This window comes from Ischnura elegans, chromosome 1, assembly GCF_921293095.1.
Source record: "Ischnura elegans chromosome 1, ioIscEleg1.1, whole genome shotgun sequence".
Lineage (NCBI taxonomy): Eukaryota > Metazoa > Arthropoda > Insecta > Odonata > Coenagrionidae > Ischnura > Ischnura elegans.
The window spans coordinates 79703716-80807993 of NC_060246.1; the positions used below are offsets into that span (position 1 = coordinate 79703716).

The 1104278-nt window shown below is 37.8% G+C and overlaps 5 protein-coding genes and 1 non-coding gene across 14 annotated transcripts; 3 read left to right on the forward strand and 3 right to left on the reverse strand.

The window, feature by feature from the left end:
• The first annotated feature begins 4249 nt into the window (after positions 1 to 4249).
• LOC124164140 lies at positions 4250 to 147832 on the forward strand. Of its 2 annotated transcripts, XM_046541342.1 has the most exons (10): positions 4250 to 5168; positions 99143 to 99328; positions 127961 to 128111; positions 141554 to 141645; positions 142335 to 142496; positions 142576 to 142783; positions 143493 to 143640; positions 143955 to 144132; positions 144234 to 144441; positions 146392 to 147832. In XM_046541342.1, the coding sequence occupies exons 2-10, from the start codon at positions 99185 to 99187 to the stop codon at positions 146541 to 146543; spliced, it is 1443 nt and encodes a 480-aa protein (XP_046397298.1). In that variant the 5' UTR covers positions 4250 to 5168; positions 99143 to 99184; the 3' UTR covers positions 146544 to 147832. The 2 variants fall into 2 exon arrangements, with proteins under 2 accessions (XP_046397298.1, XP_046397291.1); XM_046541335.1 differs by lacking the exon at positions 4250 to 5168 and having other exon boundaries at positions 98030 to 99328.
• Positions 147833 to 150297: 2465 nt separating this feature from the next.
• LOC124164128 lies at positions 150298 to 158129 on the reverse strand. Of its 2 annotated transcripts, none has more exons than XM_046541324.1 (5): positions 158111 to 158129; positions 154426 to 156716; positions 152741 to 152887; positions 152438 to 152630; positions 150298 to 150799 (listed from the first exon to the last, which is right to left on the reverse strand). In XM_046541324.1, the coding sequence occupies exons 2-5, from the start codon at positions 156679 to 156681 to the stop codon at positions 150645 to 150647; spliced, it is 2751 nt and encodes a 916-aa protein (XP_046397280.1). In that variant the 5' UTR covers positions 156682 to 156716; positions 158111 to 158129; the 3' UTR covers positions 150298 to 150644. The 2 variants fall into 2 exon arrangements, with proteins under 2 accessions (XP_046397280.1, XP_046397272.1); XM_046541316.1 differs by lacking the exon at positions 158111 to 158129 and adding an exon at positions 157071 to 157171.
• Positions 158130 to 176088: 17959 nt separating this feature from the next.
• Positions 176089 to 181942, forward strand: LOC124164155. The gene is made up of 4 exons (XM_046541352.1): positions 176089 to 176475; positions 179195 to 179617; positions 180928 to 181166; positions 181589 to 181942. The coding sequence occupies exons 1-4, from the start codon at positions 176341 to 176343 to the stop codon at positions 181728 to 181730; spliced, it is 939 nt and encodes a 312-aa protein (XP_046397308.1). The 5' UTR covers positions 176089 to 176340; the 3' UTR covers positions 181731 to 181942.
• A 4925-nt stretch (positions 181943 to 186867) lies between these two features.
• LOC124155401 (repressed by EFG1 protein 1-like) lies at positions 186868 to 205091 on the forward strand. The gene is made up of 8 exons (XM_046529229.1): positions 186868 to 187615; positions 188533 to 188689; positions 188800 to 189004; positions 193182 to 193332; positions 196092 to 196178; positions 197259 to 197415; positions 197505 to 197709; positions 204454 to 205091. Exons 1-8 carry the CDS (start codon positions 187470 to 187472, stop codon positions 204603 to 204605), a joined length of 1260 nt encoding a protein of 419 aa, XP_046385185.1. The 5' UTR covers positions 186868 to 187469; the 3' UTR covers positions 204606 to 205091.
• A 2948-nt stretch (positions 205092 to 208039) lies between these two features.
• Positions 208040 to 776178, reverse strand: LOC124164161 (potassium channel subfamily T member 2). 7 transcript variants are annotated; one of them, XM_046541370.1, is made up of 25 exons: positions 774624 to 776178; positions 300667 to 300746; positions 299106 to 299205; positions 298049 to 298247; positions 276846 to 276905; positions 273089 to 273172; positions 271703 to 271797; positions 257605 to 257788; positions 254805 to 254969; positions 253551 to 253751; positions 252617 to 252834; positions 248741 to 248890; positions 246983 to 247299; positions 244177 to 244341; positions 239830 to 239992; positions 235291 to 235359; positions 234458 to 234563; positions 233442 to 233686; positions 232724 to 232858; positions 232276 to 232450; positions 221540 to 221725; positions 217616 to 217747; positions 217175 to 217273; positions 212418 to 212623; positions 208040 to 211752 (listed from the first exon to the last, which is right to left on the reverse strand). In XM_046541370.1, the coding sequence occupies exons 1-25, from the start codon at positions 774839 to 774841 to the stop codon at positions 211134 to 211136; spliced, it is 4371 nt and encodes a 1456-aa protein (XP_046397326.1). In that variant the 5' UTR covers positions 774842 to 776178; the 3' UTR covers positions 208040 to 211133. The 7 variants fall into 7 exon arrangements, with proteins under 7 accessions (XP_046397326.1, XP_046397333.1, XP_046397319.1 ...); XM_046541377.1 differs by having other exon boundaries at positions 232339 to 232450; positions 276846 to 276920; XM_046541363.1 differs by having other exon boundaries at positions 276846 to 276920.
• Positions 279868 to 279940, reverse strand: Trnak-cuu. Its single transcript has one exon. It is a non-coding gene; the product is annotated as a tRNA-Lys (tRNA).
• Positions 776179 to 1104278: the final 328100 nt, after the last annotated feature.

Below are 1104278 nucleotides of genomic sequence, written 5' to 3' on the forward strand. Positions count from 1 at the left end.
TAATATATGTGTACTAGTTAGCGGCCTAATTTATTCTCAAGTGGTATATGGGAGCAATATTAAGGAGTCTTTGTGGTGACTGCATGAGCGTATGTGACCGCAGATAGAAGATTTCTAAGGAAGAATTTGACAAATCTGAAAAATTAAACTATAGCGTATAGTAATTGTAGTACGTAAATAATTGTTTTACAATTGACCATTCTATTAAAATGCGAATTTTGGACGAGTTTTATGATTCTCATGGAGATGATGATTCTCCTATCCAGCGCTTTTACCCCAGTAGTATACTCTGATGTATCCCTATTGCTTATTTTTACGAATAATCATTTGCCACATCAAAATCAAGCTACTATTGTAAATAGCATGAAGAATGGAGATAAGGAAAATATTGATGTTAGACTAATTGCCCTTCAGTGTAAAGTAATGAAAAATGTAATACCTGATTTTATAACCTATTCTGAGGTTACTTTTGAATATAACACACATAATTTGAGACTCAAATCAAAACCGTTTGATAATATCTAAGAAAGAAAATCTCTGAAAAGAGAAGAATAAGATCAAAAGATTTCGATTCGATGTTTTGACCGCAATCGTAGATTTGGTTGGTAAGGATGAATACCTTTGCAATCTCATTGTATTCTCTCCCCTCAGAAAGCCCTTGGCACGGGACTTTCACTCACCCACTTATTGCTAGGAGATAGGATTGGGATTGTCCGCTTCTTCCCTGTGAATTTCGATTTTGATTCCCATATTCTCGACCACCTGCGGTTTCCCAATATCCCAAGTTCTAAAAATCAGATAAACGTGCCGTGGGGACATTGGACTTGTTGTCCCAGAAAGGCTTCCCTCGGATTATCCTCTGGGCTACAACACGCTGCCAAAGTAACGGGGAAAATAGTTTATTTCGGCCGGGATAGGAGGGAAACGAGATGTAAACGAATGATAGACTAAATTTCACAGGTGGCTTTCCCTCTCTTACTCCTTTCAATTCTATCTGAAACATAGTTATTTGCAATGTCCATATTACTTTACCCAAAGATTTTGTTCACAATGAAAAGTATCCTTTACTATTACGTTAGTTTTATTGTTATTCAAAGAGTGGAAAAAAGCCATTTTTCAACGGCGATTTTCAGAAATAAATGCCACTTTTCTGTAAAATTTGAAAATTATCTGTGCCTTAACTCATTTGGTTGCACATCATAGACTTAATTGGAGTTTTTGTTTCAGTAGGAATACTCGAATGGCCAATTAAGAAGATGCCACAATATTTCTCTAAAAAAGTGAAGAGAAAAAAGTTGTAACTAGTTCTACAAAACCTTTTTCTCATATTTTTGATTGTTCTCATCACCAAAAGAATTGAATCATTGCGAGAGACGACCTGATTTGGTTGTTTTTTATTATTTTTTTGAATCTTTGTCCGCCCAAAAAGTGATTTTTATTGGTGATATAAGAAAATAATGACTGAACGTGGAGCATTTATCTTACAATTAGAGTGCTCAAGTGTGAGCTGAATTTCTTGAAATCAGCTAGTTGAAGTGAGTTATATTGATGGAATAGCGTATCAACATCAGATATCTTTAAAGATGTCGTTTAGCGTGGGATTATTAAATCTTTGTGGAGCACAATTCTACTGGAAAGAGCTGGTGAAGGGTCCTTTCCGCTTGGGAGAAAATACATTGATCATGAGTTTGGTAGACGGTGAAATAGAAGTTAATGCTTCACCAAGATGGTCATTGTTTATAAGACAAACAGGAATCTGTTTTAATTATTCGTCGCTTATTAATTTAAATAGTGGCGGTAGGCTTTTATTGTTCGAAAACATTAGTTGGCAGTATTGGAATTCATAATTGCTATGCTATCCTCTACCGTGAATTGGTAGCTTCTGCCTAAAATGTTTTTTTCTTTTTCGTGGCAGTCATTATGATGGAATTCAAAACCGCTATATCGCTTGGCGGGCATTATTGAAGGATAAATGGAATGATACATTTTGCCTTATATTTCCCAAATTTCGCACTGTACCTTTTTTTTCTCAGTCTTATTTGAGATGATTATAAGATAATAATGACCAAACGTGGAACATCTTAGAGTGCTCAAGTGTGAGCTGAATTAAAAAAAATCAATTAGTTGAAGTGAGTTATATTGATGGAATAGCGTATCAACATAAGATATCTTTAAAGATATCGTTTAGCGTGGGATTATTAAATCTTTGAGGAGCACAATTCTACTGGAAAGAGCTGGTGAATGGTCCTTTCCACTTGGGAGAAAATACATTGACCATGAGTTTGGTAGACGGTGAAATAGAAGATAATGCTTCACCAAGATGATCAAATGATAAGTAGGTCAGATGAAGAGGGATTCGGGAAATAGAACAAGGACATTGTGAATTTATATTTGTATAGAGTGGAAGCTGTTCCCCAGTAAACCAGGGTTTCGATGAGTATCTAATGATAAGTTTAATTCCCTATGAATTATCCTGATCAGTTCTATCGGACTTCTCACCGGTGGGTGAAATAAAAAATGCAGATGTTTCTGGCGATTACTCTACAGTGGCAGTCTTAAGATGTTTTTGTCGTACATCTTGAATCTGAACAGCTTGCATACACGGGCTTCTTGCTCGATTTTAATTGGTGTAACGACGGCAACTTTGATTTCTTAGCTTGGTGTAAAGCCCTGGAAGACCTCGTGTCTCTACAGTGCCTTATGATAATGCTGTGATACTCGGCCGTAGGATTTTGCCCTCGCATTTAAGAGCGTAGCGTCTCTGGTTCCTCAAATTATTTATATCTTCATTTTTTCTTCCTTTCATTTAATTTTTCTTTGCCCATCTTATTTTTTTATATCTTTTTATTTCTTATTTTTTAAAATCATTTTTTACCTTTTCCTTTCACGTTTTTCAAAAATATTATTTTCCATTTTTCTAACTTTTTAAGAGATTTCTGGAGACCCTTTAAGCGATAATTATACAGCCCATCCTAAAGTTACTCTCCTGTATTAAGTAGTAAGGCCTGCTCTAGCTGTTCGATTCAAAGCAAACAATTCTGAATTTTCGTGTATAGCGTTTAAATAAAAAGGACATCCTTAAATTTTAAATGCAATGGTGCGATACCTAGAAAAATGATTAGTCAATTGAGTTCATTAAGTCAACAATTTTCTGAACAGATTGGGCCAACCGTTGCTAATATATAGTGCTATTTTAATTTACATGACTTACATATTTTCCTTCAATTATGGCATTAATTTGCTACCAGCTCAACATGGGTGAGCTGTTAACGCAGGTATACTGTTTTTATCAAGAATCTTACATTTATCGTACTTTATATAATTTTTTTGTCTGCAAGAAAGTTACAGTCGAACTGCAATCTAAAATTTTCCCATCGCGAAAACCTGTAGAAATATATTTATATCTTTTAAATAAATTTCCAAGTAACATAACGATATAACGAGGAAATACTAATCGTTTAGAACAGTGGTCGTGGATGAATAATGTTCACGATAATGACATCTACAAATATTTTCGTTTCTTGATGGAAGTTATTGTCTGAAGCAGTAATCGTTGGTTTCTTAGAGCCCATTACACAAAGTACTTCACTTTTAACTATAAAATACTTGGTTCATGGTATACGTGAGAGGGCAGAATTCCAGTTGAGACCAAATAATCTGGAGGAAATGGAAGTAAACGAAAAATGAAATTCATAATTATGTTGTTGGAACAGTACATGTTAACAATTTAATGTGTGGGAAGTACTGGAGCGCTAATTTTGACGTTAAATTAGAAGTGTTTCCCGGAATTTAACCGAATACCGTTTTTTATTCTTCTTTAATTTCGCACTTTTTCGACAGGTCGTATTTTATCTTTTGTGGTCACGTATTACTTGTTTTTAAAACTGAAGGCATCACATTAACATTTTCAGGGTTTTTAGCGTAAACCTAGAGTCTACTTTTATATCCTTGAAATTCGTAAAGGAAAGCTTAAGTTTTGGACGAGTAATGGGTCATGAAGAAAGGCCCGGTCGACAGGAAGTGATGCATCCTCTTAACCCGGTTGTGTCCGTTTCAGATCGAGAGCTTTTGTCCCGTGACATGACGCGAGTGATGTGTCCTCTTCCCCTTCCGTTCCTTCATTCCATCGAACGCTTCAGCATTTTCCGCGACACTGCCCCTTCTTCCGCTCCTCCAGAACCTTCTCTCGCCCCACTCACTCCACCTCCGTGCTTCTCCGACCCAGAGGACTCCCTACACACCTGCACTGCTTACTTTTGCGACGCACCCCGGCTTCACACCACGCCGTCAACACCGGTAACTCATATTCTTGGAGTGTCCGAAGGTACGAGACTTTAGACCCCATGCACGGCAGTACCTACCTTAGCGACGCCGACTGTTTTGCCGGAAATTCAAGACCCCGTGTTCGGGAAATTTCCTCGGAAGAGTTACAGGGTTGTGCGGGTGAATGGGTATTCGTCACGGTTGCGAGTTTCCCTTTAATCACCGGCCCGTGCGGGGGTAAAAGAAAAATAAAACTGTGGAGAGGGTCACAGGAGGGATCGCTTACTCTTTGCCCGGTGTTTGGAAGTGGTGACAACGCAGCGGTGGGTAGCAACCCCCCTCCTCTCTGAACCCCCGCACTCGCTACTCGTAAGACTGCTTGGTCGATGAGTGTTCGTTACAGTTGCACGGTAGCATTGCCCGAGCAGGAGTAGGTACCCCCTGCCATCCACCCCGCTCCGGCCACCGATCTCGGCTCCCCTCCTGTCCGCCCCCCGGAGTGTGTTGCGCGGGTGCGGTGCGCATTGGGCAACCACCACGAGGAGAAGCCGGCTGGGGAAGCCGCGCCGGCCCCCGGTGGAAGCGGCAAGAGAGAGCGGGAGGAATCGATAGCCACACTTCCCCGCATCCCTGCATCCTCACGAGAGGTGCAGTCCGTTACCAGGTTCGCGGCTCAGTCGGCCCCTGGCGTCTCTCGTGGGGGCTTCTCGCTTTGGTTCGGCGTTTCCTCCCAGGGTTACCGGTGAGGTAGGACGTGGACTGGATCCTTTCCTACCAAGTGTTTGTTCTTCGCCGTGGTGGAGGAGTTCACGGACCCCCCTGGTGGTGTTTTGGCCCTCCTGGTGTTGCTTCCCGGGTCCGCACCACCGAAGAGGAACACCTTGGTGGGAAGCCGGGACAAGGAGGTGAGTCTGAAGGCGGCAAGGCGCGGGAACCAGGGCGCATGCGCGCGTTATTACGTCCTGTCTCTGGCTCTCACGTGCACCCCACCCCCTTCCTTTCCACCCTCTGCCCCCAACCCTGTTGACCGGGGCTTTATTTATTTTTTATATGCTGCCGTGTGTATCACCTGGCTCACGTGTGTTTACGTCCGTGTTTTCCCACCGCTTTGCCTGATCGCAGGTTCGTGCGGTCGCCTCACTTCCCTATGATCATCACCGCCCATCATAAGTGCCACAAACGTATGCTCAGCATTCGTTGCACTGTAGGTGTACGGCGTTTCTCGTAAGTTAGGAAGTCGTGAGCTGAAACAATACAGAGGAGGGATCATTCGTATTTACATCCGTAGGTGTGGTGTACGAAAGATTGCAGTTATTGCTGTAAATTTACTGACAAGGGTTTTTCTGTAGCAATAATTCTGGTATACTTTCCTTAATTTATTCCAAACATTATTTTCCATACGGTCCAATAGGACAGGAATGGGAGCTTATTAATGCTAGGAGCATATTGCGGTCTACTTTATTTAGTATCTGGTCGAAACGAAACGAAGAGTAGTTTAAGCTCATATACAGTTTTAGCGTGGTGATATTTTTGTGAAACGTTTTCCATTTTCTAGAAATAAATTTCCTACAAACGCCAGCGAAGTGTGCGATGTCACGGAATATCGGATTTACCGCTATGGAGATTCCATTTGTATGATACTATTTTTGTCTTTCAAAGCATTGCAGGTGTGAGTTCGTCGTGGTAAATAGCTAGGAGAACTGTAGCCTCGACGAGTTTCTAGTTTTCAATATTTGAGGCATTTTGTGTTTCATTGAGTGGATTTACTTATGCCGGAGATTTTCAGTAACTGCAGTTGTTGTGGAAAATAAGGAATACCAGCTGCCTTTGATGAGGACTAGGGGGTCTCGAGGAGCTGAAAAAGGGTGGATTCACCGTCGGTAATGTTACTGTACATAAGTTTATGACAATAATGACACCATGAGTTTCTCAGAACTACGGTGGATCTTGCACGATCTCCATGGAGTTCTTGGGGTCAGTATCACTCCTCATGGAAACACTTCCATCTCCTCAAACCTGGATCTTAAGGTTTAGAAGTCAATGGGCTCAATCATATATTGAATTTTATTTTCCTTTGTTCCTGGAATTAAAGTTTTTCAACTCAAGCAAAAAACCAAATAATGGATTTCGCTCCTCTCCTCTTTCCCCGTAGTTTTATTCATCTCTGTTCTATACGTTTCCACGGAGCTTTTTCCGTGAATTGTGGAAGGCGGATGTAAGTCCTATTTCAGCCCAGAATAGACTAGTTCTCTCTCTCTCGGCTCGATATTTCGCCGCAGTTGGGTGTTTCCCATTACTCCGGTCGTCACTCAATCGTGACTCTTTTATGGGTCGCGAAGGACGTTATTGATAAGCACGGCACGAAAACTATCGCGGTAGGTAGAAAGATCCTAGGGAGTCGCACGGCTCTAGCTCTTCATTTATTCGGCGTCAACAGGTGTGCTTTAGCGAGTGAGTGCCACCTTCTAGCGCGCGTGTTTTAGTCGCGACTAGTGGCGGCTAAGGTCGTCGTGTTTGCGTAGTCACCGATACAATCAAGATGGGATAGGGAATCGGCGAGGGTTCAGCACAGGAGATTTTTACTTATCATTCGTTTGTTTTCGGTGCATTCCATCCGTTGCCATGGCTACCATTCATGATTCGGAGGAGGTTGGCAGCGCCGGAGAGCTTCCTCTATGCGGCGAAAGATAAAGCTCATAAATGAGGTGAAGAGTTTATATCGAGAGGAACACTTCGCATAGAGGAGAAGATGGGGAGCAATTGAGATCCGAATCACATTGCCACTTGATGTGAAGTCGGTGAGATTAGTTATCGGTTCAGAATTATTCGTAACGAGCTGATGTTTTTGCTGGATAGTGTCGAATTCGTATATCTGCAATAGTTTGATAGCCAACTCAGTGTGACTTCGAATTTATGGGTTAATTTATTTATTAAAATTTCTGAATTCCATCCAATTTTTTATGTGGTTAACCCCGGCCGTTTTCAACACCCGCGTGTCATCGAGGTTTACTAAATAAAAAGTTGCATGGAATTTACAAAAGTTTAAACTATATTGTTTAACCGTTCCGGTTTCTTCCCTTTCCATTTTAATATGAGAGAAGAGTACAATTTTTTCGTCGAACGAAACATTTACACGATAGCCACAAAATGGAAAACTCGTACACTCCGTGCAGTTGCCGTTTTTATCCTTCATCTTCGCATCGTTTTTATGGCACTCATTATCTTTACTTTGGAAGAAGAGGTCGTAAAAGTGAGAGACTTCTCGTCGTTTTGAGCATTTAAAACGAGTAAAATAGTCATCGTTCGATATAAAATGAGTAAATTGTATAAACGACGCCAAATTCTTATGAATGGCAGAGGTATGCCCTTATACTTATCTGTTGAAAATCATGTATTTATATGAGTTCTTGGCTTCGAGATTCATACATCTTCGATGAGCATGTTTTTATATGAGTTCTTGCCTTCAATTTTCAGATACGCGAGATTGATGTATCCGACCATCATTCTATATCCACGTTATTCTTTCTCGCATCATTTAAAATATTGCTAATGATTTCTTGCCGGGACTATCCTATCCAGTCAATCAATTTTTTGCTCAGTATATAGTACGTTAGTTTCATAACCGTTCATCTCTTCAATGGACAGCGTAATGGATTATTTCCGGACTGTGGTCTGCAAACGACCGCAAATCAAGCCTCTTCGATTGACACTTCAAGGTTCCTCAAATCACTGAGTGAATTGTCTCAGATTTCGTCTGATTACCTTATGGAACTGTAGCGTGCATCGAAGTTATGTTGTTTGCAAAATTACATCCGCTACTTCGAATCGAGATTTTGCTTTTCTCTAAGAACTGTGTGTTAATGCTTTTCTTGCTTACCGTACGTGAGTTTTTTCTCTGTCATATTATCGAGGAAATTAATATTCGACGTATTTAGACAATAGTCCAAATAATGGTTTAATTTTCCTTTTTAATGGTTTTTAAAATTTTCTTTTTCCGCATAGTCTAATAGTTAAATTATTTTTTTAAATTTATGCTTGTAAATAGTATATGTCTCTTCCTATTTTGTATGTAACGGCCTGTAACAATGCAGGCATAGGCTCCCAAGATTTTTTGTATCCTATTTACTTTATTTTTATCCTCCGTGTCTCTGTTTTAAATAGCGGAGCTTGAGAATAACTAGGGTCGCAGATCGTTACTTACTTCAGGCCATTCCCTAATCGAAGTTTTGGAATAACAAGCCATGATTCTTTCTACAAGCCAGATTCCTGATTCTTTCACCGTTGATTACGTGAAGGAAATGAGACTCCATTGGGACTTGTGGTACACATTATTTTTTAGGAGGCGTTTCCCTCGCGCGACATCTCGGTATCATCTTCCAATTTTTCATGACTCACAGTTGTCTTCATAATATTCGTGGAGACTTCTCGTTATCCCTCTACCCCAATTTCCTAACATCCTTCCCTCAATCATTGACCCTAGCATATATTAGCTCCCGTGGCCCACTCCAAGCAGTGGTGGTTGTAAAAGCTTGTCGAGGAAGGGTTCACCATGTTCCACTAATTTTGTGGTGGTGGGCCCTCGCCTGAAGGCACACCATTAATTTTTTAATTTATTTTATTTATTATTTGGATCAAGGCGTGGAGGGGATGTTGGAAACGTTGTTAGAGGGTAGAATGTTCGTTAAACGAGGGAGGGGAAGGGAGAGAATAGGATGTTTAGACAGATTGAAAGGGAGTAGGCCTTAATAGAAGAAGGCAGTGCTGGAAGGAAAGGGAGGCTTCCAGAATACTTCTTTAGTACTCCATGGAAACCTACCGTAATCGGTAGAATACTATAATAATAATAGTAAAAATTATTTGGACCAAATTGGGACTGAACCTCCCTAGGTAAGTTTGCAAACAACATAACTTATATGCACACTACAGTTCCATAAGGTAATTAGACGAAATCTGAGACAATTCATTCAGTGATTACAGGAACCTGAAGCGCCCTAGTCCTGCCTATAACCCGCCTTGGCTCCTACCACCGAGGTCGTTGCCGGAAACATTTTCCATGATGATAACCGGAGGGGGACATGTATACGTAAATATGGCATTTGGCGGTTGTACAATTAAACAAACTCTCCTAAACATTTTCAGGGCGGAAGGAAGGGTTTGGATTCCTTGAAACCCTAATCACACTTTTTTACGCCATAGCAACCACGCCCTCTTGCATTCTTCTTGCCTCATTCCACAGCTTCCTTATTTTTCTGCGCACTTCCAATTTCATCTTCCTAACTAAGTCAATTATTTCTCTTCTTCATACATTTCATTCCTCAAGTATCTGTAGTGTATTCACACTCTTTACCCTCTATATAAGGATGTAGATGAATGAATGACTCGCCTCACTACGCCGCAGACTCTTCATCAGTTTATTTCTTACTTTCTCTACCAATAATTCCATTAGTAGTTATTTCATATTGCTATTGTTCTAGAAGAAAAATACTCGATATCATTATTTTCTGAGTATCGAGCTACGGTGTGCTCCTGCTATCAGACGGTCTAGTAGATGATTGGTGTTTTCAAGTATCAATGTTCATATTGTTCTAGGAGTGAAAATGTGACTAATTACGATGCGAATTAGCGAGTGTTTGGAATATTGCTGAGTGTAAAATATTTATGTGGTTTCATACGGTCATAAAATTCATAAGGTAATTCAGATTCTCATTGCATTATTTCTCCGAAAGAATACATCCTGTTTTGGTATTTTTTTCGAGATTTGACGTACACGTGCATGAAAGTTTAGTATTTTTTGAAGAAATTTAGTAATTGTATTGCTCTCTTCTGGAACGTTTTTTGTTAATCACAATCGATAATTCGTCGAAAAAAATCATATTTTTCTTGAAAATGCTTCTCACGCTTGTGGAATTTTTTTTCGGAAACAAAAATTGTGAAATATTTGTCCGTGCGCTTTGCTATATCTGCCGCAGTCATTAGTTTTAGTTATCATTCACTTATTGCTAAATTTCCAACAATTTTCTTTAGAGACATACCTTTGTTTTTTATGTGTAACATTTAACGCAATATTTAATATTGCTTATTCTCTTAGATTTTCGTACAGATGTTAAGAGTGGCAGATAAAGCTATTTCTATATTCATTAATCAGTGTGTTGCAGAAGGACAGCATTTTTCTTCTCTTCCGCACTCTTATAATTACAAACGTTGCTTCAGATATGTGGAAATGGCCGAAGGAGCGAGTGAAACACATGGCAAGTGAGCGTGGAAAAGAAGCCTAGGAAAAAGCCAGAGAGGAATTTGGTAAAAAGGAACCTATAATTCCCTTTTTACCAAATTCCTCTCTGATTTTGCTCTCTATATATCTCTGAAATACGCTGTTGGGACGAAACGTTACTCTTTTTGGAATGATATCATTTTATTTTTATTTCGTGCCCCAGAACAATATGACCGAATTTCCCTAATAATTTCAGTTTTGAATTCGATAATCAGCATTTTTATATTTAGAATTGTATAATATTTTAGTAGAAGTTTTTACCTGTAGAAGCTTCTAGATACTTGTGACTTTAATATTACAATAAGTAATAACCATACCATTTTCTAAGCGCATCATACGCATGTTGGTACATCAGTTAAGTCTACCTGCCCTATATTTGGCTATCTCCGTCGAACTATTTTCAAAATGGGTCACTGGGGAAAATCAATAAAGTACTATCCACGTGAATCCAGGAGGATTCTGTTGCAGCGAAGGGATACGCCTTAGGATTAGGAATACTCTAGAGGTTCAATTGTACCCAGTGGCTAAAGGTCAGTGCTATTCCTTGATTTATGTGGATGATGGAATGCTCAGCCCCAGCAGTATAGAGAAAAATAACTCTGCATCATCGATTTTCGACTCATTTTTCACCAATGACGGCTAATATTGGATTCCGTTTCGTGTTATCGAACCTGCCTCCAAATGCATTGATTATAGAAAAATGATTAGCCTCCGATATTTCACAATCCATTAAGAATGATTTTTTCATAGTTACTATGGAACTGGTTTTGATGTCTGTTTTCGTCGGTTTTTATGTATTTCGTATATTATTTGTTTATTTAGTTATCTCATTTACCCCCGAAAACAGCACAATGTGACTTTTACATCGGGAGTTTAAACAATCAGTATTTACAACAGGACTTATCTTAGCAAAGAAAATATTTATTTTGTAATTCACGGATTATAGATTAGCGTTGTGTTACAGTTCATATACTCTTACAATTCTTATATTTTATTAATTTTTCATTTACATGAACTACCTGCTCCTTCTAATCTTGAGACTTATGCGGAGATGCCTGCTTGGTATTAAAGACAGTCAGCTTTTAAAAACATTGCTCTAAAATACATATTTTATGTTTGGAAGAAAATATGTTCAACTAGTATATAAATGTAAATAATGTACCATGAAAAGATAAATAGCTAAAATATCATTAAAAATTAGAAACCATACTTGCCATCTTCAAATAAAACCAATCCATTACTTTGAAATTCATTCATTTTATTATGTAGTAGGTGCATAATAAATAGCCAAATGTAATTAGTAAAGAAAGTAACATTTATCAATTAAATATCAATTTGATAAGATTAGAAGGCTGTAGTTTAAACCAAAACAAAACCGTGAGGTTTCGAATTTTCTTAATTTCCGTCTTTGGGAGGTGCACTCTTTCCTCCTTCGTAATGGCCCAACGTGTGGAGTCCATTGTCATTCGCATCCGTACCTACCCGCTTAGTCAGCATCCTCACTTCATTAACGATTTTTAGCACCCCCAACTCCTATTTAAATCTTCTTTTTTCAATTACACTGGCTTGCCCTCATTTCCTCACGTAGCCTTCTCTTATCGCCCTCTGTTCTGTGCCATTCATCTTTTGTTCTGAATTTCTACTAGTCGTCTACAGTCATGCTCTTCTACACGAAAGGTAAATTTTTATTCCTCTTTCAATTTCCTTTTCCAGATACGAAAATTGGTGTATATAAGTTTTGAATGTGATATTAAATTCGCTATTGTGTGTACATTATTTTTCAAAACGATTTTATATCATTGCCTGTGTCCTAGTCCGGGGTGAGCTCTACCATCACCTAACCAAACCAACCATCGGTCTGCATCTCCGAGTGAATTTTTAAATGACATATTATGGCTGGAAACAGGGGATCTACTTCCCTTCTTGCCTAAACCCTTTCAATATACACGTATGCCGATCTTTTCCTCCCCCCTCGAAGTGTCGGTGGGGTTAGCTGAAGTGGTTGAGGGCCCCCGCACTCAGCGTCCCCCTCTCCCGTCCAATGGCGTTCCCGTGCATTTTCATTCGCGCCGCAATCTCTTACCCTTTCATGTAGCCCGACCGACGGCGGTGGAATCTCTTTCCCCTTCCGACATTGCCTGGCATCGAATCCACCGCGTCTGGCGTACAGTCTTCGCCACTCCCCATAGAGTCCCCCTTTACTCTCTCTCTCTCGGTCGTTCGATTTCAAAACGGGCGCTTCGACCCACTGGGAGTGCGTTATTGATCGTTTTGAAATTTTGTTCGTGGTTGGGGAAATGGTTAAGTCTACTCGATGTCATGATGCTCCGTTGCAATTCATACTCGAGGGAGACACCCTTGGAGTCTCGGGAAATTTTTAAGTTGCGCATGAATTGCATCCTTGAATATGTAAGTGGATACCCTCAATCTTGGATCATTTTGGATTTCCATTTAATTATTTTGGCATAACTATATGGACTTCTATTGAGCGTCATTTGTAGGTACTTATTTGATTTTAGGATTCGATGCAATTATTTTTTTCGATAAAATTTCCAAGGATTTCTGTGTTGCTATGATCATCATCGTTAGTCAACAATCCTAAGATTGGTTTGACGCAGCTCTCCATTCCTCTCTAATATCCGCTAACCTTTTCATAGCGACGCATTTCTTCTCTTCTACATCCTTTCGTAACCTGTCCTGCGTAACTCATTCGGGGCCGTTCCTCGCCCTTCTTTCCTTCCACCTGCCCTTCAACGATTGTCTTCATCAGGCCATCATGCCTCAAAATATGGCCAACTAAGTTGTCTTCTCCTTAAGGTTTTTAAGAGACTCCTCTTTTCTCCCACTCTTTTTAGCACTTCCTCGTTGCTTATACGGTCGATCCATTTAATCTTCATCATTCTTCGGTTGCATCATATTTCGAATGCTTCCACCCTTGACTTCTCTGCTGCTGTCAGCGTCCAAGCCTCGCTTCCATAGAGAGCAGGGATGCCGACTTACAAAAAATATTGGGGGTCCCAAACCGGGGATCTTGCCCCGGAAAATTTTATAAATATTGAGTTTTAAGTTTTTTAAGCATTTTAGGAGAGTCATATGATCAACATTAGAACCATGATTACTCGAATATCGATTTCTGGACACTCCGGGAAAATCGACAATCCTGACACATTTTTTCCTCACACCCATAACGAATTTTTAAGGGGGCTCGGCCCCCCTCAGGCCCCGAGGAGTCGGCGCCACTGATAGAGAGTCAGATTATTTAGAGTTGGAGTAGCTGCGACTCATCGGGATAATAATGCGGTGGTTTCCCCTTGCCTTCCACATCGCAGTACTACAGCCGTTAAATTAAATGCTACCGCGCTTGCAGTGAAATGTCTCTCTCTGCTGCTGCTGCTGCTCTCCAGGGGATTATAAACGTTATAATTGTGGGTATGTAGCATGTAGCTAACACCATCCAATATCATGTTGTGATTTATTCATTTATTTATTCCTGCACCACCGAAAACAGTACCATATCGTTTTTTGACATAACCTACCCAGGCGGGATACGAACCCGTAACCTCTTGTGAGGCAAGCAAGGACTTCACCCCTCCGCCATCGAGGTCGGACTGATGTATTCGATCAGTTATTAACGCACGAAAAAAAGAGTTAAATTCAAGGTCATTCGTCAAATTGCTCTTAAAATTGACAATTAATGAATAATTCATGCAAATGAAGCCCCGAATCACTGAATACTGCCGTACAACTCGTTTTGATAACTATAGGTATAAATGCCTATTTTGGTACATATCGAGAATGTAATTGCAATCGCATGATCGTAGTCGTAAAATAATGCGCGATTAATTGCCTCAACTTTGCATAAATCTCTCCTTTTTTGTGAATCAGTCCGTGATGAATGGTTTATGCCACTCAATTCTGCAATCATATTTACGATCCGTTTAATGTGTATCAAATGGCCGTTAATTTTTAGTTGTGCATACACACCAGTCTCCATTCGTACGCGTCTGGGAGCGAATTCATGTGAGAATCGCAGGGCTACTTCGGCGCTCGCTTTCTTTTCTTCCAGCCTGGTACAATGCGTCATTGGGGATAATAAACTAGTATTTACGTATCAGCAGTTCCTGAGAAAGAAGGTGATACCTCTTTCAATTGTTTTTTGTCACGGCGTTGGAACCTTCTGTAAACGTCTCATGAAATTGCTGCGGTTGCGGTAATTAAGGCCAATCTCTTTTACGGCACCTTGATCATACTGAATGCCTGTTTCTTTTTATCTTTTAACTTTGGGGAGGCGCGTTTTACTGCTGAGTTTTTTTCCTTGTGAGACAGTCACGTCTTTTAAGTTGCTGAATAGGGCTCATTTGTGGATGGTGGGCTTTCTTTATTTGCTCGCAAACAGAAAAAGGAGAGAACTCGTGGACGAGTCTAATTTTTTAAACTGATATCGCTTATTGTTTCATTAGGGGTTTTATTTTGCTCTTATATCTTTTCTAGCGAGATGACTCGCATTTTCCGTATGAATGCGTTTCGAATTATGGCTGAAATTATCAGTTGATTTTACCTGTCGAAGGGTGCATAATCTTTGTATCGTAAAAAACTGTCATTGAAATAATTAATTTTTAATCCATGACTCATGACTTCGAATGATTTGCCTGCCAAAGATCGCGATGACTCCAAGGCATCCAGCATCAGGGAAAGCTCGCGGCCAAGCGGAGCGCTTGGCTTAAAGTTTCTGTAGTTTAAAAATGGTGCGTTTTCGACCCAAAAATCATCAGTAATTCTGGATCCCTCTGGCATCAGCTATCCAGGGTAGAAATATCGTTATGCAATTTTTCTCCACCCTGTATTGACGGCAATACTATGAAACCGAAAAAAATAAACTAATTTGCGATACATCATTTTGAAAAATTGAAAAGGATGGCTATGAATGCCATTTATCCTCTGTTTATCATGCACGGTTTTGTGAATAAAAATAGAGTATTTCATGAACGGTTATAGCTCAATGCAACCCATTTAAAATCCAGCATCTCATTGTGATTTTATGTGATACCGTTGTGCATTCGTCGCATTAAGTTGGTTGGTAGAACCAAGGGTGGCTACTAATAAATATAGAGTTGATGATATTATTTTTCTAAAATATTTATTCGTGTAATTTCTTAAGAGGTAATTTTCTCAGCATCCTCATTTCTAAAAGGATCATTTTCTTGCCTCAAAGAGATATTACTTAAGGAGCATTTCAAATTTTTATCTCAGGATCCGCTCCACGGACTATTACTTTATTACAAATTATAATTATTGCTCTTCTGCAGCGGAGGAGTGATAATGAAAGAAATACAGCGAAATAGATGATATAACTTTTTTGTACGATTAAGGGATTGTAACTGGAAATAAATTTAGATCGGTGTGGAAAAAATCCGAAAGTAGAGTTTAGGTTCCTAATAGTGAGGAATTATCTAATCCACAAATTGATCAAATCCAAATATTTTTAAATTGAAATCGAATCGTTCTATCATGGATTACGTATTACCAATGCTGAGTACAATAAAAAAAAATTTTAATCGTTATGTTATGAATAATTAAAATTTTCCTCCCCGTGAATTCTCTATTTCAATCTAGTCAATATCGAATCATCTCTCAAAATTCATTAAAAGACTCCCTTAGGAGTAGGTGTTGATCATCCACGCCCCTGGTTATCCGATGAAGAATATTCAAATCCAAGCCCCATCTCTAAAATCTACGAAATCTAATGTCTATCTGAATATTCAACATGCATGAAGTTAATCAACATGAAATAAATGTTCCCCGTCGTGTCATTGTTCTGTTGAGCCGCTTCTGGCTTGGGAATTCAACGAAAACATTGGCTCTATATCCTCCACAGGAGTTAAGCGTGATATTTCACCTGAAATAGCTCAAGCTGTTGAGAGTAATTATGTGGAGACCTTTTCCGTCAAAACACATTAAACTGACATCTCAATGTGCGGTCGAAGTATACCTTACCCCTTAGACACTCAGATTTGCTTTTGCCTCACAGTCTTTCAGTGGAGAAATAGGATAGTGTCGCGCCATCGGGGAGCCAGTGTACGTGTGATTGCTCTTTTCAGTATATATTCTTTTTGTTTACTAATTGCCTCGGAGGTCAGGATGGGCCTCTCCCACCTGGACGTCTCGACTATATACTCGATAGTGGGCGTTTTGGAATATAATTATTTTTCTAGAGAGTCGCTTTTCCGTCTATATTGGCGTACGGAAGTCCCATTGTCATTCACCTTAATTATTTCAATTTTATATTCATCTGTAATTTTGTAATAACTCAAATGTTGTCCATGATCGTTATGAGTGCCTTCAATTAATTTTTTTCGTTGGGTTTATGCCACATTCGCTATTTTCACGACGGCGTTTTTGCTCTGATGTCAATCTATATATTTTTTAATGAATATACAAGCAAACACTGCCATATGTGACTTCAGAGAGATAGAAATTTCAAAGAAAATAACCTCCCACGCTTTAGCTAAATCTCTCTCACAGTGATTCTACCCGAGGTTGGTTTGGATAGGTGTTCAAGGTCGATCGCGGAAGATGGAGATGTCTATGCTGTTATTCGAGAAGTTTTATAAGCAATTTCCCAAAATATATCTTTAGAAGGCAGATATTTATCTCAAACGTGAGTTATCAAAAAAATGATTTTTACCTTCCCAAAAACCAAATAGAATTTGAATTTTCTATGGACTTTCGGATGCAATTAACTCTTCGTGGTAGTGTGTTACATTCGTATTTGAACATATTTCAGGATTTTCCACATGTTTGTATATTGTTCCTGTGGCATTCCGCCATATTGAGGCATCATTAGGATTATCAACCCACCCGAATAATTTAATTGTTCTTAGACGATTTCTACATTTATTCTCTTTAAACAACAACTGTCTTCGAAAAATTTGAGGGACACGTTTTGAAATTTTATCGGAAACTACGTTTGTCTCTCGTTGGAGCCTTCTTAACGAGTAAGATAACCAGCGCCGAATCGTAATGTGGTTTTTAAGAGGCGCACTTGAAATTGATTTAAACGTGAGTAATCAATAATGAATAATTACCCTCCCAAGTACCATATAGAATTTGAATTCGCGATGGAGTTTTTGCTGCAATTTACTCTTCGTAGAAGCTTAATATATTCGTATTTGAACATATTTCTAATGTTTCCGTGACATTTCGCCATCATGAGGCATCGTTATGATTAATAATGTATAACATCAAATTGCCGTATATTACCGAGTGTTAAAAACCACCTGAATAATTAAATTATCCGTAAATGGCTTCTAAATTTATTCTCTTGAAACAGCAACTGTCTTCGTTAAATTTGAAGGACAAATTTTAAACTCTCTCGAAAACCACATTCGTACTTCGTCGTAGCCTCCGTAACGAGTAAGATAACTGGCGCCGAATCGTAATGTGCACGGCAAGAGGCACACTCGGGCACATGTGTCTGCGACCAAAGCACGGCCGTACATATCCTCCCGAGTGGTTTCCTGTGTAGAGATGGGTGTGCAGAGATTTCTCGTGCGGGGGAGGGGGCTTGCGCTAATTGACCGGTCACATTCGCCTCTCAAGTTCTCCGACGCCAGTGAGCGCACCTGATTTCGAGCGTGAATGCCCCGCGTTGTGTGCACGCCTCCCTACGAGGGACTTTCTTATCCGCCGCTCTGCGAAGCTCTTCTTTATTTCTTACTCGTGTGGGGGAGTCAAGGTTGCGCAACCCCCTCGCGGCGGGTGTGAGGTTATGACTCTGTAGTCTCATGTACCGTCGGACGAGTTTCGTCGAGAATGTGTCTTTTCTGTCGGGTCGACGCGAACGAAGCCTTGTAAGGTCCGAGAGGGTGTCAAAACTAGTCTTAAGGCTTTGCTATTAAGACCTGGTGAATCCTGTATAAAGAAATCACCCTCGAAGCTCGGCAAACCTCTGTGTAAGCTACCAATATGGGAATGGGTGTCCTCACCCCGTCCATGGAGGTGAAAATAAGGTTCTAACTTCGGGAGGGGGAGCACCCCGAGGGCATGGAACGTCGCTTACTTCCTGTTTACTCGTAGAAAAAAGAGAGCAAAAACTTTTACATGCATACGATAAAAGTGAGTTTGAGGATTGCAGATGGGTTTCAAGCTCGCGAGCAAAAAAATTATCGCTTTCTTTCTCCTCAACTCATTCACCAGCATGTGGTGTACTGTCATGTCGTGTTTATGTGATTGCTCTATATCTTTAGGTAATGGACGATCCCTGATTAGCTTGCAAATGATATAAACGTGTGGTATCAAAAATGATTTTTTACCTTCCCAACTACCAAGTAGAATTTGAATTCGCTATGAAGTTTAGCCTGCCATTAAATCTTCGTGGAAGTGTAATATATTCGTATTTAAACATGTTTAATGATCTTTCACCACCTTTATTCCTGAGGTATTTCGCCGTCTTGTGGCATCATTGAGATTCTCAACCCACCTGAATAATTAAATCGTTGGTACATGATTTCTACATTTATTCAAACTGGCAGAAATGTTGGTTATTTTGATTGCCTATTGCAATTAATTTGATCCTTGAGTTTGATAAGGAGTGAAAAAGCTCATCGTTTTTTATCCATGATGTTAACTGTTTAGAGAATGGATTTTCAATTAATCATATTTAAAAAAGTTCTCGCAATGCTCCAAGATTAAAAACGTTACGTTCTTGGGATTAATTTAATTTTCGGAAAGTAAATGGTCTATTGGCGACCAGAAACGGCGATCCATTATTCTGTCAACCAGCTTGCCCGTGACGTACAAGGATAAATGGAGCAAGTATATATTCGTGTGTCGTTCCCGTAAGGCTTATGAATAGCCTCGGGGGAAGCAAGTAGTTTCATTAAAAATTGTCCATGCATCGGCTGGCAATTCGAAATGAGGTTCTCACGTGCGCCCAATCCTTTTTCTGCTCTCCCATGCAGTGCCTCGGGCTAGAAAACGCCATTCCTGTGAATATTCCCTTGGCAGAATGCCAACGACGACGAAGTCCGAATGTTTTTATTTATTTTGCGACCTGCGCTTATTTACCTCTCTTCTGAGTAGGTTATACATACGGAAACATTGTAAAAGTATTAGCTGGAGTGAGCTGATTTACTCATACAGATGCCTGATTTCGCTGAGGGTCTTATTTTCTATATTTTATGAATGCGAGCTATTCATTAACGGTATTTTTGAAGCGAAAAAGAAGTTTTTACTCGCTGAAATTCACGTATATGCCAATCTTTCTTTATCCTCCTAATCTATGCAATGTTGGATGCATCGAATAGCAGATGCAATTAAAAGGATGTGGAAGAAATTATTTAATGTAGCAATTCAGGTGGCTAAATGATATGCCAACATATTTTGAGGCTCATTCGCCAATTTAATTCCAAATTTATGGAAATTTAAAGAAAGTTTAAGTATTGAAGGATTTGCTGCTAATAGGATGGAATAGCGGTCCACGGGAGGAAGACGTTCGAAGTGATGAATTATGGTGATATATGTTTTTGAATATTCATAAGCGCTTGTACGAATTTATGGAATGATTTACAAAATTGGTGGAGATAATTTGCGAGAGATGACCTTTTATTTTTTTATGATGATTGCTAAATAAATTTTCTGAAATAAATTCCGTCATTAATCTAAAATATCAACTTTAGCGTGTATATGAATATGGTGAGTATGTTGTGATTGGCCTTAAATGGCTTTAGGCCTACCAGTACCATAATATCCTTGTGAGCGTAGCAAGTTTACAGGGCTAAAAATATATTGGCCTCTAAAAACATTTTTTTGAATCGAAGTATATACAGAGTTGCGTACTGCCCAGTAATAACCTTTTGGCTTTCTGTCATCATTTTATTAATTGTCAATATCATTTTATTACCGACTTTCCGACTACTGACTACCGAAATTGCATTTTTTTGGGCGAATACCTTCTGCAAGCCCATATCACTTTCGAAATTATCGCCTCATCCATTATTATCCATCATACTTTTGCTATTGTTTCTAGAATTTATGTGCTGCTGACTATGTACCTAGAAGCTGAAGAATCATCATCAGTCACACACTATATTGAAATCGTTTTACTTTAATATTTTAAAGGTCAATGTGGTTGTGCTATAAAAATGCAAGCATGTTTTTCTGCTAGTTGGACAATGCCACTTGAAGTAGATATTCCCTAATCAAATCTTCGTTTTTTCTTAGCACCGACATTGAGTTGTAATCTCAGTCAGTGAGTAATTTTAAAGTGAGCAGCTGTCTTTATGAGATTTTAATCGATTTTATTAATAATCAGCGAATCAGCCATAGGCGTCTTAATTTCACCAATTTATGGCATTTTATGGTTTTCCTGGGTTATCCGTAAATGCGAACTTTTTTTTGGCATCCAAATATCCACAGCAATCCTGGTATTCATTGAACTCCAATTCTGACGTCATGGATTGACTGATAACATGCTTTCAAAACGAAATTCTTTATTTTTTGGTGTGAATAATTTGGATATCTTTCATCCCGTCGGCCAGTCTTTTAGAAAAAAAACATTGATATGCTTCGGCGATGTCATCCATTAGATTTAATTTGATTTATTGTGCGATTTTTTTATTCTACGATTTATTTCCGCATCAGTATGCATGTTAATTTTGCATTAATTTGCACCACTATCCGCCAGAGTTTTCTTTGCAGTGGATACTTATGCGTGGAAAATCACCTCATGATGTCAATAAGAATGAGGTCATGTGAGGGATAAAATTGGTGGGCATACGCCGTTCATTCCAGTCTACCTTGGTTTCGTCCTCGCTGTCGGGCTTATGAAGCTACGTACTTATTATCAATGGTGCGTGTTTGCTTTAATTTTCTCTCATTAGAAGGATTTTAAAAGTGCCTCTTTAATAGTTTATCCCTTCAGTGCGTGAAACTGTACTTGGGTATGATATGATATTGTTACTAGCTCAGTTACTAGATGACATCTTTTGAAAGTAAGGTATCTACTTTATGATTTTTATCCAACTTTTCATTTGCTTAAGACTCATTTTTTTATTTTCTTGGTGCGCTCATTTGTTATATAGGCTACCTTTGATAGTTGATTGGTTGACTGCTATAGCTGATAGCGATGTTTTTATTTCCATTTTTATCCTTTCTGTAAAAAATTAAAAAAATATTTTTCCCAATGATGGCTGGTATTTGTATCTTAATATTACAAGTAACTTTTCCCCTAAACAGTAAAGAAGATGTTTAGAGTTGAATGTATTTTGGGGGTTGCCGGTTTGTGCATAACCCGTCCCCTTGACTTCTCAAAATGCCTTTCAATGGATGTGCCATGTTGGCGATAATTTAATCACGTGAAGTCCGGACTTCCTTGTTATCGACCCGAATGGTTTTTTTTATCTTCCTAAAGTAGTTACCCAAGCATGTCAAAATTCCTCTCAATGTTTGATGTTTTTTTCGGCGATGGGCATGTTAGGAGTACCTGCCTTTAAAACGATAAGCTAAATGATACGGAACTTTTTGTAGCCCATTTTTATATCTGTAAGTTATTATGAATTATTGTAATCGTTTCTAGCCTTGCGTAATAACCGACAATCTACTTCCTCTATCTGCCAAATTGAGGCTTCGGTAAATTAACCACTGATGATGTTAAATCATTTTTATAATTCAAAAATTAATTGTTTAACTCATAAATAAAATATTTATGATTGTACACAGCACGAATTCATTAGCGTGGAAGATAAACTTACGCTTCTTAAAGACAAATTGCTGATATTATCTTTAGCTGTGAATTGAACATCAAGGGAAAAATTGAGAGCGGGACAAGAAATTAATATTTCATTCCTGTAGAATTTTGTATTGCCTTTTTACCATTAGGTGAAGTGCTAATACACCGGTGCTGAATATCGGTAGGTGATTCTTAATCGTGTACCTGTGGGTATCTTAAAATAGGTCTTCATAAATGCCATAAAAATCATGTTCATCAAAATGGCGCCCGAGACTTCATTGTGTTATCGATGCAAATTTTTTCGAAGAGTGTTATTGAATTCTAAATGACTTTAGTGCTCCTCATCCCAGTGGTCTCCCTGAAGAATCGACGTCTAGAATATTTCCCCTTAAAGAATATAATTTCCTTCAGAGAGTGAATGCCCTTACGTAAGTACTTCCTTTAGAGTCGCGATTCATTTGATCATTATATGCCTACCCCAGTTGAAATTGTGACCTCCTCAAGGGCACGTGGTGGCTGCGCTTCCTGTTGTCGTGATGTTGCACGCATTCGTTATGAACGAGTGTCACGAATTCTCCTCTACTATTATTCCTCGAGAAATATTCTATCCTTTCGAAAGGCTGCAATTTGCGCCGAACTTGAAATGATCTCATTTACTGGTTTCCGGTGGTTTGGTGTCGTAAACGGAGTTATGTCTCTGTTTGAGCCGAGTATTCTATATTTATCATTTAGGCTGCGTTCAATCACCTTACATCATTAACTTTTTTCCATTCAAAAGCGTATTTCCACCCCTCCAATCGTTAATGTCAAATTCTCATAGTTGATGGCTTCCTATTTTTCGCTACGAGGTAAAAATTGACAACCTTAATTATGCTCAAGCACAATAAAGCTAAATTAAAAAATTATGAGATTTTGGACTCCTGATCTTATTATATTTGCCTTTGTTGGATTACCTAGGTACTCTTTAAAATTCCTTAAACTAGTTGTGGAATAGGTAATGTCTTCAATCAATATCAAATAGCTTACTCCGTTCATTGCGCTCACTTTATCAACAGTTTGCCTACATTTGAATGATATTTACATTTCTATATTTTTTACTCTCGCATAATGAAATTCCTTGTAAAGAGGGTACTTAAAGTAAATGGATGTACGGAATATCGCCGCCATTGTTCATTTTCGTGGGCTTGTGTGGTGGTTATCGCTCTAAACGTGGCTGTTCTGCTAACTTACACGACAAAAGTACCACCTTAAAGACTTCGCAAATGCTACGTAGCATTTATAGTTTCTGGATGGAATGTATGGAAGGATAATGAAAAATAAACGCTTGGTAGGCTCTTGAAGGCAAGTTAGCAAAGCCTACGATTTTCAATTAAATTTTGCTTTGTATATGAGCGTTAATTATGAAGAATATTAACTGAAAAGTAAAGCGGGAAAAAGCTATTGACAATTCGTAGGAAAAAAACGTTTGAGAGGTGGCTGGAGTGTGATTGAAAATCAAATTGTTATAAAAGTCGGACTTAATACTTGGGCAAGATTTAAATTTCCCGATAATTTGTTTGTAGAGAAAACGACCAAGACATCAACTTTAACTATTTCCCGTAGTAAATTGACTTGGAATAAATAAAATGCTACTCGAGAAAGACTTAATAATGCGAGAATATTTAAAACGATAGATAGATTATGATGGACGCTACTGTTGTATAGAAATTTATCAGAAAAATCTATCGAAATTCATCAGAAATATTAAGAAAAAAGCGTTTTAGATGAGACGGGCAAAAAAAGGCATTGATGGAAAAAGAGCTATGTTAGGTATTATGTGGAAGTCTGTGGGGCACATTAATAAGCCCGTTTACGAAATATGTTTTAAATGGAATAGAATCGTACTTACATATATACAATGTGGTTGCATGCTTTTGGTTTTGAGTATAATTGCACCTGAGAGGAATGCTATAAATTATATTATTTTATAGCTAATAAATTTTTAAACATTCCGAATGCACAGTCAATTGGATTTAGGTCAGGTTCTTGAAGTTGATAATTATTAGTAGGGTGGCCAATATTCTGGAAAACTGGGATAATCCGGGATTTAACCGTGCCTGCAATTTCAAGTAAGTAAATTTCCTACTTAAATTTCCAAAACAAAAGTCGAAAAATTTTGAGCCGTGAAATTCAAATAACAATTGTGCTTTACCCTACATCGCATAGGTACATCTTCGATATTTGAACGTCGCATTCCCAACATGTGAATCAGGCGGTGCTTATAAACTGCTAAAATTAATTTTTTAATCATAACGCAATTTACGCAATTTACGCAATTTTAATCCTAAAGTTAACTGCACTTAATCATTTTTCTATATTCCTCATATGATGAATATCACGTAAACATTTATTCGTCATTAATCACACAGTATGGAATAGTGTGTAAATATCCTGAAAAATCTGGAAAAGCGAGGGAATTTCAGATTGATATTTGAGTAGCCACCCTGGATTAGAATCATTTTTTTTTGCAAATAAAGCGTTTCAAGTTAAAATTATGACAACCGTAAGCCATAAATCGAGGTTCCCATTTTTGGCGACGGAATCTTGGCACAGCCTTCCGTATCCTCTCAAATTTATGACTTAGTGGTAGCTGGCGCTATTGTATGCTTACGTAACGATTTCCCCATTATTCGGTGCAATTTTTCCTTCCGGCGAGACTGCGGCTCTCACAGGGCATTAGTCAACAGTAGTTCACCCTTCCCTGTAATCGGTCGCTCCTCGCCCGCAACCGGGTGCGGTCGGTGGCCGAATGCCCGTTGTCCTTTGAAGTGCACCAGTCGATATCGTGATAGCCCAAAAGTGTATGCTCTTCTTCGTCTCCCTTTTTTTCCTTTCTGCCGGATTATGTCTACTCCACGAACTGTTCTTCCGGAGAAGCCTTAGGAGAAGGAATTATATATTTTCCTCCCTCTACTCCCTCGAATCTCCGATCGATTTCTGTTGATTATCTTCAGGGAGGATAATAACTGTGGGATACTCCGGGGGTGATTAAGGGTTTTCACTGAATTATAAGAGGTATTTTGTTTAGGCTTAGCTGCCCGAGAAAACGTTCGTCCTTCCTTATCCATTACACCCGCGCTTATGAATACACGAAGCTAATTAGCGAGCACACTCTGTCACTAGCAATTTTTGTAATTTATTTGTTGGAAAAATTAGAGCTTATGCCAGAAAATCCATGCCTTGAACTGCTATGTAAAATATCGCGGGTATTTGATAGCCTTGGGTAAATTTTATGGGTATTTTCCGGTTGGATTCCTAGTGATCACTAATAATAAGATGTCATGACTATTGTAATAATCATATTCTGTTACCAAATAAACCCTTAGTTCGTTTAGAAAATAGTGATAATATAAAATTTTATCTCAGTGTCAGTTGTAGGGTATCCAGTTTTTTCTTGGTGGTATTATTTTAATTTGCACTCTTGGTCTCAATGAGAGGTATATGAATTTGGGTTGCACCAATAGGTTAATTCTCTATATCGCTTCCACTTCAGTGATATATTCAACGGAAGCACTGCTGATTATATTAATACCCTTTGAGCTATTACCAGCCTCTTATCTTGTTTACAGGGCCAACGGAACCGGAGAAGAACTGGTTTGGAAATAATTATAGCTCAATATTCACTCGAAAATTAAGAATTGTTAGTTTTGGAAAATGAGAACTTGATAGTTGTTGTTAGGTACTTTTTTGCGCGTTGAAGTTAAAAAATAAATGTTTATTTATTTGAATTCATTGCAGTGTATTTATTATTATCATTCACGGTTATTTGGGTGAAAAATATCACGTCATCGAAGTATTTTTACTGTGTTTAGTTTTTCTTTTCGCAGCATAACATTAAAGGAATGATTCGGAAAGGTCAACGCATTTCTATATTACTTTGTTATACACAATATTCGTGACCGATGACCTTTCGAACTTCGAGCCAAATCACCTTCATAGCTCACCTAGTTGAGTAGTCATGCGGAATGGATATTTTTATGCGACGCGTTTGGGCCAGTGTTATCGATTTTTGTTGCCTCAGTGCCTCAGGCTCGGTCAACCTTTCCTTCGCCGTATTTTAAAGTGTGTTTTTTTTGTGAATGAGCTTTTATCCAACGATTTCCTTTTAATCAAGCGCGAATCTTGAAATAAAAACGAGTCTTCAAAGAGGGATCCGGAATTTGATCTAATTTTCATGGAGGTTATTTCACTACATTTAGTAGCGTCAAATTGGTGAAATGTATTATATTGAGTGATTACGAATTGAAAAAAAAAATCAGTCCAGAGTACATGTCTGTGCATGATCGCAGATGTTCGGCTGAATGGTTATCTACATCTACATAATACCCTGCGAGCCACCTCTAGGGTGTTTGGCAGGGGGGTTATCTGTTCCTTCTGGAAACTTCTGTCGTGTTTCATTCATATTTTAACCTTTTCCCGAACCTCAATTTGAGTGAGAAAAATACATTTTTTTTTTTTTTAAGTTCTAATAAGCCAGACACTCTTCTCTATGCTCTCTATGATGTCAAGGATGATGGAAATTTTTACTCAACCAATCCAAGGAAACTTTTAAATTTGCAGGGATCACCATTGTTAATTAAGGATTTAGCAAGAACAGATTTTTAGATTCACTCGAAGAGGTGGTGCATTCCGGGGGGGTTTCATGCCGAGGGGTTACTCTTAATATCGAATATCCCAAACATTAGAGGGGAGGTTTGAACCCATCGTCCCCCTCGCTACGGTCTTGTTATTTGAATCCGTGTCAGAATCGTCTTTGGTATTTTCAGTAGATATATTCTCTCAACAGGAGAGAACATCATTGGTGGAACCTACTCTGTCCTTCGAATGGGAAGTAAAAATTAAATAAAAAACACGTTGTCGCATTTCCGGTCAATTCAGATCCTAGTTTCCTCTATTAGTCTATTCGTATGCTACTTCATAGTTATCTTAGTATTTTCAGTTTACGCTGTTATTTCCGTTCCAATTTTAACCGCCTATTCCAACTGGAAACTTCTGTCTTGAATTAATAGTGCGAGTGAATTTATAGAAATAAAGGTGAGCACCAATTCGTAATTCGTGTGTAAATTACCTTACAGTATTCCTTTGTTCTGCGGAAAGTAATAGAAACAATACCATGCAGCCCGTACAATCATCTGTTATATTTTTTTAATATAATGCAAAGCAGGTAAGGTAGACGAATTATATTTACTTCTTATATAAAGTGCATTCATTGTCAAAGTATAGAAATATCTCCTGAAAATTGAAGTATTCGTGTCTCAAGTGCCGATTTTAACTCTGTCTATTCGTGAGAGACTGACTGATATTCCGCCTGTGACGTTATTACGATGAAAAAACTTGGATATTTTTAGTGTAGAATGATGATTAGTGGGCATAAATTCATTTTTACTCTAGCAACAGATAAGTTTTACATTTTAATTAGTATTACAAACAGTATTGGATAACCAATTACATCTATATATTTAAAAAAATACGATGGAAATTATGAGTGAAAATTTTAATCTCTCAAGTATTATGAACACTTCACAGCCTGTGTGTACTTGGTTTTATATAGGTACCGCAACCTTAGCAATTTCGTTTTAAAAGCAACTAAAAACGCTTTAAAAAACTTGTTTATCTTCATAAATCGAAGTTGCAATTGTCCAGGTTACTTTCCCCTCAACTCGTCGTGATTGATGCTTAAACACCCCCTTTTTCTCCCTTTTAAATACAATAAACTTATTTTTATCCAAGTAATAGTTTTATTCCCACTTAATAATTAACCATGGTAATTAGTGTTTAGCATCTCTCGTTAATTTGTTAAGGACTCTCACCAGAGATATGATCGGAGTAAACGGTGGTTTTACGGTTTGAAAAGGTAACGGTCTGGTTCTTTATCCCATATAAGGCCTTGGTAACCGTATAAATTGCGACTCTATCTCCCCAAAAATAGAAAGATAATTTTTCCGAGGAAGGAATCATTTTATTGATGCAGTTTACGATTTTCCCATACTGATGATATCATCATCATCCGGAATTAACTGTGGGAATATGCTTTTCTCTATCTGTGGCGGTTGTCTGGGAATAAGTTCCGGAAAATCTTCGCGACCTTCAGCTTCCGTCAGCCAGATTTGAAATCAAAGTCTGTAAGCTGGTTACTGCATTTATTTAAATTTACTGTTATTTTATATGCCAGCGAAATTAAGGAAAAATTATTATTGTGTGTATGTAGGTAATTTAATGATTTTGTAATCATCCTTTTTGTAATCACGTTGTCGGTACTTATTAAGCATGGGATGCCAAACGTGTTGGAACATTATTTTTCCATACTTAAATAAAATATGGTAGCACTTTCCATATTACGGGAAAGTGCTACCATATTTTATTTAAATAAGTTGAAATTCCACCGTATAACGGTTGAATCTGTTGAACTTATTATTTTTCCATTATTTGTTACAGATGATATCATAAATACTTCCAAATTTTTATATGGAGCGATTTGTTTTCTGCTACTAATGATTAGAAACTAACCGGAATTTATAGTTGCGATTACGTCTGAGACACTGGCCTTCCTTAACCCATGCGAGTTTATTGTTCAGTTTCAATGGTCCCCACATTTTAACACATTTTTTGTTGCTAAAGGAGAAATTTAATGCATTTCGAGGGAGATGCCTTGAATAGAGAGAATATTAACTCTGGAAAAATTTGAAATAAGTACTAAAAGATGCGTAATTAACCCATATTATCCCGGAACACATTTTTACCTATTTGGTATCTGATTTTTTGGTATGCTGCTCTATTTGTACAAATTGCTATGGGAAAAATAGTTTAAAAAATCAGAACGTCATACTTTTTTTGGGAGAGCCCGTGTCTTTAAACACACGGTGGGATAAAGCCCAGATCAGACTTGCCGGCGATCAACGTGAGGGTAGAATGCAAAATAAAAAATACGTGAGTTCTCTACACAATTTTATTTCACAAACAACAATAATAAGACATTGTTTTTTACACTTAATATATGAGCCCATTTATTTTTAAGCATCATCATTTGAAGTCATATATTTTCATGCTAAATAAAAACTTACACATGGCACATAACAAGGCATTTCTATATTTTACAGTAGTATAGATTACAAAATTTTCCATTTATATTTCGTAAATTTTATTGTGGCATATCACTAATTGGACTGATATTTTACATGGTACTCCTTGAAGCAACAATCAGGGTGCACGCCCACATTGCACTTTTCACAAATGAACTTTGAGCGTAAAATATGGGTTAACTCAAGTGGAGTTGAAGGATAAATTTTCGATTGATTCTTCCATTTTCACTGATTAAATAAATACGAAAATAAGGTTCTTAGCCACTTAGAAGTATTAATGCGTGTTCGAAATTTAAAAATTTAGAATTAAATATGTTCGTTAGCAAACCAACGTAACTGTTGAAGCAAACTGATCCACTCCATCATTACACTTTCATTGCATTTTCAGCAAATTTGTTTCAAAAAGAATCATATATCTTATAAATTTATCTGTCCATCATTCTATGGCAGTTATGAATTTTATTTATCCCTTTGGCTGGAATGTATTTTTTTTTCAAAAGTGTTTTGGTTATTAGCTGGTAATTACTGCTAACCAATGATAAAAACTATTCCGTTGGTTCGGAGGCATCCACACCTACCGCAAGGCCTATTCCGTTGGCTAATAACTATTATTTAAGTAATCAACCGGTTAAGATAGGTTTACATGAAACATTTTGGGAACCACACCGGCTTTTCTTCCTTCCCAAGTAGGATTTCCCGGTTAAAATCACTGGAAGGCCTGCCTCACTTCAATAAATCTTTATCTGCCTGCAGTGGTCATTGACTCCCTCCCAATTCCCCGCTTACGAAGCATTCTTCCCTCCAACGGCAACTACTAGGGCATATAAATTTCAACCATTTAGAATATGATTTATTCTGTTATTCAATCAACAGATTGTACGATATGCAATTAGAATTGAAGTTTGTATATCTGAATGTTTTTTTAATACGTGGAGCACCTGAATCATAGGTGTCGCGAAAAAGTTTAAGTAAACTTTTGCCTTTTTTCGCAGGTTTCATTAATTAACGCTTCTTGACATTAGCGGTAGTTCTTATTTATATTTGAAGGAGGCGTCCGATAGATCAGGTAATTTGCGCCATGAGGAAAGGGTGGGGAAGAAAGGGTGGAGAGAAACCCGGCGTCATCATTAGTCTGATCTTATCGAAAGGCGCCTTTACCACAGCCCCATCTTACCGTCTACAAAACCCTCACGCAAGAATCGGGCGACCTGAAAAACCTCTGCCACCATCGGTATTTGAACCCAGGATGTAAAGCCACCACACCAACCCGATCGCTCGAGTGGCATTGAAACTTATAATTCTATCTAAGCTTTCGTCGAGGTGTCAACGTCCCCTTCAGCCGGTTATCGTGATCATGGTTTCCTAACTCCGACGACTCTATCACGATCGGTTGTTGACTTCATTCGTCACCTTTTTGTGCCGCGAAAAGTGTAGCGCTAACCTTCGTTTCACTTGGTGACGGTGCTTAATCAAGAAATTAGTGGTTTTAGTGTATCCGCCTAGGGCCTAGCTCTGCTGTATAAGTTTTCACGCTAATTCACGTGTGTTAACTCTCGGCAACAAGTCAATCTCAATAGTTAGCTTAATTTAACACGTGTGCTTTCGGTTTGTGTTAAAATTTGGTCAGCACCTCGCGGCTCCACTTTGAAGAATTTATGCTTTTCATGCAATGATAATGAACTATAATTATCAGTGGTATGTAATTTCAGTGTGCTTATTGATTTAAATGTTAGGAGAGAAGAAGCAGAAATTATTGTGCAGTGCTCCGTTATATTTCACCTGCCTTATGAATGTTTTATCCCCTTTACAATTAACGCTTACATTTCTCTTTCAACTACGCTATTGCGTTGTTTCTCCGAGCGAGACTTTACGGTCTCCCCTTTTCACTGAAATAGTTGTGAAGCTTATGTAAACGTCAATATTGTCTTGCGATCAAATTTTATTTTGGAAGTGAACTTGTTTTGAGCTTTCCGTTTTTGTTTCAAAATTGGTTTGAATTCCTATGGCTATTCCGACGCTTTATTTGCGTGGCAACATCATGACCCATGAATACACTTTATTGTAGACACCTTCAAATAATCTGTATTGGATGGTCTTACAAGGAGCTACTACCATTGCTTCCAACACCCTAGTAGCCAATGGAACACGCAAGCCTTCCATCACACCAAGGTTCTGACGCATAGGTAACGACTCCGAATAGCCTTGAAGATAATGGCTTCGCGATTCAAGTCATGTCGGCAATTCATCTTCCTCTCCTGTACATTTAGTTGCTGACGTAGGAATCGGTTTCGTAAATTCGTGGATTAAACCCACGTCTTTAATATTCTGAGCCATTTTTTCTTAAACTTCGTATTTAATAAATATGTATTTTGGTGCTTCTTCATTTGGGTAAAGTTTTTTCATACCTGAAAGCATGGGGATATTCAATATTTTCTGTGGATATTCGCGCCATGGGAGCCTTTACAAACATACGAGCCGGAGAAAATCAACCAGAAACATGATTATATTTCGAATCAATTATTTGGTTTAAATACTTAATGTCATGAACATGAATGCATTTGTTTTACTGCATTTAAAAAAAGCTATTAAAAATTGATGTCATCCCTTTTCCCTTCTTCTACGATAATTAAGGTTTTTTTGAGAAAAGTTTTCATCAGAACTTTTCTTTATTAAGGAAGTCATTGGGTTGACTTAGGAAAGTATTTGGAGATAGTTCGCAGTCGTCGTCCTTGAGTTTGTGGCGTGACTTATGGGAAGTGGTTCCTCGTCAACAGTTCGTGTTCGCGTGCTTCATTGCCATTTTGGTCCCACTCCGCTTTGAACGCCGAGGGGCACGGTGGGAAAGCCGCATGTATACGTGTGAGTTGCTTAAAATTGCGGCGAAATTACGATTGGGATTTCTGAAATATTTTTAAAGGTCGAGAGTTTCCAAAATAATGGTGCATCGTTCAAACGATGCAACATATAAAGGAAACTACCTTCTCGCGTTTAAAACTATTACTGCACTTTCAGACCCTGCCGAATATTCTTAGGGGGACTATCAAAGATTTGAATTCTTTGAACTGGCTTAGAAGTCTGTTCAGAAGCTGTCATGTTTGTTCTGTCTTATTATTTTTAATTTCCTTCTCGTTGATCATTCGAAATTATTCGAAATTCGAATTATTTTGAATCGAGGTGCAATACGTATTGGCCAATGAAAAATATCCACTTATACCAGAAGGGTAACCTTTACAGCCATTTAATTAACAGAGCATTATTTATGACCTCATTCTTCATTGAATTGATCGTCGCTATTTTTTACCGCGACGTTGACGCTGTCTCATTTAACTTTTTGCTCGCTCAAAATATACCTTGGGTTCATCGTACGAAAGTGGATTCTTGAAGTATATATCCGCCTTCGCAATTATCATCGCGAAAGATATCGACTGGTAAAGTAAGGTTTAAACGGAATATTCTGTTTATTTACCCAGCCCGCATCGCACAGTGGTCCGGATCCGGAAAAAGGTGGACAAAAATCATTTTTTCGACTTTCTTGAAACTCACTTAGACTATAGACGTTATGTAGTAATATGTCTGGGGTATCACCTTTCATGCTTTCTTTTTTATAAAAAAAGTTGCTTGCTAAGATATATTGCGTCAAAGTAGCTCTATTTCTAATGGAAACTTGATTGTTCCGTTTTTTCGAAAATTACGCATTTTAGATTTATTTTTGGCTTTATGCCGCCGATTATATTCGTAAACTTACTTTGCACTATAGTAATATAGACATTTTACTGTCATAAAATAAATATTTCAACCTTATGGAGATGTTGATGATTGCTGTAGAATTATTTGAAGGGGAGTAATTTTTTTAGGAAAAATTCGCATAAATGTTGAGTTATAAAAAAAGTGACGTCGATTTGCGCGAATTCGGCTATTGGTGACAATAAAGTACAGTATTATAAAGATATTAGTAAAGAAATCAGCTGCAAATCTGTGCGAGTTAGCGAATAACAACGATTTATATTCCTAGCCGCGATAGACGTGAGCGTCGACACGCTAGCATCAGCGCAGTGTAGGCACATGGTAAAATGTGTCTCCCAATGTTTCATGGGCCAGAATCACAAAAATAAGAATTTTAGCATTTTAAAACCTATTTTATACTTTGTAATCATCCAAACTTTATCTGTGTATGGACCAATAGAATAATTTCGGAACAATTTGAATTAGGTTAAGCGCAGTTGGGACGCTGGGAGAGGAGATAAAATATTTTCTTCGATCGCTTCTCAGAACGACTTCAATCGCGATTTGGTAATAGATTGAGGTAAATACGACAGGCTACATGCACTGCTACCGGGAAAACCAACAACCGCCTTCCCTTTCTTTCAATCCGAACGGGCAAGAGACCCGTTATCCGAACACGTGTCGGACCTCAGGGAAGTGGAAAGGGGTCTTTAGTCGGGACATTTTGCCATCTTTTGTCATTTTGCTATTTTTCCACTTGGCGCACCACCCAACTTGAGTTTATTGCTTTTCTAGGGGTTGTCTGGCTTGCAAGTGAAGCTGCACGTGTTAATAGATGAGGTCTTTACCCTCCACCCGCTTCCTTTTGGACGGATTTTATTGCAGGTCCGCCGCTAGTATGTATTTTCGCTCAAAATCCAAACATCACATTTTCTTTACGGGGTCCAACCCTACCCCAACAAGTTATCCAGGGGAATACCCACATTTCCATTGGTAAATATTACTCCTCTTTTTAACCCCATCCAAATTTCGGTCGAAACATTTTGGTGCCCTTCAGTTTCAACTTTTCTGTCGATGTGAACACATATCCATCACTAATTGCGAAGTCCTATTTTGGCTACAGTTTTTGTGATTTACAGTGATCTCGCAAAGAAGTTATAGTGTTGTGATAACTAAAAAAATTGTGATTAAGTGATTTATTAGTTCCTGACAACCACAAAAATAAGGATTATGGAGCAGGTGTACTATGTTTCATTTATTTCCATTTCTTTTTTCCGTTTTTTTTTAATTGGTCTGAGACGAGGCACCGCTCTAATTTTTCATATTTTCCCTTCTATTTGATATTTAAACTTTTTAGAAAGAATACTGTTGTGTAGCTTTTTGCAAACCTGTGTTTTTTATTGTTGACTGTCAACAATGTCATGGGCATTTACACGGCGTAAACTGACGGAAAAATGATGGAGAAAAAAGAGAAAACCATAGATGCTCGAAAAAGGAATTTGAATGCAATAGAGAGTTGTTTCAGATTACACGGAGACGAGGAGGCAAAACTAGAGCTTAATAATTTTTTAAAGATGATTTTTTTTTATTCCAACGAGAGAAGATGGCGAGCTAGTTCGCGATCTAACTCTTCTTTTTTGAAGAGGAATTGCACTTGGTTGGACAAAATTGTTGATTTCCCTGATGTTGTATTTCGCAACCTTCAAAGCACCTCAGGTTCGTATTTTCCTTGTATTCTAATGGTGATATGGGGTCCCCTTGGATATTGTTCTCTTAGTCTTATTTTTTAATAGGTACATACGAATTTAAAAAGAGAATGGGCCTTTTAGTTGATGTGCCGAAGCCAAAATATGGCACATCCAGTGATGGAAACTCAGCGAGGCGCTTCTTCAAAAGTTCTCGCCTATCGGCTGAAATTACTGGCGAGGGTCAATATTTTTGAATGCTTTCTTTTCATTGTTGCAATATAACATCTTTTTATTATTGCTTTATGCAGTACTTTTCACATGAAATAACGTAGTTAATTAATTTTCAGGAGGAGAGGAAGAGTTAATCTTTCAATTCTCAACAATTTTAAGGTCTTTGTCTTGCGGATTTTTGATTGATTCAGTAAAATTTAAAAAGTTCTGTATGGATACAGCGGAAAATTTTGTGAGACATTATGGTTGGTTTTACATGCCACCCACAGTGCACAAAGTGTTAATACATGGTGCAGATGTCATCGAGTCGGCTCTTCTTCCTATTGGAGAACTGTCGGAGGAGGCCCAGGAATCTCGCAATAAAGACATTAGAATATATCGCGAGCATAACGCGAGAAAAATATCTCGACTCCACACTAATGAGGATATTTTCCGGAGACTGATCCTAATATCGGATCCTTTTATTAGCACATTAGGAACTGAACTAAACAAATGCCGGGGCCTTAAAGATCTTCCGCAGGAAGTTCGTGATCTCTTGGTCTTGCAAGAGTCTCAAAATTCTTCGAGTGAATATGAAGAGGACGATGGGTAGGATTCAGAAGAATCTGATGCTGAACAATTATAATACATAATTGTAAATTTATGAGGAATTAACCATGCTTTTATGAGAATAAAAGAGTCACTTAAATACTATTTTGACACTTATTTAGTAATTACTTTTTAGTCCATACAGAAGAATCTCACAAAATCTGGAAATCGCACCTCTTTAACGTAAGTCAATGCACCCAAAAACCCTACTTTCAGCCGATTTTTTGTTGATTGACTAATTTTAAAGATCATTAACTCATTCTATACAACTAATTATCATTTATTTTCATATTTTATCATGATTACCGTTTATCTATGCAGTCAGCGTTACAATTAGCCAGTTAATAAGTTAAAATTCCACGATATCGCATGAAATAATAGTTTTTTCGTAAAAATAACTGCAGAAATGAAAATAGCTCGCCAAAAAACATGAAGGGAGCAATTTTTAAAGACATCCAACGAAAATCTGATTTTTGTCCAACTTTTTCGCGATCCGGACCACTGTGCATCGTATCCTGAATTAAGGTCCCCTCATTCGCGGTCTTTATGTGAAGTTAAGAAGGTGATGAAAATTACATTGATGTCCCTCAAAGTGGGAAACGATTGGAAGTATCAATTTCTTACTTCATATATATTCATTCTTCTTATATTCTTCCTGCCCTGGAATATTTTAAGCATGATAAAATGAAGACTGGGGAGACGGAGGGATAAAGCTCGATACATCTGCTCTGATGAATTTGGTGGGAAAAGGTTTCTTGAAGAAATGTTGGAGAAATAAGTGGAGTAGCGTACCCTCGGCAAAACTTGGCTTGCTCCGTGCACTTGCTGAGGCTTACGTCACCCGAAGGGATTTGAATTGACCCCCCCCGAAATCGACTTCATTCCGGTGTATTATCTTGAAGCGGTTTTCCATGCCATTGCATGCGCCTTCCACGGTGTTGGAAAATAGAACTAGCACAGCGTAGTGGTCTTACGGGTGGCATTGGAACAAACATCCTGAAATGGAGCGAAGAAGAATTTTGGCAGTTTATCATCGTATTTTCTTCAAGCACCCAGGGATTAGCGCTTCATTTATATCTTCATTCTTTATTGATCTTGTGGTTTTAAAAATTACCATTTATATCAGAGGTGAATATGGTTTTTCAAGTCACCAGGAAATGATATTGGAGTGTTTTTTCTAATTTCTTTCGCCATTGGCACAATGCGCTTCTACTTACTTTGAAAATTAGGCGTGAAAATAAATAATAAAATTATGGCTTATTGTTCGTCACTATGAACTTGATTTATATCATATAATAGTATAACTATCTTTTTTGTTAATAGTCATTATCTTGATTAAAAATAAGTCACATACGGGTGTATGCCGCGTGTCGTGATGGAGTCATTATCTCTCAATCATTATCATTAGTTGAATTCAAATCCAAAAATTGAATACATTGAAGCGTTGTCTTTTGACATTTTGAAAAACTCCTAAAAATATAAGGTACGGTATTCACCGCGCACACAAATTTTAATGACTTTGGATTTAATTAAAATTTATCATGAATTAAATTTTTTGTACCGCGATTTTGACGCTGTGACATTTTAATTTTTGCTCACTCAAGATATACCTTCGGTCCATCGTGTGAAAGTGCATTCTTGAAGTATTTATCCATCTTCTCAATTATCATCACTTAAGAAATCGACTGGTGAAGTGAGGCAAGTATAGGTGGAATATACTATTAATTTATCCAGATGGTATCCTTTCCCTCATTAAGGTCCCCTGATTCGTTCTCAATTAGGCTTATTCCCTTTTACTTTTCGTTTTTACCCTGTCCTCTCCCTTCCCCATCCAACATCCTTTCCTTGATTACTTACTGTTTTCAGCATCTCTGCTTCTCTTAGATCTGGCTCTATCTGCACCCTCTGATTCCCTCTCTTATCAATTCCCTCTTTTTTATTAATTAATCTTCCTATTTTTTATTGCAAGAATGGACATTATTTAGATGTTTCATATGCCTTTTTAAATTTCTGGTTCTGTTACCGCGCGGCGGAATTTATGGTGCGATTAGTCAATTTCACGAATTCTTCCATCCTAGATTATAAAACGCGGCAAATACTGAAATTTATCATGCCAGCAAAGAGCAAATAATCGGTTTGCGAAATGTTTGCGTAGCCATAAAATGGAATTTTTAAGCTTGACCTTGAGCTGTCATTCAGATAACATCACCATAGCTTTGCGAACTGAAATTCGTATCATTAATGTGCGGCCAGAGCGCGTGTCTCTACCTGGCACCATTTGAGGTCGTTGTTTGTTTTTGGCAGAAATTTCGCATTGCGTCTTTAGAGGATCCCCAAAGATAGCGTCTCCTTATCGAGTAGATTTTTGAAAACAGGATTCGTAAAAGAGTTCCCAGCCAAAGTAATTCGTGAGGAATTTATTTAGTTGTTTTATTTGTAAAATATTTATAGCTGTATCTTAATACGATCTGGAATTGGTTAATACTTAATAGCGTTACTCAAATATACGTATTTTTTTAAAATAACTTAATAATTATGCGGGTTTACAAGTAATACTTAGGCTAAAAAATTAAAAGACATTGGCAACCGTGCCGGATAAATTCCAATATTTATTTGATGAGTAGTTTAATTTTACTGTAAAAAAAGAGGGTTGCCACTTAGAATTAAAAATGTAGAATTTTAAAAATAAACAAAACACTAATTTACTCCGAGGAGGAGTCTTCATCCATTGAGATATTGAGTGGTTATTGTAAAAATCGATGCGAAAATTCTGCTTCTAAATGTTGTGAGTTTTGCGACCTACACGTTTCAATCTTTAGCTTTTTATCTGCATTAACTTTCTTGCTGCTCACGACCATGCCGTTCAGGCCTTCAGAGCGTGGTGATTAATGTTTTTGAACTCCTAATTATTGATTAATCAAGCGTTCACTACCTGATATTTAGTTAATTACTTACTAATTCTGTAGTATAAATGGAAGTTCTTCCCTTTTATTATGAGCATATCTCCTTATGCCGATGATATTCTGCCGTTAAGGCCTTGGAAACACCATCGTTGCTTTTCAGTCGTCATCGCCGCGTATGAATATTTTTTGATTCCATTTATCAGCTGAGCATTCACTCTTGTTAATGATGCCATTACGTTGCGCGAGTGCTTTCATGTAGATTACCGTAAAATCATAGAGATTAGCCGAGGCGTGACAGTCCCGGAGTGTAGATGACTGGATGAGGTATGTGGGAAAAGATGGGGGAGGAAAGAGTGGCGAGAAATGGCTAATGGTGGGAATCTCTTCCTCGGTGCTCACGTGTGAGGATTCGGCGCATCTCCGCATCGTCAAAATCATCCGCCGAAGTACGGCATTGCGGTGGACTCAAAATCACGGGGCGCATTGGCACGAAGGAGGTTTGCCTAGAGTGGGAAAAATAGAAGGAAAGGTTGGGCTGCTTGGGCGTTCCCACGAATCCTTCGTGACTTTACGACTCGTGCTCGTAGGAGATGGGAAGGGCAATGTGATGGCCGTTAAGATTTCATGCAGAGAATCGCCCTTTTTGTGCGAATTTTAGATTGGTAAAATGTTCTGCGCTAAAATTTCTTTCCCCATCCGGAATTTCATTGCCTTCCGATTGAAACTTAAAACATGTATACCTTATTTGGTCCAAGGATTGAGTACTTTGCGGAAGCCGATGATGCATATACACAGAAAATTTATTGCAATGTACAAATGCCTTTTACCTCTTTCTATCCACTCACTTAAATGTGCCATTCATGAACCCCACGAAATTTAGAATCCTCCGAAATTCATTTTTTGACCTCTGTTATCGAGTATTTCCTACGTTCTTACTTCTGAGTGACGTTAGAGCCTACTTTTTGCTGCAATAAAACCTATTTTTGAATTTTATAGGCATGGAGAAAAAAATTAAATTATAAAGAAAGGAAACAATAAAACTGGTTGCTGTGTGTAATTAGCATCAAAAGTCTTTAGAGATCAAATTAATTTTTAGCAGCGTACTACAAATATCCCAGGGAATAATATTGTCCATGGTAACTCAGATTTTTGTCTGATTTAGTGCCGTTGTAACATTTTCAGCTGCTTTCATATTTCCATGTTCAAAATATGCCATCTATTTTGCTATAACCATTTAAAAATGATAGGTTTTTTAACTACCCATCGTGCATGCATGCAAATAATTTAAGGTTGAAGAAATGAAGAAAGCGACTTGAAGCCCATGGATTATTTGAATTATTTGTTAGCGTAGTAAAAGTAGTGTTCGATGTTAAAAAAAACTCTAAAATGCGTGAGGGAAAATGACTGTTTCAAGGATTGCATCGTTTCAACTTGGTAACTAATTCTCTTGTTTCCCAAACTATCTCCTTGCGTCAGATTTTAATAAGAACTGCCTAAAGACTTAATATTTCGACTTTCATCGCTCTTACTTTCGACGAATTTGAAGAAATATCTAGGACGGATTGGGTGAGAACCCAGGGCTCTGTTAGTAGCCAAAACACTCCCACGGTAACCTCGGATTTCCTCATTTTATCGAGGAGACAAAAGAGTGGTTCGGCTGCCGCATATTTTCCACTGCGCATCAATTTTTCAGTCGTCATTCTTTTTGATTTATAAAATAAAAGCCGCCACTGTGCGTAGCTGGGGTTTGGCTTTATGATAAGAACAATTTTTAAAATTCCGAATGGCTAATATTGGACCTCTTCTTATTTATACTATGACCTGCAGGCCCCATGGCGTTGCTCATTAAGAATAGTATCCAAAGAAGGGGGAAACTTGGAATTCATAGTCACGCAGCAGGATTTTTATGTTTTCTCTTTGAGCTTGTCAAGAGGTATGCCTACCCGGCAGGATGTCCAACCGCAGAAGCTGTATAACGTCACGTAAAAACGGATACGAGAAATCGACGCAAAGGATGCGTCGTACCCAACCAAAAGTAGCATTACGGGTTTTGATAGAGTGAGATGCACCTATGTACTTACTTTGGCCGACATCCGTGAAGCCGTATGGAAACGCATAGCGGACAGACAAACAGGCATCCTCTTTCACATATCTATATAGTTAAAGGAGCTCTTTTCTTTACAAATCACCTCTCAAGCAACCTCAGAAGCTTAGTGCGTTAGTATGTCGGGAGAGAAGTGCAGAACTAAAGGGACGGAAGTTGCGTAACGTCCTAATTATTTTTTCCCCATTGTTGTTCTCGGTCAAAATACTTTGCTTTCGCTCCCAGGGATTGCGTCACAGGGCAGTCGGTCAGCAAGGAGAGTGGGGCAATTCTGTCCTTAATGAATCAGCGGCCTTTGCTTAAATTGTTACCCGCGTCACGTGACGTCCGCTCTTTCTGCCGCAGTACCGCCGAGCTGTAGCCTTGGCTGATTTACTGAGCATGCTATTTAAAAGGGTTTAGGCATATTAGGATTGTCAGGTGATGGCAGACCTTCGATCCGTTTTGAGACACTGATTAGTGGGTGGATTATGTTGGCTCAATCGTGATCGCACTTCATAAGCTTGTCAATGAGTGCCATAAGATCCAAATCTCAGGTTTCTTAACGGCCCTTTTTTTCTGGTTAACGTTCAATTAATGAAAATTATTGATATCTATCTTTATTTGAGTGTTGGATCAGAGAAAATTTTGTTTAAAATATCGCAGCTATGACATATTTCCTATTTTTATGGAATTCTGAATTAATTTGAACTTGAATCACGTCACTCTACTCTCTCAGGGAAATAATTATCTAGAAAAACGGTTTCTATATAGTGGGAAGTTGAGAAACAGTTCTCGTAAATTCAGCTAAATCGTATTAAGAAACTATTCCAATGGATGAATGAAAAGGACTCATAATCATGGCTATCAGACTTCGATTAAAATAATAATAGCTTTTTATGCTATTTATATTATTTTCATAGATGAAGCCTTCTTGGAAATCATTTTGTGACCTACTTCGGAGTCGCGACTCATAGCTGGTTGCTTTTTCACTATTGCTTTTTCCGTCTTGCGTAGGTTTTTGTTATCGTAATTTTATCTCGGTTACTGCGTATTATGAATGCGCTCGAGTGATTGACACGGTATGTGTTCTAGTTAGTAAGTATTGGCTATGTCAGTTAGCGCTCTACGTTTTTATTATGATTTTCAAAAAAAACCTACAGGGCTTCCTTCAAGCTTGGCTTTGAAGTTAATGAAACTATTAGTCATGGTATTTGGGTACGCATCTCATCACTTAATGTTTTACTCTGTAGAGATCCACTCTTCTTATTGCCTCATTCTTTCTTCGTCTGGTAATTATTAATAATCATCGAACTCTCTCGAGGGCAGGCGAAGAAAAAAACGCTCACTCATATTTACCTGGAAGGAGCTAACGTATCCGCTAAGTATTGGCTGAATCGCCGGCCGTGCGTTTCGCGTCCTCCGAGGGTTACGCGCACACTTAACCGTTATAATATGCTCAAATTATTTTGAGAGTATTTTTTTCTTTTTTCTAAAGTTAAACATATTATTTAGAATTTTTATGCGTGATAAATTTTTGCAAATGCGTTTGTTATGTCAATGGATGATCGATGCTAGGACTTTATAGTTGGTTTTCTATTTTCTCATGACTATCGCAACATCTTTAGTGTCATTACCTTTGGGTTGCCTGCATTTCCTGTTGGGCCTGTGATAGTAAACACTAACTTTCAAGATAGCGAAAAGGAATTAAAGCCTCTAAAAACTTTTATCAACAAAAATTTTCGACGGAGGAGCATTTATTTGCAATCGTCATCACTTTGTAGTGTGTGGGAGCGAAAAAATGGAATATGACATTGCTAATAGGTTTAAAGACAAATAAAAAGTAAAACTCATTTTAATTGTAGCAGTATTACACTGTCGAAAAAACTAAATAAAATTTCAAATAGGAAGATTGGTTTCTTCAATAGAATAATGATGTAATTTTCTGGAAACAATGAACTATTCGTACAGTATTTATGTCTGTCCTACTGTGTTAGAATACATATAGATTCGTAAGTAAATTTTTCAGTGCACAATTTTGCAGTGCAAATAATACATTCGTAAGTAAATTTTTCAGTGCAAATAGATATGTTTTTCCATCAATGGTGAAGCTCTTAAAAGAGAGGAAATGATCTAAAATCAGATATGAGAATAAATTTACATTGTTTTATTTCGTATTTCGTAAAAATGTTCGATTATTAAAACACGGAGAAAGTCTTCAGAATAACTATCCATTTCCCCTCTAAATAATAAATTACTCTCAAGGAAATTGTGTTTTAATGAATTTGAACTACCGAAACTAAATAAATTGAAAATACTATACAAGTTAGATCCGAAGTAAAAATAGGTAAATCCATAGGCATTATGTTATCATCATTTTAAGTCTAGCACATTTTTGGTTGATTTCTTAATCACTCTGAATATGCAATACCTACCCCTCCTATTATCTATGCACGTCATATGTTGTGTTATGGTAAAGAATATTTTATTGGTTTTTCTATTGATGAATAATGTCAACATTTTGGGTATTAAATAAGATTTTTGTGATATAGTTTTCATCGGATTTTTTCGGAGAGGATAAATATTGAAATTGAGCAGAAAAAATTTCACGTCTTTATCCGATTAATTTGTTTCCAAATTGGAAATCAAGTGTTTCTCGAGGCAACCGTTAGTTTTGATAATTTATATATGTTCGTTCGCGACTACCACCGCAATAGGTTCCAGGTTTATTGCCGGTTCGATAGTGTTAGAGCCTCAGTGAAAGGCTATGAGGAAGTTCGGTGAAAGCGTACTTGACTCGGCTTAATGGAAGTGCAGATAAATAGTTCTTGTCCGAAAACTCGGGGAGGTATAGAATCGCAGACTTCTTTCGGACTAGCGATTCATCTGGCTCATTCAGCTGGATTATAACCGACGTACTTTTTATGGGTTCATAATGATATTACTCCTACATTATAATTTTTGGCTACGTGTTCCCGGTGATAGTTTGGATACGCTCAAATATAGATACTTGGAGGAAATTCATTTTGGAAATTCATCTCCACTGAATTTTGAACGAACGCTACTGCATAACTATTATGGCGCGACTGACAATATTCTGTCTCTCTGGCTGCAATTTAGTCAAAGTACTGGTGAATGCTACTCGTTATTGTTTACAGGTTTTCAACTTATGACAACTAATTTTAATAATAGCTACACTGTGGTTCTTTATCGCCCTGCTTCCAAAGCGTAAGTGCAATCTGAAACCTTATTCTGATATACTTGCATTTTTTGTGTTTTTGTGTAGTATATTGTAATGCTATCTTAAACTATAGGCTATAAACACTTTTTAAATGCTCCTTTGATAATCATATATGTTTACTTTCCGTATGACGTACTCGGGTATCCGTTTATTGACAGCAGTATAAAAAAGAAAGCCTTATCAGTTGAATCCATTGATTATATTTCCGTGTAGTAAGCTTGTTTTACAGTGTTGCAATCCAGCTGTGAAAAAGGACCGAAGAATTCCCTCCCTCACTGATGTGAACAGTGTAATTGTAACGTTTTTATGGCGCAATTACAGGTATAAAGTGGTGTCGACATCAGTTGAAGAGTATGGATTTGAAATAAATGATGATTCTTGAGTTCTCTATTCTCAAAAACATATCATCCAGATGATTCCTCGGATTTTTTCGAGAGGCTCTTCTTCGCGGGACGTCTTCAAAGTCCATGATTCAAGTCTTATCATTCGTTTCAATGGCTCGCTAAATAAATAGAGTCGTGGAATTCAGGTGACAAATGTTTGAAGTTCCATACGCGCGCATATTGGAGAACGATGTCAAATCAGTCGGCCGGAGATAAGGGAACTATTTCTCGCGTATTCATTTTATCTCGGTGGTGCGAAACTGCGAAGGTTATCTAGGTACTCGAGTTGGATTTCGGCAAGCACGTACATTTCGTGTGGAAATGAGTGAGCAAATTGAGGAGAAATTGCTTCTCGTATCGAGGAGTTGTTCGATGAAATTTCTCCACTTAATCTCACATGTTTCGTGTGACTCACGAGGGAGCGCAGTTACGGCTCCTTTCGTACGGGAGTTTTTCCTCGAGAGTTAATGGGATCCTTCCTCCTGCTTCTCTCTGTGTCGACGGATTCTCTCTCTGGGCCCGGTGAAAACGTGAGCGACGTGCTCCAATCTTTTACAGGGCGGGGAAAAGGTCCATTTCATGAAATGGTTCTTGAAATACGTGAACCATCAATCCGTTCCTCTTTTGAAAACGGGACACTTCGTCCGGATAAATGGTATATCGATCTCCTCTTATCGATGCTACGGTCAACTTTTTTGCAAAATATTTTGGTTCGTGACGAACAATATTTTCGGCATTCCTAATTCCGTGACGAATTCATGTCTACATATTGCATTCGTTCATTTACTACTCTTCAAAAGTGAAGTGATTTGCGATTGATGTGACCGGCGGAAGTGGGGTTTTTAATGCGTACAATGAAACGGATCTTAAATTTTCAAAATGGTTAATAGAATATGACACGCATGCCATCTCGCTCTTGCCCACTCATCCTATTTGGGATGAAACATATTGCTTCGTGCTACAATATGTTTTGTTTTTGATTTGATAGATTTGCGATATTATTTATTGTTCGACATCTGGAAAACTTGAGTTAGTCTGTCGAGTAAACTGATTTGCTTTTGTACGTATTCGAGAATAATAAAAATGTCGAAATATATTTTATAGTTGAATTGTGCAATTTCTAAGAGTCATGAAATTTAAAACAGCGTTTCAATTATGATTGGAATTCGAAAATATTTGGCTTCATAGCGTTTATTTTTCCTCTTTTAATCGCCTACCCATTTAGCCTCTACGCCTGATTTAAAATTTTAATCGGACAAATTAGGTAATTTTAATTTTATTCGGGAAAATTAAATAAGAGTTAATTTTAGGGGCTCAATATTTGGTAAGTTTAGTATTAATATATTAATGCTCGAAAAGGCATTATATTTCTTCGTTTCGATGCATTTAAGATTTATTTACAGATTTGGTTGAAATAGTTCGATAAAAATAAACTCGATTGTTTCTGGCTTTACCTTGTGAAAATCCATTCTGAACAATAAATAGTTATGGCACCTTTTCTCGCGATTTATTCAAGACGACCGGTTTCGTCGCAGAGGCGACATCATCAGGTACAGAAATCGTTATATTAACACATTCAGTGCGGATGACATATATATATGTCATGAGGGCTTTTCCACTCAGGCGGATGACATAAATGTATGTCTTCGGGAGTACGTTTTTCCGCTGGTCACTAGGGTGCTCCGAGCGCGCCTAGCGTTACTTTTTCACCCTCCCGCAGTTCGGGATTGACCTTACACCATTGCGGAAGTGTCCGTTTCTAGTTCTACGTGTTCCTTCATTTTTAGTGTTTTTTTGTTTACTTTACTGCTGTTTTTGGAACAATTTGGCAGGTTGAGATTTTTCTTTTCATTTCCTTCGTCTCTTTTTCATCGTTCTTATCGTAAATATCATAATCATGTCTTACATATGGATTATTCTTTTAAATTTGTTTTTTTACCTTTATTTTTAATTTATTCATATTTTATGTGCTATCACAAAAATTATGATTAGACTAACTTTTTTATTGAAGATATTTATCCCCGTTTCATACTCACTACATTATAAAAAAATGATCTTAGTGCGGTGCTTCAGTTAATGATGTTATATTTGAATTTCTTTTGCTAAGAACATTTTTTTGTTAATGCAAATTACGTTTATCCTGGGTGATTTTTTTTGGGTCTTTTTCCTACTTTTACTGCATAATTTCTCATTCGTTTCCCTAGGTCAATTACCAATCCTCTATTCATTTCTATTTTATTTCATTTTCTGAGTTAATCATACGTGTTGGTTTAGTTGCAGATTTTCTTCCTTTTCATAAAAAAATAACATATTAATGGCGTATGCAACACTGCATTACATTATCTACAGTATTGGTCTGTATTTTTTTACTTGTTTATTTGTTTCCTTAGCTTTGTAAACGAAATTGCGGAAAAAAATAGACTCAGAGGTATTTTAAGCATTACGGCATTTAACCATTATTTATTCCCTTGAAATAGTATTTTTATCTTATTTTTTAATTTATTCATATCTTATGTACAACCACAAAAGTTATTATCAGACTTAGTTTTTGTTAATAACGTGTATTCCCGTCTCAAAACTTACTATTTTATTCAAAAATGTTTCCATGCGACCAAAAGGTCGTATTTTATACTTTATTAATAATTTTAAAATAATTATTGCAAATTACGTTTTTTTTACATAATTTGGGTATTTTTCCTAATTTTACGGCATATTTTCTCAGTCATTGCTCCGCATCAATTACTTGTCCTCTGATCATTATGGTGTTTTCATTTTGTAGGTCATTAATACATTCTAGGGTTAGGTACAGATACAGTCTTAATTTTCATAAAAACTAAGGTATTTATCACATATGCAACACTCCATTACACAAATTGTACTATTTTGCTTGATAATTTTTAAGGCTCAAGGTTGGAGTCCCTCCCTACCAGCGGCACTCCCAGAGATTATTTCAACTTGCAAATGATATTTTCTTTGAAATAATCCTCTCATAGACGGAGAAAAATGCTGTAATCATTTTCCTCCAAAATCCTTCACCAAGGGCCTTCACTAAGGGCATAATGGATTGGAAGCTGTTAGACAGGGAGAACTGGAAACTTGGCTGGGCCTTCTTCTCCACATGGGCGCAATTAGGGTTAACACGATTTTTAACGATTGGAGGTCAGAATTAGTGTGAGTACCGATATTCGGGAGAAAATGTGCCGTGATAGGTTTTTAGGAATGATGCAGGCTCTTCATTTCTCCGCTAACCGTGAAGGCATCCGAAGGACAGTGACTGCAATTTGCCCAGAATGTGAAGGTCAACCAGGGCTATAAGGCCTTGCTTTCAAATATATCATTAACATTTGTGAGAATTTTTATTGAAATGTTTCAATTTTGCAATAACTCTGGGGTAACATAGATTTAAAAAAATGTTTATCCCATAAATTTATATTTTTCTTGCCGTTCATTGTGTGTTCTACTTCTGTGACTTGAAAAAATTAAATCTACGGCCGTTGAACAAAAAATATACACGTAAAGACTAATTCCAAGATATTTCCGCCATTAACCTAAGGAATCAATGGTAGAAGAAGTATTATAAACGGAAATATGAAAAGTTCACTCCTTCATACAAGGAAAATTGCATGTGTGTAATGCGGGTTGCGTGAATTGTCAATTACTGGTGACGGGTGGCATACATGTATGTCATTAGGGTTTTTTACTAATTGCTTGAAATAGAAACGAAAAAAATTGCAAATTCTGTTGTATTACTTCCAAGACCACCGTTATGAAGCAAAATCACCCATCCGTCACTGGAGGTTTCGGTGAAAATATCATCCGCATTGAATGTGTTAACAGTTATTTTGTTGTTGTCTAAATGTCGAAATGTTGAGCAACCGGATAAACAACAACAAAATAACTGTTAATATAACCGGTCGTATTGAATTAATCGTGTGAAAAGGTACCATAACTTTTTATTGTTCGATAAAAATAACACTAGCAATCGGTGATTCTCGTCCATTCGTACCTTCGGCCTATGGATCTTCTTCTGTCGTATTTTGAAGCTCGATTTCTCAAGCAAAATTCATACTCCTTACCGTTACATTTTAATTTGATCAGTTATCAAAATTGGGATAAAATAGCAGATTAATTGGAAAAAATAAATAATGGTAAATGTTTGGAACCAAGTATGTCGTAAGTTTAGTCTCCTTTTCGCCACTTGATGGAAACTTTTTGCATTGCTCGTCGGCGGTAAAATGAGCGGTAGACTTCAACTCTGTGTCTTAGGTGTGATTCTTTACAACGGCTAAAATGTTTTTAGGCGGTTTCCTTTTGTAGCTGATGAATTTCATGCGTCTTGGGCAAGGAGGATTTTTACTGAGGAAAGTTTGATACCTATTACCAAATAGATGCAGTAGCCTTAAATGTGAATGCCGCGTAGTTGTTGCTTTATTGTGGATAGGGAAAACTGGAAGAATTACATTGATGTTTTTTTAAAGCTAGTGTTAAGTGTGTGTTAAGGAGATAAGAGGGAGCCTCGAAAAGATTTGGTCGGTAGCCTTGCCGGCCTTTGTGTCTTCGGAGCAAAATTTTTCGTCCCAGTATTCCTCTCCGAAGGTTTATTTTTCAGGTCCCATCGGAGCTCAGAGTGTGATTTTATTGTAAAACCCTAAGAATTTTACCTCAAGGAGGACAAAAAATAGGGCAAGGAGCACCAAGAAGATGTGAATAGAATAACAATGCAAGAATTAATTCCTCCTTTATTCTGGCAAATTGAAAAGACTTTATCGAGAGTGACTTCGGTGGAGGAGTAAGAGGTAGAGATGGTGTCATCACTTCATAGGGTTATAAAATCTAGGGAGCTTAGGTTGCGAGAATAGTCGGGTTCACAAAAATGACCACGGCGCGCGGAGGCGCGTTTAAGGATACTGAATATTTATTTCCTCAAAAAACGACTAAAATGACTCTAAATTCTATTAAAATTAGGTTCTTCTATCTGGAAGCCGTGTATCTAAAATTGTGGAGGATTTAAAAAGCTTTAGAGATTATACAGTGAGGCTCAGTTATCATTCCACCAAAATAATTCCGTGATATGATAACTCGCCAAAGCGGTGATCCGTTGAAATACCATGTGATATATATGAAAATTGTTCTGCTTTCACTTCACGGGAACAAGCAGGTGCGGAGCTTCCGATTACTTGATCATGTGGAGAGAATAATGAGCGAGGCTCTGTGAGAATTTGTAGATCAGAATTCATGATTGTTTGCTTCAGTTATGGGGAGCAGCGAAAATAGAGCAAGTGAAAACTTGGGCAGAGATAAATTTCCTCACATAGCCTGTATATTTGTGCTGTAGGGCACAGTTTTCTCCAGTCTTCGAATTGGAAGAGGTCGCTCTGTATCAGTCATCCAAATGTCTTTCCCAAACTCCTTATCTCTACAGAGTGCCTGAATAGTGCATAATGAACGAGGTTCGGCATTTAAAGATAGGAGATTTTATGTTTAATGCACATGGTGGCCTATTTCGAGACAAAGTTTTAATGCTGAGATTTAAATATAATATTTATATTAATATATTATTTTGGTATCTGGATGATCCTTAATCTTTGAGTGAGTATTTACTTCTTAAAAGTATTGACGGTCAGCGCAAAAATCTGCTTCGTAAGGGAGAAAGTTTTTTTGTGTCCAGTTGAAATCTCATATTCACGTTTAATCTGGTTCTACTAGCATTTGTAGTGGTATGAATTTTAGTAGATTAAGTGAAATAATTTAGAGATATAGTCAAAGAATAATGATCCGTTTACCTACATTATAACATGGGTAAGTGCGGTTGTAAATAAAATGACACTAGTATTCCTGGATCCGTGATGACAATGGGCTCGTAGAAATGTAGGAGAGGAGGTTCTACATGGAAGCACCAGACATTATATCCCATCCATTAAATCAATGCACTTGTCGTCATAAAATGGACCGTAACATAGTAAGATAATTACTGTATTCGATGGAAAACTTCTTGATCTATAATTGGACTATGATTCAGTTTAGACTGTTATTGGGGATACTAAACTGTTAGTCTCCCTTTAATCTACTCATTGAGTTTGGAAATGATCAAACATCAAATTGTAATTACTCCTACTTGTGCACCGAATGCGGAAAAAATAATAAGTATGTGAGTGAAAAAGGGCGTCCACCCTCGCCCGCCCTCCCCCCGCCCCTTTCCCGCTTAATCGTTCCGCCCACTTAAGTCCCCGTCCGTGGCGGATGTCCGTTTCCCGGAACAACTCCCGAGAGAGACGCAATACATCATCCCGGAGGCGCAGGACCTCTCACATCACGTCTTCATTTTCCATCTCTCGTCGTCTTTCCCCATGCAGACCCCGCAGTGCTAGACGGCTCTCCGGTCTCCACTCCATGACCTTCCCCCAGCTCTTTTCCATCTCCTCCTCTCCCGGGATACGCCCTTAGCTGCTGATTAATCACATCGCCAAAAAGACGCAGTCCTTCGTAAAGGGGACGGTTTGCAGTGGTGGACATAATGTGGGATTCTCTAAGATTTGGAATCACCGTTTTAGCATTCCCATTAAATTTATAAACTGCATCAAATACATATTATTGCTCAAGAAGTGTTCCATCGAATTCAATAATTATCTTACTATTTTACAGTCCATTCAATGAACACAAGTGCATGGATTTAATGGATGGAATGTAACCACGTAGGTCAAGATATATATCGGGTGTCACACCGGGCTAGGTTTCACACCATAAGTGGATATAATGTGGGGTATAACGAAATGTCGCGCCCTAATCAACAAATTACTTATCTCCATCTACGTCAGGGGCGCAGCTAGGAATTAAGGCTAGGGGGGTTTTAGGCACAACTAATACTTGGGTGTCTAGGGTGTGTGGTATACCCGCCAGGGTAAGCGGGAGGTGCGGGGGCACTCCTTCATAAAAATTTAAAGATAAATGGTTGAAAATGGTGAGTTTTACGGCTTTCGGACGGATATTTTATTAATCCTTACACTATTCTATTAGTGATATCAATCCAATTAAGTAAAACGGAATAAATTTGAAAAAATTCTGAGCTCTGGCGGGGGTTTTATCCCCCAAAACCCCCCCTCGCTGCGCCACTGATCTGCGTAATACCCTGCGAGCCACCTCTAGGGTGTTTGGCAAGGGGTGGCCAATCGCCAACATGCAGCATGCAAGAGGACTGCCACATGCACACCGTACGGTCACAGAAATATTACGCATGCTAGCAAAATATGCATGCATATGCATTAAAAAAAATGCAAAAATGGTTAGTAATTCCTATAGCAAATACATGCTAGGCTAGGACTATGAAAAAACCATGCAATGAATCATCCCAGCGAGTGACGATATTAATCTTATTAATTGAGACAACGTTGCTATCCTCAATAGTACGAGGGAAGAATGACACTTTAAATCTCTCTGTTTTGCAGTCTTTTCTATTTCTTTTATTTTCTTCTCTTGATCACGTCTAACATAGTACGACGGTAAACGAAGGATGTGATTCACGTGGTCTGAGAAAATATCTTCTTCGAATTTAGTAGGTAAATAAAGCCTTAGATCTACGCTCCTGTAAAGATTCCCATTCTAACTCGTGTAACATGCTGGAAACGCTGTACTTTTTGCCGTAACAACTCATCAAAAATCTGGCCGCCCTGCGCTGTACTCCCTTTCCTTGATTTCGGGTTCCAATCCGGGCGGTGGCAGAGATTTTTCAGAGCTAGCCCGGTCCTTGCATGGGTGTCGCGCGGAAGGTACTCTAGTGTAGCTCTCCGTTCGTCTCCAACCGTAAAGCCGAGGACTCATTTGTGCCTATCGTCGCGAAGACGCACCAATTCTGCACGACTGGTGGTATTTAGTATCGATTTTCTCACGCATTACTCGTTTAAAACTTTAACTTTGAAATTTTCAGGGTACTTACGGTGTGAAACCTAACCCGGTGTGACACCCGATAGATCTTAACCTAGGTGGTTCTCCAGGAAAGCACCAGACATTGTATCCCATCCATTAAATCAGTGCACTTGTTTTCATTAAATGAATTGTAACATAGTAAAATAATTGCTGAATTCGATGGAAAACTTCTAGAGCTATAATTACTATCTTCTTTGTCTTCTTAATAGGAATAATATTATAAAAGGCATATAATACAATTTAAACTGTTATTGGTCCCCCTTTAATCTACTCAATGAATTTTAAAATAATCCAGCACCTACATCTACAAATTACACCTCACCACTCACCTACACCTAATTTTCGTTGCTCCTGTGTAACATTTTACGCTTTGAATGCGGAAAAAATATTGTTTGTGAGTCAAAAAGTGTCTGATTCTACGATAAGATTTTCGTATTTGAGGAACTGGTGGTTATTCCTAAGGAATTTAATCTCGTTACCCTGCAAATTTCATGGTGATAGTGAAAGTAAAAATAAGTAGATATTATGTGAGGAAATGACTCAGATCGAGCGGGAGTGATAGTGTATGTTTTCTGCAGGGCAAGCGCCGGATTTCTCTCCACCCTTCCACCTCTCCACTACCTTATTGTGAAGCTCCCATTCCTCATCACCCTTATGACCTTAGCTGCTCGTCACCCCTGCAAATTGCTCGGTCGCCTTTTTGGAAGTACGAAATGAGTGGAGCCTCATGTTCCCGTACATTCTTTGTCCGACCCCTTTTCCTAGGAAGACGCTCGATCGATCCACTAGAGGGAGTCTAGGGAGAGTGAGTGCCCGACACCGAGTAGTGAAAGAGTGGCTTCCGGTGACGCATTGCCCTTTTAAAGTCTGCTCCATGTTCCGGATCCTCTATTCTTTATACTCCGCGTCTGGCCTTCAGCATCCAGTCGATATTTCCCTCTGACTCACCCCACTTTTGTTTATCTCATTTTTCTCAAATGTCCCTTGCTCTTAAAATGAATGAGGGACCTCACTTCGTCTCAATTCTCCGTCTATTTCTGAAGTTGAAGCGATTGAAGTTGGAAGGGATTTCGTGGTTTTTACGCCTTCCAAGTGCTAAACTTTTCAGCGTACTTACAGCAGACTATCATATACATTTTTCTTTGTCTCAAATATGTACGTATGAAATGAATTGTTAAAAAAATATTAAAATTAGATTTGGGAAATAGCAAGGAAAAAATTTCAAATTCGAAATTCATTCAAGCCATTCAAATTACAAATTTTCTAAAATTGTTCAAAACTAAAATTGTGCTAAAAAGCTGGAATGTATCTATCTTAAATGCCTTTTCCGTGAGTAAAGAGTATGATTTGAAATTCAACTGTGGTCATGAGACATTTGAGGACTTTAACGCTACTTAATCATAATTATCGTGGCAGCTACATATTTCGCCATTTAACTTTACAGCACAAAATAACACTTATTTCAAACCTTTCCTGAAGGGGTTCGGGTTGGTGTGGTGGCTAGAGTGTTATCTTCCCACCCCGTGGGCTCGGGATCAAATCCCGGCGGTGGCAGAGAATTTTCAGAGACTGAGCCCGATCCCTGCTTGAATGCTTCGTGGAGCACATTTCAAGCGCAGCACTCCGTCCGTCGAATGGGACGTTAAGCCGTGGTCCCCTTGGCGCCCTTCGTTAAGAGCAGGCTAATGCCGACGCCGCGCCGGGTTTCTCTTCACATTTCCTCACCTACCCTTCCCTCATGGCGCAAATGACCTGAGCTGTCGGTCGCCTCCTCCAAATACCATACCATCTTCCCTGAATACAGCTGAAAATGTATACATTTTTATGTTACTTAGAAGCAGCATTGGGTTATAATAGGTTAAGCGTTGTTTGGAAACCGCGAAGCAGTGCCAGTCATCTACCCTTCCTCCTAATCCTAAGCCCCTTCCGGTATCCAGTTTACTTGATGCGTCTGTTTTCTCTCCCTTCTCACCTCTCCACCTCCGTCGTTCGCAAGGGCGAACTGTGCGTCACCGGCACTTCGACAGTCCTTCTTCTGACTCACTGACTTCTTTCTGCTTCCTCACCGCAGATGTCGATGACTTTGACCGATAACACAGTGTACATTTAAGGTGCTCGTAGATTAAGATCGATATGTCTTTCATCCATTGTTTAGATAAGGCGTTAGCGCGAAATCTAATTTAAGAGTCTTAATGTTTTCAAGGACATTGTTTTTATCTTTTATTTAGTTTGTTTAATGAAGTGATTTTCATCTCGAAGTTCAAGTTCTAACGATTTTTTAGGAAGTAAGTAGTGATATTTTTATGTATTTTTAAGGCGGCGATTTCTTGAAGCGGGTGTGGCAGCTAATGGACCAAATGTGGCGGTAGGTCTGAGATGTCTTAAATTTCTTTTCCGTAAGATATCTTCGCTCTGTTTTGGTACGGTGCCTAATTGATACGGATTCTTGTCACGGAGTAAGGATGGCGTTTATCTGACGACAGCTTTTGGTGCGATTGATGTTGGATAGAAATTCTCATGTCTTAGGGAGGGAATTACATCTACATCTACGCAATACCCTGCGAGCTGCCTCTAGGGTGTTTGGCTGGGGGTGATCAATCACCAACATGCAGCATGCAATTGGATTCCCTCATGCACACCACACGCTCCAAAAAAACGTTACACATACCAACAAATTCTACTGCCACATGCTGTTAGAAATAGTAATGAAATTCCGAAACATGCATTCAGGTATACATAAGTTAGTAGACTACACTAAAAGTCATCTAATCTAATTGTGAGTTCTAATGCTGCCGTTATAATCTCTTATTGATCGTGGAAAATAAGACATTCTGAATCTGTCTGTTCTACACTGTATCTCTAGTTTTATTTATATGATATGATATTCTGTAGAGTTATGGCGTTCGTAAGATAAAATCTAAAGATAAGAATAAGTAAAAAGTACCTATGCGCTAGATTGTGGTACTTTGCAACGGGTAGTTTTGTCGGCGAAATTTTTCCTTTTGAAGCCTGAATCACACGATCCCTTCCCAGGTTCATCTCCAGCGATCGCTCCAATGAGGATGGAAAAAATGACGCGATCATTCTCCGTAATGACTCGAGGGATTGAAATGCCATCCCTATTTCCATCAGAAGTTGAGTGGGGGGGGGAGGAATAGGTAATAGTTTTGACCCATTTCATGACAGAATGTAGAGAGGATAAAGCGTTTAGCTTCGTCACTTGTCGACTGAATACTGCGTTGCACATTATGAGCGGAAAAGTGCCCCATGCATCTAGAAGCGATAGCGCGAACCTCTACGCCATTCAACAATACTTCGTACTCGGTGTGTGGGTCGAGACTAAACTTCGAAGGTGAAGCACGTGGTCCCTCCGGTGCGAAACATAATCTGTGTTTCGTTTCGTCCCAGAGATTTAGTTTAGTTTCGATCCGAAGTAGTTTTGACTCCGATTTCGTTTCGACACTTAGTTTAGAGCTCTGGGTTTAATTCTTTATCGTTTAGTTTCTACATTTCGCTCCCGAGAACGAAACTATTGACATTTTACTGGTTTTGACTTTCGTTAAGTTTCGATTTCCAGCCCTGCCACTAACAGCGATTGTAACGCCACGGTAGGCTTTTAACTGAACGAAAGTTGTAAACACGGAAAGTGACGGCATAAGCGATGGAAAAAGTAACGGTGGGAATGATCTTATGATTCAGAAAATGGGTCGAGCGATCGCTCTTTTCGTCCCTGAAAACCTATCGCTTGAACTATCATTCTGAGGGAAGCAAAATGTGATCGTGAGATTCAGGAAAGTACATCACCACATTGCAGCTATTCGCTTCGAATGCATCGTCCTGGGCTTCATTCTATGAATATTTCAACTTCCGTGGCAGATTCTGTGCTTCAACTGTAGTTGATAAACTACTATCCTATTTTATTGTTAATGGAATGCTTTATGGTGCGAATATGATGTACCCAAACTTATGACTTCATGTTGGGTAAAATTCCTCGAAAACTTCTTTCGTTTTGCCAATGAACTATTTCTTACTAAATGAATATAATTAAAAAATTGTGTCATGAGTTCGGACGCGAGACGGTTCTGTTTCTGAATTTCCGTGGATGCTTTAATATGATTATTTTTACGATCAAAGATGATTATAAGGATTGAGGATGGCTCAAACGGTCTGTTATCGATGTACTGAAAAAAAGTGTCAGCATATCGAGCGTGCAGTTCCTTAGGTATTCCTTTCACCTTCAACTCCAAGAATCTTCTTTATAACCACTTCCTTGCTCATAGTACAATATTTCCTTCTCTAGCGGATTTGAATAGTCCTGGCTCCTCATTGCATGGGGTTCCTTGTAGTTGAAATAGTATCGTGTATGAAAGTATGTGGGAGGGTGATAGCCTAGTAGGTAGAGCGCTTTGCTGATGATCGAGTGTTGCGAGGTTCGTATTCTTCTTGGTGAAGCCTTCGTACACCCTAAACTAAAATCCTCGAAATGCTAGGTGGCCGATGGCAAGGAACAGCAGCCCACCTAAAATGTTCAAATGTTTGAAATTCACTCTCCTTTGGCTTAGGTTGCGGTGAGCTTTACGACTACCCATCTTCATCAACCTTTGATTTGAATAACTGAGTGAAGATGGAATGTTCATGAGTAGGTGACGAGATTATTTATAACTTTAGCATAGCAAATTTAACATTTTTACTTGATCAAATCTAGGGTTAGTTTTAAAATCTCTCGTTAATGCTATCCATAAGATGAAACAGCCGTTAATTTTACCTAGAGGTGGTTGAAACATGTGGTTATCTTCTGTATGAGATGAGACTTCAAGCGAAGCAGAAATTTCAGTTAGCACCATGTTAATTGGGTGGCTGTTTCATCTTACGAGAATCATCATTATTACTGCTAACCAAACATTATAAAACCAGCTCTCGAATGTTTGAAATTCACTTTCCTTTGGCTAAGTCTGGGGTGAACTCTACTATTCTCTATATACTCTACTATACTACTTTAAAGAAGTAATGTGCATGAGTAGATAACGTGATCATTAATAACTTCAGAGTACCAAATATAGAATATGCCACATGATTCAGTTCAGAGTACAATTTATAAAAATTTATTGTAGAACATTACGATTGGAGGTTGATGCATTTCATAAGGAGTATATATACTATATAATCACGAGAAGAAATCTATCATCCATCCTTGACTTTGAATGAGGCATGTAGATGGATGTATTCCTTTTTTTCAAGGTCTAGTATTCCTTAGTGCGGTTACAATATGATCCAGCGTTCGATTATTTTGGTTTCTATTTTGCGGTTTGGTTTTTCTCGCTTGAATTAACCAATGGTTTCACTTACAATTATGTAATGCGTTGGTGATGTAATTTTGACATAGGAAATGGTTCTTGCATCACTACTTCTCAATTTTTTTGTTATTGTAGAAATCTCTCATGGTTCTCAAGTGTTTTATGCGCAAACGTCATATTATGCCTACATATGTTTTGTGCTTGTCTCTTGTTTTACGCCACGCTTAAAATTTTCCACTTTTTCGCCTTTATTTGGATAGATATACATTTTAATTCTTATGAACTTCTGCAAGGGTATTTACTCATACGAAAAAACATTCCGTGTGTTGATGGTTTATAAAAAAATATCATTTCTAACTTTTACTCTCATCTGCGATCAATTAATTGCGTAAGCGTTATGGTTTCTTTTGAAAGCCGCTTTATCCTGCCAGCCTTTCGGTGACTGAAAGAAATAACTTCGCGGTTGGGACGACGCTTCGCATTACAAAGCGATCGCTTTATTTTTTTCTGACCGCAAATCTTTGTGGAGAGTGGTCGATACTCATCACTTGGTTGATGTAACGCCTATAGTTTATTAATATATGGATGAATGATTTCATGACATTAAGATCGGAGATAAATTTATGTCCTTCACGCCAGTTGGGAGTTACATATTAGAGGAGTAAAATAAATAATACATGTATATTCAAGAAAGAATATGGTGTTGTTTTCTTCTCAGACATATAAAAGAGTTTTATTTTGTTGTACCTTTCGCTAACCTCATTAATTTTTATGTCAGACAATTCGGAGGAAGCATGTAAGTTGAGGAATGCTTCCTCCATTCTCTCTGCAGCATAGCTAAAATGTTGTGCGTATGAAATCTGAGAAAAAATAAATACAAATCACTTCATCAAGGGAGGTAGTAGTGCTAAAACTTCACCTTAATTTTCGCGTTATTAGATTTCCAAGCCGTGTATGTCACTCATTCTGTCAATCACTCTGATCTTTTTAAAGTGTGTTAGTTGTATGATTCGGTGCATCAAAATTAATCCGATGAATATGAGGTCCCGGGAATCGATACTTTATACTTGAGTCTACATAAATAAAAGAGGATGTCTGTCTGTCCGCTATGCGTTTCCATACGACTGCACGGATTGCAACAAAAGTTAGTAATTAGGTGCATCTCATGCTCTCAAACCCCGTAGTAATACTTTCGGTTGCCCCCGCCGCGTCCTTCGAGTCCTTTATCATTACCATTTTTTACGTCACGTCATATAACATCTGTGATTGGGCATCCTGCCGGTTAGGCACATCTATTGGTACGTTCAAAGGGAATCATAAGTCAAAGGATTCCACACCTAAAGTGTTAATCCTTTTGGTGCAAAAATTTTTGCTGGAGTATGCGTTCATTTGACGTTTTTCGTCTACGCACATACGCACATATAACGATCAATGTTTTGGAGCGGGGTTTATGCAGATCCTGAGCGCGGTATACGGAAATAATTTTTTCCATTGTTTAGTGTTCAGCTCACTGTCTTACTTCAATTTTGAGTCAATCATTGAATATATTTGGGGGTTCCGAGTTTCCCACTTCTCTGGGTACAATTCTTTCCGAGCTACGCCGGGTGGCCTGCTAATATTTAATAAAAATATAAAACTCATGATGAAGATGAGGCAGACCTCTTCGCTGTTAATCTATTCTAATTATATAATAATCTATGGTGCAAGGCATTGTTAGGAACAATACAATATGAATATTTTTTTGCCGTTTCATCTCAATTTTGATTACAATTCATTCCTTGATCCATTTGATACGTGATGTCCCAAGATTCATTAAGTTATATTTTTTGAAAGAGACATGGATAGTGAAACAAGGATTTTTTTAATCCATTAGGGGTCCATCTGGCCAATACAAAGTAACAATTAAATTTAAGAAAACTGCAGTCAAAATTTCTTCCTTATAGAAAGGAAAATAATCCGTCCACAGCTGAAGGTCGCAGCCTCTTGCGTTAATAGTTTGATTGTTTTTCTTTCGAGTCTAACCTCGTTCCTACCTGAAATTTCGCTTGAGGAAAATGTTCAATAATTTGGCTTCTCTTTCCAAAAATCTTGACATTTCCTCAGGCATGGAAAGTTTAGTTTTATGTGATTGACCAAAAAAGTGAAGGCTTGGGAGCGCATATGACGCAATAATGATGCTATTTCGTCGGTGAAATTTATGAAAGGGACGTTACTTGCACGCTATCGAGGTTTTATGTGAAGGCTTTAATAGCATGCTCCTCCATATCATTATCTTCATTTTGTAATCCCGCAGTCATTATTTCTGAAGCTATTTACAATTATCCATTTTACTCATTACCAAGATGCTTGATAGTATATATTTAAAACGATGGAACTTAGTTTAAGGTCAGACTTTCACTAAAATCTGTAGAATTGTATTTCTCAACGTGACGGCCGTCCATATTTTTAGTTGAAAGTCACGTTTTAGGGTATTTATAATTATATTGCCTTTTAGTCTCAGCATTTTTCTTATCTTTTTATATTTTTTCACCATATTTTCTTTGGGCTCTATTCATGTTTCCTTCCACCATTTGTTTTTTTTACCTTTCTTTGACAACGATATGCATTCATACTTTTAATTTTGCTTCCTTACGTTTGCTTCCCGGCATCCTAGAAATACAATGTTAAGTATCGTCCATTTTTTATTATGTTTATTCACCCATAGTTTGTGTTGAACATGCATAAATGATTTTACACCCTAGATTTTGCGGAACAGTTTCATCACGTTATGAGGATTTGTTTTACAGACATGGAATTTTTCTCAACGTGACGGCCGTCCATATTTTTAGTTGAAAGTCACGTTTTAGGGTATTTATAATTATATTGCCTATTATATTTTATAATTTTGGTAAAGGCACTGCTTAGTATTTGTTCTTGGAAATTTGACGGCACACATGTTGATAGGCACTTGAAAATTTATGTCACTGCAGGAGATCATTGATGGGGATGAAAAAGAGAGGGGAGTGGGAGGGGAGCACTTGTTCGTTGGCAAGGGGGGTTTTGTTCTTTAAATGTTGTATAATCTCCAACGTTTCCAGGGCATCGAGTCTCCTCCTGTTTCTTTCTGAATGTAGGATATCCGGCTTAAAATCACTATTGTGTTTACCTTCTAATAAATGATTGGCGAAGTTTGATTGATCTTTCTTCTTTTTGAAGCAGTTGCGATGCTCACTCACTCTGATGCTAACACTTCTCTCCGTTCTGCCGATGTATCTCATGTCACAATCGTCGCACTTCAGGCAGTAAATTCCACTTCTTCTTTCTGGTGGGAAACGATCTTTGCAATTGGGCAGCAGTGTTTTGAGAGTTGAGGGGGTGTAATAGGCGATTCTGTATTTTTCTTTGGGGAAGCAAGAGGTAACGGAATGAGAAATTTTCCCTAGGAAGGGGATCCTGCACCAATTTTTTGGGGTGTTGATGGGGGAAAGAGAGGACACCATTGATAAGGCCTGTTTCTTCCGCACTCTGTTGAGGATGTTATCAATTACTGATTGTTGATAGCCATTAACCTTTGCAATGTGCTGTATGATTTCCCATTCCTTGTTGTAATTCTGTAAATTGAGAGGAATTTTGATGAGTCTATTGATTAAATGATGGAACGCTGCTGTCTTGTGTTGGAAGGGGTGGCATGAGTCCGCGGGAATGGTAACGTCAGTGGAGGTGGATTTTCGGTAAATATCAAAAAGATGTATTCCTTCATTTAGTTGAATGTTTAAATCTAGATAGTTAATTGAATTATTTCCTACTTCCATAGTAAATTTAATATTTCTGTTCTGGGAGTTGATAAATGTGAAGAATCGTTCTAACTGCCTAGTGGTGCCGGTCCAACAGCATAGCACGTCGTCCACATATCTGTACCAATAGTGAACATGTTTAATTAGAACGTGATTCGAATCAAATAATTTGGACTCAAAATTATCCAGAAACATTTCTGCGAGCAGGGGTGAAAGGGGTGATCCCATGGCAAGTCCTTCTAATTGTTGATAATAATTATTATCAAATAGGAAGTAGTTTTGTTTGAGGCATGTGTTAGTAAGTTCCAATATTTCTTCAATTAATACGGGATTGACATGATTATTTTGTAGGTGGTCTCTAATGGTTGGTTGCACTTCATTTTTTGGGACATTCGTGAATAAACTGTTGATATCAAAGGAGATCAGTTTGGCATTGTGTGGTACTTTTACATCCTTGATTCTCTCAATTAAGTCTAATGAATTTTTTATGCCATACTTTGGGGTGAATTTCGTGTAATCTTTAATCAGATGGTTCAGTTTTGCAGCTAGTTTATGTGTGGGTGAAGGAGTACTTGAGATCACTGGCCGGACTGGGAAGTTAGCTTTGTGTAATTTGATCAAACCATACAACCGGGGCGGGAGAGGATTTTTTTGCAGTAGCAAAATCTTTTCTTTGTAGCTGAACAATCCGTCGCTCCTGTGGATCACGTCGTGGGTTTCCTTTTGGAAAGAGTTCGTGGGATCTTTGTTTAGAAGTTTGAATTCGTTGCCTCTAATGAAATCTAGACACTTGTCGACATAAAAATTTCTATCCAATATCACTATGGAGTTCCCTTTATCTGATTTTGTGATCACTAGGTTATTACTTTTTACTGAGTCTATTATGTTGTGAATGGTGGAGGAAGAAGTTACATTATTGTGGTGAGGGGGATTGGTGGACGTTAGAATGTTTTTCCTAATGTTATCTGCCACTAGTTGCTTCGTGCCGTTCTTCTCTCTCCATAGCGATATTTCACAGTCCACTACCAAATTTTTCACTCGAGTGTGGGACAACTGTCTGTGTGGTGCGAACTTCATACCTTTATTCAGGATCTCCTCTTCTGGGGTGGTGAAGTTGTGACTTGATAGGTTTACCATCCTGGGATGAGACTTGAATTCTGTCTTGTTCACTGCTGATGCCACGGCAACTTCCGAGGGGTCCCGTTGTCGTCGGCATAGCTGCTCCAATTTCTTCGAAATGGTTGTCTTTTTCTTTGAAGCGATGTCACTGGCTCGTGTGCGGGCTGAATCTTCCAGGTACTCCATTTCCACTCGGTGTAATTTCCAGCAAAGCTCCGTGTGTAATACGTACAGGTAGTGGGATATGGCCGCTCTCTTGCTAAACCACGTCTTCAGCTCCATTTGAACCCAAATTCTTACTCATTGTGACAGCGCTTGTAAAAATAGGCAGGTAGATTTTATTTAATGTACAATTTTTCCAATCATATCTCGGTTTGGTGATCAACTTCAACTTTAGGACCGCTAAATCACTCACGGGTGTAACCCAGCCGATCGTTGAATGTAGGGAGTTGAGCTTTGGAACTGGATCTGGAGAAGTGGGTGGATGTGAGAGATATATTCCGGCGAGGGGCAGTGGTTTTCCGGGGCGGCAAAAACCCGCAAGACCGCTCTCGTACGCTAGGGTCGCGTGAACCGCAGAATGCCCACCACCATTGACAGCATCGACTCGAGGGGGCAGCGTGTACGTGAAGGTCAAGGGGGTGCAGATCCTCTCTGTATTCTACGGCTCCAATCCCCAGTCGCTTTTTGAATCTTTTCGAAAGCTCCATGACGCTGTAAGTCGAAATTTAACTAATTGTAAGCCTATTCCTACATTCTGTCTCAGTCCCGTGTTGCTTTTCTCCCATTCTCTCATCGTCGTGAAAGTGACACGGTAAAATTTATTCAACATTTTCTTGACAGTTGTCAATATATAAGGAATTATTATGTAAAATATATCTCATTTAATCTTTATTCCTGAGTTTTTACAGTAGCCCGAAAACATCTTCCCTCCCAAATGTGAGTTAAGGCAAAAAATGTACGTAATTTTTTATGAGTTACATTTTTATGTGCTGCAATTATTAATGATTGTTTTTTTTGTAAAATTATTCTAAATATATTTCTAGAAAATTAGCAAAGTTTATAAATTCCTGCGATCTTCCTCAGAAGATTTGCATCGTTGATTTTGTAGCCTCTATTTATTTAACAAAATACTTTTGTCTTTCTCCATTCCGTTAAAAATTGTGGAATATTATCCATACAAATGGCTATTTCAATATTTCTTGAAATTTCCTTTATGGTACTGACAATGAGCTTCTTCTGAAATTCATAACGTATAAATAATCAATAATTTTCATTTGTGCGTATGCCAGTGAGGGTATATCGATGTGTCGGGGAGCTTCTACAATGCATGGTCTTATTTTCTTTCATTGGAATTTCCGTACGAAACAAATAATTGAAAATATTAAATTGAAATAACGAATGAAGAAAATGAATGTTGGTATCATGTAACATGATGAAAACTTTTGTTACCATGATTATTATGCCCGGCTAGCCTAAGCCTCGCCCTTTACCATCCTTGAATTTTATTTATTCTCTTTGCATTTAAGAACTGTTGCCGTGATATTGTTGTAACGCTGTTCTAAGTAATTTATTAGCCTTGATTTGTCATCTTTAGGGTGAAAATATGAATGGGAATAATCATACTTTGTTAATTGTAAAACTGAGGACGATTGTGCGAATTTTTGGGAATTGAAAGGGAAGCAGTACCTGCTCTAATCTCGTTCAGGTAAATAAAGAATACGCCAGTATTAGTATAGTATTTGTTTTAACGGAAACTTTAACCTCATGAAACCGTCTGAAGAAAATCCTGGTTTTCGAATTTTTGTCATGCGATGAGCTTTCATTTGTCGGAAAAGGACTTCGTCAAATATATTGTTTTGAGAAGTCTTGCAAATTATTTTTGTTTTGTCTATATTGTAGCTCATTACTAACGAGATAAGCACCAGTCTGTATAAAGGTGCTGCAAGGAATTTCGTGAGGCGAGGGATTCTAAACCATCATTGCATCACAGATTAAGCTTATTCATGAGGACTTAAACGTTTCGGAAAAATTAATTACACTTTTCCACTCACTTATTCAGTGATTCAAACTGTACATTGGCGAGAACGTAGCTCACCACAGACGTAGCCTCAGGCAAACGAGTTACTGACATTCAGGGTAGAGGAACCAGATCCTTTCCCTTTTTTTCGCTATTCATCATCAATTTCATTTCATTTATTTTTGCTGAAAACTTATTTCGGCTCTTTGGAGGAAGAGGTAGTGTTAACGCATAAAGGAATAACGCACAGCATTCGCTGCTACGGGCGTACAAGAACCGTTACACAAGTGTTGAACGTTTAAGGCCCCTGTGAACCGATAGAGACTCGGATGCTACGCACTAGGCTTAAACTACTTGAGCAATTTAGAGTTGATATTTTTAAGTGGGATATGGAGGACATCGTATTGGAACCCCACTACATTTTCGCGGGTTTGATAGAAACGATAAATTAAGAGAGATATTTTGCCGAACTGATAGGTATGGGAATTCGTTTTTCTCCCGAACAAAAACATAGGACTTAAATAAATGCTAGGCGTAATTTCTTTAGGGTATATACTTTTTATTTGTACACGGCTTATGTCGTGTATTTAGATGTAGTTTTAGATAAATCTTACAGGCAACGCCTAAGCTTTATCGCACAAATTCCTGTCCATGTTGATATTTCTCTGATCTCCGTGAGCGGAAATTTGCCAGGTTTTGCGCAATATTTTCGACATCTCCAATGCTGGGAGGAGTTCCTGCCCTTGCTCCGGTGTCATTGTTGCTTGTCCAGCCATGCGTGGAGGGCGCTGCTCGTTCTAAGGCCTTCCTGAGGACTGTCGGCCAACCGTGAGGAAACGGGAGGAAGAGAAGAAACGATGGGATTTGTGGGGCGGAAAATAAGGGCTGGAGTCAAGACGTAAAGCGCACGAACGCCGGGACATGCCGCGGAGATTTTGGTCCTCTGCTGATTGCTTGGGATTCTTTTTTTTTTTTTGGTTTTCGTCGCACGTGCTTTGCTTTAACCACATTGACCTCGTGGGTAGCATTAAAGAGCTGGGTCGAATGATTCAAGTTCAATGCCGTGACCACTGTGGCTTAACTTCACTCTCCGATTCCATTTCCGATGTTTAATCTGCGGAATTTGTGGATAGCGGTTAAGTTTCGGTAAAATGACGGTTAATCACGTTCATTTAAAGATTTGGTCATATTTAGCGGTAGATTAATGCCAATATTAACGAACGTATTCTTTAAAGGAGTATTCAGTTGTTCAGAGTATTCAGGTAGCGACGCGCGACTGATATCATATTTATGATTTAATTGGGATCGTTTTATTTTTATTTTTGCCGCTGGTGCAGTCCAAAGTTACTTACATAGGTCAATCATGTTCCTGCTTTTTGCAAACCAAAGCCAGAAGCTGCCAGCGAGACCCATGGGGACATTTTTATTTGTGGAAAAAACGGGGATTTACGCGTAGATCAGGAGCCGTTTGCGCGGAACTACCTTACTTACGAATGAAAATAGAGGCGCACAGAAACCTGCTAATTTTTTCGACCGATCACTACATACTAAACTCAAAATGTACTGCAATAGATAGCAAACTCAAATTGTAGTGTAATTGCTACCAAAATCAGCCGGCTGAGAAAATTGAGGAATGAGAGCTATCGTTGATTCTTTTGTAACATAATTTTATGCAAATGTTCACATCAGTTGAATAAATCGTTTATTCGTGTGAGGAATTTCTCGATATTCGCAGCCCAATGCGTTGATATTTTTATTTATATTCTCGGTCTCTATGGAAATTTTTATACTTTGGAGGATTGAAAAGTGGACTAAGGCCCCTATTAGCCGAGGCAACCAGACGCGCAACCGGTGGCGCGTCCGGTGGCGCGTATGGTTGCTCGGGTTTATTCCGCCCCAAGTTCCGCCCAGGACACCGGTGGCGCCACCAATATCTCTTTTAAATCTTACCCTGCGCACAGCAGTAGTTGCAATGGTGTTGTGCTGTGAGGACGTACTATTGCTAGCTCTTCTCATAAAGAAGAGAAGGCGAAGGACCAGGAGGTTTCGGAAGCATCCTATGCTGATGTCTAGACTTACCAAAGGGCTTTATTACACACTATACGATGATCTTTGTGCTAGTGGAAGTAAGTTTTTTTTAACTACTTCCGTATGTCAAAATCTTCATTTGACGACCTTCTTGGATACATCAAAGATGACATCACGAAAAACGACGTCATCGGAACGTGACGTCACAGTATGGTATCCACTGATGACGTACTGAGGAAGTGGATACAAAATCGGTCTATGCATACCTATGAGGTCCAGCGGGCCCCAAAAGAAAAATTCCATTTCTTTATGAATTTTTTTAAATCATTGAGTACCTAATTGTTTTTCTTATAATTCTATGTAACGTAACAATCGTGCAATTAAAAAAAATTTGTTTTTAATTAAAAATCTCATTGACTAAATGATAGTATTTTTTCAATATTTGTTTTATTTGAAATTTTAAGCAATATAACTAAACATAGTTGTTATCTCTTTCAAAATACGTGCAGGTTAATTTAGACAAAAACGCACAACAATAATTTTAACGTTAAATGTCAGTAAGTACAATTTTTACGTTATACTTCAAAACCTTCCCTTAAGGTTTAAATATTTTTAACCAGTTTTATAATAAATACAACATTTTACATCAATATTGGCAGTTTATAAAACTTAATTCTACTTTTACAAACAGTCTTCAAATAAACATAAGGAGTATTAATTCATTAACATTGTTCAATTAAAAGAATATCATTCATTAACACAATAGAATATTCTATTAACCACTGAAATTTTAAAATCAAATATTTGTTTGATTACACGTGAGAATAAAATTCCTGAATCTTTCAAACTTTACACTAAAAACGGTTTTGTTAGAATGTCGGCTACTTGATTTTCTGGGAGACAAAACTGTAAATCAAATAATCCTTCCGAATACATACTCCCAACTTATAAATCTGTACCTCACCTCAATGTGTTTTGTTCTCCTACTCATCTGACCAGATTGCATCATTTTTATTGTACTTTGATTGCCTATGTTTAAATTTACAAATACTGGTTTGCCTGTCAACTCTCCAATTAAATCCTTGGCAATTTTTTTATTTCTTGACAGCATTCAGATGTTGCAATAAATTCTGCTTCAGTTGAGGATAGTGCCACTACGCTTAGTTTGTGTGAGCACCACAGGATTGGCACACCACCGAACAAAATTACATGTCCTGTTGTACTTTTTCTTTCAGACATATCTCCTGGAAAGTCTGAGTCACTATGCATATGCTTGCAGCTTTATTTGCTCTTCCACTTCTGTTGTGCGGAAATGCATTCCCAACCCTTGTGTTCTTTGTAGATATCTCACTGTCCTCTTCAAATTCTCTATATTTTCTTTGACAGGTTTTTCCATGAATCTGCCCTCAAAATTAACCGAAATTGCAAGGTCTGGTCTAGTTTTAGATAATGTATCGTATCATCTATAAATGATACGAAGTGCCTTTTACTATCGCGAGTCTCTGTCTCAAATGGATCGCAAACATCAGTGTGAATTATTTGCAAAATTCTATTCGCTCTCATTTTTTCAGTTTTAAATGGGAATCTGGTTCGTTAAGAATTCACGCAAACAGAACAAAACTTATTGCCATTTGTCCGTGCAATTTCTTAAGGTACACCATGACACAGTGATGAAAAATTTTCAATGCTCTTAAAATTTAAATGACCCATTTTTCTGAGCCATTCCACATCCAAATTAACTGCCTGAGTTAACATGGCTTCGGTTTCGTTTACATCAATAATAAACTATCCATTTGAACCTTTCTTCCCTTCTATTACAATATTTTGTTTTAGTATTTGTATTTCAACTACTAATATTTTAATGCTATTCTTTGTAAATAATACATTTCCATTATTTTCTGTGATTTCAGAAACTGACATGAAATTTTTAAATAATTCAGGTACACATACCCGTCGTACAAAGATTCCAATTTTATGTTTTAGTCATAAATTTTTGGTCGATGTGCTGAAAAGTTACGATTTATCTAAAAGTTACATCTAGTGTTCGAAGAGATTTTTTTTCGAGGTGAAATCTTCGGTAAATTACTGGTGGAACTTTACTCCCTGCGGAAGCAAGGCATATCACTCCGTAAATGACCACTGCGATCATTCAAACTTCGCTTTCCCAGTATTTGGGCGATCTTAATTAAGGTCCATGTTATCATTCCATATCTTGTCTTGTTTTAAAGAAAACGAGGAAATTTTCCTGTCTTACCGCCGCTTCCAAGGGTTCTCTATATTTATATTCGATCTTTTCGTTAAGCCTGAGTGGAAAATAATATTAAAATTCCGTTGCTTGATATGCCATGCGACGAGAGTCGATTATCTTAATCATCCTCTGCAATATAAACTTTTAAGTTCACAGTTAAGTATTGGATTAAAATGGATTGTTATCGCATACCAATACGATTTGAATACTCATGTTCACCGAATCGACGGAATCATCGCCCGAGTATATTATTCTTGTGACTGTCAACATATCTTTCTGGAAATCTCTAACTGAGTTTGGAAACGCTGGTATGGCGAATAATACTCCCTAGTTAAATAGATCCCACCATTGATTGCGTTAAGATATGGCTCGAATCGATTGATTTTATTTCTTATCAAAGACATTTAGAAATTGTTAAAAATAACACAAAGTAATGGACAGCGATGTATTATTAATACAACTAGTTGTATTTTGATTTTGCATCCGCTTTTCTTTGGTCCTCCTTAGTTAGACTTCTCATCCAATTTTCCGTAGAACATCAGGACTAGCATAGTAAGATGTGCATTAGAATTTAAGAGCTTATCCCTCGACCGGTCTTTTTTGGTGACGAATTTATCCCATAAAACTTATATTTTACGTGAAATTACGTTTGTGTCGGAGTATTTAGACTGTTACCAACATTTACCTGTGTCTTAATTGGAAAATTTAGTTTATTAACATAGTGAAAATATATACATTGCATTGGCTGGTCTTTTCTTACAATTAGCCTAATATCGTCCCCATACCTTCCGTGCGCACTTTGAGGGCGGCAGATTTATCTTAACGAGTCTTCTATCTGTTAGCAATAACATCAGTCACACAATGTTTTTATATTTAATTGTCCATGCAGAGTCCTAACGAGCTGTGCATTATGAGAAACTAAGATATCCCCAATCAAATAATTATCATGTGTATATTCACAATGAAACACACTCACTCACTTTACATTGCACAACCCTTTATTGGTACCGCTCTTTACATTAACCCATTATAACCCAATGTTGCTTCTAAGCAACATCGAAAATGCATACATTTTCAGCTCTATTTATATAGGAAATTTATTTAGGAAGTATCTAAACTACGTTATTTTTGCCTGGAGTTGATTCTTCACATGCCTGGGGATTTGCATGGACTCATTGGGTACGAGTGGATGTTTTGTGGTGTAAATTTTAATGACGAAATGTTTAGCTGCCAAGATAATTATGATTGAGTGCAAAATTTTCAAGTTTTCAAAATGAAAAATAGTGAAATTTGATTTCTCCCAGAAACAGCTCTGGGTTAGAAAGGGTTAAAACCTTTCCATTTGCTGTGGCGTAGTGTGAAGTGGAAGGATGATGACATCTCGTTAATATTTGGTGGTCTTATGGTGTCATCGCGAGTCATATGAAGCGTGGGCGGTCTTGACCCGCCGGTCAAAGATCATGAATGGGATCGTCGTAAGACCTCCGTCAATCGGAAATGTTACTTTGCTGTAATGCTACGGAGGATCGGATGTGTCTGGGAGACAACGGCGCTTAACTCGAGATATTCAGAACGTCGTCATGAATATTTATCTTCCATTCCTTTAGTGCAACGAGAAATTGATTTTGAATACTCTTTTAATGTGCACGCCCGCATACATTGGACCGGCGAAAATTCGATTGTCAAAAATACGGATAAGTTGACCTGACTTTTCAGTGACACAGTTGACAGTTATTTTCTTTCTCATAGTTGATCCATTTCCGCTAAAAATTTAAATGATGAAGTAAATCCACTTCTAGACAGCGAAATCATGAGTTTTTTTTCAAGGGAATGAGTGGTTTTCAGCTGTTTTGACTCCAATTCACTCTAAATATTTCAATGCCATGTTTGATCGAAAAATCGAAATGTTGTCACTCTATTTTCGGCTACGCGCAACACATGATTATTATCATGATTATAATCAGCACTCTGCTGTCTCAGAGCTGGTAATGTCTGTCTAATGTCCCCTTGTGTGGCTAGATGGGCGCTACCTTTGAGATATACTAGTAACTCTCTTGATGTTGGTACCTAGGTTTTAAATTTTTGATGCCATGATCATACTACCAGCACACCTTTTGCCGTTAAATTAAGAACTTTGCTACTATCAACTTTCAACGTCGCATGTGATATAATTTTTACGTTGCTAACGTTGGATGTATACAAGATGGGAAAGGAGATGGAAGATAAAATATGCTTGGGAAAGACAAGGATAGGTAATATATAGCTTATTTTTAATGCATTACTGAGGAAGGAAATGTTTATGAAAAGGAGGATAGGATACCAGTGGCTATGGATACCGATATAATGTTGCTGCTATCAATGAACCAAAAAACAGATCTAATAACATTATTATCGCATATATATACAACATTTTAACTATACATTATTATCGTGTATAATATCCGTTGAGATTCTACGGGGAATGAAAGAAAGACGGAACATATTAAAATAAGCAAAGAAATTCTAATCAGCAGTTAATATTATTCATATTACTGTAGTGAATTCATATAAACTACTGAATTATATTCATTTGTTTGTTTATCGGCTGTCAAGCATAGGCGGATTCACGGAAACATATTCCACATCAATGAATACTACTCAAAAGCATTTGAAAATGGAAACATTTAGTTACTTTTTAAACGAAATAACTCGTAAAATTATAATTATAGGAGCAAATTCAGTGAAACAATAAGAAATTTCGATTTTTATTCGCTTAATCGTGAAAAGAACAACCCTTATTGTCGTTTCATTCGCTTCTGTATTTTTATTTATTGAATAATTCAAAAACAGCCAAAACGGCCTTTACATTGAATAGATAAAACCTGCAGCTTTAACAAATGTAAACTATAAAACAACTATGAAAAGGATATGTAAAATTTCATTTCACTAAATTTTCATTCAATATTTGAGAAAAAACGTCACATTTGACAGCGTATAGTTTCGAATAGCTTCTTGTCTCACTGGTCGTATCGCATCGAAGTGTAAAGCATGACACACTCCCCACGATCAATACAGCAATAACATATCCCGGCAGCATGTCCTCCAGGCATTGCCCGAAAACAATGTCCCGTTCTGCCGAGGCTAAAAAATCCATAAGAAGGAGCGGTTTGGAGTTGGTGCAGAGGCGACTGAAAGAAATTGGGACGGTCGAAGTAATTTCTTACGGCTGGATAGTGACTTCATTGGCATCATCAATTGAGTATGAAAGGCAATGGGAATAATTACAGTGAAGTAATCGTGATGTTGAATTAGGAGAGAGTTTTCTCAGGCGCATTTAGGTGTAATTTTGACTTGTTGAGAGAAAAGACAGACAATTTTCCGCAGAATAATTTTGTGGTAAATTTCCAGCATTATCTTTTCCGTAACACTAAGCGGGATTTTCAAAATATTAAACTTTCCTTCAGGGATCGCTGTTCCAGCTCCTTATATTGTATTTCATCATTCAACCATTTCTTCCTCATATCGTGTAGCATTCTAGCGTTCTGCAGCCTCTTCCTGCGTCATGACGATGGGGGCTGCACATTCAACTTGACATGACTACGAGGGGTGCTAAAACTTGTATTTACGAAATACATCCACAAGCGTCATTACTTGTATTTTTTATTTTGTTGGATTTATTAGATGAGTGGCTGTTTAAATAAAATGGAATACATTTATTTAAGTTTTAGGACATGATGTCCGTCATGCATCACTATTTGATACGATTGGACAGGTAAAACAATATGCGATTCGACAATATACGCCTTCAAATGTGATTACATTGTACGATCTTAATTTTATTAGATATATTGGTCGATTCATTTGATACCAGATATTATACCTATTTTATGCATTTATGCATATTTAGTATAGACGTAAATCTACAGCAAAAACGGAAAGTAAGAGCACACCGAATGAAATTGAAGGGTTACTAAAGTGCTGAAAGTTGAGAGATTAATTTGTATGCATGATTTTTACTCTTTTTGGCAACGCTTTGAATATCTTTAGAAACCTCATATGTTCAATTGAAAAGGGTACTAATGAAGGATGTTCGTAAGACTTCCTAATTTACAGACTCACGTTTCTGGGATTAAACGCTTTTGTGTCGTCATCAGGTTATTTAAAGACGTGAAAACCTGACAGGAGTTTCATTAGCAGTTTAAAACATTCAACTTAATTTTATTTTAATGGTATGAATTTGGTGAATATACAAAACGTTACGGCCATTGGAGTTATTACTTTCCTTTTATTAATCAAGGCTTAAGGCTCACTTTTCCAGTCAAATACTTTTTTATGTTAGGTATATGCAGAATTTTGATACTAAAAATGTCTGGATTGTGATCATTTATTCTTTTGTTGCGTGAAATAACTTAGCGCATACCTTAAAATGTGGAAAACTCAATTAAAAAGCTGAATACGGCATTTAAAAATGAGGCTCTTAAATCTTACTTAGATACTTCGTATTGGTAGAAGACTGAGATATGCTACTATTATATTCGTTTTTGTTGAATGCAGTCTGCAGCAAGAGGCCCAGGAGTTTTCCTAGTTTCTCTGCGTGAGTTATGTGGGTAACGATCCGTGAAATGACCCTCTCACGAATGAACGGCATCGCCATTCTTTTAAGTCTTCCGGTGTCTGACGAGGATGCCTTATAGGACCATCATTGATGTTTCCACGTCGTTTGAGAAAAAATAGAAATTTTCTGAAAGAGTGTTGAGTGTGGTACCTGAAGAAATAGGCATTCATTTCTCTGAATTTCAATAAGGATGAAATAAAATCAATAATTAATTGATAAATTATTTGGTATTCTTTTTATTTTTTTAACTGCGGAAATTAAAAGCTAAAATTCCATAGTTGAATGAGTTGCGTTAAAAGGTTGCCAACCACCGTGTCTAGTGTTTTGAGATATTCACATTTTAAAGTTTGGTTAAATCCATGCATCTTTGTAATTATTTAACAACCGATTTCAACGCATTGGCATTAATCCTATACATTTATATGTCCAATTACATTATAAGTTGGAGCTTGCAGCTCATATTTTTCCTCAACAGATAGTTTGGGTAGCTCAGTTTGGCCAAAAATGATGTTTGGTATCTTTTAACCCAACCCCTTAATTAATAATAATCCTTTTTCATGCCGATACTTTTTATGAAGATAGTACTTTTTGTATTCAATTCATCATTTTGTTGTAATATATTTGAAAGTATTTTTGTATTAATTATTTGACTTATATCCATTAATGTTTACAATTCATTGTATATGATCAGTTAAAATATATACTTATTCATTTTCTCAATAGTAGAAATTTTACTTCCTTCTAAGCAATTTCTTAGGGAGCTAGAGCTAGAGGATTGATAGATTTCCTGGAAGCGATTTTTCTCATAAATTACTGGGCCTAAATCTCAACTCGAATATCTGACCCAGTGATTATTGTTTTTTTTAGCTATAAAATCCTATTTTCATCTGTCCCGCAAATCAGAAGATAAGTTGTACAACGTGTGAGAAATGTACTCTTTGCAATTTCATAAATGTGCGTTACCCTCTCTAGTAGAGCTATTGTATTTGGACTTTTAAATTTCCATAATCACAGCTCTCAAATTCTCTTTTAAGTAAGTGAAATGCTTGATTAAGGAAATTGATTACTTTCTATACATATTCAGAGGTTCATAATGGAAGATATTGATAATGAAATCAAGGTTTGCCATGAGCGCAGATGCGAGCGTTGAAGAGAATTACAGCTTAGTTGAGCTTTAACGTTGGTTAGGTCTCAATAAAGTACGGTTTAGTAGTAATTACCTCTAAGCCACAGTGTTGATTACAAAAAAATTGAAAATGGATGTGTTACAGTGGTGAATAAAATATTTCCATTGAATTTTCTGTGTTGTGCTCAAATTATGCCCCTATGACGCTTATACTGAGATGAATATTGTTATTTCTTTCTCATTCGGTGAGAAAACAGAAAGCATCACTGTGAAATTACTTCTTCGCCTGTTTTCCAATGCTGAATGCATGCGATATCGCGGAAATGGAACTCGGAGGCAACAATCACTCGCCCGTAATGGCAATATGCATCAGGTTTCAGAGGGGGAGATATGAAATGAATAACATTGTTCTAGGTGACCTTGGAAAGAATTGTTTTTAATTAATCCAGAGAAATGGCTTTTAAACCGTGTATCTCTCAGCTAGTGGTAGATACTACTTCTTGCAATGCCTTGATTATTTTAGCAGTTTTGGAATCTTTAGAAGTAGTAATGTCATGGGATACATATTCCTCGATCTTTGACTTATCATTTGCCCTCAATTTTATTGAGATGAAGAAAAAAACAGCTAGCAAAAAGATTTGTCAAGATGTTTACATCTATCGCTAAGGCGTGTCAGCAGAGGGCATGTTACGCATGAGTGGAACTCCTCGCTGGGCGGAGAAGAGAACTTCCCACCCTCCCCCGCCCCTCTCCCACTTCGGGCCAGGGGCTTCAAATCGCTTTGATTCCCAGAAGTGCGTCACCGTTTGCCCCATTACTGCGAAATGTCAAGGGTTATGCCGAAAAAAAGAGAGTAACAAGTTAGCGGAAACTTCAGGCCGTTGGTCATTATGGTTGGTGGCCATTAAATTTTTCTTTTACTTTTCATTTCCCTGTATTTCAATCGATTTGCTTTATAGCAGCATACAAACTTGTGGTTATGGGTGTGAGGACAGGGTGAATTTAATTGAAAATGTTCCTCGTTGTAGAACAATCAGCTGGAACATTGCAGTAATTGGCTAGTTAGTTATAACAGTCCTAGGAGTGCTGAAGTTTACACTTATTTCGCCAGTGTGCTTCTGTTATAATTTTGCAACCATTTCACAATTATTTGATCATAAAAATTTATCCTTGAGTTTTTTATAATCTTTTCAATTCTGTTGCTTAACAAAAATATCAAATTGAGAGTTGTGATATTTTGAAACTTGGAATTTCGGTGGATAGCGTGGAATTATATTTTCAAAAATTTCTCTTGGTATCGTTAACACCTTTCAGGTTTTATTGGCGTGAGAACTGGTTTTGTAGCAAGCGCGATTTTCAACTTTCCCCCAAATGTGATGAGCTTATCAAAAAGATTTCCTGTTACAAGAAAAGGTGCAAAAGTTGCTATTTTCTGAATTTTTTGCCACCTTCATCTTGAATCTGTGGCACCGAATCTACTAGCTAAAATTTAAATGAAGTGTCAAATGACATGACATAGTTCTTATATTGTCATATTTATGTCTTCACTTCTTCCTCTTACGCGTGATTGACCACAATGTGGACAATATAATTTTACGAAAATGTGCCAGGATTTTTAACGTATATGTCTTGTTGTTTGCAAATATTGACTCTAAAATGTTTTAGTTGCTTGAAAATATCGTCTCAAAATTTTTTATCGACTCAAAGTTGCTTTATTTTGGTCACACTTGATGATGAAGTAGCGAACCTTTTGAACCCCAATTCTTAATAAATTTGACTATGAGTTAAGGGGAAAACATACTAACAGCATGTATTTTGTTATGGTTGAGATTGAGAAGTATTTTTATTCGTACTTAGAAATGAGAATGGATGAATGCAAAATGTAGTACCTCTGAAATAGAGCAGGACTTGGAGCTCATGGTCTTTGTAAAAATTGTTATACCAGGGGCACGGAATATGTATCCATGTTACATTTAATTCTCTCATAACTTTTTGTCTTTTGCATAATATTTTGATTGACGCATTATGGATTACTGATCAATCGAAATCCTTTTTTATGTTATTGTTTAGCTCTTTGCAGTGACTTTCTGTTTGCCTTAGAGTATGTGTTAAACAATAACCCTATCATATTTAATTTTTATGGTTAATACGCCGTAGCTTTTTATTTCAACTTCATACTCCTCTACTACCATCTCTTGTTGTTCATTGACAAAAAATTAAAGAAATGCTTCAAAAAAAAATTATTTAGATTTCAACTTTGAAATTTAATTGGGCGAATCCGTTAAAATTTGAATGATTAGAAAGTCATCATGATTGTGAGAGTACTCTATCTGCGTACATCAGTCTGCGAATGCAACGTATAGGAAAATTTTCATGCGTATAAATATTTTTTTCAGATTATACCCTTCAGATGGTCTGCTAAATGTGAGTCTGTGTAGTGACTTTAACAATTCCGGAGTCAGAGATTAGATATTTTTCCAACTTTCGCCATCCATCATCGGCAGTGCCACCATTATTTCATCATCTTCAGTTCCATTAAATCTCATTGTGGCTTAAAACACCCCGTGGCTGTGCATAGTAAATAAATTTTGATTGCGTCATCGCACGCAGCTTTTTTTTTTAGCTCAACGCTAGTCCTTTATTGACTCTCGGTATATCCGGAAATCTTTGTGAAAGTGAAATGTGAATATTGGTGCCAATACGAACGGCACGTCGCTCGTGGCGAACGCAGTGCATACAGATATCAGACGAGTCATGAACCATTCAACGCACGACCTAATGCGCGGAGGTATTAAATCTTTTGGATATCGCTTTTCGGCTTGCTTCTATGTGGTAGCGGCAGTGTTGAAAGCTAAAATTCATCAACGGCTCCACAATATTTGTTTGTACAGCAGGTAGTCTTCCATACTCGATGAATTTATAATATAATTGTGATCCAAAAGCTATGCGATGGCCTGCGTATTATTCGTATATTCCTCTTGGATACTAAGTTTTGATTGGTTTTGATTCAGCATTCATTTTTATTATTGTTTTTATTATTGAAGGTTTCATGTTTTATGATTTAAATGCTTCTTTCAGTTTCTACCGTCGCAACCAATCATATTTTTCTTACTATTTGTTCACTCATGATAGTCATCAATGATTGCTTATTTTCTAACTTGAATTATATGATTGTCTAAATATTCTACCACTATATTCCTTATTCAATGACAGTCCAAACGCGCAATACCTTAAGTGTAATGAACGCGCTGACCATTCATGCAATTGAGAGCAAAATTTATTTCTTAGTTTCTTTCTCTCTTCAGTTTTGAGTTATTAGAGATCTTATATGCGTGCGGATAGAAACTTTTTGATGAAGATACTGTGCGTAATTTATCGGTAAAACGTATTTCGCCCCCTCCTCGAGTCCTATTAATTCAATCAAAACCAGACAAAACGCAGCGTTACAAGAGATTCTTGTGTGATTTTATACGGTATCTATTTTATTTATTTTATCCAACTATAAGAATTGAAAATTGAACATATCTTAGTTATTTGGAAACCATCTCTCACTCCCTTTTTTCGCCCATGGTCATTCATGGGTCACTAGAACTGAGGAAAACATGTTTTGTATTTCTTGATATCATCGTGAACTTAGGCTACAAAAAATGATCGAAAATTCCATGATCCCGCCGTTGATGGCATTCGCCTGAAAAGTATTCGCTACATGCCCGGGAAAAGAAAGCAGAAAGTTTGATGGAGTCGGTACTTTAGCTACTGCGTATCGTAACATTTGAATTTGGTTGATATCGTTCTTGAGATGTAAAGCTAATCATACTAGTTGGTGTTTAAAAGTAGATCCTATTTTGGTTCGTCAAATTTTCACACACTTTTAGTATTACCTCACTTATAGGTTGCTCTAACTTCCCGTCACCCTGTTGGTCGCTCGTTGCTTATATTATAGTCCCGTTCATCTGCAGTAGCCGTGTGTCTTCTCCTTTAGCAAAATCGTCAGCATGACGTCACCATCTGTCGTCACCACTCATTACATTCTCAATCTTATTCTAACTTCGCCTTCAAATATCCATTGTTGATCCTTATACTGTCTTATGTTAATTCAGTCATTTATTCTTTGCTTGGATCAACCTTTAAATATTTTTAGTTCGGAAAAAAATGAGTTAATGGAGTAAATTGACTGGAAAGTTTCTATATCAAAAAACTTATCGAGAACATTTCGTTCAATGTCGTGTGTGTTCATTTCCATAGAGAGCCAGACAGATATTAGAATGATTTGAATTTATCCTGCAGATGTATATATCCTGAAAAGTATTCGCTACTTACTTGCCTGGGAAAAGAAAGCAGAAAGTTTGATGGAGTCAGTACTTTAGCTGCTGGGCATCATAACATTTGAATTTGGTTGTTATCGTTCTTAAGATGTAAAGCTAATCATACTAGTTGGTGTATAGAAGTAGATCCTTAAATTGGTTAGTAAAATTTTCATATAATTTTAGTATTACCTCGCTTGTAGAAAATGGAACTCAGATGCATGAAACTCATTGCTTTCTTCCCCCTCATTTATTTGGTTTATTCTACCTAATATATTCCCTCAACTTCCCCATCGCAGCTCTTAAAGAAAACGTCCATGAAATGCTTCGCTGAGAAATGATGCTGCAGTGTTCGCACTATCGCCGAAATGCTCTTGTCTCCCTTGCGGTCGTATTTCAACGGCTTTGGCGTCCCCGCTGGCAATTTTTTCTCTGCCAGACGGCGTCGTTGAGGATATTCCATTTTACATTTGTAGATCACTGACCCGGAGGGATAGCCCGGAAGAGGCAAGCCGGGCAAATTGGATGGAAGGAATCACGCTCTCTACGATAAAATCGTCTTCCTCTCGATCGCACTGTCGCAGCCAACGGGGCTGCATAGAGGAGGCTCAATTCCATCCCATAATAGGCTGATTTCTGTTGCCACTTAAGTCGCATTTTAATCGGTTTTCAAGAATGTCTTCGGCGCGGTGATGAGTGCAATGCGATCCACTTATTGCCAATAATCTGCATGATAACGTTTGTAATTAGGAGGAATAGCATTTAAAATTGATGAATTTGATTGATCACATCATATTGTATATAAATTTCGGTTTACACCTCTAATTATACCTTATTTCCCCGTGAAACTCGGATAACTTTGTCCGTCAGCGACGCGATTGGCGACTTTTGTAAACTCATCTAAATGTGCAGTGAATGACAACACATTTAGAGGCCAACATGGGGATTCTCTTTTGTAATATTCGTGGTCGCAGCGACGTCGAACCGCGGCCGCCAGTCTGGCCTCTCCGCTCGCGGCCAATGAGGGTCAATTCAAAATGAGTCCTCCAATCATTTCCCTCGCTCGTCTGGCTTCTCCTATTATATCCCCTCATCCCACCGCTCCCCCTCCCCATGCGACTCTTCCATCCCGGCTCTATCGCCCACAAGTGTCTCTCTCTTTTTAAAGGGACGTTGTGGCAGTATGGCAGCTTCCCGCGTATCAGTCTCTGTTTTTCCCATTCTCGCGGCGAGTGTAACGTCGCGCTAATTACGCGTCACGAGGAGAATGGCAGTAATGGCACTATCTGGAGACTCGGGCGCCCGCGGCAATTGCGACGGTCGCCTCGCGGAGTTCAGTGATCTAATGGTCACAATAAACGACAGCACCTTCTCTAAGTTTTATCGATTTTTTAGAAGAATTCATTACCATATGCAAAAATACGAGAGAATTTTATTTCTTTATTTTTGTTTATCCAAACGATACTTGAATTATAATAGATGATCGCAAAGACCTATATCATGGACGTTATGATCCTACCCCGGTGGAAATCAGACCCACGCCTTTGGGATTGATGGGCGAGGATTTAACACCGGAGTGCGCCGCTTTCGAGGACGGTAATAAACAGAATAGTCAAATAATCCGGCTCATAAAATTCAAAATGACTCTCCACTTCGTAATTGATTGCAGCAAAATATGATCTCTTTGAAATAGTTGCTGTTTCCTTTCTTAATAATTTAATTAATTCGTGTAATATGTAGTCCTTAATTTCTAAGATTCCACGATGGAGTCTCCTGTCCATTCTTTTCCTTATTTCGGCAGGAAAATATCTACAGTGTGTTAAATAATGACTTAAAAAGGGTTGTTACAAAGTTTTGAAAAGTTATATATCTCCTTAGGACTTGCTGTAAGTAATTGCTGCTTAACAGAGCGTGATAGCCGGGCAGGTAGTGCGCTTGGCTGCTGAACTCGTGGCACCGGGTTCAAACCCGGGGTGAAGCCTTCGGGTAACCAAAAAAAGAAATCCCCGGAATGTGAGGTGGGCTAGGGAAAAGAACTGGCCCTCTTTGAATTTGTTAAATTCACGCGCCTGTGACTTGATTCAGGGTGAGCTCTAGCTCTATTGAGACTATACTTAATGTTGAATAAATGAAGTGCTAAATAATTTACTTGTAGTGATTAGCATATTTTCAAGAAATAATTGCGGGGTATTTGAGAAAATCACGTCTAGAACGTGCCTTATGCGACGTTTCACGCTGCAGGGTGGACTCGACAATGAACATGCCATGCGGCAGATAACCGTGTAGATTTTACGACGAAGAGGAGAATGACGGCAGACAGTTACGGCGCCCAACTTTTCGCCGTCACCCCGTTCCCCGGCCATTTATTTCCGCAGCAATCCTTCCCTTTACCACACAGCACCCTCCCGCGGCGCCGGCTCCAGGCGCCGAGGGCGACGACCCAGGGTGCTTGTTTCTATCTGTCCTCGCAACCGTGTTCTTCTCTTCTTAGATCTCTCCTCACACTTCCCCTTTAGGAGATTGTTAGCTCGGACGAGGGGCCGTAAGATTTCGTTATTGACCGGTCCTAAGATGGATAACGCTGATTGCGTGGGCTGAAAATTTTATGAGACAGGTGACAAATTGTCACCTGGAACGAAGCCTGCCTGTGCCCCGGTCGACTTATTTTGACGGTATTCACTCTGTGTTACGTAATTTGATAATACGTGCCGTTATTGGTACTAATTTGACGATGACGCAAGCCAAACGGAAACCTTTTGTTGGAAATTGCGTCTTTTTCGTTCCATACTGAAATGGACCATTTTAACCAGCGACCATGGAGTATAATTAAAATAGTTCAATTAGTATCTTGTTGGCCCCTATGGATTGCCGTCTGCATATTGTGGCACAATCTCATTTGACATTGGATTTATTATCGTGGCCCCGAGAGATTTAGTCGTATTCCCCGTTCATAACTGGTGGACTAATTCGTAAATTAGGGATCTGCGGTGGGAATCGATGGAAGATAGTGCATGGGCATGGATAACTATTGCGCTCTCTGAGAAAATCATAGCCGCAAGGAGCCCAGGATAAGAATTCCCGGCTCTCCAAGTGATTGTAGGGGGAATTATAGCATTTATAATAATAATTTCGTCTTTATTTACTGACCGACTTTAGGACTACACAGCCGTGGCGAATCTATGGAGAGGGAGCTAAGGGGGCTATGACCTCCCCCCATTGGGTCGAAACACACTAGAAAAAAATGTGAATTTTTGGAGGTTGACATTTTGCTCAAAAGTACTTATGTAGTAATATTTTCCGATATATTTACCAACTGAAGCGAATTGAAATACAAATTAGTTCTAAACTTAGGGCCTATTTTGCACGCTTTTGGTATGTTAAAATCCAGTGACAGATCCACAGAGGGGCTATGGAGGGCCATAGCCCCCCTTGGGTATTCATTTTACACTAGATAGAATGGTAATTTTGCTCGGACCCCCATTACTGCTGGGAGGTTGCCCACCACTTAGTCCCCCTTCCCCACCCCTTTCCCTTTTCCTGAATCCGCCACTGCTCTACTGTATTTAGTGTATATTCCATTAAGTTGATGGACAAGCACATACATCCACGCTCTGGATGGGAGAAAATCCGCCCATGCGGAATTCGAACCCGCGACCCCTGGATTAGCAGACAACGGCTTTACATCGCCGCCACCGAGGCCGACAATGATGCTCAATGTTTTACCTCAGAAAATCTTAGGTGATCGCAAAAAAAGAAGCTTCTCACATGGAAAATGATTTCTCTTTTTGAGATATAATGAAAAATAAATTTCTAGAACAAGTAGCTGTTTGGTGTAACGTCAAATACTTCTTGGTGTAAATGCATAACGATGAAATCGATGAAATCCTACCGCTTAGAAAACAGTTATGGGGTAACCGTGTGGAGCGTATCACTTAGGTGAAAATTCTTTGCCATTATTTGCATGGAACAAGATAAAACTAAATACAAAGTCGGTAATCCTAAAACCAAAGTAAGTACTTAACCTCGGCTACTATGCCAGATTGATCATCCTTATGCTGTTGTGGTTTAATTCACAGTCGATGGTAGTATAAGAACGTCCTCATTATGCATTGAAAGAGTGCTGCTGAATGTACCAGACTCGGAGGTTTATGAGAAGGCTTCAGGCTCCGCTACGACAGAAAGATATCGAATTCCTTGTCTATTAAAGTCTGGTATTTTAAGAGAGGTCGTTTCTATTATTTGCTTCAGGACTCTGAAAAACTCTTCTTTTATAGGAGCAGATCTAAATTCGTTTATCAGGTATACTTTGGAGATTGATGGTGAAATCAGTATGTGTAAGAGCTCTTCCATCTTAATTGATGTTCTCGAATTCCTCTAAACTGGGCTCAGGTTCAAAGGCTTCCATTCGTCGCTTTTATTTCGTTTCTTTAATCATTTCTATAATTAAAGTATAAAAAAACAGTTATAATTCTGTATTCCTGACAGAAACTAATCGATGCTATTTCGAGACATCCTGCGAAGGTATGTTACACAGTTGTGGAAAATAACTCGGGAATTCCACTGGGTCAAGTTCTCCAACTACGACATTTGGATGTACTACATACAGGGCATTATTATGATGGACAATCGTCCATCGAAACGTCGGCCGAGATGGAGTTGGAGAACCTGACCCAGTGATATTCCCGATTAACCCTCCACGTTTCTATACGCCGGGAAAGCCTGCGATCATCCTTCTATATTATACATTATTTCTCCTTCCACTTCAACTAAACAACGATTCCCTTTCCTATTGATTTTAAATTCCCTTTTTCTCAGTGGATGTCTTTACGCAACATGCTAATTTCATGATAATTATTACCTCTCTGTTTAACGTGAAAATGCTTTTGTTGTAGCTAAAACTCTTCGTAGATGATCTTGTGGAGTTAGATATGTTTTAGTTTTGCTTCCCTGTATCTGCGCGTCATACTTTCGAAATGACATTATAAATGTGCTCCCAAGCGTTTTCAGTGTTCTTCTAGAGACTTTTCAAAGCAATACCGACACATTCTCTGCGCGTCCGGCCGGCCGTGACTTCCGCCCGTGCTGTCGGTGTATTGCGCAGCGATGTTAGCTTCGAAGGGAGAATTCGTGTGTCCCAGGTACGTGACCAGACTTTTTTTTCTTTCCGAGGTAGCATCTTCATTTGAAGGAAGATGTCACGTGGCAGTACACCGTAACCACCCAACATCCGTAAATTTCTTCTGAGGTATAATGTCTTACTCGACTTTTTCTTGGTTCTCTTTCTCTCCGTCAGGGGCACTTTCAAAGAAAAATGTCATTATTACTTTTTTATCTCAAGAAACTATACTATCTCGTAAACTATAATAACCTGCTTTTGATTCATTTATAGTCATTTATTATCCCCCGTAGAATTGATGATGTTTTGCTTTACCATTTTAGTCTTCCTCCGTCTCTTGGGGACTTGCGGCGTGGATTGACAGTGCATTCTGGGGTCTTAGCAACCAATGCCACTGCAGCTATGCAATATATTTGTTTGAATTATATAATTGAACCAGCCCAGAATGGATATCTCTCTTCAGTTCACAATAGCGTTTATTCCCTTTCATTCCATATATAAATCCTATTCTCCCCCTACCCCTCCTTCGCTTACATAATAATCTTCATTCTAAATGCGATGGTGGTAGGCGTAACATGGTGGAACTCCTTCATGATGCACAAAGGTTAAGAAAAACAGCGAAGTCTTTTTCTTAACCTTTGTGAATCTTCATTCTAACACGAATTTTAGAATCCCCTCCTCGCTCAGTACTCCCTCCGTCCAAATTCTCTGTCTCCTTCGTATCTCATCTAGAAGCATTCTATTTTCACCCACCATGTCTAGCACTTCGTCGTTCCTATGCCTAGTTCGAATGTAATGGATTTTAGCATCTCCTCCGCGCTCAGAACTCCCTCCATCCAAACTCACTGCCTCCTTCGTATCTCTTACAGAAGTATTTGCTCCTCACCATCCACCACCACTTCGTCGTCCCTCTTGCTATTTTGAATGTACTGGAAAGGAATAAAAATAAACTGTTTCAGTTGATGGGGGAGTGCAATGGGCGATCTTACCGGTATTTTTGCGATCACCCTCCCTAGATAACAAGTGGACGCAATATCCCCGGTATATCTTTCGACCTTCGAATATTTCCCTTCTCCGTATCTCTTGTATTCTCCTCCCCTCCTTGGGGCATCTGTCTCGCCACCTCCCCTCCTCCAGGACGTGAGGGTTGTGCTGCACGCCGAGAATCTCTGATGAGATGCAAGCACTTCTTTCTGAATGCTTATCACTCCTCTCCTCTTGACCGTGTTGTTGTGGTGATGGCGATCCATTCATCCGAGCTGTTGGGTTTGTTGTGCTTGTAATGGGAGGGGCGTAAGGTGTTATCTAAGCGATAGCAGCGGATGCTAGCTTCCTATTTGAAAGTGTCACCTGAGTTTGCTTTAGAGTGGATGCATGATCGATAGCTTATATATTTTCAATATTTTTTATTTTATTATGTTTAAGTTCCAAATATATTCTCACCTTCAAAATTCAAGTTCAAATATAAATTTAAGTTAATAGAATAAAGAGCGAAATTAATCGTATATGCAATGGTATATTGTATCACATTGAAAGATTTCACATTAACTTTGAATTGCATTCAAGGAATGGATTGGAGAATAGTAGGTACCTATAGGGATCGAGTTGTAAATATTTGACGTATCTAGGCTTGGAAACGTGGTAGCTAAAATGGTGGAGCGCTTGGATGCCCATTGAAGGGCCAGAGGTATAAATCCCGATTGAAACCTTAGGACACCCTCAAATAAAAATCCTCGAAGTGCTAGGTGGTCCAGAGAAAGGGGCTAGCACCCTAGCGTAAACGATTTTTCTACATTTACCTATCCAAACGACCTTAGGGTTGGATCACTGACTGTCACTCATTGATTTTAGATTGCTGCTTTGGTTTTTAAGAATATTGCGATTCGAATAATTAGGACTGATATTATTTCCAACTGGTTGCTCCTAATGGATTGATTTTAATTTAAAGTTGGTATGAATATTTACTTGGTGCTGCACTATATTATTTTCCATAATTTATATTTGATAATAACTTTTTAATTTAAAACGTGATCTTTAATCTTTTTCAGCTTGAGCTTGAGGTCCCGTGATTATTTCTGCTAGGGGCACCCCTAGCTTGACTTGATCCCCAACATTAGTCATTATCTACATCCGGGCCTCTCCGTCTTCGTACCATATAATAATCCTGGCCCTTTCATAAAGCTGAAGTGGTGTACCCCGCGGTGACTTCTTAATGCTCAGCCGGTGTGACTTGCCGCCCAGGATGCAGTCACCGTGTTACCTTCATTGTTTCTTTATCCTCCGCCCATCGGCACGCTTCCCATCGCTGACGCTAATGACTTATACCGTTGCAACTCCCGAGACACGTCTCGGAATATCCGCGCGATCATCTCTTCGATACACGCACTTTCGATCTCACGAGCGGTCGATCCTTCTTCACGCGCCACCGCTACATTTTTCCGGTCTCGTTGGAGGTTTACGGAGCCGGAAAACGGAATACGGATCGCACGTGATCCCCGGCGGTACACAATGGAGCTGGAAAGAGTGTAGCCAATTCTAATTGTTGCTGTCAATTCTCACCTTTTCGCAGTCTTGTAAAATATTGTTGTACGCTGTCAATTTGGGACAATTTTTTTGCATTATCTTTTTGCTTTAAATATGAGATCTTAATATTTTCGATGCCCAAGTACGATTTTATGAAGATTAAATAAAGCTTCTTCGTGAAAAATCTTCTAATTATATTAAAAAATAAGTCGTCGAGTAAAAACTTTTCAACTGCGTATTAAAATTTTTGCGTAAAAATATGTAAATTGATCAAATTATTTGTGTACTTTGTACAAGTAATTATATTCAATAGAAAATTTTGATGGTATGAATAGTTTCGCGTGAGTTTTTCAGTGTGATATATTGATGTGATACATAGTTATATATATTGCATCCAGGGTGTTTAGGAGTAGTTTTCGGGAAGCTTTTGACCAGTGATTGCCAGATTCCTTACACGTAATTAAGTATTTTGGAGGGAATTTATGATTATAGCTTGGCAGATATTTTCGTGAATAGAGCCTTGCGTGACGAATTTAAAATATAATCCTTGCGCATGATCGTGATGCACGCTTTTGCAGCTCATTTTGCAAATGTAATCTTCTTTTCGAGTGATAAACATTTTGACCTCAGAGATAAAGTTATAATGAGCACAAATTGTGGCGCAGCACAAAAAATAAATTCTATGCAAGGAAGTGGAGTATGATGAATAATGCAATCATTTGGACTTATGAAGTAAGATCTCCGGGTAGACTCGGATATTTTTTTCATTTTATGTGTTGGAGTATCTTTGAATCAATTCATGGATGGTGAAAGCCGTTAGAAGTAAGGGATATGTTAAAGCGTTACGTTACGTTTTGTTAAGGGTTTGAGATCTTCGAAAAGATACATATGTGACTTTCTCGATGGGGATAAGTGTAATTGGCGTGAAAAGTATCTATATACATATTTATTATATAGCGTGTCTTTTAGTTATTTTTACATGAGCTGTTTTTGTTGTATTTTGCTAGAATTATTGCCATGATTTTTTATCTAGACCATTTTCGATACATTGAATAAAAGGTCAAGTTTGTATGTTCTCTTGTACGCATAGATCTTTTGAGAGATGATTTCATGGTCATATACGGATGTTACTGACACATTTAATGGATGGGTTTGCTTGTGGAGTGATTAAGAGTCGGGTGAACTTGACTTTTCGGGAAAACTGATAAGCATACAGGTAGCGCCATGTTGATTGCCAACTGTCATGATGTCTGCTTTACTTTGTCGCCTTCATTTTCTTTTTTATCGCCTTTCCCTCTGGGTTAATGCTATTGCAGCGTCTGATCTTGATCGAGGAAGCCAATTGAATCGAAGGAAGCTGCCGTTTTCTTTAGCTTTCCCTATAGGAAAGTATTTCCTAATCTGTGACCGAAGCTGTCGTTAAGCTTTCTATACCTTTTATTATGTTCCCATGGTTTCTATTATCTGCACACCTCACGAGATATAGATGCCAACATTTATATTGTTCTTCCAGTTGTTTAAAGTTACGATAATATATAAAACTAGTTATTAGCACGCTAATGAAAGTTTTAAAAGTTCATTTTCGTATTCCCGAGTTTAGACTTTTTTCATGTATTTGGTTCCTGAGATTCTCAGTCTCTGGCTGGCTTCCTGAAATGAAATGATAAAAATGTGGGTTAGCAACACCATCTCATGAATGTACTTTTTGATGCTGGAAAACCGTTAGATTATTTATACCTTAGGGAGCAGATTTCTCTTATCCCAAAGTGGACTTCTTTCTCTGTATAAAAATTCCGTTATAGCGTCTAATTTCTAACAGTAATGGGTGTCATAAAGCATTTTCTCATTTAGTGGTAGCGACTGCCATATTTTTTTTTCTTTTTGAGGCCTTATAAATGTTCCCTATTCTCTCAGAATTCTCGGAAGTAATTGGTGTGGATCGAGCGGAGGAGGTCAAGTTCCGATTAAAACATTTATTCCTATTCCCCCTCCCCTCCGTCCCCCACCTTCCCCTCCCCCACGTTGTCTGCATCCGGCCCAGGCCTCTCTATCCCGAATCTTCAAATTCCGTCCCCCTCCTTCCCTCGCCTCCGTCGTGCTGCCTTAATTATGAGAATCATCATCGTCATCATGCATCGGTGATCTAGAAGAGGAAAGAAGTCGATGGGTCCCTCGGGAAACATATCGCTTCGAAGCACGAATACAAGTGAGAGGAGTAGTTGGTACAGTTATGCTTCCGGGTGATAGAAGGAGGTCTCAGGTTTTATCCGTCGATGACGTTTCACAAGTGACGATTGTGTGGATATGAGAACATCGCTCTTCGTGGCTGAATAATTTCTTGGCGTGATGCCGGTGACTACCTGTATCTATGAATATGAAGCGGTGGAATCAAAGCTCTAGTGGTCCATTTTTTAAGCTAGTCAAAGATTAGATGTGATGAAATGATGCTTCCATCCGGGGAATGCTCTTGCTAGTAACATTGCTTATGGCACGGGAGAGAAAAGGTCGCAATTGTGTCTTGGTCATTATATCAATGAAATAGGTTTTTCTGGCATGCACTTGCCAATCTAATGTGTCATCAATTCAATATGTAGTGAAAGAATTTCCTGGGTTTTATGCGCGGCGAATGTAGAAGGTTATATACTCTGCGACTTTTCAGATAAATATTTGTGCCTCCGGTTGCCTTCACATTTTTGTACGATGGAGTTGCTAGTGGACTTACCGTTACTTATGGATTGTGTTTTTCGTGCGACAGTCATTGGTTCGAATCAATGGCTCTCACAAATATCGCTACCGAGAGAAGAGAACGCAAAGCTCCTCATTTACGTTGCGGTCGACGCATCACACGTGTGCGATTCCGGAAGCACGGCAAGAAAATAAGGGGCGAAAGATGTTCTAGTTCTCTCTTTTCGGAGAAGGAAAATAATTTCAGCCGTCACGTTCAAGTAGCTATCAGAACCTTTTCCTCCAAAATCTCAATCACCAACTCTCACGAAAATTTGAGGGAACGAGCTTGGTCCGCGTACACTTCCTATCAGTTTGTGGTTTTTGATTCCGATCTTAACGTAAAATGCAGGAGATCCTTGTACCCGCTTTCGATCAGTTTTATTTTCCAATTGCCCTTTCACGTTGTTTTGATGCTCACTCTGGGATTCCGTTATTTCAGTTTTAGCTGGTGATGCTGTGTAGGTTAACGCCCATCATTGTTGAAATTATGATGTTAGGCGAGGTTTTTGGGTCGGGGTGGTCTTTATTGTGTGTTGGTTTGACGCACAATGAATGAAGATTAGGTCCGGGAAGTAATATTGGCGGCGGGAATGAATACGTGGTCATTAACTCTACATCTACATGTACGAGGTACTGTGCAAGCAGCCACCGGGGTGTGCGGCACGGGGTGATTCCACAACAGTCATGCAGCACTCATCCTAGCCGTAATCAGAAACGCTCTCGCTGGCCGGAGACGCGAAAAGAACACAGGACAAAGACAAGCGATCAGAGCGTAGACTAGGAGAGTGCTAAGTACACGAACATGCTACCAAGGAGATAAAAATATAAATTAGTTATAGAAAACGTAAAGTTTGCGTATTGAGTGATTAATGCAGTAGTCATAGCATTCCATGAAATGCATTCTGATATTGACAAATAGGGTAAGTTATTAGCTATACACGCGGAGCATATTTTACCTGGTCCGAGTCAAGCTATTCTAAAGCAAAAACTATCACAGGTATAATGATCCCTTATTATAAGCGGAAAAATCGGTATCTTAAAACTATCGGTCCTGCAGTCTATTTCCCTAACCTAATGTTAGTGATCATTTGTACCGAAATAATTAGGGTCTCTCAATACATCTTGAAAATCAGGCAAAAAGTATTCTACTTGAAACTTCCGCTAGATGAGGTTTATATTTAGATGATTTCCGTAGATTTAGAGGAGTTCTATGGTGTTTTAATTACGATTGTTGGCGTCATTTGTTTAACCGATGTAATATTTGCATTTTATAACTTCTGCGGTTTTTCGTTTCTTTCTTTGTCTTTGAATACATTTTATATATCCCGGTCATGGCTAATTATTTCTACCCTGTGACGTTATCGTACTTGGGTACTCCAGAAAGGCTTACATCTGCTAAGTCCGCAATTTATTTCCTTAAAATATATCGGATTGGTTGCCATGCTATGATCTGGGTAGAAAAAATCCAAAATATTTAGAATTTATGAATAATTTATGTCACCCGTAAATTAAAAAAACTCAACGGCTCAGTAACAATTATAGTTATAGCGGGAAACATATTACAGCAAAGTCCATGAAGTTATAGTGATTATTTCTTCGGTTTGCATGGATGACGTTAATTAACCCCGGACCGATTGTCGTCGAGTTTACTTTGTGGAAATTCCTTGTAATTATATACAAACAGGCGTAGTAATTATCCACACTTATTTAAATATTTACTCAACCGGTTTCAACATGTGCACGTTATTTTTATGAGCTGTCTCTCATTTTCAAGACAATTCTTGGAAATGACGTGTAAACGTTGAAACCGGTTGATTTAATTAATACATGTGGAAAATTACTATGCCTGTTTGTACCTAATTAATTAACCTTCTGGGCAGTGGCGTAACTAGGAATAAGCTTCGTGAGGGGATGGGGAGGTCCTGGGAGAGCAACAACCCCCCAGACATCAGGGGTTCCGGAAAATTTTTGAAAAATGACTCGTCTCATTGCCATGATAGTAACAAATGATATTTAACTTTATACAGATGCAGTTATTATATGTAAAAACTCGACATTATTTTTAATACTTTTTATTTCGCTGAGGCTTTGGATATATCCCCCACATAGCACCCATAGTTATGCTTCTGAGGATAATGCGCAAGGCTCTACGGTGGCCACCACGTTTTTGATTTTAACTTCGATAACGTGGCAGCCAAGCTCGCCCTTGGCAGTGTAGCGAACCCTCATTGCGGCATATGCTGCCCTCATACAGATCTAATTTCCAGTCCGGCCCGTGGGCAGTTCCGATATCACACCCTTCCCATATCGGCTTCTCGTGTTCGCGTCTTCCAGCTGTTCGAAGCCCCCTCCCCTCCCGTTCTCACCAGCACGCGGCATTTGATTCCTCTCGCACACACGCACGCCACGTCTACTTGGTCACGCTGTGAACCCATGGAACTGACCGATCCGTGTTCCGTCGGGATCTCGTAATAGTTGCCATGGCAGGAAGGAGTTCGATGAGGGGAAGGGTAAAAGGTGTTGGTGAGAGGCGGCCGCAAGACTGTGTGGCGGCAGTCTCAGATTATGCATACGCAAGAGCGATTTTCGGCATTTCGCGTGCGACCAAGGGTGAAATGGCAAATTCCTACAATCGGTAGACCATCGGAGGACTGTTGACAATCGGCAGACCGTTGACTAACGAAATAGTTTTCGATGCCTACCATGGACGAATTAGAAAGTTTTTTTTAAGGGTTTTCAATTCGGGTACGAACTCAAAGATAAATTAGGAGAGATATTTTGCCGAACGGATTGGTATGGGAATTCATATTTCCCCGCACTTTAAAGAACTTCGTTATACGCTAGACGTCATTTCGTTTGAGCAATACATTTTTATTTGTGAACGGCTATTGTCGTAACACCCCCCGACACCCGCCTATATATGCGACTTACGGGGCAGTATGTTGAAGTGAATGTAGACGTGAGGATTAGGCTTAACAGTGTTTTCTAACGATCGAAAGAATTGTTTTAATTTATCGAATAATGGTACCGGAATTTATTATGTTATAAGGGGCAAGTCTGAAGTACTGTGGTGTACTACGATAGGGATAAGTTGGACGCAGTACGTAGAGGCAGGGGCACAGCTAATAATTAAGGCTGGGGGGGTTTTAGGCGCAATTAATACTTAATTAGGGGTGTAAGGGTATTGCATACCCGCCAGGGTAAGGGGATTTGCGCGAGCCCTCCTCCAGAAAAAATGAAGATTAATGGTTCAAAATAATGGCGAGTTGTACGGCTTTCTGAGGGATGTTTGATCAATCCTAACACTATTCTACAATTAATCCTAATCCAATTAAGTAAAATGGATTAAAATTAAATATTTCTCTGAGCTCTGCGGGGGGGGGGGTTTAATCCCCCAAAACCTCCCCCTCGCTGCGCCACTGGGTAGAGGGACACGCTGTGCCGGACCCGTCTACGGCGGCCGTCGCCTCCGGGTCCTTTTTTTCCTCTTCTCCCGCGCTGCTCTTTTTCTTCCGCCCGAGGCGGGGGCGGAAGAGCATGAGGGGGCGTGGGGAGGAGGCTGGCTCTGGGAGGAAGCGATGGGTACCGTAAGTCTGTCGCTGCGATGGTGTGCGAGGCTCAAGGATGGGGGAAAGGCGTTTGTTTTGTTTTCTGGAGCTCGAAAAAAATTGTGCCAGCCATTTCGGATTCTCGCGTTGTGACTTTCATTTCTTGTCGAGGAAAGTGTGGACTGTTGTTGCTTTTGGGAAGACAATTGCAGGCATGACTTTGTTTCCACGTTTCTTTTGATGCATTTAGTCTTCATGCCTTTCACGTTCTATTTTCCGCGCGACATAAATCTTTCAATCATATTCTCACCGTGTATGTTTTCACTGGGGTTAGCTGGAACACAGTAGTTGCCTGCGAATTAATGAACTTTAATTGTGTAGCAGTGGGATTAATTGGGTTTCCTGCTTCTATTCAAACCTATTGCAGATGGGAGATCCCTATGGAAATAGAAGGCCAAATATTTACTTCTCTTCTTTTCTTCTACTTAGATTCACATTCGTAATAACCTTTTCTTCAGAAATTTTTTGCTTTATATCGGCTTCTTCTCTGCGTATTTTTGTTAGTCCGAGTTAACATTATTCATTTGTGCAATGTCATGCAGTTTATCGCCGATCGTGATGGAACGTGCGATTTTGATTGAAACCTTCCCATAGCCGCGATTTTCGCTCTCATTTGTCTTTATTCTTCGACCGCGTCGGGTGCAGAAGAAAAGATTGAGTTGCAGAACAAGGCATAGAATGCTGAGATGTGAACTGAAGCTTTCCGCAGCGGAAATGTGTCAAGAGAATTGTGGAGAAGGGAAAGGAGTTTTTGTTTTCAAGTGTTTGAAAAAGTGGCGGTCGTAGCCAAAACATGCTTTGCAGCTTAATTTCTTCATTTTTTTCGCGCTGAGAGACTGTTGTTCTTTAGTATTGCCGTTTCCCCTGTAACCGATTTTCTACAGTCTACGCATATATCTTCTTCCTCTTTCTCAGTAACACAAAAAATTGCATTGGATCTCTTTCGCATAGAGTTTTCAGTGATGGAATCGATTTCACTTACAAGTTACTTTCTCTAGATTATTCTTAATTGTGACTCGTTATATTTTTGCCCCGGGGTTTAGGTTTTAGTTTTTGTTTTTATATATCTTTAAGGTAATTATGACGGTAATAAACCATTTTTTATCCATGAGATATCTCTTGGAACATTATTGCGTATTTCTATATGTCTTATTTATTCAAACTGGGGCAGGGGATGATTAAAAAATACCTCAAGTAAAAAAAGTCTTACACCGCAAGTTTTCTATACTAATGTCATCTGAGCTACACATTTTATCTTTTCGTCATTTTGATTAAATAACTAATTATTCAATGGAAGTCGCGTTTATACCATTTATAATGCAAGAAATTTCATACTAATTTTCTCCTGCTAGGTTTATGAATTACTATCGCAATCGATAATTCGCCTTCCTGTTCGCAATCAATCGATTCGGCTTTAACTATGAACTGTTTAACTGAAAATCCATGTTGAAATGAAAAATACACAACCTTAGTAAATTTTCACTGGAAATTTACCAAGGTTGTGGATTTTTCATTTTATATATCTTTAAGGTAATTTTGACAGTAAAAAACCATTAAAAATACACAGCCTTGGTAAATTTTCACTGGAAATTGACCAAGGTTGAGTATTTTTCATTTCATTCGCCTTCCTCTTGAAATATCATAATAATGTGAGTGGCGGTGATTAGAATTATTAAAGAATAATTTCACTCAATAATGTGCTCGCCTAGTATCCGATACTTAGTATAATTTACTTGCATTCAAAAGAACTTTTTGAACATGTAACCCGTGACTGGAGAAGTTCAAATGGCCGTTGCGGTTAAGCAGACACTGCTATCGAGCGAAATTTAAATGTAATCAGCGGAGATTAAGGCATGGAAACAGGTCAGTCGTGAGGGCTTGCAAGGAAAAAATCCATTTGATAAAGGCTGACTCGTAAGTAATCCACACGAATTTGCAATCAAAGGTTCTCCTTCCTCATCGCGTCAACCACAAGTTCCTTCCCGTCCCGTCTGCGCGAGCAAACGGTCAAAGAGTTTAGCTGATCGATTTTTTTTACTTAACGAGGATGCTTAATTTAATCCATGCTCGTGGCCCTTTCTCTTTTTACAGTTATGCTTGCAAATGCCTTCGAATATATCTTTAGTGGCATTATCTTGAGTGCTGGTTTAGGTTGGATTTAGGTTTCCCTCCATAGCGTTAGCGGAGTTAGCAACCGGAGGAATGATTTTTCTTTGACTTTCCTGTTCATCAAATTTAAAATTATTATTTGTCCTTAAAAAACACCATATTTCTAAAAAAATGTATTGTTTTATATCATTTTGACAGCATTGTATTGGTAGTTCGTGTCATTTTACTTTCTTTCAACTGTTTTTCAAGGGTCATAATTTGTCTGAAAGGTGCTATATATATAAATAATTTTAAGTATTTTTTGATAGCAAAGGGAGTTAATAATTCAACTTCATATAACTTGAATTGGATTAATATGTTTATTACCCCTAAAGTGGCTTAGAGCTAAATAAAAGAGATGTTTCTAGGATTTATAGGCGGAAAAGAATAAAGTAAATGTTATTTTGGAAGGTAAATTATTGATAAAAAGATCTATAGCGAAGAAATGCCAGAAGAACATCGATTTTCTTAGCTATTTTTCGGCATTTATGGACCATATTGAATTTGAAATGTATACATACAATTATGCTAAGTGAATTCATGGTGAAACAAAAAGCCCACAAACTAATTTGCTGTCGGCTAGTTTCGAGATTTATATCGTCATCATCAAGACAAACAGTTTGTCTTGATGTGGACGCTTTGTTTTGATGATTTTTGTCACCATGAATATGTCATCGCTCCACCAAGTTTCGCCAAAATCAGTTGATTTCATTGAGTGAATTTAATTAGTTTCTTCTTTTGTTCATATTCTTACATTCATTTTTCTTCTGTGCTCTTCCTTGGGTGCCTGAAAGTTACTTTGAATATCAAATTTTGGAGAGTAAATTTATTGTTAATGTTGAAATGCACTGCTATATTTGAGGCATAGGCGTATTCATTTGTTTCATGGATGCAGCGTCGTAGACACCTACTTGAGGAAAAATGTGCGGAGGCTAGTTTGCTGGGAAGTTGAGGAGGTAGAATATGCGGATGACTGGTGTTCTGGCGAGGGAGGAATTAGGTGCATCCCGGGAAGGGTGGTGTGAGGGTGATGGGTGAGTAGTAAGTCACCCCGCGGGGGTGAAAACACCCCTAATGACCGGCAATGAGGTTGCGTCACATCATGTCATCCCTAATGTTCTCTACAGTGATAATTACAGGGAGGTTTCATGTTGTGGTGAGGAATTATCGAATATGACGTCATTTAAAATTTCTACGGATCGTGTTATCGTTTTCGGTAGGAATCCGTTACCTCTCAGGAAACATCACCGAAGTTCATTGACTGGTGCTAAAATGCCTTTCCGTTTGCAATGCTTACGTTACGTCACCATTGTTGTACTTAATGTTATACACGCCACACTTTTTTAAGGGATTCCGTACAGTCCATATTATAATTAAGTGATATCCTAAAGCTATTTTTACTATTTTGTGTTCGAATAGTCCTCTTAATTGGTATCTGGAAAAAGTTAAGCATATTCTTAGACAAAGCGCCATAGCAAGGTATTCCATTTTCCAAGGTATCCTATTCTCAGGCAAGGACCTTAACCCTTACCCTCAACCTCATACCCTTTCACTGTTACCAACGCGTATGGTCCGTTAAATTTCATCTCAGGCGATTTTATTGCGCAAGTTGCTTAATGGTTTCCGATCCCAGTTAAAATTATTTTTTCGCCATTTATTTAGCATTTAAAACGGAATGAATGCCTTAAAGTTACTTTGAATATAAAATTTTGGATATTAAATTTATTGTTAATGTTGAAATGCACTGCCATATTTGAGGCTGCCAAAACCTCTTCCAAACACCCTAGAGGTGGCTCGCAGGGTATTATGTAGATGCAGATGAACGTTTCGTATTAATATTAACTACTGTTCGGATTATTCAACAATGATGGAATATATTTTATGGATCCATTTACTTTGTTTTTAATGTTCATTTATTCAAATCCCTTGCGGTGAGCTCTTTTTGGTCATAATCTCTAACTTTACGTGACAACCTATGGTTCTGAATTTTATCATAGTAATGGCATTCGCGTTCCTTATTTTTATGATTCCCTTCCACCTTTTTTGGCACCTTGAAGTCATCGTGACTTAAGATGCTTTCATATCGCCATTGAAAGGACAGTGTGAATTGTTTGGTCATGGGCGTGGCCAAAATCTTTCTCGTCTCATCTGTCTTCATCTTGTCAGGGTCTGACAACAGATTCAGAAGGAAAATTCTCCAACATTGCTTTTAAAAGTTGCCTTTTATTTCTTCTCTTGATTGTACTAATACTAACGCCATTACAAATGCACAAGTTGGCGCTCTTGTCGGAAGGAGGGAAATAATAATAATTTTACATGATGAAGTGACCATTTATTCGTCTTCAATATTTCCACCGTTATTCATATTCGTTTTTCCTATTTATTTTATTAAATAATTATATTGTACAATGATATTATGATTTGAATAAGGGGTGAGTGTTATTGATTTTCCCAGATCGTAGCAAATGTCGTCATGGAGCGCATGGAAAAAATTATTTCTATTTTATCGGTCTCATATGACGCATCTTTTTCGGAAATCTTTGAAACTCTCTTAGTCTCACCGAGGATAGACGAATTGAATGGTGAGCAATGGGTTACATGCGTGCGAAAACTATCAAGAGGTTAGATAGTTAGACAGCAGGCTCCGGCCTCCTCCAAATGCCCTATAAGGACTATTATTAATGCTGCCTCCGATACATGGCACTAACATTGTTCTCTCTCTGGAGAATTTTTAAGCAGATTTCTACAAAATTTTACTTTTTTATATAATCCCCAATTTCTTTATGTTTTTATATTGTTTACATTAGAGGTGTATCGATTTAATGAGTTGCTTGTAATTCAGTTCCAATTTAATTTTTTCTTCGGTTTGATATTTATGAAATCATACTATTTTTTCACCAATTTTAGAAGCCACGTTAGTTACGTTTACATGCTACCGACATGCGATTGTATGTTTGTAATATTTTTCAATAAATTAGCAAATAAATAAAAAAGGAGCGTCATTGTAGTGGCGTCGCTAGTTCATTTGGCTTCCGGAGCTGGAGGGACGGCGAGGAAAGGAAGGGGCCGAGGGAAGCGCGGGAAAAGGCTCTCTACTCACTTCGTGTAAGCCACTCCTCCTCCGCCCCCTGCAACCCCTCTCCCACCCCACCCTCCTCAAATTATTTTTTTCTTCCTTTGGGATGGGGTAGGGGGTGGATGAGGGAGGGGAGGTTGTTGTGGGGCGGGAAGCCGCTCGGTCGCTCGCCCCGACCGCTCTTGTGTGTGTAGCGGAGTCTCTCGCACCAGCAGACAGCTCACTCCGTGACGAAGAGCGGGGAACGTCTTTTGGTGGACGCGTCCGCAAGGGTCCGAAGATCGCCGGTCTCCAGTCACGGCCCCACCGGGCTTGCCGAGTTCGCTTCAGTCCGCCTTGCCGCGGAGGTCGGAAGGTCTCGCCCGGTCGTGATCAGTAATCATCCCCACCTCTCTGCAGACTTTTTTCTGCGTGCATAATCTGTTCGCGCAACCCATGAGTGTCCTCTAGTGACTGTAGCCAGCGATAACGCAAATCCGGCGGGCTGATTATCTATCTCCCTCGCGATTTCGCGCGAATGTAAACTTTTCTGACGTCGATTTCAGCTGACCGAAAGGGTGATTATCCAATCGGGCTCGTCGCGTCAATCTCCCCATCATTGATTGAGCTGGGCAGCGACTCCTTTTCTCTGGACCACTATTGGGGTCCACTGCCTTCCCTTAAGCTCCTCATCGCCCGCTCACCTGCCGCCGTGCTCGTCAAACTAGGTGGGAAGGTGCTGTCCAAACTAGAAGCTCGGGTAGCAGTAATTCAGTTTGGTTGAATCTGTACCTTGGACATTATCAGATTGTTTGTGTGTGTGTTTACTCTTCGCGCCGTCGTTGAGTCGTGATTGTTTTGAGAGCGGGGGCGTTTGCGGATCAGCAGGGACGACCACGCTCCTGAGCCGGACTCTTGGTCTGGCAAGCCTTCCATCGCCGATTGCTCTCCTGTAGGAAGTGCGGTAGCCGGTCCCTGAAGAGCCATTCGTCCCTCGAGTCTCCGGAAGCTTTTATGCGGACCTTGCGGCAAGCGAAACGTGGATAAATCCTCCAAGATATTGTAACGTTGTTCGTTCGTGGGAAGTGCGGTAGTCAGTCTCCGAAAGCTATCTATCCCTCCGCGTGTTTGCGGAGCCGAGGATCATCGTTTGCGTCAGCCGATTCTTTTTAGTGCGAGAAATAGATAAGAGACTCGGTGACGAGATGTCGAACTACACGACCACGTCGGATGTGTTCACCGACTCGGACTTTTCGTCGGGTGTTTCGACGGCCTCCTTTTCCTCATCCTCATCTGTGTCGTCCTCTTCGGGTCCGCAGGGCCTCCTGAGGTCGGCGGCTGGCGGCGGGGGCCTCCTCGCCATGGACCTCTCCAAGTTCCACGGCGGCGGCCACCACCACGTGCACGCGCATGACTGCGTCGGCAACGGCGCCACCGGGCTGAGCCGCGTCGTCATGGTGAGGAAGACGGAGCAGAGGACGTTCGCGTCGGGCAAATCGGGCGAGGTGAGTGAACGAACGGCATTGAGTCGTCAACTGTTTGTACTTGACATTCGGGTGACTTGGAAGCCCCCGCTGCTGAGTAACTCGTGGCAGTGGTATAACTTCGGCTCGAGTCATACACATGTGTATCAGGGATCACCTAGGGGTGTTTCATATTTCACAGTGTGATATTTACATTGGGGAAGTCGTGAAAATATATTTTGCTGGGGTTCAAAATAAGGGTATCTGAATCAATTATATTATAAAAATATCAGTCGCTGATGGCAAAGCGATTTAAAAATTTATTTTAGTGAAATAGATAACCTAATCAAAATATAACTCTGTTATTTACAATTTGTATTCCAGAGGGTTGGTGCTGATAATAAGGCGGCAAATTTCTGATTCAAAGATACTTTTTGCATGTTAATTTTGAGGGTTTGGTAATGGATCAGGGCTGTTTGTTTTGGACGTGAAGGGTAAAGAGCTCAATGGAGCTGGGGACCTATGTGAACGTTCATCTACTTAGAACTGAACTGTTCACGGCACGTGATGGATGTACAACTAGGCTATGTGTAATTCAGTAAAATCCGTGCCAAGCGTGCAAAATGGGAATGGATAATGAATTAGCGTTCACAAATCCTACCATGTAAAGGATATAAAAAAATACATGGTACTTAAATGTAGATCCTGATGTTGCGGAAGCAAGTAATGTTTTTGAGTGAAACAATCGTGCTGTCAGCGAAATGAGTTTATAAAATGACCTGCAAATTCATACGTATATGGCTACTTCATCTTTTAAAAAAATACTGGTATTTATTCCGATTCTTTATTTTAAACTGTAAAACATGGAAAACTTATAACTCATTACTTTTATATGTGCGCACTTAATAGTAACTTATCAGTATTTGAATGAAGTATTTAAAATTAGCTTTTTTTCAGTCATCTCTAGGATAAACCGTGTACTGGGATCCTTTGGATACCTCATGAGTATAAGGGAATTCGCAGCAATGTGCTAAATCCATGGAAAAAGTTGTTCAAGTATAATTTGGGAATGGATAATGAATTCTCCGATTACTAAATATCATGACTCATAATATTATGGTGACTGCGTGTTGATTGGTTTTGAAGAGTTGATCGCGACAAGGGACTATTTGAGTAACGTGACACACGTAGGGATTATAAAATGAAAAAAAAAAACTTTGAAAGCAGTCTAACACATCTTACTAGCCTCACCTCAAACTCAGTATCCATTGTTGGTTACTTACAGGTTTCAGTTACTCTCCAATGGATAAAATTCCATGTATTAATATAATGAATGTGTCCGTGGATGGATGTTATTATTATTTTTTTAATATTTTATTTTTACAACAGATGATTATATTCACCAATAGTGACAGATTTTATATAGAGCTCATAGTATTTCAATTTCTAAATACTTCAAGGATTTTGGTGTACACTTCCTTCTCAGGTTTTTGCAGAATTGTCCATTTAGAAAAAAGAAGATTTTTTTTTGACATCGATCAAGGTAAATTCGGGCGTATTTAGGCACGATCGTAGTCGAGAAAAATTATTTTTGTTCACGATGTAAATGAAAAACGCTTCCACCCTTCGGACCTAATGTGAATTTATGCGTGTTCAATCTGAGTAGCGCGTTCACTCCATGGGTAGGAGAAAAAACATTTTTAACAACATCAGTGCAAGCAGAAAACTGTGTCGAAAAATTTTTCCTACGGGAAGAAATAACTTCCAGCCAACATTTTTAGTAGTTGTTACCACATCTACTACACCCGACGAAAAACGAGAGATGAAGTCTTATCAATTGAATCCTGTGGCCACATAAAAGGTTTCAACTACTGTTATATGGCAGCCCAGTCGAGAATTTTGTCATGACAGAAAATATCCTTTGGACACATCTCGTACGGAAGATACTTCTTTTGAGAAAATGAAAAGGTTTTGAATGCTTTTAAATTTTTAATATGAATCTTAAGTTACTCTGCAAATGCGACAATTTTCTTTTCGCTTGGCTTCGAATAATACAATGAAAATGATCAAATTTGATGTTACCAGTTGAACGAAATACTTCATAAAACCTAAATTTAATGTGAAAGTGTAATACTGAACGCAATATTTCAAAGAGAACAGGTAAGTGACCGGATTTTTATGTAAAAAATTAGGAAATGAGTCTCGTGATAAAGCTAACTGCAGTGAAAAGCCATTCAAGAGGAACAAGGAATATACCTTAAGACTTTCTGTAAAATTATATTGGAAGGTCCTCCAATAAGTCATTAAAAATTTTCTGAAGTTATTGAACTGGAGCAAAAGAATTGATTGAAGCGGACTTTGCAAACTCCGTAAAAATTTCCCACAGTATGCACTAGCGATCGGAGAGAAAAGAGTTACCCTTGGGAAAGGAAAATAAAAAGCGAAGACGGCTTGCCGCAAGGCTGAGCGATGCAGCATCCCAAGCGTCAGACTTCAAACCACGATGTTCCTCACCCTCGAGCACTTGCTTCGCGCTAACCTCCCCTCGATATTCCTCCCCACGATCCGATGGACATTCATATCCTCCCATCATTCATTCGTATCTATCGTACTATTCTGTGCGTCAATGCTTTTTCTAAAGATTTCAATAAAAGTATTCATTATAAAAAATTAGCGATGTAACACTCGATACGGAGATAAGCTGTAGAGTGATCGTGCTAGTATTCTTGGGCAGTATACGCAGCGCACTGTAATGCAATGGTCAAGAAAATTGGTGGTCCCAGTTGTGGGTAACATTTCCTGTTGTGTATCCCTCTTTTCGCCGCAAAAAGTGTTTGCGTCCACAATAGACGGCGAATTTCAAATTTATTAACTTTATTCTTTAATTTATCAATCTCAATTCATTCCATCCTGAAACCAAGGTTGAATGTGAATCAGCAATAACATGCTTGAGTAAAGAACGTAGGTACTGGAATAATATATTATCTTACAAAAATTAACCATGCGTTTTTTGAGAAGCTTTCGAAGAAGTAGATACATTACAAAACATTGGTACAATAAAAAACCTTGCTCTTGTTCTAATTTTAGAAAATAAATAAAACAATGCTATTCTGGGATAGAAATAATAAATATGAAAATGCGGCGACCCTAGTGGGTATCAGTAAGATTCTAATGAAACGTAATGAAAACAAAAAATAATTAGATCTTCCAGTAATATGTATATGGTTTTCGCGGGACCGAATAGTAAAATGCGTGATGTATTATTAAAAATTATTATTTTTATGTATTTTACCACTGGGTTGAAAGGATTAGTATCAGACAATCGAGTCGAAGGTGGGTGTCACGATGCCGCCAAACAATGCCCCTCTTGCCCGTCTCAATGCCCGTCTTGGTTGCTTCGATTGTCAACCCGTGCCTCGTCCCCAACTTCCGGTGCTCCTCGAAAGATAGCGGGGAGGTTGTGTTCGTGTGCACGCCCCGTGCCTTGGGCGTGCTCCTCCCTGCTGCTAGTTTGTCAGAGAAATATTAAGGACGTCGGTGCGAGAAACGAGGGATATGTCATGTTCGTGAAAATTTAAAAATATGATCAGTCTCCGCTCCTAAATTCATCGACTGACGGCCACAGAAAATGCCATCTACTTGTATTGTTGAAATGACACATTGCAATATTTCCACTTATAGATTTATTTTACACTACGCGTTTCGTCGTTACAGCGACATTTTCAAGTGTCTTGAAAATGTCGCTGTAACGACGAAACGCGTAGTGTAAAATAAATCTATAAGTGGAAATATTGCAATGTGTCATTTCAACAATATTACGAACTTCCACCACATCGTGCCTAACATCATACAAGCCATCTACTTGCTCTAATTTCTGGCGAATGTATTTGAAAATCCGCATTTATTTTTAACTCTTATGACAATCCTTGCTAAAGCATTGAAAAAAATGTTGAACAGTGCTAAACTATAAATGTAATTTTGGCGAAACATATTTTTAATTCTTATTATAATCTAATAACCATGTTAAAAATAAAATTTGTCCACAATATTGCAGTAATTTTTGAGCAATGAGCAAGCAAATACTGTATTCGAAATCAAATGGCGGTACAGTCGGCTCAAATAACCGGGAAATGTGTTAAATATAAGGATTTCATTATGGATATGCTTTGTAAGTTTATATTGTCCTCAATTTTCAATGAATGCCGTATATGCGATGAATAAATGTTTCCTATGGCATAGGCGAAAAGTAGGCATTTGTCATGAAGAGCGCAGTCTTCAACGTACTTCCTTACATCATGAATCAAGTGAAGTAGCGAAGGAGGAACTTGGAAAATGATCCTGTGGGACTACTTTATTGCGATCAACTAAATCGATTTATGGTATTCTTGGCAAAGCGGTAGCGGTCCATAGTATTCTGCGAAATCGCGAAGCGCAATTTTTTCCCTTCACGAGTGCGAGTTTTTCTCCATCTATGCTGCAAAGAGACCGGTATTCTTATTACCGAAACCTGTCGGTAGAGCTGTAAAAATCTCACCTTTAGAGCGCCATAAACTTCGTTGATTCGGATCGACAACTTCTCGAATTGGTCCTCCCAGTGACTTCCCGAGACGAACTCTCCTTTAGGCTCATTATTCAGGAGGAAAAAGATGTTGTGATCAATGGCGCTCTTCATATTTTCGGCAGAAAGGATTTTCCGCTTCCGGCTGGGGTTTTCATTAGCTTTTCCTTCGGTTCCATTGCCGTATCTCATCTCTTCATTCGTTAATTCGGCAATGATTAACATTTATTAATTTAGGGCGCCATATCTTTATGATGGGATCTTATAGATTAGGCGTTCGCCGCCGGTCCGTGAAATGGCCGGGTGAAAACCCTCTCACTTCAGCGAGACGTTGACCGCGGATACGTATGCTAATTCGATGGCTTCCCTCTCTGTAATCTGATTATGACCATCGTAGTACTCCATTCACCCGTTCATTCTTCGTTCTTCGGAGCCGGGCAAGTAATGTGTAATCGTATTCTTTCTTTTTTTATGGGTTGGGGGTGCGGGTTGTTATCTGGGCTGAGTAGAGGCAGGCTAGCAATCCGTGAAGTTGCCGCAGTTTCGGAGCTCTTGTACTCGCTGCCGCGTGAAGTGACGCGATAAACAAAAGAAGGTTTTCTAAAAGTAAAATTACGGTCGGGCAGCGTTGCGTAAAGAGGCGGTAACGGAGGGCTCAGTGACCTGCCTCTCTCCCTCTCTCTTTTTAGAAGATGACTCCGTAATAATGCCGTCACCAGCGATAAGGAACTGCTCCCACTGTATCAAGAACACAGGATACATAATAAACCCAAGTAGTAGCCTTATTTTTAGTTTTAGATGGTTGCTGCGTTTGTTATTTATCTTTCATCAACGCGGTATAGTTTTTAGGAGGGAGGAAAATATCTTTAATTTACCTTTTCGAATTTGGGTACACCCACTTTCTGAAAGAAACTTTGCCAGTTATAACATGAATGAATACTTCAGTTCTTTCAGACACAAATATTTTTACATGCCATGAAATGAGTGTTATATTTTATTAAAACCGTGATGAAGTCTCGCAACCATATTTATCTATATCTGATTACATTTTACGGTGTGATGCCTCATAAAGGTGTTGAGCAGGCTTCCTCCCTTCCTTTTATTTCCACGGAGAGTTTAAAAAAAAGCGTGGAAGAGTATTGCTGCGCGGCGATTTCAAACCTTGAAAACTTAATTGCTATCCTAGGTATAAGTATTTTACAACCATAAAGTATAGAGAAGCTTGAGTTATAAATCAGGTCGAAGTTGCAATTTTGAGGTGAGAAAATAATATGTGTGAAGGAGAGTATGGAATAAGTCTTATTTGTATTTCCATTACCTTTCAAATTTCTAGATCAAGGATGGTTTTGACAAAAATATCGACTTAAATTTAAAATAGATAAAGTGGAACGTTTCATTTTGGTATGATTTGCACACAATAATGGTTAGACAATCGGAAAGAAGTGTAGCAGGGAAAATCGTTAAAACTTTATTTTTGGCTAAAATTCCTAATTCTCGTGTATTTGACCCTATTATTTGTCAGTTTCAGAAATAGTCAGAACCATTTTTTTTGCTATTAAATGGTAGTTTTCGCGTTTTCGACCCTATTATTTGTCAGTTTCTCCGTGAAAGATCCCTACTTCGTAGTCCTTTTTCCTGCGACGTCGAGGATGACTCATGCAGCGTGACAACGACCCCAATCACGAAATTACTTTCAGAGCAGTGAGCAGCAACACCTAATGGACGCTGACCAGCCTCGGCTTGCCACTGGTCGACCGTCTAGTTTTTCTCGTTCTTCCAGTATTCCAATCCGGCCCGGACAGGAATTAACTTCAGCGCGCTAAGTGCTCACCACAACAAGGCACCGTTCTCATGTTTTGCATACGGTGTCACACCCATTGTCATTCCACTAAATGCTAATGTTCGCAAACAAATCGTGTGACCCTGGTCAAGTAACGAGGTCAACTACTTTTAAATGCACTTTCCCGCTCTCAAGTGATGATCATACAAATATCATTATTCATTGCGGATTATGATCTTGTTTTTAGAAGTTTACATGTACAATCTAACCTACAAGATTTAAGTTCCAAATATTTCTCCTGTGGTTTGAGTAAAAATATGTATCGGATTTAACTTTACATTACTGAGCAGAAAAATTTAGATACATTGGTATATGCATCTTTGTTTACTCGCACTTATTCATTAATTTTTATAAATGAATCTGGGAATGATGTAATTTAGACATTCGGTTTATCATAATAGGCTTCTAGAACTATTATTAGTAGTCGTGGACTTGAACTCGTTCGGAAACGGAACGAAGCAAACGTTGTGATTTATTAGTCTATCTTCATATCCTTTAATGAATGACACCAGGCGTCTCTTTGCCAATGAATGGAGTTGTGCAAGGGAAATTATATTATTGCTCCTCGCATTTTTGCACTAATTTGTTGAGAATAGGTCGCGACCGGGAATGCCTGCTTTTTTATGGCAGTGAAACTTATATTACGGGATTAGACATTTCCTGGCCGAGAAATTTTGCGGGCGGAAGTTCTGACGTTAATCTTTTCGGGGAAAGTATTTCCCCCGTTGCCAGCGGGGAACGGCTCAGGTCAGGCGTTGAGAACGAAGCACTTGGCCTACGGCACTTGGAGTTCTTGTATCTGAGTTCGTTTTCCGCTGTAACTTCCTCTCAGATCAGGGTGAAAGTGTTATCTGTTTCTTCGACTCCTTCAGCTCACCACGCTGGGATGGCTTCTGTTTGTTTTATCTGCTCTGGATATCTAAAATGGCGAAGTAAACACAAAACTCCTCTCTCAGAAGTCTTTCAGTACCATTGCTAAAGTGCCATTCATAATTACTATATTTTTCACTTATTTCAATGAGCTTCATCATTATCCGTGCTAATGCATGTAATACTTTTGACTTTACCAAGCCTTATTGTATTAAATTCTACTTATACTCTTCTCTACTACAATATCTTATAGGTGGAGTATCTCAGCCTGGAGTAACTACTGCTCATGAGAGGATACCTCTGATGCTCGAGATGCGTATTTTATGAGAAAAAGATGATGAAGCTATGTAGCGAGAGTAATATGCGATATAATCATGAGATTTTATAACTGTCGCTATTTAGGTCTTTCTGCTGTTTTGTCTTTTTTATCCGGTAGCTTCCAAATATTTTCTGGTATTTAATGACTAATGAAGTTGTACATTCTTGATGAAAGTTCACCAAACCTGTGTATGAATCTATCAATTTACGTTGTCGTTCCATGATACGCGAGGTGGAATGCGGTGGAAACTTAATTTCCAAACACCCTCAACGCTACTTGCAAGTTACTGTTCTAACCTTAAGATCTTTGGAGATTGATGTAGTTCATTTATAGTACTGAGTTTTGACCAGAACTCATTCTCATATTTAAAGCACAACTTGTATCATAGACTTTTTTCATTTGTTCGCGCAAGGCGTCCTATTTATAGAAAAAATGTTTGCGATGCGTGAGCAAAATTTGTTGCACAAATGGAACGCATCCTCAAGCGTTGAGAGATGGATGAAGATCCATTGATATGCAGAAGTGCCGAATGAAATTAGTGTGTGACGGCGAATGGCGTGAAAAGTTGGAAATGTATATTAAACAGTGTTATAAAGAGGAAATATTGGGTTAATTCGGGAGAGCGTGCAAGAAGGCTGGAATTCAGGACATGAGATAATGTGAAAGGATCTAACGACTAGGTAAGACGGGAGACGCATTTCCGGTGATGCGTTGAGATTTTATGCATTTGATTAAGGTTATTTTGGACCAATCAAAAGCCATGGCAGCAGTTAATAAAGTTCGTAGTCCATGGTAACTTTAAAAACATTCTCCTTCTAATCGAAATATTAAGACTGAAATAAGGAGAGGCTTCGCTTTTTTTTTAAACCTAGGAGATGATAAATGACCCGAGATAAAATGTTGCACAGAAATGAAGAGATTACAACAGTCGTGAAAATAAAAAATATAAATTTTTATAGTCGTTACCGTTTTCCTTCTCATTTTCGTAGTGAGGCTCTCCAAGGTTTAGCCTGAATCCATTGATGTTAAATTATTATTAAATTAATGACGAATAAGTGCTATTTCGTAAAAAATGGTTCTTTCCTGTAAAGTACTTCTAAAAGGTTTTTCCTGGATCTATTTTTTTCAAAACTTCCCTCCACAATTCATGTTTAGGCATTTAATTCTGGTACCGCTGCTTAAGAGTGGCCGAGGGAGAATACGATAAAAAAGAACTCAACCGCCTTCCCGTAAGCTACGTGCACCCGGACAACGGTATTCCCCGAGGTTCCATTTAATAGATTGAAGGTCGCCCTCCGTCGGCATTCCCACGTGGAGGTGGGGCGGTCTCTCACTCCCATTCCCCCTCACGGTTTTCCCTTCCTTCCCATTCGTGAGCCCACCTATAGGTGTGCTGAGGGTCTGCTATCAAGGGAGTTTAAATGTGTGCCAAATACGGTCGAAGAGAGGCCTTTAAGAACCGAGATAGCATTCCAGTACCGATATAGGTTATCGAGTACCCAAACAGGTAATCTCTTACCGAAGCAAATACTCGAATATCTATGTATATTTCAGGGTAATCGAGTAATCAGACGAATGGATTGTGTGACGTCGTGCCATATGAAAGTAGGATATATTTTCTCCCGTAAGATTAATGCCTAATTGTTTATTTTGAAATAACTCTTTGTGTTTTTTTTACAAATTATTTAATTATTATCTTAAAATTTGGAAATCATTTAAATTTCTGTTGTTAAGGTGTGTGGTGGTTTAGTGGTTGTTTGTAAATTATGTGGAGGAATGTTAGATATTCGTTAGTGGTAATCAGACAAAGAAATAATTGCGGTCTTGGAATAAATATAAAAAGTGAGAATCTTCGAAAAACTGTCAACATGTCACAACATGTCAGAAGTAATGCCAAGACGTCTCAAGGATACGATATCACTCGCACGCACCGTGTTTCATTCATCAAGTTAAACGAATGCTTACAGAGCCATTGCTATTCTTGGAGTGTACCTGCCTCGGTGTTTGAGTACCTGTCTGGGTGTTCGAGTACGCCCGTGTATTCGAATACTTGAAATCGAGTACATTTGGCTCTCCGCACGCTAGACGAGTCCTCCGGGTGTTGGTCTACGAACGATGAGGCTCGTGAGGAAGGAAGGCTGCTTTGCCCCGAGAGCGAAGAACGTTTATTATTATTATTTTCCTTCATATTTTTTTTCTGCGAGCCCTCTCCGGCAGGTGCGAGTTGCTCAGGCGGAACGGATATGCTCCTCAACCTTCTCCCGGCACGCTTCCCTTCCTCCTAGCTAGGCAGGCTTTTAAGTGTTTTCCCTAGAGAGGGGCTAGTCAGGAGAAGAATATCGCTATCCTTTACGCACCTCTCCCTATCTGCCCCTGCCTCAATAGTGCTAGCTTTTGAGGCCCCTGTTCAAAAGCCTTTTAGAAAAGGTGAAAATGGCAACTAGGGGCTGGGGTGATCCGTCAAAAGACTTTCGGCCCAAGCCTCTGATGCTGGTCGAGGAAAGAATGTAGGACGGCCTAACAGTTGAGGGCCTAATGGTTGTCAGACCTTTTCTGGGTGTGTTTTCTTTGTATGCGGGTGTTACATGTCCTGTGGTTTTTTAAGGGTCTCCCAGTTCTGGAAAAGCTGTAAAGTCAGGTTAAGTCTTGGGCTTTCATAGCTCCGGGAAAGTTGTGGAATACAATGCATTGTGGAAAATTTCGGTGAAATGCATGGAACCTTGAATGATTCCTTACAATCTCTTCCATAGAAATCAACATCTCCAGTTTATCTTCTCATTAGTTTTATGGGCATGGAGGCAGCAGAGGAAAATGTATACGTTCTTGGGGACTGATTTTGTACAATATTCTCCTTAGAAAGTAATATATAATAAAATGTCGGCAAGCTACATTTCACACATAATAAATTGGTATATCATTAGGAAGCAGTTAATGGATTTAGTCAAATCCTGGATTTAGTGTGCCCATATTTATCCAGATGTGTGATTCCTAGCAAGGTATTGGTGTTCTAAGGTGAGTGTTGCGTGAAATTGCTACTAAAATCATGTTAAAAAGGTTACAAACCTCACCGCTCTAATTTTACCACAATTTCGGTACGTCATTAAGCCTAGTTCACAAAAAATTAAATTAGTATGATTTGACTTCAACCAGACTAATTAATGGCATAATCTTTCAATCACAGCAAACACCGCATGCCAATCGTGAAAGCGATTTAGACGACTTTCGATAGTTTTTATTAAAAACGCTATCTTCGTTGCTCCCGAGGTGTATTCCAAGCGAAATTTGAGTTTTTTTCAGCAAATCATTATCCTTGAGTTACGATATTTTAAGTTATTTGGAACCAACAGAAGCTTTTTTTGAGTTTTCAACTCCATTTATGCTCCAAGTATAGTTAAGATGTTGCCAGCAAGTATTTACTTGCCAAATGACGTTGATTGTTTCATCAGTCGAGGTATTTTAGTCGAATGACGAATTGTTTTTCTTCAACCAATTACTCGCGTTGATGTTATTTTGAATAACTGAATTCCTTCCTCGAATAGGAATCTCAATACCGGAGAATAAATGAAAGGAGTTGCTTCGTGTGGTGGAGTCAAGACCTAAGGAAACCTTGTGTATAATTTGCGTATTCCATAGAAAAGAAATTTGAGCTTTTCTCAGCTATTCATTATCCTTGAGTCACGCTGTTTTAAGTTGCTTGGAATTTTTTAGAGTGGAATAAATTGCATAATAACTGAAGGTTTCCCTTATTATCCCAAATTTACCCCTCAGGATTACATGACTGTTTGTTTATTCATTCATTATTGCGTATGAATATTAACAAAGTCTGAGACTGGGTCATTGAAGATTTTTTCATGTTTTAGTCAATAATATTTCTTTAGTGACGAACGGCTTTCTTTTCGTTTGTGCTATCACGTGTCATCTTGATTTCAACAAAATTTGAATGGAATTTCTGAAGGTGAGCGGTACCATAATATCAGTAATTCCAAACCATTTACTCTTTTTTTATGATACATTTTACCGGAATAACAAATGAATCACGCTCTAATCATAAAAATAGCAATCAGTCGTAAAATTATCGACTTTTTCCTGTAAGTCGTTGACCCGTTGCATCATTTTAGCGTGCAGAAAGGTAATGTGTTTATGTTCTTCACTGTCGCTCGCGGCTATTCAAAGCCATTGCGTCTTGAAATGGCCAAAATTACCGCATAAGGAAATAGCTGGCGAATGAACGGTAAATGGAGATGAGCAAAAAACCTCTATCTTCCTTGGGGCTACTGTTTGGCTTGTTTTGCTTTTCGGAGTTTGATTTATGTTTCGTAATGTTATTATCTTTTTAGTAGCGTATAATTATTGTAATATTTTCTCATTTTTTTCTCTATACCTGGCTGTCAATTAATACGTATTATGCATTAGATTCCGTAATCCAAGTGATTAGAAAGTAGTTCTATTCGCCGTTTCTCGGAATCGACTCGGGATTATTGATCGTAAATATGCTCTTTTTTTTGGAAACGCTGAGGTTTCTTAATTTTTGGCGAATGATCCGCTTGTAATAGCCTTAAAATATTTTTATCACCCCTGCCCAACAACTCCATCATAAAAAAATTTATAGCTATATTATCTACCATCACATTGTTTTCATGCAATTCTATTGAATTTTTTTTAGGTTAAAATGTTAAATATTTGAATTTTTATATGGGTGTGAAAATACGGCGGAATGCGCTTTAACAGAAACGCAAAATTTTAGTCAAGACTCAATTACTCATCATTGCTGAGGCTTTCGTGCCCGAATTTCTCTGCCGTTTGATCATAAGGACTGAGGATACTGTAAACCTGGTCAGTGACGTAGGGAATGAGGTAGCAAAACTCATTAGGAAGCGGAACAAACGCTTGCAGCTGCCTCAGAAAGTGTTTGTTCATGGTGCGTAAGTGGTAGATGAGTATGGTTTCCCTTCCATATCGGAATCATAATTGTTTTAATTTGGCTAATACTTAGAAATTGAATATGCTTTAGTAATCCTTTGGTAAATATGAATGAGTAGTAATTAGCACCCCTCCGTTTAGTGGGATAGCCAAAGACTAAGTTTGCATAGTCATCAATTTTAATTTTTTAGACAGCAGTAGCCACGCAATAACTTAATAGATTGTAATAACAACGACAGTATGTTTAATAAATTACAAAGTAATCAAAAACAAGAAATGTTATCAATGACTTTGTGCAATCGTTATAACGAGTTGGGGAAAATTATGATAGCCATGATTGGCTAATTTTAGCATTCAAAAGTTAAATTTCAAGTTATTGTATTATTCAAAAAGATATATTTAAAGTATATTTCAAGGCATTAGAGTTCAATATCCAGTGTTTGATTCATGGCAATAGTGATGCTTCTTTGAAAGAGAGTTTGAAAAATCTGGGAAGTTGACTGTTTTTGGGTGAACGGCTTACTACTCTTGTGGTTAAGATCACACGAAACACTAATGGTCCAGAACTTTCGAATAATCGTGAACTAACGGAGGCATCCATAAGTTCTAGATCACATAAAAAGGATTGCTTTAGCTACTGTTGGTCGATTTTGTCGGTATGGGCAAATATGTCAAAATAGATATCTCTGGAACCATGTGCTTCCGTAATGAGAGTAGCCTTACATCTGGCGATGCAGTGTTGGAAATAAAGGTGCACGCCCCAAAGTATATGCTGATTCTTTTTGAAAGTTCTTCTTTTGGATAGTATGTATCGTTCAAGATATCCTGTTATCAGGTAACATATCCTTTAAGTATATATAAAATGATATTTTATGTTAATCAATCCAAATGCGTTATTTCAGTTGATATTTAGTCGCCGTTCTCGGTGGCGGCGGGGATAAGTCCTCGCTTACCATATCGAAGGTCGTGGGTTCGAGTCCCGTCTGGATAGGTTGTTCCTTCCAGGACATGGATGTGTGTAATCGTCTGTGGTTGATTATTTAAACTCCCGATGTAAAGGCCTTATCGTGCTGTTTTCGGGGGTAATTGAGATAAATAAATTATAAAATAACTCTTGAATCGCGATGATTTTTCGGAGCACCGACGCGGTGCCATGAAAATGTCATAAAATAGAATTATAAAGGTGCGCATGGGAACGTGCGCGCTAGGAATCTTTAGTATGAAAGAGAAGTCCCTCGAGTTTCCTTCTCGTCTCTCGTTTTGCACTTGGCTATTTGACACAATCCAGCATCGCAGTCGCTCGGAACGGTCGCATCATTTGGGCAACCGGGATGCGTGAATCACGGATCGTTATGTTCCGGTAGATTTAAACTTTCAACGGTTCATGACGACTTTTTCCCCCGGATGCCTTCTCGATGATATCGTGTTTTATGGTCTTCCTTCCAGATTGTAATGGTGTAGTTTATTTTTTCGGAGTATGCTGGTGGTGAAATTCTCCAGGGCTTTCAGTCGGGTGAAGGTATTGATGTTTTGCCATCGTCGTCTCTTTGATTTGTTTCAGCCACAGTAGTGCATGATTATCTCCGTGATCAGTTTAGTTCTGACTGCCCTGGCTTGTATTTTACACATTACCTTGCGCACAAGGGTGAAAATATTCACCTTCGGGGCGACTGCTCCAATACATACAGCATCTTGGAAATATCGCGTTGGTATGTATCTCAATTCTGAACACTGGAGAGGAATCCATCGTTTCCCAAAGTACGTCGGATAATCTTTTTAGAAATCTCTTGGTACGTAATTTCAATTTTCTTTAAATAATTTTTGTCAATAACACTCCCAGCGATAATTTTTGTCTTTCTCGTTGCCTATATTATGTAGGTACTTGTATTATAACCTGCTGAACTTCTCTTTAAATGTTTCTATTTTAACAAGGATGATACTCGAATATACTCATTAAAATGAGTTTTATTTTCATTACATTAATATTATGGAGTGGGGAAGGGATCGTGTTTACCTACGTCATATTAATGAGTGGTGAAAGCTATGCATCCCAATTAGTGGTGGAAGGATGAAAGCCAAAAAGGCGAGTCTTCCCATCGCGAGCTTAAAAAAAGGTCTTACTTTTTTTGGGAAGGTTTTCGATCGTTAAAATACCATTTCCGCTAACGTCAGAAAGAGAAAAATGTGAAATAACTGAGCATAATGGGGTGAAAACATTAATTCACACGAATTTCCATTTCCGGAGTGTGGACGTAGCGTAACAAAGAAATCATTTTAAGGAAAAAGTGAATTTTGACGTGCTCTTGTTATGCAGTCCCATTTTATTCCCATCGGAAATTGTATAATGCTTCCTGAGATGAGTCCAGAACTGGAGTCATTAGAACCTATTCAGTTATTTAGTGGTTACTGCTATCAAAACATTAAAGTAGCTGATTTTGTATGCGTAGTCTTTGATAAGGAAAGTAAGAGATTGTTGGCAAGGCAAATGCAAAGTACTAATGTGCACTTTATATTAATTTTTTGGAAGTGAAAACATAACATCAATTTTTTCTGTTTCAATTGAAAATTTTTGAGAGGACTATCAACAACTATGAGCTTATGAAGTCTTGCACCTTCCTTCCATCGTACTTTCTAAATATCACCATGATAATTGAAGAAAATATGTATGCAACTTAAATATGAAATGCCTTAAAAATGATATCTTGGAACGATATTCCAAACTTCCATTTATCTATTAAAAATGTTTAATATAGAGTTATTTCCTGGAATTAATTTTAGTTCCCTTCTGGATAGGTAATCTTACCTGTGTATTATTCATCCAATTTTGTTTCTGCTATTATCTGCTTACTCGTCGAAGAATATAGGAATATACCGAATAAAAACAATATATCGTAAGAGGATGATCCTATTTTTTATCACCTTAAGGACTTGAATTTTCCGAAAAATTTTGGACGGTATGACTAGTTTCATAATTTATTATCCAAAGCCTTTGGTTTAGGCAAGGGTTGTTTAATTAGAATAAGAAAATTGTGAAGGTAGGTACCGGTAAATAGACCACTAAGCGATCGTTATCCATTCCGATCCGCAGAAATATTTTAGAATTTTATGGATTTGGACCTGAAAGTGCAAAATATTAATTTGAACCCTAAGTATCCAATTGATGATTAGTGGGTTTGTATATTTTCTGAGCTCTCATATTACTCATTGTTAGACATTTTGACGGCAGCAATTGGTGGCATAACTTAAATATATATCGTCACAAAAATCCTTGCAGACCGAGGAAGCCTAAAGAAAAGAACTTGCCACCTGTCTTGAATAGGTAGAATCACATGTCTTTGGTTTAGTCTGGGGTGATTTTTACCCTCATCCTATCAAACCAATCTTCTTATTGATGGTCTTAGTGAGTCAGCGATCGTTTTATGAAGGGAAAATGCCCAATTATGATGCAAACATCTTTCCCTGAGTTTTGCTCATTCTTTTCTAAAATATTTCCGTATCGCTAATCGATAATAATTTTAGATATAATTATTTAATATCTGTAGCTCTCTTTGGGGGCCTATTTGGAAACATTGGGTTCACCAAATGCGTAGCAATTCTTACCAAGGACTAGGGGTTGAAAGAGTTATTAGAAGCGAAAAAAAATAAATCTTAAATGAATGATGGCGATTTACTCGTTCCTTTTTTGTTGGAGGAATCATTTTTTTATCGAAGAAATACTTTTTTGAACTTCAGAAATATGGTGGAGTAATGGAGTACTTCAGTAATGCAGTGTATGCTATTCTGCAGTGTTTGAGTTTTACCGCAATTAATTTGAGTGCGAGTGAAAGCGTTTGCGCTTGACAAAATGAAAAGCTACTTCTTCATTTGTTCGTGGACAGGTCTAATTATTGTGGATGCGATCGTTCTCCCCTGGGCTCACTCTGGTGATGGACGGTGGTGGGTTGCCGGCAAAGGGTTCACTCGGGCGATTTATTTCTCAGGTTGGTGGATCTCAGGCCCAGCGTTGCATAAAGCGTGACTGGAATCTATGAACTGTCTCGGATAAGTTTTTTCTCGGATCCAATACATGGCGATTCATCTAATTGAATCCCTTAAAAGTCTATCAAGGGGAAGTCTATTAACTTCAGAGTAGCAGCTTCCGGTAAAATGCTGTTCTTAAGCATCATATTCGACGTTTATGACTCGCTTGGTGGTTATTACTGGTCGATCACGCAAAATTAACTCAAATTGAAGAAATTTAAGTCAAAATGTCAAGGAAAAATTAAATTTATGAGCAAAATTTTTAACAATAAATTTATGATTCAAGATGAACTGATAATTGATGTGTAGATAGAAATTTTGCCAACAGAAATAACTAAAATATACACCGTTTGCAAAAATCATTTCAGACCCAGGTAGCTCATGGAATGGAACTTTCCTCTTGCCTTGAATGTGTAGAATCACACGCCTGTGGGTTATTCTGAGCTGAGCTCTACCCCCACCTAATCAAACTAACCTTCAGGTTGATGGCATTGGTGATTCAGTCCTTTGCATCGACAGTTGTATAGCATTGTAAAGCGACGATGATTTGTAGGTACACGTATTATTTTTAATGCTGTTGTTGCAAATGATATAAATGTTTGCTTTTCTTTCACCATTTTTTCTTGCCCATGACTACCCACCATTATTACTTAGCTCCTATCAGCTTGAGTACACCATTATCAAATAAAATATATGTTTTCGTTGAAAAGGCTTAAAAATTTGCAGGTATTACCACAAGGATATGTGGAATAACAGCGATACTTCGGCTTATGAAACGGATAAATTTGAGGAAAAATGGAAAGAGGGAGGGTTGTCACGCACTTGACATTTTGATAATTTTATGTTTAATTGTTTGACATTAGTAGCTCATTTTGGGAGCCAGTGCGGAAAAATTGATTTGCCAGCTGCATAATAATGGCTATTGAAAGAATAGCGATTAAATATTAATAGCGAATAGATATTAAAGAATAGCGATTGAAAGAATAAAATGGAACGAAAAAAATGAAACTTAATATAATGATGGCGATTTCCTCATTCCTTTTTCATTGTAGGAACAAGTTTTTATCGACATAAGGTGTTTTTTGACTTCAGTAGTACAGTCGAGTACTGGAGTACTTCAGTAATGAAGTGGATGCGATTCTGCAGTGATTTATTTTTACTGTTATTTATTGATAAGTATTATAATTGATAGAAGCTCTTGGTCCTCTCGATATTATGGGTACAATATACTTACAATTTTTTGGCAATTATTATTTCTAAAAAGGTCATTTAATGCGGCTAATTATTTGCTCCTTTGTTTGAAAATAGCATTTTATTATTTTTTAATTTGCCTTATATTGATATATATACATTTCACGCTTTAGCGTACGCTCCTGACATAAATGATTTGTTACGATGATGCCTAGAGGTGGTACACTATGTCAAATAGATGGCATGCCAATGAGTGCTAGAGCGAAACTATCATTATTAATTATCCTGGTAATGATTTATTGCTGGTGGTGTGCGTGATATTTACTACCGAATATTTGAGAATTCTATATTTCATGTGCCACGCATTCCATTGCCTTGTCATTCTCGTCGAGTTAAGTTGCGTAATCTGTACATCATCAGACGAATAGCATCTAGATAAATGGCTCTGACTTTTTACTCCAAGCTCTTGGAAGTCTATTGAGATAAATAGGAAATTTTATTGGGGTGGTCCAATGGTCAAGGCTATGGACAGCGACCACAATTTATCACATCTTTCCCGATGCTTTACGAGATATTATTGTGTTATTCCCTTCGTTTTCTGTATCAACAAGGGCTCCAAATGCAAAATGATACCCGCATTCTGTGAAGAATCACATGGCTTTGTTTTTTTGCCACGTTATTTGAGATTCTAGTCGTTGCTAGAGGTTTCAAAATTTTATTCGAAATCCATTCCGTGTATTCAAATTCTATCCGTGACTTGGCCAACTGGAGGTAATGCCCACTATGCGAGTGCAAGACCTCATTTTGAACGTGCAGATTTCGTTGCGTTGGATTACTGTGCTGAGATTTTTCCAGATTTTCACAAGCGGGTGAAAAATGTTCATTTTATGTGACATTGTTGGCTCAGTGCAAGGAGTTGGTAACTGCCAATAACGTATCGGAATCCATTATCGGACCGCGACGTGCCTGTGTACCCCGGTATTTCCACCGCTTCTCAAGACGAACTACAAATGTTCTTTAACGTTTTTTTTAAATACTTTTTTTGTTTTCCTTTTGATTTAAATCTCCACCTATGTATTTCGCTGAGCACCTACCTACTATCATCTACTATAGTATCCGATATTATATGGCTGTATTTATTTGACTTTTTTCCCATTTGTTATGTTCAATTTTATTGGAGTTAATCAGTAGCATGACTGATGCGGCCTATTTATATAGAGAATTCCTGGAATAGTTTCTTGACATGAACTCTCAACGACCTCTTATACTCGCCTGACGTGGATACAGTTTCGATGCGTCAGTTTTGTTCATAAATGCAGTAGCGGCTTCTTATTGCGGTACGCCTTTAAAACGGACTCTGTAAATAATCGAAATTTGTTCAGTTTGTTAATGGTCTCGGTAGAGATAAAAAGGGCCACCTTTATCAGAGCAAAATTGAGGTGAGCTTTTGTGTTGTACAACGAATGTTACCAGTACGATCAGCTATCATCGATCAAATAAATTACAATCGTATGGTGAAATGATGTCTTCATTACATAGTGCATGGTTTCTCCGCTACCAGTGCTAAAACTGGAGATTTATGCATTAGCCTTGCGTAAGACCTTGGCTCCACCCCAATCACGGCCAGGCATGCTAAACGGTCGTCCATTACGTTCATTGCTCGATCTGCGGATAATGGTTTGTGATACGTGCGGGCACTCGGCTTTGGGGTTACATTACTTCAAGGCAGATGGAGCGGTGATTAAATGAGTGGACATTTTGATAAATTTTCTATTAAATTCATCCAAAATTACTAGGACTTCATTTTTACTTAAACGTGATGCTTTTTCAATGCAGTACTCGCCTTACTTTTAGCAATGGATTATTATTACAGTATTCTACCGATTAAGGTAGGTTTCCATGGAGTGTTTAAAATGCGCTCTGACAGCCTCCCCTTCCTACATGTACTTCCCTCTTCAATTCACAATAAGACCTACTTTCTTTCATTCTATTTAAAAATCCTATTCCCTTACTTCCTCTCCCTCTTTTACCTATCATTCTACCAGAAAAAATAAATTTTACCCAACAGTCTACCCTCTAACACTGTTTTCAACAACCTCTCCCGCTCAGTATTCGCTCCATCCATACCTTCTGTCTCCTCCGTGTCTCATCTAGAAGCTGCCTCTCTTCACCCACCATATCCAGCACTTCGTCGTTCCTCCTTCTATCCGCGATGGATATAATGCAAGAATTATACCTATTGTTTATTAAATGAAAACGTAATTCACCATTTTTCACTTTCACTGTTTAATTTAATTGAGAAGAATACTCATTGATAAGACGACTCATTGGTCCTTTAGACATTGATAAATTTAACAACCAAAATAATAAATTTACACGAACAACAAATAAATAAAACAATAAAAATAAGCGAACTTAAAAATCCTGAATAATGTGTGTACACAAAGAGTGAAAGTATAATACCACAATGGATAGGGTGGATTAGAATACAACAATACACAAAATACAATAATCCATTTATTTTTTCTTTTAGCATGTTGGCATTTATTACATCGAAAAACTTTCTTTTAAAACTTGCCAAGGATATACATATTTCCTAATCATCAGTCAGTGAGTTCCATCTGTAGGTCGTTTGCAGGGTAATATGTGGATGTAGATGTAGATATTGTCGTTTGAATGAAAATTTTCAAGCACGACGGATTCCGAACGCGTTGTGAACCACTCGTAATGAAAACCCGACCGGAATAATTCCGATCAGTGTCAGGCACGGCCCCTCTCCTCCCCCCTTGAGAGAAAGTGTGGGTGACAATTGAATGGTGGCACCCGTATTCAAATGGTCTCCGCCTCCGCGACCCACGCGTGCGTGCCTCGGAGGTTGGCCCGACGTGGAAGGAGACCACTCGGCCTTTCAGAACTCGACGCTACGGTAATCGCTCCCATTCGTACCAAGCGGTCGGTCCCCCGCCGCATGTAATGCCGTGCCAATGGTCGTGTCCAAATCAAGGGAAGCAACCCGCATACCATTCTCCTAAAACCTCTCCCAAGGCTGTTCTTTTAAAGCGGAACGATTATGCGATAGCAGCGCCGAGGAGTTCTTTTGTGCCCGTCAGAGAAACGGCGAGGAATACATATTAGCGGGTGTAAAGGGTGACCGACTGGACTACGAAAGAATGATGGCCCCTAAATATAAAGACTGAATGAGCTTTTCCTTTTTCTTTTTTAAAGCGTTGCGTGCGTTGATGAAGGTCTCCCGGGTTGATGTAAGCTCATGGAAGTAGTCAAGGGGACTGCTTAGAGGAGGCCCAATAGGTTGGTTTCCTATTTTTTTTATTGCTACATCGAAAGATTATCACTCCTGGAGTACGTATTTCATGCTTTTAGATTTTTAATTGACGATATCTATTTTTCGTGATTAAATGGAAAGTGAAAATTTTCAAGCGCGCGAAAACACGGCGGCTATGTATGAATGCTGGGAAAAGCCCGTATGCCGTCATTCTGACTCCGCCTGCCGCTCTGTGAGGCCACTTTGGTGCGAGGCTATGAGAGCTGCTACGATGCAGGCTGCTAGCACGTAGCAGAGTACCCTGATAGCAGGTGGCTCTTGGCTTAAATAAGGATTATTAATGCCCTATCAAACGAAGGAAACTTTCCGACCATAGGCATTTTTAATAACTAGTTGATTATTATGAGATGTTTCCCTGAGCTCTGTGCCTCGTACATGCATTGGTAGTCTCAGACGATATAAAAGTCCTATTCACTCGTGTAGCATCTGGGCCCCTGTGACGTCACGTGGAGTGGCATCGTATGGGCGCCAATCTGGCCCTTTTCAAATGAGGTTAAAATTGACCATCAACATTCGTCTGAACTGGGATTTCTAAAACCGAATAATATGTGTATTATGAATACACTAATGGTGGGTTAAGAATCGCAATCACCGACTCTCGTTTTCTTTGATGAAGGAAACTACCCTATTCTATCCCAATAAATGTCTGATTTCTGTTGCCACTTCTGTCGCATTTTAATAGGTTTTCACAAATATCCGCGTCACGGTGATGAGTGCAGTGCGATCCCTTTTTTCCAATACTTTGCGTAATAAAGTTTGTAATTGCGAGGAATAGCATTGGAAATTATGAATTTGATTGATCACATCATTATGTATAAACATTTTGGCTAACACCCCTAACCATACCATAATTCCCCAAGAAACCTGGATCACTTTGTCCATCAGCGTCGCGAGTGGCGACTTTTGTAAACCTATTTAAACGATCGGTGGGTTTCAACGCTTTTAGAGGCCGACTTGAGGATCTTCTTTTGTGATATTCGCGGCCCTAAATATCAAGACTGAATGAGCTTTTCGTTATTCTTTTTTTAAGTGTGGCGTGCGTTGATGAAGGTCTCCCGGATTGATGTAAGCTCATGGGAGTAGTGTTGACAGTGACGTATGCGGCTTCTTTTCCGTCGTTTTGTTTATTTTCTTTTCTTTTTGGATAAGGTTGACCGGATGTGCCTTTAAGTATCGATTGGGTGTTGCCAGAGGGGATCCCGCCCGAGAAACCATCTGATGACCTTGAGATGAAGCGGCCGACAACTTCACCACTCCCAATTCCATGCGCGATCTTATAAATGCGTCGCGGTTGTATCATGAGCGCGGAATAGTTAATAGCCCGTTCTACAATTCTATAAATTGTTATTCTGCAATGTCATCCCAGTAATTTGTCTAACAAAGGAAAGCAAAGGGGTAATGCCATATGGTACCACTCTGTGGTGAATATTGATTATATCTTTGGGGACCAAAATCAATTTAATGCTAGGCTTAATTATTCCAAATAAGGACACCTCATTATATTTCATGTTTGAAATAAATGTAAAATAAACGACGCATTATCAATGCATGTCACCACCATGTCTTCACGCAAGTTTTTATATTGAAATAATTCACATTTTTTGTTCGTAAAATTTTTTTAACCTTTTTTTGGTGGGGAGGCGCCTGATAACCGTAGGATCCCCCATTATTATCCCCCCTTATATCCAATCATGTGGTTATACAATAGATATTACAAAATATTCTCAGCCTTGGGCTGACAACTCATGGTGATTATTAATCAGGAATATTATGAGCCAGTATTGAGTTATGTCCTTAACATAATGGAGTAAATTGTGATAAATGAATATGACACTATATGCTGCCACCACGAAACCGGTGTCCCTCTGAAATTCTGCTTGGCAAAATCGTCCCTATTTCATGCGGGCCATTAAAAATATGAAAAAATATTATTATTTAAATAACGTATTATCTTCATAAAAATAAACACGTAAATTTTATATAAAAAGATATTATTATCGTAAAAATATTATTATTTCAACATTTTAGAATCATTCACTTCTTATGATAATGGTGTGGTCTTACATTTTAGTACCTTTCGTGCGTACAAATTAAAATATCTCGTGAAAATACGTGCTGATTTACGGCCTGCAGGAACTTGAGGTTACCGAACGGTAACCGCGATGGACGAGGGTATCTTTGGTTTCTTCGACTATATAGTACTCTAATTGTCCTCAATATTTCTATTTCCTCCAACTGAAACTGTAAATAAAATAACTGCTGTTTCTTCCCGATGGTAGCTCTGTAGACGGAAAGTCAAAATTAAAGGAGCATATCAGCATTTTTAACGTGACCTTTCGATTTCATTTCATTCGTATAAAGGAAATTGAACTGCATTGTCTATATAAATAGGGACACTGGACTCTCACTGAAGGTGCGGTGCTTTGCACACAAGGGAATCTATATTGGAGAGCGGCTCTTCTTAGTGTCGTAACATTGTTGTAATCTCTATTCTCCGTGCCATTCCCTCCTTCCCAAACAATTCCTTTGCTTTATAGGAGCTTCCTGTCGCTTCCATCGCATGGAACGCTAACCATGACCCATTTTGAGGCTTCTATTCTCCATCCTGTTATGTTACATCGCTTTTGGACCTTATAATAGTCTATGAGTGCATCTTTCAATTCATTAGGGCCAAGGTTTTGTCACAATCACTTATGAAATCTACCTTTCAGGTTCCTGTTATCGACTTGTGTCACCCATTTGTGCCTTAATGGAGCCTATGATTTCAGACGGAGATAGAAGGAGGTAGGGAGTACGCCCAAGTCCGATTACATTTATCGAAGGGTGCTTGAGTCTTTCCCGGAGCGATGATGCCTCACAGTGAATTCTCTGGAGCGTTCCTTTTAGGAAAATCAGGAAATAGAAAGCATGTATTGCAGGTCACGGAAACATTTCGTGCTTCATTAAAATGTTTCTCTAAACGTGTATCTTTTTTGCTCGGAAACTTAGTACTAATGCAAAGCTCTAGCTCGGATGGGAGAGATACCTAAATCTGCTTCCGCGTTCATTCGCAAACGTACGAAATATGTCAATTGCACTGGTGCAATTTCAAAATATTGGCAAATTAGTTATTCGAAGAAATCCACTTTCTTCTATACTTGGCTGAATTCTGAACTAACGAAAATTTGAAGTGCTTTAATGCCACAATTTTTGAGATGTGTATGGTGGAAGTTCTTTCTCTTTTGAACGGTGTTAAATGCAATCTGTCAAGATGTACTTTCTAGCTCTGATAAGGAGTTGGAAAACTGCGGAATAGTCATCTTTTAACCCTCTGGTTTGGCCCCTACGATTTATTACATGTGGGCGGAACTCTATTTATTTATTTTATTAGGCGTTTGACTGTTTTTCAAGTTCGTCAACAGTCTCTGGTATAGGGTAGGGGCAGTGGTATCATGGTGCCGGAACGCCTTTCCGCCATTGGTCAACAAAGGACATAATAGTATTATAACACTATTATCAATTTTGTTGCCTCAAAATTTCTAATATATACATTCGCAACCAAAACTAAAAATTGTAATAAAATGTAAACAATAACTTGTAAAAAAACAAACAGAGGAATATTTCTCTCCTAAAAAAAGTTATGGAAAGTGCGTTCCGGCACTGCTAATTTTGCCATGACGTCACTGGATAAGGGGGAGGTCTTAGATGACGATTGGCCCTCCAGACTCGCGCACCTACGGCAAAAATTCGATAGCGGTGGTTTCCGGGGTTAATTTTTGCGGCCAGTAGTGTCAACCGCGCGAATTACTCACTAGCGATCAAAAATTTATTTTCAAAAATTAATAAATGTGAAAATAAGAGTAAATATTGAGTATGAATCTTACAATCTGTACTGAGTACATTCTGTGGGATTCACGATCTTATTTCCAGCAGAATCAGCGTAGGTGGTGCACTGCACACCTGAATTGGTGTACTGCCATGTCCAAATGAGGCGAAGAAAATGTAGTACTCTCCTAACCGGAGGGCTATTCAATACCCCTCCAAGTCCTCGGAAGCTAAACATTTCAGCCGAAATTTCCCTTCCCTTGACTTTTTCTTTGTCCAACTCTGTCATGAGTTCGCCTAGAATACATATTTTTGCTTTACCCACTCAATCACTCAACCAGAATCGAATATTTATTTCATATCGGGTCACTTATTTATTGTGGGAAGCATATTTTTATTCTATTTGTGTGAAAACCGATTTCCAATTTCCGAGTCCGTTACTGGCCCAGTATATTATAATACCTTATTTTCCAATGCATTGACGTTTTTTGACATTGACTATGGCGCGTAAGGGGCAATCATTCAGTGCCGTCAATAATTTGAGCGAAAGTGACCGAGTCTGGGATTCCCCGATCTCATTCAAGACGACGCACGAGCCTGACCTCACGATTCCAAACGATTGAAGTTATGGTCGAGCACGTTGTCTTCCTCGAGTAATTTCAGTTAGGGGGAGGGAAAGGCTTAACTCCGTCTTTCTCTTTCTCCCTGCCCTCCCCGCTTCGGCGACCGAGTCTGCTTTATATTCTGGACCAAGAACCCAACGAGGGCTTTAATAACGTCATCGTCTTAAAGGACGGGTGAGCTATCGCGACTCGAGACTCGAAACCCAACCCTGCGAACGGCAAAAAATGCAGCATGTTGTCATGAGAGACTCAGTCTCTGGATTGATGGCGGCTGGAGGATGGAGAAAGATAACAAACCGTTTCAAAATGTGCGCCCATTTTTTTCCTCGTTGCTTTTTAAGTTGGTTCCGCCTAATGACTGGCGACAGAGACGGACTGGCCTTCATGTTATCTTGAGGAGTGGTACCCCATCGTATGGTTGGATAGCGAATGCAATCTTCCGTGGATTTGCAAGGCCTCGGCGAATATTAAACTCTAGTTTTAATTTAGAGAATTCTCAAGATATTTCATTTTTGCTTCAAGGTTAGCGTCTGTGATAGAGTTTTTGTGAAAGGAATGTTCATAAATTTCTCATTTATCTGATTATTTCTCATTTCTCATAAACAGAAATCTTTTTTTCCGACACAAATTTTCACACATACTTGTTAATTTTATTTAACATTTCACCAAAAGTTTATATTGTATATTTATGTATTGTAAACTTTTATTTGCCGTTTTTAATGTTTGCATTGACGCTATCGAGGGGTTAGGTGGAAGAGGGTACGTATTAGTCTCAACCTCGCCCGAATAAAGACGTATTATTATTATTATTATTATTTATTGGATATTTTACGTGATTCCGGTTGGCAATAATTTCAATGCATCCTTAAAACTTAGTTGTAATTAATTCAGGATTTTAATAACGGAGTGATAAAACTGGGAAGCCATATTTTCTTTAAAAGGTGAAGGATGGTATCTTGAAAATGAATTCATACATATTTCCGGCTTGAAGGAGTTGTATTCCGTCTTTATAAGAAAAATCCAATTAGCATGTCTTTTTGCTTCCCCATTCCCACGTACATGTTGTCAAGTGGGTAGACGATCCGTATTTTTTCAATGTTTCCATACCTCGCTCTCGGCTACTTGTTTAACGAAACTAATTGAGAGTTTTAAATTTGTCATCGAGATGTATTTTTAGCTTCTGTATCCGAAAGCTGACAATGTTACGCGTCAACCTTTTCTCTAATACTGTATTGAAGTGTCGCTAATTCTAACCAATATAATATAATAATTGTAGTCATCCTCTCTCTCTTGAAGCTCATGGTCTTTAGAATGAAGAGGGAGGAGCGTGTTGTGGTCCCGTAAAGAGGAGGTCTCTTAGTTCCCTCTTCAAGCCGTCTGTAATGGAATTATGAAGCGTTCAAGGCGATTAACCTTATCTCACCCGCGCACATAAATATCTTTTCCGCCTTTTCCTTTTGGAATTCTTCTCGCTAATATCTCACGCTAATCATTACCTCGAATAACCCTGTCATTTGGTCGAGAAAGGCTATTATTTAAGGGGATGTGTTATTTTTTTGTGTCCAATGGAGGAACTTGTCGATGAAGGAGTTGCTCATTGGTGTTTTTATTGTGCCGAATATATTTTCTCCCGTTATTAATTAAGAGGTTATCGACCATTAGCATAACAGATAGAGAAGCATATAAAATATCCAAAAGTATACAATTTTCAAACCAGCAGTCCCGGCTGCATCATCTGTAAGACAGGTACTCGTTAAAATTTATTTAAGGCGTTGCTTTAAAACTTGCTTCAAGTTAAGTATCGGTGAAGGCATGGAAGGCTTGTATAATTCACAGTAAAAAGCGTGGTAAGGCTGTTACAGTATGATGAACAAGCATAACGAATTAAATATTGCGATCAGAATGTTTTTACTAATCTATTTAAAAGCCAGCAATCCAGAGAGTCTGTGCCGGCACAATATTTAGTCTTTATATTTTATATTTATTATATTTATATTTATTATATATTTAGTCTTTTTAGTCAATATATTTCTCCCCACGGAAAACATCGGTAAACCGAAACGTGCCGATTTTATTTCTATCCATATGAAAAGAAACGATCAAAGAGTATTCTAGTCCTAAGTGCTTCTGCTCCATTACAATTAGTGTTTATTTTGTTGGATCGAGTGTTATTTTAAAATTACCTTTGGTCCTGTGTCAATTATGGCCTTAATTTATCCAAGGTAAGCGCTGATAAAAAGCCTCGGAATTTGAGTCTAACAAGGGTAGTTTCGAACAATTTCAGGGAATGAAGTTTTCAGTTAATAGGCAATTTTCATTTAAAATAAATTATTGTTACTAATGTTTATCCATAATATATCGTTTCAATGACGAAAGAGAAATATTACTTTTCAAGCACCTTTAATAGAAGCTTTTGTTACTTTTCAATGAGTTCATGTGCCATAACCATATTAAAGAATTAAATTAGAATAATGGTGGATATCAAAATATCTTCGTTGGTATAGTCTTGAGCAAGTTTCACAATTTATTATACTATGTGTTTGCACTATATTTTTTGAAGTCCGTTTCTTCAGCTTTCTTTTTACGTATTGCACAGATTTTTATCCGTCAATCTATTTTGTAATAAAAAATTCTTCAGTGTTTACCCTGTTTATGAGACTGCATTATAGAAGCTGCCCTAAGTGATGAGGCGTTTCGACTCTCGCCTACGCTGCCAATAATTTTGCAATGTATTCCGCCTGGGACTTCGGGCGGAACATTTGCATTCACAATTCGATCGAAACAACACGTACTATAATAAAGTGGCAAGGAGCCAAGGTCCCATTCTATCCCCGCTGTCGAACATTCGATTCCAGTGGCGTCATTTGACTCCGCGCACGTGAGAACGATCGCGCTGACCGCTCGTAGGGAGGATTCTTCGGCGCGGGTGAGATATGTTGATGGATCGACCACGATTGCGGCTGTCCTTCGCTTCCTCCCGCCGAAGAGCCCCAGAGGAATCGTCTACATCGGAGTCGGTGGTCACGGCTCTCCAGAGAAGGTGACCTCAGAGGTCTAGCTAAAAACAACCGTGACGTCCCTTCCACTCTTCCCCCGTCTCCCTTAGTTCATCCAGCGCTTTTTGTTTTTTTTTTCTTCCACTATATCTTTTTTTAACGGGTCCCTTTCTTCTCTCCATGCCGACAGGAACCCAAGTATGAGACGGTGACGAGGGAAACTGTGGAGACTTTCGGCGCCGGCAAGACCCAGAGGCGCGTGACAACCTTGGAGAAGAGGGATCTGCTTGACGAACCGCCGGACGATCTGCGGGCGGTCCTGCGAGAAACAAAGTTGAACGGTGAGTGGAGGTGGATGGAGATTTCATATACAATGATATCCGCCACTGCGGATTTCCTTCTAGCATCCCTCATGGTGTGAAGCAGGCGAGGGTGGAAGAGGCTGAAGAGCTCTCAGCAGGGATGCTTACCCTCCACCAGCAGCGGATCCAGGATAGGGACAAATAGGGTGGGGGGCTCTCCTCTCTTGTACATATTTGACAACTGAACAAAATTACCATTTTATATAGTTTTCATTGGATACCCAAGTGGGAGGGCTTCTCTCTGGATCCCCCACTGTTCTTCACCCCAAGTGATCAAAACGATTCCCTATCAAATTATGATACAATTAATATCGTTTGATATTCTTGCCGAGTATTGCCAAATTTTTCCCCAACTTCAAATTTTTCCCTTAAGTTTTCCTATGCATCCTCCCTTTGGGCGGCCCTGGTTCTCAGAGTATGAGAGACAGCGATTTTCTGTCTCTGTGCATGCATCCGTGTTAGAAAACAAATGTACGAATCCTATGATCCCTCTCCTCCGACCTTTCTTTAATGGGGAATACCGCTAATTGACTGACTCCAAAGATAAGATTGCGTGAATATTTCGGATCAAAATTATTTCCATTAAATTTACAACTCACGAAGGACAAGTATCAGATTGAATAGGATTGAATTTTAAATTGTTCTTATTTATAAAAATTTACTTTTAATTCTATCGAGAAGTGGTTGGTTTGGATGAATATTATTTTAAACGCATCTATCCGAGTCAAAATAACGTCTTCATCGTCAAATCTCGTATTTAAAATTATTCTTTGCTGTTGGTTTACTTTGCAGTTTCTGGTACAAGTAAATAGTAAATATGGTGGATTACAAAATTTCTCTTTTGGTATAGTTTTGAGCCAGTGTCACAATTTATTATCCTCGTTGCTTGCAGTATATTTTTCGAAGTCCGTTTTTTCATCTTTCCTTTAATACATTATTTTTTCTGTTCTCTTTAAAAAAATGTCTTCGTATTTTTTAACTCCCCAAATTTCAAAGTTTTGATGATATGTGAGTGAGTCAATTGATAAATCCATTCGTGTGATTGTTATCCCCTGCGCTGCTGTTTTCTTTAGTTTTAACGTGAAATGTTTCCCATCGTTTTAATTTGAAGGTGGATCGAGAGTGGAAATATTTATGTAAATTAATTTTTAACCAATACTGCAAAATACGGAGAAAATGACGTCTTTGCATCCACAATTCGCGCGTCTTGCTGTGGAATAAGCGCACAAATAATGCCCTTACTAAACCGTCGCAAACGCTGGAGCGCATTTTTCAAAAAGTGTAAAAGCACGTTCTCCATGTGGACGACAATGCCCACCCGCGGCTGCAGCACCTTCTGGCTCGCTCCGTTTTAGAGCGGCGAGCCTTCTCATTTAGCATATTTAAACCATACATAACGACTTGCCAGTCCGTAAAAATGACTTTTTTTCATTGTGCGTAAAATGCCAGTGATAAAGTTATAACAGTTTGCTGATTTCGTATTTATGGCCCTACTCCGACTTAATTTTTTTATTCTTTCACACTTTGACAGTTTCATAACAAAATGCCCTGCCAATAGTTTTTTTTCAATATCTTGGTTTCACTTTTGATGCTTGCTTACCGATATATTTTCTTTTTAAAATAATTTTCACTCGTGCAAGAGTTAGATGTGTTGTATATTTTATTAGGAGATAGGTACTCTCATTTCTTGCTCCCTCAACTGCAAGTGGTGTGATGTCGCAACCTTTTTTTCTTTTCAGACAATAATAATCATTTATAATATTTAGAGCTTTATTTCCTCTATTTTGGTCATATATGAATCCATCATATTTAGGTGTTTTTCTGATAATCTGTTGGGGAATTTTCTTTCAAAATTGTTGTAGCCTTATAGTTTATAAATTATCGTGGTATTCGGAAACTAAGCTAATCTTTTTGGGGGCCAAAAATAATGTTTTTGGGCGTGGTAAGATTGCGAGAGACGCTTTCTCCGCGAAGGACACCTACAATCGATTTCATTGATTGCCTGCGTCCGCATCTAGTGTCGCTGATAAGGCGGAAGATCGACAGATGGCATACTGGCGAAACACTAGGACATTTACGATGACGATTGTTAAGGCGGAGTCCATGGTTGCTTGTCGTAATGTCGGAGATACCTCTCAGGTTCTCTATACGAGTGCGCACTTCTAATCCATGTACCGACAGTCCTGAAGGCATTCTGCGGCATCTGAATGAAAGGTGTGATCCACAAAAATGAATTGGTCTTTTGTAATGTTCGGACATCAAATCTGATGAGAAAGTGATTCCTGGTTGATACGAGTATACTCAGTTTCCCAAATCATGGCTGCCGAACCCAGGGCTGTCATGGCTAAGTAGGAAAAAACCTCATGAAAGCTCATCGGTGAGGAAAAGTGCTGAGTATTCAATATGCGCAAGTTAGGTATCCTAAATCTGTGCCTCCCATGAACACGAAAGAGTTTGTCCGAAGTAAATTTGATTGGAAAATGAAGTTGAGCCGCCATGATTTGGGAAAAAGGTAAAGTCGGCATAAAAAGTATGGGTATTCACGTGATCATTCACAGGATCATGCGAGCAAAATAGAACATGTTCTAATTTTCACTGAATGATCATGCGCATGACGGTTCATTCGCGAATGTTTCCGCTATACACGACGATGTTTTCATTCGCATGATCATTCACCGTGTATAGCGGCCTACAGGCCTGAAGACTGTATATAGGTACCATCGACTCTTGTGAAATGAAGTAAAAAATTATACCATTATTTGATGAGGGCAATTTAAAATGACTAATAATTTATGTATTTCACGTTTTAAATCGCTTAATGCCGGCGTAGACATCGTTTGTAGAAAGTTAGGAATATTTTTTAACTTATGTACCTTTGTTTAAAAAGAAATTACTCTAATCTCTCCAGTCATAAACTGAACAGGAATGCCAATCTTTATTTTTAAAAAGACCATGTAAAATGCCTAGTAATTATGTGAAAAACTGGAATATTTATCAGTCTTTCTATCGTGACTTGCTTAATAAGAAAGAATAACATATTTAACCATTGAGCCTCAAAATTTTAAATTAAAAATGCAATTTCTTGAGAGAATACGTCGTGACCAAATTTACTCGTGTTCTTTTATCTCTACAAGAGCATGCTAATATTTGTGTGGAAAAAATATCATACCCCAGAAAATTAGACTCGGCACGAAGTTCATGACCTCTCGTGCGCGAAATTATCTCGTCAGCTAAATGTGCGAAAAGATGTTGTCTAGGAATCGCGTGAACCGTAGGAATTAATTCGGAATTCCCGGAGTCTCCGGGCGTGTCCGGGAGAGTTCGCAACCTAACGCTGAAATCATCGCATCGATCGCCATAGCGTCGCGATGTTTTCTTCGCAGTTCAGTGGTCTAAGCGTGTGCGGAGGCACTCCTCTGAGTAGAAATTATACGTATCGTTCGTATCACCGCTAAGTACAAGATCAGTGTGCCGATATAACGTGTTTCTTCGCAAATGGAGTCAATACGTTGTTTCTTAACTCCTTTAGAAGCCGTGAACCCATAAAAGTTTATTTTAGAGATAAGCGAAGGATATATATATTGCAAGGCAGAGCTCTATCCCATTCCATTTGTACCCAGGACCGCTGTCGAGAGAGGTTGAACAGTTTGAGTCACCCCCGCGATCAGCGAATTCTGTCAGCATGTCTTTCATGGACTACTTTTCAGGTACGTGCATCCATGGTGATCCGTGGACACTCATCTTAATGTTTATTTGCACTGTCATAAAATACTTAATTATGTTATGGGACATCATTTCCAGTAAGCCGGGGCCATACCTCAGGATCGTCTTCCATTTGAAACATTTTCGTCTCTAAAGAAACTTTATACGTATTTCGTATCTTTACTATGTGCTCTGCGTGATCCTGTAAATGGCAATCGAGTGAATTTCTGCAGGTACATGCGCCGAGTGAAAAAATGGTGTTATTGTGTAAGTTGCGGCGCTAAAATGTTTATGCGCTTTGGAGAATGCCTACTTTGTCCTCATTGGCATTTGTTTTATTTCCGTGAACGTAAATTTGAGCAATTCATACTTGAGGAAGATAGGCGCAATCATTTCACGAGATGCGAGTTTGAAATTTGAGTCACTGTGAAAGAAGACGTATAATATTTTTCAGCCCACTTCTTTTCATTTTGTTCTCTTGTTCGCAAAAGTACGCGAGTGTCGATAAATTAGATGCGGACGGATAAATATTTTCCTGTGGACCATCGGCATTAGATAAATAACTCAAAAATGATTAAACCAGGAAGTTTGACGTTGATACATCGATTGAGCTTAATTTACTTCGTATGATAATTTTCATGCATGAAGTCATCGCAATATTTAGTATATAATAGGGTAAATCATGCGTGCACTGTGCTTCTAAAAGTTGCTCCAATATAATTATTTTTTGTTTTCCATAGACATCATCATAGACAATCATAGGTAGACAATCATAGACATAGACATAGGTAGACAGTATGGACGAGTTATTTCACCGTTATTTGTGCCTCGAGTTGAAGATGCGGTGAAGCAACAGGTGTGGACCGTCTCTAACTTCACATGGAAAAAATTCATTGCACCTAATCCCACTAATTCATAGCCATCTAATGAATAATTTCAATTTGATGAATGGGCGGTTCAACATTGCCTTTTATGACATTGCCTTTGATTAATTTTTATGACATAAATTTATATTTCTCCTATATTCGGCAGAAAAAAATTAATTGCGTAGGTACCTTAGGTTATCATGCTACTTGGCATATCATTTATTTTTTAAAAGTAATTTTCTCATATCAATTCTGTCATACAAGCGTACAATTATAGTGAACTAGCGAACTAAGGATCGGTACTCTGATCGGGGTTTTGCAGTTCTCCCTGTGACTTGATTGGTATGATAGCATATAAGATCTACGAAATATAATCGGTTAAGATTATTTAAATGCTATTAAAATTTAATTACAATGTATATTGCTGTACTAAATTATGGTTTTTACGCACAGAATCCTGCACAAACTTTACAATCAGTTATAGTGAATTTTTTACAGATGGGAAAGTTATTCCTCTTGAAGGCGAGGCTCTATTAAACATATCATTAGCGACATTGAATATGAATTCTCTTTTTGAATTCCGAGTTGCTGCTCTATGTTGAATGAAATTAAAAATAAATTTGAAGTTTATTATAACATAAATATGAATAGGCTTGGGGTTCATTTATTAAATTCCATATCCCGTGCGTGTTGATTTAGGATGGAAAGGAAAAGTAATTAACCGCAAGAACAATTATAAGTTTGTAGAGAGGAGGATTTGAATACAATTTACATTAAAGCACGTGTTATCTTTACATTTCGGTGAATGTGACACAGACGCAAATAATTAGGGGGGAAGTTTGTAAAGTATATCACTTTGTTAAAAAAATAGATAATATTGTTGAAAAAGCGTTTCAATGTCTGTTTGGGCGTTGATAAATATTTAGAAGGCTTTCGAAGAAGAGGAAATACGCTCACTGGGAATTGGTCATTCCTATCACCAAATACGCAAATCCATCTCGTAAGTACGTTGTGGTCGTTTCAAATGCGTTTCATCGGGCTTATGCTAACCATTGACTCAGTTACATAAAAAAATATAGACTTCATAAGCGTCAATTGTTAATTGGGAATATATGACTCCTATGGCCAATCGTCAATTTATTCGACAACTGCGTCGTTGCAACAATAGATCTTTGACATTTAAATTATTGACCCACTGAAAAATAAATAGCGTAAACTCGATTGTTTCTGGCTTTACCTTGTGAAAATCCAATCTGAACAATAAAAAGTTATGGTAACTTTTCAAACACACCATTTTTTACCTGTTAATATAACGATTTCTGTACCTGATGATGTCGCCTCTGCGACGAAACCGGTCGCATTGAATAAATCGTGTGAAAAGGTACTATAGCTTTTTATTGTTAATAAATAGCGTATTGAACTCATGCTATTGTGAGGCATAGAACGGTAGACGGTTTAATAGACATATAGGATTCATGAGGCGTGGCAAACACAATGAAAGATATGGTTAATATTTAATAAAGGGTTCATTTATCAGGCATAAAATAATTCTCATGGGAGGGAATACACAATTCATTTAGACCGCTGTGAAGTAAACGAACACGATTATGAAATAAAATTAAGATGTAGCTTATTGAAAAAATGTTGAAATAATTGCAATGAACACACTATCAAAAAGATTTAAATTCGTAATAAACAGCCAAATTTTGTGCGTGTCACATGAAATTTTTGAGGATCACGAAGCCAGCGAGTCGCAAATGAGTAAGTGTGTGAAGAGAATGTTGACAGGTTAAATGAATTATATTTAAGGACGTATTTTTTCTCTCGCTATAATTTAAAATGGGATCTTAATTACTAATCTTTTTCGTTGTTATACTATTGTATTTTTAAAGTTCATGTTTCAACGTAAGTAATATTTAGTAAATTTATTGAACAAAGAAGGGGATGAAAGTATCTCGGATACATTAGGAATAGACGTTTTATCTAATTAACGCCTTAATTTTTATCAATGAGTATCAACTAATTAGGTTGGAGATTTGTAAAATCTTGCTTTCACCGGTAGAATACCTAATGTTTAGAGGCTGGACACATACTTAAGGAGAATCGTTCAGGTTACCATTGGTCATCTCTAAAGATTACGTGACGCTTTTGAAAGGAAATTCTATTTTGACTCAATTAAGGGTAATTTGTTCCTCATAATTAACGCCTTAATTTTTTACTTGCTAATTTCTTGCTGATCTTTGTATGAGTGTAAACTGTGGAAGCTCTCATGGAAATCAGAACGCGAGTGATGAAAGAAAGGTGGTATGTCAGACTCGTGAAAAAATCTTGAGATTTTATCAATGAGTTTATTGGAATGCCGATCGTTCCCAGAGGGCAAAAGTACATTCCATTAGAAACTATATTTTACGCAAATGCCTATTTTTTGTGTTTTAGAAGAGTTGAATCTTATCTAGTTGTTTGACACGTGATAGCGGCTTCTGGAGGCAAAAACACGCACAAATCATCTGGTTTCACCTGTTTGGTCGGCGCTTAGGTTGATTGCTGGCTCACATTGGTACTGAAAGCAACGCGAATGTTTGATTCTTTCTATGTTCATATCATTCGAAGGCTATTATCGATTGTCACTTTATGTTCGGACTCATACGTAAGGATATTGCTCGCATTTTTACATGGTTCAAGTAATCTCACTTAAATGACTTGTTACAATCTTACCATCGAAATTATTGCTATCGTGGCCTGCGTATGCAGATTTCACTAACTAAATTTTACATTTAGGAAAAAATTATTCTTGAGCAGTATTTATGCGCCCCTTTTGAACAATTTGAAGATACCTTTAACTGAAGCGTAGTGACAACCGCATCTACCATCTTGCCATTTTTAGTATTCACGTTATATACACCCTGGCATGGCCGACGAACGTTGCAATTCTGTTCTATATCGGTGAGGTAGCAATCGCTGTGATACAATTCTGTCATTTGAATGGAAATTCTTTGGATAAACTCTGGGTCGTGTCTAAGATATTTTCGGATATTCTTAGGTTGAGTGAAGATTATCAATAAATATCAATGATATTATTATATGATTCGTAGGATAAAAGAATCGTTTTACGCATCCTGGCAGGGCCGGATCTAAGGGGGGGGGAGTGGCAAGGGCCACCCACCATGCATGAGCCTTCCACTAATATAGGTACCTAGAGGTAAATCTCACAAAATCGGAAAAACAGAAATAAAGTATCATGTATGAGAGGATTCGAGTCAGTAGCGGATACAGAAAAAACTCAAGGGGGGGGGGGGCGCAAAAGTTATCTTAAGCTACCGTTACTTTTGTAGCAATGACAAAAAATTTAGTCACATGCAAAATTTGAGAATGTTTTATTTAAACAAGGACCATGATTTAAACTTATAATACGCATATAAAAGACAATGCCATTTTATGATATAAAAATGTTACCATTGTGGTTCTGCAATCTTAGGCAAAGCGGGCGGCTCTGCAGGGGGGGCGCATGCCCCCATTTGTATCCGCCACTGATTCGAAGTGAAGCTGGATAGGAATTTTAAGGAAAATGCCTGGATTTTAATGCATATGTGTATGTATTGTTAATGCTGAAACTTGTGTAACTTTCATTTCCTGTAATTACGTTACAAATTGCAAAACGTTGAAACAGTGGACCTCCCACCAAAATGGGCCCCGAGTCACACACATCCTCGATTCGGTCCTGCATCCAGGTTGGAGTAAACGACACGGTTGGATGTCGGAATGTCACGCGAATAGTGTCACTGAACTTTCGAATCTGCTTCGCAAAAGCGGCGACCCTGGGATTAATAAAACCTTTTTTCCACTTGGGGAAGTGAGCTGTAGAACTTGCGAAGTACGCCATCCGTTTTATCTTGATGAGATAAGGTGGACAAGCATTGTGTGACCGAGAATTTTATGACTCAATAAACTTATGCTATTTCCATGTTAATTTGGTCATGCAGTCGCCGTCCAAGTTGAGGGATCCTAATGCGCTATACCATTATCAGGCCTCATTTGCGACGAACAGGGTGATTGTGCCTGTAATAATATAACCTGAAGATCGTACACGCAAGAATATTAAATTCTGACAATCTATCTGGATGTAAACTATTTTTACGGCTTACTGGAAGCTTTTCAGTGTGAGGAGATACCACGATGTGTCACGTAGGTTTGTTGAAAATTCATCTTATCCTAATAGATATCAGAACGTCACTATCACATATGAAACACAATTTTTTTACTAAGTAGGTGTTTCTGACCTTTTCTTTGGCACAAAATATGTCATCGTCAGAGTTAAGGCCTCCTCAGTTTTTAATGATGTTACCGATCACTTAATTTCCTCATTTTTTCCCCATTCACTTTAGTTGGCAATATCACCATCTATATTTCTTGTATCTATGTTTATCTATCTTGTATCTATGTTTCTTATTTCTATGTTTGTTGTAGCATGCCAAGTCTTAACAAATGTCTAATGCCGATGTGAATGCGACTCTAGGCCAATTTTTTTTATCCCTTTTTTTATTTACATTTGTACTCCTCATGCTTTTAACGTGTGTGCGGGAATGAAGTTTAAAATTTACTCTAGTATTTTCTGCTAGTAATAGAGAACTCCTCGGGAACTATTATTTAATTCACTGTTATGTGAGAGGAACTGCAAGCCATAGTATTTTAAAGGCTATGGTTTAAGTCATTTTCAGGAGAGCAAGAAAAGAGAATATGTGTGTTGACAGACCGCAGAGAAATTGCACTAAAACGAGTTGTAAACGCATTCTAAATGTTTAGAGATGCTCAAAAAAATAAATAAACGAATTAAAGCATTTAATATTTGTAAATTTTATCTACAATTTCATTAATTGACCGGCCTACAGCGCTCCTTGGATACATCTTAAGGGTATCGAGGAACCCATAATGATTTTTGAATCGGCGTTCTTTCCGATAGAACCCGTTATACTTACTGTCGCAATGAATTTTCGAATTGAGTGTCGTCATGTGAGTGATACCCGATTCCCACCCTCCGGAAGTCCATGTCGACAGAAGCAGCTCGTGCGAGAAGAATCACATCTTGAAAAAAAACAGATGGTTGGATTGTGTCCCAGAATGAGTCGTTGGTATCATGAACGCTGTAGTCTGCACATTTGAGAGTATGCATTTTTAATAAATTTGTGCTATCACTTTAAGGTGATTATACGTGGAAAATTTCAATGGGATGAATCATTTATCATTAAAATCATTAATCATCGGGATAAACTCATCATCAATAGCCTTAAAACATTAATTTTTGACTATTTACGTTGACTTATGGTACAAATTATGCTGTTATGTACGCTTCATTGACTGTCCTATCCATCATCTCCTATTTCCCAAGCATCTCTGAATAAAACAGATGTTAGATGTAGATTTCCCAAGCATCTCTGAATAAACAGATGTTTGACAAGGGTAAGAACAGTTGTTGATCCTTTTCTGCCTCTAAATGATACTTAATAATTCTCTCTGTACGCTCTCACGTGACAATTTCGTGTTTAAATAGTCTCATGCATGACTTTCCGCTCGAGAATTTCTGCGATAAATCGTCACCGATTGGGGAAATACTCCGCGTGGAATTCAGCATTTAGGGTTTTAACGCCAAATTATGATACTGGTGTCGAGGGCCGAACTAGGAGTTTTGTCAGGGGGCAAAGATCAGTTAACCGCCCCAACCCCAAATCCCCCTCGCTCCCTCCATCCCCCTCCACCAAACTATAATGCATCCGTAAGGTTTTTTTTGCAGGCGGTAGTTGGAATTACACACCGACTGTCCGATTTTCAGAGGTTTTATTAACATTATTATTTAATAATTTAAAAATTAATTATTATTGCGAAATAATTTAAATTAAAAGTTTAATGAGCATTTTTATTTAAATTTTAAAATTTTGCCGCCCCCTTAAATCTGCCGCCCGGGGCACTTGCGATCCCCCCCCCTGGTTCCGGGACTGTTGGTGGCAGCGGTACACTACGGCTACTTGGCGCCTACAGGGCTAACTAGATGCTACCCGCCCAGTAAGACTGTAAAGTTCAAGGTTAAATAAGTTTCAAGGTTCAATTTTCGTGTATTTTCCAAGGTCACGGCGCCCGGGGCGGCCCCCACTCCTGGGTACGCAACTGCTTTGGGGTGTTGTTGTAGAGTTCGCGATTGATTTTGATACTGAATATTGCCAAACGCACATTTCTTAGTTGTTGGGAGTTTCTTTGTTTTCGTATCGGAATTAATGTGGAGAAATTCAAGCACACCTCCCCATAACGGAAATCTTCATTCCTTTTGAGCCGAAATAATACGAAGTGGTGAATTAAACAGTGAAATATCCGCTGATTCTCAAAATATTGTCTGGCTTCCCCGTTGCGCTCCTAATTTTGGAAGAGACGACGAAGAAAGGTGGCAATTTTTGATCGTATTTCTGAAGAGCCTCAAGAAGTGAACCTTATTTACTCGCGTTAAGTCAGGATAAGTAAAATAGCGCTGAATGTTGGTTCACTAAAGCCTAAGAGAAACTTCATTTGATCATGAATTTGGAGCTTTCATGGCCTCTTAAGTTTTTATATTGGTGAGTGAGACTAAAAATTTCTCTCCTGGGAGTTGTTTTGATCTGAAATTATGCCTAAAATATTCTTTGAATGCCATCACATCCTGTCCGCCAAACTTTGGTGGCAAATGTTTTTGGCAGTTATTGCTATCAGTGGAAGCTTGCGGCTAAATCTTTCTAATGAAAATTCAGGAAAAAACAAATTCTATTGGTAGCTATCAGAGGAAAAACGTGCAATGAAGTAATCACAGGCAAGGAAACTTTCAAGAATTCTGTATCCGTAATTTTTTCTTCCACTTTTCTCTCGGGTTGAAGTTTTAAACCTGGCAAAAGTTGTCAGACTGTCGACATTAAAAGTATGATTTTTACATATGGAGACCAAGGATTTTATGTGAGAATTTTTGCTTAGTTTCTCACTATTAAATTGAACATTATTTTCCGGCGGAAATTTTTTTCAGTTAACAAGTTTCAGTCATGGTGAATGTTGATATTAATGCCAAAGTCATTAAAATTCCCATTTTTCATCGATTAAATTAATTTGTACCGTGTCCCCTGAGTTTCTCGGCAGTAGGCAACCCGCAGCACATACTGGTCCTGTTCTTCTACAGTGAATGACTCATCGGCTAACGAGGGATGTTTTTCAAGACGTTACCGTACAAATTATTCCAGTAATTGAAGAGGAAAGCAGTGGAGAGAGAAAGTTTTCTTGGTCATGCCCATTTTACCGTAGCTACTAGCCTTAGTCACAGATTATCTTGTGTTTCTTGTTTTCAGTACTATCTATTGCGTATAAAATGACGTATTTATCTCCTTGATATTTATTTACCATTTTTGTCTAAGTTTCTATTGCATCGACTGGAAAAATGTCAATTTTGGATTATTCACTGCAGAAACGAGAGGAGAGTGATTATGTGTTGCGGGTTGCCTACTCTCGGCAAGGATGAACTCAGGTCTCCAGCCACAGGGTTTTATAACCGATAAAAAATGGGCATTTTATTGGCGCTTTCGGATTTTTAAGCCAATTTTCATTATGCATAACCTATAATTACTAAAAAATGAAGCCACTATTCTCACAAAAAAATAAGTGAAAATATTATTTGCTCTAGATTCCAAAAGTTTGAGTAAAAAATTCTGGCTGAAGGAATTATTAAATTTGGATAAAAATAACATGTGTGACACCGACACCTATTTCATTTATCTTACACACCAAAGCGTATGCCTGCAATGAGAAGGCTAAATCCCTCTTGAATTTTGGGAGATGCAGTATAATTTGCACCCCCTCCAAGTTAATGCACCCCACCACTCCCTCTATAAACCCCCAGAAAACTATATTTTGTAAAAGGCCTTGCCACAGGTACAAAAAAAATTTGCTGTGACTAATGAGAGTCAAAATTTCCTTGTTGAAAATTGGCTACATGCATATGAGAATTATGTAAAACTAATTATAATGTATTTGTATGGTAAGTCACGCTGTTATATATTTTTCTCTTGCAAGACTAAATAATGGCTGGGCTAAGAGTTTGAGACTCCATCTCATATAGTATTGTACCTCGTTTGCCACATTATTGATATTTGTTAATTAGGCAAAGGCCATAATGGAAATAAATTTTGGTCTCCACCCTTGGGCACTAATTTGAAGAATATATAAGAAAACAAGTGGAAAGGAAGGGAGGAAATGCATTGTATGAGATTGCTGTAGACTCTACATGATGATTTAGAAGAAAATATCTGAGACCTTGGGCCTTGAGAATGCTAATATTGATTTTCCATCTTCCCTGTGTACACTATGATAGAGTGCCTTATTTAAGAACTCTTAATCTGTCATCTTTTGCTGAGATGCATCCAAATAAACAAAATTCACACTAAAAAAATGAACAAGGATTTGTATGTAAAAGGTAGAATATTTTTTGCTCATATTTTTATAGTTTATTATCTTCTTTCCATCTTTCCCTCTCTCCTTTGCCTTGTCTTTGCCTACTAAACATAATCCTCTGATTACTTCTACCCACCTGACTGTGCAGGTCTGCAAATGGATATCAATTTTTTTCTGTCTGCACAGATTGCTATGAGATGAAGTTACACAGCTGCACCTGCTGAAATTATTTGTGGTTGGCTCTAAATTCAGTCTTGATGAGATTGGTTTAATTTTTAAGAGGGATGCGGTCAATACATAGTAATAATTGATTTAATTATACATATGATTAAAAAAACCACTCATAACTATGAAGTCTATAATGTTCTGTAGCAGGTGTCAATGTAACTTTTTTTGTCTTTCCAGGAACTAACAAGCCAAAGCCTGTTTCTGTTGTAAATAAATCAAAAATACCAACTGCCACCAATGGAACCTCAAAACCAGATCTTATAAAACAGGTAGGAATATTTCGCACTCTCTTGTATTTCCATGGTTATTTAATTTTGTAGCGATAATTTATCTACCCATCTTTGCCAAAAAAACCAATTGAAACCTAAATGTATTCAATGTCATTTTTATGTAATGGGAAATATTTTCTGATAATACTGTTATTGTATTCCCTCATTTTGAATTTTGCTCCCTCCAGTTGCATTTTGTTGTTTCAACTAAAATAAAATATTTATGGTTATGGTACCTACTGAAACTAAGCCATTGTTTTTCATAAGAGTGTCAGTAATTTTATTAATTATGTGAGTAAGTTTACGTAATTGAAATACCTACTTCAATTTCACATATTTTTCTCCTGTGGCAAAATAGATTTTTTATTCATATTCAAGATTCAGATTTATTATATTCAGCATGTTACAACATAGGGATACAGTGGATGCCAGTTAATTGGGCCCCTGGATTATATGGGAATGGGCCCCATTATATGGGACAAATCTCCAAGAGCATAACTCATTTTTTTCTGTGTAATTGGTACACAAATTCTTTGCTATATTTCTATGTTTACTGGTTCCATATTGTTTTATTTAACTAGAATATGCTGTTTTTCTTTCCCTCTGTTTATCGATGAGGGTGTATTTTAAAAATTCAGTTTTTACTACTGTGATGTTGTGAAATTTAAAAATTATCTCGTTTTTCACAGGGTGATAGCAAACTGAGCTGGCTGAAACCCAAGCCCAAGGCAGAACAGAATGGAGATGGAGACGGAGTTCATGAAGAAGATACCTTTGAGCAGGACTGCTTGCGGGCGCATAATGAATTTCGGCAAAAGCATGGAGTGCCACCACTCAAGTTGAATAAAAAGGTTCAATAATTTCCTTATGTAAAACTTGTGACATGCCTTATACCCCAAAATGAAACTAAGATAAATTTTTTCTCATTAGATATGCAAATTCAGTGAAGAATGGGCAAAGCGGCTAGCAGCTAGAGGCCACATAGAGCATCGAGTTAACTGTGAATATGGAGAAAACATATTCTTGATCTGGTCAACGAATCCAGATTTCAAGGTTACTGGTCGAGAGCCGGTGGAAAACTGGTACAGTGAAATAAAGGAGCATACTTTTGGACAGGAGCCAACCAATCTCAAATCAGGTTGGTAGTCTCCCTGCACGGCATGGTTTAGATGCAGTTGGTGCATGCAGGGGTGGATCCGGGATTTTTTTTCTGAGGGGACACAAGGGTCTGACAGGTCCTCTCATAATTGAGATAAAAAAATACCACAGTTACTGAAGAAAATATTCTCTTTATTTTGATGAATTATTTTTTTAATTCTTTTTATTTTTAAAAATTAATATTCAATTAAATGATTTAGCCTCCGTGATACAAAAGTAAAATGAATGTAATGATAACCATATTAAAAATCTTGTCTATTTTTTAAGTATCTTGGGGGGGCAACTGTCCCTCTCTCACCCCCCCCTCCCTAAATCCGCCTATGGGTGCATGGTATAATGGAGATCATGGCAAGTGGAAAAACAAAAAGTTATGAGAAAGTTCATTCTTAATATCCAAAGACTGAAGCACTATCTTCATTCATTTTACTTTTTATTTACCAGTCTATGTCAAGTTTAATTGTATGGCTGTGAATAGTTGAAAATATGAAGAGAAATGTCCTAAGATGTACCTATTACTTGGCAATGGTTGGAGCTAATGGTTTTCATTTTCATTTATTCTTTTACTTTTTGTGGAAGTGAATAATTTTTTGCCATGAATTTAGAGTCAGAAACAATTTTTGGAGGATACTGAAGTATTGATTGTATTTAATTCTTTATTGACCATAACTAAATTCAGTATTCAATTTCAGGGCACTTCACCCAGGTCGTATGGAAAGACAGTGCCGAGCTAGGAGTAGCTATGGCCAAGTCACGAAAAGGGCAAGTTTTTGTGGTAGCTAATTATTATCCTCCTGGAAACTACATTGGAAGTTACGTGGACAATGTGCTTCCTCTGATGTAAGTATCAATAATATTTTCTTGTGTTGAAATGACAGGGAGTGAAGTACAAAGTTCCATCTTATAGGGTAACATACCTAGTAGGCTAATGTTCTCATGGCTGGTGGTACTGATGATGAATGGTGCTCTGTATGAGCATATTGAGAAAGTTGTTGTTGACTATTCTTGATTTCTTTTACATGGGTAAAATTTTCATGACATCAGTGGGATCTTTTTACATTCACTTTCATCATTTGTGTACTGAGATGAATTTTATAATTTGATCTTTTTAAATTCATTGTATTTGTGAAATTTAAACCCACTTAATTTTTCAGAGGGACATGCAGTGGTGTTGTTACTCCTGTGAAAAATGGCTCCACCCCAACAGAAGAGCTAAAGTCCCCTACTGTAGCTTCTGGGTCACAAGATGAAGAGTTTGCCAAAGAAGGATTAAGGCTACACAATGAATTCAGGAGAAAGCATGGAGTGCCTGAACTAAAACTGAGTCTATTGGTGAGTCGAATTTTGGGAATGAATTTTAAATTTGCCTTTTAGCTTGAAAATATGAGAACAACTATGATTTCTTCCTGAAACGCGCTATTATTCTTTCCCAGCTAAATGACTATTCCAAGCAATGGGCAAAAACTTTGGCACGAGAGGATAGTATGAGGCATCGAACAAATGGCAAATATGGAGAAAATTTGTTCTACATATTTTCGTCCAATACGAATCTGAAGTCCATTGCACAGGAAGCCTGCAATGCTTGGTACAAGGAAATAAAGGAGCACACCTTTGGTGTAGAGCCGAGGACTCTCAGATCAGGTTGGTATCTTGCTTAAATTCTTAACTATTTGAAATATGATTTTTCTCCTAGATTTTCACCTATGTACAAGGGTAATCCCAAAAGTAAGGTCTCCAATTTTTTTAGAAATAGAAAATGAACAATTTATTTTTTACGATGTGTACATCATTTTAAAGATTGATTAATTATCTATTTTTCTAGTTAATCGTCATTTTGGTTGATGGATTTTTGTAAATGCTGTGAGAGTTTTTGTACGTCCATGTCGTACCATCTCCCCGCCATGTTGAACTTTATCTTTCGCCTCTTCATCGCAGCTGTTGCCTTCCGGTCGAATGTTTTTTCAGCTTAGGGAACAGGTAAAAGTCGCTGAGGGGCCAGTCCGCAATATAGGCTGGGTGGTTGACAATGTCCCAACCAAAGTATTGCAGGAGAGTGACGATTCATGTGAAGAATCAACTCGTTGCCATGTGTGGTCTTCAGTCAGCATTTGCGGCACCCATCTTGCACACAACTTCCAATATTGCAACTTTTCCATTAAAATCCTATGGATAGAGCTTGTGGTGGAAAGAACGTTTGGCCGGAAGGTGATTGAGCTGCGACGAAGAGGTGAAACATGAAGTTCAACATGGCAGCGAGCTGATACGACATGGATGCACAGAAACTGTCACAGGTTTTATAAAAATGCATAGAATGAAATGGTGATTATGTAGAAAAATAGATAATTGATCAATCTTTAAAATGATACACATGTCGTAGAAAATAAATAGTTTTCTCTATTTCTAAAAAAATTGGAGACCTTACTTTTGGGATTACCATCGTATTATCTCCTAGTTTCTCACTCAATTCATTGATTTGATCTTCAGCACCAGGTCTCAAAGGCTTCTTTTCTTTTCTGATCAGCTTCTACTATGTCTCTGATCTGTAGAATCCCACAGCCAGTGGTTATTGAATACTGTTTCCTATTAAAACCATTGCAGTCAATAAATAATTTTTTTAGGAGCATTGGAGTAAGAAAGGGAGAATAGAGATGTGCAGGAAAGTAGAGTACAGCAGGGTAGTAGAGACATACACACATGGCCGGCAGCAGATCCAGTATAGGGAGAATTGGGGCTTAGAGGGCTCTTCTCTCCTGAATATATTCGACTACTGAACAAAATTACAATTTCATCCCATGGCATACCTTGTATAAATTTGATAGTGATACCCAAATGGGGGGGAGGGGAGGGTATATAGCCTCCCATAGCCCCTCTCTGGATCCGCCACCACACATGGATAAGAAAAGAGAAATGAGGAGGGCAGCCCTTAGCGAATAAACTGTTGGATCTTCTTCAGTTACTGTTGAATTTCAACAATTACAGTTGGACTTCAACAGTTACTGTTGAATTTTCTACAGTTACTGTTGGACTCCAACAGTTACTGTTGGGTGTCAACAGTTACTGTTGAATTTTTTACAGTTACTGCTGGATTTTAACAGTTACTGTTGGATTTTAACAGTTACTTTTGGATTCAACAGTTGTCCCAATTAACTGTTGAAATTTTCGATAGGAAGAAGTGGAGAGAAGGGAAGGGATTGGAGGAACTGGCTAAGTGATAGATAATGAAAGAAATGAGTGAAATTGCATTTACCATCTAATTCAAGCGTACCTGGACTATCCACAGTGAAAACTTTACGGAGTCACTTTACCGTTCTGTATTTAATAGGTACATATTTCAATTAAATTTGACTATATTTTCCATTTAATTTCTCTCCTCCTGACTCATATATGTCTCTGGTGCCCTTTTCCTATTTCTTTGCTTTTCCCTGCAATCTAATTTCTCAGACTGGTAGCATTAAAAATTCTCATTGGGTTTAATAATGTATATCATTTGTAATTTTTATTATTTATAGAGTAAGAAAAAGGATGGGTACCCACCTGCTGACATTTTATGTGTTTGAAATGAAATATATAGTGAATTTTAATTATTTTCAGGCCACTTTTCACAAATGATTTGGAAAACCAGTGAAGAATTGGGCTTTAGTATGGAAAAAAGTAGGACTGGTAAAGTGTATGTTGTGGCCAATTACAACCCTCGTGGTAACTACATTGGGCAGTTTAGTGCCAATGTTCCTCCTAAAATATAAACTGTTTATAGTAGCAAGATTACTTGAATGGGCATCATTAGATGATGTTCTATAAATGAGCTATACCAAAGTCTTTTAATCATGAATCAATAAAATTTTACGCAAATCCTTGGTTACATACCTCTGAGTTAAGGTCAGTATTTTGACTCTGTGATGTACGATAAGGAAGATTGATGTACCAGATATGCCTTTGGAGTGCTACAGGTATTTGAAAAAATGACTGATTGAAGTGAATACGATTCAATGCCATTTAATCTCTCATGCATTTAAAATAACAGGCATGCCGAATAATTATGTAATAAATGATTTGGCATGTCCTAGTTTACATTCCTCAATTTAAGTTAAAGTTGATGTATTGGTGCAAAGACTGATGTATATATATGTATAATTAAATAATACAGCTACTTTGTTTGTCGATTTGATATGCAAAGCCATTGCATAGTATTCATATACTTTGAATATATGTGGCCTAAGCAGCACAATTTTTAGAAATCCAAAGATACATATTTTCTTCATTTTATATGTTTATAAGTGTATGTATAGGATTGAAATGTATGTATGTAACTGGTTGTGACATTACAGTGGACCTTCGATATTAATAATTTTTACTAGTCATTCATTTTGTGGATCCATTATAAAATCACGGACTAATTTGGAGGTTTTTCATAAATAACTATGAATATCTTTAAGAATAAAACCAGTTATAGGTGATGTTGCCACCAATGTAATTTACATTTACCTGCAGAACTTTTATTTTACTATGTTATTTTACAAAAATGAAATATATTTTAAGTGTTACAAAATATTATATTACTTTCAGGATCTCTTATTCTTTAATTCCTGCTTCATGATTTCTTTTGAAGAAAAATGTTTAAAATATTGGGTATCACCAATCCTTAATCGAATACCCAGTATTGCAATGTTTTTTTTTACCATTTGAATACAACGTGTAGGTTAAAGGAATTTCAAGATACTGAATTTGTTAATGTCTTTCCATGTGAAATAAAGGTCGAGGAAAATTAATCACTCCATTTTTACAAGAATGTATATCAATGTTACCTTGTCAGGCTGTTAATTTTTCGGCATAAGTGCTTCCCATTATTATTTGTACTAGCCTATTATGACTGTCAACAGTCTGTGATGCCCGAGTGATGACTCTGTGTGCATATGCAGTCCATGAGATGAATATGAATATTTTCATATGCATAAATATTCATGCAAATGTAACCATGGTGCTTCTAATGAATATGTACTATGAATAAAGCCATCTTTATGAAACTTGCTAATCATTCTTTGTGTTATTTGGTGATCTCTAATAAGACTTTGCTAAATGAAATCTTATGTAATATGTATATTGTTTTCACAGGAGACAGTTTGTCAAACTATTTCATTTGTTTCTCCTGTAATTTCTTAAAAAGTAGTTCTCCAGCGTAGCCTGATCAAAGTGCACCCAGTCGAAGTTCAATTGTTCGCCATACATTTACTTCAATTTATTTTCAATATGAGGGGAGATTCTTTGAGCAAACAGAAGGTGTAGCTATGGATTTGCCCTGAGGACCAGCTTTTGCAAATTTTTACATGGAGAAATTTGAACGAAAAGCTCTCAATTCAGCCCCACTCTGACCAAAGCATTTCCGTAGATATGTTGACGATACCTTTATTGTGTGGCCACATAGACCTGATACTCTCAATGAATTTCTTCTGCTTATGAATGGACAGCACCGAAACATACAATTTATGATGGAGAAGGAAAGTGATAGTTAACTTCCATTTCTGGACATATTAATACACCAGAAATGGGATGGAACCCTGTGTCAGAGTGTGTATAGGAAAAGAACCCACACTGACCTTTACCTGAATGAGAAGAGCCACCATTATCCTTGTCATCCTTCCCAGAAGATGTCAGTGCTCTCAACCCTCATACACAGTGCCATCTCTATCACTGACAAGGATAACCTCTGCGAAGAAATAGTACACTTGAAGAAAACCTTTACTCAGAATGGCTTTAGCAGATGTCAGATAGACATGGCCCTAGAAAGAGCCTAAACTCCTAATAAGACTTAATAAAAGGAAGAGTCTACCAAGATGACCAGGGCGTTTCTCCCATATATATCCTCCATGTCTGTGAAGATATCTAGAATCCTGGAGAGGTTTGACATCCACACTATCCACCTGCCTCCACCAAAACTACTAGATCAACTTGTGAAGGCAAAGGACCCAAACGGACTAAAAACTGCCGGAGTGTATGCCATATCATGTGAATGTGGGAAAACCTACATTGGAGAGACGAGCCACACAATAGAGACCAAGGTGAAAGAATACCACAGACACCTACGACGAGGAAAACCTGAAAAATTGGCATTTTCCGAGCACAGCGGAAAACCACATGATTCAGTGGGAAGTAACAAAGCTCCTGTGTGTATCCCATGGATATTGGGACCACTTGGTGAAAGAATCCATTCAAATTCAACAGCATGGCAATGAAATCAACAGAGACTGCAGATACAGTATTAGCTATACATGGGAACACTTCCTGAAAATCTGAGAGGATTGGCAGCCAACCAGGAGACGCTGAACCGCTCTCAACCACAGATATCAGTATATATACCCTGAGGCATGGACAAAATGGCATTGGATTCCTAAATCGCTGAAGATGATGGGAAAGTTGCTTATCAAAATTTTGGAAGGAGAGATAGAGCACCTGACCCAGTGCAAAACCCAAGAAATCTTTACTGCTATGGTATATACTGATTGAATCTGTTTTCCATAACGACTGAATCTAACCTCCATAAAGCCACTGATATGATGATCCACCCATTTCAAGCTTTGCGGATGAATTTTCCCACACCCAACATTTACATATTGAATCTCTTTCTTCAATATGGATTAAATCTTGGTGAAGCAACCAAGCCTTGAGGTGGAAAGAAAGTTGATCACATAATTGTTTAGGCACAATAACACTTTTATTTTCAAAATAAAACTATTACGGCATAGAAAACTTCTACTTGTAATGAAAAAACTACTAAGGATCACAAAAACAGTCAAGGCAAAGGCTGTTAAATGATGGCTTTATCATAAATATGTAAATTCCTTGGCAAAATAACATACCTTTAGGAGTCCACTGGTAGGATTTCATTCACCATCCATCATAAGATGTGGAATCTTCACTAATAGTTACTTCATATCTTCATTATTTTCACCGTCACTCCCAGGGTTTCTTAAATAAACATTTTGCTGGTTTTTTGTCGCTCAATATATTCAATAATAAATTGTTTTCAGGAAAAAGGAACTGAGCTCTACCAGGATATGTTATGATATAAAAACTCCCATTGTAAGAAAAACATCCTTATGTGGCTGTCACAGCATACATCACCACTCAGCATAAGACTCGTGTAGTAATTTCTGATAACTTCTGCAGCACAAATGATCAGTGACGTCATGGCAAAATTAGCAGTGCCAGAATTCACTTTCCTTAACTTTTTTTAGAAGTGAAATATTACTCTGTATTTTTTATTACAAGTTATTATTTACATTTTATTATTATTTTGTTAATGAATATTTATATTAGAAATTTTGAGGAAACAAAATTGATGAAAGTGATATTAACTAGTGCCGGAATGCTGTTCCAGTGGATTCTGGCACCATGACACCTCTGAAAATGATGTTATCAAGTAGTAGTCTACCCTGAAAATGTGTCATTTTTCTTACAAAGATTCATGGACTAGGCTGTATGTTGTAATAGAAACTACTATTATCTCAGTAAAAATCCATTTATTTCATATTGTCTGGATATAAGTGCTAAAATAGAGGATCAAAAAACTGAAGTACATATTTCAGAATCCTTTAAAAATCCCAACTTTATCCTGGTATGTCTAGGATGATTGCTCCAGGATGGAGGGAAGGAGGCTGAAAATAGCTGGATTCATCATTCAAAGTGAAAGATAGTAAAAAATAGTATATCAAACAGTTTATGAATTCATTCTTTAGTATGTGACGTCTGAACATTGAAATTAATTTTCAGCCTGTAAATCCAGTCATGATTTTATTTTCTATGCACAAATAAATTTTGATTCAGAAAGACTTATCACCATTCCTGCTGCATCATTTGATAGGAGAAAGTACATTTGAGGGAAATCTGCCTCGAATATTTCCTGGAGGATAATAATGTGCTACCACATATGTTCCTGTTGAGGGATTCCTTGCTATTCCAACGCTTAACTCCCTACTTTCCTTCCATATTAACTGGGTGAAGTGGCCTGAAATAGTCATGGATGTTTTGTTTAATATCCCCCACATATTCTATCAACAGAGCTATTGAATTTATGTGAATGGCAATAACTCAACATTAAGTTCAACAGTGTTTACTTCCTAGGCAGAGAACAGATATAATTAGATCATTTACATAAAATATGGACTTTTCACCTGTGCTATACACTGCAATTATGGAATTGAACAATATTGAACTGAATTGAAAGTTTTACAGTTGTCCACAGAACTTTGATGCCTCTACCATCAATTATAATAATCTCACCCTGTTAGGTCTGTTGTAATTCACTATTAATATGATTTTATTATTATATGATTATGTGGAAAAATGGGGATTGAGCTTCTACGGCCTCGAAAGATTAAAGAAGAAAAGGAATTTCTCAATTGGCCGTATAATTCTCCCTGCTCGTCCACCTTGCAAGTCGAAAAAATTTTACTGCGTTGGTGTGCGGGAAGGGGGAGAAATTCCCCGCAGGGATCAAACACCAGCCTCTCAACCGGAAAGCCCAAAAAACACACACACTTTCACAATCACTCACACAAACATACACAACAAGATCCTTTGTGGGGGCTGTAGGGACCTCCGCTAAGGATTCTTGCTCCACAAAAAACCGGGAATCTTCACAGGATGGGCCTGTTAAAGACAGCCAGTGGTCCGTAGAAACACTTGCACTCAATAAGCAATCACTCACACATTCACTCACCTGTGGATGGCTTCAATGTTCCGAGAGAAAAAAGGTTTGCTCCAAAAGAGGGGACGAGGAAAACACACGTATACGTATTTTGGCTACAAAGTAGCCCTCTTCAGCGTGCTGAAGGAAGAACCAAATGCACTTACAACACGAGGCTGAAAGTGAAGGGGACGGTAGGACAACAAAAAAATATAACTAAGAATAAGAAAGGGGGGAGGGTTGAAGATGGAGGGGCCATTGGGGAGGATGAAAACAGTATTGGGTGTTAAACGGAAGATGGGAACCTATGGCAAAAAGGGTCAGAGGGGAACGGGGGAGGGGAGTGAAGTGATTGGCTAGTTCCCATTTTAGCTAGGCCCCAGTTCGCCACTAGGCCCATCCTGTGAAGATTCCCGGTGTTTTGTGGAGCAAGAATCCTTAGCGGAGGTCCCTACAGCCCCCACAAAGGATCTTGTTGTGTATGTTTGTGTGAGTGATTGTGAAAGTGTGTGTGTTTTTTGGGCTTTCCGGTTGAGAGGCTGGTGTTTGATCCCTGCGGGGAATTTCTCCCCCTTCCCGCACACCAACGCAGTAAAATTTTTTCGACTTGCAAGGTGGACGAGCAGGGAGAATTATACGGCCAATTGAGAAATTCCTTTTCTTCTTTAATATGATTATGTGTTTGCAAAAAACTCCATCCACCATTAAAAGCTTAGCTTCCCATTCCCAAAGAGAATGTGCCTACAGTGGATACATTGCCATGTTATATATGTGCTTTTAAAGTGCAGAGTAGGATTATTATCCTGCAGCAGTGTTTCTTATGAGTATGTACACTGATGATTACGATTAGTTGAAACTTCACTCAGGAACAGAATGTATATGAGAATTTAAAGAACTGGTACACATATTGATTTTTAATAGTGAGCAATAGCATTTTGATATAATGCTACTCTTTACCTGCTTCCCTTTGAAAATCTGTTGATCCATAAGGATAGTCAGATCCTTCTCTGTACCATGAATCGACAGCCTCATTGGGTTCAACATCAAAGCCTGCTTTGTAGAAAATGTTTTCCCCATAGGTACTGTTGCTGTTCTCTACTACATTTCTCAAAGCCAAACATTCTGCCCAGGTTTGACTATACACACCGAGCTAGAAAATGAGCCCACATTAATTTTGTACATTTTTAAAAGTAGACAGTGCCATTACAAATTGCGTATCTTGCTAATTTAGGAGAGAAATTAGCATCATAAAATTTTTACCTTCATGCTGTATTCCAAGGGAGGAACACCATGCTTGGCTCGATATTGATTATGAAGACCAATAAATTTCTCTATGAAGGCAATATCATCAAAACTAGGCATCTGTGGAATTTCAAATTGCCTATCTTGCAAACTTGATGGACATTGCTGTAAGATAATGTTGTGAAAATAGTGGAGAAGTTGAGACTTTTTGTAGATCTATAGATATTTAACATGGTAGTCACTATTACAAATAAGGTATTTTAAATTTATTCTTAACGGAAGATAATTTACGAGAAAAAATGTAATGGTTGTAGTTGAGCCTTGAATAGCCATTGTATGATTTGTCATTTGTTGGATTATATATCACTTATCTTGCCGATCTTCCAATTTTACACTATAGCAAGGGGAAAGAGAGGACAAGAGGTCAAAACGTCCCTGAAAATTGTGTCATTTTTCCTGCTATGGCCTTGTCGCAAACATTACCCTACTCCTGGTTCCCCATTTGCTCTATTCTCCCTTTCCTTTTCTTCAACACCTGAAGCAACTAGGTTGGTAAAACTAGAATGGGCTCTTTTGACACAGAGAAAGTATGACACTGAAAACAAAATAAAAATTGCGAAGAAAATTTTAATATTCGTCTCTTTTGATTATTTGTTTAGGATTTTCCTTTCCATTAGGGCATTAAATGGAAGTTGTACTGTAAACATTGAGGCATAAAGTTATGCATGTTCACTTGGGTTAACCACCAACCGATGCTTACTTATTTACTTAATTATTTAATGTTTGTCTTTCATGCCTCATAGAAAACGACTACTAATGTCTCATGAATAAATCATTAGAAATTATTCAACGATACGGTTTAGAAACAACTTTAATATTCAATAATTTTCATAGGTTCTTATCAGCTAACCGAAGAAAATAGATGCATTCACCTTGGAAAACCTAGCAATCTGAAAATTTATATATCATACTAAAGTAATTCAAGTACCTAAATAGCATGTCCATTCTTTAATAAATGAGATCCAACTAAATAAAACCTTAGGGTGCCTGAATGATAGTTTTCTAGAAGGATTCTATTATGGCTGAGGGTTAACTCATTTACCAAGTTTTACTCAGCCAGCACCAACAGAAATAGGAAAATTAGAGGACCAAACTTTCTTGTTCATCAATCTACAGAGTCATAGGGAACCAATAAATGATGGCTTTCAGTGACAAGGAAAAGGTTGGTGAACGGAGTAAGATTTAGGATTTTCACTCAGGAGGGATGGATGTTCTAGGAGGGGTAACCCCTTCTCTAGATGTCGAACTGTCATTAACAAATAGAGTAAAGACAGGCTTTTCTGATTTTGAATGAAAAATGATGTATAGAATAGGAGAGTGTCTCATGGGCGTTTTCAGTGGGGTGGAGAGGGGGGGTTAGGTTTTGTCCCTAGGGGGATCAGCTGCCTCCCCTAGGGGCAAAAGTAAATTTATTTAAAAACCAAAGTTTTGAAAAAAATTTCTTTCAATCCTAGAGAAGCGATATTAGTGTAAAATACGCAATTAAAATAAAAATATTTTTTTTTCAATCAATTATTTTAAAAACTAATAAAGTGCTGTAATAATTTTCTTGAAATTTTGGTTTCCTTAACCTTTTCTGTGTTATAACTTGAGCGACCACGGCTTGCCCCCCTCTACATGCATTTTAAGACCTTTGGCCATACCTGTTCTTCCGCATCATTCTGTGACACTGGAACAATACATTTTTGTGGTTCATTCTTCCGTTCTTCATCACTAACATTGAGCGTGGGTTCATCGGCTGTTTCGTCATCATGAGTGCCTTCCTGTCTTTCTGAATTTCTTGGTTCCTCCAAGACATCGAATTCATTCACTGGTTTATTTGCAAAGGTTCTGGAAGATTCAAGGGTACATTCCTCATCGTTTGAAATTTTTTGAATAGGGTCGCAAGTGGCATCTTTCTTTATTTCTTCTTCTCCTGACTGGCTGGTAAGAGGCTCATAGATGCCATCTTTCTTTTCAAGATTTTTAGTATCTTCAGTTACGTCAGCTTCATTTTTTATCATATTTTCGAAGTTTTCATAAATGATGGCACAAGCCACCTCTGTTGAATCATTCACTAAAGATGGGTGCATGATATCTTTTCGCACTTCTTGGTGAGATTGTTTGAAATTCAATATTTCATTTGTGGTTTCCTTGTTTGTGTTATCATCATGTATAGCTTTATTCCTCTCTGGATACTCAGTATCATCTTCAGCGCCACTGGATGCTTGAGTTAGACCGGATTCGAGGGTATTCTTACACACCACTTCAATAGGATCTTCCGTTACGTATGAGTACGCGACGTCTTTGCGTAATTCTTCTTGTGGTAATTGGTTGTTATCCACTGTATCGGGAATAGCTTCTTTTCCTATAATATCATTATCAATTTCTCTCATTCGTTCTGTATTTCTGAAGTCATCGATTACATCAACTTCGTTGACCGGTTCATTTGCAAATGTTCCGCTGCATTCGACTGCATTCGATTCTCCATTAGAATATTTCGTGACGAAGTGAGATACATCTTTCCATACTTCTTGTGATTTGCTGTCGTTCATTAATTTTTGTGCCTGTTCTATGCCATAGTTATCATCATTACCGCTTTTAATTTCTTGGAAAATGGTATCTTCTATTACGCTCGTATCATTTGTTTCACAGGATTCGATGGTACTTGGATCTTTCACAGGATTGGATGGCACGGAGGGGCATGTATCATCTGCTCGCACTTTCTCTTTCCTTGGTTGGTTATCATTCATTATTTCGTATGCTGGTTCGTGGCATTTATCTTCAACGTGAATATCCTCCTTTCCATGGAAATATTCGGTATTTTTATTCACGGCGACTTCATTGACCGGTTCATTTGCGAGTGTTTCGCTGCATTCGACCGTATTCGATTCCTCATTGGAATCTTTCGTGATGGAGTGATTTGTGACATCTTTCCGAACTTCTTCTTGTGATTTTCTGTTGTTAATGATTTTTTGCATCTGTTCAATGCCTGATATGTCATCATTACCACTTTTTATTCTTTGGAAAATGGTATCTTCTATTACGCTCGTATCATTTGTTTCACAGGATTCGGAGGTACATTCCGCCGTATTTGGATCTTTCAATACGGAGGGGCACGTATCATCTGTTCGCACTTGTTCTCTCTGTAGCTGGTTGTCATTCATTATTTCGGATGTTGGTTCGCTGCATTTGTCTTGACCGTGAATGCCTTCCTTTCCATCTACATCTTTGATAGTTTCATTTACCGCGACTTCATCGACAGCTTTAGTTTCGAATGCTTGGCAGGATTCGAGGGCATCACCCAAACTATTCGAATCTGTCGTGATGGAGGAAGACGTTATATCTTCAGTTGCCCCTTGTAGTAATTCATTTTCATTTGGTATCTCGCGTGTGGATTCTATGCAAGTGTTTTCGTCATGAAGTTCCTCACTTCTCTCTGGATTTCTGACACCGCCTTCCACGTCGGCTTCATTGACTATACTATTTTCCAATGTTTCGCAGGATTCGAATTTTCGCTCATCTCCACTTGTGCCTATTGCGTTGGAGGGGTTCATGACATCTTCTCGGATTTCTTCATTTTGCGACTGGTTATCAGTCAGTATTTCGTGTGCGGGTATTTCACCAGTATTTTCATAACTTGTGCATTCATTTTTTTGTGAATTTAAGGTATCGTCTATTATATCGTCCACGTTGACGGGTCGGTTTTCCAACGCATTGCAACTTTCTATATGACTCTCCGCCTCAAAGGAATCATTGGAGATGGGGGGAGTGACATTTTCCTCTTCTTCTTGCAGTGATTGGTTTCCACTCGGTGTTTCCGGAGGATCCTCGGTTTGGTTTGTAGTGTGAGAATCCTCCACTACCTCAGAGTCATGATTTCCTTCTGAATTTTTGGGTGTCACGCTGTCAGTCGTCATGGCTCTTGAGAATCAGATGCCGTTGTTTTATTTGCCTGGAAATTCATGAAGATATTATTCAAGTCAAGCATTAAAGTAAGCGAGCGTTCATCAAGTGGCGAAGAAAAATTTCAACAGTCTTCTCAAATAAATTATTATGGACGCTAACACAATTCAAGTTCTTCAATATTCTATTTGATAAATGCGTATGGAAGGATATGCAATGTCTCAAACTTATTTAAGTAGATAGGTGTTGCATATATACAAAGTATAGCTCAAATATTCTCTTTACATGTCGATAAATTGTATGAAGATAAAAATTTCAGGATGATATTTTGGAAATGCCAAGCTCCTAGCATAAAATTAAAGGGAAATTTGTAGACATTGAAAGCAAAAAGGGTTATAGTTACCTCTTTGATCGAGATGGTGATGAATATTGATGAGAAATGAGATAGTAGTTAGAGAAATAAACACCAGAAAATTTCTTTTACCTTTTGTTTTCCTTGTATAATATGGTGCATATAAGGCGTTGCTAAGCTGATTCAATTGCGATCACCTTTTGTCGAATATTTTATCTTCATCTACGGCATGTGCAATTCATTCCGAATTCTGCTTAATAACTTATTCCTGCATAGTTTTTTATCTTCGAATCCACAAAAGAGATGCTTTGTAACTTGGGACTAGTTTTTAATGAAGAATCGGTTTCAAAATGCGTTTCGAAGAGTTGAAAATCATTACTCTTAATCATGAACTTTTCTTCATGGCCGAAAATAATTGTTTCTCCGTCAGAACGCAATCTGATTAGAATTATAAATGATACATCAAATTGGATATAGGCGAATGATGCAGAGCACTATTTTAATTTCGCATGCATGACATGATTTGAGGGTACTAGACAAACATTTTGGGTCTGTCATGATGGAGGAGGGTGTGATATCTTTTGTCAAACCTTGAAGTTATTCAGAATATCAATTTAGAATTTTTTATCCTCATCTATGGCATGTGTAATTCATTCCGAATTCTGCTTAATAACTTATTCCTATTCCTAGCCCCCCAATTTTGAGAGTTGATTTTTTGCTAGTGTTTCCGTCATGAGTAGGTAATACGTCGGCTTCATTGGCTATATACCTAATTTTTTTTAGAATACGACAGACACTCAGAGAAAAAAATTGACACTCGTCTTAAGTAAATTACAATGGACGCACCCACTGATCAATTTAGTGTTTCAACACTCCATTTGGTTAATGCGATTGGAAGAAAATGCATTCTCTCAAGTTTTTTTTGAAGCCGATACGTTTTGAATATTTTCCAAGTATGGCTAAAATATTCTCTTAATGTATTTACTAATTTTGTAAAGATGACCGCTTCTAGATGGTTTCATGTAAATGCCCCTAACAAGCAAGAGCTCCTAACAAGTAATACTAATAGACATCAGCAGCAAAAAGAGTACCTCTTTGATCGAGAATGTGATGGATATTGATGAGGAATAATGGGAATTGACGTGTAGTTAAGAAATAAATACAGCAAAATTTCAGTTTCCTTTTTTTCCTTGGATAACTAGCTTAGTTGACGCATATAACGCGTTGCTGAGCTGAGTCAATTGCGGTCTCTTTAATTTGGAATATTTTATCTGAATCTAAGGCATGGTGTAATTAATTCTGAATTTTCTGAGAATAAAGGTATACAGGCTTAATCAAGCATGACTTGCAGGAGACATTTCATTCAGGACCATTTGCCCCCTAATTTCTACAGAATCAACATCCTGGCGGAAAATCCGGAGCACCGCGGACCCGACGCTACTCCCATCCCGAGAGTGGAGGAGCAGATCGTCGGAAGATATTGGTGGAGAAATATCTCCGGGCTGTCACTGTCTCAGGAGCGGACACGTATGGTTGTCATCGCCCGACATTAATAGGGTGGTTTCCTTTTATTTTTTTATTGCCTAAATCGAAAGATTATTACTCCTGGAGTACGTATTTTACGCTTTTAGATTTTTAAATGACGATATCTATTTTTCGCGAGTAAATGAGAAGTGAAAAATTTCAAGCGCGCGAAAACGCGACGGGTAAGTATGATTGCCGGGAAATCTCTCCGTGTGACGTATTTCTGGTTCCCGCTGCCACCCTGTGAGGTGACCTTGAGGCGAGGCTTAGCGCTGATACGACGCAGGCTGCTAGCGGGTAGCTGAGTACCCTGCTGGCTGGTAGCGCTTGGCTTAAATAAGGATTATTAATACCTTATCAAACGAAGAAAACTTTCCGACCTTAGCCAGTTTTAATAGGTGATTATTACGACATGTTTCCCTGAGCTCTGCGCCTCATGCATGCATTGTTAATCTCAGACGATGCATAACTCCTATCTACTCGTATAGAAACCAGGTCCCTGTGACGTCACGTGGAGTGGCATCGCATGGGCGCCAATCTGGCCCTTTTCAAATGAGGATAAAAATGGACCATTGCATGGCCAACTTTAAACAGGCCGGAACATGGAATTTTGGCAACGCTGTGCCGGGGTCCTATCGTGTTTGTTTGAGAGCATGGCGACTTATGCGTGAAGAGTATCCGTGTAACCAAAGAAGCATTTAATCTCTTGTTAAAAAGGCAGAACTGGACTTCTTTTGTGGATATCATATTGGCTAAAGGTACGTAAAATAGTTTTAAGATAATGCTTGGGAGCTGAAGGAAGAAAATCACGTTTATTACTTCAAAAGTGTTGCGGTCACATGCCGGCCGGCCTTTAATGGTGGGGAATTGAGAGTGCAACAATACTGGTTTAAAAGGGGGAACAAGAATTATTTTTCTGTACTTTGTTTTACCTTACGGTAAGTAAAATAGTTTAAAGATATTCTCAGTGAATTGTGAGTGGATATTCAGCAGTATTTCATCCAAAGCATAGCGTCTGTTGGCGGCCGGCCACGAAGTAATCTTGAGAGTACAGAAATGATACGAGGCGTATTTGTCGGGATATAAATGCTGCGTTGTTTTTACAATATTATTATTCTCGGGTTAACAGTGATTGCTATATTTGGTGTGCCTTATGAATAACTATGTGTAGTTGTGTTTATAATAACGTCGTATATTATTGAACGACGAATGGCTTCTCGTTAACTCTGTTAATATATGTCTCCAGGTACTGATGTTATTCATATTTTCCAAACTTATCATGAATGCACTGCTTTTTTTCTGTGATCAGCGAAACTATCTTTATTAATGCAACTTTCCATTGTTTTCATTAAAGGGGCCCAAGCGTTGTTGTGTGCATATTGCAGAAGCAACTACCTATCCACCAAAAACAAGGTGTATGTGACTGTGTTCCAGTTCACCAAAGATAAACGCAGTAGACAGAAGTGGCTGAAGAATATCCCTCGGAAGGATTGGAATCTTTCTTCAAGCGCAATAGTTTGCGTCAAGCATTTTGCTGAGCGGGATATCCTATACCGAGTAACTTACATGAATAAGAACGGTGAAGTGAAAAGTTACGAGTTAGATCGCCTAAAGTTGTCCCCTGGTGCTACTCCCACAGTGTTTCAGGCCCTCTCCTCTTCTTAAAACTTCTTATTGTGATCAGTGAACCATGAAAATCTGTGAACATAAGTAGATGAGTTGTACTTCTAAGAAATTAAATCAGGAAATATTGTATGAATCAGTGGAACATGAAAAGACTGCTGATGAAATGACAATATATATCTTTATTTCCGAAAGACATGCTAATTTGACATCTGGCCGCCTTCTAATACTGAAGGTACATTGGAAAATCAATTGCTACTAAGTGATATGGAATATATAAGTGGTATTTTGAACTAATTCATCTTTCCCTTCCAGGTAAAACTTCTTGTTGTGATCAGTGAACTATGAAAACCTGTGAACATAAGTAGATAAGATCTTGGAAATGAGATCAACAAATATTTTATGAATCAGTGGAACATGAAAGAACATTGATGAAATGTCAATATTTGCTCTCGTATCGATAAGGGTACCTTAATTGATATTTATCTGCCGTACTATACTCTAGGTATGTTGAAAATCCAAGGGTACTGAGTGATATCATATATGCGTGGTATTTTTGAACTAATCCATCTTTCTATTGCAGGTAAAACTCCTTATTGTGATCAGTGAAGCATGAAAATCTGTGGAAATAATTAAAGATGAATTATTTCTTGGAGATGAAATGAACGAATATTGTATGAATTAGTGAGAACATGAAAGAACTACTGAGGAAATGACGATATAAGTTCTCATATTGAAAAGACTTAGTAAATTGACGTCTAGCCGCCTTCCAATACAGTAGGTGTATTGGAAAATCCATGAGTGCTGATTGAAATTATGTATATATGTGGTATTTAGAACAACATAATAATTTTCTCTGCAGTTAAAACTTCCTTTAGAGTGAACTTTGAAAATTTGGTCTTATAATCAATTATTAAGAGCCTGGTGTGGCTACCATTATCGAGATTAATTCAATAATTTCCTTTCGTTAGTAAAATTTGATTTGATTTTAATCAGTATTGAGTTATACGGTAGTATAATGTTATTTGTTGAGACATTTCTCCAATTCGGAAGTCATTATTATTTCATTATACTGATCTTGGTGTTTAGAAATATTAGATTGACAATATATTTATCTTCCTTATGGCTTCATATTTTTTACACATTTTTGTCTAATATATAGAATGTTAAGACTAGTTTTTTTGTTATATCACATAAAGTTTTCTAATTATCCCTTACATTTGTACTGATCATGTTTTTTTCATCAAATTTTTCCATCAGATAATGTGGTGCCTGTGAAACTGATAGCTGTTGCTGGTTACGATTCATCGGTGAACTTCAAATGGCACGATCTATGGAGGTTGTTTCCGGCTGAAATTGAAATTAAGAACCTGTGGCAGCTTTTATTTATTCCACTTTCTGGAGCAATATTTATGCTTTGATGGCCATGCCTAGTGACATTGTGAGGTTGTTTGATATGTTGTTTGACCTCTTCAATATGAAATGTTTACCGGAAAATGTATATATCTGATTTTTATTTTAAATAAATGTTGTTAAACGTCATACATTTTTTTCTCTCCTGAAATACCGTGGCGAAAGGTGCTATAAAATAACGCATTACTTTTTAACACGTTAATTTATTAGGTTATTCAGGGAGGTGAAATGATGTTTATTTTAAAGCCGCTCTTTATTTCTAAGTCAATAAATTTTATGGGGTGCTATTCTATATAAACAACCAATGGGTTAAGCGGTAAACTAAGCGGTATTTCCTTCTTGGTCTGAATTTCTGGGTCGTCGATCGCGGTACTTAAATATATTTCCGTGCATAATCTCGTATCCCTTGCCTTGTTATTAGTTCTCACGATTACTTTTAATAAACAGCTGTTATAATACGAAATACAACCACTCGAATAACTCAACCCTACCGTAGTTTTTATCTTAACTTTAGGGAGGGTGAACGGAGGTCCATCCGTATTTACATCACACAACGTCAACAGCTGAGAGGCCGATCCACCGGACCCCAGGCAGTAGGACCCCTGACGTCACGTAAAGCGCTGTCGCCAAATTGCATGTTCCGGCCTGTATTAGAGTTGGCCATGACCATTGCCATTCGTCTAAACCGGTATTTCTAACACGAAATAATTTGTATATTATGAATACAGTAATGGTGGGTAACGAATCGCAATCAATGCCTTACGTTTTCTTTGATGAAGGAAACTACCCTATTATCCCATCAAATCCCCCTAAAAAAAGGAATGCTTCAGCTGCAGTGCTAACTTCTCATCGAAACCGTTCCCTAACCTGTAAAAGTGCAAATTGAATTATTATTGTCGTCATTGAGGACGAGTGTGCTAAACAAATGGGTAGGACTAGTCAGTACCTCCCTGAAATCACTAAGAATATTCGAAATAGTTGCCTTTTCTTATTATACGCCCTCAGCGGTTTTCATTTCTATATTTTTTATTGTATCATCTCTCATGCGTTTGTTATGGTTATTTTCTTTATCATTTATGTTTCTGTATGGTATTTTGAAGGAGGCGACAGACAACTTAGGTCATTTGCGCCATGATGGAAGGTTAGGTAAGGAAGGGTGGTGAGAAACCTGGCGTCGGCATTAGCCTGCTCTAAACGAAAGACGCCAAGGGGACCACGGCTTAACGTCCCATCGGACGGACGGAGTGTTGTCCTTGAAATGTCCTCCACACAACATTCAAGCAGGGATCGGGCAGTCTCTGAAAATTCTCCGCCGCCGCCGGGATTTGAACCCGAGCCCACGGAATGGGAAGCCAACCCTCTAGCCACCACACCAGCCCGAACCCCCATTTATGTTTCATTGCCCATCCATCCATCCCGCATTTAGCTCGTAAGAGGGTTCTTATTTCATGTAATATTTATGCCAAGTTTTCCAATAATGATCTGTGGTTGAATTAACGGAATATTATGAGTGTGTCATTCGCCTTACGAGTTGAGGAGACGAGGCTCCCAGCCAACCCTGGTCGTACCTTTCCCCGACATCCGGGTGCACTTCTCCGGCGATAAAGCCCGGGAGCATGAAGGATTAGGGTCACTCGGGGACCCCCCACTCGCGTATCTTATCCTCTGAGATTCTTTTTTTGTTGTTGTGTGTTCAGTGGCGCGGTTTTTTCCTGTAGACTCGTGTGGGAGGAGTTAGCGTGAATTCATATTATTTTTTTATTGCACACGTTTCTGACGGCCCAAATACAATCCGGGTGGGCCGTGGACCGTTACAATATTGAGGTGAAGTTGGATGAAGTTCTCCTAGTAATTGAGTGGTTTGATACCAGTGACCAGCATTATTAATAAGTAATAATAATAAGTATACATTAAAGGCGTAATGCATACTTATTTTGTGGGTAAACTCTTCTCGATATTCCCACCGGATTATGCATGTTAGCCAACGTTTTAAGCTCCGACTCAGGGCTCATCCTCAGGTCTGCTGAATGTTGTTTTACCTGATTGTGATTGCAAAATGCTCAAGCTGGTCGCACCATCGAGACTAGTCTCAAGGAGCATAAGCGCCAATTAAGACTTGGGCAATTAGAAAAATCTTGCCGGACACAGTGTTAGCCAAGACCACACGATTAAATTTGATGAGGCGAAAATACTTTTCCACGCCAAAGGTTTTTGGGATCGCCTCACGAATGATGCTTTAGAAGTAAATCTGGAGGGAAATAACTTCAAATTATATTCTGGATACTCCATCAGCAATACCTGGAAACCCGTTCTACTGAAGATATTAGAAGTAAGGGAAAGTTCGCGAAGACGAAAATCGGAAGATAACGCCATCTAGCGCCAGAGAGCTAGCCTATCGTGAGGCAGTTGACCAAATTTGCTGGTTATTACAGTTAAAGAACAGTTTTACAAAAGGTCATATAAGGAAATAGATTGTTTCATAAGGTATATATTGCTGCGATAAAAGAACTGGCATCATACTTTTTAGTAAAAAAAATATTTTAATAAAATAAATTCATTGTAAGAATGGGACTTAGCAACCACAGACAAATAAATAAACATTCAGCAGCCCTGAGGATGAGCCCCGAGTCGGAACTTGAAACGTTGGCTAATATGGATAAATTAACTCGTTTTGGTATCCCAAGATGAGTTTACCCGCATTATTAGGATCAAACAATATTTCATAAATCTCAACGGGGAAGATATTAATCCCAGCATTGACGTCTTCGAGGAGCTGCGTAAGGAGTAGGCAAGATTGATCAGTTCACTCGCGTTTTTACCGAGATGCCGTGGCGAAGAAACAATTCCTACTTTTGCGAAATTACGATCGTCAGTGAAATCATCGGCTGCCCAGCGCTTACTGAGACGCACGAGTCTATCACTGGTCCGGAAAAGAATACGCCACAAACTAAGTTCGTTGGACGACAACGCGAAGCAGCTGCAGAGTCTTCATCTTCGCCAAGCTACCAAACTATACTATACAAACAAACCAAACAAAAAACTAGGCATCAGAGAGGCAGAAAGAGAAGTTCTCTAAACTGCAATCCTACAGGAGGACCTCCGCTTCTATGAACCGCAAACGCCTGGTAATCAATTTGACCAATCAGAATATAGACGAGCATAGAGTTTATGTACTTTCCAAAAGCCTTAACTTCGCACCGGCCCCCAGCGTGATTCCGTACAGCGATGTTATTGGTGAAGTGGAACAAGTAATACGGAAACTACCAAAGGAAGTAGCAAGGGAAGTGAGAGGCGAGATTCCAATAGTACTTTAAGAGCCGTTTTGCCGAAACCCAACATCACGAGGTATGAGCGAGAAATACTTCGCGCCTTGAAACGAAATGACGCGGTTACCATCCTGCCTGCGGACAAGGGCAACGCTACCGTCCTCATGAAGACAGATGAATACCACCATAAGGTAATGGAATTACTTCAGGACAACGCTCATGTGAAGTTGCCCCGGGACCCCACTTACTGCATAACGAAGAAGAACATCACGCTCCTCAACGACGAAGATTTCGACGAGAAGGCCTTGAACTACACTCCTCTTCGCCCAAAGCACTTCTATCGGTACGTCGACGACACCTTCATCGTCTGGCCCCACGGGAGGGATACCCTAGGTTAATTCTTGGGACACATGAACAGGGCAACACTACCGTCCCAGGAGACCATTGAATACTACCTTAAGATAAAAGAATAAATTCAGGACAGGGCTCTTGTGAATCTGCCTCGGATCCCCAATAACTGCATAACGAGGAAGACCATCACGATCGTCAACGGACCGGGTGTGCCCATCGATACTAACCAGAACATGAGGCCATGGCCAAAGGCAACTGCTACCCCGAGGCTCTATGGACTGCCGAGAGTTCACAAAGACGGAAAACACCTGAGGCCTTTAGTAAGTGCAATTGCATCGACGACATATACCTGACAAAATATCTCACCGGCATCCTGTCTCCATACTTGTGCCTTCGTGACCATCACATAAAAAATTCCTCCGATTTTGTGCAGACCCTGAGTGGAATACGCCTGGAAAAAAACTATTTACTAGTGACCCTCGACTTAGTGTCGCTTTTTACCAGAGTTCCTGATACTCTACGTCTCCTGGAATTCAACTTTGACGGTGTAACTGTGAAATTATTTCGCGACGTGTTAGCATCTACCTATCTTCAATATAATGGTGAATTCTTTGAGCAGGCAAATGGAGTTGCTACGGGATCCCCTCTTTCCTCCGCCGTCGCCAATTTCTTTATGGAAGATTTCAAGGAGAAGGCTTGGAACTCTACTCCACTACGTCCGAAGCATTTCTACCGATACGTTGACTGCACCTTCATTGTGTGGCTCCACGGGTGGGATACCCTAGACCAATTCTTGGAACACATGAACAGCTGGGATCCCAACATCACCTTTGTGGCGAGTCAAACAGGAAGTACAACGCACCGACGCTGATCAGCGCGGGCAACCAGGCGAGCCCGGTCAACGCGGCGAGGCTGCCGTATCGAATCAAAAGCAGTATATCCAGCGTATATAAGACCAGCGGAGAAGCCACCGCGAGATGCAGAAATATAAGAGAAGGTGCTAGCAGAACGCTGTGCTAGAGAGAACTGTGCCACCTCAAGTGTAAACCGATTTTTGTACATAATAAAAAAATCGTACATTGGAAGAGTATTGTTTGCTTGCAACATAGCCTGGCAGCCGACCTTTACACCTTCACCATGGAACTAGAGAAAGATGGTCGGCTACCGTTCCTAGATATCCTCATCCAACGAAGGAAGAATGGAATACTGGGCCACGGTGTCTACCGAGAGCCGACAAACACTAACTTATTCCTAACTTATTCACCATCACCCCTCCCAGCGCTCGGAGGTCATCAAAACTCTGTTCCATCGAGCTGACAAGAGGAGTTTGTCTTCGGAGATAATATTCCTTAAAAAGGCTTTAGTGCAGAATGGCCACAGTGAGCACCAGGTTTCCTTGGCACACAAGAGGGCTTTTCAGCCACGGGATAACCAGACGCAAGGCGAAAAAGAAAAACCGGTCGCCAAAGCTTGCCTGCCTTATGTCTCGACAAGTATGCTCAGGTCAAACAATATTGAAACAATCCACGTGTCTCCGGTCAAATTAAGGTAGCAGCTTTTCAAAGCGAAGGACCTAGTCGGTTTCAAGACTTCTGACGTCTACCGCGTCCCGTGGAGGTGCTGGGGAGCTTATATTGAAGAAACTGGTCGCACCATCGAGACAAGGCTCAAGGAGCATAAGCGCACTTAAAACTTGGGCAATTGGAAAAATATGTTATTGCCGAGCACTGTGTTACCAAAGACCACACGATTAAATTTGAAGAGGCGAAAATACTTTTCCACGCCAAAGGTTTTTGGGATCGCCTCACGAAGGAAGCTATAGAAATAAAGCTTGAGGGAAATAATTTCAATTTATATTCTGGATACTCCATCAGCAATGCCTGGAAACCCGTTATACATAAGATATTAGAAGTGAGGGAAAGTTCGCGAAGACGAAAATGCGAAACCAATGAAGTCCTAGACCTCATTGAAGAACGGAGAAAGTATAATGTTTCGAATGCTGAGTAAGGGCAGGCTTGTTACAAGAGAATAAGGAATGAGATATCACGAAAACCGAGAAAAGCTAGAGATGCGTGGATAAGGAACATATGCGATGATATGCAAAATAACCTCGAACTAGGGAAAGTGGAAGCCGCCTATAGAAGAGTGAGGAACCATTTCAAGGAACGAAGCACAAGATGTAATGTCATAAGGGACAAGAATGGAAATGTTCTAATTGAAAACGAAGACAAATCCGGGAGATGGAAGGAATACCTAGAGGAATTATACAACGCAAGCAAAATTACCTAAAATGTTATCGAAGAGGAAAGAAAAGTAGAAAAGGATGACGTGGGAGCGAGCATCTTAAGACCGGAATTTGGCGCAGCAATAAGAGACCTGCGAAATAATAAGGTCCAAGGAATAGATGACATTCCAGTAGAACTAATAAAAAATGGAGAAGAAAAGGTCGTAACTCAACTGTATAAAACTATCTGCTCTATGTACGCAACAGGAGATTTACCTAGTTACTTAGAGAAGAACATCATCAATCCTATTCCCAAAAAGAAGAGTGCAGGGAAATGCGAAGATTTTAGGACCAAAAGCCTGACGATATATGCGTCGGCGATACTAACAGGAATCATTTACGGGAGAACAGAAGAAAATCTGGATGAGGATAAATTCGGATTTAGGAAAAGCAAGGGCACATGATAAATAATTATGGCTTGTAGGCAGCTCACAGAGAGTAAAATGGGGAAGAGCCAACCGATTTTCATAGCACTTATCGATTTATAAAAGGCATATAACAACGTGGAATGGAATTCAATGCTTAGAATTCTGGAAGAAATCGGAGTGCTCTACATTAGTCGTACAATTATTCGCAATAATATTGTATAAAATAATGGTAACTGTGATAAAATATGGACCCAACTGTGCAGAAGCAAGAATAGGGAAAGTGTGAGACAAGGATGTGCAGTGTGCACAATCTCCCGTAATTTTAATGTTTACATCGAGAAAGCCATCAGTGAAATCAAGGAGAAAGCTTTGAGTGTCGATGTTCACGGACAAACATTAGTATGCTGCGATTTGCTGACGGCATAGCAGTCATAGCCGAGACAGAGAAGGATTTGAAGAAGACTTTGACAAACATGGAAAGGAAAATGGCCAGATATCAGCTTAAAATCAACAAAAAGAAGATTTAGATATTAGTTTGCTGCAAAAGAGAGGAGGATAACATTAACCTAGGAAAGCATAATGTTGAAGGGGTGAAAAAGTTTTCTTACCTGGGAAGCCGAATTACCAACGATGGACGAAGCAAGAAAGAAATAGTCAGTAGATTAGCGCAGGCGAAGAGGGCTTTCTACAAAAAGAAAAATATTGTAAATATATAATATAATAAAAAGCATAGAAGTTAGGAAACAATTCATCAGATTCTACATGTGGAGCATGATTCTCTATATAAGCGAAGCTTGGACGTTGACAGTAGCTGAGAAGTCAAGAGTGGAAGCATTCGAAATGTGGTGCTATCGAAGAATGGTGATGATGAAATGGATCGACCTTATAATAGCTAATAAGAAAGTGCTGAGAGGAGTGGACGAAAAGAGAAGTCTTCTAAAAACGTTGGGGAGAAGACGGGGCAACCTAGTTGGCCTCATTATGCGATATGATAATTTTATGAAAACAATCGTAGAATGTCAGAAGAATTGGAAGAAGGGAAAGGACGGCCCCGAAAAGATTGCATAGCACGGGTTATAAAGGATATAGAAGAGAAGAAAAACGTCGCTATGAAAAGGCATGCGTGTAAGAGAGAGGAATGGAGAGCTGCGTCAAAAATGTTAGGATTCTTTACTAATGATGATGAATGATTAATATCGAGTTATTCATCAAATATTCAGGGCCTGAATTGATATACAGTTTGGTTGTGAGGTCCCAGGCTTTCAACGATCCACCTGGCCAGATGTGAGACATTTTCGAATCGGAAGAAGTTGAGGGCATTTGATGTGAGAGTATCAAGTGCTAACCTTAAGTCCTCTCGTTACATTCCCTAAATAATTTTTACGAAAATCCTTCCTCAATTCCACGATGAATTCTTGAATGAGAAAATCTGGCATAAAGTTTTACCCACGGAATGATATATTTGCTCCTGTAGTACTTCTTAACAGGGATGTGCGAGTAGCACTTTTTGATCTCGAGTCGAGAATCGAGTCGAGTTGAAAATTACTCGCGAGTATCGAGTCGAGTATGATAATTTTTGAACCAGGCAATAAAGCAATGCATACTACAATGTATTTTACTCCAATTTTCTATGATGAATGTGTAGCCTAATGTAAGAAGGAAAGTATAATGAAGATTGCTGATAGTTAATGTCAGAAGTAGGAGATGAATGAAAATCAATGTGTCTTCAATAGTCCCATAGGCACACTTGAAATGAATTAACCCCAAGTAATATGTCGACCATTTAAGTCATATATGTATCCAAACTACAAGGGAGAGCCCTGCGTATAGTCATTTTCACGGCTATAATAAAGATTACATACTAGGTACGTGTTTGAATCATGTAATATTTGGCCCTTTCAAATTCTCAAGCAGAGTAACCAATTATTAACCAGCCAAACTTTAGCTAGCAGGTTTTTACGTTTTCATGTTACAGTATTACTGTCTGCAGAAAATTGCCTTTTTCTACACACTTGTGTGGCTGGGAAAGTAATTTTCTGCCAAAATTGCAAGATTTCGAAACCTTTGGAATTTTTATTAAAAATTATATCAACGGTTTTTATGGATCTTGATTCTTCATGGAATTCAAGTGGACGAAACGAACGAACTGTAGAACTTAGATTAGTTTTGTAGAGCCAAAAAAAATTCTATACTTCTCACGTCGTTTAATAAACCTTAAAAACTCTTGTTTTTTTAAGTTCAAGAAAGAAACTAAACGCAGCAAAAGAATATCACATCGGACGGACGCAGTAATAAAAAAGGCTAAAAGATGCCTTCTAATGTGAAATCCCCCCTTTCTGCGTGACTCACTTCGGCAAATGTGGAAAGGGAAAAAGGGTATCGGTTTGCCTTTCGCGGAAACAGTTCATTTTTCTCTCTCTTGAGCATGCCGACTTAATCTCCATACTCTACTTCAATACCCGATCCATATTTCTTATGCGTGGGATGGTTCCGAAAAATATCCAATCCTTAGTATTTTTACTCCAGTAATGCATTAAATGATCAAGTCGATCTATACATAATCCTTTTTAACATCCTCAACTTAGTGTTTTAGGCAAAGCACCAGGTCAAAGAAATATTGTTTTTTTGTCCCATAAAAATCACACCAACGCAATAATACCTGGATAAATTCAAATATTTTCGAGGAAAAACGAGATCGCCTGTGGTTTTGAAAAGTTGGTCATGTTAGGGCCACTAAAGGGTAGTATTTATGTAAAATGGCATGTAAATCTACATATGGTAATAATTTATGAGTATTTACGCTATGTTTAAAGTCTCTATCCCCATAAACGTCATTTTGGCCTTTATTCCAGCTTTTCCGATTTCGGACCTGTGTGCGCCAGGTCGGAAGACGATCGGCCACCGCGGCTGACGTAAAGGGATGCCCACGTCGACAAACAACTGTAGTGTATACAGCAAGCTGAAACTACCAGGCCAAGGCATTAGAATGACTTATCGGCTTTAAAAACTGTATTATTACATGAGTTTCATGATAGCGCTTCCTGTCGGCAGATTGTGGACCTACTAGCCTCGAAAGCTCTGTAACCGTAACTACTCGACTCGACGTTCGTAATGCTAACAAAATTCACTAACTCTTGATTTACTTTGTGGTGTTCCATTATAAGTTTTCCTGGATATCAGACAATTACTTATACCACTTATTTTTTATTAGAGCGCGACCCGGGTTTCAATGAATTGTCATCATATTCAGGCGCAAATACTACCAACTACTCGACTCGACTCGAATTTTCGAGTACTCGCTCATCCCTACTTCTAAATTATTTGGTAGACAAATTAAAGGACGTCTTTCTTTAAAAATGGAGGGTAACTAACAACCTAGCTTATTCACAAGCATCATAGCAACATACATAGATACATGCATAGCAACATCCTTAGCAACATGGATACATATTCATAACAGCTCCTGCGTAGTTTTCGACGTCGCGACGAGTAGTCCGCTCATATTATAATTAATTTAATTAATCAATTACTTACCAAAGCACAACTTCTAGCCGAATAAATGCCTTGGTGATCCCATACCTCTAATCGTTAATTATTTTCCAGACGAACAGTTATCACAATTTATTTTTCCACTATAGTGGCTAGATGAAAAATAACATTTCTATCGTTACAAAATTGACGTATCATAGATATTTATATTGAAAAAGTATTCAACAAATCGTTACAACGAAACATAATGTTTTCAAAGCTTTGAATTTTTTACTCACCGAAAAATACTGAATATTTAGGTCATAATTTGCTTCTATAGCATTTAGCCGTGGTATTCGATTATTTAAACTCTCCATCGAGAAGTAAAGAATTTTTTTGTGAGACTTCACAAGATTAATATTTTTTTCAAATAGGCAATAAACAGTTCTCAAATGCCGCTGTGACCGTCTCAGCAGCAAAATAGGTACAGATGAAAATTGCGGAGGCAGTATCCCTAAAGTTTTCCTCGAGTTTACCTTATTAGAGCCGTTTTTTACCGATTATTATTTAAAATAAAAACAAAAATTTACTCCTACTAAATGAGAGATAGATATACATGAGAGGCAAGGACTGTGCTTCTGTGCTTCAATTACCTCTGTATCAATTTTCTTCAAAGTAAATCCAAAATCTTCCCATTCTACCTTCCCCTAAGTATTGTGCCCAGAGCAGGTGAAGGGGTGGGTGGGGAAGGTGAAAGAGGGGGGAAAGAGGAGAGGGATGGGGTAAGGGAAGAGGTTACGAAAGAGTGAAGGGTGGCGGCTGGTGAAGGGACCACTTGAAGAGATGAGGCAGGGGTCACTACTCCCCTTTCTCGTGGTGGGGGAAAAATAACTGTAAAGGGATACGAAGGAGTCCGTGGAACACCGAAGCGTTGGAATAGGTATGTTTCCTCTTCCATCGCCATCTCTTCTTTCTCCTTTCGCTGACCACAGCCTAGGAGAGCGAAGAAAATTATTACATTAATATTATATTTCCGTTTTTCCATCGCCGCTTGCTTTTTTTCGATAAGAAGATTATATGGCTTCCTCAATGAAATTGGTAATAAAGCATTCACTGTCTCACATGCGCAGACTACTTAATACAGTGGCCTGAGGTCATTCCTGTGCAGGACATCTCCGCCGAAACTGTGACACGTGCCTTCCTTCGGGATTGGTTGTCACGCTCTGGCGTGCCTCAGTGAATAACCACGGTCCAAGGTAGGCAATTTCGAGTGCCCTTTTCCACCAGCTCTCCAATATAGCTGGCGCAGTCCACTTGAGGACCGCAGCATATCATCCTCATATCTGAGAAACATGTTGCTTTAATTTCCTCCTGTAAGCGAATTTTTTGACACACAGGTGTCAACAATATTTATATACCAGTGATTTTCATGCCATAAAAATAATTTCACTTATGATAACAGGCACTACGTAAAAACACAGTCATTGTGGTATTAGTATAATTACAAATATCTAAGTTTCATACAATTTACTGGGTTGATATTGGTAAAAGACACATCCAAATGAAGTTATGTTCTTAAATTGCCGCTAAGGAAACCTCCGATTTCTTCTGAGAAAATGCAGCTCGTGATGATATGCCGCAGTCACTTCTTAAATGGTGTTCGGTGGACAGAACAGCTGATAGATATTAAGTAAATCTCCTTCCTTCTAAACACAGAAGCATCAATGTTGCAATGTTCCTCTGACTGTTAATATCACACAGTTCATTACAACGTGCCAAAAAATGGGGGGAGGCAACGATAGGGCGTTCTACCTACATGAATTCTTATAAAAAAGTTATAGCCATCTTTCCCATTTTCCAGATATTACGTAGGTACGCGGTTATCCCCAATTAAACCGATACTGGTCAAATCCCTAGGATGTCTCCTTTGTCAAGCCTTATAAAATAGACAATTTTCTTTGCTTATCAATGGGGAGTTTTAAATGATCAATGTTGAAGAATTCCACGACTAAATGCAAGATAATAATTTTTCTTCACGATTGAGTTATTTCATTTACCAAATTAAGGGGTACTTCTGCGGTCATTTACCAACCACAATCACCGGAGGCATATATCTTTCCACCAAGTCAATTCCTAACCTTGTTAGAGTTTTTTTTTACCGTTTATCATATAAAAGAAAAAATAAAATTTACTTCCAGTACTAGATGAGAAATAGATATAGAGTAGAGAGAGTTAAGAGAGAAATTGTTACTGTGCTTTACTCTTTAGATTTTTTTCCTGTCTCGACCTCTATTTCTTAATGATCAAAGGTTCCTGGAGTTTAGGCCAAATGATGCAAAAGTGTTTTTCCGACGTTTCGGTTTATTTGTAAACCATCCTCAGGGCTTATTTTTGTACAGGGTCGTTTATTGATACCTCTACCTTGTTTCTCCTTTTTTGTTGTTTACCTCGTTATCAATTTTATTACTCGAAGTATATCCAATATTATTATTCCTATCCCCCAAGGCTATTCTTCCTTCCCCCAAGTCGAACATCTCCACTGCCCTATCTCTTGGTGGGGGAAATATTACTGCGAAAGGAAACGATGGAGTACTACGCTGCACACCGAACCGTTGAAATGGGTAGGCCTCATCTTCCTCCGGCAACTCAAATTTTTTTTTTTACGCCGGCAACCTAGAAAAGCGATGAAAATCATCAATATATTACATTTCCATTTTTCCATCGTCGCTTGACTAATTTTGCGATAAAAAGGTTTTATGTCTTAAACGATGAAATTAATACTATAGCATTCACTGTTTATTTATTGCCTATTTTGAGGCAGTATTGTTTTGGCTGCATAAAACAGACGTAGCGCATTTATTAGCCTTTGTCAAGGGTTAATGAACTCTTTCTTTCAAAAATTTTGCCCTACGCTGTCACTGACGGCATTGCATTGTAGTGATGTCCTTTCATCAAAATCGTAGTATGCCACTTTACTGATTAAAATAATATTTAATTAGAAAAAATATAATCTAAAAATGAGAAAGTTCCTTTTTGCTAGCGGTGGAGCGGTAATGCAACTGTTTGGCAATTCCATACATTTACCCGTGCTTGGGCAATATTTTTTCCATGCATTTTTTCCGAGATTTTTTGTTGACACTGATTGTGAGATAAAAATGAAATTTTTACTTACAGCACTGTTCCATTTTTGGCTATTCTCGTACAGCTCAGTGAATCGCCAATACTTCTTTTAATTATATTGCTCAAGAATAAATATCGCAGTGAAATTCCACCTCTTTCGTGCACAGCTAGTTGAAATTATAAGTGCCGCTTTGACAATAGTACTGCTGTATTTCGGTACAGCTTCGAGAAGACATATGCTGGTAAGTATGATAAAAAATGACTTTCTGCGGATCCCAATGAAGTGTTCACTTACGTCTGGAAATAGACATTCAGGGCAGAATTATGAAAAACAAAAAACATTAAATAACTTCGTCATATGAAATCCCTAAATATAAGATAATAATGTCCTGTAAGAAGATCGCTGTCTATTTATGCAAAATTTAATTGATCTTTGAAAAAGTAGTGCCCACTGTTTTTTTGGAAATGAGGATAACCTAATTCACATGCAACGTTGTAACAAAATTCATTTATTGCTTACTTGAATACGTAAATAATAGCCTTTTCTAATATTTAATTGAGATCTTAAGCAAGACGAATTCGAATAGTTATTCATATTATTTGGCATCGCACTGGTAAGACATCAGCGATTTTCAATTCACACGAGGATCGGTATGTAGCGAAAACGTAGAAAAAGGTACCAAGTTCCTATAATTGAAGATACACCACAATTCTATTTAAGATCTTTAAGGCATACTCTTTAAAAACAGCAGTCGAAAGTGCATTGTTCAGTAAAATTGAAAAACGGACACACTCCTTTGAGATTTTTTCCAACCTTTATCTTCCCCTTCTATTCCTACCCAAAGGGGTGTCGCGAGGAGTCGTCGTGCTCCTCACCGCGGTGATGCGTATCCCTTTCATACTCCCAACTCCAACGGGGACTTGTATACTCGGCCTCAAGAGCGTATGCCCGCGGAATATTCTTAACTAGCAGACCACCCGGCGTTGGTCAGAGGGTCCAGAGAACTGGGAAACTTGGAACTTGGATTTCCTGTTTTCATACAGTTTTTATGTTTTAATTTTTATGGTTTGGGAGAATGATATGCACCTATGTACGAACTTTGGTCACAATCCGTGTAGCCGTATGGAAACGCATTGCAGACAAACAAACAGACATCCTCTTATATACATAGTTTAGGTGGGAGTTTTTCATGACTACAGGTTGTTAAGTAAGGCGTATTTTAAGCAGGGGTCCCTGTTAAATTGTTCCTTTCTTCATTTTTTACTTTTATGACTTCTCTGACGAGTCTCTGTTTAAAGTCTTTATACCTGGGCGATAAATTTTGTTCCTTAAAGTCGATTCCGTGGTCCAGCGTTGCTTGTTCGACTCCCGCCGGCTTAGTAGACTGCCCCATTCAAATTGCTGTAGTTTGTGCCGATGTAGTTTTTCCCGCAGGTTTAATAAGGAATGTGTTGGACCTCTTTGACTTGACGTGAAGTTCTATCCTTGACGGTTTTTAATGGATGTTTTACCTGCACATGAGGAGAGAAGGTTGTCCTTATCTGAAAATATCCTCATCTGATTTATTGGTCACTGTAAGTAATTTCTCTGCTAAAAGTGCTAAAATGTCAATGAAAGCTACATTTCAGGGTCTCACAATTATTATTTTGGGTCTCGCATGCATCTTGCGGCTCTTTTCCCTGAAATAAGTCAGCTTACAAAGATAAAGGAGTGAATGCTTTTATTGACCGAGAACAAAAGATGTTGAGCAATTCTTTCCTTCATGCTTATCTCATCGCAACCTTTTTGCTCCGAAAACGCAAACCGAGCAACGAGCAGACAGAAACGGTTGGTACGGAACACTGTGAAACCTGTATAGAGCAAACAATCACACACAGCTTATTTTCCTTGTCAAATTCTCACGATGTCTATCAGCCACAAAGACGCGATCGAGTTCGTAAGAGATAAGCTCGGCATTGATGACATCGAAAATCGGTCCCTAGACCTCCAGCTACTGAGTAAGATTTCGAGGTACCTCCAAAGCGAGTTGCCATTTCAGGTAAGACATTTTCATTGTATTTCAGAATCATGTATATTTAACTATTGATAAATGTAATGTGAGCATTATAATTACTTGAATATCAGACATTGGCACTTGCCAAAGCGTTGTTCTACTTTAACTTGTCAAAAAAACCACGTGGTGTGATATTCATTCAATCAAGATTCTGTATTTCCTTTTTTACGATTTCATATGGACTATCAACCTATATTCCATCCATTTTTCCTGTATGACGTCTTGATGATGAATAACATCTTCCTCTTGATAAGGTGAGATGTAATTTTTAGGACCTTATCGCTGACGCTGAAGCTTAAATTTGGGCACTGCCGATAAAAGCCACTTGATAGAGCAAAATTTTGTAAGCTGAGAGCTCTTCATATTCTTTCACATTTCGTTGAATTTGAGAATAGGTGATCACAATCATAGCATTGCCTCTTCGCAAATTCAAAATTATGTTCAAGCATCACAAATTATTGTCCTTTTTTGTGCGTAGGTTAATTGACGATGACAGTCGAATGCTTTTACAAAATGATGTGATTGAGGTTTCATTCTATGTTCATTAATCTCGCTTTTTAGAGAGTGAATGAAGTTACCTGCGACTCATTCTTTCCTTCTTAGTTAGGTGTGGATGGAAAATAAAATAAAAGTTAATAGTTACCACGCATCTATCTGTAGGTTTTGTCAATGATTGAATTTAAATATATGAGCACTGTATATGTTTCGGTAACATCTACAGGGCTAACTATAGCATCCATTCCATGATGCTGAACAAATATTTTTTAAGGATCTTTGAGGGTAATAAATAAAATTAAAGTTTCATAATGAATAATTATACCACAGTTTGAAAAGAATACAATAAGTTTAATGGATATTCCTAACTCGAGTGTTTTGTAGAAAAAGGGAAAGCAATAAGCCATAGAAAATCCGGTATTCATTTCAATTAACCCTATGATAGAAAGGCAGGGGCGGTCTGGCAAGGTTAGCTAGTCGGCATTCGCCGATCACCAATCTTTCCAGACCGCCCCCGTAAAAAAGTATCAAAATACTAATGTGAGAAAACAAAAGAAAATTTTCATTGCTGGCTCCAAGGGATCCGGAATAAAAATAAAAACGGTGTATTTGGTAAAAGATGCTTCATGGACGTAATGGATGGTAATAAATGTTTTGACTCTCTACACTGCTTGTATCAATACATTATATGACGAAGATGAAATATAAGACCACGCTGAGTCTTCAAAAGTAACACACCACTCTATCCTACGGTTATCAAAGCACTTTTCCAAGGTGCAGGTGTACTTCTCCATAAATTCATCCTGGCTTATCATTGACAAGTTGAATCCAAGCTAGCAAGTGTCACATAATTCATCGATTACATCAAGATTTTCCGCTACTAAATGTTACGCTTGCAAATGAAAGTGGATTTTACCACCCGTTAGTACTGCTTTTCTTACTCATTAAATAGATGAATGCTGACGAAACCTAAACCGGCATCATTACAAACGAGGAATCACAGAACGCCAAGTTTACTTCATTCTCAGACTTACAATTCTGTATCAATTCAAGAAAACACTGTACATGACACGCTTCGATTTTGATGAAAATATTTTCTTAGGATTTAAATCAAATCATTATAATTAATAATTAATATTCTGTTCCAAGAAATCGCGGAGATGGATGAGAAGGTGGATGCATTTCTCCAAACAACACTGTAATTTATACGGAAAATTAGCTATCCTCTTATCACAGGTTCCATATAAGAGATATTATAGTCACATTATTCACCGGAAATGATAACCGGATTTGATAATACAATCATACAGACTTCAAGGAAAGAAAAATTCTTTGAGATTGGGTATGATGGAGTAAATGGTAAAAAATTCAAAACTACTCGATAAAATAAATTTTTTTATTCGCCGTCCAAACGTATTCTTTAATCTACTTTATTGAGCAATCTAAATATACAATAAAATGGTCATTAGATAGGCGAAAGCTTATGCAGGTTGGGTTAATTTTAGCTATTTTTTCGGTACATGTAATAAAAATTAGAGGTTAGAATTCCACGAGATTAAGCCACAAGGTACTCTATAATTTTCTCTCTGCTTTTGTCCCGCGTTGTTTTGTTGAAATATACAGTATATTTCTTCTTTCCTTCAAAATCTTCTCCCCTGAGGCATGGGCGTACCCATCGGGGGAGGTAAGAGGGGAGAAGCTGCCCCCCCAGAAGCAAAAGTCTTTAAGGGAAATCAGGACTGGATTGAAACAAAAGTTTTCTACAAATTTTCTTTCGACCTGTGAAAAATTATATTTATAATTTTCTGTTATAACTTTAAATTAATTCTTTATAATTTTCTGTTATAATTTTCTTAAAATGTTAGTTTCATTCACCTTTTCCATGCTAAAATGTTACAACTTGAACGACCATAGCCTGCCCCCCCCTAGTTTTAATCCTGGGTACGCCTCTCATAAACTTCTTTACAAAACGTTCTTGAAGCATGTCCTTCTTACCTTCTTTAGAATATGTTCTTGAAGCACGTTGTCAGTTTCAACAATATCTGACAACATGCTTGAATAATTGTCAATTTGTTTCGATTTAACATGACAACACCTTTGGGATAACAAGACCGAACAGTTTGTCTGATCCTGAATTTGTTTTGGTTTTGTTGAGTGTATTGTAACTAAGGCCTTGTTTCTTTCTCTTTCTGATTTCCGCGAATCTCAGAACCTCACATTGTACAAGACGCCTCCGGAACGCCGTATCCCGACCGCAGAAGATGTGATCAGCATGGGGATGTCCTTGAGGGGAGGGATATGCTTCCACAACAACTGGTTTGCGTCCATCCTGCTTCGAGCGATCGGCTACGACCTCTTCACCATCGTCGGCATCGTGAACTTCGCTCCCGACTTCAAGTACGAGCATCCAATGATTGTGGTGACAGGCCTCCATGACCCGGATGACCCTAATGAGGAGAACACGCTCTTTCTGCTGGACGTGGGCATGGGATACCCGACACCCGGCTGCGTACCTCTCCACAGGCTCCCTTTCGAGTTCCCGGTAACCGCGGGATTCGAATACCGGTTCACCAAGGACGACAGCTTTTACTATCGCATGCATCGACAAGGATACACTTTTACAAATCCCAATGTGAGTGAGCATTCGAGATGTGGGTATGGAGAACGTGAAATGGACGGAGAGGAAAAGGAACGACGAAGTGCTGGATATGGTTGGCGAGGAGAGGCAGCTTTTAGATGAGGTACGGAGGAGACAGAATGTATGGATGGAGCGAGTACTTGGCGGGGAGGGGATGTTGAAAATGGTGTTAGAGGGTAGAATGTTAGGGAAACGAGGGAGGGGAAGGAAAAGAATAGGATTTTTAGATAGATTGAAAGGGAGTAGGCCTTACAGTGAATTGAAGAACGTAGCGCTGGAAGGAAAGGGAGGCTCCTTCACTTCTTTTGTACTCCATGGAAACCTACCTTAATCGGTAGAATACTGTAATAATAATAATAATGTGAGTGAGTTCTTGTAAATCTAATTTGCCATAAAAATTACAGTTGGGAAGATTGTCTCGGTTTCCAGTGCTGTGTTATTTAGATTGCTATTTACATCTAATGAAGCGAAAAAACCTTGATTATTATTATTAAAGTGCCATACCGATTTAGATAGCTTTGCATGGAGCGTTTAAGAAGTACTACGGCAATCTCCCCTCCCTTCATGGACATCCCTCTTCAATTTATCTAAAAATACTATTCTCTTCCTTCAACTCCCTCGTTTACCCATGTTTTGTGTGTTCTAGCTTTATTGGCAAATAACCTCAATGAGTAGTTCGCAAGTTTTGCTTTTGCATGAATTTGGTAGTATAATTTGTTAGCATGCGTAACGGTTTTTGGATCGTGTGTTGTGCATGTGGGAATCCAATTGCATGCTGGTGATTTATCACCCCCTGCCAAACACCCTGGAGTTGGCTTGCAGGGTATTATGTAAATGTACCCGTTTACACCGTTTTCAAAATTCCGTCCCCGGCAAGTACTCACTCTATCCATACCTTTTGTCTCCCTCGTATCTTATCTAGAAGCTGCCCTACTTCACCCACCACATTCAGCTCTTCTTCGTTCCTCGACTTCTCTGTCCACTTCACCTTCTCCATTCTTCTCCAAACCCATATATACCTATGTGGATATAGTTAGGTACATTTTAATTTTGTTCTACAACCATTGACATATTTCAATTCTTCAAATAATTCATTTGAATAATAATGATAATGGAAATCTTTTTCTAAATGTACGCCAAAAGGTTGCCGCGGCTTAGGAGTTAGATCCCTCATTATAAATATGGAGTCTGGTGCTAATGTCTCTTTAGAGATCCACTGTATTCAGTACAAAATGCTGAAGACTTATCGTTTCATTACGAATATAAAATATTTTCGGCATCATTTCCGGTTTCATTGGTTTCAGTGTACACAAGTTGATGATGGGTGGGCAGAAAAGATTACTTTCACGCTAAAACCTTGCGATCCAGCGACTCTTGGGAACTCCATGAAACGGGTCTGCGAAACAGAGACCCCGAGTTTATACATGAGAACTTTGAGGATATTTAGATGGCCCAAGGAGACTGATGACCAAATTGTGGCTATACGAGGGCAGGATTTACTTCTTTATGGGACTGCTAAAAAGGATTCAACGGAGAATAATCAGTATGTAATGGGCTTTGAAGTAGTTTTTTAGCCAATAGAATATTTGCTATTATTTTGTTTACAATCTGAATTGAGGGGGTGAAAATCCAAGGGGTACTAGTGTTTATTCTCTAAACAGAGTTAGGTAGAGAAATCGTTGCAAAATACACTGAAACTTGGTGGCCAAGGGATATGAGTGAGTCTTTGTTCTGTGCTGAAATCGAGTGGAAAATCAAATGCACAACTAAATATCTAGTCGATCTCGTTCGTTTTCTTTACCTAATTTCTGTACATAACTCAAGTTTATAAAAAAAATGCTTGTACCCCTTGGCCTCCCACCCCTCAATTAGTATTCTTAGTTCCTGAAAAGTGATCAAAATAGCTGCTCAATTGTAAATTGATTTTCTTTGAAGGGGTCTAATAATATAACATCTCTTTTCCAGAAAGAAGCATAAGATAAAAATAGAAGACTGCGATTTTGAGGAAATTATTTCTAAGTATTTCCCCAACTTTGATCCGTTAGAGGTGAAAGAGGCTATGCCGTTTGTTATGAAAATTAAAAACCTTACCAATGGAAACAAATGACTTTTGTTCTCCTCACACTTTTGAAAATATCGTGTTATCCAATTTATTTTATATCCTTAGCCTTTTGCATGTGTAAAGGAAATTATATTTTGAGTACATTTCATCTCTATTACTAGAAATGTTTGCCCTTGTACAGAGGGGCGTGTGTAAAATTATTTTGTGTAAAGGTCATTCCAAAGGCACCAAATGGAAATATATATATTGAAATTAGAGATATATTTTACACTATTGTTACCCGTTAACATGTCAGTTGACTTAGAGAAATCGCTCCCCTAATAGCAGACAACTTATCAACTGGAGAATAATGCAAACCTTCTCTTACCCCTTTTTTATGCATAATTTAAGAAAAAGTCTCAAGTCTTTTCATGCTCAGAAATGTAAAAATGCCAATTGACTGCAGTCGAGAAATTCATGTTCAATCTCTTTAGGACATACCTTAGCTCTCTGCGGTAGTAAGTTTTTACTGTAGGAAGTGAATCATTTGTTTTTATCGAAAATTCAAAATAAAATTTTGAGTTCCTTTACCAGTGCTATGTTAGCACCGGAGCTGTATTCTAAACGTTTTTACAAATTTAGATTACAATATAAAAATTATTGAATATAAAATTGTTCGGAAAAGTGCAATAACTGCGAGGTTCAGTCCTGATATTTTATTTATATGAAAATTTAAGTGCAGTGTCGTTCCATCCTAATTCGACCAGGCGATTGCCCCTTGTGTCACCGGTTGCGAACAAATTTGGCAAATCGTCTACATTTGATTTTTTTAATCGTAATTTTTTTGTAATGTATGAAACATTTTACGACATTTTTCTATTTTGTGAAAATGAATCTTCACGAAATCGTATACGCATTAGACGTCATATCTTCGGATAAAGAAGATTAAAAAAACATGTAATAGCTAATTTTTAAGATAGAGAATAGCTTTTCACAAGCTTTTAGAAATAAGGAATTTAAGAATTGTATCTCACCATTTATATGTTGGCCCCAGAAGATCTTTCTCTCCAGCTGATTTTTCCTTCTTCAAATCCCTCCTGATAAGCTCTTTCATTTTAATGTGTGTAATCTTGATTCTAGTTTCGTTTTACTTTTTCCTCCTACAGTATCAATAAGAAGACTTGAAATCTCTTTCAGGAATAAAATATTTTTCTCATCGATTAATTATGAAAAGAAAATCTTCCCTCCTGCTCGCAGTTAATTATGTATCCTTATTTAAAAAGGATAACGTCTAACCACTGCATGGCTGAAAATACACACGTGTCAAAACAAATTCAAATTGGAAGCAGCGGGTTCTATCGATTGGCTCCGATATGAGCCGTAAAAGCCTCCATCCCCTCCTCTAATATTTTTCCATCCCTTAGGTAATTATGTAATTGCTGAGCATTTTAAAACAAAGAAAGAAGTCTCAGAGGGTCGGTAGACGATCGAATATTGAGACAGCTACATAGGGGAATCACTCACTAATTATACTTATCCAAGCTAATATTATATATACTAACTAATATCACTTATCCAAAATGTGTTAGTTAATTAACTAACATATTTTGGATAAGTGACTCATAGCACTCAAGAAATCTCAGTCAGGAGAGATGAAGCAGTCGTGTACTTCATAGATGGGCTATACATTTCGAAGGCGTTGATAATCGACCTCTTATTCTTCGACATCTGAACAGTATCACTAGATGTCTTCAAGGTGAATAACCTTTCCAGGAAAGATTTTTCAATCGAGGTTTCGCGAGAGAGATTTTGCGCCTTAATTTGCATGCTACTTCATCAATCCTAACAATGAATTGTAATTTTGAACCTCACTCTGTTAATTGCAATATTTCTTATCACGCGAGACATACACATATTCTTTTTTTATCGTGTACCTTGATGCTCATAAATCCTTAAGAGAAAAACTCTGCTGGTGTTACATATGTTATAATTACGCCATTTCTAGTTCATTTATTTATTTCATTCTGGTAATAATAAGTAATAGATTTTATTCATTCCCGTTTAGCTGCTCGACCATTATTAATAATACTGTATGCACTTAACTACAAGTATATTAAGCAATTTTATCCTTTTTAGACTGAGGTGCAAGATTAAAATTATGATAATATCTGGGATGAGAGAAATCCATATGACAGTGATGTTTTTAAGATATTTTCTCATCAAAATAACACTTATATATGGTTAATGAATCAGGTGTTAGAGAAGAACAAACAGCGGATAACGGCAGATAGTATGGATTTGAATCCCATAAAAATGCCTCTTTAATCTTCACTGCTTGCGCAAGAATCGAATTGCCAAGTAAGAATTCTTAAAAAGTGATTCTTACTTAAGTTGAGAAAGAAGTCAGTAGTGCTTCGAAAGCTTCAAGTTAATTTCCCCCGTGAGTGTTTCTTTTTTCTGTTTCTATATTTATTGATCCATTAATAGTCAAAGCAAACCCTACCCTCCCTTCCCCCCTCTCCCCTTTCCCTTCTTCCACCCCCACTACTTCACCAAGGAGGGCTACTGGAGGATCTGCCTGCAGCAGTTCACTTTCAGCACTGAGGATAGCGGGTCAACCCGCTGAAACGTTTGCAAGATTCTTTGTGAGTGTCCTTTTCTATGTGTTTTTATGTTTTTATTAGTGTTTATTTTGTCCGTTCTCCTCGATCGGCCACATACTTATATATATATATATATGATTCCACAGGACCATGATGTAGAATCCCTCAAAAACAGACGACAAACGACTTGCGCCAAAAAGAAATCAATGATCGTTGAAAATATGATAGCATATTTACTTATTACAAAGTATATTTGTTTCTCCTGGCAGTAGGCAACCTGATGCGTTTATTATTCACCTCTGCTAGATGTATCTTATCATAAGAGTCCTGATGCGTCCGGTTATATAAAAAGCTTATTTTTTTCTGAATAACACTAATTAATTCGTTCTGTTAATAATGCTGAACATCGGGAAGTCGCGAGTTGAGCAGCAACATGTTGAGGAGGACTGGCTTACTTAAATACTTTATTTTTGTGTTTAAAAATGATAACATTGTCATTATTAGTACTGTAAAAATTTGTGTTTCGGAGTACAGGGTTATTTAAAATATGAAATAAGTCATAAATCTAAAATTTGGTTACAATCCGACGATAATCGGTGTCTCGATAAAAGTTCACTGTTACCCTCAACGTTTCGTCGTCTTTGAGAAAAAAATCTTTTTTTAATACTATACGATCAGAGAAAATTAGCATTGCGTGATGCAAACTTGGTGTGCACCTGCGACGGAGGTAAATATTCTTACGATCTTTATTCTTTTTTTATTTCCATTATTCTAAAATTTGGCTACCTAATACATCTGCGCACGTCAGTAAATGCTCTGAAGAGTGTTTGCGTGCAGAACGAAATTAATTAAGTGAACAGTATTTAATTATGAAACCTAATCGGCAGAAGAGGACACTGAGAATGAAATTCTAATTTCATGTTATTACGAAAAAGAATCACTATATCAGATAAATACCGTATTAATAATATTTAAATTTTCGTCGCAGCGCTTTTTCTCACCCTTAAAATGTGAAATAAGTTATAAATCGTAAATTTGTTGAAGATCCTACGAAAATTAGCGTTTCGATAAAAGTATACAGTTACGAGTCTAAGCAGCATGGTGTTAATCTAGTACGATAAGATGCGCTTAAAAAGGAAAAAAATATTCGGCGTAATATAAATATTGGTTAGCATTAAAGAAATTTTACGTGCTAGCCCAATTCATTAACCAATACTTCCACCGGCTATTTTATTTTAAAAATTTGAGTAGAATTATTCACTTCATTCAAGGTAAATAGCAATCGAAGAATCGTAAATTAAAAAATTGATTATTTAGATTATTTAAAGTGCCGTCAGTCAATATAATCAAATAATTTAGAGTTGTTAGGCATAAAGTTTAAGGCACTCTGACCACTATACACACTATTGCCAATTCAATAAGTTTACGTTAAAATAACCGTAGTTACCTTAACTTGGGTACGAACCAAAGACCTGAAAGTGGTCGCGAAAACGAACTCCCTGTGGTCGCCTCTGTGAGAGGGCATTATCAGAATGTTCCATAACGTGTGTCACGAATACTTTCGAAGCTCTACGACTGCCTCAAGAGACGTAATCTCGGAGAACTGAAGCGGCCAGCCGCGAGACCGCCAAGCAGTCCATGGGCAGAATAGTATTCGCTCGATAGAGAAAACCACTTCGCAGACCCTTATACCCGCGACCAAACCAACGGTTTCTCCACAGGGATTATTTGAAACGGTTAAGCCTAGTTCACACGATCATTTTTTCCATCCTTAGAATCATAGCTCAAGGGATAGGTTTTCGTGGCAAAAAGAGTGATTGCTTGATTCATTATTTTCTAAATCACAACGGTCCACCGGCCCTTTTTCCACCGCTTGCTCCGTCGCTATCCGTAATTACTACTGATATTCAATTGAAAGTGAAGCTTGGCGTTTCAACCGCGTTATGGCCGTGTTGAATCAAATAATGTTAGCGGTTTTGCGTTTTGATTGGCTGTAAGACGGTTTCAGCTACGGAAAAAGAGAAGTTCCGAGTGATGGGAAAAGGGATGGTATTTCCATGCCTCGAGCCATCGTGGAAAGTGATCATGTGGAGAGTTGCAAAACTTGATACTGATCGCACGGAATTATTAAACGTATTTCATAAAATTCTAAAGTTTCAATAAAAAACATAAATAAGATGGAAAAATGTGGAAAGTCAAACGAAGTTAGTGTAACAGATGATAGGAATCCAGGGTGGTAGCATATAAAGTAATAAGATGGAAAAATGTGGAAAGTCAAACGAAGTAAGTGTAACAGATGATAGGAATCCAGGGTGGTAGCATATGAAGTAATAATTAGTCTACATTTATTCAGGAAGGTTATGAGCTAACTTTTCTCTACATACGGGAAGAATACGGACAATGGATGATTAATTTCTATCCTGATTATTGATAATTCCCAATAAAATCGTTGAAAAGGACTTAGATTTGCATGCTATAGTCTAGGAATATAGTAATCCTTTCTGTTTACTTCGAAATTCCTAAATTTTATTTTGCAATAGCCAAGGAAATTAATCAATCTGTTGAAATTGAAAAATTAATGGTATTTTAATTATTATATTTTGTGTATTGCCAGTTCCAAATATCTCACAATTTTAAAATTATACAACAATAAATTTACCAATAACATTGAAAGCGGTTTTTCCCGATGTTGAAGTGGGTTAGAATATATCTGTAAGTTTGTGAAGGGGCAAGCCCTCCCCGTGCCCCATAATATGCGCCCCTGTACGTTGCATAGCCTAATGCGCTCTTCACCTTTCCGATACACACATTATCTATGACCATATATATGACAAGGTAGCGTGATGAAACATATAACACACGTTTCATCGGCTAACGCAAGTAGATAAGGCACTTACAACTCGTGGATGTGTTTCATTACTTGCTAATCTATCTTATCAATTTCCTTGTTCATATCGGAAAAGGAAATCGCAAATGTGTATTTAGATATAGACACTATAGGAATCCTCAGTTGACTACTGCGTCTGATGAGAACCGTGACAATAACCCTTGGAAGCGGTTCTTGTCAATGCTGAAGTGGTGTGTCAGACGCGGCTGGTGGTATTTTTGCTTTCGGTGAATAAGTGACTGGGAAGAGAGTGAAGGTTCTTTCGAAAACGTTTACACTTCTTTAGAAAAGAATTGCACAAAACCAGTCACAGAGATGCCAGGGATCCTAAATCAAATTTTTGAAGGTTTCTTCCTTATAATCCGGTGGATACTGAGCCCAATCAATCACTTGTTCATTCAAGAGAGAATAGGAAATGACGATACACACATAGAACAAGAGAAAATACCTCATCCGTCTGAGTAAGTTCAAAGTATTATGATTTTTTAAATTTTACACTACTTTTCGCTCCGCCTATGGCTTAAGTATTACGAGATAATTAATTCTAAATGTTACCTAAAATTATCTTGAGAATAATGCCTTTGTTATATGAAAAAAATTAGCTGTGGTAATTTACTTCGAAATGCCGAAGTTTGTTAAATCATAATTGCCAAGAAAATTAGTAATGCTTTTGAAATTGAAAAATAAATTGTATGTTATTATTATCTTTTGTATTCTGCGAATTTTTACACATGGTATGAGATCTCAGTTTCAAATATCCCATTATGTTTTAATTTTAGGATACTATAGTTATCATTATTATATTTATTAATGAAGGTTAAAACCAACTGCGAAGAAGATGTGAACAGCATGTTTTCATAATAATGCGCAAGACCAATACTTTTACCATGACCAATACCATAGCATTTTAAATCCCTCACAGTTGTGAAATGCTGCGTAGTTACCAATGACTATTAAAACATGGGTTATTTCCTGACAATAATAATATTCACGATCCACAATCGTGTGAAGGAATAGTGTTGGTTGTAAAATCACTATCACAAAAGGACGAATCACTTTTTTGGAAGAAAATTGGAATTGTGCCATGATTATTAGTATCGGTATGATTTGTCCCCATAGACAGATTTACTTATTTGATTGGTGAAATTCGAAAAAGTTAGTTTCTGCAGTAGGGGAACCAAGTGTCACCTCCAACTACTTGTCCTTTAAAGATATATACCTACTTTAGCCAAGAGAAGTAATGCTTCAGGCGTCGGAGGAGAATATTCTTACCCTGTAAGAGTTTTGATGTAAAAATTGTAGGGCGCATAGTTCCTGAATATTGTTTCATTACTATTATTTGTTTTGTAAAACTGAAATTGTCATGTGAATTATACAGAGAATCAGTAAAAAAGCCTGACAGACAAGATGCAAGTACAAGTGGAAAAGCAGGAGCTGGTGAATCGATAGATGAAGAGTTTGCGAAGGAAGGATTAAGGCATCACAATGAATATAGAAGAAAACATGGCGTGCCAGACCTGAAACTGAGCTCTGAAGTAAGTTTACCATTTTTAAACAGCTTTCACATATTTTCTGCCGCCAATGAGGGAAGAAAGCTAGGGAGGATATTAACATTGTTCATTACAATTTTATTTTATGATTATAGCTGAATCAATTTTCTAAGCAATGGGCTAAAGTTTTAGCTAAAAAAGAAGCCTTGGATCACCGACAAGATAATGACTACGGAGAAAATATCTCTTTGATGTACTGGTCGAATGCATCGTGGAAGACAGTCGCCGAGGAAGCATGCAAGTCATGGTACGACGAAATCAAGGATCATGACTACGCCTCGGAAAGGATGGGCCGTTCTGGTTGGTATCATTTTTATTTTAAACAAACGCAAGTTAAAAAAGTCAACCCTCAGAATGTTTTTGTATTTACTTCCTGTGTCCAATTGATTAGCCTAATTATGAAGAAATAATTATCCACTATTCGTCACACTCTTTTTGGCTGATTTATCTTATTACGGTTAGTGTAAAGAGATGATTGGAGACGGATTGATATCTCTTCATTATAAATTCTGTATCCCAATATTTTTTTTGCTTAAGTTTCAAATTTGATGGTTCCATATGATGATGACTTATTGGCATCTGTCAAAACAGTCGACGATTTATATCAATTTGAATCGATAAATTGGTGAAGATTTACATGAATAGTCATGAATGTTACGGGTAAAAATATCATCGGGTTTTTGACAAGCGTTTTCTAAGGGTTCCATTTTGACAACGATGCATATTGAGTGACTGCTTGTTCATTTACAGTCAATAAATTGGTAATTATGTCGAAGTGATCGGAAAAAAATGGTTCCCAGGGAGTTGCCAAACCCTTATCTCTCAAAATTCTTAGCAATATCGTTCCTTTTTTCTGGCCACCCATCATGATGAGAACAATTTAATATTTCTCTCAGAATTTCTGTTTCAACCTCTTTAGATATGCTCTGGGGATAAAAATTAATATTTATGAAAACATCGCATCGATTTTCGTTTAATTATATATGCACACAATGACTTTCAAAAACCGGCCCACAAGACGGGCTAAGCCGTCTTCGTAATTTTTCGAAGTTTTCCTTCGCGTACTTCCCATATGCCCATGTCCACTGAGAGTCCGGTTGACCTGATTGGTTTGCGTTAGTGGTGCAAATTGACTATTCTACCCTCACCAAGGGGTCCTTGAATGGTGTTAGAGATAGGAAGCCCTCGTGTACCCACTCACGGAGCGTAAAAATTCCACTTTCAAAGAGAAGTCAGATAAATTTTCTCCTTCTTCGGCTTTTCTGCAATGGTTCCTTGGTTACCTATTTTACTTTTACTGTATCAGATGATTTCCAAAAACCTAAAATATTTGGGCACTTGTTAAACGACGTTTTAGAAGAGGAAAAACGGGAGCATCGAAAATTTTCCCCATTTTAACTCCAAACATTTTTCCCAGACATTCTTTGTATGTGCATTTTTGCCCATAGATCGTGACGCATATATTGACTTTCGGGTAAACCTTAATGAGAGCAGTGTCTAAGAAAGAAATACCATCGACGTAGTTATTTTCTCTCAACTACTGTTGGTGCCACGAATGAAACTTTGAAACAATAGTATATCTTAAAATGTATTATATATTGAGGGTGATTATTTAGTGAGATATTAGATTCTTGAAGCTGAATTTTATTGTATTTTATTTTGATTTTTGATTACAAATTAGAATAAGTTACGAATGGAATTGAACCAATTTCAAAATTGTCACAATAAATTACCATACAATAATAGCTTGATGGGAAAATTGAAATCTGTGGGATAATAAATATCTACAGCAAATACTTGCGGAATAATGAATGCGAAAACGAGAAAAATTTTGAAAATATAGCAATATACAGTATAGGATAGTGTACTTGGGAAATCATGTAGTAAAGACTTGCAGACGACAGTTGTTATGCTGGTGACTATTGTAATCATCTTTCTGACGGAAATTCCAAGCTTCCTCCCTTCCTTAAATCAGCGTCTCGACGCAGATACGTCTCGGTAGTTTTAAGAACGTGCTAGACTATTTATCAGAGCGAGAAATACTTAACGGAGAATAATGCTTTGCCTTGTGGCCTTGTCTCGGGGGTCCGGGAGAATCGCGAGGCATTTGGGAATAGTGGAGAATGCCTCGGTAAGATTTAAGAGCTTGGTGGGAGTATGTGAGACTGACCAAACAAACCTTTGGAGGCATAGGCAATACCAGAAGTTTAAGGTCAGTGGAAAACGCAGGTGCGCGCGCTGGCCGCAGGGACCGACTTTTTAAAGTGACCTTCTAGAGGCCTAATATTCGTTAACATGTTCCATCTGAAATGTAAGAAGAAAAAAAAAACAGTTCTATGGGTTAAAAATTAAGTAATACTTCCGCATGGTGGAAATTAATTCCATTTTCTGGCCTGAGCACCTGCTTTTTCCAGGAATAAAATACTTTAGTGAGAAATAGAGCACCGAGCTCCACTCAGTTCGTAAGAATGTTTGTTTTCAATAGTATCTCATGTCCTAGAGAAAATTAATTGATGCGATGGTAGGCAAATGGTAGACTTATTACCTGACCGTAAGTGCGGCGCGTGAGCTCCCGGCTCCACGCGTGGAATGAAGCCTGCTGCGGAATCTAAGCTTCTCAATTTAGTCCTGAAAAATGGCTGACCAAACGAGGAAAATGGAAGGCATCTTGCCCGGAAAAAGTTATTTCACGTATTACCATACATATAACGTTGTTTCCTCCATTTGAGATTATAAATTATTATTTCATTTTGGATTCTAGTGCGATCTATAAATGTTAAACAATAGACTTTGTTTTTAAGTCATTCATTCATATCCACAAACGAATATTTTATGAAGCTGATAAAATATGCGATAAAACATTTAAAAAATACTCACTTAATATGGCCTTTCGTTTTAATTTTCAATTACTGGAGTCAATGTGCCTTGATTTGTATATAAAATAACGCTTGAGTACCTGTTAATACGTTGTGACATTAAGACGAATACGACGTTTTTACCGTAGTACAGTAGGGAAAACTTGGGAGAGTCGTCGCATACAGGGTAGACTGCGCACCTCCCTTAATTTCAGTGTTTCCTGACAGATTGCGGGAAAATGCCCAATGCAGGGATGGAATAGATGCCAGAGAATAAGTGAGGATGTCCCGTTTGTTTTTCATTGGTTTTACAGATTTTAAAACGCAAATACTGAGATAAGTCTGGTATTTTACCTTCAAAATTTTCCTCGCTTCGAAATAAATTCGTATCCGACGTTGAACTATTGCTATATCACGATTTATGAGGTTTGCAGCAAGAGTAATTTGTGCTCGGAATGTTTTTAGTCTAGTTACAGCATAATGGCCTTAAAAGCCATATAGCCACGAGGTGCTGCCCCGCATCTGTAGAGAAAGGGAGAGACGCCACACTGAACTTCGGTACACATGCCGCATTTAACTCATGCAGGATATGTGTCGCATGGAATGAATTATAATTCCAAAAGAATTATTACGGGTTTTCAGCAATTTTATATCTGTTTTAATGTGTATACTTAAACGAAATACAATTTTTTTGTGTTGTGTAGTAGATAATTTATTTTTCTGCACGCATATTTTGAACATTACTATGCTAATTTTGTAGGATACAGCAAGTGTTAACTTAAGTAAAGCATATCTTAAGTTAATTGCCTGAATTTATTTTTAACTGGTATTTTGGGAATTCCAAAGGTATCCAAAGTTAAGTCTCTGTTTACTGAAGTCTTCGGTTCAACTTGTATTATAAAAAAAAAATAAATTGGATTACTATACCTCATGTAAATTACATTTCTTAGTTCTTAAACGTGTCATTTTTATAATATAACGGCATGAGAATAGGTCCAGTTTTACTACCCGCAATTCATTTGCATTAAAAACGTAGGCATGTTCTATTAACTAGAAAAAAGTAAAAATATATCACAAGTATTTGCAATGCTTAGTTTCCTCAAAACTTCAATAAATTTAGTAATCTGTTTCAGTCGGTTGTAATAACGTGCGGCGTATCACACTTATAGGTGTGTCGCGTCACCCGTAACGTACGGGATAGACGCCGCGAGGTAATGCTTTACAAAAATTATTCTTACAGCTAAGGGAAGAATTATTTAAGTATACTTTTTTTGTGTGCATCAGATACAAGACAGGTCACTATACTTACTATATAGTTTAAGTTATTTTACAAAATGAGCAGCATCACTCCCTGATTTACGCTGTCAGTAATTACAGTGAGACGAAATATAAATAAATACACTGGTCTCATGGAAATGGACTGGAACAGATGTATACAGCAATCTCTGGGTTAGCAAAAGTTCTCAAAGAGGAAAGTAAAAATGCAGATATAAGAAAGTGGAAATGCATATATTTGCACTTCCATTACTCTCAAATCATTTGAAAAATGAAAATGTATTGATTTTAATTTGATTTTTGATTTTTTTTTAAGTTTTAAAATTATAATCATGTTTTTTTTTCAGGTCACTTCACGCAGATGATTTGGAAATCCAGTGTAGAACTAGGTTTTAGCATGGAAAAAAGCAAGAGTGGTAAAATATTTGTTGTTGCCAATTATAACCCTCCAGGGAATGTGGTAGGAAAATTTAGTGATAACGTGCCACCTCCAAAATAGACTTACTGAATGATCTTAATATTTTAAATGTGTACCCACTGTTTTCTAAGGAATTAATGTAACCGAGATACCTGTATTATTAAGAGCTGAAATCGAGATCTTACACGGCAAAATCGATAAAATCACCACTTGATTTTGACTCTATAATAATCATCATATTCAAGTATCGATTATAATGCATTTCTCTTGATCCTATTTTAAAGTGACATTTACTTAAATGAAGGATCTTTAAAAAAAAAAAAGAATAATTATCATCATAATGCACCATGCCCATCGAGGATAAGAAGAATTTTGTTTACAGCTGATTTTTGTATGGTGAACGTAACGCACTTTATTACCAAATTGTTGCACGAAGAAGACCATGTTTAAACTTCTTCGACGGACTAATAATAGTTTATCATAATAATAATTTGCATATATATTGATATGTATATTTTCACCAACGTGACCACGACATAAACAAGGGAATTTAATCTATGAGAAATGCAAAGCATTATTTAGTAAATAAAACCATAACCTGACCTTTATAAAATTAATCTGACTATGACGCTATGCGCCGAAACACTTTGTGAATAACACATTTTCGGAATTAAAAAGTAGACTGAACAATGATAAGTTTTATTTACTTTGATTCGTGTAATTTGCCCTTTAACACTTAGTAACGATGAATATCCTCAATATGCGTATGTCACTTGCTATTGCAATAAGGCTAACTTCTCAAGCGGGGAGCTTTCCAAAGGAGTTGTAAATAGGTGGATTTTGCGAGCCTGCTGTAAAAAAAGGAAACCTAATCATAGCTCACTTTATGTTTATATTCATGTTTATGGTGTAGTTATCTCATCATGTTTATTTTGACGCATGAATTGAATTCTGTTCGTAAGATATATCGTCTTGTATATTAATCACAAAAGTTCAATTCAAATAGTAATTTGTGTAGGAAGAAATTTTAAGCCACCTGCAAAGTTAATGTTAAGAAGTGTCAAATGTTAATGATTGTGGGAAATGAGAGAATCGGACTATTGCATGCGACGCATATACAAGACTATCCTCGCGTCGCCTCCCCTTCTGCAGCTTTCGCGAGTTTTGACTGTCCATTGAACGGCTGCCATATCGTCCTTCCCTAAACGGCTGGCTAGTATTATTGAACCCCCTTGAATTATCATTGCATGCAGGTGCATGGGTTATTACTTCAGTCTGTGAACCTCTCATTTCAAAATTGAACATATCGGTGTTAATTTCGGAAAAAAATTATATTGCCGCATATTTATTTGCATTTAATGTAAAACTAAAGGTTAAATTCGGAGATATTTTCGAAGCAGTAAATAAATAAAGTTACCTACTCCTTGTTTTGGGTGCATCATGAATGGTTACATATGTTTGAATTGATGCCATTTCGAAGCAATAGGGTGGTTTCCTATTATTTTTTATTGCCGAAAGCGAGAGATTATTACTCCTGGAGTGCGCATTTCACGCTCTTAGATTTTCGAATGACAATATCTATTTATCGCGATTAAACGAAAAGTGGAAATTTTCAAGCGCTAAAACGCGACGGCTAACTAAGCAGGAATGATGGGAAAAGTCCGTGTGACGTAGTATTTCTGGTTCCAGCTGTCGGCGTGTGACCTGACCTTGGGGCGAGGCTTGAGCGCTAATACGACGCAGGCTGCTAGTGGGTAGCGCTTGGCTTAAATAAGGATTATTATTCCCCTATCAAACGAAGGAAACTTTCCGAACTTAGGTATTTTTAATGTGTGATTATTAAGAGATGTTTCCCTGAGCTCTGTGCCTCATGCATGCATTAGTAATCTCAGACAATGTAAAACTCCTATGTACTCGTATAGAAACTAGGTCCCTGTGACGTCACGTGGAGTGGCATTGCATGGAAGCCAATCTGGCCTTTTTCAAATGAGGTTAAATTTGACCGTTGCCATTCGTCTAAACCGGGATTTCTAAAACCAAATAGAATTAGTATATTATGAATACACTAATGGTGGGTAAGGAATTGCAATCAATGCATTTCGTTTTCTTTTATGAAGGAAACTACCCTTTTAACTTACCTACTAGCTGATTTTAAGTTCCTTAGATGCCCATTTTCAGCTCTCCTCTGCTTTCTTCGTTGATATGCGCTTACCTTTTAAATGAAGATAATAAAAATAGGCATGAGACACAGGATTATTATGTTACTTATCTTACTGATTCCATCAGGATTTATTAAAAAAATTAAAAGAATCAGCTATTATAAAAGTTAAAGGAAGGATTCACGTGAATCGAGCTTAAGATTTTACTATCAAGCTTAAAAGTAAATCTAAACGAAAATAAACAAAATCAATGGAGCTTGGTAACGGAAATGCCATGGCCCTTCCCAGCAACGTAATGGAAAAGCCAAATAGTTAACCAAAAGGATAAAAATGAAGAATGGAATGCATTGGCTGATAAGGAACTCAATAAATTAAGGTAAAATGTCTTTCATAAAACAAAGAATTTGAGAGTATAAATTTTAGTGCGCGATGAGATTAATTCTTCTCTATCTATTTGATTTTCCATGAAGTGGGTATTCATGGTCTTACGTCGTTTTTCGCGCACTAAAGATAACTCAAAATGTCTCAATATTTGAATTTATCTTTTACTCTGATAGAAGCATACAATGATGCCATAGTGAGATTCTGGAAGACTGTGAAATTAGCTGGGATAAATGGCAACCGCCAGTCCGTAAGTTGACTAATTATCGTATTACCAATACCCGTTTTTAACATTAAAGTTGCACGGACGTCACTTTGAGCACCTTCTGTGATTGGACGTCAGGTGGAAGTATCCTAAGAAAAACTGTACTACGTGGTTGTAGAAAGTATGCGTTTCCGGACCGAACATCTTCAGCCACTATGAAGAAGTGTACATAACTCAGAAAGTCTGGGTTTCTGGAACAGGTTTTATTGGACTTTTTACTTGTTTTGTTGGGTACTACCACCTCTCAAAGTATTGGACACTTAAAATTTTAAACACCCTGTATAGACTGTGAACAGGAGATAAAACCTTATTTACCTGAGTAGGTTTGTGTATTTTTTTCATCTACTTTCCGTTCGGCTCATGGCTTAACCGTTATGAGAGAATTTATTTCTAATATTAACTAAAATTATCTTGAAATTAATGGCTTATGTAGAATGAAAAATATTCGCTGCTAAAATGTACTTGGAAATTCCGATTTTTTAAAATAAAAGCTAAAGAAATGAATCACACTATTTCACCCAGCATTTTCATATATTCCGTTAATGTTAAAATTATAGGACATTATAGCTATCATTATTATCAATGACAGTAAAAAATCAACCGCGAAGCAGATGTGTACTGCATGTTTACGTAGTATTGCGCAGGAACATTACTCATAGCATTTTAAATCCTTTGGAGTTGTAAAAACATACACGAAAGCTGCACTGTTACCTTTGCCCATCAAAGAAGAAGTTATTTATTAAAAATAATATCACAATCCATAGCCGTGTGAAAAAATTGCGTTGTTTGTAAAATCACTGAATGCTGTGTCTAAATGATGATTTTCTTTTTGCAGTTGGAAGGAAATAGAAATATTCCAATGATATATAATACCGCTCTCAGTCTGATTTGTCGTCAGAGAAGGATTTACGTATTTGACTAATGAAGTCCGAAAAAGTTAGCTTCTGTGATAGGGGAATAAAAATGCCATATTCCACTTCTGGTCCTAAATAAATAAATAATATATGTATAGATATATAAATACAGAGCCACATATCTTCTTAAGTTGAGAGAAATAATGCTTCCGGATACAAATTGTCGGCGAATTCTATTTCTCTGTTCGAGTTTTGATCCTGAAATAATCGAACACATAGTCCCTGGTTATATTCAAATTTCTATTATTTGTGTTTGTAAAACTGATATTGTAACGTGCATTGTACAGAGGATCAGTAAAAAAGCCTGACAGACAAGATGCAAGTACAAGTGGAAATGCAGGAGCTGGTGGATCGGTAGATGAAGAGTTTGCGAAGGAAGGATTAAGGCATCACAATGAATATAGAAGAAAACATGGCGTGCCAGACCTGAAACTGAGCTCTGAAGTAAGTTTACTATACTATAGCTAAATACAGTTTTCACATATTTTCAGCTGCTAATGAAGGAAGATTACGATGTTTTTTTACCATTTCAGCTGAATAATTTTTCTAAGAAATGGGCAAAGGTTTTAGCTAAAAAGGAAGTCATGGAACACCGACCGAACAATGACTATGGAGAGAATATCTACTTCATTTACTCGCCGAATGTTTCGTGGAAGACAGTCGCCGAGAAAGCCTGCAAGTCGTGGTACGACGAAATCAAAGATCATGACTACTCCTCGGAAAGGATGGGCCGTTCTGGTTGGTATAATTTTTATTTGAAATAATCGCAAGGTAAAAAATTCAAACCTCAGAATTTTTTTTGTATTTACTTCCTTTGTCCAATTCATTGGCCTAATTACGAAGAAATAATTACCCAGTGTTTGTCACACTCTTTTTGGCTGATTTATCTGATTACGGTTGGTGTGAAGAGACGATTGGAGACGTCTTGATATTTCTTCGTACTAAATGCTGAATTCCAATCTTTTTATTCACTTAGTTTCTAATGTTAGGGTTTCATATGAGGATTTATCGGCGTTTGTCAACACCGTTGACTGATTTCTATCAATTTCATTGGTAATTTGGTTAATATTAACGTGAATAGTCACGAATGTTGCTGATTTAAAAACATCGTCGGGTCTTATTACAAGCATCTTCTAGGGGTACTATTTCGACATTGATCCATAGTCTCCTCGATTATTTGCTGTCAAAAAGCGGTATCATGGTGCCGGAACACTCCGGAACGCCGTTCCGGCATTGCTTAACAAAAGACATTATGATAAATAACAATTTTGTTGCTTAAAAAGTTCATATATATACATTCATAATCAAAACAAAAACATTTATAATAAAAAGTAAATAATAACTTGCACTAAAATAACACACAGAGTAATATTGTACTTCCAAAAAAAGTTAGGGAATGTGCGTTCCGGTAGTGCTAATTTTGCCATGACGTCACTGCTGGGTCATTCCACATCAATTCAACCAAAGAAAAATCACTTTCTCACCCACCATCTCAGATTTTGATGACACTTGGCTTGTTTATTCTACCCATAAAGATGAGTCACCATGCCAAATTTTAACCCTCTACCTCTTACCGTTTCCTTTTTATAGCCTTTTAAAGTTTTGCATTTCCGAAAATTCTAACCTATGGATATCGCAAAATGGAGGACGCTTACGTTTCGAAAATTATTTGTAACTTTTTTATTTACCATTAAATCTCCATGAAAATTTATAGGCTTATTCTTAAAACAATGAAGAATATAGAAAAAAATACCTCAAACCTCTAAGTTAACCTACTAGGGCTGAAAAAAATATTTTGTTTGCATCTTTGTATTTTTTTTAAACGAAGACATAGTTTAGCGTAAAATTAAATATCATCGAAAGGGTATGTAATAATCACAAAAACTTTTTTTTCTAAATAATCCTTACTAAATGGGCTATCAAATGCTTTAAAAAAATTCATGGGGTTTTGATTCCTTTGCTGAGTTTCATTGCATTATATATTAGGTTTCCAATTTATTTTTTCCGTCCAATTTTACTGAACAATAAGGATTTCCAGGGATTATAATGATCTTTAGGCTTGCACTATTATTAAGGATATCTGAAGGTATATTTTATTATTCAATTCATAACATCATATTTTAACCTGTATCATCTTGTTCAAAGAACTTAATTTCAAACAAACTCAAAAATTAAAAATAAACAATAGGTGTTAACTTACCTATATAAACTATTTAATATTTCACACATCTTAATTACATTCCAAATTTTACAGGAAACATTAAATGGAGTTTTGAAAATTTCTCTTCAATTGAGCTGACACATTTTTCTGGAAACCTATAGGTCCTTCCGGTCGAAGTGTAAGGAGGATCAACAATTGCAAGTACATGATCATGACCTCGAGGTATCGGCACGGTGCAAATGTCCTCTCGCTTTGGCCATTGAAATGATGGTGATGGCCCTGCAAGATGCATAAATTGAACAGTCACATCACCTTCTTCTTTATTCACTTCAGTTATGATTCCAAAGTACCATAGATTATCATATTTACAAGCCACGTAGCATGATGGATTCAAATTTTCTTCTGTCACGAATGATGTTGATTTATTCCTCAAGTTAAACGTGAGGGCAGGTTTCTCATCGGAACTGATCCTCCTTGCTTCCAAGTTCCCTGAACTGTCTATCGGCTTAAAGTTATGGAAGCTTCTGGTTCCAGGGACTTTGTATGTCCTCAAAGCGTTTTTCTAAGTCAGAACGTGTCTTAACCATATCATCTTTAGAAATATAATAAAAATTAACTTTTGTAATGTTTGATTTACAAAACTCGTACAAATGTGATGCAGACAGAATCTGATTTCCAACAGGTCTCTGAAGACTTTCCTTTCTTGCCAACCTTTTCACGGTGCCTCCAATTCCATCGCATTCAGTCTTCTCATGGCTAGTTGCAAAAAACGACCACTGTGCCTTGATCTTAAAATCTTGTTCATGCAAGCAGAGGTTGATAAAATTAAATTTATTTTTATATTGGCCTGCACAGCCATCACTGAAGTAGTGAATCTCTGTCCAAATGATTTTTTTCAAATCCATCTGGGCCAGATGGATTTGAAAAAAATCGATTTTTCCGATCCGCCCTAGTGTAAAGTGCAGGAGTCAGATGTCCAGTGGTATCCCTGGGCTTCATCCTGGATAGTGAACGAGTAATTCTCACTGAAGTCCAATGACACTACAGCAATGTTTCCATTGGAAGATTCCTTTAGTGTTTTGAAAAACTTTGATTGCGACTTAGCAATGAAGGAGTGGGGAACAAGTTTTTCCAATTTGGATGTTAGGTCTTCAATATAGTCTTCAATTTTTGCTGTTTGAGTAATCATTTGAGTTCTGTCGGTTGATAACCACTGATTAAATTCAATTGTGTCGTCTTCGTCATAATCTTCAAATTTTGTAAGTAAAAAACTTGTTAGATTTTCTTTTGGTGGGCATAGGCTACAGTGCCTTAACATACATTCTCGACTTAGGTTTTCACATACCAACATTTTTGTCAGGTCTTTGTAGTTTTCTTCAAAGTGTGCTGCATGAATTAATAATATTACGTTCTGATGAATAGTGCAGACACATACTGAATGGGTGCCGCTGGCACCTGCTAAAACACACCATTTCGGGCGAAGAGAGCAGAACTTAGAAAAACCAACTTTTATTGCTGGATGCTCTTTTTTAAAATTTGAATAAAGTTCACGTAGGTTGCCTAAAACCAACCGTTTTCTTTCATATTGTTTTTTCCCAATGCTCACAACATCTTTCATCCCAGGCAAAACTCTAGACTGCTCATCACTTTGAAAATATTGTTTTACCAACTCAACAACTTCAGGTTTAAGTTGTTTCCCTCTTTTTGAGTCTGGTTCTGCTAACAAGCCTTTTTCCTTTAAAAGTTTCTGTGCTTGACGTACCGAATAATCTGAAACCTGAAAAGTGTCTTTAATTTTTTGCCTACACCAGTCTAGTGATGCTGGTATAGTCAGTAGCTGAATCTGTTTTTTATTTGTTGTTAAATGTAGATTGTCCTTTATGTTATTAATTAGCTTGTCCATGTCTGCAGCCTTTTCTTCTACAGTCTTTTCTAAATTGTTTTTGTCAAAACCCCATTAATATTTTTTCATTATTTGATAGCCCATTTAGTAATGATTATTTAGAAAAAAACGTTTTTGTGATTATTACATACCCTTTCGATGATATTTAATTTTACGCTAAACTATGTCTTCGTTTAAAAAAAATACAAAGATGCAAACAAAATATTTTTTTCAGCCCTAGTAGGTTAACTTAGAGGTTTGAGATATTTTTTTCTATATTCTTCATTGTTTTAAGAATAAGCCTATAAATTTTCATGGAGATTTAATGGTAAATAAAAAAGTTACAAATAATTTTCGAAACGTAAGCGTCCTCCATTTTGCTATATCCATAGGTTAGAGTTTTCGCAAATGCAAAACTTTAAAAGGCTATAAAAAGGAAACGGTAAGAGGTAGAGGGTTAAAATTTGGCATTGTGACTCATCTTTATGGGTAGAACATACAAGCCAAGTTTCATCAAAATCTGAGATGGTGGGTGAGATGGCCTGGTTGAACTGACATGGAATTACCCTGCTGTCAAATTATCGATCATAGTATTTCATTTAATTTATTTTCCAACGGCAGCAGCCAATTTACAATAGTAATACAATAATTTACGATAAGTAATTCAATAATTTACAATAATATACAGTAATAATACACAGTGATAAAATACAGTAATAATATAAAGTGGTATATGAAACATAAGATGGTATAAAGTTTGTAAAATATCAGAGGGGAGTGTGACAACGAAGAAGGTTAGACAAAGTAAAGTGAACAAGAGAAACAAGAACAAGAGAATGACATGTCAAAGAACCAGGAGAATGGAGGCCCGTCTGCGGATTTTATGGAGGCTGTCAAAAAAGAGGTCGCATTCGGACGCTACTTGATTTCCAAGCCGGGTAAATCTTGCAAGAGGACTGTTGAAGTCGAAATTGGTTGCATGGTATCTGCGGCTCAAAATGTCACGGGATCTTGTAGTAGTTGTTTCTGCATTCATCCCCTTCATCCGAATCGCTCTCCAGCATCAGACGGAAGCTCTCCTCCTCATCGTATTCCTGAGATTGCTGCTTCTCGGTAAGATCGCCTTCAGGTCCATATTGACGGTAGTATTGACGGAATCGGAAAAGTAGAAGGCGAGAGTGTTGGTATCCAATCTTTTGAGCCCGGGTTCTAATCAAGGTTGTTGCGTAGATAGTCAGAGACTGCGTAATCCTTACCTGAGTGCTTTGTGGAGCTTGCTTCACGTAAAACACTCCGTCTGTTGAATGGGACGCTAAGCCGTGGTCCTTTTTTTTGGACGATTTTCTCTCCTCGCTTCCTTCCTTACCCTTCCCCACCACAATAATGACTTATTCTGTCCCTCGCCTCCTATGAATACCCACCTATATCGAAAATATCGAGTCAAAAATGTCAATTAAATATTTTGAAAACGCTCAAAAACAGTCGCATGTTTTGAAATGAGAATAGGGGGTGTAAAAACATAATTTTTCGATAAATATGCATTTTTATGGTGGAACAAGACTATAATGAATACAAACAACTGCTCTCTTACCTATACAATCTATCGTTGGCGCGCAAGAAAACGAGTGAAAGACGACGTTTAAAACTACATCCACGGAACCAAGGAGATTTTAAAACTAAAATTCTCCTTGCAAATAACATAGGATGTCTATGAAAATGCCAAGGAGTGAAGTGTATACTTTTCAGTCAGTGTGACACATGAAAAACTGCGGTGCAAAAGCACTGTTGGTACTGTGACAGAACACATGCCGCAAAACACCTGGCGGGAACTAGAATACCGCTTCGACATGCTCCGAGCTACCAAGGGGGCACACATTGAAGTTTACTTTTAAAAAACTAATAACACTGATCTATGTAATAGCGTAGAATGTAAATTACCGGGTGTTTCATTGATAGGTATTATAAAAACATTATTTTATCCAAACTATCGATCGTTGAGCCTCGATTGTTTCCGAGGCTGCACGAACTTCATTTTTCAACAAGACGGGGAACCCCCTCCCTGCGTGTGTGAGTATCTGAATGAATCTTTACCAAACCGTTGGATTGTTCGTTAAGGAACAAGCGACTTAGCATTTCTCAGTTGGACTCCACCAGTGGTGCAGTGAGGGGGGGGAGGGGTGTGATAGATAGGGGGGTAGGCTAGGTTAGGAGTATTAGGTTCTCCTTTATCTATCTATTTTTCATATAATCTTTTAACACTGAGTATGCATGCATTGCAAATAAACTAATGAAAACTTAGAATTTTATAACAAAAAAAATTGGTTCAAGTAATCCTAGTCTATTTAACACACCTTTCAGATACTCTTCACGATAAACTAGAGCCTTGTGGGGGTCCCCTAAGCTTGGGGCCCTCGGCGATTGCCGACCAGCGAACTAGCCAGACCGCCCCTAATTACGGGTTGCCAAGTACGACTTATTTTGAGGCCGGAGTCCCTGTTAAAATTGTTCCTTTCATTTCGTATTTCTCCGGATTCAATGAAGAATCTCTGTTTAAAGTGTTTATGCTTAGGCGACAATTTTTGTTTCCTTAAGGTCGATTCCTTGGCCCAGCGCTGCTTGTTCAGCTACCGCAGACTTAGTTGACTGCCCCATTCGAATTGCTCTCTGGTGTTTCGTTTTCTCTGATCTGCCGATGTAGTTCTTCCGGCAGGTTTGACAAGGAATGCGGTAGACCCCTTCGACTTGAAGTAGAGTTCTATCCTTGACGGTTTTTAATACATGTTTTACCTCTACGTGAGGAGACACAATTCGAAGGATATTTCCCATCCTGCTAGCTGTCCCTTTCATGTACGGCAGGAAGGCTTTCTTTTGGTCGCCGAGGTCATTGCTGGGGAGAGAGGGGCACCCATCACTGCTCCAGACGTTTGTTGTGCGTCTCTCAACATTAAACAATAGACTTTATTTTGTAACAATTCATTCCTATCCCCATAGTGTATTGTAAGAGGCCAATTGAAATATGCGAGAAAACAAAAATAAGTTACTCCATACGCCCTATTGCTTTAGTTTTCAATTACTGGGGTGAATGTTCCTCGATTTGTGATGGAACGTCGCTGAAGTACCGATGACTGCTTATTCATGTGAAGTTTTTACAGTAATTATTTACTTTTTTTACAGTTTTAAAAAATCACAGGGAGACGAAATATAAATAAATAAACTGCTCTCATGAAAATGGACTGGGGCAGTTGTATGAAGCTAAAGCAAAAGATCGCCCAGGAGGAAAGTAAAAATAAGAATATATGGTAGTGGAAATAAATATTATCCCACTTCCATTGCATAGCCTCAAATCCTTAGAAAGAAGAAAATATAATGAATTAAATGTGTTTTTTGATTTTTTTCTCCCCACAATTTTGAAAATTAATATGCTGTTTATTTTTTCCAGGTCACTTCACGCAGATGATATGGAAATCCAGCGTAGAACTAGGTTTTAGCATGGAAAAAAGCAAGAGTGGTAAAATATTTGTTGTTGCCAATTATAACCCACCAGGGAATATGGTAGGAAAATTTAGTGATAACGTGCCACCACCAAAATAGGATTATTGAATGATCTTGATATTGATATGTTGAATGTGGGGTACCCACTATGCTCCAATGCATTAATATAACTAAGATGCATTTTTCATTCAGAGTTGCAGTTGAGATCGTATTCTCTCACCCTTCAAAATCAAAAGATCACCACTTAATGTTGAGGCCATCTTATAACATGATCATCAAGTATTGAGTTTTATGTATGTCACATGATCCTATTTCAAAGTAACTTTTATTTAAATGAAGCTTTCAAAGTAACATTTATTAAAAATTATCCATGTAATGCCGTTACAAACCATGCCCCAATCAGGATCCTTCCAGGATAAGAAGAATATTTTTCATAGTTGATTTTCGAGAAGTAAGCGCAATACACTCAATTACAGAATTGCTGTGCATACCAAATCATCTTTAAACTTCTTCAACCGAATTAACAATTTGTATTTTTCTCCCAACCTTTCCACAAAAAAAATCTAGAGAAAATTTGGTTTGGAAGAAATTTGGAAAAAAATCAAGAAATGAAAAATGTTATTTATTATTTATTTATTGACCTGATAATGACAATCTCTGTCCAAATGTATTGTGAATAACAAATTTTTGCTATTAAAAAGTGGAGAGTACAATAAAAATATAATTTATTATAATTCATGCTATATCACTTTTAGTCCTAAAATGATATTTTCCTTAAATGAATACGTACATTAATTGTTATTTCAATCAGGCTAACACTTCTCAAGTATTGCAAGCAGGGGGTATTCCCAAGCAGTGGGTAATAGGATAAATATTTGATTCATTTTGCGAGCTTGTTGAAAAAAAGGAAGCCCGATCATACCTCACTTTATGTTTACATTTGCGTTCTCGGTGATGTATCCTCTTCAGGTTTGTGTTGATGCAGGACTTGCAATAACATTTACTAGGCAATCACTGGTCATATGCTAAGTCTTGAGTATTCAATTGTTAGTAAATAAATGGAGCTATTTGCTCACGGGAACCTAAAATAGAGATAACATGGTTAATTTATATGTACTAAATAACACCTTGGTGCAATGGCAAGGGCTTTCATATAAAATAATTTTATAAAAATTGCACTTAAAAAAATTACAGTTCGAGCATAAAATTGCATTAGATGAAATAGAGACTTTAATTAATCATTCATGGGCGTCAACTTCCTTTCCTTGATACCGCATTGCATTTTGGGGATTTTTCTTTGGGATGTCCAAGACTTACCCCTTGGAGGGATAAGAAGAAATAAGAATGGATAAAATATATCATAATCCACATCAATTCATTCCATATTCTTGTTACATTTTCTCATGAGGAAATTTTTCATTGCTACTGGTATTTGAGATGGGTTACTGACAGGATAGGCTATTTATTTGATGAAGTAAATGAAGGAGGGGTTTTTGAACGAGTTTCCTACATTCACTGGATGCTGTCTTCATGGGCTGGATTTAGGATCACATTCGCAGATCCATTGAGCGCAGGGTCGCCAGGGGAGAAGAAGGGGGTGAAAAGATGCTTCCTGGTGAAAGTTTCGGGATAGGATGAGGAGAGGTAGAAAGATAAGGATGGAGAGGTTTTTGGAGGAGGCAACAGAAAGCTGAGGTCATTTGCACCATCAGGGAAGGGTACAAACAGAAGGGTGGAGAGAAACCCAGTGTCAGCATTAGTCTGTTCTTAACCCTTTCACTACTAATGACGGAAATATTTGGCAGAATGTTTCTTGACCAGGGATACTTAAGTCGAAAGTTTTTGTCGAAAATTTTGATGGTCATGGGTATGGGACTCACGGTAGTGGGACTTAGGCCATACCCTCAAAATCCAGGAGCAGGTACCTGGACCTCATCTTATACTATGTCTATACTCTTTGTGGAAAGGGACCATGCAGTTTGTGGAATAAATATTTGTTCCTTTCTCAAAAAATATAAACTAAGAATTGAATTCTTTTTTTTAGCAACATTTACAATTTTAAACAAAATTCTACCATAAATATTAATCTTGATTTCAGTATAAGCATCAACATGGAAATCGTTGATGCATTAAATCCATTAATGTTGATGGTAGAAATTTGACACTTCTCAGAAAAAACAAGGAATTGAATTCGGAGTCCGCAATTTACATGCAAGCAGCAATTATCTATGTATCTAATTCATATAAACAAATCATAAGTTAACTGCAAACCAATGCCACTGCTTGGATCATAAACCCGGAGTCCACGATAATTTGGAGTCCCTGCAAGGAAGGATCTAAAAAGGTTGGTGCCGAGAGTCCTTATCCGCAGGACCCTTCTTAATGGATGTCCTGCAAAAATACTCCGTACAGAAGGGACCCGGATGAGTATATTGGGGCTCAGTCCTGCAGTCATGCTATGGAGAGAACTCCACCTCTTGAAAAGGTTAAGGAAAAGTACCAAGGAGATCATGGTTTAACATCCCATCTGATGGGTGGAATCAGGAGTGCTGTTATTGAAGTGCCCTCCACAAAGCACTCAAGTAGGGACTGGGCAGTCTTTGAATTTTTTTCACCACCAATAGGTTTTAAACCCAAGCCACCAGGTGGGAAGTCAATACTTGCCACTACACCAACCTGATTTCTAATGATGAAGAGACAAAAGAGATTGAAGTAACAGCATCTTGAAGACAAGACCTGTAGGCATGAAGGGTACAACAATACCCTAAATCATGAAAGGGTGAACTCCAAGAAAAATTTAGCAAAAGCCAGCTCAATAGAGAGAGGTTGTTTTATCTCCTCCACATAAAATTTTGTGCAGCATGCAATTTTAATGTGGAGTCTCTTACAATGAAGGCTTAAATAGCTTTTTAAAATGAGCTGAGTTTAATAATATGTGACCTGCAAACTCTGAGGGGCTAGCCCCATAACTATCACACTTGAGGGGTGAAAATGCCACCATGTTGTTGTTCCCTGGCTGGTATAAGCGAGGAAAGGAGGTTGGTAGAGTAGGACTGAGGACAGAATGCACATAAGGAAAGCAATACATGAAGGTGAGCTTCTGGTTGGCTCAGAGAGAGGTGATCCAGAGGCTAGCAAGGATATCACACATTACCAGAAACTGAGAAATTTCATAAAAAATTTAAATAATTCCCTCCATTCAGATTGAGGGTGTAGCATAGGGCTAACAATTCTATCTATTCTTGTAAAAAGGCATTGTTACAAAACGTCTACAAAATGTGGATGGATTAAAGGAGTAAGACCCAAGGTTAGTGGTCACAGGAAGTTATGAATTTAGCCCAAATTTCTATGAATGGGTTATATTTATGTTCCTGCATAAGAAACATATTCAGATATTGCCTTTGATTTATGTGCATGTATCATCATTGAAGGACTGTTTATAAGGTAAAATTGACTAAAGGTAAGCAGTGGAAAGACCTAGAATATTCAACAGGAGAGCTATTAAAAATATTTTGGAAATGAAACACAGCGGGTCAGCAAAATACAATATATATATAATGTGCTCTTCAATAATATACATGACTTTTAAGCATAGTTAACCCACACTTTCATACAATATACATATATTTTTAAAATTTTTCATGAAGAAAGGTTTTTCGATGACCACTTCAAGTAACGATTACTCAGTAGCATTACAACCTCCATCAATTAGTTTTAAATTAGGCAAAATTTCAGTCATTTTCATGCACCAATTTAGTCTACATCAGAAAATTATATCTATATATACTCCTAGCTGGGAGGTCTCTATTTCCCAGATATTCATCTTTAACATGGGAATATACAAGGATGTAGCATTCATTAAATTTGGCACATCCTGAAAATTTTAGGACAGTTTTTTTTAATTCCTCAAATTGAATTGCTTTTCAGTTACAAATAATTTTCTCATGCAACTCAGCCTGACTACCAAGATTATCAAATGTGGTTCCCTGGTTGGTGGTTAGTTCCATAGTTGTAGAAGGCTGATTGATTACAAAATTATTCAGTTTTTGCATAAAAATTTTCTTAAAAATCATATTTCAAACTGTAAGATCTCTTGTGTAACAAAGTGGAACAACTGGTAATCAACATCAGCAGATTTGAATGAGAGTTTATAAAAATAGAGGAGTTGATTTTCACACTATACACCTTTCGTACATAGTAGATGAATGAACAATTATGTGAAACTTATAGATATGGCATTCAAAAGGTGATACAAGGATAAAATCATCAAAAGTGATGGTAATCATGAGAACTAAAAGAGATTTAGGAAATGGTTACACTGAAATGGTGATTCTTTACCATGGATCATGAACCCAGCAGCAATTAATAAGAATTCTCAAATTTTCTATTCATCCTAAAAGAATGCATTCTGTGATTGAGAGAGAGTCAAATTTTGTGAGAAAAATTAACTTAAATTTCTTTGAGGTTTGTATCAATAGAAGAGACTATTATTCATGGTAACTAACAGATCTGACAATTGGATCCAAAAAGTTTACGAACAATTATGGCTTATATAGATATTGCCAAAACAAACATATTGAAACAGAAATCAGAATTACATGCAAGTAATAATGTCTCCTTCAACCAACCTTGCATGAAAATCCCACATAAGTTCATTCAAAATTTTTCCCTTGGTTCCATAAGCATAAGTGACACATGAAATTTACATTTGTAGCAGTAAAATCGTGTCCTACCCAAGAATGAATTAAAACAATAGGCCATGTATTGAGCAAATAGCACTGAAGATTTTGCAGCCAGCCGTCTATAAATAACGGTAATAATTAATCTTTATTGCACCATAATGAAAAGGGTTTCAGTTGAGAAAGAATAAACTTAATGTCATTAGTAATGTCATGTTTTTCAAAGTCCCTAAGCTTAGAATTTACAATGGACCATGCAATAAAATAAACAAGATCCAACTGCCAGATACCTCTCTTCACAGGTAAATTGCCTTTATTTCTTCCTCAGAACACTTAATATTATCCCTTATATTAATTGACTTGAAAATCAAAGACTTTCTTAGAATGATAAGCTAACATGATACTTGATAAAATTGCCTGAATTTCCAAAGAAATAGTTCTCTGACTAAAGAACTAACGTCACAAAATGTAACTTTAATTTATGCTATATTTTGCATACTCAAATACTTCAGTTTTGTGTTTAGATTTCAAAGAAGAGTTAAAATAGTATTCCTTGTTTAACTATACATATTTGAAATAAAAGAGGATTTGCATAGGGCATGCAGACATTTTTCCATACATGTGGCATTTTTGTATAAATTTTTCTTAAAAAATTATGCAAATGATTTCTAAGCATTGATAATATGATAATGATAACCAGAAATCACTTGTATGCTCTTGATTTCCAAGGCTCATTGGAAATATCTTCATTAACTTTAAAATGTAAGTTTTCAGGATGATTAGAACTTGAAGAGCAAATGTCAAACCCATATTTTTTTTAACATGCTTTTGAGGAATATATGTCCATTACCAAAACTACAAAGACAGACACACATCTTCAAAGAAATGATTCAATAATAAATGTGAAATTTAGTTAAATTATGTGTTTAATTATGATGGAGTGAACTACTAAGGCAATATTTTTTGTATTCAATATTATAAATTCACAGAATTCAAATTAATATTCATCAGTTTTTTTATCCCAAGGAAAATATAGGTAATTTGAGAGATGACGTTAACAAGTGATTTCTGGAAAAGAGATATGCTTTGACATTCATATGAGTGCTTGTCCGCATGCACCCATGCAAGTGGTAGTGCATGAGCCATATCAATTAGTTACTCAATAGTTTTCTTTTGCAGTGTTAAAATGCTGCTAGATAAAATTGTTCATTAATTCAAGTGTATATAAAATTTTTATTAGCAGAAATATTAATTTAAGGTTTATATTGTTCCCACTTCCACTCCCATGCCATCCTAGGAGTCAATGCCTGTCATTTCACTTAATTTACATTCATACACAGCAAGTCATCATTCACCAACCAGATATTGATCACAGTCTGTAATCAGTCATTCTCATTCCATTTCAAAAGGGCCAAGAAGAAATTATCCATAACTTCACCCATTTTTTAGGAATCTTTACAATAAGGACTTTCCCTGAGCATACCAGCATGCTCTTGGATAAATTATGCCATTGATTATCAATGCATAAGTACATATGTATATGAGTAAGTGTGTGCGCATAGCACGTTTTTAGTACCACAATTACCAAGATTCTCTTTTTTGAAACTTCATTGCTTCATCATGTATATTTTCGATAATTTGTTTTCCTCTCGAATACGCATTACCAAATGCAGGTAACCGGGCATACACGTGGTAGGGTACAAAGCTGCATTCACAGCTGCTGATATCCCACCATGCTATATCCTCCTCCCACAGCCATCAAAGAGGACTAATTCAATGCCCTGTGTGTTCCAACAGGGAAAACTTGCAACGCTTGCAGGCATCAACTTATTAACTCCTTTTTTTTCCTTTCAGAAAAGGTCGTGGAGGTGGGGAAAGAGTGCAAGCAGATTTAGATCCACTTGTTCCGATTGGAAGCACTCAATCTCCTCCCCCACATAAGGTTATATCATACAATGGTTCCTTGGAGATGCTGTGCTTCCGCCGACATACCACTGTTCCCGCCCCCCATCCCGCTCATACCTCCTCCAATGCTGCCTAGGTTGCCCATGCTCCCCATACCGGTCATGCCCAGCCCCTCTTCCGGTGGCGTCACTTCCAGTCCGATGCTTCCATTCAGGGCTATTTTGATGCCCCCACTTGCACCACTCGTCCCAGACGTCGTGGCGACACTGGCATCAACCCCTAAGTCATCGAAACTTTCCTTCCCTTGCCTGGCAGCAGCCGCGGCGGCTGCGGCTGCAACCAAGCCCTGCCTTAACGAGTTTGATCGGCGAAGTAATATATCGTCCACCCTAAGGGAATTTGATCGACTTCGGCAAGCACCAGCCACTGTGGGACTGTCCGGGAGGGATAAGGAGTTTGCTTTTGTGGCAAGGGGAGGCGGTCGCTGGAAGATTCCCGAGCCTCTCCTTCCTGGAATCCCAGGTAAACCGACCCCACCTCCAGCACAGATTCCCACACTGGCTAACTGCTGCTGAGTGCAAAAGCTTATGTTGGATTTTCTCCGGCTGTTGTGCCTCTCAAATGTTTTCTGAGCAGAGAATGGACTTGGACGTATAAGATAGCTGAAAAAGAACAGTATTAAATGTTTGTGAATCTGAAATAAATATAAATCTCACGGAATATTTTCTCATCAGCCTAAGAGAATCAAATATAATAAAGAAAATATTCTTAATTAAATAAATTTTACTGGAAAATGGATAGCTAGGAGTTTTTATGATCATTGTTTCAACATATCATTGAGGTAGCAGCTTCCTTATTCTCATTTCAAGCTTTCAAAAATCTATAGCCGCTAAGATTATAGGTATTGAATGTGCAGCTAGCAGAAATAGAGAGGATGAAATTATTGAGAATCAAGTGAATTTAAATAGTTGTGTACTATGGTGGTCACCATATAAATGTATAAGGTATAGCTTTCCTTAAAATAAAACATCAAGCATTAGCACAATGCAAACACCCTCAATTACAACCATAGCAATTAAGAATTTCTATCAAGAAAACATTACAATAGATATTACATGACTCAAACCACAATTTTAAAACATCAAATAAAACTGTCTAATTTGTATTGAAATCAAAATATGGATGTGACAGAATCATGGTCATAGTTATTGAAATTATTTGATATTAACTGAAATAGCACTAAATTAGTTCTTGCATAATAATAGGCATAATCAATAGCTTTTCAAATAAATATATAAAAGAAAATATCACATGATACATTTCTTACATGATATCACCTTCCTCAAGTTTAAGGTCACAGCTGGGGTTGATGATAACATATGACAAATTGCTCCTCTTCTCACTGACATCATCATATTCAACACTTGGCAGTGATAGTGATTCCATTCTCGAGCGTACAAGGTTTGCAATCTCAGCACGTTCTATCATTTGTGCATGGTTGTCTCTTGCCTCATCTAAAAGATTCACTGAATACTGTGGAGTAAAAACCAGCATTATATGTTTATGAGACGAATGAAATGCCATTTTCCTGAAATGCATAAATTCACACACCCTCTAAAATTAAGTCTTGTCCTACAACAGGACAAAACACTAAGGAAGATCAAAAGCCAAACTAAATGGAATTAGGCAATTGATTGAAAATTTTTCCCTTACATCGGCTCTGGGCAATTGCTTATTCCAAAAACAATGATAGATATACTCTGATTGTGATCAAACCTAAATAAACTCAGAAGTACTTCGCGCGAAACTTAGAAGATGAGGCATGCCCAAATTTTAATGTTGAGACTGGGTACTTTTTCAAATGAGTGTCAAATTGTCTATCACAGGATGCCAAAAAGTATAGTCCCTAAGGAAAGTATATGCCAAAAGTAAAGTGGACAAATGCAATAGTACTGCGCATGGACCGTGCCTACACTGAATGTATAGATGAACTGTCAAGCAATTTGAAAAATATGTGTATACATGTGATTGACATTGAGCTCAATTATCTCTAATGAAATAATCAAGTATCTATCAGAGAGTAGTTAACAATTATATTTTACAAGAAGCTTTACATTCTACCACAAATCATTTATTGAAAATAGCATAATCAATGCAAATGCTATCATTGGTCCTAAAATGAAGGAAAAGAATTATGTAACATGTTCTGTGCTCATGACATTAAATCTGCATCATCGCAGTTGCTATCAAGGGACAGAGAATATAAGGGGTATGTCATGATTCCTTCTAAATATGTATTACCAGAATGCCAGCCACCTGTGGCAGGGGAAGCAAGAGGGTGCCTGCAGTGAGAAAAGCTTTGGAAATGCTTTTCAATTTTTTTTTCCATTTTTTCTTTTTTAATTAGTTTCACTCTGCAAGGACGCCTTTTAAGATGAGTTTTTCATCTAATTAATTATTACTTCCATTTTATAATGCAGAAAACAGTATTATCCTATCTCAATTGTTTTTATAACTTCTTAGAAAAAATTTTCTGTACAGACTTTCAATGCAAAATAAAAAATATCCTTTTGCAGATGATGGGAATAAGAAAAATATTTTATATCAAGATATTTTGACTTTATTTATAATTTTTCACATAAGACCAGAAATCCAGAAAAACCAGAAATCCAGAAACCCTTTGGTCCCAATTTTTCTTTCTAAGCTTTCTGGATTTTAGGTCCTCTACCGTACTGTGGAAAGCATATTTATTATATTTGGTTTACGAGAAGGAAAGGAAATATATTTACTAGGTTAGTACTGTCTTCTTTATTTTTAGAGTTAATTGACGTTAACGTGATAACTTGTTTGGCCGGTTGCCTAATTTTGGACTGACTCAAGGAATGTGTTATCCAATCCCCGACGGCACATAATCCTCCGTATCTAATTCGTATGTAGATAGTATCCATTGACAAAAAGCGACGGAGAGGTAGTCAATGGATACTTTGGTAGACAATGGATACTGAGATGACCAAAATCTAATTCGTATGTAGATAGTATCCATTGACAAAAAGCGACGGAGAGGTAGTCAATGGATACTATCTGCATACGAATTAGATACGGACGATTCTGTGCCAACTGGGATTATATAAATAAATAGGAAAATGCTTTCTTTCTCATTTCTGTAAAGTTTCCGAGCTAATTTCATTTGCTATGATTCATGGTAAAATTCGTTTTTATCATTATGATTATTTGTGGTTACACTTAACTCAGTAATAATATTTGCATTCTATAATAACATCAGTGGAGTCCTTGTTCTACATTGCAATGTAGTTTTATTATTTACCTATATTTTATGCAGAATAGTTTTTCCTATCCACAAGTTCACTCACATTATTTACATAGCATAAAATGCAGCAGCTCTCAAAAGCCTCAGGTACACATAAATCTTACTGCAAAAGCCTACATTTCAAGTTTAAAATTCAATTTATTACTCATTTTAAGTAGAATGGAAAGCCCAAATTACGTCATATCATTTTTATTATCACACAACTCTTTCTTTGATACAGAGAATAGTTAGATGTAAATTCGAAAAAAAAACAGTAGCATTTCTTATTTTTCTAGTGGTCAATTATCACTCATAGTTTTAATTGAACAAAGAAATGTAATACCATGCACAAGGAATTGTTTTTGCAGATTACAATGAATTGGCTAGAAACATAGTACATAATTCAATTCAGAAATGCATACCAAAATCAATCCTTGACTTGATAGTTACACCTAATGGCTGGCATTCTGAATGAATTGAAAAAAATGATACTGACTTAATTGGCAGCTCAGTTACCTACTTCCTATTCAACTTAATTAATCTCGGAGGTGTTATTCTGACACACTTATTTTAGGCTTGCATCTTCATAACATTCAGAAAATTGGTAAAAGAAAAAACATTTAAATTCATAGCACAATAAGTAAGCCTTCAAACAAATGCAATAACATGAGATGTTCAGTTCTGAATATTATTGTTTTAAACATAGCTTGTTTCACATGCAGAGTTGAAAAAAAACATAAAATTCATATTGATTACTTGGTTGGCTCTTAAGAAGAAATGTATTGCATACAGAAGAATTTGAGCTAAAGGTAAAAAATTTTTATCATATAGGAAATTTATTACTGAAAATTCATAGCTGAGATGACCAAAATGTATCGAAAAGAAATATTTGAAGGCCATTCAAAAGCAGGATCTAACAACAAAAGCTTAACAGCGTCATTTTTAATAAATCATAGTAATGCAAAATGTAAAAGTCATCAAGAAGAAAATAAAAAGAAAATTTTAAAGGGTTGCCCACAAAGTAGACTTTTAACTCTATAAAAATAACAAGAAAACAACAGATGTCTTGCAGGCAAATTTCTGTATTTTCTGTTGAATCTTTGGCCAAGAGTGAGACCCTAAGTTTTTCATTACTTGTACATTAAAATGTTTATATAAGATGTTAAAGTTTCATCATCAGCTCCAATTTTGTCAAAAAAGTCTTCCCCTTCTGAATCATGCTATGAAGTCTAATACAAATGCAGACTGTTCCATTTTGCGGCAGTTTCCAAGTAGTTTTGGTGCCCGCAGCACACTAAATTTCCAATTCAGTCAGGTTTTACCAACTTTAAATCACATATAATTATGGTGGAGCATAGAAACTGATTCACTCGTTACAGAAATACTTAAATTCCTTTTTATATTGATTTTTAGAACGATGCCATGAATGAGCACACGGTCAGAAAATTTTTTCCCAGCATGGAAGTTTGTTCACATACTTTTGAAAAATCTCACCCAGTAATATATGAGTGGGAGTAGTCAAGAAGAAGCAGAGGGCTGAGGTTTTTGGAGAAAAGAGACCTTACCCAATTAAGTAAATGAACTTAATGGAAATAAGCATTTCAGTCTGAATCTGCTAAAGAGAACCAGTGTCAAGGTGACCAACTCAACCTAAGGGTCTAATAGAAGTTTTGAATATTCCCGGAGAGATTTATGAAATAAATAGTCATTGAATTCTGCTTATTACTGCCCAAATTTTCAAATTTACTATCGACTACTGACCCTCAAACATTGAAAAACAGCCTGCACATCTCCAATGGTGGATTCTATTGAGAAAAGTTTCCCTGGATGAAGGAATATTAGCATGACCTTGCGACTTGTGAATTTAGCAGAAAGTAAAACGATAAAATTAAAAGCAATTTCATATGAATTACTGATATCCCTCTCCACTCCAGGCATGAAAATATAAGATTACTGTGTGGATAGCCCTTTTCTAGACATATGAAAAACATAGAAATATGTACTCAATAATATTATATAATTACAAATACATATCTACCATAGAAAATAATATGAGAAAAAAGAACTTCATAAATAAAAAAAATCCAGGAACACATACAATGAAGATGATTCTAACATGAATTATCAGTTTTCCTTACACATTATTGCAGGCTATGAAGCAAAAATCATAGATTCATTCATTGAGAATTGGAATCAATATTGAGTATGGGATAAGTGATATTCAGGGGTGATAATTTTATAATCAAGCGGAGTGGTGCATTGTGCATGGCGCTTATAGCTGGTGGTAGAAATATGTAACTCTATTGAATTTTCCAAAGGTGCAAAATTTCATTATGAAAAAGGATTAGCATAGCTTCTGTGCTTTTTTAATTCTAAGTGCATTATGTAACATGAAAAAAGACTATCATTCCATAAATATGTCACATAATAATGCTTATTCATAATTCTAGTGTAGGCTTTACAAAACCTCATCAAAACACTGAAGGGAGGTTAAAAAAATAAACGAGTGTTGAATGTATAGTTTGTCAGTATTCCATATGTACCAGGTAACAAAATATATTCAATCTCATTATCAAAAATTGTATCTTTTTATGGCAAAGGTAAGTTTTTAAAAGGAAATTTATGTTTATGGCAGTTTTGTATGCTGGATTTAAACTTTCATGTTGAAGATGCTATAATGTTTTAGTTTTCATAATGAATGTATATTTTAGTTTTGACACCCTTGCCAGGAAAAAATACTTCTTTCCAAAATACACATCAGCCAGCTTTCTACTTACCATTGAACCAAATTGGCCCGAGCAACGGAGGCAATTTGTGCTTTCTGATTTGGTTTTGTGCATGACCCCGGAGCTGTCTTTGACTTTTCCATGGTTAGGCTTGAACAAAAACAAAATAATCAAAACAATCCAAAAGCCATGCAGTTATAAATTATAGACTCAAACACAAAAGCTTATCAATACTAATTCTCTGCAACAGACACAAATTCATGCATTCTTGCTCTTTGAGAATTTCCTACAATAGAGTTGAATTCATCAAAGTTCTCTGAAACGGGATGCTTTAGTAGGTAGGTATATATGTAGTACTGCTTTACCCAAGGAATCTAGAGGCATGCTTAAATTACAAGAAATATATGATACTAGTTATGGTTGAAAGCTTCTTTCATGTTATTTTATTGAGAAATACAATAAATAGATAAAAACATTCCAATTTTTTCTTACATGTGAAGAATCACAGGCCAGGGTATCTTGTGTCCTATAAATGCCAATAGGTATTTCACAGGTGGTTGAGCAGAGTTTCTGATATAATCTTCCATAGGTGCGAATCCACATGTCATCCTTAGTGATTTTCATCTGTAAAAAGACAATATAAATTAATATCTTTGAACTTAAATTATGAAATAAAAGGCACTTACAACAGCATACTTTTCAGAAAAAACTTAGAGAAAACTTATTGAAATAGGGATAACAAAAGTGTAGAAATATTTATCGCAGATCAATCACGAGACATGTATGTACTGAAGAAAATATAATTTTTAACTCATTATGGAAAAACCATTAACACCATTTAAATAATTGCTTTATGCATTATGACAGTGCAAGCAGTTGGAGTGAACTTGTTGGAGTTGAGCAACAGTTTGAATACATTTCTTGCCAGGAGAATTTTTTCTGCAAATCATTGAGTATACATGTTATAACAAGCTTAATGCCCACAAGGAGTTTGATCAAATAGAATTGAAATGGGTAGCTAGGGCAGATTCTTTTATGATATTTCATGTTTATATATAGTAATGGACCATGACTACCTGATATCTTGGTCCTCAACAATTATCTTTCCTCCTCGATGTAAGAGGGTGTATGTTGACCAGGAAGAACAAACTAGGTCACATATACCCTAGAGTATGATTTGCAGTTTACTTCTTGTTTTATGCAAATATCATGTAAGCAACAATGGTGTAGTGCAATATTTATAAAGTTAACTAAACACAATATTGAATACTATGGCTAACTAATGTCCTTCTACTATGAAGACGAGTTGGTCAGTATACGAGGAACGGAAATGTAACGGATACGGCACAGGTAAGTCAACCAAGTAAATCCTGCCTGTTGTTCACAGCTTCTTCTTTCTCATACAAGTTTTCCCTTGAAGCTGATTTGGAGAAATGTAGAAAAAATCCTACAGCTTAGAAACTTGAGTAAGTATATATGTATACCTAGCATATCCCTTCTATTTTACAGTTCCTATCCTTTGTGAAGAAACTGAATGAATTTCAGAATATATCAAAGATAATAGCCATAATATTGCAATATGAATATGACTGGAGCAAATTCATTATGAAAAATTCAAATTCATGGCAACTCATTCAGCAAAAAGATAGAGGAGGTAGGTACAATTTTGGTAGTACTCTACCTGCATTTGCAGAGTTGCACGGGTGCAGATGAAAATATGAACGTGGTGTAGATACAGATATGCAGCCCTGGAGCAGACGAAAGTTAGGACCGAGAGTGAAGGAGATGAATGTGGTAAGTTGTTTTCAGATATGGGTGAAGGACGCTGAACTCAAAACAAATGCTGGTTGCTCTATATGTAATATGCAGGAGCAGTTGAATTCAGGCCAAAGCATGTCCAGGGCCTCAAAAAATGACCGACTACAATGAATTTTAAGTAGAAAATGAGTAAAAGTCACTTCGGAGAATAGTGCATTTAGATGGAAAAACTGCCACATAGGGCTTCAACGAGAAGCAATTGGTTTTGATTGTTGAGGATAGAGATCATCCCAGACTAAGCCACATGCAAGTGAATTTCACCCATTCAGGCTGAGGCCATAGTTGCATATTTCCAGTTTGGGATCCACCTTACTTTCAAATGATACAGAAACATACAGCAGCTCCCTCCCACACTCACAAAATTCCAAACTAAAGTGTGCAGCATTAGGCTGTCCCATATTTGGGCTTAAAATTATTTTGCAGATATCTCTTCACTTACCGTCATAATTGTTTTAGCTCTTGATCTCATGCACACAGTCACAAAATTTCATCCTACCACATTACAGACATCATGATTTTGCTACAGTTGTCCCATGGATCAGAAGATAATTAATTAGTGCTTTGCCAAGTTTATGGGGCTGGGAGCAGAATCAAAGGGCATGGGTCCAAGAAAGGGTCACAGACTATGGGCCATGGGATGTGAACTAATAAGAGGGACCACATGAGAGGCTTATGGGCTAAGATTGAGGCCTGTCAGGAATAATACCTGGCCACATGATTAAGTGAAGGGTTAGGTGCACAGGGTTGAGTGCAATCTTTACTGTGTTAATAGGGAGAAGTTAACTAAGGTTGAATTGAATGCCAAATACCATTCAAAAAGGCAAGATATATTCACAAATTATAGATTGATTGTTTTTTCCTACTTAAATTAGAGTAAATAAATTGAGTTAATTTAATACCTGGATTTTATTGAAAATAGACTGTATGCTACATTCTTCTTATTTTAGCTCCATTAGCGACAGGTAGGGTTAAAAGCTCTAGCAAGCAGAAAAACTCAATGTGTTGCATTTGTTCCACATAGTTAAAATCTCATTTTAAAAATCTTGTAACTTCTGCTTTAACTCTATAATTTAAGCTTTTGACTTCATTAATGTAGCCAATTTTGGAGAGATGAAATCTATGTGGCCACAAATTAGTGTGGCATTCATGTGAGAAGGTTGTAGATCCAGGATGAGAATACGGTGTGTAAGATATGTGCTAATGTTCTTTGTAATGATGACAAAGCAGCAAAGACAAGGTTTAAATTTCCTTGTAAACGAACTGACAATGAGGAGAGCTGAAGAGGGATGCAGGTATAAATTCATGATGTGTTTGTGGGAGCAGGAGGTTGACATCGGATGTGGGAGAAAATTGCATTTTTGCCATAAGATTTCAGGCTTTCCCACTGATTGTATGTGTCCGTAGGTTCTTGAGTACACCGGGTTACAATATGTATCCCTTTTGCCAACGTTTTAGTACTCACGTTCAGTATTGTCCCCATGGCTCAGGCGAGGAGGTTGATTTTAAACTTGAGTTTGGAAGCATTGGAAAAATGGATATTATAACCCGTCATACCCGAGAACTTGTGGATACATGTCCGTCACTCTGAGCCATAATTTACGTTTAATTCAGAAATTTGTGAGACGGGTGGGAAAATAAGCTGTTTAGGCTCTCAGCGCATGAGTTTCATGATAATCCAGGGAAAGCATGACACAGTAGATAAGCTGAAGCAAATGCACTATCGAATCATTTGAAGTTTACTGGGTCCAAGGCTTTTGACCATCCAAAACATTTCAACTCAACATACAGTGTGGAAACATACTCTAAATTCCCACGTTTACAGGACTTTCATAAATATAAAATATGTTGAAGCAAAAAGCTTAAAAATCATAATTGCTTTTTAATAAAATTTTTTTCCTATTCTCAGGTTCTCAGATAACCCTATAAGCCTTTGCATAGTATGGAAAACAAAATATGTCGTGGAAAGGGTAAAATTTGAAGAAGAAAGGACACAAGTGAGCTAAGTTCACTCATGACTGACAAAATAATGTAGCTGCCTTGCAAACAAACTGACAAATTTTAAAGTAACATACTTCAACAACCTATGATTAATTGGAAAAAAATGCATATATCAATCCAGTAGAGAGAATTAAGAAGTATGCTGAAGTTTTCAAAATTTTGACTTAGAACCTTTGATTAGTAAAGTATGAGTGGGAGCACAACACTCTTATGGGGGAAGTAAACCTACATACATATTCCCTGCTAAACATTCCACTATTTACACACATCTCCTTTCACACTATCTTTCTCTCTCTGCTGTAATCTCTCTGTTAATTTTTAACAAGATTGAGAAGAATGAAGCTTTCCCATCAAACCAAATTGATTAAAAATCAAGTACCTTAGACCAATTCTATGGCTATACCTTAGAGTTATACTTACAAGGCAGTTACATATGAAAAGGAAATTTACGTAGAAACTTAAAAGTTTGAATAGCTTTTACAGTTACAATAACAAAGCTCCCATGGAATTTAACTTTGACAGTCCATGTAATTCTATAGCAATCTTCTGTCCAGTTAATTGTAGAAGAAAATGTCTAGAAGTTTGAACGATTATCATTACCGATGTTAAGAATCCTGATCCAGGGGCCTGATCAACTCCAAGTAAAAGGCGAACAAATGTGATAACATAGTCTTTTACAAATGCTTGATATAATAAAGTATCAAGCATACTAGCACTAAAAACACTTCCTGCTGCAAATGGTAACCGGAACATGTAAGAGATGTGTGACCCTCTCTCCTTTTCTCTCTGAAAGATAAAATATAGTGTCATAAAAAGAGTTTATAGGACTAAGACAAGGAAAAGCTTAGTGATTATAGCTTCTGTGAAGGCAAAAAGGTTGATTGTTCATGTCTTTTTCAGCAGTGGTTAACTATCACTTTCTATTCTTTAAAGAAAAAAATGCTACTTATGACTGACCAATGGATACATGCTTACTTCACGGGAATTGAAGCAGATACTTAATATAGTAAAACATTTCTCTGCTTAAAAGCTCTTAACAACTACCTGAGATTCCATAAGATTAGTAAAGAAAACATCATGCAAGTTTAACTTATATTCAGTTGCTGCCATAGCATTTATGTACCAATGAAAAAAATGTATGTACCTCTGTGTGAGTAAGAATTTATCTCAGTTCTTAACTTACTGCACAAAATAACTGATTTGGGAACCCAGATTATTTAAAATCATATTTATACTCAGTTAAAACTTATTCGGATTTAAAATTAGCAAAATTTTATGCAGTAGATGTCAACAACAAAAAATAAAAAAAATGTAAAAGAGATAATGTATATTAAGTTTCAAAAGTGAAGTTTTATTTAATAAACAGTTTCATGTACAGGATAAAGAAATCACCACTCTAATCATTCCCTTCCATATAAGAGATAACATACATTTGGCAAATAAAAATTATATATCTGGTGTATAAAAACAATGATGGTATTTACGGTGAAAGATAACTAACACACTCAAAACTATGTGCACAGCTATGAATATGTTGGTGGGGAAATACATATACAGATAAATACTACCTACTTACAAAGGTAATAAATTGGAATGTCCAAATATCAGCCTTTTATGATTATTGATACTTAGTGATAGCTTTAAAGTATTGGGCTTACATTTGATTCTAATGATGCCTTTCCTTACTTTTCCTTTAATGCCATCATGAATGATGAAAATTTAGCTTCACTTTTTCCTGGGTGAAATGAATACGTATGGTATCTCGGGCATTTAGAAGACTGAGTACTGAGAATATGTGATTTAAATATCTTCTTTTTTGTCTATGATATTTCTCAAAATGGGGTGTCTAACAGGTTATCAGATTATACTTTGATGAATGAAGTGATTTAGCAAATTACATGGTGCAATTTCTCATAATGTTGAATAGTTTTGACTCTTTGAGTATCATTTTCAACATAATAGTGAGCAAGAAAATGAGATTAATATATATTTTCATACACATACTGATTTATAAATGTCACGTTCATGAAAAAATAAATGTATAATTAGTTAGTGATTTTTATATTAAATTTAAAGCTCAACTATAAAGACTTAAGGGTAAAGAGGCCATAGTAGATTTTAAATATTTTTCTGGCACCTAAGGATCATGCATGGAGAATGATTTTACATTTCTTGATGTTTTAAGCATTCATTTTAAATTGGGTTGATCTCCTAAGGGTGACATCTTATTGATGGAAAACACATCAATCAACATTGTTACACTATGAAAACAGGTCAGAATTAAACCTGGAGAAATATAGGGCACAGGGATTAAAAGATTTTGCCTGTCAATGCATTTCTAAATTTTCTTACGTTTTACCAGTTTAAAACTAATTTTGTCATCTTGAAACTTTCAAAGTAGATCCTAATCAAGAATCAAGAATCATCCATAACTCATTTGTACGGGTAAAGAAGCAACTTTGAGAAAAATTTTAATGTATATTTTTTATCATGTTTCAGAGGCTATGAGAGAGAGGGCACATTATGTATTTTTATATGTTTCCCCTCGGACTTCAGTTAATAATTTTATGCTAAGATTCCCTGAGATCACTACTTCCTTCATAGAAATAGAAAAGACGGCAGTTTGAAAGCGCCGTGAAGTGTATGCAATTGGCAACGCGTGTATGTTTTCTCCGGTTGCATATCCTGATAGTTTTAAATCTTATGCATATGAGTGATCTGGGATTTCTGTCGCTGCCACCTTCACATAGGCGGATTTCGAAAGGGGGCACAGGGGCACGTGCCCTCCCCCAGACGCTTAAAAAAATAGACAAGATTTATTATACGGTTATCATTACGTTCGTTTTTTTCACCATTTCATCACCTCCTCTTCATTAGAGCATTTCATGAATACTCATCATTTTTCCATTGATTTCATAGCCCTATCACCCCCTATGCATTCTATTCCTCACTCATTTTCTCCTCGGGTCATTTTAACTTATACCATCCTCCCATAACCAAATCTCAAATACATTGAGTTTATTCTAAGCTCCTTGCTCAGAGTCTACGCTTCTATCCTATAAGGCACTATGCCTCATAAAATACCATTCACTAGCGTGCTTTACACTCATATATCCTCTGATCAATTCTTGGCAATACTAGCATCCATTAACACCTCCTTAGACGATCCTGTTCTCCTCTAAATATCACTACCACAGTGGGTCATGAGAAATTGTTTTCAGAGATCATGATTCAAACACATGGTGAGGTACACAGGATCACTTTCTGTGGTAAGGTACCTATCTCTAGTGAAAAAACAATGATTTCAAAAGAAATAATTGGAACTCAATCAAGTCTGTAAACACAATGCCACAAAAAATATGTATAGCAGCCATATAAAAGTTAAATTTGATATCTACATTTGCCAATTCACTCACAAAATAATTTCTCATGATCTCTACCAGAGGAAACATCTCAAAATAGTCAGAAAGCATGGCAGCTATTTCAAATATTTAGATTTAAAAAATGGTAGCATGTGTGAAAAATAAAAAACTCATAATATCATTAGGTAGTCATTTTCATTCAGCGAAATCACGGAAGCCTATCACATTGAGTCATTAATGTTTTTGAAATAAATATTACACAATTTCATGAAAATGTTGAGATTATTTAGGCAAAATTTTTGAAGTAATCATTTGGCATTCAAATTATTTATCGCAAAATAGGAGATAAACTTTATTTTTAGTGTTTTTAATGCCCCAGATATTTCAGTTCTTGGTTATTTGAATACCTACCCCTAGACTCAGCTATATCTATTGAGCTATAAACAGCATGCACAACATACCTGGTCTCTATCACCAACCTTGCAACAGTGACTCATTCATCAGTAATACTAATGCTAGAAAATTGTTGTAAAGTCATTTCATTTAACTCAAGTAAATGCACTTATGATACCTGAGGTAAGTATAAATCTATTTCTTAACAAGCATGGAATTCTTATCAAAAATATAGGAGTGCAATGTAACTTATATGAAACCATATATCCATTGGCCAATGAAATTTCTAGTTATTTATATAATATTTTGTATAACTTAAACCAAGTAAGAGCCTTCATAATATTGATATTACTTATTAATTTAAAGTATGACAAATAACGGAAAACACTCTTTAGAAAGAGTGTAACTTCTTTTAATTAACCATTAAAGGTAATTAGCAAAGTAATTGTTTTCAGATTGCTCTGATTTCTGATTATGATAATGCAGATACATGATTTTGAAAAAATGTACATCTGGCAAGGAAGGAATTTCACAGAATGTCACTAGGTATTGCTAATCATAGTGATGCTAAAATGAAAATTATTTAACTTTTCACAAATGACCATAAATAAAAATCTATTATTTTTTTTACAGCAATCTGTTTAAAAAGATTCATAAAACTTAAGTTATAAATATTTTCAAAACAATTCAGTGACAATGAAAAAATAATTATTCAAGAAGACTATTCTAATTCAGTGATACTCAAGTGCTGTCAAGGTGGCTACATGCAAAATCACAGTAATATTCTGCTAATGCAGACACTGTGACAGGTTTTCATTGATTATTAGAGCAATTGGGTATTTTAGTTGAATGGATACCCACTCATAAAGATCATTACTTACGCCCCCAATCATTATACATGCCCTGTTCTTGCAAGTATGTGGCCATACATCTGACAATAGTAGAAAAACTAGATACATTGGTTTAGTAAAATATCTCCATCTTAAAATTTTCCACAAATTTTTCATTATTTCAATTACTGATCAGATAGTGATAATCAATAAGGTAGCTATTATTGTCAATTAGCAACAAAATTAAAATTAATGTAAGGATGTTGACAGCTGTATCGGAAGAGAAATAATTCATGCATGGATTATTTAGTTTCTGTGATGCAGGAGTTGCAGTTAGTTTGTGAAATTAAGCGTCAAATTGATGCATTAATAAAAAAAGCTAATAAATGGTAAATTTGGCGTGAAAAACAAAATATTTAGCAGTTTTTAGCAAACCATAGAGGACCTTCACACCCAAATTAGCTATGTAGGAAGCATTTAAATTCTACTATTTCCTGTCTATAAAAATGATTTCCTTAATTTTCTGAAGTGCATTATCTAAAGTGACTAACTGGCATCAATGGGCCCAAAGTTTAAGTTAGAAGATGGGCAGAGCATAAAGATAGAGAAAGAATGCAAATTTTAAATAGTAAAAAATGCTATTGAATTTATTACATCATTGCACATATGCATCAGTTGGAATTTTGAAAATCATTCCTAGGACAATAAAAAAGGCAATTAATGTATTTCATGACAGATTTCATTCAAAGGAGGAAGTTTCAAAATATTTAATCAATTGATGCATCATCAAGTTTTGATGACTGAAGTATCAGTTCACAAAACATGCAGCTAACTGTTACTCTATATGGAATTTGAGAGACTACCAGTACTGATGACAATATTTTGACCAAATTTTTGCCAAATATTCAATCATCTTCATGATAAATCTTAGATGACATGAATTCCTCTATATAACAGCATGGAAATCGCATGCTGTGATATATATTACGTAACTGCAGGGTTTACGCCTCAACATAACGTAATGTTTTAGAAAAAAATCCTCAAATTAAATTATTAATATGCAGATTGAAGCTGTTTCATCGCATAAAATAAAAACTGTGTTCTACTTTTACACATAAAAGTGTAGTTTTATCTAACTACCCTGATTTAATAAAAATATATCATCAAATCAACATTCTTGGGCATCACTTTGAGGAAGTTAGCCTTCATTACTAAAGTGAAACAAGTTTAAACTTTGTAAAATCCACAGAAATGCTTTTTATTGATATGACCAGATTCACCTATTATGGAATTTTCACTCATAATGAGCTTGAGCTTCAACATCTCTTATATACTCACTATGAGGCCACGTATGTGGACTTTGCATAAGGCAAGGGGACAGGAAGGAGGGAGTCTTAGGGGAAAGTGAGGATAGCAGGCATAAGGCAACATAAAAAAATGGGAAAGGAAAACACAAAACAGGATGTTACTGGCAAGAGGATGAGTTCTTTCACTGAGGAGCATCTCAAGTTGTTCAGACTTATGTCTTTCTTCTTGAAAGAAATGGGGAAGAAATAAAATCACTCCTATGGTTTTGCCTGCTTTGATGTTCTGGAAAATGATTTTTTTGAAGTTGGGTGCACTTATAAGCACTTGATTGACTGCAGTTCTTAATTAAAATTTTCCTTCAAGAGTGGTACAAGTTAGCGGGAAAATTTGTTGCATGAGGAGTGATGAATGATAGTTAATTTTTCCATGGATTTTACAAAGTAAATTAATCTTTTTAATTTTATCATGAACAATGCCATGTTCTTAAGCTTAGTACATAGTTACAATTTAACTGGAAAGTTGATTTTCAAATTAAGTAAAAGAGGAGAAGTAATACTAGAATGAATTTCACTGACTAGATTCATGAAATTTCATAAAAGAGTATAAAAATGAAAGAGGACAGAAGGCTTATGATAACAAAGACTCATTACTAAAAATGAATGAAGTTTTTATGAAAGAAGTACATTATGAACTACTCATATTATGAAATTTTACAAAATAATTTGTTTTGGTAGAAAATATGTAGATACTTCAAACAACACTTTTTTCAGATATTGAATAAGTCTTAATGTAAGACACTGTAAAATAAGGCGATAGGAATAACAATTACTATAGAATATAATAGCATAAGTAAGCAAGACATACTCCACAATACTTATTTATGAAGTAATTGGTAAAATTAATTGGCAATTCCTTCCATTGGTAAAATATAATGTGATAATAATCAATGAAAATGACAGCTGGTGAAGAAATTACGATAAGCCCTCAATATTGGATGATAACAGAATGATTTTAAGTCAAAGACTCATTTTCTAATATTATGAGAAATTTTACTGATGTATGTACTAATGAGCCATTCATTAAGTGTCCTGATAGCCTAAATTTACTGATTGATATAATATCAACAATTTAAATTTTCCTTTAACCGTACCTACATAATTAATGCTAATTTTTGAAGAACTCTTTAATCATATACTAGAGCTGTTAGCTCATCTTCAAGAGGGAAATATTTATACTGATCAAACACATGAGTCTATATAGGTGCATATGCTTATCTTGATATGGAGATGATTCCTTACTAAGTCATAACATTCTGTTGTCAAGGAACTTTCAATATTTTTTGGATATCACTCGTTTAACTGCCATTTTACTGGCAGCTTAAATAATAAAAAGATAACCCAAAATGATTACCTTGGAAAAGTATTCCATGATGTATTAATTTTTCGTTTTACCAATTCAATGTTACCTATCTTGTGCTATATAGAAATCACCTATCAACTTATGCATTTGTCATAAACCATATATTGTTTATGACTTTTCAAGTACTAGAGCCAAAATTGATCAAAGGTTTCATGAAAACCTGCCATGTACCATAAATTTTCCTATTAATCATGCTGCTAAGTAACAGTAAGTTGATTTCATTCTATTAAGGTTAAATTCTGGTAAGATTTAATGCAATAAAAATACGAATTACCTAGGTACATACTAAGGATATTAAAAGGCTATTTTTCTAACAAGCTGATATTGTATTATAAAAATACTTACTACTATTTTTTATTATATAAGATAGGATGAGAGGTAGATTAATACTATTTTAGCCACAGAGGATAAAATTACACTTTCTATAATATACAAACAATAAACTAGCATTAGCAAGGAAGGATTATGCCAGATAATTATGAAATCAAAGTAGATTGTGCACAATCAATTAAAAGGTCAAAATCGTAATTATTGCAGTCATGACAGATGTAAAGAAGATTAATTTTATGTTGTTTTATCTAAAAATAATGATTTTACCTTCCATTAGAGCTATTTCTCCTAAGGAACCCTACCATGAACAGCAAGAGTTAGCTTAAGAAGGATGCATAAAGTTTTATTTAAATATAAAGTCAAGTAGGTACCTATATCATAAGGATAGGTTGAGCATTTCACACATATTGCCACAAAAATATGCAGAAAAGTTTTACATAAGGGAAAGTACATAATCAAGATAATCTACACTAACTGTGGAAAGACATAATATGCATCCAAACTCTGGGATGATTCATTGAAAACTTTACTCTTGGCTGCTATAACTGGCATGGAAAAATGGCTCTATTTAGAGGCTTTTATGCTCTTAACAGGCAAAGTTTATATTGAAAATATATCTTCCCATATATTAACCAATTTTAAAAGATGATTAGAATTATAGATTTTACCACAAATTTGAAGCGATTGATAATTTAATAAGGAATTTTTTAGGTTTTGATAATTAAAATTTTATGGGTTTTATGTTATCTACATTTTAGCTTAATTGCAGTTTAATGTATTTTTTAAGGAAATGGTAATCATATTTTTCATTATATTTTTAGAGAGGGAAAAGTGTATTTGGAATGGGTTGCTTCAGATGCAATTGTTTCGTACCTACTGTAATTATTGTTGCACCAAAATTAGTGGCGAGATTTGACTGTTTCATTTAGATAGATTCAGACTGAGGTTTTCATAAATATTATTAGTTCCTAAAGCCACAGCAAGTATTTTTCCTTTCAAACTTTAGTAATAAAATTTGGCATACGAAAAAAAGTTTTTCTGAACATCATTTGAATTGGGGTAAATTCATCTTTGCAATAAAAAATTAATAAGGTTTCTTATGGCAGTAATTAAGCTATGGTCTAGCTAAAAATTAAATTGATTAATCAAAGTAATGGTATTAAGTAAGTGCAAATGGTGATAGTCTTCATGGAGACTTTATTCTGACTTCACATTCAAATGAGTGTGAGGGCCTCCAGAGTCAGTAATACAATCGATTTTATCTTCATTTTTGAGAACATCATCCATCCCAAAAATGTGCTCAATGGGATGGAGAATGTCATAGAAATAGGTTGAGAACTATATACTGATTTTAGAAACAGTCATGGGCTAACTTCAAGGGCATGGTTTGGAATCATAAGATCATATGAGTGGATATATCTCATGAAGGACAACAGTTTCAGACTTTACTAACAGCTTGTGGGACATACTAAATGCTCTTCAAATGCTATGAATATGTAATGCTGGAGTATCATGTATTGATTCCAGATCATGAATTATAATTTTTCCTTCATTGCATTGTTGCACTTTTGGTTCCCCAGAGATAAAGTGACGTCAAAAATGGTTGTGGATGATTTCTGACTTCCTCCATTGCTGAATGTTATTCCAAGGCAATGATGCTCATGAAAATCAAAATCCTAACTCTGCAATTTAATATCCTCTTCACCATGATCAATAACGTTTACCACTTACTGAAAAGTGGATGAAAAATAAAATTAAAAATGAAATATGAAATATTACACTCTCAGTACCATTTGCATTGAGTCAAAACAAAGATTTCAATGGGTCAGGAACTGCATTTCTGCTGACTTTTTGATGTCTGACTCGACCATCAACCTAAGGACTCTGAGGATGAAGACCAAGTTCTGAGGGCGATTAACCGATAGGACATGCAAACGTTGGCAGAAATGTAGCTCTTGATCCACTGGGGATCCCAAGAATTCTTCACACAACACTTGTTACTATGCTTCTCTACAATGTGAACATAATTATCAAATACTCATTCTGGAATGATCACTAATGAGGTGGAGAGAGTGTTTCGTAGGTAAGCAAATGACTTCATCTTACATGAGTTTTGGTAAGTCAATGGTATAGATAATGTAAGCCTTCTGTTAAACATTCATGTGCATTACATTAAATTTCCCTTATCACAACGGTACCTAGTAATAGCCTAACAGCAAAAATGATGAAATCTCAAGTTAAGCCACTGTGGTACCACTCATTTTGTTGGGAAACATTTTTGACCCATATCTAATACTTATAAATTTTCTGTTCTTGGAAAACTAAGGACTTCTATAAATTGTCGCAACATTTAACATGAGTAAAATTCTAGCATAAATAACTGTCTCAGAATAATTAAAGTTTGCATCAAATATGGTTGTGGTGAGTTATATCTCAGAGACTTACTTTTTTTTCACTGATAAAATTTTAGTAACCTAATTTGAATAAACTAAATTACCAAATAAAAATCTAAATTTTCACTTACACAGAGCAAGCAGTAGGCATACACAGCTAACTTTATAAAGTGGATAATAAGAAGGAAAAAGAGTTACACCCTGCCAAGAAGGATGTATCAACATTTCATGTATTGAAGAGAGTTATCTGAAGTTCAGAGAATGAAATAATTATGTGAGTTGAATACTTATTAGTATTCATTGATGATAAGATAAAAGCAGTGATATTACTGACTGTAAAGGCTGCGATGACCCTGTCTATGATATGAAAATAAAACTTGCATAAATATTTTTAATAACAAATTAATTGATGGAGATTTGATTTTGATGAATGCAGCTCCCAATGTATTTGAGTAATGTGCAATTCATAATTTCACAGTGGATATGTGTCACAGTTTAAACGTATTTTAATGAAATAAATAGGTATATCTACCTTAGATAAATCTATGCAATGTGAATGATAAGCATTGTAACCTTTGATTAAAGCACTTCTCTTACTAAATAGGTTCAAGCCAAAACAACCAAAAATTCTCATTGGTGGAATGAATATCCATGGATACACAAAATTTATTGACAAAAAGTGGAAATCCATCTAATATAATTTCCCGGCTTAACACATTCATGTGATTTTAAAAGCAGTAGATTTCTTAATTTTATTATGATGGATTAAGAAAGAAAGTATAGACATAGTTATGAACATATTGAATAAAATTTATGAGCTTCTCTTTAACTAATATATTCCTTCCTGGTCATGAGTAAATATAATGTCCTCACAATATTTAGCCTTGTCGTAAAGCCCGTTTAGGAAAAAAAGGATTTGGAACAATTTATTTGAGACATATTAATTCTGAAGGGTTTTCTACTTGTTATTAGTAATTTTTTAAGGGAATAGCATCATGTTTGCATCACATGGAGAAAGTTGGGTAGGGAAAATGTGGCAACCTGTATCTTTGCTCACAGCATAAAGAAATGAAGCTGCAGTAGGTAACTGAAAATAATAGCTCGTTTAATTATTATGGCCAAGCAAAATTTGGTATTTTCTGAGTAGTTTATGATCCTGAGTAGAAAGTGGACAATTTTTCAAGGATTTTTTAAATATTGAAAGATGAAAAGATGAAGCTGACTTTCAATAACTATGTGAAGCAGAGGTAACAGCCACATTCTACGAAGAATTGTAAGTAATGTCAAATCAAGGGGGTTACCAGCATAAGCACCCTGTCAGCACCATCATCTGCACTGAGGAGCTGGGGAGAATTTCCCAGTACCTTTTCCATTTTGGAGAGATGTAGAGCATATTTGTCATGAGCACGGAACTGCATAAACCTCATGTTTGTTGATTGGGTGAGTTCAGTGATGCTTTTAATGCTAGGGAAGAACCTATAAGAAAAGAATTCAAGATTTTTAGACATAAGCTGGCAGATATGTTTGAAAAGATGTAAATATAAAATAGCAAACAGATATTGCCTGCCACAGACTTTCACTGCAAAGTCAAAATTTATTTCAGATTACCAAACTATTTATGCCAACATGTCACGTCAAAATGTTTATATCGCATATCAGAAACAAACTTACTTGATAAGAAATTTAAAAGAAATTTCACGATTATTTTCACCTGCTTAAATAATTTTATTCTAATACTTATTCGCTTACTTGAACATTGTCTGGACAGCGACTATTGTGTTGCAGTCAGCTAGAGTATCCTCTTCCGCTGAGTTGGACAATTCTTTGTTTACAACCACAACATTTTCAGCCAGAGTGATGCCAGCTCGAAGGAGGTCATCCAGACTGAAATTAAAGTTGTATTTAGTGAGTGAAGTTACATTTACATCCTACACCGTACAGTAAAATATTTAAAAATTTTTTATTGGATATAAAGTTCAATAGAGCACCATATTAAATTTCACAAAGAATGCCAGTATGTTATGCCCATTAATAGTGATAATTTACTTAACATATGGGTATTGGAAATCGAGAATAATATAAGGAGAGAAAAAACAGTAATAACACTTTGGGACTTCATACATATGAAAATATTGAAATTGAAAATGGAAAAAAAGAAAATAATTCCTTGAAAATAGGTTCACCTAGTATAGAAAATGCATAATAGCATCTTTTCCTTCCTGAGTCCCAATGAAAATTTGAATAGAAATGAAGAATTAATTTCTTTAAATTCAAACTATGATACCACTTGGCTCAAATGAATTACGATGCCTATAGATTTTTTCAAAATCTTGCCTACATGTTCAAGAGCCCAAATTTCCTCTTTCCTAAGGCTATCATAACTTCATTTTTTGAGGAGTAATATGTGACCACCCTAAGTTTTATACATTTTATGTAAGTGGCCCGATGACTAACACAATATGCTTACCAGTCAATGGATCCAAGCATCCAGTAAACCAAGGGGAAATATGATATCGCATCTAGAAACGCAATATCTGGCCTCCTTTCCAGCAGGAGGATAATGGGGTTGAGGGATGTTTTCGATCGAAAATGAGCCCTTAATGGGATGATGAAGTTATAGATTCCACTGGATGCATAGTCTGCAGCAAGTATGATTGTTTTATTTTGCCAGTTGTATTCCTTGGCATTCCTATATGAGCAGTGCTCGCATACCTAGGAACAAAATAAACACATTACCTAAAATGCCATTTTGTTAATAATGCATATTAGCTTGTGCATTTTTTATTCTCAAATGTACCTACTTTGGATTTGAGTGAGAAATGAAAGTATATAGTAATCAAAAACATCCATGAAAAGTCTTTTTACATAGGACCAGGCCTTGGCAAAATACAGGCCAAGGAGTATTTAAAATACAAAATACATAATAACACTACAAATGCATTTGAAATACAAAATAGAAAATACCTTTGACTTGGGTATTTAAAAAACAAATTATACAAAGTAGTAGGTACATATTTTAAATGCCTCTTAAAATACAAAATGCATTTCTATGGAAACTATGGTATCTTAAAATAATATAACCTGCTTTGGCATGTTATGGATAGTTGCAAACATGTTGAAAACGATTCTAACGAAAATGAAGTAATCGCTGAAGCATAATGCTACAGACGTGTTATCAGAACTACTTCAAAAGTATTTTACAAATCAATTTTTTATTTCAGAATGGTAAAATACCAAAAAACAGTATTTGAAATGCAATATGTATACAAGATACAAAATACATTAAGGTCATGTATTTGAAATACCATATACAAATTACAAATGTATTTCAAATACGTATTTTAAAATACTTGTATTTGAAATATTGCCCAGGCCTGCATAGAACAAGAAAGCTTAAATTCTAGAATTCATGAAAACGTTTTAAATGTCTCCCATAGTGATATTTAAAATAAGAGTTTCAATATGTACTCAAATTTGTATTACCTGTGCAAGCTGAAGGCAACATAGCGGCTTCTTCTCCTTCAAGAGGTAGCATAAGGTTGGACTCACTCCAATGTATGGGGAAACCGGTGGGAAACCTTTGACAATCCTGTAACATGGGTTTATTTCGTTAAATATTTAATAGTTATGTGAAGCATAAGCAAAAACCTCTGATAACATGCCAGTTAATGTAATTATTCATATGAATCGCTATCTATTGCTTTCCCACTTTCTAGTTTGTCAGTTCAAGCAGTCACAGAACATGACAACAATGGATGGTAGTGATTATGGATTAGGTAATAAAGAGTGGAGGAGGGTGGAAGATAATAAATAGCAAAATAATGGTCTCAACATTCATAACAAAGGAGAGCATTCTACGACGTTCACCAACAACACTGAACGAACTACTGTTTCAACAACTTCATGAATAACAGGCAAACACAAAGTAATAAACATCATGGCAGGAACACACCTAAAAAAATAAAAGGATAAATCATTCGATTAAAAAAAATGAAGTACTATTAGCTGTATGATATCACCTCTAGGCATTGAAAATCATTATCTGCCTGCACCTTACCCACATAAGCATGAGTTCATCAACCACTCACTCAATTGCCACACCCCCTATTGTCTACTGTTAAGAGAGAAGAAACATAAAAAATCATCTATGTCAACGCAGCAAGACTAACTACTTGAAGCAAATTAGAGCAATTGAGATATTATTAGAGAGTTAAAAAAAGAGAGAGATCGCATAGCGGCTTAACCTCACAGTGCGCGGCCATCATGAAAGCTTATTTTTTTTCTTCCTTTATATGTTTTTCTCATACCCCACTCACCCATAGCAGTCGCAGTGCCAAACAGGCCATAAGGAAGGGTTGTCACCAAGATCATCTGAAATGTCCAAACTGTGGAGCGGGAGGTGAGAAAGAGGGGGAAGGAGAAGAGAGAGAGAAAGAAGGAAAGAAAGAGAGACGTTTCGCGATGAGGAGGGTTTTTCATTCAAGAGAACAACCATCTCAGCTAAGGAATATATATTTAACATGGGATTGGTATTAGTATATTTGGCTTTGTGAATGATTGATGTGACATGAAGAGATGTGAATGTACCCTGATATTTTGTATTCACACTGGTCATGTGAATGTGTCAAAATGAAAAATATGTGCGGCAAGTGAATTTCTCCAATGCATTACGTGTGCAGAGATAATATATTCTAAGTCTGATATTAAATTCAGTTTTACACTTGTGACTTCACCATGAAGATGGTCAAGAAAATGTGTTCATAATTCATTAAAGATGGAAATAATATGTGGGAAAAAAAGCAAATATTATAACCAATGATTCAGGGGAGATTTTTTAAACAGGCTTATTTAAAAAGTGTATGACTTTGGAGAGTATGGTGTTTTTAAATTAATTCTTATTTCCCATCAATTAAGACTGAGGGAGCCCAACACTGTTTTGCAAAGATATGTGCAAAATTGATATCATAGATTAAATAAATAACTTAGCTTTATTCCACACTTTATTTTAAGTGTGGAATAAAACTAAGTTAATTATTTAATCTATAATGAAGCATTTCCACAAATTAATGCCTGAGACTGTGTCTTATGTTAAGATTGATATCACTTTCAATCTTCTGAACTCCTTAGAATGTAGGCAATATACATGTAACAGCCATAAAAAATTGGAGTTTCAAGTTACTTGAAAATTATGTACACTAATTCTTAATGTTAACTGTATGTAACATATGTGACACTATGCAAAATGATGTTAAAAAAGCACTAACTCCCAAAGATAACAACGGAAAAATTCAAAATTCTTTTCAAATTTTGCCCTTAACACATGAAAAACATTTTACTGACACAAAACAACTCACGGCAATTGTCAAACTATACTTCATAAAAATATAGTTTGGCTTGCCTTATTGGTACTTCCTATAATTTCAAAAAATATTTTTTCTATAGGCATGGGCAGCAAGGTATTTTAATTTCTTTTTCTCTTTTTTTATATTTTAAGCTTCCTCAGTGCCTTTCTCAAGAATCAACAAATTAAAGAAATGTATAAATGCATTTTTAACATTTTTATATAAAAAAGGATTTTGCATTATGTTGGTGTGGTGCAATGTTGATTCACCATGTGATAATGAAATTAATTTGGGAATTTAAGGAAAAATAGTTGTTTCAATTGCCTCAATGTGGGTACCTAATTGCTGTGAAGATTGAAGGAAAATGGTCCTTTTAATCATTTTACTTGCCTGCTTAAAGGATTTGCAGCCTCAAGCTAGGGATATCTTATCTTGCCAAGATAAAAGTTGGAAAATAACAATACGATAGATAAAATAATGCAATTGGAAATGCTTTAGTGATGAATAGCATTAGAGAAGAAGAAAAAAATATATTCTGGAAAATTTGTAAACTAGACTTTGTTGGCAAATGAAAGAAAATTACAGAAGAAAGAAATATTCACTGAAGGAATAAAATTTTTTTGAACTGGAAGACAAGAAGGCTGACTCAAAAGTAAATAGCTGATTAAATCAGGAAACTATCAGGCTTTTTACTCTTAGCCACCGAAAATAATAGTTAACAGAACCCATTACTGTTTCCAAATTATTTAGCAATCCTTGATAATTATAAATATGTATTTACAGGAAGACAAATATAGCTTTGTCACAGGTACATATATACTTGACAGAACATAATGCAACGAATATAATACACAAATGATTTTGTCAACTTTTTCAGAACGTCAATTTCAATAACAAAAATTCAAAAACAAATGGGTACTATATGAAGCATTTGGAAGGGTAAAAGTATTGGATAGGCATTTATTAAAACAGTAAAAAAAATTCACATAAGGCATCTTGGGAGAAATCAATGACATGAAATCTACTGAATCATTGCAGACACAAAGGTCACATGTACTGGGAAAAATCATGGCAGCCATCTGATAACAAGAGGAAAGGAATCAAATAGACTTCATTTGGGAAATAATTGTGAGAACAGTCTAAGAAAATCTGAATATAATATTTTTGGCTAAGCTTCTTGCCAAATAATTACTGTTACCACTGGCATTTAACAATATTTGTACGGGCATGAAGGTGAATAGGTAATCCATTTGTAAAATCAGAGAACATCATAAAAACTATAACAATTAATGTAAGCATATGATATCTATAGTGTAAAGGTACCTAAGATATTTGGGTAATTTAATTCTCTATTTCAGATCTTTCACAATACAGTAGCAATAAATGGAAATACTAGATCAATTTAATGGGTTGTAAGTAACAAATAGTGGGAGGATTTAAAAGAATTATTCATGACGCAATCCTTGTATTTACTTCTTTTTCAGAAAAAGACGCGTTCAGGTCCAATTCATTGAATATTTAATTGAACGGCAAATCAAATACATCCTCTCAGCTTTTATGTACTCTACAAGTTAGGAATTTTGCATCAAAACAAAGTAGAGAATTATAATTTCACTTTAAATCCATACATTCATGCCTCTTTTCTGGGCATGATACTAGTCATATATGTATGTATACGCACTTACTTATCAATGAAATTATCAGAACTTTCCAAGACTGAACTCTTATTTTATTTCCCAAGGTGTAAGGTTCAGATGACATTCATGCCAGGGTAACAGGGTAGGGTGCTTGTGCCTTATATTTCAACTTGTCACTGTTGTACACTAAAAGGATGAATCTGTGCATGGAGATGGATGCATGCTATATTTCTATTGGTTATTCAAGGCATCATATCAAGGGTACAGATCTTAAAAAAAATATGGAAGGCTTTGTTGCTTATATGCCAATATTCTGCAGAAAGCTAGTACATTACATTAGGATTAAAAAAATAGCTAAGTTTATTTCATTATCAGAGTAACCACTTCTTAATTGAAGAAAGAAATACCTACCAAAGTTTTCTACAGCATTATGGTTCAAGGTTAAAATTTAAGAAATAAAATTTTATATTTAATTGCATTAAGCATAAGATTGAAAAGATATGCAAATGCATTTATGTATAGGCATAGAAAAATGTATTCATAGCCTTGAATATGATTTATTTTGATGTAAATGTGCTTAGGCTTGCATTCATCCAAAAGCTGATATTCTAACTAATATATGTAATGTAATATCAAATATTTAAAAAATCTTTAAAAATTTATAAGCGGCTAAAAATATTTATGTACGAATTCCTCATGGCTGTTAATACTTTTACCATAAAGAGGAAGGACATACATATCAAATATGATACCCTATTAAAACCAATAATATCCACTTCATGGAATAAATTGATACATTGTTAATTTTAACCCTGAAGAATGACTAAATTTGAATTTATATAAAATAAATTATGATGCAATTATGATGTTGGAGTTGTCCATTTAACCTCTACTGAACTATTTCTTTTGAATTGAAAGCTCTTTACATTTTGTAGCCTGACAATAGAGTTAAGTTTCAGTTAAGTGTAATAAGGGACACAATTCCGAGAGTGGCACATATGTACTTATGTCTCCAACACAAGTGAGCACACATTTAAGAGTCATTCTTAGAACTTGGTAGTGTTCAGATGCTTTGTAGGAATAGACAATAAAAAATATTATCTCTTTATAAGAACTGAAGCAAAGCAGAATTATCATTTGAATTAAGATTTGAGAAGTATTATTTGAAAGAAGTATACTTTCTTAAAAAGGGTTGCATCCTGATTTTAGAGTAAAGGCGGGTTAATCAGTGCCTTTGTCACAGTAGAATGTCCTCAGGAGGCCCTTAGTTCAATGTTTAAGTTGGGAGAATGAGGTGTGCTTAGCAAGTAAGATTTACTGGTGCATAAGCAAAAAAACAAACCTGAATAAATTTTTACATAGAATTTCTGATGTTGTACAAACCAGAGCAATGAAAATTTGCAATTCATTTGAAGCTAAAATAATAGAATATCCCCCTCAGCTCTAAGCAGTCACATCGTGTTTGGATAGTGAGAATCACTGATAATAAATACATACTTCATTGCTCCAAAAGTAATGTATGAGCCCTCAAAACAATTAACCCCTGCACTCTTAACCCCACATTTTTTTTCGATTACAAATCTTAGCAAAGGCTGGCCAATCAACTTATAATTCTATGATTTGGAGACAGAATGTGTCACTCAAGAAAAAAATTTTATCCTCAGCCCAAGCAAGAGGCAAATTTGAGCCAAGCAATTTTTTAATGAAAACCATTTTAAGGCAATAGCAATTTTTTATCAGACAACTGGAACGTTTAGGGGGAAATTTATGGCTAGGGAAATATTTTTCATTTTATTATATGCGCAGGTTAGTTGGAGGACAGGATTTTCTTGAGTTCTAAAGGTTAATGGGACTTTGATTTAATCTCAGGACTCACGCAATCTTTTCACTCGGTGACCTCCAAGGCACATCATCACCAAGTTCATCCTCACTCTCCTCTCCATCACCATCATCATCGTCCTTTTGGTCATCTGCAGCAACACTCAGGGAAGAGCTTGTGAACATATCTGGGACGGGGAGGATGCTTGGCCGGCGACTCCCTAACATCAAGTTGAGAAAAAGAGGAGTGAAATGAGATTTCAAGCAACCCCCAACAAAACTTTTGTAAGTGAAATGACTTAAGATCTACATCTGGAAAGGATAAAGTACTGAAAATTCCTGCCATGGAAACGTTAGAGAACTTACGGTTCTTTTCTGGAACTTAAGTTTCCTATCCTTCAGCACATGGATGCCGACTTACAAAAAATATTGGGGGGCCCAAACCGGGGATCTTGCCCCGAGAAATTTCATAAGTAGTGAGTTTGAAGTTTTTTAAGCATTTTAGGAGAGTCATATGATCAACATTAGAACCCTGATAACTCGAATTTCGAATTCAGCATATTCCAGGGAAAATCGACAAGCCCGACACATTTTTTCCTTTGTTAAATTTGGCAATGAAAAGGCGGTTCCATAGGTAGGGTATCAAACAATGCTCGAGTTTCTAGTCAAATCACAAAGTTTGACATTGGGTTTGAAAAGAAATGAATAATAATTGCCGAATTTCAGAGGAAACATCATAAATACAGTAAAACCATTCAAAGAGTTCGTTGGGACGGAAAAATCATGACCTCGCTGTTGGGGGTGCCGTTGTACGGGGTTGATGTGCGGGTTGCGTCTTCACAGGGACATTAAAGTTTTTCGTGTGCATTACGATGCAAATCGAATTTCTCAATCTTGATTAATTCACTATAAAACGCCTTCCTATAGTGATGATAAATACTTATTATTATTATACAATTTTTCTGAACTGACGGCGGCTGACCTTGAGCGTGCTCGAAACCCACCCACTCTTCTAGCCAATCACAGAAGAGCGACAGGAGAAAGTGTGGAAGAGCCCGCAGTCTCTCTCCGAACTCCGTGCAGTGCACACCGCTCTCCAGCTAGCAGTGTTGCCAAGCCGAATCTTTGGAGATCGCACAGCGCTCGTTCTGCAGCCCCCGAAAGTACCATTATTCCAAAGGCTGGCAACGCCGATCGGCCGGATGGAGGGGGAAGGGGATGGAGGGGAACGGAGAAGTGGAAGGGGCAGCGCTTCTCATTGGCTAGTGTCTATTTTCCACCCAGCCGCCGTCAGTTCCGAAAAATGGTATAGCTATAAAATTCCGTGGCTATCACTGCGTATTTCTAACTGAAATTATCGTTTTTCTCGTCCATTCTGCTCTACCCCTCATCGCTTACTTTAGTTACGGTCAGGTATTAAAAGAAAAATCCTAAATTATTGCTCGTGGATTACGTATTTTCAAATTCCTCCATAATTTTACTCAGTGCGTAGTCGATACTATTTGTTAAGTGCAATAATTTAAATCGATATCAGTTGAAAGTTTTGTGCAGAAATTTAGCTTGAGAGAGCACATGTTGACCTTAAGACTTACGAAATAAAATGCATTGTCTGAATCTTATGGAATGACCGATAAATATCTACGTTCATGACCAGTATATAATAGATATCGATGAACGACTATGGAAGTTAGGTGAGGTGAGTTATTTACCGCACGAGTAAAAAAGTGGCATTCGGCAATGCACTGAGGTCACAATGGCAATCTTAGATGATAATGCAATGATGATGACTTCACAAAAGCTGGGCACGATTGGTATTCTAATGGCACACCCGATATTCTATGCCAAATCGCATTACCATCCTCGAGCATGCCAGGTAATATTTGAATCCACGCCTTGCCGCCGTTCATGAAGTAATTACCTCTTCATACTCGAAGAAAATGTTAAGTCAGGTTTTCCCTTTTTTAGTTATTTGCAGAACGTGTCTAATTCCGAAATGTGCGCCGTTTGCTGGTTAAAACCATTAATCTGGAAAAATTGCTCGTTAAAGCATAATAACTTGAACTAAATATGTCTTACTTTAACAATTAAGGCCATAAAACATGTAAAAGAACCTGATCCCACTAATTTTATCGTCTCTTATGACACTAGAAAGACCTATGTCTAAACCAAGTAGACGAACGAAGATCCTTGATCCGAAAACTCCAGTTATACCGGTAATAATACATTGTAAAAATTTGGAATGGAACTCGCGATAAGGGATGCTCAATGCGATATTATCGAAATTTAATAAGAGTTGCTCTGCGGACATTCTGTCTAGCCATTCGTCTTGTGAACCGGCTCGGCGCGGCGGTTCAAGACGCTAAATAGGGTAGTTTCCTTCACCAAAGAAAACGAAAGGCATTGATTGCGATTCGTTACCCACCATTAGTGTATTCATAATATACAAATTATTTTGTTTTAGAGATACCGGTTTAGACGAATGGCAATGGTCCATTTTTATCCTCATCTGAAAACGGCCAGATTGGCGCCCACGCGATGCCACTCCACGTGACGTCACAGGGACCTAGTTTCTATACGAGTAGATAGGAGTTATACATCGTCTGAGATTACCAATGCATGCTCAGGGAAACATGTCTAAATAATCACTTATTAAAACTGGCTAAGGTCGGAAAGTTTTCTTCGTTTGATAAGGTATTAATAATCCTTATTTAAGCCAAGCGCTACCAGCTAGCAGTGTACTCGGCTACCCGCTAGCAGCGTGCGTCGTATCAGCGCTCATGCCTCCCTCAAGGTCACCTCACAGGGTGGCAGCGGGAACGAGAAATACGTCACACGGAGAGATTTCCCGGCATTCATTCTTACCCGTCACGTTTTCGCGCGCTTGAAAATTTTCACTTCTCATTTAATCGCGAAAAATAGATATCGTCATTTAAAAATCTGAAAAAGCGTGAAATACGTACTCCAGGAGTAATAATCTTTCGATTTAGGCAATAAAAAATAATAGGAAACCACCCTATTGTAAAGCGCTCTTGGTTGGAGCGGAACAGCAGACGAAAATGCGTTGAGCGGAGCTTCGGTTTGCCATGCACGTTTCTTATGGTAGGAACCATTGGAGTTGACTTTGGCCTTCACGGATCCAGAGTGTCAAGTTTTCTTCGTGCCCTCCGCTCTGTAGGTCTCAGATATGAGCTCCTTTGAATCCCTGAGCGAAACGGTTAAAACGCGGTACTCTCCGATGCGGTTCCACGTCCTCCTTATTAAATATCGACGGAAAGAAATTACCTGTAAATGTGAAATACTACGTTTTTCTATGAATAATTTGCATTAAAGAGGTACTTTTTATGTTTTGGACCCAAGCTCAGGCTTCGTAGTAGGGCTTTAGAGAGTTTCGTTACGGGTGTTTTTTTTTGCATGCATTGACCATTGGAAATACCTGGGATTGGGCCAATTACTTCGAAATAGGGTTGCTTCCTCTAAATTTCGCTCTCTAGGGGTTCGTTATAGAGATTTTAATGTATATGTATTCTTGAGTTTTTTATCATCAATGATGGTGATAATGATGTTAATTAAGACTTTCCCTAGGATATAATTTTATTCATATGAAAGATAGGATGGTATATTCGTAGTGATAATATAATCTCAACTTGCTCACAGAGATAAAAGCAACCTACAGCAAGAGCGTACCCAGGATCAAAACCGGGGGAAGGGGGAGGGGCAAGCCGTGGTTGTTCAAGTTGTAACATTTTAGCACAGAAAAGGTTAATGAAACCAAAGTTTTAAGAAAATTATGACGTCGATTTGTTAGTTTTCTAATTAATTTCTTGAAAAAATAATGATTTTTATTTTCGTTCCCTATCTCATACTAACATTTTTTATTTAAAAGAAAATTTGCTCAAAAATTTCGTTTTGAACTAAATTTATTTTCGCTTCAAGGGAGAGGGGCAGCTGCCCCCTCGTGCTCCCGCTGGGTGCGCCTATGACCCACGGGTAAGATGACACACATTCATCATATTCACCGAAGGGTTCACCTTTTCATTGTCACTTAGAATTTCCAATAAAGTTCAGGATACAATTTCCAGGCTGTTTCATAGAGATATGTAAACCTTGACCAAAATATCTATACAATCTTAAGATTTCTAACGATTCGCTGAAACTTTTACTGGTTATAGAAAAAATTCCTCTTTACCAAGCAGTCTTTATTTAAGAAACAGCAAAAGCATTATTATGCTAAAATTATTATATTTTAACCAAGAGACGCTCCGGAAAATTTCACCAAAATATTCCAAAGTTGCTATGAGGGACGTTGGGACGTATAGGGTTAAATAACATGAAAGATACGCTAATGAAATAAAGACCTATATTTAAGAGAATAATTACACAAAGTGTAAGAAATATGAATACTCACCTCTCCTCTGACTTAGGGCTTCTGGACTCAACAGGTTAGGATTATCAGCCCTTGGTACATCCAAATGATTCCCTCGAGACCCAGAGTCAGGAGTTAAAGCCGCAGACGAACAATCCTTTAGTCTTTCTCTTGAATCACTTAGATTTGGATCTGTCATTGGTGCAGCTGTAACAAAAAAATCAGTGATTTTTGCCTGCGTATTAACCTTCCCAATTCACTGCTATAAACTTGCGAATTGGAGGAAGGAAGGAATATTCATGCAATGGAAAACTTTTATTAACTACTATTTCTTTAGGCTATAAACTGGTCATAAATATTGGTTTCAAAAAAATTAAGCCTAAGAGCAAATATTCATGCCACATGGAGCAGGAATCTCTTCCCTCAAAAGGATATGGGCTCGTTACCACACATTAAATTTTTATGAGGGATTGAATCGATTAAAATACTAATAATAAAGAGCAAATGCATTGCTAAAAAGACTCGGAGAGTGGGATAAGTCCTTAGCAGTGCTTTATTTCGGCAGGAAGGCACTAGAACACCGTTCCGGCACCTCTCAGGGAAAATTGGTCTACGTGAAAAAAATCATCGTGTTTTTATACTTGGTAAAACATGATTCTTTATTGTGGCTTTTATCAAAAGTTTAAAAAATCGGAAGCGTTAGTTGGCGGCCGCTTATATTTGAAAATCACGTGTGGATTAATATGTGGGTATGCGTTCCGGTAGCAAAATATTTCATTTAAGCATTTGTCCTGAGCTCGTTTTTACATGGTATTTATAAGTTAACAAACCTTTGTTTAAATACGGTATAATGAGATACAGGTACCTGATCGACAAAAATGTCAATTATAACTGAAAATTGCCATCATAATATTATTATGTACAGAAAATATAAAGACACCGGTCAAATAATAGGAATTTTTATATCGCGGAAGTAACAAAGTGTCTGCTATTGATAATGAGTAATTGCTCCTTCACTTTCTCCAAAATATGGCATCATCTTCTCGTCAAAAGATAATTTATGAGAAATTGCATCAAACCGTAGAAATATTTGGTTGAGCTCGTAAAGTATGGACGTATCTTAGAAAACTTATCCCCCTGGTCCAAACTTTTGTCACCAGTCAGGCGTAAGAACATTTTAGGTTCAACAAAACGCTTCTGAGACATCGTTTGACGCACATTAGGAACGCGTCCTTACTCCAGTAATATTTTTTGCTAAGGTGTAATAACCACCAAACATCAGAACGGAAGAAATACCACGCTATTGGAATATTTTCTGAGAATTTCACGCACTATGATCACTGGCGATAGTGAACAACTTAGGCTGCAAATGTGAGTTCAGGTTATTTGGAGGGAACGATTGTTCAACAGACAACCATAGATATAGTAAAAGCAGATGGAACGGAACATCGCCCCTTCTATATACCGTAATACCCAGAAAGCCCTTTACCTGAGTCAATATACCAAGAAATATTTTTCTTGGAATCCCAATGCATTCATCGTCACTCATAGTTCTAAAAAAATTTCTTTCGAAATGACCTGCACCCTCATGTGGAACCTTATCTGCTCATTATCGTCAGCGGCCAGTGGGCATGAATTTATCAGAAAATACTGCGATAATGTGATCCCTCTTATCTCTCCATTCATTTTCTCACTCGCCAACCCCCGCTGTGCACGGAGACCCATTGGTGCCGGGATATCCCCGCCCAGCCTAACTATGCTTTTTACCCTCCCACTACCTTCCCTTTGGATCCTAGTCAACAACACCACGTAAATACGAATTTACGATCTATTTGCTAACCCTCACATACTCACTTGCTTTTTGCATACTTGTCAACTGTGGTAAGCAGATCGTTCTTACCTTAGGATGCCAGTATATCTTGAAATTGCAGACGCCTACAGTAATCATTATATTTTCTGGACAACTCTATAGCAAAGTTTTTATGCATCCTTTGTTTAGGTCACAGTAAATTTCCACTGTAGCACAAGTAAACGCTGATTTGATCTTGCTCGATACGTGAAGTTAAAAATATCAAACAGTCACAACTCAGTGAAAACTCACCACCTGCCAAAATTCCTAGGAAAGACCCTTCAACACTTATGTAGATGTATATTTAGGACTAAAATACTGTACAATTGCCTGAAACTAAAGTTTCACCATAAAAAGGTAACATATTCTTGATAAGCTTTTCATTTTTCAGTCCAAAAAGAAACGCTCTACACGACTACCGCCGCGGCAAGCCGTTTCCCTAGATTACCAGGGTCCTCCCAATGTTGCGTGAACGCAACACTTGCTTTATTCTTAAATAATTTGAAAACCACTAAGTCAAATTCACCCAATTTGTTGCAATGGCCTAGAATACAAATGCATCATTGTATTTGCAGAGAGATATAATCATCGAGTGCCTCAGATTTAACATAAAATGTAAACTTAGAAGATAACCTAAAATAACGACTTACTTATAAATGAAAAGGCCATTGTAAAAACAAAAGTTATTTAAATTCTTCCGTGAAAAAATTCACAAAATTTTAAAAAGCATTGAACTACTTATGTTAAAAATATTAACTACTTATCAATAACAAATACGGAGAAAAAAAATCGCAAAGTTTGCGTTGCGTTCACGCAACGTTGGGAAGAAATGGGTTAAAAAGAAAATTCATGATTGCAATTTAAATGGGAACACTTGAATCGTGATTATTGAAATTTCTATTGAGTGAACATGAAAGTGGCGGCACCAGCTATATCTATTTTTCATTAACAAGTTACGGCAAGGAAAAAAGTGTAAAAAAGAAGGAACTTGTTTCTTACTGAGGCAAATGGAGTTTCCCAAAGTGGAAGTGTCCTGTGATTGGTTGAGCGGCTGAGAGCCACACCCCCCACTCTCAGCAGATGCTGCTGCAGCCAAGGCGGATGCTGCAGCGGCAGCCTTTTTCTCTGCATCTGGTGACGTTGAACCATTCTGATTGGCCACAATGAATGCCGAATTCTCCTCCTTTGTGATACTCATGTAATAACACGTGTCCGACTTCCTCATTATGTGCCTTGGGCCAGGGTTCAATAGGATTGTGTCTTCATAGAACTCTGGAAGCTGTGCTGGTCTAACGCCGACAAGTGCCACGCCATACCTTACAACAAAAAAGTGATTAATAACAGAGGCCAACAATGAAAAAACATTTTACTGGAAATACCTTATTCTTATGTTTTTTAAGTTGCTGAATCCAAATATGATGGTTTTAAAGTTGTATCACCCACCATTTATTCACATTTTACAGTTAAATTGATGAAATCAAGCAATATATGTTTTAGAATTTAACAACTTTTTTATAGTTATAATAAAATTGAAAAAGTAGGTCTAGTGAACAAAGATAATGGGGGATTACTGTTGGTACTTCGATAAGTTTAGCAAGCGATTCATCGCAGAAAAAGCTACACAAGAAGCTTCAAGGAAAAAAGGTAAAGAAAATGTAGACCAATTCCAGTTGACAAGTGAACCCTGTATTATCACGCTGTAGTAAATACAAACAATTTTATCACGATGTAGTGAACAGTAAAACAAACAATTTTATGATGCAACACAGTGTTTCATTGATTTCCCTATATACCGTATAGGGGTATTAGACTCAATATTAAAATACATATTGCTTGGAAACTATGAGTGATACAAAAAAACTAAGGCCAGGTTTGGATTCGGCACATAAAACTCTATAAAGATCAGCTTAAAATAAAAAGTTTTCAAACAATTTTTTTGTTGGCCTGTGTAATCTGAAGAAAAGTGACAATACATCTCTGTAATTTTATGATGGTCTAGTAAATATTTGCTGGTATTTCCCATTGTTAACTCTTAAAGCTGAGCAAATCAGAACTTATAATTTCTTTCCACCATTCTGGTTGAACAAAAAACAAATCATATTTCACCACCACATAAAAATATTTGGTTGTTTAGTGGAGTTTATCATAATTCTACATGACAAACACCTTGCTCAGAGAATATTTTAAATTGAGTTTAATGTTTACATTTTCATATGATTGAACCCGACAAATATGTTTTTGTCTGCATTATCTAGTAATAACAGTAAATTTTTTACCTTTAAATAACGCCTGAACCACACAAAAAAATGTATAAGTAAAATTCATTTCCAGAAAAAAGTAATACAAAATTTATCTCATGCTGATAATATTAATGTTTGCCAGAATTCTGACTGGTCATTTTGGAATTGATTCTGGAAAAATAATAATAAATTTAAATTACAGCTAAATCTAGGGAAATGTAATACTTTCGAAGTATAATAAAATGTAGATTTAGGTACTCTATACTTATTATTTCTATAGCTTTCACTTAAAGTTTTGGAGCCATAACTGAGATTTTTCTCATTGGATCCAATTAATGGATTCCATAATTGAATTATCCATTCAGTTTGATCCTATATCCATGGTACGCTCCCTGATAAGTTTTTTTTAAACAGGCATAATTGGATCAGAATGAATATCTGGGATATATATCTACTTCTTGAATACACTATAATATTTTCTACACATAGACTCTTTTGACCAAATTTCAAAACTCACTTCCGGTGCGAGTGGAAGCTGGCATATGTGAAGCTCTTCCCTTCATATTCGCCAAAAAAGCGACTGTCGCCGAGGACTATGTGGTATATTTCATTTCCAGAACACTTTCCGTACAGCCTATGCCATTCCTCTTGAGATGTTTGCCCTTCTCTGAAATTAGGAAGAGAGAAAAAAAATAACTTGAGATATTTTTAGGGATCACCAAAGAGTGCATTATCTTTTCGGGGCAGAGGGTACATCTGTTTCCATGCTACCCTTAAATTCAATGCGGCTTATTTTATTTAGGATACATAGATGAAGAAAAAGAAGGAAAAAGGGTTAGGAGTGGGGCAAGTTGAAGATAATGGACGGAGCGGAGGGCTGAGTGGCATGCAAAAAATTGGATAGATTCAATGGGACAAGAGTCATCCCCTGAACGAAGGCATGTAAGTTGATTCACAGTCCTGCTTTAATGCAAGAGCTATTTCATGAAGGAGTTGAATTCAGCAGATGCTATAAAAAACGATTAAAATATCATGCATAAAATATTTTGAGAAAATCATCAAAAGATGGGATAGCTTAAATAAAGTACGTTCTACAGAGACTACATTGACATAAAATAACTTCAAATAAATATATGAACTTAATTTGCATGAAATAGGGATCACCGGAAGTGAAGTTAGCGACGGCCAAGAATTCGCTAGATGAATCGTGATGGCGAAAATGAATTCGGAGTGAAGGAAACACACGATTAAATACAATTTTGCACGCACATTAGGATAGGTTGCGTAGTGAATGCAGAATACCTACCTTTCAGGATATCGGGGATAAAAATATGCTACATGCATGTATGTTAAATTGCATAATCATTAGGATAACTGCTCTGGTGGAAACAGTTTCAAGCCAAGCTGTAGCCCCAACGAATCCAACGGAGCGAATACCTTTCCTCAGCACTCTAGTTGGTCCAACTCATTTTTAGCACCTCAGGTTGGGTAAACCTGTAGTTATCTGAATGAATTCGTGATGTTTTCTTCCGAATTAATATTGAATGACATTGATATGCAAGGGCTGATAGGTATTTTCCGGATATTGGTGGAAAGCACAAACATATTCACAAATTACGAGTATAACGATTTTGCGACAGTAATTTTTCGTATGGAGTTGCATAAAATTAAAATGGAGATGCTGTGTTTAAAATTTTGCGAGCAGGAGGGTGTCGTATTTAATGAGAAAAAAATTCCCTTAGTACAATTAAATCTACTATAACTTTCTTACCTAAGTACATTTTCCTCGACAACGGCATTAAACTATTATGCAAGAATTCCAAGAAAGACTATTGTTAAAACGATTGCAGAAAACTCTTATTATACCAGGGTCATTCCATAACTAATGAACCAAAATTTCTGACATCAAAACCTTGATTCTAGGCACCTCCAACTTTTTACATTGTATTAATACATCCTATAGAAACACCATGTCACCTCTCAACGTTATCGCCGTCATTTTCAATAACCTTCCGCCACCTTGGAACTAAGGCGTATATTCTTGCCAGGGATGGCAAGTGAAACGAAACGAAAATGTTTCGCTACGACTCGGAGGGAAACGAAAATACGAGGCATAGGCTTAGTTTCGTTCCCGCACCAAGATTGTCCGATAGTACGTTCCAAAATCACCAAGGAGTTTAGTTTCGACCCGGGACGAAACTTTACTCACGGGAACGAAACGAAATTAATCGAAACTCCGCTGCTCATAGTTAAGTTTTAATCCCAAAAGTTGAGTAGAGGGGGATAAGAGGGAATAATTTCGACACATTACGTTTGAAAAACGTGTAGAGAGGTTAAAACATTGAGCTTAAAAATTGAATGGCCGGTTTGCGTTCACTGCTCTCCTGTTAGTGGTAAATATATGAGTGCTCCATGCATCTAATGGTGGCACGCCAAACCTCTACTTCTTTCAACCATGCTTTGTACTCGCTTTATGGGTGGAAACCAAACCATTCGAAGGTGAAGCACGTGGTCCCTCCGGTACGAAACATTATCTACGTTTCGTTTCGTCCCAGAGTTTTAGTTTCGCATCGACCCGAAGTAATTTTGACTCCGATTTCGTTTCGACCTTGAGTTTAGCTCGCAGGGTTTAAATCCATTTCGTTACGTTTCTAAATTTCGCTCCCGGGAACGTAACTATTGAAATTTTACTTGTTTTGGCTTTCGTTTAATTTCCCTTGCCATACCTGATTTCTGTTCGGTAAAAATCTGACTCGGCGCGCTGAACAATGAGAGGTGTTTGTGCAGTATGGGTTCTACCGCTGCGCACAAGATCTTCAATATTGGTGTGCCCGTTTTTATCAGATAATCGTTGACCCCAGTAACTAGGTGTACTACGATCGACATCATCATCTCTATACACTGTCTTCACTCTTATGTGAATGTTTCCGACCGTCTCATTCTCGCAGCAAAGGAACTCAATTACTGCGCACTGCTTTTGACGGACATCAAGTTCATCTGCCATCTAATAGAACTGCTACTTCCACGCCACAATCGGTATTGTGTTTAAATAAATTTGAAAGGAAGCAGGAAGGATGCTTCTATGCACTTTATTAATTGGAAGTGCCTAAAATATCAATTGTGGTGTCAGGAAATTTGTGTGTGTTAGTTTTCATACGAGAGGAAAGAACAGTGTAATGGAGCCATTATAATTTTTCTAAAAGATGAATGAAGGCTGGAGAAGAATTTCCTTGAACTCGATATTTTTTGCAAAGGATGTATTGCTCGAAAGAACCGGGTAGGGGTAACCGGCGATGAACAAAAGAGAAACAAGTAGCCTCAGTAGACTTGCGCAGGCAAAGTGGGCATTCTACAAAAAGGAGAACCTAAACCAGGTGAAAATAAAAGCTTTCAAATAAGGAAACAATTCATGAGATGAATGCTCCTTTATTGGAGTTTTCACGACAAGACTCAATTTGATATTTCTTGTGGACTGTGTTTTACATTTTTCTCTTTCCTCTGGGAGCCCCACATTTCCAAAATCTACACTTGCTCGGTTGTCGGGCGTCCTTAGGTGACTTCCTCTGGGACAGCGGCGGCGGCACCTCGAGAGCTCCCCACTCATACGACGACAAACAAAAAAAACCTTGCTCACACATTCATGGCCAACAACCATTCAAATAACACACCTTCCAATAATGGCGCACAGTAAAACAAATGAGTTATTTAGCGTATGGCTACCACTCGCGTTATCGCGCGTGGGGCAATCAGGGAGCGAGACATGAACATTGACGACAGCAGAGCAGTCAAAAATGAAATAATTCATAATGTGGTGCTTCCAAATAATAATGAAGATAAATTTCATCTGCCGAGTAAGTGCTGAGCCCCAAGAAGAAGACGGGACAATTTTATCTCGCACATCATGAGACATGATAGCCTAATGAAGACAATCGTGGAATGGAGTTAATTTTTTCCGTAGAGATATCGTGGAACACTATTAAACGATACACAAAGATATGGTGCTGCCCATTTAATTTTAATTTGACAAACAGTGCTACATATGTTTTGATCATGCACTCATTATCATATACTGATGATGATTGCAATCGAAACACGCGTTAAAGAGTTTGTGAAATTAAAATTAAGTGCACAGTGCGCTATCTTTGTGCATCATTTAATCGTAAAAGGACTAGTTGATGGGAAGTAAGGGAAGGGAAAACCCTGCGTGAGTTGCATAGGAGAGGTTTAAAGGATGCAAAAAAGAAAAAAATGTTGACAGGTAGGAGAGAAAAGTCGAGATATGCATCTAACCTATCGTGACATAAGATGATGATGGTGAGAAAGGGGCTACAGAACATGCTGATCTGTGAGCTTTCCTTTTCCCACCGTGTGGATGGCATGCGTTGGTACTTACTGTCCCCTCGAGGTGTGCAGCAGGAGGGTGACCAGAGTGGACGTTCCGGGACACGTGCAGTTGTTAGCGAGCAGCGCGTACTTGAACTCGTCCTCGCAAACCACGTGCTCCGCGAACTTGACGTGCAGTTTGTTCTCGGGACGGAAAATCTGGACGTACTGCGGCACGACCGGCGCGAAGTCCTTGACGGCCCACGAGCGCAGGATTGTGTGCTCGTCCTGTTGGGCCATGCACACGGAAAAGATATCGAGATAAGAATGTTAACAAGACTCGACCGATTCATCGTCGGCATAATCACGACCGTTTGATCGGTCTTAATAGATTTTCCAAGAGGAATAAATGAGGGAGAAAAATACGACGTATTTCTCAACTCTTCTCTATGGTAGTTGAAATTTTCGCAATTGAGATACATGTTATTATTGTCAAGTACAAGGACTCCATAAACTTTGAAGATACCAAGATGACAGCGTAACTCTTAAGGAGGTCGGTTCGTGACTACGCGATTCAAGAAAAATCATTCCCGCGTACGTCATTCAAAAAAGGTTTTGTTTTCATAGACTACATTCCTTGAAGCTAAAATGAAAAATAAGGGTAAAGAGAATACAGATCAATCGATCCTAATATTGCTAATCAAACACTTTTTCCAACTAGTTGAGATAACCTTAACGTCATTTACGTGAAAAAAAAAACGTGATTTGACTTCAAACAACTTAAAAAAGTGTCCGGCAACAAGCTTAAGCTTAATTTTATCATGATTATTATATCATAACAAAAATTATAACGGTTTTGCATCAAAATGAAATATGTGAATCAAAAATTATTTTGTAATGCTCAGACATGTGCCTACATTAGGGGCTGTGTATAAATGCGGACTTAATTACACAATTTCTAAAAAGTATAGCAAATATAGCTCATTATTTTCTGGGAGACGTACCGCGGCGGCCTTGTCGGCGTAGCTCCTGGCCGCCAGCACGAAGCACGCCTCGGCCTCATTCATCCGCGCCCGCGCCAGATCACCGTCCTTGAGACACGAGCCCTGGATGTAGATGACCCTCTGCGCCCAGATGGGCACTTGAAGAATCATCCTCATTGTCGTGTCCAGCTCCATTGGCGAGAGTAGCACCACATAGTAGTCCTAAAAAAAGAAGAAGATATTCTGGCCTATCACACACTTATCAACAATTTGTTTTTATCAATACCCCAAAAAATGCCAATACATGTAGTTGCGTTGGTTAGTTCACGCGATTGAAACTTGGATAACGCTTTTCAATATGACTTATTTACCCTCACTACTAGTTTCAACTAGTTGTAAGGGTAGAAAAGTCATCACAATTAGTTATTCAAGTAGTCAGAAATGTAACTGAGAGAGGGAGGATTAAGTCTAATTTGAATCAACTGTTCCCTTCAAATGTCGAAAGTGAACAAATTCCATTGCCGCATAGACCATTTCATTGAGATAAGTTGGTGAAATTGCAGAAATAACATACATGAAATAAACAAGTGTTTATATATATGATAATAAACTTACGAACGGTGTTTAGTCGGTCGCACAAAATATTTTTGGGGAATTTAAAGAAATTTGGGAGGTGGGGGGCCTTAAGCTCCTATAACACCTTTCCTAGTTATGTTCCTTTAAATAATAATGGAGGAAAAATAAACTTATACGGGCTGTATCTGTAAAATGAATCAAAAAGGTCAGAGATACTCAGGCATAATAAGTAACCGTTGGAACAAAGAAACAACATCCACTTCGATACTCATTGCACTTCCCAAAATATATCATGCAGGATCACGAAAAAAATGTTTAAATATTATTATAACGCAAACTATAAGTAATTACGCTGTTATTTTCGTAGTATTTAACTTTAATACACACCCACAAAAAAAAAGAATATTCAGATCACAAATCTGCTATTGTTGCTTTCCCTAATTTTCACATTAAATGTTCGGACCCTTTACTGAACGCAAAATAATATTTATCGATTCAGCATTCCAGCATAAAGTTTTTACAAGGTAGCCTTCACAGAAATGCACAATATCCATTATCCATATCCCATTGTCCATATCATACTAGCCCACTTGCACCAAATATCTTCAAAAATTCAATGTTTCCAAATTTACGAAGCACTCCAGAAGGTCTCGTAAAAATTAGTAAGCAATGAGAAGAATAAATTTAGCCCCGTCTCACCTGTAGCAGAGGGTGTGCGTAAAATTCGTTGAGAAAGTCCATTATGGTGTCCGCATGCAGCGTCGTGCTGCACACCACAACGTGTTTCTCAGACTGAGCCCTGTGCGACGAGTAGCTGCCGCCGAGTTTCTGTCGCTCCATCCACGTGAAGGCAAGCTGCTCGAACTGCGAGAGAAGAACAAAATTTTCGTTGCAATTCATAAGCTATCACATCAATATCACTATAAGAGTGAGCTATAAACAATTATTTCTTAAAAAATTTAAACTTCGTACTGTCAATCAGTACCAAATTAAATTTGACGAGATTTCTATACAGCTATTGCGGAAGAAAAAAAACTTTAATGAAAAATACTAATGTTTAGTTGAATTTTGGTTAAAAAATATAAAGTTCTATGTAGGTTTACTAATTTTTGTTTCAACCTCCATTTTGATAAGAAGCAATCCAAAAAATCAAAAACCACTCACTACTCAAGTAGCACACATAATTTTACGGACAATAACTTGTTAGTAATATAATATATAAATGATTACTAGAATACAAATGTGAAAAAGTACGGTAGCTTTAAGATTTTCCCAAAAGTTAACACTTGAAAGGATTCATTTCAATTGAATTGCGCTGAGAAAGTTTTTATTTTCCTCGATAAATATTATATGTGATAATGATATGAAATTCGTTCAATAGTGTTATCTTATTGACATGCCACGTTGAATAAATTCAGTTCAGATATAGCCTCCCAAGGGACTAAGAAAATACGAAATATGACAAGGAATTACGGTAATTACTTAAAAGTTTTATCTTACAGCAGGTAATACATGAACGCCATACAGCAGAAATCATCAAGATGAACGCGAAACTAGGCATACGTGACAGAAAAAAGTTGTCATAAATAAATTCCTCCATATAATATTGAAAATTAACTTTATACTTAACATTTCTCGTGGGCTTTAAAACCTCAAATGTACGTATCCTGGAACCTATGCCATTTTCACACAAGAAAATGAAGTGAAGCTTGAATTCGTAACTTCTTAACGATGGTAGAACAGCATTTAAAGGCAAGCATGTCTCAGAAGACGTGAGGACTCTTTAGCAGTAAGTACCGGTGGCCTTTTTTTTCATACATTCACTGAAGAGATTTCGTTGAAAAGAAAACCAAAACGTGCATTTATTTTTCAAAATTTGGTGCCTCGGAGGGCTGAGAAGTATTCACACTTGAGAAAGAGCGAGGAAGGTGCTGAGAGCGGGCTGAGTGACCAAAACATATAAATAAACGAGAGCTATGAAAAAGTCAGAGAATTTCAACAGCTTTTTTCATACCCTGGGACCATGGTGAAAGAAATGAATTTATACAGAGTACCTATATATTTTTCATCTACTTAAGAAAATATGGTATTTTACGTGGTTAGAGATTAGTATCACCATATCAAGTATGAGATACTCCTTTCGTAGTGGCTACGGAGAGAGAATGTAAAAGAAGGTCAGAGGAAGGGGAAGGAATGTAGAAAGGAATGGGAAAGCAAATGACCCAACGGAGTCAACTTCAGTTTATAAGAGGAGAGAAGATTCAAGGGAAGATACTACGGCACAAGCTTTAGTCTCTCTCTTCCCTGAAAACATCACGGGAGTGAGGCGACGTCAAATTGCCAGTAACTTGTCACTAACTCCACCATTAATAAGACTTTGGCTCCGTAGTGTTGACAAAATATCGTTCTAACCCGATGCATGATGGAATCCAATGAGAGTAAAGATGTTGTACTCTTCCCTCCACAAGCTCGCTTCACTACCTGCAAAAAGAGGGCAAGGAAAACTGAAGGCGTTCTAGAAGTGGGTGTGGGAGAGAAGACGTGATTTAGAGGAAGAGGAAGTGGAACGATAAAGTACAGGATGGAGTAAGCGAGGAGAAAAATGTCTCAAAGAAATAGGAAGGGGAGAGAGAATTTGGATGGAGCGAATACTGAGCGGGGAAGGGTTGTGTAAAACCAAGTTAGAGGGAAGAATAGTAGGCAAGCGGGGAAGGAGGAGGAAGGGAATAGGATTTGTTGATAGAATGAATTGGAGTAGGGCTTACTGGTAATTGAAGAAAAAAGTTCGATTTGGGTTTAAGAGCAGTCCGGGTGACACGAAAAATGCTCCATGTAAACCCTCCTTTACCGGAAAAATACCGTTTTAAGGGTCAGGGGTAATAAATCCTTCGAGACAGGAATCTCTATTCTCTGAAAGCTGGAAAGAAATGAAGTTCAGCGTGTGTTAAATAGTGAAAAAGGAAGCAGATTTAGGGGAAAAGAAATTCTTCCCTAGGGGATCGCGTTAGTGTGATGGCTACAGTGTTGGATTCACACTTGGTGAGCCCGGTTTGGAATCCCGGAGGTAGCAGAAAGGTTTCATAGAACGTCCGATCCCTGCAAGAGAGCCGTGTGGAGGACACTTCAAGCGCAACACTCCGTCCGTCGAATGGGACGTTTAGGCGCGTACCTCTTGGCATCTTTTGTTAAGAGCAGGCTAACGATGACGCCAGGTTTTTCTCCACCCTTCCTTCTCTTACGGAAAAAATTACGGTCGCCTGCTCAAATACCATAACGTACCATACCTTTCAAATTCTTCCCCAATTTTGATAGGGAACAAAGAGACACTAAACCTCCCACGCCTGACCGATGGATCCGCTCCTGATCCTAACTCAGCACCTCGTCTTTTCGGGTGAATGAGCAGCCTTCCCTTGTTTTGGAATCAAATCTCGTTCCGCACCATCAGAAAGCGAGTCTCATCGGCGTGGAAAATCGCATCGAGGGGACGGTGTGCACTCACCTGGGTGGGTAGGACGATGAGCGCGACGCAGATCATGATCACCATGAAGAGCTGCGACGGCCATATGTCCGGCACGAAGTCTCCGTATCCGACCGTCGAGAAGGTCACCACAACGTAGTAAGTGGACTGGAACAGGTTGAGATGTCGGTGGCCGGCTCGCTGGAAGTGTTGGATGCCGCAGACGCTGAAGGAACGAGATGAAAAATAACTGGTTCAAAAGGGGCAAAACGGAACAGGTGTTTCATCACATTTTCCGGTTCCCTTTTCCATTAGTAGGAATAGGCACCGGGCGGCAGTCCTTTGGACGCTTGTGGAAGCTAATGACACCTGAGGAAGTGGCCATCAGGGGATGGCCCATTGGACAATGCTTCCTTCCCTGATAAGAACGCGATGGGAAATATCTTTCGGTGGACAATGAACCTCGCTCCCGCAGCCCTTCCAAGACTTGCAGCCGACGCAGTCGAAAAAAGTCACTGTCTGTGAGACGCCACGCGATCTTTCACCAGTCCGAGGGGACTGCAAAAGGAGGCCCAATTCCATCCCACAGAAGGATGATTTCTGTTGCCACTTCGGCCGCATTTGAATTGGTTTTCAAATATGTCTGCGGCGTGGCGATGAGTTGCAATCCACTTTTTCCCAATATTTTGCAGTAAAAAATTTGTAATTGCGAGGAATGGCAATGAAAATTTGTGAATTTCATAGATCACATCATCATCAACATAGATTTCGGTTTACCCCCGTTTTAGTAAATCTTATTTCCCTGCGAAACTCGGATCACACATGTCCATGAACTCAGCGAGTAGCGACTTTTGTAAACCCATTTGATTGCGCGATGGATGATAACTCTTTAAGAGGCCAACTTGAGGATCCTCTTTTGTAATATTCGTGCACATGACCATTAGTCGGGCGCCCTCTGCAGGATTTAGTCATTTACCCATTTGGTACCTGAGAGATATAAAATCATTATCGCCGAAAATTCGAAGCATTCGTAATTTAAACCGTTTGAAAAATGATGCTTTTTTAGGAATCCGTAAATAAGTTAGGTAAACTATGCCAAAAGGTTTGACGGTGGGAAAGAAAGAGTCGTGACGCTGCTGCAGATATAAGGAGGCGGTCGGTCGGGCATCAAAGGCACCGCTGATGCAGTTGTACTTTGGATGCCACTTGGAGAGCATGCAGAGTGATTTGTACCGTTCGATAAACGTTATACATCCGAACAACAATGTGTAGAAATAGTCAATCGTTGTAGAAATAGTTGATCCGAATTAAGTTATGGGTCGACTGATTTTAGTGCATTGCTACCGCCAGCCTTACCACTTTGTGGCACGCGCGCTGACAATAAGATAGCCCTAAAAATAGAAAAGAACTCCTTCACGGAAGGTGAGAGGAATTTTTAATGATAGGAGGAATGAAATTTTCACTAAATCTTATCCCCTAGGAGATGAGATGAATTGCTACTGTTTTGATGATGTACTTTTCATTCTTCTCCGAGGGTAATCACATCTTGAGGTTTAAGTAAGTTGGTGTGATATATTTATGGAATCATAAGGTTATTTAAAAACAATGGGTAACTACCTATTCATTATTACTGGTCCTTCGGTAGAAAGGATGATATGCTGGCATACGTTTGGTTCGTTGAATTGTTTTATGTTAACTTCCTTCCAGAGGATAACGCGAAACTTGTTTTAAAAATTTCAATAACTAAATGTATTTTAAATACCAAAAATAAATGCGCATAGAAAAAAGATATTGACCTAATTTGTTCTTAGTACTAAATACCAGCATCAGCTTGACAAAAGCAAATTTTACGGGTGCGGAAGCTATGAAGATGATTACGCAAACATGACACATCGCCCTTTCACGAGAAAGACCTAACTAACCACCCCACTAAGGAGAAACATGCACTATTTCAAAAGGCTCACGACTACCTTTCCCAAGTAGCAGCCCGATTATACAATTTCCGTACTCTTACTCGGCTTTAAAGCTTTCCTCCAACGACTAACGCCACGTTGCAAAGGGCACTTAGCAAGAAGAGGCAATGCTCACCTCCAAGAGGAATGCTCGCAAGACGCGAATAGGTCCGGGGGACACGCGAACGCACTATGCTCGAACTATCCTCGTATCATGCATTAAATCGCGAGAATTGGAGGATGAGGAACCGTGAGATTGAAGGGAGCTGGGGGAGTGGTAAAGAGACGGAGTGATTTGAGAGCGAGTGGATGGCGGCTGATAAGGAGTGAAAATTGGATTTCTCGCCTACCACCACGGTGTAACACGGTCTACGGCCTGCCGTCACGGAGCTCCGAGCCGAGTCGTAGAGGCTATAAACGTCCTTCCCTCTTCGCATCAAAGTCTCCGCCTTAAGGTCGACTACGGGTAACTGTGGACGGTCTTCTGCGACTTCTAAAGTATATTCAATGACGTCGAATCCATCTCTCCGCGGGGGTGACCCCCACCAAGATTTCGTCGGTTGGGGCATTCATTCCCCAAGGCAATGTGGTCAATGATATGTGAAGCCCGTTGGCTTGGTAGCCTTGACGTTACGAACCGTGAGTGAGGCCGTAAATATTGTGAGAGATTCGAGGTAAAATTGCCAAAAATAAATGCCTTGCACTCTGTACACGTTATGTAAAATAATTACGATGGAAAGGTAATTTTCTAAAACATAAGTTATCGATGGGATGGTGCAAATTTTGAAATATGATACTTAAAATTTAAGTTAAAAAAAAATATTACTGCTCGGAACTTGGGGATCAATGGAGGGTTAAATAAATTTGAGGCTTAGACAAAATATTTCCCCAGATTTGTTCCCAACAAAAATGTAACACACACCAAGGTTAACATATGGGAGAACACGAAAATATCATTCAATTTCATTTCATTTTTCCCAGGTAAAATTGAAAAAAAAAATCACTTGACCCAGAGCAATTATTCATCGGGTCTAACGAACTAAGAATGGAAGTCATACGTGCAAAAAAACGAGTAAATCTTGACTCCAGATTTTTTCTCAGCGCTTTCTGTATGTACAAGTCATTTTCTCAAACAAAAAATCAAGTCTTGTCTGAGTGTAGAATGTGTTCACCAATTGAGCTTAAACAACTCCCTTAATTCCAAAAAACCATTAGCGAGAGAATTTTGAATCATCTAGATACAAAGATTAACAACGGGATTTGACGTGTGATTATGTTGGCCAACCGACGAAAGAGTCTGAATTAGAAGTAGAAGCAAAAGTTCACCCGTATGAAATCCCATTAGAGACAAAATTATCGGTTATATAAAAGTTTCATGCTGACGATTGGTATTGGTAGCTGGTAGGCATTATCAATGATTGGGCATTAGGCCAGCTGATTGACGATTTTCGACAAATATTACCAAAAAGTATGAATTTCAGAAAGTTTAATGACTTCTATCATGTCGACTAATGTAATTCCGTTTGCGGTATTCTTTAAATGCCTTTTAGTTAATCAAAATTGAATCAGTTGCCTTGATGGAAAAAACCTGATGAGTATATGAGCGCAGCAGTAATTGGATGCATATGAAATAACAATCATTTAACAAACATGTTATGAAAATATAATATTAAAATTCATAAAAGTGACACAAACTTCCGTGAATTTAATGTATAAGTGGAGCACCAAATAGTCAACCAGTACGAAAAACCTGGCTCGCTGGTAAACCCAGGAAATTTCTAATTATACTGGACTACCACATCTATTTTAAGTACACATCGTTTTAAAATTAAAGTTTCAACTCTAAAGCACAATATTTCCGTAAAAAAGTTTTAATTTGATAAATGAGACATTAAGTCAACCAGAAAAATGCACTGGACTACTGCCCGATTATTCCAAACCACCATTGAGGTCACGTTCACTGAAAGACGAAATCCTAACGTATTAACAGAGTTTAGTAGATGGAGGGGAAAAGGTAACTTATGATGAAAAAATGACAACCTCATATAGTCATTCTGTCATAAGTTTAAAACAATTAAAAAATACGAATGTCGCCGACTACATTTCATGAGTCGCTGTCATTATTTGCAATCCAGTTCATTGGCTCATTCTGGGAAGGCCTTTCATTGAGTGAAATAATCACTCACAAGAGAGTAAACAACAAGCAAAGCGAGGCCATTTTGCAAGGAGTAGTTGAGAAGCGATGACTAGCTCCGCCAGAGCGTGATGTCATCAACTTATCTGCGAGAGAGCTAAGGCTGTCGATTTTTCACCGAGAATAACTCGAGAAGTAGGCAGTGGATTGGGAAACGAAAAAATATGGCCCCCCATATTTTTCAAACTCTATCTCAACAGGCAGTAAAAATATGGCGAACGAGCCCAATCAAGTATTCACATAGACGATAACGATCAGACCCCAAAAACAAATGCCGTCGCTCAGGCGCTGCTCTCAGGGAATATTGATGAAGTGTGACCGCGCAGTGAACCGCCACGTCCTTCCCTAACATTCCCCCTCTCTCCCTGCCTTCTCAACCGAACGGTTTCCCTTCCCCAGTCTCATTGGGATCTCAAACACGTCTCCGTCCATCAAAAACAAATCCTTCCACATTCCACCGAACCTTGTGCTAGTCAAACCTGCCATTCCACCCGCTGGCACATACAGTCAAAACATTCATAGGTTACCCGAGTCGGAACGAGCGACTCAGATCTAAAAACCGATCCTTTTTCTCAACTATCGTTAATTATCCCGCGAAATATATTCTCCTTATTTAAAATTCCTCTAAGTCCCAATCCATTCGTCTATCTATCGATCTTCTCCCCCTCTCATGAAAACAGCATTCCTTCTGATAATCACATGCCACGTCATGAATTCAGAATTAGATGAATCAAAAATAGATATTTGGACTAATTTTAAGGAGAATATAAAATGGCTACAACTATGCATCTCCTCCAACAATGATCCAATGAAAGATGTAAGCTGATAATTGTTTTCCGGGTTAATGCCGCGTTGACTCACCGTGACACGAATACGGGAGCTGGAATGTGCCCGAAACTGTTGTCCACCAATATAAATAACGAGGCACTAATTCAAAAACAGTTATCAATTTAATCACCGCGGAAGCCTCCGCGTACCAAAGTTGTAAGTTGTTTTGGAAGGAAATATCTCATATACGATTTTTAAGCTAAAGATCCCTTAATTCGATTAATTTTTGCATTAAATGCTAGTTACAAAGTTTCTCCTGATACTGCCCAATGATATTTTCATTTAATTCATTCCTAAATTTCATCAGTACTCATAAGATCTTTTCCTATTTTATGAGTCTTCAACACCGCAAGGAAATTTATTGCATTTAGGTATGGATCAAATATTTGTCACTCCGTCGTTTACCTTTTTTAAACGAATTAAAACACACAATTCACTGTTTAGACTCATACAGAGGGTAGGTAAGGTACAGAGGCATGGAGTTATTATTGATTAACTCCATGCAGTAGTTTAGTAAAACTCCATGCCGCCGAACAGCACCGTTGGGATTTTTGCATTTTCGGTCAAAGTTTGCAAAACAATTGAATGTTTAAAACACCATTTCCACGTATAGGAATAACTTAATATCATATGGGGAAAAATTGTTTGTTTGACATTATTGTCATAATGAATTGCCAACTTAGATTTTTGCAGTTACTCTGTTATATCACAGTGTGATATTCTCTCATTTGTTGTGAATATTGTTTTTTCGAATTTTCTTTTTGCTACCGGCAATCCGCACAGGGTGCATTTGTTTAAATTTTTATTTATTTATTTTCTTTTCTTTTATGAATGTATCAATTCTGAAAATGTAAAAAAATATAGTTATTTTCGAGAAGGATTTGAAGCCGTGAATCAATGTTTATCTGGCGAAGATTCTACCGTGAGCGAAGCTAATAATGTATGTTTTCTATAAGAGCATTCATCACAATCATGAGATAATGCTAGTTATACATCCAATCATAAAAATGATAAATTAAGTTGATGCGGTTAATTTTTGTACTGAATAATGAGAATTATTACCACATGATCTACGAAGCATGGATTCGTAGATGCAGCTGATAGGAGGGAGTGCAGAGAACTGACGGAAGTTCATGGGATGAGAAAGGAGAAAGGGGGGCCGGTTTAAAGCGAGGATGGTGCATGAGCACGCAACGGAAGTCATCTAAACATGTTTTTGGGTATGTCGTTGCGCTCGTAAAAAAACATTTCTCGTCCACGAGAGATTCCCCCGGGATGTCTGGCGAAATTTAATCCCTTTCTGTGCCATCTCGTTGCAACTGCGCACGGCTAGTCCCACCACATTCATAGGCGTTTATTTCCCTCTCGCGCATGTCCTGCATAGGACATCATCCCTTTTCTCAGTCAAATTATCCACGTGACCAAGCTCGGTATCCAATTCTTACGCATCCCATGCATCAATTGTCACGCATCACTCCCTTTCAATCGACCGTATTTTGTCTTTAACCTCTTAGACCCAAGGGACACATACGTGAACCTCCTCGTTTTTATCATTAAAATCATTCAAGTGTGAATTTTTGTCGTTTAAACCCGCCATTGCACTTCTTTGTACCTCGTGGTACGCGATTCCGCCGCTAAATGCCACGTGTTTTGTTTTGCATCGTAAAAAATGAAGGATGGCAAAACGGCAAGCAAGATGAGTGTGCGTCATCCGGTTTTTTCACTAAGCCATGTATTAAATTGTTTAAAACTAATAAATAGTGTTCGTAAAGATTATATAAATTAAAAATAATGAATGATAATAAATTATTTTTGATGGGAATAATTTCTTTGTATTATCGTAGTGCATAAACATACTGTTGTAAAATCCCAAGGTGCAAATATATGTGTCATACTGTAAATTATTTGTTGATAAATATTTCTTTCAAATTTCACTGTTTTGTTATTTTTTCCATCTACCCTGATTACGAAAGGAACCTGAAATATTTATATAACAGCTCAGAGACTCATCGGTCTGGAGAGGTTAATAATTCGCGATAAAACTCAGGTGGTATATTGAATATTTCACCTCTTACAAAGTAGACCATTTACAACACTGATGTGGTTAAAATTATAAGTTTACATCAGGGAAGATATAGAGGTTAATGTTTCAATATTTAGATTCACGCCAATGTCTCCTTTGAATGCAGTGAAATTTTAGATTCTGTAGCATTGCGATTTTAAACTAGTCATCTGTCGCGAAAAGAGACTGAGTAAGCAAGAGTAATATGTCTTCTTCGGCAAGATAGTAAATTTTACACATAGATACCATACCGTCCGAAGCACTGTGGTAACAATACTCCTGGGCAAGCATTAATGAATTTAATAAAAAGTGGGTTGTGGCCCGAAGCATCGAGATCTGGCTGCCGTAACGTGCCTTACTTCTACCATTCGCTTCCGGAAGAAGCTGTGGGCACATAGATGGAAGATTGTCCTCATTGTGAATATGATACAGAAGCTGAAGAAAACAAGTCTCATTCACTGGTGCAATACTTTACGTTTATTGGGATAAAATATTTGCGTGAGTGCTCATTAAATGAAGGCCAACAAAATGAGGAATTTTAGCATCGAAAATAACCTAAAAGTAGGCTAAAATGATACTGAAATAAATTAAATGCGCCCAATATAAACAAAATACGATACTGAGCCATTAAAAACCAATCAAAACCATTAAATAATAAAATGGAGCATTGTAAAAATGCAAATGAAATTTGAAAAAACCCGCTCGCAAGTTTAAATACAGGAAATTTTTTAGAACAAAAATTCTTAGGACAGTAAGCCGCTAATTTCCAAGCTTCGAAAAGTTTCATTCCCTACCATCCGCTGTATTAAGAATTTTTAATAAAATATTACTGTAATTTAAAGTTTGTTTACCATAAATATGACTCCTAGAACTTTAAAAAGCATTGTACTATCTCGCTGACCTGAGTTTGCGTTCTAACGAGCGATAAATGTCACAATTGCGTGAGGTGATAAGGTTAATAGTCACGTACTATGCCACAGAAGGAAAAATTAAACAGTGATATATAGTTGCAAAAGAGAGGACTTTAGTTCAAGGAAAATTGCGTCCTCCAGGATTAAATAACAAAAGTGATGAGCGCAGCGCAATTCAGGAGAACTATTTCACCCATGTGACATGAGGTTTACGGAGCAGGAATTATTTACAAAATTATAGCCTGAGTGAAATTGGAGGAAAAATGGAGGTTAGAGATGAATTTGGAATATCAATGCATTAAAATAAATTTTTTAGAGTTCCTGATATTTTCATATAATTTTTTATATAAAATTCCAGGAACTTTTATGTAATTTATTTACTATTATCCATTTATATAATTAATTATAATTACCTTAGCTAAATAATATTAAACGACAGGCGTAGACTACCGACAAAGAGGCTTTACAAGCACTATGATAAAGGAAAAATTTTAGTAGAATTTTATAGATTTCAAGCAAATATGTTTATTATAAATTACATATTTTTAAATACATCTTTTCATATGAGAGCTGCCATGGTGGGAAGATATGCCGCGATACATTTATCACACACGAGAGTTGAGTCTAATATTAGCGCTGAGAAATAGTCGACGAGTAAGTCATTAACTTTTCCTTATAGTACATACATACATGTATGAAGACCTTGATTCAAGCCAAATTAAAAAAGGTAATGTAGCTAATAACTGATAATATAAATTACGGAGAATCTTAAAATCATAAACTATTTACCTTCCAATAAGAGTAAGCTCCTGAATTAGCAACTAAAGATGAAGCCTAAAGATAAAGGCTGGTAAGTGATTACATACGTGGTGGAAAGGAGTGTAATGTGAACGACGAAAGAGGGAAGGGAAGAATTGCAGACATTAAAATTATTTCCCCAGGGAAGGAGCGAACTTCATCATGCATTAATTCGGTAGGAGGGTTCGTTGAAATCTTACGTTCTCTCTCATGGGCTCTCTCCCCCGTAGAAAAGTAGAAATTGCTTTGCGTAATACTTACCAATGCAAATTTTAACACAAGAGCATTGTGAAATACTATTCTAGAAGATATTCATTGAGAAGGATATGCATTTACATATGATACCAAAACGGATTCAATGCTACAGCATATCAAGGGGACCAATTCACAAGGGGGTTTATTTCTTGGAGGGGAGGGGATAATAAAGCTCTAGCGTTAAAATCGGAATGGAATTAATATATCGCATTAAAAATAATATTTTTAATATTATTGCTCGTCGCCGCAAAACGTTTAGATGCAAGCTCCAAACTTCACGATACGACTCGACGAATCGACTTTTCCAAAACGGATCGAAATTATACACCTAATTTGAGACAATAGATATTTTGGCCATTCTGCCACTAAAATCCCACAAACAATTTCCCCATTATTATTTTCCCTAACCCCAAGTACACATCTCATCGTACCTCTTCTGTGTATCTTAAGGCATGGGCCTCCGAGACGACTGTGAATTTTTTGAAGTGTATGGCGGCAGAAGTAGCCACAGTTTCTTGAGAGAAGTTTTTTCTAAAGTTAGCGCTGGAATTTATTCACATTCCTTCATGAATTTTTGCCGCACTTCTCAGGATGAGGAACAGGGCACCCAAAAGAATGCTGAAGGCCAGCGGAAAAGTGAAAGGGAAAAGTCAAATTGAAATTCTCTCGCTGGGGATACATTTTTACTGAATGTGAATATGAGATGAGAGGAGGAGTTGCAACCACTGAACTTAAAGACAAAACATGGGGAAGGAACAAACGTAAACATATTTGAGAAAACGAGAAACTATTGGAGAAAATAAGTTAGGAATGCCTAACACAGCCAAATGTAAGTAGACTCTTCGAATTTCATCGTAATAACAAATAGGAAAACGATAAACATATTGTAACAAACATACAAGGAAAGGTAAAAAATTTTATAGTAGAGCAAGAGAGATAATACTAAAAAAGTTTTGTGAGCACAAAAATATAGCATTCAATAGAATTGATTTCCGTATGACTGTTAAGCCACAAGGGCACTAATACGCTAAACCTAAAAGAGATTTAAGCGTCCATAATGCAGTTTCATTGAAGGAATTAAGGAAAAAAGGTGGTTTGGAGTCCGAAAAAGTATGGATTAACTCTACTACATAAATGTTAACTAATAGAATTTCGATGATTTCAGAATCCGAGATCGTATGAAAAATTATCTATTTAATTCCAATATTGTACAATCATTATTACCTGACGACATAAAATTGAAGAATAATGCCTTGAATTAATTACCAGTGTAATTATAAATGCTAATATACCGAGTAAAAATAACATTAAATGAAAATGTTGGATCTCTTTGGGAATAATTTCATGGCATATTTCAAAGAGACTGGTGTTCTTTCTCTCAATTTCCTCTTGGGTGCTGCATGCTTTTTTATGACCGTATGGTGAGTATGTGGGAACCCTCTTGCCTGCTGGTGAATGATCACCCCCCGCCAAGCACCCTAGACGTGGCTTTTTGGGTATTATGCAGAAATACGTAGTTATTCAACCTATTGGTTCATTTGGATACGTGAGGGTAGAGTTCACCCCAGACCTAACTCGTGAATATCACACATTCAGTGAAGAAAATATAGATTTACTTTCCCAGGGCTGACTCGCAGTTAGAGGGTTTTACTTCGGAGTTTCCGAAGGATTCAACTGGGATTCGAACCCGGAACCCTTCATTCAGAATTTTAATGTTCTACTCAGTAGGCTCCTTCGCTTAATCTGCTATTAAGAGCAGTTTTCATTATACAGAAATCATTAATCCCTTTGAAATTAAGCGATGGAGATGAAACACGTGACTAATCATTGGAACCGAAAACCGAAGCCAGGAATCGAGCTGTAATAGGAACCAATAAAAAAGAGGGAACGACCCATCCTTCATTTTAACCTTTCAATTTCATTTCAATTGAGGCAAGACTGGTTTCAGCCGATAAGCCTGTGCAAAGAACAGAGCAATGCATCAAATGCACGGTGAGAAACAAAACGGTGAAGCAAATTTGTAAGCGAAACACCACGGTAGAAATCGAAGTTTGCCACCGAAATAGCGATCGCATAACATTGAAATATTGAGCAATACTTAGTCGAGGGAATTTCTATTGAGAGTGGAAACCATTTCTTGAAAGAACGGAATGGAAGGTATTTGTGGAATATTTGGGGAGTAAAAATGAAAGAAAACTAATGTATTTCCATTTCATGTGGTCTCATGGTTCCGGACAACGCGCCCTCATTTGTCAAGTCCATTCTTCGGCTCAACTGCGGTAAATGTGGACGGACACGGGTCGAAAAAAGCTGCTGCCGTTTCGCAACATTCTCAAAAATAGACGCTTTGTCCATTTTTAGGATCGCACTTGGGGTTATTTATGGACGAATCGGTGGTCGCGTGTTCCATTATAATCATCTGAGGATCAACCGATACCTTTTGTAAGCATTAGCGACGCGCTATTTCTGGGTTTGTATTGAATTCCCGACAATTTTAGACTGCCATGTTTTTGTTTTCGTCGAGGTTCGTCGGGAAAATGATGGCTTATCCCGGCTCAATAGCACACGGCGGGAAGTGTATTTCCATTGAATTTCCCCAGAGCAGGAATTCTCCCCATACGGTCCCGATACCCTAAGCGTATTGGTCAATGAGTGATATCGATTGAGCACAGAGCGGCCGTGGTGAAGGAGAGCCATGAATATTACATAATAATGCCTGTATGTATTGATGATTGAGAAGTGAGTTTGCCTGATAACCAACTTTAAATACCACGCCATCTTCCCAATGGCGCCCATATGGGATGCCAAATGGGATTTGAAAGATATAGTTCACCAAAAAAAGTTAATCACTAACTGTAATAATTTCATGAAATATATCATGAAAGCTCAAAAAAATATTCCTCCAGATTACGTGAGCTTTAGTTTATGTACCATCCATTACTAATACTTTATCGATGGATGTGGCTTATTTTTCTTATAATAGTTTAACCACTGCTTCTCATACTTGGCATGATCACTACTATATATTTAGGTTTCCAGTTATGTACTAAATAAAACGGCTAATTCAGCAGCATGGTTTCCATGCTTACTATACATTCCCAAAATAACTTTCTCTCTCTCTGTCCCATCTTGTTCAGACGATGGAACAAGGGTTGAAGTATTGGATGATTAAATATTGGAAATATATTAAATTGAATGGATGACTTTTCTAAGCATTTCCTTCTAAGCCGCATTAGAAATTTAATGGTGAAATTAGTCCTCAGACATCATGCTTTCAAATATGCGAATGAATCTTCAGCGCCCATTTGCAAAAGAGGAGGTCTATTTTGTCAACTCAAGCATCTAAAATGCATTTCGAAGAGTCGTAAGCAAAATATATAGTTTTGAGGAGAGGAGTTTGAAGAAAATTAAAAATTCCAGGAGTTAATGATAAGCTACATGATTTAAAGTGCATTTTCCCGAATGATATTTCATGTGAAGCGAATACCGTAATGTACGGTCATTTACATATGATAGAGGGAAGTCGGAAATGGAGCTCCATAAAAGGAAATAAGAAATTTACCCTGGCTAATGCAGAAAACAAGGCGAACAATGGATTAAATTAACATGACGCCACTACACACGACATGCATTCAAAACAGTTCGTTATTCTTATTCCGTTCACGTAGTCACGAAACTCAATGACTCAGCGAGGACTAATAAACTCTCATTAAGTAATAACTTGTTCCAAAAATAAGATATACAAGACTTCCCGCGGCCTCATTAACCATTTTTGCCAAAACGAGGAATGAACGGGACGACACGTAAAATTTCGCATTCTATAAATAGGAAGAAAACTAGCCGCTTCACCTTTTTCATTTATTAGTCACGAGCGAGCGCACAAACGAGTACCTGAAAGTGACAATGTTGGCAGCGTCGAAAGGGACACGCACAAGTTCCCTTCTTCACCCTCTTTGGGGGCAGCCGCGTAATATTCCCTCGGGGAGGTCGTAATTTTAATTCACTTAGCGCCGCCTCGCACTTAACGCGATTGAATGGCGGGGGAGAAGCGGACCCACACGGTATCGAGCTCCGATTAGCCCGTCGCCGTTGGTGACGCGCGGAGGACGGGAGCGGAATTTCCGGCACAAACGGAGGCGCCCTCTCGCGTGCTCATTAGCCACGTGCCCCGCACCTATAGTCTGTATACCGCAGGGTTGCGCACAGGCCCGCCAGCTACCTGAGTCGGTCCGCGAGCCGCGATCGCCGGGATGAGGAAAGGACCAACCATAACAATTCTTTGGGACCGACTCAGGTACCCGGCGGGCACGTGCGCCACTCTACGGTATACGGACTATACACATAGTGCTTGCTGTCCGTCGCCGCTGCCCCCTCACGGTCGGTCAGGCTGCGGTCAAGGCGGGCGGGAATATAGTAACAAACGTAAGAGGACGTAGACTCATCTTGGACAATATGCCATGCATACCTGGATGCTTAGTGAAGAGTTTTACGTCTGCCGCGAGACAAATTTTATTCTTATTAATTTTTTTAAACACCTTATTTAATATTTGGACTAAATTCGGCGCGTCATCAATAGATTTGGTCCAATTTGAAATTTTTATTTCGTAATAAAAATACAAACGTTATTGTCTCAAGAAAAAATATTTTTCTCTTTAACTTCGACAGGAAATCACTAAAGTGATATTTAATGACCTTCATCAGCTAGAAAATTCAGTTTTTTTATGTAGAAACAGTAAAAATCTTTATATTCTCAAAAACCACTTAAGATGAATATATGTGGATGTTTGATTAAACTTTATTTCTTGATAATAGCCAGTTTCGGCAAATTTGTTCTCAAAACTCAAGGTTAAAGATGCAAAAATCACAGGAAAATGACATTACGAGTCACAAAGTGGAAAACTGATAATATGAATGATGAAATAAACCATACAAATTCTCACTATTTATGAAACAAGATAATCAACGTTGGCAAAACTCAAAAACTAAAATTTAACCAAACCTCCATAAAGATTCATCATGGATAAGCAGCGCTAAATATTAGGCTACATCCCTAAAGCAAATAAATGCTTCCTTCTTCTCATCTTTTTTTTGTGTTTCCCTTTCAGTCCCACAGAACCGTGTGCTGTTACTGTGTACTTACCTCGTAAACACTAGGCACAATAAGGTGGCGGAGAGGATCATCAGCTGCTGCGAGAGGGCCGATTGGGATTTCTGCATCGCCCTGTGGAGGTCGTTCTGCGGGAGGAAGGGCGAGAAAAGGAAAAGTTAGAGAGCGCACCCGCCAGTTACCATGGCAGCGGAGAAAACTTCAACATCTTTTGGGGGAACCAACGTGCGTACCCCCATTGTGCGCACATGTAATGTTGTTAAATCCAAGGAATATAAGTTAAAAAAAGAATAGGCAATGGGAAAAGATAAAAATAATCGCTATTTTTTGATGTAATTGAAAATGAATAAACTCAACAATTAACTGTTAAGCTTAAGACAAAAATTTTGTAAAATGGGTCTTCAGAAATACGAAGGGAATAAAGAGACAGAGGAGACGGTTCGAATTATTTTCTTTACAGTAACGAAAGTGTATTCATTTTAAATACCAGTGTTCCTAAGTTATAGGGCAATACAAGCTTTCAACCTTATTCAAAAATACTTTTTGGCAGCATTATTCTTGATACGCGTAGAAGTAAAACTTTTTAAATTATAATGCGACGAATCAAAAAATCTAAGACACAGCTTTTATACAGTGAAACTGGTGGCTGCGGAGCCAAATGCTAAGTCACCCGTCTACTTGGGGAAGCATGAGAAGTAGTTCTAATTAGGACTTATTATGAAGTTAAGTCACAGCATAATAAGCATAAAAATTATTGAAAGGAAAAATTTGTTTTGTAAAGATAAAAAATGATCGAATGTAACGAATTTGAACAAAAAAGTTAATGCAACTAAGTCAATTTATCAGAAAATTGAAAATTTTTATTTCTTGATTGGAAAATCATTTTTTTGGGATGTCAAAGAACATCGCCATAACAAATTCAACTAAAAAAGTTTAGGTGGTAATGACGGTGGTGAGTCGGATATGAGAAAAATTCTAATTGACCTTTGAATAAAATATGAAATTTTCCCCCACTTTCTCCAATTTACTTAATAACCTATTCTCTCTTTGGGATTTTCCAAATTCCTTTTTTAAAGGGAATAAAGAGATGTGATAACATAGAATTACTCCCCAGTTGCATTAAAACTATTAAATAATAATGACGCATTTTGAAATTGGGATGAGTTCATGATGTAGCATAAAATTCAATAAAAAGGTAACGCAAATTTAAAGAATATAATTATCTCGGTAATGTACCTGGGCCTTTGGCTGAATTTTTTAAAAAGAATATAACCAGAGATTAATTATAACTAAGGAAAATTTACACCTTTGATGGATAGCCTTGATCTTAAAAATTAGAAATTTTATCTGGAACAAGAGGGTCCCAATGCAATTGGATGACTGAGAGTTAGGACCATTAAAAATATTTTTTGTACTTACGAACATATTCTCCAATGAATGTTTCGCGAGCCAGCAGTTCAGAAATACGGGTATAAATAGGTTCCTTAGGGGAGGCCAGCATAACTGTAAAGAAAAGCATATAGCATAAGGCAATTTAGATACATTTCAAAGGAGATAAATGGTTCACAAATGGATGAAAAGCTCGAAAACTAATAGGAAAGGTTTCAGCCAAATGAAGTGCACTTCAAAAGTAGGCATGGGTAATTTATTATAGAAAATTTTGCAATAAATAATTTCAATCATAAAGTCAATACCATAAAAGAAATATTTGAAACGATTCTGCAATGCTTACAAATGATTTTTTAAGATGAGAAGAATTAAATAATTGTATAATTGTTTTTACTATATGAATTTTATTTTTAATTTTTTATGAATTAATATTTATGATAATTAAGGATTAGGGTAAAGTAGCGTAGTTTCCGTTAAATAAAATAATATTCACCCGAGAAAATGTGCATCTTAGGAAAGACACGAAAGCCATGCGAATCAGCCGAAGATATCCAACATGTGACTTATATCACGGTGATACAGAGCCGGGAGTTTGGAAACTGCATCCTAACCAATGAATTTTATTTTGGTGATACAATGCGATTTGGAGACTGATGAATTGATGTAGCGGTCATGTAAGTCGATTTGAAACAGAATGTTATTTCAAGTAAAAGAAAGGTGCTATTGTGCACTCGTCCGACCGCACCTTGAATATGCAGCGAGCGTATGGAATCCTGTGCAGAAACACTTAATCCGCGAACTGAATAAAATTCAAAGGAAGGCTGCGCAGTTTATCAAAAACTGCTACGGGCGTACAGACAGCGTTAACCAGATATTAAGCGAATTATGCAGGGAGCCGCTGGAGACTCGGAGGCTGCGTGCAAGGCTTAAATTGCTTGAACAATTGAGAATGGATATCTTTATGAGCCCCTCGGAGAACATAATATTAGAGCCCCTCTATATTTCCAGGTCCCACAGAAGCGATGAACTAAGAGAGATATTTTGCCGAACGGATATATATGCGAATTCCTTTTTCCCCCGAACCATAAAGGGCTTTAATAAATGCCAGTTGTAATTTAGTTTGATGATTTCCGCTTTATGTGCAAATGTTTGGTGTCCTAACACCTCCTGCCACACGCCTTTTAGGAGGATTGCGGGGTAGTATGTAGATGTACATGAATTAGTCGCTGGGCACAAAATGTATGATCCACAAAAATTTAAGAAGCCTCAATTGCCCTGAAATAGTGGGAATGCCATAGTGTTGCTTTCTTATTCTAAAGTCGGAATAGAATTGGCACATTGAAAAATTTTATATTTTTAGATGGATGCTGCAGTCAATGAGTCAACTGAATTATAAAAAATCTAAAAAGTAGTGAAAATGAATAGAAATCAACTGATTTCGGCGTGACTTGGTGGAGCGGAGAGAGATTCATGGTAGAGCAAAAAACACAGTAAAATTCCGCAAATTTTATGGTGCTGTCGACCAATTTCGAAGACTATAGCGACATTCTCAGGATAAACAGAAGAATTTGTTTGTCTTGAGGGTGACGCTTTAGCCTTCGAAACTAGTCGACAGCACCATAAAGTTTGTGGATGATTACTGTGTTTTTTTGTTCTACCATGAAAAATGAATAGCATGTCGATGGCTAAGTTCTAACAACACGTATCTCAAATTCGGTCGGTTTGAGACAGATATCTTAATCAAAGTGTTATAACATGAAAAAAATAAAATACAAGCAAAAAACAACTCTTTGTGTGCAAATGAATGCTTCTATTTCAGTTTTATGAACTTATGGTTTTTAATTTCAGTGTACAAGTAAAAAAAAAATTATCCTTTTTTTTGCTCTCCTGAAAAGTTGCTCTTTTTAAGATACTTGTTGCTAGAACTTAGACATCGATACATGATTACGGGACTTATGATATAAGATCAAATACGAAAAGACCAAACAATACGAAATGTAACGTAAAAATACCTACCAGAAAATATAGAGATGCATAATTTACAATGCTTAAGGTGCCTGAGATTTTAAGCGACTAATTGCGCCGCCGTAAATAGGTAGAAATAGGTAGATATATATTCTTAGTTTTCAGGTTAAGGGAATGCATCTCTCCCGCTGGATAGTGATTTTTTAGTGACGGATTTACTCAGGTAAAACATATGCTATGATCGTAATTTTTAGGGCAAGAAGCAATAGAATGAACTTAGGCAGCTAAATAATTTCTATTCAACATATGTCTGTTTCTCAAATATTATCCTTTCAACATATGTCTGTTTACAAATATACATACAAAATATCTAATATATCAAAAAAATAACCAAAAGGTAAAGGTTAAGGAGCAGGAGGTATGCATCATTTTGAACACCAAGTTTCAAGTTTCCAATTGATTTCTTCAAAGTTCTCACGGTCAGAATCCTGCAACATGATACACATGATCTAACAGAAGAAGGGATTTTAAATGTGCCCTCTGTTTATAAACCAATTTTTAGAGTTTAAACAATTAGAAATTATTTAATAATGACGATAATGATACAATTATGTTCGCAGCTTCAATGAGGAATACTGAGAAAAGGGTGAATTTATTGAATTAAGTTTTGAAAATATGATGATTTTTTTAAGTTCTTCAATTAAAAAAAGATACGTGGCTTAAAAAGCAAACTCTATACTTTAAAGGTGAGACATTTCAAGCACTCCCAGCTCAAAAGACAACAGCTCGTGGTCCGATTAACGCGGACGCCTTAAAAGTTTTACTCAAAGGATTTCAAGGAAAAAAGTGAAGAAAGAGGGTTTCGCGGAGTGGGGCCTGGCAAAGCGCAGGGCAAATATTTACTTTGAGAATGAGACTTCGTTTCTTTCTAACGAGGTCGCCGTTTTCCCTCAGCCGAGTTGAATTTTATCCGGTACCCCGATATCACAGTACTACCTATTCCATTCCGCTCACTTGCTCCTATTCACCTTTCACTCGTAGGCCAAGGACGCCCCGAGCTTCGGGATTACGATGAACATCTTTGAGGCCAAGGGCGAGAAAAAGGTATAGTACTTAGAGATGGCAACATCGTACCATTTTCTTAGAAATACTCAAAATCAAGATGTTTCTTAAGGGAGGATAGAATGTGGCTTTCTCGCCGTGGTGCACGTTTTTTCCAAGCCAGAGTAAAATCTTTCCTCGGAAATTAAGGCAAAAAAAAAAGGATTTGCAAATCTACACGTATTCCTTTCATCCTTATGTTTTATCCTTATATGCTTTGGCGTTATGTCGTCATGATATACAGACGGAATCAAGGCCAAAGTTTTTACCCCATACACTCCCAAGCAAAATGGAGAAACTTCTTTGGTGCTATTGGAGTCACATTTTCATATACATTATGGGCCATCATGAGATCATCATTAGTGATATAAAGAAATTAGATAAAAATAGCAATATTTAGCAATAATATATATAAATAGCAATATCAACATAGCCTAAAAAAGCTGAAATAATCCAAGAAACAAGAGAGAAAGCAGGAACCTATGTTGTAAGCTGGGAGAACGCCAGACCCAATTTACACTGACAAAAGATAAGATTTAATTTACTCTGCTAGAAATTATTTAAGCCATTATTGACTAACTTCAATGGATTATATTTTTGTCTAGTTTTAGATTCAGTTCATTTGAGCAGACGGCTTAAAGATACTGAAATCAAAATGTGAAAGGCTAATGTAAACTGTATGATTGGTTATTAACCACAATAAAAGGAAAAGTTTACTCACCGTTAATGTAAAAGGGATTGTGTTGACTAGTTCTAAGATGAAATGAAACGACAGTAACTGCTGCCATATGTTGCCCTGAAAAGAACAGGAACACATCATTAAGATAAACCATATTTATTGACAAAATAATTACTATACGTAATAATTAACAACTACATATATTAGTTTGAAGTGTAACTTCTTAGGTAATATTCATAGGAAGGAATCAGTTCACTTAGGAAAATAAAACCTAATAGCCTTCGATAAAAAATTAAACGATTCGCGTTTCAACTTTTTAACAGTCATTCTCAACACTTGATGCAAAGTACGAAACAAAAGCCTAAAATCTTTTATTTTCCTGACTAAGCAGATTACATGAGAAAAGGGTGGGAGTTGGACTATATTTATGATACATGCGCGAAAACACCATGCACGCATTCATAAATTCATGTTGAAATAAATTAATAATTTAATCTTCTTTCAGTTTTATCTTAAATTTAATCAGAAAAAAAATCAGCACACTATCGTTAACAGATTAGAGTTTATTGTAAAGTTCATTAGTTTCTTTGCCGATGCATAGAGATACAAGTATTTTCCGTATTCTCAGAAGAGGTAAAAAGTAAATTATATATCCTTCAGTGTATCTCTTCAGGCACATATTTTATTTCTTCATCTAATATTCGCAGATTTCAAACTTAATGTCCAACCAAAACAATAAGAAAATAAAGGAAATTGGCTTCGAATTTTTGGAGTGAACGTGAGAGGATTCCGGAACTAATAGCACCTAATGTTCACATTTTCTACACTACCACAGTTTCGTTACTCGCTAGAATCGAAATTCGATTAAGAAATTGATTTTTTTCACGCAAACCTTTGTGAAATAAGCTTAGAATTTTAAATAAATAAAAGCAAAAACTTTGCTAGGCGACATAAAGTTTACTAACACCGTTTTTGACCAGAAGGTCATCCCCAGGAACAAGACTAGAAGATTCTCAAAACTAGGAAGGCAAATATATAAGTCCCTCTTTTTGTGCTTATATTTTTTGTGAGAATCTCCTTAAGTTGTTCCCGATGGTGACAGTATCAGTCGAAACCGATCGCAAGTAATTTGTTTTGCTACTTTAAAATATTAGTGAAAGGAGTTAACCCTGCTGACGATGTGCACCTGTCCCCATGGCAAACGCATTTACACCAACGTGTGTGACGCAACCAACTAAGCGACCAACTCCATCATCTTGCAGATGGAGAAAAGAATAATCCACGAAGCGTCTGTTTCAGTGCTTTCGAGTCCCATTCTCCATACCCGCGCTTCTTCTCCCGGTCCGGCCGAGATCGTGCTCTAAGCAAGGAATGATGCGCACGGCATTCCGCCTCCTCATTAGCGTCAGATGGACTTGTTCCCGGTTCGTCGAGGGGCGGGGGCGGCGTGGGAGGCGGAAAAGTAGACCGCCCTCCCCCGCGATGAACCTCCTGCTCTTCGCGTATTGTTACACCGAGTGCAAGCGGTTAGTGGTGGGCATAGGTATCGTGGTTGACCCAGAAACTATTCCAGGTGACGCCACTTATAACTCAAGGATCTGGTACTTTACCACTGTATTAAACGAAGACATTTCTTTCGGTTATTCTGCCGAGTGATATTATACTTAAATATAGTGCGCGTTGCGATAGATTTGATTTTATGAGTTCACCCTATGGTTCATTTTAGTTCTTAATTTTTTGAAGTGCGAATTCTTCCACAAGTCCTTTCGTCGACGAATTTCTCTTATAATATCATTTCTATCAGGTGTATAGCACATTTCTACGATGATGTTCTCCTTGTCACTCGGAAATATATCTGTTCTTCATTTTTCAAGCAACCAAAGCTTAGCACATAGCTTCCGGTATTTAGTGGCTCCCATCCTGACCTGTGTAATAGCTCAGTGATCGGGAGATGTTCATTTGCAGCAATTTATGACGAATCTTCCGTTTCGCTTTACGTCCAAGGTCCTTCTTAACACACTTTGTGAACCCTCGCTCCTTCAGGGCTCTTCCAAAAACATTTTTCCTCTTATAGATGCGTTCCCCACGATATCTTTGATGCTATCGAGCCTTCCGAACATCTCATAATATGTAAAACCTTTACATTAACTTCATCCACTACGAGCAAATGGGGAAGGTTAAACTTCCAACGAAGGAATTTCACTTCCGGGTGTTTGCTGAGTTATAATTCTATCTCCAACGCTTGGATAAACTTATGAAGAATCTAAACAATATTTAGAAGACCTGCATACCTACCACGAAATAAAATTCTCCCATGAAATAAACATACTGGCTGCTTGAAGTGAAAGCTAATTCGTAAGGAATCAGCCAAACAGTGGTCTTTCCTGTTGCATAAAGATGGGTTTGGCAATTTCCTTCTGTATCTAGGCCGTGCACGCCTGCATACCTCTCGCTTGCTAGGTTTTATTTTAGTGACGGATTACTTGCTTAATCTTTCCTATTTACTTACACTTTCATCTTAACCCTTCACTGCATTTATTTCTAAATACATGCCAAAAAAGTTTTCCTTATAAAATATATCCCTACTAAGTAAGTAACTAACTAACTAACCCTAAAAATAATTAATCACTATTAGATGATCCTGCATTTTCTTCGGATTTACACTGCGTCCGTTGGCTTTTGTTGAGAATCGTTTCACTGACATTGCAGTCAGTGTCTTCAGGTCGAAGTATTACTCCTCTGCGACGGTTTCACCAAAACTATTTTCTACGTAAGCCCACGGACGCGGTGAGAATCCGAAGAAAATGAAGAAAACATCGAAACAAAAAATCTTCGAAACGTATTAATTTTAGCATTGATTTTAAGGAAATGAATCCATCAGCAAAAATAACAGGTTTAGTCGTTGGAATATTGTTTGAATTCCCTAAGAGGATCTATAGTCGGGAGCGTTTTTGAATTTCCCGATAACAGAATGCAAGAGCAAAATACTACGAAGGGGCCCTACATTTAATTCCCTAAAAGTGCCTAAACAGTAACTCGCTTACAATTTTGAAAAAAAAACAATCGCCCAACGTGGGGTTCGAACCCACGACCCTGAGATTAAGAGTCTCATGCTCTACCGACTGAGCTAGCCGGGCACTCCGCATGATTTCTACTAATATATCTTAGTTTAACCTATCACCCATTTCCTGGGTTGATACTTATTACATAGCATTTCCACCATTACCACAATGAAGAAAAAGATAATTCCTGCAATAGTACTTCAAATTTCTCAAAGTCGGTATAAACAGAACGCTTAAAAGATTAATTCGAAATAACGCATTTGTTACTATTGAAAACGCTGAAATATTAAACATTGAAATAGATTCATTTCAACAGTTTATATTTTATCGCGAGTCCTAAATTCCACGAAAATAAAATTCTCCCATAAAATAAACATACTGGCCGCTTGAAGTGAAAGCTAATCCGTAAGGAATCAGCCAAACAGTGGTCTTTCCTGTTGCAGAAAGATGGGTTTGGCAACTTCCTTCTGTACCTAGGCCGTGCACACCAGAGCAAAAGCTCGCTCTTTCCTATCCTTACTGAGGTCCATTCCCGACCGGGGACCAATAGGAATTCTCCCGGCAATGAGCGCTCCAGAATTTTCAGAAGCTGTTTCCCTGGACGCGAAAACACACTGGCGATCGTAGCAGCAATGGAAGGGGGGATGTTGTGGCTCCTTTGGAGCACGCTCGAATACGACTCCGCATAGTTTGGCATCACGGACGAGTGAGCATCCGAGGCCCCTCGCTCGATCGGTTCCATTGTCGGGTTCCCTGTATCCTTGCGCTTCCCGCTTTTCACATCCGAAATTGGCGAGAGGAATCCTCCTTTTATGGCGCGGAGATTTCCGTGTTTGGGTCGAGAGGAAGGCGAGGGGTCGGTTCAAAGGTGACTCCATTTGCTCGAAACTCTTTTGTTTGGGGAACGTCCCTGAAAATGCCCAAGGTCACGGGTTTGGACGCTACATGTTAAACAACTCGTTATTTCACTTGAGATGAACATCAAAGCCATGGAACTCCGCGATGTGGATACTGCAATTATATGTTCAAGACTAAAGCGTCAAGATCGTAAAGAGTAAATGAGTCAAGTCATTTGATTTTGGAAATTAAAGCCGTTTGACAACACAAAATCCGAAAGGGAAGAATTTTTCTTCTTATTACATACGTTTTCAAGAGCTTTGTTTACGCTGAGATTACTTTTTTTAAATACAACGATGTATTACTAAGCTCAATAACCAGGGGGTTATAGTCAGGCATGCATTCATTCTATGCTCAATTTGTTACCAGACACCTATGAGGACTTAAAGGTTTCGTAAAATTTTCAAACGCATTAAGAAGTTTTCATGGAGTTTAATTAGAAATAAGAATAGTAGGAATGCCCTTTCTTGAAGAATAATTCTTAAAACCTTCCTGAAATAATTCTAGAAGAATTTTTTCAGGCCCTTTCCCTTCAAAGGAAAAGTCTTCATTTTGGCCACATATAGCGTTTTAAGCTGAGGTTTCAATTGATATGAATGAGGTTCTATGAATATATCAATTGGTGTGCAGTATTCTTGAAGACGATGCGAGAAAGAAAAATAGAAACTATGATGAATTTATTCAGATTAAGCACTTTGATCATGAAGAATGAATCTTTAATCAGGTGTCGAGCCAATCTTAACTTCTGCAGGATATGACTCTCAATATGAAAACTCCTTGTGCAAAGTATTTGACCTATTTTAAACTTACTCATATATGTAAGTACATTAGGACCTAAAACAAGGACAGAGTTCTATTAAGGATCTCAAAATGCAGAGGTAGGCCACATGGTTATCATTGATATACCTACTTAGTATTTTTGAAATGTTTTTATTTCCAGCACAAAAGTTATAAGCTTCAGCTAAGACATAAAAGGAAATGTTGTGACAGTAACGACCGTGCTCACACATTTATTGTACTCAAATAACGTACGTTCCTTCACCAAAATAACGACAACAGCAACGCAGACTTCTAATAATGAGAACTACTCCGCCCTACTCTTTCATCGCGACACAAAAGGAAGGCCGCACGTGGATGTAACAGGAGAGCACGCGACGATGAAAAGAAAATAATATGGAAAAAAATTCCCCGTTTAAAGGTTTTCGCCGGGAGAATCCTCTTGCCACACGCTTCCTCTCCCCTAAGCGGGCGGCATCTTCAGAGACCCACCGGCAAACGAGGCAGCATCACTCCAATCGGCGAGGTCGGAGGTCGCGCTACGCTCCTTGACGAAGATTGACGTCCACGCCTCCCGCCACCCATACGTCGCCCGTCGCCATTCCCAGCTACAGGGAAATTCCTTCCATCGCAGCGGCAGCATCTGGGTCGCCCCGACTTATATTATCCCGTCTCCCCACGTGAGTTTAATTCCGCCTCCGCCCGCCCCGGTGGCTCGGGAGATGGTTCTAGTTCCGCGGGGAACACTTGCGCTCAGATAGGATGGGACGCGCTCCCTCAATTCCCATCGCTTCTGGCCGAGGACCATTTACGGCAGGAGTGCCTCTGAAGGACCCCGCGTGTCCGGCCCCCACCGCCGCGCCGGCCCGGAGTCCTCCTGCGTCGCCAGTTTTGCGTCTCAACGTGACCCCGTTATCTTCTCATTCTGCATCCTGCCAGAGGGTTTAGAGGGACCTCCTTGGATAGAAAGGGTCGTGGGGAAAGGCGGAAGGAAAAGTATGGTGCCTGTTAACTATGAGACTATTAATTAAGGGAGTAACGGTGGAAACGCAAGGAAAGCGCTACTTAATGATGCCTATTCAATATTTCTTCATATCGTGGTTGTAATTTTTTGATGACGTTAAATTAAAAACGTAATAAATCTCTCAATAAACGGTTTATTGTTGAGAATACAAGGTACAAAAGAAAAAGTCACAGATTCACGACTACATTTGCCCAGATAAACAAAACTGTAACTGTGAAAACAAAATCAACATGAAAAGGAAATTCTAAATAGGTATGACATTAAATATTGTAATGACAATTAATGAGATATTCGCGGTACGTCGATGTTCAAATAACTAATGAAGATGATAGTGATTAGAAATAAAAGATTCAATTTTTTATTTCTTATCACTAATTTCGTTTATCAATTTTTAAAGGGAGTGAATAAATTTGGCACACCAACCTCCGAGAAAGCTCATTCCAGATGAAAGACAAATATTTTCTTGTTGACGCTTACGCCTCCGTAATTAGTGTAATAACCATCCCAACCAAATCAACAAATATAATTTGATGTTGACAACGGCTTATTAAAGGCACATTCACCATTGGGGGTCTAAAACATCAATCAATTCATCCACCATAATGGCCTCGCAATAAATTGGAAATAAAATATGATTGATTCCTTTTATTGGGCAATTTTGAAATTAACTCATCATTTCCAGCGCTAACAATACGTCCAGGAATCACTACCCCACCGCGTCATTTTAAGTGCCAAAGTACTATCTATAAAATAGGTATTTAGGGAAGAAAAAATTAACGAAGTAAGTGGATGTTTTTAAGACCACTGCAAAAAAATCATCAATGGGTTAAAGCGGAAAATCATTTCTCGTTCAAATAGAACGAAATCGAACCACGGAGAGCGGTCAAGGGCCACCCTCCTCAACCTCAAAAAGAACTAAAAAATGAAATAAATAAATATAAATGAATGATGATGATGTGATTAATCAGAAAAATTAAAGATAACAACGCAATACCGAAGGCGAGGTCTGTGACTCATTGATCGAAGCGAAGCAAGGAAGAAGATTTCTCTGTAATACAAACCGTTATTTCCCGGTCAGAGCGCAATATCTGTTTTCTGCATGGTTTGAATTTATAGATTTGATTGGGAAGAGATGGTAGAGAGAAAAAGAATGACTCGGCTCACTTCGGTACATGATGGGAATCGATCACGATAGACTTGAGGCCTTGATAATGTCTCGTGAGAGGAGGCGGAGGGACTTCACGGAAGGGAAGGGAAGGAGGAAACGCGACGCGACGACGATACTCAGCAGAGCAGAGCACTCCAGTTTATTCGCCTTGGAGACCTTGGGAAGATTTCTTCCGATCACAGTACTCGAATAGTAAGATGCATCACATCTGCACTTCCCTCGAGACCGCCCGAGAATGGGATTTTACGAAAGTTGAGATGGAGAGGGACATCAAGAGCGGGGATTGACTGTGAAAATTGATCACCTATGAATTCCTCCCACAACTTTTTTCTCCATAGTTTTAAGACTAAGTATTAAGTGAAAAAAATATCGTAATGATTCCACGAGCGAGAATTGTCTGAGAAAATTGGATCCCCCATAAATTTTCCGCACTAATTATTTATCTATAGTTTTAAAGACCAAGAATTTGAAGAGAAAATATCGTAATTATTCCTTGTGGTAAATGGGCTCCTATGTAATGGGTCAATTGCCAGAGAAATTCCGGGAAAAAGAAATAAAATTGAGTAGTAGGCTCGATTTAAGTAATTAGTGGGATTGATGAAATGATTTTTCAGGGTACTTTAACGTCTTCCCGAAAAATAAAAGTATGGAGAACCAAGATTCCAACCGAAATAAAGAAAAAAACGAGGAAAAAAAATGAACCACCGTATATGCACTAGTCTAATTAGTTATACCGTTACTGGGAGGCCAAGACCATTAAATTAAATTAAAAAGAGGCCCTCTTTTCTTAAATAATATTTGATGCTGTTCCGGATAATTATGTCCGTAAACTTCTCTCGGGATTCCCGCCCGGTTAGAAACTCCATTTCTGCCGTAGCTTCGAGCTCCGACTCGGGGCTCGTTCTTAGGGCTGCTGAATAATAATCAATAATTATTTACTATCCCTGAGGATGAGCCTCGAGTCGGAGATCGAAATGTCGGCAGATATGAAGATTCTAATCCGGTGGGAATCCCGAGAGAAGTTTACCCCTATTCTCTGTCAACACACACGAAAATCACAAATAAAGAGCGAACATTATGAAAGGAAGCAGTATCAATGAATGACGTATTCCTCTTGTGTTAGAGAATAGGATAGCACATACTTTTCGCTGGTTCTATCTCATCAAGTTCAAAAACTCGGAGTCCTTGATATTGCTAACTCTTATATAATACAGGCCCTTACATGTAGTAACGTCGCAGTCAACTGTCGACTCGTCAGCAGCAGCTGCTTCACGGTGTAGGGTGGACCTAAGAGAGTTTTAACAGCACTAGTGGTCGAGAAAGTGAATGATATAGTACTTTTCTGTACTTTATGCCCTTCACCTTCAACAAACTTCGTATTATGAACCCACACTGTTATTGGAACATAAATGTTTCATAGCCACATGTTATACTTGGTCCTCCCTCATCACAGTAGCCAATTTTAGTATTCTATTACCCTAGCCAATCCTAGTGCCCCGGTGAAAATCTGGCGCTAGGATAGAAAGCTGTTGCACCATGATTACCTAATTACACGACTACCTATATTAACTTGAAAATCATGACCGATTTATTGATAGTCACATTTTCTGAAAAGGTAAGTCCTGATAATTATGTGATATAATTAGAGGTAAATGTTCAACGTGACAGAAACTGAAAAGGAGGAAAAACCATTTTGAAATGAAATATACAGTGCGTAAATTCTCAGAAAATTGCGTATGTATTTACACATATGTGAAAGCACTCCATTAAATATTTCGCTTTTCCTTTCACGGTTACCGCTGAATAAGAAAGCCACGTACTCCTTATTTACATATACAAATTTTGCATGGCAACAAGTGCCTCAAGATAGGTTGTGGCCAAATTAAGATAACGGCGAGATCTGGAGCGTGAGCAAATTCCAGGGTAATTAATCATAATTCATGTTGGCTCAAAGGACTCACCGCTCAATATTAAAACTGATTAAATAAAATTAACTACAAGCAAATATACTTAAGTATGCAACTACTCTCGACTCTTTTGGTGATTTCATCAATATCTTAATTAATCGATGGAGGATAATATCATCTTCCTAAATTAGAGGAAAATTAATACGTCGATTTCTTCGTTGCGGTTAATATGCCCGAATTCGGAGGGCAATTTCTAATGTAATTATCGCAGCTCAAGGGTTTATCTCTCCTTTTAGCAACAATGTTTCTGTTACTTCGCTGAAAATATGTAAAATGGAGCCGTAATACCTCAAAATGGGCCTTAGGAAGATTGGTAACTTGGACGTAGCGTCAGTTCTAGGGAAAGGATAGCGTCACTGCGCGGATATCAAGCAAAAAAAGATCCAAATTTCTTATCCAAATTGAAAATTTGATTTCGGCATGTTCTCATTTCATAATACGCAAAAATCCAATGTATGAGAAACAGCAATATATTATACTTCTCTCTCAGACCGTTGATCTCTTTCAGACCGCAAACTGAAAAATAGGCTAAACCTATTAGGTAAATTCAAGAGCAGTGTTACTTCCGACGAAGTTAGCCATATCTTACAAACGCCAGCGTACAACAGTAGATCAGATCATGTAAATAAAATGAGAAGGATAGACTGTAAAACAGATTGAGAATGTCGTTGTTCCCACGATCAATAAGAGACTACAACGGCAGCGTTAGAAATTACAAATAGATTAAGATGACTTGCAGTTTAGCCTACTAACTTATGTATTCCTTACTGCATGTTTTTTACTTATCTTAGTATTTCTAACGGCATGTTTTGTGTGTTCTAACTTTATTGGCTGATTGCCTTCATGAGTATCAGGCGAGTTTTGCCTTTGCATGGATGAGGAAGTGTTATTTGTTAGTGTGAGTTAGGTTTTTATGACCGCGTGGTGTGCATGTGGGGACACTCTTGCCTACTGAGGATTCATCACCCCCCTGCCAAACATCCTATAGGTGGATCGCAGGGTATTATGTACATGAAGATACAGATTTAATTTGATCAGATCATCGAAGACTGCACAAATGCGTCGATCAATGTTACTCTATTTATTGATCCGAGCGTAGGAATGAAAATTTTTGTACTTTGATGTCAGACAGCACTCTATCAAGGAGAGGGATCATTAAGGAAGATAGAGATATTACAGCATCCGCTGGTGATACGGAACGAATGCATGCCAACCAAAAATTAAAAACCAGGCAAGCCACACCTCATTAAATTCCAAGCGCTTCCTGCATTATGAATTCCCGCAGAGCTTCCCTGCTCCCGTTGAAAAGCTCTCAGGGAAATAAAATAGTGATGCAACGACCGGAAAAAATCATAAATTCACGATAAGTTACGGTCTCAGGCGAGTATTTGAATTTTAATTCGACAGCTCTCATTAAACCTCATAATTACTATTTTGTGAGCTCCGCATGAAATATTTAACGCCATTAAAATTGGAAAATTTTATCCAGAAATTGGCCCTACGTCACACGAAAATATATTCCCATCCCTTTGATTCACGAGTTTATCTGACAGTATCGAGAGCTAGTAATTTTGAGGCAAAATTGATAAACTGAAGGGATTTTTGAGATGTGAACCATTTGAAAGTAAAAATATAAAGTCCGGCGAAAAATATCCCATTTTAATTAAGACGATTAATATCCGGTGAAAAATAAAGATTCATAGCCGCTTAGAGGCTAAACAATGAAGGCAGCGGCTAAAATAAGTATTTTCCGTGGATTTTAATCGTCAATTATATGAAGGCAATGCGAAAATAACTACTAACAAGACCTCCAACAGACTGCGTACTACCATCATCTTGCACTCTACAAATGCTTATATCGACAACGTTAATTTCCTATATCGTGCTCATAATTCAAAGACTTTTGAGTTTATTTAAAATACTTTGAGATAGGTAAATGCAGATGTAAAAGAACTAAGAATATTTTTCGCGTAAGTTAGTTCCATTCATGACGTTCCAATTAGGTACACCCCATAAGTTATTCTATAGAATTTCCACGGTTACATTCTAAAGATATCCCAAAACACTAACTATGTTGGGTAATCATCTGAAGGCTGTAGTTCCTCGTTCTATCAAGGATTCATTAAACTTATTCATCAAATGTAATTCTGGTAACATTGATATCCAAAGAGTCAGGGGAAATGATCACACACGGATTTGCATAAACACAGCCGTAAAAAGGTTTTTTAATCTTTCTAATGGAAACAAAATTTTTTCTATGCACTGTAGAGAAAACTTATCCACCTCATATAACTGGGATAAATAATACAAAATCAAGTTTTTGGATTAGAATGGACTGTAACTTGATTGCAATTACTGTAAAATTGTGAATTGAAGCCAGTAGTGAGAATTTTTGAAAGAAAATCTTATTCAATTGGAAAATGACAAACGGTAAAGAGTAGGATAACCCATTAATTTGAGAACCAAATGATAATCGACTTCAGGCAGGATTAATATTTTAGCTTCAGCAGCTCAAGAAAACTTTCGGAATGGACAAAAAATCAAGAGATAAACAAAGAGAAAGAAATGAAGATTGAAATCTTTTACGTAAAAGACTAGAAATACGGAAATTGGGGATTATTTGCTTCCTTTTTTTTTTGCAAAAAAATGAACCGGTACGTTAATTCAGTAGTATAACACATGTAAAGAAACCTTAATTCAAAAAATATTTATCACGCATGCCAAACGGGAAATTTTATAGCAGTTACGAACTTGGTTCACCTTTAACATTGATATAATGAAGAAATATTGGGCACACTCTCTTAACACCTATCGATTCCATTACTGTTGGAACGGTTGAGCGTAATCGAGGATAAGTTAACAAACGGCAGCTGGTGTTGATACGATAAATCCTTCAAAACTCAGTTTTACTCTGCAATCAATGCGGAGGGACAAAGGAACAATGATCATGAGTGTGCTTGAATTCCAGCGTTCGCGATGCATGATGGGGGATCAGAACTCAGCGACTTTCATCTCGTGCTTTGCATATAAGCGAATTCGGTCGATAGCCTGATTCCGGGGTTTCAACAAACACGCCCAATTCACTCCGGAAGATCCTACGTTTGATTTCATTCCCTGGCGGAAGTGAGGAGCCGACGAGTGAAAATTGAGGGAACTCCGGCCTAGTTTTCATCAACCAACTCTCGCCCATCCCCCATGGTTGGTGATGAAAAACACACGATAATAAGTCTTTCAAGTATTATATGAGGATATATTCTAATACAGTCAAACCTCTATAAGCGAGAACTGGATAAGTGAGAAACCCCTATACGTAAGACTCTCTGCTAATTCCCATCATTTTTACCCTTGAGATCCTTTATAAGTGAGAATCTAGGAACCTATGAACCTAGGAATCTGGGAAATCTATGAGTGAGAGATTTTTTGGCCGACTTCAGGTGGAGAAATGAGTGCACGTTGTCCGACTCAATACGGAATGAAGGGCTATGTCGCGCTCCAAATTTATATTTGTATACATTTTCGTTAATGTTGAGTTGAAGGGAACACATTCTTCGTGACTCTATCAATTACCACCACACACTTTGACGGAAGTTGAAAGACGGTGACATTTTATCGAAGAAAATTTCAAAAGTTTACATTGTTGCAACCAGTAAATCGAGACATGCTTTTGTTTAGTCGGTTCATTTAAGTAACAATCCATTTTTGATGACAAAAATGGGATAAAAATATTAATATTACCACAAGAGAATCTCAAAAGAAGTAAGCTGATTTTTAAATAAACATTTTAATTAATTTAAATTCTATGGATAGTTACATTCATAATAAGTATAAAATTTTGGATTCCTGCACTCTCATCACCCTACTTCCTTATTTATACCTCTATGAGTTAGAGACGTCATTCTAAAACCTCTGTTAGTGAGAAACTGGGTGAGTGAGAATCCTCTATAAGCGAGAAATAAATACTGACCCCTTGGAATCTCACTTATCAAGGTTCGACTGTATAACCATATGCACTGTTAATTGATGCCTTATTAAACAGGTAGAAACAGATAATGTAAATACAGAATGACAAGCTATTAAATTCAAAATAATGGGATTAAATAGTGGGAAACAAGATGCACCGAATTACTCTAGATGGCATTCCACCTCGAAGTATTCACTTATTGTATAAGGGATTGATAGTATTCCGAGGAATTCAATATTTGATATTTATCAAATAATTTCAGTAGTTCTTTCGGATTTTATTCCGTCATTTAAGCAAATGAAGTAGTTTTCGGGAATTTAATCTTGCTTTTTAGGATAACTTTTCAAGTTCAGGTACATTTTCGGATTTAAGATTTTGTGTAGAGAATATATAATATTGCATATAAGATTAAGAGAAGAAAAAAGGTATTTTCTAAAGGGAACTACCGAGCTATATCCCCGTCAGTCACGGACACTTAGTTTTTATGCCCATTCATTACCGGGTCCACAGGCGGAAAAGGTGTTCCTTAAGAAGATGCCGGGAGGCTTAAGATGGATGGGTAATCGATCAAAAATTGTGATACATAGAGCTCTTGATCGACTTAGATCAAGATTAGATCAAACTATTCATATAGTGCTTGCCTGTCGACAAAGTGTGGTGATGTAGAAGACATGCATCGAATATAACTCATAAAATAACCAGAGGGTTACTTACAGGTAGTAATAATTTGCTAAGGTTGATTTCGTTCCTCTGACGATTAGCTTGAGAGGGCGATCACGATAGGATATCCACTTTGAATTTTTTACATAAAAAATACGCATTATTAATTTCATGAGTTCTCGAAATTCCTATAAGAATGCGCCCAATTAGACTGCAATTGTAGGAAATAAGATTCTTAGAAAAGTACAGCAGGTTACATACCTTCAGTAATATTGGGACCAATGTCATATGCACCACTATCCCAGTGCATGGATTAATAACGAACCAATTGCCGGAAGAAAGCAAGAAAAAATTCACATAAGTAGAAGGCTGACATCTATTGGCTTTTTGAATGAAAAATTAAGCTTTGTTTTCCTACAAAATATTTTTATTAGTACACCTAATAAAATACTCTGTACACTAATAAAAATATTATGTTGAAAAACAAAGTTTAAATTTCATTCAAAATTATTAATCCATTAAGTATCGTCAGAAACCATCAACTTCATCGATTGACATTTCTTAACCTTACGGTTCCAGATTAAATGCGTGTCGGAATAGCTACAAAGAACCTCTTGTTGGGGGGAATATTTTGATGGATGTGATATCCTGAACTTGTGGACACGCACGATAGCCGAAAAAAATCGCAAGGAGACGAACTGGGAAAGAGGGGGGGTGGGATTGATACCAGCGAGAAGAAGGGGTCGGGCGGGCGAAGACGACGGCTTTCCACGGCTTAGAGAGCGAAAAAGGTCGACAAAGGGAAAGGAGGCCAAACAGATAAGAGGAGGAGGGGAAAATGAGTAGAGGGAATTTTCTGGCCTGTCCGACAAATAATTGACGATGTAAATAATGGAATCGAGGTAGACTCCGCCACCCAGGGTATAAAGGGGGGGAGGCGAGGTCGAGAAATTACACGAGGGGCACCCTCAACTTGGCAGCGGAGAGAATATTTCATAAATTCCACCCTTTCGGAATCCTTGAATTCTCTATTCATCATCCCTTAAGGGCCCGCTCCGAGGTGAAAAGGTGCCGAGAGGGGAAGGGGAGTTGGGGGAGAGAGTTATAAGGGTATGGGGTGTGAGGGAACTCGGAAGAAAGGATACGAGAGAGAGAGAGAAAGAGTGGGAGAAAAGGATAAGATAGGAGAAGTAGGGACACCGCATTAAACATTCAGGAGATAGCGGTCACTCTCTCGCAACACTCCTCCTTTGCTAACTGCTCTCTCCCCGCTTTCAGCTCTTCTTTTTTTTCTTCTTACAACAACTCCCTCCTCTTTGCCTCGCGGCGTTCCGCACCGCAAACTCTTACACCCCCAGTCATCTCCTCCTCGTTGTAGGCGAGAAGTATTTGCCGAGCCTCTACACTGTACACTCGCAGAGTTGAAGCGCTCGCCTAGACCATGAGAGAGGGGAATGGTTAAAAAACATTGCGTACACAGCGAAACTCGTACGTAGAGCACTCAGCGTAGGGCAGGGGTCGGCCTTTTCGCCGCTGCTCCCACTCATAAATTCATGGCGCAAAAGGCGCTCGCCCGAATTTTTCTTGGGAGAGTCGGAAAAGCTGGAATTAACATTTTTTTCCCTTTCTCCGGAGAAGTCTTTTTCCTCGAAGGGGTAATGGGGTCAGAAGTAAATGTAGGGATTATGCCCATTTCATCCTGTGAACCATGGTGGGTGGAAATGGGGAAAACCTGAAAGAGTTACGAGTCTAGGATAATCTCCATGAGACTGCCGAGTTTATATTCACCAGTGTTCAGCATTTAAAAAAATATTCTGAAGGAAAGCATCGCCGTCTAAAAGGTTTGGCAACTTATTCAAAGGTTCCGGGTTCAAATCCGAGGGAAGCATTTTCATGCTAATACGTAAATATCCTCATTTTGCAAGGTGTCCCAGGGAAAGAAATTGTCTCCAAATGGGTGGATTTCACACGCCTTTTAGAAAACGTAAACTCCATTCACACTAATTCAAACACAATTTTGGCAGGGAAAACTAAGTGGAAATGAGCGGGGATATTCTTTATAATGAGGATGGAGATATGAGGGCATATCAATCTATTTTCCAAAATAAAAAATTTTTAAGCACGAAAATCTCCCTCAATCAGTATTCTGCTTTTGGTCGAATGTTGCCGTGGAAATTCAAATAAAATGATCACACGTCGGTTGAAATCACTTGCGAAACTGTGGATTACCCGATACCTTTCGATTCTACTGAGAAAATAATGACGTCAGGCTTCCCTTTACCACTGAAATTGAAAAGCAATTGAGGGTTGAATGCTGGGAGTTAACATAACATATTCAGTGAGGGAAACATCACATTTATTGCTTTTCCAACGACTTCCGTTTTTTGTATGAAATAGAAATACCAAAAAGTCTGGTCTCCAGCTTTTCACGGACCAAAATTCTAAATCCTACCAGCAATCCAACACTTTGAGAACAGATTAATGCTTGTGGTTAAGTGACTGGAGCAGGAGTCCCTGCCCTTCCGAGCGGAGCACCAACAATCGCCCCCGACGAAAATCCTGTTCACACTATGGCTTCGTAATTTTCAAGCTATAAAAATGCTCTCTCATGCTGGGGAGAAGGCAAATATCGCAAAGGAAGGCATGAAGAAAATTTTAAAATTCATCGAATATCAGTCGTTATTCTCACGAAAATTTGGGGAAAAAACTTTGAAATTTTACTTGCGCTTAAATGTCTCACAGCATTTTTTTTCCATTCAAACAAACCATTGTATTTGAAGCCAACAAAATCCCTGGTTTTAATAATTCTATTCGGCACGCACGCCGCTAGTTTTTCTTTTCATGTCCATGACCCTATACAGTAGGTATGGAATCCTGTACAGTAGGTATGAAATGAAACAAAATTAAAAACTTATGGCCGCGCAAATTTGAATCTAGCCTCAGCTCTCACGTATGACCTCCATTGTTTTGTTGCTCACGCCCAGCCAACGTCGTGCTTTCTCATTACATACGGTAGTAGTCGGAGTATTATGCCTGCCCCGCTATTTTTCAGTGCGAACGCATAATTTTCACGTTGGATGTAGGAGCCATGCGGAACGCTCGGTGAGAGGTCCACTGACAATGAAGCGATTGTGCGTAGGAGGTTTTTAATTAAAATATCAAAGAAAAGCACGGTTAGAAAAAATAATTTCCTTATTTTGCACAGCGATATTCATCCTTCGACCTCTCACTCACAATTCATAGATATCGCTTTCTTTGATGAGAAACAAAAGGCACATACGTTAACAGATCATGGACAAAGGCGACAGGATTTTCAGCGACAAGATATTTTTATTTCACTCACTTGCCAAACACTTCATTACTGAGGAGAGTGAGTCGAGACAATGGAAAAAGTTTGCGCCAAAAATTTTTCAGAAACTCCCACGTCAACGCAAATTTCACGCAGGTGGGTAGTACGTGAAAAGGCACACGAGGAGTTACCTTTCACGTTTTCACGGTCCAATCGCTTTCCTCCCACCCGTTGTGGAAGTTGCCTAGCTTCAATTAATGATTGGTATCTGTTTCACTGCCTCGCTGCCGCTAATTAATACCACAAATCGCTGGTTTCCGCGACTTTAGATACCACGTGAGATGAGTCGCACCGCTGACGCGACGCTAGTGGTGAATTTGTGATTGATATGACCCGGTATGTACCACTAAAGCCCATATATATGTATCCATTGCAGTGGATCGATGAGTTACTCATCAGATGGATTGACAAAGGGTAACGAAAAGAGTCGGAGCGATGGGTGCTAAATGAATTTATCCACCAGGAAGTCTGACATATCAAAAAGCCTTTCTCTTGACCGTGTGATTGAGCCAAGCAATTTTTAGATAGGTACTATCAATTATCTCCATATTTCAGCCATGGAAAGTTTGAGAGCTAAAATTAAAATCCAAGAAGCAGACAATGAGATGCGTTTCTTTGTGGAAGCAAGCGTTATTTTTACTCAGGAGATAATATTCGTCCAAATTTTTCGTTCGAAGCAACATTGAAAGCTAATATTATCCAAAGATCTATGAAAAGATGTCAGTTCTCACTTTAGTAGCCTACGAAATGAGAATAGCATTTCAAAATGTAGAATTATCCATATATATAAAAGAGGATGTCAATTAGTCTGTCCGCTATGCGTATCCAAACGGCTGTACGGATTGCGAACTAAGGTAGCACATAGGTGCATCTCATGCTCCCAGACCCCGTAGTGCTACTTTAGGTTGCGTCCTTTGCGTCCTCTTCTCACTATTAGTTTGTTAACTCACCACGTACAACTTCTACGGATGGTAAATCTGACAGGTAGGCACATCTCTTGAAACGCTTAGGGAAAAAACATAAAAATCCAGTTCCATAACTTCCAAGTTCGAAGTTTCCCAATTCTCTGTGTACTATCCTTCCCTAGCAACGTCGGGTGTCCTACTAGTACATTAATAAACAAAAAGTCTTCCAAGTCCCGCGAAGTAAATTAAATTTCGCAATGAAGATGGGGGAAAATAATTAGGTGACTGTAATCCGTCTACAGTAACCGTCAACCTTCATTTGGATGTTGAGAGAGGTGAATGAAAGTTGACCGCATTAACCTTCCACTTTTTAGTTCAGCATGAAAAAAAATAAAAATGGGATAATATTTTCACAAAGACTCAATCGAAACGTATAAATATAAAGAATGGAATGGAAATAAAATTGATGACGTAAGAGAGATAAAATTCAATTCGTCGACCTTGAGGGAGTACGAATTGGGCGCGAAAACCCATTTCAACTGGCGGCGTGGAGCGGATAAATCGTTAAAGTTTTATCCCAATAGATTCGAATTTGCAGGAAATAATGAGCTATTATGGAAATTTCCACCCAAAGGCCGGAATTTTGAATGTTCCATCAAGGGAGTTGGCATTTAACATTAAGAAACAGTGGGAAGAAAAGGTAGGAATGGGAGGGTTCAAAAGCAAATCGATGGAAGGGAATTGAGAAGTGACGCGTGAAAAAGTAAAAATTTAATGCAAAAATATGGAAGTAATTTTCCAACTTTGGTTAATAGTATATTAGTTGCCAGGATAATCGGAGTATATAAAGATATCGGAGGTCAATGACGTCGTAGAGGGCGGTTGGGTATTTTGCTATCAAAGGCATTTTTCATTCTTCGAAACATTTTCAGAATGAACGAATGACGGTGTCTCCATCTAATTACATACCGATTAAAATAAATATAGCCTTATTTTGAGGCAAATTTAGCCAGACAACTCAGTTAAGGTTCTGACTGGAGCATGGATTTTTCCAAGTTCATGCTTTTTTCCAGCTTCCTGTCTATAATTACGTGTAATTGCTGAACTTACGATCAAATTTTGGAGTTTCTTTTTCTTATGGCTGGGTGATTATAAAATAAAACCCTTGAAGTTTATTTATTGAGGGGTACCATCCTGTGAGTGTTTTGCGCAGAACAGGCTCAAGCTCGTTTCTTTATGAACGCCTTCAATAAAATATTTATATTACATTAATTAGAACATATTTTAATTAGTACCTACATCTTCCCATGAGAAACTGACAAATGCTCTTCATACCGTTTGAGAGAAACGATTATGACCAACGGCCAATCGTTAATAAAACAACAAATGGAGTGTTTAAACGGATAGCAATGAAGGCTATGCCTCCTATAGAATTTATTAATGAAGAAAAAATAATTATGTGCAAGAAAATTCTTTGATTCAAGTTCATTAATCAACTTTAAACAAACAAAAAATGAAGAAATGCATTAAGAGGACAAATCTCTCGCTCTCAACCGCCATTTTTCCCTTTTTCGCGAAAAAAGACAGTTTTAAATCTACTATTATAAACTTGAATATTTAAATTTTGTAGAGTATACCTATATAATTATTTTCCTGTCATTCAAATGCGAAAAATACACATAAGTATATGCTGAGGATAAAGTTTAAAATTTAAGATACCGACAAATAATGACAAGATTTTCCTCAATGTATCCTGAAAATTTTAAACTGACATCCAAAGTTATTAACAAGCTATACGCCGTGAATAAATAATGATCGAGCGTGAATGATGCGTCCGCTTAGCACAGCATATATTAGATCACTATCCACCGAAAAATATCCGTGAAGAGAAAATAAAGAAAGATAGGTTCATGCACTAATTACAAGCTTGGGGTCAACGTCGACTGTCATAGGTCCTGACGCACATGACTTTCAGACTTTTGACAGAAGGTGGAGCGGCATATTTCGGGATTGATACACGTGATGAATCCACAATGGTAAGTTCGGCCACGCCGGATGGCTGTGAATCCAGATCAGCCATGAATTAATGCTCACAGACCGCGTCAAAAAGGAACACCATGACATTTTGATACAATGCCACTGCCGCCAACGGTGGATTTATTGATCAAATATGAATGTTTTGCTACCCCCTGCGACTGCAGAACTCAAGATTTATTCTTAATAAACAAACGGAAGATTTTCCGGTGATACTTTGCCCTGATCTCATTCTTCAAGGCGTCATTCTCAAAATAATTTTCGGAAGGATTAATTTCCCTCATGACTAAAAAGAGCATTATCGTCTACTTATCATGAAAACATATAACGATTTCCTTATATTCGCAAACAATACACGTATTTTATGCAAACCTTTCTCCTCACTCATTTTCCCAAGACGTATACGGTACAAGGAATAAGACTTAATGTATAAGACATTATATGCAAGCGTCACTGCTGGGATATTGATTTAACTAGTTGAAGGCATAACACATGCGTAGGTAAGATACCCATTAAACATGTTCCTCAATACGAAAGGAATAAAACAAAAGAAATTAAAAAAAAATATTTTTTTAACTTTTGCACATTCTTACTTTTGGTATTAAATCAACTAATTCATCAATTTCTATTTGAACATCAAGTATATTATTTTAATAAAAATTTACCTAATACCTAAAAATTGATTGAATACTTATCTGCTGTGTAAAAACAGAGCTTAATCAATATGAATTAATCCCACTACAAGGAGGCCATAGGGTCACAATGAAATAAAATAGCCACACTGTTTACTATGACCAACAAGATGACTAAAAAAATAGAGTTAGCTCTCCAGTACCACACCCCCTTCATGGCGGAATCTTCTGATTTTAACGTGAAAATAAACATGTAGTGTTAATTCCAAATCAATAAAACTAACCGACCGTGGTATATTGCGTCACTCATACGTAACGACTACGGATGAGATTGTCTTTGAGACTTCCATTTTTGGCATTAAATTAATTATTATCGAGAGATGTAACGCGTAGCTATCTCCATCAAAACTCGCAACCCATCATACTTATTGATGCTAATTTTGTAAAAACTTAAAATTAAAGATACCCTTTAAATGAAAAATGTTTAGCAATAACATTGTACAGAATGAAATAAAATATTTTCGACGAAAAATAATGGGAATCATTAGTGCGCCAATTTTTCGAAATTCCAATTTTTGGAGAGGAATAAAAGCATTTATTTTCCTTCAAGAAAAGTTTTGTGGTCGCTTTATTTCTTCTTGGAAGTTATTCTTCATCATAACCCAACATACCTATGTGCCGCAAACAATTTCCAATAGACTTACGACGGAAAGCTCCTTAAAGGCAAATATCCGCACTGCTAATACTATCTTACAAAGAAAAAAGTGAAAATTTCAGTGGAGGGACTCTACGTTCAAGGATGCATTTACCTTGTATCCGAGATAGGCGAGGAGTAGGGCCTCCGTTAGGCTGACCATAGCTAGCACCACCTGGACGAGCCATAGCTCCAGCGATCTGTTCACCCACAGTATGGCTTCCCAGTTGATTATGGGGTTCTCCTGAAACTCTTCTTCGGTCAGGTTGCTCGACAAAATGTAGATTGTTTTGTTCCCGGGCAGACATTCGTAGCTGGATAGAAAAGAGAAGTGAAAATGAGTGAGAAAATCGGTTTCTCCTTGATACGATCTTAGGTAATACAAGCCATTAAAGGATCCAAAAAAACCTAAGAATGATGTTTTATAGAGATCATTCCCTTTTGATAGGAGAGATAACATACAAACACCATAGGCCCCTTTTCGATGGATGAATAAAAAGAGGCAAATATGAATTCCTCTGAGTGGTAGGCTCGGTAACAAGATAGCAGTTTTCTGGACATAAATATAATCAGTTAACTAAGACAAATGTTAGCTACCAAGGAAAGATAACATTGATTTTTATTGTATTATTACCAGTGCATATAACTATTTCCAGTGTTTTTGTAAAATTTGTAATATTTTTAGTTTTACATTTTGTATTTCATTGAATAACACCTCAATAGATTTCCAAAAAAAAGAGCGCAGAATCATAAAAAATTTTCTACCTCTTCAAAAATATTATTTAAATATGTAATTGCACAGAAACGAAAGTTATCACTTAAATGAATAGAAAATTTTAGAATATTGACTTATCTTATGAAAATATAGTGAAAAATAATATCGTCTCAAACTTTTCTAAGGGGACAATATTAAAAAAATATGACACATTCAATTACATGAGTAAAAATAAAATTTGAACCTTGGGACAAAATGCCCTCTATCGAATTTCATATTCGATACAATAGATTGTTGAATACATTATTCTTCTACACTATACTCTATGGCTGGTATATAATTTTATTGATTATCATAAATTAATCATAGATAAACTTTCAAAAATTTAAAAAATTGACCTCGGCGGATGGAAAATGAAAGGATTTAAACGCGATTGATTTTCTCATGCATTACTCACCACGTTGCTTCAATGGGGTTTCCTTCCGTCACCACTCGAAATATATACAAGGCGCAAGTAAGGAGCTTGAAAAGCAGGTTTGCTATACGGATTCGAAGGCCTGAAAGATAATAAAGGGACAAGAGAGGCATAAGTCTTTAATTAGTAGCAGAACCCACAAAGCATAGTAAATAATAAACGAGTCGAAAAACTCCGCTCGCAAAGTTTCGGACGTCCCTCAACATGAGCATTTAAAGATTAATTAGGAGTCGGCGTCAAAGTCTCAGTTGGCAGGATTATGCCATTAAAGTTTTCGAGCAGGACTCGGATTACTATTTTTAATTTAATCCGCACGAGAAAAGTTTAAATAGTCCCAGCAGTCAACTTTATGGCCGAGTTTCAGCACCGGGCTTCCCACTTGCGAATCACCACGGCGGCGATATGAATTTACATTACCTCATTTTTCGGCGCGGAAACGCAAGCTCTCTGCCCCAGCCATTACTCTTTCGCTTGAATTCCGTATTTATATTCCTGGATGGGGGGGAAAGGTGCAGGAAAGAGGAGTGTAACAGGAGGAATTATGGGAGATGACTGAGAGGCTTAAAAAAGGAGTGCCTCTCTAGTCTCTTCCTTTAAAGAGCAAATGATTTGCATAGGTTAGTCCGCGATGTGTTATTCAACCTTTATTCTAGTCGACCCTCAGCTCCTCTTCATTCCAATATTCCAATGCAAGCGAAAGAGCATATGACAAATGAGGTCAACAAGAGCAGACTGAGATATCTCGACTTGCATTTTCCCAAAATACAAAAGTAAAATACATGCGGTTCACAAGAGTCGTTGCAAGCAACACGTACCAGTTAGATAATATTTAATTACAAAATGGAGTGTAAAACTGTGAGAGAAATTTTGACACAAAACGAACAGGGGGATGACTGGAATATTCTTTCGAGATACTGGATTTTGATTACTTATCCCGACTCAGAGAATTACAAGTGAACCAGAACACAGTGGCTCGCATATATGGAAACCATTAGTCATTCACTGTCAAATTTCCACACGCGAAGAGGTAGTTGATACGATTGACGCGACTAGATCTTCAAGAGTATCTAAACTTAATGAATCAAAATGCGTTTATATCAATGAGAAGTTAAGTACATAAGAATTAAATAATAACTACCTCTCAAGTATTTTATGATTTTCCCTCCTTTTAGACATTTTCTGATTAGTACCATAAGCACATGATTTTTTCCTGTTAAAACGAAATATCCTTCAATTGCAATATGCAATGAGAACGATGATATAAGACATATGACAAAAATATCTTCGGAATTCTAACATAATACTTGGATATAATAAGTGCATTGCATGAGGGCGACCTTTGAAAAAGAAAAAAAAACGACTGAATGCGCTACCTCGTATTTATAAAAAATTGAAAAGTATCATTGAGAAAGGCTTACGCTCTACATCTCGGTGGAAATCAAGTTTCAATATTTGTTTAAAGTAATTACTTATTAATCAGTGGGAAGAATTTAAGATTACCGCTAATTTTCATAGAAGAGAATACAATTAACTTTATACTTACTAGATCTTTGATTTTTGATGAAGTAGAGCTGCAGTCTCTCTTTGAAGGTATTTTCATTGACGTAGTACTCCACACGAACTCTGAAATGACCAGAAAATATCAATCAATTACGATTATTTACATGAGATACAAATGCATTCGTTAGATTCGATACCCATTAAAATTAAAAGTGAACAATACCTCTAAATGGTAAAATTGACGCTAGTTTCAGAGCATTAATGAAATAAATAATATCATTCTAAGAATGTGTAAAACGAACGCATGTATGTGCATTATGAACGAAAATTCACTTCGATAAAATAAAAAGCGGTAAATACACAGTATTATATTAAAGAGGATATATTATTGAAATGAAAATTTGTAACCAATCGTACGAAAGTAGTAAATAGCTAATTTAATAGTATCACAATGGAAAAATACAATTATCTCTTCTACCAAAAATTGACAAATAAATGTTACGATTGAAAACACAACTGTAAAAATCACAATATGTACCGAAAAGGACGACAGAATCATTTGAAATTTCACTGCATGTTTACCTCTAGCATAGTTAAATATTTTAATCACAAGATTGAGAACACAACCGTAAAGCTTTGCTTCGTTGTTACGTTATTTGCTTCAACGCAGTTTAGAAATGTGGATGTTTAATGAATTCTTTTCTGCCGAAACCCTACTTTGCAATAATGAACATTCAGATACAACTGAAGAATAATATAAATGTTATAAAAAATATTTTTTATAAGGAAACGTTTCTCTCGCGAAAATTTTTCAAGAAAAACTGATTTCAACAAAGTTGTTATTATCTTCCATAATTCTCCTTCTTTTTTTAAAAATCGCAGTGCCACCATCGGACTTAGTGGCCATTGTTTGAACTTATCTCCACATTTAATTTCAAACTCTTAATAAAACTTGAGATGCAGTTCCAATCATTATGTAAGTGCTCGTATATTAAAGGGTCATCTGGTTCCGAGTTATCCTGCTTTAGGTGTAAATTTCAGCTTGATTGCTAATAGGAAAGTATCTTAAAATTCAGAAGCAAGATTTGACTCGGTGAAGATGATAAGAAATATGGTAATTTTTTAAAATCATTATAAAAATAGCAGTTATCAACTTCAAAAAATACAGCTTTTGAAGCAAAGTATCATCAGCAAAGAGAAGTACGCTTATTGCTAAAAATCATCATGAAAAGGTATAAGAAGATCTTATAAATAAAAATTTAGATGCTCAGAAAGGCTCATCAACACCAAACAGCATTGTTCCAATTCCATAGCACACATCAAATCATTAAATTAGTGCTGTCTATAATCTGGGATGATTTCAAGTAAAGATGCCGAAATACTTAACTCCTCACACCCTAAACCCCTGATCCCCTGAAATTTATTTTCATTCCTCTCCTTTATATAATAGTAGTCACCGAAATGAAATGCTATACTCGGATGGAGAAATGAAATTATGTACCTGAACATTGTATGCGTGCCTGGTACAATTATCAAGCCCTCACGTTGAAAATGGTTTGCAATATAAATACTACAACATATTTTGATCTCTTAAGAAACTATAGGAGGCATAAGAAAAAGTCCTACATTAAGAACATGTGCAAAGAATTAGGCTGAAACATAGCTAGAGTACCTAAAGTTTCAATGATGTTCCAGTTATGAAAAATAAAACACGTAATATGTGTTGCGTTGAGGAGATAAAAAAGATATGAGCCACTAATGGGCCGGTACCATATATGCAAATCGTTTACTCGAAAAAATGCAGTAAAATATTGTATTTTTCCAGTCTTACGACAGGTATGTGCACTTTAATGTTTATCACTCCGGGGTGAATGTTATTTTTTCATTTCTCTCCATTGATATCAAGTTCGCAGCTTTCACAGAGAAGTTGGTAGGAGTAATTAACGATCAGGTTACACATGGAAGGGTGAGAGAGGCATTTAGCGTAACACGACTCCTTGAGAGAGTGCTTGAGAGAACGGGAGCGTCAAATGGGGCCGAAAAATAAAAAAATGTAATAGCTTTGGAGGCTATCGATTATTTCCTATCGCACACAGTTGAAGGAATGGAGGGAATCGGTTCGTGGACTTTTTATCAATTCAGTACTTCGTCTCGTGGCCAAATTAGCACAAAATTCCAAGCAGCCCTCAACCAGAGGAAAAATCAAAGTTCTTAAATTTTTGAAACTTTCTTGGGTAGTGCACTCCACCATTACTAATGCGAATTATCTCATGTAAGGTAATTATCACACGGTAGTTTACAGTTATAAACATGGTAGAGTGCCCAAATTTGCTCAAAATTCTAAGCAGCCCTCAACCAGAGGAAAATCAATGCGCTGAAATTTGCGAAACTTTCTAGGATATCGCTCTCAATCAGCACTCCTGCGAATTACCTCATGCTAGGTAATTAGCACGCGGTAGTTTACATTTATGAACATGGTAGAGTTATTCTCAGAAAAAAAACCATAAAGAGGAATGAGTCTAGGGAAAAAGCTTGCATTTGTCAAATTTGTAAAGAGAAAAAAAGATTCAGTAGAAGTCAGGCGCTATGTATAGTGAGACAAACTGTAGTCTGTGAGTAATTATGCATCTTCTATCTCGCATTACAATGCAGCGGAAGAATATAATTATTTGCTTGATAATTGATTTTCGGGTTAAAGCCCCGTCGACTCATATTTGGTGGGCGACAGTTTCGGGCGAATTCCAGCTCCCGTCTTCGGGTCCAAAACCCGAAATTTCATTTCGACCCGTCTTCGGATTTGGACCCGTTTTAGGGATCAGGATGCAGAGCTGCTTTATACTCGGAGGTTCCAAAAGGGGAAATGTCCCGGTTGGAGTCCCGACAGAGGGTGATATTTCCCGCTAATATCCCTATCCCTACTTGCATAATGCGTGGAAGGCACATCAAGAATAATAGAGTTGATCAGAACACTATCTGCCGCATGAAATATTCTGTTTCCTTGAACGCGACCCGGTTCCCCTGAATGTTTTTCGTTCAGTACAGGCCGTTACCCTACGCCTGTTTTTTTCAAATAAATTCCTGCATTCTCTTATCTTCGTGAACATCCTATTTTATGGCGAGAGCAGCCTCGGCTAGCCTCATAAATAAAAAACATAACTTCAAGAAAACTAATTGGGTCCATAATAATTCTCCTATGAAACTAATGAATAGGAATATTCAAAGCTTTGTCGGACTAAAGCGATCCTCGATCTGCTCTAAATTTTACAACGTCTCTCTTGTCGTTACCAAAGTCAGTGACCTTCAAAAATGACGTTAAAGCTAATCGAAAATTAAATCCATTCCTTCATTCAAGGAACCCTTTGAGTTGAATCAAATGTAATTATTATTGGTTCCAAACGACTCCTTTCTTTGAGCCGAAGTATTATATTTGAGTCTAAGGAACAATTTCATTCAACGACTTTTGAGCGTGGGATTTCGAGGCTGCTAATCGCTTAACACTTTCAGTCATAGAGTCCATTAAAATCGACGTGGGCTTAAGGGGACTTTAACCTTCTACTATCCTTGTCAGTTCCATAATTATGGACAGAGACCACACAAGTTATTACGAGAAACCAAACCTTTTAGCATAAGTGTTCATGAGACCGGCAATAAAGTTAAATAGCAAAAAAATAACATTCACCAAAAAGGAGAAAGATATATGACTGAAAAGATTAATGCATGAGTATGGGCAGGATGGTATTGCTATAAACAGTGCTGACGCGTATGAATACAGAGCTGACGCTGACGCCCATGAGCCCATGAGTGCAGAGTTGACACGCATGAGTCACAACCTCATATCCCAAGGCCTCCCACAGAGAAATTCGCATCGTGGTTGAATCGAGGTGTTCCAGCTTCTTCTCGAATGTCCACTGCTACTGTCCAATCACATTTCTACTATCTTCCGCCTCTCAGAATTGCGAGACGTACCGAACACGACCGCCAACCACCATCCGGAAAGGACATTGCGAAAAATATATCGTTTCCCGTGCAGGCTCTCAGTCCTTGACCTGAAAACTCTAATTCCATCGCCTCGTGTGGCACACGAAAATCGCTCGACAAGCAGCCGATGCAATTCGTACCCTCCTATTGACGCAGATGCGCTTTGTCTTCTCCGTAGAGTCGAACTCAAAAAGGAGGGCAAAGAGGCTTTAAAGCTAGGTTTAGAAAGGCTCCTCTATGACATTTATAGGGGGAATTCCAGTGTTCAAGTACCAAGCAAACCCTATGTAATTTATATACTTTAGTTTTTCGATCATTATTTAATAAAATGAAAAGCTATAACAAATTAAATTCTTTTTTTGGTAAATTCCGAGAATTTTACTGAGTTTTCCCTTCTTGTGCTGAAGATTACCTTTCTCATAGCTTAATTTACTCTCTGCTCCATCTAAGTAAGTGTGTCATGGAATGTTTATAACTTGAGACTGCAACTAAAAGATGTGGTCTTCACAGTAATGTTATGGGCATTCATCACACTGTACTCATTGGCGAGGGAAGGATTTTACTCTTCGCGGATAAATGAACTCGCCAAAAGCAAAGCATTACAATGAGTGAAATTGAGTGTGCGCCTTTGACAGAGGTGTTGAATGCCTAAAAAGTATATTGGAGGAAAATTTGAAGATTAAAATGCAAAGAAAATGGGAAAAACATCGTTCGATCGAATGCTCTCGGTTCCATGAATTCTCAAGGGCCCATCACGCGATCACTTGGCTCATTAAAGATAGAAAAGTATTACTTTGGCTATCAAAAATGGGTAGCTTCGTAAAATATCCAATTTTCGCGAATTAAAAGACGTCAGGTAGATTTGTCATGAGAAAGATTTAATTTGCAATAATATGTAGACAGTAACTTGACCTACTTAACTAATGGGGATGGGTCGGTGAAAACTTGGAAGTTTGGCACATGAATCAATCTGCATCCTTTGTCTTTATGGCACCAAAAGTCGTCGAAGACGGACGCGAACGCGACTGAGCTACTGAAGCTGGAATCAAATTTCTGAAGAAAAGGCCCTATCAAATTAATAATGAATCTTTTACAAAATGGGAAAATTGTGTTTACAATGGATTCGAATCCTCTCAGAATTTCACCGCAACAGCCGCCCATAGAATAGAACTACTCAGCTACGGAGCCACGTCTTCACATGACGTATACGGTGAGTGCAAATATGAATCTATAAAGAGGAAAAACAGTCCTCTCAGATTCCGAAAGAAAACACTCCCACGGCTTATCATGCGCGTGAACGTGAGTTTCCTGAGGGTTCCATCCGGTTGTGCTTTTGCTCCTGGACTTTGACTCCCATTGTGGTGACCCGACGGTATCCGAGTCCCACCTCGTCGGCTCTCGGCGACGTAATAAAAGATGTAGCGTACAGTGAGTGCCAATCCTCTAAGTTTTCTCCGACCCGGTCTCATCAATAAAATGGGATTCGTGGGTGTCTACATATTATTGAAAACGAGAGTACATTGTTAGAATTGGGCCAGAATTCCTCACCTCATGGAAACGATCCGAGCACATACGAAACACACTGGACTTTGGGTTGGTATGGAAAATATTTGAAACGCAATTTCATAGATGATGCTAAGGAAATTCAAAGTGGGAAAAAGAAGAGAATATCTCACTCATAAGCAGATATATTTGAAAACATTACAGGAATTTCTGAAAAATTATCGCCATTACGCCATACTCGGACGTTATGTTTGCGGAAAAGACTAAATTTAGTTCTTAAAAAAATGAAACCTGATAAAATAATATGTAGATGGCATCGGAAATATTTTCTAGCGCTCCGCTGACTTTCTCGCGTCAAAGGCACTCATAAACCAATGGATAAAAAAACAGCAACGTGTGGAAAAGGTTCCAGGTATAAAGCTTTGCTCGTCTCCCTTTGTGGATTGAAGTGGAGTATGCATGACTGTTATTGCCGGAAATAAAGACAGGCATAAAGACGGGATCCAGTTTCCTGCAGGTAGGTCATGGCACGGGTAAAAGAGAGAGAGAAAAAAATCCATGTTGCCCCGTTTTTGAAAAGACGCAACCTATTTACGGGAGAGTGCCACAGCCGTATTGTCCCGAATCCGCCAAGCCATGCTGAGAGACAGAGAAGTATAATATGCGGGAAACAACCCGACCGGATGGCTATTAGATTCACCAAAGGCACCTCTCGTACGCAAACTTTTCCATAACCTGAAATTCTTTAGGATTTGGCGATGACATGCCTAAATTAGGAAGTCGAGAAAAAGCGCTCTATTTAAACTCGTAAATGGAAAACTTCGATGAAAATACGTCGGAAACAAAAATAGCCTATTGAGTATTTTTGACTGCACCGATTATAGAGGAACGCATAGGAGAGGCCCAATTATATCCCACAGAAGGCTGATTTCTGTAGCCACTTCGATCGCATTTTAATCGGTTTTCAAAAATGTCCACGGCGCAGTAATGAGTGCAATGCGATGCATATTTTTTCCAACATTTTGCAGTGTAATGTTTGTATTAGTGAGGAATAGCATGGAAAAGTTATGAATTTGATAGCTCACATAATCAGGAATGTAAATTATGTTTGACATCCCAAATTATACCTTATTTCCTAAAACTCGGATCACATTGTCCATCAGCGACGCGAGTGGCGACTTTTGTGAACCTATTTAAATGCACAGTGAGTGACAGCACATATAGAGGCCAACTTGAGGATCCTACGACAATCCATTTCCAGGTGTACTACTGCGTGCTGAATATTCTTTCTACGTGTTCCCCCTGCTGAGAACGTCGTCAGGAGACTGAAGATGTAAACATTTTTTTCTCGCACCGTTGGAAAACTGGTCATAAAAACAATTCTTAAAATTAAAACTAATGAAATTCATTAAAATATCATAAAATAAAAAAATAACCAAAAAAATATAAAAATATTATAAATTAAAAAAATTATAAATTCGTTTAAATTCTTTTTAATTCTGGTTTGAAAACTGGTTGGTTGTTATCCTCTTTTGTAATATTGGAGCCATGGACATTTCAAAGTGACAACAAAGTATAGCTTTGGACACGTGATTCGTCACAAAAAGAGAAGGGTGGAATGTGAGCGACGCGTCCTCTTAACTTCCCTCATCCAATCGAAAGACGATGACGACAACGCCAGCTGCCTCGAGGGAGTTGGAGGAGAGGACAGCACAGTCACCGGCGGGCGGGCGCCTTCTTTTCCTCCTCCGTCGTCTCGGGCTACTCAATCTCCGACACACCTCTTATCCCCTGCCTCCAAGAGAAGAGAAGAGGCGATCGTTAAGCCTGAGGGACGACCTCGTCTCACGAAGTCTCCCTCCCGGTGCAGTGGGCGTGCCAAGTGAGGGTGCCCCGTTTCTGAGACAACCGGAGACTCATTCCCTCGAACTAGAATGCCACGAGCTCCCTTCACTCGACGTATTCCCACTTTTCCTCGCCTGAATTATTATTCTCTCCTCAAAATATTTTCTCCCAATTATTCAAGTGAAGTCGAGGTATTGCAGCGTCATGAACAGAGAATAGTAACGTACTCGCGAGGACGTTGTGTTCCAAAACCGTAATTCACGCTGTCGATATCCGACGAAATGGAATTTCGCACTTGATTTTCCTTGATAGCGGAAAGTTCTGGATGCAAAGCGTCCTGATTTAATGCTGATAAAAATATGACACTAGAAAATGAAAAGAAAGACAATAATTAAGAGCCCAGGTTTGACTGACATGAGTAGCAAATTAAAGAGGTAAAAGATAGCCTGTTTTTTACCATGCTACTACAGCTTTCAGAGAGAGAGAAAATTTCACCATCCATTTTTAATAATGAAAGCCAGGTTTAGTTTTTGTAAGTTAACCTGATTTCGTGTACTCTCCTTGAAGAATGAACGTTAAGTATCGAATCTGAATACAAACGACCAAACATTTTTCAAAAATATACTAAAATAATATAATAAAATGAGTTTTTAAAATTACTCTTCATTTTCTTAAGAGGTTTCCTTCATGCATTAAAAGGTTTCCAGTTTCATACCAAGATTAGAATATGAAAGTTCGAGGTTCGTAGCATGTGTTATGTATTTATACACGACGCGTATGCGAAATTTATGGCCAACCGTAAACAGACAACACGCGCATTCAAAATGGGTCAGTTAACGGAGTCCTCATTACAAACCTGCTCTGTTTTCATGAAATATTACTACACTGGTATTAGCAGCGCACTGCTAATTACAAAATGGCTCCCCAGGACACATAATATTCTGGAATATTGTATAAAAAGTTTCAAGACCGACAAGGAGTATAAGAAAATGAAATCTACACGCATAAAAATTTTGTCAATCAAGACACAGGTTGCAGATACTGCAATGACGGGGATCCCATTAAAAAATAGACTCCAGGTGCCATTCTTCCACTACTCAACGATCTCTTGAGTAGACGACTCGTTTCTAATAGAAATCTTGAACCAAAGTTACCTTGAGTATAATTTATGGCCTAAATTCAAGATCTTATCAAGGTATGTCGAATTGTTTATTGAAACGATGGAACAGTAGCATACGTACGCACTTCGATTCAACACGGTATGCTTAAGCACAAATGAAACTTCCAAATACATAACTTTTCCCAAAAAAAATCGGTTCTTCCTTTACCTTTTCCGAAAATAGAGTGTGGCAACAAAAAACCTTCGTGAAGTAAATGAAAATAAGTGGTCCTAACTTTAACTGTCGAATAATAAAGAATTATCAACAAACCTTAGTTAGATTTTTTTAGCAAATCAGTTGTATATTATCTCATTAGAACAGTAAATTTGCATTGTGAATAGTTGCGAAAGACCACGCAGTAAGGGGTGAAAATAGTGTGTAGTTGATTTTCCCTCTACTGAAGTTTGCTTCGCCACTGTTTATACTTCAATCGTTCGCTGTTTGCTGAGTGGGAATAGCTCCCAATGAAAGCTAAAATGATTCATTGGGGCACAAAAAGCGAGTGTTAATGACACGAAGATATTAAGTTCAGAGTTTATAATTAATTGGAGAAGAGACATCTGGAAGGAAACTGCGAATGAATAGAAAAAAATTGGATTGGAAAGCCGTTAACGACATGCGTGTATGGGCTTGCACGGATACTTGAAAAAAAGTATTTATAAAATTAACGAAGCATATTTATAAGGTGACTAATTGGTGAACATAACGTGAGGAGTTCACTCAACTTAAGGCGATATACATAATGCAATATCGATATTTGTTCGGTATGGAAATATCAATATTTGTTCAAGCCGAAATGTGTTTTCAACCAGGGTCATAAACTTGACTGTTGAAAAACTTGAGGTTCTGCATTAAAATTGCTGTTGAAGCTTACTATCGACAGTATTTATTTTGAATACCTTGATTTCATTATCTCAGAATAAAGAAAAACTCAATTAGCCGCAAACTAATCGTAACAAATAATTTGTTGAAAAATATTTCCCGTTCTCGCTTTTTGGGTTCGCTTGCAGTAATACGCTATGCGACTACACGGCAGCCCTCTTGAGATGTCAAATCAAGATTAATGGTTTCAATTAAATGCAAATCAATCCAAAGAATGAATTCAAAATTTGAATAGTTTGGGTGAGGTATTTTGATAATTATTTTTATGACTCCTAGCGAAAGAAAATTTTCATTCTACGGAACATAGATTGAAAGATGGGAGACTGCATTTGAATATTTTAATCTACTTAGCATTAATTTGATTTAAATATTTCTCTTATGGGTCCACAATGACGCAGTAATGACTACGATACCAATTAATTTTTTTGAAATAAGTCTAACGCAGTTTCCAGTAATTGTATAAGTACTTAATTTTATTTTGACGAGGAGAAGTCGGCCTTTCCGATCGAAAAAAATAATATTTGAACTCTCAAAGACAATTTCCTTCCTAATGTAAACTATCTAGCATAGATTAGAGCGAATAACTTTGGATTTATTAAATAGTCACTCACCAATTATAAAATGTGTATCACCAGAGTAATAGCTTAAAATATTCCAACCTCTAAATGCCTGAGAAAAGTCAATTAAGCTAATAATGACCTCTAAAATAACAAAATATAAGGAGAATAATAATCCTGTCAATACTATGACCAGATCACTGTACTCTCATTTATGAGGCTTGGGGTCAATTTTTGGCAATCGCGAAAGTTTTTATCAAGAAAACCAATATCAAACTTAGAGCTCCCTTTAGAGTACTTTCTCCTTTCCAATCTAATACTCCTTTCGTTGGTCCACAGTAAAGAATCCTTGATCCCATTCCCAATCATGGGCTAATGTAGTGGGTGGTCTACCGCCATCAAAATGCCTTCCTTTGCAATCGAATCCATGAAACTCAACCATAATTTACGGAGAAATATATCACCGCAACCACAAAAAATTAAGAACCAATACGGAAAGAAAAAACTGGGTAAAAAATGCAAGGCGTCTTCTTGTCCGTGGGAATTTCGTATTGGGAATGTCAATTTGGATTACATTTTTTCTTTCCGAATTGGTGTATAATTTTCATAAAAGCTGCGGTGATATATTTGCCCGTCAAATGTGGTTGAGTTTCATGGATTTGATGTCGAAGATCGAATACAATCCTAAAGCAATCATCTGGCCAGTTGTCCATACATTTCCATCGTCTGCCCCATAAATCCTTTGAGGCATTATTCCTGGAAGGTTAGCCGATGACAAAACTGCTAGGGATAGAGAAAAGTAGAAATAAACAATGAGAAGTAGAGCCTTCGAAGATCGCGTCTGACCCAAGTGGTCTCCCGTTCAAGTCTCCGCGCGCCCTATCATCATCGCCATCATTTCTTCCTTTCCCGTGAGACGTGGCCACCACCGAAGCCCACTCGTCCGTTGCCACGCCCACGTCCAGTCGGGCGGCAGAAATAGTAAACTCTTTGTTCGATAAAAAGAATAACCCTTCCTTCCCCTCGCAGCTAACCCCGCAGCACTCCAAGGCCTCTGGGTCAAAACGGATTCATGGCTGTGATATGATGTTAGAGGGGGCTGTTGCCATTGTTTATGGGCGCAGTGGGGAAAGAATCAGGAGGGAGAGCAAGCGTACTGTTTAGATAGAGGAAGGAAAAACCTCAGTAAGGGATTCACTACCTCAGCGGTGAGCGTTGATGGAGACCTAAACAAAATCCCTTTTCTATAATCATCTCATAATGTATGACAGGGGTCTTCGACTTTTTTTTATTGTAAGGGCCAAAAATCAATTTAAATAGTAAAAAAAACACATAATTTCATGGTGATGAAATCTGTATTTTTTAAAAATGCCAATCAATCGATTTTTGACATTTTTTTATTTTTGACGAGTATGTGAATATTTGGTTCGCGATACTACCTTTTCTCTAGCCTCTAGGGTCCACAACAATTTAGCCGGCGGGCCGAATGCGGTCCGGGGGCATCGGGTTGAACAACCTTGATCTATGACTTAATGATGGTGCTGAGGCACCAGTTTCCAATTTGATCTTAGAAAAAAATGCATCTGTTCTGCATGTGATCCGATCTTGAGGCAGTATAAATGTGTTGTTGAGGAATACGACGGCGACAAGCAACGTTTATTTTTATTTTTCAACAGAAATTTATGCGGTCCCTGACCGCAAAAAGTACATCAAGTAATAGCTACATAGACTGCTCCTTAATTTCCGCATACAAAAGTATTCAACTGCGAATTTATGGATATAAAGCTACGGCACGGAATGTACGAACGCATTTTCGAGTTTATTTTCTACTGTGCCGGTGAAAAACAGCTCGCAACATGCGTGCATGTACTCCATAATGTTTCTATATGTTCATAAACTTAGTCATTTATTCTGTTTTCATAAGAAGACAAAGGACCAATGGCGGCTGTTAAGGTGGTTAGAGCGGTATCGACTGAAGTCAAGTGACGTACTCAGTAACGGGGCTACGTATTATTTACGCAAAAGAGTCGCAGAAAAACGTGAACAAAAGAATTAAATTATTAAAATAAAAAATGAAAATAAAAAAAATAATTAAAAATGAAATGTGAGCCCACTTTTACACCTCAGCACAATGAAAAAGTCAAAAATTATTTTTAAAAAGGTATTTACAGTTGTCAACTTGACTAGTTTCAACACTGCTTCTAACGTTTGCATACAGAACTGTTCACGATATACCTTGACTAAATATTCACAATATAAGTGGTAAATCTTAAATAAATATATTTATTTATAATCAAAAGATGGGCCGAGCAAGTTAGCTCACTTAGAAAGAGGTGAAAATAAAGGATAGGCGGAGACTATTGGAGATTATTGTTCGGTCGGAAAGAGAGGTAAGGGATCTGCAAAACATTGGGGAGGTAAAATGTCCCTGGGGATAAAGAAAGCGCGTGAGATATGAGGAAAACGGATTGGGGAATAGGGAATGGAGGTTTGCATCGGGAGACAGCTGGCGCCGCGAACGACGTGATGTGATCTCACCTTGGCCTCGTAACTTGAGGGCACACTTCCCACACAATATAGCCCCCTCAAGGTTTTCCTAAAAATGCAGCGCACCTACTTATCCGTGGGAATTTCGTATTGGGAATGTCAATTTGAACCACATTTCCGTTATACGATTTTAGTGTTGCATTATAAATTGGGAAAAACAAACAAAAGATCCATATTAGGCTATTTTCACTCGGTTGACCGACTAAAAATTACCAGAGGGTTGCCATTTTGACATTTTGAATTAGTATTAAAGTTCGAAACTCTATCGATTTTTCAAGCAACATGTTTGAGAGATAGAAGGACAAAATCAATATGCGGTATCATAAATGCGGGACTTATTTCAGTACGTAATTACGTTATGAGAAATAGAGTGCATCCTCTGAGTTTATAGTCCACTATGATTATGTTGTTTCATCCTCGTGAAATGCAATTACTGAGTTCAATATGAGTTCCGTTAAAAATATACACGCACCTCAACGTTTGGTTTAATTTTATTTTCCCACAGAAAATCATTAAAGTAAAAAGCGAAAATATAATTATGAAATAAGGGACATCGATTTGATAACGGATATTTCTGTGCTATGCGATGAAATTCTTCATTTTCGGTTACTACCGCGTCGGTTGCTGTGGCGATAACACCTGTTTAATAGGACATATCGATACATGGTACAATTCCTGCAAATTTCTAGGGTCATCATCAACTTCCATTGACATCGCAACACTATAAATTAATCTTTGAAGTTGCTGTTTCAAAAATCTATCAATAAATTGTGAAAAATAAATACGAAGCTAAAAAAAATCACAACACCAATGTACATTGCGTTTGAAAAACAGGCGAAAGATTCACTGCAACATGAAATAATGCAGCACAAAAAATGAAGATTTCTTTGTAACTGTGGGAGAATGACAGAAATGAATTATTAAAGGGGAAAAATAATTATAATGAACGTATTGGTGACTGATTGAAAATCATGCACGACAGTGCAAAACGACTGAAAAATAGCCTCTAAAGACATCCTGTTTCGAGGATGATTACCATATAAATTAACGAGTACTTCCAAGAGCATATTCCTTGCCCCATCCCTCCTCAAACAAACCGCTGACTTCTGAACTCCACGTCAGTGCGATGCGTCGTTCGAAATTGGTAATTACTTGCAGGGCCGGCCCTAGCAGGTGCGGGGCTAGGGGCGAACCTTCAGTGCGGGGCCCTTCACTTAAAATATCAAACTCTATACCCCATCTACAAACTCGAGCATTTTGAATCCCTACCACTCTCTGGCTAAGTATGTGTTCCCCTCCCAAATTCAGACTTCGTAATTACGCCGTATCGTATATTCGTATATTTTAATTTTTTTTTCACGAACGCGGGACCCCCCAAGGCGCGGGGCCCGGGGCGGTAGTCCCGGTCGCCCCGCCCTAAGGCCGGCCCTGATTACCTGTGGACTCGACGGGCATAGAGTAAGTACGCCCCAAGGCTTGCTCCATCTAAATTTTGCATATTGTCATAGGGATGCAAAAACACTCCGCGAACTCACCTCAGACAACCAATCAGGTCCTATTCGTATACTTGTCAAGAGTGGTTGCGGGAGTAACGAATGATTAGTCATTTTTCTCAAAATTCTCTAACTACCAAATTTCTTCATCCGTTCACAGCAAAAGGAATACGCCTTTCGTGGTTGACTTGAATACGAAAATCCGCAATTTTGAAGGGTGGACTTTAAGGTGAGACTTCTCTATGCGTAGAAAAATTGTTGATTACAGCTTGAATGTATATGCCATTAAAACAAAAGTGTGATATGATGTTCGCTATGCCCTAACTGTTATGATGAAAACAAGCGGGTAGATACGTCACCACTCTAATCTTTAAGTCATTGTAATATGGATAATGTGATTGAAATCAAATTATAGTTACATGATAATGGCGCTACGGGCGACTGATAGAGCTGGAAAAATATTAAAAATATATATTTAAATAACTCTTATGACCATAATAAGTAAAACATATAAAAAGTGCTGTGTGAAGAAGAATGGAGAAGGTGAAGTGGACGGAGAGTAGGAGGAACGACGAAGTGCTGGACATGGTTGGTGAGGAGAGTCAGTTTTAACGAGATACGGAGGCGACAGAATGTACGGATGAAGTGATAACTTATCAGGCTGGGGATGTAGAAAACGGTGTTAGTGGGTAGAATGTTAAATTAATAAGGAGAGGAAGGAAGAGAATAGGATTTTTAGATGGAAGCAAAGATAATAGGCCTAATAGTGAATTGAAGAGGGAAGTGCTTGAAGGAAGGGGAGGGTCCAAGAATGCTTCTTAAGCACTCCCTGGAATCTTGGCTCAATTGGTAGAATACTTAAATGATAAAAAGTATTGAATAATAAATATTATGTGTGCTCATCTTTTCCAATTAAATGGAATGGACTTCGTCTGTTATAGCAGTGTTTTTAATTTTAATGACAGTTTCGAAAAGTGTTTGTTTTCAACAACGCAGTCGTGTACCATCCAACTTCAAAAGAACCCACGCATTCAAGGCCGGGAAGGAAGGTGCGCAGACGAACTTCCGGAGGAAGCGAAGAGCAGACGGGAGGATGGGAGTTGAGGAAGGAAGGAAGGAAGGAGAAAATCTCTCCCACAGCCTCTGAGAAAAGGCCCTCTTCGCCTAGCAAGGTCCCGCGGGGGGCCTTACAACTCACGTGACCCTCTCCGCTGGGGATTACAAAACTTGACCCTTTTGTGCCGTTTCGGTGGGCTCGACTTGCCCGACGCAAGAGGTGCGGGGATTTCCCAAGGTGACCCGAGATGGAGATGTGGCGGAACTAAGTGAAGACTGAGGATGGAGAAATGGGTTCGAGATGTGGGAGGAAAAAAAACGAATTCGGAGGCCGTTGGAGGCGAGGCTTGGAATTATTGTATGAGAAATAAGGAATACGAACTGGAAGGGTAGAGTTGGAGAAACGGGGGACGCGTGCCTATAAAGAGGTTCCGAAAGAGATGCATTACTTGTTTAAGGCTTGAGCCATCAACTTGAACTTTTCAGAGTATGTGTAGGGTGTTACAGGAGGAATTTGTAATACTTCAGGTTATGGTAGTGAGATTATTATAATCATTTTTTATCCATAAACATCGGATAACTACTCATTAGTTACTGAATTATGGCAACGCAAATATTATTTTTGGATACATTTTACAATTACATGAAAACGATTTTTCTAGAGTATCCAGCCTTTCCGTCATTATATTTTATACTCTGGTTTTTATTAAAGACATTCAATAATTAAAATTGGATGAAAATGTGCGATTGTACCATAATTGTCTTAAACAATTAATCTTTGAAAGAGCTTTGAACGAGTTTTAACAATGATATTGCGCCATCACATCCATTTTGAGATTGTTTCAGACTTATAATTGTATGTTTTCGTCCAACCTCAATGAATGTTCTTAACTTTCAAGATATAAAAAAATGACAAAAAGAATGGATCCCAGGAAAAACCGTTTTCATGGTAACTGCAAAGTGAATTTAAAAATATTATTGCGAAGCTAGAGCTCCGAAACTAAGGAGATGAGACGCCATGTGTATAGGAAAAAAGCAGGATGGTAATAGAAGATAAACGAAAGTCAAAACAATTAAAATTTCAATAGTTACGTTCCCGAGAGCGAAATGCAGAAACGAAAGGAAATGGGTTTAAACCCGGTGAGCTAAACTCAGGGTCGAAACGAAATTGGAGTCAAAACTACTTCGGGTCAAAACTAAACTAAACCTCTGGGACGAAACGAAACGTAGATGAATGTTTCACACCGGAGGGACCTCGTGCTTCACCTTTGAATGGTTTAGTTTCGACCCACACACCGAGTTCAAGAATGGTTGAATGAAGTAGAGGTTCGACCTACCACCATTAGATGCACGGGGCTCTCATATTTTTACCACTAACAGGAGAGCGGTGAACGCAAACTGGCCATTCGATTTTTAAGCTCGATGTTTAAACCTCTCTATATAATGGGTGGAAACTATTCCCTCTTATCCCCCTCCACTCAACTTTTGGGATTAAAACTTAACTATGAGCAGCGGAGTTTCGATTAATTTAGTTTCGTTCCTGAGAGTAAAGTTTCGTCCCGGGTCGAAACTAAACTCCTTGGTGATTTTAATTTCGTGCGGGAACGAAAATAAACCTAGGCCTCGTATTTTCGTTTCCCTCCGGGTCGAAATAACATTTTCGTTTCGTTTCACTTGCCATCCCTGCACAACAGGCTTATAATTATCTTCCCTACCACCTACTGAAGCATTGAAGATTCCTTCTGAAACCCTCTGTATAGTATCTAGACTCTAAGAAATAAACCCATGCATCTCAAATATGAGAACATCACCTCAGAACAAAAAAGGTAAGCGTCAACAAGCGTTAACTTCATATATTCAAAAAAATCAAGAAGATAGCGCACTTATTCAAGGATAGAATCGCGGAATAGCAGCCAGCGTACATTTACGTCCAGTAATTCGCAAAACGGGAGCTGTAAATAGCCGGTGAAGTGCGATAATTAAAAAAAAAAATAATTTTTTAAACCGAGATTCGGATTCAGATTCTAGTTTGGACCCAGTTCAAGGTGTTACAGCTTCTAGGGTGACACGGAGGATCCAGGTTTGAATCACAGGCAAAGAAAATGATTTTTTACTCAGTGGAATTTTCGCGCGTCGTAATAGAGTACGTCGTACTCAAGCGGAGGTTAGAGAATAGGAAAAAAAGAGGGAGAGTAATGCACCCTCTTCATTGCCTCAAACATGTATCGAGTTGAAATAAGAATTGAAAACCAAAAGGATGTAGTGGGTAAATTGGATGAAAAATCATCTTTACCAATTAATTTATTCACGTAAAAGATATGTGGTCAGCTACTGCGTGCTATTTCTGCTCTCATTCCGATACCGTTTTGGGTTTCGATTTGATAGTCCTTCTAGGACAGTTCTTCGCTCACATTTACATTTTCAACAAACAAATTATCGTCACCGTTGCATGTGAGTGGATGGCTTGAAATTTTCATATATTTTGGATTGAACGATATTTTAGGGTCCAATAAGGCAAGAAATCTGATATCCTTCGCATTTCCATGGGAAACATATAATTAGAGAAAGTTCGAAGTAAAAAAAGAGAGAATAGTGTATTAAATACTCCCTCCAAAGAGGAAATCGAGAATTATTACCCAGTCACCGAATCAAGATACCTGAGATATTTTACCGTTCCTTGGAAAATTCCACTCCTAGCGGTCAGAAGGCACTTAACTCAAATATGGCACACAGAAGGTGTTCATATATAGCTACAATTTTATTATGTAGCCACCCTATGGTGATGGTGACCCTAAGTTACATGTTTAGCGATAGCTATGCATTCCGTCATAAAAAGGAAAGGAAGAAATATTGATTTAGACCGGAAATTGTATTCAAATCCCCAAGAGCTGAGATTCAACTAATCACACCAACAAAGGTTTTTTCCCCTAAGGATTTTGCTTGGGAGGATAGAGTTCAGGGAAGAACTAGGCGCGAATTCGGGGAACCGGGAAAAGGAAAACGAATTTTTCTCAGTAAGTTTCCTAAATACACTTGGGTAGCGTAAAAGTTCACCGCTTGATATTCAAGGATAGCTTCCAATTTAATAGTTGGAATGTTTTTTTTAATCCTTAAAACGGTTTATTTTGAGAAATATGCATTTCAAATTCAATCTTATCCTCTCCTCATCACCGTATTATGTTGTTTAACCCTTTCTAGCCCAGAGCTGTTTCTGGGAGAAATTAATTTCAAAACTTATCATTATAAAAATGTGAAAATTTTCTACTCAATCAGAATTATTGCGGTAACTATCTATTTCGCCATTAAACAATGAAGCAGACGTAGTTGCAATCTTTCCTTAATAGAGCTGAAAATGAATAAATTTTTGATGTTGCCTAGAAGCAACATTGGGTTATAATGGGTTAAGCCATTTTGAAACCTACTTTTGAAGCATGGCATTATGGCGTGGACGAATTAGAATGTCAAAGATGAAGGAGTTCCGAATGTGTTGTTACTGAAGAATGATGGATATCAAATGCGTATACTACGTGATATAAGCGGAAGTCTAAAGATGAGTAGCGGAACAGTCTTAGGAAAATCGAAAGAAGAAGACAGGGTCCTTTTCGGCGTCATCATGAGGCAAATCATTAGAGGACATTAAGAAAGGATGAACAAAGAAGCAAGAAATCGTATCAAATATAAAGATCTGTGTGTGTTTAAAGTGAGTTTTTAATTAAATTTGGGTTCTTACCGCGTCCGGTCGCTTTTCTTCCTATTCAAAAAGGGATCTACAACCTTCCAGCAGTGAGAGAGGAGCACCTGGATGAAAAGGCCTGTATAAGGCTGCAGTTTTCAATATTCCGTCACTTTCGACCTGAATAAGCTGACTGGAATGTCAGCGAAACTATTGTCAACAAAAATCCAATGAACGCCGTGGGAACCCGAAGAAAATGCAAATATCATCTGATCAATGCCGTGAAAATCTTCGATACTACATAGAAATCTAGGGAAAGTTATGAAAAAGAATAGTTAATTCGAATAAATGCAATGCTCGTAGGACAACTAAGCAGGAAGTAGCGTCAATCCAATCTTACAAGAACAGTTTTGTTAGGATTGTTGACCGTAGATGAATTATCTTGAGGTCGCTTCTCCTCAATAATCTCAAAAAAATTCTACGCTATTCCCATTCCTCTGAAACTAGTCAGACGGATATTTGCACCTTCGAAACGAAATATGAAGGGTCTGGATTCAGGTGGATGAAAAATAGGAGGCTTCTTCGACTTTACTTCTCCTTGAATCGCAGCCAACTTTCGAAGCGTGTACCTCGGAACCTGCAGGGTGCCTTCGTGCGAACGAGAGATTTTAGTGAGGAAAGGAGCGGGTTATTTCGTGGGCGTCTGAAAAGAATGGGGAGAAGGTTGGGGGCGTTCCGAAAAACACAGGGGTGCGTGCCAGCGAGAAAAAGACGTCAGTCCGCCGGCTAACAACGGACTCTTTATTAAAATGCGCGAGAAAAATGGCGAGACGCGATCCCGAGCAGGATTATAAGGCGGAGGTCGAAGGAGGAGAAAAGGTGGAAGGGAAAGAAAACTCGACAGAAATGGCGTCATAAAAACGCTGCTTTAAAGCCGATTGTGCACGTAATACACAAGAAATAAATAATGATATAATTAGAAAAAACTAGATAGGGAGGTATTAAGCCGGTAAGTATTATTTCAGACCGAGAAAACATGAGTTGAATCCATCAATAATATATATTTGGTTTTATTGTGCTTTACATTTTCTGGCTGCATTTGAACTATATGTCGTAGTTTATTATTGATGTATTATATTCATATTTCCGCACTCAGAAATATAACTTGCCGGCTTAATACACTTCCGTCTTGTTTTATTTCCATTTATATTATTATTTATATTTTGTCTATATTGCGTGCACAATCTTCCTTACAGCAGCATTTTTACGACGCAATTCCTGTCGAGCTTTCGCCGTATTTTCTCAGACAGTAATATAACTTGCAATATTTCAAGCTTTATTTTTAACCGAGAAAACATGACTGGAATTCATTACTAAGAAACTACGACATATAATTCCATTGCAAATAGATTTTTTATCCCAATTAAAACAGAAAATCGATTAAAAAATAAAATTGACCTTTCAAAATTAACAAAAGCGTAAATAGGATCGGCGAATCAATAATATTAAATATTTATCGAGGCTTAAACCAATATTAATGCAAATGAAGAAATCATTAGATGCTAGACGGTAAGGTAATCACATTTCCTCTGCCACTAAAATTTAGCGAATAAACATTGCGTTGAAGATTGTAATTTAGTTGGAAGCTACTTCCTACCCAAGCAAACATAGAGGATTTCAGAAAGATGTCGACTGGCGAAGTTAGCGAAGGAATCAAAATTTTCTCAATATTTGATCTGCCATGAAAAAATACATATTTTTGCAGCATAATGTATCAAATCATAAAATCAAGTGTCATGCTTTGGAATAGACAAGATATAGTTTGGGGTGGTAAATGTTTGATTTACATCCAGTAAAGTTTTCCTGTTTCAAAGACATAATGAATTGAGTGGTTACAGGCTGACAGGAGAATCCAAGCTCATGCAACAAAAAAACCCAGGACAAAGCTCGGAGCGTTAATCGTGATTTGTACAAACTGATCGGTGAGTCCACATTTTCATTGAGCACTGAGTGTGACGTCTGCAATTAAACTAAATGAGAGGTCACACTCAAAGAACTAAAATCGCTAAATTACAGTTTGAATTTTAGAATTTCCGCAAAAACCAATGGCCATCGAACGATTGATTACTCGCATAAGACCATTTGAAAATACCACAAAAGACAACTTTAGAGAGACACATGAGAAATAGACAAGAAACAATCTTAAGATTGTCTTAACTCCGAATAGGCCTATGCCAACCAGTTTTAAAGAGGTTGTCCTGACTCTAAAAATTGTTTTTACGTGAAATATAATCAGGATAAACTGTGTTTCATTTTAAATAAAGATGAGTACTTTAGCAAATCATCTACCCTGCTACCTTCTGACCTATGCATTGAGATAAAAAAGAATTCTACGAACAAAGTAATAGCTCTGGTAAAAATCGTGCTTAATGATTATTAATTAAACAGCATTAAACATTCAGTACCCAACCTACGTTTCACTTAGTTTATATCGTGTCTCCAAAGTTCATAAAGAAGGCTGCCCTATTATACTCTCAGAAATTGATTCTCTCTTCTCGCGTAATTTTTGTCAAAGTGGACCGTAAATCAATTTTCCGAGTGAAATTTCCTAAATTAACCTTCAATAAAGGACATTTTGGACTTGGTAAACAAAATTGATTGCAACATATTTAATGAGGGAGACACAATTTCATTTGGCGTCACTAATTTATAAACATGGCTCCTTCAGTCCTGTGAAGAATCCAAAGGCATAACTTAGGAAGCCCAAGTGGAGTCCCTTCAGCCCACACGAAGAATCCTTGTGTGCCCATGTGTGGAAAAATTCCCTTTTAGAGGATGGCGTTCGGTCACTGCAGTGAAACTATCACTCTTTCACACATAACTATAATTCTTTATTGTGTAATCAAATGAGCGTTAGGAGAAATACTTTTAAAGGCCCTTAGACTCTTTTCAGGCCGTTCAAGTTGGAATCTGCTGTACTTGAGGAGGTGATAGGGGAGGCAATTAATCTATGAATTTAATTAAATGAGAGCTTTGAGCGAGTATCAACAATGAGATTGCGTAATCTCACCAATTTTGAGATCAATTTTTTCAGACAACTATAATCGCACATTTTCGTCCACTCTTTATTATTCAATGTCCTAAAAAATACAGAGAAATCAATAAAATGTCGAAAAGGCTGGATGACAAATAAAAACAGTTTTCATGTTAACTGCAAAGTGCATAAAAATGTTTCCATTGGCATAGCGTAGTAACTAAAGAGCTACTGCCCCATATTTATGGACAAAAATTTTTAAAAATGTCTCCTGAAACACCCTGTGTATTTCATTTTTTGTATTAAAAGGACATAGAGCTCAATTTCCTGTGTCCATAATATTTTTGTTCTACGGAATTCGCTTGAGTGATTGTAGGATGTGACCCCGATATGGTCGCGATGACCGGTTGATGTAACACGAAAAGGCAGTATGAGGTAAGTTAATTAAAATCGTATATAATGGCGTGTTGTCAGTATCATAGAGACAAATAAACTAGAATTTCAGTACGTCGAATGCATATCCAAACTCTCAGGCCCGTTCAGCCACATTTTCAAGAGCAAACCTTAAAAATCAAAGTCTACAGAGAAACATGAGCGGACACACGTCAACACAAAAATTCCCACGCCGAAAATCGATTTCGTCTCCCCTTCATTCCAACTCCACAACAAAAAATGAGAAATACCTGCAATGTACTACAAACGGAAAATATTATGATCAATTTTTTTTTACAGTGTCCTAGATCCCAAGACATGGGAATAACTTTATTGCCAAACCTCATCCCCGCTGAGTGGAAGAAGTAGGTTAGGGAAATAACGCAAGTCTATGAGCTGCAAAGTGATGCATGGGAAATGAGATAGAATTTCGAGAATGGGGACACGAAATACAGGATGGAATTTTCAGAGTGGAACAAGAAGCCTTCATCAACGCATCCGGGGTCAGAAAACTAGGATAATGATAGTATTTATTCCACTTTTTCAAAGATTACAAGGTGCATATACACAATAAATGAAACAGTAAAATGGAATGTAGGTTAACCTGAATTGGGGTTACCATCACGCATTTCCTTAAAGCAGCGGATGGTTCAGATTTATGAACATTAAAAAAAATCTAATGTCACAAAAACTATTTGGATATTCAAATGTATGTATAATGTGTGCTGTACATGAGTGGAATAAAGAAAAGTAAATTAAACAATTATAAATTACAACAATGCAAGTACAAAATAAATCATGAATTTAAAGAGGGAAAGAAAAAATGAGAAAAACTTGTGGGAATAATAATATTTAACAATGGAAGAGCAAAATGGAGAAAAAAGCACGTGTAAAAGCACTAGTGGGGTTTGCAGGTGAATATATGGTGAAGTGGAATGATGTGATGCGCGAAGTGTTGCAGAGGAACGGCCTAGACGCGAGGGAAATTTTTTTAACGATAACCTCATATCGGAAACTCTAACGTAAAAAGGGTAGCTGTCTGTGACGGCAGAAGAACGCGCAAAGAGTTTCTTTCTACTGAAGTTAGGTGCAAAACGAATTCAAAAAAGAATTTCCCGGAGGGAAAAAAATATGACTGCAGGCAACCCGTTGCGGTAGTTGTGACGTTTTACATTGTATGTATCTTAGTTGGAGTTGAGATTAGAGGGATATTAAAAAAAATATTGCTTCGTTTTCATTTTATATGGACTTCTATTTCTCTACCACTACTTAGCCAAGATCTAAGTTTATGCCTCGAAGATTAATCTCAACGAATATTTAAGTTGAGATTAGCTTAAGAAAGAAAACCGTCCTGAAAAATAATGACTATTACACACAATAGTAAAATGTATATCACTTGACTCCTGTTTATATCGTTCTAAGAAAAATTAAAATCGGCCATAAACCTCATCTCAGTTAAACTCAGAAACTTATTAAATCCAAGCTATAAAAAACAGAGTAGAAATCTGCGTACAAAATATTTACTTGGTATTGTATTAGCTTGAAAAAATGACCAATGAAAAGGACCTTAACGTCGCAGGATAAAATAATACTTCACCAAATCCAAGGCTATAGCTCTACCTTTGCAGACTATGCTGTTTCTCCGCAAGTTACTGCTATGATTTTCATTTTGCAAATTTTCTTGGTATTAATTTTTTTATTTCATGTAGAGAGAATATTTTGGCAACGCTCGTATTGCAGAGACTTTATGTTCACAATTTCCTATAAAATTATACCAAAGTTATTATAATTGCTATGGTAGGATTACAAGGAGTATGAAATTCCAATACTAATCATCAACCCTTCCAAGCTCCATTATGAAATATAATAATTTTTTCCAGTTTTCCGCACTGAAAATAATTTCTTCTCCACTATACCCGTAAACTCTAAATTCTATCTCCCATTTCACACTTTCCCCAACAAGAAGCTCTGGCTTGTAATAGTTGTCAGCGTTTTTTAACCTCATAATTTTGGGGATTGGTTTGGTTTGGTGATTAGAGTGTTGGTCTCCCTGCCAGGGAGTCGGATTCGAATCCTGGCGTTTGTAGAAAACTTTCAGACTGCCCGAATCCTGCTTGTGTGTCTTGTGGGGGGGGGGGGCGGCACTTCAAGTAAAACACTCCGTCCGTCGGATGGGACGTTAAGCCGTGGCCCCCGTGGAGCTTTTCGTTAAGAGCAAGCTAATGCTCGCGGCGTGTTTCTGTTCACCCTACCCTCCCTAATGGCGCCGTTGATCCTAGGTGTCGGTCGCCTCCTTCAAATACCTATCTTATTATTGATCCTTACTACCATTCCTTACTCACACTTCCGGTTTTTCTACTCTCATAAATAATATACCTAATCATCATCCATAGCACTCGATGCATCCAAACCTTCAGCTCCTTCAATACCTTCACCAATTTCATGCCACTAGACCCACAATGCATCAACACCTTTTCCAATCTTCCCTTTCCCCAGATTTTGAACGCCTACCTACACGACAGTTTCCCTTTTTCCATCTCATAATAATTGCGTTAAGTAGTTAGTACGTATTATGACAATTACTCATGAATAAAACAGGTTTCAAAATCAAAATTATTAAGAATAATTATCAATAATTCGGAAAGCTTTCATTACCCCGTACCGTAATAGGATTTTCCATCAAAATACGCGAACCAGTAACTTGACTGAGCTTTCGGAAAAGGCAATCTTGACAGCAGATATGAAGAAAGAAAAAAAAATTAAATAGTTTTGGGATTCCTCAGATTTTTCTTGCCATCATCAACGATGTCATTTGGTTCCAGAGACGGTAGCAAAATCATTAAGATGAGTGAATGAGCACAGATAACTCCCTCTCCAAAGCAACACTCTCATCTTTTGACTGGAAAAAAGAGAGGGAGATGAGTTAATTAAGAACCAAGGGAGGCGAATAGATGAGTCTCAAGATGAAATCGAGAGAGGGGAATCGTTGAAAAGTGTGAGGATAATAAAAAAAGAGGGATTGCGCGCCGAGAAGTCATCATCTGCGCATATTCCAATTTTCTCCCTTCACGCATCTCCTTTGACTAGCGGCGCGTGAACGAGGAGTAATCACAAATTTGGTGGCGACATCTTTTGGAGAGATCCATGCGAATGGAATGCGATTTGCGGATTCTCCCTCACTCACAACGTCAAGCGGCAAAAGCAGTTCCATTTTCTGATGAAAACAAAACGTCAACCATGCCATTCCCAGTGTTATATTGCTAGCATTAGGTTTGAATGAAATCTATGATGTGACTAAGAACTCCAACCTCAATTAATCACTTATAATAAAGGCATCTTTGGTATTTAATGACTCGAGCATGAATACAATATCTTAATTAACAACTTCTATAAATGACACATCATTAAAATATTTTCCTCTTTTGCCGTGGTTGAATATCTTAGGCATTTGGGAGAAAATTTATGAGCTATACTTAGCTATTTAGTCTAATATGTCTAGTGCGAGATAACTCACCTTGCAATATTCCATAAAAGTTTTATTATATTTATGTTTAAAACAAAAACTATTGTAACAAATGTTTGTGAAAGATTACAAAGTGATTAATTTCATACTATAGATATTTGTTTCTACCAAGTGAAGCTTTAATACTTGATTAATAGTCTACTGTGTACAAAATCAGTTTACTCCCGTACTTTTTCGATGTACGAACTTTAAATGAAAATGGGGAAAGTTTAAAAATATTAACTAGGATCATAGCGAAGATCCACTGACGATGTAAGGTAATGTAATGCTATTTACACTTAGGATAATTTACACTAAAATATTACCGTTTAAATTAATTGAAGCTATTTTGAAAACATGCTAGGAAAGAATTGTCTGAATATTAATTCCTATTCATCAATTATAACGCACAAAATGCCGACTTAAGCCGTTAAATATGAACTAATCAACAATTGAGATTAGTATTGACTAAATGTTTCGAAAGATAAATTATGACATAGTATAAATAGGGAAATACAGTAGAGTACAGTAGATAGAACAGCAATGGACTGCTATCTAACTGCATCGAAGTACGACACGGGATAATAATTGCGAAAATTGGTCACACACAGAATGCGAAAACGATATTTACTCGAAGGTAACTGGAGGTTAATACTCATGACATAAGCAACGATGAAGCACAATATTTTTGTTAGACCTTACCCTTACCGATGATTCCTTCACAGTTTAATTGGCAAAAGTCTACATGCACGGAAAAAAAGATTGGCTAAAAACAATCAAACTGGTATGATAGAGAGTCGCTTTGTTAAATATAGTTCAACTCTAATGCATATAATGAAGCACTGGATTTATTTTATCCAAAGTTATCGATAAATTTTATCGAAAATTTCGAAGTTTCAAACTTTGGTCAATTGTACGAAAGAATTTGGTAAAACTAACTGCATTAATTCGATACGCTTCATAGTTTGTTAACTTTCATCGAAGTGATGATTGATTTTACGAAAGTACTTGCTTGAATCTTTCATATGCGCTCACTTAAGTGGTTCAGTGGTTTTTAATAATACTTTTGATCTTACTGTTAGTAGTGTTTATCAAACTGCAAGGGCCATTTTGAACTAATTTATGAAACTGCATTTATCAAACTTTCATCACGCATGATTTGGTCATTTGAACCGAAATATTCAATGTTTTATATGAACCGAAAACTTTGATTTCATCAGAATCTCATATTTCTTACTTAACTTTTTTTCAGTGCGAAATATCATGGGATCCTAACCAGAATCTGCAAAATTTCTCCTCCGCATCGTATCGATGGACTTTATAACAGATCCATATCAAATATACACAATGACAGACAGATAAATCATCACTCACCCGGAAATTACACGATTGCGCTTGAAAACTATTCGCTAACGAAACGATTACGATTTCTATGGTATGAATCGCCAAAAAATGGAGAGTGACAATTGAGGAAAACACAGAGAGGTTCCCTACATTTGGCGTGGCGGGGTATAAATGAAGAGAGATGGGACAATGTCACGTTAATTGACGCTGTCACTAATTTTATTTTCGATGTCACCGATTTTCGAACAGCAAGGCAACGCACGAAATGGTATTCCAGTCGCTAGCACCAGTGAGGTGCACCACACGAAGAGGGTATGGAGAGAGAAAATCGGAGCGCCCCTGTCACCCATTTGACTCTCTCGTCAAACGAGGCATGATTGGATCGGGGAATCGGTATCCCTGTATTCAGTTTCCGTTCGTAGAGAGATGAACAAAAGAACGCGGGTATTAAAGGTATAGGCGAACGTTTTCCTTGGGGGATGGGATAACAATGGGAGAACAATTTGTAACAGGCGAGGCAAAAAAAACGTTCGAGCAGTGGCTAAAATTTTTTCCAAGGCTAGGATTTCGCTTAGGTTCCCGAGGCTGCAAAAAGAGGAGTTTAAAACCATAAAACGTATTGACACAGAAATATTGAATCACGGGCATGGTTTGGGCCTTCAAATACCATATATTAACGAGGACGAAGTCTCACCACAGAACGATACGATATTTTCTAAATTTTATAAATGTTTATGACTTTATGGTAGTTTTACAGGTTTCCGATCATGAAGGAATTATTCTAGCTTTCTGCCAGATCATTAAAAAGCAATGAGTTCAAAATGACCATCGAATTTTATAAAGAAGTAGATCAAAAAGAAGGATAATGTTTTCATAAACTGAGGAATAAAGGAGTATTATTTTACTCTTTTGGAACGATTCATTAAAAAACAAATGATAGAACATTACCATCACATCAACGTTTAACTACCAAAGATTAATACTATATCATCCCATAGCAAAAATGCTTCGCCAGGCAGCTAACTGGAGCGGAATATAATTTGCAATAAATTTTGAATCCCTAAGGCCATGGGCTATAAAGTATGAATGAATAACGTCAATATCACAATGCAATTTTTACGATGAAATGGCGTGGAATCCGTCTTTTATCTGAAGAAAGGTACCACTTGAAACGTAATTGCCAAAAAATGAGCGTCCTTAAGACATGAATCTACTTCTCTACCTCTAGTATATCATCATTAATAGCGAAATATTTTTTAAAATGTGTAGAACAGCTGAATTAATGTATATAAAATTATTCAATATACAGCATCGAAATTTGCAAAATGAGTTTTTCGATGTTTGCACTTCGTTGGTAGCGAGGCCTCATTAACGACCTTGATTTACCATCAATTTGACGAATGTTACATAATTTCTGAAAGTCGGAAAATTCGACTAATCGATTTATGGTTTCATTATTGGTTCGATTTTAGTTTTTAAAATATTAATTTTTGATATCCAAAATTAGTCCACAAATAAACTAAAATAGTGGGCAAGAACAAGCTCTCCGCTTCCACCGGAAGTATTCCATACCACACAGACGGAGATGGAGCCTGCATATCCTATACATGCAACTCTCGACAATTATTTTCTGTTATAGCCAGGGGGATAACGAGAAAACAAGTTATTTTTTCGACTTGCTACGAAGGCGTGTTCGTGGTATTGGTGTATTTTGCGAGCATGAAAATCATTGGCTGGAAAGGGCGTTTTTGGCCGAGATAGAATGGTGATCGCCCACGCGAGATCCGCGGCTTCACGCTGGGAGTTCTTCACGCGTGGATGACCACGCCTCTCTCATGATCATCCACGTTGACAGTGCAACCACAAAATTATCAACGGACCGACCAAGGGAGGCATTGCCAGCGCTTCAACTCTCATCGACGCTGATTCCTCCGTTGCTGGGACAAAACAGTCCTCTCGATCATCTGGGCTAAACATTCTCGCAGCGCTTGGATACTACGGCATTAAAAAAATGGTATAAATATTGCGCTATTGTTCCCAGGTCATGTGAACTTCTGCCAATCAAAAATCATTTTGGGATTTGAAATTATGAGCAAAAGTTATGATTATTCGGCTTGATAAATGCACGAAGTCATTAAGGTTCCGTCACGAGCCGATGGAATTAATGAAATATCCTAGTGAGGCGTAATTATTATAGCCAATTGATATGATTAAAAAAAGGCCTTTCCAAATTAATTGTATAAACACTGTGACACTCAAACATAGTCAATATGATAGATAATGCAATATTTTAATAAAAAGAGGGAATCAATGGTTTTCGGCTGTGAAGCAGATAAAAAAGTCAACGTGGTTTCATGAAATAATGACTTTAACAAGTCTAACGGTTTGTTTAACAGCAAAAAACTACAAAAAAATATTAGTTTATTTTAATAATGGTCTCAAGATAAAATAACTATAAATAAATAAAGATAAATAAAGATAGTATACCGGGACTAGCTACGGAGATAAATATACGGGAGTCACCCGCAATGCACAAATTGTGCGAAAAAACCATGGATAAAAAAAATTCGCCTAGGCGAATTATTTTTTCTCTGTGGATTTTTCGCACTAAGTGAAGCTTTCACTGGTTAACATTGAAATCAGAGATATTTTCCAATTACACACAGGGCATAACTCAACGCTAAAGAGAAGGCATTACTTACCAATTAAAATTGTCTTGCTAGAGTCGCATTTGGTGTGCTATGCAAGCGCAAAAGGCATCGCATTAACCCATATTCACAAAATTCCCAGACTCGGATCTAATTCATTAGCACACCAAGTTCAATGTGAAAGATTCTCTCTCTCTTAGAGATTACTCTCAGTAGATCAAGATTTTCAAATGTCTCCCGCAATATCCTCCAAGTCAGTCATTAAATCATGGCATCAAAGGAATTCCACCCAGTGACGCAGTCACGGAGGGAAAGGGGAGAAAAAGTGTCTCTGTCCCCCACACTTTAGTTTTCTACGGAACTAGAATTTATTATTTCATTTAAGTACCAATAGACATTTAGAATAATATGTCCTTCTTTGACATTCAAAAATATTACGATCGAAGCAACGCATCAGCTGAACTCATTTTTACTAGATCGGAAATATGGCCTACTTCTTCCCATAGAAAAATTGATTTCTCCTCTATTTTACCTATCTCTTCTCCTCTATTCTCCTCTATTTTACCTATCTCCTCTATTTTACCATCTAAAATTGACATATTCCCTGTAAAGTAATATTGCCTACCAGGTTTAGCCCAATAAGGATCTCGCATAAGAAAATTTTGAAGTTCTAGCCACTAGGATGGAATAAAAAAAAACCCACCGAATGAATTAAAAATTCTTCGACTGTCTATTACCTAGAGAGCTGGCGGAGATTATATGGCATTTATATGGAACATAAAAAATAAAATAATTAGAGCACGAAAAATCCTATAAAACATGACTTGGAAGTAAACAATATTGAAGGCTCACTTGAAGGGGTTCAGAGCTACTACAGAGCTACTACAGAACTACAGAGGTATCGAAATGCCACCATTATGATGGTATTCACATAAAATACTGCTATTATCATTACCATACACGCGACCATGGTGCTTGTGCTGCTAACTTAAACTGTCGAGCAAAATACGGAACAAACTTGAAGAAATGCATGGTCCACGCTGCGTGACTCCTTCGAGAGGTTTGCTCAATCCATGCTCCTGCCCACAGATCCACCGGGGACATGAGACCAATGAAGAGGAGCGGTTATTCAGCCGAAATTGGATGCATCTATCAGAGGAAGTGCGACATGAGAGAGAGAGAGAGAGGGAGAGAGGAGTAATAGACTGATATGACCAGAGATGGGACGGGAAAGCGGTACTGTCGGCGTAGGACTCCATTGGGACATTCACAATCCACGCTCCACTCCAAGATCCAAGCACAATCCACTCGCAAGAATATTAGGATCTAGCTGACCAGCCTGTATCCGATCTCCGGGGCTAAACTATTCCCATCAGCAATCAATGGTTCCAATTTGGTGGTACTAAATGAAGAATGCAAGGCAATAATGCAGCCTCGTCCTCTGCCACGATCAAGGTCTTCGTCACCAAGAAACTAGTATTCAGTAGTCCAAGAACCATGGTCACATTAAAAGTAATGATAATCAAGGGCGTATCCAGGATTTTTTCTCGGGGGGCACCAGGGTCTGACAGGCAAGCGGTATTCTCATGTTTAGGATTAAAAACATGGAAAAAACTCTTCAATCATCAAGACACAGTGACGCGGTATTGATGATAAGAACCTTATTTAAATTCTTAGAGCTTTAATTAATTCCAAGCAATAATAATGTTTTAATAAATTATTAATGAGTGTAATTAGATTTTCGGACGACGAGAGTACCTCCTCTACATGTCAAGAGGACTATTTTCTTCCTATGTAAAGAATGATTTTGTGCCAAAAGATAAAATTGGACATAAGCGTACACCGATGAAACTTTTCAGAATGACGTAATACAGAGGAGTGAGTATTTATCATCGTATTTAACGGCTTGGAAATTTATGACGCAATACTCTATTGGAAAAACTACTGTATTATGGCCAGATTAAAAGTCAAACAATGAAAAATTGCTTAGTTTATATGAGAAAAGTTTACTCTGTGAAATTATGGACAGAAATAGCATGTTTGCGGGAAAGGGCATATGAAAAAAACGTGATCCAATACCAAATAAATAACATATGAGAATATATTACGTTTTTGTTAAATGGATTGATGCTGTCCATCACTTCTCATGCCAAGCTGAAAATGAGGGAACAAATGTGAAACAGCAATTACTTTCCGAGGTAAGCCCCATAATCCACGGTCGAGAAAATCATGGGAATGGAAAAAGAAAAACACTCGCTCCATTAGACCCAGGCCAATGGAAAAGCAGAGGCAGTTTTGACCTAATTTGGCGTCACGTCGCGCACGCGCTGTCGAATTACATGAGTAACAAAAGACCAGCAAATGGAAGCGAGCCATTCTGATTACAAACCCAGTCTTCCCTCGCTGAAATGAACATTCAACCGAAAAACTCATTCGGCGACTGACACAGGTATCCAAGAATTCAATTAGTCCCTCTTTGAGCTTAACAAACATTTTGGGATGTGTACAAAACGGTTTTGGTTAAATATTTCAAATCGCCTGTTTTGCGATGTCTTTCGATTATAAAAAAAATATTCACTATCTAATAGATTGTACTGGTATTTTGTAGGTTATATCACGAGATATCAAACTAGGATAGAAACAAATGAATGGTTTGGAAACAAATAGACGCGGCGATGTGGATCGCGTCGAAAAGATCACGAATTGAAGTATACTATAGAAGATCACTATATTTTACTTGCTTACGGTAAGTGGATTAGTTATTACCAAAAGGGAAAAGAGCGACCAAATAATAGGCCCTTGGATGATACACTGATTTTAGTAAGAAATTGAGGAAAGGGTCTAGCAGGTTAAGATGGTGAAAGGTGCCCCCAGATATTTTGAAAAATAAAAATATACACTTAAAGTGCATCCAAAATTATGTGCTTCCCCAAAGTTTCAGACCTCAACAATGGAAAATAACCCCCCAAAAAATTGAAACACGATTTGTGGTTTTTTAGCCTTATCTCCAGTTTTTAATTTGTAAAATAGTTTTAGCTATACTCTTCGCTTTCATTTCTATCTCCATTTATGGGCCAAGAGTGTTTCACGTGTAAAACTGCATGGATAAAATGAACTATATGAATTCAAAGCATGAGCACTGATAAGAATATTATCCTATCGAAAAACAGAATGTGTCATCGATACATAAATAAAAGAATAAATAAAATATTAGTTAGATTTCATGTAAATCTACGAGCTCTAACGCTATTGTTACAATTGATTTTGCGTTCCACGCATCTGGGCCAAGCTAACATTTAGAATCACGGTTTTGACGGAACTTCGACAAACCTAGATAAAAACAGGTATAAAGTGTCCACGTGCCATAGGTCGCAGTAAAATCATTATTTAGATTAGAATATAATTACGAAACAAGAAGAAATCACAGTTTGTAGTTCGGTAACCCAATTTTTGTTTTGCATCTGGAGACCCACAACCTGGACATTGCAAACGCCATTTACTCTAGTAAATGGCGTTTGCAATGTAGGATAAACACGGCTGGGCTTGTCCTGAGTAATTCTCAGTTATACACAAAGCCAAGCAAAGAAAAAGCGAAATAATGATAGCCCGCACTTGCGTTAGCTGTAGGTGTTTTGACTGGATAGAAAAACTCACCGGAGTACGAGAATTTTCCATCCCCTAAAAAGTCTTTTTTCTAGCTTGAAAAGCCTGTTCACTGGACCATAAGAGTACTTGAATCATCGATGAACCTGCTCCCATGACAGTCAAACTCGATCGATTGCATAAGAACGAGACACAATGATAGAAATCTACGCTAGTCAACTCAAAGAGTCTTTGAAATTCAAAGTTATCCAGTAGAAGGATTTATGTCCCAGGAAGCCATTCTCCGGGAAAATTTCAAAATAACTAAGCCGCTTGTTTAGACGTCTCAACTAAGCTCAATTTTGAACATATACAACAATAATACTTTACGAGATAGCTCAAAGTAATGGAAACTTCTGACGGAGAAAGGAATTGAAATTTTAAAGAGAAAGGAATTGGCCCTCCCTATCATGAATGCGTAATTAACACGCCTGTAGCTTAGCTCGGGGTGAACTCTACCATTAAGTATCCAAACTAACCTTCTGGTCGAATTAATGACTGAGTGAACATAACTTTTTGTCATTACTGCCATTAAATTTTCTATGCCAACATGATGTTTTTGGATGTGGACAACGCGGGTTCATCCCAAGTAATTACCTAGTGCACAAGGGATACGAAAAGAACAGAATGAGAGGCATCGCCACCAAATCTAGCTAGCCAGTGTCCAAATCTAGCTAGACAATGTCTAGACACCAAATCCCAGCTAGCCACTCACCTTATCAAGGAGAACCATTCATGCAGTTTCCAACCTAAAATACTGGCCTTCGAAGGAAAAGGACGTCGGCTCGACGCACTCGAGCAATGGGAAATTACCAGGAGGAGAAAACGCAAGGAAAATCTTTTGAATGACATTGAGTTCCTGAGTCATTCCCCGTTGTTAGCCCTCCCCCCTCTCAAAACCTTCAACCGAACCCCAAATCCTTACGTATCCCAACCACCTCCCCACCCACTTCCCCAATCCTTTACCCCCCCCCAAACCCTCTCCCACTTCCGCCGACTCATAAATATACCCCTCCCATTTGCATGATTGTATATATATATATGACTTCTTGACGAAAATATGGCATTTTGTACCTGATGATAGCGAAGTAAGGTCGCTGAAACGCGTCGTACCAAATAAAATTACTGTGGACATGCACTAAGTTTGCTCTTCATTTACCATTGTATCATTATGTTCCACAACATCTCGCCGAACACCGTTGAATACACCAGGAATATTACTGCATTCAAATTTTGACGATCCTCCTCGGTGGACATGTTAAAAACTTAGGTGGGAAGACGGTGGAAGGTGGGAACTTGGAAGAAATCGCAACGGGAGATTTAATTTCCTCCCGGATGAGTTTAAAGTAAGGAACCACACTGTCCGCGCGTCTTATGCATGCTCCGGCGCTACCCCAGTCCCTCCCTCGCCATCCGCTGCAGTCAGTCCACTCTTCCCCCGGGACATTAAAGGAGCTGAGATGGAAGAGAACGGATTAATGGACTTGGATCTGAGCTGAAAGGGTGCGGAAAGGGACAAGTGGACTGACGACTGAGGGAAACGGTTACGGGAAATTCGGTGAAAGGAGGATCTTAAATACAATCTCCCGCTCTCCGGCAGGCAACGGAAACGAATTTAGGAGCTCGTAGCGAGTGCTGTGGACAGTTTCCAGAGTCTCGTCGTGGAAATCGGTCTCTGGGATCCACGGATGAGCAGAGCTAGGAGCGATTTCGGGAAACGTAACTGAGACTATCCTACCATTTAGCCATTGCGATCTTACCACAATGGGAGCATTAATTTTCTCGCTAACAAAATCAGGGACGCCATTGCTAATTCTGTGACGACAATACTGTTTCGCCATTGGGAGCAGAACTTTCTCGCGTCCTATTGGTTGGGGAAAGGCGTCGCAAGAAGCTTTACGATACCGCAAGACTACTGCGTATATTGTTTGTACATATTACCTTCCCCAATAAATCGTGTATGTAACACGTAAATAATTGAGCGCAAAGAATAACCAAATTTTCGGGGAACTGATTCATGGGAAATAAAGTAGAGTGTCTGGGGTAATGAAAACTGGAAATAATAATTCAATAATGATAATGGAAATAATGCAATACGATAATGAAAGCTAGAGTATATGGATGTTAGAAGAAAATGAATAGAAGAAAAGAAGCGCCGTCAAATCGTTCTGTACTGATTTTATATGTTTCTTATAGCTCCGAAACATACAAAGAGTATACAACATAAAATAATTGTGTTACTTACAATATATTCTATAATAATACAATCGCTCATATTATTTTCTTAGATTCATGAGTATATTATTGATAGAAAAATTAAAGACCGTCGTTAATTATTTGCGTAGGTAGATGAAATTCACAATCGTATGTAGGTTCAGTGCGGATGCCACTAAATAAGGCGAATAGAAAAATATGGGAAAGTAATCCATGTGGTGGGGATTTTAACTGAATAATTCTAAAAATTATCTTATGAAATAAAAATAAAAGCTTTTAGTATGAAATATTCTAAGAGGTGTTATGATTGTTGGCTGCATGGAAACAATGGCAGTGATTTGTCGACCAAAGGAATTTTGTTTTTATTGGTGATAATTCTGATTGATGAAAACCCATAATCAATTTAAAAGCGCTACGTGGTCTACTTGAGTCACATTTACGCATGATAATTAGCTGGCTAATTCCGAGAAGACAAAAGCAATAATTCTGGTTGCCAGCCACACCAATCAGTGTGCGAAATGACGCCGTTAATGACAACTAATGTGATTATGAGACTTAAAGACAGATAAATCACGTTGATTAGGTACTTATTGTCACCTAATCATAAATTAAACTACACATATCATCGCAGGAACCACCTTTTACATGGTTTATTCATCTGATCTGGACAGAATATTACCAGAATTGGATCAAGAGAAATAAATGAAAAACTTGAAAGGAAGGGAAAATGACTGACTCACTACGTGGTGCGATGAGAATGGGATGATAATATTAATCACGGAAGGAAAAACGATATATTCCTTTCTGTAAGTAGCCCTCAAAATACACAGTGGATTTTGGGATTATTTCAGTGTTCTTGGAAAAATATAAACCCTAAAGGTAATGTGATATTCCCTGAAGACACCTGAACATTTTTTTAAAGTTCAGGAAGAAAATAAATATCTATCAAATATTTTCAAAGCAAGCACCTAAAAGCAATAAAAAGTTAAACATCTATTCGTAAAATGGAATTATCACTCACTAATTATTTCTTAAAACCCACCCAGGTATCGAATACATCAATTCAGTGATGGTGTTGTGCGAAAATGATTCAAATTTCCTCAAACGAATGCTAAATATTCCTGATATCTTGTTTCGCAATGTTATTTCAACACTCTCAATGAAATGAAAATAATACCCCATTGGTGAAACGATGCCAAATAATCTCAAGGCAAAATCTTTTCGATGTTTCTGCCGCATTTTTATTATCACGATCATTGATGCACAATTACACAAATGCGCGAAGTATTTTGTTGATTCTTATGTTCTTAAAGTTGCTGAATCCAAATATGATAATTTTAAAGCTGTATCACCCACCATTTATTCACATTTTACAGTTAAATTTATGAAATCAAGCAATATTCTTAGAATTTAACAGCTTTTTTTATAGTTTAATAAAATTGAAAAGGTAGGTCTAATGAACGAAGATAATGGGGGATTACTGTTGATACTTCACCGAGAATTTCAGCAAGCGATTCATCGCAGAAAAAGCTACACAAGAAGCTTCAAGGAAAAACGGAAAGAAAATGTAGACCAATTCCAGCTGACAAGTGAACCCTGTATTATCACGCTGTAGTAAATACAAACAATTTTATCGCGATGTAGTGAACGGCAAATACAAACAATTTTATGATGTAACACAGTGTTTCATTGATTTCCCTATATACCGTATAGGGGTATTAGACTAAATATTAAATACATATTGCTTGGAAACTATGGGTGATACAAAAAAAACTAAGGCCAGGTTTGGATTCGGCACATAAAAATCTATAAAGATCAGCTATTAAAATAAAAAATGTTTTCAAACAAATTTTTTTTGTTGGCCTGTGTTATCCATCACTCAAATTGCGCACTGTATTCCGTCAAGTCGCTCGCAGCCCAACAGTAGAACATAAGATGAGGATGATGAGAATTCGGGGAAGAGTTCATAGAGTAGACAGCCCCTTTTCCCGGTAGTTGATTTGTTCGAGAGAAAAAGGTAGGCCGTGAAGGGGATGCACGGGATGCGCCGAGTCACAGAACCGTGAGTATTGGACCCTTCAATCTTATCGCAGCCTCCCAGTCAGCTGCAGAACTTGAGAATATAATTGGTTGCAGGTGAGCTGCTCTCTCCCACTCCGACCTTCCACGAACTTCGGCATTCGGTCGTGACCTAATTATTCCCATTGGGCCTGGTTTTTTTTTTCTTTTCACCCCACCTGACCTTCTTGGGGTGAGAAGGAAGGGAAATTGCAGCGACTTTGATAAAACCAGTCCAGAGTGCAGGCCGCAGTGTTACGCAACCGACTGTTTTTTTCGCGCTCATTAGATTTTCCGCGACTGGCAGCGAAGATTTTCACTATTCACAATAGTACCTTTCATCTCACGAACCGTTCAGTGTTTATTTCTGGCGCGAAGAGAATCGCGAGCGTATCGCGGATTGAAACATGACCCAGAGAAAGTTACAAAAGAAGCCAGTCGCTGTAGCGGAATGCGAGCAAGGGCGTAATTATTTTAGTATGATTAGAAATGAATCGAATAGGACCTTTTGAAATGTATGACCTGAAATAGAGAATAACCCGGCCAAAAATAAAACGCGTAATTGAGCTGGAGTAATTTCATTTTTTAATTAAAATATAAAATATTCCAGGAAAACGGATTTAGTTACAACTATAAAATTGGTGCATATACTCCTAAAAAGCCATACATTGAAAAATAATTTTACAGAAAAGCAAATTTCAATCCTCCAATTAATCGCAAGATTTCATTTTACTGATGCGTGGGTTGCAACATAATAATAGATACCTCAAATCTCAAAAAAAGTTTTTTTCCTGCAGTACAAACTAGGCATGGGAATTTAAATCACACAAAAAGCTCAATAAGCCGTACAATACAAACTCACAATCCAAAACGGTTTTCTGCTCTTCATAGGCATTATTAAGGGAAAGCCATTATAAGAATCTACCGGTTAAGGTAAACTAATATGGCGGAAAACACTAGCTCGTTTCCTAATATTTTATTGCTCTCCATATAGGAAGTGTTTGAAAGATGAAGAGACTGTACTTTTCCATTTTTTGATCCGTCAATTACTTCTAGAGCTATTTACGACAAAAAAATCGCCGGCCATAACCGTTTTGCAGTAAAGTTGATGACATCACGAATTCATGTCGGGCGTGTCACCACAACTCAACTACTCCTCGGTCTTGTGGCTAGACCTCGCGCGGTTCGTTACTATATTAAGCGATTCTTTCACTCATATCAATATTCTCCCCGAACGAGTTAAACAACGACAAATCTAATGACGTAGCAAACTCATGAATAGTATGCGGCAAGTCTCTCGTGTTCTACGTATTTTAAATTATGCGAGAATGGCTGAATAGGGAAGATTTTTTTATTCGCCGTACGTCATCTTTCCCTTCCATCTATAGAATTCATTACCTCATTACCTCAATACCTACCGAATTAGAATGCAGCTATTTCTATTCCTAGACCAAATTCGTTTATCTATTTGCGCATAAAACTGGTTGCCTCTCATCATAATTTATAATTGGCTAAAAATAAGTTGCTCATATTGTTACAATTCTTTTTGACGTAAGAATTTTTCCGTTCGTTCACCATTTGTCTTCGTGAGGACTTATCCAGAAAAATTGTGTTTGTAATTTATGTGCTAATTGGATATGTTTAGTAAAGATATATGTTTCAATATTATCTTGAATACAATGCGGTTAACTTAACATGAGCCATAGGTGAAAGGAAAAACTAGCCTCGTGAAATCGTCAACTACCATTAATGATCAACGAGGGAGGACCGAAACACGAAATTTAATTTTCAGCTGATGCAATTCATCGCCCGCGTTGACGAATTTGACGCGTGCACACAACAAAGAAGATGACTTAGGGCTGGTACCTATGTTACCAAGGAGACACCTCTCGCGGAGCACGTGAAGCCAGAGAGAGCAAATTGTCCCATGTCATCCGGACAAACATGTTTCCCTTTCTCTTCCCCACCCGAAATACGGGTCACATGTACAACAAGCCGACCAGGTCGAGTGCCAGGAAGGGATGCGTAGAGTGTGGGGCACGCATAATGAGCTTCCGAAAAAAGTACGACAAAAAAATGAGACGTATGCCCGGAGAAAATGAAGTCATTAAGAATGTAGTGGCGGAATACACTGCAGTATAACACAGTATTACATATATATTCCTCGCTGATTTATTTAACACTGAATGTTAATGAATTAGGGGGCTCTCATTTCGATCCCAATCGATCATAAAAAAAAACATATACATCGAAAGGGAAACGAAGAAAGTCTCGCGAAATTCACGAGGTAAATTCGATGAAGCCGGGCAGATTCTTTTTTGCATCATACCCGGATCTAAAAATATATACAAATAAATATGTAAAATATTAAAAAACTAGACGAAGTTGGCGAGGACGTCTTGCTGGAACATCTGTCAAACGTCAGGTACTCTGGCCCTCCAGGTCTCAGATCTTCCATCTTCTTTCCTTTAATCTGAAATATTGGTGTACTAGCTCTAACTGGTACCTTAGCCGCTTGATTACATTACAATTAACCTCCGCTGAAGAATTTTTAACGGATTTGGTAAACAATAAATAATACTCCATTTTTGGCCACCTTGGTTTGAATCCTGCCCAAGGAAAGCTATTATTCTTAAATTGGACTTACGGAATAAAAATTTATCTTTCTATAGGGTGGGGATTAAATTTTACCATTTCCTCCACTCCCAGTATTTTCCTCGTCCCCTATTTCCCTCGCCATCGAAGATAAATACACTCGTACGGAACCTCTCGGGGTTCAAGCCTACCCACAGCATTGAAAATTCCTCTGAGCTAGCAAAAATTCTTTCAACAATAACCCCCCGCCAAATTGAAAACTGGCGTCATTTGATGTTTCCAGCCTTTTTAACTCCGTACCAGCCAAAAAAGCTGTAGGACTAACTCTAGATTAGCTCAGAAAATCATCCGTCAATAACAACCTAGTGAGTGACTTAAAAAAACTATTATCAGTGTGCGTGAACCAAAATTATTTTCAATTCAATCACTAGTTTTACAGACAAAATCACGGCCTTTCACCCTCTTTTAAAACACGTGTGCTACTACTTTAGATACGTGGATGACATTACTTGCCTGTGGACCGCTAGCAATAGACAACTGACCTTCTTTCTTGGTCTACTCAATTCCCTCCACCCATTCATCAATTTTACTTCTGAACTCGGAGGTGACTCAATCCAATTCCTCGATTCCACGATTTCCCTCAAAGAAGGCAAACATGACTTCGCAATCTATCGGAAAAGTACCTTCACGGATATACTTATCCCCGCAGACTCAAACCATCCTTACTCCCACAAGATTGCGGGCATTAACTATGTTAAACAGACTACTTTGAATCCCAGTGATTGATTCAAGTTTCAACTAGGAACTTGATGTAATTAAATCAATATGTTCAAATAACGGCTATAATGATCACCTCATCCGTAAACTACTGGCCAAAAAACCCGAAAAAGAGTATCGCCCACCCTAACCAGTTCGCTGCCGATTCCCTTAAACAGAACCCAAACGGTGGTGCAAATTACCTTTCCTTGGCCCCCTGACTTACAATCTTCACAACCACATCCCCTAAGACAAATACCGAGTGTGTTTTTACTCCCCGACCTCCCTAGGTAAAGTGATTTTTAACTCTAAGGACAAAGTGCATTCTGAAGACAAAAGTGGTGTCTATGCCCTGAGATGTGATGAGTGCAACGGTGTGTACGTCGGTCAAACAGGCCGCAAATTTAAAACTCGAGTTGATGAATACAAAATAAGTACTCGTTTGAAAGACTCCAATCCCATTTTTCTAAGCACCTGTCCGAATCCGGCCACAACAGTGATTTTAATGTTAAACTTTTACATACACATGACAAAAGTGTAAAACTGGATATTTTAGAAAATTTAGAAATCACCAAATGCACTCTTGCACGTAACACCAGAATTTTAAATGATATGACTGTATTCAAATGTTCTCATTTTTTATCTACTCTTTAAAATCTGACTTCATCCTTGACAATTCTCCTCCTCCCCTCCCCATTAAACTTTATGTTCTTACCCTCCACTCAACCAACAATGCCCAACCCCCCTCCTCCTCAATTAGTTCCCCCCCTCCTTCCCTCACCCTAATGTTGGGTATATAAGGCTGGACGTTGTACGCTATTGCTCTGTTAGTCTTAAGAATGACGGTATAAACGTCGAAACTAGTTGACAGCTAATAATAAAAAGTTTGTGGAATAGTACTGGGCTTTGTTTCACCATGAACATTTCATCGTTCCAGCAAGTAACGCCCAAATCATTTGATTTTATTAACAAAGATGAGCTTCCTCAAAAAATATTTATTACCTCAACCCATCATGTCACCTAATGAAAATATCAAGTTTATATAATTCATCCCCTACTGTCATTATATAGGTCGAATTTCATTTTTTGGACGCGTAATAAATATAATTTCCTGTTTTTTTTTGTCATTTTAGTCTTTATGAGTCTTCTAATTACATGTAATTTCGCGACAATCAAAGAAGAATTTCCAGGACTTGCCCATCATTGTTCTTAAAAGAGTTACCCATTACAAATAAATAAATGATATCATCTCAATACAAAGTCAGGAACGCTTTCCGGTGCGGTAGCGTACGGCGATAGCTGAGCGTCCGTGCAGTCTGTTGCGACACAGCCTCTGCTCTGCGCTTTGCTCAATCATAATTTCGTCAGAGACAACCTCCCCAGGGACAAGGAGCTACTTGGGTAGGCCGGGGGTTCTCTGGTTATGAAGGATCGAGACAGGTTCAACGGCTATCGCTCACACACAAAATCTCCATCTCACAAGATATGAAGGAAGAAGTGTCCATAAGGCTCAGAATGAATATACCAGAGCGCTCTAGGCACCAGCGCAGAAACAAAAAGCTGAATCTTACATTAAAACTTGAACATCAGTAATACTATATGAAATAGATAAAGGTAGCATATAAAATGCTTAAGAACATATAAATACTTAAAATCGTTTATTACTTATGAATAAATTCCATTAAAATCCTGATACCTCTCCTTCTTCGTAATTATTAAACGGAATGGAATTAAAATTTCCAATAGAAATATGCAGCTTGAAAGTAAATTGTATCGTTGTAGTCAGTCGAGCCCTTTACGGATTTAGCTATTTTTAATCTTGGTCCCTTGCGCGGAAGTTGAAATCACTCTAGGTTATACTCGCTATGAGATCGAGGTGGGTTCAACAGCTCTAGTTCACACAAAAATTTTCCATCAGTTGGTTAGGGAGGGCAAAGTGCAGTTCTGGAAAGTTCTCGCCAGCTCCACATGCGTGATGCCGACTGGGATATAGTTCGCTCTCGCATAGCAAAGTTCGGCAAAAACAAAATAAAACAAGCCCTGCGCGATTCTCTCTTCCTATTTCTCTCCCTTAGCTCGGCTTGGATGATTCGACCTTGTTACCGACATAGGTCAGGAGAAAGACGTATATGCAGGGAGCGGTCATCAGAAGTCAGCGTTTTACCGAGAAATTTGCCAGACCAAACGAAACTGTGGCAGATGTGTGTAGCTGATGATTTATGAACTGGAAGGTTAATTAGTTTCCTTCAAGAAATTTTTATGCAATCTTTTTCCCTTTTTGATGCAGTGAGTATTTTATTATCTGAGAGTTTGCTGACTGAATTTTCAAGCTAGAAGTATGGATCCCAATTTAAAACACAGCACCACAGTCCGAAATTTTACTCCATTTTCCATGAAGTTCTTAGTTGTCGCTCGAGTAAATTATAATAGTTTCCACCACATTCTCATTTCCACAGTGTTGCACCGTCACGTTACTTTATATAATAGCTGCACAGTGGACTTAAAAAGAAGTTACTCTGTGTTGGCCGTAGTTGAGTACGAGAATTTTGGCCACCATGTCTTTTCCTCATTCCATTCCATTATCTGAAAAGGTTCCTCCTGAATACTAGGTAAGAAATATCTTCTGCCACAACAAACCATCGACGATTTGTTTAAGAAATCACGGTGAGCAAGTTCCTCCCTTGATAATGAACCTCTTAGAGTCCTTTTCCACATTTTAAGCTACACTCAGGGGCCAGGAATACTGTTACCAACGCGTTCACGCGTTGATTAAGCCAGGCCATGCGATCCACGCGTTCATTTGGTTATGAAGGGGTGATGGTAAAAAGCAATTCACAACGTAGCAACTGGCAGCGCAGCACAACACAATTAAAGAACACTTTCTGTCTGGTTACTCTTCCGGCATAAAGGCTAACATGGTACCTACCAAATGAGACCCAGCTAACATTTGAGCTTTTGTCGTTTTGTTTGAGAGTTACGCTCCAAAGAATTATCACAGAGAAAATCTTGTCATAGAGAAGATATAAACGTAAAAATTAAAGTCTAAGCGAATTTAGAATTTACTATATTTAGATCAAGGTCCTTTTGGTACATGTGCCTAATTCTCAATCCATGAGATAGCTACGAAGAAAGAATCACACTTTTTCACATCCACAAATCGCAATCTCCAAAATTAAGCTATTCATTCAACTACTGTGGCAACTAGCTGTTTGCGAGGGTCTTGCACCATTTCCTCTATCACCTAGTTCTTCTCCACTCACATGGCCTGGCTTAATCAACTTCAGAGACCGGACGGAGACCACAAAATTAGCATAATTAGACAGAGTACCTCCGGAAATCACGGAAACTAGGGTTTTATCCTCCTATTCGACGAATATTAAAGAGGAAAATTCGGAGCGGTCTTTTGAGGACATCTAAATTATAACGCGACATCATTAAGCTCACCTATTCCGAGCTTGGGATTTGAAGTTTGAGATGCCGGGTAATTTTTTATTCCAACGGCCTCCTAAGAGAGTAAAATAAGGCATAATTAAATTTTGCATGAAACAGCAAAAGCGTTATATATTAAACATGCTTCAAACAAAAGATATTTCATTAGGGACAAAACGAAAGATGTGACAGGAGTCTGCAATAATTTAATGTACACAAATTTACCTGCTGGTGAAAAAGAATTACGGCAAAAATGAGGTTTAAAAACGTGAGCTTAAGGTAGAAATCCGGTGAAGGAGAATGAATGTCAGGTACATTCCAAAACCAAAACCTGTGATATAATTTTGAGTAGTAGAAATATAATCAATTCCAAGGAGTGAGGCGTTTAGTTTTCATGTGAAAATTGGACGCCTGAAAATTAGAAAAAAGTCTCAACTGAGTTCGGCAAAAAGAAACTTGAGGAAAACTATTAATTATACAAAACCATTACCTCTACGAAAAATCTCTACTTTATGCTGAGCAAAATCCGTTGCTTATTATTAATTCGTTTCCAGATATTGGATGATGTTTCACAGCTATTTGGAGGATTTAGTTTTCCTGGAATGCAATAGCGTTAGGCTAATGTATCAAATTATGGAAAACAAATGACACGCACATCAAAGGAAAATGCTCTCGACTCAGTTACCCAGGAAATCTGGTGTGCCATAACCCCACCTTTTCATTCAAGGAAGTGAAAATTGAATTTGTACATTCCACGGTTAAACTTTACTCCTGATCATCCTTTCGACAGTATTATGCCATTGTAAAGGTATGGTATAATCGGGAATACATTGTTGGGGAGGTATGTCAAACTTGGTTTTTCATTTCCCATTCCGTGGTTCTGCGAAGAAAAGCCGCAAATATTTAGCTGTGCTCCATCCAAGGCTCGTTACAACAAAGCACCTGGCCGAATCTACAGAATACAGATCGCATGGTATTTGCAAGAACAATGTAAAGGTGTAAAGATGCAGCCTTTAGTGCTGGGCTAGGCCTTGAATATTGCACCGAAACCGCCTTGGAGCACATTTTTCTGGTAAGTGCGTAGGGTTGTCAAGAAGACAAGGAAAGAGTGATGGAGGAAGGTCATTCGCGACAGGATAAGAGGTCACAGTCAGGGTCAACGAAGTACACAGAACTTACCCTCTGGGACAATATGCATAACCGCTTAAAAACTCCGAAAAAAAAGATGCTGAAATTCGCATAATTAGCTCAATGTAAACATCAGTATAGTGACATTTCTATCTCTGTCTCCCTCCCTCACCCATTAATTTTCTACTTAACTTATATTTAAGGCAATTATAATAATAAGATGTGCACATGGAATAATCACAACTGAAAATATGGTGAATGGTTATGGTGGAAGTATGCATTGGAGAATAGTTGTATAAACATTAAAATATTCAAGAAAAAACTATCTAACGGTCTGTAAATATTTCTAGGGTAGGAATAAAAATGTATTCCACGGCGTATTGAGCCCTTCATAATCATTAACACACCCAGGTTACATTAATTCGAGCTCAGACATGTTGGAATGAACTGAAATTCATTCGTTGACTGGATTTTACAATGGAACATAAAAGGGAAAATAAATTACAAAAGTAGTCAGCATTTTTTTGGATCGATTCAAATTTATATGTACTGAAATTCCATTAATTATGAAATATTGAAAATGCGAGTCTATTACAACTGGCATAGGTCACAGTATAGAACCCCTAGATTAAGAGGCCTAGCTAGGTCTTCTAGTTCTAGGGAGGGATTCCCTCAATCCTGCGTGACTGTTTAGCTCAATCCTCCCATTCACATAAAACGAGCCGTTAAACCAGCAAAAGTCATAAAAGCAGCTGGAAGGGAGAATCCAATTTTAGCCTTATTAGAAAAGCTCATTTTAGACACCCGATTCAATTATTAAGCGAAAAAAAAAAGATTCCACCAAGAAAAGGCGCACTAGTTCCGTTCGATAAAAATCGGGTTCTTGTTGTTAGGCGATGAACTCAAGGAGCGCATCTAATTAATATCTAGGAAGACCAACGAACCAATTTACTGCGAACCAATTTTCCATCTAGGGATAAGTATTTCGTTTACAATAGCGTTTGATGGTGAAACGAAACAAAAGTCACTGCAAAGTATAAATAAAAACTAACAGCACACTAGCCTCAAGAAGAGGGATTGGGGTACATATGGCTTCATTAAACGGACAATTAATATTGGCACACAAGCAGCACAAATCTAAGTCCTATTGGGCGACTCGTGATGACAGTATGGATACTCCACAAATTATCTCATTAAAGAGATTATTTTTCGCTTGACAAATTTTCACAAGGAAGTGGACTGAACATTTTAAGCTTATCATTATCAGCCGTAACTTTCCGATACTGGCGGCCTCACAAGGAAGGTAGCGCTTCAATGTTATTCATCACTTCCGCCAGACTCCATTCCCCATAATTGTATTTTCTTCTTCGATTCATAATAATACCGATTGATCTTCATTCTATCCATGAATCCTGTTATTTTCCTGCCGCCTCCAGTCTATACAACATCTCTCCGAGGTACTTAGAATTTCTCCTTTCACATCAACTACCTCCCGTGAATCCATTTGAACAATTATATCCTTCACTCAGCCCCTTTACCGAGAACTTCCTCGTTCCTTCTCCTCTCCGTCCAACTCACTTTCACCATTCTTCTTCATATAAAAATCTCAAACTCCTCTCACCTAAACTTTATGTCTTCCTAATAGGTGATTTTTTTTTGTTCTGTTCAACGCAGTTTTCAAATAAAGGTTCTTCGTAATCACACTCTAAAAAATACGAGTCCGTTACGAAGTCAAAAGGCCTGAATCCGTTCCACTGGTCAGCGTTTTTTCATTCATCATGGTTCACGTAACAACGTGACACCGGCAAAACAGTCAGAAGGCTAAGCATATTGCAAAGTTTAGCAGTTATAACAAGCTAAATGAGCAATATAGGCAAGCCAAAGTAGCACCATGAGAGCTGATGATTTTGTAAATTACTGTTTTTGAAAGTGGAAATGGATAGGTGAAAATATTTCGAGGTATCTTTTTTTCTGTAAATTTAAAAGTCTCAAAAATTAAAGAGTAAACAAATAAGACACAAAAAAGTTTCACAAAGGCAAAAAAATATTTTAGATTTCTGCACTTACGCGTATGGAAAATTAAATTCTTTAAAACTACTTTTATTAAAACCATATGATTATCAAGCATTTCTTTAGACAGAGTTGTGAGGACGTTTCAAAGAGTCATAAGGGCGAGAGTGTTTGATATTGGGTAAAGTGGATGCTTCTGACAAGCGGAAATAGTCGCCATTTTTAAAGGTATGGAATGACAACAGGAAACGAAAGGAAGGATACTTCTTTATCATGTTAAGCTCAATCGAAAAAATATAAGAACACGGAATAAGATGTAAAAAACTACCAAAGGGCTTTCAAAAAAACGCAATTACCAGCTATCAAGGAAAACGTCATCTTCTGGGTATCAATCGTTTAATGACCCTTTTGTAATTGAAATACCACTTCACTGAGAGATATTTTTTATTTCAACTAAAGAGGTACCAACTGTTGCATAAAAAAACTGATTAGCCAAACGAAAGCCTCAAAGCTACACATAAGGGTATTACTTATCTCAAGATCAGAAAAAAAGTGATAAGGCCTAAGAGCCACGTAAGAATTGAAAATTAACACACATGGTACTAAACCATGTGTACAGTTAAACCCTATTGCTGGCAACCATAAACTGCAGCCCCTACACAGCAATGAAGAGTATATAACCTGCAAATAGGCCACGGTAAGCAGGAAAATATCTTTAAATTTAACTAATTAGTTCTGTGAGTTCCTAATCTAACATGAAAACTGATTGCCAGCCATTCATACGGCATTGAATTTGAAATATATTTTTGTTTCGTTTGAATTCTTCATAAAAATAATCTCAGATGATAGTTCATTTTTTTTAACGATGCATATGAAAAAATAATGCATAAATAAGGTGTGCTCAACGTTTACAGCCATTGACTCCCCATTTCAAACAAATCAATGGTTGCGCTCATTGTGCTGAAGTAATGATTTTGGTACTTCATAGAGGCCACAATGATGACCTATTTTCACGAGGATGGTTGATTCGTCACAATGGATGAGTATAAATACGCTCCTACTCCTGATTCATTTGACAATTGAAGCAAATTCGGAGATGGAATGAATAAGTGGTGAAAATTTCAGGAAATGGCTATTGTGATTATTATTTTAGTCAAACCCTTCCGAGGCCGTACAGCAAGGGAGATTGAAATATCGGAAGCACGTATGAAATTCAAATTTTTGCATGGGATTACATGAAATTGAGCTTTTGTTGGTACGAAGATTACTTTTTTCTTTATTTACAGGATAAATGCACCAACGACTGAATATTCATTGCATACTGAATGACCAGCGGAGAGTATCTGAAAGGATTAATCTACATGTTTGAAGGCGGAAACTCTATATTTTGGTCAAATAAGTTGTGAAAGGTAAATCGGATACTGCGGAAGGTATGCACGAAATTGGAAAAAAAGTAGTTCTTTGACGATTTTAGAACTGTATCACTAACAAGGTTTGACGATGAGGAACATTTTCGGGGACCGTTTTGGTGAATAAAGAAGCATTTTTTTGGATTCTAAAAGTCCTTCCGAATAAAAATAAGTGAAGTTTACGACACCTTTAACGGTAAACCTTTAATTGAGTGATATTAAATTGAAATCAATCATTGGAAAGCGCGTAATTCTCTAAGATTTTCTACTGCCCAATAAAATGTGTTTTCGAATGCAATTACTACGTTTTCATTCAAAAAAGGCATGAATTTCATACGGTTGGTTTCAGTAAACTTAATTATACATCGCATAGAGTTATAGATACCTTTATTAAATGAACGGAATGCCATTGTGATAGAGAACATTATTCAATTAGCAAGCAGGAAAATTAATAAAAATGATGGAGAGGTCATTATCATCAGGAAATATTTAAAGCGACGACGAATATATAAGACGAACTTTCACAAAAAATCGTTGATATTATGATAATTAAGAGAAATTTTCCCGATGAAGTAAACGCAACCGATTTAAAAACGGTGATACAGGATATAGGAAGCGGTTCATAAAGTATTCTACATCGAAAACTGTACATGTATTCAAAATATTCAATAGTATAATATCATCAGAAACTATATAACATCTATCATAACAAAGGTACATAAAATGGGCCTTGTTATAAGTAACCAAAACCCAATTTTAAAATATTTTTCCCATTTTATCACGCAATAATGATACAAAAAATATGACTAGAGTGTCACAAAAATTATCATTGACTTAAAAATATACACAACTTGATTCGAAGATGTGAAAATTAACTTTACATCGGGGTTATACGGCATCTATAAAATTTAAGGATAAAATATCGGAATAACTACAATTATATGCATGGTTAATTACGACACTAAATATATAATAACGTTATCCATTTCCCCATTCTGCCTTTATGAATTGGCCACTACATTTAGGTATTAATTATTCAAATACGACATCCCAGAGAAATTTCAACATTTATCACGAATGACCCGTGAACGGAATTTCGCAACCATATAAAGTCTCCTAAGTGGCTTCGTTTTATCTGGGGGGAATTCATACGAGTAATTTGATATTTATGACGTTCCATATTAGCGCTGAGCTCACTGAGCTCTGAGTCGGGGTGAAAGAAAAAAATGCAGTTAGACCAATCGGTCACCATATTTAATAAAAAAAATAATCTTTCGATGATATAAAAATCAACATAGGAAATGGTATGACAGTAGAAACGTCAAACACTAGATCTCACGACAGAACTATCGATCGTATTATAAGGTATCATTGGGTTCGCTTTAAGAGAATTTGAGAATTCCGCGAATCACTTCAGAAATGAACTTCTGTCCACACCGAAAGGAGTAGTTTCATTCTTATCCCTAAAACTTTAGTTCTACGTGTCAGCCTTCACCTGAAGATTCCACATAACTGAAAGTCAGAAATAATTAATAGTCTACTTCTAAGAAGTCTTAATAGTCTACTTCTAGAAAGTCAAAACCTGATTCACTCACACACTCAATTATTCTAACTAAAGGTTGGTTTATAAAGGTGAGAGTAGAGCTCAACCTAAATGAAGCCACAAACGTATAAACCACACATATTCAATGTAGGGGGGCATTTACTTTCCCTGGACCACCTTGCACTTCAAGAATTTATGTGTCGCGGTACCTTTGCCTGGAATTAAAATCCAGGACCCCTCAATCAACCCCATTAAACTACCGCGCTCCCGATGCATAAATAGGAAAATAGTTATAGTTTATTGAGAAACATTATAGTTTTGGAGAAATTTCAAAATGATAAAATATACAATGTGTCGAAATTCATGAGAGCTATACGTGAGTATTAGGCATAGTGAAATGCATCGCCAAGATATAAGTGGTCAAGACGTGTCAACACACTTTATTAGGGAATTGAAGATCATTAAATAAGCTTTTATATGAGGTAAGGCGTTGTAAAACGATTAACATGATCTTGAAAAATGGCTCAAGGGCACAAGGGGAGCCCTTTATGGATACAACACACCGGGGCCGGGAACCAAGTCAGAGACTTATACGCCCGATCACCCGGGGAGGGGGAGGAGAGGAAGGGAAAAGGAAAGAGGCGCCGCCGCGATAGGAACCCGTCGATGCGTCTGGGGTGGGATAGGTTCAGAAGGGATGGGACGGGGAAAAACACCTGAACGCTATAGAAGCGAAGAGGGCCCAACTAAATAGCGAAACCAGGCAAAGCCATTTATGTGCCAGCGATTTTAGAGGATTTTCCTACGAGGAAGAAAAATCCATCGATCAAATCGCTAGATGATCTCGAAGAATATCAAAGCGTGTGGCTAACACCCAGGGAAAGTGCAATTAAGCACCGTGTGCGGCCATTATTAAAACAAGGTGGCTAATCCATGCAGCCAAGCAACTGGTTGCCGGCGAAGGGGAAGCGGAGTTGCATAATTAAACAATTGAAATTCAATCAGACGACCGAGGTGTAGCCTGCCGGCGCGGCAGCCAGTCTTGCAATGCCGGTGGCTACCGTGTAATAACCTCCATAAGAACCCGATGACGAGAGGAGCAGCCAGCTGCGTGAATGGCGACGTGGCCTGGCCACCTCGTGTAATAAAGACCGAAGGCGGGAAGGTGTAAATAGCGAGTTTCAATGCGGAAATGGAGAAGAATGGAGAAGTGGACGGATTGGAGGAGGGATGACGAGGTGCTGGGCATGGTGGGTGAGGAGAGGCAGCTTTTAGATGAGATACATAGGAGACAGAAGGGTTGGATGGGGCGAGTATTTAGCAGAGAGGGGATGTTGAAAACAATTTTAAGATGATAGAAGGTTAGGTAAACAAGGGAGAGGAAGGAAAAGAATAGGACTTTTAGATAGAATGTAAGGGAGTAGTCCTTATTGTGAATTGAAGAGGGAAGTACATGAACGGAGGGGAAATTGCTAAAATATTTCGTATTAGAATTTGAATACAATACTGAAATGATATTACGTTTGCTTAGCGCATTGTAGGATCTTTGAGTCGTATTGCACTGATATACTGTAATAATTTTGCAAATACGTTTGCACTCGCTTTATTTTACACCTTATAGCAAAGTAACATGTTAGGATAAGCTTTACGGACCCCTTGAAATGCCTACAAAGCGCAATGTCCCCGTTCACAAAAACGCCAGGGTTAGACTCAAATGACTCGTTCGTTGACTTGAGCGCACTTAGAAACTTATATGATATTACGGCCTTATTATAAGACACACAAAATGAATCAGAAGCTGAAACTGCAAAAAATCGGCTGGTAGTTACTAACGTTGATAGGTGGACAGCATTTTTTAAAGATCATGCAAGGTAAAATGTGTAGAAGACACGAGTAGAGTAGAGAGGAGAGTGCAGCAGAGCGAACCTTTAAAGGAATTCAGGAAACGAGGGATTTTGTAATTACTCATACGAAATTACCGTTCTAACACACACCGCTAGTTAATGAAATCGTATTTCAAATTATCTCCCCCTAATTTGAAAGGCTGTTGCTGTTAACGTGGGAAAATTTTACACGTAAAAACCTTTACTGACACAGCTTGGCTAATTTTGTGAGCCAAAAGAGGTAATACGTTAACTGAATTCAAGAGTTCATCAATACTCTGCACGAATGAGCTTCATGATTTTAATTAACGATGTCATACTTTATTCATAGATAGCTGGGGATGTATTTTAAAATTAATTGAAAGAACGGATTTTTTTGCCTCGCAAAAAGGTAGACTAAATTGATCTCATCAGATCAATTCTAACTAACCGAGGTGAATTCTCATGCATTCAGGAAACAATGGTAATCGTCATTCAATAATCTTCCATGTTTTCTTTACTGATAAATCACTCATCCAGTATAACCACATAATTAAATATAATTCAATTCAATATTTCATTAAAAATGTAATAATTAGACTTTATTCACCCCCTAAAAGAACCCCTTCAACTGGGAAATTAAAAACTCCAATGGCCGTAACAGGGGATCTCGCCACCGGTATAAACAAAACACTGTGTTGGTATGCTAAAACGGGAAGATTCGCTGCAGTGACCAACCCCAGCCTCTCAACTGGGAACCCTTCACAAACACTCGTTCAACAGTGAAGAAACCTTCGCGAGGGTTTTGAGGGACCTCGCTAAGGCTGCTTCCGTTGAATAAACTCACACCCAATCACTCGCTTAACTCCGAAGGAACCTTCGCGAGGGTTTTGGGGGGCCTCGCTAAGGCTACTTCAATTAAGGAATCACACACACACACAAGCTGATTCCAAATTGAAAGTGCAGTTGTAATTGAAATACCACTGGACCCCTTCAATTTAACCCCTATCGCGTCCAGGTGTTGGCCGAGGTTCTGCAGAGTTATTCATAGATTCTGTGGAAAATTCTGCTGACAGTGGTTAGGCACGTGCAGTGAGCAGGCTGCTGGTTTTTTCCTGTCGTAGTTTTCATTATAATATGTTTTTAATAACAAGATGAATGACAATATGTCCAACAAGGTTTATGGTAGGCGTAGCAAAGATATAACAAGTTTTCACTAAATGTGATAAAGTTAATCACCAACCACCAATTTTTAATGATGTCTATTCCGTGGTTACTTCCTTATAGATAAAATTCAATCCCAAGTGTGGTTTTTTATTTAGGGCAGAACTCGCCTCGAACTAAACCCTTGGTGTCCACGCATCTAACAGGGTCCACGGGGTCAATTTTATTAGCTATTTTCTTCCAAGCTGATTTTTTAAAAGAAGTTCAGAGAGTCAAAAACTATAATTGCATCTGTTGCATTATATCATCATCTATTTTATGTTTTCCATCTAGGGAAACCGGGACACACCGCTCCGCAGCCGAAAGCATTAACCATTACGCTACTACCCTGCTCAGTTTAATTACATCGCGCCGGAAATGTGATGCTTAATGAGGCTGAAAACAATAGGTACTGGTGTTATGACGTAAGAATTACTTATGTTTACTTGCAATGAAATATCAGGTCATGAATATGAGTGCATAAATAAAAACGTTACCTTCATTTAAATGCCACGTGCTGTGAATAAAATATCAATAAACTTCTCTGTGTCTGAATAAGAAACCAATCGTGCGGCAAGAGGTGATACATGGAATTATGAATCGTTTTGAAAGTATGCACATAAATAGCCATGGAACTGAAAAAAACTTGCTACAGCGTGGGCGGCCATCCAAATGGCTAAAAGTTGGGGCAGAAATCCTGTTTCGAGCCGGCACACTAGACGCAAAAATAATTCCGAAAGAACGACTAATTTTGGCAAAATACCACCATTTTCAATCTGTCCCTACTTCTGTAGATTGGCTTTTTCTCTAGAAACTTTCTCCACCATTTCTTCTGTTTACCGGGGGAGGGAATACAGGCTCCTTCACTTAATTATTCTTATTATCTTTCATAGGTTGAAGGAGAGTTGATAGGCCCATGGATCGATGGGGTTAATGAGTGGAGTTCGAGAGCGGACTCACAAGCAAAATTCGAGGTATCTCATCTCGTTTCATGTAAATCAATGTATTTCATGCTTTTCATTGAGAAAAAGAAAATTGCTTCGGACAAAATAAATGAAAGTGGAGGTAATAATTAATCTTTGGACCTACATAGCTGGTTAAGGCATTAAAAAAGGATGCCATCATAATTGTAGAGAGTTAATCCATGAATAAGAAGAAATTAAAAAATGCATCTGATATAAATCAATAACCTGGATTGAAATTATCATTCGATAAAGTCAACTTTTTGAGGAGAGATGTCGTAGAACAACATAACTAATGATCAACGAATATATCGTATTTCCCACTATTTTGTTAACAGAGTAGGAGTTTTCAACGTGTTTCAATTGTAATGCAATCATTAAAACTATGGAAACACATGTTTTACTCTGTTAATGAAATTGTATGCATTACGATAACTGCGTTGGTCATTGTCATTTGATATTAGTTTTTTAGTGTTTTCAATCAAATTTTGATATATTCATCGCTACTTACCCTGCTGATAAGCCGATAACACGTAAGTCAAATCACGGTATCAACCTCTCAAGTCATTGAAATTGGGCATAGACCAGTTTTATTCATGAAGATGTAATTATTTCACTGACAAAATTTCTTCATAAGCATTACAACCGCATTGCTATAAAGTAGAGATATATTTTAATGGCGTCCTCTGCGTAAATAATACATTTAATATACTCGGGTACAAAAAAATACTGTGGTTATCAAGAAAAAGGTTCCTACCTACGCAAAAGATTAGATATCTGTACCCTTTGCTAAGTGACTGAAAAAATCCACGTGGATAGAATTTATCATGCAGAGTAATGGTAGAATGTGTGCTCGTGGATGAGATAAAAAAATTACACCCGCGGTTAAGCCTTTTGTTTCCGGAGTCGTGAGTATCCTAGCATGGTGGCAATTTGTTAAAAAAATATTACATCGGAGGAAGAGGAGAGGAGGGGGTATAGGGGTGTAGATAGGGAGGGAAACCTCTGAAATAATAATAGAAACAAAAGCAGGCCAGAGCGCATACCGAAGCGGACAAATGCTGCGAGTGAGGAAGAGATACGAGGTTGGGTTACTTTTAGCCTTCCGTGCTGACAACAATTCTCCCTTGAATAACCAAAAAAGATCAAAGAGAGGCAGAATATATACCAAAAATCAGAATCAATTTGAACCCGCAAAATATACCATATATGCATAATGTACAGTTTTTGCGCGGATGTAATTTTTTTACTTTAAGTACTGTTTCAAAACTATCATGATTGTATTATCATTTCGTTTTTATATTTGGCTGTAAATTACCTGTAAGTTTTATGAAGTTTGTTAACGATTTGAACATACTGAATCGCACATGTGTTTCTCTAAGCAATTTTTTTACGTTTTGCAATAATATAGCGCATATGCTCCAATAATTAGCTTATTGCATTCCAATCTTCATGCAAGTGCGAATCGTATGTACGCATATTTAAATCGTTTTTAAAATTTAAGATTTGGTAGAGTGCATTTCATAAATGCCAGCGGTGGTATTTACATACAGAATGACTTATATATCCAATCATAATGATATAAAAGTATATATGAAACTGTGGGTTAAATATATATTATTCCTATTATGTGGATCTGTGGACTGATGAAGGGCAAGATGGGCTCCTCGTGTAGTGCGGAGATATCGACCAACATGTTCCGAATTCAAACTTACAGTTACACGCCCACATAAAAAATCCTTGCGATGGAATGTCCATGTTAATTGTTTTCTTTTATTTATAATATTTCTATTAAGAATTGGATTTTTACCCTGATGATGAGAGATTCACACGCCGTTGACTTAGTGGAATGTGAGTTCTACCCCCGTCAGGCGATACCCTATTTCGGACTATAACACCTTGTAGCTATATAATGATGCTCCATTTTTCAATTCCTCCGGTCAATACACACCTCCTAGCAAAAAAGTTTAACGCATGATCTAGGAAACACAAAGACCTAGTGGGTAGTGCGTTGGGCAACTGACCGAAATGATTCGCAGGATCAACGTCGGGGCGAAACATTGGGACACTTCAAGAACACGCCACGAGGTGATCAAGGGAAAGGAAATAACTCCACTTCTCCACCTCACTCTTTATTCGGATGGAGTCAGCATGGCACGTTTGTAGCCTAAATGCATCAACCTTAAGGGGGTTCGCGTTGGTGCGGTGGCTTTTTGGTGATTGGCTTACTGCTCCGTGGACTCGGATTCAAAATCCGGCGATGACAGAGAGTTTCCAGAGAGACTGCCTGATCCCTGCTTGAGCGTTGTATGGAGGACATTTCAAGCGCAACACTCCGCCCACCGGATGGGACGTTAATCCGTGGTCCCTATGGCGCCTTTCGTTAAGAGCAGGCTAATGCCGACGCCGGGTTTCTCTCCACCCTTCCGTCCATTCCCTTTCCTCATGGCGCAAAAGACCTCAGCAATCGGGTGCCTCCACCAAATACCACCGCCATCAGCCTCAAGGAAGTACTGAGTGCTTGTGATTTAAACATTTCCTTTCACCTTCTAAATAAAAAAAATACGCTGGAACGTTTGTGCCATAATGCAGACCTCATCAATGTGATTGATGTATTCTATTATAAACCCACGACGCGACGCATTTATTTTGCGGGTTCCAAAAATATCGCCCCACTTGCAGACACCCGCAGCTCGAAATAGGTAGAACAACATGCTCATGGATGCTTTGGATCCACCCACCCGCCCTGGCTCCTTTGTCCACACTCAGGTGAACGGGGATACGCCCCTGACGGAAGCACAAGAGACCCAGAGGTGCTGCTGCCTACTCCAGCCCACGCCTTCCCATCACGAAAACGTTCCTATCAAACAAATTTTCTCCCGACACGGCGCTTCGCCGTCGCTTACCGCCCCTGACTCCGTGTCGTGCGTGCCACGTGACACGGAATTGAGCGTCGATGACATTTTAGTCTACCAGTGGATTCGACAATCGATTTATCCTATATACTGTGTGCAGTGCGGCGAATTTCCTGGCCGCATCGCCCATGGACTTCTTACAAAGGAATTCCTCCGAATCTCCGCTAGAAACTCAGAAGTTATGCGCTATCCTTGATTGTTTGAGATAATGAGAGAAATATTTCAGAGTAAAGCGTAGTACATCGTTATGAAACCGCAATACCCATGTAAATGATTTGAAATTCTCCGGAGGATGCTATGAATGAAAATATTTATCCGAAACATAAAATTACACTAAATCTTTTTATTGGATAAATATGAAACGTTAACAGCACCTTAGTTAAATAAATTTGTGGAAATAAATATAGGATAGATCGATTTTCGAATCCACTGGTAGACTAAAATGTCATCGACACTCAATTCCCTTAAGTCACATACAATGTAAAATATAGAAGTGAAACTCTCTGCGAACTAATTCTTGCATATCATGCCCGGTAATACTTTTTTCGAAGAAGAATATGGGGAGAAAGAAAGCCATTTGCCTTGACAGATCTAATTTAAAATAAATCATAAATGGGCAACAAAAAAGGTAGTCTATCATAGACATTTGCAATCATTTCGAATAAACGATAAGTAATTAAATGAAATAGGAAACTTATTAAAATTATTCTCGTATTTGTCTTGAAATTTATTTTCGTGATAAGAAGAATTTTGAAAGGCTCAGAGGCATCTTCAAGTGAGCCAAGGATGGTTCTCACGCAAAGCTAAACCTTCCTATCTCCAGAAAAAAAATATTTGGAAAGCAGACCTCAGACACAGGTACATGCATTAAATCATCATTGGCACACCTACCGTGAGGTTTAGCAAGGACTGTAATTTCCGGCGGCGCAGCGTCTGTGTATCCTTCTCTAGTACCCTCTTCCTCTACCCAACGTTCAGAGCACAGAGAAGATAGTCACAGGTGAAGGGATTGGAGAGGAGAGCTTTGGTTACGGTCGATGAGATATTTCAATCCCCTCGGGGGATTGAATTCGAGCGATAAGTCCATTTCCCAAGGAGGGATGTCGACCTCACCCTCGACCTGCAAAGCCAATGAGACCTCGCAGAATATTCCACGCGGCTCCAGTCACTAAGATAAAAGAAACACGTTTCCTAGATTAATGAATAAGAGTGATGGCAATTTTCCACAAATTTATTTAACCAAGCTCGGCGCGTTTCGACTGTCGTGATTTGTTAAATACCGTCGTACCGTAATTATTGGAGAACTTAAAAAAAACTTTTAAATGCTAAAATATGGCTTGTCAGGTTGAAAATATAGCAATAGTACTCTTTAATTACATGTAATATATTAAATGCACAAATACTCCATTTTCATCTTTATAAACAACAATGAATCACTTACTTAAGGGTATGTAAGCAGCAGAGGGTGCACAATTCTAAATTTGTGGTTTGAAAATAATAAATTTTAGTGTTTTACTTGAAAATGACCTGGAAGTAAAGGCGCGTCGTGCTTTTTTAAATAAATATGTGGAAAATTACCATCTTTCTTATTCACTAATCAGGATATCATTTCACTAAACCTTGCATGCTCCAGCGACTTTTATTGCAATGTGTCCTAGACTTGAATGAAAGATACGTTATTTGGAAGAATTTCATAATTAAATGTTCACGGAAAAATTTAATCTAGGCCTAGGCTTTGAATAAAAAAAACTAGCATTTTGTACCTTCGTCAAAGTAAGGACCACAAAAAGTATTAGCTCAATGACGTAAGCATAGACTCATCCAATCGTTGAGAGGAGGCATAATCCTGGAACCTCGTACTTGCGCAAACTATTTTTCTCTTATACGTCGCTACTAGTGGGAAGAGGAAGTAACGATGAAGTTTGAAAAACATGCACGATTTAGAGGATAGGGTTTGCGCAAAGTAACTGGGTAACATATACCTCGCATACCTGGGAACCGTTTTCCAAATGGCTTCCAATTTTAGAGCCTGGATAGTGACGAAATAATTGATCTTTGAAAGCTTTGAATTCGAAATACCAATGACGAATTACAGAGTTTTCGAAGAGACGATATAAAAAACTTAGGATTCCCACAAGAAATATTAATAGTATTTGCCACCAAGTCAATGCAGAAATAATCTTAGAATGCAGTCAGACATCATTACGGAAGATTTGTAACGGGAGATAGATTGAAGTAGGAGCATAATGAGCTCTCGATAGGAACGATCCATGTAACCAACTCCCAGGCTCATTAGGCATTGGCACAATGAGGGTATAATACACAGCTAGAGATTGGTTTCCTTCCCATACTAGCCGCATTAAAAACCTCCATTTTCATCTCAATGAACAACATTTAATCACTTATTTTAGGGTATGTAAACGGCAGAGAGTGCATGCACACTCCAAAATTTGTTGTCTGAAAACTATCACTTCTAGGAGATATAATTTCAGAGGAAACAATTTTACTAATAAATGTATGTTTTCATAGTTCGAGATATTAAGTATGAAAAGAGATAAAGAGAGCGTGAAGTATAATTTTCTTAAATAGTTGGGGATCGTGATTTCAAAATCCTGATGGCTATTACATAACGACTATATAAAGGGTTGACTCAGTTTCAAAAATTAGTACTTCTTTCTCACAACAATTCAAGAAAAGTATTGTTTACAAAAACCTAAAGTAACAATAGCTCGGCATGTGAAAGGGTTACAGAGTACTGTGGACCGAGAACCACTACACAAAGGAACGACGCGGACGCCCGATGAAATTGATAATTGGGTCAGAATTTGGCTGGGGGATTTTGGCCTACTTGCGTGCAAGAACCGCACCGTGCAGGACAAAGGTCAAGCATCAGCTTCAGCTTCGAATGCTCTCGTCCTAGCGCTCGTGATACATGATGTGCTGGTGATCGGAATAGCCAAATTATAGAGGAAGAGCGGAGAATTCAACGCAATGGCCATGTGCACCCAGGAGCAGTCCCGAAGAGGACTCGTTAGGGGAGTTGAGGCTTCGGTAACGGGTCTCTGCCGTCGTCACACCCGCGTTGAGTGCCATCTGCCGACCGTGAGGCGAGGCGGTGAGTTGGAAAACCAACCTCTCTATCACGAGTGTCGAAACTTAATTTCCACGTTTTGGGTCTACGGGTGCGTAGAACTGAAGGGCTCACATCGGGACCGTCAGAAACTGTTGATGGCACATCCTTATGGCTATTGACATTCATTTCGACTCTCAAACAAAATTTTTGGCGCAAATATTAGCAATGGGATTTAGTAACCCGCAATACTCGACAGAAGGTATAGAATTGGCGAATCAGGTGAAAAATGCGATTCTTAGGAATTTAAAATCATAGTTTCAGCAATAGTAGCAGGTATTTTTTGGTAGAAATCATACTCCGTACTAATGTACGCGTCATGAATCAAAGGTTTGTAATCTCAAAATAAGTTATATAATAAATTCCTATTTGATTTATGTTTTGTTAAAACCATTTGTTTGCCTATGAGCTCAATGAATAATTACAAGACTATTAATCATTCCAGGAAATGGCGATAGTTTTTACGTGCAATTCAAGCAAGCGTACACATCACCTTTAGGGTTCCCTCACGCTACAACTGTAATTAAGATCTAAGTCATAAGAATTTCAGAGGGGGCGTTTGAAGTGAACTGCTCGTAAAAGCGCTCAACAATGTCCGGTAAGAGAAGCTGGGATCGATTTTAATATTTCAGTACGGATTACGCTAAATTCAACAATCCCCACATGATGAAGAAAAATCCGAGTGAAATTGCATCTAGGTCCGAGAGTCCGTGAATGTAAAAGTCTTCATTTCCTTGAAATATTAATTTTCTCGTAAATGAATCCGTGCGTGAATGATGTGACGAGCGTAAATGGTCATTTATTGGCGTTGTTGGGACCTTATTCCGACGATTTTTCAGGGATAGTTTATATTTCGTAACATTAACCAGATGAATTTAAAAATAAAATAATTAAAATATTTCATCATCGATTATATTTTATCATTCATTCACTTTAAATCCCCGAGAGATAGGTGAAAAAGGAGCCAAAGGAAAAAAAATCACAAATTTAAATATCATCAAAGCATCTAATCGGCACACTATACATGCAATTGCCTCAGAGTTTGTGGAACATCATACAAAAATGGAAAGATTCAAGATCAAAGTTCGGTGACCTATTTTTGATATTTAATCGCGTTTTCTAATCGTCATGGCTACAAGGTACGGAAGTTATGATACTCAAAATGGATATTTTCTGAAATAAGTAATTGATGCATTTACCTGTAAAAATATAATGACTAACGTTACTAAAAATGTAAAGAAAGACCAATGTAGGGGAAATATTAAAGCCATTATCCACCATTTTATGTGTGGACCACGTAAATTTGCTTCACGGGATATGGATTTTGGGGGTAGTGTTTGATACTTCGAAAATATTCAGAGCAAGAATTATTCAAAGAGCAAAGACTCCTTCTAAGAATTAACTTTGAAAAATGTTTGAGATTTTTTAACGCGTCGAACACTGCAATACCGTGCTCAAATGTACAGCTTTTCCCGTTCGAAAAAATCTCGAACGGTTCTCTAGCTTTTCTCTATACTGGTGCATCAAAGAAAAGCCTTGAACCAAAGATTGAGGGCTATCACCAATCAAAGTAGGGATTTATTCGCAATCAGTTCACCGAAGTATTAAAAAATGCGATCCTCAATGTTAGAGTGTCATCTTCAGGTCCATCAGTTGACCTCAGAAAAGGCATAAGAGACTGGTTCTCTATAATGTGATGAATCAAAGCAGAGCGAAGCTCGTTAGAGATGTGGAGGGCTATCATCAATCAACCTCGGGATTAATTCGCCCAGTGAACCGAAATATTTCAAAATATGACCTATATAGCTTGAGTATCACCTTCGGATACGCCAGTTGAGAACGGAGAGGATATATATGCATCAGACCCACTCAATTCTGGCGCATCAAAGCTCAGGTGAGCACTAACTGCAGAGAGATCGAGGGCTACCGTCAATCAACCCCGGGATCGGATGGCACACGATGATAGCCAACCGCTGGCGACACAGCAGCGTAGGACGACACCATCTAAGGCCAAGGAACCAATTTCTTCGGGCCCCGTGAATGAGCGGCGGGCTTGTTTCGCAACTTCACTTCGTCATCTGGGAACCCTTACCCGGGGTCGCGCTCTCCTCCTCTTAACATCACCTGACCCTTATCCTCCGACCCTTCCGGCCACGCCCACCCTCACCCCTTGCTCAACCCGTTTCCCATTACGACCGAAAACATTCCCCCGTGCAACCCTTCCCCCGCCTTCCCCACGTCCCCGTAACCCACGACCGACCTTCCTGCTGGAATGACGGTTTAACAAGCTGAGGTTGTGGAGCCGTGCGAGGGAAGAGGGGCACGGCGTAGTCAAGGGGGTAGAATTACGCTCCTGTGTCGAGGAACGCGGAGCGCTTTGGGCGCGCGCCCATAGAATGCTGTCACGGCAAAGCGTCTTCTAGTCAAGGTTATCTCCTACGCGGGATGGGGATGTTAAAGGGAAGCATCATCAGCAAAGAGGGGAATTTTACGAGGAGGTCACCTTCACATTAGTTTGCTCTTATCGATTTTGACAAGCGAATTGGCGCAGCGAATATCGTACGTTAGGAATCTTTGTAAGGAAAAAAGATAATTATGAAGTATAAAATACTGGAGGCACTCGAGATTTGGGTGTGGAGAAGAATGTAGAAGGTGATGTGGATGAATAGGGGGAGGGACGACGAAGTGCTGGATATTGTGGGTGAGGAGAGGCACCTTTTGGATGAGATACGGAGGAGACAGTTAGAGGGTAGAATGTTGGGTAAACGAGGGAGAGGAAGGAAGAGAATAGGATTATTAGATTTAATGAAATGGAGTAGGCCTTAGAGTGAATTGAAGAGAGAAGTGCTTGAAGGACAGTGAGGCTCCCAGAATGCTTCTTAAATACTCCATGGAAACTACCTTAAACGGTAGAATACTTGACAACTGAACGCCAATGCTCCACATATGACTTCATTTATCCTCTAAGAAGTGCGGACTGAATACACGATGATATCAACATTGGTTATCAAACATTGAGGAGAAACGATGCTGAGCGAAACACCAGCTGCCACCTGGAAAATTAATTCAGCTATAGGGTCCAGCGGTATTCTTTTTTGGATGTAACCGCGTCTCGGTTGGATTACTGGCCAACAGTTTCATCTCCGCAGCTGGAGACCTCCTCAGGGAAATGATCGCTATAAGTTAGCTGGGATGCTTTCCATAGCTTGGAAAAACTTGGTGATGACGTATTTAATAAACATAAAGAGTGATAATGATATTTTGCATTAGTGCCTACAACGGCCGGTGAAAAAGAGATACGGAGGTAATACGAGTTTTGTCTTTTTCAATTATCCAAAAAGTACGATAAAATGTGTGATACATTATACTACTCGATTTAAAACTTAAGAAAGGTGTAAAGAAAATCGGTGGAATAAATGGAGCATTTACAATTGTGTGAGATCTATAATAGAATAGAGAACGTATAATAGATTTAATTTGATTACTTACGCGTTTAGTTTATAAAATAGTTAATTTATATATCACATAAATTTTACCACGTAAGAATTACTGAGAAAACTATTAATTTGGGAGACATAATTTTCATATCCGACTCTATGGTACTTGTAAAATGGGAACAGACTGCACTATGCTATTTCAGAATACCTAGAGGATCTGTCACAAGATGTGGAACACAAAATATCAAGTCAGGAGAGTTTATCTCATCAAGAAAAGTAATTTAAGGAACTTAATCTAGGCTGTGAGGATTTAAGTGGCAGTTGCAGAATTACATACAAAAAAATTGGGCCCTTGAGATCTCGTCTTCACATGCAATCTATGCCGGAGATTAATTCTACTATCTTCATGGAACATTTCAGCCATATTTACTTGAAAAAGTTTCTATCAAAGGGAAATAAAATTAAGAAAATTTTCCGAGACACCTATCTGCATTACCAAAAATATTAAATAAAGATATAGGAATCGTTCGCTATCCGAATGCCTAGTTGATCGACTTCGTGAAAAATAGCTATTGGGAGATCTTTCAATTTGAAAAACGTAAAGCAATATCGATCCTTAATTTGAAAATGTATTTAGCTTTTTATCAAAACTCAATGCAAACTTCCAAAGCTCTTATTGAAAGATTCGATTAAATAATTTTAATTCCTCTTTCTGAAACATGATCCTGGATTTTACTAGAAAAAGACCAATAAAAATATTTGCATCACAGTAAAATGTACGGCTTATGATTTATCTTATTCAACACCTCTATCATATTAAAATGAACTATACAACGCACAAGCACAAGGTCAAACTGTATGGAACTTAATTTCAACATTTTTAGAAAGGTCTCATAAATTCTTAAAAGAGAATAATTCTAAACTCCTTTCTCAAAAGGTAGACAATGAAAAGAGAATAATTATCCATCTGAATGGATACAAAGTTAAATGCGGCTATTTATTTAATCAAGGCATTACGTGAACCCATAAAAAGAGCCGGAATAAGGTTTTGTCATTTTACTTTTATTCGCAAGGACATGAAGTTACGTAGGCGACTTTCAAATTAATTAAGTTCTCACTGAAAGCCGAATGAATAAGTTCAGTCACCTCTCAATAGGTTGAAAAATACAAAGAAAAACTTAGGATATAAAAAGGTAGATTCCGTTGACGACGGATAACTTTGAAGTGAAACATGAATTGAAATCACTGAAATCGATGTATCACAATACGAAATTATTAAAACAAACCATCCAAAATAAATACGCGTGCACTATTGGCAATTATTTCAATTTCAAAACACTAAAATCTGCAAGATATTTCAATTTGAAAAAGAAGGTTAAGAAGGTTATGCGTCATAATTACCATTCACCATAGTAAATGCATCCACTCACTTGTTGAAAGACAAATTGAATTTTCCTATCTATATCCACATTCTTTCACGCCAGCCACCTGAATTAGGAATGATTTCAGGAGAGTAGTACTTGGAAGAACATAAAAGATTTGAGATAAAGTGCACGTCGGGGGATTTCACTGGGTCTTAAATAAAATTACGTCACAGAAAAATTAATCCTTGCAACTGCTGTCTGGAATTTTTATCCCTTATTGAAGAGAATTTGTTATTTTTATATTTCAGTTTGAAATATAAAAATGGAATAATCTTTTTCGCCCATAAACAGAATTTTTTCTTTAATTAATTCTCCGTCAGGTTCTCACAGTTCAACGAATTTCTAATCACATTGTTCAAATAGCTATTTAATTCTCACAATTCGTTCACAGAACAATTTTTCAGTAATGAAAATTATTTTATCGTTATTCATGCTTAAATGCCAAATTAAATCAATTAAATTAATATCCAATCAAAGGACTGCATGAAAGTGTAGTTTAAAACAAATTTCAAACATTAGCAAATCATTTAACGTACCTCCTCGAGGTCAGGCGCCAAAAAAAGCATTATTTAAAGGCACTTTCATAAGGGAAACCTTTGACCTTTACTTCCGTAAAAACTTCAGATAAGGAGTCCATTTTTGAATCAAGCATATTCCCTGAATATAATGGCAACGAAGTTTCAAGCAATTGGATATCAAATGATTTTATGAACCCTCGAATCTAAATTCATATCGCCTCACGAATGAGGATGGGATTCCGTAAGGAAACCTTCTAAATTCAGCTCTAACTTGTCTCTTATGTTTGCCATCTAAGAAGGCGCTTTTCCTTGGTCACAAGGGACTAGAAACACCATTCCCTCGAAAACTCATCGTGTCATACTACTTTATATGGCCAGCGGACGCGGCCATAGGTATATTTTTCAACGTAGAGACTGGGAAATACGCCTCTCCAACGGGAGACTCCACTGCGGTAGGTATCCTCATAAAAATGCATGAAGGGTATTTTAATAATGATATGAAAAAATAACATCAAAATGAGTTAGTTTATGGTCATGTACTACTTGTGACCTTATCTGGTCCACGTACAGTAAACCGAAGATGAGGAAATGAAAAATATCGCTGCGACCCTCTATGATAAACAGTACTTTTCTTTTGGTAATCCACATAATGAGCACCAAACTGAGGTAATAGATTGGATAATCATCATTTCGATAAGCATTCAAAAATTTAAAAAAATATAATGATAGTAATGCACCAATATTTATAACGGTAGTTTAATTAGATCCATAAGATGTATAGCTTAAGCGAAAAAGGAAGAGACTACATACTGTCTCTCACGATTATATATATTGAAGATTAGGCATGTAAAAATGTCGAAAGGAGCTTCATCTGAGGCGCAGGTCAATTTTGTATTTCTCTCTGAAACTTAATATATTATTTTCAACAAGAAATAAATTACGCAAGTGGAAATTTTTTCCTTATGAGGTCAATTTAAAAGGGACAAAATTTTGTAAACTCAGGAAGGGAATATTTAGCCAAATTGAACTCTAGAAAATAATTTTCAAATCAAATTTAGTCTAGATTGGAGAGCCTACGGAACAAGTACAGTTTCACGACATAAAACGTTGAAGAACATTGTTTGTGCAGCAGCAGAGGAGTGGCAAACAATTTCGTGAGAGGGATCTAGGTTTGAAGATGGAGCAGAGATTAGGGAGAAATCACAGCTCCGTGGAAAAGAAAATGCTAGGTTGTTATGATGTAGGAAAGGTCTATGGAAAGAGGTAGTTTTCCGTGAAGTGAAACAAAAGAACAATGGAGAAATATAATAGAGCAGAACCGTTATAATAAGGATAACAGTTGTCTAGAGCTAATAAAGATTTAAATATATGAAGAGAACCGGAATTTTACGAGGGTATATGATTACGGGGCATAAAAGAATATGCTGCGTAAGATATAGCTTGCAGAGTAAGGCAGAGAAAGGAATTTTTTTGACGATGATAACAAAAGGTTAAAAGTAGGATTAAGTGTACGATGAGAAAAAGCTAATCTGAAGAGGGAAAAGATTGAAGGATGTAATTGGGACCGTAAAAATAAAGAAATGCATTTGCCATTCATAACTAAAAACAACATAAAGGAATGATAATATTATATTCTAATTTAACATTATCGGGGAATGAAATAAAAATTATAGCATTCTAAAAATCCATTCAAACGTTGATACTTAGTCAGATATTGTAGAAAGAAAAGGTGTAAATAAGAGATAAAAAAGGGAATAAAAATCATTAGAGTGAGAGAAGGTAGTTCCGGCCACTGGGATTGAAGTAATAAATGTAAAGATCATCTTACATTACTCAAGTCCCACTCATTGGGGTCAAATCCAGCTATTAGCAGCTGGGACGACTTTTAGTGAGGGATGGAAATTAAATCAAATTTCTTGATGAAACTTAAGAGTGACGCAAATTTTCCAATTCACATTTGTACCATCCCTGAAACTTGCCAATAAAATCAAAAACAATAGTTTAAAGAGATTTGTGCTTCATATTTCAACCCACTTTTTTATGTGGTTACAGTAAAAAAAAAAGAATTGAGGCACAAGTGGAAACTTTAAACCAGTGCGACAGTGTTGGAATTACTGGTATGTTCTGAATGCCAGACGTTAGAGTAGAGTAAAAATAATTAATGTAATAACTGCCGGCCTCGGTGGCGGCGAGGTAAATTTCTTGCCAGCTTCACAAGAGGTCGCGGGTTCGAGTCACCCTGGGTAGATTGCCCATATTCAGAGCATGGGTGTTCGTACAAGTTTATTTGTTTAGTTAAAAATCCGATGAAAAAAGGTCAATGGTTCTGTTTTCGGTGGTGCGGGAATAAAAATAAAATACAATTCAGAATTGATAATATACACGTTGAATTAGAGATTACGTATTCTCAAAGTCAACACTATTATTTCACAATGATGGGAATATACAACAACTACAGGGATAAAAAGGTTCCATTCACAAAACGACTCCGCTTCCACAGTTTCACTTTAAAAAATTATACGGGACCCAGTTAATAAATAGGAAAGCATTTCCTTCGGTGCGAGGGAAGTATGTATTTGTTTGCTCGTGATGAATGAAATTTTTCTTCCATCATCCAGAATTGATGTGATAAGCACGGGAGCGTTTCCTTCTCTTCTCGGGTCACGTGTTCATTTCGGCGTACCTCTCTCCAGGAATTTCCGTCGTTAGAAGGCTTTATGGAAACCTGGAAATCACATCTCCGATTCTTCTGAGAGGACGCTCTCTCCCACTTTATTAGATACGGGAGAATTTGGAGTGGGAGAAGGAACATGGACGCGGCTGGATGCGGTCGCCATGGCAGAGACGGATGGAGAATAGGGACATCGGATCAATGCACGTCAGATCCATCCCAATGGCTTCCTTTCTCAACGTCCCTTGTTCTACGTGGATATCGCTTTAATGCGAGGGGACCATCTATTGGGAGGGAAGGGAGGCATCAGAAACACTTAATCTTATGAAACCGAGCGATGCCGAGGATTGGCAGTAAGAATTTGATAGACGTTTCGAAGGATGGAATGCGTTGAATGAAAATTGATATTCTTGGAATACAAATCTTATATATAAATTTCTCTCTACGTACACTCTCATTTATTCCTAATTTTAAACCCTTTCGGTAATAATGTCTATAAAAATGGACATGACCTTTAAGGGTTTCTTGCTCCCTCATAAGTACATCTGTCTATAATAACGAGCATATAGGCACCAACACTTACGTTATGAAAAATGGCGAAACGTGTTGGAATAAGTCTTCACAATACCAAATGTTAATTAAAATAGCAAAAATATTATTCATACCCACGGAGAGGAAAATGTGTTGCTCAAAGGGTTAATATAATTACTTAAATTTCCAAGTTATTTTTAATTAATTAGTGATTGCTCACCTTTACTAATATTTATAATTCACCTGTATTTGAGGAATTGCTCGCATTGTAGTGTAGAAATGAACTGATGGATCATCAGAATGTTAGGATATAATTAATTTGACTTGAGTATCAATAATCGCTCCATCCTCTGAAATGTAACGATGACGAACAATGACATGAAGATCTCGAGAGACATTTTCTGAGGCTAAAATGTGAGTAAAGAAGACTTTTAGCATTATTGAAATATTATTCTTAAAAAATTCACTTTACATGTCTAATTTTAATTGTCACTAAAATAATTTAATTTTAAAAAATTAATTCTTTATTGCCAAGCTCAGTTTTATAAAATTGATTTTTCTTGCAAAAAAAACTGGCGTTGCTGAGCAGACACATTTTGAAATATTATAGAACAATGACAATACCTCAATATGAGCAATGATAGTCGCACTACCCTACAGAAATGGACGCTACCGATTTTTGGCGGTAAGATCTTATGAGACATTCTCGAATGGTGAATAGCGATTTTTACTTTCAATATTTTCTTTTATAAGCTTTATTTACAATTTATTCATTTTTAAAATCATCTGGATGCCATGTTGAATGACAGGGAAACAATTGTGGAATACGACATGACAAAATGATAAATTTAAATTATAACTTTGAAACAGAACATGAATAGAGGAAGAATATAATGCGTAACAGCATATTTAATCTGACTGATTTGCAGAGAATTTGGAAAGTCAAATGACTTAAAAAGTAATGTAACCTCGAACTAAATCAAAAGCAAGTCAAAGCTACTTTTTGTAAGAAGTAATGCAAGCATGTTAGTACATATGGATAACTATTCTTGAAAAGATATAAGATCTCTAACGAAATTGTAACTTGAAAATTTAGCAAATAAATATATGCATGTGCTGATATTATTTCCCAATTTCTCATCTCATGAAATATTTTATAGACTGAGGACTGAAGACAACTTTTGACTCACATATTACAAATATAATACCCAAAGAGCGCCGTAATAAGGTTTCCTTCCTCAAAAGCCATTCTGAAATACGAAATTCTGGGGAAGATGCTAAAAATATACTAACGGCGAGTAGGAGGCACTCCGATCCAAATACAATTGCGTAATAATATTTTCAAACGATTCTCTTGACTGCCTCATTACAATAGGAAATATTATGCCGTCTCTACAATACATTCGCTTCATCCAAAAAAGACATTTAAAACACGCTCGCATCAAAGCGAGTAATAAATAATATAATGTGTTTCATTCCTAAATATTCATAAGGTTTCACGAACAGACTTAAAAGAATCATACCTTTTGTTAATATCACAATTTCCCTCGCGAGGAGCACAAAATGTCAGATTTCTTTTGAGAGGATTTCAGTACATTTTAAACGAAGTAACAAACTCTCCAAAGCGCATTTTCAAAGATAAGGTAGGAATTCAGCTGAAAAACTGCAAGTGAAAGTCGTGAGCTGGTGGTAAGAAGAAGGAAGAAGCTGAAGCTGCAAGTATGTGAATTCATCATAAAAACGAAACTATTCTGCACCCACCCAAGAGTTTATCATTCATGCATGTAACGCATGGATGTTTCCCTGAAACTCCTCGACTTGGTGAGCTTAAAAATGAAACGAATAAAACATGAACCCGTATTCATATTTGTCCATGAAAATAAGTCATATGGGATAGTATGCGGTCTTGGGGCACTTCGGGCACATTCTTCATGTCTCATACTCAAAATTCCATCTACCGACTGTCTTTGTGCTGCCTCAAAAGGAGTAAAGAGAACACAGAGCCCGCTGGCTCACTGGTTGGATCTAGAACATTCTTGGCCGCGTAACGTTATTGCCTAAAGCCTTCAAAGGATATTATTGGGAGGGGAAGGTTTATACTGCACATGTACATAGTATAAATTAGCAACACGAATCACTCCACCAATTTCCTGCTTAAGTATAGATTCTAGCCAGTAATCCTACTGCTCGAATACTGGAAATTGCTCCTCCAAAGAAAGGCATAAAGAGCAAGGGGAATTAATTTCTCATCATGGAAGCAATCACATGCCATCTGAGAATATTATGGCTAATTTTTTCAGTACGAGAAAGCAAAATTGCCTTATACTCTCAAAATGATGTGATTCCGGGCATCTATCTAGCAGGTCTTAATAGAGGCTGCAAACTTGAAGGATAGTACTTTATTCTCTAAGTCACCTTTATGACATAACTTTTTGGCAAATTTTGACATGCATTTAAGTATGTGATTAATAAAATACGCATAGGTAATTTCAAGTTTATATTCTCAAAAGACGAAATATTTGAAAATATTCGAAATAAAAAAATATATAAAACATTTGAAAAGACGAACGCGTGCCAAACATGCTATAAAATTTTTGACGCACAACCAAAATCCCAGTAAAATGAAATTATGCGAGTAAATAGTGTCTACATAACGAATTTAAAAATTGAAGAACCAATGCCTGCCTTTTCGTTACGATTTATTAAATACTATGTTATATTATGCGCTAAATCTGTTTTGTACGAGAGAGACAATGATTTACACCTGGTTTAACTACACTCAAAATCAAAGTAGCGGTGAAATGGGAAGGAATGGGAATTAATGAGTGTTAAAACAAAAACAAAAGATAACCAAGGAGAGGAAATCGTCCAGCTATGAATAGGCGAAAAGAAGTTCTGAAGCCCTCAAGTTAGCATTTAAAAAAACACGATTGCGTTCGAATATGTAAGATAAATAAAACCTCATTTCATACGATCTCAACCTTATATATTGGCAAATTAAATAACAGAATCGAATCGGCACACGGAATAGTTGAAATATTTATGATGTCAGCTGTCTTACTTGCACAACAGACTCCCTAAGAACGTGCTAATACACCAGATTGGAGAGAGGATTTCCTGGTAACTGACTGAAAGACCATTGAAATATGCACATTTGGGTCGCTCTAAATATGTTTACACCAGTTTAATGCAATGTTTAAATAAATCATTTCGTTAAGACTTTGATCTTCACGGCAGGAGATATTAATATCAATCACAACGTACGATTAATTAATTTAAAAATTAACTCATTCCAAGCGCCAAAGAATTACAAAAGTCAATTAAAATAATTTTTAATACAAGCAACTCGAGGACCGGAAAGTTGAATGGTGACATCGATGTTGAGCGATGATTAACGGGATAACGAGGCGACGATTCCGAGTGAAAAAGAAACTAAAGTGTCATGTCAAATATCCATTTCATCTAAAATTGAATCAATTACATTATTTCGTGTAATAAATATTAGCAACTTACGATTAAATGTAAATAGCGTAAATTATATACATGATATACATATATTATTGTAAAAACAAGATTTTTCTAACTGTTGACCGAACAGAGTTTCAACCAGATGTAACTCGTAAAATATCTGGACAGCTTTCACGGTAGAACAAAAAAACGTAGTATAGTTTCACAAACTTTATGGAGCTGTCAGAAGACGAAAAGGCTTGTTCTGTTTGCCGCGAGAATGACGCTATAGCCGTCGAAATTAGTTGACAGCCAGTCAGCGAAGGGACGGCAGGCTCTAGTGGATGCGTAGAACGAGCGGTGCGAGGAGTATGGGGTGAGGATTAATCACAAGAAGACCAAGGTACTGCGGTATTGTAAAGCATCGCGAGCTAGGAATGTGAGACTCAAGATAAAAGTAGGAGGGGAGAAACTTGATCAGGTAGAGAAATTCAACTATTTAGGCAGCTCATTAAAGGAAAACGGATACAGTAGTAAGGACATAAGGAAGCGAATTGCATTAGCAAATGAGGCGTTCATGAACAGGAAGGAGTTTCTGAAAGGATCGTTATGTAAGAGTTTAAAGAAAATGTTAGTGAACAGTTTGATCTGGAGTGTAGCTCTCCACGGTGCGGAAATGTGGACACTTAGGAAGGAGGACGAGAGAGGATTGGAAGCATTCGAGATGTAGGTATGGAGAAGAATGTAGAGGGTGTAATGGATAGATAGGAGGAGAGACGATGAAGTGCTGGACATGGTGGGTGAGGAGAGGCAACTTTTAGATAAGATACGGAGGAGACAGAAGGTTTGGATGAAGGGAGTACTTAGCGGGGAGGGGATGTTGAAAAGGTGTTAGAGGGTAGAATATTAGGTAAAAGAGGGAGGGGATGGAAGAGAATAGGATTTCTAGATAGATTGAAAGGGAGTAGGCCTTACAGTGAATTGAAGAAGGCAGTGCTGGAAGGGAAGGGAGGCTCCCAGATCATTTCCTCAGTACTCCATGGAAACCTACCTTAATCGGTCGAATAATGTAATAAAATTGTGTCGATATTGGATTCGCGATAAAATATTTTCTTTAGCCTCTAAGGGTAGAAAGAAATTAGCCGGTAGCCGGTGGGCCGCATGCGGTCCGGTGGCCGCGGGTTGAAGACCGTTGCTCTATGAAATCAAACACTATCACAGCGTTGTCTCCACCAACTCCTAGAGAATTACACGCGGGCACTCGACCATGCAGTCGAGAAGGTTGACAGGAAGCGAGAGTGATCCCTAGAGGGAGAAACGGCCATGCGAGGGCTTAATATTTACGCCAGCGGCCGGCTAGCCTTCAACAATCACGGCAGAGGCAGGCATCGGAGCATGTTTGCGTTATTAGACCCGAGGGGACGGTCGAGCGCCAACTATATTATACAGTGCGCATTTATGCGGCCCCTATTCCATTTCCGAAAGTTAAGAATTCAGAATGAGAGTGGTAAGGCATTCGGGAAGGGTGATTAGGGTTAAGGGGAGGACAGGGAGTCAGTGGGAGGAACGGATGGAGATGGATATACAGTAAAACACGTCGACGGAAACAGTAGGGACAGATCTTGTAGAGTTGCGATCGACCCCATGATCTAAAAATCTATTTTGCTAGTGGAAATCTAAGCCTCCGGTTATGCCCTCGCTAAGTACGCTAAGAGCGGACTCTAAGCACTGGAGCTGATTTTAACTTTAAGAGAAAATAATCGTAATTATAAACATAATAAAAATTGATCAATGGCATCTTCGTAGGTTTCCGACCTTGTTCATCGATTTAAAAGACCTGAAGACGCCTGCTAGAACGCAAGCGAAACGCTTGTCATTTGTATTCCAAGCGGAGATAATCCATAAAAGCACTATTTAACGCTTGCCTGCTTCCGTTTGAGGAACCAGGAAATACAAAATGAAAATTCACCCCGTGTATTCCTCACCAATACATCATTCCCGATCGTTGTTTCGATAAAACCTACAACGCCGTCAGAGGCGCAGTAAGGGGGAGAAGGCAGTAGCACCTTCCACCAACGTAATTTCTGGAATAATAATAATAATTATAATCTTTGAGGCCTTCTTTCATCACCTTAAAAAAGGTTTCAAAATAATCTATGAAAAAAGCTAGTTTTTCACGCATATGAAACCTCAGATGGAGAGGAATGGAGAAAGTTAAGTGGACGGAGAGGAGGTGGAGGAACGAGGAAGTGCTGGTCATGGTGGGTGAGGAGAGGCAGCTTTTAGATAAGATATGGAGGATTCAGAGAGTATGGATTGAGGGCGTACTTAGCGGGGAGGGGATGTTGAAAATGGTGTTAGGGGGTAGAATGTTAGGTAAACGAGGGAGGGGAAGAAAGAGATTTTTAGAAAGAATGAAAGGGAGTAGGCCTTATAGTGAAATTTTCAAATGTTTTGCAGTGTTTTGTACCAGATGGTGGCTCAGTGAGCCGAAACGCGTTGTACGCAGTAAAAAAAATGCGGAAAAGTGCTACGATCTTTTATTTATTTAAATATGCTTAGCCAAGTCCGTTTAATTGATCATGAAGGGAAATTTTGAATGATTCGATGAACCCCAAAATCAATTACTTTCATTGAAATTGCCCGAATTTTGACTACTGATGTGTCATGTTTCAATATGCCAATTGCCAGGTATATCAAGGTAATTTTCGGTTGCCTGGGAAAGGATAACGCATCAGAGCGCGTACGAATGACAGATACTTTGAACGACGTCTGAATTTTTCGGTATTTATTATTTTGTATTTTTCGGTATTCATCTATCGGTAACGCATCACGAACTAATAATGAGTCGAATTCCTATGCATTCACTCAATCAAATAGGGATTCAACGAAATACTGGGAAATGCTCAACGCGCATGGCTACCGTGGCCGAATGGATATTCCCAGATATCACGTGAATTGCGCTATGAGACTCTGTCTGAAGAAATATATTTATTTTGAGTCATGCCGGGGAATCCTCAGACGTCGATACTTGGATGACGCACGTGGTTACCACCTAACCGAGTTTCGGAGACGCGACACGGTCAAGTGTGACGTGTCCACTGCTTCTGGATATTACCCGTTGATACAAGCGGAAGAGTTTTTGGAGTGGAAACTCAAGGGCAAGACGACAGGATAATCAATTTTTATTTTACGTATCGGGATCATTGGTATATTCTGGACAGCTTTGAGAGACAAGATACCAATATTAGAATTAAAGGAAAAAGGAGAAAAACATTACTCGGGTGAAAAAAATCTTTCAAAACCATATTTTTTGTCTTGACCACACTCTTATTACTTTTGATATCTGCATTCTTAGAGTTTGGTCGGTATTTTTCAATTAAAAAATAAAATCTTTTCTTTAGGCAAACGTTTCAGTCTCAATAAAAGCCATCCATCTTTGAGGCTTCAGGAGTTTTTTCCTAGTAATAAAATAAATGGGTTGCTTAATTCCTGTCTTAATCACCAGTAGAATAAATGTTGATTTGCTTAGTCGTAAAATATGGCTACCGATGGCAAAGAAGGTGTGTCATAAGTTAATTGAAAGATTTTATTAAGAGTAAAAATTAAGCCCCGATCATGGTTTTAAGAAAGGCAAAAACTTTGGCATAAAGAAAATGTATTTAATCATATTTAAAATAGTTTCGGCCAATTCTGACTCAAAAGAAGATATCATTGTTTCAAAATTAAGAACGGAGTCAATGATGCAGGTGGAAAATCACTTCAATAGTGAGGCCAGAATCCAAAATTTGTACCTGGTCCCATTAAATTTAAATACGATAGTAAAGTTAAGAACGTTACATCTAAGAATAGATCTAAGATTGCTAGAACAAAATAGAAAAAAAAATATTTTTCTTGGGTATTATAATATGGAAAATTGGAAGCGTGATCACATGGAAAATGATTAGATAGTTGGATGAAAATGGAAAATTCCACATCTCCACTCCATTTGCGAACCTTTTCCCTAAATGTGATAGCTGCCTAGGGAACCGAAATTGTGGAGCATTTTCGCTTCAAAACCAATAGTCTAAACTTTATCGATCGCTATGGTGACCTGCTTCCGTTCTGCAGATAATATTATTGATACAGTTTGACGTAAGAAGATAACAGCTACGCGAACGTTTCTCTCTGAGGAAGACGGACGGCAGAACGGCGTCGGAGGAAATTGAATTCCCATCAAAAAGTGACTTGATTAAGAGTCAAATGGAACAAAGAAGATAATTCGTTCAAAACTGCTCCATTAATGCAATGACTTGAAAACTAATCTGAGCAACGTCCGGGCAACAGCCGGGAGAGTTTGTTTCATCTAAAGAGCTATACTACACGTTCAGAAACTTTAATATAAGTATAAAAATTGTTATAAGAAAGGTTGTGGTGGCAGAAATTATACGAGGGGATTTCAATAAGTAATGCAACATATTTTTTTTTCTCTGCCAACTTTTGTTGAAATAAATTTGACATTTCTTAGGGAACATTTTCAAACATTCCCGCTCTATTTCGTATAGCTGTATTGATTTCCGATAGGTGACCGCGCTATACTGATCTGTTAAAATGACGTCTGTAACCGAGGTGCGCTCGAAACACAGGGAAGTGATTTAGTTTCTTGCGACGGAAAATCAGAATATCCCACACATTCATATGCGCTTGCAGTAGGTCTACACTCTACAGCGATCTACATGTATATCTACATCTACATAATACCCCGCAAGCCGCCTAAAAGGCGTGTGGCAGGGGGTGTTAGGACACCAGCCGTTTACAAATAAAAAGGAAGTGCTCAAAGAAAATTACGACTAGCATTTATTGAAATCCTTTATGGTTCGGGGAAAAAAAAGATTTATCCGTTCGGGCAAAAAATCTCTCTTAATTTATCGCTTCCGTAGGACCCAGAAATATAGTGCGGCTCTAATATTATATTCCCCGTGTCGCTCTTAAATATATCCATTCTCAATTGTTCAAGCAATCTAAGCTGGGCGCACAGCCTCCGAGTCTCCAGCGGTTCCTAGACTAATTCGCTTAACATCAGGGTAACATGATGCAGCGGTGGATGAAAGCACGGTGAGTCTTCAAAGAATGCGTGCTTCATCATTGCCGCTACGGGGATGATGAAGAATTTATTGATGCAGTACGACGTTGTTTCCGATATTCACCAGTGGAATGGTACCGTGCAGGCATGTAGGCCTTCCCTTCAAGGTGGCGTCAAGCAGTAGCTTTGAATGAAGATTACGTTGAAAAATAGTGTTGTGTAGTTGAAAGATTGGGGAATACATTGGTGTGTTTGAATTCAGAATAAAATAACCCCTATTTCAGAAAAAATGTGTTTAATTACTTATAGACCTCCCCTTGTATATTCCAAATGTTTATCTAAATGTTTGCAATGAAGAAAATATTCATTACGATCCAGTTTCACCTCATGGTCACAAAAATATGAAAAAAGTCGTTAAGTACTGAAAACTTTTTTATTCAATATGCTCTAAAAAATACGATACGCTTTGGAAAATTTCCCGTTTTACTCCACTAAATTAGGCCATAAATATTTGATACAAAGCGGCCATTGTAGCAACTCTAAGATGTTTTTCCGAATCGTCCATAAAACAATACCTATTTATAGTGGAGCTATGAAAGTAGACAAGAATAGTAGACAAAGTAGACTCATTAATTTTAAGAAGGTCATAAATTACTTCGATACACGCCCACAAGAATTGTATACCTGTCTATGTAAAAGCAAAGGTGAACATTTTTATTATTTCTGACCGTCCTTATGCGAAAGAAATGGTCGCTATCATTTTTATCTTACCCTGCGCCCAAGATTTTAAAAATCTACACCCTAGAAAATTATAGGAAGAAGAACATACATGAAGATTCTCCCACAAAGGTATTTTATTTTATTCAATTTTTCTGAGAAACCTACAGATACATGCGTAAAACAGTAAACGGTGACCTGGGGCGTCGCATCCAAGAAAATATGAGGCATCTGGTGAGGCGACTATGAATTTATGACTTGCAATGCACGGCGGTAGCTGCTGCCCCGCTCAAAAAGTAATCGAAAAATATAAAACGCGGCAAAGGTAGAGCGAGAATATAGGAACTTTGGCTGGAGGAACTCACACCAAAAGAAAAAGGCAAGAATAGGAAGTTGGCGATCATGGACTGTAGCTGTAGGCTTCAGTGTGGGGGCGTTGGGACTGCCCACAGGTCAACGACACCGCTCTACTTTCTGACGCATACCGTGGGATGGCAAGGGGCACGCCAAAATAAAATGCTACCAGCCTCAACGGAAATTTCCTCTGAAGCACTCACCGTATTAACTGATTCCCGTAAAACTGGCCGCGTTTACGAGTTTTAGCATTACGTGCCCTCCCCTTCCCCGGCGTCACAAAGTAGCCAAACGGCACTGGATTTAAGATTAGGCCAAGCTACATCCCCAGAATGTCTAGTTTTGTCTGATTCCCCATTGCTGAGGCTTCCCATAATTTTAATTCTGATTTCCCCATTAATTGTCTCCCTGTTTTTTCCGCGGTCCATTGTTAATAAAATAGGTTGGAAAGTTTTTTCAAAGCCCACTAAATGTTGCCGTAATTACGAATGATTAATTAAATAAGTGTAGTACATATGATATGGATATAATTATTCACACTAATATCCAATAATAATTCGAATTTAGAAAAATTCTATTGTGTGCCATGGGTAGTTAGTCTTTTTCACTGGTGCTAGCTATTTCAGTTGCCTTCTCTTTGTAATTACGTTCCAATTATTTATTGAATTACACAAAGCTACCATGTAATATAATAAATAACCTCATTATGCTTGCATATAATATATTTTTGCTACATCGGCCCTTTACAAAAGAGGAAAGATAAAAAAATTAAAAAATTGACTAATTGTGACGATTAAAACTATTTAGTACGGATTATCATAAGATTAGCCTTACAGATTAAATCCGAGTTCAGGGGGAATATCAAAGGCCTAAATAACCTTTGAAAAGTTAAAGTATTCATATAATTACCTCATGATAGATCAGCGAAGAGAAATGCCAATAAAACTGACCTTCTTAAAAAAAGCTGAAAGCACAGCCAATGAGGCTGAGGGAGAGAGAATAATGGTACGAAATGAAGCAATTGAAATGCAAGCAATTTTAAGTAAAAGTTACAAATAAAAGTTAGAGTATAATTAATACAAAATATTGAAATAATGGCCCACGAGTAGGAGCCGAAAGATAGACAACATATTAAACTAGTTCTGATAATCTCTCACTACGGATATTATGGAAAAATACCTCCAAATGGTAATGATGGGGAGGAGGGATTTGAAAGAAATTATTACATTAAAAAAAATTATTGGTATCCCTAGGCCATTAAAAAAAAGTTTCTTTAATTGTTCCTATTTTGACTATGTTCGAAGCCCTGAATTGTCTAGTTGATATCTACAATCTGATAAAATAATTTCCCAGAATGTGTACAAAATTACGTGGCAAGTTGAGTTTATAATTTGTTCAATAGAAAATAATTAAAATATCACAGGTTAAAAATCGTCCTACGCTAAAATTTATTAAAACCTACGGAGCTCGGCGTTACCAACTATTAAAGACTGTAATCACTCGAATCAACACTTTTTTTTGAAAAATCTATATTTACTTGAAATTTCCTGGTTGTGAAAATTCATGCTGGTTCCATCGGTGACGGATTTAATTTATTGGTGAGAAAAAATTATACCGACAAAAAATAAATGTGAAAAAGTCTTCATCAAGACTTTTGTGAAACTCTATGACCTCCTTATGTCCTATTAGGTAATCGTTTGATAGATACGGTCGTGAGCACTATTACTGTAAGATTGAATAATCACGGCTGCAACGTATGCAGTGTTTTTGTGCTATATGACAAATGATGACATCAACTACTAGAAACGTAAGGGCATCTTTGACATATATTTTTGAATTTAAAATCATAACTGTCTAGTAGGGGTCACTACCATCTAATAAAGAGAAGCTGGAGGCTTCAGTGATGGAAAAAATAGGATCAGGACATCTATCACCGGTTATTGTTTCAACCTTAATCAAACCGTCCACGCTGCCGCATATTTCAGCAGCAAATCGCTTATCCCCATGTCAAGGAAATTTCATTTGTACCAATGATAAACGGGTCACTTCATTTTTTTCACGGATTACGAAGGAGAACCGTTTTCCAGCTGCTGTACCCGTAGCCTACAGGCTCACACCGTTGGGTCCCTCAAGTATAGCATTAACTGATGGTCATAGGCGGATTTAAGGGAGGGGGCACGAGGGCAGGTAAAAATTAGAAATACTTTTCTCAACCATTTAATTTAATTTTAATAACTTTGATATTAAAATAAATAGAATATTACGTACAGGAAAATCAGAGGAAAGGTGACTTAGGAGATGAAGTAATTTCAGTAAATTTATTGAGGTTCATAAATCTAATTCGAGATAATATTGCGAAAGAAGACAATACTATCCCAAAAGTATTAGCTCTTGAGCGATTGCTCTAGAATAGTCCTCTTTATTTGGGTAAACTTCCAGTCCTATAAATTAGGCCTATGAATTTGGTTTACATTGATCATGGTATTTTTAATGTTTTCTTCGTCTGAAAATGAAACATTAGGTATGAACGTTTCGTGGTTTATGAAATACGGGAAGTAATAGCATGCTATATACCTCCTACGGTTAAAAGGCGAGTTTGATACAACTAATGGATAGCAGCTATTTGGAGTTAATTACATCTTGTACTTCCAAGAATTATTGATGTCCCCAGAGCAAGAGGATTAATCTTCCCTCCGAATGATGAGGATAATATTACTTTGACTCTACGAAATTGCCCATTGAAGTGGTTGTAGAAGAAAAGGAGACAGTATTTTTCCAAAATACCGGGTGTTTCAGAATGAAAGCGAGGTTTTAACGGTTTTTAAATTTATTACACTGACCTTTCAGCTTTACAGATTTACTTAAAGCCATACAAGTGATGAGTTGCTCTGTAATTTTTTATATCATTGATAGCTGTTAGGTTATTGTAATAAATATTGCAAATAGTTTAAACCTTACCATTAACCAAAGCACTCGTCATTTTGCCTTAAATAATAGACTGGGAAAATTTATAACTTCGTTTTCACTTTTTTCATTATTAAATGGCCGTCATTCCCACTCGGCAGATGATACTTTGTCTCATTGGTGATGTGTTTCTCATTAAAAAATTGAGTAACCATCTTGAAACTTTCTGAGCATAGAAGGTATAATCTATTTCACATTTTGCTACATTAAACTCATAAATATTTTTGAAATTACGAAATAATCAAAAGAGGTCAAATTTTTATACTAGAGATAAAGGCCAATCACGATCTATTTCACATGACCTGAAAAGTTTGAGATGATTGCACATTTAAAAAAAATTCATCATTATTAGTTAAATATCCTGAGATTGGTTTGACGCAGTTCACCATTCCTCTCTCCTATCCGCTAGCCTTTTCATATTGAAGTATTTATTCTCTTTCACATCCTTTATAAACTGTCCTATGTAAGTCATTAGGGGCCGCAGAATAATTAAAATAATGGAAATAAAAATATAATAATGCGTGGACAAAACGACCAAAAGAGATGCGTCATCTTAAGGAATCATTTGTCTATCAAATGAAAAGTAAAGTCCCTAAATTCCAGGGATAAGTCGTTTGATTTGACGAAGCCAGGCACCTGGCTACTTTTCGCGCTTCCTCTGTTGACAATGCAATCTTCCATTTATCAGTCCATTCCGACTTTGAATGCTCTACCAATGACCCTCCTGGGTAATGAATCAGGTGACCTCATTCTTTGTTCACGTCTCCAAATAACCCAAACCGTCAGCATTTCGCGGAAAATTTTGCCACGAAAAAATTAAGCCCATGGCTAATATGAACGAACCCCATTCGCTGTTTACTCAGTCACCAGCCCCTTATAGACGTCCTGTCAAACTCTTCCAATTCCCACACTTAACTTCCCCTGTTTTTTCGACTTACTATTTCTCTGAGGGTAGGGCAAGGCGTTGGACGGAAATGAGAATTAGGAGGGGGATAAAACCTCTCTGAGAAAGGGTGGAGCGGTTCCAAGCTACACACCTTCGAGAGCACGGTTCCTCGCGTGTCAAACGGGAGAGAGCCAGGTAAAATGAGCGCATTTCTACGGAAATGAACGAAAAAAGAAATGCCCAAATAAAGGAAACGGCGACACCTACCTCGATTATAAAAGCGGGAGATAGCCAGGGTTCACACGCCATGTTGTTGAAGGATAGCCCTTTTCCACCTCGTCCCCATTACGCGAGGAAAAAAATGGATGTGAAACAGCCCTTCTTTCACGCAAACAATTTTTATCCTCCGACTCGAACGAGCGTACACCCGCGACGGGACTTCAAGTACCGCCGGGGAGTTAGATGAGTGCACAGCCGTGTAACTCTTGCCGCTCTTCAGCAGTGTTTCGCCGAGCGGGAACGGATCATGGATGCGCTGGGGAAGCATTAGGGATTTTTTTTGTCAGATTGACTTTTGATGACGCTAGGGGGAAAGCCACGAGAGAATCAGATGCTCGTTTTCGGAGCTGAAATAGACCTTAAGAGCAGGCTACGAGATGGGAAGGTATGATTCAGGAACGCGTGACGAACCTTCCGGTGCCGTCGTAGAGAAGATTAGGAAAATACCACAGTGAAACATGGCGTGAAAAACTTAAATTATTAAGCACAAAATTTGTAGCTACAAAGCAAACATCAATTAAAAATGGAATAACAAAAATGGTTTTGACACGAGATGAATTTAGTCGACTCAATGGTAATGAATTAAGAACTCTCCATCAACTAATTAATGTAAAACACATGGTAATTCTAAGGATACGTTGCAAACAGTTAGCAGTGTTTTTGTGTTTCCTTATGAATATACGAGATAATAATAATACGTCTAATTTTGATGTCACATTAGAATCATTAAAATTGAATTACACTTTTTTGATTTGAAGCATCGCTATCAAATTTTCCTCCAGCTAATGACGTAATATAACGCATTAATAACCCTACGGTGCTTAATAACTTCAGGATTAAATGCCAAAAGTTTTGGTTTAAAAATGCGATGGCACAAGGTCACTGGATTCCGTGGAAAAACCTGTGATGGGCTTATGAATATTATATTTGTTTTTTTTCTAAACTCGCTTCAAAGACCGAATAAATACGCAGAACAAGAGCTGTTAAAAATGCGAATATTAGTTTATCAACGCCGTAATTAAATACAAGAAAGAAATGACCAAAAACTGCATCCGTATTACTTTTTTAATTTGCATGCACGGAAACGAGGACTAATTGATTTAAAGAAGCACTATTGGAAACAGAAATATAGCATGAAAACGATATACTTTAAAATTATGACGAAATTATGAGATTCTACGTCATAAAAAACGGGAAACTTTCGAAAATCACTAATTAGTGATGAAAAAAACCGAGTGGTACCTCGAGAATCTGACCACGGCCAGATGAATAAGTCAAATAAGGGGATCACGGTTTCAGAAAGCACCATAGAGAGCTGCGATAAAATAATTCTTGTACCGAGCGAAATCAAAATGGGTCTATACCAAGATCAACTGCACAGAAAATTCTTGAAAAGAATAAAACTTCCCATGAAGAGAGAACCTATTATTTTCGATAGCGATGGGAAAACCCTTTTTATTGACTAACATTCCATCGATTCCGTCACTTCCTAAAAAACGAGGATGAAAATGTATTTTTCCGAAAAATTTCCCTCTATTGATAATCATATCCCTCCACTTAGAAGCATAAAAAATTTAAGACTGATATTAGCGATGAAAAATAAATGGAATTAGGCAAAATACGAAATTTGAAGGAATAAACGATGAATAAACATGAGAATTTTAGATTATTCGACCGCCCATGCCGTGAGAATGGGCTGGCGCAAAACAAACTCGTGACGACTGCTGTCTGAAGGTTCATCAATAATATAACAACCCTCACCTAGGAATCCGGTCGTAGCTGTCCCAGCTGTTGAGGCAGTTGTAGGAACTGTACCGATTGGACGATCCCATATTTCTGCAGACAATGACGCACCTTCTTTCAGCTTTTCCCTCACTTCGCCTGTTCCCTCAAAAGTCTGACGGCGCCTCCGGGTGGAAAGACGCCAATTTCAGTCGACCCGCATACTTAACGAGGGTGTCAGACGAGACGTTGAAAATAAAAAAATACGACTAAAATACGTAGTGAAATAGGTGAATCTTCATCTTCGTATTCACTTCACCTCTCAATTCCAACATCAAAGTTGTTAAGCGCGTTGTTATCTTTGTCCGGATAGAGGTCACACGATATTGAGTCTTGAGTAATTATCCTCGCACCTTTCTTTCAGCTTAGAGGATTCACACGGAGACGATTTTTTTTGCCGATTTCAGCAGAAATTTCACCTTGTCCGTGTCTTATCTACTGGATGTGCGATCTAAATTTCAGACGTAGACCCCGACCACTTCATTCGGATATTCCAGTTGCTCGCACTTGACCACAAGTTCCGCACAGCTCCCGTGCTCCTGATACGTCGTCGTACTGCGCCCGTGAGCCTTCAACTATTTCACTCCCGCCCCCTTCTCCTCCGTCCCCTCTTCCAGAGCGAGTCCATTGCTGAAGCCTCGACCAAAAGCCGCAGACACTCATCTTCGCGGGACCTCTTTTTCATTCTCCTCTTCCTTTCTTGTTTTTGGCGGTGGTGTCAACCATCAGATGTTGTTAGGCTGCTTTTGCCATACGTCCTGAGACGAATCGGTTTAGATGGCCACTATTGTTGAGATGACAGGTGCGGGGTTATTTATTGCCTTCTAGGATGGTTATCCACATACGGGAAAAAAACTCATCTTATGGGTGAAAAGCAGTCACACATACAATGGATTTCTGAACATTTCGAGTATCTTCCTTGTACTCAAACGACAATGATGCAAAATAAATGAAAAACAAGATCTCGATGTCCATCAAGGTCTTACAAGATATTGTTGGAAGTGGGAATGCTAATTGCTTCACAGCATTGAAATCTTTAAGGAATTTGACATAACGAGAAAAATATCTCACGTCCACTCAGCAAAGTCAAGCCAGATAGAGATAAAACGGTGTCGCCCTGATAATTCAGCTGTTATAGAGTTTCTGTACTTAAGCTATGCAGACGCCTACAAGAATCACTCTCCTTTCCACGCAAGGGATAAATATCACCGCTTTTACAACATCCTAATGGAGTCTCTCCAAAGTAAAGCTTCCAGAAGCCATTCCTCCACTTGAGTAGTCGGTTGACCGAGGCCCACCGGCGAGAACCTAAGACCCAGAAGGTTCAATTCCTCAACATCGAATGACAACACAGACCGCTTCCCTCAACACGGCAGTCTCGAGTCAAAATCAACAGGGTGCCCACGATACAATTCCCGCGACTCGGAACTTCGAGGGCGATGCGGCCGCGGCGGGCGATTTTGAGCGCGCTCTCACGGAGCAACAGAAACCAACTCCGCGCGGCCGCTTCTGCCGCTAGGCGCTGCCGGCGTAGAGGGCGGACGGAGGGGGTGGTTTGGCGGGGAAGATAGGAGGAGGCAGAGGGGTAGTGAAGGGATAAGGGTACGAAAGTGGGGGTATAGTAGGGGTGGAGAACGATTCGGGGGTGGAAGGCGTGCAGGAGGCCTAGGGGAGGGTGAATATGGGGTGTGGGTTAGGGCTTGTGGAGGGTGCTAGGGTAAGGGGGAAGAAAGAGGTGGAAGGGAAGAGGGGTATAGAACGGAAGAAGAGAGTGGGACTCGGAGGAAGGGTATTTTTTGAGGAGTGGGGCGAGAGCTTCCCGCGGAAGCACCGGGTCGGTATGAGGGAAAGAGTGTGTTTTAGGGTAGAGGTATTTTTTTCAGTGGGAGATTTTTTTTCCTTTGAGGAACATGAGATAGGGCGATAGGTAAAGGTAGGTGGGGATCTGCTTTGGGTCCCGGAGTAGGGAAGTTGGAATTGAGGTGGCGTTAAAAAAAATAATAGTAGGCCAGGTTGGAGGAAAAATGAAGTGCGGCAACTGCTGGTTCGGGACTAATTTTTGACGGAAGACGAACTTCGGCAGCGGAGCGGAGGAAACCGCGTTAATTAAGGGGTCCTTCCAGCTAAAACTCGGCAACGTTGCAATGATTGGAGATGCGGTGTGCAATTTCTACGCAATGTTACAATGAGGTGGATTGCCAAATCCTGCTGTGAGGAAGCATTTTATGCGGTGGATGCGGTGGCCATGAAAATCCACAAATGACCAATGTCTACGAGAAAATAAAGGAATTACTGGTACCATAATAAATTTATTGTGCTCCATGTTTTCGGAGAACTGACGGTTGATACGGTTTCCCGAGCCCATTCAAAGGAAAGAGAACACATAAAGACGGTGTGGTAATTATATATGATTGTAAAGAAGAGTGGAATAGTTGAAGTGGACAAAAGGGAAAAGGAAAGACGAAGACCTAGACATGGTGGGCAAGGGGAGAACATTGGTGGAAACCGTGGTGTAACTAGGAATATGATTTGGGGGGATAAAGGATCCTTGGGGGACGTCTCCACCCAGGCAGCAGATGTCCAGGAAATTTTTTGAAAACTGACATGACTGGAAATACATATTACAACATTTTGGCACTTAAAATTTGGGTTTCATTAATAGGTTAGGTTAAACGTTATTATATATGAAAACTAGACAATAGTTTTAAATATATTTTTTTATTTTTCTGAGGGTTTTTTTGGGATCTATTCCCTCACTTTCCCCCCCCCCCCCCATAGTTACGCCACTGGATGGAAGAGATGTGGAGGAGACAGACGGTTTAACGATGACTTATTTAAGACGATACACTTAATTATTCTTCGAACAAGGGCATAAATTGATTATACTGTGGCCTTAGTATGATATAATGTCTAGTATTATTATAGGTATCACAATGTCTCTATATTTTTATACGATATAAATTTTACCTAATTTATTTATAAAATTTAAAAATATTATTTAATAAAAAATCATCACTCTGCGAATTATTTCAGTCAACTTTCTCTGATAATTGATTCGAGTGGGCTTCACATAGAATGGCTAACTTGAAAGTTTCTGGCTTGCTATTGCAATGAATGAAGAAGGATAAAGGGCAGCCGTCTCAGGAACAGATAATTTACTCCATTAAAATAACTTTTGAAAATAGTTTTGCATGAGAAAATAACTTTTGGTAAAATCCTTTTATATCGCCTATGTGTTAAACACACTTGCCCACAACAGAACCGATTTTCTACTTTACTGCAAAGGAATTAAAGCCGAGAGAAAGAATTTTGCCCTCACTGCCCACAAAGGATGAATTGTAAGAGTAAATAGGGTTTAAAAAAGCCATGCCTCTAGCCGAAATCACTCAAGAACCTACCAAATTGTCAGTAAAATGTATAATGGAGCACGTTAAAAAGACATAAAATCACAAATTTTATATTCACGGAGTACAATGTGGCTCCAACCCTCACTCTAAAATAAAAAACCAGAGAGGCGAGGAAGCCATCTTAACTTTTTTGATAATTGTATGGGAGCAGTAAATAAAGACATTTACTTTCCTCCTTTAAAACAAAAAGATTAATGACTGGGTGACATGAATGACACATTTTGTGGAAAACTGACTGAAAAAACTTTTTTATAAAAAAAAATACTTTTCAATATAATAATAATACAGAATATAAATAATAATACAGAATTTGGAATAAAATATATTTTTTGAAGATGAGCCCACATTAATGAAGTCTATATTAAATTTAGTTAATATTTAGTCTTTTTAATCAAGATTTCCTACTAGTAAGAAATGATATGAACTTGTATTCAACGATTTGAATTTCTAGGTAAAATTACTGCGGGAGGATTCTTTGTCTGGATATTCCCCTCGTGAAAATTAAAAGAATACTTTGTAAGAGTGTATATACGGCTTGAAGGTAAGCTGAATTATGTGCTTCGTGTCCATATCAGGCAGGCATATTTATGATAAGTGGGATAGAAATCAGGTTAGGTTAATCACTTTAATTACAACCCGAGGATTGATTTAATGCACCCTTGCAAATTAAAGCATTCATTATGAACAGTATTAATCTGTGATACCATATTCTTCTTGATTTCCCCTTAATTATCGTATCCGGAGGAATTATTTACGCACAATCAAATTTTGTTCATTAAAAAAATTGTTATGGGCTTAATATTTTATTTTTATGGAAAGGGAAGGTTTTACGGCCAAGAAATGACTCTATACATCGCCGTATGACTACATGCGTGGGCAAACCTCTTACTTGAACTCTTCTGCTTTGAAACGCGAATCCGAAGAGAAACCAACCCCTGCTGCGTCCCGACTGCCGACCTGGAATATGAACCTTCCACTCTTCCCGGATAAGCTGCGCACCGCGCGGGCATCGAAGTACCTTCTCCGCCACTAGTCCCTGTAGCAAGAGGGTGCGAGGAAGACCAGCGCAGAGAGAGAGAGAGACAGAGAAGGACGATTTTACGTAGAGATTCCGAGACGGGTACGAGGCGTCGGATGAAAGGTGAAGTTGCTACTCGAGGCACGTCCATCAACAGGGCGAAGAAGGAGAATGGGACGGCCACGTATGGATTGGAGGCTCAGAAGTATATCAATGCATCTCGACTAACTTGAACGCATCCGGACAGGTTAATTTTGCCCCAAAGGCCTCGTGCAACAATTCGTTTTAAGTTGCCGATTTCCTTGATCTAGAAAATGAGGAGATCTGAACCTCCGTTTTACGATCACTCGCCTACTTTTTGACCAATTATTATTATAAAAGTATTCTAGCGTTTGGCGTAGGCCTGATTAAAGTATTTACCGATGATTCTGGTAGCATCCTCTCCCTTCATGAACTTCAATTAACACTTAGTCCTACTTCCCTTTTTTAATAATAAAACGTTATTATACTTTTCCACACGATTTAATTAATACGACCGGTTTCGTCGCAGAGGCGACATCATCAGGTACAGAATCCGTTATAATAACAGTTATTTTGTTCTTGTTTATCTGGTTGCTATTACGTTGGTAGGGGAGGGTTGCGTTGGGGTTGGAGCGTCACTCAGCTTCAGGGGAATCTCCAAGAGCGGGGAATAGTTTACAAAAATATTTTCATTTGCTAAAATTCCATTTTTTATATGCTTCCTTATCTCCAACTCCTCCAAGCAGTCCATCCTTCAGCAGTTTTATTATTAAGAATGGATTTTCACAAAGTAAAGCCAGAAACAATCTACTTCCCTTTATTCTACCTGAAAATTTTTATTCTCTTTCTTTCACTTCCTCGCTAACCCAACGTTCTTCCCTCTTAAAATGTTTTCGGCATCCATTCCCCGCTCAGTACTCGCCTCATCCAAACCTGTCTCCTTCGTATCTCCTCTAGAAGCTGCCTCTCCTCATCCACTTCAATTTGTCGTTCCTCCTCCTCTCCGTCCACTTCATCTTCTCCATTCTTCACCATACCCACATCTCAAAGGCCTCCAGTCGTTTTCGGCCTCCGTCCTAACTGTCCATGTTTCCGCACCATAAAGCGCTTCACTCTAGATCAGATACTTCACTTGCCTTTTCTTTCAACTCTTACCCAACGATCCTCTAACCAGCTCTTCCCTATTTACGAACGCCTCCTTTGCTAACGGAATTCTTTTCTGATGACCTTAATGGTGTATCCGTTTTCCTCTACGTTCCTGCACCATTTGTTGAATTTTCCCAAGCTATTTGTGACGATAAATTACCGGCCTCAACCATTTCGCACATAATTTGATGCCTTCACGCACTCATGCCGAACGGTCCACCGCTTCTCAGCTACTCTTTGGGCTTGCACAGCGGCCTCTGGTGGTTTGCTGCTGTTTACACTTTTGTAGCCGATTCCTTCCCTCAATGAGCTGTTCACCACGAACGAGTAAATGAACCAAGACTCTAATGAAGTCACTAGCTCCTGAAAATTAGAAGTCAACTTTCGCGTTTTTTCATTTTATAGTTATGAGAGATTCTCTGATGTGCAAGATTCTTTTTTTCGTCAAAAAATAATTTTTTCGATCCACCAGCCGCATCATTTTAATTGGCTGAGATTCCTTGCTTGGGTGAACGACCACATTACGCGGCCACCCGATTTATCCGAATCATTTCGTAGATATGCATAATGGATGCTTGAGTGTAGCAAAAAAGAACGTTTGGGAGTTTTTTCTTGATTATGTATATTTTACGAGAAATACAAATATTGTGAACATTTTCCTGAATCAATGAAAAAGGCACGTAGCCAATTGTCGCGATGTACGCAGCTCGCCCTCCTTCCTAATTGTCCATGTTTCCGCGCCATAAAGATTCGGAGGTGGCTTGGGTGGCATACGGGTTTCATATACTTATATTTTGCTGTCAATTCGAACGCATTGGAAAACCATACATTTAATTAAATCAGCTTAGTATTTCGTTTGGATAATGCTGAAAGTATAATTCATCGCTGGTTATTCGCAGAAATTATAAAGCGAATAAACTACTTCGAAAAAGTGGAGTGTCAGAGGATAATGCCCCCGGGCTTATGGTCTCCTCAACCGATTAATCTCTGGTAGTCGCCTCAAGGGAAAAAATTACGAGTGTAGAAGTAGAAAGTATGTTGAATCTCCCAAAACCCCCACTCATACTGGCTATGTGGCTGCCATAAAAATAGATTAAAAATAATACACATTCTCTCGTGAGCCTCCAAATACGGGAACGAGTGTTAATGACATAGGCAGCAATAAGAGAGACGATAAATGACGAAACGTGCTCAGAATGTTTCCCTGGAGAGGGAAAATGGACAAAATTCCTTTCCAGCGTTCATAAAATAGGGTTTCTTCGCGTAAGAATTAGTCCTGATGTAACCACTTATGCTCGACCCGTTCAAATGACTTTATACGCCCATGACTAAAATGTGCCGAAACCCGATTCACTTGATTCCCGATCCCTCCACGTCCAACATACCCGTTTCAGGGAATGTCGTCGAATAAAATCGGTCTCTCGCATAGTTTAACTTATAACGTATGAAATAGTTTTAAGCTTGATTTGTTGAAATGCGATATATCCGTGATAAAATATAAACATCAATAAAAATATACACACTTTTCTATATAACGCCACTACCGACTGTGGTTTCGACACTCAATGTCATTTTCAAGGTAATAAAATATTCATTCTCCCCCTTCCAGTCCCCTTATGACCATTCCATATACCCCCTCCTCCTTCCTTGGCTCTGATATAAATAAATGTGAGAGTGTCTGTTTCATCAGCTTGAAAATGACATTTAGTGCCGAAAACGTTGTCTATAGTGGAGTTACATACTAAAGGGCGGAAATTACTATTGGTGTTAATATTTTATCATTTAAATGTAGAATTGAGCTTTCATAGACGTTTTTAATGATATTTAAAACTATATTTCCATCAAAATGAACACTCGCGATCGAGGATAGACACCAGGCATGGACTTAAGTATATCTGTAAGGATTTTATATACTACGTTTAGCAATTTTCCATTCCATATAGGAATTTTTGGGAGTTGTCTTCATCATCGACCCTAGCTTTTGACCTATTGCCGGCATCTTTTAAGTGCTCGTTTTATATTCACCCTTGAGCTACGCAGTAACAAAAATCTGAGAGCAAAAACAAAAACCCCACCTTTTCCAAAGCCACGATATTATTTTGGATACCGTAAAAAGTAAAAAAAAAATAAGTCCACTTAATAATATTTAATTCAAATCACAAAACTAGCATTCCTATTTTCAGGTCCTAGTCAGGGAAATTAAATATTCAGTCGATATAAATCAAATTTAAAAAAAAATCCGATATTATTTCAGATACTGATTTAAAAAAAATGGTAACATAGTATATTTAATTCAAACCCTTATCCCATTTCTACTTTTCTGATTTAAGGAAATTAAATTTTCACTCGAAGTAACCAAAATGAAAAAAAACCTCGCTACTGCTGATTAGGTAATCCGATCGGGTGAATATGCTAATAAGCGATCTCTCAAACCTCTCATTGGTCGGAGTGAGGATCACGTGATCTCTCTGTATCCCACTTCAATTTTAGCCGCATGCGCAGGCGACAGAAATCACTCCGTCCCATCCTCACTCACTTCGAGGGGCATCAGCAAGGACAGACCGCACAGTGAAGGGAGTCGAGGGTCCCTTCGAGGCGGCGCAGCGGTCCGTTTGAAGGGCGGGGAATGGTCCCGAGGTGAGTGGGTGGAAGGAAGGGTTTGCGGCCGGAGGCAACGAGAGAAGTGCCAATGTGGGTGGTGAAATCTTTGATGGACCCCGTCGTGCGGGAGGACGTGAGGGCCCTTTGAGGGGAGGATAAGGGATTTTCCACGGACATTCGGCGTGGTTTGCGCCTGTGATTACGGCTTTGAGAGCGAATTCGGCCGCCTGAGGATTTCCTCTGTCAATGCGCGTTCCGCTCGCGCCGAAGCCAATCGTATAGTTTATACGGGGTTAAGTGAGTACTCCCGTATTTAAAATGAGGAAAATATCGGCATTTTTTGTTTATAGGTGCCATGTATTGATAAATAAGAGAAGTAAAAGTAAAAAATAACGTATTATACGGATTTAAATAATTGTTTACAGCAAAATTTATGATGACCTAATCCTGCTGCGCGAAAAATGATGATTTTAGATGAAAATTCTACTACAAGAAGAATGGAAGAGTGTAATCTTTAGCAAGAAAGCGGAAAATGCGGATTGTGTAGCTTGTGAGCTAGAAGACAAAGACCGACGCACTCATGAAAACTAATCGGTTGATAAAATTGATGGTGCCTTGATATGAAAGAATGTATCTCGGCTATTACAATGAAATACGTACCTACAATGGCGAGAGACATAGAAGCCTATGAACCGGTATTCATCTTCAACGTGGGAATTTTAAACAATGTAATGAATTTTCAAAATGATACATGAGTTGCCATCATAATATTTTCGCATAAATTCAATGCTTTACAAAATTACTACCTCCTTATGAAACATGAAACCATAGTTCACCCCTCCAACTAAGTATAACTGCATTAATTAACAAAAACTTTGAGGATCCGACTTCCAATGCTTGCAGGAGGCAATGAAAAGACTACCACACTAGGCAGATGGTGAGGTTCCCATCTCCAAGATTCCTTGTTTGCAACTAACCCTGTCCCATTAACTGACAGACTTTTACGAAGTTCATAAGAAAAGAGACCTAGATTGAAAGTGGGTAATGAAATAAAAATACCCATGGACTATCACCCAACGAAGAAATCTCTGCCTGCCTTCACTAATTAACGGCGATGTTTCGTAGCCACGATTGGGTTGATTCCTTGGGTCTCATAGCTGCACAAAGCCCGAGCGAGCATCGCCCTGCATTAATGAGGGGAATACAAATACTAAACTTCTCATAATGAAACGCTGCAACGCTCTACTGACGGGCTGATGACGTCTCAATTATTTTCTTCCGCTAGCCTGAATAGAAGGCCTGCTCACACTGTGCTATATGAAAGAATTACTAAGAAAAAAAATAAAATATGGAATCCCTTTCATTAGTTTTCCACAGTGCTCCGACGTAAAATCAATAATTCCGTCTTGACGCGAAGCTGAAAATAATCTTGAAACCCGAACATTTTTTGTAGCAGAATATTATCGTGTAAAGCGAACCAACAGTCAATATTTTTACATTAAACCTGTATTAGTTCATTTATGATATCTGGTCATAAAAATTCAAATTTGTTCAGCTTGTACATACTAGCGATGTCGATGGGAACAGAATCGGTAATCTTTATTCTAAAAGCAAACTTAGTTCACCTCTTTGCAATGCGCCTCATATTTTAATTTATGGAAAAGTAAAATTTAATGTAAAAAATTCATTAAAATAATAAATTTAATTAATACTAAATCATTGCATTGCAGAGGTTAGAGGCGTGTTTGCCTCCTGCTCCTGATGCAAAAATTGAATTTCATAGCAAGTTGCTGGTCAACAAAATTAAACTAACCCGCTTTAGAAAACAATCAAGTTTTATTCATTCTTTAACAAAACACGGAACGTAAATTTATTAATATTCATATTGATGCGAATTATTAGAGAAATTAAGTATAAGATTCTCATTGAAATTTTCATTATTCTTATTTCTTCAACATTACTACTATTTCTCAATCACAAGAGGAAATATAATATGTACCTTAAATAAATTACCGTTAATATACTGAAGAAACGCATGAGACTGATTTTTTAAATGTTAACCTTAAATCCACGTTTTTACATACCCACACTGAATTGCAGGCTCCCCATTTCCTACATTTTAATGAGCCACCTCGCTCATTATTCTCAGAATGAAACATGTCCAACTAGGGCCTTTATTAGCATATTTTTGATTCCCTTCCACCGGTAAAATAGATATTCATTACTCGGTATTCGATTGGTTATTATAAAATATAAAGGTGATCTTATTCTACACCCGACCCTACATGTTACCTGTAAGGGCATCGCGAGTAAAACAATGTGCTCGTGATTCTATTGGCGTCGCAGTAAATAAGTAAGAATCTAATGGGTCGATTTCCAGGAGCGGCGGGAACCAGCTAGAGATCATATTTTTCTTGGAGTATAGATGGTTTAAGGACCTGAGAAAAGTTTCGCAAGCGAGTAGAGAATCGAGATCTGCGAAGCCCAGCGTTGGCATTAGTGGGGTTTTAGGCTAGGGTCCGTGAATTTAATCCACAAGCTAAATTTGCATTCGACGACCAGACTAATTGAGGTGCTCTCCTGATGTAACTCGAGTAGAGCGATGTGGATTATACTAAAAGCTCGTTGTCACTACCGGTGTTTCACCTTCTTATTCAAAGGCAATCTTTTATGCAAGCCACGGCACCAATACGTTCCTAGCAAAGTTTTTGGCGCATTAAATATCGACAGCCCGCGTTAATAGTTGCGGAAAATGTATCAACTTCATTGAGCCTAATTACCAAAAAAGACAAAATATTGGATGGGAGGAATATAAGCTTAAAATAAAATTAAATGAAATAAATGTGACTGATACTATCCTTGTAAAAAAATCGTAATAAAGTCAATAAAAATGGCTTTGAAAATAAAAGAAGAGAATTGTCATGGGAAAAATGTAGAAAAAGGGAAAGAGATGAGTTAGAACACAATAAAAGCAGGAAAAAGGGAAGGGAGGGTGTATGCTTCAGTTGAGAAGTTTCGACAACAGCAGATAAATTAAGAAACAACGAATGAATATAGTATGTATCCGGTGCTAAACCCTAATTGCGGGTTTTAGCTTTTGAAATAAGCCTGCATCAGCAAGTATACATGCAAAAATAAAAATAAAATGTTCTACTTCTTTTTGCAATCACCAGTGGCATTTGTAATGAGATATGCAAACCTTACCAATAAATATTTTAGCATGCTTTGATAAAGGTAGAACAAATATGAGGTGCAACTGTTATAGAGGAGATCGAAAAAAGATAAAACAACTGCGATGATGCAAGGCTCTTGAGATGTAAAATCGCGAAGGCTACACCGTTCTCGTGGACCGCCACACGGGTCAACCAGGAGGCCCGCGCAGGTAGCCACGATCCGATGGTAATCGAGTCAAGCCCCTGAGACGCACTGGCTATAAATCGCAATTCCTTCCCAACACACCCGCTAAGCTACCGCAGCACAGTGGGCTGAAATCGAAAAAAGCTGGCCAAAATGATTTTTTTCACTTATTAATTTGGAAAAAAACTATTATATTTTAAAATTACAGAATAATCAGTGACCACATTATTGAAATAATTTTATTTATAACTCATTTTTTAAAGCAGGAGACCTCTGTCAATTTAATGAAATATGGTCTCAAATTTTTTTCCCATTTTTTTTTAATTGACCGAAGTTTTTTGCCACTGTTGCGTTATGTTTTAATATGACTCAATTTAAATCCTTATTTTTAAATCCTCAGTTTTAAAATCCTTACATAATAGAAATGAACGTTTTTAGAATCCGTTGTTGTGAAATTTTTTATTTTTATTACTTTTATTTAAACAATTAAAATGTTCTATTTTCACGTATTTTTAACATAATAGAGAGAAAAACTTTATGTTTTTCTCTTTGCTTCACGAAGTGTTTAGCACCACATTATGAAATAAAGTATCAACTTTAGTTATCCATAAAAAAAACCTGCCCCAATTGGCCACCCCGCCTCTCCTATCAAGTTAAGTGCATTTATGTCCAACCGCCCGACGCGGTGGTTAGATGCGAACATTTGTTCAGACTTAGCTGTAGTCGATGATAATTCGCTAAAAGTGGGACGAAATCACAGTTGTCTACGCTTACATACACTGCAAACATTTAGAATGCCATAGTAGTCTTATTTATCCAATTTTTCCACGGCACATTACGATTTCCTTCATAAGACACATAATGGACTCAACGATTGCGCCGTAAAGTCAGATTCTTGTCCTGGGAAGCGGGCGGCTGCAAAGCATTATATATTAATTCTTGGAAAACCCAAATCTATACACTATGCACTCACATATTTTGCTCTCCACGCCCTCCTGGGCCTTTTATAACTCCCATCGGCTCAAACACTGGAAAGGGCATACGCGTGGCGGAGCGCCGCCGTGGCGGCGGCCATTACCCTGCCGACCTCGTTAATCCCTATTGTACCCGAAAACCAACAACCGTGTTATGATTATTATCTAGCGTTAAAGAAGTTCTGTACTCGATTCATAACTTGTCCCTTTGTAGAAATACCGCGGATTGCTTTATTGCCCCGGTCTATGAAGGGGTTTTTGCACTGTTGAAGATCGCTTCCTTCGACATCCGCGCAAACGTTTTCTACGAAGTAGCTCGCACATGGTTTTCTATAAATGGTTCTTTCCAATTGGTTGAAAAATATTCTCTTTCACGATTTTACCGATAAATTCAGTCAGTTTGTCTTCTTGAGTGCGAAAGGATCTCAGTGCTTGTGCTTCGGAAGCGAAGAACCAGGGTTTATTTTCCCTATATCGTGAAATTTCAGCGTTGAGGCCGAACTAACACTTGTGAAGGATATCTCGTAACGATAAATAGGTACGTTTTCCAAGTAAAATATCTCAGTTATCGTGTGTATTATTCAGGGAATTATGGTCTAATTTCGCTTTCCTTGTCCCGTGATTTAGATTGTTGATATTTTGGATGAGAGAAAATGGAGCCCACGAAAGTGACCCGAAAAGAAATACTTGACGTTATTGTTAATGGAAGTGGAAATTCGTTGTCGTCAAAACGAAAATTCGCCCATCAATATGTTCATGATAAGTTAAACTTGGGGAAAGACGAGAAGACAAAGGAAATGTCGAAAAACGCCATGAATAAATACTTTTTCAATAGGTATATCCAGAAATGGGAAGAATGCAAGAGAACCAGAGTCAGGTTTGAGGTAAAATTTTTATGTTTGTTAGAGAAGGATATACCGCTCCCTAAATATATGGATGATTCTCTTCTGGAGACTCCCGGTACAAGCATGGTCAAGGCACGACTAATAATGGGAGCACTGCCCGACGTTTTTTTTATGATCCTAAACTAACATCAGAAATTACCGGTTTATTTGCCATAAAAAACTCAAATTATAAAGATTTTAATTTATTAATTCCAAAATTTGTTGTGAATATTTAGAATTTTTTTGGAAGAAGGATTTGGTGAGGACTTTTTTTTCCTTTTCAAATAGGCATTAACGAGGAACTCATCTCGAGGTTTGCCTCAATGTTAAAAGCTCTGACTTCTGGGCTTGAGATGGATTACGCCAATTTCAGCGAATACTTCCCAGAAACTGCATCCCTTTTCGTGGATTTGTATCCGTGGTACTACATGCCGCCCACGGTGCATAAAGAGCTGTTTCATGGAGCATCACTGCCAAGGCAGCAGTGCTTCCAATTGGCCAACTTTCGGAGGAAGCTTAGGAATCTCGCCACAAAGACATCAGAAGATTCCGAGCACACCACACGCGAAAAATTTCGCGCTTAACTGAAATAGGAGATCTTTTCCGAAGGCTTCTCCTTACTCCGAATCCTCTAACAATCCAACAGTTATGTATGTATACATGCTAAAACAAATGTATCAAATGATATATGAAACTCACTTGTATTGGACGAGCCAACTTCTGATGACAGTGACGGCTGGGAATCCGATGAAACCTGGTGGTGGGCTGGTAAATTTATCCCTTATGTTTTCTTATGTTTTATATATTTATCTTAATTTATTATGGCTCATAAATAATTTTATGCAGTATTGTGGTTTACGATATAAAGTGTTTGCTACGTGATTTCTTATGTGTTCTCTCAGAAAAAATGTTGACGCAAAGTTAATTGATTCAATCATTAATAATGTTTAAAAAAATTATTTTATGTATTTAATATGATTTTTTATTTAAATTATTAAATTTAATGTTAACCTACATACTTTTTTATTCTTAACTATTAATTTCAATTAAATGTCTCCTCTCTACTGAAGCGGTCCAAATAGTCGATTTTCGGTTTTTCCCTCTCCGCGAATTTGTTTAAAAAAAACTCCCCGGAACAATTTTTCGGCAAAATGTTATAATATTCATGCTATATAGCCTAAACAAGATTAGTAGGAAAATTTTCATCGATCTAATTATAAAAAATTATATGGAATATATGATTTTTGGCCAGCTTTTTTCGATTTCAGCCCACTGTGCGCAGGATTTAAAACCTGCCCTATTAGACGAAGGTCTGAGACAGATCACGGCTGATGGTGAGAAGGGAGGAGGATAGAGTTCGGTGAAATTGAAATTGTGAAGGAGGGTCTATCAGTAGAGTACATAATACTGTAACATCCAAGTTTCACTTTTTCTTACATAATTATGAGGGGTGTTACTGAAGTTCACGAGTTAATCCAAATTATCGCAAAAGGACGGAATGAATGCTAATTTCAGGAAATGAAGTCTATATAGACGTGAAGGATTGATATCGGTGGAAAATGCCACTAGACAAGATATTCCAATGGGGCGAGGGATAATAGGAAATATAAAAAAACCATTTAAGATTGTATAGAAAGATTATTATTACAGATTAACTGGCAACTGATAAAGTGTATAGCATGATGACCAAAAGAGAGAACTGAAAATAAATATAATAGGGCTTCAGAGGCAGAAGAAGGATTTGGAAATTGGAAGAGAAGAAATTTATATAGCAACAAAAGAAGTATTTATATCTAAGACGATTAGGACAAATGAATGATCAACTTTTTATTCACCACTGAGAAAGTGAAAGCTGCGCATGAGAAAAGCAAATATCAGATTAAAAAGGCAGGACGTGATTGGGTGACAGGCAATGAGCTATCTAGAATGAAGCAAGGCTCACGGCTCAGCGAGTGTCCGCAAAATGAATCAAATGCATGAATAGATAACGCCAGAGAAAGTTATTAAACTTGTGCTACAAGAAAGGGAAGAATATGCCAACTTGACAGGAATGCATTACAAGGCGACAATAAGGTAGAAAAAAATATAAATACAATGGCCTCAGAGACAGAATGAGGGATAAAAGTAACGTACAAGTACGGAAAGTTAAATGAGAAAAAATATAAATTAGCAATAAGAGAGTCAAAAAACAAAATGGTATTCCATCATAATCCCAAATCATGGTTTAAATAGTTTGCTGAACAGCTGCAAGTAAATCTTTTCCTTTTAAAAACCTACACTTCCTGCACTAGGTTCCTATAAAATCTCCTCAAGTGGCATGAAATTTCTTTCCATCCTAAAATAATCAAAAGTTCACCTATAGAAGTAAGTAATCCAAGCGCATGATACCTGAAAGGTATCGGTTTTAATGACTTAGAAAATGTAAGCATCCATTTTGCGAACGAGAACCCTAGAGCAACGAAGAAACAATCAGTGAAAAAAACTATTTTCCGTCTCGATACCCTAAGAAACAAACTTTTTCACCGGAGCCTTTCGTTATAGGTACTTTGTTCTGTCTCAGTTTCTCAGTGTTCTGTGTCGACTACAGATGGCTACGAGAAAAACTTGCAATTGGTTCCCAAAAGAGTCACGGAACAAAGAAGCCAACTTTGTTGCCCCAACTTCCTTCGGTTGATTCCTTTCGCAGGAGTTGCTGATGTGGTGAAGCCGCTTCCTCTAGTTTGATGCATTCCCTTTTAGAGAAACGATTGGAGCAGATCGGACAGCCGATGGACAGCAAAGGAACGGGATGAAATTGGATAGGACAGCCCCACGTCGATCACGTCGTGAAGGGGAGGAAGGAGAAATATTTTTTTTATCAATACCTACTTTCATAACGTTGTTTCTCTCAAAATAAGAGAGAGAGAGAGAGGTATAAAAAATTCTAAGACGAAATATCGGTTCCCAAAGTGTTACAGCGTGACTTCTGACCCCTAAAATAAGCAGTCGTAATCATGTAGGTTCTTCTTGGTGCATACACACCATAAATGCGTTGCTTTCATCCTCTTAATAATGACCAATAGAGGTTGAAATTGGAAAAAGAAGTTAAAAACACCAAGAAGAGAAGACGTACGACGTAATTGGTTCAACTAAGAGAGCGAATGGAGACAATAAGGTCCATGGATATTATTGGGCATAATATTAAGCACCAACAATAAAAAATATTTTTTTACCAATAAATGCAAATTATAGATGCTTAAATGCAATAAAAAATGGAATAAAAGTTTTATTTGTACCATAATATTCAACTTCCTTTACCTATTATTTCAAATCCATTCGATTGGGCTTATCACTTTATACATGTTCCACAATGGTAATCGTAAGGAATTCGAATCGTTTGTGATGCCTACTATGTATTTTTTCCTGGCTTTTACCCCATTATACAGTCCTCCTCTTTAGCACTCAGTTTTGCTATTTAGTATCTAAGAAGGTGATGTCGGCTCTTCTTGGGGATTTAACTATAAGTGCTCAAACTTATATATCATCATAGTGATATCATCATCCCTTACTCCAAGCGAGGAGTATTTGTTTACAAGCTTAAAATATCATCCAAAAAATTCTGTAACCTCTGGTTTGGAATTTATGCAGAATTATGAGGAGCCTATCTGACCTCGAAATTAAGCAGATATACTTTTGATTTCTCACCAAAAATGACCATTACGAAACGATCGTTTTTCTCTTTCAGCACTGCACTGAAACTAAACTCGCATGGTTCCTTGTTGTCTACACTCTTATGAGAAGTTTTTTCCCGCAGGAAAAAGGATTTCCTGAACGAGTATATTAACCAGAACTCTAATGGTGACACCTAGCGGCGGATTTCGGAGGTGAGGGTCACTGCGGTCATGACTCTCCCAAATTTTTGTATAAAATAGTAAAAATTTTAATTAGTTTAATAATTTTTGCATCCTTATAATGGGAGTGGGTTTGCAAATGCATGGCTACAGGTCCAATACTTGAGAGAAGTTTGAGTTATATTTATCGTTTAGCGTCGCACTCCCTACTGCAAATAAAGAGCTCAAAAATAAATGAAGCTGCGTCCCAACCTGTTAAGCATTAGGGAGTATGGATTTGGATCATGACCCATCCCCCCCAAAATTTGATGCTGAATATGCTCCTAATGACACCGATTAAAGAAATTTGGACGATGACTTCGGTGTTTAATTAATTTAAAATTACGAAAGGATGAATAAATGAGGAAGATTTTTTCACCATATTCACTTATCTTTCCCTTTCAAGAGCCGAATGTTTTCAATACACTGCGATCACCGGTCTGAGTGAACCTTTTCTCTATAGCCCCAAGCATAAACCACCTCCGCACATTCCCCGTAATCAAGCCATCCATTCTTAATCCCAGAATCGGGAAAGTCTCGATATTTCCCCAAAAAAGAATGGGAATATTTATTTTTCACGTCCATACAAACGTTAGACTATGCAAACGCTCGAGATGTATTATTCAATGCGCCCCTTTTGAAACAAAACCTGGGCAGCACTCCGTGACGAGGTGGAAGCATCGACGGCGATCGAGGATTGGAAAAGACGAGGCAAAGAACAATACCTGCACGCCATCCACTGGTGGGTGATCACATTGCTTTCAGTGCTCCTCAATCCGCGAGGAAACCTCAACTCCTATCCCGTTGAATGTAGGCATGCACTTCGCCCGCTGCTGCCCTATCGTGGCCAATCGCACTCTCCTCCGAGAGAGGGAGAAGATTCCGATCGACATCTGGCGTGCATAATTTATAGGGGGTAGCAATCGCTCTTTTCTCTTTTCCACCTACCTCCGCCTCCGTCCCAACACCACTCCACCGTACCTATCGCCTTCCCCTCTACCCGATAGCGGACTACCTTTTGTTCCCCATTCTTATCAACCACCCAAGCTGCCAATGATGCACCACCATTCCTCTCTCTTTTTTTACTCATAGATAAATTCAGGTGCAATATAATTGAATACATTAGTATCGCTATCATTTCATTTTTTCTATCAGATTTTACTCCGGTGAATTGACCTAGAAAGTGTTGATGAAGAAGTAGCTAATTGTAAGAAGAGAGGGAGAAAAGAGGAGCCTTTCCTAACACTTAAAAAGGAGACGGGGCACTTTAATGTTTGTCGGCCATATCACGAGACATGATGGTCTGACGAAGACAGTCGTGGAGGGGCAGGTGGATGGAAAGAACGGCAAGGGACTGCCCCGGATGAGTTAAATAGGACAGGTTAATATGCATAAAATAGAGAAGCAATACGCCTCTATAAAAATGCGATCAGAACGAAAAGCAGAATGAAGAGATGCGTCAAACGAATCTGACGATTGTTGACTTGCCATGATGATGTTGGTCAAGCATACTTATGGTGGGTGTACGCCAAGTCGCAATACTTATGTTGCGATTTCACGCTATTTTGTGCTCCGCATTTAGAGATTTTCTTACGATGTGACAAGTATTTAATTTACGACTACATTATAAATGTAAATGATTGTCCTAGGGAATCTGAGAAATTATTAGGGTACTAAGCTTGTTATTGAAGTATTATTATAAGAGGTAATTTATCGATTAGGGTATACTGGCACGGGGGCATTTAGCAAATAACCCACTTTTCCCCTCTCCCCAAATTGAATTTCCCCCTTCACTTCTCTGCTTGGCCATTTCCCTTTAATTATAGCTATAACTCCAATTCTCTCTCTCCTTTTCCCGCCCATCTATATTTTTACTTTTATCATAAACAGTGTTTAAGATCATCTTCCAGCTTAGTATTAGAAATTACTGGGGTTTAATTTACAATAATAGCATGGGTACTAATCAAAGATCAATCAAACCTCCCGTAGTTGCAATGGAAACAAAAAATAGCGAAAACTATATTCTCGTCTGAAAGAAGTGTAGGGGATTGAAGGCTAATAAACTCCACTTTTAAGTCCTGCATACCACAATTCAATCACGGACAAAACATGTTGAAAAGAATAAGAATGTCAAAAGATGTTAAGAATATGTTTCGCGACTGTGATAGTATTTAGTAAATATTTTTCAGCATTTGTTATCATGATTGTTACTATTTTGTGGCTGTGACCAATTTATTTTCAATTTTTTTGTAGTTATATTCCTGTATTGTTCGCCCTATAATTATGTATATGTTGGGCGAACATTAAACAAAATAAATAAATAAATAAATAAAAACATTGGATTCTCTTATGTACCCTGTTAACCTTTCAAATTATAACATTCAACACCTTTTCCACTGATACTGATGCAATTGAGGTGAGCGTCTTTTCCCTGGTGACACATATTTCTCTCTCTCTCTTTACTTTTCCAGTTCCTTTCGCGAAGTACCAATACACCTTTCCCCTTTATCCATCCCTCCGTTTCAATAGGCTTCTGCATCTGATTCCACCGGGAATATTTCTACACTTTCCTACCCCTTCCCTAATCTCCAAACCCGCTCCCACGTGTTCCGAAGTCGAGCGAGTCTCCAACGGTGGATCACTGAAATTTTTATCCTTTAATCTACCGCCTGTGAACGTCCCCCGCCCACTTGCCCACCTACGCACCCCTTCACCCCCTCCTCCTCTTCCTCCCACGCCCCCCCACCACCACCTCCATTCTTCCCTCATGTCGTCACCACCTCCTCTCCACCTAGGTTCCCCTTAATGCTTGGCCCAACAGACAGCGCTATTTCGCCGGCCCACCCTCAAAGGGCGACGCGTGGGGTAATTTTACGTGCTATTTTCATCGCACTATGGCCCATGAAATGTACCACCTTGATTTTTTTCTGCTTACCGCTTACTCACGTGAAGAATGTAACTCCGGAAGTGATCATATTAAATAAACGTAAATACAAGTATTATAATCTTCGTAATAAAAGGTAAATTACCCCCGGAATATTTATAATACGTAAATAGGAGCTAGGGAGGAAAAATGAAAGTAGGCCGGGGAAATATTGCCGAGCACTATTGCATGGTGCTATTAATAGGTTTCATTACGATAATAGTAATGGTAGTTCTCATTTATATCAACCTAAACGGTTCTACCACTCCGGTGATAAAATGAAATTAAATTCCTTTCATCATTCAATCAGTTATGCGCCGAATTAAAAACAACACAAGTATATTAGGCGTTGGGGATAAAGAAATACGACCATAATTTCAACGGGGACTGTGGTTTAAAAATCAACCGCACGTTGGATGCAGCTGTGAAACCTTGCAAATGAAATGACAACTCCTTCACCCCCTTCCTTTCACCTCCTTCCTTGGAAATACCCTCCACAGAAAGACTATCCTCATTCCCGATGAATGAGCGACCAGCAACGGCCATGAATAGTCAGTTGACAAACCGAACTAGTTCGCGGGACACACTCGAATAAACATCACCAACAGCTACAATGACCAGCGAAAGCTTCAACCAAAGAAGGTAAGCATGTAAGTTTCCTTTACCTACACTTTCGCGATATAGGGAGCCACTGTAATTGATGACAACAATGACGCACCTCATTTGAAATTTATTAAAATAGTCATGTACCATGCCCCTACATTATTGGTATAGTTCCTTAGTTACGGCGTTTACTTTAACGCCCTCTCATTGAAAAAAATGAACGATTTCTATCTCAAAAGACGAGTTGAAACGCCGTGTTTGTTTCTATTAAAATGGTAAGAAACAACTATAAATATTTGTTTTATAGAGAGATCGTAAACAATGTAAAACTTTGTTTTTGGCATATAATTTTTAATTTCAAAGATATCTTAAGAACCATGTAGCGCGAAACTATGCAACATTTCACCGGCCTTGTTTGTTTTTTTTTCTTCCTAGCTCCTATTAATTTATTATAAATATTCCGGGTATAATTATCTTTCATTAAGAGGATTATAATATCTTGATTTACGTTCAGGCATTTATAATACGTTTCATTACGAGAAGTAGTAATCGCAGTTCTCATTCACCTCAACCTAAACGGTTCTACCACCTCGGTGAGAAAATGCAATTGAATTCCTCTCATCACTCAATAAATCTTAGCAATTGCCATTCATTCCACCCAGTTGCTACCGTCTCTGTCCCGAATGTAACGAGATGAATCCCGACAAACGAGCGCCAAGAATGCACGAGAGAAATTCCATGGCCCACGTTTATCTTCAAACATTTCATTGGCTTGGGGTACAAAGGCAACGACAAAATGAGGGTGGGTTATAATCGTTTCCACAGGCTCCCAAAAGGTAGTTTATTATTCTGTCATCCCTCTCTATTCCAATTCGTAACACTTACTTAAAAGGCATCCAAATCCTACTTAAAACCACCAACTTCACTCTCCTTTAAGCAAGATTTCATCCTCTTTTTGTTTATTTTTAATTTTCCCATCCGTATGCATTGTTCCATCTGGTTTACGTTTCTTATAAAAAATAATATAATTTTATTGTAATCACAAATAGTAATAAAACAATGATACTCAGATTGCATAAGTAACCTGTGAAGATCAACTCAGGCAATTTGCCTGAAGACGCAAAAGAAGGAGAGGAGGTATGTCGCAATATTTGCGGTATAGAATTAATTTTTTTAAATAAATGTAAAAAAATTTGTCCTTGTGAAACTTGACTTGACTAAGCGAAATGGTTACAAAAATATAATACACGTGGTTCATCTTTGGCAAGAGTTTTTTTTTCCTGCTTGCCTATATTCGGACAAGTTTATGAAACAACCATATCACTCCAATTACTCCGAATATTTCAACGATACTCAGGAGAGTGAGCTATACATTTTGAATATCCCTAAATTCACAGATAGAAAGAAGATTATGGATTACAAAAAAACAAACAATTTACGGACTGATTGCATTATACCTACTTCTTATTTATGAGTAAAAAAGAAAACACAGATGATGCCAAGAACTAAAAAACGCGGACAATTGCTACTACGAATTACATTGGTTTGCAAAAAGCCTATTCATTTTTCAAGATACGCTATCGGTCCAGCTGTTTCTTCGTTCTTCCACATCCTCACCATCGCCGCCTTGATTCCCCAAAATTGGGCGATTTGCTCGCAACGTGAGTCGACTAAAGTGCCTCCGGTGAGTGGGCGAGTTCGACACATCAAGTGGGTGGTCAACGGCAGACGACGGCGAAAACAACATAATCATGGGATATCCCACTGTGTCGCTCCGAGGACACTTGGGATATTTTGGCTAAAGGAAATATTGTTTACAGGACGTTTGGATCATTAATAGACGCATTGCGTAACGCCAACCATTGGTGAACCTTGGGACTTCCGAGTTTTAACGTGGGGCTTCAATGAATACCGTATTTCCGCAAGACCTTGGGTCAGAGTACATGTAAAGAACACTTAGGTTGTTAGGGTGTTACATCATCTGTTGATGAATAAGATGAAAGTTTCCGGTGCAAAAAAGAATGAAACAGGAGCAAGCATATTAAAACAGGAGCCTGACCTTTTTAATCAAATAACAATTGAGGCATTCACTACATATTAGATGGAATAGGGATTAAGTGTAACGTAGACATCTACCGAGTATTCATCAGGTCATGATTACTTCCTCAATACATGTGATTTTTATTGTGATTATTGCGGCGGCATTGAAATCATCGAATTTTTACCTAAGCTATGATTGAGCAGTGCTTTTTGATTTAGAGAGGTGTTTGGTTTTTTTTTCGATATTAATTATCTTCCATTGATATTTTTAATATACCACAAGGACTTAACTCCAATTATTGTGAATTCTCGGTAAACTGCTACCAGGAGTTAAAATTTTTTTAGTGATAAGCTTATTGAACAAGGAAGAATGTTTCGGTTCTGAGTTCATGAGTTTTTCTGGCACGAACGACTGAAAACTTATTCATTTATTCAAGTAACTAGCTGGCGAAAAATTATAGCGAAATTCGAGAAATAATTAGGCCATTCCTATCAAATTTAGACATTAACCGTTGAATAAGTCAATTTTAAAAAGCGCATACCTACTTTCAACGATATTCACAAAAAAATCCAGAGTTAAAGATGAACAGTGTTAAGGTGCATATCATTTTATGAATAATATAATCAATATACTACGCGACTGACTTCATCAATTGGATTTGAGGCGAGTCATGAAGATGGTAAAAACATATTTTGCTTCACTTCGTGGTTTTCTTCCATAAAAAGTTATACAAATCCTATTATTTAGATTCACTGTCCCACAGAAAACTACTGATTGACTTATTTTAATGAAATATCGTCATCACCCAACATGGATTAAAGTTTTAATGGGAATGAATATTGTGAGGTTTCTGATGATGGGAATGAATTAGTGTGAGGAAATTAGGATTCAAAGCAGGTTTTGGAGAAAATAGCAAAAGCAGAAGGCCAAAGGAATTCACAGGGAAATCTGAAACGTCGTCCAAGAGCAGAAATAAAATATAGTTTAAAAAATCCGCCGTACGCAAGCCGCCCGATGGAATCTTTCTCATTAAAGAAGACTTAGGATATAGCCAAGTACAGAAAAGTGGATCATCTTCTTCTAAAGTGAAAAATAGAAGTATATTCATTTCCTTTACATAAAATGCCTGTTACTGAAATAAAATAAGATATTTTCACCAATTTGGGCCTCATTATGTGCCATTATCATATGCATACACGAAACAATGAAAAAGGGTATATTTCTGGCGAAAGAGAAATGGTTTGGTGTTGGTATATGGTACGTGAAGACATAGGAAGGTCATGTTAATAAAAGGAAGACTGCATTTTTGAAATGGTAACCTAAACTAGTAAGTTTTCATCATTTAAATTATTAGGACATTGATTTTGAATGGTAGAAAATTATTAAGAGATCTTAAATTCCACACGAATTCGGATACAAATCCTCTGAAATGAAAAAAAGCAAAAATCAAACGTCACACTAACGTATTTCTTTTACAGAGAAAAAAAAATTATAAGCCATCAAGAGCTAACAAAAAATACCAGACAGTCACATTTGGAAAATTATCAATGAAGGAACTCCAAGGAGAAGAAAATTCTTTGGAACGGTGACGGAAAAAGGCTCTGTATCGGAAAACAATGCGACGACTCTCGGAGGGAGTGCGGGAAAAGGCATTCATGAACTGAGCTTTCCTGAACTCATATGGACGGCAAAAGAAAGACTCCGTGGTGCAAAACAGACAACAGAACATACCTTGCGACGACCTTCTCTTCGTTAATCTTCTCGCCTCTGAGCCTCGTGACCCCTTTTACACGGGGATAAGCATCTCTTTGGGACACCCTTGAATATTGCTTCCACCATGGATTCTCTCTCTCTCTCTCACGCTATGGAATCTGTATCCATGTAACTTGCTTCACCTCCATCAGACCTTTTAAAGTAACCTCTCTCCCCTCTGGCTTCGTAGTCGAGAGGTCCATACATATTTCAGCCGCCATCGCTCCAGCATCTCCAACGCTTTATCCCGCGACTGCGATGGTTGCCTCCAGCTCTGAATGGGATATTTGCTGCTCTTCGGCGATGCCCCGATAAAATTACTCCGGCGCCTTTTGGAAAAATCAATTGTAATTCCTCTTTGTTTTCATTCGTAACTCTATTGCTGGATGCAGTTTCGTGTCTCCACGATTAGGTGAGCCGGGTAGGGGGAAAAAACAGCGAGCATCATAGTTTTTATTCAATTATTTCGTGGCGGTTCCTCAAATCACCTGATGTGAACTCACGGGAAAAAAGTGCCCTTTATTTGCCCAGAGAAATTTTTATGTGAACGGCAGAATGGCAAAATTTTGCGCCAATGGAGTAAAGATAAAATAAAACAAATACTATGCCGACCCAATAAAATGTGATTTGGTCCATCTCAGCGTATTACGCTATATTATGTTATCAATCAATGTCTCCTTATCTGGAGACGTACAATTGTGTTATAAGCGTGCCAATGTGTCTCCTAAGTGGATTGAAGGAAAATGAATCTTTAAGTACTTGGCTGTAATACAATTCTGAACTGAACTTAGAAGAGGAAATACGAATGTATTGGTGACAAGAAAATAGAAATTGAGTTGATATTATATTGACATCAAAGGTACAATCAAATCATTTGACGAAAGGTGGATAAAGAAAATTAGTGACCCTGCACCACATCATTATCAGAGAAAGAATCCAGTTATCGATGATTATACTCGGCTAAATATGGAAAATAGACGCACAATTCCAGCTTGCCTATAGTTACTTTTTAACTAAAAACCCACTTGAAACAAAAATAAAAAGAGACGGTGCAAGGCATACCGTAATAAGTGATAGAATGAAGTTTCACTTTTAATTTTCTCCAGACGCACAAAAATGAATTACCTAAAATGGCAAAGAGGAGAAACGAGACTGAAGAATATTACGCGTGCTTTCATTTACGCCACTCAATATGGTGGACAGAAAATCAATATGCTCTTGCGGAGGTCAATCGAGAATTACAGACCTTTTGCAGGAAAGCGGTCATTAGTGAGAGCGCTCCACTTCTTCGGCCAATAGAATTGACAAGGTTCGCCAACGTGATGGGCGCAAAATTAAGCCTATAAAATGATCCAATGAGAAATACGATTATCGAGATCTATTATCCACTACTGGAGGACGGCGATTCAAGGACATTGGATAAAGATTTTTATCACTGGTATCGATTTCTCTTAGCTGGTAACATTTGTTCACATCTTTTTACTATTGGTAAATGGTTAATTTGTAGACTTATAATTTTGTTCGTTCGTAGAAAAGCGTACTTCTATATCTCTGTTGCCATAATTGACTGGTTGTAACTACAGGAGCAACTTAACAGTGTATTTAACTGCAACAATTTAATGTATAATGAGGGGTTGAATGGAAGATGGGACTTTCTAGCCCCAATCTCGCCCAATAAATTTGATTTATTATTATTTTTATTTCGTAGAGGCCAGTCTACGGAAGACATTTAAAGTTTGATGCTCCTCAAGTTGTTTTGCACGTAAACGCCAGTGGAATAATTGATGACATTCGTTTACTATTTACTAGAATTACGGATTTTTCTCAACCACATTTAATATTCTCCAATCGTTCTGCTTACCGACCCTAAATATCACCCGTCACTACGACAGTTTTTAAGCAAGCCAATTAAATTGATTCCATTAACTGAAATAATACCTACTCCATCAAAACGAGAATAAGGTTGTTGTCATCCATGAGCCTAGATGAATGATTTCGGTATCATAGATAACTTATTTCGCTTGAGAGGAAACTACATACAATTTGGAGTCCTAAAGAGTGCGGAGAATGTAGGACCGAGAGAATTAAAAATGACGGAGAAATTACAGGGCACGATTTCAATGAAATACTAAGTTCACAACCAATCTAAACATTAAAAACAGACGAACCAGATTAGAAATTGCCAGGTTAATTACTTACGGTGAGTATCTCGCAATAAAACCTTTCATAGAAGCTGCTCAACCTACAAATACATAACCCATTGTTCGCCTCATTGACATTGGCATCTTTTCATCCATTTCAATTACAAAGCAAAAGTGCGACAAGAAGTTCCCACAAAGCATTGCATTTTTTAAAATTTGAGACACAGGAAAATGCTGGCCATGTTTTACTCTGTTTATCATGAAAGATTCAATATCAAACTTTTAGTTTCAAAACGCGTAATTCTCCACGAAAGAAACACAAAATATAACAGGTGGAAAGTCAGTGATGGGTCCTCTAAAGCATCAGCCCGAAACGTGTGATGCAGAAAAATAATTGTTTCCCTAGAATCCTCGCCAGTATAAGTGTATTGTGCCTGGAGAGGGTCTCACAGCTTCACCACGTAAAGGGACCAAATAGACCCTCATCCCGACCGCTCCTCACAGACGAAGGGAATCTCCAGGTAGCGAACCCTCAGAGAGACACAGCTATCCGATGAGAGAAAGAGAGGAGAAGCGTTGGACGATGGTGGAAACTGCCCCGGGTCATCATTATACACCTCTTTCCGTGCCTTCTGCCTTTCTTTTGTTCGCTGCCGTTCGATTCTTCGCCATTGAGTTAGAACGTCGATAAGAGAACAAGTGAGCCGTATCCCTAACGCGAGAAGTTTCGACTATTGTCTGCATAACCCGGTTTGAATAATGGATAATAAGGCAGCTTGCGATATCTTTCACACGATTTCCCTGTTGGGGGCCCTTGTAGGGTCATAGAGACGGCTCTACGTCATAATAGATATAAGTTCTACCTTATTTTACACAACAAGTTCATTAGCAGGGATAAAATAATTTTCCAGCTAAGAAAACTAATGAGAATATTTCAGTAACATTGTCCGGGTGACTAGTAAATATACGCTCTAAAATAAGTTCAACTGGAAGATATTTTAAACACTAAGAAAATATTCTATGTTAACTTATTAATTTAGTCTTTAGCAAAAAATCAATGATGTAAAATCGCTACAATTCAAACTTTCATTAGTTCAATAGTTAAAAATGTGATTTGGAGTGAGTTCAAGAGGTGAGTGAGTACTTATTTTACTATGACCACTCAGTCTAAAAAGAAAAAAATATAAGTATGAGAGCTCGGGAGTAAAGAAATATTTTCAAAATATTGTGTAAAAAGATTGAGTAAAAAGAATTACTACTAAGTGAAAACGAGCAAATGAATCAGTCGAAATATACTTCTCCTGCAATACAATTTTATAAATCATTTTGTTTCGGGAAGTGGCCAGCATATTAGAAGACTTATTGAGAGTATGGTTCGATGGAATGGGATATTCAAATTATTAGGTGATATTCGGGTTGCAACATCTATGTTTTCCTTCAAGGCTGGAAGAGTTGGATGATGCACTGAGCTAGTTTGCTTCCAAAATTTTTGTAATATAAAAGTGGCAAATATGTAATTCTCTCCGGTTTCCAATTTAAGGTCACATAATCTGTAATAGCATATGGAAATATTGTTAATCTACTACTTTAAATATAAAATGAACCTAACCTAGGATAGCGAAAATACTGAAGACTTTCGATGTGGAAAAAAGGATGCCCGATTTCGAGTGAGGGGACTTTCGACGAGGCTTTCAGCGGAAACGGGGTGGAGAGAAAATGGGCTACAGCGATGTTGGGGAGGGGATCGGGGCAGGATGAAAGACAATGGACGATCGGAAAGCGTCGAGGCAAAGGTTAAAGGTTGAGCCGGGAGCGGATGTTGGTGGGATGGAGGGTTAGAGACGTTTGAGAAGTCGAGGAATCCGGTTCAGGGGCCAAAAAAATTGCAGAGCGCTCCGAGTGAGCGTGGTGCTACATTTCCCCACATACACGCGATTCCCAATCTAAAATTCTAATCCCTTCTCGCCTATGAAGAAGTCATTCATGGCACGCGCGGGGAAGATAAAAATGAATGGCTCTTAGTGGTTCCTTTTTCCAAAGACCTCGGATGAGTGAGGAGTGCTTCAGCAAACTACTCCTTTGCGGTCTTATTTTTCACCGGAAAGAATATTTTTGCATGCACGTAGCTCGAAATCCAACTTGTAAAGACCTGGCTAACGACACGATGATTTGTATGGGTTCACATTTGTTTGCATGTACGGATTTAAAATTAAAGGAACGGAACTGGTACGAATTCGTGGGTAAAATTAAAACAAATATTATCACCTGTTCATCCTTTCGAGTAATATGGTTGGTTACACGGTGATGTTCACTCTGGCATTAACAGGTACACACTGTACCAGTTCATAAATCGTGTTTCCCTTGCCTTCATTTCTAAATGCCCAATTGTTATTGATTCAAGAAGTAACCAATAAACCTACTTTAAACTCAAAGGTATTTGTGTAAAAGGTTCTTAATCCACTTTACTTAAGCTGACGGACAAACAAAAGAACAATTTCGATGTAATTTTCGATGTCTTGATACTCCCACACTCCGAAACTAAGCAGTTCTTAAAAATTCCAAGGTATTAGAAAGTATATTCAGGGAGGATATTTGTCGAAGGCAAAGAATACCTTTGGGTGACGGACCATACGTAGCATTGATTCAACTTATCGGTATCTCAACAACGCGTAACCAGGTCTGACAACGACGGGCAAATTCACACAAGATACCTTGAAGAGAGATCCTACTACTTCAAATGAGCAAGATTCAGCAAATGGCAGTGTATCCCTTCGTCAGGTACAATATGAACTGTTTCAGGTGAGTATCTATGGAGAACACACCGCTTCCGTCGGATTTATACTCTTGGAATTCCGAACGGCCTCATTAAATGCGATAGAGACTTGAAGGAAAAGTTTCGATACATGCTTCACTTTCTTATTATTCTCGCTAGTAAAAATTTTACCTCAAAGATAAGAATCCGGAAGACGGTAAACTTATTCGCGAGCCTCAGCAAAGTTGAGATTGACTTTAAACGTCGCGGACGAGCTGAGTCTACTTAGAAATTTCACCAATTACCATGAACAAGTATTCCGAAGATAATTTAGGATGAGTGAAACGATGTGAACTAGGGACTACAAAAATATTCAACTGCACATGTATTCGAGGACACAGTCAGAGCTCGAATTATTAGTATTCGATTACTATGACAAGGTCTCACTGCCCAGATAGAAACTCAAATGAAGACGTACTCCCCTAAGTGATTCACTTGAGAGCCGAGTTGCATTTGTGGAGGCCTTCGAGTGCACACGGAGAAATTAAAGTATCCACCTCAAGACGATGGAATTTTTCGAATCGTCTGCTTTTGAGGATTTATTTATTCGTCTCAGCACCTCAATACTACGATGAATACATGTCAACTAAATTACATGCCTGATTAATCCACGGCATATCAGACTACTTGAATATTTCACTATAGAACACTTCGTACTCTTTTCATGAGAACAAGGATTTAGTTTGGCAATGATAATATTGAGCCTTATGAATCCTTTGCAACCCAAAGCTGCTTCTACGAGAAATTAAATTTCATGAAATTTCGTTTCATTTCTCATTTAAAAATGTGAAATTTGTCCACTCAATCATGATTATTGTGACAGCTACACATTTCGCCATTAAACTTTACAACACAATGGAAAACGAAATTTAAATCTTTCGTGAATAAAGCTGAAAATGTGTACATATTTGATGTTTCTAAGTAGAAACATTGGGTTATAATGGATTAATGAAAATTTAGTCTCGAATTATATTTTTCTTGATTTTCCCAACGTAGACTGAGTGGTAGTGTCTCCCTTCATCAGGTACAACATGAACTGCATAGAGTAGGCTTCCGACGGACTTATACTATCTGAATTCCGAAGGACCTCGTCTAATGCGATGGCAATAGAGACCTGAAGGCATGCAGGAAAATCCATTACCAGCACCTCTCGAGTCGAGATAGTCCAACATCTTGGTGTGAAAGCGAGAAGCAAGGAAATATCGTTAAGTTCAGAGATAAGGAGAAATCGGTATATTGGGACCAGGAGCCAATAAAGTGACTGGAAAACGGAGAAAAAAATATTGAAAATGATGCGATGGGCGATAAAATGAGCTCCCGCAAGAGATAAGGGGAGAAGCTGTTACAAACTCTTGTGCGATATTACTTTCTATCGACCAAAATATTCAGTATTCAGCCGCCAGAGGGTATGGCTGGGGAAAAACAAATCGAAAGAGAACTGTTCCATGAAGTAATGCAAATGAGTTTCTTCCAATACCAACACGAAACTATTCTCGCTTCCATTAGGAATGATTTATCTAACTGATAAAGCAGGAATAAAATTTCTGGCAGAGAAAAGAGAGAAACACAAGAAGTTTTGTTGACACTGTTAAGGAAAATAAATAATTTAAAATGGACGCATAAATATCTGAGGGATTACTGAGATAAAATTTTCGAATTTGGGATGCAAAGAAATTTTTGCAGGATCTATTGTCTTTATCTTGAGCATATCGAGACGATGGTATAACTAAGTTTTAAGCAAGTTTTAAGGTATCTATATACTATTGAACCCATTTCCGCCCACTGACTGACTGATACATACAAATGTTTGGGGGAAAAAGACGAGATACGACAAAAAGTCATAGAATCGACCCACTCTAAAACCACCGGAACTTCCAGAAAAAATAATCGAAACGATAGATTTACTCCCATTTAAAGTGTGGCCAACTGATTATATGCCTCTAATTTATTGGAGTAAAAACAATCGATTTTTCAAAAATGTCATTTGTCGTATCTTAGCAACGTGGTACGTCAAGAAACCAATATCCATCGGAGAACTTTTAATTTTGGCAAAATCTTGAAATTTTACTTGAATCGTTCACTTGAATCAATCCACATGAATTATTTATCTCACCAGCGGAGAAGAAACCATGTTGGGCGTTGTTGGGTTTAAGAAATATTGTAAGAACTTGGAACACAATTCCGGGGGCAATTGGGAGGAGGAAGAGCCCCCCAGCAAGCGGAAGTGAGTGCTTCCTGTTAAGCTCCGCTCTGGGCTTTATTCAGACTAAATTTTGTCCATGTATATTAAGATCGAAGAATAAATTGTGCTGTCTGTTAATAGCTTAAGAAATTGATAATATCCAAACATAAACCTAAAGCGTCGAAAAAATATAGTAATAAATAGAAATTCGTTTCTTTGGAACACTATATGACGATTCTCGAATCTTAAGGAACTATCTTTTCGGCTTATTTAAAGTGAACTACATTTTAACAAAGATTTTATTCAAAGATCACTAATTTCTTTCCTTTTTTCGATTAGATTTTTTAGATTCATCACAGCTTTACCACGAGTACTCATCAATTTTTACGACACAGAGACTATTCTTTTGAGCTACGACACCTTGGCAGAAAAATCCCATTCCTCACAACAAAGCTATACGGGAAACATGCAAGCCAATACCGGCAAACATGAAAAAATTTCAGATTCAAGTCTGAATAAATCATAGACGCGAAACATCAAAGCCATGGTCCGCTGTAAATCCGTCCTCTTTTTAGCAGTTAGAGGATAAAAGTCGTCACATACCAGTGAAACACACAAAGGAAAACGAGGAGTGAATAGATTCTCTCTCATTTGAAGAAACGGACGAAAACTCGATCCACTCTTGGGATGAAAAAGAGGCAGAGAAAAAAAAATTGTGCTTTGGAAAGATTACGCTTTGAATTGTCGAGATAGTGAAGAAGATTCTGGTAAATGCCACTACACAACTGCAGCATACAGACCGGCCATGTTTCTCGTGACCGTGTTTCTCGGCCATCCGATTCCAAAGATAACTCGTCATATTGCCTGTTGGACTCGGCCACCCAAGTGCAGCAGGCAATACTGCAAAGGACCAACAAATACTTCAAACGATTCATTTGGATGAACGAATTCGCAAAATCTGAGACAACTTTATATACCTCCATATTGTTGAGTATTTTTCACTTTACAGCCAATTACAAAGACACCAACTAATGGCACGTCAAAAACTCATTTCAGTGTGAAGGTCAACAAAATTTTATAATTTTTAGAACTAGTAAAATGTTAGTTAATTTAGAAGAAGAGAATGCCTCTTAATTCTAACCAAATATTGCGACAGTGTATGGAAAGTCCTCCACATTGATGTGTAGCGATTAAAAAATATAGGTAAGCACTATACATTTGCGACTTATCAGACTTCTATCATTAACGTCGCTGATGATTTCTACGCGATATTTTCCTCAATAGTCTTTAATTCTAACATCAGCAACCTGCTCTAACGTCATATGGTTCTTTCTTGTTACAATAGCTTATGCTGATAACTGAACGAGTTTTCTTTTTTACTAGGAAGGTTTACACAGTATCAAGTGCAATTTTCATTTCAACTTACTAAGATAATGGCTAATTCTAATCTTAGTTCGGTGGGGGAGAAACTCCGAAAGACTTTTCCTTATTTTTGCTGACTCTATGACTCCATGATATGTAGCAATGCTCTTCATAAGAATGTTGCGGAGCTGGCAGCAAAAATTTCCACTGGTAAATAATTATGCGCTAGATAACCTAAAGCTTCAAAGGTAAACAAATTTACACCCTATTCGATGCGCAGTGACCTTCCATGTCGAAAAGTACTTTAAATCAAATTCTATTACCACTCCCTTTGTAACACCTATTTTTGAGTGGTTTGTTTTGGTTTTTGGTGTGACGTAATACAAGCAATAATAAGCAGCAGAGGTGGAGTGAGGTAATTGTTGGGATTGTTGACGGCGCAAGAGGAAGTAAAGAGAGGAGTCGGATTGTGATAGTTATGGCGGACGGGTGTTCCCTCGCTCCCGAGTATGTATTATTTAAAGTGAAATAAAATGTTTGAAAGTAACGTGAAAACGAAGTGAAATTAATTGAAACGTTACATTTTGGCGCCGCAACGTGTAGGGCACGACTTCTCGAAAGGATCGAGACCACGGAACGCCTGAGGAACGAGTCGCGTCGTAGAGAGCGGGAATTCAAGATGGCGGGAGTGAAAAAATTTTACGAACTGAAAAAGGTGGATTTACAAAGTTTGTTGAGGGATCGGGGATCGACGACCCAAGGGGCGAAATTTGAGCTGCAAGAGCGTTTAAAACCGCTTTTGATAAAAGAAGGGGTAGATATAGAGACACATGAGTTTGAGATGGAGACGCAGGACCAAGGATACAGTGACCTACGGGTGCTACTAAGACAGATGCTAGAAGAACAGAAGAGTCGAAATAGAAAATGGGAAGAAGAACGGGAGAGTCGAGATAGAAAATGGGAAGCAGAACGGGAGAGGCGAGATAGTAAACAAGAAGAAAGAGACAAAAAGTTGGAGGAGACAATGAAAAGCATCAACAAAGGGCTAGCGGCGTTTCGGCGAGAATGTGAGGGGAGAAAGGAAAAACAAGCGGAGGAAGTGCCCGGGAAGATGGCGGACGAGATAGGACAAGAATCCACCACAAAGGCAGCTGGGCTAGATGAGGAAGCAGTCCAACGCATCGTGCGTGAGAAAGACACGAGACCCAGCGTCACAATGGCATCCGCGGTACAGTTGAAGGTCCCGACGTTCGATGGGAGGCATACATCAGGACCCCGTGAGGAGAGTGCGTGGAGGACGTCGGGAGGCGCGTTCCAGCACAACCAGCAGCACGGATGGGACTCGAGGAAGTCGCAGCAGCAGGAGTGGCAGGCGTCGAGCCAGCAGAGAGAGGGACGACGAGACAATGACTTTCTCGGCGATGGATACTTTCACCGGCCGGGCGAGAGATCAGCTGATCAGCGGCCTGCACTAAACAATGTAGCGGAGGCGCGCCAACCGGAGCGACAGCACCTTGTCAATTCCATGATGGCGGAATGAAGCAGTCACATAACCGAGCTTGGATCGGCAGGAGAAGGTGACTCTGAGAGGATCGCGAGAATATTTAGGATACGTGAAGGTAACGTAAGAAGGGACGAAGGTCGGGAGGAGAGAAGAAGGAGGAAGGAGAAAAGGAGGAGAGTAAAATTTAAAATGGGGCAATTAGATAGGTGGCGAGAGTGGTTACACCCTGGAGAGACGGTGGAAGGGTGATGTGACAGGAGAAAAGTGAGGGTAAATACATGTGTAATAATTTGATATGGATGATTGCAGGAGTGTTTGTTGATTGTTTATTAAGTGCATGGTTGGTATTTATATGCTTGGAATGAATGATGACAGTGATGAATGAATGAGTAAAGTGAACGGAGAAGGGGAGTGATAAGTAAGAGAAGTGTGACAGATGGAATAATGAAATGCCGGTATGTGAAGTGGAGTGAACTGTGTTTGTGTGATGGAAAGGGGGAAGTTCAAAACTGAAGGCGTTGGGGCCGCGCCTGTAACCCATAATACTTTGTTTTTGAAGGCTTTGAAAAAGAAAATTGCATGTCATTCCATTTTCTTTTCCAATGGGGCAAATGTAACACCTATTTTTGAGTGGTTTGTTTTGGTTTTTGGTGTGACGTAATACAAGCAATAATAAGCAGCAGAGGTGGAGTGAGGTAATTGTTGGGATTGTTGACGGCGCAAGAGGAAGTAAAGAGAGGAGTCGGATTGTGATAGTTATGGCGGACGGGTGTTCCCTCGCTCCCGAGTATGTATTATTTAAAGTGAAATAAAATGTTTGAAAGTAACGTGAAAACGAAGTGAAATTAATTGAAACGTTACACCTTCCTCCATGTAGACCCATGCAAAAAACATTTCCATTATATTCATACAAAAAATGCGTCCATCGGGAAATTACTTCGCTCCTCGTCACCCAAAAACCTTAAAATTACGAGGATAGCAAAGAAAGGAATGGAATATAATTAGAATATTGTACTTTTACGAAAAAAAGCAACTATAAAATCAGAGCAGGGCAAAAAAAAATAATTTCAACAGCGTGAGGACACTGTGCAGAATGAGCTTAAATTTCAGGAAAAAGACCATACATGACATACCTATATATCGGTTGGCCTTGAATTCAGTGTTGACTTCATCTGAACAAAGGGCTTATTTTTCATACGAATTTCGCTTCAGGCACTCTTTGCCACCATTTAGCGTAAAAAGCTCAATGAAAGTTGCCACTGATCAGTATTATTCAAGGCAAAATCATAACCTTGAGCTACTTCTCAAATCACCCTTCTTAAAATTTAAAGCAAGAAATATATTTTCTGCGGCATTTGGTGTGTCAATGTTGATGATAAAATTGGAAAATTCAACGTGGGTGCGAGCACTAGCTGGGGTGATTCGAAAAATTTCCCATGTAAACATACCTTAATTGGCATTTTATGTTTAAAATAGGTAATAATATACTCATTTACACTTAATATGCCCCGAATTAACATTATTATGTCATTCATTTGCTGAAAGCTTTACAATATCGATACTTGTAAATCAAGCCATTACTGACCTCTTCAGTATGGGAAGGGAAAAAGAACCTGCCAAGTTCGTACACGACGGTCATCATGTAAATAATCTCCTTCAAAAGAAATATCTCCACCTCCGTGGCACCTACCTTCAGTACGCGGTTTTGAATGAGTTAAATGGTATAAATAAAAATCATCCGCACAAACAATTAAGCGAGCAACCTACTCCGAACTTACGATCCTCGCAGCTGGCGAACCCCACAGGTCTCCACGTGTCTGAATCTTGTGCCTTCTGTCCTCGCGGCGAATGAGGGAACGTTGAATAATGAAAATTTCTAATTGGGTAGCCAAGCAACCGTCATCATAACCAACATCCTTGCAAGCGATCAGGTGAAAAGATAACACACGAATGTAGGCGCTGCGCATGGTGAGAGGGAGAGATGACGTAATTAGGCCGTAGAGTAGGAATGACGTGGAGAGTAAGGGGTTGAAGGGTTTGGGGTCAGCGCGGGGCGAGCGTAAAGGGCTCTTGGGCGTGCTATTTGAAGAGGGATGAGACGAGGAGAGGGCAGGTTTAGGAGTAAACAATGGTGACGTCAAGGAAGGAAAGAATGTTCGGTCGATCAAGGCGGAGGGAAATCATAAGGATGGTCACATGGTTTTTCTGAATTTTTTTTAGAGATTAAGACGGAGAGATGTGGGAATTTACGCAATCCCATATGAGCATAAAATAACAGAGCCTCAGAAAGGAAAAGTACCAGACATAGCCGCGGTCCAAATCGTAAGGAAACATGAGGAAAAATTATCACGATAACTTTAAGCTGCTCTGGAAAGAATCGAGAACTAATAAGTGCCGGAAATCAAACGACTGAATGACGCCTAAGGTAAGAGGTTTTCATTTTAAGATGTAATACACCGGTTAAAAATAATCAAATACGAAGAAACAGTTATATCCTCAACGCAAAATTTTTAGAAAGTCCGCCCAAGGAATTCAGAAAAAGTAATCTCGAACTAAGATTATATGAGCTACAGAATACCTATATTTTATTTATTTATTTTATTTTAAAACCACCGGATACAGTTCTCATTAGGGTATTCAGCAAATGTAACAAGTAAACGCACACGAAAAACCATGCCCTGAACTCGAACCCGCGACATTTTGTTTGGCAGGCGAGGACGTTACCCCGCCGCCACCGAGACCGTGAATAGTGAAATAAATAACTACTAAAATAAATAAATGGTTAAGGAAAATGAATTAGAATTCCTTCAGTATCTCTCAAGCAAAAGTTGAAGATCTCTGGGAATATCTTCCTAATAATCCTTTAGTGGACTTTACATATTATAAAAAATGGAATTCCATCAAAAATGAAATGTATCACGCATCCAGCTGAAACCCAAATGAATGGGGACTAAATCTCATGAACTATCACTGGCATCAGATTTCAGAAAAGGCAGCAACAAAACGATTAGTTGAGGCTCTTATGTCATGCATGGGTAATGGGATGAAACCCGTTTAATTAACAAGAAATCCTGAAAAGAGCATGAAAACTGATATTCATATTGCTCATGCACTCTAAATAATAAAAAAGAGGCAGAATAGTCAGGAAAACGGATTAAAAAGAACCCCTAAAGTAATCAGTCTGACGTCGTCCTCGTCCATCAACTGCCATTAAAATCTTACAGCAAAATTACTCTTTTGGAGAAGTGGAGCTCAATGAAATCTCGTTCATATTTAACAGAATGTCCCAAAGCGTGTCTGCCCAACATGCCTTGGCGTCTGCATGAGTCTCCTAAGAGGGTCACGGTTTCATCACTGTCCGATTGATACAGAATTTGATATAAATAAAATTTTCTCTGTTATGGTGAACACTAATCAGGATTTCACAGGAATACCTTCAACATAGCTAGAATTTGATTACAATGTCAGGAATGGGTAGGCATAGTTAATAGATTATAAAGCAGAGCTATTCATATTAAGTATAACTTTATGGCTTTGGCCCTTGAGTCTTTTTTTGGGCACAAATAATAATAAAAAAATCGATAAACTCACCCCTATTTCGTTTCGACACACTAATTTGATATTTATCATTTAATAGCAACATTTTTATAGGTCAACTTAGTTCGGTAAACGTCTAATATGTGAGCGATTTGTGACTGGAACATATTGTTTTATTCTAAGAGCAAATACATATATTTTTAATTTTAAACTTTCTCCTTATAAATTGATTTTAAATTTGGCTTGTTTAGACGTTAAACGTGTATTTCAAAGCGCATTATTTTTCTTTAGATCAGGGATGGATGGCCAACCCGCGGAACAAGTGTTATTGTTTTAAAATGTTTATTTTCACTCTGTCCATGAGTAAACTTTCAATGTTGAAAAAAATGAAGAGGATATTGCGATTTGTGTTTTAAAACTGTTTGGGAAGAAGAATTTTTGTTCACGAATCAAAATGTTTCCAAGCCTGTATGTTGGATTTGCGGGGCTTGTATCGCAGTGCCGAAAAAATTCAACCTGGACCGACATTTACAACAACTGCATTGTGATTTCAAAAGCAAATATCTGGTCGGATCACGCACAGCATGAAACCGAATTTATTTCTAAAAAAAGGAAATTTCTACCTGGCCAACAATCACTGTTACAGATAAGAAATGACGAGCTGGAGGTGGTGGTGAAGGCTTCTTATGACATTTCTCTGCTTTTAATCCGAAAGAAAAGAAGAGAGGGTGAGGAGATAGTAAGAAACAGCATTTTTATATTCCATAAATGTTGGTGAAACAAACGTCACAAATAAGGTTGATATAATAGGTTTATCAAGAAATTACGTAGTGAGTCGTTCAGATGACGTGGGCCAGAATATTGGCACACGAATTTTCTTTGAACTACATTATTGAAAATACTTTAAATTGACTTTGGATATAGGCTGTGGCATTGCAGACGATGGGCTGTTTAGTAAATTTGTGCGTTACACGAACGATGATTTTCATACCGCGGAAAAACTTCTTGATTTTCGGATTTCTCTCTAAACTTACTTCAAAATTTCGGTATAAGACCAATATTTATTCATTGTATAGCAAAACAGCGATAACAATGGCCTGCGACTCACAGGATTACCCCGTGATTACGCTTACTCACCATTACAGTTTATCGTATCCCTCCACTCTATCGGTCTCTTCATACATTCATCTTCCTGTTCTGCCCTGCTAACACCTACATATATTGAAAACATATTTGACTTCATAATTTCACCGTTAAGGTGATCACGCCGAAGGATTAAGAGAATTTTTATCGAGGGCGTACGTATTAGAGTGCAATACAAACGTCAGCATGAAATCTATAAACCACACAGCATTAGGCGACGTCAGTATTACAACCGCAGCGTAGAATTCGGTTCCCACATATGTAAGCGCAAGGATTGTTTACAGCGGGGATAGAAAGAGATGAGTGCGAGATACGGTTTGCTGGGAGAACAAGGGTGAATGGGAATCGCAGGCAGCTCACCATTGTGAAGGCGAGGGTAAACTTAATATCGGAGCCAAGTATGTGGGCGAGGAGGATTCTTTCGATCGAGTCGAAAGAGCGATGAAGCGGAGAAAGATGGAGCATTATCGACGTATCTCTTCACACTGGAAAGGTTAGCTCTCTCATGCGGTGACAATATCTACAATATTCAATCCGAGAAGAGCTCAAGTAGGCAACTTATTCATGGCATGACGCCATCAGGTGGGACGGTAAGAAGTGGGGATTTTTTATGAAAAAAAACATATTTAAAAGCAAGTAACTATTTTAAAAATAAAATTTAACTTTAAAAAGTAGTCTGTCAATATACTCATAACGTTAAAAGGAATTTTTATCCATGCATAATAACAAATGCGATTCTAATGTAAATAATATTCAAGCGATTTTCAAAGCTACCGAGTTTGAACGAAGCATAAGCATTCGATTCTATGTTTATATTCCGAAATCTATATTATCCATTTCGGCTTCAAGCTTCAGCTCGGTCTAATTAATATAAAATAGTTCAAACATATTCCCTCAGCTGTATCCCCTTTAAATAACATGCAAGGAGACCTTCTGTCCATCCGGTCAACTCAGCTAATTCAAAAGCATACATTACGAGTAATGTCGTTTACATTTGACATTTAAATATGGAAACGTAATGGATTGTGTATTTTGGGTTAAAGACCTAAAAGCTTAAACTTGAACTCCGTTCTTACACAACTTGGGCAATTAAAATTTCAGGCCAAAATAATCCTCGCAGTATTGCACTGGCCGAAAGATACTTTCGATAAATAAACTGAATTAAAACTTGGATTGTAGCGGTAGACGTCGAATCGTGAGAATAAAAAGGAATCTTGTCAACTCAGTAGACTTAAATCAAGTATTCAATGAGTTTCATTTAATAGTCTCCAAGACTAAGGTATCATATCCTGGGCGTATGAATTGAATGTTGGTCCCATTTTATTAAAAGAAATAAAACACCATTTAAATTCCATATTAAAATACTAACTGGTTCCATGAGACATATTTCCTTTATTTAATTTTTATTGCAAATACTTATTGGCTTCAAGGCGATGCATAGTTGCGCGACTAAAATTTCGCAGCTTTTGAAGGTTCTTCGGGAGATACAAAATAATATGCACTTCCCTTAAAATGTTGAAAAGTAGCGAAAAGAAGGTAATAGGCCACAAAGTAATATTATAGTGAAAGTGAAATGTTTTAAATCTCTTGTCATAAAATTGGGAAAACATATTCCATGCAGTAAACACTGAGATTGTAATAGCAAATTTTGGCTACTGTGATACTGCACGGTTGCGTTACATATAAAGGGGTGTTGATGGCACATGGCCTTAAGGTTGATTTGTAATCCGTTAACGAGGCAGAGCATTCCCTTTCTTCTGTTTCGTCAAACCTAGCATATTATCTCGTATTCGGGCAAGATTCAATGATTCACTAAGAAGCAACCTCAGAACTAGAAATCGTAGAATTTTCAAATGCATAAAATAACAAAATACAATATACACCACCATTTTGGAGATCAGTAAGAATTACTATTCGGGAAGGCGAGTTCGGTGAACTCTGTCTCCAACTTGTGCGTTGATCAGAGGAGGGCGATGTGAATGCCTGTTAATTCGAATGCGTTTGAATTTCCCTCGCCATGAATTGGGCTAAGAAACTAATATTATCGTTGACCGACAGAGAGGGCATAAGATTTTTTAGGTTACCCAGAGTGCCGGATTATTAGCCAGGTAGAGCGAAGAAAACTATTTGTTGAGATACTTTTTCCCGCAGAATGCCAAATGATTGGCGGGTACAGTGAGGAAAACAGATGGAATGAGGGAACACGAATGGTTTCCAGTTCGAAGATGGGAAGGGGATGAATCGTGTTCAAAGGTGGGAGTGGAGTTTCAGATAGAAGGAATGGGAGAAAAAGGTCAAATGAATGCAAACAGCTTCGCTTCAGCGGAGGTGAAGGGTGGGGGTAAGAAGGGTTAAGCAAATCGACGGATGCACAATGAACGAGAGCACTCCGCTACTCTGTTCGATTCTCTTCTATTCGATTAGTGGGCACGTTCCGAAAATCATCCCACTCCCTCTCTCTCTCTAGCCTTCCAAAACTTGCCCAACCTTCATTTCTAGAACGTCCTAGTCTCTCGAGAGGCCGGATTCATAGCGACGCCAACTGTTCCGCCAAGATATTAGGGGCGCCTTCAAAACTTGATTGGGCGCGAGTGAGGGAGGGTGGTGGGTCTGGATTCACTCCGGTAGGTGAGGAATATATTAAAAACACTCCCCTTCTTCACCAGACTGGGATTTAACTTGTTGGAGCCGCAATATTTTTCTTATACTTTTTACCAAGAAATGCAAAGCGAAAAATTCTCTCAGAAACTACTCGCTTGAGTATATACAACACAAGACGGATAAGGAATGAATAGAGATGAAGGGTCTGCAAGTTCTTTCTCGTTTAGATACTGACATCGAGAAACAGAACAAGAATCAAATAATTGCTGCCAAACGAAGCATTTTTAAGCTATGTTAAATCGAATACCCAGGGTAGAGGCTGGCACACTCATTTGGAGAACTAATTTCCTGATTACGTTACTTAGGTACTCAGGTGTTGCAACGCTGCTCAACAAACGTTTACGAGTTTGCTTCTTCAGTTAAGAATTTAATTCAAAATTTAGCAAATGATCCATACTTGGCTACCTATATAACATTAAACCTGCATCATTTCAGCCACCGGGTTCATACGTTAAATACTTGGATTCACAATTTCATCAGTGGAATAAAACTTGTTTTATACTTCCGCAAAATAACTCAAAAACGTTTGGCTCCATCTATTGTGCCTAGCAATAAGTAAATATTTAACACAATGGTCGGCAAGTTTACTTGGTGGAATCTTGACATGATCGATAAAAATTAAACTTTGTTATGTTCCACTCTCATTTATTAAAACACTCGATCCTAAAACACAGAACACAATCATTTCTTGGTCATTATTAATAGACTAAATAGATATACAGAGCCCTACATATATACCGCCCTATCTTTACATCAATTTCACCTCTCGATAATGACCTGGAAAGGTTTAAACTTGTCGAGTGGATTAAAATATCTGTGTGGAATGCCACAAAGTTTAATCTTTATCTATCAAATAGTATTCAATTCTTAAAGAAAGCAAAAGATACGCTATACACAATTTATTCGGTGTTATGTGACACACTTAATGCTGTAATAATATTCCTACATCATACATACAAAGATGAGATAAAGAAATATTGGAAAGATTCCATTCGCACATAAATCTCCAATATTTCCGATAAAAAGGGCAATTTGGCGTCAGGAAGATGACGGATGGAGTCCTGTTAATAACCGAAATGATTTCCGGAATTCATCAAGGACTTCGGCTTGAGAGGGGAAATGTTTGGGGGAATTAGTGGTAATGAAACTTTAATTACGACCGGAATGGATGGTGATGAGCGACGCTGGGAGAAATAAAATGGCTTGAAGTGAAGGAAATGGATTGAGAAAATGGACCTCGCTTCCATTCGCGTCCTCGAGGGAATGCAAAAAAGTGGTCCATGCATGATTAACTCACGGAGCAATTAAACTCGTCGACTTTATTAATATTCCAGGAACACTCTGAAAGAATCCCGGATGCTCTGCTAAACTCTGACGACTGCGGAGCAGTTCTCCTGAGTACAATTAAAACCCACACTCGCCTTGACTTCTGAGCGTAGATCTCTGGCAAATTTGATGCAAAGGTCGAAATTTCACTACTTAACTCTTCGTTTAAAGTACCATGCAACTCCTTTGAGTTTAAGTTCGACACATTTGGACTAAAAACTGACCTTACGAATCACACTTTGACAAGAGATTGAAATTTTCACCACAAGTCTTTGCACTTCATTAAAATTACAAGGTATTCCCTTTTCACTAGTAGCAGGTTGATTAACACTAGAACGAAGGAGTGAGCCAGTGAACTTAGTTCCTTCTCTCTATTCGCCAATTTCTTTAAATGCCTTTCGTGACTTTTCATCCACTTCATAGATCTTTAACTTTGTGCAGTCAGCTATCAGCAGTGTGAATGTTTTTAGGAAATCAATGATATTTTTACTAGAACGACGGCATGCCATAGCCAAACTGGCTCCCTCCGTCGTTCCTTTAACTCGTTCTGTTAATTCGTTCTTGTGATTTTAATAATTTTCAAATTAATTTGAAATACTCGTGTGTATATATAGAGGGACCCGGGGTGGGAAATTTTATCTGCGGCATTGTTGATCCCAATCCCAAAATGGAGAAATTGGCGTAAAGTGAAGATTATCACCACGTATATTACAAAAGAGAATTATAAAGCTGGCCTCTAGAAATGTTGTAAGCCTCCGCGCATTAAAATACGTTTATTAATGTCGCCACTCGTGTCGTTGACGGACACAGCGATCCGAATTTATTTATTTATTCTCAAACCACCGAATGCTAAAAGGAGATGGCAGAGCTCACCCCAGTAAAAGTCACATGTGTATGAAGTTTACATATTTACATGTAAGAATACATATTAGAAGAGGCGAGTTCCTTTCCCTAGGTCACTACATAATTCGAAGATTTATGATTTGAGTGAGGCTTTACGCGGGATATGAACCCGGAATCTGTTAAGCAGCCAAACGCTTTACCCGCATGTCTCCCAAAAACTGAGACTATAAGTTCGCAATTTGGTAATGACCTCGGAGCATGTAATTAAAGTAGGAATAATAGCACACGATTTTTCATAATTAATTATCGAATCGTGAGCACCTTAGGCAATCCACTCACCTTTAATAAATTAGCCGGTAACTGGAGGACCATGATTAAAGTTAACTAATATTGAAGTTTTTGCCTCATGTTAAGAAGCCATTTACAGTTGATAAGTCTTCATTTTTTTTAGCTCCAAAGAAACTTCACTGAAAACGCATTTTCTGCTTGAGTCACCCTACACTATGGTGGTAATGGTGATGTCAGCGGAACTTTGCGCAAGAATCCCGTGAAACACTGTGACCTCAAGGACATTAAGAGTAAGTGGACCAGTTTCCGCAGTCGCACCATCAGCTGCTGGAGCTTGCCTAAGTGCACTCCTTTATTATTCAATAAAATTCCTCAGTCTAAGGACCCTACATCTGACTTCTCTTTAACAGCGCACTAGAATCAAGGTTCCTACTCACCGCTTTTTCCTATCAATATGAGTTGTTTCACACTTTAAGGAAACTACGTGAAAAGTTGAACTTGAGGTATCATGGAGTGTTGCTTATGGAAAGCGTATGTAAAAGGACTACTAGAAATTGCAGAGAGAAAAAAGTAATACTTCATTCCATGAAAATAAAAAAAAATTATGTTTGCACTCCATCAACTGACAACAAAAATATTGGCTTTCCACGCCATATTTTCTGGATATTGTCATCGTAAATCCGACTTCATATGCAGACCCTTTTTTGAGTGCTCTTCTACGTATTTGAAAATCATTGATTAAGATTAAAATATTAATATTGCGACGGAAAATATATAAAGATCTTAGTGTCATAAAATTATGGTAGTAAGAAATCAAAAGGGCCTCAAACAGTAATTTCGGTTTACTGAAAAATTGAAACTGAAATTGGAGCCAAATAAAATTCACGGATGAAAACAATTCAATCGTCGGCTCAAGTATCTTAAGAAAGGTATTAATATTAAATGGTTTGTTTTGAACTTTCCACATCAAATATAGTACGCAATATTAATATTTTAATCTTAATCAATGATTTTCAAATACGTAGAAGAGCACTCAAAAAAGGGTCTGCATATGAAGTCGGATTTACAATGACAATATCCAGAAAATATGGCGCGGAAAGCCAATAGTATTGTTGTCAGTTGATAGAGTGCAAACATAAATTTTTGCACAGGAATAAAATTAATAAGAAGATAGGTGTCACTGGTCAATCTGTGGGATTTAATGGAAAGAGCAAGAGGATAGGGATGGGACGAAAAAGCAGAATTTAGTGGAAGAAAGTGTATAGCACGAAAATAAGTATAACCCTATCCCAAAAATATATTCCTAAATCATCCTTAAGAGTTCCAGATCCTCATCAGGGAGAGCCTGACAGCATGGCTCTTGAAACTGTGGATGATTTCCCATGTCCTCACCACCCACTTCCTATCTCTTTCGTCCTACGTAACTCACCCAATTTTTCCTCCTCAGCCTCCTTCCATGGTGACCACGAGTTACTTCAAGATCAACACTAAGCTGGCCTGCTGATGCCCATTCTAGCCACCAGAGGCCTCCTAAGCCTGCAGTAACCGTGATTCACGATTCTTTTCATAACGCAATTCCATTTTTTTTCATGTCCTATTCCACCACCTTGTTTTTTCCCTTTCCATTATCGCCCACAAATTGGCCAGTGACCCCTAGCTCCGTATTTATTTTATTACTTTGGCCAACCAAAAAAACACGTCATTAACTCCAATTGGAAACCTGTTGATGACGATTAAAATATAAATATCGAGACAAATAAGAAATAAAGTGGATAATAACTAAACAATAACGATGAAAATAAATCAAATTCTTCACAAGATATAACTTTCGAGTATTGGATATTATATGCTGAAACGAGTCAAATTATTTCAATCGATGAAAATAACTCAATTGTTGGCTCAAAAAGCCCGAAAAGATGTTAATTATAAAATAATTGTATGAAATAATCACATAACAAATCTTCACCAAAAGAAGTGTAACATTTTCCATTGTACCATTTCAGATCAGATCAGGGTCAGATTTAGAACACCTGAGTTTAATTGTTAAGGAATAAAAAATAGTCATTTTTATACTCTGAACAGTTGGCACCAAGAAGGCGTAAAAATTGTGCCGTAAAATTCGTTACCCAAGTGATAAATATTCGTCTGGGATTTTCTGAGTGGTCCGGTAGAAGCAACTTTCGATAACGTCAAGAGTTCTTCAGCAAGGATTTCATGAACATACTTTAATCATATACAGGGCCATAGAATAATATTGTGCATGACATTGATCCTGAAAATCAAGGCCGATGTAAGCGAAGCGGAGTAGACAGCGTTCATGTGTTGGCACTGGTACCTCAAAAGCAATTAGTAGCGTAGTGAATGATGAGAGAAGCTCACCTTCAGCTAGACAATTGCATAGAGCACATTTTTTTAAAGGCAACTCACTGGTTAACGCAAGTAAGAATGGAACATTTTGCGAATGACCTCGCCTGTCCTCCTCAAATTGATCTTTCCTCTTTCGTTACCAATAACCTTATTCCCTTTCAACCTATCGATTAATCCTATTCTTCAGCTCCCCCTTGCCCGCTTACCTAGCATTCTTCCCTCAAACGCGATTTTAATGTCTCCTTCCCGCTTTGTACTCATAAAATACATTTTAAACAAAAATCTAATTCACTAAGTGTACCAAATTCTAATGTTGCTTCGCGTTAGAACTTCGTACCCATGATTATGACTCCGTGTGTTTTCCAAAAATGTTTTAAATAATGGTACAATAGTTTCCACCACGAGCATATTCAGGTACACTATGAATTTAAAAAAATATTTTTCGCTACGGTAAAATTACTAAGTTGGTATCAAGAATACTTGTGAAGAGCCTTGAAAAGGTCGATGTATAGATTTAAGCGAACAGAAGAGAGATCAATGCCCGAAGTGAACTGAGCGAGAAAAGAATTTCGGCATCACAAATCCAGATATGACAAAGGAAAGGAAGGAGGAGGAGGTGTGAAAAGAAAGTCAACGGAAGAATGGCAAAAAAATCTACTTCTCCCGTCGAGGGCGAAGTTGACGTTCGCGGCTCCGCTGCGCCATTTGACTGACGGACGCAGGCAAACGGAAGGATTGGGCGGGAGGGGGGGGGGGGAGACGACGACGAGACGCGTGGGCAATTTTCGGGGGAGAGGCGAGTGACACATCTCTCTCGCCGACAACACGGCGGTGAGTGTGGTAGGCGCGCATTGCGAAGGAGGAGGCAGGGAGGGATGATCGAAGTAGATGCATGTGGGATAGGAACGCCTTCGGATGTGGCCGTGGGAGCGAAAGAATGGAGAAGAAAAGGGCTTTCGAAGCGTAGGAATCGACCCGATTGTCAGGCGGAATCGACTGCGATAGCAGCCGGAAGAGTCGATTCGGAACTCTTGTCTTCGCCCAAAAGGGGAGAATGGGTTAGGGGCAACGAACGGGGCCGTAACACCTTTTATGCTCCTATTCCTAACCCAACTTTTGCTAAGGGTTACCGTACAACTCAGGAGTATATTCTACAACGGAAACTTTGGTCCAGAGTCAGGGCGAAAGGACAAAAAAAGCTTTAATGTCGTTTTACATGAGGCACGTCATTGCGCAGGTTAGCACTGAAAACATGTTGAAATTACGATAATACGATCTTGGAATTGGAGCAGGGACTATTTTGCCATCACGCATCCAGGCATTCTCGCATGTGTTTTAGCAATTCACTGCTTACAACGGCGCAATTTTGATTGCGCCTTCGTACATACGTCAGATTGCGCAATGACGTGCCCCGTGTAAAACGATCTTAAAAGCCTACTCTTCAAGCTAGCTAAACATTTGATAATTCACTCACTACAATAAAATGATATGTCTTGAATAGTCTTAGACTCCAATACCATATTTACAAGAGAGCTCAATTGGTGTATAAGTTACGCTACGGAACAAAATACTATTACGATTGCATTTACTCTAGAATGATTTTGCTGTATTTAATAATGTGACGTAAGGAAAGCCATCGATTGCCCTCTCCTTGCAAGTGTTAGACAGAGGGTGAGTTTCTCTAATAATTCATGGTGCTACCCATACATATTTAACCCATAATGATGAAGCCCACAATTTTATTTTAACGGATTACTACAAATGTTTCATCATCAGGTAGCTAATGATGAATGTGTTAAAATCGAAACTCGTGTAGTAGTCTTCTGTTTAAACAACATTTTGGGCAATACGATATCTTTGTCAGTCATTAGATATGTTTTTCCACCACATCTCTCCGCAAAAAGTCGACTTTTTTTACCAATTGCCAGAAAGCAAATGCTCATTATTCAAAATGACTCCAGGGTCAAACAAATTCATTGGCATTTACCATTTTTACTGGGAGGTAAGCTCGCGGCCGCACTGTAATAAATGCATAAAATCTCCAACGGGAAATCCCTAGTGTAGTTACAAGTTTTGCAAAGAAACTAATGTTGATACTTTTAACGCCAACTGGCGTGGAAATGCTTCTTTGTCCGAATACCTAAACTTCCAGATATGTTTTTGACGCTCGCAGAAAGAGCCTAGAAAAATCCTATCGGAGCTATATGGAGGACTGATGCAGGTAATTGCTATTTACTAACCTTGCGGAAAAAAAGAACTCACTAGCTTTATGAATCAATAGATCTGTATCGTCGGGAACGATATCAATTGCTCCCACCCTGGGACCTCTTTGTAGATATATCAAAGAGCAGAAGCCACACGAAGAATAGTCGATATGATGGCGGCAATATCAAAACACTTCTAGAATGGAATTGGGGAAGCCATACCAGATACTTCCTTCCTGTGAAAATACAGGAACAAGATCGATCACCTATATAGAAGGCTTCAATCTCATTGTCAGTAGGAAGCGATTTAATTTTCAATTAAGAGTAAGGCAAGAAGGCATTACGATATTAGCCGTAGTAACATCCAATAGACAGTTTGGTGGCTCACAAGGTAGAGCGCTGTGCTAGTGAATCTAACCCACTTATTATCTAAGTACTTACCCGTAGTGCGGCCAGGCAATATCCTCGCGCACAACACAGGCCTGTATTATTTCCCTCCTCCCCACCTGAATTGCGGTTTCTGGTTTATGGCGTGGTAGGGGACGAAATTCTCCGGTACGTGATCCATAAGTGCGTGTATTACGGAACAGTGTTTTGTGTACGTTGGGAGCCAAATGTACTCGAGTACCCATATGTTATCCAGATACGTTAAAAAAAGTACTCCGATGAATAATCTAGCAGCTACATAAAAGCCGTGGAGTGGGCAAATGCCTCATTGAATACCTCGGTGAGAACTCGATTACTTCCACGAACACAAAACAATACTTAAGACCACAATGTATGTATTCGTGTACGGTAGGGTGCTTTGAAAAAAATCAATTTTTTATTGGGAAACCTTTCCCATTGAAAAATTCGTGTAACTGACTCAAATTAAGAGCCAAAAACTTTGGGACTTTTTCGTTCACTCAACTCCTCTAGACCCAAGTTGTCAATACCCCCGGAAAGGAATGCGGTCTGTTCTGGTCACTCTCTAAGACGCTACTCCATATCTGACTCCGTTGTTGAGATAATAATTCACAAAATATATACTTTGATTGCTCGATTTGGTCAAAATTAAAAGTCTCCGATCGGTCTGCAAATTGGTTTCTCGACGCATCACATAGTCTAGATTCGAAACATGACATTTTTGAAAACCCCAAATCCCCACAAAAATTAGAGGCAGAGAGGCATTTGGCAACCTTATGATAGATAGAAAATTTAGTCCTTCTACAATTTTTCCTGGGGTTTCAGACGATTATATAGGACGTCGATTCTATGGCTTTTCATCGTATCTCGAGTCGTTCACCCAAACCATTTGTATGAATGAGTGGGTGTTCGGAGGTGGGTTTTATTATATATAGAAAAATATTCCTCCTCAAAAGAGTTTGCTCGGTTACGAGACTTTAGGATGGAAATTAAGACCATTTTAACTTATTTGTATCCGCTGATCCAAAAATATATTTTCAAGTGAGTGGGTCATATAGGGTGGATCGTAAGCAGCCTCGACGCGACACCGCACAGATATTATTTACGCAACGGCAGAACCTTATGGGCCACATCTTGAGAAATGATGGCCTGATGAAGACAATCGTCAATCGTCAATGAAGAGACAAGTGGATGGCAAGAACGTAAAGGGAAGACCTCGAACAAAATACATGGAACTGGTAATGAAGTATGTGAAAGAGAAGAAATACGTAGGTGTGAAAATATTAGCTGATAGGAAAATTGGGTGGAGAGCTGCGTCAAACCAATCTTAGGATAATGAAGAAGCAGGTACTACATCAGGTACCTGATGATACTGTAAGCGAAACCGGTAGTACCAATAAATTTTAAATTGTGGAAATTGCTCCTGCTTCTTCATTATGTTCCGTTTCCACTCCCTCTGGCCTGAAACCTCAGATTACAATCTTAGGATTGTGGACCAGTGATGAAGAAGATGATGATTATTAACGTAGCTTCGAGTACTGTACTCGGGTGCATACTCCCTCTTTGTGTAAGCGGGAGCTTTCCCTCGGGTAACAGTAGCGGAGGTAGAGAAGGGTAAATGGACATTTGGGAGAGATGATGAGAGGTCCAAAACATGGCGAGGATAGGATGGAGAGAGAGGTTAACTAATAGGAGAGCCACGGCGTGGGAATCCTAAGGCGTGTGACAAGGAGGTGGAGATTGCCCCCCCCCCCCCGGACCCTTCGCCTATTCCTTCCCTTTCACGCCCACCTTGACATCCGACCCACGAACCCGGTGGGGTGATGGGGATGGGGTGAGAGGGACGAGTGGGAGGGGTAGTACAGGTGTGGACAGGCGGGGTAGGGGGAGGTGAAGTGACTGCGTCGATCGCGGACGAGGGTAAAATGTATCGAGGGGGAGTCAGGTAGGCCGGGTGGGCGATTGATGGCCTCCCGGATGATGCCATCGGCCGACAGCACGGCCTTTCTACGTCACCGGACACGACTCGTATTTTCGTGGGTGTTTCGGAGCGACAGTCCGGAGATAACATTCCGCAAAACCTACAGTACTATCTTCCTCACCGGACTACTACGGATATTCACACATGAATGGGGTCGTATATACTCTTCTCCGAAATAGAATCGTAATCCGTGAACAGGATACATTTTTACTACTGATGATTTCAGGTTTAACTTAGTGAAACCTTTCCATTATGAAAAATGAAAGAATAAACTAGGTGAGGTTCGCTAATATAAATAATATTAGGAAAAGCAGGTGCAACCTGGCGATGTAACCATGTTATGAGACCCGAGTCTTGCTTTTTCAAATATATATGCGAACCTTACAAAGTTTTTTTCTTTCTATACATTTATATACTATCGTACCATCTTCATCACCGGACTACTACGGATATTCACTCATGAATGGGGTCGTATTTACTCTTCTCCGAAATAGAATCGTAATCCAGGAACAGTGATATATTTTCATACTATCCCGCAAGTCACCATAATAGGCGTAGGGTATGAGGGAGCTATCCGTCAACAAAAAATAAACAAATAAATAGATAATAAATAAAAGGTGATGAGTGTACTGAGTCCAACCTAGCATTTATTTATATCCTTTATCATTCAAGAAAAAACCGAATTCTCATACATCCGTTCGGCAAAATATCTCCTTTTGTTTATCGTTTCTATCAGGCCTAGAAATATCGTGAGGTTATGACACGCTGCTCTTCCAAAAAAAAGTGTCTACTCTAAATTCCTCCAGAAATCGAAACCTAGCACGATAGATGCATCCTAAAATAGATTATCGGAGAAAGACAAAGAATTCCAGATGGACCCATCTGTTCATTACTTAAACAAATACGGATGTTGCTGCCCATGACGTATAAAAATGGTAAATGGGCTATAAGTAGTATTATTGCATTAGAAATTGCTGACTTTGCACTGATGTTCTGATTGCAACTACCCATCGCACGGAATAAATTTTCACCGAGCTGCCTCGGATGAAGTTTCGCAAAAGCACGCATCAATGTCAACCGAATATAATAGAAATCTATTGGGATTACATATATTTTTTATATCCATCCGCAAGGAAATTGAAAGGGCCAACGTGGACATAGCACTAAATTTCCTACGACTCTTTGGCGATGCCCCTCCAGTACCCTGAAAATATTCAGATGAAAATGTTTAGGGCTTATTTAATAGAGAAACCGTAAAAACGTCGTTCCGAGATATCCACGGAAAGGAGAAACGCGTTAAATTTTTAGTTACGCACGCTCAACACTGAAGCGATATAGAATTAATTTTCGCCAATTAAAAATTAAAGGATGTCGACCTAGAATCAAATCGGGAATATATAAATCTTTAAAAATTGATAATCAAATCATCTGGTTTCATTACTTTTTCGGAAGTGATCGGCGAGAAGCGTTGGGTCAAACGGCATAACTAATTGAAGGACGGCAATTGGTTCCATTCCCCAAACGGAATGAAGTTATCAATATTATGTATGAAACTCGAGCATGAATAAGTTACCAACGCTCTATGGTGTGTTTGGTAAATGAATAAGAGATTCAAATGTTGCAAATTGAGTTTCAAGTTCATTGATGTTTAGTTCCGCTCCGATGAAAGATGAATTAAAACAACAAGCTTGGGGAATGAGGAATGGCATTTGCAAGGGTAACTGTGGTATATAACGCAACTTCAATCAATCATTATAACTATAGCTTACTAAATGAAAATATGCCATGTCGTTAATCAATTAAAATTAATTTATTCCCATGCATAATGATTTCTCAAAGACGCTATAACGTTATCGCAAGACGCATATCAAATTTCAGAAAAATCTTTGTTCCATGCACACACTTATAAGTAATATCTTACTCTGGCGACAGTAAATTTTCTTAAACAGTAATACTGACATACATTCTCTGTAAAATATAAAATAAACGTTCAAGCACGGATGCTTGAAGAGAAAAACCGGAAATGCATATTCAATTTAGACGTAATACAAAAAAATCATCATTTAATAACTTGAAGGCACTGCTTAGACGTCAAAATAAAAGGCCAAAACAATAAATGTAACTGAATTTTTTAATCTTCTGATAAAGAAGTAAAATGGGAGCTAAGAAAGGAGTTCAACGCACAATTTGTTTTCCCAGCGGAAGCGTCACGCTGAGAGATATAACACACGCTGGAGTAATTTCTTGCCTAAAAATGGATAATCAAGAAATGCCTTGAAAAGGCGTTAGGCTTTCAGAGAGGAAAGGAGAGGGAATGTTTAAGTAAATTAAAATTAAGACACAAGAATTTAAACAAAGAAACCGTGGCCATCTCCAACACAAGATGGGTTAGGCAAAGGCTTATGGCGGACGGCGAGAATTGTGGATATTAACAAGGAAAGGGAACTAAAAAATGCAAAGATTTATAAGGAAAGGTTTAAAAAGAGGTTTCACGTCACTAAATCGAAAGTATTTAGGGATTACCTTGTACTCCAAAGCAGGAGAAATGTTGAAGTATTGTCCTTTTATGGCATGTGATACCAAGTAAAATAAATAATATTACCTCTTCCAGGTGATTAAATATGTATACGAAGATGCTTGAGTTTTGATTTCCATACTGCCTTTTGAACTGATTTGTAAATTATCTGAACTCCTCAATGCTGAGGTCATACCTGAAAAACAATCAATAAAAACACATTAGTTTGATCTCAGTCAAAAATTCTTAAGACTGGAATTATAAATAAGTGAATTAATAACAATAACAACAAATAGATTTTACAAAGGACACTTTATGAACACTTTGCACAATAAATTGAAAGCCTTCAGGCTTGGAAGATAACAAGCCTAACCTAGTCATATTTAGCATAGATAGTTCCGGGTGAAATACATATTAATCCATTAATGTTGGCAGATTAATTTTGCTAAAATATTAATTAAAAATTTTCGCTCATATTGGTAAAGTACCTCATAGAATACAATCAGGTGAACGAAAATTCACGACTATCTTCAGGTGAGATCAAGTTTCAATGCTATAATTTTCTGTAAACTTCAACTGACGTGAGTCTACTTGACAATTGTGCATCTAATTTGGATAAATTTGCGAAAAAATAAGATATAACGGAAATAAAATTGCTGGTGAACTGAAATGCAGACTCAAATAGTTGTTGCCATATTTTCCATTTTTCTGCGCTAGTTAACCGAACATGTCCACGTCATGATAATAGTCAACGAAGGTAGAGATGCTCAATGTTTTGGAGCAGTAAATTAATAATAATAATAATATTCATCTAGCAGGGCATTAGGATTGTGATAAAAATATTGCAAACGGATAATTTTCATTTATTTTTAGGACCGCTGTTTTCTCCGTAGATACCGTGAGCCTAATTAGCATGGTTTAAAGAACTCTCTACGCTACAATTTCCTCAGTGAGACCAGGTGCCCGCAGCATGAGAGCATTTAAAATTCCTTTTTCGCTCAGGGAACGGGCTGCAAGAGCAAAATAGAGAATGAGAGAAAAGCGTGGTAAATAAAAAGAGAATTGAAGCTTAAAATATTCATTCTGCTCCCAGATCGCTTTCATCCGAAGCGCAAAACACACAGGCGCACGAGAAGGGAAAAATGAAAAAAAAAGTTCCTAGTGGCCCAATTGAATTCAGATGTTTATTTCCCTCCCACATTCAAGCATCGAAATTGCGGGGTACTCCTCAAGGAATGAAAGAAAACATGAAAAGCGTAGCCATCTCACACTAGATTCGGCATATCTTGGGAAGATCCTAAAAAAATAACAATGGTTGGTTGTTAACATGGAAAGATAGCCAGCGAATGAAGTCAAATGAGCATAGAGGCCCATTTCAATTTATTGAGTATTTACTCAGGAAAAATCGACGGGATACTTTTATGGTAAATGTTTTCATTTCCACTAGAAAACAGTTTAACAGATTAATTGATTAAGAGAAGGTTAAAATAGAACATGGAGTTGTATGGTGCCTAATTAGGGTCCTGGCTATTGAACCGATGACCCTTAGATTTCCTTAGGGGTTATTTGGCATCATAGTAGTGATAAATCACCCATTTAAATAATAAAATAATTTTTGAATATTTATCTGAGCCATTAACTAAATAATTATCCGACCAGCCACTGGAATTACATCAGGCGGGTATCGTTAGGTATTGGGAGCATCACATCGATAAAAATATATAAATAATGTGCTGCGGAATAACTGCATTGGACAATAACAGCAGATGAAAATCTTAGCGAGAGAGAGGCTTAGCTCTTAGATGGTCCGTCGCACTCCAGGCTGTTAAAAAACTTAAAAATCAGATTACTGGTGCAAGGAATATAATTGCGTGAAGCGATCACACGTAAAATCACTGCAACCCAATGCCCACAACGTACTCGCGTTGGATAGAAAGCCAGTATATGAGTGGTTTGGAAGCCAAGGGATACAAGTGATTTCTTTCTTGTATACACAGTTAGGTACAGAAATTAAGAACAAAAAACAAACGAAATGAATTAGATATTTGATATAGTGCATTTGATTTTCCAATCGATGTCAGCACACAACTGAGACTCACTAGTATCCCTTGGCAACCATTTCTTGTGTATTCCTTCTAACAATTGACTTTACCTAATTCAGCTGAGAAAAAAATCACTTGTACCCCTTGGCTTCTCACCCCCTCATATGTTATTGGAGAGACACTCCATACCTATTTACCATTTCCATATTTATTTTATGATAGCCTAAGCAGTAGACAGTGGTAACAGTCAAAGAGAGAGGTACTGAGTAGGCCAACACCTGCAATGGGATCGTTGGAATATGCTAGCGACCTTCCTCATAGCTTGTGACCTAGCTGTTAAGTGGACTCAGGCTTTCATGCTTTTATCTCGAACTAAATAGACCTGCACCGCATGTCACGGCCTAGAGCCTCTTTACCGATAAGAGCCGACTGAATGGCGTACAAAGTGATTTCGGCACTAAATCACTCACGATAGACCCATCAGATATTCGTTTCACGCCTCTATAGACGGTATCTTATTTTTTTAAGTGGTTTTTATGAATGATTTTTTCCAAAAGAGCAGACGTAATTCGGGAAAGGATGGCGTTAAATCAGTATTAATACTAGACAAAAAAGCTAATAATATTCGGTCAAAAGTCTCTATCTAGGATTGCAGATATTTTACATAAATTAATCTTAGTTACCAGAAAATTCAAAAGAAAATAATGAGGGGATATTTTAAAAATTTTTGCTTAGAATGAATAAAAAATTTTCACAGTAAAAATATGAGTTCGACGAAATCTCATTTCAGTCCACTATTTATATTGATGAAGTTTTCCTGACGTTTTAGATTAACAATATATCTTTACTTGCTATTTTGATGATAGGTGACTAATAAATTTCAGTAATCCTCTTGGGTACTTTACGCACATTTATTTTCGTATCTTGAAGGCTTGAACATTTTTTAATGTATCAAAGGTAACTATTCGAGAATTTTACCATACTTTTTTGAGTAGTTAAGAGTTACCCGAGTTAAATTTCAAATCCTCATGCCTTGAGGATGCGCACTTAAATGAGCAAAATTTCGGTCATCTTTGGTTCGTAACCAATAACCAAATTAGCCAAAAAGATACGTTATTAATACATAATTCCAAGAAACCCTCATCATTTCAAGTAGTGAATAGGAATGAAATTTGAGTCCAACTTATATTTCCTCTGAGGCAATTTTTTATGTATCCTCCAAAGAAAATTTTCAAGGTTGAACGTCTTTTTTTTACAGCGCACATTCTTGTTAATTAGCTCAATTCGCTCTGCGCTGGGAAAACTCAAAGGATTACTCCTTGTTTTTTTGTGAATGCTCTTTTTAATAAGCTTAATTCAAGCGAAATATCTCCATATCCTCGAAGGAGGCTTGTGATCCTATATTCTTCATATTTTCCTTGTTTATTAAAGGCCTTGATTATGCAACGAAGATATATTACACACACGAAGGTTGGAATTCGACATTAAAAAAATCATTTGGCTTAGCCGAGAATCGAACTCGTACTCCGAACGCGACGGCAGATCCGGGTTCGAACTCCGGCAAACCCAAATAATTTTTTTCATGGTGGATTTCATCCTTAGTGCATATAACTTACGACCATATAAGCGTGATCGTGACTGCGCACAAAGATGCTTATTTCATGCAGTGATTCGAATGTATTATTCCTTCTAATGATTGGGGACAATTTTCGCCCACCCTAGGTTCGTAGGATTATCCACTTGAGTCGACCAATCCTATGCAAGGCCTCCATTTTCCCCTCCATTACGCGAAGATGCCGTTTCAGCCGGCAATTCCGCCGCCACCATCAACTCCCCTGGCCTTGCTGCTCAGCTACATTCTGCTCGGAGGAGAAGACTTCATCAACGACACCCCTCCCTCCACTTACCAAGCCCTCCGCCCGCGCCGCTAGCAGTTACGCACTCTGTGTACATATATGTTCTTTGCCGAGGTTATCATCCAACGACCCCTAGCTTCTTCCATTCCCGGACTTTTGCCGAAATGACAAAGGACACGTTTTTACCCCTCGTCCGTGGATTATGCTCTAGCGACTGAAGTTGTTGTTGACCTTGCGAATATTACTGCGGATTTGAGTATGAGATTGGACTGGAAGGGAAAATGTACGGCGAGTAATTGAGGCAGAGGACCTTGGGATGACATACGATTAAGTTGCTAGAGTTCAATGAAGATTTATTTCATCAACTTCCACCGAGAATTCTTTCTTAAGGAAAAACTGAGATAAAAGGCGTATATTTAAGAATGACTTCCACAATATACGTCTTTTAGCCCCTCTAATGGTCGAGAGCAAGGAGTACGGTAGAGAGACGAAAATATATAGTAATCAAGAAGACGTTTTAGGAGTCTACGCGTAGATACAGTAACATCACAGGATTTAGATGAGGCTATCCAAACAATGATGCAACTACATAGTACACACGGTAGTAGTACCATAGTTATCGACCAAGGTAAATATCATACGAGACAGTGAGGAGCAAAGGGGTGTAAATAACAACAATTAAAATTTAAGAGTTAACTACATCGCATTATAGGGCAAGAGCGTACCCAGGATCAAAACTACGGGGGGGGGGAGGGGGGGGGGGAAGCCATGGTTGTTCAAGTTGTAAGTAAGATTTAAGCATGGAAAAGGTGAACGAAATCAACATTTTAAGGAAACTATAACAGATCTTCATTAGGAGGAAGACTTCTCGGGTTTCCAGCAGGGTCCAAGGGTTTTTCAGCACCGACGTTTCGAAGGCTAAGTCTGCCATCGTCTTCAGCACCATTCACCAGCAATAATTCACCCTGAAGACGATGGCAGACATAGCCTTCGAAACGTCGGTGCTGAAAAACCCTTATACCCGGCTGAAAACCCGAGAACTCTTTCTACAGTCTATTCGCCGGGAAAACCTGAGATCCTTCAGCTCTTTATTAATTTTCAAAATTATTTGCTTGAAAAAATATTATTTTCCTTAAAGGCATTTGCGATTTTTGCTTCAAGTAGGGGGGAGGGGGTTGCCCCCTCCTGCCCCTCGCTGGGTACGCCCATGTTATAGGGGAGAGCTTACTCTGTTGTGAAAGGGGCATCAGTGGTAGCTTTGACAGGTGCCGTTACCGAGTGGGATTTAAAACCACTACTTAAAAACTCAAATTAGTTGGAAATTTAAACTATTTTTGCACAGAAGTTTGCTTTTGCCACTTATATCTCTTTGCTTTCCGCTGCCACATATGAAAGTACTCAAGTAAAGGAGAAAAAAGGCTCAAATTTTCCTAATCAACCAGTTTGTATGCTATCAACATAATGCCCTTTTTTCTAAGAACGTCTAGGTAAAATATCCTAAGGAATGTAACATAGCAATATAAAACTGGCCTCCATTTCCGATTCAGTTCTCTTATTCTTCTGGCGAAATTAACGAAGCAGAGAGCGTCAAAACATCATTATTTTGAATGGTTACCCATAAGGGTCAATGCACTCTTTGTTTTTGTGCAGCTCAGTCTTTGCGATGATGTAGCACTAGCGCAGGGGGCAGCAGATCGACGAAGAAACGCCTCCGTGACCTCTGAGGGGATTACCTACTCAACAGGGTCTTAGGAACGGGCACAATGTGTATAGGAGAAGGGTCGAGTTTGCCATTGGACGGTTGCGCAGTTAATGTCAATGTCGGCGTGTGCAATGGGACGAGAGGGAAAAGGGACAAACTCTCCGCGTCCGGATGAATATTTCATCTCTAATCTTAGCCTTCCGTTTCCGCAGAGTGGTGTGCGCGTGCCTGGGACGGAGAATTAGCAACAACGCTTCCATGTTTTACGGGGGAAAGCATGTTGGTTGAGGGAAAGCGGAACGAGGTTGAGAAGAGAGTGAGACAACAACTTCGACCGTATAAAATCGTTTCACGGTTGATTTGGTGGAAGTTCGATACATCCATGATAAAAAGTACGTATGGTAAATTCCACACTTTCATACAAAACTCATATCCCGACCATGGTTACGACAAATGATGTCATTTTCAAGGATGACATAATATGTTGAAACCATTGTCGGTATATGAGTTGCGAATTAAGGTGGAAATAACAATTTGTAGTTTTTATCGTGGACAACAATTTCGACATTCACGACAACCTCTCACCATAAATTCGTCAGGATTTCGTCGATATAACTTATTTGAACATGTTCTTTTTTGCGTCGTGTATTAAGATCAGAGGCATATTTCTGTATTCTAGCAAAATTCAAACAATCCGAAAATAAAATCACACCACTTATTTGGGCTTCTAAAGCAACCATCAGTTGAGATAGGTACGTCTTTACTCAACTGATTCCTAGTGTATGGGTATGTTAGCTATAAAAATATAGCTTAAATGTGTGCTTAATATTAAATTTGCAAGTATTACAGAAAGGTGACACTATATTTTATTAGCATAAGGGTGAAATTAATTTCTTGAATCATTTATAACATAGTAAATGATGACATTTATTAACTGGTTGAGGTATACCTAGGAGTAAGGGGAAAGAAAAAAAAAACCCTCGCACTGTCAAATTAGGTTTAATAAATATTACATTCATATCCTAGTTAAAATAATTTGTATTGAGAGAGTGGAATTTATCTATTGAATGAATAATTAATGCATTTATTTTATTTAATTAATTTCCAATTTTATTTTTAATATTTAATTTCAATTTATTTAATTAATACTAGTTTAATAAATTTAATGAATATTTAAATCATTTTGTTTTTGCAAATAGAGTCCATGTAAAGTGCAGTGACTCTGAGTGAAAATTTCAAACTCACATAAATCCCTCATCCTTCGGTAGTTATCTGTCAACGTCGTTCAGCTACAGCCTTCTCTCTCTCTCTCTCAGGCCCAAGGGCATGGTAAACAAGATCTTTAAAATCGACGTATGAAGTGGTAATCAACGAGAGAAATGATGATCGGAAACTCACGTTCATTTTTCCAGAGGCAAAACTTTCACTTCAGCATATTTTACTTTTATTTTTGAGTGCACGAAGACAGCTCGATGAAACATAAGGCGATCACGAGGTAAAAAAATGCACACATATATTTTCTTTCCAACGACGTGGTCATCCCTCGATCAATCAAAACACTTTTTACGCTCTGATCTAATAATTTATCCAAGCGTCAAATCATACTCTGCCTGAATACCTACTTATTGGCAATGCTACCGCAATTGGAGGAAAATGACAAATAAGCTCATCAGAGCTAATGCATCAAAAAGTAGGGTACATGTGTTATGAGCTGGTAAAATTTCAATGGGAACATAAATATGTACCTGGAAATAAATATTATTAGCCCCGAATTAGTTCCCATGTGTGGCAGATGCTACCGTTGCACTTCTGTAATTGAGCACTCACATTGTTATTATTTTTACTAATATGATAGAATTTACTGTAAACGCAATAAGAGTGAGGCAATGAGTAGAAACATTTTTCAACGTTAAAATCTTGGATTAGTGCTAAAATTAGCAAGTAATATGATGCTGTAGCATATCATCCGTAAGGCATTAAAGTAATCGAAGTTGAAAACGATTAAGGTCATCCAGGAAATTTTCGTCCTGCCGCAGGTCAATAATGTAAAGAATAGTATTGAGTTTAACTTAAAACCTATGGCACTCTAATTTACAATGGAAGATAAAAGGACATTGATTTATATTTTAAATTGCTCTGGAAGCATTTTAGCTTGCAAGTAGAAAGCTGTGATGTTATTTGTTTTACAAAATATCTTGCAAATTGGAAAAGTTTGAATAACTTTACAAATAAAAACTAGCATATTGGCTATTATCGAGATATATTTTTTACAAGTAAATTCTAAATAACTGATCCGCCATAATTAACTGTTAGTTATCATGACATCGATTCAAAGCATAAAATAAATTTCGCGTAAAACTTTCGAGAAAAACGGTCAATTTGTAAATATAAACCTTAATTAGAACATGTTATTCAAATGAACCTCACATTCATATTTGAGGTAAAGAGATAATTCCCAATCAAACGACTACACAGCTTGTTACACACAATCCCAGGCCTCATCTTCATGATATTCAGCCCATTTAGGAGGCATATATTGACCTAGCAGCATATCCTTCTCAACCCACCCCCCCAGGCATTCAACCCGCTAGTAGTACACACAATCAGAAGCCAGCTTGGCGTTGATATTACTCTCTAACTAGCCTCCCTGGCTACAATGGGGGCATAAAATCACTTTACCCGCTTCCCATCCGTCCACAAATTGACTAGAACAATCATTTACACATTGAGCGTGGTGCCTGTATTGTGAACGCGACGAAAAAATTCGCGGAAAGAAAACAATCTTAAGGTTTTGTTGGGTTCAACCTATAGTTATATACAATGCAACCAAAAACCAGCCAAAAATTATTGATTTAAGTCCCTCGATAATTTCGTCATTTACTCCGATAGATATTTTAGAATCATCAAGAGTTCTATCACCTTAAAATTGAGGTCACGAGACGCATTAAACGTGAGGCATATCCAATGCGGAGACGGACAATTTATTAATTTCTAACTTCTTGATAATAGCACATAACGGCCATAGTAACGAGAGTTCCGACATTTAAAATGCACAGTACAAATACCCATACTCTGAACAGGGTCTACCTACCCAGGCGGAACACGAACACATGACCTTCGGTTTGGCAAGTAAGGAATTTACCCCACAGTTCCCGAGGCCAGCAGAGTTTATCCAATTTTATGCATATATGTCAGCATCAATTCGTTCTTTTGAGCGATTTATTATGAAATGTATCTGCACAGAGACAATCAAAAATTAAACGCAATTCATTTTTTAAAAAAGAGGAACAGAAGAACTGTTTATCAAATCGTAATATATCTTGAAAATATCATCTTCTTGACCCTTCCGTGACTGTCTGGATAACTCAGTTACCCCATGTTATTTTAATGATGCATAATTATTTTTGGCCCTTTGCTGTTTTTTTAGCTCAGCAGCTTTGAGGTTATTTAGGTGACGAATGGTTTTTTATTTTTAAATTGTTTTTGAAAACTTCCATTTTTATTGGTGGGGTAATTGAGTGACCCCGCACAGCTGTTGGCGGGGAGGAAAAGTAAACTTGTTTCTTACATGAGTACTGGGACAAAAGTTGAATGAAACGAACTTTACTGTATTATTATATTATAATTACTTCAATAGCGACAATATTCTGCATGATGGCACATTTTCGTACTTGTGTTTTTATAGCATGTTAGTGAATTTACAGTAACAATAGCAAGATAAGAAAGATTCCTGCTATTTTGTACAAAATCGATGTAAAATCTAAATGTAGCCTACAATTTATTTATAAATTCGCGTAAGTTTTCTAGGCACAGTCACGGAAGAGTTAAACCGATAAAAACCAAAGTAACAAAGTCAAAGTCAAAATAAGATACCTTCCCTTAATTAAATAATGAGCCCATAAGATACAGTTATGTATTTTAGTGAACAAGTCTTCAAACTGATTAAAAAGCTCAATAATTTTTTTCTTGAAACTAATGCTTAGTTATTAGAAAATCGAAATAAACGTAAACTATAATTGATATCTACAATTCCGTGAATTGGATCTGCACTTAGTGATTTCTTCGTGATTTCGGGTTTTATTACGCGTTTGACTTAGGTTTCAAATGATTTCGCGATCATTTCAACCGGCATCTTGAGGTGTTAGATTCTCAAATAAATATAAATTATATCTCGCTTGGATGCTGCGCATTGAAAAGAATGTAGCGGTTTTGGTTATAGACATTGCTCACCATGGATAAATCGGGAAAATCACTCATTACTACTTATACTTTTGCCTCTTTCCTCTCTGTGTTTTATGCATCTTTATATTTATAACTCCCCAATTAAAAGATTCCAAGATTTGCTACACAAAAAATGGCGGAGTCCTATCGAAAAAGTGATATAAATGCTAACGAGTCTGACCCCAGGGGTCAACCAATCCTTGCGTTTATCATACAGATTTTTTATTTGAAGATGTTATATTTCGCGATAAAATATATGATAATATCTATCGTTATCGGTTATATCAGCTAACTTTAAGTCTAAAATAGCTTATCACTAAAATAACTGTCGGTCGTTGAATTCCAAATTCCTATTTTGAATTGGATATATATTATCACTAATGCTCCCATATAACCTTAAAATCGACTACTCAGTATTCTAGAGATACGTATCTAGGAATGACGCTAATAACCGAACTATTTTTCAATACAATGAAGCGTGAATGGTATCATAATAAAATTGAAGAAAACTCTTACTCGCGAAGCACGCGAATAGCCTATAAAATCTTTCTGAAGTTATATCACAAGCTCAGACTTCACTTGGTGGTTTTATTTCGCACAATATTTCTGAAGTTTAAGGAATTCTATGGAATCAGATACTTTTAGAGAACTGCTGTTAACCGATATTTCTATATTCTTGACCCTTATTGGTCGGTATTCATGAGAACAACTTTGTTTAAACACATATTTATGCACACATTTTTATGATTTACAGAATGCGTTAACGCTGACATTCTCAAGAAACGGGTCAGTTATCAAAGCCTCCTCGGTCCGAAAAGATAACTGGACAACAGCCACATGACCATTTGATATTTGGGATGAATTCCAGTTCGCCATGAAATATCCAGTGACTATTCCGACATGAACTAAAAAGGATCCAAGAATTTAGCATCAATAAACAAATTGCCATTCGTTGAGGTACAATTGGGTTAATATGCCCTCCGTTTACAGAAAACAATCATCATTTGGCACAAATTAGCGCCGTGGACAAAAATAGACTGTAGTGAGAAATTTTAATGCGGGTATGCTCTGCGAAAAGACCTTAAAGATAATCTGTTATCTTTGAATTAAGTGCAATGTGGTATTATTTACAATGCAGAGGCATGTTAAACGAGACAGGAAAGGTGAAAATATGAATCCTTACCGAATTATAAATTTCTTAAGTTAGTGGAGATAATTTAATCATGAAGGTACATGGATACATAGATTTCAATGTTTCGATTAGATTCAATGATATTTTTTTGCTATTTCATATTTCGAAGTGTACTAACTTCTCTGAGTTTCTTTCCGAAAACCTAACTGCTACTCCACATTGCGCCTTAAAAAAATCAAGAGTCCATGACTGTATCCTTGGAGAAGTTATAAAAAATAAACAATGAATAAATTCTTACAATAGTTAATAATATAGATTCGCTATCAAATCAGGAGAGTTAAACCAGCGGTTCTGTGATGTCAACATTTCACAAAGCATTCCATTAGTAGAGTCGCTGCCCTTGTTGGACGCCGAAACGACGGATGACCTCGTGGGAGGTCAATTCACCTAGACAGGTTAACACGCAAACTGCTGCCTTTATACTAATACCACTAGAGCAAGAAATAAAACGAGGGGGATCACGTCTCAGTAATCTCACTCAAAACATATGAAATGAAAAAAAATAGTAGAAAAATAAATATTTGCAATGCAGGTCTAAAAATCACGGCCACGTCTTTTCGCCTTAGGCAGCGGCTCGTCAGATACGAAGGAAGGCGGTCACCTATCTCTTCCCCGCAGGTGGGAATGGGATGACGCGGAGACATGACACATTAGCAGCGAAAGGAAGAGCCTTCGCCAAGCTGGCTGAGGAGATGAGACTGTGAAGGATGGCCCGGTGGAAGTTTTCCGGAGAGATAAAGGGAATGCACTCTCTCTCCGGACGCGCTGTAGAGAGTGAAAAATATCACCAACGCATGTCAGAAGAGTTCATTCGCTTGGAAAGGTATGTCAGGTACTTCTTACTCCCAAAATGTTGTCGCTAAAACATCTCGTCGTTAACCACATTAAAAATCCGAAGAAACACAAAATTCACAGTGAAGTGCTATAACCACTAAGAAATCAAACCTGTTTTGAAAAGTAATGTCTTTTGTGCGAAAAATTTAAATGGACGAGCTTTAATTATTTTAAGCATAAGAATTTTCTGCTTAGGAATTCCTCAATAAATTGATCAAAAATAGAGAAAAATTCAGTCGGAAATAGAATTTTGTCTTTGATATGATCAAGAATTAGAGTCTTTTGGCATCCAATATCCATTTTAATGATGGCATCAGTAAACTACTAAGAGGGAAATTCCCAGAAGACTGATACTTAAACCCATTATCAATGCGAAATTTCTAAATAGCCTCAAATTTCAATCGTCAATTAAGTGATAGGGCTGCCAAGTTTCTTAAAAGAATTTAAACTGCATTTTAAATTCACTCTGGATGACTACATACTCATCCCATATGCCGAGAAACAGGGGTAAAAAATGACAAGCATCTCTCATAGATCACTTCACTTTTAAATTGATAGAATGAGGGAAAAGGAGCCCATCAAAGTCACGGCCTTCTACAAGAGTTTCAAGAAACAATATCCGGAGTGTAGGAGCCTCTTCAAATATTATGCCACATCATGAGGATCGGCAAGAGTAGAACGCAAGACACATAGAAGAAGGGAACGAGATCGTGTTACAGGAAGTCCATGGTTTACTCAGAGTTTTAAAATTAGTTCCACAAACACTGATATGGTATAAATAGAAATGAGCTCACATCGGTTTAAGGCTTTAACAGGGCCAATGATCTTTGCGGTGTCAAAAATAATAATAAAATAACTTAGACTGATAATAAATAACAAAGTTGCTTCTTTCGGAATAAATAATAATAATATATTTGCCATGTGATATTGGGGAGAATATTATAAAAATTTAACTCTATTATGATGTCTTGTACCTACAAGTTCCTTCCTCTGTTTTAAGAGTGCACTCAAGATCAATTTCGCACAAAATAAGTTTTATATATTCCACATCTGTGCAATTGATTTTGTAGAGAATTTTTAAACTTTAAGTCTCAGCAAAAGATAAAATTTAACATTTAAGGATAGCAGGGAAATTTTCCCCGAGAATCGTTCAAGATCGCCTTTTTGTGTATAAAAAAATCCACTCATCAAAAATCACCTGAGGATGAGGAGGTAAAATCATGGGGTTTCTAAGCAAATGAAATGAAATACTCAATTTTCTAGGTGTTAAAATTAATTTAGGTTATTGACTTCCGGATGCAAGTGCAACGTGGTAAATATTGGCCTCTGGAGTAAATTAACACGAAAAAAGGAAAGCACATGACCAAAGTTAATTCTGGAAATAAGTTATAAAAAACACATTTAATGAAATAAGTTCATAGAATCTTTCACCAACATCCAGTGCATTAATTTTAAACAAATGAAAGCAAAGTATACCTAACTTTAACACTCAAAACACATTAAGGCACGATTATTAATAATAAGTAATAAAATGTGGTACACATATCCTTGAATAGGTCCTTTGTGAATCATATCATAACCTACATGGAAAATTATTGACTTTCGTTTAAGTTTTTTTAGTAGATTTAAACCCTTTGACCAGTAATGGACACGAAACAGATATTGGAAGAATGAAAGGGTGTTAATTTTTTCCTGTATTTTAACAAGAGCAACAATACAGAATATTTTGAATGAAGACGAAAATACTATTATCAAAATTTACAGAGTTTTCAACCTAATAGTTAAAATATGCAAGGATATATGTCCAAATTTTAAGCTTGACCAAAGAGTTTATTAGCAGGACTTTGTCTCAGGAAAAAAATCTACATTATAGAAATCCATCATCGCCAGCTCGAAGTTATCAGCATTTCATTCTCATTCGGGGATAAAAAAAGGGAAATTACGGAACTATTTAAGGCGATAGAGAATGAGATAATATGAAAAAGTTAGTAAGAGTAAAACAAGAGAGAACGAGACGGAGGCACGAAAATAGTGAGGATATGAGCAGGGCTAGGCAGCATTTCAAATACAAGTATCTTAAAATACGAATTTGAAATACATTTATAATTTACATTCGGTATTTCAAATACACGCCTTGAATGTATCTTGTATTTTATATTTCAAATGCAGATTTTTGGTGTTTTCCCATTGTAGCACAAAAATGCATTTGTAAAATACTTTTGAAGTAGTAGCTCTGATAGCACTTCTGTAACATTATGCTTCAGATATTACTTCGTTATTGTTAGAATCATTTTCTTCATGTTTGCAACTATTCATAGCGTGCCTAAGCGGATTATATTTTTTAAGGCCTCTTACTTTCGATTGAAATGGATTTTGTATTTTAAAAGATAATGAAAATATTATTTTTTAATTTATTTTAAGTACCCAAGCCAAAGATATTTTGTATTTTGCATTCCATAAGTTTGGTGCGGTATTTTGTATTTCAAATAAATTTAGAGCGGTATTTAGTATTATTTAGTTCAAATACCACTGTATTTTGCCCAGCCTTGAATATGAGAAAGTGCATGGGAACAAAAGACGTAAGAACGAGAGTGCGCGTACTTCCCGCTTCGACCGACAGGTGGCACGAGAGGACATTCGTCGCGTAAGCCGCGGAACAACGGATGGAGGGGGTTGGAGAAGGACTTGGAGAAGGGTCGGAAAGGGAGGGAGGGTATATTGATGGAGGGGAGGGGTGAGAGGAGGAGAAGAGGGGAGGGGTGAGGATTCCCCGTTTATATCGGATCGATCGGAAGAGTGGGAGGGTGGGTGGCTGGGAGGAAGGGGAAGATACCATGTGTTCCGGTCATGTGTTCACGACAACCACGTGTCCGTGCGCATGACAACACTCACAAAAGAACGCATTATTACAGCGGGGACATGTTTTGATGGAGATTTTATGGCGTTTAAAACCCAAGCCCCCCCAGGAAGGATGTAGTAATATACTGGTCGATGATTCTCATAACGTTTTTTCGGGTTTCCGACCGGATCAGAATTACGATAGGAGCCACAATACGTGGGGAAGACATCGACAAATGTGAGGAATAAATTGAAAGAGGAAAGTGAAGGCTATAAAAATCTGTTAATAAAACACCAGTATTCGGTAGACGAAGGGCCTCGAGCTATTTGAACAACTCATGTTCTGTGCTGCAAAATGTGTTATTAGTTGGTAATAATTTCGCGATGTATCATAGTCGGTAAGAAATTATTTGGGCTATTAGGCTATATATTTACACATATTGATACCCAGAACCGTCATCTTTGCCATAAAATATTTCAATTGCATTAAACAAACCAAAATTACTGGAAACTAAAAAAATTCATTCTTTGTTTACTATTTTAAAATAGTGTTAAATATAATTTTTTTCATTTTTGTCTACGTTTTGTTTACTGTTTTTTAATTGTTTTCTTTGTTAGCATGAGTCGTTTGTAATTAGCCTTGTGCTATTTTCCAACGAATTAAATAAATAGAGCTTGAATTTACTCCATGTTTCTTAAATATATTTTCGCAATGTGGGTTAAATACACTTGATCAATCTCATAATTCCCAGAATAAAGTAGATAAAGTACATGGAAAATGTTTCACTTTCTTGTAAGTTTTATAATTAGGAAAAAAATTTTACTTTTAAAGAAGAAATGGACACATTATAAATGAAGGAAGAACAAATCGGAGTTAATTTCTCCTTTTTTTTACTAGAGCAGTAACACAAAATAGTTTGATTCGATTCAGAAAACGTTCAGGATTTGTAACCTAAAAGTAAAATTTGTTTAAAGTTAAAATATACGTGGCAATTGTATAGACTTCTGTCACCAGCTTCCATGGTAGCTAAGAATTGACTGAAATGATTGAGGACAGGGAAAGAAGAGAGAAAGTAGTTGGAAAAAGAATTGGCGACGTCGAACGAAGTGAGGTTCTAAAGCGTTAAGCATTAAGTGCTGACGTGAATCGTCGAGTCTCTTGCCGAGAATTAATCGGATTTGCGCCGAAATTGGGGATGGCGGATGGAGGCGGTCAAACCCGCGGGTGCTTTTAGCCACATCTGATTAATTTCGCATAGGGTTTAATTTTAATCATTTTGTAATGAAACGTAAAAGTTCGTGGATGAAGCTAGCGTTTTAAAAAGGTTTTCGGAGATGGGATTAGATTGAGTGGCCACAGGACGACCGACTGCTCAGGGCTAGCGCTTAACCTACTAAAAAATTAAAGCATTTTTTTAATCATTAGAGTTGCCCAAGTATTAACTGATTACTCATAAACAAATAAATCAAGTGGGTAAAAATACTAGGAAATGTCTAATGTGTCATAATATCAAAAGAATTTACAGCACAGCCGTGGAAGAGTATGGAAATATAATTACTGATCTTCTTATGAATCCACTAGTAAAATGTGGCTGAATTTAGAGCTATAGGTTTTAGGTTCAATTTTTGTAGGTAGATTGTTTTTTATTAGAACTACATAAAATAAATAAATGCACTGACTAAACTTTCTATTCGTCTGATTGATTCCACTGATACAGCAAAATCTGCAAAGCTCTCTTGAGCTGGATTCTTGAAAAGAGCTACTGTTAGTTAAAGTTTCTCTGAAGTCACCTCCAGTTGGATGCTTACGAAAACTGCTGCAACGCTGCAAGTCATCAAGGCCCACGGACGAATAAAGGATACAAATTACCTAGCAAGCTCCTTTCCTCAATGCACGCGAGATTTCAGCATCTAATTGTTGGCTGACCCAATTAACTACCATGATTTTAATTCTCTCTCTGAACGACTGTTGGAACTACTAACAGGTACCACCACGGAGACTCCTCAGCTCTGTTCGTTCCAGTTGCTCAGGTGACGATAAAAGTGATTAAATTTCGCGAGAGGTTCTGTAATTAACAATGTACGCAGCAGATGCATTATTTTATCAGACAACAAGGACGATCAACTCTTGAAACCACAATTACACTCTAGAAACATTTATTTATTATTTATTAAACATTATTTAATAACATTCAAACCGATAAAAAATAATGATTAGATGGGTTCCCCAATTTTTCAAAAGGCACGAAAAATAGATAAATAAATGGAGAAAGTTTCAAAAAGGTATTGTCAGTTATTAGAGTAGGCGAAATGGTAACCAAATTAAAAAGGTGTAAAAGGCCGCTGATCGAAGGGTCCGTTTTACGATGTAATTGAAGCCTTTGGGCACCCTTAGATACATTCTTACGGCGGCATTCTTGCGACATGAAAGCGTGTAAATTTCAAACATTCAGCCTAGCTTTGCTTAACACACAAAATTCGACATCTTTAATACGAAATATAAAAATAAATTAAATATTAAATATGATAAGTTTTTTAATTGCGATGCAGATCATCATCTAGGAAAATTTAATCAAGAAACCTTTGAAATGATTTCCGAGGTAAAGGTGGACCAAAGGCTATTGTCGCTAATGTGAGCAATGTCAATACATGGGATTGGTGATTAGAATGAATTCTCTACAAGATTACAAGGAACCGAGTTCTAGTTTAAGCTGAATGTTTGGAATTCATACGCTTTCGTCCAACTCTGCAGTGATATCTGCCGTCACGTATTCAAATAAATCTTATCTTCGAGTTGAAGCACTGAATTCGAGTCATAAATTCGATGTTAAAAGTTTATGCATTTTTAAATTTGTAACGTTTTCTTGCCTATTGAACCTATTCATTCAAGGGCAATGATAAGCACACAATATTTGCACCCGGAATGGCCCTTCCGTCACTATGTGGGGCAACTCAGTTACCCCAAATTATGTTAATGTTGCATAGTTTTTTTTAAATTTTGTCCCTTTGATATTTTTTGGATTTGAGATCAACAACTTTGTCGTCTTTTAGGTGACGAATGCTTTTTTTACACTTGAATTGTTTTTTAATACTTCAATTTTTATCAGCAGGTGTAACTGAGCTACCCCGCACAGCTGTTGACAGAAAGAAATAAAAACTTGTTTGTTATCGTATATGAGCGCAGGGATAAAAGTTGAATGCAATAACTTTTATTATATTATAACTTCAGTAACGCCAATATTCTTTATGATTGCACCTTTTGTACTTGTTTTTTCATAGAACGTTAGTCAACGCACAGTTACAATAGCAAAATATGAAAGATACCTGACTTTTCACACAGAATCAATGTAAAAACCCAAATGTAGCCTGCAATATGTTTATAAATTATACAGAAGAAGATATTATTTCATTAAAAAAAAGAGCCATGGCGTTGAATTACAGGTAATACTAAAATACAACATAAAATTTACAAACTATAAATTTCCTAAGATAACCCTACACAGTCGTTCGTGCAAGTTTTCTAGGTACAGTCATTGAAGGGTTAATACTGATCAGCACGCAGTGATTAGCAAAAAATCATTATGAGAGACAGTGACAAATCACATTTGTACAAGTTTTTCTTTAATTCTTATTCAAGAAAATTCAGGATTCATTTTTAAGGTGAAAACCGGAAAAGAAAAGCAATGACACATCGAGCAAAGTCGTCCTTATAGACATAGTTCAGCAACACACTTCTCAAGAACTTCACAGAAATATCCAAAATAATTAAAATATCAGATATTGCGCAAAACAACAAAATTTGTTATTCATGAAATGAGATTTTGACTTTGAAAAACATCTCACGATTGGAATAGCGGCCATTTTCTAGCCAAAATTCTCATTTTCTCTGAATGGTATACGAATTAAGGAGTGATGAATGGATCTGCAAAGTCGACCTCAGAAAATGAGGAGTGGATATGAAGGAAGGGGGGGACAACAGGAAGGATTTGGATGGGAAAGAGAGAAAGAGGTAGAGAGAGAGAGAGGGGCGAGTCAAGAGAGGAAATTCACTAAGTGGAATCGAGTTAGTTTACTCGAGGTCACCTCTCTTACCTCTCGGCGAAATATCGAATTCTTATCGAAACATTTTTTCGTCCGCACATTTCTTCTTGGAGATCCGAAATCCAATCGCTGATGAGAGAAAAGAAAAAAAGGAAAGAAGAGCGAGGAAAAGATGAGGGAAGGTGCAGTGAGAAAATTTGATTCTGAATTTACAAAAAAAGGAGATGATGATGAAAAAATAAAATCCTGGTAAAAAAAGAAATTGCGGCTTCCCCTCAACTCAATTAGAGGATAGAAGGTTTAGGGAGGAAGCAGAAAGCGCGGTAGGGGGCAAATTGACGGGGAAAAGATTTGACTAGGCCGGCAAAAGTACGGTGGGTGATGACATAGGTGGGTTGGAATTGCAGGCATGTTTTCGAGACGACATAGTTATTCAGCCTTGAAAGAAAGGAAATCACTATATGTATATGACTTTCGAATTCTCAGCTGTTTTATCTAATGCTAATGGAGGTATCGCAGGGACGAGAGTCAAACTTGACATTTAATTTCAAAGAGAACGATCTTATATGGTTTACCAAAGTATTCACAGAATGTGAATGAGTAATGGCGAGAAAGAAATGTATTGGACCAGGAATACAATCATTCGTAATTGGAAACAAGATGCAATTTAATCGCGGAATAAAAAGTGATTTCAATTTTATGAACATAGATGAATATACAGCTGTATCTTTTGCTGCTGATGGACAAAATGCACCTTTGCATATTTAGATGTGACGAAATCACCGATATTTTCCCCAATAGGCTTCAATTTGATTGGCTATATTTATGAATTTTTACATATTGGACTTACAACTACATAGTATATGATGCATTAATATTTTTAGCGGTTAGATATCAGCCAGGTACCGATCAGAAACCATGAAGAAATTTTGTCCTAAATGTGGTCTAGCACGTATTCTAAAACTGATGGAGTGAGGTAAAGCTGTCCATTAACAGCCTAAATTGATTATTGAACACAAGCCCTAAAATAGGTAAGTAATCCTGAAGTTTTGCCGCAAAACACTTTACCCTCACTGTTAATATAAATATCCAAATAAAATGGGAAAAAAACCCGGACATAAGAAAACCAACGAAGTAGAAATCCCAGAAAGACAATATAAAAACACTACGCACACGCTGAAAAAATATTCAAGTCAAAGAATTGTAATTATCAGTAATTCAAAACATGATAAAAGACCGCTGGTTATGAGACAAATCTAGTCAGGTGGGAAAAGAATTCTAATAGAATTATGAAGAAGCCATGAATTCGGCTGAAAGTAGAATGAAACAGAGAAGAGCAGCAGAAATATCCGCAAATAAATCAAGATAATTCCTGTGGTAGAATTGAACAGATATCAGAAAAAAACGAATGACAGTGAAAAAGACAAGGTGGAGCAAGGAAAATGATTTCCAACTTAATTTTGGAAAGGATACGAGCATTGCAATCGAGGGGAAGATTCATATCGGCAAGTTTCATGAGAAACACCAAACAGATAAGGAAATAGATAATTTTTTAATGGGGAGGGTTGAGCGAATACGGCGAGGAGGCGAGAGAGTGAAATAAGACGAAGAGGGGAGGGGTTGAGGCCGGAGAAGATTCGAGATTCAAGGAGGAATCGAATCGAGGGGAAGGAATCCAACACGAGAAGTTTCTGTAGAGACTTCGGATTTAGTCGGAAGAATTAAAGCGCCCCCGTAAGGAGAAAATAACATTAATACCGTCAGAGGTGAGGCTAACATTACATGACAAACGCATTTTGTATTTTGTTCGAGGTAGGTTACTGATTATTTCTGTTTCCCGTGGAAGACAATGCGATAATTATTACTACCCATGTTCACACGCCCCATTCTCCAAACGAGTACCTTTTTTACATTCACCTCATGGCACATGAAGAGACTGTCCCATTGATCGTGTGTCATTTTTGATTCATGATTTAAAGGATTTCAACTGTACGATTTTATTTAAAGTTGGTAAACATTTCCGAGAAGTGATAGTACAAACAGCTGTAGTTATTTTCCGCATTATTTAATCTGCTCAACATTTACTCATCATTATCGAGAACTGTCTGAATAAAGAGCAACTGGTATTAATATAGCAGGAAGTTATTGGTTGGATAAAATTTTGAAGTAGAAATGAGGGGCGGGGTTTAGACTGGGAACTCATACGGGTGACAGAGGTCTAGTCATGGTCATCGGACAAGATTTTTGAGGAGGAGGAACTCTCACCTTAAGGGAAGGTGAGTTCATCGTTGGCACCACCTCATTAACCAGACTTTCCCCAAAAAACTTAGAATACACTCCTATTCAAAAGTTTCCATTAAATCTAGTTTTTTACCTTTGCCATGTACATGTAAAATTTCCAAGATCAGATGAATGGTCACATGTATGTAAATGTCGGAAATCGGAACCATTCGTTCGAACCATGAACCTGTCAGAGAAAATGGGAATAAACGACGAATTAAGAAATAAAAAATAGTTTTCGGTGGCTGAAATGGTTGACACGGCATCTCCTGTCTTCGTTAGGGCGGGAAAGAAGAGTGTGAGAGGGAGACGCAAGGATTGGCGGTGTTTGGCGGGAGAACGGGGGGAGGACGCGCCGATTGGCTGAAACCTAGCATGGCCGACGGACCTGTTGAGTTGGCTCCCTTCGCTTCCCCTCTTCCTGAAAGCGCACCCTTATCCGATTCCACCCTCTCATCGAAGAAGGGAAGACGAATCCGCCTAGGGCCATTCAGTTTCGGGCAAACACTTGGCTCCAAGAGAGAGAGAGCACATAACCGAAGGGCCATGCAATATATCACGGGTCCGATACAGCGACGCGACGCCCAGTTCCCCTCTCTCTCCAACGGTGGGTAATTTTAGGCGATTCGAGGTAGATTGAGTGATCTTTCCAAGCCTGTGAAAGCAACGCATCCGGCAGTGATTACAAAAACGGTTAATCGGACGACCGATGGAAATTCAATTGGACTGCCCATACCTCTGGCCGTCTTTCACGGAAAATAAGACGTTATTCAGCTCGCAGATGAGATAAAAAACGTTTCCCTGAGAGACCAGGGTTCGTAGGATCCTGGACGCTGGCATGTCCATTTCCAAGTTTATAAAGCCGCTTTGCCATAAACACATCCATTGCAGTTTTATCAATCATGCTGAAGGGAGAAATTGCCAAACATTTTTGATGCATGTTAAGCTATAGAATGGTACATCCATACATGATAAAATTTTCCGTTACCTGAATACTTAGGACATTTTTTTTTGTAAACAGTCAAAATCATCACGGAAGCACAAATGTTCAAAGTGTATGATTCGAAAAGAAAAAATTCCTATCGATTGGGATGACATGATAAGCAAAGTTATAGTGAGCATTTGTTCCAGGCAAGAGTGGTTAAAAGATAAAATTGAGGGGTAAATGAACTATTAGTCAATCATTCGTGCTAAGATCAAAAGCCAATGCGTAATTGGTGTGAGTGAAAAGTTAAGGGGAAAGCTGACAGTAAGGTTGAAGAAGGAGTTAGAAATTTGGAGATTCATTTGCTAAGAGCACACCAATAAGCTAATACCATAGCTCTAACTCTCATGAATTGTAGAGGTGTTGTGACATGATATACACGACTTCTCCAAAGTCAGATAAAAATGAATGGATGTAAATGAAAATAATGAGACTGCGTAGAAAGGATATCATACAATTAAGGAATTTAGTTTCCCAAATATTAAAAGGTAAAGAATTTGCCTTAGATTTTCCTCAACGAAATGAAGTTGGAAAGGGTCCAGCTTTAAGTCTACAAGAGACGATTTTATCTTTTCTTTTTGTCCTAAGCACACAAAAAAAACGTCATATGTATTGAGCGTTTCAACGGGTCAAACGTAACAGAGAACACCTGAAACACAAGTACGTAAATAAAATGTCCTGTAATTTCACGCGTAGATGCAATGGCGTGAGAGTAGAACTAACTTAACTAACCTAACTGTGGATGTAGTAGGAGATACCGTATTTACCCGTGTAAGACGCGCCAAGCTTGTAACCCGCGCACCCCCATTTTTGGGTCGGCTCGTGAGGAAAAAAAACTTTCTAGCGCTTTTTGGGTGCGGTCTAATACAGCCTCACGCGATTCGTTGCTTAATCGATAAATTTACATTAAAGTCATTAATAAAGTTAAATAATGTTATAAATGTTATTCCTGCGAAGGTTTCCTAGTTCAATGCTAAACTCTGATGAGATAAATGAAAAAAATTTGAGGGAAAATGGTACGTGGCAGTTAAAATTTGGATGATTCGTGTAAGATGCGCACCCCCTTTTTTCCTCCGGCATTTCCGGATAAATGGTGAGCGGCTTCTACGGGAAAATACGGTAATTCATTTGCAGGTGATTTCGAGAAGTATGATCTCTCCGCCGAATATTACGAAAAAAACTTTTTTCCTACATCTTTTAGGCTTTGGCACTCCTTATCCCTTTTTATCCCACCGTCCTCTGTCACTCCTTTCGAGGGATGGGGTTAAAGTTCTCGGAAAGGGCTCGAGGGCGGGAAGAAGAGGTGGGGGAGAAGCGGGATATGGAGGACGGGCGGAGAGAAGTGTGCAAACAATAGCGATTGGGTAGATAAGGGGGTGAGGCGAAGAGGGTAACGACGGATGGAGAAGAGTTGGAAGTGGAAATTAATTGGTTCGAGGGGAGAAAGGGAGGGACGAGTCGCTGCGGAGAAAGCGTCTGTTGTCAGCTCGGCACAAAAAAAGGAGTGGAAAGGAAGGGATCATATAAATGAGGCGTTGGACGAAATCCGACGGAAAAAAATCTCGACAAATTCGCATCGATTCTTGTGTCAGAGACGCCAAATCGCTCAGGGGAATTACTGACTGTAAAACATCCTGATGATGTCTCTTATATAGAGTAACAAATTGGTCTCAAAATCATCAATATATCATCGCGTCATTCAAACTGTAGACACGCTTGCTAGATACTCATTAAGAGATTGAAAATATTTAGATAATGCCAGCAGGATTGATTCATAATACTATCTTACTCTTACCCAAAGGTTTAATTGACCAAAACTTATTTTACTGTGGTTTACGATGAAATTGAAAAACGTCGGATTAACAAAGAAGAATGGCGATGTAGAATGCACATTAATGCTAGGTGATTGCAGTATAAGGTACTTCCAAAATTCATCAAATTTTAAGCATGAACTAAAAGAGTTGTAGAATTCACGATAATTTTAAACAAGAATGTAATATTGGGAAACTTTCAGAGTTTGCAGTACTTCATTCAAGGCTGCAATTGAAACATCCAGTCCAGATTCGATTTGGAATTTTTATCCAATGCAATTTAAAAATTTTATGAGTAATTAATCTACTACGAATTAAAATTAAGCTGAAGCTGCAGTCATACAAACACATTCATGCTTATCAAAATAGCCAAAATTCCCGAGAGGAATTATGACACGATTACTGCGGAAGCCGCGAAGGGACAAAAGAATCTGCTCAAAAGCTATCTTACTTGCAAAGAAAAAATTCACGAACAATTTAAGAGTTGAGAATATATAGGGTTCAAGATGATACTTAAATGGCACAAAATGTGCCATCAATGAATCATTTAAGCTAGCAAAAAATTCTCAAATTAAGAGTGATTCAATTCCTAAAGCTACGGCAAAATGATATTGCACGTTCAGAGGGGTGATTGAAAAAGACGTGAATGACAACTTTTAGTGAAGTGAAAGTATTCTATCGATTTGTGAAGGCTTTTATGGAGTATTCACGAAGTATACTGACAGCTCAAGACTTCCGTTCATGGAGTTCATTCTTCAATTTACAATAAGTCCTACTCCCCATCATTCCGCCTTAAATCATTATTCTCCTCCATCCTCTTCCTCGTTTATCCAACATTCTTCCCTCTGATACTATTTTCAAAATCCCTTCATCGCTCAGTACTCGTTGTATTCAAACCTTTGGTCACCTCCGTATCGCATCTAAAAGCTGCCTGTTCTCACACAACATGCTCAGTACTATGTCGCTCTTCCTCCTCTTTGTCCACTTTACCTTCCCCATTCTTCGCCGCACCCACATCTCGAATGCCTCCAATCTTCTCTCGTCCTCCATCCTAAGAGCCTGCATTTCCGCTCCGAAATGCGCTACACTCCTTATCAAACTCTTCACCTTTTCTTCAAACTATTTCATAACGTTCCTCTCATAAGCTCCTCTCCCTTCATGAACGCCTCCTTTGATAACGAAATTCTCTTCCTGATGTCCTTACTGCTGTAGTATTCAGTTTAGTAATGTAGCGTTGAGATACCGTACTTTTACGAATCCACGCGATCGGTCAACTCTGGGAATAATATTACGCATTTTGATTGACAATGCTCGAGATGCAACTCTCAGACTACATTAATGTTCATCGATTTTGTATCTAATAGCGTAAGAATACCCGGTAGAGTTCATGAATATCGCAGTGAATTGAATGAAACTTCACCGAGAATTTACCGCGCATTTCTCCACTGAGAATTTCACCGCGCCGATCGCAATCTCTGAAGCACTATCGAAAAGGTTCGACTTACGTAAATTTCGACTTACGCAGAGTCTGCCGGAACGCATCTCTTACGTAACTCGGGATGCCTGTATCCGTTTTCCTCTGACGTGCTGCCCAAATAGTTGAACTGCTCTTCCTGCTCAAGCATTTGTCCACATACTTAAACCTATCACACTCTTAGCTTGCAAATCTTTACAGAACCGCATAACTTTGGTCTCCGTGTGGTTTATCCTCAGGTCATATTTTTCGCTACGCTTGACTAACGCATCCACTAAAGCCTGTAGCCCTCTCACAGACTGGCCAATCAACTGATCGATTTTCGACGAGTTTACGTCGTGGAAATTAGCGGTAATAAGAAAGAATAAGCCTTAGTAATTTAATAAAAGTTATAATAAACAATTGCTTTTTCTATCCTGTGACTAATCAACGCCTGATCATCCGTGAAACTCACTGATTTTAACATCACTCCTCCCAATTTTACTCCAGCTTCCAACTCATCTCACGCTTCTTGTACCATCTCGTCAGTGTGTACGTTTAAAAGCAGTAGCGATAGAGCCTTGCGTCATTCCTCGGCCAATGCTTGCCCACCCAAATTCTCCGTCCGCTAGCCTCACTTGCGTCTGGGTCATATAAAGATTACGAATAAGAATCTGATACAATGGCCTTACCGGGATTTATTGATCATTAATCCAACCGATGTAGCTCTATGGGTTAAATGTAATCTCAAGCCTTTCCTACGCGCCAAGGTTGTAGCTCTTAGGAAAGGAAGAGAAAAATAAAGGGAAAATTATGAACAAACAGCTTGTACATAAAACACATTCACCAACGTCAAATTCGGAGAAATTTTTCATTTCTGCGCAAAAATAAAGTCACATTCATAAATTTAAGCAGTAGAATGTTCCATTTTGGAAATCGTATGAGAAAAGATAAAATACAACAAAAAACGGTTCAATATCACGCTAATTCCAGTGACCTCCAACTCACGGGATGGGATCAGTGGATGTCCAAAAATTGGGTTTCAACGAAAGAAATCGATGGAGGGTCATGCATATTACAGACGGGTAGAAACCAATCTCATCGAGAATAAAAAATAACGTTATATTTCCGTCACAGAAAAGAGAAAAAGATGGGTCCTCGCATGAATTTTAGCGAGGCACTAAATTATCAAGCAGCTAATTCCAAGAACAGAAATAGGATTCAAATTCTGCCAGACTAGTCTAAAATTAATCACTCGATGCAATAAATATGATATAGCATAGGACATATAACACCACTATTTCCTTTTACTCTGTCAAGTAATGCCCATTTATGCCCTACGAAAAACGATAAAAATATGTAAAATAATGGAGGAGAAGTACACCATTATATGAAAGCTAAATTACATAAGGTTTTAAATATTGATCTCCCATTACCGTTCGACCATGGAAATGTGTTAAATACAGCTTATTTATACGTACTACAAAGCAATTCTAGAAAAAATTTAGTTTCTTACTCAGTCGCAAAAATCCTTAAAAAATTACGTTCTTACTTTAATACCATGGGATAATATAAATGGGTTCGTTAAACCTATGTTTCCTTCTTTAAGTTGCAATGAAAGAAACAGATCTCAAAGAAAGTAAAGTCATTCAGACAACATAGAAGCATAAAGCAGCAAATGTCTAGTCAAATAAAGTCATAAAAGACAATAAGGACTAAAAAACAAAAAAAAAACTAATTTTCAAATCTAAGTAAGAAAGAAGGCACAAGGAAATACATATTTACCTATTTAGACGAAAAGTAGATATAAAAATAAATATACGTTAACTATTTTTTTAATCTTAGCATGCACAGTTGGGCCACATACAAAACTACACACAGGTATACAGCTAGTTTCCGGCTCGTAAATCGCTAGCTTATTGCAGATATTGAATTTTTACTAGCTATATAAATTATAACATGAAAATTATTGGATAAAGTTATACAGGATTGTTAATTAAAATGGTTGGACACAGTTTATAAAATTTAGCCGTAAGTGACAAATGGCATTTAATACAAGAACTTGCACCGTCTCAAATAAGTCAGTCATTATCGGCATGGAAGAACAAGGTCCTGAACTACGCAAGAATATTTTAGCAGCCTAAGAAGTGATATCTCTAATAGCTATGTTTCTCTATCAGGTTCTTCATCATTCAAGGAAAAATGACAAATAGCGATAAAACAAACGCTAGCTCTGATGCATAGCTTAAAATATAAAAAAAACGTGTTATATTCCGCTATTGCCTTAATAACTTTTTATTATTCCATTAATGTAGTTCCGTGGAGGTTATTTAAGAGCCACAGATCATCTTAACAAGAAAAAATGAGAACTGAGAAATGTTTGCCAGCAAATTAAAACGTGAAAGTGAGAAGAAAAGGCAATCTGCCAATACTACAAGCCAAGGTCAAACAAAAGGGAACGTGACTTGCTGCTGCTGTGTGCCTAACTGTAAGTTACGGAGAACCGCCCGAAAAATAACACAAAAGAGTTACTCAATTAAAATTTTTCATTCCAAAATCGATGCTTTAATCTATAACGTATTAAGTTAACAATTCTCAAACGAAATTAAATTTGATGATTAAAGAAAAAATTCGGAAATTTCATTAACGATTTTATATTCATGACTGGTCATAGCAAAATCAAGTCCGAAAAATCGAGATTCTTCTCATCGTGACGAGCTAGTTGCCCTTTTAATCACAAGACTAGTTTCCCACGAAAAAGAAAAGTAATTCGATGTAAAATTGATAATTCCTATGACAAAATAACGAAATCCAACAAAAATTGGCCTCAACACAACCACGCTTTGGAGGATTTTAAAATGGAGCCTTGTTGCTGAATATAGGATGACTTAGTGGGAAAGAAAAACATTATTAGCAATATACTGAGACTCTGCATATCTTTCCCGAAGAAGGTAGCCTAATGCATCGTTCACAGAAGAAACAATTCCTGGCTACGCAGTGAAACACTCATGAGATTGTCCTAATTTTAATAATTATTATGTAAGCTTGCAACTATCTGCCGTAGCTACGGCCGCATGCCTTCCCCGGTGACAAAAAGAAGACCCTAATACGTCACAGCTAAATGTGCAAATGCACAATTTGATTTTTATTGGTTACTATAACAAGAAAAATTGTCCACAGACTTAAAACAATCCCTTGAAGGACAAATATATTCCCACGTGACCACTAAATCACACATGACCCCTCCAGCTTAATAACTCACTCACTCACTAATCATTACCCTTCAATCCATCACTAGTACATTCAAACACACATGCACAAACAAGAAGAATTAGGGACCACCCGGGAGCCCTTTCCACCACAACAACAAGAACAGCACGACTCCCTCCTAGTACGCCACCTGGGGATTTGCTGTGCGATCTCGTCGAGGCTGTCCGCGGGCGTGAGCGGTGACCTCTCGAAGAGCCGGCTTGGCGCCAGGGTCAGGGCATTGGTGTAGCGCCCCCTCCGAGCGCCTCCCTTCTTCTTCTCGTTTCGTTTCTTCTCCTCTTCGCGACGGAGGTTATGCAACCGGAAGAAGAACACGGACATCTTTCTGTCGGGTCGGAGGAAGTCGCCGGAACAGTTGGATGACGGAGGCGCCGCGCAGATGTAGTGGTGGTGGTTGGAAGTATCCGGACAAGTGAACACAATTAGCGAGGCAAGCCCCTACACAACGTCATTCATTCGCGCATGCAAGCCCGGGCGCGTCCGGACGTATTGGCCGCAAAGGCGAGGGACCAGAAATACGGGAGTGGCGACCATATAGGTCTCCCCAACATTGCTCAAATGGGAAGCCGAGATTGCCGATAGCAAAAGTGGGGCGTAGTTGGACGAGAGTAAGAAGTGGTGCCAAAGATGCGCCACGCGGAATTAGATCACCCGCGAGGGAATTTGGCAAAAGAGAGATCTCGTCCATTAGTTACGCAGATCGATACTGGTCTTGACGTGGATCTGGATCAGTATCTTTGGGTGGATCCAAAGCGAGAAATTGATTGCCAACCGACCGTTTCCTTATGCTGAGTAAAACATTGGACCATTTCCAGAGTCGCGTGACGGTGAAACATTGAAAGGATAGTGTTGCTATTAAGATTTCAACATTATGACTAGTGGCAAAAACTGCAAGGGTTGGCAGTTGCTAGAGAGAGAAAATTAAACCAGAAGAAATACAAGCATATCACAGCTTTTTGGAGTATGCGATTATATTGCAAGCGACTTCAATTATTCCGAGAGTACGGAATAACTATGCTTCCAAATCAAAAATAAAAATGCAGTGATAGATGTCCAAATGAGATTTTAAAGTCATCGTCTGGAAATCAATGCGAGATAAACGGAATTCCCAATTAAGATTTCATATTGAAAACAATGGTATGGGGTCGGAAGGCAATCGATTAAATGCTGATCCCGATCGACAAGCAAAATTTTGTAAATATCAGATAATAATGAATGGATTTGTTAATTTGAATGGGTTCACAAGAATTTTTTCAGATCAAATCTGCTCATTAATGTACTCTTGAGAATTGAAATTTTAGCAATGAAATGAGAGTGATTTAGTATGATTATAGTAACCTGCAAACTACAAGCTCAGATAATATTCAAGTACAAAAATTTTTAATACGGACAATGCAGAACACAATGCATCACAGTAAGCACACATTTAGCAATCATACAATGGAAGAATGGATTCATTTGTACAGAATGAAGCGAAAATACAGGCAAATGCTCGATCCCACATGCATCTAGCAAATAAGTTTTAAATACCGTGTGAATACATAACAAACTTCATGCACAACAGAAGAGGCTAAAGGATAATCAGCATTTCACACAGTAGATACAACTAGACTAATTACATAAACTCTTCAATTAAATTTCCGTTTAAACGTAATATGAACGTGGAACTACACTGTTTTTAACCAAACAGGGATCACGTATTGCGTTTTTATATTAGTATGTAATACCCAATACATATTTTAAAATATATGGGCCAAAATTACGCACTATTACCAACAGTTAAAAGGATGGAATTGTAAATGGAATAATAAAAAGTAAGTGGAGTTCCCAATTCAAAGCGAACTGTAATAAACCAGCAAAGTGTACTAACAACCTGAAATTTGTCAATCGCAATAAATTATGAGCTTTAAGAAGAACAATTAAGTGTCCCAAGATAGTTACGACTTTCATAAAAAAGAGCTTTGAGCTATCCAATCTATGAGAAGTCTATAAACCAGTAATTAGAATGTTTTTAGTCGGCTTATTCGTCCTCAAAATTGGGGAAAAAGCAAAGTACTTAAAATAAAACAAGAAAAAGAAGACACACCTAGTATCGAAACCAGAAATAAAATCTGTTTTGAATGGACATTGAGGTGGAAGATATGACTTCTACAAAACAATGTCCAAGACCAAATGGGAATGGTAGTGGTCATCATATGATACAGCGATTGAGAATGGATATCTTTAATAGCGATATGGAGACCATCAGATTAGAACTCCACTACATTTTCAGGTCTGGCAGATACGATAAATTAAAAGAGATATTTTGCCGAACGGATAATCATGGGAATTCGTTTTCCCCAATAAAGTCCTTCAATAAATTCTAGTCGTAATTTCCTTAGAGCGTTTCCTTTTTATATATTAACGTCTGGTGTCCTAAAAATCCCCGCCACACACCTATTTGAGCAGATTGCGGGGTAGTATGTAGATTATCCAATCTATGGGAAAGTAAGCTTAGTACAATTACACAACCTTCAATTTTCTACGTAATAGAGGCTCAAGAATACCGAAAAGTAGAAGTTTTACGACAGCTTCTTGGATGGAGAACAGCATTCTAATGATTCATGAGTATAGCATTCGAATAAAATACTTACGCCTCCTCAGCATTTTATTTTTTTCCTAAGTATTATGATTCCTAATTAATCCTACGAGTTAAAGCTGCGGTCTCCGAACTGCAATATTCCTAACGGCCGTTTTACTCGATGAATGATCTTGCTCAAGGTCATTTGAATGACCTTACAGGAGAATTTGTTGAATTTTTTATTAAGTAAACCTCTAAAAACAAATTAATACCTGATTTTTGAAACAAAAAATGTCCATGAAAAACCCCAATAGATTTATGCAATTTGCTATTTAGTTGGATAGTTCGAACACTAACCACGAAGCATCCTCAGTCCACTCGCATATTTAAAATCAATATCGGCCAATATCTCAATAGGGCCACTATAGTTCATTTCAAATATCTTTGCGACTGAGAGGCCGGACCAAATCTGTTGGCGGGTGAGGGTCGAGGGCTCGTGACTTCCAGAAACCAACCAAAATGCGATAGGCGGAGCCTAACCTCCGGGGAATACATTCCCTTTTAAGCCTCCGTGGTGTACGTTTCGTAAGTTAGCAGTGTTATCAGGTGGAAAGAGAGTTTTTGACACAGTCTTTCGTTTCCATTCACTGAGAAAGTCTTTTGAGAAAATATGGCAACGATCGCCTCTCTCTTCCCGCCCCATCTCCTGCCATGACGCCGCTCGATAAATTCCGACCTTGCACGACAGGGCCAGTCGCAGTGATATTTGAAAAGGATCATAGGATCCGTCAATTTGATACTGGGATTGGATTTCGTACAAAAAAATTGAGAGCTCTGATACGGCTGATGGTAATACGATTAGGGGGTTCATCCTTTGGTAAGCATGTAATAATCGCCATCGGATGAGCGAATTCGTGATCGACGCCAAGGATACCGGCGATGGGTCGTTGAGATTGCGAAGAGGCTTTTCAGCGGTTGAGGGCCTCAGGATATCCGAGCTCGTTCATCTGACCGTCTCACACGTTAAGTTGATCGAGAAAGAAACCCCTCGTAGCCCACTTCACGCTGTTCCCTCCTTCTTACACCACCCACCTCGGAAATAGCCGATTCCGGAACTTACGAACGGCTTGGAATCACGTCAGATGGGGAAGACTGTATCGTTCTCATCTCCTCGCTTCATCGGTGTCCCAAACTCCAAATCAGCTGACCTTTTGTAACCTTTTATAGTATTTGTAAACGTAGCAAATACATTTCCCACATATTTCACATCATTACAGAAGTATTCTCGGATCAATGCCCTAATCAGACCGCAATTTAATTAATGTATTACGGTATGAAATCAATTCATGATCTCTGAAGTCTCTTACTTTATACCTGAACGTTTTTGTCTTCAATATCAGATGCACATTGGTATTGGTACCTATCGGGAAAGAATTTGAAAGCAATGAAGTAATCCTGCGTCATCTGACATAACTAAGATATTCGACCTTACTTATGAACTTTTAAGTTCGAAGAGAAAAAAGAACAATATTAAGCATTAAGGTCTATAAATTCTTTAAAGTGCAAGAGAAGGTAAGGGATACCTTTAAGGTACTCAACCATAGGGAAGTTTTAGGTAAAAAATAGAGCAATCGATAAAATCATATTCGACTTTTTAATTCATTTCAACTAAGTTTTAGTGCACGGAATTTATTTAGGAGCATTTGTGGTATTCTCTATTAACTAAATAAGATAGGAAGGAAATACATCAGCGAAGTTTGGGTGAAAAGGCGATAAAAAAGAGAGGGTAAGGGGATAAATTTAAAGAGGTTGGAAGGTAAAACACAACTGGCTTCGCTGAAAAATTCAAGATGACCAGAGGAAGGACATGGTATGATGAAATTGTTGCCACATTGAAGTCCAATCGCCATGTTATAAACAAGTGAATTACAATTGCTACGAAGACAAAAAATGTGTTAAGTCATTCGACTTGCAGAAAATTCTATTTCTTTAATAAGAATTTTCTTCCAATATTAGCTTCAGGTAAAATTACAGGGGGAATTAGATGATGGTAGATAAAAGAGTGAGCATTATTTCAAAATTGGATAAGGAAATACAACCTTTGAAAGAAAATTGTGGATAGGACAGTTTACGGTGGTTTCTTTGTGCACAGAGTTTTCCGAATTCAACCTTGGGGATGATTTATATTCAACTAATGATTTCTACGACTGCATTTAAATTTTCATCAGAACTTTGAAATAATTTTGTCCATTATTTATGTATTTTTTCCCATTAATGTAATTAGTTGAAAAACTGTCACAGTGAAAGAAGTGCATTATTGTTAAACTTATACGGAAGTGATTCATCATCATCTAAATATATTTTGGGGGGCAGGAAAAACCAGGAGTTATATTCGGAAGAAGCGCATGAAATAGTGTTCAATATTGCAACTCTATTTGTTTTTTTAGACATTTCACGGAACTTTACTTAGAATGCAGATTTCATAGACGATTTTATCACCAAAACATCAATAAAAATAGCGTACATCAAACAATGTCTTATTCATTTCCGAAAAATAAAAGACTTTCTAAGAGAACGTGATTCCACGTATTATGATATAGGAATAATTAATGCAAGTTATAGCAGAGGAAAGTGAGGCATACCTATTATCAAAACACTCGGATTAAAATTAACCCTGCTGGATGTAAGGTATTTTCCATGGGCATGAAACCTTATTCCACGAGCGCCGCATTTTTCAACAAGGCCAAACCAAAATAAGAGACGCGACGCTTCCGTATTCAGCGAAAGATTTTTGGGGAGACTTGGGACGACTAGAAAATCACTTGAAATCCGCTCAAGCGAAAGAAGGAAGGCGACGGGAAGAGCTTAGGCAAGACTTAGCTTTGCCACTCTCTTAATGTGGGGGAATAAGCGAAGTGAAAATACATCGCTCTCGTGTAAGGCCTTAAAGGAGGAGTGATGAGCATCAAAAGCAAAAGGAGACCCGGATTTAAAAAAGAAATGCGAAAAAAGGTGAGGAATGAATAAAAAAATGAATGAACTCGAGGAGAGGAAGAAATGAGTAACGAGGAGATGTGGCCATAAATAGAAGTGAGTTGAAGAAGGGAGCGGGAAGGCTCAGTGGAGGGAAAGAAAAGAGTGGTGGCCCGAGTAACGAAGACTTTTCTGAAGTGATTGTTCGGTTCCGGAGAGGTTGTCACGGTGACGGCTGACGTTAAGAGGTTTCGAAAAATGACGGCGAAGCAGCAGGAAGAGAAGTTGATGATGAAGGAGTTGGCATTTAAGAGATTCCAGGCAAGAGGGCAAGTTCCGGAAAAATCTCACCGTGAGAACAAGAGAGGTTTATTTCAAAGGGGGTGGAAAATTTTCGGAAGAGAGGTGAGCTGAGGTTTGATACTATCACGTAGGCACAGTCGGCTAGAAACTCTAGTTTCATCCCGTTTTGCTTGATGTGACTGCATCGATTAGCTCGTTTCAGACGTCAATATTTGTTGCTTCGGTTCAGATGAATGAGTTGAATTAGATTTTTCTCTAAAATCGCGATTTTTGTGACTTTTACGTGTGATGAACGCGTCACCCGATAAGAATTATTATGGAAGTATTCTACCGATTAACATAGGTTTCCATAAAGTGCTTAAGAAGCTGTCTGACAGCCTCTCCTTCCTCCATGTTCTTCTCTCTTCACTTGACGATAAGGCCAACTCCCTTTCAATATATCTAAAAATCCTATTATCTTCTTTCTTCTCCCGCGGTTAATTAATGTTCTACCATCTAAAACTGTTTTCAACATCCCCTCTCAGCTAAGTCCAATAAGAACAGGCCCAGGATATTTTATCACTAAGTACTTGATATTCTTTAGCAGCGCATGATAATACCCTATTGACACACGGGGGTGAATTTTCACTATAATGAAGGCGACTAATTCACTATTTACGGCGCGCCGCGGCGATGCTTACCAGTTTCCCTCATTTATTCACTAATTAGCTTTTTAATAATTACGCATAAAAAACATTAATTTAAAACCAAAACATTAAGTACCTCAATAAAAATGCAGGTTTAAGAAATGTAATGATTGCACGGTTTGGTTCCAATGATTTATACTAATATCGTCAAAAAGCTTTTAACCACAAATTTTACTTAACAAAATTTTAGGCGCTCCACGTAAAAGGTGTAATCCTCAATTAGGATATGCACAATAGTGGATAATTTCGCGCTCAATTAACACAACATTAGTCAATACCGAATAATTAATTCTCTAATGAGTAGCTTCAATTTATTCCCATGATATGCTTCTCTCAAAAAATTAGTTCAGAGGTTTGGAAACAAATTAAGCATAAGATAAAATTTTAACCCTATCATCAAAGGATAATAGAATTAATTAATGCTTCTCTATGGAAGCGAGGCTTGCACGATGACAGCAGCAGAGAAGTCAAGAGTGGATGCATTCGAAATATGGTGCTACCGAAGTATGATGAAGATAAAATGGATTGACCGTGTAAGTAACGAGACAGTGGTAAAAATAGGGGGAGAAAATAGAAGCCTCCTAAAAACCTTAAGCAGAAGACGGGACAACTTCGTTGGCCACATTTTGAGGCACGATGGCCTGATGAAGGCTATTGTAGAAGGACAGGGGGAAGGGAAGAAGCGTAAGGGACGGCCTCGAATTAGTTACATAGGACAGGTCATAAAGGATGTAAAAGAGAAGAAATACGTCGCTGTTAGCGGATCGGAGAGAGAAATGGAGAGCTGCGTCAAACCAATCTTAGGATTGTTGACTAATGATGATGATGATGACGAGAAGTAAGTATCAAATACAAATCCGATGAGCATAGTAAAAAATCAATGAATGAAAATATTTATTAGACACATTAGAGTGAAAAATTTAAACATAAAAATATGCGAATTATGAACTATTAAAATTGATAATTAGAATAATACCGTTCATAAAGAACTCATGTTCAATGGCTAAATATGAAACATATATTCTGCATCGACAAAACGAGCTAAAAAAATAATGAAAATAGTAAATAAACTGCAATTAGCTACTGTAGAAGTTTTTTGTCACATTGATTCGGAATAGAAATAACCCTTTAACTTGGAGATAATTAAATTTAAAAAAAAATAATCAATTCAGTTCCTTGCGCTAGTTGCGCAAGTATGATTCTCAGCAAAAAATAACACATAGAACGATGGAATTAAACTGAAGAATGCAGGACTGAATCGGGTGGTAATTTTATAATATGATAGTATTGAGCTTACTTTACGCAATATGAAAAATGTCATCGATCAATGTGCAAAAAGTCTGATTATCTGGTTTATTTGCAAATTCATAACTCTAAAATGACCGTAAAATATTTTGGAGATTGTGAGACGACGGAGTCAGGAGACCTAGACACAGCAAAAACGTTTTGCCGACATGCGGTGGCCATAATTTACTGAAAGACCGTTTTCAGCTCAAAGAGAAGCAAAGATAATGAAGGATCGAACGAATAGAAAACAAAAGATAGAACGAATTTTCCGTATAGAAATAAGGTTGGAGTCATTGTATCTTGACGATGATATTTTTCTCCATCAAACAGCAACTGTATCTTCTCTTAGGCTGGTTCGGATTTGCGAGGGAAGAGAAAATAAGCTCTTATAAAAAAAATTTTTTTTTAAACCAGCCTTTATATTTAGATTACAGGGGATGAGCAACGTTTATATATGACACAAAGCAAAAAAACTCAGTGACCCCGAAAAACCAAAAGTGACGTATTAAAAAAGTCACTATATTTATTAAATTTTCAGTGAATGGTAAGCCCCCTATGTTTCAAAATGCCACCCCTATTCTTTTAAATGCCTACCCCTATGTTAAAAATGCCACCCCCCTATGTTAAAAATGCCACCCCGTACGTTTTATGTAACGGTAAAACAATATTCAAACATTTACAAAACCTTACAATTGTTAATAAATATATGAAGATCATAATTAGCTGTTGTACAGTTTTCACAAATTAAATGTATATGTGAATAAATGAGAAAATTGTAAAGATTCGTGTAGTGTGTACAAAAATAAATATAAATGTTTTGGGGGGCTATAGATTGACTGGGGGGTGGTTAAAGGGGGGTTGGAGAGAAAAAGTTATATTTTCATGTATTGTCATCGGAAATGAAGAAGTGTGCAGAATTTCAGCGTTTTTGCTTCACAGGAAGTGAGTCAAATTTCAGTTACAAGATTTGTACCAGACAAACAGACAAACAAACAGACAGGTTGGTGAGTTGATATAAAGGCTGGAAAAACACCCTCGTCGAAGGAACAAGCTAATTCTACACATTCAGGGTATGGTAAGCTAAGTCCTTTACTTGAGCCACCATGTGATTCGAGGATTTTCGTCGAGGTGTCCGAAGACTTCACCAAGAATTTATACCTAGGACGAGGCCGGATTTGGAAGGAGCCCTAGCGCTTTACCCATTACGCAACCATGATCTATTGTGTTTTTTAGAATTTAAATATATTTCGATATGGAAAATAAATTATTATCAGTCGCATACCTAATACTCAAACATGGAACAACAAGAAATTTCCGACTGAGAGTTCCAGTTAGCCATAATATTAGGAAATTAGTTAACATTCTCAATGTAGATGAGAAAAATACCTCCCGCGGTCATTTCCGAAGCTGCATTAAAACTATATGTTCCAATTTACCAATACTTGTCACTCCTTGTGATATATATTATTTTCCTCAGTCGAATATATATTTTTTGGTTCGAAATCACCGAAAAAAGAGATCAAAGTAATGCAATAAAAAAAACTATAATCGCTTCGAAGCGAATCAAAGTATGGTAATCGTTTGGCCTATTAAAATGTATACTTAGTGTACGCGCGTCAGGGTAGACTTTCAGGCCATCAGTCAAACATTGTTGGACAAACATCAGCCATTGTTGGACCTATAACAATGAATCATAACCGTAATGTTCACCATTATTATGATTATTTGGATCTAAACATCCTAAATTCATTAAAAAATGCTTGATTGAGTCTTGAAATATAGCTTGATCCAAAGTTAAGACACTAGTTACGAGGAGGTTCTTCGACATAATGCCTGGCGTATGTCTCAAGCATGTTCTATAGATGCAGATAATGTACCCAGGATACCACTCTGCACAACCATGTTATTAGCTTTGGGAGAGTTTAATTAGCATATTCGGGCCAATAGGCCCAGCATCTACTCAGCAAAACCATTGAGCATGCCCCGATCATGTTTGGAAACATGTTTGCTTCGGAAGAATGTTCCGAGCCTATTCTGGGCACATGAAATTACTGTCTCAAGTAGGAAGATGAAGCTATAGCGTGGAGGGGAGTGACTCTTTGGATGTTGGTAGGGATTCTAGAGAGGAATTGGAGGTGGTTGGATGCGGGACGGAGAGATCTTGGGTGAATTGGCCCACGGAGTGACAAGGAGAAGGAGAATGGCTGAAGGCTCCCTGGAGAGCATCAGCTGCGGTCTGACGCTATTGGCTCAGCAGGGATGCGCCCAGGGATTATGAGGATGGGACGCAAGCAAGTGGATTCCATCGGGAGCCCTTAGTCTCCTCGGATACCTTAACACAAGCTCGGAAGATACCATCGATTAATAGGTGAACGCTTAATTTCTCCCGAGATGCGAATATCGTATTTGAAACCGTCCAAAATCAATGTTTGTTCCGCGTGCTTCACTTAATTCGTAAACCTGAAAAATGCGATGAAATAGCAGAGAAAACGGATTAATAGATCTTAACGCCGAGAAAGGTATAAACCGGGTTACAATAATAAAGTTAGAGGAATGAGGAATAAAATGAAAAGAGTTGAAAACATTTTTCTTAATGTACAACTTTGATAAATGACTAATTTTTTGTATCGTTAAAATCATTGTAGTATCGGAATTATTATAACAATTAAATCACGGGCGCGCGCGGGTTGCAGATGGGTTAACATTGGATATTTTTCGAACCAATACCTCCATCCCCCACCAGCTTGAAATTTCCTCGTATATTCTGAAAGACCAATTCACTTTCATCATTTCCATCAATAAAATAAATCGATATATCTACACAGAATTTCCAGATAAATCCAAACAGGTATAATTTGAATTTGGAGGCTTCAATTTAAAACTTGATTTTTAAAATGAAAGAACACACGATTAGCACTCAAAAAAACAAAGTCTAAACCTATCTCCTTTTCAGCAGAGACATCATAAGTACTTGAAAATGATTTTCAGTTTTATGAAGGCAAATGATATTTGGTTACCAATTGAATTTATAATCATGAAAAATATTCCCCGGCAACAAAAAATCGTATCACGGGCCCTTAGATTAACAGGCTACTGCGTACCATCTAAGTGCATTCGGAGGTGGCGAGGTAATGTCTTCGCCTGAGAATCCCGAGATCGTAGGGTCAAATACCCCATGGGCGGCTTTCCCTTCATTCAGAGTTCGATGTATGGGTGTGCCTACCGAGCTAAATATTAGATAGGTCCGAAAGTCTGAATTTCGCCATGAAAATCAGGGCAATACCATTACCATTGTCCCCATTACTGCATTTTACCAAGGTCTATAATCGTAGGTGACCATGAAAGACAACACTGAAGCCCAGAGTATACAGGAAGACCTAGAATGAATGAAAAGGATGCATAATTACACAATATTCCGCATATTATTGACCTGAACTGTATAAAGCTGAGCTGAGTTTCCCCGGGTGTCTAGTCATTAGATCATTTTTTAATTATTCCAGATAAATCTGTCTTTGGGGGAGATGGGGTATTGAATGGAATAAAAGTGAAAATAATGAAACCAATTTTACCCTAAGCACGTTTCAATCCCTGTATCCGCGCAACTTTTTATCTCCAACTGATGTGCTCCCATTTGTCCCAAATGGTGAAATGGAATTATATTCACTAGGTTAGCATAAGGTTTTCTAAAAATTTTCAAACGACACCCATTTTCACATTTCATAAAAACAAGAAAATATTTTACGCATTATTTACCATGGAATACACTCATTTCACAATAGCTCTATTTATTTTTAAATGGAAAGAAGCATGCATAGCATGCGAGTTTATAGGTTTTGGACACGAATGGAGAAGTAGGTAAAGCTTTAATTTTGCGCAAAATGTGATCAATGAGGAAGCACCATAAATCCTGGAAACATACGCCAACAATTCTGATGCCTTAAAACTGCAAATTGCCCCAGAATTCTGCGTAGGTGATTCGTTAAAATTACAACCTTTCCTAAATGAGCGAGCCTTGCAGTGATGTAAACCTAATTATTTCCCGCTAAGTCCATATTTCGGCAGCAAGCAAACAAAAGGGAAAATAGAATGCATGATTGCATTCGTTGCGTTCATATGAAAGCAGGGTAATCTCTTTAGCAAATAATCGTGTTCACACAACTTTCCTCTTCTCTTCCGCATGGATTGGCTCGAACCCAAACTTTTAGAGCTTACTCGTCATTTTTTTTCGAAGCTCACCAAAACAATGACGGCATTGAATAGAACTCGCCTTATTTAGAGAACATGTTTCGCAATTGAATGTTGGCGCTGAAAACCATTGTTCTCTACAGTTGGACTTTCGCGAGGAAAAGGGTGATCATTTTTATTGCAAAGGCTTGGCTCGTGTCAACGAATGCGCTGAATGAAACAAAACCAAGAGGAAAACTGACCAAAAAATATATTTGGAAAGGCAAATTTCAAATTGATCAATGCCGCGAATTGGCAGAATTTAAAAACAGGATCATACGCCCAGTGTTTCTTTTATGAAAAAACTTACAAGCGATGTACAGACGTGTAGAGATAATTTTTAGCCTTAAAAGAATTATTAGCGAAAATTCGTGGATAATAAAATATGTGCTTAATGTAATAAGAGAAATAATATTTGAAATCTTTTAAAGGAAGGAAATCAACCGTATTTTAAGTTGAGTGTCTAATAATCTGTAAATGTCTAATAATTCACCAAATGATTTTTAACTCTGGAGTACCTATGATTAGATATGAATTTATTCCATGAAAGCGATTGGTAACATAAGCCATATTGCAGAATCTGATGCACTTAGACGTGTGTCTACAATAATAATGGACTTTTTCGATCGACACACTCCAATTACAGTATATTGCTACCGTGAACAGGGGCTATATGGATAGGAATAATATCATAAATAAGACAATATTTTGTCAAATATCTTTGAAAAAAGGATATAAATTTATTACTATAATAGTTTGAAAAAATAAATTCAAACTATTTTGAATAATAATGGTAAAATAGTTAACGCTTCTTAAAATATGAAATCTGGTTCAGTTAATGTAACCAGGAAGTATTGCTGGTAGAAAAGAGCAAAATTATTATTTTAAAGCAAAAAATTTTGACACTAAAGTTGAGCCGGAAGCCATCGATTTTTTAAAATTTAATTTTCACGCAAAATAAAACTATTCAGTTATAATCTTGGTTGGCTTTCCTGAGGTGGTATATGAAACATTGTTGAAGATTAAAGGTCAAACGTTTACCGGAATACTAGACCTCAGAGTTAAGTGTTTCACACAGAATCTGAAGATGAAAGCTTTTTATAAGAGTCAATATAAATTCACCGTATAAAAGCATTTCAATCTCAATATAACCTATTCAAATATATCATGTCCTATCGGGGATATGTACCATAAAATATATTATATAAAATTATCCATTCATTCTTTCGAGACGCTATATCCGCTTATTTTTTATTCTCCCGTCTTTCTTTAATCAAGAAGCATTTATTCGCGTTTTTTTCTCTACGCGAGCCTCCTCACCATCCGTACATTACTAGCTTATCCTCGTCCGTAACCGATCCCCTTGACCCTTCCAGGAGGTCCCTTCGACGTCCCTAACGCACTCAGCTCGCCGAATGACTCGGATGAAATTGATGGAAAGCGTGTCATTTCCGGCGACGTGGATACGCGAACCGCGCGCCCTCCCGCGGTGAGAGAGGCACATGCGGAGGAAATTGACCCGCAAGTAATTTCTCCACTCGGGTATACGTGAGGCAGAAAACAAGAGAGAGAGGGAAATGGTAACAGGTGAAACACCCCGATAGGACGATGGATTGAGGCTGGAAAGGCGCTTAAACGAATGCATATTCCAACCTTTCTCGGCAATCATTAAAGAAGCAATTTTTTTGCGATTAGATGATACGAAAGCCATCGAAAAGTAAACTCCTTTCTCCAAGAGTGATGGCTATTTAACTGACACAGTTTTGCGTGGTCATTCAAGGTTAATGCCATGTTTTATTGATATGATTACAATTATAGTATTCTACCGATTAAGGTAGGTTTCCATAGAGTAGGTACCAAAGAAGTGATTTGGGAGCCCCCCTTTCCTTCAAGCACTGCCTTCTTCAATTCACTGTAAGGCCTACTCCCTTTCAATTTATCTAAAATTCCTATTCTTTTCCCTTCCCTTCCTTGTTTACCGAACATTCTACCCTCAAACACCGCTTTCAACATCCCCTTCCCGCTGACCACTCGCTCCCTATAGTCCTTCTGTCTCCTCCGTATCTCATCTAAAAGCTGCCTCTCCTCGCCAACCATATCCAACACTTCGTCGTTCCATTTCCTCTCCGTCCATTTCACCTCCTCTATTCTTCTCCATACCCACATATCGAATGCCTCCAATCTTCTCTCGTCTTCTTTCCTCAGTGTCCACGTTTCCGCACCGTAGAGAGCTACAATCCAGATAAAACTCTTCACTAAACTTTTCTTTAAACTCTTACATAATGATCCTCTCAGAAGCTCCTTCCTGTTCATAAACGCCTCCTTTGTTAGTGCAATTGGCTTCCTGATGTCCTTGCTACTGTGTCTGTTTTCCTCTAATGTGCTCCCTAAATAGTTTAATTGCTCTACCTGCTCAAGTTTTTCCCCACCTACTTTTATCTCGAGTCTCACATTCTTCGCTCGCTATGCTTTACATGGAGAAGAATAATGCAAATAAAATTGTTTTTCAAATGTATCCGTAAACAAATTGATTTTTATATATTTAGAAAGTAATCAAAAGATTTTTCATTTAGGTGCTTAAAACTCTGCATAAGAAGAAGAAACTCAAAATCATACGTAAGCCTTGAAAGCATGGATTTTTGTAAGCTGTCTGGTAAATAAGGACATTCATATGACCAAAAAGTGTGAATGGAAGACAGTAATTTAGAAATGGCATCAGAGGTAAAAATCAGAGGAATAAACATACAGAGACCAACGCAGATCTTGACACAAATAACTAGCACCTTCTCGATAAATCACATAAAGTTGTTAGGTGACCCACTAAAAAGCAATATTGTACCTCCTTTCTGCGAAATTTTCAAATAACAGCTACATAAATACTGTTATTGTCGACTGAAAAATAACCTTTTACCCAGCCAAATTGCCTGGCAGTTTTAATTGACCCACTATCATCCCTTCGGGACGAATCTTTTCAGAAATGAAAATGCCAAGGTTTTATTTCCTTTTCAGGACCATCCGGAGAATCGTGTCTTCGCTGAAAGAAGGATTATCTTCTCTGTCAAAAGGCCGAGCCCGAAGAAAATTGAGATGGAAATGACGAGATGAATCGCTGCAGTCTTCGATTCGGTTCAGCTTGCATTAAGGCGTTTTTGTGTTCATGAAAAAAATATAAGCGACCTCCATGCGCCTGATACAGACCCAAGAGAAGAAGATCGGGGACCTATAAATCAAGAGTGTCATATCCCCGGTGTGTGAAAAATATGAAAATTCTGAGCCCGAAATTCAATTTGCCAGGATGGGACGGATCGGCGAAAAAGGAATCAGTCCAAGCAAAAGAGTGGTTTATGCCCTCCACCGCGGCCTTCGCCGGCGATGTTCTCTCGCGATCTGCAAACTGGGTTTCTACGAATTCCCTTCTCCATTATTTCCCAATTTACGGGCCACTCCAGATTTCGGTGACGTCATTCATTTGCCCACAGCCTCCATTTCCCTTTTCTCCGTGAATCCGCAATTATTCCTTGATTTCTAAAGTTCCCACGGCTGATCGGTTACCCTTAATTGAGACTATTATCCATGCCGCTAACAAAAAGCAAATGCACGCAAAATATTTGGGTACGCAGATTCTCCCGAAAATATACCGTATAACTAATGAATCTATTTATGAATTTATTCATAACTATGACTAAAATACCGTATAACTGATAATTTTATTAGAGATGTTGTTTTGCCTCTTGAAAATCTATTTTAAACGACTCAATAATTATAATTATAAATTAACCAGGCAATCATCAAAAGTTCAACCAATGGCAAGTGGTAATATTTGATCTCTAAAACCTCAAAAAATAATTCATTTCTTGAGAATAGATAGCCCTATGCTTTGATCGCTCAAAATTATTTCCTGATTTTTTTTATTTCCACGGCAACGATACCGCGAGAAATATCAACACAGAGAATTTTCTGAGAATGAAAGTATTGAAACTAACTTCTTTTCCCCGTACATGGTGAGATTCTAATCAACGTAAAAAATTTTCGTAAAATACTTTTTGAGGAAGAGCAATTTTAGAAGCCTGTAATGAAATAATATAATATCATATAAATACCATATATTAAAAATTATTCGAACTTAGAAACTCTGCCACTTAAAAAATGTGATAGCAAAAGATACCTAATCGCCATAAATATTTTTGCTGTCTCTTATATAATTCTAGCCCGACCATGAATGATTTCCCCTTCTTCAAAGGGTCTTCGGAATGATCTTTCAATAAATTTTGAACCATTACTTAAACGAATCTGGCAGCATGCAGGCTTTACTTTACCTAATTCATTGCCGCCACAGTTGGAGTCCATAAACCTGTCTCTCATGAGCATTAGTACGAAAATGATGCGTGAGTGTAAATAAAAAATGGGACGAAAAATCTTTAAAAAATTTTATCGGAGTTAAAATTAGAACATTAATATTTATTTAATAGAATGCTACTATATGAAGCTTAAATATATACTCCAAAAATGATTATAATACTTCAAAGACCACAAAATCAGCTTGCTTTATCATGAGAGTGATATTCAGAAGAAATTGAATTCGTACGTAATCAGTCACAGTCTATTAAAGATTGAGATGGACTGGGGCATCTCTTTCCTGACCAGTAACGCCATAAGGATGAGTCACGAAAGTAATAAGACATGGTAATACACAGGCACGTAGACAAGGGTGTTGGGCATCCCCTCCTTCCTGAAATGTTTTACCTTTCACCGACTCTCCACGATACATATGCTGAGGACACCAGAAGCCCAGGGGCATCTCCTATCACTCCGTTTTTCAATATCGCCACATTTCAAAATTTCTGCCAGCAACAAACGATGAATTTGTACTTCAGAAGAGCGCAAAGGAAAATTGCATTCAACATTAAGCAAACTAATTACATAACTGATTAAATGAAGTGTACGATATTTCCGATGCCTGAGAATGGACAAAAAAACTTCAGTATAGGCAACCTGAATGCCAACAAAGGACAAGCCGAAGAAATTTTGTGCCTGCGGGCCTCATACGTAATACGTTAAGAAAATCACAAAAGCCATAAGACGCGAGGTACACCTGAGGCACCATTCAATAGTTTTAGTGCATATATGTTTACCGTTACCTCGTTTGCATCTCGATATTCCGGCCGGAGTGAGAATTAATATTATACGTGCTGTGGATGGAGAGAAACTGCGTATTGTGACACGTATTCTGAAGCCAGCTTTACCATTCTGCCAACTGATTTCCTATTCCTTTGCTAAACGAAGCCGACCCTCTCAAGTCTCATTTCCTGTGGTTGCTTCCATTTCGGGCCCTCGCACCCCTTCCCCAAGCTCTCTCCATGCCATACTCCCTACTGCGCTGGGCTCGCTATTTCATCCCGTGGTCCTCGAGGCTGACCTGGCTCAACTTGAGGTCGACCTCTTCGGCTGTCCTCATAAAACGGGACGGCCGCTTCTTTTCACTAACAAGATTTGATGCTCGTAAAATTTACCTCAGGACGGGGGAAAAGGGAGTTAAAAGACGGACAAGGGGATCAGAAATGGGTCCAAGAGGTCACGATCGGTAATTTATTCGTCTTGAAGGGAGAAGTTCGGGAACGCTTCCTCCGCGGGAGAATATACCGTTAAGGGCTGCACCGCAAAGGAATTCGCCGTTGATATTTTTGGCAAAGATAATGTTGAAAAGTAGTAGGCAGGTATAGAAGAAGAATTACTATATAATGTGTGAGTAAACAAAAAAATACTAGGGATCGAGAAGCTAAAAAAGAACTCGTCCCGATATGTTGTAAATGATGGATGTACTTACTTGAAAATTGAATTCGGTCCTTGGTTGATTATCTAGGTCACGTATTACATTCTTCAACAAGTAAGAATAATTAACATTAATTTTATTTTCTCTTCACCTAATCATGGGTGACATTTTTGCCGTATGGCAATTACATCATTAATGTATTACAATGTAACTTTCTTATAATATTATCAAAAATTACTAATATAGTATCTCCGCTACCAGCATCACAACAGGCTAATTCCACATAAGAATATTGAAAGGGGAATTTTATCATTGCACTGAGATTATAATTCAAACAACTGTGCCAAAATAACATGTAAATTAAGTTACACCAAAGCAAAAAATATGTATTTCACTGGCGACTTTATAATCTACTGAATCAATAAAACGTACGGCATTTAATACTTTTTCGTAGTGGCATTCTCAATTATGCAATTCAAATGAATTTCATGGAAACAAAATAATTAAAACTAAAAATGCCAAGTATATTCCCTGGCCGGTTAAGAAGGCGTTGAAAATTGAAATGAATATTAATCATTCCTCTGAAAGGTCATCATCCTACAAAAACCGGTTAATTTATGCGCATGTAACTCAAGCTCTATGTGGGGTATATTTTTTAGAATGTCAGTGAGAGGACTGTGGAAAAAGCGGAGACGAATGATTTACAGCCTTTTGAAATGTAGTTATAAAAAAGGATGTGTAAAATAAGGTGGGTAGAACTAGTGAATAAAGGAGAAGTATTACAGAGTGACTGAAGCGCATAGCTTAAAAAAGAGCAAAAAAAAATAGAAGAGGCAGATGAAAAATTTATTGACTTCAGCATCATTAATTTGTAATGATAATTGAAGCTTCGTGTTATGAGATAGGTATACTGCATTGGAGCACTGGAAGCAGATAATGAAGGCCATCTGACGAGGAATTACTTTTCGAAAAAAGAGGATGGTGGTAAATGTACGTTTGATAGTGAATTTGAAAGACTTCAAAAATTTTGTGGCAGACAGACATATCCTAATGGATTGAAAATCGGGGGGAAGGAGAAAGAGTTAAAATTATCACCTGGCATTAACCTGAATTTAGATTCACATTTCCTCGCTAGCCTAAAGAGAACATAAATTTGACGCTCTTAAATTATATTGCTCTTTCAGGGTGGAATGCCCAAGGTCTACGAGCATCAAATGGAGCCCGGAAAAATCGCGATTTACAACCGCTAAATGTTTGAAAAAAGCTCATAAGAAAGGGTCGGATATCAATTATAGCCGAAGTTGGAAGATACATTTTAAAAAATGTCGTAGAATTGGGTACTTATGCGTGGAAAACGATGCAAATCACCTTATTTACGAGTTAGCGAAAGATTTATGAAAAGCTATCATTCATTACATTAAAGCAATAAATAGGGTGAACGAACGAGTTTAATTGCTGAAACGATGATTTTCACAGTAAACTGAAAGGTATAAAGCCCTAAAATGACCAAACTTCGGGGGCATTAATCAGTAAGCAAACAAAAAGAATTAACTCCCATTAAATAACCTTTCCTTAAGCTTTCTCCGTAACGTGGAGTGATATACGACTGTGCGCTATTCTTTCCAAACTGATAGAATTTTCTACATCGTTCTCAATCGCCGATTCTCAGATAAATAAACGACTGTTAACGCCAAAATGATATGAAATAACTGTGATTGAAATGGATACATTTCACACAGAGAGGTAAATTAAGAATTCTAACCCAAATAATCTTTTTTCGAAATGAATAATGGTTGATGGGTCTTAAATTAAGAATGAATAAAACCCTACTTAACCATTCAGAAGGCCTCAGGGGGAGAAATGTAAAAGCGAAATAAAACACTGGTCATAAAAAGATCGTCGTGTCCTACTATGGACGCTGCCTTTCTCCACATCTCTCTCTCTCTCCCCCTTCCACATCTTGCTACGTCCCCACCTTTTAGAAAAAGGAGAAGACTTGAGAACCGAATAAACCAGAAAAGGCTGGAATAAAAATATTTACCGAGGGTTGAAGGAAGCCTTAACCCCATCCCATCTTTCCCTTAACGCCACTTCCAAAGCCCCGAGTCGTGGGCGCCTTTGGCTGGAGGAATTCATTTCTGAGAACCATCTCCTCCTCCCGTTGGGACGAAGAAAAGAACGGTATATAAAGTTTTGCATCCCATTAATGCCCCCGTGGAAGCTGTGACGAACATCTATGCGCGTCCTCTAGTCTCAAAGCACATCTGATGTTGCACTAGAATCTAATCTGAAGAGTAAACACGCTTAAGAGACATAATAGGCGACTACGCGTGGTAGCAAGATTGCAGTACTAAAATGCCAAGGTCACACGATGGGTTATATTTGTTAACCGTGGCAGGAGCATTAGTTTTTAAGTCATTTAATTTTATTTCCAATAAGTGATATACTGCATATAAAGGAGGAGAATAATCATGTTTAAAAATCTACTTTTAACTATTTTAATCACTATATTTCTCATTTTCCAAAGCAAATATTGAAGTTGGGATTGCATTGTTTAACTCGCCCTTCTGCTGATGTCATAATGTGCGCTTATTAATAGGTTTCTCCGGAGCGTGTAACAGGAGTTTCAAAAATGGACCGCGCATCTAGCGATTATTCCGCACGGCCATGGCAAGGAGTCACGTCAATAGACGATGGCTGGCGGGACAATAATGCCTGCCTTGTTAGGCCTCGTCATAGGAAAAAAATTGTGTTAATTCGAAAATATCACTAACATACTTGCACGAAGAAAGCACACTTGGAGAAAGATTTTAATTTTCTGAAGATGAAGGAGAAAGATTCACGATTGTCACAATTAATACTGCTATAATTAGAAAAGTACTCTTTATATTTTCACTTTTATTTTCATTGAGCAGAGCTATATCAACAACAGTCATCGATTGTAGGCTAATCGTATTCAATTCTACATCTGCAATTGATTCCTCAGCAGCGGTACCTAGCCTTCCTCACTCAATCACTGCGGGTTGACCATCTGCGTTAGGTTTGGGTATATTTCCACGGAAGATTATTAGAGAAAAAAGTGCAGATGCAGCTTTTTGATGTACCAAACTTAATCAGAGCCTTAAGAATAAGCTCTCTCGTTATTTAATCGCTAAATAAATTACAGCTCTATATGATGCACGAGGCTATAAAATTCTGTCACAGTTTATAGGTCACTAACCGTAGGCAAAGAAAGCGATACCGATATGAAAAATAATCTTTTCAAGAATTTACATTTAATCCAAAATTAATAAAAATAATTCGAAATATTTACAACAATATTCTGAAGCATTTGCAATAGCAACTAGTTTTTGCGAGCTTTGTACTACATACGATATTCTTATTATGCATACACATGCGTGTACATAGGTATTATGCTCCCTTACGTAAAATTATAAAGGTAATTATTGAATCCTAAGATTTTTCCTCGTATTTCTGACTTTCACGCAAAAAGATGAAAAAAAATTGTCGCACAGTCTGTAAATTATCCAATTACGTGCCTCATCCTCCCGGAGGCCTTGCCTAGGCGTTAGTGCCGCACCCCGCGCTTGCAACTCGCGAGTACCCTGATAGGTGGCGCGCGGCACCCTCTCGCAGCAGGTGAGGTGATTAGGGCGCCCTCTCCCGACGAAGCGCTGATGAATGGGTGTCGACCTCATCATGAGGCCTTTCATCTCGGGAGGGGTTCGATTGAAACACATGGGTACATTCACCTCCTACCCCAGTTCACAAGCTCCGGAGGGCCTAAATGCCCGCATCCATATTAGGTTACATCATCTTCACTTACTGCCTCCTCCTTGAGTATAATCTTTTCCAGCAAATAACGCGAGACCTCATCGAGCAATTTAAACTGAGGCGCCAAATGTTTCCCAAATACTATTAATTTTTATCCCACTAGCATGCTTGGACATTTTTCGTAGATGATGACTAGCATCTTAGTTGGATTGGGGTAAGATTATCTTTTATAGACATCATGACCGCTATCTTTTATTCCCCATGGTAAAAAGGAGAAACGTACTGCAAGAAGCGGTTGGTTTTTCATTATTTCGATGAAAAGTATATATCTGGGTAAAGTATACTGACGCATAGGGAGCAGATAATTTAAGTGCGCAACTACCAAAATTGATGGCAATAGAGAAAAACTTTGTACTACTCTGTAGATAGTATGACTTAAACTGGACCAATTTCTGGATATTATCATCAGTGCACTAGATACGAATAATTATATACTGATTGAAAAAAAATACTAATGAGATTTTTGACAATCCCAACGGTCCTTACCCTTCCCAACCTACTCCTTTCAGGATCACACCTTCGCGCCCAATCAGATCTCCAGATGACAACCAGATGGTTGAGTCGATCAATTTTATCACATTTTTTGGGATACACATAGTTATCATGAAATCATGGAGTAGATTTTACCACCAGATCCATTCACCAACCATGGAGAATGTAAAAAATTGATGAAGATGAAGGGTGAGGTGAACTTACGAACATTTTAATAACGTTTTCCGATAGTATGATCGAAAAGTAGCACGATATATTTATTGAATCACGTAAATATACGTAAAACTCGTGGAAAAGATCGAAATGTTTACATAAATTAAGTTAATATACTTTTTATTTTTTTTTTATTTATCACATCCCCCGTAAACAGCACATAACGGCCTTTTACAACGAGGGTTTCCAATATTAACAAAGTACAACACAAACATCCATGCCCTGGATAGGGATTACCTACCCAGGCGGGATTCGAACCCACGACCTACGGTTTGGCACGCGAGGACTTTACCCCACCGCCACCGAGGCCGGCCGACTTAATTACCTATTCAAGTGAATCCGTTACATAACATCTACGAAATTATAGCAGTCCGACAAACTAAAAGGGTAGACTGCAACATTTTTCTGGGGTTAATTATGCTTCTTACTCTTCTCTCATTTCACAAAAATTCTAACATTCCATATGCTACTTGTTAATCCATGCCCTGGGACCTGAATGTTCCAATGCATGGCTTCATAAGGAGCTAATTAAAGTCGAAACCCAAAATTTTATCCAATCGATGCAGAAAACGGGTCAAACGTTCAACTCTAAAATAATAATTGTTACCTCATGCCTATGGGAAAAAGATGCATTTCAATATATTTGTTTAACATAATGATTTATAGCGGGATTCATAACTTATTCATTAACAATTGGCCTACTTTCTACGGGATACCAGCATGAGAATTCAATTCCATTATCATTGACCTACCTTACTTTGATTGTCAATACTTTTGATGCCTGGCATTTCCCAACTGATAAGCTACGTGCACGTTCAAAGCTCTCACATACTTCATTCATGTGGACGTTTTATTTTCTTGGTACCACTTCATGAACTCAATTCCCCTTGCGCACGGTTGTGGCGCAATCCCATCAAACTTCGTACATTGCAATCACGTAAACGAGATGAAACTGCACTATGATAAAGATATAAAATGAAATCACAATGATGAACTGTCTCTATATTTCCTCCAACCTCACACAGGTTTAAAGGGCTATCTTTAGTAAAATCGAAAATAAAAAAATAGGTGAATTAGTTCCAGAGAAAGAACTTCACTCCTTTCGATTCTAACAAATCTCTCTTACAACTTGAAGTTTCCCAATCCTTACTTCGAGTAAAACCCAAATTGAAAGCCTATTAAAAAAATACGTGCTATTTTTTGTTAATCAATGCTTAAGTGAAAATGCGAATGAGTCCTAGATTTATTTCAATTTATGTCATATTTGTGAGGACGGAACCTGGAGAGCTATTTGAAAAGTAAAGCAAGGATTTGGAAAAGAACACGCGTATACTTGGCGAACTTGAGGTATATTTTAAAATAAAACACCATCCCCCGACGAAAGTAATTTTTACACTTTTCCCAGGATGACGGTACGAAACTGAACTTTGAGAAAATTTTGAGAACAAGATCGTTCCACGGCACATCGTTTAAAATTGAATGCGGATTCGTGAAAACTTGAAATAACCTTCCAAAGAGACGAGATGATTTTCCCGAGAGTGAATATTAAAACTTTCCCTCTTTCGGGCGGCCGACCCTTAGCGTTAACTCCATTCCCCAATTTCGGAGAAGTTTCTTCCATCTCTTCGCCTTTAATCTCTCCCGACCAACCCGGGACAATCTCCTCCTTTTAACCGACCCTAAACGCTTCTACGCAATGTACAGTGCATGAAAACCTCTATCTCGCCCGCATTGCTTCCTTGCAGCTTATACCTCTCTTTCTCGAAATAAGTGGATCAGTCGGAATGAGAAGGTACGAGGCACGCCGGTCGATCCATCGCTTAACGAGGCGAGGAATCTCCTCCCTGGAGAGACACTGGTCTCCCCTGGCGACCCGAGAGAAATGATTATATTGCCCCGCAAATAGAAGATGGCTTTTGCCCACGCTATCGCCCATCTTGAGTCGTCCCTCTCGTCATTCCATGAGAGTTTCTCTTAAACTTTCCTTAAGAATGCCCTAGAGCGGATGGTGGATATTAAAACGCAAACGTGTACCTTGACAAAATTCCCAAGTGTAGAGCGCTATCATGCATGACGCACAGGTAAACCTAGAATGTTTTCCAGATTTCACGTACAACGCGCACTCGAATATTACGCTCAAAATACCTTCAGAACCTTGATTACTGAATTTATACCTTTAATACTGAAACTTCATATTCTAGGAAACACTTAAATCCGCTTTTTTCATTACGGCATTGCATAATCTGAAGCAATGGTCTTCTAACCGTGGCCCGCTGGCAAATTTATTGCGGTCCCTATAGACTAAAGAAAAATATTGTATTGCGAACCAAATATTGACTCACTCGTCAAAATAAACTATGTAAAAAATAGCATTGATTGATTAAACTTTATGGCAATAAAGATTATTGGAATTTGAAATTACGTTTTTTTTATTTTATTGATGTGGTGCTAAAGTGACGTGGGGAATTGTGGTCCTCCGGACGATGTGAAATCGATTTTTGGCCCTTGATTTAAAAAAAGGCTAAAGACCCCTGGTCTGAAGTATTCACGCAAAGTAATGTTTGAAGGTACTTATGTACTTGCTCGCTTACATTTTACGCGCATCAAATGGCTTCAAAAGATTTGCATTAAAACAAGTAGAACGCGCGCTTCATACCTGTGAATTTTGGGTATGTTCATCAGAAATTATGAATATGGCCGTACACAATTTTTTTCCTGCTCTATAATGATAGGGATTTGAAATTAAAGAGACCCATATTTTTCCAGTTTTCTATCCGTCACCTACTTCTCTAGTTATTCGTGGCAAAAATTCGAAGATCTAAATATTATGAAGTATGTTGATGACGACACGCGCTTCTGCCTAGCGGATAACCGCTTCCTAGCAACTACTCCCATCCTCGCATCCATCTCGCATGATTTGCTGCAGTATACTCTCTATTGAGCGGCTCGTTCACTTAATGATTGTTTCCTTATGAACGAGTATGTAAACCGAAACTGTTATAGAAACACCAACCCATCAAAAGTGGGTTGCATCTTTCTCGTAATTATAAATTTAAACTGATAAGTAAATGTCTGAATGAAAAACATTGTTTTCGTTGCAACTTATATTTCACTTTCATACTCCGAATTATTTTTAATAAATGTAGATTTCATGTTTTAGTATACAACCAAATAGTATCAGGGATATGCATTTCTCCCTAGGGGCTTCAACAAGAATTTCATTCTTCTCAACCATTGAGATTAATCAACAAAGGTTGAGTCATAGTGTTACATTTGTACACTATTTTTCTTTTAACTCACCAATACATAAACAGTGTGGCTGCAGATTACTGCATTTAAAACAAATTACATGATAATTGAATTCAAAATAAATTTTACTCGACACACATTGTTCGACACCCTGTATTAACAAGGCTATGTGAGGTTTGACGAAAAAATGCTGGTCTCCATGTGATACCTATCAACAGGCACTTACACCTTTCCACACATGACCATGTGCATAGGTATGAAAAGAAAGCAATAAAATAGCGTTATGCGAATGCCACCGTGGACTAAAATACGGATCCAAATGTGAATTATGAACCGTGAAAGAATCAATATCATCTTATCCTTTCCTTAGTAATGCAAAATGGTATATTAAATAACATTTTACCCTCTCTTAATATTTTCATCGAGAGAATCTCCTGTTATTGAAGTTTTCCCAGTGCCCTTGTAGCTCGCATATGTCTGTAACTGTAAACAAAGCTCTTTATTTACGCCATCTTCGTCATGTTTCGTGAGAAAAGAAAACAATACAAAGGGAAATATTTAATGACTTATACCGTGTTTGTTTGATTGCAGGGAGGGAATGTTCTGATATCGAAGTTTCCCAGGGGCCCTTATACCCCTTATATTGCTGTAATTGTAGACAACGGTATTTATTTACGCCACCCGCCTCATGGGTAGTGAGAAAAGAATACAATACAAAGAGGCCAGGTTCCTTTCTTCCTCACGTCCCTCATTACCAAGCGATACCGGTTCTTCCCTTACCCACAAAAGTACTCCTTCCCCCATCCCTCAATCCACATCCTCTCTTCCCCATTTCCTGCCAGGGCCCGAACAAAATATCCCTTAAACCCTCTTATTACCCCTTCGAGAAACACCACCTCTCCCCCACGACCTGATATTCCTTCTCCTTCCGCCAATCCCGAAACTGCCTTCACATCCACCCTACCTTCGCAGCCGCCGTCCTCATCCAACTCCCTCCATGCACCTACTCATCCGTCTCCCTCTCGTTCAAAGACCTTTCTTTATGACGCCAGATACCCCTTCATTATTTTGATGCCCCGAGGGTAGTATAACGTAATAAGCTCCTCCCAAGCCCAACCTCCATCCATTTTCGGCTCTTTTACGCTTTCTTGGATAATTTTTTTGGCTCAGTAATGTTTCAGTTTCGACCTTATTTACTCGGCCAAATCCTATGGCCACGATTTTGGTGAGGTCGATAATTGAAATAGATGGCAAAAGAAAACTATACCAGAAATTAAACCCACCGAAAATTGGGAATTTTCCTGAAGATAAAAAAGACTACCTAATGGAAAAGATTCTCTATATTCTCAACAAATTCTCAACAATTATGTCATTGAAACAAGATAATGGATGCACAAGGATAAACTAACGGAAATTGCTAAGAATAGTGTAAACGGATCACTAATAGACATGCATATCTTAATTATTTAAAGAGATAATTCTAAATAAACCGCAGCTAATATTTCAGTAGAACAAATCGATATCTCATTTATGATGGAAATAATGAGTAAAAAAGATAGTACAAAAGATATTGCTAAGTAGCAATCTTAGTAGCTAAAATAGTCTTAGAAGTTAGAAAAAAAATCAAAATGTAGGCATCAACATGGGAGAGAATAACAATGGCTTTCATCAAAATCATCTGGTCTTTCAACAGAAAGAATGAGGGGCAACGTATTCGAGGAATCAGCACCATGTTTATCTCAATTTATCGCGTAAAGAAATATAGAAGGCAAACACACGGGACGCAGGGAGCAAATATTTTGGCAATATACAAGAATAGGCGAAGCATTTTTTTTTTGGCTCACCCGATCGATTTCAGAAAAGGAGGGACTCTTTTTCTCGTTTGGCTCATGCAGTCACGCCTGACTTGCGAATACGTTTTATGGGCGAAAATCGAGTGGAGAAAAAACATGAAAACTGAAACCTCCCAGTAACGTAAAATCTTTTGTTTTTCCTTCCACCGACGGTCGTCGTGGAGATGAAGGAAATGGAAGAGCTCTACGTTTGATAAAGCTAAATATACTGAGGAGGTGGGAGGAAAAAAATATTCGCATAAGCTTTCTCCTCGAGGGCACGATCTATTGTGTGCATTTGCCTAAGGGAAATGAACGAGGGGAACGTGTCCGCCATGTTCCGGTCGGCGCCGCGCAAGGGAGAGAGTGAGATGTTTTCCATGGGCGAAAAGAGCGAAAGTGGAGAAGATGATGTTTCCTTCCTCCTCGGAATAAATCCATTCGCAGCGTCGCCACCTGAGGAGTCCAAAACCTATCCAAGAGAAATGTATGCAGAGACGCTCGCGGGTGTATGGAGAGAAAAGAAAGGTGCCGTCTTACTGTAAAGAAGGGAAGAAATCTCAGATCTCTTCGAGCGTGAAATATCAGCAGATAGAGAGGTATTTTTACGCGTTCGGAAGCCGCAGCACGTCGAAAATAGCGCATTAGTAGAGATATGGAAACTTTATATGGATATGGATATGGTAACTCTACCGAAATTACTATTATAGTAATATAATTAAATCGAAAACAATCATTCTCCGAGCTGGACTGACATGGACCCGGAAAAAATCAGAACTTTAGCTAGAATGACTCAAAATTTCATTCAAATCATATCACTTTTCATAATTACACCATTAGTAGGAAGGCTAACCACATGTTGAAATACAGAACATTAAATAAATGAGACAGACTAAATGCAGCATCAGCGAATCTTAATAACATATAGACAGGTAGTTTAATTTCGATCATGATGCATGTGCAGCGGTAAACGTGTTCATAAGCGAGCTTGAACGGAAAGCGTCTGCAGATACTTGTCGAGAGCTTCTGGGAAATCTAATAAATAAGGCACGATTTACATCACTCGAGCACCATAACTTACTACTAGTGGAGAGAAAAGGATAATAAAGTTAATGAATCTTTGAATTATATCTACACGAATAATTGGAGCACCGTGAAAATAGGTGAGCAAAAGTTGATTGGCTGTGTGTTTGGTGAATAAAAAAAATTAAATGTAATTTTTTTTAAGCAAATCATGAACATAATCGCCTAACAGATATTAAGAATGTGGCAAGTAACCCATCCCCGGTCACACACTCAAGTTTTGGACGACTTTTCCATTGTTAGCTACTCTTATCAATCCATGACACCAATCCTTTATGTTGACCACTAAATCCTACAGCCTAAGAGAATGTATTCATTAAACTATCAAAATCATGGACTGAGAGAAATGAACAGGAGAAAACAAAGCAAACATGCTTTAAAGATGAATTCTTATCGCACAACCCAAGCAAACAGTGGCGGCAGTAATTTCCCGCACCATATTTCGCCCTTCCCCTTCTCATCACCCGCCTGTGACCCTAATCTGCCCGGCCCATTTCGATGATCAACTTCCTAAACTTCTCGCGACCCTCATAACGCACGCCCCCTCACGTCCGAGCCTCTGCCACGCCAATCGCCGGCGAGTCGACCACGCGGCCGTCCACGAACTCTCTTTTCCCCCGAGGGCCACGCAATAGGCCGTGGATTACTACTCCATGTTCGGAGGTGATGGCAGAAAAAGTGGTGTGGGAGAAGGGTGAGGGGAGTTTCCGCGATAGTCCATCTCCGTCGTGTTCCGAAGTTTGCTGCACTTAATCCTCATCGAGCGTCCCTCATCCTCCCAGATATCTTTCCAACTATGTGGCTTCTCGAAATGAAATCCAGAATCCAGAGGATCCACTAATCCAAGATGGCGACATTGTTCCGAAAGTTTATATAGCGCTCAATATCTCCTATAGTCCTATTTTGTCACGCTAAATGTTCCACAATTATTTTATATTGCTCATTGAGCAGGTTCTACCAGTTCTGATAATGAATCGGGAAATAAGTAGGGAAAGAAATTTAACATTGAATTAGACAATGAAGAAGTCACGAATTGAAGACTTGTAATATTAAGTTAAGTTCAAAATTATTAGAGCAATAGCAAAAGTGAAAGAAATAACCACGTTAATATAAATACCGATGAAAAAATACGGTTTAATAAATATATAGCGTAAAATTTAATGACAATAGATCTGCAAGAATGGAATGAACAGTAAATGAATCGCGTAAAAGCGAAGTAAAAAATGCCAGTGAACGGGAAACACAGATTATTCATTCATTCAATGCCGTTACACGAAAAAAGTTAATTTTTTGGGAAAAAGTTCACAAGAAAAGAAATATTCTACTATGCGCAAATGTACAACAACCATTGATTGTCTTGGGAAAGGGAGCGTCAGAGAAAACTCAAAGAAAATACCAAATATAATCAAGAAACCCACGAGAATATAAACAAGATGAGAATACGAATACAAAACAATGGAAGTTTATAGGCAAAATAAGGTCAATAGCTCGACACGAGCGATCAAACACAGTACCACAGTCTACACTGAAACATCGTTTCGAGGATTCTTCACTGGGATCGAATAAAATCAGTTCTTTGCGTAATTCCAACCAGCTCCAGTTAGTTAGGACCGTTCGTTACAATCACTGTGAAGTAGGCTGCAACTAGTTTGCCTACTCATCCGCCCTGCGGAATTTAAAGTGTTACTAGTGCTGTAATAGCTCAAAAGCAGTAGAGTAAAATCTGGGCTTTTTGATAGTCAACGTCCATTTTCAAAATTCTCTACCGAACTCAATAGTGTTTCCCTTTAATGATATGGATACTTTAAAAATCATTTCCCTCGCCAACACAAAAAACCTTTTAGGGTTAACATTTTCTCTACTTCACCAGAAGCGTAACAATGATATTGAACAGCTGAAACACCAATTACCTCGGAATTTTTATCGGCTCAATTTTAAGCCGGAGATAATTGGATTTCCCACTCTTCATACCACACTTAGCTTGCTAAAAAATATAGTGGGAATATAAAGGTTATCCTACCACTCGATTTTAATGGAATGATGAATGACAAAAGAGAACAACGGACCTCTGCCGCAGATTATCTCCACAGCCACTTGCTTTGGAATATCCCGCTTTATATGCACGGGAACGCTATTATTTGGCTACTCTGGAGTCGGGGAAGGTGAAATTTCGTTTCTTGATGATGTTTGTTAAGCCAAAGTAACTTTATTAACACACCTCAAATGGAAATAATTAAAAACATGCATGGACGACGAGGTGATAAACACGTACACTCAGGGTTTGTCGAGATGTTTGAATGTAGAGAGGCTTGAATTGGCGAAATACTTTATTCAAAACCCCATTTACTCAATGTGAAGTGTCTGCCATAAGACGACCGCTGTTTAGGAAATGCTGGACGCTCGCAATAAATAGGGTAGGTGTAATGGGGTGGTCGAATGCGGAAGTAGGGCTTAGAGCAGATTTTAACGACGAAGACTACGCGCGATGACAAAGAGCCAGATTTCAGTAATTACGCTCACGGTAATGTACTGTAAACGTGTTGCTAGACCGAAGGCTGTGAATCCGATGTTAATGCACAGGAAAATAGGCCCAATTCGTGTCATGCGCTATTAGGTGAAGTGGTGTCGAAAGCAAGCAAAATAAAAATAAATGGATGAAAAGAGATTTACAAAAAACAAAGCCCGCAAAACCCGCACTACTGAAACTCTACACCAGCCCGAATTCCGACTGTCAATTTCCCATAGAACCGTTTTCTACCGTTTACCATCTCTTTCGAATTCCCTCTCAAATAATTCTTCTTTCCTTGACCTCTTCACCTCCCGCACCAGTTTCAATAGACAATTGCAAAGAATTTCATTTTTATTTCAATCTTTTGTACGTATTGTATGTGTTAAACATTATTGTTGTTTATGGTATTATTTTTATACTCGTTTATTGTTATATTTACATAACTTGTTTTGTTTATATAAACCATTGTAAAGGCCTAAGTGCTGATGGTGGTGTTAGCTAAATAATAAAACGCTTTCTCCAAAAACTGCTGATCAAGTTTATTAAGGCCTGGTTACACGATGCATTAGGACGTACGGGTTAATGTCAACATCTATGACCGCGAGAATGAACGCCAAAATGCACCGTGTAACCACCCAACTTGTGCGAATGCATGCACAGAAAATAGAACCAATTCTAATTTGGTTCATGCATTCGTACATGTTCCGTTCCGGTCCACAAAAATCATTCACGCAAACGTACATTAACCGGTACGTGTTTATGTACCGTGTAACCAGGACTCTGGAAACGATTGCAGAAGAGCTTAATAAATGAGTAAGGATTGGCACCCACGCTTATTCCCCGAACGATTAAAAGCTTATGTTTCTACTTTTCAGTGTATTTTTTTACCATTTTTTTAAACAGCATTTTATATTTTTTAAATAAATTGTTTCTTTCTTTTTAGTCAGAGCATAAATGTTAGTTTGAAATTAAATTTTTATACATATTAAAGTTATTTGAATTATTTTATGAAATCGAGGCCAATAAGGCTACCAAATAACTTCCTCAAATAAAGTGCGAAATGGAAGAGCCTTAAACGATGCAACATGCGTGAAGTCAAAGTGTAAACAACATCTAAACATTTTAACGGCTAAAAATTAATCGCAAAATGTAAACCAACGATAAACAGGCAAACAAACGATGTAAGTAAAGATGTAAAAATATACATAATTCCTCCATTTCTTTCTCTCTCTCTCCCTCTCTGATTCTTTTCATGTTGCCCTCGAGTTTCATACTCTGATTTCCATTTTCAAGAATAATAATAAAAATAATGGGAAAAATAAAAAATTTTAGCAATTGAAGTCAAATTCAAATTGTTCATAACATAATAAAGTTTTATAAAAATAATTCCGAAACAATGAATTAAATAAATAAATGGCGTAAACGCGAAGTTAAAAGTATCAGGGAAGGGAAAACATATTATTTATTCATTCAATAGCGTCAGTTGAAAAAGGTTATTGTGTGGGAAAGAGGTCACATAAAAGAAAAAATTTCTAATGCGCAGAAGGATAGCCACAAATTCCTGCAAATCTAAATATTATGAAGTCCATAAAGTTATCTCTAAATCAATGGAATAAAATTTGAGTAAATGATATACCCTTTCAATTCAATTGACCATCTTATGGTGGCAAGATAAAAATAAAATATTTTATGCATTCCAATATAATTAATCTCAAAAGGGCACGTAGAAAAGCATATCAGTAGGATGCCTAAGGGAAAAAATCAATAATATAAGCAAGGCTGATTGAAACAAAATGGAGCAGATAAAATTAGTCTAATCCCAAGTATAAAGTCAGCAGGAGAGTTTCATTCGGCCTGAAAAATTAAAAGCACGCCTCGTTTGCTAGGTTGGTGCTTCGCTATATTAAATACCCGATAGTTTTAATAAAAGCTTCTTTATGGAAAAGAGCATTCATGACTAGACTCCCGCGAGACCGTCGCGTAAGCATCGTAACAGTGATATCGATTAAAATAATAGCAACGTCAACGTACACCTATGCCTTATCTTTTTTTACACAAAAATCAGCTCCAGCAATAAACTCAATTATTACTTCACAAAAATTCAATCCCCTCTACGAAATACCATATCCTTAGGACAGACCCAAACCCACTACCACATATAATATGATGGTGAAAAATAACGAACCGTAACGATAAACTACGTCAACGGTATTGCATTTGATAGCGACCATACTGTATGCTAACACATGACGTATTTAGGTTCACAGCATTTAATGATACGAGAATAGTAATACTGGATGGCTTGCGTAGTACGATAGTGGTCATAGAGCCAGACTTAGTCGCAACGACCCCATCAGAGCTCGCTCAGCTAGCCATCCTTAGTTCTATTACGCCAACACATCATGCCCTGCTACGCCAAAATTGAATTTTGCCAGGATGAAGGAAGGACAAAAACCTTTTCATTCTATTTCTCTCGAGGAACGTGTCACGGATGAAGGAGAGGTTTGGGCGATAGGGGACATAACAGGAGATTCAGGCTCTTAGGGTAGACTGACACGGGAATGAACGGCCCCCTGAAAAGAAACGGAGGGATGTGATATGAGCTGGGTCTAGTGCAGGAGAGAAGGGGACGGACCTGCCAGGTGTATAGGCCTTATATATTAAGATACTCCATTCCAAGCGTCGCGATTAGGTCCACTTGTGACGCCGAGGATATATACGTAAATGCTTCCTAAAAGTTCATTCATGTGGGGGGGCTTGGGGGTCGCAGAACGACCGAGAAAGTGTAATCTTATACCCAACTTCACTTCTTTCTGGCGGAAAGTTTTCCGCGTCCGCATGGGATTTCATCAACCGTCGTGGAATATGAAATCAAAATTTCATTTGTGTCCGTCGTGGCAGAATTAAAGCCTGCGGGCAATTTAATGATTCCATGAGAGAGGGAGGAGAGAGCCAGTGTAGGTGGGTGGAATGTCTCTATTGCCAATTAAAATTTACTACCCACACTAGCAATCGACGATAATAGGAAATGTATTGGAACTGGTAGAGTGAAAAAAAAATTCTGTCGAATATTGATGGTAAGGTTTAATTTACAATATTTTAGCATTTCACCATATTAAGCCTGAATCAACTCTCTGTATAGGAATGTATCTGCTTCAAAAATGACATCTAGACAGACTTAGGACCCGAAATCGTAAAATTCGTAAAAATAAGTTGGCAGATGAAACGGGAATATCGGTTAAAATACGGTAAAAATATCCTTTTTGCTCAATATGGGATGAAAAATATCCCGTGTTCAGCGAATTTACTACAATTTTTATACGAAACAGCGCGAAAGTTGCCGCCGACTTTTCATGAGTTGGTGATTCCTTAAGATGTCCGCTTCATTAACTCGTCCAGAAGAAGAGAACACTGAGAAGCGCTCATTAAGGAAAGGAATTGCCCATCAGTGTGCAAAAAACAAGGAATCAGCCGGGGACGATACAAAGGGAGAAGCGGCGACCCACTAGGCAGAATAAGTTGACGTCATCAACTTATCTGAGAAAGGGTCACGGTTTAAGATTTGTTGAAGCGAATAGCTCGAGAAGTGCACGACGAACCGAAAACAGGAGAATACGGTCTCTTGATTCCCTATCATATCCGGCAATGTATAAAAACGGTGAAAGATCCCATTATTGATAGTTAGTGCCGATTTAGATTTTTATCAGCTCAAATGCTACGCTACTTTAGTAACGTATGAGAGCATGTAACACGGTGAATATAAATATCTTTTCACCTTATATCTTACTTTATATACAATATCAACGCCAGCGATCAAAAGGATGTTGATTAGCATTTAAGGGTAAGTGGAGCAACGAATAACTTTAGCTAATTTGGGATTCGATTATCAGCACCTGAGCAGGCATAAGCAGGAATGATAATCATTTAAAATACCACGGATGAAAGCTGACTTTTGTTTCCATGACGTGTGCGTGGCAATACACAATACCTCTGCCTTTATATAGTTTCAGCGTCATAACCAAGGAACCTTCGTAGCTATCATAAAGGAAATCATTATTTTGAAGAATAATGCTACGTTTATCATTACCACCACGCATAATGGAAAACTGAATAAATTTAACATTAAAATAAATATATGAACCACCGCAAGACACAGGATGGAAATCAAATAAAGCTTTGGGCAAGCATGATAAAGACATGACAGGTGAAGATAAAATAGGCTATAATCGACCCAACAACACCCGATTTCACCTTTATCTAAAGAACTAATTACTAAACTCTGTATAATAGCTCAAGATATGGAGGGAACTAAAGGTCATATCTAGATTCTCGTAAAAAATATCATCTCAAGGCCTCGCACCTTATCCAATCATCAAATTTTATTAGTTTTGAAACGGCCATGGTAAGTAAAATATGTATCCCATATATTTTAATCGGAAAAAGTTTGATGCCACTTCTTAAAAAATCCACAGATTATAGTAATTGAACTATGAAGTAATCGCATTGGTATCACTAATTTCAACTGCATTGCAATGCGCAGCATAGTTTTCTTTAAGCATAATTTACTGAACCGTACTCTTATGGTATATCATAAAAAATACAATTTCTTAATTAAGTTTCAAGTTAATGACTGCTATCACCGTTAAGTAAAAATGCAATAAAGGCGATTTTAATGGCACGTTTAGAGTTTGATTTAAGTCACTTTTTCGCAACTAACAAAGCTCATGCCCGACACAAATCTTTATTCTACTTCACATTATGTCATCACGCACCATTGTTTTATGATTTCCACTTGAATTCGTATATTGGGGATTAATTGGTCTAATTTCACTTTAGCCAACTCGTAATTGGAACGCTAAAGTAAGTTGAAATTTGATTTTGTCTCCCCTTGAGATCCAACGGTTATCCATCACTCTCAAAACTTGAGTTTCACCGCTACTCGGCGATGTCTGATGAACAGCACAATTTTCGCAGCTGTTTCAGTATCAAATGCAGTCAGCGAAAGCGTTTCATTTAAGACTATCAAAGCTAATTCCACTTTCCCGCGCTGCCGACATTAAATTTTCTAAATTACGAATCGTTTATGAGTTTCATTATTCACGATCAGTTCTCAGCATTTTCTGACTATGACAATTCACGATCCATTACATCGTCATACAGCTGCCTCACTTTTCCTATTCCATTCCACACATGTATTTCCCAGTGACATTTTCCAATATTCACTCAAAGATTTCAGGAGACTTATTCGAAGTTTTGATGATCAAAAATGTTTGGCAGTTTTAATGCAAAAATTTCTGCGTTACTACGGGGATGTATATGCTTATAATTTTCTCTGTTACCTGAATTATTATGTGTTTTAATGCTGACAATCCCCTACTTACTATGAGTCCACAATACTTTATGTAATATATATGAGCCAGAATTCCCAACTCCTGGGTTAAGTTGACATGTTTAAGTAAAGTCTTTGAAAATTTTTTAAAAACCCTTCAGCCAGTCTTTTAAGAAGCATACAAAGAAAGGGTGCCGACTAACAAAAAATATTGGGGGGGCCCAAACCGGGGATCTTGTCCCGGTAAATTTTATAAGTAGTGAATTTTAACTTTTTAAGCATTTTAGAAGAGTCATATGATCAACATTAGAACCCTGATCACTCGAATCTCGATATCTGGATACTCCGAGGAAAATCGACAAGCCTTATACATTTTTTCCTCACATCTGTAACGAATTTTTGGGGGACTCGGGCCCCCTCAGGCCTCTTGGAGTCGGCACCACTGATACAAAGGATAAAATTGATAATTGTTAATTAAAAACTACACGTAATGTTTGAGGCCCCATTATGGTGTGTGCCGGCTTCATGCGAACCATTCCGACTTCATTCAAATTTAAAATGATTTAAAAACTCATAATTTTTACATATGATTTCAAATTTACTTTGACTAAATAATGCTTAAATTTTCTAACATGTAAATATATACTAACTACTTGGCCATTCAGCGTGCTTCGCCTCTGACATTGAAATAACCTTATAAGAGCATATAGCAGTCAAGGGCACAATTATGCTGGCAACTGGGGAAAACTATAAACACACACACCTTCACGAAAATTCGTGGCCATAAAAACTCTCTTTCTGCTGTAAATATCGAGTTGTATTATGAGATGAAGGAAATCTGCTTCCAAATTTCTTCTAAGTTTCGCGTAACGGATTCTAGCTCCAGCCTAATAGAAATAATCTCTCGGGATTTTGTGATGTATTGCTTGATTATTCACAGAGTAAGTGTTAAATTAGGTTTCGATGCATCAGAGTGAGAGCCTTTGATACCTTTCAGTTGGTTCACACTTTCGCAGCCCGGCTTGCAGTCAAAATTCACAATCACTAAAGCGAGCGCATTCTAAGGGTTAATAGTTTGGGCTCAAATTACTCCTAAAATTACCGAAATACAATTAATCTTTCGTATAAGTAGTGTTTACTTTAGGTTACAATTTTGGTGCGTGTATGGACTGTACGCATGATACGGGTCTTAGTCTTTTGGGACGCGCTCTGAGAGCTTCCCTACATTGCAAAAAACACAATACGCAAGCACAAATATTCCCTTACTGTGTGTGGTGTGACACTTGTAACGTCAGCCTTCGGTCTCAAGGAAATTATTAAAGAAGTTAATGATGATACACCTTAGGTAATCTAACTTGCAGTGGTACTATTAATAAATTGATTCATTTTTTGAGGCATTTTAGAAAAGAGTCAAAAAAGTTACGTTACGTTACGTAAAGCCGCTTTTGAATCATTGAATAACAAAGTAACTCATTAATTTGAAATCTTTTCAGAAGTCGAACGACAAAAATACAACGATAGGCTTCAGTTCATCACCAAAATATTGATCTAAATGTTATTAATTACTGCGCAACCGAGAAAGTAGTCTGAAGCCATTTGAGAAAAAGAAGAATTAGAGAGAAGAACTTATCCACGGGGGACAGGAAAAATGCAAACCGTAGTTAGTACTTGGAAGCAGATATACCAATGCGAAACGTACTATTGAACGCAAAAAATAATATAATAAACATTTTCATCAAATTCTTTAAGGTCACGTTTTATCATATTTGAGAACGATCATTTATGCTGAATTGAAACTTATTCATGTGGAAACTTTTCTTTTGACTGTGAATGGGAACCAATATTACTTTTCCTCTATCTTGGAGAAGATAATAATGTAAAGAACTGCATTTTAAAACGCCGAAAAATGGCACTGAATTCCAACGTGAATGAAAGTATGTAATAAAATGTTTGGCGGAGTAAGCACACAATATTGACGATGAACGGCATTTTATACAAAATTTAAAGCAAGAAATTCATTCGGAAAATATTCATGATGTAAATAATGAATATAAAGGGGAGAAGTTATTATTGAAGCACTTTTGAAACGTTTCCTATTTAATTTGGCATAGCTATTGAGCGCATTCGAATGAGGAGATTAGTCAATGACCTTACCTTTCAATATTTTCACAGGAGCAAACAACGACGAGTCGGTTGTCGCTGCGTTCAACATTACGGAAGTTTCCAGCGATTTTCATCCCAAAATCGGAAGCTTAAGGACAAAATAACTCATCACAGTAAACGGTCAACACTTCACGTACAGATTTACGAGCACAAGCTCGGCACTTTCACAACTCACCTCTCTTCATTTTCTCCGCGAACTAACCGCATGGCTCGGTACCGCGATCTCTTTTCGCATCCAACGCCAACTAGCCGCATGATTCGGTCTTGCAATAACGAGAAAGCACGAAACGGCAGGAACTCCCCGCAATGGAAGATGATGGAAGCCTTGTCAGTCCTTATTTAGGATTCGATTATGATAGATTATATATCAGTGACAGATTCAGATAGAAAAACCTACAATCTTTCATTTATCAACATTGTAAACTTAATTGACGAAACACCAAGATCTAAATGTCAAAACGAAAACTTCACTGCAAGTACCTAATAACAATCACTAGAGAGTCTCTCAGAGTCTCTGAAGTTTGCTCTAAACGAAAACCGCGAAGTGCGGTCCACGTCAACAGCAGACACTCAGTCATCTAAACCGATTTTCCGAAGAGTTTTCCGGAAAGTAGGATATTTTATCTTCCATGAAGTCCCTCACTTAAAACCAACCGACACGACGCAATACTCTTCGACAGTAAAAATAATTGGTGTCAAGACCGCGACCCCTTACAGATAAAAGTAACAGTTTCAATCAAATCCGGGTGAATTCGCAGCAGGAAAACAACTTGATAGAATAAAGCTTAGGGAAGCGAAGTGACCTGGTTTAAAATATCAAGATAAATTTACTTCCATTCACTAACGTATTTACGAACTATTCTACAACTAATAGTTGACATTTCAATGCATACTTTAGAATCAAGTGCGACATTACTTTCGAGAAGCTGCTGACTCATTCTTGTTAAGCACATAAGTCTACATTAATGCTTGAATAGGATAAAAAGCATAAAAACGGTTACGGAGAAGTTTATATTTGATTCGCTCAGACCTCAATGGTCGAAATAAGTTGCGTAAAATGTGGATTCTTGATGTAAACTTGGAATGGCGCCGAAACGCTAGTGCATCTATCGAGAGAGAACTCAACAGCGTTAAACTGGGTCAACTCTGGCGTAACCGTCCATCCTTTACGGTCGAACAGCCGCTAAACACGTGGGTACACACGATAAACGGATTAAATGCTTCGCAATCGTTGAGGTGCGAAGCATTTGGAGCGAAAGGGAAGTGCTATTTACAATTAGCTATTTACCACTTTGCGCGCCAAGGCGGGCTCTTGAGGCCGAAACAAATGGAAACATCGTCCAACTATCGCTAAATACAGACGCTTTCGTGGTGAAAAGGGAGTAAATATGACTCTACGTGCATCACGTTTTGCAAACACATAACGGTTTACGAGTTGACCGATTGCATGCGACGCACTCAAGAGTTTTTTCAAGATCACATTTTACACATCAAAGGTCACCAGCTATAAAGAATGGATGTATTCAGAACTGGTCATTACCTCTTCCAATTATTGCTTCTTCGCGACCAAGCTCAGTGATTCTTTATTATAATAATGGAGTTGAAGACGGAGGAGAGTAATAATACAAACAGCTGTAGTAATTTTCCACGCTTTTCAATTTTTTCAATCGGTTTTAATGTTTTCACATCATTATCAAGAGCTGTCCAACTGAAGAGCAGCAAGCCCGGTATATATACAGTGCTTTTTCTGCATCAGGGATCAACCGTGCCCACTGAACCACCACCAATCCCCGTCAACCGTTTTTCCTCCCTCCATCTTTACCCTCTCCTTTGCACCCTTCATTCTACCCTCACTTTTATTCTTCTTCTCACTTGAGAAAGATGGGTCGCGTCCCATCGAACATTCGAATTAACTACTCCCCGTAAGTTCCCTCCTATTATTTTTCGTTTATTTTTCATATAACTAAGTGTTTCTGTGTGCCCACCCCAGGGAAAGAAGAAGTATAATTTATTCATTTATTTACATACATATTGCAGGAAGATGTAGGTTGGGTAAAATATAACGGAGGAGAGGGTGGAATATGATACATGTTTCCGTAAATGCATTTGTGTGCCTTAGTTGCAATAGCGGTAAATAATAACGATGAACGTGTGATTCGTCAGTGTGTTACAAAATATGACAAAAGATGGTGAGAGTTTACTGAGGGAAATATCAGGGACCTTGTCATTATAGATAGGCAATCGGACGCTGAAGCGAAGATTTTACTAGGTAAATAAAGGCATGTTATTGGCAGATGCGATCGATAGTCCAGGCGTCATGAGGGATAGTGAGTCACTGTTTGGACGCGGACAATCGGATGGCTGCGATACCTGGTCTTGGCATTTATTCGATATCCACGTGATTCAACGCAGGAACTCTGTATTTACTTTTAAGGGTTTTTGTTTTCTCCATCACATCCAGTATACTCCAAAATCTCTCACACTCACTCAATGATTGAACGCGAAGATTTATTCGGATGGGCAAGGGTAAAGCTCGCCCCAAAATCACTCTCAGGCGTACAAATTTCAGGGAAAGTACCACTGGACCACTTCGTACTGGTGAGGGGCGTCCAAGGGATTCACCAACGATTTAAAGCCGCGACCCTTTGATCGGTAATCAGAAGCTTTACCTACTAGGTAACCCAGATCCCTTCAGTCCACATCCAGCTGATCGAAGTACAGATTTTCCGGGGATGTTATTATTATCAATCAAGTATTCTAACTGTTAAATTAGGTTTTGCATGGGGCTAATAACGAACTACCCCGTCCGATTTCTACTTTCAAATTGAACCTTCTTTTCAAATTCACTCTAACGTCTAATTTATTACATATTACCTATAAATTTTATTTCCTTCCAACGCTTACCCAACATCCTTCTAGATAACAAAGGTTTTAGCACCCCTTGTCTATTGAAGTCACTATCCATCTGACATACAGTCTCCTTAGTATTTCATCTAGGAATCTCCTCTCCTCCCATACCACGTACTTCACTTTGTAGCACTTCGGCGTTCCTTTTTCTCTTCCTTCACTTCACCTTCTTCATTTTCAAACAAAAATGTATAAATTGCTTCATTTTTCCCAAAATATTTTAATTTTTTAGCAATCCAAAAAAAATACTAGTGAAGAGTTTTACCTTGAGTGTAGCACTTTACGCGGAAACATGAACACTTAGAAAGGAAGATGAGAAAAGACTGAAGGTGTTCGAGGCATGGGTGTGGAGAAAATTGGAGAAGGTGAAGTGAACACGAAGGAGGAGATGGGTGAGAATAGGTAGCTTCTAGTTGAGATGGGGAGGAAAAAGAAGGTTTTAATACATCGAGTACTGAGCGGGGAGGGGATGTTGGAAACGGTAATGTTGGGTACACGAGGGAGAAGAAGAAAGAGAATAGGATTTTTATATAGAACGAAAGACTGTAGGCTTACTGTGAATTGAAGAGGGAAAAGCAGGAAGGAAAAGGAGGCAGCCAGAATACTTATAAAGTGATACATGGACACCTACCTTAAACGGTGGAACACTTTAATAATAAAAATTCATTGTTTTAAACGAGTTATTCGCTGCGAATTAATACGGGGTGAAATATAGAATAAGAAGGAAATAGGCCTTATTGGTAATTAAAGAGGGAGATGTATGAAGAGAGAGGATACTAACAGAATAATTCCTAAATACTTCCTGCAAAAATACCTTGATTGGTAGAATAATTAAAATAAATTAATCGTTAAAAGGCATTCTCACTGCATGAAAGGCATATATCGGCGGCCTCAGCCCGTCCTCATCGCATGGACGCCATATCACTTTGCCCTTCACGCACACGTCGAGTCACAAACGCGATTTTGTCCCATCGATCCCTTTTAAACGCCCGCGGTGGGGATTTAATTTGTTTAACGCAGAGGCGAGGGTGTCGATGGCGGCAACCTTTCCGCCTTGACTCTTGGCCCGGAACGCTGACTGGGGCTCATCGGGCGACGCTAAAGAGCAGCGGGGGATGACTGTCGGGTCTCAGCACGCGGTGACGCCTCCCAGGAGATCCAGGAGCCGTAAAGAAAAAAATATACAAGCGGTCGCTCTCCCGCTGTTCGGGGAAAAATGAACGACGCCTCCGACGGGGAGAAGACATTTCCGCGCAGCACATGAGTTCCCTGAACTTTGCCTCCACGCAACGATGCATTTTGTGCTTTTACTAAATCATATTAGCGGCCGCAATTGTGATTTAGCTTAATGTAAATAATTAAAATTATTATCCATTTTCGATATCTAATTTTCCAATTTAATCCACTATATTTTCACACTTCAGAGAGTTTAAAGAAATAGGAATAAAAAGTGATCTTCACAAATTAATTCGGTGCTAAAAGATAACAAAATAAAATTATCAATTAGTCGATTGGAAGAAGTAATATTTAACTTTTGCATTATGTTAAGGCACGGTTTTGTCCGTGAAATTATGAATAATTGCAGTATAAAAAAATCTATACCATAAAACTAACCCGACTTTTATTTCTTGACATTTTCTTAGGTTAAAAATATCTTGAATGTTAGTTTAAAAGTTAAATACTATCACGTCGAATAGAAATGTCCTTTCCGCTGTGACTAAATTTATTGGTTTCTGGATTTTAAAAGAATATTTAAAAGCATATCTTTCCTTCAGTAGATTAATAAATATTTAGAGGTTAAATGAAACTAATGAATTAAAAGTAGATATAGATTTTTACTAATTTAAGATTTAAATTGCCAAATACAGAACTGGGGAACTTAGAGCTACCTAAGTTTCAACTACGTGGACAGAATTATAACTCTGCCAACATGCGGTATGTGGGCATTATTTAAAAAGTTTATCTACATGAATATTAAACATTTAATAAGTTGCAAGCGTGCTGGCGACCAATTAATGACGACGAAATTTTGAAAAATGATGAAAAATAAAGTCATTTAGATTTCTTTACATCCTCCATCATTTAAGGCTGGAATAAGTTTGTGTTATCGTTGAAACGAAATTGCTTTTTCTATTACTAACAAGTGCCAACGACATCTAGATTCCACAGGCACCGAAAATCGATCTCCTGCTTATTAGCCCAGAACTGTTACGAGAGTGAAGCCAAGAATGACCCACCATGCGGCAGGTATTGATTAATGGGGTCGCTCTTGTATCCCGCTTTGTTATACCTCCGTTCACGATTTCTTATTCAATTCCTGTCGTCTGCCCTCGGGGCCAATGCAGCCTTTTCGCCTTCCAACAGACATTCCCATGTGAGGTTGCCCCACCAATAAAGCTGTCTACCACCCGCGTCGGCCATCAGAGTGCGAGCAGACCGAAGGGGAGAAAAGCAGAGCGAGACGGAAAATTGATCATAGGTCAAGAAAGAGCAACGGACCTTAGAATAACCCTTCCCGCAGTCACAAGGATCAATAAATAGCAGAAGATAAATTGAGAGGAAATGATTGGACACGAATAAAAAATTCCATGAGAAAAGAAAGGATGTCAGGATGACGACGAACAAATTCATGGTTGGAAAAATAATCTGAAGGACACATACTTCAAAGTGAAGATAAGAAATAATTATTTGGGTTAGGAGAAACTGGAACAACACTTCGCAACGCAGGTACTATTTACCAGAAACAGGAATGGAAGTGAAGAGTGAAAATACGCATTTGGTGAACACATAGATCGAAATTATCGAGGCAAAAATGCTGAATAGCTGTAAGCTGCGTTTCAGTTTCATAGCAGTACCATAACTTTTTATTGTTCAAACATATTTTTGGTTAACATTGTGCATTTTTGGAGGACAATTTTTAGGTTGAAGTCAGTTAATTTCTCCTTGGGTTAAGTGAATTCTTACTGAAGTATACCAAAGTATTCTCTTTTGTGAGTAGTGTATTTCCGATATTTGCACTGACAATTTGTATATTCCAAGTTATACGGTATTCAGGATGCTCTCAAGAGACAAATGCCTTTTTCGACTTATTTCTTCCACAATATCTTTTAATATTTATACCCTTTCCATAACCGTTCTCACTTTGCTGATGAATTTCTGAGATGGTTTCTTTCAAGGTTAAAGAAAATGGAAGTGACCTCTGCAAGAGTGGAGAGAATTCAATTTTCATGCCATGTTTGAAAATGCATAAACCTTTATTGATGAAAATAGTTCATTTGTGTTTCTGGTAAACTGAAAACATTTTTTTTTCGAATGGGATTAAAATGAGATCTTCCATCCAGAAGCACGAACATTTTAAGAAATACCAACTTCGTCTTTCATCTTAGATCTTTCATCAAGTCGAGAAATATGACTGCGAATTTTAATTTCTGTTCCTTATGAATGGGAAAAAGAATTTATGAATATTTTCCACCTGTTTCTTTTGAGTCAAAACCCTTTCCTATCTTTTATTGCTCTTTATTTCGGAAGACAAGAATCACAAATAAAAGAACTCGCGTTTTAATTGAGGCGAGCGAATTAAAATTTATTCGAATTCCATAAGACTTTGGGGCACCCTTTGTTTTTCTTTTTTCAAAGATGTTCCCTGCAACCAATATTTCATGAAACGATTATTTCCTTGTTTCAGTGATTTTAAGTATAACGTAGACCAGATTTTTTTGGGGATCGTTTTCTCAACTATGATAATATTCTACTAACGATCACATAAACATTCTATCTTGATGAGGTCCTTTGAGTTCCCTTTCTATGTCATCTTAGAGATGGAATTTTGCTTGTTATTTATAAATTTATGAGGAAAATCGCGTTCTTATTAAGATTGTGGGTGACCTTGTTTAGCAAAAATGATTTAACTATGCTCAATTGGAAGAGTCGCTAGTCAAATTTATTTCAAACGTTATCAAAGTTCACTAAAAGCGTGCCGGAGTGATTTCCATCCTTGAATTTTGGCGAATATTTTAAAGTATCTTTAAAATTTCATTTACTTGAGAGTAACTCCATTTTTACAATAAATAAGCCTCTGATTATGTTTAATTTCTCTTAAATCCACGGTCATCACTGGAAAACCATAATTATGGTTTGTGTTCATTATAGTGATTTCAAATAAACAGTTGGTTAGGAAACTTCTTGGAATATTGAATGAGACATTGGGTACACTAAAAGGGAGTTTGAATAAATTAAAAAGGAAAACGATATCAAAATTAAAGGATACTTTGTCCTTATTCAATAGCATTGGTATTGTGACAAAATGAAATCTTCACTGGTCCAGCCAGTGTATCATATCATGATTTTTGATGAACCATTTTCTTACTGAAATTTAGAATGTTGCAATTGAATGACATATAATTAATTTCAATAGAATAATTTCCATGCTTGCAGTATTCACTTCGAGTTTTTAGATGGAAATGGAATCCGTTGACGGAATTCTCAGGTTGGCATTCATTTTTCTATTCCAATTCACTTGTTCTTTATCTTCCGTTACATTCTGCTTAATATTTAACGATTAATCTTAATCGTTAACGATTTCTGTACCTGATGATGTCACCTCTGCGACGAAACCGGTCGTATTGAATAAATCCTGTGAAAAAGTACCATAACTTTTTATTGTTTAGAATGGATTTTCACAAAGTAAAGCCAGAAACAATGGAGTTTATAAAAAAATATGTTTACTGGAATTTCTGAAAGATTCAACCATATCCTGTGGGTTACCCTAAAAACTACAAGAAATGCCGTTGGAAAATTATAAATTCATAAGATCACATGTCAAAGAAATATTTTTAAAAATTACAATGAGGAAAAAGTCAATTTTTGGCAGTTTTTGAGCACGGAAGTAATACTGTGGTTTATACAAAAATTATGCTAACAATAACTATTTTTCTGAATTAACTACGCATGTTTCACTCAAAAGGAGAAATTTTCCGGGAAGGAGAGAAATGATTTCGTTGTTGTATATCATTATTTTTTTTGAAGTACTATTATTAAATGAATTTTACCAAAGTTTTAGAAACAATATTGATGTATAAAAATTAGGAACTCCATCTCATTCCAAGGCTTTTATCCACCTAAGGAGAGTTTGAATCGGAAAATTAAAATCTTGACGGGGAAGACCACACGGCAAGATACTGGTTAACACTTCTAACGATTCATTGAATTAGCATCCATACAATTTACACCTACCGCACACTTGGTCCTATTCTACTCGATTGCCAAAGAAAAAGCAATGATATATCAAATAATGTGTTGCAATGGTAAAAAAATGTATCCTTGAGTAGGCATTCTAGCAATCTTAATCCACAAAAAAATAACATAATCACACAATCTAACTATCCATGATCGGAAGATCATTTTACATAATTTGCACTTAAAGTCTACAGTATGAATCATGATTGAAATACTGTATTTAAAATGTAAATACTATATCCATCATACCTCTTTCTCTTAAAATTTAAGCTCCTATATTTAATTTCTATTTGCGCTGATACTTTCCAGGTTATCTGTTTCATATCCCTGATTTATTTACCCTTTCACTGGGTACCCCAAACAGAGGACCAGGAAAAAGTCGGTTTTCAGAACACGTAATGCCCATATTATAGATGGCACTATCCCTTTTGTCTTACGAAAGAAAATATGGTAGAGAAATATACAGAGCTGATGAAATGACATTATCCAGCTGGATAACCCTGCTCTGCGGCTAATTACAGGGGAAAATTTTGGAAGCTTGAAAGGTGAAGGATTTGTATATGCATATTTCGCGATCATTTTATATGAAAGAAGGAAACACATATGATGCTCGGCTGACTGAAAAATATAATGATCGCATAAAAAATGTAAATGCAAATAACTTTTGATAAAAGAGATCAGACCTGCAAGAGAAAGAAAATTCTGACTACCGCATGCATGATTATCATTATGAGAACAAAATGACGACCCTCACCATTAGCACTGGATAATGTTCCTAATAGACCCATGATCAAGGTATTCGCTAATATTTTTCACTCTTTTGCTAATCAGTACTCTTTCCAGCTCATTATAATCAAAGAATACGAAGACAAAGGCCTTCCATACTGGTGTTCGATGGCATCACATTACCTTCTCCTATTGTGTTCGACGTAGCCACGTTACCTTATTTCAGATCAAGTGAGCTTCTTGCGGGAATCCAAAAGGGCTTTGCTTAGGAGAGATAATTTCTCTCCATTATTAGCAACAGGGTGCAGCTCCAAGAGAATTGATAACTTCAAACACTAAGCTATAAAGGGCTATTGTTCAAACTTTTTCCGTCATCTTGAGATACAACCCGCACGTGTTTCAGAAACAGATGACAAACTTGGACCGTAATTCAATCCTTCCGGAAGCTTTTTCGCATTCGACTCTTCCCTTCGCAATCCCCAACCCTTTTGTTCAGCCATTCTTTCACCGAAGTATGCCTGATTAATTCATGGAAGACCCTTGGTTCATTTCCCTCGCTTTTGAGGGAGGAAAACCATTCTTCATGGTCCAATGCAGGGAAGATTGTCTCCTTTGAACCGTAAGAGTTGTTTGGGGGATAAAGGGTTGAGGGGATTATTTGTCATCACTTGCACTGGGGACGGAGCAAGAGAATTATTAAAACCCTTGAATTGTTAATTGCACATCCATACCGTCGCTAGTGAAATTGGATGCCATCCGCACTTTGGTGTTCTTCATCGAAACCGCAAAGATCCTCAAAGAAATTAGGATTCAGACGTAAGGCAACTAATACTGACGTAACTGTAGATACTGCTTAAATCGATACATCGGGCGACATAGGAAAAAATAAAACTTTCCAATGTCACTACGCAATAAAAATAAAACAAAATTAATGGGAATAGACTAGAGGGAAAAACGTTGCATACTGATCGGTAAATAGAATCTGATACACTATACTATACGTATGACGTCACCTTTGATCGTGAGTGTGGAGACGATTCAGATGATACACTATTTAAAGAGAGCTATTTTATTCGTAAAATAATTTGATCGATTTTCTAAATTGTCTGTAACCCATACCCGACTTAAATAAACAAGAAATTCGACGCAAAATGATGCTCGGTACGTAAAATTCTTGAAATGAAGACAAAAGCTCGGAGCCTAAGTAGATACTTGGCTTTCCGCAAATAAATTGAGCTTCAGGGTAGAGTAAATCTGAAAAATGGAAGTTTACTAACAGCTTTGTGCAAAATAAAACTTGAGTAAAAATAACGAATGAAAAAATTGGAGAAAATTAAAACCATATTGCATGAAAGAATTCCTCAATCTGATTTTGTTACGCAACTCGACATATAGGACGGCATTTTTATTCCCCGAGCCAATTTAAAAGAGGAAAAGACAATGGCCTAGGTAGAAAAAGTTCAACAAAGCACACCAGAAAAAATTTCGGGATCACATAATATCACTCTAATCTGATGATTTATAATCTTACTACGAGTTCACATGGTACGATGATAACATACGAGCGTACGTCGGATATTTAGAAATCTACCTCATTTTACAAAAAAATGTATTCATTACTATTAGATTTTTAATGTATTAAACATCCCTCTGGAAATTTCCATTCTGTAACTAACCAAAAGCTAGTATTTATGGAATAGAGATCCTTAACGGAAAAAATTCCGACATAAATCTTCCACGGCTGGGCAATCATAGGAAAGGGGACGCAAGAAAGTTTCGTGGGACCAAAGCCAGAATTTTAGCGACCACAAGAAATCTCCCCTCAATGGTACTATACCTCCTTCATTTGCATGTCTTGAGCGGAGAAATCCTTCGATTTGCATGGAAATCGCGTCCGCAAGAAGAGATGCCCCATGGGCAACAGACGTGAGATACGCGAAAAACTAAATGAAATCCTTGGGAAGGGATTTTTCCGAAAGGTCACCCGGACGTCTACCTCCGAGCCGCACTTCGAAGACCTGACTCCCTCCCTTCTACCGTAATTGTGTCTTCGTCTTCATATATTTATTGACTGACGTGCATAGTTGTTAATTGGCTTCATTACGTCATGAGAGTTACGGTAAAAATGTGACTTAAAACGAATTCAAATCTCAACAGTAAAATCGAAAAATTGTGACATTAGCTGCACATTGGCTGCTGTACAAATACGAGCCCCAAACCATAAACCCAAAATTACTAACTTCTGCATCATCATCTCATACACCTTTAATGAAAATAAATAAGATCTCATTTTTATCCAAGCCACGAAAATTAATTCAAAGATAGGTGAGTCATTCCCCATCCACCACAAAACAGCCACTCAAAAAGAGTCGACAACTGATTAGAACCGATAAAGGTTTAAGTTTTCAAGAGACGATTTGACTCGGAAGAAGAGCAATTAAAAAATCCTTAGTAAATAAAAGGAGGAATCGAGCCTTGTACATGGAGTAAATATAAACAAGACTGCTATACGCGGAGGCTAAAATCTGGCGGCATTTAAAACACCTAAATTCATATTAGCACGGATAAGGAAAAAGTAAGTCATCACCTATTTTTGGATTTGGGGGAATATTTTGCCTTTTTGAATCGGTCGCTTCTGTCTCCATGTACTCCGAAGCTCATCCATACGAAAGGCAAAATAAATCATTTCAGCGAAGTACTCTAAAGGACTCAAGTAATTGATCCACACAGCTAATTGCTATAGCTACAAATTATGCCTTAAGTAGAAAACAATAAAATGAAGTAAAAGCTTTGTTAAAAGGTAAATTAAAATAGGAGACCCGCATCTTTGTTAGCAATGCTAGCAGCAGAAAACCAAGTGACGATTATTGCTGTCTCAAAAAATTAACAGAAGGCATCTCTTGCCATCGAAAGGTCTATTTTCTTAAGTGTAATTGAAATTATACGCAATTAACGCAAAACTTTAAAAGTAACGCGATTAAAAATTCCCAGAGAATACAAGGCTCACCAGTTGCGTTATTTTAACTCTAAATAACTATGAAAATCCAGCCTTTGTATTTTCTCCGAGGTAAAATTTTGTCAAGCAAGGTGTTAAATTGCCCGTTAAATGCTGACGTTTTCTGCTTGAAATTTTCAGAGACAAGAGAGTAGATTTTTTTAAATATTTCCATAACTCTCAATTATGAAAAAATGCAATTGAAAAATATTGAGGAAAATTTTTCAAATTTGAGATACGGAAAAGTGTAGAATTTTGCAGAATTTCAAGATGCTTATATAAGAATCACACGAGCGTATAACTTTTCGCAACTAAGATGTGCTTCAGGGCAGATCTATCTAAAAAAAAAGGGAAGAACTATGAGAAAAAAAAATTAAGAAATCAGAGATAATCAAGACCCTAACATAAACGCATCGATTTCGATAAGCCGCAAAAAAAACATCCGAGCGGGAGTGATTCCTCGTCTTAACGCTCCACAAGGAAGGGAAAGGTAATGCGTGAAGTGAGGTGCAGAGGGTTCGCATCTTCCCGTGAGCAGGGAGTTAGCGGGGGAGGAGACAATTTGGGAGCCCACGGGGTTGTGTGGTCACAGCGGCGGGAGTGAGTGAGTTTGGCTGAGGATGGGGTTGAACGGAGTAGCATTCCCGCAGCCTCCGAAGTGCTGCTCGCCCTCTCGCCGATGGAAGGCGGAAGCATCTCACGAGGCCATGCTCTCCCTCCTGCTTCCGGGGACCGCACTAGCGCACAGTGGTCTGAAATTTGGAAAAAGCCGGACACAAGTCCAAAATGACTTTTTTTGAGATAGAGACTTAAAACTTAGCATAAATGCTCATTAATGATGGCTGATTATGAATTTGCATGCCGTTTTACATACATTTGATCCGTTGCTGTGATACAGCAGCTCAAACATGACCAATTTTTCAAAAACACGCGGGATCTCGTGTTTCTCCGAAAACCTTTGAACTTAAGCAGGTGGTGGTGCAGTTGTATGATTTTTATGGAATAAAAAACGAAATATTCCGCGTGAAATTTTAAATAAATTAGACATTATCTTTTGTTTACGAAATATGGTAATCGGGAAATTTAAATAAAGTAGACATTATCTTTCGTTTACGAAATATGGTAAACGGGAAATATACATTACGGTGTGAAGTAAAAATTTCTTAAGACTACGGTGAAGAAATCTTGGAAAAAAGTTTGCGGCCAAGGCAATAAGAGCGATTTTTCGATCGCACGTCAAGTCTGAGCTATGCAACGCAGGACCATGAGGCTCGGTGACTGCGGTCGATTTATCAAGTTTTTTTCATAACAAATTCTAAAAAAAAACGTCATTTGAAGCATGGCACTTATTATTAACAGGATAACCGATCGAACGACTTGATCGTCTAACGCATTGCACTAGTGAAGATTGTTAGGATTAGATATACTGTCCGAACCATTCTACATTTAAGAAGTATACTTCGGATATTGAAGTATTGTTAAGAGATTGAGTCGGCACTAAATTACAAGATTAAATTACTTCAGCAAGACCACCTTACCTCTTTAGGTCTTTCAAAAAAAAATATAATCGCATTTGAAACCCTTTACGTGATAATTTTTTGTATAAAGCTTTATTTGACATGCCTGATGTATTCAAATATATTTTACAATTTACGAGGGGAAATATGTTAGCGTAGGGTCAAACTCCCATTTTTTTTCTCAGATATAATTGGAATTCCTGAAAATTCTGCTACTGAACTTCTAAAATCACAAGTGTCTCCAATTTTTGTCGCAATATTTGATAATCAGACATAATTATTGCAACTCATCAACACTAAGCATGATCAAAAAAGCAATCTGTTGACTCCGGAAACGTGAAGGGAGAATCGTCACGTTCCGTGCACAATGACGGGAAGGACTGCTGATTGGGTCACGCAATGCAAGACGATGAAAATGTAGAAAGGAGCCAAAGGGCAGTCGAAAATGAGTCGAGGGAAAACCTAGACTCGAGTACGCCATTTGCTGTGGGCGGCGGTCCTGAAAGCCCTCAGCCAGGACACACTCTTGGACATCCTTTCTTCGTACACGCCTACCCAGGGAGAATGGCCTCACGATCACACGACTACAATACGTGGCCACTGGAATACCACAATTCCCCTTTGCTACCGTCACTCCAGTATTCACGGGTCCCCTTGCATTCGAGGACGGAATCTCCAGCAGACTCAATTCCACTCAGCCAGTCCGTATCAAAATCTTTCCCTCCTCCGCCGTGGTTCACTTCCTTCTGGATCGAGGGAGAAAGTGCGATAAGGATGACTGCATAACAACGCACAATCCTACCCAGACGGACCCAATCATCACAAACAACGCAAAGCATCCTAATCCAACCCCTCGGAAAAAATAATTCTTTCCAGTCACGCTCACGTTACCCATAGAGACTAGAAATGTTATATGCATTTCCCTTTTTACTTCATTGTTTTCGGAAGGGTCACCGAAGAATGAAGCCTCAGCGAGTGACGCGGGAACTATTTGAAGACAAGAAATGTTTTTTGAAAACGGTTTCGAAACCCCGACTACTTGGAAGCCATAAAATAATGTTTTATATTTGTTAAATTTCACGCATTCACATATATCTTTCGTGAATATGGAAAAAATAAACTATGCAATTTTACCATGAGAAAAGTATCTTTCGCACATTCTAGCATTTCCCTGATAAGAGGATTGCAGGCAGCATAGAAAGGGGATTCTAAAAAATTTGATGAGCTCATTCTAGGCTGATAAAATTAATCAATACCTTGCAGGGGGAAACAAAGAACTCCGTTCCTTTGGTAATGAGATGTCTTCATAACTGATTGACAGCAGATTCGCGTTGAGAAGTATTACTTTTTAATACAGAAAGTATTAGGATTATATTCTGTCATCCAATTCCGTTCATTTAATCTTTCAAAATTCCCCAAAAAATTATTTTTCTCCCGATTCTTCGCATTTTGTTATACTTATGTGATCCTTCATATTCCTAGAGAAATAATGAATGCAGTTCGAACAAAACTCACTTAAACATCCTCTCATCCAGAGATGATCAGTACCTAGGCATCCCTCCCGACCAGTGACATAACACTGGGGGAATAAGGCGGATAGTTCACCAAAACCTCAGAGAAATAAAAAATATATTTAAAACAATTGTCTAGTTTTGACAAATAATAACTGCATCTGCTTAAAGTATGTAGTTTTATCTTTTGAAAATTAGAGTGCAGTGAAAATTTTAAAGTATAGTAATTTTTTCCCTTTGGTGATTTCCTTGTGGTGATTTCCCGAGGAATAACGAGTGAAACTTAAATTTTAAGTGTCAACATGATGTAAAATGTATTGCCAGGCATGTCGGGTTTAAAAAATTTTGCCTGGAGGGGTAATTCAAAACTAAAATATGAATGTAGACGAAGTCTGTGAAAAAGCAGACATTGGAGAAATGACCAAAGTAGCAACTACTAATAAACTTGCTCATCGATAAAAAATTTTCAAACAGAAGTACTCCTAACTTTTCCCCAGGCAACCCATCCTCACCCAAAGCATATTCCTAGATACGCCACTGGTCCCGACAGCATTAACCCCTCTCCATTGCTGTCTCGCGTGGGTCTGTGCAGTCAGTTCTCGGGCGCAGGCTTTAACATCACCGTGAGGTATTCCGAACCGAACGCCAGCCCAACTTCGGGTTCGACCGCGCGTAAATATTTTAGGGAAAGGGCGACCCGGGGTGAACCGAGGGAAAGGGTGCGAGTTAAAGGACAAAGATAACAAGAGGAAGGTTCGCCGAGCGATAGGGAACGCGGTCGGAGCATGCGATAGCGGCGATTCGAGTTCAAGCAAGGGGAGGAGAGGAGAGATACGTGGGGGAAAATGCGTGACGCGTGGCTTGCGTGCTGATGATGCCCCCCTGCAGAAAATTGGTCCGTTGGTCACTCTCGGCCGATCGACTCTTTCATGAGATGGGAGGAGAGGACACGCCAAACCACCTGAGTCCCCATTCTTTCTTAAAACTAAAATATTCGCTTAAAAAAATAAATATTAGCTTAAAAATATCCTTATTTTCAATTATAAACCGTGATGAATATTCAAGTAGCATCGTGAACGTTATAGCATTTTACATTAATTTCTTCATTGGGAAAAATCATAAAAATAAAGAATCGAATCGAATTATATCGGACCAATATTAGGATACCATCCGGCGGAATCACTTTTTCGCTGATTGAAGCGCTTGAAATGCGATTACTTAAGCTTTAGATTAGCAAAATAATAGCTTTGTAGGAGGCCGAGCAACTACACCAACACTCATTTCCCTTTATATACCATAACAAAACATAAAAGTTTAATTCTTTCTAACGTACTCCTTACGTGACCGAGGTTAGTTTTAAACATCACTATTTACCCAAAAACAGCAAGAGAGGAAATTTTACCCCAGAGTATAAATCAAACTGTAGCAATTAATGCAAAAATTCTATAAGAGATTTTTGACATAAATACTTAAGAGTGTACACTTTCACGCTCGTTGGTATACTGACTTTTGGGCATCATTCTAAACCTAAAATATAAATGTGGACGTTGTCTGTGAAACTAAAATAGCAGATATTGGAGATAAGACCGAAGTGACTATTAAATGGTGGTAAAATATGGAGAGAAGATATTTTGAGACTGTGTGAGATGAGACAGAGGGTATTGAGGACTACAGGAGCGATGGGATTAGTTGTAAGTATACATAGAGGTGGTGTGGAGAATCAGCGAGACTCTCTTCACCACCATTTTTCTCAAATTTTTTCAAATTCCCTATGCAATCCAATCTAAACATTGCGTAATAAAATACTCTAATGGAAACGTCAGAATTCTATTCGGGTCCAAGTTATCATTTCATGCATTCAAAAATTTTAAATTCAAGGTCTATAAAAGCAATTTCATCAGCGATGAGTTAAATATACAAGTAAAACTTGGCATACCATTGGGTCTCCTTTAGCTTTAAAAATGTACCTATATTTGGGGAAAATTACGTTTTGCTGTTGGTACTACCGCTCCATAATATGATCCAAGATTAGGTTTCTTGTAGATAGCAGTACTTTAGATAACGGAAATTGAATTCCTTGATGTACGCTGTGCACTCAATATGAGTTAATTTTACTACTGCCGTATTGCGCACGAATTCACCGCGGGAAATTTCCCCTGAACACAACGATCAAACTGCAATGAGGATCTAAGACATTCTTAGGACCAACAAAAAAAACCTGTGATGGGGCGAAAACGCATTTTTTTCTGCTGATATTTGCTCTCGAGAATTGAGAAACATTGCTGAAGCATTTTTGGGATGCTTTGATTGATATTATGGAAACTTCGTACTCTAATATAATTCATCAGACCTCGACCAACCATTTCCTTCTTCATCAACTATACAGAAACTCTTGAAATGGCTCTAAGTTGTAGGCGTGTTTTTCAGAATATTTTATCCATGCCACTGAAATTAGTTTTACGTAGAACATACTACTTTGAAAAGTTTAAAAGTTGGAGTAAGTAAAAATTCATGGCATATTTACATGTTAAATATGCTCCCTATGTGCAATAAATGTGATTTTTCATGTCAATGGACAAGTATTCAGGTCTATACGAATCACCAAGAGCAAAATAAAGAGTACCTGACAAAAGAAAACCACTTCAGTCGTGCAAAAGGAAAATAAAATTCCAGCAGCTTCCTTCACGCACAACTGGGAGTTTATAATCACAATCTTTTATCATCACCATGAACGGTTCCACACCCGTCCGAAACGACACCTTCTCCTGGGAAAGCATATTTGCTAACACGTCGAAGGAGCTATTTTCCTTACATTTCCAGCGCAAAAAATCTACTGGAATGACGGCATTCGCGAATTACTTATGCATTCAGAGAGACACCGTAAGGGTAAGGCGAAAAATGTATCAGACAATACATCGCGTGTCCCCTGGAGTTCGCTCTCTCACCATAAGCTATACGTGACCGAGAATGCTTCAACCAATTTTATTCCCGCCCTGAAAAAGTAATCATCTTTCTGTTTTGTTTTTTTCCATACGTTTTTTTTTCTTTATTGCCTCAACTCTGCCATTATAGACTCGTCCACTGGCGAATATCTCACTTTTCGAGTATCCTCGCTCGATATGGAAATTCTTCCACATTTTTCTTCTTTTATTTCTTCTCCGTGTTTACTTGCTGATTTTTTCCCCTTAATTCCTTCCTCCAACAAATAGCGGGGATTAAAAAGCACTCGTTCTCGCACGTGCAACATTTTTCCTCTTGCATCGATGGCCACTCACGTTTCCCTCAAATTTATTTTCCCTTTTGTATCGCGGAGAGGATCACTGCATTTTTTCATGATGCTGACTCGTTCAGCACATTCTAAGCATTACTTCTTCGACGGATGAAGGTGTCTGGATTTTTTATTTTATTTACACCTAGGCTTGGCATTTATGAGTTTTTATTATTGGGGGGTTTAATACTATACACCCTTTTATCTAAAAGATACCACAGTGTTATACAAATAAATGAAGTTTTTAAAGTGATTATAATTTCCTTCCGTCATTACTAAATGAGACATTTGCACGAATATTAATTTCCCAACGGAAAATGACCATTAGGATCAAAGAAAACGAGATTAATTGAACACTTTCAAAGGATCCAATAGACTACATGGAGCCTAGATGTTGATAACTCCCCAGATACGTTCGATAAACATTAAATAAATCGATTTCTTTTTCCTTTACCTTGGCCTCAATTTTTTAAATGCTTATTAGCGTCTCTGAGTAAACATCTAATACTATACTCCGAGATACTATTAAACGCTAAACATTAAAACTATTGTGGGAAGGTTGTATTTTATTGCTTCCAATTCGAATTAAAAGACGCAGATTTTGGGAAAACATAAACAGCACGACTGAACGAGGGGAGTAATAGTTTGATGAAGTTAATTAGGACTTCACTGCCAAGGTTGACGCGTATCATGGAATCAAATCTCAATTTCACGATCTAGTTGCCTCAAATCCTCACGCTGACGCTGATACTCTTGATCACTTACTGCTTGAATTTATCCCGCTTCCAAGGACAACTTTATTTTATAAGCTATCTGGGTGTTACACAGACGTATCTGTTTCCTAAGGTGAAAATGAAGGCTTTCATAAACAGATTTCAGCCGCTACATGCTGGTAAATGAACAGGTGTGTCCCCACAAGTATTATCAATGAATCATGATATAATACAGTAACTATATAAAATAACTTTACAGTTATACAACTACACAAATAATACACTAACAATAAAATAGGAGATATCCCGAGTAATTTCCACTGCTCCTACCATAAGGTCATATTTCGACCGATCCAACTATTAACACAATAAATGTTTACCCTTAATCGTTGCCGTAATAAATTATCGAAAAGTTGAGGCACAATATATTCTTAGAGGAAAGGTCATATGCTAGTAAAAATATACGCATTTTGTATGCTTAATTATCCAAACTCGGAAAGTTAAGAGAACAGCATTCAATAATCAAAGATGTAAGTTTCAATTTCGGTAAAGATTAATATCTGATGCAGCTGCGCAGCCAGGCCACTCAACCTACGCGTGTTCAATCATCAGGTTCAATTAAACTATTTTCCCTAACCTATTAAAATGGTAAATTCATACATTCCCAAAACCATTATCCGTAAAACCAATCTCGGGTAGAAAAACAGTACTTATCAGGAAATTTGTACCTGTTTCAGCGGTGACAGTTTCCGTGAAAGGGCATAACGGAAACGCGATAAATAACACGAGACCATTGTAATACGAGATCACTGTGGAGACAAAAGTCTGAAGCCTTGAAGGTTATCGCCGCATTTTACGCTGCTTCCGGCGTATGATACATGTGTTTCATTACACTTGGGTTCATTTTAACTCAAACACATATATTCATCTCTTTTAAAAGTATATTTTCCACTCTCTCTGTGGAAGGGATGGGAGATAGGTAGATAAATACATCGCCCTTTTAGCCTAGGGTGAAATCAAATATTAAAAAACGTAATCCTAAAATTTTAAAGTCAAATGAGGATTTGCTGATCCTTATAGATAAACAACTATCTATTTATAAGTATTAAAATCTTCTAACCCAGAGCTGCATCTCAGAGGTATAAAATTTAAAGACATCTTATTTTAAATATGAAAATATTATGATCAATCATAACTATTGCGGAAAGAACAGTTTTTGTCATTAAACTTTACAGCACAAAAGAACACGTAGTATAAATGTTTCCTAAATATAGGTGAAAATGTGCAAAGTGTTCATGTTACATAGAAGCACCATTGGGTTATATGGGTTAAGTAAGCTGTAATTGGAAAGATATTTAAATATTAAAAGATATTTAAATATTAAAAGATATTTCAATATTAAAAGATATTTATATATTAAAAGATATTTAAATATTAAAAGATATTTAAATGTTTAAAGATATTAAAAAAAGCCTTCCCTGTCACTGGCTTTAAATTTTACTCTCTCTGTAATCATTTTCAGGAACCGCCAAGGTGATTATTAAAACTTCGAAAGGCCTGAGTTTCAGTCAAATTTCTACTTATCACCTGATTGGCTTTCGTATGTAAGAAATGCTCATTTGACGAGGTGCTATTAATCCCTGCATCAATAAAACGACTTATATTCAAAATATCTACCCAGAAGCTTCGGATGACTAAAAGGGATAAGCGTGGAATTGAACCCCTTCAAATAGCACACGACTTCGTGTGGGTACAAGAACGACATATGCTTTGAATAACCTGAGAAGCCATCGAAGTCTGTAACTCGCACGCTTAAAAAGAAGATCCATATGGATTCAGAACTACCCAGTGACCGTAAAAAATTATGAGTCACTACCACTGTATGAAAATACATCGCATTGCATAGCCATACCTCTACGGATTCCACACAGCAAATCCGAATTATAGCCCCCCATTTTCAAATGTACATTATTCACCATCAAAACGTGTAAGCCATGCAAGAAAAACATTTATGTGCCACCCGAGCTTCACATCTGGCTCACAAGCTCTCTAGTACCCCTGATCTAGGATAAAATCGAAATGGCTTTGAGCATATACTATGCTTTACTCAAGAGTCCGAGCGCTTTTATGGACGAAAAATTCAGGAAGGGAGCCTTATTATCGAGCTCCGACGTTGAGAAGGTAATGCTTCACCATGCAAGCGTAGATTGAAGGAATCCACGGCTGGCCTGGTCTCTTGAAGACGCAGGCTTTCTTTCTTTATCCGTCTCCTCACGCAGCGCTATGCAAATTCCGTTCCGCACAATCTTACTAGGTGGCTCCGCCGACCGCGGACCCTTCCTACTCTCTTCTACATATGAAAAAGTCGCGTCGTGCGGCCGGTCCGCTTTAGAAGTGGGGTTGTGAATCCTAACCCCAATCACAATCCCAAGGGGCCCGAACCCTCCCTCCTTGCCGTATCGCGTGAAGTAGCGGCCACATATAAAAAAAGGGACCCCGTTTGGTAGACCCCAGGGACAAACCCTTTGCCCTTTTCCAAGATCCATACTCTCCTTCGAAATCCTACGCTGAATAGCCCCTCCTAGCTCCAGGTCACCCTTTTCCGTCGCGCCTGACCGCGGAGGAACCTTGCGAGCCCTGATAACGAAGCGCTCAGAAAATGGAACGAAGGCAAAAATAAGATGAAGGAACTAAAGATGATAAACCACCAAAAAGAGTAAATTCTCCATACTTACAAGTGGTCTAGTTAAAAAAAAAAATTTGCTGACCCTAGCAATCCATATCTTACTTTTAAAAATGTTTTTGAAAAAAAAAATTGAAAATAAATGCCTACGGAGTTCCAAGAATGTTTGTTTGATAATTTTCTCTGTAATTTTTGGGCACGGATTGCATTTATGAATAAAAAGAGTGGCTCAGATTCGAGTTACAATGTTTCGAGCTCATAAATGGCAACGCTTCCACAATTCAATAATTACTATGAGACGGTTGTTATAAATTGAATTCAAATCATGGATAAGGTAAGCCTTGGTGACTGACACACTAACATATACTTCTGGCAAGTCCTGGAAACTCTAGCAGTGCCATTTTTAAACCTGTTGTTTAACAAAATCCATCCCAATTGACGTTATTTTACTCACAGGAAGTAACTGTTTTTGACAGCCAGCATATTTTCTAACACTATGGTTTCGCCTCAATTACATGCATAACAGATCAGCAAAAGAAATCCTATATCCTCGTTTTCAATTAAGAAAATTGATCAGAAATCGGAGACAAGTTTCTTCTTATTAAACGGTTATGTTATACTCCACGAAATATTTGGGGATTAAGTTTCAATCAACTTTCTAAGATTAACTTTCAATCAATTTCGGAAAACACATGCCTATGGCTTAAAGAAACTGTAGTCGCACCCGATTACTTTTGCAGTGCTGAAACCATCAAGAATTTAATCTGGAATACTTAATAAATTAATAATGATAATAAAATTTCAAAAGAAACAAAACAACAGAACAATAAAAATAAGAAAAAATCAATCATAATAACGACAGGCACAAAATTTGTTAGAAAGAGATGATGTTCCGCTTTTCACCCAAAAACACTCAAATGAACCTCGCCATGCTTGAAGAATTAAAATTAAAAAAATTAATTATATTTGGCATTGACATGCTATTTAACACAAGGGTTAGATAACTAATATGATGATTATTGACTCAAAAAATATGAAAAACTCGTCAACTATGAATGGAAAATGATGGCAAAGTTTCAGTTAAATCAAAAGAAATTTTAAAAATTCCGGCAGAAGCAAAGTATATCAATAAACTGCCTCGGGATTGCAGACGGGAAATATAATTAAAGTCAGCCAACGTAAAATGACAAAAACTTATGAGACTTCGAATATCACTTTCCACCAAATAAATCTGCTTGTACTCTATAGGAAATCTATTGCATTTTATGAAATTAATTGGCTGACTTTAATATTCTTACCCGGTGGCGAACCCGAAAACCATTCATATTATTCGCCGAAAGTGTGTTACATCAAGCATGGATAGAATAGGTACCACACAGGTGCATGAGCAAAGCAAAGCTTGAGCGATTACGAAGCTTACGGTTGAAATATGTACTTAGGGGTTCCAGTCGTTCTGTGCTGGGTTACGTGACTGCATAGGCGAGTAAGTACTATCTGAGTACTATCCTTACAGGAGGCTCTACGAGGCAGTGGAGTGGAACGCAACTCAGGCACAGTAAATGTGCTACGTGAGGATCTCTCTCCAGTACAGTCAAGAAAACAAACTCTCCTCTATCCAAACAACCAATTAGCATTCAGAGGAAGGCGTGCAGATTCATAGCCGATGGAGACGCCTCCCATCAGATGGAAATGTAAGCACTTCTCACGTCAGACACATACTCCTGATAACCAGCAATATCATTTCTACAATATTTTCTGCGATGTAAGCACTACATCAGCAGCAACATGGATTCACGCATTTCCGAAAGGTAGAATTTGGGGTGTTTATAGATATAAATTCGATATAGATATTTGTATCTATACTAAACGGATCAGCTCTCCAGAATTATTTAGTTCTCACTCATCAGGTATGCACCAGTGGTATCATGGCAAAACAAGCAGTACCGGAACATACTTTCCTAAATTATTTTACAAGTGAAGTGTTACACTGTTTTTATTACAAGATATTATTTAAATGTTATTTGAAAATTTTTTGCTTGGGTTACGAATGTATGTATTATAAATTTTGAGTCACCAAATTGTATAAAAGGGTTATGCCTTATTTGGGTGTTATGTCTTTTCTTAATCTGTGCCGGAACGGTGTTCCGGTACCATGGCACCACTGGTATGCACCCATATGTTTAAATTAAGGTTTGAAAGCAAGAGATACTATGCTTAGAGTTCACCCATTCTTACTTCCACTCTATCAACCTAGAGGTGAAATTTTATTTGTATTTCGAGGTTGGCTGCCTGGGAAATGCATCTAATACTCTCTTTCTTATATAGAATTACACGGTTTCCTTCCCATAAAAACCCCTCTGAACACGGAACGAAGAAATGCGATCGCAAACCATTCCTGTAGCCTGTTAAATGTTTTTCTTATATACATATGTGCATGTTTATATTTTTTCTTTTTTATGCACAAATAAAATCAGGATATATATTAGATGCCTGGATTTCTCCTCTTATCCTCCACAATCCCATAGAGTGCTCCGATGCTGAGAGAGGCGATCGATTTGAGGTTGAGACCAATACTCGGAGTTCCCATGGTTCCCACGAAAAAGGAGTAGGTACCTACGGCTAATTTCTGAAAACCTTGTCGTACATGCTTCACCATGAAGTTGAATCTTGTCGATTATGGTACTGCTCCTAGGCCCAACACAACCCTAGATTTTAAAATAAGCAGGCACAACGATGTAAATGAATTTCTATTTGAGAATTGAACATTTTAGGCAGTGCTAATCGCACAGAGATTTTCTGCGAGCCTACTCATCCTTCTGAATGAGACACGGAGGATACGGAAGGTATGGATGGAGCGAGTACTGAGCGGGGAGGAGATGTTGAAAACAATATTAGAGAATATAATGTTGTGAGAACTAGGGAGAGGAAGGAAGAGCACAGGATTTTTAGAAAGAATGAAAGGGAGTAGGTCCTATTGTGAATTATAGAGGGGAGCACATGAAGGAAGGAGAGACTGCCTGAGTACTTCTCAAGCAATCCATGCAAATTTACCATAATCGGTAGAAAAATTTAATAATAGTAATAATAGTCCAAAGATTAAAACGAGTAATTCGCAGCGAATAAATACGGTGTGGACGATAGAATAGAAGAGAGTAGGCTTATTATTACATATTTAAAGTGGGAAAGTAATTGATTGATTGGGTGATTGACACAAATTAGTAGCCCAAACTGTGATAGGTGTGGGTATATGGAATATTGGACGTAAAAGTAAAAAAAAATTCATCGGGAGGAAAAATCTGAAAAGTTGAAAAAGTCGATTAGTTTTCGAGATATATCGACTTGAATTAACATGGGAGCCTTATGGGACTACAACTTTTTCGCTTTTATTTTGTACTTTTAAACGCCCAAGGAACATGATATTCAATGGACATGGACTAGATTTTTTGGTCGATTTTTTGGTGTGGTTGTCATAGCGACGAATTGATATTTAGTATTTTTTATTACTGTTTGAATGCTCTCAATGCTTTTCTTATGGGAAAACTTTAGGAATTTTTTTGACCAACTTGCAATAATCGCACGACAAATTCCTTTGCCAAAAAGTTAGATAATTCTTTGATTAATTTTTTGGCTATCTTAAAATTTTCGTACGTCGAAACAATTCCGAGGAATAAACGATTTCGATTTAACATTGTCGTGATGGGCGAATTTTCAAACTCGGATTTCAGCCTTGAGACATGTGCCATATGAAAATTTGGAATCTCCAAGAAAAACCGTTAGAGGGTTCTCCGAACCCTCACGTTTGAGCTTACTTTCGCCGTAACCCTCTTGGTTAATTCATAATTAAATTCCGAAAAATGTCCTGCACGCGAAAAATCATTAGTCGAATCAGTATAGTCGAATGTACGATTCGAATTTTATTGCAAATACGCAAATTGGCATAAAATGATAAGTGTATACGTTGGACCAATGAAATTTAGTGAATTGGTACATCATGGTATTCCTCACAATGTGCAATGGAAACATGTTTTGTATATAGTCTCACGCTCGATATATATCGAATCTACTTTTTCTTAAAATATATCGAATTGCTATAGCATATAGGATTTTACATCTAAGGACATAGTAGACCAGGAAATATATAGTAGATACCCATAGACCAGAAATTAAACCAAATACATTGCGAATTTTTAAGTACAGATGTCAGTATGATCGAAAAATCGATTCGATTATTATAGCAAATACGTTAATTGGCATAACTTCAATAGTGTTTCCGATTGACCAATGAAATTTGGTGAATGGGTACATCTTTGTATTCCTCACAATGCCCAATGAAAATATGTTTTGCATGTAGTCTCACATTCGATATATATCGAATCTGCTTTTTCACAATTTATATCGAATAGCTATAACATTTAGGATTTTACACCCACAGGCATTGTTGACCAGGAATTATATAGTAGATGACCATAGACTGGATATAAAAAAATGTCATTGCGGATTTTACATTACAGATGTCAGTATAATCGAAAGATCGAATCGATTATTTTAGCAAATACGCAAATTGGCATAACTGGATTAGTAAATACGTTGGACCAATAAAAATTGGTGAATGGGTACATCTTGGTATTCCTCACATTGCCCAATGGAAATATGTTTTGCATGTAGTCTCACATTCGATACATATCGAATCTGCTTTTTCACAAATTATATCGAATAGCTATAACATTTAGGATTTTACACCCACGGGCATTGTTGACCAGCAATTATATAGAAGATGACCATATCGTGGTAATAAAATCAATATCGTTGCGGATTTTACAGTACAGATGTCAGTATAATCGAAAGATCGAATCGATTATTGTAGCAAATACGCAAATTGGCATAACTGGATTAGTATTTACGTTGGACCAATGAAAATTGGTGAATGGGTACATCTTGGTATTCCTCACATTGCCCAATGGAAATATAGTTTGAATGTACTCTCACATTCGATACATATCGAATCTGCTTTTTCACAAATTATATCGAATAGCTATAACATTTAGGATTTTAACCCCCAGGGGCATTGTTGACCAGCAATTATATAGAAGATGACCATAGCGTGGAAATAAAATCAATATCGTTGCGGATTTTACAGTGCAGATGTCAGTGTAATCGAAAGATCGATTCGATAGTTATAGCAAATGCTGAAATTAGCATATTTTGATTAGTATATACGTTGCACCAATGAAATTTTGTGAATGGGTACATCTTGGGATTCTTCACAATGCCCAATTGAAATATTGTTTGCGTTTAGTCTCACGTTCGATGTATATCGAATCTACTTTTTCTTAAAATATGTCGAATTGCTATAACATATAGGATTTTACATCCAAGGACATTGTTGACCAGGAAATTTAGAGAAGATTTCTATTAACTGGAATTAAAATCTACTGCATTGCGGATATTACAGTGCAGATAGCAGTTTTATCGAAAGATCGATTCGATAATTGTAGCAAATACGCGAATTGGCATAACATGATTAGTATTTACGTTGGACCAATGAAATTTGGTGAATGGGTACATCTTGGTCTTCCTCACAATGCCCAATGGAAATATGCTTTGCGTGTAGTCTCACGATCTATATATATTGAATATGCTTTTTCTTAAAATATATCGAATCGTTATTACATACAGTATTTTCTATCTACGTACATAGTTGACCAGGAATTTTAGGGTTGATGATCGAAGACTGGAACAGGATTGCGAATTTTCAATACACGTGTCAGTATACTTGATAATTCGATACGATAATGATAGCAAATATGCCAAAGCTATTTTTTTCAAATTGGAATATCTTGAGAATAACTATTTTTTAGTACCTAAGAAATTTGGGGAATCGTTACAATTTAGTATTTTACACACTGCATTATGGACATATGTTTTGCGAGTGGTATATCTTTATATATTTACCTAAGGAATCTGCGTTTCATTTTCAAGTTTCGCTTATCACAACGCTTTTGGACTTTGAGAGTTGAAAAATAACCACAAAATCATCACTGTCTTGAAATTTTAAAAACCTTATTCCAATTATGTCTCAGTGCTAAACTTAGCCTATTCAAATAATGAACTATCCGTCAAATGAAATCATATTGAAAATAACAAATAATTTTAAAAGTAAACAATTAAGTTCCTTACCCTTTCAAAAACCAAGAGGGAAATTTTTGAATATTTTAAACACTTATGAACACAATTCTTGACAACACGTGACACAACAATGTTCCCACCCTCCTAATTACCCGCTTGAAGAATTCAAGCACCCAATCGACTCGTTGGAAATTGAAGAGGGAAGTACATGAAAAGGATACTGCCAGAATGCTTCCTAAGTACTCCACAGAAACCTACTTATATCGGTAGAATACTTCAATATACTTATCCCTCGAACTTCACCAGCAGCCTATTTATCTTCATCGCCCCGAAAACAGCTCATTGAAAGCCTTTTTTTACATCGGGAGAAATAACGTTTAACAATGACTATCACACACAACCATGCCCTGGATTGGGACAAGCTACCCAGGCGGGATTTGAACCCGCGATCTTCGGTTAGGCATGCGAGGAATTTAACCCGCCGCCACCGGCGATGAAAGCAGTTCACATGGGAAAACGCACCAAGTCCTAAGCAACAAATTACGTCTTCAAGTGACACAACAGAACATATTTTCGTAAAAAAAAACCGGCACGTGGCAAGAGCTAGGAATATAAAAAAAACGTCAAAAGGCAATTGAGAGGTCCATTAGAAGATGCCGCATTCCGTTCTCCCAAGCGACAAACAAAACCGCCACGTATAAATATGCGAGTATACATTATATGAAGTGATGCCACAAGCAGCCTTATAATTAGGATGTTATGCGGGTTGCTTAAGCTCCAAATTTTTTGACCAGTCTCACCCATCGCAAAACAATAGATTTCCTTAAATAAACTTTTAACTCCGTATATAAAATACTTAAAGATATACTCATCATTATTTATTCAGGAAATGGGGTTAGTTACAGAGATTTCTTCTCAATTGGTTGTTGTCTACAAAATCAACCTCAATTTTCGAAAAAGTTTTAACTTTGAGGCTCGGGATACCTAGTGTGATTAATATTATATCATTTTTTTCGGATCCGAGGCCCTAATACAAATCCTCAACTTTCCCGCATAGGGAAAATTTGATTTCATAAATTCATTTTTCGGTCAGAAAGCGAATACATGGTTCCCCTAACAGGCTGATCCGGGTGAACATTGGTGGAGAGAGGATTGTAGGAAGAGGAGGGGAAGATGGTTGTCGTCGTGGAAGCGGGAGGAAGCTTGTCGAACGGGCACTAAAAGGGGCGAATGTAAAACTGGAAGGGAAACTAGATCAGAGTGGGAAGGCCGGACGGGGAAACCCTCAGTATTACTGATATGGAGAGTTTCTCAGAAGTAAGGAAGTGCTAAGGATCTTCGGTTTGTATCATAGCGGGAATGTAGGGCAGGGGATACGACTAGGATTCTTGTACTAAATACTATTTCTCATGAAAGGAGAGGTTGTGATGAGCATCCACGGTGGTTACGAATTAAGGGGACGCATCACTCCTTTTTGAACGGACTTTTTTTTTTACTTTTGAGTGACGAAATATATATGTAAAACGTACTTATCATTCTGATATCTCCAGTGAATATACATTTCTTTAACACATTTTCCTGTATCTGTCACAGAGAAAAAATTTTCAGGAATTTTTATTAATTTATTTGGGCTACTAGGGAAATCACGGATTCAATTTGATGCACTCGATTTAAGAACTGAAATTGAGGATACGCACACTATTAAGAATGCGGTGAATTCCAAATAAGCAAAGTAAATTCAGCGACATTTTAGGTAGGAAAGCTTTCTCTGTAAATATCATCAAAGCTGCCAAAGTCATTATTTTCCGTTTTCCCTATGACTAAATACATTACTTGATATAATATCCGTTCTTCAGACCCAAAACTATAAAAAAACTGGTCATTCCGAATTCATGTAAAGAGAAATTTTTTGTAAATTTGAGCCGTCTTGTACATCATACATTCAGTTATTGGGACCTACACTAATAAATAATGAGAGAAACTCATTACATTCGGAAATCACAGCGTTATCCTTCGTACAACAATCGGGTTACACATTAAGTGAGAAAATAGCATTAAGATAACTATCTTAGGACAGAAGAAAATATGTTACAATCTAATGCTGGTCAGTGTTGCTGATCACTATGGAGATTGCGTTGATATGATGGTGATGATGTTAGGATACCCATTGTCAAATCTCGCCGCAAACCTGGATAGTGGAAAAGAAATTCAAAGAAAACCCTATCCTGCTTTGTGTACAGAATGAAGGTGCTTTACATACAGCCCACCGTCCTTCGAATGGGACGTTCGGCCATGGCCGCATAGTATCCTAGTTGATGGCAGACTAAAATCAATGACGACAGGCTTCATCCTTCTTTTCCAATCCCACCCCAATGGAGTATCATTGACCTTAACCATCAATCGTACCTGCTAAATAACCAATAATTCAATAATGAAACAGACTTTCAGAATGAATACGAAAAAAATACTCATTGAACTCCATTGAAATATGTTTTTACTCTTAGCCAACCTAAAATTAAACTCTCACAATGGATATTTAGAGCACTACGCCGAATGGTTCACCTTAAGTGATATTTGAACAGCATTATACACAAACCAAATCATGGTACTCGAAAAGAAAATCTCACTGTAAATGATCACGCTCTGATGGAAGGAATTATGTCAAGCATATGGTAGTGTGATAAAAAGCGTGAAGAAAGAAATGGGGAATCTAAGCATGCAAGTATTATGAATAAAATCATTGATTTGGCTTCCTTATAGCCATTTTTTTACAAACTGGCAAGAAAAACTCTAAATTAAAATACGTACCTATATGGTTTGGACAATTTTGGTGAATCTCGTAGTATGCCTCACTCGCATATCTATGGCTATTTTTGGACACATCTAACAAAGTATATGAGCGCATACAGCTCAGTCCAAAAGACATATCTTTACATGCTAAATCCGGAAAACAAAAAAAAAAACAATCACAAAAGGCCATCAAAGCAGCGCCTGAGTCATGAGGGGAGGCCAATCAGTCTGAAGATATATTAGGGCACTCCAGTCTGAGATAAGAGGGCGAGTGAAGAAGCACGATTTTCGGTAGTGCCATAAGTCAACAACGAGGGCATCAGACAATGTAATTTACTCCAAAGGTTTTCAGTGAGGCGTTGAGGGAATGTTAGAGGAAAAAAGGCGCCAGAGATCGGAGGGGTAAGCTGGATCATACCTACCGAAACGGTACGTCCGCCTCCCAGATTTTGTGCGTGGATGGAACCAGGGTTAGTTTCAGCGGAAGTTGACGAGGAAAAGTGGAAGCACCATGATTGCAGTGTTGAGAGGGGGAGATGGAAAAGAGAGAGAAATATACGACGCGAACTGGAAGGGAAGTGAGGTGAAATGCTAGAAGAAGTGAGGTCGGGAGGCCAAAGCAAAATTGGAAGAAAAAAACGTTAGGGAGGAGAATCCTTCAAAGCAAAAGAGGAAAATATGACAGAGAGAGCTTTTGAGAGAAAGGGAGCATTGCGTTTGGAGCTTGCTCGTTTTTTTCAAGCAGAAAATTTCCGTAAATAGTACAATTTATTCTGAGAGAAAGAACGCATGGAAAGGGATCTAATTTGAAGAGGATAAATGTACCATGTACAGAAAGAAACAAAGGGTGGAAAGGTTTTCTTCTCTCAAGCCACTTATTATCCATTGAGATATAAATAGATCGGCAGCATAGATGGAGGATAACTATGGTGGATGAATTAAAAACAAATGATCTATCACCTCGCGTAAACAAAGATAAGTTAATAGATATTATTAAATTAAAAAGCAAAAATTTTTCATTAGTCACAATTATCCATTTGATCCCGGCATAAATTAAGCACAACTTCAGACGTTAGGGTATAAGGTGCTCGGGGGTAATTGGGACCATGGGGTAACTGAGGCATAGGTCTTATCATTTCTTATCATGTGCGTATATATAGGAATTTTAAGTCAATCAGGTTGGCATTTTAGATTGGTGAAGTAAATTGTGCGCGTAAAGGCCAGCCGCGTGACTGGGCCTTTTACTCATTACCATGGCGACCGTTCGGATCGATGTTTATATATTTGATTTTCCGCAGTAATTGTTTGAGGGCGGCGCGGCGTGGTCTTGGTTCTGTGGCCTAGTGGATGTCGAAGGAATTAAGGGACAGTGGGAGCTCCCTGAAGTTCTTCCGGCCTCCACGGGGACGCGCTCCAGGAAATTCATAACTTGTGGAACCACGTCGTCCTCCCCTTTCAATGTCTTATCCCATTTCCATTTCTTATCATTGAAAGTAAATGAAAAATTTGTTAATACGGTGGTCACCGGATCAAGTCCCACCGACGACTTGATAGATGGAATTTTTTTTCCACCATTTCTTCATTTAAATATCAATGAAATATCAAGGTAGACAAGTATATTTTAAATATGAAACTTTAAAACGGTTTTCCCCTAAAACATAATTCGACATCATTCCTGATGTGTTCAGGACAGTAAATAATTCAATTACAATCGATTCTTCAAGTTTTCATAAATCTGAAGAAGCCGAGTGAGTGATATAAATACTGTGATGATGTATCGGAAAATGATAAAGGCACGGTAATTTTCACCTAATTTTTGTCTTGATGCCAAGAATGTTATTTCTCAGTGAAAGCTCTCGCTGGTAATTGTAGCTCTATTTTGTGTTTTCGGGTACACTCCGCGTGGGCTAGTCACTTTTTCGGAAGTGAATAAATCAGCTTTTCAGTGAAGGGAACTTAAAACCGTCCATGGAGGGGAAGTGGTGGGAAAGGGGAGAAGTTAGAAGGCTAGAAAGTTAGATGTTAGAAATTTACAAGGAGTTTTAATGTCAATAGCATCACTCACGATTGGATCGATCTTATGTGGTGCTTGCGTTGAAGCCACAATATCTCTTGAGGTGTTCCTTGAATTACCCTCACTTCAACAGCAGCCATGAAATGTGGGACAACAGCTGATATAGTACGGGGGGTACACCCAAAAAACTCGAAAGTACATCTAGACTGTTATTGAACTACATGTATAAAATTTACGCCATCATCTTGAAATTTTCAGCGTGCCGGTATAGAACATTTTCCGTATTTACCTTTACCTCTCGTATTAAAATTTTTACTCAGCGAAAATACTGGGGTCATGTTATAATATTTATTTACATGTGAATGTCTACAAAGATTCTTACAGTTATTCTATGTTTCTATAGGTTAATTCTAAGTATCTTGAAAATGTATTGATGCTGCCTTTCTTCAAATGAAAATCGTGAAAACTTATAGTAGCTAGCTTTACCGCAACTAATTAAATTTTAATCGGTGTTGAACACTTAAGACGCCAATTTAAAATATTTTCGCTACATAATCGATAAATTTGAAAAATTTGGGTCGGGTATTAATAAGAAAACATAAAATATATCTTCATGCCTTTGAATTCCGTTGCTCCAGTAAATAGATAGGCATGGATATAACACAATAATATAATGTATAATGGTTCCGTAAGCGTTAATTCATTAGACACTCAATCGGCGCTTACAGCAACTATTTAAAATCTCTGCGTTCCATGCTGAATGAATATGAAGAACAAATTGAGGTCGGTTGTTGAAAAATAAAAACATAAAAACTATCTTCATGCCTTGAAATCCCGTTGCTGCGGTAAATTTAAAGGTACGGAATGGATGAAACACAAGATTTAACCGAAATAAGTGAGAAAACTCGAGAAAGAAAACTTAAGGGACTTTCGTGTTCCTTTACCCAAGTATTAGGAGTCCCTCGACGCCTTTGATGGGAGAGAGATCACGTCGGCGGAGGCGAGATAATGAAGGCGACCGCTGAATGGACTGAGCAGGGAAGCACTGGATTTCGGGGATCTCAGAGATCTTGGGCAACGGAAAGCTCCTCGTTTAAAATTCACTCACGGATGCACGCCACCGACGACGATGGATGAGGAAACATCCGGAAAGATAGCTATTAGCAATGGCATCGTCCCGGCAACCTGATGCTGCTGCCATTTACCGTCATACTCCCACTCTTAATCACAATGCAATTCTACATTCGTATACCTGTATTCGTCAGAAGCGTCCGTAAATGGTACAATGATACCAAAAAATAAGTAGCATTGACTGCGAAAAAAATGTAGAATATTCACTTTCTTCAATGGTTTGAGAAGGAAAAGAAATAAGACTAAATGAAACTCCTTCATTCACTACATAGTGGTACCCTGGTTTCACAATTTCGATTGTACAATTAGCCACTAATGAAAACTTTATAATGTAGTAATCTAGGATTTAATTTTAAACAGTGTAGTTTTACCGCATTCGAAGCCAAAATTTTTTCAGCGATTAATTAATTTCCAGTGAAAAATCAATACAATACAGTAGCACAGTCAAGAGAGCTCCAAAATTATAAATAATGATTCATGTCAGAGACCTAAAAATATGTTGAAGGAAGGATGGCTGGTGTTCTAGCATAATGAAAAATATTTTGTTTAAAATAAATATTTACAGCTACATGCTGACTCGCGGCTTGTCTTCGCTGCTTAATTTGATGCATTTCTAAAAACTTGATTACACGGATGAGCATTTTGAAGGTTTGCTTAGTATACTATTTTGGGCGAGGCGATTAACTGAGAGAGTAATTTGGCACTATAACGAATTTGAGATACACTAGCGACCAAATAGGTATAGTGATAGTAAAAATTATATCGAGAAAGTATTGACGCTCCAATTCAATGCTACTAAAGAAATAAGGGATTAAGACTAGATAACTTTTGATTATCCGTCGAATGGAGAAGAAAAATTTGTAATCACGAAAAAAATACTATTTAATAACTCCATATTTATGTTTTATGACATAAGCACTAAAAAGGTAGCTAACCTAAACGGACAGGGTAACTCTATGGAATTACGCTTATCTTGAAGTTAGAATTAGGCAAGGCATTTTTAACCTTTATTATTATAGTATTCTACCGATTAAGATAGGTTTCCATGGAGTACTAAAGAAGTAATCTGGGAGCCTCCCTTTCCTTCCAGCACTGCCTTCTTCACAAAAATCCTATTCTCTTGCTTCCCATCGCTCGTTTAACTAAAATTCTACCCTCTAGCACCGTTTTCAACATCCCCTCCCCGCTAAGTACTCCCTCTGCTCATACCTTCTGTCTCCTCCGTATCTCATTAAAAATCTGCCCCTCCTCACCCACCATGTCCAGCACTTCGTCGTTTCTCCTCCTCTCTGTCCATTTCACCTTCTCCATTCTTCTCCATACCCACATGTCGAATGCCTCCAATCTTCTCACGTCCTTCTTCCTTAGTGTCCACGTTTCCGCACCGTAGAGAGCTACACTCCAGAGCAAAAACTCTTTACTAACCTTTTCTTTAAACTCTTACATAACGATCCTCTCAAAAGTTCCTTCCTGGTCATGAACACCTCCTTTGCTAATGCAATTCGCTTCCCGATGTTCTTACTATTTTATCCGTTTTCCTCTAATGTCCTGCCTAAATAGTTGAATTGCTCTACCTGCTCAAGTTTTTCCCCGCCTACTTTTATCTTGATTCTCACTTTCCTCGCTCGCGTTGCTTGACAAAACCGCATTACCTTGGTCTCCTTGTGATTAATCCTCATCCCATACTCCTCGCACTCTCACTTTGATATCAGATAGATGTAATAAAAAAATGCAAAATATCAAAAAACACAACAAAAAAAAAACGAAAATAAAAAGGACCTCTGCAAACAGGATTGGCGCTCGGTGACAGCGTCATCGGTACTCGATTGCAAGATTATTGGAAACGTAGCGCGAGCGGTTGCCTCGCATAGCATCGCATTCGGTGTCCCTAAACCCTCTTTTCCTCCCAAACACGGAAGTAAATCCCCCATCGTCCGGATCGCCTGATCCCCCCGCGTCGTCACACGCTCCGACGCCCTCACCATTAATTTTCACCCTTGCGCACACCCACCGTCTTTTCTTCTTCCGATTCCCTTTTGCAACTCGCCCAACAGTTTTAATGCCCTCGTCCTTTTACGTTCCCCGAGTTTCCCTTTTGTCCCACCACTTCTTCCTGCTTCGTCGCTTCGTACATTTCTCTTCCTACGGGTGACTACCTTCGTATGTGGCGATACCGTTATCTCCACCTACGCCATCTCTTAAGGAGACCCAAACACTCCCGAGCCTTTCAAGTGAGCGGACAAACACTCGTGGCTCCAGGCGAAATTCTCACGCTCCAATACGATGGACCGATAAGGAATTTCTTTTACGTTTCCAAGTCACTACAAACGATGAGTTCCCACTCAAGATAATATTCGAGGAGTTCTTGAATCTCACGTGCTGTTGGCACCGATAATGAACCAAACACCATTTTATGATGTGAGCATCTACAGAATGGCGTTGATACCCTGTTTCGAGCACAACGTAACTTCTTAAATGACGTAAATATTTGTGGAAAATGTATTGGGCTGTTGATATTTATTACAAATACAAAATATAAAAACTCAAACCGACTTGAATAAAAATTAATTGAGTTCCAAACGGCAATTTTCCACAAAAATTGACTCATTAATCTTACTAAGCATTTAAAAGTTTAAATAAGCGCTTTTGGTCACAGTTTGACCAAAATAAAAGGAAAAAGATAGTCACAACAGGGGATTAGCAAAGATGTCATATAATTAATGTCACAATAGGAAAAAAGTCTCAGGAAACCAAGAGAAATAAAAAGAAACCTAATTCTGATAACAACTAATTCACGCAATTGTAGCTTTGTTTTTGAAGAGTCCACCTGTTTATCGAGCAAACTTTATGAGAAAAAAACTAGAATAAGCGCTGATTCTCACGGAATTTCCCCCAACATCCCCCTCAAATTTTAATCACCGTAACAATTGAAAGTGTTACGGTAGTGATCCCTTATCCTGAACACGATAAATCCCATTCCACTGATTTAGTCTGGACCGAGATAGTCCACATCTATCAAGCTAATAGTGGGGTTGAAACAACTCAGTATAGATTCGTACGGACTTAAAGGAGAAAAAACTAGAGGAAGGAAAACTCGCAGCACACGGTCAAACATAGTCAAAAATAGGAGGTAAACTAAATGTGGTGAATGGACGCATTAAAACGCAGCAATGACTTCCACTAAGCTCGGTTACAACACCAACTAAAAGAGCTTTGGAGTTAATGGCGGTATTTTATGGAGCCGTCTAACAAGTAGCATAATGACTGGTTATATATACTATAAAACCCACTTTCAACCACTGACTGACTGAGTGAGCCTTGCAAATGTTTGGGATGAACGAGGTACGACAGAAAGTCATCGAATCGACCACCTCTAAAATCGTTTGAAACATAATGTAAAATTGTAGAGCACTAACTTTTCTATCCATGGTAGTGTCGCCAATTGACTCTATCCTACTACTTTGTGAATGTCATTCTTTTAATCTAGACCACGTGATACGTCGAGAAAGGAATGTTAGATCGAAGCTTTTAATCTTGGCCAAATCGTGCAATTTCACTATTTCGTGAATTATTATCTCAGCAACGGAGGGAGATGCGGCAATGAGTTATGGGGTCCAGCTTGCTCAACTTTTCCCCAAAAGCAAGAAAAAATCATCAGTAGTACCATTGCGGTCGGTTGTGGCTGTTAAAAAATCCTTAATGGAGTGCATTTCGCGATTTTGCAGAGTGCTTGTACATTATGACTTGTTCAATGATTCGCACCGGCAACGAGTGCAAAACTGGCAGAATGGCCAGATGAGGTCAAAGGCCTTTTCCTAGAGGGTCACGGGGGATAGAGCTCCCCAGCGAGCGAAAGCGAGTGATGTTTGTATGGTACGTACATTGATTTCTATTGACACAGCCACAAAAATTTGCGGCAAACTATGCCATTTTCGACGTGACATACTTGTATGCGAAAGTTGTAAAGTTTGTCGAAACCTGAATTGGTAAATTAAACTCTGTAGACTATACAAACGTTTCCTTGTCATTTTGTTACCAACCGCATGGGTTGATTGTTAATGGAGTGACTGCTGATCCCTACAAGCTTTATAAATCAGTGAATGGGTTGAAATGTTAATAAGTTAACTGCTGATCCGTACATGCCTTATAAGTTTTGTTCAGTGAATGGGTTCAAACTTTAATTGAATGACTGCTAATCCATACACGCCTTTTAATTTTTCTTCGGCGAATGAGTTGGAATGTTAATAGAGAGACTGCTGATCCGCACAGCCTTTCCATCCGTGGAAATATCCTATTTTTATCAGTGAAAATAGAGGGGAATTTACATGAAAGAAGAATAGGCGAGGCTAGGCTCTCCTAGGTAAGAGTGCGCTTCGGAAGCACTTCAACGGGGATGCGATGAGCGAATCACTCCCGCTAGCTTGAAGCGCTGATGGCCGCGAGCGACGAACGGAGGCGAAAGGAAAGAGTGGTGGGCACTCATCTTTTCCATTTCCATCCCCCAAAAGCGCAGGCACGCACATTTTCTCTCGCCCCAGCAACCTCCACTTCGACCTCTCACCCCCGAAGCTCGCTCGAGGCATTTTCGCTCCTACCCCCAAAAGCACCTCTCATCGAAGCGCCAACCTTCACAGAGCACTCCAAACCAAAATCTCCATCCCTCACACTACCTAAACCAAAGAGTGTGCCAAATATACTCTAGTGCGGGTATTCGAGTTGATTTTGTCCATGTAACCAGTTGCGGTATCCGATTTTGAAGCGTTCAACATGGATAACTTCGCGATCAGGTGCATAAAAATAAACTCGTTACACAGATGTTAAAAAGAATAAGGCTAGGAGACGGTAGATGGTCGGAGGTTGCTCGCTAGGCTTAGATTAGGCTTAATAAAACACAAAGGAAAGCTACAAGATTCGTCAAAAACTACCAAGGGCAAACAGATAGCGTTACACAGAGATTAATGAATTTATCTAGGAGCCGCTAGATACTCGGAGGATGCGCGCTAGGCTCCTTAATTAAGTATCATGGCTAGAATTACTCAAACATAGGCAGGGGAAAAAAGCTATATCCCCAGGAGCCCACCTTAAAAAAGGACTTGGCTCCGAAGAAAAGGACCACAATTTTGTTGCAGATAGGAGGTTTTGGAGACTAAAGAGTGTATGAGGTAAGGAAGCGTTGATCGAAACAAGCAAGAGAAATTTAATTATGAGAAACAGGGCTCGGAACTTGTCCCACACGTATGGCGCCGATGTATAGAGGCAATTATATAGACAGTCGGTACTCAGTTTAGCGTTTGCGGTTAAAATTTGTGGAACTCCTCTGTTGGAAAGAAAACTTATTTCCGCACTTAACAGTCAGCGACATTTTTTCACATCAACCATAGTTCGGACATGAAGATCTTGATCTCAAATCGAAACCACGGTCAGTGCGAGTAAAGTGAGTGAGCGCACTATGAAACGCACGTACCTACAGAGCAAAGTTTCTTTTCCACCGTTTGGGCATTCAAATACCGTTATCCAAGTAATACTCCTACCTCCACCTAACCGGGAAATTCGCGACATCTTTCCCTCTCTCTCCATAGGCCCTTTCCTCCCGTCCCACCTATTCCGGCTAACCCATGACCTTTCGGTGAGAGACTCACTCCCCTGCGTACACATCTTTCCCTTCGCCGCCGTTGCTCCATCACTCGCTTCCCGAATGTCTCCCCGTAATTGCCTGAAGAGCTCAGCCGTCTACAGGCAAACCAGGCTCTTATGGCCCATTCATTCACGTGGACCCTTAACAAGCACGCCGCGGTCTGTCTGTGACTTTAAGGAAGTTTCTTCGCGATTTCTTGACTCAAAGTAAATAAGATACGGCATTATCATTTGTGTCGCTAGAACGATACGGCTCTTCCTAAGTACATATTCCAGCGACATAAGAGTTCAAGCTAGATAAAATAGATTCCAAAAATGTTAAGAATGCGCCAGTTTCAGTCCCATAAGAGAAGACAGCAGAATTTAACAAGATAAATTCTTGCATGCTATAGTTATTCTTGATCTCAATTCCGTATGCTCAATAGCTAAGGTTTCAGAAAAATATCCATCGTATCTTTTACCTGAGAAAAATGTAAGTTGATTCCAGTTCAGTTTCTAGGTGTTGTTAATTTAAGCATACATTATAATGAAATATTTCGCTTTTGATAGTAAACATGTATCAAAACACACGCCTTTGAGGAATTAACCTTCTGTTAAAATGTTTTTGTTTATTTGATAATGTTTCTATGAGCTTTTTTGTATTTACTAACAGTGAAGGAGTAAATACAAGATAAAATTATGGGAAAGTATTATTGCTATTTAGTTTCGAATTGAGAGTACCAAAATAAAAGATATCTAAAACAAATCAAAATATTTAACAGCTCTAGTGACGTTTATCTCGTGAAATAATGTCTCCACGCAAGGGAAGAATTGATGGTACTCGTAAATAAATATTAGTTGACACCAATCTTGAGATTTTTATGTAACATATCCATGTGAATTTCGAGTACATATGGTATAACCGAAAGATAACTTTTCTTCTAAATAAAAATATTTAAATAATGCATAGCATAATTAAAATATATTAGGGAACTTCCCTTTAAGCCCCTATGTGTTTCCCCACGGTTGTTTTGTGTTACTACTACTTTGCACGCTAAGATTTTATCTAATGGTACAACATATTAAATGTCGGAGAGAACTAACAGGTTATGCCTCTATGTTAGCGAGTATTTTTACGTTCCTTTGTCCAAAATCATCATACTTTTACCTCAACCTAAGCGATTTAACTGTATTCTTGATTTGGATTGATGAAAGTAGAGTTCGGACAACTCCTTCTCCTGGGTCCACGTCAAGTATTTTATCTGGGTGTGACTGAAGGATTCCCGAAGAACGGAAGTTGAACCCGAGCACCCTTCAATCAGACTTAGACAACAGTTTACGATATTAAGGCCGTCCCAAAAAAGGTATTTTTCTCTCGCATGGATACATAAGACTTTTATTAATTTGAATCTCCGAGAAAGATTTAGCAATATTAAAATAGCGAGGGTCAGTATGACAACAAAACCTTGTCCGGAATTAATATTTTTTTCCTTGAATTAATAATCAACCCAATACCCTATAGAGTCATCATGTTTATCACTAACATGATGACTCATTTTCAATTTTCTTTCACATGAAACTATTTTTCTTCGAGTCAAATTCTCCCTTCTTTTAACATAAGCTGTGGAATTCAAAGCTAACGTAAAAATGGTCCGCAATTTATGAAGATTGGTGCGAAATCGATAATAATAAAATATAAAAAAATAAGTAAGACGGATATTCAAATTCACCGTCCTTCGCGGCAGAGAAGCCCCTCTCGCTTACGATATCGGAAACCCCGAGGATGTAAACACAACATACCTGATGAGGCCTCGTCAAACATGGCCGTCTTCCCGGAAATATCGGTAATATCTTTTCCAAGAAAATATCCTATCGGATATAATATCCTGGAAAAAAAGTGTTTCAAGTACCATTTTTTAAAGTTTAGTTGTCAGCAATATCATGCCTTTCCTGGACAATCGTGACTCCCTAAATGGCTGTCAGCACGGCTTCTGGATACGTAGAAAAATACGAAACACGGCTCGCGCTCTTCATTCATGACGTTATCTGGTGAATCAAAAAGACGATTTGACGCATTATTTTTAGATTTTAAGATAGCTTTCGATGTCAAAAGTAAAACTTTTATACAAATTACAAACATACGGATTAATCGAAAAAGTATTTAAATTGTCACGGCTTTGTGTGTGATCGTAATCAAAAAGTAGTCATTGACGGAATTAGGTCTGATGTAGCGAAAAAGATATCAGATGTCCCACAAGGAAGCACTATCGGCCCCAATTTGTTCATTCGTCAAAAACTACTATGGGTATATAGAAGTTAAATGAATTAGGCCGGGAGTGCAAGAGACTCGGAGGCTGCGTGTAGGCTCAGATTACTTGAGTAATTGAGAAAAGATATCTTTCAGAGTGACACAAAGAACACCATATTAGAACCCCACTATATTTACACGTCCGACAGAAACGAAGTGAAGAGAGATATATTACCTATCGGATAGGAGTGGGAATTATCTTTTTCCCCCAACAATAAAAGATTTTCATAAATCTTAGGCGGAACCTCATTTGATCTTCGTTTAATTTACTAACGGCTGCTTTAAAACACCCACCGCCACACGCATCTTGAAGCGCTCAGCGGAGTAGTATTTAGGTGTAGAGACGTTTGGAATGAGATCGATTAGATTCATTTATCGAGTCTATTAGGAGATAATTAACAACCGGGCGCTAAAACTATCCATTTTGTGGAACGAAAGGTCTGTGGTCAATCGCTAAATATTTTTCTTGGTTGCAGAAGAAGCAAAGCAAAAAGTATGTGAATTCCCAGCCACTCGTTCTCTGATAAGATATTACAAAAATTACATAGTTTAATACACTAACACCAGTACACCTGTTATCACATTAAAATTTCACAATTGAAAAACACAAAAATATAGAACATTGAACGTAAAATCACATGAAAAACTAAATTCATAAAATTTAATAAATAATGCATCAGTCAAAATAGCGTTTTCACGATGTAGCAAGTATAAAAGTGCAATTATTACATAATTTTTGAAAAATAATTTAGTGTCATATGCATAGCAGACGTTTCCTTAGATGTATTCTGACCTCATTAAATGTCCCTAAAATTAAGATTAAAATAGGCCATCAAAAAGGATCAAATTAATAATCACACCCAGACAGACTTTTAAGCGAGTCCCACAGCTTTCTGCTATTTTAAAGAGGATATGGGAAAATACGTCTCAAAGTCATAACTAAACTTGCTTAATATCTGAATAACTGAATAAGACCTTTCCAGTCCATATATTGAAAGTGAGTCGAGACTAGAGCTAGGAGAAGAGTCAAGAAATGATCCGTCAACTTAAAAAATATCCCGTGCGGTATGTCTGGAACACCATGAGACGACCTCTTTAACCACGCTTCCTCCATGCTACTCAAAAGGCAAGCAATCTACCAGACAGCTTTGCACGAGAAAGATCACTTGTGGAAACCATCAAGTCTATGATATTTAGCCATTAAGATAGGAGACTGCTACTTCAATATGTGATTGCCTAGCGCGCGTTTGGTTCTGGACGAGTATGGGGTCGGATATTCAGTTCATATGTGAGGAGAATTATAGGATTCCCACTGAAATTCTCGGAATTAAAGGGAGCTATGGCAAGACTTCCTATTTGCTTTATAAAATGCAAACCTGAGAAAGGATATGGCAGATGAAATGCACCCAGCTATTTATAAGAAAGACTTCATAAATATATTCTTTCTGACAACAAAGGAGAGCTAGCCCAAGTAAAAGCAAGTTACGTTAAGATGAAGGTGATTACTTTGCTTGACACCAGATGTAGTCTTAGTCCAAAAATCTAAGAAAAAAACTGCGTAAGGCATAATAATAAAACCATTAGCGATGAAACTCTTGATGGGGAAGGAAAATCTTTAGTCTAATATACTTTTCAAAATATAAAATTTAGAGGCAACTCATAATAGGATTTTTGTAAAATATTTAAGCATTTAGACTTTTCTCCCACGCGGCGTTTCGGCTCCTCTATTGGAAACATGGATCATAAGCTTACAATACTAGTCTGTAGATGTGATCCAGACCATAGTAATATGACTTACAGCTTTAATTATAAGCTGTAAACGCCTCCAATATTTCTCATCTATGTCATGAACAGCATGCTTTTGACTAACCTCAAGACAGAGCTGTATAGAATTTTTGGTTCAGATAAGCACTTTTTTTAACCATCTTCAAAAGTGATCCTAACGAAAACAGTGCTCTTTTTATCTCTAGATGCGATGCAATTAGTGTTAAAATAATCTTTTGCAACGAAAAAATTCCCGTTTTTGTTAATTTTAATAGAAAACAAGCCATATCTCCTAAGAAATATAGTGCATTAGCATATAGTATAATATTTCACGCTTAAAGGAGCGTATATCATGCTCTTGTTACTTTTTCCTTGTATCTAGAAAAGAAAATACGTAGAGATAAGAAATTTGTGATTTCTTGTGTCTCTTTTCAATAATTTCATTTTATAGATTCTTAAAAAGGTTTGGATGGTAAAAAATAAATTTTTCATGAAATTATTAAATTTTGTGTCATTCAGCGATTAAAATTTGCTGTTTAAAGTCAGCTATGGTCCGTAAAATACAGCTTTACCGCTGGATTTTTCAGAATAAGGTTACTTTATCACGAATATCCGTTTTATGACCTACACGACACGTGCCATGAGATTCGCGTTTGATTCCAAAAATATCGTTTCGAGTTACATCAAACGGCTCAGAGACACAATGAAAACATGATAGTATTTTTTTACAAATAAAAAAAGGAAACTGTACGTTAAACCCCACCCTTTGAGTGTTGATCTCGTAATCAAGGTTGAAAGGACAGCTTTAGAAAGGAGGGAACTATTGGCTGCTTAAGGCTTTGGATTGTTCCAATGAGCGACCATGAAAAATACAATTTAAAATTGCCACACTGGGTTTACTAAATTTACTGGTTTCCTAATTGCGAGAAAAATCAGTTTACTGCACATACGTGGACGTGGTTAACATCATAAGAAAGTAGGAGACAGTACGGATCAAATGAACGTTAATAGAATTGAGATGGCATAGAGGGAAAAATATTTCAGACATTAATGCATCGAGATGGAACTGTACGTACATCAGCAATAAGGAATAGTTTCAGTAGTTAACAATAGTTCAAGGAATTGTTCAAAGCTTCTTTATTGCCTTAAAAATATATCATACCTCGATAGTAGCGTAGCGAAGGGAAAATTTGCAAAGTCATTCTTTGAAAAATGAAGTTTTTCGATTATGAAAAATGTTCAAATTAGTTTAAAACACTCTACTTAGTACGCTGTTTTTCAAAAATTTTCCCCCCTGGTTTAGGACCCCCTCCTCCAACGATATTCCTGGCTACGCCACTGTAACTCGACCGATGCTGGTGTGTTCTAATTTTGTCAAGTTCATGCAGCTTTGCAGAAAGAGTCCACACAATTTGTTACCCCTTATCCCGAAAAAGGAGAGGCCTCTGAAGCGATTTTTACTAACTGATTTTAATTCTCAAAACCCTGAGGAAAGGACGGAAATAGCAGGATTCCAAGGGTTAAATAAAAGCAACAGTATCGGATGACCTCATTTTTATATGAATCTGACTTCGGGGCTGACGAAATTCTGAGACCTTGAGAGACAACCGTTTGTTGAATATTATTGATATTTATACCAATATATCGGGTTGGTGTGGTTGCTAGAGTGTTGGCTTCCCACCCGGAGGGCCCGGGTTCAAATCCCGGCAGCGGCAGAGAATTTTCAGAGACTACCCGATCCCTGCTTGAATGTTGTGTGGAGGATATTTCAAGCGCAACACTCCGTCCGTCGGATGGGACGTTAAGCCGTGGTCCCCTTGGCGCCTTTCGTAAAGAGCAGGCTAATGCCGACGCTAGGTTTCTCTCCACCCTTCCTTACCTACCCTTCCCTCATGGCGCAAATGACCACAGCTGTCGGTCGCCTCCTCCAAATACCATACCATACCTATACCAAAAAAGTATAACTGAAAATAAAAATCTGAGATAATAAGCCAAAATCTGAAAGCACTTCGTGATACATCATTTATGCCTATCTTTAATCGCGTGGTAGCGAACGACTACTCCGGCGAAAAAGGGAAAGAATAAAGTCGTCAAATAAGTTCACGAGCCCTAAAATATTGGCACATAAGCAATTAAACGCGACCTAAAAATGAAATGGACCATAATGATACTGATGATAATTTTCGAGGGATTTTTCAGATGTCAAAGTCTAATGTAGCCATGCGGTGATGGACCTTTAAAGTAGGTGCACGAGATGTCCCTCGACAGAAACGGAACAACCATTACGAATCACCGGCTTAAGGGCTTACTTTACACACTCTAACCACCCTCCACTCCTCCAGAGCTTTAATGTGAGTTTCGACAATGTTCATTCGCATAAAAAAGCGTTAACTACATTTACGTGAACATACGATTTTATGAACCTCAAATGATGGCTTTTCTGTGGGAACGTCTCTATAAATGAAATAATTGATGCTCCAGGATACAAAAAAGTGCGGAATGGTTTGGAAGAAAACAAAAACTATTAAAATCAGCGCAACATTTGTCATCATATCACAAATTAATGATAACATTTTATAACCACTGACATCGGATAGCAAACATAAAAATTAGTGATACCATGACAACAGTAGAAAGAAATAAAGATAAATATGTGATTGTTAGATCGAGGTTGATTCAAATCGTTGAAATACCGAAAATTACAGTCTTGAAATCGACCTTATAATAATTGGAGCGTTGGCATGGGAAAGGTCGCTAAATGTGAATTTTACAGGAGACGAAAAAAAGAGGTTTGCCAACATTGTGAAGCCTATATTAGTGAACAAACTACGTCAAACGTATTGACTGATATATTGCACGAATTGAATTTCTACCTTGTCCATGCTATAGGCATGTGCATGTACTATCTTCTCACTGAAAAAAACGAAATTTCGATTTTTTTATGACTTTCCAACGTCAATGCTTCAATTAATAATCTTAATAACGGAGCCAATGTTAATAGAGATTATACTCCAACAACGTTAAAGACCTTGACTTCGTCTTTAAACGAAAATACGGCGATGACTACCTCCATTAGCTTCGAGGCGTGGTAACGCACGTTTTTGAGCACAGTATAGGTTGGCTTTGTCTCACCTTTTCACCGACAATTTCCACTACAGCTGCTACGTCATGCATCCCAGCAGTGACCTACGCCGCACCGGGAAATAATCCGATTACTACCACCTATCTCCCTCCAGTGTTTCCCTTTCTCGCCTTCACATCTCGGAAACATTGAGTTGTAATTCCTCGTATAGAGAAGATAATGCGATGCGTCGTAAAACTTGACACAAAGTATTGATCCTGCAAAGAGGATCAAAGGGAGTCGTGTTTCCCATAAAATATGGGGGTGGAATGGGTGACGGTGAGGCAGGTAGGCGAGAAAAAATAAACACCACGGCGAGAGGATTAGAGATTTTGGCAAATGGAGGAAACGGGATATTTTCGCCGGAATCGGTGAAGTAACACGAGTTGGTATATTGGAATGGTTGTTAAGTTAAAGCAGTCAGATGTGGAAACACTAATCAAGTACAATGCTCTATTATGCATTTATGATTTTATTAGCGTCAAAGAAGTCGATTGTTAGTTAATGGTCTAGTATCCAGATGATGTAATTTTTATGGACACCTGACATCATCAAAGAGGAACTTACAAAGAGTTATAATAATTATGCAGATGTTCATTTCTCGAATGAAAATATCAACAGATTAATAAAAAACACATATTTAGTCATCAAATTTTTTGAATGTATCGGAATGAGACGTTCAGGAGAAGCAAAAAATATAGTTAAAATCGATTTATACTGCTTGCATGAGAAACCTAGATGAAATATCCTGGGTAATAATTTCACTGTTTACAAAATTGCTCCTGCAGCATATCTACTATGTTTTATTAATGCTTTGACTCACGAGTTTACGTCGTATTCACATCACCTATGCCGCTAAATCTAGAAAAAGCACTGTAAAATGGAAAAGAGGGAGAGAATTAAAAGCAGAAAAAAACACAAAACATACGACGCATTATTAGCTTGGATCGAAAAGTGCCCAAACGTGCCCAAACAACGTAAAAATGAATGCATAAACTGAGTGAGGACATAATCTGCGCTAATTATGGATATAGCCGAGTAAAATAACAGGCACGGAAATTGTGCTTTATTGCGGGAAAATTGGTAGAATTAAAATGTCTTTATTAATTAAAATAATGAATGCATTTTACCGCAGGACAAATTTTGAAATTCATTTAATGCTTAGCACCCTTGTATTCCCAACAAATTTTTTCAATGCAGTGCAGCGCCTCCTGTATCGCATCCACGAAGTATGAAAACATTTCAAACACAACCGACAAGGGTTTGAAAAAAAAACAATTGTTTACAATGAATAAGCTCATGCCACGACAATGGCCGACATCTACGAGTACATTGGCCAAAAATAAGACGCAAAACACCAGTGCCGACGGGAACGTGATGTTTGCGGCATGCGTTGAGCAAACGGGTGCGCCGGATTCAGAATACCAGGGGCGAAGACAATGCCCTGTGGGACCCCGACTTCAGTTGGTCCCCGTCACGTCTCTCGCGCAAATGGCAGCTTCGACATCGCCGTCACCCACCCCGACTCCACCGCCGCCACCACCCCACCTGAAGGGGGACACCGTTGTCATAGTGACCCACCAACACGGACGCGCCACGGCTTCCGCCATTCTTCTTAATTGCGAGAGCGGAGGAGGGTGGGGGCGGAAGTTAGACAGGAGGGAGGGTGGGGGAGAGGACGCAGGTAAGGGGGAAGTTGAGTTGGGAGCAGCAGCGGAGCCCAGGCAACACCGGTTTACATCGGTAACCCTCTCGTCCCCCAACGCCCGCAACTGGATGGGTTCCGTGTGTCGGGTAGCTTGTATCGAAGGCGCGATGGGGAGGGGCGGTGTGTGGGTGGTCGCTCTCGGTGGTGCGTCGGGCGATACCATGGGCCACCTCGTCGTCTGGCGGGTGGGCACCGAGGGTATCGCGCACATCGTTTTGGGCGTGGTTCGTCGGCGACGGAAGAAGCGGCGTGATGCGTAAGCCGTCCCCTCGGAAATAATCGCAGTAATTAAAGGGATTGTAAGGGATGATAACACGCGTAATTTGAAAGATACACGAGGGTGGGATGATTCATGTGGTCCCATTCGAAAAAATAATCCGTGAGATTAAAATTGTTCAATTGAAATATTATTTCGACATTTTGTTTTTCGTACCGATTTTGGGTCAATATCATGCGTCAACTTCTGTGCAATAAATGATAATATCAAAGTAAGTAATATAATATATTTGTAGAATATACGTAGAGATTTTCTTCTAATCTTATAATTTAGTTTCAACAAGTTACGTATTTTACTCACATAATAAAGCGATTTATGCCAATCGATTAGAAAAACTTTCATTGCATTCGTCGGCCAACAAATGGTTTCCCGCGCCCTCTTTTCCTTTACCGGCGTAGTACTAAATACATAAAGGCATATCTACGCACTTTAGCGCCCCCAACGGTGCAAAGGTGCCTATACCTATTCCAAAAACCAAAACTCATGAAATGTACGCGCATCAAATCGTCTGTACCATCCATGACACTTCTCTGAAATCTGGATCTCTTCCCATTAAGAAAAGAAGTAGGGATTAGAATATTACAAAAAAGGAACTATTGCATTCGGGTATCGAGCTTCGAACTACGTATAAAAAGTGGCAAATCAACCTCACCAATTCAACACCCCATCAGATTCGCGTTTGATTCCAAAATATTATTTAGTGTCACATCAAACGGATCAGAGACACAATGAAACCATGATAGGCATTTTTCTCTCTTTCTCTCTCTCGGATTCAGGTAGCAGTGAACAAATTAAAAGCGGTTTTTGTTAATTTTACCACGATCGCATGGTCATACTTTTTTTCGGAAAGGGAAAGATGCGACGGGTTGAATATATAAACGAGTGCCGCGGACAGTGGATAAACGGGAATGGGAGCTCTCTCTTCGCGCGGTATACATCCAAGCTTAGTTAGTGCTGATCCTCACTCGCAAAAATACGAGGCAGAAATCAGGCTTTCCCTTTTTATGACCAACGCGACGCGTGCCATCAGATTCGCGTTTGATTCCAAAATATTATTTAGTGACACATCAAACGGCTCAGAGACACAATGAAACCATGATAGGCATTTGTCACATATCAAAAAAAGGAAACCGTACGATAAAACCTAACCTTTGAGCGTTGATTTCGTAATCAAGGTTGAAAGGAAGGCTCTTTAGACCGGAGGGAATTATCGGCTGCTTTAGGATTTGGATTTTTTAAATGTAAAATCATGAAAAATATAATTTTAAATTTTGACAATAGGTTTACTAACTTCATCGGCTTCGTAATTGCGAAAAAATCAGATAACTGTAGAAAGAAAGTTGAAGATATTATGGATCAAACGAACGTTACTACAATTGGAAAGGCATAGGAGGAGGAATAATTTAGACAGTACCCACGCAAATAATCAGTTTGAGGCTTAGCAAATGGAATTAAAAATTTTAAGATCAAAGTTATAAAACTACATGCTTTCAGTATATTCATGCACATAAAAGTATTTAGCATAGGCTATAAAACGTTTTCCATCAGGCGGTCGGTGGCCTAAAAATAGCTAGATAAACGATGTTATTTAGTGCGAAAATTAGTGCGGGTGACTCCGTAAAAAGTTATCACCGTGGCTAGTCCCGGTATACTTTAAGATGTTATTTAGAATAGCGGGCATTTAATTTTAGCTTTGAAGAATTAAAGCCATGCACCTCCTCATTTGAGTGTTGTCACTCATTTTCCAACACGCTACCTCCATTATAAATCATGAGACTCTCTATTCTCACTAGCCTTTCAATTTATTTCGCACTCATCAAATGATTTTTATATGATAAACTCGTAAATAACATAGCATATAACAATTTTTGCCATAACTTCCATATGCACAAATTAATATTGCAGTCATACATTCAAACGATCAGAATGAAATAAACAAGACTTTTAACGTCCACAAAAGATATAAATTACAGTTATATCATATTACAACTAATAGAAAACCGTTCTTGTTGGTACGAATTAGAGTTGGCTAAGAGGATCAGATGACGATTAATCGGAGGGCAACCGTTCCATTCTTGATAATTGTGAAAAGATCACATCAAGTTATGGACTCATCCCATCAAATGGAAGGTGAGACTAAGGATTCAAAGTTACTACCGTTAATACTGAGCTTGAAGTCTTCACCTCTCGACACATCCACTCATCTCTAAACTCATAACGATAGGTTCCTCATCAGAAACCCATCCACTCATATTAACGTAGAAGATTCCGAGTTCCGCTCCATGTTCCTAAGCATTACGAGTAGCAACGAACGATTTTAGTCGTGCACCTTCAAGCATCCCTCATTCTCAACGCCCTACCACGGTGGAGTAAAACTGAGACGGTTCAGCTCTCACAACTGATTCTACGCCCACCTGGTATGATGGCTAGGCGTGTATCACCGCTTCCCCGCCAGCAGCTTAATTCGATTATAGCAGGGACACTCCTCTGAAGGACGCCGACGGTCTCCCGAAGCATCATCACGATCCACACTCCTCCAGTCAAGGTGACTGCATAGAGGTGGCCCAATTCCATCCCGCGGAAGTCTGATTTCTGTTGCCGCTTCGGTCGCATTTCAATCGGTTTTCAAAAATGTCCGCGGCGCTGTGATGAGTTCAACACGATTCACTTATTTTTCCAATATTTTGCATTATAACTTTTGTAATTGCAAGAAATATAATTCAGCTTTCATGCATTTGCTATATATCACATCATCATGTGTATAAATTTCGGTTAACACCCATAATCATACCTTATTTCCCCGTGAAATTCGTATCACTTTATTCGTCACCGACGCGAGTGGCGACTTTTGTGAACCCATTTAAATGCGCGGTGGTTGACAACACATTTAGAGGCCAACTTGATGATCCTCGTTTGAAGTATTCGCTCCGCCAGTATATTTTTGAGCACATGTCACATGCCACACGAGGATGAGGTGGAGAGAGTCTTGTTGTTGTTTTGATAGGGACTACGGCGATTCAGCATCTCCGCTTGCCCATCAACCTGGAGGAGCGATTTATGCAATTTATTTCCCTCCGTCATCTCCGTGACGCAAACAGAGAAAGAGAGTGATCCGAGAGCGTTTGATTATGTACATTGTGCCCTGCTCTTTTTTTTCTTCTCCACGAGCGGAGAACGACGCGGAGTAATGGGTCTCTTCTCGCAAGCCGTAAAACTCTTTGGCCTCTCCGCTCCGAGAGAAGGGGGCGTGGTGTGACCCACAACACTCTGCGAATCCTTCCCTCGTTTTCTTTCTCCCCTTCTCCCGTCATCCGCTGTCGACGAAGAGGAGTTAAAGGTGACGTCCAGCGTCTCCTGCAAGGGAGTGATGAAACGTGAGGGTTTCCCCAGTTACGGATGAATGGGATAAAAATTTTAATCACTCAGAAGCAAACTAAGCCATAATGCGATTTAGCCTCTAGGCGTCAGGTTAGGATTTAATCTGACTTTCTACTGTTAACGGAACTGCAGTTTTGGCAAGTTCAGCGCGAAATATAATTACGGATTGGATCGGGCATGAAAACAAACCTAACTGGGAAGAGAAATGAAACTGTACAACTAAACTTGTTCCGAAAATACACTTCGAGATAGCAGTTGGGAAGCGTTTGTGACGACTGCATTCTCGAGTTTCATAAGATAGATTTTTAGATGGTGGTGTTATCAATATCAGACCATGACAGGAATCCGTAACGATAAATTTTTCAAAGCATAAACAGCATGGTCATAGCAAACTATTTAATGATATTGGTATTTGAACTGGTAACTGAATTAATAATTCGGGATGATTAATTTAATGATAATTCTCAAGCAAGACATTTCTCTTTCCTGTGAGATCTTGAAGCGTACAACAATGTAAGTTGGGCATTAATATAAAAATAACTATTTATTTATGACCTGAAGATAAGGAAAAATATGCATGAACTTTAAATTAACATTTTGACATAGTTAAATACTAATTAAAGTTAAGCTAAAGAGCATCCAAGGAAAATAAAAGGAATGCCAACAAATTCAGCTCATAGAAATGAGCTTTTATTGGAATGTATTCGATAAAAGTTGAAGGAAAGCTATATAATCCTCAGAAGGAAAACTAAGTAGGAGGCAACATTGTCATCCATGGAATTAACTTTATAAGCAAGCAAATCAATACGGAAATTTTACCAAAATTGTCAAAAATTCATAAAATTACTTAAAGAGAGAATACTTTCAATTAATAAGTCTGAATGATTCCCTTCAAGTAAATCCAGATGGCTCAAAGAATTGATCTAGGAGCACTTAAAAATCACACCAATTAAAGTGCCATAGTCTTTAATACTAAAAATGTTCTTATCCATGGGTATTTCCATTTATGCGAACGTCAATGGATGGCATTGAATAAACAACTGCAATACAGCAACCGTAGATCCAAATGCGCATCTCATATTTCTTCTCGAAGCAATAAGAAACTTCGTATGGTACCCTCTAGGGCTTGGGTAAAATATTTAACGAGGATTTCCAATCAATGTTACTCTGAAAAGCTGAACGATTAATTGTGAAATTTCTCTCTCCAGTTCTCTTCATTTTGCATTTGAATTAATGGCGATCTTTGCTCGTTGCGAAAATCGTTACATAAGCGTGCATGGCCATGGCAAAAAATTAAATGCCTCGTCTGGTTGATTGCTCAGATACATTTCGGGTTGTTACCACGAATTTCCTCAGGAGCTCACGAAATATCGCGTTGCAATTTTCTTGGGGCAAAATAAATTATTGCGGGAATGAAATAACTACTGGTGAATTAATGCAGCAGTCTACCAGCATTTAAATTCATAGAACCAAATACACCAAAAATAGATAATTATTATGTAAAATACCAAAATTGCCATGTAGCAACCAATTATTTCACCGAATGCATTAATAAATGGCAATTCCTGATTTGATACATATTTGCATTCAGTGATCTCTGAGCAAGTATAATCCAAATTTACAAATATCAATGTGAAATATTATCGGCATACAGTAGAGGAAACAATAAATTGTCTGTTGCATGTATTCGTATGTCATGCCAATTTATCATATCGAAAAAGCCATTTCGACAATGTACCAGACTGGGACAAGACTTCAAAGTCGAGATAATAGTGATGCAAGAGTTAATCGTTCGTTCAATACGGCTATGGATATAGATAGCCTGCAAAATCTCCCCACGAAATCCTCAATAAGAATGATTAATGAAACACGAGTAAGACATACTGATTTAATAAGTTCAAACCTTGAAGCAATGCCAGTTTAAGAAATATAAGGGAATTGGACCATATTGGAGCTTAAGAGAATTTCTCCAGACATTTTCACTACAAAATCGGCTTACGTCGCGAATCGAAACCATAAGCTGCGAATCCTTCACCTGGTGGTAGCAAAAATCAAGCATTGAATCACACCTTTGCCGCAGAAATCCTTTCCTAATACGAGAGAATTAAACACTTCCGCCGTATGCATTTTCCCTCTACCACCTCGTTTCGCTGCAGTGCACAGCCATCAGGTAGAAACCTTAAACCTGGTAATGGAAAATTGCCAAACATTAAGTCACGGTCTTGTCGCAGTAATCCTTTCCTAATACGGCGGAATTCCTAGTAGCGGCTGAAATTACTGCGAATATCAAGTTCCGTTTGTCCAACTCGCCCATTAGGTTGGCACCGACATACCGTGACACACGACGCCCACTAATACCATGATACCGTGAATTGGCCTCGCTAACCACGTGTCGCACTCGTTCCTCCACCCACGACGCCGACGTCGCTTCCAAGAAGCAGACAAGGTATCATCATCCTCCAGTGGGCGGAATTCGATCGAGGGTGGCATAGAGAGCATAAGTTTATGTATAGAGAGTATAGGTATGCCATCCTAACGGCGAATTCCTTCTCACAAATATTCGCTCGCATACATTTATCCTGGATGCCAAGCGTGATTCAGAAAGGGACGATAGCAATTTCCGATCCAATCGAATCCGCCACGTGTCTCTTTGTCCTCGCGGATTCGCCAGCACCGCCGTCTTTTGTTTGCGGCGGAAGTGACGATTTTTTTCCAACATGAAGGAGATACAAGAGAAGCTCATTCACACCGCGCTCGTGCTGAAGGGAGCTCACATCAAAAAGGCCACATTTGATAGTTACAGGAAGGGCATAAAAGGTATTTATACTGCATTCAAAAAAATGCCGATAGTAAGTTTTAAAAAAACACATTTTTTGTGTAATTATTCTTCAGACTGGGTGATACATTCTGCCAATCATAATGAGAAAATTAAAATGTAGATATTTTTGGTAAAATGATGCGTCCTGAATAATGATGGAACGATGTAGTTTATAGATACATCGTGTCATCTAAATGAATTAGAGGGGGGTTAGCGAAAACATTCCTCTTAATCTTACAAGGATTTATCCCAGTATTCACGTATCCTATATTTATCCCATTACTTTAAAGTAAGTTGACACCATATAGACCTCACAATTAAAAAAAAATATCCAAATACCCTGATCTATCTTGCGATTTAAATAGAGTATATATTTTTTTATTTCATTATTTTGTCTTGCCTCATCCCAGATGTTTGGGTATTTCAGGTAATTTCGTAACGATGAATTCTACATCATAGTACATCCTTACATCATTGATTATCCTAAGGAGAGTAGCGTTCAGGTAACTTTTTCCTTATAGCAACTCGTTGGTACTGTATCTGTCTTCCAGAAAATTTTCATGGTAGTAAGACTAAATGAATTAATACGATAAGGTGCTAAGTACTTAGGAATTTTAGTCTGCCCCTCTTGAAGAGAAGGAAAGAAAGGTTAGTGAGGAGATGAGGTAGGATAGACAGCGAAGATTCAGAACATCTTAAGACAGACTCCCATCTTGGTCAAAGTACGTTAGGAGCACTCCGAATCCCCCGTGAATTTTTTAAAAACCCTGAAAATTTCATTTCAGGTTTTCCCCCTTCTTCTCCTTCTCAAGTACCCATGTTTTCGCTCAGCTGCCACACATAGGACTTTCTTAAGGCGTTAAGGAAGAAATACTGATGTACATATGAACGCGATACATGGGTTTGAGTGTCTACTTCCGTTTTAAGAGGTGAACCCCTCATAAATTACTTACGCACGTAAGTGCCTCGATTTGAATAGTACATTTCTCTCGTTAGTATGCAGTGAAAGCGGATTGCACCGTCTTATATTTTGTAAAGTTCGTGATTGCACGCCCGTAAGGAGAGTGGTGGGCTGAGCGCTCAGAATTTGCTAACATACACATAAATTACGGTGCTGGATTACGAGTTTGTTGGAAGGGGAGGAGTGTTAGCCTCACGGCCAGCCTCCCTGGCCAAAGAGGAACGGACGAAGCGTCTTCCTTTTCTCAAGAGAGGGTTCAAGAGAGAGGCGCACTTCTCAAAAAGTTTTCGTATCTTCAACCTCTCCTTGAGTCATCAACATTCAGGTTTTGCGTGGCATCAATTTCAGTCTGAGTACGTTGACGTACATCCTCATCATCAAAACACAAAAAAGCACTCCTCCCTTCCTCCATAAAATTTTCATACTGGAAACATGTCGCAAGAAACTAATCACCGATACAAATACGCAGGAAAATTCATGGACAACCCTAAAGATTAGCTAGCTATTCGATCATAGAACCTGAAAGTTTTCCGTATCATGGACTATAATCTACGATTAATTCTGGGATAATTTACAAATATAAGTTACACGAAATAATTTTATAATTTAAATTCTCTGAACATAATTTATCAACGAATGAATTGTATGCGTGCATATTGGAAGAAAAGACGATGTTGATCCCACTATATGAAATACAAAATTGAATGACTTGTATATTATTATACAATTATGACCTGTCTCCTTGCGGTCAAGTAATGTCCTCACTGGGCTATCCCAACAAGGAGGGCTCGGAACCTATCATGGCAGATTTTTCATCGCCCAAGTCTAACTACATATTTGTTGCAAGAGAGAACCAATTGAGAGGACGCAAATTTGACCTAATAAAACAGCCGAACGGCCAAACGAAATACTACTTAGTTTTATACGCCATAAACGGAATCGTGTACAAATTGGTTGCATCATTCGTGTTTAATGTATGACATAAAACTGACTGTAAAACAATTAGATCATTTGCATTCCATGAATGACAAATGTGGAAAATAAAGGATATAATTTATAGGGTGTCTTGGACTGTATGCTCATGATGAAAAACACTGGTTTTCTTCCGCAGGTATTCAATACTAAAATTGACCCGGGGCTGGGTGATTCAATCCCACTTTTTAGATTGAGATTTGTGCAGTGTCTATGCAGTTGAAAAGTGGTAGATGGATGGGGCGATGACGACTCCTTCAATACCCCAACCCTACCACCCTCACTCGTTAACACTTTAGCAAACCTAGCCACCACACGACTATGCACCGATGAAACAGCACTGAGTTGACGAAACTAATGTCGGTTTCTTTTTTCAGATAAGTGTGGAGTATTACCAGGGTTTATATCATTATAAATATGGATAATTTCATCTTAAGCTGTTTCAACAGTATCAAACATTCCCCTACTCAAAATATATAATTGAAAGTTATATTCTACACTTATTATTATTATAATTGAAAGTTATACTCTACTCTACATCTAATAGATGTTCTTTGATTTTAATATGCTATGTAAAGTTATAGTTTAATATCTAGGCATATATAAATATGCATTTTGTCAAATTTACAGCCATTAAAAATTTAAAAATATCACAAAAATATCCGAGAAATTAGAACGTAGCAGAGAGGAAAAGTGAAAATGACAGCCTTTTCTAGTTCGAGCCAGTTATGACAGCATGCCAGTTGGAAGCTGTTATCGACCCGTAAAAGCTGTGACCCTCGGGAAGACAAGCTGGTATCTCAACAACATATTTACAGCATATTGACGGAGTGAAGGCTCCTTTTTGTAGCATACGTCTCGGCAATAAGCAAACCAATGACAACCATTGACGTCATAGCAAATGTCACCTTTAGGCTATCGATATTAATGCATTATCTTATCAGTTTGATTGTCATGTAACTTGATATATGCCCCATTCAACCATGTGCCACGTCACTTAAGATTATCTCCCGGCTGACTATAGCAAAAACTAATTTATGAACACTTCGACTTTATTTTACCTAAACAAATTTCGCACTGAAAATTTGAGATAATAAAGTCACTCAAGAAACCTTGATTTAAATATTAAACATTAAATGGATATTATTATCCTCATTAGATTGGTATTATTCGCTTAAGCGATCAAAATGATTTTCCGTGGAATGCCATTAGACGGCTTAAAATCACCATAATTTTTTTATCTAAAACTTAACGTCGTCGTTTCATGATAAATGACGGAAAGTAATAGGGCAAATTATAAAAACTGTAAATACTATAAATAATCCCATAAAACATAATTTTTATGGGATGATATAATTTTTGTCGCTTTAATGGAGTAGGAATCGTGGATGAGTTTAGCATTAAGTGCTACTAATGTAAGTATACAGGACAAAAGGCTCAGAAATTAATTGTAATTATGAGCATAATACTCACTAACAGGAATATTAAAATCACAGTAGAAGTGAAGTGACGAAGTTACGAGGTTGGCCCGTAGTTGGAAATTGAAGCATACAACGGTAACCATGGTTCCTAATAATGGGTGCTACGAAACATGTGTTTAAACGAGGTCGCCAGTAAAAACACATGTCTTTCGGAAGATCTAATCTAATTATACATTAACTTTATTCGCATATCATACAACGCCTGATTCTCCCGACGGCCGAATTTTCAATTCTAAAAGTTCTAAATACAATCACAAACAACTGAAACCTTCATTGAAGAGCAATTAAGAATTCATGTGGATGCGAACAAAATTTTCGAGCCTAGCACGAAAGAAGAACATATTTATCTAACGCACATTAAATAAGAAATGAACGATAACGCAATTGACGTGAATAATTTAATGCTTAAAAGTCCTTCACGTTCAAAGAAATACGAATATTACAGATAAAACATTAATGCTAGAGAACTAAGCTAGTTATTTGATGAAATGAACGGGAAAAGGTCATGGCTCGGTACGGAAATTCAAGTTTCAAACACGTCAATAGTCTTTTGGGTTGCGGAAGGAGTTCCATATCCAGCTATTATTAGATTAGCTGGTTATGCTGCTATGGCTGCCGCTTGATTCTTAGCGCGCAAAAGTTACTCACATTAGAAAAGAAATAACCTCTACAGACACAGCATTTTCTCCTATTCTGCTTGAAAAAAAATCAAAATCCCATCAAAACACAACTACAGAGAAGAAGATTTACGTGTTTCAGCTAATTCCGAAAAAGGCGAATGAACCAATCAAAGCACAGCTGAACTCCATTTGAGAGAAATTTTCAACCCATAATGCCTGATGGCTAATTCATGGTGCCATCAGGAGGTATTCTTTTCAGAAAAATCGCCAAGCTCGGGTTTAACTAGATAAACACAAGCTTTGATTGCATTTCAAATTAAGCCCTCAAAGCTTAATTTGAAAATTTCTAAATATGCACAATTCTCAAAATATTAAACCAGGAAAAACAATAAGCAAATGAGGAAAGACGTTACGGTAAAAATTAAAATGGCCGTATGAACTCGAGAGTACCATTCAAGGAGAAACGCTCAAATCACACTAACAATAAGAATTGCAGAAAATGAGATTTTATGCTGAGAAGAGGAACAAATACTATTGAATAAAGATTGAAACCCTACGCAAACATCAGTGAAAACTATATTATAATCTTAACACAAATATTTCTTTAAAATCACCTTATGTCATGGGTAGGTTTACTATGATTTGTCGAGCGTTGCACTCAAAAGAGGTGATAAATCAATACGGCACAAAAAATAAGCAAGAATGAAAAACTAGGGAGTTGATCAGAAAACAGCTTAAGTCGTGTCAACAGTAAACATTGTATAAAAATAAGATTGCATGCTGAGAAGAGAAACAAATACTAAAGAATGCGGATTGAAACCCAACGAAAGCATTTGTAAAAAATATATCATTATGATGCCTGTAAAACCGCCATATATCATAGGTAGATTCTCTATAACGTGTCAAACGTTGCAATTGCAAGAGGTGATGAATCAATACGCCCCGAAAAAATTATGCATAAAAAAAACCAGTGGGTGGAAACAGAAAACAGCTCTCGGGGCAAGGGGATGGGAATCGACAGCCTTGAAGAGGCGTGCGGATGAATATGGATAAGGCGAAATGAGGGTGAGGTAGAAAAGGATGTTCTCGCCTATAAGAGAGGGCGGGGGAAGAAGGGCTCCCCAATTGAGGATGCGACATTCTCGAGGCGGGGGCGTCAAGGAAAGAGGTAACAGAGAGTGGAGACGCGTTGCGCGCTTCTTGGAAAGAGGAGGGTGAACGACGGCAGAGTATTATCGTTCAGCGGCGGCCAAATCCTACGCGACTCCTGAGAGGATATTCGACACCTCAATGGGATCTCGAGAGGGTCTCCTGACGTGATCGATATTGAGACCTGATTCCAGATTCCTACCACGAAGGCCGGGGTTCAACTCAATGGGAGGTGAAGACGTTATTAGTTCACTTTAGTCCGATTCGCTGGTAGAGTAGTGTTGCGCCGGTAACTGAATCGCACTAGCTTACAAGTTGTCTCATTGGCTTATGTCATAATTTGTTGGTGTGGATACGCTTGTAATTGAGAAGAATTTCTTCAAGAAAAACGTTCACAATTATCCAGAAGAAATATTACCTCCGGATTAGCAAGCTATGGAAATGGTTATCAATATAATCCTCAAGACTTACTTTGATTTCATTCATTTTTTTATTAATTTTATTACTTTTGCAGACCTTGATAACGTGTGAAAATTTACTCGCGAAGGCTCTTGCGTTAAACGTAATTTACCATTCATCGGAATGGATGGATACCAGCATCGAGAGTTTCAATTAGTATTTCATAAAAATAAATATATTAAGGTTAAATACACCAAAGGATGAAGTTCGCCACATGGCGAACTTCATCCTTTGGTGTATTTAACTTTGCACCCGTGCGCGTGACTGCGTACAAAGTCACTTGTTCCTTCATTGCTTTATATTAAGGTTCTTTGGATGGTACAACTTATTTAAGTGGACTCGTCACGATTTCAATTTCAAGATAACTTTTTAATGCATATTCAGGCAGTAAATAACATTAAATATCTGAATATATTCCGTCCTGGCGGAAGAAATCATCTTAGAGTCCTTTGTCAGCCCAGGAAGAACCTCATAAGATGGTTAAAGTTCGGGAATACGATGCGCTTCACATACCACACGTTTTCAAAGCAGCTAAAACTTTGTAGCTCCATTTTACCCACATTACATACTGTCTGATCTTACAATATCAACAGCATGCGGGTTCTAACTTTATTTGCCGTAAGTTAACAGAATATTATTTGCAATGAGCAAAGGCTAGTTCCGATGAAAATTTCCTTTTACTACAAAATCTCTCACACTGCATTATATAGCCATTTCTTTGAACTGATTTCACAAAAAATACAAGTGTTTCGTATTAAACCAATATCTAAGGGGTAAGAAATATAAGAAGTTCTAGCTGATATTCTTTGGTGTAAGCGTACTACATATTTCCCTGCTATTGTAAGCTTCTGTCTCCTAAACCACATTCAGTCTCTTTTGCTCCCACGGCTGTTATAACATCTCGAGAGTCTCGCCGGAGACTTACTCGGTCTCTCCTCATTAAATGATACAAATAGATTCAATCTCTTTCTCCATTCCATCATATCCTTAGCATCTACATTATTCAATTAATGAGGTACGCTTCTTTCTAACAATTCCACTATGGAGGCATTGATTCTGCTACACATTATGACCTACATCTCCGCAGCTTAATACTTGCTGCGTTATTGTAGGCAATATTCAGTCTCTTTCATAGCTTATAGCCCCAGCTACAAGAATATTTTAAGGGTAAAGTAGGAATAATTTACGGAGCACCAGTATGTATGCTGATAAATCCGTGAAAATTTGAAGGTATGCTCAATACCTATGTAGCTTTTTTAAATATTCAGTAATTCATCAATCAGAAATCTCAATGTAACGCCTCCTATTCATAACACAGAAAATTTGGATAAAAACTTATTTTCCACACACCCCCAATCCACGAATGATTTTTTTTCCTTCCTATCTTTCAGGCCAGCATCCGTCGATTTTTCTGCACCTTGTCTGCGTCACCAATTTCAAGAAATTGAGTCTAAGGGAACGTGCTGGAGTGGAGGGATACGAGATAGGTTAGGAGCGATGACGCAAGGAGGCTTGTGTAACGGAGAGCGAGAAGGGATAAATCGTCTGAAAGTTTCGCGCGGTATTTATTTATCTCCGAGGCGACGAAGCCGCGATGAGAGGAGAGAACAGGCAGGCTCTCCGTTGCCACACTGAGGTGAAGGCGGAGGACGCAGGAAATTAGCGGCAAGGGAGGAGGTGGGTGAAGGGGTGAATCAGTTTAGTTTGATTCTCTTTTGTTTTACCCTCGGTCGAATGTGACGAATGAAAGAAAGTGGAGCATTCCAATAAATCAACGGTAAGTATTACACGTTAAAACGATGGGATAACAAAAGAGAAGCGGCGAAACAATATTCTCTGTTCATATAAACAGACCAGCTCGAATTTTAAATAGATATGAAGGGAGGAACTCAACACAAGAACAGATAATAGCGAAGCTTAAACTAGGAAAAAGGCAAATCCTTCAATAGAATTTCGACTTTTGTTATTCTATTCGAATAGCAGCGACCACATGTTGACAAAATAAATCCATTGTCATCACATATCCAATTGAGAAAATTTTGAAAAGGAATTTCCCGACATTACATACACCTAATAGGAATGAAGGATGAGCACAGTGGAATGGGTAAATTACATTCAGGCCCAATAAATGCTTCTTCGCGAATAGATACAGGATAATAATGGATAATAAAAACTCAAGAGTGTAGCCTAAGAAAAGATATTAGTGCAATATTACCATTCTTCCATGATATTCTTCTTCAATTCACTCCTGGGGTTAGAGGGTAAGTTCAGGGGAATGATAATAATGAGAATAAATTACATCTAAACAAATAGTGCATTCGCTATAAATAAATTCTATTTTATAGCTAGTTCACATAATTTTCCTCGATGAACTAATAAAACCGAATTATAGCAATTTGAAGACACCTAGAGAATATCATTTTTAAGAATTTGAGTCAAATCGAGAGACATTTGAGTCAGCGATGTTGAGGCTAACATCTCACGCCTTTTTTCTCGAGAAAATGTATTAGCGAATCGTCATTAAAATATTTACCCTGCATAATTTAATGATAACTTATCATAAGCAGGGGGGAAACTCGTACAAGTATCTGTCAAACAAAGTGAGGGGCGTAGGATAGTCAAGTATGCCATGTTTTCGAAATTGCGAAACAAGCAGCTTCCAAGGAATAAGTAATATCGACATTCTGTAAGCTCGGAGAGACATAAAACCCAGCCCCTCATTCGCATTTGATGGGAAAGGGTTATGAATAGTTTACTTAGAGTCTCGTTAAAAAAAAAATTCAACAAAAAATGACAAGATTTAATCCCGGTGACCCCATCCATGCCCACCGCATCGGGGTGCATGTGGTTTTGAATATAAGAAGGACTTTGGAAAGAATAAAAATAAGCAATGAACCGTGGTAAACCCCTTGGGGGGATGAAAAAATAATGAAATAATCCCCACTCCACGAACGCAATTATTTAAAATGTTTCAAGCAACTTCCTCTCCCCCACTCTTTCGGTTTTATTTATGCTCCACGGGGTGGGCAGGAATAATATTCTTTTGTTTTTCTTTCGCATCTCTTCACTCAGCCCGCAACCCGACCGCTCGAAATCCTTTGACGTCACCGGAGGTTATGGATCAACTGAGGGCCGCGAACGCGGGAAAAGAACCGACTACTCCGGCGCAAGGCACGGAGTGAATGAGAGAAGGGGTTGGACGAGAAAGGGACGTAAAAACGAATAAAAAAATGCGACTATTAAAGAGCTTCTTCCATGATGAGATGTGTCACCGTCATTAGCGGCCGGCTCAAACCGGGCGAAGCGGGTTCTTTCGCCAAACTTGGACGCGATCGAAGAAAAATCACTTTCAGGCTCGTCTGCTGGCACAGAATGCAGTTATCGCTCCTTTTAAATTTTTTCCAAACCCAATTTAACCTTTATGCATTTCTTAGATAGCTAATTATTCATATTACTACATTTAATTCTTTGCGCCTGCCTTCCGCCGTGCGTTTTAAAATACCCCAAATGGAATTATCTCATGGATTACCTTTAACTTTCCATATTTTGAGTTTTTCAAGATAACCAATCTTCTTTAATCAAGATAACCTTCCTAATATAATACAAGCACCTAAGTTTGTTTACCTCACTGTTAAAGATTTTTCCATAAATTAATTCCAAAAACAATGATATTTTTATCTTTACTGCTGAAATATAATTTACTGCATACGAAAATAATAAAAAAATTCTTAACATTTTAAAAATTATTTTAATGTTAAATTTCTTTTTCCCTGCATAACTCAAAATTCCTAATATCAATTCAACTTATTTTGCTAGTACAAAACAAAAAGTAGCGCATTTTATTGAGGTAAACAATTTCCTTCCCTTTTTTATTGCCCAATTCATAACAATTGAGATATAATATTCCCAATCTCCAAGTTACGCACGAGCTTAAAATATCCACCCATTTATTATATCAATTAAATTTTAATGGTATAATTTAAACGATGTCTCCCACTGCCAAAATTCCTCAGAGATAATGCATTGATAAAAGTTTTCACCGTGATTCAAGGAGGTGGATGTTTTGAAGGCGTTTTAGGTCGTTAAAAAATGTAGAAAAGTTGGAGGAAAATTAAAAAAGAAGTGTCTCGAACGTGGTCGAGCGATAACTAGAGAGACTTCCACGCCGACAAGTCGTTAAATGCACTCTATGGTGCATTAACATCGCTGCACGTATCCTGAAGAAGTCCATACTTATCATATTAGTGAGAAGTTTTCTTCTCCACGATACCAACTATGCTCTATTTCCCAATGTCATGGTTTACTCCAGAATTTCCACGAGGGCGATTGTTAGCCAAAGTAGACTTGCTTGAGGAGGCATCTCCAGGATTTCACAATCATTTTTATAGAATAATATTAGACCGAACATGTAGACTACGAAGAAATAGAACTCTTAGTTCAATGAGAACCCATTGAAAAGAAACCGACAAAAGGAATTTAAATAATTGATATTTCTCTGGAGTGCTGTTTGGGGATTTCCGGCTATATCCTTGGGGTAGAATTGGAAATGTTTTTTATTCAATTTACTATAGCTAACATGCACATTTTGAGCCTCCACAGTTCGTATGTACTCTGTAGGTAAAATTTTCCATCTATCATGCAGAAGGTGAATGATTTCTATACTCGAAATCTGCCAATTCTAACGAAGTCCATCAAGCCAACTTTTTCACTTTTATAGCACTATTCCAACTTTTAAATTGGAGAATGTTAAAAAAAGCGCAAAATGCCTGTCTTCGCAGAAAAGTAAATTGAATGAGTATATGAGTATCCCCTATAATTTGAATGACATCGAGTTTACTTTTCTTCTGAATGACGCCCGTTATGTCCCATTTACTCGATTAAATTTTAAAGCAGGACAGGGCAATTCGAACTGAAATTCGCGAAATTGCACCTATCCAGAGAAAAATGAAGTTATCAATGTTTATTTAAACGAGGGAATGAAATATGCCGGGAATTATATGTGATTACTTTTCCACTGTTGAGGACTATGATTACCTATTCATGCCGTGAGCATTACTCATTAAAACACGCTATAAGTAAGTTTCTTAGCTTCAATATGAATACATTTATGCACCAAATTGTTTGATTTATAGCTATGGAAAATTTATATTGCGAAAGTATCGTGCAAAAATTTTTATTCAGACAAATATTCCCGACAGTCGACTTAACCCTAACAACCTAAAACGTTGAATGACAACAACAACGGCTCCATCTCATGGTATACCATTTCAGCATTTATAAGAGCAAACTACTTCGCAAAAGGACATTGTTCCAGCTACTGCTGTAACAGTACCTTTAATTTTATATGTAATGAATGGATATAGGCATCAAAGAAAAATGTGGGTGGAACATCGCTTTGGTACTCTTCCGTGATCACTAGATATTAGTGCTCTTGAGATCCTTCCGTTACATTGGTTAAAGAAGTAAATCAACTTTGAAAAATTCTCAAAACTTAGCATGACCCCGGCTCAAGAATGGCTGCGCAAAGGTGATAAAGGGGTGGTAAAATACGGAAAGGGTTCAAAAGCTAGGGTGTACGCTGAATTTGAGCGAATGTTTGCCAAGAGCGTTCTGAGCCATGTTTTTCGATTCGGGATAATTTTATTTCGAAAAGAATTCTCAACTTCTAGGCCTGGGATTCCAGAGGTACAGAATACATACCTTTTCTCTCTATTGAATAAATTATATTCCTACCCTCTTGACTAAAGGGCGCCGCTGTAGATTTGAGTTACAAATTTGATTCCCTTTTTATGCCTCGGATGAAATATTAAGTAAAGAAAATAATTTGGTGCATTTCTCCAGTCCGTGCAAAAGACCAAATAAAATATCAATTTCTCAATTTTTGATAGAACACATTGCTTTTGAATCAACATAGTTACAATAATTCTGAGTTCACCATTACATGGCCTAAGAGTCAATAATATCCTATATAAAGAGCAATAATGCCATAAAGCATGCTCACCATACAGGAAATCGATTAATTTTCCTCCAAAAGAAACGATGCCAATTTCTATGAATGAAAAGAGCAAATAAATTTATTTAAAACTACTAAGTGAACAAAATTTATTGTAAGATATTTATATTATTTCACAAATGTAAAAAAAATAGTTTATATGACAGAGTCATGATGGATGACAAAGGAATAACTATTTCTAATTTCGAATGCAGGAAGTTTTCGAGAAAAGGTTTTTCTAACCAATAGCTAGTAACAATGAGTATAGTTTTCAGTGCTGGTTTTCCCATAGTGATTTTTCCAAATTAAATATGTTCCTTGAATTTTGAGAAAAAAAAATAAATTCAAAGAGGCCAATGAACCACATTAATCAATTAATTTGAGAAAGTTGATAAAAAAAAGTTCACGATAAAAAAAGTTCTGCATTCGACATGCAGAGGGTAAAAAGGTTGAAAAATGCTTGTAACAAATAATTCACGTCAGCGTATAGGACAAAACGTCGATATGGGTACCACTCAGTATCCACCTTGCAGAAGAAAGAGTAGTAGAAATATTCTAATACAAACAATGAACGCTAACGTAATAATCAAGTCTATATAGATTAAATTTTGCTAATGGGAAAATGTTTCCGTACTGACAAACGTGAAAGTAATCTGTAAACATGGAGGTTTACGAGGAATTCTAAGCATTTAATGATACCTTCTCTTACATCACCATTTCAAAAAATCACGAAGAAGCACTCAAAGACTACATGAACAACGCTTATTTATGAGCGACCCCAATAACTTCACCCATCCCACTGATTAAGACTGCAAGGGTCCATCAGGAGCTAATGCCCCTCTCGCGAAATGTGATGAACCCACCCGCCGAGTAATTAATTCCGGGATCTGGCTAACAGCCGACTTAAAGGGACAACATGCCGAGACATAGGTGGTTGCCATCGAGACCAGTGACTTTTTGAACCCCCAAGGAGACACCCTTCCCTCCGGAGTCGATATCCAATTAGGTTGACAGCCATCTCGAAGCCCTTGTGAATGGCACGGTCACCAATCCCTCACAGTCCGCTTGCACCAACACAGACCCCCCCTAAAAGTACCCCTCTCGAAATCGTCCACTTCTGCCGGGCAGCGTAGTGCCTCTCAGCACAGTGTATCAGTGAACAGGAACGGTCTCGCATCGTGAAATTCCATAGGAGCGTCCATTTGATCACTTCGCGATCCTCAATCGATCCGCTCTCCATTAAGAAAATATTTGATCTATAAAGGTTTGAGGCTTCAAATAACCATTTCCCAATTTTCCATTACGGGAAAGATGAATTCAAAATCATCCCAGTCCTCTATTAATAGACACAATTTTCGTAAATAAAAGTATGAAGGACGACTCAGGAATATTCAGGATACAATACTCACATCGCTCAACGAAACTTTCCTTTTTGCTCCTCATAGATTAAATATAAAAAATTATGTTAAAATATCAGTCGTATTTTAATGACTAGACATCACATAATTTGTTACAAGTTTCTCACCACAAAAGTAATTCTTCAGTAGGATTTTCCAAGGGATTTTTTTAATTACCTTAACGCCATCGAATTTTAGTACGGAAAGAAATACTATTATAAATCGATTAATTTTTTTAAGGCCATCACTGAGACTATTATCATAGTTTTACATTCTTTACATAAAAACAAAAAAACATGAAAAATTTTACGCTGACAGATTGTAAGGGGCAACAACTTGTGTTTCCAGAAGAATCCACAGAATGAAATACTATGCTGTTTATTACCACTTTTTGACGGGCTATGGGCCTATATCTTAATTATTGGATGATTATTCACGGTAAAGAACGAGTGATGACAAGTCTTCAAGTATCAGGTCGATCTCATTATATAAGGTGTTTAGAAAATTAAATTTTCACATCTACGTAGTCATGTTTCATAAATGAACTTTTTTTGAGGAAGCGAACAAGATTATCAAACTCTCCAGAAAAATAACACGAAACAAAGGCCTGTAACCTGATGCCAGAATACTCATGCGGACGTTCAAGTTACATTTTTATGTAAAGAACAACCTCTCTTTTAAACAAACAAGAGGGGGAACGATACAGTCGAATAACATTCCAATTCCCCAATATAAAAATCATTGCAGATGAAAATTCATTGGAATTCAAGGAAAAGGAAGACGAAAAATTGTACAGAAATGACCTTCATGATCCAATCAAAGTAATGGATACTTCAAGAGATCATCCATTGCAATCAAAGAGATTTCGGTGCTTCAAAATTGATTTTTAATCATGCAGGAATGGGTTCATAAATTCCATCCTTATATCAAAGAAAATGAATTTTCAAAGCTCGAAGGAGCAGGACAGGATTGACAGCTTATTAGTAAGACATTTCACATTAAAGCTTTGTTGTCTACCTGAAATGAGTTACGTTCTCTGGAATGAACTGCCTTTTAACGTTGATTTATTGCCTCCACATTTCGTATCAGTTGCAGAGATGGGACCTTATTATGGAGTGAAATTAATACTTCGTAGCACACAGTATTGCAATTTAGAGTGGCTGTTATTCAAAACCAAGCTACGCAGTCATGAGATAAAGGTCGAGAGGGCTTCTTCTAATTCTAAAATGGACCGAGTTACTGCAAAAGACTAATCTGGCAAGTAATTGACAGATTCGCCATAAACCAAAACGTATCGATTGCATTCAAGAACCTCGCTGCAAACGAAGAAACTACCTAGATTTCAATCAACGATAGATGGTTTCCAATTTCTACTTTGATTAGGCTAAAAAAATGTAAACAAAAACTCCATGGATCATTGATCAACTTTGACATGGTATGAGTCTAGGTAGTGCCAATAACTAGACTAATTACTAAAATACATGTTTACATTATTTATGACGCTCTGTTCAGCACTGTTATGGGAGTAACGATTCAAATTAGATAAAATAAATGCTTCATAATGAGATGGGTAAGTTACTGATGCTTTAATATTCATAAAATAACCGAATTAAATATGAAAATTTGTAATAAATCTTAAAATTGGATTTCAACTACAAAAACGAAAAATCAAGAGCGCAAAAATGCTAAAAATAATTAAAATAATTACTAAAAAATAATTTTCACGGTAAAACCACTAATATCAATAGGAGAGGATAATTTATCATCTTTTTTACTGGGCAAAGGACTGAATAAAATATGGACGTAGAAACTGGACGGTATAGTTACGCGCAGGAGAATTGGGACGGACAAGCTTAACATAGAATACAAAGTCAGTCTTGCAGTAAGATTTTTTCAATAAATATTAAATATCAGAAAATAATGAATGAAAAATATTTCACATGTGTATTGAGACGGCAACAAAATTACTTAGCCTAAAGGATAGACGTATTTACAGTTCCCTGTTACTTAAAAATCTCTAATGACAGCGTAATATGAAAAAATACCTTTTGAAAAGAAACACTACATTGTGTATTACATTAAGCCAAACTCAGATCCTTCTTCCGCAAAAGATGCGATGCATTGTTTTGGTAGCGTCTTTGTTTTGAACAAAAAAGAAAAATAGCCGACACGACGAAGTTTTGATGAAACGTAATACAGCTGCGGTGTTCTATCGGTTAGCTGGGTACTGTTCCACGAAATAAACCGACGAAATTCTCTCCGAGTCTCTCCCGCCTGTATGCAATTAATTCTTACCTTCGGTACGAAGGCTAATATAATTAGACGGGACTACTGACGCGGGTTTAGCGCTGGAAGGTAGGTACCTTCTTTATTTTAACCGTAGACTCAAAGACAGTTCCTCTCGAGTTTCAAGGTACGAAGAGTTGGAGATTGTGGAGGGGGTCGATAGAGTTGAGGAGTAAAAATAAAGGAAACCTTGTGAATCAACAAGAATTAAGCTAAATAAGACTAGATGAGAAGCACTTGGATGACGCCTTAATGCTGACGAAGATTCCCAGATATTTGGCTTTGTCCGTGAATGTGCAACGTGGATTAAAATTCATTCCGAAATATTATTAAATACGGGGAGTTAATATTTATTTTTGCTTATTTTAAATTTATATTAGTCATCAGGGCTCATATGATCAATGCAGTAATTACATTGAAAGGAAATCAATAACGAGAACTCTTGGCAAGGCCATACCCTCGCAGTCTAGCAGCGGCGTGAATATGAAAATAGTGATAGATAGGAGAAGCATAGCGAGCGTGGTTTTACGCCAATTTTTTTCTTGACATAAATTTTACAGTTCCCGTATTCTCTCGTACACAATTTCCTAATGCATTTTACTTCAAAGCAAATGATAAATAGCTTTTTTTCTAGGCTCATGAATGAAAAATACATAGTAAGAGGTAACTATCCATATTAAATCCTGGCTCTTCAACTCCTGACATGCAGATGCAGGAGCGCTAGCCAACCACTGTCTTTTTATCTATCCTCACGTTTTTTACCCTGACCGAGGCAATAAGGAAGTGGGAGCTCACAAAGGTGTGTTTAATCTTATGCGCATGAAACAAAAACAGAAAAAGCGTAAAATTTTAAACTACTCATCACTTTTGTAATTAATCATGAGACAAAAAGAGCAACTTTTCCAGGAATTTTGGAAGAGGGAACGGGGACAATTCTCAATAACGGGTGCAAAACAATTTGGCAAGAGAAAAACTACCATGAAAAGAACGTAAAAAATGGGGAAAGCAGGTGAGACTGATGGATTTGCATACGATATGAGTCCACCATGAGGTCAGTAAAAAGGTGGTGTGGAGACGGCAAGAGGACCAAACAAAACCGTTGAAGTTCTGCAAAAAGCATCGCGTGCTCGACGAGTGGTGTAAGCGATGAAGACGCAAGGACAGAGGAGTGGTACCGGAACATCGTTGGCCCGGAAGTTAATGACATAACACATATTCCCCACCCCCCACGACGGCGCCACAATAACACACACCGTTACGGGCCGGGCTATTCGCCAACAGGATCGGCCGCTCTCTATACACCTCGGAAATATCTTCCTGGGAATATTTCACTTGGGGAAACAACACTCCACGAGTGGCTCGGAAAATAGCACACGCATGAGAGAGCCAAGCAGAAATCAACAAGGATTTGAGAGAGGTGAGAAAAGTTGAAGCCGCTTCACCCTCTAGGAAGAGCATCGCACAAGGAGCGTTCGCAACGGGAAAATGTTGGTGCAAATGACCTTAGCTCATAATGCATAATTGAATGCATAGCTTCACAGAAGATAGCCCCCGTGCTGAATTCTCATTACTGAAACTCGTATTAACTGCTCTGTAACTTGGTGAAAAATCCTCCTTATGAGGAAGAGGAAATGTGTATTGAAACATAGGACCTAATTTAACAATTCCTATTATCTCATTAAATACTCCTTCGGGAAAATATTTCCACCTAATCATAGAAATGCATGCAATTTTTTCCATTGATAAAGCACAAGATATATTACGGAAAGAAAGAGTATGTTATAAAAAATTCAAGGCCGATGCCATAATTTATTATGAAGATTTAAATTCATTCGCGTTTCTTAATAAAAATACGTGCACCACATTTTGCGAATTAAATGAAGGCTAAAATTATAAGCAATATTAGTTTTGGAATTTTTACTCTCTATAATTAGGTAAGAAAAGAAAAGTCAGAATGATACTGATTCCTATCTACGAATTAAAAGTAATATCGAACACCTCCCACCATAAGTGCTTCAGGAAACCGCTTCGGTTGCATAAATATTCAAAATATTTGAGACATCATAAATTTCAACCTGAAAAGTGATTATTACAATTAATTCAAAGGCTACCTTTCAATAAAAAAATACATAACACCACCTTGACACTACAAATTTATGGCACATTTGCAATAATTTCTACATCAGTTCGTAACTGCTATTTTAAATACTCTTTCAGCGTAATCTAAAATACTGCTTGACATGCTTACATGCTAAATAATTAGTGACGCAAGGAATTTAAGACGTCTTCCATAATAATATATAGCTCCTTAGGGGCAGCGTGGTAATGTTCCAATTTTGTCGAGTGATATTGTAACGACTGGTGTGAAATTGAAATTTATGACGTGCTCCTCACTTTCACATCATGCATCTCAATGGCGATATTTTTCATTTTCACCAAGGCAAACCGAGCTGAAATGCAGATTTTCGCATAAATGAATAAACTAAAATGCAGAATAAATATTCATGATAAACTTTCCTTTTTCAATTCGGCGTTGAAAATGGCCATTAAGATGTACGGTTGAGATAGGCACGCCGTAGCAAGGACTCCGCACCACTAATTTCGCTGCGACCTAGATTGGTGGAAAAAGGAACGCCAATCGCTTACGCAGGAAATGATTCCCGTGGAACCCATCACCAAGTTACCTGTTGTGGGCCGTATTCGTTATAAATCAATGAGTAGGAAAAAATAAAGCGTAAGCTAACAAGGACAAAGAGATAGAATACCATTAAGCTTGGCATTGATTGACTTTCAAAAGAAAAATACTGAAACAGTCATGGCAATGTGTAGTTCCGGCATTTACCGAGAGAAAAAATACAATAAAATGTTTCCCAGACCGGAAGCTTTCAGATTCATATCCCCCATGCCGGAAACTAGGATCTAAATCCATCTAATGGAGGAGTTCAACGCAAAAAAAAACCTTTGGCTTAAGCCAGAATTTTAGTTCGCTATTTCAAATATACGTCGAAGAAACCTACATTTACTTCAATTAATTTTTGGGCATAGTAAGTTGAATTTAATTATCTCAAATGAAGTATTTAAATAAATTAATTACTAACCGTTAATACACATCATGAATCACCTTGCAAACACTGAAGTTTCGCCTATCGTACTATTTTTAAGTATTATGCCACAATTATTCCCCAGATTTTTCTCTTGGAGGGGTTGCAAATGCAAACACTAGAATTATCGCAAAAAAGGTAAATGTATAACAAGTGCTTCTTGAGAGAAAATTGAGGAAATTGCAGCGAAAATATGTTTTTTTTTGTCTTCGGCAGATACTTATAGGATCCAATTGAAATTGGGATAACACTTTGAAGCAGTGACGTTACCAGTGTTTCTTGATTCTACTGTTTTCACGTTCTTGCCACGATTTGGAGCAAAAACAAGAAAATTACGGCCGTCTAGGATACAGTTGAGAGTAGGACACCCTCGTGCTTACTTTTTTTGTCTCGGAAAAAAGGAGAACACAGTATCAATGAGAATGTATGAATCGCCCTTAATTGACCGCAGAAATGCGAGGCTAACTCGCAAGTAGCTTCACCCGGAATTAATTGCCATTACTCGGGGGAACACTAAGCTACCAGCCAGCCACATCACTTAATTAACAAGGTTCGCCTTCAGGATAGTCGCTATCACTTACATTACCCCACACGCGCAAAATGTAGCATTCGCCGCGAACACTCAAGTAAACTTTACACTCACACAAAACTAACTAAAAAAGAGGGCTAATCCTGCAATAATATGTCCTAGAGCTTCCAGTAGGTTTAAGCGCCCACTTACATTTCGCATCGCTCGAAGTAATTGAAAATGCAACATTAATATGAGTCAGGATCACGTGCGGCCAGCTAGGGATCAGCGCCTACGCGTGCCTAACTATCCTATTCAAAGGAAATAGCTCTCATAGGAGGCTTCAATTTTTTGAATTATGAAATTTTAGATGCATCAAGATGTACACCCCTGAAGAAATTAGGATTCGTCAAGCGTATTGTGGGAAGATTTTCGGATGAGAAAGTAAAGGAAAGGTGCTATTTCGCTCTCGTCCGACCGCACCTTGAATATGCAGCGAGCATATGGGATCCGGTGCAGAAAGACTTAATCCGCGAACATAATAAAATTCAAAGGAAGGCTGCGCGTTTCGTCAAAAACTGCTACGGGCGTACAGACAGTGTTACCCAGATGTTAAGCGAGTTAGGCTGGGAGCCGTTGGAGACTCGGAGGCTGCGCGCTAGGCTTAGATTGCTTGAACAATTGAGAATGGATATCTTTAAGAGCGACACAGAGAACATAATATTAGAGCCACACTATATTTCCAGGTCCGATAGAAGTGATACATTGAGAGAGATGTTTTGCCGAACGGATAGATATGCGAATTCGTTTTTCCCCCGAACCATAAAGGACTTTAATAAACGCTAGTCCCAACTTCGTTTGAGCACTAATTTTTTTTTTTAATTAGCTGTAAACGGCTGGTGTCCTAACACCCCCTGCCACACGCCTTTTAGGCGGCTTGCGGGGTATTATGTAGATGTAGATGTAGATGTAACTACCTTCAACTTTTGTTGCATTTCTTTCTAACGTGAACTCGGAGAGATTTTAATTTCTCAAAGGAGACTTTTTCAACCAGTAAAATTTCAGATCTTCACTAACCTCCTTTATAAACCATCCTTACGAATATACCATAACCAATCAACCAAAATGTCTTCTCGTTACCTATTTTTAAACATATAATTACTCAAACCTAGTGTGAAACGATTTTTTTTTTTTTCACTTTTTCACCACATTTTTTTTCATATTTGCAACTATGCCCGAAATAAAAGCCAAACTTTTCCTCATAATTATATTCATATTTTATTTCCAAAGTACTATTATCATACTTATTTCTCCAGGGACTCAATGATAAAAGTGATAATAAGATACTCACTGAGATTGCTTAGTGAACGTGTATCACATAAAATTGAGCAAGGGTTTTAGCAGAGGCATAGCTAACATAGATATTGTGTTGAGATCTACCGTATAATCAAGCATTTTCATACAAAAAAAGTTATTTTTTCTACGAAGGAGACTATAAAAATGCAGCCAGCATCGAATATTCACGAAAACACATAAGGGCAGAAACTTTTACCCACAACTTGATAAACTGAGGGCTTACAGAAATTTTCATAGGGGACCAATTAACAATTTGGATTCCTTGGAAAAAATGGAATGTTTCAAAAATATACCTCGGAGTATAACGATTACGTACAAGCTATATATAAGACTCTAAAAAGACTCGAATCCAAGTGTAAGTAACTGTAGGGCAACCCTTTCATGTAAGACTTATATTCCACTTCCCAAAATTATAGGAATAATGTAGGCATGATAAATTATAGGCGTATTTTTTGGGAAATGTAGAGTGGTGCATGGTATTTTTTAAATAGTACTTCTAGCGCTTTGAGATGGTAAGAGATTCTATAATTATTGTACGGCATAATTTGGTATTTGGCGGAGGCGACCGACTGCTGAGGTCATTTGCGCCATTAGAGAAAGGTATGGAAGGGAAGGGAGGCGAGAAACCCGGCGTCATCATTAGCATGCTCTAAACGAAAAGGGACCATGGCTTAACGTCCCATCCGACGGACGGAGTGTTGCGCTTGAAATGTCCTCCACACGGCATTCTGAATGCAGGAATCGGGCAGTCTCTGAGAATTCACTGCCACCGCCGCCGGGATTTGAACCCGAGCCCAAAGGGTGGTCAGCCCACACTTTAACTACCACACCAACACGATCCCTTCGTGCTGCAATTTAATATGGTCGGAAGTGATAATCGCCAGTAGTTTACCCAATTCACCGCAATGATTTGGAGTGACCTTTGGTTAATCTTTCTTAAATTATCAACACAGGACTGCATCTCCATCAAGAAATGACTTTCTTCGTGAAAGGAATTGAATACCATTGAAATTACTTCACATTGAAGTGTATTACCAGCACTATTATCACACTGCCGAGCCAATTTCTGGAAACCAAACCGGCGAACCGAAAAGAAGAGTCGACATCTTTCAATGAAAATAGCTAAGTTTAAAAACATTCACTCGGCTCGCCTGTGTTTTCGACTCGTGTCGATCGTTGACCAGTGGGTGGATCCTCAGAACTCACTCCCTCACTAAATAATGCGATCCTTTTTTTTCTGAATCGATTTTTTTCATTGAACCCTCCCACAGTCGACCTCTCAGCTTGCAAACCGAACGCAAAACATGCGGGAGTGTGGCTGGAATGATAAGGCCCGCGAAAGCCTGATTTCCCGCGTCACCGCGGCAGCGGGTACGCGGATGCACGGCGAACGCAATACCCATAACTAAGTCACCAGTTGGACCAACGGCGCCGAAGTAGTCGAGGTCCGCGTGGGTCAGATTTGAATATGGGCGTTCATTGAACTATTCATCGCGATGGTAACGTTCGAAATGACATTCGAGCATGATGGTAGGCAGTTCCAAGCCTGGGAATTTTTGGAACGCCGATCCGCCGCCGATATCTCTTTCAAGGCTAAATATAAAAGAAAATGAGCGACCGATGTGGCGACCGATATTAATTGAGGTGCTGGTCAAGGTTATTTTAGAACAGGTATTTCTAGTGCCTTTAATGCGTCATCAACAAACTCCTCGTTCCACTTTTAGTTCAGCATAAGTTAGATTTCAATCAAAATTATTCCTCGTCATTGCTAATCCTAGTTGATACTTCGGCATTAGCATGGGTGAAATGGCATTTACTGAGTTTTCGACGAAAGAAGTTACTAGTGTACATAAAATTTTATTTATTAAGCTAATTTAAGACAGATACCTGAAATGTATTTAAATAGAAATGATGGAATTATTTAGCTCCAATCGACTACTGTCTGATAATTTTATTTAAAAGGGTACATACTCTTATCGATTCGTTCAGGATATTTAACATTAGAAAATATATTACAGAAAACCACCAACTTGCGTTTGACATCTTTAAAAAGGTTAGTATATGCTGTAATTTTTAAAGGCCTAAATATCTAATAAATTAATTTCATTTCCATAGTGGCAAATTATCAAATTGTATATTTTACATATTATGTTACTACATCCATATTTAACTCTACTACTTTTATCCAAAGAACCATTTTATCACTGCAATATCATTTAATAATCAAATACTTTATCGGGATCAACCTTCGATTCCAGAATCGGGTCATGAGACTTTTTGTCGTCGTCAACACGTGGACAGCACTCTGTGCAATCAACTTCATGGCGCGCCTTGAACTTCAGGGATAGAAAGAGACTCCGGCGGGAAGAATTCTTCGGCCTTCGCCAAGTAGGGAATTGGTCCGACTCCTTTTTTGCGAAAAGAGCTCGTGAACTTGCGACCTTATCCGCTAAACCTTCCCTTCGAACGCGTTCCTTCCTGCTACCGCAGTAATCTACCCACAAAAAATGGAGAGGGAAGTAATCACGAAGCGAACGTCTGACTTTTCTCGAAGTCTCCTCTTTAGTTACAGTTTGATGAAGGATGACGTTGCTGGTGCTTTCAAATCTATTGCATCCGAATCCATCTTCCGACGAGTACTTTCTTGCATTCAAATATTGAGCATAATTTTTAGAAGTTGATATTCCAATCAGAATAATCATTATCAGGCATTAAAGAAATCGTAATATTATAATCTAATTAATAGCCAAGAAATTAAAAGGTATTTACTCCTTTACATTTTTCTATTCTCTTAAACAAAAAATTAAGGGTCTTTCGAGAGTGGTAACGGTTTTGAAAACTTTCGGCACAGGTTCATTACGGGCAAGTGTATCCCTTTGAAAACATAGGAGTAGATGACCAAGGTATGTATTTTCCTCTCAATTTTGATGTTCAATAGAGGTATTAAAATATTTAATATTCAATTTAAATTCCCCTTCATACGCCTGAAATATCTAGTTGCATTATAATGAGTGAAGCATAAAACGTTCCTCTTAGAATGGTACACAACTCAAAGCTGAGATGTAATTACAAATCCAAATCCTATCCCGGTGATTATTTTGAATGTGAAACATCACCGCATAAGTAAAAAACTATTTATGGAAAATCAATAAAATAAAAGTTTTTTCGTTTCCATAAAAACAATTAATTTTGATCAGGAACATTTCCCAAACACCTACTGGCACTCTAAAACATTTGATATAGTAAAAATTTATATTTAATCCATCAGAAGTAATGTATTGAGAACTGCAAGGAATTCACTAAAATATATTGCGCAAAAGTAAATGCTATTTTAAGATATGATTTCGATATTCGTGGTGCCATTGTCTACTGACGGTTCTTCGATTTATAACCAAAATACTATTTTACGGATAACGAAAACCTTAGAGACGCAAGAAAAACAAATTTAGATCAAGAAAATGGAAATAAACCGTGGAAATGTTATCATACCTAATAGAAAAGGCAAAGTCAAAAAGGTCTGATAAAATGAATGAATTGGCATCAGTGACTTTTTATCTTTATTAAAGATGTTTCCCGCGCAATATATAGCTTGTATTTCCTTTTCAGTAAATAGGCTGCTACCAGCGGGCAAAGAGGGTTAAGGAGTCAATAAAACGTCGGACATGTTGTCGCACGACTACGTCGGTACCTCCGGCAATAGGAATAAAATAAAAAATAAAACAAAAATGCAACCTTCGTTCAGATAAATCCACCGGAATTTTTTTTACTGAGCAAAGCAATAGCTGTAGCGTTGCACATCTTTTTTACCCATTTCCGCTCACCGTAGCAATATGGCTACTTCCCACCATTCTAAGTATGTGAGGCTCTTGATAAAACGCTACGCTCTATTTTGTTTCCATTTTATTATGTACAAATTTGCATAAATGTTTTTTTTTTTGACCTAATCAATCTATTATTTTATTCTTGAGGCTGGTATGTATACTCCTTCTTGTTTAAAGAGAAGGGTGCAAATTGGAATTTCAGGCATTTTTCTGGATCGAAAAATGTCTGAAATTCAAGGTTTGTAATTAAATTTTGTATTCATGGGAAAACAGCAGGAAAAAGTTAACTATTAACGATTTTGATACCATAAATATAATTGCTAATTTTCGGTTTTGAACCTCATGCCATTGAAATTAATTGTACCCCCAAAATAATTCAAAGAGATACGTATTCACAAGCATGTGGAAATTAATTTTCCTTGATGCCGTAGAAATTGTGGAACAGTAAAAATTTTATATTTTTAGTCATTCTTGCTGCCTTCTCAAATGCTCTCTAGATAATATTAATAAAAAATTGGAAGAAATTACCGGTTTTGAGTTAAATATTTAACCCTCATTATACTGGCCACTACGGCATAATATGGTGTAAAGTTTGGTCAGGCATGCTAGTGTTCAGAAAAATTGCAGTTAGTCTATACTAAGAAAATTTAACATATATTCTACCACGATAAAATATACAATGACTTACATATGCAATGTGGAAATTTGTATTGTTATTTTATCTTTTATCGTGGATATTTAGTATTTTCACCACGTCAAGCCTGAAATGATTACATACGATTTATGTTCTGCAATTTGCCTGGAACATTAACACTTAACAGCATCCCATTCATCCCTAATATAATATTATAAACCTTCCTGAACTGTAAAATTATTGCATAGATTAAATCTAATATAAATTATAGTGAGTGACATTTAGTTTCAGGAGGGCTTAAGATCTTTAAAGCGCGTGAAGAATCAATCAAGAAAAAATCATTTGCTTGAGAATTGCTATTTTCTCCCCGATTTACCACACATCAGTCCTTTGTTGAGTACCCCCTTTGTATTCGTCCAATCTTTCATGCTGGTAAACTACATTATGATGACTTCATTAACTTCAAAGCCAGAGTCCTCAATAAGTCTTGATTTTTTTCTCCAGTGACACATACGCAAGACGAAACGTCCTTCATCCTCCCTTTACCCGGATTTGGACGCTTTCAATACCTTCAAAGACCTGAATCGGACGAGTAGAGAAGTCTTGAGCCAACAAAACGTTCCGACGCTCGCTTGAGCAAACTCTATCGGATCCAAAAGCCCAAGCACTTGAATCCACACTCGCACCACCATTTAGTTTTCTTGCCTCAATCTATTTTCATCCTCCTCCGTTCGCCGCTTTTTAACAATCAATATACCCTTTCCTATACACCATTCGAGAATTTTTTACTCTTGAAGCTAGAGTAAACCCAAGCGTTATTCTAAATTTGCCTATGAATGTGTTACGTTACCGATAGTTCACCTTGGTCACGGGCAATGAATTTGCTATAAAATTAATTTTTTTTCGAGAAGTGTACGCAGAATATTGCCTTCTGCTTAAAGCATTTATTAAGCATTTCAAATTTTTAAATCATAAAGCCTTCTGATTAAAGAGTAATTTGTTTTTTAAACCTTCTTTAGACTTTCATCCATATAATCTACATTTTATCTGAAGGTTTCTAGAAAACAGTATGACTGTAATTAATATGTGCCGAAAAACATCCAGCAATAGTTTAATTTTTAAAGGTCGACCCCGTATGAAAAACGAGGACTAAAAAGGCAAAGCAAATTGATAGACGACTTGTATTTTGGCTGTGTACTTCTTCCTATATTATTAAGTTGAATCGCAAACAATAAATTAGGAGAATTCATGCAATAGACGAAATATTTCCATGGCGCCCAAGATTGCAAAAACTAAAATTAATAGTTTAGAATAGAAAATCTATTTTCGGACGTGATTCTGATACGTGATACGTTACGGCAACTCTATGTTGTAATCGTATCTAATCCCTCTTCACCAAAACCCTAACAGTATCACAACATAAAATCTGACTAAAAGAGTACACAGTGTATCTCCGTAGGAGTAAAGGGGAGCGCTTGACCAAATATAGAAAATAAAAACGAAATGAAGAATGAAATAATGGAAATTAAAAATCTCCACAGTATTACACGATAAATCTTATGGAAGACTAGAACATAATGGAAGCATTGCAGTAATTCTAACAGTCAAATAAAATTACAAAGAGTAGAGGAATCTCACTTGACCGAAAGGAAAAAAAAATACATACTGTGGTCTTTCTAAGACTAGGAAAGAGAGGTTCATAATGGAGCAGTAAAACTTAAAGGTAGAGTGAAGAGGTCTTTAATGTCGGCTAAGGATTTGTCGTTGACATTCTCGTGTAATTAGAAGCAGAAAGCCTGCTTTGAGGGCAGGGCACGCGGAAGAGAATTTTAATGTTTCCATGGCGAGCAAATAGAAGGCTCTCGCCACCAATACACTGCTTAACTTTTGACATCTCATTGTGGGACCTGTTTTCTAGAGCCCTGAAATAAAACCAGCCAACTTCAAATGACTTTTACGTCTGAAATTTTTAAGAATAATCTAGTACAAATGTCTAAGTGTAAATCTCATAAAAACGAATTACGTTCATTATTGAAGGAAGGTTAAATAATTTTGTGTTCTTTCTTATTTTCTAATCATAGAATATTCTCACTCAACCTACTCCGTGAGCTACCTTAGATTAATCAAAAATAGAGCAATCGTTTCGATTTTTGACGGATTTGGGTTGCTGTTTAAACTTAGCAGCAACATTGTCCTTTAAATTTTCAATGCCTAATTTAATCATTTTTAAGGCTTTCCACCACATCATGCCAGATATCATATATGACCTCAAATAGATTTACTTGAGAACAGATGTTATAGGTTCCTGCCGGGAAAACATAGGCGTGCATAGTATTGGAATACTCCAAAGAGTTATTTCTAGTAGAAATTAAAGTTGACTCAAAAAAATACTTAAGACACAAAATATATGAAAGTGAACCCAAACAAAAAATTTCAAAAACGTAAAAACGAAGGTACATGGTATATTTGACAAGTGCCTAGAGAATGAAATTAGAACCCTCTAAAATGAGCCATAGGCTTCATCAGACCAAATTCCGAAACGCAAGCTCCTAAGGAAACATTTTTCATGATTTAATAATAAAATTCACTGAATAAGGATAAAGGATATTGCTAGAAGGATGCGATTCACCACACAAAATGACACGGTTCGCAATCACCCAATTAAGTTGCCCTAATTAAGTATTAAATAACAGGCACATATGAGGTATGGGTAGTGGCTCCATTAATTTTTCATGGAAGCAAACAGCAGGCCCAATAATCAAGATAAGCTAAAGATATAATACGCATGAAAAGGTAACTGGGCGTTGATACGGGTTCTATAATGAGCAAAAAGCTACAGTGACTCGAAATCCGACTTGTTGGCTGATAATTAAATATTTTGTCTTGAAAATGATATAGCATTGTCACTGAATTGAATGGAAATGAGTTCAAAACCACGCAACCTGGCAGTGATAGTAATCACCTTACATAATAGGCATTAACATTCAAAACACTTGCACAGCTGAACCGTGATTTCTCCGTAGGTGACCGGAAAACAGACAAAGCAGAGAGAAAAAAAAAACAAAACAAAAAACAGTGAAGATATCGCAAACGAAACGTGAGTCTCGAATGGAGCACAAGGGGATCCAGGAGGGGGGAGAGAGAGCACCCCCCTTTTTTCCATTTCCCCTTCCAAAGGCACTCGACGTAAAAACTGGCCGTTGTGACGGCACCTAAAATAAAAGAAGAAGAAGAGAAGGGGGGCAGCGACAAGGGGAGGGACGAATCGGGGTCAAACCTCTTCCGCGGATAATGAAGTGGTTGAGGAGGAAATTTCACAGCTAAAAGGAATGGGGATAACGCAAGGAGGAAGGAGGCGGAAGAATGAGAGACTTGAAAGGATCATCAGCGAAGAGGACGAGAAGAAGAATGAAAGCGAAAAAGGAAGAGAACACACGGGCATTTTTCATAACAAGGCAAACCCTGTGTAAGATTACGGAAGGCAAGCAGAAGTATTTTTAATATATAATACATAATTCTCTCACGCACATAAGACATGTTTTTGGCTCACTGGGGCAATACGAAAGGCCGAGTAAAATTCCCCCAGCGCCCCTTGGGCAATACGTTTGATAAATATAAAGTAGTCCTAGTGCCCATGGATTTCGCCAACAATTTGGGAAAGAATAAGCGAGTAATAAAAAAATCAGTATGTGGTTCCTCATAGATACCAGGAGAGGCAGTCTCCAGATTCTCTTATCTTCTCGACAGTATTTGCTTTTTCCTAGGACTACTATGAGGTGTCAATTTATGAGAAAAAGACGGTCCCATAATCCATTCAGGCGGATAATCCGCAGAGCAAAGAGAAAACAATATAACTTTCCGGCAAAAGAAACTCAGGAGGGAATGATGATACCTGTGCAGCGTAATAAGTAGCGATGTTCATGAGCAGCTTTTGAACCAGTCGACCCTAGTGTACACATCCACTAGTCTCAAATCTGGGAATGCATTTGTTCCTTCTTTTCAGCGAAAGCCATACCCATCTAACCCGTTGAATACAGAACAATATTCTCTTTCCACACTCCTGCTGCTCGTATAGCATCCTCACTTTAAAAATTCCGCACTAAGCATATAATACCTTTAGCTCGACAAATAAATGCTCGGGCCAACCTCGTAAGTGGCCAATGGGATAGGTCGTATCGGTAGGAAAACAGGGTGAATGGAGACAGGGAGAAGAGATCCAAGAGCATCGATTACCTTCTCCAAATTGAATAAGTCAAAGAGAGGGCTACATGTCACACCCGCGGGAGTGAGCAAGCAGCTTGGAACAGGTGTCCACAGGGCGCGCCTAAGTCGCAAACTGAATACTCGGAGATATCGCCAGTCGGAATTCGTACCCTCGGAATGACAGACCCACACAGTTTGCTTGCATTCACGTTTGATATGGATACTGAAAAGTTACAAATACGTTCAGGCATTGGCTGATGTAGTTCGAGGATGAAAACGACGTCAAGCCTCTGGGTGAAGATCTGGAAGCAAATGTGTAAGACCGCTCAAGGTAGGTGTGAAGTAACCGAAAGCTGATAACATTAAAACCTAAAACTTCGTCTCTACTATGGGATTGGAAAATGTCAGCACAAAAACTTCCTTTAAATAGATATTATAAAAATCCTGACTCTTCTCCTTATTTGTAGGAATTGTAATTATTGGAAATTAAGTTTACAATCGAAATGATCTACATAATAGCGCAGGATAAAGTCGTATTCAACCAATTAAATCCATCGGGGTCGCAACATCATCTTGGATTTGCATTTCAATGTTGGTACCCGCAAAAACCGATAATCTCCCAAGTAAATATGTCCTCTGAGGGGTAGATCATATTTTACTCCAAAGACAGTGGTGTATTTGATCCACTTCAATGCACTAGGCACTATTTAACAGGAATACGTGAAAACCTCGTTGAAAAATTAAATTTATCCATAAGTGACACCGAAGTATTCTAGAAATGAATGAATTTGAAGGACATCCCCTCGACGACATTCTAATTTAGCCTGCATTTTCATAGCAGCAATAAAAAATTTCACACACAGAATAGACAATAATTCGCAATTTAATTCGCAATTTTATTTTTTCCAAGTATAATAGAAACATCTATAAAAATAGGGATGTTTATTGTCCATACATTCCGTACGAAGAGGATATAAAATTTAAATTTCTTTGAGGGGAAAATGAAAACCAGGATAGAACGAAAGTATCTGTTGCGCAGAAATCAGATGGGTATAGGTGGATTTTGAGCCAACTCTCGTAAGTGAGTCCATAGAAATATTTAAAATAAGTAACTTCAAAAGGTATGTAAATTGGGAATAAAAAAAGCAAAATTTTTCATAGATAAGCGATCACGCCTCTAGTACCATATAGCTTTATTACAGCCATAATGTGACACCACAATATAAAAAATTCACTCTGGAAAAGGCTAAGAAAATAGCAACAGAGAGTGAAAAATAGCAAATGATTTCTAATTGACTTAGTGAAATTCGTTTTCTTGTTACGTGAAAAGGAAAACTTTCTTAAATTGATTTATTCACCAGGAAAATTGGACCTTGAGAAAACAAAATAGCCTGGAGACTGAAGAGGAAGAAGGTAGAGGCGTGTATTCCTCTCACCTTCGAGAGTTTAGAGGCAGTTCATTTTACGAGAAGGCGCCTATTTACTCTTCAATACCATCTTAAGCCAAAGAGAAAATCAGGGCGTGGAAGACGTTGCCATGGTAGCGATTTAATCGTGACCCTGATGCCTTGGATGTCACATCGATACTCATTTCCCAAGAACCCCTAGACCCCACTTCCTTTCCAGCACGGCTTAAACTTCCCTCTTATTATTTTCTTCACGATCGCTCTCTTTCGCCATTCCACGGGAAACTAAACTCCAATTTATTTGGCCCTGAAATCTCCGATTTGCATTCCATTTCCATTCATTGCATCCTCCGGTCCCACCTCCCTCCATCCTATTAATCTCCCATTACCGTGACTTGCTTTTTTCAAAGCGTCATTAGACTAATCCACATTTTTTTATCAGTTTTTATACAGTTTAATTAGTTACCTCAGTCCTGAAATATTTAAATCGTAATAAGAGAACCAAGATAAGGTATTCAATAGTAATGACTTACACAGGAATTGCCTTGAGAGAATCCTCCTCAACCGGGAATCGAACTACGGACCTATGGCATGGCTATCGTAGTGGTCTGCGCATTGACCTGGAAAGATGAAGGTCCGTGGTTCGATTGCCGGTCCAGATGAATTTTTCTCACGGAAATTCATGTATATTCCACAGTCGCTCACGCGGCTTAGTCCGAAATATAACTAGTAATGGCTTGGTTTGCATCACCGAACAATTTTGTCTTTCCTTCTTAATTGGAATAAATATGCTATCTATTATTTGTCGAACGCAAAAGGTATTACGTTTCTCTAAAAATTCTCAGGCACCATTCTTTTCTCAGTAGAACACAACGGAAGTCACCCTTCCTCAACTAACATTAAAATGTTTCCTAACCCAATATCTTCGAAATCCGATCTTAGGAAATGTAAATTACCGGCTTAAGGTCACGTATCAATCCCATTAATTTGTATAAAAGGAAATTGTGAAATAGAATTATCCTTCCATTCATCGATCCACAATTCATTCTAATTAAAACCTCAATCCGTAGGAGAAGTGATTTCACAATTAATCCCTAATTAATAACTTTACTTATTTTAAGGCTAAACAAAAGGTCTCCTTATATCATTGAAAACACCACTTTCAAAATTAGCACTCTTATCGCGGCAAATTTTAAGAAAGATAATTAAAATACAAAGAAATATAATGTGCAGCATCCTTTACATACGCTTTTCAATTTGAATTTTCTGCGAATCACTTTTATTCGTGATGTTCGAAAGAATATTTCGTAGTGGAATTCAAGCGGTAAAATGAAATAATTCAACGTTATCTGAATGGCTAAAATAGTACTGCATCTCCTAAAAGTCTGCAATATCTATATTTAACCTTTTCCGAGGTTTGCTTAGTCAACGATCGCGTTATTATCCACCACATTCAGTAATTTATTCGTCTCGGAAACAATGGTAAAAAGTAAAAACAGTGATTTAAAGTAAATAACAGCTGTTAAGTACAGCATAGAGTGTATTTCATATGCACTGTTTACAAAATGACCTACTTGTATCAACAATTTCAGGCAAAATTCTTTGAATGCTTTTACGACTAGAGAGAGAAATTTTTTATCCCAATCTATTAAATTGAAAGGGAAATTTTATGCCATATATATCAGTTAAATTGAAAACAGCCAAAAATAATGCAAATAGTACAATTTTAAGTAAATTCCAATAAAGCATATTTCTTAAAAAAATCAATCAAATAAAAATGAATACATCATATAAATAACACTACACAAAATTCAATGTAATCCGAGGGTATGAAATGATATTGTAATAAATCATTTGCGTCAAACGCAACGAGTGTGTTACCATTTTAAGCTCTTTGACAGCTGCGGTAATTCAGTAATAACTATATACCTTTTTTAAGCGTAAAAAAGCAGTATTCAATATCATAGACAGACCATCCTCTTGATATGTAATAGCGGAAATGGCAGTGATAATGAGGGAATAAAAAACTTCAGCGAATAATCTGTAGCGACCGATTCAACAAGGCGTTGCTTTTGTAGAAAGCTTACGCCCTAAAAATAGACCCTTCACGATTTTACTACAAACAGAAGCAAGTTATGGCGCGCTTCTGTTCTTTCTATTCTTACAAAAACCCTTTTCCGTTCATGTTGACAAAACGCATTCCTTTGCAAAATACAACATATACTTATTTTATTCACTGAGACTAGATTTACAGTAGCATGAGTTCATATTTAATGTACTGTCGTGAAGACCATCCTCTACGCGTGCAACGATAACGTACCATAAAATTCACTGCTCAAAGATATTCTAATACTGCGAGAGAGTGAGATGTACGAAGATTCATGGATTTATTGTAAGCAAAGGGGCTAACCTTCGAGGCATGAAGCAGTGAAAAATAACTATGCATAGAGTGGTACTTTGGAGGTACTTTGCAAATGAAGAATAGCTGAAATATAATCGACATAAATGCGAAGTGAAAGGTACCGAAAGTGGAGCTGTAAATTCTATAGGGTGGCCAGTGACAGCCACCCACTTTCCCGCGCGTCAAATTACGTCTTCACTTTTTAAGAGTTTCGGGATGACAGGATTTCGTGAAATATGGAAGGATCTAAAAAATTTCCAATATCGCTCACCGTCAACCTGGGCTCAGAACTTATGGGGCTCTGTACTTAGGCATTTGCTAGGGCAACGAGTTGGTGAAATAGTTCACGCAACATGAGCCATGATTTACTACCGTACCTGATGAATGATGGACAAGTTGCATGTGTCTAAGCTCTCAAAGGCAAGTGGAACAGCGGCTGGTTTTGCAATCGATAATTTTAATTTTATCGGTTCCAGTTTTATACTGCAATGCATCGTGACAAAAAAAAGGACCACGAATCTACTGACCAATTACTTAGACTATTGGAAAATTTTACCATTTTCTGACGAGAACTACGGCCCCAAATGGAAGCAGTTTAGTCAGAAATTGCATCAAAATTATCTAATGAAAAATTCTGGCAGGCTTCCCGGCGAAACTTACTTCCCCAGACAATAAGAAGGAGATGAGAACTTAAAAATACATAGAGTTTGTTACCATATGTCCAATTATCCGCAATCGATCTTACATTTGGATTTAATCACAGTTATTACTTTACAATCCATCTTTTATAATGAATATAGGGTGGATAAGTATTCATTAGAGGGTAATTTGTAATTTTTAAGTACACTTCTAACGTAATATAAATACAAGAGCTGCAAATTCTAGAACAGCAATGTTATTTCTTCCTTCAGGGACAATTTTATTCGGATAATTTGCCGGCCTCGGTGGCGGCGGGGTAACGTCCTCGCCTCCCAAACAAGAGGTCGCGGGTTCGAGTCCCGCCTGGGTAGGTTTCCCCGGTCAAGAGCATGGTCGTTTGTGTACGTTTACTTGTTACATTTGTTGAACACACCGGTGTAAAATGGCCAATAAGAACTGTATCCGGTGGTTAGAGAATAAAATAAAATATCCATTTTCCTTTTCGTGAGCCCTCTACCGAAGTGGTGGTATCAACAGCATATTATCCAATTACTGCATTCAATTGGTAATTGCATAATAGAGTCCACAGGCATCTAGCAAACAAAATTTATGGGTAAACTTAACAACAAAAAGTATTATTTTAAACGCGATTTCATGAATAACATGATCCCCATGAAAACTTTAGCAACCTTTTAAACGAGCAATAATAGTTTGTGAATTTAATATGAAAAAAATGATATTGGATAGAAGTCTCAAGGATGAAAATAAGTAATCACTTCGTAAATTTCCTTTCATCTTCTGGTGTTAGGAAAATCTACTAGAAAATAATGCTCTAAAATCACGATGTGATGCTAATAATTCTTATGTTTAGGGAGATTATGGAATGGAAATTCATCTCATCATATTTTTTATGGTTCATTCATCAAGGTATCAGAGATATGATATTTCACGCGGCAGAGATAAATTTGGAACTCGCAAAAAGTTTCCGCAGAGCTTTCACGGAGCACCATACGGTTTTCCGCAAATTAGAGATACATCGATTTTTGATATATTTTTGAAATTTGCACAAAATATTGTACTTCTCCCAAAGGAACGAGAACCTGCGTGGGTTCCAAAGAGCGTCGTATCACTTCTCAATATTTCCCTCTCGCGTCGAAGCCAACAACCGATAAATGAGGAAATCCACACCGTTGTTGGTGGTTATAAGTCATCCTTGGCAATATTGGTCGTTCTGAGACCAAAAGAACAAGACTCTCGAGAGGGAGTTGAACGAAGCATGAAATCATCTCCGAAGTTGGAAATGAACAAGTGAGGCAAGCACAAAAGGCGTGAAGCAGGGCAAGGGAGGATGGAAGACCGCGAGCTGTCAAATATCCACAAACGAGAGTCTCGCAGAAAAGTTTCCTTGAGCGTCTCCGGAATTGGAATCGCGTTCCACGGAGTTTACGAGGTGGAGGAAAGAAAGCGAAGACAAGACACGGAGAAAGTCTTGGGGACGCGGTGCGAGAAGGGGAAGAAGGAAACGATACCACCTAGGTTTGGAGAACGGAAGATGGAGTACCAGCCATTTTTCCATGCACAGGTTCTAGTATTAAAACTAGAAGGGCAAACCTAATATCGGAACATATTTTCACGAGTTTTCCAGGGTTAAAGGTAAACACCTTAACAAGCATACCTACTTTAATTAAATTATTTACTTTAATGGTTGTACTGTGGTTTATATAGTGTGTGACCTATAAGCACAAGTAATTACAAATTCGCATTCGAGTCTTGGTTATCACTACAATCGTGGCAGATTTACAATTAAACCGTTTTAATTCACAACAAAAATTTGTCTTTTTTGTCAGAACTACAGCTTGGCTTCGCAAAAAGAAAATGTATCCTCTTATACGACGTTATATTCTCGTCTTGGCACTGTATCATTTTCTGCCAAATGAGGAGCGTTTGGATCCCTTATGGAAATTCCCTATTCTACTGCGGAGTTAATTCATAACTCACTTCCATTAGCGCATAACGAAGCTATAAGCGTCGACGTTCACGCTGGGGAAGATTGACGGAAACAGGGACGAGGCAGGAGGAAGGGATAAATGTTGATAGGTCTGGAAAGCTGTTTTGCAGAGTAGTATAGGCGCTGGTAACATCCCACTATTGCTAGGTGGCAGCGTAGTGTTGCCTTCTCTCTCTGCTCAGAAAACACCTTGGTAATAGTTAAACTGAAGGCAAAGAGCAACTCATTGCAGATTTAATATGCTTCCTATTATACGCAAATGACGTTTAATTTACATCTGGATGCCAGAATTCAACCAAGACGAGCACGAATTGACGCAGTGAAGTGTTCATTCCTAGAAAAGAGATTAACCTAACAACAGATATTTTTTATTTTATTGACTACCTCACACTGTAAGGAATTTTTTGTGAAATAAAATAAAAATAATTGAAGTATAGGTAACTGCCAATTATTTTTTTTCGTAATAATCCAATAATGCATTAACATAACCTAGAATTTTACAGAGAAAATAATTGGATAATTGCAATAAAAATTATTAGCAGCTATAATTCCAATAATTATTATTGTAATCCCCATAAACGTTTTGCAGTGTAGATGCAGTGATATACAAGTGCGTAAAAACACATCCACTGTCGCACTTCTTCCGTGACGCGAACGAATCTGTGGCAAAGTATTTCTCACGCCTTTTTCTCAACCCTATGCTGTTGGAAACGTCAAACGGAAGGAAGAAAACGTGGCACGCAATGGACAGAGAAGGAGATGAATACCAAATAAGAATCTTGCAGAGGAATATCAGGAATATGAAGGAAACGTGAAAGATAAAGACTAGCGTAGGGAGATTGAGAATAGAATCATGGATCAGGGTTGGGTGCATGTGTAATGTAGAGACGGAACGAGGGTCAGGACGAGAGAAAAGACACGGATGGAGGAGGAATGAAATTTCGAAGACGAGACACTGGAAACAAGGTGGGAGAGGTCTAGGAAAGCCTTTGTTTGGGGGTAAGGGGAGGGAGGAGGAAGTGAAAGGGGAGAGAGAGCGTGGAGTGAGGACGCCCTTGGGCTGAGGAATCCCGCTGAATTCGCGCGCCCGGGTTAATTAGCATACACTTGAGGCGGTGTGTGTGTGGGTGAGCGTGGGGGTGGGGACCCGGAGTCTGACGAAAGAATGTCGTGGGGAAGAAAGGAGGGGGAGGAGGATGGGCGAGGTGTGGGTGGAAGGTTGACGTAAGTTGGTTCGAGGAATGACCCGGGTCACGTCGTCGGAGCGATGACGATGAGGAGGGGGGGGGTCTCTTGGACTTGTCACATTTTTCAAGGTGCAATAACAAAGTAGATGCACCTGGGAGCGAGGACGCAGGACAGAAAGGGCATATACACTCCACAACACCTCAGCTTCATTCCACAACACGTGCCTATAGTGAAGGGTAACTTGAAAACAGGAATTTACGAAGAAATTTTTTAGTTGAGGGCAAACCAAGAGAATACGTTCTCAAGTAATTATATAGCGAGTGACCAAAGATGCATGGGCATACATTGTTGAAAATTAACGTTTGTTCTCCAAACTTAGAAGGCGGAAACGACGCGTCGTTTCCATCTACTTCTTCTTACTTTGTCTCCAAGACTTCCTTCGTATTACGCCCTTCGCTCTCTTTCCTATATCTTGCATCCTCTGTAGAACTCGATTTCAATTCCGGAGACGCCCAACACAATCTTAAGTAATCCAAACCAAACTACTAATATGGAAGATATGGAGCGTGATGTTCTCTTGGAAAGAGCGTTGGGCTACTGTGCGAAGGGCTCTCGGTTTACATCTCGGGTGAAACGTTTGGGACCAAATAACTTGAATCTTCGCTGCGTGATACGGCTCAGGGAAAGGAACTGTGAATGAGATATCCGCAAGCCCGTGACTTAGTATACAATGAAACCGAGTACCTACACCCTCGCCTATCTACGAAAACCTCCGGGTAGAAACAATCACTGTGTGACATCAAAGAGTAACTGCATTTTGGAAGGTGGGTTAAGGTTAAGGTGGACCTTGGTGAAAGAACAAGTTCCAAAACATTAAATTAAAAAATATTAATTCCCGCCTGTATTGGAAAGCCAGTGAGCAGAGAACCAGTTGATGATTATGATATCGAACTTGCGAAATTGGGAAAATAGGGTCCTCCCATACATTCGACAAGTTGGGCAATCAAACGGATTTGGTGGCTGCGGGGTTAAAATCCTCGCCTGCCAAACCGAAGGTCGCGGGTTCAAGCCCCTCGTGGGTAGGTTGCCCCTACCCAAAGAAAAATTGTGTGCGATAGCCGTTGTTTCATGTTATTTCCTCCGATGTAAAAGGCCTTAAGTGAGCTGTTTTTGGCACGATGAAAATAAATAAGATAAAAATCTCGCCCAAGGTGGTGAAACTCACCTAGGCGGGACTCGAACCCGCGATCTCGGGTTTGGCAGGTGAGGACGTTACCAGGCCGCTACCGAGGCTTGAGTTGACCACTTATCTGGGGCATAAAGTCGAAATATTTACTATGGAATCTGATTTCAGGAGCAAAAAAAACTTTGATGAAAACTGTCGTGAACAAAATGTTAAAGAACGGATCGAAAAAAAGAAAGACTTGGTCCTGAGCCTGTGTTAATAATAGACCTATAAAAAATGTCAGTGTATTATACATACTTGAAGAATAAGACGCTTGCGAGCACGCTATACATTCGGTTTTCCCTGGGTCTCGGAAAACTTTCCCAACATTGATGACTTCGAAACTCTTGCAGGAGCGCGTATCTCATTGTTTCAAACCAAAAGTTGGTTTCACAATTGAAGGCAGGCCTCCAACTGAACTAGATCATTTGTATGCAAAAGTCACTCCCTTAGGGCCGAAACAGTACACTTCAATGAACCACGGTTTAATTTTCACTAAAGTCCAGCAGTATGGATCTCACTACCGAAGGATTTTAGTTGCATGGAGTTGAAATTGATATTGAAAACGGAAACCGTCGAATTGTACAAAACTAAGGTCAACAAGTAACCACAATATCTTGATAGCGTAAAAAAATTGTAATACATATACTATAATTAATCAGCAGAGCCTGAAGTTTTGTTTATTTGTATTTTGTGCGATACAAATTCAGAAATAACAACTGTATCGGTATAACTAAAAAAAATGAAGATTTAAGGATGACTTATACTTAAGTAATATTATTATGAGAAAATAAAGGATGATTTCAAGAGCAAAAACATAAAAGTCTTACTATTCGAAGGAGAGTTTTCATAGCACACAATGATGCATTCCGTAGTGCCAAAATTTCAACGGATCTCCTAAGGAGCAAAATGTGCCATAGAATATTTTAAATTTCTTTGGCAGCTAAACAGATGACACGCGATTCATTCACAATTTATAATACTCATGGTAAATGGGCTGGCCGGTTCATAGATGCATCATTCCATGAGGTAAAAATGTAAAATAGCGTACAATGGGGCAAACATACATAATTTATATCCTTACAATTGACCTTTATTTTCGTTTCTTATATTTTTATTTACATTAATAACCCTGAAAACAACTCTATTTGGCTTTTACATCGGGGATTACGACAAATAGCAATGAACGAGCACAAAAAACCATGCTCTGATTAGGAATTACCTACCCAGATGGGACAGATGGGATGGGTAAATGTACAATTATGATAAACATACCATTCTTGGGATTTTTGACGTATGATAACGATGATGACAATGCTCTATGGAATCGCTTAAAGCGTCCTCATATAACTCTGTAAATACGACATTGAGAGAATTTCCACGATGATAAATCATCGACAAATCCTCTTAAGAGAAGGAATTCCATGATTGGTAATTGGAAATAATTAAAAGATCAGTAATTGCACATACGAGGAATAGACACGTGACAACAAACTCTAATTTCGTTGCTATTATCATCACCGGATTACTGCCACGACCAACTCCCTTCTCTAGTTTCGCGACAATTACAACATGAGAGGGGAAAATAAACTCCGAGTAGTGTTTTAAGACGCATTAATCTCTTTGAAAAAAAGAAGACCCATTAGACCTTCGGTAAGTGATCAGGAACAGATGCGTTCGTCGCGTGGAAGCTCAAGAGAAAAAGAGGCTATCGGTCAAGGACACTCCTGCTTGCGTGCTTTTTCCTCGAGATTTCCTCTGCACCCTCCAGGGAGCCATATTCCTTTTCTTTTTGTGCCTGCCCTCTACTGACAGCATGATGGTTTTGCAGATAATCGAGAGGTACTGTCCGCGGTAACCCTATTGTAAACAAGCAGTCTTAACAAGAAATTTATTAAACAACCATTGGCCTTTCAAAGATGGAAAGCAGCACTAGGGGACACATGTTAGAGTCCAAGATAATGGGTTGACTTCCCTTAAATAACTTGCAAGTGCACAAATACTTCTTAAACTTCGGCTCACTCCTTATAGTTTCACCAAATTTTAGGTTTTATAAAATGAGAAAAATACCGCGGGGCCATTTCGTTCCGAAAAAATGCCTGTTTTCCAGTGGGGATCTCCTAAAAGCAAGCATAATCCATCTTGCGCGCGTGCGTACAAAGGCTAAAATTTCTTCTTAAAATAAAAAATTGAATACCGCCACACCAAAGAATTAATAAGAATGGCAACTCTAGAGAAATTAAGATGGCAGAAGAATTGTTTGGTGGGGCGAAAAACGGGACGAGGATGAAATATGAATTTATTACGAGGTTCTTATTTACCAAGTTAATAGGGCCATGAAAACGGAACTTACACTGTTTTTTTAGAAGGAGTATGAATATTTATAATATCATAGCTTCCTCCACGAAGTTTAAAAACGAAAGTTAAATGAAAGTGTCTGGAAAGTGTGCCGTCTCCCTCGAGGAGAGAGCTCTATCAAACAACGCCATAAACCTTAATACAACTTTCATATTGAAGTATTTTACATATTGGAGTGAAGAAGTGTTTTTAAAACAATATTAAATAAACAAATGAGAGTCAGAAAAAATAATACTGATGCACGAGTTCCTAACAGATCATGATATATAAATTGTATTGAACGGTATAAATAGAAATTACATCACTGTTTAAGAGAAAATTACTACCTAATTACCCCAAAAGAGAGCCTAATCACTAAAAATTATGTCACAACAAAATTTGGTGATGTTACGCCAAAGGATAAATTTTCACACACTTGCAAGTTCTTTAAAAAAACAAGGGACTTTAAGAAAGATAAAATGTGTTTTGTGAATGGAAAGCTAATAAGATCTGATCGAGAAATCCGTTGAAAGAAAAACAGACGAGAAAACAAAGTGGAATTGAGAAAAACATGTACGAAACCTAGCAATAAACAAAACAGGAAGATATCCAGAAAGCTTCGGCGCGAATTATTTTATCAGCTACCAGCAGAAAAACAGTTAGCTTTTCATCAACAGAAACAATCAGTCATTAACAAATAGCCTAAATGTCCACCATAGGAAAACGGAATACTTCTTATCACTTCTTTTAAAGTTTCCCATTACTAAGGGATTTAGCTTAATTTTTGAATTGCCTACTACGATTTAAAATATAAATTTATAAAATTGAAGTTAGTACAAAATATTTCATGGATAAAAAAATTCACAATTTATATTTTTAAACCATTCCATTAAATGCTCTCGACAACTTTTGTGTTATTCAAGCATACATTTTAGGAGATTTTTCATCATACCGGATACTATTTTCTTTCACAAAGAAAACCGGTATTTTCCTCCTAAACGCGTTTCGATGATTAATTGAAAGAGTACCGGGTCAGAAGATGGGCGAATTCCAAAAAAATCCAACCTATACCAAGAGCATCACTTCTGGTGATTTGAGTGAGGCTTGACCGGTAGTCGATGCACTCGCCGCCGCCTTGTACTTCGCTGCTCCGTACCTGAACCGGTCATAAGCGACGATCAACTAAAGGAATGAGAAAATTCGACCAAAGTCAAAAGAGATGCACTCACTAATACAGCTCAACTTTAGGCTAACTCCCTTCCTTCTCTCCCTCACCCTCGGGTTAAGGGTCGAGCCACACGGGAGTCGAGAAACAAATAGGGCCCCAAGGAGTGAAAGCCCTTATCGAGTGGGCGCATGTAAAAAATCCGGAGTGAGCCCTTCCACGACCGTCAGCGATTCCTCAGATGAGGAGCCCTCGACCTGCCAGTCGATGCGCGGACAAGGGCCTTTCCCTCGCATCCGATAAGGATGGGCCCCACTCGACCGGTGCGCCGAGATGAGGGATCTATCTCCACTCGCACCCCTTCGCATCCATCCCTCCATCACGTTACCTGAGCACCATACTCCCCAAATATTCAAGCCGTGAGATCCGTCGGCCGGTTATTTATCATAAAATCCACATACTACCCATGAAGACCCGTACAAAGACGTGTAACAGAAGGTGCGGGGACAACAGTAGGTAGCTTCTTATGGAAAATGTGGCGAATTAAGCATACCCGAAAGTAACTGCGCAATTACCAAGCTGAGGCCAAGGTTAAAACCTAAACTGCAGTTTTACCGTAGAAAATAAGCGATTTAAACTATGTACCTAAAAGAATGGAGTTTAATTAAATCCTTATAGTTTTCTTTTTCAGAGCTTAAAATTTTATGAAAATAAAATTTGATACCGGAATATATCGGAATGGACGATATGTTAACAATAGCTATCGTTGAAGTCAGCCAATCAGACTACAAAAAAATGAAGTGATTGGAAATTTAGCCATTTCAATCTTGGTCGTAGGCTCAGGGGTCGATTACCCCCTTTGTTCATAATAACTCTGAGTAGCAATTAGCGTTCAAAAAAAGCGGAGTTTGACAACCCGCAATAAGTCCATGTTCCATACGATGATCTGTGTTCATTCTGCCTTCATGATTCATAATATGGGTGCAAAAAGAGCTACAAAATGATGGGATTCGGAGTAACGAGTTGACATTAAACACCTTTTACCCAGTTTTCCGATCGTAGGGAAGTATCGGGGGAGAAAAAAACGGCGTTGGTTATAGGTTTCAAGCTGTCCAGCCGATGACGTTCAATAATTATCTTACACTCTACAAGAGTCTAAAAAGGGATAAGTAGCCTTCGAAAAAAATATGTTCATTGCCGGAATGTGAACTCAATCCTGCAGCATGCGGGGCAGCAACCAAATCCAACATATCTGGTTACTATAAAAAGAAAATTTCTAAAAAGAAGCAATTTTACTAACTAAAATTCTAACTTACGAATTACGTCTTCGCATAGGTTGGCTTATTTTAATATACTTCAAATTTCTAAATGAGATTCTTGGCTTGGCGAATTTCAAGGCTACATTGACTTTATCACTTAACTACTCCAAAACCATGATCTACTAAATCTGATCTCAATGTACTCGAGAACAAATAATGAAGCAATCAAAATGCATAACAACATCCATGTAATAATGTAGTCATTAAAGTAGTCTAACGAATGCACAGATACAAAAAAGTTGTATTTCTCTCAGGCAGATTTTTTACGCCATTGCAATCGATCGCTTACCTCGACGTCTACACCAAGGATGTTTTTGAAAACGTTGACGCTAACCGATCGATTTGTCTAATTACTAGAAGAGTCCTTGCCTTGGTACGCGAATATCATCAGGGTAATTGTACACATACACTCGAGCCTACTTGGCACACTTCCGCTCTTCTTAAGCCTTGTTCACAACAAATAACTTCATTATATGAATGAAATACAGAGAATATATAGTCACACAAAAAATCCCACTGCTCAACGGTCTGAGGTGTGGGTCAAGGGGTGGAGGAAGGGAATTCCTAGGGAAGGGGTTTGGCCAAGGAGGTGGGAAATTTACTAGGTGATGACGTGTCACGTTGAAATCTAGGGCGTGCTTCAATTAATGTTTGTGGAATCATGTAGATTTTTACTTTTCATTATGTTAAGTCGATTCCATGAATCCACTCCCGAGGAAAAGAATTATACCAAGTTAATTAGTTCTGAATTGCGTATTATACTGGTTTGGTCGCCACCATAACCTGGCGCTCCACGAGCCTAGTATTTGCTGGAGATAAATAAAGCGGGAGAAGTAAAGAATAGACACGAATCGGCAGCAGCGGCTATGGCTAGAGGAGGAAGGTTTGGATACCCATAAAACTAGAACGTTAGAAGGGGGCGATTACCGACCGTAAAAAAATTGCGAGGAAAATGCCAGGCAGGAGGGGAAAATACCGTTTCAAAGGATTTTTATGGCAAGTTGAAGGAGACAGTAAAAGCGAGGCGGAGACACGTATGAGGCGGCGAAGCCAGAAGGGAGTTACGGCTTGAAGCTGGTCGTGACTAAAACGGGATTTCACTGCTCGTGATGCGGATTGCACGGAAGAATGGGATTTCTAAGAACCGAGTGTTATCACAACACTTTCATTCCACCCGAACGTTTCTCAGCTGAGGTCGCAAAAGCTGGAAACCGAATTCATAAAACAGTGCGCGGAGTCTTAATTAAGGTTTATGCTTCACTGTGCTTTGATTGGAACAAATCAGAGCATCTGACAATGATCTCATCATAAAAATAATGATCAGAGTCCACACATAACACAAAGGAAATGAAAAAATGAGAAGGTATGTATATGTCAGGGTCAAAAAATTAAGTAATTTTCACTTTAAGAAAAATGTGGTTCGAATACAGTCTGCAAAAATCTCTCTTGAGTTTCATACAACTGATGCTTTGCCTATGGTCATTCTGACAGATAAGACATTTGCATGAAAACCGATAACCCATTCCACATTTTAGAATATGATATTTTTTACAGATCGTTTAAGATTCGAATAGCCGGATCGATTATGACTGGTTATTAGGATTTGCAAAAGACGGTCTTAATCAATATAGTAGGTAACATGAAGAAGCAAGATATAAAGGGAATAGCTGCATCCATTGCCGCTCATACCATCATTTTTAAGCCCACCATGATATAGCAACATTTGGATACTGATAACACGAAAAGTATATGCACAATGCCGGCATACATAATTTCTCACTACGGTGCGATGGGTAATCAAACCGTATCCGTTCAATGATCCGATTAATGTTTGACCGACAGAACTTTTGAAAGTTATAGATCTATACCATGCAAGCGGTCATCTCATTTGTTTTGGATGCGAAAGATGCGGTAATAGCTGAAAAGAACAAACTTATGAAGGGATAGAACTCATGAGAATCGGTGCGAGCTTGGTGCGATTGTTGAAATAGAACGTAATCGAAAAAGGGGCTTGGAACTAAAAAGGGGAAGAAACTGGGATATAAATGACCATCCGTCTTTCTAACTTAAAACGAAAATATCAATAGTATAGAGATCTTGGTAAAGGTATACAAAAGAATTTGGGTTAACTCCGTGGCTTACTTCAAGGCATTAACGAAATATGCTAAATTCCTTTATATTATTAAGTTATATTATCATTTCGTGAGTGAAGTCGTTTTAAAGTGAAAGTAGTTATTTTCATTATTGAGTGAAAGGTAACTTCCTCTAAAAAGTGAGGAAATAGTGAAGTAACTCAACCAATACACTTGAGGGCAACCTACTACGAAGATTAGTCTGAATATGTTAAATAAAAAGGTGAGTGCCAGCTTTTGTTTCCAATGAGAACACGAGTGAATACGATATTGAGGTCTCGTGAGGTACCCTTATCAATATAACGACCTCCAGGGATCGTCGAAGCAGAACACATGGTTAGAGTCAAAAGACATGGGCTTGTTACAGTGGGAGCTTTTCAATATAAATGGGAGGGCGAAAGTGACAGGTGTGTGGAACGAAGCCCGCAAATGAATTAGTCAGCACCATCCGAGTGGCAGATGGACAGCTGGAATTGGTGGCGATAGGAGAATCAACATAGGATTGAGCAAGGGTGGTGGTATTTTTACTTGTAAGGTAGATGAGACGGCAAAACAGTTTTGCGATTGACTAATCAACGTATATTAGTTCATGGTAGATCAAAAACAGGTTTCAGCAAGACGTCAAGTTAATGCATTAATGATCAATTGAAACATCCATATGTACTATCGATATTGATTGATCAGTTCGATCTCAAATTGAAACACACAAAGCACTGTTTAATTTAACCGATGAATAAAAGATACATAGTTTGTTGCAGAGGCGTAACTAGAGATATGCTTTGGGGGGAAGAGGGGGATAAGTGGGGGTAATCCCTCAGGATATGGGGAGTTTTTTGAAAAATAACATGCCTGAAAAAGCATTTTACATCATATTGGCACATATAATTTAACTTTAAGCAAAGGCAATTATTATGTATTAAATCCAGACCAGATATTTAAATAAATGTTTGAATTCTCAGAGACTTTGGGGAGGGATATATCCCCTTATATCCCCCATATTTACGTCACTGGTTTGTTGTAGTTTATACAAATGCAAGTATTAATGTAATGAGTGTGCAACGAAAAAAATTATCTCCGATGATATTGTAATGTCGCAAAATGTGGTGAACGATTGCATTTATGCAATTATCTACCGATTAAACGAATTATAGGAATAATTATTAACATACTTAATGAAAGGCAATCTCTGAAACAGGTTGAAAATGATGACAGATACACAATTAAAATTTAAGTATGTGACAAGCTAATGAGGGGGCAGGAGCAAAGGGTATCATTGACCGTTCACATATAAAAGCTCTCAAGAACTATGAAACCGCATGAAAATTCCGTATTTTAGGGAGCGGATGCTGAGAACTCAAAACTTTCGAAACGATAATTAGCGTGGAAAAGCACGAAAGAAGGTTTTATAGCGGAAACTAAAGAATAGATACTTATTTAACGGAACTGAAAATGCGAAGTGGTGAAATTACCTGGTTGTCCGAAAAAATTGCACAAAGAAAAAAGCAAATGTTTTGTACGTAGTTTACACGGTCGTAGTACAAATAATAGTTCAAAGAACAAATTTAACCTTACCGTGGGAATTTAAACATGCAAAATATTAACAATGCGGAAATTCTAAAAGGATTTTGGGATAAGGTCTAACGTTAAGGTTTATTGAGGTCAATGTTATTATGAATGAAATTATTTTCCTATTCACATATTTCGGACATAATAAAGATGGTGATTTTATTGTCCTCACTTACATTTTTCCGACTTGGTATTACTTCAAAAAACTATGAAAACGGCAAGAAAATACTCTGATGAAACCTAATTTAGGTTAAACGAGGACCAAAACTGATTTTTACTGGCAATTTTAAGGTGAACTCTAAAATAAAGTTCATTACAGGGTTGTGTAAGATCATTATATCTCAATGGCTATTAGGCTCTTCTATTGGAAGCTAAGGTATTGCCTCGAGATCCCCTCAACTTGGCGAACATCCAATGAGAGGTAATAAAACAAGAAATGAGAATGTATAACAGCTCACACAATTGTTGCTTCGAGGCACAGGTGATCCTCTAAGGGTGACCTAAACCCCATGAAACAACTATATAGCTAACCACTTATGTACTGTTCACAACTGAGTTTGTCATATCATACGCAATTTACCAATCAAGAAGAATAATTAGGTCAATGTTCAAAATTATGTAATATAAATCTTCGCAATTCATGCGTGTGCAAGATGTTACGGTCTCATAAGCAGCTGATAACAGAGGTCTTCACAGAATTCCCTTAGAGTTTTATAGTTAACCCCGAGTGATTTAGAAAACAAGCTTCTTCTGCTACAAAAAAGTATATTTAAACCAACTTTCATTTAAGTTAGAGCGCACCTTCGTGAGCAATGCAAGTAGAAATAGAGACAGACCAATGATCACTTATCGATACACCTAATGAACTCTTCCAAGTAACCAAAATGTAACACGAGTACCAAGGGAACATAAAATGTGACCGCAAACTGCAAGTTGAAGTTTAAATGCTATGGGATATACAGTTTCCTTGGTGAACGAAAAAATCAATGGACTCAAAGAGAAAAGCTTTTATTGAGTCCTTTTGAAACGTAAATTCCGCACTACAATGAGCCACCAGTTAGCATCCGTCAACAGGCATCCTGCAGCACTGTAATGTACAGTATGTTGCACGTACTTCAGGATAAAAATACTATAAAACAGCCCAGCACTAAAAATAAAATGACACAGTTTTACTGATTCTCCCTTAAAAAATCGATCTTTTTACAAAAATCCCCTTTAAATTGTTTTTTTTTTAACAAACTATAATAATGAATGAGTATTTGTATCATAGATATACATCCCAAACACTATTGGAACGCTTTTTTATTGAAACATATTCCACAATGTAGCCTTGCTGGAACCTCTGAGGGTGATTAGAAGACGTCAAGTATTAAAAAATCCCTCTAAGGATGAACCATAATGCTGTTTTAAGGGTTAACTGCGCTGATGTATCGTATGCATTGGCGAGCATGGGAATTAGAATATTAAACACATTTAGTAACATAAAATTGCCTACAAATAGAGTGAAAAATCACTTCAATTAAAGCTCTCGGAAATAAGTGAAACAATGTAATGAAAGTTCTCGGAAATGAGTGAAACAATTTAATTTTAACAATTTAAAATCCACGCATGCATAAAATATAAATCCTTTGGGAAAGAAAAATTATATAGTAACTAAACAGGATTACAATCAATTTCTCTCATAGGCCCATTGCCGTATTTTGCAAAAATAACGCTGATTTTAGTATAAAAATAAAATAAGTTGCCGGAGAAGTGTTATCTTTCAATTTCCAAGAGTATTGGTTGGAAAATAGGGTAAAACCATTCAACACTTTCTCCTAAAAATCTACTGCCATTCACTCGAGTGGCGATGATAATGGAATATCATGACCGATGAATAGCATAAGATCCCCTTAAATAATCTAAATCTCATTGGAATATTAAAAGTTACTCTAATAGATTATTTTTTATTTTCAAAAACCCATCTCCTCTTAGTCTAAAACCATAACCTCTCATAGGAAGTTGTTAAATAGCTACATTTTGCCACATATCGTATTGGAAAAAAATGTGCGTAAATATGTTACTTGATAAATGAATTAACAAGACACCTCACTAAATAGTACCAAGATGGAACATCAGCACAAAGCTTTATGTTTGGAAAAACATTAAGATGGCCTCAGAAACATTTACGGAATACCGTTTCACGAGAAAATACTACATGTTGTCTGATGATAAATAAAGATATCGTACTGCCACCTACGATTTGATATGCCTTAAGTATAATTGACACACTCTCTCGCAGGTAATAGCTAGAGATGGCAATGGTTACTTACATATTTAACGTCAACTACATGACTACCTTTAATTATTCGCAAACGAATTGAAAAAAATACAAATAGTAAAAAATCAAGTTAGTTATTATGACAGAATTAAATTAAATTTCGTGCATTTTATAATAATTTAGTATATTGGACGCTAAAGGAAGACGTTTTCCTCCAATTTATAAATTGAGGGAAATGGTAAATTAAAAAAAATACCAACTCCTTCAATTCATATCCCTCCTTTCCTCATACTAAAAATTTCAACCATCTGTTTGATTTGCTAATAACAAAGAGAAAATACGTTATGTAAAACTCTGATGAGAGTTGAAATGTACATTTCAACTTTCTGTTACAGTTGCATACCTTTCCCCACAAGAAAAAAGTGATTTCGATAGAAGCATTCTGGTGTGAACGCAGTAACGCCATACTCTATTCTATGCATCCAAACTGCTTTCACTGTCAATGCAGAATCAATAAAGCTTTGTTATGTCAAAAAAAGTCCAAGCCTGAGTTATTAATCCCCAAAGAGGTAAGCCATTTGACCCAGAGTCCTCCATGAGTAATATTGCATGACATTGGAAGGGAACGGACACTTGGGTTCAGGTCCAAGTATTTATTTAGCATGCAAAGGTTCGGCGTTGTTTTGGATGGTGACGCAACTTCATATTTCTAACCCATTACTTTTTCAAAAGACACAGCAACTTAGGAATGTCATTAATATTAATTGACCTTAACAAAAATCAATTACCATGATCATCAATACAGTGAAGAAAAAAATAAGTAGATGCAAATTCCATTGTTTCAACTACAAGCTGTACTAGAAAACCCAGGAAGCTCTAAGATAACAAATTATCATATTTACAGGTATAGAAAAAATTTATCATTTTCATATATGAGGGATTCAGAGAAACCTATCAATACAGCTACTAAGAGAGATGAATAGCAATAATATTTTGTTTACGAAATGAGTTTTGGAAATGCCATTTAATTCTGTGTATGGAATTTCCTATTCTTGTTGGAGGTGATAAATTGATTATAATAAATAATCCCTAAATAATTGATGTATTTCACTAGTTTCTATCTTTCACCACCATCATGACAACGTAATTAAAAAAATTTGACTATATATCCTGCTCACCAAATAAGAATCCCTAAAAACAGAATTCGGTAGCAACGATTTTAATGATACAAGAATAAAATCCTGATCTCATACAAGTAAAATTGAAACTATAATGCCTGTGCCATTAGAACTATTAAATATCCTATTAATACAAAGGAGCATTGAACGAAAATATTGTCAGGTGTGTGACTTAAAGGAGTACAGAATACCAATTTAGTTTATTGACTATCAGATGTTATATCTAGCATTGAATTTATAGACTGATTTTCAATGGAAAGATGTGTTGAAGATAGAAAACAATTTTAATTTTTACGATTAAATGTATAATAATATAGTTTCAGATACATAAAACAGAGTAAGAAAAAGAGAAATAACAAAATTTAGTGAAATCCTCTCGCATAATAGGCATCAACATGCAAACATTCCATATAATGTGTCCTGACCTCAACCTTAACTTTCCTCAGAAAAACTAACCAGCTATCACTATTTCTTCAATAGACAGAAAGTTCTTTTGTTAAAATAATTTTTGCCTACTCTAGGAAAGATGACGAAAATGAAAAGTATATTGAGAGCTGATCCCTTAAATAAAAAATGGAAAATGTAATGTTTTTATAAAATTTACGCGCAAAATACTTTTTAATATTCCATTTTGCTTTTTGAATTATACTTAATCCCTCGCGTGATCTTATAATCTCTATACAGATGATAAACGAAACTGATAATTAAAATGCACAACACGGACTTAAAAGGAAACTTACTCAAGTTTCAATCATAGTTATTAAGTATCTTGCCGTTGCGTGAGTATAATTAGAGTCATTTTTGGTTTAATTAATTTCTTTAATTGTGCCCAGAAAGGTGATCATGTCATGATGATTTGTAACTTGATTTATTGATGACAGAGTATTCATAATATATCAAATACATTTTCAAATGGTATTTGTTAACACTAATGTAAACATGGAACGTTATAGAATAAAATTGGCTAAAAAGAGTCATATCAATTAATAAGCTTCGCGTTGTTTTTATCACTTGCTAAACCTCTTTTAGGTAGATATTAAAATAGCTAATGGTTATCTCTGAAATGATATTTTTCTGTTTTAATTGGTTTAATTAATAACGAATGGACTGATGAACTAACATTTTGTGCTTGAAAGGAAATTTCTCTTTCAAATATTAGCTTCGTAACTAAATTATTTTTTACGCAAAAAACTGTAAAATATACGTCTATTTATTCCTCAATCTTTTATTTAATGCTCTTTATCGTAAAAAAAACATCTTGATTACACCACTCCTAAATACATATAATAAACTTGGCAATAATTAAAATATTTTAATTTCCAACATTCAAAAATAGGATACCAATTACCTGTGAAGCATTATTTAGCTCTAATCTTGATTTAGCTGCTTAATGCATCTAATATGATCAATAGTAAACATTGTAATATGAATTTATAAGTGGAAATTCAGAATTCAGTATCAACAGGTAAGAAAAAATGTCAAAAAAAGGACGTCGGGACACGAGTTAAAAGTTTTTAGTACAGCATTATTCTTGAATTCCAATTTTTAAATTTATTCTTTGCAATTACCAAATAAAAAAATTACGTCAATATCGCATTATCCCTTCACAGCTGTTTTAAAGCATGAATATTTATACACATTGAAACCAGTTATCTTAGTCAAATTAAGAATAAGAAAATTTATTCTACCGATTGAGATAATTGTCTTCTTGACCTTCATTTTCTTGCCTACAGATAAATCAAAAATCTTAATTTCCTAAAGCTCTAAATGCGTAAGCAGAAAGTGTCGGATTAAAAAACTCCACACTTTTTTACAATATTAAATTTAAATAAACCCAATAAATCTAGTTTTTATACCGAATAAAAGAAACAAAGGAAAAACGAAAGAGAAGTCGAAAGAGGATAGCCGAGGGAGGAATCGATACTTAAACCTGTTAATATGCGGTCTGAATGACGACCAAAGTTTACAATTTTGGTAATGAGAAATTAAAATTTATTTTTGACAGGTATGATTTTATTCAGTGTATGACGTCGCAGAGAAGTGGACATTTTTCCCATCCCAATTAATCTCCACTGATTCATTACACAAATATGTATCAGGCATACGATATTAAACTATAGGTTTCCGTTTCTCAACCAAACAGTTTTTACAAAAGAGATTTATAATTGAAAAAATGAAGCATTGATCCCGTAGTGCGACTTAGTTTCATGCATCGTTAATCCTTATTAAATAAACTTATTTCTCTAATCATAGCGCTGTAACAGTTTGAATCTATTCATATCAAAGATTACTTATGAGGTACTAACGTCTTTATAGCAATAACGCGAGATACTTTTACTATTTTGATTTAAGTAAAAAATAGTTAAATGTATGAAAAAAACACTTATTCCAACTCTAAATCAGCGAAATTATTCTGCAGAAATTGAAATTAATTGGCATTGAAAAATATAAATAATTAACCTGAATGGGACTAAATACAGCGATAACATTTATTATGTACACATGTGAAGTTTTCTTCGGCAAAAGTTTTGATTCGGCATAAACATATAATTTTGTACCACAGTACCGAGCTTCTATTACTGATCAATCGGCGAATATTAGCATGGTCAGTGTCTCAGAGGGAAACAAAAGAGTGAAATACTCTGAAATTTCATATGAATGATGTTTTATTCATTAATTTCTGTTTTTATCGGTATATAAATATTATTACAATGTAAAAACTGTCATTCGTGGAAGAAAATCATAGAGGCTATCATTATTGAAATGATAATTAGTCTATTGAAAAAATTGATTTCAATAAATTTTATGAAACAAGTGGAACAATATGTACAGAGAACAACATGGTCTTCACGTAAAGCATGCGGTCTACATTACACATACAACAGACACTGTCTATTTCCATCTCTCTTCAGTTTTGATATTTGTTTGAAGAAGCATGAGGCTAAAGATAATTTCAGATCAAGGAAAACAAAACCAAATCACAAGCCGAAAACCGAAGTCACATAACTCATAAGAGAGGCCAATTATGTCGTTTGATAGTGTGAGGTGTAATATAATCACTGAATATATACACGGTGCAGTTAGTGACAGTAAATCCTCGTGATTCTGAGATGCCAGTGTTATTCGGTGAAACCTCTTTTGAGTGGAGCATGCGTGTTTCTACTTTGACGAAGAAAACTGAACATAACTCTGGCATTCATATTAAAAAAACATGCACTCGATCCACAGTGAAAACACATATGACAACACCTAAACAGCCGTTACGTGAACACATACAATAAAAGAAGCTTCCTCTAGAATGTAAGAAACATCGAACACAACAAGTAGGACATACAACACGAACACATTCCACTCTGCTACGCGGTACAAATGAAAGCAGCGTCCAAGAAATCCCAATTACGTATGCACTTTACATTTTGCGAGGTCACACTCACTTTGTTTCTTGTCACGCTTTGTTGTATCCGATGAGAGGTTAACTGGCGCAGCGGATGCTCGTGCTACTTCAAGCCTGTTGGCAGACGAGTCGAAGTCTAGGAACGATGTCCGGCAAAAGGTTGACACGTAGGAAGGTTTGGCGGAGGAAACAGGGCTGACGTTCCTCCTCTCGCTGTGGGCACACAGGTTGACGGCCGCGGGCAGGGGAGATGGCCGCGACAGTCGGGGTTGACTTCCGGCCAAACAATGCGTCGTCCTCCGTCAAAACCGGAAAGATCTTTAGTCTACAGGCGCCGCCAGAAAATAAACGGCTGGACACCGGAGTAACATCTAATTATTGTCTATTCTTTGCTTTAAAAAATACTTTTCCGTCGACTGAAAATAAGTTTCACGATCTTTGTCCCTGCCTAAAACTTTCTACTAATAAAAGGAACGATTCGGCTCCACTACCGCTGATTCATTGACTGACCTAGTGGGGAGTTGGACCTGGTGATGGTGGGGCTGATTAATGGTTTTCTCCTTCTATTGTATCTTAGGCGTTGACACTTCCGGCCGCTGCCGCCACCCTTTTGATTCCTTGATCCAATGGCACGTCGTTTCGACTCTTTGATCGCGGCGACTTCCCGCGACCCTTTCCTTCCTTTTGGTACGTACTCCGACACGCGGGGTTTCCCGGCGAGGAGGAGCTTGACCGAGGGGCCTGCCTGCCGTTCCTCCGGCAGCCGGTCGGGGTTTGGTAGGGATGTGCGAGGTTTATTCTTCTCCCAGTCCGCATGCGGCTCTCTCGTAGCGACCGCCGCCACACCACGCGCCCGCTCCGCCCCTCCACACCCGCCGCTCCTCACACCCTCCTCCAATCTCCCTCCGTAACATAGAGCCACCTCTCTCTCTCTGGGCCGAGGCCTCTCTCTTGCCACCCAGCGCCAACGCTCTTCTGCCGACAGCGTGGCCGAGGAGGTTGGCGCGGGGGAGGGAGGGGGAGTTTTGAGGGGCAGGTGGAAAGGGGGGGGGGAGAGAGGAAGTGGGGCGTGGTGGGGCGCAGGATGGTTTGGGCGGGGAGAGGCGAATGGTGTGCTGGGGTGGGGGTTGGGGAGAGGTCGTGGCGGGCGACCTCCCCTCAGTGGGAAAGGGAGGATGGTTGAGGGTTCGGGATGCGGGACTGGTTGACTCCAAGGGACGGGAGGCGGGAGAAAAACATCAGGGGTTACGGAGATGGTGGTGAGGAGTGATGAAACGGTAATAGGAGATAGCAGGCGGAAGGAGCAAAGATAGGCAAACAAAAAAAGGTTTACAGGAATTGTTTATTTCGCTTTGACCAAAGGTTTTGGTAGCCGTTTGCTTTCTTCAATTGTTTCTCCCAACTTATACTATTTTTTGATATCAAACACGGCATTTTTAGTAAAATTAATTCGATAGTCTTGGTAATAGGGGGAGGTCCGCCACCGGTGAATAACTATGCAGAGGAGAAAAACTATGGTCTCAGGTTGCGGGACAGGTTAATTCCAGTTTTCGGAAGGTTGGAAACGAATACGAAAGAGATACGGAAGTGGTAGAGGGTGAAAAATGGAGATAAGAGACTGTAGGAGAAAGGAGCACAGATAGGCGACCGACAAAGACTATATGTACAGTTCATAGGTATTGACTGCATTGTTTTGACCAAAGCTGTTGGTACCCATTTGGGTTCCTACTTTCGGAAATGTTAACATTTTTCTATATCAAGCACGGTGTATTGGCAAAATTTATTCGATTATCCCCGTGATAGTGGGCGTAATAAACGCCTTCCCACTGGTGGATAACAACGTAGTGGGAGAAAGCTATGATTTTGAGATACGGGACTGGTTACTTTCAATTTTCGGAAGGTTGGGAACAAATACGAAAACAGTGTGGGATGACAAAACGGAAATAAAAGAATGCAGGAGGAAGGAGCAAAGATGGGCAAGGAATAGAGACGATTTACTCAACACGAATGGAGACCGGCCACACCTCGTTGGGTGACAAGGTCTTAATTTCGATGTCCGAGTTGGCAAAATACACGTATTGGAAGGTGGCCTCTCCCATGGTGGGGATGACAACGAAAGTGGGAATTACCGTAGGTTGGTTGTCATGCATCTGGATGCGGGAGGTGGTGATGGTCGGATCCAAGAGCTGGGAAAAACTTGGGTGAAAGTAGGGAAAGAACGTTTGGAGTTTTGAAGGCGTAGAAGTAAGACAAAAAGAATGGAAGGTACGGCTAAGAGCAAATTCCAAATGTTAAACACCACTGGAATGGTTCAAGTATCTTCAACCGTATCCATTTTGTTAATCCTGTCACCATATTTCCCGTACACTTCGAGGGTTATTCTTCGAGTTTAATTGTTGATCCATGCCTCAAGAAAACTAAGTAATAAATAATATATTATTATCTGTGAAGCTTCACGAACAAGGCATTCCAGGAAAGACGGAAACTCTACATAATTCAGCAGCGGGCAAAAAATGGTTACTCATATCTATCATTTTTAGACTTCTTACAGTTAAGACGGCAGAATGCACGCTAGTAAAAAGTAACGCTTCCAAGGTTGAAGTATATTTGAAATTGATTTGTTTCCAAGACCAATAAAAGGATAAAAAAGCGATAGCCAAGAATAAATCTTTAGACAAATGAACTGGTAAAAGCTGTTAGACTAAAGTTAGCGAAATTTTACAAAAAAAAACGTGAGATAAGGAACAACAGAGGAAAAAAGTGGAAGTTAATAGGTTTGAAATATATTTGGAATATTAATAGAACGCATCACTCTCGCTTGTCCGATCAATTTTCGCGGCAAATCAGTCATTTGAAACTTATCCATACCCATCGCAACTTTTTTGGGAATACAGAAAAGGCAATACGTCCATACTTGTCCGTATCGAAAAATTTTTTTAAGAGTCCGCACAAGAAAATTTTTAAATGAGTGTACTCTCTACATCTTGAAATTTTCAATATTAACGCGTTCCCTACCGCTGATTTTTTGACGAATTCACCCATTGCGCCGACGTTTTTTTTTCTTTCATTCCAATACTTGGATCCTTTCCATTTGAGTTTTCGTGTGCATTCGGCTGAGTGCGCCGCGTCGGTCACGTCGTATACGCGGCACTGAAACAGCTATGACCAACGGCGTGCTACGAGAGGCAAAAAGAAAGTGACTCATTCTTCAATCATAATGACCGAAACGGCGTGAAGATGAAGTACGTGTTTCGGTCATTATGACCGAATCGGCAGCGAACGTGTGAAAGCGTAAGTTTTATGAGTGGTTGGTCGCCAAAAAGACAAAATAGGACCATTTGAGAGAGTATGATTTGTTCTCTTTATTCTCGTTCCTATGCCTTATTTTTGTACCCATTGAGTTGCGGCCAATTTTCAGGGAAATTCCTGTTCGGTTCAAGTGCTGTGATGAGGGCTTGTCTTACCTGCTGATATCTTTCTATATATACAGTAATAATATTTAACCTCTCTTTACGTCTTAGCGTGAATATGTGAGCTCAGATTTCCAAGCAAACAATTCTGGAAGGAGGAACTGTGAAAAAAGTAGCTGGTTACGGTTTCAACAAATCCATCCAATCCTAGAAAGTATTTGGTCTTTGAAGAATTCAGTTGATTTTTGTTGCCTGATGGAAGCGATGGGAATATTTTTTTAAATATCAGACTTTTCTGCTTTTTTGAGGATAATTCTAGCAAAAATTTGAGAGATATCAGACGGCATATTTAATGATGCTAGAGAACGAAATTTGGAAGAGAAATATATGCCTGAAAGGATGACTTCATTTTTCTGTATCGAGAAAACGAAACGCCAGAGATACGTATGGTGGTTTTAACGAGGGTGATGGAAAGAAAATAACATGTAACTGAGACGATCTTCAAGGGAAAGAAAATGAAGAATATGCATACGCATAAGAAAAGGAGGGATACAAAGGCGGATTCTTTGCGATGGGTGACTACGAGGAAACTTTGCACGGCAGAGGGCCGAAGAAAAATTCTTCTCGACGGAGAAGGGGATATACTATTCTGAGCTCTCTGCAAGAAAAACAACTTCTTATCTTATTTTTGACACGTCATTCATTTGGAAAAGGGAAGTTCACGGTCAAATTAATAAACTTCACGTAGTTAAAATAAGGTATCTTTTTTATTACTATGATCAATAAATTATCAAACTCAATCTAATTCTATTCCTGGTGACATAACATTATTCAAAATAATCTCCACCACGATGGAATGATAAAGTTGATGGGTTCTTGAAAAAAGGAGAGTGAACGAAAGACTTAAAACACAAATTAATTCTGGCACATATTAATATTAGGATGAAATTCATACACAAAAATACATATGGACACAAAACATTTTATATAGCTCATTTGACATCGGGATCTTCAACAAAAAGGGGAATAATAGTATCAGTATTACTCATTGACCAATAACTTCAATGATACTCTAATGGTAAGTTTATACAACATCAATGCAAATTCTACGCCCAATTCGAGTAATAAGATAAACGAAAGGAGAGAGAGAAATAATTTATCTTTAAAATATCAGTTTAGCATTATCATTGACGCCGACTCAGTAAAGTATAGCTTATTCATAAGATGAAGGAAAGGAGAGGATTAATCTGGAAGAGAAAAATATTGAAGAAAAATTATGACGGGCTATGGAAAGGAAACATACTGGATTATCATCGTGTAGCGAAGAAGGATACTCATCCATTTTGTGGCTGGAAACTTGAAGCGCACGGTACCAAAGCCAATTTGAGATTTCCCTTTGTCCGCATACCTTCCACGGGAGACCATACGAAATCGCTTTTAGAAGACTCAGTTAATTAACTTTTTTGGGTAGAAATTATTCCCTTACGTTATGTAGCAAGTTTATTATTTGATGAACTTACAACATGGCAATTCAAAATGAGTTACGAGACATAATTCACCGTGTTAAAGTTCTGCAAACCCATGAATCCTATTTTATATCAAAATGAAAAGAAAATAACGGTAGCCTGCATCTCCTCTTCAAAATTGAGTGAAATGGAGTACGAGAATTATAAATGACGTCAAAAAATAAAATTAATGGGTTAGGCTTTGATAGTTATTATGGCGTAACATTGAGAAAATTATTTATTATAGGATCTGTATTAAACATAGCAAAAGGAGTCAACACAGTGCACAAGGAATCACGTTAGTTCGGGTAGTACCGAGATTTTCTCAAATACCACAAATGCTTATTTGAGATTCAAAGTTGAGGCCTGTCACTTGTGTAAACCGCACGAAAAGCACGCAGTTCTTGAGTGATGTTCGGTGAATCCAGTATTTTACATTGGGCTGGAGTGAGGCAATAAGATTAAACATCCAATTTTAATGCTTCTACGATCATTAATTTCGACCAATATAGGATAGGACATGCAGGGGAGCAAAGAGCTTGAAAAAATGGGGGTTTGAAAAATATAGCCTCATTTGTCTTCTCTTTGCATTCATGTGGACGCCTGACAGCTGAAACACATGACAATTTACTGTATCTGTGGTAAACAATATCTTCAATTTCATCTAAATGGACAAAATTCCCTATACGTCATATGAGAATTCTAACAAACTGCACTTTCAGGTAAAAATATGAAACGGCTTAAATAATTTTCGACAATTTCGTCAAATTCAAAATACATCTCATCAAATCTCTGGTATCAATATAGGTGCACTCTACATAAGATTGGCGAAGATTACATTTAACTCGCTAAATGCACCCGACTTCTCAACATCATCATTTATTGGGCTTTCGGAGAACTGGGTTGATCTATGAAATTCTCGCTGTAAAAATTTTAACAAAGTTCTTTCTTCCAAATAACCGAAGGAGATGATTTTGGCATAAAATATTGAGGTCTACGGTGGGTAGTTAGAAAACCTTTTCTTATGCCTTATTTTCCTTTAAGCAACAAAGTCTCCTGAAGCACTTGCTCGTGAAAACCAGAGCAACATGATATTTCAATCACGTTACACTTTCTTTCGACAACGTTCAAATTTCTGTAGTCGACGCTATGAAATATCGGCAAACGAACTTATTTCAATACCATTCACATCTAAAAATAGCCTATATGGGACAGCCGGAAATCCTTGAATTTGACATTCAAACAGCATGAGGTAGTAGGCAGTGGCGGATACAGAAAAAACTCAAGGGGGGGGGCGCAACATATCTTGAGTTGTCTTTACTTTTATTGCAATAAGAGATGATCAAGTCACAGGCAAAGTAAATGAAAATTTTATTTAAAGTGATTATAAACAGGTAAAATACAATGCCATCTTATGATATAAAAAAGTTACTATTGTGGTTTTGCAATGTTCGGCAATACAGGCGGACCCGCAAGGGGGGGGCGCGCGCCCCCTGCGCCCCCCATCTGTATCCGCCACTGGTAGTAGGAAAGGGTACCGGCTGCACTAAACAAATATCAGCGAAACTTTACCAATATGTTTCCTTCTCATAAATACCGATTGACGCAAATCGTATGAACTTTGAATGCTAAAGCCGTTCATGAGAAATTCTATTGAGCAACGAACAGAGAGAAGGTACGATGAAGCCAAGGAATAATTCAGGGCCAGCAACAGCCGATATAGACTTTCAATTAAGGAACCAATGGAAACCATGAGTCGGCATTTGTGACGGAAAACGGGTATGAATAACTGAATGTGCATTTATCAACAGAAGACCCACGAGGCAGTAATAACAGAAAAAATATCGCAATAATACGATGATTCAATGGTCACGTGAGAGATATATTTACTGAAAAGTAAGGGTGAGAGATTTTATTTATAAATTTTGCACGCCGTCAGAAAAAAATTGCACCTTTGGCGATTTAAGAACAAATATTAACACTCAATTGCATTGGCTGATTCTCGAAAATGCTTGTTATCATATGGTTATCAGGAGTCTGCTAACCACCTGAATTGTGGTCGTCGTCTGACTGTTCGAAATAAAAGAATACGAATGCAACCAGAAAACTGTTATGAGAAATGATGCTTATGACTGCGGTAAAACAAAAAAAAGCTTTCCATAAATGTGTACTTATATTGATAGTCTAATAAGCATTTATGAATGTGTATTTGGGTATTTTCTGAGAAAATTATCAAATAATACCGCTACGTAATGAAAGCTTTCATTCCCCACTTTAGTCTAAATTTAAAATATAGTGTAAAAAATGGATTCTCACAAAATTTGCCCCTTCAGAGTAACATGAAAAATTCATTCAAACTATTTCAATGAAAATAATATGTATTAAATCAAATAAAATGATCATGTATCAAGTAAAATTAGGAGAAACTGAAAATAAAAGATAATGTAAATTCAATGCAAAGGGATACACTAAGCAATAGATAACAAGGGGAAAGAGAAGGTCAGAATCGCTTATTCTAGCAACGGGTTAATTAAAGGAGTGAGTTACAGCCAATATGACAAGTATTGGCATTCCTTATTGAAAAAGAAATGTTCTTCTGAAAATGACAGAGAATCTGTTAGAAAATTATGTTTCGCAACTTTAAACTGCCTTGAAAAACATATCTACTGCTCTTGCTGCAACGGAAAGTAGAATTTTTGTCGGTAGCTACCCTGAGCAGCTTCGTTTTTAGTGCTAATATGAGCTGAGCTCCTCCGGTTATTGAAGGATACACTAAAGGGTGAAAGAATGAGAACAAGATAATGCGAACTCCCAGATTCAAAGGTTTTATAGCGTACAAAAGTTATGCTGAAAGGTTTTTCACCCCAACCGTTAATGTATTTTACCTCCGGATGAGATGCATCATGGGTCATAAGAGATGCGTCAAGTAACTAGTGCTAAAATGTGTAATAATATTCCATAAAGTAATACACTCTTCACAGGATATTGAAAAACAAGCTTTTGATTAAATTTTGGGGATGCTTATGAAATCCATCTCAGTTTTTTTAAATAAAATCCACCCTTTTGTGTTCACTTAGAGCTATAGACAGGCCCAAAATCATTGCACCACATCTCCTAGCATTTTTCCTCCTTCGTATTCATGGTAACGCCCACCTTTCTTCCCAAAACAAAAACAAAACGCTCCATAATCAGCGTATCCTGGAAGCAGGAAAACCACTCTTGACCTTCCTCTCTACTTAACCTTATTTTCAGAACAAAGTCATCCTCCACGCTCGTACTCAACGTACTATGCCTATCCCTTATGCAGAAATTACCTCTCTCGCTCCTATTGGCCCACAAATCCTTTCATTGACTAAGCTTGTTTCAGGGAACCCCTTAGTGCTAAGTATTCCATCTCCTAGTAGACCATTTTCAGAAGTGTTCTCATGTGCCCATCGATCCAAATCCGGTGAGTGCTTGGCGGTCTGCCTCCCGAATTATCAGCTGCGTAAGCTACCATACACCACTCCCTCAGTGTATGTTATACCCTTACACTCTATTAATCACTGAATGTAAATCCTCTCTAGCAAGAAAGGGGTTATTCACGTACATACAACTAAACCGAATATTGAACACGTGAGACGGATTCAGACCGTTCGGTACGCGCACTGGAAGACTATCTTAGGATACAAGCTAAATGAACGAAAAGAAGAAACGATCAAAGAAGGAAACACACTATGCAGCTACGTCTGAAAACTTGGTGGCGTAAGGATTGTTTGGAGTAAGGACACGGGGCATTTTACCAAAATATAAACATAGTCCTTGAGCAGGGTTACATCCAACATTTGTCCCTCGCAAATTTTCTACGCTGCAAGTACTTCATTTAATACATTAATTGAGTTATGAAATGAGAAAATTTAAGAAATATAGTTCTGCCTCCATTACGGTAAACAATGAATGAGATCAGAAACACGGTAAGTAAATTTAAAAAACCGATGGAATATACTACACATTCATTTATAATTTTTTAAACTTCTATTTCTCGTTGATGTAGAAGTGAATCCCAATATACATAACAGTCGCATTTTAACAAGAAAATATAACCTTGGTCCTGGAAAATGGCGACAGTAGTAATACTGACATAAGTAAGGAAAGACTTAAAATTTCGGCTTCACTTTGAGGAACCACGTCATTGGAAAATAACATTCGCTTTGTACGCTCCAAACTTATAATTTATTTCCAGCCATATTTCAATTCACTACAGTTATGTGATTTTCAAGGTCGAACAGAACAAAGCGAATGTTATTTTCTAGTAAAGCAAGAATTAAGCCTGCCAAAAAACAGCCACACCTTTCGCCTTCTTCAGAGACTATTTCCCACACAAGTCAACTAATTTCCTTTTCCCGTTCCAATGAAAATGAAGAAACCGAGGAACAATGCAATGATTTGGAAAGATAAAACTAATTATGAAAATAATAACGGGGCAAAATCGAATAATTTGCGTAAGGCAAAATTGATACATTTTACATTAGCCTACTATAAATTCGGAATTACAATTCGTTGGTAGCTATTCAAAAGATACCGGTTATTTTTTATTTTACACCACACACCATATGGCAGTGAGATTGCTTTTTGAAAACACTTAACAACCCAAAATGCATAAAATAAATGATTATTTGCATTTCCTCAGAGATAGACTATTTGTAACCATCCTTTCTGGACCATCTACAATGAACGAATAATAGAATTACGTGCGAATTGGCAAGACCCACTCGCCAGGCGGAGGTTTGGTTACCATTCTGTGACGAAGGAAAGTTCTACCCCGCCCCGAAAAAGGGGAGCGGTGTTGGAAAACAAATCCCAGCGGGGCAGTTTGAGAAAAAATTGGAGCCGTTTGTAGAGGGGTAAGAAAAATAGGAAAAGCAAGCCACGCGTGCCGTGTAAGAATTGAGACTGAAAATGTTGCTGGGAAAGCGAGAGGAAATACTAAAGGTAAGTTCGCAGGAGTGCCGCACGGGGGCGAAGAACACTCCCCAGTGGACGCACCCTAATATTGCCTCGCTTCTCAAATATTCAACGAACGTATCCGAGGTCCATCACGAAGTCACTGAGGGAGGAATAGGTAGGCGGCCCATAGGTTTAGTTTAGGTGCTGGGGAGGTTGGGAGTTAAACTAGAAAAGTAGCAACGAATGGGAGTGAGAACGTGAAAAAGGAAAGGTACCTACCATTCGGTCCAACGGAGAAACTATGAATCAAAAGACGTCAATCTAATCTACCAATATCATATTTTTTAAATCATGCCATTTCATTTTAAACACATGACTATTACTGTGTTGATACCGAATTTAACTCTTTTTATTTTCAATTCTTGGGGACTTGATGATCACTAAGAATTCTAATAAGTTTAAATATACCTATTATTTTAGAGAAAATACGTTGTACTCCGAATGAATTTTACGGTAACACTTTTATGATAAAAAATAAATATTTTAGTTCATCATTTACAAAAACAGAAAAATCTGAGGATTACTACACTATACTAGGATTGAGGATAGGATTACTGCCATTATAAACCTAAAAAGTCAATCTCCTTCCGCAATTAAAGTTAATGTAGGGTAGTTAGAGGAATTATTTTGAAATTAATCAAAAAAAGCGAGTTATATGCGATGGTCGTTTTAATATAAATTCAATTATAAAATTGATGGGCACTTCAACGGAATGCTATCTTTTTTTCTTGCCAAGCATCACAAAGAATATTGGGTGACTAGCCTCATAGTAAAAAATATATTTATAAGACCGGGGCCAAGAAATTTCCGAAAAAAATCACTAACAACTTTCACTCACTCACCGCCACCACAGATATTAATGCATACACGGCGGATCTTTGACCATTATTTGAGCCTACAACAGAATACCCTGAGTGAATCAACCTCTTGAGTACTTCAGCTTCAACAACGTTAGCGTTATAATTTCAAAAAAAGGACTCATTTACCAAATTAACAAGAAGAGCAAAAATTATAGCCTAAATAGATAAATTTCCTTTAGTTATTAACTTTGTCCTAAATGAAGAATCCAATTCAAAGAAGTAAAATAGCTTTTGATAAATAGATAAACACATCATCATATGCCGTCGTACACGATTTGCATGGAAACGGATGAGTTTTTGCTCACCATTGTGAGATCTTGTCTTCAAATGCATCCGAGTATCACCGAATCAACCTTAACCAATTGGGCTTATATTATATTGGGCTTGGGCCCAGGGCTTATGGTTCATAATATACCAAGCTACTATTTTTTGCTACGACGATAAACGGAAATACATCATCTTTCAGTCCTTTCTTTTTACGCGAATAAATGTGCAGTCCTAATTCCTACTCTATAAATTGAATATTTTTAAAAAAAGTATAAGAATATTATATTTCATAATACATATAACGGTAGCAGCGATGGAAATCAATGTGTATAAAAGAAGTACAAGCCCAGCAAGGCGATGAGTTACACATAAAGTAATTGACAGCAGATGATAACTTTATGGAAAATGATATAATTTTGTGTGGTTTGATGACATGAGATGTATTGATTATCAAACTGTACATAATTAAAAAGGGAATATAATAATAAGCTAGCAGGTTTTTCATTCTCAATCACAACGGTAAAAAATACTTCCTCAAACATACATACGTACTACGATGTAACCTATAAAACCATCCATAAATTCTTGAAAGGAACTTTTCCACATTAGTAAACATCTTCAGAGAGAGCTCACGATTACACGATTTTATAAAAATCACGACTTCCATTAAGGAAAATTAAGAACAATAGATATAATTTCAATTCCAAGTTATGTAGCTCCCACAGCCTTCCGGTTTCTGAATAGGCCATTCATTCATTCAAAGTCCATCGTAAAATTATGAACAAAGTTATTTTGCACACGCTATAATTTTGACTATTTGCAGCCAGGCTCATAACAAAGTTAAAAAAAATCACATCGTAAAAAAAGGATCAATTTAAGGAAATATCTCTCAGAACGCCTTAAAACGAAAGTACCACGGCAGCCGCCAGACTAATCCCATGATGGCCAAGGCATAAAGTCGACCGTGCACACCTTCGCAGTCCCCTGAAACCACGGACTCGAAATGGAGAGTGACAGCGGAAGATTTAAAGGCCAATAACGAAGGCCATGTTTCAGGATGAAACGTAAGCCACCCTTCTCAACACTCGCTGCGTCAACGGACCCAAAAGTCCGTCCCGCTAAACCTCACTACATTCAGCCTCATGACTTCACCTCCTCCTCCGCTCATCTCCTATTTCTTCAATGAGGCCTCAACGATTTCATCGCATCACACTTTTCAAATAAATACGTCGGTGGCATAGACATGGTGCCTCACTCAAACATTTCTTCCGACGGACGAGATAGATTGAATGCGAGCAAAGACTAAGCGCGGTTATTCCAGATGTAACCATCCTTAAAAATCATTTCGAGTCTTCCTGTTATTTAAGATAATGCATCGGTGCGGTATGTTTTCGCGACGTACTACATTTTACACGTATCACCATTCTCTTCTCATGTAATTGCTATCTTAAGACACCTCTAGCATTGAATTGAAACCCGATATGCCCGTCGAATTCCTGATCTCAAGTTCATTGCATCCATCCCGCATTACATAAAACGTTATAATCCCTAAAAGGATTCCCAATAGTATAAATATTTGATATTAATGTGATAAGTAATTCACCGATGTCACAAGTTTGGACATTTTACATTCGAATTCTCTCTAATGTCAATAAATATGGCATCTTGAAATTTGGAACGATATTAAGTCACCAAAAAAGATAAAATATGACCGTTTGAGCGAAAAATTTACGTCCCCCTAAGTGAAAAAATATTTTTAACAAATCGCAAAGTAAAAAAATTACAAGAAGATACACAAACGAGGTTCCGTCTACTCATCATGATTTTTTGGTTACTCGGCTTGTGAGGAAAATCAAGTTTCACAATTATTCAATACGAGTAGTCTAATTGATTTATATAGAATAAAAACTAAACTTTTATTGGTGAAAAGGTATCAAGAAATTGATTCAGATGTCGCCAGGCATTAAACCTTTAAAAAAATTGTTGAAAATATACTTGACGATACGGCATTAATTTGCTCCGATGCTTGTAAAATCGAACCTCATATTACTTCATACTTAAACGTTATACAACTGGGTCGATTAAATTTTTTACATTTTACCAGAGTATTTGTTAATGACATGTTCAACATTAAAAATGTGAAAAGCCTAGATTCCAACGTAGTAAGCAGAGAAAAATACCATTATTTCCAATTCTCAAGGCAAAGGAATGATGATTCATTAAACAATTTTGGGTATTTGGTCAAAAGACAGGATACGCACTTAATGTGGTGGCGTGGAGTCCGAGGAAATATAATAGGAGTATGTATGGATCATTAAGGACTTTGACATTTGGGAGAATGTTTTGGGTAAAACTATAAGAGAGTAAAAGAAAGGAGAAGACCTCATGGTTGACGAATAATTATAGCCTTTTTGAAGAGTAAGGAGACAAGGAGGCTGCTTACAATGCTTTGTAGGTAGAACAAAGAAATGCAGAATATATTTTAAGCGTAAGAAAGACATGGAAGATGAAAGATAATGGCCTATGTGTGTAAACATTTATGTGATTGCTATAGCTTTCGCTTGAACCTAACTTAAACAGGAGATCATCCATCCTAGAATACATTATAGACTTATTTACGCAAGAGAACTGGGTAGGTACTCTCGAATTCACAGATGAAGGGCTGATAAAAACTGAGTTTATGTCACCTTATGAAGAATGCATCATACTTAGCAATCAAATAACCCACGATTTATTTGGCTATAACGCATACGTTACATTTCCTGTCCCTGAGAATTTAATTTTTTCGTTTGACGGTCACGTCATGATCAAATTTTACACAATTTACCATTTTTTCAAGCATGTAGTTACTGTCATAAAACCACTGCAACATAACAACTGCAACTGCAACAACTTGAATAAAGAGCCGGTATACCCGTCCAATTCCTGATCTCAAGTCCATTGAATCCATTCCTCATAACATACAAAGTTACAATCCATAAAAGGAATCCTAAGTGCATAAATATTTAATACTCATATGATGGGTTAAATGTACATGTAAAAATAAATGAAAAAATGATAATATCTACTATTAGGGATAATTTTGACAAAGAATGATGAATTGAAAAATTAAATCACGTCTAGTAACTACAATAGCCAATGGGATAAAATGGAGCTCTTGTATTTGAAATTGCAGAAGAAAATAAGGCAAAAACCATGAATACAGAACCATTCGCTATCTCTCTAAAATATAATACAGGAGCCTTTGCATCAGCCACCCTACTCTATTGAAATATGAATAAACACTTTTCTAGATACCACACCAAAGATAATTGTGTAATTAAATAATTTTGGGAGAGTCCACTTCCTTCTGGAAATACGATTACGAGGTGAAGAGATTTCCTGAAATATTTGAAGCTCAGTTAGCTCTGCTCAATCCATCGCGATTACCCTCAACTCTAACCTTTTAATACAAATCATTATGTTTTCCCAATCGTAAATTGCTAAGCCCATCAAAAAGCAGGAGGGGGCATGAATCAGTGTCACTCCGCAGAGATAAAAATGCCGATATGAAAAATGGAATCCTGTTATCTCCACATTTTAAATTTGTCGTCGGGACGGAGAACCTTATCTGCCGGACGGGGTGCAGACCGTCAATCATACGGACGCGAATGACGTAGCTCCATTATTGAACAGAGAATTGGGCTCACGGCTACGGATTTTTTCCCCTCTTCATTGCATTACCCAGAGAGTTAGGTTCCATCTGCTCGCGCATTATTCCGCAGAATTTTCAGTAAAAAAAGTAATGACATCCAATTCTTTCATCACTAACCATCCCGATGGCACTGCTCGAGTTAACGGGAAGTGATAAAGGGAAAATGCAGATACATGTATCGACCTAATCGATTGAATGATAAAACTTTAGGAAGTTGATGGAATTTTGGAATACAATCTATTATTTTTATGAGATTCAATATTTATAAGTCCCAACTCACTTAAAATAAGAGATTAAAAATTAAATGCGCTCCATCCCACAATTACTCAAGGAGTGGAGTTTCAAGCGACATCAATTTCATTTACCCGAAACCTCATAATTATAAATACTTTAGATAGATAATTGGATATTTAATAAGGAATTAAAAATGAAGTCATAGAATTAAAATCCATCACTCAAAATATCCGATTTAAAATTGTCGATGATGGATCGCAGGGAAAAACACACCAAAAGCCTAATAGTAGAGATCGAACTGATAACTTAATGATAACTCATGCAAATTCTGATAGAGCTCCTTCCCATGAGGAAAAACTTGAGAAAGGGATAACTGAAAACTTTGAGAATGAATACTTATTATTATAAATATCGTAAAACGATAAAAGTTGCTTCAGCCGCTAACTAGTGGTGAATATTGTTTGCTCCTTGTTTGAATGATGGCTTTAGCTGGAGGAAATTTCAAATAATGGTAGATTTACTTGCATCAAATGCCAACATTAAAACGGTCGTTTCCTCCGGGTGAGTGAACAAAATTAGACTAGGAGGGGAAAGCTGGCTGTCGCATCTTGTAAATGCAGTCAACAGTAATGAACGAGTTGAACAAATTCCAACCCATACATACCAACTCGATACAGTCAAAATATCTGGTATTCATTTCAGCTAGTCCAAACTATTGATAAATGAGTTTATTTCATTACAGGAGAATAACTATACAAATCCTGTCATCGTATCTAATATACGTATATTCAATGCATATGATAGTACAAAAAAATGGAGGTATTTTAATGGTTAATCGTAAAAATCAGCATTTTCAGAACAATTACTCTCCACGAAATAATAAATACATATTAAATTTAGTTGAAAACATCCGAGGGTACATAGTAATAGTTTTTTAATTTATCAAAAATGCCTTAAAAATAGAATCGAGTGCATTTGCACTAGTTTCTATATCGCTTATAGTCCGTCCATCCTTAGTTGGCAATTGGCCGTTGAAGAGTCAGCGAATCAGTGAAAGACTTTGATACCGGTTGGGCGAGGAGGGGTGAGGTACCGAGCAAAGTAAATACGACAGCATTGGCAAAATTTTGGCATTCACATGTAACATTGCGTGATTAAGTTGCATTTATCTGGCTGCCAATATTTTGTGGTGTATTTCAGCGTAAGTTATGCAGCATACTTTTAATAATGGATTTAAGCATGCATTACCAATTATATCAACAATTAATCCCTTGTGTACCCTTCATTGCATATTGATTTTTTAATTATTTACGCTCGAAATTGCGTGAATACCCTTTAAGGCTGATTTTCTACTATAAATTCAAATAATAGCTAAAAACAAATATGCAAATACTTTCCATAAAACATAATTAATTCATTATGTGCACAATATGTCTTTTTAAATATCGAAGAAACGTTGAAGAAAATTAACTTTTAGAAGGCTGCATTTTGGCTGCATGGTTTGTATGAAATATAATAAAAATTATAAATAAAAATCACTTTGAGAACAACCCACCCCCAACTGGTATAGAGGCCAAGAGACGTCTGAAGCTGTACAAGCCGACATTCTAATTGTCGTAAGTTAAAATACCCAATTACCAATTAAGAGTGGTTAAAGGCATCCAAGACCTTTAAAAGTGGCCTGAAATCGACCAATGAAGTTGTGAATACACGCTGGGAAAGATTGGAACGGACACGAAAAAACTACAACGGGGATTCCGTGGACCGAAGAGGAGAAAGAGGAGAAGAGCGAATGGAAAAAAGGATACAAAAGGAAATAGGGGTGGGATGAGAGGGTTCGCAAACAAGAGAGGGAAGGAGAGGAGAGATTGACGGGGAGTGGTGAACTGTGTTTCCATGGTCACCGGAGGAGAATGCGAGGCGGAAGAGTTTGGATCTGTCGCGGACAAAAGGAAGAAGAGGTGTAATGGCAGAAGAAGCGAGGGAAGGGGAGAGAAAAAAAAGGAAAATTTTATTGGAATGGGTCGCGAGTGGGAGTATCTAATATGTGGCCCAAGAAGCGTGGGAGATTGGAGAGGATTTGAGTTCATGCCGCGAGGGGGGTAGAGGACGTAAATTCTTCGCTTTGGACGGATGGTGCTTATTTGATTGGGAGCACGGAAAGAGATCTGGAAATGATAAAAGGTTTTTCGGCCTCCACAAAATGCTCCCCTGAGAGGCCAGCATGACACTCTTTGTATGACAGAAAAGACTGATAAATAAAATTAAGCATACATTTTTAAAGACTGGTATGAAGGGTTTAGTGATGCACAAGTGACTTTAGATGAAGATGTCTTACAATGATAACAAACTTCAACCTCTGCTTCTTTTTAATGAACGAGAAATACTGCCATATATAAAAATGATTAAGTTTGAGAAATAGGCCATGATTCACGTGGAAAAAATTCATTTACTTACAGCTGAGAATCCTCTACCACCATTTTTAGTCAAGTTTATTAAACAGTTTGGAGCTAAAATCTATGTATTAACATGCAACTAAATATGTTATCTAGGCTGAAAGTATCCAACAAATAAAATTTTAGAGCACCAATAACCGTACCTGAAAACTGAAAAAGAAGGTCAATATTATAACCTTAGACATATGCTGAAGCTGACTTGCATTGTCGAGAGTGTTAACCTGAAAAATGAAAAATAAGAAAGAACGCCACTGAGCAAAAGGAAAATAATTTTGGAATATACACCTTTTGCATGACTTCTTGATATAAATGAAATGTATTGCGAGAATAGATTCGTAAATAAAATATGTACAGTACAAGTTATAAATCAAAATAAAAAACTTCCTAGTTATTAAAACTCAAGTTGGCACTATTTCAACCATACTCCATAGTATAATCCAACGGTATTTACAACTTTCGGGGTAGGACCCATAATTCCTAGACTGAACTGCTATAGGTCGTAGGTATAAATGCCCATGTGACAACCGAGAGTGAAGAGGTGACGAAACCACATTGAAGAAGTGAAGAAAACCTATAGTAGTGCAGCGAATGCGGCAATACAGGTGGGACGTATGACTTCTATTGCTCATAATGCGAGGCGGGAAGAGAGAGTAGGAGAAAGACAGGGAGAGAAAGATAAGGATTGAGAGAGAAGGCAAGGTGAGGAGGAGTTAGAGGGGAAAGGTGGGGAGGCTTGAGGTGGGAGTTGTACGGCCTCATGTGGGAGAAAAAAAAAGCAGGAGCGTTGGTGGTGTCGTGGCGCTGGAGGAATAGAGGGCTGAGCGATGAGTTCAAGGCCGAAAGAGGGGGTGGTAAACGCTTCCAGATGAAATCTGAGGTGCCCGGGAGTCTAAGGGAGGGGTAGACCGAGTGATTGAGCGATAGTGATAAAAGGAGAGGAGAGACTCTGAGAGGAGGGGTGGAAAAAAATAAATCCTCCTCTCGGGATATCGGCGGGGAGAAGGTGCACGGGGGTGTGAGGCTGGTAAAAAGAGGTGCGTTGCCTGGGCAAGGGATAATATTAGCCAATATCAACGAGCGTGTGAGAGCGGAAATGGGAGGGATTTAATGGGATCCTCTGTGCAGGGTGGAGATATGGACGGTCAGCCAGGTTTGGTTGGCCCTGAAGAAAATCTTGGTTTCCTCAACTTTCATCTTGCACGGCTGTTGTTCAAGGGAGAAAGACCGAGAAACTCTCATCACAATTCCCCAAGAAAATATTAGAAAGACTAGTGGCTGGTTTTAGAAAGCTCAAATAGTATTATTAATACGTCACGTTTGTTTGCTTAACTACTTCCTATACCCTCATCTAAGAGGTATGGCCATATTTTCTTTGACGTTTACTACCCTGATAATGCCCAGAGTAATAGTTAAACGCTGGTTCCAAAGCAGTAACCAATGCTAACTGTGCACGCGCACGAATAGTAATTACACTTGAAAAATGAAAGTGCAACACTATGTACACTTTTTCATTTCCCTTAAAACTCCTCGTAAAATGAAAATTATTTACCAAACAAAAATAGACACTTGCATCAAATCTCAGCATACACATTCTTAGAAAAAATGAGAACGAGCATAAATCGCATTCAAAATGTTACTTAATTTTATGAGCAATTTAAGATTCACTTATCCCCAATAAACCTAGCCCTCCAATTTGGAGGCTCCGTATTGTTGATGTGACACCCGAGTGAGAATTTAACTCAAATGAGTCCAATCAAACTGTCAAAATTAAAATAAGGGATATTAGTATTGATTAATATCTGCCTTAATTTGAAGGGGAATGAAATCATTGCTTTTAAAAGATCAGACTACAGGATACTTCGTTATCTGCTTAGGGATAAGTTCAAAATGAACTAGAGTTCCTAATTTGATAGTTTAGACTACAAAAATGATGTGTAATGCATGCTAAAAAATTGAGGGATTATTTGCAAGATTTGGAAGGAGGGATTATTAGCAAGACCTTCACCAGTGCGTTGAGTCTATGAAAACTACTTGGTGGACCTGAGAATATTGCGTTCTAAAAGGTATGTTTCAGTAATATCTGACGGCTGGATATATTGATCTTGCGTTACTAATCCCATACTGTCAAATGGCAACTGATTTTCCATATCTCATTTTTTTGCTGGGATTTTATCTAACAACATGTATCGCACGAGGTATGGCATTTTTTTCGATTGACGATAAAAAATGGACATAATCAAAAATAAGTCATTTTCTCTATATGAAGAAATAAAGTCATAAATATTTTCAAATTAACTTTATAACGAAGGATATTTGAGACACCTGTGAATTCATGAGACTTGAGAAATAAATCAAATGTTCGAATTTTTCTATTTCTATCAAATTTTCCTCTTTCTTCTTGTCTCCTCTCACGAGGGTCATTCGCGCCCTACGAGAGCTCTAAGAAGGGATGGAATTCGACGGATAGTGGAAAACTACGTCACTACAACGGCTGTCCTCGACTAAGAGTGGGCAAGGGAGCTATGGGACGGCCTCATAGAAGATCAATAATGAAGCGTAGGTTTGCATTGATCTCGGCAGATGAAATAAAATTACTATAAGGTGTCGTTTTCCTCATTCCAAAAGGTCGTATTACGGACCATCCACCCGGACGGGAAGCACTAATGTGAGCTCCACGACATCGTTAGCAGGCTGGAAGGAAGGAAATGAATAAGGAAGTTTTATCGACTGAGAATTGGACTTTTCCGCGAGACATGCGTGTTAGGGTAATTGGAAAAAGTTAGAATTGCTCCACAGATAATTTCGTGACTTCATTTTTTATTACACGCTTTTATTTAACTCACTCTGTCTGTTTGTTTGTATGTTTAGTTCAAATCTTGCAATCGAAAATTCGACCACTTTCCGACTTCTAATCGATCTGAAACTTTACAGGAAGTCGTATTCCCGGTGACAATACAATATTTGACCACTTTCGAACATTGTAAGTGTGTATTTTGATCATTATAAACATATTAATTTTAAATGTGGAATTTTCAACATGGCGGATTTTTTCGAAAAAAATACGAGGTGGGCTTTTACAGTTAAACAAAACTTATGAAAGTGGTCAAGTATATGATTGCAGGATGTGAAGACTAAAAAGTAGAAAATAAATACTTCTTTAAAAAAACTTTTTTAAAAACACGCTTTTATTTCGCTTGGAACAAGTAATTAAAAAAATATTTCAAAAAATGGACTAAAGAGTAAAAAATAAATTTTTATATGAATAGTTCAAAGAACCTGGGTAATCCATAATATTTTCACTAAAAATAAAAGCGTGGGGGCCTCACGGATATAAAATGTAATAGAAATTTAGTGGAGCAGTATTTTTATGTAATGGAGTAATATGTTATGGTGAGGCCCCCACGCTTTTATTTTTAGTGAAAACATTATAGATTACCCAGGTTCTTTGAATTATCATTTCAAAAATTTATTAGTGAAAATATTATGGATTACCCAGGTTCTTTGAACTATTCATATAAAAATTTATTATTTACTTTTTAGTCCATTTTTCGAAATATTTTTTTATTACTTGTTCCAAGCGAAAAAAAAGCGTGTTTTTTAAAAAGATTTTTTTAAAAGAAGTATTTATTTTATACTTTTTTTTCCTGTTGTAACCACCATTATCGGGTGCACCTATCACATTTTGCCTTATTTGCTTTAGAAGAGATAACAAAATAAAACCACATCTAAATCTTTCTCGGATGTGATATCAAATATGCGGAACTTAAAAATTGAAGGGCAAGGTTTATTGAGGATAAGTGAACCTTAAATTGCATTTAAATGAAGTAATTTTTTGAAATGCGATTTATGCTTGTTCTCCTTTTTTTAAAAAAAAATATATATGTCGAGATTTGATGCTAATGTTTATTTTTGTTTGGTAAATAATTTTCATTTTAATGTGGAGTTTGAAGGCAAACGAAAAATTTTGCATAGAGTTTCACTTTATTTTTTCTAATGTAACTTCTATTCGTGCGCGTGATTAGTCAGAGTCAGTATTGATTACTGCTAAAAGTTAACGACAAAAACAAAACTGAGTTTTTGTTCGGATGACATTTTGGCGGTACGGAAGCCCAAAAATGCGAAAAAAGAGACAAACACAAAATGGGAATAGATATGGAAAAGGTACACAGTAATAAAGTCCTCCATGGAAAACAAGTAGAAGAATGGAAAGAAATTTCACATATTCCGGAGAAAATACAATAATAGATGAAAGATGTATTAGCCCGATGTATATCTATTTCTATTTTGTGGGTGTAACATCCACTCATGCTCGAAGGTGTACATTAAAATACGAAAAACCCATGAGGTATCAGATTTTTCCTCGCCTGTGGGAAGAAATAAAAATCTTGTAGCTTCCACGAACAAGTGAAATGTAGTAGTGTAACCGCTTTTATGGCCCATGGGATATTTCAAAAGCCTGGTTGCCATTTATTATTTCTCAACTCAAAACTTTCAATCTCTCCTCTCGCTCAGACGTACAGTTGTGCACTGTCAACTTTAAATACTGATTACCTTCCTAACCGGTCAAAGGTAAAAGGCGAAATGTGCAACACCCAACTTGCAACACGAAAAATAAGAAAGATTAGAATTAATCCTTCCTTTCGGTGGACCTTCTCCATAATCATGAAATATACTGAGAGGCAGTTCATAAAAATGAATGCCAGAAATACAAAATAAAGCTAGGAGAACCAGATACACGACCTATGTAATAAAGGCCATAAGCACGGATGACCTCTTCACTTATATCTCCTGGCATAGGAATTGTCACAACAGACGTAGAGTAATTATCATCCTTTCCAGGTCAAACTTATTGTTTAGGCTGAAGAAAAATGTACACATTACAACCGACTAATAAATATCTACGGCAAGGATTCAGTTTTCCACTGCAAATCCATGCATGCGTCAATTACAAATGGAAATGGATTGTTAGAATTCCGTGTAGACTGAGAACGGGTGAGAATAATAATTATTTTTCTTCTTTTACGGAATCTTATGCATTTAGATTTCAAATCTGAAAATATTTATTAAATGGTCGCCGCCAAGGAAAGTAACAACTCTGAAGTTTCATCTCGTAATCGTGGCATCAGCGTAGTTTTCCCTCGTAACTCCCATTCTGATTGCATATTTATCTGGTCAATCGATGAGCGGACTAGAAAATAAGTATTCAGATTTTTCGTGTAGTGTCTAGTGTCATTAAAACGATGATTTCTATCGAAGAAATAGGATAACCTCGATCACGTGGAAAAAACGATATAACAAAAGAGAAAGCCTTTAATCACCAGTGCTTACGCCCACAAATCTGAGCTTTTGAACTGCATGTTTAAGGTTAGATTTAATTGACTAGGTCCACCACAACAAATGAGGCAAATGGAAGTTCTCAATTCTAAATTGCGACATTATGCTCACATATCAAATACAAGAGTCATTAAAATTAAAGATGAAAATTTGAGACTAAGATCATTGCAACATGGAAAAATTACGAACTAAATAAATGGAAGTGGGTGTGAGCCCTAGACATTTTTCGTAGCATGAGCGGTTAAAAGGAACGGCACGGAGACGAGTGGGATAAGATGACGAAACTGTTATAGAAACAGACCATTTTTAAGGAGTGTAGTGGATAAAAGGTACAGAAAGCGACGTATGGCTTCGGGGAAAACGTGAAACTCGGGTTGATGGAGAAACGACTCATCGGCGACTTGAAGAGGCTTCTCTCGGCGGAAGATCTCAAACGGGGTAGTGAAGCCGTCGGGCTATGAGCAGAGAGAGGGATGTGGTTATATACACACTGACGGGATCATTCTCTCTGCGGGGACGATAGTTAAATATAATGTGTTTCAAAGAATCTCCGCTCGCACTTTCCCTTTGCTCGTCTCCAAAGCAGTTCATCTTACTTCGTCATATTTGACACGTTGAGAGTTTTTCTTTTCTGTCATTCCTTATTGTTTCTTTCGGTAAATATGACACTCGTTAAGAAATGATTATCTCGATGACAAGACAGAGATGGAAGAGAATTAATAGAGAAAAAAATAACCGCATTGATTTGAATTTCTGAAGAAATTAGTTCTTTTGTTAGCGAAAACATTCGATGAGAAAATATTGCATTTAGGTAAATTTTCGAAGAGGTTTCAGAAGGAAATGAGAATTTCCTACCAATTGTCTTCCTTAGAAAAAAGCGAAGCTTAAAAGACGATATAAAATGATAATTGAAGAATCGAGGCTATTCTTCCTGACCCATAGATAATGATGTTTGACTTAAAATAAACAGGTATTATGGGGACTTGGAATTGTAAGGGTTTTAGATAAATATTATAAGAGGAGATTTTTACGCACTTTTGCCCAGAAAATCCCACAAAAATGTTCTTCGTTCTCAACTTCACTTGCAAGGACAACTTCTAGGCATGAGTAGGCACATTTACCCTCTTAGGTGCGCTCCTTCTAGGTATAATAGCTCAGCCACAAACGCGAACAGCTGACCTTTCTAGCAAAGTACATAATCAAAAAGTAATTAATAAATAAGTCAAAGTTAATTAAATAGAAAGTTAATTGAAAAAACTGATACAAGATACCATTTTTCGCGGAAATTTTTATTATATCTTTAGTTTCCTTTAGTAGTCCGCGATAGTTTATGGTGTGTCCTAAATAAAAAAATATCCCAAATTTTCTCGTTTCATCACGGTGCAAAATTTATTATTGAATAACGTTTCCTTCCTCTTACTACCATTTAGTGCATACAACCTTCCAACCCTTTGCGGTCAAAATTTTAAAATTCAAATAGTCTGGTGCAAGTTATATTCAGGAAAGAAGAAATAATCAACAGGAGTGATTGTTGATCTTTTCAATCTTCTTAATTTACTATTTGTATGTTTAAAGTATAAATTCATAGCTTGGAATATTATGCGTGTTCAGTCAAAGAGTTTATTCTTTGAAAATTTTCAATGTGTCACATCTCCTGAAACATTGCTCTTGTATAGTCGCATGAGATGCCGAGTTCAATTCAGCGATGGACCACAAAGGATTAAGAACGCCTCTTTTTCACCTGATTCTGCGGGAGATGTTCACCAACAAGAGTCCTATCTTGATTATGATTCCGCAGTTGAAGCAAAGCCTCTCCATGAAAAGTATGGGTCGCTCACTCTAACCTTAGAAAGATGAAAGTTCTGAGGTGCATTCTTCTCGGGTTTCCATCCGGGTGAGCTCCATCTCCATCGCTGTTTCCGACCGTTTCGATAGAATCCTTTTCTATCGAAACGTCGGCATGGAAACCCGAGAAGAATTCACCGCCATCATACGCCGGGAAAAAGTGAAATCTTACATTCTGAGGTGCAATCTAGATTTCATTGATATCAAAGAAGGACACGGACAGTGAAAATAAAATGCTCATACTCTGAGGTGTGGAAATACCAAGGAGATCGGGGGAGGGACGGAATCGTTCTTGAAGGAGAGGCTGGGATTTCTGGGGGAATGCGAGCTATCTCCCGATACACAGAAGCCTTACGAGTAAATCAATCGACGTCACAAACCAAACTTCCTTCTCTCATCTTTGGTCGTAAATTAGAAAATATGCTTTGGAAATGATTCGGCGGAAAAGTTGTCGACTTTTTTTTGCGGATTGTTTTCCAGCGGAAACGGTTTCCATGACTGTATCTCCAGAGATTGTTGGTAGGATACGGGTTCGAGATCAAGTTACCATCAGCAATACTCAGTACCCATTGTTACATCCGGAGTTACGTATCCGGTTAGAACTTTTATTCTCCAAACACGATCATAATCTTGAGTATACTTATTAAATGTCATAGCGCATTGTGTTCTCTGTTTTTTTTACAATTATTGGTAAAATGGAACTGTAATCCTATCATGTTTAGTATTTGAACATTCTTCACTTGAAAACAAATGATTAGGTGTATCTTTCAAGAAAAGGATAACTAAATCCGAAAAATGTAAGTATACAACTACAGTGAAAATGTGGTCGAATAATAATTTGATTAGCCAAAAAGAATAACATTGAATGTATAATTCAGCAGCATTTCATACTGATTCAGCGATAAAAAAGTGAAAAATATCGAATGCATAGCACAATCAGCGTAATAAGTGGCATTGCTTAAAATTAAGAAAGTCTCTGTGACATTGGTATTGAGTTTTCCACATCGCAATGCAATTACCATGTCTATAATTGTAATGCTAAGAATAACCTCAAATGTAATCCAAGTTATCCAATCAATAAAATGCTTAAGAAAAATGATACTTAATTCTTTAATCGCAATAAGGACGATTTAAACCTCCATATTATCATTATCAGACCTTATAATTAGAAGCTAACAAAGGGAAATTGCAGGGTGACATACTTCCATTTTGACGAGTGCAACAATAAACTCGTACACATGTCATAATAAGAGAGCTATATCGATCCTATTGTAAAATGAAATCCCTCCTAATACCGCCAAGTCATCAAGACGACAGTCAGAGACTCGCTATGAACGGAGGAAGTTCCATTTCACGACGGCGGTAGCTGTTTGCTTCCCTCCTCCACGTTGCTCCATTATAACCGTCAAACAGCCCAAAGGGCAACTCCTGCCGAGGCCGTCTCAAATCATTCGACGCCGATGTTGCTCAGGCGCACTTCTAGGCACACACGTCCATCCATTCCCGATAGACTTGAAAGGATGGCATTTAACAATGGACTGTCCTCATCCTTATTTGCGAGCACTTCTCCGATTATTTCTAGTGGCCATTAGTGCAACTGGGACATGCAAACTAGCTCCCAATACAAATGCAACTCTATTATCACTGGCATGACTCCCAAACTAAACAACGCGTCACAAAACTTTAAACCTCTCTCTTCACTATCTGACCACCCAAAACTCAAATAGAATACTACAAATAGGACAGATTTGGATGCATCGGGAGCTAACAAGAGGGAAGATTAAGTACAGTATCATTTACTTGCAAGGCCTATTAAATTAAAATACTTTTAGCCAAAGTAAATCACAGAACGACATAAACGTGATTTGGTTACTCCAAAGATCCTTCCTATTGCTGACGTGATAACTATCGCTTGAATAGCATTCACAATTGTATAAAGAGGTATCTTTAGGCAGAATGTGAATACATTAAATATTACTCAACGGTTAAGGATTGGAAAGCGTTCCAAAAAAAATACAAAAACCATATTTTTATAACCACAATTGGTTCATTCCATCATATGATTGCTTAAATCCATGATGGGCGAAATACACTGCAACGTATATTCCAATTCAAAGAAAGCTTTAGGCAACCACAGGGATCGAAAATATGCAATATTTGATTAATTCTTTTATAATATAATGTTTTGTTTTCTTAGTTTGTCCATAAGTGGATGCACACCGTATAATAACAAACGTCGCAGGATGGATTGATAAAGTGAATGCGGTATTCGCAATGAAAGACGCTTCTTTGCTTCCACAATTTATCCATAAGTTACAACCGGTTTCGGCTGTTCCGCCGTTATCAAAGTGCATGATTATATGCTATGTTGATAATAGCGTAGCAACCTTAATCGGTTGTAATTTTTAAATAAATTTTGGAAGTAACGAATTGTTTTTAATTGCTAATATGAAGCCCTTCCACCACGTACAAAGTTCAAGTTTCGATTTAATTTTGTAAATGAGGTGGCAAAAAAACTCTTTTCACACTCTCAGTATCAAATTCTAAACCTGAAGCTATAGACTAGAGAACCAAATTTCCAATAGGCAAAAGGCAAGCTAAAACTGTGGGATAATAGCTTTTCCTTTTAGGCATCGCTGATTTATAAAATGTGTTTAAAAGCGCATTTAAATTTTAATGTTTCGGCAATCAAAGAAAGGAAAGCTCGGCAGAGGCATTTTGAGCATCGCAACGCTTCAAATTACTGTGCTCTTAATTCGGAAACAGCCCAATACTACTAAAATACAATGCTTTGGCCAAATAATGACCAATAATAAGGCAGGTGTGAGTCTGTAGGCAGAATCAGAATGCAACGTTCACGCTCTACTTACCAATCGCAACACATCATGAACCAGTGCTCATTATTCGAGTTTCATAATAATGATGAAATGCTTTTAAGAGTTTCGAAATAATATCTTGTGAGAAAGTATATAATAAATATTTGGCGTGGAAAATATTAGCATCGCATTGCAGCCATTAACAGAGGAATGCATTCGTAGATTTTACGGAACTTCAATTTTCACAACTACCTGATCCTCGTGAAAGAGCTCCGTTGGAGTACTGGACGCCTCTAACGACTGCAACTTACCTGAAAGAAAGAGAGATAGTGATTTAGTAATAGAATGAACTTACTTAAGTAGAGCAAAAGGGTAAAATAGCAAATGTTAAAAAACGATTAACCCGATTCCCAAAGTATTTATGACAAGGTATATGAAAACCATCACTAATGGCGTATTAAGTTTATAATAAATACTCATCATAATTAGCAGTATTAGATTGACTCTCAAAACCAGACTAGCACAGTTAATTATAATCTTTTTTACAAAAAATGAATATTGAATGTTTATCGATGTTTTATTTCTGTTTTTTAACAATTTTTAATGTTTTAAATGTTTATGCTACTTACTTGCTTACCTAAAGAACATATAACGTATCAAAAAAACCTTAAAGAGATTTTTCTTGTGCGCCTTTACCAGTAACATGCAACTATTTACAAGTTATCATAGAATAAGAGCGCGGTTTGTTTAAATAATAAGTCAGAGTTTAGGCTTATTACTTTAATCAAAGATTCGTGCTGCGAGCAATAATCAAAAATGTAAAAATGGCGAAATGGAAGAAGTAAAGAAATAAGAATATCAGAATAGTCATTTTTTGTCAGAACAAGTATAGATTAACTATGAGATGTAAACATATTATTTGTTTAATACTTCAAATCCTGTCCCGTGAACGGCGGTGAAATTGTCATGAATTGCCATGAGAAGAAATTCCCCTGGACCGGGAATCAAACCACGGACCTTTGGCTTTCATTAGGTCCTTAATAATTACTCACCAAAATTAGCTGCATCAGATGGAATCTCAAAACCAGGCTAGTACAGTCAATTACAATAATTTTTTACGAAAAATAAATCATGAATGCTTTTCAAACAATGTTTCATTTCCGTTTTTCAAACATATTATTTGTTTATAATAACACGGAAAACCAAAAAGTCCGTGGTTCGATTCCCGGTCCGGGGTAATTTTTTCTCATCGCAATTCATGAATATTATTTTTTGTTAACATAATGAAAAGAAGAAAAGGCCTTTTCAAGTTAATCAGATGATGATACGCCACGTCGAAACATAGATCGCATATTAATAAAATTATGTTGAATTCCAAAGTTTTTTTACTTTCATTGCGTATACATATACCCAGACTTGCGGTTGTCACGCCACCTTTTTTTAAAATAAGGGTCTTTTTCAGGTTTACCATTGGACTTGAAGTAAATCCCTCACCTTTTGCCCTCATTTCCTCCATTTTTTTTACCTCCTGAGCCTCCCACTCCCTCAATATCTTCCACGCAAGCTTACCTCTCCCTAATCTCCAATTTTTTTCTATCTCATCAGCGAACATGAACTGGAGAAAAAAACGAAACGTAGCCAACTCCCGGAATAACGAAGCCTGAAAAAATTAGCATTAAGGGATTTGAGGAAAGAAGAAGAAAGGTGGAAGGTTTTATATGATGCAGGGGAGAAGAGTATAATTCACCGACAAGAAATCCTCTACACTTTGATCTTCTCTAATGAAAGACGCACAAAGCGGACGCAAGCTACAGATTTTTCCTTTGTCTGAAAGAGAAAAAAAGGGATTCAACCCAGTTTTAGGGCATATTTACTTATCAAGGGACAAAATTAGGAAAGGAACAAAAAAATAATAGCCAGGTTACGTAGGAGGAGGACACGTAGGCCTGTAATTGAAATTTATTCCACGATTTTTTAATAATGGAGCCGAACAAACAAGAGGATACGAGAAGTCTTTGAACGTTAAACAATAAGTGCAATATTTACCATGTTATCACCCACACACGGCTCCCGACGGAACAATAGCGCCTGGATTTAATTCAAACCGAGAGGGGGAACAATGTCGACATTGCTCCAGCCGGCACAGCCGTGAGATCATTAAATTTCCATGAAGTCGTCATTCCGGCGCAATACCCCGCGCCCATATACACAGAGAACATGGGTTAAGCCTCAAGACCACGCGTCTCAGCTGTTGTTTGCACACTACTCGCGATTCCGAAATAATATAAGGGTTATCGCGGAGCGAAAGGAAAACTTCCAGCTCAACAGCATAGAGCGGGCCCAATTCCATCTCATAGGAGGTTGATTCGTGTTGCCGCTTTGGTCGCATTTTAATTGGTTTTCAAAAATGTCCACCGTGCGGTGATGAGTGCAATCTAATCCACTTTTTTCGCAATATTTTGCAGCATAATGTTTGTCATTGCTTACGACTAGCAACTCCCCGTGAAACTCAGATTGATTTGTCGGTCAGCGTCGCGAGTGGCGACTTTTGTAAACCCACTTAAATGCACGGTGGGTGACAACACATTTAGAGAACGACTTGAAGATCTTCTTTTGTATTATTCATGAGCTCAACATTCTCAAGGTATGGCCGTGGAATTGTACGACGGGATATACTCTGTGAAAATTAAGTTAAGCCTGTGTTTACACAAGAAGTAATTAGCCAATATCTTTCTCCCTCTTCACGAAGTCAGCAAGGGGTTGTTTAAATGAAAAACCAATGCCTGCAAACAATTTCAAGCCTTTCAAGACAAACATTGCATACTACCAGTGATGGCTACAATCCTACCCCATGTTTGACACTTGGTCCATTTATCTGATTCCATCGCTCACCCACCGTCCATAACAAGAGCTTCTTCGCAAGCATTCTCCATTATTTCCTCCTGGAAAGTCATCAAAACCAAATCCACATTTCAAAGTCCCGAAAAACAACTCTGCTCTAAACCTGAACTCGTCAGGCACCAATGTTTTATCATAAATGCCATTCGTTTGAAAATTAAAAAAGAATTAACGGGATACACATTCAGGCAAGGAAAGTCAAATAGATAGATAAAGGACGTAAAGCAAAACGAAGGTTGAAAACGCCTGCAATGTACAATACTTCCTATTCAACTGAATAACAAACGCGAGGCGAAGGCCTCGAGAGAAATGTATCACCTCGCATGCCGCAATATTGTACCTCATTACAATTCCCATAGAAGCCCTAAAGTTTATGCAAGAAATGCAGAAATTTACTCTTGGTAGAGTTTAATAGAAATAAGTGACAAAGTAGAATTAAGGGTATTTTAGGACGCGGTAGAAATAGATATATATCAAATATATTTTTAAAAATACTTAAATAAAGGAATAAATTTTGTGAGAGCTAAAGAAAAATGTTCAAAAAAGGCTTTTGAAGACAGGACACTTTATTGAACAAATAAACACTATTAATACCGTAATTTTCGCAGACAATAGTCCCACTTAGCTTCGCCGCAAGGTTGGTAGAAAACGGAAATTAAGAACCTCTCCAACCGAGATTGCTGAAATGGCTTTCTATCCTCATTCATCTGATAGCGTAAATAACACCAAAAATATTCTCCCCCTCTATTACGCGCTACGTTCAGTCTCTTTAGCTTCGATGAGATCTTTCTAAATTATGTCACCGTTCAAGTTTCAACATACCCACTTTCTCGTAAGAACCGGTCGGCCTGAAGCTTGAGTTTCTAAAAATTATGACATTTCATTTCGGTCAGATTCTATGTTTTATGTACGATTGACGAAAAGTGGCAAAAGGTCGTACAGCTGATGTAAATTAAAATAAGTAGCATTCGTATCAAAGCTCAATATTATCAACACAACATTTATGGGACCAAAAAAGGAGGTATTATGATGATAGCTTTCTCTTTCCTACTGTTTACTTTAGGAGGTTCGAAAATTAACTTCGAATCGCCTCTAACGAAATAATCATCGTGGATACACTGCATTTTTATACTACACCGAAAAATATCAGCAAGTACCGCCTCGTGTCTGAATACAATGGTGAACAGTTACTACTGCCATTCTATTGTATATTAACGCTTGAGAATAATTATTATTTGAAATCAATATTGTACTTCGTACGATTAATATCAAAGTTAATTGTCAGATTAAATGAATAATGCCAATTTCGCAGACAGTATGTCACTTTGCTGAAGATGGTAGTCAGTAATGCTGGCGTTTTACTCACAGTGCTACTTATTAACTACATAGGGGCTATTAAAACATTACTAGATGACATGATACTGTTTTGCAAGCATACTCATTAAAGATAGGAATACTAATCGATTAGAGAAAGAGAGATGACTTTTGGTTAGATTATCACAGTCAAATATAGGTTCTTTTGGAAAGATAAATAAAATGTTATTATCTGCACTGAGTATAAAACCATTAAGATGGAAATATCAAGTCGTAAATTCATTACAATAAGATAAAATGTATTGTAATTATTTTACGAGGAGAAAATTACTGTTGCATGAATCAATTGATCAGGTAAATTTAACGCCATACCTTGATTAAGTAAACCTCAGACACACGGACCAGCCAAAAGTTTATTTAAGATCATTGGTCAATAACCTTGAATACGGGAAGAAAAATAATTGGATGAAAAGATTGATATGATTAAAAGAAAAGAAAAAAGCATTTCATCATGTCAAGTGACCAGCCGCCAAAATTGATATTCGGATCTCACGAAGAACTTAAGAAGGATGGGTAAAGATTGGGCTAAAAGTATCTCAAACATATCGAGCCGTCCTCCATTTAGGAAAAAATAAATTCCTTCGCTTTTATGACAGGCACTTACTGAAACCATTTATAAGTCATCCATTTTGATATTCCAAGAGAAGAAGATCTTTTGGTTTTCGCGATGAGTGATAGGAAATTAAAAGAAGTATTTATTTCCCGAGTCAGCGATAAAATAAGGGGGTTTAAAAACAAAAATTAAGAGAAGCATTTATTAAAACAGATGCAAAAGCACCTTTTCACACCTCCACTAAAAGGGGCCTGAACATTACACAATTAAATCGGGATTAGTAAATAATCACTCACATACGGAAGAAATTTAACGAAATCAATTTTTTTATTGACAATCCTTATTAACTATTCAATCTTAGCCTTTACTCCGGCACTCTCCCGCTATCCCTCAGAATAAATAATTATATTTGGGGTTGAAATAAATGATAGAACAAACTAATTGGGATGATCAATTGAAGAGTTTGATTTCTGAGTTCGTTTCTCTCAATATTTATAGGATTATTGTATTAAAATGCAAGTAAAAGAATTACACGTATAATACATTATCCCAGGAAAAGGTAGAGTTAATCTCTAGTTTATATGTAAAAAAAACATTAAGAAAAAAGCATATGCGCGACTATCCGCCCGTAGCAAAATTTCCTCGCAGACTGACAGTAATTAAGTCCTCAATTCTCTACCAAGTGGTCGCCCGCTTTGCACTCAACGATATGATCAACATTCAGATGGATATAGAGGGGACATATTAATCGCTAACTGCGGAAATGCATCATATTCAAGTAGGACGGTTTTTCTTTTTTTCTTCTTTAAGTTGTTGCTAGGTGCAAGACTCGACGTTTCCCACTAAAATAAAACATGTTATGAAATCATTTGCTCGGTGTTATTAGCACGACACGTTTAATTTTAGTATGAAATATTCAGTATTGCACCTAGCAACAACTGAAATAAAATTAAAGATAAATCATCCAACTTGGACATGATGCCTTTCTACAGTTAGCGATTCATATAGGGAATACTTTGAAAAAACAGTAGACATTACAGTCTATACAGGAAGCATAAAGGAGAATTTTAGAAATAAATCAGTTCCTACCCAAATTCACACATGAATCATTTAAATGGTTTTATCAATCAAGTGCAGAAATTTCGCAGTTATAATAAGCATACAATCGATATCATTAAGTTGGCTATTTATGAATTTAACTGCTCGCTGAGTACTGAATTTGCCAACAGAATAACTACCGATCCACCCTGAATAACGCGCTAAATTCTAAAAACTTATTCTCCTGCACGAAATGGTATTCCTCAGAGCAAGGTTCCTTCATGAAAGGTACATTAATCCAACTCCATTGTTTTCCCGAGTATTCCTAGAGCCCGATTCAATACGATTTGTAATTAAGCATAGTTATAGCCCTCGTGAAAACTCGCAGATTGTAGATGCGCAGAATAAGAGAGGCAAAATGATAGGTGGGTAAGGGAAGTGAGCACGAAGAATGAAGTATGACCAATGGAGAACGTAAAATCAAAGAAATGAGATTCCAAGCCGAATGGGAAAAAATTAATACTATTTAGAAAATGGAGCAGAAACACACCGTTTCCCTCAGTACATTAGGAGACAACACCCGCTAAATACCAGCGATTAACTGGTGTCATACAAATTCGTTGAAAGCTCACGACAAATTTCAAAGAACCTAAGCAGTAAAACCACCATTGTTTTAAGAATCAACTTTTCCACTCTCCAAATCGTCTTCTGCACCACGCCGGAAGGGACCACGTTTGTCGGTGCTTACTAATACTGCTTCTTGAGGAAAATGCGTAATAAACGCGCCGAATGTTCGTAATTTCCTTGGAATAGGCTTATGAAACTCCTCGAAGTAGTCCCATATTTCCCATTTAGCGGTATGAGTGTGCACCGTTCATGTCCATCAAACCAATATTACAATAGAGTATTCTCCTCCATCCAACGCCTAGTTCCTAGGTTTATAAGTGCAGCGGCTTTGGCAATAGAGCGATAAGAGTTTAACGAGAAAATAACCCATGTTTAAAGCTGTCAACCGAAATTGAAATTCATAATGGTATCATGTTCTGTACATTAAATTTCAATGCTATTCCTCGCAAGTCCATGTGTTCTATTTCAAACAATGAAAATAAATGCATCTTTCGTCGCCGTGCTGCGGACATTTTTGACAGTAGATTATAAAGCAAGCGAATTGGAATCATAAATAAAGGTTTACCGGACGAACTAGCGACTCCTTTAAGTATTCCCCTTGGGACATCGGTTTTTTGAATGTATTGGGAGTACTCATGAACAGGAGTCAGATTTACAGTTGAGTGACCAGTATCCAGAGACTTCTACATAAGAGTCTTCCTTTACCAGACGGTCCGCTTAGATGGCCACGGGTCAAAGAAGAAGTCGTAAAAAAAGGGAATGACGCAGCATGCTTGAGAGACACAAGAGGAAGGCGCAAGAACGAAGGACTGCCGCAGTGCTTCAAAGGGAACTTGGAGGAAAAGGGGACAGAAAAGGGAATATCAAGGTTGGGCACAAGGAAGAGCAAATGCAAAGGGAGGAATGAATGAGCTGGAGGCTGTACTCTGCCACTCATCATATGTCTACTCGCCATTTTCTGACAGTGAATTATTTATCGAGGCATGGAGCAGCAGCAAAGAGGCCCAGCGGATATGTAGCGAGATCGACCTCACCTCCTGAGATGAAGCATCGAGCCCGACGGCAGGAAGAATAACAGCTGCTCTACTGAGAGTGTGGCGGCCGAGAAAACTGACTACGCGCTGGAAACGGGCGCTAGAGACGAGTAAGTGAGATAGAAATGTATGTGTGTGGCGCTGAATGCCGCAATAAAATAGGCCACAAATCAACCAACGACGCATTAATCTAGCCATTTTACGACCAATGATCTCACTCAAAATCTACTCTGACACGTTTACAAACATCCATGCACTCAAAGCGGGATGATCCACACATGCAAGATGTAAATTCGCAGAAATCGGATACGAAGGGAACCCTAACCCACCACTACCAAAGACAAAACCTCAAATTATTTTTAGTTTCTCAGTCCTTGGACATATGTACCGTTATTTTTGGCCTGAGAAACATGTTTTCTGATTAATTATATGTTAATAAACAGCATAAACGCTTTAACACATGCAGGATACAAATTCGCAGAAATTGGATACGAAGACAACCCCACCACTATCAAAGACAAAACCTCAACTATTTTAACCTCCCAAGTCCTCGGACATATTCACCGTTATTTTTGGCCTGAGCTTCATATTTTCTGGTTAATTAAATTCAATAAACAACATTAGTGATTTCTATGAATCATGCTTTTGTATGGTACCTGTCAGGAAGCACAGAACTATTTGCAACAACGACATTTCACTTAACCAATAGGGAAAAAAATTCAAACGTCGATGTATTGTATGCAACCAGGACAGGGTTAAGTCTATCACTAAATAATTCACGTAAGTACTGATTCCATTATGCATTACAGATTACATCACGTAGTCGTCCACCAGCAATATCTCTAAGAATTAGGTTGTAAAACAGTTTACGGTGCATGCAATACGCCAGTATAGAGTCGGTTAAGTCTATCACTAAAGAGATTGTATAACTGCTGAATCTGTCATGCATTACAGATTACATCACGTAGTCATCCATCGCCAATACCTCTTGGCATTAGATGGTGAAACAGTAATGGCATCCTCAGGTATACATGCACGGATCCGATTGTAATCGAATGATGGCTGATCTACTTTTCTGACGCTCTTGACCTTTTTACCGCTCCCTCGCATGGGTTCCGCCTCTCGAGGCACGAGCGTATGAGTGCACTCGCTCGATTACGAAACGATTTAGAGCCGAGGAAAAAAAAGTGGATTTAATGCGAACGACGTTTGCGGTCGGCAAATTATGGTCTCGGTAAGGACTTCTTCTCTTCCCGCTGAGAGACGCTGGAGGCAGGAAGGAAACCATGATATCGGTCACCATGGAGACGACGAAGGTGGATGAAAGGATGATGTTGTCAAGGGATTGAAATTCAGGATCCCCTCCGGAAGCACCGTCATAAAGGAGGGGTCGTGTGGGACGCAAAAGTAATAACGCACGGGAGAAATTTGGGGGGGGGGAAATTCATAGTAATCCGATGAATGGAAGGCACGAATTCTCATCTTGTATTTTTTTTCATACCCTTCCGAAAACGTTCCACCGAATTCAGGCGAATTGTATCCTCCAAGACTTCAGGAAAAATATTTTATTGAGCTCTCAACGAGAAGGAGATAAGAAGCATGGTCCAGCAATTTAGGCGAGCCGCGGGAGAAAAAGAAACGCACCGTTGTTGAGATTCAAGTCCAAAAAACGTTGCCCGATACAGGTGCGTTCTCCGAAGAGACAGATGGACTAACGAAAAGTGCTTAAAAGAGGTAATAATTTTACTAACAGTCAATGCATACAAATTTCAGCTACTTGTAAGGCACGTGAATTGTTCCAATCTTTGATTAGCCTAATCTGTGAGAGGCCCATCAGAGTGCAACGTTACTAAAGATTGCCTATATATAATACCCATTCACATAATTTATACGCTAGCAAACTTTAATGAATATACCTATATTAACCCATTTAGGCCACCAAATGGTCATTTAAAAATTTACGTCAATGCTAACACAGCTAAGTTAACGTATAGGCGACTTGCATAACACAAACTCTTATGAACTTCAGTATCACTAGATTACAATTCATAAATACAGCGATAAAACATAGACACATTCATTATTTTCAATGATAACCACAGCCGATTTTAAGCAAAGGGCCCATAAAATAACGTAGCATAGGTACTATGGTTAAAATAAAACCATGGCTTTCATTGATATGCAACAAGAATTGAAGACAATCATTCAAAAATATGTAATAAAATCACCAATGACAACATAATTTATACCTGAAATAAATTAAGGAAATGAAAACTAACAAAAGTTGCGATGGCAGGTGAGCAAAAATATCCTCGGCAAGTTAAATGCACGCTCTATAAAAAGCTATCAAAACCAATAACGAACCGAATAACCATAATATGAAAGGTTTGCACTGGAATTCGAATAAATATGAAATACCAGACAGTAATCACAGTTGTTGCACAGAAGTGCTAAGTCTTGTGAATATGTGGAGAAACCTTCTCGACCTCATTCTGGAGTCGATAGCGTAATCACTACTGAAAGGATCCAGTGTACCGAAATAACAAATTGAAAAAAACAAAGATCGATACCGAATAAGAGGAGTGTATGTTAAAAAAATAAAGTGAAACATCTCTCGCCAAATAATGAAAGGGAATAATGAACCTAGCCCAAGGGGAATGCAGCCGAAGGGGGGAGGGAGGGGGGGGTTGAAAGAAACGGATTTTCGTATCGATGGACGACATAGAGACGAAAGGATAGCGCATACAGAAGAGCACATAATTGGATTAAGGCGCTTTTATTGTCTCTACCCTGGTAGGGTCGAGACCTTTGAGATTCGATGAAAGGGCATTGGAGAGATGAAAAATCGAGGCTTGATAGAGGGAAACGCCTTAGTGCATGCAAATTGGAAGAGTTAAACAAGGTAAGATAGGGACGAGATGAAATTATTCACTTCAATTCCACGTGTCTTGTGAGACGATCGATAAAAATTAGTTTCTCATACACCCTTTTTGTAGCAGCACCTAAATTATGCAAATCATCAAATTTTCGGCCGAAGCAAACGCGAGAAAGACCTCACCATAGCGAACCATGCCATTTTTCATGGGCGAAATCAAAAGCGTTAAGCTTCGTTCAACACTTAAAATAGCATGTGCTTCGAGTTGAACTCATTCTTTCAAAGTTAGCTTGAAGGATAATCGAGAAAAGAGCCGGCTTCGTGCTTCCGTGATCATGATATGGGAAATAAGCTCTTGTCTCTCCTAAATCCTATTTACTACTTAGGTACATTTTCATAAAATTTCTATCACATAAATTGCACACCCATAAATATTAAACATGAATTAAATTCCAGACATCTAATATGAAAAACAGAATGCAAAACTAGACAACTTTGCATTAAATCATTCCCTTACATAGAGATATCAGCAGTATCCACCGGTAAAAATTACGTATATCACATGGTTTATTTGGTGGTTTTCTAGAAGCTAATCTGAAATTTGATGAAGTAGCTTTATTTGTTTCTACGATCATTTTAAAAATTAGGTTTTTGTGCCACATAAGTGGGTACGCTGGGCTGAGACATTCTGTGTATCTTTTTGATATCCACATTTATTGCATAGATTTGTTTAAAAAATAGCCCTAGGAGTGGAGAAAAGATATACTGAAACTTAAGACATAAAAAGACTGAAAACTTTTTAGATTTTCTAATAAATCATGTATATTGCACATATGGAGCATATAATCGGTACACCATTGGACTAGTTCCAAACCTTAGATTTCAAGATTTTAATTTCTCCATCATCCAACTTCTTTCTGTCAGGGATGGTACCTTTGACGTAGATCTCTCACCACTATTGAGTTCCAGATTGAGTAAAGAAGACGGAGACGACAACAAGGTAAAACTCGCACGCATATACTCTATTTCTCCTCGCGGTGCTACCCGGCTGGTTCGGCTTTGATTCAGTATATTTTTATATATTTTGTTATGAAGGCTATGGGATAAATCACTCACGCTTTTTACGTCGGGAGAGAGATGTTCGGAAATGGAGAATATAAAACCCATTGGCGTATCTAGTTCAACACCTGCTAAGAAAAGGCTGGGAAATGATTGATTGGTACGGGGTCTGATGATGAATTACCCCTTCAAAATTGGTATTTTTCTCTCAGAGCCGGGAGATGCCTTATGTTCTGACTCGTGGTAGATGAGAAGATATCACCTATGACGTAGTTTGCCGCTTTTTTATGATTACTTTCATATTCCAATCACAGATCAACCGAAATATATTTTTCGTCGTTACTCGCAATTTACTTTCCATTTATACATTAAAGTATTTCATCATCCATCAATATGATATATTCGGAATTAGTTTTAAGTACAACTTGAACTTCGTCAGAAATTAGATGCTCATTTCAGATAATATTGCCACGGTTAAAACGTCTTGGATAACATCCAATCGTGTATAATTCACACTTACAGAGATCTCCCCAGGTTCTTCACAGCACGTCTCCGTGAGAGGAAAAACCGGCTCCGAAACTAACTCCTTATATTGGGAGAAAAAAATCTGATATCCAGCAAAAGGGGGAGCATCAGTTAATACTGAACTGTTGCGAAGACATATTACATTTGCTTTGATTGCTGATCTGGGTTAGATGAGTTTTCTTTGCTTAAAAGTTTCACCTATTAGCATTTTACCCATTTTCAAAAAATTGTAAAAGGGTCAAATTTAAAATACACGGTCGAATGACGAAAATTGAATGACTATTGGTTCTTGATTCGTGTTAAAACGTTTCCCCATAAATGAAATTAACAAACTTTTATTCAGTGTAAAAATCTTCATAGCCTTCTTGTAAATGAAACATAATGATTAAGCTAATCGCAGCATTTTTCATATAGAAGTTGTTTTCCTGTTTAATATATGTATACAAAACAGACAATGACATTTTTAAAATAATTTACGAGAATATGTTGTCTAATGAAATAGATAAGATAAGTTCGGGATGTTGAAAATGACATAATTTCAATGGCACATCAGAGTCGGAGAAATAAAATTGGCTTACAAAATCAAAAAGGTTTTCTATAAAATAAATATATAAATATCATAGCTAAAGAAAAGGAGAAAACATCAGAAATTGCCTTTCAATTCTTAATCTAATCATAAGTATCTTTTCCAGATCGAGTAAGGGAACTCGAAAGAACTCTTCTCTTCTTCGCTTATAGCCTGAAATTTCCGTTTCGGTACCGTGAGACCTAAGGCTTCCATTCTCGATTGCTATGGAACAAATCTAATCGTAACAGATGTACAGACTGTCCTACAGGTCGTGTGTCATTTTTGACCTCTAAATTTGGTAACTTCGCTTTGAACAGCAATGAAAATTGTCATACTTATGGGGAAAAGTCATAAGTTTTGTTGAGTGTAAGCAAAAGTACAATTTTGACCTTTTCATCTCACAATATGGTTCCAAACCAAAAATTTGAATTTGCCTTATAAGTCTTCATCAGTAATATTTAATATTTAGTACTTACAGGATGTTTATATGAAAACCAGAAATAGGGTCTTTCGTTTCTGATTTTGAACTTGCGGTGACCACAGCGGGCGACTATAGTGGCAGCGGTGTCACGCATTCGACACGGCAACAAATCAAGAATTCAACGCGGCCAACAAGGGGCGACTTCAGCATTAGAGGCGCCAGTTGACACGTACAGCAATTCGCCATTCCAGAATATTTTAGACTCTAGAGAATCGGCGCGGCCCTGTATACGATGCATACTCTACATGTACAAGATGTGTGAGAACAAAGGAAGGAGAGAAATTTCCTCTCCATAGCAAAGCGAAGTCATTCACGCGAGTAAAAAAAATACCCCTCAAACTCTATCACTTCGTTCACTTAATATAAAACTTTTGTGAGTCTCCATCGCTTGCAAGAAAAGTCAAGGGTTTAAGCAACACTTGCTGCAAAAGAGATAGAAACCGGTCTCACACTATAACAGGCGGAAAAAGACGGCGCATTGAATTGTCCGTCAAAAGTGACTACGATGTGTGGGAAGCATCGAGGAGGAAGAATGCTTTCGCAGCCTCAGAATAACATTTGACCTACACAGCTTTACAAAGTAACATTTGAGGGAGGGATAGATCAAGCGAAATAAAAAAGGATAAAATTAATGGCCACATAAGCTGTGAAAGGTATACTGATGATTGTCTCCTGCTTTGCATTAAAAAGTAAAATATGTGTTTTACTAAAAATTTAAGGGAAAATTTATCCAAAGTCACCGGTATTGCCACTATGTTTGTCACGTGCAGCGTAAATGCAACATTCGTCAAGGCTAAATATGGGCAAAGTGGTGATGCTAAGCACCTTAGCAAATCTACATATTACTCAAGATTTAGTTTTTTATGAATTGCATTGGGACAGAAGATGAAGGAAATATTCCCTCATGGCGAAATATTGCATATGAAGCTGGATTCTGTTGTGCAAAGATACTCAAGTACAAAAAAATCTGTAAGACAAGATAAAAATTATCTATTAAAATCGTCTCCTTATGAATTCAGCCAATCACATAGCAAATATTCACGAAAAAATTAAAACGCATGTAATATTTACTGACATAGAATTGGCAGGAAGGCTTTTAAAACGAGGTATTTAACGTGGAATTTGTTTTCTTGATTCGGAAATTCCTTCGAGTATTTTGAAATCCGCGAGTCACACGGATAAAACGTGCCTATTCCCCTTAACAACGTGCTACCGAAGTCCGAAAAACCAAAATCACGTGACGAGACGAAGTATAACAGTCAGTGTCTGGTCGCTGGCTTGGGAAAAGGATTATTGATAGATACACGCGGGGTAGGAAATTGGAAATCCAAGCCTTTTGGACGCAAAAAGAGCATATGGCTGTACAAAGGCGATTGACAGACTGGCAACGGGTTGAAGCCGGGACAGATGGAAGCGGTAGATAAACATTCCTTTTGAATGCGCGAGGGTGAGCGCTTGATCAATACCTGTGACGGTGAGTTGGAAATAGGAGTGGGGATAAGTCGAAAATAGTGACTCCAGATCCACCATCACAATCCAAAGAATGGATTTAGAACTACGGAGGAAGGAAACGTAAGCTTTTACACGAGCTAAGATTCGCAACTATTAACGTCTTTTACCAAGAATGGGTAATCACAAACGCCAAGTTTTTGCGCCAACTCTCCCACTGCTAGAAAGCAAATATTTCAAGCAATAATTCAAGCAATAGCAAGCTTTCGCTTGGCGTAATTGATTTAGGAATTTTAGAATTTTGACCTAATCGAATAGTTAAACTGGAGAAAAATTGACATCACTTATTCCTCTATGGAAATAGATTCTAGCAGATGTAATTTTTTTTTCAAGAAAAATCCATTTCAAAGAAACATGCGTAACCTGAATTGCGTCAGGTGATAATTGACACAATGCAAGGAGCTTAAGCGATGTGTTTTTGCAAACAGTTCACTAAAATATTCATGGCCATCGGTTTCAACACTGAAGCCAATGTGCCTTAATTATAATTCCATTGATATTAATTGTATAAACGATTGATCACATGAGAGTGAGAAGACGGGTATGGTTTTAGGTTTAAATACTATTTGTAAAATAATTGATTTTTTAAATTTTTTAAACATGAAGAATGCATAGAAAAATTTGCGTGGACAAGCGGAATACTACATTGAAAAAATAGAGAGAGAATAGCCATGCAAGGAAAATCAAGCACGCAAGAGAGATGATACACAAAGACATCGTACTGTCCACTTAATTTTAATTCCACAAACTCTACTATATAGATTGGCTTGTAATCACTATCAGGTACTGATGCTGATTTCAAGCCAAACGAAAAACGTGTACTAGAGTTTGTGGCCTTAAAATTAAGTGAGCAATGCGATATATTTGTGTATCATTTGTATGCTATACCACGATATCTCATCGGAAAAATTTGACACAAAAGAATTTGATATATAGAAAAGATAAGGAGGAGGAATGGTAAGTAACCACACGAAATACATCAGACCAGCGATTTGGATTAATATAAAAGAAAGATAGGCTTCAGAATATAATTCAAGAAGAAAGCCGATAGCACAGAAATAGCGAAGATTACAGTGATTGGAGTGTTTTAAGCGATTGAAGACTTCTAAGAACAGCAAAATGATACAATAATGAAGGTGGGTGCTGAAAAGATTTTTTAAGGATTGTCAATAGGTGGTACGCAAGTACGAGCAACAATCACTAACCAAGAGAGCTTGGCATTACCTGCAGTCAAAATAGCATACTTGTGACGGCACTTTTCTCAGTAGCTTGCAAAATTGATTCTCTTCTGATACGAATGGTGAGAAACAATCTATAACAATTATCGTGACATTGACAGCAGCTTTCGAGACGAGCAGATTCGGATTTCCTGGAAAATAAATTTCCTCCAAAAGTTCAGCCACGTGGAAAAGGATAAAAGAGGCAGAATCTATCGAAGATTTTTCTGAATACCATGGTCACGCTCGGAAATCTCGAGGAATTCTACTTGGATACGGGTAGAAGCGGGATTTGTGAGGCACTCAAGGTAGACTGGAAGGCTTGAAATAAGGAGGAGGCGAAAGCGTCATCACGCACGTGCAGGACGACAAGGGTATTCAATGTATTACCTTGAAAGAACGTTTAGAAGCACTCAAGCCTTGCGGTTGGCACCGAGGAAAGATGGTAACTCAGGTAAAGGCCCGTGGGTTATTCCCTTGAGGCTGAGAGTAGATATGTCCACAAAATAGTGTCATGACCTAGATTCCCTTCAGATAGGTACGTAATTTTAGGGCGTCTTTCGTATAAGGCTCAGGGGGTGAAGAAAAAGTCAACGTGGGTGCGTAATTTGCGTTCAAAATACGACTTGAAATTAATAAATAAATATCACTTGGCACTAAAAGGACACATTACTAATAGAGATGAGGCGAGTAGTTCGTTTTGATGATTCAATCATTTTGATTCAAGTCACTTAAATGATTCAATCAATTGACTCAATCATAGAGGAATCATGATTCTTCTCTAATGTGTGATTCACCGTTCCCCTTCACGATTCCCGTTCTCGTTCACGATTTCTCGTTCACCAAGCCCATGACGATCCCTCGATCGTCATGGGCTTGGTGTATACATATTAATTGGTTGATAAAAACGCAATATTTTGATTTTTTTAATCTTTTCTATATTCTACGCAGTTTATTCATTTATATGTTATAAGGTGTGATGGATGCACTTTAAACATTTATAGGTTATTTTAAATTAAGGTATTTGTAAGTATTTAATGCATAAATTTTGTTGCCAGACCTGTGATACACATTCACGATGCTGATAATAGCAATTTTGAGTTTTTATACTAAATATTATGTATTTATACGACTGTGGCCCCTCATTTATCAAAAACATTTCTTGTTGGGAAGGCCTATTTCGAGATTCGAAGGATTCGGTGGTCACCAAAATATAGGTTCTATCCTTCATGATCAGCACTATCCACGTTACACATATTGAAAATCGTATGGCCTTCACTTCTAAATAAGGAACTGATACATGATATCACTATTGTGACATTCCATTTCTCGATCAATTCCCGAGCATTTTCCAAATTTCAATCAGGCAAAAACTTCAAATTCCGTCAGATGTCCCGGCACTTATTTCCGGAAGTGGGTCTGATTGATGATCGACTAGCTTACGAGAAAAGAATCACGAGTCTTTTTGATTCACGTGGTGATTCAATCGTTTTGAACGAATCGATCGCGAACGATCCATCACTAATTACTGACTCTTGAACGGTAATATTTGGACCTTTTTTCCACCACTAACTTGTTTAAATCAAACAAGGTCTGAGATAGAGCAAACTTTGGCTTCGGTCTTCTTTATGTATTCTAAACATTCAAGATTATAGAAAGATTTTCAAACGAGTGATATGAAACGAGGAGTAAACCTTGAAGCGATGCGTCCTCTAAAAGAGCATTTGTATAGAAGATAGTTATACCACTAAGTTCTAATATTACGTAAATTTAAACTCGATAGTACTTCATTTTCACGAAGAACTTCGATCATACTGTGCGAAGTGATGCACTCACCCATAGGTACGATTAATATCGTGCACCTACAATCAATTCTTTGACATCCACTACAAGTGATTCCAATAGAGGGAAATGTCATAAATTATTCATATAGTGGTGCATAGTACACCGCAACTGCTGACTTCCACAGTCAGATGAGTCACACAAATAGGCCAGTGTGAACCATTAGAAGAGGGATGCAACTCATTTTTTTTAAATTGCGAAAAAGAGAATGGTTTATGGGGAAAAAAGATAATAAAAGAAATTCTCACCCCAATAAATAATTCACACAAATTTTTATACCCTCATACGACTAGATAAAAGAATTAAAACAAAAAAGTGGAGTAAAAAACACAACTTCCCTATTTTATGATACAACATTATGAAGTCGCACATATTAAAACAAATTTTAACCCGTGAATGAACAGACCAAAAATTATTATCAACTCCAATATCAGAGCTACAAAATAATCACTTCCTACTGAGCACCATTTAAAAAATAAATTATAATATTTTCGGAAAAAATTTATACTCACGATCAAAAGATGTAGAATATAAACTTTAATTCAGTAAAAAGAACTTCCATTACTCATTCTCCATTAACCCTTTCTAACCCAGAGCTGCTTCTAGGAGAAAACAATTTTCAAGTTTTCTTCTCTAAAAAACTTAAAAATTTTGCACTCAATCATAATAGTCGTGGTAGCTAAATATTTCATCAGTAATATTTACACTAAAAAATAATACTTAGTTAAGATGTTACCCAAGTAAAGATAAAAATGTATACATTTCTGTTGTTGCATAGGAGCAACATTGGGTTATAACGGGTTAAATAGAATTGTGTACTGCAAGAGAAAAATTATCGCAAGTGTGACAACTTCCAACGGCACTTCGGCTCATCGAAGTTTGTGTGAGATTTTTCCATGGGATGTTTGCAGGAAGTTCCAAATCGCTCCACTCTCCAGGTTGCTCCTTACTTTTCTTCATCTTCCACGTCACTATCAGCGAGGACCATCGCGCGTGTCACGGCTATGAAGACCGTCCGTGTATGGTCTCGCTTAACGTCTCTGCATCCGACACAGTACCCTTGGTGACTGAGGAACGAAGAGTGAAATATGGCGAAGGAGATAGGAGGAGAGAGATCGCAAAAGCACTCGCAAGCGCGCACACACACGCTCTCGAACTCTTTGGAGCCGAGATTGACGCGTTTTCGAGTGCTATCCCTTGTGAGCAACAGGCGCCCCATCAAACGCTGAAAAGCGGCACCACCGCCGCCGACTCCGGGGAAGGGCTTTGGGGGGAGGGGGAGCGGCGGGGGAAGTCAGGGAAATAACTGTTGGAACAAAACGTACACTCACTCACTGTCGCCCAGCCGGAATAACAGAACCTTAGCGGAAAATGCTTGCTGAACATGCGAAAACAAAGAGAAGATATTTTTCTCTCCGTTTATTTACTTACAGACTTAATGATTAAAACACACTGACCAAGGTTTCATCACACAGTGTCATTATCAATGCAGTTAAATCCTCTGTAATAGCCTTAATGGATGTAACAAACTAGAGTTATTCAAATGTTTAGTACATATTTTAAGGAATTAAGCAGAATATAAGTTACGATAATCTGGAATTATTCATGCCCGGAATTGAAAATTTCCAACCAAATCAAGCCATCACTGTAACGATTTTTGGATAGAAACAGGATTGGTCTTGAAACCATAATTTTGCAATAGTCAAGGGTAAATTGTATTACCTTAATAACCAATCTGGACGCATAAAAAAATTAAACGCAAGGGATTAAATTGATTCAATACGGCATGGTCTACAAGATTTTTTTCTTCATTTGCCTCACGTTCTATTTTAAATCCAAAAAAACTGGCCAGTAAACAATAAAATTTCCTGGAACTCACATTATAACAAAAGTATTAATTTTGAAAGAAAACACATTAACGGGATATGAGGTTAGTGAAAAAATTCTACCAATTCGGTTCAAAATATTTTCGGTTTCACTGTAAATAAGAAAGTATTACATTCTCACTTTTTCCGATTTCACTCCATGCTCTAGAGAAGTACCTCTTAGCTTTTTATTCTCACTAGACGTGAAAAGAAAGCCCTTATCCCTTGCTCCTTGGGAGCTAGATGAGGAGTGACCTTATCTGGAAAAGAGAAGATTTCCCTTGCTCCTCCTTTATTATCCTCTTCGTCATCTCGTTCTTTCGAATGGATAGGGCAGATTCAGGAAAAAAGTGTCAGTAATGGGACGCCGCCTTCCTCATTTTTAACCGGTGAGTTGTCATAGAAGAAGCGCAGAACAACTCTTCATAGTTTTAATCAGTTTATTTCTCCATGAATTCTTTTCCACTGTTTCTTTTGAAAGTCTAATAGCTTAATAACAAAAGAAGAATGTTTAATGTATAGTAAATGCTGCAAAGCGCTGAAATGATTATGTTGTTCCTTATTTTCGGCTACTCCAATGAAAACCTCAAATAAAATGATGCTACGAGATTCATGTCTTTAAAGAACAACGTTGAACGTTATTTTTTTAGAATTCCGTTATAAATATTCGGTTTCATGGGAGTAAAAACACAAAAGAGAAAATGGGCTCCACGGCCTCAGAAATACAATATGATATAGATACTTAAGTATAGACATGAAAAAGCTCTTGGATCATTAAAGTAATATTTGTTCTATCTGAAATAAGAGATAAATTACAATGGAATATGATTTTCATAACCGATTCTTTTGAAAAAAATGATAAACTTCTACTTTTAAAAGAGCTTCCAAAGGTACCGGCTAGAGAGGAAATATCACCAAGGTTGATGTAATAAAAAATAACTTTTGTTACCCACAATTTTAATAATTTCTCCATGTCTAATACATCTAGGTCTCATATAATACGGGTACCAGGCAAGCTATTTCGATAAGATAAAACTCTATATAAATAAGCATGGGAAAAGTTATAATGAGGATTACGAGGAATATTTATTGGCAGTTAGGGAAACAAGCATCACAAGAAAATGTAAAACATAAATGCAAAAGGTTTGCAGAGAAAAGAATGTTGGAACCATGAGCAAAAGAAATGGTCGGAGTCGTAATTATTGCATATGACCTCGAGAAAGGTTACCCGCGACAAAGATAGAAATGGTGCTCATATATCGGTCGTAAAGAACGTCGTCGCAGAGAGGGTGATGAAAAGGGGCCTGGTTAAGATTGGAAGAGAGGAAAGTCAGGGACGACGTGCCAATGTTTCCTGCAGAGGAAGCTGCGAAATGAATGGTGTGTGATGAGAGATGAAGAACAACAGCATGAGGAAACAAAGGAAGAGGAGCCCAAAGAGAATGAAAGCATGATGATAAAGAGGAATGAAAGGCAAGGCGTAATCCACAAAGCATCATCCTATCCGGAAAATACCATGGAGAAGAAGTAATTGAGAATACATTCTAGAAGACGAAACTATATCACAGAAACGTGCAGAAATATGGCGTTACTTGATTTTTCTATACCTTTAATAATTCATAGCAACATCATCAAAACAAAAAGGAAACCTTTTTTGGTGTAAAATTCGAGCCCTAAGAATCAAACGACTAGTGATATTAGAAGTAGTTACTATTCAAAATATAGTTGATCAAATTCTTAAAATACTGCAATAAAATATCAAAATTTTTTTATGTTTGTGGAAACTGAAGGTTCCAAAGTGTTTTAATATCAAAACTTGACATTTTTAAAGTTGCCCATTTATTATAGCAGACGAAAAATAGGCAGTTGCGGACTTTTTTATTAATCTCAGGATATGTGTCCCTTGTAAAAGTTGCTTTGTGTTGCTATATTCCGTATTATTTCCAACAGTAATATTATTTCCGTCACTTACCCCAGAACAAATATCTTAGGTGCTATCGGGCTTATTATCAAACTTACCTCTTTAAGGATGGGTACACTTCAAAATATTTATTTAATTACGCCAACAAAATTATTGAAGAAAGTCTGATCGTTGTACCTTAATATTCGTCCGACGAAAAGCTTATAAATTCTACAGTATATTGTTCTTTGATTAAATCGTAAGATAGATGACCGAGAAAAAATCATTTCAGAAGTAGATAAGATGGAAGCTAGTTTGCCCAAGATCAAGAATAACGTCATTCTGAATAGCAAGCGATAACTTCCACGTCATTGGAGAAATATTCAAAGAGAAAAAGGGTAACAAATAACTTTTCCCATTAGGTAAATACAATTTCATTTCGCAAGCGTTGTACATGACATTGGTTTCAGAATAAAAATGATAGTTACCTAATGAGAGAATGCTTCATAGTATTACATCAATTAATAATGTAAGGATAATGCATAATGCAAATTACAAAAACAGAGGGCGGAATAAGATATCTTCCTGAACTGTTTGTTTTATCACCCTAGTCATTCATTTTTAAGAATTGCAGTGCACTCTATAAATCTCACATAATAAAAACTCATCTGCTTATAATTCGTGAAATCTTAAAAGAAGAATCCATTGAAGGGAGTGAGATGAATCTGACTGGGAGCAAACGAGAATACGAGTATAGGGAAATACAAATTCAAATACAGTTGGCTGCGGTAAACGCGTCACCAGATGGTTTCGGATGATAAGGATTAAAATAGCCCTCTCGCCCTTTTGGATCGCCTCACAAGCGCTCGGGAACGCTATTTATTGCATCTATTATGCCCCTTCCAAACGTCACCACTCCATTGCTATTGCCCTCCCATTTATGACCACTTCAAATCACCTGTCGCGTACCACCGACATCCACCACCATCTGCGATTGTTTCCATCTATTCCGGGTCAGATCCAAGGTCGGAGGGATATTTTTTCTAACCAAACCTCGCAATTCTCCGCGAGTTTTACGATCTCTTATGCGTCCCCGCTCCAATTTTTAGATTCAACGCGAGGTGCTTCTCATTCCTACCGAGGTCGTATATCATAACAACGTTTCTCTGAATACAGTCAATTTTTCGCTGAAACAGATCAATCAGTTGATCGCGGAAACGTTGTATAGCAATGGTTGTTTCCCAGCTTCATTTCCGACGTTCCTAGGAAAATAATTACTCTCTGTAAATTCTTATACGTTTCCAGTTACGATCCGGTTGAAATCACTCATTCTTCAGCTGAAAAAACTTCGACAACCATCAAGGAATGACAGGATATACGCAATATCAAGATGGGACACGAAGTCTAAAGCGATCTTAATATATAGCCACTTACTCCTCATGTTGTAAGAGATATTTGTATCTATACATAAAGGCATTTTTCTAAGTTAATAGAATTTCATGAAATAACCAATCAATCAGTTTTTCTAGCCCAGCAAAATAGTAGCAAATACGCTTAATATTTTAGTATGCACCAGAAAATGTGCAAAATTTTGTAATTGAGGCGAGTGATCTTCACTTTGTGCGATAGAGATAGATACAGATTTAAGATAAAAGAAAGAAGAATTTTCCCATGAAGACGCTCTAAGAAGTACTATCTATATGGAGTAATCCCGAGTAAATAAGTGTACATAAAGTGTATAATCCATTGATATCAAGTTCAGAGTTAGTGCAGAAAGTTATCAATCTTACAACCAGACAGGGAGGTTATATAGCACCGGGGAACAACCAATTTGTAGTTTTAGATCTGACAATGAGACTTGTTTTTGACTAACTTTTGGCCTCTGGATGAGAAAATAATCTCAGTTTTTATCTATCACGTCAACTTTTTAAGCTGCTGATCCGTAATTTTTGTATCATTTATCTCACAAAATTTGTCTATGAAGGAATTTCAAGGAAAATCTTATCTTTCTTTTCCAGAATAATTGCCGATGCATGGTTTGGTACCGATGAATGAACAGTTTACCGATGCGAGTAAATTGACAACAAAGAATATCTATGTGTGCAACCCGCTCAACACTTCCCAACGGAGAAAATTTTAGGCTAAATGCCTGTGCCGGACAATAATATCTCCTGCATAACTAGATAACTATGGACCTGACGCTGGCCTCTTGCGGTGTCAGTTACCCGGCAGCAGTCGCATAAGGTAAATTTCAGCCAATTGGAGAGAAATAATGCCTCCTGTGGCCGACGCTCAGTCAAGGAGAGTGTGGTTACAATTACACAAGGAATAGTGAAAAAACTAACGTGGTAGAAGAAAACTAACTACAGCTTTGATATTAGCAGGTCTATTTTACCATTAGGTAGCCCATAAATTTAAGTCAACAGAAAATGTGTTAAAAATTGGTCCCCAGAGAAATCATTCTTCTTTCACTCAAGCCGAAGGTTGATCTGCATAAGTGAGGTCTCTCCACGGACTCATCCGGACGCAGACATATGACTTTCATACATTCAGGATACGGAAGCCAGTTCCTTCTCAGGGCTACCTAGAACTTCAGGCATCTTAAGAATACAAAACCACTACAAGACGGCAGGTTAAATCTTCTTCCTTTGAGTACCCTCAAATAAAATTGCGATTGTGTTTTAGCGAAGCAATCGCTTTTCCCAAACGAAAAGTCCAAGGTTTACGACAACATCTTTTAATTTCAGAGGTCACTCGGCGGACACTATGAACGCGTGTTCAGCGAAAAAAAAACACACACAAAGAGGGTGACTAGGTAGATATCCTACTGTTTATGCATTACACGACTTTCATAAACGAAGCAAATACCTCCTCTTTTCAGAAAAGGAGGAGTAGGCATTTTTTTCCAGGTGTTGACATTGACTTTGATTTCCTAGCCAAACAGACTAAAGGGGAAATTGAGAACTGGAGAGAGACCAGACAAAGTTTGAGGAGCGTGCCCCCTCGCGTAGCAACGGAATCAGTGGAGACACTTAGAGTTGAGGCGATAGAGATGGGTGAGGTTTTCGAGTGCGTGGAATGGATTACCGAAATAGAAAAAATCCAGAAATGGCGTGGTAGAGTAGGGTTAGAAATGAGGTGAATGGGTTGAAATTCAAGATTTCGAACACTTAGCGAAGGAAGGTATGGCATGCTGTAATTCCTGGCTTTTTTCCCGGCGAACAATGGCTATGAAGATTTATTGGGTCTCTCATCTCATACTTTGTATTAACACCCCGAGGCATGGACGGAATGACATTGGATTCCCGAATTACTGATGACAATGTTCAAGTTGAAATCGTAACGTTGGATGGAGGCATAGAGGACCTTACCCGGTACGAGACCCGATAAATCTTCACTGCCAAGGTATGGTATGATATTTCGAGGAGGCGGCCCTCAGATGGGTTCATTTGAGACACAAGAGAAAGGTGGGGAAAATCTGTACCACCGCTTGGATTTGAACCCAGGCCCGTGGGAGCTCGTATTCATTAGTTGGGTGTGTGTGTCGCGGATCGACATTCCAAACCGTCTGGTCGTAAGCCTGTTGAAGTGTCATAACATCCATTTACATGAAAAATGGCTTTATTTTACTATACTAATCCTAACGATTGCAAATACTAATAATTAATTTAAGCTCATTTATATTTAACTTTCCTCTAGTACACGTGACTACGTACAGTACCGCGCTGAATGAGGCACTGCTGGTGAAAGGCATACGTATAGACACGTACAAGGAGAAGACGTGAGGTTTGGCAACACTGCTCCACGAGCATATTCACGATGTTCACTCGACGGAGGTCTGAGAGCGACTGACTGAGACCACGCCTATGGTTTGCTGATTGACAAAGGGAAAGTCATATGTCGAGAAACTTTCCCTCCCCTTACTCCCACTTGCTTTAGCCACACCAGCTCACTCACAAAGATTTAAAAAAAACAGATTATAGCTATGTTTTCAGGGTAAACTTCAGGATCGGTTTTATTGAACAGGGCGTTGATGGCACAGTGACACTATGGCACATGGGACGGAAGTCGTGCTTACTAAGCCACTGTCTAAGAACCCGCTATTCGGCGACCACGAATTTCAAAGAACACCATGAAACAATTGACTCTGTGGGTAGTCACGCGCATGGGTGCAAAGTTAGATACATATCTTTTCATGGCGAACTGCATCCTTGGTGTGCATAACTTTGCACCGATTGTACGTGACTGCAAACAAAGTCACTTGTTTCATGCACTGCTTTGGATTAGGTATGGTATGGTATTTGAAGGAGGCGACCGACAGCTTAGGTCATTTGTGCCGTGAGGGAAGGGTGGGTAAGGAAGGATAGAGATCAACCCGGCGTCGGCGTCAGACTGCTCTTAACGAAAGGCACCTAGGGGACCACTGCTTAACGTCTCATCCGACGGACGGGGTGTTTTCCTTGAAATGTCCTCCACATAAAATTCAAGCAGGGATTAGGCAGTCTCTGAAAATTCTCTGCCACCGCCGGGATTTGAAGCCGAGCCCACGGGGTGGGAAGCCAACACTCTAGCTACCACACCAACCCGATCCCCAAACTTTGGATTAATAATTGAGTTAACATTTAGAATAACAGGATCGCTTTCACTTCACGCTGCGAGGCATGCATTTTTTAAAACCTAAAAAATATACCTTAAGTGGCAACAAAAGTCAACCGGACGAACCTACACCTACTCCACGTGATCCCCTTGAATGGGACCTCACAGCTCGGCCTCGATCCTCCCGAGTGCGCCATTTGACTACCGAAATGGCAGCAGCGCCGCTTTCTCCGCGGCCGTGAACCTACTTCATCCGCGTCCCAACACTGCCGTAGAGCAGCAAAACCCACTTGAGGGTACCCTCTCGACGGACTATTTATAGATTAATTAAGAGGCGAGGCGATGCGAGCGAGAGAGAGGGACATGCCACCACCGTATTAAGGGCGAAGACCAAATTTGGAATACTTCAAGAGTTGACATCAAAGGGGATGAGAGCCTCAACCTTTCCTCTTGGCCTTCGTGAATGCGGCTCGGCCACGCATTAAAAAGAACCCCACACATAAAAATAATGCTCATTTCTTTCTTTCCCGATTTTTTTAAATCCGGACTTCCCTACCTCGTTAAGAAGAAGGGCAAGCTTTTCAGCAGAGATTCTCGGCTGAAAAAAATAACTCGTAGGACTCCCCTCCAAGTAAGATGTATGGGAGAGGATGATACGAGGGTTTTTTTTTCCTTTCTTGGGGCTAAATACATCGAGCGCTTACGTCCATCACAGGTAGGGAGCATTTTTTCCTCGTTATCTTGAGCTATGAATACAAATTTTATTTAAGGCTTAAGTAAAACATGTTTTTTATACTTTGATAAGCAAATAAAGGCCTGGAAAAAATTCGTTTAGCATCTATACATACAACATTTCATTCCCTTCAAAAGTTATATCCCTTTGGAATGAAAAATATTGGAAGAGAACACTGCTTGCTGTCTTTCCTAAGAAATAGTTTAGAAAATTTTCACAACACAGCATTACTAACTAAATAAGAATATTTCTAACTACCACAGCATCAGTCATATTTTAAGTAATCGACCCCTAAGAAACCTAAGGCCTAAGCCCTACTGTGGTCAGGTAATACAACTAGAACATCTTCACGGGTCCCGAATCCAAAATTAATATATCCGAAAAATGAATGTTAGACCGTTAAAAATAATAAATTGGGAAAAATAAAATGCACTAGATATAAGAATATGGTAACTTAGTTAGCGCGTAGATATTAGCACGGTTCACAAGTTTGCGCTCTGTAAATGATGCAGCTAAAAGTTTCAATTAATTCCTTAAACAATAAAGAGGGAAAGAAAATTGATAAATCACTTTGAAAAGAATTTATAGAACAGAAATACAATATAAAATAATTAGTTAAGAGAAAATAGCCTTACTTAATTCAAAATGGGGCTACAACTACAATAAATGCAATTAATTATCAAGGGCAAAAGTCTACTTTCCCCTAGATAATTAATTGCATTAATTGTTTCCAAAGAAGTTTCCACTAGTTCAATTTGAATGTTAATTGAGAATATATAGGCAGCTCGACGGAAGGTAGAGTTTCAGAATTGATACTTAGGTTTGCACGCTTGGAGGTTCGTGCAATATGGAGTGGGTGACTTCAAGCAGAGAGACTCGACTTTCCGAAGGGAACCCAGTAGGACGATGCATAATGGAGGGAGAGGTAATAGGGTCTGGAGAAGTGCCTCCGGACGTGATTTCTTCGCGCTAATTGAAGGGAATATATGCGAAATTTTTTTCTGTAATTAAAATGGAAAAAATTAGTCTTTTAAATCGATTGATACATTCTTTACGCAGGCGCACAAAAGTATCAATAGCAAAAATACACGATAAAATGGGACATATTGTTAGGGAGTGCAATTTTTTATTCCTATACCCATGAAAAATTAGTTTTATTTACTATGCCTGAGCCAATAGGTAATAAAAGACAAGGTTTCTTGATGACTGACAAATTTAGGATCTCTGTTAAAAAAAGGAAAAAAAAATTTTTCCCAACCATGCGCACTTATAAAGCCGTTTTCGGGTCAATACTTTCATTACTCATGCAAGAAAGGAAAACAATGGTGTTTGCGAGGAAAATTGTATCAAATATTTATGTCCAATGCCTGCATTGGTAGGCACTGAGATGGAGTAAGCAATTGGTCAATTAAAAAGATAAAAAAGTATCCAAATACGAGTACTATTGCAGAATATTAATCTTGAATGGAATTTAAACTTTGGAGAACTTCATTTTTAGCATTCATATTCATGATGAATTTCATAGAATAACCCCATGAAACTTAATTACGAGGTGGATGTGGCTTTGCGAGTCATATAGGTTCATTTAAATACGTCTACAGCACATTTTCAAGGGCCTTGAGACCGTCATCAGAAACACAAAGTTTAATTTAAACCTTAATAATTTGTAGAATGAAGTAAAAATAATTACAGGACACAACTTGATGAACACCTCACCTCGTATAACTTATTCATCACAAGATACGATTGATACCCGCTAACTACGACTTTCATAGGCAACGTAGTAACTGAGTTATATATTTTTTAAATATTTTCAATGAAATCAAAATAGCAAAAATATTATTTCAATTAAGCATAATGTGCTGAAATTTCTAGTTATTGATGCGTCTAGGTACGAAAATTTTAGGCTTGTTAGAAAAGATTTGCAACTAGGAACTATTGAAAGGTAAATGGATGGATTAGGAGAGGTTACGAATGTGCGAAAAATCCAAAAAAGGAAAAAATCATTCGCCTTGACCGGGATTTGAACCCGGATCTCTCATTCGGTTAAACTAACGAGGCGTTATTATTCTCGGTTGAAATTTGAGGACTCTAACGGTCTATGATTAATGATTATGAGGACATATTATGATTTTTTTCTCTGTGGATTTTTCGCACCATATATGCTTTACGGGTGACTCCGTAAAGTTATCACTATGGCTAGTTCCAGTATTCTTAAAAATTAGGTTACGTATGACCAGGAAGAGAGTGGAAATGAAGGGGTTACGTAGATAACGAGGGACCGAGCGGTCTTTGCTAAATGAAATACTTGGGCGCAGAACCACGAGTTGAGACCGAGGAACTGTGGATGATTATTTCAGGAGTTTGGCTGCCAGAGGAATAGAGCGGAGACGGCCTGAATGATTGGCTCATTAATGGAAATTGATACCGCCTGGATTAAAGAGAACAAGGCAGGAACGTCAATGATAGGTTTTTTTTCCGCCCAATACACCCTATCGTCCGTGATGACTATCATTATAGCATTCAAGTGCCCGTACTTTTACTCTGCATCAGCCCTGACCGCGCTCTAAATTCAACAGAAATGGGTTTCGTTGTGCGAGGATATATTGCTCTTCGGTGGTTTAAAAATAAGCTCGGCGCATTTTAACGGCAGTGGCAGATGCAATTTCTCCACTTGTTTCGTTTTATGAGTATACACACAGCAAAAGTATCGAAGAAATTTGGATTAGCCTAATATTCCATAGCTGCCCAATAGTAGTTATGATTAAAAACAAATCCTGATTTATGAGACGCTTCACTAATAAATTCAAAATGAAGTCTACGGCCGTATTAATTCGGAGGTAAATTAACATCATTCTAAAAAGAGAGCGAGAGAATGTCGATATAAATTGGCTAGCAAGTTCTAATAATCTCAAAGTAGAGCAGAGCAAAAATCAAACTAATTCAAGACCAGCAATGTACCGTAAGGTTTACAGTCAGCGGATCGATATGCTGTCAAAACGTGTCACCGTGTTGAGCTCTTGAGCTATCACGTACAGCACGTGGATACAAATTGCAAACGGACGCTAACACGGAGACATGTCACCAAACTTGAACTTAAAAATCGAAGGGCCGGGCGTCTTTTCCGTCGGATAACGCCGGTAATTGGTTCGGTCCCTTCACGCGTTGCAATTAGGGCATTGGGTGGTCCAACAATAAGCCCGAGGGGAAATCAACCCGCTCCGATTGCCATGCGACTCGGACTTCACGGCATTTACCCCAAATTACACTTCGAATAATACTCGGAAGACCGGCTCATCACATTTTGGCGTTGCGATTACAAAGCTCGATTTCCCTCCATCATTACCTACCACGCGTCGACCGAGAAGGCTAAGAATACCGCAGCACGAAACTCACGAAAAATGTAGGTCAAAAAACCATGAAGATAGACTGGCGAGAGAGTTTAAATGTTACGACCTCGTCCTCAAGAAATAAAATTCCTTGAGATAAAGTATTGCAGCAATTAATGTTGACAATGGGAGAAAGTCAGTGAGTCAGTCCATAATGGACCACAAAACTATAAGGGATCAATTTTTGCTGACGGCGCGGGACAGAGGATGTGGAGTATGGTTGTGAAAATTGTGGCGTGCGGGTTTGCGCGTCGTCGTTCCCATTGAATTCGCCGAGATAACTTTTAAAAGTGCTTTAAATTGGCATTAATAAGATATTTGTGACTAAAAATAGGAAAGAGTTCGAGAGGAGTTACAGTATGATACATCTAATTATGGCTTTTTTCAGAAAAATCTCGTAAGGACGGACTTATATTCCACTCCGCAATGTTAGAATTACAACACGCCGTTAATCCGGATGTTAGACACTGAGTTGAAATAATGTAGTGGTACGCTTTTAAATATTCTGAAATCCAAGCATTATCATATATTTGTGAGTGAAAATCGGATTAAACATCTTTACACAACTTAATTCTCTGACCTGAAATGCATCCGTAGATAATAGAAGAACCCCTAAACATAGGAAATAATTTTTGAGACAATTTTACACTTCAAATGTGTTAATAGCATTGAAATATAGATTCCAAACATTCTAGGGAGACGGATAAAAAATTCAAAAGCAGCACAATTTTCTAACGTCATTGGGAAAAATAATTTTATGAGTGCAATAACGGGATCACGATATTTGACGCATTACTTGATTATTTATGCTAGAAGTACTTACTTACTTCATTAAAAACTTAAGTATGCATACCTAATTTTAATAATAAATCCAAAGGATTCAGGTCCACATGTGAGATCACTGAAATACGAATCGAATTTCATACAAAAATGTTTACCGCTACTTAACATTAGACTGGTCCCCTACATCACACAAACCACCGAGCTATCTGGCTCTCCTCTCCATAGGATACTGACCTTTGAAAGGAATTTCTCTAAAAACGGGGAAAATGAGCGTTACGGACGATTTGCGGGAGAAAAATCTAATGGTATATGCAGGAGAATAATGAAATGGTTGACCTAAATCCAGAATATACGAAAAAATCTCAAGTATGTCATACATGTACATACTTGGTCGTTTGCGCAAAGATGGATTGAAATGACTGCGAGAGAAAATGGAAACCGTTTATGGACATCACGTCTCTTCAGTATATATAATCCCATCATCGTTTTAGCAGCAAAGGAAGAACTAAGACACGCTCAAATAAATTTTTTAAAAACCGGGACACTGAAATATCCTAGTTTCTCAAAATTCCTATCCTATCCATCATCTGCAATGAGTCCGCGTAAAAAACCGCTGCCACTCGCATCCAGCTTACAATTCCTCGGGTCTCTTTCCGATTATTCCCGGGATTTTCTCGTGGATCTGCCTTTCAATGAAAAAATGCCATTCCATGGATCATAATCCTTCCTTCTACCGAGTCTGACCACGTCACATTTTATCTCTCAAGGTTTATTTCATGCTTCTCAGGACCTGCGACAAAGAACGTCAACAAAACGACCCATGTACTTCCATTTTGATACCACAATATGAAATGGCTCTGACGACGACGGCTATCACTGCGGGAGGATTGTGATTCCGCTGACGTATTCCATTGTAGTGGATTGAGATTGGAGTAAAATGGACGGACTGAATGGGATAATCCGTATGATACACTGTTTCCTTTTAAAAAGATATTAATGTATGTATGGTAATTGAGATGCCAAAAATGTAGCATTTAATGCAGGATATGCATGCACCCAAAAACCTTTCGTTAGAATAACCTCCACGTTCCTGTCGTATGGAATACAGTACCCTGACGTATGAATTTTTCCACCGCTTGGCTAAGAAATATATCGTTAATGCAATATGTTTAGTGCTTCCTGACAGATGACAGCATCATTCAGAAGTAAATAAATCGCTAATGTTGTTTGTTAACATCTAATTAACAAGAAAGCATGAAATTCAGGCCAAACGGAGCAACGGGGAGTAGTAGTAGTAGTAGAGTAAGTACTGGAAGATTTTTGAAAAATGACATGCTTGGAAAATAAATTTTACATCGTTTTGGCACTAAAAATTCAAATATCAAATCTAGACAATAGTTTGAAATAACTTTTTTTTCTTTGAGGCCTTGGGGGTGGGGATCCATCGCCTCATCCCCTCCCACACTTACGCCACTGGATTAAACAATTTTTCACAGATATTTCTACAGAGTCAGGAGACCCAACAGATGGAGCCAGCATTCGTTCCTCCACTCTTACAGCTTTAAAGAAAGATGAAGCCCTTATTATTCCGTGATTGTAGGCCTCTGTAAAAGGCTAGAAATACTTCGTCACTATGTTGCCGGGTGAACGACATTCGGATTGAATCCCCATCCCGCGAGGAGTCCAACCCCTTCATCCGCTGTCATTCAGAGTCCACGTTGACACTCTCATCTCTCTCACCCCCTCCATCTGCATCTCCACTCCCATCGAGGCCAAACTTTACCTCGCCCGCAATCGGAAGCCGCCCTCTCTCTCCCTCGCAGTTTCCGCCGTCAACCCCCGCATCGGCAGCCAGCTAACTCCTCGTCCTCACAATCCTTTCTCCTCTCCCTTATCCTTTGAGGCCTGCCTTTCAAATACTTTCATCCCCACCGTCACTTGCCTCCTGTCACGCACAGAAATAGAACCCGATGAGATTTGAGCCGCAGCGATGGTGATATAGTCCAGGAAAACTGCCTGCGGTGAAATCATCTAAGATGACGAACTAACTGATCGTGAAAGTCACAGGTAATCTATATTTACACGAAAATTTTCATTACTCACAATTATCTATCCCAGTTCAACTAATTAGTCTGCACATTAGAATATAACGGACACGGCAGTAAGTACATAATGGAACGAATAGCGTCAGCAAGGATGGTGGTAATGAATAATAAGGGGTTGATGAGAGAATCTTCCTGTATGATTTTGAAGAAAAGACTAGAGAAGATTCTAATCTGATGTATATTGATTTTAGGTTTGGAAATGTGTACATACAGGAATGACATCAGAGAAAAGACATCAGGTGCTCGAGATGCGGATCTTTAGGAGAATGGACAAGGTGAAGTAGACGGAGAGGAAGAGGAACGACGAAGTGCTAGACATGGTGGAAGAGGAGAGAAAACCTCTGGAGGAGACAAATTGTCTGAAGGGATCGCGTCATAAATGGTATTAGAATTATAAAACCCCCTTTAGAGGGAAGAATATTAGATAAGTGATGGAAGGGAAGGAAGAGAATAGGATTCAAAAAATTCAGAATTCAAAAAATGCTCCATATAAACTTACTCAAATAGGAAAATTATAAGTATAATGATTTATACCTAGTCTTACCCTGGATAGGCCATTTTGAATTGGTATTGTATTTTGATAAGTATTGACATGCATTCCACATATGAGTCTGTCGTCTTCCTCCCCCTTGTATGGCTGTCATGCATAAAACTCTCTACCACGTATTTGAGCGTCACCACCATCTTTACTCTCCAAACCCTTGCTCTGACCCCCTCTGTCATTTCCTCATGACATGCAACTGATAGAAAACGCTTGAAGACTCTTAAAATTGTAATAATAACAAGTTCACGGTTTCATAGGTAATGACAGATAATTCAGGCAAGATGGAAACATTATTGTTACACTCGGAAAGCTGTGATCAATTTTGAAATGGGTTTGCTTGCAAAAACAATAAGCGCTCATATATAATTTAAAATAAATACACGAGTTATACTGAATCCACGATCAGACGAGAGGGTAATAAGAGATTTAACTTGTGTACTTTCAAAATGAGATAAATTTTTCACACCTTATCATTGAAAAGAGTTTCATTGCGAAGCTTATTCCGATGATATGCATTCGATATTTGATATGCAAGGCATATGGGGTGTTACTTTAAGGAAACATATTATCGATGATTATCTAACGCGGTCTTCAGTAAACCATCAAAGCTACATTTAAGAATACCGGGACTAGTATAACTTTAACGAGTCACCCGCAATGCACAAATTGTACGAAAAACCCACAGAGAAAAAAATCATTCGCCTCGGTGATCATCGGGATCAAGGCGTAATAATTTTTTCTCTGTGGATTTTTCGCTCGCTTCGATAGATTATCAGCAGAAAAAGGACATCGTTTCGGTTGAAAAAAGACTTCACATATCCATGTATCTGAGGCTGGGCATGGGGGCAGAAAGGTTTGCCAGAACGTAAGCCCTCCTTCGCCTCAACTCATCTCGAATTCCTTCGAGGCCATGCCCATCCCTTTCACCCGCTCTCACTTCGGTTCACCTCCCTATTAACTCCACCCCCGTAATTTGCACCTCGCCCCCTTCGCCAACTCCCCGAAACGAGAAGAGGCTCCTTCGTTAATTACGGGTGTACTTTGTCGCCGTCTTGAGAACGCCTCCTCCTCCTCCTTCGACTTTCTCCTCGACGCCACCAACACCATAAGAGGGAATGATTCCATTCCCAGACTGCTCACACTCTCCGCAAGAAACGCCTTCAGTTGCCTCCCCGTGTGGAAAGACGAGAGGGTCAATCAAGAAGTCAAAATGATTCGAAGAATTCCATCTAAAAGGCACTCTATCAAACCGAGACATTTTGGGGATGATTCGTTAAGGCTCTTGAAGGTTGGGGACCAGAATTCCTTTTGATAATCACCAACGTGGTCGTCAGGGCCTCATTTGGCTCTGAATTAGATAGGATCAAGAACCTCTTAGATGTGTTACATCAAAGGTCTTCAAGGGAAGAGAGTCAGTAAATCATTCAGAAATATTTAGAACACATGTTGTATTTTCAATGCTGTTATCGAAGTCATAAACAACTAAACAGCCTTCTAGATAGGTTTTAATAAGATGATAATAGAAACATACATTACATTGGCAATCGTTTTAATTTATCAATATTGCAAGCAAGTCATTTAAACTATAAATAAAGATGCATAGTATACGAAACGCTTAAGAATGAGCAAATTAGACTCATTGGAATAAGGTTCATAAACAGGTAAATTAAACCAGACAGAAATTCAATTTCTGATTTTTATGTGTATTTTTTAGGATCGCTTACTCCCAACATTTTTACAATTGAAAATGAAAGGAACACTTCCTCATAAATTGAAAGCAGACTAAGAAAGTTCACCATTAAAACGAGATATCAATTGTATTTTATAGCAGAGCCAATAAAAAGAAATCCACAGTTGCGATTGCATGGCGTAAATATTTATGAGGCACTACTCTTTTATACTTAATAAAATTTTCCATTCAAATATATTACTGGATTTATAAGCAATATATTCCCAATCCCCTATCGTTTTTGCCCTCATATATATCATCCATAATCTACCTAACTCCCCTGTTAAGGGTCCTCGGCACTTAAGAGCCTCTAACTCCTTCTAGAGCCATTTTATTCCCAATCTTTGCCCACTTCTGCCTCACTGCCTCCACAGCCTATTTTCACCCAGATGCCATCTCTTAAGAACACTCCTACCGCAGCTCAACTCACTCCCAACATACGTTTATATTGGATTCCCAAACCTCCTCTTACATCTCTCATCTCACATATCACCACTTATGTGCTCTTTCACGTAATATGCTCTCCACCACACGTCTGCATGACGGGTGAATGGGAAGAGGCGATGGATATGAGGCTCTCTCGTCCACTTCTCCACTACATTCTTTCCACCGAACATCACCCAGAGAGGACCAACTCCACATAGCTGCCCAAAATCCCTCGCCAATTCTCAAGAAACCAATCTTTCACATCCCCCCCCGTCTCCTTTCACTCGGGTCTAGTGATCGAGCTGACAAGAGAGCCTATCCCCTAAGTGCATCGGAATCTTTTTTTCCGATCGCTCTCCCGCCTTACTATTTCCACGAGGAGGAGTACAAAGCGGTACAGCATTGGATTCGATTCTCACAAGGATATTACAGTCACTCTAAGGATTGATATTGTAATTACGTATTTGACATGAGTCCTCGATCATTTATTTTTCTCTAAAACAAAATCCTCGCTTGGTATTACAACCAGCATCAACAACTCAATACCCGAATTTTCTTTCTTATGGAATTTGATTATAATTGCCGAGAATCAGGCTGACTATACATGAAGACATTGAATGGCTAGAAAATATGAAAACGCCATTTTTACAATGGTATTAAAATGTATCTAAATTCTATCTCTGTCTTTATCACATATTAACATCTGAGCAAGCGTTCCCTGCATTCATCTATTGAAACAATCCAATCATCAGACAGCTAAGTTGATTCATACATAAATGAGGGCTCCTAACCTACTATTCATTGCATTTAACATATTTATCTAAATAATGCTTTTCACAAAAATGTAATGCTCTTAATGAAGTCAATCAGCATACGAAAAAAATCAACCTAAAAACGTCAGAACACCAGATAAGGCCTGTAGATAGTCAAGACTGGAGCAGCAATTCTCTCTTCGATGAAATTTTTCCTCTTTTTTTTCATCAACCCAACATGACATATCTTGTATCTCACAATGATATTGCAGCAGAGAATAACAGTTGGGGTCTCAAGGCTGGCACTACGGCGATCTTCATGTATATCGTACACAGGAGACCGAAATGACGACGGAATATAAGGGGCAGTGGCACTACGCGGTGATTACACGAGGAAGAGCTTAAGGCTCTCAGACATCACTCGATAGAACATGCAAGAGTTTGCCTTTAGAATTAAAAGCCATGGACAATACACTTATTTACTTTAGTCAGAACAATTTCGTCTTTCATAGAGTTTTTTGCCGGCCTCTTTAGCGGCAGGTTGAAGTCCTCGCTCACCAAACCGAAGGACGGGGTTTGAAGCGCCACTTAGAAATGTTACGCCTAACATGGGAAAGAGTGTTTTAGATTGGCTATTATTGTTCTTCGAGATCCCCTAGATATAAAAAGCCTCATTTTGCAGTTTTCGGGATGACGGAGATACATTATATATATGTGCATAATACATACATATATTTATTTGCAGTGGCTACAAATGTTTCTTTATAAAATTTTATATTAATTATTAATTGCTTAACTATGCAATTATTGCTGAGGCATCAAAAAAGGTTAAGCAAATACAGTTAAGCAATAAGGCAATAAAAGGTTCCCTTTAGTAGTGAAATTTATTTTTATTGTTATATATATTTAGTACTACTGTTAAATTAATAAAAATTATAGTGATCTAATGAAATTTCAGCAGTTCACTACAGTTTAAATGATTGGGCGAAACAAGAATGAATGAAGTCTATTTATAGAAATTAAAACATACAATTAGCAATGCCATTGATCCACAAATAACACGAGAATTGATATAACCATTTCTACTACTCATGACAATCAGAATTCGTCATGGGCACAAGAGAATCGTTAGCGATAAAAAGTAACCTATTCAACGCATTTCCGTTGCATAAGTAGAGGAACATGACATACACGTTAAGGAATATATCAAGCACACTTTTATGGACACTCTGAATACCTAATGTTTCAATTGAGTTGGCAGTCCATTTTTTCCGCGATATTTTACCTATCACTGTTTGTGGGGAGAAGTTTTTTTTCCGAGCAGCAGACTTTTTTGTCTCCTTCTTTCCCTCTCGTTTCTTTCCGAGGGTATTTGTCACGTCGGGGCACTTAATCTTCCTCGGATGCTCCAGCTTTCCATTCAACACAAGACTGTAAACCCCCCAGCTGCCTTTCGAGCCCCGAGAAGGCGGCGCGGAAAGTCATTGTCCCCATCCATTCATAACGAAATCAACGTTACAACGTTGCCTATGTGGGGGCAAGAACCAGGGGGTCTGGCTTTGTTCCCAAGTGAATTAGTCAGCAGATGAATATCTTAGTGATGCCTCCTCCTCAGCCGGTGGTACCGAAAAATCAAGAAAATTGGGGCTCTGGCGAGACTGAGATGGCGAACCTGATGTGGAATGTTTAATAAAATTATCCATTAGATTATTCAAAATAATTTTCAAAAAAGTCTCCTTCGACCGAATTAATAAGAGGAATATGGGTAACTTAACTGTTGACAGAGGGCTCCGGTAGACTTACCATCAAAAACCACTTTGAATAAATAGAATTAAACAAAAACACGAAAGAATTTCAGAAGCAATACTTTAGTCAAGGACGAGATGCGATAGTTTTCAAATTTGGAGACACCTTTATTACCAACCAATCAGGTAAAATAAATGGATGAAAATAAATTTTAAACACATTTTCCATGTATTATTAAAAGTTTTGGATATCCTAGCTTCAACCTATTCGGGAATAGTGAAATTAGATTTTAACTGCCTCCGACTGTAAATAATTAAGTATCACTAACGAAGAGACCATATGCAGCACATGGGCCAACATCATATTTACCTAAGAGATTCAGTTCCGAGAACTTCGGTGAGTATCTACTTAAGTACCAGGGCGACTTCTTTATTTACCAAACATTTTGTGACTTATAGTAGATGCGCTGAAGTAAACTGATCCCTAAAGTCTGCATTAAAAGCGAAAAGGTGAAGTTTCAAATAAGTAGAACCAGTGAAAATACTATGAAAAGATATGAAATTGAAATGTTTATAATTGTCAGGAGGAGAAAGAACACATATAATAGGCCCACGGACTTTCATAAGTAAGCAAACGGCTATGATGGACCCTGAGTATGGGGACTTGTAATGAAGTCGTCTAATTGGGTTGATAACGAGCAATAAAAAAGGGAAAATGAATTAAGAGGTGGACTATTCTAGTAAAGGGAGGTACGAAGAGGAGAAAGCAGAGCGTCTGCAAAGCAGTAGCCAGAACAAGGTAAACAATAAAAACTTAAGGTCATGACTGAAGGTGTAATGTTAAAAGTGTGTTAGAAAAAGACTTAAAAATGAAGAGATCCTGCAACTGTGCGAATGGTGTTTACGACTAGTGAGTGATGAAATATCGGATAATCATTCTAATTCAGAGCCAGAGTAGATATTTCTGCTCCAGCCTCACGCTAGAGAAGGGGTTGCGGGTATTTGATACCGTGATCCATATTTTGATGCAATTATAATAAGAATTTTTATTAATGTAAATGTACCAAATATAAAAAGGAATTTTAAGACGGAAATTGTAAAATATTCATAGCTTTTTTATTTCACAGGTTGCTTTGCAATCCAAAAAGATGTAATTTCATTACTTCACCCCCCGGAAAATACTGAACCGTTGCATTTACAACAGATTGCACGAAAATGGATTCATATAAATTATTATTATGGAAAACTATTCCCACCGCTAACTAATTATAATTACGGCAGTTGGAGCAACTGGATATTGACTTGCCCTAGGAATGAACAGCAATGCGGCCATCTCCACGATTTACCACCATCTGTGTCCTTCGCAGATACAAACCTTAGTTTTCCTCTGGTGCAATATGGAGGAAATGGGATCCTACTAGGAGAGATAAACGTGCAAAACAAAACTCACGGCACGGCCCTTTGCCGAGAGTAACCCCATAATCAAACCTTCGGTCCTCATCGACCCAATCGATCGTCTTAAGAACGCCCTCGCCGTCTCCTCATACATATTTCCAACCTTCTTTCCCCACCATGTCACTTGAGAACCTTCTCCGCCCTTCTCCACGAACGCTCTGTCCTTTACTCCCTATTTTCCGTGTCAAGCTCCACTGCTTTTTTCCCGTAAATCAATTCGCTTGAAATAACTTCACGTGCTTCGGGGCACTCACGAGGTTCTTCTACTGCTCTTATGCATGCATCATATTATACATGATTCCATCATGGTATCAAAGGCAACAATACAAAATATTTTCAGGAGCCATGACGTAAATATCCTATCATAATGTACGCCATGAAACTTGCGATGAAAATATAGCAACAAATTTTTCTTTCAGCTCATAAATTATAAGTTTATAAGTTTAATTTGAAAAAAATCAATAACAAATTATGGAGATAATAGTATACGAGACTACCCTTGGCATAATGAAACATGAAAACCGAAGGTAACATTATATTTCAACTCTGTGAATGCCGCAAATTTGATAATAATGTGTATTGAATTCCATGATATTTCAATTATTTCATGATATATCGGAGTAAAAGTTTCAGTAAAAGCTGCAGAAGTCGATTTTTTCCCAGCTACGATATATTTTGAAACTGTTATATATTTTACCTATCATTTACCTATGAAGTAACTTATTGTATCGGAAAACATAATAAATAACGTTGCACAAGAATTTATCTTATCTCTGTGCTTACCATTCGATTCTTTGCTCCTCTTAATATCTTTATTGCTTTATCTTTTATTGCTAAACAATTGGTGATGTAACTACCTCTTTATCTAGCCTAGAGATGAAAATTTACCCATTCTATTTTTAGAATTCATGCTACTTCCGGTGAAGTTTTAGCTACAGTGTGCACAAGTTGACTAATTGCTTAGTTGCTTCGTTCAGTTCAGCAAGATAGAAGACATCCCGTCCGAAGAACATCGGGAAAGCAACAGTTGATAGTAGAGCCATCAGAGATTGCAGATAGATACCGTATGCAACTCTTTCCGAAATCAATCCGCTCATGATAAATGAATAAGATTGAGTTTTCAGCATGTCCTCGTCAAGAAGGCTCAATTCTTTACTTTTTTCGACTACTTAACTAATTTATTATTTTGAGATATCACTGAATATCCGAGAAACAAAACACGCGTCTATTGCAATCTAGAAGATAGCGAAACGTATAGGTTATTTCAAGAAAACCTTCGTACTATTTTTCTTGAAAAACATCAATTAAGTGTCTAACGGTTTTGCACTCGTAATTAGCAAAAGCAAGGGGTTTGATTCATATTGGTGCACAAAGATTATTTTTAACTTCATAAGGGATAAAGATCGTTGCTCACGAAGATAAAACAAATAAATTCTACCATGATATTAACATAAATGTTACATTTATTAAAACAATCACAAAGAATTTAAAATGTTTGAAGTCATTTCAGGAAATTTAAGGGAAAAAAATTCCAGTTGCACTTTTTACTCACGTTCAACAATACTTTACCAATGTTTTTCATAAATCGACACCACTAATTACAAGAGATACCAACAGCGAATTCATAATATACGTATACAAAAAATCTATTTCGTTGTAAATCTTCTTTTATTCACCCAATTAGGACTCTATAGCGATTCAAAAATGAAAATGTTGGGCATAGGTGAGGCAAAAAGGTTTAAAAAAACACAGGAGATGGACGAAGATTTAGTAGCCGAATGAAATCACCCCAAGGAATTCTGGTTTTACATTGAAAAAGAGGATCAAGGAGTTATCCCTACTGTCAACATCTTATTGTCCAGTCTTCCCATGAAATGTACATTGCAATGAACACAAGGCACACAAGTACATCATTAGTTGCATCGTTCAATTCTGCGAGATGGAGGGTTTCCCATCGGCAGAAAATTGAAATGACATATGTCACTTCCTGCTCTCAATTTGTCAATCTCCCCTTGTGAGAAAAACTCTGGCGCAATACAATAAAGGAAGTATGAATAACGAAGGTCTTTTTGGGGGAAAGTGTCGGCTGACGTTGGATCTTACTAAAAATTATGGCGCATATATTGATTATATTTTTACTTCATTTTTATTTACTTTCCCGCCTACCACGCCTTATATATAGCAATTTTTAAAAAACAAAGGCCTGATTAATTATACGATTCGTCATGCTGAGCTTATCCATTCATGCGTACTTCGAAGGAGATAGCATAGGTCCATTGACGACAAATTCATACTTTCGCGTTGCTGCCTTTAATAAACGTTTTCTTCTGGAAATAAATACAGATTAAGGAAATTTTAAATACAAAGGAAAAACTAAATCCAGAGTTTCTAAGTTCGGGTGATTCATTTTAGATAACCAAAACCGCACGATTGATCCATGCGATGAGACTGGCCTCTACTGAACACAGCGCCGCGTATCTGTGAATCCCGCAGTACAGATGTGTATTACAAGTTGCAGCCTGAGGAACTGCAGGCGCGGAGGTGCGTATGCTGCCACCTGTGGACAACGGGAAATAACTCCACGGAACAGCTCGTCTATGAGCTATTCGCGCCAGAATCCAACGAGAGTGAGTGAATTATTTTTAGAGCGTCAATACTCTTAACTTGACAACATGGGATATTGCTTGTTAATTTGAAGAGTGACCGCTGCATGTATTATCAATCTAGTAATAATAATAATCGTTGATTTTCGTAGACCCTCGGTATACTACAGACTTCACGTAAATAAAAATTTCACTTGCTGTAACATATCAGAAAACAGTGCGAAATAATACTAATAATTTCCAAAGGCCTACAATATAAACATTAAATTAAGCATAAAATAAATAGTAACATGCGTATTGAAACAATAACTTCCACTCTATAAAAAAACCCAAAAATATATAACTCAAAGAGCTATCTTATGGGAAAAATTATCATGGTTGATTAATGAAAAATCCAAGTCGGCAGAGGACTCATTCCAGGACTCTAGGCAAGATGCTCCATGTAAGCCTATCTAAACACGTAGAATACTTAAATGATTGATAGAAATAAGACGGATTGACACCGAATGATTTGCTTTGATTCAGCTTCCAATTCTTAAACGAAGAGTACCCTAAAAAATATTCGTAAACGTACTTGCTGCCTCGAAACGGCTGGAAATAAATATATCGCAACGTCATCAAAATCAAAGCTTATTAGAAGAAGTGACAGCACTGTTAGACAGTTGATTACCATCTGTGGCGTAACTATGGGGGGGATTAGGGGATAGACCCCCCCCCCCTCCAAAGCCTCAGAGAAACAAAAAATATTTAAGCTAGTGTCTAGGTTTGACATATAATAACTGCATGTGCTTAAAGTTAAAGTTCATTTATTAATGACATGGCAGTAAATGATTTGAGTCATTGAAACGTGTCATTTTTCAAACATTTTCCCGGAACCGCCGTTGCCTGGGTAGGGATTAGACCTTCTTCAAGGCCCCTCCATCCCCATAGTAACGCCACTGATTTCCGTAATGGGAAGCGCGCATGTTCTTTCACGTAATTTCTTCACTCGAATAACTAGACTTAAACTTAAATCTAATTGAAGAAGAGAAAAAGATTGAGTAATCTTCGCTGTATTTTTAAGCAAGAGATATTGGTAGTAGCTTCACGTTTTTGCAAATGGTGAGTGGCTACATTAAAGACCTCTGAATTCACCAATGTTGTCTATGTATCCATAAATAGATACATTGTTTTGTTGTAAGATTTTAAAATTTTGAAAACATATAGAACCAATGAAAATAACTAACTTCAGCATAATTCTCTTCAAATCTATTTCATAAATTAAGTATCTTCACCCCCATCTCAATTATATGTTGAATCTACATAAAACGAGAGGGATGAAGGAACCATCAATTTTGGGTCACTTTCAGTCCTTAGTCCCTTTTTGCTTTCCACAACCTCAATTTTTCAAATGATTTCCAATTTTTCCATTTCATTTGATTTTTTGAAATAATTTCATTTTATAACAGTGATATAGGAGATGGAGTTTTCCAAAAGTTACAATATATATATAAGGTCGTAATCTTTGTGTGATTACTTACTCCAACTGATGAATAACGTCACCTGATAATCAAACATACCATTATTTATTTATGAGTCTTTTACCTAACTCTGAGGAAGGTGGATGTGTGCCACCGAAAATTTAGTACTGTGTTTTTTTACCTTTTTTGTGTCCTGTGCTTCTGCCCATCCTGGGGTATTTTTATGTTATTTACCTCGTCGAGGAACATTTCGAAGTAATTATTTATTAAATTATATGCACGAAAATTGGTCAGAGAAGAATGCGAGAAGGAAACGACTGTGAACCACATAATCCTCAGGATTTACATCAGTTTAGAATTTAACAGTGTTCTACATTGAATTATGAAGTCTGTGTTACAACAGTTTTGATTATTGTTCCTGTAAGGGTAATATTTTTATCGCCCTTCAAATGACGATTTAGAGAGAAATAGCACACGAAGGGGAAACGTCTCTCTGGTCTGGCATTTCGAATGATCGACTGCCGAGTGAGAGCAGGAATGAGTCGCCACGGAGAGCTCACGCTCTCTTGACGGAAGCGCGCTGAACTACTACCACGCTCCATTACAAAGGAGGCATCTATTGGAGGATACGCAAGCGTGCTTTCTAAATGGTGGGAATTTTAAACATTGCAGTGAGCGACGCCTTTTAAACCATGTGATAAATATTCCTATAAATGGAGTATACCGTTTACAGACGTTTCGGCTGATTTACTTATAATAATATGTTAAAAATATGCAAAAAAGTCCAACAAATCCAAAATAGAATCACATTTTTGTGTCAAAATTGAAATCTTAATTGCTAAATTTAGCTTTAAAAAATGGCCATTAAATACGAAAATCCATGGAAAAAAATTATCATAGCTAACACGGCACGCGGCTTTGTGCGTTAATTTACAATTTCAATAAATGAAATTTCACAGATTTTAAATCAGAAGGAAATTTTAAACCTAAGCAAAAATACTCACAGGTTGTTCAGTACACAGGAAGACAAGCTGACGAAGTAGTACCAAAATGGTGACTAATTAAGGAAGTTATCCAGAAAGTGCCTGGATTTCTCATTAATAAGGAAATGTTTAGTCATTGCAAAGCCATTGCTAAAATTCTAAAATGACCCTTAAATATGAGGGAATATTGAAATAATAGTCTTGCTTAATTAAGGTATTTCATGTAAGATGAAGCTAAGTAGCTGTCTACAAATGAACAAGTTGATAAACCGAGAGGAGAGACATTACCACGCTTTACATTGACTGCAAACAATTTAGGATGAGAGGCCCCAGTCATGGGCAAGGTTAACTAATGTCACTCATTAAAATGAAGAGCGTCGCTTGGAAAGAGGAAAATGGTCCGATGCGGTAAAAAGAGGTCTAAAATGATGTGGAAAGAAACGTACACGCACAGATAATGAGCTGGCCATTGCGAGGAGAAGGCTAAAATTTAACGGTGAAATGACGACGCGACCCAGGATTTGTGGTCTGCTCCCTGACGATAAGGTTTTTTAGCAAACGGGTAACAACCGTCGCAAAAAAGGAACGAGAAACAACCTTTACACGGAAAAGAGAAAGTGCGTCCGAAAGGTCAAAAAGGACGTGGAGTCCGTCACAAAGGCCAAAAACACCACGGTGAAATCAAAGCGCGAGCAGTGTACCATGGGAGGGACTCGGTTGGGGCGAGAAAGTTTAGCTCCAAGTACGAGTGCAGGGAGATTGCGAGTAAATGAGCATTTCAATCTTACGTTTGAGTTTTTTGACACTTGGAAACACATTTTAGAGAGGAATTAATAAAAAAATGTGCAACTAACGTAGTAGTTAAAAAGACTATGCAAGCTTGAATATAATGTAAAACAAGACTAAGAATTAATCAAATCTGTTAGATGTATTGCTATTTTCTACGCTAGCCTAGCAACCAAACTCGATTCCAACACTTATAGCATATTGACTGCAAGGAATTTTATTAATTTCTATGAAATATATTCTTAAAAAAGTCCTCAGACTTATTCCTGTTACTCAACTTCGTAAAAGTACGAGTTTTAAGGGAAAAAGATGCTTACGTTTCTAAAAACCACCACCCCTGTGTTATGATTCATAACGGATTTCATAGGATAGTTAGAGTATTTGACAGAAGTTTTCTAGAACAAGACTAATAATTTCCGTCGAATGTACTCAGTTGCTATTCTCTACGATATCTTAGCAACAAATTCTGCTTGCCTATGGCACTTATAGCATGCCAACTGGAAGGAATTCCATTATTTTTTTTATGAAATATTGTATTAAAAGTCCTCATATAAAATATCTCTTATCAGCCTCCCTCACCGTTATCCAATTTTGCAAAATCACGAGTTTCAAAGGATAAAGAAACCAACGTTTGTGAACCTCACAATTCCTTGAATAAAATTTACAACGGCTTTCATAAGTCAGTAAAAGAAGTTGATGATATGTTCATAGAAGATATAAAAATAATATAAGAACGCTCTAGTATAAGAGCAATTTATAGTCATAGAAAATATCTTCCTTCAAATATGCCAAAGAAATATACCCCTAGTCAACGGGCAACATAATTTTGGATTGCCAAGTCGGTGAGTGGTTTCATTTTTCATTCCCCGCGCTGACCTTGGAGCCACACGAGTTGGGATTTCATTTTTTCTTAAATTTGTTTTCCTCGGAATTGCGGGAGTGGTGTTCTGCCAAATTGGATTATCTAGGGTGAAGGTCCGAAAGTCTGGGTGTGGAACACATCCTCATAAAAGTACTAGGGTGAAGACAACTCTTTGGAAGGGATAGCAGACACATAAGCAGAGTATGCCGACCCAAAGAAGACAAAGGAGATGAGTAATGTTTCCCGCGATTTGTTTTCATTTCCTAACCTGAATTTGAAGAGTAAAATATAGTAATAATTTTTATATATTTTTAAAAATAAAAGGGATATCTCCATTCAAAATATTTTTCGGAATAGGCACATACTCGTAAGTTTCTAGCTGCTCTCTAGTATCTAATTCGCGGCGTTAGTTTTAAAATATTCATTACAAATATCCATTTTAAAAATTATTGAAAACCAGGACAACATTCTAATATATTAATATCTTTACCCATCCTTTTACCCTATTTTGACTACCGTTTCAAAATTCATCTCTTCCTGCCTTAGGTAACTAGGCTGCAATAGTAAAATAAATACATAGGTAATAATTTACGCTTCGTGATGATGATTACTCATCGAAACCCGGGTCGTTTTATGTAAAAAAAGTAGTGGTATGAGTAACAGTTGACTAACCAAGAAATCTTATAATGGAATACTACACAGTTAAGAATGAGTTAGAGAATTTAAGTCACACATTTATTTTATTAGGGCAGATTTCGGAAACTTTCTGCCTAGAATTGTGTACAAATATGGAGCAGATGGAAAATAACAAATAAATGAATTCAACGGGCGTATGAATTAACTGGCTTCTATAATAGCACCTTGACCACCTAATGTGAGTGCCTCACTATTCAGCATGGGTTCAAGAATCTTCGAAGACTCCATAACACATTCAATTTTATTTATACTCAATCAGATCTTATTATCCCCCATAGATAAAGACAATTTTGGGATAATTATTTTGAAATGGGAATGGATTAAAAAATTGGTCCGAATGATTTACTAATGGAGGTTTTAAAAATATCAATGAAAATCAGTATCAGCTTAAGTCTCAACTAATATTCCATGTTTTTTAATAATGCCCTAAAGACATTAGATTCTGATATACGATAGTGGAATGTACAGGGGCATGACTACTCTCCAATTAGGTCACTTTAAGCAGCTTTTGTTCTTTCGCTGCCCCGAAATTTTATCTTCGTTACCATAAAAGGGACTTCCATAAATATACGCTCACTAACCCGACCTTTGGTCATTTCATTTCAGTCACATTTTTCCCTTCTCAAGAGGTATTCATATTATTTTGAGAGCTTTATGTCTCTTTTGACCACACTCCAAGAAGTCCGAACAAAATTTTCTTGGCAAATTTTTCCCCACAATAAGAATTCAAACCGTGAAATTCACCAGCTCTTTTCGTATTCCTCATTTTTAAATTCTGATGTTTTTTTTTCATTTTTCAAGCATTAAAACTTTCCATACGGGCTTCTGAGACTTTTCCTTGCCTTTGTTCCGTCCGTTACTGACCTTTAATTTATTTACCCTTTTTTAAGAGCCTGAATGTCAAGTTCTCCTGAAGAAAATAAATTTTTAATGGGAGAAGAGTTAAATTTTTATGGAAGTTATCTAGTTTAATGCTAGAATTGGTATTTCCATTCCAAGGGTTGAAATTTACGTTGAAATAGGAGATTCTCTTCGAAGTAATTATTTGCTTCCATGACTTTGTGCCATAAAATAGGCTAATATTGGGTAACTGTTGGCGTTGTTGTTGTTGAGACTTGAGCTATACTTGCAGTCGTAGTCATTTGAGGTTATTTTTTCCTGTAACATTTGATTACAATGTTACCTATTCTATTAAACTATCATAGCAGGGCTTGTCGTGGTTGACTGAGAATTAAAACTTCGTAATTTCCACTAATATTTTGTACTCATCCTGTTCGATTCTGTACGTATGCAGTCATCAGAGATTACCTCTAAACTCACATAATTAGCCTTATTGATGTTTTTTGCATGATAAAGAAGCCATCGAGAACAATGAACTAAAGAAAATATCTCAAGTTTTATCTTTCAACAACTAAGCAAGATTATGCAATTTCAATACACCAAATATCATTCTTCTTTTTCCTATGACTAGATTTAGCTTTAATCCCTCCCTGTAGCTTCATAATTTCCGTTGAAACGCATGTACTTGCTGATGAATGCTGGGATTTTTCCGTGGCAAGCATATGCTAGATGAGAAATACCTATCGCAGGAATCAAGTCGATTACGTTTCGCATGTTAGAATTAAGAGGGCCACGGCGGGGTGTGTCATAATGATGTGGGAGAGGGGTCGAAAGGCTGTCGGAGACGACGGTCGATAGAGATAACAATGGAGCCTAGACGCGAGGGGTTTTCTTCTCTATGGTGCGGGAAGTCTTGGGAAGGATATGCGACGAGGTGCCGGATGTTTACTCGGGAGGAAAGCGATGGAGTTTAAGAGGGGAACGGGTGGTTTGCGGGGAAAGGCAAAGAATGTGGTGAGAACAGATTTTAAGCGCCTCCGGGGGGTGGAGGGATCTCTAAAGAATTCCACCCAGATTCTCCCAAACTGAGAGAGAAATAAGATGAGGTGGAGGTAGGGGAGGGGTGATATTGTGATGCACAGGCGGTAACGAGGGGGTGAGGGAACTCCCTTGAGGTTTGCTGAAGATTAGGAGGAGAGGATACGGTAGTAGTCGGTAGAGTTGTCTTCTCCCCATGGAGATCCCATTCCACTTTCAACAAAGGCTTTTGTTAACGAGACTACGTGGGGTGTTGAGGTAAAGTAATGGATTGAAATGGACGGTGGTTTTTAACGCCGTTGCGGATATTTCTCAAGCTGATTCATTGTTTTCTTAAGCCGATTCCTTTTTCCTTTCGGTTCCGCATTTCGCCATTCCGGGGAGGGATTTCGTCTTGCTCTCCATCTCGCTCTTTTTTCCCTTCGCCTTTTTTCTTCTCTTTCTTTCACCAGATAGCAGATATGTAGCCTGATTAGTTTTTCGAAAGCTGCTAGCAAACCGCACCTTTAAGAAGCACCATTTCTTATTTGCGGGTCATATTTTTAAGCAAGAAGGAAGGCTCAGGATGGTCTCGTGGTAGCGAGGAAGGGGGTTGAAGGTAATCTTTCTCCCTCCCAATTACATTGCGTCTCGGAGTCTAGTCAATTTATCGTACCTGGCTGTAAACACAAACCATCCCCATTTATTTGCGGTTCTCAACAGTGGTGAAAGTTTGGCCGGTGAGAAAATGTTTCATGTTAGTAAGTGGACCTGGTGGATTATTTTCGGGTATCTTTCTTTGTTTCAGCTTACTGAGTGTAAGTTTCAGAAATTAATAGTGACAAATTTACATTTTTACGTATTAACCGGAGTTACAATGAAGAATAGCTCAGTAATGCCAAAAGTCCTAGAACCATGACTCTTTATATTTTTATTCCTTAACTCAAGGCTACTAATGGTAGTAATTTTTTCAATTGTTGGCTAATATTTTACATTCTAGAGATGATTTTGTGGAACTTTGACTTACTTCATACAAAGCCTCGGCCGCCATCTGGGATCTCCTGGCTGGATAGGGGACATTAATAGATTAAAGAAGTTAAGATTACTCACATAACCGTCTTAAATTTATTTTCAGTTAAAATAATACTTTTTTTGCTGAAATGATCTAATTCCGCTAAAATATTAGAATGAAAGTTATTAATGTTCCGAAGAAAAAAATTAAGGAATATGGATTCTGAAGAATACTGTAAGATATTTCTGGGTTGACCATTTTATTTCGCGTTCAGTTGCGTTAATGAGATAGTATGAGATATGAATTAAGCAGTTTTTTAAGAGGTGGTACACAGTATGAACATCTTAGTTTGTCGTCCACATTACTGTCTCCTTCATCTCATTGAGTGTCTCATCTTGTAGTCTCAGACTGTTCACAAGATGCTTGGACACAACAATATCGACCCTGCTGATAATATCGCCTACTTGATGAAATTCGTGAACTTGATAACGAGTTAATGAGATAACTACGGTAGGTTTCATCAATATGCAGTTTTGGTATATTGATAGAATATATCGTGTTTTGGTGTAGGATTTGCCAATTCTTTCTATTAACACAAACATATTTCCCAGAAAATGAAAACGTAAAAGGTAAGGGTATAAGTTTTGGAAAACGAATTTCAATTTAAAGTAATATATGTTTTAAGGATGCAACCTTGAACAAAATTTACAATTATTGATACTGCGAAAAATTACGAAATTCTAGTCCTCAGTGAACCACGACAAGTACTGCAATAACAGTTGATAAAATAGACAACATTTTAATCAAATTTAGCAATAAAAATAGCCTCAAGTGGCTACGATTCCAAGTACCGTTCAAGTGCCGACTTACGCCAACAGTGTTCCCCAATATTAGCCTATTTTTTCGGGATTTAAGGATCTCTTGGTCATATATATTTATGCAAACAATTGCCGAGAAAACTGATGAGATTAAGAGGCAAAAGAGTCTGTGTAATAGCCCATTTAGTTGAAATAGAAGGAGCTCATTTTAGGTTAAGCATTATTTCCTTATCGAAATAAGAAGGCAAAATTGTAGGTACCTTAGTACATGATTGAGGAAGAGTGTGTTAATCAAAATGTATGAATCCATTAAGAAAAATTTATTTCCATTTGACTTACTTTTTTGTTTTTTGTTACTGCACCCTTATTAAGCCATGCAAAATCAATTTTTTCACATACGATGAAACCGAGTTGATGAGTTGTTCATCATGAAATCCACAGGCTGTTAGCAAGACAGGGATAAACGATGTTAGCCAAGACTTAACCGCAAGGAATTTTGAGCGAGAAACCCGACGCCGAGGATGACGAGGACGATGACCCCTCAGACCTACAGCCTTAACCACAAACATCATTTCCTTTCCCCAATAGACAAGCCCGAGCAACAGCACCGCCCAAAGTTCACCTCATTTGCTTCCGTCCCGCTGAAATATCTCCTCCTTCCCAACATCCCAACTCTTCCTACTTCAACTATCCATTTCGCTTCACGCTTTATATATATTCACTCCCATCTAGCATCATGACAACGCCTGTCGGCTTACCCCGCCCACATCATGAAACTCGCGCAGGGTACCCTTTTGAATCATGAACCACGGACGAAGACTAAGAAGAGCTGTCCGAGAAACAATGCCCTATCCCTCCGGAGGCGGAGCAGGCGGGTTAAAAATGGCTACTTCCCTCTGTTTTGACGGTCTACAACGCCCAGCCAAGCATTCCGGGTGTCAAGCTGGTTTGCGGCTAAGCGGAGGAAATACTGAAAAATGAGCTCTTGAGGACAAAACTGGCTCGCTGACCTCTGCAAATGAGGGAGCCTCGGGCAATGCGGTTACTTTGCGAGTCCGTTTCCGAGGAATCCGACAAGATGGTTCGCCTAGGATGTCATTAATATTTTTTGCGCTCATTTTCCCCTCACCCTGGTTCTTCTCGGTATATTCTAGCTCCCTGACGAGGTTCAACTCCTGTTTTTTTTTCTTTTGAATAACCTGTGGAGCAGTGATATTTCCTACGATTCTAGTGGAACCTAGGACCGAGAGACGTTACACTGTGGGTAATTTGCGGTCGCGCCGGAGATACCCAGATGTTCTCTGCGTCCTTAATGCTTTATTTTTTTCCAGAAACGGGGCTGAGTCTGCAGTTCCGATATGGCCAGGTCCAGTCGTTATGACATTATCCTCCGGACAATGAGAGAGAGAGACTGGGAGGGAAAGAGACTGAAGAAAATGCACTCTTTTAGGGCATGGCTATAAACTGGATCCTAGGTCGGAGGAAGGGTGGGATTCGCACGGTGGATAGACTCATAGCCTTAGGGGAAAAAGAGACATGGTATGGGACTGTAGAAAGGGTCTAAACTCGATTTTTGAGTCTTTTGAGCCAGCTTTGAGAGAGAGAGAGAGAGAGAGCATTAAGTGGACGCATTAGTCTCTCTCGACTAATCTTTTTCGTTGATATTTTACTCGTTGAAAACTTAACCTATCATTTTGAAAACTTCAGAGTATTAAGAGTGGTCCCGTCAAAATTTATTAGTAAGTCGAAATTAAAAGTTCACCCCATTATATCTTCAAATGTAAAATTTCTATATATTCGGCAGGTACTGGTAAATATTACCAAAGGTTCTATTATGTTATAAAAACTGAAAATTGAAATATAATGAAGAATATTTTTAGTAGGTATTACGACACGAAAGAAGACAATACGATTGGCCGAGACGATATTGTATGTTTTCTTAAGTGACCGGCTAAACGCCTACAATGTACACTAAGAGAGATTCAACTTATGTATAAATTCGTTTATGAAAATCAAGATTTATCAAAAAATATCTTTAATGCCGAGTGGTCTGTTTTTCCGATTATATTTCCCCAATTATCAAAAATATAAAAATAAAAACATGATGAGAGTAAGTGAATGGCAAAATAATCAATTGAATTTTTCTGTAAATTTATGACGTGAATGACGAGGAGGATGGAACATCTAAATAAGTAGTTAGGGTCCGTAATATTAGGAGTTTTCTTTGAACGGTCAGATGCTTAACAACTTCCTCCGCGAAAACTTTGTGTTACTGATATTTGAGAATTTTATCCCATAATATTGAAATTAACACATGCTATTTGGCTTGGAATTATATATTTGTCATACAGAAATCTTAATTTTATTCAGCCATCTTAGGTAATTTGGCAGTAAATTACGATTTTCTTCTATTATTATTTTCACATTTTGTTTTATAAAAATCAATGAGACTTCCTCATTCTTTGATGTGATATGGCACGTGAAAGGTTGAATCTCACCTCATTGAAATTGAAAATTGTTTTCACGGTCCATATTTTATGGAATTTCGTAAAATATACAGCTCTTTAATTAACCTAAATGAATAATAATACAAAATGAAGCGTAAAAGGAGTCCAAGGAATAATTGTAATGACCACGTCAAATACCTATGAATGAGAAACTTGAAAAGTGAAGCTTCTAATGCATAGTGATACTCACAAAAATAAAGGGTATTGATTGTGGGCAGTAACATTTTTAATTATCACACACTATTTTAACTGTCGGATATTACGAACTTACATTCAGAAATACAAAGGAAACAGCTACTTTTAGCCGCAATTAATTACGTTGAAACTTAACAGGCAGAATAACTGACGCAGAAAACGATGGGAAATGCAAAGACAAGGATGTAATCTGAGTGAAAGTATTCCGAGCAAGCTTTCTGTTGGTATCACAACAGCATGCGACGGATTTGTATTCCCAAAACCAACCGATTATTCTCCTGGGGGCTGGTAAGAGGACAGAGCACCTTGAGGGTAAAGTGAGGACATGAGATAACAATCTTGCCGGCCTTGAATTCGTCCCTAGACGATAATAAATAAACTCTAGCAGGACTACGTTCCCTAAATTTTATCACATTCATCGCGCTCTTTTCTCTCCTTTATTCTTTCATTCTACCCTCTCAACAAACCGGAAACATTAGGAACGAAATTCGAGGTATGGTTAAATGATAAAATGAACTTATCTAGCAGCACTGCTTTCCTACGTATTTAAAGCTCTAAATTTGATATGGAACCTACTAAAACCTCAAAAGAGTTTAGGAGCTGTGTTTTGCTGCAGCCTAAGTCGTCAAAATAATTTTTGACACAAATTTTGAGAAGAATACAAGAAAATATTTCATATCGGATTAAAATGCGTGTCTCTATCAATTCTCACCCACGAAATCTAGTGCTTCCTCTTTCCTTTCCCTCTCTGGCCAACTCACCTTCTTCACTTTTCTCCACACTTTACTTCTCGAACTCCTACATTCTATTTTCATCTCTCAGAAAATAAATCGGAGGATGGGAGGGCGCCCGGAGTGCCATCGTGAAATCGTTTAATTACAAACCAGTATTAATTTGATTGAATCTCCAAGATGTATATCCCTTGCAAAAAATAGATACAAAATATTTCCTTATTGCTTTCATTAGTGAAAACTAACACAATTGGTATCCAGAGGAAAATGACTCGCAAAATAAGAATGCGTTATTCCGCACGTTAAACGTCCGCATTTACCTCTACTAATAAGTATAAAGTCGGTTTTAACGTGAAAGCATTGTAAAGGCTTGGTATTTGGTATTGTTATTTGTTGGTATTTGTTAAAATCCCTAAAAATATACAGCTATGCAAAAAAAGAAGTCATTCGTTCGCAGTGAATTCATTGCATTAAAAGAGCAAAAAGGAAAATAAAAAAATATCACTTTTGTAGGTCCAGAATTCCTAAAGGAATTGCTTCCCACATGTTTATGCAGCATACTTAAGGAGAAATATTGTTAAACATGTTAAGACATACTAAACTTCTTTAGTCAATTAGAGAAGTATGCGCAGGATTTGGAAATAAGATTTCACGGAAATACTGAAACCGTGATGTAATATCGACCCAACAATGCATTCAATACCTGTTTCGATTTGACAAGTAAGAAAATTACAGTATCTTGTTGCAACCATGAAAAGGTGACTTATTTTGTAAAACTGGGGTGAAAAAGAGAATTCCAAATAGCTACACATTGTTTTATTTTTATCTTTGGATAAAAATAATAATAAATATTCAATACTGCGTTTATTTGAAAACTAGTTGGAATTTATGGTCACATAGATTCATGTCATAGGTCAATTTATCAGGATGTACAACCGCAGAAGTTGTATGACGTGAAGCAAAAAACGGTAATGAGAAAAAACGCAAAGGACGCGTAGGACTCAACCGAAAGTAGCACTACGAGGTTTGATAGAATAAGATTCTACTCGCAATCCCCTTAAATCAAACACCGTGTTGCCTTTCTCAATGTGCAAAGCTTACATTTTAGGATACTGTACCTTAAATTTAGGTAATCACACTCGCCAACAAACTGGGCTACACGTGCTGGGAATATTAAATATTCATGGCATAGTCACCCGCAAACAAACGACAGCATCTCTCCGAACGTGTGAGTCGCCAACCCTCGACAAAGTTACTCTCCTTCCCTTTCTCCCCCGCAGCCTAACTTCTCTCGTCATTGCTGTGCGTGATCCTTAATTGAATTCACCAGCTGAAGCAGCCCCGAGCCGCAAAGTCGGACCATTTAACATTTCCACCGAATTTTGCCGAAACCGGAATTTCCCACTTTCCTTTTTTATTTCAAAATTTCTCCACGCCCATACCAATTTTCACAATTTTTCCATCATCCCAACACTGCAAGGTTTTCTTGGTAAATTGCTATCGTTCTCTCCACAGCCTCCTTCTTTCCAGGGTGAAAAAAACTCGCTAAAGATAATTACTAAAAGACTTAACGAGCTACAACGTGGCTTCCCGCGGTGTACGCTAACGCTAAGCGCCGTGTGGGGTCTCAGGTGCTGCTGGAAGCCGCACAAAATTTTATCCTCGTTTTTTCCTCCAATAAATTTAGGTGTTGCTTGAATCCAGGATATTTCGATGTTAATTACGTCACTCCCTCTATATTTTTTTCCACAGCCGTGCTATAATTTCCGACGATAAGTTAATTATGACCATTAGACTTTCACTCCAAGATAAATGCAGAAAAATAGTTAATACCAGTTTTTCTAGGAGTTCCAAAGGTGACGAAGCCCTAAGTTCACATTGCTGATAGAGTAATGAAGTTACTAAGCGCTCTTTTCTAATCAGACTAAAATTTCATAATAATAATTTGTTCATTAAATCGGACTAAAATTATTGCTAAATAACTTTAAAGCCCTTTCCTTGGACTGTCTTTCATCTACTGCCTGAATTCAAATAGAAGGATATGATTATCTTATTAAATTGACATTGCTTTTTCCATAAATGAAATCATCATATTATAATATTAATGTGAATTATTTAAACGAATTCAATAAATAACTAAAACAAATATATGCAATAGAGATTATGTTGGAGATAACTCAAGTATATTTCATCTCTCACCAAAAATAATGCAGTTATTTTGGTACATGTTATCTCATTCTTTTGGAATACTCGTGCTGATATCACTCGCTGAATTTATTAAATTTGAAAAACATTCAGAGATAGTAAGGACTACACTTTTACAGCTTCATTCAACCAAAGAGACACTAAAAAAATAATTCCGAATATTCTTATATTTTACCAGGATCGTCATTAGCACACATCCAGGAATCATTTTCTCTATCAACCATTAATTTTTATACTTATGTTTCTTAATCGATTTATATTTTTATAAGCATTAATTAATATTCTTGAGGATTAAGGCCACTACCAAATAAATCCACTGTCATATTTAAGGACGGCTTCTTTCAAACCACGTGTCATTAACAAGCTTATTTTAGATGGCACTGCTCATGAAATTTTACGACTTTTTTCAGTCAGTTCCTAAATTCAAGAAAAAGGCATTCCATTTTAACAGCCAAGGAAAAAGTTTCATGTTTAATTTCATTAATTTTTTAACTAAATTTATCCCTGAGGCAACACCTTTCAAATGAAAATTTGATCTCCTAAGGCTTCGCGGTGGTGCATCTGGGCATAAAATTACTCACGCGTTTAAATTTATTCGTGTGTAGCTCAGCAAGCGCCCAAGTTGAGATGAGAACAGCGACCCTTGAGAAAGTGGTAAATCCCCGTAGGTGGAGGCATAAGGGATAAAACGCCGCCAGAACATCCGCCATTGGGAGAAAGAAACCTCGCTCCCTAAAAGTTTAAGGAACTCGAAGCGAAGAAACGGTTTACGACGAGGCAGCACTGAAGCGTTCTATGGCAGGCAAATGACTCTAAGCAGAAATATTCTCGAGGGTAGAAGACGCTTCCAGAAAGTTACATGCACCCCTCAAAAGGAGGTAGGGACACTCAGAAAAAGACTTTTGGGGCAAGGCTATGCACCAGCATACTGCAGCCCAGAAACATTTGAAACTCGAGACCGCACTGTTGGCGCGGTATTCACATCTTGATTCGCGGAAAAATGGCAGGAAACGACTATCTGGCACGTGGAAACTATTATTTTTTCGAGTACGAGGGACCAAAGCATGGATATTTTCGAGCTCAGATCCGCTTCTTGATGCATTACATGGACCGTTAAATTCTTCTAGCATTCTATAAAAGGATTATACAAGAATGCTGGCAAGCAAAAAACATCTCAGCCTAAAAGAACAAGTCGGCGGGTTTACTCATAGTGATAGTATCTTTAACCCTCTTAATGGAAATAAATTTATTTCCATGCGATATCCTACTTGGCCTTTTAAAATCTTGAAAAATTAAATATTCTCGAAAGGATGATTACATGAAATTAATGTTAAGCAGGCGTAGGCGGTAAATGCAGGTTTATTTTTCCACTTTTGAAATGAAATATCTCGTCACGAATGTTGGAAATGATTCCTGCTCCAGTTGGCACTGGTGGTAATTCACCCGTGATTCATTTTAATAAACTAATAACAGTAAAATACAAGAATTATTCCGATGCTGTCTTAAGTTTTCTGTGATGAGAGAGATAACGGGAAATATGTCTTTGGAAATTACAATTTGAAAATAAAATACAGTTCACAAAAACTTAGTGTGCTACTTGTCTGCAAGAATAAGACATACACATGAAGCAGATTGCTACAGTATAGGCCAGTTACACAAATGATTTCATGAAGTTTTATGAATTTACGGCGGAAAAGATTGGCACATATGATAAAGGCCCAGCTGAATTCAGTGGCGGATACAGAGGGGAGCACGGGGGGCGTGTGCCCTCCATTGCGGTGCCGTCCCCATTGCCTAACATTACAGAAATGCAATTGTAACTTTTTTATATCATAAGATGGCATTGCCTTGTATATGTGTATAGTAAGTTAAAAAAATATTTCTTAAACTTTGTATATGACCTGATAATTTTTCTTTACGATAAAATCAAAGTTAGCTCAATATGTATTTTGCGCCCCCCCCTTGAGTTTTCCTGGTATCCGCTGCTGGCGGAAAAAGAGTAAACAAACAGCACACACAAATAGAATGATTGTTCTCCTTCATGGTGAGTATTATAGCAACGTTTTAAGATTATGATATTGCAGCAGATGCAAGTACTCGTAAAGAAGAAACTAACCAACACTAAGCAATTTATCCCCAAGAGCTCTTAGTATTGTTTAAACTGGCATCCAGACAAAATTTATGTGCAATCAGTTCCTCTAAGTACGCTAATTACGTTAAAATTTGGCAAACATAACCACGCTGAGCCAAAGGCAGCGACCGTTCGTAAAATTATAGCATGCAAGGAGAATCAGCAGGAAAACGATGGTATAAAAACTCCCAAATACGGATAAAAAAGACTGCTTCCAAAGAGAGGAAAGAATAAAAGGACAAGAAATAATTTACGACGTAGGAGAGCTAGATCTAAGATTTAGTATCTCATAGCGTTCTCAAGCATAATGCGGTCTCCCTTCATCAGCAATTTATTTTCAATTCTATCATCTTTTATTTAAAACAAGAGAAGTAGTAATTTCTTTTCCACACAGATTATAGTACGTAAAGTTATAAGTCGTATAATTTCGCCGGAGGACAATACGAGTCATAGAGAGCAATATGTCATTAGCATCACCCTTGGTTACATATAGAGTGCTTAATATATTTGGACAAGCAAAGGCTGCCCCAGAGGGGGGGGGGAGAAACCGTATGCAACTCACAAATCATTCCGTTCAAGGAGATGAAATATCTCCGGAATACCGGGCCAATGGGTTGTTTCCCTTAGGTCTTACCTAAAAGAGAAAAATAAGAGAAGAAAAGTTAAATAATGTTTTTTTCGTACTAATCTTACATTCAAATAAAACCTTTTCAGAAAAGCATTATTATTTCTAATCAGAAAAAATGCTCAAATGAAAAATAAATACGAACGACTTACAATAAATATGATCATTTATTTCTAAATAAAAAATAATGACATCTTTCGGATTTAGAAATAGTTACGGAAAAGAAAATATAATCCATATCTTTTAGAATCAGTGGCATAAAAATATCAAAAGCAAGAATATAGGGATGAGAATCTTCCAGTTTCTCCCTCTTAAAAGGAAAAAACACATGATTTATGGCCCATAATCTGTCGACGAGCATAAACCACAAAACATTTCATTTCCGCAGACGAAAGAACATTCGTACCCATTATAAAAAAATTCTTAAACCGTGGTCCCTAAGCCTGACGTTTAGCTAAAAACGAATGACCGAGAAAAAGTTATTTCTCGCTGCTGCCGCCTGAAAAAAGAAAACAAATATTCGGCAACCAGTGAAATCTCTCTCGTTATAAGAGATAAAGGGAATTAAGGAGGATGGCATGATTTGAATTCTAAAAGAAATTAGAAGATGAAGAAGATGTGGGTACGTCAACATAAAGGCAAAGCTGTTGATTATAGCTTGCTCAGTAACTTTCTCCAGGCATTAAAAAAATCTGCCGCACTGCGGCAATGTAAAAATACGGAAAGAAGCTAGGGTTACTTTTCTGTGAGTGTTCCGTTATTTTGCATGAACCTTAATGATTAGCGATATTTTGACCACAAAATTCATATTAAAACCACCCTTGATTCCGCTAAAACTACATATGAATAGTAATCAGTAAATGAGTCATTAAAAATTTCAGGAGAAAATTTTCAAGATACGGGTAAAGAAAAGAAGTACATGTTTTATTACCTGCTAGAACTGAAAGTTCACTCTAGTAAGCATTAGCAAACGCAATGATATGACCAAGAGCTTTCGCTCACAATGAGGAATTCGACTGTCAATCTGAATCTTGAGTAATAATTCTAAAGAAAAGTCACTGAATAGCTACCAATCAATATCCTTCGAATTATTATCAAATACTGGAGGAAAAGCAAGACTGAAACATTCAAGTAGAACGCACAATGGTCAGAGGATTTGATGATGTGCACAAAGAGTTTACAACAGAAATCTTAATTCCATAATGCAATGAGATGGTAGCGATTACAAAAATGACAGAAGCATTTGGCTTACAAGAGAACATCCTAAAGAGCACTTATTTTCTACCCGAACTTAGGATAAAAGGAAAAATCTATATTATAATTTGCATAAGGGAATTCTACTACCTACGTTTTTCACGCTAAATTGACTTCTAACTTTTATGACAGGGTTAGCGCAGGAAAATAAAGGCGGGAAAACTTAAAAAGTAGCGTACCAGTATGTATGACATAGTACGGATGAGTTATTGAACTCAAGGACGATTGGGGAAAACCTGACGGAAGACATCAGAATGTTAAGGGGTAACCGATAAGGTGGCAAGTGAGGGGATGAATTTGAGTGTCATACGAGCGCGTAATTTTTAGGACGCGGTTTTGTGGAGTGTTATTGACAAGGCAGACGGAGAGGAACATCCCTCCATCATTAACTTTTTCCCAATAGCATGCCTTTCCTTTCCTCCACTCATCCTAGATACTTTCCAACGGTCCACTGCCTAAACAACTCCTGTATGATGCTTAACTTTCTTCATTCCTTCATACCTTGAGCCAGAAACTTTTCCATTATCCTTTGAACACGCGCGTCCAAATTATTTCGTCAAAATATTTTAAATTAAATGTTCCATAGAATGTGGTATTTCTCGTTTGCCTACTCCTGCGCCAATGACAGGTTACTAGAGCAGCTCTCGCCGGACTGAAAAACAGAGTATGCCACCATCGCCAAAAGGAAACAGACGAGATAACCACCATGCACGGTGGAAAAAAAATTCAAGTTATAAATGTGAGAAGTACGTTTAAGGAACAAAAAGACTACTAACAGAAAAATCACGACGATCTACGTAACGTTTCTCCATAGAAATTAAATATTTCAGTGCTCTATTCAAGGTTGATGATATCTCTCTTTCACTTGAAATTCCTTCACAGGTACATAAACAGCGTAATGTGCATATTGATCAACATTAAATATTGAAGCTGCCAAGTTGGCGGTCCCGACTCCCCATAAAATTGCGATGGAAGAATTTTCCCGCAGAGGTAGGCCTTCTAAAAAAGGCCTTTTGAAAAAAAGAAAGCTCTGAACTATTTTTTAACCGTTTCAACTCCAGAATTTTTTTAATTTTTAGGTCGTCTGACAACAAGGTTATCTTACAAACCCAAATTTTCATAAGCAAGCTATACATAGTATGCGTAATATTACTTAGGCAAATTGATTTATTTTTTTATGAATAAATATTAATTTTTCAAAAATCTATTTATATGTATTGCATTGAAAAATAATAATCCCTTGGCATAGGGCAGGCCGCTCCAGAATATAATAATTGATAAAAAATACGGTTTAATGACACACGTTTAAAAAAAATGTAACGTTAAAACTCAATAACTCACGCTTTCCGTGCAAAGAGAATTGAGGTGGTATATCAATGGAAACCAAAACTAAAAGGAGTGACATTTCAACTAAAATACTGTACACACCGCTTACACCAACAATGGGCAGGAATTCAACTAGTATTTTAAATATTGAAACAGTTTGATGGTATGAGATTATATTTACGTTGTTCAAGTAAATACTTCGAAGAGATAGAAAAAGCGTGCAATTGCCGCAGCGTTTTAGAAATGCTTGAATTGCCATCAAGCATAATGCCGACAAAACAAAAGATCGAAAGTCACAATTTTATTCATAATTCACTTCTAAGACATCACTATTTGCGTTTCAAATAAATGTTTCCTCAGCATACGTAAATGAGTTAGTGTTGTCATCTTTTTATGGTCCAAACAAGATGAACTTACTTTGATTTTCCACACACGAGGAGACATAATTTAAAGATAAAAAGTAAATACAAAATAAAAAAATTAAGAAAGTCAATGAATAAAGAAAGATAACTAAAAATGTATGACCATTTTACTCAGTAAATTAGTAGGCTTGTTTATTATTTAAGCCGGGTACTTCTCTATCAACTTTTAAGTAAAAAATTCAATCACCCACATAAAAGAGATGGAATTTAATAATTAAACTGCACACGTGAAAAATGACTATATAATTATTCCAATCAGTAGTTTTATCATCGTGCTATTCACGAAAAAATAGCTAACAAATTCATCAAAAGATACCCCCACAATGAGAATTCATCATCGAAAACATCTTGGCACTTATCCAATACGGGTCGCGAGAATTTGGGAATTTTTCCAATAATTAATTATTACAAGCGTGAGTTATCGAGTGCGCTTCTTCAGGAAAGCCAATGAATGCCCTAAATTAAATCCCTTGTCAGTTCACTAAATCATTTTTTAGCCTCTTTGTCCGTAATCCACACGGTTTATTTTTTCCCATGCAATGCTACTTCGTATTACTATGCTCTTTTTTTCTTATCTCTATTACACCTTCCCCGCCGCGGAAAAACGCGACTGCACGAATTTCGGACACCCCTCCTCTCATGACACTTTCTCTCCTATTCGGATCTAATTTTCATTTTCTCCTTGTAAAATAAACCAACCAATTAAAAACTGTACCATTTTGAATGTTCCAAAAGCATATAAAAATTATGCTCACGTAAATAGCTCTCAGAGCTCAAATGTGCTCATGCTTTATCACCGAGATTTCTGCTCACGGAAGGTCTTCTCAACCTTCGTGAGTCAATTTATCCTTGATAATTCATAATACGTCTACCTCCTACATCGTATGGTCAGGAGAAAGTCTTCAACAATCTATCAACAGATGGTAAGCCGGACGGAAGCAAAATTTATGACGCCACGCCGCACCGCGAGAAGCTCGGGTGCCTCGCGCGGGGAGCTGAATTGGCAATCGTCCCACAGGTGCGGAATAATGAATGGGCGCAATACCTTCCGCTCGATAAAGAATTCCCATCGCGCACAGCACGAACTCCATGTGCCCAGCAGGAAAACCTTAAGGAAGAAAATGAGCATTTGGCGACCGAGTTACCAAATACTCTAACTACGCTGTCCAATAAACTCACCGATGTAGGAACACGTGGTTTCTTTTTCCGCGTCAAAGTGGACATCAAATAAGTATAGTTTTGGAAGAGCAGTCAAGGCCAGTGAGCTGGAATAAGAACTATACCCCATTAAATTATGTTCGGAGAGTCCAGTTGTAGATTCATCCAACGATTTGCTGTAAAAATTGAGTCTTCTTAACGAAGATGACAAAATCGTGTTAACTTAAAGAATTGAATGTAATCGGTGTAAACATGATGCATATCAGACAGATTGTCGACGAGTTGACTTTTTGGAAGTCCATGGATTATAATAATTGAAATAGGTGCGGTAGTTTTCCACACTTTTTTAATCTTTCTCGACCGGTTTCAATGCTTAAGCATCATTATCAAGAGCTGTCTCTTGAAAATGATGCGTAATCATTGAAACCGGTCGAGAAAGATTAAAAAAGTGTGGAAAATTACCACAGCTGTTACAATTATTAGTTTGATGCGTCTACATAAGATATCCAGCGACTTAAAATGTACAACATACAATTATACGAATAAGAAATTCACAAAGGAATATTCAAAAATTACATTACATCTGTCCACTGGTGCACCGACCCATCATACCCTTATTGACAATCGATCGATGACATGGATGTTTGTTCTTGAGCTTTGACTTTTCATTCGACGCAAGATCAATATACTCTGTTGTCCACTTAAAATGTAACCGTTTATCAAAATTAAATATAATTTAAATAAAATGAATACCAAACAATGAAAAATATTAGTGTTAGATAAAAAATATGAAATCAATAAAATTAAAAAATTAAACCAAATGGAAATACGATCACCCACATTGCTCCTATAGCTCAATACGCACGAAGTATGATTGTTTTCTAAATTTTAAGGGTGTTCGTTTCAAGTGTTTTTTGTCTTATGTTAGTCATACAAAAAAGCAAGTGCTCATACAAATGGGTACGAGAGGTAAATAACTGAGAGATGCAAATTAAAAATAAAAATTAAATTATGTCCATTCATTTTCTTAGCATATAGCACCATTGAAGGTCTCCACTACCACAACCACATTCTAAAACTCAACGAAGGGGAAGTGTAATCACAAAAAAAAAAACAATCTAATAGCTTATGTGACAATGAACATAATTCTTTCACAAATCTACTTCACTTTGAACTAAACTTTATTTCACGTTTAGCAAAATGTTACCATGAGGTAAAAGAATTTGAGTACGTTGATGTATGTCTTGATAACACAAAAATCAACAATAACTCAATGGCAACAATTTAATCGTTATTCAATGGACTCTTACTCAAAATGAGAATATTAAAATGTCGCAAGAAGATTCACGATAAAAATAACTCATAGCCCCCATTGTCCTGAAAGTGCAATTAATCGGAGCCATTCGCGAAAAGACAACTCGCAGTATTCAAAACTTTCACAGGAGTACCAATAGAGGTCGTAATAACTGTACGACGTATTAATCACACTCAGCTGTGCCATATAAATGATTGTAGGAAGAAATAGTGCCATAGGAGATACGAAAATATTTAAATCCGTGAGATGAATACTCTTTGAAGGGGACTTTGCACGATTCATCCGACAATGTTTTACAAAAAAACGACTTAAAATGCTTCACACACAATGAGAGAGGAATCAGATTTTCACAAGAAATATCTAAAAATTACATTACTACTCGTCTTTCAAATGGCACACCATCCTATCATTCCCGTTATGACAATCGATCGTTGTACGGAACTATTTTTCACATTTCAACGGAAAGGTAAAGAAACATCTTGCGCTGCAGAAGCTTCAGGAATGAAAATGGAGACCTTTTTCCCGACCAGTGATGCATTTGCGATTGAAAATATCTTTCAGCCTCGCTCCTTTCGCAGAGTCATTTTAGCCGACGACAGGCGGACTTGATTCCAACGCTGTCGCCGTCACCCGGATTGAGATGAAGACCAAAGAGATCCCTTCTCTTTCCATTCCCCCTTCTTTCATTTCCTCTTCAGAGTCTGTGGCATTGGACACGGGACGGCTAGCCTCGTACACTACTCTACCCCCCCCCCCACCGACAACCTCTCCTTCCCTCGGCTTCCGAGCCGCACACTCGAGCCAATAATCAATAATCCAATAATATGATACCGCGAAAGCTACGCGCCCACAAAAAATAACAATTTACGTCGATACTCCATTGTCCAGTTTTTGATTCGTCCGAGAGTACTTGAAAAAAAAACCGTCGCGTGACAGCGAACCCTCCGACCGTCACTCACACCCAACGCAAGCCCCGTGGATGACAATATCTGCCCGCAACATATAGAAGGAGAACGTTCAGTGCTGTCTGAAGGGGTAGCCCCAGATTTTTCCAGAGTAAGGAGTGTGCTTTGTGTGTTTATCGAAGACCATCCTTTTTTGGTATTGTCGGCGTTTGTATGAAAAAGGCCAAGGAAATAAGACATTGAACGACGGTGAATTACGTCACGGCCATTAAGATAGAAGAGTTTGCTGTTTTAAGTAAGAATAGAAGAATTGAAGGTTTAGATTTAATGCATTAGCTGATGATATTCAGTATGGATTAAGCTTTGTTGGGGTAATCCATTGATGCGTTCTTATATCTAATTAGATGTATCTTCGTGATATCGGACGCGGATTATGAGTATCTATATGCTAATTAAAAATTGTTCATGAAATGGTAAAAAAGACAATTATAGTTCAACACGTGTATTTCAGAATAACTTATGTGTTAAATAATTGATTCAGAACTTGAAAATAACTACATTATAGAGCATTTCCAAAGGATTCCGTTACTGCATTAGAAATTCGTCACATTGGAAAGCAATTTCAAGATTAGTAACTAATAATTCCTAAAATTTCATCTAAATGTCAATGGGATATCCTCTCAATCCGTCACAGAACTTAAACAATAGTTGTTGTTTGGGTTAGGTTTTTTTTAACATAACATCTTCCTCTCATAATAATCTTTAGCACTCATCTTTATGTCTGACCTTTTCGTCGAAGAAGAATATTTCTCCTCTTAGGACAGGATGAAGTGTTTTCATGCCTCTCAATATTGAAGCGGGAAACACGCATAGTCACTCAAGCGCAATGTCACTTCGGATTAGCTTCTTTATAGCTTATTGGTCAATATTTTCCTCAGCGGTACCTATATTGTGATGGCCCTATTTCATCACACGGCATTACACTCGTCCAACGGGTGAAATATTTCCCTCCCTTTATCGATAAAGTTTCACGCATATAGGTCAAATTTAATCAGCCCCATTTGTGTCCTAGATCTCTAGATACACGAAATGAAAATTGTGTTTATTTGACTAATTTACAGAAATACTATGCGATTAGTAGAGTTATAATTCATAGATGCGTCATTTAAATAAAATTTATTCTGGCAGAACAATGTTTCACGAACGCTGAGCGTCGCATAATAATGCTAATCAACTCGAAAAAATTGGCTAGTGATGCATTATAAATTACCTCATTTTTATTGTCTAAATATGAAACGAAAGCATGAAATAGGATATTTGATCAGACGAATGGGAAATGGTAGTTAGATTAGCAAGTTAAAGTGTTCGGTTTTCATTAGCTTAACATAGAAAATCAAAGAAATCGGCAATGTTTACTCACTTTTTATTTTTCAACTCATAAAAAAGTAAAATAACATACAATATTACAAGGGCCATTTACTTAAAAGAAGAAAATTTTTCTGACGATGATGACGGAAAAAACAAATTTCTATATTTTGGTAAACATTATTAATAACTGTAAAACATTTTTACCGGGGGAAAATGTTTCCCTCATAATTACCAAGAAAACTCGAACAATCCCTGTGAAATATAATTTCTTGCTGAGTTTTTCTTCATGACTTCACTTTCAATCGAAAAAATTGAGAAAGACTTCCAATCTTATCGAAGCCTCCTTCAGACTTATCCACATTCACAAATATCATACTATCCACATTGCCTAACAAATTTCAATATGAATGAAAGCCTCCATTTTACGCCTCAAACCTCGAAAGAAAGAGAGTGCCAGTGCCAAATCGGGTTTACTTACCAAGCATCTAGATGCCGATTAAAATTTTGCGAAAAAATGCGTCAGGGCATGCCTTCACTCACAAACCTTTACTGACAAATTTACACCCATTTCCGGCATAAAAGTAAAAAAAAATAGGTTAGAATTTTGTATTTTGTCCTGCATTTTTTCATAAACAGCCAAGGATATGGAGTCTCTTCAAACTAAAGCTCCCCTATCGCAACCCCACGCTCGAGTGCCCCAAAACCCTTGGGAAATATGGAACACGAGGAGCTCAGACCCACCAGCTAATTGAAGTCACACTACGAAGATATTTGACATAAGGAACTTTCTTACCAACCTTCTTTCAGATCATAAGTGAGTACCAGATTCTATGTGCCCTCAAATCACTGAATCAAACAATCCTTGACAGAAATCCATTCCATGCAATCTGAAGTCCTTTCCTTATGGAAGACCCTAGATATTCTCCTTATCAACAATACCCAATTCGTCTCTCAAGAAACCAACTTAGCCTTTTAGAAATTTATTGTAAGGAAAAATCCATGAATGTATGAAATCATAGGATTATTCAATCATCAAGAAATGCTTACATTGTATTTTTACGGCCAGCCGTGAAAATTTGAACTTTAATAACTAACTCAGTAATAGTGACTGCAAGGTGGTGCAGTGCGGCAGTTTGCCATGTAAAATTGTACGCTTGGCATGTTATATTCAGCTTTTTTAAAGTATTATTACTAACAAATAATTGAACTGCCCATTGTTAGTCCCTAAAATATGAATAAAACCTCAAGGAAACATTGGAGATGAGTTGAAAATGCATTTGGAAAGAGTCCCACCTCCAAAAAAATTCGAACTGATATATTTAATTCATAATTAGTTTAGCATAGAAATTTAAAGCAAACAGCAGCTATATTCACTTTTTATTTTGCAACGCATATAAAAGTAAAATAAAATGCAAAATACGTTTTTTACAAGTACTACTTACGAAAAATAACACTTTTTTGACGATGTTAAATCTTGCGCCCTAACCTGACATGCACCCACAATAACTTCTATCTCCGATGAACTCTTTAGAGAAGACATTTCTTTCATCGGTGGCCCAAAACATTTGAGGGGCGTAGGAAGAATGATAAAAGAACATCACTCTTCTTGGAAGCGTGATACTGACACTTGATGTAAAAGGAGATCTCGTCTAAAAATACTGTTTCCTCTCGAACTAAACTTGTGCTTCACACTCCATTTACGCGCCTTCTGTTATGGCAACGGAGTTATGAAAAAATATGAAGAGCGTATTCGGAAGTGTTTCTCACCCCAACGGATTTTTTCTTATGTTCGATGGCTGGACGGAAACCTTTCTTTACTTTGCGGTCCTAAAAAGCTCTTTCTTCTGATACATCTCAACTTCCCTCTTGTTGATGAACCACTTGTCATCGCAGCCACCCAAGAATTTTTTCCACGAAATACTCACGGTCTTGATCAATGGATTCATTATTCTATTACAAGAATGACAAAACAAAGTTATCCCACTTTCCTTCATTATGATGTCAGTTTTGTCTCTAAAACAACTTCCTCAATTTTATTTAATAGAAAATACTTTTCACAGAGTTTAACGGCTATCAATAAAAGCCACAATATCCTGAATAGCCATAAGAAATGACATTCGGCTCTGCATTGAGAAATGATAATTAGAACGCTTATACGAGAGGGGGAAAATACATTTTTACCACGTAACACCTTAGCCCATAGCATAGCATTTATATTTTTCACTGTAAACACTTCGAGAATTGTATTCTTATTGAAAATAAGCTTCTCTTTGCCAGTATGTAGGCATGATGACGATTGTAGGCAGGCACGCGTTGAATTAATAAATCTCTCTACCCATACTAAATATTACAACTTTCATATTTTTATGGAAAGTTAAATTTCCTATTAAAGAATAAATAATCGGCATCGCTAATAACATTTGATTTCACTACTATGCGCCATGATAGCAATTTTGGCATTCTCTAACAAGGTAATAAAAATGAATATATTCACAAAAATAGGTTGAAAAGGTACTACATAATTTAGATTCAATAATATATATATCTTTATTATCAAAATCATCATAGTAACAAAAGTGCTACCGCAAAGTTAGTGATAAGAAAAATGGATTAAAATGTAAAATACTGGTATAAAAGAGCCGCTCCTCCGTGTCCAGCAACCAGGATTTCTTCATTCGGTCCCTGGAATTGGCTTGTGCACGTGAGATAAAAGAAAATCTCTATCCGAGTAATCTTGGTAGTCGTTGGCATACAATTAAACAATTGTTCTGTTAACTGATAAAATTACAGGTAAATAATAATTACTGAATTACTTTTTTTCACTATTCGTTTCAATAAACGTTACATTTTTAACCCATAATATCTGGGGTCACGTCGATTAGCAGCCTCATGTCTTCAACCCTCTCAGTGGCGATTAGTACACGATTCACTGTACCTTTTGCATCCGCCGCTAATCAGAGCTATGGTCCATAAGTATCTGACTATAAAATGAGAATGACACAGAGCAGTAAAACTCCCGATCAGAATCTGTCGCTAATTTGCGCTAGATGGACATAATGGATTAATAATGGCCTTTAGGTTACGGTTATGCGTTCTCTACTCCAAAAAATAACCATTTCAACGCCTGAGTGAGGCAGATTTTGACTCTCAAAAAGATATTCTCTTAGCAATGCATAGTTAGTATTTTGATAATCTCCCGATTTTGATGACTCAATCAATAATGATGATACTTAGTTAAAGCTTTCAATACATTTCTTAACGCTGAATGATGCTGCGATAAAAAATAGAATATTGAGTGAATAAAATTACAGTTCCAAGCCGATGCTACCAATATTTACACAAACATACAGCTAAGTATTAGGATTTATGCTATTGATAGCCTTATCACTATGTACAATATTATTTCAAATCATTCATGAAAATATTTCAAACAGTACTTAGGAGTTCTTCAGTTCATAATTTAATTTCAAAACTAGCAGTACCTCATTAACGAGAAATCAAGCGCAGTTTCATCGACCACACGCTTTTTTCAACGAATTTAACACGCAAATTCTTGTTTTTCTTTTTCTAACTCTAGGCTGTCCTTGGAAATCTAAGTCGAGAATCCTTATACCACAAGCAACGACAAACAAGCTATCGAAGCGGGTTTGTATTCTTGACCTTCTCTCCTCCTACCAGTAGTCTCGTGGAGCTCTCGGATCCCATTTCTGACTCGATGTACAACGGGAGAAGGTTAAGGAGGAAAATAAAATGGCAGCACCTAATCCTTCACCCGCATACAAGAGGAATAGTCAGTTATTCGAGCGGAGCCATTCATTTGTTCCCTCTCGCGGTTCACTCGCTGCTCCCAGAGCTGTCCATCTCCCCCGCCCCTCTCCTATCCCTCCCCTCTGCAGCCTCCGAGGCGCCCTTCATCTGGACTTGGTCCAGCGAAAACATTTCATTCCGGTTCTCCAGAAGCAGCACCAACGATCTCGAACTACATCTCTCACCCAAAACCCTTCAACTCGGAAAATCCCCTTGACTAAAACGCACTTCCGATGATCACAAAACTCGGAAAGAGTGTTCCATTTAACTGTAGGTACGATTACCGAATCTACATGATGGCTGATAAATATTGAGCTTTGAGGATTTTAAAATCCAAGCATAAATGTTTATGTTTGTATATCTAATTATACTACTTTCAGTTTGCAAAGACTCATTAATTCGGACTACAATTGCGTAAATAACAAAAAAAAGACCTTTAAAATTCTTTTAAACAAAACTTTTTAAGAACCAATTTCTTTTTTTTACCTATAATATCAACACTTTTGAGCTAACCATTGAATTTCCCCAATTCGAAAACCTCAGAGCTCTTCTCACTAGGCTACCGTGCTCCTGATCACAGAGAAAAATATTATTTAAGATTACTCGAAAATTAAGGAATTAATGCTATTACTTACTTTTCTTTTCGATATTAAGTAAAGTATCCAGTATACGCATACCACGTAACTTTGATGCATTCATTATTATTCCCACTGCAGCTATAATTGCTATGCACCATTTAACTCCTAATTCCAAGATGTTTAGAACAATTTTAGAATGCATACTTATCTATACACTAATTATACCAATAATACAGCTATACAAGTATACAAATAATCATAATCATGAGTGCAACCAAATAATCTGACAAGCTGCTCATACGGATTGATTTGGCGAGAATATGAATTCTGATGTAGCACCAGTACCGCGCAACAGAACGTCAATACAGAGCAGGTGGAATAGGGGAAGCTGGATCTCAAGGGGTCAAAGTGGTCTGGGCCGTAATTTGCCGGGGAGCAGAAGGAATAAATACGGGGAGCCAACTCAGTCAGCACATGGTGTCAGCTATCCAAACATGCCAGGATACTATCCTGGGGTACAAGGATAGCCACCTGCAATATGTGATTACTATCCCTGGAGGAAACATCCAGTGAGGATCACACTTGAGTACGCTGGGGATAGTGGCAAGATTAAAGCGCGGTTAAACAAGGACTACGAAGATATATCTAGAGATGACGAAGGAGGAATAGAAATTTTGACAATCCAAATTTCCAAAACCAAAGAGAAGTAGAGAAATTTTGAGGATCCAGTACTAAATTTTTCGATAATTACTCGCATATTCTCACCTCAAAGACCAATTGCAGGTCTACCAAAGCTCTTCAGCAGAGCTAAGTGAAACTTATTTTATATTTCTCCGTTTTATACGATCTATGTATGATATGTAAATCTTTTACTCTGGCTATAAAAATGACGTTATTTATGATACATGGGCATTGAAACAACTCCTCTTTTAAACTCCATGTGTTTACTCCATGCAATTTACAAAAAATATGAAGTATGAGTGCTTAAAAGTCTCTATCGTTGAATATTTTGTTTGAACAATGCCTGCTCGATCGAAAAAAATGTAAAAAAGCGTCGGTAATGATGGAAAATGCGAGCCTAAAATATCTTAAATCATTTTTCTTTCGCAAAAAAATAATCCTAGATATTCAATGATATACTTTTTCCGTAAAAACCAATGCGTTAAAAACGTTTATAAACCGTGCTACGATAGGATAGTTAAATATTACTTCTGCAACAATCTCAAACTTTGATTACGAGGTAGATATTGCTGATATCTTTGCTGTTTTCGGTAGATCGGTAAGTTACTCAAAATTCCGTATCTTTTGCACTGGCCGGGCATTCTCACTGAGCACATACATACAGCATTGCTCAGCTCCGTGGCTCGGCCACGACCACCGAGAGACAAGGCCTGAGCGCTGATGCCTTCTAATTGTCTGACGTCACGAGCCGTAGGTTATCAACCACGCCTTCCGACAATGCTTGCAGTTGTTTATATTTATAATCCATTGCGGTGAAAATGGTGATTGGGTTGTTGAACGCTAAGTTATTTGGAGTTTTAAAGCTTTTGCGATGGTTTTGTGGGCAACAGTATTGAATATAAGTGTTCAAGAGATGGTGTGCTAAAGTTGTCTTTCTCTGTACAGAGGAAAATACAAGGAGGAAACGAAAGTGTGCGTTTTCAAATTTCCTAAGGACGAAGAGACGAAGAGGAAATGGATGCTTACCAATCCAAGAAAAGACTTCCAGCCGACGAAATATTCCAAGGTGAGTTACTATCTTTTTCTTTCTATTTGGACGGCGTGATTATTCAGGGAAATGTTAGTACAATGTAAATGTTGATCGTCATTAAAAGTGAATTTAAAAGATACTTGATATAAGCATTGACCGGTAGACGAATTGTAATTGGTTTCTTGAAACAATTCTACTCTCGAGTGTATTTGCAGGTTGATTTCAATATTATTTGCGTTATCGCTTGAATAATTAATGGTTTTAATTATTTCATAGTACCTAAATGTCTTTGAAATTTTCGTATATCAACACTAAATAGAATACGGCGCTTATCCTCGTGTTCTAAGGTGTTGTTATTAAGAAGAACTTGATTTTTTGAGGGTGTTATGAATAGTTTTTGTTATTAGTAAATTGTGGAAACATGTGAAACACTCGGGATGAATAAATGGGATACCTACTTGTGTAATAAATATGACCCATGCCTACGACGGCATTTTACATTATTTGTATGTTTACGCATGCATAGGGTAGTATTACTGTTTTAGAAAAGAAGATTTTTTTGCATTAAGCAGTTCTTACAAAGGTAATATGTACTAACTAATCGTGTTAATCTGAGAACGATTGTGTAGAGAGCGAAATCTTAAAGTCTTCGAGGGTATTAAATAAATGATTCTTCAGTAGTTAATCAATTATGGAAACATGTGAAACGCTCGGGATGAATAAATGGGCTACCTACAAGCGAGATAAATATGGCCCATGTCTAAGTTGGCATTTTAGATAAAATATTGTTAATCTAACTACCATTGTGTGCACAGCGAATTATTTAAGTCTTGTTTACTACACCCTTATCAGACGAAGGTATTCTTCACTTGAAATACATTTGATTTTCCGTCTACCAATAAAATTATCTCTGTTTTTAAGGTGTGTATCCGGCATTTTCTGGTTGAAGATGTGCTTCATTAAAGCTCCTACTTCGATGAGAAGTCAGGAAAACTGCTGGCTGTACCATTGAACAGCCCAAAACTGAGGGATGGTGCCATGCCGAGGATCTTCCCTGATTGGCCTGGGTACCTTACCACTTCAGAGCAGACCAGGGATGCGCCATCAATGAGGGAAAAGCGTCTTGAAAGTGCTACTGTGGAAGCTGCTTTAGCTGAGAGTTTGAAAATTCAGGAAGCATATAAGGCTTAGAAAAAGCTAGACTCTTTCGGAAACGTAAATTCTCTGGTGAAGATGAATAAGCATTCAGCATTTTGGGATGTGGTCGTGAAGCCGTGTGCTATAATATTAAAGCATTTGGAAGAGTGTGCACCACCTGTTATTACTTACTCATTAATAGAATACATTCATAATAATATCAAAGTATACCACTGAAAAAGGGAATTAAAAGCAATAGGCAAATTCACTCCACTTTTTCAAGCCTCTTTCATGTATGAAAAGTACCAATGATGTGTTGGATAGAATTTAAAAACTCCACAAACTGTAAATATTTATAGCTATAGTGTAGCTCTACTGGAAGAATGCAAAATTAAAGACTTTGCAAATTAATCTTTGAATAACTTTATCAAATCACAAATGTCTCTTGTTCCAGAAAAAAAGGTAAGTAGGTTCAAGAAAAGAAGGCAAGTAAGGTACATCTGTGACATATTTGTATTTGCTGCAATGTTTTGTTAGTATCTCCTGAAGTTCATATATTTGCTCGCAATTCTGGTAATTTGGTTTTCCCACATCCAGTTACTATCAAACGGCTCTGCTCTTCTTTTAAAGTTGGTCCAATTAATGAGAAAAATGAGCATGGGTTTCTATCTTACGTGAAGCACCGAGTATCTCATTACAGAGCCACGAGCGTTATATCACTCTTATTCATTAGAAACCCTTTCTTGACTACAAGGGCAGAGTATAGTAGAACCTGCATATAACTCCAGCAGTTTAGCTTCTAGTGCTCATGAGTTCGCGGTAGAGAACTTACTATATTCATTTAAAGATGTTGTCCATATTTTGCCAGTGAGTACTCTGTCAGCTTGTGTTCTAAAAGATATTCTGAAGAAAGTCATCATTGGTCTCGAAAAAGTTGGTCCGAATGTGGTTTGTGTTATAAGTGAAAACAAATCCATCAACAGGAAGGCAGTATCTCTCTTCACCAATCCACCAAGGCTGAGTATAGTTTATCCACATCCTTCTCATCATTCTTGACCATTACTCTAAAGGCTTGACTGCCCATATGTTTAAATGTATTCGCAACAACTGGATCAATAAGAAAAACTATTATTTTCCCAACTGAATGCGTTATATATGCTACATTTCTGTGTTATCAGGTAGGACATGGTATTTTTCCATTCAAAACTATTTCCCCAGGTACTTTAAAGCAGCAAATCCTAGTTCACCGTTTCTTAAAAGGTTACAATTCGCCCCATTAAGTGCATAAATTGCCATGAAATTATAGTTTGCTGATAGGTCTAATCAAAACAATCCCTATGTCATTTAACAGAAGCACAATCTAGTTTTATCCTAATCTTGTGCATGTGTAAGAACATAACTTTTTTATTTCATTATCGTTTAATGCAGCGATGCTGAAAAAATAGAAGCCCCGTGAAGGATGTAAAAATCCTATGACTTCTATGTTATAAGTTCCACTGATGCATAAAAAATGTTTTACTGAATATAAGACTTTTAATGATATTTTCGAGGTTTCGAATGCATTTGGAAGCAAGCTGTTTCTCTTCGAAGAAGATTTTTCGGCGAAGGCGTAGGTCCATTCGAGACAATTATGTTTCCCGAGGTAGGGATTTACTGTTAAAATCATTTAAGTGTATGTTACATATGATATTATATAAGGAAAATTGTAGCCGGAGAAATGTCTGTTCACATATCGTTTGGTTTTCTTACGCATTCCCCACCAATCGGCGCTATCAAAGGCAGTCTTCGCTACTCCCTCCGTCCGCCTACGACTCGTGACGTCACAATTCAGCGCTCAGGCCTTGTCTCTCGGTGGTCGTGGCTCGGCTCGGTTCGCGGCGACGCTGGTGGTAAATCGGTCATATTCACACTCTTTTTGGAAAAAAAATTGCTCGTCCTTTATTCACATCCGGTGATCAACCGAAAAATCTAGCGGGGGTTCCATAATCAAATCTTTTAATTCATCCCAACCCACCCATTGAACTCGAATTAGCTAACCAAAAACGATTCTGGCTTTTGACGCGCCTACAAATATAGATCTTTCGCAAACATCCGCAGGGGAGAACACAAAGATAAACAGCTTTCTTGCTCACGGTGAGAAAATAAATGCATCACCTCGGGCAGATGGGAATTAAGTCACTTTTAAACTCGGTGTGGTCTGCTGGAAAAACCCATCAGTCGCCTCCGCCTCTCCCCTCCTCACCTATTAGCCCACGCCTTTGACGATTCCCAACTCCCTTCACTCTCTCCTTCCCCCAAGAAGCCCGAACTCAAGCCAGGCACTCCAACCTCCCATACACTCTACATATAACACCATTAAGGGGACGCATCACTTCCACTCGTCCGGTCATGTGTTATCTTTTGCGACGGATTACTCGTTTAAAACTGATGATATTATCATATAGAGGTTACTCTTTTTAGCATTAACCTGTATCTCAAGTACCGTATTTACTCATAGAGCCCGCGCAACTTTTTTCCGGAAATGCCGGTGAAAAAAGGGGGGTGCGCGATTTTCACGAATCCTCCATATTTTCATGTAAGCCGCGCACCATTTTCCCTCAAATTCCTATCGTTTACTTCTCCAGTTTAGCATTGGCAAATGTGGTCCGAAATACATTTTTGACATTATTTAACTTTAATAATCATGGTATCATTGCTTAAATTTATCGATTCGCCAATAAATCACGAGTTCCTACATTAGACCGCACCCAAAAAGCGATAAGAATTTTTTTCATTTCGTTGTGGTAAATTAAAGAATAAACTTTGTTAGGTTTTTAATGCATTTTAAAAAGGACTTTCCTCTACCTGACAATGTAAACAAGTTATCAAACCTGGGGTCGTGCTTTTTCAAATATATTCGTAAACTTAACAAATTTATTTCTTTCATTTTCCATAAGATATAGGCAAAAAATGAAACAAACTCATTCATGGTTCTAGGAGTCTGAACTCCTTCAGAATATAGTATCAATTTACAAGGTGTTCGTTGACAATAGCCATAAGGAGTCCAAAAGAATCATTCAAAAATATGAAAAAAAATATCTTCTTACAGCGCAACAATAAACAAATCAATTATTTAACTCAATCGGAAAAAAATGAAGTCAGTATTAATGGGTCATTCAGTAAGTGCGCGATAGTCTTTCTCTTAAAGTTTTCTAATGAAGAATTGTCTTTCATCTGTTTCTGAAAATCATTTGAATGGTGATAGAGTTCGTATAAAAGAGTTGAAACTGGATCAATTAAGATTTCCACTCCAAACAATACGCTAAGGGAGCCAGTTATGTTTGCACCAACGGAGACTACGGCGGCGAGGATGATCAGCGGCGGGATAGAGAATATTCAGAGATATTGAGAGAAGAGAGGAGAAGGGGGTCGGCTGAGGGCTGCGCTAGTACGGCAATCACGGGAAGAGAGAGAGAGAAAGAGATAGAGAGAGATGTGGGAGGACGCAATCGCAGTGGAGGAGGAGGATTACCCGCAGTCGACCTTTCTCCCAGCGGAGGCATTCACCAGGCGGGCGGCCTCTCCTCCCCCGGCAGCCCAGGCCCAGCTCAAAAGCAAACCGCTAAGCCCCCGTTTGCAAACAGGTTGGGAGGTTGGTCCAGACAGACTGAGAATTGAAAAGAAGATCCCTAGACCCAATCGCAAGACGTTGGGATGCGTACTCAGGTAATGATGAGAATTGGGGAGCCAATCTTTTCAAAGATTGGTTTCTGGCGAAAGTGAATGCATTCGTGAGCTATTAAACAGATTGAACCACTTTACTTTTACACCCATCGAGGATTTGGCTTTATGTTAGCAAGTAACTGTAAGTAGGTGAGCAGAAAATCTAACAGATTGCATAAGTTAATACGTAATACCACGTAAATGGTGTTTTATATCTGTAATTTGCAAAAGAAATAAAGATCTGCATCTCCAAATCCGTCCAGAAGTTGTAAAAGGACACAAAACACCATACTTGTTGACGATTATATCTGTGCGTTCTGCTATATCTACTGATTTTAATTCCGCTTACGCTCTAAATAAAATCATGCCTTTCTCTGTTGTAAGCACATTTTGGAAGGACCTAATTTAAGGATGTTTCCTCTGACGGCACCATGGAAAAAGAAAAAAGTTTTATTTTTTTAAACATATCAAGTATATCTCAGAACATAACCTGCTTGGTCTTGGTCTGACACGCAGCGTAGCTGAACTGCGCTGAACTGAAAAATAATCTGAACTACGCTGCGTGTTAGACCAATGTATCAAAAATAATCAGAAATTTTAGAGCCCGCAATATCCAACCGTGAAATCACTTGGATGCAATAAAAGCAATCAAATATCATAACACCGCACGAGTGAAAAATATAAACAATGCGAAACGATAAATGCAAAACGAATCGTGGAATTTTCAAACGCAGGATGCGTTTGACCTCATTCCCACGAGCACTAAATTGCTTTTTCTGGCTCGACTTGGCACGAGAAATATTTCCCACACCCGACCGCTCTCCCCAATTGCTGATATCCTCTCCATCCTCGAATTTAGTGTGGGGCTACAAAGTTGGAACGAACGATCCACGACTGGGATTTAAATCAAAGAACGCCGCGGACGCATTCCTCTCCCAGGGTAAGTAAACTCAAGATCCCCACATTTTTCTGCGCAATGAACTAAACTTTTGACTCACATTAAAACACATTGACTATAGAAAAAGCCAGTGACTAATGCAATAGGATTTTTGCAGCAGAAAATGTAAGATAAAACCTTAAATTAGTTTAAAATCATAGCCTAATACTCTCTATCCCATGTAAGTTCTAAATTTGACGGGAATAAAATTATCTTACTAAGTAAACAACGCTACAATTTAAGAAGACTCATCATTCCCTCTGGCCAAGTTCTTTCCATTACGTATTGCTCGATAAAAACGTCAGCTATCATTTTGAAAATTTTCAGATAGTAGATTTAATTCAACTTATATGCACCTGACGTGTTGGGGCAAATATTTAAAGTTGGGTGCAGGAAGTTGTTGAAAAAGGTCTATTTTAAACATTCCGGAAATTCCAAGTTGAAGCTTAAGTTTTTAACAAGTGGTACCTAAAAAAAATGCTTCTGAAGAAAACGGAATGATGTGTCCTTTAATGAATTCCTTACGTCCGATGTAACGGATTAGCCTCATCCTGAGGTTCTTACTCGAGAAGGCGCTTTTTCCGTCCTCCTCTGATTATATGTTGCGTGGCATGGTGCGAATGAGAAATCTCATCACCGGGATCACAACCAAAGGGTTTTACGGCCTCCACGCCTTTCTTCCTCCGCCCGCGAGAAGAATGGTTCCGGTCGCTGGAACACAGAGGAGGTCGTCCCGGGAGACCACAGAGAACACCGAAGAGGATCGGTCCTACAGACATAAGGTGGTGTTGGAAGGATGGGTAGGGGCGAGGGAAGACCACAAGGCAGGGGAAAACAAGGTCGACCCTGAGATCAAAGGCGCCGCACAGTGGGCTGAAATCGAAAAAAGCTGGACAAAAGTCCAAAATGACGTTTTTTGAGATAGAGACTTCAAACTTGGCGTAAATACTTATGAATGATTACCAACTATAGGTCTATGTGCTATTTTAGATCAATACGGTCCGTTACTGAGATACAGTGGCCCAAACATGACCAACTTTTTAAAAACACGCGCGGTCTCGTTTTTCTTCAGAAACCTTTGAATTTAAGCAGGTGTTGTTGCGTTGGCATGATTTTTATGGAATAAAAAACGCAATAATCCTTTGACTTGATGCTTTGCCTATACTTTCCGTGAATTTTGAAGATTTTGGTTCTCATTTGACTAGTTTTACAACGCAAAATGGCGGACCCGTTTTTCACGTGAAATTTGACATAAAGTAGACATTATCTTTCGTTTACGAAATATATAACTGGGGAAATTCATATCACGGTGTAAAGTAGAGATTTCTCAAGAACACTAAGCAGAAATCTTGGAAAAAAGTCTGCGACGAAGAAAATGAGAGCGATTTTTCGATCGCGAGTCAAGCCTGAGCTACACGCCGCGGGACCCTGACGCTCGGTAACAGAGGTCGATGTTCCAAGTTTTTTGAAACTTTATTCTTGAAAATCGTCATTTTAAGCACAGAACCTAGTCATTAATGACCTAAAACACTATACTGATGACATTAGCAAGGATTATGGTTCGACCGAAATGACCATTTAACGCGTTACTCGAGTGGAAATGCTTGGGATTGGATGTTTGTCGGAACCATTCCTCGTATAAGAAATATGCTTCGGGTATTGAAGTAGGGTTAAAAGATTGATTTGGCATGCTAAAGAGAAAGAAAAACAAACTGTTTTCGCGAAATGCAACTACCGTTACCCTTTTTCATTTCTACCCTCGCCGAGGTGGGTCGCGCGGAGAGGGGCGTTTTATGACCACGTACAGTAGGGCGGATCGGAAAAATCGATTTTTTTCAAATCCATTCGGCCCAATGATAAAAAGTTGTGGGACCGATCAAAAATAAGGCCTGAAAAATTTGAGACCTCTAGGTGAACCCCTGACCCTCGCTCAAATGCAATTTAGGGGGGGAGGGTCGAAATTCGAAAAATATAGTATTTTATGGTCTTTCCCTATAGATTTTGCCGAGTTACTGCCCTACAGGGCGAAAATTTCGTGCATTTTGACGTATCTGCCACCGTTTAGCCACAAAATGCCTAATTTGAGTCCGCGTCCGCGAAGAAAATATTCCAACGCCCACGCAGCGTCGCGGATAGAAGAGCCGCAGGCCGATCCCTTCCCCTCCACGCTCACTTCTCCCCCTCCCACGCCTCCAGTACAGCAAAATTCATCCCGCGCATGCTGCTAGGAGGTCGTTTATCTTTGATAATATAAATCGGAAGATGGTAGAAGGTAATAAAGGAAGCGTAGTGAGACGACTTGTCCCTTATTAGGCGCCTCGTCGGCGTTAAACAAATCGATGTTACCAACTTTTAGAGAAGTGATAAAATATTTTTAGATCCGAGAACGCAGGTAAGGAGTCTACGGTCTATGAAAAGTCCTCTCGAGTGGCTTTAAATGTGTGCGAACTTTGGATATGCGCTTCAATTTCGGCATTGTCCGATAGATGTGACTAAATGGATTTTTGGCGAAGAACGCTCGCGTCCCCTCCCCGCACGCCTCTCTCACGCCCCAAATCCACCAAAATTCACACCAAGTGCGTCTTTCTTCGTTAGTCTAACTAATATTTAATGTTTCAGTATCGTCTGTGGAGGAACAATCGCGAAATAATTACTCAATTATCTGCTTTCCAATCTGTATTTCTTATGTCAGTGTCATTCCTCGTCTTTCGCTGTTGTCAACAAAGTCTTGGAAAATTTATTCACGAATCCCTCGTCCGTATGCATAATAAAAAGAAATATTTAACTTCAAATTTGAACGTTCATCAATAGATTTTTGAAAATCCACAGCACTAAGGTCAGATAGCCGCATATAGCCGCAGGTACTGTGGTCTCTCTTTAATATGTTATCAGCGGGTAGTCCTTAAAGTCGATATTAAAATCCAGCAGTTAACAAAATCTCGGATAGGCCGCCAAACGCATCCTTGCAACAACGCAAATTCGGTCCCTAGATTTCCCTCCCAATGTTTATGTCGCAAATCTAAGTCAACTTAGTGAAATTAGCAAATAGACCTCTGTAAAGGATGAAATATGATTTGATGCTTTCTCGGCGAATGATGTGGGTAAATTCTTCTTGGGATTCAACAAAATTTATCCCTGATGTTGAGCCCCGAGTCGGAGCTTGAAAGGTATTCCATTATGGAAAAGTTAACCCGATGGAAATCCCGAGAAGAGTTTACTCACACAGCAAGGGATGCTGGAATTATGCTTGTAGCAGAGGGATGATGCCTCCTTTTTGGGCGGTATTCACTTTGTACAATCGCATTCAAATCCTTTTTAATTTTGTGTATCTAATTTTCACTAGGAAAGGAATCGAGAATTGCAGATTTTATAACTTTTGCTAATCCTCCGACGGGGGAGGCAAACCCCCAAGTGGGACCCTGGTTCTTCAACTAACACCACACATTCCCCTCTAAACTTGGATTGATAAGTCCTCTTGCCTTTTTTCATCAGACAAATGTATAGTCTCTCATTCCATCAAAATGTAGCCCTTTGATGACACCCTTTGATAACTCTCTTTTCGTATTCACAATGATTAGTATCTTTTTCGGTCTACGTAAGTAATTCTGGTACATCTTACAAAGTTATTATTTTTGCGTCAGCTAAAGATGGGGGACGATCATTGCTGTTTCTTGGTTCTTGCATATACCTCTATCACATTTGGCAGACGCATTTTCCGCGCAGAAGTTCCAGTTTGAGTTTAGTCCTGAATGTTTATTTCATGAGGAACGTAGAGATAAAAATCGGATGATTTCTCTTCAGTTTAATTTTCTTCGGATGAATTGATGAAGAAAATTTTTGATACTATTTTCCCATACAAGAATTGACGATGTCGACTCAACGCTCTCCGACGATTCCCTTTTTTTCCCACAGTTGTCGAGTTTCTTTAGGACTTTATCCAGCAGCCATCATCTTTAGTTTCGTCCGCTGGTATCTCAATATACTTCTTCATTAGGGGGAACCTTATGCTCCTTCTTGCACTTACACGCAAATATATCGCATAATTTAAAATGTTCCTTCATAAGTCCTTGAGCTTTGTACTTCTACAAAAACCCTACTTTTGGCCTATTCGCATTTTCCGTAAGTTTAAGTACTTCCTGTGGTATCGCTAAATCCATTTAGTCACATCTGTCGGACAATGCCGAAATTGAAGCGCATATCCAAAGTTCGCACACATTTATAGCCACTCGAGAGGACTTTTCATAGACCGTAGGCTCCTTACCTGCGTTCTCGGATCTAAAAATATTTTATCACTTCTCTAAAAGTTGGTAACATCGATTTGTTTAACGCCGACGAGGCGCCTAATAAGGGACAAGTCGTCTCACTACGCTTCCTTTATTACCTTCTACCATCTTCCGATTTATATTATCAAAGATAAACGACCTCCTAGCAGCATGCGCGGGATGAATTTTGCTGTACTGGAGGCGTGGGAGGGGGAGAAGTGAGCGTGGAGGGGAAGGGATCGGCCTGCGGCTCTTCTATCCGCGACGCTGCGTGGGCGTTGGAATATTTTCTTCGCGGACGCGGACTCAAATTAGGCATTTTGTGGCTAAACGGTGGCAGATACGTCAAAATGCACGAAATTTTCGCCCTGTAGGGCAGTAACTCGGCAAAATCTATAGGGAAAGACCATAAAATACTATATTTTTCGAATTTCGACCCTCCCCCCCTAAATTGCATTTGAGCGAGGGTCAGGGGTTCACCTAGAGGTCTCAAATTTTTCAGGCCTTATTTTTGATCGTTCCCACAACTTTTTATCATTGGGCCGAATGGATTTGAAAAAAATCGATTTTTCCGATCCGCCCTAACGTACAGCCTTTGAAGGTATTCAACAGATTCTTTCCCCAGTGTTTTTCATTTTTTAATCTTTCCAATATGTATACAATGTTTTAGTGTAAATGAAAAAAACTTAAATTTAAATTCATTAATTTTATGTTATACTAAAATATAAAATGAAGAGTTAACCTGACCAGGTAAAATTTCAGTTTTGGTCGTCCATCTTAAAGACAATATGCGTGGCAACATGTCCAATAAATGAAAATTCGAAATCCAATCATATATATGCATTGGTAAATTGTTTGATAATGTTTTGCTCTATTCGTAAAGGGATATTTAAATTAAAATACAATTTGCCGCAATGGAAATCCATGTATAACTTTAACTTACAAATAAAATCAATGCGGAATCATAAATTGCGATATAAATATTTTAGTGGTCTTGTAAGTCTCACATAATTGTTCTTCCTAAAAGTCAATGAATTGTATTTTTTCATTTAAAGTTTCTACCATGAATCCTCCGATTAACTTATTTCGTCACTGCCGTCTGATCCCTCTTCTACACTATAAAAAAAAATCAGCAGGTCTCTTTAATCTTTTGGCATTTCCTTCGGTCTCATTGGACTTGATAGGATGGTGAAAAGAAATGTATCAGACGTTATAACAGTCGTTTAAAAAGGTCTTCATTCGTGGTCTCTCTAGAGTGCTTTCTGTTGAATTTCAGGCGGAATTTATGTGTCTCGTTATTCTGGGCTCCTAATGCCTCTTCAGATAATTGTCTCATAGGAAGAATCAACTCTTTTGCAAAATCGCTTCTCTCCTAAAGGGCCTTATGTACCGTGGTTGTTATGTAATACCAGGGATACATCTTAGTGAATAACTCCGCAGTTCTCTGGCAGTACTCCTAGAAAGCTGTATAATTTAGAGTTGTGCCACTTGATATTGCCCTCAAATGATGGAAAAATGTTTGATTAGGTCAACATTGATACCTGTAATTATGAAAAATTAATTTTCCTCTTATGGTACAATACACTTTCCTATGAAAACATAATTTAGATGAAGTATTTAACTATTTCACTTGCAAACATGCGCGAATGTTTCATTTGCTTTACAGTGCATGGTTTACATATGCTATTGCAGTCTACATTTACTCGTTGGCCCGTCAAATCAGCGGCCATGTCTGAGGAATTGAAAAGACCTCTTGCGGTGTTACTGTCATTCATGTTCTCTGATACAGGCCTTGGAACTTCAACAATAAACCCCATCCTTCCTATGAAAGTATTCTGAAACCTAAATTTTCTCTGTATAAGGAGTGTTTTCAGATATCCTCGGGCCTGTAAAGAATGTTGGCCGAAATTAAAAGGCATTTTTACCATTGAACTGGATTCCAGCTTTGTTGTATTCTTTCTTACCTTCAATTTTTTGAACTCTATCCAGTACGATATGTGTATCACACATTCAAAAAATCGGATGTAGCAATGTGAGGTTGATAATCCAAAAGAATATTTGGTCACACCTACAAGTCGATTCTATGCTGCCCTCAAATTATTCATCTCCATAGCTGTTGATCCGAATATGTAGCACTAAAATCTTTTATTTTTCCAGTAATATTGTCTCCACATTTTTTTGTAATTAGACCACCATCTCAACTTAAGTAATTCACGGAGACCATCTAGAGCAGCCTCGTAGCTCTCAACATTTAATATCCGCTACAAAAAATCCAACAAGTGTATTTTTTAGCCTGATGTCATTCCCTTCGTTTCTAATAATTCATTATGAGACTCAAAACGAGTAACTTGGTTTGAATACATTTGTACGTCAAAAAGCTCTCGAAACCCTGCGAGGTGAATTGAAAATTAGAAATATATATTGACGAACACGGATCATAATTGCCATGGTTACTGAGAGGCAGAAATAGTAAAAATACATAAGTAATTAAAAGATTTCATTGAAATTCTACTAAAACAAACTCATCTTTGAAAGGGAAAGAATAGAAAAAAATCACCTTACAAAATTCAAGCTGAAAAATCACTGCGCCGTCAAAACGAAATTGACAATCACACTACTGAACGAAACGACACTAGGAGAACTAGGACGGCACTTCTTCACCTATTTCAAAATAACACAGCAAGATGAAACGTATTTGTAGAAAAAAGGGAAAAACTCTTGAGGAAGAATCTGTTGAATACCTTCAAAGGCTGTACGTTGTCATAAAACGCCCCTCTCCGCGCGACCCACCTCGGCGAGGGTAGAAATGAAAAAGGGTAACGGTAGTTGCATTTCGCGAAAACAGTTTGTTTTTCTTTCTCTTTAGCATGCCAAATCAATCTTTTAACCCTACTTCAATACCCGAAGCATATTTCTTATACGAGGAATGGTTCCGACAAACATCCAATCCCAAGCATTTCCACTCGAGTAACGCGTTAAATGGTCATTTCGGTCGAACCATAATCCTTGCTAATGTCATCAGTATAGTGTTTTAGGTCATTAATGACTAGGTTCTGTGCTTAAAATGACGATTTTCAAGAATAAAGTTTCAAAAAACTTGGAACATCGACCTCTGTTACCGAGCGTCAGGGTCCCGCGGCGTGTAGCTCAGGCTTGACTCGCGATCGAAAAATCGCTCTCATTTTCTTCGTCGCAGACTTTTTTCCAAGATTTCTGCTTAGTGTTCTTGAGAAATCTCTACTTTACACCGTGATATGAATTTCCCCAGTTATATATTTCGTAAACGAAAGATAATGTCTACTTTATGTCAAATTTCACGTGAAAAACGGGTCCGCCATTTTGCGTTGTAAAACTAGTCAAATGAGAACCAAAATCTTCAAAATTCACGGAAAGTATAGGCAAAGCATCAAGTCAAAGGATTATTGCGTTTTTTATTCCATAAAAATCATGCCAACGCAACAACACCTGCTTAAATTCAAAGGTTTCTGAAGAAAAACGAGACCGCGCGTGTTTTTAAAAAGTTGGTCATGTTTGGGCCACTGTATCTCAGTAACGGACCGTATTGATCTAAAATAGCACATAGACCTATAGTTGGTAATCATTCATAAGTATTTACGCCAAGTTTGAAGTCTCTATCTCAAAAAACGTCATTTTGGACTTTTGTCCAGCTTTTTTCGATTTCAGCCCACTGTGCGCCGGAGCGAATCCGATGCGTCTCGGATTGGGAATTCGAGCGAAACGACACGTGTGTTCCCACCGACTAGTTACGGGATGAGACTACTAGAGGCCAATCAAGGGATTCTGGACAACGCTTAGGCCATTACAGGTTCTTTTGGGTGTAGTGAGCTATCTCTACGCCGAATTTCCGTGAGCCTCTAAACCTTATCCGCAAAACCTTAACAGAACGCGTCACTCAAGCTAAACCTGTCTTTTTCCTGACGTGTTACTTATCTGAGAGAGGTGCAATCAACTTGAAATTTTCATATAAAAGAGAGTAAGTCCTTTTCTACATTTACTCGCATCTTAAAAGTACTAATATTTTAGCTAAATATTTTCTGAGTTAAAAATTTTATGTAAGAGATACATAAATTATTAGAAAAGGTACAAAATATATGCATATTTCTAGATAAGTGCGTTAGTAATAGACAGGAAATGTCAGAGAAAAAGATTAAATACCACCGGTTAATATAGAAGGATATTTTCTCATTAAAAAATTTGTAAATATGACTTTGTAATAAGAATATTTTCAACACAAAATTAATTGATCCCATTTACACAATGCCGAGAAGGTTATCAATCAATGAATATTTTCAATCCAATGACGTATAATTGCAGCAAATTTAGGACATAGGAACAAGTTCAAGTACCCATTTCTCCATGCACTTTAAAGATTTATGTTTGGGTGTGTCCTAGGGCTTCGCCCGGTTTTGAAACCCATTCAACCATCGGGCAGTATTCCAAAACCCTCACACTGGGCTCTCATTCTCACCTTAATGACTCAATAATATGAATTTCCTCATCAACCAATCTGCTAGTCATTACATGGAATCATCTTATAGCAAATTAGAAGTTGAGAATTATCTGAATGGGTTGCTAATTGACAGAAAAATAAAATGGCGAAGTTTAAAATTCAGCAAAGATCACTCGATAAAATCTCAATATCTACTGATTCCAGCCAATATTAATATCAATAGTCACAAAAACAATCGCCAGCTTTTGAAGGCCAATTCTCAATGCTAACGCTGTCTTAGTTATGAAATTCTAATTTCAGTACTTGCGTATGAAGGAGATTCATTGCTGGTAAAGTATTGAAAATGTCTTAGATTTTTTCGCAAGGAGATAGGTATCAATGATGTAAAACTTATGCACCGTTGAAACATTGGAAAACATTTTAAACCCTCGCCCTAAATCTCGGGGATATAAGGAGAAAGATACGACACGAAATCGCACGGAATGAGGCACGAAAATATAAATCAATGCGTTGCGTGACCCTAGGGCTACCTCACAAACTGCTTGTTTTCTTTGCCTCGCGTTTGAAACTTACGAAAACATTTCTGAAGAAAAAAGAGGAATCACTCAGTGGGAGCAAAAACAGTGCGACCGGTGTATTCGAGGGTTGAAACATCTGTTCTCTCGATAGAGGAAGAGTTTTATTTGATTAAAACTTCCCAGGCTAAAACTTACACGCAGAGAAGTTTTGCATAAAAAATCTCCTTCGATCGCCTCTGTTGGATTTACTGCTGGGTCAAAAGCTTCCAACTCCAATTGACATCATTTTCAATGGAGCGAATGGAAGAACCCTTACTCCACACATCAAGGCTTAGCAGATAGGAAATAACATTCACAAAAGAAATTTTAGCTTCAATAGCAACACTTCACCCCAACCTAATCAATTGTATGAAATGATGATTTGTTACCAATATTTGCGAGTGCCCAAACTTAATGCTGCAAAATAATTGCAATAAGCTTTTATGAACTACAAAAGTAAATTATTTTTCCGAAGAGACCGCTCTATCGTGATATTTTCATTTTCATGGTGATAATTTTCATAAAACCTTTAGTCCTACTACAAAGGTGCGTATTTATTTTAAATAGTCCAAATAAAAACGCTATTAAAATGCTGTTTCCGGGTATAATTTACTTAATATGAAATATTGGTGTAACAAACTAAACACATTCCTTATTTCTAACCAACTTACGACACTAGATTTTTGACTTTAATGATCTCGGCATTGCCGGAAAAATTACCTATGTAGATCTATAACATTGGTGAAATAAGATATTCGCAAAAAGTTATTTTCATTTTTAATAATTTCTCTCTTGTCAACAGCCCCTAAATTAAAATGGATCCAAGAAAATTAAAATAATTTGCTAAGCGCGCATTAAAGGAGAGAGTCAGCTAGCAGTTTAGGGTTAGCCTTGTGAAATATGTTAGAACCTTTTCATGGAAAATTTCCTGAATCAGATAAACCTTTGACATTTCTCGAGAAAGACGCCTGTTTCAGCCTCTTGTTTTTTATTGATTTTTCGCCAACAAAGTCCGTGGTTTCGTTGCAACAGTAGATAGTTCCGTGGAATAGGGACTCGGAATTTTTAATGCGTCCCTCAAGCCTGGTTTATTCCAGCCAACTTCGCACGTACATGTCAATATTCTATTCTTCCGGCTCAAATGTTCAAGCAACAACGTCTTCGTCCCCCCTGCAGCAATCTTCACCGTTATATTTCAACAGCGAAACGACACCATCGAACGATAGTACAGGATGAACTGAAAATGAGCAAAATAGACTCTTTCAAATAGATAAAAACAATTGAACTAATTCCATTTTCAATACGAATAAAACAGTTCTTTCCTATTTACGACTGGAATTGTCTCCATGGAAGATGGAGGAATTTATCATAAAATAGAATAGAGAGGAATGAAAATTGGTCAAAGATCTTAACAGACCAGACTTGACTAGACTAGCAGGCAAGACCCTCACCGTATGAATGGAAGAGAGGGCAATTCACTGGTAAACCAGTGTGAAAATAATGTTGAATGTCAAACTATGTATGGAATACAAGAAAAATATTATCAGAATCGAATTTTCCCTTGATTAATTTCCTTAAGACAATTTTCGGTCATTAGCACAAACCAGAACTTAACATGAGGACTGATCGATATCAGGCGGGCTTCCACGTTTCGCCACTTAGCCTCCAAGGTATGAGTGAAATTAGTTTCAATTTAGCTTATTTTATGCCTTGAATGATTAGCAACGTGCGAAGTAGTGCCTCGCAAATACAACCATTTTGATCTCAAAGCCTTTTTTTCACCAATAATGCGTTGTAATTAGTCTTTTCCTGCGACAACAAATCGAAAACTGAACGTGTAAATATACAAGAATCGATTCAAAAATTGGAATTTTGTGGGCGTATTCCTCTTCAAGTGACAATAAATAAGTTATTATAAGTTATTCATATCAAAATGAGTATTTGTTATATAAGTTCTACTGAGGCGTAGATACTTTTCACTCATTCTGAAAATCTATGGATATTTTTTCGTTGAAAACGCTACTAAATATTATTAGATCCCGTGCTCTTGCATACACGGTAAAGATATATTTTAAATTCGTATATAAAAAAGCTTTTTATCTCTGCATTTCAATTGCAGAAAAATTCCAAACTACCGAACGATAAAGGAAACGACATCAAGAGGAAGGCAAACTCTATTTGCATATCTTGAAAGCATTGGCAACCCGAGAAGTCATTCCCTATTTCCTAACATAACGCCGCGCCACACATTCTCCTCAGTAAGTGTGTGCCCTCCAAAGTGAGGCGATAGATTTGGCACTCAAAGGAATGCGGTAAACCTTTAATCATGAAGCGAACATTAGACACCATCCACCAAATGTTTATTAAAGGAGATGCTTCGTACATGAATTCATTCAGAGCAAGAAATACATTTTCAGTTAAATTTGAATAACATTAAAGTGGCCAAACTTGTGAAAAAATGTTTAAAATGCTCAGATATGAAGAGCCCCTACGAGGGAAACACTCGAGGACAATGTGGCCATAAAACCACAATGCGTAACAAGCTCCAAGCCACGCTCAAGCCAGCATGAAAGTATTATTTTGATGCATTATTACTACTTGGCCGAGGTGCCAAAGATTATGCATCCCAGTAATCTCAAGAGATATTTCCCCCCCCCGCAACCGTACTCAAGGCAACGCATATTTTTTCTATGAACAAAAGAAGAAAACCTCTCCGTTGCGAGAGGACTTGTCGCCGGATTTCTGGAAACGGACCGAGGAAACAGTCGGAAAAAAGGTTATGAGCGCCACAGTCATCATTTCCCACGCCCTGGGAATCGAGAAGGGATGATGCTCCCTCGCCACAGTTCCAAACTGAGTGCACACCACAGCTCCCCTTTCTGCGCCAAATTGCCAGGAGTGCGGATGTAGAACGAGGACACACGCCCTCCTACGAGGATACGGGGACGCAATATGTCGCGGCGTGGACTAGGAAGAAATAAACGTAAAGATCTCTCTGCGGGCAGATCGAACTCGGTAAATAAAAGAAGATGCCTCCGCGACACGGATGTTTAGCCTGAGAGATTTGTCACGATCGCAATGGCCGTGAAGTGCCTGAAACGAAGCTAACTCGAGACAAAGGCTGAAAAAGAACCGAAAATTAATCAGCAAATGTATAACGGCAATGAAATGAACGTTACAAAACTATTCACTCGATCGGCTGGGCCCTGTTATGACTAATGGAAATACGATCAATAATTTGCACCCCTTTTTTTTGGCGTGATGAGTGGTGAAGAAGCCAGCGAAGCAATACTGAAAGAAAATGAGAAAAATAAGGGGAGAAAATTTATAAACGTAATTTACTGAATTGTAAAATCATAAAAAATAAGAATAATCAAAGATTCATGCCTTTAGTACCACAGTTTTTAAAAATGTGTGCCTAGTTAGGAAGCAAAACGCATACGTTGTAGCGTCACAAGGAATTGAGCACTCCTTTCTTCTACGAATGAACTCAGCCCGGGAAGAACACGCAAGAATACGCGTTATGCTAATTTCCCAACACATTAGTATTCATCCAACACAGTCTCCGCTCCTGATGGCCGTAGTCTTTTTCTCGCTTACCCCAGAAGGAGAGCATTCCATCCGTATAAATATGGTAATTTTCTCCCAATCGATTACAGGTAGAACTTCTTGGTGAAATGCAAAAATTTTCCAACCTCCTCTCAAATAATGCGACGGCAAAGTTAACATCGAAAACTTTATTAAATTCATTCTGCAAAAAGTAGAGAAGAACTTTCATCTACTTCCACCTCTATAGCTCGAAGTAAGAAAATAGGCTTCTGACGATCGAGCAATTATATGAATCAGGATAAACAAGAACTAAATAAAATTCTAAAACTAAATTTTAGAACTTTGAACTTGAAGTTTGAACTCTATTCGTGAAAAAATAAAAAGTATATTTCGCAGCTCATAAATGTGTACAGGAAAAAACGATGAGAAATAGGTACGCGATTTTAAAAACCATAGAGGTGAGTAGCGTTAAGCGGAAAAAGTTACGACTAACGGCCATGAGGACAAACGAGGGAGTACATACATACATGCCCAAAGAGCAAACCTTTAGAAAAGATAATTGGAATAAAGAAAAGGCTGTAGGAGGTGGTGTGTGTCCTGAGAATACTGAATAAGTGATGGAGAAATTGAAGTTAGGCAGTCGGGGAAGTTCAAAGAATAGGAAAGGCTTTCAGGATAGGAACAATATAGGTATGTTATACGCCTCAACGAATAAATAGTAGAAAGTACATTACGGAAAATGCTGACAGCTCAGTTTTTCGAAATAAATATAGAGGGTTGTAACGTTTGCAGCATTGATATCACTTGAAGTATAATTGGGTAGTTTCCTTCATCAAAGAAAACGAAATGCATTGATTGCAATTTGTCACCCACCATTAGGGTTTTCATAATGTACAAATTATTTGGTTTTAGAAATACCGGTTTAGACGAATGGCAATGGTCAATTTTAACCTCATTTGAAAAAGGCCAGATAGGCGCCCATGCGACTTCACTCCACGCGGCGTCACAGGGACATAGTTTCTACACTAGAGGATAAGAGTTTTAAATCGTCTGAGATTACCAATGCATGCATGAGTCACAGAGCTCAGGGAAACATCTCTTAATAATCACTTATTAAAATTGTCTAAGGCCGGAGAGTTTCCTTCGTTTGATAAGGTAGTAATAATTAATATTTAAGCCAAGCGCTACCTGCTATCAGAGTACTCTGCTACCTGCTAGCAGCCTGCGTCGTATCAGCGCTCAAGCCTCGCCTTAAGGTCACCTCACAGGGCGGCAGCGGGAACCAGAAATACGTCACATGGACTTTTCCCATCATTCCTACTTAGCCGTCGCGTTTTCGCGCGCTTAAAAATGTTCACTTTTCATTTAATCGCGAAAAATAGATATCGTCATTTAAAAATCAAAGAGCGTGAAATGCGTACTCCAGGAGTAATAATCTTTTGATTTAGGCAATAAAAAAATAATAGGAAACCATCCTATTATCAATTATGCATCAAATAAAATAGCAACTCAAATAGTTCCGATGCTCATTTCAGAGTATTTGCATTAGGCCGGCCCTAATTTTTAAAAATTTGGATAGCAATTTTTTTCTCTCAAAGTGACCGAAATGAAGTTCGCATTCATTCACTAAAATTTGGTTACTTTAAAATGATGGGAAACAATGCCCCAGGGGCCCTAAGTGCTAATTAACCAAAATTGGAATTTTAGGGCTGGGAAGGCACTGTTTTGGTGAAAAACGTGAATTTAGAGCCCCATTGAACCAAAATTTCGTTTGTTTTGCCGTATCTTTAACCTATTATGAGATATGATTCCCCACAATCCGTTCCACGACCCCGCAGCGCTACCTCACAATGCGACGCCGCCGAAGTACGCCATCACTTACTTCCGCTGCTAGATATTTCCCTTCAACCCGTCCCCTTCCCGGCAGAGGCAATGTCCCTGATGTGAACATCTAAATCTACATATATTATAAATTTTAGATAACTTTGTGCGCCCTCTTTCGTGAAGATGTAAAACATAAACATTTCCTTTGAGTCTTCACTTACATATGTAGCCCGATGTATGACTCGCTCACTCACTCACTCACTCATGGATACAAATTCCCGACCATTTTGCGAAAAGCTTGAGAGCTGAAATGTCCAAATCCGAAGTTTCCGCATTGCTACGACGTCAAAATGGTCGAAATAACGCATTTTCTGGGGACGGTTTTCCGGTTTTTAATTTAATTCGGGGAGACCGATCATGCTGCGCGAATGTTTTTTGTCAATTATGAAAGCTTCGCAGCGCCACTGAGGGTCCGTTTCCCTCCACCCCTGGCCGCTGAGGCCTGCTGCGGCGGGCGCTACCATTCTCCCCTGGCCCGCCAAGCCGGCCCCGAGGACTTTGGGGACTGAGCTTCGAGAAACGGCGAAGCCGATTCGAGAAGTTTGCCGGTGGAAGCAGCCGAGGGACCCTTTATCTCCCACTTGGTCGGTGAAGCCGTTACTCGTTTAAAAATTGTTCCAATACCCACAAATTTTGACGGCGAATCCGGATCCGGAGATCCGCGGAGTGCGGCGAGTCCAAACTATAATCTCGATTCGTTGTTGATAACAGATATATTATTTTACTACCTTTTGATTTGCATAACATCAGTATAATTTAACTAATAACTTCAGGCTTTACTTTGTGAAACCTCTCCATATTGGAAGTAAGGAAATAAAACTTTGTAAGGTTCACTGTTATTTAATTATGGGCACGACCCGGGTTTCGTAACTTGGTTACATCGTCAGGTGACTGATGCATGCAAGATCAGTCACCTGACGATGTAGCCAAGTTACGAAACCCGGGTCGTGCTCATAATTAAATAACAGTGAACCTTACAAAGTTTTATTTCCTTACTTCCAATCAGTATAATTCCTTTTTTTTAATATTTCCAACAACTCAATCTTTCAACTTAGCGTAAAACGCAAGTGTTACCTGATCATTAATATTACTTATATTCTCATTTTATTATTGTTTTTAAACGACTTTTTACAATATGTAAAGCTAAAATATACCACATGAACCAATGGGCAAGAGTGCATTTATTTTGTTATATATACTGGTTCAAGATATTTACAATTTTGTAAATATCTTGAACCAGTATTTTCTCGCAGAGTATAGCAAGTAATCATTTTCAACTACTCTTTCCAAATGTTTCTTCTACTATTTGTCGAAATAAACTTGTGTTCTGAATGATATACAGGTATTTTGCACCCCTTATTTTCACTTCCTTTCAAATGCATACATTCTCCTTCACTCTCTCTTTTAAGCATTCCCAGTATTTTCGGAGTATCAGTCTCACTATTATTGGTAAATTTAAGCTTAGTTTTCAACTCATTAATCAAAAATACTAAGATCAAATTAAAGCCAACCTATGAATACTCTTGCAGGAAAAGCAAGCCATGAAAAGCGAGAAGGCAAAATACAAATAGCAGCAAGCCTAAAATTGATTATCGATCGGGTATAATCAATTTGATGGATTTTTGAAAACAAAGAGCTGACTCCAATTACTTCGAAAATCGGAGGTGATCAATTTTCGATTAAAATTGAAATTGAAATCTATTTTTCAATCCCTTTTCCTCACAGTATTGACTCGCAACCAACCTTTTGAAGCAGATTTTTATTTTTTGGCCATACATACTGAAATGCATCGTGAAACAACCAAGCTCAAAATACCACCTTCGATTTTCAGGGATCAAGGCTCATTCTGGTCGTTGCTATTGATAAATGTACAGACCACAGATAATTCTATCCAAGCGTACACCTACGAAAGCTCAATAAACACACTAACATCACATCGATGCGGACGTCGCTATAAACACCGTGCTCGCAGACTTAAAGCTTACTAAAGCATGCAGGTCGACAGTCTTTACGCACAACTGAGGTCAAAATCGTATACCTTCGGTAGCGGAAAGCTTCCACGAGAAATATCAATAGCGGTACAACCGAGCGAAGGATCAGAATATCCCAGCGTGCAAGTAGATAGTGCGAGCAAATAATGAAAGCCTGGATCCGTCGACTTTCTTGGAAGATAACAGGAAAAGGTTACAGCACGGATGATGTGAGCATTTTTCTAGTCCATATGCTCGAAAATATCACTCGCATTCCGATTCTTTCATGGCTTTTGGGAAAAGGTGCGGGAATTCGCCCTCCATTCATCCAATAACGTTTCAAGTTGGCCTTATAAGCTTCAAATTCCACGATATATCAGCTGCCGACGTGGAATGGGTGCATCATCCAACTGTAAGCCACCCTTCAACCGCTCACAGTTCAATCAACACGTGATAGGATTCTAAAGAAAATTGTTTCTTAGGTAATATCGATATCGATCATTCAATCTACTCCACCGTCTAGGTTATAATACTGATTTTTTGCTAATAGAAAAAAGGTCTGTCTAGAAAACAACACCACAGAACCAAAAAATCCGTTAAAATATATATTGTTTTTATTACCATACCACCGAAAACAGCACATGTTGGCCACATGGGGTTTTTCAACAACTTAGGAATTACATGAGCACTAACAATCACGCCCTGCATAGTGACCTACCCATGTGGCACTCAAACCCGCGACCTTTTATTTGGCAGGCAAGAACTTTCCCACCGTCACCGGATCCAGCGAAGTAAAACAATCTAGCCCGAATTCAACGAAAAAAGCGTATACATCGCAGATTTTTCCAATGTGTTCAACCAACGTTCAACCCGCTACTCCCGCCCTCGCGTAACCAGTAGCGACGCAATTCCCAATAGCTATCGGAGGAATCCCAGATAACCAATCTACTTCCAGTGAGACTTTTTTTTACCTTACTGCTCCCAGACGTGGAAGCCGGAAAACTTCTTGCTAATATTGCGACCGCAGAGTGGGACACGTCCGGCGCGTGTATATCTAACGAAGTGGAGGCGAAATGCCGTCCCGTCCCATGAACCCTTTTGCCCTCGCCTGAGTTTAATCGCATCGCGTGAGAAGGAGCGACGGAGTCAGGGGCAGTTGCCGGACGTGCGAGGACGAAAACATCTCCAACTTCACCACCATTCCTTGATCCACCTCAACCACCCCTTGCTGCCGCTCCTCGGTCATCTATCCTCCATCCTATGGTCATTCGGTGAGGAAGTCAAAGGCCCTTGGGTAAGAACTGCGCATAGTCTTTCGAGTGTTAGCTCCGTAATGCGATTCCTTTTCGCTTATCACACTGTTCTCAGTCTTGAGGGCTTATGATTCTTCAATGTCGGATACCGGACGGCATACCATCGTAGTCAGAGCTATAGAGACCTTTATCAGTATTTTTGTAACAAAATTATGCCATTAAGTAGATAAAAGTTCATTTTCTACCTGATTCCTCCGCACGTTTCATCATAAATTTGGACAGTTTCATACTTGCATCAAAAATTCAAGAGAAATATTTTGTATAATGTGCGGCATGATGTGAACGAAACGCGTCGTGTTAAAATAAATCCAGTGGAACTATTGCAATGTCTCAATTAACTAATGTGAAGAAAAAAAAACTGATTATCCACTTTTAATGGAAGGAGAGGTTACTGAACACATCCAATGAGGGAGCGTGAGAGCACATTCCAGTATTAAATGGAACTTATTAGGTTTAATATGACATCAAAATTTATCAGTTTATTAAATGGCAATTTACTGACTAATGATGCAGATTTATTACAAATGAAAGGCAGCCAAATATTTTACGAGAGTCCTATCGCTTTAAATGATACAGAAGAAATTTTAGGTAAGCACTTACTAAAAACATTACTAATTTCCAAAAAAAACTAAGAAGTGAAAAAAGATTTATTGACGGGTAAAATATTAGCAAAGAGCAGCTGTAGTGACTAAAGCTCGCTAACGTAACAGATCAAATGTTGATTAATTCCCAAGTGAAATATTCTTAATAGCTAAACTATATTGTTATTGTTGGAAAAACACTATGAAATAAGCATAAATTATTACTAAGGACAACTTACTCATTGTTAGTCAAGCGTAAAAATGATGGTAGTTGAAAATGTAAGAAAATTTGGAAAGAAAATGTAAGAAAGTCTGGAAAGAAAATTCACTATCACCGATACGCAGAAATGAAAGATGTAATTTGCGAGAGGAAGAACAAAAGAAATGAGAATGGCTATGAGAATTTTATAATTCTGCCTCTATAAAAGAGCAAAATCGACCACTGCACGAGGGTCCGACTGAAAGAACCAACACCTCCCGACAGCGATTGTATAGCACACTATCACCGACGTTACAACGAAGGATTTTGGAAAGGCACACTGAATAATATGTTAATGACAGAGCGTACAGCTGAAAAAATACGGCATCGATTTATATATGCGCCATGAGTACGTCAACTCGTATATCATGAACCCTGGAATCGTGCTATCCTGCGATGTGTTGTTATTGTATTTTCTCGGTGGCTCTCGCCCTGATTTCCGGCCAGCGGAGCGGCGACGGAAGGGTTGGAGGGAAGGAGTGGGGAGGATTTAATGTTTTCGCAGAGGATGAGATTTTCTCCGTGGTCGGGGCCGTAATGAATGACGAAGACATGGTATAAGAGAGAGAGGACGGCTGTCCCGCCCCGGGCTTTGCGGATACATTTTTTTCCAGCAGGGCGGACAAGATGGGGTCGGGGGTGAGTTTTACGGTTTTCTCTCCTCTTCCCTGTGAGGCGTACCATTTTCGGAGCAGGGTGTGACCACGGGGATCAGGATATTAAACCCCTGAAAACCGACAGCACAGGATAATATGGAGCTACATAACACGCGGGAAATTTTTTGAGTACTATAGTCTTCCGAAAGCATCCACCCTCAGCGTAATCTTTACTACTAACCATGATATTAAAAACTCTGCGATAAACTCTTGACGGATGTAAGCCACCAATACGTTCTCTTCACGAGAGTCAAACGCCGTCCAATATGTAGCACCTCTGTTTAATTAGGACGGAAAATATTGCGGTACAAGTTTTATAACAGGTGGTGTGACACATATTGCGACGATAACGTAAAATTTAAAGAGTAATGGTTTGTAGTCATGAGTTAGAGTCTGACACCTTACATATGACTGTGAAGCATGCTAGTACGCTGTCATATTATGTTGCTAAGCAGGAAAATTATGGAATCTTGCGTGAATGACATCTCGAGGTAGTATATCAGCGCAGATATCATCATACCAAAAGCTAAATAGCCAAAGCTATATGAACAGAAGATGATGTTTACGAATATGAAATTTAAGGCAAAAGCAGGAATAAATACGAGAAAATTCCACCAAAAATAATGAAAGAGTTTTAAGTATATAATTATATGGAAGATGTTGAATGCAGGAAGGAAGAATTTTGCCAAGCAATTCCATCAACATATCAACATGAACGAAAATTTGTTGGCATTTATTTTCATTTTCATTCTCAAACAAATTTTAAGTGATATGATCATAGATCCTACATTCCTGCAACTACAAGGGCATTGATTATAACCCCAATTCTTATGTCCATGCCTGTAAAATGCCTAACTAGGTATAAAAACCTTGAGTATAAGAACTACGATGGAATAGCGAGGGACGGAAATTAATTATTTGACAAAACAGTATTCTCTAATCTAGAACGAGGAGAATAAGAAAAAACTCAAGACAGCCAAGATATTCATCAGCAAATAATAAAACCTCACTTACGCAAAATATATTTAGCATTAGATTGAAAAGCAGCAAAATTAACTGGTCGAAAGAAAATAAGGCACTCCGCTTTCCAAAGAGTAGCATAACATCAAAACCATTTTCAAATTTTGCAAAGGTGGAGTCGGTCAAAATCGAGCAGGTCTGGAGACCTATTAGTAGAGAACAAATAAATAGAACTCCTTGAGCATACGAGGTCAGGAACAGATTTTATAAAATTTTTACTCTCCACGGTGCTCTTGTAGTTTGAAATTAATTATCTCCAGCTGACGAGGCAAGACCGCCCGTGAAGAGATTTCATTTGTTAGAGCATAGAACATACTAGGAAGATATTATGCATTTTTAGCAGGGGACGGGGGGAGGGACTTGAAATCTCCTTTTATACGTAACGCGAATAATTAATCAAATCAAAAGCGTAGACACTTCCTCTAGGAATTCATCCTTCAATGAGATCTCGGAGATCGTCGAGATTACCTGAGGGGGAATTCCAAAGGGACTTGTATTCCTCCCGACCATTCGGCCGAAGCACAAAAGAATGAGAAATTCTGTTTGACTACCCTAAAGCGGACCACCTCCCTATCCTCAATTTTTCCCTCCTCTCCTCTCAAACATACTTCCCCCTTATTATAACCATGGCGACCTCCTTACGGTAGAAATAACCCTACAGGCCTCTCCAACATGAGGTCCTGGGGGTATTTTCGGTGAAAAATAAAAGGAATGAAGGAGAGAATAAAAAAGCAGCATAAAAATAAATGATCCGTGACCGGAATTACGTAAATCGGAGCGAGGCAATCATCGCGAGATATGGAAGAGGGGATCAGAGGAACCACTCACATTTGCATTCATACGCAGACTTTCAAGCGGATTGACTATGCGCCGCCTTTAGCAGCTCGACGAGCCCGAGAAGTCCATAGCGGACGATTAACCCCTTCGCTCGGATTAGCGAATGACGCACATATTATTGCACGAAAGTCTCCGTTTACCCAAGCAGAGTGGGATAGTCATCTCACGGCATAGTATGGCGCGCCACAAAGGCGACGCAAATGCCGCCGTGACGGTGGGCTGAATTCCGGGACATGCCTCGCCGCATCAGCTCATTATCTGACAAAGTGGGCCCAAGATTTTCTAAGCATTCTCAGTAGGGTGCTTTACAGATTCGATCATCATTACCATGACTCCTAAACGTAAGAGGTTTAAAAATATTTTTCCAGTTTTCGGGACCTCAGCACGAAAAGGCTTCAGAATGTATTTTTAAATATTCAGGCACATATTTTTTCATCTTTTAACTTTTTATTTACTCATCTTTTAACTATTTATTTACTTTATCTGCCTCTTGTTATTATACCAAAAACTGGATAGATATTTCTCATTCATTACTTTAAACCCTCAATAAGTTGTATCCACCTTTGTACAGTACCTATTTCTTTCTCAGGCTCCGATCTATCAATTCCATATATACCTCCAGATATTTCAAATACCCGTTTAAATCGTTATGACTTAATTTTTAACTCATATTTTGTCTTTAATAATTTCAGTGTTGCCATTATTGGTTATGTGAAAAAGTCAATTTGGCAAAATAAGACGGAAAATAGCAACTTTTCATTTATAAAAAGAAAACTGTTTAGAGCAACCACATATTAAAATAAAAGGCAATTAAGAGTCAGTTATAAATGAGAAATTTAGCCAAAGGGGATAATAACTTAAATAAATAACATATTAAGTTTCCTTGAACGCTCAAAATCCGCAAAAAAATAATCACGGTTGAGCAGATGTCAAAAATGAGACAGTGAATTGCTCGATTAAATATTTGTATAATTTGACATCTGACCGACGAAAAAATATTTACCTGACCTCAAGTAGTATAGGTATTTATAGGAGATAAAAATTACTCCTTTACATTTCATAATAAAAACTAAGTAACTTCGATTATAAAACGGTTATATTATTTGCCAATACTTTGTGCTAGACATCGATCGATGTTTCTATTTTGTCTAGCATATTTTTCACTCACAACTTCACTTCACTTGTAAGCCAAACCTAATACGCTCACATGCACGACTTCTTGAATTTCTTATTTCATCTTTTGAATGAAGGAAGGGCCTTCACTCGTTGCGATTGAATAGAGCGCGAATCCTTCTTAACTCATTTCAAAATCAATTCCGAAGTTTGGATCGAAGCCCGCGACGGCTTCGAAAATTTCCGTACGGTTACGACCGGCCGAATATCGATGGGAAACATCCCGAAGCCTACCCAGGAGCAATATTCATCATTTATGCACGAGTGCGTCCCCACGCAATGCGTGCAGCCGATGCGTGCGGGGTTGGACGATCCCTTCGCAAGGGGAGGGTGTCGTGTGCGGCGTGCAGCTTCAGCGCAGGGTGCTGGGTGTCTCTTGAAGTTCTCTCCGCTGCCGCCGCATAGCATGAATAATTCAACCCTCTCCGGCGGCAGCACGTGCTCGTAAGGGAAGAATCCTTCGCATCCATCGGCGGTAAGTAGGACGAGGCGACCAGTCATGAGGACAACGATATATAGAAAGCCCGGTGACGAAGGAGCGTCAAGTTAAAAGTCAACACCATATAGCGGTAGTCTACTGAATTGTAATAGATAATGTATCTTGATACAATCGCACGGCAGGAACATCGGTCCTGACAATTTTTAAGCTGACTTCACGCTTTTTAATTAATTCTGTCTGATGAAGATTATATTGAAGTCAATAGGTATGAAATATGTGTAATATTTCGAACCCTGCCGCGTGAACGGCGGTGAAACATACAAGAATTGCCATGAGAAAAAATTCCCCTGGACCGGGAATCGAACCACGGACCTTTGGCTTTCCGGGCCACTCCGCAGACCACTACGCTATCCAGGTTCTTTAATTCTCATGGCAATTATACCGAGGCTCATGGTACTAGGTGTTAGGCCCTCGCGGTCCATCAAGGATGGCAACGCGAGGGAGAGAGGACTTCCAAGAAGCCACAACCGGTTGAGAGCCTCAAACCTGCGCTAAAGCCGTTCGGGTTGGGTTCGAAATATTACACATACCGCTTTGCGCGGCTTTAGCGCAGGTTTGAGGCTCTCAACCGGTTGTGGCTTCTTGGAAGTCCTCTCTCCCTCGCGTTGCCATCCTTGATGGACCGCGAGGGCCTAACACCTAGTACCATGAGCCTCGGTATAATTGCCATGAGAATTAAAGAACCTGGATAGCGTAGTGGTCTGCGCAGTGGCCCGGTAAGCCAAAGGTCCGTGGTTCGATTCCCGGTCCAGGGGAAGTTTTTCTCATGGCAATTCTTGTATGTTTCACCGCCGTTCACGCGGCAGGGTTCGAAATATTACACATACCGCTTTGCGCGGCTTTAGCGCAGGTTTGAGGCTCTCAACCGGTTGTGGCTTCTTGGAAGTCCTCTCTCCCTCGCGTTGCCATCCTTGATGGACCGCGAGGGCCTAACACCTAGTACCATGAGCCTCGGTATAATTGCCATGAGAATTAAAGAACCTGGATAGCGTAGTGGTCTGCGGAGTGGCCCGGAAAGCCAAAGGTCCGTGGTTCGATTCCCGGTCCAGGGGAATTTTTTCTCATGGCAATTCTTGTAAGTATGAAATAGGTATGAACTTCACAGGCAATGGAGGAAAATGGATGTATTTTGAAAAATTAAAACAATCTGTTCATATTTACAACTTTGAAAACAAGACCCTCATTATAAGCCTTAAAATAATTTTTACAAATAAATAATCGTCTTATAATGCAGTAAAGGACCACTACATCGAAAAAATGCTGTGAGAAAAACATGAATTTTTTTGTCATTTTAAAATATACTTAACGTTTTTAGGGTCAAAAAAGGGACATTAAGCTATATAAACATATTCGATCCACTGCCTGTTTATATCAATTTTCCTGCCAAACAACATAATTAACCAACGAGGCATGGAAAACTTGCAGAAATAGGTAAAGATGAGCCAACGTGACCTAAGGTTATACGACATTGCCTTCTTTGCTCCCAATTGAGTTAATTTTTAAAGATCTTTTAAGATTTGCGATCGAACTTTGAGGACTCTACCCTCACATGACAATAATGCCGATTTAAAGGGCTCTTAGTAAGCAAACGAGCCCTAGTTTCCTCCTCCACCGCATGTGATTATTCAAATTTTAATGGCGGCATGATGGCTGTGGAGTGGAACGCTGACGTCGATCCTTGCATCACTACACTCCTCTACCCTCTTCTTCCCCCAGTGCACTTCTCATGCATCAAGCACCGCCAGCGATCGCCCAACCGTTCCTTTGAGTTGGGAGTGAATTTTAATATTATCCTATTTTTTCATGTAAATCATTATACACAACCTTATTTCGTATGTTTATAACTTTATGTTCTGATTGTTGAATTTACAACCTAATATTTATCAGCGAGGCCAGTTCCCTTCCATTCTATCCAAGTATTCAAGTATGAAAATAGGATTGATAAATGTAATGAAAGGGAATACCATTAAGCCTTTAAACGAAATACATTTTTCCTTTTTATACTTTTCAAAATATCCCAGCATAACTGACTTCAAAAACATCGAATGAAATCGTTAATTAAATCACTCTGACGTTTCTACATGATATCTGCAACGTTCATTTATTTGTTTTTGGTGACGTATTAATCTCTTAAAACTTAATTCAACACATTTAAATGTTTGGAGCAACATAATATACATGAATCAAAATTTTTATGTGTATCAAATGTAAAAAAAATTGCATTTAGAATAAGTCTAGTTAATTTTGCAAATTTGAGCTTCATGAAAATTTTGTCAACTTTCAACAATATAAAACCTGACAATTTCAAAAAAATAGTATCAGTTTGAAAGTAATCACAAGACAGGTAATGATACTGCTCGATCCGGAGGGGTACATCCTTATAGTCGATCACGTAGAAACCTGAGAATACGCCCAAATAATTTGCATACAGCCACGATACTTGAAGAAGCCATTTTTAATTCTGCATGGTTGCATTTCTGCTACGTCCAACCTTCTTTCACTCACCGGTATATTCTTATGAGGCGATTGATCAGGGAGGAATTAATGATCACATACATCCATGGGAATTTTTAGGGGTATTTGTACTTAGCAAAATAATTTCCATCGATATCCTATGCTACGTCGCCAATTCCGACTTACCGGCTCCGTCTGAGAGCAGTCAAAGCGGGGTATCCTCTGGGCTGGCTATAAAATTGGGCACATGGGACTGTTATCGTCGAAGTAGGAGCATCTTGAATCCAGTCCTAGACCTGCCGTTCCCGTCGAGTACTGCGACACGCAGACATGCCCGCTTATCGTAAGCAGCACGAGGCGGAGAAAACGGCGCTCAAACACGCGATAGCGAGGCCGGCCCCGGAGGACAGGAGTTATCCCGAGACAAAGGCTTCGCGACACGCCACTCTTTCACGCACTAACGATTGTAGGTCGATTGGATTTGCGAATATCTCGCGCAGGTAAAAATTCTCGGAAAATTGTTCTACCACCATGAAAGCAATTCTTTCCTGCATTACTCGGTGGGTCCACTGCATTGTGAAAATATACGATAACTTTGTGCGTCACACTGCTTCCTGATGATGTCGTGACTGAAAAAACTCGGGTGAATGCAATTATAATTATAAATGAGTAACATACAGTTATTTTTTTTTTAATTTCTTGTGCTGCAACGTCATTCGGTGTTTAGTTATGAAAAGGGACTTTTCTCCATCAACTCTTATCGGTAAAATGTAAAAGGCAAAAGTAGTATATGGAATCCGAAATAAGTATTAAGGAACCTAATCTAGAAACGCGAGAGCTATTACTTACTCAAAACTGCACTTCACTATCTGCCTTGAAATAAACGCCTCAGAAGGTTAAGGGTGTGGAAGCACATAAAAGTTATAATTAAGGAAATATTTTATGGAATGGAACGACATTGATGATAAATGTGAGAACTTAATATATAATCTATCATGAAGATAAGTGTGCCAGAGTTTCGATGCACGACGTTATTCTCATATGTGTTTCAACAAATGAAGATTACGGAGAAGTTTTACCACAATGTAACACGTTATCTTCGTAGTGTACCGAATACAATTTATTTGGCAATAAAACGGCGAATTTTGGCATAGACCAAATATTTACCAGCAGCCAAAGAAAATTCAAACCCTTGAACCTCATCGCCCTCTATGTTACGTTACCAAAAGGCCTTTCAGAGTTAGTTAGTTAGTTGGACTTAAAATTTATCATTAGCGTAACGCCTAGGTATCATTAATAGAGGATTATATTCACCTTAGAAGATTGCATTCATCATAAAATTCAATTGCTTAGGCGAGTGGCCGCAATTACCCACACTAAAGCACGAAGTTTATCAGAAAAAAAGAGAGTAAATAGGTGATGATGGTACATAGAATTTACTTTCACTGACCGATGAACATTTAAGTGTCGCATCAGTGACAAAGAGCGAAACAGGCCAGCGGCTATAAATTTAGAGGCATTAGATTAGATTAAGTTGCCTTTAGAATCTAATGCTTCCATTAAATTCCTCTGCCACTTCCAGTTTAACAGCCACCCCAAATCATTAAGTTCCGCGCCCCGAAAAAGATTCCTCAACGCCCTTCAGTGACATGGGAAGTTACCGTTTCCTGGCCATCTCTTTTTACCACCAAAAGGATGCTTGAATTCTCATTTCAAATCGTTTGACTTCGCCGGCTCACGGATAGAAGGAGGAGAAACAGAATTCGAAGTATAACGACTAAACTGCACTGCAGAAAGATTAGTATGGACAGTCAAAATTAAAAATAGTAATGAGTCATCAAAAGTAGTAATAAAAAGAATATTTTTCTAAACTGTTAAACGGTTTATGGGCCATAGATAAATAGCTTAACAGTTTCCGCTCATCGAATGATTCGCTAATTGAGATAATTCGTCCAGTCTAACAATGAATTCACGTTAAATGTACGTACGTTAAATGTAATCACGTACCAACTCCAGAGAAAGATGATCCCACTTCATGGCTTAAAAGATTGGCCTTCATCGGCACTCTCTCCAAGATCCAGATCTCATTTTAAACTTTTTCTTTATAATTTTCCATTCGTAACTTAATCAGTTTCAATAGAAAAAAGCTTATTGAAATTACGAAAACGTAGTGACAGAATATTCGGCAGGGAATTTCTTCAAGCGGAAGCTATCTTCGAGTGGTTGAATTCACTCACTGATAGATTCGGTGAAAGGACGGAAATGATAGGACTGGATCAAGAGAGTGGATTTCAGCGAAAAAAATGTACCGATAAAGTAATTACGGCACCAGATGCCCGAAAGGCACCACTCGTTTTCCCCCGAAGAAACGTGTGCGAGCGGGTGGAGCTGATAAGATGGTAGGAAAGCTCCGGGAAGGAAGTGGCCACGTGAAAAGGCCGGCTGAGCTCTTAAGGGAGGGAATTATCGGCTTGGTGGCCCGATGGAAATTTGCGGTTAAAAAGGGTCGGGTTCCGGAGGGACAGAGATCGGTATGGGGTTAGTGACTTGCGGGGGAGGTTGTGAAGTAACGAGTCCCTTGGGGTGGAATTGGAAGCGATGGAGAACGGGGGAAACGACGTGGAACGGATGAAGGGGCACTTAACCAGCCCACCATCTCCTCGACCTTTGGACGTCCTCACTTGATACAGGGAGTGTAATTACAAAAAAAAATGCAGGATAGACTGCACGCGAATTATGATTCCAGGTAATGACGAGTGGATGATGTATTGGTGTCTTCAACGCTATCTAACTAAAAAATTCTGAGTGTCGCTAGGCAAAGTTAGTTTAAAAACCCTCCGATCTGCCAATAGTTGTCTGCTTTGCTAAAAAAAAGCTACAAATAAACACACCTCTGGTAGTGTTATTTGAAATATTCTCCACCCAGGAACGATACCTTCCTGCGACTTCTTAAGAGATCATCATCATTTATTTTCAAAATGGGCTTAGTAGCAGTTAGTTATTCTTGATAGGCTTTTGACTCCGGAATCAACCAAAATTTTCGCAAATTTTTAAACTTAAGGGTTCGGTCGGAAGTGTTTAACATTATCTGGTATTGAAAATATTTCGAATATGGGACCATGATATGAGTAGACAATTTCCCCACTTAGGGCAAATTTTATTACGAAAAAAGTCACTTTTCTGCCCACCCTGGTGGACAGTGTAGCCGCGGAGGGGGCTGCAGCGATGGAGGGAGGTCCTCTAACGATCATCGAAGCTACGAGGGTCTGAAGAGATCGTGAACAAGAGAATCATGGGATGAACACGCACGATCTGGCTATTTTGTGATGCTGTTGCTTTCAAGCGAAGTTGGGCGAGCTATGTGACTTACGAGTTTGAGTATCCAGTCCGTCTCGCCTTTTTTAGCGTGCTCACGCTACGCTTGTTTCATTGAAGATAGTGTTGAAGGATTATAAAAGTAGAAAGAGGAAGATACACACGATGTGCCGGTTGTATATAGCCTTAAGGAATGTTTATTATACCTATAGACAAATCAAGAAGCGTATTGTTTAATAAATAAAGGAAAATTTGAGTGAAGGCGGATCCATTGTATTGTTACAAAAAATATACTCGTTAAAATTGACTACTAGGACTAATAACTCAGTGAGTCAAGAGCAGGAAAATGAAAATAAAACTGATATTCATACAATATAAAGGCGGTCATAAAAAGAAAAAATGTTTAGTGAACATTTCTTAGCACTTTCTGCCTGCGGCCAACAAAACGAACTCGATTCGATGAATCACACTGATGGTATGTTATACGCTTAAAGGCTTAGATAATATTATGAATTCGTCATGTATTCAGTCATTCTTTTTTATATTTGGTTCGTATTGAAATTATATGGCGGTGAACTTTGCGGGAGACAAGATCTGGGGTGCCCAGAGCCTGTTGGTTGGTCTCACAGAGGAGAAATGCGTCAAAGGGTTGGGCAAAGGACTGATGGTGAGGGAATAACGGATTATGGGAATATGGGACGGGGATAGAGGATTTTGCGAAATGTGCGACGAAATAACTTTCCTACGGTGCTAATCTTCCTGCGATGGATGCTCAATCTTTTGAGGCAGTTACACACAATGTGCTGGTCGTAATTAGCCTTAAGTAATATTTAGTATTCCAATAGAAAAATCAAAAAGCGTATTGTTTAATAAATAAAGGAAAATTTGAGCGAAGGCGGTTCAGAAAGAGTAAATATTAGGGATGTGCGAGTATTCGATAATTGGAGTCGAGTCGAGTAGTTGGTACTCGACTCGAGTGTTTCGAGTTCCGTTACGAATGTCGAGTCGAGTAGTTTCGGTTTTCGAGGCTATTAAGTGACAAAATTTGCCAACATGAAGTGCTAACATGAAATTCATGTAATGATATCATTTTTAAAGTCGATGCGTAGTTCTAATGCCTTGGACCAGGAATTTCAACTTGCTGTATAGTACGTAGCAGTCAACCACTCTAGTCGTCAATGTGGGCGCCGAATACCTTATTGTCATCTTCGGCGGCATATCGTCTTCCGACTCGGCGGCGTATTCGAAGTAATCCGAGTGGACCACTGCATCGCTCACACTATGTGATACTTTTGTATCACACCTTACTTTTTTATTCAAACGCTGTGATAATAGATGAAGACTGTTAAGATTTCCGAAAGAAAGAAAAATATCTAACTTCAAGCTTTTGGGGGACAATGCCGGTTATTTCCAACTTTGACACAAATTCAAAATTTAAATTTCACCAGGGGATTGGAAAAATGAGAATATGTTAGAGAATGCATTGTTGTATTGCCTGGTCCAGAAACTACCATACTCGACTCGATACTCGCGAGTAATTTTCAATTCGACACGAAATTATAAAATGCTACTCGCACATCCATATAAAATGTACATCGAATGGGTATTGATTGTTTTCTATACAGATATTCGGTCATTTTGTCACTATTTACGCATAAAAATGTTATAAAAGCCATTTTAATGTATCAAAAACATAACATTGCGGATAAATACATTATGTACCATGAATATTAAAGAGGATCTATTTTAAGTGTGGAAATTATGAAAGCGGAAAATAATCTCAACAGAGATGCATGTGTGCAATATAAGATATATGCAGATACGGAGATGCAAAGCAACATTAGTGAATAGAGCTAATAATGGCACCAATAGGCTGACCGCTATTGACCATACGACTTTAATCCCGGAAAATACATGCAATAATTCCAAAAAAACTGTGAAATTATTTTATTATCATGAGAAATTACTTTTATAAGAGGATAAAAGGGCTTCGGAAAAAGGCACGAGTCCACGCTTACTATATTTTTTTTGCAAAAAAGAAAAGACAATAATCAATTGCGATGATTTCACAATTACAACCAAAATGAAAATAAAAATATCCAGCCCAATTAAAATACAAAAATCTATCATTCTTCGATTTTCAATTAGCACTGAAGCGTAAATACAAAGATCCAAGTGTCCTCTCCAACATAATGTTACATCAGAAAACCATGTAGCTATGGGCTCCAATGACGAAAAATGGGTTTTGTAGCCAAACGCTCAAATGTGGTCACGGATGACTTAGTCGTGTAAAACATTTCCCGACAAACCGCATAAAAAAAATAAAAAATAAAATCAAGGGCAATCAAATTCATGGCTTGATGTACGAACAGCAGATGATCCTTTGAAAAACATTCCACCGATCTGAATTTAAGGTTTGGAGAAGAACCAGCAGAAATTTCATGCATAATTTGACGATAAATTTATTGTTTGATTGGATATATATATTAAACATAGATGACATACAACAGAAGCATTTCCATTTTATAGAAACTGCCAGATAAAAAACGCTAGTGAAAGATTTCCTGGTTAAGTAATGAAATAAAGTAGCCAGATGTCAACTTTCAAAAGAGTGGATAATCAATAGCCAAAGAATTGATTACAAAATAAATTGCGAAATGCGTGGTTTTCGGATCCATAACGAAACGTAAAGAATTCATAATATTTTCCACAAAAATAAGCTCACAAATTGAATCCAAAGCCCCTGGTTCTCAAGGCCGGTGGATACGTTATCTGAAAACTATACTTATCAGAAGAATTTAAAGCATTTTTATTGAGAAGGTTCACGTAAAGGCTCATTGCGTAGTTCAGGGCTATGAGCATCCATTAAGTCCCTTTATATTTATATATATTTATGGCTCTAAATATGTAGTGATGTTAGCAGAGTTCCAGATAATAACTCTTCTTTTCTCGATTCCCACTCGTTATTCCCACTTACAATGAGGATTGAGCAATTCCCTTCACCGTGTTCTCGCAGATTAAATTTGTACTGACAAAATACACCCTTCCCAAGACCAGTGGAAATATTATTTAAAGATATTATTTAAAGATATTCAGCACAAATTAATTCGCAGTAAAAAAGGATTCCACAATATTCGACTCATTTTTGTCTCAGCCACCTACCTCGATTGGGTCATGGGTTGAATGAGAATATGATTAAGCGGAGTGGATCATGTAGATGATACTTGAATTTCCTTGGAAAAAATACGCACACCTGAGCTTACAGCATTGAAGATTTTTTCGATTGACATATTCTTTCCATTTTTGAGCAGAGGAAAACAAATATGGAACTTTCAGAAGCGTTTTGTTTTGGCTCAAGTCTAACCCTTAATCCAATTCCAGCAGCGTCGGCAATATCACTTTCAGCGATCCTAGTGTTCGAAGCCGTAAAATGGATAGGAGAAAGGTGTTTTCCATCTCGAGTGTGGAAAGGTGTTTCCTGCCTAGAAGATGAAAACACCTTCATCCAGGGATAATACAAAAGTTGTACCTGGATTCCTACGTTGGGGCCAGTCAATAAGATGTAACCATAACCATAGTCGACAGAGTTTGGTTGAGTGGCGCAAAATAATCCTGTTAAACAGAAAACTATACAAATTAAACGAATACTTAATTTTAGATGACCAGTTGCAATGCGATGAGAAATTATCTGGATGACGTCGCTCCGTGACGAAACTGGTCTTCCAAAATTTAATTTATATGTTAGATTTTAATCTTTTACCTAAAATGAAGTAATTTCACCAAGCGAAGCCTCACAATATTGATTAAACTACAAGAATTATTGTAACATCTTTAAGAAATAATATATTTAGTTATTATACAACCACTAAAGAGAAAGACTCTTTAGATTTCATTCGAACATGGAATAGTACATGGGAAAAAATTCTCAAGCTTTAAAATCTTGAAAATAAAGAGACGGAATGCATAAAAAATTTATTTGAAAAGTGAATAAAGCATTATATTGAACAGGATACAAACATGGCAGCATAAATAAATAACAAATGCTTGTTTAGTTCTTTCTAAGATTAATGAAGTTGAAAAAGGATTGGATTTGGGTGATACATGAATTTCTTCGTGACATTCGTCACCAGTAACTAAATTACGAAGGAATACAATGGGTTAAATCATCCACCTATTCTCACATTTAACTTCTCTCTTCTATCCACAGTAGGACATATTTTCTTCCAATCTAGTCATTAATCCCAATCTATTCTTCCCCCTTCCCTAGAATACTACCCTCTAATGCGATTTGCGAGCATCCCCTTCCACTTAGTGCTTGCTCTATGCAAACCCTTTGTCTTCTCCGCATTCCTTCGGTACCTTTCCTCTCTCCACCTACATGTATTACCATTCCTCGTTCATCTTCCTGTCCGTCCACTTCATCTTCTCTTTTCTCCTCCATATCCACATCTCGCACGCCTCCAGTTCGTTCCCCTCCCCCTCCGCCTCCTTATAGGGACTGAGAAATCTGAAACCTATATGCCCTTTTCCCCCCTTAACCCTCCCCCCCTCTCTCCCTATTCCATTCCGTGTTCAACCCTAACCCCCGCTCTTTCAACCAGTCCTTTTCCTTTCCGATAGATGTCCTCACTGTCACTTGTGTACTTGTGTATAAATGTATGATGCATGCAAGATCAGTCACCTGACGATGTAACCAAGTTACGAAACCCGGGTCATGCTCATAATTAAATAACAGTGAACCTTACAAAGTTTTATTTCCTTACTTCCAATATGGATTGGTTTCACAAAGTAAAGCCTGAAGTTATTAGTTATACATTACAGAAGAATTTAACGCATTTTATTGAGAAGGTTCACTTGAAGGCCCATTGCGTAGTTCAGGGCTTTTAACATCCCTAAAGTCGCTAGTTAAGTTTAAGTTACAATTATGTTTTTTAGGAGTGTCCGCGTTTCCTTACAATAAAGCGCTAATGCCAGGATCAAACCATTCACTAACATTTTATTTTTACTCTTATAAAACGACCCTCTCAATGGGTCCATTCTCATCTTAAAAACCTCCATTGAAAAAGCAACTCTCTTCCTGATACCCTTAGCGCTGTGCCCGTTTTCGTCTAGTATGTTGGCAAAATGGTTAAACGGATTCACCAGTTTCAGTTTTAACATACTGATGGTATTAAAAGAAAGTATTTACTAGAAAAAAATATAGAACCAGGTCTAAAAGTAAGGGACCCATTCAGATACGTAACCATAACGTGATGGCGGTTTCTGTCCCGTAATGTGATTAAAATTGAATCATGCTAATGATTACAATATCATAAAAAACGCTAAAAATTGCAAAAAGACCTCGTTCTCTTGTACTTGTCTACAGAGGTAGATTAAATTTGATCAATAACTAAACGTAAAAGAAAGCAAAATTGGTTAAAACTGCTCAAAGTCACCAGAGAGTATAGCTTTTAGAGGAAAAATATTCCATACCGCTAGCAATTTAGAGGCGAAACACAAAGCTTTAAACAAATAAGGAATTCAATATGGACAGCTTTCTATGTATCCCAAAGAATACCATTTCGGAATAAAACTAAAGCTCCTGATCCGACTGAGACAACAAGGAGAGTTACATTGGCTCTATACAAATATTTATATCAGCTGTGAACAAAATAAAACCCAAAATGTGAATCGACCTGAAGTCAAACACTCACAGCTTAGCCCCTCGCCTTTTTTATGTACTTTTTCCATGAGAATTTTCGTGTAATATTAAATATATGGCATAAAAAATTTTGTTATGACCCAAAGTCGGAGTGAAGTTCTCTTCCCGAATAATGAAATACACATTACGCTTCCCTTATAACGATTAATCTTGCGTGAAAAAATTTATATTTATTTAAGAACGGTTTCATTACCCCGAACTTCATTTAAATAAATGGCGCAACAAATGGTGGAGAGGCCTTCAAAGAAGCCCAGTCCCGTGAGCGTGAAAGGAATAAAAGCCCTAATGCCTCACTTACATTATTTGAAATGTGATTTGAAACTTCTATGGATGCATAATGCTAGCATCAACTATAACCGTTCTAAATCCTCCGTAGTAAAGCAATAAGGCATCTTAAATGGAAAACATTGCGATCAATCTACATGGCGAGCCTTAGAGTGATCCTCTATGGATGCCTGGAGATAGGATAAACTGAAACAATTCTAACGCCTACGATGTAGAGCAATGAGGCACCTTAAATGTTAAATAGAGCGATCAATCTGCATGGTGAGCTATGATCTGGGAAAATAGGGAGGATATTGAGCAAAAACCTCACCGAGGGCCATTAGTCAGATCATTAATTTGGCGCAGCCTTCTTTTCATTCCGGCTAACCGTTTATTACTTCATAACTCTTCATTATGACATCGCCATTAATCGCCGGTAATATTCGACCCATGTAACTCCACGGCAATCCTTCTCACTCATTTCCCAACGCATTATTGTTTTCGATAATCCAGCATGCTGAAGAAAATGAGCAATGAGTCACCTAGTACCGTTTCGTTAAGTCATCAGCACGGTGCGAAAAAAATTTGTGAGGAAGCAATGTTGGAGACCTAGATGAATGAAGAAGCAAGCAAAGAATTCAAATGAACGATAAAAAATTAAGTTTACAACCTAAAATATTACAATAATAATATTTAAATGTATTGGGATTACAAAAGTCGCAACTCCCAGCACTGACGGAAGAACGATCCGTATTTCAGCGAGAAAAAACGTAGAAATATGGCTGTTGGCCAAAATATAAATATTGACGATAGTAATGCTCGATAACATTACACTACAGTGGTATTCTTAACGAGTGGGCATACTAAAGTATTGCAAACATTTTAAATAGATGGTCATTGTTATCGCCTCGCTGTGGACATTGACAAGCGTGCAAAGTGACAGCATAGATCAAGCCTCCATGGGATGGACAGTTGCCTCTTATATGAAGGGGGAGAAGCCAAGGGGCGCAGGTGGCATTTTATTATAAACAGAGTTAGGTACAGGATGAGAAAAAAAAACAAGATCAATGACATATTTAGCAGTGAATTTGATTTTCCCCTTGATGTCATCAAAGAACAGATGCTCACTCGCATCCCTTAGCAACCAAATTTTGTATATATCTCTTCTATCAATTTCTGTACCTAACTGGATTTAGAAAAAAAATCACTTGTGACCCTTGGATTTTCATCCCCTTTTATGTAGTCCCCTTCTTGAGAGAGAACCGAGGAAAAATACGATCTGCAGTTAACACTAGGGGAACGGGGGCACAATTGACGATGAAGATAAGGGAACTGCGGCCGAGCTGGGAAACGGCGTTAAATGGAAGCGAATACGGAATCCCAGAGTGCGAAAACTAATCAGGTTTTCACTCGGATCCCTATCGTACACCTCCGAGCACATTCGCACTTGGCGTTATCCACTCGCTTCCTGTCTCAGCCAAACGACTCCTTGGTCTCTAGCTCTTTCCTTCCCCTATCCCTATGCAAAAAGCCCCGTCCCAATAAGAGGGGCAGTTCTCGCGGGGTCGAGGGGATCGTTGCGAGTTTAAAGGTGCGGACGAGATAATGGATTGGATCTCGTCCTCGCTGCAAAATTCATTTCGTTTCGAATGAGGAAGAGGAGGATATAAATTACAAAGAATTTGTGTATGTTTATTTTCTTTAGTTTTTACTGAATCCAGCCTGGTGTCCGTATTGCAGAGACCGCAGAATATTTTGGGCCGCAGATGAATGAGGGAATATAAGGGATCAGATCGATTGTCGACGACTACACTTTGTGGAAATTCATCGATAGTAATGATACAAAAGGCTGTAGCAATTTTCCACGCTATTCTATTTGCTGAAACCGGTTGGGCAAATAAATTTTGTGTAAAATTACTATAGCTATTTGCATCATTAATGAAAGGGATTTTGAAGCCTTCGCTAGGTTTACTATAATTTACTAAGTTTAAAATAAAATAATTTCAGCGTTAAATAAACGTTTTAATGCATCCCCCGAGAAAATGCGTGAATCAGAAAAATATAATAATTATGGTTATGTCAAACCTCTTCTGAATCAAAATAATTCTTTTTAGATAAAGAAAAATCAGGTTATGCTTCCATTACGTGAACTCGCAGAATTAAACTGGGATGTCTTTGGGCCGTGGATATCTATCTCTACCAGAAAGGAAGAACAATTTTCACTTGCACCATCAACAGATTAAAACGCCATGAAAACAGCGAATAATGTGATAACTGTTATTCTGTGAAAAATAATATTCAGGTTTAAGTCAATAATAGAAACTGGTAGAATCAGCACCTTAAACATTGGTGTATGAAAATCAACACTAACTCTACACAACATTATTGATACTCCCAAAGAAAACTGGCTACTCCTTCCTAGTAATTTAAACTAGGAAAAATGCCTTCCAGGTTAGGACCTTTGGTGACGTTTAGGCTAAAATTGTCACGATGATTCCACACATCATGACGGTAGAGTCCACATCCGCGCTGAAACCACTTCGATATTAAAAATAAAATGCTATAACAAAAACACTGTATAAAAAATTATCTCTTCGTATCACAAAGGCTGAAAATTGTGGGAATAAATGCAAAGCATAAAATAAGTATCCTCTATTCACCAGTCTTTCAAGACGTAAAAAGTAGACGACCATTTGTTCTAACGTATTAGCTAACACTATGCCACTAGGGTCTGTACTTCATGGAGAGCAAGGAATCGAAACTCATGGGGATCGTAATACGCGTTGATGGGACGCGAGAAATAATTTTCTCGTAAAGTTTCCCCCGAGACGCATGCAGCCACAGGCCGTTGACGCTATAAGGTTGACGTTACTGTCGACTCTCCCGGAGGAGGGACTGCGGAAATTGACGATGAACGGATCGGGGCGAGAGGTTAGGCCGCGGAGAGAAGGCAGTGCTAAAACTCGTTAGAGTCCCCGAGGCGAAATGACGTCCCTCATAGCGAGGCACGGTGTGAAAGTGCGTTAATATTCCGGCAAAACTAAACCCCGACGAGGAAGACGGCTTCCATTCCTAATCTACCCTCACTGCTTTCTGCATCTCAACTCGGCGTAAAAGCGCCAATTGCTTCAGTTTGATCGGATGGGCATCGACATCGCATAGTACTATATATTAAATCGCTGAAACACTTAAATCAAAAAACACAATCCTATTCTTCCTTCGAAACTAAAATCAATAAAGACTGGCTCATTTATACGTCCTCATCCAGCTTATTAAAAATTATTATCGTGAACACACAATTATAATTTATAACATAAATCTAAACTAGATTGAAGAAGAACAAGAAGTTTCTTGGCATTCACATGCGAATGGTGGGATTAGGACACTGCCGTTTACAAAATAAGCAAATAAGAATCAAGTGTGACTACTGAGTGACTACAGAGTCCCATCTTCCATTTATTTCCTTCCTTAAGTCCTTGGTAGCAAGGGGGAAAAATATTTCCTGACATGGCGTGGTTCCCATTGCTTCGTCAAAATATTTCTCTTATTTTATTGTATCTGTCTCACCAAGAAATACTGAGGTATGAATATGATATTTCAATATAACAAATTAAATAAAATGACAATTTGAAAAATTTACCACAATATTACTTGAAGGATATTCAGTTCAGTTCAGACCTCAGTCGCGTTCAGACGTCTTGTTCCGCGTCTCGACTCAAGGTTATGCTTTGCTAAGTGTGTTCTGTACTTACTGGATCGTGAAAGCGTGTTACCGATATGTGTTCTCGCAAGAATTGCAGAAAGATAGTGCGAAACACATTAGTATTGAAGTGATCCGATTGTGGAAACAAATTCCACGGAAATTGTTAAGATAATCCTATAACCAAATAGGATATTGAAGCCAAGCAGCAAGAAAATTTGGCGATGCATTTAGTGCACCGAGGTTCGCGGATCCAGAATGCATGGTGAAGCTACTTGTGCGCCCCCGAGTGCGTCCCCGAGTTTTCCAACAGATACAGTTTTAGATCTTTTTAAAGAAATCAAAGCTGATCTAAAGTCAACAGAGGCTAATCTTGGAGACTCGATCAACAAATTTGATGAGTTATTCAATGATAATTTACAATAAAAATTAAATAAATTGACAATTTGAAGAATTTACCACAATATTACTTGAAGGATATTCAGTTCAGGCCTCCGTCGCGTTCGGACTTCTTGTTCCGCCACAAATTTTATGATCGGCTGGACGATTTATCTTCAGTGCTTGAGGCTCTTAGTAAGCAATTCGACGAGTGCTATGCCAGAATGAACTTATTAGAAAGTGAAAATCGATCGATGAAGAAACAAAAATAGCGTTTCTTGCAAAACACACTTAAGTGACCTTGAACAGCGCAATTCAGTGAATTCAGTCGAGATTCACGGTTACCCTCTAAAAAAAACGGCGACCTCCCGAGCATAATTTGTAATATTGGAGCCGAGTTGGGGGTTACAGTCAAAGCGCATGACATTGAGAGCTGTTACCGCTTCAAACCCAAGTCGGAAAGTGTGCATAGAGGTAACCACGTCAAGTTCCTCCGTCAACACATCAAAGAAGATCTACTGGCAAAAAGAAGAGTGAAGAGGGACTTCTCTACGTGGCACCTGAACCTCGATGTGTCACCCACCCCTCTCTACATAAACGAGGCCCTTTGTCCTGGGAGGAGAAAAGTGCTGCATGCTGCAAGAGCGGCTAAAAATGAGGAAGGCTATTAATAAATACTTATGGATACGTGGAGGTAAAGTTCTAATGCGAAAAGATGGCAAGGACCAGTGTTTGTTTTGACAAGTTAGGACAATATAATTTTTTTATAAAATTAAGAATGTCAGAATGCACTAATAGGAAGATGTTTCGCTGTAGAATATTAAGTATCATACACCAAAATACCCGTAGTCACAGAGAAAACTTTGATTAATTTGAGACGCATCAACGTAGCCTTTCTTATTTACCGATAATAATCACATTAAGTAAAATGTGGGTTTCTGAACATGAAATTAACTATTAAAAATTAAATTGTTATAAATACTTTCCCCGATGTAGTAATATCGAGCTAGAGGTACTATTGATTATTTGCAAAGAAAAATACATTGCTACTCTAATGTAATTCAAGCTGTCACTGCTGATTTTTTTATGTGGCTCTCAAACTTGAAATTTTCGAGTTACAGGTAATTTCTCTTATAGAGATCAAAATTTTCCGGTCCCACAATTTCCAACTGAATTTGGACCGCTGATGTAGGTATAGTTTAAAGTGTAATATTATTGTCATTGGTGACGTGAACATAAATATAATGGTACCTTCTGATGATGTGATCATTATATAAAATTAATGAGCTATTTGGGATTAGCGTGTCTAATTAACTCCACTACTAAGCTCCACTACTTGAATAGATCACTTGTTTGCTATGTTAACTAAAATGTGCACTTTTGACCTCCAAACGGAAGTGCTTCATGAAGCAATGACCGATCACCCCTTCAGTCGCTGCTGAAGTAGTGTGAAAGAGCCATTATGCAAAGAAAAATGAACGACGACGACTGCGCTTACCAAAACTAAAATTATCAATATTTTTAAATCAAAGTAGTGATGGAGTTTGTGGTCCATTTGTAGAATAAGTAAACGCATCAAAGGCTTTTTCGTTATTTCATGATTTTTTAATAGGTATACTGTCTGCATTAAGAATTAAATCCAATACTTATGACACAAGTAAAAACTTGAAACCATGGATAACAAGTCATCTCCTAAACCTTATTGAAAGGAAAAATTATTTGCTTAAAAAACATAGACGCCATCCACTGAACGAAAGTTTAGCAAAGGAATTTACAAACTGTTGAAATAATTTAAAAAAGAAACTCAGGATTGCCTCCAATGACTACTATTTAAAAAGATTTCAAGGAGCAAATGGGAACTCAGAAATGCAATGGAAAATACTTAATGAAATAACCGGTTGCATACCACGCAGCCCAATTGAACTCTGACTGGAAATAGACGGTATTATCACTTCTACTCGGACTAAAATTGCTACGGCATTTAATGACTATTTTGATTCTTCCTTTGATAGAAATATTGATAGTGATGATAGTGGCAATGATGAATTCGTCGCTGGATGCTGTGGTTATTCATATAGCTTGGAATTAATGTACCTGGAACCAGTCGACCCCGATGAAATATTCTTTCAATTTCTAAAATCTTCCTTAAACACTGAAAACTATAAATAATCGTACTGAATGCACGCTTACATCTTAATACCTGAGGCCCATGACTGCCCAACCATCCAAATGTATAATTTCAGAGGTTTCATATTTAAGTTATGCGTAAATTACAAAGCTTAAGAAAATTACCAAAAAGCCTTAAAATTTATTGAAGATCCTTCGAATGCCATCACTCTAACGATTGACACAAACATTATGATTTCTCGGGAGCGACTTTTGCCTGCTTTAATATTCCTAAAACTGAGCCGTAAATCACTCCATCCATTACCGGCGCTTATTCTCAATATGTACCAATCAAGTCGAGATTGCTCAAATATAAGAAAATTTTCATCTCACCGATTTTTTTCCAAAATGAAACGCCTTCAGTGAGGAAAAAATGGAAGATTTAGATATAAGATCCCATCTTTTTTTCCCGTCATCACCCCATCACAGAGAGGGTGCACCCGCACGGGATCGTGGGAATGGAGATGCTGTCCAAATTACAATCAATCTTAGACGATTTTATTTCGCCACCGCGTACCTTCTCCAGGGATACAGCCACGACGAACGCTCCCTGGTGAACCGCTGCGAATAGTCCATTATTAAATTTAATCCCTTGAATCCCTCAGGCCACACCCTATCATTACGACGAAATGACTTCCATTCACGTCGCACACTTTCTCGGTGGACAATTTAGTTAATTCTAATTACCCCAGGCTCTTTGAAACTAGACACCTCACTCTGGGGCGTCATCCAAATTATGAACATCCTTTTTTCTTACTTGTCACCCAATTAGACTAAATTGGTTGGTTAACCCATTATTTTGGATAGGGAAATCTGAAGTTTTTCAATGAATGAATTATGGTGGCTAAGAAAAATGAATAAGTACTGCTAGGGGAGGCCTGGAAGGTAACACAACTTGTTGAAATGATTAAAAATCTATTGAGTTTGGCACAAGAGAATTGTAAATAAACTACAAAGTAAAAGTAAAAAAGGAATACTTTAAGCAAGTATTATTCCTTTTTTGAAGAGTTAATTAACGAGTAATTATTTACAGAATTCAATGGCTAATATAATGCGACTCTACGTTAAACGCCTCATCAGCAGTTGAAGTCAAAATGTGTATCTTCATTTATATTAGAGGAAAAATACCATCGATAATCAGTTATTCAACGCAGAAATTTTATTCAGCATGGGTTCCCACTATACATCACACGAAAACGTCAGCTTCTGTTTCCTCCATAGAACTCCACCAAATGACAATATGACAGCTTTGAATTTTAATGCTTCACCAAAAATACTGTGTCTAAATACTGCCCTCGACAGCACGTATCAAAATTGAATGGAAGTAGGCGATGTTTATTCAATGTACGTTCTTGAATGTCCCGTGAATTCGATGGAGGCCTGGTATGAGCCATCAAAATGTATTATCGAACGCACAATTGATAACAGACATATTGACCTTCTACTATGAAGCATTCACCTTCCTTATTTCCCATATCTTTTAGAGGAAAACCACTTTTATGTTTACCAATGGTCAGTTTAAAAAAATAAAGTTATTACTTTTCGTTCAAAAAATTTCTCACAAATTCTTAGGCGTCTCCAAATGAAATATAATTTAATTAACTTGAAAAAGCTATGGGTTTTTGAGATATATGTGTTAGTAAAATCCTGAGAATATTTAAAATTATATGCATATAAAGTAAAGAATAAAAGTAAACTAAATGAATTGAATCCAACTTTAAATGGGGATATTACTACCGTAGTAAATTTGAGCAAAAACATTTTGATAAAATCGCGTCTAACATTAATCAATTTCTCCACTTCAAAGCGATGAAGAGAGTTTTAAAAATATTTGATGGACCAAATCAGTTGGTGATCAGTAACACGATGTTAAAAAAATCACTTCTTATGACCACTCAATCAGAGTGTTAACCTTAGACTGCTTCGGCTGGTGAGAATGGAAAGATCGCATCTGAAAACCCACCACGATATTCATGCCAAAATATAATATGCTCGACATCTATAACTAATTTTCCATAACAAAATATCTATAATACATGAGATACCTTCCAGGTGCTTTACAAAAAAGGTTAATCTTCAGCAGCACCTCTAGGCTATCGAACGCATATGATTCTCAGGCCTCATAAAATTCAATTTACATGGGGATTGGCGCATACACGAAGGAAGACAAGATCCGACACGACAGAACTAGGTCACTTTTGATTGATCAACGCCCTTTTCCAGCCACTAGTAACTAAGCTAACGGAAGATCACAAAATGCTGGGAAGGCATCTAAAAGTAATATTCAACAAGGCATGAGATTCCAGTCTGTCAATGTTAATGAACTGATCATGTTTACGCTTTGGCAATAAATGAAATCATATGCATTACAGAGGCTTTTACACTATTAACCATGACCATAAACCAATAGACTTAATTAGCAGTTAAATCAAACGAGGCACAAACCACATAGCATCGTGCCGTTCAATATCCCCTACGACATGCATGTGGAATATCTTATATATAAAAATGAATCGCAAAATGTGTTGGTAAGCGCATAACTCAACAACGCCTGGACCAATTTGGCCAATTCTTTTTTTAAAATGTTCGTTGAAGTCCAAGGATGGTTCTTACGGCGAGAAAAAATCGAATAATTGCCGGGAAAACCCTAAAAACAGCCCTTTGCTTTTTCACATACAAACATTTTCTAATCTAAAATAAAAGAAAGTCGAAAATCGTGTTAGTTAGAACACTTATAACTCGAGAACGGCTGCACCGATGTCAATGAGATTTGGTTCTTTGGATTCGTCTCAGGCGGGGTTAACATATAGGCCATTAAAAAAAGGATAATTTCACAAAAAAATTCATCTCTTTCCTATGGGCATGCTTTTAGGAGTTATAGTAACACAACAATTGATAAGTCGGTCAAAACTACAAATAAAATAATTAGTTTTGTTTTTACCACTTTAATAACCGAATTTCGTAACAAAATAACATTTTAATTACTACATATATTCAAAATATTAATTAAATTGAAATTAAATTTAAAAAAATTAATTCGAGCTAATCGTAAGCCCAGCCGTGGCCCAGCTCGAGTTGACACTTCACTACCGTGTTTGTAAACAAATCTCCAAGCAATTGTTGACAAACGGTAATGTCCGTGTTCCTGTCGACGAATCGAGTAGTTTTAACTCATTTCCTTGGAATTATTGCAAATTATTTTCAGTGGAAGGTGAGCTCATCAACAAAGAGTTCCAGAATATGATTGATCACCAAAAGAATCAATGATGGTTTATTCAGCGAGCAAGAACGAAGATGTGGATGACTAAAACGAGGTAAATTCAAATAGTTCGTACTCTGCATGGGTTCGAATCTTTTAAATGTGTTACAAACGAAGACGAAATCACCAACTATCTATCTGAATATTTTAAGTCCTTGGACGTACCTGGCTTACCAAGGCACAATTTACAGAAAAAATGTAGTTTCTGTGTTCATGATCTTTTGAAGCATAAACCAACCATAGCTATCCAACGGAACGTGTTTGGTGATTAAAAAAATTGGTAATGAATGTGATTCACGTAACTTTAATCAAAGGAAATTCAAAGGTGAGGAAGTCCTCATTCCGAAGATTCCATGATCTCAATTCATATGCCCTTATGAGCTTAAACCTATTCAATTTCCAATTCGTGTTGCATTCGTGATAACGATTAAAAATCACATGGTCAGTCTTTCAGATTTTTTGTTGTTTGTGCTCATGTGCTAATGAAAACCCATGATTTTCTCATGGTCAATTTAACGTGCTATGTTCACGAGTCGATAAACCATCCTCTGTATTTCCTCCTTCGCTTCAAGTGCGTAGCTGGGATATGGGGTTTTGGGCGCAGCTAATACTACGGGTCTGTAGGGTATAGAAAACTCGCTAAGGTAAGCGGGAAGTGTGGGGGCACTTCCCCCAGACATTTTTTTAAGATAAATGGTTCAAAATAGTGGGTTTTGCGGCTGTGTGAATAGTTAAATATGTTTTGTTTGTTAGTCATCCGTCCCCCTAATATTAATAACAAAATCTTTCATAAAAAAACTCTCTTAAGCTCTTGGGGGGGGGGTTTATCCCCCAAAACCTCCCCTCGCTGCGTCACTGCTTTGCTTCGCTATATTTATTTAGCTTCATCCGCTTCATCTTGCGCCTGATAACAAAGCCAAAAGTGTTGTTTATCAGAAGGTGCTTGACGCAAGACATTAAACCCGAATGTGTAGGGCTCACCGTGGTGCGTTTACGCATTGCATTTTTTCCAAACAGAGATACTAAAACTGGCGCGCCTTAAGTCATTTAATGCGAATGCTGCTTCATAGGGGCTTTTCTTTCACGATTTTGAGCATCAGTTAAGCGTCGGTCTGGGTTTGTGTCAACCTGCCCCCTGAATGGGCCAAGTGTATGCAACAGACTTGGACCTAAAAACATTTTTTACAGCTAATAACGCAAATAGCCAACAACTGAATGCGTATAATTTTTATTTCATGAACTGCTTCATTAGACCACAATGCCCAAAATTTCTTAAGCTAAAACGTAAGAAAATTTATTGAAAAAAATCCGCGTAAACGTGCTTCGATCCACCCTGTGTAGATTCAAAAAAGAAAATATCTTTCTGACAAGCAATTTTGGTACTCATTTACGTAGTTTTATTGAATTTGTATCCTTATTTTATTATAATAAATTAAACTTGATTAAAAACGATACAGCCGCTCTTGATTTATAACTGGTGTAAGTAAACTGTAAGTTCATTGATTGTTAGGCGGTACGAAGTACGCCGGGTCAGCTAGTTTATACAATAATAATAATCGAACTTGTGACAGAGATTGTGATACCCAACGCGGCAGAGTAAACCAAAATAATACCAGCATGCATTTTATCTTTGATGATAGGGGCTCATCGTTTTCGTTCAAAGTGTTTCCACATTTTAAAAATATATTTACTTCATTTATGCATTAGTATCTTTCCCTTAGACTAAAACCATACCGCGGTGGAAAGGTTTGCTCGTTCCTAAGACACCTAGAGCTGCAATGACGGAATTAATTCGCATTTTACTTCCGGAAGAGCCACCTATGATAAAAAATTGATATCTCATGATATAGTCTATCTTACTAAGGAGTAAGCCACCTGTGATAAAAAAGGAAGGTCGAACGGTAGGAGCCATACGAAAGTTAGTCCATACGATGGTGTCACGTAAGAACACACAGTTGGAATGGAAGTGGGAAACCCTACCAACAATCTCTTCCCTGAAAGCATGCAGTTGAATCAAATGAGCCTCGAAAACTCATCGAAAGGAACCCATCCGCAAAGGGCGGATGTCGTTCACGGCAGCTAGGTTGGCAAGGTCCTCGGGGTCGTCAACATGCGAAACCATTGCAGAGACTCATCATCAGCAGCATCCGAGACAGAAGAGAATAAGATTAAGAAGATAGAGAAGGAGAACCCAGCCATGAATCTATGGACATAGCATATTAGAACGATGATGAGGGCGGGGATCTCTGGAAAATATATAATGGGAATTGGAGAATGGAGCTACCCACCATCCCTGCGCTGGTTCAATTTTAAATTCCCACAAGCAATCATAATGAGGAAGAATTTGATGAGATATATGAGCAGCTCGAGGAAATAATTAGAGAGTCTAAATTTCGGGTGAGAAAAATCTAGTTGTGATGGGGGACTGGAACGAATAAGTCAGGGAAGGGAAGGATGGAAACGAAATAGGAGAATTTTGATTAGGAATACAGAAGGATAGGGGAGAGAAAGTAGCAGAATTTTGCAGGAGAAACAAATCATTCACACAAAAACATGGTTTAATCATCATAGTGAGCGAAGGTACACATGGAAAATTCCAAAGTGTACGGAGATATATCAGATAGACTATATCATGCTAAGACATACACTTAGTAATAGAGTGAAAGACTCGTTCAAGCTGAGCGGTTGCGGAATCAGACCACAACTCAATGCTCATGATATGCAACGTAAGATTCAACAGATCTATGGAAATATGATAGGTGAGGAAATGGAACGTAGAAGGTTTGAAGGGAGTAATGAAGAGAGAATACCAGAAACTAGTCGAGAAGAGTATCCGGCGGATTAAAAATACAGAGATTGCAGAGTAATGGTGGGAATTTATAAAAACTAGAATAGTCGAAGTGGAAGAGAAGTCAATTGACTACGTTAAGAGTAGAAAGAATAAAGAAGCCGTGGATAGCGATGGCAATGACAAAAGAAATGTAGGAGTGTTGCATAAGGATTAATCACATGCAAACAAAATTTATGCGGTTTTGTCAAGTATCGTAAGCTAGGAATATGAGACTCAAGATAAAATTAGTTGGGCAAAAACTTTAGCAGGTATATCAGTTCACCTTTTTGGGCAATTCACCTATTAGAGGAAAGCAAATGAAGCAGTAAGGACATCAGGAAAGGAGAAATTCATATACGGGAAGGAGCTTATGAGAGGATCCTCATGTAAGAGCTTAAAGAAAGGCAAGTGAAGAGTCTGATATGGAGAGTGGTACAGAAACATGGAAACTCAGGAATATTTACAAGATAAGACTGGAGACGTTCGATATGTGGCTGTGGAGAAGAAAGGAAAAGATGAAATAGAAGAAGAGCAGGAGGAACGACGAAGTGATGGACATGGTTGGTGAGGAGAGGCAGCTTCAAGATGAGAAACGAAGGAAACAGAAGGTATGGATGGAGCGAATACATAGTGAGGAGGGGATGCTGAAAACTGTGATAGAGGGTAGAATTTTAGGTAAACGAGGGAGAGGGAAGAATATAATTTTTAGACAGAAGGAAAGGGAGTATAAAGAAAGTAAGGGACCTAATTCTGAATTTAAGGGGGTGGTCCATGAAGGGAAGGGAGATTACCAGTACACATCTAAAATATTCCATGGAAACCTGCTTTCATCAATAGAATATATTAATAATAATGATGCGCCTTCAATTGTTTTATGACCAAAAACCGTCCACATTTGCTATAAAAGCACATTAAAACTTTTAACTAATACCTGCCTTTGAACAACATGTCGCCAAATTTTGAAATCATGGATTTTTCAAAGATCCAATTTATTAACCATAAAATTAATGCTAGCACCCATCCATTCCGTATATCAAAACAAGATATCTTTCTCTCGGGAAATCTAGGCACACCCATTCGACATGACTACAATCAATTCCTCTCCAATCCACCTCAGCCACTCAAACTATCTTTTGAGAGATTGATTGATGATTCCTGTATGTTATTCATATCATTCCATGCATAGGATCTTTTGGCCCCTTAATTTTTCAACATTGAAGCTTCCAGGACTTAACAGTAAGAAAAAATCCAGTTTATATATCATTTTGAAATAATAATGTTAGTGACAGAGTAACAGATTTTACTCAATTTTTAAAATTTGCAAATTATAAAAGAAAACACACATATGTAATATGAAAATAATCTAAATATGAAAACGTTAAACAACCATTTTCCTTTGGGTTTGCAATTATTTCATGACCCATTTAGTAGGTTATTATTTTCAGCAAAAATTTAAAAGTAATAGTAATCAGGTAGATGAGTAGAATTTTCACAATATATTGCACCGCTCAGTCTCGTAAATATAGTTGGAATGTAGCATGAAAGAATCTCTCAGGAAGACATGTTGCGCCAGTCGTGACAGTAAAGCAACGGATTTGGCAACTTGAGTGAGACCGAAATAGTGCTCCGGAATATGAAGCTCTTTTAGAACGCAGCCTGTCAACGCCAGGAGTTTTCAACATGAAATGCACGAAGACCACACAGATAGGAAAAATGTGTAAAGTATTCCAAAGACTATTTTGAATTGAGCACTGTTTTATTAGGAGAACCAATTTCAAAATTAAATCTGCTGACTACCTGCATATTAATATTCATCTTGATTCCATTTTTCAGAGCATTCCAATTCTATTTTCCAAAAAACATGACCTGTGAATCTCAACAATACAGGCTATTAGGTAGACGTTATTGAATATCCATCTGGCGCGGGAGTGATTGTTTTATATTTTTCTGCTAGGAAAGGGGAAATAGAATGCTTATCACAAACCGTAATTTGAATACTATTGCACAAACAATCAATCACCAGGCAGTAAATTAGAAGATATCACTAATAATGTCCCTGCCCCCACACCTGGAACGTTCGCGCAACCTCCGGAACATATAAATGCCAAAAAAATCGACTGATATCGGCGACACTGGGCAACTTTCCAGGCTATTCCCTATCCTTATGTGGGTGGAAAACAAACATTCACCACCCACGGAAAATGGATTTGATGCGCAACAAGAGTTCGAATGCTTGGCCACCTGCATGACTATTAGCTGCGGGAAACTAGATGACACTGTCCTATTTAATTTTTTTCACAACCAATTTGCTATTCCGGTATCTGTTGGAAATCCATTACATTTCAATAAGAGCTACTTTCCAACTAGGTAGAGTAACACAAATATTGAAGAGAGACTTATCAAAATATTTTGAAGTACATTTGAAGAAAATTACAATTTTTTTTGTTTATTTCACTAAATCAGAAACTATTACATTTCAATTGCAGCTTACTTTCCAGCTAGTTAGAGTAACGCAAATATTGAAGAGATACTTTGAAACACATTGGAAGAAAACTAGGATTTTTTTACTATTTATTTCAGTAACACAGGAGAGAAATTCAGAATATATCTTTTATGTGATGAAATAATAGCATATCTTATTCACGCTTAGCCAAAAAGACAAATCTATTTATTCATATTCCACGACGACCGTATCGTTCAACAAACAAAAGTACGCATTTTTATATAACCGTAGATTTTTACTTTAGATCTGTTTCCAAATAAGTAGGTGATTTAATACATAAGTAACTGACAACTCATGACGGAATAATGAAATCGTAACTTGATCTCGATCAATCCGAACGGCTCACCTGCTCTAAAAAAAGCATTTATACCAATTCAAAGCCTTACTACTTTAAGTCATAACTTTTACAAATAATTATAGTGTTTCATATTCCCGGGATCAAATTCTTATCTCTGGTGGCAACAAAGTAACATTATCACACAATAAATAACCAGACGAATACCTAAAAATATTTAAATGTTTCCTTTCGAAACCCAGTGAAACAGTAAAACTTAATTTTTAATTCAAAAGACCACATATGCATATATATTATGCAGAAAAGTGGTGTTTAATGGATTAAGTGCGAAGACTGTAACGCCGTGCATGTGGGGCAAAGGAAAGAAAATTCAAGACAAGAATAAGTGAAATTAAACATTCTGCCACTAACAGCGATGTACATCCACGTACGCCAAACACCTGGTAGAGACCGGCCACCAAGGAAACTTAATGTCATAAGTTTTACAGAAAGATTTTAAGTCGGATATGTAGAGGTTTTACATTTTACACCCAACGGCAATCAATTGACTTTGTACCTTTAAACGACTTGACAAATTTTAAATGCTCACCATTGACCTCGATTTCCAGTACCTACCTCCCGTCTTCCCCTTCATCCTATGATATAACCCCGTTTTTCTTTCTAATGCCTTTCCTCCGAGACCTTGAACGAAAATATTTTAAAATCATATTTATTGACGTGTTCCACTGACATTTTACCTATAATGACTTAGCTTGTTTTAAATTTCCATAAATATTTTCTTTTGGCCTTCGATGATTGTGACTCCAGTTTTATCCTCACCCCATAAATTAGCTCTGTTTTCCCTTCCTGATATCCTTACTGATTTTTATTTTTTCAATGTGTTAAGCATTGGAACTTACTTATCCTTTTACCAATGGCTTTACTTTTCCCTCCCCTCCCGCCCCTATTTCGGTGCAAAATATAAGATCTCTCCCATCCTGTGAATTATTAGCCTTTTGAAAATGGCAATAAAATGTTGAAATCGGTCGTGAAAATGTAATTTACTGTGGAAAAGTACCAATTATATTTGTTTCTTAGAATTACAATATAAATTTTCAGCAAAATATTTCAGAATATCACCATGAACTGTCGTAAAAACTGGAGATTATCAATGTGTGATAATTACAAAACATGAATTTTTGCGCCAAAGCGAATTACCGAAGAACATTTTGAAATCAAATTAAAACTTTGTACCAACATGGAATACACAAAAGTGTATTATTTCGAAAGGAATTCTACCAGCTAAGATGAAGAGGTTTAGAAAACGCAGTTAACAAATCAAAAACCTCCTGCGGAACTTCACTCCTCAATGGCTAGCAATGGTGATTCTCTTTCATTCTATCAATAAAGTTTATTATTTACATCTTCCTTAGTCGCATAACTAAAACTCACCCCTCTGAAACGGTTATAAAGATCCCATCTCCTCGATCCTTTTGCAAACCCTATGTCTGCTCTGTATCATATCATGATGTTTCCTCACCTCGCCACCATTTCTATTGCTACGTCGATCTAAAAACAATCAAGAATTTCGAAAAAAATAATTTAACATGAAAGACAAAGTAATGCGCTGGACTTGACACCAAAAAAGACTTTCAACTTGAATTTCCTTACAATTTAACATTCATCAACCATACATATTCATAGTACGATTAAACTTATAAAAGTTTCCAGGTGATAACCACCAAAAAGAGTGCAATCATATTAAATTTATCAAGACTCTTAAGGACATAGACCTGCCAAGCAAAGCTGAAAGAAATACCATATGATATTTAAAAAAAGGAATTTTTCAAGAAAATATTACCGAAACTAATAATCGCAACGTTTGATTTGTCTGCATTAAAACGTATCCACTCTTTCCAAAAAAAAGGAAATAATTGGAAATGCGGAGAGATACGTCTAAGATTTGTAATTTGACGTGATTGTGTCTGTGTAGACTGTATCGTTAAAATAAATGTTTGAAATATTAAAAATGGAGAGGTGGAGTTTTTTCACTAATTAATATCATTAATTGGCATTGCTAGTCTCAATTTTCCTCAATGGATTATTTGCTAAAATTATACGTTTCGAAAGAGATTTTGTGAATCATGAAACAATTCTCTGGAAATACGCTGCAATGATAAAGCTATTGTGGACATTAACTTTGATGTAGTAAGATGAAAATAGAAGGAGACTATTCGTTCAATTGTATTAGGCTCAACTATGTGGAAGTTAGTACTCGAAAATGAAAAGTAGACTTCATTGATTTCCTCTGATTTATTTCGTGCGTACGGCATGCTTCGAACTTTTATTAAGTAATTGTCGCCAAATAATATTAGAAAAATATTATTTGGCCAAATAATAGTAGAAAAATATAGTTTGGCCAAATAATATTTAAAAAATATTATTTGGCCACAGGAATGATTTAAGCAACATAGGGTCATAGAGATCATTATCAAGTCAGGACTTGATAATGACCTCTATGGTTCGAAACATGTCGCACGGACGAAATAAATCAGTGGAAATTAACGAAATCTCCTTTTCATTTTTAAGGAGACTATTTTTTCCAGTAATTTCAACATAAACGTACCGGCAAAATATTATTTGGCCACAGGAATGATTTAAGTAAGATGGGGTGAGAGCAATTACTTGAAAAGATATCCACTAATGATCGTTTTCTTACAATTTTTAATAAATAGCCAATTATAAGCAGCCTTTACCTTCATTAATTGCTGCCAAAAGCCGAAATATGAGAGGGATATTGGAGAAATTATTTCTAAAACAAAAATATTACGGCAATTGATTAGATATGCTTGTTGATTACCTATCACTAAAATATCAACATAACCGAGTCCTTTTTTTGGTCAGATTTTCCTTTAGTCCCGAAAAATTCCAATTTTACAAGATAAGAGCAGAACTGGTAATTAGAGAAAATTCCAACAGAAGGGGAGGTTCTGGCCATCCATAAAACTTGCATTTCACCCTCAGATATTGATTCAATTATTATAACGCGAAGTATTATCAACTCCAAGATTCAACTTCACGACGAAGGATGACAAAAACTAATTATGGAACTTTTTTATCACCGACGGTATTTTAAATAGTTTGCACTGTGTGCTACACTATTCTCTTAAGGCTAATCAGAACTATAAAATGGTTAAAAAATAATTAAATTCGCATTCCTCCAACTTTCGCAAAAGAGTATAAAGTAAAAACCATGTCAGTCTTCTACCACGTCAGGCATAGGAATATTCGATGATGCCATATGAATTTGCTTCCTTCAGTTCACACCTACGAGAGAGACAAGAAGAAACATTTCAAAACATATAAAACATAAACAACACGTTAATAATAAGGATTTGACCTAATTAGCATATAATGGATTATTTCCGGAGATGATCCTCAATGTGCTGAAACGCCTGTATAAACTGACACATCTTTTTGGCTAGCCATGACCAGTTTGCCATGCCAACTTCATCTCAAATCATTTTTATGACAATAATCTTTAAAAGCAATACTATAAGGATTAAATTTTACCCAACAGAAGAATGATGCAATGATCCTCTTTTTCGTCTGTTATAAAGAAAAAGAAATCGAATGGACAGCCGAAAGAGGATTGGGACCACGCAAAAGCATTACTATCAACTTTTCATTTTTCCTGCAGATTATTTTCATTTTCAGATAAACAAAACCGTGTATAATTACGTTTGGATTACTCTCCGTCACAAATAATAAGTATTCAATTGTTATAAAAACCGCCAATCGATCGAAGAGACTTTATATTTTACCGTTTATCTAGGCATGAGAAATCCACTTGATCGAGCCGAAAACATGTTTTATTCGCTATCCCTAAACATCAAAACGTTGTGTTTGGTTAATTCAAGGATAATGACTAAAAAATAACATAAGAAACTACTATTGCTTAAAGGAAAAAGGTTTTTAATCCGTTTTCATTTATGCTTCTTTGAGAAAGAAAATTTAAAACGAGAGAGAAGAAGGCACAAGGAATGCATCACTTGGGTTGAGACCACTCAAAACGGAATTTTCGGAATGCCCTTGATATGTGATATTGATACGAAGTTTAATATATGACAACAAAAGGATGAGTGTACCCCATTACCTTGAAAATTATCTATGTCACGTATGATGCAATCTCGACTGCAAATCCGTTTTTCACAACCATGATGACAATTCTCAGATCATTATAAAGATGATGTCGCAAAAAAATCAAAACGGGAACCACTAAAATTAACTAATCAAAAGGCAAATGTGATATATATCATCAATGACTAGTGAGATTTTTATGGAACCTGGGCTTCATGACTATATGAATAAATCTCATTGCCTAAGATACATAAAAAGGATTTATAATGACACGAATGGGTCCAAAACCGAACGGAGGGTATCAATAATAAATTTGAGGAATCAGCAGTTTATTTTATCTTTTTGACCTAGAAAAGGACCAATGTACTTTTTCACCAAAGTAATGACGGTAGGCCACTTGACACAGGAGTGTAGTTTTACGGCTAACCCACAAGCCTTGATATTGACGCGAAAGAGTCGAAACAGATCGGAGGGTACCAATAATAAGTGTGTGGAATTTACAGTTTATTTTATTTTTTAACCTAGAAAAGTGCCGATTTTCGTTTTCACAAAAGCCATATTTATATTAGTGGCATATTTATTGGCCAGTAAACACAAGCGTGTATTTAAGACGGCTAACCCACCTCTCTTCCATTCGGAAGCTAGATCGACTGATGTCACTCCACGCGCTCAGGCTCCTCACCGGTCCCCTCCGGCGGAAGGCACTGCTCCTCCGAGGGCGTTCGGCCGCCGCGACATCGCCCGAGCCTCCGCCGCCGCCTCCCTCGTCGTCCGCCTCGTCCCCGCCGCCCCCGCTGTTGAAACTCGCCACCGGGGACATGTCCTCCTCGTCCTCTATCATCTTGTACCAGCCCCAACCCGGCTTGTGCCGCACGTTCCCCGAGGCTGCCAGCCTGACCGTGGGGTAGGCGTTGGGAGCCACCGGGACGTGCGGCTCGGACCTAGACCTCCGCAGCGTGATGCGACGGCACGGCTTGCAGGCGCCAGCCCACGGGGTTGGCGCCCTCCGGTCTCTGCGGGCGCCCCCTTCGCCCGGGGGTGCGGTCCAAAGTGCGTTGAAAAGGGGGCGGAACCGGATGGCCCTTCAGCCAGCACGACTCGGTCCCGGACGATCCGAAATGAGCCCGCAATCCTTGCGAAGATTGGTTTTCCCGCGGTGAAGCGATCGATCGTCGGTTGTTCCAACCCTAACTCCTTGACCTCTGTGGCAAGATCTCGGGTCAGCACGTAAATTGCGGAGCAAATACTCCAGATATAGGGTAAAGTGATAACTAAGGCTGGGATATCAATTTCTGACCAATTTGGCACACACAGTCCTTAAATCGGTCACTCGATATGGCAATAGCAAACTCTCCAACCTCGATGTGGTAACCCTGTTAGATACCCAGGGCTGCTAGCACTTTTAAGGCAGAGGATCACACTCGTCGAGTGTAAGAGCACGGAATCCTTTACACTACGGCAGAGGTTTAAGCACTGCTAAGAAAATCAGTCGCCTAATTTTCCTCTCCCTCGGATATCCTCACGGTAGCGTGGTGCAATGGATTAGAAGGCCCTGTAGCTTTAGAGTGATTCCACTTCACAGTTCTTGCGCCACAAAATATTGACGACCAACTCTCTCAGCTGTCGAATCCCCGGCGTATCACCGAAAACCGGGGCTTGATATGGCCACGGGCGCCGCAAGAAGAAGGAGGGACGTTCGACTGAAAAACGCGACCAGGGCCGGGGACAGGAGCGATAGCCACGACGCACGGGCGGGAGGAGAACAAGGGAGCCGAACACGTCACACAAAAGCGGGAGAAAAAAAGAAATCCTCGCGAAGTTCTATCCAACCGATCAGCTGATATCACTTCCACGGCCGCGGCACACATCAACACAGGCCAGAGAGTGACCGAAAATCGCCCCCTTTCCTCGGGCACCCCTCACCCCACTCACTGTATAATCCCAAAGTAGGGGGTGTGGTGGTGTATGGTGGGAGGTTCCTGTGACGACAGGGGTGGAGGGAGGGAGGATCGAATCTCAACGGCGACAACAACAACAACACCACCGATAACGAAGTAACAAGGCGAGAGTCGGCGAAGATTGGTTCTTCGCTTCCGTGACCGAATCACTTAAAATATTTTCGAGGGACAGCGGCGGCGTCGACCTCTAAAAAGGGGAGTAGACGCGGGACAGAGTCGATCGCGGCACTGGCTAAGTATTCTATGAGGAGGATAGGGCCCGGCCTCCTCCTACTCCTACTCCGCCTCCTCCTACACCGCCGCCCCTCCACCACCACGTCCTCCACCGCATGCTCCCGCCCAACATCCCCACCCAAGAAGATTCACACATTCAAACTCACACTCTCTCCCTCTCTGTGTCAAAGGAAATATCACTAATACGTCCGTCCAGTTTGACACCACACGCATTTGTCGTTCACACCTTCTTCTTTTAGGCGTGTGAAGTCGTTGAGTGAAGAGGTTAGTCTCACTCAGGTCAGGTTCAAATCTCGGGTGAAGCTTTATGATACTATCAACAAAAATCCTCGCGGTAAAGGTGGCTTGCAGTAAGGGGCTTCAGCCCCTATCCTGAATGGGTTAAATTCACACACCTCGGGCTTGGTTACAGGTGAGCTCGAGCCTCACCCACCATATTCATCCAGAAGAACGGCTGAAGAACTTTGAAGACTTCTTTTCTCCAAGGCTAATAAAATCTGCTACCTCCATTGACTATTAACAATCCTTTCCTTCCCATCTCAAGAAGGATACGCCTCTTTATTATCTGTTCTCTCAAACTTCCTCTTCCTTGTTCCCCATCCTCACGCCACGAACAATAATTCTACGACGGATAGACTGGACGAGGAAGATGGAGAGATGGGAGAGAGGAGTCTCCCGACGGAGCGGGCTCCAAAGGGGAAAGTGCTCGGCGTCGCAGCGGTGCGAGACTGCCACGCCTCCCGTAGGCTCCGGAGCGCGGGAAGCGGGGAAAGAGAGAGAGAGAGAGTGACAAGGGAGCGGAGAGAGAGAAGGGAGAGAGGAGGCCCAGGAGCACGGCTGGCACGCCCCCGCGCGGTCCACCAGGGTGCCATCCCCTCCTCATCCCCTGCGATTCGAAGGACACGCGTGCTCCGAGGAGAGAGGGGAGGTCGGTGACCGGCGAAAGGGTGGGAAGGGGGGTTGGGAAACCCTAGCGGTTCTCAGATAGAGAAGCACTAGACGGGGGAAAAATAAAATTAATAAAATTAAGATATAAATTGAATTATGCCATGCACAATTACTCCCCCAGCCTCCAAAGATCCTCAGTGCTGAAATTGATATTATATCTTAATGTATAATCCAAGGAGAGAAGGGGGGTCAGTATCGGGCGAACGGGAAGGAGATGGTTGGGAAACCCTAGTCGTACTGAGATGGAGAGACCCTGGGGAAAAATAAAGGGTATTTCAAGATAAAAATTGAATTATTCCAAGTGGATTTACTTTCCCAGCCTCCAAAGATCCTCAGTGCTGAAATTTATATTATATCTTCCCCCTTGTCGGTCTGGCTTGCGTCTCTCGTTGGCGATGTATTTTTTTCACGAGAAATTATCACATGTCTTTCAGAGAATTTGGACTTTATTAGCCTGAAGGTCACTCAAACCGCCATCAGAGCTAGGAATAATAGCGCTGTCTTCCACGTGGAAGCGTGGAGGATATATATTATGCGAAAGTGAACATTTTTCACGAGCAATCTTAACTCGTAACTTGGCATTGCACCACTTTCTCTCTCTCTCTCCCTCCCAAAAGGTCACTCCGTCCGCGAGGGTTGAATTATGCATTCCACTCCGCGTCCTGAATTTGAAATACACATATGAGGAACCTGATTCACTCCCCTACCTGATTTTTATCCTCACAACGTGAAAATAACTGTTTCTTAACTTTAACTTTCTCGACGAAAACTTTTTAAAGGTGACCCTTTGAAAGCACACACGTGAAGCTACTTCCATTCGCAGGCTGCGTGAATAATCGGAAACTTGGCCGTGAACGTTAAAACGAAACTTCTTGCCAAAGCCCTCACTCTCTCCTCCATACGGGCACATCAAATCGGGCTATTTTACTGCCAGGAGCCACCATACTAACCTTGATCGAGGCAATATAGGCACGGGCTAAGCCAAATTCCAACCATTACCTACACCACTTTTCTTAGAGCACGGTTCCCGGCGTGCTAAACTATTCGACCGTTTCCCGCGCTAAGCCCACGAAAAAGCCCTCCCCTCTCTCGCAGATGCTCCCCAACGCCGTTACGCCCTCCCCTCGATATTAACCCCCTCCCCCGCCTACTACGCCACTCCGCAAAACCTCCCCTCCGCAGCCACCCCCGCTTAAACCTACCCCTTCTGACCCGCCCCGTCCCCTCTGCCCCGGGAAGGTCCCTCCCACCCCCCTCCGTGTCCCCTCCATCGCCCTTATACGGGCGGCAGAAAGGGGGCGTGGTAGCAGTGCGGATCCGCTCCTCAGGGTAAGGGAGTCAAGGAGAGACGAGGAAGGAAAGGAGATAAATGAGGGTGGAACGAGAAGGACGAGGAAGGGAATTTAAAGGGATGAGAAACATGATGATTTGACGAAAGGTATGGTGGGGAAAAGAGCGAGTGGCGAGCGATGATAAGGAGACGGGAAAAAATTGTGTTGTTGGCCACACTGAGGAGGGGGATTTTTGAAGGAGAAGGAAGGAACTTAAAGTGAGGAGAGGTCAGGGAATCGTGAAGGAAAAACTTCCATGGAGGGCGTGGAAGAATATATCCGCGGTGGGGGAGCTAAGCTTCGGTTGACGTTATCGAATATCCTGTGACGTTACGTACCATAAGAAATTTAAAAAAGACCTCACGGCTCTCTTTTTAAAATGGCACTGGATGGCTCGAGGTACAATTTAAGTGCCTCAACCTACGAAGAATGATGGAAGTTATACCTATTTGACGGTCAATTGGTTTATTTATTGATTTCCTCAAACCCTCAAATCCACTCTATATTTCGGTAATAATGTTATAACAGATATTTATTCGTCCCACTAATATCATACTCCTTGATGTAAAAGGTATTGGAATGCGATCATAAATAATGTCAGAGCTGTAGAGGATAAATCATAATCAAAGCTGATTAGCTTATTAGCTTTCAGGCCATAAATGTTCCCGAACAAAAGGATTTGTGCGAAGGTATAATGGAAGAATAAATGAAATTAGGGCACGTTATATACTATAGCAATCCATTTAGAAATTAATGCAAACGGTGATAAATTTGCGTATTCAGTAACTACGCGTTTTCTTATAACGACACTCATTCATAAGATGGTGCAAAGAAATTTACCGGATAATGTTTTTAAGATCCATAGTAGGAGGGGTAAAATGCAATAAACATCAAGATGCAAACTAAAACGAAGGACGGAAAAATTGCTTCCGACGAAATAAAGAAAACGATAGCAGAGCCAGGAACTCGATGGTAGATAGGAGATGAAGGGCATTTAAAGTCGACTATGCAAAGAAAAAAGAAGAAAAGAGGCATGAGTAAACGTGAGAGGAAAGGCTAAGGGGAGAGCGGAGAAAATCGAAGGCGGCGGCAAGGGAGAAAGGCAGCGGCAGAAGGTCGCCCCGAAAATGACCAAGAGGTAAGGAGAAGGAGGAGATGCAGCGATAAGGCTGCGTATTTTGATGAATGGCAGCGATGCGAATGCGAAGGAAAGTGCCCATAAAACGAAAAACCACCAAAATAATACGGAAGGCAGGGGTTCGCTTCCTCGAATTCAAGACATGATGATCAGAAGGATATAACCACTAGGTCCAGTGAATACCTATGACACGATGTAGGTTCCTAGACACTAGTCACTCGACTGAAACCAATTTCGGATATGGAGTGCTGCAAAGCCGTTAAGTATGTATGAGCAAAATAGAATATTAGAGTTCTGCACACCTCACCAAGATTGAATATATTGAAATATCAAAATCCAAGATGAAGATCTAGGTCTGATACGCTTATTCCAAATACATCGATTGGTTAAGTGATTCATATTTCCATTGCATGTAACTTTCGAAGAATGACAAGTATAAGAATGAAAAAAATAATTTCAAGTGTTTGATTTTCAATTCATTCCTGTTTTCTATGAAAATGCCGAAGTTAGGAATTCAATGTTGACATCAGTTTTTGATGGCTTTTATCATAGATATTAACTTTAAGCGATGCATTGTAAATTCAGATACGCTATATGGTAAAGTTAAGATACTATACCACGAATTTCGAAAAAAATATTCCAACAATAGGCTCAACACCGTTTCCACAGAATGGCGAGAAAAAAAATTTCATTCCATATGATGCGTAATCCTGAAGTCAATATTTTTGACAGCGCTACGGGGCATAGTAAGATGGCCAGTGTAAACGCGTCCGCCTGGACCCGAGATGCAGAGACCGCGTAAAGGATCTGTTTCCTCACGCGCAAGATAAAGCGGAGAGGAAGAGTGGCGTCAACATTGTAGTATCAAGAATAGTATCAACATGCCTCACATGATAGGGTCCACACACATAAAACCACGGCTTTCTAAGGGAGGATCAACATTCGCTGCTGACGATACATATAAAAATGGTAGCGGGATAAGGCCGGTAAGTTTGTTTCACTACTGCTCTTAGCTTTCTCCGCCCCCTTACGGTCCAAGCAGCAAGTGGTGAGGCAAGAAAGGAAAGAGATCAGAAGAGGAGAGAAAAAAGCAAAGTGTTTTGGAGGGGTTGGGGTGGTGATTAGGCGAAATGAGATTCGAAAGTATTCGGGGTGGGGAGCGTGGGAATTGCACAGCGGGGGAGATTAACGGAGAATACGATAGAACGGAATGGAGTGAAAGTAACGGAAGGGATCGCGGAACGAGAAGCTTTCCAGCTGAAGAAACGGAAAAGGGAATATTGATTGAAGAAAGCTTATTTCGAAAAAATGAGTAAAATTTCGAAATATTGGAGAGGGTATCGACTGAGTAGTCGAGGTCGGTAAGGCGCCTGAATGGCAACCCTGCGGCCATTGGTTGGAATGCCATATACCTCACTGGTTATCGTCCGAGGCGGACAAAATACATTTACATTGTATTTTAGAAAATACAAGTAATGTAAAAATATGTATTAAACATAATTATTTTTTTAAATACCAATTCGGTTAGTAGTACCAAGTTTAGATGAATAAAAACGAGTTATATGATGATTTGCCAACTAACAATTGAGTCACAGACAATCTTTCATGTTTATACTGATTTCTTGTTTACTCCTATCACGCATCGGATCAATAGTCGTTAAAGTTACATTCCTATTGGGCATATTTTCAAGCTAAAAATAATGCATAATAAATGAGTTTGGAAGTGGAATACTAAAAGGATACCAATTTACAATCATTACTGCCGTTCGATACTGCTAAAACCTCCCGTGCTGCTGATAGTGGCCAATGTCACTCGGACCTCATATGAATCCATGAAAAACAGGGTGCGTCAAAGTGCATGATGACATTTAAAACTATTCTCGTATTTCATATTGATGGCATGATCCTGGGCAAAAAAGCAGTTTATGTCAAGTCAAAGAGGTTGATGTGAATTGTTCCTGGGAATCAAGAAAAGAAACTTAAGTGCATAATATTCTGTTGATCCAGTATAATCTAATTCCGGAAATACCGCAGCACTTTAGGACCTATAAATATCTGTGACCATTTGAAAAAATTATTCAAAAAATGAAAATATTGAGGAAAAAACCCTCATCAACGGAAAAATCTCGTTACGCGCAGTAAAACCTCTGACATACTTTCAATCTTGCCCCAGAAAAGAAAGTCTACTTGAATTAAGAGGGAAATATTAAATATTTTACCTCCTACGAGGTGGTCCTATAGATATGATAATTTTCATGTCAGACGAAGTCAGATCTAATGCCATCTGACGTTCACACCTTGCTGGCATTTAAAAAAATTCTTAACGTTATTCCGGTTCGTAATCGCTGCAATGAAGCAATTACTGTGTGCCCACGCCGGGCGACGTATTTAACGTGATATCCCGTTCGGTGTGCGGAAATTCAAAGTTTTAGGTTGTTGCAAATGGGCTTACGGAGGATACCGATTGCGACTCACTTGCAATAGAGGGGTACACGAGTCCAAGTGTGTGGTGCAGTGTTGTAAATTGTAGCCAGTTAATCGAAGAAATAGGTCTCACAATTCGCGAAGCACTGTATGCCAGAAATCAACCAAGACTCGTTATAGACTTGGAACTAAAATACTGGCTAATTATGCCACACTTTTTTGAACATTTCATTTCTTATGGTGGCTACGTAAACTTGCTGAATAAAAAAAGTATTTTCACATTATCACAGTTCTTTAATAATTATTTTTTTGTATTTCTGTTCTAATGCTTTCGACCAATTTGGTAGGTATGTAAGAGCCCTAATAACTTCGCCATAGAGTACTATTATTAGCATATTATAAGTAGTATTTAAATGGAATAATGAATTGTAGTGGTTTGTTTGTGAAATGAACTCATTTAAATTCAGCCACCATATCACCATATAATGAAATTCTGAGTGCACCTTGTAGGATCACTCAATCAGTGCTTCAAACCGATGAATTCCTTGAATTAGTGAGGGTGGAGCCTACGCTATACTAAGCTACGGACGCGTGAATATATACATTAATTGTGGGGGGATCAGCTCCTTCCCTAGGTCACCTTGCTTTCAAACAATTTTGGTTTAGGGGTGTCAGATAGCTTCACCTTGTAGTTGAACCCGGAACCCTTAGATCAGCAGACCAACGTTTCACCCAATGGATCATCATGATCCGCATTTTCGGAGGAGAGGCTCATGATAGACAAATGAACTTGGCCCCTGATCGAAGGGCCTCCGGTTCATATCCCAGGTAGAGCCTCCGGACATCACTAAACCCAAATTCTCGAAATATTGCAGCATCTAAAGAGTCAAAAATTTCCTTAGCATCCTCCATGATTGCCAAAATGTAGCCCTTGAAACCGCGAAAATATTTCATTACCTTGACACTTTTTGTTTCAATTTTGTTCTCTGTTGCAAACATGCAAGAACTCAGTCTTTAAACACTCAGGATTGAGCATAACATTTAGCATTTACATACGAAAGCTCACCCGCATTATGAACAGCTTGAGGTATCTAATGTTACAATGTAAGAAAATTGGTATAATACACAAATATTATAGCAAGATAATTTTTATGAAATAAGCCGGATGTATTTAGCTATTTGTATTAAAAAATACTTGAAATCCAATGCATAGGAAATATTAAAATTTATTTTTATGTAATTGTGAATGTGACCACTCTTGGAAAGTTGAATGGCAACAACCGGAAAAAATGCCAAGCTAGAGATTTCATTATAAGTAGTCAACTGAAAAAAATACAAATATAGGCCTAAATTGAATAATTGTACAAAATAATTGCAGCATCTCTGCGGCGACGAAAAATCATCAACGTACTCAAATTCGCAAATCCGTATGAGGGATAAAACGTAAGTTTTATTCCTTGTTATACAAATTCGTGTACATTTCTCAACAGCAATTTTGCAACATTAGAGTATCCAAACTCAATTTTAATTCGGAAACTGCATAAAAGTAAAGATAAAGTACCATATTATGAGGTGAAACCATTGTTATCTCCAATACTATACCAGTTACGTATGTAACTACTTAATAGGTAATTTAATTTCATCTGCCGTTCCTTAGGAAGTTCATGTTAGCAATTCTATATCTAGTGTATGTATCATGTCATGTAATATGCATCCAAGAGTCCTTTTATACATCTTCTAACCTTTTTTGCTACCAGTCTACTGTGAAACGGAAAAATTACCGTCGGCGCAAGTGACAGTTTACAAATGCACAAGTATTATCGACATAAATTATGCCAAGTGATTATATTCTGGCCAGTAAGTAAGCTGTAACCTACGTCATTACATTATTGTTGTAATGGCGGTGAAGGTAAATTTAATTCGAATAAAAAATCAATCACGAATGTAACTAGCCAAACAAATGTCTAGGGAGTATGGAAGAGGGCAGAGCTCTTTGATGAAAACTGGTTTAAACTATGTATTTTGAAATTACTAAGTACTTTTCAAATGTAGTTTAGCTATAAAATAGAAAATACTTTTATTAATTCTATTTCCTATGATCAGGGACTTAATCAAATAATTTGGTATTCTAGCATCACATAGAGCTATAGCAAAATCATTATCTGGCAACAAAAAAAGTTGTTTCCAATTTCACAAAATATTAGGTTATTGAGTTTCTCTCAAGGTAGTAGAAACCTAGATCTTCTTCCTTATAACTTTTTTACATGCGGTTGCATAATTGAATATAGCATTTTAGCACAAAACACGCCCTGTTCCAATCCTTTTACCAGTTATGAGAGTTAAATGGTTGCTTGTCATAGAGGCTTTGAAACATTTTTACGATAGGCTGACAATGATAAAATAATGGTGAGATAATTTATGTATTTGAATCCCAAAGGCTAAAAAAAAACAATAAAAGTTTAAGACATATTTGAACTCAAGGCCATTGTCAAGGTATTGTAATAGCATGTATAGTAATTCTTTTATGACGATAACAAGAACGATAACCAAGTTACGAAATCAACTTCTCGAAATTAGGATATTTTATCGTTCTTCGGCTAAAATTCACGACAGTATAATCTTCATGAGCTTCTGGACCTTAAGTTGTAGCGAACACTAGAAATTCACGTTAGGTATCTAGGTCGGTGAAGATTGGGGAATAAATCAAGAGACTAAGCTAGGGACTTCTGGCTTTCACACAGCCAGGGGCAGGAGGGCAAATTACTTTCCCAAAACCGTTGATGATTCTTCCTTTTTTTTATAAAATCGCACTGGGGGGATTTATTCTCGCCGGGGCCTAATGCAACACACGAATTCTTCCTCCACGTTCCATACACGAGACCCTCATAACCATGGACAAACTTAATAATAATCCTTTTAGAATAATAAAAGTATCTGGAGCAATACGAGATAACTACGTAAGGAGACAATATCCAAGAGATTGAGGCGGGTAAAACACGTGAGGGTATGATGTAGACGTATCCTGACATGGGAGTTTTGGGGTTAAGACCCCTTTTTAATTAGTGGCCACTGATTGAAATTGCGTGACAATGCTTTAAAACATTGATTAAAAACACGTCACTCCTACGCAAATTTCAAGTCTCAGCCCAAAAACATCATTTTAAGATGAATATTTTTTTTAATTCCTAGGTCCTTAGTATCACAAGGGAGGGGTGTCCATATCCCTTGATGATGACCTACCCAGCTCTTCATACGCTTCTAAGCGCACAAACAAAGACGGAAAAACATATTTTGGAGATCCGAGGAGCAAGAGGAAATACGTCCCTCAGATGACGAAGGGATAAAAGGAGAGGAGACTAAAACTTGGTATAGCGCGTGTGACGGGGACGAAATCGATGCGGCAAGGGATTAAGGCCGACTCTTTGGTGGTACACCAACCCAAGTGCGGAGGAAAGGGAGTTAAACGGACGATTTTTGAGAGCAGGAAAAAGAAAAGTTATTATTTTTAAAAGGCAAGGTCGCGATGAAGAGGGGAGGCGCGGGGTAGACCGCATGCCGGGAAACGTGCATGACACAGCACATGACACCACACAGAAATGAGCACCGTGAATACTTTCTCCGGCGCATATATCTCTCTCTATCTTTCCCTCTTTCAATCATACGAAAATGTACTGTGCGGCACGTGAAGGAGGCGGGGGTGGTGTCGGGGGGGGGGGGGGGAGGAGGAGGAGGAGGGAGAGGCGGGAGGGGAGGCAGAATGGCGCGAATCGGCAACGTCATCGATCCAGCTGGGAGGACCATGCCGTAGAGCTACGCGGCGGTGGAGGCACGGAGGGGAAGGTGGGAGGGGGAGGAGCGAAGGGGTTAGGACTGAGGGGAGGGGGGGAGAAGGAATGTGAAGGGAGGATGGAGAGGGGAGGAGGGAGAAAACAACGCGGTGCGGTAAACGGAATAAAGCGAAGAGAGAGAGAGAGACAGAGAGATAGGGATTATCGCGGGCGGATAGAATACTGGCTTCCCAATCGGACTCCCAGGGTTCGAATTTGAAAGGGCATCATTTCCATTACTAGAGATACTGGAATCTTGCAATTGCAATAGTTGCGAGGTAGATATTTTCTATGCTCATTTTTTCGATTTTTGTCACTTTTCATTTCAGATTCCGAAATTTTTACGATAGAATAATAATAATCATTTATTTATTCCCAACATTTTGATTTTAAAGGTGATCGTAAAAAAAGGAGAGGGAGATTTGGGTGGTCTCTAAGGTCATAAGACTAGAGTTGAGCGACCATCAAAAAACGAAAATGTATGCCAAAATAAAATAATGCAGTAAATATTTTATTAGTGTTGTTCAGAAATAACATCGAAATTATTAAGCGATCAAACGAAATACTACCGATATATATTATATTTGTGATACTACGTAATAAAGGCAGTGCCTTGCCGCCTACTTCAATAATATCTCTCTTTAGATGGTCAACTCATTCATTCTATTCGTCATCAGAAATCATCGTGGGTGGCTTTTAGACTGAGGCCTCGTATTCAAATCTTCATAGAATTTATCATCACCAAACTGTAGGTGAAAGTTGGTTGACGTCTTCAATGTTTTTCTCTTTACATTACCAATTATTTCATTCTTTTAAATTATTCTTCATTATCAGGGATTATTGTGGGTGACTATGATAGCTGGCATTCTAACCAAAAACTCTGTTTCGAGCCCCAAAAGTTTTCATCATCTTCCAACTCAACGCAGAGCTTTTTCACCGAACAAAAATAATTTTATTCATATTTATAAGATTTACACTTGCAGTTCATTCATTCTACGAAATTTGTTAACATTATCAGGAAGCCCTTGTCGCTGTCTTTAATGGCAGTCATTTAATTTCCAATCCAAATTTTGTGATTCCTTGAATTACTAATTATTTCTCTAAGTTATTAATCACTTGTGTAATAGACTTAGATGTATTTTGTACCAACTATATTGTGTGAAATATACCTTACCAATTCAATTTAAAAAAATGTTGTACTTAAGTCTCGGTGAAGCAGTACTCAGATATGGTTTAACGATCTGGGGCTCCACAAATAAAACCCTGTTGAGAAAGGTGGAAAAAATCCAAAACAATATGGTATTACAATTGGATCCAAGAGAAAGAAATGTCTTTAAAATTTACAAAAATCTAAACATGCTTCCAATACGCGATTTATTACACTACATATTAATAACAGACAACTATTTTAACAATAGCTACAAAACTGTAAGAAATGTAACACACGATATAGGACTCCGAAGTACTAGAATATATAATGTACCTAGTTTCATCAACGCTCACGGGAAGAGAACCTTGGAACACGTAGTTCCTAAATTGTTTAATACGCTACCACAAAATTTGCAATCAATAGAAAATATTTCTCTACTAAAAACGCGTCTGAGACATTGGTTACTAGAGAAATATAATGATACCGATATATGAGAATTATGTTTGCTTATGTGATAATACATTTATTTCTTTGTCTTGTATGTATGTTAAAAATTTGTTATGTTATGTACACATGTTAAAAATTTAATGACATTATACTACTAAAAATGTTAAACATTGTTTTGTTAAAAACTAATCAAAATTTATGGTTTAAACATGTATAAAGAAAGATACATATATTTTGTCTTTATTTTGTCACATATATAATTTCTTTCTTCCAATACGAGAAATATCTCAAATGCAAACACGTTATATATTTTTAAAAAAATTTAATACATATATTCCTGTAATGTTAATGTGTATCTATGTATGTACTCTTGCTCCCTAATAATTTTATAATATGTTTTTGGCAATAGTGGAAACATTATTAGTGAGAATTCATGTTTGCTAATGTGATAATACATTTATTTTCTTTTGCTTAAAGTTATAAGTTACTGTTACTACTCAGTTATATAAGTTTTATTATAACCTTTTCTGCTACCATTTCTAATCTCTGCCATTAAATTTCTTATATTATAAAAAAGTCTATTGTTAAAAAATTTTATTACATTATATTGCTAAAAATTTTAAACATTGTTTTGTTAAAAATTAACCTAAATTTATGGTTTATACATGTATAAAGAAAGATACATATATTTTGTCTTTATTTTGTCATATATATTTTTTCTTTCTTCCAATACAAGAAATAACTCCAATGCAATCACGTTATATATAAAAAAAATATTTAATACATATATTCCTGTAATGTTAATGTGTATTTATGTATGTACTCTTGCTTCCTAATAATTTTATAATATGTTTTTGGTAATAGTGGAAACATTATGAGATACACAATTTTAAAAGACAATGTACGACCACGAATAAAAAAAAAACTAATAGGCACCTGCTGACAAGCCTTGAAAGGCTTAGCGGGACCTAGACTTTTTTTTCACATTGTATTTCTTGTAAATGACATTTCATCTTTGATTAATGTTATCAATTTTTGTAAAATTTCTAATCTCTGCAATAAATATTATTATTATTAAAAAAAAAAAAAAAAAAAAGTATTGGTATTCTCGACCTATCTCTTGTTCCTTGCCTGTGGCTTCACCTTCTACACTAATATTCATAAGAGCTCTGAGTCTCACTAAATATTGACGGAATTTTGTTCCTATATATCGTGCGTAAAAGGGATTTGGATTCTTTAATTAAATTCAGCTTGTAAGAATGAAAGGGCGTCGATATTTAAAATTAAATTGGAATTAACCACATTCTTATAAAATAACCATATCTAGAACTACCCTTCAATAGTATCACACAATCGTCATAGTCACCATTGGAACTATTTTCGATTAAAAACTCATGTTTACGTTGTTTTATTTAATGGTGGTACATTGTAAATTTTACCAAATACATTCAATTTGTCTAAACTCTACACGATTTTGCAAGATTTCAGCGGATCCAGGTGTAAAAGCGTTCTCCTTTAAGCCGGAGCCTCAGACGAAGTAATACGGAGATGATTCTAAATGCATTAATCTTTAAGAAAGAAAATAAAATGTCGCTCGAGGACTGTGTCACAATCAAAAGCAACGAAATCAACACCATTGAGGAAATAAAAACCAATTATGTGCTCCGACGTGCGTAATTAGGAGACCAACCTTTTTTTGTTCACCAGAGAAAGAGAGAAATAGAGTTAACTATAGAGATAGCTTACCAATCGAAGGCTTCTATGCTGCACAGGTACAAAAAAAACCTCCTTTGTAACCCGTCCATACAAACAAGAAGAGCAATCAAATCCAGACCGCCAGAACAAAAAAAAGGAGTAGCAATACCTCAATCGCTATCTTATCAATCACAGCCAATCAAGATTCGCATCAATCCAATTTTCAGACAGAAATTCCCTCCTTGAAGCTCAATACCAGCGGTGCCTTAATTTTCAGCCTTACGATTGCATTAGGGATTAACTTGGAAGCCAGCTACACACATACTCATGGTCTAAATCAAGAATAATTAAAACTTAAGTTAACAATCAAAGTGCTGCTTCTTCTCTTTTTTTTAAGGTTAAATATTTTTAATACAGGGTATCTTAAGATATTTTATTTATTTACAGTAGAACATGATGTACTTCTGTTTGATACGGTACAAACGTAATGTTCATGAAGAGGCTCCTGATCTTAGAAGTATGACGGTAGTTTTTTTCGTAGATAAAAATGTCTCCACGGATAGGATATGAGGCCCTTGCGGGCAAAATCTGGGCCATAGACCGTACATTGAAGACCATTGCTCCGGAGAAAGCTTTAATAACTTCATATAATATCCTAAATAATGCGTAAAAATATCCTCCATTTATCTTCCAATGTTAATGCGTCCAATTACCGAAGGAAGGTTGTTGACCACTATGAAACACCCATGAATGAATTCGATACTCGACTGGGGAGCACTTAATACAACGGGAATGAGTAAACGAAATTTACGTACAGACCGTTGTTAAACACGGAGATAAAATATATTTTTATTTTTTTACAGCACAGGATCTTTCACCGGTTTAAGTAAGGTAGATGGTTCATTTTCCTGAAGAGAATCTCTGCAGGAGCAAGCTTAGTAAGAAATCTAGCATCTGTCTGTTTACGTTGGATGGGTCGAAAAAACCACGAATGCGAAACGACATCCGTCAAAATAAGGAGATTTCCGCCGTCGGCTGTCTCTCACTCATTCCACTGCCTGAGCAACCCCAATAGTTCCTGAGATTGAAGACAAACAAATACGTAAGCGTTCGATTTACTTTGCGAATGAAAAAGAAGCTAAAGAAGTAAAAATAGGCAGCTCCTGAAAACATGTATGGGAGCAATGAAAAACATTCTGACCCTGGCAAAAGGAGGAATAAATGAAATTTAGAACCGTATGGTAGGATGGGAAGTAACTGGCATGAAATGCATTAAAGTGATTGAATATTGAAAAGCTAAGTCTGTAGGAAAAAGCTATAGAATTTGATCGACTAGGAAATTAAGAAGATTTTTTAGAGCGACACGGAGAAAACCATCTTCTATCTACATTTCCAAATCCGACAGAAATGATAAAAAGGAGATATTTCGCCATGAGATAAGAAAAAGAATTCGTTTTGTCACTGAAAAAAAAGTTTCAATAAATACTAGTTTGAACTCAGGTATACAAATCGCTCAAAACTCGCGCCTAAATTTTTTGTGCATTCTCTTACATTATAACGGCTGATTTCCTACCATATCCCGTGACACGCGTAATGAGACGGCCTGCGTATGCAGATATTAATGTACGATTAAACAATACAAGGCGGATAAAGAAATCATTTGAAGTACTCACCGATTCCAAAGATTAAAAAATTGGATGAACTTCCACAAGCCTAATCCATGAATGTTAATGACATGATAAATATTTAACGGGTATGGAAAGTTAGAAAAACTGTGTTAGGAGAGAAAGCTACAGGTACAAAATGTATAAAAACGTTTACTATTGAAACTCTAAGGCTGTAGAAAAGAGCTATAGGAATATCGTTCAACATTTATCCTTCGGCTATCACTTTCATATTCCCAAACAACACACCGTTTGAACAAAGGCGGACGGACTGAAATATCCTACCACCAATGCGTATGAAACAAAAATAAAGCAAGACCGTAATCAGAACATAGATGGGCCGCTATGATGGAGCGAAGGAGCAATTCGGATGGTGGTACGCTTCAGGAAATGGGATACATTTGGCCGCAACTACGTCAGTTATGCTCTCTAAAGCTTTGAAGGTAAGACATAGGACGGGGAGTAAACGCCAGGGCGAGAATGTGGGAAGACTTCAATTTTCCGAATGCGAAGCAAGTTTCCTCTGGATCCCAAAATCCACAGTTTGAAACGATGTCTGGGAATCCAATGGGAGGAATAGTCCGGGAAATGAAGCATTTTGGCTTGCAATTTTTTCAAACTGAATCGATTTTCTTGAAATTTTCATAATAAGTAGGGAATATACCAAGAATGAAAATCTATATCATGCCGACGGGCGCTTTTACCCTGGGGGTGGTTTCCACCCCATCTCGGGGGTGGAAATTTTTAATTATATTTTGACCACAGGAATCGATAGAAAAATACATTCTAAGAATAAAATGTTCTTTCAATTTTTTGCGTAAAATTAATATTTTTCAAGTTATTTGCGATTGAAAGTAACAGTTTTTTGACGAAAAAATCAACGATTTTAATCGATTATAGGCAAATAACTTGAAAAGTATTTATTTTATTAGGAAATTGTGAATTACAAAACTGTAGCTTGTAAAAAATTTAATAAAAATCTTATTTTAGATTTCCTTTATGACCAATTCGGACCGAGCTACAACTTGTTGATGGTTATCTATTGTTTGTCATACGATAAATTTGAAAGATTCAATACTAAATAGCGGGAAAAATGTAATTTTCGAGGAAAGATTATGTAATATGTTTTAAAGTGTTTTTAAAAAACTTTCTTATAATGAGAAAAAATATTTTTTATCATGAAATTTGAGCGAGTTATGATTAAAAATAAGATCAGTCCCTACTTTTTTGTACGAAAAAATCAGTGAAAACAACTCCTTATTACCACGCTAGACAAAATTGATCAATGCCCTTCAGTATTTCTCTTTATTTAAGTATTGTTAATTGATCCTAGAAGTTTTTTTAATTTAAAACTCTAAATTTTGAAAAAATTGAAGGAAAAAGTGAAAAGTCATTTTTTACAATTTCGTTAAAAATGCTCTTTTTTTCAAAATAACTCCAAAAAAGCTGGAGATATGAAAAAAATGCACGAGTGATAAATTGTAGCTCCTTTATTTTCAAATATTTTGGTGTGTTTAAATTTTCTATATAATAAATATTTGGTGAGATATTGATAATTAAAACCTCTATTTCCAAGGGAGCTCCACCTTATTTAAACCCTTAAATCCCTCCCCTTTCAAAATTAATGACTCCAAAAAAAATTTAATTCGCATGACCTTGTAGTCAGTAAAAACTCTACAAAATACAATTTAAATGAACTTTCTATCATAAAAAATAAAGGAGCTATGTTTGAAATACCAATCAAATTTATTTTCGAAAAATTCGAAATCCACAATTCAGAGCATAATATTCCTCATAATCAGCATATTCTTCGTGTATTTTACGTTATAAGCTAACGATACACTCAAATTTGCTACAAAATAAACACACATACCCATAAGATGTATATATACATACACATATGTGAGTATGTGTGCTCTCGCTCACAGTGACCTGTGAGCATGCATGTGGTGGGAAGACTGGAAGCCATACAGTCTCCGTTTTATTGTGTTTCATGTAATGTCTACAAAAATGTACATTTATTTGTTTATGTTACCATTACGAAGTTTGTTCTGTTTATCCTATTGTTATACCTTTTCTGTGCTGTGATTAAAATCATGAGAGAAAAAAGTGAATACATAATGAAAGGAGTAAGAAAGTGAATAACAAGATACAATGTGATACATAATTTTTATTTTTAGGGTAAATAATTTTTTTTGCATTAACCCCCAGTAAGGGTTGATGATTATGGGTTGAAACGCCTTAAAATTCTTTTCCAAACAAAAAAAAATAATTATACAAATAATTTAAACTAAATTTTACCCGTATTTAGCTTTAAAATATAATTTTTTAAGTTCCAACTTTTAGGGGTAGTTTTCACCCCTAAAAAATAAAACGCGCCCTTCGGCATAATATAGATTTTGAAGATCGGGGTATGATTAGTCTAATCCGAAATATTTTTGCAAATCGATTCGGTTTGAAAAACATTTTTAAAGGAGGTATGATTAGTATAAACACAAATTTTTATGCAAATCGATTCAGTTTGAAAATTCTTTTTTACATTAACCCCCAGTAAGGGTTGATTATTATGGGTTGAAACACCTTAAAATTATTTTTCAAACATAAAAAAATAATTATACATATAATTTGAACTAAATTTTACACGTATTTAGCTTTATAATTTTTTTAAGTTACAGCTTTTAGGGGTAGTTTTCACCCCTAAAAAATAAAAAGCGCCCTTCGGCATAATATAGAATTTGAAGTAGGGGGTATAATTAGTCTAATCCCAAATTTTGGTGCAAATCGATTCAGTTTGAAAAAATTGCAAGGTTTTTCACTTTTATGAGCTTCATTTCCTGGACTAGAAGGGGTGAGTATGGTACCTTGAGTCCGTGTCCTGCACATTTTATCTTCTCACTCCTTCTATGTGATCCCCAAGGCTTGCTGTCGCGTGTCTGGACGTTATTTCTCCCCATTAGATACTTCAATTCCGATCGAAGCGAATCGTTGTCTATATACCGAAGTAAAATAAATCCAGAGTCGAGGCATGCATCGGGCTGAGTTCCCAATTCAGTTCCTGTTCCCGAAAATTACATCTAGGCCTCCCGTTCGCGCTCTCCGCCTGAACGGGGCCAGGAGGACGTTTCTACGAACGGCTTTCGGTCCTATTTGGCCCAATAAGAAGAAGAAAATACATGCATTCGCTTTCCTCGCCGTGTTCCAAAGCCCTAAATACGACGTGACGACGAAACTAGATTTGTCGGCCGCATTTGAAGCGACAGCCAAAAAACAACCAAGAAAAATTGTAGGAACAACGTAGGTAAAAAATTGGGATAAATTAAAGGGAATTTAATCGATGAAATGTTTAAAATAATGGCAAAATAATCAATGTTCAGATTTTGATCCAAAATGAAATAGTAGTTAATTCAATTAATAACATCTTAGTATGTAAAAATATATCAGCAATGTTTTAAATCAACTATTTCTACCACATATTGCGTTAGTACTTCGTGCTGAATGATGACTTTTTACCGTACTGATGATGTACAGTGAATTACATTTTTATGATTACTTATCATTTCGCAAGGAAACGAGATTAGTGTATATAATCTTGACCCGCACTGAGAGGTCATTATAACGTTTTTTTGATCGACATTATCCCAGCTTTTGGTATTAACAGGGGGTGTATTTTACTTCCTGAATCTTCTGTGCAAACCACTATTTGCGGTCGTAGATCATGGATGCTCTACTTAGCGAGTACTCCCTATACGAATTATACCGTTCATCCTAAGAGTGATCAATCAGTTTTTCCTACTTTCTTACGCTTCATTTGAGCTTCTCAAACCACATTATAATAAATGCAATATTTCAAAGTAATGCACTTAAACTTTATTCAAACTCCGCTTTTCCTAACGCAGAGAATCTTCCACACATTCCAACACATTTCCATTATTTTCTATCCTCTGCCATAGTGGGATCAAACTACTCTACCAAACTCAATGTAACAACACTAAGCTTCGCCAAGCCTAATCATAACTGATTTGTGGGTATATTAGTAATCGGTAATATGAATCATTGTCATGAAATAAGGTTAGATTTTTCTACAAAACTCGGACTACTGCGGTTACAAAAATTTTTCGAATCGATCTTGACGTAATTCCCACTAAATTGTTTCTTTAATTCCTTGGAATAAGTTTAATCAAGCTCAAAACTCAAAACTTTTAACGATTAACTCATATTCTACGAAATCAGCGGCAGACGACTTCACCTTTATTGACTCTGAAAGGGCGGCCCTGCACATGCTTTTGCCGCAACTAAGTAACTGCTGGTAGAGGGACACACTTCTCCAGTTAGAGCTTAACATTGTCCCCCTTTTTATTATCCGTTTTCACTTTAATTGGTACGACAGGATTTTGAGAATTATAATCCACAGTTAAGTATAAGATTAAATTAATAGTCGCATAAATATCTGGACTTGATAACACCGAACCATAGACAGTGATCCTATAGAAATTTTTTTATCTAAATATGAAGCACAATCGTTTCCTATTGATTCGAATGCACAATTTATGACATAAGCCCTTGGGAAGACGTTTATAAGTTGAGTACCATAATATGGTTGCTTGTCATGAATAATGGGATGTACATTATTCATACCTCATTACTGACCACATAATACATAATAATGTAATAATATGATTATCACACACGCTCTACCTATTATAGAATGATATGGACACTCGCGTCTGTTTTCACTGATAACTAAGATTATAAGGAGACCGGAATTAATTACTTGATGGGATTATTGTAGGTACACATAAAATACTTACGAAAACAAATAAGCTTGCCAATAAAAATATACATATTTAATAATTAGTTTCTAAACGTTGTAACGCATACGAAAAACTTGATATTGGAATGATATATCTATTCGGAAAAATAATATGAATAAGATATCTCATTTGAGAAAGGGACTTAAGAAAATATTTTCATGCATCATAACTACACCATTTCTAGAATAATTTCTCTATAAGACAAAATTGGGCATATGAGTAATATTTTAAGCATATTTTGCGACCAATATGCCCTAGTTATTCGATAAAAAAACAATTGAGAATGCCTAAGCGTGCTTACCTCAAACTCCACAGGAAAAACAGTAGACGGCAACATTCCAAATATGGAATGAGAAATGGGACGCGTTTTCAAGGCTCTTTTGTTCTATCCTCATTAGTAGAATGAATCGAAACAGATACGAGAGGATTTATTTTTCATGGCTAGAAAAACGAAGAGGAATCAACTTTTTACTGTCGCGAACGTCTTCAAGGGTATGAATGGGTTGGTGTTTTTGTCTGCAGTCATCAGCTGGCTTACCATTCCCATCACCGTGGTTCCACTTAAAGAATTTAATGTCCCCTGAGGAGGATGTGAAACCATGATCCTTTTTTTATTAATAACTAATAAAAGGGATCTGATTCATCGATTAGGATTCTGCAGGGATATGATGATTATAAATCTCCTTCGGCGTCTGCTCACCAGTCTTTTTATTCGCCATGACATCATCATGGTAGTTGTTCTTCTCCATGCATAAGCAATGTTTTAAAATTAAAATCTGAAAACATTGGCCCACAAACGCAAACAAATCTTTTAAAACTGATTTATAGAATACTAAATAATTACCGGGACATGATGTGTTCAAACCATTACGACAGTCCTTTTTCAGTTTGGCAGATCTCTGCATTATATCCATGAACCCTGCTCATTGTTTTATCGTGCACTAAACAAATTTAATATGAAATTTTCATCCAAGATATGATTTATTCGATAAGTTTACTCATATAAGTTTAGCAAGGAAAGAGCGAGCAATTAAATGTATTGGTAGTAAATATATATGCGCATATGGTATGCGGACAGTCCTCGCACGAATATTTGAGCCCTGGTTTCCGAATAATCGTCCGAATGCGTTCTAAAAAAATAAAATGAATTCACCAAAAAAAGAAACTCTTTTTTAAAAAGTTCTGCCGCACTCCCACTGAACATTCCAGAGTCGGTATACAAAAAAAACAGTCTGCATAATGGTACCATTTCGAATTTTATGCAGGTAAACATGCGTACAGCGCTGGTAAGGGCATTCGACGATTTTCAAGTGCCTCAACAGTTTATATCGCGCTGAAATGTTTAGTGGCTAAGCAAATGCTAATAGAAAGCATGGACCGTGAAAAGGCCAAGGCTGACTGTTTCCAGCGATGAAACTAGTAGTGTATTGCAAACAATGCACATCCTTGCTGAAAAAGAGTGGAAACAGTTCGGAAGTGCATGCGGAACTTTAACATTATTTTATATTTTAGACGATCCTAAACATCATATGGAATAATAGCCGCTATCCATTCAGCTAAATGCATTTTCCTCTCTTCAGGCTACACAAAGGCACGTCAAAATGAACTCTTAGATCAACCTTTCTTAATCAGATGTATAGATTTCCTGGTAACTCAAATTATACACAAAAAGGAGGCGTTGGTGGATAATTATTTGCACAATGCATTTTAAAGCAACAAATACTTATTTAATTTAGCAGCGCTATTCATTAGCTTGTATTGCATTTATTACGAGGGATCATTAGAGAATACGCTGACGAGGTTACTTTCACTTAATTATCTTCCCAATCCCTCTTTGCAATTAGTCTTTCGACCTTTCTCTGCCATTACTAATGATGCATCACAAAGTAAGTTCAACTCCTCCAGCTTGTGTTTTTAAAGCAAATCTAAACAACGGAGTGTGTATTTTTTCCAATAGTAGAATTATCTCTCTTGGGTATTGCTTCAGCTGTAATTTGTTGACTCATGCCAACGTGATCCCTGCACTTCTAAGCGATGAATATTCTCGGATCAAAGTTGATCTATCACTTCGCTACTCATCTCTTCGCTATTATTTAATATTTCAATGCAATTTACTCATCATTTGCTCTGTGGTAAATCTAACCAAGGTAATTTTCAGAACTCAACGAAAAAAATTTTGCACAATTTCCGTTGGACTAATTACATTAGTTGTGAAGTCTAATCCATTTTTGCGCAGGATCCCATCATTACTAATCCAATCGCTAAAATTTCGCATGTTTTTTTGCATTACTAATCCATATCTAAAATTTCCCGTCCAGCATACACAGGCTACATCCTTATAATGAAAAATGGATTTTTTCATTCCCAGAGAATTTCGAAGCGACTTAGGACCATGAGGTAACTGGAGTGGAAAATAAGTGCCTACGAAGGGCCTTAATCGGATGATCTCATTTCAAACCACTGATCCCCAGTCTGGCCCAATTCGAAATATTTTTTTGCCCCACGCCGCCACCCAGCTTTATTATCCTTACCAATGCACCACTTAGGAGGAGTAGTGAACCATATTGGATGCACCCCCAGATCTCATTTTAACGGAGTCCAAATTCATTTGATTAAAGTTTCCGAATGGTTGTCTCTGGAAAGTATAAGGATTCGCATAACGACAGAGAAAAGTGCTACGAATCCGTTTTCCCATTAAAAAGTAACGTTAATCGTTGTCAATTACATTCATGTATATGAAAGGTAGCACTAAACCACATTGTATAGAACTAATTCCCTTGTAAATATGTATTCGCACACATAAGAGAAAAGAGTATTGAAAAAGGAATGGGTGAAATTCATCATGACTTCTACCAACTGACACACGGCTTATAAATCACAAAAGCCGGAAGGAAGCAGACTGTATTCCACCTAGCGGCCAAGTTAACAAGGAGTGAGGAAAGTCAAATGAGAAACTTGATAGTTATCAAGAGAATATACCCCCACACTTTAGTGAAGTCACGTTCAGAGGAAAACCCAGTAATTGAAGATACGGAGGAGGGATCAAATATTCATAAGCAACCAAGAACCAAATTGATAATCAAATCATACAAAGGGCTGTGGACACAAAACAAAAAGGCTATAGTAAATTATAACTTGAAGCGAATACGCCATCGATCGGCGAAAACAATGCCTGCACATTGCAGAATAATGTGAAACTGAATAAATAAAGTTAGTTTTAAAAAGGAAGAGATCTGCCCAGAGCTTTTGAGTCAGTGCCAGCTCCCAAAAAGTTATATTTCTCACGTTTTAAGGCCAGAGTGTCCGAGAATGAGCTGAAAATTTGCATCCCATTCATCCTCAAAAGCTTGAATGCATGTATGAGACCCAAATACTCTTATTTGTATCAAATAAACTTTTTTAAATAAAATTTTCAGTTACCTAAAAGTTATTGGCAGATTAATTTTTATATCTATATATATATAATTCCATACTAAATGCTATTAACTGCATTAAATTTTCGAGTCCAAAAGCTAATCTGCACGTCAACTTCCAGAACTGATAAACTACCTACCCTGATTGGACTCAAAATCGTGCTTACAAGCTTTCAGTTTATGTGACTAACTTGCGGTGTATTAACTTGTATCATCACTATAAAAGTGATACCACCATTTCTTTATCGAATACCACTGCTCAAAACAAAAAACTGGTCATTGAGAAAGGAGGAGGAACTATAAAATTAACATTGAAATTACAATACAAGTATTTTTCATAATCGTTGGGAACATAAGATCAAACAAATAATAAAGTAAAATATTTATTTTACTGCTAACAAATTTACGTTATTAGAATATTTAATAAATTTAAAAAAATCGTTTGAATTAAAATTATCTGGAATTTTTCGGAGAAGCTTGATGGAGCTATCATGGAAAGTATAAGAGGTTAACATTAACAATATAAATGAAAATCATCACGATTACTCTCAAGATACCTTTCCATGGAGGTATTATTTTCTGTGCCGGAATACTATGCGTAAAGCATCACTGCTGAAACATCTATCCATTGAGTACTAATTGCAGTTCAAGCAGTGTTTTCCTCCTTTACGACCCAAGGTACGAAACGTACACTCCATTTCGGCAACATCCACTCGATTATTCACGGAAAGTAATGGTTGGTGTTGACTTTTCATAGCCTCTCGGTGGAATGAGTAGCATTCCTGACGAAATTATCCTGAATACAAGTTATGCATGCACATTTACGCGCAGTGAGCACAATCGGTGTCCGCATGGATGTTGCAAGCTCGTGAGAAATGATTGCGCAGTTTTTTTCCGCAGCCGTGGCGCGCGGGCATTTACGCTACGTTCAGGGAAAATTTTTAGGTTGTCGTTAGGCCTCAGGAATGTACCCGGAGAAACGAGAAACGCATAAGTTCTCGCGGCTGAATTTCCCACTTTTCACGATTGGAAAAACAGTCAGCGAAGTTTAAACTACGCATTCTCAATTTCAACAAAAGATATCTTTGATATGCAGGGAAAATAATGATGCAGCCCATCAGTTGTCTTAAGTTTACCGAAGGAAATATCATCATTTCAATGTCATTCTTCCCAATTCATGTATACTCTTGGCTTCTCCTTCAACCTCATTTATTTTCGATTCGTTTGAGTAAATCCATCGGTAACAGAAAAGATAGCAAAGCTTTATTCTTTTTCTTATATTTAATCCTGCAAAGGGTAGCAATAGGTTAGAGGAGTTCCAAAATATTGCGAAGCTTAAGCCGTTCCCGCGGTAACATGAGTTAGACGAATGAAATGCGAACTTAGAAGATAACGGACTGGTCTGCCTCATTTTAGAGTAAAACCTCCAAAAATAATTCAGTTGTCTAACTTATCAACCAATAAATGCCATCACACATATTTACAAGGATTTCACAGTCTATAATTGATCAATAAATCTTGCTTAAATATGTGCCTGATGTTCATATTTACGATGAATGAAAATGAAAACGTTACGCCGCATAAAAGCCAAATAATTTATCGGTACAAAATGCTCCAAAATACAATATCAAAAGCAGCATCTCTCACTTACAAAAAGAAGTTTATCGATATAATCTATATCTTTTTACGTAAGTCTATATACTTTTTCCTCTTATAAAGTGCGAATTATAACCGAACAAATTAACACAAAATTGGATTTATCACTGATTTCAATAAGTAAAACAGGCAATTGATCACCCACTTCATTCGATATAATAAACTCCCGCCTGTGAATTACGCTAACGATGCGACGTATGATTACCAATAATAATCCATATCACATTGATTGTTGAAAGCATAACAATGCCACCACAGTAAATCTGCATTATGAAAAGTGATAAGAGGTCATTACTAACGGGAAATAGTATTACGTGGCTTCAATTTGTGGGTAGCCCTAGCAAAAATCCATTTCAACATCACAACATGATTTCTGATTTAATAGAGCCAACTCATACGTTATCAGCGATAAATGTGACAATTTTATTCGCTATTTGACAATTTATAACCAAATGAAATGTTATTTATCTAATGAATGTGATGGTGGGAGACATTTAAAATATATTGGCATACCAAGCAGAAAACCCTGGCAGATATCCCTGAGCCAATGTGGTAGATTAAGACCATGAATCTCTTTGATGATTGCAATGCTAATTATTGTACATGTTAAATTCCGCAATATAAAAGCCATATACAATAGAATCGTGTTGGATGCTATAAAGGCTGAAGCAAGCAGTTTAAAAACCCCCTGAAATAATAGGGAGACATCCTCACAAGTGAACCCCTCAAATTAAACCCACGAGAAATCTATCCCCTTTTTTCATGACGTGCCCATAAAATCTGTGGCTCTTATAAAATTTGGCAGTGATTTCCTTGATGCGGTAGGGTAAAGTCCTCGCCTGTCAAACCGTAGGTCGTGGGTTCGAATCCCGCCTGGGTAGGTGATCCCTATCCAGGGCATGGATACTTGTGCTGTACTTTGTTAATATTAGAAATCTTCGTTGTAAAAGGCCGTTGTGTGCTGTTTACGGGGAAGTTGACGATAAATAAAAATAATAAATTTCTTTCTTACAGGGAACCGTAATAGGAATATCTAAAACCGAAAGTATAGAAATTTATCCCATGGTTCGGTTAAATTTCACTAGATTACATTATAATTTCCCCTGAATGAATCAGAATAATCATTTTCGAGGTAAAATTAAAAAAAATGATTTCGCTGTTGCATATCTGATGATTGACTTTCCAACATCCACATTGTTTAATTAAATGGGAGAGCATATCTCTAGAGTTTCTTCTATAAACAATGCACAGACAGGGTCACAAGATTATCTCATCTTAAGCCGCTTCAACAAAACCTTAGACTTAATGAAACCGTCATAACTGTATCAAGTTTTCTAAATAGAACAAGAATATTTCTTTATAGACAAAATATCTTTAGCTCCTCAACTTTCCTTTAAACTCCACTCATTTGCTATGAAATAGGTTAAGGAATTGCATAAATGACAAAAAGTACGCATGCTCATTTTTCTGTATTTTTATTCTCGATGTCACTCAAAGCAAATTATGACAACACTTTCCGCAAATGCATTCATGTATTAGTGAAATATTACTGAAACTAATCTGATGGGCAAGATATCGGATCGCATACAAATTTTGATCAGGTAATTAGTAAATAGAATTTCTATTACCAGTGATTGTATTCACGCATCTCGTCGAACACTGCTTGTGCCACAAGCCAAATTACTCATACTTATTGCCAGCTTAATTTATATTCCCGGCTCTTACCTTGCATGTTAAAAGACGTTAGTGTGTTTCAGCGGAAGTAATGATCCCACAACTGGTGACAAGACCTACGCGTACATATCAGCCTGGCATGGGTGATGGCATTGCTCCAGCTATTTGAGCTTTGATTTGTCTTAACCATGTGCTGACTAAAGAAGATGATTAAGATGAGGGAATACTGGATTTATATTACATATGCGGCGATTAGAAATGTTAAAATATTGGTTTTTAAGCATCACTATTAGTACAACTAGATGACTACAGTCGCATATGTTACACCAACATAACAGACGCAGGAAAATAGGAAAGGCATCGTAGCTTGAAAACGCTGCCTCGAAATTATTACTTCCATAATAATCACCGCTCGGAGATTTCCCTCATGTTTTGGGGATTGTGAGCCATTTCAAGGAGATTTGTTGACAGCAAGTTGGATAAGCGGTGACAAAGGACTGGACAACAAGGAGTACCAAACAGCTTAAGTTGGTGGAAAAACATGGACTAAAATAAAAACAAATACAAAAAAATTTGATAAAGCTGAAGAAGGTGGACGGAAGGGTGACAAAAAAAATCTCCGTTCAAACACGGCAGCGTGCGTATCTTGAAAGAGAGGGAAGGCGGAGACTTATAAAGGCACAAAGGAAGATCTTCGAATGCATCAGAACTGGGAAATGAAAAGAGGTAGGGAGAAGGCAAAGACAGTTAAAGACACACAGAAGGAATCGAGAAGAGGGTTAAAGGAATTGCCGAAAACCCAAAGGAGAATCCTGGAAGGGATTGATGGTCACAAACATCAGGCCCTTATGGGTTGGATAAAGGGCTTCTTAAGATTTACGAGACGAAAAAAGGAAATCGTTTGGTAAGAGATACGCTCCAACGAAGGGTTACCTAGAGATACATTAGAATAAGAGCTGAAGCTGAATGAAGGATTTAATAGACCCGTTGAAAATGACAGGTACAATGAACAAAGAAGCTAAAACTACTGGAATAGGACAATGAAAAGATAGATCCCCCTCAATATCAGTTTAAGTGTGAATTTTCCAACGATTTTCCCAAATACCTAAGTAGAATTTTAATTAATAGATACCCGAGCCATAGCAATCCCAGTATCTTTTAGTGCCAGTCTATTTTGCGTGGTATGCTGAAGAAAGACAGGGCTCTTTTGGCTAATATGTAGCTTTAGATTTAGAAATTTATACAAAGCCTAGTATGTATTTTCAGAAAATACTTTTTTTTCCTCCCAATACTTACGCATAAAGGCCGGGACACACATAACCGCACCGAGCCCGCGCCGACACACGGCCGACACACGGCCGCGGCACGGACGATTGTTGGTGACGGTGGTAGGAGAACACACTGGCCCGTCACTGCCCCGTGCGACGGCCGTCAGTATTGTCTCATTTCTGTTCCTAGCGTGGTGTGTTTTTCTGATCTCGATCATGTTTTCAAACTTTCGGGACAGTGATCAAGCGGCGATTGCCTTGGCTCTAGATGAAGAGGAAAAAGAGGAAACTTTGAGGAGGCGAAGAAAGAGAACTTGGGTGGACAGTGCATGGAAATCAAGACCCATTGAGGGAGAATTTAATACCCTGTTTCATCGTCTCATGGATGACGAAATCAAGTTCTTCGGATATTTTCGAATGACAAAAAATACCTTCTTCTCCATCTTCTCCTCGACAAGCTCCAAGAACATCTGAAGAAGAACGATACTTTTTGGAGGAGATGTATTCCACCAAGAGAACGTCTGGCTGTGTGCTTAAGGTATGTTCTCATATTTGTGCGTTTTTAGGAGGTGTACATAAATGTGTGTGTGTATATATATATATAACACACACACATGACCAAATATTCTTCTTTTCTAATTTCTGTAGTTTTGCATAATTGTATAAGAGAGTCACCAGTGGTAATAGAAACACAATTTCAAAAAATCAGTACTTTAATATCCAAATTTTTAATACTTAACATGTTAATATTATTATTTTTACAATTTAAAAAATGAGGCGTGGTTCACCGTATGCACGGAAAGTGGATTCGTTATTTGTTGGTTGCTTTCGTTAAGGGAACTGTAATGAGGTGATTCATTGGTGAATGATGAACGTGTGGAGGAATCATTGCTGCCTGCGACGCTTTCATTTTTTGATAACTGCTATAACTCTAAGTCTTGCACAGTGGTGAAAATTGAAGTTTTTACCTGGTTTAGTAATACGGGGTCCAATTAAGTATTAACTCTGATTTTTTCTGCCTCTTTTTCGGCTAATATGTACGCCATAAGTTGGCTCGAAGGAGACTCTTGCACCGGTTTTTTATAATTTGATCCCCTTCGTGTAGCATTCAATGGCCTAATGAAGTGGTTTCTTTGCCCAGAAATGGCTTGCGTGGACTCAGCTGGAGGAACTAGAGAGGTAGGCTGAACTGTAATCTGTGAACTTGTACCAGGATATTGAGAAACATCGTTTTGCTTTCAAGCTCACTTTCGGGATCATGTTCAGGCTCTTCCACTCTTGGGTCAAATTGATAATCATCCCTTTGGTATTCTATTGATGGCACATTTGAGAGGGTTTCTCTCCCCACAATATGATGGAGCAAAATTTCCAAAATGTCTTCGTACTTGTACTTTTGTTTTTTGGCTGCAGCTTGTCCTGATTTTGTCTTCCTCTTCTGTAGAGTTCAACGGAGCTGATATCGAAACGAGGCCCACTTTTTCCTGCACTCTTCCGGCCCTCCTAAAAAATATTCTTTTAGAATAATAATTTTATGTTAAAATCTATCAAAATATCTTTTTTCAGGTTTCTTGCAACCTGGGATACTTTCAAGACAATTTCATTCAGCTATAGGCTGGGCAGATTGACTGTGGCTGCTATCATTCACAGTAAATGTAAAGCAATAGTGGACGTTATTCAAAACGAGGTCATGCCTGTGCCAGATGAAGCAAAATGGAACACTGTGGCATCTGAGTTTTGGGAAAAGTGGCAGTTCCCCAACTGTATTGGAGTCTTGGATGGGAAGCATGTTACAATTCAAGCTCCGAAGTTATCAGGCAGTCTATACTGGAATTACAAACACTCATACTCCATTGTACTTCTAGCCTTAGTTGACCCATGCTACAACTTCATTGTGGTAGACGTCGGAGCTTACGGGAAAAACTCGGATGGAGGTATTTTTTTAAAACTCGAATTTTGGAAGAGCTCTGGAGCATGGCCAGCTCAATGTTCCAAGGGGTGGAGCACTACCTGGAAAAAATTTCTAACTGCCAATGGTCATTGTAGGTGATGAAGCCTTTCCTCTCAAAAGGTAGGTATATGATGAGACCTTATCCTGGAAAAGGTTTGACAGATGACAAAAGGATATTTAACTACCGTCTAAGCCGAGCTAGGAGGATTTCTGAAAATGCGTTTGGAATTTTGGTACAGAAGTTTCGCATTTTCTCCCGACGGTTGCAAGGAAATTCTGAAAACATTACGTCTTTAGTACTAGCTGCTTGCGTTCTCCACAATTTCATAAGACAAAATGAAGGAAGTAACATATCAGCATTAAATGAAAGCAAAGATGGGACTGAGAGCACCAGACTCCCTAGCAGGGCCTGCAATCTTCAAGACCTACCCCGTCTACGAGGAGGGTCAACAGGAGAAGCGTTTGCTGTTCGAGAAAAACTCAAGGATTTATTTAACTCTCCAGTTGGAAGTGTAGAGTGGCAAGCGAGGGCTGCACTGGGAATATAATACGCCCAAGATTTAACGCTCAATGACATTAGACTTTAACGTACAAGTAGAGATATTATTTTGAACTTCAACTTTCAACTGTGGAAAATTCAACTGTGTTAGTGCGTTAATTATTATTATTAATTTTTTATTCTTTCTTTACCTCTTCTTAAACTTATTTCTTTATATTTTTGTGAGTTCTTGGGGTTTAAGTCCAAATGAAAAAAAACAAAGTTAGCCAACGCTTCGATATAATTGTATATCTTTTAAAGGGCTTGGTTATGAAAAAGAAAATGAGATAAACATATGGATGAATTAAATATAATATGATAGTAGAATTTGGAAGCATAAATATATAAATTTACAATGCTGTTTTTAGTTTATAATAAAATGAAACGACAAATTCAGTATTAAGTAATTGAGAAAAGGGAAACACAGGAGTTCAACGTAACTTAATTTGTGGTGTTTGTTTATGGTAACAATGATTATTTTGTAGTCCATGGTTACATTCAGAGAAAATCAATCAAGAACTGGGAATTTCCGCACTTCTTCAATAAGTTTCTCGCTCTCCATATTGCACGAGCCCGCACCGTCACCGTCAAAAAGTAAACTGAACTAGTCGGTGACGGTGCGGGCTCGGCGCGGTCTCCAAGCACGATGACGGTGCGGGCACGGTGCGGTGGTGTGTGTCCCTACGCGTTTGAATGCATTGTTTTCCTTTCTCGCCGTAGCACGTCCAACACTCGGCCGTGTGTCGGCGCGGGCTCGGTGCGGTCATGTGTGTCCCGGCCTTTAGTCAATGCATGAGAGATGCTAAAAATAGCTACAAAATTACATGAAGCAGAAAAAATAAAAGACGTTAGTGAAAAAAAAAACCGGCTGATAGATCGGCCCTGGGCACGCTTCGCACATACCACCGCTGGATCGGCCCACTGGCACTATTAGGAATTTTCAGATGTAAGATTACCTTCAGATCTAAGACCCGTCTTCCTTCACCCACACTCCGTAAATCCAACGCACTGATTTTCTGTTCCACGAGTACAGAATGTTTTCCCAACTATAACTTGGTTTATCTTTCGTTAAGCTCACTAACCGCATGCGTTCCACAAACTGACTCTCCATTACCATTTCCTTCTTTCCCGACAACGGGCAAGATTTCTCCAAGATCCCTCGCCGCTCAACTCTAACTCTCTATTTTCCTTCTCACGCGTTAGCTAACCTTATACTCCGAAAACTTACCAATACGATCGAAAGGATACGTATTCTGCAAATAAAATTAAGGCTCAAATGTACAGGTATTATTAAGGGTTCACTCAGGGAGAAACATATTTGGGTACTATGCGACATTCTAAAACAAACTCTAGCCAGAACGTGCATAAGATTTTTGTGTCGATAATTTTGAATAAGGAAATATATAAACTTACTTAAATGTCCACTATGAAGATAAAATGGATCGACCGTGAAAGTAACGAGGAAGTGCTAAGATGAGTGGAAGAAAAGATAAGTCGTCTAATTACGTTAGGGAGAGGACGGGACAACTTAGTCGGTTACATTATGAGACGTGATGGCCTGATGAAAACAATCACAGGACAAAAGGGAGGTAAGAAGGGCAAGGGACGGCCCCGAATGAGTTTCATAGGACAGATGAAAGTATACCGGGACTAGCCACGGTGATAACTTTTTACGGAGTCACCCGCAATGCACAAATAGTGCGAAAAATCCACAGAGGAAAAATCATTCGCCTTGACCGGGATTCGAACCCGGATCCCTCGATTTCCGGCCGAGTGCTTTAGCCAGTTAAGCTACCGAGGCGTCATTTTCCCCTGTGGAAATTTAGGGGAGAATGACGCCTCGGTAGCTTAACTGGCTAAAGCACTCGGCCGGAAATCGAGGGATCCGGGTTCGAATCCCGGTCAAGGCGAATGATTTTTCCTCTGTGGATTTTTCGCACTATTCATAGGACAGGTTGTAAAGGATGTAAAAGAGGAGAAACACGTTACTATGAAAAGGTTTTGCGGATATGAGAGGAAAATGGAGAGCTGTGTCAAGCCAACCTTAGGATTGTTGACTTATGATGATGACAAAATATCCACTAATAACAAAGGTTTACCACTCAAGTTGTATGAAATTACAAGTACCTATGACTTCACGAAAATTGAAATTTCTCTAACAAATATAAATTAATGGTATTAAGTGTTGTTCAATAATTTCCAGGAATATTTTAATGCATAAGTGATAACGCGTAGCAATTGCGATAAGCTTACTCAAAATTTAGTGGATTGCAATTCGCACGCAGTCTTTATGCTTGAAATAGTCACATTTTCCTAAAAGTAGCGAAATTTATCCTAAAGTCACAAGTAAGAAAGGCACATTCATTTATTTTCAAAGATTTTCAAGGGTAGGTGAAGTCCGAAAAAGGGCCTACAATCAAAAGAAGCTCTCTGAAAGCATTCGGAAGGGTGGACCATTGCTTAGCACGACTGTGACCATAAAAACCCCCTTTCGTGCCATCTGGTCTTCCAACGTTTCACTCGGAAGCGATAAAGAAAAGACGCGCAGTGCGGACGGGAAGAGAGGGTTTTATTTTGTATCGAAGAGAAAGGGAGATGGGAAAGATTCCCTGAGAGAGGAGCGGATTGTTTGAAACACGGCTTGGGAATGCGGTTCGAGATGATTCGATAAGGTTTAGTCATCCCGGGTCGCTGAATGCGACCTTACAGCAGGAGAGAGGAAAATGGGATGCAAATGAGATTTTTTCGAATCAAATGTATCGATAATTTTCGTTGGAAAACTCTTCAGGGAAATTTGTGGGTTTTTTAGGGAAACTGTGGGAAAGATTTCGTGAGATAAAGGGTAAAATGAGGAAATTCACCAAATAATAATCTAATTAGCATTTGGTTTTCACACTCACAATATAAATAGTACAAGCATGGTAGAGAAAATAAATTTCAAAAACAAATAAGTTTTAAAATGAAACGCACCCATTTAGATAAGTTAATAGTAGATAATTTATTCAGTATAATATTTTGGTAATTTTATTTTGAGTTGTTTTTATAAACACGAGATTATAATGATAATCACACGAACCTCGACATGGTGGTAAACACACGGCCATTCAAAGGGTGAATTGCTCATATGAAAACGAATATAATGTACAAAAACCACGGTCATAGGAGTTAAAGAATAAAAGTAACTACTTGATCGATAAGCAAGAACGAAAGATTTATACCCTTGGTAAACTACGGCGAGGGTATATTTTCTTTGATAGGATAAGCAGTTGTCAGATGACTCTGTCACGCGAGGAATTGTAAACAAGGCAGGCCCTAAATGATGGGCAATTTGAGAAGAGTAATGACGGTTTTTTCCGTGATTAGGATCGATAGGATAAAAGATTGAGAAAAATGCAGGAGTGACTAACAGATTCTTGTTTCTCTCGCATGATTTATAGTTTTAACTGATTTGTGGCTTGAAAATTCTTCTCTCTACTTTCCACATGAAACATTCTCAGCCACCGCCATGACTATTAATGACACTAAAAATGAATCGGCAATATTACTTATTATGAGATTGAAGCATGGTGAATCTCAATCAAGACTAAGACAACTCCTATGTCATATGCGTTTGCTAATGAAACATGAAATGTAGAGAGTTTACGATTGGGAAAAGCACACGATAACGACTGAGGAATTATAGGTGCAAATAGCCCATTATTTTCCATTATTTGCTTTTTCTCAATATCCTAGTGACTGCCCTGCAGTGTATAAGCATTTATTGCGGGGAAAATTAGCGTTCATCTACATATTACTCTGCAAACCACCTTAATAGGCGTGTGGCAGAAAGTGTAGCGTCATCAGCCGCTCCCATAGATAGAGTACATAACGGAAAAAAAATGTAAGCTAGTCATGTGTAACTCAAGTTATGATAATTGATTAATTATTGCCGATGATAGAAAAATATAAAATTTAATTATTGTTTATATCGGACCTAGAGATGCAGTATGATTCTAAGTCAATGTCCTCCGTCTATCTCTGAAATATATCTGTTATCAAATGCTCAAGCAGACTAGGCCTACTACGTGGCTACAAGTCTCTAGCGGCTGCTTCCTCGCAGATGTTGCACAACGCTCCGTTTACTCAAAGCATTTTTTGACGAATCTCGCTGCTAACCTTTTATTTAGCGTCCGGATTAAATCTACCAGCAAAGTATCCCATAAGTTTGAGAGCATTCGAGGTGCGTCATATTGGTCTTTGATGTTTTTTACACTACCAAACTAAACTCCCAGGAAACAATGCTGCCACCTCGTAAAAATGCAGAGCAAATTAAAATATCTCTTGACAGTGAAAGCTGGCGGAATTCGTAAAGACATTTTTCCACATAAAAAAATATGAAGATCGGGATGCATGTGGGTTAGCGTGAATGACTTATGAGGCGACCTTAACCTGAAAAAATAAAGCAAGCTCAGCCAGACTGGTTACAGCCAGAGGAGGGCATTTAAAATAAAAAGGAAAGCATGAAAGAGTTGAGTCTCCGGGTGGGTGGAATGAAACAAAGAGGAGAACGCGCAAACAAAAACCGGGTAAGAGAAATAAGGGTATGGGAGGGAGATAGGCCCGTGCCAACTGTGTGTGTCATGCCTCGGGAAGCTGCTGCAGAGTACTGCTCGAAAAGATTCGTCAGAGCGGCCTGCATGAGAGCCATCTGCAGACCATGAGAGTAAGTGAAATAGGGAAAAGGTCCAAAGGGCAGGGGGCGTCACACACCACTAACACATGTCGAGGGGTGGGGTTGGACACGGGCCTCTAATTACCGAGAGGGAAAGTCGGAAAAAGGAAGCCGGAATAAGCCGGCGAAAGAAACTGGATGTCACAGGAGGAGACGGGAGAGAAGGTTGTGGAAAGATTGCTGGCAAAGTTGGGTTAGCGATGGAGAGGATTTAGTACCGAAATGAAAAAAGTGTTAATTATCAACCCTTTTTTTACTTGGATCAATATTAATTTTTACGATTCCGCATAAAATTTGTACTGCTTATATTCACCCGTTGCGGTATCATTAAAAGATCTAAATATAAAGCTGCCAGTTTTGGAAAAAAATATTGTATACGAAGAGTCCCTAACAGGTGACTCATGAAATGATGAAATGCTGGTAGTTTAAGTTCATAGGCAAAAAATAATTTTTACATTGAATTAAGTTAAGAATTTAATGAGTCAAGTTGAAGTTGAACCAAAATAATGATATTCTGTAGATCGAACCAGACTATCATTCCTCTTATCACATGGATTTTCCTCCATAGTTAAGCCCACCTTGTCATTACTTTATGATGTAAGCTTGCCGTCGAATCATATCGTAAGAAAATAAAACCGTCACCAAATATCAACGGAACCATTTTTTTCCTCAGTTTTTTTTTTATGTTCCAACATATATAGTCACGACTAATTGATTTTATGGGGGGGAGGATATCCCGTGAAAGGATAAAATGAGGTAGAGGAGGTGAATGATGACAAAACACCTGAAGCATGGAACGTATTTGGGTTTGAAGGACTCTACACCCAGACATACTTGGCCCTACCTCGACGTCTGCACGTATTACGAAATTAAAGAAAATTTAGTACTTTGCATTAATATTTCACAAGGAATACATGATATTAAAGAAAAATAAAATCAAACACTCAAGTCTTCAAATTTCAAAATGTTTGCAGTGAAGTAAGTATAAGTAAGCAGTAAGTATATGGCAACCAGTCTATCACGAGTATGAGAAAAGCGTATTGGAGCGTAACTGGTGGATTCACAATAGGAAGGAAAAACATATCCGCCTATCTGGAGCCGAAATTAATCTCCGGCTTGATTTTTGGTTTACTTACATTCTCTCAGGTAAACACCATACCGATTTATTAATTAATGGCGACTAAGGTTCGATCAAGCAACTCCATATAAAGAAGCCTGAGCGATATCATTCGCTCAAATACGCAATTAACTGCCGTGATGCTTTGAAATGATGAGATGTGGACTAGATATATAAGAAAATATTTTTCTTCCTCTCAGGTAAATTAATTGTCTTGTTTTTTTCTGACTTGTTTACTCGCCGACCAAAATGGGTTTAAGGAGCAGCAGAAAAAAACATATTTGCTGTTTTCGTCACATAATGTATTAAGCGACGAGGCATTAATCTAATCAAGTTCCGCATGAAATCTGTCTCTGAGCCAAAACATTTTGTTTTTGTTTTCGGTCTCATTAGCCGCAAATCTCCTTTTGTCGCGCGTGACACCGTGACCTAAAGACACTCTTTCGGTCACACGTTGACCACCCATCAAGGTTCATCATGAAGTGAGATAGTCCAAAAATATATATACATTCATTTTTACATGGATAATATACAAAATAAACTTATCCTTTTACACCCTCATAAATAGTCATTCAATTATCTCTTTTTTAGAAAATACTGCTGTAGTGCAGATCACAAAAATCAAATTAACAAAGTAAGCCACAGTAATCTATTAATTTTAACACACCACGGTGGAGACCCCGATATGCTCCACTATTCTATGAATAACCCAGGAGGTTGAACAATAATAAGTACTCCCCTTTTTTATTGCCCATAGTACGCACTCTAAACAAGTTTTTAAAAAAATCGGGAAGGAAATTGATATTTTTTACGACTTGATATTTTGTTCAACACCTAAATTTTATTGCATAAATGCATTGTGCGATTTTGAGAGGTATTAGTTGGTATTTTGTATTATGTATTTTTTTACTTTTTATTGTACTGCACTAGTGCGGTTACCTGCATGCTTTGAGTGAATTATCACATCGATTTTCCGGCGACTAAGTATATTTGAGAATGCGATGAATCCTGAGGTTTTTAAATTTATAACCAGATCGATTTTCAACGAGTTTACTTCATGGTAATTAAACACAACAAGATAGAAATAGCCTTATAAATTTTTCACTCTTATTTTGTATCTCAATCGGTTTCAACGTTAACGTGTCATTTTCTAGACCTTAGATAATAGATAAGTGTGAAAAATATCTACAGCTGTATCCATCTTGCTACATTATAACATTTAAAATTCAAGGATTAAGAGGACACTGTAAGTTTTGTTTATTCAGCGTCATTATAAATAAACGATCGTTTCTGGAACAGAAAAAAAACAATATTATGACTTGGAGAGACCAATCCCGCTTGCTGTGGCCGGGGTCGTGCACGCTGGCTTCGTGACAGAGCGAGCAAACACAGCGAGAGGTAACGGAACCGCCACCTAATCAGTCAAGAGCAACGTAAGCAATGATCTCCGGACGAATATGGTTCATTTGCACACCTCATGGGCTACGGGAAATCCTGAACCGTAAATCTCCTGCGAGCACAGAGAGAGAGAAGGGAAGCAAAATTCGGGAGGAGCATCTCGGAAGAAATAAACACGAAGGGAACCCGGAGCAAAACGGTGACTCTCCATTAACGAGAATTATGGCCAGGTGAGGAAACTTATTTGTCCCTCCCGGAGAGAGAGAAAAGCGAGAGCAGAGCTTGGGTACACAGACGGCTCGAGTCGTAAACTTTCCACGGATGAGGAAGCTACTGAATCGGCACCAACGCCTGGAGTAACGGTTTCGAGAAAAAACTGTCCGGAAGAAAAGACGTTCGAAGTTAGAGGAAAGGAGGAAACGCTCGGAGAGGAAAAAATGGGGAGGAAAACTTCACATTGCACCGTATATAAGTCCAAACTTTGATTCGAAGGCAAAACTGAAGGCATTTCTTGAGCAAGAAATGATGAAATGCTGCTAGTTTAAGTTCATAGGCAAGAAATAATTTTTATATTGAATTAAGTTAAGAATTTAATGAGTCAATCAGTTAATAATTAGAGGAAATTCGTCAGAAAAATGCAACCACTTTTCACGATTAATTATTATTGTTGAGAAATTAAATAATAAGTCTATTCTAATTTTTCCAGAAAATTGACATTTTGCCTGTCATGATAGCGTAAAAAGTGCATGACTTTCAAGGCAAAATGTTTCTACGAATGCAGTGATGGCTGGAAAACCCGAAACAGTTTTGTACAAAACACAATGAATAAATCATAAATATCAAGTATTCAACGAAAAGTGAATCACCTATGGGCAAAAAAAACAATTATTTCACACATGGCTAGTGGCTATGACGTGTCTGCCAAATATATTGGTAAAGTCACACAAACATACCACCCGTGTGAAGATTTCCACCCTCGCTAAACTGTTTCATGTCCTACGAACAGGCCATTATAATTAATAGCATCACCGAAAATCTATAAAAATCATCATTCAACAATCATGAGACAAAACCAAGGGTGAATCGGATTGGTGAACGCGATCCATTCACCCATAGAAATATCTTTCATATATCAATTGCCTCTACCAACAAGAAAAGTTTTCTTGAATACAAATAATGCCGAAAGTGCCTCAAAGTATAAAAGATTTTTATTTTCATAGAATAATCGAAAGGTACCAATTTTAAAAAACGCCTCGAAATAAATAATCACACGTAATTTGAAAAGCTAAATTGATCCGGAAAACCTTAAAGAGTTCTCCTTGAGATACACAATTAATAGAAAAGAAAAGTGGAAACATTAATTCAGGGTATTCTAACAAAAAAACTAATCGTCCGATAATTAATATTTTAAATGATTTAGACCGTTAAAATACATTTAGACCGTTCCCTTTCTTGTACGATAGTTTTGGTCAGTCAATAATATATTTATATTTATTAATTTGTTTCAAAGTGGTTTTCTATCCAGGTTTATGTCAGTATGCTCAAAGCTGAGGGATAAATAAGCCAATTCACATTTCTTGGACGCAATACAAGAACCTTTGGCAGTAAATCACATGCTGAAGACAACCAGTGACAAATGTATTGCGTGCCCATACCCTCGATGGAATAAATCGGCCATAAATTTTAGCTCCAGTCTTTTCCACAGTTCCCGCCTTGCTTAGCTGGCTGTAATACTATGATGGACGTGGTAATGCTGTACCGTAAGGGTGAGAATGAATTTAGCCTTAATAAGTCGTAAGCCACTACGTTTGCAAATTTGATAGTTATATAATAAAATTAAATGTGGAAAAAAAATCATTACTTCACCATGGCTATGCAAACGAGTTAGCTTATGAAATTCGGAAACCAAAACAAGGTGTTCCTAAACGAGATTAGTGAATTAAATGAGATTTTTGACCACCGCTACCTCTTACTGCCATCCTTGTTTCCTACCTCGCCTTTTCCCCGAGTCGTTAATCTATATCGTCGCCAGCTAAGTTCAGTAAGGCGATTTTTTTTTGTTATTCGACCGCTTTGGTGAGTTATTAAATTTTTTGATACTCTGTTTCACCGTCCTTTTTTTTAGCTTTACTCTCCTACGCATCCCCCCGGGCCTCCAAGTACGTCTCTATGGTGCCTTTGGTCGCCTCCCGGGAGCAGCTCTCCTCACGGCCAAACACTCGACAAGAGCTCTTGCAAAATAATGCCCGCCGCTCGCGGACAAGCATTCCTTTACACAGGTTTGGGCCCATTTGCCACCACCAATGTTAGGCCCCTACTGACCGTAGGCCATTTCCTTTTGGCGGAGGATTTCACCACCCACCAAGCTGCTCGACCGATAGAGTGAGGCACGGCTCACATATCTACCATTAGATTTAGGAGCTTTTCACTAGCACTCTCAAAAGTATTGGTACGAGGATTATTGCGATACTCTACGTTGTTCTATCTTTTATGCTCCGGAAGTGCCTTATTGAAATTTTTCAAGTGATATGACTATCCTAAAGGACCAATGAATTTTATCCATAAAATATTTGGCAACCTTTTCTACGCGTGAGGCCATTTTATACATTATCAGATAGCTTGGTGAAGAAGTTAACTGAATATACGCTTCCAAAAGTGGTACTTGGTAAAAAAAGAGAAATGAAGAAATGAACTATACATATGTGCAAAATTTATATTTATAGGTAAGTAATTATGACGAAGCTTTATTTCCACATTGTTAATCACGTTGCACTAGCAATCACATAGCTTGCGAGGAGAGCTCAGTTCTACCATTTCCTCTGGAATTGAAAAAATGTGAAGATAGGTGCCTGAGGATGAAAGACTGGGACCAAAAGAGTTTCAAAGTCCATTGAAAATTAGGAATTTGGTCAAAAGGACAAGGCATGAAAAATATAAATCCACATGCATTACAATTAACCAAATGGAATACATTATAACTAAGTATGACAGCGAGTTACACCGGCAACATATAGGCGTCTTTTACAAACTAGTCGTTTTTGGCAGAGTTAGATGAATAAATGAGGGTAGAAAAAATTATTGGAGCCAGAAATTATGAAAATGGTCAGAAAAATTAAGAACCCAAAAGGAAACGAGAAGACATCATCCTAAAAGATTGCAAAGAAATTTGACTAACACAAGGGAAAAGCAGCTCTAAATGTCCCCAGTTTGAGAGGAATAAAGGTCACCTGAATAAATGACTCTCATAGAGATTAAGGCGGAAGAGAGGGGAATGAAGAAGGAAAAGAAGTGCTCGTAAGGATAGTATTGTATTGGAAAGAGAGACGGAGAGAGGGAGAGAAAGGAAGAGATGCCATGAAAAGGGGCATTGGAGAGAGAGAAAAGAGTTTTGGCAGAATATCGAGAGTAGCATCACAGCAGAGGAATGAAAAGGATTCGAGAAATGCCAGGGATCCCAACAAAACAAGGGAGCGAGGTGATGTTTTTATCTTAGCGCAACTCACGCCGTAAATCAAACGCGAAGCAGAAATGCATGAAGAAGCATGCAACGTCAAACGCTATCTCTCATCAGTATAACCAGAAAGAAAATGTTTAACTCCATAACGGTTGAAAACGTCATATTAAAATGGGTGAGAAGAAATTAGTTATAGTTTTCTAGTTTTAATATTAGGTATTCCATAATGAAAAAACAGTTTATCCCCCAGAATAAATTTCAATGCTAAGTATATCTATAATTGAATGGATTAAGGTATAAGCGAGTGAAATTAGTTGGCGAGTAGCCCCTGAAGAATGGTTATATTGAGAAAAATGGTTATATTCTGAAGAATGGTTATGTTACGATTAATGTTTCGATACTCCTTAATACATTTTTCATCAAACCTATACATTAATTTAAGAATCATAAGACGAAAGGCAATAGAAATGGTAGATATAATCGATCCTTTTCGTCATCTCATCTCACTTTCATTGAGTTTGGAAACTAAAGCTTCTCATCAACTCAAATGAGAGGCATTAAGAGTTAAGGATAATGGAGAAAGTTTTAATACAAATAAATCAAGCAAATTGATCCCTTTTTTAAAAGATTTCTTTTTTCTCGCACTGCTGATACTGCCATTGAATGCCAAAAACAAAAACACAACGGATGGAACTCGAGAGCTTTTAGTCTGATTACATTACCCAGCGTGACATTTAGAGCTTTTAAGACAGCATGATGACAAGGACCCTGCGCTAAATTAAAATATTTTAATTCATTTACAATTAAAACTTGCATTAACTTTCCTATCATACAGAAATAGCATCATGGTCCTAATAACAAACGAAAAATAATAAACGAATGAATGGCCATATCGCTATGGTATTGTTGAACATCTTCTACACCCCAAATCCTGACGACTATGGACTTTTCTATTTTAGGTAGGACCATCTGGAGTATTTATTTACGTGCAAGAAAAATGCCTAAAATTTGTACGATACAACCGAAAAATGAAGGCAACTAAAACTGGCTAACACCTATGATTCCATCAAAAAACAGTTACACCAATAGTAAACCGAACATTAGGACGTAAATATAACTTTGGATTGCTTTGACACTACATCGTTTCAATATATAAGACCAAGAAGCAGCGATAGGATACATTTTGTAGTGACATAAAAGTTAGAAGAACCACCATCATTTTTCCTAAATAAATATTGTCCATTATGTGCAATTAGCTAAGAAACAGGATACTGACTACGGAGGAAAGTCTCGCTAAACAAAACTATTCCTAATTTTACGCAATCCGAGCATCTTACTTATGAAATACCAACCATTCAGGTTGGAAATATTGAAGCTTCCTTTTCCAACAAATGCTCTCTCATCGCAGTTATATTTAGTTGTATTTATAGTGGGCGTATTTCAGCATATATCTTCACACAGCCGTTAACCGAAGGGTGAAGTTTACCGCATTGACGATCACAGATATAATCCTCATTTAAACACTCATATTTGCTATCATTATCATATGCTATTTGACCTGACGTTGGCATTCAAGTAGGCAAACAGCTCTCTTCCTGTAGTACTCTACATATAAACTGCTATTAAACTACGTGGGGTACCTTTCTGAATTTTAAAATATATTATCTCTGAACGCATCCGTAGAACCCGTTAAGCATTCACTTACTCATAGGCTGAATTTGAGGATTCCCTTTACGCAGCAAGAAATATAATAATATAAGGCCATAGAAAATTAAATCAAAGAAACATGGGGTGATATGATTATGATATCAACCTGATGTAACGATTGCGAGGATGACATGTGAAAAAAAAAACAAAAGAGTTTCGAAAACAGGAGCAGCAACAGTTCTTCCCATCATTCTCTCTTCCATGGTAAAAAAAGCGCAAACACACATATTTCTTTATTTTTGCCCTCCGCGAAGCGACAACCGTGCCGATTCCTTGAGTGAAACTATGGAGCGCCCGAAAAAAAACGAAAAATAAAAATGAGCCCAGCGAAAAACAAGCTCTGGGGATGTGGATACGAAAGAAAAGAGAAAAAGAAGAGGACGGAGAGACAAGGTTTCTTCACCAGACGTCGCGAGAGAAATCTCTCTCTCCAAGAAAACGTCTTCTTGAACAAAATGAGCCATGGACGATGCCATTCAATACTCAGGGGAATGAATGAGACATCCAGGCAGAGACTGGACTGACTTTCAGAGACCAAATAATCCGTTTCCACTTTCCATAACATTTCTCCTCAGCAATTTTACTAATTAGAAGATCTGAATGCCATGCATCAACTTATATCTCTCTTTCTCTCTCAATAGATATTTGAGAAACTTTTAATTAAAATTATTCAGTGGAACGTGTAGCAAATGGAAATTCCACCATTTACTCATTGTTTTGCTAAAATAGAAGCTTTATGAGCTAAATAAGGTGCACAAACGTAGCTTCTTTTCTTGAACTCTACATCTCCCGTGAATGAGCACGCTATTCCACAGAGCTTTCGATAACATTTAATTCTCTGAACAGATGAATAACATGGTAAACATCAATTAAACTGAGTGCCACTAGCAGAGAGAACGAAAATCTGATTAAATCTCATTCGTGGAAAATGAGATGGTAGAGTGAAACTTTCAGCTTTGAATTGTAATGACCGAGAGAGAAAATGTTATTACCTTTTTTAAAGGAAAAACGTAATTTAATGTAATAATTTAATAATACAAATAATAATAATACATAACAATTTTTGAAATCTAATAATAATAATATTTAATAAATTTTATAATGTTGTCATTATTTAACCGTTGTTCAGAATTGTTCGAGGATAAACATTATCCTGAATGGCATTTCAGGTGCTGTTAAAGTTAATGAGAGCTCTCAATTGAAGTAAGTGCGTTTCTAGAGGCCATTCGATGAGAAGTGGGTGCCATGGGAGACAAACTCGCATGAGCACGCGGTAAATGTCGATTGCGAGGCCTTCGGAAATTCGAAAAGGTTCGTTTTTAATGAAATCCCGCCCCCAAAGTGTTCGCGAGACTCGTTTTGAAGCAAAAATAAAAAGAGAAAACGCAAAAATTCCCTTTTCGCCCCATATGACTCTCATAATAACACTCATAAATTTTACTCCTAAAACATTTTCTGATATCTGGGCACGGTGAAGTAAAATTTTAAGACTATTTTCAGCTTAAATTCCAGCAAGCATACGATGGAAAGAAATCATTGCCATGGGGCGAAATAACGTGCTATAAAAATGAATGAATCCTGAGAGGTAGTCTTCATTATAGGAGCATAACTGGAGCAACAGTGGCCCTTAAACTCGTGGATATTGGAAAACGCACTTTTGAAACGTCCACCCTTGGCGAAGGTTATTAAATCGATATCACTGTAAAGGGAAATAAAAACGTTTAAGATATTGCATTCGCTTCATCTTACTAATGCTATCAAACCATTCTCTATAATTTAACACAAATTCAAACGCAGAGGACTAACATTTCTATTTTAAATGATTAAGATTCACCAATTGTTCTAAAAAAAAAGGATGTAACACTTCACATGGTCATCAGAGAAAAACAAATAAAAATATGTACAATCTTGGAATCAAATATACCCGTGTATGAACTAACTGTCCGAGAAAAAATGAAGCATAACTGAACGGAATTAACAGAGCAAGCGAGATAGTACAGCCCCATCCCTTCAGTTTAACATTTGCAAACATCACAGCTATCATCAATATACACATAAATAAAATGTATGATAGTATCTTCATCTATCCTTCCCGCGAAATTATGGATCTCATTAAGATATGAAAAAATAAACTTGTCACAGTAAAGGCAAATAAGCCGGGTTCCACTGAAATAATAATCCTCAAGAATAGAATGGATTTGATATTTAACTTTTCAGAACCACCCCTGAATATAAAATGATTCGATGAAAATAGGAAGAAGTTATCACGGTTAGCATATAATTAATCCTAAAACTCAAAGCATGTTTATATTGAAATGGCACTGACAATGATTGGGCAAGCTGGGGTAGTATGTACATCTTCAAATACGTGAATATTCATTACAACAAAAAAAATTAAGCAGCTTTCGACTTGGATCAACATTCCGGTGATGAAAAAAAGAACCACTTAAGCTTCACTAAAACTAATATTCGCGGTTCGTAGTATTTCCACTTGCCTACGCTGGATCTCAGAATACCAGGAACTCAAGCCGTGCGCCTCAGTTTAGTAATTATCAACGCAAACACGGTGCCTCCGGGCCTTAATATCCTGGACCGAAGAGGACGCCCAGTTTTCCTCGGAGATGAATGGATGGCATCCGACAGCCTGGACTCAGCGCTGATAATTTTTGCAGACCAAGAACTATTCCTCCATAAGGGCACATGGTTTATTGACATGATCCTCATGCATGTTTTACGACTCACAATTTCGAAATCCTTGGTAAATGCTTACCGGCTGAGGCACTGCTTTACTTAAGGTTGCATTAAATCCATATGAGTTCTAAAGAGCCGCATTGACTATATACCAAAACATACGTCAACCACTCAACGTTGGGGCAGTTTATATAGTACGCATTCTCAGAGTATTACTCTATGAACACATTACAATCATTTTCATTCACATAGTATAGAAAACGAATACATTATTTAATATGGCATTGCAACAGATCGGGCTGGTAAAATATAATTAGCGTTGGCTACCCATCTGGATAAAATAGAGTATCATCTGGGAGATGGAGATTTTCATAAGATTACCGATATCAGCTCAAAGACTTTGGTGTGCGGAAAATATTATTCATTACTAACTAATAGCATAAATATAAAAAAGCCCGAGAGCTATCAATTTTTTACCAAAATTGACTTAAGTTACCATATGAAAATGATATTTGGAGGCAAAATCTGAAAAATGGAAGCCTGAAAATCCGACGCCATTCGACCCAACTACATTAACCTTTTTTAGTTAAATACAACGAGACAAATTCAAGGGAATGGATTAATTAAAAAACTTCGACAAAGTGATATCAACCATCAAAATAAAAATTTTATGCGTTCAAATAAAATTTCAATCAAAGGCTAATTTGGCTAATTAATTCTTTTTAACTGCCCGGAATACCAATTCAGAGCGTAAGCTACTCAAATCTCGAATTTTTCTCATCAAAAGGATGCTATTCAGATAGAAGTACCCTACCCTCCGATTTCTTATTTTAAGCACACCGAGGCTTGCTGCAACCATATAAAGGTCAGGTTAGTGTATAATTGAATAGTGCTCATCAGACGGACGACTAGTAATGACATTATTGAATGCATTCAAAAGGGAAGCAATCCTACTTGGCGAAAGCTGTGCGGAGTTAAGACACTAGGCGCTTCTGCAGTTACACAAGTTTCACAGCCATATGTGATCCAGGCGAACTGCAGAAACTAGGCCAAGGGTTCCCATTGAGTACCCAAACGCATAGCCAGCGGCAAGAGTCCATCCAAATTAGCAACACTGTGCGGGAAATGAATAAACAATGAGCGAGTTTCGTAGCACTTCCTGAGTTAGATCAATGCCTTCATTTCTTTTTTACTCCCAAGGATGATTCAAATATTGCTGAGTTTTAGAACCGCAATAACTTCATTTATAACAGTAAAAAACTTTGACTAATACATTCTTAAAAGGTGTAATATTAACAAATATACTTTCTCAATTTTTCGAATTAATCGTAAGAAAAATAAATTTGCTTTTTCAACAAAAAACCAACCCAATTAACAAAAAGTTAAAAAGTTGAAGATGGCGTAGGAAAATCGCACTGATAGAGAAATCTAAAATTTCTGCTCAAGCGTGCTGAATTCAGCAAACTAGATCCATTGACCAATTCTTCAACAACAATTCAAAACAACAAACCTTATCTTTGTCGATTACATCGAACACACAAACATGGAATAACTAAAAACATGCTTCAACGGTAAATCACATCGGTATTCGCATTATTGCTATCCTCGGTTTGAAAGTCCTTAATATATACTACTTCTGTGAATATCGAATTGATTTTCTGTCGAAGCATGTTTTCAGTTACTCCCATAATGTGTGTGTTCACTCAAAGATAAGGTTTGCTGTTTTGAATTGTTGTTGATATTTTCTGATAGCTTTGAATCATCTAGTCATTCCCAGCGTACCCTTTTTTATGAACTGAAAATGATTATATAAACTTCAGGCAATCAATTGCCCCTTGAAATATGTCGATAGAGACCATTAAACCGATCCGGTGGCCAGAGACTTACAAGCGGCTAATTAAAGCATGCGATATCTCCAAAAATAAACCATACGAGAAAGGCATCTGTTTTGAACGCGAAACGGTTAGCACGCTAGCTTTCACTTTCTTCAGCTACCAGGAATATTCACCTTCAATTACCACGTGCATGAGTGAGGGCGAGAGCTAAGTCATTCCACGTTTTCTTTCAGACGTTCGCCAAAGACGTCCAGCCATATTACCTTCGTTATCAACTTAACTCGCCTCGTCGAAATTGATTCTCTAATCACTAAACGAGTTAAAAGGGAACTTAACCTGAAGGGAAAAGAAAAGCTCACGTCCCTTAGGGGCTATAAAGCACGTTAAAATGCACCACCGCCGCCTCGCCTCGCACAGTGGTCTGAGAAGCCATTTTCGCGGGCAAAGATCGATCTTGTCAGGCTGTTTATAACAGGTCTTGCTTGTTTTTATCCCGCGGAAAAATGATACATTACAATGTAAACGTGATTAATTGACCCCGTTTGTTGATTACCTTTCGAGTAATCCAAACGGAATTCTGGGACATCAGCGATATCGCTTGAAAATCTTTTTTTTTTTTTAACGATCAAAATTAGGATTAACATCTTAAGTCATATCAAACAAATCTTAACATTCGAAAACGAAACCAATCAGAAGTACAGTTTTTACAGATGATGCATAGATGATTTACTAAAAAAGAAAAGGAAGCATAAAAATTTACTTTACCTCACAGAAAAAGCCTTTTTTAATCTTTTGCATATTAAGGGAGCGTTTGACATTTTTACATTTTTTGACCCCAAATGATCTGATATAACTTATTTAATATGAGCCGTTTTAAAAAACCTTTTATATTCATCTAACTACGAGGCTGAGAGGCAATATAATGATGTATAATTATTAAATACACTCTAATATACCAAAATCAAACGATAATCCAGTTCTCCAGCGTGAAAAAAATATTTACGAGAGGTGCTGCTGTTGTCCCAGAAATCCGTACGCATGCATTATAATAATAATTTTCTATTATTTCATACAAAATATTACATTTCAATAGCAATTGATGAGTAATTTTAGGTGGCCTTGAAGGAGAACCTGTTCAAGGCTACCACCAAATAATCATACATTATGCTTTTACTTAGAAATACATATAGCTCGTGTAGTAATTCAATCACAAACTCTTAACAATGTAATTGCATTCCTTAAAGCTTGTCACTAACAGTTTAGTAATAACTCATTTATAACAATATTTGCTCCACATTCTATTTGGTGAGAACCCAAGAATGTGCATTTTCCAGAGAAGTTTTCCATTACCCGAGAAGTAGTCAACAAACGGCGTAAATTTATCACGTTCACATTGATGTCAAAACTTTTTTTGAGAAACAAGCAAGGGGATCGGTTGTTGCGGTGTCTAGAGAGTTGGCTTCCCACCACGAGGGCTCAGGTTCAAATCCCAAAAGAAAATTCAGACACTGCTGTATCCCTGCTTGAGTGTCATAAGGAGAACAATTCAAGCGCAAAACTACCACCGTCGGATGGGACGTTAAGCCGTGGTCCCCTTGGCGCCTTTCGTAAAGAGCATGCTAATGTCGATGCCGGGTTTTTCTCCTCTCATACTTCCATACCCTTCCATGATCGCGCACATGGCCACGGCAATCGGTCACCTCCTTCGAATACCTTACCAAGAACAAGCAAGACCTGTAATAAACAATTTGACTACATCGATTTTTTGGCGCGGAAATGGCTTCCACGGGCGCATTGCGGGTTGGTCATCTGACGGCGGACGGGAGCGCTTCGGCGGCTACGGTCTATTTACAGCGCCTCTCGCCGTCACTTCCACTTTTGAAGCCGCGCTTCCGCAGCCAGTTAACGCCACCTTTTCTCCCTCTCATCCTCCGCGAACCAATTATTCGCCCCTGAAGCGTGCTCGCCAAATAGAATGAGGAGGAAAAAGAGCATTAAATTTCGAGAGAAAAAATAAAGATGTTGTTTACGTCCACGAGGGCAGCGGAGGCTAAGTTTAGTCTTTGAGGCCTGGCCCTCTTTCTTCGGGAGATCGCTTTCTCTGCATTTTTTCTCAGCGCCCGTCGCTCGCAAAGCGAGCAGGAGACGCTCGCAAAATCCGCTGGGCTGCTTTTTCTGACAGTTGCGCAGCAGTGCTTTGTGACTCACGCATCATGCCGAGGGTGGCTTTCGAGATAATGTACGTGCAGGAGAGCCAAAAAAGGAAAAAAAAGAAGATGAGGGGGTGTATCATCGCTTTTGAAAGAGATTAAGGGCAAAGATACGTCACAGCGTCTGCCATAGCGCGGTGAAATGAAAAACAGCATGGCACTTTTCCTTTAGACTTTGATGTGTTGAGAGAACGCATCACTCTTTTTCGATCGGTCGCATTTTTTTAATTAAAGTATCACTTGTTTCATACTTCTGAAATTATCTTGAAAATTTCCAGGTGTACAGTGAGGGCTTTCTTTAACTCGAATAAAACATTATAGATCTGAAAATATAGAGAAGACAGAATTTTTGAATTTCAAATATTAATTATTCATTCTTTGAAAATTTCAAGGCTATAGCATACAATTTTTGAACGAGTCGTACACCACAAGAAATGACCAGTCGAGCGTCAACGATGGGTCCTCTAAAAGACAAGTTTACACTGGCAATGATTCTTCAATTGAGCACCCTAGAAACCAAGTGGTACAAATGATATTTCATAATTTTGGATACAAGTGCAAAAAATTGTTGGAGGGGTACGAAATATTGCTGTGGTAAAGAGATACATGTGAATCATTGAACCTCGCCCTATATCTGCTATGAGCTCTTATCTCTTTCTTTCCAACCCAATTAATTTATTTGGATGTTTGAACTTAAGGCGTCGTGTGAATGAATGAATTATCTATTATTGGGGGAAAGCGTTGTGCCACGGAACACTTTTTCAAATTTTTTATATAAACCAAATAATATTTACTGAAGATTAAGTGTAATGGTAAAAATTCAATCCACCAGGGTTACTTAACATAAGTTTTAAATTTTAGACTTGTACCTTTACTATTAATGGATCTAATTGAAACAACTAAAAGTGTATAAAATTGTTCCAAGGTACATCAGGTTCATGTACCCAGAAACACAACCTATTGTACCAAGGACCACAAGTTAGATTGGTGGGAACATTAATTAAAAAGTGAAAAATGGAAATAAATATGATTTGTTTATTAAATTTGAAAATACACTGTCGTGTCTTAGAAAGAAAATGAACGTAGCTTAGGTAAATCTCAATTTTAAAACATAACTCCTTTCAAGTAAAAATAAATAAAATAAATTAGGTTAAACCTTCCTAAATTAAGAGCACTCTTTAAAGTCCAATTGAATAATGAATATCGCACAAAAAAGTAAATTATAGAATATTAGACCATAAATTACGGCTGACTACAAAAATCACAAGCACAATTATGTTTCCAGGTACATCTTGGGCTTGTGTTACTTGGTACAGAGGTTGACATTTTAAATGTCGGCTGAATTTACTGTTTAATGTTACGTCTAAAATACCATATAAGCAGCTAATACTAATCACCATTATATGTCGATTTCACCTATGCTACGATACCCACACTGTTGGAGTGATCAATTTTTGGTAAAAGACTTCGATACGCGACCAAAAAGTTTTGCTTTTCAGTGTCAAAAACTTCGAACTAGCGTCTTCTTTACCAACATAATCCAAATGAACTCAAATTGACCTATACTACACTCTAGTGCTTCTTTGACGTAATAGCTTAGTTTAAAGCCACTAGGTCACAGCACTTGCCGATAGTTTCAAGTGCTCCTAGGTACACTATGCCCTAGGTACACCACCCTCCCCTACTTATCTCCAAAATTATTAAATTTCACTCGTACCCCTTAGCTTCTAGTATCATCAATTCATTAGCGATATAAGCAAGGCTCGCAAAGCACACCCAATTCGGAGCGGGTTTCCAGCTGACATCACGCGGAGCTAAATTCGTGTCAGACGCGACGTGAGAGGATGAGGCGTAATGAAATAGAAGACAAGCCTGATAATCCACACCCATACCGCGATGGAGCCGGAGGACCCATCGTTTAGTCGTGTCAGCGGAATGGCACTCGGAGGCTAGCGCAGAGATGCGGGGCCGATTCAGCGGAAAGGGATCGTCATGGGGCAATGGCCGAGGGAAGGCCAAAAAAAAATCCCCTCGGGGAACGTTTCCTTCATAAATCCACCGGGGCGGCGATATCCCGCGCCCATCCGAATCATTTGTCGATCCGTACCCGAAAACGCATGGTCCGCATCATGCAATGACGAGTTCAATATTTGACGGCGTTCGATTGCCGGATGAGGAAAAGTTACAGCTGACGAATGCAGAGGTAAGTGGTGATGACGGACAGATAACGGGGATGAAGGATGATTCCTGCGCAATATGCTTGCCTCTCATTGTCCATCTCCCACAATGCCGTGGGGGAATATGTATGACTTCTGAGGCCTAAGCGGAGGGCGTGGAAGGCAATGGATGGGAGTCGAATCGATTAGCCACTGAATGATCGGAAATTGCTCATCCATTACTGATAAGGCAGTAGTTAGGTAGGAAAAAGGGAAAATTCAACATAAGGTGAAAAAAATGTTTGGGAATATTGTGGTATCGAAGTCAAGAGATTTAGTTATTCCAAATTCAGTAATATCCAGAGATAAGTTTCACAATACCATGAATGTGCGATTGAGGATTCGATAAATGACTGCTTGAAATGAAAATAAGACAAAGCCGTAATTCAGTATATTTGTGGATTAAATTCGACCGATTCACGTGTAATATAGTGAAAGTTCGATTTCAACAGTTGTAAATTGGCTGATAGCGATATTCCTTCAAGGTTTTATTTCGTGTAGATATTCCATAAAATAACGAATAGAAGTAAAGGCTTAAAGTAGTTAAGTCAAAACGTATTATTGGGAAAAGTAATTCAGAAAATATTGAAATTAACAAATGGATAAACGCAATCCTTTCTCATTAAACTCAACTCCCTTAAAACCATTATTTGATATCAATGTGAAAAGGAATAAATAATGATATTCCTGCCCCGATTTTTTCATAGTAAATGTTCTACCTTGGAATCATGATTGATCAAGGTTACCTCCACTTGAGGAAAGATGAGAGTAAGGTCAACCATGAATGGATTAAGGACTATGCATATAGCAAAGAAGAAAATATATTGATTAAATCACGGATGAATGCATCAGCTTTTTTTAAACCTTAGGAAGAGCTCTCCATTACTATCATACCATTTGAAGGATTATTCCAACCCCTTCAGTCCCAATGGACGCTAATAGGTAGTATCAACTACCAGCATTAAGGGATATGAGGGGTCTAAAAATTTAATTCGCAACATAGTCGTTTAATTTTTTTACTTTATTCAAAACGTAAATAGTAAATGCATCAGCCAAAGAGGGTTTACAATATAGTAACGAGGAAAAAGGTGTCCTTAAGTTTCTTAACTGCGATTGATACCTTACCACAAAAACCAAAGGTTTTTATGAAAAAATAAGAAAAATGATGAGACCCATTTCATTTTCATCGCTATTTTTTGATGGGTGCATTCGATTGAAATAATCGATTATGTTCACCCATTGATCAGATGTGCTAAGCGAATCGAACAGACCCGACCATCCTCGGTAGCCTGTTGAAGTTGGCGACGCTATTTCACGCTCGCTTGGCCACTGAAAGTCCCCTTTTCGGCTCAACGCAGCCATTATCAATAGCCATTATTCTCGCGTTAATTTACGGGGGAGGGGTACGCTAAATAATTTGAGAATTCCTCTGGTGACGCTACTACTAGCATGAGCCAGGATTCACTCCATGACAGACATGAACATCAGATTTATACTGATGTCATATACAATTTTCGGCGTTGTTCATTGCAGATACTTATATCACAAATGTTCCGCGCGAAAACTTTAATCAGGAAAATAAAACGCTTCATACGGATTCATGGGATGATAACCATGTGAATGATAATTCTAAAGAAGAGGACAATCTTAAAGACGTTATTAAAAATTATACGTAAACAATTAGTAGGGCTTCTAATTTCAAACATATATTTTGAATCTGACTCAATATATATAAAATATAATCACTATGTTAAATAAAAAGCTTTGTAAATTTCAGGTATGATTTGAGTAACAACTAGTTTCGTCGCAGTGCGACATAGTTCAAATACAGGATACAGTACCATTCACGCCACAAACCATCAATTTTACCATCTCTATGGAAGCAGTAGTTTCGCGAATAATAGATAGGATATAATAGATAATAAAGGCTGTCTAATTAGTCGTAAAGGCATAAAAACCATAGCCTTAGTGAAATAACTACCTATCTTCAAGGTTTAAGATAGAGCGAAGGTGATTTTCAATTGGATACCAAGAATTGCATAGTTAATGATGACATGGTTGTGATAGTAAGATGTTAACCTCCCCGTCCATGACATGGAATATGCTTTATATGAGCGCTCTGTACGCGCTCGGTGGTAATAAATATCCCTATAACATCACTGTTGAATGTTAAAATTTACTCATTTTCACAAGCCTGCTGAAACGATTCTCATAAATTATGCAGAAAATTTCTTTATGGCAAGCGAGAATTTTTAAACAACGAAATTCTAAAACTGCTATGGAATTTCGGATTTTAGAGCATTGTAAATAGCAGTGCAAATTTAAGACACGGTGGAAGAGTTGGTGCTGAAATATTGAGAAAGTTTGTCTGGCTACGCGAATGCCTCAATGGTAATAAAAACATGATATTTCAACTGCAAATGAAATTTTACCATGAATGTGGATGGGTCCCTATTTACCATTCGACGTTTTTACGCAGAATTTTACCCATGACGGTCAACTTTGATATATCTCCAGCAATTCACATCCGAAATCAACCGAAACAGAACCGAAGTTTCCGTAAACTAGCCTTCATTTGTCACGTAAAAGTCAGATTTGAAATATAAAGCAATTACTCACACAGTATTCAAATTTCATTAAACCATGGCATTGTTTTTCAGGATTAAAAGGCAGTTTGCGAGGATTTAACTCTGAAGCAATGTCTATATGCTTCTATGAAACTGATGATAGGAAAATTAAAGAAAATCAAATACAAAAACTAGTGGGACAGCGCTTAAGTTTTGGGTAATACCGGAGGAAAGTAATAAATTATGCGACAAGAATCTTTAAAAAAAGCATGCATAATGATAACGGAATGTCGTCATCATTCAAAGGCATGTTATACAAATTTTGTATATGTTGTAACGTCACCCAAAAGTTAACAGGAATTTTTTAAAATAAAGGTGGAAAAAGGATCATATTTCGGTCGTGGATCACAAACCAAAGTTCGACTTTAATTATGGATTAAGCAAACGGGTAACTCAAAAAAGCATATGCGTATTTTCCAGCAGTGACCTTTGAACACCCCATCCCCACATGGCGTAGTACGTTGCCATAAAAATCACCAACAATTAGAGATATATCTTCTGACCAATGATACACTAAGTATGTTTACTAAAATTGCAGGCGCTTTCCGGCGGAATCGAGAAAAACAGCATGCGATGAAAACGAAAACAGAAGGAAATATTACTCTAGATAATACGACCAGGTTCAATTTTTACAACAAAAAAGTTCTTTGAATCGTAAATGATATCGCATTCGCAATTTTTTGTGGCAATTTAGTAAGATAACTTTCACCAATTTGTAACATTTGTCGGCTACAGGATCATTTTTTGTTCCTAATGTATAACGCGCTGAAACATGGAATACTGAATTTACACTAAGCGCATCATAAATATGAAATAAAGATATCCCTATACACCCCCCGCGGTCCAGTCTGTCCAATTGCATAAAAAAGAACAACCGATTAGCTTTCCAACAAATTTTCCAAAATTTTAGTTGGCTCCTTAATGTAAAAAGTTTTTACAAAATTATTTTATAGCTTCTTTCCACATGAATTCTATTTTAATCTTTTATATACTGGTAGTAAATTCCTGAAACTTAGAAGCACCAGTTTATGCAAACAAAGGTCTTACTTGGTTACTATAAAACTATTTATTTAAAGGTATGACAAAAATAATTAAGGAATTATCATGTAAAACTGGTTTTCGTTTCTTCACTTGCAAATATAACTGTACTTTTGGACACAACTAACTAACTCTTAAGCTTCATTGACTTTTCATCCTTAATTTAATAACCTACCTTCATTTTTATTTTTATATTGTTCATAGTTACGATTTAATGGCAACATTTCGAGGTTTTGGTTGGCGCTGATAGAAGAGGTAAACATCGAAATGGTATTTTATCATTGAAGATTGTGTCACTACTCCATTATTTTAGGTAGAAAAACCTTGAGAGGCTTACGCATAAATAAGGAGTTCTCCCCATTCAACCTTCCGCAGATGACTGAACGCCGTCAAAATCTGGCGGAAAATTGAATCCATTTTTCGCCAGGCAACGACACGCCCGCGAGGCTTATTGACAAGAGCCTCGAAGAAATACGGGGAACGGGCCGAAAACTCCCGCCCTCACGCCCACCATCACATTCGGGGCGGGGGAATTTTTTTCAGACTTAAAGCGGAGCGATGAAAAGAATGCGAAAAAGAAAACGAGAAGTGAAATTCCACTTGGACGACACAAGCAAGAGCTAAAAGCGACGCTTGCGGATAATTACCAACACTTCCATCACGTAATTTTAGAATAATGTGACCTAATACCTAGACACTGAATAGAATTCCACCAATCTAGTACTTTGGAATAGGAAAAATAATTTGGAGGCCCCTTCTTCGAAAATACTCACAAAAATTCGGCACAAAATTAAAATTTTGAGCTGTCCTGACTATTTGTTAAGTAAATAAAATTGAAACGCAGTCCGTTCTCTTTGTTTGGCTTCTAAATTTAATACACTATCGGCATAAAATCCCTCATATAAAGCAAATTGTATGGCTTAGGCTATTGGAGGAGGCAATTTAAAGATCAGGTCATTTCCAGCATCGGAAAAGACAGGGGAGGAAGGGCAGAGGGAAACCCTGAGTCGCTTTTAGCCTGCTCTTTAATGTAAGGCGCAAAGGGAGCCGTAGTTTAACGTGCCATCCGACGGACGGAGTGCTGTGATTGAATTTCCCTCCACTAAATACCAAAGCAGGGATCAGGCAGGCAAAAATCTCCGCCAGCGCAGGGATTGCAATGAATTAGAGTGTGATAATATACCTCATGACGAAATTTTTGTACAATGTTGCATATCGCATAGACAATTACTTTAGCATTCAGCTAATAAAATACTTGAAAAGAAGAACATGCTGTTTCCTTCCCTAAAAATATTGTAGAAAGGTTGAATGATATATTTTTTGTGAGCTTTTCTGAGCAAAAAAGCGTTCTAGGTTGAGTAAAAAAATTCTCGGACATTGCTCGACACATTCAACTGGATCCTTGTATTCCAATACCGCCGCGCCGAACGCAAATCCCTGGTCTAAATTAAGGGACTAAAGGCCCAGGTATAAAGAGCAACCCTTTACAATGAGGTGTATTTCAGCAGCAGCAGAGCAGAAGCAGGAGGCGGACCGATGATTTCGAAACGATCTTCAGGAATTTTCATGATGATAATACGTAAGCACAAGGGGTCCGCTAGTTCCGTCAGCGAACGAAACCACACGAAAATCGATTCTGAATGATCATTATCACTTGCGAGCTGTTCAGAGAAAAAAGAGCGCAAATCGCGCGGTAAAAAAAAACTTCAGAGCCCGATCCGTTATCTTTATTCATGCCCACATAGACAGCCAGCAGGATAGCCCCCAACTAATGCAAAGGACAGGGCTCTCAATTGTAGAGATCAAACATCTACGATGAGGTGTATCTCAATAGCTAGTGGTGAATGGTCGTCGATCATATCGTCTCTGGGATGACTACATACGACCGTTTGGCTTTTCATACAAACACGTCAATATTTTTGCCGCATAAGGCCACCGCTGAATGTACGAGCGAACTTTAATACGACACCTATTTCTACGGTTATTCGTGGTGGACCACATACGCCATACAATGTGGCTGTGTCATTCCAGCGCCCAGCTGTTGTTAATCAAGGACGAATAAAAATCAGCGCCGCAGCATCCGCGTCATGTTCCCTAGATCCCGCTGCTCAGCTTTGAAGCTGCTCAATTTCAACTGACTGAACGATACAGGCAGCAATTCGTCAAGCTGCGTAATACGAGCACTCGAGCTTCCTTCCATGAAGTTCTATCGGCCTCAAACTACGAATTAAAATTCACGACATGCGATGAAGGATTTCCATCATACCATATGACGGCTGGCAAACGGTAGATTTTCCCCTCTCTATTAAGGTTTATATAACGGCATTATAGCTTAGCATTAACTGTGGTGATACGTTCTTTAACTATGAAAACAACGGAACTTTCTCTAATACAGCTATGCAATCTGCTCTCTCGATCACCAGGGGAAATGCCCTTAAAACCGAATTTCTTTGGCTCATTGAAGCTGTTTATTCATCCTATTAATCCATTCTGATAACCCGGAAGACATATTCACGAGGTTTATTATCACCAAAATAAACCGGTGATATTTACGGCGGAATATAATGTTATATTTATATTTCATGTTCCCAATGAATTACATTTCATTCCGAGACATCAAGGATATCTGACCATTCGATTCGTCAATATTGTCACTATAATTGATCTAGACAGTCATTAGCAAACTATTTATATTCTTCATCTTCAATTACGATGATCAAAATTAATGTTCTTATTCCGCCTCCTCCTCCCTAACTCAATGACCATTAAGCGTTGAGCAGGCATCAATATTACATAAACACGGGAGGAACATTCGTTATAGTCGAGCATTGAGCTTTCTAAAACAAAAAAAAATATTTACTATCTCTTTAAGAATATTAAAAATTGTTTTTGCCATCGGAAGTCAATAGTCTCTGTTAAATCAACATCACACCGAGAAAAGACTCAAAAACGAATACAGACGAGCATTTCAATGACCCTGCTATTTCCTTGTAACTATTTTTGCATCGTCAATTTGAAATAAAGCTGGGAAAAACTAAATAAATGAAGTAAATCAGAACCTGGGATTTATTTTTTTATGTAAATTTTTATCCGCTTACTAATTGTAGGAGCAGTGGCATTTTACAAACAATAAATTTTAAATTCCATGAAAGAAATAGAAATACGCCTGATAAGAGAATGATTGTTTTCTTTAAAAGAAGGAAATTTACTCCATTCCAAATATTCAAGGAAATTTTCAAATTATGATCATTTGACGAATGGATATAAATGTGCAAAAAGAGGTAGCATACGGGAAGAAAAATAGCACGGAAACTTGGTGAGTCACGAGTATAATGAGACGAAAGAATATTTTAGGATCGTGGAAGGTGGCGAAAAGCATCCGGCAGAAGCGAGATAAACTAGAGGATGAAGTAATCGGAAAAGCAGCCAAAAAGTCATAAGAGAGAAGTGCTCAAACGGAACTTAAACGGAAAAGCAGAAATAAGAAGTGCAAAAAGGAAGCAAGAAAACAGAGAAAACAATAATTTACCATTTGTAACTTTATGTATTTGAAGGCTAGTTGTCAGAATATGTAAGACATGTACACTAGGCATATTACTAAAAATAATTGAATAAAGATGAAAAGGAAACAATGCGTGAGGAAACAGGAGCAGAGCTATAACCACTATATCATCATCATTGGTCAATAATCCTAAGATTGGTTTGACGCAACTCTCCATTTCTCTCTCATATCCGCTAACCACTATATATTCAGTATTTTCCTTAAAATACTATGGTTAAAATATAACACTGCGAGGTCAAAAGTAGAGCTACTCATATTTCATGATGTTAGGAGTCTTAGTTTCCTGTAGTGTTTACCGAAAAACTCCAACGTCGCCGTCTTTGATTTCCTGTCAAATTACCATCGCAAATCTATGGCGGAAAAATATTTGTTCACGATACCGATTGGCAGGCTGATTGTGATATACATGTTTCCAATCAATGACGAGTATCAAATTTTGTAATGATTTTTCCTACACATAAGTTAATACCTTGTTTCATTATTAGAAGAAAGGGTAACAAAAACTCCACTTTAACCTCAATAAAAATATTTATTATTTCCACCGTGTAAACGGTGAGGATGCAAGCAGAAACATTCAGATCACAAAATTACATTAGTTTTTACAGGCAACCTGGGCCTGATACTGATCCTAGGAAAAGAAAACTTCGCACGAATTAATCGATGCCAACGTGGGTCTAGGGAATGATTAATGGTTTACGGTTTTTCCTTCAGTGGTGGCTTCGAGGGATGGAAGCTCTGCCATCAAACTAGTTTGACTTTACAGGTTTAAAGCGAATATTCGGTAAAATAATTACAGATTTAGACTAATACCAGCAGAAAAAAGACGCCGGGAAAGGAGCAAACTATTTTTAAAAAAAGAGGCAGAGCTAATTTAGTTGATATTTACTTTAAATCTTTATCATAGACATTCCCATAGATATCCCACGATAGCTGACACACTTAAGAATACCAAAAAAAATAAAAAACAAACCTAATTGGGAAATTATAATTCTATTTAAAAATTTTATGTAACTTTTCAATGCTCTAGACTTTCTACGTCTATCTTATGGCATCCTAAGAAAACCATAACAATTACCGTAAATTGAACTCGATAATGGGAAAGAAAACCTCACTTGTGGAGTTAGGATGTTTTATTATAAGGAAATAAACGGGGTCATTTCCAGACACCATTTTTTTAAACATACTTTTTTCACATGTTTCAGCAATTTTTGTTATTAGCAGGAGTCATCTGATGGTGACCAGAAATGGTCACAGCTGCTCGAATAATATTAACAAAAAACAAAGGAATGAAATTTTTTGTCATCACTAAAAAATCTAAGGAATAGAATTATTTCATTTTCACTGAAACACCTCATCGTCAATAAAACACTTCATCCTTTCCTTAAAGTTCAAATTTTAACGATGTTATTCACCTATTCTCGTATTTTTTTACTCTTACGCATGTTTCTGACACGTATTAAGCTTTTTTTTCACTTTGGAAACCTGTTAGCGCTTTTCCAAAGTAATATATGAGACTTTTTTATCACTATCACCATGAAAAAAGGATTTGTACAAATTAGCCATCAGCCAAGGTGGAAAAGATATGAGCACAGAAGGGTGTGACATCCTAGGGGAAAATAATGGAAATGCGGAGGCTCTAAGAAAGAGCGATTGGAGACGTATTTGCCAGGCTCAAGGCAACCCTTCGCTCCGGCGATAAACTTTCAAATATATGGGACCAAGGATATCCTGAAGAAAAAATTGGCTAGGCGAAGAATAAGGCGGATACAAACGAGTGTGGAGGAGAAGATAAGAGGGAATTCTTGGGAAAGGAGGGAGAGTAAGAGGCATTTCCAGAAAACGAGGGCCGTAATAGCCCTCGCGATTAGAGGAAGGGTAGAACAGAGAGAGAGAAGCAGAGTGGAATCATGGGAAGGAAAGAAATGACCGGGATAAGGAGAACTAAGGAGTGAAATGGCTCGTGAGTAATGAGCTTAGAAGTACAAAAGCAAATAATGTGTAGGCTACAGCATATTATAATTGCATAGTAGTAGCAAAAGTGAAGGGGCCTAAGTGTAGCATACCAATAAGCATGCAAAAATTTATCTTTATGCTTTAAGAGCTTAAGCACGATTTTAAGGTAATAACGGCATTTTCTTAATCACACGCTTATGAATTAATCACTCAGACCCGAGATCGCGTTCAACTAAAATAATTCGGTAAATGAATCGGAAAGATAAGTTAAGACGAAAAGAAATCTTTACTATTCAGACGTTCACTCGTAAGCCTCGAATAAGGCAACGCGAAAGATGCCCTCCACTCTTCATGAGTTGTAGAGCCATTAAAATTCCGGTTCGTTAAATCGATCGAGGAGATGCATCTAGTGAGGGTAGAGGAGATAGGATCACCCGCGAGAATACAAACAACAATAAACCGCTCGCTTACCATGTAAAAGGCCGAAGAGTAGCGGAGCGGTGGTGGCACAATTAAATACGAAGGAGTTAATGACGAGATATATTCGCCCACGAAAGCGTTAACGCCTTCAATATTTCGTCTTCAGAAGTAGGCGATGTATCGGAAAACGGAAAAATATATCTCTTCATTTTGTAACCTCTAACCCAATCGATAATAGATGATTGAGTCCACTCATCTCTGATAAGCGATGCTTTTTCAAAAGTCTGCGTTGAGTCGGGCGTAAGTGCGAGGCGTAGATAAGCATTCGCGCATGCGCCATTCGGTCATCTGGGACTGTACCGGCAGCAATGGCAGATTAATAGGGAGGGAGGGTACCCCCCCCCCCACATATCTAATGGGTGGTTAGCTAAACGCCGCTTGTTTAGGCATAGGTATTAGGCCTCAGCATCCTCAGCAATATCGCTGAGAGGTATCGTATATCACCAAGGCACTGGAAAAATGATAAAACGCCCCAAAAAACGATCCCAATCCGTTTCTGATCGTCAGTCACATTCCCAATCCTCCAAAACATCAACGCAACGCACTAAGTACAAATTCAAGTAAAATTTCGCTTTTCCCCAACTTTCTCGGAAAAATAAAATGTGTAATTCAGCTTAAATATTTAATATATGCTTTAATGATATCATTTTGGCATTATCGATCTCTAAGAATGCCTCTAAGCATCACCATTTATTTGCAGTGGGGTGAGCAACCTAAACGACGCGACGTTTACTGATACGCGCCCGAATGTTCTCTGATAGGAAAGCGACAGCGCTAGCGTACTCAAAGAGCATTTTAACTACCTAGTTCTGCCTTTCAAACAAATTTCCCAGGAGATCAAGACGAGCGGTTGCGGAGTAGGTACTGTGGTAGCACAAGACGCTCCATGTAGGAAGGAGGCAGCTATGGTCCAAGTATTTCATGTTAATTCAGCATCTTAAACGGCTATACACTTTTATCTTCTTATTGGTTACCCTACTATCGCAGTGGCCTGGAAAGCCGAAGGTTCGTGGTTCGATTCCCGGTCCAGGGGATATTGTATTTATGGCAATTCATATATGTTGCGCCATTTTTCTGCATCACTCCCGTCATTATAGACAAATTTCTCCCCTTTCCAACATCTTCCAACAACAGAAAAATGTGTATTTGATGTTGATCTCCTGTAAATATTGAAAAAAATAAGAGAGCAAAATTCTACCATTTCAGCTCTTCAATTTCCGAGTAAAAATATATGAAAATGTGCATAGAAACAGGTGATTTCAAGGCATCAGTAAACCGATAAAATACAATGAATAGAAATAAATGGGGAATTCCCCAAGTGATATTCGGTATTTGAGAATAATGAAATTTTCATTGCTATTTGGAATAAAAAATTAGCAGTAATACCGATTCACCTTCTCAATAATAATTTTTTAAAAAACATTAACCAAGCTGTTATATCAGTATTATCATTTAGTTTTAGCCCTATACTCTATCAAAAGAAAAATCGTTTGGATAAATTGGTTGGGGAAGAAGATTGTCATCATCTCGAGTTTCCCCTATGAGAAAAAAACTAATGAAATTGAAAGAAGATAGAAAAGAATTCGCTACAACAACGTATCTGCCGGATATCCAAACGAAAACAACAAAATTAGGGCTTCAAAAATATTATTTCACAGTAAAATTTGTTCTTCAGTGGAATGCTGGAAGGCGTAAATGTTTTCCCTTAACCAACCACGACATTAAGGTTCCGTTTCATTATGCTAATTTAGAAAATGGTTGGTTGGCGTAGGAAACGGACGAAAATCCTGACTAAAATTGCCGTAATATGGGGAAATTTTCTCAAGAAAGTTCTCAAGAAAAGGGAGGTTGAGGGTAAATTTTGAGTTCTCGCACATGCTAGAATCGACTAGTAAGAATAGAGGATGAATGAGAACACGGGAATCCATTTAGAATGTTCAATTTAATTTTATCCGCTTCCATTCTTGACCAGAAGTGCTACAAAATGGGGTATTTTACCTCGAAAAGGAATCTGGGAATGAGGGTGAACTTTGAGCTTTCTCATGCTAACATTAATTAGAAAGGATAGAAGTTGAATGGAATCACGGGGGGACGTCGGAATAATTGGTAGTTGCGTTAATAGGAAGCGATCGAGCTCGCATTAACATCTTGTCGTAAGACATTAAGTCTCGCCCAAGGAAGGGAAAGAAGGGCGGCGCCACCAAGCAGGGATCAGACTATGGAGCATGTTTCGAAGAAAAGTGAATGTAGGCACGGAGGAGTCGCGAGGGTGAGGGGTCAAAAACTTGAGGGAAAAAACAATGAAGGGGAGGAGAATGGCTTGCTTGACTGACGTGCGGTGGGTCGGGCGAGAAAGCCTCGCGGAATTTTAAGGCATAGAGATCTTCAAGGCTCAGCACTAAGTCGATGGCGTAAAAAGAATGGACGTGGAATAGAATGTGGCGTCAGCTGAAAGCATTTGGGAGACTCGCAAACACGACGGGAGAAAATTCCGAGGCCAATTTATTACGATGGGCAAAAGGAAGCTTTTGAGTCCACAACCGTCTCAATAATCGAAAGGACAAAAATCCTAAAGCATGAAATAGGAACCAAGAAAATATTTTAATAGATTTTTTCTACATCAAGGAGAGCCAGCCGAGATTGAATATATTTCATTCCGGATTAAACATATTTTTTATTTGGGGGAAAATGTTTAGCCACATTTGCCATCATCATATTAACTTAGAATCATGTAAATCATAAAAATTAAAGGCTCAAATTAAAACCGTATAATTGTCATTTTCCAATAATCATGTCCAAAAATACCAAAATAAAGCACTGCAGTAAAGCAGACATTCTATTTTGTCAGTGTGAATACTCTTAAGAATGTAATGGTGGACTTCAGGAATGGGCGTGTTACTGCAAGAAGTATTTACCTTCATTTTCGGAGTAGAAGTCAGAGTAAACTTAAGAATAGGAAGAAGAAGATTGAACCAAGAGATTTATAACAATTCCACACTCACATCAGTATTGTGATAGCAGATTCTTTACGTGAAATAACAAATGAGCAAAAAGAAAAAAGAATAAAAATGGCAGTTATCGGTGAGCATATAGTTACTTATGACCTTCCATTCTGCGATAGTGATAAACACAATGAGAGGCTGAAAACCCACTGAAAGAAGTCATAGTTGCATAATATAACCAAATAAAACTATGAAACATAATTTACGTGCAACTGACTTCATAATGTTTTAGATGATAAGATACTTATGAATAACAAAGAACATGGAGAAATATCGATCTATCCGCTTGCACCTCAAATAATTTATTCGTAAATAATTTGATCATCTAATACTATAGTTCTCTCTTAATATGCCATAAGGTCTGAAAGTTACCTAGATAAGAGGATGTCCCTAAGCACCGGCCGTCACATTTTCACGTACTTTAAGAAATTATTTAAGGCATTTAGGCAAGTTTGCCCATAATAGGCATCCGTAGTTCTTCACGCCGACAAAACGATCCAAAAAGAGAGAGAAAACGAGTATACCTTTTCTCTCTCATTCGAGGAGTCATCAAAATGGAAAAACGACTGGATCATTTTGCTCTATGCCGCGAAGGAAGGTATTTCAGGCTCCAAGAAGTTCTCGACGCTTGAAAACTATTACCATACAAGGTGGAAAGTCGTGAAAGTCGATACTCTCTGTCACTAAGGAGAAGATCGAAGGAAGATAGGAATGCCGACGAAAACTCGAGCTGATCACGATAAGAAGCCGCAGAAGCCGGAACCTATGAAGACATGGGTCGCTGCAAAATCCTGCAATTGCAATTCTGATGGAATACGAATACCTGACTGCTTCACCTACATATATAAAAGAAGTATGTCTGTTTTTCTGTCCGATATGAATTACCTTACGGCTGCACGGATTACTACCAAAGTCAGAACGTAGGTGCATCTCGTGCTCTCAAACCCCGTAGTGCAACATAGCGGAATACAAGCTTATCTCATGCGCGATATACAAAAATTGATACCGATATACCGTCACCATACCGACTTTGTTTCTTTCCTAAAAATCGTGCTGTGACCATGGATTCCAAGTTTCCCACTTTCATGGGTAATATCCTCCCTGAGCAACGCCGAGTGGCCTGCTAGTATACAATAGGATTTCAAGTATTAAATTTTCCAATTTAAACTAGCTCTTAATGTGACGCAAGGAAAATGAGAGATAGCGTTGTGTGCAAGATATTTTTCGGTTCTCCCTACACCTTTCAGGAAAATATTCTTCGTTAAAAAATAGGAGTAGCAGCTACAAATTTCAAAGTTCCAATATCAACCATTTTGCTACGACGGGAATAGTTCCATGACGAATGAAGACATATTGTAGCCTCAACATGAATGATGTTAAAAGCAAGTCCTACCTAACATCTTTGAGGCTTCTCGCTGGCTAATATCTATTATAAGTAACAGCAGCGGACGTAACATGGTGGAAATTCTCCATCGTATGAGTTATAAGAATAACAACTTTGCTTTTTCCACATGATGATTTCTTTTTTCCTATCATGGTTTCCTTACAGCGTAATTTTCAAGGTGATTTTTTTAACATTTTAAATAAATCCCACTGTGTAAAAAAACTCCTATTATATGCATTACTATGGAATCAACTGTATCTGGCGCCAATTGCAGAACCTGATGAATACAATAAGTTACTGAAATATCATTAGCCGTTTACCATTAAATAACTTTACAATTTCTTAATGGAGACAGTTGAATCGGAATTTCCAACGAATTAGCCCTAGTAAATACTAAAAAAAAACTCAAAGGACTTCCTTTCTCAAAAACCTCCCACTCCTCCACAGTGAGGTATCACCCACTACAGAGAAACCACGAGCAATAAAAGGTATGGTGAGGAAAAAGACTTTATTTCATTTGAAACGACAAAGACTGCCCGGTTGGAATGCCCAGGGCACATGTTTGGACCCTTCCTTTGAAACAAAATATTATTTCAAAGAATCCGTTGGTAATTTCGAGCACGCATTTACAAGAAAAGGGTAGGAGTAGGAAGAAAAGGGTAGGAGTAGGTGTAAAATTTAAAAAAGAGCTCGCGATGTGCGCAAAGAGGAAACTGAGAAGGGACGAAGAGAGGAATGGAGCAAAATTAGAGCGAGAGTTGCGAGTAGGAATTCAGGAGTGACGCAGAGGCATGCGATGAGTCTCGTGAGCCAAAAGAGACATTGTGAGAGTGCGGCGAGAGTCGCGGAATGAAGAGAAGCGAGACTAAGCATGAAGAGGAGGCGAAGGAGGGAAAAGAAGAGGACAGGAGAGACTTGACGGAGTGGGGTCTGAGGCGGGGAGGGAGGGGAAAATACGCAGACAGTGACATTGAATAAAGCCTGCGGCGAGCCGTCGGCGTTTAGCAGGCGTGATAAATAGAGTCTAGCAAGCGAATTAAAAAAACTTTAAATCTCATTAGTCAAAAATAAATATTCCTTTTGATCGCACAATCGTCACCATCGGCTCTAATTACTCATCAACATCAACAGCTAATGTATTACGAACCAAAGAACTCAAGTAATCTCCTACCTCAATAATAAAGTCCCAGTAAATGATCCTTTATTACATTAGGTATCTGATAATTTCTCACTCGTATGAATTTAAGACGGATCCTATCCACATATAATACCTACTGAAGTCCAAATTTTAGCTAAACAGGTACGTTTTAAGCCGTAGTGTTCTCCGGTATCAATTATATGTAATGCAATGAAGTAAGAGCAAAAAAGAGAAACAATGATGGGTAATACCAGCAATGGTTCGTTTTTTAAATCTGGAGTTGAAAAGCATAATTCATACTTAGGCAGAGGTTTATTATTATTTATAATATAAAAATTAGTGGAATTAAAGAGTCATTACTAACCTGTTGAAGCAGAGTTTACATGACAGACGACTCATCCTTTTTTCAAATGTTTCGTCTTAATATCTACGAAATATGTTTCTCTTCAGGTCCGAAGAGGTCCTATTTTGCATATGGAAGATATAGTGGAATATTTCAGGATACCGAGTGGAGAATACCGAAAGTGCACGCCGCATGATAATCAAGGCGATTTATGCGCACACAAATCAATTAAGAATCAAAAAAGATTAAGGAAAGTATACTTAAATTTAGTAATGCAAACCATAATTGAATTCAAGTACGATCTCATTTAAGTAGTGGCTTCACCATAACTTCGTAAAAAACTGTTATATCCTGCAGATAAAAATCTTTTCGAGGCAAAAGAAGAGCATATATGGTACATGCAGTACAAGGGATATGACATTCCTAAACGTCAAATAACTTAAGAACCAAAACCTATTCAAGTATTATTTTCAGATTTCCTAGAATTATTTCTTATGATTATGACAGCTTTTACTAGGGAGGCAACGGTACATTAAACTCAACGAGATCAAAGGACATAAATGCATAGAATGCAGAGAAGCCTACTGATACCAATAGTTTTCGTTTCAAAATATTTGGTATCTAAGTCGGTTAAGTATCCTAAGTGTGTACGAGGACAACTTTTGATGTGGATTCCTTCCAGATTCTACTGGATTTAAAGAGAGAGGGAACATGGCAGCTAAAGGGGTAGAGCACTTTATTGAAGGCAAGCACTTTTATCTATTTATTGAAGGATCAATGGTTCAAATCCAGGGAGAGTCCCTCGTAAGCCTCCATACAATATCCTCAAAGTGTGAGCTGGCCCATGGAAAGAAACTGACCTCCTTCCCCTGAATGAGTGTTAATCACTGCTTAACCCGGGGTTAACTCTACTTTCCACTGACCATATCAATCTTCATGTTGAACGACTGTTTCAGCCATTGAAATACCAAAGTACATTAGAAAAATAGGACAAACTGCATCCAAAGCTGCAAGTACTGGTCGTTAACTCGCTTGTCTTCTTATTTTTTTTATATTTCGAGAAAAATTATGAGAATAAACGAAATTGCCTAAAGTCACATAAATACATAAATATAATTCAATATTGATATTTACAGTTTAACGAACACGCACCCAATGCTTCCAAAAATTTTCACCCAAAATTGGAAAAAAATCAATAATTCATCGCATGGTCCCTAAACAAAGAATATTAATAAACTCAAATAATGAAATAACCGTCTCTTTTTGATGAAATTATTTCTCCAATTAATATTGTCACGCCGTTTCCCGTTTTATGACAACGAAAATTAAAATAAAATGAAATTGCACACCTTTGACTTCCTCTGCGCTATAAATAGGCTTTATGTTTGCTTATCAGCTAATTATCCCATTTCGATGCCACAGTAATGTTGAATAAGTGGTCCGAAACAAACATGAAGCCCAATGCACGGATCCTATCATAATACATTGTCTGCGGTGACATAATAGTGATAGGAACATTTCCCTTTTGCTAAAAAATGAGTATTTTTGTTTTATTGAAAAAAATAAGCTTGGCTGTACGACTTATAATGTTCGATGACCCAAATTTTCCACTTAAATACCATATGTGAATGGATCAGCCTCAAATTTTTCCATTCATATTCAAAAGCTTTGTCATTAACTGCTTTCACCATAGTCAAAAAAGCCATTATTATAACAAAACAGATGCCCCAACAAGATAAATTCGTGAATAACAGGAAAAAACATCCAGTGTAAAATAATTTGCAATTTGCTACCGATGACGTATCCGAGGGAAAATAGAAACGTAAAAATTGGAAAACACGAATTAAAACCGGGAATGCTGAGCATACACTGATTCCCATAACACTGAAATCAAATAATTTATTCATATTTTGAGTGGAATTCATAATATTATCATCACGAAGCATTAAAAAAAAAGATTATTATCGAACGGATAATGTTTTCGGTTGACCAAATACCTTTATAAAATATTTTCATTCACTCACAGTGAATATTTTAATGGAAAGTAAAATAGTTACATCAGAATTTTCCCACTAATAATACAATTAAAATGTGCATTGAAAGTGAATGCAACGCTATACTTTTATTTAATTATCGCATCTCGGTTTAACTTAATTGATTGTATATCATCTAAATCAATGCATTTATTATACAGTAACGATAACCTCTGAACCTCCACGCGGTGCTTCAATGGAACTATATTGCCATCTTTGGGCGGATTTTCTATCATCTTTACTTGCAGAGTTTTTTATCATCAACGCATTTTCCAGATTTTAAAGACGTTATCAGAAAAGTAGAAGAATTTATTTCTTGGCAGTTTTGATTATGAAGCCAATTTGGAGATGGCCGCATACAAAGTGAGAGAAGACGAGCGTAACCTGCGTTTGTAGAAGTGTATATTCGATTAGATTTGAGCATTTTATCAATAATGGCCCAGGCTAATTATATTCAAATAAAGAGCATTCATTTCAATAAAATAGGCGTGAATTACCTACCACTCAAGGACTGGAACAATCGCTAATAACAACGATATTGTCTTGAAATACATTAAAATTAGCGTTTGATATGAACCATCTTTTACACCTAAATATGTTATCAGTAAACTCTATATTACCATGAGATAGAACCTTAAAATTCCTATCCTGCAAAAGGATCACTAACAATCGCCAATGATAATTGCACTCTAAGGTACTCAATAGGAAAAATATTACTGCATGCATGCAAAATGCCCAAATTAACTAAAATATAGGACAAAATTTATCAATTTACAAGGAATTGCAAGGCCTGCCGCTAGCTTGCGACATAGGTGTAAAAGCAGCATCGGTATTATAATACGTAATGGAATAACACCGATGCTCTATAAATGTAAACTAACCCGCAATCTACATGTATATGCGTTAGGCGGGAGATGGTAGGGTACTACCAGGTAATAACCAGAATATGTAGGTAGTAAAAAACATAAAGATGTGCGCTGATAACGTGATTTAACTACAGTTCAGCATTTATTGAAGTCCTTTCTTGTTCGTGGGAAAACCCCAGGGTCCCTAAAACCATTCAGTTGGTAATTTATCTTTCTAATTTAATCCTTTCTATAAGATCTGGGACTCCATAGTCCTAGAAATATCATTTAATACGGACATGAAAATATTGCTTGTATACAGCCGTTCGTACATTGATGGGTTTAAATGTTACGACGAAGAGGTTGGACGAGGGCGTCGACCGGCGTCACCGTAACATGGCGCCACACGCGACTCCGGGGAGTCGAAGAACTGCGAATGTCAGGGAAGAACTGCATAACCTTGGCTCTTTCAAAAGTTTGCTCCCTCAACAAGCAACCGTGGGCACATTCCCTCCACATAATGATACAAATAAGCTGCGGATACTGATAAGGCACCAACCAACCGCTCTTGAAGATAAAAAGAACATTTCGCCTCCCTAATTACCCTCTTTTCGCCCTTCCCTAATCTGCACAAGTTCCAGGATCGTTAAGATTCCCCTCCAGCTTTGAAATTTTACGCCCCAAAGCATTATGCTTGGAGTGCTCGAGTTGAGGGCACGAGCACGGGAGAGGGATAAATAGAATTTCCTTCTATGCCACGGTGAGGAAAGAGGCTTACCTTTTGCTTATTTTGGTAGAATAAAAAGGTTAAAATAAAATTTTCGAGCACACACAGAGAACATCTTTTGAATAGATCATACAAGCTCCTCCGTGTCGTCTAAAATAAATTGGCATATTTTGTGAAACGATTTTCGTCGAGTTTAAAGAGGAGCAAAAGGAGCTCTCAAAATTTCCTCTTACATGGATTTTTAATTGGCACTAGTACGCTTGAAAGATTCTTCTTACTGAAACTTTACTTGATTAATATTGGAACTTAGTATTTTGTAAGATGCGATTCCGTTGTTTCAAAACATTTTTTCACCTTCAGAAACTTATTGTTTAAGCTATAATGAAGTTTTAAGAAACACAAAAAAACTACATTCACCCAAAAAGAGAAATTTTTTACCCATATTCCATAGAATTTTTAAATTGAAAATTCTACGGTAGAGAGCATCATCAGTCTCTGTGAACCTACTCCTTCCAACGCATCTAAATGAAGAGCTATGAAGATTGAAAATTGATTAGCGCACGCGCGTTTGAAATTACCACTTTTTCTATTCTATTATATTTCTTTTATATGTTTTTTTCCTGGAACATAAATGACTCATTCCAATTTCACCATAATAACAACTTTGAAGATTTACTAAAAGACCGTAAAGTGAAACATCAACCCTTCTTAGAGTTCTGTATTAAATGCGACAAAGTTTTAAACGTTATAGCGTGAACAATAAACCTAATCAATAAATGGAAAATAGAAAAATATTAAGGAAAGAGAAAGATGACAAGTCAACAGCAACATTCAGCGAATTAACCACTACAGCAAAGAGCCCAAAGAATACTAAGGCTTTAGTAAAGAATGATACGTAATTCAATTAATATATTATATTAAAATGCACTCGAAAAATGTCTGCGATACAAATGGGAGTAAATTTTCATAGAACATAACAATATATTTGTAACTAAATAAATGCTTATAAAAATAAACAGTAAAAATTGTGGGCTAACTCTAACATGATGGTAATGAATATTAATGGCTGATCCAATGAAGAGATAATTTCTGGCGATGTCGTCAATGAAGAAAAATGGATAATTTTAGATGCAAAAATTTTAAGCGATTGAGTTGAGAAAATAAACAGGCTTTCTGAAATTGCTAACCAAACTGAATGAATGTGATTTAATTGCGACTTCACGTTTGCGTAAGAGAAAAATTACAATATTGATGATTTACGGTGAGAGGAAATGAGTTTTCCATAATTATTTGAATCGTAATATGACGCTAACGTTAGTATCCCACAACACCCAAAACAATTATTTAATTACGACAGTTATTTAACATTTGATTGCAAGACAAAAGATGCTTTTCGTCACAACTTTTGGCATCAATTTTTTAATTAAGAAACGGAAAATGAGATTAATTACGATATTTATCTTTCCTAGGCCAACCTACGTCATTATTGAAAGGTGATATACATAAATAACACTTTGCGGAGTGCTGAGCTTTCGGAAGAAGGCGTTCTGTGAATGAATGAAGTAGGTATGATAAAATACATATTTGGCCGCTAGAGACGATTGGCCGATGCCGCAGGCGCTTACATTGAATTTTAAAGTATGCATCAAGATTCTCTAATAATACTGTACGTATAATATAAATTTTAAAAAATAGTGGTGTATATACAGCATTTATTCGTCTTTTTCAATACCTACTTGCATACCAGCCCCCTTGTAGGTTAAACGTTTTGCGGCTCGCTAAAAACTGATAGAGATTAGTGTAAACATAGCGAAGAAATAGTTATTGGTACTTGTTGAGAAGAAAAGCCTTGGTGGTACGTGAGGATTTCGCGGAATGCATGGCATTGAGCCCAGTTGACTACAACAACCAGGGAAAACATCTCCCTTTGCTCTCCGTCTTTGACGGGTTGGCAAGCATGAAACACGCGTTCACCAGAACAGAACGTTCCAAACCAACAAAAAAGTATAGGTGGAATGGGCCTAAAAAATCTGGGTGAATGTCGCCTCCACTTTACTTCCTCCACCAGCGCTCTACTAACCTCCCTTGTTATCCTTCGTGACAAATATTCTAGTAGCGATGAGAGGACACATTGCCTGAATTCAGGACCTATTCATGTTTCCGTCGCTCGGCGGCGTCTCCATCAAAGCCTCACGGCCAGGCACAAACACAACGTCGAGGAGAAAGGTCTTCGACCTGCTACGGACAACAGAAACCCTGCAGCAGCGGTAACTGCCCAGGAATATCAAGCACACTATCGACCCGGGTCGCCTAATACGAACACGCAGCACGGAAAGCTTTCCGTGACCTCATTTCGGGCAACCCCGAAACTGGAGTGCAGGAACAACCTCGAGGAAAATTCGTAGCGGATTCATTGCGTTCCGAAAGCGGGCTGCCCTCTTATCCGCTATCGCATTAGGCTCTCGTCAGGAAATAAAAAAATTGAGGAAACAAGGCCTTTACTGATGACGGATGAAAGTGAAGTAAGAATGAGGTCTCATTGAAAGGGTTTCCACGAAATGAGCGGAGCCGACAGAGCGGAAATCAACTCCTTTTCTCAGGAAAAGAAAACATGTGTAGGTTTTACGAAAAAAAATCCTGAGAATACCATTAAATGAATTTATAATATTCATAGAATAGATAGTGCCAAGGCAAACACGAAAAATAGCGTACAAAGATGAGGCTAATCGTCCTATGGAGGAAACGAAGAAAGTGTACCGTGATAATACTATCTGGAGTGCCCATTAATTTAAATTACATATGTTAGCATTATATGTTTGGGGTTATAGTTTAGATTAATGCAATCTTGAAAAACTACCACTGAATCATAATTATATATAAGGTTTTAAGGTTATTCTTAGGGTTCTGATCAGGTTACGCTTCAAGTAAAATTTCTTTACGCGATGAGTAACATTCTTTTCGACCGCACCGAAGAAAAGGCTCTCCCTTCTAACGCAGATTTATTTATCTCCGATGCTAAGGAATGGTTCACCAGCATTACCCATTCGGGACTAATAAAATTTTATGCACCACGAATTTTAAAACATTACTCATTGTTCTCATTTCTTGCATAATTTTGCTGAGTAAATAGTAACCTACAATGGCGATCCCGTTTTAGAGCACAGAAGCTATAATACTGGCATGATTTAGTACAGTAAGGAAACTGAAACAGTTATCTGAAACATCAAATAAAAATCTACCAAAATATGAAACATCCCTTGTATCAAAATCTACTTGCCCTTGAAAACATCAACTGGGTAAACGAGAATAGAAACACAACTTAAAAGTGTAGAGGAATTTCAGAAGGGAAGAATTAAGGCAGGGCTGAGGCGCTCCTTTTGCAGCAGCATCCCACGGAAGAGGAAGCACCGCAGGGGAGCATTTTAGGGCAGGCTGGTCGAGAAGAACGGGCCGCGAGGTGGGACCTCCTCTCTGCGGTCGCGCTCAGCCTCGTGGATGCGACCGCACCGCGCCACCGCAAGAGCTAGGTGGTTGGAGTTGGGGAGAAGCGGAGTTGGAAAAGAATTACAGTCATGCTTGGTGGCAGGGAAGGGCGTGTGGGCAGGAGATGCAAAGATGCGATTGGGGAATAAGGAGGACAAAGTTGAGGTTTCTACGAGTACCTACCCTCGGACCCACGTTTTGAAGTTAAAGAGGAGGTTTTGGGGAATATTTCCAGCAATACATTCTGCTGCAAACCATAAGGGCCCTTATGTTCCTATGAGCAGTATAATGTAACGGATTTTTTACAAAAAATCTACAATAATGTAGTTGAGAATAACAATAATGTAGCTGAAAAAAGGATCAGAAAGGTTCGTTGAGATCAATTGTTGGGTATCATGTAGGCAGGCATAACATCTGCAGCTTGGCATATTGTAGGATAGTTATTCGTTAATTTTTCAGCGCCAATTAAAAGTATAAAGTAGGTGCATCTTTCGCCATCCTGCGGTTATTATATGAAGGAAGTAAAGACTTCAGATCATTATCATAGCAGCATACTCTTCATGAAATTTGAATGGACATGGCAAGTCATGGAGATGAGAACATCAAAAAATTCCGTAAGCATAAACGAAATCCTACCGTAATTCCAAAATTGCGTGTTTTTCCGCCCATCATAAAATATAGCAACATTAAAAATCAAAGAGTTGCAATGAAAATATAAGTTTCTACCAAATATATCGAAATTGATCTCGGTACGATTTAACAGGCGATGAAACCTTCATTCAATGTACGAATTTACTGAGAAAGTAAGCTTGTATTAGCTGTTATGAAACAGTTTTTTTCGGCGATATGGAAGGTTTTGCAATATTTCCATTTCAATACGATTAAATTCCTTTAGGTAAATGGTTTTAATAATGATTGTCCTGTTTAAATTTTTTTAAATAATGTGCGACCACAAGAGTTACTGATTTTTTTGCACGAGAATACGTGTAAGCCCCAATACGGAACATAACCTTGGTGCACTTAACAGGGCATTATCAGCTGATTACAGCTTACGATTGAGGATGCGGGTGAAGAAAAATTACAAGAACGCGATTACACGGTATATATACCGGGGCAAGTAACGGTGCGAACACAATCGGTTAAAAATCGCGCTGCACAACAAACAAACTTAGCAGATATTTGAACATGCTCCCATTCCAAATCCAAAATTTCCCCCATTTGCTCGCAACTTAACCTGGGTCGCGGTCCATTTCACGCTTCAAGCGCCTCAGGTCGGTCCGTTTCACGCTTTGGAGGGCTCTGAAGCACAGAAGGTGGGGCCCGGGAGCGAGCATAAATTATCAAGTTTGATAGCTCCAAACGCCCCAGCATTTACGTGAAGTGTTTGGAGCGAATGCGATTTATCGTTTGCGATATTATCACGGTTACTATGCACTGGTGAGATAAATAAATAAAGCTGTGGAATAGAAGATATTACCCGCGCAGCTGAGAAAGGTTTTGGTTAATAATTGAAAGTAATGGAGAGAAAAATGTTATTAAATTTGGATGCCCGATCGGTTAAACGAAGCCGCCATGCCGTGAAGGGCTGTCAAAATCTGCAGAAAGTAAGTGAATGGAAACGATGAATTATTTGAAGAGATGTTAATGACTTTAGCGTTATAGTTATTGATGATGTTTCTATTTAATAGTGTGCTTACTGTGACGATACTTTAGGTTATTGAATTAATTAGCTTAGAAGTCCCTAAAGTGACATTATTTCCTGTGGTAATCTCTATCAATTCATTTTTCCCAAGCAATGCCAAAGAAGGGGCGAGTCGATGTAATAATTGAGGAGTTCATGAAAGATATCACCCAGGAAAAGGAAAATAACAAGCGGGAGCGCGAAATAGAAAGGGAAGAAAGAAAAAAGGCGACGGAGGAAAGGGAAAAAATTAGACGAAGAGAAGCGGCAAAGGCTCGAGGAGAAAATGGAATTGCAAAGAACAGTGATAGATTAGACTAAGAAACTAATTTTTTTAAATCAGTGACATTTTTTAATTGGGTTTTCATAATATTTTTAACGTAATTGATATGAAATAAGTAAGAAGAGTTTCAATGCATTTTTATGACACGTTCTTGTAATTTGTTATCGTATTATAAAAATAATGTACCTATTTAATTTCTTAGATGTATATAAATGTAATTAATCCTGAGGTAATTCATAATCATGATTCTCTGCCTTTTATTCACCCCTCTCATCCTAATTATGTTTTCATTAAATTTAATCGGTACTCTTTCCACGTCAGTTGGAGCTACATCGGGCGCTTCGCCTCCTCTTTCTTCACAATTATCATGGAGCGCACAAAAAGCCAAGATGAATACCGTTATCTTTTCCACATATAATTAATTTGAATTTGTCTCTTACTTTTTTATCATTAATTACTTTTCGTGCCCTCGAAAACTTAGTATTGATGAGTTTCTGACGCAAAGTCATCCCGCAGTGTTGTTCATCTTTTCGTTTCGCATCAAGACCCGTAAAATCTCTGAATAGTACCATCAAATGTTCATCGACTCTATAATCAGAGTCTGCAATGATGTGGGTATCATTGGGAAAGAATTCCTCTTGATGGCTCAAATGTATGAGAGCCGTGAATTTTTTAACACCCGCACGTCATGGACGGTAGCTGCATTGCCCGCCACACAATTGATTTATTATTTTAAATAAGATCAGGCTTATCAATGACAATATTTGAAATTACTTGAGAACGTTAGTGCACTGTAATTCCCCACCACATTTTCTACGTAAGATAGAATCCGTGGCTTCAATGCCAGATTTCCCCTCGCCTCCATCATTTGATGGCATAAATTACTAATAAATCCACCTCATCGACGTTTCCCAATTCCTCCTCACTCTCACTTGTACTAGCGTCATCACTCGTATCCGATTCGCCATCAAAAAATACTTGTTAGCAATTGGAAAAAAAATTCCATTTCCGTGCGATTGAAGGTAAGATCGAGACGTCTGATTGATAACATGTTTATAAACAAACTCTTTCATTCAACAACTCCCTAGCAACCCAAGTCGAAATGCCCGCCGTTCTGAAATGCCGGTCCGTTTCACGGCCTCGCTTGAAGCGCTTCAAAGCGAAGAAATGAAACGGACCGGCCTTTAGAGCGGTGTCGCTTCAAATCGCTTGAAGCGTGAAACGGACCGCGACCCTGGATGGATACGAAATGAGAGAATGTCTTTATGGCCAGTACTCACGATATATAACGCGCGGTGTCACACTGAGAATTCATTACATCAGTAACAGCATGTACTATTGACTCTACATCCATCAGTAATCTTGGGTTGAATAAATTAACATTGATAATGTATATAAATGAAATGAAACATTACTTTGTTTAAATTCACACATTATTCAAAATGATAACGGGTCGCAGAAACTATATCTGTGTATTTTATTGTATCAAAGTAATGAAATCTTTTACGAATGCACACAGTGGGGCCAATTAAAAATCCCATTTTTCTTCTGAAACTTCCATATTTCAATAAATAATTTAGATAGAATTGGGCATAGTTTGTTTCGCGGAGGTAGAATCTATACGACTATGTTGTGACAAAACATAACTCCCTTTATCACGTCAATCAATAATAAAAAGGAGGATGATTTTTGCATCACATAAATAAGAGGGTTTAATCATGAAATGGATGGAAAATCATCACTTAAGATTTAATTAATGATTGGAACATCGAATTAGTTACAAGATGATTTCGGTCTTCGAATGGATATAATCATTATTTTGAGGAAAATTTCATTTACCCACTTCTTCCGTACTATATAACATTTAATTCGTCATCCACATTGATATTCATAAAAAAATGTACCTAATTTACGGAATTTCCCTCGGGGGGGGGGGGGGGGAGATTTTATCAGAGTAATTCCGACTCATTCCATCGACTCATTTAATTTTTCATGACCTATTTTCCCCGCGGGTCGAGGGTCAAAGTGTCGGACGAAATTTGGGGAAAGCTGCTTTAAAGATGGAATAGGAAAGGATGAGGATACAACAAGGAAATATGTTTTGCCTATTCACTCGCAAGATGCGTCATAATGGCGCAATTTTTCATCCAAATTTAACAACCAAATCCTACAGCAGCAAGTAGTTTTTGCACGCGGCACAACATTAGCCCTTTCTAACCCAGAGATTCCTCTGTGAGAAATTAAATTTCAAGACTTCTCATTTTAAAAATGTTAAAATTTTCTACTCAATCATAATTATTTAGGCAGCTACATATTTGCCATTACATTTTACAGCACACGAGAAAACATAATTTAAATCTTTCCAGAATGTGGCTGAAAATGAAGACATTTTTATGTTACTTAGAAGAAACGTTGGATTATAATGGGTGAATGGCGGGGAGTTACAAGAATTCGAAGTAAAAATTAAGTAAAATCAAATCTACCGCTGACATGATACATTCTTCTCCTTTAATGGCGAGGATGAATATGTATTTTCAATCTGTACATCTTAAATTGTTTCCTTCAATACGTTTTAGAAGTATCTAATCTAGAGGTATCGACCTCATTATCATCCTGATACCAATGAAATTCAATTTCAATTTTTCTAAATTAACGAAATGAATATAATTTTTCGGCATTTTTTAATTTTTTGTAGAAATATTTATGTCCTGTTCACATAACGTAACAAATAAAACTCGATATATCAAATATCTACGGAGCAGTACATTATGAAAACTGACTCGATTACTATATAGACAATACGTGACAATAATGGAAAAAAATAATAAATATATCGCATATAAAAAAACCAAGAAGTTGATGACCTGTTTTACAAAGAGCCGAAAAAACCACAGAAATTTCAACATAGGTCTTAGTTCAACTAGTCTAAATAATCACCATGCATGAGGAAGAATATTCATAAAATCCATATGAGTCGACGTAAGATTTGATAGATTTCCACATTATACTACCAGAAAGTTGGAACATTTTAACTTGGAAGAATAAGATAATGAATATAGAATACACTTTCGTCACCATTCTTAGATTCTGAAGGGTTCCGCTTAGGGTTCCTTACTCTGAGACAATTCGAATCCGGCTTCATTTGCAAGTATAATTTAACGGCTGAAGAAAGGAGAATGAATAAAAGAAAAGAGATTCCAGGGACCGAGATCGAGAAACGTATTCCCGCACAATAATGAGAAAATACCAGAAAGGAAAAGAGAATGTTAGAATAGTATTGTCTAAACGGCCTTCTCCAGACGACATGAAGGGTATAGTATGAGACGGAAAGGTTGAAATGAAAACTAGAGAAAGAAGAGCTAATTCCGGGAGACGTTTTCCTAAATTACAAATAATTTTTTAACCCTGACTTTAAATTTATAGCTGTAATCTATTACTTTCTAGTCTTAAGTTCCATATATCTCTCTCTATCTCTTCTATTTCTCTCGTTTATTTCTCAAAACTCATTACATCTATCTCAAATGATCACTTCTCCATGTAAATCTACAATACTCCTCTAATCCACATAGTTCTTTGAAGATCTATACATTTTTATACTAACTAAATACAATGGCATTAATACATGAATGATATTTCTTTCGGTCATTTAGCAAAATGAAATTTTGCGTCTGGTAAAAAGTTGGTCGAAATTTTTGAATGATTTTTTTTGTATTAAACGAATGGGAATGGATGAGAATGCTAATTTTAGCTCTTTAAATCGCAAATATTCTCTTCAGCATACATTAATAAATATCGCTTGCCTTTATCATATTTATAATTAATTTTATATTAGAAAATGTAGTTAATAAGTTAAAATAGTGAAAGTTTTAAGTGGCAATAATAAAAATGCCTCCTCATTTCCTCTTAATTTTAAATATTTCCAATTCATATGTTTAGTAAAAGACAGCACAAAAGAATGTCGATTTCAAACTTACTCTTTTTCTTCTGCATTAGCGCTACTCCATTAAACCTGTCAATTCTAACTTCTTAATAAGAAAAAATGAGGTCCAAAGCCTTCGTCTAATCGATAAAATCCAGCGAGAGTAATGGAGCATATGATAATGTGACGGGTACGAGTTTGATTCGCCAAGATCTCAATGCGCCCCACCAAAATATTTAGCGGGGAGAATCGGAGATGGGCATGGTAAAAAATGTACAATGCGAATAACCGAACAATGCGGAGGGAGAAACAAGATGTAAAGGAACATGGCCTAACCTGGAAATACATAGTATGTTTACACAGTAGTGCTTAAGATACATGGTAACTAACATATCTAAAACAATAGCTCGCAAAGCAGCCATAATGATTCTAAATTATAATAGTAAGATAATTGACGGAGAATTTTAACCAATCGGCATAAATCAATGGTTCGATTTAAAACCGTAAATCCACCGTTTGTACGTAAAGCATGGATTAAACGGTTCATGGCATGAAGGGAATAAAAAAGGGAGTAAAATTTAAAAAATAAATAAATATCCCAAATTGAGAATAAAAATGTATTCAATGGAATTTTCAAGTTCCTGACTCAACGAAAATACAAGCAAATACGATGAAATTTCTCCAAGAACCAACAATACACAGATAAAGACGTCAACATACAGCAAATAAGATAAGGACCCCATGTGATGGGTCGCACAATTACAAAGTAAAGTCGATTAACTATAAAATCTTTATATTCAGAAAAAGATCTCTTATTAAAAGGATGTACCGATCTGTATGAGTGCAAAGATTCAAAATAAAAAGATTTCAAATCAGATCCATCCAATCGTATCACTGACGAGGAAAGATAAAAACCATCCCGAAATTATACGAATGCCTTCATTTCGCGAAGACAGTAATTTACACAAAAGACATAAATAAGTGACAAATTTAAGCAAGGACCCATAAAATGAAGGGGTATTTACGATAAGTATCGCTGAAAACTTCGGTATGATCAATCTTAGAAAAATGATTTTATTTTATGAATTGGAGAGCTACAACAGTAACATAACCAAAGGAAGAAACGAGAAACCGAGACGAAAAATGAAAGGATACGGATGTGTGAGCTTAGCTCCGAGAAATATAAATGCGGCGCAAGGAAATGAGATTGTGAAAGGGTTCCACTGAGGCTGTGAGTGGGCGCGGGCGGAATGTCAAGAAGCAGGAGAATCAAAATGAAGGGAAATATACGGAAAGGTGGGGATTGAAAATAATGAATTGGATGGTGGAAATGAAATAAACCCAAGGGGAAACGAGATGAGGTTCAATTTAGTTGATTATTAATGCATTAATGTTTGTAATCAAAGAGATGCCTAAGATAAAGGCATATCATGGCTTCAATTTTATTCTAAACTTATCTGTTTTTTTTTTATTTTGAGGGTAACAAGATGGAAAAAAATAAAATCTCTCTATGATAGCTCTCTATCCTACACGCGAATAGTAATGGAAAGAAAGTAAGAAATAGAAGTGCAATCAACAATTATACTTTTCATGATAACAGAAATAGCGTTTTAAGCCTGCAGGGCTCAAAAATACAAAGTAAGGAAATTTACAGTAAAAATTGCGAAACATCAAATAGGAGCTTTAGTTCGCATACATATGGCATTAGTATTGAAATTAAAGTGCCATAAGCGCAAATATTTCCTATGTCTTAGTTTTTATCCAATTTTTTGGGATGAAACGACGGAGATTAATTAGGAAAAATGAACGACTCAATTGTTATTATGTTGGAAGTTACCCGTTCTACAATGGTTGATAGCTGGTTGTTTAGAGCCAATCTTCAAGCTATGCAAGATAGTGAAAAAATAAATGATTTTATTTTTTAGTTTATCGCACCATTTACATTGTGTCTAATAGCATCCTAATAGAAATTTTTACGGAGAGGAAATAAGTGCGTACTGCTTAAAGTAGAGGTGGTACTCAGTCTTTCTCAAAGAAAATTTATATTTCACGCACGCGACAAAAAGGATCATTAATTCAAAGATTGCATCTCTGCTGCAATCCACTCCCTCCCATGTACGCTGTAATGAGACAGTGAAAATCCACTCCCAAATCAGGTCTTATAATTAAGATAAATAAGATGGATGTGCACTTGCAGGATTGAGGATCATTTGCACCGAGATATAATCAATTCATACGATGGCCTCGTCGAATGATATGATTTCGTCATACGATTTCCGTCCCTCTCGATTATTATTACAAAGTGGATTTGAAGTCCAAACCGGAAATGGAACACAATGCCCGATTTTGAGCACAGAATTGAACTTTTCTTATTTTTTAACCAGATTTCTTCCCAAGCACATAGGAAGCTCCAAGACTCCGAGAGAATAATAGCCAACCTAAATCTGCCCCAACCCATTTTCTGCTATTATGGGACGAAAATAAAAAACTTCTCCCACCTCAACGACCCCTCATTAGCGCCTCTTATTTTTTTATCCGACGCAAAGCGAGTTGGTCGATATAATTTGAGTGGCTTCAAGCATGGGGATAAGTGGAGGGTAATGAGGTAAGAGGGCCAGAAATGGATGGAGAAGTAACTCTGCTGAAGTGAGGCTAAGCACAAGGCCACCAGGATGAAGCCTAAGATTTCTAGTTGCCTCCTCCTTTCGCGATTCAGGAGACGTAACTGCGCACTCGCGCCTTAAAAAAAAACCAAGTTTACCGTCCCGCACAAAACCACTCAAGCACCGCAATTCCCCTCACGGACTCCCCTCACTCTTTCCTAGTCAACCAACGTCCGCAGTCCGCAATCCAGAAACGCTTTCCTCCGGGGATCGTGTCGGTGTCGGTAGGGTCATTATGACCGGGGTAATTTATTTAAACTACTTGAGTGCAGTTCCAAGATCCATCTCAGGTCGGGGAAAAGTAGCTGGAAGTTAGGAAACACTAAAATTTTCAAATAAGCAATTTACAAATAATGGTATGGTATGGTATTTGGAGGAGGCGACTGACAGCTGAGGTCATTTGCGCCATGAGGGAAGGGTAGGTGAGGAAGGGTGGAGAGAAACCCGGCGTCGGCATTAGTCTGCTCTTAACGAAAGGCACCAAGGGGACCACGGCTTAACGTCCCATCCGACGGACGGAGTGTTGCGCTTGAAATGTCCTCCACACAACATTCAAACAGGGATCGTGCAGTCTCTGAAAATTCTCTGCCGCTGCCGGGATTTGAACCCGAGCCTACAAATAATGAATACGCATATTACAAAGTGGGTCTTTCACTTTTGACGACTTCACGATTTCCCGGTGGAAAAATATTATAAATATTATTCGCCGGGAAATCGTCATTAAATAAAATCGTTTATTTATACAAATTCTACTCGGGCCCGCCACCAGGTTAGAAAATTGAAGTCAGCCGACTTTTCGTGCTCAGAATCGTCGCCCATTTCGAAAGCATCTGAAAATTTACGGAAGTAATGTAAATCAGATCTCCGATACCAAAATTCTCATGTTTCTACTTCTTTCTGCCTATCAATAGCAGCCAATCGGAATTTCCGTCATGAATTCTGATCACATCCTATTCCTTCCATTTTCCTATGGTCCTTCGCTCAATCAAGATTCTATCCAGCACCTCCAGCCAATCCACACCCTCTGCCTTCTCCTTTTCTCCTCTCGTTTTCATTCCCACGTCAACCTTCTTGAGGAGTCTCGAGTCCCTTTGAATGGCACGCATAATTCACAGAAATGCAAGGATAGTGATAAGTTGGAGGTATTGACACGCATTTTATTCCCACAGCAAGAAATATTAATTCAAGAGGCGGCACGCAGATACCTGACTAGGCAATATGTATAAAGTTTGTATTACTCTGATCTTGAACTGAAACCTTTTATCTTAAATTTCTCGAGTTCACTCCTCCGTTGTATACTAATCGACCAAAACACAGTCGATCCAAGCATTATAAATTTCTTTGCTTATGTTTTCAATATTTGGCTCTACTTTCAGATAGGATGCACTCAAGAGAATTTTTTAACAATATTTCGCACTGATGGCATCAAGTGTAAAGGGAAAAAACGAGCATTATCAGAACTAAGCTGTTTCTAATTACTCCTTCTCAGTCCTGGCGCGTATCCTTGACATCATATTTCATCATGCTTTAGAGACTCTCAATTATTTTAAATACATAGTAGTACATAGAATCATTTCAAATACTGCAATAACGATAGTAATGAATACTGCACAAGCATATTATCAAGTAAACTAGCAGACACAGTGCAAAAGAGGAATATATGAATGAAGTAATCGAAACGCTGCAAGGAATACTCTTCGTTTTCTTTATAATTCTCCAGCGAGGAGAACAAAACGGGCCTTATCATCTAAGCATAAATCTACGATTTTCAGGACGAAAGGTGCAACGCCATGGATTCCGATTCCCTCGTAAGGATGCTGAGTCTCTCTGACGTCATTAGGGATAAACAACGTAATTAGAGTATTGATCCAATGATAATTCGTGTCTCATGTCACTGTTTTAAGGGTCAAATCGTCCACGATACAATGAATGCGGATTTCTTGCCGAATAATTTGCTTTTACGTGGATCCTGAGAATAATAGTATCACGCAAAATCTTCAGCACGCTTTTTGTTTATTTTTTAATTCGTTGAACGCCCGCAATGAAAGATGAATTACCCGTAGTGAAAATGTAAAAAAAATCCATGCGTGCAAGTATAAAAAATATCCAATGTTAGGGGCAGGTTATCATTTTGATTCCACTGTAAAATATCACGATAATTAAATGGGCATCATTATAAATAGATAACTACCCGGTCCAAACTATTTTCTCGTGGACACGGAGAAACAGTGTGAGTAGTTTGAAAGGTATCATGAAGGCCATCACAACCTCAGTTAACCTACACTTGAGAATGCATGTGGAGGCCAGTACTCTAAATTCAAGTCCCTTGATAATTCAGCTGCAATAAATTTAATTGCAAGTGCCACGGATGCTAGCGGTATCCATCGAGTTTGATCAAATTCTAGGAGACGACGAAATAGGAGTCGGACTCAACGGTCCAGTCTGCGGAAATTGAGGATGTACCCAATTAGATCACCGTCGAACTCGCGCTGAATTCACGAACAGTAGGGTGATGTATGCATGACAAGCTTAGGGGCTTCAGATTATACAGCCACATGTGCGAATAATATTTTGATTCAGCCGATGATAATACGTCGATCACCAGATGGCAGATAGTGAAATTTTTTAGCAGAAGCACTTGATTTTATCGGTTTATGTGTAATCAAATCGTTCCGCAACCAAGATAGACTAAAATTTATAATGTACTTGTCGCAAAAATACGAGTACTTATCGCAAAAGTACGAGCAAGCAAGATTTATTCAATGAGCACGCAGATGCATGATTGGGTAATATTCATAAAATTTATATTACTCTGATCATGAACCGGAACCTATTATTCCTAAGTTTTATCGAGATATTTTCGTAGTCCGGACTCTACTCAAGGAATAATTTCACTCCTCCCTCAAATACTAGACGACTAAAGCACAGTCGATCTTGGCTATGTGAATGATAGATTTTGTCATACGCAGATGGCACAGAAAAATATTTCTTAGCCGCTAAAGCACATTCATTCATCAACTCATGTGCGGGAAAATCGTTCTGTAACCGAGAGACTAAATTTTGTGATGAACCTGTCGCATAACTGTGTTCCTAATATTTCCCGGGAGACATTTAACCATACCTCGTCTAATTGAAACGACTGCATTTTACTGCAGTAGCATTGCGGTCGCGTTCTAAATCAGGAGCCAATTATTCAAGAGTTAACCGGGCGGTCACTCTTGCTGACCCTGCGTGCATTACGTGCCGCTTTATCTCGAATCACCGAGCGCGCAAGCTCCCACGTTCCCAGTCCTCGACAAGCCGCCATTACGATATAATATTTCTAGGGCTTTAAGATTAAAATTCAGTCCACCGCGATCTAATGGCTGGCATTATAAAACGACTATGCAAAAAATAATTCAGCTAGAAGTAAATTTTCAATGATCTCAAATGATTCTCAGGAAGATATCTTGACAATGACGGTAGCAAGGTTGAAACCGGCGTTTTATTCTAAAATTCTTTCAAATTTTACCTATTTATTATTTCTATTATATTTAAATTACATCAAACGCCTACCATCCTTGCGTCTAAATTGCATAAAAAGCTAAAATTTGGCGAAACAGATTGAACAGTACTTGTATTTTAATCTAAATCTGGCCATATCTTCTGAGGTTCCTTACTTTACCGTGATTTTCATCAACAATTCTGTAAATTTTTTAAACTTTTTATGATTGCTTCATATTACATCAGAACTGACCAGGAATTGTAAAGCCGTTTCCAAATTACTCGAATTGTACACTATTTTCCAGTTTTTTATAATTAAAACTGAACCTCTGCAAAAATAAGATAGAAGGAACTAAGAAATGGCTTGGAAAATAGGAAACCGTTAAAAATGTTCAAATTATACGATCTTTCGCCTCGTGACAAAAGCACGTAAAACACATGTACAACCCTGTATTTCTCATCATGGATAAAAATAACAAGTCTCAAATCGAAGGCCACATTTGAAACTAGGCTAACCGATATTGTCAGTCATATCGCATCCCCATTCAACTGCCCGACTATATTCCTTTCTTCAGTTCGGCACTCCGTATGCTTAGTTTCAGTTCAGTCACAAAGCCTGCGTTCAATCTACCCTTATCCCAATTCCATTGCGTATGTTTCCCTCGGATAGAGTTCAATGTACCTTTAGTATTTAAATTAATATCCTTAAAAAAATTATCTGAATCCCAAAATTAGATGATAATTGATTTAAAATTCAAAAATGCATAAAATACATCAATAAGTTATATCTTCCGAATGCAATTTCATTGAATTAAAATATTTTTAAATATTCGTATATCTACGAAATTCTGTTAAGAATGATATTTTCTTTTCTTTTTTAAAAAGAGTAAACCAAAATTTCAATATTCTCTATCCCTGCCTGTCTTTGGAATGGATATTTTGATGTCATGTGCTATCATCCGAGACCTTTACAAACTGATTGTATTCATCGCATTCGATGTTCTCGGGTAGGAATTCATCCTCATCAACACGACCATCACAGCAAGTAGGACTCTGACTGAGTTCGTAATTTGAAATTTGAAAACGAATTTCATCTGGCATCATCACAGTATGCTACTACGTTTTCGTTTAATCTCGATTATACCGACAATGAAGGACACTGGAGCAATACCAACTACAATTTCCGGCCATCCACAACAGAATTCATCCGTCCGTCGTATGAGATTAATTCGTCCTACAGCATGCTGATTGCATAAATTTTCCAGACGAGGATCCTCAGATACTATCCATCCCAACTCTCTCACCACGTCAGCAATGTGATCTAGAGTGGTATTGTCGGGTGTAGGCGTAAAATTCCTATCTCTATACAGCAGGATGTATCACGCAATATTTGGACAATCAATTTTCCACATAAATATTTGGACATGCGGAAACAATCCTCCATCATCATTCCGCCTCCATTAATTTTAGACTTTTTTCGCGATCGTATGGTGTCTTCACCAGAGAAAACCAACCCCAAGGCCATCAATGGATTGGAGAATATGCTGAAGTCCACTTACTTTGGAATACTGTACAATGAAGAAATAAGTACTTGTTCACGTTCTCGTATCGTAAGAAACGGCAATTTCAATGAGAAAATACTTCTTCGACCACGAAGGATAATAAAATCTAATGAGTAAATATTTAAAGGTATATTTTAAGTAACTTGTGAAAAAAACTCAATAACTTAAACTTAAACTACACCTCTAGATTGTTTGTGCCACAAAACTATAGCGATTATGGAATAATAAACACAAATAACGATTACAGTCATCATTTAAGAAAATCTAGTATTTAAAACTGTACCGTAACAGAAAGGATAAGTCACACGTCACAACACAAATATCAGCTTAAATTTCAGACACAGCCAGGAAAAGGTGTGCGAATAATCGAAAATGTGTACTTAGTTATTTCAAATAATCCAGAAAAAAATTGGACAAAATCATTGAATCACAGGCTCACTGAAAGGAAAGGATTAATACAGGCTATGAGCACGAAAATAGTGCTTCAGGATATATAAATCACACAAGCAGAGGGGTCATAATATTCCTACTTGGTAATACTCACGCAAAAGATTAAATCCCCCTAGAAGGTTGAAATTCACAGGATGAAATTTCCCAACTCACCTGAAAGACAGACAATATTTTATTAGTTAGTAGTAAAGCAAACTGCTACACTCTGAACACACTTCCAACATTTGCATGGGTAACGCAAGTGATTGATTATAATTTGGCAAGTTTTAAATAACTGCTGGAGAGAATAGTTGAATCTTGGGGAAGGGGTTTGACTAAATGCATCTGAACACAAATTAATTATACTTAATACCAAGGGATTACTGTAAATATTTCCTCTTATTGCGAAACAATAAGACCTGAGTTATGTAGCAAAGAGTCTGTTCATAATCGCTTTGCCCTCTACCAACGAGTTAATTATAGCTCGTTTTACTGACCATTTTAACATATACCTACTTCCCTTATTTCACTCTCGTGATTGCACTCCCGCCTGCTTTTCTCCTTTGCATTACTAAAACCAGTTAATGCGAAAACTTCCGATTGCATTAAATACGTAACAAACTGCCATCACGATAGGATAAAAAAATATAAAGATTCCAATCCCGGTGACGATGACCGTGAAGATCAGTCAACATTAGAGTTAAAGGCAATTTAATAAAAGACAACTTCAACGAGTCTGGAACAGTTTCGATAGTAATATAATTTTTTACCTACAATTGCTATAGTTTATCAGGTGAAAATGACATTATCATTTGTATTATTTGACTGTGTCGATTGTAATCGACATCAGCCTAGTCATGAATCGCTTTTCGAGAGTCATTTAGCTAGCTGCAAACATAGAGGTAACCTCTATGGCTGCAAAGCGGAAGGAAAGTTAAACTGTCCCAGTCGATTAAAATCCTGAATGCCAAGCCTATTTTTGTTTTACTTAAACGTATCCATAGAAAATATGAAAAAGTACAATTAGGATGAAACAAAATAATTTTGATTTCAACCCACCCTACACTGGAACAGAGGCTACGAGTCAACTGCCGCGACCTAAGACCTAGAGCAAGCCAGAAGTCAAGAGCATTGCTCTATTCCTTCACACGAAGTTTATCCTTCATTCTCACGAAAAGATTATGATTTTAGTCAATTCTACACTTCTTTATTTTTCTTTTCTTTTTTTATTTAATTACTTTCATATTGACCAGCTTAATAACCGAAATCTAGGTCGGAAAATAAGCGTGAGATTAACATTTAGAATTATTTTTTTTATTGAGAATGAGGAAATAAATTGAGGCTTAACCGTTGCCAACACCCAGACCATTAAACTTATCAGTTCTAAAGGAAACAATAAAAAACAAGTTTAAAGAAAAGGCTAGTTCAAGACTGTGCAGATAAAATCTTTTGACGTGTGTAAATTCCAACTCGATATGGCGTTGAATTCACGTAGGAGTTTCCCAGTTAAAGACTGCTCACGACACAGAGAAGCAGGATGTGAGGCTAAATTCTGGATAAGAGAAATTCAAATTCAGCCGCTTTACCCCGACGGGCTCGCGCAGTGCGACACAGGCGAGACCTGTATCGCGTGCATCCAGGAAGATCGAAAGATCGCCACTGCCATCTTCCTGCTGGAGGCGAAAACAACGGCAGCCACGGCGATCGAGGAGCAACCTTGCGACGAGAAGGCCAACTTCCTCCGCGCCTCCACTCTTCGCTCGTCATACACTTTTTTTTCTCTCCTTCGCCGTCGGGATAAACGTCACGAGGGGAGGTGGAGGAAGAAAGAATGACGAAAGAGAGAGATAATAAATGAAAAACATTAAAATGAAAACTTAAAGGGGGTTGAGAAGGCGACGGAGCTGACGAAAAGGGCGGAAGGAGAAGGGTCATATGTGGTGCGATTGCCGCAAGCACACACATACGCGGCCGAAACAATGAAACGCACTCAGGAAAAAAACGGCGGAATGGTTTTGGGTCACGCAGAAAAACACATTGGCCCGCCCCCGTTCATCCCGATATGAATGCCACAGGGACTATAAGAGTCGGACGGAAAGAAAGGCGAAGCATTCAGGTTCCCACTATGACGGCCAGTTTAGAAAAACCAGGGCTGGGAATAATCCAGGCCGAGGAAAATATGAAATACAAAATACCTTTGACTTGGGTATTTGAAAAACAATCTGCAAAATAGTATTTCAAACCCCTCTTAAAATACAAAATAAATGTGTGTGGAAACTTAGAGATCTTAAAAGTATAACTTGCGTTGGCATGTTATGGATAGCAACAAACATGAAAAAAACCATTCTAGCGAAAAGGAAGTAATCTCTGGAGTATAATGTTACAGAAGTGTTATCAGAGCTACTTCAAAAGTATTTTTATAATTTTAAATGGGAAAATACCAAAATTGTGCATTTGAAATACAAGATACATTTACGTCGAGTATTTGAAATATAAAATACAAATTACAAATGTATTTAAAATACTTGTACTTGAAATACTGCGCAGCCCTGAGAAAAACGATTTACTGATCAAACTTTGTGGTACATATATGAATACTATAGAAAAGAATAGTGAATTCAACAATATTTCTTAAAGATTACGTTATGTTCTTTCCAAAATGATGAGATGAAATTTTCAGACACATCCAATAATAGCCATAGAAATTACAAATCCAGATATTTTATCCCCTTAAGGTACCATTAACTTCCTTTTGAGGTCTACCTGCTTGCTATGTTCTTCATTTTTATTTGGTGCATGAAGGCAGAAAAAAGAGGCCCCCGCATCGACATTCGGCAAACAGACTTAATCCTGAAATTATCCCAGGCTTTTCCGTTCATAATTATTTAAATAATTTATTTAAAAAAGCACGATATTGCCTTGTGTGATCAAGGCGTTATGACATAAGGATAAAATATGAATTAAATACGGAAAGCCAAATTTGGCAACAAAGAGCGATAACAAATTATTTCACACGAAATTATTATTGTCCAAAGCTTATAAATGTATACCTCAAACTTTCAACATACTAATAGAAGAAGAAATCTTTGATCTTATTATTTTTCACCTAAATAAGCAATGTGTTTGTAAGCAACAAACGACTCTTCGGTGCGACAGCCTCGGCCTCATTGTAATGTTGTTGAACGGCAAAATAAAAAAAACTGATGTCACCAATTCGAAACTTCCGGCAAAATATTCGCGTAAATGCCTCTTTCTGATTTTTTTCTATCAATAAATATTACTTGAAATTCCTGCTATAGATAAAAACCATTTATAAAAACTTTCGTGACCATTGTAGCATAGTAGCATTTCGAAGGTCATAGTACCTGAAACGTTCAATTCTAACATCCAACTAACAATTTTTTCTTATATTTTTATTTAAAATTAAACTATTCCAGATTTCTGCATTTTATGCCGAATATCACAACCATTACCTTCATGAAGAGGCAGATTGAAGTAATGGAAAAAATTATTTTTTTAAATTGGTCAAATTATTTTGTTATTCATCATAGATTCTGATACTGTTCCACTTTTATTATGATGTTTACGTAAAGGCTATTCTCACTTTACACCGAGTATATTTTTATTAATGTTAATTGCTGAATTTTGTATCAATATAAACTACTTGCATTGATAACAATTGACAAAATATGAAAAAGTATTGCCACTCCTGCCGGACAAGAAAGCTATGACTAAGGATTTGCATTTCAACACATGAATGAAAAACGCTACACCATACGTAAATAACTGTGCTATTCCATGTAAGACATGTACGACACGATATGCCTTTCCACGATCCGACGGCGAATAGCAGACGACCCAGTCCGCATGCCCGGAGAACGTCGATTCTGGATCTAATTTCCGGGGGTAGCATGAATTCAACATGGAACAGTTAGCTACCAAAACAGTCGCCCAATAGCGGCGACGGGAGGATGATAGAGGTGATTTATCGAAGTAATATCCCCGAAAACAAAACGTCTCCTTACAAACCCTTGCAAAAATTCTTTTACATTCATAAACTAACACAATCTCTAAAAACGAAAAAAGACGTAATCGAAATACAAAATCTTACAACATAAGCGGCTGATCTCCTTGCAATTTCCATTTTTATATGATATAGCTCAAAAAAATAATTCATATGATACTCATTCCGTACGACGTTTCTTGTGACCTAGCAAAAGAAACATGTTATATGTTGTACGACGGTGGATACAAATAGAAGTACTGAAACTTTAAAGAATAAACTAATGCCATATATTAGACCCGTCTCAGAAGGACACTTCGAACAGAAGAAACTATGAAAAATATTTTTCATATATTTTCAACGACGTCCGACAATGCAACTGTATGTTGGTACATAATATTAACCCGGAGCAGCTTCAGTTCTTTGTAATTTAAGAACCCGGATCCTCCAATTTCCGATCGAGTGCTTTAGCCAGTTAAGCTACCGAGGCGTCATTCCTCACCTTAAAAAGAATGACGCCTCCCTTCCTTCAGTTCTTAGAAAATGTGTAATCCATCTGAAGATAATGCAAAAAAATTAACCAAAAATATTTAAGCATTCATCGTTCACGCTAAGTGGAAGTAAATTTGATTCAAACGTGGGACAAGGTGTATCTATGTGTGATGCAGTGCGTAGAACAATGAAAGTGTGAAGTGATATGTATAAAAGTATGAAAAAACGAAAAAGTGCTCTAATAATACGTTTTATCTGGAAAATATCATGAACACAAGACCAGGCTCCAACTATATACATACCTAGAAATGTAAATAAACCCCGATGCGGAGATGAAGCTGAAATGGCCTGTTAAAAAACTAATTTATCTATTTATTATGAAATGATATATTATTTATTCTTATCTCATAAAACTCAAGCCCTCTTAGACAGCACCAGATTGTTTCAATACATTGGCAATACGATTACAACCCATTTTTTGAAATTGAGGATAGAAATTGACAGTTCTAGGCAACAAGTAACTTTAGCATAAGTGCTTAACCCTTTACTTAAATTGGGAAGAAAATCTCTCGCTTCAATCCGGCGAGCGATAAAAATGAATAAAAATAACTACCGTACCTATTATAAATATTTTTATATGAAGAACTTCAATTGATTTTAATTAATATATCATGAAACCCATGAAAGCCTGAAAACCGTTCTTTTCATGATGTTTTAACACTGTGTTGACCTTTTATCGAGTGAACAGGAAAAACATAATAACATACGTATATTAAATGAAAGCAATTACTACAGTTCTTAATTACCATTGGCTCCTAAAGAAGAGATTTAAAATATAAAAAAATAAATCAATCTTAACCATCAAGTTCAACGAATCCCTTTGTTTTTATTTCAGTTTTCCATTCCAAGTCAATTTTTTTTTGAAATAAAGGGACGCAATGCTGAGAATATTGATCTTTGAGTTAAGCTATAAAAAGAATAGCGTGTGGGCCAAAAAGCGTTTCCGGATATTGATATTCTCCGAGTCCCTTGGCAAAACTAAAGGTGAATAATTCATGAAATTGCCGCGGTACATGAGAGCAGACAACTTAGGTAGACAATAAAAACCCTGCGCACCAGGAAAGTCTCCGTTTATGTATCATCAGATGCCTGAAGGCGTTTTGGGGGAAGGGGGGAATGGTACCGAAAGTATTTCGCTATCAAAGAATTAAGAACACAAAATGAATCGATGCGGCATAAATTAAGTCGGGAACGCGGAGATAAGTCGGCGATAATCGAGGACAGGCACGCCATCGATAACCCAAAGCCGCTAAGTCATCGATATTTCGTAATCCTCGAAAGTAAGCAAAATAAACCGGAACACATCAGACCCCTTCTTTAACTTAGTGAGTTACACTATCCTAAAGAAATCAATATTCCATTTCCCAACAAAGCTGAATCAGGATATTTAAAAAAAAAAAGATGAGTCATAATAATTTCACTTTAAACCTCTCCAACTCACTCCGGATGACTTCACTGTCGAATACTAGTTTTTGCCAACAACTGGTAGTGTTTTCCTAGAAAGTTTTTTCAATACTCAGTGTTACATAATAATCAAGCGATATCCTGGTTCCCTTTCTCACGGAGGTAGGAGAATCGCACTCTATCTTCATCGTCGGGAAACAATTGAGTTCGTGTATGAAATAACTCGACCGTTATCTTACTCTTTAATAAGGGTTCACGCGGCTGAAGATTGGAAACGAGAAGATAGCTTGAGACGATATAGTTGAGTGGAGAAGACAGTTTTCTCGCTCACATAACTTAATTAATATTCTCATAGAAATTCACCCCATTCTAAACTCACGAAGCATCTGGGATGGTTTTAAGGTTAAGTAATATTCCCACTTTAATACCATATCACAAAGAAAATTTATAGCTGAGTGAAATTAAGAGTAATGGGGGCCCAACGTCAAAAAAAAGATTGTAAAGAAGTATTGGCAGCCTTAAGATGAAGCTTTAATGTATCAACGAAATCATGACCGATGGTGTCTAATGCTATATTTCTACGATTTACATATTGAAATATTTACGTAAAGCTCAAATATCTCTAATATGGTACAATGAACCATGATTTACAAAAACTACTTTCATTCCAGTAGCCAGAAAATTCACAGCAATGATGTGAGCATCAACAAAATGTGAGAAATCGACTATGCGCGGAATGCAGTGAACAAGCAACCACAAGATTAACTCACAGAGGCAACGTGTAACAGGTGGAAAGGTAGGAACGAACTTACTAGGGGATTTAAGAATTAAACACACATAGGCTTATGAACCAAGGATGAGATGAGCTGAAACGATGCTCATTACAACTTTATATTTCAATGTCTAATTTATAACAACATTTAACAAAAATAGCAACTTTTCAGGAGTGCAAAAAAACGATAAATTTTTTTCACTTGTATAGTGAATTTTAAAACCGAAAGTTCATAAAACTGAAAAAGAAGCATTCATTTGCAAACAAACAGTTTTTTGCTAGAATTTTATTTTTTTAATGCTATCACACATTGTTTAAGATACCTGTCTCAAACAGGCCGAATTTGAGATACGTGTTGTTAGAACGTAGCCATCGATATGTATCCAAATAATTTTTTAACTACACACACAGCACCTCTGAAACTTGGAAATTTTATAATTTCTTTTAATCATTTAAAAACAACGAAAAACGTTATTACGTAGATAAATAACTTTTATTCGGCATTATCCTTGCGAAAGTTAGCTTATTTCAAATAAAAAAAACAGAAATTTCCATGAAATAAATTCTGGCAGCTCATCGTCTCAACAAACTTGATTGCTATTCAAAAGGAAGAGATGGAAAGCGCGGGATTTATTTTCCTCATCATGAATTCTCAGAAAAATCTCCCGCCGTGATAATATAAATGTTTAAAAATATCTCAGCGCCTTCTTATTAATTCTCAACGCAAAAATTTCTCAATTTCGGGGAGGAAAAAAAGGTTCAATCTCTTAGCTTTGACGGAACAGTAAAAGCAACCCAACTTGAAATCGTATTTCTCGGGTTGTTTAATCCTGTAGACGTTTAAAGAATATAACATCACATAAATAAGCTTAATAATTACGAATAAGTTGAAATTACAGTGAAAGTTATCAGCATTAGAAATACATTGGGATAATTCTGGTGGATTTTTAAACAAAGCGGCATTTCTCATCTTCACAATCAGTTTTGCAACAATCTACAAGGGCAAGTCAATTATTACCCGCAATTTATTTATATCTTTGCTTATTTTAGTAGAACAGTCGTTTTACGTCGACGGCGAACGCTCTATTTAATTGTTGTTGTTTCTTCGCAAGTTTCAAGGTGCTAGGTTAGTTTCGTTACCAATGTCGTGCTAATGAAGAAGTTGCACAACGCCTGCAAATTAGTAACGGTTCCGTCGACGAATGATTTTGCATAAAATTCGTAGACAGTAATGTAGTATCTTACAAAATTTATGACTACATTTTGGATGATAATTGACTTTATCTCGTATATAAGTAAATACTTTCAGGCACAACAATGGCACAGATAATCGTGAAAATCTAATGATCTCTCCCATTTAACAACGAAAGTACTCTATCGCTATCTGATCAAATCTATTTCATTTGATGAATTATTTCGTTCCTCCGGCGGAAAAATGTACTGCCCCTCCTCAGCCATTTTACATATTCTTCTCCGTAGTCTCACCTAGGCTACCTAACGTCCTTTTTGTCACTACCAGCTTCAGCACCCTGTCCTCCTAGCACCCCTACTGACCACCATCTCCTAAAACGTTTTCCACCCTTCTTCGAGCATTACAGTCATGACCTTATATTTATTCCATACGTTCGACTCTCAATATTTAAATTCTATTTTTCAGCCACCTCTCAAATTCTTGTGATCTGCCTATACCTCTGCAAAAATTACCTGGTCAGCAAAATTCTCTAGCTTAACTCCCGCTTTGTTGCATCCACCCTTTTATGTATTTTCTCATAAATTTCACTTTTAACGCAGATTTTTGAAGATTATTGCTTTGCTCCTAAGTCCACTTTTATAAAACCTGGAAGGATTTCAAACATAGATCTGGAAAAGGGTAAAAATACAGTAAAAATAGCATTAGATTTATCAAGATAATCTGATAAGCCGGAAAAAAGTCGTAGTTTCGCTTCAATATGGCAATCTCACTTTTCCATTGTTCCAGAATTTTTATAATAGGCACACATCCAGTCCAGAATACTCCAAGAGTTGTACATACTGGTATGACTTTAAAAACAAATGATTAGGGATGCTTACCTCTAGTTCTTCTCATAAAAATACAGAAATGAAAACTTCGTTGCACCCGAGGAAAATAAAGCTAGCTGATCTGATGTGCTATAAATGATGAGATGATTCTATTAATTTTACTGACTTCAGTCAAACATTAAAGTTTATTTATTTCCATTGACTTAACCACAAATAGAAGTGCGGTGAACCTTATTTATATGTCCATTTAATCTAGGTATTTCTCTGAAAATCCATCGGATAACATAAGGGAAATATGGAATAATTCCGCCTGATTCGTAAGCCCATAAATTTCTACGGGGCTGAGGTAACTGGAAGCAGATAGTCCTTAGAGACTAAGATGAGTGAGCATCGTTGCGAGAAGGTACCACGACACACCTTAAAAACATGGCACAAATCATGTACTGGGATTTTAACCAAAAGAAGATCTTGTTCCCACAGCGTTTAAGAACAACAACCATTGGATAATTAAATGTGAACATTCACCAATAGATCTTTAATGGCAAGGTTTTACATACATTAGAACTTGGTTATAACGGCATCGGATGTAACGTCAACTCGGGTTTAACGTCACATTTTATACAGACCAGCCAAAATTGAACATTTTATGTTGTACGAAAACCCGTTTATATCGTCAACAAATATTGCGACGCTCAGGTATTGCGTCAAAAATTGTGCGATTCTTAGGTTGTAAAAGTGGTAGTGTGATTGTATTATGCCCCAAAAATCATAGAAACAATGTGTAGAAACATCAAAAGCAAAAACAGGTCACAAGCTGGACGTTGAGCTGGTGACGGGATGCAACTCTTTTGTTTATGTTTGCAATATTTAATTGTGAATATCATTTTTTTATTAACGTTTTTTTATTATACATATTCCAATGCACGAGTAGATTTCAATAAACAGTGTTGTTAATAGCAGAATATTTGCGTTTTTACTTTGTCCTTTCACTCAGATTTATGCTGCTTTCTTATAATGTCACTCGGACATAACGTTAAAATCTTCTGGTACCTTTGATGACGTTATAACCAAGTTCCACTGTATATAGACGTTAAGGTAAATTGAAAAAATAATTCAAAATAGCGATGATGCTATAAGTATTTAGGCAACCCATTATGTTCCAAAGAATGAAATTTACGGTAAATTTCAGTCAAAACCGACAAACATCATTGATTGAAAACGTTTATTCCTGTCCCATTATCTGTATGCATGGGGAAGAGTAAAGATCCTTAATTTAATCGGGAGAGGATCGGAAATTCTGCATCTGAAAATAATTTATATGAGTTTAGAGAATGGAAAGCTGATTTTCGCGCTCTTATAAACTAGTCAAATATCCCAAAGCCGAGTTAAATGCAAACGAGAATACGAAAAGTAAGCATTGGGCTTAGCAACATTACAAGGCAATCAAAACTATTTTAGGCAAATATTTGTTCCCCGGGGAATGAGTAATTCACGCGCAAATATTGACTCATTGGATCTACGAATCTGTGTAAACGCACGGAAATCGCACCATTAGAACATTCCTAGACAAGGTTTATCCGCGAAGCAACCCTCTCAAACCTCCTATCCTGCGAATAATCATTTCCACGTCGAATTCCACCCGCACGAGAAACGTTTCCGTTTCCTCGAATATAAATTCCTTGTTTATTTCCTCACCAGCCTTGTCTCTTCCCCAGAAACTCTAGCGAAACTTGATTAACAACCGCAGACGGTGCACCTTAACGGAAAGCACGAGTCGATTAATTGAGCACTTTGTACACCCCTTTCCCATCGTAATGGGATTAGTCGGTGTCTTTCCACCGCATTCCTATTGATCATTCCCAGGATCAATTTCGTCGTGATATAGAGACCAATTTGACTTCAGTCAAAGAATTTAGCTGATTGCTAGACTAATTGGTGTGAAAAAATTAACGTTTCCGTTAATTTGCATTTCTCAGAGGTCATTCAAAGAGATTTTTTTCGTGGAAATGGCGCGTCATGAATAACAAATTTGACGCTGTCAACGACTGCATCAAGTACCTACACTACCTTACCTTATACTAGTTGTAGATGCTGGTGCAAGGACTCACAAAATGCATTTTTACAGTTAGTTTTCAGTAAATCCAAAAAATGAGTCTTCCACTTGTAAATGATAAAACGATTGAGGATTAGTTAAAAAATTCGGCTGAGAAATTGCTTTATTTTGGAAAGATTTAGGTAAACTGACGTCACTAGTAGTATAAAATGATAAACTTAACCTCGTGGATAGCACTCCAGGAAGTACGTGTCAGCGATTCATGATAGAAATCGGAACAGTAGGAGAGTTTGAGGAAGACTTTCGGATTTTCTAGCTTTCATTTTCATCCTCCGATTTTAAACTCCTCCCTTTACCATTCCTTATCATTGACTCATGCAAACCAAATTCCTAGCAGGGAACCTTCCCAGCCTCACAATATAACTTTCCTCTTTTGATGAGTGAAGCGCTCCCTCGTGGTGCACAGCTAATAGTGAAAAGGTATTATTAAAATCCTATGAAGGTTTTAAGTCAAATCCCAATAAAGAGAGAATTGATGACACAGCGCCCTGATTAGAACAGATTCAAGGTTTAAAGTGATGAAAGTCTCAGTAGCAATTAAGTTCAGCCATAGCTGTTATGTACCAGGAAAACTCCATCCTAACAATTAAGCAGGCTAAGCGTACATTCCAAAATTTTATTTGTGCAACTAAAGGGCATCCGTGAAAGTCTGAGGTAAGAGGAATATTTCGTAAGTTTAAAAAAACGTAAAATTCAAGCATAATTAGAGGCATTCTAAACTTAAGTTTCAAATATTTCTAGCTCATTTATTGTGTTTCTTCTACGAGCAAATGCGATGTTTCTCAATTACTTCTACTGTAGTTGATAGTACCCCGAGGAAAACTAAAAATTATAAAATAAATTAATTACATTAATACCACTAATTCCAAAAGAAATATGTAGTGATATATAGGAATGAAATAACTAGTTTTCCTTGAAATTTGAAGAACACTCTACGAGGAGGTAACTTATTCACTCACATTGTGTTTTCGGAATCATCGGAACATAGAAAATAAAGAAATGGATAAAATATGATGGCGAATGCCTAGCGAGGACTGAAAGTAAATGTGTATGATTTATACATACAAAACTTCAAAAATGTTACCTTCTACGCATAGCCTTTAACGAAATCAAGAAGAAATGTCACCAATATGCATGACCGAAAGCCTCACAGCCTAAGGCGTGTTTACATGGTATGTGTTACTTAATCTGGTTTTTCGTCAAAAGCACATTGTGTAACAGATAAAACACATAAAAAAGTCATGAGAAACTATTTCCAAGATTAGTTTCAAACGTTAATATTTTGAAATGCATCCAAGTTAACATAAAATTTTAACCAAAAAAATCCACCTGCTCAAGAGATATGTTTTTGCAAAGAATTTGAATAATTTTGCGACTTCGGAAGTTTTACAGATCAATATATTCACGCATCAACTAGTGCACGAGGTATTATACTCCTATGAACATAGCTCTTCAATTCATGATCTATAATTAAAATGTTTTTATTGTGACCAAAGGAAAATATATTTCAAAATACGATATAAGACACATACTGGGAAGCATATAGATGACCATCAAAAGAAACCTGGCCTTATTTCCAATGAAAATGCTTTTAGTTGTGGATAAGTTCAAAGAATTAATAAGGCACAATTGAGTGTAATTGATTAGAGTTTCTGGGAATTATCATGTGGTACACTGGGGATGCAACAAGCAGGGGTCATAAATGAACCAACCAAAATACTCATAATACACCTATCAACCGAGAAGGTCTGAAACCATACATTGAATTCTGAGAGGTAATTTTGTGGGATTGAGGAGGGTGGGGTAGTTCCCTCTCCACATTTGCCTGGGTCCCCCTCTGCAATAATTCCAGGAATGAATAGAAATGGAACCTATTGTGCGTCCAATGATAATAAATTTCAGTGTCGAATGTTTATTAACATCGTTCAGAGCTAACTTCGTCAAATCACCGTAAAAATACATCAAATATAACAAAGTCATGAAAAAATCGACGAAGCATTTTACTACCTTTTCACCTTCGTAAAATAAAATCGTGATTACACGCCAAAGTCTTACGTCATATTTTATGAATAAATTCTTGTTGCTTTAAACGGACGTTGATTCACACAGCACCATTGCTATCTGTACGTGAAGGGACAACTAGAGTTTTCTCGCGCAGAAAAACAGATTTACCTTAAATAGTTTTAAAGAACACCGTAGTGAACTCGTAAAATTCATTTCGGGAAGCTCCCGGGCCCGAAGGCTAGCCTCGTAGTCTTTTAAAAGGCATAGCTAATTATCCTTAAGAAGGGAATATAAGGCCCTTCCTCCATTACGTAGAAAGTAATATGGGAGATGGTGACCCTTTTTGTACTTTATCCGCGGAGGAGCTTGCATTTTACCAGCCGGTACTTCAGTAGTCGAAAGACCCAATAACCCTACCTGATAAAAAGTGCTCAAGTTAATGAGTCGATACTGAAAAGGTAGATGAGCTCGCCTGAAGACCCAAGGCTGGAGCTTTCATGTGGTCCAAAGGTTGATGCATTTGGAGCAAGGTTTCAATGGAACAAAAACCACGACTATCGATGAGACTCTGGCCTTAATGAAGGAGCCATTGACATTCGAGAATCTGAAACCAGAATTCTCTACGGCTGGAAGGTATACTTTGCACAAAATTAAATCAAGGCACAAAAAGTTTCGAAGTGCCAAAATAAAATTAGTTTTTTCAACGACTGCATTGCATATACAATAAAAATTAACTTTAATGCATTGTTGAGAACAATTGGGTCACTGTGAGCGAGTTACTATCTATCTCGATAAGCTCGAGTTAAGAATGCCACTGAGAAGGCTTTTCCTAAGCATGATCACGGTTTTGCATATGTCCCGCTTGACATATCTTGTTTTGCTATTTTAATTTTAAAAATTTCAGCTGTCGTCTTAAAAGTTTCTACAAATGTATAGCATAAGATTTTCAATAATCGTCTGTATCTTAAGTAATGAAATGTTTCCTTTGCTTTTCTCGGAGTTTATATTTTGGTATTTAAGTTACAAGGATTGATCTATAACGCCAGGAAATTTGTAGATGATTAAATGGGTCTTTAAAAAAACACTCATACGTCAGGAAAATATAAAAGATACAAACGGTCAAGCGGGAGTAATAGTCCTCCTAAGAAATAACTCTTCATTCGATTAGCATCGGATCAATTATTTTCCTTGGAAAACTATATTTACCTAGGATATCCAAACACAACGTCTACAGCCAAAAAGAGATGACCCTTGGAAAAAAATCCGTCAATACTGAGTCCATATACATTCAAACATGCCTCGAGACTTGAAAGACTCTAAAACAGGGTCAACTTTTTCCGGAGAGATATCATGGAACAGCATATTAAATGATACACAAAGATATCCTACTGTACACTTAATTATGATTTCACAAACTCTACTACACGTGTTGCCATTGGTTTTTAGTCATCACCTGTTACTCTAGCATCTAAGCCAATCGAAACACGAATAGTTGAGTGCTTGAACTCGAAATTAAGTTGACAGTACGACATCTTTGTGTATCATCCTTAAATAGGACTTACCTAGTATGTACGATTGATAACAACCACAAACAAAGAAAAGGTTTGTGCCTAATACTTTGGGCTCAAGATGAACAAAGCCGGGGACCAACCTTCCTTCCTCTTCCTTCGTCGATACCCCGCTGCATTCTGAATTATTATTCATTGTTTATTCGTAAATTGGCAAACTTAAATAGAGATTAACATGATGGTAGGGTTATCACGTGCCCCGAAGTTATGAAGACGCTCAATATTATAAGAGTGGACGCTTAAACTTCGACCAATAATCACACCTTCATCATTCACCTTAAATTTAATAACTAATAATTATGTAGTGACAGAAAAGCTAGTAATTTAAATTCTGCATAAAAAACCCATTCAAGAATTTGGATAAAAGGATTATTAATGTTAATCTTTCGAGGGTAATTCGAGTAAGCATTCACTAATTTTTTCATGATGACTACTAAATCGTAAAGAATGAATGATAAGAAGGGAATAGATCATGGACAATGAAAGGAAAAAATAGTGGAGAGGAATAAGCAATCTATATAGGCAAAATGTAAGAACTAGAACTCCTCTAAGACACCATTAAGATTCTAATCTTAGCCCTCCTCATGAAAAGCCTTCCACACCATTCCATCTTCTCAATAACGCAGGGCAGGGTGCATAAAGAACTGCAGAGAAGAAAGCAGATGGGCGCCAAAAAAAAGACTGAGAAAGCAACATCTTACAATCAGACTCAACGAGGATAATGAAGAGAGGGCGTAGTGATTATTTGGAGGGGAAAAATTTATCGGATTGTGCGTTACCCAAGGGGTGCGCCGTTGTACAGAATCTCTTCTTTCCATCCGCTTTGTGGCCGAGCATTGTATTTCCTACCATTCCTTCCTTTTGTCCCGATTTTCACGCATCTTTCTCCCATTTAAGGGGCCATATTTCCAAAGGCACTACCTTCCTTGCCTTCTCCCTTTCTCGCTCGTTTTCATTCACGCTCCTCACCCTTTTGTTCATTAGCTCCCACTGTGATCTTGGTGCGTATTCCGTCCTCCCCAACCCCTGTTTATGGTGGCCCAGTTTCATTCTATTCTCATCCCTCCTTAAGCCTGATACAGCTAGATAATGACAGCGGCTGAGCCCACTCTGGCTTTAGTGCATACCATAGCCGTGTAATTAGAACGAGGTAAGTGTATCGATTGATGGGGAAAATTGTCATTGGATCCAGTGTAGGTAGCATTATGTCTATGTACTTTCAAGACAAAAGAGTTCCTTAGGGCAATGAAAAGGGACGACCGTTACTCAATTAATAGGTCGAGTTCCCTACACATGGGGTAAAGACCCAAATGAGCATGCGTGTAAAAAGTAAGGAATATTAGGACTTGTACTTAATAGTCCAGACAATATCGAAGTGGCTAATAACAGTGTCAGAACGAGATAAAAGTCATGCGTTTTGCGTAAGCTATTGTTGAGAAAGTAGAGGTAAATTTGACAGCCGAAAATAAGCAACCTTTGCAAAGGTAGTAAAGAGATTAAATCCCTATTTTTATAGAGAAATTTAATTAGAAGAAAATGAAAATATAAGAAGTCAGAAAAATTCTCAAGGGAAATAGGATTGAGGTTATGTTAACTAAAAGTTCTGAATGCAGCTATCGATGAAAGAACGATACAAGCTAAATGTTGTATAGGATTAAAAAATATGTCCAAAAGTGTTTTCACGAAATTGATGCAAGATCTCTCAGTTCTTAAAAAAATAGGTTGAACGCTAAACATAATATCGTTCGCTGCTAAAATATTGAAGCTCTTAGGACACTTAGAAATTATTGTAACTTTTTTGAACTATCACTATGCGTCTTTCATCAAGTAACAAGGCCAAAAAAAAACAATTACATACTTTAGAAATGAGCTGAGGGAAAAAAGGATTAACCATTGAAGCTGAAACGGAGCAAGCTATCTAGGCTATGATTGAAATCGATTCAGCCCATATTTCCTGTTCAATTTAGTGCGTAAGTTCGTTTTTTATGATGCAGTAATATTCGATTTAAGGGATACAGGATTGAAATTGGCCATGAAGTCTAAACAGAGCCTATCTATATAAACAGAGCCTTAAATAAATCGAAATATCTGAAGGTAATCGAAAAAGTTGCTTCAAAGTAGGCGGAAATGTTGAATTTTGACCGAAGAGTAGGTACGTAATGCTTAGTCAGAGGATTAACGCCAAAGTAAATGATCTTTCGCAGTAATCAAAGATCAAAAGCTCCAATAAGAAAGTTTTACTCTTCGTGTGCTAGTATCTTGTTGAAATTCACAAAGCTACCGGCATTTAATATAGAATACGATCGACTGACTCCTGCATGTAAGCGTGTACGTACTTTGAGTGAATAAAAAACTAGTATTAAAATTAGTAGGAACTTTAATCGTAATTCAATACCTACCACGTTTGATGAAAAGTCAGAATTTAGCAACAGCATCACCGACAGTAAATTATACAGTAGTAGCATATAGTAGTTATATTAATACATATATTATAGTATTATAGTAGCAGTAGCACAAACACAAAGGCAATTAAATCCGTTACCCCGATTCATCTTCAATTTATATGCCTTCTCTTAAGTACAGATTTACTCAGCATGAAAAAACCTTCCATTGACTGATAAATATTTGATCGCAATGAAACATTTATTTGAAATATTTTTTAGGCTTAAAATAACATGTATTATTTTCCAATCTCCGATGCGTCATTTCAAGGCTGAAAAATGGCCGTCGAAGGACGTTTGTTTACTCAGCAGCTGGCCCTTTCCCCTCCACGAGTAAATATTTACTTTCAAAGACTCGTGCTTCCATTTCGATTCCGTATCCCTTCTCCCCAAAACGAATACATGGCTGAAATGTAAATGCGAGCAATTTCACTCGAAGCGATTCGTTATCTTTGCCTTCACGTTCCTCTCCCTCACAGCATTCACTTCCATCAACTTCTCAAGCGTTGCGCAAATTTCTTACTGAACGAAAAAAGAGGAAATATTGGAAAAAAAACTTAAGTTTCACAGGTAAGCAAATGGAGCAATAGAATAAGTAAACTTTTAACCCAAGGAATTTTTGGTTTTCGTATAATGACAATAAAATCATAATTTAGCCTGATTAATAAATTCATTTTTTAACATGTGAGGAAATGGAGGAAAAAAATTAAAAGATTTTTAACACTAAGAATTTTTTGGTTTGCGTATATGACAGTCAAATCATAATTGCAACTTAATAATGAATTCATTTTCTCAAATTAAAAAAAACTTAAATATTCTTCGAAGGTTCCTGGCGATTATAGTAAACGGAACGTGAACGAGGCATATACCTAAATTTATTAATTTTCCCCCAATATTCAGCCCGCATCCTCGTGGAATATTGCCCAATTTTTTGCTGAATAATGGTGATAATAATTTTCATTTTTGATTCCCAAATCAAAAATGAAAATAACAATAACCTATCGACAGCAAGCAGATTTTAAGGTTAAAATTAACCATGATTTTTCTGCCATCACGCCAAGTATTTTTCGTTTCACAATAATTCAATATAACCCTGAGAAAAATTGTAAATGAAACTATCAATCCAATTTGAAGATGATAAATTGATAATTTCATTATATTTCCATTGTTTTTTGAGCTGACCTGAGATGTAAATTTCACAGAAGTGTAATGGGTGATAAATTTTGATTTTATTGATATATTTTTTTTATACCTCTACCACAAAAAAAAGGTTGGCCTTTTACAATGGGGTTTTAACTTAACAATTAAAGGTACAAGAACATCGACGCCCTCGATAGGGGGGGCATCCTACAAAGGCGGGACCAGAACCCGTGATCTCTTGCGTAGCAGGCATGAATTTTACCACGCTGCCAGAGAAAGCAGAAAAAACAACAACATTTTCCTGGACAATAAAAAGATTTTTTCGTTTAAAACAACATTTTTCTCGACATATTAGTAAACACCATTCATGCCAAAAAAATTAAACGCTTATTAATAGAACAATTAGTGAATAACGCCTAGCCCATCAATGGTTCGAATAGTTATCTTTCAATAGCACGATTATACTCGTAATTTATCAACATTTTTAATAATTTTCTCCGATAATACTCTATCGACTGGAGTATGAATTACGTGAACATTTTTCTGAGTTTAATTTTTAGAAAAAAGCACCAAAATAAAAGGAATGCGTGGAATAACTGAGGCTTTTGATCGAGTAATAATGCCAATTATCGTGCCACCAATCGGCAGCGAAAGGTTACCTCTACTTTTGTAAACTGTTAATTTCCATTTCCCTGAGGAAAATGGTCACTCCATATCTCAAAAGCAAATCAATCAAAAATTCCACAGGAATTACCATATTAAAATAGATTGATTAGCCCACGTTATGTAATCTCAATGTCTTAGGCTATCTGCTTTATTGCATCCGTCTTCTGATTTCTATCTTAATTCTTGAGAAGTACCCAGTCAACTCGATAAACAGGAAAATCAATAAAATTTTCATTTTTTATGACAAAAACACCGTAAAGGCCAGAGGTTTGGTATTCTGTGTAAGTTTAATCCTCATAATTTCATGTTACGAGTCCAGAAAATCAGTCATTCAAGTGGCAAAACGCCAGGGAACAATCCTCACGAAAAAGTCGTGGCTCGCACGTTGATTATGAGAAAACTCCGCCATTTTCTCGTAAGAATAAATAATCTCAGAATTTCCATTCGAAGAAAAATATGAACTATCCTTCCTTAAAAAAACGTTTTTTGAATGAATAAACGTCAATTACAGTTAGAAATCAATGCAAATTGAATAATTACTTTCTATTGATTCATATCCAGTTGCGACAGAAATTTATTTATCGCGGCCAGGATCGCTGACGTCCACGAGCGTTATCATTTTTCTCCTCCGTTTCCCTCACACTGCCTGAAGGCACATTGTCCCAAGGCTATCGGGTCCGCCGCAATTATGTCCGTCGCCTCCAAAATATCCCTTCTTCGGGATAAATTTTACCTTTGCATGTGCATATTAGGGGCCGTCATTCTCTAGCCGTCTCTCTTGTCCTCTTGCTCGACCCACTGGCTTAACCAGGATTTTGAAATGGGGGGGGGGATTTACCGGAAATTTTGTGGCCCTTCCGGGGTGTATGGAAAACACCCCATGGCAAAGGGGGGTCCTTCCCTCGGAAACCACCCCCCGCCCCGTAACTACGCCACTGGCTCTACCTGCGCCTCTAGTTTAACCTTCTCAGTACTAATTTTACCTGTGCAGATTCGATTTGAAACATTTAAGTCTTGATTCATCGATTTATACTATCAGTCAGTGGCATAGCTATAAGAGAGGTCCGGGGGTCTGGAGGCTCCTCTTCCCCGAAATACAAAAACACAATTACTTTCCTTCATAAAAGAACACAAAATATTGAAAAATCATGATTTTACTAAAGATTTCTTTGACAAAGTAAGCTTTTTTGATTGTGAAAAGTGTTAACATTAGTTTAAAACCCTCTCCTTAATACCACGTTTTTAAAAATTTTCTCCCGGACCACTTGGTTTTGGAGCCCTCCCTCTAATGAAATTCCTGGCTATGGCACTGCTGTCAGTACATATTTTTATTATTTTAATGGTACGAAATTTGTGAATACGAGATAAAATATAATATTTTTTTAACTGCTACACAATTTCAATTGTTCCTAAATTTTAATCAGACTTGAACTTTCAATGCATGCATAAAGTTACCAATAATCATAATAAGGTTTATCCACGTAATCAAACAAAAAAGCAAATGTAGTACATGGAACATATCGAGCCTCGCACATTTCGAGCTTAAGTCAAAAATTTAAAAATTACTCATCTCTTGAGGGTAGATTATCAAGTGGCACATTAAAATTTAAGCAGAATAACTGTGAAAAGTTTACTTAATGTTGAATAAATTTTGCACCTCTGACGTCATCCCATGCATTGGAGTTTTAAGCAAGGATAGAACCTCTTCCATTCAAAGATATAAGTCGCATTTCTATAGTGTTCTATATGCAATATATTTTACTTTTCCGTTCCCATTCTATTACTTGACATTTTCTCGTGTATTTACTTCATCAGAACACGACGCTAAGAATAAAACATTAACAATGTAAGAAATACGTACATTTGGACGTTTTTTCTACTACATACGTACTGCTACTTGGGTATTAGGTTCTTTTGGATGTCTATCCACTACCGCTTACGTGCCTATCAGGTAAAATTTCCAAAAGGCACGTTCCACAAATCTCAAACCAGCACATTCGCTTCCTTCTAGGTTTTCCGCATAAGGCCTACAGGAGGGGTTTCATGCCTCTTCGACTATTGACCCCAGTCACTCTCGCACCATAAAAACAAAGTAGTAAATCGGAGCCCGGAATATCCGTGAAATAGCTCGCACGTGCCTTTTCTCGACATCTCCATGTGGTTCACCCTGTATTTGGCGACGAATTTGGAAGGAAAAAGGCGCCACTCTGGGCAAACCAGAAGGGAAGCAAGATGAAGGGGCTCAAAGTATTGAGTTTCCCCGAGTATAGCGTGCCTTGGTGGGAATATCTGAGAAAGTAAGAGCTGGTAAATAAGCACGTAGAAACCGCAAGTGCCAGCAATACCAGTTCTACGGATATATTTTTTTGTATTATTGAACGTCTTCTGAAATTCGACACCATGTTTGCTTACAATAAAGATCGCTTTGCCTTTATGCTTCAGGCATACACAAAATGTTTGACGAGGGTTAGCATCTCGGAGAACGAGTTAATCAAAATATGATGAAAAATAGGGTGCACGGTAGTCTAGTGGGTATAACGCTAGACTGCTGTTCTCGGATGAACCTTTCGGCGCCCTTTAATAATAGTGCCCCAGCCTCAATGTATGAAATTCCCACGCATGGGGCTTATTTTGAGGTGAGCTCTGTCCTCACCAATCCGAGAAAACCTTCTGATTGAATTACGAAGTGAGTGAGTGGTGATAAATGGATGTCTTGACTCGAAACGATGGATCTGGCGATTTCGATAGAGTATTGCATTTACTAATTGCAGTGTATCCAGGAAGGAGATTCGTGTTATTTATTTGCTGCTATTTAAATTTTTTGCATTTTCAAACATTTCCTGTATCCATTAAATTGTTTCAATCAATGAAAATGTTTGTGAAAGACGTAGAACAAGGTCAAAAATCGTAAGTGAGGGAGTCAAATATGTTGGAATAACTTTTTTAGATTATCGTGTTGAAATGAAGTGAAGCCTGCATTACATAACCAATCACTAGGAGATTTCCTAAATTATGCGAGTTCACCGCGCTGCGGCGCATATAAAAAGAGCTCGGATCAGTCGGTCGCTACGCTTATTACTGGTCAACAGATTAGAGTTACATAAATTCATTAGATGCGGATTCAAGGACGCTTACGCCAACAGCGCGCAAGGATTTGTCCTTAAAGCCTCCCATGCCAAATCCCCTATCCAGCAACACATTATTAGTTTTCGTGACCAGAATCCAAAAGGACTCCGAATGAATCGCGCAGCATTTACTTCAAGTAGCCAATAATAATTAAATATATCATGCTGGCAAAGTTTCTTACGGGCTATATTTTTCTAGAATTGTATTGCATATCAGCCTGAAATGTCCAACTAATAAATCAGATAACTTCGTTTACTCCAAAGTAAAGTTAAATGGTAAAGAGGGTTTTCCCAAGAAAAATGAACAGGATGAACATTAATGATATATTTAACACCAATATAGTGGATATAGCAGGAACTCTGTACAGAAAAATACTATCCTTTATTTTGACCAATACATTTTAGAATCTAAAAAATTAAACTAGTGCCTCATATACACCCTCAATGCCACGTAAATGTTAAGAGAAGAAAAGTTTATTAATATTTTTTTCAATTAAGATAAGTTTTGTCTCAATTATGTCGTAATAAACAAATAAACGGAAGTAACCAGATAAAAACATTATTTTCATTCTTATATTCGTATAATAGTTCAAACAAATAGCTCATTTCTTGCCTCTACTTAACCACTTTTTTTTAATAAAAAGTCTATTTGACTACCGCAAACGAAATGTCTTCATAGCTAATTTCTGCTAAGAATCGTTCTCTGATTCCCATCCATACATTTTTATATCACCATTGAACTATCGATGTACTAGATATTCGCGGATCGCTCTCGGATACTTTACAAAATCATTTTTTCTCTACCATGAAAATAATCATTGACCCTTGCTTACTATAAGACGAAAATTTTCTAAGGGTTGACTAAGACATAAAATCATCAAACGAGTATACCAGGCAAGGAAAATACGAGAAATTAAAACCGTTATGTATGCCCATGAAAATGAAATGTTTTTACCAAACCACCTAAAACATTTTGTTCTTTGAACTTACTGAAGTACAAATTAACAGTCCCCATACTTCACTTGAACAAACATGAACTTGATGTCATTGATTTTATAAGGCATGCACCACAGTTAATTTACACCATGATCAATAAGTATTTATATCTACCCACGTAGTCTCTCCCCATCGACAGCGAACTGCGATGAATATGAAGACGGACCAAGCATAACATTAAGAGAAGTAGATCGCTGCTGGACTGGAGTAAGATTCACGATCGCATAAGAGAAGTGAACAAATATTAGAGATGAAGTCAATGAGCTGGAGTGATAGTCTTATATGTACTATTTTCAACCTGTTTCCGATTTTCAAAGGTAGATAGAACAAAAATTAAAAGATCACTACTAATAGTTTGGTTGTAATATTACGCATAATTTAATCAAACAGACCAATCGGATAAATTTACAGGGTTAGCTACTATAATTATGGTAGGCGAAATATTTTTCGGGGCTCTACTAGAAGGGAATGGATTTGGGGGGTACACCAGAGACTATATCCCAGAACCTCTTACAATTAGATGGGGGTTAAAACCCTTGGTCCCCCCGGATTGCAACACCCTGGCTTGATAGCAAACAAAGATTTCAACAAAAAGTGCCATACTGTTTAGTACATACATACTGTGCCTGTTTAGCAGATTGCCGATTTTACATCAGGACAGTGCGGAGATGCAGAAAAGAAGTTCCTACCTTATGTGACTTAATTAACTCCATGAGAGTGGATGCTCAGAACAATACAGTTTACTATACCGCTAATGGTGCCGTTAATGATCTAACCTCGGGACACACCTGTATTATTACAGGGAGAATTAATTGGCTTCGAGAGTTATTGTCGATTGCGAAAGGTCAACAAGGTAAATGAGTGACGAACTGCCCCGCGTTTTCTCCTCCAACAGCAACACCTGAAAGCATTCATGGTTGAGGTGGTTCCAGGGGCACTGATTATAATTTTGCTGAGAAAGTTAAAGATATCCATGGGCTGTATTTTAGTTACTTCTGAATTCTGAAATGGTAAAAAAATAATTCAATCGAAAAGCAAATTAACTAATACGCTTAAGCATACTATTATAATAAGCTATAGTTGAAGGATTATTAGGGAAATGACAAAATGTACCACATTGTTTAAACGAAATGCAAGCGCCACTGTAGTCGGTGCGAAGGATATTGCAATGTATTGAAAACTTAGGCAATATTTTTTCGGGTTTTATCACATCGTATTCGTAAAAGAGACAAGTTGTTCCTGAATTTCAGCGGGCACCTTTAAGTCCAATTTCATAATTTTAATTAATTTCTTACCAGTGTCGCGTTTACCAAAAAAATCAACTTTTTCAACGTGAATTAGAGTCATCCCTAATATGGGAATCCTGAAGTAAGGAGTATGAGCGGAGTAGATTGCCAGAAGGTCAAGGAAGCAACAGCGTATACTGTGTGCATTCAGGTAGATGTGATATTGTGGGGTTTATGCTTACTATCTCTCTCCTTTCTATGAAAAATCTAATCCACTAATTTTTCATTTTTGGGCAATAATAAGTTATTATATAACGTCCATAAATAGAACCAAAAGAGAAGTTCTCAACTCAAGTTCATTATTTACCACCACTTTTATAATGCCTGATAGCGGTGCATATAATAAAAATTACTTTTTCAGAGTCAATATATGAGTAATGAGTATACTTTTTAAATTTATCTGTATTACTCCTATATTAGGAAATTTTATTTATAATTGTACTTAAGTAATCCACTGACTGCTTCAGGGCAACTTTGTTCAGGCCATGGAGTTTACCTGAAAAAAAGAATATTATCAATAACATTCATTAATGCATAGCGTAAATGCGGCAAAAACCACAAGCCAAACATGGAATAATGAATTACAAAACAGCAAAAAAGGGGAATTACATCTGGTTTCTCGCACAAGAACTAGATTTCGGCCATACGTATCTGGTTAACTGAATCCTAATGTTTATCTTATTTTGGCAATTGATCTTATTATCATTTAGTGTCACGTAAAAACCAAAATCATAATCACCTTTTTCCCACAAAAATTGAGTTATATAAATCACAAGTCTGATAACTTAAGCTTAGCACTCATAACGTAGTCCCCACGTAGAACCTTCACGCACAAGGAAAATGGCCACTCCTTCCGGTTACTTTTTTAATTTTTTGAACACCTTTGCTTCAATAGTAATAACTTCAAAATTCAAATATAAACTAAGTCATTGTTAACAAGAAAGTTATTTTGTACCATATGCACAGTTTTAATTCAATCATTAGGTTTTAGTAGAGTGCTTGAAAAAAAAGTGGTACAAGAATGATAGAGCTATTTACCTCTCGAATAATTTGAATAATACCCGCATCAAATTATTTTGTAACAACCTCCGCATTAAATAAACTTAAAATAACTTAACAAATAAAATATCTTAAATTCAAAAGTGAAGTAACTAAGTATGAAATGTGTGATATTAAAAGAAAATGCCAGCAGTATCTTAAATTATACAGGTCAGTCTAAGGGTCCTCTTTTATCTTCATACCTTGTCACATTATTAGAGAAGCAATTTCAATTTGGAGTATATTTAATGAAACACGTACGTAATACCTCACATGGTATTCTGAATGAGTCACCACATATAACACAAGTCAAGGGGAAGACGTCACTGGAGCATAGTCGTGGGCACATTGCATCACGGCTCTCCTCCAAAGAGTCGCTCGAGGACCCACGGGTAACTTTCGCCACACTGCACGTGATTCTTGTCACCCTCTTGCCCCAGAGTCTTCAAAGCCCTCCACTCCAGCTCCTCACACTCATTCTTGTCTCTAGAGATCCAGTGCATTCCTCACCTCCTCCTCTCCACCATTTGTCATTCAGCACTGCTCCAAACTCTCCATTTTCCATTATCCCTCGGCCAAAGTTTGGAGAACGTATCCAATTCCCTCGGTGCCCCTCTATATCCCAGGTTTCATTTCCATCCTGAATATCAATTTTTCTGCTTGTATTGCCATTGGAAAACTAAAATGGATAAGTATCCGGTGCCTTCTTGCATCCTTCTCTCTTTATGTTGCAATTTTTTCAAACTAAAATCGAAAGTCGGCATGAAATCCATTAGGGGGTTCATTCTCCCAAAAACGTACATTTTCTACAGGCATAATTAAAACATTTTACATTTTTTACGAGGGGGGACCCACTAATAACCGGACAAAATTTAAAAAAAAATTCAAAATTTAATTTTTTGTGTTACAAACGCGAGTGAGTAGAGTGGTTGAGAAAGCAGTGTCATACAAGTTTTTACCGAAAACTTAAGTCGCGGCAAGCAGCAACACGTGTTGCATTTTGATCAGGAGTCAGCAAATGGTGGATGAATTTCGCCGCGATTCGTCTTATTTGCTAATCTTAAGGTTAAATTAACTGCAATGAACTAAAATAAAGACCACATTGTTCAGCGAGATCGTAAATGGTACGCCTTTTATCCTCTTGCACAAGGGCACGATTTTTTCCCCACATTTTCATACTGACTCGGACTTCATTTCACACACTCATTATTGACTCATTACTGACTCATTAGTGATGAAGTAACACCCATCTAATGGGAGAAGCCCAAAATATAAGAGTTACGTGCGCAGCGATTTCCGTCCGGTTATTTCCCCCTCATACATGAGAACAAAAATAGCGTAATTTCAGTTTGTCATTCATACAATCTAATGACGTATGTGGCGGAGATCGTTAGTAATATTTACACTGTTTTTTTATTTTTACTTTTGTGTTGTCAGCGGAAATGATATATATGTCCACGGTCGCGGCGGAAGAGGAACATTATGTGTTTATCCATCTCCACCATCTCCTATGAATAATTCCCCCTTTTTCCTGTGTGTTCACGGACATTGATTTTTTGGGTAGGACAAATGTTTCTTTATTTTATAATAAATATTTTGAAAAACAGGAACCCAAAAAGACTATTTTGGAAATTTAATAATGCTTTTACTTATTTAATTATGGATTTTTTGATAAATGATTTAGTAAACGTTGTAGATACATAAAACACCTCTTCGAAAATCTATGCGGTACTATCCACGGACATGACGAATTATATTCTGTTCGGACATTAAATTTGTGAAATATGATTTTTTTTCTTTACTAATTTATAACTTAAAGTAATAAAAGGGTGCATAACCGGCCTCGGTGGCAGCGGGGTAACGTTCTCGCCTGCCAAACAAGAGGTCGCGGGTTCGAGTCCCGCCTGGGTAGGTTTCCCCGGTATAGGGCATGGTTGTTTGTTTATGTTTACTTGATTTATTTGTTGAACACCCCGGTGTAAAATGGCCAATAAGAGCTGTATCCGGTGGTTTGAGAATAAAATAAAATAAATAAAATAATAAGCCAGTTTAGCTTTGTTTTGATACAATTGGTGTTTTTATGGCATCCCACGGACATAATTTTGGACGATTATGGGAGAATGACCCAGGAAAGCTTTAATTGAACAGCAAGAAGAATAAATCCACCATATATCTGCTAGAGCTTACTTTGTATTGATAGCATGAAGACTTTCAAAACATGGAGCATATTCCCCACGATTTTCCTAAGATTCACCACTCCTTTAACGTCGTTTAAATTTAGCACACTTAAGTTTCAATGGCAATCAAGAACCATAACTACTGCCCCATAATTTGGCTAGAACTAAGAAATGTTCACTTTTCTCAACTAATGACAAGGCACAGTCCTACAGCATTGCTTTATGAGCTTCTAAAATAGCAGACAAACTCAAACAAACAAGCTCCTCAACGCCGAAGTCACGCCAGTGCACTTAAAAAAGTGAAGTTGCTGAGACGGGATACATATGCGAATAATATTGTACCAATTAATATTATTGACCAATTTTGCTTCATTACATCATACCAACCACAATATTACATATTAAACCGCCTCACAGTGGGCTGAAATCAAAAAATGCTCTACCAAACCTCAAAACGGTGCTGAAATTAAGTATTAATTCAAGATAAAAATAATTTTAAAAGTTATGAAACGATTTATATTGCTAAATTTCATTAACCTTCGCGACTTAGTTGTATTTGCGGCCGATACGATGCAAAATGGCGGACCTTGTTTTTCTTCGAAAGTTTGTGTGTGAAAAAAGGATCACCGAGTTGCCCCGAAATATTTACAGCACATATACAAAGCCTGTTCAATTATGCCTGCGATACGTAAACATGAATTGCGACCACCAGCGACGCCGAAATTAAGATCGATTTTTTGTACGTGCGGTACAGCATGGCGCTCACTGCTGGCAGCGTGGAATATCTTGCCCGACTGATGTTGGAAAGTGAATCCTTTAAAGCAAGTGAATTGTATCAAAGCGGTAATATATTTGTGCCAAATTCATTTTATATTTCTTATAACTTAACTTATTCCCTTATGGCATGCCCTGTTTCTTGACAAAAATTTGTGTTTATATAGGATTCTAAAAAGATGATCACAGTAGTAACTTTCTCAATTTCGACAAAAAAATCGATACGGGCAATTTTTGCGAATTTTTTCAACTTTGTGGCCATAAAATTTGTTTGAAATAGCCTTTGAAATAGATAGTAAGTAAATAGTAGCCTTTGAAAAACAGTTTGCGTCAAAACATTCACTAAAGTATTAACAACAATTGTGCAAATTTTCGAATTCTGTACTAAAAAAAACATTTTGAGGTTTTGTCGTACATTTTTCGATTTCAGCCCTCTCGGTGGTTCAGCCCTGGGGTGGTTCTAGAGATATAGCCAAATGCCCTCTCACAGAACCACATCATATACTTCATCATTCATATTCAACGTTCATCATTAATATTAATGTGAAAATGTCTAAATTTGTCATTCATAGTTAAACAGAAACTTCTAATCTCTATTTATTGAATTGATGATAACATCAAAAGTAACTCACTCAAAGAGCGCGTATATTTTTCTAATAATTCTTTTTTATAGATGTGTATCCTTAGGAGTACACCAACCACCGAAATGGAAATACAACTCGGACCATTTTCCTTTGCTCCTGACCACTGAAATTCAAATGTACTCAAAATATTATACAAAACACCTCAGATTATTAAAACCCTATGACATAATAGTGCATTAAAATTTAAATATCTGCTAAATACAAAACATATAAACAATTTACGACGTACAACCTTCGACAAAAATTTAATGCTTCTCCTAAAGATAGCAATTTAATATACAAAAGATACAACCTTTGATAATTATCGAGTAAATTTTGCGCAAGCATTCCCTGCCATCGCAAGAGAAAAGAACAAAATTAAACGGTCATGGAAGAGCAGTTTGCTTAATATAACGAGGTTTTTGTCCTTCACAAAAGTGTGACTTATTCCCATGAAAAGAAAAAGGTCCACAAAAAACCTCGATAAAGGTCGTGTAAAAGGCTGAATGGAAGCATTCAAAACTTAAAAAGAGGGAAGAAGATTATAGCGATTAGGTTAGCTTTGCATCTCCCTCTTTTCATAAGGCAGGGTAGCCATTTTTGGTAGCTCGAGTCCATTCAAAAAGGGACGAAGAGGGGAGGGCAAAGGGAAATTAAAGAACACGCGTACGTGAAATAAAATGCGACGATGACCCCTATGACGACACAAGAGGTTTTTTTTTCTCAACCCCGAAACACAATAATAAACATACTGTGGGTGCAGCTAACTTACTGACTAGAGGTAACTTGTGAATATAGTCCAAAATGTTACCCAAACACTTTTGAAAACAATTCCTAACCTCGTTTCCTCTTCAATCGACCAAAAAAAAGTTTTCAAAAAATGAATGCGCATTTTTAGACTATTACGAATTTTGTTTTCTTCTTTTATTTTATTTTCCATTTTAAAATTAATACTTTAAATACAGTCAATAATGTGATCCGAAGAGTTGTAAAAACAATTCCTTTCCTCGTTCTCTCTTTTCTCGGCCAAAAAAGCTTTCCGTAAAATGAGTGCGCATTTTTAAACTCAATTAAAATTTATTTTCTTCTTCTTAATTCATATTTTAAAAGTTATTCAATTAAATATTGTGCTAATTTTTATCGGAAGAATTTTAAAAACAATTCCTTCCCTCGTTTCCTCTTCGATCGACCAACACGAGTTTTCTCTGATGATGAATGCGCACGAAAAAGCTTCTCATCCAACGTATTTCAAAAAAAAATTACTAAAACTCAACAAGACACGATTTAATTTTAATATATTTGTGTTCAACAAAGCGAACGATTTCCGGGTTCATTTTGTGAAAATTCTCCATGATGGAAAAAAGACAAAATTTAGGAATTTCACTAATTAATTGCGACCTCTTTGAGTTATAGTCAGTCGACTTTAACAAAGATTCAGTCAAGTTTACTTGTTCCACTTGGTTTCAATTCTATCTTCCTGGATAGGTGCGGGTAAAATAGAGTGGAAAGGTTTTGACGACGTCATAAATCTTGCTTCATTAGGCAACAGAATTCCAACATTTTAGTGAATTTAAGGACGTAACTGCGGATTTCCAACGCTCAGATTATTTTTTTATTTTTTCGCCTTTAGGAAGTTGTTTTTTGGAGAAACTTATATTATAGATGGATAAAACATTCTATCATTTACAATCGAGTCATAAAGCTACCATGATAGTCATAAAAATATCAGCAGGGAAAAATTCGAAGAACTTTTTTAATTAGCGTGATCTGCTTGATCCAGAGAATGAAAAACTTCAAGTTACAAAGGGAGAGATTTGGCGTCTCAACTTTAATTAACAAACCTTCGTAACGTGAAAACTCATGTGATGATGTTACGACTTACTAACCACGTGGATGTTCCAGGTTTACCCATAGTTGCTACAGAAAAGACGAAAATTCCATTAACGACTATGTAAAATGAACATGTCTAGTTTCAAAGGTATTCCATAGCTATTAATTAGATAGCTCCTTGTACTGAGCCACTAGCAATTTTAATAAAAACCGTTATTTAAACTTTCATATCACAATCCATCAGGAAATAATACTCCAACTCCGATTTTATCACTAAAAAGCCTTCTATATTAAAAGAAAATATCCAAACAGTGTGGCTACATCATTGCCTTGAATGCGTTTAAATATCCCTGTAAGGAAAGAATTAATTTTACAAATTATTATGCCCATGCGCTCAAATGTGAGTTATGAGCTTACTGAAGGAGAATATGAATGAAAAACAAGTACCAAAGCGGCGACATTGACTTAAACGAAAATCATCTTCATCTCTTGATGACTAATATATTTTATCGGGATATATGCCTGTTATTACGAGAAAATTTTACAGCCCCATCGTAATCTAAAACTCTTCTGACCGTATATGGAGCCATCAGCCGGAATAAAATGTAGTAATAACGTTGGAGAAAATGAATGTCTTCTTCTCCCCAATGAATAAATTTTAGAGTAATTAGAATGCAAACTGCTCATAATACACTTTAGATGCCATATATTGAAACTAATGCACTTACTAAAAGGATACTTAAAGCAAAAAAATATTACACACAAGAATATTCTAATTGGACCTCAAAATCGTTAAATGGCTTATCTTTCTTCTTTTTGATAGGTTTCCTTCATGAATATATTAAATTTCTTTCATGATGCAATTCTTGCTAGATGTATCAAAATATTAATTTCATTGTAATATAACCAACATGAGTCATTCATGTACCTTCACGGCATTTACAATATCCATAAATTTGTTTTATAAAAACATACCCAATTTTTTAAATCCACATTGCAGTTTTTTACTCTTCTTGCATGAGATGAAGATTCTTCATCTTCATTTAAGAGCAAAAATAAGTACTTGTCCGAACTGTAGTGGGACCAAAAAGTGGGAACGTGCACGAATTTTCTGAGAAATAGCCAAATAAACTTGTAGGCAGTGAACTGAAGATATGATAATATCGCATGGGTTTCTAAATGACACTGTTTGGGCGTTAGCCTTTATATGAAAACAGTGCGAACGCGACGGATAAATTTCATCTGACGCTTGGTACTATAAATGAATAGCAGACGGATGCAGGCGTGGCCCTTGGGCGTAATTAGATAAGCACTCTCGCTCTCCCTCCATTACTAAAATACACTCGCTAGAATGTTTTTCGGTGTACGCCTATCACAGAGAGAAAGTATGATAGGAATTTCCTGCAGTTTTATTTAATATTTATGAGTATTTGAGGTGGTAAACCTTGACTTGTCGTAAGTTATATTGCTATTCTTAGTGAATGCTACTATTTTCATTACAAAAGGGGTCACTTCTCTTAAATAGCTTAAGGATGAAATCAATCGGCATAGATCGCCAACGTCGGAAGAAACTGCTATCGTTATAATACAATACAAAAAAAGTCGTTATAACACTTTCGTTTCGTTTTCGTTCCATTATATTAATTGAGTATCGGCTGGAGTGCATTTTCAACTATTTCATTTTTAATAAGAATAATTTTTATTTTCATCATCATCATATTTACTCCGGGTTAGCGAAGAAGGGATGAATTCAATACAAATTATAGAAAGAGAGTAACATCAAGTTATTGGAAATGAAAACATTAATTGGTCAATAGCTTGTGTTCACTGTACGCTTGTTTTCTTCCGGCCCGAAAAATATAAAAGTTAAAAAAATATCGTTTTCTAAATGCTCTGCAGCACAAAGTGGGTAAAAAAGCCTTGATGAATTCGATCTCAAGAATTTAATTAATTACAGGTGCGATAAGACCAGGAATTCAGTCAAAAAATGTTCACACAAATCTGGTAAATAAAATTCCCAGAAGAAACATATAGGGAACAAACGAGTCCCTGGATAAAACGAAGACCTTTTCATTTTAGGGATGAATATAAGACGCCAAAGAGACGAATTTTCAGCAGGTATTGAATGCCACCGACTCCCGTTTCCCATTACAGGCACAGCCAAAGAAGAGGAAATACGAAGGTATTTCAGATGCGAGACTATCATTGAGGTCTCTCATTTTTCAAATCCACGTTGCTTTCTTTTTTATTCATGATAATGGAATGTAGGTTAGGTAGTAAATAGCGTACCTTATGGTTACCGATACTGGCCTCGGAAGAGGAGGATTTTTTAATCACAAATCCAAGACATGCACTCATGACACTACGTGAAATAAAGAAGTCTCGTGTTCTGATTATCAGCGATATACTCTAATTTCGGAAATATATTCCACACTATTCACATAATATTCGGTTCCACCAGGAGTGAGGCCTCATCCTCGGTACTTTTAGATGCTGAAAAATTAATTTGGCACAAGACAGAAGATGGAGAATACGTATTCGGTGACAAAAAATCAGCTGTATTTCAGGTTTGAAGCTATGTCCCACTGTGACTGAGCGATTCCTCCACAAATCTGAATTTAATCATTTACCTGGAAAACCTTAGGGTCCATTAACATCAGCAGAATGAGTGCCTTCTTAAAAGAAAAAAGGCAAATAAAAAATTATGCATTTTCGTCGTCTCCGCAGATTCACTTAGCAGAGGCATTAAGTAAAATGAGATATAAAATAATGTTTTTACAACTGGTGACACAAAAATGAAGTCATAATAACTTGAAATGAAATTAATAATGCAAAAATGTTCGCTCACTAAGCTGCTACTTTTACTTCAAATTTTACTGCTTGAATTCTCAGCATGCGATGGTAGTAAAAGAAAATAGACAATTGTCTATATTTACTTATCTCAAGACCCAATTATTTTTCCACCCACTCGCAAGTACCAGAGCATTGGAGTCGAACAAGGTCTAAAATACAGCGTATAAGTCTCAGAAAATAGGAACCAATCTAGAACGGACATTACGATGCATCTCTCCGCTTCGTTCTCGGCGATGAGAGGACCGTGGAGTCACTTAAAAAGGCGAGGGGGGAATGACAAGAAATTCCGTTTCGTATTGACTTTTCAGTAAGCGCGCAGACTAACGTCACCCACTTCAGAAATCCCATTCCGCCACTACAGTCCCTTGGAGTACCACACAAAGAAGAACCCTTTACCCATCACTCCCGGCTCAGACGCTCACCGTCTCCCCTTTAGGAGGGCAACGTCACCACTCTCATCTACCCAAGACAACACCACGTCGTCCACCACCTTCGTCACATCCAGCGAATGACGTCTTGAATTGAAACAGAGTGTGTTTGGAACACTTACAGCGCTTGGGAAGTTATTTTTCAGCCAAGTAGAAAGAGGTTTTCTTAATTTTTATTTTTGATTAAGTCACAATTGTTTTCTCTCGCAATGTAATTTTATCCAAAACATTAATTATTGGATATTTACATCGATATACTATAAATCGAGGTTTATAGCTCGTACATTTTTATAAGCTAAAAATATAACACGCAAATAAGCTTATCATGGTATTGGTAATAAATATCAGTTTATTATTTAATTACTATTTAAACTTATCAGTCTATTCTTTCTGCTTATCATTCAGTTACACCCGTAATATTATGAAGAGGGAGCTAACATTAAAATTAACGGGGATGGATTAAAAAACAAATGATGATAGTAGGCTTGATCTTTATCATTATTTACAAATCATAGCCACCATTCTCTTAATTTTAACATCAGAGTAGCATGGTCAAAAAAAACTTTGACTCTAGTGCGGCTAGATAACTATTTAACACTGAATTGTCCGGTTCATAAATAGCCGTTGGCATTTGAAAGCTACGATTCATTGATTGCCAATTCCTACCCTTGAGAAAAATTGGATAATTTGATATTCGTTACAACATGGGTTAAGATAAAGCCCATCTCCAGTAACTGAGATTACTTCAGCCGGGAATGCAATGCAGTAAACTTGGACACTCAATGCAGCAATTATACAAAAATGAAGACAGGAGGAAAGGAAATTTCCCTAATTACTGAATAGCATTGATGGACGTTACTCATTAAATAAAACTTGAATTTGAGGAAGACATACGATGCCAAAATCATCGTCAATGCGTTTACTTTAATTGCCATGAGAAACATGTCCTTTCCCCAGTGGCGTAGACAGGAATTTCGTTCGGGTTGGCCCAAAACCAGGGGGGAGGGGGATTTTTTAAAAACAGGGTACCCAGTAGAAGGTTTTAAACTAATGTTAACACTTTTCATTATCGAAGAAACTTCATTTTACAAAGTAATCTTTTGTAAATTCAAATATTTTATTTTCTTTTATGAAACAAAGAATATACATGTTTTTTTATACTTCAGGGGGGGGTCGCGGACCCCCTGGACCTCAACCCCTCGCTACGCCACGGCCCTGCACCGGGAATCGAATAACGGACTTTTGGCTTTCCGGATCACCGAGCAGGCCCACTACTACATCCAGGTTCCTGAATATTCTTGGCACTTCCACCGAAATGCACGCATCTAGGTTTTAGGCCATTTGCGATCCATCAGGGGTGGCAACGCAAGGGAATATTCGGTTTCAAGCAGCCACTACCCAAAGGTGGATCTCATTCCAACGCTAACAACGCGCTTTGCAGTAAATGTTCTATATTTCAATCCTACCACGGGAAAGGCGGTGAAATTGAAACATAAATTGCCATTGAAAATGTTTCCCTTAACTAAGAATCGAACCACGGACCTTTGGCTTTCCGGGCCACTGCGCAGATCACTACGTTAGTAAGAGAATGACTTTAATTCTTTGCAGAGAGTGATATGATTTCCAGCAGACAAGCACTATTTGCTATTTTAAATCCATTCCTGTTAATTTCATTGCCAACTACGTCTTCATAGTGTAACGGGTTCCTTAATTGTCATGGCAATTTTATCCAGATTCACGGTTGGCGGATATTCCCTCTCAATATCAACATCTCCAACATACCCTTCACCGATCTTAATGTATGCTGAAGCAAAAAATGTCAAGAGTCAATTCTCAGTCTCATAAAACTCCAAATCAGTGATAGCAATCATATCAACAATGTATAACAGGGATTTTCTTCCCAAGCTTTATTGAAATGCATGACCTTTGGGTATCACGGCTTACGTGAATACCGTGACTGGCTTACTTGCGTGACCATTAAATTTCTCGTTATATTTACGTGAAATGATATTGAATACCATTTGCATTTTTAGACTTATGGTCTTCACCGTGAGCAGATTATATTTTTAATAAATGAAAAAAAAATATTGCCGTAAAAATGGCACTTAAATACTCCATCATATTCTGAAAATAATAAAATACACTTTATTCATATATGTGATATAATGCAACATAATACTCAGTATTGTATTAGGAATCAGGTCCTCTAAAGAATGCTTTGTTTTGGAGTGACCACCCATCTAAGTACAAATGCAGACATTTATTACATGTTTACAAAGTTTTCACCTCCAAATAAGTTTCACTAAAAAAGAAAGAATATTTCAATGCATTGACAGGTATATAAAATAGCTAACAAAAATTGAAACGAAAATTGGCAAAGTTGTTTACTAAATATATTCAAGAAACACACAAGAAATTCTCGTCAAGTCAAATAATTTATTTTTTACCTACATAAATTTTCAACACTCGTGATACAATCATTCAAATGCCATAGCTAGGGTGGGAAATATCATTGAAGGCATGTTTTCCATGAAAGATGTACCCATACATTTTCAACGCCGCAGTTACGAAGGAAATTTAAAGAAAGACGGACATTTGAGAAGCAAAAGCTAAAATTAACTTCTAGGGATGAATAATCTCACGTATTTTGAAATCCCAAGCCATATTCACAACTTTTTTCGGTCACGTAAAAATATAAATGGTCATGAGTCATAAACCCTCATGAGTTGAGCTATGATGCATATATCTACGAGTTAACTACATCTGGATTAAAAAGAAAAGGAAGACATTTAAACTCAATTCCCTGAATATGAATGAAAAAATTGTTTTAAATGATTTTTAAATATCGAAAAGTGTATTTACAAAATATGAACTCCCTCGTTTTTGATACGCCTTACGAAAAACGCCTATATATCGAGACCAAATAAAGATATAAGAATTATATTATCTAACCATCTACAACGAGGACTTTACAGTCATACACTGAGATAATCATTCTGGCGCGCAACTACACTCCCACGGAACCCAAAAAATTAGAGAATATAAATAACCTAAAGCTATCGGGACTCATTTTTTCCATTGTGAAGATTAATTTTTACCCATACATCTCTAATATTGCTATCAATATTCAACGACCATTTTTGGCGTCCCAAACCCAAAAACCCTTTTACTCACGTCCAAGAATGGGCTTGTAAATAAAATGTAGACGAATAACCGCTCGGAAAATTAGGGGAAGGGGCAAACATTTCTCCATTATGCTCATTTATCCTCTGCCTTCAATTCATGTCTGGAACGTCTCTTCCCCAATTAATCCTCACCGTAACTCCTTTTTCTGGCACAAAAATCCTTTGCCAAGGACTTTGAATTCTTTGAAAGGAAAGGACTTACCATTTTTCTTGACCGCACATCCGAGTATTATAGTTCACTTCATTTCCACCTCCTCTCTGTCTCCTTCTGTACTCTCCAATTTCAAGTCTTTCACCCTAGTATTAAAGGTAATCCATACTACCATTAATCTCTCTGCCTAGCAAAAAAAAACTTAAGCCTTGAGGGAATCCACGTTTCATTCTTTCTGCAAATTTTGAAAGGACACCAGGATCTTGTCACGGCTGAGTATTCCTCCCAAGTCCTTTGAAGGGAATCTGTTATTACAGCGTCGCCTTTCGTCATCCTCAAGACAGACCAGAATAAGGTTTTCATTTCGAGTGTTTCGTATACTTACCGTGAATTCAGGTCGTTTGGAAAATTCTCATTATTTTCACAGGGCCTATGTATATTCGGAGCTTATATACCGCAAAAAACGTTTTCATCCAGGAATGAAGAACGCTAAGAACCCGCACCGTTAATTAGCACAATGCTCACTAGAGTAGACTTAATTCTATTAAAGACGACCGTCACGTAAGGGCTTCAAGGAGTTTTCTATTCGAGCTTGCTAGGAAAATCGTTCACTTAATCCGGTTTTAAAGGAAACTTTATTCCTTTTTGCCACAAAGAATGTGAAATACGTTTTTCACGAGAAAAATTATGTGGAGAAACGGAAGGGGTCCAAAAAAAAACAAAGAACCATTTAGTAATGTTGAAAGGGTGCCATAAGGTAGAAATATAATGACGCTTCCGGGAAGGATAACCTCATGACTCAATTCACAAAAATGATTTCCTTTACAACAACAAAACCTTGCTCGCGGCTATGTTTAGCTAGGAAATGGATTCGCAGGATTGCGATTGGTGGTTCGACCTCTACATATAGAGGCTAGCTGCGATATAAGCGAGTTTAGTCACCGAAAAAACAGCCTTGGACCGAAAGCGAAGGCATTCTTAGGTAGTATCGGTATACCTTCGGGAATGATATACCTAGGAAATCAGAAAATAACCTGTGACGATGCCGCGACTTGGACATGGAAGGCCGCCAACTATATTATGCCTCCCATCACCCAGGAGGAAGGCAGCAGTTCTTCGTCGTGTGCGAGAATGTGGAGACAGTAATGGTTGTTTCAGTGACATGTATTTTAATACAGGCGTGGTGACATTTGCTACGGCAGTAGCACTGAGATGTGAAAGATGAGGGAAAGCCAAGATAGAATTGTCTCGAGAAATGGCAGCTACTCCACTGATTTATATATCAGATAGGATAGAACAATTTTTAATTAAATATTCCACGTAAATCCCAAAATAGTACATGATCAACTTTCGTGTAATTCTGAGGATAAGAACGTGAGGTTACATCGCGTCTGCGGAAATATGAAGAATCTTAAGGTGAAAATGCGAATAATGACCCTCAACATACCAGGAATCAGTGAAATGATGTGGCCTGAATAAGGATACTAGTGGAGTGGAAGTTAGAGAATAGTACACACAAGGCCTCTGAAGGGTGATACTGAAGTGAGTACAATGCTTACAAATGAGCGCTGTAATGCGTATGTAAAGCTTTCAGCAATTCATAGGTTCCAAATCTAAAATGATGGAATCAGGGCTTAATTACAATAGATGCGATATGATGCTCTCCAGTTCTATAATAATTGTGTACTCAAAAAAATTTCCCTCCTCATTTAAAATAATTATTAATCCAAGATAGTCAATTTCAAATGACGAATGGCACGGGCAGTTAACATAGAGGATAGCGCAAAAATATTCGTACCAATGATTCCCAACTAACACTGAATAAATTCGTACTCAAAAAATGTCATAGGCCCATATTATTTTTATTAAATTGTCCGCGATTAATTTAAGTGTAAATAAATAACATTCAAGTGCACAATGGTCGTTCACTCATCCCAGAAATCGCAATTCGCAAATTAATTATGAAGATAAAAGAGACAGGAATGTTATGACGAAAAAATTATCATCCTCGTACAGATATGTTTAAAGTAAAAAAACCCGAAGGCCGCCGACCACTTATCATAAGTCGGTGATGTCATTGGATTTCTGGTTCATTTACACGTTCACGCAGCAACTTTCATGAGGAAAGGAATCGGTAAAAAAAGTGCTAGCAACCATGAAAAAAGGCCGATGGGCAAGGTCTAGCAGTAGCGATAAATTTGTGAACCACTCGGCAAAATCTGGTGACGTATATGGTTGGTACTCCATCACAAACGACAGCGAAATAAAATTAAATTGGTTAAAGGTCCCTTTTGCGAAAAAAACCTTGGAGTGGTGTGGAATCCATTTTGAATACCAGTCACATACGCTAACATGGTATAAAAAAAGCGTAATTATTTACTTCCATACATATTTGCTCCTACTCGTTGCTCTGATTCATCAATTATTTCAGAAACAAGTCATAATTAGAGTTTTAGTTTAAATAGCAAAATACAACACTTTTACTTAATTGAAATACTTAAAGTATGATAAACGGATTTTCTGATACTCCACCTCAGAATCGGCTTCCCTATTCTTCAACAATTCTATTCCCTACAATTCTATAACTCTATTACACTAGAGCCTACTTCCATTCAGTTCACGGACTTAGGCAATTATGGATGTCGATATCGATAAAAGTATGCATTAGGCCCTTATTCGTCCTTTTGTTACGAACGTGAGAAAACAAAAGAAGATAAAAGCAAGAGGATGAATATGAGAAAAGGACTACAAGCGGAGAGGGTATTGATAACAAGTGCATAAAGGGACAAGACGCCTCTAAATTTTTACGTCGCAGGGTCTGAGAGAGCCGAAAAAGAATATCCATAACATCCATAATGTACAAGAACGGCTCTTCCGAGTGGGGAGTAAAGGAACCCAGATCCGAGATGAGATAACACAACAGTAGATCAGAGAAACTTGGAGTTAAGAAATGGAGAGTGGAACGTAAGAGGTGGGTTCGAAGGGGACGTTTCCCAAAAGGGCCTCATTAGTGTCTCCCCACCGCAAGCAGAACCTTAGGTCGATTTGGTACGCAAGGCCACTGTAGCGGAAATACATCGGAATATAAGGGATGTCATACATGAAACCTTCAGACGAAAAACATTTCAGGGATCTCCGGGAGGAATGAAAAAACATTTCCTAAAATAGATGAAAAATAGTGAAGAAGGTAAAAATCGAATGTTTTATTAAATAGCAAACCCAAATGGTGATCTATTTATATCATTCAACCCCAATTCAACCAGATGATTGCTCTCTGAGTGACTGATCTTGACCACTATTAACACCTTGACAAATGATCCTCATTTGACTGCATAACAAAACTCATTCTTATAAGTCAAAAGTCTTTTTGCAATGCATGCAACGGTTTACAAGATATGGCAATGCTGTAAAACTATAATTTTACGATAAAATATCTACATTAGACGCCATGTCTCCAAAAATAAGGAAGATTAAGATGCAATCTGCGTATATTTGGGAAGATATAAGATTTACAAAGACATTTAATGGATTTAACGATTATTTCATAAAATTTTTGCAATTAAAAAAAGCATGTAACAAACTCAAATTTTGCAGCCGTACTCGCGGAACGATAGAAATAGCTCGCCCCTTTTAGACCTCCACGCCAATCTCCCTTTCTTATATCGCATGCCCTTTATTGTGTTCTGCGAGACTTCTTAATAGGAGATGCTCCAAAAAGCCTCCGCTCACCCTAACATTTTCATATGTATTTCTTTCCACTCTGCTAAAGCTTTGTTTCATTCCTTTTTTGTAAAATTCATCCCATGATATTTGAATGTAAAAATGGGGATGATGGAGAGCACCACGTCTTTCCAACCAACCTTTGGGAAACGGATCATCGCTCACCCTGAACGACTTTAGGGTGTTCGATCTATACCGGGCTCACCTAAATTTCCCTCTTCTCCCCAACACCTCTTCCTCAACAGACCGTGACGACACCTCATAAAAAGGCTCGATAATTTTTAATTAAGATTCCACGCCCTTTCCTTGTTACTCATACTTCATTTTAACGAGAGACCGCGGACACGAGTTAATCTTTCCATAGACCATGACTTCCAACATTATATCAATGGCGTAAGCATTCCTGTGTGAAGTTGAATGAGGCATAAAAAAATGTGATACATGATTACGTGATTTCCGAGTCACTTGGTCTTCTATATTAATCGTTGCTCTCTGCACTAAGCAAGATGTTCCCAAGAAGTAAGAGAATTGCAAGTCACCTGATAGACGTACTCAAACCTCCAGTAAACGTATTCTCCTAGATTGACAACCAAATTTAAATGTCCCGTCCCGCATGGCTGTAAGCTATCGTGCTAGTTTTATTGCATAGGCATTCTATTAACAACAGATATAAGCAGTGGCGCCGTCTCCATGGGGCCTGAGGGGGCCCGAGCCCCCTCAAAGATTCGTTTGGGGGGGGCGGAGCCCCCTCAATAATTCAGGAAAATAATTTAGTTATATCATGCTTTGTGAAATCACAAAAATATATTGGTATTTTTTATTTCCCATGCTTGACGATAGTTACCTTTTAAAATAAATTCAACAATGTGTTAAAACAAATCATAAGGTAGTGCGCAGGTTAACTTAAAACAAGTGGTATGAATCATGATAGTGTTTCGGTGCTGCGACACACTTTGAATTTAACCTCTTCCCGGAGCAAGGCCCCCCCAATATTTTTTATAAGTCGGCGCCTCTGGATATAAGTACATTCACCTATGCCCAGCGTTTAGCCTCCAAATACTGTTATAGTTACTTAAATCTAATTTAAAAGGCTAAAGTAGTCAGCTATCTCCAAAATTTGATGGTGGATAATTAAAAATGCACCAATAGGATTTAAGTAAATTCAGCATACCTCACAAAAAGGTATAAAGCTATTTAAACGATGAAAACTCTTCAGTGCTTGGCAGCTCATTTTTCCAGCAATATTAACAGAAAAAAATTAGAACACTCCTTATCTCGAATGAAAGCACGGCTTAATACATCTTTTCCTTATTCTCTGGAGGTGAGCGCGCCAGCAGTCTATGGAATTCACTACTCTGAAGAGACTACACTAACGAAATTTGAAATTTTTAGTACGTAAACCTTACGCCTTTTTAACCGCTCAGGGGGGAGGACAAATAGCTGAGATTACACAGTGACGGAGTTGGTTAAAATGAAGTGTAAAAAAGTAAGCAGTGCGTTGAAACACGGAGGTTTAAACTGAGAAGTTTGGGAATAAAATAAGAGAAAAGAATTATTCCAAACAATTGACGTACATCTGTGCTTGACTACCGAATCTTCTCGCTAGCCCGGAATGTTTATTTGGAATCCACGCAAAAGAATTGTCTCCATCCAATTTCCACGGTGCTAAAAGCAAAGTGGAAATTGGCGGGTATCTTTATGAAAAGAAATTATTTTCCCTACCAGGTGAATCGCGACCCTATCCATAGCCATGGTACATTATTCTCCTGGACCAGGAATCAAACCATGGATCTTTGCTTTCCAGGCCACTGCAAAGACAATAACGCTATCTAGGTTTCTGGATTCACACGGAAATAATCAGAGAGCATAAATTTATATTAATTCAAACTCATGCAATACAAACAAGGAAATCCATTTGTATCACAAAACATGGAGTATTTTCTGTACGGCTGCACGGTTTTTTTCCCAAAGCAATTAAAGCAACTTAGTCTATGAGCCGACGCTGTCACTCCCCGCAGGTAACATTCTTGGATCACTATCCCCTTAAAATATTCCAAAACTTGGTCATTTCTATCACTGGTTCGTTTGAAAGAAAATTGAAGGTTCTAAGAAATAATATGATGCGAGGAAGCAAGGAGAGGGCGTGCTCATGGGAAAGGTATCCACTGGGAACTTCTGGACGGACAAGGATGGAAATGGTGAGCGGTGAAAAGGGATGGAAGCTGGATGATTGATCTATTCTGAATGCGGAAAAATGGAATATACGTCGGTTTCACAGATAAAAGGAGAAAGGGCACTGGGAGGGGAGAGAGGACTGGAATAACAGTCTCGCATGAGCCATTCCATATTTTCCCTAAATCTACCAACTTATTTCATGAAACTTTCACCACAACGGCGATGATTCAGGGAAAAAGGAAAGCTGAATATTGCTCGAGATAAATATTTTTATATTGTTATTAAGATTATTCTTATTATATGCAGGACATTATGAGTGTGCACTTGCGCAAAAATAATTTGATATGACAGTAAAAAAATTATGCCTTACGAAGATATTGTTTGCTATTCTACACCACCAGATAATAGAACTTTAAATTCTTAACTATGTGAGAATCAAGTAACAGTGAGCTTTTTCACCTTAAAATACAACTTAATAAGATGAGTGATACCAATTTTATTTCACGGTGCGTAAAAATGAAAGGAAACATAAATACATTTTTTATTATATTTTGAGTAGACGGTTCGTTCCGGTATTTCGTTTGGTTGATTGTCCATAAGCTTATTATGATGCATTATTCGAGAAATTCCCCACTCCTGATGGCAATATAACAGCTTCATTAATATTATCATATCATCAAATACTGAAAACTATTATTGGTTCCAAGTTACAAATTTCAACAAGAACACAATATTTATTTCTTAAATTTTTTGAATGTTCATAAGCGTAGTAGTTTACGACTATTAATAAGAATGAAGTTATTCAAATTCACGTAAAAATAAGCGTCTACATTACTTTCTTGAGATATATTCATATTTCAATGAGAATCCAGGTTCGGTAAGAAAGATTTCATCGGCAGAGTTAAACTTAAGATCACTTCACAAAAAGGTAGCACTGCACTTAAAGGATTGTCATTAAATGAATATGAATTTGTTTTCAAACAAGAAATTGGAAAATTTTCTTTGCTATGCAATGAACAGGATCACACACCACTCCAAGGCAAAGCTAGGTTAAAAATAAAACAATAACATTCCTTTGAGAGGCCCTGGTAAATGGAAAGTAGTAAAACGTAGGAGACGTGAGATAATCGACATGAAATCATAACACGAAACTAGGAATCTTACGTACAGTCCAAAACTATAACCAAATATATTTAATTAGATTTTACTTGATTGATTTTGCATGCTAATACCTGCGCCGTATAAAACGTAGCTTTCATTTCGCTCGGAAAGAGAAGAGGACCTCACGGTACGCTGTAACGTCCCGTTTGGCGGATGCATTACTCTTATAATATGCCCTCGAATCCGTATCTCAGCACTCAGGATCGATTACTACGATTTTTTTCCAATTGGTGGTATTATCGAACCTTAGGGGGACAAGGAATGCTTGTTACTGATCGAATGTATTTCGATCGATACTCATTACGAGAGCAGTCGATTCCGAATATCGGAAGTCGATGAGTTTGAAATTTTGCCTTCCAACTACTTTAAAGGGCTCATCTTATCATCAGAATGATCATTTACAAACGGCATAACTTCCAATCGCGTTCATAACCACTCGGAATCAATTCCTCGTTATGGAAGCTGATCGGAATACTTCAGATCAGTGTCAAACGCACACTCGCAGTTCCAAATAATGGATAGCAAGTGATACTGATAGCCCTCGGACTGATTCACGAGCATGTTTCAAAGATTCAATTACCCCATTTGTCATTTATCATTACCCATTCAATTACCTCAATTGGTCGCAAAAAGGTTCCCTTGATGTTCCTCTCAGAACTTTTTCGTCTAATTTCATGACGGCGAACTAAGTTTGTAAAAGCTCGGAGGGCCTCGAGAGGCGGGCCAATCTAATCTCCAAGAGAGAAGCAATTACCTCGATTCAGCCATACATGCTCTACGTAAGTTAAAAAACTGTTTTACTGAATGGCATCAAGAGTGAAAATTTCAACGGAAATATCACCGTTTTGATACTCCCTTGAGAAAAGTTCCGAATAAGCAGTGTCAGAATATGTTATGATCACTAAGGATCAAATGCAATAGCTTGCGTACTGGATATTGCACTTTTCAATCGAATTATTGATCAATAACTCCAGTCATTACGACTCTGTCTCGATTACGCTTAGAGCTTTACTTGTTGAATTCCCTCTTATTGATGTGATTTACATAATGGATTATATATACTGCATCCGCAATACGCAATATTCGCACTCCAATTCAGGTAGCAGTCAATTTTGAACAATGCTACATTTCGCGACGTGCATGGGGTATAAGTATGCATTATGTATGCTTGGATGATGAGAAGTTGCAATTTCGACAATGCCTATTTATATAATGGCAATACATAGAATAGACTGGCATTAACAATTTGAAACAAAATGTTATATTGGTAAGGTAAATCTCAGGTTTTTATGGAATAAGAATTTGCATTGTGTTCTGACAATTCAGTGCGATGCCATATTTATGTCAATGCCCCCAGGTAAGTAATTTTCCGCTCAAAACTTCAACGTGTGGCCTAAAAATGAATCCAACTACAAATGATCTTACATTCGCCCTTAGATGTTGGGCTACGAAAGCTCAATACGTAAAGTTAATTATTGTCGAGGTAAATTGTGATTTTAGAATACCAGCATTGCAATGTGGATGAGTAAATTTGGGCTTTATGCGTGCTATGATTCTATTTGCTTGAAATTGGAGAAAAAGTACGTATAATATATATTAAGAAATGCATTATTTACTCATCCCACTTAATCCTTATCCCATACTCCTCGCTAAAATGATATAAATTATGTATAAATGATCGATTATACATAATTCCCTTTTATTTAATTTTATTAAGCAGTAAATGTACCCATATCACTGATACACATCGCAAAGCATCAAAATTATCTCGTATAGATACAAATTCTTATCTAAAAACTGGATAGATGAATTTAGATGCCAATTACCTGGTTGAAAATGGTACTAGTGTTTTCATTAAAATAGAATGGTCTATATGCCCACACCATTAATTCTATGTCACTTGAGTAAAATCTAAATAAAAATGGATATGGCTATTTGGACCAAATGCTTAATTAATATGCATAATATTTTCCTCTGATGCAAAAATAAATTACTGTTGGCATTTTCATGTGATTTTCATGGATACATGAAGCGATTAAAAATTTTATCTCACAAATAAAATCTAGTAAAGTATTCATAGGCGTAATTTTGTTGCATTCTAACCCTGATGACGGAGTTAAGGGTAACTTGCGAAGTACATTGATCCGAAAAAAATCTTGCAACTCAAATTTCTTTCTGACCACTTTCGGGTTAGCCGGAGCGCTTAAATTTTCAGGATAGCTCAGAACTGGATGACAATGAAATATTCTTACACTTATACCTTGATCGGAACTGTATCTCCAGTAAAATTCAGAAATAAAAATTAAATATGGAGTTCGAAAAATAGCCACTAAAATCCAATAGAGGCGCTGCAATAGGTCTAATAAAGTATCCGTTTTTAAAGCGCAGACTTTTTGTTGTTTATCATAAATGGGAGCCTACGATTAACCATCCCTTTTATGACTTGCCCTGAAAATTTTATATTGCTACGTGGAATTTCTACATAATATAACTTCTCCCTCCACTGTGACCATTCAACAATTAAACTAAACAAACACTTGCTATACACACATTACAAATTGAAGGAAGAAGTTAAATGGAATTTAGAGATGAATTGGTTTTAAAGAAAAGAGAAAGTGAAGAACTGTATAATAATATAGTGTGTTAAGATATCAATTTCAGGAAATCAGGACAAAGTAAGTTGGCAAGATGAACAGTTTAATTAGAATCCATTACAAAACTATTCAGGGCTCTTGATGAAACTGTCGCATTAGGTCTTGAGATCTCTTGTCAATTTAAAATACTAGAAATTTAAAAAAAAGCATATAATTCGAGTCCAGTAAGATATAGGAAAAATAATTGACGCGCAAAACAATAAAGTGAACTGAAAGAAAGTAAAGAGAAAGTGAGGAACAGAATGAAAATACACATCAATTTCAGGATATCAGAACAAGGTAGGTTTGCAAGATAAACAGTTCAATTAGAATATTTTATTAAATTAGCGCTCTAACGTGAATTTGTTTTTAATTAATGCTAACATAACAGAAAATGCACAAGATGAGTTTTTACGGAATAACCATTACGAAACTCTAGACGGCTCTAGATGGAACAATTGTATTATGTCTTGAATCCTCCGGTCGATTTAAAATAAATAAATCATAATTAAAAAATGAATTGAAGAAAAGTAAATACAGCCATAATGACAATAATAATTATCTTACTTGACATGAACTTGATATTTTTAAGAGTATTCTGTCTTTCCAACCAAGTAGGCTCTGGCGTCTTGTTTTAAATAAATTTAAGTGTATAGTATATTAAAAAAACAATATTTGAGACAACCACTCGGTGGTTGAACTTAAAATTCAAATCGAAGGCAAAATTCCTCTCAAACAAAACTAGAAATTCAAAAATAATATTAAAGTATAAAAATAACATTTTATGAAATACCGCATTTCATAAAACAGAAGAAAATTATGGCCTACGGACCCTTACATTATTAAAAATTTCAAATATGATTGGTGGGAAAGTTAAAATAAGTGTTAGAAGAAATTTTCAGATATCAAAAACGGAAAACGTGGTGCTAGTGATAAATAATATTCGGTTTCGCTATGGGACAAGTATGATATACCTTGACCAGCAAGTTTTAATTTTATAATCTCCCATGCGCACCACGTTTTTCGTTTTTGAAAAGTTCAAATATTACATTTACATATACAATCTTAATTACAATTATACAAGTATTTTTATTGAGGGTTCTTGTGAGCAGTTTGAATATGTACATGGACGACATATTACTAGAGCGTCCCAGGTCGAGAGTAATAATACTTCATTTCAATTGTGCTTATGGAACTGTTTAAGACACATGAATTTTCATTTATCTCCTAATTGTGACTCAATTACCATCAACGTTCCTCGTTATCTTTCCCTCTTTACATCAAGCTAAGCATTTAAAATAGGAATTCACAAGGGGATTGAAAAAATTGAGAATATGTTGGAGCATGCATTGCTGTATTGCCTTGTTCAAGAATTACCATACTCGACTCGACTCGATACTCGACTCGAGGTCAAAAAGTTCTACTCGCACATCCCTGTCAATTCTATAATCTCTCATGTCCACCACGTTTTTCGTTTTTGATTTCTGAAATTTTCTTTTGAAACTTATTTTAAGTTTCTCATCGATTATATTTGAAATTTTCAAAAACTTATTGGGCCGTAGGCCATTATTGAGGTGAAAACTTCTTTAGCGGCGTTAAGCACTTTTGCGGGATGGGGAAAAAGCATAGAATTCGCGTGAGCGTCACCGACCCGACACCGCGATCGCTACAGCGAGGTATACATATGCATAGTGTGTATAGTGTATACAATGGTATAGGTTGCGTCACCGCTATACTTTTACATACTGGCATCTGTCTGCTTCTGGTTCTATACTGTACATATGTACTTTTTCTATACAGTGCGTATTATTTTGTAGACTGTTAATAGTGATTAACATATACACTTTGTTAATATATTGTTAATATATAGACTGTTAAAATCTTTTTGTTTTAAAAATATTAAAATTGAAAATAAAAATCAATAGTGTATATTGTATAAGTTCATTAAATATAAAGAGCCCGTGCATGAACGTGCAGAAGAGTGTACACGCTATAAAAATATAGGTCAGTACAATTTAAGGCAGTTTCTTTTATGTGCATAATGAACAATTATAGGTTTAAAGCATATTAAATAAAAGAAATGAAAGCATATTATATTTTAATATATAAATGATGTTACTTTCTATTCATACACGTCGTATTTTTAATATTTATTTAATAATAAACAGTTTGCTGAAAAAAATAATTTAAATTTTTGTTGAAAAATGAGTATAACTGGAAAAATGAGTTCTTTAATAATATTAAATCTATATAAAAAATAAATGGATAATAATGATTTCAGTTTTCACTTCTGTCGGCCAGTCCCACGACTGCCCCGTTTTTTTTTCTTTTTTTATTAAACTTGGTATTTTATACAATTTTATTTTTATACTTTAAAATTATTTCACTTGCATTCGCCTGTCTCTTCATCACGACGATAACAATCTGTGCCACCAAAGATGTCAGGGACCGTTTTTCCCCTCAACCATGGTTGTTCGAGAGTTCAATTGGGGCTACATTGAAAAAAACTTAACCGTGCAGCAACCAATGTAGCGAGAGATTGATGATAGGCAAAGAGAGATATGCGACCGACCATTTAGTGAACCCCCAAAGGTTTCCGAAAGGAGTCATAAAGCGTTCCGAATCACAAAAAAATAACTCTCCTGAGAAGGTTGGCAGGCGATAGGTCGAGAGTAACGAAACGAGAGGGTAGGGTTTATATTGGCCCTGCGAGCATTTGGCTTTCGAGTGGGCGGCCGGATGGGAAAGAAGAGGAAAGGATGGGAACATTCCATGTGGGTGGGAAAATGGAGAGACGATATCGAGGAGGCGGAGGAGGAGAGGATTTTGTTTTTGCACAGGAAACGAGCTGAAACCCGAGAGGGAAAGAATGAGTCGCAAGTATCGTTATTATTGACCCAGCGCAAAATGCGAAAGGTAGAAAACGCAGGAGCGCAGAGACGATGACCGAGGCGGACGAACCCACGCTATTCTCTCGGATCGGTCGATAACCAGATTATGAGCCTTATTCAGGAAGAATTTTTCACTGCCTCCTCGTTGGTATAAAAAAAAATATTTAAAAAAATGCTCCCCTTCGTAAAAATTATAATCGTCATCTTTCGTTCGCAATGTTCCAGCAAAAATAAAATCTGTCACAGCGAAAGAAAAAAAGTAACTCGATATCCTTCCGTGGACACAAAAGTTTGCATTCATCGATCTTCTGACTTTAGACACTTTTATGTGACTACAAAGGTCTCGATTCTCTCCTACCATCGATTATATCGAGAGGCCAATTAGTAAACCTCCTTTCCTCTATTTCTGGTTTTAATTCCCGATTATGCACGGTTTTCTTTCCCAAAAAATACTGGATAAACTTATACTTTTGCAGGAAAATATGAATACAAAAAGCAAATATGACTCTGAATAAGCAAATTTGGAAGGAGACTTCCTTCTTCAAAAAGTACTGAGATGATGATAAAAGGGTAATGAAGCAGATAAATTGGATTGAATTACACTAAGGGGAAAGTAATTAGAACTAAAACGGAAAGTAGAAATACTAATAAGATTCACGCAAATTTTTTACGCAAATTATAGATAATAAAATACAAAAATTTCTTACATGGGTTAATATGAAGAAGCAATACAAATGCCATAAAAAATATAAAGAATGGTATATCTCTCATTTAACTCACAGGTTACAAAAATGCAACGGCACCTGTAACAACTCGATTCAGAAGAAATTCGAGCATAGCGTAAGTTACGCCGTATAAGATTTTCCTTAACGTACTGTAATACGGGATTGTAATAAAGTTGCACAAAAATACCGGATACTCTATAGTAAAATCAGTTGCTAAGACTACGTTATACCATCTCACCAGCCACCAACAAATTGGCATTTATAACACTTATGGTAGGAAAAAGTAGTGGACATAATAGAATGAGCAAAAGAAATATTATAAATGGATCAGTATAGATGCAGTTGAAAGCATTCATGATTATAATAACTGCAACACTGTCGAAGCAGATCCTGAAGATGACCCTGTGAGTTGAAACGCCTTGTATTTTTAACAAACTGAGGAATTTTCCTCAGATATATCATTTGAAATAAATATTACACCTCACATAATATTTTAATGGTAACAATAAATATTGAATTACTTGACCGAAATAATAGGAGCTGTAATGGGAAATTCCAGAATTCCATCTCTAACAGAATATAACAAGGCTATATTGCTTTCCATAGAAAGTTGTTGCGTATCAGATTCTACAATCAGAGGCGGGAATCTCATCGCAAAACTATTTTTGCATCTTCACCCTAACATGAGCCCCTTCCATTTGCGTGTATGGCGCTTAGACGATGCTAAAGGAAGATTTTTTTATTCACTCTACACCTTTTCAAAACTCCGTTTAACGAATAGTGACCTTATGATGATTATGAAGATTAAATTATCAGATACTTAAGAATAAAATCTTATAACAACGGGAACCTTCAAGGTTTTTGCATCCTCTTTCCTTTAAAACCGTATTTTCTGATTGAGTAAAACAATCCAAAAAAAAGTAATGTGAGTAGGGCAATTTTTATTCGCCAACAAATAATTCGCTCGTGATTGTAAAAGTTACTTGTTATGTATAGTCTTTTTCTCTCATGAACTTTATTCCTGCAAGTAGGAACAAGGAAATCGACCGTAAAATAGCCATAACGAGAGTAATACTCGGCCACGAAATAAGAGTTTCGTTTGGCCATTGGAATCTGTGCTGATAACTATAGAGCCAAAGCTTTATTCCATTTAAAAAAAGCTCTAAAAGAGAAAGTTAACTATAAGATTGTAGGATTGCTGGTTACTAATGTTGATTAAAAAAATCACATGGTACCGGTGGTGCGGGTGAAATTCAACATGATATTCACTTAAGACGGTTTGTAACTTTAATGACCCTAAGGTTCTAAAATTAAAAGGGTTACAATAAAAGTTTCAGAGAAAAAGAGATACATTGAATGGTTTCTAACCGAGAAACCAATGAAGGCATTCAAATTAATTTCCTTCGCCCACTGTAACTAAGTTAACTATAGGATTGTTGGTTACTACTGTCGATGTCATAATCACATGGTATCAAGTAGTACGTATGAAATCCAAACTCAGAGTCAGGCAAGAGGTTTTACCATTTTAAACACCTTTAAGTTCTACAATTTCAAGGGTTAAGATAAAATTTAGCAGAAAAAAGAGATACATTGAAATGTTTTTTGGCAGAAAACCAATGAAGATATTCAAACTAATTTCTTTTGCCAACATTAGGAAATATTTTTACGCGCTAAAGTAAAAATCGTCTCTTTTTTCCTTAGGACTTCACTTTCATTTCCCTTACCCCATGTCATCATTTTCTTTCCCCACCCCCGTCTCCCACACCGGTCCCTCCTTGGTGTAATAATTCCAAGTTCAGCGACACGCGGCGTCTTCTGAATGAGGGATAAAGCCCCGGAGAGGATTATGAAAGTGCCATCCTCAAATTAAGAAAGGAATCCCTCGGAGAATGAATTTACGGCAGAAAACCTTCCCTGAATTCCTTCCGTGAAGGCTTAAAAGAGTTATTAAAAAATAAAGTCCTTCCACTCGCTAGAATTGCAATATGGAAAAAGCAAAAATCCACCTCTCAGCACGCCCCTCCCTCCCACGACACAAATTGTCCGCCTTGCCCCTAATTTTATTAAATTAAGGGATTATTAAATGGTCCATGAAGTGTTGCACCTCACTAAGATAAGGAACCTAATGACTGCTCACTGAGCCCTCAAGTACACCTCAGGCTGAGACATCGGAACTATTGAAGACGGTGATGCTCGCAACGGAAAAGCACACCAAACAAAACGTGATTGAGTTAATCATTAAATTAAACAAATCTCTAATGAAAATTCAGCTTTTTATTTTGAAAAATATTAAAAGAGGAAATCAGTACATTAGCTCAAAAATGAAGGAATCCTAGATTCAAGTGCATCACCTTGGCTCCAGCGACAGCTAGTGTTAAATATGATCCAAATTCAGAATTTCTAAGAGTACTAGAAGTTCTTAGATAGAATGACTGAGGTTGCTACTAGCACACAGCAATTAATGGCTAAAATAAAAATGGTTTTCTGATAATATATAGTCCGGATTATCACTTGAGGTATAATGATTCATATTCCACAATATCATTGTTTTTATAACCCTTACAAGCAAATCTGAAAAATGTATGGTGTCAGTCGTCTGCAGTAATACGAAGTTGTGAAAAAATAAAATAATACATGGCCTAAAAAATAATTAAAGCAATTGCAGCATTCTGGACAGGAATAAAAACAAGATATAAGTGCGAGTATTAATTTTTTTGGCGCTAATGGGATAATGCTGAGCATACTAGAGATAACATGGAATATATAAAAAATGAGCCGTTTAAAGCGTAGGCATTTTTCCATACGACATTATTGTTTAAAAATTAATGTACCAGACATTTTATTCGTAAAAGGAAACGTAAATCACTCAATTTCTATGATAATAACGTATTCTCATTCCTTAACTCCCTCCACCGCTCTCCATCCCTCCAATTTCACGATGAGAAAATAGTTTTCAACAACGAGCATGACATTCTTACACCTCCACTGTTGAGCTCATTCTCATAAATCAATACAATTTCATTCTTAACGCAAGCACTACACTTGTTGCGAACTCAGCGGGGTTTGATCAAGTCGGAGAATGAAAATTTTCAGCCAGACCAACCGATAGTTGGATGGCGTCGCCTTTGATGCCGAGTTAAACCCTGGTTCCATTTCAGTATTCGACTAATTACACTACGAGGCCCGCGAACACACTTCATCACCCGATTGTCCGGGATGAGACTGGCCCATCCCAGGTGGACAAGCCCCGCCTACGACGCCAGCGGCGACCTAACCAATTAACCTGTGATGAACACAACAGACGAATGGCGAGTCGGAACCGAATCAGCAAATCACATCACACGGCTAAGGGACTGTCACACGACGACCACGGCTCAAAAACCACCACGCCCATCAAAGCGTCGCGAAACACGGCAAAAGCACAAGGATGGTGATAACGCTAAGGGGCTAATGAGACGCCCCCTCACGCAGCCACCACCGCCGCTTCATTACTTTTAATGCCCTCGGCTAAATGGACGCGGAGGTATCGGGTGGGAACGTCTGGCGATGACGATGTCCTCTAGTAGGAGGGTTCCACATGGGAACGAGGTCTTATGACAATTAATTCCACTGCCGACGCAAGATCCCAGACAGCCTTAAAAGCCCTCACGGCCCGTAATCCTTTGGAAAGGATCCCCCTTCTCGACTCCCACCAACACTTTCACCCCTAATCCCACTAGGCAGGCATGCAAGGCTTCCGTTTTCCTTGGCACTTCCCACGAAGAGAGACAATATTGACTAGCGGGGATTTTCAAAGCGGAGGGAGAAATATATCCAAGCGGTTACAGAAATAAATCCTCATAGAAAAGGAAAGGCCGGTTTTGTTATTTTGAGGACAGAATTCCCGGAAAATCACTGATAGATCCTGGGTTGGAGTCATGCCTGGGGAATGCCTTTCTGGGTACCCGCAAAAAATATCCTCCCCAGGAAATTCTGTTCATTTCTTTCGAAATTATCGCAAAGAGATTTTCTTAACTATGTGGGATGATTGCTAACGATCCATAAAAATGAAATTCTCCCTTACCCATGTGTTTAAATTAAACAGCTACCGCTTATAAGTAATAAGTGTCCTCTTTAACTAGCTCAAGTGTCGACTGAGTGGTGTCCTTGCCCGACAAATCAAATTTCGCTGATTGAAATCCAAACTTTAAAATAAAATTGCTACCAGGGCATGGTTGATTGTGAACGTATGTATGAGTACAGTATTAGGAAAAGTAATGAAGTCCTAACTACGCTCAAGAAAGAAATTTTATATGGAGTATGTAAGTAACTCTGGAGTGCACTCATTCTTTCGAAACAAAACATATCTTTCGCAGAAAAGTTTCTCGGGTTTTCCACCGGTTGATGTCGTCCATGTCTCCCGACGTTTCGATCCGCGACTTGCTGATCATCCTCAGGGGATCTTCCGAATGCAAGTCAGCAAGTCGCGGATCGAAACGTCGGGAGACATGGACGACATCAACCGGTGGAAAACCCGAGAAACTTTTCTGCAACTGATACGCCGGGAAAACCTAAGATCATACAAAACATATATTTCCGTTGCAGCACTTGGTGCATGCGTGCAGGCTTAATAAAAGCAAGGCCTTCTCCTTCAATTTGTTCATTTACGAATTTTCAACCGATTATTTTTCCACCGAAACCGATGGACTTGGTCCACAATTAACGTTTATACCCATTCAGCTAGTGCACCATACCCTCGGCTAAATGGACGCGGAGGTATCGTGTGGGAACGCATGGCGATGAAGGTGTCCTCTAGTAGAAGCTACGCTCTACCTTTGCGCATACAGGGATGATGTTCAGCACCAACTTTACCATGGCCACGATGGTAGACGGGGTAACTTTTTCCAATCACTATGCATTTACAAGGGATCACATTTAGTCTAGAGAGGGGATGTATGCATGAAAAAATGTCAGCGCTGCAGCACCTACCTTAAGTATGTAATACAAAGGTCTCTTTCAGGACTCAATTCGATGGGTTTAGTCATACACTGGTTGTGCTAGACCTGATAGCTTTCGTTGAAGATGAAAGCCATCATTGTGATCCGCTTCCAACTAATGCCATACTCCCCGTTTCAATTTTTTCTCTTGATCTCCCCCATCCATTCACTGGGAAACAAATGACTTGCCATTGAAAAAAAATCTCTCTTAATAACTAATAATACATTTTGAAATGGCGTAAATTAAACTTAATTCCTCCCATAAATACTGCTATTTTTTCCAAAAAGGAGATTTTATTATTTGTCTCGCTATGCCAAATATTTTATCACGGCGAAATTTATCCTTCGTGTATATAAATTAGGAGGTAGCTCGTATATTAGCATGTGTGTGAAGTTGGAAGGCAAAGATGAGATGTAGGCTCAAAAAGCATGTACAAGTTCACGTAAGGACACCATTGTCTCCGAAAACAACATTTGAAGGGCAGCTCTTTTGGAGAAACCAGTACATGGATAAAATCAGATTCTTAGGCTAATTATCTTATCGTCATCAGCGCGGCAGTACTGAAGTTATCACAAAAAAAGAAATAATAATCGTGATGAAAACTTTTAAAAGTTCATGGTTTTAGTTTTCATCGGACTGGCGGAAAGCACAGTCTAACTAAATCACTATATTCATTTAACTTGAATCAAAACTCAACTTAAAATTCTGATGCATCTTAGTGAGCGTGAGTTGAAAGTAAGGTATTTCAATAAACCAACAATGAGTGATTAAGTCCGTAGGTTGGCTTTGGATAGGTTAGGGTAGACCTCACCCTGGGCTTAGCCAAATGCACATGAATTCACACATTCAGGGAAGGGGGTCAGTGACTATCCCTGGGCCTTCTCCCATTACGACAATATTTGAGTGGGGTTCCCGACTCCACCCTGACTCCACTCAACCAAGACTCCACCCTGGGTTTGAAGCCAGAATTCTTTAAGTTAGCAACAAAGCGCCCACTATACTATCACGCTCCGCCATGTATGAACTCTAAATCATACCAATCTTCGAGTAGGGAATGAATTGGCATTTTGTTAGGGTATCGAAATTCCAGATTGAGAAGGATGAGAGAGAGTAGAAGACAACAAGATGAATGCGGGTGATGACGACGAGATTGGCTTGGAAATAAATCAAGAGAAATGCTGAAAAATTGGGTTAGTGTCTGATTGAAATGTTAACGAAAATGGATATGAAGTTAAAGTGTAGGATGATTATGATAGGCGAGGAGACTGACTTGGAATAATTCCAATTTAAGGATGAATAATAGGGAAGCAGGGCATTAGACTAAATTTGAAATGGTGAAAAGGTCTATATCTTCCTTAGTTAATCACTCACTAGGGCTTCAAAACGTATAAAAATTCAAATACATCCGGGGGAAATTCGCTCAGGAGAAGCTAAGCAATTAATTATTCGTAGTCCGGTAAACTGGAAAATTGAAAACCTTCCAAAATGTTTTTTCAAGTGTGGTAGACGTCAGCCATTATGAAGGGTATAATTATTTTTTATTTTTTTCTAATGTGTGCCATTGCATCCTCATGGCATTGATGGGATTTAAACATACTTATTTTTAAACACGTATATATAAATAAACTTAAATATTTTTAAAAGGTTACCGAATCGGTAAAACCTCTTCAACCTGATGGCCTAATAAGCGAGATATTCAAGTTTACTACCAATCAAGTTAGGTCTCCATGGAGTACTTAGGAAGCATTCTGGGAGCCCCCCTTCCTTCAAGCACTATCCTCTTCAATTTACTATAAGGCCTTCTCCCTTTCACTCTATCTATAATCCTATTCTCTTCCTTCCTCCCCCTCGTTTATTTAACATTCTACCCTGTAGCACAGTTTTCAACATCCTCTCACCGCAAAGTATCCCCTCCATCCATACATTCTATCTTGTCCATATCTCATCTAAAAGCTGCCTCTCCTCACCCACCATGTCCAGCCCTTCGTCGTTCCTCCACCTCCTCTCCGTCCATTTCACCTTCTCCATTCTTCACCACGCAGTTTCTCCTCTCCCAGCATTTAATAAGCAAGGCAGGGTCTTCGAAATATAGAGAAATTTCGCGATGTGCGAACATGATTACAGAGAATAGTTATTTTATAAAACAGTTATTTTAGAAACGTTTTTGTACTTTGTACATTAAAATAGATGAAGTACGGAACGGATCAATTTAAATCCTTCATCAACTTAAATCAATTTTAACGGAAGCAGAGGGAGAACGCGGGGGCTGCGAGTCTGAATCACTTTGAAGCGTGGGCCTTGAATGAATGAGCTCGGACGTGAGTCCACAAGGGACCAGAGCGAAGACTGAGGAGCGAGCCTCGTAATCTTGGGCGAGGACGACCGTCCTTTTTCCTAATTTTAGCTCACCTTCGGCGCGGATAACGAGGAGGAATGGGCGAGCGAAACGGCGGCAGTCCGGAAGACAAAAGCGAGGGACGAAGACGCGGAAAAAAACAAGGGGAGGAAAGGGAGAAAAGATAACGCCCACTGCGAGCGGCCCCTCAAGATACACGTCACTTGCAACGCCATTTCCACGAGGGAATCTATGCCGCTTCACATCCACAACGACCAAAAAAAATTAGGAAGATGAAAATTAAAAAATTGTGAATGAAATATGCCAAGCATATTTAGGGGTGATAAACCAACAAAAATATTAATAATGTATACCATATTTTTTACCAGGGAAAAACTTTATTATTCTCATAAAGCCAAGGGATAGTCACAACGACATTTCCACGAAGAAACCTGTGCCGATTCACATCCAGCACGACAAAAAACTAGGAAAATGAAAATAAACAAACGGTGAACGAAATTAAGTAAGGCATATTTATGGGTGGTAAGTCAATAAAAATATTAATAATAGAAGATGTATTCCATTTTGTGCGATGAACCATATCATCATTGCCGCAAGCAATATAAGCAAAGAATAGACGCATATGCTACAATGGGTGGGAAGCAATATTGGAATGTTAAGGTCAAAGAATATAAAGAAGAGGTGAATTTCATGTTTAGTCACTTCAAACGCGAATAATATTGAGCAAATCAATTAAAAGATATGGTATTATCAGCAGTAAAAAGGGTTCTGACGTTATTATAGCGGAAAGGCGTGGAACAATTACCGGTTAAGAGGACAAAAATAATTGCCTTCGCCGACCACTTGATTAATAATGCGTGATTAAATAATAAATCTCAATTCTTTTTCTTACAAACTTATCGGCTAATACATTATTATAAATAAATGCAATAAACCTCATGCAACGTATTTTAAAAAATTCAGATTATCTTCGCTCTTCTTCCGGAACTAGAAATATTTTTTGTTAGTACAATGTCAAATCTGATCAGAATAAACTGAAGGAAGAATAGTTTTTCCACGACGAGTAATCGAATCACATTCTAGTCTGTGATTCGATTTGAAAGAAACTAATTACACTATTCAAGGCGAATTGATGTTGAGACCATTCAGTTTCCAGCTCTAGTTCAAGCTTCTTTCTCAGGCTTTACGCCTAATTTTTCCACTTCTCTTTCACCATCCTCAAATTGCGATGGTTTTCTCTTTCATCAGACATCATTAGTTGTTTTTTTCTTTCATTCCAAATTTTTCTTTACTCGATCGCAAAGGTCACCGCTCATTCAAACTGTTCTTGAGCTTCCCATCCATTCCCATTTCCCGATGTTGTTTTCTGACTTCAACCGCCATGCCGATTCCTTCAGACGGAAGAGCGGAGGGTATCACGCCGTGGATAGACGGAAAGTAAAATTGAGTCGGGGAGTGTTGGCAAGGAATACAGATGTATTTCTAACGGGAGAGTACCTTGGCTCGTTTCTCACTTTCGAAGGAGTGATCTTTAAATACAATGCAAGCAACACACCAGTCAGTTAATTTCATTATTTTTCTGAGCTTGTATTCATTGGCAGCAGATGAGAATGCCGGAACGCTGACAACAACATAGAGTCAAAACGTCAAAAATAAAATATACACTTAAGAAGACCATGTACACTGTAAAATTATACTTCGATAAAAATATTTTGGATAGACTCGATAATAATTTACCGAGGGGATTTCTGATTCTTGATCCAAATAGGCTTTAGGATCAAAAGATCATCTTTTATACTCCGAAAATTTAGAAATAATCGCTTTCAAGCTAGATCAGTAAAAACTGTCTTAAAACCCATTGACGGAAAATTAAATAGTTTCCGCTCAAAAAAAACTCAGAGAGAAGAATTTTAATTCGCATATTGCTGTGATACGTAAGATTGAATTTGAATAAAAGTTTTTAGAGAATTTACCAATGAATGGGCGTGGCCTCTTAGGCATGTTTCAATGAAATTAACAGGATAATATAATCAATCGAGTCAAATGATTTTCCAAACACTGCTTTTTTAACTTACTTATTTTCAAAATCCCACAGCCACTGAAAAAAGGCTTAATATTAACCTCATTACTCTGAATTTATTTGCCAGACGGCATGGTATTGAACGAGAACATTGAACGAGAATGAACTTCTGAGGAAAAGGACTCTTCGAAAGATCTACGAGACGCTTTTCATAGGTTCAACTCAGCATTCATTTTCCCAGTCGACTCCAGATTTTCACTTCATTTCTTCAAATGCACGCCATCAAATATCGAACCGTCTCCAACTATGCAAAGTTCCACAAGTAAAAATGGCATAAATAAACTCATCCGCGAGCGAGATGAGTTACGGCGTGCTTGATTCTCAAGAGATCTACCGCTATCATTAATGGATGACAGACTCCGTTACCCTCACCGCATAAACGAAACAAAATGAAATGATGACCCCGCATATTCTCTCCGACCTTCCTCTCCCCTGGGAAAATAGTTAAATTAGATATATGAAGCCTGCTTTTCCACTGAGACGCTCAATGGAACTCGAAATGTAAAAAACAACCTCTGCCGCCAACTTTAAGCAAATGACAAATACATCTCTACAGACTTGTCCTACTCGAATGCTGAGATTCAATTTTTTAGTCTTGAAATTTAAATCCTATTTTCATTGAGGTTTGAGAGCAAAAGTTAAATTTATAGAGAAATCACTGCCATCGAGAAAATGAAATTGAGATATATGGATATGATTGGAATAGCCGAGTGGATTTATCTCGTAAAAGTAAAACATGGAAAGTATATTTCGGGCCATCCCAGCCGTGCATTCGTGCATGGCATAATATTTTCAAACATGTCTTACACTAAAGTGATCGGATCTCCTTGGCAAGCGGACAACTGAAGAAATAAATATCCGTATGCACAGTAATACTGATTAAGGAACCAAACAGATACGAATGTAAATCAATTAATTCACATGCAATTATCTATCATCCTTTTTCTATGGATCAAATATTACAAGTCCAAGAAATGAAACAATTTAAGAGTGAAAAACGAAAACAATCATGCTAACTCTTCAAAGTAATTTTAATGCTTTGCAAAAATGTTATAAATTCTCCCTCTCCCACAAGTCCCAAACGGCAAGCAGCATTTCGAAAAGACATAAGTTATGAGCGCCAACAGTTTAGAATTCCACACCGCGATGGATTTAAAACGATTAGTGTCACGAAAGAGTCAGGAGGATTCCTCGCCTTAATCGTGGCTCTTGATGAACGGTAACCAAAAAAATTATTATTGTTCTTTTCCATTCGTCCAAAAACATGCCAAAAACATACCACTTGTCTAAAATATAGTTACCTGCTTAATCCATAATTTTCAAAAGAATAATACGCTGAGAGTTTTTATTTACGGAATTTTAAAGCAACACAAGGTTAAATGCTTCTGATACTGAGAGGATTAAAATTTATGACGATAAAAACGTTTTAAACATTCATAAAATTAGTTTTTCTTTTAGTGCATCAATTTTCAAATTTTAGACCAATAACTCATTGGCTGTATAACAGAATTTAAATTTTACCTAATAATGCATGATGATATATGGTGACTTAGATAGATTTTTTCATGAATGTTAACATGAGCTTTTTACATGACCTCATCCTCCATCAGCCACCATAATTATAACACATTTGGATATGAAACAATCACATTATAAATATTACATTTTTTTCAAATAAAGTCAAATATTTTCAGCGGAAAATGGTCCCCATGAACAAAAAACTCTATGTTAGGGTGACAAAGATCCTTTATCGTCCACACACGTGTAGAAAATAGCGTTATATTAATTATGGGAGTAAATACATGCATTAAATTTTGCCTAATGAAGAGGCATAGGAATTCGTTTTCCCACGGACAATAAAAGACTTAAATAAACGCAAGGCGGAACTTCGTAAGCGCATTTCCTTTTTACTTACGACCGGCTGGTGTCCTGACACCGTCAGCCAAACGCCTATTGAGGCGGCTTGCGGGGTAGTATGTAGATGTAAATTTGATGTGATTCACAGTATCAAAAATCATCTTCTCCTCATCCAATAGGCCAGGAAAGGAATAGATACGTTATGCGTCGAGTTCCTACAATTCACTGATTCTGCCATCCACTCCTCGAGGAATGCAGCCATAATTTCAACGACGAATATTAATTTTGCGATCGAACTCCCACTTTGAATTAACGTTTGGAACTTAACAATTTAAAGCAAAAATTCCAAAGCTGCTTCTTGCTAACCATGGTCCACAAAATGGCTGGTCCATTTCCAAATTAACTTCTGGCCAAATTTTAAAAAATGTCAAGCTAAGATAAATAACTATATAAGTAGTGGTCGCCTGAAAATAATTTCCTCCGAAGCACGGTGCGGGCGTTCGTGTACTCAACAACATCTATTCACCCGCTTTATGCAGATCTCTCCACGCATTTTGAGGCTCAGGTGAGTCGAAACAGAACGCGAAGGGAAAAGGGAAATCAGATTAAATATAAACGAAAACACACTTCCATCCGCAAAGATTTCACATTCACATAGAGATGAAAAAAGAGATTTCGATTAAAATCGAAAATCGATTTTAAATAATCAAAGATTGAGGATATCTCTATCGTGGCAAGATCTTCGAGTTCCGATTCAAACTCCATTTTTCAACTTTGAACTTGACGAATTTGTTTGATCTCAGCAGCGTCACTACCGGCCTATTTATTCTGCTTATTCGCAACGAATCAGTCTCCTGAATTTATAACAATGTAAATCAATGCAAGTTTTTAAGTAATTCCTCCCTTCTTCTGCCAACCCTCTTTAGGGAAAAGATAAAAAAAATAAGTAACACCCTAACCCACAGGTACAGAGATTTCGCAAAGTCGGCTGACGCCGGTAAAAGAAACGTTAAATGAAGCGAGAAATCCTCCTTTACCTCTTTCATTCTTCGTCTCCCCATGAGGAGACTGCTTAATGATGAACGCTACACCTCTAACTGTCTCACAACCTTTGAAAATTTTTCTCACCTTGTACCTTTCTACCGCCTATAATCGTGCATTAAATGTATGCAGAGAAATAACGTTTTGGATCACACAATTTAATATGTTGCATATGATTGTGCATATTATTGTATCGCCACAACGTAAGCATAGCGTAATTTTTATACGCACTCAAAAAGATTAAAATTTATCTCAATAAACGGCATAGGATATAGCATTGTATACATTTCCAGAAATCGGCTTCTTATATTAATTCCTGGAATGGAGGGAAATGTTTTGCACGCAATGGAAACGATAAAAATGCGCAATTTTTCAGAGGTTATACAACTGTCATTGCATGGATTAATAACATACTGCCAAGAATTAATGTACAATTCTCATAAGAGGATCTTCTTCAGTAGTTCCGTAATCACCAAACGCCTCAAGAAGCTCCAAACTTCCATATCTTTACAGCAGTTAAAGAACGGTTCTTCCAAACGCTAATCGCGTAAACAAAGCATTAAGAGCCCATATTTCCATCAAACTCAAACGGCAAGCTTGCTCTCGCTGTTTCACCATCCACCCACGTCGACAAAAATAAAAGCGCTATGCGCACACATGGGGTCTCGGCTAGAGAGGAGAGAACTAGCTATTCCTATAAAAAATATATTTTTAGCAAGAGCGATTGACGTGTTCACTCGTTCCTGCCTCGAAATATACGCTCCATCATTGAACATCACGAGTTCGTGTACGAATCCTGGACAAGCCTTAGGATACACCAAACTCAATCCTTTCTGTTTAATTTCTAAGTGCAAGGATGTCATGAGAAATAACAACCCCCGCAGCATAAGCCTTGTAAAGGTCCCACACCAGCGATTTACTATTGTGTAATCCCTACCATAATGTGTAAAACTTTCCTTCTGGATCAAACTATTACGCAAATCGCTTGTTTTTATATCCATAATTATTTGATTCTACGGTCATTCTAGACTGCCGTAGTCAATACGGCCCTGATATCAGTTTTCGATATCCTGGTCGAGATTTTCGACATTATATTTACCTTCCAATATTCCTAAAAACCAACGAAAATATTTTCTGATAAATACCAACGATAATGTTTTCTGATAACTTTAATTTTTATCGCAAAATTTATAGTTAAAACATTTTTTCTATTGCGATATCTTTAGAAATAAAAATCCAATATATTTTACTATTTCATAGTGATATCTAAGAATAAAAAATAATACTGTATTATTCACATATTAATCCTGTATTTTCATAAAGTCAACTTTAAATAAAGTGCCACTTGATTCTAAATTCTCGGTAAAATGTTATTTTCAGCCAAGGGTAATCAGAATATATACTCAAGGTATTCTTTGGACCCCAAAGCATTATTAACTTTCGATTTGCGGCGACTTAAAGCTAATAACATTTGCGGAAAAATGCATACAACAATAGATCGTTAACTTTATCAACACAATACAGTTTATGATGGATATAAAATCCGATAAATAGGAGAATAGAATGTTTTCAATTTATACAAAAAAGGTAGCATACTATAAGCCTCAAATATTTTTTCATTAATTAACGTACTCATATCTCTGTTACTAAAATTCCATTCTTAGATATTTATTCAAAAATTGCAAGCAACATTAACAAAAAAACTTAAACTTTTCCCATTGCGCAGTGGCGAGCGAACCTCCTCATTCTCAAAAGGTCCATGACGGCATGCAGACTGGGAACTTGGCCAAAATCACTCCCCTTTGTTGTTCAACGCGTTTCTATCCTATATTTCTTTCCATTCCTTTATTTTTCTCTCTAGCTCGCTTCCATCCTCCCTCTCCTTTTCCAAGGTATTTAACCAAGAGCACCGCACCCCTCGGCCGTAGCGCGGAAAGACCCTGGATCCTTCCCGGTGGCAAATAAACCAATTTGAGCTCTTGAAGCAAGATCAGTTTCCTCCATTCCTTCCAGCTTGCCCAGGGGTTAAGGTAGAAACAGAACACCACGGTCTCCACTCTCTATTTGAGATACGCAATCGAGGAAGATGAAAAAATATACTTGGCGGCGGCGGGGTACGCACATCGCCGATCAAACTGAAGGTCACGGGTTCGATTCACACCTGGGAATTGTTATGGTCGTTCATATTTATTTATTATGGCCCCCTAATTTAAAGGCCAAATATTGTTGTTCTCGGGGTGATGAATATAAATAAATTAAATAAATGACAGTGAAAAGTTCAGGAGAACATTTTCGTTAATTTCCCTTAACGCCATGTCTGGGAATAACAGTTATTATTACATTATTCTACCGATTAAGGTAGGTTTCCATGGAGTGCTAACAAAAGTGATCTGGGAGCCTCCCTTTCCTTCCAGCACTGCCATCTTTCATTCACTGTAAGGCCTGCTCCCATTAAGAACCATTACATAAAAAATATCCACGTAGCGCCCAACTTTAAAAATACACACGGTTCAATATACTTTTGAGCACTAATCTTAGCAGGTAATTTATCATGACGTCGTACGATAGCATTTGTTCAACCACTATGGCACCAAATACCTGATTACGAAGTAGTTAGCAGCTTCACCGGAGTTCACCAATTTATATTGTGTTTATTTGGCAATAAATTGGTGATATTAAATGATGAAATAAACTCACAATAATATGCCATGAAACAGACGGATGAGGACGATTAATTCATTTCTCGGCTACGCTAATAACGCCTACTTTCCGTGTACGTTATTGACGCATTTGCCAATTTTTATGTCCTAAATACAAAAAAACTGCAAATGAATAAAGGTGATTCATAGTGAGAAAATCAATAGCAGTTACTTGGAGTGAGATCTTTTAGAATTGATTGATTGGAATACATATCCTGAAAACCTTCCCGTAGTTTGCTATATGTCTCTCACCTACCGTTTTATAGCAATGAGTTATTCGTTTGATAATTTGATTATATATTCTAGTAACAATTCTGACAAAGCGACTTGTAACGTATATTGTATGCAGGAATAAAAATGAGCAGGATTAATATATCCCGAAAGCAGCAAAATGTATGGATTTTGGAAATGTATTCAACGCAATTATGGAAAATACGCTGCGCTTCCTTCAAGCAAATGAATATTTAGCCAATTTAGTAAAAAAAACTGCCGAAAAAGATGGAAATGCAACAGGCTGTAAACTAAAAAATAAAAATTCCACTTAAATCTCCAAATTGAAAAACAATTTAAAGGCCAACTTTTATAAAATTATAGTTTTAGCAAAGCGAATAGCGAAGCCTGATTACGAGTTTAAAAAGATGTGGAAAACTTACTCCACAATAAATAGTTACGTTCAGCAGTACAATCCTACAAAATATGTACGTCCGGTTATAAAACGAAAAAAACACTGACTCTGCTCGACGAGAGGCGAACGATTCTATTTCGGCCTTTTTTACTAGCGCGTCAAAAATACTCACCAGTCGGAATGTAAATAACCGAACGCAAGATGAGGCATTGAGGTGCGCCCGTTATTCTTCCTTTGAAGCAATTCTGCGAATCGTGCGTGTACGCAAATAACGCTCGCCCTTTGGGAGCCAAGGATGTATTGAGCAGGGCGGGAGAGGCAAGATCAGATGCTGAGCGGATAAAATCCAGTTCCTCCGTCGAAGGATGCCGCGTAACAAACGCAAATAGAGGGGTTAATCCTTTCTAACCAGGAGCTACTTCTGGAGAAATTATATGTCAAGTCTTCTCATTTTAAAAAAGAGAACATTTCTACTCAATCATAATTATTGTGGCAGCTACATATTTCAGCACCAAACTTTACAGCAAAAAATAACATGTGGTTTAAATTTTTTCTGAATAGAGGTGGATAAAATCCAGTTCCTCCGTCGAAGGAAGCCGCGTAACAAACGCAAATAGAGGGGTTAATCCTTTCTAACCAGGAGCTACTGCTGGAGAAATTATATGTCAAGACTTCTCATTTTAAAAAAGTGAACATTATCTACTCAATCATAATTATTGTGGCAGCAACATATTTCAACATCAAACTTTACAGCAAAAAATAACGCGTAGTTTAAATTTTTCCTGAATAGAGATGAGAATGTATACACTTTTTATGTTACTTAGAACATTAAACGTGCGCGATGAGAGGAGTAGGTCTGAGTGGAGTAAAATTCTCTCTCACTTGAGTTTGCAACTAAAAATAGCGTAAAAATGTTGTCCAGCGCGAAATATGATAAATCAATATATTCTCCCTTCAAATGTCAAAAAAAATAAAACATTCTGAACTATAGTGAATAGGTTTGATTCACGATTCCTGCTATTTTGAGGCATTTCTAATTTCATAAACTCTCTACTCTACTCTCTAGGATATTATCCGTGAATCGTCCAACTATCGGAATTTAATAAAAACTGGAAAAACCAGAGAAGAATAGGAACTATAAGAGGCACCATGAACGCTTATGAGCATAAAACAGCATATCAAACAAGTACAACATTTAATTAAGTCTTACTATGCTTTGATTAATATTGATCATTTTTAGACGAGAAATTTTGAAATATATCGTTGCTTCGTTTCGTTACTATTCGCTTTAAGGATAAATTTATTTGCAACGTATTACCACGTATCACGAAAGATAAGTAGGAATAAGAATATTTTGGAGAGAAATGTAATTCTTAAATGTATACCCACATATTCTAAGGTATTGAAAACCCCTGGGTAACTCACTCACTCACGCTTAAGGAAGAAATTATTTCTTTGGACAAAATTCACGGAAATATCTTTGTGGCGAAATATTTCGATCAGACAGTCGGAGTAAATAAACACAATAATACTTTTACCAGAGAAAAGTCAGCCATTGGAAGAGAGATTCAACAGATACAGCGGTCAGCAGGATATTTACCGTGAATTACCGGAGGGAAAATTGAAAAGTGTGGCGCAATCAACGGAGTGAATAAGGCGATCAAGACATACCCGGGGCATTTTTTCCTCCGTCTATCAGACGAAATAGCGAGCCTGCGGCGAACCACTCAAGCGACTCCAAGAGCGGCTATGCACGCCATTATTGGAAGTGCAAGCGCTACGAGAACATCAAGTGCTCGACTTGCCCTCGTCTGAGTGAGTAAGACGCCAAAGCGGACTCTTATCGTGTTCCCGGAAATTTTTTTTCTAATTCCCCAAGGCCGATAACGTCTCTCAGCTTACTCTTATTCCAAAAAGATACTTTCCAATTTTTCATCCCTTTCGAAAATAGTTTCGAATGTTTACTAAGTGTTTTATTTAAGATTGGATTTTTTTATTTATAAACAACCAACCGCTTTGAAAATTTCAAGGCGCAAAATGTTCAGCGTATCAATCGCCTGGAGTTTTGACTTTGAGTTTTTTTCACCCAGAATGAACAAATCTATAGATAAATAATTAATGGTTGAGCCCATTCTTCTGATCAATAAAGTGTAAAAGAATGAAAAATTAAGAAGACTAATTATAAAAATCAAACGGAGAACTGTAACAGAGGGAGTATCCAATGGAAATAATCACCAGCGAATAAATTATATGTATTTCCCACATAAAGTTGAAACATTGTTAGCTTAATTCCAAGTAAAGGAAATAATAAATGCAAAACCTCAAGTCATTTGGGCATCATAGTATCACATTAGGTATTATTCTATTACATTTCACCAGCATTAAAATTTCCGATTACTTCGGAAAATAAGGGAGGTACATTAACCTTCTAATGACATTAAGTCTAGATAATTCAATGTTTTTGAATTTAGCGGTATCATAAAATACATTTTAACCAGTATTTTCTCAGGAAATGTAATCACTAAAACTAACAATACTTAAAGCGATTCATTTCATTAAATTTATTGTTATGGAGTCCGCTACGCCTCTTACTTAAGCCCTTCTCGCAATTAGGACACAAAAAATCGTGCACAATACCCACATGGATTTTGATTACATAGATTTGAATTAAACCATGACTCATTATTCACTATCCTAGCATAGAACTTTTCATATAAAATAATGCAAATTCCACATTCATTTTAAAGGCATTCAGTCGGAAAGTGTTTTTTGGGCAATCGAAAAATAAGAAATAAAGTATGAATCGATTGAAATAATTGATCTGGGGTTTTCCTGCTAAAAATGCTGCAGCAGAATATGGGAGAGTTACTTTAAAAATAAACAATTGAGCCCATTTTTTTTGTTTTATTTTACCACTGTTGAAAATAAATAATGTCAGCTATCATGTTTAAGCAACGGTATGTGCGGTCAGTAACTCCGTAAGAGACTAAAGAGAGGAAGTTGTGCGACCGTATGTGACAATGTTACCAGAGTCAGTAGGGGGATGAGATTATGAATGGGCGGAGCAATTGGCCGAAGATTTTTCAAGACATCACACCATCTCTTCCGTTTTGAAGCCGTCATCAGGCATCTTTTGCCTTGACTACTGTAAATATATTTTATTTTCAGTTTACTATCATATAATTTTTAGAATATCAGCCATGAAGTTTGAATACTACGGTTATAGTGAAAGATCGCCATAATAGGGGTATTTGGATGGAACGAGAATGAATGATTTCAAAAATAAGGGGAAGATTGGTGGATAATAAAAATTTTGTAATTAATTCAATGAGGTAGAATACCTCCCATTTAGGCAATTTGAGCCTCGACTGATTATTATATAACCTTCAAGGGTTTAATGTTCAAACCTCAAATCTTTAGGCTCCTTTAAATCTCAACATGTTTCCATAATACCATATGCAAATGCTAATTACTAGAAAATTAAGCTTTGCGATATTCTATAAACGCCTGAGGTAGTTCAAGAAGCGCGGAGGAGAAAGTCAAAGAGTAACTTTCCCGCAAGAAGTTTCAAAGGCCTCACCCCGTTAATCATTCCAGAAGAGCTTCATAACCTATTCCCTTAAGGAAGGTATCCTCATGCTTATTTTTCTGACTAACTGACTTTAAGGAGCTCTGTTTTCACTGGAAATCACAAAGAGGTGAAATAAAACCGAGGGATTGAGTAAACCTATGGAAATAAAAATATTTGAGAGCCCAAAATGAGTACCACTTCGCGGCAATGGCATATCCGTCCTCCTGGTAGAAATTAAAATGTGTAAATAATTAAAATAACTTGAAATATAATGTCAACAATCAAATATGTATATGAGTCAATCCTCGAAATCAAGGGGAAGCCTTTTCATATTCGTGATTGACTGAGGATAATTTCATTCCCCCTTTCAAGAAGTTGATAAAGGCAAAAATGGAGGAAAATAAACGAAAAAATGTCTAAGCGCAAAATAAAAAATATGACTGCCCCTATATAAAATCTAATTGCAACTTTTAAATTAGTTCTCACCGCTGGTTACTGACACGATTCATTCACACTTATGGTCAAACAAACATAAAATTTTGAGGGAAAATAATATGTTAATTCCAATTAACACGGAATTATCTAATGAATTATGAATAGTTTCCTATCGTAATCGAGGGAAAGCTTTCCGATCATATTACGTAATTAATTCGTAATTAACAAGTTTTATGATAATTCTAATTACGTAAATTACACCCTGTTTTTCCTCCCTTTAGAATCTGTTGGCTTCAGCATCTGCATGTTTCTCATATACAATAGCAAAATAAGAGAAAATTCAAACGTAATTTGAAAATAAACATCATGGGTAATAGTATGAGGATAAAATAAATCCGAAGTCCAGCGTTTTATGGTGGATAAGAAGAATCGTTTTGCCCAATGATGCAGGAATCCAAAATTCTATCGATCAGCAGCAGAGAAAACCCATATTATCATTAGCTCCCTCATTCAGCCCCTGCGTGATTGGTGACCAGAAGAAGTTTGGAAGACTGCCAAAATCGCTAAGTAGCCTTAGGCCTTACCCTTGCCCCACGGGGAGGCTAAGTGGGACCTTTCCATTAAAATGCTTAGAGCTCGAATACGGATTGATTGATACCTCAACCGTGGCCACCACCGCCTAACCAACTACATCACTTCCTTCTCTGCCCGTCAACCACGACCCTATTCCTTCTTTCCTTCCTTCCGCTCATTTATCAAGCTTCCATCACCACCAGTTCACCTGGTCTTTCGGGAAACCACGCCTGATACATGCACTCAAGGTAATGGTAGGGGATAAAGAGGCCCGATCACTTTGAGATCGTAAGTAAAGTCTCCCTCCCAGCTGAGCCTCGGAACAGATTTGTTACACTTTCACTATCGTGAGCTATTCTTAAAAATATATGTGCGTCAGCGCGGCATGTAAAGAATTTATTTGTGTTTTTGCTATGCAATCTTCAGGTCAATGACAACAATGAACTCGGAAATCAATTCTATAGTGGAGTGTCTTGAGCAGCATACAATGAAACAAATACCTCTGGCTAATTTTAATAATTACAGCGCTAATGTATTGTATATATGGGGACATGCAGTTTCTATTACATTAAATTTATCTTATTTCGTGGATAAAAGTAAATATTTAATGAGGTTGATTGTGGTAGTAAAACTGCCTGACATTCTTGATAAATTTGGTGTAGGTTGGAGGACACGTATTCAAATACATCTGGATATGTATAGTGCGATATCCAAATATTACGAAGAGTGCATTTATTCGCAATATTTAGCGGCAATACTTCTTCTTCGAAGCAGTCTCGGAAGTGGTAAAACTATTATAATTTCATTGGAAGGAACTCGGTTTTTTTAATTTTTTACTTTTCTACCCACGCTTTTTCACCCACTAAAAATAATACGATTTTTTCCACGGTATTCAGCGTTCACTGAACTCATTCATTTGCATACTTATCTTAAGCGAACTTCATTATTCAACGGCCCTTTCCGAGGCATCTTCAATGCACTTTGGCTTGGGGACGAAGCTCGACTTCTTTCCGTATTGTTCCCTCGACTATCCTTAAAAAACAAATTCACAAGAAACTTCAAAGTATTTCCGTAACTTCGCACATAAGAATTCCGCCTAGTAGTTTTCAGGAAGAAAATATTTACAAGATAGCAATACCAATTCTATCTGATATTTTATTTTATATTTAATGCCAATGCCTAATGGCGGTACTCAATCAGCCCAAAAATCGCAATTTTATAAGATGATTTCATAGTTGTATGGGGTAATTAAAAATTACTTTGAAATTTCGGTGTCATAAATTTTCAAAATCGAAAAATAAGTTATTGCCACGATTAAGAAAAAAAATTGTGATTAAATCTGATTGGAATGACAGTCAGCTGTATACAAATTCATATTTGGCGTCTGCGAATTTTGTTATTGGTTCTTTAAAATTTAAAACCACTCGTCTCAATGTGCAAGCCTCACTACTGAATTTCTATACTCATTTCTGAATATCTACCCCTTTAAAAATGCAACGTACCTCAAATCATTTTAGCTTCATCAAGGCAGGTTAACAGGAATAGAATCTTCAAATTTGAAACCAAATTCCCGCACTTTGGTTGAACATCGTGTTTACCCACTAGTTAATTCCTGTTGTTCCAACTGGTTGGCCAACGGTTGAAATATAATAATCGTTTCAAATATGTAGGAAACAGTGATTGGGTAGACCGTTCAAAAACTTCAGTAATAGGCATTATTACATTAACATGTGGTTCTCATAGAGCACGGGATGTGATTCAGACGTCGTTCACTGGCACTATTTAAACAACCTACGCAGGAATAACGAAGCATATCATAGAACTTCTAAAAGAAGAGAGGGCATAATATCTTGAAGATAACACCATTCTCCAGAGTTTACTAACCGTATAGCGGAAGAGGAACTATTTTTCCTTACTAGAGTGAGAGAGCAGAGTGACTTCCTTTGCAAACTCCAAATGAGGATGAATAATAATCGAAATGGGTTTTGGGTTCATCTAATCTGCATAATTCTGCACCCGGCAGCTGATGTATTCGCTACTTCTTTCCTAACGTACGGCATGCATACACTTAACTACGGAAGCATAATCTCACGCTTCGTCGCATCTAACTCCTGAGAACTACTTGAACTTTAACTTGTCCGTGAAAGAAACTAACTTCACAGCGTTCGAAAACTTTAAGCGAAGCCGATTTTTCAGTCTTTAGGTTGCTACAGCGATTCCAATGTTATTTTATATAATCAGCCATTTCTACCCCTGATATTTTATGCCAATACATAATGGCGGTACTCTCTCGGCCCAAAAATCGCAATTTAATAAGTTCATTCCATAGTTGGATGAGGAAGATACGTTATAACGAAATAAAAGCCTTACTCATTCAGCCTTGTTGTCATAACTTGAAAATGAAACCACACAAAAGTTACCGCCCATTTTTCATGTGTTAGTGACGACATTATACTTATGTTGATTAGTGACTCGAACTGTAGGTCTTTATGAATTAAGAGCCAACATATTGGTGCATTTTTTACCTTCATCGGGGCTAATTTGCTATGAATATGATTTGTTTCTATTAAAAAACTTAATTTAATAATTATCAATTTTAAACGTCATTAATAAATATGCTTTGCAAAACACACATCATCAATCAACACAAATCATCTTCATTGCAAAAAAAATCCCTGATGATGGCATAAAAAATACCGAGCAATTGGCCAAAATATTGCATTAAATTCCTAAAGACCCACACTCCAAGACACTAATCAACGTTACAAATTGAGGTAAAGAGAAAGAAAAACTCAATTAAACTTATGATTCATTTAGTCGATCATAGAGATCGGATCCGTGACGGAAAGAATCGCTCATTATAACACTGATGATAGCGAACCAGATGAGGTGGTTGCGAGAGATCGAGAAGTAAGCGGAGAAGCGGTGAGCCGCTCGGCAAGAGTGACATTTGTGCATTGCGGGTGACTCCGTAAAAGTTATCACCGTGGCTAGTCCCGGTTTACTGAAATAAGTCGGTGACATCATGAAAATAACATGGAAAGGTGAAAGCCCATCGATATTTTGCCGCGAATAACTCGGAAAGTAGACGACGGATCAAAAACCGGAAAAATATGGGTCTCTCTATTTTTCAAACTCTACCGCAAGCGGCAACAATGAAAGCAACGGTGAACGTAGCCTAAGTATAACGAAGAAAAAGCGCGTTTTCTATGATTAACCGTTAAGTTGTCAATTTATTGCTTAATCATAAATTACGAAACTAATCTATTTATAATTGCTTCAACCTATTCATGATTAAAAAGTAGAACTACTTCTTATGTAAATTCAGTTTCTTCAAATCATCAAAAATGAAAATTTCAAAATATTATGCATGTGAGTAGAGAAAAACAAAACTCAATTATAACATGCTTGTTTATCTTCCATTTTATTTTATAAGGTAGGATTCTTCAAAAAGAAAAAGTTAAGGGGCATTGACGCTTCCAGTTCGCTGCAATGTCTAGGGTCAATATTGCGAAAGGGGGCAAGTTATATGGAAGTTGATACCTTAAAAGTAATAACTGCAGTCAGTAAACCCTCAAGACCAAGTTACCAACTTTAATCCACGACAAATAAATAACAGGAGAGGGCAGTAGATGGGCGATCAATCAAATAGAAAATAATATCTGAGGGTATAGGAACGTAATTTTAACCGCCCGTATCCTTTTCCGGGTTTTCTGTTCAGCCTCCACAAAAACTGCTCTTTCTGAGAACTCGTTCACCTCGTGTCTACACTCTTAACTCCTCCCGAGGTGAAACCAAAACTCATAAAAGTGCTCTGAGGGGTTCATCTTTCCTCTTCGATACTCAGACAAGAAAGCTGACGGCAGTGATGTCATCATGTGTAGGTAAAAATTCTCTTCACGGACAAGGGTTCCAGTAAAAAGGATAAGAACGTAGACAGCGGGTGGAGTCAGGACTGAAATTCGTAAACTTTTGGGAGATTTTTTGTTAATCTCATTTATGTTCCCGTCTCAACGCTGACATGTCCCCTTGAGAAGGACGAGTATTGAAACAGTGAAAGAGAAGTATTCTGCCACTAATCAACATACCACATGACATAACGATAGTCCTAAGATTTGGAAACCGAAGTTATTGACCTACCCTTTTCTTTATTTAAAAAGTCGTTTACTTGAAATCTAACCGAAAGAAATATTTTTAAAAATACATCGCTAAATCCACCCTCCTGAACCGAAACTCAACACTGAAATCACCTATATCCTGAACGGTACCAGGAAATAGTACAAGGCTTCTATGCTGCGCATTTTTCAGAGATTCCCACGAGAAAAACGGAACTGAACAGTTGGGTAAAAGGGTCCAACCTTTCAAGTAAAGAAGCGCTTTTGCATTAAAGCATCCACAAAAACGACAACTAGCCATGAGTATGACTTTTCCAGGATCACCCGCTGAAAATCATGCTATTTCAAAATTTCACATCATAGAAATCATCCTCCTCTGTCGAAACGCATCCGATTCCCCAATTTCACCCGATTTTCTTTTATTCTCTCTTTAGAATAAAAAATGCAGAAATAACCTTTTAGACAATGCAATCACACTGAGATGGTGCAAAACTCTTGGCAACGGCCAAGTGGTGAACGCGCCTCTACACCGCTGAAAACAGGGATTACAAAATCAGGTTTATTTATACATTACAAAACAAAGATATGTTATCAAAGAATGAGAATGAATTAAATACAATTTGGAATGTAAAATATTGTCTACCTCATTTGATACCATGCCATTTCAAAATTACCAGATCGCATTATTTTCTAATGAAAGAATAATGATTCCATAATTAATTTTAGTGCCTAATAAATAGCCCAATCATGGCAAGATATTCTCATCCCATTTAATTCACCATTTTTTATGATACCGAGATTGTTGGTATGCATGAAATATTCCTCCGTTAGCCTGTCTTCAATCAATCCATACTCAATTTTTTCATAAAATACTGAAGTATTTATGTAATCTAGGCATAGTGGAACTAATGTAGTGTTTCGAAACTCAGAACATTCTTTTCGCTTTACGTAGCCTACTGCTCTATTTCCTTTCCAGTCATTTATCTAGTCCTCAGACGCGTCATTTAAATGCCGCATTAGTTCGTAGAAGTGTAATTCACTTTGAATTTTAAGCAGCACCCGCAGAGATTAAAGTACTTAATCAGAGACAAAATAAAAAGGTTTAATCATGCTCCTGGGCGCATTCATTTATGCTGACGTTGTCTTTACACAAGAACAGAGCTCTAAGCAAATTTCCTCCCCACCACCGCCGTCACTACCAATCAGCTCACTCTTGTTCAGCCGCTTAGAAAACAAATACGACTTCACCCAGCGCCGTTCAATTGGCACCCTACCATGCGAATGGACCGGAATTAGTCCCGAATTTTCCCGAATGAGTAGCGTTTCCTCACTCTGCCAGGGAAAAAACTGAGACGAACCAACTTTATGAGGGATAATTAATTACCACCAAGACATTAACTTTCCCTCGGATCCCTAGGGAGAGGTGGTGTAATGAAGGGTTTTGTAACCCCAGCCGGGTTACTGAGAGCCAAGAAAGACCTACTACGTCCGTGTAACAGAGGTCACTGCCTTCTTTTTCGTCAAGGCTAAGAAATTTGCTGCTTTTTTTAACGCACATGGTCAAAGGAATTGATTACGGGAACCCCCAACAGCCATTTAATTTTGGAATATTCGAGATAATTTATAAGAAAATGGCCAACAAGTTAAAAAATATTAACTATCGGGAGGCCGGAATTCCGGTTTTACATAATACATACATTATTTCACACAGCAATACATGTCTCATATACTATTATACAGAAGATTGTAAGAAACTTTCGTCAATTTTAAACACAAACATTGAACGGGAACTTTAATTTTCACAACATCCTGTATTCTATTCAAGGAGCCGACGAAAATATATCCAATTTGGTGTATATTTACGGCAACCTTTGCAATACATTTCACTTATAGCAAATAATAAAGACAAAATGAGTTGAAAAAAACGCAAAATGTAAAGTCTAATTGAAAACGTAGAACTAATTAACCCTACATCATTACATAAATCGTCTTTCCTTTTCATAGACAAACGAATAAGGGAGTCATCCAACTTCTCGTCAGGGCTCACCGTTGAATTGAGTCTCGCAAAGTTTGCCTTACTTGGTCAAATTGCGTCTCCATCTTCGCCGATGTAGATGCGTCAGTTAGGGGCTATAAATAATTGATTCTCATCATAATCCCACTTTGCTAGCTTTATCATGTTGAAATTGTCGAGTTCATATATCTGACCCTAGAAAATATTTGCTTGTACCTCAAACATGAACATTTTACTTGTGAAAGTATTCTGAGGTAAAATGTTCAAAAATTACAATAAAGAAACATGGACCTCTATATTCACTGATAACCTCAACATGATAGCTTAAGTTTTGAACGAGCAGTGGGGTAGGCAGTAATTTCATTAGGGGGGCGGGAGGGGATTTCTAAAACAAGGGGGGAAATAAAAAAAACAGGGTTAAAATTAGAGGATTATAAGCCGCTTTTAACACTTTTCATAATCGAAAAAACTTCATTTTCCAAATAAATCTATTGTAAATTCATCATTTTTCAATATTTTGTTTTCTTTTATGAAGGAAAGTAATTGTGTTTTTATATTTTGGGGGAGTGCGGACCCCCCGGACCTCCCCCCTCGCTACGCCACTGTCAACGAGTATATTGTCATGAGAAAAGGCCGGTCGAGCGGAAAAGACGCGTCCACGTAAGGTGGTGGGAGCACAATTTTCTTCTTCCGAATTCTCAACACGCACGGGGAAACCCTCGGGAGGAAAGACCGATGACAACTACGCCGTATGCTTCAGGGTCGGTCGGTCTGACGCCCTCTCCGTCGAGTGACGAAATTATCATCGGCGCCTACCCTCATAACCAGAAGACGACGACGCCGCATTCTCTCTCTCGCCAACCGGCCGCCAAACCCCCGCCGTGACACGTCGCCAAACGGGGGCAGAGGAGGAGGAGGAGGCGGTATATATCGCGTGGGAGGGTCAAGGGATGGATAGAGAGAGAGGGAAAGTGAGGGCTGCGGTGGTCGTTCCCCTTTGATTGGCAGCAGGCGATCGATCCCTCAAAGCACGGGGTCACCTCGAGTATCGCCGCCCTATTCACTCTCTCAGAGTATGAATGGGACGAGGGGATATACTTTCATCTCGTCTTCAAAACTCTCCCCCTCCCTCATGCCCACCCTCTATTGCAGTCCCCCCCTCCTCCCTCACCCCACCCATCCTCCCACCGCGGCCCTCTTCCTTCCAAGCAGGGCGGTGACTAACGAAGCCAACTCCGCAAATATTCGACCGGGGCTTCCTCTCCGATCGGGAGTGGTGAACCGAAAACAGGTCCAAATCTGTATGCGATTACATCGTGGGCACAGTTAGATATTGGAAAAATATCGAAACGGTAGCAAACAGGACACATATAGGGTGTATAGTGTTTTTAACAGAATGTTTAATCCCATTTTACAGTATTTGTCAACTCAGAAGAATATAAAAATGAGCATGGCATCCTAAGCAACGCTAATATAAACTGACAAACAAAGGAAATAAATTGTTATTAGGAAGGCTATCATCTCAAAGATTACTGTCACATTCATTTCACGATACATTCAAGTTTTAAAATCACTTCTCCGATTAAAATTAAAAATCGCTGTAAAACATTGATGCATAATTATGTGTTGATAGAGTTGTTTTTACATAAATATTCAAATATATTTCTCTAAATCGCTAATTTTGTCTTCCCAAAACCGACTTGTACTCTTTCGAGTTCCAAGATGTATAGACTCTATAGCCAAATTCTGACTAGCATGTATATTAATCCCGAAGGAAATATAGTCGATTCATTGCAGGGGAAATGATTCGCGTTCATAAGGTCATATTAACAACAGCATCTTGGTTATCGATTAACTTAACCGTTATAATCGATAAGGGAACTCAAGAACAAAATTCCACGGAGGCAAAGATATATTCAGATTTCCTGCTCGTTTTTATGAATTATTTCTGGCCTTTATATGCCTGTTGATGGGCGCACTTTCCGCTGATTTGTAAGCCAAGTATAAGGCAAATGTTATTTCTCCGCGAAATTTTCGGGCCATAAAATTGCAAAGCCGATGAAGGGAAATGCCTATCCACGCTAGAGGCAACCGAAAACGAGAGCCCCGCCTAGTAGGATGCCTGGTGTTAGGGAACTTATTTCATCCAGCTCCAGATTAGGTGTAAGGCTGAGTCAAAGGCATCAATGGAGCCTATTTAAAGCATCCTATCACTGAATCGAGTACCCGAGGTGTTCCTCTAAAAGCTCAAATGTAGAGTCCAAAATCCTTCGGCGATAACGCAAAGCTTTTGGCGCAATCAAAACTTCGGAGCAGGGGAGCTGAAGCCTTAAGCAAACCCATGAATACATTGCTAAGGTTGAGGGAAAAAAATGCTAAACTACGTATTTCACTGAATTTATAGAAAAGATAAATATCATCCTATTTGAATTAGGCTATCAACATGAGACTCCATGAAAAGCAATTTTTATAATTTATCACTGTCACAATTGCAGTAACTGACTACATTGTAACCTAAGAATGCAATATTACCGAGCTCAAAATGTGGAATAAATTTGATGCGAAAATTTAACTCAACAAAAGTGATTAACACAATAATAATAAAAATAAAATACGCGCATATTTTAGTACCATAACTAAAAAGTCTGAAGTTTACCGCTTATGTTAAGAAATCCAAAGGTCACATGGCATTTGAAGTAATATGTCCGTAGTAGAATAATCAACAAGAAAGTATTGAAATGGTCATTCTGATTATAAAAACTCAATACATCTCGTTAAAGGAACCCGACTAACTGCAACTCAATTGGGTTCTCCTTATCTTTAAAGGCGTCATGAAGGTTATTCACATACGAAAACAAAATCGGACTTTGGGAATTCGTCCAAAATATAGGATTAACAGACACGGCATAAAATAAAAAAACACAATAATAAAATATAATCATACAATAATCTAAATCATAAAAACTTATACTTATTACAATTCGTAAATATTACGGAAACCCCAGAAAATTCCTTCTCATATTTCTCCTGGTGTTTATTTCACTCTCAAACTAATATTTTACATTAAAACCGCACCGACACGGCTCTAAATTTCCAAGTTACAAAGCTAGACAACTGTTATTTATAATCATGGTTGCATTTTCACCACACGAAATTTTTCGTTCGGTTCAAAACGATGGCGAAGTTCACATACCAGAATGAAAAATTGAATAAAAGACAGTAATTATACACGCCATTCATCTTAGGGATGGGACCCGCCCATAAGCCTATCGTGTTCAACACATTTAAATCAAGCTGATACCTCGTCGTATATGAAGCTAAGTTATTACTCCCTAGGAGAGGAATTTAAAACTTATTTTATGTCGCTCGAATGGGTTGATCCTTGAACCCAGAATACGAAATAGCATGCATAAATCACAACAGTATTTTCAGACAAAGAAGTAAATTTTCAAAAATAAAATAAACCTGCGAGATTCACTCGGTTTACGATTCAAATGACGGATATTCATTAGTCACAAAATCCGCAATCTTCAAATGACAGCGATTTGCGCAAAAGAAAAAAATAAAATAAAAATATTTCATTGCAGCCTCTCTCCAGATGAATGACGTTGCTCATAACACATTTTTCCCACGTCATCCGTGAAACCCAATTATTCCAATTGACTTGAATATAATAAATAAGCAAATCATTTGGAGATGATCAATCCCTCAGATTTTCAAGATATATCATAAACTTCCACTACTGATGTTAACTCACAGAAATGTCAAATTGAATGAGATGAAAATAAACACTAAGCCACGTCACTACAATTGAATGACAGTGTTACAGAATCCGATCTAAAAATCCCCCCCTGATTCTTTGGTTACTGCGAGCCATGCCGTCCAAGAGGATACCCAGAAAATAATACATTAGACGAACATCGTACAGTAATAATAAATTTATACATACATAAGTCATCTATTAAGTACCTATTGTCTCGATCATAATACATAATTTAATGAACTAAATAATATAATTCACAACCAACCACCCGCGTCATTCCATTCCCATTTGTTAGCGTGCCCACCAAGCCAATGTGATCTTGATTCAATTGTTAACTTCAATTGAATAAAGAATTCATTGGCTTAACGCGCACGTAAACAAATGGCAACGCATTAGAAATCCTCGTGTCACCGACCTTAAAATTCTTGCCATCCGTGCCGATTAATTACACTTTTGCACCTCTGTGAGCGTGGTAGCGCGAAATTTGATTGACTTAATGGGAACGAAAACGCATGGGAATGGAATAAAGCGGGTGGCATCGTTCGTAAACCAGTCTCCGACAAAAAGGGAAACGCTGTCACATCGCCCTGATTTCAGTCGCCGCGCAGCAGGAGCACGCTGGAGAGGCTGGCGAGGAGGGGAGGTGAACAGCCCAGGAAAAAGATATGCAGCGGAGAAGGGGTTCAACTGTCAGGAAGCGCTGCTGAAGAGCGACATTAGCATAGCCGCCAATGGACCTTGCGAGCGAGGAAACTTTGACTTTCGCATCAAATCTCCGAAATGGTTTGTCAAGGTGCTGACTCCAATCACGTCAGTTCCCAGAAAATTTATTCTGATACCTTTGTACCGATTTATTAATGACACAATTGTGAAATTCGGTATTGATAGTGCAATAGGATATTTTTCTGCCAATATGCAGGGAGAGTGACTTTTTTTCATTTAGATCATAGTTCAAATAGGAGTATACCACATAACATCTTCTTCGACCAAAATGCCAGTTACAACTATGTCAAACGAATGAATCGAAATTCGTATTACCCTTCACCGGCTAAATATATCAACAATGATCGATCAATACTGCTTGAAACGCACACATTCACGTTAGCTCACACATCAATTGCCTTTTCTGAGTTGAGCTGTTACACTAATTTGTACTACCTACTGTGGCGTTGAGCCACTAATAGAGAAAGTAATTGTGTATTCAACATTTATTAGTCAAAAAAATACTAATATTGTTTTTTCAACAACATGTTTTGAAATAAGGGTTTTTGGTGAATCAACGCAGAAATCACCCAAGAATCAAGTAGAAATTTAATTACAAAGAGCGCCTTCCTACTAAAGATAGTGTATTGATTTTTTTAATTGATTCAGTTTCTAGGCCACAAATTATATATAGCATTTTTATAGAAAAAATGACAGAAAAGAGACCAGTCTAAGTTACGTAGTGATTCCCACTTTCAAAGCATGATTGGGAACCCAAATAGAATGTAGAAAAGCTATTTCCACGAGGCTCAAATCGTGAATAATCTCGATTACGCCTACACCATTTTTCCGCCCTTCAATTAAAAAAAATATATTAACAAGGGAAAACCCACTGATATCCCATTTATTGGAGCGATTCTGTCACATGAAGCCGTACTCCACCGGTCAAACTAATTTTAAATAACCCAAACGGTTCCATACCAGCTCTTAGCACTTCGTCGAAAAAATTTCAAGCGGCCAAGCGAAAAACGCAATTGAGCGATAAACAGTAGTTGTTTTCCACCTCTTCTGGGGCTGATGGGAGGGGCAAAAATGGACCCAGCGATTTAAAACCACATCTCATCGCATCATCTTCAATCCAATCGAATGTCTTGGAAGAAGTGGAAATAGTGTCGGAAAGGGTGAAAACGAACACGGCTATGGGACTGATACGGCTCGTGGGAAGGACCGTGACGGAGGAAAAGGAGCCAAAAAGGAGCCCTTCGGGAAAGTGGCCCGTTGGGACCCGAAGGGTGCCTGAGAAGAGGTTGGCAGGTGCCGAAATTCCCTTCGTCTATAAAACCAGTCAAAACCCCGATACTGACCACAGCAGACCTCTTGTGATAACGATATCCCATTACTGGCTGTAAGGCCGAGTAAATTGTTTTTATCGATACTCCAGTTTTCGGTCTCTCCGATGATGCCAAAATTACGTCATCATCTCATTGAAGGAAAATATGAAGCTTATAAAGAGAAAGAGTTCTTCCTCGGCAGCTGGTAGCATCCGAGGACTGTCAAACCCAAAACTGTTTTACCCCGTGTGAAAAATAAACTGTGTAGGTGACTTCATAACCTCGCCTCTCTTACGATCGCATCGGAGTATAGGGAAGCCGTTACGGAGAAAATAAAAAATTCAATCTTAATAGCAATCTGTAGATAAGTTGAAAAATGGAGGACATGAGAGAGAACACTCCGCATGGTGCATGATTTATGGTATATGAGACTATAGATAGGACGGCAATCCTTCTCTCTCGTTTAATTCTGTGTGCGCGATGATTTTTTACATTTTATTACTAAAAATAACTTTTCGCCTTTTGGATTAAAGGGACATAACCTTCTAACATATTATCACTAGCAAAGAGAGCACAAAATTGCATATCGCGGATAGCTTTCGCAATCTGGATCCAATATCAACAAACCACCTAATCTCCCGTCGGTTCTAGCAAATATACATAAGCAATAACCATGCACAACCAGTACTTGATGATGAAATGATTTGAAGGAGGATTCTAAGGCATGTATGAACAGTATTTCTCATTCTGAACGAAACGCGAAAACCCTGAAGAGATATTTAAAATAAGGGTAAGTCTTTACTGTGATTTTCAGTACACCAGTACCATGACCTACGCCCACCCTCCACCCAAGTTACATTAATCCGTGTCTGCAACGATGTTATTGGTCAAATATAACGTGGTAATATATTCCAGTTACTTTAACAAAAGAATGTCATAATCTACAATGTGGTAATGATCCAAGTTCTTTATGCATGCCATATAAATATAATATACACGCTAACGATGTGGATATTCTTTCACGGTGACTCGGGGCATCCACAAACTATTTGGATTATTTATTGCAAGCAATCTACTCCTCACGTAACTCAATACTCTCGATACTTTGGATTGCCGAAGAGCGTATGAGTTTAGCTCAGTGATGAGGAGAAAGGAATAGAAATCGCAAACGGCGACACAGATCTCGAGGCCGTATTTTCCCATCCTCCCTCCACATCTGTACACTCCACCAAGACTCCTTCTTTTTTTATCGCTCGAGGTTTATGACGCTCCCCTCGGAGCCTCTTCTCGCACGACCATCTGACGGGGACTCCCCTCCGCTACTTCGACCTAGATGTAGATGCGAAAATAAAGTAAGCAACTCCACGTTTGGTCAGCTCGCGTCTCCATCCATCGAAAAGGAAAAATATCTAATGCCATTAAATGTAAGGGATTTTATCCATCACTTCACCCCTCGTATCAGAGTTCGAGCTGAACTAGGAGGGGAAGACATAACTTCACATTTGTAATGAAACACTTGGCTGGATTGGAATTTATTGAAATTGGATTGATAAATTCAATAATGTCTATTTATATAGATGGCATTTTTTCATATGAATCTAGGACATGAAAGTGAATGGATAGTAAATATTTCTCCCTCAAATCATGGTTTATTGAGCGCTCGACTCATATCTGAAGCATCAAAAAATTGCTCAAATTGATTTTTTTAAATATTCAAAATAACAAAAATTCAAGTAAGTATCGACCAGGTATCCAATTAAAGAAATATTGATTTCTCCCACCGCATGTGCCATCGCTCGAATACCAAGTATAAAATAATATAGGTTCACAATACAGAAAAAAATTGTCAAGTTACCCTCTGAGAAACGGTGGAGTGGAAGAAACGTCAAAAACAATGTGCAAAAAGCCAAAAGAGAGAAAAAAATAATTAGGATCCCTTAGGCCTAACGACACGAGTCTTTTTCAGGTTGGTATTGTTAAATAGTTTATTTAACGTAATCGTTCCCCTTAAAAATCGAAAATGTTAAATAGTGTATTGAAATAAATCATTGTAACTGAGACGGAACAGAAATCCTACTCTAATAGCACCTGAAATAAAAGACATGGGTAAAAAAAATTTGGTTTTAAGCCTGAAAAAAAACATTTCGGAGAGGAATGACTGTTTATGTTACGCTACATATAAAGCGGAACATGAAAGCTTTTATGAGAAGACTTATAATGCCATTCTAACCCAGTGGAGACACTTTTTAGGGACACTTTTGTGGAGACACTTTTGTAAAATAATATGCCGCCTAACCCGGTTACTGAGAACAGATAGCCCTAGAAATACGGTTATTTCAATCAATTGAAGCATGTTGTAAATTTCTAACCCAAAAATCAGTGGCCCTTAAGAAGAGCGTGGGTTCTGGGTACATATTACGCGATACCATGGACAGTAACCGGGCTTCAAAGAAAACTATTAATGCTATTATAATACCGCAATAATGAAAACCTGCACACTCTGTGCACAGCAATGAATATGAAATACACCTATCACTTTAGGCCAGACAACGATTTGGATATGACATACAATTGTAAAATATTTTTAAAAAATAATAATATAGCGCACCTTTCGCTATGACTTACACGATTGAAGTGGGTTCGAACAAATCTATGGAAAATATATATTTTAATTCAATGCTTACATATCCTACAAGTCAGTCTTCCTCCTTCAAAGAGACCAATTTTTACTCTTATTCCAACTTCAGCAATATTCCATCTCACATGCTACCATTTATTTCCCTAAGATAATATTCCAGCATCTCCGCCAGGCAAAAACTTTTCCCAAGTTATCTTCTCACGAGATGGGTCTTATAGGAAAATCAAAACTTCCGTAATTGACACATGTATCAGAGTTTTCTTGCCGGGATCGGATCTTTTCCGTACTCCAACCGGACCCACGCTTTTTCCCGACCCATCCCATAGCTAGTTTCCCCTAAACTCGCTCAGCTCTTACTTTCCGAATCATCCAAGTCCCATGGGATACAAAAATGATTACCAACCTCACGGAAACAACCCTCACACCCTCAGCCAACCACTCACACACAAACAAACCCTATACACTCACCCTCTATCCTCAGTCAACGCCCGTCCAGCCAAGAAAGAAATTTCAATCTTGTTACGTTGTATATTACCTTTTCCATTAACCCTCGCCCCGTGCGCGATTCCCGGCTCCTATTTTCTCTTACTCATATCCATCCTTCACTCACGTGTCCTTTTGTCCTTTTAAATGAAACGCCATCTCCAAGTTTGTAAGGCGGTGGCTATGAAGGAGGGTATCATCCCTCATCAAGATTCTGTTTTCAGGAAAACTTAAAACAATGAGGAAAACCTTGTTCCCACACAGAAACATGAGGGGATGTCAGTTGGAGAAATTGAAAAGGTTCTGGGGTCTTGCGACAATCAGATACTTCTAAGAAGGCGAGCCTTCATTTTTTATACACCAGGTTTTCTTATACTCACTTTCTTGTTTGCCCTTCCCGGAAAAATCTTGCAACTCAAATTTCGACCACTTCTCGATTAGCTAGAGCGCTGAAATTTACAGGATAGGTCAGAAGAAGATGAAAATACAATTTTAGTATTCTTTAACCACGACCGGAACAGTATTTTGTGTAATATTTAGAAATAAAAATTAAATCTGGAGTTCCAAAAATGGTCACCAAAATGCAGGCGCTACAATCATTTTAGCTGTATTTAAGTGACTTTATATCGTAACCTCAGCAACATCCGCCGAAGTAGCAAAAAAATGTTTACTTGAGAATTACATATTGAAAAACAAATAAAATTATTTGAAATCTAGTCTAGTTGTTATCAAATGCGAGTACTATTCGGGGGATTCTCGAATCGAGACTCTCGATAAGCCTTTTTTTGTATCATATTTAACTTCGTGCTTCAATGAACACTTCTTACGAGATAGTAGAGAGTACGTGAGGTTTAGAACAATTTTATTTTTCCTGTTATGGTTGAGGACAAAAAACGAAAAATATTCTCCTATCACATAAATTTATTCACATTAAACTAACATTTCAGAATGAAAAATAGCATAAACTCTTATAGCCATGATGGATCAGATTTCGTATCACAAAATGATTTTGCTTGCGAAAATTTAAAATTGCGAGATTTAAAAATAAAAGCCATGACTAGAGGTCATACTGATGACCAATTTTTGTGGCAGGAATGACGACGCAAACAGCTCCTTTCAAGATTGAATACTCACCCTTGTGGTAAGTGAGCACATTTAGTCACATTGAGGTGCAATCAAAAGTTTCTAACTTCGCATAGGAAATTAAGTCCAGAAAAATTTAATACTGAAATTTTAACAATTAATAAGGATTTCCTAGTAGGTAGGGTACGATATTTCAGGGGTAGGTACTATACAGTCAACTTAATTTTTCTACGCTCAATTAACTAATTGGACGATAGGAATAACTCTCCCATTTGTGGTTGGCTAACAGATTTTAAATGAGTCACTTAAGTTAATCATAAAATTGTGAGAAAAAACGATAATTTTTCGCTTTATTTTCTTCCAAGTAAATGCAAAATAGAATTCAGCCAACTTATTGTCCTCATGAGAGCCGAGCAATAAGACATTTTTTTCAAATAAGAAAAAATATAGAACAACTTATTGACATAAGCGATATTACCAAATTTATCCCACCACGGGCCGCCTTCCCGCGATGAACACCAAACAGTATTTCTTCCGTTCGCCATTTTGGAAAAGAGTAAAGGTAGCAACAGGAGGAAAACAAAACATGAAAACAGCAGGAACATAAACTTTCGCGAAGTGCGAATGCAGCCGTAATGCAATTTCTTGGACGCTCTGTGTGTAATTTTGGCGGGGGGAAACATTCTCGATTTTCACGTCTCGGAAAGAAACGCCTCCCGCTATGCATTTGAGGTCTGCAAAAGGAAACACAACGAGGTCGAAGCGCAAGGGTTTTCCACGAGCTCTCTTTCCTTCTCCAACGGAATGAACCTCACTCTTTTATTCCCTTCCGGAATTGCAAAATTTCTCCCACCATCTCGGACAACCCAATACACTCCGCGGAACCCCTTCTTTCCACACTCGCGCCTTGCCTGGCACTCGCCTCAATTTTTTACGATGCGTGCGTCCCCACGAATTTTGCTTGCGTGATATCCGACCTCAATTCCCCTGCGTAAAGCCTCCACCTTCCCTTCCGTACGGCCACAAGCGCACAAGCTTTGTCTCTAAATATTACTCAGTCATCTTCTTTTCTCTCTATTTTAAGCTCTTACGTAGCGCACGAGTCATAAAGTAAGTATTGCCGATTGCTCATCGGAGTGACAACGTTTACAGACGTCAAAGAAATAGCGATATCTCTTAGGCTACGTCATAGGCTTACAGGATGTAGTCCACGTTCGGAATAAGACTGCTTAAATAACTAGAAGCCATTATGAGGATAAAAAATTCTCCTTCTGCCTTAGACAGCTCCAATTGAAATTAAATTTAAATCGGGCAAGCATTATCAATTTAAGAAGACAAAATATATCGCCGTAACGTAAAGGCAAACCCTGGTCTCCACGTTGGGAATTGGCAGATATCTTGCAGATCACATGAACAGCATCATTATAAAACCATACTACATTTCCAAGTCCGATAGAAAATACAAAATAACATGGGTATTTTACGGAGTGGATAGGTATAGTAGCTACTTTTTCCATTAAAAAAATGAAGAATTTTAGTAAATATAGGTCGAGCTTAGGCAGCCAAATCATTCACGATGTGAAAATTCATTTTTTTCAGGAATTTTCAAAGAGAAACCGATGGTGTTTTAAAACCTTCCGCCACACGCCTAATAACACGGCTTGAGGGGTCTACTTCCGACTCGAATTATATGATGCCAAAATTATTCTTCGTCGAAGATAAGTATGTTTTAAGGCAGTAGAGCTCTTTAGCTCTACCGAGCTAATTATCTGCACCTTGAATAACCTAACACATCGATCTAACTGCCGAGAACTCTTCGTCACCTTTCACCTAATTTTGTGTCATGGATCTAAAATGTTAGAGGTCTCAAAGTAGGTCGTTCCAACCTCAATTTCAACAAAATTTCAAAGTATTTTTATGATTTTGCTTTCCTTACCTTTCCCGTGCCGTGGATCTTTTAAGGTTCTAACGGAACCATTCTATTAATCTAATTCAATGTATGCATTAATCCATCGTGCTTACTTTTTGTGCTTGCAGCATTTTCTTCAAAATGCCTATCCCCTTTCATTAGCCTCTTAAAATCTCTCTACACCTTAACTAAAGACGTCATGGCAGCATGTTTAGCATTTATACCTCTTCCGGAGTACCTACAGGTTTTTCCTATGCATGGGTGTAAAAGTTAATTCAAGTAAAATGTTAAAATAGGCTTGGACATTTTATGCTCGTATAACATTAATATTAATATTTTTTTAACATTTTAAACATGGTCAATATTAAGAATGATAACTCTTTAACTCTTCGTCAGTCGCGTCACATTTTGGAACACTGTTTGTCGCGCGGCGTCTCACAGACACCATTTTGGAATGGTTAAACAAAATACTTGAAAGTAGAAATAACTGTTTTAACTGTAATAAATAATTCATTGAATACTTAATTTTATGAATGTACAACAAATTTTTGCAGAGTAATTATTGAGATACTTGTAATAATACTAGACCGAATACCAATTATTTTGACGTTTCTTACAGTTTTTCTTTCACCGAAATTATATCATCATTTTTAATTTTGACAGTAAATTCAAACATATTTTTCACAGTTTCACAGCACTGATCTTGCTAATAACATAAAAATTAATTTTTACTACAGGGCAATTGGGGAATATAAATGAGTTTGGAGACATTTTTTATTGATAGTGCGTTTAGTTATACTTGTACCAAAATATCTCCTGTCAGATTAGAAAGTTATTATTCGCTGCAACCACAAAATTTCTATGAGTATGTTTACGGTTACTGTCATGCATCAATGTAATAATCCACCATAAGCGTATGCAATAAAGCAGAAAGCTGTGTATTATACGCCAAAGTTCACTCAAATAATGTGAGAGAGAGAGATTCTTCGCAATAAAAGTTTTAGTCAGGCGTTAAATTGATTAAAATAAACGTTCGTAGCAATAAGATACATATCCAAAATTTTAATGCTTTAAATAGTTGTTATTTTAAATTCTAAACGTATTAAAAACTTTAAAATGAAAAGCACGAAGCTGATAGCATGTAACGTAGGGTAACTCAAGTTGTCGCGTGGCGTCTACCAGGCTTAAAAAAAAATTTAAAAAATAAATATCGAAATTAAATCGATAAATGTGACAAAACATATAAACATATCGGTGAATATTTCAGAATCATAAAATACAAGTAATATGAGTTTCCTGGCTATGTAAATACGATGTGGGGAAAGAAAAGAAAATGGCTTAGCGTCTGGTAGATGCCACGGAACCAACGGAGGGTTAATTGTACCACTTCATACAGCTATTCTGAACTGGTGTATTTTGTGCAATAAAAAGTATGAAAAAGCTATCACGAAAACATGTTTTTGGAATGAGAAAAAATCTAGAGATACCAAAATGTAATCTTATCGAATTGTAATTAATATTTTGTAACAATGCTGAACACCAAGATATCTTTCTCGCATAATTTATTCCCCAAATGGATACATTCTTTAATTGTATTTTTATAGAATGTCCCGTTTCCTTTCATTGTTTCGCAAACTTTTACATCTGGCAGTGAATAATGGAGTGTTACACAACTACGAAGTTATTGAGTACCTATTCAACACTAGTTAAAGATAAATTAAAACCACACTGTCATATTTCTTACAGATAGCCCAATGTCCACAAACTCAAGCCCCTTTAATTCATTCTACAGCAGCTCTTCCCAAGGCCAATAATCGGTCACCGTCATAGGGAATGCCTTAGCCATCCTCTCAGAATGATTCATTGATCTTTCGACTAACAGTCTAGAGTCTTGCTCGGGTGCCTTTGTCCAGATAAGAAAACGGACACAAGAAATAAAATAAGGGAGTAGAATATATTTTAGGAATACCATTCTCTGGGACATTCCTGTAGCTGCTTTTCTTCTTGAGAAAAGCCTCTTTTACATGTCAAAGAAGAATACTGAGGCGTACATCCGTCAATGGCATGTTTTACCTTTCAGCAGAAAACAGAGACAAAACAGAGAAAGCAGCTAAAAACAGAGACACCAAGTCCGTTGAGATCTGCCAACTCGTACATTAAACATATTCAAATGTAAGCTTGTGTACTTTCCTAGGTAATGTAACTATTTTTTTTGCTGAATGCATCAAGAGGACTGTTTCCAAAACTAAGGGATACATAACCCTATTCTGTGGAACAAATCAATATTATTATTTATTAGCCTTAGTTATTCAAGGAAGAAAATCATGTTCGAGGACAATTGTAAAATTCTTAAAAAATTATTATAAAAAATAATGACACAATAAGAATAGTTAAGAATATATCTACGTTCCCATTCCATGGATTTATCAAGGAACTAAGGAAGATGAAGCATGACCCCATTAATCAACGTTTTAATGAATAACTTTTATGAGAACTAAAAAAATTTAAGTCGATAAGTTTTGAAAAGAAATAAGTACTATGGAAATATCTTTAATCAAAACACCGTTATTTTATTCCTAACAGGATATTCTACTACTATTGCAAGAAGTCAAATTCATAATTCTTAGCAGGTACTAAGAAACTAATAAAGACAATAATGGCTAAGAAAAAAAAATAATGGTTCTTGAACTTAGATAGCAGGACAAAGTTTTCAACAATGCCTGGGAAACATATTAGGAACTTATTGTTGAAAAAACATCGTCTGTTTTTTTTACTTTTTAGTGCGAAATAACATACATTACAATAAATCTATACTTTTAAAAGCTACGAGACTACGTATTTCATTGAAAGAAAGATTTAGCTAAGAAAAAAATAACGGCTCTTGAACTTAGGCAGTAGGACAAAGTTTTCAACAATGTCTGGGAAACTTATTAGGAGCTTATTGTTGAAAAAACATCGTCTGTTTTTTTTACTTTTTTTAGTGCGAAATAACATATATTACAATAAATCTATACTTTTAAAAGCTACGACACTACGTATTTAATTGAAATCCCTTTAAGATTTGATTTATTTTGGAATGATCAAATTATTTTTTCTCTAGTTACCTCAATGAAAAATTATTACAGTTTAGTGATTGGAACAATTTCTAAATGATGAAGAGTAAATATGTTAATTCTTACGAAAGCTTGCGTCATTGATATGTAATTCTGCTACCTTAAACATTGTACTCATGTTCTGACATTATGTTCTCGCCAGAAAACTTTTGGGGCAACCATCAACTCATGCACAAGTGTCATGTATTTGGTTAGATTTAAAACAATTTTGATCGCACTGTATTCTTCATATATAAATGATAATTATATTTCATGAAGTGAAATATCCTCATTAAGATTAAATTTGTAGATTTAAATACCGTTGACATCCAATATCTTATTCTATACTTATTCATATCTTAATCAATTGCCCTATTAAAAAATAACACCCGTTATCACAAACAAATTAACCTCCGACTACCACACATGCAATAATTTGGCATTCTAATGCACAAATGCAGATGAAAAATTGGTTATTTCATGAAGCTGTTTGTGTGCTAATAATGATCATAACACTGCATCGAGCATAAAAATAATGGTAAGAATCACTTTGATCAAAATACTCTAACGCTTGATGAGGACTAGTCCGCTCTTTCCCTTCACTTCCATTCCTTCTTCTGCTCGGCAACACCAACGATAAATTCCCGTGCTCGAATAGAATGAGAATTTGCCTGTGCGCATTCAACGTCTCTACGCTGACGGCATATTCCTTCGCCCCTACCAGTCCGAGACCACCTAACTCCACCCAATCTCTTATCTACCCCACCCCGCTATTCCTTCCAAAGGGACTCCTGCCGACCCAAACCATGCATCGAATCTTGCAATATTCGAGGGATCCCTCTCTCGCCCCCCATCCCTTTCCGTTACGCATTGTTGTTCGCGCATCTCCCGCGCATGATATCACGCCTCATCCGCTCCCCTTCCCCTCCTCCCACCAGCGAGCGGCGAAGCATTTGGGAATTTCCATATTCCTGCCCCTCATTCCACTTTCTCTCGCTCCTTCATCCATTCCCACACATTCTCCAATCCAAGGTCATATGCTCCGTCGAATCTCGTTCAGTAGGTGTCGCGAAAAAAGCGCACAGCGAAAAAAATTGCACTGCGAAGAAAGCGTACAATTACCCCTTTTTGAGCTACGAAAGGAGTCTAGCACCAATCTTATTAGAAATAAGGAATGATATGCGCATAAAAAATAAAAGGTGCATATTGATTGTGGTTAAGTCTCTGGACATTTTAAAAATTAATTTCATTAAAAAATTCATCTTTCAATTTTTTAATGGATTTGAAACTATATCCACACTTTTGACTGGCTGAATGATTACATACTGAATATTTTTCAATCATTTAGCCGTGTTTTAATCAGCATGAGGATAGATATATTCGACAATGTTACCTTTTCAAATATATTCACGGTCTTATCGGTATAATTAGGCTTATAAAAATTAGCAAAATTGTACTTTTGCCAATGGTTCAACTCCAACATTTCATGTCCTGGCAATGTATCCCTTTCCTAAACTTTCATATTGGCTCTTGTGCGCTTTCTTCACATTCCTTAATATTTTGGCTTTATTCGCGGAGCGTTTTTCTCACATAATCGTTCTGTAGCCCTTCTATGCCCAGCATATCCTCAAAAGATGGAGACAAAAGCAATGCTTAATCTCTACTTTAGAAGATACCTTAAGGGATTTTAGGGATAAGATGACATGTATATCACGTGGCTGAGCAAAATGCATACCGACAGAGACTGATTCCGCCGTTAATTAATACCCATTAGTGGATCATCTTATTCTATAGTGAATTTAAAATCCTGAATTTAGGTTACAGATTAACGTAAAATACAGATTTGAATCTAATAGGCGTAAAAAACGGAAGAGTTAAAGGGCGCTTGTACGGAAATGTTAACAAATTGCGTACGGATGGCGAGAATTCTCGTCATTTTTTCCCGAACGTTCCGGACGGATGACGTAGATTCTCGTCATTTAGGCGCGTCAACCTAAACAATTTTAAAGCGTACAATACGTATTCGTTAATAAGTTTTCAGTTGTTGTTCGTTATTCATAATGAATTGATGTATCATAATGTATGATTGGGTAAAGTTATATTCTATACATTAGCTTTTTAACCATGTTTAAACAAAAGGCATTACGCCCTAATAGGCACATATTTCAAAATCGGTGTTCCTAAGAATTTGAATACCCCGGTACGCAATGTGTTAAGGCAATGCATGAGGGAATTCAACTCAAATAATGCTGAAGAAGGATATCTTTCTATAACTGACTACGGAAATAGTACCTATTTGTGTGCATATGGAGAGCATAGGTTTGCGTAACTTCCATGGCCGGTCAACGGTATCTGAAAAACGGAAATCAAAGTACGTGAATCGAGAAACCGACAAATTCTTTATCATGGAACAAATTCCCTGATATCACACTCAATCTCAGCAGAGGAATTTCGATTAACCTCAGTAAATAACACCTTGATATAAAAACTAGTCTTTCATTGATTAGAGGAGTACCGGTGCCCACCTTTATTGAATAAGCCTAGTTATTATTTCTGAAAGTCTGTTGTGGAAAACTCGCACAAATTTCCCCTTTCCCCAGAAACATTCTAGCAGATTAAATTCCGCACACGAGAGCTGACTCCATCATTAGTAAAACATTAGTTAATTTAATTTAGTATCAAAAATAAAATAGTATTCATTACGTATTAGGTATCCATTCAGACTGCTTTCCGATCATGGTTCCAATGGGCTAACTCCGTACTTAGTATGAAACACGTTCTAATCATTCCCCACCCGTCGACTTTGTGTCCATATGTTTTTCATATACGAAGATCCTCATATTTAATAGATAGAATGTGCCTTTATTGAGAAATATTTTTTCCAAATATGCCCCCTCTCTCCACATTTTTCCAAAACCAATACCTACGTTAGCACATACCTACGGAGAAAGTCTACGCCGCCATATCGCGTAACCGAGTTATTACGCGTTCCAGAGAGAGGGTTAGAAGGAAGGGGATGGGAAGATTGCGTTCCCGTGATGACGGGCGGTGAGGTGCGAGGACAGTCCGTTCATCCGACTCCACGCAATCTCCTCACATTCGCATTCCCACCGCACATTCTTCCCGCCATTCCCCTTCTCTTCCTGTCAGGACTGGGCAGTATTTCAAATACAAGTATTTTAAAATGCGTATTTGAAATACATTTGTAATTTGTATTTGGTGTTTCAAATACATGACCTGGATGTATATTGTATTTTGTATAAAAATACTTTTGTAAATTACTTTTGAAGTAGCTCTGATGACACTTGTCTGATAACACTGCTCTGCTACTATTGTGCTCAGAGATTACTTCGTTTTCGTTAGAATCGTTTTCTTCATGTTTGCAACTAACCATGACGTACTAAGGCAGGTTATTATTTTAATATCTCTTAGTTTCCATACAAATTAATGTTGTACTTGAAAAGCTATTCAAAATACTATTTTCTAGTTTGTTTTTCATGTACCCAAGTCAAAGGGATTTTGTATTTTATATTTCAAATACATTTGGAACAGTATTTAGTATTACAAATACTCGTCGGCCTGTATTTTTCCCATCCCTGCTCCCTTTTCGCAGTCCTCCTCGCTATCGTGGGTTTTCCGCGTCCCTATTGCATCAACCTCTCCCATCTCCTTTCCCCCTGTCCCTCTCCAACCCTCCGCTACCAAACTCGCCGTCGACGGATCCCTTTCGACCCCTCAGGGCCACCAAAAGGCAGGGAGAGATGGGAGGAGAAGGAGAGGGTAAAATGGGGAGTATTCGCCACCGATGTGGGGAGGGGGTTAGGGTCACAGGCGTAGTATGCGTTGTCTGTTTGCGCTTAATCCCCTCCGCGCGGCCCTTGCCGCGTGGCCTCGAGCGGTTTGCAGACTGGGGGAATGAGGAAAAAAGCACAAGGAAGGGGAAAGGTAGAGAGGTGGTGGTCGCTATGTTCTTCTCTTTATTTCACGGCCGCGCCGACAAAGGATAGAAAATAATCATTCCCGTCTGCGGGCTAAAAGGAAAGCGTTCTGTTTGGTGTAGGTATCGGAATTTATGATCGAAAAAGAAGGTACCTACGTATGGAAATGCCTCTCCGCAAGCGGACCCTAGTCGCGAGCTTAAATTTTGCTCTCCGGGTTCTCTCAAAGAGAATGTTCACTTCCATTCATCTCTTCTCTGGCACGCCAAGTCGATATTCCTAGCATGAGGATCGATCGCCGAAGACTAGAATCATACTTCTATGCTCATTTGTCTGCGAAGCAGAATGAAGTTATGCACAGTGTGACTTCTACTCCATAATAGATTTTGTCATAGGTTGGAATAGAAGATAATATTTGCGAGATGGAAATGAAATTTTCCAAATTTAATCGCCAATAATTCTTGATAATCATAACACTTAACAATGCTTTTTTAAGACAAGCGAGTTTCCACTGACCCTTCAAACGCTTCCATTGAACAAAAATAATTATCTGGGATCATCAAATACATTGAACAGAAAACAGTTAACTAAAAATGTTACGGTAGAGATGCATAAAAAGCCAAAAATACTGCAGGCCTGTACAGCAATTGGGTAAAATCACAAGTTTGGTAGGAGCCAAGCGATTGCTCCATGAGAAGATTTTAATTTCTGCGATTGGTAAGAAGAACACAGGAGCTATCAATATATAGGAATATGTGGAAACTAAGTGAGATTTTTCCTTTAGGAGCTATAACAATTATCATCGTCTACAATTGATATTGAAGTTGAAGTGATGTCGTTTACGACCAATTCGGAAAATAAAAATGCAATAATGAAGATACAATTATTTAATGAAAATGAACTTATCGTGTGATTCACATTGCTATCGTGCAATTAAAAGGAAGGAGGTCCTTAACGGGTATAAATGATGTATGCAGTACATCTATTCATTGCTAACCCCACTTCTGAGCCGCAACAGATACGTTTTTCAAGCAATAGCTAGAAAACGCAACATACAGGAGCCCAGATTTAAATTGAAGCCCTATAATCGATACCATCACTTGAATTCCTACTATTGTAGGGACCTCAGCTGAGGGAATTCTGGGGTGTTTTGTTTTTCCTTAGCACTCACAAAAATAGAAGCAGAAATTGCTATTTTTTCAACGGGAGCCATTGAATTCTGAAAAAAGAGCTGTGGCATCCACTCTTCATCTTCCATCACCTATGCCTATGGTTGCTTACATTTTGACCAACGGTGCAAAGTAATGATTCCAAAAGAAGAATGAGTGTCTTCTAAACACTAGAGTTATCGTAATGTAATGGCACAGGAAAAAATGAGATAATTGGGAAAATTATAATTAAATCGGGCGTATAACGGCAGATTTTTATAAAAAATCTAACAGTACAAGACGAGGCCATTCACTCAATATAGTGAAAGAAAGGATCATAGGTCCATGACGCTGAATGTGAGTCACTTTCAAGCACAAATTAACTTCTTCCTTACAAGTATAATCAAGAGGTATAATGAAAACAAATCGTCCTGTTGAAAAAAGCCCTTAAGAGGTCGTTGGTATGAATCCTGACTCTGTGGGTTCTCATTCGCCCAGGAAACGAATCCCTGTGAATATTCAGCGAGGTAAAAATACTATCTAGATAAAGAAGAAGCCACCCTGCTTTTGCCAGCTGAAGCATAACGCAATAGACATTAAATTCGGCGATTTTAATTTATCTAACGTTGTTAAATTTCTGACTGATTCCGATTAATGACAGCAGTAGAGCAACCTTGAAAGAATAGAATCACGAAGTACAACCTCGAGTGATGATGAACAAACTTCGTAACACCTAAGATTTTCATCCCTCCAAAGTGCTAGTGAGAGTCTCCTTGGGCAAAAATAAGTTTTCACTTTAATTAATCACAAAGGTACAACGAAACTTACACAGAGGCTAGAATGTAGGTCATAACGGCACGTACGTCGCTCATGGGTCCGCGCATCTCAATAAATAATCCGAGTTCTATTTCCTGCCCCGGCATTCCCAATCGTCTTCATTTACTTTTATGCAACGTCTTGCGACCTTATTACGACGACGTATGCTACGACCGTCCATCTCCAAAAAAAATAAACGAAGGAAAAGTCCGGGGTCCCGCCCCTCGGGATCATGAGTCAGCCTCACGTTTTTGAAACCCCCTTCAACCACATCCCGGTTTCGTGGAGAACATTTTCCTAACGATGCACACAGTAACCCCCAGGTTTATTTTCTTCTTCTTCTTTCTCCGTCAAGAGCACTCTTAATTATCACGTCCGTCCACTCTAGGAGATTCCTTCCTTCTTTCTTTTTTTTCCATGTGATCCAAATAAAAACTCCTTGTCCGCATGCGAAAAGAGAGGTCCTCTTTCGGCCGAGGAAGATTCTCTCGAATTCTTCGCGAAAACATCTCTTTCTCTCTCTCTTTCTCGCTCCTCTCATTCGCATTCAGTAATCCCCGATGCATTGCGCGATGTGAATACGGAAGGAACTATGACACCACTTTAAACAGGCTTATGCAGGCTTCAAGAGAAGCCTTTCACTGAATACGACCCAAATGATCTCGTGCGAGGAGTAAGCTATGTTGGATGCAGGAGGAGCAGAGCTGGACAAAATGCAGGCCGAGGAGTATATGAAATACAAAGTACCGCTCCAAATGTATTAGAAATACAAAATACCTTTGACTTGGGAATTCGAAAAACAAACCACAAAATATTATTTTAAATACCATTTACAATGCAAAATACATTTGTATGGAAGCTAAGTGAAATTTAAAAAAATATAACCTGCGTTAAGGCACGTAATGGATATTTGCAAACATGAAGAAAACTATTCTAACGAAAACAAAGTAATCTCTAAAGCACAATGTTACAAAAGTGTTATCAGAGCTACTTCAAAAGTATTTTACACATGTATTTTTTATTTTAGAATGGGAAAATACCAAAAGTCGGTATCAAAATAACAAAATGAATACAGGTCCTGTATTTGAATTTATACATAAATTGATGGCTTTATTTTAAAAAAATAATCAACTAATCGGCACCAATAGTTCGTTGCCATGTTATTCCGGCGAAGCAGTGGATCGAACAAAAGGGTTGAATGCATAAACTCAAACGCAATGCGGCGCAGCGGAAAAGCAGAAGGACCGTTGCTAGCATCCTATCATTGTTCATTTACTTCTGCTCCACTGAAAGGGGAGGGACGAATCGTTTTTGCTGAGAAGTGTTCAAAGGAAGTCGACCGCCCAAAGCAATCGTGCAAAAAAACGAACAAACAAACATTTTCCAAAGTCAAAAAATTGAAAGAGAACGATTTTGAAATACTTCTAATTTATTTGTAGAGGCAAAGGTTTCAGTGATGCAGTTTCGATGATAACATAAGGCCATAACTTATACATTACCATTTTACTTGAATGTGAGCAAAAGAGGAATAAGATATTAGGCTATCAGTTATATCAATAAACAGATAATTGGAATATAATAAATCCAGATCTATTATTGACAATTTGCAGAAAACAAATTGTTTACACCATGGAAATTGATAGACTTGTTGTAAATAATGCAAATATCTGCTAACTTCGAATTGACCCATCGGTTTCGAAGTTGTAGATATTTGCGTTGTTTACAATAAGTCTATCAATTTTCGTGGTATAAACAAGTTGTTTTCTGCAAATTGTCATTATTAGATCTGGCTTCCTTATATAAAAATTCCACGTTATTGGAACGAAAACTATGGTAATACCAAGCGCTCAAAGTTGGGAAACTTGATTTTAAGCGAAAAAAACGGTACTTGTACACTGAAATTAAAAACCAAAAGTTCATAAAAGTGAACAAGAAGCATTCATTTACAAAAAAAGAGGTTTTTTTTGCTTGTATTTTATTTCTTAATGTTATAAGACTTAATTTAGATACATGTCTCAAACCGGCCGAATTTGAGATACGTGTTGTTAGAACTTAGCCATAGATATAACGTTTCAATGACAAAGGAAACAAAAAACCGCCTTGAGGTACAAAAATATGCACATTATCATTTTACTAGGCATAATTTAACGCCATACAAAATAAAATTATTGATGATAAAGGTTCACAGTTGTCATCCTATTTTAAGGTAAAAGTCTCAGGCCGCCCACTTGAATTAACCCGGTGGTCATTACAATTAATTTCACTTTGCTGAGCTTGGGTGAAATACATCGGAAGAAAGTTCATGAATCTCACAAGAGGAAAATATTATCACCGTGCGATACTGGCATCTGTTAAAATGGATGAGGCGATGAATAATAAGAGGGGTTGCAAGATGGTGCCAATGGGGCAACGTATTCGAATTTTACCCGAGAGAAATTTTGAGGTTTTATTACGGGAGGACATTAGGTCACGGAGCCACGCAAACCTCAAGGGCCAGATGTTTATTATTTATGTGAAGTGGAAGCGACTGGTTGAAATTATACCATGACTCAACCCAGCGCAACCCGCCGCTAAAAATTTAACGAACTGGCTATTTGACGACTGGCAAGCCCCTAGAAGCGCTCCAAAGTTTACGCATTACAAATTCGCAAATTTGTGAATTACGCACAATTTTAATTTATATTCTTGAAAGAGGAAAAGATGATGTAACCCGTTTTATCACAGAGTTAACATGCCAAAGTTTTTATAATGCTAAAAGAAGTGTCTCTTAAAAAACGAAAACAACCAGTGAATTATATATTTTCTTTGACCATATACAAACAAAATATTTGAATTTTTATCAACCTAACTTGGGTAGCATCTTTGAAAAAAGGGTGTTAAAATCTCTCTGCAGGTGAAAATATAGCCGAATAATAATGACTGCATAACCAAGAGCGACCCAACGAAAGCAAATATTCGACCGCTTGAAAAGATAGCCATTGATGATCGAAAAGATGCATTAAAATATCTATCTTACAATGAAATAAACTTTGGTCACCAGCTGTGATGCTAAAATGTTTTTCTGAAATTACAAGTGCATTCCATGAATCAATAATATTAAGCTCTGAAAAATGATCTTAATTTGATTAATGAATCATGGATAAACTCTAATTTCAAATAGGCATTTTTTTTAAATCGCTCTTTTGAGGCGTGCATTCTGTGCTCATTTAAGCCTAGATTTGGTCGCAGTCCTTTATTTATTCAACCCATTCAGTCATTAAATTAGTCCATTCCTACAACATATTCCAAAATTATATAGTTCCAATGAAATGTGGCCATAGAAAGATTCAAAGAAAGCCCACACATTTTCAATACGGCTTTATCGTAATTTGTTATTGTTACATAATTTCCGCGGAAAATTACCACAAACACGTTACAAATTCCATACAAAAAACTTATTTCAGACTTAAGCAAGCAATAATTCAAAAAGGGACGTAGTCGTGTTATCCTTTTTAAGGGCCAAAAGGGGTGTTTGAATTTTTAAAAGCGAGAGTGGGGCTCTCAGTAACTGCGTCAACCTTTTATGAGGGCTGAGTTTGGGTTAAACTATTTTTGCCAGAGTAGCCCTCTAAAACCCGAGACTTCCTTGTGCTGGGCTAATTGGAGTGGGAACGGCATAACGCCTCAAGCAAGAGGAAGGATAGGACGCAGCATAGTACTTGCCATCAAACCTTGAACAGAGATAATATCCAAAATCTATTTTCTTCCTTCGGACTAGAATCAAGAAGGGAAAAGTATCCGTTCCGAACATAAAAGTTTTCCGTTCATATCTTTTGTTGCCTATTTTGGTGATAATTTGTCTGCAAACAAATGCTGCAGTTCATGTAGCTGCTAGATATAAATGGCGCTAAGCGTGGAGAACCGTTATAGTCTCATGATTTCTAATCTTAACCATGTTTACATTGCCACCTTAGGTTTTATTTATTGGAATAAAGGTAAAAATTTTATGATTATTCAAAGAATTACGGATAAGGTAAGTCGGTGCTTTTATAGTATACGTCTTCTTATGTATACATACGTCTTGTTATGTGTTTCCATACGGCTGCATGGATTGCGAAAAAAGTTAGTATATAGGTGCATCTCATGCTATTGAGCCCCGTAGTGGTACTTTTGGCTGCCTTTGACGCGTCCTTTGCGTCGTATTCTCATTAGTGTTTGTTACGTCACGTCATACAACTTCTGCCGTTAGCTATCCTGAATAGTAGGAAGTGCACTGGGCTCACTTCTTGACACGCTCAAAGAGAAAACAAGACAATCCTTCTATGTGACCATAAGTTCCAAGTTACCCACTTCTCTGGGAACGCCGAGTGGCCTGCCATTACCTTACATATGAGTTACCGACCTTTGTAGCTCGAAGGACTGCAATAATTTTGCAGTCAATTATTCTTAAACATGGAATTTTCGCTAACCGATAGGATATTTATCAAATTTTCCTCATTGTTTTTCCATACGGTAACAAAATAGAGCTTCAAAAGTTGCTTGGCATTTTTAAAGCTTTTAATTTCTAGCACCTATGATTCGATATCAAAATTAGAATCAAGACCTCAGGTCAGTAAAAGTATTTTTGGCAGACCTGAGGAGTAAAAGCCTCCGACCTAAAATTTAAATTGGACATTATAAAAATTCCTAATTTTTAACTTTTGAGGAAGCTCATTTTGAAGACAGATGACATTGGTATTCCGAAAGCATAAGCAAAATTGAAGATTTTTATTCAACGCTAAAATCTCTACCTATACAAAGGCTATTCATTCCTTCAATGATGACATCGGAGAGTATTTCTAGGAGGACTCTTACAAACGACTGTTTTATATGAAAGCCCTCGATTTAGCTAAAGGAATAATTTTACCTCTCACAAAGCCCGGATATTACCTGCGCCGGAGAATGCTTCTCGCCCACACTTCTTTTCTCTCACTCATCAAAGGCTTTTTTTGACTAAGACTTCTGTTCCAAGTGCTCTGCTTTCCTTTGGCATTTCCTGCTGACTATACAGGGACAGCTCCGTACGAAACAAAAGGAAGGCCCACCTTTGAGAAAACACCCAAAGATTCTCGGTCGGACCAACTCAAAAGAATTCATCACCCCGGAGATATATCAACTTCCCTTTGGACAGAAAGGATGCTATTAACTCAAGAAAACTATACGGATACTTGACTCGAGAGTAAAATAGCACGTGTTTGGGAAATAAAAGAGGTTATGAGTTAGGATGAGTCCGTGGGAAAATAAATGGACTTCAGGAGTCATTCGATTAAGAGGACACGGAAAATTGGGTTGTAATTCACAATAAAAGAGTCAGTCATTGAATTTGCACGCCATTTTTTTGGAGACCGATTCGAAACCGTATTCCAACAGTATTTTATAATTTGCATATGAGGTTAGGTAGAAATAAACGCACCCTTTTCCAACTCAAATTATTAAGACAGGCGTTTATTTAGTATAACGAGGATTGCGTCGAACAATTTTGGCTGCACACAGATCCAAAATTGAACAGACAGAACCCTGCATATTTTAGTTCACTCGGTTACACTAGCCGAAAATTTTACAAGAAAAATACTCTGCGTCCGGCGCAGCTCGCATTGCAAAATTCATTACCGTAATGAGGATAAAAGTTTAAAATTTTCATTTTCTTACAAGTACGAGAAATGATTCATACCTTCCGACAGTAATTTTTTTGCGAAATAAAAATGATGTTATTTGAATGAAAAATGAGGACTGTAACTCCGCGTAATTACATTAAAATTCCATAAATCTGTCTGCAGAAACCACTAACCCTTATCCTAAAATGTCCTCTTTTATTCGTTCACTATCCCGCATAACACGACTCCAGAATTCTTCCATGTTTTCCGTCACTCGCCTTTTTTTACGTCCCATTTTTTCCCAGCGCAACATTTTTCTCTCACAGCCCTTACCCTCTCATTTTGTTTCAGGAATCTTCCACAATTTCTCATCAAACCCCTCTATGTTTCTCATTTGTCGTCTTCATTCCACATTTCACCGCCCCAATATTGGTTTCAGCACCTTGAAAGAGTGTCGAAGAGATTTTTCCCCAACTAACAGACTACGATCTTCGTCATGAGTTCCTTCAACGAAACTCTTTGATCAAAATCTGTCGTGTGAAAGGACTATTTCGCAGTCTTTTTTTGCACATACCTTGAGGTCTTTGATCCGAGAACCAGATCAGATTCCAAGAGAGACACGTCGTACCGTAAAGCGAAGTTCGGGACCATATCGACTATCACATTTCATTAGAAAAGTCAACGAGAAGGCATTCTCCGACATCCGTTGAATGGATACCGATGAGGTCTTTCACTCTTCCTATAATAATCACCAAAGAAAAGAGCATTTCACGAATGTGACAGTAGTCTTATACACAAGAGGAAATGATAGTGAGCGACGAGTTTATTCCCTTAAATCTCAACACCGGATCATTTAGGGGGAAGCTCTCAATGCAATTCAAAGTTGGCTAAATATTCTTTTATGCAAGCTAATACTCATGTTAATGACGCTCGAATATAATACAGCGCAGGCAAAACTTGATAGCTAATTATTTTTTAGTCGTCTCTTTTACCATAGTTAATTCCAACCACGAAAAGCGAGAGGCTTCTCTCGTCTGCCGTTTATTTTTGCGCAATTGGTATTGCATTTCATTATGAAAATAATGGCATTCTTGATTTAAATATGGATGAGGAAATATTTTATAGTAAAATGGAGTTGGCGAATAACGACACATTCCTTCTTTACAACGGATAACCATAACCATAGAGTAAGTATATACTTACTCTATGCCATAACTAGGACATATTTTTACAGCTAAACATATGAAATCTGATATTAAAATTTTTTTCATAAAAGCCTTTAACGGAGTACACGGCTGTGTGTAAACGAAAATTGGACAGTATGCAAAATGGAAAGGAGTAGGCATGAGGATGCTAAAATGTGAATATGGCGGAATATATCAAGAACAAGTGGAACGGAAATAAAATCAAAATTAAAATATTCAAGGTAATTAGAAGAAGAGATATCACCGATGGAGATGGAAATGATAAAAACAGAATTTATTGGATATGTTATCCGATATGATGTAGTTGGAGCAAACTGTAAGAGGGAATTTACAAAGGAAGAAAGAATGAGCATGTCAGAGGACGAAGAAGTCTTTGGACGAAATAAAGATGATGATAGGAAGAAATAAGTGGCAGATGGCAGAGATGAACAATTTTAATCGATAAGACATCAGTCTATGAAATGCATAGACATATTCACAAGTCTAATCCGGAGAATACCTGCAACAGCAGTCTCAAAGAGAAGAAGGAAAGGTGATCGCTCGATCTTCTAGGTCAGGTGACATGAAACTCATAGGATACGTAGGTACCTCCAAATGACTCCAGATTGACCTTTTAATAAATCAATTTATCATTTTTCGTAATATTAGCTGGTATTCTAAGCATTTGGTCTTCATTTCAATACTCATTAAGGCCTATTCCATTTTCCTCCATCAATATAATCTAATCCCTTCACCACATTCCCTCTTTCTAAATATTCCTTTTCTTGCCACTTATCATTTCTTACGAATATTATGCGTTTCACACAAACATTTCTTACCACTATCCCTCTTTCTAAACATTCCTCTAATACGGTCGATTCTTTTCGCAAAATCCAAACCGACTGCTACCCCATACACTTACTCCATATCTCCCCTGATTATTTGTTTCCAGGAAGAAATATTGATTGAAACAAAAATTCTCTCTAGAATTTTTCTGCGGCTCTTAACCGAAAGTGACGGTGAGTGAAAAAAACAGCGTCTACTGCAAATAACCATTATGTGCACTTCAAATAATCCTCCATAAATATCTGCATACTGTAATTTATTACCTGCAAGATTTCAGCGTTCGTCTAAAGAAAATCTTGATGCTCCCGTATTCACTCTATATTCTGAAGAAAACTTATTACAAAAGAATTAGCATCCCTTTTTAACATGTCAAGGTGCCATTACTGGTTTTCCAGTAGAGTTTCTGCTACAAGTCAGCGGGATACGGCAGGCACGGAAAAGTTTTTGGATCAATCAAGGCTTTTATCGGAGGACATTTTCCAGTATCGCTTTAGCATGAGGACGACGCTTTCCCCGTAAAATTCTCGATAATTATTCGTTTTCAAACTACGTTAAGTTCTCATTTTTGGTGTGGCCTTAGCGATCGCGAATTCAGAATACCGATTTAGGTAATTATTATTAAATGTTTGGAAGGAAATTTTTTAGCTTTTCTACAAAAACACACACTTTATTGCCGACTAGTTTCGGTTACACTGTACCATTTTCAAGACTAGTGATACACATCAGAATTTGCCGGTATATATACTCTGTGGTCGGGTGATTGGAGGGGAAGGGGAGAGGTAAGTGACGGGAATGGTGAAGGATGGAAGGGATAGGGGAAAAAACCAGAGGTAGTTACAAAGAAGAGCGTGGGTTGGCGTCACAAGGATTTTTTGGGGTGTAATAGTGGAATGTCTAGGAGGGGGGAGTGGAAAGGGAAAAGGTGGTCATTAGCAATGGGTTCTTTCCTCTTTACAATTTTTAAAATCTCCAACTGTTCTCTGATGTCCAGCTGTGTTCTTTTTTTGACTCGGTGCAGCAATTCCGGGGTAAAATCCGCTTGGTGGCCTTCCTCCCGAAGATGGGTAGCGAATTGGGACATCCCAGTGTTGTTGTAGTAATCGCGCCGGTGTTCCTCCGCTCGTACGGTCAGACTTCTTCCTGTTTGTCCAATGTATTTGGAGTCACAATCACCACACCTTAATTGGTAGACCCCGCTCTTGAGGGCTGAGTCAGTGGGGTCCTTGACTGAAGGTAGCATGCTCTTCAGGTTAGAATTATTGTAAAAGGCCGGTTTTATGTTGATTACTTATTACTTATTAACTTCGTAGAAAGTACTTTAATAACTGGCCGTCGTGAATAATTCTATACATTTTGCATTATTTCAATTAACTTAGGTCTCTTCCCTTTTTTAAGAATCGTCAAACTTAACACTAAATAAATAATTCCAAAGACAAACCTGGCAACAAAAAATTTTTCATTTAGGAATAACGGCTTCAAATTCATATCCACGGAATATTTGTAAAAATACCAAAATGCTGTTTTTTATGCATTAAAATTAATAAAAACTCCTTATCTACGCTTAAAACCCCCTTAAGTTCTTCAGTATAAGATTAACACCTATTTTATGCAGAATATCCGACCACTATTCAAACACTTTTATTACGCCTATGTATTCCTTCCTCCTAATGCCTCTCCAAAATCCTTCTCTTCCAAACGACTTCCTTAAATCCCTTTATCTCTGTGCCCTTTCGCGCCATATTCTGCGCCTCCCTTTATCTTGCCCTAAGTTTTACCCTCCTCACCTGGGAAGCGGAGCAGTCCCTCGTCCTCAACTATTCAACTATTCCCACCATCCCATTCCCTACCTCAACACAACCCTCGTCAGAACGTTACATTTTTTTTTACTTAGTGCCAGTTTTATAATGCCTGGTTAATGCTAACCATAATATGTTACTGCATTTAACTTTACCTTGAGGTGGTTGAAAGTTCTGGTCATCTTCTATATAACGTGAGACTTAAAACTCACCAAAACTGTCAGCAGCCACCAGGTAAGGTTGAAGGCTGTATTATATTATGGTTAGAGTGAATCTGGCATTATAAAAGCGGCTCTCAAAGTTGCAACTTAATTGCCAAACTTATTTCATCGCAGTAGACGTATTTCGGTAGTTTCTGAAGAACAGATAATTCCCATTAAACGCTTGTAGCTGGTGCTCGTCCGAGCTTATCATTCCTACAGACTGGAAACGAATTCTAATAATCAATTCTACCAGCTGTTGCGATGAAATACATGGGTTTTTAAATAGGGAAAATAAATCCAAACTCATGAAAAATACTTGGATAGTTCTCAGAGAAAAAAGACATCGAATTATCATGTAAATATAAAATTCAAAATTACTTAGTAGAATAATTGCATTCAAAATACATTATTACAATGTAAAAAGCGATATAGTTTATATGACCAGAAAAAATTGTGATAAAAGTAATCGTCGCCGACCGACATGATATGGAACTTAATTCGGCCAATCGAAATGTCAACAGTGGTAGCAAAGTGCTTTCAACGTGGGCTCTTAAACAGCCGCATCCCAAGGTTGAATTGATAGGCAGAATTGCAGAGGGAAGTCCCTTAAAAAAATACATCAGCCAGCCACCGTCAGCAAGATAACTCCACGAGTGGCAGGTACTCTTCCTCCCATGCACCACAAGTAAGGAAAGTCAGTCTCTGCACACTACTCTTTCCCCTTTAACCCCACGGATATCTTCTAACAACGAAGGATATTACCTCCTTGCACGCTCCTCTCATATCTGCAACTGGAAAGCCACTCTCGACTTTCTCACGAGCCCGAAACCCTCGCGCGAATCCCCCCTCCCCCACGTCATGCCTCGCAGACGAATTGTTACTTTTTCCTCTGCTGTATAACCCTATGTTCAGGCACGACTCACTCCCCCTGTCTCATCCTTCTTAATCTAACAATTTTTCCTTTCATTTATTTCTCACTCCCTCCCTTTCCCATATCCACACATTATGCGGCCGTATCATTAGCGGAAGCTAAGGGAAAGGAACCAGATTATCTGAGTAAATAAGAAAGCTCATCACAGTTAGACCTAATGAATGAATTTCTTCCTTATCCCAATGCGGGAAGGGCCCTTCACGCGGAACAAACTCCAATTCTTTAAGAACGCACGCCTTAAGAAATATTTCCCTCAGCCTTGATTCTTTCTGCCACCACTAGCAGGATGAATCCACTCTCTTGCTTTGGGAATTCACAACTGCGTAATGTGTTTGACCAGAGCATAGGTTATGGAGATTGCGCAATGAAACACTGCAGGTAAAGTCATTATCTTAAACATTTCTAACTATATCTTTGTTGACCCGTTTAACCTCAATACTTTACCAGTCAGTTCAACTAATTACTTCCTTTCTGTACTTTTTGCATATTTCATTTCTGAAAAACTGTGATTTGATACAGACACCCTATGAGAAAACGTAAATTACAGCTGTATTGTACGTATCTATTTCTGATCAGGAAAAAAAGATAGAAGACGCATCAATACGTGTCAAAGAAGGATAAAGTGTAAAATATAAATACCACCTAACTACGTTTAGAGCTACAGACGACGTAAACCAAATGAATTCAAGCAAACCAATGAAGTTCATTGAAATCGAAGCATACTAATTGAAAATAAAAGCACCACAGTTGACTTACACTGCATAATGAGCATTGATTATAAAATATTATTAATTATACTTTTGCTCCTTTAAATAGCGTTGAAACGCACTCTCACATAGAATTTTGATCCCATTTTTTAACATCGAAGGTTGAAACTTGTATGAGCAATATTTTGAAAACATCAAATGCGAAAAATTGGAACACTTTTTTAAATGGCGTAGCCGTAATAGCGTTAGTAATGCTACAACACATTTTCGAGTTTAAAAAATAGTTTTTACGTCCTTATCGAAATCAAAGCAAGATAATTTGGTCACTAAGTGAGGTAATTTCGCAACTTCTCGAATGTAACTCAGGTCTCAGTTCGAAGAAATTCTCGTTTCAAAATCAGCGACCTACATAATAGACACACACCCCAATAATGAGTGCAACTGGAAATAATTTACCTCAGCATTTTCTCGCAAATTAAACCACCGAGCTGACGTCCCTACTTGAGCACGCATTGCTAATTATTTTATTGGCATTGACACGAGCTTGAAAAACCAGTTTCACGAAAAGTAACTAATGATCAGCCATTTTAATTATTTCACTTTCATACTCGCGAATTGACTCTATACTTTTCAATCGCTTTATCTGCCAGTAATCTCCGGATCATAAAAAAGAATTAACACTTAAAAGGCAAAAGTCAGTAAGTCAATTAAAAAGAGTTCGAGAAAAAAGCAAACCTACGACTATCACACTCGCTAATGATGTCTTAAAGTATATTTTCAGGAAAGAAAAAAAGGAAAGGAAAATTGTCAAAATCGACAGAATGGCAGTGAATTAAATATGTAGCAGAATCAATATTGCATCAAAGTCAACGTATGCTGACGACAAGAAAGGCAGTAATGGCCGAATTGACTAGCAAGAGAAAAGTGGGATTCACTGATAGAAAATGCTTTCCCAGCATTTTCTATCAGTTAATCCCACTATCAAAGCTCTAGGAGCTCAGAGCCTACATTCCTTAGTTGCTGTAAGGAAACATAACGCGTTTAGAGGAAGGGTGATGTTTGAGCCTTAAAAAAATTTAACAACAGAAAAATTATTCACATTTATCTTCTCTTTTAAATTAACAGCAGATGATCTCGCTGAACTCGTTAAGGAATTTTTTCCGGGAAACTTAAAAATTCCACTAAGCTACACCGATTTTTTCTCACCTGGAAGGCATATTTAATCATTTAAAATTAACAGCACTACTTTTTATAGTATCTTTTGTGGTACCATACCAAAAACATCCCCGCTGGTTGGTACAACCTCCCCTATTCGCTATAGATTTACCACGATTGTCGCGCATCGTTTATGGTAACCATGTTACACAAAAGACATCGTCTTTATATTCCGCTTGCGCCCAGAAAGCAACACGAAGAATAAACTTCATTTAGGGATTTAAACTATCAGCAAAAATTGATATTTTCAAGCACTTAAATGCATACATAGTGCTGATACCACGAAATTTATGGCGGCATAAGTTTCTCAAAGCGTGATTTTTCGATTATTCACTTGTTCGTGCTGAGTCCCAAATAATGGTATGGCAGGAGAGAATAGGATATATCCTTTAATGAGCCAGTAGCACGCATATATAGGGCAAGGGGCCACTTTTCAAAATCCATGTGTTGTCTCACCAGGTTATTACAATTACCCCTCAGAGATTTGAAGTTAATAACGACGGAAACAAAACGGTGCACCGCGGTGAATACATTGAAAATAATAATTCATTTTAGGTGGACGTATGTTTACCTTTTTCGCAAATTAAGTTTAAAACCTGATTTATTACAGTATCATGAATTTTATTGCATTAAAGTATTTATTTTAGTTCAAATTGCGTTAGAATTACTTTCTATTAAAGAACAACGTTGCTTATCACTGAAAAGAAAAGTCTTGTTCTAGTTTAGATTATGGTTTGAAAAATTAGTTCTTACTTTCGTTTTACCCCAAAAGTTTCCTCACCTCTTCTGCCCATAATTTATCTCATTTTTCGAAAATTTAAGCCAGGCTTTAAGCTTCAACTTTAAAGAGTTATGATAAAATCGAAGAAGAGAAATATTGAAAATAGCTTAAAAATAATCCGCTGCTAGAATCTGTCTTCGAACTGATTGATGAAAGTTCGACATCATTAAGCAAGCAGGCAAAACCCTGAAATCCCAACGCGGTCTTACGTACCTTGAGATTATGATGGGATACAAAGAAGGCGGCTAGAATTTGCAACTGAAACGGAATATAGTAAATATTTACAGAATCTATGTGGCTGCAAAAGGAAGTTCAAAAGACATTAATTGGGAAGCAAGGTGTATTGGAGTCGTTCAGATAGGCCCGAAAGGGTAATTTATTTCATAAATATGGTAAATGGGAGGAAAAAAAAGTAAGGGGAAATATTGAGATATTATTTTGTTAGTTTAAAATTTAAAAAAACGTTAAATTTACCGCCCACCTGCCATGATTGTTACGATTTATTAACCCATTCAGAGTGAACCGATCATTCAATCATCCATCCAGAAATCACAGGCATAAGGGTAAACAAAAGCAAATGAGGCGACGCCGTAAACGAGAAACTGTAACACTTAAAAATAAAACTTATACAAGTGGGAATACCCCTAAATATAATTTTCTTAAAAGAAGTAATTATGCTGAAAGATCTCTTTCTATAAAGACCCCCGCGCACTGGCAACTTTTACAAAGCAACTATTTAGTTGCTTTGTGGATATTCAAATGAAACACACGGAATTGACTGTGGCCCCGCACACAGGCGACTTTTTAGTTGCCGCAACTGCCGTGTGTTTCATAGGACTTCCTCAAAGCAACTAAATAGTTGCTTTGTAAAAGTTGCCAGTGCGCGGGGGCCCTAATTACCACAACCTTGTTGGCATGTGGGTCTCCATAGCAGCAGTTTTGTAAACGAGCAGAATTAGGTCCAATTAGAAGATTTTCCTTACCTGAAAATAAAGAAAAGAAAGGATTACACTCTGCTGCCAATCAGAGCTATTCCGAGGTTAATAACCACACGAAACCATGATTGAGCAATTTGCACCAATCATTCTAATGAGTGCATCAAGCACGAGAAATTTATTTTACCCTTCTCATCAAGACAGGACTTCCGTGATTCTAATATCGACCAGCATCACATTCCATGGACAAATAAAAGTTCATCACTTTATTATCCTACGTCAAATACTCATCCTAAACTCCTATAATCATTGCTGGATAAAACGTTTTGGTGTATATAATTAATAGCTGAATTAGTAATTCTTATATAAATAATAGCAAAAAAACGGAATGAGTTTGAAGAAAAAGAGTGCATGCAAACATTAAGGACGTCACAAAAGAATACATTCCTATATAGTTTTAAAAATAGAAATGCCAACTAAATCGAATAGGTTTACGACATATTTTTAGCAAATAATTTGCGCGTAAAAAAGCTGTAACAATATTTCCATCATAATATTTAAGTATCATCTCTCCCTCTAGATGGACTACCACATTCATAATAATTCCTGATAAACCAATGCATATAAGAACTTTGACTCTTGAGTCCTTTAGTTCACCTTTAAATTATATTCTCCTAAGATCGATGATAAATGGCTGCTGTATGTTTTTTTTTGTTATTCACTAATAAATTACTCCTACGTCTCCAAATAAACACCACGACCTACACGTTTAACGCTTGACGTATACCTGTCCAAAAAGCCTTCAATCAACACCAAAGAGCTTTTGACCTATTTACGCGTAGCTATTGAACCATATTTATAGATGAAATGCACAAGAAATGCCATATAATACCGCCGAGAAATACTCTTTCAGTTGATGCTTGAGAAAATTCGTTAAACCACCACCGCACACAGAGCATGGTGCCTTAAAATGAGGGTATGGTTTCTTCGAAGGAAATGCAACTCGCGCCGAGATACGGGTATAATTCAGCTTTAGAAGAGCTTCGAATTTCAACCAAATCATTTATGAAATACCATATCCCAGTAAGCCGTGAGCATTTCAAAGAGTCGGGGAATAACCTTCCCTTACCCTAAGGAGAAAAAAATTGTTCTCCACTCTGATAACATAAACGATGCCTTTATTTACTCCACAATCAAATTTAACACCTGTTGACAAATTCAAATAGCTGAAGCGACATTTAAATAAACATTTTTATCTGAAAACATTAAAAAAAACAAAATCGCCATTTTGGTAGTGTGCATTGTCACGGGGCGATTTTCGTTTTTGCTGTTTATTTTAAGTAAGAGGGACAATATAAAAATTCCCATACATGAAAATTTTCGAATTATTTTTTTCATTTAGCATACTTCGATATTCATGTACTTTTCTACACCTCGGAAATTGAAATATACCTTTTGGCCATTTAAAAAACCAGCAAATGGTAAAATTTAATTTTAAATAGCTATTTTTAATGCTAAGACGTCGTTCTCTCTATAATAAATAATGAAATGTACCCATTAAAAAATTTTCCCGAAACGAGATGAAGAAGACGTTGGTTTCACTGTTCCCATATTTTTTCGTGTGTTCTTCTTCACTCTGTCGACGGTAGAAGCTAAACATTTGCGTTTAACCAATGATTAATGATTTAATTGTAAAACGATATATGACACGACCTTATGGAGCTTCGGCAGAATTTCATATAAATGCTCAAAGTTCAGCGTCCTGCCTTTTTTACGCCGATAGTAGTTCACCTGCAAATAAAAGATCCGCTTACGCAATCCGCATTCATAAGCACGAGGATTAGATGAGTAGCATTTTGAGTCTTCCCTTAGGATTCTGTCGCCAGAATATAAAAGTGGGAAATACTGTATTATCGATTTCGGAATGCGTAAATATCTGCTTTATGCCTCTCATATTCTATCTCTAGCTAAACGGAGAGAATAAGAATAGCCGAGCAAACACTTTCACGTCCTAAAGCTTCCACCGTGGAGATTTCTCCGGAGAGACGCTTCCCGACGTCTTCTGTTTTTATAAATCACAACTCCGGGATGTAGGCTTGGGACGGATTTTCTGACTTTAAGGAAGAGAAGCCTCCACGACAGAGACAATACAAAGCATGCTACTTAAAGAGATGGAAACGAGTGCCAGAGGAAAGCCATCCTTATGCGTGAGCTTTCGACCAAAGCTTGAACATGTTTAAGGGATATCATTCGTAAATAGGTACCATCCATCCGTGACGATGCTCGTCTGAAACTTGTGTATCAAGAGAACATATTCCAAGAAAAAAGTAGAAATACGCAGCAAGGGAAAAGGGAAAAATAGCTTGCTTTAGATATAGACGATAATGGGGTGCTGGCTCAGCATCAAAAATGATAATTTTACGGAAGTAGTTGCTGACGGTACTAAGGAAAGGCACACGAACTTATGACTTAAGATAGTTCTAAGATGCATAAGCTTTCCAGAAATATGAAATTCTTATGCCTTGATACGAGTGGATAAATATTTTGCTTTAATTAAGTTTCGACATCCATTCAGATATTGTCATCCTTTAGCTTATTGCGCTTATAGTTTAAATCACCTCGCAGGAATGGCAAGAATTGGCATATATTAAAAATGAAAATGGTTGATGTGTTTTTGTTTCATTGATTTAAATTCGGATAAAAGTAAGAACAAAATATAAGGGAGTTTTTAAGTTGGCATATTTAATACGTTCAGAGGAAGGTATTACAAATAACGAGCTCCACTAGTACATGAGAATTCGTAAGTGTGGAGCCTTAAAAAATATTTGGAAGGATTATATCTTAAAGGATTGCCGTCGCCCGTGAGCATCGGATACTGTTTACAAGTAACTGCCCTTGAAACGACCTTTAAAAATACAAACAAATATGAAATCTTTAAATATATCATGTAGCATTACAGAACTTTTCTAGATTATTAACGGTAGCCATTGATTTAAAATCGCTTCACCCGAAAATCTTGAGTTCTGACCGATTTCTACTTTTTTTGCATTTCAATGAAGTTTGCAGGAATAGAGGCCATGGTGAAGTTCGCAATTCCACATCTCCCGACAAACGTTTGACTGGATAAATTTTGATATTTTTTTCTCCGCACCACTGGAAGAAGCCCTTGGTCGTCAATCATCCCTCGCGGCATTAAAAAAAACTCGATGGGAAGAGAGAAACGACGCAACGAGACGTGGAGAAGCTACGACAGCACCCTGCACGCCATTCTCCCTCCCGCGGCTGCGTGCGTTACATCGACGCATCCAACATTCAATGGACGAGCTGCAGAAGAGCTAAGTTGGCGGACGACCTAGAACGACGAGACGACTCGGTGACGTCATGGCATCTCCCGTCACACCTTTATCCCGACACACTCGCAATCATTTTTCTCCGTCCTGACTCTGTCGACCGAAAACGTTAGGATCCACCTGACGTTTTCGTGTGGAGCATCCATAGAGCGAGTCCCCGAGGGGCATCGCGAGCGAAATGTGGGCCAGCTGACATGGGACGACACTCGCTTTCGAAAAAACACCTGCCTGTCGCTTCGTGGCGGACTGATGGATTTCCATACACGCCAGCGGGTATTTTCTCGATCAAAGATTAACGAGATATCAACGGACAGTGGGCGCACAGGAGTGAAAAGTAGAAATTATATTTAAAAAAAGAGGAAAAGATTGATCCATGAAGTAAGGTGATATTTGTCCGAAACACATTTTTTAATATCCGGAGATGGTTTTTCAGATGTAAATAATTGATTTATATAAAATCCGAGATAACAGCGATACGGAGTGAAATTTTTCCATGTACAGAATGATGAGATGAGATTTTTCCTCGTAATCGCCTGATTCGTTTGAATTTAAATTTAAAATCACTGTGTGTTTGATAAAATAATCCTAAGTTTCTGAGACTTCGTACTTCGATGAAGCTACAAAGACGCTATATATGCCATAAATTCCGCATTTTATTCGCAAGATGAATGATAAGACTGATGACGTGGTAGCAGGTATTTCTAAATAGCTAGTCATAGGCGTCTTACTGCACCATTAAATTGTTTATTTCAATATTCTATGAGGCATAAGAACGGTCATGCTTGGAAAAAAAATTTAAAAAATTAAATACTGTTAAAAAATTGTTAGGTTATGTGGAAATGCATCAAAATTAGTCGGCAATGAATAAATTTCAATTTAAAGATTTTTTACAAAAATAGTTTGGAGGAAAATTGATCTCCGTTAGTCAAATAAATAAAAAATTTTAAGTTGCATGGATATTTATCCAACTGAAAATAAATGGATTACATACCCCTTCCCAGATTCACATTTGCATCAACATAAGGTATCGTCATTGTTCTTAAGTACAATAAGATACCACTGGAGCACATTTCGTCAACGTTAAAATCTCAATGCTTGATGATCGAAGTAACAATCTCGGAAACTAAGACATGATAAATTAATTTTATCGTAACATAACTCAGAAAAACTGTTTTTTTTTATTAACGCTAAGTCTTCGTCCATTCTCTGATAAATAAATTTTATTGGACACCGTGCACTATTCCACGTCCATGGCACTCATTTAACCATACCATTAAGCTCCAACTAATCCATCGGGCCTTACGCTAACGACCGGAGCAATCGATCGTTATTGCTTGAATGTAATTGCTAACGATGGAATTGGATATTAATTCGTAAAAACCAAGATAGAACGAAACTTACGTAATTCCCTCATTTTGCCTAGATGTTTCTTTAATGTTTTCATCTCAATCTTGTCATCAACTTCACTTGCTCAAGTAATTAGTCTTCACTGCGACCGTCTTCTTTACTGCATAACAGGGGACACAGCAAGGGCAGCACATTTTAATTAACCGGGTTTGACCCTAATTGGTCCAAACTTACAGAAAGACGCGTTCCCCCCCCCCCCCCCCCTCATTCATACTGAGTGCCCCAGTTCTCCAAAATACCGTTATTTGTTCGCCAATAGCTCTCTAAGGAATCTATGGGGCTGCAGGTGTTTCCAGGCACAGCGAGATCCGAGTGCTCCCGGTCCTCACTGGAACTCTCACAAGACCAATGCCCTCGTAAATTCAGCTGCAGCAATGAGAGGCAATTGATCCACACATGGCCACTCTCCTCAAGAGCTTAGGTCTCCGCGTGCCTTATCGAGGATCGAAACTTTTCAAGTCCCTCTTTCCACCCACTACTAACTTCCGAACGTTCATCAATTTGATGCCGCGTTGTACCCATTCGACAATTTTCAAACTCAAAAATCGGTCCATACTTTCTTTTCTCCAGGAATTATGGATTGTTGGCTAAACAAAATTTTCGTCATTTTAATCTACTAAGGAAACCATGAACTAAAATGAGCGGAAAGTGATCCACTTTCAAGATTCTATGTGGCATAAGGTCGTGTTTGAAAAAAATTAACAAAGAAAACAAATTGTAAAAAAACAATTAGGTCACGCGAAAATGTATCAATTAGGTAACGAAAGCAATTTAAATTCATTGAAATATTTTCCTTACCATCCCTTCAAGGTTGAATTTCTGGGTCGGCTGCGATCATTAACACGTGAGTATTCCATTTCTCGCACAGCTATTGTTGCGTTTATTGATTGTGAAGACTTTGTCATATAATAGTAATTTTTCCCAAGAAATAATATTATATGTAAGCATTTAAAGTATTTCACGTATTAGGAATCATTTACACTATAATATAGTTTTAAACAATGAGCTATATTTCGTTTCCGATTTTGTTTAGTTATATTTTACCTTGCCGATCTGACAAGGAGTTAAAGTGGTATTAACATATTAATTCTTGAGTAAAGGAATCACCTAAATGTGAAAAGAATATTACGAAGGTACGAGGACGCGTTTTCAAGTTAGCAATGGATTAAATGCGTTCAAATAAAAAGTAAATTGGTGTCTTCACTAACTGTATATACGTAAAACAAACAATATCTTTATGAAATGGATACACATTCTACGTGAAAAGACAGGGTACGTGACGCGTAAAAGAGACATCTGACTGCGCAAGACGTCTCAAGAATGGAAATACTAATTAAGGCATACGTAATTTAACGGTGCAGTAAGAGGTGTGAGACTAAATATTTTGAAATACTTCCACGTTATCAGTCATATCAGTCACCATGCTTATTAAATATGGCATTTATGACATACATAGATTTTTTTAGCTCCATTGCAATAAGATATCTCCAAAATTTACAATTATTTCATCAAACACACATTGAACATGATTAAATAAAACTCCAAGAGATGGACAACAGACTGGGCACCTATATAAACAGCTTTCCGTGATAGTTAAGATTGGTATTTTTTCCTGTATGAGCCTCACTCAATAGAAACCAAACGTACATACCGACAAGTGATAAGCTGGAGAAAAATAGAACTGGTGTATGGTCACTATCAAGGCATGCAAAATATACCAATCCCATTCCAAAAACGTGAAATAGAGTTGTTTGATATGATTTAGTGTATCGCCTACTTCCTAGCAATGTTGTGTGCTAAGTTTATAAATTTAAAAGTCAAAAGGTTAATAGGAAAAGGTCAAAGGGTTAAAAGTCAAAAGGTTGCCATAGGAGCAATTTTTAAAATGAATATTTTAAAATTTTGCAATGACCGCCGTGAACTGGACTCTAGGGAGCAGTTAGAAATTTTAAAAATTATTGAAAGTCAGGACAGTACTCTTATAAATGAATATCTCTACCCATCCTTTTCCCCTATTCTGGCGTCCGTTTTAAAATTCATCAAGTAACTAGGTAGCAATAAAAAGATAAACAAATCAATTTGCGCCTGAAGATGATGATAGTTCATTGAAACCCGGGTCGCGCTCTGATAAAAAATAAGTGGTATAAGTAATTGTCTGATAACCAGGAAAACTCAAAAGGTTATTGTCACACTGAATTGGCTTTTGGGCCCACTGTACGACGTGATCCCTACTCCTTTACTTTAAACTTCTCCTCCCCGTAACTTCCCTCTTCCTGTTCAACCCGAAGGGTAATTAGCGTAATGTAATTAGCCTCCGGGGTGTTACGAGGTCACTTGCAGGGCACATTCGATACTCTGAATCACCTGTCTGTTTATTGGCTGACACAAATTAAGGCCACACACGCCCAACGACTCCTCCGTGGGAACGGTTTCACTTATACATACAATGGCATGGAAACCAGCCATGCAAAGAATTCATCCCAACTTTGTGATACAGGATCTACGCTGTCTCTTTCCCATTTGCATACAGAACCAAGGGAGATGAGAAGAAAAGGCCTTCCCGTAAAGAATCGATAGGAGTTTCAGATGGAAGGTGCAAAATCGTATCTTTCAAACAAATGTGTTTTTCAAGGGTACAAAGACTGAGTTACATTGGACGTTTAACAATTGATGGTAGGAAACAAAGATGTTTTTCATCGGATGAATGTGATAACGCACGTTCGTAGGCTAACTGTTGACTTGTGACCTTTTATTATGCCATATTTTTCTGTTGCAGGAATGAATATTCTGGTGCATTTACAATTGTATTGAGTACATTATCAAGGAATGGAGGAGTCTGCGCATTGGAATAGAAGGCCACAAAAATCTAATTATTCAAATGATACCCAATGATGAGACGAGCATTAGTTTATCAAGTGCGTCCATACTTATACCTATAAATTCTACCAAAAATATCCTTTTCTGATGTCAACATTTCCATAGAGCATTTTTATGCACATAAAATAATATATAAAGTTACAAAAATTTTCCAACTGATATTTACAAAACCCACATATTTCAAATTTTGTATTTTTTTCTACCAAAAAGTTTATCTGTTTGCATGTGAAACAATCATCTTCAGCTCCATCAGAAAATTTCAACCTGGATGGCGCACTCCACAAGACAACTTGTCTCCCAACACATTCGCGAATGCATTCAGTGAGGAGTAGTACTCGATCCTAGGACCACCAAGCACTACCCAAACACTCGCTAAGACGAAGGCCAAGACGTGAGGATCCAAACAGTTCCACGTCTTTCTAATCCCTCAGGTCTCAACTACGCCGACTTCTCGCCTCTCTCTCTTAATACTAACTACGACTCCTCCTGCTTCGATAGACGACGTCCTTCCCAAATTCCTCCTCCACACTCAACGAAATTGAGTCGTCTGTGCCCGCCTCACCATCCCTACCACAACCCCTTCCGCCGCTTTTGAGACCTTCCCTGCGAACTGCTTGACACTCGCAAACCTTTTCACCGAAAGAGGAGCGAAAGAACGTCCAAAAGGGTGTGTATTGGTGAGGTTTGACAGAAGTTGGAGCAGTCCACGTCTGAAAGGGGTCGTCTCTCCTTGGTCACAGAGGAGTGAATATAGCCCACGGTCGTCATCACCCGACTACGAGTTGACGCATCGATGAAATGGGATGACGATGAAAAAGGGAGAGAAGCAACCAGAGTTTTGGTAATCATTCTGTCCTCCGTCGACTTTGGACCGATAAGATTTCAGGACGGTGTACAAATATACATTCATATGGATATGAACTACATGAAAACACAGTAAGTGGGATATTTTGGCAGTGAACTGTTTGATCAACGTAATGCAGGCGCGTGCTGCCTCCGTCACCAACCTAAGTGGGCTCACGTTATATATTAAAAATGAATATAATTACGTATTCACTGTACATCCGAACGTAGATTATTTAATTCTTTAGTGGTTGCATCGAAAAAAAACTCAATAAGCCCAAAAAACGTAGGAAATCGTTTCAGGCTTGACTTGGAAAAAATGCAATATATCCATGATAGAATTTATCCTTAAAATGGTAATTTTCCCACTTTAACACTTTGAGTGCCAACCGATCATGCAGGCATTATGCTAACAGTGACTAGGCATTTTTTCTGATTTTGCAGATGGCTAGGAAAAAAATAGATCTCAAAAACAACCAAAAGCATGTATTCAAAAACTTTAGGAAGTCTTTATTATATGTTGTTTCATCTTTTTGATGTATTATTTGACGAATATTTGATAGCCCATGTTAAAATAAAAGTAATATTGACTATTGAATTAACTATTGTATAGTGAACTATCAGCATTTAAGAGCGACATTGCAGGAGGAGCGCTATCGCTCTCCTGGCACTTTTCGCGAGAGATTTTCTTTTCATGGTACTCTAAGGGTTGATTAAAAAACTCCACCACCGACCGTGGTTTTGACATTCTCTGGTTTCATTAACCTACCTTGAAAATGACATAGTACGTCCATCCCATGGTTAGAAGTGGAGTTTTGTATTCAAGTGTGGAAATTGAAATTTGCAGTTTATTTTTTATCTTAAATGGCTAAAAAAAACTCATATGTCTACTGTACATAGATTCGTTGGATGTGACAAATTTTCAGTGTATATTAATCTGTCTTCTTTACATAGGGATAAAAACTCATGCATAGACTATGTGACATGTGCATATTTCGCCAAGTTTTTTTTAATAAGTAACGCTGCAAAAATGGCGGTGTTTTCCGAAGCTTAAATAATATTATTTAGGAGCTGTTAAGTGAAAATGAACAAAACGCCTTCTCATTGAGTGCGAGTATCATGATAGTTTTGAAGTTACGCGACATAAAATTTGTCATTTTGTCTTTAATACTGAAGCTTACCCCCCAAAACATTAGCATTCAATGCATCATATTTAGATTAAAAGTTTTTAAATAGTCCGGTAATCATGCAAATGCCTCTGTAGCCTGAAGTCTTTAATTTAATCCCAGTGTCAGTAAAGAGCTCTTTAAAGGCTCCAAGCGTATCACTGACAATAATCGATATGTAATTGCTAAAGCTCTCGGATATTTTCCCAAATTTTGGCCAACAACTCAAGAGGGTACAAATTTCAGAAAAAAGTTATAAAAACAGTGGTGAGAACGAGGAAAAATTGAAGAAAAAATCACGAAATGTGAGAAATAACCAATGGATAATTGCGTGAGATAATCAAAGAAGGGATAGGGTCAAGTACCATTTAAAATAAGTAATAGCCTTTTTGTGTTGCTTAAATATGGTCACCTGACCCAAAAAAGTGAAATTAAAAACTACGTTTCACGATTCACATGACAAAGGCGTTCCAAATGTCTCATCCGAAGGGAAATGCATCGTTTAATTACGGAGTTAATTGCGTCACGGAAGACTCCTGGCATGAAAGATACCAAAACGAGACAAGATAAATGTAATAGTGTTCGCAAAAACGTATTTAATTACATTAAATAGCTTTCGGAACACAACGCGAAATACGACCTCCTTCCGAGAGCACTGAACGTCACAACACCCATGGAGATATGTTTACGCATCATACATCACGTGACCTCTACGAATGGGAATAACTTCGTTGGAGGAGAAAAGGTGGAAAATAACCCTACGAGAAAAATAAACTTTGTCGCATCGTAAAAGCTGCGGCCACACGCAATGGCCACCCTGCATTAGTTTTTGCAAAACTAACCATGGAGAGTCTTTAGCTTTATTTGTCCCAAAAACCATTCTGAATATGCTTAACGGACATTTTTAAACTCATTGAATATATACTGATGAAAAATAATATGAATGATATGTCAAACGTAAAAAAGAAAATCAGAACAAATTAAGGACCATTTAATATATTTCGAAGGGTTTTCAACAAATATATAATGATTTTGAGAGCTAAAACACGTGACATTAATATCTCTGTCTACACGTAACGGGTTACCCGACAATTTGATGGCTTCGGTCCAATCTAATTAATTACTTTCTCAGGTCAAACTCATCTCGGTCTATATTTTAAAGTTCATATTTTATTTTTGATTCTACGAAAAACGATGATTATTATGTTTATTATAACTAAAACCAGCACAAGTGAAATTGGAATTCGGCGATGATTAGGGGAAGAAAAATTGAGCCGAAGCCTGATATCCCCTTGATTAATTTCACAAATCCATTTAAAACGAGTACCTACTTGATTTTCTTTCAAAGAGTACTCATTGCTTCGCCCCAATGGTTGGTTTGTGTAGGTGACAGAGTCCTGCAAGCAATCGCGAAAAATAACTCTCTGTTGCCACCTCTATAAGAGTGTGCGAGTAAGGACAAATCACGATGTTCCCTACCGAATTTCACGAATATTTTCGAAGGTCTTCGACTGTCTCAGAGACAGAATGCCGGCGAGCAGAGGCGCAAGGCGTTTAAGCGCCAAGCAGTCCAAAGGCAGAATAGCATTCGCTCTAAAGAAAACCCATTTGCATAGCCTAATATCCGCTACTGCCCTTACGTATCTTCACGATGGGTTTGTTTGCGACGGTTAAGGAAGAGGGTCGTGAGCATGGACACGATAATGAATGCAAAAATTCAGTTTTTATTTCCATTTAATTCAATTCGACTTCGTGAACAGAAAATGTTCATTAACCATGTAACTAGAAATTACAAAATGTCGAAAAACCAAATTAACGATCACATGTCTTTAAATCCTTCTCAAAAACTCGTAAAGGATCACGAAAAATACTCGGAAAGCAATTAAACATGTAATTGTTGAAGACAGTGCTGAGTCAAATTCTTATCATTTGTCAAATAGCAGGCATTTTTCAAGGGAAACATTTTCAAGCAGTCTTTAGCAAAGGTGACCTTTGGAAACTTTTAGCAAAATTAAAAACATTGAATGGGTACTCAACACGGAGTAAATTAGGAAACTAATTAAAGAGAATTTAATTAAAATTCAGGACTTTTTTCCGACAGTAAACGTAGTTCCTACGGCCAAAGTCGGCATATAGTCAACAAAGGGTAGTAAATTCATAAAGCCATACAGTAATAAATTCCATCAGTAGCTCTCACTTAATTAGTATCTAAAAAGGATATAATTATAACAATAATTTCTTATCATACAAATTTATATTAGCGTAACTGAAACATAAACGGAATGATCAGAAAGAGAAAATTGTAAGGATGACAATGAAGATAACCGTAAGTACATGGGCATCAAAAGGTAATTTCCGAATGAGAAAGGAGATCAAAACAGCGTTAGGTTAGTTCAAATTATGATAAATCAATTTTTAATCATAGATTCATTTCCGTTTCAAGCTGACAAATTTCCAAGCAAATATTCAAATACTATATGTGCATGATGGAAATAAAAATGTTTTGAGGCAATGTTAATGCCATATTCATAAAAAATATCTTTATACGTATTAGGAAGGTGCAGTTTTTACAATCAAATATGCGAGTATAACTACGGATTTCGTTTCCTCTAAGAAGAGCGCTGTGGATACGGATTTGGACGTAAAATAGAGAAACGATTCGACTACCCTCAGTAGGAATCTAGCCATTTACCAGGGATGAGTAGCATATCGGCCCATATTGGAACAGTTGTACTCCAGCATGAAATTCATGATATTTTTGCTATAGCAAGAATAAAATAACGATAATATTTATTCTACCTTTTCCAAGTTTATAATGTACACATACATTAACAGTATGAACAGTAAATGACACAGTACAGTGGAGTATAATTGAGTGTTGCATTTCTATATATCAATAGCAAATAACATGTTTATCATATGAATACAAATATTCATCACTCTTTAGTAGATTTTTGCAGCCTACCTTTATTCATTACTCGTGCAAATATTATTAAACCTAGATGACAAAATCGACATTTAAAATTTTTCATGGCCTAAATTTAAAAAAAAATTAAAATTAATTTGTAAGGAGTTAAAAAATCACCCTTTATGCTTCAGCAAAACCCTGGCGGGATAAAACGGAGCTCACTTTTGAGTTCATGGCCCGAACCACTTTTCTCCCAGATGAATACTGATGCCCATCGCTCAAAACTCCCTTCCCTTTAGGCCTTTCACCGATGACGTAAAATATATTGGCTGAGAAAAAATATATATATTCCCTGGAGATATTGCCCCCTTTTAAAAATATTTGAAACTCAGATTGCCCCAAGGAAGGACCAGAAAATTTTCTCACTCCCCTGCCATTTCATCTCTTTCGCCTTTCCACGTGTAGCGATATTCCCAATTTATTCATCGAGAGAAGTAACCTGAAAATCATTTTTATCTGCGAGTCGAATATCTCCCCATTTCCTTATCCCGTAAGATAATACTGCATTATTTCTCGGCTGAAAGAAAGATTTCCCTTAATCTGGAAGATGTTTATGGTATAAAATCGAGGGAGACGGATGACTCGCATTAAGTCGAAAATTCGCAAACAAGCTCGGCTAAAGAGAAGCTTTCGCATTATTAAGTGGGAGATAGATATGCTGAGGGCAACACCACAATATCCCGATATTAATATGCATTGGATTGATTCAAGCAACAGGAGACAAATATCCTCACCTTAGGATAATCATGAGAAAATTTGAGCTCGATAATATCATACACTAACCCTCGGAGACCAGCAGCTTTTGGGAAATTGGCTCGTAAAATCCAAAAGCCGCAATAAAAACCTAAGAGAGGTAACCTAGAGAAAACCTAAGGTAAAGGGACTCGGGTAAGGATATCCGATCAAATTTTCGGTGATAGAGTGAGGTGGAATATCAAAATTTAAATTTTACCGATAAAAAATTCCCTCGGTTAACTAATACGCAAACCTTCTCATCCTAAAGTGGTGAAATTATTAGCACCATTTGAAAGACCCAGAAATCATCTTAGGAACTAAGCGCATACTAATTTTGCTAAAAATCCATTTTTTACCAGTAAATTTGGAATAACTGCATTTCTCCATAAAAATCAGTCATTAAAGATGATATTTTACTATCATAAAATTACTATCGGTACCATACTTCCTGTATCATCATCAACACTAACATTCACATTAAACACTACCATTAAAGATGATATTTTAGTATCATAAAACTACTACCGGTACAATACTTCCTGTATCATCATCAACACTACTATTTACGATGCAGAGAAGGAAGAAATGAAAGGACACTCACATTCATAGAGTAAATATCTTTTTAAATTTAAAAAGGGCAAACGAGTCTTTCTTTCGTGGGATGGAGGATATAATATTAAACTTTTAAAGAATTTATCTGGCACTCTACATTGCTCATCGCTACTAACACCACAATAAATACTATAGATTGAAACAAAACACGGAGACGAATGAGGGGTTTCAAGGCTATTGAAAATTTTGAGAAGCATTGCTTCAATTGGTCTTTTGCTTCATTATTGCTCTACAACCAACTTCGCTGCTACCATCTGACTAAGTTTCAAGTAGAGCATCAAAATGAAACGTGGGTGTATTACTTACCTTACTATATAAAATTTCCACTGTTTAGAGAATTATTTTTTACTACAGCGTCCATGGATATGATAAATATATGCGCAAAATAATATAAATTCTCCAAATGGGCACAGCTCCATCATCTCAGCATACGCACTGAGCAAAAATAAATCCATTGACATCAATAGTTTTCAAATTCTTCCCAAAGTAGATTTTGAACCAGCATCCACTGTGCTGTACAGTGGCGTAGCCAGGATGCGGGGGGTCCGGACCCCGAAATAGAAAGGCACGATTATTATTCCTACATAAAAGAAAACAAAATTTTGAGAAATCATGAATTTACAAAGTATTTTTTTAACAAATTAAGTTTTTTCTATTATGAAAAGTGCTAAAATTAGTTTCAAACCCATTACCTAGTACCCTATTTTTCAAATATTATGGACAACAGTCCATCACAGTGTATTATACACTTGTATATGTATAATATGCATTATATAATGTATTATGCACTTGTGTATGTATAATACACTTAGTAGTTTGGCAGTAGCGACATGAAAATTGCTCCTATGAATTCACTAACTTTTGTGAGGGATTCCGATACCAAAATTGACGTTTCAAAAAGCAAATTATGTGATAAATGCATGAATTTACGATGAATATCATAATTTATACCTTGTTACAGAATACGGTTGGTTTTGGGCCCTTTCCCCGAATGACTGAACTCCTGGCTACGCCACTGATGCTCTACATTAAATACCTAGTAATTTTATTCTAATTAGTTGGATATTAAATGGCTATTGGAAAAGCCATTACATTAGGTCACTCTTTCGATCACAGGCAATCACACATAATTCTGCGCCATCAGGGACCTCCATTACGCATGAATATCCAGGCACCTTAATCATATTCTGTCTATGATTGAGGAGCTACTTGAACATATAAGTTAGAGTAACTCCGTATTGGAGGAGAATGCGAACATGCGCCAAGGATATAAACTTGAGAATTAAACTCTTGCGGTTGAGAGAAATAAAATTTTGATCAGAAAAAGGATCCTTAAGGTCAGAGGACAGCCAAATATCGACAAAATTCTGCAAATAAAATCCCGTAAAAACTTTATGTTTATCTTCATGTCAACAATTAACGAGATTTTGGGAGAGTTTAAGTGGAAAAAGCATAAATTACATTCAGCAAGTAAATTATTGCCGTAGCGGAGCTTTGTAGGCAAAAAAAAACAATCAAAAACTAAAGTTAGTTTTGATCTCTGCTATTTTTTTTTTGCTTTCTTCTCGGGTCAGTTGGCTTGTGGACAACAGCCCATCACCGCAGAAACCATCGATGCTTCACTTAGTATTTTGGCAGTAGCGACATGAAAATTGCTCCTATGAATTCACTAACTTTTGTGAGGGATTCCGATACCAAAATTGACGTTTCAAAAAGCAAATTATGTGATAAATACATGAATTTACGATTAATATACCTTGTAACAGAATACGGTTGGAATCTATACTGTTTCACGAATAAATGTGGAAAAATTTTGTCACGAAAATTTGTTGGTATTTCAGAACGGACCAAAGCAAGTAGTCTACACCTTTAGTTCGTGCGGTATGTGCCATTGAAGTATGCAGCATGAGCGATCTATTTTTATTATCATCGTATAATTTTTTTAAATTCTTTCTTTCTATGCTTAAAGGTGATGACGCTTACAAAAACTTCCAGATCAGAATATTAAAAAAATCTTTATTTTCGACGGGACCGATTTGAAAATTTCGACGTTACTTTAGTTTAAAAACAATATTCGAACTTATAAAATATAAGCAACTCCTCAAATTTTTAAATTTATCACAAGTCACTAAGACTAAGATCTTATTCCTGGTGAATCATGCTGCAAGATATTCTCATCAGAGCCAAAAAAAAATGTTCAACTTTTGCACAATAAGAAAGGTAGAATGACTCTTTAGTAAATGAGCCTTACTGTGCCATAAAAAATATTTTCATGAAAGGTTCAAAACAGTTCCTATTCATAATCTCATTCAGGAAATATTTTTTTTAGCTTTCCTTCAAAGAGAACTCAGGCAAAAAACGTGTCAATAGTTAATTATCGGGGAGAGATGTGAAGGGAAAATGAAGAAAAGTGAAAGGTAAAAGTATATCACGTGAAGAATTTACCGGCCGTATCGAGGAGGGAAATAACTAAGTTAAACCGTTTCGCGGCATTCCGATGAAAATGTAACATTTAGATTTTGAAAGGAACTTTTTTAGCTATTCCACGACCGATAAATAAAACGAATTTCCCTTAAAATTCAACTACTTTCGACTCAAGCCTCGGTAGTTGTTCTTTCTTTTCAGAGCACGAGAGCGCAACAGATTAAAAACAGAAGGTCCAGTGAATAGTAAAACTTTTAAAATAAGATAAAGACTGACCCGCGCCAAACCACCGAAAATTTTTAAAGGAGATAAATCAGAAAATTTAAGAATATTTCATAAAGTATAGAAAAATGCCAAATTTAGGATCAAATAAACGAAAATATATAACTAAGAGATCGCAACCTAATCAAAAAAATCGCAAGGAACCCTTTCCGGTGATAGAATAATAGATAAAATAGAATACCAACGCATTACCAATCGATATCATAAATGGAGTAAAAGTGAGCCAAAAAGTGAGTCATTCTTTCTGAATTTTCCTCGGTACGCAAGTATTTCCAAAATTTTACGATTTTATTATTTCATATAATTGTTCCGCGTTGATTTATCAGCCAGTCAATCAGCCATGATAACTTACTTAAAAAGTCACATATGTGTATCACAGAGTATCGTAACTTCGTGGGTTTAACCACAACCAAAAAGTGATCGATGCCCCAAAATAAATTTCCACTTCAAAAATGGAATATCTTACTTTAAATTACACCATTAAGGTCTAATGTAGACAATCATTGAAGGACAAGTGGTCAGGAAGAAAAGGAAAGGGCAGCCCGATAGACTTACATAGGACAGGTTATTGGGGATGCAAAGAAATATACGTCAGTATGAAAAGATAATCAGATAGGAGAGTGGAGTGGAGAGCTGCGACATACCCATCTCAGGAAAACTGACTCATTCTGATTATGATGTTGCGTTGGTTAGTTCATACAGTCTGTTATTACTTAGCACAAAGGATAAGGAAATACTTTACAACGCTTAAACGAGTGTAGGGCAGTTGAGTTAACAAACGAAGTCACAGGAACACCTTTGCAATTATCTTTATGAACCAAATAGGATTGACCGCACACGGCATTATAGTATGCTACTCTATTTCAGAGACTTGACGACAAATTAACATAGTCAAAATATTTTATTTCTCCCAACGTTATTCCAAAAGTGAGATATTACCGTAAATATTTTTGATTAGGTCGATAATAACTCACGCCAGTTGCACGTGAAAGCCTCTCTCAAGACGAATGTTTTACAAACCAGAAAAATTATCATCAAAGTAGACATTCAATGCCTCAAGCAAACACCAAAAAAGTAAACCAAATAATTACGATAACATAAAATTTCAAGTCTTGAACTACTCCAAAGATACCGCAAAATTCAATAAATGCATGTACAGATAGCAAAGTTACATGATCTGTGAGGAATTTACCACGCGTTTATACACACCGCTCGCACAAAACAGGGCTACTGAATCTCTTCCTATATACACACACTTCAGAGCGACTGCGACTCACCCTCGCCCTTCCTCCCATGAAAACCTGCTTAGTGCAACATATTACTAGCTCGCCGCGTTGACCACGGTGAAATTCACATCATGGGGAATAAAACCCCGGTACAAGAGCATTTTTTCTCATGTTAACAGATAAGGACCTGCTTAATGGATATGTACTTCCGGTCCCTTTAAATCCACAACCCTCCCTGTTCGACCTCAATCAACTTTAGTAGTTTGAACTCACCATTTGAACTCAAGGCACGCCACCCATATCGGGCGTTATCTCAACGAGGCGACGATCTCGAGTCAGTTGAACAATAATATCCTCTTTTCTTTATATATTTTTTCTTATATATTTACTTTATGTTCTTAAAATGGTACGGTGATAAATTAAGACCCTACTTCAGTCGCATCACACGATCGCATCCGCAATAACTGTGCAAATTACTTAGAATACAGCTGAAAAACAACCTGTGGCTCTCCTCAGGCGGTCTATTTAATTGGCTAAGCGCGGCGCACCACGCCTTGAATGTGTAGAAGGGAGGCAGGGCACGGCGGGGAACGCCTCTCCAGCAAAACGGGGCCACCGATACAAACACAGTGTGACTTCAGGTCTTAATTTGAGGAAAAGACAACGAAATATTCGTGATAAAAGAACAAACTATATTTGCGATTTTTGTTTTCAACCGCAGTACTCATTTAACAACACTTAGACACTGTTCACTGCCCTAGTGCATGAAGGGAACAAATAGCGTTAAATGGACATGGACAAGCTACAGTAATGTGTAACGAGTTTTGCCATTGAAAAAAATTTCTATGGAAAAGATTTTTAATGAATTACATATGACACGCATTTCAACTTAAAAAACATTAGCGAAAGATGTCTTCACGCAAGTATATCAAGTCGTGGAGCTTTTTTCTTCAATTTCGCACATTTGACGATAGACGACAGTGGTCAATTAGAAAAATTCAAAGGTACATTTTTTATTTAAACTAACAAGCAACAGATAGAATATGAATTACCGATTTATCACCTTCTCATTAGTGTGATGAACACGACTACGTATGGGTACAAAAACAATTGAGCGGTGAATTAATTGATTGAGAGTATAATCCTATAAATTTATAAAAAAATTCGATTCATTTCTCACGGAACAAAAATAAAATGTGACAATGCCATAGGATTACGATTGCAAAAAAGATAGTACCTACCCACGTTTCAACTTTGCTCTCATGTTCGACAAGAGTGGGGAAATATTTCGTCTTTAATTTGGCATTAGTGTTTGTAAGCACGGTTAAGAAGAGGAAAAAGGTGCTTCCCCGTGAAATTCCTTGAAGGAATGGAGCACTCCATCGTTCCGTCTCGTGTGCTGTGCGCCCACGCCTCAAACGACATCGCCACGAAGCATGGCGCAAAACTAAGCACACCGGGTTATTGGAAGGAACGTCGTTCACGCCGTTAAATTAGCGGAAAAGGAAGCCACGAATTCCGGTAATTCAGTTGCGGTTAGACGCACACGCACTTCCCCTTATTGATTAGGTGAAGCGAGGGGTATTTCCTGGTTATCTCACTATCACATCCATTTCTTGCAGGAAATTTTTTCTTGCATAACAACTTAAACATATATATGTATGAGGACTTTTCTCTCCATACATGAGTACGGAAGGGAATAGCGAAAACGCAAAGTATGCGCCACAGAAAAGTTTATTTTGTATTCAGGGCTCACTGACCCGAGCACTAAGATGTCAGCGATTTACAGACTACAAACCGAATCACACAATGCTAACATAGAATTTACCTTCAGCATATATTCACCAAATCGATAAGTTATTCTGAATAGTAAACGTTTATTTTCCGTCAAAAAACCATTCCTAATTGACGGCCCGCGACTGTGACTACGGATTAGGAACTGTTTAAACTTGCGCAGTTTCCTTTCAGTGGATGCCTGATCGAACCGAAACCCAGTCCCCTTGAAATGTAACGTAAATATCAACAACTACAACAAGGATAAAGAAACCGGAAATCTTCGAGGCATTAAGGAATTAAGCCTATTCCTTCATAAATATTCGTTATTATTTTATATTATTTAGTTGAATTCTGCTGGTTTTTTCGGGTATTCTTCCGCGTTTATCCATTTGTAGGACGATATTTCGCCAACGTTCCAGTTCCAGTCAAGTCACTTCAGTGGACCAGAGGAAGCCAACTGGAACGTTGGCGAAATATCGTCCTAAAAATGGATAAACGCGGAAGAATACCCGGAAAAACCAGCAGAATTCATCATAATCTCCGCGGAAGCCTACTTGGAAAATTCGTTATTTAGTACTTTCAACTCGAGATTTTTAACCTAAACTTATTTAATGTTAAAAAAATCATGAATAACTTCCTTTTTCAGGGACTTTTAGGGAAACAAAGTACTCAATTTTGCAGATTTTTAATTTCGTTTATCATAAACATGTCAAAGACCTCATTAAAATAAGATTAACGGAGATGTGGAGTTTCGTCAATTGGTGGAAAAGTTGTGCGAGCAATACCTGTTTTTGGTTTTATGCGATTGAGTTGGCGTGGGCTTGTTTCAGATACGTCCAACTTCATGGGAAGACATCGCAGGAGACGCAATATGGTCGGCAAGATCACTTGGATATCGGATCACGTCCAACTCATCCACCAAGTTGTAGGAAGTATATTGCCTCTTCAGAAGGAGGCTGGCCTCATCCAGAAATGATCGCAACTAGCACGATATTCCGCCATCGAGAACTTAGGGAGTTGAAGAGGGGCTAAGAGCGTGGCGTGGGTCAAACCGAGAGTAGAAATTGGGAATCCACATGACGCACAATCACAAAAAATTTAGTAATCGGTCTCAAACCATATGTGGTATAAATCGAAGGGAATGCGGGACCTTGCCAACGCTTCACCTTCAATTGTATTGTTTTTTATTTCAATTCCAATTTATTATTGTTTCTCTTAAATAAAATATAACTAGTGACGGGAGAAGTAAGAAAGAAATTATCAGCAGAATAGCCCAGGCGAAGAGAGAATTCCACCAAAAAGAGACCTGCTTACAGCAGGAAACTTAAGTATGGAAGTAAAGAAACAATTTATAAGATCCTACATCCTATACGGAAGTGAGGCATGGACAATGACCGCAGCGGAGAAAGCAAGGATAGAGGCCTTCGAAATGTGGTGCTACAGAAGAATGATGAAAATCAAATGGATCGACAGAGTTAGTAACAAAGAAGTCCTAAGAAGAGTAGGAGAGAAGAGAAGCCTCATGAAAACCTTAATAAGAAGACGGAACAACCTTATAGGCCACATCCTGAGACATGATGGCCTGATGAAGACAATCGTCGAAGGACAAGTGGAAGGTAAGAATGGAAAAGGAAGACCTCGAACAAAATATATGGAACAAGTGAAGAGAGATGTGAAAGAGAAGAAATACGTAGGTGTGAAAAGATTAGCTGAAAGGAGAATAGAGTGGAGAGCTGCGTCACACCAATCCTAGGATTGTTGACCAATGATGATGATGAAATAAAATATTGTCAAATTGCACTTTTAAAAAATCAAGTGCACTTTTAAAGTTATCAATCACCAAAATTTTCCCTGTGCCCGAATAAGCCAGCTCTCATCAAATCTCTAAACTATTCAGATACCTCATAACATATGTTGAGTACATTCACTTTCTTGAAAACTGTTTAAATATTATATAATTTAGGCGTTGCGTGTGTATGCACCACAATGGGAAGGCTACGCAAATAACGATAGCAAAATATAAAATAAACTACCAGCAAAACCATTAAAATTATCAAAACAACATTCAGACAAAACTTTCTCCCACCGATCAGCCAAAAAAATAAGCATTTACCAATACTCAGGTATTGATGATAGGTTTTACAACACCCTAATGGATGCTTAAATTAAATTAACCATGGAATACAATTATAAGTCTTTCTTTCAAAACCCGTAAACTCTTGAAGACCTTTGCTGGGTTTATTGCATGCGCCCCGCAATTTGGGCCGGTGTAGAGATAATAATCCATAAAAACCGGGAAGACGCGCATAAAAACGGGGATCTCAGCGTAACCCATGCATTTCATTGGATAAACCCAAGTAGTTATCTTCAAACGGACGGTAAAACGAATATGTACTCAGGCCGTATAATTATTTCCAGAAAATGCCATGGGATCGGATTATTTTCAAACCGCCAATTTGGTTTCTCCAGCGAAATGTATGAGGGAAAGTGCTGAGAAGTAAACCGACAACGCCAACGCACCCTGATTTGTATGAGAAACAAATAGGGCGCGTGTTTGTCAGTGGGAGGAAAGTGGGCGCCTTTGGCCTTGATACATGACTCCTCGCTTTTGCCCGAGGGTTAATAGGGAATTGCACGAGTTCAACGGTGGGAGGATTAGATCCCGAAATGTGACCTTCATTTCTTCTACGCCACACCGCCACTTAATCCTGGGGCGATGAAGCAAATTCAATCTTGGCCATGCAGCACCGTAATCTGTAATATGGCTGTAACAAATGCGGCTGAGTCTGGGAGGTAATGTGATCACATGCCCTTACATATATGTGGCTGGATCCATGGAGGCGATTCAACTCCTTTAAGAGTAGCCCAGGATATGATACAGAAAATTACTTCGGTGGGTATTGGAAATTGAATTTTTTAGAGCACTTTCTTGTCTCCGCCTACTATAGAAAAAGTACGTCATGAGAGGGAGGGGAACAAATGGTTTTACGTACTTTCCCACGAAAGATCTCTTCCTTCCCTTGTAACTCCGCTCTCACAACTTGACTCCAGCATCTTAACTGGCGAGTTTAAACGTCAGTCTCCGGTGAGACACTGCGCTCCCATCCCGAGAGCACAGATACGATTCCTCGCAGTTTTACAGATTTTTCCGAGGATATTCGGCCCACTTATATCAAAGGTTAACGGCATTTGTCATTCTTACTCGACCGGTCTTTTTAGGGACGAATTACTAGCTTCATATTTATTTTATCATTTTGACGTTCCCAGAGTAGATGATAGAGCAGACCTCATTTTAATATTTGCTAGTATTTAAATTATAACATTTTCGGTAAATATTTTTTCAAGTGTAGATGTTTGTGATTGAGGCGCACGAAGGGTTTACTATACGTGTACCCTGAGAATTTCTGCGTGAAATCATGAATCATAAAGGAGTAATACGTCGAAAAAAAAAGTCAAAATTAGTGGTTTAGCGGGAGTGAATCATCCCCTTAATTTTGAGTCTTTAAAGTGCCAATACGCTTCCCTGGCCTGGAATACGGTCGTTTGTAATTAGGAAGAAGGTGGTAGAAGAAAGAAGAGAAGTTCACCAACGCTGTTAGCCTGCTTTCCAAGAAAAGGTGTGGAGAGAACAATGGCCAGACGTCCAATCCGTCATGGAGAGCACTGTGCTCTCGTCGAAGATTCTGATTAAGTAAGTGTCCGAAAGGTTCCAACAGCGAGGATTTCAATCCGCAACCTTAGAGAGGTAAATCGGTACCCAAATTATCTGACTGGCCTTTATTAGGTATTGCACGACAAGGACTTCATACAAGCCACTACAATAGAAGCCTTACATAACTGTCCCTCCGTTTTCCCATAAATTTTTCCAGGCCAAACACTTACAAAATAATTAAATAAATTCTGTTAATGTCCACAGGCCCTCGGAAAAAACAACTAATCGGGAGATATTCCCCGAAGCATGAAATGTTGATGCCTCAAATAAAGGAAAGCTTCCCGAAAATAAATGTACGAGGCATGTTAAACTTCAAGGACTGAAATTTTTACATTTATAAACAAGGAAGCAGGGCTCCCTGTCCTTATGGATTCGATATTGGAAACAAGGTTATAAAATTGTTTGCTCAGAGTGCGAATCTTAAACTGCATCCAACGAGTGGCACATAGGTAATTAGCGTCTAATCCGGGACATGAACGATTATAAGCTGAAAACTCATACATTAAACCCGTGCCACAAGTTGTATTTTTAATCACCTTAGCTACTAATTCATGCTAACTAAAGTAACGTCTCTTCCACGATAATTTAAATATTTACTCAGTATCATAACTTAATAACCATGCTTCATAGAAATCTTCTTGTAGCCAACTAATGTCGTATTACCTCGGAGAGTACAAATAATCACAAAATCTTGATGAAAGATGACCCCAAAAAAGTTACGCGATCGACCAAATACCCATTTTCTCGAAGAAATTAGGCATAGGCTTGAAGGCATTACATTTTCCTCTCTTGCTCAATTCTTCCTATTTTCACGATTCAAAGCTATCCTTTAACAAATTTTTAAGGAAAAGTAGCATCATGATGAGTTGATATCATCAAAATGAACGTGAAAGTAACGTATTAGTGAAATGAACGCCAAGACAAGAACAGTGACGAAAGAAAATAAGTAATTCGATAGTTTTCAGAATCTCTACTGAATTCTTGTTTTTGGACATCTACTGAAATTTATCATAAGCTTTGCCATAAAAATGCTTCCTCCTAAGGAGAGCACTCGATTGGGGCATCATTGATAATATAGAAGTAAGGAAAGAGTAGAGAGTAAAACCCGACCAACTTTGGAAAGTGTGAGTTGGTCTTTTTCGCTGACAGACGTTTCGCATCCAATCAGCTGATTGAGTTCGAAAGGTCTTCAAAAGAAGATCAGGTTTCAAGTCCTTTCTTTCCATTTCACTTTCACCGACCCTCTCTTCTCTAATCAACTCGAATCGATGTCTTTTTCTTGACCTGAAATCCCAATGTCTCTACACAAGTGTATTGTATGAGGTCGCAATAGAGGGCTTAGGTCGAGGAACTACAAGTTCGAGAGCGCAATCCCAACTTATTCACTCTAAATCCAAGCCTTCTCCATGACAGAAACCAAATAGGGCCAACTTTATCCGTAGCTGATATTAAAACTAAGAAAAAAGAATGTGAATCTAAGAAATATCATGCAAATACTAAAACTCTCAAGGTGCAAGGTATTAAAAGTCATTTGATGAAAATTACTTCCGCATAATGAGATGGATTTAAAATGCAGGATTATAAATATCACGGAATTAAATTGTAAAAAAAGGTAACTCATTTCCATGGTGTAATTAGTATGTGCAGGTATTGTTCCCTTTGTGCGAGAGGAGACCACTTTTCCACAAAGGCTATTCGCGAATTAAATATTTCATTGTCTTGTTCCTATAATGCTGGGCGACTAGCCAGGTAATCCTGGCTTTAAGTCCCGATTAAGCGTTTCAACACCCTATTAGGATTAAATATCGAGCCAGAGGAAAAAACCTAATTTCGTTTACGTTGGCATAGAGATGATTTGATATAGAATAATAATGTGGATAATTTGCATATTCTTCAACATAGGTATATTGACCACATTTAGCCATATCAAAAGATTAGCCAGACATCGTCGCCTTATCAGAAAATAATTTTTTAAAGACGCCTTATCAGCGCGGGTAAAAATGAGTATTTCACAGTTACAGGAAATTTGAAATGGGTCTGAGTAATACCTGGCACAAAGCTACATGCTACATACAGTCATTATATGAATTATGTCATGAAACACTTCTCGGAACTAAAAATGATATATGATCAACTGTAGTTTATTAATTTCGCTTCACTACCACAAAAGATTTCAATTTATTTTTCTCGGTCTTCGGAAGGGTATTTTTAAATTTAACTTTTGGTTTTAAATGTCTCAACAAAAACGATACCACTGAAAGAGGCCAAAAATCTCCTAAGTAATTGACCAAATGAATAAAGTAAGTATACAAATAAAGTAATATAACCAATGGTTGTGGGCGTAACTTGATGGAAATCCTTTATCGTAGGAATAAAAAGAAATAAAAACTTCACTTTTTCCAAACTGTAATTTATTATGACCGACCATGGTTTCGTTTCAATGCTACGCTGTAACGAAACCATATACAGTCATAATAAATCACCATGTGGAAAAAACCAAGTTTTTAGACAAATCTTCTCGGGATTGCGCGCGGGTTAGATTATTTAAGAGCGCCGACGTTTCGGGTACCGACTCGCTACCCATTCTCACGACTACGGCATTCTCAGTAGCCGTGAGAATGGGTAGCGAGTCGGTACCCGAAACGTCGGCGCTCTTAAATAATCTAACCCGCGCGCAATCCCGAGAAGATTTTTCTAAAGTTATTCGCCGGGAAAGTGTAAAATCATATATAAACCAAGTTTTTATTCCTTCAACTCCTATCATAAAATAATACTTCACAACAACTAGCATCAAAAATTAAGCTCAATAAATTGACTTTAAAATGTTATAGTTCATGGAGTGGCATGCGGGAGGGAGAGAGGAAATCGATAGCACGAGAGTCCTCCAGGTCGATACCCACTTATTTAAATCCGCTCGGGCGCTGTTGTCGACAGAAAAGAGTGGGTAGGATGGAGAGGACTTGAAGCTGTATTATTCAGCATCGTGGAGAGGGGTGGTCGATCAGAAATTGTGAATGCATGCCTACCCTGGATACGTGGCCAAACCAAAACCTTCCACACCCCCCTTGGAGGTCATGGGTTGCCTTGACGACCACCGATACCCGTATTTCCAACCCACCCCCAATAAACAATTCATCGTTTGCCACCCCTATAGTTAATACTCGCGGATACACGAGAGAAATGCTTCGCAGCTCGATGCAGAGCCCAAATAGCAGAAAAGGAGAAGGATTTATTTCATGGACTGAACCGATGAGAATGTCAAAAACAAATATTTAGCATGATAAGTGCGGCTCAGATCCAATAGTAGAGGTATGATGCATTATATCAAATCACACTTTCGTGATTCCTAATTCTTACTATTTCCAATTCTTCACGTTCTAATTTCTAAGGAATAAATCTAGTTTTAGTTTAAATTTATTATACTCCAAAGTTTTTTATATTCATTTATATGTATTCGCATAAATATACTCCATGCCATACTGCGAAAAATAATGCAATCAAGAAGTTTCCAAAAACAACTTGTTGCTTTAAAATGCCTGCTTCAAGCTCTTCAGGTAGCTTACGGAATAGCTTTGGCAATTTTTGTGTCTCGGAAAAAAAAACTTTAATATGCTGATATCAACTCCATCAACACAATGGAATTCATTTAGTCACACGGGTTTTAGTTCCTTGATAAATTATATGTAATTCTCTAAAAGCTTGATATTCTTTTTTTTAAATATGGTTTTTACAATTTTTAGGAGCAGTAAACACAGCAAACAAGGCTGAAAAGCTAAAAAGGAATTTTATCTACCGATGAATACGGAGGTCAATGTCTTCAGAATAATTAGGGATTCGATGATTGAAATAAGTCATGTCTGATCCAGTTTCTCAGTATAGATAAATTTATCCGAAGAGGCTAAATAAAATTTCACACAGATTATACAATGAGCCATAATATTTCAGAGAAAATGTGCAAACCGAAAGGGAGCAACTTGAGGTTTCTCTTGACGGAATTTGACGGTACGCATTAGGCAATTTATGGGCACAAAAAATTCAGTAATTTACCACACGTACTATTACTTTCGATGACAGGGAAAATAACCTTTAACGGTTCAAGTAGCAACTAGCCTTTTTGCGCAGCGATTTCTCATTGCTGCTTGGGTATCTACTATCAAACCAAATCTTTGAGTAACGTACCACCGCAAATGTATATAAAGCTGGAGGGCTTTATTTTTTAGTTGAAAATAAAATAAAAAGCGATCGCATTTGTGACCTAGAAATCCCTACAAATCAAGTCCGTTTCGTATTATATGCGCGGAAAAGGAGGGGAGCCATGTGCAATCATTTTTTACTTGACATGATTTTAATTGATTGACCAATAAATTTAATTGATCCCTTTCAAATCGAATTTTTTACTTTGGAGAAAATATTTCCTAGCACTTACCCACGTTATTGGAAAAAAGGCATTTGCATGTGCAAGGTTCAGGAAAACTTATGTACGTACTCTCGTTGCACTAGTAGGTGTTTTGTGCCGGAAAAGGCTTGACGAACTAACTGCGATGATTCTCCGCAAGTACATGGTGGATTTAATTTTCTCCCAAGCCTTGGCGGGAAGACGAAAATTACAACGCGGCCCACCATCCCTACCGAAGAAAACGACAAAGCCGAGCCTGACCAATTGAACTCACCATGGGATTAAATTTCTCGCCACTGCGAGCTGAAAGCGGCAAATACGCCACTTGGCAACCTTATAGGAGAGTTCTTCCCGGCCGAGATTTGAGATCACCCTCATCCCAACGATCGCTCTGCTGACCGTTCATCGAAAGCATTGATGCCGCCCAATCAGCACACAGACCCCGCGTTCTGACCCTGACCTTGGTAGTAAAAGAAATGGTGAAGAACCTTTAGTGCTACGCTACGTTATTTTGCTGCGGATTCTCAACTTCCAACTCTTCCAGTCTTCATTCTCAAAATACCAGAAATACAGATTTTTTGTTGAAATTTATGATAATAGTAATTCATTATACATTGACACGTAATGTTTTTTTAAGTATGCAGTACATTATGAACTATTTTTTTTACTAGCCAGAATAACAAAAACATAGAGTTGGCCAACCCGTCAATAATGATTCAGGAAATGCATGACACAATATTTATTCGTATATACTCACTTTCGTCTATACATGTATCTCACATCACTGGGCTCATTATGGGTTTAATTTCTATGGGTTAAAAGGCATGGAGTACGATTTTTTTGTAAGTAAACGAAAGAAAAAAGTAGCCCCATGCTAGGCAAAGAGAAAAAGGGGGAACTATTATAATTTCAAGAGTAAGAATCTATACCGTTTGACCGGGACCATTGCCATTACTATACCTCATGTGTTAGTTTGTAAATAACGCTATCATCTTGAAATGCTCAGGGTTTATATATCTACTAAGTACCCTGAAAATTTCTAGAGACCACTATGTAGATTTTACAATAAAATAATAAAATAATGCCATTGTCTTAAGTATAAAAAATTAACTTAGAACTAAGGTAAAAAATTTTTTTTTATTATTATTATTACAATTGATAATTATTCTGCCCTGAAACTAACAGCGTAACTTTTTTGACCAATAATTCTTCCAAAAATCTAATGAAAACACGACCGACCAATGAGGAGTGATGCGTCATCTCAACTTTTATAACGTCAAGTTGATTTTTTCTGTGTTTTTAAAGAGAAGATTATGTTTTCACTGAATTATAGCCACCACATGAGCTTAATATCCACTATGAATCGCAGTCACCCGCACCTTATGATAAGTCATTCAATATTTTACGACTATTATTAACGATATAAAATATGAAGTCTGTTTCAAGATTAAAAATAGGTCAAGTCACAAAAAGAACCGAAATGAGTTAGGTTGCATGACAACCCTTTCCCAAAGAAAGCGCGTCACTCTCCCTTCGTCCACCTAATTGGGGTCCCTTGGGTAGTGTAACAGAGACATCACGTACGCGGCGTCCCCTCACTTCCTCTTCCAACAGCCTCAGTTCCCTTATGTCTCTTTCCTCTTCCGCCTCCTCTCAGTGTACTTTCCCCTCTCTCCTCCACATTCACTCCCTTCCTCCTCTCTCGGTCCCCGAATTCATGCAACTTTTCATCCTCGTTCGAAAATCCCAATTTTAATTCCTAAGAACAGAGAGACGATTTTAGGTATAAGGGGAGGGTGAGGCTAAGGATGGATTGCTTCTTAAACTAAATATTCCGCAGGCACCAAGAACGGATCCAGATTCTTTTTCTGGGGGCGCCAGGGTCTGCCAGGCAAACTGTCTTCTCATATTTGGGATTAAAAACAGCATGCAACAATTACTCTACGAAATTTACTATTAATTTTAATATAAAAATTATTGATATGTAATTATTGATAACTTTTATATTAAAATATAAAATTCATTTATTTTTGCATTAAGCGTCTGGGGGGGTAGCACGTGCCTCCGTGCCCCTCCCCTAAATCTGCCTACGGCAGGCAATATACTTATTGACAATGAGCTCGCCCAATATTGCAACCAAACAAAGCCTTTTCATCAATGTGCATAAAATAAAATTCATTTATCTATTTTTTTATGATAGAGAAAATATTCTTATGTATAAAATATTTTAGAATATTTTCTTATGCAATTCAATTCAATATTTCAGGGTCATGAAGTAATTAATTGCTCTTTAGGTATTCCAGATCCAGATTGTGACAGTTTATTATGTCCCTGAATCGAGCCTAAAGCCGTGTGCTTCACTTAATCGATTTCGCCCATAAGGGACCAATCTATCGCTTAGAAATGTAAAATTATAATTACTACTAATTAACGACGTTACGGGAGTCATTCCGATGTATAAAATTAAAAATAGTGTTTTTGCCTCTTACCATATATCTCTCTGACTTTGTAAGTGAATCAAGTATTCATGTAAAAATAAATGAAGACTCAACTCAAGAACTCAACTAGAATAAGTTATAAATAAACCTTACAAAGAAAAATACATCTTAAAATTCAGTCACCCACCATTAAAATCTACATACTCTATTTCGTTTCTCCTCTTTGTGAATAATGAATAAAAAATAACTGAACCGCTGAACTAAGTTCCACACGGGTTAGAGTCTCTTTCAGAAGGGTGAACTTCCTCGGACGTGAGCCACATCCATGTGATCCTTAGTCTCCCTTGTCCCCAGTGACCTCCTCAGGTAGGTACTTCATGGCGCACCATTTGTAACACGGGTAGGAGGGAGAGGAAGAGAGAGAGACGGGGTTAGGGGAGGAAGACAACTATCATCAATCGAGATGCCTTCTAACATTTCGTGTGCATCGATCTCACTTCCATCTCCCCTCACTCTTGCCAATTCCACTCTCTCCCTACTCATATCCTTCTGCCCACATCATTCCCATTCCTCCAGCAATAACCGTATGCTTCTTCATAATCTATGATTACGCTAGGGTTGCACACCTTCGGAATTTCGAATTCGTATCGCTATGAACATGTGTCAAGATTCACGAATATCGAAATACGCAGTGGACATTGGCGGAAGTGACCCTCAGCTCAGATTAAAAGCTATCCCTTTGGTTAGTCAAATAAATGGCCATGGGGAGAAATATTTAGTGAAATGAGAATTACCAAGCAAGAGAACCATACCACTCAACCGAAGGAATAAAGGTTTTAAGAATCATTCGTCGGAGGGAGTATTGGGATCCGCAAATGGTATTCATTTAGGCATTACATCTTCTCGCAAATAATACAACTCCTCAACTGTGCTCGCACCCTGGACCTTTGTGCCCAATACTATAGAAAACGTACCATATACATTCCAACGTCACATGATAGCAGAGATGACTCCACTCATAGCAATTTCCTAACCCTATCACGTGGCAGAAACAAAAAATATTTCATGTAAACGCAGCGATGCATAGATGATGCAGTAAATATTCTGCGTTATTATTTGTAATGGTATTACTTAAGACTAACATATTTAGGGTGTCCACATAAACCTAGAGTCAGGAGAGTCAGTTAAAACATTCCCTCAGACTTTCAAGTTTTCTGAGGTAATTGCTTTTTTTCAGGGTGCTATCCAGTCTGAAATATAAGAATTTCAACCTAATAATTTTATTAACCTATTTGTCAAGTAATTATGATTCTGTGTTCAATATCTTGAGATAATAGACAATTAACTACTAATCAAAACTCCCTAATTAGATGAGGTTCAAAAAACCTTCTACAAGCTCCATAAAATTTCATCTCTCACATAAAAAATGAGGATAAACACAAATACAAGTAATTTAATTATTTAGATCTTCACAAACAATACAATTATGAAAATTCACCACTGATCTTCCAAAAGATGTATTGAATAAATATTCACAACATGACAGCGAACTTTACACCATGAAATTCTCCATAGAGAAACTGCAGTGATCAAAAACTCGCCTAGCAATCTATCAATAGTTTTCAAGTAAGAGCTGTACGTATTTGAATAAGCGAACAAAATCAAGTGTGCAACTATTCTAACAGCAAATTTTTCTGATGTCATGTTTGAAATAGGGCTTACATGCAATCGAGGCTAAAAACATTTTAGACGCAAAAAAAATCTATCTATAAAAATAAATTTAAAGGTAAAAATAGAAGTAATAATGCCAATAATTACCACACATTGAACAAATCTCCCAAAAACCATAAATGAAACAATTATCACTACTCCGCGATTGCAACAATTACGTTCTAGAGCTAAATAAATCAACCTCCGAGTGAATCAATATCACTGATACTTGATAGGCTTGATACAATAACAATCATGGTCGATTACATTTTTTTGCCTACTCAGCGACCGTCACTGATCCTACGTCACGAGCCGCAAAATAACCGATAAAATCAGGTTATTGATTCAAAACTTCTTACAAGGTTATATTTTCCAGCTAAAATTAATTAAATTGATTTTTTGATAACACGAGAAGATGTAATAAGGCAGGAGAATTATTATAGAAGGAGAGGAAATTTATTACAACATTTGAAAATGAACGTTCATAACAAACAAATACTCATATAATACCCTAATTAAGTCATAGAATGTTTGCGATCTTTCTTAGAATATTATGATTTTACTACCGTTGTTCCCACAACCCACCGCTGAATAATTGATGATTCACAGTCGCCCGAGAATTTTTTCCAGAATGATGATCTCGTTCATGGTTGGTTATATTTAAATTCTTAGTTGGTGAATCTGGCTTTCTGTAATTGATCTCAAAGCGTCATATGAATTCAACATGAAATTCCTATTGCTAACAATTGCACGATAAAAGTTCTAACACAGTACACTCCTCGCTGAAGCAAATTTATATTGATTCCGATTAATTTTCATCCACCATCAAATTCTCCGGCCAAAAATTCCATTTAATTGGTTATTTGCAAAATAAAATACATAACCATTGGATTCACCGAAGTAAAATGAGGCTAATCATGAAATTACAAATTACTTCACCCATGAGCAGTATGAAAAGTTAATTTCCGAATGATAATATCCAATATAACTGTAGAAAGGTATTGCAAATTAACTAGCTGTGCGAGGAATTTAAATCAAAATTTTACATTGTTGTCAGAATCCTATTCTTTGTATTCCTTTTATTTCATTTCTTGTTTGAAAACTGTTCCCATTCATTAGAAATTATGATCATATTTAATATAAGTTCACGTATCGTGTGGTAAATAAAATATTTGTGGAATATCATGCTTCAAAAATATAAATACCAGGCTTGATTTGTCTTTTTTTATGTTGGAAACAACGCTCCTCACCAAAGTGTGTAATATTGATACATATTCACCAGTAATTAGAGATTTATCGGAATTTAGAAAACCCAACACGTATGAGTAGTAAAAATGAGGGTAATATGAATTGAAAAGCTCCCGCGCACTAAAAGGGAACTTAATAAGCCCGTGTTATTTAACAAATGGTCGCAAGACTCGAAGCAGCTTAGACCTCATCTTTTCCCTGAATAACCTTTCCATCCCTTCTACTACATTGGTTGAAAAAAGTATTAATTATTTTCTTTGCCCCTTTTATTGAATTTAGCATTTCATTTTGAACCTATCAACACGGAGTAAATATATGTTGATAGCTTCGAGAGTCCACCATTGTCTAAAGAAGATGCAAACAGCTCTTGTAATGTTCCACTCTATTTTTGTGGAAAATTACTACAGCTATTTGTATCATATTTCAATGAATTTCCACAAAAGGAACTCATCAACAATCGATATGATTATCAGATGAAGTCTGTATAGTTTTACGAATTGCATAAAATATAAAAATAGCATCCTATATACTATAAGATAATACATGCATCAAGCAGGCTGGAGGTTAATACTTAAATAAGATTATCTTCAGAAGAGTTTATTGCAATATTCCTTAGTTCAAACATTACTTCAGTTTTTAGATCGAATTTAGACCACCATTTTGAAAATTTCCAAAACGATTCACGGCTCATAAGATATTTCACTGTTTTAATACCACAGCAAATCGTTTAGTTTCATTTCGAATCCATGCCTGTCTCCCTCCATTAACTTCAAGAGGCTAAAATGACGCCCACTCGAAAACTCTGGCGACGGAAAAATGAAGAAAAATGATAAAAATGACGAAACTGTCCGCGACGTCAGAGTAGCGTGGTAGGAGGGGGAGAGTCAAGGGTAATTGAAAAAAATCGAAAGCAAATGAAAGAACGAAAATGACGCCTGACCTTGCACGTCAGACGGCGTATCGGTGGAAATAAAACCTAACTCAATCTTTCGCACGGTTCCATCCGGGGACGAATCCTATCAAATCCGACGTCTCTTCATAAAGGAAGAATTGAGGAAATTGACTGACATTTAATCCTGCGAAATTTGTTTTTGGGTAACACTTTATTAGTTCCGTTCAAAAGGGAAAATTCTTAACTCGCGATGAAGTACATGCATTATTATTCTCCTTGTTGAATAGTCACTCTTGTTAAACATCGAGATAAACTGAACCTCTAAAAGCACAGCTCACTCATGTCAAACAATTGTGAGAGAAGAATCATAAAATATACGATTCAACGGATCCTGTGTTAGAGTATCAAGCAGGTGTGTACGTTTATCATTCATACAGTCCAACGACCACCTTTACGAGACAAACCGATTGTAATCTTTCAACGCCTTCGGAGAATTTCATTATATTTATAACAAAAAGGCTTTACCAGTTTATGTACGTTACGTCACACCAAAAACCAGAAACCCATGTACTGGTAATGAGTAACATGCATTTAGTTACGTCAGTCCTTCATAATATAACAATTATTGATCTCTAACAACATCACACCACTGGAACGCAAGGAATTTCACATCCATTAAATGACGCAACCATATCAACTCCAATTCCACGCATTCCTGTAAACGTCTTTTATTATAGCTAACTATTGCAAGAAAGGATTGAAAAACATATTGGTAATGCTTGTAAAAAATATTTTCATAAACAGCACCAGTGATATTTTCTTACTTCGCGAACCAAATATTTACAAAGCTTTACTATGATCCTTTTTCGCGAGCTAGATGAATCGCAGACGAAAAGTAAATGATGTTAAATAAAAACGTTTGGGCTATATCGCCGCGTCAATTTTTGTGGCCCCAACGTTTCCCGATACTGGTCGCTTTCTCAAGGGAATCTCTTGAGAAAGAATCCCTTGATCCAATAGATTCCCTTGAGTAAGCGATCAGCATCGGTCGGGAAACGTTGGGGCCACCCAAAAATTGACGCGGCGACATAGCCCTAAAGTTTTTGATTTAACGTGACCAGTAGCCACGAAAGTTTTAACGAAGAAGTGTAAATGTTCCACAAGGAAATACCTCCATAAATTCTTTCTTTTTTTTCTCGCATCAAGACGAGGAAGAATTTCACCCGTTTTCATTTTAACCTCTCCGAATTCCATGTCTCGGTCCGTTCACACTCGTATTCTTCGCGGTCATCTCCACTTTCGTCCCTTCACCTGGCACATTATAACTCCGGAGAAAATATTCTAACCGTGTCCAGGAACATACACAGGGAGATAATCCGAAACCTTTGGCGCGTTCACGGCAGACTGCCCGAGGAGAAAGGGGGCTAGTGTTAGAGGATAGTAGGAATATGGCGTACAAGGGATCATGCTACACAAAACGACCTGCTATACTGAATTAACGTCGCGGAAACAGATGTGGGCGATTCTGCTTAATGGTCTCGTTAACTTCGAACGAAATTTTGCCGGACGTTTGGCTTACGACAAAGAGGGCACGTCAACAGACACTCGAAAAGCAAAACGACCCGGTATAACCTGCATCATCATTCCAGTGAAACGACCGTGATGATTTTTTTCAAAACGACCCAGATTCTCAGCTGACCACTACTAAAATCTTGGAATAAAAAGGAAAAATTTTGCGACAAAAAAATTCCATTTTTTCGGACACACAAGCAGTATCGATCGTCGGCGCTCGCACGTGGCCTGGCCTCTTCTGTCATCCGAGAGTTCTCCGTTTTATCCTCATTTTTTATGCAAAACCCGTTCTCAAGAAAAAAAATCGTTTATTGTCACGTGAAATTTAAAATACAAGGAAGGGTAAATTTTGCATTTCCGGAGTAAAATATTAATGCACGGAAATAGGGAGAAAAGTGATTCATATGGCCTTCGCGATCCAAAGCTGGTGTTACTTTTCTCTCCAAAAGGTGAACAATAATCTATCTCTAGGGTATCTGGCAGAGGGTGACAAAAGATGGAATGACAAATATTTTTTTTCAAATAAGTTAAATTCCTAGGTATCGGATTACACTTTTTATCGCACTATAGATCTAATAATATAAAATTTAAACATTAAAGCTACGGCGGTTTTAAAGCACGCAAGACAAGGCACAAAGTACAGAGAGACATAGGGACAGATGTCCGTCCAGCCAAGGCTATATTTTTTTAAATTTAATCCCCCTATACAGCGTGAAAGCCCTTTGAGTTGAAAGAACCATTATTCTGTTGTGTACGATTAATATTATACGAGAGTTACACGTAATTAAGCGGAGTTTATTCATTGTGCATGATGAAAGTTCAATACTTAATCATATCAGACTCTTCACTAATCATTCCATTTTCCAAAGGCAAGAATAAAAAACGAGGAGTAGAATTTGATCATTTTGGCAATAAAAACTCCAATATGAATTAATGTGGTGATAAAAAAGATTTTATTATTACCACCTTCATCCTTGGTAAAATAATGAGGCAATAACAGCATTTTATAACAAATCTAGTGTACGTGCGATAAAAATAAAAAGACAGATAAGTTGGTGAATTATAGCTGAGAATTCTAGAACGCTTTTCTAACGAGTATACCGCTTCAATTTTACCTCAAAATTATTCACCAAAAAGGATTTCCTCATTAAAATGTGACCCGATCGTATGCCACTTGATTTAAAATGCATTGCGAATATTGTCTGTAAAATGTAAATGGAACAAAATATTCGTCTTTATTCAAGATGGGCCCCTCTTACTGGAGGGATTCGAGGTCCTTCCTCGGAAAATTTTATGAAATTTCCAGTAAATGTCCGCTATTCTTAATTTTACAAAGTGGATAAAAGTTAATAAAAATAGCAATTAAGTGAGAAAAAGACTGTTAAAAGTAATAATTTTATAGTTATAAAACTTAATAATGTATTACGTTTCTTTTATCTATTTAGTGAATTCGTTGCTGGTAACTGCACTGAAATGTAAAAAACCTCGCAAATAATCATTCTGAATAATCCTTTCAATAAAGAATCAGGTTATCTTTATTCTTTTGACACCTTTATTTTATATTTTATATTATTTTTTTACACAGAGTATTTTTTTATAGAGCAACTATTGTAAAACATAGAATTTTCTAAGTGCAAAAAACTTAGGTCAAGTAATCCGAGTCTTTTTTATTTCGCCTTTCATTTACGCTTAAGGATAGATGCGAGCGCTGTGGGGGGGCCCTAAGCTCGGGGCCCCCGGCGATTGCCGACCTGTCCAGACCGTTCCTGATCCCAACCATGAGAGGAAGAGGATTTTTGGCATAATGCCACATTCACGTGACTGCATGGCTCCAATAATGAAACGCCATTTTCAGAAACTGAATCGTGGCTGAAAGGAATACGTGCAACGAAACATAACCACCGACATCTCCGTTGATATCTTTTATAATAAACGCTGATGATATACCAGAAAAACTGCGAAGAAGGATGCTTATTCCTACATCCGAATCTGCTCACGTCCGCCATGTTACTCAAAACTATCTATCGACGCGACAGAACTGCGCTCCAGCCAATGAATGAAATTCAGTTCCCAGTTTCCTAACTATGCCTAAAAGAATGTTTACAATGAATAAGTGATGAATGATACCAGGCTGCGACGTAACGTAAAATCATAGCAAACGTTACTTTTTCCTTAAAATAGTGAAAAAAATATATTAAACGGAATCTTGATAGCATGTGATAGATGATTGAATATAAACGCGAACATAGAGGAAATAATAAGAAAAAATAAAACATTTTTCTTCTAATTTACCAAAATAAAGCATATATTACCTACATGCCGTCATAAAAAATAAATCTTTATTATTATGGAGGCGAACCAAATTAATCCCGGCGATCATGATACCCGACAAATATTTGGTGCCGGCAAATTGCCTGCTGACAAGCACAAAGCCGAAATCAGCAGTAAGGGACTATGGTGCTTTGCTACGACCTTGAATAACAGCATCACTTCTGAGAGAGTCAAAAAGCTGACGTCGAGCATGCTCGGGCCCAAAATCCTCCCGTGTCCTTGTGCCTCAAAAGAGTTGACAGCCGCCACACACTTCATTTCATTCGGCCAAAGGTCGCTCTCGCGCCGGGCAACTTCTCTCCTCGTCACGCCTCTTCCCCTTCATTTCTCTATCTCTCTGCCATCCCATCGATTTCCGTGCGAATCCATACCACCACCTATATCACAAAAACGCACGCCCGGCGCAAGCGAACGCTCGGGTCGGAGGACGCGAAGTTGCGCACACGTCAGGCATCATTCCAACTTCCATAATAATAAAACTGAGTTCCTTCGTCACTCTCTTAATTCATATTTATTTGACAAGTTTCATGCATATTAATTAACCTTTTTAAGTCGTAACAAAAGTCAGATGGAGGAAGAGGAAGAGAAACGAGGAAGTGATAGATATGGCGGGCGGAGAGGGGAAAAATTTGGAAGAAAGGAATCTGGGCCACGGAACGTAGCGTGGATAGCTTTACTAATAAACGCTGAGGCTTTAAAAGTAGAATTGCAAAACGCGAAGGAGGGTCTGGATGGATCGCTTATGTGACGGAAAAGGGATTTTACAAACCGCCTAAGAGGGAAGAACGTTCGGTTAGCGGGAGGGAAGAGAAAAGGATTAATAGATGGAAGGAAAATAGGCATTACTATAAAATGAATAGGAAGAGATACAATTAATGAGGGAAAATGGTCGTATACTCTCTGTACACACAACTTAACCGACAAAGTACCTATCATAAAAACTGGGCAGCACATTATCATAGCAGATATATTTATGCATGGCAAATTGTAGAGAATAGCAGCGAACTAATTTTCGGTTTTCTTCCCCGGAAGACGATGGCAGACTCAGCCTTCGAAACGTTGTGACCCAAAATCATACCCGGTGGAAAACTCGAGAATCATTCCTTCAGGCTATACGCCGGAAAAAATATACTCAGATTCTACCTTTGGATTCCAACAAGGATTCCCTCTAATTTGTGTCGAGTGCTCTTATCACGCTCTGTAGACGATACCCGTACATATTTCCCCAGTCCTCTGTTAGGTTCCACTGAGCATAAAACGGAGAAATATGTAAAGGAACGAGACTGTGCTAGACACGGTGGGAGAGTAGAGGAAATATCTTGAGGAGAAAGGGAGAAGACAAGTTGGTCGGTCGACGAGTACTACGCGCGAGTACTACTAAAATAATGAAAGCTTGTTGACTCAATCATCAGCGACCATATAGCGTTCAGTAAGTAAGGAAACATTTTATCAGAACTTATATGTTGCATGAAGCATTTGGAGCATGCTTTTTTACGGAAGTGAGGCATAAACAGTGATAGCTGAGGAAAAATCCTTTCCATTTCTCCTCAGCTGCCTAGAAGCATTTGAAATGTGATGCTACAGAAGAATGATGAGGATCAAATGGATCGACCGAGTTAGTAATGAGGAAGTCCTAAGAAGAGTAGGAAAGAAGAGAAGCCTCATGAAACCCTTAATAAGAAGATGGAACAACTTGATAGGCCACATCTTGAGACATGATGGCCTGATGAAGGCAATCGTCGAGGGACAAGAAGATGACAAGAACGGTAAGGGAAGACCTCGAATGAAATACATATATAGAAAAGGCAAAGAAGGATATAAAAGAGGAGAAATACGTAGGTGTTAAAAGATAGCTGATAGGAGAATTGAGAGGAGAGCTGCGTCAAACCGATCTTAGGATTGTTGACCAGTGATTATAGCGATGATAGCGCTCCGAAGAAAATTTGCATCGGCTCGTGCCGGTTGAACTCTAACACTACTATGCATGTGCGGAAGGGAGAGAAAGGCAAGAATTTTTTTTAGTTGAATGATAATGAATACGCCGCATTGTGAGTGGAAGGGGATTTTTATATTAATCTATATATATAAAAGAAAGTCGAAAATCGTGTTAGTTAGAACACTTATAACTCGAGAACGGCTGCACCGATTTCAATGAGATTTGGTTCTTTGGATTCCTCTCAGGCGGGGCTAACATATAGGCCATTAAAAAAAGGATAATTTCACATAAAAAATTCATCTCTTTCCTATGGACATGCTTTTAGGAGTTATAGTAACACAACAATTGATAAGTCGGTCAAAACTACAAATTAAATAATTTGTTTTGTTTTTACCACTTTAATAACTGGATTTAGTAACAATATAACATTTTAATTACTAAATATATTCAAAATATTAATCAAATTGAAATTACATTTTTTAAATTTAATTCGAGCTGATTGTAAGCCCAGCCGTGGCCCAGCTCGAGTTGACCTCAGAGTAAGGATGGGGGAGAGTGCGCTTTGGCTACTGCGCATGTAGTCAAGATCCCGCATATACAGCATATACATCCCACACTTCCCACAATTCTTCCCACAAGGGATTCCCGCACTACTTCCCACGATCACGTGGTAACCATGTTGACTACAAGAAACTGCTACTGCGCAGCCTGAAAGCGCCCTCTACCCCAATCCTTACTCTGAGGAGTTGACACTTCACTACCGTGTTTGTAAACAAATCTCCAAGCAATTGTTGACAAACGGTAATGTCCGTGTTCCTGTCGAGGAATCGAGTAGTTTTAACTAATTTCCTTGGAATGATTACTAATTAGTTTCAGTGAGCTCATCAGCAAAGAGTTCCAGAATATGATTGATCACCAAAAGAATCAAAGATGGTTGATTTAGCGAGCAAGAACGAAGATGTGGATGACTAGAACGAGGTTAATTCAAATAGTTCGTACTCTGCATGGATTCGAATCTTTTAAATGTGTAACAAACGAAGACGAAATCACCAACTATCTATCTGAATATTTTAAGTCCTTGGACGTACCTGGCTTACCAAGGCACGATTTACAGAAAAATGTAGTTTCTGTGCTCATGATCTTTCGAAGCCTAAACCAACCATAACTATCCAACGGAACGTGTTTGATCATTAAAAAAATTAGTGATGAATGTGATTCACGCAACTTTACTCAAAGGAAAATTCAAAGGTTAGGAAGTCCTCATTCCGTAGATTCCATGATCTCAACTCATGTGCCCTTTTGAGCTTAAATGTATTCAATTTACAATTCGTGTTGCATTCGTGATAACGATTAAAAAAACGCATGGTCATTCTTTCAGTTTTTGTGTTGTTTGTGCTCATGTGCTAATGAAAACCCATGATTTTCTCATGGTCAATTTAGCGTGCTATGTTCACGAGTCGATAAACCATCCTCTGTATTTCTTCCTTCGCTTCAAGTGCGTAGCTAGGATAGGGGGTTTTGGGCGCAGCTAATACCACGGGTCTGTAGGGTATAGAAAACTCGCTAAGGTAAGCGGGAAGTGTGGGGGCACTTCCCCCAGACATTTTTTAAGATAAATGGTTCAAAATAGTGGGTTTTGTGGCTGTGTGAATAGTTAAATATGTTTTGTTTGTTAGTCATCCGTCCCCCAAATATTAATAACAAAATCTTTCATAAAAAAATTCTCTAAGCTCTTGGGGGGGGTTATCCCCCAAAGCCTCCCCTCGCTGCGTCACTGCTTTGCTTCGCTATATTTATTTAGCTTCATCCGCTTCATCTTGCGCCTGATACAAAACAAAAACTGTTTTTTATCAGAAGGTGGTTGACGCAAGACATTAAACCCGAATGTGTAGGGCTCACCGTGGTGCGTTTACGCATGCAGTACGTTTACGCAGTGCATTTTTTCCAAACAGAGATACTAAAACTGGCGCGCCTTAAGTCATTAAATGCGAATGCTGCTTCATAGGGGCTTTTCTTGCACGATTTTGAGCATCAGTCAAGCGTCGGTCTGGGGTCGTGTCAACCTGCCCCCTGAATGGGCCAAGTGTATGCAACAGACTTGGACCTAAAAACATTTTTGTACAGCTAATAACGCAAATAGCCAACAACTGAATGCGTATAATTTTTATTTCATGAACTGCTTTATTAAACCACAATGCCCAAAATTTCTTAAGCTAAAGCGTAAGAAAATTTGTTGAAAAAAATCCGCGTTAACGTGCTCCGATTCACCCTATGTAGATTCAATAAAGAAAATGTCTTTCTGACAAGCAATTTTGGTACTCATTTACGTAGTTTTATTGAATTTGTATCCTTATTTTATTATAATAAATTAAACATGAATAAAAACAATACAGCCGCTCTTGATTTATAAATGGTGTAAGTAAACTGTAAGTTCATTGATTGTTAGGCGGTACGAAGTTCGCCGGGTCAGCTAGTAGAAATATACAATAACAGGCTCGGAAGACAAGCCGGGATGATTACCCAAACATCCCCTCGTAAACCTACCTTCACTGGCAGATTACCTTTAGTAACAATCAAGCACAATAAAAGAAATCATGAATTTCAAAATGCCAATTACAGGGAAAGACCGAAACAAAATGGTTAACAGCGTTCTCGCGTCAGATCGAAAGGCCGAGGGTCAACGCAATGTGTTTAACCGAGGATTAAGGCCGGAAGTAACGCAATACGCTTCGCTGGAAATTGGAAATTCTAGCGGGAAAAAACACTGCCAAAATGCAGTTCCTTTGCAATGGATTTCGCTGCTGTTCCATCAACAACTTTTTGTCCAAAATTTTCTCATTTGAGTATTCACCAATTATAAAATTGATATGAAAGATATAATCCCCTGAACAGTTCTTTAAGTAAAATGGGTAAATAATGAGTTTTATAATATGATATAGATACTTGAAGTTATTCACCAAATATCATGCAAAATAATATGAAATTCTATCAAAAAACGCCCGTAACATCTGCCTTTAAGAACATTCAACAACCCATAAGGTAGGGCACTAAGAGAGCTTTAGAAAGCATTGAATAAGTAAATTACTTGAAAAATATTTTCCAATATTTTAAAAATGAACGTTTTCGAGAAATGCGAATCATGATGAATAAACATAGGCCTAAGTTCAATAATGCAACAATAATTTGATGACAGTACACTCCCAGTACCTGGGTGCTTTTCAAAGAATTATTTGGAAAATGAAAAAGGCAGCAATAAAAGTAAGTATGGCAAACGTCATGAGCAGCATTATATTCTTATACGTCATTAATGGCAATACCTTTCCCTATGCAAAGTCGAAGAATGACCAAAATTGCAATATCGAAGATACTACTGAGGAATAGAATTGATACTGCCTCTTGGATTTATATAAAAATTACAAGCATAGAAAAATTCAACTTAAATTCAGGACATAAATGATTAAATTTAACTTTATTATTTTCATTTTGAAATTGGTGATAGCAAAAGGTCCAAAAATGCCTGTGTCCGCCGGCAGATGTAGCAGCATTGGTGGTTGAGAAAGAACACAGGGATGGCCGGAATTATGGTATTAATTATTGAACATAAGCCGGAAGGGTAAGTAACTTAAATCCTATGGGAATTCTCAAATCCCGGTGGACCATACATCTATAACCATCATCATCATGCATCTACAATCGGGTACAGACGCTGACCACAAAATTAATTGCACGAAATGTTCTCATTTGAGCATTCACTAGTATTAAATTGAAATGAAATAAATAATTCCCTGAACAGTTCTTTAAGCAATATGGGTTAATAATATACCAAATAATATATATTTACATAATTAAATCGTTATATAATTACATAAATAAAAAAACATAATTACATAATAAAATATATTTACATAAATTAATACGTAATTAAATCGAAACTTGAAGCTTTAACGTGGTGGAAAGGCTCCATTGCTAATATGCACCACGTAACCTTTGACCCTGACATTACCCTCATTCTACCTCTTACTCGCGTAGTAGAATTACACGCCATTAAATTATTAATAAGAAGTCCACCCACGTAGTAGAATTAATTGAGATATTTATCCTATCTCTTCCCTCTCTAAACCAATCCGCCTCTTTTGCGAATTCAGCGGCCTTCTCCGGAAGCTTCTCAATTCCTCGCCTACTTCGCCCACTCAAGATCCCGCCTGGGAGTGGGAGGCATCCTATCTGCAACGCTTGCGGACCCATGGAATCGAGGACAGAAGAAGCACATCATCGCATGGCGCGTGCACCACAACCCACGCATCTCCCGATATTGATAACGGTGCGAACGCTAAATTTACGTGGGGGATAGAATGGATCTTGAGTTTCGTGGGATGTTGAATTGGGATTGAGCGATTCGAAACCGGTCGTTTCATTCAAGTGGTAAACATTATATCCATGCGTGAGAATATCTTCGGATGTTCAGGTCCGGTTAATCCCATTGATAGCAAAAAAAAATCGAGCATCCACGTTGAAAGAAAAGCACCTCATGTCGGTCAAAAATGTCGGTCTAAATCGATTTTTTGAGCAATCTTTTTTTAATGGAAATGAAAAGCTCGAATTTCGACAACAATTTGAACCAATATATCGATTAATCGAAGAAATCAACGGTTCTTAAAGTAAGATTTTCATAAAAACATGTTTATTATTCATTCCATAAACACTCAAAATACACATTTGAATAGTAGGAAAAAATCAATTCTGCAGTGTGCATCATACTACTACTACTTCCTTGGCACTACAGCCCGGTATGGGCTTTGGCCTCCCTCAAGACGCCTGTCCATTCTCTCCTGTTCTGCACTTTCTCCCACCATCTGACAATCCTCATAGCCTTTATGTCTTCTTCCACATCCTGCATCCATCTTTTCCTCGGTCTTCCTCTTTTTCTCTTTCCATCCATATTTCCATGTAGAATCTTCTTAGGCATCCTTTCTTCACTCATTCTTTTTGTGTGTGCACCATGATACAGGAATACACGATGTTTCGGAAAGTGATCCTCATTTGGTCAGCGTGACTCATATTTACATATAATTTATTTGGAGGGGGGTTTGTCTTATGTTTTTCTTCCAGGAATGCTCTTTTTAATTAGTAAAAAGTGTGAAACTGACGTTCATGCCAAAATGAAAGATGCAGCAAGTACCAAATACAACTTTGATGACTCAACTTCTTGATCCAAGATGTATGAAAATGAAAATTTATAAAGTTACAGAGGAGGAAGTATACCGTCCTCCTTTATGGGTCATGAGAAGAGAATTAGCATTGAGGGTTTGGGTTGGATTTTGTCCTAAGATATACAACCAAAACTCCCGCGGAATACCACAGCTAAAGCAGAAGGAGAACAGTCGTGGGTGTATTATTTTATGATAATGATCTCAGAAAGAGAGTCACCTGAGTTCACATAAGTTCCTCTCTCCAAAGATATGCTATTTCAATATAATGTATTCCATTAGAATTTTAAAGCATTGCAGTCGTGAAATTACTGAATGATGTAAATTCTGTGAACTAAATGATGTGAAGAGAGGAAGAAACTGCCCAACTTGGAAGAACACGGGGCTATTGGGACCGTATAACTAAAGAAGCCGTGGAGATCCGTCTTCACCCCAACAATATCAATAGAGATCGAGGACTGCAGCTAAGTAGCGCTTGGAACCTGGCGTTAAATAGGACGAGGAAGGAGGAAAAATCCCGGACCAATCAGAGACCACCTAGGTGAAGGAGGAGGGTATATATATCGAAACACCGCGACAACGGCATCATCAGCCCTGAGGATGTTGGGAAAGTCTCCCATCGAAACGTCGGCCTCCACCATGCAGACCCTGACCCGGTTGGAAACCCGAGAAGCTTTCATCCACGCTATTCACCGGGAAAAGCTCAGATTCTTCATTACAGAATGATGTTTCATTTTCCTATTGAAAATTACAAATTATGAATATTTCCTCAAGAACGGGTCAACATGCACAATTTTCATTTGCATTTCGCAGTATTTAAAATTTCCTTCATGTATTTGCAACACATCTAAATACCATCATTTATAAATAATCTGCCCTTATTTTCAACACGACGTCAACGATGTAAGGATATGAGCGTCCAACACGCAAAAATGAAATTCACCAAAGAAGACAAATGAGTGTACAATAGGAAACCTGACGTTTTTCCGCCGACCTCCGATTCTTATCATTCACTTCGTACGGGTGGTTTCCAGAAAATCACTCCTATTTTTATGGGAACTAATGGTATGGTGATCTTTTAGATATATCTCTGGTGATAAGAGAAATTTCACCGAACAACAAAACATATGACAGTTTTCCCCACGCTCTGTGCGAAGATTCAAATTTTCAAAATCATATTAACAGACGGAGGAAAACACAGCTTCAGCAAACCCTGAAGCTGTGTTTTCCTCCGGATTGTGGACTTGTAAGAGCTTTAAACAGGAAGAACCAAGTTTCTGCCTTCTTCATCAAATATCAAGGGTACACTTAGACTTTTGATAACTTTGAGTCAAAAATCAAAACCTCTATTGATACCTCAGCGGGGTCGATATAACATTTGAAAACAAATTATTTCATTCGTCTATTATATTTATAAATTTTTCTCGTCTCCATTTTTGCTCAAGAAACATCTGTTTCCACCACTTGCCCAAAATTGTAACCCAATAAGAATAGACAGCATACTAAATATTATTAAATATTATAATTTTAACTATATTTATATAATTTATATTAATAAATAAATATTATTCTTCCAAAATCAGAGACAAAACATGGATTTCTTGGACGGTCCCTTTTATAATAGACTTGACTGGAATTTTTGGTGTATCACAAAAGCTAGGAAATAAAATCAGTTTGAATAATAACCCTTAAGAAATGAATATTTTTTTTATAACAAGGACATCTTACTCTTTGCTTGTGTATGCCAGCACTTTTATATTCAATCCATGCATGCTCTGCAATAGTACATGGAAAACTTTTATTTTAACTATAAATGGAGCAGTGGCTGATCCAGGATTGAGAAAGGGGGGAGGGCTGGGGGTAACCTCTCGGCAGTGACTATGGTGGAGCTGGGTAAAGCGTGAGGCGACCAATCGAAGGAGACCGGATTCCAATCCCGAGTAGAGCCTTCGTCCACCCCCAAATCAAAATCTTTAAAGCTCCCGGTGTCCCAGGGAAAGGAGTGACCCTAAATCTGCAAAATCACACACTTGCGGCTGTGCTCAGGGTGATCACTACCCTCATATATCCAAACTAACCTTGGGATTGAATCACTGACTGACTGAAAAATATCCCTTAAATCCCCCCTTTATAATTTTTCCAATTTCCACGAACGTCGCGTCGTCGGCGCTACTAATGCTGCTTCGTATCCCTTCCTCACCGTAGTTTTTCACTGTTTCGTTTACACATCAACTGAGTAGATTCAACTCTATAGCAAAAAAAGTGGCCTTGATCTAATGATAATCTCCCTTTAAATAGAAAATTTCTTAGTTGTTCATATTCAGCTACTCTCCGACTTATCAGTGCATTTAACCCTTATCTACAACCCTCAGGCGTGCAAAAGGATAGCATCTGTTCCCCAACGGGTTCAAAAGTTTCCTTCGTCCTCCACCTTGACTATATTTCCAGCCACAACCCCTGCCATTATTTATAAACGAGTTGTCCCAAACATTCTGCTCCCCCTCTCTTTTCTCCCACTCCACAGTATTCAAAACTCCTTTTCACCACTGCACGGATGTTTCCACGATACCTTTGTGCCGCAAAGAACGAAAGGGTGGGTGGTTTTTCCTCCTCTTCTGTGGTAGAAGGTTAACTCGTCTTTGAAAACGATCCCCTCTTGGATTCGGGGATCGACTCGTCGTTATCTGAATAAAACCTTATGACGGAGAGGAAGAAAATAAATAATAAACGCCCACAAACGAAATGACGCTTTATCAAAGCAAAAACATCGCCGATCGAGAAGAGAGAACATGAGAGGATGAGATTTGAGGTACACATACTAGGTTGAGTTGATTGACAATGAACTGTTGCGAAAGGTCAATTCATTCGTATAAACGCAATGTGCAAATTTGAGTTTTGCACAAGGAAATTTTACATATTGAATAGGTATTTATACCTCAAATTCATTCACCATCAGTGATCTTTTTTCTGAGAAAGAGATATCATGCGAAATGGGGCTTATTAAAAAATAATTAAGGCCAAAACTCTTGATGCATGAAAAAAGTTGATAAATTGCTGCTGCGTCACATCGTGCAACTTCGCAGCATTAACAGAGATTTCACAAATAATAGAAACAAAGATATATTAATAACGTTGCGCAATCTTTGCAGTAGGGCTTAGAGAGGCATCTATGAAGAATCTACAGGTGCTTTTTATGTTAACAGACTTCTCTCGATTGTCGTCCTAAAATATGACGCAACTTATTAAAATCTATATGTTATCGATAAATAGAAAAGGTAGATGGGGATGGATGAAGTTACGCTTTCAACAATGAGTCATCCTCTTGCAACATTTTCATCGAGGAGAAAAATCGCAAAAAAGCATTATTATTACTGTAGTATTCTACCGATTTAGGTAGGTTTCCATGGAGTGCTAAAGAAGTGATCTGGGAGCCTCCCTTTCCTTCCAGTACTGCCTTCTTCAATTCACTATAAGGCCTACTCCCTTTCAATCTATTACCAAAAATTTGACACATTCAAGAAGATATTGTGGATTCGAAACGAAATTACTATTTTCAAATCTTTTTTCAAGGGCATTGAATCAGAATTATGTCTTGAGAAGTGGAGTACTAAAATGGAATTTAAATGAAACTAATAACACAAATATGTTTTTTACCAACATGCGTAAAAATATAAGTTCGTGAGCTCATTAGTCATAGCAAACGATGACAAAAACCCATGACGAAACCATGATAATCAAATTAAAATTGTAACGAAAATAATATTTGGGCTCCTCTCACCCGAAACTGTTTTTAACCTGTGATGGCGACTATCAAATACATACAGTGACGTCTTAAATACTTACACTCTTCATCCATATTCTCAGAGTCCTACCTCATTATATCCTTCGCCATTGTAAACAAAAAACATTTTTTAAGAGACCTTTGCTTCTTTGGTCCGACTCACACTATTTGTTTGAGGGCAAGGTACTGAAGTAGTTCCTCACTCTAACCAATGTCCGATCCCTCCCACCGAAATCCAACTACTTATCAGAAAAATTTCATAAAATGCTAAGGGACTACATCGTCCTAGTAACATTTTTTGTTTTTTTAAATGAACTGAAGAGAAGAATATGAAGAGATTAGGAATGAAAAACCAGCAAAAATGAAAGGAAGATGAAACGATTCCAAAACTGACAGAGCTTGTGTTAATCCCGGAACAAAGCCCGCATTACGACCGCAAACTACACCGGATGAGCGAATTATTATTTTTTTGCTCGGGCATATCGTTCCTTCATCTCTCCATTGTATGACAGTTATGAAGTGAGCGACTTTGACTCGGCACCAAGAAAATAACTCCCTCATTTGTCGTACAAGAGAACAAAAGTTTATACAATCGATCTTAAAGCTCACGTACCAGCAAATCCAGTTCCCGAAATCACACCGGACGGTAGTTTGTATTTTATCTCAATTCAAGAGGCCTCATCGAAAGATATACCTAAATACGCCCAAGGCAAAACGCTCCACATCAAAGGCTTCCATCTCATCCATCCAGCTTTATCTTTCTCAGAGTTCCTTCCTTGCTCCTAAAATCTGTTTCATACGATGGCTGAATGAGGTTATTTGCCGTCACTTTGATTGTTTAAACTCCGAAAAATTTAGCATAGGAATACCGCTCTAATCAAGTATCTAGTATGTCGTAAAACGATTATTTCTCTCGAGCAGTTTTTAATTTCTTTTTAGAATTTTACCTTGAACCATAGGCCTGAACTTCCGATGGATTTCATTTTTCATATTTCTTTATGCACTAAAATTAAAATATACCCAGTGAGGGTGCAAGTAATTCCCAGGTGATACACCTTTGACAATAAGTTCACAACGTTCCACCTCGCTTGTTTTAAATGCCCTGGAAATATTTTACAAATCCAGAAATAATTCTTTCCTAATAAATTCACTCATTCTCCATAAATGTCCTTCCGCACCGCGGTTCAAGGCCTGAGTTTTCCTCATTTCTCTTACGACTTGAATGATTACCCGATTACGCTGCCTTTCCGCGAAGCCTATGTCAGCTTATCATCCTCAAGGTCCGTATATGTATGCATCTCTCTCTGTTATTAAGGGATTAAAAACAGATCTGTTTCTCCCTCTCTTCCTCCATAATATGCATTTATTCCTTCTTTAACATCCAATCTCCAAGCTAAATATAGCGCCCATATCTTTTTCCGCCGCTAAAATCCTCAAATGACCACCCACCCAGAATCGCACATCTTTCTCTCGCAATAGGTCGAATACCAGTCCTTTTGGCGAATCCCCGGCGGAGGGATGAAAACGTGAACAAAAGATCAAAAGGAGGAGTTGGAACGCGATTCCGATTTCGCGACCCGATTCCTCCTCTTTCTAAAGGTATCGATCGAGGCACTTGGAGGTGTGAAACGACTTCTGTCGCCACGAGGATCTTCTCATCCTCTTTCGTCGAATCGACTGAGGTATGCTTTCACAGATATCCATTCCACTTCTGTGATGCAGAAGCAATCTCATCATCAATATCTTAATTTGCAGAGTTTCAAAAATAATTTTCATATTTTCAGGCATATTATAGAGCGTAGTTGATTATCGGATATGAAAAAGGAACTCAATGACAGCACATAAGCTCCTTTTAGTTAAAAAGATGGAAAAATTAATTATTCTATGTAAACAACGGTTTAAATGAGAATTCGATGAATGCAAAATAATGAGGTTATGGGTCAGACTGAAATTGTTTGCGACAAAAAATTGATTTTGTTCCCAAGGCCCTAACACAAAGGCCTGCACGATTTAGTTAACAAACAAACATTCTTAGAACTTGTTTCCAAAAATTTTACTGCAATTATTTTACGAATAAACTTGTTTCCTAAAAATTTTAATGGTTAGTAATCAACCCTTTCAACTGTATTTCTTCCAAGAAAACGAGAAAATTGGGTTGGAACTCAGCCCGACCCGACTAAAACAGTATGGATGAAAATGAAAAATAGGGTTCCACGATATTTCCAAGCAAATTATTTTCAAAAAAGATAGGTAGCATGAGAAAAGCCATTTCGAAAATCTAATGTCACATGTAATTGACGAAATTAACAGCCATTTTTTACGATTGCATGGAATTACATTGGTCCGGGTTCAGATATTTTCTTTGATAGCAATTGAGAAGTTCTTTTCAAGGACTAGAGGTTCAAAGTAAAATCTTTCACATGCAAGTCGTCGCATTTTGGGTGAATATCGTAAACTAACCGCATGAATTTGTGCCACTACCCCTTGGACTTTGCCTTCACCTCCTACCAACACTCTGCCTAGATTCAGAGCTTTTGCATACTCTACTTAAATATTCAGTCAACATGTGGCCTAATTCTAAAATATGCCTGCGAAGAAGGAAAAAGTCTCGTTAATTCTTCAGAGGGCTTGATGTTTTTCTTTGCTCATAGTGAGCAGCCGTTGATTGTAAACTCAAAAGTTGGAAATATTAACGCAGATACACCATTTTAAGAGAAAAAAGCTGCATCTGAGCAGTTCAGTACATTCTAAAAGACCCTAGGCATCTTTCCACGACTAATTACTTCAATTTAATGTTCTTGAGGTATTCGTACCGGATCCCCTTCCGTTCTTCCAAAACTACGTTGTAATAAAAAAGAGAGGACAAAACTAAAGTCAGCGTTTGAGACACAGGAGAAAAAACGATCACCAACGAAGTTGATTTATTACATTCCCGAGGTCAAGCCATGGGTAACTTTCAATGAGATTAATTAATTATCACCATGAAGAACCACACTCGTTGAACCACTGAGCACCATCTCGAGGTATCTCTGAGTTCTCTAAACTCGCACGTATCGACGAGGAAAAAGTTTTACTCTCGAGTTCTAGTTAATGAGAATCACCAAAACCACTAGCAATAAATTAACCCAAAAAAATCACTACGCATTAGCTCCTGATAGACTACTGCATTCGTGAGATATTATGGAGAGTGAAACATCAGATGATCTAGATTAAACGTTAATTTGACAGTTTCTCATATAAAGGGAGTTCTTCAAGATTCCTTATCCAAAATACGGCTCTTCGAAAGTTTTCCTGAGGTCTAAACATAGCCCGAACTTTGCCCTTCCTTCTAACTCAGGCAAAGTCCCTGTAGCAGAACTAACTCCATGCAAGGCAAAAAAAAGGCTTTGAAAACTTATCCGCCACTGGGTTCCTAAATACTGCTACATATTTCCTCACTTTATCGCACCCTCCAACTTTTCTCAGCTCAACTACACTTTCCTCGCTATCTCCAACAAAATCCTGTAAAGTAACTCGCCTCAGTAGGGCTCTTTTGTAGTGCATCCAAAAAACACTGACGCCATTTAAGAATACCATGTAAACATGTAGGTAGTAATATATTTTTATTAGTGAGCTAGTTCATTTTTTTATATAAAGAGGTCTACACGTATTCAAATCTCTAACGGGACACTAAAATCTGTGAGAAAATGGAAGATATCTAAAAAATAATATATGGCAGCGAAACATTTTTTGGGATCCCAGCCGAAATAAATGACAAAATCCTCCTATACATCACCACCAACCTTGGTAAAAGATAGAAGTCGTCCATTTCATTGGACATTTTGTTTTTATAGTTTCAAGAAAAAAACTTCACTGTTCATTTTCGGCGATGAATTTGAGCGGGGCAACAAGTACATTTTGGCATAAAATTAATTCATGAGGAATGATGTAGATTTGTATTCAAAATATTCACCCTACTTTCGTTCCACGAGGCTTAAAATGTGTGGCCAAGTTCTGGTTAATTTTGAACAACACCATTCGTTGATTCGCCATGTATCAAAGCTTGCCGAGAAAGAATGAACTCGACAACTGCTAAAATATGTTATGAGTAGGTCCAGTGGTGGATACAGATGGGGGGCGCAGGCGGCGCCTCCCCCCCCCTTTGCGGGCCCGCCAGTATTGCCAAACATTGCAGAACCACAATTTAACTTTTTTATATCATAAGGATGGCATTATATTGTATATGTGTGTAATAAATTCATCTAAAATTTTCCAAAACTCTACATGTGACTTGATTATTTTTTATTAGGATAAAATTAAAGGTAAAGATAACTCAAGATATCTTTTGCGTCCCCTCCCCCACCCCCAATCAAGTTTTTTCTGTATCCGCTACTGAGTAGGTCCTATAAATACACATCACAAGTGCTTCAGAATTCGGTCTCATCAAAACTAAAATGAAAATACAAATTTACGAAGATAGTGCTAAAAGTCACAACCATTCGATGCCAGAGTCGTTGAAAGACCTAAGTTAATCTATTTAAAGGGCCTGAGATACGAGACTCCAGGTTAGTCTAGGTCACGTCTCATTTTCCTGATTCAAGTCACGTTTTGTTTGCCATCAATTGAGATTATAGTATCGTCCCAGTGTCTGATACTTTAGAAAACTATTGCTTTTTGTCTTTTTATATTAATTTGAAAAAAGCGGGTCCTCTCCTAATGGCAAGGTGCTTAAAAAGATAAATATCATAAGCGAATTTCAATTCTAGTAATCACTGCATTGCACCGGCCTGAAAATTAAGCAGGTAGAGAATATTTTTTACTTATTCTACTTCTATTGAAGTTGGCTGCAGCTATTATACTACATGACCTTCGAAGGCTCCATAACAAATCGGTCTTACAGATATAATGCCTACTTTTGCTATCACTGGAATACCATCAAGAAGTATAGAAGGGATTATTTACTTTGAATTTCATTTTTGCTTGAAAATTTCTGTTTGAAATTAACCTAGCAGATATACATTGCTCGTTCAACTACTTTTACTCGCGAGGCCTCATTCTTTTGTTTCCGTCATGTTCACCCTCACTTTTTCTTATCACATTGAATCCGAATTAAAACTTTAAAAACTCAAACGGTTGCACACAATTGTAATAGACACCACGTAAACGGACGCGAAACAATTCAAAATTCTAGGTCACCACACTTAAAAATGTGACGGACGTCATTAAGATTCCACTTCCAAGCCCTGAAAAACGCCAACCCGAGGCAAAAGTCTGCTTTTTAAAATCCCTCTCAGTGGCCACACACAACTCGCCCCAGAGTCTTTCATCACCACGAGGTTTCATTATCTGAGCCCACGGTATTCTTATCCCCACCTCGCTTAATGCCCAGCGCCACCGCTACAGTCATCCGAAGCGATTGCAAATCCCTCGTTTTGTCACATCCCCGCTGATCACACGTTTTCCTTCTCCCAGCCATACTTCCAACGAGTCTCGAGTTATTAAAACGCTCTCGAAATTTAAAATTTTACGACTTAAAAGTCATTTGTATCCAGCTGGCAAAATTAGAGGCTATTTCCATCCTGGAACTCAAAATCTTGCCTAATCCATGAACTGCGATGGAAATTATGATCACACCAGGCCACAGATACTGATTCCATTTTCCAGAAAGATCGTAGAGACGGAATCTTTAGAATATTTGGTTAAATGTACTCCAATCCCGTTGGAAAAAATGGAGAACATATTCTTCAACGAGAAGCAAAAGGATTTGCTTACGGATAAAAATAGTTGAGGGAGTGGATGAACAATCGAGTTGCAACCTCTGGTCTCCAATACGCTGAGATGTACTACACTTTGCTCCTGATTCAAGGCCACTCTTGTTCGTTATTTCTAAGATATTGGAAAAAAGCAATCGAAAGTTGCAATTAGTCATGCTTTAAAAAAGTAAATTCATGCCTTTCCTATGAGTTATAACATGCTTTAAAGACCAAGCGTGGCCAGAAATCAGGTGTAGAGGAATCCATCGTAATGGCAGTCGTGTCTCACCTAGATCTAATCTTTAAAGATCCTCCCCTCCTAAAGTCGACAGAGAATTCAATGGAACAATGATTTCTTAGTGCTTAAAAACTTCCGATCATGTACCCAAAGTGTCCTGAGAAATACTGCGACAGTTCAGTGAATTTGAGAACAGAGGAGATTGCAAATCAACTGTTCATCCATTCCCACATCTATTTTTATCCCTTAGCTAATCACAAAAGAATTACATTGTGCACGTGTTCATTAATAGTCAACCGAGGACTCAAATTCCTGCTACCTGCTATCCATCCAAAGGAAACTAATGCGAAAAAATCGCAAAACAACATATAAACGAGCAAAGCAATGCATTTCCTCCTGAACCTCGCAGTCTAAGCTCTCGAAAAGGCTATCTGGGGATGGGGAGTGAGTAGACACAGATAGCGTCAAAAATAGTTTAACACTTAGATAAATTGCCGTGAATATCCCTGTATTTCAATAACCATGCTCGTAACAAAGAAGCTTCAACGATTTTTTCGTCATTTTAAACAGTGGAAAGAAAAAACAAGTCTCCAATAACAATTAGTATGATATTAAGAATTAATAATTTCTGCGTGTGAAACGGGTATTTCAAAAGTTAATAATATTACAAAAATTGATAAAAGTAAGGGACTTTTTTCCTGGTTCCTGCCCTCCGTCAAATCAAAATAAATGCATTGCTCTTTGTACCAGATGCTAGTAGCCAATACTAATAAATATTATCATGAAAGGACGTTAAAAAATGTTAAGACGAACCTAAAGCATTGTTATTCACCAAGCCTTAAGCATTGTTAAATGCCAATTACAAATTGAAGAGTCCGTAACGATAACCTGAGAACACTTTAATAGAATACAATTTATACATTATTTCTCGACAGGCATAATAATGCAAGGCACAGCATAATATTATGGGAGCATATTCAAGTAATTGCTTCCGCAGCGGCTTGAGAATAGCAAAGATAATTCCTGTAAAAGATAATTGAATTTCGTTTGTCACGGGACAAAGTAATAATAGCAAACGTAATGTCTCCAAAGGAATGAACGACATGATAATCAAATGTTCAAAACATGACTCTGCATTCAATATGAGTAACTTAACCCCTCTTTAAATCCGAATAATTCATCGTAATAATCCATCGCCATATCATGAGTCTCCAGCTCAGTCCTTTGAGGAGTCGACTGAGGCTATATCGGGTAGGTGGCGCGTTGTTATCGCTGCCGGAAAATAACTCATCGAGGCATGGAAATTTTCCTGGTTCGCTCGCATCGCTCCCTCTTTTCACTAGGTAGGTACCAGATTTCCTTTACCCCGTAAAAAGGAGCGTAGATAGTGAGTGGTGGAGGCGGGTAACAATATCCCCGGGCATCACATGAGAACGAAATTGGACGTAGTACGTATGCCTTCTGCCTCCCGACCGCTTCAACCCCTCCAGCCGTGCACCGTGCGTTGGCGAGAGAAACTGTAATAGCAGCGATCCGCACGCCTCCCTGCGGCAAAAAATCCACACACACAGCATTGACTCGCTGGGAGCAAGAGACAAGACTTACGCACACACGTGCCACCTGTTGAGCGACCTCCTCAGCATTCACTCCACCTCATAAATTAATCTTTTTCTCTCTCTCTCTCAGTCAGCCAAAGGAACTACTTTTCCAGCATCTACCTACCTATATAATTTCATCCGATTGACACCAACGCGTCATACTATTGCATGTACGACCTTTCATAATAAATACCTAAAGATTGACTAGAGTTTAACTCGAAAAACTGGAGATACCTAGAGCGGTAAGTGAAAGGTAAGAGACTTTATAACTTAAATTCAGCGTTTTCTACAGGCTAAACACGAGCGAAGAATCTGAATGTATGCCCAATATCTCCCGCAAAACCATCACTAAATGCTTTTACATATTCATGTGAGAATGTTTCCAATCAAGCAGCAAGTAATCCATGAATGCATTGTCTTCCTGATTTTTTTCCTGAAATAATAATATGCGCAATTTTGATCCCTTATGACATTTTTAAACGAGAGTAATGGAAAATTGAAAAAATCCTCGCCTCACATTTACACTTTTTTCAGAGTAAAATATTGAGTCACAATCCAGTCAATGAATCGAGTGAATAAAAGAGTTTTAGTCAATGAATCATCGGCACTACATCACTTCCTTCATACCTAGTATGGATACACGTGAGATGTTGCATCCGCTAATTTTAATAATCAAACAGCATGTAGTACATATTGTCACGGACTTATGAAACATGATCTTTTGATAATCGTACGTCGCGGTGAGTAGGAATCCGTGGTAGAGGTATGGTCGGCAAGATATATATTGCTCAGAACCTTAAAATTAATGCCGTGACATTAATAAGGCATACCATTTTTCTATAAAAGTACTTTAAAATTTATGAATAAGTATAAACCAAATCAGTCACAATGGATTACCTATGATTAACAATCTAACGTCAAATAAAAAACAACAGCGAAAAAATGCAGGCAATTCCCCTAGTAATTAAAATAAAAGACGTTCAGCGTCCATTCAGTCACTTTGCCACTTATCATTGTTGTTAATTACGCGATTGAACTAAAAGAACAAATATTAATTTCCAGCTTTCTTTAGCCACATGCATAACCATAGCGTAAGCCAGGGGCGAAGCTAAGATTTAAGATTAGGGGGGTTTTAGGTACAACTAATATTTTGGGGTGTGGAGGTTTTGCATATCCGCCAGGGTTAAGCGGGAGTTGCGGGGGCCCTCCTCCAGAAAATTTTAAGATTAATGGTTCGAAATGACTAGTTTTACCGCTTTATGAGAGATATTTGATAAATCCTAGCACTGATCTATAAGTAATACTAATCCATTAAGTAAAATTGATTAAACTTAAAAATTTCTCTGAGCTCTGGGAGGGGGGGGGGTTACCCCCCAAAACCCCCCTCGCTGCGCCACTGGCATAAGCCGCAGACATTCTGCTAGAATGTTTTTTTATGTAAGAGGATTTCCCTTGCAACGATCGCGATTCATATTTGAGATAGTTTAAAAAATATACTTACCATAACTCGATAAGAATGTTATTTCGAAACTCTCTTCTCCCAATAGCGGAATTCTTTTTTTAGATAGAGAATAAAGCTGTAATTATATTATGATCAAGATTTGAAAAACAGCGTAAGTTTAAGCATAGGGGAGAGTGAATGATGAATCAACGTTTCAATATCCTGTGCGGAGATGCTCAAAAAGCCCTATAGAAGTAAATAAATCTCAACCCCGTTAAATTTCAAATTTGGAGACTCTATATGGAAAGTCACCTTCAAAGCGTACTTTTCATATTTGCCATATTTCTTTCGAGGACTTAAAGTAGGTATTAGGGATTCGAGATGTAATTTAACTACACCAATAACTACATTAGCTGCATAGTTTTTTTATATCTGCAACATGCCGTGAAAGGGTATGATTATGAGTTATTCATATCTACGATTACGTCACGGATTCGCAAAAAGGGGCGGATTCAGCATGAATTTGTGGGGGTCATGACCCTGTCACGGGGAGTATGGAATACCCCCCGGCAGAGAGAGGCGTTCTCATAATAATAGATAATAATAAATTTATTTATTTAAGGCCTTTACTAGAATTACAACTCAAACTTCTCTTACGTTTGTAGCCATGCATTTGCATATGCACTCCTTTTTCTCCTTTACAAGGATACAAAAATTATTACACAAACGAAAATTCAATATGTTTGATAAAATTTGGGGGTTCGTGACCCATATGACCGCCCCCCCCCCCCCCCCCCCCGAAATTCCGCAACTTTTCGCAGAGCTGTTTCCGCTTTTCGTAGCGTCATGTCTAATTTGTGCGTCTCCCTACGTTCCTTTCCTACGTAGCCGCTGCTGCGTCATTTGCAACTTTCCGTCCCTCCATGGCAGTAGCGAACGTGGCGCCACCTGGGAGCGCCGAAATGAAAATTTTCTCGGTCACGCGCACGCGACGTTAATTGAAACGCGCTGCGCCCATTTCATTTGCGGGCTAGGGACGCTCGGCAAGAAGGCGGATTACCCGGATGAGGATCGAACGCGCGAGAGGGTAATTAGCGCGGATCGAAAAGTAGTTTCGCTAAGGGAGAAGAAAGATGCGCTCATTTATTCTTTCGTGCACTGGAGCGCCACTGGGCGGGAAAATTCCCAAGCACCACGCAGGGATGAGTATCGCAATCGAGTGTAGGTACTTGAGTCACCGACATTGCACAGACGGCGAAAGAAGAGGCTTCATTGCGCGGAGCAGATCAAACGGAAAATATCGATCATTCCGTAATAAAAGGAATGCAGGCACTTGAGTAGATTACGCAGATGACTCGAGGAGAATTACCGCTTCAAATGAGTTTGCTATTACATTATTTTGCCAACAAAATTAACATATCGATGGCTAAGTTCTAACAACACGTGTATCTCAAAAATAGCAACTTTTCAGGAGAGTAAAATAATGATTAGTTTTTTTTTTACTTGTACACTGAAATTAAAAACCAAAAGTTCATAAAACTAAAAAGAACCATTCATTTGCAAACAAAGAGTTGTTTTTTGCTTGTATTTTATTTTTTAATGTTATTACACAACTTGTTTAAGATACCTGTCTCAAACCGTACGAATTTGAGGTACGTGTTGTTAGAACTTAGCCATCGATATGTCCCTGTAATCTAGATGATCAGCTTCACAACTGTAAGGAGATTTCACCTTTTTTTACTTTACCGAGGATTCAAAACTTAAAGCAAATAAGGTGATTCATTACATAACAAAGGGGAATTTTTTATGAGGCCCGTGAATGTACGAATTAAATGTGCCAAAAAATGCAAAGCTAATTTATTGTTGCCAAGAAACTAAATTAAAAAGATAATAAATAAATCGTCTGATGCCCAAGATCTTCATTTGAAACATTATAGTACATGAGTAGACTTTCTCAACTATCATCAAAAAATTTTAGGAGATACGCTCATATGTAACCTCAAATGCACTCTCAAAATGAGTCCCCGGTATTTTTTTAACTTAATCCTTAATATTTACTTTAATCCTAATTAAAAAACGATAATCCTAACGTTCAATACAACTTTTTTACCTTATCAGTCTAAATTACAATGAATATTCCGTTTTCCATGGAAAACTTGCGTTTCGGTAATGTACACTTAAGCTTAATTTTTGAATGGCTTGATTTTTCTCTTTAATATCTATTTTAATAATTTGATAGGATTTTTAAGACTAAAATCAACCTTCACTTCAATAGTCACGATTTTAACTCCCATCCTTGGCCAACTATTATAGACTAGCATCTCAAATTGCTACGTTTGCGTTGTGTACATTCGTTGCTGATCCACAGTAAAATATGTACTGCAAAAAAATCTTTCACCATCCTACCTAGGACAATCTCAAAGAATAACGGTTTGAATAAGCCCTCAGGATTATCCCTTGCTCCTTCATATGCCCGATTTTACTATAATCGAGATGACTTTCGATCACGAATGGGATATTTTTTCGGCAAAAATGAATTTCCCTCATTGTTATTCAACCAGGAATATCATATGGATTATAAGGAAACGTATTATCGAGAGGGCAAACTCTATGGATGGTGCGCTACCGAAACCAAAATCCTTCGTCAAACAGACTAGAAATGGGTAATATTTGGCTCCTCGATATTGACTGGGAATATGTTTGTTTGAGAAACCTAAGATGCTGAGATGACCACACGTGCGAGGGTTTGCTGTGCTGCTGAATTTAAGACGGGAACATAGGCTCGAACTTCATCAACAGCTGTTGAATAAAACACCATATTTACCATAAAAAATAGAGAAGGAATGCCTAAGGCATCAAGGAGAGAATTACATCCCACAGCCGACGATCTAGGTAAGTGATAGAAGAACTAAGATTTCATCCAAAATTATCATAAGATTATTAAAACAGGATAATCAAAAAAATATATATCTTTCCTCTCAACGCTCTCCTCCCTATTATGAACGGTACGTTACCAATAAATCCTTAACACTTGCGTAATGCACGCGTACTATCTTCATTGTTTGAACTTTCGATGACACCAGCAACCACCACGAATCTGTCCGGTAATTAAAAAACTATGACTCAACGTCCACTTTATATGACGGACATCAGTCATCTAAAGAACTAAATGCCCTCCACAGAATCCTGATGACCAAAGACCTCGGAAGATTGGACACTGATTGATCCATCCAAATAAAAACTCCAACAGAGCAAACGCTGTCATTGACGATGAAGAACAGCGATGCTAATGAGATAACTAAAATACAGGCGATAATGCATAATGCACAAGCGATAACTGTTCCCCATGGATAAAAAATACATAGGTACCGTTTAGAAAACGCATCACTCCCATGTGACTTCTCGTAATTTGTCTTATTTCAGGACGAATTACTCGCATGTGATTCATAAATTTACAGGGCACATATAGTAGACAAGATGAGATAAGGAGAAGACAGAAAGTATGGATGAATCGAGTACTTCGCGGGGAAGGGATGTCGAAGACAGTTTTAGGGGGTGGCATGTTGGGTAAACGAGGGAGAGGAAAGATGAGAATAAGATTTTTAGATAGAATGAGAGGGAGCAGGCCTTATAGTGAATTGAAGAGAAGGAAAGGAAAGGGGAGCTGCCAGAATGCTTCCTAAGTACTCCATAGAAACCAACCATAATTGGTAGAAGTTTTTACTATAGTAATAAAGTAGACCCTATTCAGAAATTACATACATCTCGAAAATTATAAAAATTTTAAAAATAGATAAAATAACGAAAATTTTTAAATTCTGGACACAGCAAATGCTGATAAAGATCCACACCATACACCCAGAAAATTCTAATGACGGCAAATCTTTGCATGAATAATACTTCAAGAAAAAACATCAGTCTAGCAGGAGTGGAGCGGGCTCTTAACCAAATGAGACATTGAAAATCACAATAGGAGGAATGTAATTTGAAATGTAAAAACTCGCGGAAATTCTATTTAAACTTATGTTAATGGAAAATTAATATTTGATGTTTTATCGAGAAATATTTACACCTAGATGTCGTTTAATTTACGTCAATCATTTTCTGATCCAAGGGAGCAAAATTATCCGACAAATTGAACACTTTAAGAATTGGCTTTATGATTAAACTTATTTTCGGCTACCCCACAGAGTTTTACTCTCCCGCAGCCAATCTAGTTGAGCTTCTAAAATATTTTACTCCAATCATTAATCTCAATATCATCTATCTTCTTGAACTAAGAAATTGATTGAAAACATAAAAACTTGCTGGCTAAGGGATGTGAGTGAGTCTTTCTTCTGTGGTGTCATCGAGTGGAAAAACTAATGCTTTTTCTAAATATTAAATTGATATCGTTTGTATTTTTTACCAAAGTTTTGAAGTTGATTCTGTTAAGAAAAAACTCACTTATACCCCTTCATTTCATTTATGGAACGTATAAATATTGATTGCACTGGCGCACTTTTATCAAGAAAAATCGAGTTATTTAGCATGGTAAGATATTTTTTAGGTGTCGATCGTCCTTTTACGTAGTGGCTAACGGTGGCTATCCTCCAATAATTCTCCCGGCCTTCTAAGATCTGCTCGAGCCCAAAGGACGTGGAGTATAAAGCGTTCAAAGACACGGTCGATGGAATGAACCTCCCTCGGCAGCCCACGATTGTGAAGTGAAGAAGGAATCAATAGCAATCACATAGGATAGACGGGAGTATGGATGTTTTGGGGAATACACTTGCACCCAGAGGGACCGCTGGGAATGCCGTATATCACGCGGTGCGAAAGGACAACTTCCATGGGAGAAATGCTTCATAGAATGTGTGAACGGAATGGGAATTGAAAAAACAATACCAATAGTTTGACTCGTAACATGCGCAAAAAACAAACCGCATTAGCATTAGCATAAAAAGCAACATTTTTCAGTAAAAATACTAAATTTATCATTTTCATGCTAAGTTAAAGGCAAAAATCCTCCAAGAATGACATATTCACTTGTTGTTGTTGTTTTTAGAAGCTTAAAAAATTTCATACTATTTTTTCCTGGACATAATAAATAAGATGCACGCACCCAAAGCGATGTGGACTAAAAACTTAAATGGAGACTTGGTGGCATTGCATGAAATCAAATTGATTAAAAATCTTCCCATGCGCCACCATTTTCCTCACTCCATAAGGCAAGATCCAGGCTTCAAGCTATGAGCAGTCAAGATCTAGTCACAACATTGATAATTTAATAATGAAACCGAGCTTTTTTTAGTACGAAAAGCGAGTGAAAAGTTTTAAAAACTCATTATGGCCTTCGAATTTACTGACTTTTGCTTGGCAACATTTTCCTCAGTATAAGACGAGATATCGTCAATATTCAGCCAGGCGTGTGGGAGATTGTGGTTAAAAGAAAAAGAAATTGGGAGAGAGTATTATGTATGCTCGTACAAGGGGCTTAAAAAGGGTTCTTCGTAGGTTGCAGAGGGGTGGGTTGAGGCGGTGTAGAATGTTTGGAGTGGGAAAACGACGCCCAGGGATTGATGGCAGGGATCATAGGCAGGAACGTGTCATTGGGGAATTCGACCCGGGAAACACAAGGGAGAGGACCCCTCTTCAAGGCCCGCACTTCTCTCTCGCAGGTCTGCTCTCGTGACTCACATTTAAATGACCTCCAAACCCCGCGTGGTAGCCTAGCAGGGTGAAGCGAAAGCCTGTCTATCAAATAGTACCATGTTGAAATCCTATGCGAAGCCTTCGGACAAACCACCGAACAAAAATCCTCTAAATGCGGGGTGAGAGAAGGAACTTACCCCTCAACTCCCTTTGTGGACATTTACAAGTCTGTGACTTAGTCCGAGGTAATCTCTGCCCTCACACACCCAAAATTAACTTTCCGGTGTAACCACTAAGTTTAAATTTTTTCTTTATATTTGAAATAGAAATGAGAAATAACCGCACCCAATCTCAAAATTATTTGTCTTCATAGTTAATTTAAAATAGTTGGAATTCCATTATACTTTTTAATGCGCCGTCTTTCCTTTTGTTCTCAAGGAGAAACTGTGAAATCGATGTCTCCCGGAGAGATGAGAGAAATGGCACGGTATTCTATAACAATACATCGTATCCAAATATCAATCAATCGACTACTTCTACTATACTATCAAATACTACTAACAATACTATCAAGTATTTTGAATGCAAGGCAGGTGAGATGATAAAGGCGATGTTGTTTGAATTTCATCCAGTTTAGGCGAGCATACGAGCTACTAACCCGATCCCATTTTTTTGGGGTAAAAAATATCGTATTGTTGAGTTCATTGCCACTTTTGGTTTGTACCTGTTTTCTTCGTCAATATTTTTATGCAACGAAGAGCAGTAATCCAGGCGTGGAAGGATTAATGTTTGTACAAGGATGGTGCGTATTTTAGGGGGTATAATATTCTTTGATCTATACTGCTGGTGTGTGCGTAAGTATTGACTGCGTAAGATATTTAAAATATTTTTAATCCACATTATAATGGTTGTATCCTGAAAGTTCTATCACATTATATCACTAAACAAAATATTTTTATTGATTATAAAGCAAATAAATGACTTGCATATCCGTTGCAAACTAAGGGAAAGTAGAGGTGTCCATAGTGATAAATCGCGCTCCTAGATGATAATATGCCAAAAAATCAAACAGCTACTGCTTCGTTTCTAGCTTAGTACCATTCAACAGTAAAGATTCTTTCGAAAAAATTGAAAAGCTACAACTGATTCAGCTTTCTGTCTGAGATATTTAAAATAACTTCAGAGAACGCTATGACATCTACATCTACATCTACAAATTACCCTGCGAGCCACCTCTAGGGTGTTTGGCAGGGGGTGATCAATCACCAGCATGCAGCATGCATTTGGACTCCCACATGCACACCACACCGTCCAAGAAACGTCCCGTATAATAACAAACTATACTACTATATGCTGTTAGAAATAGAATATAGAATAGAAATTCAGAAACATGCAGTAAGTTTTACATAGGTTAGTAGGCTACACTACAAGTCATGCAATCTATTTACGCGTTCTATTGCTGCCGTTATAATCTCTTATTGATCGTGGAAAAAATGACATTCGGAATCTGTCTGTTCTGCAATCTATCTCTCTTATTTTATTTATATGATCTGATCTTCCGTAGTACGTTGGCGTCCGCAAGATATGGTTAACTTCGTCAGAAAAGACACTGCTCTTGAATTTATCTAAAAGGTTTAGTCTATTTTTCAATCTACGGTCCGACAGAGATTCCCATCCGAGTTTATCTAAGAGGTCAGTTACACTAACAAGACTATCGTAACGACCTTTCACATACCTGGCAGCTCTTCTTTGCACGCGTTCTAACTCTGTTATTAAGCCTTTTTCATGAGGGTCCCAAACACTGGAAGCGTATTCCAAATGTGGTCTAACGAGGGAAAAGTAGCTAATTTCTCTCACTTTGTCGTCGCACTTTCCTAATATTCTTTTGACAAAACCCATTTTACGATTAGCTTGACCGGTTATTTCTCGAATATGTTTATTCCACGATAGATCATTATTGAGTCTAACCCCTAGATATTTCACAGATTCAACTGCCTTTAACTGCGCGCCCCGAATGACATAGTTACGCTGTAGGGAGTTATTCTTCTTCCAGAAATTCATTACGACGCATTTTTCCAAATTTAATTCTAACTGCCAAGCATCGCACCAAGCTTGGATAGCAGCAAGGTCATTCGTTAGTTCATCTATATCTTTGCTGGAACGAATTTCTCTGTAAACTACAGCGTCGTCTGCAAATAATCGTAACTTACTCTGCACTACTTCGCCAATGTCGTTTATATAAAGAAGGAATAGGAGTGGGCCAATGACACTACCCTGAGGAACGCCAGAAGTCACTCTAACCTCATTGGAGACTGCACCGTCTAATACTACTCTTTGGACGCGGTCGCTCAAAAATTCTCTAATCCAGGAAATGACATCTTCGTCTAGACCATAAGATTTCAGTTTTAATATTAACTTTCCGTGGGGTACTTTATCAAATGCCTTTTTGAAATCAAGAAAAATCGCGTCTACTGGAATGTTGTCTTCCCCGGAGACTAAAATATCGTGGGCGAAAAGCGCTAACTGAGTTTCGCACGATCTGCTTTTCCTGAATCCATGTTGATTTCCCATTAATAAGTTTTGCGCGTCTAGGTGTTTCATTACCGAGCTGACTACGATGTGTTCAATGACTTTGCAAGAGATGGACGTTAAAGATATCGGCCTGTAATTAGATGGCTGTTCCTTGTCTCCACTTTTAAATATAGGCGTTACATTAGCGATTTTCCAGTCATTAGGTACTTCGTGTTGCTTGATGGATTTACTGAATATTAACTGCAAGTAGGGGGCAAGTTCTGAGGCTAGTTCTTTATATACACGAGAAGGGATTTCGTCTGGACCAGGAGATTTATTTGGACTAAGCGATTTCAATATATTTTCTATTCCGAGCGTACTAATGTCAATAGCTGGCATCTTATGAATACAGGGATTGTCATCGGTCCCGGGTGAGTTTTCGGAAGGCTCCGTGAACACGCTCTTAAAGTAGGAATTTAATAAATTGGCTTTATCGTAACTGCTTGTCAACACATCTCCATTGTCGTTTCTCAGCGAACATACGGTAGATCGTTTACCTTGAACTTCCCTAACATATGACCAAAATGCTTTTGGGTTATCCTGTAACTGCTCTACTAGTGTTTTTCTTTTAAAATTCGTGAACGCATTCCTGAACGCTTCCTTCGTGGCGGCTTTAGTCATCCTATATTTTTTAATTATTAGCTCGCGTTCATTAGCGGATAAATCCGTGCTGACTTTTTTCATTTTAGCATGACACGCTCTCTGTCGCCTCAATGATTTTCTCACTTCCGCGTCGTACCATCTCGGTTCGCTGCCTTCTTTTACTATTTTACTAGGGATGTAGCTATTTATTCCCGAAGTTACGAGCGAAAGAAAAGCTTTCCAAGTATTCTCTACATTTAACTTTAATACTGATTCTTGAAACTCGGGGAAAGCATTTTTCATATGACTCTTAAACCCATCAAAATTAGCTCTTTTAAAAATGAAAACTTTACGCTCTTTTTTAAAGTTTACAGCGGTATTTAGAGAAAACTTTGCAGTTACTACCCTATGGTCACTTATTCCTTCGACAGTGCCAACGTTTATTACCTGATGTGGTATATTTGTCGCTAATAAATCAAGAATATTTTCTCCTCTGTTCGGTGCGGATGCTATTTGAAACAATGAATTAGATGTGAAAGTGTGTAATAAAGCCTCGCAGATCACTTTATCCCTCCCACCAGGAATGAAGCTATAAGTCTCCCAATCTATAGAAGGTACGTTGAAATCTCCACCCACAATCAAGTTTCTTTCAGGATACTTGGATGCTACGCTGTTTATTTGATTTTGAAAATCCAACATTGACGTTATATCTGAGTTAGGTGGTCTGTAATACGAACATAATAAAATAGTTTTGAATTTTGGACATTTAATTAAACACCACACAGATTCAACGCTGGTCTCAGTTACGGTTATCGCTTGGCTGACGATTGAATTCTTTACAGCTATAAAAACTCCGCCCCCAACTCGATTAATTCTATCTTTCCGATAAACAGTGAACGATTTTGGGAAGATCTCATTGTCTGAATCATCATCTGTTAGCCAACTTTCTGTTCCAAAAATGACGTTACACTTCGTACTATGAATTAAATGGTGGAATTCGGGAATCTTATTTCTTAAACTACGGCAATTAACCACAGCCACGATTAAAACTTCGGAACTAGTATTATTGCGATTCGGGAATAATTCTGATTTGCTTTTGTCGAATAGACTATTCACAGGCTCTATACCGCTGATAAATGGAAATGCATGTCTTATTGACACACTATCAAAATGACTTGAGCCTTGACTGCCTTTGAACGTGTTGCTCGACTGACGCTTCTCGTGCTTAAATGTAATACCTGAAACGCTGATTTTTCTCTCTACTTCTCTATTCTCATTTCTGGAAGAATCTTTGTCTGTGAAAAGTTTTGAACTTACCCCTTTATTTTTCAACCCACTAATATATCTACACTCTGCCCTACTCTCTACTCTAAAAAAGACCTACAGTGCTCAAATATGCTACTCGCTACACGACTAGCCGACTCGGCCGTGTAATGGACTCCCGAACGGTTCAGAGGGATCCTACACGATCGGATTGCCGGCCTAAGGTCCACGAAGGAGGCTCCGATGTCCGTGCAGAAACGACGCAGCCTCTGGTTTATGCCTTCCACTCGGCTCCAAACTAGAGAACCACGATCGATCCTCGGGACAAGACTACAAATCGAAAGCTCAATGCCGACTCCAATGGTCCCACCCACCCGCTTCACTTCGGAATTCAGATCCCGGAGGGAATCTAGAATTTCCTCAGATCCACGGAAGGTGGCATCATTGACGCCGACATGAGCCACGACCCGCAGTCTGGAGCACTTCGTGCCCCGTACCGCCGCACCAACCGCCTGCGTCACCTGAGGAACACCGCCACCAGGGATGCACCATGACGTTACACGGTCGCTTACACCCTCGCGGTCTGCCCTCTCCCGTAACGGGACCATCACACGACGGACATTGCTACTCCCTAACACTATGATCCCCCCCTTCCCACTCTGACGCCCCTTCCTAGGTGCCGGTTTCGGGGTAGGAGTAGGCACGTCAGGCACCTCGGAGTTTCCATCCGACAGCAACTGGTACCTGTTCGAGACGGGGACGGGATTTGCCTCAGCATCCCCCAAACCCCGTCTTAGAGTGACACTACCACCGTCCCTCCGAGACACGACCCTCCAAAACTCAGATTTACGGGGTGACGTGACCCCGTCATCGAGAGATGGACCTCGAGGAAGGCTCTCGATCGACCAGCCGCTATTTGCAATCGGGCGAACCCGTGCAGCCCCTGTGGCACGGCGACCTTTCGAAGAACCACCCCTCGGACCATTCCCCTCAGCGGTATCAGCCACCCTTTCAAACTGGGCCCGAAGTTCCCGCACCATCGTCTCCAACGCGGTAATGCGGTCTCCGAGAGCCTCGCATTCACCGGCGTTTTCAACTCCGGCAACGGGTGACCTATTCGAAGGCATCCTATCACTATCGCAACTTTGGATTTCAGAAAAGCTTACCTGACGGGAGATACGCTTAATAGATATTTGAGAGAGTAAAACAAACCGATAAACTTACTAGCTTGTCTCTTTTTAATAGATATTTACGCTTAATAGATATTTGAGAGAGAGTAAAACAAACCGATAAACTTACTAACTTGTCTCTTTTTAAACGTAAATAAGGGAATGTAGTTACCTGGATATGGATTAAGTCGATTAATGGGTTTAAAACTAGAAAACTATATAGTTCCAAAGAAGACTAATTAACGAAATTAAGATATAACTTAACGTGGGACAAATAGATTAACGATAATAATCAACAAGAGAGCAAAGACGAAACTAACTAGCTAAAATATAAATTCCCCGCAATATGATCCCCACGAAAGAGCAAAGCTATAAAAAGGGTGATAGACTAACAAAAATGTATAAATAAGGGTAAATAAGTAATAAAAGTACTAACAACAATATATAAATACGCGTAAATAGACTTTAAATAAATAAGTATAAATAGACTTTGGGCGGCGAGCCCAATGACGGGCGAGTTTTAAATTTTCTGGAAAACCTACAGTTTAATTCCTGGAAATAAGATCTGAATGTGAATTCTTTTCGATGGCAGATAAAAACAAAAATTGAATTACACGAATCTATATTCCATTACGTGAACCTAATACAACAATAACATATTGATACTATATATACGAGTATGCAAGCTCAGACACTCTCCATATGAATTCCGGCTTGAAATGCGATGCATAATCAAAAAAGCTATATACATTCACACGAACTAGGATATACCGTGAAAAATTAAGAAATCAAATATAACCAATCACCTCGCAAGAAATCGGGTAATCCACCTGTTGCATAGCAGCGCTCAATTAAATCAACTGTACTTTAATTGTTCAGCGGCAGCAAACTATGTCATGAACGACTTCATGCAAGAAACTACCATCACTAAAACTACCATCTTCACCACATACTTATGGTCGTAAAATTCGGCCGTTTGCAATGCACCAAATTGTTTGGAACTCTTACGTTTTTAGGAGGACATTACAAGGAGGGGGTTTAGATGCAGACCTCTGAACTCTCTCTACTGGTAGAGTAAAGCATCTGTTACATGAGACGTTAGATATAGAGAGGCCACACTCTAGCCGAAAGAATTTCTTTGAGTTCTCCATAGTGCCTTTTGCTAGCAAAAGCGCAGAATGCAATCAATGGATGATACAATTTAGTTTTAATACCTTTGACAGGTATGCAAGGCTATCTTCGGCGAAGGTTACAAGGAACTGAAGGAGCGCTCTCTATATTTATTCAAATGAAATACAATTTTATCTCCTCCATACCCGGTACTGCAACGCGTCGCGACGTCGATCGACGTTCACCGTCCACTCGTCCCCTAAGGCTGAAAAATCATCACCATTGGTAATCATACCGCCCTCTTCTAATACTAAATTCAATGTTCTCGGGTTTCTCACCGGGTATGGAATAGTAACTGGACCAACGCTTTGATGACGTAGCAGACTTATGGAGTACCATCTGGACTGCAAACGCTTTGATGACGCAGTCTCTCATCTTTTCCATTAATCGGGATACGATGGCACACTGTGCCAACGAAACTTTGCGACGTTATTACGCGTGGGTATAGTTTCAACTGCATACCTGCTGAATATAAAAGAGTTCGACCAAGTAAGTAATGAGGAAGTGCTATGAAGATGGGAGATAAGAGGTCTTCTAAAAACCCTACGAAGAGAGAGAGGGGTCATTAGAAAACCCTAAGAATAAGACGGGATAACTTACTCGGCCACATCATTAGAAATTATGTCCTGATAAAAAAAATCATCGAAGGACAGGTGGATTGGAAGAAGGGAAAAGGATGGCCCAACCCAAACCGAAAGGAGTTGCATCTACATCTTACCCCGCAATCCGCCTCAATTGGCGTGTGGCGAGGGATGCTGGAGCGCCACCCGTTTACACATAAAAAGAATGCAGCTCTACGAAATTACGCCTGGCATTTATTAAAGTCCTTCAGGGTTCGAAGAAAAAATGAATTCCCGTACCTATTCCTTCGCCAAAATATCTCTCTTAGTTTATCGTTTCTGTCGGGCCTAGAAATATGGTGGAGTTCCAATAATATGTTCTCCGCGTCCCTCTTAAAGATATCTTTTTCTCTATCTTATATATTCTCAATTTCTCAAGCAATCCAAGCCTAGTGCGCAGCCTCCGAGTAGCTTACTGCTCTCACCCTAACGGAATAGAGAGCTGAGTCAAATAAGTCTACAATTTTAAATATTTAACTGTCTTACGGCAAATGACCCTAGTAAACAGTTCTCGGGTCTCCTTCGGGTTAGATCCTCCATCCTTGCCTAAGGTGCAGATGGAATATATAACCCGAGAATTGTTAAAGTCAATCTTACGATTGTTGGCTAAAGATGATGACGATTACCGACCCGGTGGGAAACCCGGTAACACTATCTTACGCATGCGCTGGTAAGGTATAAGTCTTTTGCCACAGTTTTTCCCTTCTGGCCCACTCCCTTTATTCTCTCCCCCTCATTCACTGAGGGGACCCTCGACCTCGGCCCACTCCGAGCGCCTGCCTCCCTCCTCGAGTGGACGAGATCCACGGGGAGACGGATCGCCACCATCATCTGCCTCCCTTCCCACCCTCCCCATTCTCTTCGACCCGTCCTCCCCGCACTCGCCGTCTGCTCTCCGTCCACCGTTTTGCCTCCTGCTCGTCGTGGGAGCGGGCCCCTCCGTGTGCGCTCAGCGGTGAACAAACTTTTCTTTAAGGAGTGATGCGGGGAAGGATGCTTAAGGATGTTATTCCCTCCACTTTTAGGATGAAAGTGGAGTCTGAGGCATTAAAAACATATGCATCGTGACGGTGTCCTGAGCGACTGGCTCGGGTTATGCTCGGTAGGGAAGGATGAAACCAAGATACAGGTATTAGTAAAAATAACATGTTAATATTGGGCTTTTACATTATAAACCTACATATACATAATACCACGCAAGCCACCTAAAAGGCGTGTGGCAGGGGTTGTTAGGACACCAGCCGTTTACAAATAAAAAGGAAGATTCCTAAGGAAAGTACGACTAGCATTTATTGAAATCCTTTATGGTGCGGGGGAAAAACGAATTCCTATATCTATCCGTTCGGCAAAACGTCTCTTTTAATTTATTGCTTCTGTCGAAACTGGAAATATAGTGCGGCTCTAATATTATGTTCTCCGCTTCGCCTTTAAAGATATCCATCCTCATTTGTACAAGCATTCTATTATATGAGGGGGTGGGAAGCGAAGGGGTACAAGGGATATTTTTTCTAAACAAAGTTATGCACAGAAATTGATAGGAGAAATATACAAAAACTTGGTGGCCTAGTTACCAGTGAGTCTCTGTTCTGTGCTGACATAGAGTGAAAAATCACATACATTATTATCTAGTTGATATCGTTGGTTTTCTTTGTCTAATTTCGGTGCGTAACTCTGTTTCGATGAAAAAATCACTTGTACCCATTGGCTTCTCACCCCAAACACATAATTCGTTAGTTTACAAAAAAATAATCGTAAATAATTCCCAAAGCATCAGAGACGCTCTTAGGAGAGGATGGTGATCATTTTCCACGTGGAAATATTATCATTTGTAGTTTATATTTTATAGTGGATATATCGCATTTCCATCACGTCAAGCCTGACACGATTTCATACGCGAACAGTTTTGTCAGCAACGCTCTAAGAGAGATATTTCCTTTACTATATCTTCCTATGCCTAAAGTTGTTAATTATGTTTAAAAGAAGCAAAACATTTCCAAAATCTTTCATTTAGTACACGTTAAGCCACACTTGTCATCTCCTAAATTTATTTATTGACCCATTTGCTATTCTACAGCATGCATATATAGCGTCAAACGACTACCAAAGTCTCCCCCAGTGATTGTACAATTTCCCTTTAATGTCAATCAATATCTTTCATCCAAGTCCTGAATTGCTTCTCGGCGATAGTATGGTATGTCAATAAATATTTTTACAGAGGAGCAGCTACACTTCCTATTTTTCCAATTATGACAGCCACAGCAATTCATACGTTTCACACCACTAACCGGTGACCGGCCGCTTTTTCCTTTATTACTCACAAGCAGATGATGGTTCAAGGACCGTAAATTAAACAACTTTTTTCGCGCACATAGAGCAGTAATAACCGCAGCAGCCAATCATGACTACGGTGATAGATTGCGAAAGGAGAATTCTTTTTTTCGATTTGAGGAACATTAATGTCTGCCACTGACCGTGCATTCATTCGTCCATATATCTCTTGCTCGATAAAGTGATAGCATCAATTTGCCCGTGGTCAAACCTGCGGAGTGATTCCAAGTGAGAATTTGTGCTGGGCATCGTCCCAGCCATAAAAGTTGGAAAAGAATATCCACCTAATGGTAATAATAGCAATAATTGCTTCTCCAAGCTAGGAAGATGATCGAGTCTCGAAAATATTGGATATCGCAACGTGAAATCAAATTAGGAAACGAAATGAGCTCATAGGATCGACGCTGGAGCTAACTCTTCCTAATAATTTTTCTTGTCTCGAAAAAAAGATAAAAATATAACGAGAAATAAGGAGATGAGAGGAAAGATGGTATTTTCAAGATGGGACTTCGGCAAGAAAAGTGCTTTAAGTGGAGAACAATTCCACAAAAATCCCGATAGTAGTGAAAACGGCTTCCCCATTCAAAGAATCGGCAGGATTCTAAAGGATTATGTTTTACGCAAACGAGAAATACAGAATTTATATTTGTCATATTTATCAGTCCTGTTGCTCAAGGTGAAGAGATCCCTGAGACATAATCAAGTGACTCAATATTGAGCAATTTCAGAAGTTTATTGCAAAATACAGCAGGGTAAAATGACATTAGGGATATATATTTTCCATGGCCTATTTATCCCCTAATAGCCATGAATTCTTGAGTCTGCTGAACGACACCCAGTGCTCCTTATAAAACGTTTCATAAATCAATGACAATTTTAGATGGTCCACCACTCACTTCTATTATCATGATGTAAGTTTTTGTGTGATGAAATTACCTTTTATTTCCAATTTTTTTATTCTGGAACATCTTTATAATGCTTAAATTGCCATGAAAAAAAATATTTTCAAATAAAAAATTATGGAAACACCGAAGCATCTAATATCATGAGAAAAGCATGCGGATCTTTGGTATTTTTACTCATTCTTCCGAATATCAAAAACAAAATTGGATGCTCCTTTTCTGAATGGACTTGGTTCACGAAAATTATCATCAAACTGAGGTGGGCATTTTACCTGGTAAACCGTTTACAGCCCAATATTCCTATTTGGGAACAGATTTGTAAAAAAAATCATGAAAATAATATTTAGCATTTGTGATTACTTTGATAGCTTTTATTATGTAAATAAAGTTTGTAAGTATTTTTTTAAGTGAATAGCATCAATTGTGTATTAATTGGTCGTTAATTATACCTTTTCAAAATTGGCTATTTTCATCACCTCTGTTGTGAGCATGCGGTTTATTCGATTTTTTTCTCAACACTCCCTCTCCAGTTACAAATGCTCATTAATTTAAAAGATCAATATATATTACGTTGTTAAACTTAGTTTTTTGGTCAAGTGTACATTTATTTTTCAAGAGATAACAAAATTTTGTGGTGTGTTCCCATTTGGGAACATGTTTGAAAACGCGTGTAAAAAATTTTGTTCGGGTTCTCTTTCATAACATCTCTTAATTAGTTTTAAAGTAAATAGGGTATGCTGAAAAGTAATAAAAATCAGTTTACAAGTTAGTTAGGTCTTTAAAGGGTTAATTAATGTGCTAATCATCAAGAATAATATACATAATTTTGCAACCGTTCGCGTGACTACGTACAAAGTCACTTTATTCATGTAGTGCTTTAATGAACTTATCTAGGGATTATAACTTTCACCCAAAAACTATAAAACAACTAAAAAGTTAGCTCAGTAACTCAAAAAAAACTTGCAATGTGGGCATATTGAGTGAGATTTCCCGAAAACTTCACCCTGGTTTCTGAACTCAGGACTCTTCGAACAGCGGCCAAACGGAGGCACATTCTAAGCCACCACGTGCCACCACCATATGTAAAACTATATTTTTTAAATATGTACGTAATTTAATATTTACTCAAATGCCATATATATGCGTATTTTTAGTTATACGATTAAACTTGAATATAAAGATACAGAGACGAGGTAACTTCCGCCTGTGCGGAATATGCAGGCTATAGTAATAATGAAATAAATTCCGGAAAACGGAACGATATTTTATAGCGATGCAAGCAAAATTTTCCATCGAAGCATTAAATCAAAAATACACAATTCATAACCTCTCTCTTCCGAGAAAAATACTGCCTACGTAGAGAACTTTTGGCCAAAATACGTCATGATGACTACTGAAAAAAACAATAAATTGCTGTATTTACGTAAAAATCTGCTCATCGTAGTTCAAATAAATGCACATTCTCCGAGTTAAATGAGGAAAGTGCACGGGGTAAATATCTTATATGTTAGCAAAATTCGCTATCTCAGAGGAATGTGCAAGTATCTAGTCTACTGTACAAAGGACGCAAGCTGTGGTTAGACCACAAACGGGATAGGGCTCAAATGGAATTAACGCCATAGGGTCGATTTCAGAACACATTACATGGTAACCGCTATCTTGAATGCATGTCTCGGAAAGGTGAACCGGGTGTACCCCAACACTTGGATCGAAGCCAATATCACACCGAGGGCAGGTTTTTTTTTTAGGTACCTTATCCTAAAAGGGCAGCGGTGAATGCTGATGAGAGGACAAAATGTATCAAGGAAATAACAACTCACTATATTCCATGCATTGTATGGAATTCAATCGAGATAAGAAATGTAAACGTTGTTTCCTTCTATTGTGAGTTTCTATTAATGGAGCGCGTTAATGACACACTTGTCTATAAATAAAGATTTCATAGAAAAAATATAGTTATTTTGCTATAACTACTGCAATTGTACTCAAGTAATATCCTAAACTGTTTATCAGAAATGATTATCAAGCTTCATTTTAATTTCGGAAAATATTCTCGGTGGGCCAACCAAGGCTGCTGTTCTCTTTCTTTGAAATCCATCGCATTCTTCGTACACTGCAGTATTATTAATATTGCCAATTAGAGTTCATATTGTTTATAAGCAGTATGAATAAAAAATAGACTGTAAAATACGTACAATAAATTAGCATTCACTGAAGAACTGGCCTAATAATCCATATCAAATAAATGAACTTGGTTCGTTGGGGAATGTGATACAATTCATCATTGTTTGAATTTTGGTTCACTATGATTCTCTTTTCACGGAGGAACTCCTCGATCTTGGTATGATGAGTGTATAAATCTCCCACCATGTCCAAAAATACTACACCCCGAAGATAATGTATAAGAAATGCTCTTTTAAAGCCATTACTACTTCCGCTTCAATTTACAGCAAAATAGGTTGCGTCACATTGATAAACGGCGATAGAGAGAGAGAGAGCGAGATTTCGTCGCCTTTCTAAATCTGGTAGGGTGATTTGTGCCTCTTTTTTGAGCATAGACGTCCGTGTGGTCGACCTTCATCAGGAATAAATAAATCTAAAACGGAATTAAGTCTTGGAGTCTGCATATGTCCGATTGTCCACTCACATTAGCTACGATTCCGAGGCGAGACAAGGCTTGGATAAGGGAGACCCGAGCGTGATAATGATCTTGGAACCCTTAACTGCGCCCGTCGCAGCGAATAATTACAGGTAGGGCACCTAGCAGAGTGAGATCGAGCGGGTGAGCTCAGAATAGGAACTCGGGCACTAGAGTTTTGCAAGCTAGCCGGATGAATGTACCGTTGGGAAATTTGCGGGTGATGCCATGGTAACAAAGAGACTAGAAGATGCAGAGACTTTAAAATAATACGTTAAGCCTTATTCGCAATAACCTTTCAATAACACATTTTTTTCTTTATGTTGTTAGAGATTGTTATTTCGCAATTTAACCTTGACACAATAACTTACAATAACTTTTAACAATTTTGCCATATAATTTGGTGATCTTTCACGCAGAAAAACATTTTGTAGTCCATGTCCATAATTATGGACTGATGTACACTGTATTGTACAGTTCAAGAAGTAAGAATCCTCTAAAGATCATCTCCATTTTAATGGGCGCCGTGGCTGAAAGGGTTAACTTGACATTACGTGGCGTAATTGTGGAGCTGCAAACTTGGGAAGAGCATTTGCTGGTTAAAAACTACTTAAAACTGCGTGATTCGACTACGCAGAGTTAGTAGTAGAGAAAAGGTGAAATTTCTCTTGTGATTCGCCATCATCAAATGATTATGAATATGATTGATAGTCATGTCAAAGGAGAACCTATGAAGTACCGAAAGTCGCTTCCACGATTGATGCTTGGTCTGAGCCCCGATTTGTAGTTAAAAAATAACATGAAGGGGAAAATTATCAAGTTCGTTAAGCTGTAACTCAATTCTAGTCGAAAGACACACACTAAGGCTAGTGATTAATTGACCAAAACTAAATTCCATAAAGGAGCATGTAAAACTGAATAAGATGATGTTGCTCGCTTCTCTAGAGATGTTAAACTAGGCTATTGAATGAATAGATATATAAATTGAATTAAATTCCTATAAACTTACCGTGAACGCCAATTTATGAAAACTTTTAAATTTGAAGGAAATAAAATGGTAAACCAATGTGAATATTTGTTACTAAATTTGAGAATATTTAAGGATACGTTTTGGTCGGATGAGAGAGGCACGAATCTACAATAAATTCACGAAATGCTGCATTTTTACAACTTTAGGAGAGACCAAATACCTGCAGTTTCAAGAAACATACTTGGAAATAGGAGCAAAAAAAATACGAAAAATGAGTTCTGGTCTCAATTTTGCGGAAAGAGTCGACTCGAAATTTTCTTCTGCTGCAACATGGTCACTTGCGCACCAAATCCGTCTCCATTATACCGGACTAAACATGCATCATTCACTTTTCTCGTGCACATGGCGAAAGAAACTTCACCCGCAACAGCGCTGTGGCAACGCCCAGCGCTGCTCCCTTGTACTCTTGGAATATTAATACCCCTGGTCTTTCCACTGGAAAAAGCGGGTATGTGCCGGAAAAAAAATAAACGAGAGGTACGAAATGGCTGTCGGACACGAATGAGCGCGCCTTCCACGGGAGAGGATAGAGGTCTGTGATAAGGGACATGGGTGTCGCTATAGCGGACTTGGAGTCTCTGGGGCGAAAGCAAGGGATTTCCTCAAATTGAAGCCGTCGTTAGACATGCGAAAGACCAAAAAACTCCTGTGTATACCCTTCCTATGAAGCTAAGCGCCGACCCTTTGGCACCACATGACATTTTTAGCCAGCAATTTCTGCTAGTATAAAGCGGTCCGTAATTGTCAGTTATTTTAAAATGGTTCCAATGGAAAAGATTGAACTCTAACAAGTAAAAAAAAGTTCTGCTTCTGAAAATATTCAATATGGGTAATGAAATACATCTTTCAGTAACACCTCTAGCAATTTCTGCCAGCAAAATGAGATCCGCAACTGTCAGATATTTTGAAAATTTTCCAATGTGCAGGGAAAGGTGGACCTCCAGCGGATAAAAAAAACTTTCTGCAGCTAAAAATGAGCAAGATGGGCATTGAAAGACGCCATTCTGTAACACCTCTAGGATCTATACTGCTTCTCATCATCTAAAAGACAACTGAATAAATGTGTTCGACAGAGAAAATGAGTTTCGTGACACACAGAGTTTTGATTTTTCCGAGCCTTTTACATAAGTAGTTCAAGCGTAGACCTTCGAGTATTTCTCAAAATCTACCGTAGTGGTATAAAATTCCCCTGCGGCCTATTAATAGAGCAACAAGTAGTACCCCGGTTGACAGGTTTCCTATTCAGGAGACTTGCCTCGAAAATTTTGTGTGATGCTTTCTTGGAAATTTTACCGTGTTTCGCTCTAAACTTATTGCATAAAATATATTCCTGTGATGAATAAAAATCTCAAACACATATCTGTGTATATTTAGCGAGAGACCAAGAATCTGAGGACCCTCATAGAAGAGAAAGAATAGACGCAAAGGAAAAAGGTACATCATTACTAAATATATTTCATTAATTACATGGCGTATTTTACATTCCTTTCTTACATAATTAGTAAAGATTTTTTTTTTTGTCTTTATCAAGAAATTGTTTTCAAATTTTTTTAGTGACTGGATCCAACACCAAATAAATGTGTAGGAAGATACAAACAATATATCTAACTCATTGATTCAACCCGAAGGTTGGTTTGGATAGGTAAGGGTAGAGCTCAACTCACAATTGGTCACAGGAGTGTGAACTTGACACTTTCAGGGCATAAGGGGCAGTTCCTTTCCCCGGGACACCTCGCACGTTGAGGAATTTGTTCGAGCGTGTCCGAAGGCTACACCCGGGATATGAATCTAGGATCAGAATCCACCCGAATCAGCAGCCGAATGCTTTACCCAGTAAGTTACCTCTCCCCCCGAAACACATATCAAGGGCGGATATTCAGGGAATGTACAGAGAATTAGTGCTTCCATCAAAGGGAGCCTTATGACTGAGGCGAATTAAGAATAGAAATCGCCTCTTATGCTACAACCATTTTTTAAACTTAAATCAAAGTTTATCTAAAAGCGCATATTAAGTCTCAACACAAGCGGCCCTGTAAAGATCCATGTGCTCATGACACATGAATAGAGACGTCACACCATATATGGGATAGTACAGCGGAAATTATGCGAAAAAAATATTATGAGCGAGAAGGGTTGTCTCGTCCCAGACACGGCGAAATAATTCATCTTCGAAGCAAGTGGGCGTGAGAGGATGAATGAAATGTTGCGGAGGCAGTCAACGCCGTCCATAATGGCCGGGTGAGTTATCGTCGCACGGGCACCTGAAGCTCCGTGGCCGGGAGGATAATTAGGTACGGGCAAAGAGATAACGAGGGCGCTAGAAATTTGGATGAAGGGGAGCCTTACGTCAGCCGCTGTCCACAGTGGACGTCAGACACAATGTATCTAGTTGCAAGACTCACTAAAACTGAATCAGACATTGAATTAAATATGCACCATAACTAAAACCTTAAATTTTGCAGATTTATATCTCGTATCAGATAAATTCTCATTAAAACCTCCACAGCTACAACAAGCAGTCCAACAAATCAATGAATTCACTCACTTTGACGACTGCAAGTGTGACAGACAGGTTTAAAGCTGGTCCATGTTTTATTTTCATATGTTTTTTTTTATAAAATGTTGCATGATCTTTCAGGCGTTTATATTTTAATAACCTGTCTTATTTCATGAAGTACATTTCCAGAATTGCTTTCGTATATGTATTATCATCTGAGTAAAAACCTGAGCATTAATACCACTCATAAACAATCCTGCTTAATTACTTTCTCAGTTATTCGACTGATATACAATAGAAAAGTCAGAAAATCATTACTGATAAATTGATAACCTTCTCTGATTTAAACTGGATAACTGATGAACTGAACTGGCTTGCTGTAATTAGTGCAGAGACGTGGGTGGACCTCATCGACCCTAAAACTTCGTTACGAAACAAATTTATTCACAGTAGTTTTTGTTAACCTCGTGAAAATCGACGTTATTTTCAATCACCCTTACTCCTTGTATCGTGGAACTAACACAATTCTTAACTAAGCAAGTTATCATTGGCCCCTTGCCAGCTCTTACGATTATATGGTGATCGCATGATTTAACGGTGTCTACCCAGTTCAAGGGACCAATTTTGGAGCCGTAGTGTTTATAAGAGAAATATTCTGGTTAATATGGGTAGGGTAATGGGTGAATTTCAACTGAAAATAAGCGCGAAGAAAACCAAGATATTAGTATGCAGCAGAAGAAAAGAAGTCAAGACTAACATTAAAATAGGGAAGCAAACTGATAGAGGTGGATGAATTCGGTTATTCGGGAAGCAAGATAACTAGTGACGGGAGAAGTAAGAAAGAAATTATCAGCAGAATAGCTCAGGCGAAGAGAGCATTCCACCAAAAGAGAGACCTGCTTATAGCGGGAAACTTAAATATGGAAGGAAAGAGACAATTTATAAGAACCTACATTTGGAGTATGCTCCTATACGGAAGTGAGGCATGGACAATGACCGCAGCGGAGAAAGCAAGGATAGAGGCCTTCGAAATATGGTGCTACAGAAGAATGATGATCAAATGGAACGACCGAGTTAGTAACGAAGAAGTCCTAAGAAGAGTAGGAGAGAAGAGAAGCCTCATGAAAACCTTAACAAGAAGACGGAACAACCTTATAGGCCACATCTTGAGACATGATGGCCTGATGAAGACAATCGTCGAGGGACAAGTCGAAGGCAAGAACGGAAAAGGAAGACCTCGAGCAAAATATACGGAACAAGTAAAGAAGGATGTGAAAGAGAAGAAATACGTAGGTGTGAAAAGATTAGCTGATAGGAGAACTGACAAGGGGAATACACGACCTTCGCATCGCCGATCGAGCTCAAATTTTGCGAATCGGTAGTTCATGGGTACAAATGTAATATGCCGAAGCGAGACGACGCACTTCTCGTAAAATTCCGAGAAAAAAGCAATTAAAAATCGTTAAAAATGAAAGTACGCTATATAACCTGTTTTGAACGTTTATGTTAAACAAAAGGGCGACAGCCCAGTGGATACGGTGTCCGACTGTAGAGGTGAAGGTAGTGAGATCGATGCTCGCTCAGGGGACTTTTTTTGTGTTAATTTTTAAGAATTTTATTGTTTAAATTTTTAAAGTTCGTTTTCTTATCTTCGTTACTACTATGGAATATATTTTTAAAATATTTAAATCAGGAATGGATCAGCTTGGGATTAGGAACTGAGGATGAAGGGTGGATAGAAACCCGGCGTCGGCATTAGCCTGCTCTTAACGAAAGGCGCCAAGGGGACCACGGCTTAACGTCCCTTCCGACGGACGGTGTACTGCACAACTAGTGTAATCCACATTACACGCAGGGATTGAATTTAGGAATGCCCCTAAATTCTTTACCGAGATTTGGATGTGGAAGGCCAGTACACTGCCTCACCACTCCAGTTAATCCTTTATTTGCAATTTTCAGGATGGAACTCATCATAAAGACACGTATAGCAAAGTGATTTGCGGCACCACGAACAAGTAGAAAAGGCGTTTTTTCCACAACTGCAACGACTGTCCATAATTTTTGAAGGAAAACACACGTCATTTACATTTACGAAAAATTGTCTCGTGCCATCGAGCTTCGAAGCAAACATGCATGTTCCATAATTTTCCCGGAAACATATAATGTTATGTGGGTACTTGATTAACCTGCAATAGAAGTATCGAATAATTTGGGAAAGTTTTGCAAATTTTTTCCATTTTTCGCGGCCGACGGGCATGAGCGGAAAGGGGTGATGTATGTGTATTTATGACCGGAATCACTTTTGTATGTGTTTGGTTTGTTTCCTGTTTTTGAGTTTATTTGTTGTGTTTTATTTGTCTGTGAGCATGTTTGTTTTTGTTTTTATTTATTTTTGCTGATTTGATACTATGGTGAGGAGAGATAAATAGTAGATTGTTAGGCAGAGAGCCATCTTGGAGTGAATGTACATAAGATACAGTGTGTTAAGTGATATTTTCCTTTGGTTTAATCGCTTTTAAACGTTAGTGGTACACACTTCTTTTGAACATAGAGACTCAATCCTTGGATATTCCTACGGATGAGTTAACGTGTGCGTGGCACTATTGCTGGGAGCTGCTCATCGATAAAAATTATATTAGCTGCGAACCACGCGTTCAACATTCCGATAGATCAGCCTTTTCTGCTTGTTCGTGGTGCCGCAAATCACTTTGCTTTGCATGTCTTTATGATGAGTTCCATCCTGAAAATTGCAAATAAAGGATTAACTGGAGTGGTGAGGCAGTGTACTGGCCTTCCACATCCAAATCTCGGTAAAGAATTTAGGGGCATTCCTAAATTCAATCCCTGCGTGTAATGTGGATTACACTAGTTGTGCAGTACACCGTCCGTCGGATGGGACGTTAAGCCGTGGTCCCCTTGGCGCCTTTCGTTAAGAGCAGGCTAATGCCGACGCCGGGTTTCTATCCACCCCTCATCCTCAGTTCCTAATCCCAAGCTGATCCATTCCTGATTTAAATATTTTAAAAATATATTCCATAGTAGTAACGAAGATAAGAAAACGAACTTTAAAAATTTAAACAATAAAATTCTTAAAAATTAACACAAAAAAAGTCCCCTGAGCGAGCATCGATCTCACTACCTTCACCTCTACAGTCGGACACCGTATCCACTGGGCTGTCGCCCTATTGTTTAACATGAACGTTCAAAACAGGTTATATAGCGTACTTTCATTTTTAACGATTTTTAATTGCTTTTTTCTCGGAATTTTACGAGAAGTGCGTCGTCTCGCTTCGGCATATTACATTTGTACCCATGAACTACCGATTCGCAAAATTTGAGCTCGATCAGCGATGCGAAGGTCGTGTATTCCCCTTGTGAGTGGAGAGCTGCGTCAAACCAATCCTAGGATTGTTGACCAGTGATGATGATGATGATGATGATGAGTGTCTTTTACAGCTCCAAGAAAATCCAAGAAAGTGTGGGAGAAAGGATCTCACCAAATTGCAACGCTTCATTCAAAAATACTTGAATTTGATATAGTTGAAGCTGATTTCGTATCCTCGGAGAATTGGTTATATTTGCCATCAATTGTTCAATCTATAAAAACTAAACTGAAACTGTGGACACCCACTGATGGAGAGTTGAGAAATATACTTTGGCAAAAGAAGCTGAATTGCATCCCGATAAATATGGATATTGAAGACAACTAACAATTGTCATATTTTTTCATTCTCTAAACTTTTCTCTCTTAATTTCATATCAATCTCACGCCCCTTTTTTAATGTTCTTACCGCTTAATTTTACTGAATTTATAGTTTTTAAACTTTTATAATTAGTTTTTTAATGTAATCAAATCTTGCATGTATATAACCTAATATTGTTGAAATTCAGTGTTTAAGGTCAAATCCCTAGCACTATCTTCATAAATAATTAACTTATTTCTCTTTAAAAATGATTGTGTTAATAGTAGGACAAATACAGCGGCAGCATAAGGTGCCATAAATCAATGAGGAAAGCAACCTTAGATGGTTTCTTTTTGAGTATGGTATGACGTCGTAAGCGATTGGTCGATTGTAACCATGGCACTGTAATCGAAATAAAAAAATATGACCGAGAAAGGGAAGGCTGGCTTCTCCCCTCCAATATTCATGGAATCATACTCTCAGTCGCTGCGTTTTAATTTAGCCTCCTCTCATCTTCCGAATGAAACGAATCCCGTTGAAAGATTTTCCCGAGGATATATCATCGCATGCGGAATGTTTTCGGATATCCAGCGCGGGAATTATAAGGCTAATGAAAATCCATAGCCCAATTTCTTGGTATATTTTCCCACAAAAAAAAACTCTTGTTAACGGAACGCAGAATTTCGCATCCAATCCAGCTCATATTAAAAATGATACTATGAAATTCACCCTCCAAATTGCTATCTCAAGGTACACAAGTTTTTTTAATACGCCCGTTTTTCTCTCGGACAAAGCCGAGTTTAACATTTTGGTGAGAAGGAAAATTATAATGCGTATACGTGCAATGTCTTTACGAAAAATATACAGACAGTTTCTCCAAATCGTCGCTATTTGTATTGTCATTTTATGTCATTCAGAAATACTGACAGTGTTTTCCGAGCGCTCTAATGGAAGAAGCTTTAGATGGAGTAAATAATTAAGGCTATAATTTTATCTTAATAATGAACTTATATCGAAAATATTCGCGAATTTTTATCTAGTCAATGGAGAATTTTGTCGTATATTTTTCCAGTTCCTTTGCAAAGTAAATCCTAAATTTATTAACTGTTTTTAATTTCCACAAGTTTTAATGCTATATAAATTGGTCTAATCGATTTTCTATATGTTTATTGTACATTTAATTTAATTGTAGCCTTCATTTAAGTCTTTTAACGACACATGTGGCTAAGAAAATTGTTTTTTTTGTGGCTAAGAAAATTGTTATAAATAAAAGAAATAAATTAAATGGTATGGACTCTGAGCTGAAGAAATTAATACAATACGAATGTTGGAACAACAATACCACTGTTCCGACTATCAAGTACCAACCTAACCTCAACTGTATATTTGGTCTAGAAAGAAACAAGCGATCGATAGAGCAAAAAAAAACTTTAAACTTCCGCCGTCGCCCTACTGAACAGCATCCCCCATTCCCTTATCCCCCGACGCACGGCCACAGCAGCTCCGAGGACGAGCAACGCAAGAGCAAGGGAGGAGGCAAGCACACAAGTATGCACTTAGGGAGACACCACGTGACTGCGACTCGCAGGGATTCGTATAGATCCCTTTGACACGCACGACGCTGCCTCCGACCCCTAAGCCGCCGCATATTCCCTCGACCGCGTCGCGGGCAACATCTCACCAGCGCGTCAGCGAATGTATTCCCCTCGGATACGCCGTCCTCAGCGTCCGGCAGTGGAGGGACCCAGCTGCGAGATGACTAATGTAATGCCTTTATTCTCCTGAACTTCTCAAAGCACTATAACCTCATGCTCTCGAGAGTGCGAGATCTTTAGCATCCCCTCCGCATCTCTGCATGAGAGTGGATCTCTGCAATTGTTTGGAAGACTACAGGACAGGGTATCATTTCAAATACAAGTATTTTAAAATGCGTATTTGAAATAAATTTGTAATTTGTATTCGGTAGTTCAAATGAACGACCTGAATGTATCTTGTATTTTGTATAAAAATACAGATTTTTGGTATTTTCACATTCTAGAATAAAAAATACATTTTAAAAATACTTAAAAAAAAAGCTCTGACAACAATTCTGTGACGTTATTCGTCAGAGATTAACTCCTTTTCGTTAGAATCGTTTTCTTCATGCTTGCAACTATTCATAACGTGCCAAGGCAGTTTATATACTTCTTTATATTAGCAATGAAAACGCTTTGTTACTTCCACAAAATACACAGTTTCTATTTATTACCGGTTTCGGCTATTACACCATTTTCAAATACTATTTACTGTGTATACTATTACTATACTGAGTATTTTGTGGAAGTAACAAAGTGTTTTCATTGTTAATATGGAACCCTTCCACCACGTAAATGCTTCAAGTTTTGATTTACTTTTTTATATCTCTTAGTTTCATAATAATGCTTTGTTATTTTAAAAAGGATTTAAAATGCTATTTTGTAGTTTGTTTTTCAAATACCCAAGTCAAGGGTATTTTGTATTTTGCGTTTAAAATACGTTTGGAGCGGCATTTTTTATTTAAAATACTCCTCGGCCTGTATTTTTCCCAGCCCTGGAAGACTGCAAGAGGAATAAAATGAAAAACGGATTTAAAAATTATTAAAAGTGAAATATTTTGGTAAATATCCTATTTCGCTCATTACGTAATTGTACGGCAGATGTGCTACTATTTAATTCCATGCTCAGGTCTCCGGGATGGGATGATACGATTTAGAGAGTCATGAATGTTAATGGCATTGTTAATAAATTGAGAATCGAACGTACCACGGTAATAGCGGTGAAATCCATCGGTTTCGTTTAATTATATTGAATCAACTACCCATGTTTTTTTATCCATCATTTACATATCAATTATGCAACAGGCAACCGTATGGGTAATTAATGAATTTAGCCTGAGCAAACATTGTAATCTTTTGGAACAATTAATGTTTACAGAGTTTATTTAAAATAATTCAAGGTGTATCCTCATAGTAGGAAATGAAAAAGACCATTTATAGACCATAAAATTGATTGCATATTTATATGACCATTACGTACATAATCACACCAAGCCTCTATTTGCACTTTGATGTAAAAACATTATTCCCAAAACCATATTCCACAAAAATGGCGCGAGTATAAGCATTCTTGATCCACGAGTGATAACAACCTGTTTTGAAGATTATTTTTCCATCCGTGCCTCCAGTTATAATCTCGAGCCTCCCTTGCCCTCGAGTTTATTTTTATTATCATTTAAAAATCCGGTATTTATTTCATGTGAAGCGTGAGGCTATGCGAAAAGAATATAATTTTCGACCTCTAATCACAACATCCTTTCCCTTGGGCTACAACCTTGTCGCGGTGGAAAGGCTTGCGCGTTCCTATGACCCCTAGAGCTGCACTGGCGGGATTAATTTTAATTATTCCCGGTAGGGCCACCCACGCCAGATAGGTCGAAGGGTAGGAGCCAGACGAAAGGTAGTCCACGTGATGGTGTCACGTGAAAAACACTGTTGGAATGGAAGTGGGAAACCCTACCAACTATCTCTTCCCTGTAAACATGGAGTACAACCAAATGAGCCTCGGAATCTCATCGCCCGGGACCCGTCCGCAAAGGGCGGGTGTCGGGCACGGCAGCGAGGTCGGCAAGGTCCTCGGGGTCGCCAACATGCGAAATCCTTGCAGAGACTTATCATTATCATCATCAGCTGCTGCAGCAATGAAGAAGGAAGAAAAGAAGACCAAGAAGATGGAAAAGAAGAAGTCGGCTATTAATGTAGGGACGTGGAATGTGAGGACTATGATGAGGGCGGGGAAGTTAGAAAATATCAAAAGGGAAATGGATAAAGGGAGGATAGATATCTTAGGATTATGCGAGGTGAGGTGGAGGGATGGCGGGGACTATTGGAGTGATGGGTATAGGATTATATATAGTGGAGGGGAAGAGAGTCAGCGAGGGGTAGCTTTAGTATTAAACGGGAAGATGGGTAAGCGTGTGGTAGGTATAGACCAGGTAAGCGATAGGATTCTGGTGGTAGAAATTGAGGCGCGGCCCACCAACCTTGTGGTGGTCCAAGTTTACATGCCCACTAGCAATCATAGGGAAGAAGAAGTAGATGAGGTGTATGAACAGCTCGAGGAAATAATTAGAGACACACCGGGTAAGAAAAATCTGGTAGTGATGGGGGACTGGAATGCCTCAGTGGGTGAAGGGAGGGATGGGGACGAAATAGGAGATTTTGGTCTAGGAATACGAAACGACAGGGGAGAGAAAGCAGCAGAATTTTGTAGGAGAAACAACTTATTCATCACAAACACGTGGTTCAATCATCATAAAGGGCGAAGGTACACGTGGAGAAGTCCAGGGGATGTGGGGAGATATCAAATAGACTACATTATGGTAAGACAGAGGTTTAGGAATAGTGTGAAAAACTCGCGCAGCTTCCCCGCAGCGGATGCTGATTCGGACCACAATCTAGTGCTCATGAAATGCAACGTAAGATTCAAAAGACTTATGAAAGTTAGGAAGGCGAGGAAATGGAACGTAGAAGCCCTGAAGGGGAGTATGAGGAGAGAATATCAGGAACTAGTGGACATTAGTATACGGGAGATTGAAAGTACTAAGACTGTTGAGGAAAGATGGGATAATATTAAAACGGGAATAGTCAAAGCGGCGGAGAAGTCCATTGGTTACGTTGACTGTAGAAGGATAAAGAAGCCGTGGATAACGGAGAACATGATAAGGGAAATGGAGGAGAGGAGGAAGTGGAAGAACGTAGACACAGAACAGGGAAAAAGAATGTATAGGGAACTGAATAATCGATTACGACGTGAAACTAAGAGGGCAAGGGAGGCTTGGTGGAAAAGACAGTGTGAGGAAATGGAAAAGTTCCAGAAGGATGGAGAAATAGGCGCGTTGTACGCCAAAGTTAAGTCGCTGTCGGGCGGCAAAAGAGGACAAGCCATGTCTAAAATTAAGGCGAAAGATGGGAGGATGCTAACCGAGCGAGAAGAGGTACAGAGTAGATGGAAGGAATACGTGGAGGACCTGTATGACGGAATGAACAGACCAGAGAGATTGACTCTAGAGGAGGAAAGTGCAGTGGAGGAGGATAATCTTGGGCCGGGGATATTAGATTCGGAAATAGAGAGAGCACTTCGTGATATGAAGGCTAGGAAAGCAGTAGGCGTAGACAATATCCCGTGTGAGCTTCTGAAGAATCTAGGGAAGGAAGGTAAGAAAAGGTTTTTCGAACTAGTGCGCAGGATCTATGAGGAGGGATGCTGGCCGGAAGATTTCGTGAAGACGGTTTTAATTCCGCTTCCAAAAAAGAAGAAAGCTGTGGAATGCGGAGATTATAGGACTATCAGCTTAATATCCCACGCGGCGAAAGTGGTGCTGAGGATATTGAACAGACGAATGGAGGCGAGGGAAAACGAGTATTTGGGCGAAGATCAATTTGGTTTCAGAAAGGGGAAATCAACTCGTGATGCAATAGCAATAATGAGGTCCCTCGTGGAGAGGAACCTAGAATACGACCAGGACGTATATGCGTGTTTCGTGGATTTTGAGAAAGCGTTTGATAGGGTGAACTGGGTAAAGTTAATGGATATTCTCAAGAGAATAGGTGTAGATTGGAGGGATAGACGATTGATTCGTAATCTGTATATGGCCCAGACTGCGCAAGTGAGGGTAGCGGACGGAGAATCCGGGTGGGCAAGCATTGGCCGAGGTGTGAGGCAAGGCTGTCCTCTATCGCCGCTGCTCTTTAACGTGTACGCTGAAGAGATGGTAAGGGAAGCATGGGATGAGTTAGAAGCTGGAATAAAAGTGGGAGGAATGATGTCCAAATCAGTGAGATTCGCGGATGATCAGGCGCTGATTAGCCAGTCAGCAAGGGGGCTTCAGTCTCTAGTAGATGCGTTATACGAGCGTTGCGAGGAATATGGGATGAGGATTAATCACAAGAAAACTAAGGTAATGCGGTTTTGTAAAGCATCACGAGCGAGGAATGTGAGACTTAAGATAAAGGTGGGTGGTGAAAAACTTGAGCAGGTTGAGCAATTCAACTATTTAGGCAGTACGTTAGACGAAAATGGATACAGTAGTAAGGACATCAGGAAGAGAATTGCATTAGCGAAGGAGGCGTTCATTAACAGGAAGGAGCTTCTAAGAGGATCGTTATGTAAGAGTTTAAAGAAAAGGTTAGTGAAGAGTTTGATCTGGAGTGTAGCTCTCTACGGTGCGGAAACGTGGACACTGAGGAAAGAAGACGAGAGAAGATTGGAGGCATTCGAGATGTGGGTATGGAGAAGAATGGAGAGAGTGAAATGGACGGAGAGGAAAAGGAACGACGAAGTGCTGGATATGGTTGGCGAGGAGAGGCAGCTTTTAGATGAGATATGGAGGAGACAGAAGGTATGGATGGAGTTAGTGCTTAGTGGTGAGGGGATATTGAAAATGGTGCTAGAGGGTAGAATGTTAGGGAAACGAGGGAGGGGAAGGAGAAGAATAGGATTTTTAGATAGATTGAAAGAGAGTAGGCCTTACTGTGAGTTAAAGAAGTCAGTGCTGGAAGGAAAGGGAGGCTCCCAGATCACTTCTTGCGTACTCCATGGAAACCTACCTTAATCGGTAGAATACTATAATAATAAATCACAACATAACCGAGCAGTGGCGTAACTTTGGGGGGGGATAAATCCCCCCCAAAGCATCAAAGAAACAAAAAATTTTTAAAAAATATTGCCTAGTTTTGAAATATAAGAACTGCATCTGCTTAAATTTAAATTTTTAGAGCCAAAATTATGTAAAATGTAAATTCAGGCATGTCATTTTTTTTTTAATTTTCCCGCCCCAGGCCATGTCATCCTCCCCAAAGCATATTCCTAGTTACGCCACTGTAACCGAGGAATATTCACACTCGTTACGGGGATCTCCTTAAAGTTGAAGTGGTGGACTGAAGACCGGAAGATCCTTTCTATAGGAGTAGCAAAGCAGTTGCTTAAATAAAGGAACAAAAACTATACGAAGTTCGGGAACCTAATGTTCGACATGGAGAACCGAATGCATAGAGGTCCACTCACCGTAGAATCAGCCTCGATGAGATACACTCATGTATAATTAAAGGTGTGCTCAACTGTGCCACAAGGCTTAGTCTTTGCCAAACACTGACAAGAATAAAGAAGTTCTGAAGCGTTATACTAATTTTTTGTGATGGCCAAAAACGATATTCGGTAGTATTTATCCCTTACCTATACCCCTTGTCTCATTCTCTACACGATTTTTTTTACTTGAACCCAATCTACCTGGACATGTCACCAGCAGAATTGATTCGGAGATCACAGTAAGATTCGGAGGGCATAAATTAAGTCATCCAGACATAAAATGAATATCTGGATTACTTACCTTATTAATCGATTTATTTATTTTTCTTGACCTAAATTTTTTAATACTGATTAACGTCTCGGAGTATAGGTCTAAGACTATACTCCGAGTATTGACCAGTACTCAAAGATATTAATCAACATTACTTAATTAATATATTTCATAGTCTTACGTATATGATATATATGTATTTAATATGACGCGTCGTGTAAGTTGATCCAGCATGGAGAATATTTTAAAGGGCTCGCTTTAAGTCCGTGACGTCACTTTACCTCTTTGGCTTCCTCCTCCATTTGGTAGATGGGGTCGGAAAGGAGAGAAGGAAAGAGGAGGCTTGTGGAAAAGGGTTTCAGGGAAGTTGGGGAAAGGTCGGGGGGGGGGGGGACCGTGGCGGTAAGGGAGTGGATATTACTTAAGGCCAACCAATCCTCGCCCCCGCGCTCTGTGTACACATTTCCGTCCGCACACAAGCGAGCTGCGGCAATAAAAACGACGGGTCATCCTACACAGCTAGACGCACCAACTTATCTGAAACTTTTCCATCGGCCGCAAACGCGTCAACTGACAAAAGTCGTAGCATTTTACGAGACATGTTAGCCTATGAGAGTACGAATGAGAGTTGACGTTGTTCCCCAAAAAAACGTGATATCTAGTTCATTCCGTGACGTGGTAAATATGGCACATTTTGCAATTCCTGCTAGCATTAGTTGTAGTTTGCCTTGATGTAGTGGCACAATCTTTTCTCGCGCTGTGGCAGCGGTAAAAAAGATCGAGTCTAGACCAACATTTTGATGAGTGCCGATCGCATCCCAGAAGTTCCACTAAGAGTGCACTCAGTTATTCCGCAAATACTGGATTTTATCTTAGGAATAAACTTATCCAGTACAGTATTCATATTAATTGCAAAATTTATCAACCATCTCATTAGTGTTAACTAGGTGGGAGCGACCCCGTGATTAGTTCATTGCGATCCATAAGCAAAATATGAATGGATCCTGCTCTTTGATTAGTCTACACGTTTGAAATGTCCTAATTCCCACCATTAATATCTCAAAATAAGCTATCAATGAAATTAATAAGTATGCTCAGCTTCATTTGAGTTAGTATTTTCTTTCCAGAAGACTAGCTGTTTCTTTAAATTATTTTATCGGTGAAGATAATATTTTTTCACTACCGCTGACACCAATTAACGCACAATCGGTCAACCTCGTCCACTAACTTTAAATTTTACTAAAGAAACATTTTTCGCCGATAATTTTGTATGCTTCCGGTAAATGGTCTGTAATTTTTAAATATTCTTTAACTTAACCGTGCCTAAAAAAGGCCGTTCAATAGGACTACAGTTTTAAAATTAGAACAAGAATGAAGTACGATATCAACAATCGTATTCGTTTTTGAATAATTATTTTAGGATTAAAAAATTCAAGGATTTATTTTAGATTTTAAACATTGAAAATGGTTCTACGCGTAACTTTTAGGTCCAACTCAAGAAGCGCAGGATTTTTGCAACAGATTTTTCCATCAGGGACACATGCATATGATACGCGTGCATTTGAATTATTATCATAAGAAAAATATCATCCATATAGACTGAATTTATGTTCATTCCAGTCAACAAATTATACCTATTGATGAAGGAATAAATCCCTTTAAAGTCATCAATGCCATTAAGCTAAATATTTTATATTTACTCTATTTCACCAGCTTTCTTTGTTCTATAGGGGCTATGCGGGTTTTCTAGCGAATCAATAAGCTCATTTCTGCTGATTTTTTATGGTCCTTATAACTTAACCAGAAAGAATGACATCTAAATTCCTTATATGTTTTTTTTTGTGAAACGACTGCTTATGGCGGTTAAATAACTGATAAGTGTGTTAGATTCTTTCTCAGCTAACTTAAAGGGTCAGACGAGGAATGAGATGATCAGTCCCACACAGTTGTTGAAGGTGGTGTGCTCATTCAAGCGTACTGATTTTTTTTTATCGTATTTTGTCGCTCCGGGGACAGTGAGGTGTCTGCGTATGGCGGAGATAATGGAGAGCGGAGGAGGAGACGAATGGAAATGGGGAAAGATAAGTGAGGAAGGAATCGCTGCAATATTAATCGATGTGGTCAGCCAGCTGGGGTTGAAGGGTCGCCATGTCTGCGGGGCGGGAAAGGCTGAGCGAGCGGCACACAACAATAGGGCGTGGATCAGACGTAGGGTCGATTGCTTGGAAAAGGAATCGGGGTCTGGGCGTCACTCCTCGCAACTTATTTGCACCAACGGGGGAAAAGAAGACGAGCTGGTATAGATGTTCCAAGTAAATATGATTTTACTCTGTCAGTCTTAAGAGTTGCAAAAATAAGAATATTTGATGATTTAGAAAATAGCATTGGTTCCCCTAGCAAATAGGATTACTTCACAATGACTTTACTTCGCCTAATTAATGAGTTCATAATTTGAAAAGAGTGTATCTTAGTTCACAATGACATGAAGCGGCCTAACACGACTAACAATTAGTGTGAACGTTATTTGAGCTGAGGTCAACTTTATAACAATTTTAACCGATACCAGTGGATGCTTTTAGGCCTAAAAACTATCGTAAAGTATAGAAAATCGAATTAAATGACTGTCGTGTAGCGAGCAGTGATTGGTTAAATATTTCATTTCTTGTTCCTGGTCACAATGAGCCAAGTCACTTCGAGTTAAGGCTTTGTGAACTCTAACCTATAGATTTTTCAAATATGATTCTAAAACCATTATCAGCTCCATTGAACTGAATATACATTCAACATTTAAAAATATCCTAACTTTTCGGCAAGAAGCGAAAATCCAAGATCGATTTTTATTATAGTATTCTACCGATTAAGGTAGGTTTCCATGGAGTACTAAAGAAGTGATCTGGGAGCCTCCCTTTCCTTCCAGCACTACCTTCTTCAATTCACTGTAAGGCCTACTCCCTTTAAATTCATCAAAAAATCCTATTCTCTTCCTTCCCCCCCCTCGTTTCCCTAGCATTCTACCTTCTAACACCATTTTCAATATCCCCTCCCCGCTAAGTACTCCTCCCATCCATACCTTCTGTCTCCTCCGTATCTCATCTAAAAGCTGCCTCTCCTCGCCAACCATATCTAGCACTTCGTCGTTCCTTTTCCTCTCTGTCCATTTCACCTTCTCAATTCTTCTCCATACCCATATCTCAAATGCCTCCAATCTTCTCTCGCCTTCTTTCCTCAGCGTTCACGTTTCCGCACCGTAGAGAGCTACACTCCAGATCAAACACTTCACTAACCTTTTCTTTAAACTGTTATATAACGATTCTCTCAGAAGTTCCTTCCTGTTCATGAAGGCCTCCTTTGCTAGTGCAATTCGCTTCCTGATGTCCATGCTAAGGTGTCTTTTTTCCTTTAATATGCTTCCCAAATAGTTAAATTACTCTACCTGCTCAAGTTTTTCCCCACCTACTTTTATCTTGAGTCTCACATTCCTCGCTCGCGATGTTTTACAAAACCGCATTACCTTAGTCTTCTTGTGACTAATCCTCATCCCATACTCCTCGCACCGCTCGTCTAACGCATCCACTAGAGCCTGCAGTCCCCTCGCTAACTGGCTAACCAGCGCCTGATCATCCGCAAACCTTACCGATTTACCTCTATACTAAGAATACCAGGATTTATTTTCCTCATAGCCCCCTTAGTTCCAGATATTCTCTTCTCATAGCCCCCTTCAGCGCTTCTACATTCCATTTCCTCGCCTTCCTAACTTTCATAAGTCTTTTGACACTTACGTTGCATTTCTCACGGAGGGAAATTTATCCATCATTAGCTAAACTGTTTGTTCAGTCAGAAGAAGGAATTAAGTAATTGAATTTCAAATTATTTTCAAAGTACACAGTTTGATAAAATTTTTAATTAAATTTAATTTCTATTTTTTTCCATTTGCAATCAGTCGAGCATTGAAACCATTTTCGTTTACGTTATCTGATTCCGTCCCCGCCAGCACTTGTCAACCCAATGCTGCTTTAAAATAAGACCCGGCTTAGGATGAACACAGATTTTAATTGGAGCCCAGAATTAAAAACAGCGGAGCAAATCGCGAAACAGCCAAACAAAGGACAAAAAAAACTTAGAAGCTTGAAAGATATACATTAACTCAGTCCATCGTTCTTTAGCTAAGCTACAGTAGTGTGTTCCTCTCAGCGGACTAATTACGCACCAGCGGAGAGCAGAATGCTAAAAGCGTCGAAACTTCAAATTACCTCTCTAACGATTGCTTTCTCCTTGGATTCTGCATCTGTGGTAAAAATGCAGAAGTTTTGACATACTTCCTTAAATAATAAAACCATAATCATTTACAGATGAATAATCCTTTTATTAGTGCCTTATTTTTCTCAATTCATTCTCAAATTTCAGTTTTTAAGCGCTCGATTTTCAAAATCATTTTCAGCTATTCGGACTGAAATTCTTTTTTTTTTTTTTATTATAAAGATAAAATTCGTCATGAAATGAAGTTCCTACTAAATATGATGCACTTGCTTTATGACCCACTGTCGTTTCTCACCGACATCAAATTTGAGTGTCCATCTCTTTGAAAGGTGTACATTTTCAGCTCCATTATAGACAGATCTGAACCACAAACAGATAAAACAACATTCGGCCCTTGGGATGATCCCCGAGTCGGAGCTTGAAACGTTGGCCGTTATGGATAAATTAACCCGATGGCAATCCCGAAAAGAGTTTACCCAGATACTACTTGTCATTTTCATATTATGTTGAAAAATTTAATGGCATATATGATGTTGCCGTGATTATCATCATTGAGCCGGAGAATTTTACATTTTTAAAATGAAATATATTGCCGATATATATTTCTCCATAAATTTTGGGTTAAAAAGGGTTAAGTAATACTACCTTCTCATTTCTCAGAGATCTGTCGCTACATTTTGATTAATTAACTAATAAACTTATTTCTTTAAGACAAAATTTCGGTCTCAATCATACCAGAGAATATAGTATACTGTTTTCCTTCCTAAAACGCCATCCCGGCTAACATGAATTTTCATGCTTGCAAGGTTGAGATAGAATTACCTCTGATGAATTAATGCTGATGCTGTGACGCAAAATATGGCAGGTATTGAGATATTTATTCGCTGGATAGTTGAATTCCAATATGACTTTGATTTTATGATCTAAGAACCCTAATTACTTTTCAGTGCAATTTCAAATGTATTTAAATTCAACCAAATTGGATTCAAAGCAATTATACAAATATTTCCTCAAGATATTTCCCTCTCCGCTCAAGGCTTGGCATATTTGTACCGACCGATATGTTTAGCTTTCGGGAGAAAATTTAGATACTGGAAGCGATGATAGCTTAGCTCGGCAGATATATGAATCAATGATAATAATTCACATGAAAACATATTCCTCGAAGTATTTAAAATTGCACCTGTGAAACACCACTTTTAGCGCATTAATGCAATGTAACTCTTGACTCCAATAATGAACCCTGCTTCGTTCATCTGTATTCCCCACGTACTCTAAGATCCTTCCCTTCATCCAAGAATAGCAATTGAAACGAAACAAAAATGCTTCGTTTCGACCCGGAGGAAAATGAAAACACGAGGCATAGGTTTGGTTTCGTTCCCGCACGACATTAAAATCACCAAGGAGTTTTTTATTTCGACCCGGGACGAAACTTTTGCATCTCCCTTCCACACTCACCTCTCGAACTCCTTCACTTTTTTCACTAACTCCTTCCTCAGCGTCCAAGTTTCCACACCATAATGCGCTATGCTACTGGCGTTTCATTAGTAGCCTTTTCTTCACAATTTAAGACAATGTTCCTCTATTCAGCTATTTCCTTTACATAAATGACTTTTTTACCGATACACTCTTCCAAATAACATTATTAATGTGCCCGTTTTGCTATAACTTGGTTTCCGACTAGAATCATTGTCCAAGCGTCGCAATTTTCTTTCTTTGGAAATTTTGAGGAGTTTTTTTTGCACTTTTCTAGTTCAATTGTCTCCTCTCCCTATATTCTTAATAATTAATAATAATCGGTTAAACTCTTATTGTATTCGTAAATTTCTTATAGTTGCGCTAGGTGAAGCATGAAATGGCGCATGGATGTGAAAAAAAACTTACTGGAGGAATAAATGAGCAACATATAATTTGAGCTTGCACAGTGCTTATGCTTATGCACAGTGCACTCCAAATAGCACACAAAAATTGATGAAGTTTTTTTTGCTGTGAATATATTTTAGCAGAAATCATGACGCCGTTGTGGAAAATTCTTTAAGAATATTTAAAAAATAATGAAATTTACTATTTTATATGACGAAAGAAATCCGTAAGTTGGCCTAACTAGCAGAAAAATAGTGCTCGGAAAGAATGTACCTTAATATAATAGTGCAAAGTTAAACCAAAAACTACTGATCTGTAGATCCCATTATGCCTAGTTCGAAGGGTAAGCAATTGCGTAAGCAAATAGTTATGAATAGGGAATGACAAATAAGATTTCTACCAGTGGTAAAGTGAGATTGAATGTGCTGACTCTGCTGTAATTCTATGCTTTGAGCGCTAAAAAATTATATCGGCGCGACAACATTTACAAGTCACCTAATCTGATCTTTCTAGCACTCAGATAGATACGTAGAAATTGATATTGATAATTTTAAAAATAAGCAAGCTTATGAATTTTGCTAATGTGTCAAAATTGAAAAGAAAACATAAATATTTCAAAATGTATTATCTTCTTATGCTAGTGAGCATAGAATAGAGATCTTTATATGGAAACCGATTCATCCAAACCCCCTGTAGGCTATGAGCCACCAAGAAGAAAAATATTTCTTATTTTTCCCACTGCGATCTTGGACTTCCTCATCCTGAGAGGACCACGGTTTCATGAGTGCCATTAGGATTTAGAGTGCGTTTTACACCTAAGGTAATACCACATCATTTAATGTTGGTGGGTTAAGCTACGGTAAGCATTGCGCCCATGACCGCGGGCGTAAAGAATCCAATGAACCATTTACTGGCCGATCTACCTCTATAGGCCATTACCCATTAAAGCTTGACTACCCATTCACGATGATAAAATGAGCCCAGTGTTCACCAAATGCCATTAATTTTAAGGTCTCGAGTGTTTTATGATCATTTCATCCTGCTTAACGAAATGAGGGTCTACTACTGGCTACGCAAAGATATCACGCCAAACTCAGATATAATAAAGTGTTAATTTCAGTTGCAATGATGAAAAGGTTGTAAAAATAAACAACGCGATCAATTTATCATCAATTTATCCTTTACGATTTGGTTGAAAAATGTTCCTCCACAATATCTGTATTAAATTTCATAAATTTCCCTTCCGAAGAACGTACAGTACTAAAGTCGGATTTACCTATTGTATGAATGGAAATAAAACTTCACGCATAATGTGATGGTGAAGCTAATGCATTATTTTATGCATGAATGGGAAGCAAGAATATATTTTAAGAACAACAGCTAATCTCAACTATTTTTCATCAGAGGAATGTTCGAAATTCAAATCAGTAGAGAACAAGAGGGTATTGAAATCCATCATGTGCAGTGAATTTATTGAGTGTTACCCCTGTTTTTGTACATTCTTTATCATTCTTTCGTGTTTATAATTAATGGTATCACCAGATCTTGCCATAAACACAACGGATAAGACAAGAGCCGGGGAGACAACCTATTGATATGTGTAGACTTGACTCCATTATGTAGCCATAATAGAAATCTACAGCTTTGCAGCGAATTCAAAGTTAACGAGATCGTAAGCTTCAAAATATTTTTTTATACGTTGTTTCTATTACCCATCTCCGCCAAAAAGAATGTATCCAATCTCAATAGCAGCGAATTTTTTGAGGAAGAGAGTATGAATTAGAAAAATCTTACATTAAGTAAAAGAATCCATCAGCTATGAAGATGTAAGATTGAAAATTTCCGTGTACCTTCAAGTTATCAACCAAAAATTACCAGCATCACCAATTTTTTACGGTTATTCGATTGTAATTCATCGCAATGGTTTGATACAGATAGGGAATAACTTTATAAAATTGAGAGGTCTTTCAAGTGATAATCCTTTACACAGGGTTGCCTTTTCGTGGAAAAGGGAACTTCCTTGATAATAGGGTTGTTTCCTTCATCAACGAAAACGAAAAGCATTGATTGCGATTTGTTACCCACCATTAGTGTATTCATAATATACTAATTATTTGGTTTTATAATTTTCAGTTCAGACGAATGGCAATGGTCAATTTTAACTGCATTTGAAAAAGGCCAGATTGGCGCCCATGCGATGCCACTCCACGTGACGTCACAGGGACCTAGTTACTGTACGAGTAGATAGGAGTTTTACATCGTCTGAGATTACCTATGCATGCATGAGACACAGAGCTCAGGGAAACATGCCTTAACAATCACCTATTAAAACTGCCTATGGTCGGAAAGTTTCCTTCGTTTGATAAGGTATTAATAATCCTTATTTAAGCCAGGCGCTAGCTGCTAGCAGGGTACCCTGCTACCTGCTAGCATCCTGCGTCGTATCAGCGCTCAAAGCCTCGCCCCAAGGTCACCTCACTTGCGGCAGCGGGAACCAGAACGACGTCACGGTGTTTTCCCATCATTCATACTTAGCCGTCGCGTTTTCGCGCGCTTGAAAATTTTCACTTTTCATTTAATTGCGAAAAATAGATATCGTCATTTAAAAATCTAAAAGTGTGAAATACGTACTCCAGGAGTAATAATCTTTCGATTTTGGCCATAAAAAATAATAGGAAACCACCCTATTTGAAAGATCAAACCTAAAATTTCGATCATAGGTAGCGCAATGACCATAAAATGTCACGATTTTGGGACATAAAATTTAATATTCATTGGGATCAATCAGGGTCAAGTGTGACAAATAATTAGTTGTCACTCTTGGCCCTTTATTATAATTTGAATGGACGTTTTGATCGACTACAGGTTCATAAATCGTAATTTAAAACTCATCCATTCTGGAATTTTGCATTCTCAAATTCCAATTAAACGACTTATTTGATGGCATGGTCCCATTGCAGCTCGTGAAATAAAACAAACCCAATCGCTATATACCAGCAAACTCATGAAAGTACGAAACCAATGTGTTCCATACATATTTTGGGTTCTATATACTGGAATAAAAAGTATTAACGAGTCGAAGCATATAGAATGATGGTGAAAATTACGATGGTATTCCATTAATTACTTCATCAACACTTTTATGACTTCAAGCACAATTATCATCTATAATTAATTTTGGTGTAATTGCATCTCTGCAGTTCTATAAACAAAAAACATATGGAGTCATAATTTTTTCATCGGATCGGTTAACATACTTTTGAAAATTCATTCTCTTTTCGTTTTGAACATAATAATTGATGAGTTATTTTGCCATCGGCACTGCTCTCCATCAAAAAATCGTGATCTCCGTCCGGTGCAAAAGTTTTCAGGATAAAATCATTGATTTTTGTGGTATTTTTGGCGTATTGTATTATTTTTATCCTAAAATTAGAATAAGTTCGAAATTGACGCACTATTGATTGACCTTTGAGGTGAGTGGCACGCAATCGTAAAGTTGTCACTGCGGAAATGCGCAGCCACAAAATTTATATACATAATGGCTCCAGCCCCTGAACCAAAAAAGTGTGATATAAATAATATTTTCAACACACGAAGATGGACGTACACGCTGTGTAGAGATTCAATCCTTTCTGAATTACATGAGAAGAAAAAAGTGGCTAGCATTGGTAAATTACTAGTTATTTAAATAGCAATGGAAAATTACGTGCAACTAGTAAAATGAGAGTTCATTTATTTTCCTCAAATGAATGACTTTTAGTGTGATTACTGGTCCTACGGAGCCACCATTTCATAATGAAAGTTCAATTGAAGTTTAGCTAATCGACACTTAAGTTTAGTACCATGATTGGGTATCGCGGAATGAGCAATCATGCAATCAAATTTTTGTTGCTAATTAGTCCAAATAGTAATATGACCATCCTAGAAACCTTTTCTGCGGATTTGATGGAATCTTGTCACAAGATTTCAAAAATATAACAGAGTATTTTTATGCTCGGAGCTCTTATGTAATTTTGTAAACATACATAGCTAATTGATTGGTGGTTGTATATTATGTCACGCTTGAGATTGAATACAATCCAATGAAGATAGAAGTAATATTTGCGGATTATGCTGGAAAATAGAGCCGTTTTTCTTTGCTTAGGACTTTTCTGGAGGAGCGATATGACTTGGCCTCCATCTGTATTTGCCGCATCACGTTTGCCACTACAGTGAGGTATATGGTCTAAACATAAGGGTGCGTCGAAAAAAGAAGTCACTTTATACTGCGACTACAATTTTAGAAAACCTCCCTTCAACTATGTTTTGTCCCGGTCCCTTTTTAATAGATATTTTTTATGTCGCGACAAATTTTGAATTAAATATATTAACTTCTTTTGGAAAATGAATGATAATAAGTTTGGCGAGACAAAATTAAATTCCAGGTTGTTTCTCAGACTTCTTTAAATGCTTAATTGGTTACAGTCGTGCATCTAGATTTGGACCTAGGGAGAGGCAAAGTGGGAATCTGGGGAATTCCTCCTAGCCGAAGGGGGAGGGAGGTTCGGTAATTTTGGAAATTTTGGTTTTTCAAGGCTCGAAAACAGGTGTTTTAGGCTAATTCCGTAACAAAAAACATACAAATATGCCTAAAGCTTAAAACTAATTTGTAAATCAATTGCAGCGGTAGGTAAATTTACCGGTAAATATTTAATAGTAAAATTTTAGTGCAAAATGGTAACCTCAAAAATTTCAATTTTATCTTGTGTATATTTCGACTCGATGGGGATGTTACCTCTTTAGCCCCCCCACCCCCCAAAGATCCACCACAGATAGGTGTCAGGATAGTTAGCATTCAAATCACTCTCAGCTTAGGCGGCGCGGTGATCCGGGATTCAATCTATGCCTACCCCGTGCCAGGGCTTATGTTCCTGTTCTTCCGTCGCTAAGGGCCAGCTATAACGTCATCATTAACAAGCCATAAGAAGATAGTACAGCATTGGTAGCGAGACCCGGTAATACCTGACCTTCCATGGATTAGCGATAGCAATTAATAGCCCGAATAAACGCCCAATCAAGTAGTGATAGTGAAATAGTGCTATCTCCGAATCGTTAATACATGATAGAGATAAGGCGGAGGTAGTAGATTCCGCACGGGGTCTCAGTATCCCACGGGAGCTATAAAGCATCCATCCTACAGTACCGATTGCATGGTAAGCCGTGGAATGGTTTTTTCAGGAGGAAATTTCAGTTCCCAGCAGTCAAATACATTGGGAGACTCATTTGCAGTAATTTTCACTTCATGAACGGTTGGTTTAGGCATGTAAATTATGGAATGGTTTGAAAATTTTCATTGAATCGATTGATATACGACTAGGCAACATTCAAATAATAATTTTATTTATTCCATAAAATTCTTACTAATATTATTCGCTATTTTGTAATATATCAAATATTTTTATTATGTAATGATAGTAAAATTAAGTCATATTACATTTTGATTTATAACTATGTAATGTTGGAATTAATTGTCATGAAGTTTATTTCCATTTATTTATAACTCCTCGCTGATATTTTACGGAGGTGTATCATAGTGTCTGGTCAGTAAATAATTTTTTTTTAATTTTTCTGTCGTCAATCAAATCACACGAATTTTACTTCGTCAAATTAAGTGAAACAAAAACAAAAAAAACTCTTGATGCAAAACAAATGATACTCGAAGGAGATTCATAAAATATTAGTGAAAAATAATTAATTTTAATGAATCAAAACATAAAGTTGAAAAAATTGTGGAAATCTCAGAACAAATTGGGATTCGCTTATCGGTATTTGAGAAGTTCTTCCGTCTCACTGCTTAGCTCTTCGTATGCGGAGAGTTCTCCTTCCTTTTACATGGTTTCATTGGCCACTCAATCATTTAGGGTGCATTCTGCAAGATCACATTTAAAATTTTATGCATACTTTAAAGCTGTTAATCACACCACAGCGCTTAGCGATAATTTTAAGACATGAAGGCCATACATTTTCTCAAACGCTGGCTCTATAATTCCCGTTGTATTTAGCCTGGCAGAGCTGAAGTTCAATCAAACCATTAGTTGATCAATCCATCTTTTTCATACCTTTTCAAAACGCACCCATTGTTTACCATTTCCATTCACACACCTATGATGGCGCAAGTGACCTCAGCTTTCCGGTCACTTTATTCGATGACAGCAACGCAAACGAGCATTGAGAGGGTTGAATCACACATACGACATCAATTGAAACCCATCTGAAATTGATTAGCCTGTCGATTTCCCTGAAGCAGTCCGAATGAGAGGAAAATTCGCCCTTCACAGATGTCAATCATTGCTGCCTAGATGCCGGAACCTCGAGTAAATGGAACTCAGCTCCGATAGCACTCGGCTGGAACTGAATAATGAACTTCCAGTATTAACTTAACCTTAAGCTCGAACTTTGCGAGCGGAAAAAAAAACACTAGGAGCTCCTTCCCCACTTTAAAATCGAAACGGGATGCGTGCGGCACGCGATTACCGCCTGCCGGCTTGACATACCTAATTGAGTGAGCTGCCGGAGGCCTTGGTGCGTGTGTAACGATTTCAACGCCGTGAGGTGGGTTATAGGTCGTTCTAATTGCTGGCAATTATGCATGAATACCCCGCGGATCGATCGAACTTTTTCGCGCCATCCGCCCGAGAGCTCGTCCGAGGGCAAAGGACTGGAAAACTCGTCAGATCGGAGAGATCAAGACGGATGCAGTGCACACACAACGATAAGGGTCGCATAATCGATGGGTTCCCCACTCACGGGAACGGAAAAGCGCCGGAATGGTTGCATAAACCCCCGACGAGGAGGGAGCACTTGGGTGTTCCAGTCGAGTTCAGCAGTAAAGTCTGGAGTGCGCTCGCTAGTTTACTCAATGAGGGAGACAATGAGAAGAGGCTGTAGATCACTGGAAGCTGTTACCTCTCCACTCTCGCGTTATTGAAACGTTTAACTTCCGGAGTTCGGAGGTTTCAGTTAAACTCACGAGATAAGGGAATGATATTTATTTATTAACGTATTGTACCGATTAAGGTAGGTTTCCATGGAATACCTAACATGGAGTTCCATTCTGGGAGCATGGTATGTACTTCCCTCCTCCATACACTGTAAGGATGGGGCACAGGCAGGGTGATTCACAAAATGCTCCCTGTAAACCTACCTTAACCGGTGGAAATTTTCACATTTTTGAGAAATTCCTAGTATTGTACACCTGTATTCATTATCATTAAGGGTTCTAAAGGTTAAGTTAAGTTTACATGGAGCATTTTGCGTTCACCTTGCCTTTACCCCATCACTAAATTGAACTTCCCTCTTTAATTTCAAGTTGGGGCTGTTCCCTCTTCCATTATATCAATAAATCTATCCTCTCCTCCAACCTTCCCCGCTTTCCCAACAGTTTTAAATCCCTATCCCCGCTTAGCACGCTTCATCCAAACCTTCGTGTCTCCATATCTTCTACAAAGGTTTCTTCCCCTTGAAAATTAAATTCAATTTCATCAATTTGCTAGGAGAAAAACCAGTGTGACGAATGTTGTAATCAACGATATCACATAAGTATCACATTGATTGATAAGATGGCATATATCTAAAGATATAACTATGATCTAGGCACATCACAATAAGCGATGGTGGTCAGAGTGCTTGAGCCCGAGACTTGGGTATTGTGGATGAATGTGGGTTGTTAAATCAGTACCTATCTTACCCCGGCCCCAAATTGGTAATAAAATAAATGTGGGTAACATGCCCATCTGAGAGTGAACTGCACCAAATACAATCCCTGAGAGACAGATGACCATTTCCTACACAGTGATGGAAATTTATGAATAGCACCCTGATCCCCACTCCATCTCCTTTTGTCACAAGTTAAGTATTATATTAATTCTTGCTGGATTCTCCGCTAACATACTCAGCCATTGCAGTTATACACGGAGTAGTTTAGTGATCAATAGTAGTAAATAACTTTGTAGAACGATGTTTTTTCTATTTCTAGGTAATGACTTTCTTTTCAATGAAATCACCTGCAGTAAAAAAGCAATTGATTGAGTCATTGTTCACCATATGAAATTGCTAACAACAGGAAGTTTAAAATTTTCAGATTACTGAATTAAATATTAATTACCCTAACGCTGTAACGCTAAAGACACTTTTCTACTAATATTTTTAGTCCAAACATCTATTTTTGATAAAGCAAAGAATAAAAAGCATGCTTGTACGAAATTTGTCGATCTTCGTAGAAATTGTGATGGCAGGAGAATTAGACATTGTTTTCGCAAAATATATTGAATCCGGTATGATCACCGAGATCGTGATTGATCCTTAGAACTTTGTTACTTCGTCGCACCTTGTTAATTTAGCTTGGTTCTTAGTTGAAAATGAAAGAGCCAGCAACCCTTTACCAGTGTTACCACGCGTCTGACATTTCCCGAGTTTTCTATGACTTTCAAATAAAATGACCTGTTTTCCCTCAGAATCTCAAATAATAGTTTTATTATATGGGTGTTATGCAATGAACAAAGGGCACTTCGGCAGAATACCTGTCTAAATATAGGATAAAATTAAAGGAAATTGAATTTCCAAGCAGAAACAAGGAAAATACCGCATTTTCAAAAGAAATCTTTAAGTTAATTAGGAAAAAAATCCAATTGTACAAAATTTGATTTAAATACAATAAATCAATCACAAGCTGCATGTGAGAAGCCAATAAGTGGAGTCAAAGGAAGGACAAACTTTAATAATTTGCATAAATTTTACAGAAATAACAATGGAGTCGTAGGGACTGAGATTTCCACAGTGTTCTTGCTGAATATTTTAGATTTTTTTCGACTATTTTTCAGAAACTTAAGTATTCAAGCTGGAACAGATATAATCCATCATTCGCACACTAAGTTTTCTCAAAAATTACTCAATTTCCCCTGAGTTTTCCATGCTTTTCCAATAGGTTCTTTTTCCTATAGATTTCCCTAATTCCCTGATCTCCAAAATTGTGGCAACCCTGCTTTATCTCCCCGAACAAAAAAAAATCAGCACGTCCCCAACCTTGAACAACAAATAATCGCTAAAAGCAGTTGGAGGTGAGCATTAACTCACTTTGCTGATCTAATCAGCTGATCCCTTGTGCTCTGACAATAGGAAGGATAATATCCTCTGAGCCACCTCTACTAACACGTGTGTAACAACCGGGTATTCTCAAAATACTCTTCGGCACAGCACGGGTTCGTATCTTCATCGTGTTCCTCTAGCGCCTCCCTGGCGCTGAATGACGCCCATGAGCGACAGTCTCATCCCTAAAGACAACAAACCTGTTCACGACGCACGGTGTGCTCACGGCATGGCCGCGGGGTCGTTTAATCAATGAGCGCCATGTTCCCGACAGAACCTTGTGGTCAACCCTAGGCGTCCGCCCCCGAAAATAACCCATCGCGGCATGGCGACCCTTCGAGAAAACACGCACATTTAGCTCTTTACGTGTTCGTAAAAACCGCTAGCTACACGAAATTATGGCCAAATTCGTCGCATGATACGCAAGGCTAAAGATACACACAATCCACTTTACTTACCACAGGCTGAAAATGAATAAATGGTTTCGTTTAATCGTCTCACATTATCCGCATTTATGGCATCTCTTCAGTTTAGGTGTGAGTAACTGCTTTTAAGACCTTCGCGGGTAAATCACGTCAGGCACAGGGAAAGGAACAACCATTCAACAGAATTTTTGACATTCACACTCCAATGTTATTTCCACACAACACGGAATTAAAGTATAAATACATCAAGCCTTTTTACTCTATTCCATTAAGGGTTCATTATTAACTACAGATATAAAAACTATTGTAGTCTGTTCATTCAATTTTCTCTCAATACCTTGTCATAAGAAACAATATCGTGGACTTGCATTTAATGAGTGCCAATTTTTGTTTTTATGATCAGAAAATGAAAGGTACACATATTCTGATATTGGAAGAATGCCACTAATTGCCTATCAAGTCGCAAGGATATTTGTTGGGTAACACCTCATTTGGAGATGGGTATGCAGGTGCTGAGTTGGGGACAGGAGGATCTTAATAAGGAACTGAGAATTCCGGATGTAGCCTTTGGACTCGTACTCGAATTTCTTCAACTCTAAGGATGGTTTAGATAGATGAGCGTGGATGACACAAAGTCAGGGCCGAATTCTTCTATAAGCTAACTAGGCTTCAGCCTAGGGCCTACGCGTATGACTAATTAAAAACATAAAAATTGAATGGTTAAGATCAACGCGTTTGGCTCTTTGGTCATGTTCATTTGGCATAACGTTTAACATATTTATATACATATATCACAGTAGTGATGTATTTTATTATCTCTCGAGTAATTTACAAACTTAATAATGGGAGGTGAAAAGGCCTCATAATTGGAATAGCCTAGGCCCTCTTTTCAACTAAATCCGGTCTTGCCTGAATTTAATCCTAATGCGTGCGAAATTCAAGCTTCCTGTGTAGGTGAACCAGTTCCTTACCCTAGGTCATGGCGTGCCGAGGGAATTTTTAGAAGATTCCCAAATAGAAACTAACAAACCCCAAAATTACTACCTAAAATTCTTGGGGTGTGACTTTTTGATAATAAGAACTTCGTTATAAATCACGTAAGGCACAGGGGAAGACATAACCTGATACGTTAAACTTCAGACAATAATGTTATTTCGACACGAAATATAAATAAAGCATATTGATTTTAAATACAACATACCTAGTTATTTCATTATAGATTCAATCCCAAAGGAAACTGAGGAGTTTATTAAGGGATTGGGCGGGTTAATTGAGTTGGAAAACCATAATGTTCCACCACTTTCAAAACAAGCGAACGAGAGAGGATTTCCACTCTACGCCACGTACAAGCGCGACCATGAGGAAATTAAACTCACATCGTAAATTTCTGTCGGTAAATTTTCAACGTGCGTTTCCTTTACCCATGATGGAAAATTTCACAGTTCACTCTTGTGCACTACTAATGGAGGATAAGCCTTGTATTTCGCGGCGATGCATTCGCATTCTAGCTACGTCGAGCGCTTTGGGACCGCAATTGAAATACACAGTACGAAACCGTGACGACGGGGAGCAAAGAGCGGAAATAACCGACCTAAAAATTATGCGAACATCACTCAGTCCTGAGTGGTAGGTGGCTCGTTGTCGAGCCGTTTGCAGGGGCTTTTTTTGTGCGGGAAGCTGGTTTTCTGGCACTGGCTGTATTTTTCCTGAATGCATCGCTTCCCGCCTCTCGCGGAGATACGCGGGCACCTGAGGAATGTATCGGGGGACGGAATTGCACCGAGTGTGGAGGCGGTCCTGTCCGCTCGATTCCGTTTCGGGTGCCCGGAGATAGGAACAACGTTCACGGGTCGGCGGCTTTCGGCCAACGTGGTGCGTAAGCTATCGCCCCCGGAATGTCCCTGAGAATGATGTAACGCCTGGTTAACGGTAATATATATCCAAGATCGGTGGCTTAATATCTTAATTTTGGCCTTGGTGGCGACGGGGTTAAGTCCCTCTCCTGACAAACCGTGGGGTCTCGTGTTCGAGTCCCGCCAGGATAAGTCACTCCCATCAATGTTATAGGTATCACTGTGCCCTTATTGTTACATTTTTAATCCCCCATATAAATGCCATTTTATGTTTTTTTAGAGGGTGTATGGATAAATAAATAACCTATCCAACGCATATCAATATTGAATAATTTATATAAACGTCTTAATTTCCCACTATTTTTACTTTCCGTCCCTCGGGAATACATATTTACGGTCATATTCAGGTGCGTGTTGCGCGATACCAAAAGAAGGTGAAACGGTCAGTGTCGCAAATAAAAAGTATGGATTTACACGAAGGGAATGTGAATCGCTCAAAGTATGCATTAATAACTTCCACGAAAGGAAGGCTGAAATTATCGATCGAATACTGAAACGCAGTAAACAAAAAACTTATCCATCGGCAGCATTAAAAACAATTCAATCAGACTAGTCTAAGCATATAGGGAAATAAGGGGATATATATTCATCCATATGTCATTCCGCGAAATTTACGCGTGAAATAAAATCATTAATCTAAATCTTTAATTTTAGCAGTAAAATTATGCTGCACGGTTTCGACTTATTTCTAATAACTGCTTAATAACGGATACTATGACGAATGAATTTTTATGCTGAAATAATGGCGAAATAAATCATAAATTGCTGATGATGAATGAAGGTAATAAGTTTTATTCTTCTAAATTCATTGATAACCCTCTCTTTTCTTTATTATTTACATCAAGGAATACTTTAAAAAGAATAGAAATCTATGACTGTCTCTTATAGTAAATGTTAAAATGGACTGCGAATATATACAGTCGTGATTTATATATCTTTCGAAAGAGTTAAGACGTCGTTATTGTATACGGCCCCGATGTCAAAAATATTGAAAAGTACCTCAAATTGGAATGGATAAGCGAAAATCCAGTTATTTTTGTGTATTGAGAGTATCCAGCACGGAAGAAATCTGCGAAGGCGTAAGGTAAGATCATAATCGGTGTGCCTTAGAAAAATACACATAAACGCCAACCTTACTGAAACACCGCAAAGAAGTGGCAACCGATGTTTCCAGTTAGACTTAGCTAAGAATGTCCAGAGAAACATAATTGTTTACAGAATAACATAGCTTCCATTTGGTGATTCCTAACCTACGAACACCAGCATCTCAAATTCTATTATGGTAAGAAAGCCTACTAACAAATGAACGATTATATACATAGAGAAAAAAACAAAACTTTATAAAAACATAAGAATAGTTGTATGAAAACCAATAAGAAGAGGAAAAGATTATCTATACATTCAATCCTTGAATTCAAACGGTATCATGTTCCTCAGCCCAATTGATTTGGGGCTTTTCTGGCAGTGCGACAACAGCCATATTGAGTTGTAGTCAAAAATTGAAAAATATTGAATGCGTTCCCCAATTTCCGCGAGTCGTAACATATTAATGCCAAGAAAAACGAAGGGACAGCATTATGCCTTAGCCGGAAAGAATTTATTGCTTTCCATATAGAGGGTATGATGCATTTTGGGTTGAGGAAGGCTATTGCAGGAGGTTTAATAACCCCCAAATATATCGGGGAGCGAGGGGCTTGAACTCCATGACCCCACTCGCTATGACCCTGGTTAACGTCGTAATCTTAGCACGGGCTCAGAATCCATCTCGGGGGGGGAAGAGTAAATTAATCGTGCTCACAAATTATGATAATGAATTAAATCAAACCTACAATGCAAAGGAAGGGTTAAATCAAGGCTGAAGTAAACGCAATTTTTCCGGTTGGATAACGGTATGAGGGTGCATTCACGATGGGGTTCTCTTTAAACTGTAACCCCGAAAATTACGATGGTGTTTTGAATCCTCCTCCTTACCTCTCACTACAACGCTGGGGCGTGATCCTAACAAGGAAAGAAAATCACAGTTATTGCGATCGGTTGTCATTACGAGTGGTTGATTAGGGGTAAAACAACCGGAATAGGGGTGTTTCAAATTTTTTATTCCGACAACTCATTAAGAGTTACTCCTTGATTGAAGGGAGAATTTCGAGCACATCTTATTCCAATCGCGTTGTCAAGCACTCAAAAACAACAGCTCTTAGTGACAACCGATCGGTAATGGGAGAGATTCCTCAAGGTTGTCATTACTGGCCATTTTTTTCCGATTGGCTGGCAACGCGATCGGAATTTTGTGTTTGAATTTTTCATTGCGAGCTCGAGGCCTCGTATTGAGTCTCCGGAATTAAAAATCGTCCGCCGACCACTCCGAATCAACCGATCGTAATGGTAAGCGATCTGAATTAATCCGATCAATTTCGAGCACATCCCTTCCCCATTTAACGTCGTGATCCCGGTGCAGATTCACCATTCGTCGTGGGGGAGAGGGATTACTCGAACATGCGGTCGGGTGACTGAATCGTAATCCACACCGCGCCGCGCTCCACGCGGCCGTTGTCCCCCTACCTTTCGCCGTCGTCGTTGAACGCGTAGTCGCCCATGATCAGGTCTCGGAAGCGGTACCTCGGTGGCAGCGGCGGGACCACCGAGTCTTTGTCGCGGGGGGGCGCCTCTTCGGGGGCCGCCATGTCCCCGTCTGGGCCCTCGCCCACCTCCACAGTCTCCGTCGCGGGAAGGCCCCGTCACTGTTTGGGGCCCGAGGAAGCCATCAGGGCTCCTCAGGAGTTGAATGGGTCTCCTTCGGGAGGATGGGGGAGGGGGGAGGGGACCTAGGTCTCCGACGTTGCCGGAGAGAAGTCAAATTATTTTTTTTCAAAACACTGGAGGGAAAATATGCTTCGATCTCTTGAGCACTCACTGCACGGGAGTAAAATTGCGCCAAGACGCTGGGATTTTTTCAAAACAGGGATTTGGAAACTATGGAGTCCTCCCCCGTTGATATGGAGATGTTTCTTTTTTTCGGAAACACTTCCGGCGTGCCGAGTCTTCTTCCGGTTCCGAATCGGTTTGTTTACCCTTTTTCTCCTTCGCAGGATGCCCACGAGAAATATTTTGATTTTCTACCGATCTTCCTTTGTCCCTTTTGGCGTTGTTTGTTCCTCTCTTTTAAATGGGGATGAACGCGTACGGAGCGACGCTCGCCGCCGGCTATGGGGGCCCTGTGCTAGTCTCTCCTTCGCTTTCCCCGTAATACCACCGCATCGGATCCCTCGTCCGCTCTCCGAGTCGACACGATCCACGGCGCGCGGGAGAACTCTTCCCATCTCGCCCCACTCCTCTCCCGGCAACTCCCCCGCCCCCTACCCACACACCCACCTCCGCCAACAGCGCAGGTGGCGCCGCTCCACTGTAGGTGCGGCGCCTGATTGAACGAGCGGCCGTGAGGGTGGAAGCAGCAAGGTTGGGAGATGAGATGGGTCGTGAAATAAAGGAGTGCAATTGGAAATGGTCACATTAGCCTTGTTGACGACAGTGTAGTGAGGTGGAAATTAGGCCATGTATTATGTAGAGGGTTTAATTTTAGTCGGCTTACGTGTTTCGAGGTAAATAACCTATACTGTAGTTAACTGAAGAGGAATACGGTATTCATATCCCCTACGCATGCCTGATAGGTTGGTCTGAGGTGTTTAAACATAGTCGTAAAAATTATCATGTAAGATTAAGACACAGGCCGCATTTTTATTGACATGGTAATAATAACTGCATAGCGGTGGCGTCTTACCAAGAACTATTGTAACTATGGTGTGGTTACATCTCGATTCACACTCACCTATGATTTCTTCATAATCTATAGCTCTAAAGCCCGTTGATAGCCTTAGCTCCTTCCAGAATGTGCTTCAATTCAGCTCATCTTCTTGCTTATTCCCTCCATCTCGTGACTTTCATTGTCTTCTTCGGTATTCCGTACTCATTTCTTCCGTGGTCTACCTCTCTTCTTGACCTCTTCCTCTTTACTTTTAAGAATTGATTTTGGCATTCCCTATATTTCCATTCTTTCTAAATGACCCAAACATGCCAGCCGCGGTGTCTCGGAGAATCTATGTCCCCTTCTTCAAGAATGCCATTCATCTCCATATTCATTTTAATCTGTCATGTGTCCTTTAATTCAGCCATATAACCTCCTCAAATAATTTCTTTCGTTTTTTTCGAGTTCTTCAACGCTTTTTGATAAAGTCTTGGTCGCATTAGGTTCTACAGGTCTTCTTACGACTTTATATATTTTCAATTTTTTGTACATTGACAGCAAAATTTATATGAAAAGATACACATCAGCATAGAATTGCTGACTGATTTCTGATATGATGGTACAAATATCAAATGTATGATATGATTCGACTTGACACTAGCGTAGAAAGCTTTTACTCACTATTCCAACGAGGTATGCTATGTAGGTGAAGCCAGAGCTCATAGCCTTTGGCTTGTACCTTTGCAGCATGAAATTGAATCACATGCTCATGTTTGTGCAGCCGCTTCCTTTTCCAGTTCTACGGGAGATGTGCAGTACAGTGCCCGAGATGTTCAGGCCCTCTAGAAACGTCTTTGACAGGGAATTCTTGAGGTTTTCTGTCTTGAAGAAAGAAAACAATCCAACACACTGATTTTTAATGGCAATCTATAAAATCTCATGTCAAAACCAGAGCACCTAGTCGCCACGGCCCGATAATTTGGAAAGAGAGGAGATTTATGATTATTGCCTCCATGAAAATTCACAAATATCTTAATTAAACCCCAGGCTTTCCGAGCCAATGTGCAGTCAACGAAACTACCCATATTTCCTTTCCCGCTAGCATGCCGAGGCAGCTTCGGAAATTTTTTTCTTGCGTTTCAAAGCGAGTCCCGAAAAAGGTTTGATATCAAAGTATTGTTATTTAATATCATTTCCCGAGAAATGAAAATTTGATAAATATGGATAGGTGATCGATCATTATATCGTTAACGAAAAAAAATAAGTTTAGTTGATGAAATAATATAATTTGCTCATCTACTAAAAAAATAAGATATTTATTTCCAACAAATACAAAATGTAATAAACAATAGAACGTGTTCAGCTAATGTCCAGCGGTTAATATTTGGAAATAAAATGGAACTCCTTCCTTCCTGGTTCCTGGAATCCCTGTAAGGGTGATTTATTTCTGAAGGCAATTAGTGCTATATGCTTGATATGTGTGACTGCTATTTTTCCTTGGCGTTTAGTTTCCCGCATCTGCGAAGCTAATTTATGGGGCGGAAACCACCTCCTGAGCCAGTAGGTATGCAAAACGCATAGCAAAAATTCCGCTCATTTTGGAGATGCAATTCAGTGATGTCAATTCCTTGACCCAGCGAAACGATCTTATAACGGTTCAGGTTTGTGCATTGATTGAATTAGATTAGGGAATTTCTATCATAATTTCTCCTCTTGCTTTTTGTCATACCGTTGCGGTTTCATCTCCTATATAGGTAAAATTCCAGTTAACAATGATTAATTTTAACCCATACCGGATAAAATGTCCGACATTTTCTCCGTGATTGTGATCATTTGGGATGAATCAGAATTCTGGATTGATGCTATCTTAATGAAGTAACAGACATAAAATTAATTAAAACGTTAATAATATTCGATCGTATTCACTTTAAGCCCTTTCCCACAGTAAAAATAATTTTTTATAGAAAATAAATTTTACATGGCGAACTATAAAGAACTAAAAATTTTCAGCGTGGCATTATTCATTTGTGCACAAGCTATGAAGACTTTTCAAAAATTACATTGCAAATTCCCTGCCTCTCCTCTTCTTTTTTTATCTCATTGTCCTTCTTTTATCAACAAATTTTTGTTCGTTCAATTTTTCTATGAACTTTGATGTAAACTTTGTTGTTATAATTTTCCCGCTCCTTTAAATGATCGCAGCGCTGCCATCGGAATTATTGGTAATTTTTTAAACTAATCTCCATACTTAATTCTAAATGGTTAATAACAACCTAGAACCGGTTAAAATCATAATAAAAATGTTATAGTGTTGCATTGTCATGAATTTCTGAGTTATTCTGAAATTTTCAGCTTGATAAATAATAGGGTCTTGATAGGGTCTGAGAGAAAAGTAATCTGAAGAGATGAAATTACTGCGTAAGACAGAGCGAAAATTGAATGTGTTGAGGTTGGCATACGGTTAACGAAAAATGGTGAGGAAAAGAACATCTATTTCGGGCAAGATAAAGATGCCCATATGATAAAAATGTGGCCTAAATGTTGAACTTAAGAATGGGCAGCCCTACAGTTACTCATATCGGTAACCCACCTCACCTTAACCTGGAGAAAACGGAAGATAAGAATTTCCATCTACATTACCTGTTGATTTATTTCTATTCCATTCTTGATAATCATAAATCAACTACCAATTAAGTTCTCTCTATGTCTCAAGAGTTTTTCGCTGTAATTGAACGAATGTCGATGCATTCTTGAATTCCTGTTCAAATGAGCGTTAAACAACCGATAGCGTCAATTTCTTGCAAGCATATCTCGCAACGGGCTATGCTAATAATATATTCAGAGTAAATATGGATGCATTGCTACACGATATCGGTTACTCAATAAATCTTCGAATTCCCGATTAGAATCCCTTGTCCAAACGTTACAATTAAATGAACTTAACCGCTATAAATGCTTGGTAATGAGGGGCATAGTGGTGCAAATTCAGCGAAAAAATCAACGTAATAATATAATACGGTGCTTCATTTTAAAGTTAAATTAAATTCAAATTGTAATGTATACCATTACATATTTATCCAATAAATTACCTGCTCTGAAATTTTAGATCAGATAAACTCAGTAGCTTGTAGCACACACCATGAGACCAATCCCCATACGAATTACGCAATTAAAAAGATTTTTCCTCATTGAAAAATTATAATCTCGAGATCATTAAGGCACAATTTCAGTTGAAGACTGATATGATAAAAACTGTTATTAAATACTGTTTTCTGTTGTTTTTCCCATGTCATGTAAAATAATCTACAATTTTGCTGATAAATTTGTACCTTAGCCACATTGTTGTCAGTTAAGGAGATTAATTTGAAGAATTTAAACCAATTACTTGAAGAGGTACATTTTTTTACTTATATTTTTTTAAAGTCATCAAATTATATTTCGGTTAGTCATAACTTTGTGGACATCTGGTAATGATTGCGACAAAATCCCCTATTTTATTTTTTCTAATCTAATTTTGTGCTTCCTAGGCTTCCCATTCGATGAAAGTGAATTAAGATGCTATAATTTTGAAGTGGAAATAATTTTCAATTAGTTCGTTTAATTTTATTGATTTAATCTCAAATATTAATTTATTTCATAATCAAATATGAATTTATTAAATTTCACATAAAATAGACAATAGCTGTTTTGAAGCAATTGTAAGTAGTGGGAGCGAAAATTATCAATGAATTTTGATGATTGCGAAAAAATAGTAAATACAGGCGAAGGTTGTTTGACAAAGAAAACAGAAATCTTCGATTTAGATGCAAATTTATTTGCTATTCCCCCACGGACTTGTTAATTGCTCCAGTCGACGTTCATTAGAAAGCATGACTTGATAAAATGTCAGACATCGGTCGATTCATCAAACATAGAACTGCTCATACACATCACTCTTTACGGTGCAATCATTTGTTGTAAGAAAATATTACGCAATTAAAAAGATTTTTCCTCATTGAAAAATTATAATCTCGAGATCATTAAGGCACAATTTCAGTTGAAGACTGATATGATAAAAACTGTTATTAAATACTAGTGAGTCATTTAATTTACAAAACTCATTTCTTTCGGGAAACGACCGTGCATACGTAAATTTGTTTCGGCTCCATTCCGAAAAGGATAGAATTTTATTTTAATGGGACATGATGAAATAAATGTACTGTCCACATAATTTTGTAGCTTATCACATAAAATATACATTTCTGCAGCAACCCGACAATCTAAGGAGGAAATCCACGTCATACATTGATTGCTTTCATAAATTCAGCAGACCTTTACCCTTTTTCTTATTTTTCTGTCGATCAATAAATTTATAACCTTTTACTCAGTCATCATCCAGGCATTATCCGCCAAACGTCTCCGGCAATTATCGATTTTCTCCTGCATTTGTAGGCCCAAGCCAAAAAAAAGGTCGGCGTATATTTACCACTTGGTATGGGGTATTCCACGTCACGAATCGCAAAAGTTAAATTTCACTTCAAAATCGTTTGACTTGTCTCACTCTTCCATAAAAATCTAAAGATAAATTATAATTCTCCCGATGATTGAAATCTTTTCAGAAATTACATTTAAATTCACCCTAATTATATGTTTGCTATCTCTTTAAGTTTTTGGCGCGAAATTTTGATGGAAAAAGACAAAATTTTGAAAAATTAATCCAATAGTATTGATTTCGCATGTAAGATTAAAAATTATTGATCGCTACCGAACATTTTGGAACTTTATTAGGTAAAGATTCACCTGTACGGTTGCACAGATATGAAAGACAAAGTGAAACACGGTGGGGACTTAGAGTTGATTCCGTTCCCAGTGAAATATGAATATAAGCCATACATTTCAAAGCCATTATTTTCTAACACATTCCCTAGCATAAGAGTATACTGATTTGTTGGTTACTCAAGTCCTTCTTCTAATGGATTACACTCATAATAATTTCCTTTTTCACTTTTTTAAAGTGAGATATCTTGAAATTTAATTTCTCCCAGAAGCAGCTCTGGATTAATCGATCGCGACTACAATAATTGTAGAGGGATATTGAAAATTAAATTATGGAGTGAGAATGGATGAAACCAATCCAGGAGTAGCATCTAAGGATCTATAAACCTTTCTATAAGCTGTTTTAATAATGATTAAAAATGTACAAAATTATAATTATATAATTATATATACTTGGAATAAAGCGATAACATTCATGTTACAAGAGAAAAAAGGTCTAAAATAGCCGTAAAATGCTCTAATTCAGGCTCAACATCATTATATTGGTGAAACAACAATTTCTAGAGCATTCCAATGTTAAAACCGAGAATGCTCTAATTAAGGAATGTAGTCGTTTTATGATATCTGTCATTCTCCCGTGTAGTTGTTTCCCTCGCTTTAAAATTCCAAAAACGCAAGAGTCCCAGATGGATTTGAAGGGATTCCACGGGTTACAAAAAATTATCCTGCCTTGATTGAAACTGTTTCGAGAGGTAATCGGCAGCATTCATAATTTACGGGTCAAACATTCAGTCAAGAGTCAATGAATTCGAGTGAGGGTAACATAATGTGGCTGCATCCGTACCCCCATCAAAAATTATGATTCGATAGAAATAAGATTATCAGCCCTGGTCCCTTTTTGTACTTGGTAAAAATTTAACCCTTCAATGCATTTTGTATCTATTATATATCATACACCACCAAGGGCGTATCCAGGATCATAACTAGAGGGGGCAAGCCAAGTTGTGACATTTTAACATGGAAAAGGTGAATGAAACCAACATTTTAAGAAAATTATAACAGCGCACTATTAGTTTATGAGATTATTTCCTTGAAAATATAGTTTTATTTTAGTTACATATCTTATACTAATACACAACATTTTTCGTGGGTTGAGAGAAAATTTGTTGAATGCTTTCGTTTCAATTGAATACTGATTTTGCTTAAAAACTTTTGCGATTTTTGCTTCTATATTCCTCTCTAATTCCTCTCTAACGCCTGGTGAATCTGATATGACCTGATATGATACACCGCGTCGTTATACTATGTATTCTCGAAGCAGTCAGTAAGTGCCAAAGGTGATCAGCTTCTATGTTGGAGGAAGTAAGCTCCCCGCATAAGAAACGATTTAGAGGATTTACCCGAGTGATATCTATTTATGAGTGGGTTGGAATCCAAAGGGTACAATTGATTTCTTTTTCCTAAACAGACTTAGGGACAGATTTCAGCTATAGAAAACAAACGATATCGACTAGATATTTAGTAGTGCATTTGATTTTCCACTCGATGTCAGCACAAAACTGAGACTCACTCGTATCCCTTGGCAACCATTTTTTGTGTATTTCTTCTAACAATTAACTTCACCTAACTCTGTTGAGAAAAAAATCACTTGTACCCCTTGGCTTCTCACCCCATCATATGTAATTAGTTAAGGCACGGGCGACAATGAGAAGTTTTCAATGAGTATGTGTATCATATGTGATACGTATCCATTTTATGTAAGTTTTCTATAACATGTGTGTGTGTTTAATATGGTTCGTATGTGGTACATATAAAAAATTCCCTTAAAAATTAAACAAATAAAACAGAAAAAGTTATTAAAATGTAATCATAGAAGCGTTCCAGGATATATTTTAAAGAGAAAATTTTTTGGCGCTATATTTAGAAATTATTGCAATTAAGTGGTAATAGGTATTTTAAAACACATTCTAAAGAGTAAAACTAGAAAAACATTATTTCCCTTGGTAAGCAAAACATTTTAACAAAATGTATCCGTTCAGAATTTTACTACACATCCCACAACATTGATGCCAGAATTAAACCAAAGGTTTTGATTGAAACTGATTTGAGAGGTAATCGGCAGCACTGCTAATGTATAGGTCAAATTTTCACTCTCGAATCAATGAATTCGAATTTTAAAAACCACCCTAAATATTTAAACTTAGGACACTAAGGTAATTTACCTCATTTTACAAAAAAAATCGGCAAAACTTATTCATGAAATCTCGCCCACTTTATAGAATTTGAGCCAAACAAATTCTTTCGCGGAAGATTTTCCCCACATTCAAAATGTATTTTCATCGAAAATTTATTTGATTTTCGAAAACCATCTTATCCTCCCCCTATATGAAACGACGCAAAGGCTGCTTAAATATTCGACGAGAATAAAATATTCTCCCCGCGTGGCAAAGTGAAATGCCCATTGAACCGCAGATAATTCCGCCATCTCGGGATTATTGACTTCTTTCCATCATAAAGCTTTTTCAAGAGACATTCCGAGCATTCAAATGTCTTTTTTCGATCCTGAAGAGCATGCATATGAATACCATGAACACTCGTTTTTGCTGTACAAAAAATGCAAAACTTTTGTGAAACGACTGTATCAACCTTTCGCCATTCTGAATTTCGATCCCAATACCCAACCAGCAGACGATATCCATCGGATGTCTAAATAAGGTTGTTTTATCCAAAAACAAGCTGTTATTACACGATGAATGTTTTGATGTTACATATATATCCTATTTTTTAACATTCACGAGTTGCAAAAGTAACGTTTCTTACATATCGAAGTTGTAATATTCGTGATATTAATAAAATGTTATTCCGAACAGTACCCAGGCCCGAGCTGGACAACATCTTAGGGCGGTGGACGACCATGGCCAGAGGGCGCCACCACTACGCAGGGGGAGGACTACCTAGGAGGAATGGGGGAGTGGAATAAAATAAATAAATTGTGAAATTTTAATCCTTACTCTCTAGAAATTTAATTGAATATACCTGATTGAATGATATTCATTTTAATTATTATTTTCTTTATTCAAGACAGTGTATATTATGCTGTTTAATGATAAATCATTGAAATAGAGTTAACTGATCAATGTTGGTATTCTGAGTGCAAAATTGTTCAGTCTCGAAACAGGAGGGCGCCAGAGATTTCCAGGCTGGAGGGCGCACTGGGATACGTCTCGGCGGCCCAGCACGGGCCTGACAGTACCTATAGGTATCATATGTTCTGTATAGAACAGAAAATCGCAAATGTTTGTCTGTATGTCTGGGGATTACCAAATACCACATTCAGCACACCCATTATCTACTCATTAGATGTTGTGAAGATATCTATCAGATGTTGTAATATGAACCTCCATGTCCACCATTGGACATCGCTGCAACGTTGTTTGGCGGGTCCTTTGGGTATTAGACAGACATCCATACAACGTCAATTGGATTAACATGGATACTGCATGCTGATCGAACATGGATGCTGTATGAAAACGCCGATAATGTTGTCTGGATGTTTTTGGAATATTCTTTGCTGCTGGCGTAGAGAATGAATAATGTATGTGCTAATTTTTACCTGATTTATGAGATTGTACAAGGAAATCCAATGGAGTTGTGAAGAGAGTTTAGGATGGAGGGGGATTGGTTTCCTTGGAATGATATGGCATATGGGGAGGGTTTACTTATTAGTGAATCCAGAAAATATATCGATAGGTTTTGAACCCCTTGACTCCTCCGTTATCTTAGTAGAGTATTTGGACATATCCTATGTATCACATGTGGGGGAATAAACTATATCGAAGCTAGTTAGATAGTTGCATAGAACGTTAAATATTTTACTATAAACAATATATGCACGTTACTGTGCAGATGATTGCAAAACAACTAATTTCCTCTCCGTGACCCCTGTTGCAAACCTAGCGTATGACCATAAAAGTTAGCTCTCAAAGAACCTTTAATCCCAAAAAAGAACATTGAGAATACTGGACCATTCAAAAATTTTACGAGTCAAAAAATAATATACGCCATAGCAACAATGTCAAATGCTCACCCAAATGTTGCATTGCATATTGAAAATGAAAATTTGCTTTTATAATTTTAATAATTTTGTGAATAATTACGGCAGCTGGTTTACGTCGTTCCTTTGCCCAAATAAATCGATGAGTCTTGGTGAGCCGAACCCGCATGCTCTTCCTAGCAATTTTCTGTGCTTGATTTTCGACAATGGCATGGTTCCAGCGATCCGTAGCCTATGCTGCACTTTACGACTGCCGGTTTACTGAAATTATATGAAAGCATTTCACCAGGATTTGGCAAAAGGATGAGTCGAGGGATAAACTTCCTTGAGCCATTCAAAATAGAAAAAAGAAATCGACTTACTACGCAAGTCACATTCAGAGGATATTTTTCTGGGGTCCCAGATAATGACAAAAATATTACGTATCTGGTTCCATCCATTATCTGAACCCCTTAACTTTTAGATACCACACTTCCTTCGACCTCGTTTCCCTCCATCTAGGTGTATTTCCTTAACATCAACTGACATCCTCGAGGGAGGAGCAATATGTTTCTAGGAGGTTGCCTGGGGGAAAAACCAATCATGGAGAAATAATATGACCCGAAAATGAATCCGTGATCTCTCGTGAATTAAGATGAAGCGTTTCAGGGTCGACGAGACAGATTATGTATTAGGAGAACACATCACTCCTTCTCAGGACTGGGCAATGTTTCAAATACAAGTATTTTGAAAAACGTATTTGGAATACGTGTGCAATTAGTATTGTGCCGGCCTCGGTGGCGGCGGGGTAACGCTCTCGCCAGCCAAACAAGAGGTCGCGGGTTCGAGTCCCGCCTGGGTAGGTTTCCCCGGTCCAGGGCATGGTCGTTTGTGTACGTTTACTTGTTACATTTGTTGGACACCCCGGTGTAAAATGGCCAATAAGAGCTGTATCCGGTGGTTTGAGAATAAAATAAAAAATAAAAAAATTCGGTATCTGAAATACATAACTTGAATGTATATTGTATTTCAAGTACAGATTTATGTTGTTTTCCCGTTCTAAAATTAGAAATGTATTTGTCAAAAAAACTTTTGAAATGGCTCTGATAACTCTTCTGTAACATTATGCTTCAGAAATTACATCGTTTTCGTCAGAATCGTTTACTTCGTGTTTACAATTATCCGTAACGTGCCAAGGCTGGTAATATTTTTTAAATATCTCTTAGCATCCATACAAATGTATTTTGTATTTTTAGAGGTACGAGTTAAAATTAGCTTATATAGTTCGTATTTAAAATAATAATTTATAGTTTGTTTTTCAAATAAGTACCAAAGTCTAAGGTATTGTTTATTTTGCATTTCAAATACATTTGCTTGCGATATTTTGTATTTCAAATACTCTTCGGCCTGTATTTTTCCCAGCCCTGCTACTGGTTGACTTGTTTTCTTTAGTGGCAAAATAATAACTCCCTTGAAAATCATGCAAATCATCTTGCAATTTTCATGGCATGAAAGATAAAACCTGTTCAATATTTACTGGTATCTCAAATTTGAATCGAAACTTGAAGCTTGTACGTGGTGGAAGAGCTCCATATTATCAATGACAGACACTTGCTACTTCAAGAATATATTTGACAAATTTTTATTCTATATTTTATTTATTTTTTTGGACCGGTTTCGGCTGTTACACCATTATCGAGTACATAAAATAATGGATAATATATATTCTATACTTGATAATGCTATGACAGCCGAAACCGGTCAAAAAAATAAAAATTTGTTAAATATATTGTGGAAGTAACTAAGTGTCTGTTATTGATAATAACTCAAGATCTAATTTTTGCATCAACATTTTTTCTGAAGTTAAAGTTCATGACTTGAATGCAAGAAATTTTAACAAGATCTACTCCATTATTATCATTCGGGTAAGTTTATATTTTCAGATCGCCCTGGACTGTCTCCTCTCCCATTGTGGACTTCCCATTCCAGTTCAGAATAATACCTACTCCCTTTCATTCCGTATGTAAAGCTATTCATTTTTCCCCTCCTTCGTTTTCCTAGCATTCTTCCCTTCAATGCATTTTAGCATGACTGCCTCGCGTACTACTGTCTCCATCCAAACTGTGGCGGATACAGAAGGGGGGGCGCAGGGGGCGCGCGCCCCAATTGCCCCTTGCGGAGCCGCCCTCATTGCCGAACATTGCAGAACCACAATTGTAACTTTTTATACCGTAAGATACCTGTATCATGAGTGCAAATAAAACTTTCTTGTACTTTTCATGTGGCTTGATTAATTTTTTATTACGATTAAAGCAAAGGTAGCTCAAGATATCTTTTGCGCTCCTCCCTTGAGTTTTTTTCTGTATCCGCTACCGCGTCCAAACCTTACATCTCCTCCGATATCCTCGTCGCCCTGTTTTGCACTATTTCCTTTCCTCCCTATCCATTTCATTCTCCTCCATACCAAGAGTTCGTATTTCAAATACATGTGTACAGCGTGAGAGCTATCGTCTGCGATTGTTCCTTCTCCCCCAGTAGATGAAACTATTTCGCTTATTGTGAGATTGTGTATTGTTGTATTAAATGAAAATGGTGGTGATATTGATCAACCTCAATATTTTTGTGGCCTCTTAGGAGAAACTTCCTCCTCTTCAGTGATGGCGTGCCTCATCCAAATTACCAGTCTTGTGGCAATGTCCTCTCACCCTCGTATTTCCTCTTAGTTAAAGATTGAAAATTTTCAACTTTAGGTATTTCATAACGAAATTGTCTTTCTACCAAACTATTCAAAACCGAGTTGCGGCAACAGCACTAACACTTAAACATTTTTTTATAAAATAATAAAGGCTCGATACGTAATAATTTCATTAACATTAATTGTAAGTTCCTCAGTAGGTTTCAACAGGGAGGTACGAATCTTCGATTCCCTAATTTAAAAGCAGAATTCCGTATTCTCTCACGTGATTTGATGGAATTTGCTTTGCGTCATTGATAAAATTCATTGACCAGTTGAATTTTTTCTGACACCTTGGTCATGGTACTTAATATTAGTAGTACTATGACCTTGGTGCTGGTTTAGACAACTCTGTCGCGTACAAAAAATAAGGCATCTGTGTGTTCATATCAGAGTGATTGTATGTAATGATGGCGTACAATACCAAAACCTTGGTCGCATTAAATAAATTGATGCAGAATTTCAAGGATACAGCATTTCATTCGCGATCAAGGAGCGTGATGTTAAAAAATATCGCATTAGATAATATGAATTTGACAATAAAAAAGTATATTGTATTTCGAAATTTTAAATAGTATTTTAAAATTACAACTTCAGTTTTTATTGAAAAGATTTATATAAATGATTTGTATTTTGTATCTGAAATATATTCGAAATGTATTTTGCCCACCTCTGTCGATTCCCTCATCGCCAATGCCTTTTCTCGCCCTCTATCTTCAGCGTACAATTTTCAGCACTGTGAAGCGTAGCGCCCCATTCTCTTCGCCCCAGGCTCTTCGCTTGAATTTTCTACCCAATCCACGCTTCATCCAAGCCCTCTGTCTGCTTCGTTTCTCATCAGAAATTTTCATCTCCTTACCCACCATGTCCAGCACTTCGTCGTTTATTTCATCCACAACACCTTTATTACCACCTTTACCTCTCGGTCCTCTTCCCTTTTCCATTCTCCTCCAGACCCACATCTGGAAGGTCTCCAGTCTTTTCTCATCCTTCTATCTCAACGACCACGTTTCCGCACCGTAAAGCGCTTTGCTCCTGATAAGATTCTAAACTAGCCTTCCCCTTAGGATCGTGCACACCGAACCTCTCATTAGGTTCTTTTCTTCCTATGAACGTCACCTTCCCTATTCGACTCATTGTCAGTTCTCTTCCTGATGCCCACACTGATGTATTTCCTTCATTATTATTAAAATATTTTACCGATTACGGTAGGTTTACATGGAGTACCTAAGAAGCGTTCCGGCAGCTTCCCCTTCCTTATTATACATCCCTCTTCAATTCACTATAGGGCCTCCTCCCATTCACTCTACCTAAAAATCCTTTTCTCCTCCTACCTCTCCCTCGTTTACCAAAACATTCTGCTCCCTAACACTGTTTTCAACATCCCCTCCTCGGTAAGTGTCGATCCAACCATACCTTCTGTGTCCTCCGAATACCCTCCAGAAGCTGCCTCGCCTCACCCACCATGTCCAGCACTTCGTTGTTCCTCCTCCTCTCCTTCAACTTCACCTTCTCCATTCTTTTTCAGACCCTCATCTCGAACACGCTCTCTCTCCTAAGTGCAGGGGCGGATCTATGAGGGTTAAGGGGGCCATAGCCCCCCCCCCCCTGAATATCCATTTTACACTAGATAGAATTTTGTTCAGAATAGAATTTTGTTCAGACCAGCAATAGGGTAGTTTCCTTCATCAAAGAAAACGAAAGGCATTGATTGCGATTCGTTACCCACCATTAGTGTATTCATAATATACAAATTATTTGGTTTTAGAAATACCGGTTCAGACGAATGCCAAGGGTCAATTTTATTCTCATTTGAAAAAGGCCAGATTGGCGCCCATGCCATGCCACTCCACGTGACGTCACAGGGACCTAGTTTCTATACAAGTAGATAGGAGTTTTACATCGTCTGAGATTACCAATGCATTCATGAGGCACAGAGCTCAGGGAAACATGCCTTAATAATCACCTATTAAAACTGGCTAAGGTCGGAAAGTTTTCTTCGTTTGATAAGGTATCAATAATCCTTATTTAAGCGAAGCGCTACCAGCTAGCATGGTACTCCGCTACCTGGTAGCATCCTGCGTCGTATCAGCACTCTGAGCCTCGCCCCAAGGTCACCTCACTTGCGGCAGCGGGAACCAGAACGACGTCACACGGGAGTTTTCGCGGCATTCAAACTTACCCGTCGCGTTTTCGCGCGCTTGAAATTTTTCACTTTTCATTTAATCGCGAAAAATAGATATCGTCATTTAAAAATCTAAAAGTGTGAAATACGTACTCCAGGAGTGATAATCTTTCGATTTAGGCAATAAAAAAATAATAGGAAACCACCCTATACTGCTGCAAGGTTACCCCTTACTTAGCCCCCCTTGCCCCTATCCTGGATCCACCACTGCCCAAGTGTCCATGTCTACTTTATGTACCTTGAAAATTTCTAGACGATGGTAATAGTGTTTAAAACTATTAACTTGTCGCGAAAAAAAAAGACAGAATACGATCGGTCGAGAGGGAATGATTCGGCCTCTTAATTCTTCAGGCGCAAGGCCTTCAAAATTGGCGCAAGGTCACCGGCGAGGGCTACATCCTCAGTCTCTTCCCCTATCCCCTTCGTGACGTCTTGCCGCAGTGAAATTATGTGCGACCGCAGAGACAGTCTCTCTGCGTGATTCACGAGAGCCGTCTGAGGTTTTGCAAGGGGGGAGGAGGAGACTTTTTTTTAAGTTCGTGCGCCGTTACCTGAGAATGACGTCTCACCGGATTATCTCGCAATGTTGCGGAATTCGGAGACTTGTATTACTTTTCTTTACCACATCCTCGGGGACCTTAAAGCGCTTTTAAAGCCTCTAAAAGTACGGCACTTGCCAGCGGGAGAAAAAATTATGAAAATAAAAGCGCAGAAAGCGTCGACATTTCTGGTTGGAGGGAAAGATATCGCTCTTTATGATCACCTACAAAGGAACCACGACATTTGTTTCGTATTCGAAAATTCTTTCTGGAAAATTCATGAAAAAATGTCCTTTAATGTCCCAACTCATTACGGAGGCTCGCTGAAACCGCATAGAAATTCAAGTTGGTTATGCTGCAAGGATCCTCTGTGTTCCTGAGCACAGCAACATAGCCGGAATGGGAGAGGCTTTGTGGCATATATCACTATAAAGAAGGGCAGAAAGAGGGCTGATATGCACTCTCATGTTTTTCTTGGAGGATGAATGAGCACTTTTGTGGTTAAATTCTCGAAAAATAGTATAAGAGGCAGTTTGAAGTTGAATCCACAGTTCAAATCTGTCTCTCACACTATTTATCGTATTTTCTCTGAAGCACTCACTTGTGATTATACTTACATTTTATGACTGACAAGTCAGTTGCTGCGCATCCACGAGTTTTATACAACCATTTTCCCACTTGAATGATAATTGCATTCCATGACTTCTCACTCCGAGTCTACTTTAATGTGCAATTGTTAAAGTCCTAGTAGCATTTTTCCTCCTGGCAACTTATCGCTCCGAATCTTCATAATCTTCGTTCTTACGCCCATTCGTCCAAAAATACGTTATATCCAATCATTCCATCCGTTCTTGCCATTTTCAATCAGATCTTTCCCTGCCCTCTTATCTTGATCAGTGATCTTATTTATGAAACCCTGTAAGGCCTTTTCAAAAACCTGATACATTAGCAAATACATCCTTACCATAATATGAGCTTTTTTCCATTTTCCATCCTCCTCTTCTTCTTCATGTAAATAATACTTTATAAATCCTTCATTTTCCTAAAAATGAATTGAAAACGTAAATTCCATTACAGCACAAGTCCACCCATTAAGTTTGGAGACAAATATTTGTAAACAATATAACCTGATAATTTTCCGCAAAACAAATATTTTGTGCTTTTTTATAAAATATTGATTCAGGTACGATTCCGGTGATTTCCTAGCTTATGCAGCGTAGGACTCAAAGCTACTTAGAAAGTTTTCAATGGGTTCCAGGCGTTTTTTATTGTTTCAACATTAGATAATATTTTATTTTAATCTTCTAGAATTTTTCTCCAAACTATGGTTCAGCATAAATTTTTAGAC

Coding starts and splice junctions, on each gene's coding strand:
- LOC124164155 (XM_046541352.1), top strand. CDS start 176,341: ATGTCTATCAGCCACAAAGACGCGATCGAGTTCGTAAGAGATAAGCTC. Junction 176,476..179,194: donor AAAGCGAGTTGCCATTTCAG/GTAAGACATTTT, acceptor CGCGAATCTCAG/AACCTCACATTGTACAAGAC. Junction 181,167..181,588: donor GATTCAACGGAGAATAATCA/GTATGTAATGGG, acceptor TCTCTTTTCCAG/AAAGAAGCATAAGATAAAAA.
- LOC124164140 (XM_046541335.1), top strand. CDS start 99,029: ATGTCGAACTACACGACCACGTCGGATGTGTTCACCGACTCGGACTTT. Junction 142,497..142,575: donor CACTCAAGTTGAATAAAAAG/GTTCAATAATTT, acceptor TTTTCTCATTAG/ATATGCAAATTCAGTGAAGA. Junction 143,641..143,954: donor GACAATGTGCTTCCTCTGAT/GTAAGTATCAAT, acceptor TTAATTTTTCAG/AGGGACATGCAGTGGTGTTG.
- LOC124164128 (XM_046541324.1), bottom strand. CDS start 156,681: ATGACGACTGACAGCGTGACACCCAAAAATTCAGAAGGAAATCATGAC. Junction 152,631..152,740: donor CCTTGGAATACAGCATGAAG/GTAAAAATTTTA, acceptor CTCATTTTCTAG/CTCGGTGTGTATAGTCAAAC. Junction 150,800..152,437: donor AGATTTTCAAAGGGAAGCAG/GTAAAGAGTAGC, acceptor TGACTATTTCAG/GCCACTTCACCCAGTTAATA.
- LOC124155401 (XM_046529229.1), top strand. CDS start 187,470: ATGCCAGGGATCCTAAATCAAATTTTTGAAGGTTTCTTCCTTATAATC. Junction 187,616..188,532: donor AAAATACCTCATCCGTCTGA/GTAAGTTCAAAG, acceptor TGAATTATACAG/AGAATCAGTAAAAAAGCCTG. Junction 196,179..197,258: donor GTACTACGTGGTTGTAGAAA/GTATGCGTTTCC, acceptor TGCATTGTACAG/AGGATCAGTAAAAAAGCCTG.
- LOC124164161 (XM_046541363.1), bottom strand. CDS start 774,841: ATGATAGAGGACGAGGAGGACATGTCCCCGGTGGCGAGTTTCAACAGC. Junction 232,859..233,441: donor ATGCTTGGATCCATTGACTG/GTAAGCATATTG, acceptor CTTTAATTTCAG/TCTGGATGACCTCCTTCGAG. Junction 221,726..232,275: donor CTGACAGGGTGCTTATGCTG/GTAACCCCCTTG, acceptor TTTATCTTTCAG/AGAGAAAAGGAGAGAGGGTC.